Source organism: Pseudophryne corroboree, chromosome 5, assembly GCF_028390025.1.
Source record: "Pseudophryne corroboree isolate aPseCor3 chromosome 5, aPseCor3.hap2, whole genome shotgun sequence".
Lineage (NCBI taxonomy): Eukaryota > Metazoa > Chordata > Amphibia > Anura > Myobatrachidae > Pseudophryne > Pseudophryne corroboree.
Window position 1 is genome coordinate 254,858,617 of NC_086448.1, and position 1,115,000 is coordinate 255,973,616.

General features: G+C 46.8%; 3 protein-coding genes, 1 non-coding gene and 1 pseudogene across 8 annotated transcripts in view; 3 read left to right on the forward strand and 2 right to left on the reverse strand.

Annotated features, from left to right (window-relative positions):
- CMC1 (C-X9-C motif containing 1) overlaps nucleotides 1–51,573 on the forward strand; it is a 128,156-nt gene extending 76,583 nt beyond the window's left edge. Inside the window, exons 3-4 of the mRNA XM_063922272.1 lie at nucleotides 39,992–40,082; nucleotides 51,355–51,573. Coding sequence (XP_063778342.1) covers nucleotides 39,992–40,082; nucleotides 51,355–51,475 — 212 coding nt within the window. The 3' untranslated portion in view covers nucleotides 51,476–51,573. The remainder of the gene's footprint in view (nucleotides 1–39,991; nucleotides 40,083–51,354) is intronic.
- Nucleotides 51,574–84,342: 32,769 nt separating this feature from the next.
- Nucleotides 84,343–281,793, reverse strand: AZI2 (5-azacytidine induced 2). 2 transcript variants are annotated; one of them, XM_063922274.1, is made up of 8 exons: nucleotides 281,284–281,793; nucleotides 233,112–233,341; nucleotides 207,278–207,397; nucleotides 193,764–193,860; nucleotides 143,158–143,300; nucleotides 130,996–131,057; nucleotides 100,645–100,772; nucleotides 84,343–85,427 (listed from the first exon to the last, which is right to left on the reverse strand). In XM_063922274.1, exons 2-8 carry the CDS (start codon nucleotides 233,334–233,336, stop codon nucleotides 85,033–85,035), a joined length of 1,170 nt encoding a protein of 389 aa, XP_063778344.1. In that variant the 5' UTR covers nucleotides 233,337–233,341; nucleotides 281,284–281,793; the 3' UTR covers nucleotides 84,343–85,032. The 2 variants fall into 2 exon arrangements, with proteins under 2 accessions (XP_063778344.1, XP_063778345.1); XM_063922275.1 differs by lacking the exons at nucleotides 207,278–207,397; nucleotides 281,284–281,793.
- On the reverse strand, nucleotides 153,525–153,642 carry LOC134930077 (5S ribosomal RNA; annotated as a pseudogene).
- Nucleotides 281,794–391,790: 109,997 nt separating the features above from the next.
- On the forward strand, nucleotides 391,791–926,451 carry ZCWPW2 (zinc finger CW-type and PWWP domain containing 2). 4 transcript variants are annotated; one of them, XM_063924865.1, is made up of 9 exons: nucleotides 391,791–391,890; nucleotides 516,017–516,118; nucleotides 545,508–545,825; nucleotides 558,562–558,706; nucleotides 695,767–695,892; nucleotides 777,428–777,486; nucleotides 805,683–805,759; nucleotides 872,281–872,378; nucleotides 926,018–926,451. In XM_063924865.1, exons 2-9 carry the CDS (start codon nucleotides 516,087–516,089, stop codon nucleotides 926,174–926,176), a joined length of 1,014 nt encoding a protein of 337 aa, XP_063780935.1. In that variant the 5' UTR covers nucleotides 391,791–391,890; nucleotides 516,017–516,086; the 3' UTR covers nucleotides 926,177–926,451. The 4 variants fall into 4 exon arrangements, with proteins under 4 accessions (XP_063780935.1, XP_063780934.1, XP_063780937.1 ...); XM_063924864.1 differs by lacking the exon at nucleotides 391,791–391,890 and adding an exon at nucleotides 392,177–392,291; XM_063924866.1 differs by lacking the exon at nucleotides 391,791–391,890 and adding an exon at nucleotides 483,453–483,519.
- On the forward strand, nucleotides 703,093–703,209 carry LOC134931314 (U5 spliceosomal RNA). Its single transcript, XR_010179092.1, has one exon. It is a non-coding gene; the product is annotated as a U5 spliceosomal RNA (small nuclear RNA).
- Nucleotides 926,452–1,115,000: the final 188,549 nt, after the last annotated feature.

Here is a 1,115,000-nt window from a genome sequence, read left to right on the forward strand (position 1 = left end):
CAAAAGAGCCATGGCACTTAAATTCTTCAAACAGGGTGTGCTGGCTCCTCCCCTCTATGCCCCTCCCACAGCTCAGTTTAGAGAAATGTGCCCTCAGGGCTGGATGCACGTAGGTGGGGGTGGGGGGGGAGGTTGGCGGGCCCCCGGTTCTTAGTGCGGTCTGGCGCAAGTGTGCATACAGTAACTCTGGGGGGAGATCTGATGCCCCCCGTGCCATGTACACTGGCGGCTGAGGTAAAAACGGGGTTATCCTTCATTTTTACATGGAAAGAGAGTAAGCCAGTATAAAGATTAATGAAGATCTCCGGCACCATTACGGGGGGCAGAGCTTCACAGAGTGCGGGACCAGCGGTGTCTGGCGCCATTTTCTGAGGAGAACGGCACAGCAGGCATACTCAGCTCCTTCTGGGACACCCTTCACACCTAAGTACGGTAGGGGGCTAGAAAAGGGAAGAGTCGCAGCTGGGACCTTGAAAAAGGCTCAGAGCATAAATACATCTGGTAAAAGTTCTATGTACTTATTATAAGCCCAGCATATAGACTATTGCTATTGGGCTGGTGTGCTGGTTCCTCACTCTCTGTGGCCCTTTTTCTCTGCCTCACTGGGTAAAACTTGCTTTCTTATGTTCTGTCATGACTAAGGTTTTGTGAACCCGGTGCTAGCGAAGTCTGCGCGGGCGACTGGAGGACTACACGAATACCACCACTGACCTGGTTTGGAAGTGTTGTGGACTCGGGGTCTCTTCCGGTGACTGGGAAGAGGAACCGCGGCAGAGATGGCCGAATCCAGGTTCTCCTCATGCAGGATGAGGTCGGCGGACAGGAAGCACGTGTGGGCGCTGAAGGTCTCCTGAAAGACAGAACTGGAAAGGCGCTGATGAATTAGTGAAGAATAACAGGTACAATTGTGCTAAAGGGCACGGGGTGCTTGGGGACACTGAGATGCTTGGAGACACTGAGGTGCTTGGAGACACTGAGGTGCTTGGAGACACTGAGGTGCTTGGAGACACTGAGGTACTTGGAGACACTGAGGTGCGTAGAGGCACTGAGGTGCGTAGAGGCACTGAGGTGCGTGGAGGCACTGAGGTGATTGGAGGCACTGAGGTGCGTGGAGGCACTGATGTGATTGGAGGCACTGAGGTGCGTAGAGACACTGGGGTGCGTAGAGACACTGGGGTGCTGAGGCACGGAGGTGCTGGAAGCACGGAGATGCTGAGGCACGGAGGTGCTGGAAGCACGGAGATGCGGAGGCACGGAGGTGCTGGAAGCACGGAGGTACTGAGGCACGGAGGTGCTGAGGCACGGAGGTACAGAGGCACGGAGGTGCTGGAAGCACGGAGGTACTGAGGCACGGAGGTGCTGGAAGCACGGAGGTACTGAGGCACGGAGGTGCTGAAAGCACGGAGGTACTGAGGCACGGAGGTGCTGAAATACGGGAGCTCTGGAGATCACAACCTTAGGGAGCTCAGCTAGAATGCTCACACATAGCTGTGTGTGACACAAGGAACTGGCCCCGTTTCTAACTCAGCCTCCTGATTTATACTTCCTGGTCCTTGGTGATTGGTGAGCAGGATTAGGTGATGCAGAGAGTCTCAGGCTGGCAGAGGATTGAACAACTCTGGGTCAGGTGAACAGTCACTGTCATGTGACTACTCTAGCCAAGGCTGTGATGTAGAATGAGGCCTAGCAGGCCGAGAGAACACTGAAGCCTGGACTTCTGCAAAACACAGGATGCTGGCTTTTAGACCTAAAGTTCAGATTACTGAATTCAGCCTCACACAGGAGATCACCACAGGTGGAGCTAATTAACTATTACCTCTCAGGCAGAGAACTCAGGAAAACTCAGTGCTGACAAGCTGTTTAACTCCGTGAGTGAAAAGACACAGGATCCAGGACAGATGGCAGGGGTAAGTCACCAAATATAAAACCTACAGTCAGGATTGTGACAGTATCCCCCTCTTCAAGGGTGGACTCCGGACACCCATCTTGAATCTTAGAGGAACTTGAGAAATTCATACAGAAGAATTTAGGACCTTCGTTGATGCAGATTCCAAAGGTTTAGGACTAAATTCTTTAACTACAGCGTTACTAAAAGTCTGTAAGTCATGGAACACAGGATCATTACTCTCAAAGAGCATGTTGGCCCACTCCAAAGCTCTTCCTCTGAATGCCAGGAACAGATATCGAGTAATGTTGGAAGGAGTTACTGCACCTGAAGGATCAGACTCCATCCGAGAGAGAAATTGTTCAACCAGAGCGGCATATTGCAATAAATCTCCATCAAAGTAAATAGGTGGAAAACCATCAGACGAAAGCTTAGAGGATGAAACTGAAGAAAGCTTTGGCTGGACGAGTAGGACTGGATTGGATCCGAGGATACTTGAATTGGCTGGAGCCAAAGGAGACTGACCAGGCTGGTCCTGGAGTATTGCTGGACCGGCTGGAACCGGGACGGACTGACCAGGCAGGCCCTGGAGTATTGCTGGACCGGCTGGAACCGGGACGGACTGACCAGGCAGGGCCTGGAATATTGCTGGACCGGCTGGAACCGGGACGGACTGACCAGGCAGGGCCTGGAGTATTGCTGGACCGGCTGGAACCGGGACGGACTGACCAGGCAGGGCCTGGAATATTGCTGGACCGGCTGGAACCGGGACGGACTGACCAGGCAGGGCCTGGAGTATTGCTGGACCGGCTGGAACCGGGACGGACTGACCAGGCTGGGCCTGGAGTATTGCTGGACCGGCTGGAACCGGGACGGACTGACCAGGCTGGGCCTGGAGTATTGCTGGACCGGCTGGAACCGGGACGGACTGACCAGGCTGGGCCTGGAGTATGGCTGGACCGGCTGGAACCGGGATGGACTGAGCCCTTTCTTCACGGGGCTGAACTAAGGCAGGAGCCCCCTCTTCACGGGGCTGGGCTGAGGCAAGAGCCCCCTCTTCACGGGGCTGGGCTGAGGCAAGAGCCCCCACTTCACGGGGCTGGGCTGAGGCAAGAGCCCCCTCTTCACGGGGCTGGGCAGCACTCTGTAGAATCTCTGGCTGGGCAGCACTCTGTAGAATCTCTGGCTGGGCAGCACTCTGTGGAATCTCTGGCTGGGCAGCACCCTGTAGAATCTCTGGCTGGGCAACACTCTGTAGAATCTCTGGCTGGGCAGCACTCTGTAGAATCTCTGGCTGGGCAGCACTCTGTAGACTCTCTGGCTGGGCAGCACTCTGTAGACTCTCTGGCTGGGCAGCACTCTGAAGACTCTCTGGCTGGGCAGCACTCTGAAGACTCTCTGGCTGGGCAGCACTCTGAAGACTCTCTGGCTGGGCAGCACTCTGAACGACTCTCTGGGGCTGGACGCTCTGAACCCCTCACTGGGGCTGGACGCTCTGAAGACGCCCCTCCTGGGGCTGGACGCTCTGAAGACGCCCCTCCTGGGGCTGGACACTCTGAAGACGCCCCTCCTGGGGCTGTGGACACGGACTCCTCTTTGACTGTAAATGGCTTGAACATTCTTCTCTGGACACCCAACTTGGGATAAGGTCTTTTAACCACCGGACCCCAGTCATAAATTTGAGTCTCTCTCAGAAGAGTAGCCTTCTTGATACCCCCGTCAGCAGCAGAAGGATCGGATACTGTGGATGACTTGTAGACCTGAGCACTATGATACTGAGATTTGTCACTATTACCTGGCTTGCGAAGAATGCAGTCTTTAACAAAATGACCAGAATTTCCACAGTAAAGACAGAGATGTAGCTCCTTACGCCGCTGACGTTCAGCTTCAGAGAGCTTGGGCCGTGGATAGCTCTGATGAAAAACTTTCCCTTGCGCAGAGGAAGAGACTCTATTAACTGGATGGGACAAAACAGGATCAACAACGTTGGTAGTATTCCTGAGGAGATCAGGCATCACAGAGAGAATACTAGGCAAAAGTTCTTGTAACTGTAGTAACATCTGGTAGAAAATCTGCAGTTGGTCAGGAGTCTTAGAGCAGAAGGTCAGAGAATCTCTGGAGAAAGAATTCCGCTGCAGACACTGTGCCAATTGATGCTGAGTCGACTCCAGACCTTCCAAGCGTCCTGCAATATTGCTTAGGAGGTCCTGCGTCAGACAAACACTTTCGGCCGGGTCCATGTGGCCAGTTCCTACTGTCATGACTAAGGTTTTGTGAACCCGGTGCTAGCGAAGTCTGCGCGGGCGACTGGAGGACTACACGAATACCACCACTGACCTGGTTTGGAAGTGTTGTGGACTCGGGGTCTCTTCCGGTGACTGGGAAGAGGAACCGCGGCAGAGATGTCCGAATCCAGGTTCTCCTCATGCAGGATGAGGTCGGCGGACAGGAAGCACGTGTGGGCGCTGAAGGTCTCCTGAAAGACAGAACTGGAAAGGCGCTGATGAATCAGTGAAGAATAACAGGTACAATTGTGCTAAAGGGCACGGGGTGCTTGGGGACACTGAGGTGCTTGGAGACACTGAGGTGCTTGGAGACACTGAGGTGCTTGGAGACACTGAGGTGCTTGGAGACACTGAGGTGCTTGGAGACACTGAGGTGCTTGGAGACACTGAGGTGCGTAGAGGCACTGAGGTGATTGGAGGCACTGAGGTGCGTGGAGACACTGAGGTGCGTGGAGACACTGGGGTGCGTGGAGACACTGGGGTGCGTAGAGACACTGGGGTGCTGAGGCACGGAGGTGCTGGAAGCACGGAGATGCTGAGGCACGGAGGTGCTGGAAGCACGGAGATGCTGAGGCACGGAGGTGCTGGAAGCACGGAGGCACGGAGGTGCTGGAAGCACGGAGGTGCTGAGGCACGGAGGTGCAGAGGCACGGAGGTACTGAGGCACGGAGGTACGGAGGTGCTGAAAGCACGGAGGTACTGAGGCACGGAGGTGCTGAAATACGGGAGCTCTGGAGATCACAACCTTAGGGAGCTCAGCTAGAATGCTCACACATAGCTGTGTGTGACACAAGGAACTGGCCCCGTTTCTAACTCAGCCTCCTGATTTATACTTCCTGGTCCTTGGTGATTGGTGAGCAGGATTAGGTGATGCAGAGAGTCTCAGGCTGGCAGAGGATTGAACAACTCTGGGTCAGGTGAACAGTCACTGTCATGTGACTACTCTAGCCAAGGCTGTGATGTAGAATGAGGCCTAGCAGGCCGAGAGAACACTGAAGCCTGGACTTCTGCAAAACACAGGATGCTGGCTTTTAGACCTAAAGTTCAGATTACTGAATTCAGCCTCACACAGGAGATCACCACAGGTGGAGCTAATTAACTATTACCTCTCAGGCAGAGAACTCAGGAAAACTCAGTGCTGACAAGCTGTTTAACTCCGTGAGTGAAAAGACACAGGATCCAGGACAGATGGCAGGGGTAAGTCACCAAATATAAAACCTACAGTCAGGATTGTGACATGTTCTTGTGTGTGGTGTGTGTGTGGACTGTCAGCATGTCTGTGAGGGCTGTGTGCACTACATGTCACACTAAGTTGCCAGCATCCCCTACAGACTCGCTCATCTGTGAGCAATGTAGTCAGCACTCGCAGGATGGTGGGGTAACAGGGAGACATTTACAGGAACGACCTTGGGTGGCGTCCGTTAAGTCCATGATAAGCCTCCATGAAATTGAAGCTGCGAAACAAGAAAGGCAGCTGCTGCAACAGTCTGTCTCTGATTTAGCTAGAGAACATTCAGAGACCAGACTAAACCCTAACCCCACTAGACCGTTGCCACAAAAACGTGGCTTACAGGATTTCTCTTCAAATCTGACAAGGAGATTTTAGAAGAGGGGGAGGACATGGAGACGCAGGAGGTCGAGGAAACTAACTGCAGCGCAGGGGATTGAATACCTTATTCACGCTGTCAGAGAAGTTTTAAATATACCTAACAAAGAGGCAGAGACCCCAAAATATTTTTTCTGTATACAGAAAAAAGTGAATGCAACTTTTCCTGATTCTGAGGAATTAGCCAACCTCTTTAAAGAACCATGGGCTAATCATGAAAAGAAGTTTCAGATGTTGAAAATACTATTGTCTGTTTTCCCCTTCGCACAAGAAGGGAGAAAACTCTGGGAAAACTCGCCTGTGGTTGATGCCTCGGTATCACGTCTGTCAAAAAAGACTGTGTTATCGGTGCCAGGAGCTATGACTCTCAAAGATCTGGCAGACCCACACATTGAAACCACCTTATAGGCTATGTATTTTTGGCCTCAGGGGCTGCTCAGAGATCCATTATAGCCGGCTGTTGGATTACTCAGGCTATTCATACCTGGGCTGATAACATACCAAAAGGCCTTGCAGGAGACGCCACATTACCGGATATGGTTAAGCATGCACAACATATTAAGGAGTCTGCCCTTTTTTTTATGCAAAACTATCAAAGAAATCTGCGTCATAAATGCCAGGACTACTACCATGGCAATTTCTGCTTGAATCTAAAAACGGAGTAGAAGCTCTACCCTTCAAAGGTGATGTATTATGTGGAGATGATTTAGAAAAATGGATTTCACAGGGCACGGCAGGGAAATCTACATTTTTGCCGTCTGTAGCCCCCCAGGCTAGTCGTGCTTATCCAGGCCCATCCCTGCAGTCCTTTCAGCCAACAAGGTTTAGGGGTAGAGCCAGAAGTGCCTCAAATGCCAGAGACAACAGAGGGCAAAAGGGTTTGGTATGCAGACCTTCTTGCCCTAGCAGTAGAAGACCCGTGGCTCCTGGCGCTAAGGGTTCTTCTTCAACTAGGTCCATTCGTTTAGCCAGACTTACAGCGGCTTCGTTCAGTGACTTGGCGGTTGAAAGGGAGATTCTAGCCAAGAAGGGAATTTCTGACAAGGTCATTTCAACAATGATCCAAGCCAGGAAAGGGGTAACGTCTAAACATTATCACCTTATATGGAAAAGGTATGTCTTCTGGTGTGAGGGTTGACAGTATCCTGTTGCTGATTTCAATCTGGGTTGTTTCCTACGATTTCTACAGGCCGGAGTGGATATGGGCCTACGCCTAGGCTACATCAAGGTTCAGATTTCGGCCTTATCTTCCAGAGACAATTGGCTACACTTCCGGAAGTCCAGACGTTCCTGAAAGGTGTCCTACATTTACAGCCTCCTTTTGTGCCTCCTGCGGCTCCTTGGGATCTGACTGTTGTCTTGAATTTTCTACAGTCCTCATGGTTTGAACCCTTGAATCTGTGAAGGTCAAGTACCTAATGTGGATGCTATTAGCCTTAGCATAGGCTCGATGAGTTTCAGGACTACGGGCATTATCATGCAAAAGCCCCTACTTGGTTTTTCACGGTCATCCGAAGTCACTGGATGTTGTGAGAGCTTTATGGATTTATGTCAACAGGATGGCTAGGGTCAGGAAATTGGACTCTTTTTGTGCTATATGACTCTCAAAAGAAAGGTCATCCTGCTTCGAAGCAGTCTATTGCTTGCTGGATTAGGCTTACTATCCAGCAGGCTTATACTTCTGCAGCCCTGCCAGTTCCTCAATCAATCAAGGCCCACTCTACAAGGTTGGTGGGCTCATCCTGGGCGGCTGACCGTGGAGTCTCGGCTTTACAACTATGCCGAGCTACTACATGGTCAGGGACAAACACGTTTGTCAAATTCTATAAGTTTGATACCCTGGCAACAGAGGATATGCAATTTGGAAAGTCAGTCTTGCAGGCGTCTTAGCACACTCCCACCCATTCTGGGAGCTTTGGGACGTCCCCATCGTACTAAGTGACCCCAGTAACCCTTATGGACGTAAGAGAAAATAGGATTTTAATATACCTACCGGTAAATCCTTTTCTCGCAGTCCAGAATGGATACTGGGCGCCCGCCTCTGTGCTTAGCTTTTTCCTGCAAGTTTGGTTGGATCAGCTGTTGCTATCCTTTTTTGTTTAGCCGTTACTAAACTTCTTATGTGTGTGCTGGTTTATTATCTCACCACTTTCTTATCTTGTCATGTCTTCCTCCTCTCAAGTATGTCCGTCTCCTTCGGGCACAGTTTTCCTAGACTGAGCTGTGGGAGGGGCATATAGGGGAGGAGCCAGCACACCCTGTTTGAAGAATTTAAGTGCCATGGCTCCTTTGGACCCCTTCTATACCCCATCGTACTAAGTGACCCCAGTATCCCTTCGGATTTACCGGTAGGCATGTTAAAATCCTATTTTTATTTTCTTTTAGGAGGTCCAGGGCGTGCTGGCACAGTGCTCCTAATGAATACAAGGGTAGATGAATTAACTGGTGTTACAGTGTTTAGTGGTGCACTGATACTGTTTCTCCCTTCATTATCGGTGCTGCTATCTTTAAGATAGTACGACGATGTGCTGACTAATGTATGAATGGTCAGTGACACGGATCATTCTGACAGCTGCAGCTGTCATTGCCCCATTCACAGCCACTGTACTTGGCTCTGGTGGCGGCTGGGCTTCGGGCTGCATGGGAGATCTTGCATTGCTTGCGAGATATAGCGCATGCCCACTGGAGCTGACTGGGCATTGAGACAGCGCATCAGCACTAGGCTGATGTGCTGGGGGCTCTGACAGGGTTTGCCGGAGGGTGAGAGTTTTCACATCTCGTCGGCATTGCTTCCTGCTTCGTCTCGGTTAAAGAGGCTCGATGCGTACCGCTATAGTACATCTACCCAACAGTCCTTTGTACTGATTGGCTACTATGGTGAGGGGACACCATGTTGCGGGTTTCCCATACTGTAGTGCTACCAGCAATTTGGTGGGAGCCTTTGTTTCTGCCTCTCATTCCCATACTCTCCTGACTTTCCAGACTTAGGGGTCTATTCAATTGAAGTCGGAACTGAACGAGACTCTAGAACTAGCCCTTGATGAAGTGGCTCCAGCTACCCATCACACTCCACGTAGGCCTAGATGTCAACCATGGCACTCCAAACTAACAAGACAACTACAAAAACTCACACGAAAACTTGAACGTCAGTGGCGTAAATCTCGTATTTCAAGTGACTTCCTCACATATAAGACTGTCTACCACTCTTATAGAAATGCCCTGGACACTGCCAAACAAACATATTTCCAAACTTATCTCTGCTCAAGCCTCTAACCCCAAAGGACTCTTTAATACATTTAAATCACTTCTGAATCCTCCCTCACCTACCCCACCAGCCACTATCAAGGCACAGGATCTTGCTTCCTACTTCAAGGAGAAGATTAATAAGATCCGAGATGAAATGGTATGTCTTCGGTAGCCAGTGACCTGCTCCGTTCTTTACCTGAACCCTCTGGCACTCTCTCTTCATTTGATCCCACAAATGAAGATGAAGTATCATCACTCTTCTCATCCTGCTTCTATACTACCTCTCCTCGTGATCCTTTACCCTCACAAATAAGTAAAGCTCTGTCTCTGGTGCTCATCCCTACCTTAACTAACATCTGTAAACTCTCTCTCTACTGGTATTTTTCCTTCACTCTTCAAGCATGCAGTGATTACTCCCATTTAAAAAAAACTAAATTCTGACCGTAATGCTCTCTCAAACTACCGCCCTATCTCTCAGCTCCCTTGTCTTGCTAAGCTACTTGAAAGACTAGCCTACACTCGACTCACACACTTTCTTAACTCATACACTTTATTGGACCCACTTCAGTCAGGCTTCCATTCCCAACACTCCGCAGAGACAGCACTGACTAAAGTGGTTAATGATTTGGTCACTACGAAGTCTAAAGGCCATTACTCACTACTTATTCTTCTGGATCTATCTGCTGCATTTGACACTGTAGACCACTCTCTTCTCATACTGACACTACAATCCCTAGGTCTTAAAGAGACAGCCCTTTCTTTGTTCCTATCCTACCTATCTAATCGCTCCTTCAGTGTTCGCTTCTCTGAATCTACCTCCTCTTCGCTACCTCTTTCAGTTGGAGTACCGCAAGGCTCAGTCTTGGGTCCTCTACTTTTCTCTATCTATACCTCATCTCTTGGTAAACTAATCAGCTCTTTTGGATTTCAGTATCATCTGTACGCAGATGATACTCAAATCTACCAATCCTCCCTTGACTTGTCCCTATCTGTACTGGACCGTGTCACTGAATGCCTTTCTTCCATTTCATCCTGGATGACATCTCCCCACCTCAAACTTAATATTTCAAAGACAGAGTTCATTATATTTCCACCGCGGTTGAAAACTACCCTACCGCACAAGCTTGCTGCCTAGGTGTCATCCTTGACTCTGATCCGTCCTTTGTTCCCCACATTCAATCTATCTCAAGATCATGTTACATGCATTTAAAAAACATATCCAAAATAAGACCATACCTTACACAAGACACTGCTAAAACTCTAATCCATGCTCTCATTATCTCCCGCATTGATTATTGCAATAGTCTCCTAACTGGTCTTCCGAAAACGAGACTCTCACCACTACAATCCATTTTGAATGCTGCGGCGAGGCTAATCTTCCTCGCTAGACGTTCATCGTCTGCAGATCCATTATGTCAGTCCCTCCATTGGTTACCTGTATTCTACCGCATTCAATATAAAATACTTTTACTCACACACAAGGCCATTAACCAAACTACACCAACGTACATCACTTCGCTTATTTCAAATATCTCCCAACCCGACCTCTTCGATCTTCACAAGACCTGCGTCTCTCATCCACACTCATTACTCGCTCCCACTCACGATTGCAGGACTTTCATCGGGCTGCACCCACTCTGTGGAATGCCCCACCATGCACAATAAGACTCTCCTCTAGTCTCCAAACCTTCAAGCGTTCCCTGAAAACTCGCATCTTTAGGCAAGCATATCAAATTCCAGAACTGCCCACATAACTTTCATAAACCTTCCTATCAATTTGCATCCACTCTGTACAGTCCACACATATCGTCATATGTGTTCTCATTCTTCACTTTCCCTTCCTCTCGAACCCGGTTCATCATTGCTGTGTGACCGTATCATACAGCCCACCAAGAACCTTTGCAATCTGGCGGACAACTATGCAATAGATAGCACCTTTCCTTGTGTACACATGCCTATTTCCCTATAGATTGTAAGCTTGCGAGCAGGGCCTTCCTACCTCTATGACTGTTTGTTATCACCCAGTTTGTTATATCATTGTTATTTCCAATTGTAAAGTGCACGGAATTTGCTTCGCTATATAAGAAACTGTTAATAAATAAATAACTGTTAAATAAATAAATAAATAAACTGCCATCTAGTTGGAAAGATGGCAGTTTCCGACTTTTTTGGTCGAATCAGGATTCGACCTATTCAATGGTGCTGCCGTTTTTCCGACTTGTCGGAAAACACATGGATCGGCGGATAAGCCATGGATCCACGTGTTTTGTCGAATTAGCAGCCAATTCCGACAGGATTTTGGCCCGTTTTCAACAATGCTGATCCGACTTCAAAATAAGTCGGATCAGCATTGTCTGAAACGGGCAAAACCTGTCGGAATTGCTCGTTATTTGAATACTGCACTGTCAGATGCTCTCCGTCGAAGAGGATCCGACATGCATTGAATACACTCGTAAGATGGCAATGGTAGTGCTGGTTACACTTTTTTTTTTTTTTAAATAACCTCTACAAATATACAGGAAAAGGCAAACAATCGGCTATGGGCCTGTGATAAAGACCAGAAATCCCAAATGTGTGTTTTAAATCCGCTTCTTTGATTTTCAACCTCCGTATCTCTGAATAATACACGTGTTCTTCTGTAAATTCCTTGTTAAATTGCATTTTTGTTTTCAAAGGTACTGCTTTAAAACTATCACTGTTGAGGCCAAGGAAGAATTGGTAAACTTCTTGCACCTATATGTAAATGTATAATTGTGTGTGTGTGTGTGTGTGTGTGTGTGTGTGTGTGTGTGTGTCTTTTAGGAACTTAGCAGCATAAAATGAAAGTGCTTACATAAAAAGTGAATCATGGAGCAGGCAGGTTCTGCCCAACACTTCCACTGTAGCATGTAAAATATTATTTGGGAGTGAACCTTTATTCCATTTTATTTTCAATGTCATCTCAACCCAGCTTATCAGAAGAATTAAGCGAGAGCGCTAACACCACCATTACTACATAGGGTGTTTTTCTATGGGGAAGGAGCAGCTTTTACAAGGACAAAGAGACATGAAATCACTTTCAATGAAAGAAACGGACCTCATTAAAGCCACCAACAGCAGTTATTGACAGCTACACTTCCTATTAACAAGGAGCATTTAACTAAGAGTTTGGCTGTTGGATCTTTGGAGTTGATCTAATTTGCTAGCATTAATTAGTTTCTTTTGAGCATGGACACTTGGTGCTCACAGCTATAGATTCATAGGACTAATTAGGATACAGAATTGAACAGAATGTGGTAAAGCCTTAACCTTCTACCATAACCAGCTGGGGCTATGATAAAGACCAGAGATCCCAAATGTTCCCTTTTCAGGTAAAAGAACCCTAATGAATATCAATTTCAGCAAGCTGACAGGCTTTCTTTCTACCAAACATGCTTATTCCTTCAAAATGACATTACAGAAATAATGCATTTCCATTTTGCACCAATGTAATTAATGTTTTTTCATACAGCATATTCTAATCTGAACGGGCATTGCTTAGATATCAAGTTATTCATCAATTAGGGATATAGTACAGATCGCTATAATAAAAATAGCGCAGTGGTGGAACTGTAGTACATAGACATTAAATATTTCTGATATTCTAAAATGAAAGTCTGACATATGCAGGACATGCCTTTCTAATGTACACAGTATTTTCATGCAATGTTTCAGTCATTTGCTTTTTTGATAAATTCAGATCTTCGATTAAAAAAACTTACTGCTGTATTGGTAATTGTGCCTTTAGAATTCTGTGTCTTAGATTATTTCAGGCAGTAAATCATATTGAAAAATTACCATGTAGACTATCACTTTTATACTCACTCACATAAGTTAATTCACGTTTTTGTTTAAGCAGGGGTCATTCAATAAATCTTCTGGCTAGCAAGGTTTATTTCACATACCATTCATTAGCCGGCTTGGCTGTAACCGCTAGCACACTGCACTGGATAATCCCACATTGCTGATATTCTATGTGCTTTTCTCACTGGCCAAAAACGCAAGGAAACTTGGCATTGAAAGTGCTCATGGTTTAAAGAGAGGAAAAATCTGCAACCTTTGGAGAGATACCACAGACAGATTTCAGCTCATTGTCATATGAACAATAACCTGGAGCAGCACATGTTGATGTAAGAAACTGTTCTTTACCCTGTTCTCATAGCACAAAATGCGTATTTTCCATATCCGCTAAATCCAGAACGACTACAATATATTGTGACTTTCTCTTGCGTCCTAGAGGATACTGGGGTCCATTTAGTACCATGGGTATAGATGGGTCCACTAGGAGCCATGGGCACTTTGAGAATTTGATAGTGGGGGGTAGGTGGGGGAAACGGCCCAAGCTCTTGAAGGGTTAATGGTCCCTTTCCCCGGTGACAGGACACTGAGCTCCTGAGGGAACTATTCACAAGCCCCACCACAGCAAGCGTACATTCCCGCAGCACGCCGCCACCCCTAACAGAGCAAGAAGAATGAAGAGTGGTGAGTACTGAGCCAGCGTGCCAGATAGCGGTGCGCCAGACATTATGGTGGCACGAGGATACGGAGACGCACGGCTTCTAAACGGGGCAGAATGCATCTCCAGACACAGTACACAACTGCGTCTCAGTACACTGTACACAGTACCCAGACTAGCAACACAGCCTTAAAACGGTTTCTCTCCATTTTAAGCACCAGATTGCTCAGCTAGTATAAAAAAAGCGGGAAGACCACGCTCCATTGAAGGGGCGGGGCTTCACTATGAGTGGATCCAGCAGCTCACCAGCGCCATTTTCCCTCTGCAGTGGACACAGACGCTGACAGGACAGGGACACGCAGCTCCTCCGGTGTGACTCCAGATTACCTCAGCAGTACCAGGGAATCATAGAAGGGGGGGAGCGACTATTAGTGTACTAAGTCCCCTATCAGGGTACTTAGTCTGCGACCTGGCTAAATTTGCCATTAGCGATAAGGGCGCGGTGGGGGCTGGCTCCAACCTCTTTGTGGGTTAATTGTGCTTAACCTTTTCCTGTGTGTGTGTGTGCTGTCACATTTACATTATGTCAGGCAAAGAGTGTGTTTCTTGTACAGCGGAGTTCCTCTTCACCAGGGGGCTCACTACTTGGGTACTCAGGGTTCACAAGCTATTGGGGCTGAACCGGAGTGGGTTAATTCTCTCAAAGGAATGATTTCCACTCTTTCTACAAAATTGTCCTGCAATGAGAAAGAGGCTCAATACTTAAAACAAGCTGGATGAGTTTATGAACAGAGACTCCGTCCCCAAAACAGTGTCTCAGTCCCCTCCCATTTGTCCGCAAAAGCGATCTCTGGCCCATATCCTGCAATCTGACGTTGATGGGTCAGACTTGGAGGAAAGTGAGGTAGACTTGGAGGGGGGATGTGGCTCTGACACAGGGAATAGAGGCTCTTATAGAGGCTATCAGAGATGTTCTGCGTATTCCTGATAAGGTGTCGGAGGAGTGTGAGGAATCTTATTTTAATGTAAAGAAGTAGTCCTCAGTTACTTTTCCTGTGTCAAAGGAATTGAATACTCCGTTTGAAGAACCATGGGATAATACTGATAAGAAGTTTCAGATCCCTAAAAGGTTTTCCTTTTCCTCTGGAGGATAGGAAAAAATGGGAAAATCCACAGCTAGCGGACGCATAAGTCTCTAGGCTGTCAAGTAAAATTGTATTGCCTGTTCCCGGTGCAGCCTCTCTAAAAGGAAAATAGGCATCCTTAACGCACGCACCACTGCTATGGCAGTGTCAGCACATAGGGGCTTGTGGCTATGCCAGTGGACTGCTGACGCGGACTCCAGGAAAGGCGTGGAAGGCCTACCATTCACAGGAGAGGCCTTGTTTGGAGATGACAAATGGATCTCCACAGCTACTGCGGGTAGGTCAACGTAGCTTCCTTCTGCAGACGCCCCCCCCGACCAAGAAGACTTATTCAGCTTCTAAGTAACAGTCCTTTCAGACGGCCAAGGTCAGGGGCAAATCCAGAGGTGCTTCTACGTCCTCCAGCGGCGCAAGAGAAAAGCCACGCAAGCCAGCAACTGCAGGTGCTCAGGAACAGAGCTCAGGCTCTGCTTCCTCTCAAAGACTTCAGCATGACGGTGGACTGCAATGCCTGGAAGGCTGTCAGGTGGGAGCCCGACTACAATTCTTCAGTCAGATCTGGTCAAATTAGTGCCAGGATCCCTGGGTCATAGATCTTATTTCCCAGGGCTACAGGCTGGAGTTCCAAGAGCTTCCACCTCACATATTCTTCAAATCAGGCTTGCCAGTTTCACAACAGGCAAGTATAACTTTACAGCTTGCCATCCAAAAACTGGTACAGACTCAGGTCATTATTCCAGTTCCACCTCATCTACTAAACAAGGGGTACTATTCCAACTTGTCAGTAGTACAGAAGCCGGACGGTTCGGTAAGACCGATTCTGAACCTCAAGTCTTTGAACCCGCACTTGTGAGTGTTCAAATTCAAGATGCAGTCTCTGAGAGCGGTGATCTCAGGTCTGGAGGAGGGGGAATTCCTAGTGTCTCTGGATATCAAGGATGCGTACCTTCATATTCCGATCTACGGTTTGCACTGCAGGACTGTCACTACCAGTTCCAGGCCCTGCCATTTGGTCTCTCCACGGCACCGAGGGTGTTCACCTAGGTGATGGCAGGGATGACGTTTCTACTCCGCAAACAGGGAGTGAACATAATTCCGTACCTGGACGATCTCCTGATAAAAGCGCCGTCCAGGGAGAGGTTGCTGGACAGCATTGGTCTCTCAACCAAGCTTCTCCAGGATCACGGGTGGTTTCTGAACCTTCTGAAATCTCACCTAGAGCCAACGCGGAGGCTCCCATTCCTGGGAATGATACTGGACACGGAGTCACAAAAGGTGTCCCTTCCGTTGGAAAAGGCATTGGTAATCAAGTCTATGGTTCGGGATGTCCTGAAGCCAACCCGGGTATCGGTGCATCTGTGCATTCGCCTTCTGGGGAAAGTGGTGGTCTCTTACGAGGCACTTCAATGCGGAAGGTTTCATGCAAGACCCTTCCAGCTCAATTTGTTGGACAAATGGTCCGGATGGCATCTTCACATGCACCAGAGGATCCGTCTGTCGCCAAAGGCCAGGATCTCCCTTCTGTGGTGGCTACAGTCTACTCACCTCGTCGCAGGATGGAGGTACGGAATTCAGAACTGGATTCTGGTAACCACAGATACAAGCCTCAGAGGTTGGGGTGCAGTTTCAGGGAAGATGGTCAAGTCAGTAAGTCAGCCTTCCAATCAACATTCTGGAACTCAGGGCCATATACAACGCCCTTCTGCAGGCCTCACATCATCTTCAAGTTCGGGCAATTCAGGTCCAGTCGGATAGTGTGACAGCAGTAACATACATAAACCGACAGGGCGGAACGAAAAGCAGAGCAGCAATGTCAGAGGTGTCAAGAATTCTCCTCTGGGCAGAAAGAAACGCTGTGGCGTTGTCAGCAGTCTTCATTCCAGGAGTAGACAACTGGGAAGCAGACTTCCTCAGCAGACACGACCTGCACCCAGGGGAGTGTGGCCTGCACCCGAAAGTGTTCACGTGCTTGACAAGTCGATGGGGATATCCACAGATCGACATGATGGCCTCTCATCTCAAGAAGAAGTTCAGGCGGTATTGTTCCAGGTCGAGAGCCCAACAGGCGGTGGCGATAGACGCCCTGACGACTCCGTGGGTCTATCAGATGGTGTACGTGATTCCTCCACTTCCTCTGATCCCAAGAATTCTAAAGGGGGTAATGTCTATGCCATACCATCGTATTTGGAAGAAATACGTCTCTTGGTGTGAGAGCAGAAATTATTCTGCAGTGGAATTTCATCTGGAACGTTTCCTGCTTTTTCTGCAGGCAGGCGTGAATGTGGGCCTGTGTTTGAGCTCCATAAAAGTCTAGATTTCGGCCTTGTCCATTTTCTTTCAGAAACAATTGGCTTCTCTCCCTGAGGTCCAGACGTTCTTGAAAGGTTTTCTGTACATCCAACCTCCCTTTGTGCCTCTCACGGCACCTTGGGATCTCAATGTGGTGCTGCAGTTCCTCCAGTCGGACTGGTTTCAACCGTTACAGGAGGTGGATTTCAAATATCTTACGTGGAAGACCGTCACACTGTTGGCCTTGGCTTCAGCAAGACGTGTGTTGGAGCAAGGGGCTTTGTCTCACAAATGTCCCTATTTTCCATGAGGACAGAGCTGAACTCAGAACTCGTCAGCAATTTCTTCCTAAAGTGGTGTCCGCATTTCACATCAACCAACCTATTGTGGTTCCGGTTGTCACCGACACCTCTGCTACTTCAAAGTCCTTGGATTTTGTGAGGGCTTTGAAGATGTATGTGAAGAGAACAGCTCGTCACAGAAAATCGGACTCGCTGTTTGTTCTTTATGATCCCAGTTAGATTGGGTGTCCTGCTTCAAAGTAGTCTATTGCACGCTGGATCAGGCATACTATCCAGCATGCTTATTCCATGGCAGGTTTGCCATGTCCAAGATCTGTACAGGCCCACTCTACTAGGTCGGTGGGTTCTCCCTGGGCGGCTGCCCAGGGTGTCTCAGCTTTACAGCTCTGCCGAGCAGTTACTTGGTCAGGTTCGAACACGTTTACTAAGTTCTACAAGTTCGATACTTTGACCAAACTGAAGGTCCTCAGAGGCCAATCAGTTCTGCAGGAACCTCAGCACTCTCCCACCCGGTTTGGGAGCTTTGGTACATTCCCATGGTACAAAATGGACCCCAGTATCCTCTAGGACAGTGATGGCTAACCTTGACACTCCAGCTGTTGTTGAACTACACATCCCAGCATGCCCTGCATCAGTTTTGCTATTTGGCACAGTTTCCTAGACTGAGTCTGGTAGGAGGGGCATAAAGGGAGGGCCCACACTATCAGATTCTTAATGTGCCCATGGCTCCTAGTGGACCCGTCTATAGCCCTTGGTACTAAATGGACCCCAGTATCCTCTACGGACTACGAGAAAAGGATTTACCGGTAGGTCATTAAAATTCAATTTTTTTCTACAAAGCCTGAGACATGTCTTACTGTGTTTAAATTTTTGTGAATTAAAGGCCCCTACATTAAACAGTGTTTTTCAATACAAATTGTTTTGTATTGTACAGCACCATATTTAATAAAGTATATATGAAATGGGCACCTCCTACAGTTTAGAGCAGGCATGTCCAAACTGCGGCCCTCCAGCTGTTGTGAAACTACATATCCCTGCACGCCCTGACACAGTTTTGCTGTCAGAGAATGCTAAAGCTGTGTCAGGGCATGCTGGGATGTGTAGTTTATCGACAGCTGGAGGGCCGCAGTTTGAACATGCCTGGTCTAGAGCATAGATCTGAAAACTCTGTCCTCATTACACCACACAGTGCATGTTTTGCAGGTAACCCAGCAGGTGCACAGGTGTATTAATTACTCAGACACATTTTAAAAGGTCCGCAGGTGGAGTTAATTATTTCACTTGTGATTCTGTGAGGAGACCTGCAAAACATGCACTGTGTGGGGTAATGAGGACAGAGTTTACAGACCTATGGTCAGAGCATAGGTTCTCAAACTTGGTCCTCAGGACCCCACACAGTGCATGTTTTGCAGATCACCCAGCAGGTGCAGAGGTGTATTAATTACTCATTGACACATTTTAAAAGGTCTACGGGTGTAGCTAATTATTTCACTTGTGATTCTGTGAGGAGACCTGCAAAACATGCACTGTGTGGGGTCCTGAGGACCGAGTTTGAGAACCTGTGGTCTAGAGCATAGGTTCTCAAACTCGGTCCTCAGGACCCCACACAGTGCATGTTTTGCAGGTAACCCAGCAGGTTCACAGGTGTATTAATTACTCACTGACACATTTTAAAAGGTCTACAGGTGGAGCTTAATTATTTCACCTGCAATTCTGTGAGGAGACCTGTAAAACATGCACTGTGTGGGGTCCTGAGGACCGAGTTTGAAAACCTGTGGTCTAGAGCACAGGTTCTCAAACTCGGTCCTCAGGACCCCACACAGTGCATGTTTTGCAGGAGCACAGGTGTATTAATTACTTATAGACACATTTTAAAAGGTTAACAGGTGGTGCTAATTATTTCACTTGGGATTCTATGAGGAGACCTGCAAAACATGCACTGTGTGGGGTCCTGAGGACCGAGTTTGAGAACCTGTGGTCTAGAGCAGTGTTTCCCAACCTCGGTCCTCAAGGCACACTAACGGTCCCGGTTTTAGTGATATCCAGGCTTGAGCACAGGTGACTTAATTAGTGCTTCAGTTATTTTGATTTAACCATCTGTGCTGAAGCCTGGATATCACTAAAACTTGCACTGTTGGTGTGCCTTGAGGACCGCGGTTGGGAATGCCTGGTCTAGAGTAATGTGTCTCAATTCCAGTCCTTATTGAACTCTAGGGGGCAGATTCAATTAGCCACAGACAGGGTTGGAAAAAAAACAAACAAGTAAACCTTTTTTTTTTTTTTTTTTGCATGAATGTTTTAATGGAAAAAAAAATTAATACTGCTTATTATATTAATACTGTGAAACATTCCTATGTATTAGAAACCTTGATCAACCATGTTTTAATGCTTTCTCACATATAGGGTGTGATGTACTAAAGGGAAAATGCGTCCAAAACCCTGAAAAAAAGAGTTTTTGAACTTTGGCCACATTTCCCATATGTACTAAGCTCCCTATCCCGGGCTTCGATGCTGTAGGTAATGACAGCTTTGTATTCTCCCAGAGACCCAGCACCCCCTGTGGGAGGGACACCCGGGGCATAACCGGAAGTGCAGTGGTCACAAAGGACAGCTCTTATTGGAAGAGTTTTCCTCTGCATTACTTATCTGAGATAGAAGTACATCTGCGATTAGTGTAGATGCGGTAAGTGAAGGCATGTACCTCATCATGGAGGCAGTGCTTAGTACATCCTTCCCTAACAGTCCAAAGTCACTAGGCTTTTATATGATTTATTTTACATCTTTCAATAAAACCATTTTTTATTTTTTTATTTTTTACTGCTCATCATTCCTGTTACATCAGAATATACCCCAACACCTTCTTTCTCTTGGTGTGACTATACATCTGAATATATGTAAATAGATTAAACATATTAAAACATGCAAAGTACACGCGGATATAGACAAAATTAAATATAAAAATAAGAAGTCATGGCGCCCTGCTTGTAATCACAGCATAATAAAAAAAAAAAAAAAAAAAGCAGAGTATTTTTTTTGTTTTCTTTATAAATAACCATTTGGTTTAAACCAGCCAACCCTGTCCACAGGACTTACCATGGGATTTTAACACCAGGGTTAAGTGCCGGTCACTATTTACTTATTTCCCGATGTATACCTGTGCAAGCCATCGCTCCCAGGTTAAGTGCTTGGAGCTATGCAAATACTGCCTGTTATTAGTTCTTTAACACAGATTTCTTCCCAAACCTCAGGAGGGTATGGCCAGAAATCTGCATTAATTAGTCGCTGGCTTCCTGTGTGCATAGTTCCAGGCACTTAACCCGGGAGCTAAAACCCCATGGCAAGTCCTGCGGCTATTTCAGTTCTCCCCTAAGGGTGCGTGGTTTTCATGATCCATGCTGGAGCACAGGTATATCTATTATGAATATTTTAAGATCCATAGGAGGTACCTATCATTCATTTTGTGATTCTGTGAGTAGACCCAGAAAACATGCACTGTTAGGGTTCCCTGAGGACTGGAGTTTGAAACCACTGGAGGTCAGCACTTTCCAGAGCAGTGCTGGGATCAGCAAAAGACAGACTGATTAGGTAAAGGTAATTACAGTTCTACCATTAACTAGCAAAATAATGCCTATTGCCCGAAGTGTGCAGGCAAGTAAGTGCATTGTTTGTCTCCTATGACTACTTGGCTACAGTAACATAGCCGCGCAGTATATTCTGATGGATAACAGTCGAGAGATCCTAATGTTGACATCTCTGGTAGAGCTTTTGTTGAAGGAAAAAAAAAAAAAAGTACTTCCCCTTTGTGTGAATTTAATTACTTTATTTCATCTACCAATATTTAAAATTAATCACATTCTTTTGTATTCTGTTGCTCAAATTACAATAATTATTTTAATCAATTGTGTTGTGCATGTCATAGCGTGGTAGAATTAATATATATATATTTTTTTTAACAAAATCTACTTTCCCCCGTACTGAAGAGGCAGATACTTTATTATTTATAAATGTGATTTAAAAGTAAAATCAGAAATATTGATTTCTACTTGACTGGAGAGTTGATTTAGTTTGAATATCAGTCTGCTTCTAATCAGGTGAGAATTAATTGAGTCTGAGGTTTTAGATATTCATTGATGTTAACTGAACCATGATCAATACAGGCCTGGCTGGTTTGTGCAGCGCACTGAAAATACCAAGTAGCTCATGCACCCAGCATTAAACAATACACGACAGTGTGTAATCCTATTCTCATGCTCATCCTCTCAACTTCCTGGCTCATTACATGCGCCCACTAAAGAGTCTCGGAGCACTTGCACATCATAGGCTGCAATACAACAAACTAATCAACCTTGATCTGGCACAGAATTAAAGGCATGCTAGCTTTGTCATGGAATAGCTTTTTGGAATCCGGGTTTTTCTAGGTTTTTTTTTTTTTTTGCTCAGTGCATGAAAGCTCTGTGTATATGGCAGCTGCACAGGCCCCAGCTCTTAAGTGCTGCTAAGCTTCCTGGAAGTGTATTTTGAGTTTTAGATTTTGATCATGACAGTTTGACACTTAAAAAACGCCACTTTACGCCCGTTTGTAGGTCAAATTCAATTTTGACTGATTTAAAGCCCATTTTGATTTTTCGTCTTGTTGAAATATCCGCCCGGGTGAAAACCATGTGGATCGGCAATTTTGCTGCAGATCCTCGTGTTTTGTCGAATTTGCAGGCGTTTGACAGTTTTTTGGTTCATTTTCACCCATGCCAATTCGACAAAAAGAAGAAAAAAAAACTGTCGAACGACTGTCAGAAGACTCGGCACTAATTGAATATCCCCCAATTGCTGTTACAAAGATTACCCTGCCCTCATAATCCTTGTAGAATGTACAGTACAGTAGGAACAATCGCAGCAACTTTATTTGGCTAGCAGTACTCCTGGCTTTCTAGGATGCTTTAGTTTTTCCAAGAAAGATTCATCTTTTCAACACGCTGTTACCCTGCTAGCAGTTTGCAGTGACAATGCTTCCGTAAGCTTTACAGCAATGTACTTAGCACGGGCCTCCACCTAAGCTGCTCTTTGTTTTAACGCCTGCAAATCATATCACTGCAAGGTGTTGAGCGTACAGAAAATAAATAAATAAAAGTAGCCCTCCCTATTCATGGCAAACACTTTCATTTATTTGAAGAGTGTGATCACAATATCTTAAGTGTTGTGATAATATACATGGTGAGATGACACCTCAGTAGGGCCAGCGACTAAGTAGAAAAATTGTAAAGACTTTCAAGCTGCAGCCGGTGCAACGCAGGCAAAGTTATGCTGGTGTCTGTAGTTATGTTTTTAACAAGTCTGAGCTTTGGTGATATATCTCAGTGTGGTTGCTGAATAACATTGCGTGTTAACACAGAACGTTTCAATTCATGCAATGATAGGGAAGACTGTGACGTGGCTTCCTGATGAGTGTCCTCCTCATGTGATAGAAGTAACTCTTGTGCCCTGGTGTAATAAACAGCGACTGCTAAGGAAACAGTGTGCCAGCTATTATCCAGGATGCTTCTTTTGCTAAGTTTCATGATTGCATACATAAAAATATACCACATACTGTAGGAATTAAAGATGATGTGATCTTTCCTCCATTGTTTTAATTTAAAGGGGTCATTTACAGTTGAAATCAAATTCAGCTAAAGAGTATAAATCTGGTTGTGGACTAAAAAGTCTGCCTATGGCCGTATTAAGATTTTTGCTTATTTTAGAATGAAAAGACTTTTTATGCCTGGAAGGGTGGTATGCCAGAGGGGAAGAATGGGCAAGTGGAGGCCGGGTGCAGTAATGGTGTGTTCATGCAGTTGCATTGCAGTTAGAAGCAGGTACACCTAGCAGACTATGGGGTAAATTTACTAAGATGGGAGTTTTATTTAAGATGGGATGTTGCCCATAGCAACCAATCAGATTCCAGGTATTATCTTCTAGAAGGTGCTAGATAAATGAGAAGAAGAATCTGACCAAATTTACCCCTACATGTCATTTGCAGGTGCTAGTAAGAGTATATGTGATGATGACTAACCACAGTGCTATTTAGCCATTTCTGATTGGTTAGCTGTTCTCTATATGTATGCCGCTATGATTTGTTTAACATTGAAAATGAAAAGAAAAACCTATTATTCTGCAGCGGGGAACACTGGTATTCCACAGGGAATAACATCGGGGTGTAGAGTTGGATCTTGATCCAAGTCACCAACAGGCTAAAGCTTTGACTGTTCCCAGGATGCACTGCACCGTCTCCTCTATAGCCCCGCCTCCAGGCACTGGAGCTCAGTTTGTAAGTTGGTGCCTGTGACATATCATGCTGCGGCTCCATCACCTCCCCAGCAGCGCTGCATACTCCCTCGGCTGGGTTCCCGGGTACTTGCATTGCAGCGGAGGCGCACCGGTCATCAGGCACACCACCGCTGACACTCTCCAGGATCGCGAGGCTGCACGGCAGGGAGGAGGTAAGAGGGTCCCCCAGGTGGGACCCGCCGGTAAATCGCGGGCCTGTTTCGGTCCCAGGAGACAGACCGCGCCGCTGGCATGGACACTGTACTGCACAGGGACCCCACTATATCCACCAGGCAGTGAGCACAGGTCGGATTTACTAAAATCCTTTTTACATAGGCTCCACAGTACCCGGTGGTGAGGACCAGCATAGGGAATAAGGTGCTGACCTGTAGCCCCTCCCCCATCTCCGGGCGCCATCTACTGATGGTGTCCCCGCCCTGGAGCTGCATTTCACTCTCCCTCACTCCCTGACAGATTATGGCGCCATCGTTACACTAGCTAGACTGATCGCCGGGACTGCAGGGCTCTGTCTCCTCTGTAAAGCTGCCTGTCTCATCAGCGCTGTGCATTTACAGACACTTAAGTATTCTACATGTCATTTTAGACAGTGTTAGTTAAGAACAAGTATACTGCTTTCTGAATATTTAGTACAAGTATTCTGTGATATACATCCAGTAGTCACTGTGCATTGTTATACCTATATTTATATATACATATGTGTGTGTGTATGTATATATATATATAAACATGTAGTTTTACTAGTCCAGTGCAGTTTTATTGTTTATCTGTATTAACTTCTGCATTGTACCTGTGACTGAGTGTGCCTGTAGCTGCTGTGTGGATTCCACTCTTATGTGTCACATTACTTGCTGTCACTATATTCTGTACACTGGGGCCTAGGTGCGTCAGGGTCTTTTATATATATATATATATATATATATATATATATATATATATATATATATATATATATCCTATATACATGTGTCTGCTTAAGCTGAGGGCACCGGGTGCATGGTCGTCAGTTGTGTGAGTGCCGGTCCATCACCAGTGCTATATAATGTTTGGTATTTTTTTCTGTGTATTTTAGTCACCTCATACCACTTAAATCCTCTGATTGTGCCCTGTATTTACTGTCACATGACCCGGGGTTATTTTGTAGGTATTGTTTTTGTCTGGCTATGTTGTACTGCTACGCTCTAAGGCTACATTCCCTATAATGTCTGCCACGCAGGGCGGGAAATCCGCGGCTGCTTCTGCATCATGCAGTGCTGGCACCACGGATTTACCTAAGGAGGAAGTTTTAACTGATGGTTCAGGCACTGGATGCCATACACCTCCCAGTCAACCCGCAGCACCTGTGGCCAATCAGGACCCACCTTGGGCAGCGTTCTCAAGTGTGCTGAATACGATTGTGACACATCTTACGCCCCCCTGTGGGACCTCCTGTGCCATTACAGCCACATATTGTCCCTGTAGTTAATCCGCCTTGGGCGGACACTTTGTCTACCCAGTTACAACAACTAAATAATTCTTTGGTTAGACAAAAGTCTACTCCACGCCCCTCTGGGGCCAAGGGGTCATCCTCACAATCCACTAATATTTCAGATGATTCTTCCGATGAGGATGGGGAATATACTGATCCATCAGACACTGATACAGTAGTTGATGAGATTGAGCCCACTACTGCATCTAAGAAACCTGATAAGTTCAAACGTCATAAAGTTACTAAAGTAGTCTTACCACATTCTGACCATTTAATTGACATACGTCAAGAATCCTGGGCGTCTCCAGGAAAGAAATTTTCCCTGTCTAAAAAGATTCTAGCTCGTTTTCCTATCCCTTCGGAGTTGAGTCGCAAGTGGAAAAGCTCCATCGCTGGTGGACTCTCATGTCGCCGGTCTTGTGGTGTCATCTACTCTGCCTGTCACCACGGTCACCTCACTGAAGGAACCGACGGATAAGCGTGTGGAGGGATGCCTGAAGACTATTTACTCCCTTACAGGTGGTGTACATAGACCCTCTATGGCAGCCTCCTGGGCTAGAAAGGAATTGAAGCATGGGTTCAGGCAATTGAGAATAAGCTGCCTCAGGATTTTTCTGACACTAACAGACAATATCTGTCTTATATTACAACAGCCTCCCACTATATTCAGGAGGCGACCTCTGAGGCAGGTGTTATCGCAGCCAAGGCGTCTACTATGTCTATCCTGGCTCGCTGGATTCTGTGGTTAAGGTCCTGGAAGGTGGATCTGGACTCCAAAAAGACCTTGGAGATGCTTCCTTTTAAGGGAGACATCCTTTTGGGGAGGATCTGAACAAGATCGTGACTGACTTGGCGACTGCTAAGACTGTGTTTCTCCCAACTACTAATCCTTCTGCTCCGAAGGCTAAGAGTACCACCTTTCGTTCCTTTTGACCTCCAGGAAAAGCAAAAGGTCAGGGGTACCCGAGACAAGCTTGTGCTTCCAAAACTACTAAGCCCAAATCTAAACAATCCTGGGCTGCCCGCAGCCTGCCTCCAAACAAGACAAGACTGCTGCATGACGGGGCGGTCCTTCCCTGGGGGACCCCAGGGTGGGAGGCCGACTTCTGCAGTTCGCCCAGGCCTGGTTAAAGACCACTTCGGACGCCTGGGTGCGGGAAGTTGTCTCTCACGGGTACACAATCTCTTTCAAGAGACGTCCCCCCTCGCCAGTTCTGCTCAACGGTTATACCTTCGGATCCGTTGAAAGCGCAAGCTCTACACTTGGTTGTGTCATCCCTCCTGGACACAGGAGTGGTAGTGCCGGTACCTCTTGTCCCAGAGCAGCAGGGGATATTATTCAACCATGTTTTTAGTTCCATAACCAAATGGGTCCTTCCGGCCTATACCTCAAATCATTGAACAAATTTGTGAGTTTCCAAATTCCTTATGGAAACTCTGCGCTCTATTGTACTGGCAATGGAACCCGAGGACTATATGGTATCACTGGACATACAGGATGCTTACCTGCATATACCTATTGCCTTAATGCATCAGCAATTTCTGCGGTTTGCTATTGGCAACCTACATTATCAATTTCAGGCTCTGCCATTTGGACAGGCCACGGCCCCTCGGATCTTTACCAAGGTCATGGCTGTGATGACGGCCCTTCTCTGCCGTCAGGGAACCAGGATCCTCCCGTATCTAGACGACTTGCTGATCCTGGTGAACTCCCAAGATGTTCTCCTCAGTCATCTGGAACTGATGGTCCATTTCCTACACACCCACGGGTGGCTCATCAACTGGAAAAAGTCCTCGCTAGTCCCTGCTCGGAGCATGGTGCACCTGGGGGCACTGCTGGACACACAACCTGAGATTGTTTCTGTCTCCAGAGAAAGTCCTGAAACTTCAGGACAGGATCAGATACTTCCTCTCTCGCCCAAGAGTGTTGATACACTCGGCCATGCAAGTATTAGGACTCGTGGTGTCTGCTTTCGACATGGTAGAGTACGCTCAATTTCATTCCCACCCTCTGTCGAGGTTAATCCTTTCCAAGTGGGATGGTCACGCCTCATCGGATCAGGTCTCAAATGATCTCTTTGCCTCCAGAGGTTCGTCTGTCACTGAACTGATGGCTACAGGACCAACAGTTGAGCAAGGGCCATCCCTTCTGGATCTCCAACTGGGTCCTCCTGACAACGGACGCCAGTCTGCGAGGTTGGGGTGCGGTGTTGGAGCAACACACTCTCCAGGGTCGGTAGACCAGGGAGGAATCTCTCCTCCCGATAAACATTCTGGAATTGCGGGCAGTGTTCAATGCATTGACACTGGCCCTGCCTCTGGTACAGAACAGGCCTGTTCAAGTACAATCAGACAACGCAACCATGGTGGCGTAAATAAATCATCAAGGCGGCACTCGAAGCCGCATGGCAATGATGGAAGTGTCAAAAATCCTTTGTTGGGCAGAACGCCATCTGCCAGCAATATCGGCAGTGTTCATTCCGGGAGTCCTCAACTGGGAAGCGGATTTCCTCAGTCGTCAGGACGTGCACGCTGGAAAGTGGAGACTTCATCATGAAGTCTTTCAACTCCTAGTGGACAAGTGGGGTCTAACAGATGTAGACCTGATGACGTCTCGACACAATCACAAAGTTCCGGTCTTCGGATCAAGGACAAGGGATTCTCAAGCAGCGTTTGTGAACGCACTGGCAATTCCATGGAACTTTCGGCTGCCATACGTGCCCTCCAGTGTCATTCTTGCCCAGGGTAATATGGTAGTTCAAGCAAGAAGGAGGAATACTACTTCTAGTCGCTCCAGCGTGGCCCAGATGCCATTGGTTCTCAGACCTGCAGGGTCTATCGAGCGAGCATCCTCATCTACTTCCTCAACACCCAGACCTCCTCGTTCAGGGCAGTTGTGTCTACCCGGACCTGGCCAGACTGGCTTTGACGGCGTGGCTCTTGAGGCTTCACTCCTGAGGGCCAAAGGATTCTCCGAGGCGGTTATTCAAACTATGTTGAAGGCCCGTAAACTGGCCTCTGCACGGATCTATTACAGGGTTTGGAATTCTTACTTCACCTGGTGTGCTGCTAAGAATTATGATGCATACACTTTCAGACTTTTGTCTTTTCTGCCTTGTCGGTGTGGTTTCAGAGAAAAATTGCGTCTATTCCTGACGTTCATACTTTCGCTCAGGGTGTTTTACGGATTCAGCCTCCCTATGTCCCTCCTGTGGCTCCATGAGATCTATCTGTTGTCTTGAATGCCCTGCAAGAGTCTCCATTTGAACCTCTTGAGTCTACGGACCTTAAATGCCTTATGCTTAAGGTCATGTTTCTGCTGGCTATTGCCTCTGCTAGGAGGGTTTCGGACTTAGGCATTTTGTCCTGTCGTCCACCCTTTCTGATCTTTCACCGTGACCGAGCAGTTCTTCGAACTCGCCCCGGTTATCTACCTAAGGTGGTGTCATCTTTCCATCTTAACCAAGAGATTGTGGTTCCGGCCTTTATTTCTTCTGGTTTGTCCTCCCAAACAGCGGTCTTTGGATGTGGTACGGGCTTGTGGTACGGGCTCTCTGTATTTATGTGGAGAGGACTGCCTCTCTCAGGAGGTCTGATACCCTTTTTGTACTTTTTTGGTTTTCACAAACGTGGCTGGCCTGCGAATAAGCAAACTTTGGCCAGATGGATTAGAATGGTGATTGCACAAGCTTATGCGCAGGCTGGGCTTCCAGCTCTATCAAGGCCCATTCTACTCTGTCTGTTGGACCTTCTTGGGCGGCTCGCCGTGGCGCGTCCGCTGAACAATTGTGCAAGGCGGCTACGTGGTCTTCAGTGAACACGTTCTTCAGGTTCTATTCCTTTGATACTTCCGCCTCCGAGGATGCTTCCTTTGGACTCCGGGTTCTTGTACCCGTTACAGTGCGTCACCTCCCATGAGGAACTGCTTTAGGACATCCCCGATGTTATTCCCTGTGGAATACCAGTGTACCCCGCTGCAGAAAAGGAGATTTATGGTAGACTTACCATGGTTAAATCTCTTTTTCTGCAAGGTACACTGGATTCCACAGGGCGCCCACCCTGACGCACTTAGCTTCTTTGGATTTGTATGGCATTAGCCGCTAGTCCCTTCTCCTGTCGTGAGAGTGTGGTTCTGTAGGACTAACATCTACCGTCTCTTTTACCTGCTACTGCATTAGACTGTTTAACAAACCTGAGCTCCAGGGCCTGGAGGCAGGGCTATAGAGGAGGTGGTGCAGTGCATCCTGGGAACAGTCAAACCTTTAGCCTTTTGGTGCCTCGGATCAAGATCCAGCTCTACACCCCAATGTTATTCCCTGTGGAATCCAGTGTACCTCGCAGAAAAAGATTTAACCATAAATCTCCTTTTTCACTCCACATACCTATCTGAAAACAAAAGAATAAAAAATGTGCAGTAGTGTTGTCTATAGACAGAAGTAACACAAACTCTAATATTTCATGTGGGCTTTCTAAGAGCACTATGTGATCACATCACTGCAAGAATGCAGAACTAGAGAGTCATCATTGTCTACCTAATAGCCTGTGCTGGTGTTTCCAAATATCTGGGGTCCCTGGGAACTTTGGGGGTTATTCAGGTTTGTTAGCAAACCAAAAAAGCACTCTAAAGTGCAAAACCATGTTGCACTGCAGATGTGGCAGATGTAACATGCATAGAGATTTAGATCTGGGTGCGTTATATTGTTTCTGTGCATGGTAAATACTGGCTGTTTATTTTTACACTGATATTTAGAACACACCCAACTCTAACTCTCTCTGCCCCAGCTGCAGTGCAACATTATTTTGCCCATTAGTGTGCATTTTTGGTTTGCTAACAAACCTGAAAAGGGGCCAGTATCTGCAGTGGAGCCTTTAAGTAGGTCACGCTTTGTATAAAATCTTATATAATCCTAGTGGCCCTTGTGCCCCTGACATGCTCAGGAAGTGGTGGAACTCTCTGGAACTGACATTACTGACACTGCTGGGAGGGGACAGAGTTCATACCAACGCTCAATAACTGTAATGTAGCTGTTAGTAAAGATGTTTGGTTACTGCTTCAGATTAGCACCATTGTACAGAGACAGTGGTAAGATTGAGAACATCCATTTTTCAGAAATGCTTTGTGAATTTGCATATTAAACACCAAGTGACCCAAAAGTGATCGATCCAAACACCCATTAAACCGCCCATAACGAGTAGTCTGGTTTCCTCCCATCATCCAAAAATATACTAGTAGCTTAATTGGCTCCAAAAAATCCAATTACCCCTGATGTGAATGTTTGCGCGTGTACGTGTGGTAGGGAAAATAGATTGTAAGCTTTACCGAGGAAGGGACTGATGTGAATGGCCAAATATTCTCTGTAAAGCGATGCGGAATATGTGTGCATTATATAAATAACTGGTAATAATAATTATATATGCACGTGGCTGCAGTCAGACACACGGGTCGATTCAATTGTTTTTGGGCAACTATTTTTCCCATTTAAACAGGATTTTTAGATGCCCAAACAGTCGCAATTCAATTGTGTTTAGGAGCCCATGTATATTGCCCACGTCGCACCCAAACAGACAGGGTTCAGCTGCGTAAAATTGCTAAAGCTGTCTAAAGTCCTGTTTTGGGAGTCCAAACTCTCATTTGGACGCCAAAAGTCTCAGGAGGCTGCGAGAAGAAAGTCACTCCCACGGCTAACGGATGTGAAGACGGAGCAACAATTGAATTGCTGTTTTTTCGCCCCCTAGTGGCCACCACGGAGGAAATCAATTGAATCGACCCCATAGACTCTCCACAACAATAGGAGTTCAGGGGTATATGTCCGGAAACTGGTGACATTACTAGTTAAAAAATACCAGATAAAAGTACCAAAACGCTAATGAATGTTATAAAGCAAGACATACAGTGCCTTGGTAAAGTATTCAGGTGTGGATCATTAGATCAACAGTGTCTAGGTCGACAATGTTTAGGTCGACCACTATAGGTCGACAGTCACTAGGTCGACAGGGTTTCTAGGTCGACAGGTCAAAATGCGGATGCAAGCGCAGTAGGGCCCACGGCGCATGCGCCCGCGGCACCCCCGCAATAATTCCGGGCGGATCACGATTTAGCCCCTAAACTAATAACTGCGAGTTGACGTAGATTTTAAATATCGGCAACGGCACCTGAACTCGTACCCCTTTTAGTACCCAACTCAGATTTTTGCTTGCATCCTTCTGGGGCTGCAAACAATCTGCCAATCAACATTACCATATGTGTGACATACAACTGCATTTACTCGCACCTGTGATGTCTTCGCGGGTACTTGGATTGACCCCTAAGGGTGTGTACACACGGTGAGATTTTTTCTTAAGATTTTGACTATATAGTCAAAATCGTAAGAAAAGTTAGTGCAGATCGCAAGGTGAAAGTTACCTTGCGATCCCGATGCGCGGTCCCGCCAGGTCGGCATCGCAAGAAAAGATAGTCTGTGCAGGCAAGTCAATCCTTGCTAGATCGGTGTACTATCTAGTTCTTCTCACATGTCAATGACATCTCACATAAGCCAAAATCTCACATAAGCCAAAATCGTAAGCACACATAGTACAGATCTCAAGAAAAGTTAGTCAAAATCTGTCCTATCTGTCCTCCGGGGAGTTCAAGGGAAATCGCAAGTAAAAATAGGACATAGCAAGGATCTCACCGTGTGTACACACCCTTAGAGAGAGATACTAAAGAAAAAAACTTTTACTAAAATGAAAGCTAGTGTAAAGAAGTGGTTCTCAACCTCGGTCCTCAAGTACCCCCAACAGTTCATGTTTTCCAGGTCACCTAGCAGTTTAATAGGTGTATTTATTACTCACTGACACATTATAAAAGACCCACAGGTGGAGCAAATTATTTCACTTGCAATCCTGTGAGGAGACCTGGAAAACGTGAACTGTTGGGGGTACTTGAGGATCGAGATTGAGAACCACTGGTGTAAAGGACAGAAAAATGCTGAGGAAAATAAATACCCAGGTGAGTTTCCTAACAGTATAACTCTTGGAGTATTGCCACCTTATAAACTTCATTTAAAAGATGTAATAAGTGATGTCAAGGTTGATTGGCTGGGAAGTGCTTACAGTATGTTCTAGCCTAAGAATAGAAGGGTATTTGTCCTAGAAATGTACTGGCACCAAATGACTGACCTACCCTTTACATTTAACCAGATACCCTTTCCCTACAGCAGTGGTTCCCAAATTTGGTCCTCAAAGCACCCTAACAGTCTAGGTTTTAAGGATATGTGAAAGTGGTGTGGTAAGGAAAAACGTGGCACTTCAGTGAATACAAAAAGCTGCCTCTTGACTGACACATATGGCTCTATCCCAAATAAGATCCGCAGTGGTTATGGCAACAAATTGGCTGGTGGTGCAGAAGATGGCGTTAAGGTGTATACCTAAATGGGTCAGTCTGTGATGCTTAAATTATAAAAATGGAGACTTGCAGCTTTCCCCACTGACCAGTAGTGCCGGGGGCGGAAGTCGTCATGCGTCTTGCTGGGGGTTCTGGGAATTGTAGTCTTCAATTGCGGGAAGCCGGAAGTGGTCACTCGGGAGCCTGGCGTGCCGGGAATTGTAGTTTTTCTATCTGGAAAGTCAGATCCTGGAGTTCTTTTAGGAGTATTGACAGCTGCTGTAGTTTTTTCTTTTCGTTATTAAAATGAGGATCATACACGTAGATGGGATAATAGTTATTTATGGAGATGGGGAGGCCTTTCTCAAATTAAGTTAATAAAGATAAGATTTGCACTCAATAATGGCTATGGTGACGGTATCAATTTACCGGAAATGTGTTCTGCGGGGTGCTACGCTAAACACCGCGCCCAGCCCTCCCTACAGCAGTGGTTCCCAAATTCGGTCCTCAAGGCACCCTAACAGTCTAGGTTTTAAGGATATCCTTGCTTGAGTACTGATGGTCTAATTAGATTGACGGAGGTACTAATTAAATTGCATGTACTCAAGCATGGATATACTTAAAACCTGTACTGTTGGGATTCCTTGAGGACGGAGTTTGGAAACCTCTGCCCTACAGACTCTTTTATGTTGACAATAAATATAAGCCACAGTCCAACTTTAGACTGTATTGGCATACAATATATTTACCATCTCGGTATTAGTCATGAAGCACTTTATGTTGCTTTTCCCGAACAAAGTCCTTTCAGCAAGTTACATTTTTACTAACCAATGAACAGGGTACAGTATGCTGAAGCAAGACAACCAGGTATTTACTAAATATGTATACAAGGAAGTCTTTAATTTGTAACTCAATATCTTCCCTGTGGGACAACATACGGAAGGGGGCCTTCCCTTGCGGACACTTTATTAGTCTTCAGCAATAGCTTCTTTAATTATTACTTACTCTAAAATATATTACTCTGTACTGAAAAGAGCTAAATTATTGTTAATTCAACCAGAATTTACCTATTGGATTTACTATCTGTATTCTCATCCAGGCTGTAGCTTCATAGCATAAGGGGTTATTTTGTCACCGTGCAGTTATCTGTCTGTATATTCTAAGCAGAGCTTTTTTATCACCATTCTAAAACATGCTTGCTGCTCTATCCCAGGGTCTCTTCCTGGGATATCACACCTTTTAACCAAACAAGTCTGGTGACTTAACAAGTGAGAGGGACCTCCCGATGGCTTTTGCTAAATAAAAGCAGCCTTCAAAAGCGTCAAAAGAAATTATTCATTTTAGAGAAAGCAACTCAGCAGTCATTTTCAGTGGGGACCTCACATCATACCTACACTAGCCTACAGCTTGAAAGATGTGTGCATTCTATACCTCAGCAATATAGCACTCTCGACTAACTAGAATAGATATTTAATGAATTTCCCTTTTAACTACTTATTTTAAGTTTTAGATTATTTGAAATATTTTTTTTAACCATTTTAAAATCGGTGTTTCCTTCTAGTTCATAGAACAAACCAAATGAGTTAATCAGCGCAGCCTTGCAGTTGATGGTGCTATTGTTGGATTTAAAGACTTGCCATACCTGCTATGCTTGTCACCTTAAAGTGAGCAAGATTGTATCTGCACACACACAATTGATTTAATAACAATGTGGAACTGAAGCTCCAACTCAAAAAGACCCCTATTATATGTTTAATAATTATCATTCAATTTGGGGGTGCTACCAACTACAGCTATGGTAAATGCAATGGAAGAAGAGAAAGAGAGGGCTGTATTGTTGATGCACAAAAGAAGAGGTGACCTATTTGTCACATCCACCCAAAAATTCATAAAATTTAACTTTTATTATTATAAGATTAAAAAGTGTGAAAATGACTAACACACAGACTAGAAGTATAGGCGAAACATAGAGGTTAAAACTTTGACATATACACAACATATAATAAGTGCAATAGGAATAATAAAGGTGATTTAAGATTAAAATATGTGTCAGCGTGTCTTATTCTAAATGCCCAAACACACGTAATATCGTTCTTATTCTCAGCCTGTCTGTTGGTTTGTCTCGTTGAAGGAGATTATTTTTGCATTGAATTCCCTTGCTTTGTACTAGTATTATTATTGCTGCTTGTAATTTAATTTTGTATACATTTTTTGTTTGTTTTGTCTTGCTCATTTTTTATAGAGATCATAATTGTAGCATATGTACTAATAACAATTGCACTGTACTTCTGACCTGTTACCACTTTATCAGCAAGTTTAATGCCTGAACAATACCTACAGTACTGTCATAAGTACCTTATGGTGCATAGGAATGGTGACTGCACACTTTGAGATGACAATAAGGAATGGTTGCTGACTGTAATTTCTTCACCTGCTCAGTAGAATGCTGCACCATCTAAAGCAAGGGTATGTAATATGTCCACATCTTGTTGCCCCACCCCCTCTTCCCCCGGCAATCACAGATTAGCTCCTGCAGGTAAATAGAGGCATAACTAGTTAAAGTAGACAAGCCATTGCTGTAAAAATGAGTATGGCATTTATGGGGTCTGTAGTAGGAGGTTTTGTTGATCCTTGTAGTGAAATATTGGAGTATCTTAGGGTGTCTCCAGATAAGTTGTTTAGAAATACATAAATGTATGACCCAAAGTGGTACTATTATCATGTATTAGGAGCACCAGAGCAGAGACGCCTTGCCATGGATGGTGGCTTACCATATATTTGTCAGTGTATGTAACGGAGACCTCTGCATTTCTATTATGTAGTATGCACATCTCTTGTTGGTCCATTGCAGTGTGCTGGTCTAGATTTACCCCTCCCATGCACTTGTCATAGACCGATCAATTGATTAAGCAACCACCATTCTGTGTATCAGTGGTAAAGAGAAGCCAATTCAGCATGGACAGCAAAGGAAGACCAAAAAGGAGGACTGAGAGAGGCTAGAAAGATAACCGGAAATTTAGGAGAAGAGGACACATTTAGGGCCTAATACTGCTGCAATTTCTAGGCAGTTTCAGAATCCCATACCTTATTACATTTGTCCCTTAGCCTCTGGCACTCTGTTCCTGTCTCCTTGGACACTTTCCTCTGGCACCCTTCACTTTCTCTTGGCACTCACTGAAAGCTATATGCCTGCACACAGTGATAATAGAGAATTACAAAAGACAATTATATTTAAAAACAGAGAACATCAAATTCATTAAACACCTCTTCATGGAATCATATCCAATCCTCCTGAGTACCTTGTTTTCTAGTTCTCCTAATTTAATTGTCAACCCCTCCACATCTGTCACCTACGCCTTATTTTCAGAATCCCCACCCCCTGTCCATAAAACAACACGTTTTACTCATTGCCCTTTAATTCTTCTAGCACATAGACTAGCTGGTTGACCAGCTCATGCTGCATTCTTAAAGTCCATTTTGTCCTAAACAATCAATTGTGCCGTTCATTGCATTGCCAGTATCTTTCTCACTTTCTGTATGTATATCCATCATTGTTGTATAGCACTGCAAAATAGCAAATATGTGCGGTATAGAGATGTGCACTTATACAGTATGTGCTTTTATATTTTACTAAATGCATTGGAAATCCTGTTGTGAAATAAAAAGTGAATGCATTTTGCATATTAACTTACCCCGCCCTTTAAACGTTCTTTCTAATAAAAAAAAAGGGAGTTGCATCAATCAAAACAAATAAAAGCACGGTTTCATTTCATGTGATATGATAGGATATATTCTAATTAAATCCTTGTGCTAAATAAGCGTCAAAGACCTTACAAACAGAGTGTGGCTGCAGGCCAGCCATAGCGAGACTGGAGTATCAGATTTGGTCAGTGAGTGAGAAAATGCTTACAACAAGCATTCATTTGTTGGTCACAAAGCTATAACATTGTATTAGAAGCCCTAGTCATGTGTAAACCAATTTCAGAAAGTATAAATTCAGAATGTGCCATCATGCAGAATGTATTGGTCTTTTCTTAGTAATTACATTTTGTAGTTGTCTGTTACATCCAGTGTATGTTCTGAGGTTAGATGCCTTAAGTGAGCAGAACTGGGTTCATTCAGAAAAAAAACGTAGAACCTCTGACGTTTTTTCATAAAGCTCTAATTTATAATGAGCATTACGTGTCATATTAACTGATCAAAACATATTTAATATAATTACATTGTTTAGCTTTTTTTTTTTTTTTTTTTTTCTGAAAGCACAAAGCTTTCTGTTGCTGGAGAGATTAACCTTATCATGGATATATCACAATAAAGCACCACACCAGCTGTATTGTATGTGCAATACAGCTGCAGCAATAAATAAGACAAAATATTATATATGACCAAGACCATTACTTTTCTAACTAATTATATTTAATTTAACACAACATATTTTGAATCATATTTTTTTTATAAGCCATCCAGCCTTTAAACCAGGGATGGGGAACCTTTGGTCCTCCAGCTGTTGTTGAACTACGCATACCAGCATGCCCTGCTACAGTTTTGCTATTTGGCCATGCTAAAACTGTTGCAGGGCATGCTGGGATGTGTAGTTCAACAACAGCTAGAGGGCCAAAGAGTCCCCACCCCTGCTTTAAACTATTGGCTTTAAAATACTAACATAAAACAGTTATGTTCTTAAGAAGCTTAAATTCGGTATATACCACTAATCATGTCTCTCTCTCTTTTATATATATATGTATATATATATATATATATATATATATATATATATATATGATCTTAAACAATTTTGCCCAGTTTTTATTTTTTTCAATTAAGATTTACACATAATTGCATTTGCAGAACATAAAGACACTTATTGCGGCACAACTTGAGTTTGCCATTATACTGTACAGTGGGCACTTGCACTTAATGAGTGGATCAGGAGCACAGAAAGTTAAGCAAGCCCTTTGAGTTGCATCCAACAGATTTTCCAATAGGTTCATTACAAGATGTAAAATTTGCACTTGCATAAAGTATGTTTCCATGTTTATGATGTTTGTGTCTCATACCTCCCAACTTTACAGTTACCTAAAGAGGGACACACGCAAAGGGACGTGGCCTTTGAAAAGGGGGTGTGACTTCGCGGAGGACCTGCGATCGCGAGCCACGCCCTCATTTTCGTCACTGAGGGGGCATGCCCAGCGCTCTGTGAGCCGCTGGCATGCCCCCTCTCCCTCTGAATCCAGTGAATAGACGTCTATTCACCACTGCCCTGCTAAGCAGGGCAGCGAGACACAGAGACTCCCAACTGCCCCCCCCCCCCAACCACCGCGGGACACTGCGGCCCGCGGGTGGGACAGCGGGACAGTCCCCAAAAAACGGGACTGTCCCGCTAAAATCGGGACAGTTGGGAGGTATGGTGTCTGCATCTCTACGATAGATTTAAGTTTGTATGTATCATCAAATGTATGCAACTGGAAATGCAGAATTGGATATTCAAGTGTTCAAATACATCTTTTCTCATACACCAATGAGTCGTCCTTATGTTCAAATGTAATTCAGGAACAATGTATTTTGCTGTGATCAAACTGTGGTATCAAATGCAGCTGTTCGAGGGATCAGATGAGAATTGGCGTGAACATTTACAGCTGGACTGTATTCAAAAAGTTGGAAATATGCTGTTGTCATCACTCAGATCTCAACAAGCCCTTAATCATCCCTCTACTTTCTTGTATCATACCTAGCCTGGAACACACAGGTTAGGAAGCAGTGCTCTAAATGATCATTACCTTTGTTCTTTACTCCAGCTGAGTATCACAATAAGGATAAAGCTAGTTACATATAGCTGCATGATACAGTACATTCAGGAGCAGATATGTTATACAGCTGATTACTGTGTAGTATATAATGTTTGAATATTGTATATTTAACTATTTTCCTCCAAGCACCTAAGTTAATAAAACAAAATCTTATGATTTTTCTTTATAAATTATAAACCAATGAAAGAAATTGGCAGGTTTCCTAAAGGTGCATACGCACTTGCCGAGAAAGTAAACAACGTCGCTCATTTTCATCCTTCCTCAGCGACGACATTTACTTGCTCGACAAGTGTGTGTGCAACCGCCGCCCCGCGGATCGTTAATGACCCTCGCTGTTGGCTGTGCATACAGCTCAATGTGGACTGTCATCCAAAAGCTGCATGCACAGCCCAACCACAGCGTGACGTCACTGAGCGATGTGGTCGTCATATAGCTCAGGGTGTACGCAATGCCGCAGACGGTGGGGGAAACACTAGGCAACGTTGCTCATACAGCACATCGCCTAGTGTGTACCCACCTTACATCTTTGGATTTCAAATATTTTATTTTATTTTTATAAACCAAGACTATAAATAACCGCTTTGAATAGTCGTGATTATATACATATTCTACACAGTTAGTATATGTAGCTTGTTCCCCAATAAAATAAATAACCGGAATGTTTAGGTTAAACGAACACAAACTAAAATAACTAGCTTTCTATAGAAGGCCGATTAATAACATTTGTATATGTAAATATCCCCACAGGTTGACAGAAGTTGAGATGTTTGATAGTGTATATGTGTTTGCTATGCAGCTGAGCTGGTATCAGCCATTTCTGCACAAGGTGGATACCAGTTGCAATAATAGAAATATATTTGTGAATATATTGTATACCTATTTTGTATAAACTAACTTGTATTTTAGGTTCAGTGGTACTATAAACAAATAGAGTAATTACTACAGTTCTAGTCATTCTACTAATTATCTACCTGCTTTTCTGTGGCTTGTTAGAAACTTATGCTGCTTTCACATTGCAAACCCTGCTTTTAAAACGTTTCTTAAAACGGGTCTGAGCAGTTTAACCCCCTTCACATCGCGTGTTGTAACCAGTATATTACCGTTTTGGTACCTTTCACACTGTACCCGTTTCACCCATAGAAAACAGTGGTTGTCATTGTAAATGGACTTTTCTGGCCCACACATTATTAATAATTATTAATTAATTACTAATAATTTGTCTAGTCGTACGATGGAACCCAGCAGCTTCAAACATCTTTACCATGTTTTTGTAGATTACTGCATCCTTCACTGTCCCAGTGATTTGTCTACATATTTCTTCATCCCCTCTGATCCTAAGCAGCTCCCTAACCTCATCATCACTCCAATTTGCCATTTTAAACTGTATTCTGTATAATAAAACACTCCCTTCACTCTCATGTGTTTCCTCCAGTTTATTTCCTGCTTCTGCCTGGTAACATCATGCATGGAGACAGCCTATCACCTTCTGTGGCTTGGAAATACCGTGTCTGAGCCTTTCACACTGCACAATGAAACGGGTCTGAACCGTGTAGGACCCTGCTTTTTAACCGTTTCAAAATACCGGTATTTTGAAAACGGTAAATTCAAGGTGGCCCTTTCACACCGCAGCTAGAACCGTTTTGGAAGGCTTAAAAATCTGCAATTTACCGGGTTAAAGCTGCGGTGTGAAAGAGGTATTAATGTTACATTTTGTGCACTTCGGTTGGGTATCTCAATTAATTTTGTAAAAAAAAAAAAAAAAAATGCAGATTTTTTTTGAGGTTGTAATACTGTGTTTTATTGCAGCTTTCACGAAATGCTGTCAAGAAAGTGGTTTTCTTATGGTGGTTAAATGCAGGGAGGAGAACGCAGTGTTGAAGGAGTGTCTCACAAAGCAGTAAGTGGTGATTCTCATTCCCTTTCATTTTACTCTACTAACAGTTTGCTGCTTTTTTACCCCACCATTAGGAATTTTATGTGTTTTATGTGGCCTGTTCACATATGTAGTCCTGGCCATGTGAGCTCATTGCAGGCCATATGTAACTTGCTCTTTACAGCATCTGCAGGCTAGAACGTTTACAAATTTAGCAGTATTAAATAAAAAAATGAAGCACTACTGAAATAAGTTAACATTGTATTCTACCATACATTGAAAGTCACCTACCTCTTTTAATTATTTCCTGGATAAATAATATACAGATTTACCCAAATTATATACGAAAAGCATTACACATCCCATTTACAATATATTTAGAGTCTGTCATTCTGCTGTATAGACAGGAGACAATTTTTTTTTCTACAGAAATTGGGATTTCTGCTGCTGGGTACACTGGGCTCCACAAGGATAGACATTGAGGTGTAGAGTAGGATCTTGATCCGAAGCACCAAGAGGCTCAAAAGCTTTGACCTTCTTCCCAAGATGCATAGCGCCGCCTCCTATATCACCCCGCCTCCGTGCACAGGATCTCAGTTTGTAGTTGGTGCTTGCAGTGCAAGCATGTAACAGGAAGAGCTGCTCACAGCAGCTCTAGAAAAAGCTTTTTCTGAGGAAAAAAGAAGACTACAAGGGCTGCAGCAGGGGCACAGATTGTGTTAGATGTCATTAGACATCACCTGCTGCAGCTCCATCTCTCCCCCAGCGGCGCTGTACACTTCCACGCCCTGGTTGCCGGGTACCTACAGCAGGCTCCGATTTTCTTCCAAGTCAGTCACACGCGGCTGGGGCTCTCCAGGATCACGTGGTCGCATTTCGGGAGGAGGTAAGTGGGTCCTGCTCGCGGGACCCGTGCTTTATCGCGATCCGGCACGGCCGGTGGGAGGCGGGCCGCACGCGCTGGCATGGACACTGTGGCAGTACAGTTCTCTTAAAAACCATTTCTTATGCAGCCCACAGTACCAGTGGTGAAGTCCAGCAGGGGGATAAGGCTTAGACCTGTAGCCCCTCTCCCGGCCCCAGGGCGCCATTTACAGTAAATGTTCCCGCCCTGGAGCTGCATATCTCTATCTCTCCCTCACTCCCAGTCAGTGTTTGGGGGCCATTTCCCCATCTACCCTGTTCCTGGGACTGCTTGGGCAAATCCTCCTTTGTAAAGCCGCCTGATAGTCAAGCGCTGTGACTTTACAAGACACTTAAGTATTCTACATGTCATTTAGACAGTGTTAGTTAAGAAAAAGTGCATTTGGTCAGGGTTATTTAGTACAAGTACCCTGTGATATACATCCAGTCTTTACTGTGCAGTGTTATATCTATTGATTATATAGCTATATTATTGAGCTAGTCCAGTGCAGTATTATTGCTTGTCATAACTTCTGCATTGTACAAACTGTGACTATATGTGTGTGCATTGGCTTGCTGTGTTACCTCCATTTCGTGTCTCTCACTCAGCTTGCTATCCCTATATTCTATAACCTGAGGGGGCTAGGTGCGTCAGGTTTGTAATACATGATCTAGGATATTCACAAGATATACTTAAATTGTATTTTTCTCTGTGATTTTAGTCACCATATCTCTCCTGAATCCCTGTTTGTGCTGACTACACCGTGCAGGGGTTTGGGTCGGGTATTGTGCTGCTGACAAATTGTACTGTGTTACCTTATACTGCAAGTTATAACATGTCTGCTGATGAAGGTAACGGTTCTGGGGCTGAACAAACTGGAAGTGGTGCTGAGGCCACAGATACTTTTGAGGAAAATATAGCAGCTGAGGGCTCTGGTTCTGGGGGTTCCTTGCCCCCCAGTGGGACTGTAGCAACGGGGGACCAGAATAACCCGCCGTGGGCTACCGTCTCCATGCTACTGAATACACTAGTTACTAAACTAACGCCCCCTATGGGACCTCCTATGCCGGTCCAACCGTATATGGTCCCCGTGGTTAATCCGCCGTGGGCAGATGCACTTGTCCACTCAGTTACAAAAATTGAACCAGTCCCTGACTACTAATAAGTCTAACCCTCGCCAACCTAAGACCAAGGAGTCTTCTAAGCGGGCCATTACTTCCTCACAATCCACTGCTGTCACAGACACCTCGTCTGATGAGGATGGCGTTTACACTGACCCCACAGATTCTGACACTGATAATACTGATGGGGATAGTGATTCACAAGTGGATGTTCCTGATCTATTGGAGGCTATAAAGTTAATTCTACAGATTATGGATGATCCCGAGCCGTCCGTTCCTCCTAAGAAACTGGATAGGTTCAAGCGTCAAAAGGTGGTTAAACAAGTTTTACCTCATTCTGATCACCTGGTTGATATACGTCAGGAATCCTGGGAAAATCCAGGTAAGAAGTTCATGCCTCACAAGAAGCTGCTTGCTCGCTATCCCCTCGTGCCGGAGCTGTCTAAAAATTGGGAAACACTTCACATGTGGCAAGGATGGTGGTCTTCTCAGCTCTACCTGTCACTACCGTCACGTCTCTGAAAGAGCCTACGGATAAACGCGTGGAGGGTTGTCTGAAAGCGATTTACACCCTCACGGGTGCTGCACACACACCCACTATTGCAGCGACATGGGCTGCAGAAGCTATTGAAGCGTGGGCCCAAGAGTTGGAAGCTGAAATCTCTTCTGACCATGCTAGACAGTGCTTGTCATATATTGTCACAGCTTCTCACTATATTAAAGAGGCGGCTTCTGATGCCGGTGTTCTGGCAGCCAAGGCTTCTACTACGTCAGTCTTGGCTCGCAGGATATGGTGACTGAGATCCTGGTCTGTGGATCTGGATTCTAGAAAAACCCGGAAGGTACTCCCTTTTAAGGGAAATATCCTGTTCGGAGAGGACTTAAATAAGATAGTGGCTGATTTGGGGGCGCATAAGGGGGCGGGCCTCCCCTTGGGGGACCGGCTTCTAGGGTATACCCAGGAATGGTTGAAGACCACTTCAGATGCCTGGGTACGGGAAGTCGTCACTTGAGGTTACGCCATAGCCTTCAAAAACCGTCCCCCTCATCGATTTTGCCTGACAGACGTCCTTTCGGACCAGACAAAGGCAAAGACTTCATTCGGTGGTAAAGACCCTCCTGGACACAGGAGTGGTAGTACAGGTGCCCCTTGCACAGAGGGGCCAGGGGTACTCTTCTCCGCTGTTTCTAGTCCCGAAACCGAATGGGTCCTCCCGGCCCATTCTAAACCTCAAGGCATTGAACAAGTTTGTGAGAATCTCCAAGTTCCGTATGGAAACCCTTCGCTCTATTGTTCTGGCCTTGGAACCTGGGGATGATATGGTTTCCATGGACATACAGGATGCTTACCTGCATATCCCTATAGCAGTGTCACATCAGCAATACCTGAGGTTTGCGGTTGGCAACCTCCATTACCAGTTTCGGGCGTTACCTTTTGGTTTAACCACGGCTCCGCGAGTCTTCACCAAGGTTATGGCGGTAATGACGGCGGTACTCCGCCGTCAAGGGGTCAGGATCTTACCGTATCTGGACGACTTGTTGATCCTGGCAAATTCCCCAGAAATTCTCCTACGTCATCTTGATCTGACTGTCTGGTTTCTGCAAGCCCACGGGTGGCTCATCAACTGGAAGAAATCCTCCCTGGTCCCTGCTCAGAGCATGGTGCACCTGGGAGCACTATTGGACACTCACAACCAATGGTTGTTCTTGTCTCAGGAGAAAGTCCTGAAGCTTCAGGACAGGATTCGTTGCTTCCTCTCTCGTCCGCAAGTGTCAATACATTCGGCGATGCAGGTGCTGGGCCTCATGGTGTCAGCATTCGACATGGTGGAGTATTCTCAATTCCATTCTCGCCCTCTTCAGAGGCTGATTCTGGCCAAGTGGGACGGCCTGCCTCACCGGATCAGGTCTCACATGATCTCATTGACTCCGGAGGTCCGTCTGTTGCTGTGCTGGTGGCTCCAGGACCAACGATTGTGCAAGGGTCATCCCTTCTGGATACTCAACTGGGTCCTGTTAACAACGGATGCCAGTATAAACGGTTGAGGCGCGGTGTTGGAGCAACACTTCCTTCAGGGTCGGTGGACCAAGGATGAGTCTCTTCTCTCGATCAACATTCTGGAATTGCGGGCGGTCTTTAACTCATTGAACCTGGCCCAGCATTTAATACAGAACCGTCCTGTTCAGGTACAGTAGGACAACGCCACCACAGTGGCTTACATAAATCATCAAGGCGGCACTCAAAGCTGCTTGGCAATGAAGGAAGTCTCACGGATTCTTCAATGGGCGGAACGCCATGTACAAGTCATATCGGCAATATTCATTCCGGGAGTCCTGAATTGGGAAGCGGACTTTCTCAGTCGTTAGGAGGTACACGCCGGAGAGTGGGGCCTCCATCCAGAAGTGTTTCAACTCCTAGTGGAAAGGTGGGGCCTTCCAGATGTGGATTTGATGGCGTCTCGACACAATCACAAGGTTCCGGTCTTCAGAGCAAGAACAAGGGATCCTCAAGCAGCATTCGTGGATGCGATGGCGGTGCCATAGAGGTTTCGGCTGCCGTACGTGTTCCCTCCAGTGTCACTCCCGCCTAGGGTAATTCGGAAGTTCAAGCAAGGAGGGAATTCTGCTTCTCATAGCTCTAGCGTGGCCCAGACGGCAATGGCTCTCAGACCTCCCAGGGCCTCTCGTTAGAGCATCCAGTTCTACTTCCACAACGCCCAGACCTCCGCGTTCAAGGCCCCTGTGTCTACCAGGACCTGGCCCGGCGGTCTTCGACGGCGTGGCTCTTGAAGCTTCCGTCTTGAGGGCTAAAGGGTTTTCTGAGGCGGTCATTTAAACTATGTTGCGGGCCCGGAAACCGGCTTCTGCTCGGATTTACCACAGGGTCTGGCATTCTTACTTTGTTTGGTGCGCATCTAACAATTATGACACTTCCAGGTTTAGTACAGCCAAGCTTTTGGCTTTTCTTCAGCAGGGCCTATACTTAGGCCTGCGTCTGGCTTCCCTAAAGGTTCATATTTCTGCCTTGTCGGTGTGGTTTCAGAAAAAAATTGCAACCTTACCTGATGTTCATACCTTTACCCAGGGTGTGTTGCTTATCCAACCTCCCTATGTCCCGCCTGTGGCTCCTTGGGACTTGTCGGTGGTTTTGGAGGCGTTACAAGAGTCTCCATTTGAATCTCTTGGCTCAGCTGACCTTAAGTGGCTTTCCTCTAAGGTGGTGTTTCTGCTGGCTATTGCCTCCGCTAGAAGAGTGTCGGATTTGGGTGCCTTGTCTTGTAGTTCCCCATATCTGATTTTTCACCGTGACTGGGCGGTTCTTCGGACTCGTCCCGGATATTTTACCTCAGGTGGTGTCTTCGTTCAACCTTAATCAGAAGATTGTGTTCCTGGCCCTTGTCTCTCCTGACTTGTCTCCCAAAGAGCGGTCTTTGGATGTGGTACGGGCTCTCCGTATCTATGTGTAGAGAACTGATTCTATTAGGAAGTCTGATTCTCTCTTTGTTCTTTTTGGTTTTCACAAACGTGGCTTGCCTGTTCACAAGCAGACTTTGGCCAGATGGATTAGAATGGTGATTGCACATGCTTATGTGAAGGCTGGTCTGTCAGCTCCTGCTCACATTACTGCCCATTCTACTCGGTCTGTTGGACCTTCTTGGGCGGCCCGCCGTGGTGCGACCCTTGAACAATTGTGCATGGCGTCAACGTGGTCCTCGGAACACGTTTATAAGGTTCTATGCTTTCGTTATTGCCGCTTCCCAGGATGCTTGCTGTGGACGGGGTTCTTGTGCCCGCTACAGTGCGTCCCCTCCCATAAGGAACTGCTTTAGGTTTCCTTGTGGAGCCAAGTGTACCCCGCAGCAGAAAACGACATTTATGGTAAGAACTTACCTTTGTTAAATCTTTCTGCGAGGTACACTGGTGATAAAGCCTATTCTTTACCTTATAACATTCACTATATATTTGTACCAGACTCAGTACGCAATTGGCGTATGAAGTACCGTAATGGTACGCTTATAGCGTAGCAGACGCTGTGCCCACGAGAACACGAGCGGCGCAGACGCTCACAGAATGACACTCTGTAAACCTTGCTAGCAACACACTGAAAGGATATGCTTATACTGTAAAACCTTAGTACTGTAATACTGTAATGATATAATGCTTATAGACCTTGATAATATAAAAGCTGTTTGAGCGATATGAGACGCTCAGAATACCCTTTGCAATAACTAGTAAAACACACACTCCTTGCTAAGGTTCCAACACCTTTACTAGATGATATTAGTAAGTAAAAAGGGAAAAAGTACAGTTAACAGCTTATACACTACAAAACTAACATTAATATCTAAACAGAGTAACTAGACATGAATATACAATAGTGGCACAATCGCAAATAATAACAGAGAGAAAGAGTAAATGGCTAACACAGAAGGAGAACAAGATGGTCACAGAGAAACTTACACACGTGGGAATGACTTCGCCGGCGCAACCTGAATTCAGTCCTCAGCTTATCAAGGAGAAAGCCTTGCAGAGTCTTGTGTGACCAAGCCTATTGCAAGCTATATTTATTCACTAGCTCAAGACATAATACAATAGATACTGTGTGCTCTCTTTCCATTGGTTAGGGGGTGGGACATGTACTGCACCGGGGATCATTGGTTAGTTCAAGAAGTGGGCGATGGCTAGGACTTGTTAGTATTCTAAATTCCTCTTTGTCTGGTTATATTGTGGAAAGCTATTGTTTTGGATCTTCCAAACAAACTCTGTCTCTGGGCTTTGTTCACCCCACTGTCCCCTCCTTCAGTTGAGACAATTGACAACTCAGCCCTTATTCTTCTGGAGAGAAACCTGGTCCTATTCATAAACAAAGGTGTAAGCCCTCTTCATAGAATCTCAAAGCTTAGTGTAAATAAGGCTATTGTATTCAGTTTGTGGGAAAGAAATGACTGAATTCCATTCACCTACCCTGCACTTATGTGTAATTTATTCGGAATACAATTAATCTTATTTTCTACTTCTGCGCATGACTATGCGTAGGAATATGCAAATCTTTCCTAACTATCATAGGCATAATACCCTTTTAATACCCTACAGTTGGATACTAAACACTACCTTCCAACCTTTGTCTGAGCCTTCCTAGCATGTAAAGAGGAATCTCTCAGGTCCAAGAAGTTTAAAACTTACCATACTTGCTGATATTGTTAAGGGGAATTAATATCTACAAAACACATTATATTGGTTAAATATGTAGCGATCGAGTCGCTCGCTAGTCGCACACAAACTCTACCGTAAATGCACATCCCCACGCGCAGGCGACGTCGGAGCGTCCCTTACGCAACCTGAGGGGATGCGTACGCACGGGGGAGTCGGTGCACGAGCAGCGGGCATGTGCATTGGGGTTAGTACATGGCGATGAGAATAACGATATTTTTTCGACTTTGACACTGGGCTCCACAATGCGCCCACCCTGACGCACTTAGCTTCTTTGGGTTGGTGTGGCTATAGCCGCTGACACTTTCTCCTGTCGGGAGAGTGTGGTGTTTGTGGCAACTTGCAGTTGTCGTCTCTTTTCCTTGCTACTGCATTGGGCTTGTTAACAAAACTGAGCTCCTGTGCACGGAGGCGGGGTGATATAGGAGGCGGCGCTATGCATCTTCGGAAGAAGATCAAAGCTTTTGAGCCTGTTGGTGCTTCGGATCAAGATCCTACTCTACACCCCAATGTCTATCCTTGTGGAGCCCAGTGTACCTCGCAGAAAGAGATTTAACAAAGGTAAATTCTTACCATAAATCTCGTTTTCAGTATGTGAAGACAGTACATTTATATTACTTATTGAATTTATTAACCAATACCAGGCTGCCAGAGGTAGATCTTAAATGATAAGCTCTGTTAAGGGGGGGTACACACAGAGAATCCGTGCTTAATTTCTAAGCAATCTGACTAGTATGTATGCCCATAGCGATGCGCGGCTCTATCGACGGTTCTAGATTGTGTTTGCATGCAGGCACAATCTAATCAGGTCGCTCACTTCACCACTGTGTGAAGTGAGCGCCCCGCCTCCCTCCCTCCGCTCAGCACACATCACGCGGGGGGAGAGATATCTGCTGAGCGGTCTGTGATAGATCGCTCAGCACACATCTCTACGTGTGCCCCCCCCCCCCTCCTTTAGCTGACAGATTAGTAGTCTGTTCAGATAATTTGTTAATTTACCCTGAAAGTATTTAAAGGCCTAATAGGAAAATGTTCTTTATGTCTAGACTCCAGGGGGGGAATGCAATGTGTTTTTTGGAGCCCAATGCCTAACTGAGCCAACCAATTCATTGTATACCTTCTCTGGATCCATTTGGAGCCCAGTTCGAGAAAATGATATTTCCAAGAAAATACATCCGTTTCTGCAATTTACAATGCAATTTTGTATTTTCAAAGTTGGGAAAATACTTTGGCTACATGGTTCTGGGGAGAATGTAGATCTTTAAAAAAGATTGAAATATCGAGAGATACTACCACAGATGCGTCCTTAGAAAGGCTTAATTTGGAGAAGAGAACTCAAAACATAAAGCTGCTATAGAATTTAATACAGCATGAATGGTGAGCAAGCCTGAAGGATAAGTGATAGAAATGAAACATTCTTGAGACTTAACACTGGTTGGAGGGTGAGTGATCTCTCCTAAATTGGACTCTGATGCCTGTCATTTGCCAGACGTTTAGGACAGTGATAAGCAAATGATTAGAACCAGTGCAGTACATGCACAACTCCTCCCTGAAACTTCTCTGATGCCTCTCCAGAGTAAGATGAGAGCGACTTAACTGAATATCCCAACCTTTCCACAATCAGTCTACTCCTTTCCCTGAAATATTTCACAAAACTGCAGATCTATCTTATTGAAGGAGACCAGTCAATCAAGTGGCCAACTCATCCTTGACTGTCAAAAGCCATTGGCAGTGTCTTTAACTAGTGTTTCATTATACCACTGCAGTTCAGTAGCTTGTGTCAAACTGGAAACTGCAGTTACCCAATAGGATATGGAGACCCAGGTGGTCTGGAGGTGCTAGTGGCATGATGTTACAATAGTTAAGCCCGGGTCGTGCAGATGAAGTATGAAAGTAGCTTCTCCTTAGTGAGCACAATGATACTGAAGAGTTACAGTAATAGTGGCAGTAGCATAACTGTCTTTAGGTAAACTGGGAAGACACTAAGGGGGGGTATCCAGTTAGCTACAAAGAAACATTTAGAGCGAAAAATTTCTAACTTTCCCAGTCTATGTTTAGTAAAGTCACCCAGAGGAAGAAAAAAATTGTAAAAAAAGCACAATCCACAATGATAACCGTCCCCCAGATGGACTTTGAGGAAGGGGTTCTACGGTAAGTAAAAAATGCAATTTCTTCTATCATCAATCTGGGGAACGCCATTACTCTGGGATCTCCCAAAGCCAGCTAATCAGGGGAGGGAATATCAGAAGAAACTGCTCGCAAAATCTTATGCCCAACACTGGCGTCACTCACTCCAAAAGTATGGAAACAATAACATTTTGTGAAAGTGTGTAAAAATGAACAGGTAGCTGCCCTGCACAACTGTTCCACAGATGCACCATGTCACACAGCCCAAGAAGCCGCAACAGCACGAGTCAAGTGAGCTTGAATGGCGTCAGGTACCATCACATTTGATGACACATAGGCCTGACAAATGGCTGAAGTGACCCATCTAGCAATAGATGCCTTAGAGCAGACATGTCCAAACTGCGGCCCTCCAGCTGTTGTGAAACTACATCTCCCAGCATGCCCTGACACAGTTTTGATGTGTAGTTTCTCAACAGCTGGAGGGCCGCAGTTTGGACATGCCTGCCTTGGAGGCTGGCCATCCACGTTTTGGTGCATCTTCCAGTACCAACAAGGAATCCATACATTAAAGTGACGCCGTATGTTCCAAATACATTAAACACAGACAACCCAGAGTAATGGCGTCCCCTAGATTGACGATAGAGGAAGTCCATTTTAAATCACCAATGAACATCACTGCATGTATTGACCAATCAGGAGGTGAGGAATCACAATACACTTGAGGAGAATCATTATGCATTGAATAAGGAGGCAGACAGCATTAATAATTTTCTTCTGGGGCAATATTATTTAATATATTAGGTTGCAAAAAATTTTTAAGATTTGTAATTTAAGTATAGGGACAATAATAATTACTTGGTTTGAAAAAACCATTTTTTAGATTTTGGTTACAGGAGTTTTATTGTAAATAAAATTAAGACAGCATATACTGTATAGAGATGTGTCTGATTAGCTTGATATCCATCTGGAAATCAATTTCTGATAATGCAAACAAACAATGTAAAATAAGGGGACTTATCCTGCGCTCCACAGATAGTTTCACCAGTTCCGGGAGTGAGTACTCACATGGGTGACATGGAAGAAAAAGATGGTATATATAGTGCAGTACAGTTTTTAATAAACATTAACATACAAATTATTCCGTTTAAAATACAAATGAATGGCAAAATGCAAATCAGCAACATGCACCATAGGAAAACACTGGATCCCGTTGTCTTTATGGGAGGCAGTGTATCATTATATGACAATAGCACAATTTCCGGACTGATGCAAATAACGGAGCAATGGAGAATTACCAGAATGTGAGAACTGTTAAAACAGTTCAAAGCCGGCTTGCGGGTTTTTTTGGTATAGGGAAACCCGGGAATCCCCCACACCACGCTGTACCGGAATGGTCCGTCCTCCGCTGCTCCCTCGTTCTCAGTCCCTGTTGTCCACCAACGCGTTTCTACCTCCTGCCGAGGTCTTTGTCAAGGTGAAGAATGATAGCTATCATAAAGACAACGGGATCCAGTGTTTTCCTATGGTGCATGTTGCTGATTTGCATTTTGCCATTCATTTGTATTTTAAACGGAATAATTTGTATGTTAATGTTTATTAAAAACTGTACTGCACTATATATACCATCTTTTTCTTCCATGTCACCCATGTGAGTACTCACTCCTGGAACTGGTGAAACTATCTGTGGAGCGCAGGATAAGTCCCCTTATTTTACATTGTTTGTTTGCACTTTTTGGTGAAGGGATTGGGAACCTTCTTGGAAAGGGGCGTGTCCAGCTGCTCACCGCATGCGCACTGAGTTTTATTCTTGAAACCCTATTGCAATTTCTGATAATGTCTGTCATTGCCATATTATAGTTGCTGTAACTTGCAAACATTTTATGATTTCTTAAATATATTAAATAGTATATGTAATTGAATATTTCTTCTCCAGCTATAATGACCCGACTTTCTTTGAGGAATGTAAACAAGAATATTTAAAGGAAAGAGAAGAATTTCAAAAAACAGGAATTCCTGCCAAAAAGAGACAACAGAAATTACCTACCAGCATGTAGCAACCAGACCTAAAAGCTTCCTTGATAAATTAACCATTATTACTTATTGATCGCTATGTATTATTTTTACATGTCTTGATTAAAATCTTTATTTTTGATTTCTTTGTGCATAATTTTTTGTTGTTAAAGAAAACAACCAATAAAATGGCATGTGTAGATTTGTGTAGAAACAGCTTTTAAGATGCCCAGATTTATTTACTTGATTCCTACCATGAGAAATGAATACACATTATGACCATGAAATAGATTGTGCATTGTTACCGTGTCATTACACTGCAGCACTGATAGTAATGTTTTATAGTGAATTTCCTCACCACAGTGTTATTCACAGTGATGAACCTTGCACCAAATACCATTATGTGCTGTTAAGCAGTGAAGTAGAGCATGATAGACCAATTTAGTTTAACCTTTATGTTATAAAGCCAAATAGTGGCTTCAGGTGCTGTTTAACCATTGTTTTATACAGTCTTGTTGCTTTCAGTAAGAGCTGACAAGTTTGATGACTCTTTGTACAAATGTGTATTGTGCAGTAAATTTGGTCAGTTGAGTCCAGGTTCTGCTTTGATATGATCTTGTATATTTTCTAAATATTTCCCTAAGTGGCTGGACAAGTAGTCATATTATTTGAAGCAAATATGTTTTACTACTGCAAAATACAGTAAAAATAAATGATTCTACAGACCTAAAAAAATCATTAGACTACAGGGCATAGGTTAGCACCAAATGGTGTAGTGTGTATGCAACTAGAACTCCTGTAGGGATCAGTACTAATTGCCGCCGGTCGGAATCCCGGCGGTCGAAATACCGACGCCGGAATCCCGACCACACAATCCCGACAGGGGTGGTGAGCGGAACGAAGCCCCTTGCGGGCTCGCCACGCTGCGGGCACGGTGCCTCGCTACGCTCGGCACACTATTATATTCTCCCTCTATGGGTGTCGTGGACACCCACGGAGGGAGAATATGTCGGGATTCCGGCGTCGGTATTTCGACCGCCGGGATTCCGTCCGGCGGCATCCTGACCGCATCCCCTCCTGTAACACAGAAAATACATTAGCATCAGGCTCTGTCATGCAGCTGTATGAGGCAATTATTCTTCCATCTTGCCTTTGAGATCAGGTATCATTCTCAGTGTGTAACCTTGGGAGTGTCTTCAGAAATAGTTGGCAGGATCTGCACGATTTCATAGTTAAGCCAACCACTGAAGGGGTCCAGTTAGAGTTCAGTTGGCTTCTATTAATTGTTATTGTTGCATTTGAGGATTTGACCATTTTTATGCCCACATTTGTCTCTTAGTCCAGTGGTTCCCAAACTTTTTGTAATCATGACACCCTAGAGTAGCAGAATTTTATTCACGGCACCCCTGGGCCAAAAATTTCTTAGCAAGAAATTTTAAAATAAATCTGAAATAAAAAATTGTGTTTTATATGTCATCTTTAGGTTCCATTATGTGGTGAGGAACAAGATTTGCTTCTGTTTGTCCACATATTTTATGATTGGCAGCCACCAGCACTGGTTTTGCATATTACATTGACCAAAAATAATTTTGATTGGTCCTGGACCACCAATCCAAGGCACCCTTGCAAGTGTTCTGAGGCACCCAGTTTGGGAACCACTGCCTTAGTCACTTGTCTACCATATCAGTGAAGCAAATATAAACAATCAACCAACCAGACCCAGCCCAATAAAGGGTGGGGGGGGGGGGGGTCATTGTCTGAACTCCTCCCAACTTGGGTCCTTCAAATCTCATTCAGTACATATGACCTGATGTGTATTACATTAAATATGATCTACACACTCAAAATGTTTTCTTGCTTTACCGCTCTGCATATGTTTGATCCACTACCTAGTATAATAAATTAAATGAGAGGGTTAAATGTTATTATTTTTAAATTCCTATTGCACTTCAGGGTGATTTAAAAGATTGGGTATGATGGCTGTTGTACAAGCACTCTTGGCCACCAGGGAATGCTGGACCTTGAGAAACCATAAGGGCCAGTATGCCCTGGCATCCGAGGCACAATGTGACTTGCCCTGCTCCAAGGAAAAAATGACCATAAAGAACACACATGCCAAATAAAATTTTATTGTGAGATAAATTAAACACCCCCCACACTTAAGATGGGTGCAGACTTGATATTGGGATGATTGGTCGCACTGGAACAACAAATAGTCTAGTGTGTATCCTCGATTGTGTGTTGCCGTGGGTTGCAAATGAGGACTTCTGGTTGGCTGTGTTGCATATACTTTTATAGAATCATTATAAATGCAGCACTCTTTAAGCTGGTTTTTTTTTTTCTATCTTAATTATAGGGTGTAGTATGGTATGCTGGCGGCCAGCATACTGGCGCCGTGATCCTGACTGCTGGCATACCGACAGCTGAATGAGTGCAAATGAGCCCCTTGCGGGTTCGCTGTGCTCGCCACGCTGTGGGCACGGTGGCGCGCTACGTGCGCCACACTATTTATTCTCTAGTGAGAATAGTTGTCGGTGTGTCGGGATTCCGGCGCCGGGATCCCAACAGCCGGCATACTGAATACCACCCTAATTATATACCTCTGGATCCCACAGTCCTGCCTTGCATATATGTTGACGCTATGGCATTCCATATAGACTTATAAATGTATTCATAATGGATTTCTAAAAAGAAAATTTCAAATCCTGGAGTGTGGTGCAGGCTACGCCGGGCGGGATGCTGGCTGTCAAGATTACGACAGCGGCATCCCACCCGACAGAATGCCGGCAGCGGGTTCTGCTCTCACTCTATGGGTGTTGTGGACACCCACAAGTGGGAATAGTCCCTGTGCGCCAGGATTCTGGCGTCTGTATCCTGACTGCCACAACCTCGACAGCCGGCAAGTTGATTGCATTCCATAGTAAATAGAGAAATATATATATATATATATATATATATATATATATATATATATATATATATATATATATATATAACGTCCTAGAGAATGCTGGGGACTCCGTAAGGACCATGGGGAGAGACGGGCTTCGCAGGAGACATGGGCACTTTAAGAAATAATTAGGTGCAAAAAAGTATATTAACAGCAGCTACTGGGAAAACATTAAGTTACTGTGTTATTCCTGGGTTATATAGCACTGGGGTGTGTGCTGGCATACTCTCTCTCTCTCTCCAAAGGGCCTCGTGGGGGAACTGTCTTCAGAAAGGACATTCCCTGTGTGTGTGGTGTGTCGGTACGCTTGTGTCGACATGTCTGATGTGGAAGGCTATGTGGGAGAGGAGCAGGAGCAAATGAATGTGGTGTCTCCACCGACACCTGATTGGATGGATATGTGGAAGGTTTTAAATGATAATGTTAATTCTTTGCATAAAAGATTAGGCAAGGCTGATGCATTGGGACAGTTAGGGTCTCAACCCGTGCCTGATCCTCTGTCGCAGGGAGCGTCGGGGTCTCATAAGCGCCCACTATCCCAAATTGTTGACACAGATACCGACATGGATTCTGACTCCAGTGTCGATTACGATGATGCAAAGTTACAGCCAAAGTTGGCTAAATCACTCCGATATATGATTATAGCAATTAAGGAGGTTTTGCACATCACAGAGGAAACCCCTGTCCCTGACACAAGGGTTTATATGTATAAGGGAAAGAAACCTGAGGTAACTTTTCCCCCCTCACACGAACTGAATGAGTTATGTGAAAAAGCTTGGGAATCTCCAGATAAAAAACTGCAGATTTCCAAACAGATTGTTATGGCGTATCCTTTCCCGCCAACGGACAGGTTACGATGGGAATCCTCCCCTAGGGTGGACAAAGCTTTAACTCGCTTATCCAAAAAGGTAGCCCTGCCATCCCAGGATACGGCTACCCTCAAGGATGCTGCTGATCGCAAACAGGAGGGTACCCTGAAGTCCATTTATACACATTCAGGTACCTTGCTTAGACCGGCAATCGCGTCGGCCTGGGTCTGTAGTGCAGTAGCGGCATGGACTGATACCTTATCAGAGGAGTTTGATACCCTAGATAGGGATACTGTTCTATTGACCCTGGGGCATATTAAAGATATGAGAGATACTCAAAGAGACATTAGTCTGCTGGGTTCTAGAATAAACGCTATGTCGATTTCTGCCAGAAGGGTCCTGTGGACTCGGCAATGGACAGGTGATGCCGACTCAAAGCGGCATATGGATGTTTTACCTTAAAGGGGTGAGGAATTGTTCGGTGAAGGTCTATCGGACCTGATCTCCACATCTACGGCTGGAAAGTCAAATTTTTTGCTTTATGTTCCCTCACAGCCTAAGAGAGCACCGCATTATCAAATGCAGTCCTTTCGTTCACAAAGAAACAAGAAAGTCCGAGGTGCGTCCTTTCTTGCCAGAGGGAGGGGCAGAGAAAAGAAGCTGCACAATACAGCTAGTTCCCCGGCCTCTGCAAAATCCACCGCATGACGCTGGGTCTCCACTGGCGGAGTTGGGGCCAGTGGGGGCGCGTCTTCGGAATTTCAGCCACATGTGGGTTCACTCCCAGGTGGATCCCTGGGCAATAGAAATTGTGTCTCAGGGTTACAAGCTGGAATTCGAAGAGGTGCCTCCTCACCGGTTTTTCAAATCGGCCCTACCGTCTTCCCCCCTAGAGAGGGAAATAGTGTTAAATGCAATACAAAGATTGTATCTTCAGCAGGTGGTGGTCGAGGTTCCCCTCCTTCAACAGGGAAGGGGGTATTATTCGACCATGTTTGTGGTTCCGAAACCGGACGGTTCAGTCAGACCCATATTGAATTTAAAATCTCTGAACCTATACTTGAAGAGGTTCAAGTTCAAGATGGAATCGCTAAGAGCGGTCGTCGCCAGCCTGGAAGGGGGGGGATTTTATGGTGTCACTGGACATAAAGGATGCGTACCTTCATGTCCCCATTAATCCACCTCATCAGGCGTACCTAAGATTTGCGGTACAGGACTGTCATTACCAATTTCAGACGTTGCCGTTTGGTCTCTCGACGGCTCTGAGGATTTTCACCAAGGTAATGGCGGAAATGATGGTGCTCCTGCGCAAGCAGGGTGTCACAATTATCCCGTACTTGGACAATCTCCTCATAAAAGCGAGATCAAGAGAGCAGTTGCTGAACAGCGTATCTCTTTCACTGAAATTGTTACAACAACATGGCTGGATTCTCAATATCCCAAAGTCTCAGTTGGTTCCTACGACTCGTCTGCCCTTCTTGGGCATGATTCTGGACACGACCCAGAAAAGGGTTTATCTTCCGCTAAAAAAAAGCCCAGGAACTTATGACTCTGGTCAGGAACCTTTTGAAAACAAAACAGGTGTCCGTGCATCATTGCACTCGAGTCCTGGGAAAGATGGTGGCCTCATACGAGGCCATTCCCTTTGGCAGGTTCCATGCGAGGACTTTCCAATGGGATCTGTTGGACAAGTGGTCCGGATCACATCTACAGATGCATCGGTTGATCACCGTCCCCCAGGGTGTCACTCCTGTGGTGACTGCAGAGTGCTCACCTTCTCGAGGGCCGCAGATTCGGCATTCAGGATTGGATCCTGGTGACCACGGACGCAAGCCTCCGCGGTTGGGGAGCAGTCACACATGGAAGAAATTTCCAGGGTCTTTGGTCAAGTCAAGAGACTTGTCTGCACATCAACATCCTGGAACTAAGGGCCATATACAACGACCTACGTCAAGCGGAGGCCTTACTTCGCGACCAACCAGTTCTGATCCAGTCAGACATCATCACCGCAGTGGCTCATGTAAACCGCCAAGGCGGCACAAAGAGCAGAGCGGCAATGGCGGAAGCCACCAGGATTCTTCGCTGGGCGGAGAATCATGTAAGTGCACTGTCAGCAGTGTTCATTCCGGGAGTGGACAACTGGGAAGCAGACTTCCTCAGCAGACACGACCTACACCCGGGAGAGTGGGGACTTCATCCAGAAGTCTTCGCACAGATTGTGAGTCGGTGGGAACTGCCACAGATAGACATGATGGCGTCCCGCCTCAACAAAAAGCTGCAGAGGTATTGCGCCAGGTCAAGAGACCCTCAGGCAGTAGCGGTAGACGCCCTCGTGACACCGTGGGTGTTCCGGTCCATCTATGTTTTTCCTCCTCTTCCTCTCATACCAAAGGTGTTGAGAATAGTAAGAAGAAAAGGAGTAAGTACAATCCTCGTTGTTCCAGATTGGCCACGACGGACCTGGTATCCAGATCTGCAGGAAATGCTCACGGAAGAACCGTGGCCTCTTCCTCTAAGGCAGGACCTGTTGCAACACGGTCCCTGTCTGTTCCAAGACTTACCGCGGCTGCGTTTGACGGCATGGCGGTTGAACGCCGGATGCTAGCGGAAAAAGGTATTCCGGTGGAGGTTATCCCTAAGCTGATAAAGGCTAGGAAGGAAGTAATAGCAAAACATTATCACCGTATATGGCGAAGATATGTTTCTTGGTGTGAGGCCAGGAATGCTCCTACGGAAGAATTCCATCTGGGCCGTTTCCTTCACTTCCTACAAACTGGAGTGGATTTGGGCCTTAAATTAGGCTCCATTAAGGTCCAGATTTCTGCCCTATCCATTTTCTTTCAAAAAGAATTGGCTTCTCTCCCAGAAGTTCAGACTTTTGTTAAGGGAGTACTGCATATTCAGCCTCCGGTGGCGCCTTGGGACCTTAATGTGGTCTTGGGCTTCCTAAAGTCACACTGGTTTGAACCACTGAAAACGGTGGAGTTGAAATATCTCACTTGGAAGGTGGTCATGTTATTAGCCCTGGCTTCGGCTAGGCGAGTGTCGGAATTAGCTGCTTTATCACATAAAAGCCCCTATCTGGTTTTCCATATGGATAGAGCGGAATTGAGGACACGTCCTCAGTTCCTGCCAAAAGTGGTTTCATCCTTTCATATGAACCAACCTATTGTGGTGCCTGTGGCTACACGGGACTTAGAGGATTCCGAGTCCCTTGATGTGGTCAGGGCTTTGAAAATTTATGTAGCCAGGACGGCTAGAGTCCGAAAAACAGAAGCACTGTTTGTTCTGTATGCAGCCAACAAGCTTGGCGGCCCTGCTTCAAAGCAGACTCTTGCTCGCTGGATCTGTAACACGATTCAGCAGGCGCATTCTACGGCACGATTGCCGTTACCTAAATCGATCAAGGCCCATTCCACTAGGAAAGTGGGCTCTTCTTGGGTGGCTGCCCGAGGGGTCTCGGCCCTACAGCTGTGTCGAGCTGCTACTTGGTCGGGTACAAACACCTCTGCAAAATTCTATAAGTTTGATACCCTGGCTGAGGAGGACCTCATGTTTGCTCAATCGGTGCTGCAGAGTCATCCGCACTCTCCCGCCAGTTTGGGAGCTTTGGTATAATCCCCATGGTCCTTACGGAGTCCCCAGCATCCTCTAGGACGTTAGAGAAAATAAGATTTTACTTACCGGTAAATCTATTTCTCGTAGTCCGTAGAGGATGCTGGGTGCCCGTCCCAAGTGCGGACTTCTTCTGCAATACTTGTATATAGTTATTGCTTCAATAAGGGTTACGTTATTGTTGCATCGGGCGTGAACTGATGCTATATTATTGTCATACTGTTTACTGGATTGTTCTCACAAGTTATACGGTGTGATTGGTGTGGCTGGTATGAATTTTGCCCTTGGATTAACAAAAATCCTTTCCTCGTACTGTCCATCTCCTCTGGGCACAGCTCTCTAACTGAGGTCTGGAGGAGGGGCAGAGAGGGAGGAGCCAGTGCACACCAGGAACTAAATTCTTTCTTAAAGTGCCCATGTCTCCTGCGGAGCCCGTCTCTCCCCATGGTCCTTACGGAGTGCCCAGCATCCTCTATGGACTACGAGAAATAGATTTACTGGTAAGTAAAATCTTATATATATATATATATATATATATATATATATATATATATATTAAAGATAAAAGAGAAACTTCCTTATACACTATTTGTTAAAAACTGGTAAAAACCAACCACAACAATATTATTTCATGTTAAATTAATATTAATAAATATCTTAGGCCAAAAAAGACCCTTGCCAATACGGGCCTACAGGAATGACAATATAAATACTTTTTGAGGCGCGCTCAATTTTAATAGTTATTACTATTGTGGATATGGAATGAGGATGCTAGAAACACCTTCTATACAGTCACACCCAAATAATAAAAATTATTTTCTTTATTTTAAAATACAAGTAAAAGTTCATATTACATAAACATTCTCTAAGACATTAGTCACTGGTTTTCTTTGTATACCCCTTCACTTCTTAATCATACAATATTAATACAACATAAAATACATATCAATAAATGATATATATATGATATATTTTTCACCAACGCGTTTCATCTATGGTGATTTCTTCAGGGGTGTTAGTTGTCAAATGAATGCGCCTTCAAACTATGATGACAGGATTAGTTTCCACCAGATTGCAAAGGTTCTTGGTGGGCTGTATGATATTCACAGAGCAATGTTGGCCAGAGGTCAGGAGGATGGGAAAGTGAAGAAAAAGAAAATATGCTAGGATATTAGTGGACTCTACAGTGGGGATGTAATTGGATAGGAAAGTTTATGAAGGTTATGTGAGCAGTTCCAGAATTTGATTCACTTGCCTGAAGTGGTTAGTATTCAGGGAACACTTGAAGGTTTGGAGACTAGAGGTGAATCTTATTGTGTGTGTCCGAGGGCATTCTTTTACATGTTACAATAGTCGTCTTGTTGCTGTAACTGTTCCCGGTGTGTACTTTTGTTACTTGTTCATTATCACAGGTCTAATTTGATCTCTTAGCACAAACTCTACTGCACCTACTGTCTGGTCTGTTAATTTTCAAGATGTAAAGTTTTTTGTTTTGTTTTTTATATCTTCCATTTTCCTTTCCTTCAAATGAATGAATGCATTATGCTGTAACTTCCAACCTATAGTCGCAATCTTGTCTTCCTAGTCTGGCCTCTCCCGCAGTTTTGTTGGGTCCGACCTCGGGAACCACTGCTACCAAGGTTTAGTTTACCGATTTGTGAATATGCACAGGGACACAACCAGTAATTTTACAACAAAGAAAATTATGCAATGATTAACTGCAGATAGGAGTGTGCGTGGGTTTGGTTCATGGGTATTCCTATTTACTCTCAATCCAAGCTTGCATTCCACTGATTACATTCATCGGTGTCAGGATTTGTCTTTTGTAAGTTAAAGCCTTTATAAAAAGAACTGGAATAATTTTAATACTACTACATTTTGGAAACTGCATAAAATGTAAAGGAAAACAAAACCCACAAAAAAAAAAAAAAAAAACACACTATGGCTTCCAATAATACCGTCGGTACAGACCAGCCCCGCTTACATTCTGCACCACTTTCACCAGAAATTGCTTTTTCATTTACTCATCTGAGAAAACAAAGGTTGTATTTTGTTCTGGAACATATGTGGGGGCTCTTTAAGTACCAAATTGAAATTTGAAATTTATAAACGGTCCAAAACCAGCCAAATTAAAAATTATATCTATTAAATACACACATACTTATCCATAATATCTATAATTCATATAATATATATATCTCTCATAATATATGTACACATACACATTTTTACCACTAATACAGAGGTTCTGAAACAGTCCACAAGACACCCCAACGGTCTAGGTTTTAGGTATTTCTATGGCTCAGCATAGATGGTTAAATCAAATTGAATGAGGTATTAAGTCACCTGTGACCAAGCATGGATATAATTAAAATCTGGACTTTTCGGGTGCCTTAAGGACCGCTTTCGAGAACCTCTTCACTAATAGATGACTGAAAACTGCATCCACATGATCTACTAGTAAGACCATAGGAAAATATGCTAAACCAGCCTTGTTTAGAATTCATATTTTAAAACTCAGGTGAAAGCTGCTGATATCAAATACAGAAAATGTACCCCTATGCATAAGTTCCAAGAGGACATCGCCAGTACCAATTGGCAGCCACGAGTCAAACCAACCTACAGATGTACTACATCGTTGTTGCTGCAGTCACACCTAGTGCTGAGCGAGCACTAACGCGGAACATCTTTTTCCACCAAATGCTTCTTATTCACATTGCTATGTGAATCGGATTCACAAGCAGACTATGGGCCTAATATAGTAAGTAGCGAATTTGCTTATCCTTTGGATCGCATGCTGACCGGAGCCTCCCTCATTGAACAAGCAGAAATTGCGATGTGATCGCAATTTCTGCTTGTTAGCAGAAACTAAGGAAGCATTCTGCCGGCACAGCTTAGCTGCACCCGCAGGAGACGCGCCGGCATCTTTCTGATCGCGGCGGCTGCATGTGATGTCACGCAGCTGCTGTGATCACGCCCTCATTCGACCGCCCCACCGCAACACTCCGTCTCCTCCCCGGAAACGAAGCATTGCTCGCCCAGCGACCGCCTCTGCTGAATGACAAGCAGAGGCGATTGCATTTTCTGCGCCCCCCCCTGCAGAAAATGCAGGTGCATGCGCAGGATGGGTGCTGCGCATGCGCCCGCATATTTTTCTCAGAAATTGCGGTTGGATGGCTTACTGCGATCCAACCTGAATTAGGCCCTATACTGTTTAAAATGATGTGCTTATATTGTGTGTGTGACTGCAGCTGTACACGAAATGCTATGTTAGTGTCAATGGCTGTTTTCTACTGACGCCGTAACATAGCATTTCGTATGCAGCTGCAGTCATACACAGAATATGCATATGCCACATACCATTTTAATCAGGGTAGTCTGCTTGTGCATCTTTTTTAGTATAGCGATGTGATATGAATAAGACATTTTTTTGGAAAAACCGGGAGCTGGTTTGGTGTGGGTTTTCAGAAGTGGAGATGTTACCCATAGCAACCAATCAGATTTTAGCTTTTATCTTCTAGAAGGTGCTAGACAAATTATCTGTAGAATCTGATAGGTTGCTATGGGCAACATCTATACTTCTGAAAACCTGTACTTTAGTAAATATACTCTTACCAATATTCTCCAGTAATCACAAACGTTGCTTTATTTAGCTTCCTGGTGCTTAAAAGGAGATTTATGGTAAGAACTTACCCTTGTTAAATCTCTTTCTGTGAGGTACACTGGGTTCCACAGGGATAACATCGGGGTGTAGAGTTGGATCTTGATCCGTGGCACCAACAGGCTAAAAGCTTTGACTGTTCCCAAGATGCTCAGTGCCGCCTCCTCTATAACCCCGCCTTCATGCACAGGAGCTTAGTTTCGTTAACCAGTCCAATGCAGTAGCAGGCAAAAGAGACGACAGCCGTTAGTAGCCACGTACACCACATTCTCACGACAGGAGAAGGTATCAGCGTCTAATGTCATACCAACCCAAAGAAGCTAAGTGCGTCAGGGTGGGCACCCTGTGGAATCCAGTGTACCTCGCAGAAAGAGATTTAACAAGGGTAAGTTCTTACCAAAAATCTCCTTTTCTGCAGTGGGGTACACTGGTATTCCATAGGGAATAACATCGGGGATGTCCTAAAGCAGTTCCTAATGGGAGGGGATGCACTGTAGCGGGCAGAAGAACCCAGCGTCCAAAGGAGGCATCCTGGGAGGCGGAGGTATCGAAGGCATAGAACCTTATGAACGTGTTCACTGAGGACCACGTAGCTGCCTTGCACAATTGTTCAAAGGTCGCACCACGGCGGGCCTCCCAAGAAGGTCCAACAGACCGAGTGGAATGGGCTTTGATGGTAGCATGAGCTGGAAGGCCAGCCTGTACATAAGCATGTGCAATCACCATTCTAATCCATCTGGCCAAGGTCTGCTTATTAGCGGGCCAGCCACGTTTGTGAAAACCAAAATAGAACAAAGAATCAGATCTTCTAAGAGAAGCTGTTCTCTTCACATACATACGGAGAGCCCATACCACATCCAAAGACCACTCTTTGGAGGACAAACCTGGAGAGGTAAATGCCGGAACCACAATCTCCTGTTTAAGGTGGAAAGACACCACCTTAGGCAAATAACCAGGGCGAGTTCTAAGAACCGCCCGGTCACGGTGAAAAATCAGAATGGGTGACCGACAGGACAAGGCACCCAAGTCTGAAACCCGTCTAGCAGAGGCAATAGCCAGCAAGAACAAGACCTTAAGAGTAAGCCATTTAAGGTCCACAGACTCAAGAGGTACAAACGGAGAATCTTGTAAGGCGTCCAGAACAATCTACAAATCCCAAGGAGCCACAGGCGGGACCATAGGGAGGTTGAATCCGTAAAACACCCTAAGTGAATGTATGTACATCAGGCAGAGTCGCAATTTTTCTCTGAAACCATATCAACAAGGCAGAAATATGAACCTTGAGGGAGGCCAGACTAAGGCCTAAGTCCAGGCCCTGTTGCAGGAAAGCCAAAAGCTTGTACTGAACTTGTATACGTCATAATGGTTAGTCGCACACCAGACGTAGTAAGAATTCCAGACCCTACTGTATGATAAAGCCGAGCAGACGCCGGTTTACGGGCCTTTAACATAGTTTGAATGACCGCCTCAGAAAATCCTTTGGCCTTCAGTACGGAAGCTTCAAGAGCCACGCCGTCAAAGCCAGCTGGGCCAAATCCTGGTAGACACAAGGGCCCTAAACGAGGAGGTCTAGGCGTTTGCGGAAGTAGAAGCGGACGCTCTTTCAAGAGACCCTGCAGGTCTGAGAACCAATGCCATCTGGGCCATGCTGTGTCGAGATGCCATCAGGTCTACATCTGGTAGGCCCCACTTGTCCACTAGGAGTTGAAAGACTTCCGGATGAAGGCTCCACTCTCCAGCATGTACGTCCTGATGACTGAGGAAGTCCGCTTCCCAGTTGAGGACTCCCGGAATGAACACTGCCGATATGGCTGGCAGATGGCATTCTGGCCAACAAAGGATTTTTGATACTTTCATCATTGCCATGCAGCTTCGAGTGCCGCCCTGATTATTTATGTACGCCACCATGGTGGCGTTGTCCGACTGTACTTGAACAGGCCTGTTCTGTACCAGAGGCAGGGCTAGAGTAAACGCATTGAACACTGCCCGCAATTCTAGAATGTTTAGCGGGAGGAGAGATTCCTCTCTGGTCCACCGACCCTGAAGAGAGTGTTGCTCCAACACCGCGCTCCAGCCCTGCAGACTGGCATCCGTCATCAGAAGGACCCAGTTGGAGATCCAGAAGGGACGACCCGTGCTCAATTGCTGGTCCCGTAGCCACCAGCTCAGTGACAGTCGGACCTCCGAAGTCAAGGAGACCATGTGAGTCCTGATCCGGTGAGGCAGGCTGTTCCACTCGGAGAGTATCAACTTCTGCAGAGGGCGGGAATGAAATTGAGCATACTCCACCATGTCGAAAGCAGACACCATGAGGCCTAGTACTTGCATCGCCGAGTATATCGACAGACGTGGGCGAGAGAGGAAGCATCTTGTCTTGTCCTAAAGTTTCAGGACCTTCTACAGAGATAAAAACAACTGTTGGTTGTGTGTGTCCAGTAACGCCCCCAGGTGTACCATGCTCTGAGCAGGAACCAGCAAGGATTTCTTCCAGTTGATGAGCCACCCGTGGGCTTGCAGGAATTGGACCGTCAGCTCCAGATGACGGAGGAGAACCTCTGGGGAGTTTGCCAGGATCAATAAGTCATCCAGATACGACAGGATCCTGATACCCTGATGGCGGAGTAGAGCTGTCATGACCGCCGTGACCTTGGTGAAAATCCTTGGAGCCGTGGTCAGACCAAAAGGTAAGGCCTGGAATTGAAAATGGAGGTTGCCAATAGCAAACTGCAGGTATTGCTGATGCGACACTGCAATAGGTATATGCAGGTAAGCATACTGTATGTCCAGGGACACCATATAGTCCTTGGACTCCAAAGCCAGAACAATCCAGCGAAGAGTTTCCATACGGAACTTGGAAACTTTCACAAACTTGTTCAAAGACTTGAGGTTGAGAATGGTCCGGGAAGAACCATTCGGCTTCGGAACTAGGAACAGCGTTGAATAGTACCAGCCTGCCTCTCTGAGCCAGAGGCACCGGCACTATCACTCCCGTGTCCAGAAGGGATTGCACCACCAGATGGAGAGTTTTTGCTTTCACCGGATCCGTAGAGACGTTTGTCAAGCAAAACTGGCGAGGGACGTTTCTTGAATCTTTTCAGGGCTGCCCAGCGCAGCTCTCCCTGTTAGCTGCCTGCACTGCAGGCACCAACTTACAAACTGAACTCCAGTGCCTGGAGGCGGGGATATAGAGGAGGCGTCGCTAAGCATCCTGGGAACAGTCAAAGCTTTTAGCCTGTTAGTGCCTCGGATCAAGATCCAACTCTACACCCCAATGTTATCCCTGTGGAACCCCAGTGCACCCCGCTGCAGAAATAGGATTTTAATACCTACCGGTAAATCCTTTTCTCTTAGTCTGTAGAGGATGCTGGGGACTCCAAAAGGACCATGGGGGTATAGACGGGATCGGCAGGAGACATGGGCACACTATAAGACTTTGAATGGGTGTGAACTGGCTCCTCCCTCTATGCCCCTCCTCCAGACCTCAGTTAGAAAACTGTGCCCAGGGAAACGGACATTTCGAAGAAAGAATTTATTATTTAAACACAGTGAGTGTCATACCAGCTCACACCTCGAACATGCCGCAGAACGTGGCATTCAATAGAACACCAGCTGACGGCATGGAAAAAACATACAGCAACATGCTGACCAAAAATGTAACACAACCTGTGTGTAAACACGACCAATAATCACAAACTGCATGCCATGGCATGAATAACAGCAGCAACAGACTTGACTGAAAAGAAACACCACTTGAGTGTAACGACAACCAATAGCTGCAGATACGGTATGAATATACAAGGAAAAAATTTTGGCCACGAGTACCACCAGGCGCCTAGACCGAATAATTCTTAAACAAAGTGCTCTCATGCAGAAATAATAAAGTGAAAATCATAAAGCATATACAACCCTGAAGGCTGATGCAAATGTCCAATCCTCAATTCTCACACCTCCTCCTCATAGCATATTCCAAGGGGATATCGATATGTAAAATAGAGGGGAGAGGGAAAACCACGTGTAGTACAGTAATTTAATAACATATACACACATACAAAGGACATGAACAATCACGAATAAAAGATGGTAAATTTCCCATATGTGCCAGCCACAGGGAGACTGCGGAACAATTACCAGAGAGTCTGAGAACCCAAAAAAGTTCTCAAACAAGTTCTTTAAACTCCAGATGCCGCCCGGGCTGGGAGCTGGAAAGTCACTGGCGGGAGAGTGCGGCCGACTCTGCAGCACCAATTGAGCAAACATGAGGTCCTCATCAGCCAGGGTATCAAACTTGTAGAACTTATCAAAAGTGTTTGAACCCGACCAAGCAGCCGCTCGGCAAAGTTGAACTGCCGAGACTCCTCGGGCATCTGCCCCAAGAAGAGCCCACCGACCTGGTAGAATGGGCCTTCACCGACTTCGGTACCAGCAATCCAGCCGTAGAATGAGCATGCCGAATCGTATCACAGATCCAGCGTGTAACAGACTGCTTAGAAGCAGGGGCCCCACTATTGTTGGGAGCATACAGGATAAACAGTGACTGTTTCCTCAATCTGAGCCGTTCTGGCGACATAAATATTCAAAGCTCTGACTACATCGAGAGACTTCGAATCAGCCAAGGCTTAAATAGCCCTAGGCACCACAATAGGCTGGTTCTTGTGAAATGCAGAAACCACTTTTGGCAGAATTGTTGTTGCCGAGTACTCAATTCTGCTCTATCTACATGGAAGATCAAGTAGGGCTCTTGTGAGACAAAGCCGTCAATTCCGACACCCGCCTTGCGGACGCAAAGACCAATAGCATGGCCACTTACCAAGTGAGAAATTTTTACCCAACCTTTCGTAAAGGTTCCAACCAGTGTGACATAAGAAACTGCAACACCATGTTAAGGTCCCCTGGTGCCACTGGGGGCACAAATGGAGGTTGGATGTGCAGCACTCCTTTCACGAAAGTCTGAACTTCTGGAAAGGTGGCTAATTCTTTTTTAAAGAAAATTGATAAGGCCGAAATCTGCACTTTAATGGAGCCTAACTATAGGCCTGCATCCACACCTGCTTGCAAAAAATGGAGAAAACGACCCAGCTGAAATTCTTCCGTAGGAGCCTTCTTGGATTCACACCAAGACACATACTTCCTCCAAATACAGTGGTAAAGCTTCGCCGTTACTTCTTTCCTAGCCTGAAGCAATGTGGGAATGACTTCACCGGGAATTTCCTTTCGGGCTAGGATATGGCGTTCAACCGCCAAGCCGTCAAACGCAGCCCCGGTAAGTCTTGATACACGCCCGGTCCTTGCTGTAACAGGTCCTCTTGTAGAGGAAGAGGCCAGGGATCTTCTATGAATAAGTCGTGAAGATCTGGATACCAAGCCCTCCTTGGTTAGACCGGAACAATGAGTATCGCCTGAACCTTTGTTTTTCTTATGTTTATCACCTTCGGAAAGAGTGAAAGTGGAGGGAACACAAAGACCGACTGAAACACCCAAGGTGTCACGAGAGCGTCCACCGCTATAGCTTGAGTGTCCCTTGACCTGGAACAATATCCCTGAAGTTTCATGTTGAGGCAAGACGCCATCATGTCTAATCGAGGAATTCCCCAAAGACTTGTCACTTCTGTGAAAACTTCTTGATGAAGACCCCACTCTCCTGGATGGAGATCGTGTCTGCTGAGGAAGTCTATTTCTCCGTTGTCTTCACCCGGAACGAAGACCTCTAATAGAGCGTTTACATGCCTTTCCGCTCCTCGGAAACTTTTGCGCTTTGAACCTCGTTCCACCCTAGCGGCTTTCTTACGCCACTGCTGTTTAGTTGTCCGACAGAAATAAGACGGGCAGAACACGAAGAAGATGTTCCGTTGTAAATAGCTTTTAATCCAAGAATGCTTATTGCAGACAAGCGTCCCGGCTTGATCCTTTTCCCCTGGAATCTCTTCCCCTGGAAAGACTGCTCCACAGCCTCGGAGACTTGTACTCATGGACCCCAGGATCCAATCCTGGATCCCGAACCTTCGTCCCTCTAGGAGGTGAGAACTGTGAAGCCACCACAGGAGATATATCCTGGTCCTGGAAAATAGGATTATTTTCCGGTGCATGTGCAGGTAAGACCCGGACCACCTGTCCAACTGGTCCCGCAAAAACAACTCCGGCATTTGACCTGCTCACCGAATTGCCTCGTAGGCCGCAACCATCTTCTGCATCAACTGAACGTATTGACGGGTTTACCCTGTTGCAAATCTGATCCGACTCTGGATCATCAGATCTCTTTCCACAGTAAAAAACAAACTCTTAACAGATCAGTATCTAATCTTATTCCCAACTCCGACCTCTGCGTCGGAGGGATCAACAGCGATTCTTTGTGTTGAAGAACTGTCAGAGAGAAACAACGAATTGTACCACTTGTTTCTTCACCTCGCTGTAGTCAGGAGAGCGTCCCAGTACAGGATAATAATGGTTCTTACTATAGAAGGAAAACCATCATACTGCTATCACTCCGGTGAAATGGCAATGACAATGACAATCCTGAATAGCAAAACTAGGTAAGCTTAATGCGGATGACCCCATTTAAACCCTCTTTCTTCTTTTACAGGTTGGAGATCCCTGCCTTGAGAGATTCCATCTTGTAGTTCATTTTCTTGAGTAGAAATCTTTTATGGGATTGTTCTGACCGAGCTGTCCTGGTTCAGAAGCACGAAAAAGCTTGATTAACAGCTTTTTATTTATTTATTTTTGTATTTGTGACAGGGACAGCAGGACAATGTCCTGATCCTGACCCAACTCTTGTATGGCGTCGCATACTACCTCTTCCGAGGAGAATCGGTAAGATCTATTTGAAAATTCAGTGAGGGGAATCAATTGGACAACTCGAGTATGTCCCCCTCTGGACTCTATTCTTAACTCACTGTGTCAAGTCCCTTCTAGGACTGACTGCAGAGTATTAGACGAGTTCCCACCGGTGTGGACTTCAGCAAGATAGACCCAGCAACCTGCAGTGGATGTGGTAGACAGAGGACGATATCAGGTTCTGTGAAGTTGAAAAGGCTGCTTACCTTTTCACCTCCCTCTACCTACAAAGAAGGGGAATAACAACGGTATCCAACCGGTCAAAATGACTGCATCCCACAACAAATGCGTCACCAACCGTTGTGATGGAACATAGCACAAGAAGGTAGACTTACCAGTGGTATCTGCCGAGAACAACTTAACCAAGCCATCCTCAAACCAGATTATCCCTTCATAGGGAAGATACCCCAGTATTTCTCGGAGTCAGTGCATACCTCTTGTAGTGGCACGGCAGCAAGCTGCAATGTACTAGATAAGACCCAAGGAATATCCCATTTCTCCCCAGGGTAATTATATCGGATAAAAGGGGGGAACCTGGATTGCACATCCTATTACTAAAGATATCAAGAGGTGCTATCATGCTGAGGCTTCTAATACTATGTTGGAGGAAGAGAGATGCAGATGAACACTCTTAGCACTAAGAACACTGATAATAAAAATAACTTAAATAAACCCTCACAATTAACATGGAGTATAATTGAAGTTCTTAGCACACATTTGCGCAAATATGCGGGCCCATGTACCGAGGCCAGGTGACTTCATCACATGGGTCCCTAACATCCCTAATATCACATTCTATGTGCTAAGAACTTCAATTATACTCCATGTTAATTGTGAGGGTTTATTTAAATTATTTTTATTATCAGTGTTCTTAGTGCTAAGTGTGCATCTGCATCTCTCTTCCCCCGGCATAGTATTAGAAGCCTCAGCATGATAGCACCTCTTGATATCTTTAGTAATAGGATGTGCAATCCAGGTTCCCCCCTTTTTCCACTATATTTGTATATATATATTGTACACTGGAAGGCAAGGCACCTTCCTCTGGTATTGGCACTCCTCCCATTCACCCTTAGGTGTTTTAATTAGCTGGGTTTCTGCATTTCAGATCACACATTGATAAGGCCCTATTTAGAGGTAAGTCCTGTATAAATTTATAGAATGTGATAATATTAGGGATGTTAGGGACCCATGTGATTAAGTCACCTGGCCTCGGTACATGGGCCCGCATATTTGCGCAAATGTGTGCTAAGAACTTCAATTATACTCCATGTTAATTGTGAGGGTTTATTTAGATTATTTTTATTATCAGTGTTCGTAGTGCTGAGAGTGGGCATCTGCATCTCTCTTCCTCCAACATAATTATGTCGGATAACAAGGTAACCGACCATTTCTGAATACAAGCACTCCCCCATGCGTATGTAATGCAAATATCACTTAGCTTCCTGTGTACGATCCTTTGCGACAGGGCCCCGTGCAGACCAGGGGTTGACGTTCACTTTATTCTATCCACGGCGGGAGAAGAATAAACACTCAGACTCCTCGTGAGGATTCGAGACCATCTTGTCACGGATGACCTAGAGTTTCATCAACAGAGCGACCAGCACATGAGAAGGAATAACTTTACTTCAGCATTCATAATAAGCTGTAATATAAATGTACACATTTAAATACAAATATATCTAAATATACATTATATATATATATATATATATATATATATATATATATATATATATATATATATATATATATAATATCTGTCCGGAACATCAGGGTCCCTAGTGACATTAATGTGTTCTGAATGTGTATGAACATGTACTGAATGCCAATGTTGCGGATCTAATCAGGAAACATTATGGCCGACATAGAACACAGTATTCGTGTCGACAACAGGGAGTAGTAACAGGGAAACATATACCTAAGTTCATTAGGACGCCCCCACAAATACTATCACGTCTGTACTCGAGCTACAGCTCAATGCAAACATACCATACATATATAAACATACAGGTATAGGTTATTTACATTATTGTACACCCAGTCCTAATAGTTGGTGCTGACAGGGTCACCCACATACGTCTGTTTCTCCCAAACAGTGTGTACTTTAGAAAAGCTTACACTACTGACACTTAATCACATGAATCAAGTACCATCTGAAGTCGGCAATGCCGACATAGGGATTCCCTTATCTGTTTGTGGTAGAGCACTCACACATGTCGACACAAGTGTACTAAACACCCACCAACATTGTTAAAAAGGGCAGATTTCTGACAGGGAAAACACAGAAACTCTAACCAACTCACTTTACACACGCCTATATATAAGTATAAAATATATACACACACACACACACACACACACACACTGCTCAAAAAAATAAAGGGAACACTAAAATAACACATCCTAGTTTTGAATGAATGAAATATTCTTATTAAATACTTTGTTCTTTACATAGTTGAATGTGCTGACAACAAAAATTATCAATGGAAATCAAATTTATTAACCCATGAAGGTCTGGATTTGGAGTCACCCTCAAAATTAAAGTGGAAAAACACACTACAGGCTGATCCAACTTTGATGTAATGTCCTTAAAACAAGTCAAAATGAGGCTCAGTAGTTTGTGTGGCCTCCACGTGCCTGTATGACCTCCCTATAACCCACACAAGTGGCTCAGGTAGTGCAGCTCATCCAGGATGGCACATCAATGTGAGCTGTGGCAAGAAGGTTTGCTGTGTCTGTCAGCGTAGTGTCCAGAGCATGGAGGCGCTACCAGGAGACAGGCCAGTACATCAGGAGACGTGGAGGAGGCCGTAGGAGGGCAACAACCCAGCAGCAGGACCGCTACCTCCGCCTTTGTGCAAGGAGGAACAGGAGGAGCACTGCCAGAGCCCTGCAAAATGACCTCCAGCAAGCCACAAATGTGCATGTGTCTACTCAAACGATCAGAAACAGACTCCATGAGGGTGGTATGAGGGCCTGACACCCACAGGTGGGGGTTGTGCTTACAGCCCAACACCGTGCAGGACGTTTGCATTTGCCAGAGAACACCAAGATTGGCAAATTCGCCACTGGCGCCCTGTGCTCTTCACAGATGAAAGCAGGTTCTCACTGAGCACATGTGACAGACGTGACAGAGTCTGGAGATGCCAAGGAGAACGTTCTGCTGCCTGCAACATCCTCCAACATGACCGGTTTGGCAGTGGGTCAGTAATGGTGTGGGGTGGCATTTCTTTGGGGGGCCGCACAGCCCTCCATGTGCTCGCCAGAGGTAGCCTGACTGCCATTAGGTACCGAGATGAGATCCTCAGACCCCTTGTGAGACCATATGCTGGTGCGGTTAGCCCTGGGTTCCTCCTAATGCAAGACAATGCTAGACCTCATGTGGCTGGAGTGTGTCAGCAGTTCCTGCAAGATGAAGGCATTCATGCTATGAACTGGCCCGCCCGTTCCCCAGACCTGAATCCAATTGAGCACATCTGGGACATCATGTCTCGCTCCATACACCAATGCCACGTTGCACCACAGACTGTCCATGAGTTGGCGGATGCTTTAGTCCAGGTCTGGGAGGAGATCCCTCAGGAGACCTTCCGCCACCTCATCAGGAGCATGCCCAGGCGTTGTAGAGAGGTCATACAGGCACGAGGAGGCCACAGACACTACTGAGCCTCATTTTGACTTGTTTTAAGGACATTACATCAAAATTTGATCAGCCTGTAGTGTGTTTTTCCACTTTAATTTTGAGGGTGACTCCAAATCCAGACCTCCATGGGTTAATAAATTTGATTTCCATTGATAATTTTTGTGTGATTTAGTTGTCAGCACATTCAACTATGTAAAGAACAAAGTATTTAATAAGAATATTTCATTCATTCAGATCTAGGATGTGTTATTTTAGTGTTCCCTTTATTTTTTTGAGCAGTGTATATATGTGCTTCATGCCTATTACTGCACTAAATAATTGTGCCCCCCCTCATTTTACACTGGTAACTGTTTAGCAGTGTTTTGGCGGGCCCAGCATTTCTGTGCGGAGAAAATGGCGTTGTATAGAGTTGTGAGGGCTAAGCCATGCCCCCTTCTCGGCGCGCTTCAGTCACAATATTTTTGTATATTTTTATACTGGCGGGGGTCATTATACAGTGCCTAAGCACTGTATATTACTTTGCAGGTCACAGGCAAGAGGTATATTGCTGTCCAGGGCGCCCCCCCTGCACCCATGTAGTGCTGCCTGTGTGTGTGGGAGTAATGGCGCGCTGCGCGGTACCTCAGAGATCTGATGTCTTCTGCCGTCACTGAAGTCTTCTTGTTCTTCTAATACTCACCCGGCTTCTATCTTCTGGCTTTGTGAGGGGGGTGACGGAGCGGCTCCAGGAACGAGCAGCTAGGCGAACCAAGTGATCAGACCATCTGGAGCTAATGGTGTCCAGTAGCCTAAGAAGCAGAGCCCTTGAACTCAGAAGTAGGTCTGACTTCTCTCCCCTCACTCCCACGAAGCAGGGAGCCTGTAGCCAGCAGGTCTCCCTGAAAATAATAAAGCTAACAAAGTATTTTCAGAGAAACTCAGGAGAGCTCCCCTAGTGTGTGTCCAGTCTCTCTGGGCACAGAGTCTAACTGGAGGAGGGGCATAGATGGAGGAGCCAGTTCACACCCATTCAAAGTCTTATAGTGTGCCCATGTCTCCTGCGGATCCAGTCTATACCATACTTACCTACTCTCCCGGAAGCTGCGGGAGGCTCCCGTTTTTTAAGGTAGCCCCCCGCACCCCCGGAAGAGTGGTCAGGTCTCCCGCATCCTGCTCGCACCCTAGTGATGTGGGCAGGATGGAGAGATTACCTCCTGCATTCGCGGGTCCGTAGGGGGGAGAAGGGCTTAAAATGACGCAAATCACGTTATTTTAGCCCCGCCCCCTTCCCGCGGACCCGCAAATCGCGGCATTTCCCGATGCGGGGGCGGGGCTTACCCCCATGGTTCTTTTGGAGTCCCCAGCATCCTGTAGGACGTATGAGAAAATACATTGAATGCAGCTGGACTTAAATATATCATATTGATCTCTGGCCACAGGAAAATGTTTTTACAGTTTTGACAGATTGTACGAAGCACAATGGAACATGGCATGGAAAAAAGCCACGGCCGCTGCATAGTAGCACTTTGTATACAGATTCAGAGACTCAGTCACACAGATTCACAAATGTCACATATCAAATGAATCAGCAGAGTCTCCTGATGTGTCCTAGCTGCATCTCATTGCTACTAAGATGCATTTTCATTTTCAGCAAAGAGATCCAAAAAAGACCCCATATGCTACCAGACTCACAGGACAGGTGTACAAAGTGGGACTGTTTGGTGTAACTGCAGGAATGATGTATGAGCACACATCTGTACATATATCCTCATATTGGACCGACACATTGGCTAAATCGAAGAATGTATATATTACTTTAAAAGAGCTCACAAACACAAAAATAATAAACACGTAGAACAGTTTTAAGACACTTTACTGTGGTTAAATATTATACATGGAATTTACACACTTCTTTAACAGTACAATTGGAAATTCCTGTACAGACTAATTTGTACTTCTCTAACAATTTTATACAAAACACAGCAAATAAATCTTCTTTGTACATGTGCAGTCATAGAAAACGAAAGAAAGCATTAATCATGCAGGCAATCAAGGTTTTTCTTTTCTCATTACTTTCGAAAATTATGACCAGCTCTCTAATTACATAAAAAAAATAAGCTACATTAGCGATCAGAAGGAGAATATTTGCAGTCACCAGAGAAATAGTTGCTTCTGCTGTGTTATTACACAGGTAGTTAATTCTATCAGCTAAAGCCTAGTGAGTAGGATTTGTTTTATGCATATTGAGTTGTGTTCTATTACTTTGCTGGAGATTGCAATCCCTCGAGTATGCCGTGTTCACTGGTCACAATAAGTTCAGCATCTCTCACCGTTCCCATTATTTACAGACTGTAGATGTGAGCAAGATAATGGAATGCTACATGATACCAAGATAACAATACTATATGGTTTATGAATATTGTTCATTTACACTGAAGAAAACATCAGTATTTGATGTAGCTACAAAATGAAAAGAGCAATTCCTTTAAAGTTTATATACCCTATGTAGGAAACTATATTATGCAATGATTAACTCAGCTAAAGTCAATTGAAATTGTTTTATTCAAATTCTTATTAACTAAAACAGGAGAGGTTCGGGATTTGTTATATGCAATGCTGTGGAAGGTAATATCTACATAGAATTAGAGATGAGCGGGTTCGGTTTCTCTGAATCCGAACCCGCCAGAACTTCATGTTTTTTTTCACGGGTCCGAGCGACTCGGATCTTCCCGCCTTGCTCGGTTAACCCGAGCGCGCCCGAACGTCATCATGACGCTGTCGGATTCTCGCGAGGCTCGGATTCTATCGCGAGACTCGGATTCTATATAAGGAGCCGCGCGTCGCCGCCATTTTCACACGTGCATTGAGATTGATAGGGAGAGGACGTGGCTGGCGTCCTCTCCGTTTAGAATTAGAATAGATTAGAGAGACACTTGATTTACTAATTTTGGGGAGCATTAGGAGTACTCAGTAGTGTACAGTGCAGAGTTTTGCTGATAGTGACCAGTGACCACCACTTTTATATTTATAATCCGTTCTCTGCCTGAAAAAAGCGATACACAGCACACAGTGACTCAGTCACATACCATATTATCTGTGTGCACTGCTCAGGCTCAGGCCAGTGTGCTGCATCATCTATTATCTATATATAATATTATATATATCTGTCTGACTGCTCAGCTCACACAGCTTATAATTGTGGGGGAGACTGGGGAGCACTACTGCAGTGCCAGTTATAGGTTATAGCAGGAGCCAGGAGTACATAATATAATCCGTTCTCTGCCTGAAAAAAGCGATACACAGCACACAGTGACTCAGTCACATACCATATCTGTGTGCACTGCTCAGGCTCAGGCCAGTGTGCTGCATCATCTATTATCTATATATAATATTATATATATCTGTCTGACTGCTCAGCTCACACAGCTTATAATTGTGGGGGAGACTGGGGAGCACTACTGCAGTGCCAGTTATAGGTTATAGCAGGAGCCAGGAGTACATAATATAATCCGTTCTCTGCCTGAAAAAAGCGATACACAGCACACAGTGACTCAGTCACATACCATATCTGTGTGCACTGCTCAGGCTCAGGCCAGTGTGCTGCATCATCTATTATCTATATATAATATTATATATATCTGTCTGACTGCTCAGCTCACACAGCTTATAATTGTGGGGGAGACTGGGGAGCACTACTGCAGTGCCAGTTATAGGTTATAGCAGGAGCCAGGAGTACATAATATATTATATAGTGAGTGACCACCAGACACACAGTGCAGTTTATTTAATATATCCGTTCTCTGCCTGAAAAAAGCGATACACACAGTGACTCAGTCAGTCACATACCATATCTGTGTGCACTGCTCAGGCTCAGGCCAGTGTGCTGCATCATCTATATATATTATATATCTGTCTGACTGCTCAGCTCACACAGCTTATAATTGTGGGGGAGACTGGGGAGCACTACTGCAGTGCCAGTTATAGGTTATAGCAGGAGCCAGGAGTACATAATATTATATTAAAATTAAACAGTGCACACTTTTGCTGCAGGAGTGCCACTGCCAGTGTGACTAGTGACCAGTGACCTGACCACCAGTATATAATATTAGTAGTATACTATCTCTTTATCAACCAGTCTATATTAGCAGCAGACACAGTACAGTGCGGTAGTTCACGGCTGTGGCTACCTCTGTGTCGGCACTCGGCAGCCCGTCCATAATTGTATATACCAGTGACATAACCGTGTTTTTTTTTTCTTTCTTTATACATACATACTAGTTACGAGTATACTATCTCTTTATCAACCAGTCTATATATTAGCAGCAGACACAGTACAGTGCGGTAGTTCACGGCTGTGGCTACCTCTGTGTCGGCACTCGGCAGCCCGTCCATAATTGTATATACCACCTAACCGTGGTTTTTTTTTCTTTCTTTATACATACTAGTTACGAGTATACTATCTCTTTATCAACCAGTCTATATATTAGCAGCAGACACAGTACAGTGCGGTAGTTCACGGCTGTGGCTACCTCTGTGTCGGCACTCGGCAGCCCGTCCATAATTGTATATACCACCTAACCGTGGTTTTTTTTTCTTTCTTTATACATACATACTAGTTACGAGTATACTATCTCTTTATCAACCAGTCTATATATTAGCAGCAGACACAGTACAGTGCGGTAGTTCACGGCTGTGGCTACCTCTGTGTCGGCACTCGGCAGCCCGTCCATAATTGTATATACCACCTAACCGTGGTTTTTTTTTCTTTCTTTATACATACATACTAGTTACGAGTATACTATCTCTTTATCAACCAGTCTATATATTAGCAGCAGACACAGTACAGTGCGGTAGTTCACGGCTGTGGCTACCTCTGTGTCGGCACTCGGCAGCCCGTCCATAATTGTATATACCACCTAACCGTGGTTTTTTTTTCTTTCTTTATACATACATACTAGTTACGAGTATACTATCTCTTTATCAACCAGTCTATATATTAGCAGCAGACACAGTACAGTGCGGTAGTTCACGGCTGTGGCTACCTCTGTGTCGGCACTCGGCAGCCCGTCCATAATTGTATATACCACCTAACCGTGGTTTTTTTTTCTTTCTTTATACATACATACTAGTTACGAGTATACTATCTCTTTATCAACCAGTCTATATATTAGCAGCAGACACAGTACAGTGCGGTAGTTCACGGCTGTGGCTACCTCTGTGTCGGCACTCGGCAGCCCGTCCATAATTGTATATACCACCTAACCGTGGTTTTTTTTTCTTTCTTTATACATACATACTAGTTACGAGTATACTATCTCTTTATCAACCAGTCTATATATTAGCAGCAGACACAGTACAGTGCGGTAGTTCACGGCTGTGGCTACCTCTGTGTCGGCACTCGGCAGCCCGTCCATAATTGTATATACCACCTAACCGTGGTTTTTTTTTTCTTTCTTTATACATACATACTAGTTACGAGTATACTATCTCTAGGGTCGCTAATCTTACTCACACAGTCAGCTACCTCATTGCGCCTCTTTTTTTCTTTGCGTCATGTGCTGTTTGGGGAGGGTTTTTTGGAAGGGACATCCTGCGTGACACTGCAGTGCCACTCCTAGATGGGCCCGGTGTTTGTGTCGGCCACTAGGGTCGCTTATCTTACTCACACAGCGACCTCGGTGCAAATTTTAGGACTAAAAATAATATTGTGAGGTATTCAGAATAGACTGAAAATGAGTGTAAATTATGGTTTTTGAGGTTAATAATACTTTGGGATCAAAATGACCCCCAAATTCTATGATTTAAGCTGTTTTTTAGTGTTTTTGGAAAAAAACACCCGAATCCAAAACACACCCGAATCCGACAAAAAAAATTCGGTGAGGTTTTGCCAAAACGCGTTCGAACCCAAAACACGGCCGCGGAACCGAACCCAAAACCAAAACACAAAACCCGAAAAATTTCAGGCGCTCATCTCTACATAGAATGTGACGACAGATAAGAACCACTTGGCCCATCTACTCTGCCCTAACACACGCACACACATATACAGACGTACAAAGTAGGGTTCATTTTTGTTGGAAGCCTGTTAAGCTACCAGTATTATTTTTGGATTGTGGGAGGAAACCGGAGTAACTGGAGAAAACACACAAGAGCATGGGGAGAAAATATAAACTCCACAAAAAGATAGGGCCGTGGTGAGAATCTAACCCGTGACCTCAGCACTGTAAAGCAGTAATGCTACCATTTCCTCATACGTGTACAGTAGTAAGGCATGAAAATGTCCTGTTAGCCACCATACTGCCCATGTAGCTGTAATCACAAAAGTAGCCCAAAAATACTATTTTAGATTATAAAAAAAATGGTAAAACTAGACAAGAGAGTAGATTTTAATTTATTTATAAATTTGACTAAATATTGACAAACAAAAATCCCATATATTCGGTCTATTCTCCTTGGGATTTTGCAGCCAAGCAAATCATCTTGCACTGCAATGGGTGCAAATTATGGAAACCCACCTAATTTTCTTAATCCCAGTATTGAGGATTCAGCAATCAGAGGGAGCAGCAGAGCAGAGTGCACAGCAGGCAGAGCCAGCCCAGGGCACAGGCACTCACTGGCAGGCAGCAGCACAGGTACCGAGTGACTCACACAGCAGCCAGTCCCAGAATCAGGCCGCAGGCACCGCTCAGACAGTGACAGCGTATCACACACTGCCGCCAGGCAGCCATGGAAGGCCTCCATGCTTAGCAAGCCGGTCACCCACAGCTCACTCCACACACAGAATGTGGGCGAGTGCGGATGTTAAAGGGGCAGGCTGGCGTGGGGCTGCGCAGCATGACCTCTATAATGTAATGCACAGCCATGCAATAGGGGTCCCGGGGCAAGAAGCATCTGAGCTGAGTACTAGTGCTCAGTGCTGCCCAGGCTGGAAACAGAGGTGCGCATGTGAACCTTAATCCCGGGATTGGAGGAGCCAATGCTGGATTCAAATCCTGGCGCTTTATTGCTGAAAATTGGCCTCCCTAGTACAGTTGCAGACTTGGCTTCCTGGCTGGCTCTGCTTTTACACTGCAGTTGAAAGTTAGATGTCGGAGAGGCCGTTTCTCACTGTTCTAAACTAGATTGTTTCTTTTACAGTTTGTTCTCTGCATCAAAAACAGTTTTTCCAGGTGCAAATTGTTAACCCTGCAGCTGGATTTGCTATGACGTATAAATCGTGTCTTAAATGTGCAGAAGACTCAAAGTATTTTTTTGCAATATAATCCCTAATCTATAATGCATTTCTATATATACTTAAAGAAGTGTGTCTACATAGTACCTGTATTGCAGCTTCTGCAGTCTTTGGTTTCCAGCTTTATGGAGCCCACTTTCCTCAGTTGGCCATTACCACTGCATCATCCTGCCAATGGTTTAAATAGACGGGCATGGAAGTATATTTGTACAACCCAATACACAGCTGAAAATTTGGGTTAGTGACCCAGCGGTGTGGTCTGAGAAATACAGACTGCAAATAGCAGAAGCGGCTGTACAGAGGGGTGTGGTATGGAAGGTAGATAGTAACTAGGTCGACCACTATTGTAACTAGGTCGATAGGGTCTAGGTGGACAGGTCAAAAGGTCGACATGAGTTTATGTTTTTTGGGTGTCATTTTCTTCGTAGAGTGACCGGGAACCCCAATTATGGCACAGTGTTCGCTCGCCATGCTTCGGGCAAGGTGCCTCGCTTCCCTCGGCACAGATTACCATTCCAATCATAGTCCACGTGGATCGTTAAGTATAAAAAGGTTCAAAAAAAGAAAAAAATTGTGAAAAACTCATCGACCTTTTGAAATGTCGACCTAGAAACCCTGTCGACCAATAGTGGTCGACCTAGAGACTGGATCCCGTACAGCGTGCTAGATGTAACACTATTACAGATGGTATCTAGCAAATGGTTTTATACTTGCAAACGGACCATTTGCCTTTAATGATAATTTTTTGAGCCAGTTACTAATTTGTGAGGAAAACAAGATCATTATTGAATCCAGATTTTGTCTGCCAAATTAAAGCAAATAGACCTGATTGGAAACATTGAAATATCTTTTAAAAGTCCTTTCTTGAGAGATTCACACCCTTAACCAAACTGAAGATAAAAGAATAAAAGATATTACTACAAAGTCAAATCTTTTTTTGTGTGAATATGGCTATAGATTGATTAGCAGTGCTCCATTTTTTAGCTTAGAGTAAAATGAAAGTTAGGACCTGATTGGTTGGTACTTTATCTCTTTTCACGCTTTGATAAATCTCCCTCTAAATCTGTGGGGAAAGAATGTGAATAGTAGGTGGCTCTATGAACAAAATTATCAGCCCTAAATACTGCAGATAACAGGACATAAAAAGACAGAAGTCTTAGAACTCCTCTGTATAAAAGGAGAAGCAAAATTAGACACTAAATATTTGCTAAGGATAGTTTGTGACTAAAGAGGATGTAAACATGTTATGCTGTATAGTGTACTGGGGTGTGGTATGCAAGGTCGACCACACTTAGGTCGACAGTGTCTAGATCGACCACTATTGGTAACAGTAAGTAGGTCGACATGGTTTCTAGGTCAACAGGGACTCTAGGTCGACATGACAGAAGGTCGACAGAAGTTTTTTTTTACTTTTTTCCTGTCGTTTTCTCTGTACACTGACCGGGAACCCCAATTAGTGTACCGTGTCCCCTAACATGGCTCGCGCTTCAGGCAAGGTGCCTTGCTGCACTCGGCACAGGTTACCATTACCAATTGTAGTCCACGTGGATCGTAAAGTATGAAAAAGTTCAACAAATGAAAAAAAAATATTAAAAACTCATGTTGACCTAGAACATGTCGACCTAGAGTCCCTGTCAATCTAGAAACCATGTCAACCTACTTACTGTCGACCTAGAGACCGGATACCAGTGTACTGTCCAGTCTATTTCCTCCAGAAACATATTTCTGTGATGCCATGTGTAAACAACCAAAAACACATTGGGGGGGGAATTCAAATGTTTGAAAAGTTGGTTGGGTGACAGTTTTTTCCTGTCTATTAGTAAAAAAACAGACTCCCAACTGACTTTTCAAACAATTGAATATCCCCCATTGTATCCTTGTTCATATTTAGTGGAAAAAAGTAGTTCTATTCCAGCAAACTGCAAATAAAAACTCACTCCTATGTCATATGATAGGATGTACTGTATACCTGTAGCAAAGTTATTAAACACTCCTGCACAACCACAACATACTTGTAACCAGATATGAGATGGTTGTTTCTACTGTTGCCATAACCACTAGCATTTTATGTGCTTGGCGGTAGCATTTTGTGCTAGTTATCAAAACGGTGTTTACATATCTATTGAGTGGATCATTTGTAAATGCACGGAAAGGTTATAGTGATTTCTAGTACACTGGGTAAAAGGGTGAAACATTTTGGACAAAGGCCAAGGAAAGAATCATTTCATTGAAGCAGATTCTATTTTATGGGGGGGGGAGAGTACTTTACTTCAATTTGTCTTTATCCTTATTGTTAGTGGTCCTTTAATATTTTACGTGCTAGGCATACTTCCGTCTATCTGCTACTTATTTACCAATACATGCTGACTGAGTGTGCCCTACAGTAACATCAATGGTGGAGGTTTTCCTCGGCTCCTCACAGCATCTTAGATGTAATATTAAGGAACACAAGTGGATCCTTTGTAATGAGTTAGTTGTATGGAAAATAAGCCTTGCTGGGGAACCAGAGGACAGATTTCAAATTCATTGCATTGATACATCACAGAAATAAAAGCTTGTTAGAAAATGAAACAGTATTGTTTCTTATAAATACAGCAGAAAAAATGCACAAAAATACTCGGTTTATCACATTCCACCAAACAGTTGTAATGCAGTATAGATTAAGAGTGCTATTAAGTCTAAATCATTGGAGATAGAACCCGTTCTCCATCTTGAATGGAATAGCTTTGATGGAGTATAAGTTATGTAAGTGAGAGAACGGTTACTCCAGTTACAAACATACAGTTCTGTATTGTGTTAAAAAATAAAATTCATGTCCAACCCATAACCAACATTAGAGCATGCACTAAAACAATACTAGGATGGTGATACTGTTGTAAGGACTGTACGCCTAAATAACAAAATACCTAGCCAAATCAGATTGGTTCAACAGATCAAAATCCCGCTTGATATTCTTGCCAAGAAACTAAGTCAAAAGCAGGAGCACTGCACTGATTTAATTTAGGTGAACATGTCCACAGAAAAATAATTCTATTTTTCCTAGAGAAGACAGATAAGCATGAAAATACAACATCAGGCTGTTTGCATAATCTATATATTATGGTAACATGCATTAGTGTCAGTCTGGGTAATCACCCTTTGGCTCACCTGCTGTAGGCCCAGAAACTGGCAGGGAATGCCAGGACTGACGATTCCACAACGAATGGATAATAGCGAAGTAAAGGCCCCCCATACACTTAAACGAGGTATTGCATGTGCCGGACCCCTTCAACTCCCCACCAGCCACCGACAGCTCCGGGACTCATGATATCGCAAGTCCAGGTCACCTCACTCACGATGTACTAACATTAGATATGTTACAGCACATCATCGCGAGCGACAGGGCGATCTTACCTGCTGCAGGTAAGCTCTGAAAACCCTGCTTACGACTCCCGGAAGCGAGCCTCGGAACGTAATCTTAAATGGACCACACACGATGTGGTCCACTTACTCGTGATACGCCAGCCCGATGCGTCGATATCGTGCCAAAAAGGCACAATATCATCCTAGTGTATTGGCACCTTAAGATTTTCCACCACATAACTCAGGTTATGCTTGCAGAATTTGCCCTCATTTGTTCCCAGGCCTACACTAACCACAGTCAGGAATGAATTGTCTTTTTCTCAGCTCTATTTGTAGACTTGTCTGAAAACACGTGGATTGTCGGAATCCACGTATCTTGTCTGAAGCGTGGCCAAACTCTACAGGTTTTAGCCCCGTTTCCGGCAATGTCAATCCGACTTTTACAAAAAAATCGGGTTGCCATTGTCGGAATGACCAAAACCTGTCGAGTTTGGCCAAGGCATTGAACACTAACCTGTCGGCTCCTTTCCTTCGAAAAGGATCCGACAGGAATTGAATATACCCCTATATATTCTACAAAATGTGAATGTACAAACACAGAGTTGAATGACATTCTACAGAGCATCTAAGCAATGGCAGAACGTGTCCTCTTTCCCTAAATATCAATGTGCTGTATTTCTCTCCTGCCCTGGCATCCTTGTCCAACAATTCTCCTTATCTTTGGTTTGGAGGCAATAAAAGCTACCACAGCTCTCACAAAAGGTAAGTAATCAAATAATTACAGTAGTAAACAAGGTTTGTTTTGTCACATATCTTCTCCTACAATAATAAAATAACGGATCCTTAAAAAAAATTACTTAAGTTGCAAATTTATTGAAAATCAAATTTAATTAAAAATTTCTATGTTGTAAAGTTCATTTCTTTCTCCATACAGAGGACGAGTTTGATTAAAACAAAATAAACACAATCAAAAATTCTTGTCATTTGATATATAATGCCAAAGGCCCATACACACTAGCCGATTTTGAGCTCAAAGCAAGCTCACTTTTGGCGTTGTGAATGGACGGGCAATGAGCACCCCCACATCATCGTTGGCCGCCACCATTCTACACAGTCTTCTACTGTGGAAAGTGCTCCCCCCCCCCCCCCCCCCCGTGGGCACAGGGAAAATCGCCAGTGTGTATGCACTAAGCTATTTTCCTACCAGCGATGTTCACATCATCGCTGTGCATACACACTGGACAAAAACGTCTAGTGTGTAAGCATCTTAACATGCAAAATAAATGCATTGGGATCTTTATATCTGGACTGCAGTTCCGCTATGTGGAGTGCAGTTCCGCTATGTGGAGTGCAGTTCTGCTAGATAGCAGATAACCTTTTAAACAAGCAAAAATACAAAGCTTGTCAAACCAGTGTCAAATTGTTCCTGAGGAATAAAATGAAACTTACACAAATTAACAAGATATATATAAAAAAAACAAAAACAAAAAAAACCACACATCTGAGGACCAGTAAATTCCACAAAAGCCTTCTAAAGCAATGTCTAACTCTTAAAGGTGTAATTGTGAGTGTAATAATTCCCCATATTGTTTGCTGAAGAGTTATTCTTCATTTCCCAAAACAGTGTCTCGCTGGGCTTCGGAGGACTTGGCATCACCCAGGAAGTTTCTTCAGAAGATGATTTCTGGTATGAGTCAGTCTCTTCACAGTCTCCACCTACTGGAATGGGCCTCTCACTTGTCCATTGTGTGCCATCAGTCTGTTCATAAAGTGTATTCATGTCTTCATGTGGCTGAGATGCAGCAGCACCACCACAAAATGGGTGTCCTTTAGGCGAGACAGAGGGCAGCTTTTCATAAGTGACACCAGCAGCGGTTATGCGCAATCTACTGCAGGTCTTTTCTAAGTCATCTTCACACTGTACAGGGCCATGAGAAGCTGCAAGAAGGATGCATCACTAATTATTGTATCTGAAAGCATTATACTCAACAATATTTTGCAAAAAGAGCTTTCTTTTCATGCACATAAGTCACTATTTCATATGAAACGGAAGCAATGGTTTAAGTCATATTTCACAAAAATGTGCTGATTAATAATACAACCATTTCAAGACTGCATTGAACCTACACACATACATATACACGTTCAAGTCACTTTATTATGACCACCAGCTAATCTGCAGAGTAACCGCCTTGTGCAGCACGGAAATCAGCTAGACAGGTCGAATTGTTGTTTTAGGCACACGTCTAGTAGCCCCCAGGTTCATTTTGAAGGTGAGCTGCTCCACTGTAGGGTGTTGTTTGGCCCTCACACACCTTCGCAGCAGACGTTCACCTCTCACATCAATGGCACGTGGTGTTCCACAGTTTCCACTTTTTATTAGCAATGGTGCCATTTGTCCAGTCAGGATACACCTGCACCACAGCAGCACGCGAACAGTCCACACTACAAGCTGCCGACGTCAAATGTAGGAGGTGGTCATAACAATGTGACTTGACTGTGTTGTACTACTGTAGCAGGAGAAAGGAAAATGAGACCAAATACTATAATGAAAGAATTGCATCACAGGAATGTCTGCTCAGAATACAACATGTAAATTCATGCAGGTCACAAAAGTCAGTGGTTCCCAAACAGGGCACTTGAAGGGTTGCCATGGGTTGGAGGTCCAGAACCACTGATATATATTATGCATTTAAGGATACACACAGGATGTGTGTGTGTGTGTGTGTGTGTGTGTGTGTGTGTGTGTGTGTGTGTGTGTGTGTGTGTGTGTGTGTGGTTCCCTATGTGCACACATATATAAAGAATATGCACACTTTCACATACCCTAGGCTGAGAGGAGACTCATTCCCAGACAGTAGATGCCACGTGAGGAGCTGCAACGGATGGGCATGTGCAGCAACTCCCCCTTGGTCATCTGTTTGCAGTGAAGAGAAGCCTGATTCAGAGTTGGACACAAGTTCAATGCTGCATGCAAGCATTGAATTTCCGTCCAAGTTCTAGGAGGGGCATGCCAGATGTCTCAGAAGAGATGCCTCGCGCATGTAGCTGCGATCCCAGCACTGTGACCAACGTCGCAAGCTGGGATCCAACGTTGGTCGCAATGTTTCACACAGATGGCCAGCTGAGTAAAGCCTCAGCTTGCCAACAGAAGCAGGGGCTGTGAGGCCAGGAAGTCTGCATGATGACATGCAGACCCATGGCTCTTCCCTCCCAGAAAACAGTGGCGACAAGTTTCCATTTTCAGGAACACAGCCTTCCTTCTGCCCCCTCCACACCGCTGTTTTTCAATCAGGCAGCAGCAGAGGGGAACTACGGGCGCAGCCGCAAGGCCCGATCTGCACATGCGCTGAACATGCCCAATAATCAGGAATCTGTGTGCAGCCCCTACCCTGAGCAAATCTCTAAATCAGGCCCAAAGAATACTGCCCATCACAGGCTTCTGTCTCAGGTAGCTATGATCACAGCAATGTGAAAAGATTGGAGACAAGTGTCTCCGATAAAAAAATGTGGTCTATCAGGGGGGTTTTGGGCACACCTGATTGCGACAGATATTATATTTATAGCTCTTCCTCATCCTTCTGTGTCACAAGGGAGGTGTCGTGGCTATAGCTTGAGAGCAAGTATATATAAATTGAACATATATCAAATAAATATGATTACATATCACATCTCAAATTTTTCCGCTAGACCTTCCTTTTGATGGGGTAGAGCTATAAAAGATGGAGGTAGCAGACAGTGCAGAGGGAATCTTCTCCAGCTTTAGTAAATTCCCAGACAGATTTCTCTGCACAAAAAACTACTAAAACTTTTCAAAAGTTTTAGGAAACTATGGGCTCAAGAACACTGGAATTTGGAGACATAATAATAATAATAATAATAATAATAATAATAATAATAATCTATATGGAGTGCACATATAACCAATAATGGGAAATGGGAAGCTCACTGTTTTTTCTACACATAGTGGCCCTCATTCCAAGTTGATCACTCGCTGCCGTTTTTCGCAGCGCATCAATCAGGTTACTACTGCGCATGCACAGCAATGCGCACGTGCGTCGTACGGGTACAAACAGCATCGTTGCTGTGCAATGCTTCTAGCGACGAATCCATTCGCACAACCAATCGCAAGGAAATTGACAGGAAGAGGGCGTTTATGGGTGTCAACTGACCGTTTTCTGGGAGTGGTAGGGAAAACGCAGGTGTGTCCAGGCGTTTGCAGGGCAGGTGTCCGACGTCAATTCAGGGACCGGACAGGCTGAAGTGATCGCAAGGGCTGAGTAAGTTCAGACCTACTCTGAAACTGCAAAAAACTTTTCTTACCGCTCGGCTGCATGTGATCGCACACTTGCAAAGCGAAAATACACTCCCTCGAGGGCAGCGACTATGCGTTTGCACAGCAGCAAAAAGTAGCTAGCGAACGATCAACTCGGAATGAGGGCCCATGGGCCTAATTCAGAGTTGATCGCAGCAGGAAATTTGTTAGCAGTTGGGCAAAACCATGTGCACTGCAGGGAGGGGGGGGGGCAGATAATAGGATTTTAATACCTACCGGTAAATCCTTTTCTCTTAGTCCGTAGAGGATGCTGGGGATGCTTCAAGAACCATGGGGTATAGACGGGATCCGCAAGAGACATGGGCACACTATAAGACTTTGAATGGGCGCGAACTGGCTCCTCCCTCTATGCCCCTCCTCCAGACTCCAGTTATAGGAACTGTGCCCAGGGAGACGGACATTGAGTTAAAGGATTTATTTAATTATTTAACTAAGGTGAGTCACATACCAGCTCACACCACTAACTCGCCGTACAACAGGGCATTCAACAACAACGCATGCAACGGCATGACCAACAACAGTCACAGAGTGACGAAACACAGCGCAACACGAGCGTATCTATAAGCAAACTGCAGATACAGCCCACACTGGGACGGGCGCCCAGCATCCTCTACGGACTAAGAGAAAAGGATTTACCGGTAGGTATTAAAATCCTATTTTCTCATACGCCCTAGAGGTTGCTGGGGATGCTTCAAGAACCATGAGGTTTATACCAAAGCTCTAGAACGGGCGGGAGAGTGCGGATGACTCTTCAGCACCGATTGACCAAACAAGAGGTATTCCTCAGCCAGGGTATCAAACTTGTAAAACTTCGCAAAGGTGTTTGAACCCGACAAGTAGCAGCTCGGCAAAGTTGTAACGCCGAGACTCCTCGGGCAGCCGCCCAGGATGAGCCCAACTTTCTGGTAGAATGGGCTTTCACCAATTTCGGTAACGGCAATCCTGCCGTAGAATGAGCCTGCTGAATCGTATTACAAATCCAGCGCGCAATAGTTTGCTTACAAGCAGGAGCCCCAATCTTGTTGGGAGCCGACAGGACAAACAGAGTCTCTGTTTTCCTAATCTGCGCATAGATCTTCAAAGCTCTGACCACATCGAAAGACTTTGACTCCGCCAAGGCGTCAGTAGCCACTGGCACCACAATTGGCTGGTTAACATGAAATGATGAAACCACTGTCGGCAGAAATTGCTGACGAGTTCTCAACTCCGCTCTATCAGCATGGAAAATCAAATAGGGGCTTTTGTGAGACAAAGCCGCCAACTCAGACACTCGCCTTGCAGACGCCAAGGCCAACAACATGACCACTTTCTAAGTAAGGAATTTTAACTCAACCTTGCGCAAAGGTTCAAACCAATGCAATTGCAAGAATTGCAACACCACATTAAGGTCCCATGGTGCCACTGGGGGCCCAAAGGGAGGTTGGATGTGCAGCACGCCTTTTACGAAGGTCTGAACTTCTGGAAGGGAGGCCAATTCTTTTTGAAAAAAGATCGACAAGGCTGAAATCTGTACTTTAATAGAGCCTAACTTTAGGCCCGCATCTACACCTGCTTGTAGGAAATGGAGCAAACGCCCCAGGTGAAATTCTTCCGTAGGAGCCTTCTTGGATTCACACCAAGACACATATTTTCTCCAAATACGGTGGTAATGCTTTGCCGTTACTTCTTTTCTAGCCTGAAGAAGTTTAGGAATGACTTCCCTGGGAATACCCATTCGGGCTAGGATATCGCGTTCAACAGCGACGCCGTCAAACGCAGCAGCGGTAAGTCCTGATACACGCACGGCCCCTGTTGTAACAGGTCCTCCCGAAGAGGCAGAAGCCAGGGATCTTCTATGAGTAACTCCTGAAGATCTAGATACCAGGCCCTTTTTTGGCCAATCCGGAACAATGAGGATCGCCTGAACCCTGTTTTTCTTATAATTTTCTTATAATTTTTATCACCTTCGGAATGAGTGGAAGTGGAGGGAACACATAGACTGACTGAAACACTAGGGCGTCCACCGCTATCGCTTGAGGGTCCCTTGACCTGGAACAATATCTCTGAAGTTTCTTGTTGAGGCGGGACACCATCATGTCCACTTGAGGAACTCCCCAACGACTTGTCACTTCTGCAAAGACCTCTTGATGAAGACCCCACTCTCCTGGATGGAGATCGTGTCTGCTGAGGAAGTCTGCTTCCCAGTTGTCCACTCCTGGAATGAAGACCGCTGCCAGAGCGCTGGCATGTCTTTCCGCCCAGCGAAGAATCTTCGTGGCCTCGGCCATCGCCGCTCTGCTCTTTGTTCCGCCTTGCCGGTTTATGTACGCCACTGCTGTCACGTTGTCTTACTGAATCAAGACCGGTAGACCTCGAAGATGATGTTCTGCTTGCAGTATGCCGTTGCGGATGGCTCTTAATTCCAGAATGTTTATGTGTAGACTTGACCACTTTCCTTGAAAGTCTCTTCCCTGCGTGACTGCTCCCCAGCCTCGGAGGCTTGCATCTGTGGTCACCAGGATCCAATCCTGAATCCCGAACCTGCATCCCTCCAGAAGGTGAGAACTGTGCAGCCACCACAGAAGGGAAATTCATGTCCAGGTGAGACCCGGACCACTGGTCCATTAGGTTTCACTGAAACATCCTGGCATGTAACCTGCCATACGGAATGGCCTCGTAGGCCGCCACCATTTCCCCCAGAAACCGAGTGCAGTGAAGAACTGACACCCTTGCCGGTTTCAGAATCTGTTTTACCATGTTCTGTATTTCCAAAGCTTTTTCCACTGGAAGAAAAACTCTGCAATTTTGTATCCAGAATCATACCCAGGAATGACAGCCATGTCGTTGGATCCAACTGTGATTTTGGCAGATTTAGGAGCCAACCGTGTTGTTGCAGAATAGTCAGTGAAAGAGCAACATTCTTCAACAATTTCTCCTTGGACCTCGCCTTTATGAGGAGATCGTCCAAGTACGGGATAATTGCGTGGACAGACCAAACGGCAACATCTGAAAGTGGTAATGACAATCCTGCACAGCAAATCTCAGGTAAGCCTGATGTGGAGGATATATGGGGACATGTAAGTAGGCATCTTTTATGTCGAACTACACCATAAAATCCCCCTCCTCTAGACTGGAGATCACTGCTCGTAGAGACTCCATCTTGAATTTTTTTAGAAAGAAATTGAGGGATTTTAGGTTTAGAATCGGTCTGACTGAGCCATCCGGCTTCGGGACCACGAACAGGCTCGAATAAAAACCTTCCCCCAGGCTCAAATTAAAACCTTCCCACTTGATTTTGACACAGCAGCGCTTACTATCTCCCTTTCTGGAAAAGAAGCTGGCAAGGCCGATTTGAAAAATCGGTGAGGGGGCATGTCTTGAAACTCTAATTTGTACCATTGGGTTACTATGTCTATTATCCAAGGATCCAGGCCCGAGTGTACCCAGACCTGACTGAAGAGTTTGAGACGTGCCCCCACTGGAGCGGACTCCCGCAGAGGAGCCCCAGCGTCATGCGGTGGATGTGTAAGAAGCCGGAGAGGACTTCTGCTCCTGGGAACTTGCCACAGCCTGTGACCTTTTTCCCCTTCCTCTCCCCCTCGCAGCCAGGAAGGAGGACCCACGTCCTTTTTTGAATTTGTTGGGCCGAAAGGACTGCATCTGATAGTGAGGCGATTTCTTCTGCTGTGCAGGAACATAAGGTAACAAAGATGACTTACCCACGGTAGCCGTAGAGACCAGGTCAGTGAGGCAGTCACCAAACAAGACCTTACCGTTAAACGGTAAAAACTCCATCGTCTTCTTAGAGTCCGCATCAGCATTCCATTGGTGAATCCACAATGCTCTCCTAGCTGAGACTGCCATGGCATTGGCCCTTGATCCCAAAAGGCCAATATCCCTTACCGCTTCTTTTAAATACGCTGCAGCGTACCTGATGTGACCCAAAGTCAAAAGCACACTATCCCTGTCCAAGGTATCTACCTCAGAGGACAAGTTATCCGCCCACTTTTCAATAGCGCTACTCACCCAAGCCGCAGCAACACGGGCCTGAGTAGCGACCCTGTAGTGACATAAATGGATTTCAGGGTATTTTCCTGCTTACGATCAGCAGGATCCTTCAGGGCTGCCGTGTCAGGGGACGGAAGCGCCACCTTTTTGGATAGACGAGCTAAAGCCTCGTCTACCGTGGGGATTGACTCCCAACTGTCCCTGTCCCCAGAGGGGAACAGATATGCCATTGGAATTCTTTTGGGAACATGTATCTTTTTGTCAGGATTTTCCCAAGCTTTTTCAAAAAGAGCGTTCAGTTCATGAGAGGGAGGAAACGTTACCTCAGGTTTCTTTCCTTTAAACATACAGAACCTCGTATCAGGAACAGCAGGGTCCTCAGTGATATGTAAAACGTCTTTTATCGCCACAATCATGTACTGAATACTCTTAGCCAATTTTGGATGTAATCTGGCATCACTATAGTCGACACTGGAATCAGAGTCTGTGTCTGTATCTGTATCTACTATCTGGGCAAATGCACGTTTCTGCGACCCCAAAGGGGTCTGGACCTGTGACAAAGCATCCTCCATGGATTTTCTCCATGTCTGGTTCTTAGACTCAGATTTATCAAACCTCTTAGCGAACTTAGTCACATTTGTATTTAAAACACTCAACATATTGACCCAATCATCCGTCGGCGGTGCCGACACTGTCACTATCACCGAACTGTCTGTCCCCACACCAGCCTCCTCCTGGGAAGAGCATTCAGCCTCAGACATGTCGACACACACACACGTACCGACAGCCACAAACACACTGGGGCTATAGGAGACAGACCCACAGCAGAGCCTGTTAGAAAGACACAGAGAGTTCAGCCAGCTCACACCCAGCGCCTATCCCGGTACTGAAGTCAGTAACAAGACTGCCCAGACCTGCTAGCGCTTCTATTATATAAAATAATTCACCAATCACTAGTGCCCCCTTCCCCCGTTTTGCACCCTGTTACTTGCATAGCAGTGTGGAGGATCAGGGCCAGCGTCTCTGCAACCTTCTGTGAAGAGAAAAATGGCGCTGGTGAGAGCTATGCGGCTAAGCCCCGCCCCCCGACATGGCACGCTTAGGTCCCGCTCAAAATTCTTTATACTGGCGGGGGTCCCTTAACAAGTGCCTGGACACTGTTATACTCTATGCCAGTGCTATTTGAGGCCCCCCATGCTGCCCAGGGTGCCCCCCCCCGCGCCCTGCACCCTGCAGTGCCGTGATCAGTGTGGGAGCATGGCGCGCTGCGCGGTACCTCAAACGAGTCTTCTGCCGTCACTGAAGTCTTCTGATCTTCTCATACTCACCAGGATTCTATCAACTGGCTTTGTGAGGGGGGTGACGGCGCGGCTCCGGGAACAAGCAGCTAGGCGTACCATAGTGATCGAACCCTCTGGAGCTAATGGTGTACAGTAGCCTAAGAAGCAGAGCCCTTGAACTCTAAAGAAGTAGGTCTGCTTCTCTCCCCTCACTCCCACGATGCAGGGAGCCTGTAGCCAGCAGGTCTCCCTGAAAATAATAAACCTAAATAAAGTCTTTTTCTGAGCAACTCAGGAGAGCTCCTCAGTGTGCATCCAGTCTCGCTGGGCACAGAATCTAACTGGAGTCTGAAGGAGGGGCATAGAGGGAGGCGCCAGTTCACACCCATTCAAAGTCTTATAGTGTGCCCATGTCTCCTGCGGATCCCGTCTATACCCCATGTTTCTTGAAGCATCCCCAGCATCCTCTAGGACATATGAGAAATAACATGTGCAGAGAGTGTTAAATTTGGGTGTGGTGTGTTCAAACTGAAATCTAAATTGCAGTGTAAAAATAAAGCAGACAGTATTTACCCTGCACAGAAACAAAATAACCCACCCAAATCTAACTCTCTCTGCACGTTATATCTGCACCCCCTGCAGTGCACATGGTTTTGCCAAATTGCTAACAAATTTGCTGCTGCGATCAACTCTGAATTATCCCCAGTATGCATTATTTATAAGAAAGGAATACAAAAAAAAGATACAGTAATTAGTAGTTACAAGACATTCATTTTTGTTTTAATAACTACTAGTTTGCTATAGAAATGAACTGATATCTTTAAGACGGGCTGTAGTCAGGATCCAGATGGTCAGATCAGAATCCCGACGCTTCGGTTTGTTTTAGTATTAGGCTTGGTGTTAAGAGTTAAAATACTCCTCACAATCCATTGTCATCGGTATTCTCTGTTGGGATCCCGACCACCTGTATTTCGATTTCAGCCCCTTTAAAGACAATATTGTTGTTAAAACACAATATGTCCCCAAGAGTGTTCATACAAGGTCGTGGGCAGAAGGTCCATGGGATCATCTCTGTAACTATTATTTAGGCAGTGCATTTCACCACGGAGCTGCTTCTCTGTAATATGGGTGCCTACTGCTATGTTGTTTCATAGATTCTGGTATGCAGTGTGAAAGCTCTCCCTGCAGCAATATGTAGAAAAATATTTATACATAGTGATGAGCCGAAAAAGGGGTTGGCACCCTCTCCTGAGATTCTTTCCCGTGACACACTGTTCCCGGCCACCCTCCCCTTTACACTGTTTAAAATAAAAACAAATTTCTATGGAAGTTTAATTTTTTTTTGTATATTTATTCTTTGACACTAAGAAAAAGGGTTTTTTTTTTGTATGCAATATCAAAAACACAGCAATAAACATATTCAACAAAAAAGTAACCACTGATAACAGAAACCACACTTATTTACATACTGTACATTAATGATCACATATTGTGTTGCTATATAAATACATCTCTTTTGTGTATCCACCTCTTCAGATTAAAGAACTGCACCCAGGGCTCAATTCAGACCTGATCGCTGCTGCGCGTTTTTGAAGCAGGCTGCGATCAAATAGCCGCCACCAATACAGTGAAAACCTTCCCCATGCAAGTGTGCGAATGCAGGTGTACGCTGTGCAAAAATTCTGCCAGACAGCAGACATCTGCAAAACCGTTCGCAGCTCACTCACCAAATTATTTTTCCATTCTGTGCGTAGCCCAGGACTTACTCCTACAGTGCGATACAAAACAGGCTGATCGGGTCCGGAGCCGACGTCACACACCCTCTCTGAAAACAATGGACATGCCTTGGTTTTTCCCGACACTCACAGAAAACGGCCAGTTGCCACCCACAAACGTCCTGTTCCTGTTAATCGCCTTGCAAGCAAAATTTTCTGAACAATCGTGTCGCTGTTTGGCGACGCGCCTGCGCATTGCGGTGCATACGCTGTTATTCACTAAACGCCCGCTGTGCAATTTTGCACAGCACCGATCAGGTCTGGATCGGGCCCCTAGTCAGAATTATTCCCTTAAACAATGTATTTTTAGTTACAAGACTAGTTGCCAGGGTGTAATTAGTGTCTGAACACAAGGAACACAGTTCCAGCTCTTCCTTTGGCCCAATACTCTTTAATATTTAAATATACATTTTTATGGGAGAATTTAAATTATGTTTGGGAGCATTTACGCAATGGGCGCCCGAGGGGCAATATTCAACTGTTCTGCAGATGGCAGTGAGTGCTGCAGGTTCCCATTACTTATCTTACCCAAATGCACTGGGTTTAGATGCGTAATGTGGATAAACCCGTGCAAAGTATCGGACACACTGCTGTAACGGCACTTTGGGTGCCCAAAAGCCCGATTCTGGACAGAATTAATAATGGGCGCGTGCGATATTCACACCCATTGGCACAAACAACTGAAAAGCTCCTGTCACTTTAGACAGGAGCTGCGAGTGCTCAGAAACAATTGGATTCCCACCTAACGTTTTCCTAGCTCGTCTGATACATTTTTGAATTTAATCTTTTTTTAATTTTTAAAATGGCAATAGTAATTTCTATGTGCAAACTGACAACTGTACTTATAATCGTCATCCTTTATATGAGCCTGCAGCCTTACGTGTATCTGTACATTTAGTATTATATACATTGGTTAAGGATCACACATTAAAATCTGTGCCATTATTGTTATTAATGCCGCGCTATACACAGAATATCATGAGAATTTATTTTCCATGACTAAATGTAAAGTAGAGTTGACCAAACCGCCTCATGTATTTAAATAAAAGGAATAAAATGTGCAATTCTCAGAACCCAGTTCGCTATTTGTAGTCATTCATTGCATTTCCTTCACGTTATATTTAGATGTACAGTGCATCCAGAAATTATTCACAGCGCTTCACTTTTTCCACATTTTGTTATGTCACAGCCTTACTCCAAAATGGAATGAAATCATTTTTCCCCTCAAATTTCTACACACAATATCCCATAATGACAACGTGAAAAAAGTTTTGAGATTTTTGCAAATTTATTAAAAATAAACAACTAAGAAAACACATGTACATAAGTATTCAAATCGGATTCAAGTCTGGGCTCTGGCTGGGCCACTCAAGGACATTCACAGAGTTGTCCTGAAGCCACTCCTTTGGCCGTGTGCTTAGGGTCGTTGTCCTGCATAAAGATAATCTGTAGCCCCAGTCTGTGCTCAAGAGCGCTCTGGAGCAGGTTTTCATCCAGGATGTCTCTGTACATTGCTGCATTCATCTTTCCATCTATCCTGACTAGTCTACCAGTTCCTGTCGCTGAAAAACATCCCCACAGCATGATGGTGCCACCACCATGCTTCACTGTAGGGACTGTATTGGCCTGGTGATGAGCAAGGGTGGTATTCAGTATGCCGGCTGTTGGAATCCCGGCGCCGGAATCCCGACACCCAGCATACAGACAACAATTCTCCCTCTTGGGGGTCCACGGCCCCCCTGGAGGGAGAATAACGTGTGCCACCGTGCCCGCAAGGGGCTCCTTTGCGCTCGCCCAGCCAGCGGTTGGCATTACGGCACCGGTATGCTGGCTGCCGGGATCCCGGCTGCCGGCATACCATACTACACCCGATAAACAGTTCCTGGTTTCCTCCAAACATGATGACTGGCATTCACGTCAAAGAGTTCAATCTTTGTCTCATCAGACAAGAGAATTTTGTTTCTCATGGTCAGAGTCCTTCAGGTGCATTTTGGCAAACTCCATGCGGGCTGCCATGTGCTTTTTACTAAGGAGTGGCTTCCGTCTGGCCACTCTACCATACAGGCCTGATTGGTGGATTGCTGCAGAGATGGTTGTCCTTCTGGAAGTTTCTCCTCTCTCCACAAAGGAATGCTGTAGCTCTAACAGAGTGACTACCGGGTTCTTGGTCACTTTCCTGACTAGGGACCGTCTGCCCTGATCGCTCAGTTTAGACGGCCGGCCAGCTCTAGGAAGAGTCCTGGTGGATCCAAACTTCTTCCATTTACGGATGTTGGAGGTCACTGTGCTTATTGGGACCTTCACAGCAGCAGATATTTTTCTGTAACCTTCCCAGATTTGTGCCTAGAGATAATCCTGTCTAGGAGGTCTACAGACAATTCCTTTGACGTCATGCTTGGTTTGTGCTCAGACATGCACTGTCAAGTGTGGGACCTGTGCCTTTCCAAATTTATTATTTATTAACAGTTTCTTATATAGCGCAGCAAATTCCGTTGCGCTTTACATTTGGAATCATGTCCAATCAACTGAATTTACCACAGGTGGACTCCAATTAAGCTGTAGGAACTTCTCAAGGGTGATAAGTGGAAACAGGATGCACCTGAGTTCAATTTTGAGCTCCATGGCAAAGGCGGTGAATACTTAAGTACTTGTGATCTTAGTTTTTTCATTTTTAATACATTTCCAAAAATCTCAAAAAAACTTTTTTCACATTGTCATTATGGGGTATTGCGTGTAGAATTTTGAGGGAAAAAATAAATTTATTCCAGTTTGGAATAAGGCTGTTACATAACAAAATGTGAAAAAGTGTAGCGCTGTGAATACTTTCCGGATGTACTTTAGAAGCCACCACCACCTCCCCACTTGACCCTATCCCCCTACCACCTGTTATCATCTGCCTTCAGGCACTGTTCCCTCTGCCTTCAAGCATGCATTCCTCTCCCCTATTCTTAAAAAAACTACCCTTGATCCAAACACCCTCTCCAACTACCGACCCATCTCTCTTCTCTCTTTTGCCTCCAAACTTCTTGAGCATATGGTCTACAGCCGCCTTACTTCCTTTCTTTCCTCACACTCACAGCATGACCAAATCCAGTCTGGCTTTTGTCCTCTCCTCTCCACTGAAACTGCCCTCACAAAAGCCGGCAATGACCTCCATGCTGGCAAATCTAAGGGCCACTACTCTCTGCTTATTCTTCTTGACCTCTCTACTGCTTTTGACACTATGGGTCACTCTCTCCTTCTGCAAATCCTTCACTCCATTGGTCTGAGTGATACGGTCCTCTCGGCTCTCATTCTACCTCTCTGACCGTTCTTTCTCTGTTTCCTCTCATGACCCTGTCAACAAGCAATTTTAACCAGAACATTTCTATTACTGACAACTGAGACTAGTCAATATGGCATAAGTCGACATTTTAATTGTCAACATTTTGTAGTTGTCATCAAGACATTCAACATTCTGGTGTAGGCCCTATGACTGTCGATATAGTGAGACACCAGTACCAAGAAAGATTATTTTGGGCCAAAGTGATAGGCAAAACCAGTGCTGGTGGCTGCCAATCATAAAACGTGGACAATAAAATTAACTTAATTTAATATATATATTTTTATTTATCAAATAAACTTTCGGACTAGGGGTGCCTTGAAAAAAATGCTGATGCTCTAGGGCGTCGTGAACCACTTGCTGGACCCCTTCAGTGGCGGCTTTTCAATTTAAAAACACACCCTGGGGGGGAAGGTGCAGGGGGCGCGAGTGATGGGACAGGGCGAGGTAATCGCCTGGCGATCACAGTGAGCCCCAGCCCTCAGCATAAGCTATTTTACAGCTAAGCCCGCCCCCCAGTTAATAGAAGTCCGGGGGCGGGCTAAACTCCATAATGGAGTATGCCGATTCCCGGACGCCGTGCATGCTGCGCGGCTGTCTCCGGAGAATCAGTCAGTAGCATGCTCGATGTTAGTGCTGGCCACTCCGGAAGATTTCCGGGCAAACCACTGAAGGGGTTAAGGCATATCTGGATTTTCTAGCATATCAAAAAGTAATGTTCCGCAAAGGTATCATTTTCACATGGTGACTGTTAGTAGCATTTATTACACAGGAGATGGGAAAAGGACACCATTAGAAAACATATTTCTAATGGAAGAATAAATGCAGCAGTAGATTTGTGAAGAACAATTATAAATGATCGTAGTTAAATTCCTTTATCATTTTTCTTTTCACAGTTACAATATTTGAAGATTTAAATGAACCAATGTGGCAGGTGGGTGGGTCTATTGTTCAAGATCCTCTAATGGGAATCAGCCCTTTGCCTATATATATATATATATATATATATATATATATATATATATATATATATATAAAAGGGTAACTTGATGATAGGTAGACTGTAATAAGGTCAAAAATCAACAGGGCGACCCCATATGGTCAGGTACAAAAGGTTGACATGTAAAAGGTTGACAATGCTTAAGGTCGACAGGTACAAATGGTTGACAAGTTTTTTATCTATTTTTTCAAATTTTCATACTTTACCATCCACGTGGACTACTACTGGGAGATGCTCAAAGCCGCAGTACAATAAATGCAAACACCCCCCATCGAGCATTTCCATGTCAACCTTTTTGTACCTCTTTTTTGTGTCGACCATTTCCATGTCAACCTTTTTGTACTTCTTTTTTGTGTCGACCATTTCCATATCAACCTTTTTGTACCTGTGGACCTTTTCTGATGTCTACCTTGTCAGCCACCAGCACTAGTTTTGCCTATTATATTGACCATAAATAATTTGAATTGGTCCTGGACCACCAATCCAAGGCACCCCTGCAAGTGTCCCAAGTCACCCCAGGGAGCCACGGCACACAGTTTGGGAACCACTGGTCTAGTGTGTACCCAGCTTTACTGCTGCTTCAGTCTTCAGTTACACCAATTAGCTCTTCTTTGTGCGCCAGGTCCTGTGCGACTTTTCTGAGCCAAGTGTACTGTTCGCTCAAAATGTGCCTCTTATTTGCAATATTAAAACACATAGAAGTGACTAAACTGCATTGCTAGCGTACACTTATCAATGGGTGCGAGACATTTGTATGTTGGTGTCAGACCGAGTCTGAATTTGTGTAAAATGACTCCGAAGCAAGAAGCCATGACTTTTTCTAGTGACAGCTTCCGTTGTGTTTCATCTGCAACTCTGTACCTGTGTAAAACAAATTCCTGTAAGGTGACTGTCGCAGCCCAGCATCTCTACTGCACCGTGAGCAGCTTCTCACTGAATCTGCAATGCAAAAATGGTACGCTACGCCAGAGTGTCTCAGTTGTGCGGTCGTCTTGCGCCATATGGCGTATGGATGACCAGTAATTGAGGACATATATGTGCATCTTTTTTTTCTGAACTAAAATGGATCCTAAAGAGGACAACGGAGAAAGCATTTGTAGGAGAAAACCTATGCATTGTTGTTATGTGAGGCAGATATGGTAAAAGGTCATATACAAATAAACTGTTCACACCTCTGCCTGTACACTTAAGCTGGCTGAGAAAAAAAAGCCACAAGGGGGAACAGAATACAGCACAGCAGAAAAACATCAGCAACACCTTTATGTGTGAAGTTGACCAGTATGAGACAGAAGCCAAACCAGAAAACGGGTAGGCTGCAGCTCTAATATACTCAGACGCATCAGCCTCAAACAGAGAGATTCTGATGAGATATGATAGCCAGTTGCTCTGTAAATGGCATTGCAGGGATCTGAGGTTTAGAGGTTTAGTCCTATTACGGCAGGCAATGTGACTTGCCTTTCTTGGTTGCAGCCACTGTTCCCTTCAGCTTTCTTAGCACCTCGGCTTGTACTTCAGTCACTAGATGTAAATTAGACATTTCCTTCTTCAGCTCCCAGTACGCCTGCCGCATGCTGCTCTCACTGCTAAAACAGAAATACAAAGGTTTTATTTGCTGCCCTGCAGAATCCGCTTTCATTTTCTCCTTCACCTCTGTACTGTAACAATAGTTTATGGCACTTCACCTTTCATAGCCCAGTGCAAATCTTAACAATGAGTTTGTTATGTACTAAAATATATATTTAAGCTATACGAAATATGTGGAGAAAATGCTCATTTAAGATTGGAATTAGAAATGTATTTCAATTAACTACTGCTACAAGTGTAGGTCATTTTCACTTATTTCATTTGATTTCAACTGCAGTGTATCACTCTCTGATAGGAATGTAAGCTGCTCAGCTTATTATAATAGGTAGACTAGATGGGCAAGATGGTTCTTAGCGGCTGTCAAATTCTATGTAACATACTATTACTACACAGCAGCATCTATTAAAGTGCAGAATAAACAAGGAATACAAAAATGGTAAACAAAGCATAATGGGAATAAAAATAAGAATTTACTTACCGATAATTCTATTTCTCGGAGTCCGTAGTGGATGCTGGGGTTCCTGAAAGGACCATGGGGAATAGCGGCTCCGCAGGAGACAGGGCACAAAAAGTAAAGCTTTAGGATCAGGTGGTGTGCACTGGCTCCTCCCCCTATGACCCTCCTCCAAGCCAGTTAGGTACTGTGCCCGGACGAGCGTACACAATAAGGGAGGAATTTTGAATCCCGGGTAAGACTCATACCAGCCACACCAATCACACCGTACAACTTGTGATCTAAACCCAGTTAACAGTATGATAACAGCGGAGCCTCTAAAAAGATGGCTCACAACAATAATAACCCGATTTTTGTAACTATGTACAAGTATTGCAGATAATCCGCACTTGGGATGGGCGCCCAGCATCCACTACGGACTCCGAGAAATAGAATTATCGGTAAGTAAATTCTTATTTTCTCTATCGTCCTAGTGGATGCTGGGGTTCCTGAAAGGACCATGGGGATTATACCAAAGCTCCCAAACGGGCGGGAGAGTGCGGATGACTCTGCAGCACCGAATGAGAGAACTCCAGGTCCTCTTTTGCCAGGATATCAAATTTGTAGAATTTTACAAACGTGTTCTCCCCTGACCACGTAGCTGCTCGGCAGAGTTGTAATGCCGAGACCTCTCGGGCAGCCGCCCAAGATGAGCCCACCTTCCTTGTGGAATGGGCCTTAACCGATTTAGACTGTGGCAGGCCTGCCTCAGAATGTGCAAGTTGAATTGTGTTACAAATCCAACGAGCAATCGCCTGCTTAGAAGCAGGCGCACCCAACTTGTCAGGTGCATACAGTATAAACAGCGAGTCAGATTTTCTGACTCCAGCTGTCCTGGAACATATTTTCAGGGCCCTGACAACTCCTAGCAACTTGGAGTCCTCCAAGTCCCTAGTAGGTGCAAGGCACCACAATAAGCTGGTTCAGGTGAAACACTGACACCACCTTAGGGAGAGAACTGGGGACGAGTCCGCAGCTCTGCCCTGTCCGAATGGACAAACAGATATGGGCTTTTTTTGAGAAAAAACCACCAATTTGACACTCGCCTGGTCCAGGCCAGGGCCAAGAGCATGGTCACTTTTTATGTGAGATGCTTCAAATCCACATATTTGACTGGTTTTAAACCAATGTGATTTGAGGAATCCCAGAACTACGTTGAGATCCCACAGTGCCACTGGAGGCACAAAAAAGGGGTTTGTATATGCAATACTCCCTTGACAAACTTCTGGACTTCAAGAACTGAAACCAATTCTTTCTGGAAGAAAATTTACAGGGCCGAATTTGAACCTTAATGGACCCCAATTTGAGGCCCATAGACACTCCTGTTTGCAGGAAATGCAGGAAACGACCGAGTTGAAATTTCTTTGTGGGGCCTTCCTGGCCTCACACCACGCAACATATTTTCGCCACACGTGGTGATAATGTTGTGCGGTCACCTCCTTTCTGGCTTTGACCAGGGTAGGAATGACCTCTTCCGGAACGCCTTTTTTCCCTTAGGATCCGGCTTTCCATCGCCATGCCGACAAACGCAGCTGCGGTAAGTCTTGGAACAGACATGGTACTTGCTGAAGCAAGTCCCTTCTTAGCGGCAGAGGCCATAAGACCTCTGTAAGCATCTCTTGAAGTTCCGGGTACCAAGTCTTTCTTGGCCAATCCGGAGCCATGAGTATAGTTCTTACTCCTCTACGTCTTATAATTCTCAGCACCTTAGGTATGAGAAGCAGAGGAGGGAACACATACACCGACTGGTACACCCACGGTGTTACCAGAACGTCCACATCTATTGCCTGAGGGTCTCTTGACCTGGCGCAATACCTGTCCCGTTTTTTGTTCAGACGGGACGCCATCATGTCCACCTTTGGTATTTCCCAACGGTTTACAATCATGTGGAAAAAACTTCTCAATGAAGTTTCCACTCTCCCGGGTGGAGGTCGTGCTGAGGAAGTCTGCTTCCCAGTTTCCATTCCCGGGATGAAAAACTGCTGACAGTGTTATCACATGATTTTCCGCCCAGCGAAAAGTCCTTGCAGTTTCTGCCATTGCCCTCCTGCTTCTTGTGTCGCCCTGTCTGTTTACGTGGGCGACTGCCGTGATGTTTTTCCCACTGGATCAATACCGGCTGACCTTGAAGCAGAGGTCTTGCTAAGCTTAGAGCATTATAAATTTACCCTTAGCTCCAGTATATTTATGTGGAGAAAAGTCTCCATACTTGATCACACTCCCTGGAAATTTTTTCCTTGTGTGACTGCTCCCCAGCCTCTCAGGCTGGGCTCCGTGGTTACCAGCATCCAATCCTGAATGCCGAATCTGCTGCCCTCTAGAAGATGAGCACTCTATAACCACCACAGGAGAGACACCCTTGTCCTTGGATATTGGGTTATCCGCTGATGCATCTGAAGATGCGATCCGGACCATTTGTCCAGCAGATCCCACTGAAAAGTTCTTACGTGAAATCTGCCGAATGGAATTGCTTCGTAGGAAGCCACCATTTTTACCAGGACCCTTGTGCAATGATGCACTGTTTTTAGGAGGTTCCTGACTTGCTCGGATAACTCCCTGGCTTTCTCTTCCGGGAGAAACACCTTTTTCTGGACTGTGTCCAGAATCATCCCTAGGCACAGCAGACGTGTCGTCGGGATCAGCTGCGATTTTGGAATATTTAGAATCCACCCGTGCTGATTGTAGCAGTATCCGAGATAGTGCTACTCCGACCTCCAACTGTTCCCTGGACTATGCCCCTATCAGGAGATCGTCCAAGTAAGGGATAATTAAGACGCCTTTTCTTCGAAGAAGAATCATCAATTCGGCCATTACCTTGGTAAAGACCCCAGGGTGCCGTGGACAATCCAAACGGCAGCGTCTGAAACTGATAGTGACAGTTCTGCACCACGAACCTGAGGTACCCTTAGTGAGAAGGGCAAATTTGGGACATAGAGGTAAGCATCCCTGATGTCCCGGGACACTATATAGTCCCCTTATTCCTGGTTCGTTATCACTGCTCTGAGTGACTTCATCTTAATTTGAACCTTTGTAAGTGTTCAAAAAAAAATTTTTAGAATAAGTCTCACCTAGCCTTCTGGCTTCAGTACCACAATATAGTGTGGAATAATACCCCTTTTCTGTAGTAGGAGGGGTAATTTAATTATCACCTGCTGGGAATACAGCTTGTGAATTTTTTCCCATACTACCTCCTTGTCGGAGGGAGACTTGGTAAAGCAGACTTCAGGAGCCTGCGAAGGGGAAACGTCTCGACATTCCCATCTGTACCCCCGGGATACTACTTGTAGGATCCAGGGGTCCTGTACGGTCTCAGCGCCATGCTGAGAACTTGTCAGACGCGGTGGAACGCTTCTGTTCCTGGGAATGGGCTGCCTGCTGCAGTCTTCTTCCCTTTCCTCTATCCCTGGGCAGCTATGTTCTTATAGGGACGAGAGGACTGAGGCTGAAAAGACGGTGTCTTTTTCTGCAGAGATGTGACTTAGGGTAAAAAACGGTGGATTTTCCAGCAGTTGCCGTGACCACCAGGTCCGATGGACCGACCCCAAACAAGTCCTCTTCCTGTATACGGCCATACTGTGCCGTTTGGAATCTGCATCACCTGACCACTGTCGTGTCCATAACATCTTCTGGCAGTTATGGACATCGCGTTTATTCATGATGCCAGAGTGCAAATATCCCTCTGTGCATCTCGCATATATAGAAATGCTCTATAGTCAATAAAATACTGTCCCTGTCAAGGGTATCAATATTTTTAGTCAGGGAATCCGACCAAGCCACCCTAGCTCTGCACATCCAGGCTGAGGCGATCGCTGGCCGCAGTATAACACCAGTATGTGTGTATATACTTTTTATTATATTTTCCAGCCTTGTCAGCTGGTCCTTGAGGACGGCCCTATCTATAGACGGTACCGCCACTTGTTTTGATAAGCGTGTGAGCGCCTTATCCACCTTAAAGGGTGTTTCCCAACGCGCCCTAACTTCTGGCGGGAAAGGGTATACCGCCCATAATTTTCTATCGGGGGGAACCCACGCATCATCACACACTTTATTTAATTTATCTGATTCAGGAAAAACTATGGTAGTTTTTTCACATCCCACATAATACCCTCTTTTGTGGTACTTGTAGTATCAGAAATACGTAACACCTCCTTCATTGCCTTTAACGTGTGGCCCTAATAAGGAATACGTTTGTTTATTCACCGTCGACACTGGATTCAGTGTCCCTGTCTGTGTCTGTGTCGACCGACTAAAGTAAACGGGCGTTTTAAAACCCTTGACGGTGTTTTTGAGACGTCTGGACCGTACTAATTGTTTGTCGGCCGTCTCATGTCGTCAACCGACCTTGCAGCGTGTTGACATTATCACGTAATTTCCTAAATAAGCCATCCATTCCGGTGTCGACTCCCTAGAGAGTGACATCACCATTACAGGCAATTGCTCCGCCTCCTCACCAACATCGTCCTCCTACCTGTCGACACACACGTACCGACACACAGCACACACACAGGGAATGCTCTGATAGAGGACAGGACCCACTAGCCCTTTGGAGAGACAGAGGGAGAGTTTGCCAGCACACACCAAAAACGCTATAATTATATAGGGACAACCTTATATAAGTGTTTTCCCTTATAGCATCTTAATATATATATAAGCATATCGCCAAATTAGTGCCCCCCCTCTCTGTTTTAACCCTGTTTCTGTAGTGCAGTGCAGGGGAGAGCCTGGGAGCCTTCCCTCCAGCCTTTCTGTGAGGGAAAATGGCGCTGTGTGCTGAGGAGATAGGCCCCGCCCCTTTTTCGGCGGCCTCGTCTCCCGCTCTTAACGGATTCTGGCAGGGGTTAAATATCTCCATATAGCCTCCGGAGGCTATATGTGAGGTATTTTTAGCCAAAATAGGTATTCATTTGCCTCCCAGGGCGCCCCCCTCCCAGCGCCCTGCACCCTCAGTGACTGCCGTGTGAAGTGTGCTGAGAGGAAAATGGCGCACAGCTGCAGTGCTGTGCGCTACCTTTAGAAGACTGAGGAGTCTTCTGCCGCCGATTCTGGACCTCTTCTTACTTCAGCATCTGCAAGGGGGCCGGCGGCAAGGCTCCGGTGACCATCCAGGCTGTACCTGTGATCGTCCCTCTGGAGCTGATGTCCAGTAGCCAAGAAGCCAATCCATCCTGCACGCAGGTGAGTTCACTTCTTCTCCCCTAAGTCCCTCGTTGCAGTGATCCTGTTGCCAGCAGGACTCACTGTAAAATAAAAAACCTAAGCTAAACTTTCCTAAGCAGCTCTTTAGGAGAGCCACCTAGATTGCACCCTTCTCGGCCGGGCACAAAAATCTAACTGGCTTGGAGGAGGGTCATAGGGGGAGGAGCCAGTGCACACCACCTGATCCTAAAGCTTTACTTTTTGTGCCCTGTCTCCTGCGGAGCCGCTATTCCCCATGGTCCTTTCAGGAACCCCAGCATCCACTAGGACGATAGAGAAAAGGTTATTGTAATTAATATCTATTAGGTCATATACAGATAAACACAAATTTCACGGTATAAATGTAAAACACCACATGCAGTTTGCGAGTAATACAATACATTCAGCTGTGTTAAGGGCGGTGAATCTGCAGCTAATATACCTGTCCCATATGTTCTAGGGGAGCCTGGCAAATGCTTCCGACACTGCACAGGTAGAGATAAACTATTGCTGATAAACATGAAGATAAAGATACTCAGCAGATATAAGCCCAGTATGTTATGTGTGGCATCTGAATGTATAGCTAAATACAGTAGTCTACCCAAATACCGAAGTCAGATTACCATCACAAAATGTACTCCATAAACCAGTCATCAGCAGAAATCATATTCAGCTAGCAAATATAGTTGAAGATAACTACAGTGATACGGAGAATAAATCCTTTTATACACTAGTTTAATTCTGGTAACAGGTGTACAATGAGAACCTATACATGTTACTGGCAAATAGGTTTATGTTTTACTACTATAAAAAGGTCACAGGTTAGAGAATGGAGTTTGCAAAAGTGCATAAAAACAAAGATACATTTAACTCTATTTGCAATAACTTATTTCCAATAAAGCCGGAGTGGAATGAAGTGCCGATGCAGCCATTTTGTGGGCCACGGCAAGATTAATGAAAACGCAGTACAGTATTATTTATTGCCAGCTATTATATAGCGCACACATATTCCACAACGCTTTTACAGAGAATATTTAGCCAATCACTTCAGTCCCTGCCCTAGTGGAGCTTACAATCTAAATTCCTTACCACATGTACACATACATATACACACACACACACACACACACACACACATACGCTAGGGCTAATTTTTGGTGGGAGGCAATTAACCTACCAGTATATTTTTGGATTGTGGGAGGAAATCGGAGTATCCAGAGGAAACACACGCAAGCATGGAGAGAATATACAAACTCCAAAGTGTCAGGGCTATGGTGTGAATTGAACCCATGACCTCGGTGCTGAGGTAGTAATGCTAACCATTACACACAATCCGTGCTGCCCCAGTATATTATTTCATTAGTAACCAGACACCTCAGTAATGCATTGGACTCATTCAGCAAGACAGCATTTTCCACACATATGCAGAGATGTGTCCGCCTTTGCAATCGACACCATATACACCTGGTTTATGATAAGTCATGAGCGTGAGTTTGCAGCTGCTCCTTAACAGGCAGACATGTTGGCAGAATCTAGACATGCCAGAGAAATTTCAATCAGGACAAGCCATCCATATTTGTATATATCCCTCATAGTTCCTAGTGAACAAACCATCTGAATATTGATTTACCCACAAAATGTCTGCCTACACCGAGTGCGTGCGAGGGATACACTTTTAGTATGCTGCAATATACAATTTAACTAGTGAGATCAGTGATTTTTTAATTACTCATTAATTAGGAGTAATTACGTATTTATAGCTATACAAGTCATTAAAGCAGAAAACAAAACCTTTAATGAAGGCTTAAATAATTATTTAGTAGATAGTATAAACACACTTTTCAACTGCTTCTCATACTCTAATACCCCTTTTCCACAGACTTCAAAATCCCAGGTTATGAACACGCAGCAACCCGGGATATTTCACATTGGAAAAGGATCCACCCGAGAATCATTCCCGGAAAGCTGGCAGGGTTTTACATGGGAAGGACCCTGGTGAGCTGCAGTGTACACGGTTAACCTAGGTCGTCCGACCCGGACACAGCATGGGGACAGCCTGATTTCCATACGCTTAATGAGGATATCATCTCCAAGCTTCAGCAGAAGATACACTGCACACGGGTGCTGTGTTAACGGCGCCAACCCAGGAATAACCCAGATCGGGGCTGCAGTGGAAAGTGGTCTATCCCAGGACTGAACACGGTTTGGAACTGTGTTTCAAATCTACTGTATGGTCAGACCTTGGACTTTGGTGGAAAAGGGGTAAGAGGGCTGAAACACACACGCCGGCTTTTGCCAGCACTTTTTCCCGTGCCGGTAGTTTAATTAACAGTGTGAGGGGTAGGGTCCTTTCACACTGCATGGTCCCGGCCCGGCTGCCGGGTTGCAGCCGGAAATATCCACAGGAAGGTCCGGTTGCCGGGCCGGGGCCGTGCCGTCTTTGAAGGCAGAGAACCGTGTGTGTGAAGGGGAGCTTTCACACACACAACAGGTTTTTTTTCAAGCCGTGTCAGTTGCTGCGCATGCACACAGCATCACACACGGCTCAAAGCCGTTGTGTGTGAAAGACTCTGCCGTATGGCAAAAAGCCGGATGGGAGAAACCGTCGCGTGTGTTACAGCCCTAAAGGTAGTAACAGCCAAATTATTTCAGAAATCTTTTTTTTGCTAGGTACCATTATGACATGAAGTTAAACATTTGCCATAATCCGTCCCACAACTTGTATGCGTATGGAAGAGAGGAGCAGTAATATTACAAGATAGCACAAAAAAAAAAAAAATCAAACAGCAAACCGAGGCAAAGATCATCAGTGAAAGGTTATTAGAGATGTGTGAAATTGTTTAAAAGTGGTTTTCAAACAGATTTGCTAAATTGCCTTTAGAGTGAAAGAAAATTTGCGAGAAGTTTTTGTACTTTAGACAGATTAAACGATTTCCCCCAAAGTCCATCAAATATTTTTGATCATGCTCAGACTTAATAGCTACACTATATTACATTTTAAACAATTTAACATTATGAAATAATAAAAAATAATAATAATGCAGTAATGTTCACTGTTCAAATGAGAAATATTAGTAATACTATAAAATGTAGCCATTTAAGCTAAAACAGGCAGTAGGTTGATTTAGTTTTAAGAAATGAGAAACCTTGAACAAATCTATGAATAATAAACCAAGAACCACAAAACCAAGTCAGCTTAAATTCATGATTATACACAAATAAACTACCGAGATGCTTGAACCAGCTGAATCAGGCTCAATGAGTTCTGCATTGCTTCTTTCCTATTTTCACTATACGGAACATGAGTTACACAATAGATCTACCTCTACTAGGGATGACCACTGGAAGGGGTGTGGTATGCAAGGTTGACCACACTTAGGTCGACAGTGTCTAGGTCAACCACTATTGGTTGACATGGTTTCTAGGCCGACAGGGACTCTAGGTTGATATGTACTAGGTCGACATTACAGAGGGTCGACGAGTTTTTGCACTTTTTGGGGTGTCGTTTTCTCCATACAGTGACCGGGATCCCCAATTAGTGCACAGTGTCCTCTCACATGGCGAGCGAAGGTGCCTCGCTCTGTTACTGCTGCGCTCGGCACAGGTTACCATTCCTAATTGTAATCCACGTGGATCGTAAAGCATGAAAAAGTCCAATAAATAAAAATTTTTGTAAAAAAGCGAAAAACTCATGTCGACCTAGATCAGGGTTGGGGAACATTCGGTCCTCCAGCTGTTGTTGAACTACACATCCCAGCATGCCCTGCAACAGTTTTAGCATGGCCAAATAGCATAACTGTAGTAAGGCATGCTGGTATGTGTAGTTCAATAACAGCTGGAGGACCGAAGGTTCCCCATCCCTGACCTAGATAGTGGTCAATCTAAGTGTGGTCAACCTAGAGACTGGATACCCACTGGAAGATGTCCATTGAGTAGTGACAACAATGCTGCCTTCAGAACCTGCCTAGTAATGGCATGTAGCCATTGCAAGGTAACCATTGATGGCTTATCCACTGATGGAAGTTCTGTTTGCATGCTGTGGATACCAGTTCCCGGTGTTTGCAGCAGAATTAAACTAATGCAGACCATCGGTTGGGCATCAGAAGAAGACTTCACAACCATCACAAATGCAGCATTGAATGGAAAAACCATTTCCACTGAGCTTGGTAGATTGTGGCGAACGATCGACTTCTGATGTTTATCCCTACCTCTGCCAACACACAAACCAGTGAATATGTCTGTGTAGCCATGACTGGAAACTATAGCCTCAAAAGTAGACTCAAAAGTGCAACTGCTTAAGCAAAAAGAGAAGAAACTTCACCTTATTCTGTTCCTGTTCCCACTTATGACAGACACATGCATATTGTAGTCAGTCCATATTCATGAGAATGCAGCCTACAAACATCACTGAGGTATGCCAGACAAAGTTTGTAGTTCATGCATTGCCTGATTACTTGACCAACTAACAGAATTGCCATCTCCATTGTGTATCAGTGCATGGAGTGCGAGGCAGCCGGAGATCCGAGGTTGTTTTGCCTTGTAAATGTTTGTTGCTTTAAAAAAAAAAAAATTACGAGTTCGGCCGGAATCTCAGAGCTCCGGCCATCTCGCACTCCATTACATTCAGCCCTAAAGCAGAGACTGGTAATTGAAGCACTCTATTTCCAAGTTAGAACTAACCTGAAATCTTTATTGTCTATTTTGTTTGATATGTGCACCCAAAAAAACTATTGGTACAAATTATGGAAAGTGTGTATTGAAAAGTCATAAAATGCATAAAACACCAGCTCAGGTGACTGCAGTAGTAGCAGAGCATCCGCAACAACAGTAAGAGGAAACAGTATAAAAACATGACAAACTCAAAAGTGCAAATAAAATCACAATTTGACATAAGATATTTCCTGAAAGGCCACGTATTAAACGAGCAGCATAAAATGCCTTAAGTGACTGCAGTGTTTATACTTAACAGGTCCATTATGTTCTCTCTCACTCCGCTGCAGCAATCTGCCATGTTTGGAGTGCAGTATATTTGCTGGCGTAAGCATGCAGTGTCTGCCCTGCATTGTTGCTGTGCGGACATGCACTGTCTGGTTGGGTGGGTGGGAACATAGAGGTATGTTTAGTGAGGTTCTAGTCATTCAGGTTACTGTACTCTCATATTTAGGACTTGTATAGGATCCCATCAGGACCCTGTTCTAAAGACATTAGTCGAGCTTCAGTTCCAGACTGGTAAGGTTTGGGGGAGTTTTTTTGTTTTTTTTAACAGACCTGCAATGCAAAGTCAGTTTATCAGTAAGGATCACAGCTAAATCCAGTTTTATCTGTGGATCGAAAAAAAATTTGTGTGCCTGAAAGAGTGACTACTTTCAAACAGATTTAGGGGTCTTTTCATGAAGTAGTGAAAAGTGTGGAGAAGGGAGTCAGAGGAGAAGTTTCCCATGGCAACCAGTGTTGAGGTAACATTTATAAAGTGCAATCCATAAAATTGAACGTAGCAGCTGATTGGTTGCCATGGGCAACTTCTCCACACTTTCACTGCTTCATGAATAGACCCCTCTGTAATTGGCAAATCATAGAATAAGCTGGATCTCATGCAATGATAACAGCACAATCTTCCAGCATTAACAGGACAGCAGCCTCCTATCAGTACTCAGGTACTGTAGACCCTGCCTTTTCCCACTATATAACTCTCAGTTGGTGCTGTCGTGTTTACTTCCATTATGAGGATTATTGTTGATATGTAAGGAGTCCCAGTGCTGGACAATTCAAACATAAAAACAAACGGTAGGGAGGGCCCTGCTCAGAGAGAGTTGCACCGCTGAAATAATAGGTGAAAGTGTGGCATAGAATTGAGATGGTGACAGCTGTGAAGGTACACTAATGCTGGTAGTGTAGATGGATCTAATAAAGATCCAGGATTCTGTCTCCTCCTATTATGACACTGCCCATATCACAAGCAGCCCTGTCCTCACTAACATAACACACAATAGGACTGGTCACTAGCGATCACTGCGCACATATTGGATACACTAGGAATCTTTTGATGATAAATGGAGTACATATGTGCAAGTGACAGAGGAAAATGAAATCCAATAAGTTAGTTGCAGTATGGGAATACACACATGAACAAGGAAGACCATTCAGTAACTGGCAAACAGATAGCACTCCCGCCTAAATATTGAGTAATGATTTTTTTCCCCCTCCTTAAAACAGTTTTTAGAATGCTTTAAAATTTACTTTGTATTGTACAACATCTCTACTAATGTATAATTCTGTTTTGCCGTTTTTCTTATTGTTTCCCCCCCCCCCCCCCCCCCACTCTAAATTCATCCATATGTTTAAAGAAAATTGCTGCCGTGTTCAGGCCACCAAGTTAGGTTAAGGGATGTATTCAATGCTTGTCGGATGCTTTCCAACGGAAAGGATCAGACAATGCAGTATTCAATTTGCGGGCAAATCCGACTGGTTTTGACCGTTCTTGACGATGTCAATCCGACATTTTTTTTTTTAAAGTCAGATTGACATTGTTGGAAACGGAGCTAAAACCTGTCTGATTTGACCGCGAATCCGACAAAACACGTAGATCTGCGGCTAATCTGCCGATCCACGTGTTTTCTGACAAGTCGGAATTGCTGACCTGTTGGAAAAACGGCAGCTCAACTGAATAGGTCAGAACACTATCCGACCTAAAAAAGTCGGAAACTGCCGTCTTTCCGACAAGATGGCAATTGCGACTTGAATTGAATACCCTCCTATGTAAATAAAGTCCTCTGTTCTTGTGCCGAGATCAAAGAAAAGAAACAAAACAACACCTATTGCATTAGGAGCCGAGCTAGAAGATCAAACGTCACTCTCTGTATATTACCAATTAATTCAGATCAATAATTAGATGCCTCACAGATAAAATTTTGCAATGAGGAATGTCGTGTTTAAAAGTGGGAATTGCCCAACTGAGTTATCGGCAGAGGTAGAATTAGAACTTTATAGTTGCAAATAATATAATATGTAAATTCAGGCATATTTTTACTTGAATATGTAAGGCATGGAAAAAGTACCAGCTTCCTTAGACCTCCAGTTGTTAATTAAGTGGTTTACACCTATGTGCAAAACACTTTGGGGTTTTAGGAGGCAAGCAGATGTTTCTGTAAGGCAAGCAAAACTGCACAATCTGCGGCACAGCACATTTATTCTAATTTATTTTTAGTGCTTTGCATCAATTTATTTGAATTTGAGAAGAGATCATACATTAAGGTGCGGAGTGAAAGTGTGCCAATGCTTAGCACATGTTCTCCCCCTTGTGGATGCATAAAATACAGACTTTCCTTTCATAGACAGACAGAACAAAGTGGAGAGCTGCACAAAATAGCAGTGACAATACCATAGATAGCTGCTCTCTGTACATATTTAAAAAAATGGGTGCGGGCACAAATACAGATCTCCCACATTATCTCACCTCTAAACAAGTATGGAGTGGAGCGGGCAATATGACAATTCCAGTAAGTGTGCGTGACATTATCTACAACTACGAAAAAGATGTTGGAGTAAACAGAGCAAAGAGGACAAAATATCTGTTCTATCTATGCAAGATCATTTATATGGGAAAGAATGTACAGTACGTAGCACCCTACAACACATGATCGAGAGACTAAAAACAGCAGCAAGTGCAGACCTTGGCATACAATAAGAAGAGATGGAGGTTGCACCTACATGGTTTACCATACAGTTGCTGTCTCCTCGACCCACTAGTTTTAATTGGAGGTTTCCGGATAGTTATGCCTCCTCGGAGGAAATCAAACAGTTTTTATCTACTCATTTTCATCACTATAATGGTAGATAACGAAACAAATAGCAATGACATAAATTTGTTATGGACTGCGTCCAAACCTGTTATATGGGGACATATTGCTTACATCACACCCAAAAAGAAACTCTTACAGCAAAGGTCTTTTATCAGCAAGCACTTTAGTCACTGAGACTTATGCTGCTTTAAAATTAAAGACCTCTGATGTTAATGTACAAGCTTACATTGAAGCTAGAGCTTTGTATGACAATTTATGCACGGAAATGGCACAGCTGAGCCTTAATTTCCAACATAACAGATACTTTCGGTGGGGTAACCGACCAGGTTGCCTGATGGTGCATTTACTTAAAATGTCACCAACGCCTAAACATATTTCAGTCATTAATTCCTCATCCTCTAGCTCCCTTACTACACCTCAAGAGATCGAAGACGCCTTCTTAAAAGTACTATGAGACACTGTATATGGCTCCCAAAGATCATCCTACCATAGGGGACAATTTTATAGAGATTGCGGGCCTCCCCACATTGAATAGCTTGGATAGGGAACTTTTGATGGCCCCAGTTATAGAGCAGGAATTAAACAGTCTTATTAGCTCTCTACCTTCCGAGAAGTTTCCTGCCCCAGACGGCTTTACTGCCTCATATTATAAAATATTGAAACCACAAATTGTGCCTCATTTAGCTAAATTATACAATTCCATTACAGCAGGGAAACCAGCTCCTCCTGGATTTAACCGGGCCCATGTAATATTCTTGCCCAAAGCAGATAAGGATCCAACACAGGTATCCTCTTACCGACCCATATCATTATTAAACCAAGACCTGAAAATATTCACAAAAAACTCCTAGAACATTTGCACACACTCTTACCGAAATTATTACACTCAGAGCAGACAGGGTTTGTTCAAAATAAACATTCTACACATAACGTACACATAATTCTAGCAGCAATGATTCACACATATACATTTAAAGAGAGGGGCAACATAGTCATCAGTTGCTACGCAGATAAGGCTTTTCGACAGGGTCTCGTGGGCACACCGGTCGAGGTTATTCCAATACCAACAATTTGGAAAAGATTTTCTTCACGTCTTTAATACACTGTACTCTTTCTTAACCATTAACTGTATGAACACAAAATTTATCTAGGGGCACACAACAAGGATGCCCACTTTCCCCTATATTATTTGATCTAGCCCTAGATCCTTATTGAGAGACAGATAATTCTACAGTATGGAAAGGCATTCAAATTGGAAATACTGCAGTGAAGTCTTCAGCATTTGCACATGACTTGCTGTTGTATATGTCAAATCCCAGGCAGACAGTTCCTGATCTGTTACGTCTGTTGGGTCATTTCGAACTGGTAGCAGGTTTCCAAGTTAATTGTTCAAAGACAGTAGCAATGGCCTTTTATGAAAATACTAGGTTGGACTAGGTCGGTGACATCCCTTTTAGCTGGGCCGACAAGACATTCAAATATTTGGAGTACATGTTACTCCTCACCCCTCCCGAATATTACCCCATTGATAAATAGAAAGAAAATGCCTGATGGCGCAAGTTGATGTGTATAGTAAGTCTTTTACTAAAATACTGTCATCTCATAACCAATTAATTATTAAATGGTTCTATTTCGTCTGACCCCAGAAGCCTATCTGTGGTCGCTTCAAGAAGAAACAGATTGCAATGGGTTTGTACGGGGTCGTGCTACAGAACCAATTGAATAAATTTAACACCGATCTTAATAAAAATATTTATTATTACCCATAAAGCAAAATATACAATGCAAAATTTAGACTAGCGAAAAAGCAGGTGTGATGTGGACACCCTCTGAAATATAACAAGTTATTGTATTAATTGAAACAAAGTTGATACACTGTGTATAAATAAAATGAAACAGTTGATTTCAATACCCTAACTTTACTGCATTCGAATTATAAATATTTTATAAAAAATTGGAACTGTTTTTTAATAAAAAATGTATATTTATAATGCAGTAAAGTTAGGGTATTGAAATCAACTGGTGTATTCAAACTGATATCTAAATTGCAGTGTAATAATAAAGCAGCCAGTATTTACCCTGGACAGAAACAAAATAACCCACCCAAATCTAACTCTCCCTGCAAATGTTATATCTGCCCCTACCTGAAGTGCACATGGTTTTGTCCAACTGCTAACAAATTTGCTGATGCGATCAACTCTGAATTACCCCTACTGTCCTGTTGGGAGGAGGAAATTGGCTCAAATCAAGCGCTGTCCACAGGGTATGGCATGGAGTTGTAAAATGGAGTGATAGTCTTCCTTATTCAAAATACCTTTTACCTTGTACAAACCTCCCACTTTACCAGCACCAGACCATCACAATACCTCCACCATGCTTGACAGATGGCATCAGGCACTCTTCCAGCATCTTTTCACTTGCTCTGCATCTCACAAATGTTCTTCTGTGTGATCCAAACACCTCAAACTTCAATTTGTCTGTCCATAACACTTTTTTCCCCCATCTTCCTCTGTCCAATGTCTGTGTTCTTTTGCCCATATTAATATTTTCCTTTTATTGGCCAGTCTTTGATATGGCTTTTTCTTTGCCACTCTGCCTAGAAGGCCAGCATCCCGGAGTCGCCTCTTTACTGTAGACATTGACACTGGCTTTTTGTGGGTACCATTTAATGAAGCTGCCAGTTGAGGACCTGTGAGCAGTCTATTTCTCAAACTAGAGACTCTAATGTACTTGTCTTCTTGCTCAGTTGTGCACTGGGGCCTCCCACTTCTCTTTCTATGCTGGTTAGAGCCTGTTTGTGCTGTTCTCTGAAGGGAATAGTATACACTGTTGTAGGAAATGTTCAGTTTCTTGGCAGTTTGTTGCATGGAATAGCCTTCATTTCGAAGAACAAGAATGTAGACTGTAGAGTTTCACATGAAAGTTCTCTTTTTCTGGCCATTTTGAGAGTATAATCGAACCCACAAATGTGATGCTCCAGATACTCAACTAGCTCAAAGGAACGCCACTTTTATAGCTTCACTTACGAGTAAACCAGTTTTTCAGCTAACATAATTGCACAAGGGTTTTCTAATCATCCATTAGTCTTCTAACGCAATTAGCAAACACAATGTACCATTAGAACACTGGAGTGATGGTTGCTGGACATGGGCCTCTATACACCTATGTAGATATTCCTTTAAAAACCAGACGTTTGCAGCTAGTATAATCATTTACCACAGTAACAATGTATAGAGTGTATTTCTGATTAATTTAATGTTATCTTCATATAAAAAAAACAGTGCTTTTCTTTCAAAAATAAGGACATTGTCTGGGTGACCCCAAACTTTTGAACGGTAGTGTATATGTTCTACAAATACTACCGCTATTAATCTTAGAGAGGGATCTTAAACTTTTAAACAGAGCGCGACAAAAATTCATATGGGTACGGAAGTGCCCCAGAATTTCTCTCTCTAAGCTATATCAAAGACCGGAACTAGGCAGGGTTAATCTACCGTGTATACATGGTTATATGTTTGCGGAAAATTACAGAATCGCTATTTGACTGGGTGGGTGGTTTGAATGTACTCTAAATCAGGGATTGATCAATAATTTTTAGGGGGGGCAGCAGTTGATGTCCTTTTTACACTCCTCTCTGAGCAATGTAACTCCAGATGTTAAAGATAATCTGTTACTTTATACTACCTGGATAGCGTGGCAGAAGACCCGCAAATTTATGAATACTCCTAATTTGACCTCTTTGTTTTTGCCGGTGTTAGGTAATCCTTCTTTTCCCCCAGGTGGAGCCTCAACGCATTTTCGGGACTGGCACCATAATGGCCCTAAATATATATACCAATTCCTAAATCCTCAAACCCGTTGCCCTCTCATCCACTCAGAAATAAGAGTACTGTTTCCTAGTCTGGATATTCAACTATTCCCTTTCTTACAGGTCATTAGCTATGTTCAACGTGTGCTTCACAATATACCACAGTCAAGTTTCGACTGCATATTAGATGGTTTGGCATGGAAAGGTGCTGTATTCCAGTTCAAAACTTCTTTAATTTACTCATTTACTCGCCCCACACTGAATTTAACTACGACCTCTACGGGTTTAGTAAAATGGCAAAATTACTTCCTTGATATCCCATTGCGGGATATAGAGGCCTCCTGTCAGAAATTAAATAAATCTCTGATATCTATTTCATATGCCAAAATGCATTTCAAAATCTTGCACAGAGCTTACTTTAGGCCTAGATTAAAATTCTTGATTGGAGATGCAGAAAATGCTAACTGTTATAAATGTAATGCTTTGAATACTGATCTAATACATTGTCTCTGGTCGTGTCCAAAAATAGTAATGCTGTGGAATGAAGTACAGGATTATACAGTATTACTACAACCCTCAATATCCCCTTTCAGATATCTAAGAATTGGACCTTTTGGAATACTCTCTCGACACAAGAGAAGACAGACCTGTCTAAAGGCCAGATGCTCTTACTAGCCAAATATGCCGCAGCTACTAAAAAAGCTATACTTTCCCAATGGATAGCTCAGACTCCCCCATCCTTAACGTTAGTACACACCAGAGTACATCACCTCTTTATGATGGACTGGGTGGAAACATCCACTAGTAAAGAGAAGCTGGCCAGTAAGTTATTTGGAGTATGGTTGCCGTATGTTCAGAAATCCTCACCTGTACTAAAAGAGGCATTGCGTAAATGCTTCCAATTTACCTCTTGGTACAACTTAGAGGTTATTGGTAACGGACCTCCTTTTTCAAAATCATATCTGTCTTTCATAGGATAATTGCGGCCACACATACTTTTTCAGATTCTGTGTTATTTAATAGTATTGGAATGGCCTCTCCACGGGCAGATCTGGGGAGGGTTGTGTGCTGAGCGAACCGCTCAGCACACATCTCTCCCCCCGCTCAGCACAGCGCGATGTGTGCTGAGCATCGGGGTGGACAGGGGGGGGGGGGGCGGCGCTCCTCATTTCACCCAGCGGGTGAAATGAGCGACCTGCTATATTGAGCCTGCATGCAGGCCAATCTAGCACCAGCGATAGCGAAGTGCGGGGCCGTGCATCGCTATTGCTGTGGGGGTACACACGGACAGATCATGCTTAAAATCTAAGCAATCTAGTCAGATTGCTTAGATTATCGCTCCGTGAGTACCCCCCTTTAGATTCTTTAAATGGTTAGAGATATTATTCAGACTGGCCTTTTGTAATTATCTGCATCGTACTTTGATTTAAATGGTTTGGGGACTGTTTCTGTGATCTCTGGGGGACTTCTGACTGGAATGTTTTCTGGATCCTGTGTATCTTTTTCATTGTGATGTTCTTGATACCACTTTGTGCATTGTGACTATGGGGTCTATTCACTAAGAAAACGAAAACAGAATTGCTACTTATCACTATACATCGAATCGCTTCGATGCGATGTATAGCTGCAATAAGTAGCAATTCATGTATACTCACCCTTCCGACGATGCGCTGCGGTGTCTGGGGCTCCTGCGGTGAAGTGATCTCCAGCGGTCCCTCCCTGCCATGCGCGGAGTCCAGCAGCGGGTCCCTTTGCGCATGCACAGCTTGTTGACCTCCCGGCAGGCCGCAGTGGTTGCTGGGAGGTCAGGGTGCGGAGCCAGCGCAAGGTGCCGAGCAGAGAGCAGGGAAGCATTGAGCTTCCCTGCCATCTCCTCACCACAGTTCAGGTTACGCCGTCCTGAGATGGCGAATCTGAACTCCATGGATAAGCGGAAAGCAGAGCTTTACGCACCTTCATGAATCGCACTCACCATACAAAGGTATGGTGATGCGATTCAGGCACAGAGCAGGGGTACCGCTGGAGAAAAGTCAGAGACTTCTCCACAGTAACCCGCTCTGTGAATTGCAGTAGCAGGCAGAGAAAAGCCCTGTTTAACGCAAAACAGGGCTTTTCACTGCACAATGAATAGTCCCCCTATGTATTTACTTTCTGATTTAATTTAAAAAATATATTTAAAAAAAAAAAAGAAGAGATGGAGGTGATTAAAGACATATACAGAGAGATGGACACGTAAAAATTTTATGTGCTAGGAGTTGTAATTTCAAGTGTCATCTACATACAGGGAAGGCTCAAAAACAAATTAATGCCCTTATTTATCAATGAGTGCTAAATTTTACTATGAGTGATAAATTGCACCAGCCAGTCAGCTCCTGTCATTTTTCAAACACATGTCCTTATTTATCAACGAGTGATAAATTGCACCAGCCAATCAGCTCCTACCTGCCATGTTACAGACTGTGTTTGAAAAATATACGTTATGGTAAGAACTTACCGTTGATAACGGTATTTCTCCTATGTCCACAGGTTTCCACAAGATAACATTGGGATATGCTTGAGGGTCAGCGGATTGGCACCAAATCGATCACGAGCTTTGTGGCCTCCCAGGATGCACCGGGTCCGTCCATATAATCCCGCCCACCGACTCAGTCAAATCAGTTGTTTCCAAAGCAATTAGGCAGGAGCATTATGTTGAACCCTATTCAGGCGAGAAGAACACACATGCACACCCTTCCACGCAAGAGGGAAGAGGTTAGTGAGTAAGGATTCTCAAATCAGGTGCGTCATGGTGGGATCCCTGTGGACACCTGTGGACATAGAAGAAATACCGTTATCAACGGTAAGTTCTTACCATTACGTTTATTTCTCCGGCTGGGTCCACAGGTTATCCATGGGATAACATTGGGATTTCCCAAAGCAAATTTTTAGTGGTGGGGACGCTCCTGATTGGACAGGAGAACCTTTCGCCCAAATTCAGCGTCATGAGAGGCAAAGGTATCCAAGGCATAATGTCTAATGAATGTGTTAATGGAAGACCATGTGGCTGCCTTACATATCTGTTCTGCTGAAGCACCATGTTGTGCTGCCCATGATGGACCTACCTTACGTGTAGAGTGAGCAGAGACATTAGCCGGAACAGGGAGATCAGCACGAGAGTATGCTTCTGAAATAGTCATTCGAAGCCATCTTGCTAGCTTCTGTTTAGTAGCAGGTCATCCCCTCTTATGAAATCCATAGAGAATGAAGAGAGAATCTGTCTTTCTGACAGCACTGGTACGATCTACGTAGATTCAAATGCACGGACTACGTCCAGCGACGCTTCTCCCGCAGACAGTCCCGCTACCTGAAAAGCCGGGACTACAATTTCTTCATTAAGGTGAAACTTAGAGACCACCTTTGGAAGATAACCAGACTTAGTTCGGAGAACTGCTTTATCTGGATAAAAAAAATCAGAAAAGGAGACTTACACGACAGAGCTCCTAAATCTGATACTCTTCTAGCTGATGCCATAGTCAGAAGAAAGAGTACTTTAGCTGTCAACCACTTAAGATCCACTTTCTTAAGTGGTTCAAACGGAGACCCCTGGAGGGCTTTGAGAACCAGACTTAAATCCCAAGGTACTGCAGGAGGAACAAAAGGTGGTTGAATGCGCAGCATTCCCTGGAAAAAACTATACACATCCTGTAAAGTAGCAATTTTCTTTTGAAACCATACAGTTAATGCTGAAACTTGAACTCTCAAGGAAGCCACCTTCAAACCCTTATCCATTCCTGCCTGAAGTAAATCTAAGATTCTGGATACTCTGAAATATTTTGGATCCATATTTCTTTCACTGCACCAATGAATATAGGCTTGCCATATTCGGTGATAAATGCGAGCAGAGGAAGGTTTCCTTGCTTTAAGCATTGTTTGAATTACCTGTTGTGAAAAACCTCTTGATCTTAGGATAGAGGTTTCAACAGCCATGCCGTCAAAGACAGCCGATCCAGATGCTTGTGACAACAAGGACCCCGCATTAGTAGATCTGGACGTTGAGGGAGCAGAATTGGTGCATCCAACGACTTCCTCTGCAGATCTATGTACCAATGCCTCCTTGGCCAAGCCGGAGCTATTAGAATTACGGCACCCTTTGCTTGCTTTATTTTCCTCAACACCCTGGGTACAGAGAGATTGGAGGAAATAGATATGCCAGATGAAATTCACTGACAGTGCGTCCACCAGGGTCGCTCCGGGGTCTTTTGTTCTTGAACCGTATACCGGAACCTTGTGATTCAGACGGGACGCCATGAGATCTATCTCTGGCAACCCCCACTTGTCTACTAGAGTCTGAAAAACCTCCGGGTGTAGAGCCCATTCGGTTTCCTGAATGGTGTGCCGACTGAGAAAGTCCGCTTCCCAGTTTAGGACTACTGGAACGAACACTGCGGATAATGCTGGAAGATGGAGTTCTGCCCACTTTAGTATGTGACTTACCTCCTCCATTGCTATTTGGCTGGGAGTTCCTCCCTGATGGTTGAGGTACGCTACTGCCGTTGCATTGTCCGAGCGGATCTGGACTGGTTTTCCTTGCAGAATGTCCTTTGCCTGAATCAGTGCCATGTATATTGCTCATAGTTCCAACAAATGTATTGGCAGGCAACTTTCTTTTTTGGTCCATTGTCCCTGGAATCATAATTTTCCAGACACTGCTCCCCAGCCCTGAAGACTGGCATCTGTTGTCAGGATCACCCAATCGGATATCAAAAAGGGTCTCCCCTTGTCTAGATGGGATGTCTGTAGCCACCAGGCTAACTACCTTTTTACCTTTACCGGAAGTACCATAATTTGTTTCTTTATTGTCTGATGTACTCCATTCCATCTGGTTAGGATCAGATGTTGCAAAGGTCTTGAGTGGAATTGTGCATATTCCACCATGTTGAATGTCGACACCATCAACCCCATCACTCACATAGCCGTGTGAACGGATATTGTTTGACTGTGCAACAATTCCTGAGTCATCAACTGCACCTTGGATATTTTTCCCACAGGTAGAATTATCCTCTGCACACCTGAATCCAATACAGCCCCTAAGTGAATCATCCGTTGTGACGGAATTAGAGACGACTTTGCCCAATTTATGAGCCATCCATGTTTTTGCAGACAAGTTATTGTCTGTTGGAGATGGCTCAAGAGCAATTCCTGGTACTGTGCCAGGATTAAAAGATCGTCGAGGTATGGAAAAACTCTTATCCCTTGTTTGCGGAGATAAACTGTCATAACCACCATAATCTTGGTGAATACTCTGGGGGCTGTAGCCAACCCAAAGGGTAAGGCTTGGAACTGAAAATGTTGCTGGAGGATAGCGCACCTGAGAGAACACTGATGGGACAATGCTATCGGCACATGCAGGTAAGCATCTCGTATATCCAGACATACCATGTAATCCCCTGGTTCCATGGCCAAAGTTATGGAACGTAATGTTTCCATACGGAACCTCGGTACCCAAATGTATTTGTTCAACATTTTGAGATTGAGAATGGGTCGAAAACGACCCATTTGATTTCTGGACAGAGAATAGGTTGGAGTAAAACCCCTTTCCCCGTTGTTCCGGAGGTACTGGGACGATTACTCCTGACTAAAGCAATTTGTGAACTGCTTCTTGCAGTGCCATGGCCCTCTATGTGAGATGGGCTGGTACAAAAAAACTTTTGAGGCGGCTGCTTTTTGAATGGGAAAACATAACCCCAAGATACCATTTCTTGCACCCAAGCGTCTGTTGTCGACTGCTGCCATATGTGTGCAAACTGAAGAAGACGGCCCCTTACATTGGAGTCCCCCAAGTGGAGGCCTGCACCCTCAGGCTGATGGTTTCTGTTCTGGTTTGGAAGCTGGCCCTCTAGTGGCCCACTGCTTCCTCGTTTTACCAAACTTATTGTACTGGGTTCATTCTTACCTTTTGTTTTACCATGCCACCGAAATTGCCTAAAACCTGAACCCCTAGGTTTAGGAGTATAACTGGCAGGAAATTTATCCTTCTTGGATTCAGCCTCTGACTCCAGAATCTCTGTCAATTCCTTACCAAAAAGAATGTTCCCAACAAAAGGCAAAGCTTCCAGAACCTTTTTGGATTCTGAATCAGCTTTCCATGTACGTAGCCAAATTGCTCTGCGAGCGGCTGCCGTTAAAGCTGAAGCTTTGGAAGCAATCGTACCCATATCCATTGCTGCTTCTTCTAGAAATAGTGCAGCCTGTTTCATATGGGCTATGAGACTCCTGCTCAATAGTAGGTGCTAAAAGCCCATTCTCTAATTCTTCAGCCCATTCAACTACCGCTTTTGCCATCCAGGCCGAGGCCATAGCCGGCCTTATGACTGCCCCTGACAGGGAAAAAATGTTTTTCAAAAAACCATCCACTCTCCTGTCTGACATCATTTAATGATGTTGAAGGCAAGGGTAAAACGGATTTTCGCACCAGTCGAATGACGTGCTTATCTACTTTAGGAGGCACTTCTCTTTTTAAACAGTCCTCAGTTGGAAAGGGGTAGTACGAATCCCATTTCCTTGGGATTTTATATTTCTTATTGGGCGCAGCCCAAGGTTCCTCCATAATTTCCGTCAGTTCCTCTGACCCTGGAAATTCTACCCTCACTGTTCTGGGACGTTTAAACACAGGTGCTTTTGGTTTTTACTACTGGCTCAACTGAATCTTCAAGAGACAGAATAGCCTTCATTGCTCCAATTAACTCGGCTATATCTTCTGAGCTGAAGCACTCTATTTGTTCTTCAAAAGGTGAAGTAGAGTATATGGAGTCATCATCTGTTGTATCCTCCTGTGTAGCTTGCAAATTGGATATATTTAGCTTCGGTTTATCAGCTTGTTGACTTGTAGAAGCTGTAGGGTCTATACCAGTCATTCCCAACCACGGTCCTCAAGGCACACCAACAGTGCAGGTTTTAGTGATATCAAGGCTGCAGCACAGATGGTTAAATCATAATAACTGAGCTACTAATTCAGTCACCTGTGTTCAAGCCTGGAGATCACTAAAACCAGGACTGTTAGTGTGCCTTGAGGACCGCGGTTGGGAATGCCCGGTCTATACCATAAGATGGGAGCTGCATGTAAGGGTTAATTGTGTAACCTATTCCTGCGATAGGAGCTGCAGGGGCCAACCTGTCAGCTATACTGGATAAAGTCTGTGCAAATATGGCCCAAGGTGGATCTATTTGTTGTTGAACAGGGATCTGCCTAGTAGTCTGCTGAAATGAAAAGCAATTTGCACACAAACCATTATTTCCAAAGGATTGAGTTATTAATCCAACCTTGCAGGATAAACATGTTTTAAGTGCTGGTGTTACTGTAGTGACCTTGTCACCTTTGCCGCTCTTAGACATGATAAATAATCAACTCATCCACAGTACTACACAATCTGTGACTGAACACAATTTATATTGCATAAAAAGTTATATCAATCTGATCCCCAACTCAAGCACCAGCATTGAGGTTCAGAAAAAGAAACACTGACAAACATATATAAAGTCAGCAATCACACTAGCAGTCAGCCACATATTATTAGTCATATGAGCATATTATCAACTACAAACACATTTCAAGTATGTAGGCGTACATTTACTGTTTTCTGTATTATACAGTTATTTGAATGTATTCAGACGTAATTGCGGAGAAAACCACAGCATTGTACAAAAACTCATATGCAATAGGCACTAAACTTAACTATTCATACTAACATAGTTGATAGTGTTGATAGTGCTGTATTACCCTTACTCTGTAGAGTGGGATACAGGGAGACTCACCCCACTTCCAGGATCGAACAATACGTTAGCAAACTGCTGAGTGGATCCAGACACTACTAGTGTACACAGTCGCTCCAGTATTTTTATTGGACACAGATGCTCAGTGAACGTTAGTGCATGCAGACGCTCTGTCTGCGACCCAGTCTCTTAGCGGTCAATCTTTAGTGTATACAGACGCAGTGCCATGCTGCGACCGAGCTCCCTCATGGTAGCGTCTGAGACGGAAGTGAGGCAATCAGTTCATGGTGGGAGACGCTCAGAAAGTGGTCATGAACTGGGGGAAGGGGCGACCAGGAGAGCGTCTGACTCCCCACTGCTGGCATCAGCCCTAGGGATCGCAGCCTCAAACTATTCCTGGCGCCTTCTGACCCCTAAAGCCTAGCGCTAGAGCACCTGTGGTGGTGGCGCGCCAGCTACTGTTTGGTAGTCTCCTCCCAAATCAGTGCGGCTGTGTCCGTATTCCCCCTCTAAGCGGAACCAGTGTCTTACCTTCTCCCCGTGCTCCGGCCACAGCCTGGTAACGTCTGCTGGACCTGCTAGCAACATCCGACACAGACGCCCGTCGAGACAGCACTTGTACCGTGGGTAAGCGGCGGAGAGTTGTTGGAGCGACTCTTTCCAATATGCGTGTAAGACGCTGTTAGGAAAGTTCACTAAAAAAAAAAAAGGTAAGACTATAAAAATAAATCAAAAAAAGCTCTTAGGGTTGCTAAACACAGCAGCGCTGTGACCATGGTCCGACTGCTGCCGGACCGAACAAAAAACTGATTTGACTGAGTCAGTGGGCGGGATTATATGGACGGGCCCGGTGCATCCTGGGAGGCCACAAAGCTCATGATCGATTTGGTGCCAATCCGCTGACGCTCAAGCATATCCCAATGTTATCCTGTGGATAACCTGTGGACCCAGCCAGAGAAATGACAGTTAGGAGCCGACTGGCTGGTGCAATTTATCACTCACAGTGAAATTTATCACTCATTGATAAATAAGGGCATAAGAATGAGAAGGGGTGGGTTTGTGGATTAGTGCAAACAATGGAACAAGCACCAGACGGAATGAACAAGCCAAAGTGTTACATGTCGACTATGGGGTATATTCATTAAGAGTCGGGTCCATTCCAACATGCAGTTGTCGGAATGGACCCGACAACCCCTATTCAATGGATGGCCAAATATGACTGTCGGATTTGGCCATACACAGGTCCTGTGCTGCCGCTGCTGTCAGCGCCTGCTGATGCGCTGACAGCAGCGGTGCAGATGGCGGAGGCGGGACGGCGGCAGGGGGAGCAAGTTGCGGGGGACATGTCTGCGGCAGGGGGAGCAGAGAACGGCGGCAGGAGCTGACTGCGGGGGGACATATCTGCGGCGGCGAGGTGAGGCGCTGCAGGGATAGAGGTGCCTGGCCGGGGGATGGCCAGGTACCTCTCTCCCTGCAGTGCCTCCCCCCGCCGCCGCAGACATGTCCCCCCGCAGCCTGCCGATCTCTGCCTTCCCCGCAGCACCACTAGTCTCCTCATCTCAATCCGACTTTTTTTAAAGTCGGATTGAGATGAGGAGACAGGCTAAAACCTGTCAGGTTTGGCCCCGCTTCCGACAATGCAAGGTGATCGGCGGATCAGCGTGCATTCCGACAAGTCAGGTTTCCCGACTTGTCGGAATAAACGGGGCACTAATGAATAGGTCGGAACCCCTTCCGACCTAAAACTGTCGGAAGCTGCCGTCTTTCTGACAAGACGGCAGCTTCCGACAGTTATTGAATATACCCCTTAGTATAGAACCTTAGGGAGAGGGAGTGACATCAACAGTGTAAAACACAGAAGGATCAAGTAGACTTTACACAAAGAATAAACTTTGAGTAAAGCGACCTAAAAGGTCATGTGCTACTTTGCAGAGGTTGGTCTCTGATGAAAACCATAATGCACAAAATACAAAGCATAAGAATTTAAGCAAGTGGATGCCAGCATTGCCTAAGTCCGCAACAGTGGTGTCAGGTGGTATTTCATGGCCTCCAGTCCCAGGTCACAGCTCAGTCGGATCTCGCAAGTACTCGCACACAGGCCATCTACAATGGGCTCTGAGGCACAGGAGGTAGTTCAGGAGACTGTGCCGGAGAGCCTACAGAACATGCTGTCTACACCATAGCCACAACCCATGTCTTTGTTTGTTAGGTTTTTTTTCTTCATTTTTTTGTATCTCACTATATTTATAAAAAAAAATAAACAGGAATAAATAACACTCATATTCCTAGCAAACCCACATTAGATATAATGGACAAAGATGTCACCGACGCTCCAGCTTAAACAGTTACGTCAGTATTCCATTTTGGAAGCATAAACCTCAGTTTAGACTGTAAAACAAATTTTCTCCTTAAATCTAGGGTAAACTCATACAGACCCACCTTTACTTGTCAATTTCCAGCAATGCTCTGAAGGACACCTCATATGTAAATGACATGCATTGTGAAAGCCAGTGACGGTCTTTGCAAGGAGAAATACAATCAAATAATTCTACATGACAATAGGTTCCCTCATAATACAGAAACCACATGTTAATACTTGAAGCAAGAGATCAGATTACATATATATTTTTTTATTTATTGGGCCGTTTTACTTCTCCATTAAATGTGTAAGGTAAATATTAACTCCATTTTAAATTTAAACAGTAAACAATTATGCAAGAAATTTAATATCTAAATACGGCTGGAGGGCGGGATGCCGTGTTCGGCCACCGGTAAATCATACCAAACCCCTAAATACAGTATAATGTTACACAGATCAGTTCCTCAAGTGACTGGAATACTTCAGAATGTAAATCTTACTGTATTTTTCTGCAATTACTGAATTAGCACATGTTTTGCTGGTATTGGTTTTCATGTGGTTGAGACAAAATTACAGGTGATGAAAACTGTGTTAGCGGTGACACAATTATGCAGTGGTACCTTCCAGTTTAGTCATTTGTAATGTCTCACATCTATTGCCACATTGCTTGGAACTTTGTAAGTATGTTATATAATGTTAGACCTACAATGTAAATGCAACACCACTAAATATACCGTGATGAGCATCAAACAATTATCTTCACTTTGTGGCCACCTACATTATGCGATTCATTTCTGGTTGGTTCTGCTTTGGCATGCTGATGATTATGTTTTGAGAGGATAGGAATTGGGTGCCCTTCCCCAGGGGATAACCTGATCAGTCATGGGAGCAATGATTAAAAGGTCAATAATATTAAATACATAACACGCCTGTTGTGAGGTTTGTATGTAAAATATGATCTAGCCATATTAGTAGAAATATCTGAACAATAATCAGCTCAATAATAATGTGAAGTCTGCTTATGAGCTTCAAACATGTTTTAAACATTCTGTCTATGGGCCGGATTTAATTAGCCATGGAAACCGCCGGTATGGCTTCCTGCGGCTGTGTGTGTTGTCATTCTATTTATATTTTGTTAAAACTTGGTGTGCAAAACATGCTCCCAGTTCTGAGCCCAGTAAGGTTTGTGTCAGGGCCACTGCTATACCCCTGTTATAGAACTGCTGTTATTGTAATAAGATGTGAGGCAGCCTGTTACTTTGTCATCATAGTCTGCAGAGCTGGAAGAAATACTGCAGTATCACAAGTAACACCACAGAGAAAATGGACGGGCTTGATTGCTGGCATATGCAGCACGTATCCTTTTAGAGTCTGCTGCCAAACCACAAAATAGCAAAATCATCACGATTTCATTTTGACTCACATGCAAGCAACAAATATAGTCGTGCAGGTTAGGGACTATAGCAGTAATGTAGGTGTAATGGTATATAGCCTTCCTTATCTTGGCTCCCAAGGCGCAGGCGTGCACTCCCGGCGCGACTAGGCGATCCGTCAGCCAAGTCACGCCGGGAGTGCACGAGCCGCTTCCAACTGTAAGCGTCTCTGTCTGGGCGCGCGCGCCCGGATTGAGACGCTCTCTATTCAAGGATGGAGCCTGAATAACGGAGGCTCCATCTGTATGTAATTTTGAAACATCTTACCTCAGTGTTTATAATATACATGTCACTAGATATGTGAGCGGACTCGCCTGTCTTCCAGTAATACATCTTACTACAATGTCCAAGCATCAGGAGAGGAGATGGATAGCATACTAGAAAATATCTGCTAGCATTATGTAGCTCTTAAACACACTTATCAATGTATAATAGCTGCTTTTAGTGATCTTCAATTTCAGATACAGCACAAAATATTAAAGGACGCTTTACTCCAAATGCAATAGATTACAAAACATTCCTTCATGCAGCCACCATGTGGACAGTATCCCTAACGTACTAATACTAGCACTGTATTATTATCCGTTATTTATATGGCACCATAAAGTGTCCTGTAGCACTGTAGAGGGAAATTACAATAAAGCACAAATATTGCCGTAAATCCAAACAGACAGTACAGGGGGGCTAAAAACGACTTAAACACTGGCACAGGACTCATTAGGACTCTGTGTGTGTGTCTATTTCTAGACCCTCACTAGATAACAGGTTACACAGGACCCAGACACACAGGTGGGGCAGAGGAGAAGCTAGAATCCCTGTGTCACTAAAACCCCTTTCACATCTTCAATGCCGGATCCCAACCAGATACTGTAAACAGGTCCTTCTAGGGTGGGATCCGGCATTGGACCCTAACGGCAGGCTTCCCGACCAGGGAAAATGCCGGGTCGGTTGCCATAGCGGCGGGGGAGGGGGGAGCCTGCAGCGGGGGCGGCGGCGCTGGGAGATGAGCTCATTTCCGCTCCGCCTCTCCCTGTGTAGTGAGCATGTCCCGGGTCACATCGACCCGGGAACCCATTTACACTGCCAATGACCCGGTATTCAACTCGGGAATTACCCTTCTTATACCCCAGGTTGAGATATATCAATATAACCCGGGAATTCCCCATGGCCCCTTTCACATCGCACAGTGACTCGTGTCGACCCCGCAATATGCCAGGTCGATCCCGGGTTATTTTTGGGATGTGAAAGGGGGTTTTATAGCTCTCTTCACCCTCCTCTCTCTCCTCTGGTTGGAAAGCTCTGTTGGTAGCTTATGAAACCTGACACACCTGTGTATCTGCCTGCACTGCAACTAAAACTTAAATAATGTCTTAAACTTTGAGCATTTCCGCGAAATTCATAGTTACCTTTCAGTGCCATGGTCTTCCGAATCCTCTTTACCAGACAGACTTTTGTCTACAGCTGCATCCTATAATACAAAACAGAAATTATACATTAATCTCTCATAAAAGTAGCGTGTAAAAGACACTATGTAGACAAGTGATTTTATTGATGTCAGTACTTTGTAGGTCCACCACCTTCTTGGCAAACTGTCCACAAGTTCCTGGACAACAGCAGGCAGTATGTTTTGCAATTCCGCCCTAAGTACAGTGACCAAACGTGACACTGAAGGTCAAGCTACCAGCGTCGCCCTAGAAACGTGACATTGTTCAGCCTACGATGACAAATCACTTTTGTCTACATAGTGTAGTCTTATAAGATATCCTTTACGTTCGCTGAGTAGTAGTGTCAGTCTTCTAAAATATACATTAAACTGGGAGATGCGCATGATAAACACTCATTGGGAATAATGTGTCATCTCTCTCTCTCATATTAGAGATAGATATATATCTGTGTGTGTGTGTGTGTGTGTGTGTGTGTGTGTGTATATATATATATATATATATATATATACACTGCTCAAAAAAATAAAGGGAACACTAAAATAACACATCCTAGATCTGAATGAATGAAATATTCTTATTAAATACTTTGTTCTTTACATAGTTGAATGTGCTGACAACAAAATCACACAAAAATTATCAATGGAAATCAAATTTATTAACCCATGGAGGTCTGGATTTGGAGTCACACTCAAAATTAAAGTGGAAAAACACACTACGGGCTGATCCAACTTTGATGTAATGTCCTTAAAACAAGTCAAAATGAGGCTTAGTAGTGTGTGTGGCCTCCACGTGCCTGTATGACCTCCCTACAATGCCTGGGCATGCTCCTGATGAGGTGGCGGATGGTCTCCGGAGGGATCTCCTTCCAGACCTGGACTAAAGCATCCGCCAACTTCTGGACAGTTTGTGGTGCAACGTGGCGTTGGTGGATGGAGCGAGACATGATGTGCTCAATTGGATTCAGGTCTGGGGTACGGGCGGGCAAGTCCATAGCATCAATGCCTTCGTCTTGCAGGAACTGCTGACACTCCAGCCACATGAGGTCTAGCATTGTCTTGCATTAGGAGGAACCCAGGGCCAACCACACCAGTATATGGTCTCACAAGGGGTCTGAGGATCTCATCTCGGTACTTAATGGCAGTCAGGCTACCTCTGGCGAGCACATGGAGAGCTGTGCGGCCCCCCAAAGAAATGCCACCCCACACCATTACTGACCCACTGCCAAACCGGTCATGCTGGAGGATGTTGCAGGCAGCAGAACGTTCTCCTTGGCGTCTCCAGACTCTGTCACGTCTGTCACATGTGCTCAGTGAGAACCTGCTTTCATCTGTGAAGAGCACAGGGCGCAAGTGGCGAATTTGCCAATCTTGGTGTTCTGTGGAAAATCGCAAACATCCTGCATGGTGTTGGGCTGTAAGCACAACCCCCAACTGTGGACGTCGGGCCCTCATACCACCCTCATGGAGTCTGTTTCTGATCGTTTGAGTAGACACATGCACATTTGTGGCTTGCTGGAGGTCATTTTGCAGGGCTCTGGCAGTGCTCCTCCTGTTCCTCCTTGCACAAAGGCGGAGGTAACGGTCCTGCTGCTGGGTTGTTGCCCTCCTCCACATCTCCTGATGTACTGGCCTGTCTCCTGGTAGCGCCTCCATGCTCTGGACACTACGCTGACAGACACAGCAAACCTTCTTGCCACAGCTCGCATTGATGTGCCATCCTGGATGAGCTGCACTACCTGAGCCACTTGTGTGGGTTGTAGACTCCGTCTCATGCTACCACTAGAGTGAAAGCACCGCCAGCTTTCAAAAGTGACCAAAACATCAGCCAGAAAGCATAGGAACGGAGAAGTGGTCTGTGGTCACCACCTGCAGAACAACTCCTTTATTGGGGGTGTCTTGCTAATTGCCTATAATTCCCACCTATTTTCCATTCCATTTGCACAACAGCATGTGAAATTGTTTGTCAATCAGTGTTGCTTCCTAAGTGGACAGTTTGATTTCACAGAAGTGTGAGTTACTTGGAGTTACATTGTGTTGTTTAAGTGTTCCCTTTATTTTTTTGAGCAGTGTATATCTCTACGGCAAAAAAAAAAAAGAGACTGACTCAATGATTGACTCATCACAAAATCTCTTAAACTAGAAGGCCTACAATGTTGAAAGTTGGCAGGTAGCTTCTCCTTATGTCCCAGGTGCTTGCTATGAACCGGTTTAACAACTGTCACTGCCCATCCACAGCAATCGGAATGAATGAATGAATGAATGAATGAATGAATGAATGAATGAATGAATGAATGAATGAAACATAACTCCGGAATGCCTGGACCAATTTACAGCAAACTTGCTACACATATGACTTTCAATCTGGGAACAAACACTGCGGGTAAGACACCCCCTAGGGGTGACGCATCAGCACAGAGTATTTCAGCAGACAGCATAACACAGGAATGCCTGGTGCAATTTACACCAAACTTGGTACACATATGACTTACAATCTGAGAACAAACACTGTGGGGGCAACACAGCCCTAGCACCCCTAGGGGTGGGCCAGCAGCACAGAGTATATTAAGAGATGCATGATATGTCAGGCAGGACAGGGCTGCATGTGACAGGGGCAGTTACATGATGTGAGGAGAGGAATGGAGGTAGCAGGAAGCCACATGCTGAGAGTTATATAGTGGGAGGAGCAGGGTTCCCAGCAACACAGAGTATATCAGGAGATGCATAATGTGCTGCGCTACATAAGAAACTGTAAATAAATCGATCATTTCACAGGGGCACTGACATGATTTGAAGAGGGGAATGGAGGCAGCTAGAAGCTACAGACAGAGTTGTATAGTGGGAAGAGCAGGGTCCCTTGGGGGACCAAAAAGGGATCCGGCCACTACACAAAGTGGGTCAGGGAAGCAAGATATGCCTATATACTAGATCTCCAACCAAAATAAATTAACTAACAACTATAATTCTAATTTACCATCCTCATCCCGTAGCGAAGCACGGATATTCAGCTAGTCTCTCATATGTGTGCTCTTTTTATACCTATGCCCTAACTTTTTATCATTGTCTGGTGTGTTGTACAAACTGAACTGCATTGTCAAATTTTTGATTGATGACAATAAATATAAAATGTATTGTATCGCAGATATGTCATTTTGAAACCATACTGTCATAGCACTACAGTCGGTAAATGGGTACAACAATACTCCTATTCAAGCAATACACACATACATTCTCTAATCTTATATCCAAAACAAATAACGCCGTCCGATATTGGCAATAATTAAGTACTGCTACAGTCACCCGAGTGTGTGTATGAATTTTGCAAGCAGCACATTTATATCTAGTCAGTTCACCTTACAGAACCCTTCAGGTTGCATCTATTACAGCATTCACTTTCAATAGAAGTTTAACCAAAAGCGGTACAAAAAAATAAAATAAAATAAAAAAGACATTAATTGAAATTAATCTAAAGGGGGGTACACACGTAGAGATGTGTGCTTAAATTCTAAGCAATCTGACTCTAGATTGGCCTGCATGCAGGCCAAATCTAGTCAGATCACTCACTTCACCGCTGGGTGGTAGATCGCTCAGCACACATCTCTGGGAGAAATCTGTATGTATGTACCCCCCTTAACTGTGAGACAGGACTCACTGCTTACTTGCCTTTAGCACATGAAAGATAAAAATACTAGAAAAAAATAAATTGATTTCCCTTGAACTGCCCGGAAGCTTCCTGGACAGCAGTATCACATACGATGCATCGTATGCAGTCCTTCTGCATACTATGTATCGTATGCAATCCCAGCCAAGGCTGCCAGATCCAATAAATCTACAGTGCAGCCCTTGCGATCTCCGGCTCCGATGCATGGCCCCGGAATATGAGGTAAAACACATGCGATTTGACAACTTTTCATCCGATTTCTTGACCCAATGCGTCGGAATCGGATGAAAAGGGCCCAAATCGCACTAGTGTATGAGCACCTTAAGACTATAGTTTGCAAAACTTTTATAGTACAGAAAAGTAAATGGCCAGCTAGTGGTGCTGTTTGTATTCTGATGTAGTTATAAAATGTAGCAGGCGTCACATTTCAGATAGGAAACCAGGAAAAAAATTTTTTACTTCATCTGGCAAGGAACAGAGCAAAACCAGGCAGCTTTACATGTTCCATGTTCATAGAGATGCCTCAGAATCAGAAGCTATTCCCTCCCTCTGTGACATACCAGAGATAAATGCACACCTTTTACACAAACAACAGGAAACAAACACACTTAAGAAGCTAGGTACACACTGGATATGTATATAATCTGTTCGAACACACGGGCGTTCATACACCAGATATGCCCGTGAACAATGTTGTTCATAAACATATCGCGTCGGCCCTGCAGCACAGCTGATGCCAGATATATCTTCAGATATATTAGCGCATCTGGCTGTAACCGCCCGTACACTGGCTGCAGGGACTGATGTCAGCTGGGTTTGCCCGCCTAAATTGTCTGCTCTGGCGGCACGTCCGCCAAGTTGGCTTGGCGTGTATCTAGCTTTAGAGTTGGTTTTGTTGGATAACCATTTATAGGAACACTTTTTCTACATTTTCTGCCTGACTCTGGATTGACAAAGGACTAAGGGGGACATGTACTAAGCAGTGATAAAAGTGGAGAAGGGAGCCAGTGGAGAAGTTGCCCATGGCAACCAGTCAGCTGCTCTGTATACTATTATAGTATGCAAATTATAATTGTTACGTCAATGCTGATTGGTTTCCATGGGCAACTTCTCCACTGTAATCACTGCTTAGTACATCTCCCCTGAAGTGTTTAGTCTTGGATCCCATTCCGGACATTTTTCGAACACATGACAGTTAGGAGCGGATTGTCTAGAGCACCATTTATCATTCGGTGTCAAATCTGCCACTGTGTGTTTAATAAGGGACTGGCATATTTGAAGGCTATGCATAAAAGGAAAATGTCAAGACCTTTTTTAACACTTGAGCATTTGCAACCCTTACGCTGAAATGGAGTATAGCTGCAGAGGATAAACCGCATACTATTGTGTTATAATTCCAGAGTTTCATTGATTTCTGGCTTCTCGCAGTGGAAACCTAAGGCAATATAATCACCTACTCTCAAGGCAGGTAATACACATAATATATTTTGGTTGCCAAAGATGGTATTTGTTCGGTGTTTACTATAATATTTGTAAAGCACATTCAATTATTTTAAAAGTATAAAGGCCAATTTGGACAACTTGTTACCTAATATTTCCCTTGTAACAATTATGAATTAAGTAGCGTACTTAAAATGAGAAAATATCCTAATCACTATTGTAAACAATAAATCTCTATATTACACCTGCCAAATAATTAGTACATTAATTCTGAATTGCATGGTGAACACTATTATACATGTAGTAATAAAAAATAAAAAAGTTTTGAAATTCTTCAGCATTCAAAATAAAACCAAATCTGGTTACTCCATCTTATATCATTGAATTTGGTGCCACCTAGTGGGCACTGCAGTTTAACACCGTTACTGTATGCACAGTATGTTAAGGACATAACAAATAAAGAAAACTAATTCAGGGTAAATTATAAAGCGAAGCCAACATATAAAAATATATGCTCTTTCCCCATGGACTTCTTACACAGATACTATGGCTTAACTAAATGCTTGTACTGTAATGAAAACATTTAGCTTCTCAGACAATTTCCTGATGATTTACGTTGCACGTAGAAACCCTTACATTATGAGCATAGTATACAAGACACTCTATTGTGTTATATACTCACAAAAAAATGCAACCACTCCTGTTATTCAACAGATGAGGAGTGCTAGCATTTTTGACCTTCTGTGTAACCTCAATGCATTATTTTGTGTCTAATGAAACTTGAAGGTTTGTTTTATTTAAAAACACATCTTCATGGGCCTTGCCCTATGCCATATTATTAAAAACTTATCACAACTAGTCACATCTCATCATAGTGCCTTTTGTTAAACAATACAGAAATGGCAAGCTTGAATAATGTATTGGAAACAAATGGAATACGTTATTGACGTGTCCTCATACACTATTGCTGCAGTTGTGTCAAACATCTCTTCTCGGTGTGACAGGTCACAACGCAATGCAGCGGGTGGGTATGGCTGACCGAACGCCAGGATTCTGGCAGCATACAGACGCCGGGATCCCGGCCCCTTGCAGCCTCGCCACGCTGTTGGCTCGGTGGTGACCTGCAGACGCCACGGGTTCTTTTCCCACTCTATGGGTGTGGTGGACACCCACGAGTGGAAATAGTCTCTGTTGGTCAACATGCCGACCATCGGGATAGTGAGTGGGTGGGATTTTGCGGGAAGTCATATGACCGTCGGTCTGCTGACCGCCGGTCACATGAATACCACCCCAATGCAACAAAACAGCTTTGTGAGACTGTACCGATTCATGTCATGTGTAACGCTTGTGTGCTACAGTCTGAATCTGTATACAGAGTACTACGATGCAGCAGCTGTCGCTTTTTTTCCATGCTAAGTTCCGTTGTGCTTCATATACAGATTCAGACTGGGATATTAATTACTACCAATATATCACGTATACCAATTACTGTAATTAGAACTGATATATTTTCTTTCAAGTAGAACTGCACTAAAACAACTCCATCAGTGCAGTCACATGGATTCTGTGTCCTGTGAAATTGGCACTTAGGGGTCTGTTTATTAAGCCATGGACGGCGATAAAGTGGATGGAGATAAAAGTACCAGCTAATCACCTCCTGCCATTTTTCAAACACAGCCTGTGACATGGCTGTTAGGAGCTGATTGGCTGGGACTTCATCTCCATCGACTTTATCTCCATCCAAGGCTTAGTAAATAGACCCCTTCATTTGGCCAAACAGTCCACATCCATTCACTTTCAGGAGCGAAAAAATTACAGTTGGCACAAATAAATTGTACTTTCCATCTGTTGTGCAAACACGATACCCAAGTTTTTACAAAACGGTAGCTATTACCACCCACAAGAATTATGACTTCTAGTCAGACAACAGAAAAACTACATGGCCATTCCTTGTGACATTATTGGAACTTAACACACAAGAAAATGGATTTTGACGCCTATACAAAGTACTACAACACTAGGTTAGACACTTTAAAGTAAATCTGTTGTCTAAACCAGGATTTCTCAATCACATACACCCTAAGGCAGCAGTGGCCAACATGCAGCTCTTTCTTTATTCAAATGTGGCTCCCGACACTGTGACTCAAGGTCATGTGACTGCAAAAGATCCAGCATGCAGCACCACGGTGACAGAGAGCCGGATACTAGGTGAGACACCCATCGGCAAGCAGAGGATGACTACAGTGACTTGACACAGACCTCTGCAGGTCGGGGTGGGAGCTGCTGGACACGTAGTGGGGGCTGCTGCAATGGCACAGGGGGCTGGAGTGACACATGAGAGGCTGCTGCAATGGCACAGGGGGGCTGAAGTGACAACATGAGGGGCAACTATAGTTGCATGGGGGGGGGACCTGAAGTGCATTATGTGAATCTGGCTTTTTCAATGTATTATATGTTGGATCTGGCTTTTAAATGTATTTTATGTGGCTCTTTCAACGTATTTTATGTTGGGCAGAGCGCTTGTTAAAGTATATCTGTGTAGTATGTGTCTGCAACAATTGTTGCTAAGTTATTGCTAATTGTAACAGTGCAATACCTGTAAAGAAAAATGGGTTAGTTTAATGTAAACAGCCCTTTTGTATATTGACAGTCCTTGGTTTTTAATCAGGGTTCCATTATATGCCGTTTTGGGAGAGATGAGGATGTTTGGCAAGATTTGCTGAAGCCCTAACTATCCCTAATCTACCAACCTTGTCCACGTCCCCCACAACCTTGTCCCCCACACTGGTGTTTCTCCGTCCGGCTAGGTTCCCCACTCCGTGATGCCCCTTCACTCCGGCCGCGTCTTCTGTGCGCCGTGCTGCACTGCAGCTGGGATTTGTGTGTTTAAGCAGCCCTTGGGCTGCTTAAACACACAAATCCCAGCTGCAGTGCAGCAAGGTGCACAGAAGACGCGGCCGGAGTGAAGCGGCATCACAGACGGGGAACCCAGCCGGACGGAGAAACACCAGTGTCCCCCCATCAACGTGGACAAGGTTGGTAGATTAGGGATAGTTAGGGCTTCAGCAAATCTTGCCAAACATCCTTATCTCTCCCAAAACGGCATATAATGGAACCCTGATTAAAAACCAAGGACTGTCAATATACAAAAGGGCTGTTTACATTAAACTAACCCATTTTTCTTTACAGGCATTGCACTGTTATAATTAGCAATAACTTAGCAACAATTGTTGCAGACACATACTACACAGATATACTTTAACAAGCGCTCTGGCCCATATTGTTGTCACTTTCCTATTTTTTCAGGGCTGCTCATACACACAAATCCCAGCTGCAGCGTGGTTTTATTTATTTTATTTTATGTTGGATCTGGCTTTTTCAGTGTATTTTATACCAGGGACGTGGCATAGCGAGCACAGGGCTACATGCCTAATTTTTGCAGCTCTTTCACACACCTAAAAAATATTTTTTGTCTTTGTTATTGACTGGTTGGCCATCCCTGCCCTAATGAATGTCAAATGTTCCACACTAATGTATGCAAACCTTTGCCAAGAACCTCCCTTAGGTGAGTCAATTTACTTCAAAATACGTGTTAATATCCCTTATTTATAAGATGTCAACATATTACGCATGATACAGACAGATTATGGAGAATGTCATAGAACAGAAGGTGTGGGGAACATAGGATATATGTAGAGGATCAGCAAGTATAGCTATTTGAGAGGCACATTTGTGTTTCTACTTATAAGGCAAAAGTATTGCCAGCCACCAATACTAGAATAGCAAATGATACATGGCACATTCGTGCAACTACAGGTGATGTGGAATAGATGGAATGAGGGACAGAGGAAGATGGAACCATATTGGAAGTTGTGGCAGCAGCTAATGTTATGAAGGTGGCCACGGAGACAAAGTAGGAGCTTGGCTACCCATGCAGCATGATGTATTGCGGAATTGGTACAGCTGATTACTCAAACTGGTAGTTAACCCACAATCTGGCTATGATCACCAAATTCCTCTTATGTATTTCATTATTTGTGAACCTCCTAATTTGATTTGTAAATATTGAATCCAATACATTAAGCAGTTACGGAGTATGATGGGCTACAGTACCCCTTTAATCTGCTGTTACCCCACAGGGAGAGACGATGCATTCAATATCCCGGCGTCGGGATCCAGGTGCTCAGCATACCGGTGCCGGGATCCCGACACCTATTCTGCCACTTGGGGTGTCCACGACACCCCTGGAGGGAGAATAAATAGTGTGGCGCACACAGCGTGCCACCTTGTCCACAGCATGGCAAGCTTAGTGAGCCTGCAAGGGGCTCTTTTGCGCTCACCCCACTGCCGGCATTCCGGCGCCCGGCATCCCGCGGCCGGGATTCTGACCGCCGGGATGATAGGTGCCGGTATACTGATAACAACTCCGGGGAGAGTTCACACATACAGTATCACTAGTTTAAAAACCATGCCTAAACACAATGGAAGCAGTCATTCTAATGAACATACTGTGGGTTCAGTTCACAGAAAAGTAGGCTCAAGCCACTGTATGTAGATGACAGAATCATTTTAAAAGAGATGCACAACATGTCAAATTTAAAATGACAGGAGCTGATTGGTTGGTACTTTATCTTTCTTCAAGCATTAATAAATCTCTCCCATGGTATTTAAACCTCACTTCTAGAATATTGCAGTGTGTGTCATATTGGCGTGAGTCTGATTAATCAGTCTTTGTACTTAATGACTGTCTCTCTAAGTCATGTTCACAGCTAACCCATCCTAGATCAGAGCCTCTACCCTTAACCAACTATTCAGTGAAATCTGGACATGTGTGACCTTAGAACATGTATTATTAGCTCAGCTTACTATTAACTACAATTAAGATTTATCAATGTGTTAAGCAGAAGACTCATAGCACAAAGTATATTTAATCACATTACAAATGTAGGTCAGGATATCTGAAATCTCAGACACTGGAAATGCAAATGAAAGCTTTGCCTTCAGGGTATCAGAATAGTTATCACAACCCTTAGGTAAGCTCAGAGATGGAGGTCTGGGCAAACTGTACTAAAAGTATTTGGAGGACTATACAGATGTGTCCTCATACACTACTGCTGCAGTCACACCAAACATACCACAGCACGATGCTGACACCACCAAGCTTCACTGTAGGGATGGTATTGGCCTGGTGATGAGCGGTGCCTGGTTTCCTCCAAACATGACACCTGGCATTCACACCAAAGAGTTCAATCTTTGTCTTATCAGACAAGAGAATTTTGTTTCTCATGAGAGTCCTTCAGGTGCATTTTGGCAAACTCCAGGCGGGCTGCCATGTGCTTTTTACTAAGGAGTGGCTTCCGTCTGGCCACTCTACCATACAGGCCTAATTGGTGGATTGCTGCAGAGATGGTTGTCCTTCTGGAAGGTTCCCCTCTCTTTACAGAGGAATGCTGTAGCTCTGACACAGTGACCATCAGATTCTTTGTCACCTCCCTGACTAGGGCCCTTCTGCCCCGATCGCTCAGTTTAGACGGCCGGCCAGCCAGCTCTAGGAAGAGTCCTGGTGATTCCGAACGTCTTCCATTTACGGATGATGGAGGCCACTGTGCTCATTGGGACCTTGAAAGCAGCAGATACTTTTCTGTACCCTTTCCTAGATTTGTGCCTCGAGGCAATTCTGTCTCGGTGGTCTACAGACAATTCCTTTGACTTGATCCTTGGTCTGCGCTCACACATGCACTGTCAAGTGTGGGACCTTAAATAGACAGGTGTGTGCCTTTCCAAGTCATGTCCAATCAACTGAATTTACAACAGGTGGACTCCAAATAAGCTGTAGGAACATCTCAAGGATGATCAGTGGAAACAGGATGCACCTGAGCTCAATTTTGAGCTTCATGGCAAAGGCTGTGAATACTTTTGTACATGTGACTTCTTAGGTTTTTTATTTTTAATACATTTGCAAAAATCTCAAAAAATCTTTTTTCATGTTGTCATTATGGGGTATTGTGCACAGAATTTTGAGGGAAAAAATGAATGTATTCCATTTTGAAATAAAACTGTACATATCAAAATGTGGAAAAAGTGAAGCACTGTGAATACTTTCCGGATGCACTGTAAGTCATCAGATGTTTTAAGTGTTATTATTAAATCCTTATTTGTGTGCCCTCCATTTTCTTCTTTTTTTATGTACTGTGAATTCTGCCTATGGTGAGGAAGGAGCTGCATGTCTCCTGAGTAGGAGCAGGATGAGACCGGTAGATCCTGCCTAATCACGGAGCACTCCGATAGATCATGACCTTATGCCCTGATAGAGGAGGAAAGAACTACGCAGTGACCAGAGTGAGTGGAGCAGAGCAAAACAGAGCAAGTAACAGTGCACCTGGACAAACCAATAGGTAATTGAAGGTGTGCAAATAAATTTTTTGTCATGCAGGGCAAATACTGGCTGCTTTTGCATGTAGCCCATAAATCCTAAACACTGCAATTTAGACTTGAATTTGGGCACACCCCTCTCAAGCCTAAATCTCTGCACATTTAAGATCTGCTCCACCTGCAGTGTAACACAGTGCTGCCAGGGTGTAAAACTGCTAAGTCAGAATCAGGTGTGTGTGTGTGTGTGTGTGTGTGTGTGTGTGTGTGTGTGTGTGTGTGTGTGTGTGTGTGTGTGTGTGTGTGTGTGTGTGTGTGTGTGTGTGTGTGTGTGTGTGTGTGTGTGTGTGTGTGTGTGTGTGTGTGTGTACATTTAAGAAGTGTACTCCATTCTGGTGTAGAAATGTGAAAGCAGTATGCATAGTTTTCACCACTATTTGGTTTCTAAGCAGTTAACCTACCCGTTCTCAGCCATTAAGCCTTCTAGTCTAATTCATATGTATAACATTACAAGTATGAGATATACGGAGATTAATAGTGAAAGTTGAAATTGATTTCACCTTAAAAATATCTGCCTAGAGCGGAGATCGCTATAAGAAGTAGGTGGCTTTATGCCCACCAAGCTATTACTGCACACTTCTCAACATGGACAATTACCTTTGTCCTTTGAAGTTCCGCTTGGAGACATCCGCATTCTTCCTGAAGCAATTTTACTTCTTGCTCCAGTGACCGGATTTTCAACTCACTGTTGAGCTTTTCAATCTCCCAGTCAGTAGGAGTCTTGCTTAAGCTTTTCATCACTGTAAAAAAGAAAAGGTTAATTCATCCTGAACAGAACTGTTCTACTGAACAGTGAATAAACTTGCATCATGTTTTATTAATAAAATTTAGGTATAAAAATACGTCATACAGAAAGTAATTGGTCTGCTCTTCCCTGCAGTCAAACTTTACCTAGTGTGTCTTTGCCAAACATTAAGATACCTTACTTCAAACACCATGTAATTTGCGGAAACACACACTATTAATTTGTGATTTCAGCTGCTACTGTCTATGGGAAACTGCATATAACTGAGTCATTTCAGGTTACCACCAAAGATTAGGGGCAAGCCGTTCACTGCTGCCTCATTCATTTTATACTGTGATGTGCGACCGCCACATCACAACCAAACAGATTTCATTTCACAGGACTTTAATAGGGGTTCGCTCAAAATGTATATGACTGCATTATGGAACACCCCCTTTTCTTGTTACCAAAAGAAAACTAACTAGATTTTCTTGAGACATTGGACTTAAATCGAATTTACACATTAGATGTGTTTTTTCTGAACTGCAAGATTTATCATTATGGTTTGGTAAGTAAAAACTACAAACTCCTTAACTGTCAAACCACACTGCAAATTTATTTTGTGGCTGTACTATCTGAAATACCTTACAAGGAGTACTGTGCCTGGCATGACAAGCTGTTCAGACGCCAGTCCGACCAGGCTCACTTGGGTTATTCATTTTAAAGTAGTAATAATAAGCATTGCTGCAAAGAATTTTACAAGCTCCAGCATGAAGAATAAACACTCATTCTGCCACAGTAGGTTTCCCTATATTTTTAGCCTAATCTTATGGCCAAGGGTACCAGGAGGGGCTAACTTATAGTCAGCATGGTACAGGTATTCTCCAGGCAAGTGTATTGCGGATATTTATTTTGTCTGTCTGCCCCTAGGAGGACCAACCGTAATCAGTATGCCGAGCTGTTATGGAATGTAATAGTCCAGGCCTGGCCAACCTGTGGCTCTCCAGATGTTGTGAAACGATATAACCCAGCTTGTCCTGCCACAAGTTTTAGTATTCCCTTATAGCAAAACTGTGGCAAGGCATGATGGAACATGTAGTTTTACAACAGCTGGAGAGCCACAGGTTGGCCAGGCCTGTAAGAGACAGTTGATAGTAAAAGGCCTGTACACAGGAGACATATTTGTTCCAGGGTTTCTAACCTATATGATTTAAAATCCCTGGAATATGTCTGTGATTGCAAAACATGCTGAATAGATGTTTTTGGCTTTAGTAAAAGCCGGTTAGGGGTTCCTGGGGTTGTGGATAGAGAGAGAGGGCGGACTCCATCCATTAGACCCATTTCGGGTATTCAGACCTTCAGCCTGAGATAAGGCTAATTAGTACTTGCACCTGTAGAGGCCAATAATGGCGTGTCAAAGCTTTATTCATGGTCTCACATCCTGGGGAAAAGGTTGCAGGCTTGTTCAGACACACAGATGTGCAGTCGGTGAGTACTGTACAAATGTGGTGGGGGCAATATGTCTTACCACTCAGAGATGGAACCATTCTGTTTAGTTAGTGACCAGATGTGCTAGGATTTATTTTATGGTTTGTGTTTCTGTACTGCATAATAAACCTAGCTACGGCTAGATTGCGCAAAAAACCTGGACTAGGCTACTGCTTTCCTAGCTGCTGTGTATTTGGAGGTCCCCATCTACCAGAGTATAGTGACCCACTACCTTGATCTCCTCACAATATATACACATACAAGTTCTCCAACTAAAGTACAATTTGATATGCAGCTTTGACTAAACCATGCAAAAATATAAGTTATGGTAAGAACTTACCGTTGATAACGGTATTTCTCCTAAGTCCACAGGTTCCACAGTATAACAATGGGATATGATGGAGCGACAGTGGATTGGAACCAAATGATCACAAGCTTTCAGGCCTCCTGGGATGCAACGGGCCCGTCCATATATCCCCGCTCACTGGCTCAGGCAAATCAGTTGGATTCCAAAGCATCTAGCCAGGAGCATCATGTAATTCCCTAATCAGGTGATAAGAACACACATGCACACCCTTCCGTACAAGAAGGAAGAGGTTAGTGAATAGCAATATCCTCAAATCAGGTGCGTCAGGGTGGACTTAGGAGAAATACCGTTATCAACGGTAAATTCTTACCATAATGTATATTTTTCCTGCAGGGTCCACAGGTTATCCACAGGATAACAATGGGATTTCCCAAAGCAATTTTAGTGGTGGGGACGCTCCTGACTGGACAGGAGAATCTTTCGCCCGAATTCAGAATCATGAGAGGCAAAAGTATCCAAGCATAATGTCTAATGAATGTGTTAATGAAAGACTATGTGGCTGCCTTACATATCTGTTCTGCTGAAGCACCATGTTGTGCTGCCCATGATGGACCTACCTTACGAGTAGAGTGAACATAGACATTAACCGGAACAGGGAGATCCGCTTGAGAGTATGCTTCCGAAATAGTAATTCGAAGCCCTCTAGCCAGCGTCTATTTAGTAGCAGGCCATCCTCTCTTGTGAATTCAGTAGAAAATGGAGAGAATCTGTCTTTCTGATGGCACTACGATCCACGTAGATCCACGCGACGCATATCCCGCAGAAAATCCCAATACTTGAAAAACTGAGACTACATTTTCTTCATTAAGGTGGAATTTAGACACCACCTTAGGAAGATACCCAGACCTAGTTCTGAGAACTGCTTTATCTGGATAAAAAAAAAACAGAAAAGGAGAACAATATTACAGCGCTCCTAAATCTGATACTCTTCTAGCTGACGCCATAGCCAGTAGAAAGAGAACGTTAGCTGTCAACCATTTAAGATCCACTTTATTAAGTGGTTCAAACAGAGCAACTTGAAGGGCTTTGAGGACTAGACCTAAGTCCCAAGGCACTGTAGGAGGAACAAAATGAGGTTGAATGCACAGCATTCCCTGGAAAAAGTACGCACATTCTGTAAATTGCCAATTTTTCTTTTGGAACCCTACAGTTAATGCTGATACTTGTACTCTCAAGGAAGCCATCTTCAAACCCTTATCCATTCCTGCCTGAAGGAAATCTAAGACCCAGGAAACTTTTTGGGTCCATATTTCTTTCACTGCACCATGAATACAGGCCTAGGCCTGCCATATTCGGTGATAAATGCGAGCTGAGGAGGGTTTCCTTGCTCTGTGCAATGTTTGAATTTACCTGTAGCGAGAATCCTCTTGACTTCAGGATAGAGATTTCAAGAGCAGTCGATCCAGATGTCTGTGATAACAAGGACCCTGCATTAGTAGATCTGGACATTGAGGGAGCAGACGTGGAGCATCCACTGACATTCTCTGTAGATCTGTGTACCACTGCCTTCTGGGCCAAGCCAGAGCTATTAGAATCACGGTACCATTTGCTTCTTTTATCTTCCTCACCACCCTGGTAGCAGGATGATCGGAGGAAATAAATACCCCAGATCAAACTCCCATTTCACTGACAAGGCGTCCACAAAGATAGCTCCGGGATCCTTTGTTCTTGCCCCATAGGCAGGCACTTAGTTGTTCAGATGGGGCGCCATGAGATCTATCTCTGGCAAACCCCACTTGTCTACCAGAGTCTGAAAGACTTCCAGGTGTAGAGCCCATTCACTTGCTTAAATGCGTGTCGACTGAGAAAACCTGCTTCCCAGTTTAGGACTCCCGAAACGAATACTGCGGACAATGCTGGAAGATGGAGTTCTGCCCACTTTAGTATGTGACTTACCTCCTTCATTGCTGATTGGCTTCGAGTTCCTCCCTGATAGTTGAGGTACGCCCCCGCCGTTAAATTGTCCGAGCGGATCTGGACTGGTCTTCCTTGAAGAGTGTCTCTTGCCTGAATCAGTGCCATGTACAGATGGGTCCATGGTTATCTTGACTAGTTTTCGGCGCCTAGGCACAACATGATTTATTAGCATAAACCCATGATCTATTGTTCTCAGCTGCAATACAATACAGAAAACAATAGAGCAGGGGATTAAGTCATTACAGCAGGGGATTAAGTCTGACTGGCCAGTCTCCGTTAATCCTATTAAAGGTCAAGATAAACGTGGACCCATCTGTATATGGCCCGAAGTGCTAACAGATTTATTGGCAGGCAACTTTAGTCTATGGTCCATTGTCTCTGGAACCATAATCTTACGGACACTGCTCCCCAGCCCTGGAAACTGGCATCTGTTGTCAGGATCTCCCATCTGATATCCAAAAGATTCTCCTTTTGTCTAGATAGGATGTCTATAGCCATCAGGCTGATGACTTTCTTACCTAGTGTGAAAGTACCATAGTCTGTTTCTTTACTGTCTGATGTATTCCATTCCATCTGGCTAGAATCGGACGCTGCCGAGGTCTTGAGTGGAACTGTGCATACTCCACCATGTCAAATTTTGACACTATCAAACCCATCAGTCGCATAGCTGCGTGGATTGATATCGTTTGACTGTGTAACAACTACTGAGTACTTGATTGTACCTTGGATATCTTGTTCCGAGGTAATCCATTTTCTGCAGACTGGAATTCAGTACAGCCCTACAGTGAGTCATCCGTTGTGACGGAACCCGAGATGACTTTGCCCAATTCATGAACCACCAGTGCCTCTGCAGACAAGTCATTGTCTGTTGGAGATGGCACAGAAGCCTTTCCTGTGCCAGGATAAAATAAGATTTTAAACCTACCGGTAAATCTTTTTCTCCTAGTCCGTAGAGGATGCTGGGGACTCCGTAAGGACCATGGGGTATAGACGGGCTCCGCAGGAGACATGGGCACCTAAAAGAACTTTCTAGTATGGTGTGCACTGGCTCCTCCCTCTATGCCCCTCCTCCAGACCTCAGTTAGAGAACTGTGCCCAGAGGAGATGGACAATACGAGGAAAGGATTTTGTTAATCTAAGGGCAAGATTCATACCAGCCCACACCAATCACACCATATAACCTGGAATACACCTAACCAGTTAACAGTATGAACAAACAACAGTATCGGTCCAAGACCGATTCTAACTGTAACATAACCCTTATGTAAGCAATAACTATATACAAGTCTTGCAGATTTTCCGCACTGGGACGGGCGCCCAGCATCCTCTACGGACTAAGAGAAAAAGATTTACCAGTAGGTTTAAAATCTTATTTTCTCTTACGTCCTAGAGGATGCTGGGGACTCCGTAAGGACTATGGGGTTTATACCAAAGCTCCCAATCGGGCGGGAGAGTGCGGATGACTCTGCAGCACCGACTGAGCAAATGCTAGGTCCTCATCAGCCAGGGTATCAAACTTGTAGAATTTAGCAAAAGTGTTTGACCCCGACCAAGTTGCTGCTCGGCAAAGCTGTAATGCCGAGACGCCCCGGGCAGCCGCCCAAGAAGAGCCCACCTTCCTAGTGGAATGGGCCTTTACTGAATGCGGTAACGGCAATCCAGCCGTAACATAAGCCTGCTGAATCGTGTTACAGATCCAGCGAGCAATAGTCTGCTTCGAAGCAGGCGCGCCAATCTTGTTGGCTGCATACAGGACAAACAATGCATCTGTTTTCCTAATTCTTGCCGTCCCGGCTACATACATTTTTAAGGCCCTGACTACATCCAGGGACATGGAATCCTCCAAGTCACTCGTAGCCACAGGCACCACTATAGGTTGGTTCATATGAAATGAAGACACCACCTTGGGTAAAAATTGAGGACGAGTCCTCAATTCCGCTCTATCCACATGAAAAATCAAGTAAGGGCTCTTGTGAGACAAGTCCGCCAATTCTGACACACGCCTCGCAGATGCCAAGGCTAACAACATGACCACCTTCCAGGTGAGAAATTTTAACTCCACCGTTTTAAGGGGTTCAAACCAGTATGATTCAAAGAACTGCAACACCACGTTCAGGTCCCATGGTGCCACTGGGGGCACAAAAGGAGGCTGGATGTGCAGTACTCATTTTACAAAAGTCTGGACTTCTGGAAGAAAAGCCAATTCCTTCTGAAAGAATATTGACAAAGCCGAAATCTGTACTTTAACAGAGCCTAACTTTAGGCCCATATCCACTCCTGTCTGTAGGAAGTGGAGAAAACGACCCAGATGGAAATCTTCCGTAGGAGCATTCTTGGTTTCACACCAAGAGACATATTTCCGCCAGATACGGTGATAATGTTTTGCCGTCACCTCCTTCCTAGCCTTTATTAGAGTAGGTATGACCTCCTCCGGAATACCCTTCTCCACTAGGATCCGGCGTTCAACCGCCATGCCGTCAAACGTAACCACGGTAAGTCTTGGAACAGACAGGGCCCCTGCTGTAACAGGTCCTCTCTTAGAGGAAAAGGCCAAGGATCTTCTGTGAGCATCTCCTGAAGATCTGAGTACCAGGCCCTTCGAGGCCAGTCTGGAACAATGAGTATTGTCTGTACTCTTTTTCGTCTTATGATCCTCAACACTTTTGTGATGAGAGGAAGCGGAGGAAACACATAGACCGACTGGAACACCCATGGCGTTACCAGAGCGTCTACTGCTATTGCCTGAGGGTCCCGGGACCTGGCACAATATCTCCAAAGCTTCTTGTTGAGGCGTGACGCCATCATGTCTATTTGAGGAACTCCCCAGAGACCCGTTATCTTTGCAAAGACTTCTTGATGAAGTCCCCACTCTCCTGGATGGAGATCATGTCTGCTGAGGAAGTCTGCTTCCCAGTTGTCCATTCCCGGAATGAAGACAGCTGACAGAGCGCTTACGTGATTTTCCGCCCAGCGAAGAATCCTGGTGGCTTCCGCCATCGCGACTCTGCTTCTTGTCCCGCCTTGGCGGTTCACATGAGCTACTGCTGTGACATTGTCTGATTGAATCAGAACCGGTAGGTTGCGAAGAAGATTCTCCGCTTGTCGAAGGCCATTGTATATGGCCCTTAGCTTCAACACGTTGATGTGTAAACAGGACTCCTGGTCTGACCATAGTCCCTGAAAATTTCTTCCTTGGGTGACTGCTCCCCATCCTCGGAGGCTTGCGTCCGTGGTTACCAGGATCCAGTCCTGAATGCCGAACCTGCGACCCTCTAGAAGGTGAGCACTTTGTAGCCACCATAGAAGAGACACCCTGGCCCTGGGGGACAGTGTTATTTTTTGATGTAATTGCAGATGGGACCCGGACCATTTGTCCAGAAGATCCCATTGAAACGTCCTTGCATGGAACCTACCAAAGGGAATGGCCTCGTAAGTTGCCACCATTTTCCCCAGAACCCGAGTGCATTGATGAGCTGACACTCTTTTCGGCTTTAGTAGTTCTCGGACCATGTTCTGGAGGTCCTGGACTTTTTCCAACGGGAGGAAAACTTTCTTTTGTTCCGTGTCCAGTATCATGCCTAGGAACGGTAGTCGAGTTGTCGGAACCAACTGTGACTTTGGTAGATTGAGAATCCACCCATGTTGTTGAGGCACTCTCTGAGAGAGTGACACGTTCTCCAGTAATTGCTCTCTTGATCTCGCTTTTATCAGGAGATCGTCCAAGTATGGGATAATTGTGACTCCTCGCTTGCGCAGGATCACCATTATTTCCGCCATTATCTTGGTGAAAATCCTCGGGGCCGTGGACAGCCCAAACGGCAACGTCTGAAACTGATAATGACAAACCTGTACCGCGAATCTCAGGTACTCCTGATGAGAGGGATATATGGGGACATGAAGGTAAGCATCCTTTAATGTCCAGTGACACCATAAAATCCCCCCCTTCCAGGCAGGCTATCACCGCTCGGAGCAATTCCATCTTGAATTTGAATCTTTTCAGGTACAGGTTTAGGGATTTTAGGTTTAAAATGGGCCTGACCGAACCATCTGGCTTCGGAACCACAAATAGGGTTGAATAATACCCTTTTCCCTGTTGGCTCAGGGGAACCCTGATAATCACTCGCTGTTGACACAGCATTTGAATTGCAGCTAGCACTACTTCCCGCTCTGGGGTAGAAGCTGGTAAGGCCGACTTGAAAAATCGGCGTGGGGGCACCTCTTCGAATTCCAGCTTGTAGCCCTGGGAGACTATTTCTATCACCCAAGGGTTCACGTCTGACTGAACCCGGACTTGGCTGAATAGTCGAAGGCGTGCCCCCACCTGTGCGGACTCCCGCAGGGGAGCCCCAGCGTCATACGGTAGACTTAGCGGAAGCCGGGGAGGACTTCTGCTCTTGGGAACCAGCCGCAGCAGGTGTCCTCTTGCCTCTACCCTTACCTCTGGCGAGGAAAGAGGAGCCCCGACCTCTTCTGGATCTATGCGACAGAAAGGACTGCATCTGATATTGTGGGGGTTTCTTTTGCTGTTGGGGAACAAAAGGTAAAAAGGTCGACTTACCCGCGGTAGCTATAGAGATCAGGACCGCAAGGCCGTCCCCAAACAATACATCACCTTTGTAAGGTAAAACCTCCATATGCCTTTTTGAGTCTGCATCCCCCGTCCATTGGCGGATCCATAAGGCTCTTCTTGCCGAAATAGCCATAGCATTGGCTCTTGAACCCAGTAAACCAATGTCTCTTTAAGCGTCCCTCATATATAAGACTACGTCCTTAATATGAGCCAATGTTAACAAAATTGTATCCCTATCTAGGGTATCAAGGTCAGCTGACAGTGTATCCGTCCAAGCTGCTACTGCACTACATACCCATGCCGACGCAATTGCCGGTCTAAGCAAAGTACCAGTATGAGTGTAGATAGACTTTAGTGTAGTCTCTTGCCTGCGGTCCGCAGGATCTTTGAGGGCCGCTGTGTCAGGGGACGGTAGCGCCACCTTCTTGGAAAGGCGTGCTAAGGCTTTGTCCACTGTGAGAGAGGATTCCCAACGTACCCTGTCCTGTGTAGGGAATCCTCTGGAGCTAATGGTGTCCAGTAGCCTAAGAAGCAGAGCCCTTAACTCTTAAGAAATGGGTCTGCTTCTCTCCCCTCAGTCCCACGATGCAGGGAGTCTGTTGCCAGCAGAGCTCCCTGAAAATAAAAAACCTAACAAAATTCTTTTTACAGAAAACTCAGGAGAGCTCCCTGTAATGCACCCTATCTCCTCTGGGCACAAGATCTAACTGAGGTCTGGAGGAGGGGCATAGAGGGAGGAGCCAGTGCACACCATACTAGAAAGTTCTTTTAGGTGCCCATGTCTCCTGCAGAGCCCGTCTATACCCCATGGTCCTTACGGAGTCCCCAGCATCCTTTAGGACGTAAGAGAAAAAAAAGGTTGTCGAAGTATGACAATTTCCTTATCCCCTTCCTGCAGAGATAAGCTGCCATAATCATCATAATTTTGGTAAATACTCTGGAGGTTGTGGCTAACCCCAAGGGTAAGGTCTGGAACTGAAAATGTTGCTGGAGGATGGTGAACCTTGAGATAACACTGATGGAACAGTGCTATAGGAACCTGTAGGTAAACATCCTGACTATCCAGGGATACCCTGTAATTCCCTGGCTCCATGCCAAAACTATGGAGCGCAACGTCTCCCTGTGAACCGTGGTACCCAAACTTATTTGTTTAGGATTTTGAGATTGGGGTGAAAGGATCCTTCTGAACCCAAACCCGGTTGGAGTAAAACCCCGTCCCTATTGTGCAGGGGTTACTGGAATGCCTATTCCTGACCAAAGCAATTTCTGAACTGCTTCTTGCAAACCCCTGTCCTTCACCTATACCCGAGACGGACTGGAACAGAATACTTCTAGGAGGATGCTTCTTGAAGAGAAACATAACCTAGAGATACCGCTTCTTGCACCCATGCATCTGTTTGTAAACTGTTACCAGATCTGTGCAAACTGAAGAAGTTGGCCCCCTATCCTGGGGTCCCCCAGAAGGAGGCCCGCACCCTCATTCTGATGGCTTATCCTCTGGTTTGGAAGCTGGCCCTCTGGTTGCCTTTGCTTCTTTGCCTTACTAAACTTATTGTATTGGGACTGTTATGTTCCTTTATGACCGACAAGGCCGAAAACCGGACCCCCTATGTTTGGGGTTATATGTGGAAGGAAACATGACCTTCTTGGTAGTCTGATTTTGACTTCAGAATATCTGTTGTTAACTCCTTACCAAACAGAAACTTCCAGCCAAAGGCAAATTTTCCAGAACCTTCTTTGATTCTGAATCAGCTTTTCATGTATGTAAGCAACACTGCTCTGCGAGCAACTATTGTTAATGCTGATGCCCTAGAACATTAGTTTCCAGATGAGCTATATGGGATTCTTGCACCCTTGCAGGCGCTGAAAAACCTGTCTTCCAGAACCTTAGCCCAGTGTACCTACAGCACCTGGTATTCCAAGGTGGTCTCCCATCCAAGAACTAACCAGGCCCAACACTGCTTAGCTTCCAAAATCTAGTGAGATTGGGCCCATCCAGTGTGGTGTGCTGCAGATTGCAAGGTGAAGTCATGGCTGGCCTTATGACTGACCCAGACAGAGACAATATGGTTTTCAGAAAACCATCCCTCTTTTGACGTTGACGGCAAAGGCAATAATGGGATTTTAATACCTACCGGTAAATACTTTTCTCTTAGTCCATAGAGGATGCTGGGGTCATGGGGTATAGACGGGATCCGCAGGAGACATGGGCACTTTAAGACTTTCAAAAGGGTGTGAACTGGCTCCTCCCTCTATGCCCCTCCTCCAGACTCCAGTTATAGGAACTGTGCGCAGGGAGACGGACAATTCAAGGAAAGGATTTATTGTTAAACTAAGGTGAGATTCATACCAGCTCACACCTCAAGCATGCCGCACAACGTGGCATTCAACAGAACACAAGCCAATGGCATGAACAATTTCAGCAACAGGCTGACTATAAATGTAACACAACATGTGTGTAACCACAACTAATAACTGCAGATACAGTACGCACTGGGACAGGTGCCCAGCATCCTCTACGGACTAAGAGAAAAGGATTTACCGGTAGGTATTAAAATACCATTTTTTCATATGTCCTACAGGATGCTGGGGTCACCATTAGAACCATGGGGTTACACCAAAGCTCTAGAAAGTTGTCCACTCCTGGAATGAAGATTGCTGACAGAGCGCTTGTATGCTTTTCCGTCCAGCGGAGAACCTTTGTGGCTTCTGCCATTGCCGCTTGCAGGTGGGATCCGGACCACTTGTCCAACAGGTCCCACTGAAACACTCTGGCATGGAATCTGCCAAACTGAATGGCCTCGTAGGCCGCAACCATCTTCCCAAGCAACCGAGTGCATTGATAGATTGACACTCTTGCTGGGTTCAGAATTTGTTTGACCAGACTGAAGTTCCAGAGCCTTTTCCAGTGGAAGAAAAACTCTGTAGTTCTGTGTCCAGTATCATTCCCAAAAACGGCAACCGCGTCGTCGGAATCAATTGTGATTTTGGCAAGTTTAGGAGCCAACCATGTTGTTGAAGAACTGTCAGGGATAGTGCAATGTTTTGCACCAACTGGTCCCTGGATCTCGCCTTTATCAGGAGATCGTCCAAGTACGGGATAATCGTGACTCCTTGCTTGCAAAGGAGAACCATCATTTCCGCCATCACTTTGGTGAAAATCCTCGGAGCCGTGGACAGACCAAACAGCAACGTCTGAAATTGGTAATGACAATCCTGAATTGCAAACCTCAGGTAAGCCTGATGCGGAGGATAAATGGAACATGCAAGTAGGCATCCTTTATGTCCACCGACACCATAAAATCCACTTCCTCCAGACTGGAGATCGCTGCTCAGAGAAACTCCATCTTGAATTTGAATATTTTTTTAGGTAGAAATTGAGGGATTTCAGGTTTAGGATCGGTGTGACCGAGCCGTCCGGCTTCGGGACCACGAACAGGCTTGAATAAAAGCCTTCTCCCTGTTGTGACGGGTGAACCATGACAATGACCTGATTTTGACACAACTTTTGTATTGCGTCGCATACTACCTCCCTGTCCGGAAGAGAAGCTGGTAAGGCAGATTTGAAAAATCGGCGAGGGGGAACGTCTTGAAACTCCAGTTTGTACCCTTGGGACATTATCTGTAAAAATAAGATTTTACTTACCGGTAAATCTATTTCTCGTAGTCCGTAGTGGATGCTGGGGACTCCGTAAGGACCATGGGGCATAGACGGGCTCCGCAGGAGACATGGGCACTTTAAGAAAGAATTTAGATTCTGGTGTGCTCTGGCTCCTCCCTCTATGTCCCTCCTCCAGACCTCAGTTAGAGAAACTGTGCCCAAAAGAGCTGACAGTACAAGGAAAGGATTTTGTGAATCCAGGGTAAGACTCATACCAGCCACACCAATCACATTATATAACTTGTGATAACTTTACCCAGTTAACAGTATGAACAATCAAAGAGCATCAGATAAACTCTGATGCAACTATAACATAACCCTTATTTAAGCAATAACTATATACAAGCATTGCAGAAGAAGTCCGCACTTGGGACGGGCGCCCAGCATCCACTACGAACTACGAGAAATAGATTTACCGGTAAGTAAAATCTTATTTTCTCTAACGTCCTAGTGGATGCTGGGGACTCCGTAAGGACCATGGGGATTATACCAAAGCTCCCAAACGGGCGGGAGAGTGCGGATGACTCTGCAGCACCGAATGAGCAAACACAAGGTCCTCCTCAGCCAGAGTATCAAACTTGTAGAACTTTGCAAAGGTGTTTGAACCTGACCAAGTAGCCACTCGGCAAAGCTGTAATGCCGAGATCCCTCGGGCAGCCGCCCAAGAAGAGCCCACCTTCCTTGTGGAATGGGCCTTAACCGATTTAGGCAGCGGCAACCCAGCCGCAGAATGAGCCTGCTGAATCGGGTTACAGATCCAGCGAGCAATAGTTTGCTTTGAAGCAGGCGCCCCAAGCTTGTTGGAAGCATCCAGGATAAACAAAGATTCTGTTTATCCGTTCTGGCTACATAAACCTTCAAAGCCCCGACCACATCCAGTGACTCGGAATCCTCCAAGTCAGTAGTAGCCACAGGCACCACAATAGGTTGGTTTATATGAAAGGATGAAACCACTTTCGGCAGAAATTGTGGGCGGGTCCGCAATTCTGCTCTATCCGCATGGAAAACCAGATAAGGGCTTTTATGTGACAAAGCCGCCAATTCTGACACACGCCTAGACGAAGCCAAGGCCAATAGCATGACCACCTTCTACGTGAGATATTTTACTTCCACCGTTTTGAGTGGTTCAAACCAGTGTGATTTCAGGAAACTCAACACCACGTTAAGATCCCAAGGTGCCACTGGAGGCACAAAAGGGGGCTGAATATGCAGCACTCCCTTTACAAACGTCTGAACGTGAGGCAGAGAAGCCAGTTCTTTTTGAAAGAAAATGGATAGAGCCGAAATCTGGACCTTAATGGAACCCAATTTCAGGCCCAAAGTCACTCCCGACTGTAGGAAGTGAAGGAAACGGCCCAGCTGGAATTCCTCCGTAGGAGCCTTCCTGGCCTCACACCAAGCAACATATTTTCGCCATATACGGTGATAATGTTGAGCCGTCACATCCTTCCTAGCCTCTATCAGCGTAGGAATGACCTCATCCGGAATACCTTTTTCTGCTAGGATCCGGCGTTCAACCGCCATGTCGTCAAACGCAGCCGCGGTAAGTCTTGGAACAGACAGGGCCCCTGTTGCACAAGTCCTGTCTTAGAGGCAGAGGCCACGGGTCCTCTGTGAGCATTTCTTGCAGATCTGGATACCAAGTCCTTCTTGGCCAATCCGGAACAATGAGTATTGTTCTCACTCCTCTTTTTATGATTCTCAGCACCTTGGGTATGAGAGGAAGAGGAGGAAATACATAGACCGACTGGAACACCCACGGTGTCACCAGTGCGTCCACAGCTATCGCCTGAGGGTCTCTTGACCTGGCGCAATATCTCTGTAGCTTTTTGTTGAGGCGGGATGCCATCATGTCCACCTGTGGCAGTTCCCCCCGACTTGCAATCTGCGAGAAGACTTCTTGATGAAGTCCCCACTCTCCCGGGTGGAGGTCGTGCCTGCTGAGGAAGTCTGCTTCCCAGTTGTCCACTCCCGGAATGAACACTGCTGACAGTGCACTTACGTTATTCTCCGCCCAGCGAAGAAGTCTGGTGGCTTCTACCATCGCCACCCTGCTCCTTGTGCCGCCTTGGTGGTTTACATGAGCCACTGCGGTGATGTTGTCTGACTGGATCAGAACCGGTTGGTCGCGAAGCAGGGACTCCGCTTGACGTAGGGCGTTGTATATGGCCCTTAGTTCCAGGATGTTGATGTGAAGGCAAGTCTCCTGACTTGACCACAGACCTTGAAAATTTCTTCCCTGTGTGACTGCCCCCCACCCTCGGAGGCTTGCATCCGTGGTCACCAGGACCCAGTCCTGAATGCCGAATCTGCGACCTTCGAGAAGGTGAGCACTCTGCAGCCACCACAGGAGAGACACCCTGACCCTGGGGGATAGGGTGATTAACCGATGCATCTGAAGATGTGATCCGGACCACTTGTCCAGTAAGTCCCATTGGAAGGTCCTCGCATGGAACCTGCCGAAGGGAATGGCCTCGTATGATGCCACCATCCTTCCCAGGACTCGAGTGCAGTGATGCACTGACACCCGTTTTGGTTTTAATAAATTCCTGACCAGTGTCATGAGCTCCTGAGCTCTCTCTATCGGGAGATAAACCCTTTTCTGGTCTGTGTCTAGGATCATGCCTAGGAGAGGCAGATGAGCTGTAGGAACCAACTGCGACTTTGGAATATACAGAATCCAGCCGTTTTGCCGTTACACTTCCAGAGAAAGTGATACGCTGTTCAGCAACTGCTCTCTTGATCTCGCTTTTATGAGGAGATCGTCCAAGTACGTGACAATAGTGACACCTTGCTTCCGCAGGAGCACCATCATTTCCGCCATTACCTTGGTGAATATTCTCGGGGCCGTGGAGAGACCAAACGGCAACGTCTGATATTGGTAATGACAATCCCGTACCGTAAATCTGAGGTACGCCTGATGAGGTGGATAAATGGGGACATGAAGGTATGCATCCTTTATGTCCAGAGTCACCATGAAATCTCCCCCTTTCAGGCTTGCAATGACCGCTCTGAGCGATTACATCTTGAACTTGAACCTTTTCAGGTATATGTTCAGGGATTTTAAATTCAATATGGGTCTGACCGAACCGTCTGGTTTCGGGACTACAACATGGTCGAATAATAACCCCCTCCTTGTTGAAGGAGGAGAACCTTGACCACTACCTGTTGAAGATACAATTTGTGAATTGCAGTTAACACTGTTTCCCTCTCGTGGGGGGAAGCCGGCAGGGCCGTCGGTGAGGGGGCATCTCCTCAAAGTCCAGCTTGTATCCCTGAGACACAATATCTATTGCCCAGGGATCCAACTGGGAGTGAACCCACTTGTGGCTGAACTTACGAAGTTGTGCCCCCACCGGGCCTAGCTCCGCCTGTGGAGCCCCAGCGACATGCGGTGGATTTTGTAGAGGCCGGGGAGGACTTCTGTTCGTGGGAACTAGCTGTGTTGTGCAGCTTCTTTCCTTTGGCAAGAAAGGACGCACCTCGGACTTTCTTGTTTCTTTGTTCGAAAAGCTGCATTTGATAATGTCGTGCTTTCCTAGGCTGTGCAGGAATATAAGGCAAAATATCAGAATTACCAGCTATAGCTGTGGAGATCAGGTACGAGAACCCTTCTCCACACAATCCTCAGCCTTCCATATGCCTCTTAAGCCGGCATCATTTGTCCATTGCATATTCTACAGGACACGTCAAGCAGAAATCGACATAGCTTTGACTCTAGGACCCAGTAGACTCATGCCTCTTTGGGCATGTTTTATATATATATATATATATATATATATATATATATATATATCTCTTAAGACAGCATCTTTAAATAAGAATTTACTTACCGATAATTCTATTTCTCGTAGTCCGTAGTGGATGCTGGGAACTCCGTAAGGACCATGGGGGATAGCGGCTCCGCAGGAGACTGGGCACAAAAGTAAAGCTTTAGGACTACCTGGTGTGCACTGGCCCCTCCCCCTATGACCCTCCTCCAAGCCTCAGTTAGGATACTGTGCCCGGACGAGCGTACACAATAAGGAAGGATTTATGAATCCCGGGTAAGACTCATACCAGCCACACCAATCACACTGTACAACCTGTGATCTGAACCCAGTTAACAGCATGATAACAGAGGAGCCTCTGGATAGATGGCTCACAGCAACAATAACCCGATTTAGTTAACAATAACTATGTACAAGTATTGCAGACAATCCGCACTTGGGATGGGCGCCCAGCATCCACTACGGACTACGAGAAATAGAATTATCGGTAAGTAAATTCTTATTTTCTCTGACGTCCTAGTGGATGCTGGGAACTCCGTAAGGACCATGGGGATTATACCAAAGCTCCCAAAACGGGCGGGAGAGTGCGGATGACTCTGCAGCACCGAATGAGAGAACTCCAGGTCCTCCTCAGCCAGGGTATCAAATTTGTAGAATTTTTCAAACGTGTTTGCCCCTGACCAAGTAGCTGCTCGGCAAAGATTGTAAAGCCGAGACCCCTCGGGCAGCCGCCCAAGATGAGCCCACCTTCCTTGTGGAATGGGCTTTTACAGATTTTGGCTGTGGCAGGCCTGCCACAGAATGTGCAAGCTGAATTGTATTACAAATCCAACGAGCAATAGTCTGCTTAAAAGCAGGAGCACCAAACTTGTTGGGTGCATACAGGATAAACAGCGAGTCAGATTTTCTGACTCCAGCCGTCCTGGAAACATATATTTTCAGGGCCCTGACTATGTCCAACAACTTGGAGTCCTCCAAGTCACTAGTAGCCGCAGGTACCACAATAGGTTGGTTCAGATGAAACGCTGAAACCACCTTAGGAAGAAAATGAGGACGAGTCCTCAATTCCGCCCTGCCTGAATGGAAGATCAGATAAGGGCTTTTACAGGATAAAGCCGCCAATTCTGACACGCGCCTGGCCGAGGCCAGGGCCAACAGCATGACCACTTTCCATGTGAGATATTTTAACTCCACAGATTCAAGTGGTTCAAACCATTGTGACTTTAGGAACCCCAAAACTACATTAAGATCCCAAGGTGCCACTGGAGGCACAAAAAGGAGGCTGTATATGCAGTACCCCTTTTACAAACGTCTGAACTTCAGGAACTGAAGCTAGTTCTTTCTGGAAGAAAATTGACAGGCCGAAATTTGAACCTTAATGGACCCCAATTTTAGGCCCATAGACACTCCTGTTTGCAGGAAATGCAGGAATCGACCCAGTTGAAATTCCTCCATCGGGGCCTTACTGGCCTCGCACCACGCAACATATTTTCGCTAAATGCGGTGATAATGCTTTGCGGTTACATCCTTCCTGGCTTTGATCAGGGTAGGGATGACTTCATCCGGAATGCCTTTTTCCTTCAGGATCCGGCGTTCAACCGCCCTGCCGTCAAACGCAGCCGCGGTAAGTCTTGGAATAGACAGGGTCCTTGATAGAGCAGGTCCCTTCTTAGAGGTAGAGGCCACGGGTCCTCCGTGAGCATCTCTTGAAGTTCCGGGTACCAAGTCCTTCTTGGCCAATCCGGAGCCACGAGTATAGTTCTTACTCCCCTCCGTCTTATAATTCTCAGTACTTTTGGTAAGAGAGGAAGAGGAGGGAACACATACACTGACTGGTACACCCACGATGTTACCAGAGCTTCCACAGCTATTGCCTGAGGGTCCCTTGACCTGGCGCAATACCTGTCCAATTTTTTGTTTAGGCGGGACGCCATCATGTCCACCTTTGGTTTTTCCCAACGGTTTACAATCACGTGGAAGACTTCTGCTGAGGAAGTCTGTTTCCCAGTTGTCCACTCCCGGAATGAACACTGCTGACAATGCTATCACATGATTTTTCGCCCAGCGAAAAATCCTTGCAGCTTCTGCCATTGCCCTCCTGCTTCTTGTGCCGCCCTGTCTGTCTACGTGGGCGACTGCCGTGATGTTGTCCGACTGGATCAGCACCGGCTGACCTTGAAGCAGAGGTCTTGCTTGGCTTAGGGCATTGTAAATGGCCCTTAGCTCCAAGATATTTATGTGAAGTGATGTCTCCAGGCTTGACCACAAGCCCTGGAAATTTCTTCCCTGTGTGACTGCTCCCCCGCCTCGCAGGCTGGCATCCGTGGTCACCAGGACCCAGTCCTGAATGCCGAATCTGCGCCCTCTAGAAGATGAGCACTCTGCAACCACCACAGGAGAGACACCCTTGTCTTTGGTGACAGGGTTATCCGCTGATGCATCTGAAGATGCGATCCGAACCATTTTTCCAGCAGGTCCCACTGGAAAGTTCTTGCGTGGAATCTGCCGAATGGAATTGCTTCGTAGGAAGCCACCATTTTTCCCAGGACCCTTGTGCACTGATGCACTGACACTTGGCCTGGTTTTAGGAGGTTTCTGACTAGTTCGGATAACTCCCTGGCTTTCTCCTCCTGGAGAAACACCTTTTTCTGGACTGTGTCCAGGATCATCCTTAGGAATAGAAGACGTGTCGTCGGGATCAGCTGCGATTTTGGAATATTAAGAATCCAACCGTGCTGCCGCAACACTACTTGAGATAGTGCTACCCCGAATACCAACTGTTCCCTGGATCTTGCCCTTATCCGGAGATCGTCCAAGTAAGGGATAATTAAAACTCCCTTCCTTCGAAGGAGTATCATCATTTCGGCCATTACTTTGGTAAAGACCCGGGGTGCCGTGGATAAACCAAACGGCAGCGTCTGAAACTGATAGTGACAGTTCTGCACCACAAACCTGAGGTACCCTTGGTGAGAAGGGTAAATTGGGACATGGAGATAAGCATCCTTGATGTCCAGAGACACCATATAATCCCCTTCTTCCAGGTTTGCAATCACCGCTCTGAGTGACTCCATCTTGAATTTGAACCTTTTTATGTAAGTGTTCAAGGATTTCAGATTTAAATTAGGTCTCACCGAGCCGTCTGGCTTCGGTACCACAAACAGCGTGGAATAATACCCCTTTCCCTGTTGTAGGAGGGGTACCTTGATTATCACCTGCTGGGAATACAGCTTGTGAATGGCTTCCCATATCGCCTCCCTGTCGGAGGGAGACGTCGGTAAAGCAGACTTTAGGAAACGGCGAAGGGGAGACGTCTCAAATTCCAATTTGTACCCCTGAGATACCACCTGAAGGATCCAGGGGTCCACCTGTGAGTGAGCCCACTGCACGCTGAAATTTTTGAGACGGGCCCCCACCGTGCCTGAGTCCGCTTGCAAAGCCCCAGCGTCATGCTGAGGACTTTGCAGAAAACGGGAGAGGGCTTCTGTTCCTGGGAACTGGCTGTTTGCTGCAGCCTTTTTCCTCTCCCTCTGCCACGGGGCAGAAATGAGGAGCCTTTTGCCCGCTTGCCCTTATGGGGCCCAAAGGACTTCTTATGTTGAGAGGCTACCTGGGGTAAAAATGTGGATTTCCCAGCCGTTGCCGTGGCCACCAGGTCTGTTAGACCTACCCCAAATAACTCCTCCCTTTTATAAGGCGATACCTCCATATGCCTTTTGGAATCAGCATCACCTGACCACTGTCTTGTCCATAACCCTCTTCTGGCAGAAATGGACAGCGCACTTACTCTTGATGCCAGTCGGCAAATATCCCTCTGTGCATCACGCATATATAGAAATGCATCTTTTAAATGCTCTATAGTCAGTAATATATTGTCCCTATCTAGGGTATCAATATTGTTAGTCAGGGAATCCGACCAAGCCACCCCAGCACTGCACATCCAGGCTGAGGCGATTGCTGGTCGCAGTATCACACCCGTGTGAGTGTATATACATTTTACTGCTTTCTATCAGCAGGTTCCTTAAGGGCAGCCGTATCCGGGGACGGTAGTGCCACCTGTTTAGACAAGCGTGTGAGCGCTTTATTCACCCTAGGGGGTGTTTCCCAACGTGCCCTATCCTCTGGCGGGAAGGGGTATGATGCTAATAACTTTTTAGGAATTAACAGTTTTTATCGGGGGAAACCCACGCATCATCACACACTTCATTTAATTTCTCAGATGCAGGAAAAACTACAGGCAGTTTTTTCTCACCCAACATAATACCTTTTTTAGTGGTACTGGTATTATCAGAAATGTGTAAAAACATTTTCCATAGCCTCAATCATGTAACGTGTGGCCCTACTGGAAGTCACATTCGTCTCTTAATCGTCGACACTGGAGTTAGTATCCGTGTCGGCGTCTGTATCTGCCATCTGCGGTAACGGGCGTTTTAGAGCCCCTGATGGCTTTTGAGACACCTGGACAGGCACAGGCTGAGTCGCCGGCTGTCTCATGTCATCAATCTTTTGTAAAGAGCTGACACTGTCACATATTCCTTCCATAAGCTCATCCACTCAGGTGTCGACTCCCTAGGGGGTGACATCTCTGTTAAAGGCAATTTCTCTGCCTCCACATCATTTTCCTCCTCATACATGTCGACACAACGTACCGACACACAGCACACACACAGGGAATGCTCTGATAGAGGACAGGACCCCACTAGCCCTTTGGGGAGACAGAGGGAGAGTATGACAGCACACACCAGAGCGCTATATATATATATATATATATACAGGGATAACCTTATATAAGTGTTTTTCCCCTTATAGCTGCTGTATTGTTATACTGCGCCTAATTAGTGCCCCCCTCTCTTTTTTAACCCCTTTCTGTAGTGTAGTAACTGCAGGGGAGAGCCAGGGAGCTTCCCTCCAACTGAGCTGTGAGAGAAAATGGCGCCAGTGTGCTGAGGAGATAGGCTCCGCCCCCTTCTCGGCGGCCTTTTCTCCCGTTTTTCTGTGGAATCTGGCAGGGGTTAAAATTCATCCATATAGCCCTGGGGGCTATATGTGATGTATTTTCGCCAGCCAAGGTGTTTTTATTGCTGCTCAGGGCGCCACCCCCTAGCGCCCTGCACCCTCAGTGACCGGAGTGTGAAGTGTGCTGAGGAGCAATGGCGCACAGCTGCAGTGCTGTGCGCTACCTTGGTGAAGACAGGATGTCTTCTGCCGCCGATTTTCCGGACCTCTTCTTGCTTCTGGCTCTGTAAGGGGGCCGGCGGCGCGGCTCTGGGACCGGACTCCGAGGCTGGGCCTGTGTTCGGTCCCTCTGGAGCTAATGGTGTCCAGTAGCCTAAGAAGCCCAATCCACTCTGCACGCAGGCGAGTTCGCTTCTTCTCCCCTTAGTCCCTCGATGCAGTGAGCCTGTTGCCAGCAGGTCTCACTGAAAATAAAAAAACTAAAACTAAACTTTCACTAAGAGCTCAGGAGAGCCCCTAGTGTGCACCCTTCTCGGTCGGGCACAAAAATCTAACTGAGGCTTGGAGGAGGGTCATAGGGGGAGGGGCCAGTGCACACCAGGTAGTCCTAAAGCTTTACTTTTGTGCCCAGTCTCCTGCGGAGCCGCTATCCCCCATGGTCCTTACGGAGTTCCCAGCATCCACTAGGACGTCAGAGAAATATATATATATATATATATATCTCTATATATCTCTATATATACATATATATACACATACTAGGGTCTCAATCTCTGCTGATAAGGTACCTGTCCACGCTGCCACAGCGCTATAAACCCATGCCGACACAATCGCCGGTCTGAGTAGTGTACCAGAATGTGCACACTATCTGCTGGGGACTCCATAAGGACCATGGGGAATAGACGGGCTCCGCAGGAAACATGGGCACCCCAAGAAAGAATTTATATTCTGGTGTGCTCTGGCTCCTCCCTCCATGTCTCCCCTCCAGACCCCAGTTTGAATCTGTGCCCGGACGAGCTGGGTGCTGTTCAGTGAGCTCTCCTGAGCTTGCTGTAAGAAAGTATTTTGTTAGGTTTTTTATTTTCAGGGAGCTCTGCTGGCAACAGACTCCCTGCATCGTGGGACAGAGGGGAGAGAAGCAGCCCTACTCTCTGAAGATAGGTCCTGCTTCTTAGCTACTGGACACCATTAGCTCCAGAGGGATCGTAAACAGGATCTCACCCTCGTCATCCGATCCCAGTGCCGCGCCACCGTCCCACTCGCAGACCCGGAAGACAGAAGCCGGGTGAGCATGAGAAGCAAGAAGACTTCGAAATCGGCGGCAGAAGACTCCAGTCTTCACTGAGGTAGCGCACAGCACTGCAGCTGTGCGCCATTGCTCCCACACACACCTCACATACTCCGGTCACTGTAAGGGTGCAGGGCGCAGGGGAAGGGGAAGGGGGGGGGCGCCCTGGGCAGCAATTGGGACCTCTATGGCAAAAGTTTAGCATATATACAGTTGGGCACTGTATATATGTATGAGCCCCCGCCAAAAATTGTACATTGAAGCGGGACAGAAGCCCGCCGCTGAGGGGGCGGGGCTTCTTCCTCAGCACTCACCAGCGCCATTTTTTCTCCACAGCTCCGCTGAGAGGAAGCTCCCCAGGCTCTCCCCTGCAGATACACGGTAGAAGAGGGTGAAAAGAGAGGGGGGGCACATAATTAGGCGCAAAAATCAATATAAACAGCGGCTACTGGGTTAACATTAAGTTTCTGTGTTATATAGCGCTGGGGTGTGAGCTGGCATACTCTCTCTCTGTCTCTCCAAAGGGCCTTGTGGGGGAACTGTCTTCAAAAAGAGCATTCCCTGTGTGTGTGGTGTGTCGGTACGCTTGTGTCGACATGTTTGACGAGGAAGGCTATGTGGAAACAGAGCGGGAGCAAATGAATGTGGTGTCTCCGCCGACGGCGCCGACACCTGATTGGATGGATATGTGGAAGGTTTTAAATGATAATGTTAATTCCTTGCATAAAAGGTTGGATAAAGCTGAAACCTTAGGACAGTCAGGGTCTCAGCCCGTGCCTGATCCTATGTCGCAGAGGCCGTCAGGGTCTCAGAAGCGCCCACTATCCCAAATTGTTGACACAGATACCGACATGGATTCTGACTCCAGTGTCGATTACAATGATGCAAAGTTACAGCCTAAATTGGCTAAATCCATCCGTTATATGATTATAGCAATTAAGGATGTGTTGCACATCACAGAGGAAACCCCAGTCCCTGACAAGAGGGTTCATATGTATGGGGAAAAAAGGCAGGTGGTGACCTTTCCCCCTTCACACGAGCTAAATGAGTTATGTTAAAAGGCTTGGGAATCTCCAGATAAAAAACTGCAGATTTCCAAACGGATGCTTATGGCGTATCCTTTCCCGCCAACGGACAGGTTACGCTGGGAATCCTCCCCCTAGGGTGGACAAAGCTTTAACACGCTTATCCAAGAGGGTTGCCCTGCCGTCACAGGATACGGCTACCCTAAAAGATGCTGTGGATAGAAAGCAAGAGGGTACCCTGAAGTCCATTTATACACATTCAGGTACCTTACTGAGGCAAGCGATCGCGTCGGCCTGGGTGTGTAGTGCTGTAGCAGCATGTACGGACACCCTGTCTGAGGAACTTGATACCTTAGACAAGGATACTATATTAATGACCCTGGGGCATATAAAAGACGCTGTCCTATATATGAGAGATGCTCAAAGAGACATTAGTCTACTGGGTTCTAGAATAAATGCTTTGTCGATTTCTGCCAGAAGGGTCCTGTGGACTCGGTTTACCTTACAAGGGTGAGGAATTGTTTGGGGAGGGTCTCTCGGACCTGGTCTCCACGGCTACTGCTGGAAAGTCACATTTTTTGCCATATGTTTCCTCACAACCTAAGAAAGCACCGTATTACCAAATGCAGTCCTTTCGATCACAGAAAGGCAAGAAAGTCCTTTCTTGCCAGGGGCAGGGGCAGAGGAAGGAAGCTGCACAACACAGCTAGTTCTCAGGAACAGAAGTACTCCCCGGCATCCACTAAATCCACCGCATGACGCTGGGGCTCCACAGGCGGAGCTAGGCCCGGTGGAAGCGCGTCTCCGAAATTTCAGCCACAAGTGGGTTCACTCCCAGTTGGATCCCTGGGCAATAGATATTGTGTCTCAGGGAAACAAGCTGGAATTCGAAGAGATGCCCCCTCACCGATACCTCAAATCGGCCCTGCCAGCTTCCCCCCACGAGAGGGAAATAGTGTTAACTGCAATTCACAAATTGTATCTTCAACAGGTGGTGGTCAAGGTTCCCCTCCTTCAACAAGGAAGGGGCTATTATTCGACCATGTTTGTAGTACCGAAACCGGACAGTTCGGTCAGACCCATATTGAATTTAAAATCCCTGAACATATACCTGAAACTGTTCAAGTTCAAGATGGAATCGCTCAGAGCGGTCATCGCAAGCCTGGAAGGGGGGGGGATTTTATGGTGTCTCTGGACATAAAGGATGCATACCTTCATGTCCCCATTTATCCACCTCATCAGGCGTACCTCAGATTTGTGGTACAGGATTGTCATTACCAATTTCAGACGTTGCCGTTTGGTCTCTCCACGGCACCGAGAATATTTACCAAGGTAATGGCGGAAATGATGGCTCTCCTGCGGAAGCAAGGGGTCACAATTATCCCATAAAAGCGAGGTCAAGAGAGCAGTTGCTGATCAGCGTAGCACGCTCTCTGGAAGTGTTACGACACCACGGCTGGATTCTAAATATTCCAAAGTCGCAGCTGATTCCTACGACTCGTCTGCCTTTCCTGGGCATGATTCTGGACACAGACCAGAAAAGGGATAATCTCCCGATGGAGAAGGCTCAGGAACTCATGACAATGGTCAGAAACCTATTAAAACCAAAACAAGTGTCGGTGCATCACTGCACTCGAGTCCTGGGAAAGATGGTGGCATCATACGAGGCCATTCCCTTCGGCGAGGACCTTTCAATGGGACTTACTGGACAAATGGTCAGGATCACATCTTCAGATGCATCGGTTAATCACCCTATCCCCCAGGGCCAGGGTGTCTCTCCTGTGGTGGCTGCAGAGTGCTCACCTTCTCGAGGGCCGCAGATTCGGCATTCAGGACTGGGTCCTGGTGACCACGGATGCAAGCCTCCAAGGGTGGGGGACAGTCACACAGGGAAGAAATTTTCAAGGTCTGTGGTCAAGTCAGGAGACTTGCCTTCACATCAACATCCTGGAACTAAGGGCCATATACAACGCCCTACGTCAAGCGGAGACCCTGCTTCGCGACCAACCAGTTCTGATTCAGTCAGACAACATCACCGCTGTGGCTCATGTAAACCGACAAGGCGGCACAAGGAGCAGGGTGGCGATGGTAGAAGCCACCAGAATTCTTTGCTGGGCGGAGAATCACGTGAGCACACTGTCAGCAGTGTTCATTCCGGGAGTGGACAACTGGGAAGCAGACTTCCTCAGCAGGCACGACCTCCACCCGGGAGAGTGGGGACTTCATCAAGACGTCTTCACGCAAATTGCAAGTCGGTGGGAACTGCCACAGGTGGACATGATGGCATCCCACCTCAACAAAAAGCTACAGAGGTATTGCGCCAGGTCAAGAGACCCTCGGGCAATAGCTGTGGACGCACTGGTGACACCGTGGGTGTTCCAGTCGGTCTATGTATTTCCTCCTCTTCCTCTCATACCCAAGGTGCTGAGAATCATAAGAAAAAGAGGAGTGAGAACAATACTCATTGTTCCGGATTGGCCAAGAAGGACTTGGTATCCAGATCTGCAAGAAATGCTCACAGAGGACCCGTGGCCTCTGCCTCTAAGACAGGACTTGTTGCAACAGGGGCCCCGTCTGTTCCAAGACTTACCGCGGCTGCGTTTGACGGCATGGCGGTTGAACGCCGGATCCTAGCAGAAAAAGGTATTCCGGATGAGGTCATTCCTACGCTGATAAAGGCTAGGAAGGACGTGACGGCTCAACATTATCACCGTATATGGCGAAAATATGTTGCTTGGTGTGAGGCCAGGAATGCCCCTACGGAGGAATTCCAGCTGGGCCGTTTCCTTCACTTCCTACAGTCCGGAGTGACTTTGGGCCTAAAATTAGGTTCCATTAAGGTCCAGATTTCGGCCCTATCCATTTTCTTTCAAAAAGAACTGGCTTCTCTACCTGAAGTTCAGACGTTTGTAAAGGGAGTGCTGCATATTCAGCCCCCTTTTGTGCCTCCAGTGGCACCTTGGGATCTTAACGTGGTGTTGAGTTTCCTGAAATCACACTGGTTTGAACCACTCAAAACGGTGGAATTGAAATATCTCACGTGGAAGGTGGTCATGCTACTAGCCTTGGCTTCGGCTAGGCGTGTGTCAGAATTGGCGGCTTTGTCACATAAAAGCCCCTATCTGGTTTTCCATGCGGATAGAGCAGAATTGCGGACCCGCCCACAATTTCTGCCGAAAGTGGTTTCATCCTTTCATATAAACCTATTGTGGTGCCTGTGGCTACTACTGACTTGGAGGATTCAGAGTTACTTGATGTAGTCAGGGCTTTGAAGGTTTATGTAGCCAGAACAGCTAGGGTCAGGAAAACAGAATCTTTGTTTATCCTGTATGCTTCCAACAAGCTTGGGGCGCCTGCTTCAAAGCAGACTATTGCTCGCTGGATCTGTAACACGATTCAGCAGGCTCATTCTGCGGCTGGATTGCCGCTGCCAAAATCAGTTAAGGCCCATTCCACGAGGAAGGTGGGCTCTTCTTGGGCGGCTGCCCGAGTGGTCTCGGCATTACAGCTGTGCCGAGCGGCTACTTGGTCAGGTTCAAATACTTTTGCAAAGCTCTATAGGTTTGATACCCTGGCTGAGGAGGACCTTGTGTTTGCTCAATCGGTGCTGCAGAGTCATCCGCACTCTCCCGCCCGTTTGGGAGCTTTGGTATAATCCCCATGGTCCTTACGGAGTCCCCAGCATCCACTAGGACGTTAGAGAAAATAAGATTTTACTTACCGGTAAATCTATTTCTCGTAGTCCGTAGTGGATGTTGGGCGCCCGTCCCAAGTGCGGACTTCTTCTGCAATGCTTGTATATAGTTATTGCTTAATTAAGGGTTATGTTATAGTTGCATCAGGGTTGCACTGATGCTCGGTTGTTGTTCATACTGTTAACTGGGTAAGGTTATCACAAGTTATATGGTGTGATTGATGTGGCTGGTATGTATCTTGCCCTGGATTATCAAAATCCTTTCCTTGTACTGTCAGCTCTTCCGGGCACAGTTTCTCTGACTGGGGTCTGGAGGGGGGACATGGAGGGAGGAGCCAGAGCACACCAGAATATAAATTCTTTCTTGGGGTGCCCATGTCTCCTGCGGAGCCCGTCTATTCCCCACGGTCCTTACGGAGTCCCCAGCATCCACTACGGACTACGAGAAATAGATTTACCGGTAAGTAAAATCCTATTTTTTCTTGGAGTCAGCATCAGCATTCCATTGGTGAATCCACAATGCTCGCCTAGCTGAGACTGCCATGGCATTGGCTTTTGATCCCAAAAGGCCAATATATCTTGCAGTTTCCTTACGCTGCAGCGTCCTTGATATAACCCAGCGTCAAGAGGACGCTATCCCTATCTAGGGTATCTAAATCAGATGACAAGTTATCTGCCCACTTTTCGATAGAACTACTCACCCACGCAGATGCAATGACAGGTCTGAGTAGCGTACCTGTGGTTGCACAAATGGATTTTAACGTAGTTTCTTGCTTACGATCCGCAGGGTCCTTAAGGACTGCCGTGCCAGGTGACGGGAGAGCCACCTTTTTAGACAAACGTGATAGGGCCTTGTCTACAATGGGGGGGGGGGTGACTCCCTCTTTTCCCTATCCTCAGAGGGAAACTGATAAGCCACCGGAATCCTTTTGTGAATCTGAAACTTTCTGTCAGGGCTTTCCCAGACATTTTCAAATAGAGTGTTCAGTTCATGAGAGGGAGGAAACGTTATGCCAGGATTCTTTTCCTTATACATACAGACCCTTTTATCAGGAACAGCAGGGTCCTCAGTGATATGTAATACATCTTTAACCGCCACAATCATGTACTGAATGCTCTTTGCCAATTTTGGATCTAATCTGGAATCACTATAGTAGACACTGGAATCAGTGTCCGTGTCGGTACCAGTGTCTGCCAACTGGGCAAAAGTACGTTTTTGTGACCCCGAGGGGTCCTGGACTTGTAATAACACATCCTCCACAGATTTCTTCCATGCCTGGGTCTGAGACTCAGACTTATCTAATCTCTTACTAATAAGAGCCACATTAGCATTCAAAACATTTACCCAATCAGGAGTCGGCGGTGCCGACAGGGTCACCCCCACAGTCGTTTGTGTCCCTAATACAGCCTCCTCCTGGGAAGAGCACTCAGCCTGAGACATGTCGACACACGTGTACCAAACACCCACAGACACACTGAGCATATAGGGGACAGACCCACAGTAAAGTCTGTCAGAGAGACACAGAGGGGATTTGCCAGCTCACAACCCAGTGCCAAATTAACGGGTCTGAAAACACAAAAAAATGCCCTAGACCTGTAGCGCTTTAAATATCAAATATATTGCACCAAATTATACTGTGCCCCCCCGTTTTGAAACCCGGATACTTGTCAGCAGTGTGAGGAAGGACCAGCGTCTCTGCAGCCCTGCGGAGAGGAAATGGCGCCGAGCTGACAGTGAGCTGTGAGGAAGAAGCCCCACCCCCTTAATGGCACGCTTCTGTCCCGCTTATTTTAATAAATATTTATACTGGCGGGGGTTACGACAGTGCCTTGGCACTAATGTCCCCTCTTGCCAGTGGAAATTGAGGATTTTTGCTGCCCAGTGCGTGCGTGCGTGCGTCCCCAACCCCCCCCCCCCCCCGCAGTGCTGTGTGTGTGGGAGCATGGCGCGCAGCGTTCCGTTCGCTGCGCGGTACCTCAGAATGCGGTCACTGAAGAAGTCTTCTTTTCTTCTGCTACTCACCTGTCTTCTGACTTCTGGCTCTGTAAGGGGGTGACGGCAGGCTGTGGGAGTGAGCATCTAGGCGTACCCAGCGATCAGTACCCTCAGGAGCGAATGGTGTCTTGTCAGCCAGAAGCAGAGCCATTGAACTCACTAGAAGTTGGTCATACTTCTCTCTCCTAAGTCCCACGAAGCAGGGAGACTGTTGCCAGCAGTCTCCCTGAAAATAAAAAACCTAACATAAGTCTTTTTCAGAGAAACGCAGTAGAGCTCCCCTGTAGTGCGTCCAGTCTCACTGGGCACAATTCTAAAACTGGAATCTGGAAGAGGGGCATAGAGGGAGGAGCCAGTTCACACCCTTTGAAAGTCTTAAAGTGCCCATGTCTCTTGCGGATCCCGTCTATACCCCATGGTTATAATGGTGACCCCAGCATCCTCTAGGACGTATGAGAAATATATTTTTGCACTATTGTATGATATGCGTATTTCTATAGGAGGCATTTCCCATTTTTAAACAGTCCTCAGCTGGAAAAGGATATTTGGAATCCCATTTACTGGGAACCTATATTCTTTATTGGGTATAGCCCAAACCTTTCACCTGATTTTCATCAGCTGCTGGGGTGCCCCATGAGGAGGCTCAATTTTTTTGGGACATTTAAACATAGGTACCTTATTTTTAACACAGGCTCTGCTGAATCCTATAAGGACAGAAAGCCTTTACTGCTCTCATTAACTCAGCTATATTTACCTGTTCTTTGTATGCCGAAGAAGAGGAGTATAGAGAGGTTTCATCGTCTGATGAATCATCCTGTGTAGCCTGTGCAGTTGATGATTTATTTACACTCTGTTTCTCAGCTTGTTTTATTACAGAAGCTGTTGGGGATACCGTAGGTAGAGAGCTGCATGTATGGGTTAATAATGAACCCTATTCTTGGTATCGAAGCTGTAGGAATTAACCTTTCAGCTATACTGGACAAGGTCTGTGCAAACAGCGCCCAAAGGGGATTTATCTATTATGCTGACATGCAAACCATTTTACACATGAACCATCCTGTACCAGATCAGAGAGGATAATCCAGTTATTGCAAGACAACATGATATGAGTGTTGGTGATACTTTAAGTGTACTCTCATCACCTTTCACAGTGTACTACACAATTTGTGACTGTAACCACTTTATTGTTCTAAACTGACACCAATCTGACCCTTACCCATGTACCAGCATTGAGGATCAGAAGACCAACTGACAAACATATATTAAAGTCAGCAATCACACTAGCAGTCAGTCACATTTTATACATTAGTCATATGAGCACATAATAAGCTACAAACACATTTTAAAGTATGTAGGAGTACATATTACGGAATTCTGTTTTATACAGCTCTTAATGTATTCAGACGCATTGCAAAGAAAAGCACAGTAATGTACACAGACTCATATGCAATAGGCACTTAAACTTAACTATTCATACTGACAAAAGTAGATAGAAATTTAGTGCTGTATAACCTGTACTACATAGAGTGGGATACAGGGAGACTCACCTCACTTCCAAGATCGATTAATACGTTAGCGAATGCTGAGTGGATCCAGACGCTACTAGTGTACACCGCCGCTCCGGGAACTTTAAGTGAACACAGACGCACTGTGCATACAGACGCACCGGCCATACAGACGCCTGTATTGCGACCGGGTCTCCTCGCGATAGCGCTTAGTGAACACAGCCGCAGCAGCCTATGCTGTGACCGAGACCCCTCATGGTAGCGTCTGAGACGGAAGTGAGGCAACAGTTCATGGCGGGAGACTCGCAGAAACTGGTCATGAAATGGGGGGAGGGGCAACCAGGAGAGCGTCTAACTCCCCACCGCTGACATCAACCCAAGGGATCACAGCCTAATACTATTCCTGGTGCTTATGATCCCTAAGGCCTAGCACTGGAGCACCCGTGGTGGCGGCGCGTCAGCTACTGTTTGGTAGTCTCCTTCCAATACAGTGCGTCTGTGTCCGTATTCTCCGACTACGGGGAACCGATGCCTTACCTTCTCCCCGTGCTCCAGCCACAGCCTGGTCACGTCTGCTGGACCTGCTAGTATAGCCGACACAGACGCCCGCCGAGACAGCACTGTACACATGGCCAAGCGTTGTTGCGACCCGGCGGAGAGTTGTTGGAGCGACTCTTTCCAATATGCGTATAAGAAGCTGTTAAGAAAGATCGCTCAAAAACATAGTAAGACTAGAAAAAATAGGATTTTAATACCTACAAGTAAATCCTTTTCTCTTAGTCCGTAGAGGATGCTGGGGATGCTTCAAGAACCATGGTGTATAGACGGGATCCGCAGGAGACATGGGCACTTTAAGACTTTAAAAGGGGTGTGAACTGTCTCCTCCCTCTATGCCCCTCCTCCAGACTCCAGTTATAGGAACTGTGCCCAGGGAGACGGACATTTGGAGGAAAAGGATTTATTTAAATTTCATTTTAAAACTAAGGTGAGATACATACCAGCTCACACTTCAAACACGCCGTACAAAATGGCATTCAACAACAACGCATGCAACGGCATGACCAACATCAGCCACAGAGTGACTGTACTTAACTCAACATAAGTGTAACCATAACCAAACTGCAGATAGAGCCCGCACTGGGACGGGCGCCCAGCATCCTCTACGGACTAAGAGAAAAGGATTTGCCAGTAGGTATTAAAATCCTATTTTCTCATACGCCCTAGAGGATGCTGGGGATGCTTCAAGAACCATGGGGTTTATACCAAAGCTCTAGAACGGGCGGGAGAGTGCGGATGACTCTGCAGCACCAATTGACCAAACAAGAGGTCTTTATCAGCCAGGGTATCAAACTTGTAAAACTTCGCAAAGGTGTTTGAACCAGACCAAGTAGCAGCTCGGCACAGCTGTAGTGTCGAGACCCCTCGGGCAGCCGCACAGGAAGAGCTCACCTTTCTGATAGAATGGGCTTTCACCGATTTCGGTAACAGCAATCCTGCCGTAGAATGAGCCTGCTGAATCGTATTACAGATCCAGCGCGCAATAGTCTGCTTGGAAGCAGGAGCCCCAATCTTGTTGGGAGCCCACAGGACAAACAGAGCCTCTGTTTACCTAATATGCGCCGTTCTGGCGACATAGATTTTCAAAGCTCTGACCACATCGAGATACTTCGATTCCGCCAAGGCGTCAGTAGCCACTGGCACCGCAATAGGCTGGTTTACGTGAAATGATGAAACCACTTTTGGCAGAAATTGCTGACGAGTTCTCAACTCCGCTCTATGAGCATGGAAGATTAAATAGGGGATATTGTGAAACAAAGCCGCCAACTCAGATACCCGCCTTGCGGATGCCAAGGCCAACAACATGACTACTTTCCAAGTAAGGAATTTTAATTGAACCTTACGTAAAGGTTCAAACCAATGAGATTGCAGGAACTGCAATACCACATTAAGATCCCACGGTGCCACAGGAGGCACAAATGGAGGTTGAATGTGCAGCACGCCTTTCACGAAGGTCTGAACTTCTGGAAGGGAGGCCAATTCTTTCTGAAAGAAGATTGATAAGGCCGAAATCTGTACTTTAATAGAGCCTAACTTTAGGCCCGCATCCACACCTGCTTGCATAAAATGGAGTAAACGCCCCAGCTGAAATTCTTCCGTAGGAGCCTTCTTGGATTCACACCAAGACACATATTTCCTCCAAATACGGTGGTAATGCTTTGCCGTTACTTCTTTTCTAGCCTGACGAAGTGTGGGAATGACTTCACTGGGAATACCCTTTCGGGCTAGGATTTGGCGTTCAACCGCCATGCCGTCAAACGCAGCTGCGGTAAGTCTTGATACACGCACGGTCCTTGTTGTAACAGGTCCTCCCGTAGAGGAAGAGGCCAGGGATCTTCTATCAGCAACTCCTGAAGATCTGGATACCAGGCCCTCTTTGGCCAGTCTGGAACATAGAGTATTGCCCGAACCCTTGTTCTTCTTATAATCTTTATCACCTTTGGAATGAGTGGAAGTGGAGGGAACACATAGACCGACGGAAACACCCACGGTGTCACTAGGGCATCCACCGCTATTGCTTGAGGGTCCCTCGACCTGGAACAATATCTCTGAAGTTTCTTGTTGAGGCGGGACGCCATCATGTCTATTTGAGGAATTCCAACGACTTGTCACTTCTGCAAAGACCTCTTGATGAAGACCCCACTTTCCTGGATGGAGATCGTGTCTGCTGAGGAAGTCTGCTTCCCAGTTGTCCACTCCTGGAATGAAGACTGCTGACAGAGCGCTTGCATGTCTCGCCGCCAAGCAAAGAACTTTTGTGGCCTCGGCCATCGCCGCTCTGCTCTTTGTTCCACCCTGGCGGTTTATGTACGCCACTGCTGTTATGTTGTCTGACTGAATCAAGACGGGCAGACCGCGAAGAAGATGTTCCGCTTGCAGAATGCCGTTGTAAATGGCCCTTAATTCCAGAATGTTTATGTGCAGACAAGCTTCCTGGCTTGACCATTTTCCCTGAAAGTTTCTCCCCTGTGTGACTGCTCCCCAGCCTCGGAGACTTGCATCTGTGGTCACCAGGATCCAATCCTGAATCCCGAACCTGCGTCCCTCCAGAAGGTGAGAACTGTGCAGCCACCACAGGAGGGAGATCCTGGTCCTGGAAGATAGGATTAATTTCCGGTGCATGTCCAGGTGAGACCCGGACCACTTGTCCAACAGGTCCCACTGAAACACCCTGGCATGGAACCTGCCATACTGAATGGCCTCGTAGGCCGCCACCATCTTCCCCAGCACCCGAGTGCATTGAAGAATCGACACTCTTGCCGGTTTCAGAATCTGTTTTACCATGTTCTGTATTTCCAGAGCCTTTTCCACTGGAAGAAAAACTCTCAGTAATTCAGTATCCAGAATCATACGCAGGAACGACAGCCGTGTCGTCGGAACCAATTGTGATTTCGGCAAGTTTAGGAGCCAACCATGTTGTTGCAGAATCGTCAGAGAGAGCGCAACGTTTTTCAGCAATTGCTCCTTGGATCTCGCCTTTATGAGGAGATCGTCCAAGTACGGGATAATTGTGATTCCCTGCTTGCGCAGGAGATGCATCATCTCTGCCATAGCCTTAGTGAAAATCCTCGGGGCCGTGGACAGAACAAACGGCAACGTCTGAAATTGGTAATGGCAATCCTGAACAGCAAACCTCAGGTATGCCTGATGTGGAGGATTTATGGGAACGTGTAAGTAGGCATCCTTTATGTTGACCGACACCATAAAATCCCCCTCCTCCAGACTGGAGATCACTGGTCGGAGAGATTCCATCGTGAATTTGAACTTTTTTAGAAATAAATTGAGGGATTTTAGGTTCAGAATCGGTCTGACTGAGCCATCCGGCTTCGGGACCACGAACAGACTCGAATAAAAGCCCTCCCCCTGTTGTGACGAGGGTACCGTGACAATGACTTGATTTTGACACAGCTTTAGCATTGCAAGGCGTACTAGCTCCCTTTCTGGAAGAGAAGCTGGCAAGGCCGATCTGAAAAATAGGTGAGGGGGGACGTCTTGAAACTCTAATTTGTACCCTTGGCTTTCTATTTCTAAAATCCAAGGATCCAGGTCCGAGTGAACCCAGACCTGACTGAAGAGTTCGAGACGAGCCCCCCCCGGTGCGGACTCCCGCAGAGGAGCCCCAGCGTCATGCGGTGGATTTGGTAGAAGCCGGAGAGTACTTCTGCTCTTGGGAACTTGCCACAGCCTGTGACCTTATTCCCTTTCCGCTCCCTCTCGCAGCAAGGTAGGAGGACCCCCGTCCTTTTTTGTATTTATTGGGCCGAAAGGACTGCATCTGATAGTGGGGCGTTTTCTTTTGTTGTGCAGGAACATAATGTAAAAATGATGACTTACCCGCGGTAGCCGTAGATACCAGGTCAGTGAGGCTGTCACCAAACAAGACACTACCGTTAAACGGTAGAGACTCCATAGCTTTCTTAGAGTCAGCATCAGCATTCCATTGATGAATCCACAATGCTCTCCTAGCCAAGACTGCCATGGCATTGGCCCTTGATCCCAAAATGCCAATATCCCTTACAGCTTCTTTTAAATATGCTGCAGCGTCCCTGATATGACCCGGAGTCAAAAGCACGCTATACCTGTCCAGGGTATCTATCTCAGATGACAAGTTATCCGCCCACTTTTCAATAGCGCTACTCACCCATGCCGAAGCAACGGCAGGCCTGAGTAGCGAACCTGTAGTGACATATATGGATTTTAGTGTATTTTCCTGCTTACGATCCGCAGGATCTTTTAGGGCTGCCGTGTTAGGAAACGGAAGCGCCACCTTTTTGGACAGACGCGATAGAGCTTTGTCCACCGTGTGGGTTGACTCCCACTTTTCCCTGTCCCCAGAGGGGAACGTATATGCCACTGGAATTCTTTTGGGAACCTGTACCTTCTGGTCAGGATTTTCCCAAGCCTTTTCAAAAAGAGCATTCAGTTCATGAGAGGTAGGAAACGTTACCTCAGGTTTCTTTCCTTTAAACATACAGACCCTTGTATCAGGAACAGCATGGTCCTCCGTGATATGTAATACTTCTTTTATCGCCACAATCATGTACTGAATGCTTTTAGCCAGTTTAGGATTCAATCTGGCATCACTATAGTCGACACTGGAATCCAAATCCGTGTCGGTATCTGTATCTGCTATCTGGGTAAATGCACGTTTCTTGTGAAAATGCATCCTCCATGGATTTCCTCCATGTCTGGTTCTTAAACTTAGATTTATCTAATCTCTTAGTCAACCGAGCCAAATTTGCATTCAAAACGCTCAACATATTCACCCAATCAGCAGTCGGCAGTGCCGACACGGTCACTCCCACAGCCTTTTCTGTCCCCACTCCAGCCTCCTCCTGGGAAGAGCACTCAGCCTCAGACATGTCGACACACGCGTACCGACACCCACAACCACACTGGGGCTATAGGTGACAGACCCACAGCAAATCCTGTTAGAGAAACACAGAGGGAGTTTTGCCAGTTCACAACCCAGCGCCTATCCCGGTTCTGAAGCGAGTAATATACTGCCCAGACCTGTTAGCACCTTTATATTCAATAAAATAGCACCAAATCACCTGTGCCCCCCCCATTTTGCACCCTGTTACATGTACAGTAGTGTGGGAGGTCAGGCTCAGCGTCTCTGCAGCTTCTGTGAATAGAAAAAGGCGCTGGTCAGAGCTGTGATGGCTAAGTCACGCCCCCTTAATGGCGCGCTTCAGTCCCGCTTAATTTTACATATTTATATATGGGTCTGTATGTAGTGCCCAGGCACTGTATACACTTGTGCCAGTCACTATTGAGGATTTATGCTGCCCAGGGCGCCCCCCCTGCGCCCTGCAGTGCCGTTTTGAATGTTGGAGCATGGCGCGCAGCGCGGTACCTCAAAAGCAGTCTTCTGCCGTCACTGAAGTCTTCTGATCTTCTTCTACTCACCCGGCTTCTGATTTCTGGCTCTGCAAGGGGGTTGACGGCGCGGCTCCGGGAACGAGCATCTAGGCATACCTAGCGATCAGACCCTCTGGAGCTAATGGTGTCAAGTAGCCTAAGAAGCAGAGCCCTGAAACTCACAGAAGTAGGACTGCTTCTCTCCCCTCAGTCCCACGATGCAGGGAGCCTGTTGCCAGCAGGTATCCCTGAAAATAATAAATCTAACAAAAGTCTTTTTTCTGAGAAACTCTGGAGAGCTCCTCAGTGTGCATCCAGTCTCACAGGGCACATAATCTAACTGGTGTCTGGAGGAGGGGCATAGAGGGAGGAGTCAGTTCACACCCATTTTAAAGTCTTAAAGTGCCCATGTCTCCTGCGGATCCCGTCTATACCCCATGGTTCTTGAAGCTTCCCCAGCATCCTCTAGGACGTATGAGAAATAAAATAAGAAAGCTTAGCGCTGCCCTAGAACCGCAGCCCTCTGACCATGGTCCGGCTCCTGCCGCACCATACAAAAAACTGATTTTCCTGAGCCAGTGGGCGGGGATATATGGACAGGCCCGTTGCATCCTGGGAGGCCTGAAAGCTTGTGATCGTTTGGTGCCAATCCGCTGTCGCTCCATCATATACCATTGTTATACTGTGGATAACCTGTGGACCCTGCCGGAGAAACCTGCGGTTTGGTGGAATGAATTAAAAAAAAAATTTTTTTTTTTAAACCACAAAGGCAGTAAAAATAAAAATACACAAAATTTTCAAATTACCTCACCAACTGTGATATATTCATTTAGAAAAACAAAATATCTTACATATATTCATTGGATATCCTGATGAAAACATCATCTAGGTCTTGAAACGATGATATAATGGATTAAAGAAACTCCAATTGAACACTTACGAAGAGTGTGGAGTGAGTGACGCCTCATTCCTGCAGTGCAGGGGTAACATTACTGTGTGAAATTCTTAGGAAGGCAACCTGACACCTTAAGGAATTCGACTGAGTGCCCTACAACATGCAAGGATAGATAGATAGATAGATAGATAGATAGATAGATAGATAGATAGATAGATAGATAGATAGACACTGCTCAAAAAATAAAGGGAACACTAAAATAAAACATCCTAGATCTGAATGAATGAAATATTCTTATTAAATACTTTATTCTTTACATAGTTGAATGTGCTGACAACAAAATCACGCAAAAAATTATCAATGGAAATCAAATTTATTAACCCATGGAGGTCTGGATTTGGAGTCACACTCAAAATTAAAGTGGAAAAACACTCTACAGGCTGATCCAACTTTGATGTAATGTCCTTAAAACAAGTCAAAATGAGGCTCAGTAGTGTGTGTGGCCTCCACGTGCCTGTATGACGCCTGGGCATGCTCCTTATGAGTTGGCGGATGGTCTCCTGAGGGATCTCCTCCCAGACCTGGACTAAAGCATCCGCCAACTCCTGGACAGTCTGTGGTGGGTGGATGGAGCGAGACATGATGTCCCAGATGTGCTCAATTGGATTCAGGTCTGGGGAACGGGCGGGCCAGTCCATAGCATCAATACCTTCGTCTTGCAGGAACTGCTGACACACTCCAGCCACATGAGGTCTAGCATTGTCTTGCATTAGGAGGAACCCAGGGCCAACCGCACCAGCATATGGTCTCACAAGGGGTCTGAGGATCTCATCTCGGTACCTAATGGCAGTCAGGCTACCTCTGGCGAGCACATGGAGGGCTGTGCGGCCCCCCAAAGAAATGCCACCCCACACCATTACTGACCCACTGCCAAACCGGTCATGCTGGAGAATGTTGCAGGCAGCAGAACATTCTCCTTGGCGTCTCAAGACTCTGTCAGGTCTGTCACATGTGCTCAGTGAGAACCTGCTTTCATCTGTGAAGAGCACAGGGCGCCAGTGGCGAATTTGCCAATCTTGGTGTTCTCTTCTAAATGCCAAACGTCCTGCACGGTGTTGGGCTGTAAGCACAACCACCACCTGTGGACGTCGGGCCCTCATACCACCCTCATGGAGTCTGTTTCTGATCGTTTGAGTAGACACATGCACATTTGTGGCTTTCTGGAGGTCATTTTGCAGGGCTCTGGCAGTGCTCCTCCTGTACCTCCTTGCACAAAGGCGGAGGTAGCGGTCCTGCTGCTGGGTTGTTGCCCTCCTACGGCCTCCTCCACGTCTCCTGATGTACTGGCCTGTCTCCTGGTAGCGCCTCCATGCTCTGGACACTACGCTGACAGACACAGCAAACCTTCTTGCCACAGCTCGCATTGATGTGCCATCCTGGATGAGCTGCACTACCTGAGCCACTTGTGTGGGTTGTAGGGAGGTCATACAGGCACGTGGAGGCCGCACACACTACTGAGCCTCATTTTGACTTGTTTTAAGGACATTACATCAAAGTTGAATCAGCCTGTTGTGTGTTTTTCCACTTTAATTTTGAGTGTGACTCCAAATCCAGACCTCCATGGGTTAATAAATTTGATTTCCATTGATAATTTTTGTGTGGTTTTGTGGTTTTGTTGTCAGCGCATTCAACTATGTAAAGAACAAAGTATTTAATAAGAATATTTCATTCATTCAGATCTAGGATGTGTTATTTTAGTGTTCCCTTTATTTTTTTGAGCAGTGTATAATAAGAATTTACTTACCGATAATTCTATTTCTCATAGTCCGTAGTGGATGCTGGGGACTCCGTAAGGACCATGGGGAATAGCGGCTCCGCAGGAGACTGGGCACATCTAAAGAAAGCTTTAGGACTATCTGGTGTGCACTGGCTCCTCCCCCTATGACCCTCCTCCAAGCCTCAGTTAGGATACTGTGCCCGGACGAGCGTACACAATAAGGAAGGATTTTGAATCCCGGGTAAGACTCATACCAGCCACACCAATCACACCGTATAACCTGTGATCTGAACCCAGTTAACAGCATGATAACAGAGGAGCCTCTGAAAGATGGCTCACAACAATAATAATAATAAGAATTTACTTACCGATAATTCTATTTCTCGTAGTCCGTAGTGGATGCTGGGGACTCCGTCAGGACCATGGGGAATAGCGGCTCCGCAGGAGACAGGGCACAAAAGTAAAAGCTTTAGGATCAGGTGGTGTGCACTGGCTCCTCCCCCTATGACCCTCCTCCAAGCCTCAGTTAGGATACTGTGCCCGGACGAGCGTACACAATAAGGAAGGATTTTGAATCCCGGGTAAGACTCATACCAGCCACACCAATCACACTGTACAACCTGTGATCTGAACCCAGTTAACAGCATGATAACAGCGGAGCCTCTGAAAAGATGGCTCACAACAATAATAACCCGATTTTTGTAACAATAACTATGTACAAGTATTGCAGACAATCCGCACTTGGGATGGGCGCCCAGCATCCACTACGGACTACGAGAAATAGAATTATCGGTAAGTAAATTCTTATTTTCTCTGACGTCCTAAGTGGATGCTGGGGACTCCGTCAGGACCATGGGGATTATACCAAAGCTCCCAAACGGGCGGGAGAGTGCGGATGACTCTGCAGCACCGAATGAGAGAACTCCAGGTCCTCCTCAGCCAGGGTATCAAATTTGTAGAATTTTTCAAACGTGTTTGTCCCTGACCAAGTAGCAGCTCGGCAAAGTTGTAAAGCCGAGACCCCTCGGGCAGCCGCCCAAGATGAGCCCACCTTCCTTGTGGAATGGGCATTTACATATTTTGGCTGTGGCAGGCCTGCCACAGAATGTGCAAGCTGAATTGTACTACACATCCAACTAGCAATCGTCTGCTTAGAAGCAAGAGCACCCAGTTTGTTGGGTGCATACAGGATAACAGCAAGTCAGTTTTCCTGACTCCAGCCGTCCTGGAAACCTATATTTTCAGGGCCCTGACAACATCTAGCAACTTGGAGTCCTCCAAGTCCCTAGTAGCCGCAGGTACCACAATAAGCTGGTTCAGGTGAAACGCTGACACCACCTTAGGGAGAAACTGGGGACGAGTCCGCAGCTCTGCCCTGTCCTAATGGACAATCAGATATGGGCTTTTGTGAGACAAAGCCGCCAATTCTGACACTCGCCTGGCCGAGGCCAGGGCCAACAGCATGGTCACTTTCCATGTGAGATATTTCAAATCCACAGATTTGAGCGGTTTAAACCAATGTGATTTGAGGAATCCCAGAACTACGTTGAGATCCCACAGTGCCACTGGAGGTTGTATATGCAGTACTCCCTTGACAAACTTCTGGACTTCAGGAACTGAAGCCAATTCTTTCTGGAAGAAAATCGACAGGGCCGAAATTTGAACCTTAATGGACCCCAATTTGAGGCCCATAGACACTCCTGTTTGTAGGAAATGCAGGAATCGACAGAGTTGAAATTCCTCCGTGGGGGCCTTCCTGGCCTCACACCATGCAACATATTTTCGCCAAATGCGGTGATAATGTTGTGCGGTCGCCTCCTTCCTGGCTCTGACCAGGGTAGGGATGACCTCTTCCGGAATGCCTTTTTCCCTTAGGATCCGGCGTTCAACCGCCATGCCGTCAAACGCAGCCGCGGTAAGTCTTGGAACAGACATGATCCTTGCTGAAGCAAGTCCCTTCTTAGTATCTCTTGAAGTTCCGGGTACCAAGTCCTTCTTGGCCAATCCGGAGCCACGAGTATAGTTCTTACTCCTCTCAGTCTTATAATTCTCAGTACCTTGGGTATGAGAGGCAGAGGAGGGAACACATACACCGACTGGTACACCCACGGTGTTACCAGAGCGTCCCAGCTATTGCCTGAGGGTCTCTTGACCTGGCGCAATACCTGTCCAGTTTTTTGTTCAGACGGGACGCCATCATGTCCACCTTTGGTCTTTCCCAACGGTTCACAATCATGTGGAAGACTTCCAGATGAAGTCCCCACTCTCCCGGGTGGAGGTCGTTCCTGCTGAGGAAGTCTGCTTCCCAGTTGTCCACTCCCGGAATGAACACCGCTGACAGTGTTATCACAAGATTTTTCGCCCAGCGAAGAATCCTTGCTGCCATTGCCCTCCTGCTTCTTGTGCCGCCCTGTCTGTTTACGTGGGCGACTGCCGTGATGTTGTCCGACTGGATCAGCACCGGTTGACTTTGAAGCAGAGGTCTTCCTAGGCTCAGAGCATTGTAAATTGCCCTTAGCTCCAGTATATTTATGTGGAGAGAAGTCTCCAGACTTGACCACACTCCTTGGAAATTTCTTCCCTGTGTGACTGCTCCCCAGCCTCTCAGGCTGGCATCCGTGGTCACCAGAACCCAGTCCTGAATGCCGAATGTGCTGCCCTCTAGTAGATGAGCACTCTGCAGCCACCACAGAAGAGACACCCTTGTCCTTGGAGACAGGATTATCAGCTGATGCATCTGAAGATGCGATCCGGACCATTCGTCCAGCAGATCCCACTGAAAAATTCTTGCGTGAAATCTGCCGAATGGAATCGCTTCGTAAGAAGCCACCATTTTTCCCAGGACTCTTGTGCATTGATGCACTGACACTTGGCCTGGTTTTAGGAGGTTTCTGACTAGCTCGGATAACTCCCTGGCTTTCTCCTCCGGGAGAAACACCTTTTTCTGGACTGTGTCCAGAATCATCCCTAGGAACAGCAGACGTGTCGTCGGAAACAGCTGCGATTTTGGAATATTTAGAATCCACCCGTGCTGTCGTAGAACTACTTGAGATAGTGCTACTCCGACCTCCAACTGTTCTCTGGACCTTGCCCTTATCAGGAGATCGTCCAAGTAAGGGATAATTAAGACGCCTTTTCTTTGAAGAAGGATCATCATTTCGGCCATTACCTTGGTAAAGACCCGGGGTGCCGTGGACAATCCAAACGGCAGCGTCTGAAACTGATAGTGACAGTTCTGTACCACGAACCTGAGGTACCCTTGGTGAGAAGGGCAAATTGGGACATGGAGGTAAGCATCCTTGATGTCCAGGGACACCATATAGTCCCCTTCTTCCTGGTTCGCTATCACTGCTCTGAGTGACTCCATCTTGATTTGAACCTTTGTATGTAAGTGTTCAAAGATTTCAGATTTAGAATAGGTCTCACTGAGCCGTCTGGCTTCAGTACCACAATATAGTGTGGAATAATACCCCTTTCCTTGTTGTAGGAGGGGTACTTTGATTATCACCTGCTGGTAATACAGCTTGTGAATTGTTTCCAATACTGCCTCCCTGTCGGAGGGAGACGTTGGTAAAGCAGACTTCAGGAACCTGCGAGGGGGAGACGTCTCGAATTTCCAATCTGTACCCCTGGGATACTACTTGTAGGATCCAGGGGTCCACTTGCGAGTGAGCCCACTGCGCGCTGAAACTCTTGAGACGACCCCCCACAGCACCTGAGTCCGCTTGTACGGCCCCAGCGTCATGCTGAGGACTTGGCAGAAGCGGTGGAGGGCTTCTGTTCCTGGGAAGGGGCTGCCTGCTGCAGTCTTCTTCCCTTTCCTCTATCCCTGGGCAGATAAGACTGGCCTTTTGCCCGCTTGCCCTTATGGGGACGAAAGGACTGAGGCTGAAAAGACGGTGTCTTTTTCTGCTGAGATGTGACTTGGGGTAAAAAAGGTGGATTTTCCAGCTGTTGCCGTGGCCACCAGGTCCGATGGACCGACCCCAAATAACTCCTCCCCTTTATACGGCAATACTTCCATGTGCCGTTTGGAATCTGCATCACCTGACCACTGTCGTGTCCATAAACCTCTTCTGGCAGATATGGACATCGCACTTACTCTTGATGCCAGAGTGCAAATATCCCTCTGTGCATCTCGCATATATAGAAATGCATCCTTTAAATGCTCTATAGTCAATAAAATACTGTCCCTGTCAAGGGTATCAATATTTTCAGTCAGGGAATCCGACCAAGCCACCCCAGCGCTGCACATCCAGGCTGAGGCGATCGCTGGTCGCAGTATAACACCAGTATGTGTGTATATACTTTTTAGGATATTTTCCAGCCTCCTATCAGCTGGCTCCTTGAGGGCGGCCGTATCTGGAGACGGTAACGCCACTTGTTTTGATAAGCGTGTGAGCGCCTTATCCACCCTAAGGGGTGTTTCCCAACGCGCCCTAACTTCTGGCGGGAAAGGGTATAACGCCAATAATTTTCTATCGGGGGAAACCCACGCATCATCACACACTTCATTTCATTTATCTGATTCAGGAAAAACTACAGGTCGTTTTTTCACACCCCACATAATACCCTTTTTTGTGGTACTTGTAGTATCAGAAATATGTAACACCTCCTTCATCGCCCTTAACATGTAACGTGTGGCCCTAATGGAAAATACGTTTGTTTCTTCACCGTCGACACTGGAGTCAGTGTCCGTGTCTGTGTCGACCGACTGAGGTAAATGGGCGTTTTAAAGCCCCTGACGGTGTTTGAGACGCCTGGACAGGTACTAATTGGTTTGCCGGCCGTCTCATGTCGTCAACCGACCTTGCAGCGTGTTGACATTATCACGTAATTCCCTAAATAAGCCATCCATTCCGGTGTCGACTCCCTAGAGAGTGACATCACCATTACAGGCAATTGCTCCGCCTCCTCACCAACATCGTCCTCATACATGTCGACACACACGTACCGACACACAGCACACACACAGGGAATGCTCTGATAGAGGACAGGACCCCACTAGCCCTTTGGGGAGACAGAGGGAGAGTTTGCCAGCACACACCAAAACGCTATAATTATACAGGGACAACCTTATATAAGTGTTTTCCCTTATAGCATCTTAATATATAATAATATCGCCAAATAAGTGCCCCCGCTCTCTGTTTTAACCCTGTTTCTGTAGTGCAGTGCAGGGGAGAGCCTGGGAGCCTTCCTAGCAGCGGAGCTGTGTAGGAAAATGGCGCTGTGTGCTGAGGAGAATAGGCCCCGCCCCCTTTTCGGCGGGCTTCTTCTCCCGTTTTTCTGACAATCTGGCAGGGGTTAAATACATCCATATAGCCCCAGAGGGTATATGTGATGTATTTTTAGCCAGCATAGGTACTTTCATTGCTGCCCAGGGCGCCCCCCCCAGCGCCCTGCACCCTCAGTGACCGTTGGTGTGAAGTGTGCTGAGAGCAATGGCGCACAGCTGCAGTGCTGTGCGCTACCTCATGAAGACTGAGAAGTCTTCAGCCGCCGATTTCTGGACCTCTTCTCTCTTCAGCATCTGCAAGGGGGTCGGCGGCGCGGCTCCGGTGACCCATCCAGGCTGTACCTGTGATCGTCCCTCTGGAGCTAGTGTCCAGTAGCCTAAGAAGCCAATCCATCCTGCACGCAGGTGAGTTCACTTCTTCTCCCCTAAGTCCCTCGTTGCAGTGAGCCTGTTGCCAGCAGGACTCACTGAAAATAAAAAACCTACCAAACTTTTACTCTAAGCAGCTCTTTAGGAGAGCCACCTAGATTGCACCCTTCTCGGCCGGGCACAAAAACCTAACTGAGGCTTGGAGGAGGGTCATAGGGGGGAGGAGCCAGTGCACACCACCTGATCCTAAAGCTTTTACTTTTGTGCCCTGTCTCCTGCGGAGCCGCTATTCCCCATGGTCCTTACGGAGTCCCCAGCATCCACTTAGGACGTCAGAGAAAACCCGATTTTTGTAACAATAACTATGTACAAGTATTGCAGACAATCCGCACTTGGGATGGGCGCCCAGCATCCACTACGGACTATGAGAAATAGAATTATCGGTAAGTAAATTCTTATTTTCTCTAACGTCCTAAGTGGATGCTGGGGACTCCGTAAGGACCATGGGGATTATACCAAAGCTCCCAAACGGGCGGGAGAGTGCGGATGACTCTGCAGCACCAAATGAGAGAACTCCAGGTCCTCCTCAGCCAGGATATCAATTTTGTAAAATTTTACAAACGTATTTGCTCCTGACCAAGTAGCTGCTCGGCAAAGTTGTAAAGCCGAGACTCCTCGGGCAGCCGCCCAAGATGAGCCCACCTTCCTTGTGGAGTGGGCATTTACAGATTTTTGGCTGTGGCAGGCCTACCACAGAATGTGCAAGCTGAATTGTACTACAAATCCAACGAGCAATAGTCTGCTTAGAAGCAGGAGCACCCAGCTTGTTGGGTGCACACAGGATAAACAGCGAGTCAGATTTCCTGACTCCAGCCGTCCTGGAAACATATATTTTCAGGGCACTGACAACGTCTAGCAACTTGGAGGCCTCCAAGTCCCTAGTAGCCGCAGGCACCACCAATAGGTTGGTTCAGGTGAGACGCTGAAACCACCTTGGGGAGAAACTGAGGACGAGTCCTCAATTCCGCCCTGTCCGAATGGAAAATCAGATAAGGGCTTTTTCAGGATAAAGCCGCCAATTCTGACACGCGCCTGGCCCAGGCCAGGGCCAACAGCATGACCACTTTCCATGTGAGATATTTTAACTCCACAGATTTAAGTGGTTCAAACCAATGTGACTTTTGGAACCCAAAACTACATTGAGATCCCAAAGTGCCACTGGAGGCACAAAAGGAGGCTGTATATGCAGTACCCCTTTTACAAACGTCTGAACTTCAGGGACTGAAGCTAGTTCTTTTTGGAAGAAAATTGACAGGGCCGAAATTTGAACCTTAATGGACCCCAATTTCAGGCCCATAGACACTCCTGTTTGCAGGAAATGTAGGAATCGACCGAGTTGAATTTCCTCCGTCGGGCCTTACTGGCCTCGCACCACGCAACATATTTTCGCCAATTGCGGTGATAATGTTTTTGCGGTTACATCCTTCCTGGCTTTGATCAGGATAGGGATGACTTCATCCGGAATGCCTTTTTTCCTTCAGGATCCGGCGTTCAACCGCCATGCCGTCAAACGCAGCCGCAGTTAGTCTTGGAACAGACAGGGTCCTTGCTGGAGCAGGTCCCTTCTTAGAGGTAGAGGCCACGGATCCTCCGTGAGCATCTCTTGAAATTCCGGTTACCAAGTCCTTCTTGGCCAATCCGGAACCACGAATATAGTGCTTACTCCTCTCCATCTTATCAATCTCAGTACCTTGGGTATGAGAGGCAGAGGAGGGAACACATACCCTGACTGGTACACCCACGGTGTTACCAGAGCGTCTACAGCTTATTGCCTGAGGGTCCCTGGACCTGGCGCAATACCTGTCGAGTTTTTAATCATGTGGAAGACTTCTGGGTGAAGTCCCCACTCTCCCGGGTGGAGGTCGTGCTGAGGAAGTCTGCTTCCCAGTTGTCCACTCCCGGAATGAATACTGCTGACAGTGCTATCACATGATTTTCCGCCCAGCGAAGAATCCTTGCAGCTTCTGCCATTGCCCTCCTGCTTCTTGTGCCACCCTGTCTGTTTACGTGGGTGACTGCCGTGATGTTGTCCGACTGGATCAACACCGGCTGACCTTGAAGCAGAGGTCTTGCTAAGCTTAGAGCATTGTAAATGTCCCTTAGCTTCAGGATATTTATGTGAAGTGATGTCTCCAGGCTTGACCATAAGCCCTGGATATTCCTTCCCTGTGTGACTGCTCCCCAGCCTCGCAGGCTGGCATCAGTGGTTACCAGGACCCAGTCCTGAATGCCTAATCTGCGGCCCTCTAGAAGATGAGCACTCTGCAACCACCACAGGAGGGACACCCTTGTCCTTGGTGACAGGGTTATCCGCTGATGCATCTGAAGATGCGATCCGGACCATTTGTCCAGCAGGTCCCACTGGAAAGTTCTTGCGTGGAATCTGCCGAATGGGATTGCTTCGTAGGAAGCCACCATTTTACCCAGAACCCTTGTGCATTGATGCACTGAGACTTGGCTCGGTTTTAGGAGGTTCCTGACTAGCTCGGATAACTCCCTGGCTTTCTCCTCCGGGAGAAACACCTTTTTCTGGACTGTGTCCAGGATCATCCCTAGGAACAGAAGACACGTCGTCGGAACCAGGTGCGATTTTGGAATATTGAGAATCCAATCGTGCTGCCGCAACACTACCTGAGATAGTGCTACACCGACCTCCAACTGTTCCCTGGATCTTACCCTTATCAGGGAATTGTCCAAGGAAGGGATAACTAAAATTCACTTCCTTCGAAGGAATATCATCATTTCGGCCATTACCTTGGTAAAGACCCGGGGTGCCGTGTACCATCCATACGGCAGCGTCTGAACTGATAGTGACAGTTCTGTACCATAAACCTGAGGTACCCTTGGTGAGAAGGGTAAATTTTGACATGAAGGTAAGCATCCTTGATGTCCCGAGACATCATGTAGTCCCCTTCTTCCAGGTTCGCAATCACTGCTCTGAGTGACTCAATCTTGAATTTGAACCTCTGTACGTAAGTGTTCAAAGATTTTAGATTTAGAATCGGTCTCACCGAGCCGTCCGGCTTCGGTACCACAACAGTGTGGAATAATACCCCGTTCCCTGTTGCAGGAGGGGTATCTTGATTATCACCTGCTGGGAATACAGCTTGTGAATGGCTTCCAAAACGGTCTCCCTGTCAGAAGGAGACATCGGTAAAGCCGACTTTAGGAAACGGCGAGGGGGAGACGTCTCGAATTCTAATTTGTACCCCTGAGATATCACCTGAAGGATCCAGGGGTCTACTTGCGAGTGAGCCCACTGCGCGCTGAAATTCATTGAGACGGGCCCCCCACCGTGCCTGATTCTGCTTGTAAAGCCCCAGCGTATACTGAGGGCTTGGCAGAGGCGGGAGAGGGTTTCTGTTCCTGGGAACTGGCTGATTTCTGCAGCCTTTTTCCTCTCCCTCTGTCACGGGGCAGAAATGAGGAACCTTTTGCCCGCTTGTCCACGAAAAGACTGCGCCTGATAATACGGCGTCTTCTCATGTTGAGAGGCGACCTGGGGTACAAACGTGGAATTCCCAGCTGTTGCCGTGGCCACCAGGTCTGAAAGACCGACCCCAAATAACTCCTCCCTTAATAAAGCAATACTTCCAAATGCCGTTTGGAATACGCATCACCTGACCACTGACGTGTCCATAACCCTCTACTGGTAGAAATGGACAACGCGCTTAGACTTGATGCCAGTCGGCAAATATTCCGCTGTGCATCACGCATATATAAAAATGCATCTTTTAAATGCTCTATAGGCAAAAATATACTGTCCCTATCTAGGGTATCAATATTTTCAGTCAGGGAATCCGACCACGCCAACCCAGCACTGCACATCCAGGCTGAGGCGATTGCTGGTCGCAGTATAACACCAGTATGTGTGTAAATACCTTTTAGGATACCCTCCTGCTTTCTATCAGCAGGATCCTTAAGGGCGGCCATCTCAGGCGAAGGTAGAGCCCTTACAAGCGTGTGAGCGCTTTATCCCCCCTAGGGGGTGTTTCCCAACGCACCCTAACCTCTGGCGGGAAAGGATATAATGCCAATAACATTTTAGAAATTATCCGTTGTTATCGGGGGAAACCCACGCATCATCACACACCTCATTTAATTTCTCAGATTCAGGAAAACTACAGGTAGTTTTTCCTCACCGAACATAATACCCCTTTTTTGGTGGTACTCGTATTATCAGAAATGTGTAAAACATTTTTCATTGCCTCAATCATGTAACGTGTGGCCCTACTGGAAGTCACATTCGTCTCTTCACCGTCGACACTGGAGTCAGTATCCGTGTCGGCGTCTATATCTGCCATCTGAGGTAACGGGCGCTTTAGAGCCCCTGACGGCCTATGAGACGTCTGGACAGGCACAAGCCGAGTAGCCGGCTGTCTCATGTCAACCACTGTCTTTTATACAGAGCTGACACTGTCACGTAATTCCTTCCAACAGTTCATCCACTCAGGTGTCGACCCCCTAGGGGGTGACATCACTATTACAGGCAATCTGCTCCGTCTCCACATCATTTTTCTCCTCATACATGTCGACACAAAAGTACCGACATACAGCACACACACAGGGAATGCTCTGATAGAGGACAGGACCCCACTAGCCCTTTGGGGAGACAGAGGGAGAGTTTGCCAGCACACACCAGAGCGCTAGAGGGATAACCTTATATAAGTGTTTTTCCCCTTATAGCTGCTGTATAGTTAATACTGCGCCTAATTAGTGCCCCCCTCTCTTTTTTTAACCCTTTCTGTAGTGTAGTGACTGCAGGGGAGAGACAGGGAGCTTCCCTACAACGGAGCTGTGAGGGAAAATGGCGCCAGTGTGCTGAGGAGATAGGCTCCGCCCCTTTTTCGCGGACTTTTCTCCTGCTTTTTTATGGATTCTGGCAGGGGTTAAATGCATCCATATAGCCCAGGAGCTATATGTGATGCATTTTTTTTGCCATCCAAGGTGTTTTTATTGCGTCTCAGGGCGCCCCCCCCCAGCGCCCTGCACCCTCAGTGACCGAAGTGTGCTGAGAGCAATGGCGCACAGCTGCAGTGCTGTGCGCTACCTTGTTGAAGACAGGACGTCTTCTGCCGCCGATTTTCCGGACCTCTTCTGCCTTCTGGCTCTGTAAGGGGGCCGGCGGCGCGGCTCTGGGACCCATCCAAGCTGGGCCTGTGATCGTCCCTCTGGAGCTAATGTCCAGTAGCCTAAGAAGCCCAATCCACTCTGCACGCAGGTGAGTTCGCTTCTTCTCCCCTTAGTCCCTCGATGCAGTGAGCCTGTTGCCAGCAGGTCTCACTGAAAATAAAAAACCTAATCTAAAACTTTCACTAAGAAGCTCAGGAGAGCCCCTAGTGTGCACCCTTCTCGTTCGGGCACAGAGATCTAACTGAGGCTTGGAGGAGGGTCATAGGGGGAGGAGCCAGTGCACACCAGATAGTCCTAAAGCTTTCTTTAGATGTGCCCAGTCTCCTGCGGAGCCGCTATTCCCCATGGTCCTTACGGAGTCCCCAGCATCCACTTAGGACGTTAGAGAAATATATTTTGAGTTGATTTTTTTTTTTTTTTTTTTAAGCTTGAATCTGAACAACACATACTACAGACTTTAAGACCCACCAATTGGACATGACCAAAGTACCATTATGTTTTGCACTGTGGTCTTGTTCTACCCTACTCGGGGCCTAGATCGTCCCTTGGAGCATTATTGGCGGGTAGTTTTTCTTACAAGGTGTCAGGCTCTTAAACTTTTGCCCATTTGTCAGGCCAGCATAACAAATATACAAGCTATTGCATTAGGTTATGTTGCTTTTTAACCATCTGCACATTTTACCAACTAATTTTTTGGTTCACCTGACTAGATTTCCATCATATAAAACTTTTTGAACTCCTGGTATAGCATGCTGTAGATTTGTCCAAGTTATGGAATATCAATTTATATCACATGCTCCTATCCTTGTAGTGAAGGCACATTGGAGATAATATAGGTACAGTATATACATACCTTGTTGTGTCTCTAGTTCAGATTTCACCTGCAGCAGCTCCACTTCTTTCGACTGCAACTGCTCATTCAAATTTCTTGTACATTCAATTTTTTCCTCCTGTACATAGTAAAAATTAATGAATACTAAAAGTCTCAAGTCTGTAAGAGTTAGTCTAGTTTCCAAAAACAAAAATTAACACAAACACAGTGCAACATATAGGTCTATTGTACATGTGACCACAGGCTTAATGCAGCATGAACAGGTGTTATTTACCCATGTTTAGGACTACAAATAAAATAGGATTTTGGTTGCCTACCGGTAAATCCTTTTCTCATAGACCATAGAGGATGCTGAGGTCCACATTAGTACCATGGGGTATAGACGGGTCCACCAGGAGCCACTGGCACTTTAAGAGTTTGAGAGTGTGGGCTGGCTCCTCCCTCTATGCCCCTCCTAACAGACTCAGTCTAGAAACGGTGCCCAAGGAGACGGACATCTTCGAGAGAAGGATTATACACAGATAGTGGCGAGATTCATACCAGCTCACACATACAAGGCACATCAAGCTAACTAGCTTGAAACTCAGCAACCGCTGAAACATCACTTAACCAAGTAACAATGCAGTACTCAACTAAAACAAAGTTGTACTGAACCAAATAATGAAAAGCAGGAAGAACGAAGCACTGGGCGGGCGCCCCGCATCCTCTACGGACTACGAGAAAAGGATTTACCGGTAGGTAACCAAAATCCTATTTTCTCTTACGTCCTAGAGGATGCTGGGGTCCACATTAGTACCATGGGGATGTACCAAAGCTCCCAGAACGGGAAGGAGAGCACGGAGGCTCCTGCAGAACTGATTGGCCTCTGATGATCTGAAGTTCAGTCAAAGTATCGAACTTGTAGAACTTTGCAACTCAGACCAAGTTGCAGCTCGGCAAAGTTGTAACGCCGAGACACCCCGGGCAGCCGCCCAGGAAGACCCCACCTTACGAGTAGAGTGGGCCTTGACAGACGTAGGACACGGCAAGCCTGCCGTAGAATAAGCATGATGGATAGAAAACCTGATCCAGCGAGAGATCGTCTGCTTAGAAGCAGGACACCCAATTTTCTTGGGATCATACAGGACAAACATAGAGTCCGATTTTCTGTGACAAGCAGTCCTCCTCACATAGATTTTCAGAGCCCTTACAACATCCAAGGACTTTGATGAAATTGAAGAGTCAGTAGCCACTGGCACCACAATAGGTTGGTTGATATAAAATGCCGACACAATCTTCGGAAGAAACTGCGGACGTGTCCGGAGTTCAGCCCTATCTTCATGGAAGATCAGATATGGGCTTTTACAAGACAAAGCCCCAAACTCTGACACACGTCTAGCAGAAGCTAAGGCCAACAAAGTGACAGCCTTCCACGTAAGAAATTTGAGTTCAACCTCCTGTAGAGGCTCGAACCAGTCCGATTGGAGGAACTGCAACACCACGTTAAGGTCCCAAGGCACCGTAGGCAGTACAAAGGGAGGTTGGATGTGGAGAACTCCCTTCAAAAAGATCTGAAAATGGATAGGGCAGAAATCTGGACCTTTACGGTTCCTAATCTCAGGCCCATATCCACACCTGCTTGCAGGAAGAGGAGAAACTGTCCCAGTTGAAAAACTCCACCGCAGGAAATTTCTTGGCCTCACACCAAGATACATATTTTTTCCAAATTCGATGGTAATGTTTAGACGTTTCCTTTCCTAGCCTGTATCAGGGTAGGCATAACCTTGTTCGGAATGCCCTTTCGAGGTGGTATCAGGCGTTCAACCTCCATGCCGTCAAACGTAGCCGCGGTAAGTCTTGATAGGCGAACGGCCCCTGCTGCAACAGGTCCTCCCGAAGAGGAAGAGGCCTCGGCTCTTCTTGCAGTAGATCCAGAAGATCCGCTTACCAAGCCCTTCCTGGCCAGTCAGGAGCAATGAGGATCGCTTGAACCATTGTTCGCCTTACGAGTTTTAGAACTCTTGTGATGAGTGGAAGTGGAGGAAACACGTACACTGACTGGAACACTCACGGAGTCACTAGGGCGTCCACCGCAACTGTTTGCGGGTCCCTCGACCTGGAACAATACCGCGGAAGCTTCTTGTTGAGACGAGAGGCCATCATGTTGATCAGGGGTACGCCCCAAAGTTCTGTTACCTCCTTAAACACCTCTGGGTGGAGACCCAACTCCCCTGGATGGAGATAGTGTCTGCTGAGGAAGTCCGCTTCCCAGTTGTCTACTCCGGGAATGAAGATTGCTGACAGCGCCAACGTGTGCTTTTCTGCCCAGAGGATGATTCTGGTTACCTCTGCCATTGCAGCTCTGCTCTTCATTCCGTCCTGTCGGTTTATGTAAGCCACTGTTGTCACATTGTCCGACTGCACTTGAATGGCCCGATTTCTCAGAAGATGGGCCGCTTTGAGAAGACCGTTGAAGACGGCTCTTCGTTCCAGAATGTTTATCGGCAGGCCGGCTTCCAGTCTTGACCACCTTCCTTGGAAGGTTACCCCTTGAGTGACTGCGCACCAGCCCCGGAGACTTGCATACGTGTTTAGAAGGATCCAGTCCTGAATCCCGAACTTGCGGCCCTCCAGAAGGTGAGGTAATTGTAGCCACCAGAGGAGTGAAATCCTGGCCTTTGGCGACAGACGTATTCTCTGGTGCATGTGTAGATGGGATCTCGACCACTTGTCCAGGAGATCAAGTTGGAAGGACCGAGCGTGAAACCTCCCGTACTGCAGAGCCTTGTAAGAGGCCACCATCTTTCTCAGAAGGCGAATGCACTGATGAACTGACACCTGAGTTGGCTTCAGGACATTCCGGACCATCGTTTGAATCACCAACGCCTTTTCCTCTGGGAGAAACACCCTCTGCACCTCCGTGTCGAGGATCATTCCCAGAAAGGACAACCTCCTGGTTGGTTCCAAATGTGATTTTGGAAGATTCAGGATCCAACCATGTTCCCTGAGAAGCTGGGTCGTGAGTGCTATGGACCGTAACAGCTTCTCCTTGGACAATGCCTTTATCAACAGATCGTCCAGACACGGAATTATGTTCACCCCCCATCTGCGGAGGTGAATCATCATTTCCGCCATCACCTTGGTGAATACCCTCGGTGCTATGGAGAGGCCGAATGGGAGGGCCTGGAACTGAAAGTGACAGTCCAACAGTGCGAATCGAAGATAAGCGTGATGCGGCAGCCAAATCGGAATGTGGAGGTACGCATCCTTGATATTCAGGGATACTAGGAATTCCCCCTCCTCCAGACCTGATATCACTGACCTTAGAGACTTCATTTTGAACTTGAACTCCCCCAGAAAGGGGTTTAGTGATTTTAAGTTCAGAATGGGCCTGACCGAACCATCCGGTTTCGGTACCACGAAAAGGTTCGAATAGTAACCCTTGTATTGCATATGAGGCGGTACTGGCACAATGACCTGTGCCTCCACCAACTTCTGGACGGCTTCTTGCAGGACAGTCCTGTCTGCCAGCAGAGCTGGCAAGCTTGATCTGAAAAATCGGTGAGGAGGGAGATTTTGAAATTCCAGCCTGTACCCCTGGGACACAATATCTTGCACCCAGGGATCCAGGCCAGGGGACACCCAGACATGACTGAAATGTCAGAGTCTCTCTCCCACCGCCCCACCTCCGGGGTGTGTAGTCCACCGTCATGCGGAGGACTTTGGTGTACCTGAAGCAGGTTTCTGTTCCAGGTTTCTTGAACTTGGACCGACCTCCCAGAAAGAAGGTGTTGGGACGGCTTGGCCTTTCTGGGCTTGGTAGACTGAAAGGGCTGTGATGTAACTGAAGAAAAGGGTTTCTACGGAGCAGGTGTTGCTGAGGGAAGAAAGGCTGACTTATCAGCTGTAGCCATAGAGATCCACGCATCAAACACTTCCCCAAAGAGAGCCTGACCTGTGTAGGGTAGAGTTTCCACACTCTACCCTACACAGGCGCAACCACAGTCCTCGACGAGCTGATATTGACATGGAAGAAATTCCCGCAGCCATGGAACCCAGGTCTTTCATGGATTCTACCAGAAATCCTGCCGAATCCTGAATGTTACATAAAAACAATTCAACATCACTTTTTTCCATAGTACACAAGAAAAAATAAAACAAGTGAGCGCTAGTAAAATTGGCTATGAGACAACTATACTTTACATTGACTGCAGCTTCTCAATTTGAGGTGCTGAACCTCAAAAAATCATGGACAATGGTAAAAAACAAAGAAGCGCTGTCATTGAAAGTATTATACAATTTATTAAAAATATATATATATGATAATCACAAAAATAAAACCTGGTATCCTGTAATTTGATAACACAGCATATATAGTATAGCAAGCATCAATACTTATTAGTAGCAGCAAATGATGGACATATTAACAAAATCCCCTAAAACGATATAACCACCTGTGCTTCAGATGGTAATATAGCACTTGTAATTTAAAAAAGGGCTCCTTGCTGGGAGCTCCACATGTGGGTTAATTAGACGTATAGGCTCATAAGATGATTTTATGGATTTAAAAGTCCATCCGTGGTGTAAATATAAACAGTTCACCTTTGTTTTGTCCACTTTATAATATCTGCTCCCAATACTTATTCCGTATTTTAGAAAAGGCTTTTTACGGGTGATTTTAATTAGCACAATTCCGTGCACAGCACAATGACATTTAAGCATGGAACGCTATTTTGACAGTCTCGTATTGTGCTTACCCAAGCCTCTGCTGATTGCAATTATTCGGTATTTCCTTTGAAAATGTTGGGCGCCGGCTGCCCACGCCGCTTGACTGCGGCACCGAAGGGATGAAATAAAGCAGAATGTATTGGTGAACTGAACGCTCGGAACCGCTCACTTGCAGTGATATAGCGGGAGCCGTCAGAGACGTGCCTGTAGCTGGAGCCGTTCGAAGACGTGCTTGTAGTCTCTGGTGGTGGAGAGAAGCAGGATACCAGACAGGATACTGGGAGGAATGCTTGACGCGTTTCTCAGCCTCAATCCTGGGGCTGTTTCATCAGAAGTTCTGATGAAACAGCCCCAGGATTGAGGCTGAGAAACGCGTCAAGCATTCCTCCCAGTATCCTGTCTGGTATCCTGCTTCTCTCCACCACCAGAGACTACAAGCACGTCTTCGAACGGCTCCAGCTACAGGCACGTCTCTGACGGCTCCCGCTATATCACTGCAAGTGAGCGGTTCCGAGCGTTCAGTTCACCAATACATTCTGCTTTATTTCATCCCTTCGGTGCCGCAGTCAAGCGGCGTGGGCAGCCGGCGCCCAACATTTTCAAAGGAAATACCGAATAATTGCAATCAGCAGAGGCTGGGGTAAGCACAATACGAGACTGTCAAAAATAAGATTTTACTTACCGATAAATCTATTTCTCGGAGTCCGTAGTGGATGCTGGGGTTCCTGAAAGGACCATGGGGAATAGCGGCTCCGCAGGAGACAGGGCACAAAAAGTAAAGCTTTTCCGATCAGGTGGTGTGCACTGGCTCCTCCCCCTATGACCCTCCTCCAGACTCCAGTTAGGTACTGTGCCCGGACGAGCGTACACAATAAGGGAGGATTTTGAATCCCGGGTAAGACTCATACCAGCCACACCAATCACACCGTACAACTTGTGATCTAAACCCAGTTAACAGTATGATAACAGCGGAGCCTCTGAAAGATGGCTTCCTTTAACAATAACCCGAATTAGTTAACAATAACTATGTACAACTTATGCAGATAATCCGCACTTGGGATGGGCGCCCAGCATCCACTACGGACTCCGAGAAATAGATTTATCGGTAAGTAAAATCTTATTTTCTCTATCGTCCTAGTGGATGCTGGGGTTCCTGAAAGGACCATGGGGATTATACCAAAGCTCCCAAACGGGCGGGAGAGTGCGGATGACTCTGCAGCACCGAATGAGAGAACTCCAGGTCCTCCTTAGCCAGAGTATCAAATTTGTAAAATTTTACAAACGTGTTCTCCCCTGACCACGTAGCTGCTCGGCAAAGTTGTAATGCCGAGACCCCTCGGGCAGCCGCCCAAGATGAGCCCACCTTCCTTGTGGAGTGGGCCTTTACAGATTTAGGCTGTGGCAAGCCTGCCACAGAATGTGCAAGTTGGATTGTGCTACAGATCCAACGAGCAATCGTCTGCTTAGACGCAGGAGCACCCATCTTGTTGGGTGCATACAATATAAACAACGAGTCAGATTTTCTGACTCCAGCTGTCCTTGCAATATATATTTTTAATGCTCTGACAACGTCCAGTAACTTGGAGTCCTCCAAGTCACTTGTAGCCGCAGGCACTACAATAGGCTGGTTCAGATGAAATGCTGACACCACCTTAGGGAGAAAATGCGGACGAGTTCGCAGTTCTGCCCTGTCCGAATGGAAAATCAGATATGGGCTTTTGTAAGATAAAGCTGCCAATTCTGACACTCTCCTGGCAGAAGCCAGGGCTAGAAGCATGGTCACTTTCCATGTGAGATATTTCAAATCCACCTTTTTTAGTGGTTCAAACCAATGAGATTTTAGGAAGTCCAAAACCACATTTAGATCCCACGGTGCCACTGGAGGCACCACAGGAGGCTGTATATGCAGCACCCCCTTAACAAAGGTCTGGACTTCAGGGACTGAAACCAATTCTTTTTGAAAGAAAATCGACAGGGCCGAAATTTGAACCTTAATAGATCCCAATTTGAGACCCATTGACAATCCTGATTGCAGGAAATGTAGGAATCGACCCAGTTGAAATTCCTCCGTCGGAGCACTCCGATCTTCGCACCACGCAACATATTTTCGCCAAATTCGGTGATAATGTTGCACGGTTACTTCCTTCCTTGCTTTAATCAAAGTAGGAATGACTTCTTCCGGCATGCCTCTTTCCTTTAGGATCCGGCGTTCAACCGCCATGCCGTCAAACGCAGCCGCGGTAAGTCTTGAAACAGACAGGGACCCTGCTGAAGCAAGTCCCTCCTTAGAGGTAGAGGCCACGGATCTTCCGTGATCATCTCTTGAAGTTCCGGGTACCAAGTCCTCCTTGGCCAATCCGGAACCACTAGTATCGTTCTTACGCCTCTTTGCCGTATAATTCTCAATACTTTTGGTATGAGAGGCAGAGGAGGAAACACATACACCGACTGGTACACCCAAGGCGTTACCAGCGCGTCCACAGCTATTGCCTGCGGATCTCTTGACCTGGCGCAATACCTGTCCAGTTTTTTGTTGAGGCGAGACGCCATCATGTCCACCATTGGTCTTTCCCAACGGGTTACCAGCATGTGGAAGACTTCTGGATGAAGTCCCCACTCTCCCGGGTGAAGATCGTGTCTGCTGAGGAAGTCTGCTTCCCAGTTGTCCACTCCCGGGATGAACACTGCTGACAGTGCTATCACATGATTCTCTGCCCAGCGAAGAATCCTTGCAGCTTCTGCCATTGCCCTCCTGCTTCTTGTGCCGCCCTGTCTGTTCACATGGGCGACTGCCGTGATGTTGTCCGACTGGATCAATACCGGTTTTCCCTGAAGCAGAGGTTCTGCCTGGTTTAGAGCATTGTATATTGCTCTTAGTTCCAGAATGTTTATGTGAAGAGACGTTTCCAGGCTCGTCCATACTCCCTGGAAGTTTCTTCCTTGTGTGACTGCTCCCCAGCCTCTCAGGCTGGCGTCCGTGGTCACCAGGATCCAATCCTGTATGCCGAATCTGCGGCCCTCCAATAGATGAGCACTCTGCAACCACCACAGAAGAGACACCCTTGTCCTTGGAGACAGGGTTATCCGTAGGTGCATCTGAAGATGCGACCCTGACCATTTGTCCAACAGATCCCTTTGGAAAATTCTTGCGTGGAATCTGCCGAATGGAATCGCTTCGTAAGAAGCCACCATTTTTCCCAGGACTCTTGTGCATTGATGTACAGACACCTTTCCTGGTTTTAGGAGGTTCCTGACAAGCTCGGATAACTCCTTGGCTTTTTCCTCCGGGAGAAAAACCTTTTTCTGAACCGTGTCCAGAATCATCCCTAGGAACAGCAGACGAGTTGTCGGCATTAACTGGGATTTTGGAATATTCAGAATCCACCCGTGCTGTTTTAGCACTTCTTGAGACAGTGCTAATCCCATCTCTAGCTGTTCTCTGGACCTCGCCCTTATTAGGAGATCGTCCAAGTATGGGATAATTAATACGCCTTTTCTTCGAAGAAGAATCATCATCTCGGCCATTACCTTTGTAAAGATCCGAGGTGCCGTGGACAATCCGAACGGCAGCGTCTGAAACTGATAGTGACAGTTTTGTACAACGAACCTGAGGTACCCCTGGTGTGAGGGGTAAATTGGAACGTGGAGATACGCATCCTTGATGTCCAAGGATACCATAAAGTTCCCCTCTTCCAGGTTCGCTATCACTGCTCTGAGTGACTCCATTTTGAACTTGAACTTCTTTATGTACAGGTTCAAGGACTTCAGATTTAGAATAGGCCTTACCGAGCCATCCGGCTTCGGTACCACAAAAAGAGTGGAATAATACCCCTTCCCTTGTTGCAGAAGAGGTACCTTGACTATCACCTGCTGAGAGTACAGCTTGTGAATGGCTTCCAACACCGTCTCCCTTTCGGAGGGGGACGTTGGTAAAGCAGACCTCAGGAAACGGCGAGGTGGATCTGTCTCTAATTCCAACCTGTATCCCTGAGATATTATCTGCAGGATCCAGGGATCTACTTGCGAGTGAGCCCACTGCGCGCTGTAATTTTTGAGACGACCGCCCACCGTCCCCGAGTCCGCTTGAGAAGCCCCAGCGTCATGCTGAGGCTTTTGTAGAAGCCGGGGAGGGCTTCTGATCCTGGGAAGGAGCTGCGTGTTGCTGTCTCTTCCCTCGACCTTTGCCTCGTGGCAAATATGAATAGCCCTTTGCTCTCTTATTTTTAAAGGAACGAAAGGTCTGCGGTTGAAAAGTCGGTGCCTTTTTCTGTTGGGGAGTGACTTGAGGTAGAAAGGTGGATTTCCCGGCTGTAGCCGTGGCCACCAAATCTGATAGACCGACTCCAAATAACTCCTCCCCCTTATACGGCAAAACTTCCATATGCCGTTTTGAATCCGCATCGCCTGTCCACTGTCGCGTCCATAAAGCTCTTCTGGCCGAAATGGACATAGCACTTACCCGTGATGCCAGTGTGCATATATCCCTCTGTGCATCACGCATATAAAGAAATGCATCCTTTATTTGTTCTAACGACAGTAGAATATTGTCCCTGTCCAGGGTATCAATATTTTCAATCAGGGATTCTGACCAAACTACCCCCGCACTGCCCATCCAGGCAGTTGCTACAGCTGGTCGTAGTATAACACCTGCATGTGTGTATATACTTTTTTGGATATTTTCCATCCTCCTATCTGATGGATCTTTAAGTGCGGCCGTCTCAGGAGAGGGTAACGCCACTTGTTTAGATAAGCGTGTTAGCGCCTTGTCCACCCTAGGAGGTGTTTCCCAGCGCTCCCTAACCTCTGGCGGGAAAGGGTATAATGCCAATAATTTCTTTGAAATTATCAGCTTTTTATCAGGGGCAACCCACGCTTCATTACACACGTCATTTAGTTCTTCTGATTCAGGAAAAACTATAGGTAGTTTTTTCATACCCCACATAATACCCTGTTTAGTGGTACCTGTAGTATCAGCTAAATGTAACGCCTCCTTCATTGCCAAAATCATATAACGTGTGGCCCTACTGGAAAATACGGTTGATTCGTCACCGTCACCACTGGAGTCATCGCCTGTGTCTGGGTCTGTGTCGACCGACTGAGGCAAAGGGCGTTTCACAGCCCCTGACGGTGTTTGAGTCGCCTGGACAGGCACTAATTGATTGTCCGGCCGTCTCATGTCGTCAAACGACTGCTTTAGCGTGTTGACACTATCCCGTAGTTCCATAAATAAAGGCATCCATTCTGGTGTCGACCCCCTAGGAGGTGACATCCCCATATTTGGCAATTGCTCCGCCTCCACACCAATATCGTCCTCATACATGTCGACACACACGTACCGACACACAGCAGACACACAGGGAATGCTCCTAATGAAGACAGGACCCACTAGCCCTTTGGGGAGACAGAGGGAGAGTTTGCCAGCACACACCAAAAGCGCTATATATATATCAGGGATAGCCTTATAATAAGTGCTCCCCTATAGCTGCTTTGTTATATAAAAATATCGCCATAAATTTGCCCCCCCTCTCTGTTTTACCCTGTTTCTGTAGTGCAGTGCAGGGGAGAGACCTGGGAGCCGTCCTGACCAGCGGAGCTGTGAGAGGAAATGGCGCCGTGTGCTGAGGAGATAGGCCCCGCCCCTTTTCCGGCGGGCTCGTCTCCCGCTATTTTGAGAAATCAGGCAGGGGTTAAATATCTCCATATAGCCTCTAGGGCTATATGTGAGGTATTTTTAGCCTTTATAGGTACTCATTTTGCCTCCCAGGGCGCCCCCCTCCCAGCGCCCTGCACCCTCAGTGACTGCCGTGTGAAGTGTGCTGAGAGGAAAATGGCGCACAGCTGCAGTGCTGTGCGCTACCTTTAGAAGACTGCAGGAGTCTTCAGCCGCCGATTCTGGACCTCTTCTGTCTTCAGCATCTGCAAGGGGGCCGGCGGCGCGGCTCCGGTGACCATCCAGGCTGTACCTGTGATCGTCCCTCTGGAGCTTGATGTCCAGTAGCCAAGAAGCCAATCCATCCTGCACGCAGGTGAGTTGACTCCTTCTCCCCTCAGTCCCTCGCTGCAGTGATCCTGTTGCCAGCAGGAATCACTGTAACATAAAAAACCTAGCTAAACTTTCTCTAAGCAGCTCTTTAGGAGAGCCACCTAGATTGCACCCTTCTCGGCCGGGCACAAAAATCTAACTGGAGTCTGGAGGAGGGTCATAGGGGGAGGAGCCAGTGCACACCACCTGATCGGAAAAGCTTTACTTTTTGTGCCCTGTCTCCTGCGGAGCCGCTATTCCCCATGGTCCTTTCAGGAACCCCAGCATCCACTAGGACGATAGAGAAATAGCGTTCCATGCTTAAATGTCATTGTGCTGTGCACGGAATTGTGCTAATTAAAATCACCCGTAAAAAGCCTTTTCTAAAATACGGAATAAGTATTGGGAGCAGATATTATAAAGTGGACAAAACAAAGGTGAACTGTTTATATTTACACCACGGATGGACTTTTAAATCCATAAAATCATCTTATGAGCCTATACGTCTAATTAACCCACATGTGGAGCTCCCAGCAAGGAGCCCTTTTTTAAATTACAAGTGCTATATTACCATCTGAAGCACAGGTGGTTATATCGTTTTAGGGGATTTTGTTAATATGTCCATCATTTGCTGCTACTAATAAGTATTGATGCTTGCTATACTATATATGCTGTGTTATCAAATTACAGGATACCAGGTTTTATTTTTGTGATTATCATATATATATATTTTTAATAAATTGTATAATACTTTCAATGACAGCGCTTCTTTGTTTTTTACCTTTTTCCATAGTATCCAAGTCCTCAAGTAACGTGCCTGACCACTTTACTATAGCGTTGGCAATCCAAGCACTGTCAATAGTGGGACATAGTATTGCCCCAGAAGCCGTGTACATAGATTTGAGCGTACTATAAATTTTACAAATCAGCCGGCTGTTTCACGGCGGTAGATCCTGGAACAGGTAAAACCACCTTTTTTGGAGAGTCTGGATACTGACGCATCAACAATAGGCAGGTTTTCCCATTTTTTCCTATCCTCTACCGTGAAAGGAAACGCTACCAGAACCCTTTTAGGTATCTGGAATTTTTTATCCGGGTTTTCCCAAGCCTTTTCAAAAATAGCATTTAATTCCTTTGACGCAGGAAAGGTAAGCGAGGCTTTATTATTTTCAGTGAAGTAAGCCTCCTCAACCAGCTCGGGTGTTGTATCAGCAATATTCAACACATCCCTAATAGCCTCTATCATCAACTGCACCCCTTTTGCAAGAGATGCTGCCCCCCGCAACACATCCCAGTCACCGTCTGTAGTATCAGAATCGGTATCATCCTGCAGGATCTGTGCAAGAGCACGTTTATGTGAATATACAGCGGGGAGCCCTGATGTACCAGAACTGGGCCAGACTGCCATAGAGTTCTGTAGAGCCTGAGTTGTAGATTCATTTTGTGCAACCCTGTTTGAAATCTGAGAAATCATAGATTTGATAGAGGATAACCACTTAGGCACCCTTGCTGGAATCTGTGCTAAACCAGTGCAATCCTGATTACATGGAATGGGATTATCCTGAGAGGACATATCCTCTGCAGCATATGACACAGAGTAACTGGACATTGCTTAATGGAGACCACAGACACTCCACACACACAGGGGAGGACAGACAGAGTTTCACCCCCAAGAATGGCAAGAGAGACACAGAGATTGGAGCCAACCCACACACAGCGCTTTTAATATAAAGTGAGACCCCCTATCAGCAATGACTGTGCACCTTAATAGGTTACACAGTAATTTTGCAGCCCCCCCCCTTCTACAACCCCCTGGTACCATGGTAGATAGCTGGAGTTGCTGTCGAGGGACTTGCTCTTCCTGGACAGCACTGTGCAGGCAGGAAACTGGCGCTGAATGCTGCTGGGTCCACTCTGAGAAGCTCCGCCCCCAAAATGGTGCTGTCTTCTCGCTCTTCCTAGGATTATACTGGCCTGAGGATTTATGCTGGCTGAGATCCCGGGACCCTGACAGGCTGTGTGACCAGTGTAGGGTGTAGGCGCTGGCTCAGGGCGCCCCTCACACTATGTACCGCTGAGCCTCCGGAGCGCAGTTAATACTGCGCTCCTACACTGTTGCCGCCATCTTCACAGCACCCCCCCGCTTGCTAAGGGGTCGGTTACTCACTCGCCACTGATCTTCAGCTCTGTAAGGGGGTGGCGGCTGGGGTGAGCGATCCCCTGTGGGGGGGGGGGGGGGGACGATCTATCCTCTGAGGCGCTCAGTGTCCTGTCAGCGGAGATAGTGGCTCCAGACCCCGCAGGGCGGACACTACTCCTTTCCCCCCCCTTAGTCCCACGAAGCAGGGAGGCTGCTGCCAGCAGCCTCCCTGTAAAATAATAAACTCTAAAATAAACTTTACTAGAGAAACTCTGGAGAGCTCCCCTAGCTGTGACTGGCTCCTCCGGGCAAATTTTCTAAACAGAGTCTGGTAGGAGGGGCATAGAGGGAGGAGCCAGCCCACACTCTCAAACTCTTAAAGTGCCAATGGCTCCTGGTGGACCAGTCTATACCCCATGGTACTAAATGTGGACCCCAGCATCCTCTAGGATGTAAGAGAAAATCAATCTAACATATACACATACAATCGCACCCCCCCACAAGAAAAAAAAAAAGCCCATAAAGTTTAAAATTAGGAATCTAGTGTTCTAGAGGGTGGCATATGCTTGGTCACATAAAAGCTGAATGACAATCATTTGTATGTTCACACAAGTCTTTCAATTAGAAAGTTTTTGTATTATTTGTAGATTGTTTTGTAATAGTTACCATAGCTATCAGTTTCTTTTTCAGAATGTCTCGCTCAATACAAATCTCACGAAAGGCACCATAAGCTTTGTTCACTTTGTCGCTTTCCCCCATAACTTGCCCTCCACGATTTCCACAAAGCTAAATAAAAAAAAATGTGTGCAATCAAATCACTAATCATACCTTAGCGTGATCAGTAGATGTGGGTACCTTACTATGATCTTTTTTTTCTTTTTATTTAAATAATTTGTTTATTAGGGGGATTAGAACACAATACAATAACAAAGCTGTCAATATCGAGAGACATACAATCGAGAGCATAAAGTCAGAAAGGACAATGTAGACAGTGTAATGAACATGATCCGTTTTAACAGTTTAAGGAGAAAAGGAAAGAGTGAGAAAAAGAAAAAAAAAGAGGAGAGAAAATAAGAGGGTAGAGTAAAAACAAGGTGGCGGTTAAGAGAAACAAAGAAGGTGGCCAGGAAAAGAGGAATAGAGAAGGGAGGAGGAGAAAAGATAGAAATGGTGGATCCTCCGTGAGAAAGTAAAATAATAATTGGTGTGACCTGAAAACAGGACAGCATATCAGAGAGCGAATGGGGAGGCTACTCGCTGGGGGGAAATCAATGGGGACCATACGGAATTACATTTTTTGGAGGAGTTATTAATGATGCTAGTCATATATTCCATGCGGTACACATACCAAATATGAGCTAATATAGAGTGAATGGAGGGAGCATCTGTACGTTTCCAGTCCATTGCAATTTGGCAGGTGGTCGCAGAGACCACATGACGCATCAATTGGTTTTGGTGTCTGGACAAAGTTGGGACACACAATGGCAAAAGAAAAAAAACTTAGGGTCGTACGGAGTGGGTAGTTGTAATAACGAGTTTTATGGTAAGAACTTACCTTTGCTAAAACTCTTTCTGCGAGGTACACTGGCCTCCACAAGGAAAGACATAGGGGTGTAGAGTAGGATCTTGATCCGAGGCACCAACAGGTTCAAAAGCTTTGACTGTTCCCAGAATGCACAGCGCCGCCTCCTCCATAACCCCGCCTCCATGCACAGGAGCTCAGTTTTTAGTTAACCAGCCCAATGCAGTAGCAGGAAAAGAGACAACGGTTAGTAGCCACATACACCACACTCTCACGACAGGAGAAGTGTCAGCGGCTAATGCCATACCAACCCAAAGAAGCTAAGTGCGTCAGGGTGGGCGCCTTGTGGAGCCCAGTGTACCTCGCAGAATGAGTTTTAACAAAGGTAAGTTCTTACCATAAAACTCGTTTTCTGCTGCGGGGTACACTGGGCTCCACAAGGAAAGACATAGGGGATGTCCTAAAGCAGTTCCTTATGGGAGGGGACGCACTGTAGCGGGCACAAGAACCCGGCGTCCAAAGGAAGCATCCTGGGAAGCGGCAGTATCGAAGGCATAGAACCTTATGAACGTGTTCACTGAGGACCACGTAGCCGCCTTCCACAACTGTTCAAGGGTCGCACCACGGCGGGCCGCCCAAGAAGGTACAACAGACCTAGTAGAATGGGCCATAATGTGAGCAGGAGCTGATAGACCAGCCCTCACAAAAGCATGTGCAATCACCATTCTAATCCATCAGGCCAAAGTTTGCTTGTGAGCAGGCCAGCCCCGTTTGTGAAATCCAAACAAAGAGAGAATCAGATATCCTAATAGAAACAGTTCTCTTCACATAGATACGGAAAGCCCGTACCACACCCAAAGGCCGCTCTTTGGGAGACAGATCAGGAGAGACAAGGGCCGGAAGCACAATCTCCTGATTAAGGTGGAACGAAGAAACCACCTTAGGCAAATAACCGGAACGAGTCCTAAGAACCGCCCGGTCATGGTGAAATATCAGATATGGTGAACTACAAGACAAGGCACCCAAATCCGACACTCTTCTAGCTGAAGCAATAGCCAGCAGAAACACCACCTTAAGGGAAAGCCACTTAAGATCAGCTGAACCAAGAGGTTCAAACGGAGACTCTTGTAATGCCTCCAAAACCACCGACAAGTCCCAAGGTTGGATATGCAACACACCCTGAGTGAAGGTATGCACATCAGGTAAGGTCGCAATCTTTCTCTGAAACCACACCGACAAGGCAGATATTAGAACCTTGAGGGAGGTCAGACGGAGGCCTAAGTCCAGGCCCTGCTGAAGAAAGGCCAACAACTTGGCTATACTAAACTTGGAAGCGTCATAATCGTTAGATGCGCACCAATCAAAGAATGTCAGACCCTATAGTAAATCAGAGCAGATGCCGGTTTCCGGGCCCGCAACATAGTTTGAATGACCGCCTCAGAAAACCCTTTAGCCCTCAAGACGGAAGCTTCAAGAGCCACACCGTCAAAGACAGCCGGGCTAGGTCCTGGTAGACACAGGGGCCCTGAACGAGGAGGTCTGGGCATTGTGGAAGTAGAATTGGACGCTCTGTAGATAGGCCCTGCAGGTCTGAGAACCAGTGCCGTTTGGGCCACGCTGGAGCTATGAGAAGCAGAATTCCTCTTTCTTGCTTGAACTTCCGAGCAAGGTTGGACAGAGAAAGATTGTCTCTTTGTTGGCGCACTAAGAAGAAAGAGGATATATGTAATTTATTAAAATATAACTTTTATTATTCAATAAAAAATTGCCCAGCAAATGAGAAACATGTGTGAAAACGTAAATAAATTGTGTAATATGAAGTGAATAAATCGTGTACAGAGTGTTTGTTAAAAACTGATTCACTGTGCTAAACATCTAATTTCACTCATTTTTATTTTAATTTTCCACTAGAATTATGCAAATTGTTATTAACTGCTATGAGCTCCGTGTAGAATAAACAGCAGCAAGTGTAGCACTAATGATAGGGGTGAATAATCGAATATGGCATAAATGTCAGGAGGTGAGCTATGAGCCCTGATATTAATAGGACGTAATTAATCCTTTTGTGTATATCAAATATCATAAATAAAGGTTCACAATTTAAGAAAACTATTCAACAGCTCAATTATGGGGAGAAAACTATCTTCCTATAAGACTAATAAGCAAAAACATCCATATATTGAAGGTTGCTTTAATGGACTTTTGTTGACATAAGACCCTCGTGCATGTGCTGTTAATTATTCTATAGGCAACAAGATCAAAACTATTTTACGGGTCTGGGCAAAGCATGCAGCATGACGCAGTTAGTAGTGACCTCTGAATAATCAATTATTACAGCCTCTATTTATGATTTAGGTCCATTCCTTAATGCTGATTAGTCCTTGCTATCAAGTTCAATAATGGTTGAGACCAGGGGTTAAGGCTAAAGATATCCGCGGCTGCTTGCCGCACTTAAATCCCCTTCAAAACGGTTACCATATTGTTATGCATAATTTATGAATAATAGTTCCTCTAACTTGCTCAAAAACTTATCCATAGTGATTATTATATTGTGAACGTAAAGAGGTATAACGTTTACGCAGAAGACACCCCCTTTCCCCCATTTTCCCTTTCTAAAGACCTTGCTTGAACTTCCGAATTACCCTGGGCAGGAGTGACACCGGAGGGAACACGTACGGCAGCCGAAACCTCCACGGCACCGCCAGCGCATCCACGAATGCTGCTTGAGGATCCCTTGTCCTTGCTCCGAAGACCGGAACCTTGTGATTGTGTCGAGACGCCATCAGATCTAAGTCTGGAAGGCCCCACTTTTCCACTAGGAGTTGAAACACTTCTGGATGGAGGCCCCACTCGCCGGCATGTACGTCCTGACGACTGAGAAAGTCCGCTCCCCAATTCAGGACTCCCGGAATGAATATTGCCGATATGGCCGGTAGATGGCGTTCCGCCCAATGTAGAATCCGTGAGACTTCCTTCATTGCCAAACGGCTTCAAGTGCCGCCTTGATGATTTATGTAAGCCACTGTGGTGGCGTTGTCCGACTTTACTTCAACAGGACGGTCCTGAATTAAATGCTGGGCCAGGTTCAACGCATTGAAGACTACCCGCAATTCCAGAATGTTGATCGAGAGGAGAGATTCCTCCTTGGTCCACCGACCCTAAAGGGAGTGTTGCTCCAGTACCGCTCCCCAACCTCTGAGACTGGCATCTGTCATCAACAGGACCCAGTCGGATATCCAGAAGGGACGGCCCCCTGCACAATCGTTGGTCCTGGAGCCACCAGTGCAGCGACAGACGGACCTCCGGAGTCAATGAGATCATACGAGACCTGATCCGGTGAGGCAGGCCATCCCACTTGGCTAGAATCAGCCTCTGGAGGGTGCGAGAATGAAATTGAGCATACTCCACCATGTCGAATGCTGACACCATGAGGCCTAGCACCTGCATCGCCGAATGTATCGACACTTGCGGACGAGAAAGGAAGCAACGAATCCTGTCCTGAAGCTTCAGGACTTTCTCCTGAGAAAAGAACAACTGCTGGTTGTGAGTGTCCAATAGCGCTCCCAGGTGCACCATGCTCTGGGCAGGGACCAGGGAGGATTTCTTCCAGTTGATGAGCCACCCGTGGGCTTGTAGAAACCAAACAGTCATATCCAGATGACATAGGAGAATTTCTGGGGAATTTGCCAGGATTAACAAAATCGTCCAGATACGGCAGTATCCTGATCCCTTGACGGCGGAGCACCACCGTCATCACCGCCATGACTTTGGTGAAGACACGCGGAACCGTAGTTAAACCAAAGGTAACGCCCAAAACTGGTAATGGAGGTTGCCAATTGCAAACCTCAGGTATTGCTGATGTGACACTGCTATAGGAATATGCAGGTAAGCATCCTGTATGTACAGGGAGACCATGTAGTCCCCAGGTTCCAAGGCCAGAACTATAGAGCAAAAGGTTTCCATACGGAATTTGGAAACTTTCACAAACCTGTTCAATGCCTTGAGGTTGAGAATGGGTCGGGATGACCCATTCGGTTTCGGGACCAGAAACAGCGGAGAATATTACCCCCGGACCCTCTGAGCAAGAGGCACCTGTACTACGACTCCTGTATCCAGTAGTGTCTGTACCACTGAATGTAGAGTGTTTGCCTTTGCCTGGTCCAAACGTCTGTCCGGCAAAATCGATGATGGGGGCGGTTTTTGAAGGCTATGGCGTAACCTCGAGTGACTACTTCCCGTACCCAGGCATCTGAAGTGGTCTTCAACCATGCCTGGGTATACCCTAGAAGCCGGCCCCCCACTCTGGGATCCCCCAGGGGGAGGCCCGCCCCATCATGCGGCAGGCTTATCGGTCTTGGAAGCTGGCTGACGGGCGGCCCAGGCTTTTTTGGGCTTCGAATTACCAGGTTTGGAAGTGCGGGCCTGCTTGTTGTACGCCTGACCTTTTGCTTTACCTGAAGGACGAAAGGAAGTACCTTTAGCCTTCGACACAGAAGGAGCGGTACTTGGCAGACAGGCAGTTTTGGCAGTAGCCAAGTCAGCCACTATCTTATTTAAGTCTTCCCCAAACAGAATATCTCCCTTGAAAGGGAGTACCTCCAGGGTTTTCTAGAGTCCAGATCCACAGACCAGGATCTCAGCAACAATATCCGGCGAGCCAGGACTGACGTAGTAGAGGCCTTGGCTGCTAGAATACCGGCATCAGAAGCCGCCTCTTTAATATAGTGAGAAGCTGTGACAATATATGACAAGCATTGTCTAGCATGGTCAGAAGAGATTTCAGCTTCTAACTCTAGGGCCCATGCTTCAATAGCTTCTGCAGCCCATTTTGCTGCAATAGTGGGCCTTTGTGCAGCACCCGTGAGGGTGTAAATCGCTTTCAGACAACCCTCCACACGTTTATCCGTAGGCTCTTTCAGAGACGTGACGGTAGTGACAGGTAGAGCTGAGGAAACCACCATCCTAGCCACATGCGAGTCCACTGGAGGAGGCGTTTCCCAATTTTTAGACAGCTCTGGCGCGAGGGGATAGCGAGCCAGCATCTTCTTTTGAGGCACAAACTTCTTACCCGGGTTTCCCCAGGGTTCCGGACGTATATCCACTAGGTGGTCAGAGTGAGGTAAAACATGTTTAACCACCTTCTGACGCTTGAACCTATCTAGTTTCTTAGGAGGGATGGATGGCTCAGGGTCATCCGTGATCTGTAGAATCAACTTAATAGCCTCCAAAAGATCAGGAACATCCACAAGTGAACTACCCTCCCCATCAGCAGTATCTGTGTCAGACTCTGTGGGGTCAGTGTAAGTGCCATCTTCATCAGACGAGGTGTCAGTGACAGCAGTGGATTGTGAGGATATAAGAGCTCGCTTAGAGGACCCCTTGGTCTTAGGCGAGCGAGAGTCAGACTTTTTATTAGTCAAGGACTGGTTCAACTTCAATTGAGCAGATAAATTATCCGCCCACGGCGGGTTAGCTGCGGAGACCACATACGGCTGCACCGGCATAGGAGGTCCCATAGGGGGTGTTAGTTTAGTAACTAGCGTATGTAGAAGCGTGGAGAAAGTAGCCCACGGTGGGTCATTGTGTAACCCCATTGGCACAGTCCCACTGGGGGGCAAGGAGCCCCCAGAACCAGAGCCCACAGCTGCTGTAGTCTCCTCATAGTGATCTGTGGCGTCAGCAACACCGGCAGTGTGTTCAGCCCCAGAACCGTTACCTTCAGAAGCAGACATGATATAACTTGCAGTATCAGGTAACACAGTACAATTGGCAGCAGCAGAATACCTCTTACCCAAACCCCTGCGCAGTGTAGTCAGCACAAGCAGAGATACAGGAGAGATATGGTGACTAAAATTACAGAGAAAAATACGTATTAGAGTATATCTTGTGAAAATCCTATGTAATTATAAAACCTGACGCACCAAGCCCCCTCAGGTTATAGAATACAGGGATAGCAAGTTGAGTGAGAGACACGAAATGGAAACCACTCAGCAAGCTAATGCACACACATATAGTCACAGTTAAACAATGCAGAGGTTATTACTAACAATAATACTGCACTGGACCAGCTTATATAGCTATGTAGTCAATAGATATAACACTGCACAGTAAGAACTGGATGTATATCACAGGGTACTTGTACCAGAGAACCCTAACTAAATGCACTTTTCCTTAACCAACACTGTCTAATGGACATGTAGAATACTTAAGTGTCATGTAAATTCACAGCGCTGACAACCAGGCGGCTTTACCCAGGAGGATTTGCCCAAGCAGTCCCAGGAACAGTGTAGCTGAGAGAAATGGTGCCCAAACACTGACAGGGAGTGAGGGAGAGACAGATATGAAGCTCCAGGGCGGGAACATTTGCTGGAAATGGCGCCCTGGGGCTGGGGGAGGGGCTCCAGGTCTAAGCCTTATCCCCCTGCTGGCAGAACCACCGGGTACTGTGGGCTACTAGTAAAACGGTTTTAAGGGAAAATCTGACCTGCACACATGCCCTGGTGATCTAGTGGGATCGCCTGTACTGCCACAGTGTCCACCGCCAGCGTGCGCGGCCCACCTCCCACTGACCGCGCCGGATCGCGATAAAGTACGTGTCCCGCGAGCAGGACCCACTCACCACCTCCCGAAGCGTGGCCACGCGATCCCGGAGAGCCCCCGTCGTGTGTGCCTGACTTTAGAAGAAAACCGGAGCCTCCTGCTGTAGTTACCCGGCAACCAGGGCTCGGGAGTGTACAGCGCCGCTGGGGAGAGATGTAGCTGCAGCAGTAAATGTCACTAGACCGGTACACACTGCTGCAGCCCTTGAAGTCTTCACTTTTCTTCTCAAAAAGCTCTTCTTAGGGCAGCCCAGAGCAGCCCCTCTGTTATGTGCCTGCTATCTGCGGCACCAACTACAAAACTGAGCTCCTGTGCAGGGAGGCGGGGTTATAGAGGAGGCGGCGCTGTGCATTCTGGGAACAGTCAAAGCTTTTGAGCCTGTTGGTGCCTCGGATAAAGATCCTACTCTACACCCCTATGTCTTTCCTTGTGGAGCCCGCAGCAGAAAAAGTCGTTATGTAGGCGATGACATCCTTCCATAGAGTGACTATTTTAGGGCAAGACCACCATATGTGTATGAAAGAACCTTCGGTATCGCAACCCCTCCATCACCTATCGGAAGAGCCAGGATACATTTTACAAAATCTAGAGGGGACGTAATACCATCTGTAAAGCAATTTGTATGTATTCTCTTTAATCTTAACGCATATAGAACTAGAGGCCGCTGGGCCCAGATCTCCGACCACTCGTCTTCAGTTAGGGTAGTGTGAAAGTCTGTTTCCCAAGCTGTCTCGTAGGAGGTAGGATGGGGGGGGGGAATATTTCTTCAGTAAGTAATGTGTATATGAGAGATATCAGGCCTCTAGTGGAAGAACGTCTAAGGCACACTGCCTCGAAAGTGGTCAGGGGCCGTTTGGTAATAATCGGGTGTATAGTAGAGTGAAAATGTCCGATTTGGAGGAACTGAAAAAAAAATGTTTAGTGGGAACAGATATATCCTCTTGAATTTGAGAGAATTGGGGAAAATATGCGTTTGCGGAGATATCATTAAGAAACATTATGCCCCTGTTCCTCCATGGAAGGAACGACGTCTTGTGCATCCCTGGAGGAAAAGGAGGGTTATGTAGAAGAGGCACAATCAGAGATGGAGTGGAGGCTAATCTGTATTTTTTGTGTGCAGAGTCCCAGATAGATAAGGAGCGAGATATGATCGGGTGGGAGGCTACAATTTTGGGTCGGTTGGACCTTGGGATCCACAGAAGGGAGGAGAGAGAGGAAAGCCCCAGTTCAGCTGCCTCAATGTCAATCCAGACCTTCCGTGCCCCAGGGTTACACCATTGTACGCAGTGAGCCAATTGCGATGCGATATAATACTGTAACTTCTAAAGTCGGGAATACCCAGACCTCCACCAAGGCTCGGGCGCTGTAACAGTCGTAGGCAGTTCCGAGGACGCTTGTTAGCCCAAATAAAACAAGATGACTGAAATCTTAAAAATTTAAATACATAGGAGGGGATGAAGATTGGGAGTGTTTGGAAAAGATAAAGGAGCCTAGGGAGCACATTCATCTTCACTGAGTTAATTCGTCAGATCCATGATATAAACAAAGAAGACCACGAGAGCAGGTCTGATTTGACCTGGTCCAGAACTCGGGGGAAGTTAGCCTGAAAGAGTTGGTGATGTCGATGGGTGAGATAGATACCTAGGTATTTAAGTTTACGTTTATGCCAGGCGAACAGGAAGGAAACTTTGAGAGCTAGTTTAGTTGGGCCCGGAACATAGAAATCAAGTACTTCAGTTTTGTCGGGATTGATTTTTATAACCGGAAAATTTGGAATAGAGGTCTATTTCGGTCAAAAGAGGGTGCAGAGACTGGGCCGGTTGTCCCAGGGATATCAGGACATCATCTGCATAGAGCGCAATTTTATGCTCAGTTGGGCCAATTCGTACCCCAGCAATGTCCGCATTGGCACGTATCCTTGCGGCTAGGGGTTCCATAACGAGACCTTACTATGATCTTTTATGTTTGAAGCAGTTACATAATACACTGTACATTGAGTGGATCATAACACAAACGATTTATACAAAATAACCTTAAACAAAAGGCTAAAATTACCCCAATCTAAGAGGTGTGGGGAATACGTGACACATAAGGCAGAAAGTCAACTGTAGTTGCTGGTATGTATTGGCATCTGGCTATGGGTAGTCAGCATCATTATCAGCCTACACTAGTAATACTGGCGTCAGTGTAGATGCCAGCTGTGTTTGGAATGAGGAGAGAGAGCAAAAGACAGAGACAAGAAATATGAACCAGTAACTGTAGCGGTCTTAAAACAGAAATGGTCTTTCAGCCATCATCAGTGCTCATCCTTCATCTGCTGGTTCTGATTTCATACTGTACTCTTGATTATCTCTCCATGTGTAGCCTCGTGTGTATCTTTAGTACCATGCTCATTGCTGCAAATAGTCAAGTTCAGTGGCGGATTATACCTAGGGGCTGCACTCCGTAAAATCTACCACCTGAAGGGGCTAACTAGCAGTGGTAGTGACTTCCCACAGGAAGCGCTCCCTGCTAATCACAGCCAGACAGGCAGACTCAGTGGAAGGCGTTTAAACCCCCTGGGACTGTCAGTCTGGATTGCAATAGCAGAGAGAGCATATCCCATGGGAAGCCACTCCCTTGCTAATACGTCAGCCCTTTCTAGCCTCTACAGGCTGCAGCCAATGCGGTCTGTAGAAGTCAGCAATTCTTAGCGATGCCAGGGTTAAGCCCCATCCGCGCCAGACTTAAGCCCCACCTCCAGATGATGTCAGCCATCAATCAACGAGAGGACAGGGAGCAAGCAGACAGACCCCCGTGCCAGACAGGTAAGCAGCCGCTGCTGGTCAGTTTAGTTATTACCCATGATGCTTAGTGGTAGCTGCTACCAAAAAGAAGACAGCAGAGATCACCAAATTATAACACAGATGACAGCAGCAATGACAGCTAAACTCACTGGGTCCTGCAGCTGAATTGGAAATCTGTAACCCTGTCCCTGGTATGACACACTCCTTAGGATCATCATGTAATTTTCCCCAAACTGTCACAAGTGTTTATGAGGGAGATGTACTTAGCCTTGGAGAAAGATAAAGTACTAGCCAATCAGCTGCTGTCATGTTACAGGCTGTGTTTGAAAAAAGGAAACGTTATGGTAGACGTACCATTGTTAACACTCTTTCTGCGAAGTACATTGGTTCCACAGGAAAACATCGGGGTGTAGTGTGGATCTTGATCCAGAGGCACCAACAGGCTAAAGCTTTAGGCTGTTCCAGGATGTATTGTGGCCTCCTCTATAAACTCCGCTTCCAGCTCAGTTTCGTTAACCAGTCAAATGCAGGAGCAGGCAAGAGAGAAGGCAGATGTTACTCACCTAGAACCACATTCTCACTACACGAGAAGGTACCAGCAGCTAATGCCATACAAACCCATAGAAGCTAGGTGCGTAAGGGTGGGCGTCCTGTGGAACCAATGTACCTTGCAGAAAGAGTTAACAATGGTAAGTCTAACATAACTCTCCTATTCTGCAGCAGGGTACATTTGTTTCCACAGGAAAACATCTGGGATGTCCTAAAGCAGTTCCTTAAGAGAGGGGACGCGCTTTAGCGGGTATGAGAACCTGGCGTCCAAAGGAAGCATCCTGGGAGGCATTAGTATCAAAGGCATAGAACCTAATAAACGCATTCACGGAGGACCACGTAGCCGCTGTGCACAATTGTTCTGCAGACGCGTCACATCGGGCCACCCAAGAAGGTCCAATAGACCGAGTAGAATGGGCTTTAATAGAAGAAAACGCTGGAAATCCAGCCTGCGCGTAAGCTTGTGCAATCATCATTCTAATCCATGTGGCCAAAGTTTGCTTATTCGCAGGCCAGCCACGTTTGTGGAAACCAAATAGTACAAAAAGGGAATCTGACCTCCTGATAGAGGCAGTCCTCTCCACATAAATACGGAGAGCCTTACTACATCCAAAGAACGCTCTTTGGAAGACAAGTCTGAAGAGATAAAAGCCTGAACCACAATCTCTTGGTTAAGGTGAAAAGGAGGACACCACCTTAGGCAAATAACCCGGTCAAGTTAGTAGAACTGCCCGGTCACTGTGAAAAATCAAATAGGGTGGAAGACCGGACAAAGCGCCTAAGTCCAATACCCACTTAGTATCAGCAAAAACAAAACCTTGGCCGTGACCTATTTTAGGTCTGCAAACTCAAGAGGTTCAAATGGAGACTCTTGCAGGGCCTTCAGTACAACCGTTAAATCCCATGGAGCCACAGTAGGGACATAGGGAGACTGACTCCTAAGTACGCCCTGAGTGAACATCAGGTATAGATGCAATTTTCTCTGAAACCATACTAATAAGGCAGATATGTGAACCTTGATGGTGGCCAGACGAAGACCTAGGTCAAGGCCTCGTTGCAGAAATGCCAGGATTCTGGATGTTCTGAATTGATATGCATCCTAATTCTTATCAGCACACCAGGTGAAGTAAGAATTCCAGACTCTGTAATAAATCTGGGCAGATGCCGGTTTGCGGGCTTTCAACAGTCTGAATAACCGCCTCGGAAAATCCTGTGGCCCTCAGGAGTGATGCTTCAAGAGCCACACCGTCAAAGCCAGTCTGGCCGGGTCTGGGTAAAGACAAGGGCCCTGTACGAGAAGGTCCAGGCACTGCAGAAGTATAAGGGGTCGCTCTGTCGATAGACCCTGCAGGTCTGTCAAGGCCTCGTTGCAGAAATGCCAGGATTCTGGATGTTCTGAATTGATATGCATCCTAATTCTTATCAGCACACCAGGTGAAGTAAGAATTCCAGACTCTGTAATAAATCTGGGCAGATGCCGGTTTGCGGGCTTTCAACAGTCTGAATAACCGCCTCGGAAAATCCTGTGGCCCTCAGGAGTGATGCTTCAAGAGCCACACCGTCAAAGCCAGTCTGGCCGGGTCTGGGTAAAGACAAGGGCCCTGTACGAGAAGGTCCAGGCACTGCAGAAGTATAAGGGGTCGCTCTGTCGATAGACCCTGCAGGTCTGAGAACCAATTCCTTCGAGGCCACGCTGGAGCGACTAGAAGCAGTATTCCTCCTTGTTTGAACTTCCGTAGTACCCTGGGCAGGAGTGACACTGGAGGGAATATGTAGGGCAGCCGAAAGTCCCATGGAATCGCCAGTGCATCCACGAACACTGCTTGGGGATCTCTTGTCCTTGATCCAAAGATCGGTACATTGTGATTGTGTCGAGACAACATGAGGTCTACGTCCGGTAGGCCCCATCTGTCCACTAGGAGTTTAAAGACTTCCGGATGAAGATTACACTCTACGGTGTGCACGTCCTGGCGAATGAGGAAGTCCGCTTCCCAGTTTAGGACACATGGAATGACCACTGCCGATATGGCTGGCAGATGGCGTTCCACCCAACAAAGGATTTTTGACAATTCCACCATTGCCATGCGGCTTCGAGTGCTGCCTTGATAATTTATGTATGCCACCACGGTGGCGTTGTCTGACCATACTTGAACAGGTCTGTTCTGTACCAAAGGCAGGGCGAGAGATGGTGCATTGAATACCGCCCTCAACTCCAGAATGCTTATTGGGAGGAGTGATTCCTCCTTGGTCCAGCAAACCTATAATAAGTATTGCTCCAACACCACACCCCATCCCCCGAGACTGGCGTCCGTTGTCAGCAGGACCCAGTCGAGCTTCCAGAAGGGACGGCCCCTGTTTAATAGATGGTCCTGTAGTCACCAGGTCAGCAACAGACAAACCTCCGGAGTTAAAGTGATCATCTGAGATCTGATCCAATGCGGTTGGCCGTCCCATTTGGAAAGGATTAACCTCTGTAATGGGCGGGAAAGAAATTGAGCGTACTCTACCATGTAGAATGCGGACACCATCAGGCCAAGTACTTGCATCGCCGAGTGTATCGACACTCTGGGGCGAGAAAGGAAGCATCTTATCCTGTCCTGAAGCTTCAGCACCTTTTCTGGAGACAGAAACAGCCTTTGACTGTGTGCGCCCAGAAGTGCCCCCCTGGTGCACCATGCTCTGAGCTGGGACCAGCGAGGACTTTTTCCAACTGATAAACAACCCGTGTGCTTGCAGGAAGTTTACTGTCATTTGCAGATGACTGGAGGAGGACATCATGGGAATTTGTCAAAATCAGCAGGTCGTCAAGATACGGCAGGATTCTGACCCCCTGGCGACGGAGATAGACCACCATAACAGCCATTATCTTGTTGAAGATCCGAGGAGCCGTGGCCAATCCAAATGGTAGAGCCTGGAATTGATAATGTAGGTTGCCAATAGCAAACCGCAGAAACTGCTGGTGATACATAACAATAGGTATATGCAGGTATGCATCCTGTATATCCAGGGATACCATATAGTCTCCGGGTTCCATAGCCAGTACAATTGAGCGCAGGGTTTCCATATGAAACATGGGCACACTCACAAACTTGTTCAGGGATTTGAGGTTGAGTATGGGCCTTTGCCTCTGTGGGACAGAAGTACTGGGCACTACCACTCCTGTATTCAGGAGGGAACTTACAACCTTTTGCAGAGCTTGCGACTTTAACGGACCCGAAGGTAGAACCGTAGTGCAAAACTGGAGAGGGGGATGTCTCTTGAAAGAGACTGCGTACCCGTGAGAGACAACTTCCAGCACCCATTCGTCTGAAGTGGTCTTTAATCAGACCTGGGAGAACTGTAGAAGTTGGCCCCCCACCCTGGGGTCCCCCAGGGGGAGGCCCGTCCTGTCATGCAGCAGGCTTGTCTTGTTTGAAAGCAGGCTGACGAGTTGCCCTGGATTGTTTGGCCTTGGGCTTTGTGGTTTTGGGAGCACGAGACTGCCTCGGGTATGCCTCATCTTTCGCTTCCCTTGAGGCCGAAAGGAACAAAAAGTTGTACCTTTTGCCTTCTGTGCAGATGGATTAGTATTTGGGAGAAAAGCAGTCTTAGCAGCTGCTAACTCAAGACACAATTTTATTCAGGTCTTCCCCAAACAAAATGTCCCTAGGGAAGGGAAGTGCCTCCAAGGTCTTTTTGAAACCTAGGTCCACTTTCCATGAGCTCAACCACAGAAAACGGCGAGCCAGGACAGACGTAGTCGATGCCTTGGCTGTCAACATACCCGCCTCAGAGAACGCCTGCAGAATGTAATAGGCGGCGGTGGTAATGTGAGCAAGGTATTGTCTGGCCTTGTCAGAAATATCCTCATGCAGCTCATCTTCTAATGCCTGAACCCACGCTTCAAAACCTTTTGCAGCCCAGGAGACAGCAATAGTGGGCTCAGATCCTGTAAGGGAGTAAATAGACTTCAGGCATCCCTCCACACACTTATCTGTCGTTTCCTGCAGTGAGGTGACAGTGGGGACAGGCAGAGTGGATGACAACACAAGGCGGGTGACGTGAGACTCCACCAGTGGTGGATTTTCCCACTTGTTACATAACTCTGCAGGTAGAGGATAGTGAGAGTCAAGGCCCGCTTAAGCAGAGGGAATTTCTTCCCTGGACTAGACCAGGGTTCCCGTCTGATGTCCACTAAATGGTCAGAATGGGGTAACAGAGTTTTAACCACTTTCTGCCTTTTAAACACATCAGTTTTCTTTGCCATAGTAGTGGAATCCTCATCATCAGAGATTTGTAGGATTTGTTTAATAGCAACCATCAATCTGCAAGGGAGAATCCTCATCAGTAACACCAGATTCAGTGTCTGACAGGACCGTATGCTCCCCCTCCTCTTCAGATGAAACATGAGAGAGGTATGCGGACTGTGCGAAGAAAGTAGCCCGCTTAGCACGGGAGTGACCTGGGGTGGAAATCTGTCTAACCAAGGTCTAATTTAATTGTGGCAGCTGGTTAGATAAATTTTCCGCCCAAGGCGGATTGACCATAGGGACAATATGTGGCTGTAGTGGTACAGGTGGTACCATAGGGGGCGTAAGGCGTTCTACCAGAGTACCCAGTAGATTAGTGAACGCAGCCTAGGGTGGCTCCTGAGTAGACCCAGGAGCTGCGGACTGACTAGGAGGTGTATGACACATAGTACTTAAACCATTGCACAAAACTTCCTCTTCTGGTAAATCCCTGGAGCTTGCTCTGCATGATGCAGGAGCTTACATTGATTTACTGCCCTTTCTGTTAGACATTATATAAATATGCAACAGAGCAATTTAGAACGATAAAGCCAGACAAAGTACAAACACCTGAGAATAAACCTGATATTATGTGACACCGTAGACGGTATTATGAGTACACAGTAGAATATGCGTACTGGATAAATACTGTGACACACTATACTGGCAGACCGAGACGCACCTAGCCTCTTAGGGTACAGAATATAGAGAGAGTTATATCTGGGAAACACTGAACGTGAAACCACACAGCAGATACAGGCACACACAGTAACAGGCAATGCAGAAATTATTAAACAATAAAGCTGCACTTGACTAAAAAAATATATATCACAGTGCGGTCCTAGACCAGAGGTATATATTAGAATACTCATACAAAATATTGTATAACAGGTACACTTTTTCTTAACGAACAATGTCTGTATAAAGACATGTATAATACCGAAGTGTTTGTAAAGTCACACCGCTGTATACAGGCGGCTTTACAAAGGAGACCTTGCCCTGCAGTCCCGGAGACCAGCCGCAGCTATGTTCAGAAGATGGCGTCCAGCGTCTCAGTCAGGGAGTGAGAGAAAGCACCAGGGCGGGAAAAGCTGCTCAGAGATGGCGCCCTGGGCCAGGGGAGGGGCTACAGGTCAAGCGCCACCTCCCCTATACTGGACTTCCACCCTCGGTACCGAGAATATACAAACAAGAAGTGAGACAGCGCTACTGACCCTGGTTTAGAGATTAAAATTATATTTATACGATATACATACACAAAGATGACAAAAAATATTTCTAAATATAAACAAAAAAAGATACCGGCCAGTATCACATTGAATTAATAAAATTTCATCATATATTACAATTCTTAATTGATTGCACATCTATAAATGAATAGTTTTTACGATATACCATTCAATATTTAATATTAATAATAATATACACATAAAATTGCCCTAGCGAATTAATGAGAAATTATATATATATGCTCTGAGCTTTAAATGAATGCTGCATCTGACACTGATGAAGCCGCTGAAAACGGACCCTGAGGCGGAGAAACGCGTTTGAGAGGGAGAAAGACAAGTACTGTGAGTCCAGAGTCTAGAGACAGTCTCTCACCCCCTGCAAAATTGGGTGTGTGGCTCACTACGTTCATTTACCGGCCGGTTAATTGTTATCACTCATACCTTAGTGCACAGGGTTATGAGTGTTGTGAAGCTTTGGTGACCCCAATAACTGCATGCTGCTAGCTTGTGCAGCTGGAAAGGATAACATCTATTTGAGTGCTTTGCTAAAATGTGCTCTAATCCTGAAGTAATGTACAACAGGGGCTAACCTAATCTACTAATTCTGCTTCTAATATTGGCTACTGGCAATTTTTTCTTGCCAATCTCACAGGACTGCTTCTTCTATTGCTGCTTAGTGAACTTTGTGTGGCTACATAAAAATACTAACCTTGCCATATTTTGGATGATTGAAAGGCTGCCTGGATAAAAGAAATATATGCTTGTTCATTGGGACATAATAAGTCATTGTGTTAAATACCGGGACTGCCAATACAGCATTCATTTAAAGCTCAGAGCATATATATATAATTTCTCATTAATTCGCTAGGGCAATTTTATGTGTATATTATTATTAATATTAAATATTGAATGGTATATCGTAAAAACTATTCATTTATAGATGTGCAATCAATTAAGAATTGTAATTTATGATGAAATTTTATTAATTCAATGTGATACTGGCCGGTATCTTTTTTTGTTTATATTTAGAAATATTTTTTGTCATCTTTGTGTATGTATATCGTATAAATATAATTTTAATCTCTAAACCAGGGTCAGTAGCGCTGTCTCACTTCTTGTTTGTATATTCTTTACCAGAGGGTGTTTGGATCATCCCTCAGAGATCAGCTGCTCCTACTCTGGTCGGTGATTAGCGCCAGGTGCATTCCCATTTCCTTGGTACCGAGAGTCTTATTAAATGGGGTGATAGTACACCCGACCTGTACTCAGACACCCCGGTGGTCTAGTGGGATCCCTGCTCAGAGACAGTGTCCACGCCAACCCCGCGACCAGTCTCCCTAGGTCGTGGACGAAACGCGATTTAATGGCGGGTCCCGTCTGGGGAACTCTCTTACCTCCTCCCCGTAGCAGCCACGCTAACCAGGAGAGAGTCTGCGACCGTGTGCCTAAGCTGGATTGTCTCCGCCGTAAGTTCCCGGGAAGGGAGGTGATGGAACTGCAGCGCTGAAGCGTCATCCTGACATACAGCGCTGACAGTCCAGAGAAGAAATCTTCTTGGAAGCTTTTTCAGGGCTGGCCAGTGCAACAGCCCCAACCTGAAACTGAGCTCCAGTGCCTGGAGGCGGGGTTTATAGAGGAGGCCTTAATGCATCCTGGGACAGCCTAAAGCTTTAGCCTGTTAGTGCCTCTCAAGATCCACTCTACACCCCGATGTACCATGTATCCTGCTGCAGAAATGTCAATTAGGAGATGACTGGTTGGTACTCTACCTCTCTCCACTTTAGCTCTCTCTCCAAGACTTTAGTACATCTGCCCCTAACTGTGTTATGCAGGTAGTAGTGTACAGTATGGATCTGGCACAGCCAACTGCACCTTACTTTCTAGAGAATATATATTATATAGATATAACATACATATATATGTGACATTATCTCAGTAGGTTTAGAACATTTTGTCTTTTCTCTTTCAATTAATGCTCTTCCCAGGTACATGCTTTTCCCACTATGGTTTTGTGGTCAAACCTCCAAACATGCAGTTTTGGGGGTCTGGATGCTTAGCGCATATGCCCCAAGCCACTTGGATGCGATGGACAAAACCATCTTTAAATGGCGTTACCCAATAGAAGCCTAGAATTGGATCCCTCCCAGCACCCACTGTAGCACGTGCATCATGCAACGCATGCGCAGATAGGATTCCAGGTCATACACCCAGAAGTCCTATCATCGCAAAGGACAACTCTTACCAGGAGAGCGGTCCTTTGGGATTTTTTTTTTTTTTGTAAAGCACAGTAAGCTTATTTTAACCTAAATGTTACATGAAAATTATGTTGAAATTAACAGTTACATATTTGTGATGCACATAAAAATATAGTTTAACACCCTTATCCTAAAAGAAATACGCCCAAATAACTACCAATTACTAAAAATGTAATTATTATGAGGTTTATAACACCAAATAATGACACTGTCACAGCCATCAACGAATATGGCTGTGTCTCTTCGCCAGTAAGAAGACATAGAAGTCATTAGACAGTGCAACAAATGACTGAGACTCAATCATCTAGTGGAATTCTTCAATTCGCTCCAACTCTGGGGATGTCTCCTCACAAACTGACACAGAAGATTAGATCCAATATGTTGCTGTAGGACCAATATACCCCACAGCTCTGCAACTAGAAGTCAGCCTACGTCAGGCATGAAACCCTACAGCACATAGGCCTCCCTACTAACAAGCTGTGCCAAGCAGAGATTTGTCTTCATACTGTGCATACCACTCTTGTGCAGTGGGGAGCCCATTGAGAACGTGCTGTTTCAGAGCCAGCAACAAGAAAAGCCTCCACCACCCTGGTTCTCTACTGGAAAAATCCCTAAAGTTGTGAACAATGTACTGTAAATCATATGAACAAGTGCATTGTAATCTAGAAACAATTTAATAGGCTTTATTTGGGAAAGACATGCGAAGAACAGGTAATCGCTAGTTAGGAATAAATGTATAATCTATTCTTATCTCCTTCCAAAGGTGACCAATTATCTATAAGAACTTCCTCTCAATACAAGAGTCTGGGGGAATGCCTTAATGGCAGTGGTAGGGTACGGTGGCTGGAAGCAGGATTTGAAATTTTTTAAAGTGTCACCTGGATGGGTTGGGTATGCGTAACCGGCGGTCAGCATACCTCCACCGGTATCCCGACAGAATGCCGGCCGGGGGACAGGGCAAGCGCAACAAACCCCTTACGGGCTCGCTGCGCTCGCCACACTGCGGTCACCACAGATTCTATTCCCACTCTATGGGTGTCGTGGACACCCATGAGTGGGAATAGTCCCTGTTAGTGGGCAATGCTGACAATCAGGATTCTCAGGGGGCAGGCTGTAGGGAGAGGTGTTGTGACCGTCGGCCTCCTGACCGCCGGTCACATAACTACATCCCACAAGGACACAAAGGTTTACAAATATAAGGGCACATAAGATGTGGCAGGCAACTCCTAATGTTTCTTCATAGGAGAAACAAAGCATTCTATAGTATAAGCTTATACTAGCTACAATTAAGCAAAGCTTATTGGTTGATCTGACCAAATTCTAAAGAACACTTATTTTTAACCACTTAAAAAGTGGCAAATTAAAAATAAGATTTTACTTACCGATAAATCTATTTCTCGTAGTCCGTAGTGGATGCTGGGGACTCCCGTCAGGACCATGGGATTAGCGGCTCCGCAGGAGACAGGGCACAAAACTAAAGCTTTAGGATCAGGTGGTGTGTACTGGCTCCTCCCCCTATTACCCTCCTCCAAGCCTCAGTTAGGATACTGTGCCCGGACGAGCGTACACAATAAGGAAGGATATTGAATCCCGGGTAAGACTCATACCAGCCACACCAATCACACCGTATAACTTGTGATCTAAACCCAGTTAACAGTATGACAAACGTAGGAGCCTCTGAACAGACGGCTCACAACAATAACAACCCGATTTTTTTGTAACAATAACTATGTACAAGTATTGCAGACAATCCGCACTTGGGATGGGCGCCCAGCATCCACTACGGACTACGAGAAATAGATTTATCGGTAAGTAAAATCTTATTTTCTCTGACGTCCTAAGTGGATGCTGGGGACTCCGTCAGGACCATGGGGATTATACCAAAGCTCCCAAACGGGCGGGAGAGTGCGGATGACTCTGCAGCACCGAGTGAGAGAACTCCAGGTCCTCCTCAGCCAGGGTGTGCCCCTGACCAAGTAGCAGCTCGGCAAAGTTGTAAAGCCGAGACCCCTCGGGCAGTCGCCCAAGATGAGCCCACCTTCCTTGTGGAATGGGCATTTATATATTTTGGCTGTGGCAGTCCTGCCACAGAATGTGCAAGCTGAATTGTACTACACATTCAACTAGCAATAGTCTGCTTAGAAGCAAGAGCACCCAGTTTTTTGGGTGCATACAGGATAACAGCAAGTCAGTTTTCCTGACTCCAGCCGTCCTGGAAATCTATATTTTCAGGGCCCTGACAACATCTAGCAACTTGGAGTCCTCCAAGTCTCTAGTAGCCGCAGGTACCACAATAAGCTGGTTCAGATGAAACGCTGACACCACCTTAGGGAGAAACTGGGGACGAGTCCGCAGCTCTGCCCTGTCCGAATGGACAATCAGATATGGGCTTTTGTGAGACAAAGCCGCCAATTCTGACACTCGCCTGGCCGAGGCCAGGGCCAACATCATGGTCACTTTCCATGTGAGATATTTCAAATCCACAGATTTGAGCGGTTTAAACCAACGTGATTTGAGGAATCCCAGGACTACGTTGAGATCCCACAGTGCCACTGGAGGCACAAAAGGGGGTTGTATATGCAGTACTCCCTTGTCAAATTTCTGGACTTCAGGAACTGAAGCCAATTCTTTCTGGAAGAAAATCGACAGGGCCGAAATTTGAACCTTAATGGACCCCAATTTGAGGCCCATAGACACTCCTGTTTGCAGGAAATGCAGGAATCGACCGAGTTGAAATTTCTTCGTGGGGCCTTCCTGGCCTCACACCACGCAACATATTTTCGCCACATGTGGTGATAATGTTGTGCGGTCACCTCCTTCCTGGCTTTGACCAGGGTAGGAATGACCTCTTCCGGAATGCCTTTTTTCCCTTAGGATCCGGCGTTCAACCGCCGTGCCGTCAAACGCACCCGCGGTAAGTCTTGGAACAGACATGGTACTTGCTGAAGCAAGTCCCTTCTTATCGGCAGAGGCCCTGAGTCCTCCGTGAGCATCTCATGAAGTTCCGGGTACCAAGTCCTTCTTGGCCCATCCGGAGCCACGAGTATAGTTCTTACTCCTCTACGTCTTATAATTCTCAGTACCTTTGGTATGAGAAGCAGAGGAGGGAACACATACACCGACTGGTACACCCATGGTGTTACCAGAACGTCCACAGCTATTTCCTGAGGGTCTCTTGACCTGGCGCAATACCTGTCCAGTTTTTTGTTCAGGCGGGACGCCATCATGTCCACCTTTGGTCTTTCCCAACGGTGCACAATCATGTGGAAACAACTTCTCGATGAAGTCCCCACTCTCCCGGGTGGAGGTCGTGCTGAGGAAGTCTGCTTCCCAGTTGTCCACTCCCGGAATGAAAACTGCTGACAGTGCTATCACATGATTTTCCGCCCAGCGAAGAATCCTTGCAGTTTCTGCCATTGTCCTCCTGCTTCTTGTGCCGCCCTGTCTGTTTACGTGGGCGACTGCCGTGATGTTGTCCCACTGGATCAATACCGGCTGACCTTGAAGCAGAGGTCTTGCTAAGCTTAGAGCATTGTAAATTGCTCTTAGCTCCAGTATATTTATGCGGAGAGAAGTCCCAAGACTTGATCACACTCCCTGGAAATTTTTTCCCTGTGTGACTGCTCCCCAGCCTTTCAAGCTGGAATCCGTGGTCACCAGGACCCAGTCCTGAATGCATAACTGTGGCACTTTAGTAGATGAGCACTCTGCAGCCACCACAGAAGAGACACCCTTGTCCTTGGAGACAGGGTTATCCGCTGATGCATCTGAAGATGCGATCCGGACCATTTGTCCAGCAGATCCCACTGAAAGGTTCTTGCGTGAAATCTGCCGAATGGAATCGCTTCGTAAGAAGCCACCATTTTTCCCAGGACCCTTGTGCAATGATGCACTGACACTTTTCCTGGTTTTTGGAGGTTCCTGACTAGCTCGGATAACTCCCTGGCTTTCTCCTCCGGGAGAAACACCTTTTTCTGGACTGTGTCCAGAATCATCCCTAGGGACAGCAGACGTGTCGTCGGAGACAGCTGCGATTTTGGAATATTTAGAATCCACCCGTGCTGTCGTAGAACTACTTGAGATAGTGCTACTCAGATCTCCAACTGTTCTCTGGACCTTGCCCTTATCAGGAGATCGACCAAGTAAGGGATAATTAAGACGCCTTTTCTTTGAAGAAGAATCATCATTTCGGCCATTACCTTGGTAAAGACCCGGGGTGCCGTGGACAATCCAAACGGCAGCGTCTGAAACTGATAGTGACAGTTTTGTACCACGAACCTGAGGTACCCTTTGTGAGAAGGGCAAATTTGGACATGGAGGTAAGCATCCTTGATGTCCAGGGACACCATATAGTCCCCTTCTTCCTGGTTCGCTATCACTGCTCTGAGTGACTCCATTTAGAATAGGTCTCACCGAGCCGTCTGGCTTCAGTACCACAATATAGTGTGGAATAATACCCCTTTACTTGTTGTAGGAGGGGTACTTTGATTATCACCTGCTGGGAATACAGCTTGTGAATTGTTTCCAATACTGCCTCCCTGTCGGAGGTAGACGTTGGTAAAGCAAACTTCAGGAACCTGCGAGGGGGAGACGTCTCGAATTTCCAATCTGTACCCCTGGGATGCTACTTGTAGGATCCAGGGGTCCACTTGCGAGTGAGCCCACTGCGTGCTGAAACTCTTGAGACGACCCCCCACCGCACCTGTTTGTACGGCCCCAGCGTCATGCTGAGGACTTGGCAGAAGCGGTGGAAGGCTTCTGTTCCTGGGAATGGGCTGCCTGCTGCAGTCTTCTTCCCTTACCTCTATCCCTGGGCAGATATTATGGGGACGAAAGGACTGAGGCTGAAAAGACTATGTCTTTTTCTGCTGAGATGTGACTTGGGGTAAAAAAGGTGGATTTTCTAGCTGTTGCCGTGGCCACCAGGTCCGATGGACCGACCCCAAATAACTCCTCCCCTTTATACGGCAATACTTCCATGTGCCGTTTGGAATCTGCATCACCTGACCACTGTCGTGTCCATAAACATCGTCTGGCAGATATGGACATCGCACTTACTCTTGATGCCAGAGTTTCGCATATATAGAAATGCATCTTTTAAATGCTCTATAGTCAATAAAATACTGTCCCTGTCAAGGGTATCAATATTTCCAGTCAGGGAATCCGACCAAGCCACCCCAGCGCTGCCCATCCAGGCTGAGGCGATCGCTGGTCGCAGTATAACACAGTATGTGTGTATATACTTTTTAGGATATTTTCCAACCTCCTATCAGTTGGCTCCTTGAGGGCGTCCGTATCTGGAGACGGTAACGCCACTTGTTTTTATAAGCGTGTGAGCGCCTTATCCACCCTAAGGTGTGTTTCCCAACGCGCCATAACTTCTGGCGGGAAAGGGTATACCGCCAATAATTTTCTATCGGGGGAAACCCACGCATCATCACACACTTCATTTAATTTATCTGATTCAGGAAAAACCACATGTAGTTTTTTCACACTCCACATAATACCCTTTTTTGTGGTACTTGTAGTATCAGAAATATGTAACATCTCCTTCATTGCCCTTAACAAGTAACGTGTGGCCCTAAAGGAAAATACGTTTGTTTCTTCACCGTCGACACTGGAGTCAGTGTCCGTGTCTGTGTCTGTGTCGACCGACTGAGGTAAAAGGACGTTTTAACGCCCCTGACGGTGTTTGAGACGCCTGGACAGGTACTAATTGGTTTGCCGGCCGTCTCATGTCGTCAACCGACCTTGCAGCGTGTTGACATTATCACGTAATTCCTTAAATAAGCCATCCATTCCGGTGTCGACTCCCTAGAGAGTGACATCACCATTACAGGCAATTGCTCCGCCTCCTCAGCAACATCGTCCTCATACATGTCGACACACAAGTACCGACACACAGCACACACACAGGGAATGCTCTGATAGAGGACAGGACCCCACTAGCCCTTTGGGGAGACAGAGGGAGAGTTTGCCAGCACACACCAAAAACGCTATATTATACAGGGACAACCTTTATATAAGTGTTTTTCCCTTATAGCATTTTAATATATATATATATATACACATATCGCCAAATAAGTGCCCCCCCTCTCTGTTTTAACCCTGTTTCTGTAGTGCAGTGCAGGGGAGAGCCTGGGAGCCTTCCCACCAGCCTTTCTGTGAGGGAAAATGGCGCTGTGTGCTGAGGAGAATAGGCCCCGCCCCCTTTTCGGCTGGCTTCTTCTCCCGTTTTTCTGAGACCTGGCAGGGGTTAAATACATCCATATAGCCTCCAGGGGCTATATGTGATGTATTTTTAGCCAGAATAAGGTATTATACATTGCTGCCCAGGGCGCCCCCAGCAACGCCCTGCACCCTCCGTGACCGTTGGTGTGAAGTGTGTGACAACAATGGCGCACAGCTGCAGTGCTGTGCGCTACCTTCATGAAGACTGAAAAGCCTTCTGCCGCCGGTTTCTGGACCTTCAATCTTCAGCATCTGCAAGGGGGGTCGGCGGCGCGGCTCCGGGACGAACCCCAGGGTGAGACCTGTGTTCCGACTCCCTCTGGAGCTAATGGTGTCCAGTAGCTTAAGAAGCCAATCCATCCTGCACGCAGGTGAGTTGAACTTCTCTCCCCTAAGTCTTTCGATGCAGTGAGCCTGTTGCCAGCAGGACTCACTGAAAATAAGAAACCTAAAAACTTTTTCTAAGCAGCTCCTTAAGAGAGCCACCTAGATTGCACCCTGCTCGGACGGGCACAAAAACCTAACTGAGGTTTGGAGGAGGGTCATAGGGGGAGGAGCCAGTACACACCACCTGATCCTAAAGCTTTAGTTTTGTGCCCTGTCTCCTGCGGAGCCGCTAATCCCATGGTCCTGACGGAGTCCCCAGCATCCACTTAGGACGTCAGAGAAAAGTATATGAAAAGGTAAAACCATAATAAGGACAGTGCAGTATATCAAGGATAGATACTGGATCCAAGTGGGCTAAAGGACCTCTGACCCGCGACAGCAGGTGGAAGGGCATGGTCAGGTAACACATTGGGCAGTATGTAGCAGCGTCAGAGACCACCAGAGGTGCTGGGTGCCAGCCATTCTCTAAGTTTTTTAAAGGGGTAATCACTTGCAAGGTAAAATCATGCCTTGTAAGTGATTGCCCTTTTATAAAAAACTTCAGAGATCGGCCGCCATCCCGCACCTCTGGCAATATCTGACGCCATTACATCCCGCCAATTTTGTTTAATGGCAGGGTGTCAGAGCACTAGAGAAGCGATAGCAGTCCCAGATTTGACCTATACTAGTGTACCTTTTCTTCCATTTGTCTTAATTTTCTCTTCAGGGAATAATTTTCCCTTTCAGTATCTTTCAAGCGTTTCTTGATGTCTTCATAAGCGGTGACAAGGGCAAAGTGAGAGGCCACTGAAGCCTCTCCAGAGGATGCAGAGACCGGAGTGCCTTGGTCTCTTATCCTCACAGTGTCTTCCTTCTCATGAGTCAGGATACAAATGTCATCATCTATCAAGGAATCCATGCTGCCTAGAAATAGAAAGAGAATTAAAAGTAAGCGTATTGTTGCTGCGGTCAGCATTCGCAATGTAATAAAAACTTTCATGACTAGCATTTTATTACAACATATTGCTAAACATCTCCGTAAAGATATAAAGTATTCAAAGTCAGTGAACTAGATGTACATTTATTCTGAGCATTTTTATGCTCTAGTAAAGCAGCATTCTCAAAGATTTTTTTTCTTTAAATAAAAATGAAGTAACTTTTTTTTGAGTGTATAAAAACAAAAAGGTACAATACAAAGGGCACACATAGCACCTGCATAACAAAAGAATACAAACATTCTTTGGGGTTTATACATAAAATTACTGACGAGTACGGCCGGTGGCTCAAGAATAAAATTAAGCAACTTTTTAAATATGCCTCCAATGGTCATAATTCTATAACCCTGATACAAATGATTATCTATTTTCAAAACCTCTGAAATACAAAACAGTATGACTGCCAGATACAGACATTGGGCTCAGTATGCCATGCAAGTATGTCACAATGGAACAGAGCTCAGATGGGCATTCCAAAGTGCCTCTGATCTCATCTACAGTGTGTCTGTGGTTACTGAGGAAACTCAAAAACAGCAAAAATAAGATTTTACTTACCGATAAATCTATTTCTCGGAGTCCGTAGTGGATGCTGGGGTTCCTGAAAGGACCATGGGGAATAGCGGCTCCGCAGGAGACAGGGCACAAAAAGTAAAGCTTTTTCAGATCAGGTGGTGTGCACTGGCTCCTCCCCCTATGACCCTCCTCCAGACTCCAGTTAGGTACTGTGCCCGGACGAGCGTACACAATAAGGGAGGATTTTGAATCCCGGGTAAGACTCATACCAGCCACACCAATCACACCGTACAACCTGTGATCTAAACCCAGTTAACAGTATGATAACAGCGGAGCCTCTGAAAGATGGCTTCCTTCAACAATAACCCGAATTAGTTAACAATAACTATGTACAATTTATGCAGATAATCCGCACTTGGGATGGGCGCCCAGCATCCACTACGGACTCCGAGAAATAGATTTATCGGTAAGTAAAATCTTATTTTCTCTATCGTCCTAGTGGATGCTGGGGTTCCTGAAAGGACCATGGGGATTATACCAAAGCTCCCAAACGGGCGGGAGAGTGCGGATGACTCTGCAGCACCGAATGAGAGAACTCCAGGTCCTCCTTAGCCAGAGAATCAAATTTGTAAAATTTTACAAACGTGTTCTCCCCTGACCACGTAGCTGCTCGGCAAAGTTGTAATGCCGAGACCCCTCGGGCAGCCGCCCAAGATGAGCCCACCTTCCTTGTGGAGTGGGCCTTTACAGATTTAGGCTGTGGCAGGCCTGCCACAGAATGTGCAAGTTGGATTGTGCTACAGATCCAACGAGCAATCGTCTGCTTAGACGCAGGAGCACCCATCTTGTTGGGTGCATACAATATAAACAACGAGTCAGATTTTCTGACTCCAGCTGTCCTTGCAATATATATTTTTAATGCTCTGACAACGTCCAGTAACTTGGAGTCCTCCAAGTCACTTGTAGCCGCAGGCACTACAATAGGCTGGTTCAGATGAAATGCTGACACCACCTTAGGGAGAAAATGCGGACGAGTCCGCAGTTCTGCCCTGTCCGAATGGAAAATCAGATATGGGCTTTTGTAAGATAAAGCTGCCAATTCTGATACTCTCCTGGCAGAAGCCAGGGCTAGAAGCATGGTCACTTTCCAAGTGAGATATTTCAAATCCACCTTATTTAGTGGTTCAAACCAATGAGATTTTAGAAAGTCCAAAACCACATTGAGATCCCACGGTGCCACTGGAGGCACCACAGGAGGCTGTATATGCAGCACTCCCTTAACAAAGGTCTGGACTTCAGGGACTGAAGCCAATTCTTTTTAAAAGAAAATCGACAGGGCCGAAATTTGAACCTTAATAGATCCCAATTTGAGACCCATAGACAATCCTGATTGCAGGAAATGTAGGAATCGACCCAGTTGAAATTCCTCCGTCGGAGCACTCCGATCTTCGCACCACGCAACATATTTTCGCCAAATTCGGTGATAATGTTGCACGGTTACTTCCTTCCTTGCTTTAATCAAAGTAGGAATGACTTCTTCCGGCATGCCTTTTTCCTTTAGGATCCGGCGTTCAACCGCCATGCCGTCAAACGCAGCCGCGGTAAGTCTTGAAACAGACAGGGACCCTGCTGAAGCAAGTCCCTCCTTAGAGGTAGAGGCCACGGATCTTCCGTGATCATCTCTTGAAGTTCCGGGTACCAAGTCCTTCTTGGCCAATCCGGAACCACTAGTATCGTTCTTACGCCTCTTTGCCGTATAATTCTCAATACTTTTGGTATGAGAGGCAGAGGAGGAAACACATACACCGACTGGTACACCCAAGGCGTTACCAGCGCGTCCACAGCTATTGCCTGCGGATCTCTTGACCTGGCGCAATACCTGTCCAGTTTTTTGTTGAGGCGAGACGCCATCATGTCCACCATTGGTCTTTCCCAACGGGTTACCAGCATGTGGAAGACTTCTGGATGAAGTCCCCACTCTCCCGGGTGAAGATCGTGTCTGCTGAGGAAGTCTGCTTCCCAGTTGTCCACTCCCGGGATGAACACTGCTGACAGTGCTATCACATGATTCTCTGCCCAGCGAAGAATCCTTGCAGCTTCTGCCATTGCACTCCTGCTTCTTGTGCCGCCCTGTCTGTTCACATGGGCGACTGCCGTGATGTTGTCCGACTGGATCAACACCGGTTTTCCCTGAAGCAGAGGTTCTGCCTGGCTTAGAGCATTGTATATTGCTCTTAGTTCCAGAATGTTTATGTGGAGAGACGTTTCCAGGCTCGTCCATACTCCCTGGAAGTTTCTTCCTTGTGTGACTGCTCCCCAGCCTCTCAGGCTGGCGTCCGTGGTCACCAGGATGCAATCCTGTATGCCGAATCTGCGGCCCTCCAATAGATGAGGACTCTGCAACCACCACAGAAGAGACACCCTTGTCCTTGGAGACAGGGTTATCCGTAGGTGCATCTGAAGATGCGACCCTGACCATTTGTCCAACAGATCCCTTTGGAAAATTCTTGCGTGGAATCTGCCGAATGGAATTGCTTCGTAAGAAGCCACCATTTTTCCCAGGACTCTTGTGCATTGATGTACAGACACCTTTCCTGGTTTTAGGAGGTTCCTGACAAGCTCGGATAACTCCTTGGCTTTTTCCTCCGGGAGAAAAACCTTTTTCTGAACCGTGTCCAGAATCATCCCTAGGAACAGCAGACGAGTTGTCGGCATTAACTGGGATTTTGGAATATTCAGAATCCACCCGTGCTGTTTTAGCACTTCTTGAGACAGTGCTAATCCCATCTCTAGCTGTTCTCTGGACCTCGCCCTTATTAGGAGATCGTCCAAGTATGGGATAATTAATATGCCTTTTCTTCGAAGAAGAATCATCATCTCGGCCATTACCTTTGTAAAGATCCGAGGTGCCGTGGACAATCCGAACGGCAGCGTCTGAAACTGATAGTGACAGTTTTGTACAACGAACCTGAGGTACCCCTGGTGTGAGGGGTAAATTGGAACGTGGAGATACGCATCCTTGATGTCCAAGGATACCATAAAGTCCCCCTCTTCCAGGTTCGCTATCACTGCTCTGAGTGACTCCATCTTGAACTTGAACTTCTTTATGTACAGGTTCAAGGACTTCAGATTTAGAATAGGCCTTACCGAGCCATCCGGCTTCGGTACCACAAAAAGAGTGGAATAATACCCCTTCCCTTGTTGTAGAAGAGGTACCTTGACTATCACCTGCTGAGAGTACAGCTTGTGAATGGCTTCCAAAACCGTCTCCCTTTCGGAGGGGGACGTTGGTAAAGCAGACTTCAGGAAACGGCGAGGTGGATCTGTCTCTAATTCCAACCTGTACCCTTGAGATATTATCTGCAGGATCCAGGGATCTACCTGCGAGTGAGCCCACTGCGCGCTGTAATTTTTGAGACGACCGCCCACCGTCCCCGAGTCCGCTTGAGAAGCCCCAGCGTCATGCTGAGGCTTTTGTAGAAGCTGGGGAGGGCTTCTGTTCCTGGGAAGGAGCTGCGTGTTGCTGTCTCTTCCCTCGACCTCTGCCTCGTGGCAGATATGAATAGCCCTTTGCTCTCTTATTTTTAAAGGAACGAAAGGGCTGCGGTTGAAAAGTCGGTGCCTTTTTCTGTTGGGGAGTGACTTGAGGTAGAAAGGTGGATTTCCCGGCTGTAGCCGTGGCCACCAAATCTGATAGACCGACTCCAAATAACTCCTCCCCTTTATACGGCAAAACTTCCATATGCCGTTTTGAATCCGCATCGCCTGTCCACTGTCGCGTCCATAAAGCTCTTCTGGCCGAAATGGACATAGCACTTACCCGTGATGCCAGTGTGCAGATATCCCTCTGTGCATCACGCATATAAAGAAATGCATCCTTTATTTGTTCTAACGACAGTAAAATATTGTCCCTGTCCAGGGTATCAATATTTTCAATCAGGGACTCTGACCAAACTACCCCAGCACTGCCCATCCAGGCAGTCGCTACAGCTGGTCGTAGTATAACACCTGCATGTGTGTATATACTTTTTTGGATATTTTCCATCCTCCTATCTGATGGATCTTTAAGTGCGGCCGTCTCAGGAGAGGGTAACGCCACTTGTTTAGATAAGCGTGTTAGCGCCTTGTCCACCCTAGGAGGTGTTTCCCAGCGCTCCCTAACCTCTGGCGGGAAAGGGTATAATGCCAATAATTTCTTTGAAATTATCAGCTTTTTATCAGGGGCAACCCACGCTTCATTACACACGTCATTTAATTCTTCTGATTCAGGAAAAACTATAGGTAGTTTTTTCATACCCCACATAATACCCTGTTTAGTGGTACCTGTAGTATCAGCTAAATGTAACGCCTCCTTCATTGCCAAAATCATATAACGTGTGGCCCTACTGGAAAATACGGTTGAATCGTCACCGTCACCACTGGAGTCAGTGCCTGCGTCTGGGTCTGTGTCGACCGACTGAGGCAAAGGGCGTTTCACAGCCCCTGACGGTGTTTGAGTCGCCTGGACAGGCACTAATTGATTGTCCGGCCGCCTCATGTCGTCAAACGACTGCTTTAGCGTGTTGACACTATCCCGTAGTTCCATAAATAAAGGCATCCATTCTGGTGTCGACTCCCTAGGGGGTGACATCCTCATATTTGGCAATTGCTCCGCCTCCACACCAATATCGTCCTCATACATGTCGACACACACGTACCGACACACAGCAGACACACAGGGAATGCTCCTAACGAAGACAGGACCCACTAGCCCTTTGGGGAGACAGAGGGAGAGTTTGCCAGCACACACCAAAAGCGCTATATATATATCAGGGATAGCCTTATAATAAGTGCTCCCTTATAGCTGCTTTGTTATATCAAAATATCGCCATAAATTTGCCCCCCCCCTCTCTGTTTTACCCTGTTTCTGTAGTGCAGTGCAGGGGAGAGACTTGGGAGCCGTCCTGACCAGCGGAGCTGTGAGAGGAAATGGCGCCGTGTGCTGAGGAGATAGGCCCCGCCCCTTTTCTGGCGGGCTCGTCTCCCGCTATTTAGAAAAATCAGGCAGGGGTTAAATATCTCCATATAGCCTCTAGGGGCTATATGTGAGGTATTTTTAGCCTTTATAGGTATTCATTTGCCTCCCAGGGCGCCCCCCTCCCAGCGCCCTGCACCCTCAGTGACTGCCGTGTGAAGTGTGCTGAGAGGAAAATGGCGCACAGCTGCAGTGCTGTGCGCTACCTTTAGAAGACTGCAGGAGTCTTCAGCCGCCGATTCTGGACCTCTTCTGACTTCAGCATCTGCAAGGGGGCCGGCGGCGCGGCTCCGGTGACCATCCAGGCTGTACCTGTGATAGTCCCTCTGGAGCTTGATGTCCAGTAGCCAAGAAGCCAATCCATCCTGCACGCAGGTGAGTTGACTCCTTCTCCCCTCAGTCCCTCGCTGCAGTGATCCTGTTGCCAGCAGGAATCACTGTAAAATAAAAAACCTAGCTAAACTTTTTCTAAGCAGCTCTTTAGGAGAGCCACCTAGATTGCACCCTTCTCGGCCGGGCACAAAAATCTAACTGGAGTCTGGAGGAGGGTCATAGGGGGAGGAGCCAGTGCACACCACCTGATCTGAAAAAGCTTTACTTTTTGTGCCCTGTCTCCTGCGGAGCCGCTATTCCCCATGGTCCTTTCAGGAACCCCAGCATCCACTAGGACAATAGAGAAATATACGTCCTGGAAACACAAACCAAGTAAATGGTTAATGTGATTGTTATAGCTGGTCAGTGTCCTATGTTAACATAACACTTTTTTTTTTTCATCAGATTGCTGCTTTAAATGATGACGATTTGCGATTTCACAAAATACATACAGAGAGGTAAGAATGAATAAGTAATAATAAGAATAATCCCATTTAGACTGAACTTGGGCCAGAAATTTAAATGGGGACAGCCACTGCTCTATAAGAAAATAACAGTGTGTGTCTAGGTCACGTCTGACTATTTGTCAATGGTCAACAAACGATTAATAACCAAGTATAGAAATGGTAGGAATGGCTTTCTACCAAAAAGCAAGCGGTACAACACCACTGGCCTGATACAAAGTTGAATGCAAATCGGCAGTAACTGCACTGGCAGAGTGTGCACAGAAACCATGGGGGGTCATTCAGATCCGTTCGCTGCTGTGTGTTTTCGCACAGTGGGCGATCAGGTACTAACTGCGCATGCACGTAGAACAACAACAAAGGGCATAGCTGGTCAGAGACGGGATGATGCGATAAATACGATCACACGGGCGTTCGCATGGTGATTGACAGGAGGAAGCCATTTGTGGGTGGTAACTGACCGTTTACTGGGAGTGTCCAGAAGAACGCAGGCGTGCCCAAGCGTTTCAGGTAGTATGTCTGACGACCGCTCCGTTCCCGATCAGCCTGATGTGATCCCACTGTAGGAGTAAGTCATGGGCTGCGCAGAGACAGCACACAGTGGATTTTAGCAGCTCAGCGTACACATGGGATCGTACACTTGCACGGCAAACATACAGTACACTCCCCCTGGAGGCGGCGTCTATCTGAACACAGGACAGCAAAATTAGCAGCCCAGCGATCAGATCTGAATGACCCCCATATGCAGAGTTGTACACATGCCGGCAGTACAACAGGCCACTATCCGTAAGTATATACTTACCATCAATGCGCACTTGTAACAATCTATGCTTGGTGCAAATGATATGGCTTCAAACAGGTGTATTTACACTTCCATCCAACTCTGAATAGCCGGCAATTCCATCGGCGCACTGTCTCTCAATGGTGACTACGTCACAACACCTTGTTACACCCCTTCAGTAGATAGTGAAGAGCGGTGATTAAAATGTGTATGCTTCACCTATACTTATGAACACTTGGCTCTGGGGTATGTGCAATGCAGTAACACGCGGGATTCACTTCCCAAAAACTGCACTGGCCCCCATCTGCATAACTACTACTTTAAATAAGATGAGAAATACCTTTGTCCAAGTATATTTAATGGGATCCGGTCTCTAGGGCGACAGTAACTAGGAAGACCACTATTGGTCGACAGTAACTAGGTCGACAGGTCAACATTAGTTTTTCAAAATTTTTGAACCTTTTCATACTTAACGATCCATGTGGACTACAAGTGGGAACAGTAATATGTGCCGAGCGCAGCGAGGCACCATGCCGAAGCATGGCGAGCGAAGCGAGCTATGCGAGGGGACACGGTGCACTAATTGGGGTTCCCGGTCACTGTACGAAGAAAACAACGCAAATTTTTTTTAAAAACTCAGGTCAACCTTTTGAACTGTCGACCTAGAGACCCTGTCGACCTAGTTACTGTCGCCCAATAGTGATCTACCTAGACACTGTCTACCTAGTTACTATCTACCTTCCATACCACACCCATATATAATATAATTTCCTACATAAAAGTTCAAAGGAGTTATTTATTTATTTTTTAATGCCCAATATCAGAAAGATGCTAGGCTACTTTTATTTTGTACACGCTTCTAAGTAGATAACTGCTTAGAATGCTGCATGCAATCCTCATAAACTACTCCTGTTCTCACAGTGCCATTTCCATTGGTCTGCACACTACATGTAATGGGTTTAGTATAAAATACCTACAATCAAAATCCCGACAACAATTGACCAATGGTCAAAATACCGACATTTAAAATGTCGACAGGTCAAAAAGTCAATACAAGTTTTTTTTGGTGTGTATATCAACAGGGCACGGTGCCTCGCTGCATCTCGGCACACTATTATATTCCCCCTCAAGGTCCACTGGGATGGTAAAGTATAAACAAGTCGGTTTCAATGAAAAAAAAAATCATGAAAAACTCATTTTGACTTTTTGACCTGTAGACAATTTAAATGTTGTTTTTTTTAGACCTTGTCATTATTTTAAATGTCAGTATTTTGACCGTTGGTCAATGGCTGTCGGGATTTTGATTGTAGGTAAATTGACCGCATCCCCATGTAACGATCAGCATGTTTGTATTCCACATGTATCACTTTTGCCATTAATTAGGATACACTGTCTGGTATGTAATCTTCCTCCATATGCTTCCTAAGTAGATACCAGGCTATGTTCATATTAAAAAAGACTGAAACATATAGTTGAATGTAAGTTAACATAACAAAATCAATGGTGGTTGGGATCCCGAGTGATGGGAGGATAAATAATTATATTATGTGGCCCCATCGGTCTTTGACATAAAAGACACGTGAACCTTCCAACTGCATTATAAATACCATCTTCCAGCCTCCCATGGCGTTTTACTAAAGATGCAATTGGGCCAGATTCAGGTTTGCATGCAAGTCTGTTTTGCTGACCTTTCTTGAGAGTTTTAGCAATGAGCATTCTCCATATCAAAGTATCTACAGTTGATCCGGGTCCAACGCATGCATCTTAGTCGGATCTCCAGCTGCGGCTGAATGAGCAGTCACATGTAGGCTAAATCTAGCGAGTGTGTTGGCTATGCTGAGTAGTGCATACAGATCTCTTGCAACAAAAATAGGGCTGGGACATGTACATGTAGATAGAAATAACGGCTACTTGAGCAAATACATGTTAAGGGGCAGAGCTGGTTCTAGACCAAGTGGAGCCCAGGTTGAAAATTTCTTTTGGCACCCCCGTCAATATAAGACAATAGGATTTTAAATTACCTACCGGTAAATCCTTTTCTCGTAGTCCGTAGAGGATGCTGGGGTCCATTTTAGTACCATGGGGTATAGACGGTTCCGCAGGAGCCTTCGGCACTAAGACTTTTCAACAGTGTGAACTGGCTCCTACCTTTATGCCCCTTCTCCAGACCCCAGTATAGGAACTGTGCCCGAAGAGACGGACAAATTCGAGAGAAGACTTTACATTAAACTAGTGGCGAGATTCACACCAGCTCACACCTTACAAAACATGCCGCCTAACATGGCCTTCAACATAACCCATGCTAACGTGCATGCATAACATAACAGCAACTGCTGTAAAACATCTTGACACATGAGAACCTGTGTAAAAAGACAAAACGTAATTTGCAGGAAAAAATTAGCACTGGGCGGGCGCCCAGCATCCTCTACGGACTACGAGAAAAGGATTTTCCAGTAGGTAATTAAAATCCTATTTTCTCTTACATCCTAGAGGATGCTGGGGTCCATTTTAGTACCATGGGGATGTACCAAAGCTCCCAGTATGGGCGGGAAAGTGCTAATGTTCCTGCAGAAATGACTGACCAAACTGAAGGTCGTCAGCAGCCAAGGTGTCAAACCTGTAAAACTTAGCAAACGTATTTGCCCCTGACCAAGTAGCTGCTCGGCAAATTTGCAATGCCGAGACACCCCGGGCAGCCGCCCAGGAAGAACCCACTTTCTTTGTAGAGTGGGCATTTACTGAACTCGGTAACAGCAATCCTGCCGTGGAATAAGCGTGCTGAATTGTACCTCTGATCCAGCGCGCAATAGTCTGCTTAGAAGCAGGACACCCAATCTTGTTTGGGTCATAGAGGACAAACAAACATTCTGTTTTCCTTATCCGAGCCGTTCTTGCAACATAAGTCCTCAACGCTCTGATGACATCCAAGGACTTTGAAACGGATGAGGTGTCAGAAGCCACTGGCACCACCACAGCTTGGTTGATATGGAAATAAGACACAACCTGTGGAAGAAAATGCTGACGCGTCCGCAGTTCAGCTCTATCATGAAAAATCAAATAAGGACTCTTGTGTGACAGAGCCCCTAATTCAGACACTCGTCTGCCTGAGGCCAAGGCCAACAGCATGACCATTTTCCAAGTGAGAAACTTCAACTCTACCTCTTGTAGAGGCTCAAACCAGTCCGATTTAAGGAACTGCAAAACCACACTAAGATCCCATGGCGCCGCAGGAGGCACAAAGGGAGGTTGGATGCGCAGAACCCCCTTCACGAACGTCTGGACCTCAGGAAGGGAAGCCAACTGTTTCTGAAAGAAAATGGAAAGGCCGAAATTTGGACCTTGATAGACCCTAATCTCAAACCAGCATCCACACCCGCCTGTAGAAATAGGAGAAGACGTCCTAATTTAAACTCCACCGCAGGAGACTTCTTGGATTCACACCAAGATACATATTTTCTCCAAATACGATGGTAATGTTTGGACGTTACCCCTTTCCTGGCCAGAATAATGGTGGGAATGACTTCATTGGGAATACCCTTACGGGCTAGGATCTGGCGCTCAACAGCCATGCCATCAAACGCAGCCGCGGTAAGTCTTGATAAACAAACGGCCCCTGCTGAAGTAGGTCCTCACGAAGAGGAAGAGGCTGAGGATCTTCCAGTAATAACTCCTGAAGATCTGGATACCAAGCCCTCCTTGGCCAGTCTGGAGCAATGAGAATTGCTCGAACCCTTGTTCTTCTGATGATCTTGAGAACTTTTGGTATTAGTGGAAGTGGAGGGAACAGATACACGACTGAAACACTCACTGGGTCACCAGTGCATCCATTGCTATTGCTTGTGGGTCTCTCGACCTGGAACAATATTTCTGAAGCTTCTTGTTGAGACGTGATGCCATCATATCTACATGAGGAACGTCCCAACGATCTGCTACCTCTGCAAAGACTTCTGGGTGGAGGCCCCATTCTCCTGGACGGAGATCGTATCTGCTGAGGAAGTCTGCTTCCCAGTTGTCCATTCCCGGAATGAAAATTGGAGACAGATTTTGCATGTCTTTCTGCCCAGAGGAGTATCTTTGTCACCTCTGCCATTGCCGCTCTGTTTTTTTGTTCCGCCCTGGCGGTTTATGTAAGCTACTGCCGTTACATTGTTTGACTGGATCTGTATGGGACGACCTTGAAGATGGTGTTCCGCTTGATGAAGGCTGTTGTACACAGCTCTCAATTCCAGAATGTTTATGTGAAGGGGTACTTCTTGACTTGACCATCGTCCTTGGAAGCTTTACCCTTGCGTGACTGCTCCCCAACCTCGGAGGCTTGCATCTGTGGTCACCAGGATACAAGTCTGAATCCCGATCCTGCGTCCCTCCAGGAAGTGAGAACTTTGAAGCCACCACAAGAGTGAAATACTGGCTTTTGTTGACAGGATTTTCCTCCGGTGCATGTGTAGGTGCGATCCGGACCACTTGTCCAGTAGGTCCCATTAGAACACCCTCGCGTGGAATCGGCCAAATTGTAGAGCCTCGTAGGCCGCTACCAACTTCCCCAGCAGGCGGATGCACTGATGAATCGATACGCGTGCTGGTTTTAAAACTTGTTTGACCATCCTCTGGATCTCCAGAGCCTTCCACCGGTAGGAATACTTTCTGTGCTTCAGTGTCCAATATCATTCCCAGAAATGATAACCTCATTGTGGGTTCCAATTGTGATTTTGGAAGGTTTATGATCCAACCTTGCTGTTGAAGCACCGTCAGGGAAAGTGCAATGTTCTGCACTAGTTTCTCCTGGATCTCGCTTTTATGAGGAGATCGTCCAACTATGGGATGACTTTGACTCCTTTCTTGGGAAGAAGAACCATCATCTCCGCCATCACCTTGGTGAATATTCTCGGAGCCGTGGAGAGCCCGAAAGGCAATGTTTGGAACTGGTAGTGGCAGTCCTGCGCCGCAAATCTCAGGTATGCCTGATGCGGCGGGTAGATGGGAACATGTAAATAAGCATCTTTGATGTCCATCGATACCAGAAAATTCCTTTTCCTCCAAGCTGGAGATCACCGCTCTCAGGGATTCCATCTTGAATTTGAACCTTTTCAAATAAAGGTTCAGAGTCTTTAGGTTAAAAATCGGTCTGACCGAGCCATCCGGTTTCGGCACTACAAACAGGCTTGAATGAAACCCTTTTTCCTGTTGTGACACAGGAACTAAGGAAATTACATTGTCTTGACATAATTTCTGTATTGCGTTCAGCACTTTTGCTCTCCCTGAACAGAAGCTGGTAAGGCTGATTTGAAAAATCGGCATGGCGGAAGGTTTTGAAATTCCAATTTGTACCCTTGGGATACTATCTGCAATACCAAAAGGATCCAGATCTGAGTGAACCCAGACCTGGCTGAAAGACAGTAGACGTGCCCCCACCCGAGCGTACTCCCGCAGGGGAGCCCCAGCGTCATGCTGAAGTTTTTAGCAGAAGCAGCTGTTGACTTTTGCTCCTGCGAGCCTGATGGTGTTGTAGATTATTTACCTCTTCCTCGCCCTCTTCCTGCGAAGAAGGGGGTACCCTTTGCCTTTTTGGACTTGTTGGGCTGAAAGGATTGCATCGTATGAGAATGAAATCCTTTCCTAGGTGGAGCAGCTGCGGAAGGCAGAAATGCTGACTTGCCTGATGTAGTTGTTGAAATCATGGCATCCAGCTGGTCTCCAAAGAGGGCTTCTCCATTGTAAGGAAGCGCCTCAATATTCTTTTTTTATTCTGCATCAGCATTCCATTGGCAGATCCACAGCGCCCTGCGGGCTGAAATCGCCATAGCGGAGGATCTTGAACTCAGCAACCCAATATCCTTCATAGCTTCAACTAAGTAACCTGCAGCATATTTGATATGGCCGAGAGTTAGGACTATTTCATCACTGTAAACTGTGTCTATGTTAGCAAGCAAGTTGTCAGACCATTTTTTCCATAGTGTTACCTATCCACGCACAAGCAATGGTGGGCCTGAGCACCATTCCGTTAGCCGTATATATGGATGTTAGGGTTGTTTCTAATTTACGGTCGGCTGGATCTTTTAAAGAGGCTGAACCAGGGGCAGGTAAAACTATTTTCTTAGACAGCCGAGAAACTTAGGTGTCTATCATTGGGGGTGTCTCCCATTTGTGCCTGTCTTCCTCAGGGAAAGGGTCCGCTACGCGTATCCTTCTGGGAAGGGTAAATTTCTTCTCAGGGTTAGCCCAGGATTCTTCAAATAACGCATTCAAATCCTTTGAAGGAGGAAAAGTCACAACCTGCTTTTTATTTAATTTAAAATAATCCTTTTCCTTTGGGACCAGTGTTGTTTCAGGAAACGCCAACACTTCCTTTATAGCAACTATCATACATTGTATGCTTTTGGCTAATTTGGGGTCTACCCCTCTCAAATCCCCAGTGTCGATGTCAGAGTCAGAATCTGTGTCTGTGTCCCCTTGCATTATCTGGGCCAGAGACCTTTTCTGGGAACTGGATGGGACCTGAGTGGATGATATGAGGGGTCAGTAAACAGTGCATCCTCCACAGACTGCCTCCAATATTTAGTCTGTTGTTCAGACTCAGAGAATTTCTTTGCAAGCATTGACATATTCTTTTGCAACATTCTCACCCACTCCTGCTCCTTCTGAGAGGGAAGGGCCACCACATTACCCTCTTGTGCATCTAAAATGGATTCTTCCTGGGAAGAACCCTCCCCAATGTCTGACATGTTACACACACACACCCCTCTATAACACAGGGGAGCTATTGGGGACAGACCAACACTAAAGTCTGTCATAGGAACACAGAGGGATTTGCCAGTCCACACACTGCGCCTTATTGTGAATTGTGGAAATATTACCCACTTACAGCGCATATACCAATAATAGGCCCACAGACCTAATTAGAATGAACACTCTCTGCCCCTTCTATAACACCCTGTACTTGTATCAGCGTTGTCATGAGGAGAAACAGCGTTCAGGAGCTTCACACTGGAGTTTCTGCAGGAGAAAATGGCACCCAGTGAGTGTTCTGGCAAGTCTGAGGAGAAGCCCCGCCCTTCAGCCTCAGCAATGTAATAATAAGAATTTACTTACCGATGATTCTATTTCTCGTAGTCCGTAGTGGATGCTGGGGACTCCGTCAGGACCATGGGGAATAGACGCTCCGCAGGAGACAGGGCACAAAATTAAAAGTTTGACCACTAGGTGGTGTGCACTGGCTCCTCCCCCCATGACCCTCCTCCAAGCCTCAGTTAGGATACTGTGCCCGGACGAGCGTACACAATAAGGAAGGATTTTGAATCCCGGGTAAGACTCATACCAGCCACACCAATCACACTGTACAACTTGAGATCTGAACCCAGTTAACAGCATGATAACAGAGGAGCCTCTGAAAAGATGGCTTCCAACAATAATAACCCGATTTTTGTAACAATAACTATGTACAAGTATTGCAGACAATCCGCACTTGGGATGGGCGCCCAGCATCCACTACGGACTACGAGAAATAGAATTATCGGTAAGTAAATTCTTATTTTCTCTGACGTCCTAAGTGGATGCTGGGGACTCCGTCAGGACCATGGGGATTATACCAAAGCTCCCAAACGGGCGGGAGAGTGCGGATGACTCTGCAGCACCGAATGAGAGAACTCCAGGTCCTCCTTAGCCAGGGTATCAAATTTGTAGAATTTTACAAACGTGTTCTCCCCTGACCACGTAACTGCTCGGCAGCGTTGTAATGCCGAGACCCCTCGGGCAGCCGCCCAAGGTGAGCCCACCTTCCTTGTGGAGTGGGCATTTACAGATTTTGGCTGTGGCAGGCCCTGCCACAGAATGCGCAAGTTGAATTGTGCTACAAATCCAACGAGCAATCGTCTGCTTAGACGCAGGAACACCCAGCTTGTTGGGTGCATACAGTATAAACAGCGAGTCAGACTTTCTGACTCCAGCCATCCTTGAAATTTATATATATATATATATATATATATATATATATATATATATATATATATTTTTTTTTTTTTTTTTTTTTTTTTTTTAAGGCTCTGACAACGTCGAACAACTTGGAGTCCTCCAAGTCGCTAGAAGCCGCAGGCACTACAATAGGTTGGTTCAGGTGAAACGCTGATACCACCTTAGGGAGAAACTGAGGACGCGTCCGCAGTTCTGCCCTGTCCCAATGGAAAATCAGATATGGCTTTTGTACGAAAAAGCCGCCAATTCTGACACTCTCCTGGCCGAAGCCAGGGCCAGTAGCATGGTCACTTTCCATGTAAGATATTTCAAATCCACCGATTTGAGTGGCTCAAACCAATGGGATTTGAGGAATCCCAAAACTACATTGAGATCCCACGGTGCCACTGGAGGCACAACCGGGGCTGTATATGTAGTACTCCTTTGACAAAAGCTTGGACTTCAGGAACTGAAGCCAATTCTTTCTGGAAGAAAATCGACAGGGCCGAAATTTGAACCTTAATGGACCCCAATTTGAGGCCCATAGACAATCCTGTTTGCAGGAAATGTAGGAATCGACCCAGTTGAAATTCCTCCGTCGGAGCCCTCTCCTTCAGGATCCGGCGTTCAACCGCCATGCCGTCAAACGCAGCCGCGGTAAGTCTAGAGGTAGAGTGCACGGATCCTCCGTGCGCATCTCTTGAAGTTCCGGGTACCAAGTCTTTCTTGGCAAATCCAGAACCACGAGTATCGTTCTTACTCCCCTTCGCCTTATAATTCTCAGTACCTTGGGTATGAGAGGCAGAGGGGGGAACACATACATTGGCTGGTACACCCATGGTGTTACCCACGCATCCACAGCTATTGCCTGAGGGTCTCTTGACCTGGCGCAATACCTGTCCAGTTTTTTGTTGAGGCGGAACGCCATCATGTCCACCTTTGGTTTTTCCCAACGGTTCACAATCATGTGGAAGACTTCTGGATGAAGTCCCCACTCTCCCGGGTGGTGATCGTGTCTGCTGAGGAAGTCTGCTTCCCAGTTGTCCACTCCCGGAATGAACACTGCTGACAGTGCTATCACATGATTTTCTGCCCAGTGAAAAATCCTTGCAGCTTCTGCCATTGCCCTCCTGCTTCTTGTGTCGCCCTGTCTGTTTACGTGGGCGACTGCCGTGGTGTTGCCCTACTGGTTCAACACCGGCTGACCCTGAAGCAGAGGCCTTGCCAGGCTTAGAGCATTGTAAATTGCCCTTATCTCCAGTATATTTATGTGAAGTGAAGTCTCCAGGCTTGAGCACACTCCCTGGAAATTTCTTCCCTGTGTGACTGCTCCCCAGCCTCTCAGGCTTGCATTCGTGGTCACCAGGACCCAGTCCTGAATGCCGAATCTGCGGCCCTCCAAAAAGGTGAGCACTATGCAACCACCACAGAAGAGACCCCCTTGTCCTTGGAGACGGGGCTATCCGCTGATGCATCTGAAGATGCGATCCGGACCATTCGTCCAGCAGATTCCACTGAAAAGTTCTTGCGTGGAATCTGCCGAATGGAATCGCTTCGTAAGAAGCCATCATTTACCCAGGACTCTTGTGCATTGATGCACTGACACTTTTCCTGGTTTTAGGAGGTTCCTGACTAGCTCGGATAACTCCCTGGCTTTCTCCTCCGGGAGAAAAACCTTTTTCTGAACTGTGTCCAGAATCATCCCTAGGAACAGCAGACGTGTCGTCGGGCTCAGCTGGGATTTTGGAAAATTTAGAATCCACCCGTGCTGTTGCAGCACTACTTGGGTTAGTGCTACACCGGCCTCAAACTGTTCTCTGGATCTTGCCCTTATCAGGAGATCGTCCAAGTAAGGGATAATTAATACGCCTTTTCTTCGAAGAAGAATCATCATTTCGGCCATTACCTTGGTAAAGACCCGGGGTGCCGTGGACAATCCAAACGGCAACGTCTGAAACTGATAGTGACAGTTTTGTACCACGAACCTGAGGTACCCTTGGTTTGAAGGGCAAATTGGGACATGGAGGTAAGCATCCTTGATGTCCAAGGACACCATAAAGTCCCCTTCTTCCAGATTCGCTATCACTGCTCTGAGTGATTTCATCTTGAACTTGAACCTTTGTATGTAAGTGTTCAAAAGATTTCAGACTTAGAATAGGTCTCACCGAGCCGTCCGGCTTCGGTACCACAAACAGCGTGGAATAATACCCCTTTCCTTGTTGTAGTAGGGGTACCTTGACTATTACTTGCTGGGAATACAGCTTGTGAATAGCTTCCAACACCGTCTCCCTGTCGGAGGGAGATGTTGGTAAAGCAGACTTCAGGAATCTGCGAGGAAGAGACGTCTCGAATTCCAATCTGTACCCCTGTGATACTACCTGCAGGATCCAGGGGTCGACTTGCGAGTGAGCCCACTGCGCGCTGAAATTCTTGAGACGACCCCCCCACCGGACCTGAGTCCGCTTGTAAGGCCCCAGCGACATGCTGAGGACTTTTCAGAAGCGGGGGAGTGCTTCTGCTCCTGGGAAGGAGCTGCTTGCTGCAGTCTCTTACCCTTTCCTTTGCCTCGGGCAGATATGAATGGCCTTTTGCCCGCTTGTTCTTATGAGAACGAAAGGACTGAGGCTGAAAAGACGGTGTCTTTTTCTGTTGGGAGGTGACCTGAGGTAAAAAAGGTGGATTTTCCGGCTGTTGCCGTGGCCACCAAGTCCGATAGACCGACCCCAAATAATTCCTCCCCTTTATACGGCAAACTTCCATATGCCGCTTGGAATCTGCATCACCTGACCACTGTCGCGTCCATAAACTTCTTCTGGCAGAAATGGACAGCGCACTTACCCTTGATGCCAGAGTGCAAATATCCCTCTGTGCATCTCGCATATAAAGAAAATGCATCCTTTAAATGCTCTATAGTCAATAAAATATTGTCGCTATTCAGGGTATCAATATTTCCAGTCAGAGATTCCGACCAAACCCCCCCAGCACTGCACATCCATGCTGGGGCGATTGCTGGTCGCAGTATAACATCAGTATGTGTGTATATACTTTTTAGAGTATTTTCCAGCCTCCTATCAGCTGGATTTTGAGGGCGGCCGTATCAGGAGACGGTAACGCCACTTGTTTTGATAAGCGTGTGAGCGCCTTATCTACCCTAGAGGGTGTTTCCCAGCGCGCCCTAACCTCTGGCGGGAAAGGGTATAATGCCAATAACTTCTCTGAAATTAGCAACTTCCTATCGGGGGTAACCCACGCTTCATCACGCACTTCAATCAATTCATCTGATTTCAGGAAAAACTACAGGTAGTTTTTTCACACCCCACATAATACCCATTTTTGTGGTACTTGTAGTATCAGAAATATGTAACGCCTCCTTCATTGCCGTGATTATGTAACGTGTGGCCCTACTGGAAAATACGTTTGTTTCTTCACCGTCGACACTGGAGTCAGTGTCCGTGTCTGTGTCTGTCGACCGACTGAGGTAAAGGGCGTTTTAAAGCCCCTGACGGTGTTTGAGACGCCTGGACAGGTACTAATTGGTTTGCCGGCCGTCTCATATCGTCAACCGACCTTGTAGCGTGTTGACACTATCACGTAATTCCATAAATAAAGCCATCCATTCCGGTGTCGACTCCCTAGGGGGTGACATCCCATTACAGGCAATTGCTCCGCCTCCACACCAACATCGTCCTCATACCTGTCGACACACACGTACCGACACACAGCACACACACAGGGAATGCTCTGATAGAGGACAGGACCCCACTAGCCCTTTGGGGAGACAGAGGGAGAGTTTGCCAGCACACACCAAAGCGCTATAATTATACAGGGACCACCTTATAGTAAGTGTTTTCCCTTATAGCAGCTTAATATATAATAATATCGCCAAAAAAATGCCCCCCCTCTCTGTTTTAACCCTGTTTCTGTAGTGCAGTGCAGGGGAGAGCCTGGGAGCCTTCCCACCAGCGGATCTGTGTGGGAAAAATGGCGCTGTGTGCTGAGGAGATAGGCCCCGCCCCCTTCACGGCGGGCTCTTCTCCCGGTTTTTTCTGTAATCCTGGCAGGGGTTAAATACATCCATATAGCCCAGGGGCTATATGTGATGTATTTTTAGCCAGTAAAGGTAATTACATTGCTGCCCAGGGCGCCCCCCCCCCCAGCGCCCTGCACCCTCAGTGACCGCGGTGTGAAGTGTGCTGAGAGCAATGGCGCACAGCTGCAGTGCTGTGCGCTACCTTAAGAAGACTGGGAAGTCTTCAGCCGCCGATTTCTGGACCTCTTCTCTCTTCAGCATCTGTAAGGGGGCCGGCGGCGCGGCTCCGGTGACCCATCCAGGCTGTACCTGTGATCGTCCCTCTGGAGCTAGTGTCCAGTAGCCTAAGAAGCCAATCCATCCTGCACGCAGGTGAGTTCGCTTCTTCTCCCCTTAGTCCCGCGTTGCAGTGAGCCTGTTGCCAGCAGGACTCACTGAAAATAAAAAACCTAACAAACTTTTATTCTAAGCAGCTCTTTAGGAGAGCCACCTAGATTGCACCCTTCTCGGCCGGGCACAAAAACCTAACTGAGGCTTGGAGGAGGGTCATGGGGGGAGGAGCCAGTGCACACCACCTAGTGGTCAAACTTTTAATTTTGTGCCCTGTCTCCTGCGGAGCCGCTATTCCCCATGGTCCTGACGGAGTCCCCAGCATCCACTTAGGACGTCAGAGAAATTTATACTGGCTGGGGATGGCACATCAGCGGCTGAACATGTATGTACCCTTTTTGCCAGTGAGAGTAAGGTTTTAAAACATGCCCTCACAGCACGCCACCCCCGCGCTCTGCACCCTTGTGCTGAGAGACATGGCGCACGCTGCGCGTGTACCTGTATGCCGCCAACGTTGACTGGAGGATGCCCTCTCTGCAGGACTCCGGTAATATACTCACCAGCCTTCTGACTTCTGGCTCTGTTAGGGGGTGGCGGCAGTGCTGTGGGAGTGAACGCTGGCCAGGCTTGGGCTGTGTTCAGTACCCTTCAGGAGCTAATGGTGTCCTGTCAGCGGAAGCAGAACCATTAACTAATTGAGAAGTTGGTTCCTACTTCCCCCTCTAAGTCCCACGAAGCAGGGAAGCTGTTGCCAGCAGCTTCCCTGTAAAACAAAAAACCCAAGAAAGTCTTTTTCCAGCAAAGCTCTGTAGAGCTCCACTGGTGTGCATCCAGTCTCCTGGGCACATTTTCTAAACTGGGGTCAGGAGGAGGGGCATAGCGGGAGGAGCCAGTTCACACTGTTGAAAAGTTTTAAGTGCCAAAGGCTCCTGAGGAACCGTCTATACCCCATGGTAGTAAAATGGACCCCAGCATCCTCTAGGACGTAAGAGAAATGAACATCTTAATTTAAGCATAACTATACGTGGTTCAAGGCATGTCGCAGGTCAGACATAGCAGATCTTTACCTTATTTTTACCCAGATTGTGTACTTTTTTCTGCATTTTGCATCTTAATTCAAGTGTACTAAGTACTTGGGATTAGTATTTTTACGGACCCCCCTCTATACCCGCCACTGCATCACTGACCCCTCTATACCCGCCGCTACATCACTGACCCATCTATACCTGCCACTACATCACTAAACCCTCTATACCCTATACCAGGCATGTCAAATTCATGGTCATCCAGCTGTTGTGAAACTACAAGTCCCAGCATGCTTTACCAGCTGATCAGTGGAAGGTATGCTGACAAAGCATGCAAGCACTTGTAGTTTCACAACAGCTGGAGGGCCACGAGTTTGATATGACTGCCCTATACCATAGGCTCTCAAACTCTGTCCTCGGGACCCCAAACAGTGCATGTTTTTCATGTCCCCTGACAAGAGTCACAAGTGAAATAATTAGCTCCACCTGTGGTGGTGTAATCTTATAAAACGTGTACACCTCTGCATATGGGTAAATATCCGCATTCAGGGGAATATTTATCAAAGCACGTCGAGAGATAAAAATCTAGCCAATCAGCTTCTACCATTCATTTTATAGGTTGTGTTTGAAAAATGACATTTAGGAACAGATTGGTTAGTACTCTCACAAATTTCTCTCTCTCCAAGCTTTGATAAATACCTTAGTTTTGTGCACCCAATGCAAAAGGTAACATGCATACAATGCTGACTCTGTCTCATTGTGCCTATATCCTATCTCAATCAAGGTGCTATGCTTTTCCTTGCTGGATACTGGTCATCAGGAGATCTATTAGTTGCAATTCCTAAAGCATCTGAACTTTAAATTATAATCATTTTTAACTTTACACAACTGGTGTGAGCCTCAGGCAATATTGAAGGAAACAAAACAAATTCACAAAACAGGTAAAACAACATTACATGCAATTAGCAGAGATATATTTTATGGAGAATGTGTAAATCTGGCCATACATCTTAAGTAAATTAAGTCCAACCAACCAATTAGCTGGTTGAAACGAAAATCTGTTAATGTATGGGAGCAAATAACCATTAACCATTTGCACCCAAAATCCAGAAACTGACAAGACACGGTTGTTCGGATTAATTAGTTAAGTCAAATGTATTTAACCAATTTCTATGAATGACCAATTTTGGCCATTTTGTATCGTTTGGGAGCAAATGTTCCATTGTCATTGCTCCCATACATTACCAGATTTTTGTTTCAACCAGCAAATTGGTTGGAAGGACGGAAAGATCATCTTAAGGTGCATGGTCAAGTTAATAATTTATTTTTTAGTCTACATTTCTTAACAGGGTATAGTCTCTGAGATAACAGAACATGGGACTTAACCCCATGGTTTATTGATGTGGCCAGAATTTCATGCAAGATATAGGGCCTAATTCATGTTTGTACACAAATGTAATTGCAATTTTCTAGGCTACGGAACTGCTAATGTTAGAAAGTGAAGCAGACACCCAGGAACAAAGAAGACACCCACCGAAGCCATTGCAAACTCAATCGCAATTGTGTACACATTTGCGACTTGCATGCAAAAACGCAGAACTAAGGGTTGTTCTATGGCTACGCAAACTGGACACAGCAATAGTGGCACAGGCACCATGTTTTAGCACATAAGAGCTCGAAGCCGACGCCAGATACAGGGCCCCGAAAACAGCCAGAAGAGGGCAGTAACATGCAGAACAAGGAAGTGAAGAATTTGCAGAAGGAAGGTGGTCCACAGTGTCAAAAGCAGCAGAGACGTCACAGAGAATAAGCAGAGTGTAGTGGTCCAACTCTCTCTGCACAGGTTACATTTTCCCCGCCTGCAGTGCACATGGTTTTGCACATTAGAGAAAGATTTTGCTTTTGCGATCCATACTGAATTAGGCCCATAGTACGCAAGCTGGCATACATTTCACTCTGCATCAGAATTAACATTTCATGTCATACCAACACTGACACAATTCAGAATAGAACAAAGACAATAGTTTTCGGTTATGGAAAATGGTGATCATTTATGGGAGGCCTGCAGCACTGTATGTACAAATAAATGTGCACTAATGGCTTGGCTTCCATTTTGCAGACTGGAGAATTGTCTGCCAGGAAGCTATATTGATGCTGAGTCACTGCCAGAGCCGACAAATGTGACATGTCTTTAGATAAAAGATAAAGAAACAAAGTAAACATTTCAGAAAATGCATAAAACAGAGGAGGTGGTAAACGTATATAGCAGGGTTTATCTCTCAGACACATTCTCCTTTGCCTGGAAATGTGTTTATCAGGGAGAATCTATACTCTTGTATTTTTAATACAGGTTGAATATCCCATATCCAAATATTCCGAAATACGGAATATTCCGAAATATGGACTTTTTTGAGTGAGAGTGAGATAGTGAAACCTTTGTTTTTTGATGGCTCAATGTACACAAACTTTGTTTAATACACAAAGTTATTAAAAGTATTGTATTAAATGACCTTCAGGCTGTGTGTATAAGGTGTATGTGAAACATAAATGCATTCTGTGCTTAGATTTAGGTCCCATCACCATGATATCTCATTATAGTATGCAATTATTCCAAAATACGGAAATATCCCATATCCAAAATACTTCTGGTCCCAAGCATTTTGGATAAGGGATACTCAACCTGTATCATAAACATTATCTACATCACTTTACACAGGGAAACAAATACAGTAATAAAACATGACTGGGCATTAACAGACTAGGGTCTTATTTATTAAGCCTTGGAAGAAGATGAAGTGGATGGAGATAAAGTACCAACCAATCACCTCCTGTCATTTTTCAAATACAGCCTGTGACATGGCAGTTAGGAGCTGATTGGCTGGGACTTTATCTCTGTCCACTTTATCTCCATCCCAGGCTTAGTAAATAGACCACCAAAAAAGATAAGATGGATGTGGCCGAAGAGACCCCCCAGCCACATGGTTAATGGTGGCCGCAGCACTGAAGGGGTTAACCCTTAAGTGCCCGGTGTCATTATGCAGACAATGGGCGCTTGACGCCATTTTAAAACAGGCACTGGCGCTAGGTGCCATCTTTAAATGTATTGTGGGTGCTAGGCACCGGGTATTTAAAATATTTTATGTGTCCGCCGAGGTCCAGGAGCTCTGCTCCTGGCAGCCGCGGCAGTAAGGGTGACCCCCGGGCGCATTGGCTTGTGTGCGCGCCGGGGGAGAGGGAAGCCGCTGCAGCTGGGAGATCAGCTCCCGCTGCTGAGGCCGCTGCTGGGGACCGGGCCTCAGCCCTGTGGAGGCGGTCATCGGCGGCAGCCAAGACGAGCGTCCCAGGCTGCTGCGCTGCCGGGGGGAGCGCCGCATACAGGGGACCGGGCTAGCCGACTCCCTGCGCAGCTAGGGGACCACAGTGCGCCGCTCACGGGGGACTGGGCTAGCCGGCTTCCTAGCGGCGAGGGACACATAGGGTGCTGGACACTGAGGTCTGGGAGCTACGCTCCCGGCACCTCAGCACTACGCAGGCACAGAGCCGCGGCGGCTGGGACGAGTGTCCTGAGTGGCCAGGCTTCTGATAAGTGGGGGGCACCACACGCTGAGGTGAGGCCCCTGAGGGAAAGCCGCACTGGGGGGACAGGGAGAGCCAGCTCTCTGGACCCCGATGTGAGGCTGCGGGCACAGGCAGGCTGGAGGATGGGGGAAGCCAGCCCCCCATACCTCCAGCACAGAGAGAGAGCCCTAGCAGCCAGGCTGCAGGGCTATGGGAGCCCAGCGCTCAGCACAGTACAAATAAAACAAAATAATGCATTTAAATGTATATAATATATATTGTATGATGAGGCACTGCAGTGCCTGGGTATGTGGAACCTGTGCAGGGCACAGTCTCAGTATATACACTGCTCAAAAAAATAAAGGGAACACTTAAACAACACAATGTAACTCCAAGTCAATCACACTTCTGTGAAATCAAACTGTCCACTTAGGAAGCAACACTGATTGACAAGCAATTTCACATGCTGTTGTGCAAATGGAATAGACAACAGGTGGAAATTATAGGCAATTAGCAAGAAACCCCCAATAAAGGAGTTGTTCTGCAGGTGGTGACCACAGACCACTTCTCAGCTCATATGCTTTCTGGCTGATGTTTTGGTCACTTTTGAAAGCTGGCGGTGCTTTCACTCTAGTGGTAGCATGAGACGGAGTCTACAACCCACACAAGTGGCTCACGTAGTGTAGCTCATCCAGGATGGCACATCAATGCGAGCTGTGGCAAGAAGGTTTGCTGTGTCTGTCAGCATAGTGTCCAGAGCATGGAGGCTCTACCAGGAGACAGGCCAGTACATCAGGAGATGTGGAGGAGGCCGTAGGAGGGCAACAACCCAGCAGCAGGACCGCTACCTCCGCCTTTGTGCAAGGAACAGGAGGAGCACTGCCAGAGCCCTGCAAAATGACCTCCAGCAAGCCACAAATGTGCATGTGTCTACTCAAACGGTCAGAAACAGACTCCATGAGGGTGGCATGAGGGCCCGATGTCCACAGGTGGGGTTTGTGCTTACAGCCCAACACCATGCAGGACGTTTGGCATTTGCCAGAGAACACCAAGATTGGCAAATTCGCCACTGGCGCCCTGTGCTCTTCAAAGATGAAAGCAGATTCTCACTGAGCACATGTGACAGACGTGACAGAGTCTGGAGACGCCAAGGAGAACGTTCTGCTACCTGCAACATCCTCCAGCATGACCGGTTTGGCAGTGGGTCAGTAATGATGTGGGGTGGCATTTCTTTGGGGGGGCCGCACTGCCCTCCATGTGCTCGCCAGAGGTAGCCTGACTGCCATTAGGTACTGAGATGAGATCCTCAGACTCCTTGTGAGACCATATGCTGGTGCGGTTGGCCCTGGGTTCCTCCTAATGCAAGACAATGCTAGACCTCATGTGGCTGGAGCGTGTCAGCAGTTCCTGCAAGATGAAGGCATTGATGCTATGGACTGGCCCGCCCGTTCCCCAGACCTGAATCCAATTGAGTACATCTGGGACATCATGTCTCGCTCCATCCACCAACACCACGTTGCACCACAGACTGTCCAGGAGTTGGCGGATGCTTTAGTCCAGGTCTGGGAGGAGATCCCTGAGGAGACCATCCGCCACCTCATCAGGAGCATGCCCATGTGTTGTAGGGAGGTCATACAGGCACGTGGAGGCCACACACACTACTTAGCCTCATTTTGACTTGTTTTAAGGACATTACATCAAAGTTGGATAAGCCTGTAGTGTGTTTTTCCACGTTAATTTTGAGTGTGACTCCAAATCCAGACCTCCATGGGTTAATAAGTTTGATTTCCATTGATAATTTTTGTGTGATTTTGTTGTCAGCACATTCAACTATGTAAAGAACAAAGTATTTAATAAGAATATGTCATTAATTCAGATCTAGGTGGTGTTATTTTAGTGTTCCCTTTATTTTTTTGAGCAGTGTATTTAACAGACATGTATGTGAAGTGTATTTAAAAGGTAAAATGCACTTACTTGGTTGTGTCCCAGGAGGGAGAACCCATGGCTGTGCAGGCTGATGGATTCCCTCCGACCTTTTCCCACAAAAAGGAATGCTTTCTCCTCCAGCCTCAAACTTAAAAGTAGCAGTGGAAGAGAGAGGGAAAGCTCAGCTTTAAAACAAGCTGAGTGGTTTTCTGGAGCTTTTGACAAGCAGGAGACCCTGACCGGGGATCTAGGCTGCCCAGCTCTGGAGCCCGAATCCAGGCTGCAGATTGTGGGCTAGGTCCCGGGCAGGTCTCTGGAAGTAAGTTTAGGCGGGAAAACTTCCCCCAACCTAGACTGAACGGCACCAAGGCGTATCCTGATCCTCCGGGATGGGACGGTCAAAGGAGAGTGACCACTCCCCACTGTCCATAGAGGACAGTGTTAGCTGTGCATGTGACCAAGGCATGTGCAGCTCATGGGTAAACATTGATTGGTTGTATACCACAGGGCGGGCTTACCCCTTGTGGTACTGTGTGGAAAAAGGACATAAAAAGGAGGCTTGCAAGCATCCAGAGTGTATTATACCAGTTTCATTCTGCTGTAACATCTGCTGTATTGCAGAGTTCTTTGCAGAACTATTTGTTGCCAAATAAACATCTTCTGCCTCAAGACGACCGCTTCATCTTGTGACCTGCAGGGCTAGGCGAAACCTAGCTCCGTTCTCCGGCTGTCCAGGGTGTAACCAGCATCTCCGGCTGTCCAGGTTGTAACCAGCAAGCTCCGCCTCCAGCCAGCTACCGGTAGAGGCCTAGTCAAGCGACTAGTCGTGATTCGTCAACACCACACGGATGTGGTAAGGCGGCGTGTCGACGCATACAGAGCAGAACCGTGGTTCCAAATGCCACGGCAGGTTAGGAGTTTGGTGGTGGCAGCGTAAACCTGCCCACTGCGCAGTGGGTGTAGTCAGTAACAGGTGGTTACTGCCGGGAAGCGGGAATCCCCTATGTGACCAGGTCCCGGTTGACCTAGACGTCCATTCTGCGTACTGGGACGGGACGCGAAAGCGGTGAGGGCTTTCGTACGGGACCGTCCGGTCACAATGGACATCTATTTATAAGAGGAAAGTAGTCTGATTCAGGAGGTTAACTGCTACAGACTGCATATTGGTCCAGACGGATTCATAATGGTGTTATATAATCCATATGATCCATTCAAAGAGCAAATTTGGTTTAGGGTCAGAAATATAAATGTAAGTTTCGTTTGAACTGTGCAGAGGCAAAATAGATTATATCACTTTTACACCGCCAGCTTCTAACATGGGTTATTGCAGAGGAGCGTGCACAACCAGTGTTTCTGTACGGTGTAAAAGGGCCAAGTTGGAATAAGCCGGGTCGAGTGACCCGGTATTCCAACTCGGGTAGCTTGCAGGGTTGAACACGGGTTCAACCCGGCTTACCGCGCTGTGTAAACCGGAAGCTGGGTAGATGCAATCCGTTTCCCGTTCAGTAGGGTCTCCAGAGAGCGGAGGGCTGCAGCATGTCGCATGTGATGCGACAAAGCCAGGTAACGTACACATGGCTCCGGTCGCATTCGATGTGACCATGACAGTTCAGTCGTTAAGGAGAAAGTGGGTATACAGTATCTGTCACTAAAATCATAGGCCTTGCAACAGACCGATAAACTAGAAGGATTAGACACAAGAGTTCAGGACAGAGGTCCCCAAACACAGTCCTCAATGCACCCTAACAGTGTGGATTTAAAGTGTATCCATGCTTGACTTTATCAGAACCTCAGTCAATTTGATTTAACCATCTATGCTGAGCCATGGATATACTTCACCACTTGCCTGGCATGGTCGCATCAGATGCGACCATGCCTGCAAGTGCTCTATCTGACCTGGTCAAACAGGATGCGACCAGTCAGATAGAGAGTGTTAGCAGCGGCAGCGAAGATAAACTTCCCTCTGCCGCTGCTGTCAGAGGGAACGGAAGGTCCCTCTGCCTCCCTGCACTCTCCCCGTGTCTGCCGTGCTGCCGATCGGTCAGCGCGGCAGGATCCCCCCCCCTCCAACGGCTTCAGACAATGGCAGCCGCTGGGGAGAGTAAATTAACTCTCCCATGCCACCCCCAGACCCCCCTGTATACCTGCAGGCTGTCCCGGCTTTCAAAATGAAAGCCGCGATGTTTTGTTTTATTTTATATATATATATATATATATATATATATATATATATATATATACACATATACATACACATATATATATAATCTTTTTATTTATTTATTAATTTTATTATTTTACTAAAATCATTTGGAATAGGCTTAAAGTCATGTTCTTTACCTAATTCACTCATAAAAAAACCCGACAATTTCAGAGCTGTTTTCGGCAAAATAAATGGTTAAGTGGTTAAAACCTAGACTGTTTAGGACTGGGTTTGAAAAGCTCTGGTATGAGGGGCACAGGGGGGGGGGGGGAGGATGAGGGCGTTCAGGATTGATGCATTTCATTGCTCTTTGGTATGGCCCTAGCGATATTACAGGCATTTTAAAGCAAATGGGATCTGTGCAGACATTGGGTAGTGATCTGTATTCATTTTTAATTACACTAAAATTCTCAAACAAAGACAAAACAAAAACAAAGCAGGAAGTGCTAAAGCAGTCAGATTTCCCTGAAGGATGAATGATGACTCTCTTACTGTGAAGGACTGCAGAAGTTTTATAGAGGTTATGATGCTATTATATTGGTGCTCATAGACTTTGTGGCTTCCAAAAGACACTGTACAACAGGCAATGCACCAGATTGTTTAAACACTGGTCCAAATATGCTTTCACTGTCATCCTTCATTTCCTTAGGGATATGTTTGATCAACAAATCCAAGACAGTATTTCAAACAGAACAGAAACATTTATTGGTAAAGTACAGTGAACTGAACTCTAAGGGAGGTATGGAATAGGGTCCGAGATGAAGAAAGCGGCGAGACCGAGACAGGTTCACCTCTAAATTTAAAGTAGTAATCAGTTAAAAGGTTGGTTTTACTTTATAACTCAGAGCCACTTTCAATTTTGAAGTGCACTTGCTGAAATCACACTGCTTCCTTCATCTCACACCCTATTTACATACAGTAGCTCACTACGTGGGAGATTTATCAAAGCTTGGATAGAGGTAAAGTGGAGAGAGATAAAGTACCAACCAATCAGCTCCTGTAATTTTTCAATCACAGACTGTAACATGACAGTGGACTGGCTAGTACTTTATCTTTCTCCACGCTTTGATAAATCGCCCCCAAAATCTTTTACTAGAAAATTAAAAAGACACTCCAGGAAAACAAGATTTATGGTAAGAACTTACCGTAGTTAAATCTCTTTCTGCGAGGTACACTGGGCACCACAGGGAATCACATTGGGGTGTAGAGTAGGATCTTGATCCGAGGCACCAACAGGCTAAAAGCTTTGACTGTTCCCAGAATGCATAGCGCCGCCTCCTCTATAACCCCGCCTCCGTGCACAGGAGCTCAGTTTTTGTTAACCAGTCCAATGCAGTAGCAGGTAACAGAGACGACAACAGTTAGTAGCCACATACACCACATTCTCACGACAAGAGAAAGTGTCAGTGGCGAATACCATACCAACCCAAAGAAGCCAAGTGCGTCACGGTGGGTGCCCTGTGGAGCCCAGTGTACCCCGCAGAAAGAGATTTAACAATGGTAAGTTCTTACAATAAGTCTCGTTTTCTGCTGCGGGGTACACTGGGCTCCACAGGGAATGACATTCGGGATGTCCTAAAGCAGTTCCTCATGGGAGGGGACGCACTGTAGTGGGCACAAGAACCCGGCGCCCAAAGGAAGCATCCTGGGAGGCGGAAGTATAGAAGGCATAAAACCTTATAACGTGTTCACTGAGGACCATGTAGCCGCCTTGCACAATTCTTGAAGGGTCGCACCACGGCAGGCCGCCCAAGAAGGTCCAACAGACCGAGTAGAATGGGCTTTGATGGTAGCAGGAGCTGGAAGGCCAGCCTGTACATAAGCATGTGCAATCGCCATTCTAATCCATCTGGCCAGGGTCTGTTTGTGAGCAGGCCAGCCACGTTTGTGAAAACCAAACAGGACAAAGAGAGAATCAGACTTCCGAAGGGATGAAGCTCTCTTCACATAGATAGGAGAGCCCGTACCACATCCAAAGACCGCTCTTTGGAGGACAATTCAGGAGAGGCAAAGGCTGGAAACACGATCTCCTGATTAAGGTGGAAAGAAGACACCACCTTAGGTAAGTACCTGGGACGTGTCCTAAAAACCGCTCGGTAATGGTGAAAAATCAAGTTATGGGGACATACAAGACAAGGCACCCAGATCTGACACCCGTCTAGCAGAGGCAATAGCCAGCAGAAACAAAACCTTAAGAAAAAGCCACTTAAGGTCTGCAGATTCAAGAGGCTCAAACGGAGACCCTTGCAACGCCTCCAGAACCACAGACAAGTCCCAAGGAGCCACAGGCGGGACATAAGGAGGTTGAATCCACAACACATCCTGAGTGAACGTATGAACATCAGGTAAAGTCACAATTTTTCTCTGAAACCAAACAGACAACGCAGAAATATGAACCTTGATGGAGGTCAGACGAAGACTGAAGTCCAGGCCTTGTTGTAAAAAGGCCAAAAGTTTGGCCGTAGTAAACTTGTGAGCGTCATGATTATTAGTGGCGCACAAAGCAAAGTAAGAATTACAGAACCTACGATAAATCCGAGCAGAAGCCGGTTTCCGGGCCTTCAACATGGTGTGAATGACCGCCTCAGAAAAACCCTTGGCCCTCAGGACGGAAGCTTCAAGAGGCACGCCATCAAAGCCAACCGGGCTAAATCCTGATTCGCACAGGGGCCCTGAACGAGGAGATCCGGGCGCTGTGGAAGTAGAAGGGGACGCTCTATCGAGAGACCCTGGGCCACGCGGGAGTGATCAGAAGTAGGATTCATCCTTCTTGCTTGAACTTCCTTATTACTCTGGGCAGGAGTGACACTGGAGGGAACACGTATGGCAGCTGAACGTTCCATGGAATTGCCAGTGCGTCCACGAACGCTGCTTGAGGATCCCTTGTCCTTGCTCCGAAGACCGGAACCTTGTGATTGTGTCGAGACGCCATCAGGTCCACATCTGGAAGGCCCTACTTGTCCACGAGTAGTTGAAACACTTCTGGATGGAGGCTCCACTCTCCTGCGTGTACGCCCTGACGACTGAGAAAGTCCGTTTCCCAGCTTAGGACCCCCGGAATGAATACTGCCGATATAGCTGGCAGACGGCGTTCCGCCCACTGAAGAATCCTTGATACTTCCCTCGCCATGTGGCTTCGAGTGCCGCCTCCACGATTAATGTACGCCACCGTGATGGCATTATCCGACTGTACTTGAACAGGTCTGTTCTGTATTAAATGCTGGGCCAAATTCAGTGAGTTGAACACCGCAAATGTTTATTGAGAGAAGAGACTCCTCCCTGGTCCACCGACCCTGAAGGGAGTGTTGCTCCAACACCGCGCCCCAACCTCTCAGACTGGCATCCGTCGTCAGAAGGACCCAGTTAAAGATCCAGAAGGGACGACCCCTGCTCAATCGATGGTCCTGCAGCCACCATCTTAGTGACAGACGGACGTCCGGAGACAAGGAGATCATTTGCGACCTGATCTGGTGAGGCTGGCCGTCCCACCTGGCAAGAATCAGCTCTGCAGAGGGCGGGAATGGAATTGAGCGTACTTCCACCATGTCAAAAGCAGACACCATGAGACCTAGCACTTGCATTGCCGAATGTATCGACACTTGCGGACGAGACAGGAAGCATCAAATCATGTCCTGAAGCTTCAGGACTTTCTCCTGAGATAAGAACAACCGCTGGTTGTGAGTGTCCAACAACACCCCCAGGTGCACCATGCTCTGAGCAGGGACCAGGGAAGATTTCTTCCAGTTGATGAGCCACCCGTGGGCATGCAGAAACCAGATAGTCAGATCCAGATGGCCTAAGATAATTTCTGGGGAATTCGCCAGGATCAACAAGTCATCCAGATACGCCAGGATCCTGACACCTTAACGACGGAGTACAGCCATCATTACCGCCATGACCTTGGTGAAGACTCGCGGAGCCGTGGTCAACCCAAAAGTTAACGCCCAAAATTGGTAATGGAGGTTGACAACAGCAAACCTCAGCTACTGCTGATGCGACATTGCAATGGGAATATGCAGGTAAGCATCCGGTATATCCAGGGAGACCATATAATCCCCAGGTTCCAAGGCCAGAACAATAGAGCTTAGAGTTTCCATACGAAACTTGGAGACCCTCACAAATTTGTTCAAGGACTTGAGGTTGAGAATGGGCCAAGAGGACCCATTCGGTTTCGGGACTAGGAACAGCGGTGAATAGTACCCCTTGCCTCTCTGAGCCAGAGGCACCTGTACTAACACTCCTGTGTCCAGGAGGGACTGTACCACGGAATGAAGAGTGTTTGCCTTCACCTCACCCAAAGGGACGTCTGTCAGGCAAAATCATGAGGGGGACGATTCTTGAAGGATACGGCGTAACCTCGAGTGACGACTTCCCGTACCCAGGCATCTGAAGTGGTCTTCAACCATTCCTGGGTAAACCCTAGATGTCGGGCCCCCACCCTGGGATCCCCCAGAGGGAGGCCCGCCCCGTCATGCAGCAGGCTTGTCAGTTTTGGAAGCAGGCTGACGGGCAGCCCAGGCCCGTTTAGGTTTGGGCTTAGTGGGTTTGGAAGTGCGAGCTTGTTTCGGGTACGCCTGACCCTTTGCTTTCCCTGAAGGACGAAAGGAGCGAAAGGAAGTACTCTTAGCCTTCGGTACCGAAGGAGCAGTACTAGGTAGACAAGCTGTTTTAGCAGAAGCTATGTCAGCCACTATCTTGTTGAGGTCTTCACAAAAACGAATGTCTCCCTTAAAAGGGAGCACCTCCAGGGTTTTCTTAGAGTCCAGATCCACAGACCAGGACCGCAACGAGAGAATCCGGCGAGCCAAAATGGAAGCCTTGGCCGCCAGAATACCGGCATCAGAAGCCGCCTCCTTAATGTAATGAGAAGCTGTGACAATATACGACATTGTCTAGCATGATCAGAAACGTTGGAAGGCAGCTTAGCTTCCAACTCCTGAGCCCACGCTTTAATAGCCTCTGCAGCCCAAGTCGCTGCAACGGTGGGCCGATGCGCAGCACCAGCTAGGGTGTAAATCGCCTTTAAACAACCCTCCACACGCTTATCCGTTGGTTCTTTCAGAGACGTGACAGTCGTTACAGGCAGAGCGGAGGATACCACCAGCCGGGCCACCTGCGAATCCACTGGCGTGGGTGTCTCCCAATTTTTACTTAGCTCCGCCGCGAGTGGATAGCGAGCCAGCATCTTCTTGTGAGACGTGAATTTCTGTCCTGGATTTTCCCCGGATTCCTGACGTATGTCAACTAAGTGGTCAGAGTGAGGTAAAACTTGTTTAACCACTTTCTGACGTTTAAATCTGTCCGGTTTCTTAGGGGCAGTATCAGGCTCTGGGTCATCAGTAATTTGAAGGATTAACCTGATAGCCTCCAACAAGTCAGGAACATCCACCTGTGAAACAGATTCCCCATCAGAAGCATCAGAATCAGTGTCTGTGGGGTCAGCATATACGCCATCCTCATCAGACGAGGTGTCTGGGAGGTTGGTGAATTGTGAGGAAGCGATGGCCCACTTAGAGGACCCCTTGGTCTTAGGCAGACGAGGGTGAGATTTCTGTTTAGTCAGTGATTGGTTCAATTGCTGTAACTGAGTGGACAGTTGATCTGCCCATAGCGGATTAACCGCAGGGACCATAAGCGGTTATACCGGCACAGGAGGTCCCATAGGGGGCGTAAGTCTAGTTACCAGTGAATTCATTAACGTGGAGAAAGTAGCCCATGGTGGATCTTTTTGAACCCCCGTTGCTACGGTCCCACTGCCGCCCCTTGTAGCTGACATATCTGAAAGCTCAATTCAAGGCAACACAGTACAATATCAGCAGCACAACACCTGACAAGAACCCCCCGTGTAGTGTATTAGCACAAACAGAAAGTTCCAGTGGTATTTGGTGACTAAAAATCACAGAGAAAAATACACAATAAGTATATCTTGTGAACACAATAAGTATATCTTGTGAAACACCTATATTAAATATAACACTGACGCACTTAGCCCCCTCAGGTTACAGAATATAGGGATAGCAATCTGAGTGAGATACACAAAATGGAGGTCACACAGCAGCTATATGCACACACACAGTCACATTGTACAATGCAGAAATTATAACATGCTATAAAACTGCACTGGACTAGCAATACAGAGTAATACGAAGTATAGTTATACACTCAATAGATATTTCAATGCATAGTAAAGACTGGATGTATATCACAGGGTACTTGTACTAAATAACCCTGACTAAATGCACCGTTTCTTAACTAACACGGTCAGCAGACATGTAGAATACTTGTCACGATCCGGGTATCTGGACGCCATTTCTTACCCATCAGATGCCTCCTAAGGTTGGCTCAGCGCTCCAGGACCGGATCCCATCTGTTATCCTGATGTTTACATTCCTGTATCCTCTCTTGTCACTCTGAGACGCGGTCACAGTAAAAGCCATATTACACCTGGCATGGCGTCTCCAGCGGCCTCCGCCGCCATCTCTGAGCTTCTGCATGCAGAGTGTCTGAGTGGCGATTACGTCAGCCGCAGCCTCCGCTGTGTCCGCGTGGTTGGATGTGCACCTGTCAGCTTGGCGCCTCCTGTCTCCGGTGGCCGGCGCCGCCATTACTGTTTTCATTACCACATGGATTACAAACCAAACTTCCCTCCAAGTGTCTGCATGGGCGCAGCCATCTTGGATTCTGTCAGCTGATCATTTCCACCAATCTGTTCTCAGTATTGATAATCTGCATAATTGCCTAGCCAATCCCTTCCTTGCTGCAGGTATAAATACACTGTGCCTGAGCAAGGAAGGCGTCAGTGCTTTGGTTGTCAAACCTAGTTCCTGTTTGTCTCTCTCCTGTGATTGTCTTCCAGGTTCCAGCTCCTGTCTCAAGACTTCCACCATAGAGACCCGCACCAGCATTCCACCTGCGGTGTAGCCTGACTCTCCGATCCATTGTGGATTCATCTGTTTCCAGCAACAACATTACCTGCTTCCAGCAGAGTACAGCTTCTCTTAAAGGGCCGGTGTCCTTTCTACAGTTTACCACTCTCCACCGGTATTATTATTTCTCCGCTCTCAAACTCTACATTTCATTTATATTGCATCGCTCTCAAGCTTAATTTATTATCCAACTGGTTCCAGCCAGTATCCACTCCGTGCCAACATCTGTCTGGTTCCAACCAGAACCCACAGCAGCTATTTTTATTTACAGCAGTCCAGCTTTCCCTGGAACACCAGCTGGTACGATCCTGGGCTTTCTTCATTGCTACAGTCAGGCCTGGTAAGGACTTTCCAACTCGCAGATAATAAGAACTGTCTCATACTACCAGAGCTCTGTGGCCCCTGCCACCCTGTAGTACCCAGGAACTGTATTATTTCTCTGCTGATTTTATGTTTCTTTTACTGCTACTGTGATGCATGGAGTTTGTCATAAATAAACATCATTGACTTTTATTCAAGTTGTCGTGGTCACGCCTTCGGGCGGTTCTTCTTCATGTTACTTACATGTCCAGGGGTCTGATACAACCTCCCAGGTTCCGGTACATCTCAGCCCCTACAACTGAGGCTGCCTCCCGTCAGCTCAGGCCCTCAGTTGTGACAGTAAGCACTGACCTAATGAATCCAGCCGGAGACCAGGATCAAGCGGCCAGGCCGATGCAAGAACTGGCAGCCCGACTAGAACATCAGGAGGCTGCACAGGGCCACATCATCCGCTGTCTCCAGGATCTCTCTACTCGGCTGGATGGGATTCAGACAACTCTCCGTGGATCAGGCGCTTCTGGTGCGTCAACCACAGTGACTCCAGCTATAACCCCACCAACCTTACCCATTTCTGCTCCACGTCTTCATCTTCCAACGCCAGCAAAATTTGACGGATCTCCAAGATTCTGCAGGGGATTTCTCAACCAGTGTGAGATTCAGTTTGAGCTACAACCTGGCAATTTTCCCAGTAACCGTACAAAAATTGCCTACATTATTTCTCTTCTCAGTGGCTCAGCCCTTGATTGGGCATCACCGTTATGGGAGAGGTCCGACACCCTGCTATCTTCTTACACTGCATTCGTGTCAACATTCAGGCGCATCTTCGACGAGCCAGGCCGGGTAACCTCAGCTTCATCCGAGATTCTCCGTTTACGCCAGGGGTCACGTACTGTAGGACAATATCTGATACAGTTCCAGATCCTGGCATCCGAACTGGCATGGAACGACGAGGCCCTGTATGCTGCATTCTGGCATGGCTTATCTGAGCGTATTAAAGATGAGTTAGCTACCAGAGACTTACCCTCTAAGTTAGATGAGCTAATCTCACTCTGCACGAAAGTTGATTTACGTTTCAGAGAGAGAGCAACTGAGCGTGGAAGATCATCTGCTCCAAAATCTTCTGCTCCTCCTCCTCGCCAACTGTCACCAACTAAAGATGAGCCCATGCAAATTGGTCGTTCCCGTTTAACTCCTGCTGAGCGCCGAAGACGTCTCTCCGAGTCGCTCTGTCTTTATTGTGCAGCTCCGTCTCACACCATTAATGCCTGTCCCAAACGTCCGGGAAACTCCAAATCCTAGCTCGCCAAGGAGAGGGCCGGCTAGGAGTAATGATCTCCTCTCCATCTCCTCAAGATTGTAATCTCCCAGTCTCGCTTCAAGTTGCTCAACGTTATCGGAACGTCATTGCCCTCCTTGATTCCGGAGCAGCTGGGAACTATATTACCGAAGCCTATGTTAAACGGTGGTCCCTACCCACCGAGAGACTTCCTTCGTCCATTTCTTTAACTGCCGTGGATGGCAGCAAAATTTTTGATGCAGTTATTTCTTTAAGGACTCTACCAGTTCGTCTGAGAGTGGGAGTTCTTCATTCCGAACTTATTTCTTTTTTAGTGATTCCAAGAGCCACACATCCTGTGGTCCTGGGCCTTCCATGGCTCCGTCTTCACAATCCTACAATTGATTGGACGACTACGCAAATCCTGGCATGGGGTTCCTCCTGTGCTGAGACATGTTTGTTTAAAGTATTGCCTGTCTGTTCTTCCTCCCCCAGGTCGTCTGATGTTCCACCTCCTCCATATCAAGATTTCACGGATGTGTTCAGTAAAGCTTCTGCTGATATCCTTCCTCCTCATAGAGAATGGGACTGCCCGATTGATCTCGTTCCAGGGAAGGTTCCACTTCGAGGCCGAACTTATCCGTTGTCTCTGCCTGAGACGCATTCTATGGAGGAATACATTAAAGAGAACCTAGCAAAGGGGTTCATTCGACCTTCTTCTTCTCCAGCCGGCGCAGGCTTCTTTTTTGTAAAGAAGAAAGATGGTGGTCTGCGGCCGTGCATCGACTACAGAGGTTTGAACGACATTACCATCAAGAACCGTTATCCTTTACCCCTGATTACTGAGCTCTTTGACAGAGTTAGCGGAGCTACCATCTTTACAAAGCTGGACTTGAGAGGTGCGTACAATCTCATCCGGATCCGTGAGGGTGACGAGTGGAAGACCGCCTTTAACACCCGTGACGGACATTATGAGTACCTCGTCATGCCCTTCGGATTGAGCAATGCTCCAGCTGTCTTCCAGCATTTTGTCAATGAGATCTTCAGAGACATTCTATACCGTCATGTCGTGGTCTATCTAGACGATATCCTCATTTTTGCCAACGATTTAGAGGAACATCGTTTTTGGGTTAAAGAGGTTCTGTCCCGTCTCCGTGTCAATCATCTCTATTGTAAATTAGAGAAATGCGTCTTTGAAGTCAAGTCCATTCCGTTTCTAGGGTACATTGTGTCCGGTTCCGGACTAGAGATGGATCCTGAGAAACTACAAGCAATTCAAAATTGGCCGGTACCCTTAACCCTCAAAGGGGTCCAGAGGTTCTTGGGGTTCGCCAACTATTACCGAAAGTTTATACGAGACTTTTCCACCATTGTGGCGCCTATTACTGCTTTCACTAAGAAGGGTGCTAACCCGTCCAAGTGGTCTGAAGAAGCCATGCAAGCATTTCATCTTTTAAAACAAAGGTTCATCTCTGCGCCTGTTCTGAAACAGCCTGACATCGACTCTCCTTTCATCTTAGAGGTGGATGCCTCCTCCGTTGGAGTGGTGTTATCTCAGAGGGCGAAAGATGGCCATTTACACCCTTGCAGTTTCTTCTCCCAGAAGTTCTCCCCAGCTGAGCGCAACTATGCCATTGGCGACCAGGAGTTGCTAGCCATCAAGCTCGCTCTAGAAGAGTGGAGGTATCTGTTGGAGGGAGCTTCTCATTCAATCACCATACTTACAGACCACAAGAACCTTTTATATCTGAAAGGCGCACAATGTCTCAACCCTCGTCAGGCCAGATGGGCACTTTTCTTTTCCAGGTTCGACTTTAAACTCCAGTTCTGTCCGGGCTCTCAGAATCGCAAGGCCGATGCCCTTTCCCGCTCATGGGAGCAAGAAAATGAGTCAGAGTCTTCAGACAAGCATCCTATTATAAATCCGTTGGCATTCTCCACGGTAGGGATGGACTCTACGCCCCCATCAGGGAAAAGTTTTGTGAAACCGATGCTAAGGAAGAAGCTCATGCATTGGGCCCATGCTTCCCGTTTTGCCGGACATACAGGTATCCAAAAAACCCTGGAGTTTATCTCTAGGTCCTATTGGTGGCCAACTCTGAAAAAGGACGTCTTGGAGTTTATTGCATCTTGCCCAAAGTGTGCTCAACATAAGGTATCCCGCCAGTCGCCTGCGGGGCAACTGGTTCCACTATCTGTTTCCCGTCGACCTTGGACCCATTTGTCGATAGATTTTATTACAGATTTACCCATGTGCAACAAGTTCAATACCATCTGGGTGGTAGTTGACCGGTTCACCAAGATGGCACACTTCATTCCTCTCACCGGTCTTCCGTCAGCTTCCAAGTTGGCTCAAGTATTCATACAAGAGATCTTCCGACTCCACGGTCTTCCTGAAGAAATTATCTCAGATCGAGGAGTTCAATTCACAGCCAAATTCTGGCGAAGTTTATGTCAAGTCCTCCAAGTCAAGCTAAAGTTTTCCACGGCTTACCATCCTCAGACCAATGGTCAAACCGAGAGGGTGAATCAGGACTTGGAGGCCTTCCTCCGCATCTATGTGTCCTCCTCTCAAGATGACTGGGTTCAATTACTTCCCTGGGCCGAGTTCTGTCATAACAACCAGTATCATTCTTCATCTGCTTCAACACCATTCTTCACTAACTTTGGATTCCACCCTAAAGTCCCCGAGTTCCAACCGCTTCCAGCAACTTCTGTTCCCGCAGTGGATATCACCTTGCATCAGTTTGCCAATATCTGGAAGAGCGTACGATCAGCTCTACTCAAGGCATCGTTCAGGTACTAGAAGTTTGCGGATAAGAAGCGTCGAGCAGTTCCTGCTCTCAAGGTGGGTGATCGGGTATGGTTATCCACGAAGAATTTGAGGTTAAGAGTTCCCAGTATGAAGTTTGCACCTCGCTATATCGGTCCTTTCAAGATTGAACAAATCATCAATCCTGTTGCTTACAGACTCCAGTTGCCTCCCTTCTTAAAAATACCCAGGACATTCCATGTTTCCCTGTTGAAACCGCTGATCTTGAATCGGTTTCATTCCTCACTTCCTCCAACTCCGAAAGTCCAAACTCAACGAGGCGTTGAGTATGAAGTAGCCAAGATCCTGGACTCACGTCACCGTTACGGTCAACTACAATATCTTATTGACTGGAAGGGTTATGGCCCTGAGGAACGTTCATGGACCAATGCTTCTGATGTCCATGCTCCTGCCTTGGTCCGGAGATTCCATTCCAAGTTTCCTCAAAAGCCAAAGAAGTGTCCTGGGGCCACTCCTAAAGGGGGGGGGGTGCTGTCACGATCCGGGTATCTGGACGCCATTTCTTACCCATCAGATGCCTCCTAAGGTTGGCTCAGCGCTCCAGGACCGGATCCCATCTGTTATCCTGATGTTTACATTCCTGTATCCTCTCCTGTCACTCTGAGATGCGGTCACAGTAAACGCCATATTACACCTGGCATGGCGTCTCCCGCGGCCTCCGCCGCCGTCTCTGAGCTTCTGCATGCAGAGTGTCTGAGTGGCGATTACGTCAGCCGCGGCCTCCGCTGTGTCCGCGTGGTTGGATGTGCACCTGTCAGCTTGGCGCCTCCTGTCTCCGGTGGCCGGCGCCGCCATTACTGTTTTCATTACCACATGGATTACAAACCAAACTTCCCTCCAAGTGTCTGCATGGGCGCAGCCATCTTGGATTCTGTCTGCTGATCATTTCCACCAATCTGTTCTCAGTATTGATAATCTGCATAATTGCCTAGCCAATCCCTTCCTTGCTGCAGGTATAAATACACTGTGCCTGAGCAAGGAAGGCGTCAGTGCTTTGGTTGTCAAACCTAGTTCCTGTTTGTCTCTCTCCTGTGATTGTCTTCCAGGTTCCAGCTCCTGTCTCAAGACTTCCACCATAGAGACCCGCACCAGCATTCCACCTGCGGTGTAGCCTGACTCTCCGATCCATTGTGGATTCATCTGTTTCCAGCTACAACATTACCTGCTTCCAGCAGAGTACAGCTTCTCTTAAAGGGCCGGTGTCCTTTCTACAGTTTACCACTCTCCACCGGTATTATTATTTCTCCGCTCTCAAACTCTACATTTCATTTATATTGCATCGCTCTCAAGCTTCATTTATTATCTAACTGGTTCCAGCCAGTATCCACTCCGTGCCAACATCTGTCTGGTTCCAACCAGAACCCACAGCAGCTATTTTTATTTACAGCAGTCCAGCTTTCCCTGGAACACCAGCTGGTACGATCCTGGGCTTTCTTCATTGCTACAGTCAGGCCTGGTAAGGACTTTCCAACTCGCAGATAATAAGAACTGTCTCATACTACCAGAGTTCTGTGGCCCCTGCCACCCTGTAGTACCCAGGAACTGTATTATTTCTCTGCTGATTTTATGTTTCTTTTACTGCTACTGTGATGCATGGAGTTTGTCATAAATAAACATCATTGACTTTTATTCAAGTTGTCGTGGTCACGCCTTCGGGCGGTTCTTCTTCATGTTACTTACATGTCCAGGGGTCTGATACAACCTCCCAGGTTCCGGTACATCTCAGCCCCTACAACTGAGGCTGCCTCCCGTCAGCTCAGGCCCTCAGTTGTGACAATACTTAAGTGTCCTGTAACATGCACAGCGTTGACATGCAGGCGGCTTTACAGAGGAGGATTTGCCCAAACAGTCCCAGGATCATCTCAGCTTGTCCTAATGGAACCCAAACGCTGACAGGGAGTGAGAGATATGCAGCTCCAGGGCGGGAACATTTACTCTAAATGGCGCCCTGAGGCTGGGGGAGGGGCTACAGGTCAAATACTTATCCCCTTGCTGGACTTCACCACCGGGTACTTCGGGCTTTATAGTAAACTGTTTTTAGTAAAACCGACCTGTGCCCTTGTCCTGGTGGTCTAGTTGAGTCCCTGTACTACCATAGTGTCCACGCCAGTGCGCGCGGACCGCCTCCCACCGATTTCCAGCGGGTCCCGCCTGGCCCACTTACCTCCTCCCCGAGTGCGGCCACGCAATCCTGGAGAGCTGCGGTGAGGTGTGTGACTGACAGATGAAAACTGGAGCCTCCGCTGTAAGTACCCGGCAACCAGGGCGCGGGAGTATACAGCGCCGCTGGGAGAGGTGATGGAGATGCAGCAGGAGATGTCTGACTGACATCTAACACTCACAGTGTCTCTGCTGCAGCCCTTGAAGTCTTCATTTTTCACTTAAAAAAGCTCTTCTGAGGGCTGCTGGAGCAGCCCACCTGCTGTATGCCTGCACTGCATGGCACACCAACTACAAAACTGAGCTCCTGTGCACGGAGGCGGGGTTATAGAGGAGGCGGCGCTACGCATACTGGGAACAGTCGAAGCTTTTAGCCTGTTGGTGCCTCGGATCAAGATCCTACTCTACACCCCAATGGCATTGCCTGTGGAGCCCAGTGTACCCCTTAGCAGAAAGCATCTTGCCAATTTCTATGGGAACACATATTACACATTGATAACTCCTTTTTCCTGAGTCTTCACCAAAAAGGGGTTATTACTGCATCTCTAAAACGTATTAAAAAAGCTAACCATGGTGAAATCTTCAACACCTTCGTCTTGTGTAAATAATGTCGCCGTCACACCCAGCGATGGCAGCAAAGTGTTATGGAGTACTTATGAAACAACAAAAAGCTAAGCTTTTTGTTGGCTGCCCCTCAAAAAAAAGAGAGAGTATAGAGCTATGCGTCACTTACTAGTCCCGCCACAGCTTGCAAGCACAGTTGGCCCAGAATGAGATCTCACTTATGTGCAGTGCGTCCACTGGGACCAGTACTGTGACGCATCAGCACTAGGCTGATGCAATGCAGCCAGGACACAAGTTGCATGAGGCATACGTTAACATAACACCTCCCTTTATAGTACATCTCAGCGCTAAGACATCATGCATCACTGCAATGATGTAGGATGTCACTTGCAATCAGAAAAGTGTCAGATTAATACATTGGTCAAATGTCTGCAAGTGGATACGATCAAGAAGTTTAAAATCACTATCCTCGGGACAGGACTTAAGTATTATTTCTAATCTAGATCAAGTTTTAACTCTAGTGTCTAGTCCTCATTGTATAGCTAAATTGGAGTCATTTCTATCAAAAAGCAGAGTGTGTCAGAAACCAAAGCAGTTACCTACTACCAAGTGACTTTGGTTTAGTAAATAAAGTCTGAAAATGATGGATTTTTGCCAAATTCTGTTCTCATACAGCTTATCCTCAATCTCCTGCTCTACTTTCAGGCTGTGAATGTGGAAAAAAAAATGGGCAGACCAACATCTTGAAGATCTCTGCTTTGAAAGATAAATCCATTCAATTCAGTCTTGGGGGGTATTCAATTGTTTGAAAAGTCAGTTGGGTGTCTGTTTGTTTACTAATAGACAGGAAAAACCAGACACCCAAGTGACTTTTCAAACAATTGAATATACCCTTGATGTCCCAGCAGCAGTTGTACTTTGGAAGATAAAACATACAGATGGAACCTTTACTGTTATATAGAATGCAAATAAGAAACCAATGATCCAGTTACGGTTTAAATTCCAGATAATCTGCTCTTAGGGGTTAAGGCCCATATAGACGGGCCGATGCAGGAGAGATGTGTGCTGAGCGAACTGCTCAGCACACATCTCTCCCGCCGCTCAGCACAGAGCGATCTGTGCTGAGCGTGCGGAGGGAGGGGGGGGGGGCTGCTCACTTCACCCAGCAGGTGAAGTGAGCGACCCGCTAGATTGGCCTGCACGGCAGACCAATGTAGCAGCAGCGATAGCGATGCGCGGGGCTGCGCATCGCTATCGCTGTAGGGGGTACACACGGAGCGATAATGCTGAAATTCTAGTCAGATTGCTTAGAATATCGCTCCGTGAGTACCCCCCTTTAGACTGCCATTGTACAGTAGCAGTGTGAAAATGCCTTCAACGGCACTACAACTCGTCACCCTCACGGGACAGTTTCGACCCATGATCCTAGATTTTGGCAGGCATCCCTGGAGCTGCAAACTAAAATCTGTGAGCCCGGAGGTATCGTAAATGGAGCATGGGTTCAGTATGATATCCCGGCTGTCAGTATTCCAACAGTGGCATACCGCCAGCCGCAATACCCGCAGTGAGTGCACTCACCACGCTTCAAGTGAGGTGGTTTGTTCTATTCTCCCTTGGGTGGTGGCATGGACACACCACCCAAGTAGGAATACCGGAGAGTAGTCGCTAGTCCGACCACCATCATTTTACCCACTGTCGTGATTCCGGCGTCAGGATCCTGAACGCCGGGATCCCGACAGCCGGTATATTAACTACATCTAGTTGTAGCAGTAGTTTGCCATTTGTATACCTTGGCTTTCATCTTTTTCAGCTATACAGCTGTAGATTTGTTGGTATGTATAGGACCTTTGCCTTATTTAATGATCGAATTTCAGACAAAATGTAGTTGTCGGACAGATGGCCAAACATTTTGCTCTAGAATGCTCTTGCATCTCTTCCCTGAGATCATTGTATACCATTAACCCAAAACAACTGTTTTTGCAACCCAAGTAAATTTGTTTTACAAGAATTATATTTTGCCTTGAAGTTAATTTGTTGGATTCCAGACAGATAACTAAATCATTATATACGATATCAAAACAGACATTATGAAGTTAATAAACTTAAGTGTCTGTGAAACGACTTGTGCAAAGGTTTCTGTGTACGGTAAAAAGTAAGTCAGCTTTCAATTGCCACAAACACTGAGAAATTATGGACTGTATCTGTTGTGTTATGCGGTAATACTTTACTGTACCTAGCCAGAACAGACCTTTGAATTAACTACAATTAACATGTATAGTTCTCACTGTATATTCATGACAGATTATAAATGTGATCCTTTAATTTGTCAATATTTTATATATGTAATCCAAATATATTGCAAAACTAGCTGTCTCAAATGTTGCAGAGTTATGGAGAACAACAACAACAAAAAATAGTAAAACAAGGAAAATTACAGCAAGGCTGAGTATATGATTTAACGACAGAGCGGCTGATTAGCAAGTGTGAATAGCTTACCTAATCGGATGCACGATATGTCTGGCCATCACAAATGGGTGGACATTTAAAATCTGCCTGCCCACCTTGTGATGTCATTGTCGGCAGTTCCTGTGACCGCCTGTACACACGTGCACCGATATATCTGCATTGGCTGTGCTGCAGGGACGACATGGATAATTGTGTAAACTATGTCGTTCACAGACATACTGGCTGTATGTACTCGCCAATCCGCTAGCGATATATCACTTGTCAATCAAACGAACGATATATCGCAATGTGTGTACCCAGTCTAATGGACCCTACACATTTAACGGCCCGCCGCCGAGCTGCCCGACGGCGGATACGGCCGACCCGGCGGCGGGGGGGCAGTGAAGTTCCTTCACTCCCCCCCCCATCACCCGGCTCCATAGAAGTGCAGACAAATATGGACGAGCGCGGGGCCGTGCATCATTCATCGCTTGTGACTCCATACTGAAAGATATGAACGGTATCTCGTTCATTAATGACTGAGATCGTTCATATCTTTCAGTCAGATCGACCAGTGTGTAGGGCCTACAAGAGTGGCAACTTCAATTTTTGTGCTGTTCCTGCAAACTTCCAAGGCACTAAGGTCTTTTGTCAGATTAAAGTATCACTCCAAATTAGCAACGTGCTCTAATTATTTTCCAGCAGTGATGAATTATGTTTGACACATACAAGAACAGACAAGCCCCTGAATTATTCTAAAAGTACGCATTCAACAAACCTGTAGCAGTGAGCACTATCCATAAGGCAATACTGGAAAGTGACAAATCTAAAATATTCTAGTAACAGGAAACTTTATATTGAAAAAAAAAATTGACACACACACACAAGCACACAGGAGGTACTGGTACAACATAATGCTTCATAAACCAGTACATAATGGACAAGACCTTGGTAGACAATTGTAACAATTTTTTCACAGCCATCAATGTAGATGTGAGGCTACATGACAAACATTTGCAGAACTACAGTGACTCATAACTACTCTGAAAATTATTAAGTTAATCAGCTGGGAAACTTCTGAAATGCTTCAGCTCAGATTATGAAATTGTCATCTAAACTGCTTCCTCCTCATACCACCTACTTAAAGCACGGGCCAAAAATGGCAATATAATAAAGTTGGTTTATAAGGAAAGTAACATATAGTGAAAGTAATACACCGTAAATCACTGTGCACATAACATACCTGGAGCAAATTATTTAAAAAAAAAAAAAAAAGGTGGAGCTGGGAAAGGGAGGTGGTTTAAGTAAATGTGGAGCTGGGAAGGGAGGTGGTGGAAGTAAAGGTGGAGCTGGCAAAGGGGTGGTGGAAGTAAAGGAGGAGCTTGGAAGGGAGGTGGTTTAGGATGGAGTTGGGAAAGTGGTGGTGGAAGTAAGGTGTAGCTGGGAAGGTGGTGCAAGCAATAGCGGATATTGCCACGGGCAAGCAGGACTTTTGCTCGGGGCTCTGCCTTCCGGAGGGCGCCGCACCATGGCAAGATCCGCTACTGCTGTGCCCTCCGCTGCCCTCTGTGTCCCCCTGTGAAGGGAACTAGACGCTACGCGTCTAGTTTCCCTTCGTGGAGAGGACCTATGCTGTGCGGTGCGTGATGACGTTATCGTGCACCGCTCAGCATTTCAGCAGCGCTGCTACTGTACAGGGGGCGTAACTGACCATGCCCCCTGTATGAAGCAACGCCCATGTCCCGCCCGGGGCGCAAAAAGGACTCGAACCGGCCCTGGGTGCAAGTCAGTAGTTTCCAAACGTTTTTGAATCACGGAGCACTAGAGTATCAGGTTGTTTTTTTTTTTTATGGCATCTAAGTTTCTTATTGAAAAAATGTATTAAGAAATATTAAATCTAATAAATTGTGTTTATATGTCAACCTTGGGTTTAATTGTGTGGTGAGGGACAAGATTTGCTTCTGTTTGACCATGTATTTCGATTGGTAGCCACCAGCATTGGTTTTGCCTATTACATTGACCATAAAGAATTTGAATTAGTCCCCCTACAAGTGTCCTGAGGCTCCCCAGGGTACTTAGGCACACAGTTTGAGAACCACTGTAAGTAAAGATGAAGAGTGATGGTGGTGTTGGTATAGGTGGAGGTGGGAAAAGTGGTGGCATAGAGATGAATCAACTACAGTCTATCATTGATCGGGCCCAGTGGCGAGCAAAACTTATTCCCTTTTCGGGGGTGGTGTAGACCACCCCCCTGAGCAGGGCTGCCAAGAGAAAATTAAGGCCCCGGTACAACTTCCTGGGTCCCCCTGCCCCCACTGGAGGGGATGTGACCACAGCATGCTGAGGGCATAGTCACTCCTCTGTGGGGGGGGGGGGGGGGGGGGTATCTAGCACATCAGAAGCACCCACTCACAGGAGCATGTTATGCCTTCGGGTGTAGTACTGGTGACCGGCGGTCTCCTGACCGTCGGTCACCTTACCGACGCCAGGATCCCGGCGGGGAGGAGCGAGTGCAGCAAACCCCTTGCGGGCTCGCTGCGCTCGCCACGCTGCGGGCTCGGTGGCGACCTGCGGTCGCCACGGGTTCTATTCCCACTCTATGGGTGTCATGGACACCCACGAGTGGAAATAGTCCCTGTTGGTCGGCATGCCGACCATCGGGATAGTGAGCCGTCGGGCTCACGGAGGAGGTCATGTGACTGTCGGTCAGCTGACCGGCGGTCACATGAATACCACCCATGCCTTCCAGCCAGGGTAGTAGAGAGCCTGGCTGGGCCCCTCTATCAGACCTGGGCCCAGGTAATTTGTACCCTCTCCCCCCTCTCTCGACACCACTGCCCCCGAGTGGGGATTCCAGGCCGTGGTCAGGATTCTGACAGACAGGTTTCCGGTGTCTGTAATTCTGACCGCTGGGAAACTAACCGATTGAAAATGTGTCCATGGAATGGTTTTGTCCATGGTCAGTAGCAGACCGCATTCACATCCTCACCTAGCTAGATATGTACAGTTATGAGTGTTGCTTTGTGCACTGATCCAGTGAGTTATTAATAAGTGATACAGCCATTAGCGATGATGTATGTGGGGGATGGGATACACTTGGACAGCAGTGTTATTGTTTTTGGTCACTTGACTGCTGTGACCAGCTCTAATCAGCCCGTGTCGCACCCTCAGTGACCGGCTTACCTACAAGGAGTGCGGTTGATGAGCCCGAGGCTCCACAGACAGATATACTGTACACACTGTGCTGCTCTACGCCCGGGGGAAGCAGCAGCAGACGGGTCTCAGAAGCCGCCTGACACAGCCGATGTCCTGTCCTCCTTCTCCGGGACTCATCAGTACAGTACAAAGTTGGTGCCCCCTCGCTACGACAGAGCCAGGAACCGACCCTTCCTTCTACACTTGCGGTGTCTCGGCCTGGCAGAGCCGGTGACCGGGCGGGGCGGGGCTGCTGCTCTTCCGGACACACAGGCTACTTTTGGTTTTGTTTCCAGCGGTTCCAGAGCTGCAGCGTCCTGCTCTCTGACCATAGTCCCGGTGCCTGCTGCTGGGAGGAGGGATGAGCCGAGACGCCCCCTCCGCTCCACATCACAGCAGCTCCCGGGGTGACACTGCCAGGCTAAGCGGGTATATTAGCCGTTGTCCGCCGGTCCGTTCTATATTGTGTATGTGTGTGAGCTAGGAAGAGGAGAGATAAACCTACTCTCTGTGACGTCGCTGAGCGTTCCATGCCTCGCTAGGGATGGCCAATCACAGGCCCGCATCGATGTTCAGCACAGACACGTGATCGACCCGTACGCGAAATCCACACTCCAGGGTAATTGTGGGCTTGATTCTAGCATCTACCGTAATGGTGGGGCTGATAATGTATCAGTATTGTCCCGCACTAAGGGGGTAATTCCAAGTTGATCGCAGCAGGAATTCTGTTAGCAATTGGGCAAAACCATGTGCACTGCAGGGGAGGCAGATATAACCTGTGCAGAGAGAGATAGATTTGGGTGTGGTGTGTTCAATCTGCAATCTAATTTGCAGTGTAAAAATAAAGCAGCCAGTATTTACCCTGCACAGAAATAAAATAACCCACCCAAATATAACTCTCTCTGCACATGTTACATCTGCCCCCCCTGCAGTGCACATAGTTTTGCCCAACTGCTAAAAAATTTCCTGCTGCGATCAACTTGGAATTACCCCCTAACTACATTCTAATCTGCGCATACGCAGCCGCTACTCAGTCAGCAGCGCAGCACAATTCACCTTATTGGGACTGAGTGGTGGGCATCAGGTGTGATCTTGATTGGAACAGTGCTGATAATCTGCTTATCCAAGAGAAAAATGAGAATTAGCCAGTGGTCGAAGTGGAAATTTTGAAGTCGGGGTATGGAAAAGTTAAGGATGCAATTATGCGCTCCAGAAAAGGGGGCGTGGTCACTCAAAAGGGGGGCGTGTCCAGTGTAGTAGAACCCCTTATACTATCTAGTACTGGTGCCCCTTTCACCTTATAGCACACGGTACGAGCCGAAATTCACAATATAGCACACAGTATGAGCCGAAATTCACAATATAGCACACTGAATAAGCCAAAACTCACATTATAGCACACTGAAAGAGTCGAAATTCACATTATAGCACACGGTATGATCCACAATTCACATTATGACACACGGTATGATCCACAATTCACATTATGTCACACGGCATGATCCACACTTCACATTATGACACACGGTATGATCCACAATTCACATTATGACACTCGGTATGATCCATAATTATGGGAGAGTGACAGCAGGGACATAGGCAGGGCCGGTGCAAGGTCTCTTGGCACCCTAGGCAAAACTTCTGCCTACTGCCCCTTCCCCCTACCTGCCCTTCAGGAGAAAGGCATACTGCCGCTCACCCCCACCCCGTCTGTTGTATGGCTGCTCCCTTCTCCCCAGTCTGTGTGGGCTCCTGCTGCCCCCCCCCCCCCACACACACACACACTTTTAAATGTCGTCTGTTCTATCCCCTCCACCATCTGTGTGCATGCCAACTGCTCTTCTCCACCCCCCACCCCCCTTTCCCCTCCCCAGACTGCTGCTCTCCCCCTCTTTTCTTATTAAATGCAGAGAGTGCACTGTGCAGCCACCTTACCTGCAGGCTGCGATGAGGAGTTGGGACTGAGTAGTCTGAGAAAGAGCCTGGAATGAAGAGCAGCACCGCATGTCACCCCCTGCCAGGACTCCAGGAGCTGCCAAAGTTACTGCCTGTGCAAGGTGGAGTTGGATGCTGCAATACAGGAGCTTGGCAGTCGCGGTTACTGTAGAAAATTGTGCCAGGGGGATTGCGGCTGCTATGAGATGTAGGACCTCACTACCTTTTTCATGCAGCTGTAGCAGGCCGCCCCTTCAGGTTCCGGCTCCCCTAGGCAGCTGCCTAAAGCTGCCTAGTGGAAGCTCCGGCCCTGGACATAGGGACAGTAAGAGGGAGAGTGACAGCAGGGACAGTGACAGAGAGAGTGACGGCAGTGACAGGGAGAGTGAGACCCCTACCTATCCCCTATTGATTATAGGCACATTGCTCCAGGAACAGGTTGGAGTGACCTGGGCCTTGTGCCCAGATCACCCTTACTCACCTGAGGGGGGGCACTTATTAACTGGGCCTAGCGCCCCCTAACTGTGCACAGGCCAGAAGCCTGACTTCACCCACAGGCCTAGCACCCGCCTAACATGGGGCCTGTTGGGTGACCTGGGCCTAATGCCCAGGGTCACCTTATTTAAATAAAGGGCCACTCTGAACTAGGGCCTTATGCCCTCTACATGGGGACAGGCCTAACGCCTGAATTGACCCCACGGGCCTAGTGCCCGCATACTGCGCCACAGGCCTGAAGCCTGATTGTGACCACGGGCCTAGTGCCCGAACCCTGATGGTCTAGGGAGGGGGCTGGGGATGACAGGTGCCCTCACCGAGGGCCTACCTGTCCTGGTGGGAGAGGCACCAGGGGGGAGCTTCATTAGCTCTTTTTCTTTCCACCCCTGGTGGCCTCTCCGGTCCTCAGCTTCTGCCGCTGGCCGACTGCGCCGACTGTTCTGTTTTCTGCCGCAGGACATCTTCCTCCTCGAGTGCGTCCTCTGGCCTCTTCTGCGGCCACCGGAGCTTTTTGCCGCTCTTCCGCGCGGCCTCCTCTCCTCATCGTCCCAGCGGCATCTGACGTCAGATGCCGGGGGCGAGGCCTATGACGCTGCGGGTGCTGATTGGCTCGCCGTGGCCGCCGGTGATTGGCCACCGATCCGTGAGCCGCGATTGGCTCACAGATGGCGCCAATCTTTAAATGCCTCCGCCGCTGCAGCCTCATCGGCGCTGGGATCAGACACTTGATCCCAGTGCTGTCCGCCGCCACGTCCTGCCGGTCCACCAGCGCTGGGGACAGACACACTGCCCCAGCGCTGTCTGCTGCAGAGTCCTGTAGGGAACGCAGGTCCCCTGCATGCTGCTGCTATTAAGAAAAAAAACTTCCGGGACGGTGGAGAAGTGGTGGTATGCCATACCACCGCATACTGCCCCACTTCGACCACTGGAATTAGCCCATAGGCTACTATCAGTTAATGCCATCTGGAGATGCCATTATCATATAGGTGCCGATCTACAGAATGCGCAGCAAATTATGGTTGCAATCCCACCATAGTACATTATAGGCTGGGTACACACTTGTCGAGGCACATCAGATGTGACATCTTGCAAGATTTCCCCCTGCAAACGATATCGTTCATACTCACTGAACGATATCGTTTTCTATACTGGATGACGGCACCCGGCCACATCCAGTCTTGTACAATGGGGGTCATTCTAAGTTGATCGCTCGCTAGCTAGTTTTAGCAGCCGTGCAAACGCTATGCCACCGCCCACTGGGGAGTGTATTTTAGCTTAGCAGAAGTGCGACCGCTTGTGCAGCCGAGCTCTGCAAAAAAAGTTTGTGCAGTTTCAGAGTAGCTCTGAACCTACTCAGCGCTTGCGATCACTTCAGCCTATTCGTATCCGGATTTGATGTCATACACCCGCCCAGCGAACGCCCAGCCACACCTGCGTTTTTTCAGACATGCCTGCGTTTTTACAAACACTCCCTGAAAACGGTCAGTTGACACCCAGAAACACCCCCTTCCTGTCAATCTTCTTGCGGCCAGCAGTGCGACTGAAAACTTCGCTACAACCTGTGCACAACCACAACGGGCTTTGTACCCGTATGATGCGCGTGCGCATTGCGGCCCATACGCATACGCAGAAATGCAGATTTTTAGCCTGATTGCTGCGCTGCAAACAACGGCAGCTAGTGTTCAACTCGGAATGACCCCCAATATCTTTAGATTTCAAGGTGAAAACGTAAGATATTGTACATCATTAATGACTCGCGGGAGTGCTCATTGTTAATGATATAGTGAATATACACTGGACGTTGTAGACGATATAATGTCAGATATGCAGGATCGGACGATATATTGGGTGTGCATCGCCAAGCGTGTACCCAGCCTAAGGACACTAAATATTTGTTGTGGGTACCCCCGCAAAAAGTGTCTGTTTTCAGAATTATCACACAACTATTTAATTATAACTTTCTAGTTTCTTCAGGTGGTCTCTTAGGCTCACAGAGAATCTCAAAGCTGCAGGATGGCCCACACAGGGGTGTATCTAGGGGTCTGAGCGCCCCTGGCAATGTAAGGAACTGGCGCCCCCCACCTCCCCCATCCAGGGACACAGAGGGGGGAGTTACAGATATGCTGAGGTCAGGGACACTGAGGGAGAATTACAGGGAGAGTGTGGGTAGGGACAATGAGGTGGAGGGCCAGTGTCTCTGGCTGAGGTCAGGGACACTGAGGGGCAATTACAGGGAGGGTGTGGGCAGGGACAGAGGGGGAATTACAGGAGGGTGCGGGCAGGGACACTGAGGAGGAATTACAGGGAGGGTGCAGGCGGGGACACTGCGGAGGAATTACGAGGAGTGTGCAGGCAGGGACACTGAGATGGAATTACGGGGAAGGTGCAGGCAGGGACACTGAGGAGGAAATACGAGGAGGGTGCGGGCAGGGACACTGAGATGGAATTACAGGGAGGGTGTAGGCAGGGGCACTGAGGAGGAATTAATAGGAGGGTGCGGACAGGGAGACTGAAGGGGAATTACAAGAAGTGTGCAGGCAGGTACACTGAGGGGGAATTATGGTTAGGGTGCGGGTAGGGACACTGAGAGGGAATTACGGGGAGGGTGCGGGCAGGGATACTGAGGGGGAATTATGGGAAGGGTGCGGGCAGGGACACTGAGGAGGAAATACGAGGAGGGTGCGGGCAGGGACACTGAGATGGAATTACAGGGAGGGTGAAGGCAGGGAGACTGAGAAGGAATTACGAGGAGGGTGCGGACTGGGCGACTGAAGGGGAATTACAAGAAGTGTGCAGGCAGGTACACTGAGGGGGAATTATGGTTAGGGTGTGGGTAGGGACACTGAGAGGGAATTACGGGGAAGGTGCGGGCAGGGATGCTGAGGGGGAATTATGGGAAGGGTGCGGGCAGGGACACTGAGAGGGAATTACAGGAGTGTATGAGTAGGATTACTGAGGGGGCATTTACAGGGATGGTGCGGGCAGGGACACTGTGGGGGAATTACAAGGAGGGTGCAGGCAGGGACATCGAGGGGATATATGCACACATACATACAGTTAAAAAACCCTCCCTAGGTGTGATGGCAATACATGTCCCAGCAAATCCAGTTGACAAGGTGTCCTGGGAGTTATAGTCTCAACACAGCTGGACAGGCAGTCACTGGTTTAGATACCTCTCCATACAGAGCTCTTTGTAAGCTGTGATCCAGACTGCCAAGATAGACCATGCAGTGCAGCTACGGTACCACAGAAAATGTACAGGTATGCTCATGCTGCACTGCTGACTGGTGCTGATTGTAGTTGCTGGTGTTTGGTGACAGACCGCGTGGGACCAATGAGATGGGGAGCGGATGAGGAAGAGGAGGTGCTTCGCCCCTCCCCATACCTGGAAGTGCCCCGCTCCCCGGCTATATTCACTGTCATTGTGACTGCAGTCACAGAGAGTGTCAGAGTGCAATACGCTTCTGAGAGTCCGGCAGTGGATGAGCACTGCTAAGGGATGTACTCAGTGAGAACTACTATGTCATTCTACCCCCTGGCGTGGGTGGCACTGCCGGGTGGCGCCCTCCCCCAGCCCCATTGGCCGGCGCCCCTGGAAAGTGCCATCCTGGCCAATAGGAAGATACACCCCTGGGCCCACACCTAGTGTATGGAGCTTATTAATCTTTTTGTCTACTAAAATAATGTAAAAACAAGTATTTTAAAACCTTTTTCACATTATTTTAGTTTCACTGAATTGAATTAAAAGGCTTTTGGAGTTAATTTCACAAAAATCTCCATGACCTAAAACTAAATCTTAATTGAACCCTAATCTAATTTCCCATACTGTACATGTAATGAGAAATGCTGTCAACCAGAATTTACCAAGTTTATGGCCCTCAATCAGCATCAATTGCAGTTTTGCTAAATTAGCAAAACTGTAACTGCTTGAGATCGCATGCTAGGGGGCCGCCCAGCACAGGGCAAGGCCACCCAGCATGCAAATGTCACCAGTGATGCAATCACAATTCAATTGCCATCTTTCCTGTCGCAGCAGCTACGTGTGATGTCACTTGGCCGCCCCATAAGCGGCGCAGACCCGCCCACATTACAGAAGCCATGCTGATGCGTCGCCGCCCCTGACTGCCCCGTGAATGCCTCTGCCTTTCAGTCAGGCAGAGGCGTTCACATCACTGAGATGCGAATACATTTCCCGGGCCATGCACGTAGGGAATGAGTGCTGCACATGTGCGCTGAACCAAATAATCATCACTATGCGAATAGGGCTCCCAGGGCAGTATCCTGTTACTTTATCGCTGCAAATAGGATCGCCGGGAGCTATCCTATTAGCCCCGATGCCAGCTCTGTTATCATGCGATACAGGCAATTATCGGGGATTATACTGAGGCACGCAAAGCATAATCCTTGATTAAGAGCAGCGTAACCAGTGTCGGACTGGGACATAAAGGGCCCACTGGGGGAATGCGGTGATAGGGGCCCATACTTAGGGGTGTAGCCAGCCTACAAGGGGGGTGTGGCCAGTCTCCACAGAGGCTTGAAATACACAGTAGTTTAGTGCAGTGTAATGCAAAATTTCTCTGGCTGGGTCCACAGGTTATCCACAGGATAACATTGGTATATGCCGGAGCGACAGCGGAAATGGCACCAAACGGTCACGAGCTTTCTGGCCTCCCAGGATGCATCGGGGCTTCACAATATAATCCCACCCACTGACTCAGTAAAATCAGTTTTTTGCTTGGTGCGGCAAGGAGCCGGCCATGGTCAATAGGGCTGTTGTTATAGCAGCCTGTAGCTTTTTATTATTTTATTTTTACTATGTTTTTTGAGTGACTTTTCTTAATAGCGTCTTAAACGCATACTAGAAAGAGTCGCTCCAACAATTCCCCACCGTGTCGCAACAATGTTTACCTTCGCGGTACAGTGCTGTCTCGACGGGCGTCTGTGTCGGATGTTCTAGCAGGTCCAGCAGATGTAACCAGGCTGTGACCAGAGCATGGGGAGAAGGTAAGTCTATGGATTTCCTCTTACTAGAGGACACAGCTACATTGCATTTGGTGGAGACTACAAACAGTGTGTTGATGCGCCGAACACTCTCAGGTGCGACAGCGCTATGCTTTAGGTATCATAGGCGCCAGGACTAGGTAGAGGCCGCGATCCTTAGAGTTTAAGTCAACAGGGGGATTTAGACGCTCTCCTGGCCGCCCCTCCCCCAGGTTCATAACCAGTTTCCGCGCGTCTCCCGTGCATGAACTGAATTACCTCACTTCCGTCTCAGACGCTACCACGAGGGTACTCGGTCGCAGCTTAGACGCCGCGGTTGTGTACACTAGAGATTGCCGGACCGAGTCGCAGGCCTTAGCGTCTGCATACACGTGGCATTCACTGAGCGTCCGTGTCCGTTAGTGAGCGTCTGTGTCGCTTATCAGTTATCAGAACGGCAGTGTACACCAGTAGTGTCTGAATCCACTCAGCGTCTTACGAGCGTATTTGATGGATATGGAAGTTTGGTGAGTCTCCCTGTACCCCGCTCTATGGAGGAAGGGCTATACAGTACTAAAAATTCTCTCTACTTGTTAGTATGAATTGTTAATTTTGGTACATATTGCATATGAGACCTGTATATTACTGTTGTTTCTGCATGTTATGTTTGAAAAAAAACAGTTAAAAACAGAAATAAAATTTTCCTACTTGTAAGTTGTTATGGTGGTTGTATTCTCATATGACAATGTTTAATGCTTTAACATGTGACTGACTGCTAGTAAGTGTGCCTACTTTTTTATGTTGTCAGTCCTGTTCTGAACCTCAATTCAGGTGCACGGTTGTGGTCAGATTGATCTCACTTCTATATACAGGTTGAGTATCCCTTATCCAAAATGCTTGGGACCAGAGGAATTTTGGATATCGGATTTTTCCGTATTTTGGAATAATTGCATACCATACTGAGATATCATGGTGATGAGACCTAAATATAAGCACAGAATGCATTTATGTTACAAATATACCTTATACACCCAGCCTGAAGGTAATTTTAAGCCAATATTTTTTATAACTTTGGGCATTAAAGAAAGTGTGTGTACATACACACAATTCATTTGTGTTTCATATACACATTATACACACAGCCTGAAAGTCATTTAATACAATATTTTTTATAACTTTGAGTATTAAACAAAGTTTAGTACATTGAGCTATCAGAAAACAAAGGTTTCACTATCTCACTCTCACTCAAAAAAGTCCGTATTTCGGAATATTCCATATTTCGGAATATTTGGATATGGGATACTCAACCTGTATCTATATATAGGTGATTTTCAGTCACAAATTGTGTAGTCATAAACAGAATATTACCATGTCTGTGAGCGGCAAAAGTGACGAGGAGAATTTATCAGGCACTCCTACATCCCTAACATGTTTATCTTGTAAACAGGGTTAGTTGGTATAGGCCAGTTGGTCACTTATGAGGGGTTATGTGCGAACTGTTTTGCTTTTCAGCAAAGTAAAAAAACAGGAATTGGTTCAACAACCAGCAGATCCACCATGGAGTATGTTCGCACAGACTTTGTCTTCAATAGCGGACAGGTTAACTCCGGCAGCCCCACCCCAGGGGATAGGTTACACTATTAACCCATGCATGCAGCTCCCTTCCTATGGTTTGGTTCCAGTAGCCTCTACAAGTAACCAAGGGACAAGTAAGACTAAGACAGATGCGTCTATGTGGCAGACTACACAATATGATACAACAGATGATGATACAGTATATTCAAATACTCCGTATGATGATCAGTCGCAGAGTTTTAGTTCAGAGGATGTAGCTGAACTTATTGATGCTATGAAGGCTGTTCTCTCGTTGGAGGAATCAGCCAAAACAGTTTCAAAATCTAAAGCACCTGTGTTTAAACGAACAAGGACAGTTAAAACTGAATTCCCAGCGTCAGATGATCTGACAGAAATGATGGAAGAATCTTGGGCGATACCCAGTAAAAAGTATAAGATTCAGAAAAAGTGGGATTCTTATTATCCATTTCCAGCTGCGGATTGTTCGAAAAGAAAAGTTCCTCCGAAAGTAGATGCACATGTACTGCGACTTGTGCATAAATCTGCTTTACCACTGTCATCTACCTCACTAAATGATGTCACAGACAGAAGGGTAGATAGCTTCTTGAAAAATATATTTTCTCTCTCAGGAGCAGTGGTAAGACCTGCTATGGCTTCGGCCTGGAAAGCAAAGGCAATGGGCGAATGGATAGAGGAACTAGAGAATGGCCTCTCTCCTCCTAATAGGGAGCAAGAGTATCATTTGGAAGAAGCAGCAACTGATATGGGTATGATTGTTTCTAAAGCACCAGCCTTGACAGTAGGCGCTCGTAGAGCAGTTTGGCTACTCACTTGGAAAGCAGATGCTGAATCCAAGAAAGAATTGGAAGCATTGCCTTTCATTGGTAATATATTGTTTGGAAAACAATTGTCTGATATTCTAGAATTGGAAGCTGAATCCAAAAAGGTCCGATTTCCGGCTAGTTATAACCCTAAGACTAGGGGTTCAAAGTTTTGGCCATTTTGATGGCAAGGCAAAGCGAAAGCCAAAGAGGAGGCTAAGCAACCCCAGTTCAATAGATCAGCCAGGGGTAAGAAGCAATGGGCTAGTAGAAAGCCAGCTTCCAAGCCTGAACAGAAACCATCAGCCTGAAGAGACGGGTCTCCGCCTGGAGGACTCCATGGTTGGGGGTCGACTCCTTCATTTTGCACACATATGGCAACAGTCGACAACAGATGCTTGGGTGCAGAAGGTAGTATCTCACGGGTATGGGTTCCCATTCAGGAGGCAACCTCCTCAAAGATTTTTTTGCACCAGCCTGTCTCGTATAGAGTTGAAGGCCAATGCCCTGCAAGAAGCAGTCCAAAAGTTACTGCAGTAAGGTGTGATTGTCCCAGTACCTCCATGTCCAAGGGGACATGGGTTTTACTCCAATCTTTTTTTGATTCAGAAGCCAAATGGGTCATTTCGACCAATTCTCAATCTCAAAATGTTAAACAAATACATTTGGATTCCAAGGTTCCACATGGAGACATTACGTTAATGTTGGCTATGGAACCGGGAGATTACATGGTATCTCTGGATATACAGGATGCTTACCTACATGTGCCTATAGCACGGTCGCATCAGTGTTACCTCAGGTTTGCCATCCTCCAGGAACATTTTCAGTTCCAAGCCTTGCCCTTCGGGCTAGCAACAGCACCCAGGGTGTTTACCAAAATTATGTTGGTGATGGCAGCTTATCTCCGCAAACAGGGGATAAGAATATTTCCATACCTCAACGACCTGTTAATCCTAGCACATTCGCAGGAGTTACTTTTGAGCCATCTTCAACAGACAGTAGTTTAAAAAGACACGGGTGGCTCATAACCTGGGAAAAGTCACAGCGGATGGTTCATTTGGGGGCCATATTGGATTCAGGTCTACAGAGAGTTTTCTTACCAGAGAAAAAGATAGTCAAGGTGCAGGTCATGACTCAGGAAGCTTTGCGCACTCAGACAATGTCAGTCCATGCAGCAATGCGACTGTTGGGTCTGTTGGTATCAACCTTCGACATGGTGGAATATGCACAATTCCACTCCAGACCATTACAGCACCTTATTCTGACCAAATGGAACGGAAATCATCAGACACTAAAAAAGCAGATGATAAAGTTTCCAGTAAACATAAAAAGGTCTCTAGCATGGTGGCTACAGACAGACCATTTAAACAAGGGGAGACCCTTTTGGATAAAAGAATGGCAAGTTCTGACAACAGATGCCAGTCTTCAAGGCTGGGGAGCGGTACTCGAAAGCCTTTGGTTCCAGGGAAAATGGTCCATAAGGGAAAGTCGCCTGCCAATAAATCTGTTGGAAATAAGAGCCATTTATATGGCTCTAGTTCAGGCAAAGGACAGTCTCCAAGGAAGACCGGTCCAGATTCGCTCAGACAATGCAACAGCAGTAGCGTACCTCAATCATCAGGGAGGAACTCACAGCAAAAGATTGATGAAGGAAGTAACTCCCATACTAAGATGGGCAGAGCTCCATCTTCTAGCATTGTCAGCAGTGTTTGTTTCAGGTGTACTGAACTGGGAAACGGATTTTCTCAGTCGACACACCATTCAGGAAACCGAATGGGCATTACACCCAGAAGTGTTTCAGACCATAGTGAACAGATGGGGTCTACCGGAGATAGATCTCATGGCGTCTCGTCTAAACAACAAAGTTCCGAGGTACGGATCAAGAACAAAGGATCCAGGAGCGGTCCTTGTAGACGCACTGTCAGTAAAATGGAAATTTCATCTGGCATATCTGTTCCCTCTAATATCTCTGTTACCCAGAGTAGTGAGAAAAATAAAGCAAGCAAAGGGAGCCATAATCCTAATAGCTCCAGCTTGGCCCAGAAGGCATTGGTACACAGATCTACTGAGAATGTCCGTGGAAGCACCGATACTGCTCCCTCAACGTCCAGATCTGCTAATGCAGGGTCCTTGTTGTCACAGCCATCTGGATTGTCTGTCTTTGACGGCGTGGCTGTTGAACCTCTATCTTAGAAGCTAGAGGATTTTCAAAACAAGTAATTCAAACTGTGCTTAGAGCAAGAAAACCTTTTTCAGCTCGTATTTATCATTGTATATGGCAAGCCTATATTCATTGGTGTAGTGAAAAAAGTTTAAATCCAAGATCTTTTAAAGTATCCAGGATTTTGGATTTCCTTCAAGCAGGATTGGATAAGGGTTTGAAAGTAGCTTCTTTGAGAGTTCAAGTATCAGCATTAACTGTATGGTTTCAGCGAAAGATTGCTGATATACAGGATGTGCGTACTTTCTTTCAGGGAGTTGTACACATTCAACCTCCATTTGTTCCTCCTGCAGCTCCCTGGGATTTGAATCTAGTTCTTAATGTCACAACTGAGGGTTTTGACTGACAGGAGAAAGCCTCAGTTGTAGGAGAGGAACTTAAACCGGGGAGGTTTAATCAGACCCCTGGACATGTAAGTGTTAAAAGGAAACCCGAAGGTGTGACCATGACAACCAGGTAAAAGTCAAAATAAAAGTTTATTAACAGACTCCGTGTAAACAAACAGCATTCAAGGTAAATAATGGCAATAATAAATAATAAGATTCCTGGAGCACTCTGACCATGAAATGGTTACACAGGACACTGGTAGGTAAGAACAGCTGTTACAGTCCTTAGATGGAATAACCTTACCAGGCCTGGCTGTAGTAGTGAAGATATCCAAGGAACATGCCAGTAGATGGAACAGATGAAGTTGGTAACTTGAATCAGCTGTTGTAATTGCTGGATGGAACCAGCCAGGTGGTAAGACACAGAGTGGATGCGGAATGGAATCAGCCAGATGATAAAGTCACTGAATGAATGCTGGGTGGAACCAGCCAGATGATGAAACACGGAGTGAATATAGTAAGATGCTAGGGAGCGTGGAAACAGAGGAGTTGAAGGATGATTACCGGTGGTAGTGGATACTGCTGGAAGCAGATGAAATAGCTGGAAGTTGGAAACTGGATCAGCCACGGAGGACTGCAGAGTCAGGCTGCACCGCAGGATGGTAGGCAGGTGCGGGTCTCTTTGGTGGATGCTGGAGACAGGAGCTGGAACCTGGAAACATAACCACAGGAGAGAGACTGGAACAAGGTATGACAAACAAAGCACTGACCATTTCCTGGCCCAGGCACAGGATACTTATACCTGCAGCAATGCAGGTATTGGCTGGGCAATTATGCAGATTTCCAGGCAATGGATTGGAGGAACTGAAGCATGTGATTAGATCCAACATGGCTGCGCCCATGTTAGAACTTGGAGGGAAAACTGGCTTGGGAAACCATGTGGAAACATAACTGTAATGGCGGCGCCGGCCACAGAGGACAGGAGATGCCAGACTGACAAATGTATGCTGAGACTCGTGGATGACAACGGAGGCCGCGGCAGGCATGGAACACCACACTGACAACCTGCACCTATAACACAGGAGCGGCGGCGGAGGCGGCGGAGAACGGGAAACGCCATGCAGGATTCAAACATGGCACCGCTGTGACAGCATCTCAGCGTGACAGGAGGAATGTGCAGTATGTGGACACAGATGAGATCCGGCCTTGGAACGCTGAGCAAGCCTCAGGAGACATCTGAAAGGTAGGTAATGGCGTCCAGATACCCGGATCGTGACAGTACCCCCCCCCTTTAGGAGTGGCCCCAGGACGCTTCTTAGGCTTTAGAGGAAACTTCGAATGGAAATTCCGGACCAAGGCAGGAGCATGGACATCAGACGCATTGGTCCAAGAGCGTTCTTCAGGACCATAGCCCTTCCAGTCAATAAGATACTGCAACTGACCATAACGGAAACGTGAGTCCAGAATCTTGGCCACCTCATACTCTATTCCCCGTTGAGTCTGAACTTTAGGAGTTGGAGGAAGTGCAGAATGAAACCGATTCAGGATCAGCGGTTTCAACAGGGAAACATGGAATGTCCTGGGTATTTTCAAGAAGGGAGGTAACTGGAGTCTGTAAGCAACAGGATTGATGACTTGTTCAATTTTAAAAGGACCGATGTAACGAGGAGCAAATTTCATGCTGGGAACTCTCAACCTCAAATTCTTCGTGGACAACAATACTTGATCACCCACCTTGAGAGCAGGCACCGCTCTACGCTTTCTATCGGCAAACTTCTTGTACCTAAATGAGGCTTTAAGCAGGGCTGCGCGGACATTCTTCCAGTTGTTTGAAAACTGACGCAAGGTGACATCCACTGCTGGAACAGAAGTTGCTGGAAGCAGTTGGAATTCTGGAACCTTAGGGTGAAATCCATAGTTGATGAAGAATGGTGTTGAGGAGGATGAGGAATGGTATTGATTGTTGTGGCTAAACTCGGCCCAAGGAAGGAGTTGAACCCAGTCATCTTGGGAGGAAGACACGTAAATGCGGAGGAAGGCCTCCAAGTCCTGATTCACCCTCTCGGTTTGACCATTGGTCTGAGGATGGTAAGCTGTGGAAAACTTTAACTTGACTTGGAGGGCTTGACACAAACTTCGCCAAAATTTGGCTACAAATTGTACTCCACGATCGGAGATGATTTCTTCAGGGAGACCGTGAAGTCGAAAGATCTCTTGGATAAAGGCTTGAGCCAACTTGGAAGCTGACGGAAGACCGGTAAGGGGTATGAAATGTGCCATCTTGGTGAACCGGTCAACTACCACCCAGATGGTATTAAACTTGTTGCATATAGGCAGATCCGTAACAAAGTCCATCGACAAATGGGTCCATGGTCGACTGGGAACAGATAATGGAACCAGTTGCCCTGCAGGAGACTGGCGAGGAACTTTGTGTTGGGCACACTTTGGGCAAGAGGCAATAAACTCCTTGACGTCCTTCTTCAGAGTTGGCCACCAGTAGGACCTAGAGATAAACTCGAGGGTTTTCTGAATGCCTGTATGTCCGGCAAAACGGGAAGCATGGGCACAATGCATGAGCTTCTTCCTTAACACCGGCTTCACAAAACTTTTCCCTGGTGGGGGCGTAGAGTCCATCCCTACCGTGGAGAATGCCAACGGATTAATAATAGGATGCTTGTCTGAAGACTCTGACTCGTTTTCTTGCTCCCAAGAGCGGGAAAGGGCATCAGCCTTGCGATTCTGCGAGCCCGGACAGAACTGGAGTTTAAAGTCGAACCTGGAAAAGAAAAGTGCCCATCTGGCCTGACGGGGGTTAAGACATTGTGCGCCTTTCAGGTATAAAAGATTCTTGTGGTCGGTAAGTATCGTGATTGAATGAGAAGCTCCCTCCAACAGATATCTCCACTCCTCAAGAGCGAGCTTGATGGCTAGCAACTCCTGGTCGCCAATGGCATAGTTGCGCTCAGCTGGGGAGAACTTCCGGGAGAAGAAACTGCAGGGATGTAGATGGCCATCTTTAGCCCTCTGGGATAATACCGCTCCTACTCCAACGGAGGAGGCATCCACCTCTAAGATGAAAGGAGAGTCGTGTCGGGCTGTTTCAGAACTGGTGCAGAGATGAAACGTTGTTTTAGAAGATGAAAAGCTTGCGTAGCTTCTTCAGACCACTTGGACGGGTTAGCACCCTTCTTGGTTAATGCAGAGATAGGCGCCACAATGGTGGAAAAGTCTCGTATGAACTTTCTGTAATAATTGGCGAACCCTAAGAACCTCTGGACCCCTTTGAGGGTTAAGGGTATCAGCCAATTCTGGATTGCTTGTAGTTTCTCAGGATCCATCTCTAGTCCGGAACCGGACACAATGTAACCTAGGAACGGAATGGATTTAACTTCAAAGACACATTTCTCCAATTTGCAAAAGAGATGATTGACACGGAGACGGAACAGAACCTCCTTTACCCAGAAACGATGTTCCTCCAGATTATTGGCAAAGATGAGGATATCATCTAGATAAACCACGACATGGCGGTATAAGATGTCTCTGAAGATCTCATTCACGAAATGTTGGAAGACAGCTGGAGCGTTGCTCAATCCGAAGGGCATGACGAGGTACTCATAATGTCCATCACGGGTGTTAAAAGCGGTCTTCCACTCGTCGCCCTCACGGATCCGGATGAGATTGTAGGCACCCCTCCAATCCAACTTTGTAAAGATGGTTGCTCCGCTGACTCTATCGAAGAGTTCTGTAATCAAAGGTAAAGGATACCGGTTCTTGACGGTAATGTCGTTCAGACCTCTGTAATCGATGCACGGTCGCAGACCACCGTCCTTCTTCTTAACGAAGAAGAAGCCTGCGCCAGCTGGAGAGGAAGAAGGTCGGATAAAACCTTTCGCCAGGTTCTCTTTGATGTACTCCTCCATGGAGTGCGTCTCAGGCAGAGACAACGGGTAAGTTCGGCCTCGAGGTGGAACCTTCCCTGGAATGAGATCAATTAGGCAGTCCCATTCTCTATGAGGAGGAAGGATATCAGCAGAAGCCTTACTGAACATGTCCGTGTAGTCTTGATATGGAGGAGGTGGAACATCAGACGACCTGGGGAAAGAAGAACAAACAGGAAGCACTTTGGACAAACAAGTCTTAGCACAGGAGGGACCCCATGCTAGTATTTGCGTAGTCGTTCAGTCAATCGACGGATTGTGGAGACGGAGCCATGGAAGGCCCAAAACCACTGGATGTGTGGCTCTTGGAATCACTAGGAAGGAAATAAATTCTGCATGGAGAACTCCCACTCTCAGACGAACTGGTAGAGTCCTTAGAGAAATAACTGCTTCAAAAATCTTGCTGCCATCTACTGCAGTTAAGGAGATGGACGAAAGGAGTCTCTCGGTGGGTAGGGACCACCGTTTAACATAAGCTTCGATTATGAAATTCCCAGCTGCTCCGGAATCAAGGAGGGCAATGACGTTCCTGTAACATTGAGCAATTTGGAGCGAGACTGGGAGATTACAATCATGAGGAGATGGAGAGGAGATCATTACTCCTAGCCGGCCCTCTCCTTGGCGAGCTAGGATTTGGAGTTTCCCGGACGTTTGGGACAGGCATTGATAATGTGAGACGGAGCTGCACAATAAAGACAGAGAGACTCAGAGAGACGTCTTCGGCGCTCAGCGGGAGATAGACGGGAACGGCCAATTTGCATGGGCTCATCCTTGAATGGAGACGGTTGACGAAGAGGAGGAGCAGAAGATTTTGGAGCAGACGATCTTCCTCGCTCGGTTGCTCTCTCTCTGAAACGTAGATCAACCTTCGTGCAAAGAGAAATTAGCTCATCCAACTTAGAGAGCAAGTCTCTGGTACCTAACTCATCCTTGATGCGTTCTGATAAGCCATGCCAGAATGCAGCATACATGGCCTCGTCGTTCCATGCCAGTTCGGATGCCAGGATTTTGAACTGTATGAGATACTGTCCCACAGTACGTGTTCCCTGGCGTAAACGGAGAATCTCAGATGAAGCAGAGGTTACCCGGCCTGGCTCGTCGAAGATGCGCCTGAATGTTGCCACAAAGTCCGTGTAAGAGGACAGCAGGGGATCAGACTTCTCCCATAAATGTGATGCCCAGTCAAGGGCTGAGCCGCTGAGAAGGGAAATAATATAGGCAATTTTAGTACGGTCGCTGGAAAAATTGCCAGGCTGAAGCTCAAAGTGGATTTCGCATTGGTTAAGAAATCCCCTGCAGAACCTTGGAGATCCGTCAAACTTTGCTGGCGTTGGGAGATGAAGACGTGGAATGGAAATGGGTAAGGTGGGTGGAGTTACAGCTGTTGTCACTGTAGTGGACGCACCGGACGCGCCAGGTCCACGGAGGGTCGTTTGAATCCCATCCAGCCGCGTAGAGAGATCCTGGAGACAGCGGATGATGTGGCCTTGTGCAGCCTCCTGATGTTCAAGTCTGGCTGTCAGTTCTTGCATCGGCCTAGCCTCTTGATCCTGGATTCATATGGTCAGTGCTTACTGTCACAACTGAGGGTTTTGACTGACAGGAGAAAGTCTCAGTTGTAGGGGCTGAGAGGAACTTAAACCGGGGAGGTTTAATCAGACCCCTGGACATGTAAGTGTTAAAAGGAAACCCGAAGGTGTGACCATGACAACCAGGTAAAAGTCAAAATAAAAGTTTATTAACAGACTCCGTGTAAACAAACAGCATTCAAGGTAAATAATGGCAATAATAAGTAATAAGATTCCTGGAGCACTCTGACCATGAAATGGTTACACAGGACACTGGTAGGTAAGAACAGCTGTTACAGTCCTTAGATGGAATAACCTTACCAGACCTGGCTGTAGTAGTGAAGATATCCAAGGAACATGCCAGTAGATGGAACAGATGAAGTTGGTAACTTGAATCAGCTGTTGTAATTGCTGGATGGAACCAGCCAGGTGGTAAGACACGGAGTGGATGCGGAATGGAATCAGCCAGATGATAAAGTCACTGAATGAATGCTGGGTGGAACCAGCCAGGTGATGAAACACGGAGTGAATATGGTAAGATGCTAGGGAGCGTGGAAACAGAGGAGTTGAAGGATGATTACCGGTGGTACTGGATACTGCTGGAAGCAGATGAAATAGCTGGAAGTTGGAAACTGGATCAGCCACGGAGGACTGCAGAGTCAGGCTGCACCGCAGGATGGTAGGCAGGTGCGGGTCTCTTTGGTGGATGCTGGAGACAGGAGCTGGAACCTGGAAACATAACCACAGGAGAGAGACTGGAAAAAGGTATGACAAACAAAGTACTGACCATTTCCTGGCCCAGGCACAGGATACTTATACCTGCAGCAATGCAGGTATTGGCTGGGCAATTATGCAGATTTCCAGGCAGTGGATTGGAGGAACTGAAGCATGTGATTAGATCCAACATGGCTGCGCCCATGTTAGAACTTGGAGGGAAAACTGGCTTGGGAAACCATGTGGAAACATAACTGTAATGGCGGCGCCGGCCACAGAGGACAGGAGACGCCAGACTGACAAATGTATGCTGAGACTCGTGGATGACAACGGAGGCCGCGGCAGGCATGGAACACCACACTGACAACCTGCACCTATAACACAGGAGCGGCGTCGGAGGCCGCGGAGAACGGGAGACGCCATGCAGGATTCAAACATGGCGCCGCTGTGACAGCATCTCACCGTGACAGGAGGAATGTGCAGTGTCAAAGTCGGAAAAATATCATGCTACACGTTGCCATATATTCACCCCATGCGCTTGCCCGTTGCACATGCACATTCTCTCCCGTGCGTGCGCATATTCGCAGTTGCGTGACGGCGCCTCCTCGGCCATGCGCTCGAGCGCGTGGTATGTGCATTTACGGTAGAGTTTGTGTGCGTCTAGCGGGCGACTCAATCGTTACATAGTAAATCCAAATAGTATGTTTTATAGGTAATGTTCCCCTTAATAATAACTGTAAGTTTGTTTATTGTAACTGGTCGCTGGACAGAGGAATTCCTCTTTGCATGATGCGAAGGGACAGACAGGGTTTGAGCAGTGGTGTTTGGTACCTAACTAAAGAACATTTTATTAGAAACAATCCGGTGCTGGTTAGGTAAAGATTAATCGCTCCTGCGTATAGTTATGTCTATTAGTAGTATCTGGACATTTACTATATTTGCGGTTCATTATCCATGCGGCGGGAATCCTGAGATTCCCTCCCACCTGAGCAGTTCGATATAGTCACAGCCCACCTGTTCAAACTAACCTATGACCTTTTGTTATAATGCGGGGAGACATTCCTGTGTCCAATGAACAATGGGATTATAGGTCCCTTTGTAGTGTACTGTACGCAGTGTATATAAGAACAGCCAGCCTGGCCAGCTCAGTCTCTCTCCACAACGGTTTTCATCATTGACTAACTAGAGAGCTGGTACCAGGACTGCGCAGCGATCATTCCCAGTGTGTAAGTTCTTCTCTGTGACCAACTTGTTCTCTGTTTGTATTTTGCCACGTTCTCTCTTTTACTCTTTCTCATTGTATGTTATTGTTTGCGATTGTGACGCTATTGTATATTTATGTATAGAAAAAGAACAAACGGCTGCGCTGAATATCAGGAACGAAACATAATGTACAGAGAGCCAACGTAAAAAATAACAATGTATATTAATAAAACATATAAAAAGATTAATTATCAAATAACCGGTGAATAATATATATAAATATATATAAGAACAATCACTAGACGTGAACTAGTGGTATATTGTAATAACTCAGCTTATTGGGGTGAAAAGTTCCGTGATTCACTTGTTAGATAGTTGATAAATACCAGGTGTGTTGGTAGGATCCTAATGAATTAAAAGTCCCTCAGTTGAAATTGATATTCAATACCTTTCCAAAATGGGCTGGTAAGAGCCGAGCGTCCTCGGCTTCAATGTCCTGCAATGCCCATATACGCTGTGCAGCGGAAAGGAATGGACCGTCTCTCTCACAACCCGGTCGTGGCGGCGTGTGCGCTGAAGCCGCTGATGTCGGATGCTGTAGACGGAGGGTGCAGCGGGGACCAAGGAACACCTGGAAGATTTCACCTGAGCTGAGTGTGGATAGGGACGGGTCCTGACGCGTTTCGTCACGTCACGTTCAAGATTCTACCTTCGAGAAAGTCACGTGAACGTGACGAAACACGTCAGGACCCGCCCCTATCCACACTCAGCTCAGGTGAAATCTTCCAGGTGTTCCTTGGTCCCCGCTGCACCCTCCGTCTACAGCATCCGACATCAGCGGCTTCAGTGCACACGCCGCCGCGACCGGGTTGTGAGAGAGACGGTCCATTCCTTTCCGCTGCACAGCGTATATGGGCATTGCAGGACATTGAAGCCGAGGACGCTCGGCTCTTACCAGCCCATTTTGGAAAGGTATTGAATATCAATTTCAACTGAGGGACTTTTAATTCATTAGGATCCTACCAACACACCTGGTATTTATCAACTATCTAACAAGTGAATCACGGAACTTTTCACCCCAATAAGCTGAGTTATTACAATATACCACTAGTTCACGTCTAGTGATTGTTCTTATATATATTTATATATATTATTCACCGGTTATTTGATAATTAATCTTTTTATATGTTTTATTAATACACATTGTTATTTTTTACGTTGGCTCTCTGTACATTATGTTTCGTTCCTGATATTCAGCGCAGCCGTTTGTTCTTTTTCTATGCTATCACCACAATACTACACATAGTATTCCGGCAAGCGCAGACTATCAGGAACATAAAATTGTGATTATTTAATTCTATGAAACACGTATTGGTGTTCACTTTTTATTTTGATGATTAGGCGCTCGTTTGTTGCAGTTTTTTGTTTTTGTATATTTATGTGTAGTTATTCTGCTTAGATATTGATGTTAGTCTGTAGTGTATGAACTGTTAACTGTTTTCCCCTTTTTACATAGCTAAATATTGTTAGTAAAGGTTTTGGAGCCTTAGCAAGGTATTGTGTGTTTATTACATTGCTGAGGGTAATCGGAGCGTCTCAATCGCTCAAGCAGCTTTTGTATTAACAAGGTTAAGCAGCGTTATATCGCTACAGTATTTCAGTAGTAAGGTTTACAGTATAAACTCAATCTTTCAGTGTGTTGCATACAAGGTTTACTGAGTGTCATCCCGTGAGCGTCTGGGCCGCTCGTGGTCACGAGCGTCCGCTACGCTAGTAGCGTAGCATTACGGTAGTCGGCCGCCCATAGCGTGCTCGACACCAAGCGTTAGCTGTGAGCGAGCGTGCCGCATGTGCGTCTCGACCATGGCTAAGCGTCTGCAATGCTAAGTGCGTACCCTTACGGTACCCCATACGCCAATTGCGTACTGAGTCTCTTACCCATATATAGTGTATGTTATAAGATAAATATTAAGCTTTATCAATTGGCGGCTCGTCCGTCCTCCACATATCCGCACTAGCGAACACAGACTTTATCTGTCAGCAAGGGCGGGAAGGCAGTATCCCTTCGTATCCGTATTGGTGGTGAGGGATACAGTAGTGCTGACTAGATAAGCGTCTGCATCGCTACGCTGTAGGAGTGCTGGTGGAATCCGGAACCGGAAGGTAAGAACAAAACACTATTGTCTTTTAAAACTGTTTATCTCTTTTTTGCGTACGCAACACACGCACACACCTGCATTTCTTTTCATTTGTGTAATTTTCACATCTCACCTTCCTGCTTGCCATTTATAATTGATAACGTGCTGAGAAAGATTTGTTGCTATTGGTAGTTAAAAGTAATATTAATACGTTAAGGAGTAAATTGTAAAACACGCACACGGCTTTACCTAAAGATACAAGGAAAGATCTGTGTGGTGCTCGGTAGATGATTACAGTTAAAGATCATCTACATTGATATAAACGTGTTACTTGTATTTCTGTGGATATACCTGGCTTGCGTACACGTGTCTCTAACAAAGGGCGGGACTAGCGTACGCGACGCAAGGGACGACGCACGGAGCATACATTACGCAACGGAGCGTCTGGGTACGCCCACATAATACAAATCACACGATAGTATTGTTTTAGTAGGCGATACGGAGGCAACACGATAATAGCGCAAATCAATCTCAAAGTCCAAAATTTTAAGCTAATAGATCCTTCTCTAGTTGCAACTCCTCTGGATTAGCCTGCGATACTGAATGAAAGGGATTTCTGCGCAGAAACGAAAGTAAAGAGTATATGAGGTGAAAGTGTGTGTATACATATATATAAGTTTCTAATTTTTGGGTGGAACCACAGGAAATCATCGAGTTCTCGTGAGGTACATACGTGTAAGTGACGGCACGGTGGCTTGGGAGGCATCCCTTGTTAAACATATTAAAAGAAGAGCATTAGAGTATAGCAGACCAGGAGGTCTACTGTAGCACAGACCAGGAGGTCCAGGTACAGCAGACTAGGAAGTCCGCTATAGATAAAGAGTAAAGAAGCACAACACCAGGAAGGGTTGGTGCGGTACCCATATAGGCCATTAAGCTCTGGCTGAAGGAATTCGCAGCCACAGTTTTCGATTCCACTGGTCGTTCCGCACATAAGATTAGTTGCTTATGTGCAGAACGATTGTACCGCATGTAATTGTGTGCATTAGTTAGTAACTTGACCCAGTACCATTTGTGTACGCTAGAGGGGTCATAAACGCTATTTGTACATTCTAACGTGATTTGTGTAATTTTTTTTATTTGAAGGGAGGTTCGCTGGTCACTCGGGAATTCTCTAACAACTAATAGTTACTGGGAAGGGTTAAGTGCTCTTCGGATCACACCCACATGTTCCAGTAAATAGAGGTTCAGGTCGCAGGGGCCCTAGGTTGAGTACGCCAGCGCTAAGGCAGTGTGTGGGCGTATTGGTCGACGTGGGCGAGTGAGTGGAGGTACTCGGTAAACTTCCGCCGCCGGCCTACCCCGGACATCTTGGTTTTTGTAAGGGTTCGCTGAAGACCCTGATTTGAAGGTCAGAGGTAGTGAAAGCAACACCTGCAAAGATGGGGGCCAGTTGTTCAGGTAGGGGGCGATCAACCTCGATTCAGGTTGACTTAGTAAACCGACCAATCGGGTCGGCAAGGTATATCATGTGTGAGAAATACGGTTCACACACAGAGGTTTTGTGCGATGAATGGGAAAGAATGACTGTGCATGACGGGGAAAAGTTCCCACGGGTAGGCAGTTTTAGTCCCGAGGTGTTACAAAATCTAAGGAGAAGGATATGTCTCATTAATTCTGCAAAGAGACGGATCAAACATTATGATTATTTACAGTTATGGCAACAGGAAGGTGAAATACAAAGAGGATTGGCTCAAGCGGCTGGATCTAACCCTATCAGGAAACTGATAGCCACCGCGCCACCACCACCATACATAACGGGAGAGAAAGTGGTTACAGAGAATGACACACTGGTGTATGATAAACATGCACTTAGTAACTGTATAAATGTTAAGAATAATGTAACTAAGATTGTTGATGCTAATACTAACCCGTGCAAGCTGTACCCTGTTTTAAACTTTCCCCAGGATTGTGACCAAGAGGATGAGCCCATAACAATATCGGCACTCTCTCTAGCAGCCACCATAGCAGAAACAACAGTGGGCACGGCCCAACCAGTAAGAGCAGTATCAAAGGCCCCTAGTGGAGGGACAGGTGAGGTCGTATCAACTGGTAAGTACGGCACTGTACAATATGCTGAAACCATTACACCACATGTTGTAGAATCTACTCAGAATGATGTTATTGAACTTAATCCCGTTAGGGTAATTGCAGTACCAAATGGGAAAACTGACACTACAGGAGTCACTCCTGTCAGACACATCGCCATGCACTGCCCCTTTTCCCGAACGGAATTAAGATCAATGGTGTCTGAATTCCCTGATCCTAGGAAAGATCTAGTTGCAAGCCAGAAGTACATTAGAGAGCTAGGAAATACTGTGGAGCCCAATAACAAAGACTGGCGGATATTGCTGAGGGCATGTTTACCTTCCAATGACGACTCAGCGAGATTTATAGCTGACTGTAAATTAGACGAAGAGGTACCCCTTACGGATGTGTACAACCAAGATAATGTAAAGAGAATAAATTTACAGTTAGGAGAGTATTTCCCAGCGGTTGCCAAATGGAACAAAATTTTCTCCATCAAACAAAAAGAGGGAGAAACAGCTGCTGATTATTTTCATCGGGCACTGCAGGAAATGGCTAAGTATACAGGGATAGAAGACATTAAAACAAATGTGAATCATAGAGAAGTAGCAGTATCTGTGTTAATGGATGGTTTAAAGGAAGTATTGAGGACGAGGGTACAGACCACCCAACCATGTTGGAGAGGTTTGTCAGTGGCTACTTTGAGAGAGGCCGCTATTGATCATGATCGAAACATCACCAGACACAGGGAGTCGCAGAGTGATAAGTTAATGGCCGTAAGTATACAGGCCCTGACCACAAGGCCACCTCAGTATAAGTCTCCGACCCCTGTGGGTAAGTCAAATGTGGTAACTTGTTATTACTGTCATAAAGAGGGACATTTTGCACGAGACTGTAGATCGAAAAATGCACAAAAATCATATCAACCCCCTAGACAACGACATGACACACGAAATTGGGATCAAGGACCGCAGAGACGGAGTTATGAGCCACACGCAGGGGATACAAAAAGGTATCCCCCAAGAAGAGACTGGCAAGTCTCTGATAGTTCCCATATACCCCCTTCACAGGTAATAGCTGCCAGCGCAATGCAGGGAGGCCACCACATACAATAGGGGTGGGGCCACACCTGTAGTCTGCAGCCAATGAAATTAATTGCGAGCCTTGGAAATGAACCTGAGGTCACAATTGATGTAGCTGGTAAATCTCTAATTTTCCTTGTAGATACGGGGGCGGCCAAGTCAGTGATAAATTCGACCGTGGGCTTGAGAACCACTGGTAAAACAATTCCAGCCATGGGAGTAACAGGAGTAGTACAGCACTACCCTTTAAGCAAACCTGCAGAGATTACGATAGGGCCTTTGCATACCAAGCATTCTTTTCTGCTGGCTGCATCGGCTCCGACTAATCTCCTAGGGAGAGATTTACTGTGCAAAATGGGATGTGTCATATATTGTACTCCTGAAGGTGTGTTCTTGGACATACCCGAAAACCACGCTCAGGAAGTACAGGATATGCTAGACTCCCCAACAAGATTAATGTCCCACACTGTTGTTGTAAATAGGTGTCCGTCCAAGGTAGAGGAAATGATTTCCCAGATACCGGAATCACTTTGGACCAAGGATGGACAAGACACTGGATTAATGGCAAACGTAGCCCCAGTAGTTGTACAAGTAAAAGATGGTAGGATAGCTCCAAAAATCCCACAATACCCTCTGAAGCCAGAGGTGGAGTTAGGAGTTTACCCTGTAATAGAGCGCTTGCTACAACAGGGCATTCTGGTAAGAACGTCCAGCACTGCCAATAGTCCCATCTTCCCTGTTAAAAAGAGTGGGGGGGAGGGGTTACAGATTAGTGCAGGATCTAAGAGGGATCAACAAAATAGTTGAGAGTCAATTCCCCGTAGTGCCAAATCCAGCTGTCATCCTTATGCAAATCCCTCCCACTGCCAAATTTTTCACTGTGATTGACCTCTTCTCCGCCTTCTTCTCAGTACCTCTGCACCCTGACAGTCAATACTTATTCGCATTTACATACAGAGGAGTTCAGTACACCTGGACTCGATTACCACAAGGTTTCATTGACAGTCCAAGTATTTTCTCTCAGGCCTTGCATGATTGTTTACAGTCTTTCCAACCTGAGAGTGGATCAGTATTAATACAGTACGTGGATGATTTACTGCTGTGTTCTGATTCACTAGAATCGTCCCTGAGAGATACGAAACAACTCCTGTTTCATCTTTCAGACACTGGACACAAGGTTTCCAAAGATAAGTTACAATTATGCCAGACCAGGGTGAAGTATTTGGGACACTGCCTAACACAAGGACTGAGACACCTTACCGCTGATAGAATTCAAGCAATTCGTGACATGACCCTGCCGCAAACCCAGCAACAGATTAGAACGTTTTTAGGAATGTGTGGGTATTGCCGTAACTGGATCCCAGGTTTTTCCATACTAGCCTTGCCTTTGCAGGAGATGGTCTCCTCAAACAAACCTGACCGGATTTTGCACACAGATGAGTCTGAGATGGCATTTGAGAGACTTAAACAGTGCCTAACGCAGGCACCAGCATTAGGTATGCCAGATTATGGAAAACCCTTTGAACTGTACGGAACAGAGAGTGCTGGGTGCGCAGCAGGTGTCTTAACCCAGAAGCATGGTGATGCCAGCAGGCCGGTAGCCTACTATAGCGCTCAGCTAGACACGGTAGCGCGATCCCTCCCCACATGCTTGCGAAGTGTTGCAGCAATAGCATTGCTAGTAAGTAAAAGCGAAGATGTAGTGCTAGGACACAACCTCACAATTCATACACCACATGCAGTGTCAGCTTTACTGAATTCTGACCAAACCAGACACGTCTCATCAGCGCGGTTTACAAGATGGGAATTGGCATTGATGGCCCCGGTAAACATTACTATAAAGAGATGCAGTGCACTAAATCCTGCAACATATCTCCCAGGTGTGCCTGGACAGCCACAAAGGGTGGAGGATGAGAGTGATGGTGAAGGAGGATTTAGTAAGGACAGCGACACACATGATTGTATGGAATATTTGACCCAAAATTTCACGGCAAGGCCTGACATCAGTGACAACCCACTGGAAGATGTAGATTTTACTTTCTACACTGACGGTAGTTGTCACAGACAGACGGACTCGGTAGACTTGTGTACTGGATACGCAGTCGTAGATGACCAAGGTACCATAGAAGCGGAACCCCTAGGCCCACCACACTCAGCACAAGTTGCTGAACTGGTTGCCCTAACCAGAGCATGCGAATTGGCTAAGGGCATGTCAGCCAATATCTATACAGATTCTAGGTACGCCTTCGGAGTAGTCCATGATTTCGGGGCCCTATGGCGCCTCAGAAATTTCATGACGGCAGCTGGCACACCAGTAGCGCATGCAGCCCACATCAAAAGACTTCTAACAGCGATACAGGAACCCGACAGAGTGGCTGTTATCAAGTGTAAAGCTCACACGTATAGCCAAGACCCGGTATCACTTGGTAACAGCCGAGCAGAAGAAGCTGCTAAATCAGCAGCCGGTAACCCCATACAAACAGACAGTACACAACTGATGGTATTTGATACTGTAAACACACAGAAATTATATGAAATGCAAAATTTGTGTTCATCACAAGAAAAGGCAGTTTGGAGGTCAAAAGGATATGGCCAGGAGTCCTCAGGACTCTGGACAGATGGACAGGGTAAGCCAGTGGCACCCAGAGCATACCTTCCAAGTCTAGCGGAAGCGGCACATGGGCTGACTCATCTAGGCAAAGAAGGAATGTGTAAGTTGGTAAGAGCTTATTGGTGCGCCCCAGGATTTTCTTCCCATGCGGGTAAAAGAGCGATGACATGTCTCACCTGCTTGAGGAAGAATATCGGAAAGGCAATACCGACAGAGCCATCCCATATCCCTCCGACAGATGGCCCTTTTCAGGTAATACAAATGTATTTCATACAATTGCCACCTTGTAGAAATTTAAAGTATGTATTGGTCTGTATTGATGTGTTCTCAAATTGGGTTGAAGCATTTCCCGCGGCCACAAATACCGCTGTGTTTACTGCAAAGAAAATTGTGCAGGAATTTGTGTGCAGGTATGGTATCCCTAGAATCATTGAGAGTGATAGGGGTACCCATTTTACAGGTGAAGTCTTTCAAACAATGTGTAAGTTGATGGGAATTAATAGTAAGCTGCACACTCCGTACCGCCCCCAGGCGAGTGCGAAGGTGGAAAGAGTAAACAGCACTATTAAAAACAAATTAAGCAAGGTAATGGCTGAAACAGGATTGTTGTGGCCCGAAGCTTTGCCAATCGTATTATACAGCATCAGAACCACTCCCAGGTCCCCTCTTAATCTGTCTCCTTTTAAAATTCTGTTTGGTCGACAACCCCATGTTATGATTAACCCCCAGGATGATTTGAAGTGTAACAATGAAGTAACCGTAAAGTACTTGGTTAAGATGAGTAAGCAATTGAGGAATCAGAATGATAATCTAAAGTTGGTGATTCCTGATTTGCCAGACAATAATTGTCATGACATTGAACCTGGGGATTATGTAATGATACGGAATTTTCTACGCTCAGGTTGCCTTATTGACAGATGGGAAGGACCATATCAAGTCTTATTGACCAGCACAACAGCATTGAAGGTTGCCGAGAGAGAGACTTGGGTCCACTCGTCTCATTGTAAAAAGGTCACTGACCCAGAGAGGTTCCGTGATAAAGAACAGACGGTAGAGGTTGTATCACTAGAGTGTCTGTTCAGGGAAGATTGAGACGACACCTGAGCGCTGAGAATAATAAGATCGGAGGCGTTTGTCGAGCCAGATTTCTTTTCCCCATTTGTTATTTTCTCCAGTTCCCATCTCCCTCCTATTTCCCTTCCCCCTTCTTATTTTTCTCCTTTTACTCCTCTAAGATGGACTTGCCCCAAGATACTGTGATCCGGATTTTCCTGTTGACCATGATGTTGACCAGAGCAGTCTGTTTCGGTGAGAGTACCATGGAGGTCGAGGAAGGTTCGGGAATGGGTTCTGATGACCAGGATGGAGGCGTAGATTTCCAAGAGCAACATAATCTCCGAGTAAAGGCGAGTATCAGAAAACGATCTGGAAGCATTGACAATAGAAGGAATTGTGAAGGATTGTTAGCTGAAGAGAACTGCATCTGTAGGCATTGTGACAATATAGTTGAGGATGGGTGCATCAAGAAATGTCAGTCCAGTTTTAATGTCCACATGGACCGGCATCCATTGAGTGACTATCACTCCTTAGTGGGTAAAGTGTTAAACCAGACAGACTGTTGGGTATGCTCTCAAGTACCTCAAGGTCATAGCAAATCAGGACTAGTACCATTCCCTTTAACTGTAGGAGAGGTACTTGAGTTAAGTGGTGGGAGGCCGGTGGACAAGAGGTTTAATATCTCTAGTCCTCCTAGTTTGAAGCTCCACCAGTATCATGTGGATAGGTCTTTAGTATGCTTTAACATTTCCAATCCCCGAAAGCCGGGAAATTGGGAAGTGTCATGGAGTAATCAAACCATGACATTTTCATATAGAGCCGATAGAATGCCCATAGACACAGAACTTATACGCCAGATAGCCGACCATGGAAGATTTTTCCGGTATAGGTACACTCTAGGAAGTAGGACCATGCGAGTTGGAGAAGTATCACCAGGATACTGTGCACATATCGTACAACCTGATACGTGTACTAGACAGATGGGAGAGTTAGGGTTGGGAGATTTCACATGGAAAATTTGTAACATGGTAATGTCATACTCTGTCCCATATGTTCTCCCCGATGATGCATATTTCATATGCGGGAGAAAGGCGTATAAGTGGCTTGCCCCAAACTCAGAGGGATTGTGTTACATTGGAAAAGTACTGCCTGAAGTAATGACTGTAACCCATAACAAAATGAAAGATATTCACTGCAGTGCCCAAGCTCCTTATACTCACACTCATTACGAGCACATCGTTAAACGGCACCTGATAGAAAGAACAGAGCATCCAGCCTCTGATCTGATCCATGAATCCACCGGGATTCAATTCCTACTCGCGTTAGATATCACTCGTACCGCCAGAGGAGTGATAAATTATAAATATATATCTGCGCTTGCAAATTTGTTAGACAATATCACCGAAATGTATGACGACACGTTCAGGTACACTGGGAAAGAGTTACAAGCCTACAAAACAGAACTGGTTCAGCATAGGATGATTCTCAATTACCTCACAGCTGTGACAGGCGGGTATTGTGTTACCCTAGCAACTCAATATGGAATAAAGTGCTGCACGTACATTACAAACAGCACGGAGGACCCAGCCGAGGTCATAGACCAAAAGATGGATGACATTTTACAATTAAAGTGGGAGTTTCGAAGGAAACACAATCTCACACTCGCTGCTGTGGGTAATGAGCTAACCAGTTGGGTGTCATGGTTGAACCCACGAAATTGGTTCTCTGGTTTAGGAGAATGGACCCAAGGTATTATAATGGATGTAGGAAAATTTCTCTTGTGTATTCTGGGAGTCGTCATATTGGTTGGCCTGATATTTAGATGCGTTCGGACTTTAACGAAGTGTAAAGGTAGTACTAGAGTGATGAGTCTGAGGAGCGAGGACACTGTAATAACAACAACTAATTTGATTTATGACCCAACGATAGAGACAATGTTGTGATGAAAATGTGATTCCACGGTCCGTTTCTTTCACCCGTTTCTCCTTTGTTTTCCTCCAAGGTACAAAGACATCCGCTTGGAAGAAGAATTTGACAACCTCTTTTATACAGACCATTGATGGACTATGCCACAGACCCCCGATATCCCTAGTGACTTTAACTTTTACGATAGCCCAATACTTTAGAGACTGTAACTTTATGGACAATGGAAAAGCTTTTGCTCGCTATTTATAGCAAAAGCACCGAGAGACATCAGACAACATGTACATCAAGACAAGACATCAGACAAGACCTCAATCGGCGACTGTTTATATAAACTCACATAGTTTATGACTGCATTTATAATAATTGCTTCTTATCTTCATCTCTACAACCTCCAGGTAATGACACACATAGTCGACAGGGAATATAGACACAGATATCAGCACTCACATATCCCCCCATTCATGTATCATCAACTAAATGTGCTCCCCCATTTGTTGCAACCAAAAGCCAAAAAGAGCTCGGTAAAGTTTGACAGCCCATCCACAGACCCTTAATACGGGATAAGAAGGATTCAAATGTATACTTCGCAATACCTCGAAGCTTGATTTAAAACACGTACGGCACGATGATACATGACCCCTCAAACATGGATTCATACACACATGCTTCTACTATCTCACTAGGTCATACCTTTTTCCCACCTTCTCCTCTCCTCCCTTTACCCAATCATAAAAAGGTATTTACATGATGACATATATTTTTCTTTTTTTTTTAACTGTTTTAGGAAGTGGCAGTTATTGGTGACTGCCAAAGGGTGGACTGTCAAAGTCGGAAAAATATCATGCTACACGTTGCCATATATTCACCCCATGCGCTTGCCCGTTGCACATGCACATTCTCTCCCGTGCGTGCGCATATTCGCAGTTGCGTGACGGCACCTCCTCGGCCATGCGCTCGAGCGCGTGGTATGTGCATTTACGGTAGAGTTTGTGTGCGTCTAGCGGGCGACTCAATCGTTACATAGTAAATCCAAATAGTATGTTTTATAGGTAATGTTCCCCTTAATAATAACTGTAAGTTTGTTTATTGTAACTGGTCGCTGGACAGAGGAATTCCTCTTTGCATGATGCGAAGGGACAGACAGGGTTTGAGCAGTGGTGTTTGGTACCTAACTAAAGAACGTTTTATTAGAAACAATCCGGTGCTGGTTAGGTAAAGATTAATCGCTCCTGCGTATAGTTATGTCTATTAGTAGTTTCTGGACATTTACTATATTTGCGGTTCATTATCCATGCGGCAGGAATCCTGAGATTCCCTCCCACCTGAGCAGTTCGATATAGTCACAGCCCACCTGTTCAAACTAACCTATGACCTTTTGTTATAGTGCGGGGAGACATTCCTGTGTCCAATGAACAATGAGATTATAGGTCCCTTTGTAGTGTACTGTACGCAGTGTATATAAGAACAGCCAGCCTGGCCAGCTCAGTCTCTCTCCACAACGGTTTTCATCATTGACTAACTAGAGAGCTGGTACCAGGACTGCGCAGCGATCATTCCCAGTGTGTAAGTTCTTCTCTGTGACCAACTTGTTCTCTGTTTGTATTTTGCCACGTTCTCTCTTTTACTCTTTCTCATTGTATGTTATTGTTTGCGATTGTGACGCTATTGTATATTTATGTGTAGTTATTCTGCTTAGATATTGATGTTAGTCTGTAGTGTATGAACTGTTAACTGTTTTCCCCTTTTTACATAGCTAAATATTGTTAGTAAAGGTTTTGGAGCCTTAGCAAGGTATTGTGTGTTTATTACATCGCTGAGGGTAATCGGAGCGTCTCAATCGCTCAAGCAGCTTTTGTATTAACAAGGTTAAGCAGCGTTATATCGCTACAGTATTTCAGTAGTAAGGTTTACAGTATAAACTCAATCTTTCAGTGTGTTGCATACAAGGTTTACTGAGTGTCATCCCGTGAGCGTCTGGGCCGCTCGTGTTCCCCTCGTGGTCACGAGCGTCTGCTACGCTAGTAGCATAGCATTACGGTAGTCGGCCGCCCATTGCGTGCTCGACACCAAGCGTTAGCTGTGAGCGAGCGTGCCGCATGTGCGTCTCGACCACGGCTAAGCGTCTGCAACGCTAAGTGCGTACCCTTACGGTACCCCATACGCCAATTGCGTACTGAGTCTCTTACCCATATATAGTGTATGTTATAAGATAAATATTAAGCTTTATCAGCAGTATGTGGACACAGATGAGATCCGGCCTTGGAACGCTGAGCGAGCCTCAGGAGACATCTGAAAGGCAGGTAATGGTGTCCAGATACCCGGAACGTGACACTTAAATTCCTTCAGGGACCTCCGTTTGAACCACTTAAGAGAGCAGATCTTAAATGGTTAACGGCTAAAGTACTCTTTCTACTGGCAATGGCCTCAGCTAGAAGAGTATCAGATTTAGGAGCGCTGTCGTGTAAGTCTCCTTTACTAAGTTTTTTTCCAGATAAAGCAGTTCTCAGAACTAGATCTGGTTATCTTCCGAAGGTGGTTTCAAAGTTTCACCTTAACAAAGAGATTGTAGTCCCTGCTTTTCAGGTATCGGGACTTTCTGCGGGAGAAGCGTCGCTGGACGTAGTCCGAGCATTAAGAATCTACATATATCGTACTAGTGCCATCAGAAAAACAGACTCTCTCTTCATCCTCTACGGATTTCATAGAAGAGGATGGCCTGCTAGTAAACAGACGCTGGCAAGATAGCTCCGAATGGTAATATCAGAAGCTTATTCTCATGCAAATCTCCCTACTTCGGCTAATGTCTCTGCTCACGCTACACGTAAGGTAGGTCCTTCATGGGCAGCACAACAGGGTGCTTCAGCAGAACAGATTTGTAAGGCAGTCACATGTTCTTCCATAAACACATTCATCAGACATTCTGCCTTGGATACTTTTGCCTCTCATGACGCAGACTTCGGGCGAAAGGTCCTCCTGTATAATCAGTAGCGTCCCCACCACTAAAACTGGCTTTGGGAATCCCAATGTTATCCTGTGGATAACCTGTGGACCCAGCCAGAGAAATAGACGTTATGGTAAGAACTTACCGTTGATGATGTGATTTCTCTTATGTCCACAGGTATCCACAGGGGTCCCACCCTGACGCACCTGATTTGAGGATCTTGACAATCACTAAACCTCTTCCCTCTTGCATGGAAGGGTGTGTATGTGTGTTCTTATCGCATAAATAGGTTTCTACCTGATGCTCCTGCCTAATCGCTGTGGAAAGAACTGATTTGACTGAGTCAGTGGGCGGGATTATATGGTGAAGCCCTGATGCATCCTGGGAGGCCAGAAAGCTCGTGACCGTTTGGTGCCATTTCCGCTGTCGCTCCAGCATATCCCAATGTTATCCTGTGGATACCTGTAGACATAAGAGAAATCACGTTATCAACGGTAAGTTCTTACCATAACGTCTATATCTACCATGTATAATACAAGTGCACAGTCTGGAACCTGATCATTAGAGGAAGGAGTGGGCCCTCAGGCAGTGGGGCCTACCGGTGGTTTCCCTGGTACCCCTGTGGGCCAGTCCGACCCTGAGCGTAACACATGGGATGGAGGACTTATCCCCGATCCCATGTGTTATCGTGCGATCACGGGTCCAATTTCGGACGATAAAAATAGCCTCTGTTTGAATACCGCAATAACCGGACATTTTTACTGGACGAAATTGCATCGGGGCTAATAGGATACCACCCTAAAACTAATCTTTTTTCGGAAAGTGCACTTCTAAACTAATGTCATCTTCAGGTTCTGTCCCGGCTCACAAATATTAATACATTCGTGCGATATTTGAAAATATTGCATTGCGGGAGTTTGCAACATTTTTGGGGCACTACCACATTTTATATGCAGCTTTTTATAAATTGGTCCCTAGGAGAAAAGAAGGAATGTGGAATGTAAAAAGCATCTGTTTTTTTTTTTTTTTTTTTGGAAAAGGATTCTGTGGAATGATCTTCACACCAGAATCAACTAACTGATAATATCATCAATTTCCGACCCTAGTCTCAGTGCGGTCACATATTGCTGTGGCTATAAAACTGGCACAGCCTGAGTACCTGGCAGCAGGCACCTGACTGTCTCCTCACAGTGGAAAAGTCTGCGGGGGATCTTCATATATGATAACTATATATACTGGCTTTCTGGGATAAGCCTACTATGTCATACAGTACATCATGGTATTGGTACTAAGCTACTGACACATACATTATTATTTATGGTATACATTTCCTGACAAATACTTGGTTTTAGGATGTCTACAGACAGTGGTAGGTTATGTACTCATTCATATTGAAGATGCGTTTTTCCCTATGGTGGAATCTGCTAGAACACCTGTTATCATAGAGAGTATGGAATCTGTACAGCGAAACGGCTATATTTACAAAGTGTCAGCTTTCATAAGCCCAGTGTGCATTACATTTAATTATTGACGCTTTACATTTTCAGCTGAAACCCGCTGAGAAGTGGTGGTATGCCAAAAGTCTCTAAACTGCTGGACACATGAAAAAAGCTATATGCTGTACCCTAGGCGCTCTATTCGTTAATATCTGTTATGTCCCCACACAAATAAAAAGTCCATGTCTCGGCAAAATAAAAAATGTTTTAAGTATTTTATCTATTCAGTGGATTTCATCAGCCCCTAATGCTGCCGCCGAGGAACTCAGGCAATATGTGCATATGCAGAGAGGTATGACCTGGAATGGATACTGTGAAGCCACTTTGGCTTTGCAGGTCCTTCATTGAAGGGTACAGTATAACACCATCTCAAGATGTCTTTCAGCCACTTGATAAAGAGAAACCACATTCCCCATAGCCAGATGTGGGGCACTATACACTTTGAATAGATTAGTAAACTCTCCCTATGGGGGCTAGACTTCTGCGTTTCCTGGTGAAACCTTTATGTAGCACTAAAACACAGTGGGCCTGATTCAGAGGTGCACACAAATCCCATCGTGACTGCGATTCCGTACACAGCAGTTCCGTAAAAATATTCTAATGTGTCAGCAGCAGGGATCTGTACAGAGGTGCCCGCTGTCAAATGTTGCAGCCGTGCTCAGTGTGAGACAGTATACCCGGGAGCCCATTACAGATATACATTTGCTAAGCTTACTGCTGGTGCAACTTGTCATGTGGACATCCAGAACATATTACTATGGCTAGAAAATTGAAAAAACAACCATATATTTATTTATGCGCTCACCAATTAGAATTAATAATTGAACTATTCACGGGTATAAAGTCTCTATATAAGATTGTCTCTGTAGATGAGAATCAATGTTTGTCTGTCCCCCTTTTATAGCCGGATATCTCTTGATGTTCCCGATATGTATTCCTCCAACTCGTACTCTCAAGAAAAATGAGAAAAATACACAAAACACAAATACAGTATAGTGTAGTATGTCTTTTCTAACCAAGATGAAATGCACAGGAAGTGATTTCTCTATATAGCTGTCTTCCCTTGTAACATGTATAGGCAGAATGTCGTACCATACTCACACCAAAGTGAAGTGAGAATCATTCATAAAGGTTTCTTTAATGGTTCACCGACACCCGTGGTTGAGCTGTATCCTTCTACACCATCAGTGATGTAAACCCACATGGATAACTGACGTACCAAAACTTACAGTTTGATCTACTTCAACTTGCATATAAAGGTTTATTTTCTCCTTATTCCACTTCCCATCTGTATGCGGATTCTAAGATACTTCCAATACTTAGTTTTGGGAGGTATATGGAGACAGATGAAACCTCAATCAGTTTGTCTCAATAAAAGCAATTTTATTATCTACATCAATAAAACTTATATAAAAGTGATATAAGGATTTTTTCCGGGCATACACAGCTCAAGTTACATCAAGGTGTTTACGCAGTTTAGCTGGAAAAAACTTTAAACACCTGACCTGCGGGGGTAAAAGGTCCGGACTTAACCCCAATGATGATAAATCCAAGGTCATAAATGGATGTAACCATACAGATGTGTAGCCTGCTCTCCACCATTTGTCTTCCTCAGGGTGTGTAGGAGAGCAAGCTAGGCATTGTATTTATACCTACTGAAAGTCCCTCCTCATACGGGGCAGGGGATTGTTTACAGGAAGTGGATATCAATGAAACTTCTAATACATACAATTTAAACACAAATTGAACGTGTAATACATTGACCAAAAATGCCCTGTTGAATATCTTTCTTAAAATACATAAAAAACATATAAATAATAACCAAATCGGTACTATGCGTTCCAATATACATGGAATGCATGCTATTTCCGCCGGAAGTGATGTCCCGTTACATGTTTTCCGTCCGCCGTTTAAACAATAATCCTAGGCGCTGTTTAGGTTATATGTACCCTGTACCTATACTGATGCAGTGGTTACACAAAAAGATAATTTATTCATCAAGCTGACATGGTGCGGTCCACTAACATTGGTACGCGCCGCATGTCCGCCGGAAGTGACATACCGGGAAGCATACTTCCACCAGAAGCTGCGTATCGCCCACTGTCTTTCTATCTCCAGCTGGCAGAGATCAGACAGGAAATGACATTCTAATCTTTATGCGTTACACATCAGTTGGAACGCAAACAGGAAATACCAAGTGGATGATGAATGTTTATATCTGTTTTCTTTCATTAAATAAAACCATAATTTTCCTATTATTACCTACTATATAGAATAGATAAAAGGATGTGTCCTATTAAAATATGTAATACTCATCCTTACAGCATAACCATAAGGAAACTGCTAAAGACCGTTTCTATACCCTCTAACATCTAATTAAATAAATGAATATTTAGATAAGTGTGTCTCTATAGCACAAAATAAAATTATTTCTAGTGACTATTGGGGAAAATAATGATGTAATTTTCCTATCTCACTGATTACACCTTAAAAAATGACCAGATGATATACTAGAGCAGTGGTTTCCAAACTTTTTTCAATCACGGCGCCCTAGAATATCAGATTTTTTTTTTTTTATAAATGTGTTTTTATTGAAGCAATGTATATAACAGCGAACAGAATACAATTATCATTCAGGAAGTTGTCACAATAAACATTGACTATTAACACCATCCAGTTGGCTTTTGTTTGTGGAGTCTGGGATCGAAAACATGCAAATGTACACGCTACAGTTTTTGTACATACTCTCCGTAGCACGGTGGACTAGCAACATAAAAGTAAAGTAAAACAGTTGTTTCTGCCAAGTGGCTGAAAAGCCCAATACTTACAGCAATCCAAAAAAGAGAAAAGAAAAAGTAAAAATTAATAGAATTAGCGTCCGCACCAGTCCCCATACTTCCCAGGACATAAAAAAGGAGGGCACTACAGGCATAGCCAGATTAAGGGGGGGTCACAGGGCATACAGTACCCCGGGCCCCCTTTGTTAGGGGGCCCCCCAGACAGAGCACACTGACATCGCTAGCTTTCCCTCTCACGCAGTAGCAGAACCAGACAGACAGAATGTGAGGAGGGCAGTATGCATTGCAGGCAGAGTATCAGGTTTTATGAGCTACCAATTGAGCTTTCCGACCAGAGGAGAGATAGGAGGGTGGAGAGAGCTTTTCGTCCTCCCTGCCTGGGTGTCTGGGTCCTATGTAACCTGGCATTATTCAACTATTAGTTTAAATCTAATATACCCCATTGGATTAAATGTAATATACACAATCCATACAGCCTAACATGACCCAGTCCTCGAGGGATAACATGCTATATTAAGTTATAATTGCAATCACCTGTGTTGAAACACCTTTCATATCTATGAAATAGTTCAACACAGGTTACACCAATCATATATTAAGAAGGAAGTCCAGGTAAACAGCATTTTATCCCTCCTGGAATGGGTCATGTTGGGGGGTATGCATAATCTAAAATACACTCCCCCACCTTCCACCGGGGGCCCCCTTGACTTAAGTGCCCTGGGCACCCCCTAGGCTTAATCCGGCCCTGACTATAGGGCAATGGGAGGATCTTCCCCTCCCCCATCACCCTGGTCATGTACCACAGATTATTCGTTAAAGATTCATGGAGTTGCGATTTTAGAGGGGCAGACAACGTGGCCACATAACTCTCCCAAACATCAAAAAACTTTTCCGCTTTATTGTCCTTTTCGAACATCATCCCCACCCACTCCATCCTGAACAGATAGAACAACTTTGTTTTGAATAAAGTCAGTGACGGGGGTTCTGGGTGGGTCCAAACCTGCAGAATAGATTTCAGGGCTGCAGCGCTAACGGCTAACAACAACTTTTTGGTGCCTTTGGACAGTCGTTGATTGTTTGGGAAGATACCAAAAAGCGCCCATTCTGGTGTTAGTTGTAAGTAGTTTACTAAGTGTTCCACTACATATCTACGAACTTGCACCCAAAACCCCTTAATCAATGGGCAAAGCCATAAGCAATGGTAAAGATCAGCTTGGGAACCACCACATTTCCAACAATCATGAGAGGGAGAAAGACCTATCAGGAATCGTCTATGGGGGGCAAGGTATGTCCTGTGTAAAACATTAAGAAACATTTCCTTATATCTTGCTGACGGGAGGGTCGTGCATGCCATGATGTGTGCCTTTAGGATCCTATCTAGGGCTATGTGAGGGAAATATGTTTTCCAGGCCGCTAAGCCTTCCGACCACGTTGAAAAATCTACAACTAGTCTGAGGTGTTTGTAGGCGATCGAAATGGCCTTCTTAGTCATAGGAGTTTGTTGGAGTAGGGGATCAACCGGGTTGTGCCAGTCCACTGGGGAGAGATGTCCAACCACATCTCCTACATAGTGTTGAGCTAGTAAGAAAGCTATTGGGTATGGCTCTACCACTGGAAACTTAGCAGCTGCCTCCTGGAATGTCAAGGGCCTCCCTCCTCGGGTGTCAACCAGACTCCCAATATTAAGAATTCCACCCGCAATCCAAATGTTATACGGGAAATATGCGTTTCCACTCTGAAAGTCCAGGTTATCTATAAACGGAAGGAAAAGGGACTTGTGCGCATTCACGTTATGCTGACACCTCAAACCCACCCATAATTTTCTGACATACCACAAAAGCGGGTTCTCCTTGACTTGAGCTGAGACTTCACGGTCACTCGTATGCAAGAAGCTGACCAAGTCTCTGCCCTGCAAGAACTCCCTTTCCAAATCCGTGTTAGCGTAATTATCCTGGTTATGTAACCAATCACCAAGATATCTCATCTGAGCCGCCTGAGAATACCAAACCACATAAGGGAAGTTCAAACCTCCGTTACTAGCCGTCTGTTGTAGTTTAAGTAAACTGATTCATGGCTTTTTCCCCTGCCATATGAATTTTCTAAACAATAAATTTAGATATTGAACATCCTTAGTCTAGATCATACATGGAAGGGTTTGAATAGTATACATAAGGCGAGGGAAGGACACCATTTTGACTAGATTGACTCTACCCAGATATGACAGCTGTAAAGACTTCCAGCCCTCCAGCTCATCAGCAATCTTTCGTATAATAGGGGTGAAGTTCAAACTATATAACAGTCCCGGAAGTCGAGGAATTCTAACGCCCAGATATGATATGGAGTCGGACGTCCATGTTAAAGGTAAATTGCCCATTCCTTCCCTTGCATAGTTCCCAGAACCCAATCTGAGTGCCACCGATTTCGACCAGTTGATACAATAGCCCGAAACGTTTCCGTATGCTTGCAAAAGTTCAAAAATGTGAGGTAATGATTGGGACGGGTTACCTATGTACAACAACATGTCGTCGGCAAATGCATTCAGCTTAATCTCCCTACGCCCTATCTTGATTCCTTTGAACTAGACATCATTTTGCAAGATGCGCAGTAATGGATCTATCGCCAAGTTAAATAAAAGTGGGGACAGCGGGCAGCCTTGACCTTCATAATAATCGGGTGACTACTTGCGCCATTTATCAAGAGGGTTGTGGAGGGGGAAGTATACAGGTATTGTATTGTTTTAATAAAGTCCGGATGGAAATTCCTACGGCGTAACACCGAAAATAGATGGGGCCACAGCACTGTGTCAAAGGCCTTTGTCGTGTTAAGGCTCAGCAAAATATTTTTGGCGATTGCGCAGAGATAACGCTGGCCGCCACTGCTGCTCGCACCCCTTTCACCGGGTGTTTATCTTTAACAAATCCTAGTTGATGAGGGGTCAAGGCGTGAGGCAAAATCGTTTGTAATCTATCTGAAAGTGTTTTGGCAAACAGTTTTATGTCTGTGTTTAGTAAAGTAATAGGCCTATAGGAGTTCACTGATTGGGGATCCTGAGCAGGTTTAGGGATCAGGATAGTGTGAGCAGTGTTAAAATGGTGAAACGATGTGTGGTGTTGCATAATATCGTTAAATAATTTGAGTAATGTGGGGGCAATATGCGGATGAAGAATTTTATAGAACTCATTGGACAGGCCATCCGGCCCCGGAGACTTATGCAGATGAAGATTCGATATTGCCGCATCCACCTCTAAAGTTGTGATAGGCGCAATCAGTGCCTCAGCCTGAATTTGTGACAGCCGAGGTAAATCCGCTCATCTCAGCAACCCGTCATGCGCCTCACTATTGAAAGGAAGACTGAAATACAGGCTAGTAAAATAAGATTCAAAGTGGTCCATCCTTACAAAGAAATAAGGATCAAACAAGGTTAGAGATAACAATAATATAAAAAAAAAAAAGGGGCATACTAGATGGGCCAAGTGGTTCTTATCTGCCGACAAATTCTATGTTTCTATGTCCACAAAAGCCCTAGTGTTAGTGAGCAATTGGCCGGACCGTCCGTCTGTAATAGCCATTATGTAACTATGTAACGGGCAGGGCGCCGTCTTTTGGACATAGTAGCCAGAAGACGTCCCGTCTTGTTTCCCCATTGGTAATACTTGTATCGGGAAAATACTATATCTTTCTTGGCCTGGGACAATAAAAAGTAATTCAATAATTGTTTAGCTTGAGTGTATTTGTGTAGTGAGTCCTCCGTTGACAATGAAAGGTGGTCATGGAGGGCCTCGGACATGGATGTATGTAATGAGCGGTAGGTAGCTGTGGAATTTCTTTTGTGTCTAACTACATACTCAGTTATTTGGCCTCTGAGAACCGCTTTGGCTGCACCCCAAAAAATATGTGGTCTGTCCCAGTAATCTAAGTTGTCGTCCAAATAATTCAACCAATGGCTCGTGAGAAATTTCCGAAAGTCATCCGACTTGTATAAATAACTAGGAAACCGCCAGAATCTAGTGACGTCTGAATGTGCAGTCCTTTCTAAAGTTAGGGTAACGGGAGCATGGCCGGATATTAAGATATTGTGTAAATCAGTATTCTTCACGCACGTCACTAAGGAGTCCGCTATCAACACAACGTCTATTCTAGACCATGAGTGGTGCACGTTACAGTAAAATGTGTACGACTTGTCTGTGGGGTTCAGCAGCCGCCATATATCTGTGAGCTTTCTTGAATTGAATTTAAAATGGTGTAATTCAGGTTTTTGTGAAATAGGATGGCAACCCCCCTCACCTTTCTATGATAATCAGCCGAAATACAGCCATCTATCCATGGAGCTCTAAGAGAGGAATCCACACCGTCCAGCCAATGCGCTTCTTGCAGAAACACAATGTGGGGACGGAATCTCTTCAAGTGTGTTAACTCCCCTGTTAAGCGGAAGTGGGTGGTAAGTCCCCCAACGTTCTAAGAGACTAACTTAAAACCAGAACCAGTGGGAGCCACAGGGTGTGAGTGAGGATCCTGAGTGGAATTAGCCAATACCTATACGAGGGTGCGTGATCAAGTCAGATACCAAAGTGTCAGTTATCCACTCCCTGTCCCAGCAAGCAGGGAGCTGCGAATAGATATTACAAAGCGCGCGTGGGTAACCCACGCCCCGGGGAGGGGAGACCAGGTGTGTTATGATTCCAGCACTCTGGTCTGAGGAGATCTTATTGCAAGGACCGGAGCACTGGAACGTAATGCTGGGAAAGGGGAATGGAAAGGGAATAGCCCCTGGCGCCCTATCTCCGTTGTCTCGCCCGTGCTGTCAGTACACTCTTGCGAGACTATGGTTGCTTGAGCCCATGGCAGCCGCGTTTGAAGGGCGGATTACGTCTGCCCAACTTCGATGCCCCCTCAGGTCTTAATGAGAGACAAAGAGTGTACCGAGACAGGGTGATAACAAGGGGCCCTCTTACTGAAACAACCAAAGCCAGGGGCTACTAACTAGCCTAAAACTAAATGTATGTGCAGCTTGCCGCCAAAGGAAAAGAACAACAAAGGAAATGCTGACCACACGCCCACACAATACTTTTGTGTACCGGCGGTGACAGCATAAGCAGAACCCTCTGCAAAACACCAGTGACAGAAATAATAATGGAATACAGCGGCCTAGGCCGACGGACGCGGCAGAGCCGCTACTCACGGAACCGGTACGAATACTGGTAAACGGACAGGAACTCCCAATGCTGCTGACACAGACTCTTAGAACTGGAGGACAGGCAGAATCCCAAACGAAAGACCGGTGGACACCAAGAAGCCAGAAACTTGACCAGGCACAGGCAAAGGCACTGGACCTCAGGACAGGAACGCCTCACGGCAGGACACGGGATCAGACATAGGAATCGACACAGGGACTGACTCAGGAATCGACACAGGAAGCTCAGGAACTAGCAGGAACCAAGCTCTGAACTCAAGCAGACCGGATACCCAGAAATATCACCAGCATCTGTGAATTGCAGTCAGCCAGCATATAACAGAGAGGCCTAATTAATAATCTCATGCAGCTGCCCTGTTGCATGACTCCAAACTGACAAGATGCAATTAGCAGCCAGGTGAGGCTGAACACATGGGAACAAGCTGCAATTACACAGACTCACCAGCGGCAGCAGACAAGAGTATTCTAAAACAGAGCAACAGGAAATCTTGGCATGCAAGACAACTTTATAAACATAAAATAGGAATGAACCACTACCTGTGGTTCATAACAGTATCCCCTCCTTAAGGGTGAGCTCCGAGCACCCCATGACACCCACGGGGAACATGAACAGAAGTATAACATAAAATACATAACCAAAATGCAAAAATGGAAATGAGCCACAGCCGTGGCTCATAACATTGTGCAGACTGAACAAAAAGCATAACCAAAAATCAACACATTGCTTCAAACATTTTCTAACTATTTTTCCTAACCACACTAACCGAACAAGCGTCCTCAGTATGAGTGACACTTGTGTTGAACCTAAAAACATAAGATAAATGTGAGAACAAATCGACCAAGTAGCTCTAATAAGTATGTATAACCATTTTATACTAAGCGGGGAAATTTGGATAAATTACACATGTGCAAGTTAGGGAGTATCTGGACTTCTGGGATCAAGCATTCTAGTAACGTAAGATGTGGCTTCACTCGGGTCTGAAAAGAAAAATGTGCGCCCATTGTCGTGGATACGCAACTTGGCCGAGTACATCAATGCAAACCGAGTATTATTGTCACAGAGCAACCTGCAGACATTTGAAAACTCCCGTCGTTTCTGCACCACAGAGGCAGAAAAATCCTGAAAAATGAGGACAGTCCTGTCCCTCGCCTTCAGTTGGGAAACACTACGGTAGGAACGGAGAACTTGTTCCTTCATACGAAAATCAATAAATTTAGCGATAACCGGTCTCGGTCTCGAGTCCACATCCAGCCTTGTCGGACCAATTCTGTGGGCTCTCTCTATGTGAGGCAGAAACGACCCTTCAGGAACCCCCAGTGCAGTGAAGACCTCCTGAGACAGGAATTCTGGGAGTTGCGAATCACGGACAGATTCCGGGATACCCACAAATCTCAGATTCGAGCTCCTATCTCTATTTTCTAAGTCGTCTATCTTAGCTTGCATGGCAGCAACAACAGTAGAGTGAGAATCCGAGGTGCGCTGCAGTGTCTGCACCTGGTCCTCAGTATCGCCCACCCTCTGCTCCACTAAAGTGAGTCTGGAAGTATTAGTCTCCAGTTTAGCCAGTGTGGTATCTAGCGCTGTCTGGATCTGTTCAAGTTTTCGATCAATATATTGTATGTTTTCAAGTTTGCTATCTATCTGAGGCATCAAGAATTTGGATAGTTCTTGAGCCATTCTGGAAAGGGATGTCTGGTCTAATGACATATCCATGTCCGTCACCCCATCCGGGAGGTTACCCCCCCGGGAGGGCGAGGGAGGATGTGATTTCCCTTGAGTCTGCTTGTTCTTACTCATTCTAGTGTTTACAGTTGATTGGGACGATCTGCCAGACAAGGTCCTATGGACGTATTTGTCCATAACACACCATCCACCTTACCGCAAAGTTAAGGTGGCGGAGGGGCCACGAGTCCCAACGTAGTAACCAAAGAGAATGCCTGCACAATTATACGTCTATAATACTAGCACAATCTGCAGAGGAGCAACAGAGCCACCTGGTCAAATATACATCGCTACTACATGATATTAATTGTGTTGAGCCGAGAACACTTGCTCAGCAGCATAGCCCTACCACCTGTTAAAATAATAAGTCCTAACAGGCCTATGCTTGAAAACCAAAAAAACAAACAAAAACCAATTGAAACAGTAGGTCTTAGGCAAGTTGCCGTTCAACTGCCAGGTGTAGGCAAAAATTACAGCTGAATAGAATTGAAAAATACTGCTAGAAACACCATAGACTGCGCAGGGCAGAGAACTCTACAATGTAACAGCAGAGAAATAAATCAAATTAAATGTAACTGAACAGTACAACAGCAAATAGCCACTAAATGGCAATATAGCCTGAGAGACTATGGAGCAATGTGACCACAATGATCCCCACTATACCTTGAGCCTGTGCTCTGTGGGGCAGAATCAAACAGTAATAATAATTACAATATCAAAAGTGGGCAAATAAAAATAAAAAAAAGTAAATCAGTCAAGGCATAAATGTACAAACATTAATAAGAGAGTTGAGTAGAGGCAATTGGCCAGCTGGCAATAACTAAATGTAAAGGGATCCACACAAGTTCACCACGGATTAATACAGTCCCAGCAACTGGATTTAGCAGTCAGTGATCAGTCGTAGACCTTTAAACAGTCACCTCAGCTGCAAGTGCAAGGCCAACTGTAACGGAGCACACTCCACTGATGCCCCCCTCCCAAAGCTGCAGTCAATAAAGCAGTGATTTTCAACCTTTTTAAACTCGTGGCACACTAACCAAGATTTTAAAATTGCAGAGGCACACCATCTTTTTTTTCGGGGCTGCAGTAATAAAACACACACACCTGCACCCCCGCATAGTAATACCACACACCTCCCCCCCTATAGTAATACCACATACCTTCCCCACTATAGTAATACCACACACCTCCCCCCCTATAGTAATACCACACACCTCCCCCCCTATAGTAATACCACACACCTCCCCCCCTATAGTAATACCACACACCTCCCCCCCTATAGTAATACCACACACCTCCCCCCCTATAGTAATACCACACACCTTCCCCCCTATAGTAATTCCACACACCTTCCCCACCCTATAGTAATTCCACACACCTTCCCCACCCTATAGTAATTCCACACACCTCCCAACGCCATAGTAATTCCTCACACATTAATGTTATATATATATATATATATATATATATAGCAACCTTAACTCTTGCCCTGTCTGTGGGGAGAAGTGAGGAGCACTGGGACGAGGCTGCATTGAGGAGGAGCAGTAGTGAGTGAGTGTCGAGTGTACTGTGCACTGCAAACGGGGGAACGAGACGTGCGGTGCGTGACCTATGAGTCACCATAGGTCACGAGCCGGCTGTCATTGAAGTTCAGCGCTGCCCGGCAACTAGGCATATCTGGCTGGCTGCTGCGGCAAGTCTGTGTGGCGGGCGGCAGCGGGTCTGTGTGCGGTCGGCGGCAGCGGGTCTGTGTGCGGTCGGCGGCGGCGGGTCTGTGTGCGGTCGGCGGCAGCGGGTTTGTGTGCGGTCGGCGGCAGGTCTGTATGTAGGCTGCAGCGGGTCTGTGTGCAGGCGGCACACCTGGAAACTGCTCGCGGCACACCAGTGTGCCGCGGCACACCTGTTGAAAAAGGCTGCAATAAAGGAAAGGCACTCCAGCGGGTCCCCCAAGGGACCCCAGCGGTCTCTGGCTCACATACAACCCACTCCAACTGTCACCCCCGTTATCCGACCACCCCAGGAGGACAAGTGATTCCAGCCGTCAGAGTGGCTTCCTGGAGATCCCGGTCCTCAGGGCCACAGGGCTTGTGAGTGAGGCTGGCAAACAGAGGGCAGCGCTAGAGCAGTAGCAGCCACCACCCCCGGACTTGAAACACGAGCGACACTCACCCCCTCCCGCTATCAAACGGCGCCCGGCAGACTTCTCTCGGCCCCAGACTTAGCCAGCTCCCACCCCGCTGTCATATGCAGGCGTTGTCCGGCGTCTTCATTCACCCGGCCTCAGTTGCGGGTGCCGCCCGCCGCTCCGCCACGACAGCACCGTCTCCGAGGGCCTCAGCACCGCCAGGGGGAACAAAAGCGGGGCGAGCCGGAGCAGATGCAGAGGTCACTGAGCCGCTAGCTGCCGCCGTCCCGGCGCCACACTGCAGCCAGCCGCGGGATCCTCCACACGCGCCTGGCGGAAGATCAATCAGGTAGTCAGCGGGATTAAGGAATCACAGTCTGCCACCACGGGTCCACGGATCCACATGGCCACGATCCGCAAGGTTCATCACCAAGGAACAGCAGGTAAGGCAATTTAAGCGTGAGCGACTGATGCTAGGACAGCAGAGTCCGGGTCAGCTCCAGTCGTCCACTTTTCGCGCCAGTCCGCTCACCGGCGGTCATGCAGGCTATCTCTTTGAGGGCCAGAATCCGGGGGCACACAGTCCTGTACCTCCTCTTGCAGGGTATCCCCAAGTTCCCCACAGTCCAGGGAACAGCTGGAAGGGTCACACCGGAGGATGTGGGGCAGATTGCAGGAGGATGCTTGAGGATTCTCATCCTGCAAGACGGAGCCCATCTAAAAAGCAGCCATGCTGGATGGCCCGCCCCATCAGATTTTTTTCACGGCATCCCTAGGCCAAGAATTTCTTATTGAGAAATTTAGAAAGAAATATTACATTTAGTAGATCGCGTTTATATGTCATCCTTAGGGACAGTTGTGTGGTGAGGGACAAGATTTGCTTCTGTTTGGCCACATATTTTATGACTGGCAGCCTCCAGCACTGGTTTTGCCTATTATACTGATAATGAATAATTTGAATTGGTCGTGGATCACCAACCCAGGGCACCCCTGCAAGTGTCCAGAGGCACCCCAGGGAGCCACGGCACACAGTTTGGGAAACTCTGTACTAGAGGAACCATTTACTTTCAAAGTCCACAAAGTAAATAGTTCCTCTAGTATATCATCTGGTCACTTTAATTTTATATTGGTGCTATAGAAAATAGCTTTACAGAAAAAAAGGGGGATATTGTAGGTGCACTGTCTCTAGCATTACTGATATCATACAGCTTAGCATATAATAAATAGTGGAGTTTGGTTATGTATTGATCAATGCATGTAGCTGCAGCCCCACGGCAAGGGATCCCACTCTGCTGCAGTACCTAACACTATAGGGGTTCAAACCTAGGGCACGGGACCCCCCCCCAAACCACCACAGCCAAGCGACCCCACGGCATCACAGGGAATAATTATGTGTAGTGAGATGGATTAAGGGATAGGTGAGAAAAAAGGTGTTATGGGGTGAATTAATATAAGTGAAAAAGTGTAACGTATAATAAAAAAACTGTGAAAGTGCCAAATTAAATGTAATGCTGCGATGCCCTGTTGTCACCCAGCCACGGCAGTCCAGGAGGCCCGTACCCCAGGAGCCATCCCATTGCTGACCTATTGTACAGAATCATTGGACTTACCCAGAATTCTGCCATATTCACAAGTGCAGTCATGCTAGGTACCCTAGTTAAAATAAATGAGGGTCAGGTGTGGGCGGGTGCAAGTCTAAGAATGAAGGTGTCTCACTCCTTCAGGTTTGTCTATATAAAACACTTTTGGTTTGCTAGGGAGGGGCCTTCAACTGCACACCTATAGCTGCCAGTAATGTGAGGTGCTACCTACTGAGACTTGGAGTACTACAGAAAAAAAGTCCCTTGCCGTGGGGCTGCAGCTACATGCATTGATCAATACATAACCAAACTCCACTATTTATTATATGCTAAGCTGTATGATATCAGTAATGCTAGAGACAGTGCATCTACAATACCCCCCTTCTTTTCTGTAGTACTACAAGTCTCAGTAGGTAGCACCTCACATTACTGGCAGCTATAGGTGTGCAATCGAAGGCCCCTCCCTAACAATGCCTAGTTTGCTCTCCTACACACCCTGAGGAAGACAAATGTCGAAACACATTGGTGGAGAGCAGGCTACACATCTGCATGGTTACATCCATTTATGACCTTGGATTTATCATCATTGGGGTTAAGTCCGGACCTTTTACCCCCGCAGCTCAGGTGTTTAAAGTTTTTTCTAGCTAAACTGTGTAAACACCTTGATGTAACTTGAGCTGTGTATGCCCGGAAAAAATACTTATATCACTTTTATATAAGTTTTATTGATGTAGATAATAAAATTACTTTTACTGAGACAAACTAATTGAGGTTTCATCTGTCTCCATATACCTCCCAATACTGAGTATTGGAAGTATCTTGGAATCCGCATACAGATGGGAAGTGGAATAAGGAGAAAAGAAACCTTTATATGCAAGTTGAAGCAAAACAAACTGTAAGTTATCCATGTGGGTTTACATCACTGGTGGTGTAGTAGGATACAGCACAACCACGGGTGTCGGTGAACCATTAAAGAAACCTTTATGAATGATTCTCACTTCACTTTGGTGTGAGTACGGTACGACATTCTGCCTATACATTTTACAAGGGAAGACAGCTATATAGAGAAATCACTTCCTGTGCATTTCATCTTGGTTGGAAAAGACATACTACACTATACTGTATTTGTGTTTTGTGTATTTTTCTCATTTTTCTTGAGAGTATGAGTTGGAAGAATCCATATTGGGAATATCAAGAAATATCTGGCTATACAAGAGGGACAGACAAACATTGATTCTCATCTACAGAGACAATCTTATATAGAGACTTTATACCCGTGAATAGTTTGATTATTAATTCTAATTGGTGAGCGCATAAATATATGGTTGTGTTTTTTCAATTTTCTAGTTATCGATATTAGTGTGGTAGGTGTACACACATACAATAATCAATTTTTGCGGCTCCCTGTGTGCGCAGTGGTAAACTTCCCCACACATTGTCAGTGTATTACTATGGCTGTGGATGTACCAAATTCAGTGTCTGCAGGGTTACTAGCAGGTCTATTCAAGAAGAAATGAGCCAGTGGTGAAGTTGCCCATAGCAACCAGTGAGCTGCTATTTCTTCATTTACAGAATGCACTTGATAAATGTTGCTTCAAAGCTGGGCATTTTCTTCACTGGCTCACTCTTTTCACTGCTTCATGAATAGAACCCTAAATTAGACTGGCCATCGCATGCTAGTGACAGCCGTGAGCAACGTGACACTGCGCATTCCAGTTGCCAGTAACTGCTGCACCTCAGCCCTGAGTGCTGACGGTGAAAATACTCACAGGCCATTCTGAATCCACTTATTCAAAAAGAAAATAAGAATTTACTTACCGATAATTCTATTTCTCGTAGTCCGTAGTGGATGCTGGGAACTCCGTAAGGACCATGGGGAATAGCGGCTCCGCAGGAGACTGGGCACAAAAAGAAAAGCTTTAGGACTACCTGGTGTGCACTGGCTCCTCCCCCCATGACCCCCCTCCAAGCCTCAGTTAGGATACTGTGCCCGGACGAGCGTACACAATAAGGAAGGATTTTGAATCCCGGGTAAGACTCATACCAGCCACACCAATCACACCGTACAACTTGTGATATGAATCCAGTTAACAGCATGATAACAGAGGAGCCTCTGGATAGATGGCTCACAACAACAACAATAACCCGATTTGTTAACCATAACTATGTACAAGTATTGCAGATAATCTGCACTTGTGATGGGCGCCCAGCATCCACTACGGACTACGAGAAATAGAATTATCGGTAAGTAAATTCTTATTTTCTCTGACGTCCTAGTGGATGCTGGGAACTCTGTAAGGACCATGGGGATTATACCAAAGCTCCCAAACGGGCGGGAGAGTGCGGATGACTCTGCAGCACCGAGTGAGAAAACTCCAGGTCCTCCTCAGCCAGAGTGTCAAATTTGTAAAATTTCACAAAAGTATTTGACCCTGACCAAGTAGCAGCTCGGCAAAGTTGTAAAGCCGAGACCCCTCGGGCAGCCTCCCAAGATGAGCCCACCTTCCTTGTGGAGTGGGCTTTTACAGATTTTGGCTGTGGCAGGCCTGCCACAGAATGCGCAAGCTGAATTGTACTACAAATCCAGCGAGCAATAGTCTGCTTAGAAGCAGGAGCACCCAGCTTGTTGGGTGCGTACAGGATAAATAGCGAGTCAGATTTTCTGACTCCAGCCGTCCTGGAAACATAAATTTTCAGGGCCCTGACAACGTCCAGCAACTTGGAGTCCTCCAAGTCCTTAGTAGCCGCAGGTACCACAATAGGCTGGTTCAGATGAAACGCTGAAACCACCTTTGGGAGAAATTGAGGACGAGTCCTCAATTCTGCCCTGTCCGTATGAAAAATCAGGTAAGGGCTTTTACAGGATAAAGCCGCCAATTCGGACACACGCCTGGCTGAAGCCAGGGCCACCAGCATGACCACTTTCCATGTGAGATATTTTAAGTCCACAGTGTGGAGTGGTTCAAACCAATGTGATTTTAGGAAACCCAAAACAACATTCAGATCCCAGGGTGCCACTGGAGGCACAAAAGGAGGCTGTATATGTAGCACTCCCTTAACAAACGTCTGGACTTCAGGCACTGAAGCCAGTTCTCTCTGAAAGAAAATCGACAGGGCCGAAATCTGGACCTTAATGGATCCTAATTTTAGGCCCATAGACACTCCTGCTTGCAAGAAATGCAGGAATCTACCCAGTTGAAATTCCTCCGTCGGGGCCTTTTTTGGCCTCGCGCCACGCAACATATTTCTGCCAGATGCGGTGATAATGCTTTGCGGTTACATCCTTTCTGGCTTTTATCAGAGTAGGGATGACTTTGTCTGGAATGCCTTTTTCCTTTAGGATCCGGCGTTCAACCGCCATGCAGTCAAACGCAGCCGCGGTAAGTCTTGGAACAGACATGGTCCCTGCTGGAGCAGGTCCCTTCTCAGAGGTAGAGGCCACGGGTCCTCTGTGAGCATTTCTTGAAGTTCCGGGTACCAAGTCCTTCTTGGCCAATCCGGAGCCACGAGAATAGTTCTTACTCCTCCCCGCCGTATAATTCTCAGCACCTTGGGTATGAGAGGCAGAGGAGGGAACACATACACTGACTGGTACACCCACGGTGTTACCAGAGCGTCCACAGCTATTGCTTGAGGGTCCCTTGACCTGGCGCAATACCTGTCCAGTTTTTTGTTGAGGCGGGACGCCATCATGTCCACCTTTGGTTTTTCCCAACGGTTTACCATCATGTGGAAGACTTCTGGGTGAAGTCCCCACTCTCCCGGGTGGAGGTCGTGCCTGCTGAGGAAGTCTGCTTCCCAGTTGTCCACTCCCGGAATGAACACTGCCGACAGTGCTATCACATGATTTTCCGCCCAGCGAAGAATCCTTGCAGCTTCTGCCATTGCCCTCCTGCTTCTTGTGCCGCCCTGTCTGTTTACGTGGGCGACTGCCGTGATGTTGTCCGACTAGATATTTATGTGAAGTGATGTCTCCAGGCTTGACCACAAGCCCTGGAAGTTTCTTCCCTGTGTGACTGCTCCCCAGCCTCGCAGGCTGGCATCTGTGGTCACCAGGACCCAGTCCTGAATGCCGAATCGGCGGCCCTCTAGAAGATGAGCACTCTGCAACCACCACAGGAGAGACACCCTTGTCCTTGGGGACAGGGATATCCGCTGATGCATCTGAAAATGCGATCCAGACCATTTGTCCAGCAGGTCCCACTGGAATGTTCTTGCGTGGAATCTGCCGAATGGGATTGCTTCGTAGGAAGCTACCATTTTTCCCAGGACCCTTGTGCATTGATGCACTGATACTTGGCCTGGTTTTAGGAGGTTTCTGACTAGCTCGGATAACTCTCTGGCTTTCTCTTCCGGGAGAAACACCTTTTTCTGGACTGTGTCCAGGATCATCCCTAGGAATAAAAGACGTGTCGTCGGGATCAGCTGCGATTTTGGGATATTGAGAATCCAACCGTGCTGCCCCAGCACTACTTGAGATAGTGCTACTCCGACTACCAACTGTTCCTTGGATCTTGCCCTTATCAGGAGATCGTCCAAGTAAGGGATAAATAATACCCCTTTTCCACTAACGAGCACGGGTCGCAGCCGGGAGCCTGACACGGGAGCTGCCCCCTGCTGCGACCCGTGCTCGGTCCCTTTCCCATTAGCAGTCACAACCCGGCAAATGCCGGGTTGGTGACGCTTCTAGTGACACGGCAGGGGCGGCGCAGGGAGATCACATGATCTCCCAGCGCCGCCTTCCCTATGCACTGTGAACGGGAGCCGTGTCACCTCGACACGGCTCCCGTTCACACTAGACAGCTAGCCGGGTTGAACACGTGTTCAACCCGGCTAGCTACCAGGGTAGGATTCCCGGATCACTTGATCCGGGTTTACCCTTTTCCACTTGCAAAAAACACGGGTAAATGCGCGCCCCCGTGCATTTAACCGTGTTTTTTGAGCTAGTGGAAAAGGGGTATAAAACTCCTTTCCTTCGAAGGAGTATCATCATTTCGGCCATTACTTTGGTAAAGACCCGGGGTGCCGTGGACAATCCAAACGGCAGCGTCTGAAACTGATAGTGGCAGTTCTGTACCACAAACCTGAGGTACCCTTGGTGAGAAGGGTAAATTGGGACATGGAGGTAAGCATCCTTGATGTCCAGAGACACCATATAATCCCCTTCTTCCAGGTTCGCGATCACCGCTCTGAGTGACTCCATCTTGAATTTGAACCTCTGTATGTAAGTGTTCAAAGATTTTAGATTTAAAATAGGTCTTACCGAGCCATCCGGCTTCGGTACCACAAACAGCGTGGAATAATACCCCTTTCCCTGTTGCAGTAGGGGTACCTTGATTATCACCTGCTGATAATACAGCTTGTGAATGGCTTCCAATACCGCCTCCCTGTCGGAGGGAGACTTCGGTAAGGCAGACTTTAGGAAACGGCGAGGGGGAGACGTCTCGAATTCCAATTTGTACCCCTGAGATACCACCTGAAGGATCCAGGGGTCCACTTGTGAGTGAGCCCACTGCGCGCTGAAATTCTTGAGACGGGCCCCCACCGTGCCTGAGTCCACTTGTAGAGCCCCAGCGTCATGCTGAGGACTTGGCAGAAGCGGGAGAGGGCTTCTGTTCCTGGGAACTGGCTGTTTGCTGCAGCCTTTTTCCTCTCCCTCTGCCACGGGGCAGGAATGAGGAGCCTTTTGCCCGCTTGCCCTTATGGGGCCGAAAGGACTGCGCCTGATAATACGGCGTCTTTTTATGTTGAGAGGCTACTTGGGGTAAAAATGTGGATTTCCCAGCAGTTTCCGTGGACACCAGGTCCGATAGACCTACCCCAAATAACTCCTCCCCTTTATAAGGCAATACTTCCATATGCCTTTTGGAATCAGCATCACCTGACCACTGCCGCGTCCATAACCCTCTTCTGGCAGATATGGACAGCGCACTTACTCTTGATGCCAGTCGGCAAATATCCCTCTGTGCATCACGCATATATAAAAATGCATCTTTTAAATGCTCTATAGGCAGTAATATACTGTCCCTATCCAGGGTATCAATATTTTCCGTCAGGGAATCCGACCAAGCCACCCCAGCACTGCACATCCAGGCTGAGGCGATTGCTGGTCGCAGTATAACACCCGTGTGAGTGTATATACATTTTAGGATATTCTCCTGCTTTCTGTCAGCAGGTTCCTTAAGGGCGGCCGTATCAGGAGACGGTAGTGCCACCTGTTTTGACAAGCGTGTGAGCGCTTTATCCACCCTAGGGGGTGTTTCCCAACGTGCCCTATCCTCTGGCGGGAAGGGGTATGATGCCAATAACTTTTTAGGAATTATCAGTTTTTTATCGGGAGAAACCCACGCTACATCACACACTTCATTTAATTCCTCAGATGCAGGAAAAACTACAGGTAGTTTTTTCTCACCAAACATAATACCCTTTTTAGTGGTACTTGTACTATCAGAAATGTGTAAAACATTTTTCATTGCCTCAATCATGTAACGTGTGGCCCTACTGGAAGTCACATTCGTCTCTTCATCATCGACACTGGAGTCAGTATCCGTGTCGGCGTCAGTATCTGCCATCTGAGGTAGCGGGCGTTTTAGAGCCCCTGATGGTCTTTGAGACGCCTGAACAGGCACAAGCTGAGTAGCCGGCTGTCTCATGTCATCAACCGTCTTTTGTAAAGAGCTGACACTTTCATGTAATTCCTTCCATAAGCCCATCCACTCAGGTGTCGACTCCCTAGGGGGTGACATCTCCATTACAGGCAATTGCTCCGCCTCCACATCATTTTCCTCCTCATACATGTCGACACAGTCGTACCGACACACAGCACACACACAGGGAATGCTCTGATAGAGGACAGGACCCCACTAGCCCTTTGGGGAGACAGAGGGAGAGTATGCCAGCACACACCAGAGCGCTATATATATGTTGGGATAACACCATACAGAGTGTTTTTCCCTTTATAGCTGCTGTGTATATTATACTGCGCCTAATTAGTGCCCCCCCCCCTCTTGTTTTACCCTTTTATGTAGTGCAGGACTGCAGGGGAGAGTCAGGGAGACGTCCTTCCAGCGGAGCTGTGAGGGAAAATGGCGCCAGTGTGCTGAGGAGATAGGCTCCGCCCCCTTCTCGGCGGACTTTTCTCCCGCTTTTTTCAGGAATCTGGCAGGGGTTAATATACATCCATATAGCCCTGGGGGTTATATGTGATGTATTTTAGCCAGCCAAGGTGTTTATATTGCTGCTCAGGGCGCCCCCCCCCCCAGCGCCCTGCACCCATCAGTGACCGGAGCGTGTGGTGCATGAGGAGCAATGGCGCACAGCTGCAGTGCTGTGCGCTACCTTGGTGAAGACTGATGTCTTCTGCCGCCGATTTTCCGGACTTCTTCTTGCTTCTGGCTCTGTAAGGGGGCCGGCGGCGCGGCTCTGGGACCGGACTCCGAGGCTGGGCCTGTGTTCGGTCCCTCTGGAGCTAATGGTGTCCAGTAGCCTAAGAAGCCCAAGCTGGCTGCAAGCAGGCAGGTTCGCTTCTTCTCCCCTTAGTCCCTCGATGCAGTGAGCCTGTTGCCAGCAGGTCTCACTGAAAATAAAAAACCTAAAACTAACTTTTCCTAAGAAGCTCAGGAGAGCCCCCTAGATTGCACCCAGCTCGGTCGGGCACAAAAATCTAACTGAGGCTTGGAGGGGGGTCATGGGGGGAGGAGCCAGTGCACACCAGGTAGTCCTAAAGCTTTTCTTTTTGTGCCCAGTCTCCTGCGGAGCCGCAATTCCCCATGGTCCTTACGGAGTTCCCAGCATCCACTAGGACGTCAGAGAAAAAGAAAGTAGGCAGCGCTAATAATGAAGTGATTGGAATTGACAATGATGTAGTAATATAACAATTTATTACGTTAAAAACAATAAGACCACTTAAAAATGGTAATGTCTCTCCTCAGAATTAAATAAAAAATACATGCACCTCATTCAGTTCATACATCTGTATATAGTCAGACCAATTAGTGTCTGTTCCTGAATAGATACCCAGGTAAGTACACTAGTCCCACAGAGGATAAGGAATAAATCAGCACAGTTCGGTTGTTGAATATTTACCGGTCACCGAATTAGAGGTGGAAGGGCTCCCATAAGTGAAAATCCATGCTGGAATTTGATGTCCTTATTTATAGCGGTGAGTGCTGTAAATGTCCTCTTATTAATGCACAGCGGGCTGATGGTGAATCCGGGGTTGGTTCAGACACTCAATGATGGTCACAAGGGCTGAAGTGGTGCAGAATAGGGGGTCCTGATGCGTTTTGCTGCTCCCCAAAAGTTTGTAGCTTTATCAAAGGATACCATGCAATGTGTGAATGGGGTTTATATACCCTTGCTAATGAGGAGGATTGATGACCCGGCCACGTGATCGATGCATGTCACGTGACCCGGAAATGAGACCACATGGAACAAACACAAGTTAGCAACTTATGACGTCACTAGTCATGTGACCGCGATTGATTATTTATTGGATTAATGTTCCCTTTCAAAGTATGCATTTCTCTCTTGATATACGAAGATCCTCATCCTCTCCAAACTGTGTGCTCGCTTCCGGGTTGCGGGTCGGCGCCGGAGCATGTGACCCGGCCGCGTGACCGGCGCGTGTCACGTGACCCGGAAGTGAGACCACATTAAACAAGGAGTAAGTCAGAGACATCAAACACTTGCGGTCATGTGACCACGACTGACCAACCAACAGATAAGGCTTCAATTGGCTGCAACTCTATCTATCTATTTCTGTAACCAATAGGGTTGCATGATACACAGTTACCATAGAAATAAATAATAAACAGTATCACCCATTGGTTGAAAAATGCTCCATGTTATATAGAATGAACTTAATTAAAGTTTACATATGCATTGGTTCCTATTAACAGGACCTTAATGGGTTTATGTATTAAATACACATAATAGGTCTGCCTCCTAGATATTATATACATGTTTTAGATATTATTTGAAGTGATTGGACTGACTTCCTGTTACAAGTGTTATTAATCCTCCTCATTAGCAAGGGTATATAAACCCCATTCACACATTGCATAGTATCCTTTGATAAAGCTGCAAACTTTTGGGGAGCAGCAAAACGCGTCAGAACCCCCTATTCTGCCCCACTTCAGCTCTTGTGACCATCATTGAGTGTCTGAACCAACCCCGGATCCACCATCAGCCCGCTGTGCATTAATAAGAGGACATTTACAGCACTCACCGCTACAAATGAGGACATCAAATTCCAACATGGATTTTCACTTATGGAAGCCCTTCCACCTCTAATTCGGTGACCGGTAAATATTCAACAACTGAACTGTGCTGATTTATTCCTTACCCTCTGTGGGACTAGTGGACTTACCTGGGTATTTATTCAGGAACAGACACAAATTGGTCTGACTATATACAGATATATGAACTGAATGAGGTGCATGTATTTTTTATTTAATTCTGAGGAGAGACATTACCATTTTTAAGTGGTCTTATTGTTTTTAACGTAATAAATTGTTATATTACTACATCATTGTCAATTCCAATCACTTCATTATTAGCGCTGCCTACTTTCTTTTTCTTTTCGTGTATCTTCAGGAGTGACTCTCTTGTTTTTTTGGCAGCTGCTTGGTGCAGCAACCTTTTTATTGAGCGCCTGTTCTTCTTGGTAAGGAGTTTTTTTTTTATCTACTTATTGTAGTAGAGGCTGCAGAAGAGCAGGTGCCAGCTAGTAAGCAATTATAACCTGGCATGGATTTTTTTTTAAACTACTCTTGATCCAAACACCCTCTCCAACTACGACCCATTTCTGTCTTCCCTTTTGCCGCAAAACTCCTTGGATTTTTACATTGGAAACAGTGCAGGTGTATAATGTGCTGTGCGTTTATTCCAGCTGCCTAAATATCACACAATACTGTGAGTGCTCTTGTACTTTATTGACATAACTCTTGATGGATTCATATTTGGTACCATCAGTATAATTTACCAGGTGGCATTTGGTATTGCATGTACCATATGTTTGAATCACAATGATAATACTGTATTAATCTGTTTTAAACTGTGCTGCTGGATGATTAGAATACTTACTAGCCTATTAGCAGCACCATTATCTTTCTGCACTCTGAATATTATGTATTTGTTTTATTCTAATCTTGATACAAAATTTGTTTAAGTGTAACTACTATCGATTTGCTTCATATAGTAGGGTTACATTTGCATTTATTGAATGTGTCTAATCCAGAGTTTTAGTAACAGCGGGCCTAATTCAGTAAGGATTGCAAATTCTGCTAATTAGTAGAATTTGCATTCCTTTTGTTAGCATGCTGGAGGCCGCCCATCGCAGGGCAATGACGCCCAGAATGCTGACCGCTGCCTCCCCCATCCCCCTTCAACAAGCAGAAATTGCGATCGCATCACAATTTCTGCTTGTGTCCGATCGCGGTGGCTGCTTGTGACGTCACGCAGCTGCCGCGATCACGCCCACCGTTTCCCCGTCGCTGCCTCTGTTTCTCCGTTGCCACCACCGCAAAGCTCCGTCTCCGCCCTGGAAATGGAGCATTGCCGCCCCTTCCCCCCCCAACCGGCCCGCAACAGCATCTGCCTGATTGACAGGCAGAGGCGATTGCATTTTCTACACCCACCCCCACCCGCGAAAATGTGCCCACATATTTTTCGTATTTTTTGAATGAGGCCCAATGTGTGTATGTTTTAAAGACTGTGTGCTGATAAAAATTAGTAATTTTTAATAAATAATAATTGTTGATATCTACATCTGTCCCTCTGTGGTATTGGCTATGTCTTTCATTTCTCTAACACACAGTGGGCCTGATTTACAGGTGCACACAAATCCTGTTGTGACTGCAGTTACGTATACAACAGTTCTGTGAAAATATGCTAATTTCACAGCCGCAGGGATTTGTACAGAGGCGCCCACTGGTGTCTCTAATCCACTGCTTGCGTACAAAGATGCACAGCGGTTGCATCATCCCTATGATTGCTCAGATGTTCAGAGTGTGTGGTGCAAATCGCGATCCAACCGGAATGTTTGCGATCGCCCCGCGGGTGCATGCACAGGGCCCGTCCTGCGCATGAACCTGCCTTTACTGCAGGTGACCCACAGTAATTACGAATGCCTCTGCATGATTGACAGGCAGAGGCATTCGCAGGGGACGGCAATGCTCCGTTTCCAATGCGGAGCATTGCGGGGGCGACGGCAGGGAAACGGGGGCATAATGGCACCATTATCAGGGCAGCAGCATGACGTCACACACAGCCGCTCCAATCAAAAGATGGCGGCGGGCCTCCTGCCATCGCAGCCAGGCTGCGCCGGCAGGAGGCTTTCATAATATCTGCGATAATTCAATTGTGATCGCGCCACAATTGCGATCATGCCACCCACTGCAACATAATCGCAGTGGGTGGGCAGTGGACAACATGCTGGGGGCGGCTTTGCCCTTCTATGGGCGGCCCCCAGCATGCGAGTCAAAAGATTACAAAGTCTGCTAAAAAGCAGAATTTGCCATTTTTACTGAATAGGGTCCTGTGTACACATATATAGTCGCAGGCTGAGACACACTCCAAAAATGGTCATGGCACACCTGCGTTTGAATCACCACCCGCTGTTGCCTCCCACAAATGCTCACTGACTGTCAATCACTGCAGCCAAATCCTCACTGCGGCCACTGTCTGTAATCAAACTTGGCGTGTTTCTTCCCTTTGTGTACTTGCATGCAGCGGAATGTGCAAGCCCTGACACACACACTGTCAATATCCATGCACAGTGTAAATCTGCCGGTTGTTGTAAATTCTCGAATCCGGCAAAAATAGCGGATGCAACTGTGTCCACCTCTGACTAAGGCCAATGGTCTTGAATTAGGTGCAAAGTTCTAAATGTAACAAACACAGATAAAGTAGATAAAGATGAATTAGTATCTCTGTGCAGTGGCGTAACTATACATTTTGAGGCTATGGCTGCCTAAGTTGTCTAGGAAAAGGTCAACAGTGTCTAGGTCGATTCCAAAAGGTTGACAGGCACAAGGTCAACACCCAAAAAAGGTTGACATGACAAAAAGGTCGACATGAGGTTTTTACATTTCTGTGGTGTTGTTTACTCTGTAAAGTGACCAGGAACCCCAATTAGTACACTGCATCCCCTTGCATGGCTCACGAACTTCTGGCAAGGTGCCTCGTTGTTCCCAGTGTGAACAGTTAAAAAAGACTGTGTGCGTGTTTCAAAAAGGGTGTGTGGCCTCACTGCAAGGGCATGCCCATGCAGGAAAAGACTACATTATACCCTAGTTTTGCAACCTGCAAGCCCAGACATTGGCCATCACAGGAAAAAAAATGTTTGATTCATGCTCCTAACATTATTTTTAATTTTTCCTCATTATAGCAATGCCCATTACACATTATGCCACACACCGTAATGCCCATTACACATTATGCCACACACCGTAATGCCCATTATACAATGACACACACTGGCCCTCATTCCGAGTTGATCGCTCGCTATCTACTTTTAGCAGCTGCGCAAACGCATTGTCGCCGCCCACGAGGGAGTGTATTTTCACTTTGCAAGTGTGTGATCACATGTGCAGCCGAGCGGTACAAAAACATTTTGTGCAAAACAAGAGCAACCCTGTAGTTACTTATCCTGTGCAATGATTCCAGTGACGGAGGTCCCGGAATTGATGTCAGATACCCGTCCTGCAAACGCCTGGTCACGCCTGTGTTTCCCCTACCACTCCCAGGAAATGGTCAGTTGACACCCATAAACGCCCTCTTCCTGTCACTCTCCTTGCGATCAGCTGTGCGAATGGATTTGTCGCTAGAAGCATTGCACAGCAACGATGTTGTTTGTACCCGTATGACGCACGTGCGCATTGCGGTGCATATGCATTCGCAGTTTTGCCGTTTTTTTACCTGATCGCTGTGCTGCGAAAATCGGCAGCGTGCGATCAACTTGGAATGACCCCCCACTGTAATGCCCATTAAACATTATGCTATACACAGTTATGCCCTTGACACCATTTTATTATTATTATCCTTTATTTATATGGCGCCACAAGGCAGCGCCCAATTACAGAGTTCATAAACAAATAATCAAAACAGGAAAACAGTGATTTACAGTTGAAGACAATGTAGGACAAGTACAGGGTAAATAAACATAACTACATCAGCAGATGACAATTAAATAGATATCAGGGTGGCAGAAAACCGTAACATTTGGTGAAGTTGAAGTTGGTAAAGTAAGAAAAGGATAAAGCATATGAGGGAAGAGGGCTCTACTCGTGAGAGCTTACATTCTAAAGGGGAGGCACAGACAGACAGGGTGGCACAGATGTGGTAGACAGAGAGCTTGGTACAGAGGGTTAGGATGAGATTTGGCTGGGTTTGGTGAATAAGTGGTTCTTAAGAGCCCATTTGAAGTTTTGTAGAGAGGTGGAGAGTCTGAGGGGGCGGGGTAGAGAATTCCAGAGAAAGGGAGCAGCAAAAATCTTGGAGGTAGGAGTGGGAGGAAGTAATCAGTAAGCAGGAGAGGCTGTGTGCATTAGCAGATCAAAGAGGATTGATGGAATGTAAATGGAGATAAGGTCAGAGATGTAGATAGATAGGAGAGGAGTGGGTAAGGGCTTTGTGAGTGTGAGAAGTTTGAATTGTATTCTGAAAGGGAAGGGAAGCCAGTAAAGGGCTTATAGGAGATGGGAGGTGGACATAGTGCGTTTGGTGAGGAAGATGAGCCAGGCAGCAGCATTGAGGATAGATTGGAGTGGAGAGAGGCATTTGTCAGGGATGCCAGTCAGGAGGCGTTTACAGTAGTCTAGTCTGAAGATGACCAGTGAGTGGATAACAGTCTTAGTAACATCCTGGGTCAGAAAGGGTCTGATCTTGGAAATATTTTTTAGATGAAAATGGCAGGTTAGTGAGAGGTGCTGAATGTGTGGTTTGAAGGAGACGGAGGAGTCAAGGATTACTCCAAGACAGCATACTTGGGGGCTGGAGGAGACAGTTATGCCATCAATAGATAATGAAATTGTGGGAGGTGAGGTTGTGCAGGAGGGTGGGAAGATGATCAGCTCAGTCTTAGACATGTTAAGTTTAAGAAAGTGCTGGGACATTCAAGAAGAGATAGCAGAGAAACAGTTGGAGATGCGAGTGGGGAGAGGTCCGGGAAGGAAAGGTAATTTGAATATCATTAGCATAGTGATGATATTGGAAGTCAGAAGAACTGAGTTCACCTAAATAGGACGTATAGAGAGAAAAGGAGAGGGACAAGAACAGAAGAAGTATGACTGTTTAGCGAGGGAAAGGGCAGCACTGAAGGTCGAGAGCATAAAATGAAGGAAGAGACCGAAGATGTAAGGTTAAGGAGTTTAGAGGCAGGGGATTTTGTGGGGCTATGATTGGGATGTTGAAATCGCCTAAGATAATGGAGGGAATGGCAGAAGTGGGGAAGCAAAGTTGTCAAGCAATTTAGAGGCAATGCCAGGGGGGGGGGGGGGGGGGCTGTAAATAACAGCTACTCAAAAATGGACAGGTTGGAAGATGCTTATAGCATTGACCCCAAATGTAGGGAATGTAAGGGATGATTCTGAATGTATGAGTTGGTGGGAGTAACTAGAGGGTAAAAGAACCCCCACCATGGCAGCCTCTGGGACGTGGGGGGTGAATGTGAGGCCTCCATCAGAGAGAGCAGCAGGAGAAGTAATGTCAGAGGGAGTAATCCAGATTACAGTAATGGCTAGTAGATGCAGGGAGTTGGAGAGGAAAAGCTCATGAGTGGGGACCAGTTTGTTCCAAACAGATCTGGCATTCAAGAGGGCACAAGATAGGGGGTAGGAATTTATGGGAGAGATGAGAATGAGATTATCAGGGTTGCTGTAGCATTGAGGTCAGTTTAACTTGGAAGGCAGGGATGATGAGAGAGTAGTGATGGTGTGGGTGCCTGAGCTAGGAAGAGAAACTGCAGGAGCTGGGAATAAATAAGAATTTACTCACCGGTAATTCTATTTCTCGTAGTCCGTAGTGGATGCTGGGGACTCCGTAAGGACCATGGGGAATAGACGGCTCCGCAGGAGACTGGGCACATCTAAAGAAAGATTTAGGACTATCTGGTGTGCACTGGCTCCTCCCCCTATGACCCTCCTCCAAGCCTCAGTTAGGACACTGTGCCCGGAAGAGCTGACACAATAAGGAAGGATTTTGAATCCCGGGTAAGACTCATACCAGCCACACCAATCACACCGTATAACTCGTGATAGGAACCCCGGTTAACAGTATGATAACAACGGAGCCTCTGAACAGATGGCTCGCAATAACAACCCGATTTGTGTAACAATAACTATTTACAAGTATTGCAGACAATCCGAACTTGGGATGGGCGCCCAGCATCCACTACGGACTACGAGAAATAGAATTACCGGTGAGTAAATTCTTATTTTCTCTGACGTCCTAGTGGATGCTGGGGACTCCGTAAGGACCATGGGGATTATACCAAAGCTCCCAAACGGGCGGGAGAGTGCGGATGACTCTGCAACACCGAATGAGAGAACTCCAGGTCCTCCTCAGCCAGGGTATCAAATTTGTAGAATTTTGCAAACGTGTTTGCCCCTGACCAAGTAGCAGCTCGGCAAAGTTGTAAAGCCGAGACCCCTCGGGCAGCCGCCCAAGATGAGCCCACCTTCCTTGTGGAATGGGCTTTTACATATTTAGGCTGCGGTAGTCCCACCGCAGAATGCGCCAGCTGAATAGTGCTACAAATCCAGCGCGCGATAGTCTGCTTAGAAGCAGGAGCACCCAGTTTGTTGGGTGCATACAGGATAAACAGCGAGTCAGTTTTCCTGACTCCAGCCGTCCTGGAAACATAAATTTTCAGGGCCCTGACTACGTCCAGTAACTTGGAATCCTCCAAGTTCCTAGTAGCCGCAGGCACCACAATAGGCTGGTTCAAGTGAAACGCTGATACCACCTTCGGGAGAAACTGAGGACGAGTCCTCAACTCTGCCCTATCCATATGGAAAATCAGATAAGGGCTTTTATATGACAAAGCCGCCAATTCTGCAGGAAATGCAGGAATCGACCCAGTTGAAATTCCTCCGTTGGGGCCTTCCTGGCCTCACACCAAGCAACATATTTCCGCCAAATGCGGTGATAATGTTTTGCGGTGACATCCTTCCTGGCTTTGATCAGGGTAGGGATGACTTCCTCCGGAATGCCCTTTTCCTTCAGGATCCGGTGTTCAACCGCCATGCCGTCAAACGTAGCCGCGGTAAGTCTTGGAACAGACAGGGCCCCTGTTGCAGCAGGTCTTGTCTGAGCGGCAGAGGCCAAGGGTCCTCTGAAAGCATCTCTTGAAGTTCCGGGTACCAAGCTCTTCTTGGCCAGTCCGGAACCATGAGTATAGTTTTCACTCCTCGCCTTCGTATTATTCTCAGTACCTTGGGAATGAGAGGCAGAGGAGGAAACACATAAACCGACTGGTACACCCACGGTGTTACTAGAGCGTCCACAGCGATCGCCTGAGGGTCCCTTGACCTGGCGCAATATCTTTTTAGCTTTTTGTTGAGGCAGGACGCCATCATGTCCACCTGTGGTTTTTCCCAACGGTTTACCAGCATTTGGAAGACTTCTGGATGAAGTCCCCATTCTCCCGGGTGGAGGTCGTGCTTGCTGAGGAAGTCTGCTTCCCAGTTGTCCACTCCCGGAATGAACACTGCTGTCAGTGCTAACACATGATTTTCTGCCCATCGGAGAATCCTTGTGGCTTCTGCCATTGCCCTCCTGCTTCTTGTGCCGCCCTGTCTGTTTACATGGGCGACCGCCGTGATGTTGTCTGATTGGATCAGTACCGGTTGGTTCTGAAGCAGGAGCCTTGCTTGGCTTAGGGCATTGTAAATGGCCCTTAGCTCCAGAATATTTATGTGAAGCGAAATCTCCTGATCTGACCACAGTCCTCGGAAATTTCTTCCCTGTGTGACTGCACCCCAGCCCCAAAGGCTGGCATCCGTGGTCACCAGGACCCAGTCCTGTATTCCGAATCTGCGGCCCTCTAGTAGATGAGCCCTCTGCAGCCACCACAGCAGCGACACCCTGGTCCTTGCCGACAGGGTTATCCGCTGTTGCATCTGGAGATGGGACCCGGACCATTTGTCCAACAGGTCCCACTGGAAAGTCCTTGCGTGGAACCTTCCGAATGGAATTGCTTCGTACGAAGCTACCATTTTTCCCAGGACTCGTGTGCATTGATGTACCGACACCTGTCACGGTTTTAGGAGGTCTCTGACTAGAGATGACAACTCCTCGGCTTTTTCCACTGGAAGAAACACTTTTTTCTGGTCTGTGTCCAGAATCATTCCCAGGAACAGAAGACGTGTTGTCGGGACCAGCTGTGACTTTGGAATATTGAGAATCCAGCCGTGCTGTTGTAGCACTTCCCGAGAAAGTGCTACCCCCACTACCAACTGTTCCTTGGACCTCGCCTTTATCAGGAGATCGTCCAAGTACGGGATAATTAAAACTCCCTTCTTGCGAAGGAGTATCATCATTTCGGCCATTACCTTGGTAAAGACCCTCGGTGCCGTGGATAACCCAAACGGCAGCGTCTGGAACTGATAGTGACAGTCCTGTACCACAAATCTGAGGTACTCCTGGTGAGGAGGGTAAATGGGGACATGCAGGTAGGCATCCTTGATGTCCAGAGAGACCATGTAATCCCCCTCGTCCAGGCTCGCAATAACCGCCCTGAGCGATTCCATCTTGAACTTGAACTTTCTGATATACGTGTTCAAGGATTTTAAATTTAAGATGGGTCTCACCGAACCGTCCGGTTTCGGTACCACAAACATTGTGGAATAGTAACCCTTTCCTCGCTGAAGGAGGGGTACCTTGACAATCACTTGCTGTGAATACAGTTTTTGGATAGCCACCAACACTGCCTCCCTGGCAGAGGGAGTTGCTGGTAAGGCAGATTTTAGAAAACGGCGGGGGGGGGGGGGGGGGGGGGACGTCTCGAATTCCAGCCTGTACCCCTGAGATACTACTTGAAGGATCCAGGGATCCATCTGTGAGAGAGCCCACTGTGTGCTGAAATTTCTGAGACGGGCCCCCACCGTACCCGGGTCCGCCTGTGAAGCCCCGGCGTCATGCTGTGGACTTACCGGACGCGGGGGAGGACTTTTGCTCTTGGGAACTGGCTGTATGCTGCAGCTTTTTCCCTCTACCTTTGCCTCTCGGCAGAAAGGATGCGCCTCGAGCCCTCTTGTGTTTATGGGGCCGAAAGGACTGTACTTGATAATACGGTGCTTTCTTTTGCTGTGGGGTAGCCTGTGGCAAAAATGTCGATTTCCCAGCCGTAGCTGTGGAAACGAGATCTAAAAGACCATCCCCAAACAGTTCCACCCCCTTATAAGGCAAAACTTCCATGTGCCTTTTTGAATCGGCATCACCTGACCACTGTCGAGTCCATAACCCCCTTCTGGCGGCAATGGACATTGCGCTTATTTTTGATGCCAGCCGGCAAATATCCCTCTGTGCATCGCGCATGTATAAGACAGCGTCTTTTATATGCCCTACTGTCAGCAAAATATTGTCCCTATCCAGGGTATCAATATTATCCGACAGGGAATCTGACCACGCAGCAGCAGCACTGCACATCCATGCTGATGCAATCGCTGGTCGCAATATAATGCCCGTGTGTGTATATATAGCTTTTAGGGTAGCCTCCTGCTTTCTATCAGCAGGATCCTTTAGGGCGGCCGTATCCTGAGACGGTAGTGCCACCTGTTTTGATAAACGTGTAAGCGCTTTATCTACCCTAGGGGATGTTTCCCAACGTGACCTATCCTCTGGCGGGAAAGGCTACGCTGCCAATAACCGTTTAGAAATTATCAATTTCTTATCGGGGGAAGTCCAGGCTTCCTCACACACCTCATTTAATTCCTCAGATGCAGGAAAAACTACTGGTAGTTTTTTCTCGCCGAACATAATACTTTTTTTTGTGGTACCTGGGGTACTATCAGAAATGTGTAATAAATTTTTCATTGCCTCAATCATGTAACGGGTGGACCTATTGGAGGGTACACTAGTCTCATCGTCGTCGACACTGGAGTCGGTATCCGTGTCGACATCTGTGTCTGTCATCTGAGGTAGCGGGCGTTTTAAAGCCCCTGATGACATTTGAGACGCTGGAACAGTCACAAGCTGAGTAGCCGGCTGTCCTATGTCGTTAAACCTTTTATGTAAGGAGCTGACACTGTCACGTCATTCCTTCCATAAGTCCATCCACACAGGTGTCGACCCCCCAGGGGGTGACAACACATTTACAGGCATTTGCTCTGCCTCCACATCATTTTCCTCATCATACATGTCGACACAGCGGTACCAACACACAGCACACACACAGGGAATGCTCTGACAGAGGACAGGACCCCACAAAGCCCTTTGGGGAGACAGAGGGAGAGTATGCCAGCACACACCAGAGCGCTATATAACAGAGGGATATCACTATACAGAGTGTTTTCCCCTATAGCTGCTTGTATTATATATATATATACTGCGCCTAAATTTAGTGCCCACCCTCTCTTTTTTACCCTTTCTGTAGTGCAGGACTGCAGGGGAGAGCCAGGGAGCGATCCTTCCAGCTGAGCTGTGAGGGAAAATGGCGCCAGTGTGCTGAGGGAGATGGCTCCGCCCCTTTTCAGCGGGCTGTCTCCCGCTTTTTGTGTTATTCTGGCAGGGGTAATTTACACCTATATAGCCTCTGGGGCTATATATGGTGTCAGTTTTGCCAGCCAAGGTGTTAATATTGCTGGTCAGGGCGCCCCCCCCCCAGCGCCCTGCACCCATCAGTGACCGAAGTGTGTGGTGTGCATGAGGAGCAATGGCGCACAGCTGCAGTGCTGTGCGCTACCTTGGAGAAGACAGAAGTCTTCAGCCGCCGATTTTCCGGACCTTCTTGCTTCTGGCTCTGTAAGGGGGACGGCGGCGCGGCTCCGGGAACGGACGACGAGGTCGGGTCCTGTGTGCGATCCCTCTGGAGCTAATGGTGTCCAGTAGCCTAAGAAGCCCAAGCTACCACCACTTAGGTAGGTTCGCTTCTTCTCCCCTTAGTCCCTCGCTGCATTGAGCCTGTTGCCAGCAGGTCTCACTGTAAAATAAAAAACCTAAACTATACTTTCTTTCTAGGAGCTCAGGAGAGCCCCTAGTGTGCATCCAGCTCGGCCGGGCACAGAAATCTAACTGAGGCTTGGAGGAGGGTCATAGGGGGAGGAGCCAGTGCACACCAGATAGTCCTAAATCTTTCTTTAGATGTGCCCAGTCTCCTGCGGAGCCGTCTATTCCCCATGGTCCTTACGGAGTCCCCAGCATCCACTAGGACGTCAGAGAAATAATAATAATAATAATAATTATAATAATAATAATAATTTTATTTATATAGCGCTCTTTCTCCAACAGGACTCAAGGCGCTTTACAGATATCAAAAACAATGCACATGATACAGAGGATTTGAGTAATACAACAATAGACAAGCAACACAGACATAAAAGAAAACCTTAAGCACACAGAAAGCATAATGCAGGATTGGTGTAGGCATTTTGGGTAATAACTTCCAAGGGTTGTGTATTCCACCATCACAAGGTACCAAGTGCGGCAGCCATCTTGGGCACTCAGCGTAGGATTACCCAGGGTGGAATAGTCCACCCCTAGAAGAGATGACACAAAATGGGTGTGATTTCAGAGTCCTATAGTTCAGAGTAGGGTTCCATCAAAACCATCAGGCCTATGTATTTTTCATCCCATCCACAAGTGTACCATATGGGGCAGCCATCTTGGGCGCACTTTGAAGGTTACACTGTGGGAGGTGAGCCATACAAGGGCCAAGTTCATATATGGGAAAACTGACGCTTATGTAGTAGTATGATGTACCCTGCATGTAGGGCACAATGGAAAGGTGTGCAATCAGTGGAGGTAAACATTACAGGAAAAACACATGGTAGGGTGGAAGCAAGGAATAGAAAAAAAACAACAACACAACAGCAGGTAACTAGTGACAGAAGTAGGATTGGGATAATATTATTTTGATCAGATCTTAGTACGGGTGGGTAGGAGAATGTGGGGGGAAGAGAAAGAGTTCAGTGTGATGTGGATGGGGGTGTGGTCAGATGGAGAGGAGTGAGGAGCAGGGCTGAGTGGTGAGGTAGGGCAATGGTGGGGCAGAGGTGAATGAAAGTGGGGTAACAGGAGAGGAGGGGGCAGGAAACAAAGGGATGGAGGGGAGGCAGAGGAGGGGAGAGAGGAGGTGGGAAGGATAAAGGTGGAACTGGTGGCAAGATACATGATTAAATAGACACTGAGTGATGGGGGAAGTAGAAGAAAACCTGGACATAGTGTGGGGTAGGTAAATAGGTGGAGGGAAACTGGAACTAGGAGTGGAGGCTGTAAGGGAACCAGAGCAGAAGATTTGCAGAAATGCAGGTGAGAAAAGCAGTGTACTGTAAGCTCAATGAGTGTAAAATAAGATTTTACTCACCGGTAAATCTATTTCTCGTAGTCCGTAGTGGATGCTGGGACTCCGTAAGGACCATGGGGATTAGCGGCTCCGCAGGAGACTGGGCACAACTAAAGAAAGCTTTAGGACTACCTGGTGTGCACTGGCTCCTCCCACTAAGACCCTCCTCCAGACCTCAGTTAGGATACTGTGCCCGGAAGAGCTGACACAATAAGGAAGGATTTTGAATCCCGGGTAAGACCAGCCACACCAATCACACCGTATAACTCGTGATACTATACCCAGTTAACAGTATGAAATATAACTGAGCCTCTCAACAGATGGCTCAACAATAACCCTTTAGTTAGGCAATAACTATAAACAAGTATTGCAGACAATCCGCACTTGGGATGGGCGCCCAGCATCCACTACGGACTACGAGAAATATTGACCGGTGAGTAAATTCTTATTTTCTCTGACGTCCTAAGTGGATGCTGGGACTCCGTAAGGACCATGGGGATTATACCAAAGCTCCCAAACGGGCGGGAGAGTGCGGATGACTCTGCAGCACTGAATGAGCAAACTCTAGGTCCTCCTCAGCCAGGGTATTAAACTTGTAGACTCTTACAAAAATGTTTTAACCCGACCAAGTAACAGCTCGGCAAAGTTGTAAGCCGAGACCCCTCGGGCAGCCGCCCAAGAAGAGCCCACTTTCCTCGTGGAATGGGCTTTTACAGATTTAGGGTGCGGCAGTCCAGCCGCAGAATGTGCAAGTTGAATCGTGCTACAGATCCAGCGAGCAATCGTCTGCTTAGAAGCAGGAGCACCCAGCTTGTTGGGTGTATACAGGAGAAATAGCGAGTCAGTTTTCCTGACTCCAGCTGTCCTGGAAACATATACTTTTCAGGGCCCTGACTACGTCCAGTAACTTGGAATCCTCCAAGTCCCAAGTAGCCGCAGGCACCACAATAGGTTGGTTCACATGAAAAACTGATACCACCTTAGGAAGGAATTGGGAACGAGTCCTCAATTCCGCCTTATCCATATAAAATACAGATAAGGGCTTTTGTATGACAAAGCCGCCAATTCTGATACACGCCTGGCCGACGCCAAGGCCCACAGAATGACCACTTTCCACGTGAGGTATTATAGCGCCACGGATTTAAGTGGCTCAACCCAATGCGACTTCAGGAAATCCAACACCACGTTGAGATCCCACGGTGCCACTGGAGGCACAAACTGGGGCTGACTATGCAGCACTCCCTTAACAAAAGTCTCAACTTCAGGCAGTGAAACCAGTTCAATTTTGGAAGAAAATCGATAGAGCCGAAATCTGGACCTTAATGGAACCCAATTTTAGGCCCATAGTCACCTCTGACAGTAGGAAGTGCAGGAATCGACCTAGCTGAAATTTCTCCTTTGGGGCCTTCCTGGCCTCACAGCACGCAACATATTTCCGCCATATGCGGTGATATTGGTTTGCGTTCACTTCTTTCCTAGCTTTAAATAGCGTAGGGATAACTTCCTCCGGAATTCCCTTTTCCTTCAGGATCCAGCGTTCAACCGCCATGCCGTCAAACGCAGCCGCGGTACGTCTTGGAACAGACAGGCCCCCTGCTGCAGCAGGTCCTGTCTGAGCGGCAGAGGCCATGGGTCCTCTGAGATCATTTCTTGGAGTTCTGGTTACAAAGCTCTTCTTGGCCAACCCGGAACAATGAGTATAGTTCTTACTCCTCTCCTTATTATTCTCATTACCCTGGTAAGAGAGGCAGAGAAGGGAACACATACACCGACTGGTACACCCACTGTGTTACCAGAGTGTCCACAGCTATCGCCTGAGGGTTGTCAGGTCCGGGTGTTTTTGTGAATCCGTTAACCCGGGACCAACCACAGGTGTAGGTGCTGAGGTATGAAGAAAGCAGGGAGGACGAAGAAAGTTCCGTTTCATATATTTATTAAAAATAACAATTCAGTAAAGAGTTAAATGACAAGTTGTTAATCATCATATTATACTGAAGTATTGCAGGAATGGCAGAAATAATATGCAGAATGAATCTCAAAGACAAATAAAAGAAATGTTCATGGAACTGTATATGTAACAAGCTGATGAATAAATGTTGAATTGTCCAAATATAAACAAGCTTTGATGCTGAACGGCAGAATGTGTTTAACTGGGTAATGCAGACATGAAGAAATAACTGTAAGGATTTGCAATGAAGTTTTGAGAGTTAACTGAGAGGCTGTGAAGAATTATCCTTGTTATGGTAACATAGAAAATAAAAGTACTTAATTGGGTTACTTGCGGGTTCCGGAGATCACTGTGAAAACTGTAGCAGATGACAAGGTGATGAACGGGTTAAATGCAGAGTAGAACAAACGAACAGCTGAGGGTAGTGGAATCCTCCAAACTTTGTATGGTTGAAGACAGGCAGACAAGGTAACCTCATGCAGGACTCTGGGAATCTAACTATTTCCAGTAGGTGTGCAATTAACTGATAGTACAGCGGAGAGCCGGTGGATCTTTAGCAGTGAAGGCTGCAGACGAACCTCTGGGAACGGAGGCGATATCTGGACCACGGGAATCACACAGGAATGCACGGAGAGAGCTCAGAGCTAGAGCACAGCGTTGATACAACAAAGCACTGGCCCAGAGTAACATAATCCCAGCCTACTTAAAGGCAGCACAAGCACGGGATTGGTTTACACCTGCCCACAGGTGTTTTCACAAGTGTTCTGTATTACCTATTTGGTCTCCAACATGGCCATCTCCTATACAGCAGACACACCGCAGTGCCTTAGGCCATTTGGTCCCCACATTCTACGGGTGGTCTCCGAACACCTTTGAACCTTGTCAGGATTTTTGGAGAAGTATTTCTGTATCAGTCTTGGAGCATGAACATCTTCAGAGAAAACCCAGGATCTCTCCTCCGGACCGTAACCCTTCCAGTCGACCAGAAACTGTAAACGTCCATATCGGGAACGTGAGTCCACAATCTCTTTAACTTCAAATTCCTCCTTCTGCAAAGAGTGAACTTTAGGAGATTTGGACTGGGTAGTACGGAACTTATTGAGAATCAAAGGCTTCAATAAAGATGTATGAAAGGCGTTAGGAATTCTCAAAGACGGTGGCAACTTGACTTTGTATGACACAGGGTTGAGTACCTTTACAATGGGAAATGGACCAATAAACTTGGGAGCAAATTTCTTAGAAGGAACTTTGAACCTGAGATTGCGCGTAGAAATCCAAACTTGGTCTCCCACTTTGTAATTCAGGACAGCTTTACGTTTTCTATCTGCAAAAGATTTATAACGAGCGGAAGTTTTGACCAAGGACTTACGTACACAACTCCAGATTCTAGATAGACGTCGAAGCTCTTGATCTGCCGCTGGAACCTCTAGGGCTGGCAATGGATGGAACTCTGGCACACGAGGATGAAAGCCGAAGTTAATATAAAAGGGCGTAGATTTTGAAGATGAATGGAAGAGATTATTATGAGCAAATTCTGCCAATGGAAGGTAGTCAACCCAGTCATCCTGTGAGGACGATATACATAGCCGGAGAAATGTTTCAAGGTCTTGGTTGACTCTCTCAGTTTGTCCATCTGTCTGAGGATGATATGCAGAAGAAAAATTCAACTTGACATTTAAAGATGAACAAAGCGACCTCCAAAACTTGGCCACAAACTGTGTTCCCCGATCAGAGATAATCTCTCGAGGAAGGCCATGCAACTTGAAGATTTCAGAGATGAACAATCTGGCTAGTAAAGGGGCTGATGGTAACCCAGTTAATGGAATGAAATGTGCCATTTTCGAAAATCGATCCACTATCACCCAAATGGTATTTCGCCCTTTTGATGGAGGTAGATCGGTCACGAAATCCATTGAGATATGAGTCCATGGTTGTTTGGGTATGGATAATGGATGTAATAAACCTGGTGGAGAACTTCTTGGACTCTTATGTTGGGCACATTTAGGACATGCTGCTATAAACTCTTGGACATCGGCTTTGAGACGTGGCCACCAATAAGACTGTTGAATAAATTTGAGAGTCTTTAGAACCCCAGGATGACCCATGAAGGAAGAGGAGTGAGCCCAGGTAAGCAGCCGTTTTCGAAGACTTGTGGCGACAAAGGTCTTGCCAGGCGGAGGAACTGGAGAGGTTCGAGTCAGAAGAAGCAAAGGACCGGGAAAGGGCATCTGCCTTTTTGTTCTGAGACCCTGGACGATAGGTGAGCTTGGAAACAAACCGTGTAAAGAAAAGCGCCCATCGAGCTTGTCGTGGATTCAAACACTGAGCTGACTGCAGATACAGAAGATTCTTATGATCAGTATAAACTGTAATGCAATGTTGTGCTCCTTCTAGAAGGTATCTCCACTCCTCAAATGCCAACTTGATGGCAAGTAATTCTTGCTCACCGATTGCATAATTACGTTCTGCCGGGAGGAACTTACGGGAGAAATATCCGCAGGGATGGACCATTTTATCTTCAAAGACTTGTGATAACACAGCTCCTACTGCTTCTGTAGATGCATCCACCTCTAGTAGAAAGGGACGATTCAAATCAGGCTGTTGAAGAATGGGAGCTGACCCAAAGGCTTGCTTTAAATCAGAGAAGGCTTTGATTGCTTCAGAAGACCAGTTCGTAGGATTTGCTCCCTTGCGAGTTAGGGCTGTGATGGGAGCAGCTAACGAAGAATAACTCTTAATGAATCTCCTATAGAAATGAGCAAAGCCAAGAAATCGCTGAATCCCCTTGAGAGTTGTAGGAGTGGACCAATCTCGGCTAGCTTGTACCTTACCGGGATCCATACATAGCTCTGATACAGAAATGCTGTAACCAAGGAACGGTATGGAAGATACTTCAAAAGTGCACTTCTCTAGCTTACAATAAAGTTGATTTTTCCTCAGACGTGTCAGTACCTCTTTAACTTGGTGACGGTGAGCCTTTAGATCCTTAGAGAATATTAGGATATCATCCAAGTACACTACTAGACACTTGTAGAGAAGATCACGAAAAAGTTCATTCACATAGCTTTGAAAAACTGCAGGTGCATTACAAAGACCAAAAGGCATTACAAGGTATTCGTAATGCCCATCCCAGGTATTAAAAGCAGTCTTCCACTCGTCCCCTGCCCGGATGCGGATTAAATTGTAGGCCCCTCGGAGATCCAATTTTGTAAACACAGTAGCTCCCTTTACCCGGTCAAATAATTCTGGAATTAAGGGTAATGGGTACTTGTTTTTCACAGTGATCTCATTGAGTCCACGGTAATCTATGCATGGTCGTAACCCACCGTCTTTCTTCTTAACGAAGAAGAATCCGGCTCCTGCGGGTGAAGAAGATGGTCTGATAAATCCTTTGGTTAGATTTTCCTGTATATAATCAGACATAGCTTGCGTCTCTGGGATGGATAGCGGATAAATTCGTCCCCTAGGAGGTGTTTTACCCGGAACCAGGACGATTGGGCAGTCCCATTCACGATGAGGAGGTAGAGAGTCTGCTGCTTGTTTACTGAAAACATCTGCAAAAGATTGATACACCGGAGGTAGGTCGGGAAGGCTAATTGACCGGAGAGGTACAATTGAGGCTAAACAGTCCTTGGTACAAGATTTACCCCACGAAAGGACTTCCATGGTTTGCCAATTAGGTTGAGGATTATGCTTCTGCAGCCAAGGTAAACCAAGTATCACATCTTGAGAGGCTTTGGGAATCACGTAGAAGGAGACGTATTCGGAATGGAGCACACCAACTTTCATCTTGAGACATACGGTTCGATGAGTAATTATACCATCTGGAATTCGACTTCCATCCACTGCTGTAACAGCAACTGCTGCTTCCAGAGGCATGGTTTGATTTTTAGACCGTAAGACAAAGGCTGAGGAGATGAAGTTCTCGGCTGCCCCGGAATCTAGGAGAGCTGAAACTTTCACTGTAGAACTTGGAACTTCTAATTGAATAGACAAGGTCGGCTCTTTCCCAGAACGTGATTCTAAAGTAACTCCTAGCTTAACCTCTCTTGAATAAGCTAGGAGCGAGAGTTTCCCGGTCGGAGTTTGCAGAATTTAACTAAGTGTTCGGAGGACCCACAGTACATGCAGAGGTTACCCTGTCGACGACGAAGTCGTTCCTCCTCTGTGAGGCGAGAGCGCCCAATCTGCATAGGTTCTTCTGTTGTTACCGGAAACTGTGATGAAGTATCTTGTCGAGGCCTAGGATGATAACGTGGACTGGATCGCTCTGCCCTGGATTTCTCTAAACATCGCTCCCTGTAGCGTAGGTCAAGTTTGTTACAGAGAAAAATCAATTCATCCAGTTTAGTTGGCACATCCCGGATAGTTAAATCATCCTTGATTTTCTCTGAAAGTCCATTCCAAAACGCGGCGATCAGGGCCTCCTCATTCCAATTTAACTCTGAAGACAACGTGCGAAACTGAATAATATATTGACTGACAGGACGTAAACCTTGACGTAGACGGAGAATCTCCAAAGATGCTGAGGTGGTCCTGCCTGGTTCGTCAAAGATTCTCCGGAAGGATGATACGAACTCCTTGTAATTAGAGAGGATAGAATCACCTCTTTCCCATAATGGTGATGCCCACTCCAGAGCCTGACCGGAAAGGAGGGCAATAATATATGCAACCTTAGAACGAGCTGATGGGAAACTGGCGGACAACAGTTCGAACTGGATCTCGCATTCATTCAGGAATCCTCTGCAAAGTTTTGGAGTTCCGTCAAACTTACTCGGAGAAGGTAACTGCAAGCGGGACGTAGGCAGCATCACAGGAGAAGCTGTAGTGGTAACTGGGACAACCGGAGTTGGAATCAGGACTTGAGACGTTTTAATAGCCGTATGAAGAGTCTCTAAACGGTCTGCCATAGTTTGCATAAACTGTACTATTTGTGTCTGTATAGACTCCTGGTTTTCCAGACGGGAAAGGATATCTGACGTAGCACCGCCTCCTGCGAATTGGTCACTTGACGGATCCATGTGGCCAGTGCTTACTGTCAGGTCCGGGTGTTTTTGTGAATCCGTTAACCCGGGACCAACCACAGGTGTAGGTGCTGAGGTATGAAGAAAGCAGGGAGGACGAAGAAAGTTCCGTTTCATATATTTATTAAAAATAACAATTCAGTAAAGAGTTAAATGACAAGTTGTTAATCATCATATTATACTGAAGTATTGCAGGAATGGCAGAAATAATATGCAGAATGAATCTCAAAGACAAATAAAAGAAATGTTCATGGAACTGTATATGAAACAAGCTGATGAATAAATGTTGAATTGTCCAAATATAAACAAGCTTTGATGCTGAACGGCAGAATGTGTTTAACTGGGTAATGCAGACATGAAGAAATAACTGTAAGGATTTGCAATGAAGTTTTGAGAGTTAACTGAGAGGCTGTGAAGAATTATCCTTGCTATGGTAACATAGAAAATAAAAGTACTTAATTGGGTTACTTGCGGGTTCCGGAGATCACTGTGAAAACTGTAGCAGATGACAAGGTGATGAACGGGTTAAATGCAGAGTAGAACAAACGAACAGCTGAGGGTAGTGGAATCCTCCAAACTTTGTATGGTTGAAGACAGGCAGACAAGATAACCTCATGCAGGACTCTGGGAATCCAACTATTTCCAGTAGGTGTGCAATTAACTGATAGTACAGCGGAGAGCCGGTGGATCTTTAGCAGTGAAGGCTGCAGACGAACCTCTGGGAACGGAGGCGATATCTGGACCACGGGAATCACACAGGAATGCACGGAGAGAGCTCAGAGCTAGAGCACAGCGTTGATACAACAAAGCACTGGCCCAGAGTAACATAATCCCAGCCTACTTAAAGGCAGCACAAGCACGGGATTGGTTTACACCTGCCCACAGGTGTTTTCACAAGTGCTCTGTATTACCTATTTGGTCTCCAACATGGCCACCTCCTATACAGCAGACACACCGCAGTGCCTTAGGCCATTTGGTCCCCGCACTCACAGTTCCCAGACTCTGCATTACCTGTGCCACTGATCATGCCGCGTCCCCACACGGGCACACAGCACCGCGAGCAACCGCACTGGCAACAGATGAACCCCAGAACCCGCAAAGGTGAGAGACCGGTTCGTGACAAGGGTCCTTGACCTGGCGCAATATCTTTGTAGCTTTTAGTTGAGGCGGGACGCCATCATGTCCACCTGTGGCCTTTCCCAACGGTGTACAATCATTGGGAAGACTTCTGGATGAAGTCCCCACTCTCCCGGGTGGATGTCGTGTCTTCTGAGAAAGTCTGCTTCTCAGTTGTCCACTCCGGGAATGAACACTGCTGACAGTGCTAACACATGATTTTCCGCCCATCGGAGAATCCTCGTGGCTTCTGCCATCGCCATCCTGCTTCTTGTGCCGCCCTGTCGGTTTACATGAGCGACCGCCGTGATGTTGTCTGACTGGATCAGCACCGGCCGGTGTTGAAGCAGGGTCTAGCCTGACTTAGGGCATTGTAAATGGCCCTTAGTTCCAGAATATTTATGTGTAGGGAAGTCTCCTGACTTTTCCATAGCCTTGGAAGTTTCTTCCCTGTGTGACTGCCCCCCAGCCTCGAAGGTTGGCATCCGTGGTCACCAGGACCCAGTCCTGTATGCCGAATCTGCGGCCCCCTAGAAGATGAGCACTCTGCAGCCACCACCACAGCGACACCCTGGCCCTTGGAGACAGGGTTATCCGCCGATGCATCTGAAGATGCGACCCGGACCACTTTTCCAACAGATCCCACTGGAAAATCCTTGCATGGGACCTGGCGAATGGAATTTCTTCGTAAGAAGCTACCATCTTTCCCAGGGCTCGCGTGCATTGATGCACCGACATCTGTATATGTATTAGGAGGTCTCTGTCTAGAGACGACAACTCCTTGGACTTCTCCTCCGGGAGAAACCCTTTTTATCCTGTTCTGTGTCCAGAACCATACCCAGGAACAGTAGACGCGTCGTAGGAACCAGCTGCGACTTTGGAATATTCAGAATCCAGCCGTGCTGTTGTAGCACTTCCCGAGATAGTGTTACTCCGACGAACAACTGCTCCCTGGACCTCGCCTTTATAAGGAGATCGTCCAAGTACGGGATAATTATTTCGGCCATTACCTTGGTAAATACCTCGGTGCCGGGGACAGACCAACGGCAACGTCTGGAATTGGTAATGACAATCCTGTACCACAATTTTGAGGTACTCCTGGTGAAGAGGGTAAATAGGGACATGCAGGTAAGCATCCTTGATGTCCAGTGATACCATGAAATTCTCCAGGCTTGCAATAATCGCCCTGAGCGATTCCATTTTGAACTTGAACCTTCGTATATAAGTGTTCAAGGCTTTCAATTTTAGAATGGGTCTCACCGAACCGTCTGGTTTCGGTACCACAACATTTTGGAATAGTAACCCCGGCCTTTTGAAGGAGGGGTACCTTGATTTCACCTGCTGGAAGTACAGCTTGTGAATTGCCGCCAGTACTACCTTTCTCCGAGGGCAGCAGGCAAGGCTGATGTGAGGTAACGGCGAGGGGGAGTCGCCTCGAACTCCAGCCTGTATCCCTGTGATACTATTTGCAGAACCTAGGGATCCACCTGTGGGCAAGCCCACTGGTCCCTGAAGTTCCCGAGACGCGCCCCTACCGCACCTGTCTCCACCTGTGGAGCCCCAGCATCATGCGGTGGACTCAGAGGAAGCGGGGGAAGATTTTTTTATCCTGGGAACTGGCTGCTGGTGCAGCTTTTTCCTTCTTCCCTTGTCTCTGTGCAGAAAGGAAGCGCCTTTGACCCGCTTGCTTTTCTGAAGCCGAAAGGACTGTACCTGAAAATACGGTGCTTTCTTAGGCTGTGAGGAAACCTGAGGTAAAAAATTTTCTTACCAGCTGTTGCTGTGGATACGAGGTCCCAGAGACCATTCCCAAACAATTCCTCACCCTTATAAGGCAGAATCTCCATGTGCCTTTTACAGGCAGCATCACCTGTCCACTGCCGGGTTTCTAATACCCTCCTGGCAGAATGGACATTGCATTAATTCTGGATGCCAGCCGGCAAATATCCCTCTGTGCATCCTTCATATATAAGACGACGTCTTTAATATGCTCTATGTTAGCAAAATATTATCCCTGTCTAGGGTATTAATATTATCTGACAGGGTATCAGACCACGCTGCAGCAGCACTATTTATGCTGAGGCAATTGCAGGTCTCAGTATAGAACCTGAGTGTGTATATACAGACTTCAGGATAGCCTCCTGCTTTTTATCAGCAGGCTCCTTCAAGGTGGCCGTATCCTAAGACGGCAGTGCCACCTTTTTTGACAAACGTGTGAGCGCCTTATCCACCCTAGGGGATATCTCCCAACGTGACCTATCCTCTGGCGGGAAAGGGTACGCCATCAGTAACTTTTTAGAAATTACCAGTTTCTTATCGTGGGAACCCACGCTTCTTTACACACTTCATTCACTCATCTGATGGGGGAACAAAACACTGGCTGCTTTTTCTCCCCAAAAATAAAACCCCTTTTATGTGGTACTTGGGTTCATGTCAGAAATGTGTAACACATTTTTCATTGCCGAGATCATGTAACGTATGCTCCTAGTGGATTGTGTATATATCTCAACCTCGTCGACACTGGAGTCAGACTCCGTGTCGACATCTGTGTCTGCCATCTGAGGTAACGGGCGTTTTTTTTGAGCCCCTGATGGCCTTTGAGACGCCCGGGCAGGCGCGGGCTGAGAAGCCGGCTGTCCCACAGCTGTTACATCATTCAGCCTTTTATGTAAGGAGTTGACATTGTCGGTTAATACCTTCCACCTATACATCCACTCTGGTGTCGACCCCACAGGGGGCGACATCCCATTTATCGGCCTCTGCTCCGCCTCCACGTAACCTTCCTCATCCAACATGTCGACACAGCCGTACCGACACACCGCACACACACAGGGAATGCTCTGACTGAGGACAGGACCCCACAAAGTCCTTTGGGGAGACAGAGAGAGAGTATGCCAGCACACACCAGAGCGCTATATAATGCAGGGATTAACACTATAACTGAGTGATTTTTCCCCCAATAGCTGCTTGTATACATATATTGCGCCTAAATTTAGTGCCCCCCCCCCCCTCTTTTTAACCCTTTGAGCCTGAAAACTACAGGGGAGAGCCTGGGGAGCTGTCTTCCAGCTGCACTGTGAAGAAAAAATGGCGCCAGTGTGCTGAGGGAGATAGCCCCGCCCCTTTTTTGGCTGACTTTTCTCCCGCTTTTTTATGGATTCTGGCAGGGGTAATTTATCACATATATAGCCCTGGGACTATATATTGTGTTGATTTGCCAGCCAAGGTGTCTTATATTGCCCTCAGGGCGCCCCCCCCCCCCCAGCGCCCTGCACCCATCAGTGACCGGAGTGTGAGGTGTGCATGAGGAGCAATGGCGCACAGCTGCAGTGCTGTGCGCTACCTTGTTGAAGACAGAAGTCTTCTGCCGCCGATTTTCCGGAACACTTCTTGCTTCTGGCTCTGTAAGGGGGCCGGCGGCGCGGCTCCGGGAACGAACACCAAGGTCGGGTCCTGCGGTCGATCCCTCTGGAGCTAATGGTGTCCAGTAGCCTAAGAAGTCCAAACTACCACCTGTTAGGTAGGTTCGCTTCTTCTCCCCTTAGTCCCTCGCTGCAGTGAGTCTGTTGCCAGCAGATCTCACTGTAAAATAAAAAACCTAAATATACTTTCTTTCTAGGAGCTCAGGAGAGCCCCTAGTGTGCATCCAGCTCAGCCGGGCACAAGAATCTAACTGAGGTCTGGAGGAGGGTCTTAGTGGGAGGAGCCAGTGCACACCAGGTAGTCCTAAAGCTTTCTTTAGTTGTGCCCAGTCTCCTGCGGAGCCGCTAATCCCCATGGTCCTTACGGAGTCCCAGCATCCACTTAGGACGTCAGATAAATTTAATTTTAAGTAGGGTGGCCAATCCCAGGATACATCAAGGGGTGTATATATTGGAGTAGACGTGAGTGGGGACTAGAAGAGGACGGAGCACTGCTGCTGCAGCTGCCGATGCCTGCCTGCAGCAGTCTCAGAACAGCGCCACACTGTCCAGCAGTCCCATGCCCAGTTAGGAAGTGGATGCTGCTCTTTTGGAGAGGAGAGACTTAGAAGACTACTACTGTATTTAGACTAGAAGAGACTCAGGGTGAGTCAGTGAAGTTATTTTATTCCTGGGGGTGGGTGGGTAGGGGTAAAGAGGTGGTAGAGTTGTGTGCAATGGCCATGATTATGATAATTCCTGTCACCCTGTGTTGTGAAGAAGGGGAGAGGGCTGGGGCAGGGCTCGTCTTGGGGCCCTGAAAGATATTATATTCCTGGAGCACGGGCCGTGAAAGATTTTTTTATTTACTGTGGGCTTGTGCTGGGCCATGAATGTTATTTATTTTATACCTGTGGTTTTGTGGCCCTGGATGAGCCCTAACACCTCAGGAATAAAATAACATTCATGGCCCAGCACAGGCTCATAGACAAAAGATAAAGAGTTTTTTGTATTATTTTTCTGTGGCCTGTGCTGTGGGACATAAAGGTTCACTTATACCTGTGGATACTGTTGTTTCAAACCATAATTTGTACTAGTCAGTCATTTTTATTTTAGAAAAAGTACAAAATACAGATTTTTCTCATTGACCAACTCTATCCTGGGAATCCCGGGATCGAGCATTTTTCAATCCCGAATCCCATGAAATAAAAGCACAGATAATATGGGTGCAGAAATGAATTTGGAATGTAAGAAATGAGAGGATGTGAGTGAGGGTAAAAAATCAATGGTAATTCAGACAGGACTTTTAAGTGTTTGAAGGTAAAATTGCATTGGTACGGCTGTGCATTCAATATAAATAAATAATTGTTGGTAAAATGGATGGTTTATTTTAATGTCCAAGTCAGGTAGTTCAGTTCTATTTAATCAGATGAAACAATCAGGATGTGAATGCTATCAAGAGTATGTTAACTCACATTTGTTTTTTAATATTAGTTCCTCTGTTTTTTGTTTTGTTTTTGTGATAGATTGGTCTCCTTCTGTTTCACTTTGGTTGAACACTGGTAGAACGCTGCAGTTATGTGTCAATTTTATCACACTTTGGTAAATATGCACACTTTGTAATATATGCACAGCCTACAGGATGGAACTTAAATAGAGAAATACTGCATATGAGCCCAATACCCACTTAACTGACGATTTTTCCCTTTAAAAACGTTAACTACATTTTTTTTTATTTTTTTTATTTCATTTAATAATTTTTTAAAATATTTAAACATTATATTATGCACATCTGCAGAACGGATCTCCTCATCAAAAACGGGGGGACAGGGTGGGACGGCGCAGTTGCATGAAATCTGACCATGCCAGTTAAGTGGATAATTGTAATCTACAACCACTCCCCTCCTCCTAGAATGCCAAGCAATAAATGACCTTAAACAAGCAAGGCATACCACATAGCTAACAACTTGGTCTATACATTTCAAAACTACAGAAAGTACATCAGAATTAGATACTATGCAGCAATGTTTCAATCTTCATTACCTATCAGTTTCAGGCTGGTCTATAGATGCATAAGGCAGCAGAATATGTTGGGAGCTGTTGTGAAATTACCTATAGATGACAAGAAGAGAAGAGGCGTCAATTCACAATTGATATCAGCTGAAGATAAATGTACACTGGTAGAACGCTGCAGTTATGTGCCAATTTTATCACACTTTGATAAATATGCATACTTCGATAATATATGCACAGTCTGCAGGATGGAACTTAAATAGAGAAATGTCCTACACAATAATGCCCCTTACAAATTTTGCCCCACAGTAAGGCTAATTACTTTTAAAATACCTGCTCGTTGTTAGGGGTCTCATGTTTGTTGTCAGAGGTTTGATGCTCTGGGTCCCATGCTCGTTGCCAGGGGTTTCATGCTCATTGCCAGGGGTTTCACGGCAGATGATGCAGCTTTCAGTATTTTCTGCCGATGGCGCCAGCGCTCACTGCACATCCGGGTAATGTTATGCCGTTGTGTTTCTCTGACAGATGCTAGAGGTCAAGTAAGACCTGTAGCATCTGTCTCCTCCTACGCAGTGGCCATTTTTGGAGGGACATTTTCTGCAGATTCCATCTGCTAAAAATGCATAAGCATTGGCAGGAGCAGCAGCACCAGCGCCCCCAAGCCACTGCCGGGGCTGGTGCTGCACCACTGGCTCTGTGCACTAAATACATAGAGAGCTGCTGTATGACACTCTGGCTGTCAGCGGTATCTCTATATATTAGTGTTCACGCTAGGCTGTTTTAGCAGGGTGCCGCACCCTGCCCGATTTTTTAAGGGCAAAATCCGCCCCGCCCTTTCTGAATCACCCTGCTAGAACAGCCGCCCGCTTCCTGCCCTCCCAGCGTGTAAAGATGCCATGCGCATGCGCACGGCATCCATTCACGCTGTGAGAGAGAGCTTGTGATGCCGCCGGCCGCCCACGCCCCCTGTTTTATCGTCTGTGGGCTGAACCGCCCACTTTTATTACGTAAAATGATCAGGCCCCCTATTTTCCGTGGCCACGCCCCTTTTTCGGCGTTTGCCCCCTACAGTCCGGCACCCTGCCCAAATCCTAGCGTGAACACTATATATTGTATAGTTCCAAAGCATCGTCCCCGCTATGTACCATGTAATAATCACACTACACCAGAGATTCCCAAACGTGGTCCTCAAGGCACCCCAACAGTACAGATTTTAGGTATCCATGGCTCAGCACAGATGGTTAAATCAAATTGACTGAGGTGCTAATTAAGTCACATGTGGCCAAGCATGGATACATTTAAAACGTGGACCGTTGGGGTGCCTTGAGTACCATGTTTGGGAACCTCTGCACTACACACACAGAGCAACAGTAACAGAGGATTTGATGTGCCATTTAAAGGGCATCCAGGAATATCTAAGGACACATGGAGAGGTCCCAAACTTTGCTTAGAACAATGGTTTTATCCCAAGGCTTTTCTACCTCCCAGGCCTGAGATATTAGCGTAAACACCTACAAACCATTTCTACAAGTAATATCTAAAAGGAAGTGAGTAAAATAAATATTCTTGTAGGTAATGCCATTGAGACTGATGTTTGTGCCCTCCCCATCAAACTTTCTATACAAGTTCCCTCATCAGATTTTGTACCATTTTCTTTACCATTTCCTTTGCAACAATTGTTATGCTTAGGGTTACCATACTATCCCTTTAAAATAGGACACTAATGGATTACACAGGTCTGTGGCTGACTCACTTCAAGCCTGCATTTCATCTAGTTTTAATCAGCCACAGAACCTGTGTAATGCATGATCGTTTCGGATTGAAGGGAGGGTATGGTAAGCCTAATTATGATTGACCTCTGTAGTATTGTCAAATAATACCTCCTTGAAAGTGCTCTATAATACCCACACAGACCTAAGGAAAAATGTGGGGATGTGGATTCTCCAAGTCATAACAACCCTTCAGGAGAAACTTAAAAGTGCAGTCTCCTCAAATCCAGGAAAAATGTATATGTCCAGAAAAAAAGGTTAATTGTTGCATCAAAGCATGCCAATTAGATGAATGTATTTAAGAGAAGAGCAGACATCTTAAAAAAGCAGATGTTTTTAGGCTAGAACATCCCCTTCTTGAATTGCAGAAAGATGTACAACCATAAATGAAATGCAGGAAATTGTAAAATACATCATTCATGGCTCTGCACTAAAACATTTAAAATGCTGCTGAAGTGATTACCCTGTTTTCTTCACCAGTGTCAGAATTTTCCACTTCTAAATTATTAATGTGTCTTTTTTATTATATTGTAAATGACAAAATTGTCCTCTGTGCTTCCAAGGTTCTTTATTCAAATACAGCAGTCAGTTTATATTATTTATATTTATAAAATATGTTAGAATTCTTATGGCCACTGGAAATCAGCAGAAGCAATATGGATTGAAGAACCACCAAGTAGGTAAGACGCATGAAAATAGGGTATCCGGACTCCAGGTCGACAACAAAAAGGTCGACACACCTTAGGTTGCCGCCAATTGGTCGACACACCTTAGGTCGACATGGTCAAAAGGTCGACAGGAACAAGGTCGACATGGACAAATGTCGACATGAGTTTTTCACAATTTTTTTCTTTTTTGGAACTTTTTCATACTTAACGATCCACGTGGACTACGATTGAAACGGTAATCTGTGCCGAGCGAAGCGGAGCGGAGGCACCATGCCCGAAGCTCGCGAGCCATGCGAGGGGACGCGGTGCACTAATTGGGGTTCCCGGTCACTCTACGAAGAAAACTACACCAAAAAAACATAAAAAACTCATGTCGACCTTTTTCCATGTAGACATTGTTCCTGTCGACCTTTTGCCCATGTCGACCTAAGGTGTGTTGACCAATTGGCGGCGACCTAAGGTGTGTCGACCTTTTTGTTGTCGACCTGGAGTCCCAGACCCTGAAAATAGTGAAAGATAGTTTGTAGATTAGGCAACTTCATAATACCGTAGTAATGCTTGCAACTCTTAAGGCTGACTGACTGGGGGCCTAATTCAGACCTGATTGCAACAGCAAATCTTTTCTCTAATGGGCAAAAGCATGTGCAGTGAAGGTGGGGCAGATAGAGTTAGATTTGGGTGGGGTGTGTTAAAACTGAAATCTAAATTGCAGTGTCAAAATAAAGCAGCCAGTATTTACCCTGCACAAAACCAGTATAGCCCACCCAAATCTAACTTTCCCTGAACATGTTATATCTGCACCACCTGCAGTGCACATGGTTTTGCCCTTTAGAGAAAAAATTTGCTTTTGCGATCAGGTCTGAAGTAGGCCATCTCTTCAGTGAAACAACAATTTTAATTTCTTTCTATGATAGTGTTTTGTAAGTTCATGTGTGTAGCATATACAAAAAAAAGTGTGTGTGTATATCAGACTTGCCTACTCTCTCGAATTCTGCGGGAGACACCCGGTTTCTCGGGTAGTCCCCCGCAGCCCCGGAAGAGGTGGCAGCCCTCCCACATTCTGCCCACTTCCTAGGAAAGTGGGTAGAATGGGGAGCTAAATAGTGCTGAATCGAGGACCCGGTGGAGGGGCGGGGCTTAATGCCGGGATTATATGCTAATCACGTAATTGAAGCTCCGCCCATATGCAACTACCACCCAATCACGGTGTTTGCTTGTGCCGTGGGTGGGGCCTAATGACGTCATTGGCCTGGTCCCGCCTCCGTCGCCACCCACGTGCTTCTCCTCTCCGAGTATCTCCCGGAGAGGAGAGAAGAAAAGTAGGTAAGTATGGTGTATATCAACACATCCACAGCATGAGGCTTCAGCAGTGGCTATGATGCAGACAAAACCAGCACTCCATTTCAGTCATTTTGATGTCCTCCAAGACGTATGTGCAAAATTTGTGCAAAATCAGCATAATAGGACATAGCACATAGCATTTACAGCATATCAGGTAATCTCACATATCCGGTGTTCATGTACATCTGAGGATATATATCCGACCCAGCGCCAGCTCCCAACGGTCGTTTCGGCTCCCACCGTCGTCAGGGGAGTGTGAATCTAACATTGCCCATAATGCTTGTTAAATACGTTAGCACTCAATTGCAACTGTGCTCACCTGCTGCTTCAAACCCTCTCTCATCCAATCAATGATTCATGGCTGCACGCCATCCGGGCTTCCGGGACGCCATGGCGCTGTGCAATGACGTCATCCGGAAGTGACAAATCGGCATCTCAGACTGCACATCCACACACCCGATTGGGTTGTCAGGGAAATGGGGCTGCCATGTCACGCATTGGTGACGTCCGCGCAGCCGCACCCACAGCCCATAGCAACCTGCGGCGATGTCCGGAGTGCATACTATAGCATAGAACGGCACTCGGAAGTAACACATAGTTACCAGCCAACCTGTTGCCCAGACAATGCCGACTCATAGATCATGATATGGAACACGGAGGCAAGGTATAAATTCAAACAAAATAAAGAGCAATCACACTTAAAACATATATAATACGCGCACAACATTATTGCACCACCGTTACCATTAGTATGAACAACATCTGAATATCTCATTAAATTGATGAACACTTGAGAACATATTGAACTATTAAATACAATATCAAAGCAGCAATGTGCAAATATTTAAAACATGTCTACACAACCAATGTAATCCACAGTAACATACAAAACAATTTTTACAATGGGATAAACCATCAACATATTATTGCAGGACTCTTATTAGCCCCATCCATTGGTTGTGTATAAATTAGAGATGAGCGGATTCGATTTTACTCGGTTTTACTCGGTTCTCAAAACCGAATCTTATTGGCTATCCAAAACACGTGACATCCGTGAGCCAATAAGATGTCGTTTTGAGAACCGAGTAAAACCGAGTAAAACCGAATCCGCTCATCTCTAGTATAAATCATGTTTGTACGCATATACAAAACCATGTGATCCCAATAATATATACATAAACAACCAACAAAACATAAACAAAGTAGCAAAACACAAAAAGAAGTTCAGCAGTGTGGAAAAGGTAACATATGGCCTGTAAATCACATTAATATAATATTCAACATAAGATCAGTAGACATGGTCACAGATCCACCCAAATTATACTACAAAAACGGTGATAGCAATTGGTCTTCATTTAGTCCATCTGGGGCCATAGAGTTCAACTGGTAGATTCAACGACTCTCCTGTTTCAAAAGCAGCTTATTGCGATCACCCCATCTTCTTAGTGGCGGCACATGATCCAGTGGCATGAATTTAAAGTCCCTAATGGTATGTCCACTGTTAACAAAATGTCTCGCGATTGGTGGAGTGCTTGGTTCCAATAATTGTGATGCTTTCTTAATCGAGGAGCGGTGCATAGAAATTCTTTCTTTGACCGTACGTATGGTTTTGCCCACATAAAGTTTTTTTGCATGGGCACAGAATTACATATGTCACATATCCAGTCTCACAAGTCATTCTGTGTCGAAGACAATATGTATCACCCAGAGTAGGATGTATAAAGTTTTTACCAGTGAGCATAAAGGTGCAGTTAGCACAACCGCCACACTTAAATGCACCTGCTTGTTGGCTGAGCCATGCCCATGTTGGACACCAATCCTGCGCTGATGTCAGAATATGAGACCCTTTCTTTTAGATTCCTGCTCCATGTGTAACTGAAGAGCGGAGTGTTTTTACAAAACTGGTGCAACGTCAGGTCCGTCTGTATGATATGCCAGTGCTTTAAAATTGATTTTGTCACCAAACCTGATGTAATTGCATATGTGCTAGAAAAAAAAACAGACAATCTGCACCATCCTTTTTCTCCCGAGGTACACGTAAATCCTCACGTTTCAATTCCATGCACTTAGTCACAGCTTTTTTCACTTCTTGTGGATCATAACCACGGTCAATAAAATTCTGCCCCATTTTTGCTAGAGCCTCCAGTAGTTTTGTATTGCCCGAGGTGATACATGCCACTCTCACTAGCTGAGAGAACGGAAGTCCATTCTTGAGGGGTTGGGGTGAAAGCTAGTAGCCAAAAGAAGAGTATTTTTGTCCGTTGTTTTTTTTTATAGATACTGTTAGTAAAACGTCCATTTTCAATTCCTATACGAACATCCAAATACTTTATGTGCATAGTACTACACTGATGGGTGAATCTGATAGACCCAGGCCTACTATTCAATTTGTTCACAAATACAATGAGTGCCATCTCACCACCAGTCCACAGCATGAAAAGATTATCTATAAATCTAATGTAAAAGATAATAAATTTGGAAAAATCAGGATCATTCATAATATTGCATTGCTCAAAAAGTCATTCTACTTTTGACCCACAGTCCGCCAACTCTTCCATCAAGACGTTCATACGCTTGGTAGATGAAGCAACCAACAAGTACACCAGGGCAAACCAGCAGCACCATCACAATTTGTCCAAGCAGGAATGGGCAGCACTCAGGAACCTGGGATCGTACACCGACATTGTCATTCGCCCCGCAGACAAAGGGGGCGGGGTGGTGATCCTTGACATGTCGTACTATCGTTCAGAAATCCTGACCCAGTTAGCAGACTCTAACACGTACAGCCTATTGGATGGCGATCCCACGGCACAGTACAAACAAGAATTGGATACCATTTTGGCAACAGCCTTTTCACAGAATCTTATTCCGGAAAAGCTACACAAGGCTCTCACACAGAAGTTTCCGGTAGTTCCTGTTTTGTTTACTGTTCCTAAAATCCATAAAAATCTCGAGACTCCCCCTGGTCGTCCGATAATCTCTGCCAGACAATCACTTTATCAGCCAATTTCCCAGTTTCTTGACTGCATATTGCAACCATTGGTCCTCAAGCAGGCAACATATTTGAAAGACACCACATCCTTGCTTCGTCTATTGGACAGCTATGGCACAGTCCCCGAGGGAGCTATTCTCTGCACGGTGGACATCTGCAGTTTGTATACCAGCATCCCGCATGCCGGGGGCCTAGAAGCCATGAGAACTTTCCTGGTGAAGGAGAAGATGGAGGATGTCGACCTGGACCTCTTCATGACACTATTGGAATTAACCCTCACACGAAATTATTTCATCTTTGACGGCCGGTTCTACCAACAGAGAACCGGGTGCGCGATGGGAAGCAACGTGGCACCGTCATACGCTAACGTGTACATGTTTCAGGAAGAGGCCCTCATGTTCTTCCAGGATCAGTCCATCGTCCGACATATAACACTGTTTACCAGGTACATAGACGACCTGTTCATCATTTGGACAGGAGGTGAATCAGCTTTGGAATCACTGTTGGAATCCATCAACGATAGACCTTCGACACTCAAAATCACCTTCCAATGGTCCAAGACATCTATTAATTATCTGGATGTTCAAGTTGCCATCAAGGCGGGGAGTCTACAGACCAACGTATATAATAAACCCACCGATAAAAACACTCTCCTGCGGGCCAACAGTCACCATCCGCAATCATTGAAATTGGGTCTTCCCAGATCCCAAATGATGAGGGTAGCTCGAATCAATAGTCAACCTGACCTCCTGGAGGAGGAATTGGACAAGATGGTGTCAAGTTTCATCGCTAGGGGCTACGAATGCACTACACTGGAGACTATCAAAAGGGAGGTACTACAGTTACCCCGTTCCACTTTATTACAAACCAAGACCAGGTCCACTGACAATAGAATCGCTTGGACCACTACGTTTGACACCTCGCGTGCGGTACTGTACAGATCAAATAGAGCTCTCTGGCCAATTGTATCTTCTGATCCACACTTACCCTTCAAGCACAAGACCCCAATGATGTGTTACAGAAGAGGCCGTTACATCAAGGACTTGGTGGTACATACCGACATTTCTAACATCTCGAGCCCTTCCACCCGATCTCAAAAGGACTCATTCTTGACCAAGAAGCCAGGGTGCTACCGCTGCTTGGGCTGCACAACCTGCAGCCATATGTTGACGGGTTCTACCTTCATCGTACCACGGACAGGTAAGAAGATTGCCATACGTCACGTGGTAACCTGTACCTCCACCTACATCATTTACCTGATTACTTGCCCTTGTGGCTTATGCTACGTGGGCAAGACTATTAGATCCTTACGGGAACGCATGGCTCTACACCGCTCTGCAATCAAGGCGGCCCTCGCCGGGAGTTCCTCGGAACAACCGGTGGCCAGACACTTCTATGAAGCAAGGCACCGTTTATCTGATCTCAAGCATGTCATCGTAGATCACGTTCCAAAATCCCTCCGAGGGGGGGACCGGGATGGTCTACTCCTCCGTAGGGAGACCTCCTGGATTTTCAGACTCAATACCACACAGCCGAATGGGCTCAATGAAAGAATAGTGTGGAGCACATTTGGATGACTTTCCAACAATACAGCCTTCATCATTACAAGAACTGACAGATCATGGTCGACATCCGCCATGATCTTAGCTTTGTGTTAGCTTTGCCTGATTTGTTTGGTAACATAGGGGTTTACCCAATTTACTGCACTCTGTTTTTCCCCCTTCCTTTTATGCATGTATATCTATCACAAGTGTTGTATGGTTCATGGCCCTGCATGCCGCCTGCCCAAGCACTGTCACAGTGTTGCCCTTAACTGGCTCCTATCCCCTCTCTGACAAGATTGGTTGCCATGTATGCTTTATATGTTGTGATTTACATGCTTTTCCGGGAGGCTTGGGGTGGTCACAGTGCACTGATCTTCTATATCGTGTTTAGGTCACGTGCACGCATCCCGTCCTCGGCGTCCCGACTGCTACCTAGCAACGGAACAGCCACGTCATCACGAGCCGCGCATGCACGTCACTACACAGTGCCGCTCTGGCCGCGCACCGGGATCACGGACGGCCACTCACTGGCGGTTTGGCGGGTTTTCCATCCTTTATAGGTAAGTCACTTTAGCACTTCTTTTACTCTCTCACATCTTGACAAAGGGGCTAGACACCCCGAAACGTTGATGGTCTTTGTAATGTATTTTTAATACATCTCTATACTAAAACAAGACCCTGAGTGCCGCAGTCTTTCTTCCTGACTATCCACAATTGTTGCTGGGGGCACCGGGGCGCTATATTCAGAGGAGGAGTGCCGGGCCATACATGATCTACATATCCTCAGGAGCCGCCTTCATTGACGTCCCCTGCCTGGGCCAGGGCACCCCAATTTATCGACATCTTTAATGTATATGTGACAGGAGTTCGCCACACCAGCTCCAGCACTTTACCACATCAAGCACAATTGCACTTTCTTCACGAGCAGCACCCAGCACTTTACAGCTGCAGCAGTCACTTTCAGCACTTTCTGCACTTTGATCAGTGCTGACCCTTCCAGCGCCTGGAAACATGAATCCCTCCACCTCCATGACGCCTACGGAGGAAGTCAGAGGATGCAAGCACCTCAATATTAACAAAGGGGACCTCTATAGCTTCACGGATGCAGATGCGGACAGACTGCGCTTCAAAGAGCAACTTTCTTTCAGTGACCAGCAACTGGGCCCAGAAGATCTGTTCCAGAAGCTTCTTAAGCTGAAACGCAGAGAGAGCGACTTTTTGCTACACGGTATATCCTTGTCTGATTATCATAGGGAAAGCATGATTCCCAGAGGATTCAGGGTTAAGAACTCTCCGACCATAGGAAGGTACAACCCGGACTTTTGCAAAAAGTGGATTGGGATCACCAACAAATGCAGCATGGATCTCATGCTGCTGGTGATTGAGGAAGCCGGGAGGGAACTGAAATTGGCCAAAGAAAAAATCGCATCTTTTGAAGTTGACCACCTACTTGTACTACAAGGGGACACATCACATGATTGGCTATCGAAATTACGTTCCCAATGCGACACCTATCGCAGGGACCTGATCAAGTTTAAGAAGAATAAGCATGATATCGTACAGGACGATTATGACAACAATAGGGTTTACAGGTGGATCATGGGAAGCGGTCCCAACAACTCCCAGACATTTCGACCAAAATCGAGACAAGGCTGGCGTCGGCGCAGAGAGAATACTTCTAGATCAGCTGCTTCGTCCAATAGTGACAGCGAATTTGCTGTCGCTGACTCTGACGGCTCACAAGACTCGCATGCCGTCCCTTTAGACACGGCAACCGCATCACAGTCCAAGGCAAGAGGCCGCCCACCCGTAGGGGCGGCCAGAACACGAGACTTGAAAGATCGGGCTGTAAAAAACAAAACATGATCTACAACCTCTCTCAACGCACCCTCACGCCTACCGAAACGGAAGTCCTCAACAATGGCCTGTCATTTGTCCCCACCAATCAGCACAAGGATCTTGAGTGGAAGATTGACCTCTATCAATTTGCCAGGAAGCTCCGCAGACAGGAATATTTTGCACAACATCCCAAGCAAGAGCCTGTCGAAACAACTATTTTTCAATCTTTTTTGAACAAAAGGAGTCATTCTACTTTTGACCCACAGTCCGCCAACTCTTCCATCAAGACGTTCATACGCTTGGTAGATGAAGCAACCAACAAGTACACCAGGGCAAACCAGCAGCACCATCACAATTTGTCCAAGCAGGAATGGGCAGCACTCAGGAACCTGGGATCGTACACCGACATTGTCATTCGCCCCGCAGACAAAGGGGGCGGGGTGGTGATCCTTGACATGTCGTACTATCGTTCGGAAATCCAGACCCAGTTAGCAGACTCTAACACGTACAGCCTATTGGATGGCGATCCCACGGCACAGTACAAACAAGAATTGGATACCATTTTGGCAACAGCCTTTTCACAGAATCTTATTCCGGAAAAGCTACACAAGGCTCTCACACAGAAGTTTCCGGTAGTTCCTGTTTTGTTTACTGTTCCTAAAATCCATAAAAATCTCGAGACTCCCCCTGGTCGTCCGATAATCTCTGCCAGACAATCACTTTATCAGCCAATTTCCCAGTTTCTTGACTGCATATTGCAACCATTGGTCCTCAAGCAGGCAACATATTTGAAAGACACCACATCCTTGCTTCGTCTATTGGACAGCTATGGCACAGTCCCCGAGGGAGCTATTCTCTGCACGGTGGACATCTGCAGTTTGTATACCAGCATCCCGCATGCCGGGGGCCTAGAAGCCATGAGAACTTTCCTGGTGAAGGAGAAGATGGAGGATGTCGACCTGGACCTCTTCATGACACTATTGGAATTAACCCTCACACGAAATTATTTCATCTTTGACGGCCGGTTCTACCAACAGAGAACCGGGTGCGCGATGGGAAGCAACGTGGCACCGTCATACGCTAACGTGTACATGTTTCAGGAAGAGGCCCTCATGTTCTTCCAGGATCAGTCCATCGTCCGACATATAACACTGTTTACCAGGTACATAGACGACCTGTTCATCATTTGGACAGGAGGTGAATCAGCTTTGGAATCACTGTTGGAATCCATCAATGATAGACCTTCGACACTCAAAATCACCTTCCAATGGTCCAAGACATCTATTAATTATCTGGATGTTCAAGTTGCCATCAAGGCGGGGAGTCTACAGACCAACGTATATAATAAACCCACCGATAAAAACACTCTCCTGCGGGCCAACAGTCACCATCCGCAATCATTGAAATTGGGTCTTCCCAGATCCCAAATGATGAGGGTAGCTCGAATCAATAGTCAACCTGACCTCCTGGAGGAGGAATTGGACAAGATGGTGTCAAGATTCATCGCTAGGGGCTACGAATGCACTACACTGGAGACTATCAAAAGGGAGGTACTACAGTTACCCCGTTCCACTTTATTACAAACCAAGACCAGGTCCACTGACAATAGAATCGCTTGGACCACTACGTTTGACACCTCCAGTGCGGTACTGTACAGAGCAAATAGAGCTCTCTGGCCAATTGTATCTTCTGATCCACACTTACCCTTCAAGCACAAGACCCCAATGATGTGTTACAGAAGAGGCCGTAACATCAAGGACTTGGTGGTACATACCGACATTTCTGTCACAGTGTTGCCCTTAACTGGCTCCTATCCCCTCTCTGACAAGATTGGTTGCCATGTATGCTTTATATGTTGTGATTTACATGCTTTTCCGGGAGGCTTGGGGTGGTCACAGTGCACTGATCTTCTATATCGTGTTTAGGTCACGTGCACGCATCCCGTCCTCGGCGTCCCGACTGCTACCTAGCAACGGAACAGCCACGTCATCACGAGCCGCGCATGCACGTCACTACACAGTGCCGCTCTGGCCGCGCACCGGGATCACGGACGGCCACTCACTGGCGGTTTGGCGGGTTTTCCATCCTTTATAGGTAAGTCACTTTAGCACTTCTTTTACTCTCTCATATCTTGACAAAGGGGCTAGACACCCCGAAACGTTGATGGTCTTTGTAATGTATTTTTAATACATCTCTATACTAAAACAAGACCCTGAGTGCCGCAGTCTTTCTTCCTGACTATCCACAATTGTTGCTGGGGGCACCGGGGCGCTATATTCAGAGGAGGAGTGCCGGGCCATACATGATCTACATTGCTCAAAATCATATATAAATTGGCATACGATGGGGCCATGTTAGACCCCATCACTGTTCCATTTAGCTGTAAATAAAAAGAATTATTAAAAAATATATATTTTTGTGTAAAATAATTTTAATGGGCAATAACAAAAAAATCTACTGGTGGACCCACATACTGTGGACTGGTGGTTATGGCATTCCTGACTGACTCAGTACCTTCAGAGTGTTTGCTACTGGTATATAAGCTGGTGACATCTAGAGTCACCATCATACAACCTTCAGGAGGTGGACCACAACTATCAAGCTTATTAATGAAATCAGACATATCTTTGATGAGGTAAGGGGTGCCCTGCACCACTGGTTGCAGTTCATAATCCACGAACTGTGATAACTATTGTCCTAGTGATACACTAGAAGAGATAATGGGCCTACCCGGAGGATCTACTAAGGGCTTATGTACCTTGAGCAAGATTTATAAGAGTGGGATCCTCGGGTAGTCCTGGGTAAGAAATTTCACAGTCTGTTTATTTATCCAACCATTATTGAAGCCCTGCAAGATAACAGAATCTATCTCTCTTTTGAAATTGTGAGCTGGATCAAACGTTAATTTTTTTATAACATATACCATCGGACAACTGCCCCATGACCTCCATTACATAATCGGATTTATTTAATATAACAATTCCCCCGCCTTTATTGGCGGGGTGAATAACGATATCAGAGTTTTCATGTAAGGATTTAACCGCTGCTGTCTCTTCATGGCTAAGGTTCGAATGTCGAATTGTAGCTTTACGCAAGAGTGGCAAAGTGTCCATCTTGACCGAACGCATGAACGTCCCAATCGATGCATTGGATGAAGGCGGATCAAATGTACTGGGTGCCTTAAATGGAATATTTCTGTGTTCAGTGACTGCCCTCTTGCTGAAAAAAATCTTTGAGACGTGGCTGTCTGTGAAAGTTGTACAATTCTATTTCATAGTCAAAAGGTTTTTGTTTGTGGGTTTGTACAAAAGACAGTCCTTTAGATAATACACTTATCTCAAGATCTGTTCATTTGTAAGTAAACAAGTTAAACAATGCTATCGGCGGACTGTTTTGGCATTGTTTTCTTTTTGAGTTTTGGTGCTTGACACCCCCTATCCTACTATGTTTTCTGGATCCCTGTCTGTTGTTATTCTGCTGCGAGTATGGACCCTCCCTCCTAAAAAATGTTGTTTCTGTCTGCTAGACTGATCTGAGTCACTTTGAGATGTAGTTGATTCAATGTCAGTGAATTGTCTGGGTTGTCGCCTACGGTATGTTTGTCCAGTTTTCCCACTGGCATTTATTGGACTGTGCAATCAGCCATGGGTATACCCAAAGGTCCCTATAGTCCTCATTTACCTTTTTGTATTGAATCTTTTTGAAGGCTAACAATTCACTTTTAAATGAAGCCACACTCTCGTCTAGTTTAGCAAGCGAATCAGTATTAACTTCAGATTTAATAACATCTAATGAATGCTGCTGATTCACAGGCCCAGATGTCCTTTTCCACACTTTTAATGTCGGTGTTGACTTGTTGAATAACTAGTAACATTAAGTCAAAGCTGCACTTTTTCAGGATTAAGCACCACTGTCTGCAGAATTCTTTACAATTACGACCCAAAGTCAGCTGGTTTTAATTCTGAATCCCCTAGGAATGATGTTCTCTTTATGAAATTGCGATATTGTGGGCCCATGTAATGTTAGCTCCACCAGCCTTTGTGTAATCTCAATAGATCTGCATGCACTTCTTGTGGGCTATCCTGATCAAAGGCAAGCTGTTCAATATTAGCAAACAGTATCTTTGATACATCTTTTTCCAAAAATCTCTTAGTGCCAGTGATGTCACCAACACTGAACTCTATTGTCACAAAAAAATATCCACTAACAAAAAATAAATCACATATACAAATACCACAACAACAAATACCACTAAAATATACACAATATTAAAAGTGTGGTGCAGTTTGAATCCAATCCAGAATAATAACGTAGAAAGCATGCACAAACCTCACAACACCAAAAAGTTCCATTCTTAGGTGCCAGGTCAGTAAAGTTAAATGTCAACACATCCACAGCATGAGGCTCCAGCAGGGGCTATGATGCAGACAAAACCAGCACTCCATTTCAGTCATTTTAATGTCCTCCAAGACGTATGTGCAAAATTCGTGCAAATTCAGAGTTGATCGCAGCAGCAACTTTGTTAGCAGTTGAGCAAAACCATGTGCACTGCAGGGGGGGACAGATATAACATTTGCAGAGAGAGTTAGATTTGGGTGGGTTATTTTGTTTCTGTGCAGTGTAAATAATGGCTGCTTTAATTTTAAACTGCACTTTAGATTTCAGTTTGAACACACCACACCCAAATCTAACTCTCTCTGCACGTTATATCTGCCCCCCCTGCAGTGCACATGGTTTTGCCCAACTGCTAACAAATTTGCTGCTGCGATAAACTCTGAATTAGGCCCATAGCATTTACAGCATATCAGGTAATCTCACATATCCGGTGTTCAAGTACCACTGGGGATATATATCCGACCCAGCACCAGCTCCCAACGGCCGTTTCAGCTCCTGCCGTCGTCAGGGGAGTATGAATCTAACATTGCCTATAATGCTTGTTAATTACGTTAGCCCTCAATTGCAACTGTGCTCACCTGTTGCTCCAAACCCTCTCTCATCCAATCAACGATTCATGGCCGCACGCCGTCCAGGCTTCCGGGACGCCAAGGCGCTGTGAAATTACGTCATCCGGAAGGGACGAATAGGGATCTCAGGCCGCACATCCACACACCTGATCGGGTTATCAGGGAAATGAGGGCACAGCGTCACCACGTCACGCATTGGTGACGTCCGCGCAGCCGCGCCCATAGCAACCTGCGGCGATGTCCGGAGTGCATGCCGTAGCATAGAACAGCACCAGTTGCCCTTATTTTGTTTACATTTATACGGGCTAGTAACATATATATATATATATATATATATATATATATATCTACACACACATATACCGTGTATAATATTTATATGTTTATAGTACAGTGCTGAGCAAAAGTTTTAGGGGTCTATTTACTAAGCCTCGAATAGAGATAGAATGGACAGAGATGAAGTCCCAGTCAGTCAGCTGCTAATGCCACACTACAGGCTGTGTTTGAAAAATGACAGTTAGGAGCTGACTGGCTGGTACTTTATCTCCATCCAAGGCTTCGTAAATAGACCCCTTAGGCAGGTGTGGAAAAAATGCTGCAAAGTAAGAATGCTTTCAAAAATAGAAGTGTTAATAGTTTAATACACAGGCAGCATCAACACCCAATCTCTTTCTGATTGGTCGATCTGACCCTCGGCGCTTGATTACTCTGCCTCTAGGAGACCATGCTTGAGGCCCGCTCACCATTCCCACCAGGGACAGACTGGAGACTCCGTCCGACCCTGGCATTCGTGAGCGCGCGCACATGAGAAAGGGGGCACATGCGCCTTGTAAAGGGCGCGTGGACACTGCAAATGGGGGCGTGTCGCGAGTCAACGAGCGTGAACTCGCAGCACGTCCCCATATTGCTTAGCAACGGGGCACGCCTTGCAGAGGCGGCGGCAGTTGGGGGACAAACCAGAGAGCCGGGAGCTGCGCTGAGCGCAGCCTTCCCGGCTCTCTGTGGACCGGATCGGCCAACCAGACCATCGGCCCTTCTGGCATGTGCCAGAAGTGCCAGATGGCCAGTCCGGCCCTGGTTCCCACTGTGCACTGTACTGATTGGCTGAGATGCAGAAGGCTTCTGTTTTAATTGAGAAATCGGAGTGCAGACCGTAATACACTGCCCTTGCTGGTGGTGCGCCACTCTACTGTGGCTGTCACAGTGCCCAGAGCACATGCCCCGCCCTTGTTGCACCAATGATAAACAGTGATGACTTTGTCATGCCTGGCCGGCAACCACTTTGTATGTACCGGCATAAATTTGTCTCTGCAGTGGTCAGAATTTGCAGTACTGTGCATATGCTGCTCATTCTGCCTGTAGTCTGACTTAGCTATCCATACCCTCCAACTGTACCTTTATGGTAGGTACAGTCAGAGCCGCAACTAGGGGGGGGGGGGGCTAAGGGGTCACGTGCCCCGGGTGCGGGAGTCGAGGGGGCGCGGGGAACTCCGCCTGGCTCCCTGACAGCTGCTCCCTCACCCCCCCCCGCGATTGTCACCTGCATGGACCCACCGCGGCTGCGTCTCCAGTCTCCCTCTGCCCGACCACAGAGTGTGCCTCCTGCAAGCCCCCCCCCCGCATCTTTACCGCCTGGCGGCCGTTGTTTCCGGTGGACGGAGACGCGGTTGTGCGCGCACGCTCACCTGCCGCCCCTCTGACCTCCGGCACCTGCTGCAAGCCCCAGACACTGGCCTCACTCACTGCACCGCGGCTAATGGTTGATCTACAGCGGTGAGTGGAGAGAGATTTTATATATATATATATATATATATATATATATATATACTGTAGTGATTTGTTCTTTTTTTTATATATATTTGAATATGTCTATGTGTGTGTGTGTGTATATATATATATATATATATATATATATATATATATATAAAAGAAGAAATATCTCTATGGAGCGCTCTTATTCTATAATCTGATATAATTAGATGACTGTTGGTGGATGTTATATAAAGAGAGGATGACCTTACACATTTATACACCCATATTAGAATCACATATATCTCTTTATTAAAAGATTTTGATTTAAAACTTATCATAAAACTTTTCCTTTTCTTTTACATTGGAGATACAATTGTATATTTCAACATTATTTGTATAAGGAAAAAAACAACAATATAATGAGCTTTCACCAACGCGTTTCGTCTATATCGACTTCTTCAGGGGTGTTTTCTAAATAACAGCTCTCTGTTTATATTGGAATAACTGTAGTATTCAAAAGGTATGAAGTTCTAATTGAACCAAAGTTGTACCAAGTTGAAAAAACTTGAAGAAAATTATTCCCAGAATATGATAGCGTTTATTGGGATTCCTTATTATAGGCCACCTAATGAATTATATTCTTCTCCAGCATGTAGATATATATTTCATTCATTTTTCTTGGCTCATTGGGTTGGCATTTCCTCAGTTTTTCAAAGTATCAGTGAAGTCCAACAGAAGGGATCCACTTGTAAACTTAGGATAAAAATATCCCTTTAATTTTCCAGCAGTTGTCCTATAGGTCTGCCTGCATAGGTATCCAATATTAGATTATAGAATAAGAGCGCTCCATAGAGATATTTCTTCTTTTATCTATTTTTGATCCTTACCGACAAAGGATTCTCTCTGTGTTGAAGCTTGCTTTCCCGTTCGGAAATATAATAGTATTTATGTTAGTAAACTCAGACACTAACTGACATAAAGTAATTAGACATTTCAGTAGTGTATAATAAGAGCGCACTAAGGGAACATACTAATATATATATATATATATATATATATATATATACTGTAGTGATTTATTCTTTTTATATATATATATACACATACTCTCCTGGGATGTGGTACTCCTGGCGATTTCAAATAATCATGCCTGTTTGAAGTTTCTTATTTGAAGCCGCCAGGAGTGCCGCATCCCAGGAGAGTATGTGTTTACGTTTATGGAGGTACCCGGCTGCATTACTGGGAGAGCCGGGCATTTTGGTCGGTTTTATATATATCTCCTCTTAGCAGTTAACCTCTTGAGTGTCAGTGTAGCTGTGAATATACTCCGGAGGTTCTCAATGATAGAAAACATGCACTACACTGCAGATCTGTTTAGAAAGGAATATTTTACTTCATGCTAATTACGATGTTTCTGGGATTGCACAAATGTATGCTTCCTGAAGACTGGGTGTGCAATCCTAAAACGTCGTAATTATCGTGAAGTAAAATATTCATTTCTAAACAACTCTGCAGTGCATGTTTTCTATAATTGAGAACCTCCATATATAATGTGAATGGAGAGCCGGCACTCACTGTTGTTAAACTTGAAGTGTGCCCGGTTGCCATCAAGTATAGTGCATATAGTCTATCATACAAGGTGAGGCACTCACGGGTTCTAATGCAAGCAGAATACAGCAGGTTTTCCTGGCTTGTCAACATTTCATTTACGCACATAAATTTAGTCAGGATACAACGACATTTATATGAATAAATGAAACGTTGACAAGCCAGGAAAACTTGCTGCATTCTACTTAAAACCCGTGAGTGCCGCACCTTGTATGATGGACTAGATAGATAACTAGCAGGGCCGGTTCTAAGACTTGTGGCGCCCCGGGCAAAATATGGGGGCGTGGCTTCAATTGGGGGCGTGGTCACGACGCTGCAAGAAAATAAATAAATAAAAAGTATACTTACCATCCCCGTTCCTGATCCAGACCCCCTCCGCCGGCGGCGCCGCTCTTCTCCTCTCCTCGATCTATGGGAGAGACGTTATTACTAGAGATGAGCGCCTGAAATTTTTCGGGTTTTGTGTTTTGGTTTTGGGTTCGGTTCCGCGGCCGTGTTTTGGGTTCGAACGCGTTTTGGCAAAACCTCACCGAATTTTTTTTGTCGGATTCGGGTGTGTTTTGGATTCGGGTGTTTTTTTCCAAAAACACTAAAAAACAGCTTAAATCATAGAATTTGGGGGTCATTTTGATCCCAAAGTATTATTAACCTCAAAAACCATAATTTACACTCATTTTCAGTCTATTCTGAATACCTCACACCTCACAATATTATTTTTAGTCCTAAAATTTGCACCGAGGTCGCTGTGTGAGTAAGATAAGCGACCCTAGTGGCCGACACAAACACCGGGCCCATCTAGGAGTGGCACTGCAGTGTCACGCAGGATGTCCCTTCCAAAAAACCCTCCCCAAACAGCACATGACGCAAAGAAAAAAAGAGGCGCAATGAGGTAGCTGTGTGAGTAAGATTAGCGACCCTAGTGGCCGACACAAACACCGGGCCCATCTAGGAGTGGCACTGCAGTGTCACGCAGGATGGCCCTTCCAAAAAACCCTCCCCAAACAGCACATGACGCAAAGAAAAAAAGAGGCGCAATGAGGTAGCTGTGTGAGTAAGATTAGCGACCCTAGTGGCCGACACAAACACCGGGCCCATCTAGGAGTGGCACTGCAGTGTCACGCATGATGGCCCTTCCAAAAAACCCTCCCCAAACAGCACATGACGCAAAGAAAAAAAGAGGCGCAATGAGGTAGCTGACTGTGTGAGTAAGATTAGCGACCCTAGTGGCCGACACAAACACCGGGCCCATCTAGGAGTGGCACTGCAGTGTCACGCAGGATGTCCCTTCCAAAAAACCCTCCCCAAACAGCACATGACGCAAAGAAAAAAAGAGGCGCAATGAGGTAGCTGTGTGAGTAAGATTAGCGACCCTAGTGGCCGACACAAACACTGGGCCCATCTAGGAGTGGCACTGCAGTGTCACGCAGGATGGCCCTTCCAAAAAACCCTCCCCAAACAGCACATGACGCAAAGAAAAAAAGAGGCGCAATGAGGTAGCTGACTGTGTGAGTAAGATTAGCGACCCTAGTGGCCGACACAAACACCGGGCCCATCTAGGAGTGGCACTGCAGTGTCACGCAGGATGTCCCTTCCAAAAAACCCTCCCCAAACAGCACATGACGCAAAGAAAAAAAGAGGCGCAATGAGGTAGCTGTGTGAGTAAGATTAGCGACCCTAGTGGCCGACACAAACACCGGGCCCATCTAGGAGTGGCACTGCAGTGTCACGCAGGATGGCCCTTCCAAAAAACCCTCCCCAAACAGCACATGACGCAAAGAAAAAAAGAGGCGCAATGAGGTAGCTGTGTGAGTAAGATTAGCGACCCTAGTGGCCGACACAAACACCGGGCCCATCTAGGAGTGGCACTGCAGTGTCACGCAGGATGTCCCTTCCAAAAAACCCTCCCCAATCAGCACATGATGCAAAGAAAAAGAAAAGAAAAAAGAGGTGCAAGATGGAATTGTCCTTGGGCCCTCCCACCCACCCTTATGTTGTATAAACAAAACAGGACATGCACACTTTAACCAACCCATCATTTCAGTGACAGGGTCTGCCACACGACTGTGACTGATATGACGGGTTGGTTTGGACCCCCCCCAAAAAAGAAGCAATTAATCTCTCCTTGCACAAACTGGCTCTACAGAGGCAAGATGTCCACCTCATCTTCACCCTCCGATATATCACCGTGTACATCCCCCTCCTCACAGATTATCAATTCGTCCCCACTGGAATCCACCATCTCAGCTCCCTGTGTACTTTGTGGAGGCAATTGCTGCTGGTCAATGTCTCCGCGGAGGAATTGATTATAATTCATTTTAATGAACATCATCTTCTCCACATTTTCTGGATGTAACCTCGTACGCCGATTGCTGACAAGGTGAGCGGCGGCACTAAACACTCTTTCGGAGTACACACTTGTGGGAGGGCAACTTAGGTAGAATAAAGCCAGTTTGTGCAAGGGCCTCCAAATTGCCTCTTTTTCCTGCCAGTATAAGTACGGACTGTGTGACGTGCCTACTTGGATGCGGTCACTCATATAATCCTCCACCATTCTATCAATGTTGAGAGAATCATATGCAGTGACAGTAGACGACATGTCCGTAATCGTTGTCAGGTCCTTCAGTCCGGACCAGATGTCAGCATCAGCAGTCGCTCCAGACTGCCCTGCATCACCGCCAGCGGGTGGGCTCGGAATTCTGAGCCTTTTCCTCGCACCCCCAGTTGCGGGAGAATGTGAAGGAGGAGATGTTGACAGGTCGCGTTCCGCTTGACTTGACAATTTTGTCACCAGCAGGTCTTTCAACCCCAGCAGACCTGTGTCTGCCGGAAAGAGAGATCCAAGGTAGGCTTTAAATCTAGGATCGAGCACGGTGGCCAAAATGTAGTGCTCTGATTTCAACAGATTGACCACCCGTGAATCCTTGTTAAGCGAATTAAGGGCTGCATCCACAAGTCCCACATGCCTAGCGGAATCGCTCCGTGTTAGCTCCTCCTTCAATGCCTCCAGCTTCTTCTGCAAAAGCCTGATGAGGGGAATGACCTGACTCAGACTGGCAGTGTCTGAACTGACTTCACGTGTGGCAAGTTCAAAGGGCATCAGAACCTTGCACAACGTTGAAATCATTCTCCACTGCACTTGAGACAGGTGCATTCCACCTACTATATCGTGCTCAATTGTATAGGCTTGAATGGCCTTTTGCTGCTCCTCCAACCTCTGAAGCATATAGAGGGTTGAATTCCACCTCGTTACCACTTCTTGCTTCAGATGATGGCAGGGCAGGTTCAGTAGTTTTTGGTGGTGCTCCAGTTTTCTGTACGTGGTGCCTGTACGCCGAAAGTGTCCCGCAATTCTTCTGGCCACCGACAGCATCTCTTGCACGCCCCTGTCGTTTTTTTAAAAATTCTGCACCACCAAATTCAAGGTATGTGCAAAACATGGGACGTGCTGGAATTGGCCCAGATTTAATGCACACACAATATTGCTGGCGTTGTCCGATGCCACAAATCCACAGGAGAGTCCAATTGGGGTAAGCCATTCCGCGATGATCTTCCTCAGTTGCCGTAAGAGGTTTTCAGCTGTGTGCGTATTCTGGAAAGCGGTGATACAAAGCGTAGCCTGCCTAGGAAAGAGTTGGCGTTTGCGAGATGCTGCTACTGGTGCCGCCGCTGCTGTTCTTGCGGCGGGAGTCCATACATCTACCCAGTGGGCTGTCACAGTCATATAGTCCTGACCCTGCCCTGCTCCACTTGTCCACATGTCCGTGGTTAAGTGGACATTGGGTACAGCTGCATTTTTTAGGACACTGGTGACTCTTTTTCTGAGGTCTGTGTACATTTTCGGTATCGCCTGCCTAGAGAAATGGAACCTAGATGGTATTTGGTACCGGGGACACAGTACCTCCAACAAGTCTCTAGTTGGCTCTGCAGTAATGATGGATACCGGAACCACGTTTCTCACCACCCAGGATGCCAAGGCCTCAGTTATCCGCTTTGCAGTAGGATGACTGCTGTGATATTTCATCTTCCTCGCAAAGGACTGCTGAACAGTCAATTGCTTACTGGAAGTAGTACAAGTGGGCTTACGACTTCCCCTCTGGGATGACCATCGACTCCCAGCGGCAACAACAGCAGCGCCAGCAGCAGTAGGCGTTACACGCAAGGATGCATCGGAGGAATCCCAGGCAGGAGAGGACTCGTCAGAATTGCCAGTGACATGGCCTGCAGGACTATTGGCATTCCTGGGGAAGGAGGAAATTGACACTGAGGGAGTTGGTGGGGTGGTTTGCGTGAGCTTGGTTACAAGAGGAAGGGATTTACTGGTCAGTGGACTGCTTCCGCTGTCACCCAAAGTTTTTGAACTTGTCACTGACTTATTATGAATGCGCTGCAGGTGACGTATAAGGGAGGATGTTCCGAGGTGGTTAACGTCCTTACCCCTACTTATTACAGCTTGACAAAGGGAACACACGGCTTGACACCTGTTGTCCGCATTTCTGGTGAAATACCTCCACACCGAAGAGCTGATTTTTTTGGTATTTTCACCTGGCATGTCAACGGCCATATTCCTCCCACGGACAACAGGTGTCTCCCCGGGTGCCTGACTTAAACAAACCACCTCACCATCAGAATCCTCCTGGTCAATTTCCTCCCCAGCGCCAGCAACACCCATATCCTCCTCATCCTGGTGTACTTCAACACTGACATCTTCAATCTGACTATCAGGAACTGGACTGCGGGTGCTCCTTCCAGCACTTGCAGGGGGCGTGCAAATGGTGGAAGGCGCATGCTCTTCACGTCCAGTGTTGGGAAGGTCAGGCATCGCAACCGACACAATTGGACTCTCCTTGTGGATTTGGGATTTCAAAGAACGCACAGTTCTTTGCGGTGCTTTTGCCAGCTTGAGTCTTTTCAGTTTTCTAGCGAGAGGCTGAGTGCTTCCATCCTCATGTGAAGCTGAACCACTAGCCATGAACATAGGCCAGGGCCTCAGCCGTTCCTTGCCACTCCGTGTGGTAAATGGCATATTGGCAAGTTTACGCTTCTCCTCCGACAATTTTATTTTAGGTTTTGGAGTCCTTTTTTTACTGATATTTGGTGTTTTGGTTTTGACATGCTCTGTACTATGCCATTGGGCATCGGCCTTGGCAGACGACGTTGCTGGCATTTCATCGTCTCGGCCATGACTAGTGGCAGCAGCTTCAGCACGAGGTGGAAGTGGATCTTGATCTTTCCCTAATTTTGGAACCTCAACATTTTTGTTCTCCATATTTTAATAGGCACAACTAAAAGGCACCTCAGGTAAACAATGGAGATGGATGGATTGGATACTAGTATACAATTATGGACGGGCTGCCGAGTGCCGACACAGAGGTAGCCACAGCCGTGAACTACCGCACTGTACTGTGTCTGCTGCTAATATATAGACTGGTTGATAAAGAGATAGTATACTCGTAACTAGTATGTATGTATAAAGAAAGAAAAAAAACCACGGTTAGGTGGTATATACAATTATGGACGGGCTGCCGAGTGCCGACACAGAGGTAGCCACAGCCGTGAACTACCGCACTGTACTGTGTCTGCTGCTAATATATAGACTGGTTGATAAAGAGATAGTATACTCGTAACTAGTATGTATGTATAAAGAAAGAAAAAAAAACCACGGTTAGGTGGTATATACAATTATGGACGGGCTGCCGAGTGCCGACACAGAGGTAGCCACAGCCGTGAACTACCGCACTGTACTGTGTCTGCTGCTAATATATAGACTGGTTGATAAAGAGATAGTATACTCGTAACTAGTATGTATGTATAAAGAAAGAAAAAAAAACCACGGTTAGGTGGTATATACAATTATGGACGGGCTGCCGAGTGCCGACACAGAGGTAGCCACAGCCGTGAACTACCGCACTGTACTGTGTCTGCTGCTAATATATAGACTGGTTGATAAAGAGATAGTATACTCGTAACTAGTATGTATGTATAAAGAAAGAAAAAAAAACCACGGTTAGGTGGTATATACAATTATGGACGGGCTGCCGAGTGCCGACACAGAGGTAGCCACAGCCGTGAACTACCGCACTGTACTGTGTCTGCTGCTAATATATAGACTGGTTGATAAAGAGATAGTATACTCGTAACTAGTATGTATGTATAAAGAAAGAAAAAAAAAACACGGTTAGGTGGTATATACAATTATGGACGGGCTGCCGAGTGCCGACACAGAGGTAGCCACAGCCGTGAACTACCGCACTGTACTGTGTCTGCTGCTAATATATAGACTGGTTGATAAAGAGATAGTATACTCGTAACTAGTATGTATGTATAAAGAAAGAAAAAAAAACCACGGTTAGGTGGTATATACAATTATGGACGGGCTGCCGAGTGCCGACACAGAGGTAGCCACAGCCGTGAACTACCGCACTGTACTGTGTCTGCTGCTAATATATAGACTGGTTGATAAAGAGATAGTATACTCGTAACTAGTATGTATGTATAAAGAAAGAAAAAAAAACCACGGTTAGGTCACTGGTATATACAATTATGGACGGGCTGCCGAGTGCCGACACAGAGGTAGCCACAGCCGTGAACTACCGCACTGTACTGTGTCTGCTGCTAATATAGACTGGTTGATAAAGAGATAGTATACTACTAATATTATATACTGGTGGTCAGGTCACTGGTCACTAGTCACACTGGCAGTGGCACTCCTGCAGCAAAAGTGTGCACTGTTTAATTTTAATATAATATTATGTACTCCTGGCTCCTGCTATAACCTATAACTGGCACTGCAGTAGTGCTCCCCAGTCTCCCCCACAATTATAAGCTGTGTGAGCTGAGCAGTCAGACAGATATATAATATATATAGATGATGCAGCACACTGGCCTGAGCCTGAGCAGTGCACACAGATATGGTATGTGACTGAGTCACTGTGTGCTGTGTATCGCTTTTTTCAGGCAGAGAACGGATTATAAATAAAAGTGGTGGTCACTGGTCACTATCAGCAAAACTCTGCACTGTACACTACTGAGTACTCCTAATGCTCCCCAAAATTAGTAAATCAAGTGTCTCTCTAATCTATTCTAATTCTAAACGGAGAGGACGCCAGCCACGTCCTCTCCCTATCAATCTCAATGCACGTGTGAAAATGGCGGCGACGCGCGGCTCCTTATATAGAATCCGAGTCTCGCGATAGAATCCGAGCCTCGCGAGAATCCGACAGCGTCATGATGACGTTCGGGCGCGCTCGGGTTAACCGAGCAAGGCGGGAAGATCCGAGTCGCTCGGACCCGTGGAAAAAAACATGAAGTTCTGGCGGGTTCGGATTCAGAGAAACCGAACCCGCTCATCTCTAGTTATTACGTCTCTCCCATAGAACAGCATAGACACTAGAGGTCAATTATGACCCCTAGTGTTTGTGCCACTATGCTGTGCAGTGCGCGATGACGTCATCGCGCATCGTACAGCAAAGGTCCTCTACACGAAGGGAAACTAGACCGTAGCGTCTAGTTTCTCTTCATGGAGAGGACCTTTGCTGTGCGGTGCGCGATGACGTCATCGCGCACCGCGCGACTAAGGTCCTCTCAATGAAGGGAAACTAGACACTACGCGTCTGGTTCCCTTCAAAGCGGGGGGGGGGCACAGCAGGGCACTGCGGGGGGCACAGTGGCGGATCTTGCCCTGGTGCGGCGCCCTCCGGATGGCGCCGGCGCCCTCCGGAAGGCGGCGCCCCAGGCAAAAGTACCGCTTGCCCGTGGCAAGAACCGCCACTGATAACTAAGTAGATATGATAATGTGGGATACTATTGTGCAGTGTAAAGTGATTAAGGGTCCACTACCGTTTGGCATAGTCTGTATTTTTAGTTATTTATTTTATTATAATTTTTATAAATTGTATTTATTTTTATCTATCTTTTTTTTTTTTGAGTGGGTGAGGGGGGTGCGCTAAACTACTGCCTTGCCCCGGGTGCTGAAAATCCTAGTTTCGGCCCTGGTACAGTACCTTTTTTTTATGGTCTGTACCGATTTTTGACACTCCTAATTTCCATTGAAAGTATAGGAAAAGGCGTGTGGCAACGGTCCATTTACCTGTGGCCATGCCCCTTTTCCTAATTTGTACCGATTTTATGTGTAAAATGTTAGAGGGTATGGCAGTTACCCCACACTTTTGGAATGACATAATCACAGGGGGATGTGCCTGATACAGGGATCATTTACTTATTTATACAAATCCACATAATATGTATTATGAATATATGGTTACGGCTAAAACCAAGTTGGGGAAAAGACATCTGACGCCACTAGGGGCGGAGCAAGGCCCGAACAGGATGCTCCCCTCGCTACCAAGTTACTAAAGGGACAGTTGGTGGCATGGATAGTGACAGTACTATCCCGCCGGCCTAGCTCCTCCCCCTGACGTCAGAGGTCCTTTAGCCCACTTGGTTTTAGCATCTACCATGAATACATATACTGTATTACTAGTATTTTGGATCCATCATTCAGCGGGTCACTATTTATTGTGGTCGGTTCTGTAGGGGTCATCACTTTTTCTTTAGGGGTGGAGAGAGAAGGGTGTTATGCAGGTAAACCAAATATAATTCTAATACCAATAACTGAAAAAAACCCATTTCATATTAGTTATAAAAACTTTCACGTGCCGAAAAGAAATCACTGTTTGTGTTTTATTGATGTAATAAAACTAGCTGAAATCACCCGGACACCCCCGCTCCCAGCACCCTCAGGCGTTGCAGTTCCCGTATGCAGCTTTTTAACCGAGACCGAGAGTAGCGGAACGTTCAAAAGCACCTGACCATAGAGGAGCTCCATGACTGACAATTCGGGCTTCCAATTAGAGCGGGCTTCTTGGGTAAGGGGCGGGGTCACAGGATTTCTTTGAGCGCAAGAACGTTACGGATCTGTTGGCGGGAAGCTGAAGCAACCGTGAGCGCTTTTATTCTGACGGTTGATAATAAATAAGAATACTGTAAGTGCAATAATGAATATGAATAGGCATATAATGTGGAATGCTGTTATGATGGGGTGACGCTTTTTTATGGGAGCTGTGGTAAACCATGGGTTCTGGATTTGTATGAGAGAATCTATTAAACCTAACCCGTGGTTCTCCACCTGGTGAGGCTGTCAGACTGCTGAGATCTGTAGTTTACATGTTATTTAAAGATTTGTTGTGGCTAGTAATTCACTAGTGATAGTAATACCAGAGTAGTGGTGGGTGCACACTGGGCGATCTGCTCCACGAGCGATATCGCATAGTGTTTCCTATTCTGGGCCGCTGACATAAAGCCTAATTCAGACTGGATCGCTGCAGTGGCAGCAATCGCAGTCTGAAGCCCTTTTTTGAGGAGTGCGCATGTGCACCTCAGGAGGCCCAGTGAGATTGACAGGCAGGTGAGGGAGAGGGCGTGCTACCGGCGGTGGGGTGCAGGCCAGACAACGCAGGCATGTCCGGACCGTTGCGGGGGCGAGCCGTGGCGGCAGCGTGATGTCACGCAGCCGCTGTGACCGGGATGCGGCGGGCAGCAGCCTACCAGCGCAACTAGGCAGCACAGACGGAGATACTAGGCGGGTGCAAAAGCATCGCCGCCATGCGATGCTTTCCCACCCGTGTCGGGGGGTAGGGCCAGACGTGCGGGCGGACTAGCCCTGTGCCGGGCGTCTCCCAGCATGTCTGAGTAACTGATCGTACATGTGCTAATTAGACAAGGCTAATTTAGGACATCTACGATCAGATCTGAATCACCTCCATAGTGCTTACACACTATGCAATATCGCAAGTAATATCGCACAGTGACATCATGTCGCGTCTGGCCAGAACATGCAGCTTCTGAGAATATAGTCAGATTGAGCTGCATGTAGAGCCGACAGGGAGCATGCATCGGACATCACTGGTAGCGTACACACTGGGCGATATTGTTAACAATATTGCTCAGGAGGGTAAAAATGAACGATATTGTTTACAGAATTGTCTAGTGTGTATGCACCATGTTAAGACTGGCTCACTGCTCCACTACCAGTTCATGTACATGCCTGGATAATCCTTATGCTGAGTATACACACTACAATCATCTGGCCGATATTAGCAGATTGGCCAGATGATTGCAGCGTGTATGTGGTAGACTGTTCCGAAGATATCGATTGGTTGCATGCTGGATCGTTTAGCATGTCCCTCCAATGCAATATTTTCTAGTGTCATGTCAGCTGCATCAGGCAGTGTATGCCCTACCGCAGCCAACCGACAGACATTCCCCTGTTCCTTCACATGGGATGGAATGGGGAAATGTATCCTCCCCTGGGTGTGGAGAGCTGATATCAGGTGACATACACTGACAGTGTATGTCCCGGATATCAGCAGGGTCAAATAAATGGCAGTATTCAATTGTTTTGCGCCCTCGATCTCCCGTCTGAAGTGACGGAAGACTACGGGGCGCAATTCAATTGTTTTTTCTCTTACGTCCTAGAGGATGCTGGGGACTCCGTAAGGACCATGGGGATAGACGGGCTCCGCAGGAGACATGGGGACTTTCAGAAATACTTTAGGATTTGGGTGTGCACTGGCTCCTCCCTCTATGCCCCTCCTCCAGACCTCAGTTGATTACTGTGCCCAGAGGAGACTGGGTGCTTTTCAGAGGCTCTCCTGAGTTTCTGACAGAAAGTATTTTGTTAGGTTTGTTATTTTCAGGGAGCCTGCTGGCAACAGACTCCCTGCATCGTGGGACTGAGGGGAGAGAAGCAGACCTACTTCTGTGAGTTGAAAGGCTCTGCTTCTTAGGCTACTCGACACCATTAGCTCCAGAGGGATCGGTACGCAGGTCTCATCCTCGCTGTCCGTCCCGGAGCCGCGCCGCCGTCCTCCTCACAGAGCTGAAGGTAGAAGCCACGTGAGTATGATAAGTTAGAAGACATCAGAGGCGGCAGAAGACCTCAATGTTCTTCACTGAGGTAACGCACAGCACTGCAGCTGTGCGCCATTGCTCCCATTCCCCTCACATACTGTGTCACTGTAAGGGTGCAGGGGGGGGGGGGGGGGGCGCCCTGGGCAGCAAACAAACCTCTCCTGGGGAAAGATGGGTATATACAGCCGGCCACTGTATATACCTACGAGCCCCGCCAAAGTTTTGTATTTTAGAGCGGGACAGAAGCCCGCCGCCGAGGGGGCGGGGCTTCTCCCATAGCACTCACCAGCGCCATTTTTTCTCCACAGCACCACTCAGAGGAAGCTCCCCAGACTCTCCCCTGCTTAGATCACGGTGACAAGAGGGTTTTAAAGTAGAGGGGGGGCACATAATTGGCGAATTGAGTATAAAAGCGCTATCTGGGTAAACATAAATATTGTGTTTTTGTCCTGGGTTATTATAGCGCTGGGTGTGTGCTGGCATACTCTCTCTGTCTCTCCTAAGGGCCTTGTGGGGGAACTGTCCTCAGATAAGAGGGTTCCCTGAGTGTGTGGTGTGTCGGTACGTGTGTCGACATGTCTGAGGTAGAAGGCTTTTCGAGGGAGGAGGAGGAGCAAATGAATGTGGCGTCGGCGGCGCAGACACCTGACTGGATGGATATGTGGAATGTTTTAAGTGGCAATGTAAATTTATTGCACAAAAGATTGGATAATGCTGAAGCTAGGGAACAGTCAGGGAGTCAACCCATGCCTGTCCCTATGTCGCAGGGACCTTCGGGGTCCCAAAAGCGCCCACTATCCCAAATAGTTGACACGGATACCGACACGGATTCTGACCAGTGTCGATTATGATGATGCAAAATTACAGCCAAAGGTGGCTAAATGTATTCGATATATGATTATTGCAATCAAAGATGTTTTACATATCACAGAGGAACCCCCTGTCCCTGACACGCGGGTTCACATGTATAAGGGAAAGAAAACTGAGATAAATTTTCCCCCCTAACATGAGCTGAACGAGATATGTGAAAAAGCTTGGGAATCTCCAGACGAGAAACTGCAGATTCCCAGAAGGATTCTTATGCCGTATCCTTTCCCGCCAACAGACAGGATACGGTGGGAATCGTCCCCTAGGGTGGACAAAGCTTTGACACGCTTATCCAAAAAGGTAGCGCTGCCTTCCCAAGATACGGCTACCCTCAGGGATCCTGCTGATCGCAAGCAGGAGGTTACCCTGAAGTCCATTTATACACATTCAGGTACCTTACTCATACCGGCTATTGCGTCGGCATGGGTGTGTAGTGCTGTAGCAGCATGGACAGATTCCTTATCAGCAGATATTGAGACTTTTGATAAGGATACCATTTTAATGACTCTAGGGCATATAAAAGATGCTGTCTTATATATGAGAGATGCTCAAAGAGACATTTGTTTACTGGGTTCGAGAATCAACGCTATGTCGATCTCGGCTAGAAGAGTCCTTTGGACACGACAAAGGACAGGTGATGCCGACTCAAAAAGGCATATGGAGGTTTTACCTTACAAGGGTGAGGAATTGTTTGGGGAAGGTCTCTCGGACCTGGTCTCCACTGCTACGGCAGGCAAATCTAATTTCTCTAACATCCTAGTGGATGCTGGGGACTCCGTAAGGACCATGGGGAATAGACGGGCTCCGCAGGAGACTGGGCACTCTAAAGAAAGATTTAGTACTATCTGGTGTACACTGGCTCCTCCCTCTATGCCCCTCCTCCAGACCTCAGTTAGAATCTGTGCCCGGACAGAGCTGGGTGCTTTTAGTGAGCTCTCCTAAGCTTGCTAATAAGAAAGTATTTTAGTTAGGTTTTTTATTTTCAGAGAGCTTCTGCTGGCAACAGACTCTCTGCTACGTGGGACTGAGGCTAGAGAAGCAAACCTACTAACTGCGGCTAGGTTGCGCTTCTTAGGCTACTGGACACCATTAGCTCCAGAGGGATCGAACACAGGACCTGACCTTGTTGTCCGTTGCCGGAGCCGCGCCGCCGTCCCCCTCGCAGAGCCAGAAGACAGAAGCCGGCAGAAGCGGAGAAGACATCGAAATCGGCGGCAGAAGACTCCTGTCTTCATATGAGGTAGCGCACAGCACTGCAGCTGTGCGCCATTGTGCCCACACTACCCACACACTCCGGTCACTGTAGGGTGCAGGGGGGGGCGCCCTGGGCAGCAATTATGATACCTCTTGGCAAAAAGGCACATATATACAGCTGGGCACTGTATATATGTACGAGCCCCCGCCATTATTTTTACACAGAAGCGGGACAGAAGCCCGCCGCTGAGGGGGCGGGGCCTTCTTCCTCAGCACTCACCAGCGCCATTTTCTCTCCACAGCTCCGCTGAGAGGAAGCTCCCCAGGCTCTCCCCTGCAGTCTCAAGGTAGAAAAAGGGTAAAAAAGAGAGGGGGGGGGGGGGGGGCACATAAATTTAGGCGCATTTATCATTATACAGCAGCTACTGGGTAAACACTAAGTTACTTTTGTAATCCCTGGGTTATATAGCGCTGGGGTGTGTGTTGGCATACTCTCTCTCTGTCTCCCCAAAAGGCCTTGTGGGGGTCCTGTCCTCATTTAGCGCATCCCCTGTGTGTGTGTGTGCGGTGTGTCGGTACGTTTGTGTCGACATGTTTGACGAGGAAGGGTACGTGGAGGCAGAACAGGTGCAAATGAATGTGGTGTCGCCGCCGACAGTGCCGACACCTGACTGGATGGATATGTGGAAGGTGTTAAATGATAACGTAAACTCCTTGTATAAAAGGTTGGATAAAGCTGAAGTCTTGGGACAGTCAGGGTCTCAACCCATGTCTGATCCTACAGCTCAGAGGCCGTCAGGGTCTCAAAAGCGCCCACTATCCCAGATTGTTGACACAGATATCGACACGGATTCTGACTCCAGTGTCGATGGCGATGATGCAAAGTTGCAGCCTAAAATGACTAAAGCCATCCGCTACATGATTATAGCAATGAAGGATGTATTGCACATATCGGAGGAAAACCCTGTCCCTGACAAGAGGGTTTATATGTTTGGGGAGAAAAAGCAAGAAGTGACTTTTCCCCCTTCACATGAATTAAACGAATTATGTGAAAAAGCGTGGGATTCTCCTGATAGGAAAGTACTGATTTCCAAAAGATTACTTATGGCGTATCCTTTCCCGCCAATGGACAGGTTACGCTGGGAATCCTCCCCTAGGGTAGACAAAGCGTTGACGCGCTTATCTAAGAAGGTGGCCCTGCCATCACAGGATACGGCCGCCCTAAAGGATCCTGCGGATAGAAAGCAGGAAGGTATCCTGAAGTCTGTTTATACACATTCTGGTACTCTACTGAGGCCAGCAATTGCTTCGGCCTGGATGTGTAGTGCTGTAGCAGCATGGACAGATACTCTGTCTGAGGAGATAGATACCCTGGACAGGGAGACTATTTTACTGACCCTAGGACATATCAAAGACGCTGTCCTATATATGAGGGATGCCCAGAGGGACATTTGCCTGCTGGGCTCTAGAATAAACGCAATGTCAATTTCTGCCAGAAGGGTCCTGTGGCCTCGGCAATGGACAGGTGATGCCGACTCTAAAAAACACATGGAGGTGTTACCTTACAAGGGTGAGGAATTGTTTGGGGACGGTCTCTCGGACCTAGTTTCCACAGCTACGGCTGGGAAGTCAAATTTTTTACCATATATTCCCTCACAGCCAAAGAAAGCACCGTATTACCAAATGCAGTCCTTTCGTTCACAAAAAAGCAAGAAAGTCAGAGGTGCATCCTTTCTTGCCAGAGGCAGGGGTAGAGGAAAGAAGCTGCACCATGCAGCTAGTTCCCAGGAACAAAAGTCCTCCCCGGCTTCCACTAAATCCACCGCATGACACTGGGGCTCCACAGGCGGAGCCAGGAGTGGTGGGGGCGCGTCTCCAAAATTTCAGCCATCAGTGGGTTCGCTCACGGGTGGATCCTTGGACTATACAAATTGTGTCTGATAAAGCTAAATATTTATCTTATATAATACCCTTTATGAGGTCTAAGAACACTGTACGCTATTTACGTATGGAGTACCGTAAGGGTACGCATGTTGCGTAACAATCGCTTAGCCGTAGTCGAGACGCTCAAGCGTCACGTTCGCTCACGGCCAAGAGATCACAGGCAGGCACGCTATTGGCTGCCGACTAACGTAATGATTCGCTATAGCGTAGCGGACGCTCGGGACCACGAGGAGATCACCAGCGGCGCTGACGCTCACAATGTTAAACCTTTATATCTAAACCATAAACAGTGTATTATGCAGTAAGACCTTAGTGTAGTGATAGAGTGTAAATGCAGCACAGTATAACCTTATTAACTTAAAAGCTGTTCGAGCGTCACCGACGCTCTGAGAATACTTAACACTGTAAGAAATACACAGATACCGTGCTTAGGGTCCAACGCCTTATATATATATTATGAATGTTATACTTGCAAAAGAATTAATACAATACAAGTCATACACTACAATATAACATAGACTAACTAACCAGATAACTACACGGGAAATACAATACAATACAATTACGTTTTAAGGGAAAATAAGAGAGAAAGAGGAGAAAAGAGAGAGAGAGAGAAATGGCTCACAATAACAGTAAGATCAATATGATTGCGGATAAAACTACACATGTGAGAGACAATCGCTGCGCAGTTAGTCAATGCTGAGAATCTTTGTGGAGAAAATACTTGACCTTACCCATACTGGCTGTCCCTATATACACAACCCTACAATACCGCATGGGACAGAAGCTAGACTCCATTTTGGGAAAAACTCCCATGATTCCAAAGACTGCACCACATGGTTGAAAGGGGGAGGGGAAAATACCCGGCAGCAGCCATTTTAGATTTGCAGGTCCAAACACATGGCACTCTCTGCTACACCACAATCACATAGCAGAAGACACAAGACTCCATTTTATTCCAAAATGTCCAAGCCTCAAAACAATGCATATGTTCTGATTTTACAATTCCAAACCATCTAAATCACCTTTCACAATTACAATCCAACTTCCTAGAACCATCTTATTCAATTTCACATTCCAAACAACTTCAGTATTTCAATAACCAGAGCATATTCATCACAAGACCAGATCACAATGTAACCACACATATCAGCCTGCCATTGCTACCAGCACATATTCCCAGATCTATCACACAAACAAGTTACAATATCCTATTTAAACCAGCACCATTGACCTTAAAGCAATCTGTCTATATTTCCTTATCTAGCCATGTGAATTCAATACTTAGCCTTTAGTTTGGAGGTCAGTCCTGGGGATGTAGCCGCCATGCTGCTGGGTGCCAGGTAGCTGTGTGAGTAGCTACAGTATATCTGTCCTCAGAGGCCCCAAGCAAACTGAAACTGACTTCTTTTCTAGCCATGCCTGTTTTCCTAGTTCCTGGGGGAGGGGTCTCTTTTGCTTTGTATATGCTAATCAGGTTCAGCCCTGAAATCTTAGTAAAGGGTTGGCTTGATCATTCATTGTTCTAACAAAATGATCTTAGCTTTTATACATATAATCATATCTATCCGCTGCAATGTCCCACAACTTCACAACAATCCTCAAACTAAAGGCCCATACACACTTGACGATAAAATGAACGACGTCGTTCATTTCAGCCCTCATCAACGACGTCGCTTATTATATCGTCAAGTGTGTATGCATCCGACGACCACCGATGCGCGGCCCCGCGGGACGTTAACGACCCTCGCTTATCTGTGGAGCATGTATGCTCAATTTCCACTATGGTCGTTACCGACCAGAGACGTCGTTGAATGTGTATGGTGTGAAAGACCAACGACCAACGACCAAGCCACTGTTCATCAGCCCTGTTCCCAGCTCATTATTTTAATAAACTGTTCAGCTTGGATGCTTCAACGATGAATGGTCTATGGTCTTTGGTCTTTCGTCTTTCGTCTTTGGTCGTTGGTAGTGTGTATGCTCATGTCGTTTGCTCAGCTGTTCAAGGGAAGTCGTTAACGACGGTCGTTAACGATGTGTGCATCGTCAAGTGTGTATGGGCCTTTACCCACACATCAATCTGCTTGCTTCAATACCAAACATGACGGGCGCATCTGGTTCTGTTCAAATAATACACATTCATGACATCAATTCATCAGCCAATTCTAAATCTCCATGATGTCTGGTGCCCGACATTATCATAACCATGTACTGTATGAAACAAGCGCCGAATCCATCTCCGTGCCATGCCTGAGCAAATGCGTGTGTTACCATATATTGCTGTGCTCGCTGCGCATATTTGCAAGTATAGCGACTTAAATGTGTGTAGTTTGTATGTTCTCTCTATGTAATATTTTTGACTTTGACAGTCCACCCTTTGGCAGTCACCAATAACTGCCACTTCCTAAAACATTTCAAAAAGAGAAAAATATATGTCATATGTAAATACATTTCTATGATTGGGTAAGGGAGGAGAGAAGAAGGTGGGAAAAAGGTATGACCTAGTGAGATAGCAGAAGCATGTGTGTATGAATCCATGTTTGGGGGGTCATGTATCATCGTGCCGTACGTGTTTTAAATCAAGCTTCGAGGTATTGCGAAGTATACATTTGAATTCCTTCTTATCCCGCTGTACGGGTCTGTGGATGGGCTGTCAAACTTTACCGAGCTCTTTTCGGATTTTGGTTGCAACAAAATGGGGGAGCACATTTTAGTTGATGATACATGAATGGGGGAGGTATGTGATTGCTGATATCTGTGCCTGTATTCCCTATCGACTATGTGTGTCATTACCTGAGGGTCGTAGAAATGAAGATAAAGAACACTTATGGTAAATGCAGTGGTATTCTATGTCTGGTTAATGTACATTTGTCGGTTGAAGTCTTGTTCGGTGTCTGTTGGTTGCAGTCTTCTTTGTGCTTTTGCCCATAAGGTGCGAGCAAAAGCTTTGTCAATGTCCATAGGCTTACAAAAGTGTTGGGCTAGCGTAATTTTAAAATTTCTAGGGAAACTGGGGGTCTATGGCATTGTTCATCAAAAATCTGTGTATAAGGTTGTCAAAACTTCTTCTTTAATCCATCAGTTGTCTGTATACAGGATCATCAAATTCCTCGTCCAAGTGGGTCTTTTTACCTTGGAGAAAACGGAAAAACAGGTGAAAGAAACGGACCGTAGAAATCGCATTTTCATCACATCATTGTTTCTACATTTGGGTCATAAATCAAATCCATTGGAATTACAATTTCCTCACTCCTTAAACTCATCACCCTGGTACTTCGTTTACACTTCGTTAAAGCCTAACCGCATCTAAATATCAAGCCAATCGTTATGATAACACCTAAGATACATAGGAGAAACTTCCCAACATCCATTATGACTCCTTGAGCCCATTCTCCTAAACCAGAGAACCAATTTCGCGGGTTCAACCATGACACCCAACCAGTCAGCTCATTACCTACAGCAGCAAGAGTGAGATTGTGTCTCCTGCGAAATTCCCACTTCAGTTGGAGAATATCGTCCATCTTTTGGTCTATGACCTCGACCGGGTCCTCGGTGCTATTTGTAATATATGTGCAACATTTCACGCCGTACTGTGTTGCCAGTGTGACACAATATCCGCCTGTCACTACTGTGAGGTAATTAAGAACCATTCTATGCTGTACCAGTTCTGTTTTATAAGCTTGAAGTTCTCTTCCAGTATACCTAAACGTGTCATCATACATTTCAGTGATATTATCTAACAAATTTGCAAGCGCAGAGATGTATCTATAGTTCATCACTCCTCGAGCGGTGCGGATGAAATCTAGCGCACGTAGAACCTGAATCCCGGTGGATTCATGGATCAGATCAGAGGCCGGATGCTCTGTCCTTTCTGTCAGTTGCCTTTTAACTACGTGCTCGTAATGGGTGTGAGTATAAGGAGCTTGGGCACCACGGTGTATGTCTTTCATTTTGTCATGTGATACAGTCATTACTTCAGGCAGTACTTTTCCAATATAACACAATCCTTCAGAGTTTGGGGCAAGCCACTTATACGCCTTCCTCCCGCATATGAAATATGCATCATCGGGGAGAACATATGGGACGGAGTAAGACATAACCATATTACACATCCTCCATGGAAATCTCCTACCCCTAATTCTCCCATTTGTTTAGTACACGTATCAGTTTGTACGATATGTGCGCAGTATCCTGGTGATACCTCTCCAACTCTCGTAATCCTACTTCCTAGGGTATACCTATATCGGAAAGATTTTTCTCTACTGGCTATGTGGCGTATAAGTTCTGTATCTGTAGGCATTCTATCTGCTCTATATGAAAAGGTCATGGTTTGGTTGCTCCATGACACTTCCCAACTTCCCGGCTTTCGGGGATTGGTAATGTTAAAACATATTAGGGATCTATCCACATGATATTGGTGGAGCTTCAAACTAGGAGGACTGGAGATATTAAACCTCCTGTCCACCGGTCTCCCACCCTTTAGCTCAAGTACCTCCCCTACCGTTAAAGGAAATGGTACTAGTCCTGATTTGCTATGACCTTGAGGTACTTGAGAGCATACCCAACAATCTGTTTGATTTAACACACACTACCCACTAAGGAGTGATAGTCACTCAATGGATGCCGGTCCATGTGGATATTAAAACTGGATTGGCATTTCTTAATGCACCCATCCTCAACTACGTTGTCACAGAGCCTACAGATACAGTTTTCTTCAGCTAACAATCCAAAAAAAAATGTTTACAAATAACATGGCTGTTAGATTGTTTCCGGTACTCGCCTTTGTTCGGTGCTTGTGTTGCTATTGGAAATTTACACCTCCGTCTCAGTCATCAGAAACCCATTCTGGATCCTTTCTCGACCTCACTGGTACTCTCACCGAAACAGACTGCTCTGGTCAACATCAGGGTCAACATGAAAACACGGATCACAGTCTCTTGAGGCGAGTCCATCTTACAGGAGGAGAAAAGGAGAAATTTGTAATGGGGGTACAGGAAAACCAGTTTGAGGGGGAGAGAAACTTGTTACGATAATTAAGTTCTCTAGTCTTTGTCGTTCTTCCTGTTCTGTCGTCATCTCAAAGGTGCTGTCTCTCAGTCTTCCAACCGAACATTCCGGTGATGCAATATTCCTTCCAAACCAGCGATCTCTCTGTAAGGAGCAAAAATCTTGCATTACCATTTGTCTAACTGATGTGTGACATACCATCTTTAAAACATGAAAACATGAGAAAGAAGAGAGAAAACAAAAAAAAACAAAAGAGAGAGAGAACAATTCATATATGTATATATCACATAAATCAACAGAGAACAACAACAGGGAAAAAAAACATTTTTCAAACATTTTAAAACATTGTCAGATCATCAGGCTGTCATATCTACATGTCCAATGGTTTCCTTGCGCAGTCCCTCCCACCAGCACCTCCATACTCCACCCTCTGTATCTGGCCAGAATACATTGATGCGGATAGGTCATGCTGGGGTTTGGTAGACTTCTGCAAAGACCAAGTAGATATGCAATGTTTGAGTCCTATCAATAATCGTCAGAGATGGGGAGAGAGAGAGAAAAAAAAAACATTTTTCACAAATACATTTACAACGTTTCACCTTGTCATTCCTGTGTCTTCAGTGAATGACCTCCCAATTTATTAACCGTTACCTCAGGCTTACCATCAGTCCTAATGATCACCTTTCCTGACTACATATCATGGGTGTGGCCCAAAATTCTTCCTAAAAGATCCCTGATTATAATTGTGTGTGTTATAATTTTGCTCATTTCTTGGTCTAGGGGGTCTGACTTTATGTGGGTTATTACAGTTGCTGGCATAATGCCCTTCTCTTCTACAATGATAACAAATCCTTGGCTTTCTCCATGTGCTAGGGGCCTGGGGTTCCGGTCGACTTGATGCCTCCTCTAGTGCTTGGATGCTCAGTACCATCAACCGCTCTCCCTGTGCTTCCCTGGTTCTTTGGATATTTTGGTCATGCTCGATAGCGGACTCTCTTAATGCAGCCACCGAGATACCTCTCCAATGAGGTATAGAGGTTTGTACCCTAATTTTTAGTGTGTCTTTTAAGCTGTCCATTAATACAGACACAGCTACCTCTCTGTGGTGTACGTTAGTTTCAATGTCATCTATACCAGTGTACCTAGCCATATCCTGCAGAGCCTGGTGAAAATACTCTGATGCGGATTCACCTTCTTTTTGTTTTATTGTAAAGATTTTATTCCACTTTACTACTGCAGGAAAATATTCTTTCAACTGTAGATTGATTCTTTTTACATTATCTTGGTTATACTTGTCTGTTAGTGGTACTTCCTCATCTAGCTTACAATCAGCAATAAATTTCAATGAATCAACATCGGGGGGTAAACATGCCCTCAAAACTGTCCTCCAATCTTTGTTATTTGGCTCTGCAGTGTTTCCTAGCACTCTAATGTATTTTTGACAAGCAACTAAGTCTTTCCTGGGATCAGGAAATTCAGACAGAATTGTTCTTAATTCTGTTCGGGAAAAGGGGCAGTACATGGCGATGTTCCTGACAGGAGTGACTCCTGAAGAGTCAGTTTTCCCATTTGGTACTGCAATTACCCTGACAGGATTAAGTCCAGTAACGTCATTCTGAATTGATTCCACGATATGAGGTACATTTGTTTGTGCGTGATGTATAATACCATACGTACCTGTGGACACGACCTCACCTGACCCTCCGTTAGGGGGTTTGATTACAGTCTTTACCGATTTGGTCGCGTCCACCTGGATGTCTTGTGTGATGGCTGCTGGAAAAGGCTCCGACATTGTGCTGGGCTCACTTTCTTGTTGGTGTTCCTGAGGAAAGTTTAACAAGGGGTGCGACTTGCATGGGTTAATAGTTGTCCATTTAACACTTTCATTTTTATAAACCTTATTACGTTTGTTACATTCATTCTTAATATAGTTACTAAGTGCACTTTTATCGCACCCCATTGTGCCTTTCTCCGCAACCATAATCCTCTCCATTGCCATGTCTCTCCTCTCAAGATGAAAGTTAGGTATGTAAGTTACATTTCTTTGCATGTCACTTTCCTGTAGCCATATCTGCAAACAATCATCATGTTTAACTCGTTGTTTCCAGGATTTTATGAGACAGATCCTTTGCCTTAAATTATGCAATACCTCTAAGTCAAAACTACCTATCCCGGGAAATGGTGCCTTATCCCCCGCAGTCATTCGTGTCCATTCATCACAAAAGGTCTCAGTGTGGGGACCATACCTCCTCCACATTACTAACCGAGCAGACCCTCGGGGTCTGCAAGCCTCTGCAGTCTGAACCCTGACTGCTGAACGTCCCTGTGTTGTGCACTTGGCTTCCATTGTGGACCTTACACAGAAAAACTTCCTAAAATGCACCAAACACAGTCTACGGTGGGAGTTTTCCAAGCTCTTCCACCAGCTTCTTCTGCTCCGGGTATCTCCGGTCCGCCTTCTAGCAGACACGTGTAACCGTTGCAGGCCCTATCTCTAGAGATTTTCCTGTGACCAGTGAAAATTCCCTTCCTTTTTCTTTACACAAATCACGCTTGCATGTGCTTCCCACAACACGTATGAGGGCAATTTACCTCGTATCACGTTGCGTTATTGGTCACACCTACAACCGTGCGGTCCAATCGTACCACTTATAAACACTTGTTGCCAATAAATGGTAGGATCATTGGAGTCTCCCTACTGTGCTCCAAAACAGCCAGAGCGTAATACAACGAAAACTTTATCACACTCTGTTGCACGTTTTCACTCAGACCGTGCTCATCACGTTCCACCAAAGATCACCCAGATCACTCAGTTCACAAAGCGGGATTCAATACACTCATACCGTTTTCAACCCACTATCATTCTTATAGTTTTCTGATCAGAAAAATAATTTCCCGTAGTCTGATAGCTGTCCCCAGAGGCATTACAGTAAAGTAAGGTATTTAAACTAAGTTTTGGAAAAACTGAAATCAATTTGTGCTATTATCACGTGGCTATGCTATACCGCCCCCACTAAAACAATGCTATTGTGCGATTTGAGTTTCGGTGGGCGTACCCAGACGCTCCGTTGCGTAATATACGCTGCGTGCGTCGGCCTTTGGGTTGTGTTCGCGAGTCTCAGCCTTTTGTTAGAGACACGTGTACGCTGGCCACAAAATACAATTAGCACGTTTATTAATGTAGATGATTCTTTTAACTGTAATCATCTACCAAGCCCCACACAGGTCTTTCTTGTATCTCAGGTAAAGCTGTGTGTGTATTTTACAAATTACCCCTTAGTGTATAACTTTTACACTTTAACTATTTAAATAGCGACAAATCTCTCTTAGCACATTTATCAATTATACAATGGCAAACAGGAGAGTGATATGAATATACACGAAAAAGGAATGCAGATATATGCGTGTGTATACAAAACAGAAATAAACAGTTTTAAAAGACACTAGTGTGTTGTTCTTACCTCCGGTTCCCGGATTCCTTCAGCACCCTTTACTAAGCGAAGCAGACGCTTATCCCGTCAGCACTGCGAAGAATATGATCTCCCGCCCTTTGCTGATGGATAATGTCTGCTGAAATTACCTAGCAGAGATATGTGAAGGACTGGACGAGCAGCCAATTGATAAAGCTAAATATTTATCTTATATAATACCCTTTATGAGGTCTAAGAACACTGTACGCTATTTACGTATGGAGTACCGTAAGGGTACGCATGTTGCGTAACAATCGCTTAGCCGTAGTCGAGACGCTCAAGCGTCACGTTCGCTCACGGCCAAGAGATCACAGGCAGGCACGCTATTGGCTGCCGACTAACGTAATGATTCGCTATAGCGTAGCGGACGCTTGGGACCACGAGGAGATCACCAGCGGCGCTGACGCTCACAATGTTAAACCTTTATATCTAAACCATAAACAGTGTATTATGCAGTAAGACCTTAGTGTAGTGATAGAGTGTAAATGCAGCACAGTATAACCTTATTAACTTAAAAGCTGTTCGAGCGTCACCGACACTCTGAGAATACTTAACACTGTAAGAAATACACAGATACCGTGCTTAGGGTCCAACGCCTTATATATATATTATGAATGTTATACTTGCAAAAGAATTAATACAATACAAGTCATACACTACAATATAACATAGACTAACTAACCAGATAACTACACGGGAAATACAATACAATACAATTACGTTTTAAGGGAAAATAAGAGAGAAAGAGGAGAAAAGAGAGAGAGAGAGAGAAATGGCTCACAATAACAGTAAGATCAATATGATTGCGGATAAAACTACACATGTGAGAGACAATCGCTGCGCAGTTAGTCAATGCTGAGAATCTTTGTGGAGAAAATACTTGACCTTACCCATACTGGCTGTCCCTATATACACAACCCTACAATACCGCATGGGACAGAAGCTAGACTCCATTTTGGGAAAAACTCCCATGATTCCAAAGACTGCACCACATGGTTGAAAGGGGGAGGGGAAAATACCCGGCAGCAGCCATTTTAGATTTGCAGGTCCAAACACATGGCACTCTCTGCTACACCACAATCACATAGCAGAAGACACAAGACTCCATTTTATTCCAAAATGTCCAAGCCTCAAAACAATGCATATGTTCTGATTTTACAATTCCAAACCATCTAAATCACCTTTCACAATTACAATCCAACTTCCTAGAACCATCTTATTCAATTTCACATTCCAAACAACTTCAGTATTTCAATAACCAGAGCATATTCATCACAAGACCAGATCACAATGTAACCACACATATCAGCCTGCCATTGCTACCAGCACATATTCCCAGATCTATCACACAAACAAGTTACAATATCCTATTTAAACCAGCACCATTGACCTTAAAGCAATCTGTTTATATTTCCTTATCTAGCCATGTGAATTCAATACTTAGCCTTTAGTTTGGAGGTCAGTCCTGGGGATGTAGCCGCCATGCTGCTGGGTGCCAGGTAGCTGTGTGAGTAGCTACAGTATATCTGTCCTCAGAGGCCCCAAGCAAACTGAAACTGACTTCTTTTCTAGCCATGCCTGTTTTCCTAGTTCCTGGGGGAGGGGTCTCTTTTGCTTTGTATATGCTAATCAGGTTCAGCCCTGAAATCTTAGTAAAGGGTTGGCTTGATCATTCATTGTTCTAACAAAATGATCTTAGCTTTTATACATATAATCATATCTATCCGCTGCAATGTCCCACAACTTCACAACAATCCTCAAACTAACCCACACATCAATCTGCTTGCTTCAATACCAAACATGACGGGCGCATCTGGTTCTGTTCAAATAATACACATTCATGACATCAATTCATCAGCCAATTCTAAATCTCCATGATGTCTGGTGCCCGACATTATCATAACCATGTACTGTATGAAACAAGCGCCGAATCCATCTCCGTGCCATGTCTGAGCAAATGCGTGTGTTACCATATATTGCTGTGCTCGCTGCGCATATTTGCAAGTATAGCGACTTAAATGTGTGTAGTTTGTATGTTCTCTCTATGTAATATTTTTGACTTTGACATGTCTCAGGGATACAAGCTGGAATTCGAAGTGACGCCACCTCACCGTTACCTAAAATCAGCCCTGCCAGCCTCCCCCATGGAAAGGGAGGTAGTGTTAGCGGCGATTCGCAAGTTATATCTCCAGCAGGTGGCGGTAAAGGTTCCCCTCCTCCAACAGGGAAGGGGTTACTATTCCACTATGTTTGTGGTACCGAAACCGGACGGTTCGGTCAGACCCATTTTGAATTTAAAATCCCTGAACATTTATCTGAAGAAATTCAAGTTCAAAATGGAATCGCTCAGAGCGGTCATTGCAAGCCTGGAAGAGGGGGATTTTATGGTGTCTCTGGACATCAAGGATGCTTACTTGCATGTCCCCATTTATCCACCTCATCAGGAGTACCCCAGGTTTGTGGTACAGGACTGTCATTACCAATTCCAGACGTTGCCGTTTGGCCTGTCCATGGCACCGAGAATATTTACCAAGGTAATGGTGGAGATGATGGTGCTCCTTCGAAAGCAAGGAGTTACAATTATCCCATACTTGGACGATCTCCTCATAAAGGCGAGGTCCAGGGAGCAGTTGCTGATCAGCGTAGCACACTCTCAGGAAGTGTTGCGACAGCACGGCTGGATTCTGAATATTCCAAAGTCGCAGCTGATTCCTACGACGCGTCTGCCCTTCCTGGGCATGATTCTGGACACAGACCAGAAGAAGGTGTTTCTCCCGGAGGAGAAGGCTCAGGAGCTCGTGACTGTGGTCAGAGACCTCCTAAAACTAAAACAGGTGTCGGTGCATCACTGCACGCGAGTCCTGGGAAAGATGGTGGCGTCATACGAAGCCATTCCCTTCGGCAGGTTTCATGCGAGGATCTTTCAGTGGGATCTGTTGGACAAGTGGTCCGGATCGCATCTTCAGATGCATCGGCTGATCACCCTGTCCCCCAGGGCCAGGGTGTCTCTTCTGTGGTGGCTGCAGAGTGTTCACCTTCTCGAGGGCCGCAGGTTCGGCATACAGGACTGGGTCCTGGTGACCACGGATGCAAGCCTCCGAGGATGGGGGGCAGTCACTCAGGGAAGACACTTCCAAGGGCTGTGGTCAAGTCAGGAGACTTGTCTGCACATCAATATTCTGGAACTAAGGGCCATATACAACGCCCTGAGTCAAGCGGAGCCTCTGCTTCGAAACCAACCAGTGCTGATTCAGTCAGACAACATCACTGCAGTGGCCCATGTAAACCGCCAGGGCGGCACAAGAAGCAGGGTGGCAATGGCGGAAGCCACCAGGATTCTTCGGTGGGCGGAGAATCACGTGCAAGCACTATCAGCAGTGTTCATTCCGGGAGTGGACAACTGGGAAGCAGACTTCCTCAGCAGACACGACCTCCACCCGAGAGAGTGGGGACTTCATCAGGAAGTCTTCACGCAGATTGCAAATCGATGGGAACTGCCACAGGTGGACATGATGGCGTCCCACCTCAACAAAAAGCTAAAAAGGTATTGCGCCAGGTCAAGGGACCCTCAGGTGATAGCTGTGGACGCACTAGTAACACTTTGGGTGTTCCAGTCGGTCTATGTGTTTCCTCCTCTTCCTCTCATACCCAAGGTGCTGAGAATCGTAAGAAAAAGAGGAGTGAGAACAATACTCATTGTTCCGGATTGGCCAAGAAGGACTTGGTACCCGGAACTGCAAGAAATGCTCACAGAGGACCCATGGCCTCTGCCTCTCAGACAGGACCTGTTGCAACAAGGGCCCTGTCTGCTCCAAGACTTACCGCGGCTGCGTTTGACGGCATGGCGGTCGAACGCCGGATCCTAGCGGAAAAAGACATTCCGGATGAAGTTATTCCTACGCTGATAAAGGCTAGGAAGGACGTGACAGCAAAGCATTATCACCGTATATGGCGAAAATATGTTGCTTGGTGTGAGGCCAGGAAGGTCCCTACAGAGGAATTCCAGCTGGGCCGATTCCTGCACTTCCTACAGTCAGGAGTGACTATGGGCCTAAAATTAGGGTCCATAAAGGTTCAGATTTCGGCCCTATCCATTTTCTTTAAAAAAGAACTGGCTTCACTTCCTGAGGTTCAGACGTTTGTTAAGGGAGTGCTGCATATTCAGCCCCCTTTTGTGCCACCAGTGGCACCTTGGGATCTTAACGTGGTGTTGGGTTTCCTGAAATCCCACTGGTTTGAGCCACTTAAGACCGTGGAGCTAAAGTATCTCACATGGAAAGTGGTCATGCTGTTGGCCTAAGCTTCGGCTAGGCGTGTGTCAGAATTGGCGGCTTTGTCATGTAAAAGCCCCTATCTGGTTTTCCGTATGGACAGGGCAGAATTGCGGACTCGTCCGCAATTTCTGCCAAAGGTGGTGTCATCTTTTCATTTGAACCAACCTATTGTGGTGCCTGCGGCTACTCGTGACTTGGAGGATTCCAAGTTGCTGGACGTAGTCAGGGATTTGAAGATTTATGTAACCAGAACGGCTGGAGTCAGGAAGACTGACTCGCTGTTTATCCTGTATGCATCCAACAAGCTGGGTGCTCCTGCTTCAAAGCAAACTATTGCTCGCTGGATCTGTAACACGATTCAGCAGGCTCATTCTGCGGCTGGATTGCCGCATCCAAAATCAGTGAAAGCCCATTCCACAAGGAAGGTGGGCTCTTCTTGGGCGGCTGCCCGAGAGGTCTCGGCATTACAGCTTTGCCGAGCTGCTACTTGGTCGGGTTCAAACACATTTGCAAAATTCTACAAGTTTGATACCCTGGCTGAGGAGGACCTTGTGTTTGCCCATTCGGTGCTGCAGAGTCATCCGCACTCTCCCGCCCGTTTGGGTGCTTTGGTATAATCCCCATGGTCCTTACGGAGTCCCCAGCATCCACTAGGACGTTAGAGAAAATAAGATTTTACTCACCGGTAAATCTATTTCTCGTAGTCCGTAGTGGATGCTGGGCGCCCGTCCTAAGTGTGGACTTTCTGCAATACGTGTATATAGTTATTGCTTAATAAAGGGTTATGTTATGTTGGCATCCATTGGTTGATGCTCTGTTGTTTGTTCATACTGTTAACTGGGTAAGTTTATCACAAGTTATACGGTGTGATTGGTGTGGCTGGTATGAGTCTTACCCTGGATTCCAAAATCCTTTCCTTGTAATGTCAGCTCTTCCGGGCACAGTTTCCTTAACTGACGTCTGGAGGAGGGGCATAGAGTGAGGAGCCAGTGCACACCAGTAGTACTAAATCTTTCTTAGAGTGCCCAGTCTCCTGCGGAGCCCGTCTATTCCCCATGGTCCTTACGGAGTCCCCAGCATCCACTACGGACTACGAGAAATAGATTTACCGGTGAGTAAAATCTTATTTCTCTGACGTCTTAAGTGGATGCTGGGGACTCCGTAAGGACCATGGGGAATAGCGGCTCCGCAGGAGACAGGGCACAAAAGTAAAAGCTTTAGGATCAGGTGGTGTGCACTGGCTCCTCCCCCTATGACCCTCCTCCAAGCCTCAGTTAGGTTTTTGTGCCCGGCCGAGAAGGGTGCAATCTAGGTGGCTCTCCTAAAGAGCTGCTTAGAGTAAAAGTTTTGTTAGGTTTTTTATTTTCAGTGAGTCCTGCTGGCAACAGGCTCACTGCAACGAGGGACTTAGGGGAGAAGAAGTGAACTCGCCTGCGTGCAGGATGGATTGGCTTCTTAGGCTACTGGACACTAGCTCCAGAGGGACGATCACAGGTACAGCCTGGATGGGTCACCGGAGCCGCGCCGCCGACCCCCTTGCAGATGCTGAAGAGAGAAGAGGTCCAGAAATCGGCGGCTGAAGACTTCTCAGTCTTCATGAGGTAGCGCACAGCACTGCAGCTGTGCGCCATTGCTCTCAGCACACTTCACACCAACGGTCACTGAGGGTGCAGGGCGCTGGGGGGGGCGCCCTGGGCAGCAATGAAAGTACCTATGCTGGCTAAAAATACATCCCATATAGCCTCTGGGGCTATATGGATGTATTTTATCCCTGCCAGGTTGTCAGAAAAACGGGAGAAGAAGCCAGCCGAAAAGGGGGCGGGGCCTATTCTCCTCAGCACACAGCGCCATTTTCCTACACAGCTCCGCTGCTAGGAAGGCTCCCAGGCTCTCCCCTGCACTGCACTACAGAAACAGGGTTAAAACAGAGAGGGGGGGCACTTATTTGGCGATATTATTATATATTAAGATGCTATAAGGGAAAACACTTATATAAGGTTGTCCCTGTATAATTATAGCGTTTTGGTGTGTGCTGGCAAACTCTCCCTCTGTCTCCCCAAAGGGCTAGTGGGGTCCTGTCCTCTATCAGAGCATTCCCTGTGTGTGTGCTGTGTGTCGGTACGTGTGTGTCGACATGTATGAGGACGATGTTGGTGAGGAGGCGGAGCAATTGCCTGTAATGGTGATGTCACTCTCTAGGGAGTCGACACCGGAATGGATGGCTTATTTAGGGAATTACGTGATAATGTCAACACGCTGCAAGGTCGGTTGACGACATGAGACGGCCGGCAAACCAATTAGTACCTGTCCAGGCGTCTCAAACACCGTCAGGGGCTTTAAAACGCCCATTTACCTCAGTCGGTCGACACAGACACGGACACTGACTCCAGTGTCGACGGTGAAGAAACAAACGTATTTTCCATTAGGGCCACACGTTACATGTTAAGGGCAATGAAGGAGGTGTTACATATTTCTGATACTACAAGTACCACAAAAAAGGGTATTATGTGGGGTGTGAAAAAACTACCTGTAGTTTTTCCTGAATCAGATAAATTAAATAAAGTGTGTGATGATGCGTGGGTTTCCCCCGATAGAAAATTATTGGCGTTATACCCTTTCCCGCCAGAAGTTAGGGCGCGTTGGGAAACACCCCTTAGGGTGGATAAGGCGCTCACACGCTTATCAAAACAAGTGGCGTTACCGTCTCCAGATACGGCCGCCCTCAAGGAGCCAGCTGATAGGAGGCTGGAAAATATCCTAAAAAGTATATACACACATACTGGTGTTATACTGCGACCAGCGATCGCCTCAGCCTGGATGTGCAGCGCTGGGGTGGCTTGGTCGGATTCCCTGACTGAAAATATTGATACCCTTGACAGGGACAGTATTTTATTGACTATAGAGCATTTAAAGGATGCATTTCTATATATGCGAGATGCACAGAGGAATATTTGCACTCTGGCATCAAGAGTAAGTGCGATGTCCATATCTGCCAGAAGATGTTTATGGACACGACAGTTGTCAGGTGATGCAGATTCCAAACGGCACATGGAAGTATTGCCGTATAAAGGGGAGGAGTTATTTGGGGCCGGTCCATCGGACCTGGTGGCCACGGCAACAGCTGGAAAATCCACCCTTTTTACCCCAAGTCACATCTCAGCAGAAAAAGACACCGTCTTTTCAGCCTCAGTCCTTTCGTCCCCATAAGGGCAAGCGGGCAAAAGGCCAGTCATATCTGCCCAGGGGTAGAGGAAAGGGAAGAAGACTGCAGCAGGCAGCCCCTTCCCAGGAACAGAAGCCCTCCACCGCTTCTACCAAGTCCTCAGCATGACGCTGGGGCCGTACAAGCGGACTCAGGTGCGGTGGGGGGTCGTCTCAAGAGTTTCAGCGCGCAGTGGGCTCACTCGCAAGTGGACCCCTGGATCCTACAAGTAGTATCCCAGGGGTACAGATTGGAAATTCGAGACGTCTCCCCCTCGCAGTTTCCTGAAGTCTGCTTTACCAACGTCTCCCTCCGACAGGAAGGCAGTATTGGAAACAATTTCACAAGCTGTATTCCCAGCAGGTGATAATCAAGGTACCCCTCCTACAACAAGGAAAGGGGTATTATTCCACACTATTTGTGGTACTGAAGCCAGACGGCTCGGTGAGACCTATTCTAAATCTGAAATCTTTGAACACTTACATACAAAGGTTCAAATCAAGATGGAGTCACTCAGAGCAGTGATAGCGAACCAGGAAGAAGGGGACTATATGGTGTCCCTGGACATCAAGGATGCTTACCTCCATGTCCAAATTTGCCCTTCTCACCAAGGGTACCTCAGGTTCGTGGTACAGAACTGTCACTATCAGTTTCAGACGCTGCCGTTTGGATTGTCCACGGCACCCCGGGTCTTTACCAAGGTAATGGCCGAAATGATGATTCTTCTTCAAAGAAAAGGAGTCTTAATTATCCCTTACTTGGACGATCTCCTGATAAGGGCAAGGTCCAGAGAACAGTTGGAGGTCGGAGTAGCACTATCTCAAGTAGTTCTACGACAGCACGGGTGGATTCTAAATATTCCAAAATCGCAGCTGATTCCGACGACACGTCTGCTGTTCCTAGGGATGATTCTGGACACAGTCCAGAAAAAGGTGTTTCTCCCGGAGGAGAAAGCCAGGGAGTTATCCGAGCTAGTCAGAAACCTCCTAAAACCAGGCCAAGTGTCAGTGCATCAATGCACAAGAGTCCTGGGAAAAATGGTGGCTTCTTACGAAGCGATTCCATTCGGCAGATTTCACGCAAGAATTTTTCAGTGGGATCTGCTGGACGAATGGTCCGGATCGCATCTTCAGATGCATCAGCGGATAATCCTGTCTCCAAGGACAAGGGTGTCTCTTCTGTGGTGGCTGCAGAGTGCTCATCTACTAGAGGGCAGCACATTCGGCATTCAGGACTGGGTTCTGGTGACCACGGATGCCAGCCTGAGAGGCTGGGGAGCAGTCACACAGGGAAGAAATTTCCAAGGAGTGTGGTCAAATCTGGAGACTTCTCGCCACATAAATATACTGGAGCTAAGGGCAATTTACAATGCTCTGAGCCTAGGAAGACCTCTGCTTCAAAGTCAACAGGTGCTGATCCAGTCGGACAACATCACGGCAGTCGCCCACGTAAACAGACAGGGCGGCACAAGAAGCAGGAGGGCAATGGCAGCAAGGATTCTTCGCTGGGCGAAAAATCATGTGATAACACTGTCAGCGGTGTTCATTCCGGGAGTGGACAACTGGGAAGCAGACTTCCTCAGCAGGAACGACCTCCACCCGGGAGAGTGGGGACTTCATCTGGAAGTCTTCCACATGATTGTGAACCGTTGGGAAAGACCAAAGGTGGACATGATGGCGTCCAGTATGAACAAAAAACTGGACAGGTATTGCGCCAGGTCAAGAGACCCTCAGGCAATAGCTGGGACGCTCTGGTAACACCGTGGGTGTACCAGTCGGTGTATGTGTTCCCTCCTCTGCCTCTCATACCCAAGGTACTGAGAATTATAAGACGGAGAGGAGTAAGAACTATACTCGTGGCTCCGGATTGGCCAAGAAGGACTTGGTACCCGGAACTTCAAGAGATACTAAGAAGGGACTTGCTTCAGCAAGGATCATGTCTGTTCCAAGACTTACCGCGGCTGCGTTTGACGGCATGGCGGTTGAACGCCGGATCCTAAGGGAAAAAGGCATTCCGGAAGAGGTCATCCCTACCCTGGTCAGAGCCAGGAAGGAGGTGACCGCACAACATTATCACCGCATTTGGCGAAAATATGTTGCATGGTGTGAGGCCAGGAAGGCCCCCACGGAGGAATTTCAACTCGGTCGATTCCTGCATTTCCTACAAACAGGAGTGTCTATGGGCCTCAAATTGGGGTCCATTAAGGTTCAAATTTCGGCCCTGTCAATTTTCTTCCAGAAAGAATTGGCTTCAGTTCCTGAAGTCCAGAAGTTTGTCAAGGGAGTACTGCATATACAACCCCCTTTTGTGCCTCCGGTGGCACTGTGGGATCTCAACGTAGTTCTGGGATTCCTCAAATCACATTGGTTTAAACCGCTCAAATCTGTGGATTTGAAATATCTCACATGGAAAGTGACCATGCTGTTGGCTCTGGCCTCGGCCAGGCGAGTGTCAGAATTGGCGGCTTTGTCTCACAAAAGCCCATATCTGATTGTCCATTCGGACAGGGCAGAGCTGCGGACTCGTCCCCAGTTTCTCCCTAAGGTGGTGTCAGCGTTTCACCTGAACCAGCTTATTGTGGTACCTGCGGCTACTAGGGACTTGGAGGACTCCAAGTTGCTAGATGTTGTCAGGGCCCTGAAAATATAGATTTCCAGGACGGCTGGAGTCAGGAAAACTGACTTGCTGTTATCCTGTATGCACCCAACAAACTGGGTGCTCTTGCTTCTAAGCAGACGATTGCTAGTTGGATGTGTAGTACAATTCAGCTTGCACATTCTGTGGCAGGCCTGCCACAGTCAAAATATGTAAATGCCCATTCCACAAGGAAGGTGGGCTCATCTTGGGCGGCTGCCCGAGGGGTCTCGGCTTTACAACTTTGCCGAGCTGCTACTTGGTCAGGGGCAAACACGTTTGAAAAATTCTACAAATTTGATACCCTGGCTGAGGAGGACCTGGAGTTCTCTCATTCGGTGCTGCAGAGTCATCCGCACTCTCCCGCCCGTTTGGGAGCTTTGGTATAATCCCCATGGTCCTTACGGAGTCCCCAGCATCCACTTAGGACGTCAGAGAAAATAAGAATTTACTTACCGATAATTCTATTTCTCGTAGTCCGTAGTGGATGCTGGGCGCCCATCCCAAGTGCGGATTGTCTGCAATACTTGTACATAGTTATTGTTACAAAAATCGGGTTATTATTGTTGTGAGCCATCTTTTCAGAGGCTCCGCTGTTATCATGCTGTTAACTGGGTTCAGATCACAGGTTGTGCAGTGTGATTGGTGTGGCTGGTATGAGTCTTACCCGGGATTCAAAATCCTTCCTTATTGTGTACGCTCGTCCGGGCACAGTATCCTAACTGAGGCTTGGAGGAGGGTCATAGGGGGAGGAGCCAGTGCACACCACCTGATCCTAAAGCTTTTACTTTTGTGCCCTGTCTCCTGCGGAGCCGCTATTCCCCATGGTCCTTACGGAGTCCCCAGCATCCACTACGGACTACGAGAAATGGAATTATCGGTAAGTAAATTCTTATTTTCTCTAACGTCCTAAGTGGATGCTGGGGACTCCGTAAGGACCATGGGGGATAGCGGCTCCGCAGGAGACTGGGCACATCTAAAGAAAGCTTTAGGACTATCTGGTGTGCACTGGCTCCTCCCCTCATGACCCTCCTCCAAGCCTCAGTTAGATCTCTGTGCCCGAACGAGAAGGGTGCACACTAGGGGCTCTCCTGAGCTTCTTAGTGAAAGTTTTAGTTTAGGTTTTTTATTTTCAGTGAGACCTGCTGGCAACAGGCTCACTGCATCGAGGGACTAAGGGGAGAAGAAGCGAACTCACCTGCGTGCAGAGTGGATTGGGCTTCTTAGGCTACTGGACATTAGCTCCAGAGGGACGATCACAGGCCCAGCTTGGATGGGTCCCAGAGCCGCGCCGCCGGCCCCCTTACAGAGCCAGAAGGCAGAAGAGGTCCGGAAAATCGGTGGCAGAAGACGTCCTGTCTTCAACAAGGTAGCGCACAGCACTGCAGCTGTGCGCCATTGCTCTCAGCACACTTCACACTCCGGTCACTGAGGGTGCAGGGCACTGGGGGGGGCGCCCTGAGACGCAATAATAAACACCTTGGATGGCAAAAAATGCATCACATATAGCTCCTGGGCTATATGGATGCATTTAACCCCTGCCAAAATACATAAAAAAACGGGAGATAAGGCCGCCGATAAGGGGGCGGAGCCTATCTCCTCAGCACACTGGCGCCATTTTCCCTCACAGCTCCGTTGGAGGGAAGCTCCCTGGCTCTCCCCTGCAGTCACTACACTACAGAAAGGGTTAAAAAAGAGAGGGGGGCACAAATTCGGCGCAGTATTAACTATACAGCAGCTATAAGGGGAAAAACACTTATATAAGGTTATCCCTGTATATATATAGCGCTCTGGTGTGTGCTGGCAAACTCTCCCTCTGTCTCCCCAAAGGGCTAGTGGGGTCCTGTCCTCTATCAGAGCATTCCCTGTGTGTGTGTGCTGTATGTCGGTACTTTTGTGTCGACATGTATGAGGAGAAAAATGATGTGGAGACGGAGCAGATTGCCTGTAATAGTGATGTCACCCCCTAGGGGGTCGACACCTGAGTGGATGAACTGTTGGAAGAAATTACGTGACAGTGTCAGCTCTGTATAAAAGACAGTGGTTGACATGAGACAGCCGGCTACTCAGCTTGTGCCTGTCCAGACGTCTCATAGGCCGTCAGGGGCTCTAAAGCGCCCGTTACCTCAGATGGCAGATATAGACGCCGACACGGATACTGACTCCAGTGTCGACGGTGAAGAGACAAATGTGACTTCCAGTAGGGCCACACGTTACATGATTGAGGCAATGAAAAATGTTTTACACATTTCTGATAATACGAGTACCACCAAAAAGGGGTATTATGTTCGGTGAGGAAAAACTACCTGTAGTTTTCCTGAATCTGAGAAATTAAATGAGGTGTGTGATGATGCGTGGGTTTCCCCCGATAACAACTGATAATTTCTAAAATGTTATTGGCATTATATCCTTTCCCGCCAGAGGTTAGGGTGCGTTGGGAAACACCCCCTAGGGTGGATAAAGCGCTCACACGCTTGTAAGGGCTCTATCCTCTCCTGAGATGGCCGCCCTTAAGGATCCTGCTGATAGAAAGCAGGAGGGTATCCTAAAATGTATTTACACACATACTGGTGTTATACTGCGACCAGCAATCGCCTCAGCCTGGATGTGCAGTGCTGGGTTGGCGTGGTCGGATTCCCTGACTGAAAATATTGATACCCTAGATAGGGACAGTATATTTTTGCCTATAGAGCATTTGAAAGATGCATTTCTATATATGCGTGATGCACAGCGGAATATTTGCCGACTGGCATCAAGTCTAAGTGCGTTGTCCATTTCTACCAGTAGAGGGTTATGGACACGTCAGTGGTCAGGTGATGCGTATTCCAAACGGCATTTGGAAGTATTGCCTTATTAAGGGGAGGAGTTATTTGGGGTCGGTCTTTCAGACCTGGTGGCCACGGCAACAGCTGGGAAATCCACGTTTGTACCCCAGGTCGCCTCTCAACATGAGAAGACGCTGTATTATCAGGCGCAGTCTTTTCGTGGATAAGCGGGCAAAAGGTTCCTCATTTCTGCCCCGTGACAGAGGGAGAGGAAAAAGGCTGCAGAAATCAGCCAGTTCCCAGGAACAGAAACCCTCTCCCGCCTCTGCCAAGCCCTCAGTATGACGCTGGGGCTTTACAAGCAGAATCAGGCACGGTGGGGGGGCCCGTCTCAATGAATTTCAGCGCGCAGTGGGCTCACTCGCAAGTAGACCCCTGGATCCTTCAGGTGATATCTCAGGGGTACAAATTAGAATTCGAGACGTCTCCCCCTCGCCGTTTCCTAAAGTCGGCTTTACCGATGTCTCCTTCTGACAGGGAGACAGTTTTGGAAGCCATTCACAAGCTGTATTCCCAGCAGGTGATATTCAAGATACCCCTCCTGCAACAGGGAACGGGGTATTATTCCACACTGTTGTGGTACCGAAGCCGGACGGCTCGGTGAGACCGATTCTAAATCTAAAATCTTTGAACACTTACATACAGAGGTTCAAATTCAAGATTGAGTCAACTCAGAGCAGTGATTGCGAACCTGGAAGAAGGGGACTACATGATGTCTCGGGACATCAAGGATGCTTACCTTCATGTCAAAATTTACCCTTCTCACCAAGGGTACCTCAGGTTTATGGTACAGAACTGTCACTATCAGTTCAGACGCTGCCGTATGGATGGTCCACGGCACCCCGGGTCTTTACCAAGGTAATGGCCGAAATGATGATATTCCTTCAAAGGAAGGGAATTTTAGTTATCCCTTACTTGGACAATTCCCTGATAAGGGTAAGATCCAGGGAACAGTTGGAGGTCGGTGTAGCACTATCTCAGGTAGTGTTGCTGCAGCACGGTTGGACTCTCAATATTCCAAAATCGCAGCTGGTTCCGACGACTTGTCTTCTGTTCCTAGGGATGATCCTGGACACAGTCCAGAAAAAGGTGTTTCTCCCGGAGGAGAAAGCCAGGGAGTTATCCGAGCTAGTCAGGAACCTCCTAACACCGAGCCAAGTCTCAGTGCATCAATGCACAAGGGTTCTGGGTAAAAGGGTGGCTTCCTACGAAGCAATCCCATTCGGCAGATTCCACGCAAGAACTTTCCAGTGGGACCTGCTGGACAAATGGTCCGGGTCGCATCTTCAGATGCATCAGCGGATAACCCTGTCACCAAGGACAAGGGTGTCCCTCCTGTGGTGGTTGCAGAGTGCTCATCTTCTAGAGGGCCGCAGATTCGGCATTCAGGACTGGGTCCTGGTAACCACGGATGCCAGCCTGCGAGGCTGGGGAGCAGTCACACAGGGAAGGAATATCCAGAACTTATGGTCAAGCCTGGAGACATCACTTCACATAAATATCCTGAAGCTAAGGGACATTTACAATGCTCTAAGCTTAGCAAGACCTCTGCTTCAAGGTCAGCCGGTGTTGATCCAGTCGGACAACATCACGGCAGTCACCCACGTAAACAGACAGGGTGGCACAAGAAGCAGGACAATGGCAGAAGCTGCAAGGATTCTTCGCTGGGCGGAAAATCATGTGATAGCACTGTCAGCAGTATTCATTCCGGGAGTGGACAACTGGGAAGCAGACTTCCTCAGCACGACCTCCACCCGGGAGAGTGGGGACTTCACCCAGAAGTCTTCCACATGATTATAAACCGTTGGGAAAAACTCGACAGGTATTGCGCCAGGTCCAGGGACCCCCAGGCAATAGCTGTAGACGCTCTGGTAACACCGTGGGTGTACCAGTCAGGGTATGTGTTCCCTCCTCTGCCTCTCATACCCAAGGTACTGAGATTGATAAGATGGAGAGGAGTAAGCACTATATTCGTGGCTCCGGATTGGCCAAGAAGGATTTGGTAACCGGAACTTCAAGAGATGCTCACGGAGGATCCGTGGCCTCTACCTCTAAGAAGGGACCTGCTCCAGCAAGGACCCTGTCTGTCCCAAGACTTACCGCGGCTGCGTTTGACGGCATGGCGGTTGAACGCCGGATCCTGAAGGAAAAAAGGCATTCCGGATGAAGTCATCCCTATCCTGATCAAAGCCAGGAAGGATGTAACCGCAAAAACATTATCACCGCAATTGGCGAAAATATGTTGCGTGGTGCGAGGCCAGTAAGGCCCGTCGGTGGAAATTCAACTGGGTCGATTCCTACATTTCCTGCAAACAGGAGTGTCTATGGGCCTGAAATTGGGGTCCATTAAGGTTCAAATTTCGGCCCTGTCAATTTTCTTCCAAAAAGAACTAGCTTCAGTCCCTGAAGTTCAGACGTTTGTAAAAGGGGTACTGCATATACAGCCTCCTTTTGTGCCTCCAGTGGCACTTTGGGATCTCAATGTAGTTTTGGGTTCCAAAAGTCACATTGGTTTGAACCACTTAAATCTGTGGAGTTAAAATATCTCACATGGAAAGTGGTCATGCTGTTGGCCCTGGCCTGGGCCAGGCGCGTGTCAGAATTGGCGGCTTTATCCTGAAAAAGCCCTTATCTGATGTTCCATTCGGACAGGGCGGAATTGAGGACTCGTCCTCAGTTTCTCCCTAAGGTGTTTTCAGCGTTTCACCTGAACCAACCTATTTGTGGTGCCTGCGGCTACTAGGGACTTGGAGGACTCCAAGTTGCTAGACGTTGTCAGGGCCCTGAAAATATATGTTTCCAGGAGGGCTGGAGTCAGGAAATCTGACTCGCTGTTTATCCTGTATGCACCCAACAAGCTGGGTGCTCCTGCTTCTAAGCAGACTATTGCTCGTTGGATTTGTAGTAAAATTCAGCTTGCACATTCTGTGGCAGGCCTACCACAGCCAAAAATCTGTAATGCCCACTCCACAAGGAAGGTGGGCTCATCTTGGGCGGCTGCCCGAGGGGTCTCGGCTTTACAACTTTGCCGAGCAGCTACTTGGTCAGGAGCAGATACGTTTGTAAAATTCTACAAAATTGATATCCTGGCTGAGGAGGACCTGGAGTTCTCTCATTTGGTACTGCAGAGTCATCCGCACTCTCCCGCCCGTTTGGGAGCTTTGGTATAATCCCCATGGTCCTTACGGAGTCCCCAGCATCCACTTAGGACGTTAGAGAAAATAAGAATTTACTTACCGATAATTCTATTTCTCATAGTCCGTAGTGGATGCTGGGCGCCCATCCCAAGTGCGGATTGTCTGCAATACTTGTACATAGTTATTGTTACAAAAATCGGGTTATTATTGTTGTGAGCCATCTTTCAGAGGCTCCTCTGTTATCATGCTGTTAACTGGGTTCAGATCACAGGTTATACGGTGTGATTGGTGTGGCTGGTATGAGTCTTACCCGGGATTCAAAATCCTTCCTTATTGTGTACGCTCGTCCGGGCACAGTATCCTAACTGAGGCTTGGAGGAGGGTCATGGGGGGAGGAGCCAGTGCACACCAGATAGTCCTAAAGCTTTCTTTAGATGTGCCCAGTCTCCTGCGGAGCCGCTATCCCCCATGGTCCTTACGGAGTCCCCAGCATCCACTACGGACTATGAGAAATAGAATTATCGGTAAGTAAATTCTTATTTTTTTCCTGGGTCATATAGGGCTGGGGTGTGTGCTGGCATACTCTCTCTCTGTCTCTCCAAAGGGCCTGGTGGGGAACCTGTCTTCAGAAAAAGGGCTTCCCTGTGTGTGTGTGTGTGTGCGGTGTGTCGGTACGCGTGTGTCGACATGTCTGAGATTGAAGGCTCATCTAAGGAGGAGGGGGAGTGTATGAATGCTAGGTCTCCGTCAGCAGTGCCGACACCTGACTGGATGGATATGTGGAATGTTTTGAGTGCAAATGTTAATTTACTGCACAAAAGATTAGACAAAGCTGAAGCTGGGTTACAGTCAGGGAGTCAACCCATGCCTGTCCCAATGTCGCCTGGACCTTCGGGGTCTCAGAAGCGCCCACTATCCCAAATAGATGACACAGATACCGACACGGACTCAGACTCCAGTGTCGACTACGAAGATGCAAAATTGCTGCCAAGGGTGGCAAAATGTATTCGATATATGATTATCGCTGTAAAAGATGTTTTGCATAACACTGAGGAACCCCTTGTCTCTGACACGAGGGTGCACATGTTTAAGGGAAAGAAACCAGAGGTCACCTTTCCTTCCTCACATGAGCTGAACGATTTATGCGAAAAAGCGTGGGAAACTCCAGACAAAAAACTGCAGATTCCCAAAAGGATTCTTATAGCGTATCCTTTCCCGTCACAGGACAGAATACGGTGGGAATCCTGGACAAAGCTTTAACACGCTTATCAAAAAAGATAGCGCTTCCATCCCAAGATACAGCTACCCTCAAGGATCCTGCTGACCGCAAGCAGGAGGTTACCTTGAAGTCCATTTACGCACATTCTGGTACGTTACTCAGATCGGCTATTGCGTCGGCCTGTGTTTGTAGTGCTGTAGCAGCATGGACAGATTCCTTATCAGCAGATATTGAGACTCTTGATAAGGATACCATTTTAATGACTCTAGGGCATATAAAAGATGCTGTCTTATATATGAGAGATGCTCAAAGAGACATTTGTTTACTGGGTTCCAGAATGAACGCTATGTCTCTGCTAGGCGTGGCTTATGGACCCGGCAGTGGACAGGTGATGCCGACTACAAGAGGCATATGGAGTTGTTGCCTTACAAGAATGAGGAATTGTTCGGAGAGGGCCTCTCGGATCTCGTCTCCACAGCTACGGCAGGTAAATCAAATTTTTTGCCATATATTCCCTCACAATCTATGAAAGCGCCTCATTATCAAATGCAGTCCTTTCGTTCCAATAAAAGCAAGAGAGCACGTGGATTGTCCTTTCTTGCCAGAGGTAAGGGCAGAGGGACAAAGCTGCACACCACAGCTAGTTCCCAGGAACAGAAGTCCTCCCCGGCCTCTGCTTAATCCACCGCATGACGCTGGGGCTCCCCTGAGGGAGTCAGCTCCTGTGGGGGCACGTCTTCGACTGTTCAGCCACGTCTGGGTTCACTCACAGGTGGATCCATGGGCAATAGAAATAGTTTCCCAGGGTTACAAGTTAGAATTCGAAGAAGTGCCTCCTCGCCGGTTTTTCAAATCGGCCCTACCGAAACAACCTCTGGAAAGGGAGATAGTTTTACAGGCAATTCACAAATTGTGTCTGCAACAAGTGGTGGTAGAGGTTCCCCTGCTTCAAAGAGGGCAGGGGTACTACTCAACTCTGTTTGTGGTTCCGAAACCGGACGGTTCGGTCAGACCCGTTTTGAATTTAAAATCCCTGAACCTATACTTAAAACGGTTCAAGTTCAAGATGGAATCGCTCAGGGCGGTCATCGCCAGCCTGGAAGGGGGAGATTTTTTGGTGTCTCTGGACATAAAGGATGCATACCTGCATGTCCCCATATAACCTCCTCATCAGGCATACCTGAGATTTGCGGTACAGGATTGTCATTACCAATTTCAGACGTTGCCGTTTGGGCTTTCCACGGCCCCGAGAATTTTCACCAAGGTAATGGCGGAAATGATGGTGCTCCTGCGCAAGCAGGGTGTCACAATTATCCCGTACTTGGATGATCTCCTCATAAAAGCGAGATCAAGGGAGAAGTTGCTGAGCAGCGTATCACTTTCACTGAATGTGTTACAGCGACACGGCTGGATTCTCAATATTCCAAAGTCGCAGCTGAATCCTACAACTCGTCTGCCCTTCTTGGGCATGATTCTGGACACAGACCAGAAAAGGGTTTTTCTTCCGACGGAAAAAGCACAGGAACTCATGACTCTAGTCATGAACTTGTTGAAACCAAAACAAGTGTCAGTACATCATTGCACTCAAGTTCTGGGAAAGATGGTGGCAACATACGAAGCCATTCCATACGGCAGATTCCATGCAAGGACCTTCCAATGGGACCTATTGGACAAATGGTCCGGGTCGTATCTGCAGTTGCATCAGAGGATCACCCTGTCCCCCAGGGCCAGAGTATCTCTCCTGTGGTGGCTAAACAGGGCTCACCTTCTAGAGGGCCGCAGGTTCGGCATTCAGGACTGGATCCTGGTGACCACGGAGCCTCCGAGGTTGGGGAGCAGTCACACAGGGAAGAAATTTCAGGGACTTTGGTCAAGTCAAGAGACTTGTCTTCACACCAACATCCTGGAACTAAGGGCCATATACAACGCCCTAAGTCAAGCGGAGATCTTACTTCGCAATCGACCAGTTCTGATCCAGTCAGACAACATCACCGCAGCAGCTCATGTAAACCGCCAAGGCGGCACAAGGAGCAGAGTGGCAATGGCGGAAGCCACCAGGATTCTTCGCTGGGCGGAGAATCATGTAAGCGCTCTGTCAGCAGTGTTCATTCCGGGAGTGGACAACTGGGAAGCAGACTTCCTCAGCAGACACGATCTGCATCCGGGAGAGTGGGGACTTCATCAGGAAGTCTTCGCGCAGATTGCAAGTCGATGGGGACTACCCCAAATAGACATGATGGCGTCCCGTCTCAACAAAAAGCTACAAAGGTATTGCGCCAGGTCAAGAGACCCTCAGGCGGTAGCTGTGGACGCCCTAGTGACACCGTGGGTGTTCCAGTCGGTATACGTGTTTCCTCCTCTTCCTCTCATACTCAAGGTGTTGAGGATAATAAGAAAAAGAGGAGTGAGAACAATTCTCATTGTTCCAGATTGGCCACGAAGGACCTGGTATCCGGATCTGCAAGAAATGCTCACAGAAGATCCGTGGCCTCTTCCTCTAAGGCAGGACCTGTTACTACAAGGTCCCTGTCTGTTCCAAGACTTACCGCGGCTGCGTTTGACGTCATGGCGGTTGAACGCCGGATCCTAGCGGAAAATGGTATTCCGGATGAGGTCATTCCTACGCTAATAAAGGCTAGGAAGGACGTGACATCTAAACATTATCACCGAATATGGAGGAAATATGTTTCTTGGTGTGAGGCCAGGAATGCTCCTACGGAAGAATTCTACCTGGGCCGTTTTCTTCACTTCCTACAAACTGGAGTAAATTTGGGCCTAAAATTAGGCTCCATTAAAGTTCAGATCTCGGCCTTATCCATTTTCTTTCAAAAGGGATTGGCCTCATTACCTGAAGTACAGACTGAAGGGAGTTCTGCATATTCAGCCTCCTTTTGTACCTCCGGTGGCGCCTTGGGACCTTAACGTGGTGTTAAGTTTCCTTAAGTCACATTAGTTTGAACCACTTCAGACAGTGGAGTTGAAATATCTCACCTGGAAGGTGGTCATGTTGTTAGCCTTGGCTTCGGCTTCGGTGTCGGATTTGGCGGCTTTATCACATAAAAGCCCCTATCTGGTTTTCCATATGGATAGAGCGGAATTGCGGACCCGTCCTCAATTCCTGCCTAAAGTGGTCTCATCCTTTCATATAAACCAACCTATTGTCGTGCCTGTGGCTACACGTGACTTGGAGGATTCCGAGTCCCTTGATGTGGTCAGGGCTTTGAAAATTTACGTGGCCAGAACGGCTAGGATCAGAAAAACAGAAGCACTGTTTGTCCTGTATGCAGCCAACAAAGTTGGCGGCCCTGCTTCAAAGCAGACTATTGCTCGCTGGATCTGTAACACGATTCAGCAGGCGCATTCTACGGCAGGATTGCCGTTACCAAAATCGGTTAAAGCCCATTCCACTAGGAAGGTGGGCTCTTCTTGGGCGGCTGCCCGAGGGGTCTCGGCACTACAGCTGTGCCGAGCTGCTACTTGGTCGGGGTCAAACACCTTTGCAAAGTTCTATAAGTTTGATACCCTGGCTGAGGAGGACCTCCTGTTTGCTCAATCGGGGCTGCAGAGTCATCCGCACTCTCCCGCCCGTTTGGGAGCTTTGGTATAATCCCCATGGTCCTTACGGAGTCCCAGCATCCTCTAGGACGTTAGAGAAAATAAGATTTTAAACCTACCGGTAAATCTTTTTCTCGTAGTCCGTAGAGGATGCTGGGCGCCCGTCCCAAGTGCGGACTACTTCTGCAAGACTTGTATATAGTTATTGCTTACATAAGGGTTATGTTATAGTTTCATCGGTCTTGGACTGATGCTATGTTGTTTTTCATACTGTTAACTGGGTAGTATATCACAAGTTATACGTTGTGATTGGTGTGGCTGGTATGAATCTTGCCCTTGGATTACAAAAATCCTTTCCTTGTACTGTCCGTCTCCTCTGGGCACAGTTTCTCTAACTGAGGTCTGGAGGAGGGGCATAGAGGGAGGAGCAAGTGCACACCCAGAGTCAAAGTCTTTCTTAAAGTGCCCAGGTCTCCTGCGGAGCCCGTCTATCCCCATGGTCCTTACGGAGTCCCAGCATCCTCTACGGACTACGAGAAAAAGATTTACCGGTAGGTTTAAAATCTTATTATAAAAGCGCTGCAGGTTTGGGGCATTCTATAGTGTTCAGAACTGTCGATTAAGCGCTGGGTTATGAGCTGGCAAACTCTATCTGTGTCTCTCTGACATGTTTGGTACACGGCTGTGGGAGTGACCCTGTCGGCACTGCCGATTCCTGATGGTACTTGGTACATGTGTGTCAACATGTAGGTGGATGAATGTTTTTCCCAAGAGAAAACTATGTTAGGGACACAGACGTGTGTGGGTGGCCCTGTCGGCACCACCAATATCTGACTGGGTAAAAAATTGCATGTTAATGTGATGCATATCAGAGAGGGGTGTCGTACGGTATGCTGGCGCTCCGGCTCCCGGCGCCCAGCATACCGGCGCCGGGGGGCCCGACCGCCGGCATACCGACTGCGTGGCGAGCGCAAAGGAGCCCCTTGCGGGCTCGCTGCACTCGCCACGCTGCGGGCACAGAAGCCGCCACACTATTTTATTCTCCCTCCACGGGGGTCGTGGACCCCCACGAGGGAGAATAGTTGTCGGTATGCCGACATTCGGCATACAGAAGACCACCCATCAGAGAGGGCTATGTATGTATATATGTGTGTGTGTGTGTGTGTGTGTGTGTGTATATATATATATATATATATATATATATATATATATTTACAAACACACACACACACACACACACACACACACACACACACACACACATTAAGGTTGCATGAATCGGTGTCACAGACGTAGAAATATCTATGGAGGATGTCTAGTTCATAGCTATGTTTCCCTCAGACCCCTCAGGGTCGCAAACAGGTTATTTTGCCCAGTTACTACTCCTGATACCGACACAGATGCTAATTCATATGTCGACCATAATGTTTCCTGATGAGATCCCCCCCCAAAAAAAAGAGCATTTAGTACATGATTAGTGCATAATAAGGACGTATTAACGTCACTGTGGACCCTGCTGTTCCGAACAAAGTGGTCTGTGTGTTTATATATATTATAATAAGGCTGCAGTAACATTCTTCATTCTCATGTGCTGAACGCTCTGTTTGAGAAAGTCTGGGTCAGCCCTGACAAGCTGGTTTCAAATCCTCAAGAGGATTCCGATTGTTTATTCTTTTCCCGCCGGGGAATGGAATAAAGTGGTAGTCACCCCCTGTTCTGCACGGGGCCCTGTCACAAAGCCAGCGGATCATATGTTGGAAGCTACGTTATATTCTAGTTATGTGTCCACGCATACGTCAGTTAGACCTGCCATTACATTCGCATGGGGGAGTAGTAGTATTTAAAAATGGTCGGTTGCCTGGTCATCCGTTATAGATACCCTGGGGAGAGATGGGATACTCCTTACATTGGGTCATATCAAGGACACTGCAGCATGCTTTCGTGTGACTGCAAAGGATAGAGGACTCTTGGGCCGATTCCATGGCGGTCTCGGCTAGGAGGGCGTTGTGGATACACCAATGGAATGCTGAGGTTGACTCCTAGAAGATATGGAGTCTTTTCCCTATGAAGGTGAAGCCTGCTTTGGTGACGGCCTAGTTACTTTGATCTCGGCAGATGCCGCTGGTAAGTCTACCTTCTGGGCCTATGATCCCTGACAACGGATGATGACGCATAATTGTCGGATGCAGTCATGTCGGCCCAATAGATACTGATTCCCCTTTTCTTTGCAGGTAGTGGAAGGAGAAAAGGGAAGAGGTCAGCAGCCTCTTCAGGGTCACAGGAGCAGAAATCATCCTCTGTTTCTGCCAGATCCACCGCATGACGCTGGGACTCTCTGGCGGGAGCCCACACCGGTGGGTCCATGTCTAAAACTTTTCAGTCAGTCCTGGAATGGACTTGGACCCGTGGGTTTTACGAATAGTGTCCCAAGGGTGCATACTGGAGTTTCCAGACGTTTTCCCTCACCAATTCTTCAATATTACCGATTCTCCTCCGGACGGGGAGGTAGTATGCGACGCAGCACAAGAGTTGTGTCAGGATCAGGTCATTGTCCTGGTGTACCCTGTCACAATAGGGAGAAGGCTGTTATTCAAGCCTCTTCGTGCTCCCGAAGCCAGACGTCTCGGTCAGACCAATCCTAAAGCTGACATCCCTCAATTTCTACTTAAAGAAATTCAAATCCAAGATGGAATCTCTCAGGGCGGTGATATCCAATCTGGAAAAAGGATAAAAGAGGTCTATTTACATATTCCTCAGCATTAGAGTTACATGAGGTTTGCTATTCAGGATGGTCATTACCAATTTCACCAGGGTGATGGCGGTAATGATGGTTCTCCTTCTCTAGTACGGAGTCACATTTATCCCGTACTGGGACGGTCTCCTGATAACGGCGAGAACAAGAAACCTGTTGGTTCAAAACGTTGCACTCTCCCTGACAGTTCTTCAACAACAGGGTTGGCTCCTGAATTTTCCAGAATCATTGATGGTCCCATCGACGCAGTTGTCGGTTTTGGGAATAATACTAGATACTACAGAGAATTTTTTTCTTCCAGTGGAAAAGGCAAGAGTGTCAATGAATCAATGCATTCGGTTGCTGGGGAAGATGGTTGCGGCCTACGAGGCCATTCAGTTTGACAGGTTCCATACCAAAAGTGTTGCAGTGGGACCTGTTGGACAAGTGGTCCGGGTCCCACATACACATGCACCGGAGGATAATCCTGTCTTCTAAGACCAGATTCTCACTCATGTGGTGGCTGCACAGTTCGCACCTCCTAGAGGGGCGAAGGTTCGGGATCCAGGACTGGATCCTAGGGACCACGGATGCAACCCTCCGAGGTTGGGGAGTAGTCACACAGGGGGAATACTTCCAAGGAAGAGGGTCAAGTCAGAAAACTTGTCTCCACATAAACGTTCTGGAGTTAAGGGCCATTTACAACGGCTTTCTACAAGCTGAACATCATCTTCGAGGTCTACCCGTACTGATCCAGTCGGACACTGTAACAGCAGTAGCATACATAAACCGTCAGGACAGAACGAAAAGCAGAGCGGCAATGGAAGAAGCCACAAAGATTTTCCGCTGGGCGGAAAAACATACAAGCGCTCTGTCAGCGAGGAGTGGACAGCTGGGAAGCAGACTTTCTCAGCAGACACGATCTCCATCCGGGAGAGTGGGGCCTCCGCCAAGAAGTCTTCACAGAGGTGACAAGTCATTGAGGAGTTCCTCAAGTTGAAATGATGGCATCTCGTCTCAACAAGAAGCTTCAGAGATATTGTTCCAGGTCGAGGGACCCTCAAGCAATAACAGTGGATGCACCGGTGACACCGTGGGTGTTTCAGTCGGTGTATGTATTTCCTCCGCTCGCTTCCTTTCATTCCAAAAGTTCTAAAGATAAGAAGAAGAACAACAAAGGTTCGAGCAATCCTCATTGTCCAGACTGGCCAAGGAGGGCTTGGTATCCGGATCTTCAGGAATTGTTCATAGGAGATCCCTGGCCTCTTCCTTTGTGCGAGGACCTGTTGCGGCAGGGGCCGTGCGTGTATCAAGACTTACCGCGGCTACGTTTAACGGCATGGCGGTTGAACGCCAGAATCCTAGCCGTAAGGGTATTCCCAGTGTAGTCATTCCCACACTTTGTCAGAAAAAAAAGAAGGGGTAACATCTAAACTTTACCACCGTATTTGGAGAAAGTATATTTCTTGGTGTGAATCCAAGTAGGCTCCTACGGAAGAGTTTCTGCTAGGACGTTTTCTCCTTTTTCTACAAGCAGGTGTGGATGCGGGCCTAAAATTGGGCTCAATTAAGGTTCAGATTTCAGTCTTATAGGTTTTATTTCCTCCCTTCCAGGAGTTCAGACTTGTGTGACAGGCACCTTGCACATCCAACCCCTTTGTGCCTCCAGTGGCACCATGGGATGGTGTTGCAGTTCCTTCAATCACTTTGGTTTGAACCTTTACAGAAGGTGGAATTGAAGTTCTTCACTTGGAAAGTGGTCATCCTGTTGGCCTTGGCATCTACAAGGCGGGTGTCTGAGTTGGTGGCCTGGTCTCACAAGAGTCCTTATTTGATCTTTCATGAAGATAGAGCAGAATTGAGGACACATGAACCATTCTATTGTGGTGCCTGTGGCCACTGACGCCTTCGTTGAGTCGAAGTCTCTGGCTGTGGTCAGAACTTTGAAAATTTATGTCGCCAGAACGGCTCAGATTAGTAAAACAGAGGCTCTGTTTGTCCTGTATGCTCCCAACAAGATTGGGTGTCCTGCCTCCATGCAGACCATTGCGCGCTGGTTCTATGGTAACATTCAGCATGCTCATTCCACGGCAGGATTGCCGTTACCGAATTAGGTGAAGGCCCATTCTACTAGAAAGGTGGTCTCGTCCTGGGCGGCTGCCCGGGGAGTCTCTGCATTTCAACTTTGCCGAGCAGCTATTTAGCAAACACTTTTGCTAAAGTTTTGCAAGTTTGATACCTTGACCGATGATGACCTCATGTTGGGTCATTCGGTGCTGCAGAGTCGTTCGCACTCTCCCCCCATTCTAGAGCTTTGGTATAACCCCATGGTTCTTGATGTGACCCCAGCATCTTCTAGGACGTATGAGAAAATAGGATTTTAATACCTACCGGTAAATCCTTTTCTCTTAGTCCGTAGAGGATGCTGGGTGCCCGTCCCAGTGCGTACTGTATCTGCAGTCATTGGTTGTGTTACACACAGGTTGTGTTTCGGTTTTTGTCAGCATAGTGCTGAAATTTCTTCATGAATGCCACGTTATGCGGCATGCTTGAGGTGTGAGCTGGTAAGATGCTCACCGTGGTTTAACAATAAATCCTTTCCTCGAAATGTCCGTCTCCCTGGGCACAGTTTCCTTAAACTGGAGTTTGGAGGAGGGGCATAGAGGGAGGAGCCAGGTCACACCATTTGAAAGTCTTAAAGTGCCCATGTCTTCTGCGGATCCCGTCTATACCCCATGGTTCTTGATGTGACCCCAGCATCCTCTACGGACTAAGAGAAAAGGATTTACCGGTAGGTATTAAAATCCTATTTCTCTAACGTCCTAGTGGATGCTGGGGACTCCGAAAGGACCATGGGGAATAGCGGCTCCGCAGGAGACTGGGCACAAAGTAAAAGCTTTAGGACTAGCTGGTGTGCACTGGCTCCTCCCCCTATGACCCTCCTCCAAGCCTCAGTTAAGATTTTGTGCCCGAACGAGAAGGGTGCAATCTAGGTGGCTCTCCTGAGCTGCTTAGAGTAAAAGTTTAAATAGGTTTTTTATTTTCAGTGAGACCTGCTGGCAACAGGCTCACTGCATCGAGGGACTAAGGGGAGAAGAAGCGAACTCACCTGCGTGCAGAGTGGATTGGGCTTCTTAGGCTACTGGACATTAGCTCCAGAGGGACGATCACAGGCCCAGCTTGGATGGGTCCCAGAGCCGCGCCGCCGGCCCCCTTACAGAGCCAGAAGGCAGAAGAGGTCCGGAAAATCGGTGGCAGAAGACGTCCTGTCTTCAACAAGGTAGCGCACAGCACTGCAGCTGTGCGCCATTGCTCTCAGCACACTTCACACTCCGGTCACTGAGGGTGCAGGGCACTGGGGGGGGCGCCCTGAGACGCAATAATAAACACCTTGGATGGCAAAAAATGCATCACATATAGCTCCTGGGCTATATGGATGCATTTAACCCCTGCCAAAATACATAAAAAAACGGGAGATAAGGCCGCCGATAAGGGGGCGGAGCCTATCTCCTCAGCACACTGGCGCCATTTTCCCTCACAGCTCCGTTGGAGGGAAGCTCCCTGGCTCTCCCCTGCAGTCACTACACTACAGAAAGGGTTAAAAAAGAGAGGGGGGCACAAATTCGGCGCAGTATTAACTATACAGCAGCTATAAGGGGAAAAACACTTATATAAGGTTATCCCTGTATATATATAGCGCTCTGGTGTGTGCTGGCAAACTCTCCCTCTGTCTCCCCAAAGGGCTAGTGGGGTCCTGTCCTCTATCAGAGCATTCCCTGTGTGTGTGTGCTGTATGTCGGTACTTTTGTGTCGACATGTATGAGGAGAAAAATGATGTGGAGACGGAGCAGATTGCCTGTAATAGTGATGTCACCCCCTAGGGGGTCGACACCTGAGTGGATGAACTGTTGGAAGAAATTACGTGACAGTGTCAGCTCTGTATAAAAGACAGTGGTTGACATGAGACAGCCGGCTACTCAGCTTGTGCCTGTCCAGACGTCTCATAGGCCGTCAGGGGCTCTAAAGCGCCCGTTACCTCAGATGGCAGATATAGACGCCGACACGGATACTGACTCCAGTGTCGACGGTGAAGAGACAAATGTGACTTCCAGTAGGGCCACACGTTACATGATTGAGGCAATGAAAAATGTTTTACACATTTCTGATAATACGAGTACCACCAAAAAGGGGTATTATGTTCGGTGAGGAAAAACTACCTGTAGTTTTCCTGAATCTGAGAAATTAAATGAGGTGTGTGATGATGCGTGGGTTTCCCCCGATAACAACTGATAATTTCTAAAATGTTATTGGCATTATATCCTTTCCCGCCAGAGGTTAGGGTGCGTTGGGAAACACCCCCTAGGGTGGATAAAGCGCTCACACGCTTGTAAGGGCTCTATCCTCTCCTGAGATGGCCGCCCTTAAGGATCCTGCTGATAGAAAGCAGGAGGGTATCCTAAAATGTATTTACACACATACTGGTGTTATACTGCGACCAGCAATCGCCTCAGCCTGGATGTGCAGTGCTGGGTTGGCGTGGTCGGATTCCCTGACTGAAAATATTGATACCCTAGATAGGGACAGTATATTTTTGCCTATAGAGCATTTGAAAGATGCATTTCTATATATGCGTGATGCACAGCGGAATATTTGCCGACTGGCATCAAGTCTAAGTGCGTTGTCCATTTCTACCAGTAGAGGGTTATGGACACGTCAGTGGTCAGGTGATGCGTATTCCAAACGGCATTTGGAAGTATTGCCTTATTAAGGGGAGGAGTTATTTGGGGTCGGTCTTTCAGACCTGGTGGCCACGGCAACAGCTGGGAAATCCACGTTTGTACCCCAGGTCGCCTCTCAACATGAGAAGACGCTGTATTATCAGGCGCAGTCTTTTCGTGGATAAGCGGGCAAAAGGTTCCTCATTTCTGCCCCGTGACAGAGGGAGAGGAAAAAGGCTGCAGAAATCAGCCAGTTCCCAGGAACAGAAACCCTCTCCCGCCTCTGCCAAGCCCTCAGTATGACGCTGGGGCTTTACAAGCAGAATCAGGCACGGTGGGGGGGCCCGTCTCAATGAATTTCAGCGCGCAGTGGGCTCACTCGCAAGTAGACCCCTGGATCCTTCAGGTGATATCTCAGGGGTACAAATTAGAATTCGAGACGTCTCCCCCTCGCCGTTTCCTAAAGTCGGCTTTACCGATGTCTCCTTCTGACAGGGAGACAGTTTTGGAAGCCATTCACAAGCTGTATTCCCAGCAGGTGATATTCAAGATACCCCTCCTGCAACAGGGAACGGGGTATTATTCCACACTGTTGTGGTACCGAAGCCGGACGGCTCGGTGAGACCGATTCTAAATCTAAAATCTTTGAACACTTACATACAGAGGTTCAAATTCAAGATTGAGTCAACTCAGAGCAGTGATTGCGAACCTGGAAGAAGGGGACTACATGATGTCTCGGGACATCAAGGATGCTTACCTTCATGTCAAAATTTACCCTTCTCACCAAGGGTACCTCAGGTTTATGGTACAGAACTGTCACTATCAGTTCAGACGCTGCCGTATGGATGGTCCACGGCACCCCGGGTCTTTACCAAGGTAATGGCCGAAATGATGATATTCCTTCAAAGGAAGGGAATTTTAGTTATCCCTTACTTGGACAATTCCCTGATAAGGGTAAGATCCAGGGAACAGTTGGAGGTCGGTGTAGCACTATCTCAGGTAGTGTTGCTGCAGCACGGTTGGACTCTCAATATTCCAAAATCGCAGCTGGTTCCGACGACTTGTCTTCTGTTCCTAGGGATGATCCTGGACACAGTCCAGAAAAAGGTGTTTCTCCCGGAGGAGAAAGCCAGGGAGTTATCCGAGCTAGTCAGGAACCTCCTAACACCGAGCCAAGTCTCAGTGCATCAATGCACAAGGGTTCTGGGTAAAAGGGTGGCTTCCTACGAAGCAATCCCATTCGGCAGATTCCACGCAAGAACTTTCCAGTGGGACCTGCTGGACAAATGGTCCGGGTCGCATCTTCAGATGCATCAGCGGATAACCCTGTCACCAAGGACAAGGGTGTCCCTCCTGTGGTGGTTGCAGAGTGCTCATCTTCTAGAGGGCCGCAGATTCGGCATTCAGGACTGGGTCCTGGTAACCACGGATGCCAGCCTGCGAGGCTGGGGAGCAGTCACACAGGGAAGGAATATCCAGAACTTATGGTCAAGCCTGGAGACATCACTTCACATAAATATCCTGAAGCTAAGGGACATTTACAATGCTCTAAGCTTAGCAAGACCTCTGCTTCAAGGTCAGCCGGTGTTGATCCAGTCGGACAACATCACGGCAGTCACCCACGTAAACAGACAGGGTGGCACAAGAAGCAGGACAATGGCAGAAGCTGCAAGGATTCTTCGCTGGGCGGAAAATCATGTGATAGCACTGTCAGCAGTATTCATTCCGGGAGTGGACAACTGGGAAGCAGACTTCCTCAGCACGACCTCCACCCGGGAGAGTGGGGACTTCACCCAGAAGTCTTCCACATGATTATAAACCGTTGGGAAAAACTCGACAGGTATTGCGCCAGGTCCAGGGACCCCCAGGCAATAGCTGTAGACGCTCTGGTAACACCGTGGGTGTACCAGTCAGGGTATGTGTTCCCTCCTCTGCCTCTCATACCCAAGGTACTGAGATTGATAAGATGGAGAGGAGTAAGCACTATATTCGTGGCTCCGGATTGGCCAAGAAGGATTTGGTAACCGGAACTTCAAGAGATGCTCACGGAGGATCCGTGGCCTCTACCTCTAAGAAGGGACCTGCTCCAGCAAGGACCCTGTCTGTCCCAAGACTTACCGCGGCTGCGTTTGACGGCATGGCGGTTGAACGCCGGATCCTGAAGGAAAAATAAGATTTTACTTACCGATAAATCTATTTCTCGTAGTCCGTAGTGGATGCTGGGGACTCCGTAAGGACCATGGGGATATAGCGGCTCCGCAGGAGACAGGGCACAATAATAAAAGCTTTAGGATCAGGTGGTGTGCACTGGCTCCTCCCCCTATGACCCTCCTCCAAGCCTCAGTTAGGATACTGTGCCCGGACGAGCGTGCATAATAAGGAAGGATATTGAATCCCGGGTAAGACTCATACCAGCCACACCAATTACACCGTACAACCTGTGATCTGAACCCAGTTAACAGTATGATAACAACGAAGGAGCCTCTGACAAGATGGCTCACAACAAGAATAACCCGATTTTTGTAACAATAACTATGTACAAGTATTGCAGACAATCCGCACTTGGGATGGGCGCCCAGCATCCACTACGGACTACGAGAAATAGATTTATCGGTAAGTAAAATCTTATTTTCTCTGACGTCCTAGTGGATGCTGGGGACTCCGTAAGGACCATGGGGATTATACCAAAGCTCCCAAACGGGCGGGAGAGTGCGGATGACCCTGCAGCACTGAATGAGAGACTCCATGTCCTCCTCAGCCAGGGTATCAAATTTGTAGAATTTAGCAAACGTGTTTGCCCCTGACCAAGTAACTGCTCGGCAAAGTTGTAAAGCCGAGACCCCTCGGGCAGTCGCCCAAGATGAGCCCCCTTCCTTTTGGAATGGGCTTTTACAGATTTTGGCTGTGGCAGGCCTGCCACAGAATGTGTAAACTGAATTGTATTACAAATCCAGCGAGCAATCGTCTGCTTAGAAGCAGGAGCACCCATCTTGTTGGGTGCATACAGGCTAAACAGCGAGTCAGATTTTCTGACTCCAGCCGTCCTGGAAACATATTTTTCAGGGCCCTGACAACGTCAAGTAACTTGGAGTCCTCCAAGTCCCTAGTACCCGCAGGTACCACAATAGGTTGGTTCATGTGAAAAACAGAAAACACCTTAAGGAGAAATGGAGGACGAGTACTCAATTCTGCCCTGTCAGAATGAAAAATTAAGTAAGGGCTTTATATATGATAAAGCCGCCAATTCTGACACACGCCTGGCTGAAGCCAGGGCTAATAGCATCGTCACCTTCCATGTGAGATATTTTAAGTCCACAGTGGTGAGTGGTTCAAACCAATGTGACTTTAGGAAACTCAAAACAACATTGAGATCCCAAGGTGCCACTGGGGCACAAAATGAGGCTGTATATGCAGTACCCCTTTTACAAACATCTGAACGTCAGGCACTAAAGCCAGTTCTTTCTGGAAGAAATTCGACAGGGCCGAAATTTGAACCTTAATGGACCCTAATTTTAGGCCCATAGACAGTCCTGTTTTCAGGAAATGTAGGAAACGACCCAGTTGGAATTCCTCTGTAGGGGCCTTCTTGGCCTTACACCACGCAACATATCTTCACCAAATGCGGTGAAAATGTTTTGCGGTTACATCCTTCCTGTCTTCGACCAGGGTAGGGATGACTTCATCTGGAATGCCCTTTCAGGATCCGGCGTTCAACCGCCATGCCGTCAAACGCGGCCGCGGTAAGTCTTGGAACAGACAAGGCCCCTGCTGGAGCAGGTCCTTTCTTAAAGGTAGAGGCCACGGGTCTTCCGTGAACATCTCTTGAAGTTTCGGGTACCAAGTCCTTCTTGGCCAATCCGGAACCACGAGTATCGTTCTTACTCATCTCCCTCTTATGATTCTCAGTACTTTTGGTATGAGAGGCATAGGAGGGAACACATACTCTGACTGGTACACCCACAGTGTTACCAGAGCGTCCACCGCTATTGCCTGAGGGTCCCTTGACCTGGCGCAATATCTGTCTAGTTTTTTGTTCAGCTGGACGCCATCATGTCCACCTTTGGTTTTTCCCAACGGTTTACAATCATGTGGAAGACTTCCCGATGAAGTCCCCACTCTCCCGGGTAGAGGTCATGCCTGCTGAGGAAGTCTGCTTCCCAGTTTTCCACTCCCGGAATGAACACTGCTGAGAGTGTTATCACATGATTTTTCGCCCAGCGAAGAATCCTTGTAGTTTCTGCCATTTCCCTCCTGCTTCTTGTGCCGCCCTGTTTACGTGGGCGACTGCCGTGATGTTGTCCCACTGGATCAATACCGGCTGACCTTGAAGCAGAGGTCTTGCTAAGCTTAGAGCATTGTAAATTGCCCTTAGCTCCAGTATATTTATGTGGAGAGAAGTCTCCAGACTTGATCACACTCTCTGGAAATTTTTTCCTTGTGTGACTGCTCCCCAGCCACTCAGGCTGGCATCCGTGGTCACCAGGACCCAGTCCTGAATGCCGAATCTGCGGCCCTTTCATAGATGAGCACTCTGCAGCCACCGCAGAAGAAACACCCTTGTCCTTGGAAACAGGGTTATCCGCTGATGCATCTGAAGATGCGATCCGGACCATTTTTCCAGCAGATCCCACGGAAAGGTTCTTGCGTGAAATCTACCGAATGGGATCGCTTTGTAAGAAACCACCATTTTTCACAGGATCCTTGTGCAATGATGCACTGATACTTTTCCTGGTTTTAGGAGGTTCCTGACTAGCTCGGATAACTCCCTGGCTTTCTTCTCCGGGAGAAAACATCCTTTTCTGGACTGTGTCCAGAATCATCCCTAGGAACAGTAGACGTGTCGTCGGAAAAAACTGCGATTTTGGAATATTTAGAATCCACTCGTGCTGTCGTAGAACTACTTAAGATAGTGCTACTCCGACTTCCAACTGTTCTCTGGACCTTGCCTTTATCAGGAAAGCGTCCATATTTCTTTTAAGAAGAATCATCATTTCGGCCATTACCTTGGTAAAGACCCGGGGTGCCGTGGACAATCCAAACGGCAGCGTCTGAACTGATAGTGACAGTTCTGTACCACGAACCTGAGGTACCCTTGGTGAGAAGGCAAATTTGGACATGTAGGTAAGCGTCCCTGATATCCAGTGACACCATATCGTCCCCTTCTTCCTGGTTCGCTATCACTACTCTGAGTGACTCCATCTTGATTTGAACGCTTGTATGTAAGTGTTCAAATATTTCAGATCTCACCGAGCCGTCTGGCTTCAGTACCACAATATAGTGTGGAATAATACCCCTTCCCTTGTTGTAGAAGGGGTACTTTGATTATCACCTGCTGGGAATACAGCCTGTGAATTGTTCCCAATACTGCCTCCCTGTCGGAGGGAGACGTTGGTAAAGCAGACTTCAGGAACTTGTGAGGGGGAGACGTCTCGAATTTCCAATGTACACCTGGGATACTACGTGTAGGATCCAGGAGTCCACTTGTGAGTGAGCCCCCTGCGTGCTGAAACTCTTGAGATGACCCCCTACCGCACCTGAGTCCGCTTGTACTGCCCCAGCGTCATGCTGCGGACTTGGCAGAAGCTGTGGAGGGCTTCTGTTCCTGGGAATGGGCTGCCTGCTGCAGTCTTCTTCCCTTTCCTCTACCCCTGGGCAGATATGACTGGCCCTTTTGCCCGCCTGCCCTTATGGGGACGAAAGGACTGAGACTGAAAAGACTGTGTCCTTTTCTGCTGAGATGTGACTTGGGGTAACAAAAGGTGGATTTTTCAGCTGTTGCCATGGCCACCAGGTCCGATGGACCGCCCCTTTATACGGCAATACTTCCATGTGCCGTCTGGAATCTGCATCACCTGACCACTGTCGTGTCTTCGTCTGGCAGATATGGACATCACATTTACTCTTGATGCCAGAATGCAAATATCCCTCTGCGCATCTCGCATATATAGAAATGCATCTATAGTCAATAAAATCTTGTCCCTGTCAAGGGTATCAATATTTTCAGTCAGGAAATCCGACCAAGCCCCCTCAGCGCTGCACATCCAGGCTGAGGCGATTGCTGGTCGTAGTATAACACCAGTATGTGTGTATATACTTTTAGGATATTTTTCAGCTTCCTATCAGCTGGCTTCTTGAGGGCTGCCGTATCTGGAGACGGTAACGCCCCTTGTTTTTATAAGCGTGTGAGCGCCTTATCCACCCTAAGGTGTGTTTCCCAACTCGCCCTAACTTCTGGCGGGAAAGGGTATACCGCCAATAATTTTCTATCGGAGGAAACCCACGTATCATCACACACTTCATTTAATTTATCTGATTCAGGAAAAACTACAAGTAGTTTATTCACACCCTACATAATACCCTTATTTGTGGTACTTGTAGTATCAGAAATATGTAACACCTCCTTCATTGCCCTTAACATGAAACGTGTGGCCCTAAAGGAAAATACGTTTGTTTATTCACCGTCGACACTGGAGTCAGTGTCCGTGTCTGTGTCGACCGACTGAGGTAAATGGGCGTTTTTACAAGCCCCTGACGGTGTCTGAGACGCCTGGACAGGTACTAATTTGTTTGCCGGCCGTCTCATGTCGTCAACCGACCTTGCAGCGTGTTGACATTATCACGTAATTCCTAAATAAGCCATCCATTCCAGTGTCGACTCCCTAGAGAGTGACATCACCAATACAGGCAATTTGCTCCGCCTCCTCACCAACATCGTCCTCCTACGTGTCGACACACACGTACCGACACACAGCACACACACAGGGAATGCTCTGATAGAGGACAGGACCCCACTAGCCCTTTGGGGAGACAGAGGGAGAGTTTGCCAGCACACACCAAAAATGCTATAATTATACAGGGACAACCCCTTATACAAGTGTTTTCCCTTATAGCATTTTTATATATGTAATCATATCGCCAAATAAGTGCCCCCCCTCTCTGTTTTAACCCTGTTTCTGTAGTGCAGTGCAGGGGAGAGCCTGGGAGCCTTCCTCACAGCAGAGCTGAGCAGGAAAATGGCGTCGTGTGCTGAGGAGAATAGGCCCCGCCCCCTTTTCGTCGGGCTCTTCTCCCGGAGTTTGTGAGATCTGGCAGGGGTTAAATACATCCATATAGCCTCAAGGGCTATATGTGATGTATTTTAGCCATAAAAAGGTATTATACATTGCTGCCCAGGGCGCCCCCCCCAGCGCCCTGCACCCTCAGTGACAGTTGGTGACTGTTGGTGAAGTGTGCTGACAACAATGGCGCACAGCTGCAGTGCTGTGCGCTACCTTATGAAGACTGAAAGTCTTCTGCCGCCTGTTTCTGGACCTCTGGACATCTTCAACTTCGGCATCTGCAAGGGGGGTCGGCGGCACGGCTCCGGGACGAACCCCAGGGTGAGACCTGTGTTCCGACTCCCTCTGGAGCTAATGGTGTCCAGTAGCCTAAGAAGCAAATCCATCCTGCACGCAGGTGAGTTTACTTCTCTCCCCTAAGTCCCTCGTAGCAGTGAGCCTGTTGCCAGCAGGTCTCACTGAAAGAAAAAAACCTAACTTAAACTTTTATTCTAAGCAGCTCAGGAGAGCCACCTAGATTGCACCCTTCTCGGCCGGGCACAAAAATCTAACTGAGGCTTGGAGGAGGGTCATAGGGGGAGGAGCCAGTGCACACCACCTGATCCTAAAGCTTTTATTATTGTGCCCTGTCTCCTGCGGAGCCGCTATATCCCCATGGTCCTTACGGAGTCCCCAGCATCCACTAGGACGTCAGAGAAAAGGCATTCCGGATGAAGTCATCCCTACCCTGATCAAAGCCAGGAAGGATGTAACCGTACAACATTATCACCGTATTTGGCGTAAATATGTTGCGTGGTGCGAGGCCAGGAAGGCCCCTACGGAGGAATTTCAACTGGGTCGATTCCTGCATTTCCTGCAAACAGGACTGTCTATGGGCCTCAAATTAGGGTCCATTAAGGTTCAAATTTCGGCCCTGTCGATATTCTTCCAAAAAGAACTAGCTTCTGTTCCTGAAGTTCAGACGTTTGTCAAGGGAGTACTGCATATACAGCCTCCTTTTGTGCCTCCAGTGGCACCTTGGGATCTCAATGTAGTGTTGGGATTCCTAAAATCACATTGGTTTGAACCACTCACCACTGTGGACTTGAAATATCTCACATGGAAAGTGGTAATGCTGTTAGCCCTGGCTTCAGCCAGGCGTGTATCAGAATTGGCGGCTTTATCCTATAAAAGCCCTTACCTAATTTTTCATACGGACAGGGCAGAATTGAGGACTCGTCCTCAATTTCTCCCTAAGGTGGTTTCAGCATTTCACTTAAACCAACCTATTGTGGTGCCTGCGGCTACTAGGGACTTGGAGGATTCCAAGTTGCTGGACGTAGTCAGGGCCCTGAAAATATATGTTTCCAGGACGGCTGGAGTCAGAAAATCTGACTCGCTGTTTATCCTGTATGCACCCAACAAGCTGGGTGCTCCTGCTTCTAAGCAGACGATTGCTCGTTGGATTTGTAGTACAATTCAGCTTGCACATTCTGTGGCATGCCTGCCACAGCCAAAATCTGTAAAAGCCCATTCCACACGGAAAGTGGGCTCATCTTGGGCGGCTGCCCGAGGGGTCTCGGCTTTACAACTTTGCCGAGCAGCTACTTGGTCAGGGGCAAACACGTTTGCTAAATTCTACAAATTTGATACCCTGGCTGAGGAGGACCTGGAGTTCTCTCATTCGGTGCTGCAGAGTCATCCGCACTCTCCCGCCCGTTTGGGAGCTTTGGTATAATCCCCATGGTCCTTTCGGAGTCCCCAGCATCCACTAGGACGTTAGAGAAAATAAGAATTTACTTACCAATAATTCTATTTCTCATAGTCCGTAGTGGATGCTGGGCGCCCATCCCAAGTGCGGATTGTCTGCATTACTTGTACATAGTTATTGTTACAAAAATCGGGTTATTGTTGTTGTGAGCCATCTTTTCAGAGGCTCCTTCTGTTATCATGCTGTTAACTGGGTTCAGATCACAAGTTGTACGGTGTGATTGGTGTGGCTGGTATGAGTCTTACCCGGGATTCAAAATCCTTCCTTATTGTGTACGCTCGTCCGGGCACAGTATCCTAACTGAGGCTTGGAGGAGGGTCATAGGGGGAGGAGCCAGTGCACACCAGCTAGTCCTAAAGCTTTTACTTTGTGCCCAGTCTCCTGCGGAGCCGCTATTCCCCATGGTCCTTTCGGAGTCCCCAGCATCCACTACGGACTATGAGAAATAGAATTATCGGTAAGTAAATTCTTATTTTTTGTTTTGATTGGTTTTCACAAACGTGGCTGGCCTACGAATAAGCATGCCTTGGCCAGATGGATTAGAATGGTGATTGCACAAACATATGCGCGTGCCGGACTCCCAGCTCCTGCTGCTATTAAAGCCCATTCTACTCTGTCTGTTGGACCTTCTTGGGCGGCCCGCCGTGGCGCGTCTGCAGAACAATTGTGCAGGGCGGCTACGTGGTCCTCAGTGAACACGTTCAATAGGTTCTATGCCTTTCATACTTCCGCCTTCCTGGATTCTTCCTTTGGACGTTGCCTCCCAGGATGCTTACTTTGGACGTTACGGTGTGTCCCCTCACTTGATGAACTGCTTTAGGACATCCCTGATGTTTCCCTGTGGAACACAATGTACCCTGCTGTAGAAAAGGAAAGTTATGGTAGACTTGCCATGGTTAACTCTCTTTCTGTGAGGTATATTGGGTTCCACAGGGCCCACCTTGATGTACCTAGCTTTTATGGGTTTGTATGGCATTAACCGCTGCTCCCTTCTCCTGTCGTGAGAATGTAATTCTATGTGACTTACCTTCTCTCTTACCTGTTCCTGCATTTGACTAGTTAACAAAACTGAGCTCCAGTGCCTGGCGGCGGGGTTTATAGAGGATGCCCCAATGCATCCTGGGAGAGCCTAAGGGGTATATGCAATTGCGGTCGAATTCCCGAAATTGTCGAATTTCGGGTCATTTTCGCCCAAAAAAAAAATTCGCCTATGCAATTCAGTGCTTTCCGACCAAAAAACGGACTTTCAAAATTCGACTTTTAGAAATTCGAATTTTTGCAAATTCGACTTTTCTGCAATGAAACAAGTGCTGCAATTCGACAAAAGCATATTCAATTCAAGTTTGGAAATTCGACAGCAGTGCTTTTAGACAGCAAATTCGTCATTTTCAATCCGCCACACTTTGGAGGGTGAAAACAATAAAAAAAATTTTAAACATGTTTTTTTTGGTGTTTTTTTTTTTTAGGAATAGCATATCTATTTATATTAGAAGGGATTAGGTATTTTTTTTTTTTTTTTTTTGGAGGCACAAATATTATTTATATATTTTTTAAAATATTATTATTTTTTTTTTATTGCTGGAACGGAAAAATCCTTAAAAAAAATGGCGTGGGGTCCCCCCTCCAAAGCATAACCAGCCTCGGGCTCTTCGAGCTGGTCCTGGTTCTAAAAATGCGGGGAAAAAATTGACAGGGGATCCCCCGTATTTTTAAAACCAGCACCGGGCTCTGCGCCTGGTGCTGGTGCAAAAAATACGGGGGACAAAACGAGCAGGGGTCCCCCGTATTTCTCTAACGTCCTAGTGGATGCTGGGGACTCCGTCAGGACCATGGGGAATAGCGGCTCCGCAGGAGACAGGGCACAAAAGCAAGCTTTTAGGATCACATGGTGTGTACTGGCTCCTCCCCCCATGACCCTCCTCCAAGCCTCAGTTAGGTTTTTGTGCCCGGCCGAGAAGGGTGCAATCTAGGTGGCTCTCTTAAAGAGTACTTAGAAAAAGTTTTTAGGTTCTTTATTTTCAGTGAGTCCTGCTGGCAACAGGCTCACTGCATCGAGGGACTTAGGGGAGAGATTTTCAACTCACCTGCGTGCAGGATGGATTGGATTCTTAGGCTACTGGACATAGCTCCAGAGGGAGTCGGAACACAGGGCTCGCCCTGGGGTTCGTCCCGGAGCCGCGCCGCCGACCCCCCTTGCAGACGCTGAAGATGAAGAGGTCCGGAACCAGGCGGCAGAAGACTCTCAGTCTTCATCAGGTAGCGCACAGCACTGCAGCTGTGCGCCATTGTTGTCAGCACACTTCACACAGCGGTCACGGAGGGTGCAGGGCGCTGGGGGGGGGGCGCCCTGGGCAGCAATGTATAATACCTGTATGGCGAAAAATACATCACATATAGCCCTTGAGGCTATATGGATGTATTTAACCCCTGCCAGATATCTAAAACTCCGGAGAAGAAGCCCGCCGAAAAGGGGGCGGGGCCTATTCTCCTCAGCACACAGCGCCATTTTCCCTCACAGAAAGGCTGGTGGGAAGGCTCCCATGCTCTCCCCTGCACTGCACTACAGAAACAGGGTTAAAACAGAGAGGGGGGGCACTGATTTGGCGATATGTATATATATTAAAATGCTATAAGGGAGGAACACTTATATAAAGGTTGTCCCTGGATAATTATAGCGTTTTGGTGTGTGCTGGCAAACTCTCCCTCTGTCTCCCCAAAGGGCTAGTGGGTCCTGTCCTCTATCAGAGCATTCCCTATGTGTGTGCTGTATGTCGGTACGTGTGTGTCGACATGTAAGAGGAAAATATTGGTGAGGAGGCGGAGCAAATTGCCTGTAATGGTGATGTCACTCTCTAGGGAGTCGACACCGGAATGGATGGCTTATTTATGGAAATTACGTGACAATGTCAACACGCTGCAAGCCGGTTGACGACATGAGAGGGCCGGCGAACAAATTAGTATCTGTCCAGGCGTCTCAAACACCGTCAGGGGCTGTAAAATGCCCATTTACCTCAGTCGGTCGACACAGACCCAGACACGGACACTGATTTCAGTGTCGACGGTGAAGAAACAAACGTATTTTCTTTTGGGGCCACACGTTAAGGGCAATGAAGGAGGTGTTACATATTTCTGATACTCCAAGTACCACAAAAAAGGGTATTATATGTGAGGTGAAAAAACTACCTGTAGTTTTTCCTGAATCAGATAAATTAAATGAAGTGTGTGATGATGCGTGGGTTTCCCCCGATAGAAAATTATTGGCGGTATACCCTTTCCCGCCAGAAGTTAAGGCGCGGTGGGAAACACCCCTCAGGGTGGATAAGGCGCTCACGCGCTTATCAGAACAAGTGGCGGTACCATCTACGGATAGGGCCGTACTTAAGGAGCCAGCTGATAGGAGGCTGAAAAATATCCTAAAAAGTATACACACACATGCTGGTGTTATACTGCGACCAGCGATCGCCTCAGCCTGGATGTGCAGAGCTGAGGTGGCTTGGTCGGATTCCCTGACTAAAAATATTGATACCTTTGACAGGGACAGTATTTTATTGACTATAGAGCATTTAAAGGATGCATTTCTATATATGCGAGATGCACAGAGGGATATTTGCACTCTGGCATCAAGAGTAAATGCGATGTCCATATCTGCAAGAAGATGTTTATGGACACGACAGTGGTCAGGTGATGCAGATTCCAAACGGCACAAAGATGTATTGCCGTATAAAGGGGAGGAGTTATTTGGGGTCGGTCCATGGGACCTGGTGGCCAGGGCAACTGCTGGAAAATCCACCGTTTTTTACCCTAAGTCACATCTCTGCAGAAAAAGACACCGTCTTTTCAGCCTCAGTCCTTTCGTCCCTATAAGAGTCATATCTGCCCAGGGATAGAGGAAAGGGAAGAAGACTGCAGCAGGCAGCCCATTCCCAGGAACAGAAGCCCTCCACCGCTTCTACCAAGTTCTCAGCATGACGCTGGGACCGTACAGGACCCCTGGATCCTACAAGTAGTATCCAAGGGGTACAGATTGGAATGTCGAGAGGTTTCCCCCCTCGCAGGTTCCTGTAGTCTGCTGTACCAATGTCTCCCTCCGACAGGGAGGCAGTATTGAAAACAATTCACAAGCTGTATTCCCAGCAGGTGATAATAAAATTACCCCTCCGACAACAAGGAAAGGGGTATTACTCCACACTATATGGTGGTACTGAAGGCTAGGTGAGACCTATTCTAAATCTGAAAAATTTGAACACTTACAAGGGTTCAAATCCAGATGGAGTCACTCAGAGCAGTGATAGCAAAGAACAAGGGGACTATATGGTGTCCCGGGACATCAGGGATGCTTACCTCCATGTCCCAAAATTTGCCTTTTCTCACCAAGGGTACCTCAGGTTCGTGGTACAGAACTGTCACTATCAGTTTCAAGACGATGCCGTTGGATTGTCCACGGCACCCCGGGTCCTTACCAAGGTAATGACCGAAAGGAGGATTCGTCTTCAAAGAAAATGGACGACCTCCTGATAAGAACAAGGTCCAGAGAACAGTTGGAGGTCGGAGTAGCACTATCTCAAGTAGTTCTACGACAGCACGGGTGGATTCTAAATATTCCAAAACCGCAGTTGTTCCGACGACACGTCTGCTGGTCCTAGGGATGATTCTGGACACAGTCCAGGAAAAGGTGTTTCTCCCAGAGGAGAAAGCCAGGGAGTTATCCGAGCTAATCGGGATCCTCCTAAAACCAGGAAAAGTGTCAGTGCATCATTGCACAAGAGTCCTGGTAAAAATGGTGGCTTATTACGAAGCGCTTCCATTCGGCAGATTTCACGCAAGAACTCTTCAGTGGGATCTGCTGGACAAATGGTCCGGATCGCATCTTCAGATGCATCAGCGGATAACCCTATATCCAAGGACAAGGGTGTCTCTCCTGTGGTGATTACAGAGTGCTCATCTTCTAGAGGGCCGCAGATTCGGCATTCAGGATTGGATGCTCGTGACCACGGAGGCCAGCCTGAGAGGCTGGGGAGCAGTCACACAAGGAGTGTGATCAAGTCTGGAGAATTCTCTCCACATAAATATACTGGAGCTAAGAGCAAATTTATAATGCTCTAAGCTTAGCAAGACCTCTGCTTCAAGGTCAGCCGGTATTGATCCAGTGGGATAACATCACGGCAGTCGCCCACGTAAACAGAAAGGGCGGCACAAGAAGCAGGAGGGCAGTGGCAAAACTGCAAGGATTTTTCGCTAGGCGGAAAATCATGTGATAGCACTGTCAGCAGTGTTCATTCCGGGAGTGGACGACTGGGAAGCAGACTTCCTCAGCAGGCACGACCTCCACCCGGGAGAGTGGGAACTTCATCGGGAAGTTTTCCGCATGATTGTGAACCGTTGGGAAAGACCAAAGGTGGACATGATGGCGTCCCGCCCGAACAAAAAAATGGGACAGGTATTGCGCCAGGTCACGAGACCTTCAGGCGATAGCTGTGGACGTCCTGGTAACACCGTGGGTGTAACAGTCGGTGTATGTGTTCCCTCCTCTGCTTCTCATAACCAAGGTATTGAGAATTATAAGACATAGAGGAGTAAGAACTATACTCGTGGCTCCGGATTGGCCAAGAGGGACTTGGTAACCGGAACTTCAAGAGATGCTCACAGAGGACTAATGGCCTCGGGAGCTAAGAAGGGATTTGCTTTCAGCAAGTACCATGTCTGTTCCAAGAGGAACCGTGGCATCGGCCTTTAAGAAAGGACCTGCTCCAGCAGGGACCTTGTCTGTTCCAAGACTTACCGCGACTGCGTTTGACGGCATGGCGGTTTGAACGCCGGATCCTAAGGGAAAAGGCATTCCGGAAGAGGTCATACCTACCCTGGTCAAAGCCAGGAAGGAGGTGACCGCACAACGTTATCACCACATGTGGTAAAAATATGTTGCGTGGGTGAGGCCAGGAAGGCCCCACGAAAAAATTTCAACTAGGTCGATTTCTACACTTCCTGCAAACAGGAGTGTCTATGAGCCTCAAATTGGGGTCCATTAAGGTTCAAGTTTCGGCCCTATAGATTTTCTTCCAGAAAGAATTGGCTTCAGTTCCTGAAGTCCAGACGTTTGTCAAGGGAGTATTGCATATACAGCCCTTGTGTGCCTCCAGTGGCACCGTGGGATCTCAACGTAGTGTTGGGATTCCTCAAATCATATTGGTTTGAACCACTCAAATCTGTGGATTTGAAATATCTCACATGGAAAGTGACCATGCTGTTGGCCCTGGCCTCGGCCAGGCGATTGTCAAAATTGGCGGCTTTGTCTTACAAAAGCCCATATTTGATTTTCCATTCGGGACAGGGCAGAACTGCGGACTCGTCCCCAGTTTCTTCCTAAGGTGGTGTCAGCGTTTCACCTGAATCAACCTATTGTGGTGCCTGCGGCTACTAGGGACTTGGAGGACTCCAAGTTGCTAGACGTTGTCAGGGCCCTGAAAATATATATATATATATATATATATATAATTCCAGGACGGCTGGAGTCAGAAAGTCTGACTTGCTGTTTATATTGTAGGCACCCAAAAAGCTGGGTGCTCCTGCTTCTAAGCAGACTATTGCTCGTTGGATTTGTAGTACAATTCAGCTTGCACATTCTGTGGCAGGCCTGCCACAGCCAAAATCTGTAAATGCCCATTCCACAAGGAAGGTGGGCTCATCTGGGGCGGCTGCCCGAGGGGTCTCGGCTTTACAACTTTGCCGAGCAGCTACTTGGTCAGGGGCAAACACGTTTGCTAAATTCTACAAATTTGATACCCTGGCTGAGGAGGACCTGGAGTTCTCTCATTCGGTGCTGCAGAGTCATCCGCACTCTCCCGCCCGTTTGGGAGCTTTGGTATAATCCCCATGGTCCTGACGGAGTCCCCAGCATCCACTAGGACGTTAGAGAAAATAAGATTTTACTTACCGATAAATCTATTTCTCATAGTCCGTAGTGGATGCTGGGCGCCCATCCCAAGTGCGGATTGTCTGCATTACTTGTACATAGTTATTGTTACAAAAAAATCGGGTTATTATTGTTGTGAGCCATCTTTTTTAGAGGCTACTTCATTGTTATCATACTGTTAACTGGGTTCAAATTACAAGTTGTACGGTGTGATTGGTGTGGCTGGTATGAGTCTTACCCGGGATTCAAGATCCTTCCTTATTGTGTACGCTCGTCCGGGCACAGTACCTAACTGAGGCTTGGAGGAGGGTCATGGGGGGAGGAGCCAGTACACACCATGTGATCCTAAAAGCTTGCTTTTGTGCCCTGTCTCCTGCGGAGCCGCTATTCCCCATGGTCCTGACGGAGTCCCCAGCATCCACTACGGACTATGAGAAATAGATTTATCGGTAAGTAAAATCTTATTTTTTCACACCAGCATCGGGCTCCACTAGCTGGACAGATAATGCCACAGCCGGGGGTCACTTTTATGCCGTGCCCTGCGGCCGTGGCATTAAATATCCAACTAGTCACCCCTGGCCGGGGTACCCTGGGGGAGTGGGGACCCCTTCAATCAAGGGGTCCCCCCCCCCAGCCACCCAAGGGCCAGGGGTGAAGCCCGAGGCTGCCCCCCCCCATCCAATGGGCTGCGGATGGGGGGGCTGATAGCCTTTTGTGATAATGAAAAGAATATTGTTTTTTCCAGCAGTACTACAAGTCCCAGCAAGCCTCCCCCGCAAGCTGGTACTTGGAGAACCACAAGTACCAGCATGCGGGAGAAAAACGGGCCCGCTGGTACCTGTAGTACTACTGGAAAAAAAATACCCAAATAAAAACAGGACACACACACCGTGACAGTAAAACTTTATTTCATACGTCGACACACACATACTTACCTAAGTTCACACGCCGACATCGGTCCTCTTCTCCATGTAGAATCCACGGATACCTGAAAATAAAAGATCAATATACTCACCTCAGCCATGGTCCAGAGATACAGCCACGTACTTGGCAAAAAAAGAAAACGAACACACGGGCCACCGGACTGAAAGGGGTCCCATGCTGACACATGAGACCCCTTTCCACGAATGAGACCTGTCAGTGACAGCTGTCACACAAAGGTCTCTAAAGCCAATCAGGAAGCGCAACTTCGTTGCGCTCACCTGATTGGCTGTGCGCTGTCTGAACTCAGACAGTGCATCGCACAGCCCCGTCCATTATATTCAATGGTGGGAATTTAGCGGCTAGCGGTGAGGTCACCCGCCGGTCAGCGGCTGACCACGGGTAACCCCACCGCAGACAGCAAAGTTCCCACCATTGAAACTAATGGAGCGGCTTTGCGATGCGCTGTCACAGCACAGACAGCGCACAGCCAATCAGGTGAGCGCCACGGAAGTAGCGCTTCCTGATTGGCTGAAGGGACTTCAGTGACAGGAGTCACGTGATGTCCCGGCATTCGGGAGAAAGGGGTCTGATGTGAAAGCATGGGACCCCTTTCAGTCCGGTGGCCCGTGTGTTCGTTTTCTTTTTTTGCCAAGTACGTGGATTTATATCTGGACGTGGATGTACCTCTGGACGCTGGAAGGTGAGTATAATTTTTTCACAGGTACCCTCGGATCGTCGGAGACCGTGGCAGTCGGCGTGTCAACATAGGTAAGTATGTGTGTGTCGGTAGTGTGTAATAAAGTTTTACTATCAAGGTGTCTGTGTACTGTTTTTATTTGGGTATTTTTTTTCCAGTAGTACTACAGGTACCAGCGGGCCCGTTTTTCTCCCGCATGCTGGTACTTGTGGTTCTCCAAGTACCAGCTTGCGGGGGAGGCTTGCTGGGACTTGTAGTACTACTGGAAAAAACAATATATTTTTATTATCACAAAAGGCTATCAGCCCCCCCCCATCCGCAGCCCATTGGATGGGGGGGGACAGCCTCGGGCTTCACCCCTGGCCCTTGGGTGGCTGGGGGGGGGACCCCTTGATTGAAGGGGTCCCCACTCCCCCAGGGTACCCCGGCCAGGGGTGACTAGTTGGGTAGTTAATGCCACGGCCGCAGGGCACGGCATAAAAGTGACCCCCGGCTGTGGCATTATCTGTCCAGCTAGTGGAGCCCGATGCTGGTGTTAAAAATACGGGGGACCCCTACTCTTTTTGTCCCCCGTATTTTTGGCACCAGCACCAGGCGCAGAGCCCGGTGCTGGTTTTAAAAATACGGGGGATCCCTGCCCAATTTTTCCCCGCATTTTTAGAACCAGGACCAGCTCGAAGAGCCCGAGGCTGGTTATGCTTTGGAGGGGGGACCCCACGCCATTTTTTTTTCCGTTTTCCCCCCGTTTTTTAAAATCGCGGCAAAATCCGCCAAATCGGCCGATTTTCGCCCGCGGGACTGTCGAATCCGTTTTGCATTGAATATGGTGAATTCCGGCAGCCACCTGCCGGAATTCACCTGTCGAATTGTGTCGAATTTAAAAACGGCGATAATTTGCCGCGATTCGCCGTGAATTGCATACCCCTAAAGCTTTAGCCTGTTGGTGCCTCTGGATCAAGATCCACTCTACAACCCGATGTTTCCCTGTGGAACCCAATGTACCTCGCAGAAAGAGAGTTAACCATGGTAAATCTAACATAACTCTCCTTTTTCATCTCCTCCACTGTCTGGACTTCCTGGATCAGTCCATCATTTCCACAATCTCACTAATTACCACATCTAATCCACATACAGTATGTCACATCATCTCAATATGCAGTTTACTGGGGGTCATTCCGAGTTGATCGCTCGCTACAGACTTTCGCAGCGCAGCGATCAGGTTAAAAAACAGCATTTATGCGTATTTCCACTGAAATGCACACGCGTGACGTATGGGCAATAAGCCCTTTGTGGTTGTTCTCAGGTTCTAGCAATGTTTTTCTTCGCTCTGACAGCCGCAACAAGATTGACAGGAAGGGGGCGTCTCTGGGTGTCAACTGACCATTTTCAGGGAGTGCTTAGAAAAACGCAGGCGTGGCAGAAAAAACGCAGGCGTGGTTGGGCGTTCGCTGGGCGGGTGTATGATGTCATAATCTGGACACGAATAGGCTGAAGTGGTCGCAAGCACTGAATAGGTTCAGAGCTACTCTGAAACTGCACAAACTGTTTTTGCAGAGCTCGGCTGCACAAGCGGTCACACTTCTGCTAAGCTAAAATACACTCCCCAGTAGGCGGCGCCATAGCGTTTGCACGGCTGCTAAAACTAGCTAGCGAGCGATCAACTCGGAATGACCCCCTCTGTAATAGTTCTACTCACTTTCACTCCTCTTCTCTCCATACCTTTTTCTCCAGCATGAAATATATTCTCCATCACCCTTGTGTCCCTCTTGTTGCTTCCCTCCGTGACAGTCTTCACTCATTAACTGTTTTGTTTCCTGTTATCTATTCGCTCACCATCCTAGCACAAACAAGCCTCACACCCACACATCATCTTTTATGCCAGGGATTCCTAACCTCAGTCCTCAAGGCACACTAACAGTCCAAGTTGTAAGTTTAGTCATACTTGAGCATAGGTGAATTATACCCCTTTCACACTGCCAATGCCGGATCCCACCGGGAATTGGAAACGGGTCTTTCCTGGGTGGGATCTGGCATCGGTCGCTGCTGCAGGCTTCCCCGACCCGGCAATATGCCGGGCGGGTTGCCATAGCAGCGGGGGGCGGAGGTGGAGGCGGCGCTGGGAGATAAGATCATCTCCGCGCCGCCTCTCCCTGCTGTAGTAAACTGGTCCGGGGACGCATCGACCTGGGGGCCTGTTTACGCAGCCACTGACCCGGTATTCAACCCGGGTATAACCCTTGCTATGCCCCTTGCACACAGACCCATGTCGAACCGACAATATGCCGGGTCGATACCGGGTTATTTTTGTGGTGTGAAAGGGGTATTAATTAGTACCTCAGTTATTTTGATTTTCTCTAACGTCCTAGTGGATGCTGGGGACTCCGTAAGGACCATGGAGATAGACGGGCTACGCAGGAGACATGGGCACTTTAAGAAAGAATTTAGGTTCTGGTGTGCACTGGCTCCTCCCTCTATGCCCCTCCTCCAGACCTAAGTTTGATACTGTGCCAAGACGAGCTGGGTGCTTTTCAGTGAGCTCTCCTGAGTTTGCTGAGAGAAAGTATTTTGTTAGGTTTTTTATTTTGAGGGAGCGCTGCTGGCAACAGACTCCGTGCATCGTGGGACTGAGGGGGAGAGAAGCAGCCCTACTCTCTGAAGCTAGGTCCTGCTTCTTAGGCTACTGGACACCATTAGCTCCAGAGGGATCGTACGCAGGATCTCACCCTCGCCGTCCGATCCCAGAGCCGCGCCGCTGTCCCCCTCGCAGAGCCGGAAGACAGAAGCCGGGTGAGTATGAGAAGCAAAGAAGACTTCACAAGCGGCAGAAGACTCCGTTCTTCACTGAGGTAACGCACAGCACTGCAGCTGTGCGCCTTTGCTCCCACACACCTCACATACTCTGGTCACTGTAAGGGCGCAGGGGGGGGGGGGGGGGGAGGGGCGGGGGCGCCCTGGGCAGCATTTGGGACCTCTTTTGACAAAAGTTAAACATATATACAGCTGGGCACTGTATATATGTATGAGCCCCTGCCAAAAATTGCATATTTAAGCGGGTCAGAAGCCCGCCGCTGAGGGGGCGGAGCTTCTTTCTCAGCACTCACCAGCGCCATTTTTTCTCCACAGCTCCGCTGAGAGGAAGCTCCCCAGGCTCTCCCCTGCAGATACACGGTAGAAGAGGATAAAAAGGGAGGGGGGGCACATAATTAGGCGCAAAAAACAATATATAAACAGCAGCTACTGGGTTAACATTAAGTTACTGTGTTATTCCTGGGTTTATAGCGCTGGGGTATGTGCTGGCATACTCTCTCTCTGTCTCTCCTTGTGGGGGAACTGTCTTCAAAAAGAGCATTCCCTGTGTGTGTGGTGTGTCGGTACGTCTGATGAGGAAGGCTATGTGGAAGCAGAGCGGGAGCAAATGAATGTGGTGTCGGCGCCGACACCTGATTGGATGGATATGTGAAAGGTTTTAAATGATAATGTTAATTCCTTGCATAAAAGTTTAGAAAAAGCTGAAGCCTCAGGACAGTCAGGGTCCCAACCCGTGCCTGATCCTATGTCGCAGAGGCCGTCAGGGTCTCAGAAGCGCCCACTATCCCAAATTGTTGACACAGATACCGACATGGATTCTGACTCCAGTGTCGATTACGATGATGCAAAGTTACAGCCAAAATTGGCTAAATCCATCCGTTATATGATTATAGCAATTAAGGATGTGTTGCACATCACAGAGGAAATCCCAGTCCCTGACAAGAGGGTTCATATGTATGGGGAAAAGAAGCCGGAGGTAACCTTTCCCCCCTCACACGAGCTAAATGAGTTATGTGAAAAGGCTTGGGAATCTCCAGATAAAAAACTGCAGATTTCCAAAAGGATTCTTATGGCGTATCCTTTCCCGCCAACGGACAGGTTACGCTGGGAATCCTCCCCTAAGGTGGACAAAGCTTTAACACGCTTATCCAAGAAGGTGGCCCTGCCGTCACAGGATACGGCTACCCTCTGCTGCTGATCGCAAACAGGAGGTTACCCTGAAGTCCATTTATACACATTCAGGTACCTTACTGAGGCCGGCGATCGCGTCGGCCTTGGTGTATAGTGCTGTAGCAGCATGGACGGATACCTGTCTGAGGAAATTGATACCTTAGACAAGGATACTATATTGTTGACCTTGGGGCATATTAAAGACGCTGTCTATATGCCCCAATATATGAGAGATGCTCAAAGAGACATTAGTCTTCTGGGTTCTAGAATAAATGCTATGTCAATTTCTGCCAGAAGGGTCCTGTGGACTCGGCAATGGACAGGTGATGCCGACTCAAAAAGGCATATGGAGGTTTTACCTTACAAGGGTGAGGAATTGTTTGGGGAGGGTCTCTTGGACCTGGTCTCCACAGCTACTGCTGGAAAGTCAAATTTTTTGCCATATGTTTCCTCACAGCCTAAGAGAGCACCGTATTATCAAATGCAGTCCTTTCGATCACAGAAAAACAAGAAAGTCCGAGGTGCGTCCTTTCTTGCCAGAGGCAGGGGCAGAGGAAAGAAGCTGCACAACACAGCTAGTTCCCAGAAACAGAAGTCCTCCCGGCCTCTGCAAAATCCACCGCATGACGCTGGGGCTCCACAGGCGGAGCTAGGCCCGGTGGGGGCACGTCTTTGAAATTTCAGCCACAAGTGGGTTCACTCCCAGTTGGATCCCTGGGCAATAGATATTGTGTCTCAGGGATACAAGCTGGAATTCGAGGAGATGCCCCCTCACCGATACCTTAAATCAGCCCTGCCAGCTTCCCCCCACGAGAGGGAAATAGTGTTAACTGCAATTCACAAATTGTATCTTTAACAGGTGGTGGTCAAGGTTCCCCTCCTTCAACAAGGAAGGGGTTATTATTCGACCATGTTTGTAGTCCCGAAACCGGACGGTTCGGTCAGACCCATATTGAATTTAAAATCCCTGAACATATACCTGAAAAGGTTCAAGTTCAAGATGGAATCGCTGAGAGCGGTCATCGCAAGCCTGGAAGGGGGGGATTTTATGGTGTCTCTGGACATAAAGGATGCATACCTTCATGTCCCCATTTATCCACCTCATCAGGCGTACCTCAGATTTGTGGTACAGGATTGTCATTACCAATTTCAGACGTTGCCGTTTGGTCTCTCCACGGCACTGAGAATATTTACCAAGGTAATGGCGGAAATGATGGTTCTCCTGCGGAAGCAAGGAGTCACAATTATCCCATACTTGGACGATCTCCTCATAAAAGCGAGATCAAGAGAGCAGTTGCTGATCAGCGTAGCACTTTCTCTGGAAGTGTTACGGCAACACGGTTGGATTCTAAATATTCCAAAGTCGCAGTTGGTTCCTACGACTCGTCTGCCTTTCCTGGGCATGATTCTAGACACAGACCAGAAAAGGGTGGAGAAAGCTCAGGAACTCATGACACTGGTCAGGAACCTATTAAAACCAAAACAGGTGTCAGTGCATCACTGCACTCGTGTCCTGGGAAAGATGGTGGCATCATACGAGGCCATTCCCTTTGGCAGGTTCCATGCGAGGACTTTTAATGGGACTTACTGGACAAGTGGTCCGGATCACATCCTCAGATGCATCGGTTAATCACCCTATCCCCCAGGGCCAGGGTGTCACTCCTGTGGTGGCTGCAGAGCGCTCACCTTCTCGAGGGCCACAGATTCGGCATTCAGGACTGGGTCCTGGTGTCCACGGACGCAAGCCTCCGAGGTTGGGGTGCAGTCACACAGGGAAGAAATTTCCAAGGTCTGTGGTCAAGTCAAGAGACTTGCCTTCACATCAACATCCTGGAACTAAGGGCCATATACAACGCCCTACGTCAAGCGGAGACCCTGCTTCGCGACCAACCGGTTCTGATTCAGTCAGACAACATCACCGCAGTGGCTCATGTAAACCGCCAAGGCGGCACAAGGAGCAGAGTGGCGATGGCGGAAGCCACCAGAATTCTTTGCTGGGCGGAGAATCACGTAAGCGCACTGTCAGCAGTGTTCATCCCGGGAGTGGACAACTGGGAAGCAGACTTCCTCAGCAGACACGTCCTCCACCCGGGAGAGTGGGGACTTCATCAGGAAGTTTTCGCACAGATTACAAGTCGGTGGGAACTGCCACAGGTGGACATGATGGCATCCCGCCTCAACAAAAAGCTACAGAGGTATTGCGCCAGGTCAAGAGACCCTCAGGCGATAGCTGTAGGCGCCCTGGTGACACAGTGGGTGTTCCAGTCGATCTATGTATTTCCTCCTCTTCCTCTCATACCCAATGTGCTGAAGATAATAAGAAAAAGAGAAGTGAGAACAATACTCATTGTTCCAGATTGGCCACGAAGGACTTGGTATCCAGATCTGCAAGAAATGCTCACAGAGGACCCGTGGCCTCTTCCTCTAAGACAGGACTTGTTGCAACAGGGGCCCTGTCTGTTCCAAGACTTACCGCGGCTGCGTTTGACGGCATGGCGGTTGAACGCCGGATCCTAGCAGAGAAAGGCATTCCGGATAAGGTCATTCCTACGCTGATAAAGGCTAGGAAGGACGTGACCGCTCAACATTATCACCGTATATGGCGAAAATATGTTGCTTGGTGTGAGGCCAGGAAGGCTCCTACGGAGGAATTCTAGCTGGGCCGTTTCCTTCACTTCCTACAGTCCGGAGTGAATTTGGGCCTAAAATTGGGTTCCATTAAGGTCCAGATTTCGGCCCTATCCATTTTCTTTCAAAAGGAGTTGGCTTCTCTACCTGAAGTTCAGACGTTTGTAAAGGGAGTGCTGCATATTCAGCCCCCTTTTGTGCCTCCAGTGGCACCTTGGAATCTTAACGTGGTGTTGAGTTTCCTGAAATCCCACTGGTTTGAACCACTCAAAACGGTGGAGTTGAAATATCTCACGTGGAAGGTGGTCATGCTATTAGCCTTGGCTTCGGCTAGGCGTGTGTCAGAGTTGGCGGCTTTGTCACATAAAAGCCCCTATCTGGTTTTCCATGCGGATAGAGCAGAATTGCGGACCCGTCCACAATTTCTGCCGAAAGTGGTTTCATCCTTTCATATAAACCAACCTATTGTGGTGCCTGTGGCTACTACTGACTTGGAGGATTCCGAGTTACTTGATGTGGTCAAGGCTTTGAAAGTGTATGTAGCCAGAACGGCTAGGGTCAGGAAAACAGAGTCTTTGTTTATCCTGTATGCTTCCAACAAGCTTGGTGCTCCTGCTTCAAAGCAAACTATTGCTCGCTGGATCTGTAACATGATTCAGCAGGCTCATTCTGCGGCTGGATTGCCGCTGCCAAAATCAGTTAAGGCCCATTCCACTATGAAGGTGGGCTCTTCTTGGGCGGCTGCCCGAGGGGTTTCGGCATTACAGCTTTGCCGAGCGGCTACTTGGTCAGGTTCAAACACTTTTGCAAAGTTCTACAAGTTTGATACCCTGGCTGAGGAGGACCTTGTGTTTGCTCAATCGGTGCTGCAGAGTCATCCGCACTCTCCCGCCCGTTTGGGAGCTTTGGTATAATCCCCATGGTCCTTACGGAGTCCCCAGCATCCACTAGGACGTTAGAGAAAATAAGATTTTACTTCCCTTTAAATCTATTTCTCGTAGTCCGTAGTGGATGCTGGGCGCCCGTCCCAAGTGTGGACTTCTTCTGCAATACTTGTATATAGTTATTGCTTCAATAAGGGTTAAGTTATGGTTGCATCAGGGTTTGACCTGATGCTCTGTTATTTGTCATACTGTTAACTGGTTGTTATCACATGTTATACGGTGTGATTGGTGTGGCTGGTATGAATCTTGCCCTGGATTACCAAAATGCTTTCCTTGTACTGTCAGCTCCTCTGGGCACAGTTTCTCTAACTGAGGTCTGGAGGAGGGGCATAGAGGGAGGAGCCAGTGCACACCAGAACCTAAATTCTTTCTTAAAGTGCCCATGTCTCCTGCGGAGCCCGTCTATCCCCATGGTCCTTATGGAGTCCCCAGCATCCACTACGGACTACGAGAAATAGATTTACCGGTAAGTAAAATCTTAATTACGCATCTGTACTCAAGCATGGTTAGCCTTAAAACCTGTACTGTTAGTGTAATAACGGAGAAATCACACAAGAAGAAAGGCAGCTTATTCCGTGTAGCCAGAGGGCTTGTTGTTGGAGTTCTGTCTGTGAGAAATTGCAACAGTGTTACCTTGCATGCAGCTGCAGTAACTGTGGAGACTGCTTAATTTTTCTAATTACTCCCTGGGTAGTTTCAGAGCCCAATGTGTTACTAGCCAGCTGAAGTTTATTACGGTGTATCTAAACAACTGTTCCTTAGCGAAGACTGTCCATAATCTCTGTAACACTGTGATGAACCTAGGTAGGTTAACTGTATCACTTGGTCCAGACTTGGCCCCGGCTCACCTCTCTGCTTTTAAGGGTGAGCTGCTGAATGTGCCTGTATCACTAAGTATCTAAGCCGCTCAATGTGTCTCGGCTACTTTGGCCTGCAGCTACTGGTCCATACCACTGTGCTGGCCGCTAAAATATAGGGGGTCATTCCGAGTTGTTCGCTCGCAAGCGGATTTTAGCAGATTTGCTCATGCTAAGCCGCCGCCTACTGGGAGTGAATCTTAGCATCTTAAAATTGCGAACGATGTATTCGCAATATTGCGATTACACACCTCGTAGCAGTTTCTGAGTAGCTCCAGACTTACTCGGCATCTGCGATCATTTCACTGCTTGTCGTTCCTGGTTTGACGTCACAAACACACCCAGCGTTCGCCCAGACACTCCTCCGTTTCTCCGGCCACTCCCGCGTTTTTTCCCACACGCCCATAAAACGGCCTGTTTCCGCCCAGTAACACCCATTTCCTGTCAATCACATTACGATCGCCAGAACGATGAAAAAGCCGTGAGTAAAAATCCTAACTGCATAGCAGATTTACTTGGCGCAGTCGCATTGCGCATGCGCATTAAGCGGAAAATCGCTGCAATGCGAAGATTTTTACCGAGCGAACAACTCGGAATGAGGGCCATAACTGTTACAGATGAAATGCCTTTCCTTGGACTCTCTAGAAGCGTGGCAGCTGATACTGAGTGTATGATCGTGGCATGCATTAATAAGTATAGGCACGTATGCTGTCCTCTTTTCTCTGACGTCCTAGTGGATGCTGGGAACTCCGTAAGGACCATGGGGAATAGCGGCTCCGCAGGAGACTGGGCACAAAAGAAAAGCTTTAGGACTACCTGGTGTGCACTGGCTCCTCCCCCTATGACCCTCCTCCAAGCCTCAGTTAGATTTTTGTGCCCGACCGAGCTGGGTGCAATCTAGGGGGCTCTCCTGAGCTTCTTAGGAAAAGTTAGTTTTAGGTTTTTTATTTTCAGTGAGACCTGCTGGCAACAGGCTCACTGCATCGAGGGACTAAGGGGAGAAGAAGCGAACCTGCCTGCTTGCAGCCAGCTTGGGCTTCTTAGGCTACTGGACACCATTAGCTCCAGAGGGACCGAACACAGGCCCAGCCTCGGAGTCCGGTCCCAGAGCCGCGCCGCCGGCCCCCTTACAGAGCCAGAAGCAAGAAGAAGTCCGGAAAATCGGCGACAGAAGACACCAGTCTTCACCAAGGTAGCGCACAGCACTGCAGCTGTGCGCCATTGCTCCTCATGCACACCACACGCTCCGGTCACTGATGGGTGCAGGGCGCTGGGGGGGGGGGGACGCCCTGAGCAGCAATATGAACACCTTGGCTGGCTAAAATACATCACATATAACCTCCAGGGCTATATGGATGTATATTAACCCCTGCCAGATTCCTGAAAAAAGCGGGAGAAAAGTCCGCCGAGAAGGGGGCGGAGCCTATCTCCTCAGCACACTGGCGCCATTTTCCCTCACAGCTCCGCTGGAAGGACGTCTCCCTGACTCTCCCCTGCAGTCCTGCACTACAGAAAAGGGTAAAACAAGAGGGGGGGGGCACTAATTAGGCGCAGTATAATATAAACAGCAGCTATAAGGGGGAAAAACACTCTGTATAGTGTTATCCCAACATATATATAGCGCTCTGGTGTGTGCTGGCATACTCTCCCTCTGTCTCCCCAAAGGGCTAGTGGGGTCCTGTCCTCTATCAGAGCATTCCCTGTGTGTGTGCTGTGTGTCGGTACGACTGTGTCGACATGTATGAGGAGGAAAATGATGTGGAGGCGGAACAATTGCCTATAATGGAGATGTCACCCCCTAGGGAGTCGACACCTGAGTGGATGGGCTTATGGAAGGATTTACGTGAAAGTGTCAGCTCTTTACAAAAGACGATAGATGACATGAGACAGCCGGCTACTCAGCTTGTGCCTGTCCAGGCGTCTCAAAGACCATCAGGGGCTCTAAAACGCCCGCTACCTCAGATGGCAGATACAGACGCCGACACGGATACTGACTCCAGTGTTGACGATGAAGAGACGAATGTGACTTCCAGTAGGGCCACACGGTACGCGATTGAGGCAATGAAAAACTGATAATTCCTAAAAGGTTATTGGCATCATACCCCTTCCCGCCAGAGGATAGGGCACGTTGGGAAACACCCCCTAGGGTGGATAAAGCACTCACACGCTTGTCTAAACAGGTGGCACTACCGTCTCCTGATACGGCCGCCCTTAAGGAACCTGCTGACAGAAAGCAGGAGAATATCCTAAAATGTACATACACTGACACGGGTGTTATACTACGACCAGCAATCGCCTCAGCCTGGATGTGCAGTGCTGGGGTGGCTTGGACGGATTCCCTGACTGAAAATATTGATACCCTGGATAGGGACAGTATATTACTGACTATAGAGCATTTAAAAGATGCATTTTTATATATGCGTGATGCACAGAGGGATATTTGCCGACTGGCATCAAGAGTAAGTGCGCTGTCCATATCTGCCAGAAGAGGGTTATGGACGCGGCAGTGTTCAGGTGATGCTGATTCCAAAAGGCATATGGAAGTATTGCCTTATAAAGGGGAGGAGTTATTTGGGGTAGGTCTATCGGACCTGGTGTCCACGGCAACTGCTGGGAAATCCACATTTTTACCCCAGGTAGCCTCTCAACATAAGAAGACGCCGTATTATCAGGCGCAGTCCTTTCGGCCCCATAAGGGCAAGCGGGCAAAAGGCTCCTCATTTCTGCCACGTGGCAGAGGGAGAGGAAAAAGGCTGCAGCAAACAGCCAGTTCCCAGGAACAGAAGCCCTCTCCCGCTTCTGCCAAGTCCTCAGCATGACGCTGGGGCTCTACAAGCGGACTCAGGCACGGTGGGGGCCCGTCTCAAGAATTTCAGCGCGCAGTGGGTTCACTCACAAGTGGACCCCTGGATCCTTCAGGTGGTATCTCAGGGGTACAAATTGGAATTCGAGACGTCTCCCCCCCGCCGTTTCCTAAAGTCTGCCTTACCGACGTCTCCCTCCGACAGGGAGGCGGTATTGGAAGCCATTCACAAGCTGTATTCTCAGCAGGTGATAATCAAGGTACCCCTCCTGCAACAGGGAAAGGGGTATTATTCCACGCTGTTTGTGGTACCGAAGCCGGATGGCTCGGTGAGACCTATTTTAAATCTAAAATCTTTGAACACTTACATACAGAGGTTCAAATTCAAGATGGAGTCACTCAGAGCGGTGATCGCGAACCTGGAAGAAGGGGATTATATGGTGTCTCTGGACATCAAGGATGCTTACCTCCATGTCCCAATTTACCCTTCTCACCAAGGGTACCTCAGGTTTGTGGTACAGGACTGCCACTATCAGTTTCAGACGCTGCCGTTTGGATTGTCCACGGCGCCCCGGGTCTTTACCAAAGTAATGGCCGAAATGATGATACTCCTTCGAAGGAAAGGAGTTTTAATTATCCCTTACTTGGACGATCTCCTGATAAGGGCAAGATCCAAGGAACAGTTGGTAGTCGGAGTAGCACTATCTCAAGTAGTGCTGCGGCAGCACGGTTGGATTCTCAATATCCCAAAATCGCAGCTGATCCCGACGACACGTCTTCTATTCCTAGGGATGATCCTGGACACAGTCCAGAAAAAGGTGTTTCTCCCGGAAGAGAAAGCCAGAGAGTTATCCGAGCTAGTCAGAAACCTCCTAAAACCAGGCCAAGTATCAGTGCATCAATGCACAAGGGTCCTGGGAAAAATGGTGGCTTCCTACGAAGCAATCCCATTCGGCAGATTCCACGCAAGAACATTCCAGTGGGACCTGCTGGACAAATGGTCCGGATCGCATCTTCAGATGCATCGGCGGATAACCCTGTCCCCAAGGACAAGGGTGTCTCTCCTGTGGTGGTTGCAGAGTGCTCATCTTCTAGAGGGCCGCAGATTCGGCATTCAGGACTGGATCCTGGTGACCACAGATGCCAGCCTGCGAGGCTGGGGAGCAGTCACACAGGGAAGAAACTTCCAGGGCTTGTGGTCAAGCCTGGAGACATCACTTCACATAAATATCCTGGAGTTAAGAGCCATTTACAATGCTCTAGGTCAAGCAAGACCTTTGCTTCAAGGTCAGCCGGTGCTGATCCAGTCGGACAACTTCACGGCAGTCGCCCACGTAAACAGACAGGGCGGCACAAGAAGCAGGAGGGCAATGGCAGAAGCTGCAAGGATTCTTCGCTGGGCGGAAAATCATGTGATAGCACTGTCAGCAATGTTCATTCCGGGAGTGGACAACTGGGAAGCAGACTTCCTCAGCAGGCACGACCTCCTCCCGGGAGAGTGGGGACTTCACCCAGAAGTCTTCCACATGATTGTAAACCGTTGGGAAAAACCAAAAGGTGGACATGATGGCGTCCCGCCTCAACAAAAAACTGGACAGGTATTGCGCCAGGTCAAGGGACCCTCAAGCAATAGCTGTGGACGCTCTGGTAACACCGTGGGTGTACCAGTCAGTGTATGTGTTCCCTCCTCTGCCTCTCATACCCAAGGTGCTGAGGATTATACGGCGGGGAGGAGTAAGAACTATTCTCGTGGCTCCGGATTGGCCAAGAAGGACTTGGTACCCGGAACTTCAAGAAATGCTCACTGAGGACCCGTGGCCTCTACCTCTGAGAAGGGACCTGCTCCTGCAGGGACCCTGTCTGTTCCAAGACTTACCGCGGCTGCGTTTGACGGCATGGCGGTTGAACGCCGGATCCTAAAGGAAAAAGGCATTCCAGACGAAGTCATCCCTAATTTGATAAAAGCCAGAAAGGATGTAACCGCAAAGCATTATCACCGCATCTGGCGGAAATATGTTGCGTGGTGCGAGGCCAAAAAGGCCCCGACGGAGGAATTTCAACTGGGTCGATTCCTGCATTTCCTGCAAGCAGGAGTGTCTATGGGCCTAAAATTAGGATCCATTAAGGTCTAGATTTCGGCCCTGTCGATTTTCTTTCAGAGAGAACTGGCTTCAGTGCCTGAAGTCCAGACGTTTGTTAAGGGAGTGCTACATATACAGCCTCCTTTTGTGCCTCCAGTGGCACCCTGGGATCTGAATGTTGTTTTGGGTTTCCTAAAATCACATTGGTTTGAACCACTCAACACTGTGGACTTGAAATATCTCACATGGAAAGTGGTCATGCTGTTGGCCCTGGCTTCAGCCAGGCGTGTGTCAGAATTGGCGGCTTTATCCTGTAAAAGCCCTTACCTGATTTTTCATACGGACAGGGCAGAATTGAGGACTCGTCCTCAATTTCTCCCAAAGGTGGTTTCAGCGTTTCATCTGAACCAGCCTATTGTGGTACCTGCGGCTACTAAAGACTTGGAGGACTCCAAGTTGCTGGACGTTGTCAGGGCCCTGAAAATATATGTTTCCAGGACGGCTGGAGTCAGAAAATCTGACTCGCTATTTATCCTGTACGCACCCAACAAGCTGGGTGCTCCTGCTTCTAAGCAGACTATTGCTCGCTGGATTTGTAGTACAATTCAGCTTGCGCATTCTGTGGCAGGCCTGCAACAGCCAAAATCTGTAAAAGTGTTATGCACACCAGTGCCTGCAGGAATGTACTGGTGTTTGAACTGTTATACACACCAGTGCCTGCAGGAATGTACTGGTGTCTGAACAGAGAGGGATGCAAAACAAATGAACTCACAGACAGACTGGGAAATATGACATAACGTACACAGAAGGTGATAGGGTAACAAAACCAACACAGAGTGAACAGAGAAGCCCAGAGGCTAAGAAACTGGGTGTCTCCCTAGTATTAGAAATGCTCAGATGGAAAAAGCAAGATGTTGTGTTTTAATACGTAGAGAACCCGAAATGCTGTTGCTAAGGGCAACAGCAAAACCCTAAAGGGTTACCAACGGGTGTCGCAGTAAACTCCTTGGTCAGAGATGGAATAATAGACACAAGGAGAGTCTCCACAATCCTAATTCTCACTTGCAGGGCCCAGGTTCAGCTTACTGCCACTAAACTGACACATGGACGCCCTGCACAGTGAGAGAGGATTATGCAGGCAGGTCTGAAAGTACAGCCACAAACCTGCTGGGTTCACAGAATAGCAAAAGAACCTCAGCAGGCTAAACGAGTGACTCCAGTCTTACTGCTAGGTCTGGATTGGCAGAGTGTAGTACCAAATGCCCAGGCCTATTTGCAGTAAGCAACAACAAATACAAAGCTACACAGTACTGGCTAACTTTCAGGAACTGACTAACCAACAAAGATTCAGCAGCATCTGCTTAACCTGAGAAGAGGCCTTATAAAGCAGGTGCTGTCCACGCCCCCCTCAGACCTCACAGACTGTGAGCACAAAAACCAGCACCGGATCCCATGCCTGTAACCACTGCACAGCAAAAGACCCGAACCGGAGTATCAGCTGCGCTCAGGTTACTCCGCTAGCACTTGTCTCCCGGTTGCCATGACGACGTGGCAGCACAGGGCAGGAGACCCTAACAGTACCCCCCCTCTGACGAGGGGTCAAAGAACCCCTACCACCGGGTTTATCGGGGAACTGCGAGAAGAAAGAGCGTATCAGTCTGGGGGCATGAAGATCACAACTGCGCACCCACGACCGCTCCTCCGGGCCATACCCCTTCCAGTGCACCAAAAATGACAGCCGACCCCGAACCATCTTGGAGTCAAGAATCCTTTCAACAACAAACTCCCTCTGGCCACGTATCAGAAGAGGGGAAGGTCTTCCTCTGGAAGAAGGATTACTAATCGCCCGTTTTAAAAAGGGAACAATGAAATGTTTTATTGATACCCAAAGAACGGGGCAGATCTAACTGAAATGCCACCGGATTGATAACCCTGGTGATCTTATAAGGGCCGATGAACCGGGGGCCTAACTTATGAGATGGCCGTTTCAACTTCAAATTCTTGGTAGACAACCAGACGAAGTCTCCTAATTTGAAGCTGCAGGGTCTTTTCCGCTTATCAAAAACCCTTTTGGTCACTAATGACACAGACACAAGGGCTTTCTTCACTTTCCTCCAAATACCTCTAAGGACCGAAACGACAGAGGAACCACCAGGCGTGGAGTCCAGGGGGTCAAAAGAATTGGCCTTAGGATGATGCCCATACACACAAAGGAAGGGAGAGATCCCTGTAGCAGAGTGAGCCGCGTTGTTATAGGCAAACTCCGCCATTGACAGATGAGCAACCCAGTCAGTCTGACACTTGGAGACATAACACCTGAGAAACTGCTCCAAGGTCTGGTTCACCCTTTCAGTCTGCCCATTAGACTGCGGATGGTAGCCTGACGACAAGCTGACAGAAATCTGGAGATCGGAACAAAATGCCCTCCAGAATTTGGCCACAAACTGGGATCCGCGGTCAGAGACCACATCAAGTGGCAACCCGTGGAGGCGCACAACATGCAGCATAAATAATTCAGACAGGCGTCTGGCCGATGGCAGCCCAACCAGTGGAACGAAGTGCGCCATCTTCGAAAACCTGTCAACGACAACCCAGATGGCTGTCATCCCAGAGGATTTGGGCAAGTCCGCAACAAAATCCATTGAAATGTGGGTCCATGGCTTAGATGGAATAGAGAGTGGATGTAATGGGCCAACAGGAACCCCTCTAGGAGTCTTATTTCGGGCACAGATGTCACATGCCCGAACCCACTGATCCACATCCTTAGCCACCGAGGGCCACCACACCGCCCTAGATAGCAACTCCCGAGTTCTGGCAATACCCGGGTGACCTGCCGACTTCTTGGCATGGAATTCCAGGAACACTCGCTGTCTTAACCTAGGAGGCACAAACAAAAGACCTACTGGAAGGTCTGGAGGAGCCTGCTCCTGTGCTCTAAGGACTAATGACAAGAGGTCCTGGGTAATGCCCACTTTAATACATGATGGGGACACAATGGGCAACGGCTCCTCGGTGGTCTCCTGGATTGGAGCAAAACTCCGCGAGAGCGCATCAGCCTTGATGTTTTTTGACCCAGGGCGATATGTTATCAAAAAATTAAAGCGAGCAAAAAACAAAGCCCATCGTGCCTGCCTGGCATTGAGACGCTTCGCTGACTCTAAATATGCCAGATTCTTATGGTCGGTGAGAATTGAGACCACAAACTTAGCCCCCTCAAGCCAGTGTCTCCACTCCTCGAGTGCATCCTTAATAGCCAACAATTCCCGGTTACCCACGTCATAATTCATCTCGGCAGGCGAAAATTTACGGGAAAAGTAAGCACAGGGATGAAGGCGATTATCAGACACTCCCATCTGAGAGAGCACTGCCCCAATACCCATCTCAGAGGCATCCACCTCCACCACAAAAGGACGCTCTGGATCTGGGTGTCGCAGCACCTTGGCCGAGACAAATGCCCTTTTGAGACGGGCAAAAGCCGCTTTGGCCTCACGAGACCAGTGAGCAACATCCGCCCCTTTCTTAGTGAGTGCCACCAAGGGCGCCACTATAGACGAAAATCCAGCGATAAATCGTCTATAAAAATTTGCAAAGCCCAGGAAACGCTGAAGCGCCTTCAAACTAGTGGGCTGCACCCAATCCAGGACTGCCTGTACCTTGGAACCCTCCATTTGGAAACCTTCTGGGGAGATAATATATCCTAGAAATGCGATTTGCTGAACTTCAAATTCGCACTTCTCCAGCTTCGCCCCAAGCCGGTGGTCTCTGAGTTTCTGGAGGACTAAGCGTACATGCTTCTGATGTTCCTCCAGGGAATGGGAGAAGATTAGGATGTCATCTAAGTATACAACTAAGAATCTATCCAAATATTCCCTGAACACATCGTTCATGAAATCCTGGAAGACTGCCGGGGCATTACAGAGCCCAAAAGGCATCACCAAATATTCATAATGCCCTGAGTGGGTATTAAAGGCAGTCTTCCATTCATCCCCCTCTCTTATTCGGATTAGATTGTACGCACCGCGTAGGTCAATCTTAGAAAAAATGGTGGCAGTACGAAGCTGGTCAAACAAGACCGAAATGAGAGGCAGTGGGTATGAGTTTTTAATCGTGATACGGTTCAATTCCCTGAAGTCGATGCAGGGTCGCAATGAACCGTCCTTTTTACCCACGAAGAAGAACCCCGACCCAACTGGAGACTGTGAAGGTCTGATAAATCCTTTAGCCAAGTTCTCCTGAATGTACTCTGCCATAGCCTGAGTCTCAGGACGTGACAGGGAGTACAACCTGCTCTTGGGAAGCTTAGCATTCGGCAACAAATCAATGGCACAGTCATAGGGGCGATGGGGAGGTAGTACCTCTGCAAATTTTTTATGGAGAACACGTCCGCAAAATCTGCATAACACCCTGGCAATCCTGGCAAACTTAGCTGCGAGAGCCTGACTGGAAGGCTCAAGCAACTCCTGAAACAATCAGTACCCCAACTAAGAATCTCCCCAGAGACCCAGTCAAATTGAGGATTGTGGGCCCTTAACCAGGGTAACCCCAACACCAATGGGGCAAAAGTACAGACAGTCACATAAAAGGACAATTTCTCTGACGTCCTAAGTGGATGCTGGGGACTCCGTCAGGACCATGGGGAATAGCGGCTCCGCAGGAGACAGGGCACAAAAGTAAAAGCTTTAGGATCAGGTGGTGTGCACTGGCTCCTCCCCCTATCACCCTCCTCCAAGCCTCAGTTAGGTTTTTGTGCCCGGCCGAGAAGGGTGCAATCTAGGTGGCTCTCCTAAAGAGCTGCTTAGAGTAAAAGTTTTATTAGGTTTTTCATTTTCAGTGAGTCCTGCTGGCAACAGGCTCACTGCAACGAGGGACTTAGGGGAGAAGAAGTGAACTCACCTGCGTGCAGGATGGATTGGCTTCTTAGGCTACTGGACACTAGCTCCAGAGGGACGATCACAGGTACAGCCTGGATGGGTCACCGGAGCCGCGCCGCCGACCCCCTTGCAGATGCTGAAGAGAGAAGAGGTCCAGAAATCGGCGGCTGAAGACTTCTCAGTCTTCATGAGGTAGCGCACAGCACTGCAGCTGTGCGCCATTGCTCTCAGCACACTTCACACCAACGGTCACTGAGGGTGCAGGGCGCTGGGGGGGGCGCCCTGGGCAGCAATGAAAGTACCTATACTGGCTAAAAATACATCACATATAGCCTCTGGGGCTATATGGATGTATTTAACCCCTGCCAGGTTGTCAGAAAATTGGGAGAAGAAGCCCGCCGAAAAGGGGGCGGGGCCTATTCTCCTCAGCACACAGCGCCATTTTCCCTCACAGAACTGCTGGTGGGAAGGCTCCCAGGCTCTCCCCTGCACTGCACTACAGAAACAGGGTTAAAACAGAGAGGGGGGGCACTTATTTGGCGATATGATTATATATATTAAGATGCTATAAGGGAAAACACTTATATAAAGGTTGTCCCTGTATAATTATAGCGTTTTGGTGTGTGCTGGCAAACTCTCCCTCTGTCTCCCCAAAGGGCTAGTGGGGTCCTGTCCTCTATCAGAGCATTCCCTGTGTGTGTGCTGTGTGTCGGTACGTGTGTGTCGACATGTATGAGGACGATGTTGGTGAGGAGGCGGAGCAATTGCCTGTAATGGTGATGTCACTCTCTAGGGAGTCGACACCGGAATGGATGGCTTATTTAGGGAATTACGTGATAATGTCAACACGCTGCAAGGTCGGTTGACGACATGAGAAGGCAGGCAAACAAATTAGTACCTGTCCAGGCGTCTCAAACACCGTCAGGGGCTTTAAAACGCCCATTTACCTCAGTCGGTCGACACAGACACGGACACTGACTCCAGTGTCGACGGTGAAGAAACAAACGTATTTTCCTTTAGGGCCACACGTTACATGTTAAGGGCAATGAAGGAGGTGTTACATATTTCTGATACTACAAGTACCACAAAAAAGGGTATTATGTGGGGTGTGAAAAAACTACCTGTAGTTTTTCCTGAATCAGATAAATTAAATGAAGTGTGTGATGATGCGTGGGTTTCCCCCGATAGAAAATTATTGGCGGTATACCCTTTCCCGCCAGAAGCTAGGGCGCGTTGGGAAACACCCCTTAGGGTGGATAAGGCGCTCACACGCTTATCAAAACAAGTGGCGTTACCGTCTCCAGATACGGCCGCCCTCAAGGAGCCAGCTGATAGGAGGCTGGAAAATATCCTAAAAAGTATATACACACATACTGGTGTTATACTGCGACCAGCGATCGCCTCAGCCTGGATGTGCAGCGCTGGGGTGGCTTGGTCGGATTCCCTGACTGAAAATATTGATACCCTTGACAGGGACAGTATTTTATTGACTATAGAGCATTTAAAGGATGCATTTCTATATATGCGAGATGCACAGAGGGATATTTGCACTCTGGCATCAAGAGTAAGTGCGATGTCCATATCTGCCAGAAGATGTTTATGGACACGACAGTGGTCAGGTGATGCAGATTCCAAACGGCACATGGAAGTATTGCCGTATAAAGGGGAGGAGTTATTTGGGGTCGGTCCATCGGACCTGGTGGCCACGGCAACAGCTGGAAAATCCACCTTTTTTTACCCCAAGTCACATCTCAGCAGAAAAAGACACCGTCTTTTCAGCCTCAGTCCTTTCGTCCCCATAAGGGCAAGCGGGCAAAAGGCCAGTCATATCTGCCCAGGGATAGAGGAAAGGGAAGAAGACTGCAGCAGGCAGCCCATTCCCAGGAACAGAAGCCCTCCACCGCTTCTACCAAGTCCTCAGCATGACGCTGGGGCCGTACAAGCGGACTCAGGTGCGATGGGGGGTCGTCTCGAGTTTCAGCACGCAGTGGGCTCACTCGCAAGTGGACCCCTGGAGCCTACAAGTAGTATCCCAGGGGTACAGATTGGAAATTCGAGACGTCTCCCCCTCGCAGGTTCCTGAAGTCTGCTTTACCAACGTCTCCCTCCGACAGGGAGGCAGTATTGGAAACAATTCACAAGCTGTATTCCCAGCAGGTGATAATCAAAGTACCCCTCCTACAACAAGGAAAGGGGTATTATTCCACACTATATTGTGGTACTGAAGCCAGACGGCTCGGTGAGACCTATTCTAAATCTGAAATATTTGAACACTTACATACAAAGGTTCAAATCAAGATGGAGTCACTCAGAGCAGTGATAGCGAACCAGGAAGAAGGGGACTATATGGTGTCCCTGGACATCAGGGATGCTTACCTCCATGTCCCAATTTGCCCTTCTCACCAAGGGTACCTCAGGTTCGTGGTACAGAACTGTCACTATCAGTTTCAGACGCTGCCGTTTGGATTGTCCACGGCACCCCGGGTCTTTACCAAGGTAATGGCCGAAATGATGATTCTTCTTCAAAGAAAATGGACGATCTCCTGATAAGGGCAAGGTCCAGAGAACAGTTGGAGGTCGGAGTAGCACTATCTCAAGTAGTTCTACGACAGCACGGGTGGATTCTAAATATTCCAAAATCGCAGCTGTTTCCGACGACACGTCTGCTGTTCCTAGGGATGATTCTGGACACAGTCCAGAAAAGGGTGTTTCTCCCGGAGAAGAAAGCCAGGGAGTTATCCGAGCTAGTCAGGAACCTCCTAAAACCAGGAAAAGTGTCAGTGCATCATTGCACAAGGGTCCTGGGAAAAATGGTGGCTTCTTACGAAGCGATTCCATTCGGCAGATTTCACGCAAGAACTTTTCAGTGGGATCTGCTGGAAAAATGGTCCGGATCGCATCTTCAGATGCATCAGCGGATAACCCTGTCTCCAAGGACAAGGGTGTTTCTTCTGCGGTGGCTGCAGAGTGCTCATCTATTAAAGGGCCGCAGATTCGGCATTCAGGACTGGGTCCTGGTGACCACGGTTGCCAGCCTGAGAGGCTGGGTAGCAGTCACACAGGGAAAAAATTTCCAGGGAGTGTGATATAGTCTGGAGACTTCTCTCCACATAAATATACTGGAGCTAAGGGCAATTTACAATGCTCTAAGCTTAGCAAGACCTCTGCTTCAAGGTCAGCCGGTATTGATCCAGTGGGACAACATCACGGCAGTCGCCCACGTAAACAGACAGGGCGGCACAAGAAGCAGGAGGGCAATGGCAGAAAAGTCCCGCCTGAACAAAAAACTGGACAGGTATTGCGCCAGGTCAAGAGACCCTCAGGCAATAGCTGTGGACGTTCTGGTAACACCGTGGGTGTACCAGTCGGTGTATGTGTTCCCTCCTCTGCTTCTCATACCCAAGGTACTGAGAATTATAAGACATAGAGGAGTAAGAACTATACTCGTGGCTCCGGATTGGCCAAGAAGGACTTGGTACCCGGAACTTCAAGAAATGCTCACAGAGGACTCATGGCCTCTGCCGCTAAGAAGGGACTTGCTTCAGCAAGTACCATGTCTGTTCCAAGACTTACCGCGGCTGCGTTTGACGGCATGGCGGTGGAACGCCGGATCCTAAGGGAAAAAGGCATTCCGGAAGAGGTCATTCCTACCCTGGTCAAAGCCAGGAAGGAGGTGACCGCACAACATTATCACCACATGTGGCGAAAATATGTTGCGTGATGTGAGGCCAGGAAGGCCCCACGAAGAAATTTCAACTCGGTCGATTCCTGCATTTCCTGCAAACAGGAGTGTCTATGGGCCTCAAATTGGGGTCCATTAAGGTTCAAATTTCGGCCCTGTCAATTTTCTTCCAGAAAAAATTGGCTTCAGTTCCTGAAGTCCAGAAGTTTGTCAAGGGAGTACTGCATATACAACCCCCTTTCTCTATCGTCCTAGTGGATGCTGGGGTTCCTGAAAGGACCATGGGGAATAGCGGCTCCGCAGGAGACAGGGCACAAAAGTAAAGCTTTCCGATCAGGTGGTGTGCACTGGCTCCTCCCCCTATGACCCTCCTCCAAGCCAGTTAGATTTTTGTGCCCGGCCGAGAAGGGTGCAATCTAGGTGGCTCTCCTAAAGAGCTGCTTAGAAAAGTTTAGCTTAGGTTTTTTATTTTACAGTGAGTCCTGCTGGCAACAGGATCACTGCAACGAGGGACTTAGGGGAGAAGAAGTGAACTCACCTGCGTGCAGGATGGATTGGCTTCTTGGCTACTGGACATCAGCTCCAGAGGGACGATCACAGGTACAGCCTGGATGGTCACCGGAGCCTTGCCGCCGGCCCCCTTGCAGATGCTGAAATAAGAAGAGGTCCAGAATCGGCGGCAGAAGACTCCTCAGTCTTCTAAAGGTAGCGCACAGCACTGCAGCTGTGCGCCATTTTCCTCTCAGCACACTTCACACGGCAGTCACTGAGGGTGCAGGGCGCTGGGAGGGGGGCGCCCTGGGAGGCAAATGAAAACCTATTTTGGCTAAAAATACCTCACATATAGCCTCCGGAGGCTATATGGAGATATTTAACCCCTGCCAGAATCCGTTAAGAGCGGGAGACGAGGCCGCCGAAAAAGGGGCGGGGCCTATCTCCTCAGCACACAGCGCCATTTTCCCTCACAGAAAGGCTGGAGGGAAGGCTCCCAGGCTCTCCCCTGCACTGCACTACAGAAACAGGGTTAAAACAGAGAGGGGGGGCACTAATTTGGCGTTAGAAATATATAAAAAAGATGCTATAAGGGAAAACACTTCTATAAGGTTGTCCCTATATAATTATAGCGTTTTTGGTGTGTGCTGGCAAACTCTCCCTCTGTCTCTCCAAAGGGCTAGTGGGTCCTGTCCTCTATCAGAGCATTCCCTGTGTGTGTGCTGTGTGTCGGTACGTGTGTGTCGACATGTAGGAGGACGATGTTGGTGAGGAGGCGGAGCAATTGCCTGTAATGGTGATGTCACTCTCTAGGGAGTCGACACCGGAATGGATGGCTTATTTAGGGAATTACGTGATAATGTCAACACGCTGCAAGGTCGGTTGACGACATGAGACGGCCGACAAACAATTAGTACCGGTCCAGACGTCTCAAAAACACCGTCAGGGGTTTTAAAACGCCCGTTTACTTTAGTCGGTCGACACAGACACAGACAGGGACACTGAATCCAGTGTCGACGGTGAATAAACAAACGTATTCCTTATTAGGGCCACACGTTAAAGGCAATGAAGGAGGTGTTACATATTTCTGATACTACAAGTACCACAAAAGAGGGTATTATGTGGGATGTGAAAAAACTACCATAGTTTTTCCTGAATCAGATAAATTAAATAAAGTGTGTGATGATGCGTGGGTTCCCCCCGATAGAAAATTATGGGCGGTATACCCTTTCCCACCAGAAGTTAGGGCGCGTTGGGAAACACCCCTTAGGGTGGATAAGGCGCTCACACGCTTATCAAAACAAGTGGCGGTACCGTCTATAGATAGGGCCGTCCGCAAGGACCAGCTGACAGGAGGCTGGAAAATATCATAAAAAGTATATACACACATACTGGTGTTATACTGCGACCAGCGATCGCCTCAGCCTGGATGTGCAGAGCTGGGGTGGCTTGGTCGGATTCCCGGACTAAAAATATTGATACCCTTGACAGGGACAGTATTTTATTGACTATAGAGCATTTAAAGGATGCATTTCTATATATGCGAGATGCACAGAGGGATATTTGCACTCTGGCATCAAGAGTAAATGCGATGTCCATAACTGCCAGAAGATGTTATGGACACGACAGGGGTCAGGTGATGCAGATTCCAAACGGCACAAAGGTGTATTGCCGTATAAAGGAAGAGGAGTTATTTGGGGTCGGTCCATCGGACCTGGTGGCCACGGCAACTGCTGGAAAATCCACCGTTTTTACCCTAAGTCACATCTCTGCAGAAAAAGACACCGTCTTTTCAGCCTCAGTCCTTTCGTCCCTATAAGATCATATCTGCCCAGGGATAGAGGAAAGGGAAGAAGACTGCAGCAGGCAGCCCATTCCCAGGAACAGAAGCGTTCCACCGCTTCTGACAAGTTCTCAGCATGGCGCTGAGACCGTACAGGACCCCTGGATCCTACAAGTAGTATCCCAGGGGTACAGATTGGAATGTCGAGACGTTTCCCCTTCGCAGGCTCCTGAAGTCTGCTTTACCAAGGTCTCCCTCCGACAAGGAGGCAGTATGGGAAAAAATTCACAAGCTGTATTCCCAGCAGGTGATAATTAAATTACCCCTCCTACTACAAGAAAAGGGGTATTATTCCACACTATATTGTGGTACTGAAGCCAGAAGGCTAGGTGAGACTTATTCTAAATCTAAAAATTTTTTGAACACTTACAAAGGTTCAAATCAAGATGGAGTCACTCAGAGCAGTGATAACGAACAGGAAGAAGGGGACTATATAGTGTCCCGGGACATCAGGGATGCTTACCTCTATGTCCCAAATTTGCCCTTCTCACTAAGGGTACCTCAGGTTCGTGGTGCAGAACTGTCACTATCAGTTTCAGACGCTGCCGTTTGGATTGTCCACGGCACCCCGGGTCTTTACTAAGGTAGTGGCCGAAATGATGATTCTTCTTCGAAGAAAAGGCGTCTTAATTATCCCTTACTTGGACGATCTCCTGATAAGGGCATAGTCCAGGGAACAGTTGGAGGTAGGAGTAGCACTATCTCGGATACTGCTACAACAGCACGGGTGGATTCTAAATATTCCAAAATCGCAGCTGATCCCGACGACACGTCTGCTGTGCCTAGGGATGATTCTGGACACAGTCCAGAAAAAGGTGTTTCTCCCGAAAGAGAAAGCCAGGGAGTTATCCGAGCTAGTCAGGAACCTCCTAAAAACAGTGCATCATTGCACAAGGGTCCTGGTAGAAAATGGTGGCTTCCTACGAAGCAATTCCATTCGGCAGATTTCACGCAAGAACTTTTCAGTGGGATCTGCTGGACAAATGGTCCGGATCGCATCTTCAGATGCATCAGCGGATAACCCTATATCCAAGGACAAGGGTGTCTCTCCTGTGGTGGTTATAGAGTGCTCATCTTCTAGAGGGCCGCAGATTCGGCATTCAGGATTGGATGCTGGTGACCACGGAGCCCAGCCCGAGAGGCTGGGGAGCAGTCACACAAGGAAAAAATTTCCAGGGAGTGTGATCAAGTCTGGAGACTTTTCTCCACATAAATATACTGGAGCTAAGGGTAAATTTATAATGCTCTAAGCTTAGCAAGACCTCTGCTTCAAGGTCAGCCGGTATTGATCCAGTGGGAAAAACATCACGGCAGTCGCCCACGTAAACAGACAGGGCGACACAAGAAGCAGGAGGGCAATGGCAAAAACTGCAAGGACTTTTCGCTGGGCGGAAAATCATGTGATAGCACTGTCAGCAGTGTTTCATCCCGGGAATGGAAACTGGGAAGCAGACTTCCTCAGCAGGCACGACCTCCACCCGGGAGAGTGGAAACTTCATCGGGAAGTTTTTTCCACATGATTGTAAACCGTTGGGAAATACCAAAGGTGGACAGGATGGCGTCCCGTCTGAACAAAAAACGGGACAGGTATTGCGCCAGGTCAAGAGACCCTCAGGCAATAGCTGTGGACGTTCTGGTAACACCGTGGGTGTACCAGTCGGTGTATGTGTTCCCTCCTCTGCTTCTCATACCTAAGGTGCTGAGAATTATAAGACTTAGAGGAGTAAGAACTATACTCATGGCTCCGGATTGGCCAAGAAGGACTTGGTACCCGGAACTTCAAGAGATGTTTACAGAGGTCTTATGGCCTCTGCCGCTAAGAAGGGACTTGCTTCAGCAAGTACCATGTCTGTTCCAAGACTTACCGCAGCTGCGTTTGTTGGCATGGCGGTGGAACGCCGGATCCTAAGGGAAAAAGGCATTCCGGAAGAGGTCATTCCTACCCTGGTCAAAGCCAGAAAGGAGGTGACCGCACAACATTATCACCACATGTGGCGAAAATATGTTGCGTGGTGTGAGGCCAGGAAGGCCCCACAAAGAAATTTCAACTCGGTCGATTCCTGCATTTCCTGCAAAGAGGAGTGTCTATGGGCCTCAAATTGGGGTCCATTAAGGTTCAAATTTCGGCCCTGTCAATTTTCTTCCAGAAAGAATTGGCTTCAGTTCCTGAAGTCCAGAACTTTGTCAAGGGAGTATTGCATATACAACCCTCTTTTGTGCCTCCAGTGGCACTGTGGGATCTCAACGTAGTTCTGGGATTCTTCAAATCACATTGGTTTAAAACCAGTCAAATCTGTGGATTTGAAGCATCTCACATGAAAAGTGACCATGTTCTTGGCCCTGGCCTGGACCAGGCGAGTGTCAAATTGGTGGTTTTTTTTCTCAAAAAAGCCCATATTTGTTTGTCCATTCGGACAGGGCAGAGCTGCGGACTCGTCCCCAGTTCTCTCCCTAAGGTGGTGTCAGTGTTTCACCTGAACCAGCTTATTGTGGTGCCTTGCACCTACTAGGGACTTGGAGGACTCCAAGTTGCTAGATGTTGTCAGGGCCCTGAAAATATAGGTTCCAGGACGGCTGGAGTCAGGAAAACTGACTTGCTGTTATCCTGTATGCACCCAACAAACTGGGTGCTCTTGCTTTTAAGCAGACTATTGCTAGTTGGATGTGTAATACAATTCAGCTTGCACATTCTGTGGCAGGCCTGCCACAGCCAAAATATGTAAATGCCCATTCCACAAGGAAGGTGGGCTCATCTTGGGCGGCTGCCCGAGGGGTCTCGGCTTTACAACTTTGCCGAGCTGCTACTTGGTCAGGGGCACACCCTGGCTGAGGAGTACCTGGAGTTCTCTCATTCGGTGCTGCAGAGTCATCCGCACTCTCCCGCCCGTTTGGGAGCTTTGGTATAATCCCCATGGTCCTGACGGAGTCCCCAGCATCCACTTAGGACGTCAGAGAAAATAAGAATTTACTTACCGATAATTCTATTTCTCGTAGTCCGTAGTGGATGCTGGGCACCCATCCCAAGTGCGGATTGTCTGCAATACTTGTACATAGTTATTGTTACAAAAATCGGGTTATTATTGTTGTGAGCCATCTTTTCAGAGGCTCCGCTGTTATCATGCTGTTAACTGGGTTCAGATCACAGGTTGTACAGTGTGATTGGTGTGGCTGGTATGAGTCTTACCCGGGATTCAAAATCCTTCCTTATTGTGTACGCTCGTCCGGGCACAGTATCCTAACTGAGGCTTGGAGGAGGGTCATAGGGGGAGGAGCCAGTGCACACCACCTGATCCTAAAGCTTTTACTTTTGTGCCCTGTCTCCTGCGGAGCCGCTATTCCCCATGGTCCTGACGGAGTCCCCAGCATCCACTACGGACTACGAGAAATAGAATTATCGGTAAGTAAATTCTTATTTTTTCAGAGTGTGTGGCTCCAATAAACAAAGAAATCTGGCTAGTGCAAGAGGTAATTTTACCCTGGGATAATGGTTCCCCGTTTAACCCACAAATCTCAATTTCCGACGCCAAGGGTACTAAGGAAACAGAGTGTTTCAGGGCGAATTGGCGGTCCATAAAAACCCCGTCGGCCCCACTGTCCACAAAGGCCTCAGTCTTGACAGTTTGACCGAGGATCTTCAAGGTCACCGGAATGATAAAAGTCTTCTTGGGAAATTCTGACTTCTGGCCTGACAGGATATTTCCCATCACCCTCAGGCCCTGAAGTTTTCTGGGCATGATACTACCACATGACCCTTATTCCCACAGTACAAACACAACCCCTGCTGTCTCCGCGTCTTCTCACGCGAGGAGAGGCGGGTAGCCCCAATCTGCATAGGCTCCTCGGAAAATTCCTCAGAGTCTGAGGTTCCCTTGGGAAAGAAGGAAACCTCGGTCTCCCTTTCAAGCCTACGCTCTCTCAGCCGTCTATCCACCCGGATGGATAACTGCATGAGCTGATCCAAGCTATCAGGCAAGGGATATTGTACCAGTTGGTCTTTTATCTGGTTAGAAAGACCTCTTCGGTACTGGTGTCTCAGGGCTGGGTCATTCCACTGGGTATCATGGGCCAACCTCCGAAACTCCGTACAGTAAACCTCAACTGGCCTTCGCCCTTGCTTAAGGATCGAAATCTGAGCCTCAGCTGAGGCCGTCTTGTCAGGGTCATCATACAACATGCCCAGTGCCGTAAAAAAAGCATCAACACTTTTAAGCGACGGACAGTCAGGCTGCAACCCATATGCCCAGACCTGTGGGTCTCCTTGTAGCAAGGAAATCACTATGCCCACCCGCTGAATCTCTGACCCAGAAGACTGAGGCCTAAGCTGGAAATATAACTTGCAGCTCTCCTTGAAACAAAAGAACTGCGAGCGATCTCCAGAAAAACGATCCGGAAGATTTACTTTCGGCTCCTTAACCCCTGAAGGGGCTGCTGAATATGTTATGCACACCAGTGCCTGCAGGAATGTACTGGTGTTTGAACTGTTATACACACCAGTGCCTGCAGGAATGTACTGGTGTCTGAACAGAGAGGGATGCAAAACAAATGAACTCGCAGACAGACTGGGAAATATGACATAACGTACACAGAAGGTGATAGGGTAACAAAACCAACACAGAGTGAACAGAGAAGCCCAGAGGCTAAGAAACTGGGTGTCTCCCTAGTATTAGAAATGCTCAGATGGAAAAAGCAAGATGTTGTGTTTTAATACGTAGAGAACCCGAAATGCTGTTGCTAAGGGCAACAGCAAAACCCTAAAGGGTTACCAACGGGTGTCGCAGTAAACTCCTTGGTCAGAGATGGAATAATAGACACAAGGAGAGTCTCCACAATCCTAATTCTCACTTGCAGGGCCCAGGTTCAGCTTACTGCCACTAAACTGACACATGGACGCCTTGCACAGTGAGAGAGGATTATGCAGGCAGGTCTGAAAGTACAGCCACAAACCTGCTGGGTTCACAGAATAGCAAAAGAACCTCAGCAGGCTAAACGACTGACTCCAGTCTTACTGCTAGGTCTGGATTGGCAGAGTGTAGTACCAAATGCCCAGGCCTATTTGCAGTAAGCAACAACAAATACAAAGCTACACAGTACTGGCTAACTTTCAGGAACTGACTAACCAACAAAGATTCAGCAGCATCTGCTTAACCTGAGAAGAGGCCTTATAAAGCAGGTGCTGTCCACGCCCCCCTCAGACCTCACAGACTGTGAGCACAAAAACCAGCACCGGATCCCATGCCTGTAACCACTGCACAGCAAAAGACCCGAACCGGAGTATCAGCTGCGCTCAGGTTACTCCGCTAGCACTTGTCTCCCGGTTGCCATGACGACGTGGCAGCACAGGGCAGGAGACCCTAACAAAAAGCCCACTCCACAAGGAAGGTGGGCTCATCTTGTGCGGCTGCCCGAGGGGTCTCGGCTTTAACTTTGCCGAGCTGCTACTTGGTCAGGGTCAAATACTTTTGTGAAATTTTACAAATTTGACACCCTGGCTGAGGAGGACCTGGAGTTTTCTCACTCGGTGCTGCAGAGTCATCCGCACTCTCCCGCCCGGTTGGGAGCTTTGGTATAATCCCCATGGTCCTTACGGAGTTCCCAGCATCCACTAGGACGTCAGAGAAAATAAGAATTTACTTACCGATCATTCTATTTCTCGTAGTCCGTAGTGGATGCTGGGCGCCCATCCCAAGTGCGGATTATCTGCAATACTTGTACATAGTTATTGTTAACAAATTGGGTTATTGTTGTTGTGAGCCATCTATCCAGAGGCTCCTCTGTTATCATGCTGTTAACTGGGTTCATATCACAAGTTGTACGGTGTGATTGGTGTGGCTGGTATGAGTCTTACCCGGGATTCAAAATCCTTCCTTATTGTGTACGCTCGTCCGGGCACAGTATCCTAACTGAGGCTTGGAGGAGGGTCATAGGGGGAGGAGCCAGTGCACACCAGGTAGTCCTAAAGCTTTTCTTTTGTGCCCAGTCTCCTGCGGAGCCGCTATTCCCCATGGTCCTTACGGAGTTCCCAGCACCCACTACGGACTACGAGAAATAGAATTATCGGTAAGTAAATTCTTATTTTCACAGTCTCTAAACTGTAAGTCTGTAATGCTAAATGATTTAACAACAGCTGCAGCAAGGAGAGGGTAAACTGCTGATAGAATATTCTTAGTAAGGGTTCCTGGATCTGAAAGGTGCAATGTGCTTAGTGTTTGCTCACCAGCTCCTGTTCACTGAAGCACCGTCCCCTTTCTCAGGCTGGGAACTGCCTCCAGTCTGTCCTTATAGGGGATGGGAGCTACATCACCACACTTCCATGTCAGCTGCGATCACTGGAAGCTGTAGATATGCTGGGGGAGGCTGTCACTGCTCTCTGGTTGCCATTTCTCTAACTCCGGTCACCGGAGACAGTGGCTGTTACAGGTAACCTGTGCATCACCTCCTCACACCAGTCCAGCCACCGTCCTCTCCCTAAGATGTCCGCCTAACCTCCACCAACTGTCACACCTGACATTGGTCATGTGACCACCTCCTGGCCTCTTGAGCAGCTGCAGAGATTGTTGGGAATTATCTGCCTGTGAAATGACAGAAATGTGCTGTAGTGCACTGCACAGTGTCAGAAATAAAGTAGTATCTTGCATAGCAGGGTATTACAGAAGTATCCCGTGAGGACAGAATTTGGGAAACACTGAAACACTTCCCTTGGCGGGTTTGGTATGAAATCCTGGGAGTTGGGATCCCAACTGTCAGAATGCATACAGTGCATACTTGCCTACCTGACCCTCTCCATGAGGGAGAAAATGCTCTGTTCCTGGACTTTCCTGTTAATGTATGATTGCCATCACCTGTGGTGAGCTAGGTAATTGATAAGAAAGGTGTTTCACCACAGGTGATGGCAATCATACATTACCAGGAGAGTCCAGGAACAGAGCATTTTCTCCCTCATGGAGAGGGGCAGGTAGGCAAGTATGATACAGTGGCATCCCGACTATCAGAATCCTGACTGATTGCTGTAAGTATTAACCCTACCCTTAATGTTAACCCTATCCCACCCCTCCCGCAGCCTAACACTAACCGCCTCCTCCCACAACCTAACCCTAATCGTCCCCCTCCCGCAAAAAACCCCAGTGATTATGTAAAAGATTACAATTAGTAAAAGTGCATACTGTATATATAAATTACTTGCAAATATTCAGAATGGAAAGTCAATGCACGTATAGATAGATCAATAGATATCCATATGATATTGGAAAATGTAACAATTCACCAGTCCATATCTATTTTTCTCTTACGTCCTAGAGGATGCTGGGGTCCACATTAGTACCATGGGGTATAGACAGGTCCACTAGGAGCCACTGGCACTTTAAGAGTTTAATAGTGTGGGGTAGCTCCTCCCTCTATGCCCCTCCTACCAGACTCAGTTTAGAAAATGTGCCCGGAGGAGCCGGTCACAGGTAGGGGAGCTCCATAGGAGTTTTTCTAGTTTTGTTGTTTTTTATTAGAGTAAGGCACAGGGAGGCTGCTGGCAAAAGCCTCCCTGCTTCGTGGGACTTAGAGGGGGAATAGTATCAAACTCTGAGAGGTTAATGGCTCCTATCTCCGCTGACAGGACACTGAACTCCTGAGGGTGATGATCGTTAGCCGCCCGAGGCGACCGCTCACTCCTGCAGCATACCGCCACCCCCTAACAGAGCCAAAAGATTTCAGTGGCGAGTGAGTCACCGGCCCCCACAGCAAGCGGGGAGCCAGTGTGAAGATGGTGGCAACAGGTTGGGAACGCAGTACTAACTGCGCTCCGGAGGCTCAGCGGTACACAGTGCGGCGCTATGAGTGGCGCCCTGAGCCAGCGCCTATACCCTACACTGGTCACCAAGGCTGTCATTGACCTCGGTAATGCTGCCAGTACATTTCTTCAGGCCAGTATAAAGGAGTGAAGAGCAGTAAGCAGCGCCGTGTTCAGGGGGCGGAGCTTCTCCTCAGAGCGGACCCAGCAGCGGTCAGCGCCATTTTCCTGCCTGCAGATTCAATACAGAGACGCTGACGGGGAGAGCTGTCCCTCCACACAACTCCAGCTATCCTGTGCGGTAGCAGGGGGTTGTAGAAGGGGGAAGAGGCTGCAGAATTACTGTGTAGTCTGTTAAGGTGCACAGTCAGCGCCAGGTAGTTGTATTATATCTACCTTTGGAAGCGCTGCATGTGTGCTGGCTCCAAGCTCTGTGTTTCTCTGTGGCATACTTGGGGGGAACTGTGTCTGACATTTTCCTGTGTGTGTGGGTGTTAGTTTTTCACATAGCCATGTCTAGGGACTCTGTGTCTTAGGCTGCAGAGGACATTTCCTCTCAGGAGGAATCCATTCCATGTACACAGAAATGTAATTTCTCTGACGTCCTAGTGGATGCTGGGAACTCCGTAAGGACCATGGGGAATAGCGGCTCCGCAGGAGTCTGGGCACATCTAAAGAAAGCTTTAGGATCACCTGGTGTGCACTGGCTCCTCCCCCTATGACCCTCCTCCAAGCCCCAGTTAGATTTCTGTGCCCGACGAGAAGGGTGCACACTAGGGGCTCTCCTGAGCTCTTTGTGAAAGTTTTAGTTTAGGTTTATTATTTTCAGCGAGACCTGCTGGCAACAGGCTCACTGCATCGTGGGACTAAGGGGAGAAGAAACGGACTCACCTGCGTGCAGAGTGGATCGGGTTTCTTAGGCTACTGGACATTAGCTCCAGAGGGACGATCACAGGTTCAGCCTGGATGGGTCCCGGAGCCGCGCCGCCGGCCCCCTTACAGAGCCAGAAGAGCGAAGAGGTCCGGTGAAATCGGCGGCAGAAGACGGTCCTGTCTTCAGATAAGGTAGCGCACAGCACCGCAGCTGTGCGCCATTGCTCTCAGCACACTTCACACTCCGGTCACTGAGGGTGCAGGGCGCTGGGGGGGCAGCGCCCTGAGACGCAATAAATCGATAAAAACCTTATATGGCTAAAATAAATGCATCACATATAACTCCTGGGCTATATGGATGCATTTAACCCCTGCCAAAACATACAGAAAAACGGATGATAAGGACGCCGAGAAAGGGGCGGAGCCTATCTCCTCAGCACACTGGCGCCATTTTCCCTCACAGCTCAGTTGGAGGGAAGCTCCCTGGCTCTCCCCTGCAGTCACTACACTACAGAAAGGGGTTAAAAAAGAGAGGAGGGCTCAAATTAGGCGCAGTATAAACAATACAGCAGCTATAAAGGGAAAAACACTTATATAAGGTTATCCCTATATATATATATAGCGCTCTGGTGTGTGCTGGCAAACTCTCCCTCTGTCTCCCCAAAGGGCTAGTGGGTCCTGTCCTCTATCGGAGCATTCCCTGTGTGTGTGCTGTGTGTCGGTACGTTTGTGTCGACATGTATGAGGAGAAAAATGATGTGGAGACGGAGTAGAGTGTCTGTAATAGTGTTGTCACCCCCTAGGGGGTCGACACCTGAGTGGATGTACTGTTGAAATTGCGTGACAGTGTCAGCTTTGTATAAAAGACAGTGGTTGACATGAGAAAGCCGGCTACTCAGCTTGTGCATGTCCAGACGTCTGATACAGGGGCTCTAAAGCGCCCGTTACCTCAGATACAGACGCCGACACGGATACTGACTCCTGTGTCGACGGTGAAGAGACAACCGTGATTTCCAATAGGGCCACTCATTGCATGATTGATGCAATGGAAAATGTTTACACTTTTCTGATAATATGAATACCACCAAAAAAAAGGGGTATTATGTTTGGTGAGGAAAAACTTCCTGTAGTTTTCCTAAATCTGAAAAATAAAATGAGGTGTGTGATGATGCGTGGGTTTCCCCCCGATAACAATTGATAATTCTAAAAAGTTATTGGCAGTATACCTTTTCCCGCCAGAGGTTAGGGTGCGTTGGGAAACACCCCCTACAGGGGATAAGGCGCTCACACGCTTGTAAGAACAAGGGCTCTACCCTCTCTTGAGATGGCCGCCCTTAAGGATCCTGCTGATAAAAAGCAGGAGGGTATCCTAAAATGTATTTACACACATACTAGTGTTATACTACGACCAGCAATCGCCTCAGCCTGGATGTGCAGTGCTGGGTTGGCGTGGTCGGATTCCCTGACTGGAAATATTGATATCCTAGATAAGGACAGTATATTATTGCCTATAGAGCAATTAAAAGATGCATTTCTATATATGCATGATGCACAGCGGAATATTTGCCGACTGGCATCAAGTATAAGTGCGTTGTATTCTACCAGTAAAGTGGTCAGGGATTCCAAACGGCATTTGGAAGTATTGCCTTAGAAAAAGGGGATGTACCCTAGGTCGCCTCTCAAAATAAGACGCCGTATTATCAGGTGCAGTCCTGGTTGGCAAGCGGACAAAAGGGTTCCTCTTTTCTGCTCGTGACAGAGGGAGAGGAAAATGGCCGCAGAGATCAGCCAGTTCCCAGGAACAGAAACCCTTTTCCGCCTCTGCCAAGCCCTCAGTATGACGCTAGGGCTTTACAAGTTCAGGCACGGTGGGGGCCCGTTCTCAGTGAATTTCAGTGCGCAGTGGGCTCACTCGCAAGTAGACCCCGGGATCCTTCAGGTGTTATCTCAGGGGTACAAAATTGGAATTCGAGACGTATTCCCCTCGCCGTTTCCAAAAAGTCTGTTTTACCGACGTCTCCCGCTGACAGGGAGGCAGTTTTGGAAGCCATTCACAAGCTGTATTCCCAGCAGGTGATAATTAAGGTACCCCTCCTGCAACAGGGAACGGGGTATTATTCCACACTATTGTGGTACCGAAGCCAGACGGCTCGGTGAGACCGATTTTAAAATCTAAAATCTTTGAACACTTACATACAGAGGTTCAAATTCAAAATTGAGTCACTCAGAGCAGTGATTGCAAACCTGGAAGAAGGGGACTACATGATGTCTCGGGACATCAAGGATGCTTACCTTCATGTCAAAATTTACCCTTCTCACCAAGGGTATCTCAGGTTATGGTACAGAACTGTCACTATCAGTTCAGACGCTGCCGTAGGGAGGGTCCACGGCACCCCGGGTCTTTACTGAAGTAATGACCGAAATGATGATATTCCTTCAAAGGAAGGGAATTTTTAGTTATCCTTTACTTGGACGATTCCCTGATAAGGGTAAGATCCAGGGAACAGTTGGAGATCGGTGTAGCACTATCTCAGGTAGTGTTGCGGCAGCACGATTGGATTCTCAATTTTCCAGATTCGCAGCTGGTTCCGACGACTTGTCTTCTGTTCCTAGGGATGATCCTGGACACAGTCCAGAAAGAAGGTGTTTCTCCCGGAGGAAAAAGCCAGGGAGTTATCCGAGCTAGTCAGGAACCTCCTAAAACCAAACCAAGTCTCAGTGCATCAATGCACAAGGGTTCTGGGTAAAAATGGTGGCTTCCTACGAAGCAATCCCATTCGGCAGATTCCACGCAAGACTTTCCAGTGGAACCTACTGGACAAATGGTCCGGGTCGCATCTTCAGATGCATCAGCGGATAACCCTGTCACCAGGGACAAGGGTATCCCTCCTGTGGTGGTTGCAGAGTGCTCATCTTCTAGAGGGCCGCAGATTCGGCATTCAGGACTGGATCCTGGTGACCACGGATGCCAGCCTGCGAGGCTGGGGAGCAGTCACACAGGGAAGGAATATCCAGGGCTTATGGTCAAGCCTGGAGACATCACTTCACATAAATATCCTGAAGCTAAGGGCCATTTACAATGCTCTAAGCTTAGCAAGACCTCTGCTTCAAGGTCAGCCGGTGTTGTTCCAGTCGGACAACATTACGGCAGTCACCCACGTAAACAGACAGGGTGCCACAAGAAGCAGGAGGGCAATGGCAGAAGCTGCAAGGATTCTTCGCTGGGCGAAAAACCATGTGATAGCACTGTCAGCAGTTTTCATTCTGGGAGTGGACAACTGGGAAGCAGATTTCCTCAGCACGACCTCCACCCGGGAGAGTAGGGACTTCACCCAGAAGTCTTCCACATGATTATAAACCGTTGGGAAAAACTCGACAGGTATTGCGCCAGGTCAAGGGACCCTCAGGCAATAGCTGTAGATGCTCTGGTAACACCGTGGGTGTACCAATCAGTGTATGGGTTCCCTCCTCTGCCTCTCATACCCAAGGTACTGAGATTGATAAGATGGAGAGGAGTAAGCACTATATTAGTGGCTCCGGATTGGCCAAGAAGGACTTGGTAACCAGAACTTCAAGAGATGCTCACGGAGGATCCGTGGCCTCTACCTCTAAGAAGGGACCTGCTTCAGCGGGGACCTTGTCTGTTCCAAGACTTGCCGCGGCTGCGTTGACGGCATGGCGGTTGAACGCCGGATCCTGAAGAAAAAAGGCATTCCGGATGAAGTCATCCCTATCCTGATCAAGGCCGGGAAGGATGTAACCGAAAAACATTATCACCGCATTTGGCGAAAATATGTTGCGTGGTGCGAGGCCTGTAAGGCTCGACGGAGGAAATTCAACTGGGTCGATTCCTACATTTCCTGTAAACAGGAGTATCTATGGGCCTGAAATTGGGGTCCATTAAGGTTCAAATTTCGGCTCTGTCGATTTTCTTCCAAAAAAGAACTAGCTTCAGTCCCTGAAGTTCAGACGTTTGTTAAAGGGGTACTGCATATACAGACTCCTTTTGTGCCTTCAGTGGCACTTTGGGATCTCAAGGTGGTTTTTGGGTTCCAAAAGTCACATTGGTTTGACCCACTTAAATCTGTGGAGTTAAAATATCTCACAGAAAAAGTGGTCATGCTGTTGGCTATGGCCTGGGCCAGGCGCGTGTCAGAATTGGTGGCTTTATCCTGTAAAAGCCCTTATCTGAGTTTCCATTCGGACAGGGCGGAATTGAGGACTCGTCCTCGGTTTCTCCCTAAGGTGGTTTCAGCGTTCACCTGAACCAAACCTATTGTGGTGCCTGCGGCTACTAGGGACTTGGGGGACTCCAAGTTGCTAGACGTTGTCAGGACCCGGAAAATATATGTTTCCAGGACGGCTGGAGTCAGGAAATCTGACTTGCTGTTTATCCTGTATGCACCCAACTAGCTGGGTGCTCCTGCTTCTAAGCAGACTATTGCTCGTTGGATTTGTAGTACAATTCAGCTTGCACATTCTGTGGCAGGCCTGCCACAGCCAAAAATCTGTAAATGCCCACTCCACAAGGAAGGTGGGCTCATCTTGGGCAGCTGCCAAGGGGTCTCGGCTTTACAACTTTGCCGAGCAGTTACTTGGTCAGGAGCAAATACGTTTGTAAAATTCTACAAATTTGATACCCTGGCTGAGGAGGACCGGGAGTTCTCTCATTGGGTGCTGCAGAGTCATCCGCACTCTCCCGCCCGTTTTGGGAGCTTTGGTATAATCCCCATGGTCCTTACGGAGTTCCCAGCATCCACTAGGACGTCAGAGAAAATAAGAATTTACTTACCGATAATTCTATTTCTCGTAGTCCGTAGTGGATGCTGGGCGCCCATCCCAAGTGCGGATTGTCTGCAATACTGGTACATAATTATTGTTACCAAAAAATTCGGGTTATTGCTGTAGTGAGCCATCTTTTCTAGAGGCTCCTCTATTATCATGCTGTTAACTGGGTTCAGATCACAAGTTGTACAGTGTGATTGGTGTGGCTGGTATGAGTCTTACCCGGGATTCAAAATCCTTCCTTATTGTGTACGCTCGTCCGGGCACAGTGTCCTAACTGAGGCTTGGAGGAGGGTCATAGGGGGAGGAGCCAGTGCACACCAGGTGATCCTAAAGCTTTCTTTAGATGTGCCCAGACTCCTGCGGAGCCGCTATTCCCCATGGTCCTTACGGAGTTCCCAGCATCCACTACGGACTACGAGAAATAGAATTATCGGTAAGTAAATTCTTATTTTTTTGTCTCAGATCCCTATTACTGAGCCTGAGTGATTGACCTCTATTAAGGGAATGATCTCTCAGATCTCTACTAGGGTAGCTCATACTGAGACTGAACCTCAGGTATTAAAGAAGTCTATGGCAGTTTGGTCAGGTTCTGTCCCCATTCCTTCAAAATCCCCTAGCATATACCCACAAAAATGTGTACTTGCCCAGATTATGCAAGATAACACGGATACCAACTCTGACACGGCTGACGGTGGTGGGAATGTGCTGAGGGGGGCGGCGTTCCTGGCTAAGGGGGTGCAGCTCATGATTGAGGCTATTAGAGATGTGTTAAACACCTGAGCAGGTTGAAGAGGCTTACTTTACAGATAATAAGAAAGCCTCGCTAACCTTCCCTGCGTCTAAAGAATTTAAATGCTTTATTTGAAAACTTCTGAGAGAACCCAGAGTAAAAAATTGCAGATCCCCAAAAGGGTTTTGGTTGCCTTTCCTTTTCCTGAGGAGGATAGAAAAAATGGGAAACCCCACCCATAGTTGATGCATCTGTTTCCAGATTGTCAAAGAAGGTGGTTTCACCTGTCCCTGGGTCTACCACGTTAAAAGAACTGGCTGATCGTGAGATTGACACTACGCTCAAATCCATATACACTGCTTCAGGGGTGACTTTGAGGCCTACTATTGCCTGTGCATGGATCTCTAAAGCTAGAATAAAGTGGTCAGGCACATTACTAGAGGACTTATATACAATGGACAGAAGTGACATTGTTTTTAGGTAACATATAGGATTCTGTGGGGTTCACGGTGGAATCAATGAAGGACCTGGGTACGCTGACTGCAAGGCTATCTTACATGTCTGTCTCAGCTCGCAGGGGACTCCGGCTACGCCAATGGTCTGCAGACACGGAACAGGAGAAGTGTGGAGAACCTACCCTAGACAGGTCAGGGTGTATTTGGGAAAGCATTGGATGCGTGGATTTCCACGGCAACCGCGGGTAAGTCACCTTTTCTTCCCTCAGCTACGCTTTCTACAAATAAACAATTGTCTTCCTCTACATCGCAGTCCTTTTGGACCGCTAAGACAAAAAAGTCCAAGCCTCATACCACCTTCTTTAGAGATGGTTGTGCAAAATCCAAAAACCCTGCTCCCGCTGGCTTCCAGGACCAGAAACCTGCTTCTGTTTCCTCAAAATCCTCAGCGTGACGGTGGACCGCGAAGCTTGGAGGGTGGGCTGGTGGGTGCGAGGCTCAGACGTTTCAGTCACATCTGGGTGTCATCCGGCCTGGATCCCTGGGTACAGGATATTGTGTCCCAGGGGTACAGACTAGAGTTTCAAGAACTCCTGCCTCACCGGTTCTTCAAATCAGGCTTGCCGGCTTTGATGACAGACAGGGCTATCCTTCGGGAGGCCATCCAAAAATTGGAAAAGTCAGAGGTCATTGTTCCTGTTCCACCTCATATGCAACACATGGGTTTCTATTCAAACCATCCGGTTTCGGTACCACGAAAAGGTTCGGTCAGACCAATTTTGAACTTAAAATCGCTAAACCCTTATCTGAGGGTGTTCAAATTCAAAATGGAGTCTCTGAGAGCGGTGATCTCAGGTCTGGAGGAGAGGGAATTTCTGGTATCCCTGGATATCAAGGATGCGTACCTCCACATTCCGATTTGGCCGCCGCACTAGGCCTATCTCAGATTTGTACTGTTAGACAGTCACTATCAATTCCAGGCACTGCCATTTGGCCTCTCCACAGCACCGAGGGTGTTCACCAAGGTGATGGCAGAGATGATGGTTCTCCTCTGTAGTCAGGGGGTGAACATAATTCCGTATCTGGATGATCTGCTGATAAAGGCATCGACCAGAGAGAAGTTGTTGCAGTCTATTGCTTTCACGACTCGTCTGCTCAGGGAACATGGTTGGATCCTGAACCTTCCAAAGTCACATTTGGAGCCGACAAGGAGATTGTCTTTCCCAGGGGTGATCCTCAGCACGGAAGTGCAGAAGGTGTTTCTGCTGGAGGAGAAAGTGTTGGTGATTCAAACAATGGTCCAGAATGTCCTGAAGCCAGCCCGGGTATCAGTTCATCAGTGCATTCGCCTTCTGGGGAAGATGGTTGCCTCCTACGAGGCTCTACAGTACGGAAGATTTCATGCTCGATCCTTCCGACTGGATCTCCTGGACAAGTGGTCGGGGTCTCATCTACATTTGCACCTGCGGGTTCGTCTGTCGCCGAAAGCAAGGATTTCACTACTCTGGTGGCTGCAGATGTCTCACCTTCTGGTGGGCCGCATGTTCGGGATTCAGGACTGGATCCTTCTAACCACGGATGCAAGTCTCCGGGGATGATGCGCAGTCACTCAAGGGAAAACCTTCCAAGGAAGGTGGTCAAACCTGGAATCCGGTCTTCCAATAAACATTCTGGAACTAAGAGCCGTATACAACGGTCTTCTTCAAGCGGCAGATCTTCTGCGAGAGCTAGCCATTCAAGTGCAGTCGGACAATATAACGACGGTGGCCTACATAAACCGACAGGGCGGAACGAAGAGCAGAGCTGCAATGTCAGAGGTGACAAAAATCATCCTCTCGGCAGTAAAACACGCGTTGGCGCTGTCAGCAATTTTCATTCCGGGAGTAGACAACTGGGAAGCAGATTTCCTCAGCAGACACGATCTCCATCCAGGAGAGTGGGCCTCCATCCAGAGGTGTTCACGGCGGTGACAAATCTTTGGGGTGTACCTCAAATAAACATGATCGCCTCACGTCTCAACAAGAAGCTTCGGAGGTATTGCTCCAGGTCGAAGGACCCGCAAGCAGTGGCGGTGGACGCTCTGTTGTCTCCGTGAGTGTTCCAGTCGGTGTACGTGTTTCTTCCACTCATCCCAAAGGTTCTGAAGCTCATAAGGAGAACAAGAGTTCATGTAATCCTCATTGCTCCGGACTGGCCAAGAAGGGCTTGGTACGCAGATCTTCTGGATCTACTGTTGGAAGATCCGAGGCCTCTTCCTCTTCGGGAGGACCTGTTACAACAGGTGCCGTTCGCTTATCAAGACTTACCGCGGCTACGTTTGACGGCATGGAGGTTGAACGCCAGATATTAGCTCGGAAGGGCATTCCGAGCAAAAGTCATTCCTACCCTGATACAGGCTAGGAAAGGAGTAACGTCTAAATATTACCATTGCATTTGGAAAAAGTATGTGTCTTGGTGTGAATCCAAGAAGTTTCCTACGGTGAAGTTTCAATTGGGACGATTTCCTCTTTTCTGCAAGCTGGTGTGGATATGGGCCTGAGGTTGGGATCCGTAAAGGTCCAGGTTTCGGCCGTATCCATTTTCTTCCAGAAACAGCTAGCTTCCCTCCCTGAGGTTCTGACTTTTTTGAAAGGGGTTCTGCACATCCAACCTCCCTTTGTGCCGCCTACGGCACCCTGGTATTACAGTTCCTCCAATCGGATTTGTTTGAGCCTCTACAGGAGGTTGAAGTCAAGTTTTTCACATGGAAGTGTGTCACTTTGTTGGCCTTAGCTTCTGCTCGACGTGTGTCGGAATTGGGGGCTTTGTCTTGTAAAAGCCCCTACTTGATCTTCCATGAAGATAGAGCTGAACTCAGGACGCGTCAACAGTTCCTTCCGAAGGTTGTGTCGGCTTTTCATATCAACCAACCTATTGTGGTGCCATTTGCTACTGACTCCTCAATTCCATCAAAGTCCTTGGATGTTGTAATGGCGCTTAAAATCTATGTGAAGAGGACTGCTCGTCACAAAATCGAACTCTCTGTTTTTCCTGTATGATCCCAAGAAGATTGGGTGTCCTGGTTCTAAGCAGACGATCTCTCACTGGATCAGGTTCACTATCCAGAGTGCGTATTCTACGGCAGGATTGCCATGTCCAAAATCTGTTAAGGCTCACTCCCGGGGTGTCTCGGCTTTACAGCTTTGCCGAGCGGCTACTTGGTCTTGGTCGAACACGTTTGCTAAGTTCTACAAGTTCGATACTTTGGCCTCTGAGGACCTTAAGTTTGGTCAATCAGTTCTGCAGTAGCCTCCGCTCTCTCCCTCCCGTTCTGGGAACTTTGGTATATCCCCATGGTACTAATGTGGACCCCAGCATCCTCTAGAACGTAAGAGAAAATAGGAATTTAATTATGTACCGGTAAATCCTTTTTTGCTGCAGGGTACACTGGGCTCCACAAGGATTCACATCGGGGTGTAGAGTAGGATCTTGATCCGAGGCACCAACAGGCTCAAAGATTTTGACTGTTCCCAAGATGCTCAGCGCCGCCTCCTCTATAACCCCGCCTCCATGCAAAGTGAGCTCAGTTTTTAAGTTGGTGCCATGCAGTATGCAGGCACTTTACAGGGGGCTGTCTCAGGCAGCCTATTCAGAGCTTCATTTTGAAAGAAAAAGACAGAAGATTCTTGTCAGAATACTGCAGGGCTGCAGCAAGGATAGTCAGACAGACTTTCCGGCGTGCAGCTCCGTCACCCCCAGCGGCGCTGTATACTCCTGCGCCCTGGTTGCCGGGTCACTACAGCGGAGGCTTCGGTTTTCTTCTCACGGGTCAGTCACACACACGCCGTCCTCCCGGATCGCGGGGCCGCTGACAAGGGGGAGGTACGGGGCTTCTGTGCCCGCACTTTACCGCTATCCAGCGCGGCCGTAGGAGGCGGGCCGCGCGCGCACTGAATACTGGGTAGCCACTCCACTAGCCACCACGGTCGTTCATGGGCACGGGTCAGGGTTTTTTTTCTCTATATTAACCCCGTTTTTATCCCGCTGTACCTGGTGGGGATGCCAGCAGGGGCAGCAGGTATGACCTGAGGCCCCTCCCCCCAGCCCCAGGGCGCCATTTCAGCAATGTTTCCACCCAGGAGCTTCATATCTCTACCTCACTCCTGACCAGCGGCCATCATAGACTGAGCTGTGCTGTTTCTAGGACTGCTGGGGCAAATCCTCCTCTGTAGAACCGCCTGATTGCCAGTCCTGTGCTTCTTACAGGACACTTAAGTATTCTACCTGTCACTGGGACAGTGTTAGTTAAGAAAGAGTGCATACATTCAGGGTTGTGTAATACAAACACCCTGTGATATACATCCAGTGTTTACTGTGCATTGTTATATCTATTGTTATCACATATAGCCTTACTGAGTATTACTTTGTATTGCTAGTCCAGTGCAGTTTTATGGTACATAATTTCTGCATGGTACGTTTGTGACTATGGTGGTCATTCCGAGTTGTTCGCTCGTTGCTGATTTTCGCAACGGAGCGATTAAGGCAAAAATGCGCATGCGCATGGTACGCAGCGCACATGCGCTAAGTATTTTAGCACAAAACTTAGTAGATTTACTCACGTCCGAACAAAGAATTTCCATCGTTGAAGTGATCGGAGTGTGATTGACAGGAAGTGGGTGTTTCTGGGCGTAAACTGACCGTTTTCTGGGAGTGTGCGGAAAAATGCAGGCGTGCCAGGATAAAACGCGGGAGTGTCTGGAGAAACGGGGGAGTGGCTGGCCGAACGCAGGGCGTGTTTGTGACGTCAAACCAGGAACGAAGCGGGCTGAGCTGATCGCAGTGTAGGAGTAAGTCTCGAGCTACTCAGAAACTGCTAAGAATTATTTAATCACAATTCTGCTAATCTTTCTTTCGCAATTCTGCTAAGCTAAGATACACTCCCAGAAGGTGGCGGCCTAGCGTGTGCAATGCTGCTTAAAGCAGCTAGCGAGCGAACAACTCGGAATGACCCCCAATATCTGTGTGTGTGTGCATGTAGCTGCTGTGTGGTTGCCTTATTACAGGGTATTTCACTCAGTGGGCTATTCCTATATTGCTATACCTGAGGGGGCCAAGTGTTTCAGGTTTTTCTTTCTATTTAGTATAGGATTGTATCACAAGATATACTGACGGTGTATTTTTACTTGTGATTTATAGTCACCATATAATCTATATCTCTTGAACTCACGGTCTGTGCTATCATAGGCACACTTTACTGAGAGTTCTTCATAGGTATAGTGCTGCTACACTTTGTACTAGGTTGCCCATTATTGTACACACTGCTATGTCTGCTTCACGTGGCAATGACGCTGGGGCCTCTCTCACACTGTGTGTTATTGAGGCCACGGACGTACTGGAGAATAATATGGCAGCTGAGAGTTCAGGTACAGGGGGTTCCTTACCCCCCAGTGGGTCTGTAGCACCTGGGGCATCACAAGACCCGCCTTGGGCTACGTTTTCCACATTGTTAAACACGCTTGTGACTAAATTAACACCCCTTGTGGGACCACCTGTGCCACTACAACAGTTTATGGTCCCTGCTATGAATCCGCCATGGGTGATCAGCTTTTTCACTCAGTTACAGCATTTGAACCGATCTATGACTAAATCTAAGGGTCACTCTCGCCCACCTAAGACTAAGTCGTCTTATAAACGGGTAATTACCTCCTCCCAATCCACTGCTATTCCAGACACATCCTCTGACGAGGACGGCGCATATACTGATCCCACAGACACTGACTCAGATGTTTCTGATGGAGAAGGAAAGTCATTAGTGGATGTCCCGGATTTGATTGAGCCAATCAGACTCATTCTTCAGGTGGCTGATGATACTGGGCCTGAGTCTGTCTCCAAGAAACCGGATAGGTTTAAACGTAAGAAGGTGGTTATACAAGTTTTACCCCATTCTGATCATCTGGCTGACATACGTCAGGAATCCTGGGAAAATCCGGAGACAAAGTTTACACAGAATAAGAGACTGTTGGCTCGCTATCCTCTCTCTGCGGAGGTATGTAAAAATTGGAAACCCCTCCACCTGTAGATTCTCATGTGGCACGTATTGTTGTTTCCTCTGCCCTGCCAGTAACTACCGTCACCTCTGAAGGAACCGACGGATCAACGTGTGGAGGGCTGTTTAAAATAAGAATTTACTCACCGGTAATTCTATTTCTCGTAGTCCGTAGTGGATGCTGGGAACTCCGTAAGGACCATGGGGAATAGACGGGCTCTCTAAAAGAAAGATTAGGTACTATCTGGTGTGCACTGGCTCCTCCCTCTATGCCCCTCCTCCAGACCTCAGTTAAGGAAACTGTGCCCGGAAGAGCTGACACAACAAGGAAAGGATTTGGAATCCAGGGTAAGACTCATACCAGCCACACCAATCACACCGTACAACTTGTGATAACCATACCCAGTTAACAGTATGAACAACAACTGAGCCTCAGTAACAGATGGCTCATAACAATAACCCTTTAGTTAAGCAATAACAATATACATGTATTGCAGAGAGTCCGCACTTGGGACGGGCGCCCAGCATCCACTACGGACTACGAGAAATATAATTACCGGTGAGTAAATTCTTATTTTCTCTGACGTCCTAGTGGATGCTGGGAACTCCGCAAGGACCATGGGGATTATACCAAAGCTCCAAAACGGGCGGGAGAGTGCGGATGACTCTGCAGCACCGCATAAGCAAACTCAAGGTCCTCCTCAGCCAGGGTATCAAACTTGTAGAACTTAGCAAACTTGTTTGACCCCGACCAAGTAGCAGCTCGGCAAAGCTGTAAAGCCGAGACCCCTCGGGCAGCCGCCCAAGAAGAGCCCACCTTCCTTGTGGAATGGGCTTTCATCATTTTGGATGCGGCAATCCAGCCGCAGAGTGAACCAGCTGAATCGTGCTATAGATCCAGCGAACAATAGTCTGCTTCGAAGCAGGAGCGCCAACCTTGTTGGCTGCATACAGAATAAACAGCGAGTCTGACTTTCTGACTCCCGCCTTTCTGGAAACATACATTTTCAAAGCCCGGACTACGTCCAGCAACTTGGAATCCTCCAAGTCCCTAGTAGCCGCAGGCACCACAATAGGCTGGTTCAAATGAAACGATGATACCACCCTAGGAAGAAATTGGGGACGAGTCCTCAATTTTGCCCTGTCCATATGGAAGATCAGATAAGGGTTTTTACATGACAAAACCGCCAATACTGACACACGCCTAGCCGAAGCTAAGGCCAATAGCATGACCACTTTCCACGTGAGATATTTTAGCTCCATGGTCTTAAGTGGCTCAAACCAGTGGGATTTCAGGAAATCCAACACAACGTTAAGATCCCAAGGTGCCACCGGTGGCACAAAAGGAGGCTGAATATGCAGCACCCCCGGAACAACGTCTGAACTTCAGGCAGTGAAGCCAGTTCATCTTTAGAGAAAATGTATAGGGCCGAAATCTTGACCTTTATGGATCCTAAGTTTAGGCCCATAGTCACTCCTGACTGTAGGAAGTGCAGGAATCGACCCCGCTGGAATTCCTCTGTTGGGGCCTTCCCGGCCTCACACCAAGCAACCTATTTTCGCCATATACAGTGAAAAAGTCTTGCTGTCACGTCTTTCCTAGCCTTTATCAGCGTAGGAATAACTGCATCCGGAATGCCCTTTTCCGCTAGGATCCGGCGTTCAACCGTCATGCCGTCAAATGCAGCCGCGGTAAATTTTGGAACAGACAGGGCCCCTGTTGCAACATGTCCTGTCTGAGAGGCAGAAGCCCTGAGACCTCTGAGAACATTTCCTGCAGCTCCGGGTACCGAGTCCTTCTTGGCCAATTCGGAGCAAAGAATATTGTTTTCACCCCTCCTTTTATTACAATTCTCAGCCCTTGGGTATGAGAGGAAGAGGAGGGAATACAGAGACCGACTGGAACACCCACGGTGTTACTAGTGCGACCACAGCTATCACCTGAGGGTCCCTTGACCTGGCGTAAAACCTTTTTTAGCTTTTTATTGAGGTGGGACGCCATCTAGTCCACCTTAGGCAGTTCCCATCAATTTGCAAACTGCGTGAAGACTTCCTGATGAAGTCCCCACTTTCCCGGGTGGAGGTCGTGCCTGCTGAGGAAGTCTGCTTCCCAGATGTCCACTCCCGGAACGAACACTGCTGACAGTGCGCTTACTTGATTCTCCGCCCAGGGAAGAATTCTGGTGGCTTCTACCCTCGCCACCCTGCTCCTTGTGCCGCCTTGGCGGTTTACATGAACCTCTGCGGTCTGACTGGATCAGAACCGGTTGGTCGCGAAGCAGGATCTCCGCTTGACTTAGGGCGTTGTATATGGCCCTTAGTTCCAGGATATTGATGTGAAGGCAAGTCAGTTGACTTGACCACAGACCTTGGAAATTTCTTCCCTGTGTAACTGCCCCCCACCCTCGGAGGCTTGCATCCGTGGTCACCAGGATCCAGTCCTGAATGCCGAATCTGCGGCCCTCGAGAAGGTGAGCACTCTGCAGCCACCACAGGAGAGGCCCTGGGGGATAGGGTGATTAACCGATGCCTCTGAAGAGGTGATCCGGACCACTTGTCCAGTAAGTCCCATTGGAAGGTCCTCGCATGGAACCTGCCTAAGGGGATGGCCTCGTATGATGCCACCATCCTTCCCAGGACTCGAGTGCAGTGATGCACTGACACCTGTTTTGGTTTTAATAGATTCCTGACCAGTGTCATGAGCTCCTGAGCTCTCTCTATCGGGAGATAAACCCTTTTCTGGTCTGTGTCTAGGATCGTGCCTAGGAGAGGCAGATGAGCTGTAGGAACCAACTGCGACTTTGGAATATATAGAATCCAGCCGTGTTGCCGTTACACTTCCAGAGAAAGTGATACGCTGTTCAGCAACTGCTCTCTTGATCTCGCTTTTATGAGGAGATCGTCCAAGTACATGATAATAGTGACACCTTGCTTCCGCAGGAGCACAATCATATCCGCCATTACCATGGTGAATATTCTCGGGGGCGTGGAGAGACCAAACTGCAACATCTGAAATTGGTAATGACAATCCCGTACCGCAATTCTGAGGTACGCCTAATGAGGTGGATAAATGGGGACCTGAAGGTATGCATCCCTTATGTCCCGATTCACAATAAAGTCTCCCCCTTTTTAGGCTTGCACTGACCGCTCTTAGCGATTCCATCTTGAACTTGAACCTTCTCAGGTATATGTTCAGGGATTTTTAATTCAATATGGGTCTGACCGAACCGTCTGGTTTCGGGATTACAACATGGTCTAATAATAACACCCTCTTGTTGAAGGAGGGGACCCTTGACCACCACCTGTTAAAGATACAATTTGTGAATAGCAGATAACACTGGCTCCCTCTCTTGGGGGGGAAGCCCGCAGGGCCGTCGGTGAGGGGGCATCTTCTCACAGTCCAGCTTGTATCCCTGAGACACAATATCTATTGCCCAGGGATCGAACAGGGAGTGAACCCACTTGTGGCTGAACTTACGAAGGCGTTTCCCCACCGGGCCTAGCTCCGCCTGTGGAGCCCCAGCGACATTGGTGGATTTTTGTATGGGCCGGGGAGGACTTCTGTTCCTGGGAACTAGCTGCCTGGCTCTGACAAGAAAGGACGCCCCGCAGACTTTCTTGTTTCTTTATACGAAAGGCTGCATTTAATAAGGTCGTGCTTTCTTAGGCTGTGCAGGAATATAAGGCAAACTAGCAGAATTACCAGCTATAGCTGTGGAGACCAGGCCCGAGAACCCTTCTCCACACAATCCTCAGCCTTCCATATGCCTCTTAAGTCGGCATCATCTGTCCAATGCATATTCTACAGGACACGTCAAGCAGAGATCGACATAGCTTTGACTCTAGGACCCAGTATACTCATGTCTCTTTGGGCATGCTTTATAACTATATATCTATCACTTAAGACAGCATCTTTAATATATTTATATTGCATACTAGGGTCTCATCTCTGCTGATAAGGTACTTGTCCACGCTGCCACAGCGCTATAAACCCATGCCGACACAATCGCCGGTCTGGGTAGTATACTAGAATGTGCACGCTATCTGCAGGATCCCTGAGAATAGCAAGTGTTACCGTCTGTGCAAACAGGACACCCCAGGGGAAGATTCTCAACATATCCTGGCCCTAGTGGGGAAAGGATACAGCCTGAGAATTCTCTTGTGGGAAGCTGCCGTCTCTTGTCTGGAGATTCCCGCTCTTTTTCCTCATGAGAGGAGGGAAATTTACCTCAGCATTCTTCCCCTTAAACATGTGTACTCTCGTGTCAGGGACAGATGAGTCATCAGTGATATGCAAATCATCTATTATTTCAATAATCATATATTGAATACCTTATAGCCATCTTGGCTGTAACTTTGCATTATCGTAGTCGACAGTGGAGTTAAACTCCATGTCGATACCAGTGTTTGTTATTATGGATAGTGAGCATTGAGAGACTCTGAAGGTCTCTGTGACATAGGGACAGACATGGGTAGATTTCCTGTCTGTTCCCTAACCTTTTGTGCAATAAATTCACCTTAGCACTTACACATATCCAAACAGGTGTCGGCGTTGTCGACGGAGACACCCTCTCACACACATATCCGCTCTATCACCTCCTTAGAGGAGCCTTTTACCTCAGACATGTCGACACGCGTACCGACACACCACACACACAGGGGATGCTCTATTTGAGGACAGTTCCCCCACAAGGCCCTTTGGAGAGACAGAGAGAGAGTATGCCAGCACACACCCCAGCGCTATATAACCCAGGGATTACCCTACAACTCAGTGTTTACCCAGTAGCTGCTGTATATACAAATTTTGCGCCTAAATTTATGTGCCCCCCCCTCTCTTTTCACCCTTTGTGTACCAGGATACTGCCGGGGAGAGCCTGGGGAGCTTCCTTCCAGCGGAGCTGTGAAGAGAAAATGGCGCTGGTGTGCTGAGGAAGAAGGCCCGGCCCCCTCAGCGGCGGGCTTCTGTCCTGTTTCTGACTAAAAATGGCAGGGGTTTTACACATATACAGTCACAGACTGTATTATGTGTATTTATTGCCAAAAGGTATTCTTATTGCTGCCCAGGGCGCCCCCCCCCCCCAGCGCCCTGCACCCTACAGTGACCGGAGTGTGTGGTGTGCAGTGGGAGCAATGGCGCACAGCTGCAGTGCTGTGCGCTACCTTAATGAAGACCGGAGTCTTCTGCCGCCGATTTTATCTCCTTCTTCTGTCTTCTGGCTCTGCAAGGGGGACGGCGGTGCGGCTCTGGGAACGGACGATCGAGGTCAGGCCCTGTGTTCGAACCCTCTGGAGCTAATGGTGTCCAGTAGCCTAAGAAGCACAAGCTAGCTGCACGCAGGTAGGTTTGCTTCTCTCCCCTCAGTCCCACGTAGCAGTGAGTCTGTTGCCAGCAGATCTCACTGAAAATAAAAAACCTAACAAATACTTTCTTTCTAGCAAGCTCATGAGAGCCCACTAGGTGCATCCAGCTCTGGCCGGGCACAGATTCTAACTGAGGTCTGGAGGAGGGGCATAGAGGGAGGAGCCAGTGCACACCAGATAGTACCTAATCTTTCTTTTAGAGTGCCCAGTCTCCTGCGGAGCCCGTCTATTCCCCATGGTCCTTACGGAGTTCCCAGCATCCACTAGGACGTCAGAGAAAAGTGATTTATACCCTAACGGGGGCTGTGCTTAGGCTGATTTGGGCGCTGAAGCTGTTGAGGCGTGGGCTCAGGAACTTGAAGCGGTACTGCCTTCCAATGCATCTGAGCATGCTCGACAATGTCTCTCGTATATTGCTACGGCTTCTCTATACCTTAAGGATGCCGGGGTGCTCGCGGCCAAGGCTGCTACTACATCCGTCTTGGCCAGACGTATCCTTTGGTTGAGATCCTGGTCGGTGGATATGGATTACAATAAAACCCTGGAGGTGCTTCCTTTCAAGGGAGACATTCTCTTTGGAGAAGACCTCAATAAGATTGTGGCTGATCTGGCTTCTGCTAAAACAGCTTGCCTACCTAGTACGGCTCCTTCAACGCAGAAGGCTAAAAGTACTTTCCCCCTGCCCTTTCGTCCTCCAGGAAAAGCAAAAGGTCAGGCATAGCCAAAGCAAGCTCATGCTTCCAGACCTGCTATGCCCAGACCGAAGCGTGCCTGGGCCGCCCATCAGCCAGCTTCCAAAACAGACAAGCTTGACGGGGCGGGCCTCCCTCTGGGGGATCCCAAGGTGGGGGTCCGACTTCTAGGTTTTGACCAGGAATGGTTGAAGACCACTTCAGATACCTGGGCGAGGGAAGTCTTCGTTCGAGGTTACGCCGTACCCTTCAAGAATCGTCCCCCGCAGCGGTTTTGCCTGACAGATGTGCCTCTGGATCTGGCAAAAGCAAACACGTTGCACTCAGTGGTACATTCCCTCCTGACCACAGGAGTGGTAGTACAGGTGCCTCTGGCTCAAAGAGGTAACGTGTACTATTCACCGCTGTTTCTAGTCCCGAAACCGAACGGGTCCTCGCGGCCCATTCTCAATCTGAAGTCCTTGAACAAACGTGCGGGTCCCCAAGTTTCGTATAGAAACTCTGCGCTCTATTGTTCTGGCGTTGGAGCCTGGGGACTATATAGTCTCCCTGGACATGCAGGATGCCTACCTGAATATTCCTATTGTGGTATCTCATCAACAGTACCTGCGGTTTGTGGTGGGCAACCTTCATTACCAATTTCGGGCATTACCCTTTGGTTTGACAACGGCTCCCCGAGTTTTCACCAAAGTTATGACGGTCATGACGGCTACACTCCGCTGTCAAGGGGTCGGGATCCTACCGTACTTGGACGATTTGTTGATCCTGGCAAATTCCCCAGAACTTCTCCTGTGTCATCTCGATCTGACGGTCCAGTGCATGAAAGCCCACGGGTGGCTGATCAACTGGAAGAAATCCTCCCTGGTTCCTGCTCGGCGCATGTTACACCTGGGAGCGTTATTGGACACTCACAACCAACAGTTGTTCCTGACTCAGGAGAAAGTCCTGAAGCTTCAGGACAGGATTCGTTGCTTCCTATCTCGTCCACAAGTGTCGATACATTCGGCAATGCAAGTGCTAGGTCTCATGGTGTCGGCTTTCGACATGGTGGAGTATGCTCAATTCCACTCTCGCCCTCTACAGAAGATGATTCTGTCCAAATGGGACGGCCTGCCTCACCGGATCAGATCTCACATGATCTCATTGTCTCCGGAGGTCCGCTTGTCACTGAGCTGGTGGCTGCAGGACCAACAATTGAGCAGGGGCCGTCCCTTCTGGATAACCGACTGTGTCCTTCTGACGACGTATGCCAGTCTGAGAGATTGGGGCGCAGTGTTGGAACAACACTCTCTTCAAGGTCGGTGGACCAAGGAGGAGTCTCTACTCCCGATAAATATTCTGGAACTGCGGGCAGTGTTCAATGCGTTGACAATGGCCCAGCATGTGATACGGAACAGACCTGTTCAAGTACAGTTGGACAACGCCACCACGCTGGCGTACATCAATCATCAAGGTGGCACTCGAAGCCGCATGGCAGTGGATACTTCAGTGGGCAGAACGCCATCTGCCGGCCATATCCGCAGTGTTCATTCCGGAGGTCCTGAACTGGGAAGCGGACTTTCTCAGTCGTCAGGACGTACACGCAGGAGATTCCAGCCTCCATCCAGAGGTGTTTCAACTTCTCGTGGACACGTGGGGCCTTCCAGATGTGGATCTGATGGCATCTCGACACAATCACAAGGTTCCGGCCTTCGGAGCAAGGACAAGGGATCCTCAAGCTGCGTTCGTGGACGCTCTGGCAATCCCATGGAACTTTCAGCTACCGTACATGCTCCCTCCAGTGTCACTCCTGCCCAGAGTAATACAGAAGTTCAAGCAAGAAGGAGGAAACCTGCTTCTGGTCGCTCCAGCGTGGCCCAGGCGGCACTGGTTCTCCGATCTACTGGGTCTCTCGTGGGATCTTCCCCTTCTACTTCCACAACGACCAGACCTCCTTGTTCAGGGCACTTGTGTTTACCAGGATTTGGCCCGTCTGGTTTTGACGGCATGGCCCTTGAGGCTTCCGTCCTGAGGCCAGTATCGTGTTAATATCCCGCACTGGACATACAGTAATGTTTTATTAAAAAGTTAGCAAATCAAATTTGGAACCAGGTAGTCGCTATACATCTCCACTTAGATTTAAATTCAAAAAGCTGTAGGTGCTCCTGTAATCATAGACCAAAACTTGTAACAAAGTATTTGTTGAAAAGAAACAACAAAAGAAGTAGATTGCTTTTTGGAGCACTCTTTTAAACAAAAAATTAATGTATATGAATATGATATGATTGTGATAATTTAAAACGTAACCTTTAATATTCTTCCGTAAAATAAGTGGGGTAATTTAAGTGGCAGGACCTATATGTATATGCTACTCAATAGGTGCATTCACTCTATTGCATCCCCTAAAGCCAAGGATTTATACATATGTATATACATATTTAACAATTTGTAATGGTTTGGGCGTCCGGTAAAGTCAGACCTCCTAATCAAGTGATTGCAGGTGATTTCCCCTGCACTGATAAAACGAGGCTTGAATGAGATTGGTCAGTTGAACGTTAAATAAGTTGACTGTTTGTACCACGTCAGGCCGACTGGTGATCAAGCCGACATGGTGAAACGTACGTCCAGTCTGAGAATCATAGCCAATGACTTACGGCACCTCACTGCAGGAGGAAGCATACGACACATGGAATGAACTGTTATTGACAGCCTTGCGATCTGTGCTCCCAACACACGTAGTGAATGTCTACGGTCTGGTAACGTGCTGCACCTTATATACTTGTCTGGGACATCTAGCTGCATTTAATATGCAATGAATGAAGCATTACTATCCGTGGCTACAGGACATTTGTTTCTGATATGAGCAGCCCCAATCTGGGTCTATTACATACGCTTTCCTTATTCATTATGCTGCACTATATATATATATCTGGCAGGTCCAATTTAGGTTTCATTATGTACGCTGCTTTATTTGTCGTGCTGCACTACTTACATCTGTTATAAGCAGCTCCAATTGGGGTCTTATTTCACACGTTACTTCATTGACTCTTTCCTAGCGTTCACCTGTCTCCTGCTGGCGCATTTGGATCCTGCAATGCCGTTGGTAACAGGATCCATCTAACACCAGATACAGGCTGACAAAGTGACGCTGAATCTACTTTTCCATCAGCCCGGCAATCGCCCTCACTCTCACCCATCATCCGCTCATCGAAGATGATGGGCAGCAGATGAGGGGATTTGCATTACGGACTGTACTATTCTTTACGGACACGTTGGTGCGACACAGACTCATGAGGTTATTATATATGCACCCTGCACATGGTCTAGACTGCACAAACTAATAAATCATCTAGTGAAATGGCAGCTTACTACACAGTGACATAATCTATTCGGCTCACTGTGAGCCATCTGCTATTACACTAATTATACCCCTTTCATACATATGACAAGGGAATTACCCTGCTCAAGTCCCGGTATTTTCTCTCCAGCAAAAACCCGGGTTTTTCTTCAGACCCCCTTTCATACTACACCACAGACCCGGGAAATTCCCGGGTTGGCCCCTTTCAGACATAAGCTGGATTTTTCAGTTTTTTAAGGCAGTGTCATTTTAAGGGGACGGTTTGCAGGCACATAATAATGAGGTCATGCAAAGGGGAGGGCAGGCCTTTAAATTCCATGTTAGGAATATAGTAATTTCATATTTATATACCAATAAATAGAACACCAGTTTTTCTTTTCCAAAAATATTTATGTTAGACAGAATAAAAGTTTTTTTTCAACTTGTAAAACGTGTGTGCGCATCTTTTGCATCTTTAATGAGATCCTCCCAATTATGAGGACATATATGGTATAGTACAAAAACTTTTTAGGAATGACAGGCGCATTACACCCACTTTAGCCATAACATAAAAGTGCTGCTGTATTGCAGTGCAAAAAAGTAGTTTTGCCGAAGGGCATAGTGTATCACAAGGGTCTTAAACCTTTGCCCTGCAGCTGTTATGGAACTTCAGTTCCCAGCATGCCCATCCACATTTTAGATTTTAGCCCATGCTAAACGGTGGCAGAAAATGCTGGGAAGTGTAGTTCCATAACTTCAGGGCAATGGTTGAAGACCCCTGTTCTACATAAAAAAAAAGTGCTGCGGTATTGCAGTGAAAAATACAAACGAGATAATCATAAGACCAAGGTGTATGATGTACTCATAATTATTAGTGTATGCGCAATACCTCAATTTTTTAAGACAAACGTACGCATTTTAAACATACGTATTTCACAAACAAAACATTAAACAAAAATAAAGTTATGGGCTTAATACCCAACCAATAAACATAGAACAAACATTTACTGTATGTGCACAGTATACATTATAGAATTTGGTACTGTGGTTTATTGCTGGGAGTAGATTCCTCTGGAGTTGTACTAGATAATGAATCTCCAAATTCTGGACCTCTCGGTCTATTCTTCAATGTATTCGAGGTCGAATTAAAGGATGTTGGAGACTGGGCTTGCTGCGCAAACTGGTGAGTATCCCCAAAAGTGGTGGGAGACTGGGCTTGCTGCGCAAACTGGTGAGTATCCCCAAAAGTGGTGGGAGACTGGGCTTGCTGCGCAAACTGGTGAGTATCCCCAAAAGTGGTGGGAGATTGGGCTTGCTGCGCAAACTGGTGAGTATCCCCAAAAGAGGTGGGAGACTGGGCTTGCTGCATATACTGGGATCTAGGCCCAAAATATGGTGGAGACTGGGCTTGTTGCATATACTGGAATATAGGCCCAAAAGATGGGGGAGACTGGCCTTGCTTGGCATACCGTGTTTTTGAACCAAATGTGTGAGAATGCGATTGTAGTCAGAATGAGTGTTTGCAAATTGTGGTGTAGAGGTCATTTTGGAAAAAAGCTAACCTAGGAATTCACGGTTCTCGCTGCTGATGTTATCCTGCATAGCTACCATTTGCGTTAGCAAATTCCTCTGCAGTTCACGTTCATTGTCCATAAATTTTTGCAATCTTGCATCCTCTTGACTCTGCCAATCTGAATCCATCTCGCATAGTTGGTCGCACAGGATATTTGTCATGGCTTTTGTAGCTACCTCTATTTTGGTCTTCTTTTTCCTACGAGGCGGGACTGTGTAAACTAAAAAACAAAACAGAATTTTTTTTTACCATCTCAAAGGTAACAATGGGATATGGCACAGAAGTGTAAGTTGGACAAATAGATTTATAAAATATATGAATACATCTGTGCTTGCGGTTACCATACGCTAGCACGATTTGAACGCAGCAACAGGTACAGTTTAATAATAACACCCTATTACGTCACAATATCATAGTCATTACTGTTAGTATACTACATAAAAATATTGTCATATACTATATGTTAAATATGTCTCTGACAATGATAATGCCGGAAACTTACTGTTTGAGCGTAGGGTAGGCTTGTCTCCCTGGGTCTGTGGTAGGGAATCGTCTCCCGTCCTCTGCGACGATTCTGTCACATCTGTGGCCTTGTTTGGATCGATGATGATGGTGACATCCGAATCAACATCTGGATCATCATCAAATAGGATCTGCGATGATGCCGGGCTCTGCTGGCTGCACTCTGGAGATGATGTAGCCGCAGCTGATGGTATAGCAGACAGCGTGCCAGCATCACTAGATGAGGATAGGGTAACGGGATTGCTAAGTGCTGTATGGCCAAACACGTTGCTGCACAGTTCATATAAGTGCCACTCCATCCTTCCCATACCACTGCGATTTCGATTGTGGTCATGGACCTTGGTATATTGTTTCTTAAGGGACTTTAGTTTGTTAAGAACTTGCGTCTTCACAATAACTTGTGTCTTCACAATACCTCTGCTGGACAGGATCTTTGCAATGTTTCCATAGATCATGGCATTCTTAACAGTCCCTGTTATTTGTGATTTAATTTCCTCCTCACCCCTCACATGTAGTAGCTCCTGGACCTCCTCCTCCTTCCAGTGAGCTATTATGAACAAAATGGCAGTCTCTTCACTGGCACCCTCTGGCACACTTTTCTGCACACTTCTGCAGACTTCTCTGCACAGCTCTGTGTTACTCTGGTACTCTCTGGTACTGGCACACATACATGCACAGCTCTGTGTACCTTCTGCACTCTGGCACTGCCACACTTCACAGCAAAGCTCTCTGCTTCCTCCCATGCTGCTGTGGCGTCTGTTCCCCTCCGTCTGCCGCTGATGAGGTCATCAGCAGGCATCAGGCGGCCCTTTCTGACCAATGAAAACCTTTTTCATGCAGCCAGAGAGCAAATTCCCGGGTCGCGCCTTTCAGACTTAACCCGGGAAGCCAACCCGGGAAGAAAAACCCGGGAAAAACCCAGGTCAGTTGCAGGGTTGGCGACCCGGATCACATTCCCGGGCCGGTGCCTTTCAGACATACCAAATTCCCGGGTTGATGCGCGTTCATGTGTAAAAACCCGGGAATTTAGAGCATGTCTGAAAGGAGTATAAGAGGGGTGCCCCGTAATTAAGAAGCAGTGTTGGCTTATATGTTTATAAAAAAAAGTGTCTTGGGCTATTGCTCGTTTTTCATTATGCTAATTTGTGATTGAATTGCTGCTGTGCATAATTAAAGGTGCCTATATGTATATGGCAGGAGGCCTGTTGCCAGGGTAATATAGTTAACCTTATTCAAAACGTGTAATTAACTATGGATTTCATAATCATGTTTATACCCATTATCCGTGAATAACAAGATATGGTATCTTACTTATGGGTTTGGATGCGTTATATTGCTGTATTTCCTATACCATGTCTTATGGACACACTATTGAATAAGAGAAACGACAAATATCAGCTAACATAAGAGTTCACGAGAAAACACCTATCAGTGTTAACAAACTTCAGACAGAGTTACATGTTTTTGCCAAAATTAGCAAGGATGGTATAATTATAAATATTGGCTCACTGGAGTAAGTGTATCTTCATGAGAATTGTTACATGTGGACACAAGGCAGTAAAATGAAACAAACTTGATACATGTGTTTAGAGCCTGCTGAGAAATAACACAAGATAACTTTTCATATGGATACTAGTCAAGGATGTGACACATTTTAAGATGCAGGCCTTATGTTATAAGTGTATTCAGTAAAAAGCTCAGCTTCAGTTAGATTATGATGGCTATAGGCATATGCTGAAGCGCTGATATTTAAGACGCTTCATCATTAACTATATCAATTATCTATCATTGGCTATGATTCATTAATATTAAAATTTATGAATATTTTGTTATCACTTTAATTAAGTTTACCAATATATTCACCACATATAATCTATTGTTCTAATTAAAGACACTGATATCTATAGTTCATAGGGGGTGCAATAGAGTGAATGCACCTATTGAGTGGCATATATATATATAGGTCCTGCCACTTAAATTACACCACTTATTTTACGGAAGAATATTAAAGGTTACGTTTTAAATTACAGGTTGAGTGTCCCTTATCCAAAATGCTTGGGACCAGAGGTATTTTGGATATCGGATTTTTCCGTATTTCGGAATAATTGCATACCATAATGAGATATCATGGTGATGGGACCTAAATCTAAGCACAGAATGCATTTATGTTACATATACACCTTATACACACAGCCTGAAGGTAATTTTAGCCAATATTTTTTATAACTTTGTGCATTAAACAAAGTGTGTCTACATTCACACAATTCATTTATGTTTCATATACACCTTATACACACAGCCTGAAGGTCATTTAATACAATATTTTTAATAACTTTGTGTATTAAACAAAGTTTGTGTACATTGAGCCATCAATAAACAAAGGTTTCACTATCTCACTCTCACTCAAAAAAGTCCGTATTTCGGAATATTCCGTATTTCGGAATATTTGGATATGGGATACTCAACCTGTATCACAATCATGTCATATTCATATACATTAATTTCTCTAACGTCCTAAGTGGATGCTGGGACTCAGTAAGGACCATGGGGAATAGCGGCTCCGCAGGAGACTGGGCACAACTATAAAGAAAGCTTTAGGTCTAACTGGTGTGCACTGGCTCCTCCCACTATGACCCTCCTCCAGACTTCAGTTAGAATCTTGTGCCCGGCTGAGCTGGATGCACACTAGGGGCTCTCCTGAGCTCCTAGAAAGAAAGTGCTACAACAGCACGGCTGGATTCTAAATATTCCAAAGTCACAGCTGGTCCCTTCGACACGTCTACTGTTCCTGGGGATGGTTCTGGACACAGAACAGAGAAAAGTTTTTCTCCCGGAGGAGAAGGCCAAGGAGCTGTCATCTCTAGTCAGAGGCCTCCTAAAACCAAAACAGGTGTCAGTGCATCACTGCACGCGGATCCTGGGAAAAATGGTAGCTTCCTACGAAGCGATTCCATTCGGCAGGTTTCATGCAAGAACCTTTCAGTGGGACCTGTTGGACAAGTGGTCCGGATCGCATCTTCAGATGCATCGTCTGATAACCCTGTCTCCAAGGACAAGGGTGTCTCTGCTGTGGTGGCTGCAGAGTGCTCATCTTCAAGAGGGCCGCAGATTCGGCATACAGGACTGGGTCCTGGTGACCACGGATGCCAGCCTTCGAGGCTGGGGAGCAGTCACACAGGGAAGAAACTTCCAAGGACTATGGTCAAGTCAGGAGACTTCCCTGCACATAAATATTCTGGAACTAAGGGCCATTTACAATGCCCTAAGTCAGGCAAAACCCCTGCTTCAAAACCAGCCGGTACTGATCCAGTCAGACAACATCAAGGCGGTCGCCCATGTAAACCGACAGGGCGGCACGAGAAGCAGGACGGCGATGGCAGAAGCCACAAGGATTCTCCGATGGGCGGAAATCACGTATTAGCACTGTCAGCAGTGTTCATTCCGGGAGTGGACAACTGGGAAGCAGACTTCCTCAGCAGGCACGACCTCCACCCGGGAGGGTGGGGACTTCATCCAGAAGTCTTCCAACTGATTGTAAACCGTTGGGAAAGGCCACAGGTGGACATGATGGCGTCCCGCCTAAACAAAAAGCTAGAAAAGTATTGCGCCAGGTCAAGAGACCCGCAGGCGATAGCTGTGGACGCTCTAGTGACACCGTGGGTGTACCGGTCGGTTTATGTGTTCCCTCCTCTTCCTCTCATACCAAAGGTACTGAGGATAATAAGGAGAAGAGGAGTAAGAACTATACTCATTGTTCCGGATTGGCCAAGAAGAGCTTGGTATCCGGAACTTCAAGAAATGATCTCAGAGGACCCATGGCCTCTACCGCTCAGACAAGACCTGCTGCAGCAGGGGCCCTGTCTGTTCCAAGACTTACCGCGGCTGCATTTGAAGGCATGGCGGTTGAACACCGGATCGTGAAGGAAAAGGGCATTCCGGAGGAAGTCATTCCTACGCTGATTAAAGCTAGGAAAGAAGTAACCGCAAACCATTATCACCGCATATGGCGAAAATATGTTGCGTGGTGTGAGGCCAGGAAGGCCCCAACGGAAGAATTTCAGCTGGGCCGTTTCCTGCACTTTCTACAGTCAGGGGTGACTATGGGCCTAAAATTGGGTTCCATTAAGGTCCAGATTTCGGCTCTATCGATTTTCTTCCAGAAAGAACTGGCTTTACTACCTGAAGTTCAAACTTTTGTTAAGGGAGTGCTGCATATTCAGCCCCCTTTTGTGCCTCCAGTGGCACCTTGGGATCTCAATGTGGTGTTGGATTTCCTAAAGTCACATTGGTTTGAGCCACTTAAAACCGTGCATTTGAAATATCTCACGTGGAAAGTGGTCATGTTGTTGGCCTTGGCTTCGGCCAGGCGTGTATCAGAATTGGCGGCTTTGTCATGTAAAAGCCCTTATCTGATTTTCCATATGGATAGGGCAGAATTGAGGACTCGTCCCCAGTTTCTCCCTAAAGTGGTATCAGCGTTTCATCTGAACCAACCTATCGTGGTGCCTGCGGCTACTAAAGACTTGGAGGCTTCGAAGTTGTTGGACGTAGTCAGGGCCCTGAAAATATAGGTTTCCAGGACAGCTGGAGTCAGAAAGACTGACTCGCTATTTATCCTGTATGCGCCCAACAAGTTGGGTGCACCTGCTTCAAAGCAGACTATTGCTCGCTGGATCTGTAGTACGATTCAGCTTGCACATTCTGCGGCTGGACTGCCGCATCCTAAATCAGTGAAAGCCCATTCCACGAGGAAGGTGGGCTCTTCTTGGGCGGCTGCCCGAGTGGTCTCGGCTCTTCAACTTTGCCGAGCAGCTACTTGGTCGGGGTCAAACACGTTTGCTAAATTCTACAAGTTTGACACCCTGGCTGATGAGGACCTAGAGTTTGCCCATTCGGTGCTGCAGAGTCACCCGCACTCTCCCGCCCGTTTGGGAGCTTTGGTATAATCCCCATGGTCCTTACGGAGTCCCAGCATCCACTTAGGACGTTAGAGAAAATAAGATTTTACTCACCGGTAATTCTATTTCTCGTAGTCCGTAGTGGATGCTGGGCGCCCATCCCAAGTGCGGATTGTCTGCAATACTTGTATATAGTTATTGCTTAACTAAAGGGTTATTGTTGAGCCATCTGTTGAGAGGCTCAGTTGTTATCATATTGTTAACTGGGTATTGTATCACGAGTTATACGGTGTGATTGGTGTGGCTGGTATGAGTCTTACCCGGGATTCAAAATCCTTCCTTCTTGTGTCAGCTCTTCCGGGCACAGTATCCTAACTGAAGTCTGGAGGAGGGTCATAGTGGGAGGAGCCAGTGCACACCAGTTAGACCTAAAGCTTTCTTTATAGTTGTGCCCAGTCTCCTGCGGAGCCGCTATTCCCCATGGTCCTTACGGAGTCCCAGCATCCACTACGGACTACGAGAAATAGAATTACCGGTGAGTAAATTCTTATTTTTTTGTTTAAAAGAGTGCTCCAAAAAGCAAGCTACTTCTTTTGTTGTTTCTTTTCAACAAATACTTTGTTACAAGTTCCGTCCTGAGGGCCAAGGGTTTTTCTAAGACGGTCGTTCAAATTATGTTGAAGGCCCGTAAGCCGGATTCTGCTCGGATCTACCATAGGATCTGGAATGCTTACTTTACTTGGTGTGCATCTCATAAGTATGACGTTTTCAGGTTAAGTACTGACAAACTATTGGCTTTTCTACAACAGGGCCTAGACTTGCGTCTTGCCTCCCTCAAGGTTCACATTTCTGCCTTGTCGGTTTGGTTTCAGAGAAAGATTGCCACCCTACCTGATGTCCATATGTTCACTCGGGGTGTGTTGCGGATACAGCCTCCTTATGAGCTGCCTGTGGCCCCTTGGAGCTTGTCGGTGGTTTTGGAGGCCTTGCAAGTGTCTCCGTTTGAGCCTCTTGCCTCTGCTGACCTTAAGTGGCTTTCCCTTAAGGTCCTATTCTTGCTAGCTATTGCTTCGGCTAGAAGGGTCTCGGACTTGGGTGCCTTATCTTGTAAGTCTCCCTATTTGATTTTTCACCGTGACCGGGCGATTCTTAGAACACGGCCAGGTTATTTTCCCAAGGTGGTGTCTTCTTTCCACCTTAACTAGGAGGTTGTGGTTCCGACCTTTAATTCTCCTGAGTTGTCTCCCAAAGAACGATCTTTGGATGTGGTACGGGCTCTCCGTATCTATGTGAAGAGAACTTCCTCCGTTAGAAATCTGATTCTCTGTATTGTTTGGTTTTCACAAACGCAGCTGGCCTTTTTCCAAGCAGACTCTGGCCAGATGGATTAGAATAGTGATTGCATATGCTTATGTACAGGCTGGTCGTCTAGCTCCTGCTACCATTAAGGCCCATCCTACTCTGTCGGTTGGACCTTCTTGGGCGGCCCACCGTGGTGCAACCCTTGAACAGTTGTGCAAGGCGGCTACGTGGTCCTCTGGGAACACGTTTATAAGGTTCTATGCCTTCGATACCGCCTCTTCCCAGGATGCTTCCTTTGGACGCCGGGTTCTTGTGCCCGCTACAGTGCATCCCCTCCCATAAGGAACTGCTTTAGAACATCCCCGATGTGAATCCTTGTGGAACTCAGTGTACCCCGCAGCAGAAAACAAGATTTATGGTAAGAACTTACCGTTGTTAAATCTCTTTCTGCAAGGTACACTGGGCTCCACAAGGCGCCCACCCTGACGCACTTAGCTTCTTTGGGTTGGTATTGGCATAGCCACTGGCACCCTCTCCTGTGGTGAGTGTGTGGTGTACTTGGCTACGAGCAGTTGTTGTCTCCGGTACCTGCTACTGCATTGGGCTGGTTAAATAAACTGAGCTCACTGGCATAGAGGCGGAGTTATAGAGGAGGCGGCGCTGTGCATCTTGGGAACAGTCAAAAGCTTTGAGCCTGTTGGTGCCTCGGATCAAGATCCTACTCTACACCCCAATGTGAATCCTTGTGGAGCCCAGTGTACCTCGCAGAAAGAGATTTAACAACGGTAAGTTCTTACCATAAATCTTGTTTTTTCAAACATGGCAGTTATGAGCTGACTGGCTGATACTTTTTCTCTCTCCATGTTATCACTCTCCAAGTGATGACGCATCTAGCCCATAGACTCAGTGGCACACAAATATACAAGTGTCATATATCTCCTTGTGCATCATAGTCGCATTGTGGTGCATCTAAGTCTTATTTGCGGTAAAAAAAGACGCCCAATGTTGAAGTTTCTCTCACAGTCCAGGGGTGCCAAGGTGGGCTGTTTGGCATGACAGTAGGAAACATGTATGAGGACATATCTGTATATCTTGGTCAACCCATGTGATCTGCAAAAGGTGTTGAACTTGCTGTTGACATCATTTTGACTGTTTGCTAATGATTTTTTTTTTCTCCATGAAATGTTTAAGTGTAATGTTCCTGGAAGGTTTGCAAAATCTTCACTGAAGCAAGGTTCCGATTTCCGAAACAACGTTTGTAATGGAGGACAAGTTTGTTTCAAATATTGAGAGGTAAGTACTTCCCTTCCTCCTGAGGATATCCCCCTTTTATTAATTCCACCCTAAAGAATGATATACCGTACATGGGGGGGTGATTCAGAAATGATCGCACGCAGGCGTTTTTTTACAGTGCTGCGATCAGGTAGTTGCCGCCTACAGGGGGAGGATGTAATCACTGTGCTGGGTTGCGAATGCATGTGCAGAGAGCTGCACAAACAAAAGTTTGTGCAGTCTCTGCACAGCTCAGGACTTACTCAGCTGCTGCGACGATCCGGCCTGGAGCTGACGTCAGGAACCCTCCCTTAAAACGTCTGGACACGCCTGCGTTCTCCCGGACAATCCTTAAAAACGGTCAGTTGACACCCACAATCGGCCTCTTCCTGTCAATCTTCTTGCGATCGCTTTCTTCATTAAATCCGTCGCTGTCCTGCGATCCTCGGCCGCTGACGTTGCGCCTGTGCATTGCGGAGCATATGCATGTGCAATTCAGACCCTATCTTACCGCTGAAAAAAAGCTAGCGTGCGATTGGTTCTGAATGACCCCCATAGGCTTTTTGGGTCCCTCACTATTTCCCAAATGGACCCATAACTAGAGAATTCAAAGATATAATCTACACCAAGATACAGTAACAGTGATATTACCATTTTATGGAGGTTACAGGCAGTTGGAATGCATCTGCATTCTCTAGGTAGTGGTGCTTTGAGAATAAAAAAAATAAAGGTTCTAAAAATTTTGTAAATGGTTTTGAGTTGCAGCATTATAACCATTAACAAATTAAAAGGAACATATTTTCTTTAGTATGGTTTCTGACATCAATAGTTTACTTACTAACATATCATTACTTGCAAATTTACTGTGTATACAAACTACTTATTTATGTGAAATGTGTATCCTAAGCAAATATCTCCCTGAATACCTATGGAGAAGGCAGAATAAAATTACTGCAGATAAAAAAATATACTGTGTACCTGTATAGATTGTGTACATTCTTTGATTTATACACTGGCGGGTGTAAGGATGTCACAGTTGCTCGGATTACTACAGTATCAGCTTTTTCACCTTTCGTCAGATCCAATTAGAATGGTGTTCTAAGGATGTGGGAGAAGTTTAAGCTGTTTGTAATAGTGTGGTCAAGATATTCTCTACTTTCTCTTACGTCGTAGAGAATGCTGGGGTCCACATTAGTACCATGGGTATAGACGGGTCCACTAGGAGCCATTGGCACTTTAAGAGTTTGAGAGTGTGGGCTAGCTCCTCCCTCTATGCCCCTCCTACCAGACTCAGTTTAGAAAATATGCCCGGAGGAGCCGGTCACAGCTAGGGGAGCTCCTAGAGTTTCTTTAGTTTTATTATTTCTCTAACGTCCTAGTGGATGCTGGGAACTCCGTAAGGACCATGGGGAATAGCGGGCTCCGAAGGAGGCTGGGCACTCTAGAAAGATTTAGGACTACCTGGTGTGCACTGGCTCCTCCCACTATGACCCTCCTCCAAGCCTCAGTTAGATTTCGTGCCCGGCCGAGGTTGGATGCACACTAGGGGCTCTCCTGAGCCCTTAGAAAGAAAGTATAGTTTTAGGTTTTTTATTTTCAGTGAGACCTGCTGGCAACAGGCTCACTGCAGCGAGGGACTAAGGGGAGAAGAAGCGAACTCGCCTGCTTGCAGCCGGATTGGGCTTCTTAGGCTACTGGACACCATTAGCTCCAGAGGGATCGACCGCAGGCCCAGTCCTTGGTGTTCGTTCCCGGAGCCGCGCCGCCGTCCCCCTTACAGAGCCAGAAGCAAGAAGAGGTCCGGAAAAACGGCGGCAGAAGACATCAGTCTTCACCAAGGTAGCGCACAGCACTGCAGCTGTGCGCCATTGCTCCTCATGCACACTTCACACTCCGGTCACTGAGGGTGCAGGGCGCTTGGGGGGCGGGGCGCCCTGAGCAGCAATAAAAACACCTTGGCTGGCAAAAATACCACAATATATAGCCCTAGAGGCTATATATGTGGTAAATTCCCCTGCCAGAATCCAGAAAAAAGCGGGAGAATAGGCCGCGGAAAAGGGGCGGAGCTATCTCCCTCAGACACACTGGCGCCATTTCTCCTTCACAGATCCGCTGGAAGGAAGCTCCCTGGCTCTCCCCTGCAGTCTACACTTCAGAACAGGGTAAAAACAGAGAGGGGGGGGCACTAAATTTGGGCGCAGTACATATATAATATAAAAAGCAGCTATAGGGGACATAACTCAGTTAGTCCCTGCATTATATAGCGCTCTGGTGTGTGCTGACATACTCTCACTCTGTCCCCCCAAAGGGCTTTTGTGGGTCCTGTCCTCATTCGGAGCATTCCTTGTGTGTGTGCTGTGTGTCGGTACGGCTGTGTCGACATGTTTGATGAGGATAATGATGTGGAGGCGGAGCAGATGCCTTTAGAAGGGATGTCACCCCCTGCGGGGCAGACACCTGAGTGGATGGGCTTATGGAAAGTAATGAGTGCACGTATAGACTCCTTATATAAGAAAATCGACGACATGCCAAATGTGGGACAGCCGACTTCTCAGCTCGTGCCTGCCCAGGCGTCGCATGGGTCGTCAGGGGCTCTAAAACGCCCGCTACCTCAAGCAGACCCAGATGTCGACACTGATACTGACACCAGTGTCGACGACGATGAGTCAAACCTGTTGCCCACTAAGGCCATTCACTGTATGATTGAGGCAATGAAAGAGGTGTTAAACATTTCTGATATAACTACTGGTACCACTAAAAAGGGTATTATGTTTGGAGAGAAAAAACTACCCGTAGTTTTTCCCCCATCAGATGAATTAAATGAAGTGTGTGAAGAAGCGTGGGTTTTCCCTGATAAAAAATTGGTAATTCCTAAGAAGGTACTAATGGCGTTCCCTTTCCCGCCAGAGGATAGGTCACGTTGGGAAACACCCCCTAGAGTGGATAAAGCGCTCACACGTTTGTCTAAAAAGGTGGCACTACCGTCTCCGGATACGGCCGCCCTCAAGGAACCTGCTGATAGAAAGCAGGAGGCGATCCTGAAGTCTGTATATACACACACAGGCATTATACTTAGGCCAGCTATTGCGTCAGCTTGGATGTGCAGTGCTGCCGCTGCTTGGTCAGATAAACTGTCAGAAAATATTGACACATTAGACAGAGACACGATCCTGTTAACCATAGACCATATAAAAGACTCAGTCTTATATATGAGAGATGCACAGAGGGAAATCTGCCGACTGGCATCTAAAGTAAGCGCATTGTCCATTTCTGCTAGGAGAGGCTTATGGACTCGCCAGTGGACAGGAGATGCAGATTCTAAAATATAAGGGTGAGGAATTATTTGGGGATGGTCTCTCGGACCTAGTTTCCACAGCAACGTCTGGGAAGTCAGCATTTTTACCCCATGTCCCCTCACAGCCTAAGAAGGCGCCGTTTTATCAGGTTCAGTCCTTTCGGAACCAGAAAAACAGGCGTGGAAAAGGCGGGTCTTTTCTGTCCAGAGGCAGAGGTAGGGGAAAAAGGCTGCAACAAACAGCAGGTTCCCAGGAGCAAAAGTCCTCCCCCGCTTCTTCTTCCAAGTCCACCGCATGACGGTGGGGCTCCACAGGCGGAGCCAGGTACGGTGGGGGGTCGCCTCAAAAATTTTAGCGATCAGTGGGTTCGCTCACAGGTGAATCCCTGGATCCTGCAAATAGTATCTCAGGGGTACAAGCTGGAATTCGAGGCGTCCCCACCCCACCGGTTCCTAAAATCTGCCTTGCCAATTGCTCCCTCAGACAGGGAGGCGGTGCTAACGGCAATTCACAAGCTGTATTCTCAGCAGGTGATAATCAAGGTACCCCTACTTCAACAAGGCCGGGGTTATTATTCCACACTATTTGTGGTACCGAAACCGGACGGTTCGGTGAGACCCATTCTAAATTTGAAATCCTTGAACACATACATAAAGAAATTCAAGTTCAAGATGGAATCGCTCAGGGTGGTTATTGCAAGCCTGGATGAGGGGGATTACATGGTATCCCTGGACATCAAGGATGCTTACTTGCATGTACCCATTTACCATCCTCACCAGGAGTACCTCAGATTTGTGGTACAGGATTGCCATTACCAATTCCAGACGCTGCCGTTTGGACTGTCCACGGCACCGAGGGTATTTACCAAGGTTATGGCGGAAATGATGATACTCCTTCGAAGAAAGGGAGTTTTAATTATCCCGTACTTGGACGATCTCCTAATAAAAGCGAGGTCCAAGGAACAGTTGTTGGTGGGAGTAGCACTATCCCAGGAAGTGCTGCACCAGCACGGCTGGATTCTGAATATCCCAAAGTCACAGCTGGTTCCGACAACTCGGCTACTGTTCCTGGGTATGATTCTGGATACAGTCCAGAAAAAAGTGTTTCTCCCGGAGGAGAAAGTCAGGGAGTTGTCATCTCTAGTCAGAGACCTCCTGAAACCAAAACAGGTATCAGTGCATCGCTGCACGCGGGTCCTGAGAAAGATGGTGGCTTCTTACGAAGCAATTCCCTTCGGCAGGTTCCATGCCAGAATCTTTCAGTGGGACCTGTTGGACCAGTGGTCCGGATCGCATCTTCAGATGCATCGCTTGATAACCCTGTCTCCAAGAACCAGGGTGTCGCTACTGTGGTGGCTGCAGAGTGCCCATCTTCTAGAGGGCCACAGGTTCGGCATACAGGACTGGGTCCTGGTGACCACGGATGCCAGCCTTCGAGGCTGGGGGGCAGTCACATAGGGAAGAAACTTCCAAGGACTATGGTCGAGTCAGGAGGCTTCCCTTCACATAAATATTCTGGAACTAAGGGCCATCTACAATGCCCTAAGTCAAGCAAAATCCCTGCTCCTACACCAGCCGGTGCTGATCCAGTCAGACAACATCACGGCAGTCGCCCATGTAAATCGACAGGGCGGCACAAGAAGCAGGATGGCGATGGCGGAAGCCACAAGAATTCTCCGATGGGCGGAGAATCATGTACTAGCACTGTCAGCAGTGTTCATTCCGGGAGTGGACAACTGGGAAGCAGACTTCCTCAGCAGACACGACCTCCACCCGGGAGAGTGGGGACTTCATCCAGAAGTCTTCCAGATGCTGGTAAACCGTTGGGAAAAACCACAGGTGGACATGATGGCGTCCCGCCTCAACAAAAAGTTAAAAAGATATTGCGCCAGGTCAAGGGACCCTCAGGCAATAGCTGTGGACGCCCTAGTGACACCGTGGGTGTACCAGTCGGTTTATGTGTTCCCTCCTCTGCCTCTCATACCAAAGGTATTGAGAATAATAAGAAAGCGAGGAGTAAACACCATTCTCGTGGTTCCGGATTGGCCAAGACGAGCGTGGTACCTGGAACTTCAAGAGATGCTCTCAGAGGACCCGTGGCCTCTACCGCTCAGACAGGACCTGCTACAACAGGGGCCCTGTCTGTTCCAAGACTTACCGCGGCTGCGTTTGACGGCATGGCGGTCGAACACCGGATCCTAAAAGAAAAGGGTATTCCGGAAGAAGTCATTCCTACGCTTATTAAGGCCAGGAAAGATGTTACGGCAAAGCATTATCACCGCATATGGCGGAAATATGTTGCATGGTGCGAGGCCAAAAAGGCCCCAACAGAGGAATTTCAACTAGGTCGATTTCTGCATTTCCTGCAAGCAGGAGTGAATATGGGCCTAAAACTAGGCTCCATTAAAGTACAGATCTCGGCTCTGTTGATTTTCTTTCAAAAAGACTAGCTTCAGTACCTGAAGTTCAGACATTTGTGAAAGGAGTGCTGCATATTCAGCCCCCATTTGTGCCTCCTGTGGCACCTTGGGATCTCAACGTGATGTTGAGTTTCTTAAAATCACATTGGTTTGAGCCACTAAAAACCGTCGATCTGAAATATCTCACGTGGAAAGTGGTCATGTTATTGGCCCTGGCTTCAGCCAGGCGAGTGTCAGAATTGGCGGCTTCATCATGTAAAAGCCCTTATCTGATTTTCCATATGGATAGGGCAGAATTGAGGACTCGTCCCCAGTTTCTCCCTAAGGTGGTGTCAGCGTTTCACCTGAACCAGCCTATTGTGGTGCCTGCGGCTACTAAGGATTTGGAGGACTCCAAGTTGCTAGACGTTGTCAGGGCCCTGAAAATATATGTTTCCAGGACGGCTGGAGTCAGAAAATCTGACTCGCTGTTTATCCTGTATGCACCCAACAAGCTGGGTGCTCCTGCTTCTAAGCAGTCTATTGCTCGCTGGATTTGTAGTACAATTCAGCTTGCACATTCTGTGGCAGGCATGCCACAGCCAAAATCTGTAAATGCCCATTCCACAAGGAAGGTGGGCTCATCTTGGGCGGCTGCACGAGGGGTCTCGGCTTTACAACTTTGCCGAGCAGCTACTTGGTCAGGGGCAAACACATTTGCAAAATTCTACAAATTTGATACCCTGGCTGAGGAGGACCTGGAGTTCTCTCATTCGGTGCTACAGAGTCATCCGCACTCTCCCGCCCGTTTGGGAGCTTTGGTATAATCCCCATGGTCCTTACGGAGTTCCCAGCATCCACTAGGACGTTAGAGAAAATAAGAATTTACTCACCGGTAATTCTATTTCTCGTAGTCCGTAGTGGATGCTGGGCGCCCATCCCAAGTGCGGATTGTCTGCAATACTTGTAAATAGTTATTGTTAACTAAAGGGTTATTGTTGAGCCATCTGTTGAGAGGCTCAGTTGTTTTCATACTGTCAAACTGGATATAGTATCACGAGTTGTACGGTGTGATTGGTGTGGCTGGTAAGAGTCTTACCCGGGATTCTAAATCCTTCCTTATTATGTCTGCTCGTCCGGGCACGGTGTCCTAACTGAGGCCTCGAGGAGGGTCATAGTGGGAGGAGCCAGTGCACACCAGGGAGTCCTAAATCTTTCTAGAGTGCCCAGCCTCCTTCGGAGCCCGCTATCCCCCATGGTCCTTACGGAGTTCCCAGCATCCACTACGGACTACGAGAAATAGAATTACCGGTGAGTAAATTCTTATTTTTTCTAAGTGTTAGCTAGGCACAGGGAGGCTGCTGGAAACAGCCTCCCTGCTTCGTGGGACTAACGGGGGGAGTAATGTCCGCCCTGCGGGGTTCGAGCCACTGTCTCCGCTGACAGGACACTGAGCTCCTGAGGGTGATAATCATTGGCTGCCCCAGGCAACCCCTCACACCCGCAACATGCCGCCACCCCCTTACAGAGCCAGAAGATTCTGGTGGCGAGTGAGTCACCGGCCCCCCATAGCAAGCGGGGAGCCGGTGTAAAGATGGCGGCAACAGGGTGGGAGCGCAGTATTAACTGTGTTCCGGAGGCTCAGCGGTACGCTGAGGGGCGCTCTGTGAGGGGCGCCCTGAGCCAGCGCCTATACCCTACACTGGTCACTAAGGCTGTCAGGGACCTCGGTAACGCTGCAAGCACAATCCCTCATGCCAGTATAAAGAAATGAAGAGCGGGAAGCAGCGTCATGTTCAGGGGGCGGAGCTTCTCCTCAGAGCGGACCCAGCATCGTTCAGCACCATTTCCCTGCCTGCAGTTCCTGTACAGAGATACTGACAGGGAGAGCTGTCCCTCCAAGCAACTCCAGCTATCCTGTGCGGTACCAGGAAGTTGTAGAAGGGGAGGGGGGGGGGGGCTGTGTAAATACTGTGTAGTCTGTTAAGGTACACAGTAAGCGCCAGGTAGTTGTATTATGGAGGTCATTCCGAGTTGTTCGCTCGGTAAAAATCTTCGCATCGCAGCGATTTTCCGCTTAATGCGCATGCGCAATGTCCGCACTGCGATTGCGCCAAGTAAATTTGCTATGCAGTTAGGAATTTTACTCACAGCTTTTTCATCGTTCTGGCGATCGTAATGTGATTGACAGGAAATGGGTTTTACTGGGCGGAAACAGGCCGTTTTATGGGCGTGTGGGAAAAAACGCTACCGTTTCCGGAAAAAACGCAGGAGTGGCCGGAGAAACGGAGGAGTGTCTGGGCGAACGCTGGGTGTGTTTGTGACGTCAAACCAGGAACGACAAGCACTGAAATGATCGCAGATGCCGAGTAAGGTTGAAGTTACTCAGAAACTGCTACGAGGTGTGTAATCGCAATTTTGCGATTACTTCGTTCGCAATTTTAAGATACTAAGATTCACTCCCAGTAGGCGGCGGCTTAGCATGAGGAAATCTGCTAAAATCCGCTTGCGAGCGAACAACTCGGAATGACCTCCTATATCTACCTAGGAAGCGCTGTATGTGGGTTGGCTCCAATCTCTGTGTTTCTCTGTGGCATACTTGGGGGGAAACTGTGTCTGCCATTTCCCTGTGTGTATGTGGGTGTTTGTTCACATAGCCATGTCTAGGGACTCTGTATCTTAGGCTGCAGAGGACATTTCCTCTCAGGAGGAATCCATTCCATGTACACAGGAATGTAATGTTTTGTCTCAGATCCCTATTAATGAGCCTGAGTGGTTAACCTCTATTAAGGGTATGATCTCTCAGATTTCTACTAGGGTAGCTCATACTGAGACTGAAACTCAGATTTTAAAGAAGTCTATGGTCAGGTTCTGTTCCTATTCCTTCAAAATCCCCTCGCATACACCCACAGAAACGTGCACTTGCCCAGATTATGCAAGATGACACGGATACCGACTCTGACACGGCAGACGGTGATGGGGAGGTGCTGAGGGGGGTGGCATTCCTTGCAAAAGGGTTGCAACTAAGATTGAGGCCATTAGAGATATGTTAAATATTACTGACACAACACCTGAGCAGGTTGAGGAGGCTTACTTGACAGACAATAAGAAAGCCTAGCTAACCTTCCCTGCGTCTAAAGAATTTAAACGCTTTATTTGAAAAATCCTAAGAAAACACGGGGAAAAAAAAATCCAGATTAACAAAAGGATTCTGGTTGCTTTTCCCTTCCCTGAGGAAGATAGAAAAAATGGGAAAACCCACCCATAGTTGATGCATCTGTTTCCAGACTGTCAAAAAAAGGTGGTTTTACCTGTCCCTGGATCTACCGTGTTAAAAGAACCGGCTGATCATAAGATTGACACTACGCTCAAATCCATATACACTGCTTCAGGGGTGGCGCTGAGGCCTACTATTGCCTGGGGTGTAGTAGGGTATGCCGGCTGCTGGGTTCCCAGCGACCAGCATACCGGCGCCGGAATCCCGACCGTTGGCATACTGGCAGTGTGGCGAACGCAAATGAGCCCCTTGCGGGCTCGCTGCGCTCGCCACGTTGCGGCGTTATCTATTCTCCCTCCAGGGGGGTCGTGGACCCCCAAGAGGGAGAAAAAGTGTCGGTATGCCAGCTGTCGGGATTCCAGCGCCGATATACAGTGCGCTGGGATCCCGGCAGCCGTCAAACTGAAGACCACCCATTACCTGCGCATGGATCTCTAAAGCTATAGTAAGGTGGTCAGGCACGTTACTAGAGGATTTGGATTCGATGGATAGAAGTGACATTGAATTATTTTTACGTAACATACAGGATTCTGCGGGGTTCATGGTGGAAACCATAAAGGACCCGGATACGCTGACTGCAAGAATATCTTTCATGTCTGTCTCAGCTCGCAGGGGACTCTGGCTGCGCCAATGGTCTGCAGACGCGGAATCCAGGAGAAGTGTGGAGAACCTACCCTACACAGGTCAGGCTCTATTTGGGGAAGCATTGGGTGCGTGGATTTCCATGGCAACAGCGGGTAAGACACCTTTTTTTCCCTCAGCTACGCCTCCTACGAAGAAACCCTTTTCTTTGTCTGCATCGCAGTCTTTTCGGACCGCTAAGACAAAAAGTTCAATCCTACTACCACCTTCTTCAGAGGTGGGAGGCCAAAATACAGAAAGCCTGCACCAGTAGCCTGCTTCTGGTACCTCAAAAGCATGACGGTGCACCGCACATCCTGGAGGACGGGCTGGTGGGGGTGAGACTCAGACCTTTCAGCTACGTCTGGCTGTTGTCCGGCCTGGACCCTTGGGTTCAGGATATTGTGTCCCAGGGGTACAAACTGGAGTTTCAAGAAACTCCACCTCACAGATTCTTCAAATCAGGCTTGCCAGCTTTACTGACAGACAGAAATGTCCTACTGGAAGCTATCCAAAAATTGGAAAAGTCAGAGGTCATTGTTCCAGCTCCACCTCATTTGCACAACGTGGGTTACTATTCAAACCTTTTCGTGGTACCAAAACCGGATGGTTCGGTCAGACCAATTTTGAACTTGAAATCGCTAAAACCTTATCTAAGGGAATTCAAAATGGAGTCTCTGAGAGCGGTGATCTCAGGTCTGGAGGAGGGGTAGTTTCTGGTATCCCTAGATATCAAGGATGCTTATCTCCACATTCCGATTTGGCCTCCGCACCAGGCTTATCTCAGATTTGCACTGTTAGACAGTCACCATCAGTTTCAGGCACTGCCATTCGGTCTCTCCACGGCACCAAGGGTGTTCACCAAGGTGATGGCAGAGATGATGGTTCTCCTCCGCAGACAGGGAATGAACATAATTCCATACCTGGACGATCTCCTGATAAAGGCGTCGTCCAGGGAGAAGCTGTTGCAGTCCATTGCTCTCACGACTCATCTGCTCAGGGCCAATGGTTGGATCCAAGGTCACATTTGGTGCCGACAAGGAGATTGTCTTTTCTGGGGATGATTCTCGACACGGAAGTGCAGAGGGTGTTTCTACCGGAGGTGAAAGCGTTGGTGATACAAACAATGGTTCGGGATGTCCTGAAGCGAGCCCGGGTTTCGATTCATCAGTGCACTCACCTTCTGTGGAAAATGGTTGCCTCCTACGAGGCTCTGCAATACGGAAAATTTCATGCTCGATCCTTCCAGTTGGATCTCCTAGACAAGTGGTCGGGTTCTCATCTACATATGCACCTGAGGGATACCTCTGTCGCCGAAAGCAAGGATTTCACTCCTCTGGTGGCTACAAATGCATCACCTTCTGGAGGGCCGCAGGTTCGGGATTCAGTCTGGAATCCAGTCTTCCAATAAACATTCTGTAACTAAGAGCCGTATACAACGGGCTTGTCCAAGCGACACACCTTCTGCGAGATCGACCCATTCAAGTGCAGTAGGACAATGTAACGACAGTGCCCAACATAAACCGTCAAGGCGGAACAGCCAGAGGTGACAAGAATCATCTTCTGGGCGGAAAAGCACGTGTTAGCACTGTAAGCAATTTTCATTCCGGGAGTGGACAACTGGGAAGCGGACTTCCTCAGCAGACACGATCTCCATCCATGAGAGTGGGGCCTCCATCCAGAGGTGTTTACGGAGGTGACAAATCTTTGGGGGGTTCCTCAAATAGACATGATGGCCTCCTGCCTCAACAAAAAACTTCGGAGGTATTGCTCAAGGTCAAGAGACCCACAAGCAGTGGCAGTGGACGCCCTGGTAACTCCGTGGGTGTTCCAGTCGGTGTACGTGTTTCCTCCAATTCCACTAATTCCAAGGATTCTAAAGCTCATAGGGAGAACAAGAGTTCAGGCAATCCTAATTGCTCTGAACTGGCCAAAAAGGGCTTGGTACGCGGATCTTCTGGATCTACTGCTGGAAGAGCTGAGACCTCTTCCTCTTCGGGAGGACATGCTGCAGCAGGGCCCGTTCGTTTATCAAGACTTACCGTGGCTGCGTTTGACGGCATGGAGGTTGAACGCCAGATACTAGCTTGGAAGTGCATTCCGAACAAGGTTATTCCTACCCTGCTACAGGCTAGGAAAGGAGTAACGTCTAAACATTACCATCGCATTTGGAAAAAGTATGTATCTTGGTGTGAGTCCAAGAAGTTTCCTACAGTGGAGTTCCAACTGGGACGTTTTCTCCTCTTTCTGCAAGCAGGTGTGGATATGGGCCTGCGGTTGGGGTCCGTAAAGGTCCAGATTTCGGCCCTATCCATTTTCTTCCAGAAACAATTGTCTTCCCTCCCGGAAGTTCAGACTTTTTTGAAAGGGGTTCTGCACATCCAGCCTTCCTTTGTGCCGCCTACGGCGCCCTGGGATCTTAACGTGGTGTTGCAGTTCCTCCAATCGGATTGGTTCGAACCTCTACCGGAAGTTGAGGTCAAGTTTCTCACGTGGAAGGATGTCACTTTGTTGGCCTTAGCTTCTGCTAGACTTGTGTCGGAGTTGGGGGCTGTCAAAGTCGAAAAATATAGCGACCTATGATGCCTTGTACTAACCCCAGGTGCTTGCCCGCTGCGCGCACATTCTCTCCCGTGCGTGTGCATATTTGCAGTTACGTGACACGCCTCCACGGGCGTGCGCTCAGGCGCACGGTATGTGCATTTACGGTAGAGTTTGTGTGCGTCTGGCGGGCGACTCGATCGCTACATATTTAATCAAAATAATGTATTTCATAAGTTAATATTCCCCTAAATAATGTCAGCAAAGTGTGGTAAGTTTAAAATGGCTCTTTGACCTGAGAGATTCCCCTTTGCATGCTGGGAGGGCTCCGACAAAGGATTCAGGGTAGTGTTTGGTGTCCAGCTGTGGGGTATTGTAAAGGTGTTGTGCTTATGATAGTTGGGAGGGCTTCACATGTTCTTATGCATAGTTAAGCACAGAAATAGTAAATAAGATTAATTGTATTCCGAATAAATTACACATAAGTCCAGAGTCAGTTTCTTTCCCGCAGACGGAATACAATAGCCTTTAATTACACTAAGCTTTGAGATTCTATGAAGAGGGCTGACACCTTTGTTTATGAATAGGTCTAGGTTTCTCTCCAAAAGAATGATTGCTGAGATGTCATTGTCTCAACTGAAAGTGGACAGTGGGATAAACAAAACCCAGAGACAGGGTTTGTTTGGAATTCCCCAAACAATAGCTTCCCACAAGACAGGAATTTGAAATAATAACAAGTCTTAGTCATCACCCAACTTCTTGAACTAACCAATGGAAAAGAGGACACATAGTATCTATTGAAGTATGTCTTGAGCTAGTACATAAATATAGTTTGAAATAGACTTGGGGACACAAGAGTCTTCTCCCCACAACAGTTTTCATGATTGAATAACCAGGAGCTGGTAACCAGATTTGCGCCTGCGATTCATTCCCTGTGTGTAAGTACACTCTCTGTGACCATTCTTAATCTCTGAATGTAATTGTGCCACGATCTCTCTCTCTCTCTCTCTCTCTCTCTCTCTCTCTCTCTGTTATTGTATAAGATTGTGATGCTATTGTGTATTTATGTGTAGGTATTTTGTTAGATATTGATGTTAGCTTGTAGAGTATGAATTGTCAACTGTATTTCCCCTTTTAATATAACTTAATCCTGTTAGTAAAGGTGTTGGAACCTTAGTAAGGTATCGTGTGTTTATTACATTGCAGAGGGTATTCAGAGCGCTTAAATCGCTCTAACAGCATTTACATTAACAAGGTTAAGCAGCGTTATATCGCTGCAATATTTCAGTACAAGGTTTACAGCATAAGAGTATCCTTTCTGTGTGTTACATTCGAGGTTTACTGATTGTCATCCTGTGAGCGTCTGCGTCGCTCGTGATCTCCTCGTGGTCTCGAGCGTCCGCTACGCTGGTAGCGTAGCATTACGGTAGTCGACCGCCTATAGCGTGCTCGACACCACGCATTAAGCTGTGAGCGAGCGTGTCGCATGTGCGTCTCGATCACGGCCGAGCGTATGCTACGCTAAGTGTGTACCCTTACGGTACCCCATACGCCAATTGCGTACTGAGTCTCTTACCCATATATAGTGAAGGTTATAAGGTAATCAAATCAGCATTATCAGGGCTTTGTCTTGTAAGAGCCCCTACTTGATCTTCCATGGAGATAGAGCTGAGCTCCGGACACGTCCGCAGTTCCTTCCGAAGGTTGTGTCGTCATTTCATATCAACCAACCTATTGTGATGCCAGTTGCTACTGACTCCTCAATTTCATCAAAGTCCTTGGATGTTGTAAGGGCTCTGAAAATCTATGTGAAGAGGACTGCTCATCACAGAAAATCGGACTCTTTGTCCTGAATGATCCCAAGAAACTTGGATGTCCTGCTTCTAAACAGAGTATCTCTCGGTGGATCAGGTTCACTACCCAGCATGCGTGATCTAGGGCAGGATGTTAAGGCCCACTCTACTCGTAAGGTGGGTTCTTCCTGGGCAGTTGCCCGGGGTGTCTCGGCTTTACAGCTTTGCCGAGCGGCTACTTGGTCTGGGTCGAACACGTTTGCAAAGTTTTACAAGTTCGATACTTTGGCCTCTGATGACCTGAAGATTGGTCAGTTGGTTCTGCAGGAGCCTCTGCGCTCTCCCTCCCGTTCTGGGAGCTTTGGTACATCCCCATGGTACTAATGTGGACCCCCGCATCCTCTAGGACGCAAGAGAAAATATGATTTCTCTTACGTCCTAGAGGATTCTGGGGACTCCAAAAGGACCATGGGGTATAGACGGGATCCGCAGGAGACCTGGGCACACTATAAGACTTTGAATGGGTGTGAACTGGCTCCTCCCTCTATTCCCCTCCTCCAGACCTCAGTTAGATTCTGTGCCCAGAGAGACTGGACACACACTAGGGGAGCTCTCCTGAGTTTCTCTGAAAAGACTTTGTTAGGTTTTTTATTTTCAGGGAGACCTGCTGGCTACAGGCTCCCTGCTTAGTGGGAGTGAGGGGAGAGAAGCAGACCTACTTCTTCTGAGTTCAAAGGCTCTGCTTCTTAGGCTACTGGACACCATTAGCTCCAGAGGGTTCGATCACTTGGTGCGCCTAGCTGCTTGTTCCCGGAGCCGCGCCGTCAACCCCCTTACAGAGCCAGAAGAAAGAAGCCGGGTGAGTATAAAGAAGATCAGAAGACTTCAGTGACGGCAGAAGACTTCAGTAATGAGGTACCGCGCAGCGGTCGTGCTGCGCGCCATGCTCCCACACACACTCCGGGCGGCACTTGCAGGGCGCAGGGGGGCGCCCTGGACAGCATGATTACTGAAGCTCAACATTGGCCAGAACATATATATTAGAAGTGCCTAGGCACTAAATATAGCGCCCGTCTGTCTAAAGATTTAAATTTGAGCGGGACTACACTCTCCTGCACAAGTAATAGGGAGCAAAACGGGGGGGGGGGAGGGGGGGGGAACAGTATTTTGGTGCGATTAACCCATTAATTACGGCGCAAATAGGTCTGAGGCACTGTGTTTTTGCTTTCAGTACCGGGGTGTAGGCGCTGGTCTGGGAGCTGGTAAACTCCCTCTGTGTTTCTCTAACAGGCTTTCCTGTAGGTCTGTCCCCTATAACCAGTGTGTTTGTGCGTGTCGGTACGTCTGTGTCGACATGTCTGAGGCTGAGTGCTCGTCCCCGGAGGAAGTTGCAGTGGGGGCAGATAAGGCGCTGGGAGTGACTGTCGGCAGCGCCGACTGCTGATTAAGTGGATATGTTGAGTACATTGAATGCAAATGTGGCTTTATTGTCTAAAAGGCTGGATAAATCTGATTCTCAGACACAAACGTGAAGAAAATCCATGGAGGGCGCCTTGTCTCAGGTACAGACCCCCTCAAGTTCACAAAAGCGTTCATTTTCCCAGATGGCGGATACGGATACCGACACGGACTCTGATTCCAGTGTCGACAATAGTGAGACCAGTTTAAATCCAAAACTGGTTAAGAGTACTCAGTACATGATTGCGGCAATTAAAGTCGTTTTACATATTTCAGAAGTACCTACTGTTCCTGATACAAGGGTTTGTTTGTATAAGGGAAAAAAGCCTGAGGTGACGTTTCCCCCCTCTCATGAGCTGAACACTCTTTGTGAAAAGGCTTGGGAATCCCCTGATAAAAGGTGGCAGATTCTCAAGAGAATTCTAATGGCATATCCTTTCCCCTTTGATGACAGGGAAAAGTGGGAGTCATCGCCCAATGTGGACAAGGCTCTATCACGACTGTCCAAGAAGGTGGCGCTTCCGTCTCCTGACACTGCTGCCCTAAAGGACCCTGCGGAGCATAAGCAGGAAACGACTTTAAAATCTATTTATGTCACTATGGGTGCGCTGCTCAGACCGGCCGTGGCGTCAGCATGGGTGAGTAGTGCTATTGGCAAGTGGGCAGATAATTTGGCATCTGACATGGATACCATGGATAGGGATAGCATTCTTTTGACTCTCGGTTATATCAGGGACGCTGCAGCTTACCTAAAGGATGCAGCACGGGATATTGGTCTCTTGGGATCAAGGGCCAATGCCATGGCAGTCTCGGCCAGGAGATCGCTGTGGATTCATCAATGGAATGCTGATGCCGACTCTAAGAAAGCTATGGAAGCTCTCCCTTATAAAGGTAGGGTATTGTTTGGTGACGGCCTCGCTGACCTGGTGTCTACAGCTACAGCGGGTAAGTCATCCTTTCTTCCTTATGTTCCTGCACAACAGAAAAAGACGCCGCATTATCAGATGCAGTCCTTTCGGCCTAATAAATACAAAAAAGGATGAGGGTCGTCCTTCCTTGCCTCTAAAGGTAGAGGGCGGGGAAAAAGGTCTCCTGTGGTGCCAAGCTCCCTGGAGCAGAAGTCCTCCCCGGCTTCTGCCAAGTCCACCGCATGACGCTGGCGCTCCTCTCCTGGAGTCCGAACCGGTGGGGGCGCATCTCCGTCTCTTCAGTCAGGTCTGGTTTCACTCGGGCCTGGATCCTTGGGTGTTAGACATAGTGTCCCAAGGGTACAAGCTGGAGTTTCAGGAGGTGCCCCCCCCACGGATTTTTCAAATCAGCCATGCCAGTTTCTATCCCTGAAAGGGAAGTAGTGCGTGCTGCGATACAAAAGCTGTGTCAACAGCGTGTCATTGTCACGGTACCCCCGTCTCAACGGGGAGAAGGGTTTTATTCAAGCCTGTTCGTCGTACCAAAGCCGGATGGCTCGGTCAGGCCGATCCTGAACCTAAAATCCCTCAGTCTGTTTTTGAAAACTTTCAAGTTCAAGACGGAATCTCTTCGGGCAGTGATCTCCAGTCTGGAAGGGGGGAATTTTATGGTGTCAGTCGACATAAAGGATGCCTACTTACATGTCCCAATATATCCTCCACATCAAGCTTTTCTGAGGTTTGCGGTTCAGGGTTGTCATTACCAATTTCAGACGTTGCTGTTTGGTCTTTCCACGGCCCGGAGGATCTTCACCAAAGTAATGGCAGAAATGATGGTGCTCCTACGCAAGCAGGGTGTCACAATTATCCCGTACTTGGACGATCTCCTGATAAAGGTGAGATCAAAGGAGCAGTTGCTAAGAAGCGTGGCACTCTCCCTGACAGTGCTGCAACAACACGGTTGGATTCTAAATTTGCCAAAGTCACAGTTGATTCCGACAAATCGGCTGTCTTTCTTGGGCATGATCCTGGACACGGAACTGCAGAGACTGTTTTTCCCTGCGGAAAAAGCTCTGGAAATCCGGAACATGGTCAAGGAGATTCTGAAACAGATAAGAGCGTCGATCCATCAATGCACTCAGTTGCTGGGGAAGATGGTTGCAGCTTACGAAGCCATTCCGTTTGGCAGGTTTCATGCCCGGGTGTTTCAGTGGGATCTGTTGGACAAGTGGTCCGGGTCTCACCTGCACTTGCACCGGAAAATAAGTCTATCTTCCAGGACCAGAATATCTCTCCTGTGGTGGCTTCAAAGTTCTCACCTCCTAGAGGGACGCAGGTTCGGGATCCAGGATTGGGTCTTGGTGACCACGGATGCAAGTCTCCGAGGCTGGGGAGCAGTCACACAGGGACAAAATTTCCAGCAAAAATGGTCAAGCCAGGAAGCTTGTCTACACATAAACGTTCTGGAATTAAGAGCCATCTACAATGGCCTTCGGCAAGCGGAACACTTTCTCCGAGGTCTACCTGTCCTGATTCAGTCGGACAACGTAACAGCGGTGGCGTACATAAACCGCCAGGGCGGAACAAGGAGCAGAGCGGCAATGGCGGAGGCCACAAAAGTTCTCCGCTGGGCGGAAACACATGTAAGCGCTTTGTCAGCGGTCTTCTTTCCGGGCGTGGACAACTGGGAAGCAGATTTCCTCAGCAGACACGATCTCCATCCAGGAGAGTGGGGTCTTCATCAAGAGGTTTTTGCAGAAGTGACAAGTCATTGGGGAATTCCTCAAATAGACATGATGGCGTCTCACCTCAACAAGAAGCTTCAAAGATATTGTTCCAGGTCAAGGGACCCTCAAGCCAGTGCAGTGGACGCCCTGGTAACTCCGTGGGTGTTTCAGTCGGTGTATGTGTTCCCTCCACTTCCACTCATTCCAAAAGTGATAAGGATCATAAAAAGAACAAGGGTTCAGGCGGTACTCATTGTTCCATATTGGCCACGGAGGGCCTGGTATCCAGATCTTCAGGAATTACTCATAGAAGATCCCTGGCCTCTTCCTCTCAGAGAGGATCTGTTACTGCAGGGGCCGTGCTTCTTCCAGGACTTACCGCGGTTGCGTTTGACGGCGTGGAAGTTGAACGCCAAATCCTATCTCGAAAGGGTATTCCCGGGGAAGTCATCCCCACTCTCCTTAAGGCTAGAAAGGAGGTCACGGCGAAGCATTATCACCGTATTTGGAGAAAGTATGTGTCTTGGTGTGAAGCCAAGTAGGCTCCCACGGAGGAGTTTCAGCTGAGTCATTTCCTCCATTTTTTGCAGGTAGGTGTGAATGCGGGCCTGAAATTAGGTTCCATTAAAGTGCAGATTTCGGCTTTATCTATTTTCTTTCGGAAAGAATTGGCCACCCTTCCTGAAGTTCAGACTTTTGTGAAGGGAGTGTTGCACATCCATCCTCCGTTTGTGCCACCCGTGGCACCATGGGATCTTGACGTGGTGTTGCAATTTCTTATGTCTCACTGGTTTGAACCTTTACGAAAGGTTGAGTTGAAATTTCTCACTTGGAAGGTGGTCATGCTTTTGGCCTTGGCGTCCGCAAGACGGGTGTCGGAATTGGCGGCTTTCTCTCACAAGAGCCCCTATTTGATTTTCCATGAGGATAGAGCGGAATTGAGAACGCGTCAAACAATTTCTGCCGAAGGTGGTTTCTTCGTTTCACATAAACCAACCTATTGTGGTGCTTGTGGCTACGGATGCCTTGGCTGTTTCAAAATCTTTTGATGTAGTCAGAGCTTTGAAAATTTATGTCGCCAGAACGCCTCAAATTAGGAAATCAGAGGCTCTTTTTGTCCTATATGCTCCCAACAAAATTGGGGCTCCTGCTTCCAAGCAGACTATTGCCCGCTGGATCTGTAATACGATTCGGCATGCTCATTCTACGGCTGGTTTGCCGTTGCCGAAGTCAGTGAAAGCCCATTCTACCAGGAAGGTCGGCTCATCTTGGGCGGCTGCCCGAGGAGTCTCGGCGCTTCAACTTTGCCGAGCAGCTACGTGGTCGGGTTTAAACACTTTTGCTAAATTCTACAAGTTTGATACCCTGGCTGATGAGGACCTCATGTTTGCTCAATCGGTGCTGCAGAGTCGTCCGCACCCTCCCGCCCGGTCTGGAGCTTTGGTATAGACCCCATGGTCCTTTTGGAGTCCCCAGCATCCTCCAGGACGTAAGAGAAAATAGGATTTTCTCTGACGTCCTAGTGGATGCTGGGGACTCCGTAAGGACCATGGGGAATAGACGGGCTTCCCCATGGTCCTTACGGAGTCCCCAGCATCCACTACGGACTACGAGAAATAGATTTACCGGTGAGTAAAATCTTATTTTCTCTGACGTCCTAGTGGATGCTGGGGACTCCGTAAGGACCATGGGGAAGCCTGTCTATTCCCCATGGTCCTTACGGAGTCCCCAGCATCCACTACGGACTACGAGAAATAGATTTACCGGTGAGTAAAATCTTATTTTAATACCTACCGGTAAATCCTTTTCTCCTAGTCCGTAGAGGATGCTGGGCGCCCATCCCTGTGCGGACTGTTTTGCAGCAGTATTGATAGTCATTGCTTCTGTTACACAGAGGTTGTGTATCGGTTATGTTCAGCTTGTTGCTGTTTTTTGGTTCATACTGTTAACTGGTATTGCTTAAAATCCATGTTGTACGGTGTGTTGTGGTGTGAGCTGGTGTGTATCTCACCCTTGGTTAACAAAAATCCTTTTCCTCGAAATGTCCGTCTCCCTGGGCACAGTTACTATGACTGAGGTCTGGAGGAGGGGCATAGAGGGAGGAGCCAGTTCACATCCATTCAAAGTCTTATAGTGTGCCCATGTCTCCTGCGGATCAGGTACGTTTCACACGGACATATCTCCATCACAGCGGAGAGCATTACGGAAGCCGGCACAGCCCAATCAGATGCCGCTACGGCGGCCAGGAAGGCTCAGGAAACCTTTGCTTCGCCTCAGGCTCCTCCTCTGTCGTCTCCTGTGGGCGGTGAAAACAAACTTGGCATGAGAGCTCTGCAAACAAGTTCGGAGATACAGCGACCCGTCCAGTCAGTGCCACCGCCCGCAGCAGCAGCAGCCGGGGACGGCAGGGAGGGCGAACCGGTAGCGGAGCCAGATGGGTCAGATCTCTGCATTTAAGGTCATCCAACTACGAGGATAAGAACTTTCCACCTCGGAGAAGGTAAAGAAGAACCAAGCGACTTAAGACACCTCTACATGCGGGACATACCACGACTCCTTGTGAGTACGGTATGCATTGAGTCTCCCTACATCCAGCACTTCCGCTTTGTATAAGAACTAAAAGAGACTATAATTTAGTCATAGACTTATCCATTGGGAACCTATCATTTATTGCATTACTGTTTATTGTTGTTGGATGAGCGCAGAAGGGATCCCTTATTTTCTTGTGCATTGTGTTCCAGGGTGATTGAGTGATCATCTGTTGGTATCCCTACTGCAGCTCTCTGAGGCGCAGCAGTCCTCTACCTCCCCTTTTTTAGATTACTCCTGCGGATCCCGTCTATACCCCATGAACCTTTTGGAGTCCCCAGCATCCTCTATGGACTTGGAGAAAAGGATTTACCGGTAGGTATTAAAATCCTATTTTTATTTACCTACCGGTAAATCCTTTTCTCGTAGTCCGTAGAGGATTCTGGACGCCCGCCCAGCGCTTCGTGATCCTGCAGTGGTTACTTAGTTCAGTACTGCTTAGTTTTTAGTTAAGTAATCTTGTTCAGCCGTTGCTGAGTTTTCAAGCTCGTTAGCTTGGTTTGCCTTGCATGTGTGAGCTGGTGTGAATCTCGCCACTATCTGTATAAAATCCTCTCGAAGTTGTCTGTCTCCTCGAGCATAGTTTCTAGAGTCTGGTAGGAGGTGCATAGAGGGATGAGCCAGCCCACACTCTCAAACGCTTAAATCGCCAATGGCTCCTAGTGGACCTGTCTATGCCCCATGGTACTAATGTGGACCCCAGCATCCTCTATGGACTACGAGAAAAGGATTTACCGGTAGGTAATTAAAAGCCTATTTTCTGCATTGGGGTAGACTGGTATTCCACAGGGAATAACATCGGGGTGTAAAGTTGGATCTTGATCTGAGGCACCAACAGGCTAAAGCTTTGACTGTTCCCAGGATGCACTGCACTGCCTCCTCTATAGCCCCGCCTCCAGGCACTGGAGCTCAGTTTGTAAGTTGGTGCCTGCAGTGCATGTCACTAACAGATGCGGCTGTGCTATGCAGCCCTGAAAAGAGCTTTTTTTAAGAAGACTTCAAGGGCCGCAGCACTGTCTCTATGTCTTTATGACATGCTGTGCTGCGGCTCCATCACCTCCCTCAGCGGCGCTGCATATTCCCGCTGCCTGGTTCCTGGGTACTTGCAGCGGAGACGCACCGGTTTTCTTCAGGCGCACCACCGCTGTTATTCTCCAGGATCGCGTTGCTGCACTTGAATGGGGGAGGTAAGGTAAATTGCGATCCGGTCGCGGTCCCAGGAGACGGACCGCGCCGCTGTCGTGGGTACTGTGTTGCACAGAGACCCCACTATATCCACCAGGGAGAGGAGTACAGGTCGGATTTATTGAAATCCATTTGCAATAGGCTCAGCAGTACCTGGTGGTGAAGTCCATCAGAGGGGATAAGGCGCTGACCTGTAGCCCTTCCTCCAGCTCCGGGCGCCATCTACTGCTGATGTTCCCACCCTGGAGCTGCATCTCTTTTTTTCTCTTTCTCACTCCCTGAAGAGATTTTGGCGCCATTACATAGCTGGGCTGATTTCCGGGACTACTTGGCACTGTCTCCTCTGTAAAGCCGCCTACATCATCAGTGCTGTGCATTTACAGACACTTAAGTATTCTACATGTCATTTTAGACAGTGTTTGTTAAGAACAAGTGTACTGCTATCTAAATATTTAGTACAAGTATTCTGTGATATACATCCAGTGCATTGTTATATCTGTATACATACATATCTATATGTAGATTTACTAGTCCAGTGCAGTTTTATTGTTATATGTGATAACTCCTGCATTGTACCTGTGACTGAGTGTGCCTATAGCTGCTGTGTGGATTCCACTCTTGTGTATCACACATTTGCTTTAACTATGGGGGTAATTCCAAGTTGATCGCAGCAGCAATTTTGTTAGCAGTTGGGCAAAACCATGTGCACTGCAGGGGAGGCAGATTTAACATGTGCAGAGAGAGTTAGATTTGGGTGTGGTGTGTTCAATCTGCAATCTAATTTGCAGTGTAAAAATAAAGCAGCCAGTATTTACCCTGCACAGAAATAAAATAACCCACCCAAATCTAACTCTTTCTGCACATGTTATATCTGCCTCCCCTGCAGTGCACATGGTTTTGACCAACTGCTAACAAAATTCCTGCTGCGATCAACTTGGAATTACTCCCTATATTCTGTACCCTGGGGAACTAGGTGCGTCAGGGTCTCATATAATATAGTGCTACACAGGGTATACTGTTTGTATTTCTCACTGTGTTTTTCAGCCACCCCTCACCGCTTATATCCTCTGTTTGTGCTCTGTATTTACTGTCACAAAACACAGGGGATTATGTGCTGGTTTCTTTGTGTTTGTCTGGCTATATTGTACTATTACATCCTGAAGCTACATCCCACGTGATGTCTGCTACACAGGGCGGAACATCCGCAGACACTCCTGCAGCATGCAGTGCTGTTGTCACGGATTCACCAGTGGGGGAATTTTTAGCTGCTGGTTGAGGCGCAGAGGGTCATACATCTCCCAGTCCGTCTGTGGCACCTGTAGTCATTCAAGACCCACCTTGGGCAGCTTTTTCAAATATGCTGACTACGCTTGTACTGCGTCTCAGGCACCCTGTGGGGCCTCCTTTGCCATTGCAGCCTCATATTGTCCCAGTAGTTAATCCGCCATGGGCGGATACTTTGTCTACCCAGTTACAGCAATTAAATCAGACTTTGGTTAGAGAAAAGTCCACCTCACGTGCCTCTGGGTCCAAGGGGTCATCTAAGCCATTTCTTCCTCACAATCCACTAATATTTTGGATAATCCGATGAAGATGGGGAATATACTGATACGTCAGACACTGATACAGTTGCTTCAGATGAGAAATATGCAACCCAGGTTGATGTTCCTGAACTTGTGGAGGCTAACAAGCTGATTCTCCAAATTGATGTTGATATTGAGCCTCCTGTTACATCTAAGAAACCTGACAAGTTTAAATGTCAGAAGGTTGCTAAAGTAGTTTTACGACATTCTGACTTCTTAAATGACATACGTCAGGAATCCTGGTCGTCGCTAGGAAAGAAATTTCCCCTGTCTAAAAAGATGCTAGCTTGTTATCCTACCCCTGCGGAGTTGAGCAACAAGTGGGAAACTCCACCGCCGGTGGACTCTCATGTCGCCCTTCTTGTGGTGTCCTCTACTCTGCCTGTCACCGCTGTCACCTCACTGAAGGAACTGACTGATAAGTGTGTGGAGGGATACCTGAAGTCTATTTATACTCTTACCAGTGCTGTACATAGACCCACTATGGTTGCCTCTTGGCCGGCAAAAGGAATTGAAGCATGGGTTCAGGCAATTGAGGAGGAGCTACCTCAGGATTTTTCTAACACTGCCAGACAATATCTGTCGTATATTACCACAGCCTCTCACTATATTCAGGAGGCAGCCTCTCATGCAGTGGTCATGTCGGCCAAGGCTTCTTCTTCGTCTATCCTGGCTCGCCGGATTCTGTGGTTGAGGTCCTGGAAAGTGGACCTGGACTCTAAAAAAAAAAAAAAATTGGAGGTACTCCCTTTCTAGGGAGACATCCTGTTTGGGGAAGATCTGAATAAGATTGTGACTGACTTGGCGACGGCCAAGACTGCTTTTCTCCCAAGTACTAATCCTTCTGCACAGAAGGCAAAGAGTACCACTTTTCGTTCCTTTCGACCTCCAAGTAAAGCAAAAGGTCAGGCGTACCCGAGACAGGCTCGTACTTCCAAAACCACTAAGCCCAAATCTAAACAATCCTGGGCTGCCCGTCAGCCTGCTTCCAAACAAGACAAACCTGCTGCATGTTGGGGTGGGCCTCCCCCTGGGGGACCCCAGGGTGGGAGGCCGACTTCTGCCGTTCGGCCAGGCCTGGTTACAGACCACTTCAGACGCCTGGGTACGGGAAGTTGTCTCCCAGGGGTACGCAATCTCTTTCAAGAGACGTCCCCATCGCGAGTTCTGTTCAACGGTTATCCCCTTGGATCCGTTGAAAGCGCAAGCTCTACACCTGTTTGTACAATCCCTCCTGGAAACAGGAGTGGTAGTGCCAGTACCTCTGTCCCAGAGAGTCAGGATTCTATTCATTCCTGTTTCTAGTTCCGAAACTGAATGGGTCTTTCCGGCCTATCCTCAACCTCAAATCTTTGAACAAGTTTGTAAGAGTGTCCAAATTCCGTATGGAAACTCTGCGCTCTATTGTGCTGGCCATGGAACCCGAGGACTATATGGTATCCCTGGACATACAGGATGCTTACCTGCACATGCCTATTGCCGTTTCGCATCAGCAATATCTGCGGTTTGCTATTGGCAACCTTCATTTTCAATTCCGGACTTTGCCATTTGGAGTGGCCCTGGCACCTCAGATTTTCGCCAAGGTCATGGCCATGATGACTGCTTTTCTCCGTCGTCAGGAAATCAGAATTCTGCCATATCTGGACTACTTGCTGATTCTGACGAACTCCCAAGATGTCCTCCTCAGTCAACTGGAGATGTCGGTCAAATTCCTTCAAGCCCATGGGTAGCTCATCAATTGGAAGAAGTCCTCGCTGGTCCCTGCTCGGAGCATGGTGCACCTGGGGGCGCTACTGGACATACACATCTAAAGACTGTTTCTGTCTCCGGAGAAGGTCCTTAAACTTCAGGACAAGTTCAGATGATTCCTCACTCGCCAGAGAATGTCGATACACTCGGCGATGCAAGTACTAGGCCTCATGATGTCGGCTTTCGACATGGTAGAGTACGCTCAATTTCATTCCTGCCCTCTGCAGAGGTTAATCCTTTCCAAATGGGACGGCCTGCCTCATCGGATCAGGTCTCAAATGATCTCTTTGACTCCGGAAGTTTGTCTGTCACTGAGCTGGTGGCTACAGGACCAACAGTTGAGCAGGGGCCGTCCCTTCTGGAACTCCTACTGGGTCCTCCTGACAACGGATGCCAGTCTGCAAGGTTGGGGCGCGATGTTGGAGCAACACTCTCTCCAAGGTCGGTGGACCAGGGAGGAATCTCTCATCCCGATAAACATTCTGGCGTTGTGGGCAGTGTTCAATGTGCTGACACTGGCCCTACCTCTGGTACAGAACAGGCCTGTTCAAGTGCAATCAGACAACACCACCACGGTGGGGTACATAAATCATCAAGGCGGCACTCGAAGCCACATGGCAATGATGGAAGTGTCAAAAATTCTCCAATGGGCGGAACACCATCTGCCAGCCATATCGGCAGTGTTCATTCTGGGAGTCCTAAACTGGGAAGTGGACTTCCTCAGTCGTCAGGACGTGCACGCCGGAGAGTGGAGTCTTCATCCCGAAGTCTTTCAACTCCTAGTGGACAAGTGGGGCCTACCAGATGTAGACCTGATGGCATCTTGACACAATCACAAGGTTCCGGTCTTCGGAGCACGGACAAGGGATCGTCAAGAAGCGTTTGTGGACGCACTGGCAGTTCCATGGAACTTTCGGCTGCCATACGTGTTTCCTCCAGTGTCACTCCTGCCCAGGGTAACACGGAAGTTCAAGCAAGAAGGAGGAATACTACTTCTAGTCACTCGAGCGTGACCCAGACGGCATTGGTTCTCAGACCTGCTGGGTCTATCAATCGAGCGTTCTCTTCTACTTCCTCAACGCCCAGACCTCCTCGTTCAGGGCCCTTGTGTCTACCAGGACCTGGCCAGACTGGCTTTGACGGCGTGGCTCTTGAAGCATCACTCCTGAGATGTATGGCATTAGCCGCTAGTCCCTTCTCCTGTCGTGAGATTGTGGTTCTATGTGACTAACATCTACGTCTCTCTTACCTGCTGCTGCATTGGACTGGTTAACAAAACTGAGCTCCAGTGCCTGGAGGCAAGGCTATAGAGGAGGCGGTGCAGTGCATCCTGGGAACAGTCAAAGCTTTAGCCTGTTGGTGGCTCGTATCAAGATCCAACTCTACACCCTGATGTTATTCCCTGTGGAATCCAGTGTACCTCGCAGAAAGAGATTTAACAATGGTAAGTCTACCATTAATCTCCTTTTTTAATAGATTTGTAGAGAAAAGGCCACATAAATGGACAATGCATTTCACTTCATGATTTACATCCGAACAATTGGATTTTGTGGTTTGGTTGACACATTATTGCTTTAATTTTCCGCAGTGCCTTCCTTGGTCATAAAATTGCTATTTGTCATAAGCTCCCTCCACCATACATTACTGTTGTGAACAATGGGCCCAATTCAGGTTCAGTCGTAGAATTGCGGAATTCGCTGTTTGGCGATTTCCGCACTTCTGTGCATGCGCGCATGCATAAAGACTTAAATTGTGATCACAGTTTAAGAGCCGGCGGTGGGTAGTGACGCAGTGTTGGGGTGTGTGTGGTGCGGTCAACAGAGACATGTCCAGACTGAATGTGGGGCAGGTGGCTGCGTGACATCACACGTAGCCGCTGCAACCCAAAACATGGTGGCTGGGCGACTGCCTTTGCAGCTAGGCTGTGATGAAAGGGGCTACCCTAAAGATGCGAGCACTTTGCTGTTTTTCGAAGCACTTGCATTTTAGCTGTGTGTGTGTGTGGGGGGGGGGGGGGGGTGGACCCGACATGCGAGACGGCCCTGCCCTGTGCTGGGCGGCTCTCCGCATACTAGAGAAAGGAGTTGTATTTTTGCGATTTTTCGCAAAACTACAACTCATGCCGAATTAGACCCTATACCCACAAATCATGCAAATGTCAGCAGCATCAGCTATTTTTAGTTACTCTCCCATGATGACAACAGCACTTTTTGGTCCTAGCACACATAAAAAGTGAGTACCCCAGCAAGATACAGCAGCTGTACTCAGTGATGCTGAGTTTGTACGGGATCAGTATGAAATACCTACAATCAAAATCCCGATGGTCAATATCCTGACAACAATTGATTGACGGTCAAAATCCCGACAAGATCAACATACTGACAAGGCCAAAACACCAACATTTAAAATGTCGACAGATCAAAAAGTCAACACAAGTTTTTCATTGTTTTTTGGTGTGTATGTCGACATAGGTTGACATGGACACCGAATAAGTGTAGAGCGTCCCCTCTTCGGGCACGGTGCCTCGCTGCTCTGAGCACACTATTATATTCCCCCTCCAGGTCAGCTGGGATGGTAATGTATGAACAAGTCGGTTTCAATAAAAAAATCATGAAAAACCCATGTCGACTTTTTGACCTGTCGACATTTTAAATATCAATAGATTGACCTTGTTGGTATTTTAAATGTTGGTATTTTGACCATGTCGTGATTCTGACCTTATCGTGATTTTTACCATCGGTCAATGGTTATCGGGATTTTGATTGTGGGTAATTTGACCGTATCCCGTTTGTACATAGCTTGTGAAAAGAAAAGTTCTATTCTACCCCACCAACACGGTATCACTGACCGGGAAGAGGAACCGCTACTGGGTCGCAGAAGAGAAGGCCGGATGTAGGTCTTCCGCATGCAGGATTCGGACGGTAGGCAGAAGGTACGGGTGGGCGCTTGAAGGTCTCCTGAAAGACAAGACTTGTAAAGGTGCTGATGAATTGGTGGAGAGTACCAAAAGCTCGCTGTGAGCGGTGTTGTGGTGCCAGAGGCACTGAGGTGCTAGAGGCACTGAAATGCAAGAGGTACTGAGGTGTTTGAAGGCGCTGAGGCGCTTAGAGACGCTGAGGTGCTCGGAGGCACAGTGGTTCTGAGGCCCGGAAGTGCTGAGGCACGGAGGTGCTGAGGCATGGAGGTGCTGGAGGCACGGTGATACTGAGGCACGGAGGTGCTGAGGCACGGAGATGCTGAAGCACGGAGGTGCTGAGGCACGAAGGTGCTGAGGCACGGGGGTGCTGGAGGCATGGAGATGCTGAGGCATGGAGATGCTGAGGCACGGAGATGCTGACGCACGGAGGTGCTGGAGGCACGGAGGGGCTGAGGCACGGTGATACTGAGGCACGGAGGTGCTGGAGGCACGGAGATGATGAGGCACGGAGATGATGAGGCACAGAGATGCTGGGGCACGGAGTTGCTGGGGCACGGAGATGCTGGAGTCACGGAGGTCTGGAGATCACAGGTACAGCAGTAGTAGCGATGATACTCAGGTGCCGGAGCTCTGCCCGGCGTCTGAATTTGTACTTCCCGCCAGCACCCGATTGGAGATGCGCGGATGACGTCACCCGTCCCCAGTGAGCGTCGGGCGCACCCGCGACGTCCTCACTATGGGCGCCGGACTGAGCGCCGGAAGGCAGAGGCCGCCAGCGGGGACGGCCGCCCGGGCAGCCAGCAGCCTCGGAGGGACAAGCCCGGTGGCCGCGGCAGTGATATGACACACGGACTCTGGGGTATATTCAGTTAGTGTTGAAATTTCCGACAGGGCGGAAAGACAGCACTTTCTGCCGATAATCTGCACTTTTCGACACTTCAATATTCAATTGAAGTGCCGTTTTTCTGCCCTGTGGAAATTCCTGACAAGTCGAAAAACACATGGATAAGCGGAATCTCTGGTCATCCATGTGTTTTCGACCCCGCGGTTGAAAACGGGTCCGTTTTCGACCATTCGTTTTTGCCCATGAAAGGTCGGAAATGAATGGTCCGAATCAAAGGGGGAAACGGGCGGAACGTCCCGGATTGAATACTGAAGTGTCGGATCCTCACTGTCGAATAGGATCCGACACTAATTGAATATTGCCCTATTAGTAATGATGAGAGACATCATTTTCACTTCCGCACTTTACAAAACTGTTGGTTTTCTGCAGTTTAATATGGTGGCTGCCTAATATAATAATTGATTTAAGTTATTTTATAGATCTATTTTAGTATTATTTATACTTTTGATTATTTTATTTTACAGACCATTGTTCACAGAAGTAGAAAATGGTTCTAAAAAGCATTCATTTAATACCAACTTTTACCTAAACAAAGTTTGGCTACAATGTGAAAATGAAAGCTGCCTCAAATGGAGGCTTCTAACAAAGAGGGATGCCAGACAGTTTGATCTCAGCAAACCATGGTATTGCCATCTAAGTACTGATCCTTGGTTTAATGATTGCTCAGTTCCAGAAGAACATTTCCCAGAAGAAGCTCAGTTTTATGAAAATGGATTAAAGTTTGTTTATACTCAATTTCCAGTTGGAAGTTTAGTAATGGTGAAGCTGAACCGGTGGCCAAGGTGAGTTTAAAAGGAGATTAAAGAAGTGAATTATATTCCACAATTGTGACATGGGCCCTCATTCCGAGTTGTTCGCTCGCTAGCCGCTTTTCGCAGCAGTACACACGCTAAGCCGCCGCCGTCTGGGAGTGTATCTTAGCTTAGCAGAATTGCGAACGAAGTATTCGCAATCTTGCGAAAAGATTTTTCTGTGCAGTTTCTGAGTAGCTCGAGACTTACTCTTCCAGTGCGATCAGTTCAGTGCTTGTCGTTCCTGGTTTGACGTCACAAACACACCCAGCGTTCGCCCAGACACTCCCCCGTTTCTTCAGCCACTCCCGCGTTTTTCCCAGAAACGGCAGCGTTTTTTCACACACTCCCATAAAACGGCCAGTTTCCGCCCAGAAACACCCACTTCCTGTCAATCACACTACGATCACCAGAACGAAGAAAAAACCTCGTAATGTCGTGAGTAAAATACCAAACTTCTTAGCAAATTTACTTGGCGCAGTCGCAGTGCGAACATTGCGCATGCGCAATTAGCGGAAAATCGCTGCGATGCGAAGAAAATTACCAAGCGAACAACTTGGAATGAGGGCCATGGTACACTGAATTCATTTGAAATATAATCAAAATGTGATATTGATGGTAAAAAATAATCAGTTTTACACAATTTGTCGAAATGTTGCAAACTATTTAATGACTAGCTGCACCATGATGAATTAATCTGCATGTGGGTTGTACTATAAATTCCACAAAAATGCTTTTAGTAATGATTCTCTCGTATTTTCATGTGATATCTAAACTGATTCAGAAGGTAAAACGCGCCACAGTAGCATAGAACACCGTTAACGGCTGATATTAAAGTAAAGGAGAAATTAATACAGTTTAGCTTGAGGTACAGCAGTTCAAATATTTTCTCTTACGTCCTAGAGCAGGGGTGGGGAACCTCCGGCCCGCGGGCCGTATAAGGCCCGCAAAACCGTTTGGTCCGGCCCACCAGCTTGTGTCAGTGAGACACGCTGCCGCTCAGTGCAGCGGCAGCGTGTCTCAGCTGTCAGAACAGGGAGGAGAGCGCGGCTGTCGGGTGGGAGCGGCGGCGTGTAGGACTTGAAACCAGCCGCCGGTTCGTGAGCCAATCAGAGCTCGCGGACCGGCAGCCAATCGGGAGCCGCGGCTGCTGGTCCGCGAACTCTAATTGGCTCTCGAACCGGTGGCTGGTTTCAAGTCCTACACGCTGCCGCCGCCCTACATAGCCGCGCTCTCCTCCGTGTCCCGCCGAAAGCAGCACGGTAAGCAGCACGGAGGGGAGGGGGGGGGGGGGCAGGGCAGGGCATCTGTATACCTGGCACTGTGGGGGGGCATCTGTATACCTGGCACTGTGGGGACATCTGTTTACCTGGCACTGTGAGGGGCATTTGTATACCTGGCACTGTGAGGGGCATTTGTATACCTGGCATTGTGAGGGGCATTTGTATACCTGGCACTGTGGGGGCATCTGTATACCTGGCACTGTGGGGGCAATTGTGGATCTGGCACCGCACTATTGGGGGCATATGTGTATCACGTCCCATTTTAACTGGCCACACCCATTTTTTTGGCGCGCGCGCGCCTACGACGCGCACACACAGTACCTCTCGGGCAGACCTACTAGGCGGCAGGGTCATTTTTTAAGTTGAGAATTTTTGTATGGCCCCCGAAGAATTTTATAAATATCCAAATGGCCCTCGGTAGAAAAAAGGTTCCCCACCCCTGTCCTAGAGGATGCTGGGGACTCCGTAAGGACCATGGGGTATAGACGGGCTCCGCAGGAGACATGGGCACTATAAAGAACTTTTAGTATGAGTGTGCACTGGCTACTCCCTTTATGCCCCTCCTCCAGACCTCAGTTAGATTCTGTGCCGAGAGGAGAATGGGTGCACTACAGGGGAGCACTGCTGGCAACAGGCTCCCTGCATCGTGGGACTGAGGAGAGAGAAGCAGAACTACTTAAGTGATAGGCTCTGCTTCTTAGGCTACTGGACACCATTAGCTCAGAGGGATTGGAACGCAGGTCTCCCCCCGCCGTTCGTCCCAGAGCCGCGCCACCGTCCTCCTCGCAGTGCCGGAAGATTGAAGCCGGGTGAGTATAAGAAGAAAGAAGACTTCAAAGGCTGTAGAAGACTTCAGATCTTCCCTGAGGTAAGCGCGCAGCGGTAACGCTGCGCGCCATTGCTCCCACACATTACACACACTGCCAGGCACTGATGGGTGCAGGGCGCAGGGGGGGCGCCCTGGGCAGCAATATAAACCTTTGGACTGGCATTTTTAATATATGGGCTGCGGAGGCAGTAGATATATACATTCCCCGCCATTATTTGTACATTTTGAGCGGGACCGAAGCCCGCCGCTGAGGGGGCGGAGCTTGGTCTCACCGCACTAACCAGCGCCATTTTCTCCACAGTGATCTGCAGAGAAGCTGGCTCCACAGACTCTCCCCTGCTGAACGGTGATACAGGGCTGAAAAAAAGGGAGAGGGGGGGGGGGGGGGCACATGTAGGCGCAGTGAGTGTATATCACAGTTAATATATATAAAAGTGCTTTATCTGGGAATTGGTTCCAGTGTCAGTTGGCGCTGGGTGTGTGCTGGCATACTCTCTCTCTGTCTCTCCAAAGGGCCTTGTTGGGGAACTGTCCCCTTATAGATATATACCTGTGTGTGTGTGATGCTGTCGGTACACGTGTGTCGGCATGTCTGAAGCGGAAGGCTCATCCAAGGAGGAGGTGGAGCAGATGATTGTGGTGTCTCCGTCGGCAACGCCGACTCATGATTGGTATGATATGTGGAATATTTTAAATGCAAATGTGACCTTATTACATAAGAGAATGGACAAAGCTGAGTCCAGGGAAACAGCAGGGATTCAATCCACGGATTTGACTGGGTCACAGGGCCCATCAGGGTCTCAAAAACGTCCCCTATCCCAAATAGCAGACACTGATACCGACACGGATTCTGACTCCAGTGTCGACTATGATGAGGCAAGGTTACACCCAAAGGTGGCCAAAAGTATTCATTATATGATTATGGCAATAAAAGATGTTTTGCATATCACAGATGAACCCTCTGTCCCTGACACGAGGGTGCGCATGTATAAGGTAAAGAAACCGGAGGTAACTTTTCCTCCATCTCATGAACTGAACAAATTATTTGAAAAAGCTTGGGAAACACCAGACAAGAAACTGCACATTCCCAAGTGGATCCTTATGGCCTCAAAAGCTGTGTCAACAGCAAGTGATTGTCAAGGTTTCCCTGGTCCAACAGGGAAAAGGGTACTATTCAACCCTGTTCGTGGTCCCGAAGCCGAATGGTTCGGTCAGACCCATTTTAAATCTAAAATCCCTAAACCTGTACTTGAAAAAGTTCAAATTCAAGATGGAATCACTCCGGGCTGTGATATCCAGTCTGGATGGAGGGGATTTTATGGTGTCGCTGGACGTGAAGGATGCCTACATTCATGTCCCCATATTTCCTCCTCATCAGGAGTACCTGAGGTTCGCGGTACAGGACTGTCATTACCAGTTTCAGACGTTGCCGTTTGGGCTTTCCACGGCCCCGAGGATTTTCACCAAAGTGATGGCGGAAATGATGGTACTCCTGCGCAGGCAGGGAGTCACAATTATCCCGTACTTGGACAATCTCCTGATAAAGGCGGAATCGAGAGATCAATTGCTGAAAAGCGTGTCGCTCTCCCTGAGAGTGTTACAACAACACGGTTGGATTCTCAATCTGCCAAAGTCACACGCCTATCATTCCTAGGCATGATTCTGGACACGGAACAGAAGAGGGTTTTTCTACCAATGGAAAAAGCCCACAATCTCCAGAACATGGTCAGGGACCTGCTAAAACCAAAAAGAGTGTCTGTTCATCAATTCACTCGAGTTTTGGGAAAAATGGTGGCAGCCAACGAGGCCATCCCCTTCAGCAGGTTCCATGCGAGGACGTTTCAGTGGGACCTTCTAGACAAGTGGTCAGGGTCCCATCTGTAACTACATCAAAAGATAAGCCTGTCCCCCAGGGCCAGGGGGTCTCTCCTGTGGTGGCTGCAGAGTGCTCACCTTCTAGAGGGTCGCAGGTTCGGCATTCAAGACTGGGTTCTGGTGACCACGGACGCGAGCCTCCGAGGATGGGGAGCAGTCACACAAGGAAGAAACTTTCAGGGTCTATGGTCAATCCAGGAGGCTTGTCTACACATCAACGTTCTGGAATTGAGGGCCATATACAACGGCCTACGACAAGCGGAGAATCTTCTTCTCGACCTACCAGTTCTGATTCAATCAGACAACATCACAGCCGTGGCTCATGTAAACCACCAAGGCGGGACAAGGAGCAGAGTGGCAATGGCGGAAGCCACCAGAATTCTGTGCTGGGCGGAAAATCACGTAAGCATTCTGTCAGCAGTCTTCATACCGGGAGTGGACAACTGGGAAGCAGACTTCCTCAGCAGACACGATCTCCATCCAGGAGAGTGGGGACTTCATCAAGAGGTCTTTGCAGAGATAACAAGTCTTTGGGGACTTCCTCAAATAGACATGATGGCGTCACGCCTCAACAAAAAGCAGTAGCGGTAGACGCCCTAGTGACACCATGGGTGTTTCAGTCGGTCTATGTGTTCCCTCCTCTGCCGCTCATCTCAAAAGTGCTGAGAATCATAAGACGAAAAAGAGTACAGACAATACTCATTGTTCCAGATTGGCCTCGAAGGGCCTGGTATTCGGATCTTCAGGAGATGCTCACAGAAGATCCGTGGCTTCTTCCTCTCAGGGAAGACCTCTTGCAGCAGGGGCTTTGCATGTTCCAAGACTTACCGCGGTTGCGTTTGAACACCGAATCCTAGCTGAGAAAGGTATTCCTGAGGAAGTTATCTCTACTCTGATAAAGGCTAGGAAGGAGGTAACGGCGAAGCATTCTCACCGTATCTGGAGGAAGTATGTATCTTGGTGTGAAACCAAGAATGCTCCTACGGAAGATTTCCATCTGGCCCGTTTTCTCCACTTCCTACAGACAGGAGTGGATATGGGCCTAAAGTTAGGCTCCATTAAGGTACAGATTTTGGCCCTATCTATATTCTTTCAGAAGGAATTGGCTTCTCTCACAGAAGTCCAGACTTTTGTAAAGGGAGTGCTGCACATCCAGCCTCCTTTTGTGGCACCATGGGACCTTAACGTGGTGTTACAGTTCCTTGACTCACACTGGTTTGAACCCCTTCAAATATTTGAATAAAAATTTCTCACCTGGAAGATGGTCATGTTATTAGCCTTGGCATCTGCAAGGCGGCCTTGTCTCACAAGAGCCCTTACTTGATTTTTCATGTGGATAGAGCGGAATTGAGGACTCGTCCTCAATTTTTGCCTAAGGTGGTTTCTTCATTTCATATGAACCAACCTATTGTGGTACCTGTGGCTACGAGTGACTTGGAGGACTCCAAGTCACTGGATGTAGTCAGGGCCTTAAAAATCTATGTAGGCAGGACAGCTAGGGTTAGGAAGACAGAGGCTCTTTTTGTCCTGTATGCAGCCAACAAGGTTGGCGCGCCTGCTTCTAAGCAGCTAATTGCTCGCTGGATCTATCACACGATTCAGCAGGCTCATTCTACAGCTGGATTGCCGTTACCAAATTCGGTAAAGGCCCATTCCACTAGGAAGGTGCGCTCTTCTTGGGCGGCTGCCCGAGGCATCTCGGCATTACAGTTGTGCCGAGCAGCTACTTGGTCGGGTTCAAACACTTTTGCAAAATTCTACAAGTTTAATACTCTGGCTGATGAGGACCTCACGTTTGCTCAATCGGTGCTGCAGAGTCATCCGCACTCTCCCGCCCGGTTTGGAGCTTTGGTATAAACCCCATGGTCCTTACGGAGTCCCCAGCATCCTCTAGGACGTAAGAGAAAATAAGATTTTAAACCTACCGGTAAATCTTTTTCTCCTAGTCCGTAGAGGATGCTGGGCGCCCGTCCCAGTGCGGACTAAATCTGCAAGACTTGTATATAGTTGCTGCTTACATAAGGGTTATGTTACAGTTGAGATCGGTCATTGACTGATGCTGTTTTTGTTCATACTGTTAACTGGTTGCGTATATTCCAGGTTATTCGGTGTGGTTTGGTGTGGGCTGGTATGAATCTTGCCCTTGGACAATATGAGGAAAGGACTTTGTAATCTATCTCCTCTGGGCACAGTTTCTCTAACTGTGGTCTGGAGGAGGGGCATAGAGGGAGGAGCCAGTGCACACCCATACTAAAAGTTCTTTATAGTGTCCATGTCTCCTGCGGAGCCCGTCTATACCCCATGGTCCTTACGGAGTCCCCGGCATCCTCTACGGACTAGGAGAAAAAGATTTACCGGTAGGTTTAAAATATTTTTTTTTTTATGTTTGGTGAAGGAATCCATCTGTGTTCAGTAGTTTGAATTTCTATTATTTTGTAAGTAAGTTGTAATGTCAAAATTTACATGAAAAAATTAAAATGGATATGGAATTACTGTTCAAATATCTATTTTGTAATTTAAAGCTTAGTGTTAATTTCTCTGACGTCCTAGTGGATGCTGGGAACTCCGTAAGGACCATGGGGAATAGACGGTTCCGCAGGAGACTGGGCACATCTAAAGAAAGATTTAGGACTATCTGGTGTGCACTGGCTCCTCCCCCTATGACCCTCCTCTAAGCCTCAGTTAGATTTCTGTGCCCGGCCGAGCTGGATGCACACTAGGGGCTCTCCTGAGCTCCTAGAAAGAAAGTATAGTTTAGGTTTTTTATTTTACAGTGAGACCTGCTGGCAACAGGCTCACTGCACCGAGGGACTAAGGGGAGAAGAAGCGAACCTACCTAAGTGGTGGTAGCTTGGGCTTCTTAGGCTACTGGACACCATTAGCTCCAGAGGGATCGCACACAGGACCCGACCTCGTCGTCCGTTCCCGGAGCCGCGCCGCCGTCCCCCTTACAGAGCCAGAAGCAAGAAGGTCCGGAAAATCGGCGGCTGAAGACTTCTGTCTTCTCCAAGGTAGCGCACAGCACTGCAGCTGTGCGCCATTGCTCCTCATGCACACCACACACTGCGGTCACTGATGGGTGCAGGGTGCTGGGGGGGAGGCGCCCTGAGCAGCACTACATAGCACCTTGGCTGGCAAACTGACACCATATATAGCCCCAGGGGCTATATAGGTGTATATTAACCCCTGCCAGAATTATTAAAATAGCGGGAGAAAGCCAGCCGAAAAAGGGGCGGAGCCATCTCCCTCAGCACACTGGCGCCATTTTCCCTCACAGCTCCGCTGGAAGGATCGTTCCCTGGCTCTCCCCTGCAGTCCTGCACTACAGAAAGGGTAAAAAAGAGAGGGGGGGCACAAATTTAGGCGCAGTATAATATATATATGCAGCTATAAGGGAAAACACTCTTTATATGTGATATCCCTGTGGTATATAGCGCTCTGGTGTGTGCTGGCATACTCTCCCTCTGTCTCCCCAAAGGGCTTTGTGGGATCCTGTCCTCTATCAAAGCATTCCCTGTGTGTGTGCTGTGTGTCGGTACTGCTGTGTCGACATGTATGATGAGGAAAATGATGTGGAGGCGGAGCAAATGCCTGTGAATGTGATGTCACCCCCTGCGGGGTCGACACCTGTGTGTATGGACTTATGGAAGGAATTACGTGACAGTGTCGACTCCTTACACAAAAGGTTTGACGACATAGGACAGCCGGCTACTCAGCTTGTGCCTGTTCCAGCGTCTCAAATGTCATCAGGGGCTTTAAAACGCCCGCTACCTCAGGTGACAGACACAGATGTCGACACGGATACCGACTCCAGTGTCGACGACGATGAGACTAGTGTACCCTCCAATAGGTCCACCCGTTACATGATTGAGGCAATGAAAAATGTATTACACATTTCTGATAATACCCCAGGTACCACAAAAAAGGGTATTATGGCCCTCATTCCGAGTTGATCGTTCGCAAGGCGATTTTAGCAGAGTTGCTCACGCTAAGCCGCCGCCTACTGGGAGTGTATCTTAGCATCTTAAAATTGCGAACGATGTATTCGCAATATTGCGATTACAAACTACTTAGCAGTTTCAGAGTAGCTCCACACTTACTCGGCATCTGCGATCAGTTCAGTGCTTGTCGTTCCTGGTTTGACGTCACAAACACACCCAGCGTTCGCCCAGACACTCCTCCGTTTCCCCGGCCACTCCTGCGTTTTTTCCGGAAAAGGTAGCGTTTTTTCCCGCACGCCCATAAAACGGCCTGTTTCCGCCCAGTAACACCCATTTCCTGTCAATCACACTACGATCGCCGGAGCGATGAAAAAGCAGTGAGTAAAAATACTATCTCCATTGTAAAATTACTTGGCGCAGTCGCAGTGCGAATATTGCGCATGCGTACTAAGCGGAATTTCACTGCGATGCGATGAAAAATACCGAGCGAACGACTCGGAATGAGGGCCTATGTTTGGTGAGAAAAAACTACCTGTAGTTTTTCCTGCATCTGAGGAATTAAATGAGGTGTGTGAGGAAGCGTGGACTTCCCCCGATAAGAAATTGATAATTTCTAAACGGTTATTGGCAGCGTACCCTTTCCCGCCAGAGGATAGGTCACGTTGGGAAACACCCCCTAGGGTAGATAAGGCGCTGACACGCTTATCAAAAAAGGTGGCACTACCGTATCCGGATACGGCCGCCCTAAAGGAACCTGCTGATAGAAAGCAGGAAACTACCCTTAAAGCTATATACACACACACGGGCATTATATTGAGACCAGCTATTGCATCAGCATGGATGTGCAGTGCTGCAGCTGCGTGGTCAGATTCCCTGTCGGATAATATTGATACTATGGATAGGGACAATATTTTGCTGACGATAGAGCATATAAAAGACGCCGTCTTATACATGCGTGATGCACAGAGGGATATTTGCCGGCTGGCATCAAAAATAAGCGCTATGTCCATTGCCGCCAGAAGGGGGTTATGGACTCGGCAATGGTCAGGCGATGCCGACTCAAAACGGCACATGGAAGTTTTGCCCTATAAGGGGGTGGAACTGTTTGGGGAGGGTCTTTCGGACCTCGTTTCCACAGCTACTGCTGGGAAATCGACCTTTTTGCCACAGGCTACTCCACAGCAAAAGAAAGCACCGTATTATCAGGTACAGTCCTTTCGGCCCCAGAAAAGCAAGAGGGCTAGAGGCTCATCCTTTATGCCGAGAGGCAAAGGTAGAGGGAAAAAGCTGCAGTACACAGCTAGTTCCCAAGAGCAGAAGTCCTCCCCTGCGTCCGGTAAGTCCACAGCATGACGCTGGGGCTGCTCAGGCGGACCCGGGTACGGTGGGGGCCCGTCTCAGAAATTTCAGCGCACAGTGGGCTCTCTCACAGGTGGATCCCTGGGTCCTTCAAGTAGTATCTCAGGGGTACAGGCTGGAATTCGAGACGTCTCCCCCCCGCCGTTTCCTAAAATCTGCCTTACCGGCAACTCCCTATGCCAGGGAGGCAGTGTTGGTGGCTATTCAAAAACTGTATTCACTGCAAGTGATTGTCAAGGTACCCCTCCTTCAGCAAGGAAAGGGTTACTATTCCACAATGTTTGTGGTACCGAAACCGGACGGTTCGTTGAGACCCATCTTAAATTTAAAATCCTTGAACACTTATATAAAAAGGTTCAAGTTCAAGATGGAATCGCTCAGGGCGGTTATTGCGAGCCTGGACGAGGGGGATTACATGGTCTCCCTGGACATCAAGGATGCGTACCTGCATGTCCCCATTTACCCTCCTCACCAGGAGTACCTCAGATTTGTGGTACAGGACTGTCACTATCAGTTCCAGACGCTGCCGTTTGGGTTATCCACGGCACCGAGGGTCTTTACCAAGGTAATGGCCGAAATGATGATACTCCTTCGCAAGAAGGGAGTTTTAATTATCCCGTACTTGGACGATCTCCTGATAAAGGCGAGGTCCAAGGAACAGTTGGTAGTGGGGGTAGCACTTTCTCGGGAAGTGCAACAACAGCACGGCTGGATTCTCAATATTCCAAAGTCACAGCTGGTCCCGACGACACGTCTTCTGTTCCTGGGAATGGTTCTGGACACAGACCAGAAAAAAGTGTTTCTTCTAGTGGAAAAAGCCGAGGAGTTGTCATCTCTAGTCAGAGACCTCCTAAAACCGGGACAGGTGTCGGTACATCAATGCACACGAGTCCTGGGAAAAATGGTAGCTTCGTACGAAGCAATTCCATTCGGAAGGTTCCACGCAAGGACTTTCCAGTGGGACCTGTTGGACAAATGGTCCGGGTCCCATCTCCAGATGCAACAACGGATAACCCTGTCGGCAAGGACCAGGGTGTCGCTGCTGTGGTGGCTGCAGAGGGCTCATCTACTAGAGGGCCGCAGATTCGGAATACAGGACTGGGTCCTGGTGACCACGGATGCCAGCCTTCGGGGCTGGGGTGCAGTCACACAGGGAAGAAATTTCCAAGGACTGTGGTCAAATCAGGAGATTTCGCTTCACATAAATATTCTGGAGCTAAGGGCCATTTACAATGCCCTAAGACAAGCAAGGCCCCTGCTTCAGAACCAGCCGGTACTGATCCAATCAGACAACATCACGGCGGTCGCCCATGTAAACAGACAGGGCGGCACAAGAAGCAGGAGGGCAATGGCAGAAGCCACAAGGATTCTCCGATGGGCGGAAAATCATGTGTTAGCACTGACAGCAGTGTTCATTCCGGGAGTGGACAACTGGGAAACAGACTTCCTCAGCAGGCACGACCTCCACCCGGGAGAATGGGGACTTCATCCAGAAGTCTTCCAAATGCTGGTAAACCGTTGGGAAAGACCACAGGTGGACATGATGGCGTCCCGCCTCAACAAAAAGCTAAAAAGATATTGCGCCAGGTCAAGGGACCCTCAGGCGATCGCTGTGGACGCTCTAGTAACACCGTGGGTGTACCAGTCGGTTTATGTGTTTCCTCCTCTGCCTCTCATTCCCAAGGTGCTGAGAATAATACGAAGGCGAGGAGTGAAAACTATACTCGTGGTTCCGGATTGGCCAAGAAGAGCTTGGTACCCGGAACTTCAAGAGATGCTTTCAGAGGACCCTTGGCCTCTGCCGCTCAGACAAGACCTGCTGCAGCAGGGGCCCTGTCTGTTCCAAGACTTACCGCGGCTACGTTTGACGGCATGGCGGTTGAACACCGGATCCTGAAGGAAAAGGGCATTCCGGAGGAAGTCATCCCTACCCTGATCAAAGCCAGGAAGGATATCACCGCAAAACATTATCACCGCATTTGGCGGAAATATGTTGCTTGGTGTGAGGCCAGGAAGGCCCCAACGGAGGAATTTCAACTGGGTCGATTCCTGCATTTCCTGCAAGCAGGGGTGACGTTGGGCCTCAAATTGGGGTCCATTAAGGTCCAGATTTCGGCCCTGTCGATTTTCTTCCAGAAAAAACTGGCTTCACTGCCTGAAGTTCAGACTTTTGTCAAAGGAGTTCTGCATATTCAGCCTCCTTTTGTGCCCCCAGTGGCACCTTGGGATCTCAATGTGGTTTTGGAGTTCCTGAAATCACATTGGTTTGAACCACTTAAGACTGTGGATTGGAAGTATCTCACGTGGAAAGTGGTCATGCTGTTGGCCCTGGCTTCGGCCAGGCGTGTGTCAGAATTGGCGGCTTTGTCCTGTAAAAGCCCTTATCTGATTTTCCATATGGATAGGGCAGAGTTGAGGACTCGTCCTCAGTTTCTCCCGAAGGTGGTATCAGCGTTTCACTTGAACCAGCCTGTTGTGGTGCCTGCGGCTACTAGGGTCTTGGAGGATTCCAAGTTACTGGACGTAGTCAGGGCCCTGAAAATTTATGTTTCCAGGACGGCTGGAGTCAGGAAAACTGACTCGCTGTTTATCCTGTATGCACCCAACAAACTGGGTGCTCCTGCTTCTAAGCAGACTATCGCGCGCTGGATTTGTAGCACTATTCAGCTGGCGCATTCTGCGGTGGGACTACCGCAGCCTAAATCTGTAAAAGCCCATTCCACAAGGAAGGTGGGCTCATCTTGGGCGGCTGCCCGAGGGGTCTCGGCTTTACAACTTTGCCGAGCTGCTACTTGGTCAGGGGCAAACACGTTTGCAAAATTCTATAAATTTGATACCCTGGCTGAGGAGGACCTGGAGTTCTGTCATTCGGTGCTGCAGAGTCATCCGCACTCTCCCGCCCGTTTGGGAGCTTTGGTATAATCCCCATGGTCCTTACGGAGTTCCCAGCATCCACTAGGACGTCAGAGAAAATAAGAATTTACTCACCGGTAATTCTATTTCTCGTAGTCCGTAGTGGATGCTGGGCGCCCATCCCAAGTGCGGATTGTCTGCAATACTTGTAAATAGTTATTGTTACACAAATCGGGTTATTGCGAGCCATCTGTTCAGAGGCTCCTTTTGTTATCATACTGTTAACCGGGGTTCCTATCACGAGTTATACGGTGTGATTGGTGTGGCTGGTATGAGTCTTACCCGGGATTCAAAATCCTTCCTTATTGTGTCAGCTCTACCGGGCACAGTGTCCTAACTGAGGCTTGGAGGAGGGTCATAGGGGGAGGAGCCAGTGCACACCAGATAGTCCTAAATCTATCTTTAGATGTGCCCAGTCTCCTGCGGAGCCGTCTATTCCCCATGGTCCTTACGGAGTTCCCAGCATCCACTACGGACTACGAGAAATAGAATTACCGGTGAGTAAATTCTTATTTTTGATTTTAAAGCTGGCCTGCAATTATCACTGTTGATCCTGTCAATGGACAAGAAGTGACCTATTTTAAGTATTACTATGTTGAGTTTCTTGGTAAACCACATACTTCTGGTTTAGTATCATTGGAAAGCATAAGTCCTTATTCTACTCCAGTTATGGTAAGTGTTTTTACATGTTTTTCTTATATTTTTCAATGTAATGTTAAGTAAACTATCCCCTTATTTGTCCGTGTCTAAACCATTGCTGACATGTTTTTAGTCTCAATTTCTGCTGCGGGGTACACTTGGCTCCACAAGGAATTAACATCAGGGTGTAGAGTAGGATCTTGATCCGAGGCACCAACAGGCTCAAAGCTTTTGACTGTTCCCAAGAAGGCTCAGTGCCGCCTCCATGCTCAGTTTTGTAAGTTGGTGCCATGCGGTATGCAGGCACTTTACAGGGGGCTGCCTCAGGCAGCCTATTCAGAGCTTCATTTAAGAAGAAAAGAACAGAAGATTCTTGTTAGAATACTACAAGGCTGCAGCAGGAAAAGTCTCAACAGACTTTTCTGCGTGCAGCTCTGTCACCCCCAGTGGTGCTGTATACTCCCGCGCCCCGGTTGCCGGGTCACTGCAGCGGAGGCTCCGGTTTCTTCTAACAGGTCAGTCACACACACGCCGTCCTCCCGGATCGCAGGGCCGCTGACAAGGGGGAGGTAAGGGGCTTCTGTGCCCACACTTTACTGCTGTTCAGCGCGGCCATAGGAGGCGGACCGCGCGCTGGCGTTGACACTGATTACCGGGCAGCCACTCCACTAGCCACCAGGGACGTTCATGGGCACAGGTCAGGGTTTTTGTTCTTTATATTAACCCCGTTTTCACCCCGCAGTACCCGGTGGGAATGCCACCAGGGGGAGCAGGCCGGACCTGAGGCCCCAGCCCCAGGGCGCCATTTCAGCAATGTTCCCGCCATGGAGCTGCATATCTCTCCCTCACTCCTGACCAGCGGCCATCATAGACTGAGCTGTGCTGTTTCTAGGACTGCTGGGGCAAATCCTCCTCTGTAGAACCGCCTGATTGCCAGTGCTGTGCTTCTTACAGGACACTTAAGTATTCTTCCTGTCACTGGGACAGTGTTAGTTAAGAAAGAGTGCATACATTCAGGGTTGTGTGGTACAAACACCCTGTGATATACATCCAGTGTTTACTGTGCATTGTTATATCTATTGTTATCACATATAGCCTTACTGAGTATTACTTTGTATTGCTAGTCCAGTGCAGTTTTATGGTACATAATTTCTGCATGGTAAGCCTGTGACTATATATGTGTGTGCATGTAGCTGCTGCGTGGTTGCCTTCTTAAAGGGTATTTCACTCAGTGGGCTATTCTTATATTGATATATATATTGGAGCAATTGAAGAAACTGAAGAACTTGGACTTTGAAGAAATGAGGACTGTGGTTTGTGATTGAAAGACGAGGCTGAAGAACTTGGACTTTGAAGAAATGAGGACTGTGGTTTGTGATTGAAAGACGAGGCTGAAGAACTTGGACTTTGAAGAAATGAGGACTGTGGTTTGTGATTGGAAGATGAGGCTGAAGAACTTGAACTTTGAAGAAATGAAGACATCTGCGGGAACCGCCGTTAGCACCTGGAGCTCATCTACGACCTGGGACCCCGTGAGCGCTTTCACGAGTGGCAACGGACTTAGCAAGACTACAGCAGCGTTTAGGTAACCGATGGATGAGATCAACCAGGACCAGGGAACCAGAAGTAACCTGGGAGCACAGAGCTGGAGAACCTTTCACAAGGAGGTAACATGAAGCACTGGCACTCTCCCTCTGAGCCAGACCCCTTTTGTAAGGGGCGAACACGCAGGATTGGCTGGACACAGATTGGGAACTTCATTGGTAATACTCTGGTCTCCAACATGGCTGCCCCCAGCACAGGAGACATACTTAGCTGTTATCACACAGCTTTAGCCAGCTTCTGTCTCTGACACACTATACTGTGTCACCACTAGAGGACCTTACTGCAGCGATCCCCGCCGCAGTGCCCGGCTCTCCAGACCCTCGGCCCCCGGCCCTTGGCAGCCGCACATCCGTCCAGAAGGACCCGCCGCCAGCAGCTCCCTGCCGCCACAGCCGCGCCAACCAGCGGGGATGGTAACCCGCGGGAGCACCCACTGGAGGTAAGGCTCCGGAGCCTGACATGCTGAAGCTATTGAGGCGTGGTCTCAGGAACTTGAGGCGGAACTGCCTTCCAATGCTTCTGAGCATGCTCGACAATGCTGCTACTACGTCCGTCTTGGCCAGACGTATCCTTTGGTTGAGATCCTGGCCGGTGAATATGGATTCCAAGAAAACCCTGGAGGTGCTTCCTTTCAAGGGAAACATTCTCTTTGGAGAAGACCTCAATAAGATTGTGGCTGATCTGGCTACTGCTAAAACAGCTTGCCTACCTAGTACGGCTCCTTCAACACAGAAGGCTAAAAGTACTTTCCCTCAGCCCTTTCATCCTCCAGGAAAAGCAAAAGGTCAGGCGTACCCAAAGCAAGCTCGTGCTTCCAGACCTGCCAAGCCCAGTCCGAAGCGTGCCGCATGACGGGGCGGGCCTCCCTCTGGGGGATCCCAAGGTGGGGGGCCGACTTCTAGGTTTTACCCAGGAATGGTTAGAGACCACTTCAGATGCCTGGGCGAGGGAAGTCGTCGCTCGAGGTTACGCCATACCCTTCAAGAATCGTCCACCGCAGCGGTTTTGCCTGACAGATGTGCCTCTGGATCCGGCAATAGCAAACGCGTTGCACTCGGTACATTCCCTCCTGACCACAGGAGTGGTGGTACAGGTGCCTCTGGCTCAGAGAGGCAAGGGGTACTATTTACCGCTGTTTGTAGTCCCGAAATCGAACGGGTCCTCGCGGCCCATTCTCAATCTGAAGTCCTTGAACAAGCATGTGCGGGTCTCCAAGTTTCGTATGGAAACTGCGCTCTATTGTTCTGGCCATGGAGCCTGGAAACTATGGGGGTCATTCCGAATTGTTTACTCGCTAGCAGTTTTTAACAGCCGTGCAAACGCTATGCCGCCTCCCACTGGGAGTGTATTTTAGCTTAGCAGAAGTGCGAACGAAAGGATCGCACAGCGGCTACAAAATAATTTTGTGCAGTTTTAGAGTAGCTACAGACCTACTCGGCGCTTGCGATCACTTCAGACCATTCAGTTCCTGTTTTGACGTCACGAACACGCCCTGCGTTCGCCCAGCCACGCCTGCGTTTTTCCTGGCACGCCAGCGTTTTTCCGAACACTCCCTGAAAATGGTCAGTTGACACCCAGAAACGCCTACTTCCTGTCAATCACTCTGCGGCCAGCAGTGCGACTGAAATGCTTCGCTAGACCTTGTGCGAAACGACATCATTCGTTGTAATAGTACGATGCGCATTGCGCCTCATGCGCAGAAGTGCCGATTTTTTTTTACCTGATCGCTGCGCAGCGACCGAAAGCAGCTAGCGATCAAATCGGAATAAACCCCTATATGGTCTCCCTGGACATACAGAATGCCTACCTGCATATTCCTATTGTGGTATCTCATCAACAGTACCTGCGGTTTGCGGTGGGCAACCTTCATTACCAATTTCGGGCGTCATCCTTTGGTTTGACAACGGCTCCCCGAGTTTTCACCAAAGTAATGGCGGTCATGACGGCTACACTCCGCCGTCAAGGGGTCAGGATCCTACCTTACTTGGACAATTTGTTGATCCTGGCAGATTCCCCAGAACTTCTCCTGTATCATCTCGATCTGACGGTCCAGTGCATGACAGCCCACGGGTGGCTGATCAACTGGAAATAAATTCTCCCTGGTTCCTGCTCGGCGCATGTTACACCTGGGAGCGTTATTGGACACTCACAACCAACGGTTGTTCCTGTCTCAGGAGAAAGTCCTGAAGCTTCAGGACAGGATTCGATGCTTCCTGTCTCGTCCGCAAGTGTCGATAGATTCGGCATGCAAGTGCTAGGTCTCATGGTGTCGGCTTTCGACATGGTGGAGTATGCTCAATTCCACTCTCGCCCTCTGCAGAAGATAATTCTGACCCAGTGGGACGGCCTGCCTCACCGGATCAGATCTCACATGATCTCCTTGTCTCCGGAGGTCCGCCTGTCACTGAGCTGGTGGCTTCAGGACCAACGATTAAGCAGGGGCCGTCCCTTCTGGATATCCGACTGGGTCCTTCTGACGACGGATGCCAGTCTGAGAAGTTGGGGCGCGGTGTTGGAACAACACTCTCTCCAGGGTCGGTGGACCTAGGAAGAGTCTCTACTCCCGATCAATATTCTGGAACTGCGGGCAGTGTTCAATGCGTTGACAATGGCCCAGCATCTAATACAGAACAGACCTGTTCAAGTACAGTCGGACAACGCCACCACGGTGGCGTACATAAATCATAAAGGCGGCACTCGAAGCCGCATGGCAATGAGGGAAGTATCACGGATTCTTCAGTAGGCGGAGCGTCATCTGCTGGCCATATCCGCAGTGTTCATTCCGGGCGTCCTGAACTGGAAAGCGGACGATCTCAATCGTCAGGACGTACACGCCAGAGAGTGGAGCCTCCATCCGGAGGTGTTTCAACTTCTCGTGGACACGTGGGGTCTTCCAGATGTGGATCTGATGGCGTCTCGACACAATCACAAGGTTCCGGTCTTCGGAGCAAGGACAAGGGATCCTCAAGCTGCATTCGTGGACGCTTTGGCGATTCCATGGAACTTTCAGCTACCGTATGTGTTCCCTGCGGTGTCACTCCTGCCCCGAGTATTACGGAAGTTCAAGCAAGAAGGAGGAAACCTGCTTCTGGTCGCTCCAGTGTGGCCCAGACGGCATTGGTTCTCCGTGCTACTGGGTCTCTCGTGGAATCTTCCCCTTCTACTTCCACAACGACCAGACCTCCTCGTTCAGGGCCCTTGTGTTTACCAGGATTTTGCCCGTTTGGCTTTGACGGCATGGCTTTTGAAGCTTCCGTCCTGAGGGCCAAGGATTTTTCTGAGGCGGTCGTTCAAACTATGTTGAAGACCCGTAAGCCGGCTTCTGCTCGGATCTACATAGGGTCCATGCTTACTTTACTTGGTGTGCGTCTCACAATCATGTGTAACACTGTAGGGGTGCAAGGTGCCTTTTCCTGGGGAATATGGCCGCACGCAGCAGCTGAGGAACAACACAAGTCCAGTTTCTGGTACAACTGACCCCGGCCTGTTTTATTGAAACAGAAAATAAAACAAACCCCAAAATAAAAATACCTTGCCTGTCCGGCACTAACTAAACATAAGATATTCCTAACTGTCACTAAACAAAACACAGAGTTCTTCAGTACATACTGTATAGCTCACTTGCATCAGAAAGCGTGTCTCTCACACACAGATCCTGCAGCCTTCCCAGGCAGTCTGCCCATGCTAATCAGGTTAGAAGCACTATATCACTCTTACACAGCTGAAACCCTGATTAGCCCTCTGTGAGGCCAAAGACCCGAACTGGGCCCAACGTCTAGAACTCGCCTTATCTCTCTCTCAGAGCCTTTACCCAGCTTTTACAGCAAACTGAAAAGGTTCAGACAAAACAAAAAGCATTTTTCCTAGAAGTTAACATTTTCTAAAACATGTAAGACAAGAACCTGGGACAAATATACCTGCCCTCAAACACTATCCCAGTGTTCTTGTCACATATCCCCCTCCCCTGTTTCGACCTAGGGGCCGGAACACTTGTAGCCCCCAAACAGAAGATGCGAGACAATGCATCTGCGTTGGCCAATTGTGTTCCCGGTCTATGTTCGACAGTAAACTTAAAGTCCTGCAACGCTAGAAACCATCTAGTTACACGAGCATTCTTGCCTCTATTTACATACATCCATTTTAAAGGGGCATGGTCTGTCACTAGTCTGAATTGTCTACCCAAGAGGTAATATCTCAAGGTATCTAGTGCCCACTTAATGGCCAAAGCCTCCTTTTCCACAATGGCATACCTTTTTTCATGCTCATTGAGTTTCCTACTCAAATAAATGATAGGGTGTTCGTCCCCATCTCTGGTTTGGGACAGCACAGCACCTATCCCTACCTCTGAGGCATCTGTCTGTACCACAAATTCTTTTGAAAAATCTGGTGTTATCAACACCGGTTGTGAACACAAAGCCACTTTTAACGCTTGGAACGCCTTTTCTGCATCAGGGTTCCATTTCACCACATTTGACTGCTTCCCTTTGGTAAGGTCTGACAACGGCACCGCTGTGGTCGCAAAATTAGGAATAAACCGTCTATAGTACCCAGTAATTCCCAAAAAAGCCCTTACCTGTTTTTTATTCACTGGACGAGGCCAGTTTTGAATAGCATCAACTTTATTCAATTGGGGCCTAATCAGACCTCTGCCTATGGTGAAGCCCAAGTATTTGACCTCCTCCATTGCGAGGCAGCACTTCTTTGGGTTAGCAGTTAACCCTGCCTCTCTGATTGAGTCCAGTACTGCTTGTACTTTAACCAAATGGGACCCCCAGTCTGTACTGTGAATTACCACATCATCCAAATAGGCAGCTGCATATTTTCTATGGGGCCTCAAAATTTTATCCATCGCCCGTTGAAAGGTTGCTGGAGCCCCATGCAACCCAAAGGGTAACATCTTATACTGGTACAGCCCCTCCGGAACCGAAAAGGCTGTTTTTTCTTTGGCGCTATCAGATAAAGGTATTTGCCAGTAACCTTTGGTCAGGTCCAATGTGGTGAGAAACCTGGCTGTTCCCAGCCTTTCTACAAGCTCATCCACACGGGGCATGGGGTATGCGTCAAACTTGGACACCTCATTTAACTTACGAAAGTCATTACAGAAGCGTATTGTTATGCACACCAGTGCCTGCAGGAAAGCACTGGTGTCATAACTGTCATGCACTCCAGTGTCTGCAGGAATGTACCGGTGTCTGAACTGTTATGCAAAACAAATGGACTCACAGACAAACTGGGGAACATGACATAACGTACACAGAAGGTAATAGGGTAACAAAATACACACAAAGTGAACAGAGAAGCCCAGAGGCTAAGGAACTGGGTATCTCCTTTGTATTAGAACTGCACAGATGGAAAAAGCAAGATGTTGTGTTTTAATACATAGAGAACCCGAAATGCTGTTGCTAAGGGCAACAGCAAAACCCTAAAGGGTTACCAACGGGTGTGGCAGTAAACTCCTTGGTCAGAGATGGAATGATAGACACAAGGAGAGTCTCCACAATCCTATTTCTCACTTGCAGTGCACAGGTTTTAGCTTACTGCCACTAAACTGACCCCTGACACCTAGCACAGTGAGACAGGATTAGACAGGCAAGTCTTAGAATACAGCCGCAAACTTGCTAATTTCACAGAGTGGTAACAGAACCCCAGCAAGCTAAACGACTGACTCCAGTCTTACTGCTAGGTCTGGATTGGCAGAGTGTAATACCAAATCCCCAGGCCTATTTGCAGTAAGCAACAAACAAATACAAAGCTACACAGTACTGGCTAACTTTCATGAACTGACTAACCAACAGAGATTCAGCAGCATCTGCTTACCCTGAAAAGAGGCCTTATAAAGCAGGTGCTGTCCACGCCCCACTCAGACCTCACAGACTGTGAGCACAAAAACCAGCACCGGATCCCCTGCCGTGCACAGAGCCTATAACCACTGCACAGCAAAAGACCCGAACCGGAGTATCAGCTGCGCTCAGGTTACTCCACTAGCACTTGTCTCCCGGTTGCCATGACGACGTGGCAGCACAGGGCAGGAGACCCTAACAGTACCCCCCCTCTGACGAGGGGTCAAAGAACCCCTACCACCGGGTTTATCGGGGAACTGCGAGAAGAAAGAGCGTATCAGTCTGGGGGCATGAAGATCACAACTGCGCACCCACGACCGCTCCTCCGGGCCATACCCCTTCCAGTGCACCAAAAATGACAGCCGACCCCGAACCACCTTGGAGTCAAGAATCCTTTCAACAACAAACTCCCTCTGGCCACGTATCAGAAGAGGGGAAGGTCTTCCACTGGAAGAAGGATTACTAATCGCCCGTTTTAAAAGGGAACAATGAAATGTTTTATTGATACCCAAAGAACGGGGCAGATCTAACTGAAATGCCACCGGATTGATAACCCTGGTGATCTTATAAGGGCCGATGAACCGGGGCCCTAACTTATGAGATGGCTGTCTCAACTTCAAATTCTTGGTAGACAACCAGACGAAGTCTCCTAATTTGAAGCTGCAGGGTCTTTTCCGCTTATCAAAAACCCTTTTGGTCACTAATGACACAGACACAAGGGCTTTCTTCACTTTCCGCCAAATACCTCTAAGGACCGAAACCACAGAGGAACCACCAGGCGTGGAGTCCAGGGGGTCAAAAGAATTGGCCTTAGGATGATGCCCATACACACAAAGGAAGGGAGAGATCCCTGTAGCAGAGTGAGCCGCGTTGTTATAGGCAAACTCCGCCATGGACAGATGAGCAACCCAGTCAGTCTGACACTTAGAGACATAACACCTGAGGAACTGCTCCAAGGACTGGTTCACCCTTTCAGTCTGCCCATTAGACTGCGGATGGTAGCCTGACGACAAGCTGACAGAAATCTGGAGATCGGAACAAAATGCCCTCCAGAATTTGGCCACAAACTGGGATCCGCGGTCAGAGACCACATCAAGTGGCAACCCGTGGAGACGCACAACATGCAGCATAAATAATTCAGACAGGCGTCTGGCTGATGGCAGCCCAACCAGTGGAACGAAGTGCGCCATCTTCGAAAACCTGTCAGCGACAACCCAGATGGCTGTCATCCCCGAGGATTTGGGCAAGTCCACCACAAAATCCATTGAAATGTGGGTCCATGGCTTAGATGGGATAGAGAGTGGATGTAATGGGCCAACAGGAACCCCTCTAGGAGTCTTATTTCGGGCACAGATGTCACATGCCCGAACCCACTGATCCACATCCTTAGCCACCGAGGGCCACCACACCGCCCTAGATAGCAACTCCCGAGTTCTGGCAATACCCGGGTGACCTGCCGACTTCTTGGCATGGAATTCCAGGAACACTCGCTGTCTTAACCTAGGAGGCACAAACAAAAGACCTACCGGAAGGTCTGGAGGAGCCTGCTCCTGTGCTCTAAGGACTAATGATAAGAGGTCCTGGGTAATGCCCACTTTAATACATGATGGGGAAACAATGGGCAACGGCTCCTCGGTGGTCTCCTGGATTGGAGCAAAACTCTGCGAGAGCGCATTAGCCTTGATGTTTTTTGACCCAGGGCGATATGTTATCAAAAAATTAAAGCGAGCAAAAAACAAAGCCCATCGTGCCTGCCTGGCATTGAGACGCTTCGCTGACTCTAAATATGCCAGATTCTTATGGTCAGTGAGAATTGAGACCACAAACTTAGCCCCCTCAAGCCAGTGTCTCCACTCCTCGAGTGCATCCTTAATAGCCAACAATTCCCGGTTACCCACGTCATAATTCATCTCGGCAGGCGAAAATTTACGGGAAAAGTAAGCACAGGGATGAAGGCGATTATCAGACACTCCCATCTGAGAAAGCACTGCCCCAATACCCATCTCAGAGGCATCCACCTCCACCACAAAAGGACGCTCTGGATCTGGGTGTCGCAGCACCTTGGCCGAAACAAATGCCCTTTTGAGACGGGCAAAAGCCGCTTTAGCCTCACAAGACCAGTGAGCAACATCCGCCCCTTTCTTAGTGAGTGCCACCAAGGGCGCCACTATAGACGAAAATCCAGCGATAAATCGTCTATAAAAATTCGCAAAGCCCAGGAAACGCTGAAGCGCCTTCAAACTAGTGGGCTGCACCTAATCCAGGACTGCCTGTACCTTGGAACCCTCCATTTGGAAACCTTCTGGGGAGATAATATATCCTAGAAATGCGATTTGCTGAACTTCAAATTCGCACTTCTCCAGCTTCGCCCCAAGCCGGTGGTCTCTGAGTTTCTGGAGGACTAAGCGTACATGCTTCCGATGTTCCTCCAGGGAATGGGAGAAGATTAGGATGTCATCTAAGTATACAACTAAGAATCTATCCAAATATTCCCTGAGCACATCATTCATGAAATCCTGGAAGACTGCCGGGGCATTACAGAGCCCAAAAGGCATCACCAAATATTCATAATGCCCTGAGTGGGTATTAAAGGCAGTCTTCCATTCATCCCCCTCTCTTATTCGGATTAGATTGTACGCACCGCGTAGGTCAATCTTAGAAAAAATGGTGGCAGTACGAAGCTGGTCAAACAAGACCGAAATGAGAGGCAGTGGGTATGAGTTTTTAATCGTGATACGGTTCAATTCCCTGAAGTCGATGCAGGGTCGCAACGAACCGTCCTTTTTACCCACGAAGAAGAACCCTGACCCAACTGGAGACTGTGAAGGTCTGATAAATCCCTTAGCCAAGTTCTCCTGAATGTACTCTGCCATAGCCTGAGTCTCAGGACGTGACAGGGAGTACAACCTGCTCTTGGGAAGCTTAGCATTTGGCAACAAATCAATGGCACAGTCATAGGGGCGATGGGGAGGTAGTACCTCTGCAACTTTTTTGGAGAAAACGTCCGCAAAATCTGCATAACACCCTGGCAATCCTGGCAAACTTAGCTGCGAGAGCCTGACTGGAAGGCTCAAGCAACTCCTGAAACAATCAGTACCCCAACTAAGAATCTCCCTAGAGACCCAGTCAAATTGAGGATTGTGGGCCCTTAACCAGGGTAACCCCAACACCAATGGGGCAAAAGTACAGACAGTCACATAAAAGGACAATTTTTCAGAGTGTGTGGCTCCAATAAACAAAGAAATCTGGCTAGTGCAAGAGGTAATTTTACCTTGGGATAATGGTTCCCCGTTTAACCCACAAATCTCAATTTCCGATGCCAAGGGTACTAAGGGAACAGAGTGTTTCAGGGCGAATTGGCGGTCCATAAAAACCCCGTCGGCCCCACTGTCCACAAAGGCCTCAGTCTTGACAGTTTGACCGAGGATCTTCAAGGTCACCGGAATGATAAAAGTCTTCTTGGGAAATTCTGACTTCTGGCCTGACAGGATATTTCCCATCACCCTCAGGCCCTGAAGTTTTCCGGCTTTTCTGGGCATGATACTACCACATGACCTTTATTCCCACAGTACAAACACAACCCCTGCTGTCTCCTCCGCGTCTTCTCACGCGAGGAGAGGCGGGTAGCCCCAATCTGCATAGGCTCCTCAGAAAATTCCTCAGAGTCTGAGGTTCCCTTGGGAAGGAAGGAAATCTCAGTCTCCCTTTCAAGCCTACGCTCTCTCAGCCGTCTATCCACCCGGATGGATAACTGCATGAGCTGATCCAAGCTATCAGGCAAGGGATATTGTACCAGTTGGTCCTTTATCTGGTTAGAAAGACCTCTTCGGTACTGGTGTCTCAGGGCTGGGTCATTCCACTGGGTATCATGGGCCAACCTCCGAAACTCCGTACAGTAAACCTCAACTGGCCTTCGCCCTTGCTTAAGGATCGAAATCTGAGCCTCGGCTGAGGCCGTCTTATCAGGGTCATCATACAACATGCCCAGTGCCGTAAAAAAAGCATCAACACTTTTAAGCGACGGACAGTCAGGCTGCAACCCATATGCCCAGACCTGTGGGTCTCCTTGTAGCAAGGAAATCACTATGCCCACCCGCTGAATCTCCGACCCAGAAGACTGAGGCCTAAGCCGGAAGTATAGCTTGCAGCTCTCCTTGAAACAAAAGAACTGAGAGCGATCTCCAGAAAAACGATCCGGGAGATTTACTTTCGGCTCCTTAACCCCTGCAGGTGCTGCTGCTGCGGGAGCTCCACCAGCAGCCTGGGAGGTGTGCATTTTAATGGACAAATCATTAAATTGTCGAGTCAGGACCTGCACCTGATCGACCACCTGTTGCAACGTATTTTGAGGGGTATGCTCCATATTCCCACAAAATTTCAACAGGAGTATTAGGCTGCTGAATATGTTATGCACACCAGTGCCTGCAGGAAAGCACTGGTGTCATAACTGTCATGCACTCCAGTGTCTGCAGGAATGTACCGGTGTCTGAACTGTTATGCAAAACAAATGGACTCACAGACAAACTGGGGAACATGACATAACGTACACAGAAGGTAATAGGGTAACAAAATACACACAAAGTGAACAGAGAAGCCCAGAGGCTAAGGAACTGGGTATCTCCTTTGTATTAGAACTGCACAGATGGAAAAAGCAAGATGTTGTGTTTTAATACATAGAGAACCCGAAATGCTGTTGCTAAGGGCAACAGCAAAACCCTAAAGGGTTACCAACGGGTGTGGCAGTAAACTCCTTGGTCAGAGATGGAATGATAGACACAAGGAGAGTCTCCACAATCCTATTTCTCACTTGCAGTGCACAGGTTTTAGCTTACTGCCACTAAACTGACCCCTGACACCTAGCACAGTGAGACAGGATTAGACAGGCAAGTCTTAGAATACAGCCGCAAACTTGCTAATTTCACAGAGTGGTAACAGAACCCCAGCAAGCTAAACGACTGACTCCAGTCTTACTGCTAGGTCTGGATTGGCAGAGTGTAATACCAAATCCCCAGGCCTATTTGCAGTAAGCAACAAACAAATACAAAGCTACACAGTACTGGCTAACTTTCATGAACTGACTAACCAACAAAGATTCAGCAGCATCTGCTTACCCTGAAAAGAGGCCTTATAAAGCAGGTGCTGTCCACGCCCCACTCAGACCTCACAGACTGTGAGCACAAAAACCAGCACCGGATCCCCTGCCGTGCACAGAGCCTATAACCACTGCACAGCAAAAGACCCGAACCGGAGTATCAGCTGCGCTCAGGTTACTCCACTAGCACTTGTCTCCCGGTTGCCATGACGACGTGGCAGCACAGGGCAGGAGACCCTAACACGTATGCTACCGTCGGGCTTCGGGATGAGCACTATGGGACTGGACCACTCACTGTTAGACTCCTCTATGACTCCAAGTTCTAACATGGTTTTAACTTCCTTAGAAATAGCTTCTCGCTGAGCTTCAGGAATCCTATATGGCTTTAAATGAACCCTGACCCCTGGTTCTGTGACAATGTCATGTTTTATTATGGTCGTTCGGCCAGGCAGCTCTGAAAATACCTCCCTATTTTGGATGAGAAATTCTTTAACCTGATTGTTCTGATCAGCTGATAATGTCTCTGACACCTTCACTGCGGGAAGCAACCGGGGTGAAGACACCGAAGGGCAAGGCTCCGCTGACAGAGACAACCTATCTTTCCAGGGTTTGATTAAGTTAACATGGTAGATCTGTTCGGGTTTTCTCTTTCCCGGCTGGTATACTTTGTAATTAACCTCATTCACTTTTTCCCTAATATCAAATGGACCCTGCCATTTAGCTAGGAATTTGCTTTCCACAGTGGGTACCAAAACAAGAACTCTATCTCCAGGAGCAAATTCCCGTATCTTGGCACTCCGGTTATAGACCCTCTGTTGAGCACTTTGGGCCTGTTCCATGTGCTCTCTGACAACAGGTACCACGGCTGCAATCCTATCCTGCATTTGTGTTACATGCTCAATAACGCTTCTATAAGGAGTGGGCTGTCCTTCCCACGTCTCTTTGGCAATATCCAACAGCCCTCTGGGGTGTCTACCATACAACAAATCAAATGGAGAAAACCCCGTAGAGGACTGAGGAACTTCTCTGATGGCCATTAACAAGTAGGGCAACAAACAATCCCAGTTTTTCCCATCTCTCTCAACAACCTTTTTTAACATACTTTTTAATGTTTTATTAAACCTTTCCACCAACCCGTCAGTTTGGGGATGGTAGATGGACGTCCTGAGGTGAGTGACCTTAAATAACTTGCACAATTCTTTCATGATCCTTGACATAAATGGAGTACCTTGGTCAGTCAAAATTTCTTTTGGTATTCCCACTCTACTAAATACCTGCACCAGCTCCCTAGCTATCGCCTTGGTTGTGATAGTGCGTAAAGGGACAGCCTCAGGATATCGAGTGGCATAGTCCATAATTACCAGGATATACTGATGGCCCCGAGCAGACTTTAACAAGGGCCCCACGAGATCCATGGCTATTCTGTCAAACGGGACCTCTATAATAGGCATGGGAACTAGTGGGCTCCTGAAATGGGGTCTAGGGGCATGATACTGGCATTCAGGACAGGAAGAACAATATTCAGACACTTCTTTATAAACCCCTGGCCAAAAGAACCTTTGTAAAACTCTTTCAGTGGTTTTTTCTGCCCCTAAATGTCCTGCGGTAACGTGACTATGAGCTAAATCTAGTACCGTTCTCCGATAAGGCTGGGGAACTACCAGCTGTTCCACCACATCCTCACCCCTTTTGACAATGTGGTACAAGAGCTCATTACAGATGGCCATGTGGGGATACGTAACCCTGTCACCTGGTACCACAGGTTCCCCATTAACAATCTTAACATTCTCTCTAGCCTTTATTAAGGTAGGATCCTTTAACTGTTCAGACGCAAACAGATCCTTCTTTACCTCCAGGTCAGGCACGCTTTCAGTTCTAACTACTATGTCTCTGTTCCCGGCAAGAGGGTCCTCACTGGAGTCCCCATCTGTCACTTCCCCAGCCAAACTAGCAAAAGGCAAAGGGCCAGAAAGTTCCGAAGACCCACGTACATCCATAAAATCACCGGTATTATCAACTGGCTTTTTACTTCTCACATCTGTTGATAACCGTGATTCCCACAGTTTCCAAAAATGAGGAAAATCCCTCCCTATTATGGCCTCATGCACCAAGGTAGGGACCAGTCCCACTTTAACCATTGCTGACCCACAACAAGTTTCTATATTCACCTCAGCAGTGGCATAATGTTGGGTATCCCCATGTATGCAAGTTACCCCAATAGGTATTTGCTGGACCTTTAAGGGGTTCACTAACCCAGCTTTCACGAGGGTAACTAAACTTCCTGAATCTAGCAAGGCCTCTACCCGGTTACCTTCTAAGAACACATCACACATTTGTTTTTCCAGCTCAGGTGAAGGTACCACAGTACAGGCTAACCTAGCAAAGAAAGACATTCTGCGACATTCAAAGGCAGCATCACATTGCATGGGTTCTTGCGTGACTGGGCAATTGGCAATAACATGACCTGGCATACCACACCTAAAACATTTAACCACACGATTATCAACCCATTTGGGCAGCATAGACCGTTCTAGCCCCATTGGCCTGTTTCCAGGGCCAGTGTTTACAGTCTCTCCAGCCTTGCGTTCTCTTAACCGCCCAGCAACGTTTTCCCACGGAACAGTCTTACCAGTCTTTACTGAAGGGCGCTGTCGAGGATCTACGGGTTGCTGGGTGGTCATCAGTAGTTCCTCTGCTGCCAAATACCTCTCTACCATGTCCACTAATTGGTCAGCAGTACCCGGGTTTCCATGGCTCACCCACTTGCGCAGGACCATGGGCAAAGATCTCAAGTAGCGGTCCATGACGACTCTTTCCACCATCTGGGGACCAGTTAATGTCTCTGGCTGTAGCCATTTTTTTGTTAGCTGAATAAGGTCGTGCATCTGGGAGCGCGGAGGCTTCTCCATGGCGTACAGCCAACGGTGCACCCGTTGTGGTCGTACTGACAGCGTGACTCCCAGGCGGGTCAGGATCTCAGTCTTTAGTTTATCATAGTCCCGAGCCTCAGCAGGGCTTAAATCAAAGTAAGCTTTTTGGGGCTCACCTGACAGGAAAGGTGCCAGCAGACTGGCCCACTGTGCTTTCGGCCAGTTCTCACGCTCGGCAGTCCTTTCAAACGTGGTCAGATAGGCCTCCACATCATCAGCCTCTGTCATTTTCTGCAGGAAGTGACTGGCCCGTATAGAACTAGAGCTGGTTGGAGCACTGACGGCCACATCTCCAACCCGAGCTGCAAGTCTCTGCACCACTTCTGCTAAGGCCTCTCTATCCTGACGCTGTTGCCTGTAAAGTTCATCAACAACTGCCTGCTGTTGTCTCTTATTTTCCTCCATTGCCACCTGCTGCTGTCTTATATTTTCCTCCATTGCCACCTGCTGCTGTCTGTTGGCCTCCTGCTGTAGTCTCCAATTTTCCTCCATTGCCACCTGCTGCTGTCTCCTATTTTCCTCCATAGCCACCTGCTGCTGTCGGTTGGCCTCCTGCTGAGCCGCTGTAGCTTGCAGCAAGGCTTTAAGCAGATCCTCCATGTCAACAGATTTTTCAGGCGGCTTTGTAGCTGCTTTCACCCAGGACATATATCAAACCCTCAGGGGTGAGTCTCAGTAACTTCACACTGGGCTGTATCTGCATAAACCACCGTTTTCTGCAGGCCTCACAAAGCTGCTGCTTTCACTTATGCGCAGAACGGCCTGCTCGCATTCTCCACCAAGTTGTAACACTGTAGGGGTGCAAGGTGCCTTTTCCTGGGGAATATGGCCGCACGCAGCAGCTGAGGAACAACACAAGTCCAGTTTCTGGTACAACTGACCCCGGCCAGTTTTATTGAAACAGAAAATAAAACAAACCCCAAAATAAAAATACCTTGCCTGTCCGGCACTAACTAAACATAAGATATTCCTAACTGTCACTAAACAAAACACAGAGTTCTTCAGTACATACTGTATAGCTCACTTGCATCAGAAAGCGTGTCTCTCACACACAGATCCTGCAGCCTTCCCAGGCAGTCTGCCCATGCTAATCAGGTTAGAAGCACTATATCACTCTTACACAGCTGAAACCCTGATTAGCCCTCTGTGAGGCCAAAGACCCGAACTGGGCCCAACGTCTAGAACTCGCCTTATCTCTCTCTCAGAGCCTTTACCCAGCTTTTACAGCAAACTGAAAAGGTTCAGACAAAACAAAAAGCATTTTTCCTAGAAGTTAACATTTTCTAAAACATGTAAGACAAGAACCTGGGACACATATACCTGCCCTCAAACACTATCCCAGTGTTCTTGTCACACATGACGTTTTCAAGTTTAGTACTGCCAAACTTTCTACAACGGGGCCTGGACTTAGGTCTACGTCTGGCCTTACTCAAGGTTCACATCTCTGCCTTGTCGGTTTGGTTTCAGAGAAAAATTGCTATCCTACCTGCTGTGCATACATTCACTCAGGGTGTGTTGCGGATTTAGCCTCCTTATGTGCCACCTGTGGCCCCTTGGGACTTGTATGTGGTTTTGGAGGCCTTGCAAGAGTCTCCGTTTGACCTCTAGCATCTGCTGACCTTAAGTGGCTTTCCCTTAAGGTCCTACTCTTGCTGGCGATTGCTTCAGCTAGAAGGGTCTCGGACTTGGGTGCCTTATCCTGTAAGTCTCCCTATTTGATTTTTCACAGCCCTCCATGTGCTCGCCAGAGGTAGCCTGACTTCCATTAGGTACCGAGATGAGATCCTCAGACCCCTTGTGAGACCATATGCTGGTGCGGTTGGCCCTGGGTTCCTCCTAATGCAAGACAATGATAGACCTCATGTGGCTGGAGTGTGTCAGCAGTTCCTGCAAGACGAAGGCATTCATGCTATGGACTGGTCCGCCCGTTCCCCAGACCTGAATCCAATTGAGCACATCTGGGACATCATGTCTCGCTCCACCCACCAACGCCACGTTGCACCACAGACTGTCCAGGAGTTAGCGGATGCTTTAGTCCAGGTCTGGGAGGAGATCCCTCAGGAGACCATCCACTACCTCATCAGGAGCATGCCCAGGCGTTGTAGGGAGGTCATACAGGCACGTGGAGGCCACACACACTACTGAGCCTCATTTTGACTTGTTTTAAGGACATTACATCAAAGTTGGATCAGCCTGTAGTGTGTTTTTCCACTTTCATTTTGAGTGTCACTCCAAATCCAGACCTCCATGGGTTAACAAATTTGATTTCCATTGATAATTTTTGTGTGATTTTGTTGTCGGCACATTCAACTATGTAAAGAACAAAGTATTTAATAAGAATATTTCATTCATTCAGATCTAGAATGTGTTATTTTAGTGTTCCCTTTATTTTTTTGAGCAGTGTATATATATATATGTTTTTTTTCTGCAGTGGGGTACATTGGTTTCCACAGTGAAACATCGGGGTGTAGAGATGGATCTTGATCCAGGCACCAACAGGCTAAAGCTTTAGACTGTCCCAGGATGCATTGGGGCCTCCTCTATAACACCGCCTCCAGGCACTGTGAGCTCAGTTTTGAGTTAGGTCACTTAACAGGGGGCTGCACTGGGCAGCCCTGAAAAACCTTTTACTTGAAACCTTCAAGGGCCGCAGCATTTACATGTCAGGGTGACATTCTGTGCTGCGTCTTTATCACCTCCCCAGCAGCGTCGCATACTCCCGCAGGCTCAGTTCCCGGGTACTTGTGGCGTGGACGCTTCGGCATTGGGCACACGGTCGCATCGCTCTCCTGGTTCGTGTGGCTGCTTCTAAGGAAGGAGGTAAGAGGGTCCCACAGATGATACCCGCCATTAAATCGCGTTCCGATCGCAATCTAGGGAGACGGACTTTGACACTGGCGTGGACACTGTCACCGAGCAGGGACCCCACTATATCCACCAGGGCATAGGAGTACAGGTTGGATGTACTAATGCCCACTTTAATAAGACTCCATAGTACCAGGTGGTGAGGACCAGCATAGGGGAAGCGGTGCTTGACCTGTAGCCCCTCCCCCGGGCTCAGGGCGCCATCTACTGCTGGTGTTCCCGCCGTGGAGCTGCCTTACACTCTCCCTAACTGAGACGCTGGGCGCCATCTTCTAAGCATAGCTGCGACTGGTCTCCGGGACTGCAGGTCAAGGTGTCCCGTGTAATTACGCCTGTAAATCAGCGCTGTTATTTTACAGACACTTAAGTAGTCAACATGACAATATAAAGACAGCGTTAGTTAAGAACAAGTGTACCTGTGGCAGAATATATTGTACGAATATTCTGATATATGCATCCGGTCTGAGACCGCGCTTTGTTTAATTTATATTTCTCTAACGTCCTAGTGGATGCTGGGGACTCCGTAAGGACCATGGGGAATAGACTGGCTCCGCAGGAGACTGGGCACTCTAAAGAAAGATTCAGTACTATCTGGTGTGCACTGGCTCCTCCCTCTATGCCCCTCCTCCAGACCTCAGTAAGAATCTGTGCCCGGCCAGAGCTGGGTGCTCCTAGTGGGCTCTCCTGAGCTTGCTAGAAAAGAAAGTATTTTGTCAGGTTTTTTATTTTCAGAGAGTTTCTGCTGGCAACAGACTCTCTGCTACGAGGGACTGAGGGGAGAGAAGCAAACCTACTCACGGCAGCTAGGTAGCGCTTCTTAGGCTACTGGACACCATTAGCTCCAGAGGGATCGAACACAGGTACCTAACCTTGATCGTCCGTTCCCGAAGCCGCGCCGCCGTCCCCCTCGCAGAGCCAGAAGTACAGAAGCGGCAGAAGCATGAAGACATCGAAATCGGCGGCTGAAGACTCCTGTCTTCACTTAAGGTAGCGCACAGCACTTCAGCTGTGCGCCATTGCTCCCACAGCACACCGCACACTCCGGTCACTGTAGGGTGCAGGGCACGGGGGGGGGGGGGGGGCGTCCTGGGCAGCAATTAATTACCTTTTTGGCAAAAATAGACATATATACAGTTTGGGACTGTATATATGCCCGAGCCCCCGCCATTTTTTACACATTAAAGCGGGACAGAAGCCCGCCGCTGAGGGGGCGGGGCCTTCTTCCTCAGCACACCAGCGCCATTTTCTCTTCACAGCTCCGCTGGAAGGACGCTCCCCAGGCTCTCCCCTGCAGTATACAGGTGCAATAAAGGGTAAAAAAGAGAGGGGGGGCACATAAATTTAGGCGCAGAGATATATTTAACAGCAGCTACGGGGTAAACACTAAGGTACAATGTAATCCCTGGGTTATATAGCGCTGGGGTGTGTGCTGGCATACTCTCTCTCTGTCTCCCCAAAAGCCTTTGTGGGGTCCTGTCCTCAGTCAGAGCATTCCCTGTGTGTGTGCTGTGTGTCGGTACGCCTGTGTCGACATGTTTGATGAAGGATATGTGGAGGCAGAACAAGTGCAGCTGAGTGTGGTGTCGCCGCCGACGATGCCGACACCTGATTGGATGGATATGTGGAAGGTGTTAAATGATAATGTAAACTCCTTGCATAACAGATTGGATAAAACTGTAACCTTGGGACAGTCAGGGTCTCAACCCATGCCTGATCCTACAGCGCAGAGGCCGTCAGGGTCTCAAAAGCGCACACTATCCCAGATAGTTGACACAGATGTCGACACGGAATCTGACTCCAGTGTCGATGACGATGAGGCAAAGTTGCAGCCTAAAATGACTAAAGCCATCCGCTACATGATTGTAGCAATGAAGGATGTATTACACATTTCTGAGGAAAATCCTGTCCCTGACAAGAGGATTTATATGCATGGGGAGAAAAAGCATGAAGTGACTTTTCCCCCTTCACATGAATTAAATGAATTATGTGAAAAAGCGTGGGATTCGCCTGACAGGAAGGTGATAATTTCCAAGAGATTACTTATGGCGTATCCTTTCCCGCCAACGGACAGGTTACGCTGGGAATCCTCCCCTAGGGTAGACAAGGCATTGACACGCTTGTCTAAGAAGGTGGCCCTGCCGTCTCAGGATACGGCCGCCCTAAAGGATCCTGCGGATAGAAAGCAGGAAGCTATCCTGAAGTCTGTTTATACACATTCTGGCACACTGCTGAGACCAGCAATTGCTTCGGCCTGGATGTGTAGTGCGGTAGCTGCATGGACGGATACTCTGTCTGAGGACATAGATACCCTGGACAGGGACACTGTTCTACTGACCCTGGCACATATCAAGGACACGGTCCTATATATGCGGGATGCCCAGAGGGACATTTGCCTGCTGGGCTCTAGAGTAAACGCAATGTCCATTTCTGCCAGAAGGGTCTTATGGACTCGGCAATGGACAGGGGATACCGACTCTAAAAAACACATGGAGGTTTTACCTTATAAGGGTGAGGAATTGTTTGGGGACGGTCTCTCGGACCTAGTTTCCACAGCTACGGATGGGAAGTCAAATTTCTTGCCAAATGCAGTCCTTTCGTTCTCAGAAGAGCAAGAAGGTCAGAGGTGCGTCCTTTCTTGCCAGAGGCAGGGGTAGAGGAAAAAGCTGCACCATGCAGCTAGTTCCCAGGAACAAAAGTCTTCCCCGGCTTCCACTAAATCCACTGCATGACGCTGGGGCTCCACAGGCGGAGCCAGGAGCCGTGGGGGCGCGTCTCCGACATTTCAGCCACCAGTGGGTTCGCTCACAGGTGGATCCTTGGGCTATACAAATTGTGTCTCAGGGATACAAGCTGGAATTCGAGGTGACGCCCCCTCACCGTTACCTAAAATCGGCCTTACCAACTTCCCCCATGGAAAGGGAGATAGTGTTGGCGGCAATTCACAAACGTTTTCTCCAGCAGGTGGTGGTAGAGGTTCCCCCCCTTCAACGGGGAAGGGGCTACTATTCCACTATGTTTGTGGTACCGAAACCGGACGGTTCGGTCAGACGCATTTTAAATTTAAAATCCCTGAACATTTATCTGAAGAAATTCTAGTTCAAAATGGAATCGCTCAGAGCGGTCATTGCAAGCCTGGAAGAGGGGGATTTTATGGTGTCTCTGGACATCAAGGATGCTTGCCTTGCATGTCCCCATTTATCCGCCTCATCAGGAGTACCTCAGGTTTGTGGTACGGGACTGTCATTACTAATTCCAGACGTTGCCGTTTGGCCTGTCCACGGCACCGAGAGTTTTTACCAAGGTGATGGCGGAAATGATGGTGCTCCTTCGGAAGCAAGGGGTTACAATTATCCCATACTTGGACGATCTCCTCATAAAGGCGAGGTCCAGGGAGCAGTTGCTGATCAGCGTAGCACACTCTCAGGAAGTGTTGCGTCAGCACGGCTGGATTCTGAACATTCCAAAGTCGCAGCTGATTCCTGCGACGCGTCTGCCCTTCCTGGGCATGATTCTGGACACAGACCAGAAGAAGGTGTTTCTCCCGGAGGAGAAGGCTCAGGAGCTCGTGACTCTGGTCAGAGACTTACTAAAGCCAAAACAGGTGTCGGTGCATCACTGCACACGAGTCCTGGGAAAGATGGGGGCGTCATACGAAGCCATTCCCTTCGGCAGGTTCCATGCGAGGATCTTTCAGTGGGATCTGCTGGACAAGTGGTCCGGATCGCATCTTCAGATGCATCGGATGAACACCCTGTCCCCCAGGGCCTGGGTGTCTCTTCTGTGGTGGCTACAAGGTGCTCACCTCCTCGAGGGCCGCAGATTCGGCATACAGGACTGGGTCCTGGTGACCACGGATGCAAGCCTCCGAGGGTGGGGGGCAGTCACTCAAGGAAGAAACTTCCAAGGGCTGTGGTCAAGTCAGGAGACTTGTCTGCACATAAATATCCTGGAGCTACGGGCCATATACAACGCCCTGAGTCAAGCGGAGCCTCTGCTTCGAGACCAACCAGTGCTGATTCAGTCAGACAACATCACGGCAGTCGCTCATGTAAACCGCCAGGGCGGCACAAGAAGCAGGGTGGCAATGGCGGAAGCCACCAGGATTCTTCGTTAGGCGGAGAATCACGTGCAAGCACTGTCAGCAGTGTTCATTCCGGGAGTGGACAACTGGGAAACAGACTTCCTCAGCAGACACGACCTCCACCCGGGAGAGTAGGGACTTCATCAAGAAGTCTTCACGCAGATTGTAAATCGATGGGAACTGCCACAGGTGGACATGATGGCGTCCCGCCTCAACAAAAAATTAAAGAGGTATTGCGCCAGGTCAAGAGACCCTCAGGCGATAGCTGTGGACGCACTGGTGACACCGTGGGTATTCCAGTCGGTCTATGTGTTTCCTCCTCTTCCTCTCATACCCAGGGTACTGAGAATCGTAAGAAAAAGAGGAGTGAGAACAATACTCATTGTTCCGGATTGGCCAAGAAGGACTTGGTACCCGGAACTGCAAGAAATGCTCACAGAGGACCCATGGCCTCTGCCTCTCAGACAGGACCTGTTGCAACAGGGGCCCTGTCTGTTCCAAGACTTACCGCGGCTGCGTTTGACGGCATGGCGGTTGAACGCCAGATCCTAGCAGAAAAGGGCATTCCGGATGCAGTTATTCCTACGCTGATAAAGGCTAGGAAGGACGTGACAGCAAAACATTATCACCGTATATGGCAAAAATATGTTGCTTGGTGTGAGGCCAGGAAGGCCCCTACAGAGGAATTCCAGCTGGGTCGATTCCTGCACTTCCTACAGTCAGGTGTGACTATGGGCCTAAAATTAGGGTCCATAAAGGTCCAGATTTCGGCCCTATCCATTTTCTTTCAAAAAGAACTGGCTTCACTGCCTGAGGTTCAGACATTTGTTAAGGGAGTGCTGCATATTCAGCCTCCTTTTGTGCCACCAGTGGCACCTTGGGATCTTAACGTGGTCTTGGGTTTCCTGAAATCCCACTGGTTTGAGCCACTTAAGACAGTGGAGCTAAAGTATCTCACATGGAACGTGGTCATGCTGTTGGCCTTGGCTTCAGCTAGGCGTGTGTCTGAATTGGCGGCTTTGTCATGTAAAAGCCCCTATCTGGTTTTCCATATGCATAGGGCAGAATTGCGGACTCGTCCGCAGTTTCTGCCAAAGGTGGTGTCATCTTTTCATTTGAACCAACCCATTGTGGTGCCTGCGGCTACTCGTGACTTGGAGGATTCCAAGTTGCTTGATGTAGTCAGGGCTTTGAAGATCTATGTTGCCAGGACGGCTAGAGTCAGGAAAACTGACTCGCTGTTTATCCTGTATGCATCCAACAAGCTGGGTGCTCCTGCTTCAAAGCAAACCATTGCTCGCTGGATCTGTAACACGATTCAGCAGGCTCATTCTGCGGCTGGATTGCCGCATCCAAAATCAGTGAAAGCCCATTCCACAAGGAAGGTGGGCTCTTCTTGGGCGGCTGCACGAGGGGTCTCGGCATTACAGCTTTGCCGAGCTGCTACTTGGTCGGGTTCAAACACATTTGCAAAATTCTACAAGTTTGATACCCTGGCTGAGGAGGACCTGGTGTTTGCCCATTCGGTGCTGCAGAGTCATCCGCACTCTCCCGTCCGTTTGGGAGCTTTGGTATAATCCCCATGGTCCTTACGGAGTCCCCAGGATCCACTAGGACGTTAGAGAAAATAAGAATTTACTCACCGGTAATTCTATTTCTCGTAGTCCGTAGTGGATGCTGGGCGCCCGTCCCAAGTGCGGACTTTCTGCAATACGTGTATATAGTTATTGCTTAACAAAGGGTTATGGTTATGTAGCATCGGTTGAGTGATGCTCAGTTGTTGTTTATACTGTTAACTGGGTAAGTTTATCACAAGTTGTACAGTGTGATTGGTGTGGCTGGTATGAGTCTTACCCTGGATTCCAAAATCCTTTCCTTGTAATGTCAGCTCTTCCGGGCACAGTTTCCTTAACCGAGGTCTGGAGGAGGGGCATAGAGGGAGGAGCCAGTGCACACCAGATAGTACTGAATCTTTCTTTAGAGTGCCCAGTCTCCTGCGGAGCCCGTCTATTCCCCATGGTCCTTACGGAGTCCCCAGCATCCACTACGGACTACGAGAAATAGAATTACCGGTGAGTAAATTCTTTTTTTATATATATATGTATATATATATATTAGAAATAGTTAACTGCATTGTCGCTGTGACTATGTGGGCCTGTATCTGCGGTGTGGATTTGACTTTCAGTTTATCCCAGCTTTGTCTATCATTGTATTTTGTACCCTAAAGGACTAGGTACGTCAGGGTCTCGTATATAGTGTCTCAGAGTATTTACCGATTAAGGTATTCTGTTGTGTACTCAGTCACATAATACCGCTTTAATTTAATCGCTGGTGTGGTGTACTGGGGACTCAGTCGCATAATACTGGACTTATTCGCTGGTGTTGTGTATTGTGTCTGCGGTCACATACTAGGGAATTTATTTGCAAGGTATTGTACTCTTTCTGGCTGTATCGTACTAATATGCTCTGTTGTTGCATAACTAAAAATCTCTAACACAAAGGACAGCAAATCCGAGGACGCTCCTGCATCATGCGCCAAGGCTCTGTCTGAGGGGAAAGTTTTGTATGATGGTTTGTGTACTATGTGCCATACATCTCCCAGTCAGTTCGCAGCTCCTGTAACCAATCAGGAGCCACCTTGGGCGGTATTCTCAACTATGTTAAATACGCTTGTGACATGCCTTACACCCCCTATGGGACCTCCTGTAACATTACCGTCACATATTGTCCCTATGGTAAATCCACCTTTGGTGGATAATTTGTCTACAAAGCAATTGAATCAATCTTTGGTTAGACATAAGACTTCCCCAAGCCACTCTCGTGTCACGGGATCTTCTAAGCGGATCACTTCCTCCTCACAATCCCCTAATCTCCGGACGGGGAGCTCACTGTCCCGTCAGACACTTGACACAGCTGCTTCTGACGAGGAATCTACAACTCAGGTTGGTGTCCCTGACATAGTTATTGCTATTAAGCAGATCCTACAAATATCACATGATGAGGATACCACTACAGTGTCTAAGAAAACCTGATAAGTTTAAACGTCAGAAGGTAACTAATACATTATTGCCGCATTCTGACCATTTAGTGGACATATGACAAGATCCCTAGATTACTTCAAGAAAGAAATTCTCCCTGTCTAAACGCATGGTAGCTCACTATCCTCTCCCTACAGATTTATGTAACAAGTGGGAAAACTCACCGCCAATGGATTCCCATGTCACCCCTCTGGGGGTGTCATCTGCTCTGCCCGTTACCACTGTCACCTCACTGAAGGAACCAACAGATAAGCATGTGTAAGGATGTCTGAAGTCTATTTACTCCGCTACAGGTGCTGTGCATAGACCCACTATAGCAGCCTCCTGGGCTTGAAAAGGAATTGAAGCATGGGTTCAGGCATTAGAAGATGAGTTGCCCCAGGATATATCTGACAATGCCAGACAATACCTGTCTCATATTACCACCGCTGCCTATTACATTCAGGAGGCGTCCTCTGAGGCAGGTGTGCTGGCAGCCAAGGCGTCGACTACGTCCATCCTGGCTAACCATATTCTGTGGCTGAGGTCATGGAAGGTGGACCTGGACCCCAAAAAGAGCTTGGAGGTTCTCCCTCTTAAGGGAGGCATCTTATTTGGGGAAGACCTCTTTAAAACTGTGGTTGAATTGGCGGCTGCTAAGACAGCTTTTCTCCCTAATACTACTACTCCTGCACGGAAGGCAAAAGGTACCACTTTTCGCTCCTTTCTCAAGGGAAAGCAAAAGGCCAGACATACCCGAGATAATCTCATGCTTCCAAAACCACAAAGCCTAAGGCAAAACAATCCTGGGCAGCACGTCAGCTTGCTTTTAAACACGACATGTCTGCTGCATGACGGGGAAGGCCCTCCCCCTGGAGGGACCCCAGGGTGGAAGGCCGACTTCTGCGATTCCCCCAGGTCTGGTTAAAGATCACTTCAGGCTCGTAAAAGTGGTCTGGTTAAAGACCACTTCAGGCGCTTCAGTTTTGCACCACGGTTATCCCTTCGGATCCGTTAAAAGCGCAAGCTCTTCAATTGGTTGTGCGTTCCCTCCTGGATACAGGAGTGGTGGTGCCGGTCCCAGAGATGCAGAGGACACTACTCGACCCTGTTTCTAGTACCGAAACCCAATGGGTCTTTCCGGCCCATACTCATCCTCAAATCTCTGAACAAGTTTGTGAGAGTGTCCAAGTTCCGTATGGTAACACTGCGCTTAATTGTACTGGCCATGCTTACCTGCATATACCTATTGCTATATCGCATCAACATATCTGCGGCTTGCTATTGGCAACCTACACTATCAGTTCCAGGCTCTGCCATTTGGACTGGCCACGGCTTCTCGGATCTTCACCAAGATTATGGCCGTGATGACGGCCCATGTCCGTCGCCAGGGAGTCAGGATCCTGCCGTATCTGGACGACTTGCTGATTCTGGCAAACTCCCACACTGTCCTCCTCAGTCATCTACAACTGACTGTAAACTTGCTCCAACCCCACGGATGGTTCATCAACTGGAAGAAGTCCTCACTGGAAGCATGGTGCACCTGGGGGCACTTCTGGGGACACACAGCCAACTGCTGTTTCTGTCTCCAGAGAAGGTCTTGAAACTTCAGGACATGATCAGATACTTCCTTTCTCGCCCAAGAGTGTCAATACACTCTGCGATTCAAGTACTAGGCCTGATGGTGTCTGCGTTCGACATCACGCTCAATTTCTGCTGCAGGGTACACTGGGCTCCACAAGGATAGACATTGGGGTGTAGAGTAGGATCTTGATCCGAGGCACCAACAGGCTCAAAAGTTTTGACTGTTCCCAAGATGCCTCCTCTATAACCCCGCCTCCCTGCACAGGAGCTCAGTTTTTTAGTTGGTGCTGCAGATAGCAGGCACGTAACAGAGGGGCTGCTCCTGGCAGCTCTAAGAAGAGCTTTTCTCTAACGTCCTAGAGGATGCTGGGGACTCCGTAAGGACCATGGGGAGAGACGGGCTCCGCAAGGAGACATGGGCACTTTAAGAAAGAATTTAGCTCCTGGTGTGCACTGGCTCCTCCCTATCTGCCCCTCCTCCAGACCTCAGTTTGATTCTGTGCCCAGAGGAGCTGGGTGCTTTTCAGTGAGCTCTCCTGAGTTTGCTGATAGAAAGTTTTTTTGTTAGGTTTTTTATTTTCAGGGAGCTCTGCTGGCAACAGACTCCCTGCATCGTGGGACTGAGGGGAGAGAAGCAGCCCTACTCTCTGAAGCTAGGTCCTGCTTCTTAGGCTACTGGACACCATTAGCTCCAGAGGGATCGGTACGCAGGATCTCACCCTCGCCGTCCGTCCCAGAGCCGCGCCGCCGTCCCCCTCGCAGAGCCGGAAGACTGAAGCCGGGTGAGTATGAGAAGCAAGAAGACTTCACAGGCGGCAGAAGACTTTGTGATCTTCACTGAAGGTAATGCACAGCACTGCAGCTGTGCGCCATTGCTCCACACACCTACACATACTCCAGTCACTGTTAGGGTGCAGGGCGCAGGGGGGGAGGGCGCCCTGGGCAGCATTTGGGACCTAATTCTGGCAAATGAACACATATAGGAAGTCAAAAAAAGAAAAAAAGAAAGAATTCCCTATATTGGGCACACTCGGACTGTGTTATTTTCATAAAGTCAAATATCTATCATGATAGATGACCACTAATCTAAAATATAGCTTTTATTGAAATCTTTAAAACATAGGCGAAATATGGTGCACGTGAATAAATTGTGAAAACATAATAAAGTGAATTTAAAAAGCTTGGCCACTGTAATTGTTGTGTTTCTTTACTGTCTCCAGTGTCTGAACAATGTTGCAATATCTGTAGCAATGCTAGTTGCCTTATGTCTGATATTGATACCTTTGTATCTAGGAGTGAAATGCTCCTATTACAGTTTCAATATGCCACCACTATTATGATTTTTTTGATTTTTGCAGTGTGCGCATCACTGACTAGTTATACTTAGGTGGTGGATCATACTTTAAGTGCCTCCTGTTGTTAGGAATTCGCTGCTCCTAGGAGGATTCCCTGTGCTGCTGCTTCCTATATATGAAGCCTGAATTTATGATTTATTCAGGATGTCATTAATCTTATTAATGATTTGTGTATCACCACCAAATATACATACGCGTGACGTATGGGGAAATTTTATATATCACATCCCACATACAGTTTTTCATGTACTGCTGACCTTAGAGCATTTGTTTTATATAATATAATTTTTTTTGTTTTGTTAGAGTTTACAACGCTCTTTTTTTGTGTGGTTATAATCCAAACTTATTGATTTATCTGTCAGCACCTATTGCACACACGTGTGTAATATGTATTAAAGGTTCTATGACACTTTCATATATATATTTTCCATAGAGTTTTCATTTACTGCACATAGTGGGAGATTAATTCAGAAACACTATATGCACACAATGGGAGATTAGTTCAGAAACACTACCTGTATTGCCCTTCCTCTTACATATAGTGTAACATCCCCTTGTGATATATCCCCTCAATAGCGCACTGATCACAATTCCCACACTGGGATATATATATAGGTATATGCCCAATTATCGGGGCCCCACATTTAGTAACTGCAAAATGCAGCTCTGTTGTCCCGCAGCGTTCTATTTAGTAACGCCGTGCGTGTCAGCTGGAAGCCGCTAGCCGCGGCTCTCCTGTGTGGAAGCGCCCGACTGACTCAGTGCGGTGGGAGGGCTGTTTGCGGTGCAGTATGCACCCGGTTATGTCCTACACTAGGAGCAGCACCTAATCCATTACACGGGCACAATTTTCTAACAGACTGGTAACATTAATTGTATATATACAGTGGCTAGGCTAAATGATGGAAAGGACACATGATGGTTGTGTCCGATCCCCTAACGATCGTTTCGCATCATAGGTTTTCCTATGATGAAGCAGATGCGAAACGATCGTTACCAGTCTGTTAGAAAATTGTGCCCGTGTAATGGATTAGGTGCTGCTCCTAGTGTAGGACATAACCGGGTGCATACTGCACCGCAAACAGCCCTCCCACCGCACTGAGTCAGTCGGGCGCTTCCACACAGGAGAGCCGCGGCAAGCGGCTTCCAGCTGACACGCGCGGCGTTACTAAATAGAACGCTGCGGGACAACAGAGCTGCATTTTGCAGTTACTAAATGTGGGGCCCCGATAATTGGGCATATACCTATATATATATCCCAGTGTGGGAATTGTGATCAGTGCGCTATTGAGGGGATATATTACAAGGGGATGTTACACTATATGTAATAGAGATGAGCGCCTGAAATTTTTCGGGTTTTGTGTTTTGGTTTTGGGTTCGGTTCCGCGGCCGTGTTTTGGGTTCGACCGCGTTTTGGCAAAACCTCACCGAATTTTTTTTGTCGGATTCGGGTGTGTTTTGGATTCGGGTGTTTTTTTCAAAAAACCCTAAAAAACAGCTTAAATCATAGAATTTGGGGGTAATTTTGATCCCAAAGTATTATTAACCTCAAAAAACATAATTTACACTCATTTTCAGCCTATTCTGAACACATCACACCTCACAATATTATTTTTAGTCCTAAAATTTGCACCGAGGTCGCTGTGTGAGTAAGATAAGCGACCCTAGTGGCCGACACAAACACCGGGCCCATCTAGGAGTGGCACTGCAGTGTCACGCAGGATGTCCCTTCCAAAAAACCCTCCCCAAACAGCACATGACGCAAAGAAAAAAAGAGGCGCAATGAGGTAGCTGACTGTGTGAGAAAGATAAGCGACCCTAGTGGCCGACACAAACACCGGGCCCATCTAGGAGTGGCACTGCAGTGTCACGCAGGATGTCCCTTCCAAAAAACCCTCCCCAATCAGCACATGATGCAAAGAAAAAGAAAAGAAAAAAGAGGTGCAAGATGGAATTATCCTTGGGCCCTCCCACCCACCCTTATGTTGTATAAACAAAACAGGACATGCACACTTTAACCAACCCATCATTTCAGTGACAGGGTCTGCCACACGACTGTGACTGATATGACGGGTTGGTTTGGACCCCCCCCAAAAAAGAAGCAATTAATCTCTCCTTGCACAAACTGGCTCTACAGAGGCAAGATGTCCACCTCATCTTCACCCTCCGATATATCACCGTGTACATCCCCCTCCTCACAGATTATCAATTCGTCCCCACTGGAATCCACCATCTCAGCTCCCTGTGTACTTTGTGGAGGCAATTGCTGCTGGTCAATGTCTCCGCGGAGGAATTGATTATAATTCATTTTAATGAACATCATCTTCTCCACATTTTCTGGATGTAACCTCGTACGCCGATTGCTGACAAGGTGAGCGGCGGCACTAAACACTCTTTCGGAGTACACACTTGTGGGAGGGCAACTTAGGTAGAATAAAGCCAGTTTGTGCAAGGGCCTCCAAATTGCCTCTTTTTCCTGCCAGTATAAGTACGGACTGTGTGACGTGCCTACTTGGATGCGGTCACTCATATAATCCTCCACCATTCTATCAATGTTGAGAGAATCATATGCAGTGACAGTAGACGACATGTCCGTAATCGTTGTCAGGTCCTTCAGTCCGGACCAGATGTCAGCATCAGCAGTCGCTCCAGACTGCCCTGCATCACCGCCAGCGGGTGGGCTCGGAATTCTGAGCCTTTTCCTCGCACCCCCAGTTGCGGGAGAATGTGAAGGAGGAGATGTTGACAGGTCGCGTTCCGCTTGACTTGACAATTTTGTCACCAGCAGGTCTTTCAACCCCAGCAGACCTGTGTCTGCCGGAAAGAGAGATCCAAGGTAGGCTTTAAATCTAGGATCGAGCACGGTGGCCAAAATGTAGTGCTCTGATTTCAACAGATTGACCACCCGTGAATCCTTGTTAAGCGAATTAAGGGCTGCATCCACAAGTCCCACATGCCTAGCGGAATCGCTCCGTGTTAGCTCCTTCTTCAATGCCTCCAGCTTCTTCTGCAAAAGCCTGATGAGGGGAATGACCTGACTCAGGCTGGCAGTGTCTGAACTGACTTCACGTGTGGCAAGTTCAAAGGGCATCAGAACCTTGCACAACGTTGAAATCATTCTCCACTGCACTTGAGACAGGTGCATTCCATCTCCTATATCGTGCTCAATTGTATAGGCTTGAATGGCCTTTTGCTGCTCCTCCAACCTCTGAAGCATATAGAGGGTTGAATTCCACCTCGTTACCACTTCTTGCTTCAGATGATGGCAGGGCAGGTTCAGTAGTTTTTGGTGGTGCTCCAGTCTTCTGTACGTGGTGCCTGTACGCCGAAAGTGTCCCGCAATTTTTCTGGCCACCGACAGCATCTCTTGCACGCCCCTGTCGTTTTTTAAAAAATTCTGCACCACCAAATTCAAGGTATGTGCAAAACATGGGACGTGCTGGAATTTGCCCATATTTAATGCACACACAATATTGCTGGCGTTGTCCGATGCCACAAATCCACAGGAGAGTCCAATTGGGGTAAGCCATTCCGCGATGATCTTCCTCAGTTGCCGTAAGAGGTTTTCAGCTGTGTGCGTATTCTGGAAAGCGGTGATACAAAGCGTAGCCTGCCTAGGAAAGAGTTGGCGTTTGCGAGATGCTGCTACTGGTGCCGCCGCTGCTGTTCTTGCGGCGGGAGTCCATACATCTACCCAGTGGGCTGTCACAGTCATATAGTCCTGACCCTGCCCTGCTCCACTTGTCCACATGTCCGTGGTTAAGTGGACATTGGGTACAACTGCATTTTTTAGGAGACTGGTGAGTCTTTTTCTGACGTCCGTGTACATTCTCGGTATCGCCTGCCTAGAGAAGTGGAACCTAGATGGTATTTGGTAACGGGGGCACACTGCCTCAATAAATTGTCTAGTTCCCTGTGAACTAACGGCGGATACCGGACGCACGTCTAACACCAACATAGTTGTCAAGGACTCAGTTATCCGCTTTGCAGTAGGATGACTGCTGTGATATTTCATCTTCCTCGCAAAGGACTGTTGAACAGTCAATTGCTTACTGGAAGTAGTACAAGTGGGCTTACGACTTCCCCTCTGGGATGACCATCGACTCCCAGCGGCAACAACAGCAGCGCCAGCAGCAGTAGGCGTTACACGCAAGGATGCATCGGAGGAATCACAGGCAGGAGAGGACTCGTCAGACTTGCCAGTGACATGGCCTGCAGGACTATTGGCATTCCTGGGGAAGGAGGAAATTGACACTGAGGGAGTTGGTGGGGTGGTTTGCGTGAGCTTGGTTACAAGAGGAAGGGATTTACTGGTCAGTGGACTGCTTCCGCTGTCACCCAAAGTTTTTGAACTTGTCACTGACTTATTATGAATGCGCTGCAGGTGACGTATAAGGGAGGATGTTCCGAGGTGGTTAACGTCCTTACCCCTACTTATTACAGCTTGACAAAGGGAACACACGGCTTGACACCTGTTGTCCGCATTTCTGGTGAAATACCTCCACACCGAAGAGCTGATTTTTTTGGTATTTTCACCTGGCATGTCAACGGCCATATTCCTCCCACGGACAACAGGTGTCTCCCCGGGTGCCTGACTTAAACAAACCACCTCACCATCAGAATCCTCCTGGTCAATTTCCTCCCCAGCGCCAGCAACACCCATATCCTCCTCATCCTGGTGTACTTCAACACTGACATCTTCAATCTGACTATCAGGAACTGGACTGCGGGTGCTCCTTCCAGCACTTGCAGGGGGCATGCAAATAGTGGAAGGCGCATGCTCTTCACGTCCAGTGTTGGGAAGGTCAGGCATCGCAAACGACACAATTGGACTCTCCTTGTGGATTTGGGATTTCAAAGAACGCACAGTTCTTTGCGGTGCTTCTGCCAGCTTGAGTCTTTTCAGTTTTCTAGCGAGAGGCTGAGTGCTTCCATCCTCATGTGAAGCTGAACCACTAGCCATGAACATAGGCCAGGGCCTCAGCCGTTCCTTGCCACTCCGTGTGGTAAATGGCATATTGGCAAGTTTACGCTTCTCCTCCGACAATTTTATTTTAGGTTTTGGAGTCCTTTTTTTTCTGATATTTGGTGTTTTGGATTTGACATGCTCTGTACTATGACATTGGGCATCGGCCTTGGCAGACGACGTTGCTGGCATTTCATCGTCTCGGCCATGACTAGTGGCAGCAGCTTCAGCACGAGGTGGAAGTGGATCTTGATCTTTCCCTAATTTTGGAACCTCAACTTTTTTGTTCTCCATATTTTATAGGCAGAACTAAAAGGCACCTCAGGTAAACAATGGAGATGGATGGATTGGATACTAGTATACAATTATGGACGGACTGCCACGGTTAGGTGGTATAAAAAAACCACGGTTAGGTGGTATATATTATAATAATAATACAATTATGGATGGACGGACTGCCTGCCGACTGCCGACACAGAGGTAGCCACAGCCGTGAACTACCGCACTGTACACTGGTTGATAAAGAGATAGTAGTATACTCGTAACAACTAGTATGACACTAGGACGACGGTATAAAGAAAGAAAAAAAAATACCACAGTTAGGTGGTATATATTATAATAATAATACAATTATGGATGGACGGACTGCCTGCCGACTGCCGACACAGAGGTAGCCACAGCCGTGAACTACCGCACTGTACACTGGTTGATAAAGAGATAGTAGTATACTCGTAACAACTAGTATGACACTATGACGACGGTATAAAGAATGAAAAAAAAACCACGGTTAGGTGGTATATATTATAATAATAATACAATTATGGATGGACGGACTGCCTGCCGAGTGCCGACACAGAGGTAGCCACAGCCGTGAACTACCGCACTGTACACTGGTTGATAAAGAGATAGTAGTATACTCGTAACAACTAGTATGACACTATGACGACGGTATAAAGAAAGAAAAAAAAATACCACAGTTAGGTGGTATATATTATAATAATAATACAATTATGGATGGACGGACTGCCTGCCGAGTGCCGACACAGAGGTAGCCACAGCCGTGAACTACCGCACTGTACACTGGTTGATAAAGAGATAGTAGTATACTCGTAACAACTAGTATGACACTATGACGACGGTATAAAGAATGAAAAAAAAAACCACGGTTAGGTGGTATATATTATAATAATAATACAATTATGGATGGACGGACTGCCTGCCGACTGCCGACACAGAGGTAGCCACAGCCGTGAACTACCGCACTGTACACTGGTTGATAAAGAGATAGTAGTATACTCGTAACAACTAGTATGACACTATGACGACGGTATAAAGAATGAAAAAAAAACCACGGTTAGGTGGTATATATTATAATAATAATACAATTATGGATGGACGGACTGCCTGCCGACTGCCGACACAGAGGTAGCCACAGCCGTGAACTACCGCACTGTACACTGGTTGATAAAGAGATAGTAGTATACTCGTAACAACTAGTATGACACTATGACGACGGTATAAAGAATGAAAAAAAAACCACGGTTAGGTGGTATATATTATAATAATAATACAATTATGGATGGACGGACTGCCTGCCGACTGCCGACACAGAGGTAGCCACAGCCGTGAACTACCGCACTGTACACTGGTTGATAAAGAGATAGTAGTATACTCGTAACAACTAGTATGACACTATGACGGTATAAAGAATGAAAAAAAAACCACGGTTAGGTGGTATATATTATAATAATAATACAATTATGGATGGACGGACTGCCTGCCGACTGCCGACACAGAGGTAGCCACAGCCGTGAACTACCGCACTGTACACTGGTTGATAAAGAGATAGTAGTATACTCGTAACAACTAGTATGACACTATGACGACGGTATAAAGAAAGAAAAAAAAATACCACGGTTAGGTGGTATATATTGTAATACAATTATGGATGGACGGACTGCCTGCCGAGTTCCGACTGCCGACACAGAGGTAGCCACAGCCGTGAACTACCGCACTGTACTGTGTCTGCTGCTAATATAGACTGGTTGATAAAGAGATAGTATACAATACATACAACAATATACTACTATACTGGTGGTCAGGCACTGGTCACCACTAGTCACACTGGCAGTGGCACTCCTGCAGCAAAAGTGTGCACTGTTTAATTTTAAATTAATATAATATTATGTACTCCTGGGGGCTCCTGCTATAACAACCTGCAGTGCTCCCCAGTCTCCCCCACAATTATTATAAGCTTTGCCTTTTATACATTGATGTGCAGCACACTGGGCTGAGCTGAGTGCACACAGACTGAGTCACACTGTGTGACTGGCTGCTGCTGTGTATCGTTTTTTTTCAGGCAGAGAACGGATATAGCAGAGAACGGATATATTATATTAAAATAAATAAAAGTTAACTAACAACAACTGCACTGGTCACTGTGGTAAACTCTGTCTGACTCTGCACAATCTCTCTCTCTCTTCTAATCTAATTTCTAATGGAGAGGACGCCAGCCACGTCCTCTCGCTATCAATCTCAATGCACGTGTGAAAATGGCGGCGACGCGCGGCTCCTTATATAGAATCCGAGTCTCGTGAGAATCCGACAGCGTCATGATGACGTTCGGGCGCGCTCGGGTTAACCGAGCAAGGCGGGAGGATCCGAGTCTGCTCGGACCCGTAAAAAAAACATGAAGTTCGTGCGGGTTCGGTTTCAGAGAAACCGAACCCGCTCATCTCTAATATGTAAGAGGAAGGGCAATACAGGTAGTGTTTCTGAACTAATCTCCCATTGTGTGCATATAGTGTTTCTGAATTAATCTCCCACTATGTGCAGTAAATGAAAACTCTATGGAAAATATATATATGAAAGTGTCATAGAACCTTTAATACATATTACACACGTGTGTGCAATAGGTGCTGACAGATAAATCAATAAGTGTGGATTATAACCACACAAAAAAAGAGCGTTGTAAACTCTAACAAAAAAAAATAAATTATATTATATAAAACAAATGCTCTAAGGTCAGCAGTACATGAAAAACTGTATGTGGGATGTGATATATAAAATTTCCCCATACGTCACGCGTATGTATATTTGGTGGTGATACACAAATCATTAATAAGATTAATGACATCCTGAATAAATCATAAATTCAGGCTTCATATATAGGAAGCAGCAGCACAGGGAATCCTCCTAGGAGCAGCGAATTCCTAACAACAGGAGGCACTTAAAGTATGATCCACCACCTAAGTATAACTAGTCAGTGATGCGCACACTGCAAAAATAAAAAAAATCATAATAGTGGTGGCATATTGAAACTGTAATAGGAGCATTTCACTCCTAGATACAAAGGTATCAATATCAGACATAAGGCAACTAGCATTGCTACAGATATTGCAACATTGTTCAGACACTGGAGACAGTAAAGAAACACAACAATTACAGTGGCCAAGCGTTTTAAATTCACTTTATTATGTTTTCACAATTTATTCACGTGCACCATATTTCGCCTATGTTTTAAAGATTTCAATAAAAGCTATATTTTAGATTAGTGGTCATCTATCATGATAGATATTTGACTTTATGAAAATAACACAGTCCGAGTGTGCCCAATATAGGGAATTCTTTCTTTTTTTCTTTTTTTGACTTCCTACAGTTATGATATCCCTGGAGCACCTCCCAATAAAAGGCATACATATGCATTATTGAATAAAGGGAAAGGACGTAAAATAATACACGAACATAATCTATTAAAATTAATGTCTGTGCGACCCCTCTCTCTTCCTTGAAATGAACACATATATACAGCTGGGCACTGTATATATGTAGGAGCCCCCGCCAAAGAAATAAAATGTAAGCGGGACAGAAGCCCGCTGCCGAGGGTGCGGGGCTTCTCCCTCAGCACTCACCAGCGCCATTTTTTCTCCACAGCACGCTGAGAGGAAGCTCCCCAGGCTCTCCCCTGCTGATACACGGTAGAAGAGGGTTGAAAAGAGAGGGGGGGCACATAATTAGGCGCAATAAAGTATATAAACAGCAGCTACTGGGTTAACATTAGGTTACTGTGTTATTCCTGGGTTATATAGCGCTGGGGTGTGTGCTGGCATACTCTCTGTCTGCCTCTCCAAAGGGCCTCGTGGGGGAACTGTCCTCAGAAAGGACATTCCCTGTGCGTGTGGTGTGTCGGTACGCTTGTGTCGACATGTCTGATGTGGAAGGCTGTGGGAGAGGAGCGTGAGCAAATTAATGTGGTGTCTCCTCTGACGGCGCCGACACCTGATTGGATGGATATGTGGAAGGTTTTAAATGATAATGTAAATTCCTTGCATAAAAGATTAGACAAGGCTGATGCATTGGGACAGGCAGGGTCTCAACCCTTGCCTGATCCTATGTCGCAGGGACCGTCGGGGTCTCATAAGCGCCCACTATCCCAAATTGTTGACACAGATACCCACATGGATTCTGACTCCAGTGTCGATTACGATGATGCAAAGTTACAGCCAAAGTTGACTAAATCACTCCGATATATGATTATAGCAATTAAGGAAGTTTTGCACATCACAGTGGAAACCCCTGTCCCTGACACAAGGGTTTATATGTATAAGGGAAAGAAACCTGAGGTAACTTTTCCCCCTCACACGAACTGAATGAGTTATGTGAAAAAGCTTGGGAATCTCCAGATAAAAAACTGCAGATTTCTAAACAGATTCTTATGGCGTATCCTTTTCCGCCAACGGACAGGTTACGATGGGAATCCTCCCCTAGGGTGGACAAAGCTTTAACACGCTTATCCAAAAAGGTAGCCCCGCCGTCCCAGGATACGGCTACCCTCAAGGATGCTGCTGATCGCAAACAGGAGGGTACCCTGAAGTCCATTTATACACATTCAGGTACCTTGCTCAGACCGGCAATCGCGTCGGCCTGGGTGTGTAGTGCAGTAGCGGCATGGACTGATACCTTATCAGAGGAGTTTGATACCCTAGATAGGGATACTGTTTTATTGACCCTGGGGCATATTAAAGACGCTGTCCTTTATATGAGAGTTGCTCAAAGAGACATTAGTCTGCTGGGTTCTAGAATAAACGCTATGTCGATTTCTGCCAGAAGGGTCCTGTGGACTCGGCAATGGACAGGTGATGCCGACTCTAAACGACATATGGAGGTCTTACCTTACAGGGGTGAGGAATTGTTCGGTGAAGGTCTCTCGGACCTGGTCTCCACAGCTACGGCTGGAAAGTCAAATTTTTTGCCTTATGTTCCCTCACAGCCTAAGAGAGCACCGCATTAACAAATGCCGTCCTTTCGTTCACAAAGAAACAAGAAAGTCCGAGGTGCGTCCTTTCTTGCCAGAGGGAGGGGCAGAGGAAAGAAGCTGCACAATACAGCTAGTTCTCAGGAACAGAAGTCCTCCCCGGCCTCTGCAAAATCCACCGCATGACGCTGGGGCTCCACTGGCGGAGTCGGGGCCAGTGGGGGCGCGTCTTCGGAATTTCAGCCACATATGGGTTCACTCCCAGGTGGATCCCTGGGCAATAGAAATTGTGTCTCAGGGTTACAAGCTGGAATTCGAAGAGGTGCCTCCTCGCCGGTTTTTCAAATCGGCCCTACCGTCTTCCCCCCTAGAGAGGGAGATAGTGTTAAATGCAATACAAAAATTGTATCTTCAGCAGGTGGTGGTCGAGGTTCCCCTCCTTCAACAGGGAAGGGGTTATTATTTGACCATGTTTGTGGTTCCGAAACCGGACGGTTCGGTCAGACCCATATTGAATTTAAACTCTCTGAACCGATACTTGAAGAGGTTCAAGTTCAAGATGGATTCGCTAAGAGCGGTCATCGCCAGCCCTCAAGGGGGGGATTTTATGGTGTCACTGAACATAAAGGATGCGTACCTTCATGTCCCCATTTATCCACCTCATCAGGCGTACCTAAGATTTGCGGTACAGGACTGTCATTACCAATTTCAGACGTTGCCGTTTGGTCTCTCAACGGCTCCGAGGATTTTCACCAAGGTAATGGCGGAAATGATGGTGCTCCTGCGCAAGCAGGGTGTCACAATTATCCCGTACTTGGACGATCTCCTCATAAAAGTGAGATCAAGAGAGCAGTTGCTGAACAGCGTATCTATTTCACTGAAAGTGTTACAACAACACGGCTGGATTCTCAATATCCCAAAGTCGCAGTTGGTTCCTACGACTCGTCTGCCTTTCTTGGGCATGATTCTGGACACAACCCAGAAAAGGGTTTATCTTCCGATAGAAAAAGCCCAGGAACTTATGACTCTGGTCAGGAACCTTTTGAAATCAAGACAGGTGTCCGTGTATCATTGCACTCGAGTCCTGGGAAAGATGGTGGCCTCATACGAGGCCATTCCCTTTGGCAGGTTCCATGCGAGGACTTTCCAATGGGATCTGTTGGACAAGTGGTCCGGATTACATCTACAGATGCATCGGTTGATCACCCTGTCCCCCAGGGCCAGGGTGTCGCTCCTGTGGCGGCTGCAGAGTGCTCACCTTCTCGAGGGCCGCAGATTCGGCATTCAGGATTGGATACTGGTGACCACGGATGCAAGCCTCCGAGGTTGGGGATCAGTCACACAGGGAAGAAATTTCCAGGGTCTTTGGTCAAGTCAAGAGACTTGTCTGCACATCAATATCCTGGAACTAAGGGCCATATACAACGCCCTACGTCAAGCGGAGGCCTTACTTCGCGACCAACCAGTTCTGATCCAGTCAGACAACATCACCGCAGTGGCTCATGTAAACCGCCTAGGCGGCACAAGGAGCAGAACGGCAATGGCGGAAGCTACCAGGATTCTTCGCTGGGCGGAGATTCATGTAAGCGCACTATCAGCAGTGTTCATTCCGGGAGTGGACAACTGGGAAGCAGACTTCCTCAGCAGACACGACCTACACCCGGAAGAGTGGGGACTTCATCCAGAAGTCTTCGCACAGATTGTGAGTCGGTGGGAACTGCCACAGATAGACATGATGGCGTCCCACCTCAACAAAAAGCTACAGAGGTATTGCGCCAGGTCCAGAGACCCTCAGGCAGTAGCGGTAGACGCCCTCGTGACACCGTGGGTGTTCCGGTCCGTCTATGTATTTCCTCCTCTTCCTCTCATACCCAAGGTGTTGAGAATAGTAAGAAGAAAAGGAGTGAGAACAATCCTCGTTGTTTCAGATTGGCCACGACGGACCTGGTATCCAAATCTGCAGGAAATGCTCACGGAAGATCCGTGGCCTCTTCCTCTAAGGCAGGACCTGTTGCAACAGGGACCCGGTCTGTTCCAAGACTTACCGCGGCTGCGTTTGACGGCATGGAGGTTGAACGCCGGATCCTAGCGGAAAAAGGTGTTCCGGTTGAGGTTATCCCTACGCTGATAAAGGCTAGGAAGGAAGTAACAGCAAAACATTATCACCGTATATGGCGAAGATATGTTTCTTGGTGTGAGGCCAGGGATGCTCCTACGGAAGAATTCCATCTGGGCCGTTTCCTTCACTTCCTACAAACTGGAGTGGATTTGGGCCTTAAATTAGGCTCCATTAAGGTCCAGATTTCGGCCCTATCCATTTTCTTTCAAAAAGAATTGGCTTCTCTCCCAGAAGTTCAGACTTTTGTTAAGGGAGTACTGCATATTCATCCTCCGTTTGTGCCTCCGGTGGCGCCTTGGGACCTTAATGTGCTCTTGGACTTCCTAAAGTCACACTGGTTTGAACCACTGAAAACGGTGGAGTTGAGATATCTCACTTGGAAGGTGGTCATGTTATTAGCCCTAGCTTCGGCTAGGCAAGTGTCGGAATTAGCGGCTTTATCACATAAAAGCCCCTATCTGGTTTTCCATATGGATAGAGCGGAATTGCGGACATGTCCTCAGTTCCTGCCAAAAGTGGTTTCATCCTTTCATATGAACCAACCTATTGTGGTGCCTGTGGCTACACGGGACTTAGAGGATTCCGAGTCCCTTGATGTGGTCAGGGCTTTGAAGATTTATGTAGCCAGGACGGCTAGAGTCCGAAAAACAGAAGCACTGTGTGTTCTGTATGCAGCCAACAAGCTTGGCGGCCCTGCTTCAAAGCAGACTCTGGCTCGCTGGATCTGTAACACGATTCAGCAAGTGCATTCTACGGCTGGTTTGCAGTTACCAAAATCGGTCAAGGCCCATTCCACTAGGAAAGTGGGCTCTTCTTGGGCGGCTGCCCGAGGGGTCTCGGCACTACTGGTGTGTTGAGCTGCTACTTAGTCGGGTACAAACACCTTTGCAAAATTCTATAAGTTTGATACCCTGGCTGAGGAGGACCTCATGTTTGCTCAATCGGTGCTGCAGAGTCATCCGCACTCTCCCGCCCGTTTGGGAGCTTTGGTATAATCCCCATGGTCCTTACGGAGTCCCCAGCATCCTCTAGGACGTTAGAGAAAATAAGATTTTACTTACTGGTAAATCTATTTCTCGTAGTCCGTAGAGGATGCTGGGCGCCCGTCCCAAGTGCGGTCTTCTTCTGCAATACTTGTATATAGGCCCTCATTCCGAGTTGTTCGCTCGCAAGGCGATTTTAGCAGAGTTGCTCACGCTAAGCCGCCGCCTACTGGGAGTGAATCTTAGCATCTTAAAATTGCGAATGATGTATTCGCAATATTGCGATTACACACCTCGTAGCAGTTTCAGAGTAGCTTCAGACTTACTCGGCATCTGCGATCAGTTCAGTGTTTGTCGTTCCTGGTTTGACGTCACAAACACACCCAGCGTTCGCCCAGACACTCCCCCGTTTCTCCAGCCACTCCTGCGTTTTTTCCGGAAACGGTAGCGTTTTTTCCCACACGCCCATAAAACGGCCTGTTTCCGCCCAGAAACACCCATTTCCTGTCAATCACACTACGATCGCCTGAGCGAAGAAAAAGCCGTGAGTAAAAATCCTAACTTCATAGCAAATTTACTTGGCGCAGTCGCAGTGCGGACATTGCGCATGCGCACTAAGCGTAAAATCGCTGCGATGCGATGAAATTTACCGAGCGAACAACTCGGAATGAGGGCCATAGTTATTGCTTCAATAAGGGTTACGTTATTGTTGCATCGGGCGTGAACTGATGCTATGTTATTGTCATACTGTTTACTGGATTGTTATCACAAGTTATACGGTGTGATTGGTGTGGCTGGTATGAATCTTGCCCTTGGATTAACAAACACCCTTTCCTCGTACTGTCCATCTCCTCTGGGCACAGTTCTCTAACTGAGGTCTGGAGGAGGGGCAGAGAGGGAGGAGCCAGTGCACACCAGGAACTAAATTCTTTCTTAAAGTGCCCATGTCTCCTGTGGAGCCCGTCTCTCCCCATGGTCCTTACAGAGTCCCCAGCATCCTCTACGGACTACGAGAAATAGATTTACCGGTACGTAAAATCTTATTTTTTGTGAAGAAAAGTGAAGACTACAAGGGCTGCAGCAGAGTTTAGATGTCAGGAGACATTCCCTGCTGCAGCTCCATCACTCCCCAGCGGCGCTGTACACTCCCGTGTCCTGGTTGCCGGGTACCTACAGCAGGAGGCTCCGGTTTTCTTCACGTTAGACACACACGGCTGGGGCTCTCCAGGATCGCGTGGCCGCGCTTCGGGAGGTGGTAAGAGGGCCGGTGGGAGGCGGGTCGCGCGCTGGTATGGACACTGTGGCAGTACAGGCGACCCCACTAGGCCACCAGGGCACGGGCACAGGTCGGTTTCTCTCATAAACCGTTTTATATTAAGCCCATAGCACCGGTGGTTATGTCCAGCAGGGGGATAGGGCTTAGACCTGTAGCCCCTCCCCCAGCCCCAGGGCGCCATTTACAGTAAATGTTCCCGCCCTGGAGCTGCATATCTCTCTCTCCCTCACTCCCAGTCAGTGTTTGGGCGCCATTTCACTCAGCTACACTGTTCCTGGGACTGCTTGGGCAAATCCTTCTTTGTAAAGCCGCCTGACAGTCAGCGCTGTGCCTTTTCAAGACACTTAAGTATTCTACATGTCGTTTAGACAGTGATAGTTAATAAAAAGTGCATTTGGTCAGGGTTATTTGGTACAAGTACCCTGTGATATACATCCAGTGTTTACTGTGCAGTGTGATATCTATTGATTACATAGCTATATATGAGCTAGTGCAGTGCAGTATTATTGCTTGTCATAACGTCTGCATTGTACAAACTGTGACTATATGTTGGTGCATTGGCCTGCTGGGTGACTTCCATTTCGTGTCTCTCTCTCAGCTTGCTATCCCTATATTCTATAACCTGTGGGGGCTAGGTGCGTCAGGTTTATTATAATATAATATAGGATATTCACAAGATATACTTTCATTGTATTTTTCTTTGTGATTTTAGTCACCATATCTCTCCCGAATCCCTGTTTGTGCTGACTTCACTGCACAGGGGTTTGGGTCAGGTATTGTGCTGCTGACAAATTGTACTGTGTTACCTTATACTGCAAGTTATAACTTGTCTGCTTATGAGGGTAACGGTTCTGGGGCTGAACACACTGGGAGTGGCGCTGAAGCCGCAGGTACTTTTGAGGAAAATATAGCAGCTGAGGGCTCTGGTTCTGGGGGTTCCTTGCCCCCCAGTGGGACTGTAGCAACGGGGGCCCAGAATGACCCGCCGTGGGCTACCTTCTCTACATTACTGAATACGCTAGTTACTAAACTAACGCCCCCTATGGAACCTCCTATGCAGGTCTAACAGTATATGGTCCCCGCGGTTAATCCACCGTGGGCAGATAACTTGTCCGCTCAGTTAAAGAAATTGAACCGGTCACTGACTACTAAAAAGTCTAACCATTGCTCTCCTAATACCAAGGGGTCCCAAAGCGGGCCATTACTTCCTCACAATCCACTGCTGTCACTGACACCTCGTCTGATGAGGATGGCGTTTACACTGACCCCACAGATTCTGACACTGATAATACTGATGGGGATAGCAGTTCGCAAGTGGATGTTCCTGATTTATTGGAGGCTATAAAGTTGATGCTACAGATTACGAATGATCCAGAGCCATCCGTTCCTCCTAAGAAACCAGATAGGTTCAAGCGTCAGAAGGTGGTTAAACCAGTTTTACCTCATTCTGATCACCTGGTTGATATACATCAGGAATCCTGGGAAAATCCAGGTAAGAAGTTCGTGCCTCACAAGAAGCTGCTTGCTCGCTACCCCCCCGCGCTAGAGCTGTCTTAAAATTGGGAGACACCTCCTCCAGTGGACTCGCATGGGGCAAGGATGGTGGTTTCCTCAGCTCTACCTGTCACTACCGTCACGTCTCTGAAAGAGACTACGGATAAACGTGTAGAGGGTTGTCTGAAAGCGATTTACACCCTCACGGGTGATTCGCAAAGGCCCACTATTGCAGCGACATGTGCTGCAGAAGCTATTGAAGCATGGGCCCAAGAGTTGGAAGCTGAAATCTCTTCTGACCATGCTAGACAATGCTTGTCATATATTGTCATGGCTTCTCACTATATTAAAGAGGCGTCTTCTGATGCCGGTGTTCTGGCAGCCAAGGCTTCTACTACGTCAGTCCTGGCTCGCCGGATATTGTGGCTGAGATCCTGGTCTGTGGATCTAGATTCTAGGAAAACCCTGGAGGTACTCCCTTTTTAAGGGAAATATCCTGTTCGGAGAGGACTTAAATAAGATAGTGGCTGATTTGGCTACTGCCAAAACAGCCTGTCTGCCAAGTACTGCCTTCTGTGCCGAAGGCTAAAAGTACTTCCTTTCGTCCCTTTCGTCCTTCAGGTAAAGCAAAAGGTCAGGTGTACCACAAACAGGCCCGCACTTCCAAACCTGGTAAGCCAAAGCCCAAAAGAGCCTGGGCTGCCCGTCAGCCAGCTTCCAAGACCTATAAGCCTGCCGCATGACGGGGCGGGCCTCCCCCTGGGGGACCCCAGGGTGGGGGGCCGTCTTCTGGGGTATACCCAGGAATGGTTGAAGACCACTTCAGATGCCTGGGTACGGGAAGTCGTCACTCGAGGTTACGCCATAGCCTTCAAAAGCCGTCCCCCTCATCGATTTTGCCTGACAGACGTCCCTTCGGACCAGACAAAGGCAAAGACTCTTCATTCGGTGGTACAGACCCTCCTGGACACAGGAGTGGTAGTACCGGTGCCTCTTGCTCAGAGGGGCCAGGGGTACTATTCTCCGCTGTTTCTAGTCCCGAAACCGAATGGGTCCTCCCGGCCCATTCTCAGCCTCAAGGCATTGAACAAGTTTGTGAGAATCTCTCAAGTTTCGTATGGAAACCCTTCGCTCTATTGTTCTTGCCTTGGAACCTGGGGATTATATGGTCTCCCTGGATATACAGGATGTTACCTGCATATTCCTATAGCAGTGTCGCATCAGCAATGCCTGAGGTTTGCGGTTGGCAACCTCCATTACCAGGTTCGAGCGTTACCATTTTGTTTAACCACAGCTCCGCGAGTCTTCACCAAAGTTATGGCGGTGATGACGACGGTACTCCACCGTCAAGAGGTCAGGATCCTACCGTATCTGGACGACTTGTTCATCCTGGCAAATTCCCCAGAAATTCTCCTACGTCACCTAGATCTGACTGTCCGGTTTCTGCAAGCCCACGGGTGGCTCATCAACTGGAAGAAATCCTCCCTGGTCCCTGCTCAGAGCATAGTGCACCTGGGAGCGCTATTGGACACTCACAACCAGCGGTTGTTCTTGTCTCAGGAGAAGGTCCTGAAGCTTCAGGACAGGATTCTTTGCTTCCTCTCTCGTCCGAAAGTGTCGCTACATTCGGCGATGCAGGTGCTGGGCCTCATGGTGTCAGCATTCGACATGGTGGAGTATGCTTAATTTCATTCTCGCCCTCTCCAGAGGCTGATTCTGGCCAAGTGGGACGGCCTGCCTCACCGGTTCAGGTCTCACATGATCTCATTGACTCCGGAGGTCCACCTGTCATTGTACTGGTGGCTCCAGGACCAACGATTGTGCAGGGGTCGTCCCTTCTGGATATCCGACTGGGTCCTGTTGATGACGGATGCCAGCCTAAGGGGTTTGGGCGCGATGTTGGAGCAACACTCCCTTCAGGGTCGGTGGACCAAGGAGGAGTCTCCTTCCGATCAACATTCTGGAATTGCGGGCGTGCTTCAACTCATTGAACCTGGTCCAACATTTAATACAGAACCGTCCTGTTCAAGTACAGTCGTACAACGCCACCACAGTGACTTACATAAATCATCAAGGCGGCACTCGAAGCCGCTTGGCAATGAATGAAGTCTCACGGATTCTTCAATGGGCGGAACGCCATCTACTGGCCATATCGGCAATATTAATTCCGGGAGTCCTGAATTGGGAAGCGGACTTTCTCAGTCGTCAGGACGTACACGCTGGAGAGTGGGGCCTCCATCCAGAAGTGCTTCAACTCCTAGTGGAAAGGTGGGGCCTTCCAGACGTGGTTCTGATGGAGTCTTGACACAATCACGAGGTTCCGCTCTTCGGAGCAAGGACAAGGGATCCTCAAGCAGCATTCGTGGATGCGCTGGTGGTGCCATGGAAGTTTCGGCTGCCGTACGTGTTCCCTCCGGTGTCACTCCTGCCCAGGGTAATTCGGAAGTTCAAGCAGGAAGGAGGAATCCTGCTTCTCATAACTCCAGCGTGGCCCAGACGGCACTGGTTCTCAGACCTTCAGGGCCTCTCTTCAGAGCGTCCAATTCTGCTTCCACATTGCCCAGACCTCCTCGTTCAGGGCCCCTGTGTCTACCAGGATCTGGCCCGGCTGTCTTTGACGGCGTGGCTCTTGAAGCTTCCGTCTTGAGGGCTAAAGGGTTTTCTGAAACCGGCTTCTGCTCGGATTTACCATATGGTCTGGCATTCTTACTTTGTTTGGTGCGCATCTAACAATTATGACGCTTACAAGTTTAGTACAGCCAAGCTTTTGCCTTTTCTTCAGCAGGGCCTAGACTTAGGCCTGCGTCTGGCCTCCCTCGAGGTTCATATTTCTGCCGTGGTGTGGTTTCAGAAAAAAATTGCGACCTTACCTGATGTTCATACCTTTACTCAGGGTGTGTTGCGTATCCAACCTCCCTATGTCCCACCTGTGGCTCCTTGGGACTTATCGGTGGTTTTGGAAGCGTTACAAGAGTCTCCGTTTGAACCTCTTGGTTCAGCTGATCTTAAGTGGCTTTCCCTTAAGGTGGTGTTTCTGCTGGCTATTGCCTCTGCTAGAAGAGTGTCGGATTTGGGTGCCTTGTCTTGTAGTTCCCCATATCTGATTTCTCTTACGTCCTAGAGGATGCTGGGGACTCAGTAAGGACCATGGGGTATAGACGGGCTCTGCAGGAGATATGGACACTATATAGAACTTTAGAATGGGTGTGCACTGGCTCTTCCCTCTATGCCCCTCCTCCAGACCTCAGTTAGATCCTGTGCCCAGAGGAGATTGGGTGCATTACAGGGGAGCTCTCCTGAGTTTCTCTGATAAAGAATTTTGTTAGGTTTTTTATTTTCAGGGAGCACTGCTGGCACCATCGTGGGACAGAGGAGAGAGAAGCAGACCTACTTAAGTGATAGGCTCTGCTCCTTAGGCTACTGGACACCATTAGCTCCAGAGGGAGTCGGAACGCAGGTCTCCCCTCGCTGTTCGTCCCAGAGCCGCGCCACCGTCCTCCCCGCAGAGCCGGAAGATAGAATCCGGGTGAATATAAGAAGAAAAGAAGACTAAAATGCGGCAGAAGACTACAGATCTTCACTGACGCTGCGCGCCATTGCTCCCACACACTACACACACTAGCGGGCACTGACGGGTGCAGGGCGCAGGGGGGGCACCCTGGGCAGCAATAAAAATATCTAATTCTGGCATTATAAGGTTAGACACTGCGGAGGCAGTAATTCTATAAATCCCCCGCCAGTTTTGTGATATTTTGAGCGGGACTGAAGCCCGCCGCTGGAGGGGGCGGAGCTTGGTCCCTCAGCACTAACCAGCGCCATTTTCTCCACAGAGATCTGCAGAGAAGCTGGCTCCCCGGTCTCTCCCCTGCTGAACACGGTGACACAGGGCTGAAAAGAGGAGGGGGGGGGGGCACTTGTAAGGCGCAGTGAGTGTATTAACACAGTGATTAAGATAAAAGCGCTATTATGTGGGAGATTATTTTTCAGTGTCAGTTGGCGCTGGGTGTGTGCTGGCATACTCTCTCTCTGTCTCTCCAAAGGCCCTTATTGGGGAACTGTCTCCTTATATCTATATCCCTGTGTGTGTGGGGGGGTGTCGGTACGTGTGTGTCGGCATGTCTGATGCGGAAGGCTCAGCTAAGGAGGTGGTGGAGCAGATGATTGTGGTGTCTCCGTCGGCAATGCCGACTCATGATTGGATGGACATGTGGAATGTTTTAAATGCAAATGTGACCTTATTACATAAGAGATTGGAGAAAGCAGAGTCCAGAGAAAAAGCTGGGAGTCAATCCACCGCTTCGACTATGTCACCGGGCCCTTCTGGGTCTCAAAAACGTCCCCTATCCCAAATAGCAGACACTGATACCGACACGGATTCTGACTCCAGTGTCGACTACGATGATGCAAGGTTACACCCAAGGGTGGCCAAAAGTATTCATTATATGATTATTGCAATAAAAGATGTTTTGAATATCACAGATGACCCCTCGGTCCCTAACACGAGGGTGCGCACGTATAAGGAAAAGAAACCTGAGGTAACCTTTCTCCCATCCCATGAGCTTAACGAGTTATTTGAAAAAGCTTGGGAAACTCCTGATAAAAAACTGCAGATTCCCAAAAGGATTCTTATGGCGTATCCTTTCCCTGCACAGGACAGGGTACGTTGGGAATCCTCAGCCAGGGTGGACAAGGCTTTAACGCGCCTGTCCAAGAAGGTGGCGCTACCGTTTCCGGACACGGCAGCCCTCAAGGATCCTGCTGATCGCAGACAGGAAACTACTTTAAAGTCTATTTATGCGCATACAGGTGCTTTGCTCAGACCGGCAATAGCATCGGCATGGATGTGTAGTGCAGTTGCAGCTTGGACAGATACCTTGTCAGCTGACCTTGATACCCTAGACAGGGATACCATTTTATTGACCTTAGGCCACATTAAAGACGCAGTCTTATATATGAGGGACACTCAAAGAGACGTTGGGCTGCTGGGTTCGAGAGCCAACGCCATGGCGATTTCTGCTAGGCGAGCCCTGTGGACCCGCCAATGGACGGGTGATGCCGATTCAAAGAAACATTTTGCCATACAAAGGTGAAATTTTATTTGGGGAAGGTCTCACGGACCTGGTTGCCACAGCTACGCGGGTAAATCTACCTTTTTGCCTTTTGTTCCCCCACAGCAAAAAAAAACTCCACAATATCAGATTCAGTCCTTTCGGTCGCATAAGTCCAGAAGAGGTCGGGGCTCATCTTTCCTCGCCAGAGGTAAGGGTAGAGGAAAGAGATCACCTGCTCCAGCTAGTTCCCAGGAGCAGAAGTCCTCCCCGGCTTCTACTAAATCCACCGCATGACGCTGGGGCTCCACTGAGGGAGTCCGCACTGGTGGGGGCACGTCTTCGACTCTTCAGCCAGGTCTGGGTTCTGTCAGACGTGGATCCTTGGGCGATGGATTTTGTATCCCAAGGCTACAAACTGGAATTCGAAGAGGTGCCCCCTCGACGATTTTTCAAGTCGGCCTTGCCAGCTTCTTCCCCAGAGAGAGAAGTAGTGTTAGCTGCAATTCAAAAGCTGTGTCATCAGCAAGTGATTGTCAAGGTTCCCCTAGTCCAACAGGGGAAAGTGTACTATTCGACCCTGTTCGTGGTCCCGAAGCCGGATGGTTCGGTCAGACCCATTTTAAATCTAAAATCCCTAAACCCGTACATGAAAAAGTTCAAATTCGGGGAGTGGCTTGGCTGGAGAAGAGAGCAGACGTGTCTCTGCTGCTCTCATCTCTCCAGTGCTATTAACTTCAATAATTCAGGGCACTCACCCCCTGGATTTTCTTTCTGGGGGCTCCCTGTCCGTCCCTGTGTGTCCCCTGTGCCCTGTGGTGTGTGCTGCGGAGCCGGGGAGCGGTTTTCACCGCTCTTGCAGGTTGCGGCCTCCACACAGGCCGAAGCCGGGGTCTCGCGTACTCCCGGCGCCCGTGTCTTGAGCTCCACGGCGGGAGCGCGGCGCCGGGGAGCGGCGCGGACCCCGCAAATAAACTCCGGACCACCCGGGAGGCCCCCCCCGGGCCTCCGGAGCGGACACCCCCCTGTGGTGGAAGATCGGAGGGACGCAGTACAGCGGAAGACGGAGGTGGCCAGTGAGACTCGGCGGCCATCTTTAACTCCTCTGGTGTGCTGGCACTGAGGTAGCAGGGTGCATTTGCGGCTGTGGGGGTCTCTGGGTTGGGGATTATTCAAGCCTGGTGGCCCTCTTGCATTGTCCCCTCCCTGCTCCTGCCCTGGGTCCCCTGCAGTGGGATTGGTGCATTTTTGTGTGGGGTGAAACAGCCTTTTACTTGGCACTATTATTTTCTATTGCAACTGCCCCATCTAGTGGCCTCTGGATGTAATAACATACATTTCTCACATAGTGTGCTGGAAATACAATACATATTGCTCTGCAGAATTCGTAGGACCGCAGATATCCCGGCACCTGCCGAGACAATCGGCCGCGATGTCCTCATGGTTGAATAACCAAGATATTATGAAGTGATCGTTCTGAGATAATTCTGCCTACACCTGAATGCTCCTATGACATGATATGACAACTTGACTTTTGCGTGGATCCCTCCTCGATTGATATCTCAGAAGCCTTGTGCCTCCCGTTCCTCTACCTTTGTCATTCAGCGCTGCCATGCCTCCCAAGAAATATAAGGCCGCTAAAACGGTCTCCCAGGTGGCGTTCTTCAAACCTTCTCCTCAGGCCGCTAAGCAAAAGATGCACGGGGTGGTGCCTCTAAACCTGCTGTCCCGGTGCCCTCGCCATCTAGAGTCATGTCGGCCCCTGCCACTGCACACCCCAGCTCCATCGATGACGGTGACTCGCTTACGGTGGGTGCTATGAAATATCTCTTAACATAATTTAAGGATGAAGTCGCGGCAGAATTTAGAGCGACTATGAAGGAATGTCAGAGATCTATTGACGAGATAGGTGGCCGCACCGATCACCTAGAAACGAAAATGGGTGAAGTGGTGTCGTCGCACAACGACCTGATCTCTTCTCATGATCTGCTCCAAAATGAGGTCACGGCGCTCAGGGACAAACTCTCGGATATTGAGGACAGATCGAGACGTAACAATATAAAGCTACGTGGTGTCCCGGAAGCTGTCGCTAATGGCGCTTTAAAAGATTTTGCAGTTGACCTCTTCAGCAAACTCCTTCCTTCGTTCCGCTCAGTGGACTTTCTACTTGACCGTTTCCATAGGCTCCCTAAAGCCAGGAACGCTCCTGATGGTGTCCCCCGGGATGTCCTGATGAGGTTACACCATTTCCACGTGAAGGAGGCGATCTTGAGAGCTGCTAGACCCTCGGATACTGCATCGGAGGCTTTGGGCTCAGATCTTCGGAGACCTGTCCCCTGCTACTTTAGCGAAACGGCGCTCTCTTTACCCCATCACATCAGTGCTACGTAAAGAGAACATTCTATACAGATGGGGATATCCTACTAAGTTGCTTATTTCTCGAGAGGGTTCTACTGTTGTCATAACGAATGTTGAGGAGGGTAAAAAGATCCTAGCATCATGGAACTCTGCAAGCTCTTCTACACACACCTCTCCCGAGCGGGGCCTTCAGCGGGACTGGGCCTCTTCGGCTGCAGAACTTTGAGTGTTGTTTGATTTACTACACTTGCATTGATTTCATGTCTTCTGATCGGTTTGTAGTGTCGTACTTCTTACGTTGCACCAGTTCCTTGGCAACTGTTTGATGAGGGTGTCTATGTGATATCTGAGTGTTATTAGAATGTTTTTCAGTGATGCCTTCTCTCTGCCGATTTACTGTTTGCTGCCTGTCTCTGCTGCCCCGACTGCCGCCCACATTTCTTTGTCGGCTGGGAACTCTACCCGAGTTTCCTTTAATCCCGGTGGCTGTCGGGGGACCAGAGATGGAGGGCTAAGGCACTACATTTTGTTTAATTTTGGTTCGGGTGCGGGCAGATTGACCACTACCCCCCACAGTTTAACTCTGAGTAGCCATGATTAGGCGTCCAAATGTGCCCCCGCGAGGGGTTATTATTCTGTTTCTTCTTTCTGTTATCCTTCATCTTTTTTGTCCTTTCTTTCCCTTTTCCTCTCTTTTTGTCTGGAAATGTTACACACACTTTCTACTTGCCAGTTGGTTATCGATAGTTATGCAATCCCCCGACAGTTTTACAATATGGTTAACATTGTTTCTATAAATGAAAAGGGTCTTAATTCCCCACACAAGAGGAGATTAGAACTTAATTATTTCCATAAACTTAAAGCTCAAATCATAGCCGTCCAAGAGACTCACTCTATTAAATCAGCCCCTCCAAGGTTTACTAATGGGAGATTCCCCCACTGCTATCTGGCCAACGGGCCAGCAAAGAAGGCGGGAGTGACAATCTTGATATCTCAACACTGCGAGTTTTCCCTCACTTCGCAATACTGCGACCCTGAGGGGAGAATTCTAATTCTGGTTGGTACTCTTGAAAATAAAGAGGTGACATTAGTTTCTTGCTACGCTCCTAACACCAAGCAACTAGCATTTGGCAGGAAACTTTGCGCTAAGGTGCAACAATTGGCTAAGGGCGCTTTACTCCTAATGGGGGACTTTAACTTGACCCTGGACCCTTTAGTTGATAACTCTAGCAAGCGGCGCTCGTTCTCCAGTCATCTCCATAGGAATGCAAAGGGCTTTAGCCAGCTACTAGCGGAATATGATCTTTTAGACCTCTGGCGCATTAAATATCCAATGGACAGAGATTACACGTTTTTCTCCCCGGTGCATGAATCCTATTCTAGAATAGATCTAGCATTAGCAGACAAGTTGACTCTACAGTCCATCCGTAAAATCTCCATTCTCCCCATGTCCTGGTCGGATCACTCCCCACTATACATCGAATGGGACATTAGTAGAAAGGTTACCCCGGCCCCCTGGCGCTTAGGTAAACTCAGTCTTCTTCAGCCAGAGACCACGCAGGCGATCCAAACCACCTTGGATTATTATCTTTCTGAGAACTCTCCCCAGGAGACATCTATCTTCACATTCTGGTGCGCCCTCAAAGCAGTAACACGAGGGACGGCGTTTTAAACTGCGGCTAAGCTTAAAAGGGCATATCGTAAGAAATTTGAACAAGCTGAGCTCACAGTCGCTACCCTGGAGAGTACTCACAAGGCACATCCACACGATAAAGCCCTCCTTAAGTAATTGAAAGAAGCAAGGGAGGCGGTAAATGTTTTCTATCTAGCGGAGGTCCAACGCAACCTACATAGACTGAACCAAAAATTTTATGTTTATGGCAACAGGGCTGGTAGACTACTGGCGAGGAAGCTGAGGGGTAAGAAGGCGAAAGAAAAAATCCATATTGTCCACTCAGATAGGGATAAGAGAGTCTACGATCCTGACGAAATTGCAAATGTCTTTGCATCCTATTACTCTAAATTATACAACTTGAAGGGGGATTCTTCTACTTTTCAACCTACAGGCACAGATGTTCAGAATTTTCTGAGTAACTTTCCTCTCCCCTCGCTGTCGTCGGAGTCTTGTAGCTCACTCAGTGCGCCTTGGACTTTAGCCGAAGTCGAAAAGGCTATTGACTCCCTTCCAGCAGATAGGGCCCCGGGACCCGATGGTTACCCTTCTGGTCTCTATAAATCCTTTAAGGAGAACTTGGCCCCGGTGCTCTTGTCAGTGTTTAATGAAGCCTCAGAAGCTGGCCACTTCCCCAAAGAGATGCTGGAAGCTCAAGTCATCACCATTCCCAAACCGGGAAAAAGCCCTACCTCCCTAGACCAATTGCTTTATTAAATACGGATCTAAAAATGTATGCCAAATTAATTGCTAACCGTATCAGTCTCCTTCTCCCTTCCCTTATCAACCCTGATCAAGTGGGCTTCATCTTAAACCGACAGGCCCCGGATAATACGCGTAGGGTGATTAATGTTATTGAACACTCTGCCTGTAGAAGAGAACCCCTCCTAGTGTTGTCTCTGGATGCCGAAAAGGCGTTCGATAGATTGAACTGGGAATTTATGAGATTACCTCTGGACAAATTTGGCTTCTCTGGAAGGATCTTAGACTCTATCCTGGCTCTATATTCCACACCCAGTGCGCGGGTCTTTGTTAACGGATGCCTTTCTTCACCCTTCAATATTTCTAATGGCACGCGACAGGGCTGTCCGCTATCTCCTCTTATTTTTGCATTTTCGATAGAACCCTTGGCTGCTTGCATTAGATCCCGGGACTCGATTAGAGGCCCGGTTATAGGGGGCATTTCCCACAAAATTAGCTTGTTTGCGGACGATATTCTGCTATGTCTTTCTGACCCTGAGGCTTCCTTGCCAGTTCTTCATGACGTCCTTCAAAGTTATTCGGATGTTTCCTTTTATAAATTAAATACAAATAAAACTGAAGCCCTCCCGCTCAATATATCTCCGACTGTGGTCTCTGGATTGAAGGATTCGTACAAATATGCCTGGAAGTCCTACTCTTTGAGATATCTAGGGATTAATTTAACCAGAGAAGATAATTTGATTGAGTGTAATTATGCCCTGTTATTAAAAGCATTTACGGAGCTGACTGGGGAGTGGATGCTACAGGAAGTGTCTTGGTTGGGTAGGATTGCTGCTGCCAAGATGGTCCTGTTGCCGAAATTAATGTACCTGTTTCGCGCCATACCAAGGCCCCTTACCAAACTCTTCTATAATAAATTTAATCAGGTCCTGATCAGATATGTGTGGGGAGGCTCTAGACCGAAAATTGCAAAAAAACCTCTTATTCTGCCCAAACTGTCTGGTGGGGTAGCTTTCCCAGATATAGAAAAATACCATGCTGCATGTCTGATGAGTCAGTCTAGAGACTGGTTCGACACCTGGAGTCTGAAACCTTGGGTTATCCTGGAAGCTTCATGCTTAGACGCTGTTTCTCTCCCTGACTTGTTTTGGTTACCACTGTCTGCTGCTCGGAGTAGGGCCGGATCCTGCAAGTCTATTAAAACGACCCTAGATTCATGGCATAAACTAGTGCTCTCTACGGAAGAGATTAATTTACCTGCCCCCTGCCTGTCGTTATCTGCTCTTATGTCATCGATTCCTAATGTCTCCCTTGAGGAGTGGATTCGGAAGGGGCTTTCCACTGTGGGTGATTTATTTGTAGGAGACTAGTGAGGTTTATGACCAGCTGAAATGCGCTAGAATGACAATATATAAGCAGATAATACTTCCCTCACAGGTGTTCTTTCATGAATCTTCATGTATATTTCATGAACCCAAAGTCCATATACAAAAAAAACAGAAATAATTCCAAAAATAGTGTAATATGTTTCGTAAACGAAATGGAATACAATAAGCCAATACAGATAATAAGTGAAAAACACTTAAAGGTGTGGATGGGGGTTTACCAGATAGGTAGAGTTAAAAAGCCTTGTATTGAAAATGTGAATATCTTCACACACCATGTGATAATCAATCAATATGGAGGTTTACCAGATTCCAATGAAGTATGGACCTAAAGATTTATTTCCCTCATAGGTTTTCTGTCGTAGGGCTTTGTACGTACAACATACGTTCGGAATCCATATAAAGGGAAAGAATAATCCACAAATAGTATAGTACGTTCAAAACAGAAAAATGTATTATAGTAAAAACCATAAAATGAGGCTTATATACGTAAATGGTATAGATGGAGGTTTACCAGATAGAAGTAGTATATACGCCTTGTACGATGCTAAATTAAATAAGATCACATCACAAAGTAAAAGATCAAGGTGGGGGTTTACCAGACTTCCATGAGGTATGGACTTTCAGATGTATCAAATGAGAAGGAGAAACCGGCTCCGGAACCTGTCTCCTAAGTCCAGAAGAACTCTGTCCGTATGGTAAAAATTCCCAACAAAGATGGAGCTCCTGTCATACAATGCCGACGCGTTTCGGGACCTCTCCCTTCCTCAAGGCAGTATCTATAAATTTTTCTGTTTTGAACGTACTATACTATTTGTGGATTATTCTTTCCCTTTATATGGATTCCGAACGTATGTTGTACGTACAAAGCCCTACGACAGAAAACCTATGAGGGAAATAAATCTTAAGGTCCATACTTCATTGGAATCTGGTAAACCTCCATATTGATTGATTATCACATGGTGTGTGAAGATATTCACATTTTCAATACAAGGCTTTTTAACTCTACCTATCTGGTAAACCCCCATCCACACCTTTAAGTGTTTTTCACTTATTATCTGTATTGGCTTATTGTATTCCATTTCGTTTACGAAACATATTACACTATTTTTGGAATTATTTCTGTTTTTTTTGTATATGGACTTCGGGTTCATGAAATATACATGAAGATTCATGAAAGAACACCTGTGAGGGAAGTATTATCTGCTTATATATTGTCATTCTAGCGCATTTCAGCTGGTCATAAACCTCACTATTCACGCTATTTATCTTTTGGTATTCGGGGATACCTTTTGACCAGTTGGTCTGCTGCTTTATTCTTTCTTTGGCGCCCGGATATTTTTCTGTTATCTTTCTAGTATTTGTAGGAGACGTCTTGATGTCCTTTTCTCAATTGCAAGAGAGATTTGGGATTCGGACTCAAGATTTTTTCAAATACCTGCAGGTGAGAAGTTGGTTACACTCATTTACTCCCTCACATCTCCACAAACCTTCTCTTCCGGCTTATATTATAAGCCGATTGGAGTCGTCCTCTCATAAATATGGGATTACATGGTGGTACCAATTTCAATTGACTAACGGCCCCCAGACAAAATTAAAAGCTCAGACTTTATGGGAAAGAGATTTGAATAGGTCCTTTGTTGATGCAGATTGGGACAGTATATTTAGATCTTGTTTTAAAGTCTCGAAATGTGTAAACCACTCTGAAATGTTCTACAAGCTTATACAGAGGGCCTACTTCACCCCTGAAAGACAACACAGGGTCTGGCCTTCACAACATTAATCATGTTGGAGGAAATGCGGCTCTACAGGGGATATCTTTCATATCTTCTGGGCATGCCCTCATATACAACCACTTTGGAGAGAAGTTTTAAATATGGCTAGCATAGTGTTAGGGCTCAACATCCCTCTGGACCCAGCTCTAGCGCTATTCCATTTATACATTGATCGCCTCTCCGCAGGTGATTGCTACGTCTTGGGACATATCTTGATAGCCACTAAAGCTGCTATAGCACAATTGTGGAAGTCTGAGAATATTCCTACCTTAGCGTCTATTCAAAATAAGATCCACAAACATTTCATTTTCGAAACAGCGGAGGCTAAATACTCTTCCTCGGCTAACTCTATCCACCTGAAATGGTTAGGATGGTCCGACTATAGGAGTAGAGAAGGTAGGCTAACCGTTTATAGCTCTGCAATTGATGTGTCTGTGCTTTACCCCACCTAGATTGACCTTTTCAAGAATGTTGTGCTATCAGGTATTCTCTAAGTTTATTGTATTTTAGTCCTTATTGTTTTTTCTTCTTCCATGTCTTTTCTTAGTGCTTTCTCCTTCTCTTGTATCTGAACGCCTAATGTAGCCAATTGTATATTCATCCGACTGTGCGCTGTTTGTATTTTGCATATGGTAACCATTCTGGACTTCCCCTGTGTTTCCCTTACCTCTTTTTTCTGTTCCCCATTTCTGTGTGTAAACTCTTCAATAAAAATGTAATGTTAAAAAAAAAAAAAAAAAAAAGTTCAAATTCAAGATGGAATCGCTCCGGCCTGTGATCTCCAGTCTGGAAGGGGGGGATTTTATGGTGTCACTCAACATAAAGGATGCATACCTTCATGTCCCCATATATCCTCATCAGGCGTACCTGAGATTCGCTGTACGGGACTGTCATTACCAGTTTCAGACGTTGCCGTTTGGGCTTTCCACGGCCCCAAGGATTTTCACCAAGGTGATGGCGGAGATGATGGTGCTCCTGCGCAGGCAGGGAGTCACAATTATCCCATACTTGGACGATCTGATAAAATCAAGATTGAGAGATCAATTGCAGAAGAGCGTGTCGCTCTCCCTGAGTGCTACAACAACACGGTTGGAATCTCAATCTGCCAAAGTCACAATTGATTCCAACGACTCGACTATCATTCCTAGGCATGATTCTGGACACGGAACAGAAGAGGGTTTTTCTCCCGATGGACCTCCAGAACATAGTCAGAGACTTGCTAAAACCAAAAAGAGTGTCTGTTCATCAATGCACTCGAGTTCTGGGGAAAATGGTGGCAGCCTACGAGGCCATCACCTTCAGCAGGTTTCATGCAAGGACGTTTCAGTGGGACCTCCTGGACAAGTGGTCAGGGTCCCATCTACTAATACATCAGAAGATAAGCCTGTCCCCCAGGGCCAGGGTGTCTCTCCTATGGTGGCTGCAGAGTGCTCACCTTCTAGTAGGACGCAGGTTCGGCATTCAAGACTGGGTTCTGGTGACCACGGACGCGAGTCTCCGAGGATGGGGAGCAGCCACACAAGGAAGAAATTTTCAGGGGCTATGGTCAAGTCAGGAGGCTTGTCTACACATCAACGTACTGGAATTGAGGGCCATATACAACGGCCTATGACAAGCGGAGAATCTTCTTTGCGACCTACCGGTTCTGATTCAATCAGACAACGTCACAGCCGTGGCTCATGTATACCGCCAAGGTGGGACAAGGAGCAGAGTGGCAATGGCGGAAGTCACCAGGATTCTTCGCTGGGCGGAAAATCACGTAAGCGCACTGTCAGCGGTCTTCATTCCGGGAGTGGACAACTGGGAAGCAGACTTCCTCAGCAGACACGACCTACACCCGGAAGAGTGGGGACTTCATCCAGAAGTCTTCGCACAGATTGTGAGTCGGTGGGAACTGCCACAGATAGACATGATGGCGTCCCACCTCAACAAAAAGCTACAGAGGTATTGCGCCAGGTCCAGAGACCCTCAGTCAGTAGCGGTAGACGCTCTCATGACACCGTGGGTGTTCCGGTCCGTCTATGTATTTCCTCCTCTTCCTCTCATACCCAAGGTGTTGAGAATAGTAAGAAGAAAAGGAGTGAGAACAATCTTCGTTGTTTCAGATTGGCCACGACGGACCTGGTATCCAAATCTGCAGGAAATGCTCACGGAAGATCCGTGGCCTCTTCCTCTAAGGCAGGACCTGTTGCAACAGGGACCCTGTCTGTTCCAAGACTTACCGCGGCTGCGTTTGACGGCATGGAGGTTGAACGCCGGATCCTAGCGGAAAAAGGTATTCCGGTTGAGGTTATCCCTACGCTGATAAAGGCTAGGAAGGAAGTAACAGCAAAACATTATCACAGTATATGGCGAAGATATGTTTCTTGGTGTGAGGCCAGGGATGCTCCTACGGAAGAATTCCATCTGGGCCGTTTCCTTCACTTCCTACAAACTGGAGTGGATTTGGGCCTTAAATTAGGCTCCATTAAGGTCCAGATTTCGGCCCTATCCATTTTCTTTCAAAAAGAATTGGCTTCTCTCCAAGAAGTTCAGACTTTTGTTAAGGGAGTACTGCATATTCATCCTCCGTTTGTGCCTCCGGTGGCGCCTTGGGACCTTAATGTGGTCTTGGACTTCCTAAAGTCACACTGGTTTGAACCACTGAAAACGGTGGAGTTGAAATATCTCACTTGGAAGGTGGTCATGTTATTAGCCCTAGCTTCGGCTAGGCGAGTGTCGGAATTAGCGGCTTTATCACATAAAAGCCCCTATCTGGTTTTCCATATGGATAGAGCGGAATTGCGGACACGTCCTCAGTTCCTGCCAAAAGTGGTTTCATCCTTTCATATGAACCAACCTATTGTGGTGCCTGTGGCTACACGGGACTTAGAGGATTCCGAGTCCCTTGATGTGGTCAGGGCTTTGAAGATTTATGTAGCCAGGACGGTTAGAGTCCGAAAAACAGAAGCACTGTTTGTTCTGTATGCAGCCAACAAGCTTGGCAGCCCTGCTTCAAAGCAGACTCTGGATCGCTGGATCTGTAACACGATTCAGCAGGCGCATTCTACGGCTGGTTTGCAGTTACCAAAATCGGTCAAGGCCCATTTCACTAGGAAAGTGGGCTCTTCTTGGGCGGCTGCCCGAGGGGTCTCGGCACTACAGCTGTGTCGAGCTGCTACTTGGTCGGGTACAAACACCTTTGCAAAATTCTATAAGTTTGATACCCTGGCTGAGGAGGACCTCATGTTTGCTCAATCGGTGCTGCAGAGTCATCCGCACTCTCCCGCCCGTTTGGGAGCTTTGGTATAATCCCCATGGTCCTTACGGAGTCCCCAGCATCCTCTAGGACGTTAGAGAAAATAAGATTTTACTTACCGGTAAATCTATTTCTCGTAGTCCGTAGAGGATGCTGGGTGCCCGTCCGAAGTGCGGACTTCTTCTGCAATACTTGTATATAGTTATTGCTTCAATAAGGGTTACGTTATTGTTGCATCGGGCGTGAACTGATGCTATGTTATTGTCATACTGTTTACTAGTGACACCATGGGTGTGTCAGTTGGTCTATGTGTTCCCCCCTCTTCCTCTCATCTCAAAAATATTGAGAATCATAAGACAAAAATGAGTGAAAACAATCCTCATTGTTCCAGATTGGCCTCAAAGGGCCTGGTATTCAGATCTTCAGGCGATGCTCACAGAAGATCCATGGGCTCTTCCTCTCAGGGAGGACCTGTTACAACAGGGGCCCTGCGTGTTCCAAGACTTACCGCGGTTACGTTTGACGGCATGGTGGTTGAACACCGAATCCTAGCTGGGAAAGGTATTCCGGAGGAAGTCATCCCTACTCTGATAAAGGCTAGGAAGGAGGTGACGGCAAAACATTATCACCGTATCTGGAGGAAGTTTGTTTCTTGGTGTGAAGCCAAGAATGCTCCTACGGAAGATTTTCATCTGGGCTGTTTTCTCCACTTTCTACAGACAGGAGTGGATATGGGCCTAAAATTAGGCTCCATTAAGGTACAGATTTCGGCCCTGTCTATTTTCTTTCAGAAGGAATTGGCTTCTCTCCCAGAAGTCCAGACTTTTGTAAAGGGAGTGCTGCACATCCAGCCTCCTTTTGTGCCCCCAGTGGCACCTTGGGACCTTAACGTGGTGTTGCGGTTCCTGAAGTCTCACTGGTTTGAACCTCTTCAAACAGTTGAATTGAAATTTCTCAAATTGGCGGCCTTGTCTCACAAGAGCCCCTATTTGACCTTCAATGTGGATAGAGCAGAGTTGAGGACTCGTCCTCAATTTTTGCCTAAGGTGTTTTCTTCATTTCATATGAACCAACCTATTGTGGTGCCTTTGGCTACGGGTGACTTGGAGGATTCCATGTCCCTGGATGTAGTCAGGGCCTTAAAAATCTATGTAGCCAGGACGGCTCGGGTTAGTAAAACAGAAGCACTGTTTGTCCTGTATGCAGCCAACAAAGTTGGCGCTCCTGCTTCGAAGCAGACTATTGCTTGCTGAATCTGTAACACGATTCAGCAGGCTCATTCTACGGCTGGATTGCCGTTAACAAATTCAGTAAAGGCCCATTCCACTAGGAAGCTGGCCTCTTCTTGGGCGGCTGCCCGAGGCGTCTCGGCTTTACAGCTTTGCCGGGCAGCTACCTGGTTAGGTTCAAACACTTTTGCAAAGTTCTATAAGTTTGATACCCTGGCTGATGAGGACCTTGCGTTTGCTCAGTCGGTGCTGCAGAGTCGTCCGCACTCTCCCGCCCGGTCTGGAGCTTTGGCATAAACCCCATGGTCCTTACGGAGTCCCCAGCATCCTCTAGGACGTAAGAGAAAATAAGATTTTAAACCTACTGGTAAATCTTTTCCTCCTAGTCCGTAGAGGATGCTGGGCGCCCGTCCCAGTGCGGACGAAATCTGCAAGGCTTGTATATAGTTGTTGCTTCCATAAGGGTTATGTTACAGTTGAGATCAGTTTTTAGCTGATACTGTTTTTTGTTCATACTGTTAACTGGTTGCATGTATTCCAGGTTATACGGTGTGGATGGTGTGGGCTGGTATGAATCTTGCCCTTAGATTAACAAAATCCTTTCCTCTTATTGTCCATCTCCTCTGGGCAGTTTCTCTAACTGAGGTCTGGAGGAGGGGCATAGAGGGAGGAGCCAGTGCACACCTATTCTAAAGTTCTTTATAGTGCCCATATCTCCTGCGGAGCCCATCTATACCCCATGGTCCTTACGGAGTCCCCAGCATCCTCTACGGAGTAGGAGAAAAAGATTTACCGGTAGGTTTAAAATCTTATTATTTCACCGTGACCGGGCGGTTCTTAGGACCCGTCCCGGTTATTTACCTAAGGTGGTTTCTTCGTTCCACCTTAATCAGGAGATAGTGGTCCGGCCCTTGTCTCTCCTGAATTGTCTCCCAAATAGCGTTCTTTGGATTTGGTACGGGTTCTCCGTATCTATGTGAAGAGAACTGCTTCTATTAGGAAATCTGATTCTCTCTTTGTTCTGTTTGGTTTTCACAAACGTGGCTGGCCTGCTCACAAGCAGACTTTGGCCAGATGGATTAGAATGGTGATTGCACATGCTTATGTGAAGGCTGGTCTGTCCGCTCCTGCTCACATTACGGCCCATTCTACTTGGTCTGTTTAACCTTCTTGGGCGGCCCGCCGTGGTGCGACCTTTGAACAATTGCGCAAGGCGGCTACTTGGTCCTCAGTGAACACGTTCATAAGGTTCTATGCCTTCGATACTGCCGCTTCCCAGGATGCTTCCTTTGGACGCCGGGTTCTTGTGCCCGCTACAGTGCGTCCCCTCCCATAAGGATCTGCTTTAGGACATCCCCAATGTCTATCCTTGTGGAGCCCAGTGTACCCTGCAGCAGAAAACGAGATATATTGTAAGAACTTACCTTTGTTAAATCTCTTTCTGCGAGGTACACTGGGCTCCACAATGCGCCCACCCTGACGCACTTAGCTTCTTTGGGTTGGTATGGCATTAGCAGCTGACACTTCTCCTGTCGTGAGAGTGTGGTGTATGTGTCTACTAACTGTTGTCGTCTCTTTTCCTGCTACTGCATTGGGCTGGTTAACTAAAAACTGAGCTCCTGTGCAGGGAGGCGGTGTGATATAGGAGGCGGCGCTATGCATCTTGGGAACAGTCAAAGCTTTTGAGCCTGTTGGTGCCTCGGATCAAGATCCTACTCTACACCCCAATGTCTATCCTTGTGGAGCCCAGTGTAGCTCGCAGAAAGAGATTTAACAAAGGTAAGTTCTTACCATAAATCTCGTTTTTATTCCCACCCTCTGCAGAGGTTAATCCTTTCCAAGTGGGACGGCCTGCCTCATCGGATCAGGTCTCACATGATCTCCTTGGTACGTCTGTCGCTGACCTGGTGGCTACAGGACCAGCAGTTGAGCAGGGTCGTACCTTCTGGATCCCCAACTTGGTCCTACTGACTACGGACGCCAGTCTGAAAGGTAGGGGCGCGGTGTTGGTGCAACACGCTTTCCAGGGTCGTTGGACCATGGAGGAATCACTCCTCCATTTAAACATTCTGGAATTGCGGGCAGTGTTCAATGCTTTGTCTCTCGCCTTGCCTATGATACAGAGCAGGCCTGTTCAAGTACCGTCAGACAATGTTGGGCCCTCTTGGGCGTCCACTGAACAATTGTGCAAGACGGCTACGTGGTAATCAGTGAACATGTTCATTAGGTTCTATGTCTTTGATGCTTCCGCCTCCCAGGATGCTTCCTTTGGACGCCGGGTTCTTATACCTGCTAAGGCGCGTCCCCTCCCATGAGGAACTGCTTTAGGACATCCCCGATGTTCTCCTGTGGAAACCAATGTACCCCACAGCAAAAAAGGAGATTTATGGTAGACTTACCATGGTTAAATCTCTTTCTGCGAGGTACATTGGGTTCCACAGTGCGCCCGCCCTGACGCACCTAGCTTCTATGGGTTTGTATGGCATTAGCCGCTTGTCCCTTCTCCTGTCATGGGAACGTGGTTCTATATGACTAACATCTACCTTCACTTTCACCTGCTCCTGCATTGGACTGGTTAACGAAAATGAGCTCACAGTACCTGGAGGCGGGGTTATAGAGGAGGCCCCAGTACATCCTGGGACAGTCTAAAGCTTTAGCCTGTTGGTGCCTGGATCAAGACCCATCTCTACACTCCAATATTTCTCTGTGGAACCAATGTACTTTGCAGACAGAGATTTAACCATGGTAAGTCTACCATAAATCTCCTTTTTTAAATTTTGAGATTGTGGGTTTGAATGTGGACTATGGCCCTCATTCCGAGTTGTTCGCTCGGTATTTTTCATCGCATCGCAGTGAAAATCCGCCTAGTACGCATGCGCAATGTTCGCACTGCGACTGCGCCAAGTAACTTTACTATGAAGAAAGTATTTTTACTCACGGCTTTTTCTTCGCTCCGGCGATCGTAATGTGATTGACAGGAAATGGGTGTTACTGGGCGGAAACACGGCGTTTCAGGGGCGTGTGGCTGAAAACGCTACCGTTTCCGGAAAAAACGCAGGAGTGGCCGGAGAAACGGTGGGAGTGCCTGGGCGAACGCTGGGTGTGTTTGTGACGTCAACCAGGAACGACAAGCACTGAAATGATCGCACAGGCAGAGTAAGTCTGGAGCTACTCTGAAACTGCTAACTCGTTTGTAATCGCAATATTGCGCGTACGTCGGTCGCAATTTTAAGAAGCTAAGATTCACTCCCAGTAGGCGGCGGCTTAGCGTGTGTAACTCTGCTACATTCGCCTTGCGAGCGAACAACTCGGAATGAGGGCCTATATTCCTGAACACTGTGTTGCTTCTCACTCTGTATAGCTGTTTTAGATCTCGACTTATTTTTCCCCCCCTATATTTGTATCCTGCTTCCCTGTCTCCCTTGTTAATATACACTGATAAGACAACAGTTTTCGTTCAATCAATCAATCAATCAATCAATCGCCAAAAGAGCCACATGTTAACTTCTTTAATAAAATAGAATGCTGCATGTGGTCTGTTTCACACTTATGGACCTATTTATCAATGAATATTTGTAAGATATCCCTGAAAATAGGTGTTTTCTCTTACGTCCTAGATGATGCTGGGGTCCACATTAGTACAATGGGGTATAAACGGGTACACTAGGAGCCCCTGGCACTTTAAGAGTTTAATAGTGTGGGCTGGCTCATCCCTCTATGCCCCTCCTACCAGACTCAGTTTAGAAAATATGCCTGAAGGAGCCGGTCACAGCTAGGGGAGCTCCATAGGAGTTTTTCTAGTTTTATTATTTTTCTTAGAGTTAGGCACAGGGAGGCTGCTGGCAACAGCCTCTCTTCTTCGTGGGACTTAGGGGGGGGGAGTAGTGTCCAACCCTGAGAGGTCAATGGCCACTATCTCCGCTGACAGGTCACTGAGCTCCTGAGGGTGATGATTGTTGGCTGCCCGAGGCAACCCCTCACTCCCAAAGCATGCCGCCACCCCCTAACAGAGCCAGAAGATTCCGGTGGCGAGTGAGTCACCGGCGACCCAACAAGCGGGGAGCCGGTGTGAATGGTGGCAATAGGGTAGGAGCGCTGTACTAACTTGTCTTTAGAGAGCTCAGCGGTACACAATGTGGCGCTATGAGGGGCGCGCTGAGCCAGCGCAGACACCCTGCACTGGTCACTCACAACTGTCAGGGACCCCAGTAATGCTGCCAGCCATACCTCAGGCCAGTGTAAAGAATTGAAAGTGCGGGAAGACGCGCCATGTTCAAGGGGCGGAGCTTCTCCTCAGAGCGGACCCGGCGGCTTCCAGCGCCATTTTCTCCCTGCAGATACAGCTACAGAGATGCTGACTGGGAGTGCTGTCCCTCCACACGACTCCAACTATCCTGTGCGGTACCAGGGGGTTGTAGAAGGTGGGGTGGGCTGTGTAGTCTATTAAGGGTACACAGTCAGCGCCAGGTATTTTGTTTACAACCGCCTAATTTAGCGCTGCGTGTGTGCTGGCTCCAAGCTCTGTGTTTCTCTGAAGGTACTTGGGGGAAAAAACTGTATCTGACTTTCCCTGTATGTGTTTGGGTGTATGTTCTCTCACATAGCCAAGTCCAGGGACTCTGTATCTTATGCCGCAGAGGAAGTTTCTTCTCCAGAGGAATCCATTCCTTGTACCCAGGAATGTAATGTCTTGTCTCAGGTTTCTAGATCTGAGCCAGAATGGCTGACTTCAATTAAGGGAATGAGCTCTCAGATTGCTACTAGGGTGGCTCATACTGAGTCTGAAACTCAGGTTTTAAAGAATCATATGGCAGTTTTGTCAGGTTCTGTTCCTATTCCTTCTAAAGCCCCTAGCATATACCCAAAGAAACATGCGATTGCCCAGATTATGCAAGCCGACACAGATACCGACTCTGATACAGTAGATGGGGATATGCTGAGGGGGGCGGCATCCCTTGCAAAGGGGGTGCAGCTCATGATTGAGGCCATTAGAGATGCCATCAGACATTACTGACACACCAAAGCAAGTTTTTGAACCGTTCACCTGTGTGGCGCAATGCTGCCCGTCCACTATAAACACCAAAGTAAAAATCACCAATTTTTACGATGGAGTTCCGCCGGAAGTCGCGGTTCGCAGCTTGCAAAATCTGAGATGCATTGCATCTTTACATATGGCACCTTGAGCCCTCAAGGGTTAAATTGTGATTTTGAATTGAAATGGTTTCTTTAAATATGTGTTCGTTTTTGCATTGTATTTGTGTAATATGGAAAGTTTATTAATAATGAATGGTAACATTTCTTTATTTACTTTATTATTGTAATAGTTCAGCATCTGTGAATGGAGATAAAGGTGTTTTCATCTATGAAAAACTAACACAAGTCCGTGTAGCGGTGCCTGTGGACTACATATCCCATAATCCTCCTGGAATAGAAAGGAACATGCCGCGTGTCACTTCCGGCTACTTCCCTGCATGCGGAACCCAGCAGATGGGTCAAACGGAGGACTCTAAACAAGGCTGTCGCTCGCGACTTCCGGCGGAACTCCATATATGGCCGCTGTAGTCCCGCAAATGGACTACATCTCCCATAAATCATAGCGGTCTGTCTCGATCGCGGGCGAGACCGGGATTTTCTATAAAAAAATTTTGTTTGAGATCTCATCCCTGCGACTTAATAATGTAAAGGCCCACTGGGTGACACCTGCTTACGATTCAGTTAGGTATTTACGGAATTTGTTGGTTTTGGTGACTTCCGGCGGAACTCCTTTTATGGTCACTGGAGTTCAGCCCTTTCAACTACATCTCCCAGAATCCTTAGTAGCTTTTTCTAATCGTTGGTTAAACTAAGAATTTGAGCCTTTTAACTCATTTGGGATCTTCTTATTGGGATTTAACAGTATGCTGGAGTTTTATTGTTTAATATATCTCTATAATTTGACCATGTTTTAAAGAAAGTAGATATGTTTTCAATTAACGATGTAATTTCCTGCTACTCATTGATTGGGTGTTTGTATCATAAATATGGAGACTCCTCACAGTGCAGGTAGTTCTTGATAAAGGTCCTGCTAAAGACCGAAACGCGTTGAACAAACAGTACTGTGAGTAGCCTTGGACGATCAAAGTTGGATCCATTTTTATTGGAATTCTGTATTTTTTATTTTTTGTTCATTTTACATTTTGTAAAGCACTTTTGATGCACTTTGGAATTTTTGGAAATAAATTCCCCTTTTTTAATCATATAAAGAGGAACTTCTATTATTTGTCCCGTGTATCCTGTATGGAATAATTTCCTGCTAGACTTTGTGATCCCGGACAAAAGATACCTTGATAGGAGTCGACCATCCATATATCCAGTGAGTTGTGGTACGCATATCATTGATTTGAGAAAATAAAAGATACCTTTATGTGTTCGTCTCAACTACAAATTGTGTAAGTTAGGGTACGCATCGGAAAGATTTTAAAGATACCTTTATGTGATTTACCATCGTACCTCCAGTGTGAGTTCTGGGTACGCCCCTGTGATTTGCATTTTAACATCATAAGGATGTTCATTTATTAAAGATACCTTTATGGGATTCCATTCACTTATCTCTGTGTGAGTGGGGTACGCCCTTCTGTTTTCCTAGTTGTGAAAATATCCAGAGTGGTGTGAAATTGTTCTACACATTTGTTCCTTTCCTTTTTGTCTTTTATGAACATTGGGACCATTGTATGATACTTCGAGAGGAAAGATTACATATCAGAGAAGATCTCAAGCCTCTATACGAAGGATAATTGTATTCCTCATCAAAAAGGGATGTATTTTATGTAATAAGTGTTATATGCGCCCTGTACACAGCTAGGCACCACTCCATATTTTCCATTGTACATTACTGACACACCACCTGAGCAGGCTGAGGAGGTTTACTTCACAGGCAATAAGAAAGCCTCGCTAACCTTCCCTGCTTCTTAAGAATGAAACGCTTTATTTGAAAAATCCTGGGAAACCCTGGAGAAAAAAATTCCAGATTCCCAAGAGGGTCCTGGTTGCTTTTCCCTTCCCTGAGGAGGATAGAAAAATATGGGAAAACTCACCCATAGTTGACGCATCTGTCTCCAGACTGTCAAAAAAGGTTGTTTTACCTGTCCCTGGATCTACCACGTTAAAAGAACCGGCTGATCATAAAATTGACACTACGCTCAAATCCATATACACTGCTTCAGGGGTGGCATTAAGGCCTACTATTGCCTGTGCATGGATTTCTAAAGCTATAGTAAAGTGGTCAGGCACGTCACTAGAAGACTTAGATACAATGGATAGAAGTGACATTGAACTGTTTTTACGTAACATACAGGATTCTGCGGATTTCATGGTGGAGTCCATGAAGGACCTGGGTACGCTGAATGCAAGGATATCTACCAAGTCGTTCTCAGCTTGTAGGGGACTCTGGCTACGCCAATGGTTTGCAGACACGGGATCCAGGAGAATTGTGGAGAACCCACCCTTCACAGGTCAGGCTCTATTTGGGGAAGCGTTGGATGCTTGGATTTCCACGGCTACCGTGGGTAAGTCACCTCTTCTTCCCTCAGCTGCTCCTTCTACGAAGAAACCCTTTTCTTCCTCGACATCGCAGTCCTTTCGGACCGCTAAGACGAAAAAGTCCAAGCCTCCTACCAATTTCTTTAGAGGTGGTCGGGTAAAATCCAAGAAGCCTGCTCCTGCAGGCTCCCAGGACCAGAAGCCTGCTTCTGGTTCCTCAAAATCCTCAGCATGACGGTGGACCGCACAGCCTGTAGAACCGGTTGGTGGGTACGAGGCTCAGACGTTTCAGCCACGTCTGGGTGTCGTCCGGCCTGTATCCCAGGGGTACAGACTGGAGTTTCAAGAACTCCCGCCTCATCGATTCTTCAAATCAGGCTTGCCAGCTTTACTGAAAGACAGGGCTATCCTACAGGAAGCCATCCAAAAATTGGAAAAGTCAGAGATCATTGTTCCAGTTCCACCTCATATGCTACACATGGGTTCAAAACTTTTTGTGGTACCGAAACCGGATGGTTCGGTCAGACCAATTTTGAACTTGAAATCGTTAAACCCTTATTTGGGGGAGTTCAAATTCAAAATGGAGTCTCTGAGAGCGGTGATCTCAGGTCTGGAGGAGGGAGAGTTTCTGGTATCCCTGGATATCAAGGATGCCTACCTCCACATTCCGATTTGGCCGCTGTATCAGGCTTATCTCAGATTTGCACTGTTAGACAGTCACTATCAGTTTCAGGCACTGCCATTCGGGCTCTCCACAGCACCGAGGATGTTCACCAAGGTGATGGCAGAGATGATGGCTCTCCTCCGCAGACAGGGAGTGAACATAATTCCATATCTGGACTATCTGCTGATAAATGCATCGTCCAGGGAGAGGTTGTTGCAGTCCATTGCTCTCACGACTCGTCTGCTAAGGGAACATGGGGGGTCATTCTGACCCAATCGCTCGCTGCAGTTTATCGCAGCGCAGCGATCGTGTCGGAACTGCGCATGGGCCGGCGCCGCAGTGCGTCGGCGCATGCCAGTCGTCGTTGCCTAGCGATCGCCTCTGAAGCAGAGGCAGTCGCTGGACGGTGGCGTAAAGTCACATTTGGAACCAACGAGGAGATTGTCTTTCCTGGGGATGATCCTCGACATGGAAGTGCAGAGAGCGTTTCTACTGGAGGAGAAAGCGTTGGTGATACAATCGATGGTACGGGATCTCTTAAAGCCTGCCCAGGTATCGGTTCATTAGTTCATTCGCCTTCTGGGTAAGATAGTTGCCTCCTACGAGGCTCTACAGTACAGCAGATTTCATGCTCGATCCTTCCAACTGGACCTCCTAGACAAGTGGTCGGGTTCTCATCTACATATGCACCAGAGGATTCGTCTGTCGCAGAAAGCAAGGATTTCACTCCTGGTGGCTGCAATTGCCTCACCTTCTGGAGGGCTGCAGGTTCGGGATTCATCACTGGATCCTTCTAACCATGGATGCAAGTCTCGGGATGGGGCACAGTCACTCAAGGGGAAACATTCCAAGGAAGGTGGTCAAGTATAGAATCCAGTCTTCCAATAAACATTCTGGAGTTAAGAGCCGTGTGTAACGGCCTTCTCCAAGTGACACATCTTCTGCGAGATCGGGCCATTCAAGTGCACTCGGACAATGTAACGACGGTGTCCTACATAAACCGTCAGGGCGGAATGAAGAATAGAGCTGCAATGTCGGAGGTAACAAGAATCATCCTCTGGGCAGAAAAGCACGCATTGGCGCTATCAGCAATTTTCATTCCGGGAGTGGATAACTGGGAAGCAGACTTCCTCAGCAGACACGATCTCCATCCAGGAGAGTGAGGCCTCCACCCGGAGGTGTTTACGGAGGTGACAAATCTTTGGGGTGTACCTCAAATAGACATGATGGCCTCCCGTCTCAACAAGAAGCTTCGGAGGTATTGTTCCAGGTCAAGAGTGGCTGTGGACGCCCTGGTGACTTCGTGGGTGTTCCAGTCGGTGTACGTGTTCCCTCCACTTAGACTCATTCCAAGGATACTAAAGCTTATAAGGAGAACAAGAGTTCAGGCAATCCTCATCGCTCCGGATTGGCCAAGAAGGGCTTGGTACGCGGACCTTCTGGGTCTATGCTAGAAGACCCGAGGCCTCTCCCTCTTTGGGAAGACCTGCTGCAACAGGGGCTGTTCGCCTATCAAGACTTACCACTGCTACGTTTGACGGCATGGAGGTTGAACGCCAGATACTAGCTCGGAAGGGTATTCTGAACAAGGTTATTCCTACCCTGATACAGGCTAGGAAAGGAGTAACGTCTAAACATTACCATCACATTTGGAAAAAGTTTGTATCTCGTGTGAATCCAAGAAGTTTCCTATGATGGAGTTTTAACTGGGATGATTTCTCCTCTTCCTACAAGCAGGTGTGGATATGGGCCTGAGGTCGGGATACGTAAAGGTCCAGATTTTGGCCTTATCCATTTTCTTCCAGAAACAGCTGGCTTCCCTCCCTGAGGTTCAGACTTTCTTGAAATGGGTTCTGCACATCCAGCCTCCCTTTGTGCCTCCTACGGCGCCCTGGGATCTTAACGTGGTGTTGCAGTTCCCCCAATCGGATTGGTTTGAGCCTCTACAGGAGGTTGAGTACAAGTTTCTCACGTGGAAGTGTGTCACTTTGTTGGCCTTAGCTTCTGCTAGACGTGTGTCGGAGTTGGGGGCTTTGTCTTGTAAAAGTCCCTATTTGATCTTCCATGAAGATAGAGCTGAGCGCCGGATACGTCAGCAGTTCCTTCCGAAGGTTGTGTCGGCTTTTCATATCACTCAACCTATTGTGGTACCAGTTGCTACCGACTCCTCAATTCCATCAAAGTCCTTGGATGTTGTAAGGGCTCCGAAAAGTTGTGTGAAGAGAACTGCTCGTCACAGAAAATCGGACTCTGTTTGTCCTGTATGATCCCAAGGAAATTGGGTGTCCTGCTTCAAAGCAAACGATTTCTCGCTGGATCAAGTTCACTATCCAGCATGCGTGTTCTACGGCCGTGTCCTACATCTGTTAAGGCCTGCTCTACTCGTAAGGTGGGTTCTTCCCGGGCGGCTGCCTGGGGTGTCTCGGCTTTACAGCTTTGCCGAGCGGCTATTTGGTCTGGGTCGAACACATTTGCTAAGTTATACAAGTTCGATACTTTGGCCTCTGAGGACCTAAAGTTTGGTCAGTCTGTTCTGCAGGAACCTCCGCGCTCTCCCTCCCGATCTGGGAGCTTTGGTACATCCCCATGGTACTAATATGGACCCCAGCATCCTCTAGGACGTAAAAGAAAATAGGATTTTAATTACCTACCGGTAAATCCTTTTCTCGTAGTCAGTAAAGAATGCTGGGCGCATGTCCAGCGCTTCGTTATCCTTCAGTGGTTACTTGGTTCAGTACTGCGTTGTCCTTTGTTAAGTTCTGCGTTATTACTTGGTTCGGTAATGTTATTCAGCTGTTGCTGAGTTTCATGCTAGTTAGCTTGGTTTGCCTTGTTTGTGTGAGCTGGTGTGAATCTCGGCACTATCTTTGTAAAATCCTTCTCTCGAAGTTGTCCGTCTCCTCGGGCACAGTTTCTAGACTGAGTCTGGTAGGAGGGACATAGAGGGAGGAGCCAGCCCACACTATTAAAATCTTAAAATGCCAGTGGCTCCTAGTGGACCCGTCTATACCCCATGATACTAATAAGGACCCCAGAATCCTCTACGGACTATGAGAAAAAGATTTACCTGTAGGTAATTAAAATCCTATTTTCGGAGGTACCCACAAATACTGCAGAAATATTTCCCAAGGTTGGATTTCGGAGCTAGGCCCCGATTCTAAGTCGTATGCATCTTCATGCTAATGCTGCGGCCGATGATCTTCATACTGAGACACTCACTTGTAGTGCTGCATATTTAAATGCACCATTAGTCACACCAGCCGTATGGCAGGCACCGTTTATCCTTCTGAACATGGGGCTGAATGTATTATACCCGCACGTATCGCGTGGATATAACACTCCCTACTTTGCCTCTTTACTGAGATGTGGTAACGAAGTGGGGAAATGAAAAGTCCCACCTCCGGCCGAATCCAGTGTGCATGTGCGCGAGCTCGCTACTCTTACGAAATCTTACATGCAGCCCGGAGCCAAGAGCCAACACACCCAGGGACAGCAATTTTCCTGGCTGTGGTGTATGTGCCCTTTTCACTGAGCACACACCACCACAGTCATACATGGGGGGATGCGGTATCCGCGCACATAACGTTCACTGATACCACTTTGCCTCTATATTGGAGGATATTACATCTACCCTATGGTGTCCTGTGTAAGCATCTGGCTAAGTACCCCTTGTTACCTCCCAGTAATGTCCACTGAAAAACTCTCCCCATGCATTAAAATTAATTTTGCTGCTCTGACCGCTAACAGTTGGGATGCATACTCAGTGCGATTTGGAAGCATGTACAAAAATAAAATATTGGCCGCTTGCATGCGATATCGTTACTGCAACCACCTCTAACTCAAGCCCATAATCTGTTAAAATTGTCTTTTAAAGACTGGGGGCTATCTATGAAGCCTTGCTGCATATGGGCCAGGTTTATTGACTACCTTTTTATGGGACAACAAATAGGCACTAAATAGAAATTGGAAAGAAAGCATTACAGATACATATAAACACTTGCTGGTGGGCAATATCTGAAAGATTATTGTATCTGGGTTTGGTAAAACAGGAAAAAGGGGCTGGACAACTTAACTCTCCCCTCAAATCATTAATGAAACACTTGCCATATCCACTGAATTTCTTAATCTTTAATACAGGCATATTAATGGCGCTTCTGGCTCTAGCAACCACACTCCGTGCCAATTAACTTTTGAAACTCTGGGAAACTTTTTGCATTGACTTCATTTTTAAAAAGATACTATGGAAATTTTTCTGTCAGCCTCTAGGGACACTGGCACAACTTCATGGAAATGTAAGCCGTTCTGAGGTTTTAGAATAATGTATATAGGGGAAATACCATATGTAGCCAGACCCATAGGGGATATGATTTGTTAACTGTAAGGGATAGTGAGGGTGATGTACCAAGTCTTGGAAAGTGATAAAGTGGAGGGAGATAAATTACCAGCTAATCAGCTTCTAACTCTCATGTTATATGTTTAAAAAATGGCAGCAGCTGATTGGCTTGTATTTTATCTCTCTCCACTTGATTAGTTTTTAAGACTTCGGGCAAGTCCCCCTGTATGTAAGCATTTCTTGAACTTCAGAATCAACAGTCTTAAAGTTCTTGGACTTTCTGCACTCGCTGTTCTGTAAACTGCAGGAATAAACTACCTGGAGTGTAAAAACAAAACAGTACCAACTCCTGTCTTAGCAAGTTCACTGGGGCCCTAGCAAGTACTGGGAAAGAATGGGGGTCATTCTGACCCATTTGCACGCAGCGGTTGTTCGCTGCGGTCCGAACAGGTCAGAACTGCGCATGCACGCGAGCCGTTGTCCGGCGACAGACGTCGCCAGGCAACGGAGCGCCTAGCGTGAAGAAAAGATGCAGCGCTTGACGGAAAGAAGATTTACAGCGGAGAGGCGGTCCGGGACGGATACTCACCGTTGGAGGCTGTTTTCGTGGAGTGGTAAGAAGAACGCAGGCGTGTCCAGGCGAACGGAGGGCGGATGTCTGACGTCAGGACCGGGACCTTCATCGCTGGATCCGTCGCACTGGGTAAGTAGCTGCAGGGTTGGTCTTGTTTTGCAGGAAAAAATTTAAGCATAGCAGGGCTGCACAAGTGATCGCAGCCCTGCTATGCTAAAATACACTCCCCCATAGGCGGGGATTAGTTGATCGCAGCAGCAGCAGCAAAAAGTTGCTGGCTGCGATCAACTCGGAATGACCCCCAATGTTCTGTGGTCAAAGAACCGAATGCAACTTGTGTTTGTGTTAGTTTCTTGCAAAGTGACACATTGCATAGACACACCAACAGCTTGTATTAAATTTCCAGTAAGGAGAGGGGAGGGCTTTAAAAACAAATCTAGTTGCAGGTGCTAAATTGTAGTTCTTCATATACAGATTCAGAGACTCCGTAACACACATATATACAGAAGTGTCACATATCAAATTAATCAGCATTTTTTTTCAAAAAAGGCGCTAGCAGAGTCTCGCAGGACCTTGGGGGTTATTCAGGTCGTATCGCTAATCAATGTTACCACAATAACCCCTGTGGTTTTCCCATCCTGCGCGTGCAGTTAATGTAATTGGGTTGCATTAACTGTGAATGCCTCTGCCTAATTGACAGGCAGAGGCGTTCTCGGGGCGGGCGGGGTAGTTCGTGGACCATTGCGGGGGTGGCACATTGAAAATGAGGTCGTGTCAGCGGTGCTTTCGGGGCGGCTGTGTGTCATCACGCGCAACCACTCAGAAAAAATGGCGATGGCAGGTGGCTTCCATAGTTTCTGCGATCACGCTCTAATTGCAGCGTGATCACGATTAGAGTGTGATCGCAGTTAGTGAGCAGTGGGTAGCATTCTGGGCGGCCTTGCCCTGCAATGGGCCGCAGCAGCGTTCCACTCTGAATTACGCCCAGAAAGTAAAAGGCTACAACCTTTATCCCCTATGTGACCTGAGGTTTTCTAAACCTCTGCAACTAGGATGTGTTTCACAACTTTAGCTAGAGTAAGAACTATTATTTTTTATTGTCTTATGCAGCCTAGTAATGGTTAGTTTTTTATTTTTACAATAAAGTTTTGGTATTATAGTAAAATAAATAATTACTTTTAAGCGCATCGTTCAGAGAGCAATATCCCAAACTAGCAAAATAAAACCTTTTACATTTTATTATGATGCGTTTCCGGTCCTAAGATGCCCTAGATTTCACTGCATGCTGACTCTAGTAGTTCTACTAGCTAGCATGTGAAATACTACAAGTGCCAGCATACCCTAGAAGCTTTGAGTGTGCTGGCACTTGTAGTATTACACATGCTAGTAATCCTAAATGCTAGGAGCAAATCAATTTACACAGTGCCACAAAAGTGGATTTTACACTGTATCTCCTCTGCTTGTTGTAAATTATGCCTTATGTGATGTAAGTGGTTGCTTTGTTATTTTGTGAAATTACCCCCAAACCCTTGATATCTCAGGCAATACAGATTTGGAATTACTAAATTTGTATTACTGATTTTGTGTGTGTGTGTTGGTGTTTTTTGTAATCAGAGAAGACATTCAGCACAGTTAAATGAGATGTTAGGCAAGATGTAATGCAGTGCGATTTTTTTGTGCGCGAAAACGTGCACTTTCTCGCACTTTAGAAGGTGCGAGTTTGTTGCTAAACTTGCCTAATCTAATAGCCTTCAAGTTTTTAAGTTTGAGGCTGTTAACATTGTGCTAGTGTGTACGAGTTTTCTTGAATGAAAACTCGCACATTGGGGCTGATTCAGACCTGATCAGTGCTGTGCGTTTTCGCTGGGCGGCAGGGGGCGTGCTGGCAGCATTTAGCCGCCATTTAAGGGGCGCGGTCCGAGCAACACAGGCGTGCTCGTACCGTTATGGGGGCGGGCCGCGGCGGCTGCGTGATGTCACACGAAGCCGCTGCGACCCGGGCAGCGATGAGTAGCTCCTTGCCAGCTCGCAGGAGCTGCGCTGGCTGGGAGCTACTCCTGAAGTACAAAAGCACAAATGCATTGCCGCTGTGCGATGCTTTTGTACTTGTGCGACGGGGCAGGGACTGACATGCGGGGCGGGCTAGCCCTGTGCTGGGCGTCCCCCTGCATGTCAGTGTAACTGATCGTACATGTGCTAAATTTAGCACATCTACGATCAGGTCTGAATTAGCCCCATTATAATGTGAGTTTTATTACATTGTGCAAGTATGAGAGACGCATGCACAGATCAGTGAGATCTGTGCATGCTTCTGTCAGGAAAAGTGTTTAAATAGTTAAAAACAAAACTAAAACAAAAAAAGTCGTCCCCCCCCCAAAAAAAAAAAAAATCATGACCAGCCCCGGGCTCTTTGAGACAGTCCTGGGGGTATATTTACTAAGCTCCCGTTTTTGACCATTTTTGACCGATTTGGTGTTTTTTCTTCAAAGTGTCATCTCGGGAATTTACTAAACTCAAATCTCGGCAGTGATGAGGGCATTCGTATTTTTTTAGAAGTTAAAGTCAAAAAATACGAATTAATACACCATCGGTCAAACGCGGCTGTTTAGTTATAGAACTCGGTAATTTACTATGTATTCGTATTTGAAATCTCTACCGTGAAAGTGCATTTTCGGCCGTAAAAAAATGAATCGTAAAAAAAGGCTGGAGAAAAAAATAGACCTGGGGCTATATTTGCTAAAATTCGTATTGATGTCGATTTGGTGGGAGATGAATCACGTTTGGCATCGAATGTGTGAATTTGCAACTTTTTGATTTTTTTACGCCTCATTTACTAAGCTGTCGTATTTTGATTATTTTCATTTTTCGATGTCGATGTCTTTCGTGTTTTTCAAAGGTGGAATGCGGACGATTTTGTGTTTTTGCGGCCGTGTTGTGGGGTGTTTTTTTTAACGAATTCGTCATTTGAATGTTACGGCAGTGTTTCTCCGTTCCCGGCCGCGACTTATTTCTAACTTTCGTTTTTGTCACTCGTCCGTGATTGGTTTGTTTCCTGATGGAGGAGTGTCTGTGCTCATTACTATAAAACCGCCTCAAACCGACCGAACCTCGTGGGTTTAGCTAGTGGAGAGGTGAGAGGAAGTGGTGTTTGGTGTTGGTGAGTAGTTTGGAGTATTTGGTGGATTGGAGGTGGTTTTTTTCGATTGCTGAGTGCTGTACTGAGTGTGTAAGTAGTCTTGTCATACTTGTTGTGTAGTTATTTAAATGTCTGTTTACTTTTTTTGTCTTTGTTAAAAAAAAAATTCAGTCCATTGTCATTGTTTGTGAGTGTGTGTGTGTGTGTGTGTGTGTGTGTGTTTGGTGTGTGGTGTGTAGTGGTAGTGGAGGAGTGTGTTTTGTGGGTTTTTTTTTATCAGTGTTTTTTGTTGTTTGTCCAGAATATGTCTCAGTCAGAGGTGAGTGAGGTGGCGGAGGTGAGTGAGGTGGAGGAGGTGAGTGAGGTGGAGGAGGTTAGTGATATGGAGGAGGAGGGGGAGGTTGGTGCCGCAGACTCGAGTGAGAGTGACAGTGATGGTGCTGTGGCTCCGCAGCCACGCACCACTACAAAGACGAGCCGCAATGTGAAATTCAGCTATGCAGAGAATGTTGCATTGGTGCGTGAGCTGATGAGGCATCATCGTCAGCTGTTTGGGCCTGATGCTGCCAAGGTTCCTTCACGCAGGAAGAGTGTTCTGTGGGGGAAGGTAATAGCGGCAGTTAATAGTGAGGGTGTGATGAGGAGGACCGAGGACACGTGTCGTAAGCGTTTCTACGACATCAAGCGCCGTGTCAAGGCTAAGATGGCGAAGGAGGCTAAGTCAGCCAGACAAACAGGGGGTGGCCATCCCTTCAGAGCGTCATATCGGGATTGGGAGGAGCCTGTGCGGTCCCTTATTCCGCCAGAAGTGGTTGGTGCGACTTATGTCCGGGATTCGGATCGTCCAAGGCAGGATGGTGAGTTTGTGGTACAATATTTATATTATTTTAACATATGTGCTTTGTCCTTAGTTGTCTGAAATGTATTGCAGCTAATTGTGTTTGTAAGTTGGTTACTTTTTCAAATGTGTTGGTGATGTAGTTTTGTGCATAAATAGTTATGTTATTTCCCTTTGTATTGTGTAGTTAGCAGTTGTCCTGTCCCTTTTGCTGCATCTAATTTTCTCTGACGTCCTAGTGGATGCTGGGTACTCCGTAAGGACCATGGGGAATAGACGGGCTCCGCAGGAGACTGGGCACTCTTTAAAGAAAGATTAGGTACTACATCTGGTGTGCACTGGCTCCTCCCTCTATGCCCCTCCTCCAGACCTCAGTTAGAATCTGTGCCCGGCCTGAGCTGGATGCACTTAGTGGGCTCTCCTGAGTTCACTATAAAGAAAGTATTTGTTAGGTTTTTTATTTTCAGTGAGATCTGCTGGCAACAGACTCACTGCTACGTGGGACTTAGGGGAGAGAAGCAAACCTACCTGCTTGCAGCTAGCTTGTGCTTCTAAGGCTACTGGACACCATTAGCTCCAGAGGGATCGAACACAGGGCCCGACCTCGATCGTCCGTTCCCGGAGCAGCGCCGCCGTCCCCCTTTGCAGAGCCAGAAGACGGAAGGAACCGGAGAAAATCGGCGGCTGAAGACTCCGGTCTTCAATAAGGTAGCGCACAGCACTGCAGCTGTGCGCCATTGCTCCCACAGCACACCACACACTCCGGTCACTGGTGGGTGCAGGGCGCTGGGGGGGGGGCGCCCTGGGCTGCAATTAGTATACCTTAATGGCAAACTGCACATAATACAGTTCTAAACTGTATATGTGCCTAATCCCCCGCCATAATTTTCATTAAAAAAGCGGGAGAAGCCCGCCGCTGAAGGGGCAGGGCTATCTTCCTCAGCACAGCCAGCGCCATTTTTTCTTCACAGCTCCGCTGGAAGGACGCTCCCCAGGCTCTCCCCTGCAGTATACACTACAGAAAGGGTAAAAAAGAGAGGGGGGGCACATAAATTTTGGCGCAAATTGTGATATAAGCAGCTATAGGGGGAAAATTCACTTTGTGTATAGTGTATATCCCTCTGTTATATAGCGCTCTGGTGTGTGCTGGCATACTCTCTCTCTGTCTCCCCAAAGGACTTTGTGGGGTCCTGTCCTCAGTCAGAGCATTCCCTGTGTGTGTGTGCGGTGTGTCGGTACGGCTGTGTCGACATGTTTGATGAGGACGCTTACGTGGAGGCGGAGCAGGTGCCGATAAGTGTGATGTCGCCCCCTGCGCGGCCGACACCTGAGTGGATGGATATGTGGAAGGTATTAACCGACAGTGTCAACTCCTTGCATAAAAGTTTCGATGACGCAGCTTTGGGACAGCCGGCATCTCAGCCCGCGCCTGCCCAGGCATCTCAGAGGCCATCAGGGGCTCAAAAACGCCCGCTACCTCAGATGGCAGACACAGATGTCGACACGGAGTCTGACTCCAGTGTCGACGAGGATGAGACAAATGTACAATCCACTAGGGCCATCCGTTGCATGATTACGGCAATGAAAAATGTGTTGCACATTTCTGACATTAACCCGGTTACCACAAAAAAGGGTATTATGTTTGGGGAGAAAAAGCAGCCAGTGACTTTTCCCCCATCTGATGAGTTAAATGAATTGTGTGAAGAAGCGTGGGGTTCGCCAGATAAGAAACTAGTAATTTCTAAGCGGTTACTAATGGCGTACCCTTTCCCGCCAACAGATAGGTTACGCTGGGAGACATCCCCTAGGGTGGACAAGGCGCTCACACGCTTATCAAAAAAGGTGGCACTGCCTTCTCAGGATACGGTCGCCTTAAAGAAGCCTGCAGATAGAAAGCAGGAGGCTATCCTGAAGTCTGTGTATACACACTCAGGTACTATAATGAGACCTGCTATTGCTTCAGCATGGATGTGTAGTGCTGCAGCAGCGTGGTCCGATTCCCTGTCTGATAACATTGATTCCCTTGACAGGGACACTATATTGCTAACCATAGAGCATATTAAAGACGTAGTCTTATATATGAGAGATGCACAGAGGGACATTTGCCGGCTGGCATCTAGAATTAATGCAATGTCCATTTCTGCCAGGAGAGTATTATGGACTCGGCAGTGGACAGGTGATGCTGATTCTAAAAGGCACATGGAAATTTTGCCTTATAAGGGTGAGGAATTGTTTAGGGACGGTCTCTCGGACCTCGTATCCACAGCAACAGCTGGGAAGTCGACTTTTTTACCTCAGGTTCCCTCACAGCCTAAGAAAGCACCTTATTATCAAGTACAGTCCTTTCGGCCTCAGAAAGGCAAGCGGGTTAGAGGCGTGTACTTTCTGCCCAAAGGCAGGGGTAGAGGGAAAAAGCTGCACCATACAGCCAGTTCCCAGGAACAAAAATCCTCCCCTGCTTCCACTAAGTCCACCGCATGACGCTGGGGCTCCACATGTGGAGCCAGGTGCGGTGGGGGCCCGTCTCCGGAACTTCAGCGACCGGTGGGTTCGCTGACAGGTGGATCTCTGGGTTCTACAAGTGGTATCTCAGGGATACAAGCTGGAGTTTGAGACGTCTCCCCCTCACCATTACCTCAAATCAGCCTTGCCAGCTACTCCCCAGGACAGGGAGGTAGTACTGGCGGCAATTCACAAGCTGTACCTCCAGCAGGTGATAATCAAAGTTCCCCTCCTGCAACAGGGACGGGGTTACTATTCCACAATGTTTGTGGTACCGAAACCAGACGGTTCGGTGAGACCCATTCTAAATTTGAAATCCTTGAACACTTATATAAGTAAGTTCAAGTTCAAAATGGAATCGCTCAGGGCGGTTATTGCAAGCCTGGAAGAGGGGGATTATATGGTATCACTGGACATCAGGGATGCTTACCTACATGTCCCCATTTACCCACCTCACCAGGCGTACCTCCGTTTTGTGGTACAGGACTGCCATTACCAATTCCAGACGTTGCCGTTTGGTCTGTCCACGGCACCAAGGGTATTTACCAAAGTAATGGCCGAAATGATGATACTTCTTCGAAAGAAGGGAGTTATAATTATCCCGTACTTGGACGATCTCCTTATAAAGGCGAGGTCCAGGGAGCAGTTGTTGGTCGGAGTAGCACTATCTCAGGAAGTGCTACAACAGCACAGCTGGATTCTGAATATCCCAAAGTCGCAGCTGGTTCCTGCGACGCGTCTACTGTTCCTGGGTATGATTCTGGACACAGAACAGAAGAAGGTGTTTCTCCCGGAGGAGAAGGCCAAGGAGTTGTCATCTCTAGTCAGAGACCTCCTGAAACCAAAACAGGTGTCGGTGCATCACTGCACGCGAGTCCTGGGAAAGATGGTAGCTTCTTACGAAGCGATTCCCTTCGGCAGGTTCCATGCAAGGATCTTTCAGTGGGATCTGTTAGACAAGTGGTCCGGATCGCATCTTCAGATGCATCGGCTGATCACCCTGTCCCCGAGGGCCAGGGTGTCTCTGCTGTGGTGGCTGCAGAGTGCTCATCTTCTCGAGGGCCGCAGATTCGGCATACAGGACTGGGTCCTGGTGACCACGGATGCAAGCCTCCGAGGTTGGGGGGCAGTCACTCAGGGAAGAAACTTCCAAGGACAATGGTCGAGTCAGGAGGCTTCCCTACACATAAATATTCTGGAACTAAGGGCCATTTACAATGCCCTAAGTCAAGCAAAACCCCTGCTTCAAAACCAGCCGGTGCTGATTCAGTCAGACAACATCACGGCGGTCGCCCATGTAAACCGACAGGGCGGCACAAGAAGCAGGATGGCGATGGCAGAAGCCACAAGGATTCTCCGATGGGCGGAAAATCACGTGATAGCACTGTCAGCAGTGTTCATTCCGGGAGTGGACAACTGGGAAGCAGACTTCCTCAGCAGGCACGACCTCCACCCGGGAGAGTGGGGACTTCATCCAGAAGTCTTCCAGCTGATTGTAAATCGTTGGGAAAGGCCACAGGTGGACATGATGGCGTCCCGCCTCAACAAAAAGCTAAAAAGATATTGCGCCAGGTCAAGGGACCCTCAGGCGATAGCTGTGGACGCTCTAGTGACACCGTGGGCGTACCAGTCGGTTTATGTGTTCCCTCCTCTTCCTCTCATACCAAAGGTACTGAGGATAATAAGAAAGAGAGGAGTAAGAACTATACTCATCGTTCCGGATTGGCCAAGCAGAACTTGGTACCCGGAACTACAAGAAATGATCTCAGAGGACCCTTGGCCTCTGCCGCTCCGACAGGACCTGCTACAGCAGGGGCCCTGTCTGTTCCAAGACTTACCGCGGCTGCGTTTGGCGGCATGGCGATTGAACGCCGGATCCTGATGGAAAAGGGCATTCCGGTTGAAGTCATTCCTACGCTGATAAAAGCTAGGAAGGATGTGACAGCAAAACATTATCACCGCATATGGCGAAAATATGTTGCTTGGTGTGAGGCTATGAAGGCCCCAACAGAAGAATTTCAGCTGGGTCGATTTCTGCACTTCCTACAGTCAGGAGTGACTATGGGCCTAAAATTGGGATCCATTAAAGTCCAGATTTCGGCCCTGTCTATTTTCTTTCAAAAAGAACTGGCTTCACTGCCTGAAGTTCAGACGTTTGTTAAGGGAGTGCTGCATATTCAGCCCCCTTTTGTGCCTCCAGTGGCACCTTGGGATCTCAACGTTGTGTTGGATTTCCTAAAATCACATTGGTTTGAACCACTTCAGACCGTGGAGTTGAAATATCTCACGCGGAAAGTGGTCATGCTTTTGGCCTTGGCTTCGGCTAGGCGTGTGTCAGAATTGGCGGCTTTGTCATGTAAAAGCCCCTTTCTGATCTTCCATATGGACAGGGCAGAATTGAGGACTCGTCCCCAATTTCTCCCTAAGGTGGTATCAGCGTTTCATTTGAACCAACATATTGTGGTGCCTGCGGCTACTCGGGACTTGGAGGCTTTCAAGTTGCTGGATGTAGTCCGGGCCCTGAAAATCTATGTTTCCAGGACGGCTAGAGTTAGAAAAACTGACTCGCTGTTTATCCTGCATGCACCCAACAAGCTGGGTGCTCCTGCTTCTAAGCAGACTATTGCTCGCTGGATCTGTAGCACGATTCAACTTGCACATTCTGCGGCTGGACTGCAGCATCCTAAATCAGTCAAAGCCCATTCCACGAGGAAGGTGGGCTCTTCTTGGGCGGCTGCCCGAGGGGTCTCGGCTTTACAACTTTGCCGAGCTGCTACCTGGTCGGGTTCAAACACGTTTGCAAAATTCTACAAGTTTGATACCCTGGCTGAGGAGGACCTTGAGTTTGCTCATTCGGTGCTGCAGAGTCATCCGCACTCTCCCGCCCGTTTGGGAGCTTTGGTATAATCCCCATGGTCCTTACGTAGTTCCCAGCATCCACTAGGACGTCAGAGAAAATAAGATTTTACTCACCGGTAAATCTATTTCTCGTAGTCCGTAGTGGATGCTGGGAGCCCGTCCCAAGTGCGGACCTCTGCAATACTTGTATATAGTTATTGCTTAACTATAAAGGTTTTCTCTATCGTCCTAGTGGATGCTGGGGTTCCTGAAAGGACCATGGGGAATAGCGGCTCCGCAGGAGACAGGGCACAAAAGTAAAGCTTTCCGATCAGGTGGTGTGCACTGGCTCCTCCCCCTATGACCCTCCTCCAAGCCAGTTAGATTTTTGTGCCCGGCCGAGAAGGGTGCAATCTAGGTGGCTCTCCTAAAGAGCTGCTTAGAAAAGTTTAGCTTAGGTTTTTTATTTTACAGTGAGTCCTGCTGGCAACAGGATCACTGCAACGAGTGACTTAGGGGAGAAGAAGTGAACTCACCTGCGTGCAGGATGGATTGGCTTCTTGGCTACTGGACATCAGCTCCAGAGGGACGATCACAGGTACAGCCTGGATGGTCACCGGAGCCTTGCCGCCGGCCCCCTTGCAGATGCTGAAATAAGAAGAGGTCCAGAATCGGCGGCAGAAGACTCCTCAGTCTTCTAAAGGTAGCGCACAGCACTGCAGCTGTGCGCCATTTTCCTCTCAGCACACTTCACACGGCAGTCACTGAGGGTTCAGGGCGCTGGGAGGGGGGCGCCCTGGGAGGCAAATGAAAACCTATTTTGGCTAAAAATACCTCACATATAGCCTCCGGAGGCTATATGGAGATATTTAACCCCTGCCAGAATCCGTTAAGAGCGGGAGACGAGGCCGCCGAAAAAGGGGCGGGGCCTATCTCCTCAGCACACAGCGCCATTTTCCCTCACAGAAAGGCTGGAGGGAAGGCTCCCAGGCTCTCCCCTGCACTGCACTACAGAAACAGGGTTAAAACAGAGAGGGGGGGCACTAATTTGGCGTTAGAAATATATAAAAAAAGATGCTATAAGGGAAAACACTTATATAAGGTTGTCCCTATATAATTATAGCGTTTTTGGTGTGTGCTGGCAAACTCTCCCTCTGTCTCTCCAAAGGGCTAGTGGGTCCTGTCCTCTATCAGAGCATTCCCTGTGTGTGTGCTGTGTGTCGGTACGTGTGTGTCGACATGTAGGAGGACGATGTTGGTGAGGAGGCGGAGCAATTGCCTGTAATGGTGATGTCACTCTCTAGGGAGTCGACACCGGAATGGATGGCTTATTTAGGGAATTACGTGATAATGTCAACACGCTGCAAGGTCGGTTGACGACATGAGACGGCCGACAAACAATTAGTACCGGTCCAGACGTCTCAAAAACACCGTCAGGGGTTTTAAAACGCCCGTTTACTTTAGTCGGTCGACACAGACACAGACAGGGACACTGAATCCAGTGTCGACGGTGAATAAACAAACGTATTCCTTATTAGGGCCACACGTTAAAGGCAATGAAGGAGGTGTTACATATTTCTGATACTACAAGTACCACAAAAGAGGGTATTATGTGGGATGTGAAAAAACTACCATAGTTTTTCCTGAATCAGATAAATTAAATAAAGTGTGTGATGATGCGTGGGTTCCCCCCGATAGAAAATTATGGGCGGTATACCCTTTCCCGCCAGAAGTTAGGGCGCGTTGGGAAACACCCCTTAGGGTGGATAAGGCGCTCACACGCTTATCAAAACAAGTGGCGGTACCGTCTATAGATAGGGCCGTCCTCAAGGACCAGCTGACAGGAGGCTGGAAAATATCATAAAAAGTATATACACACATACTGGTGTTATACTGCGACCAGCGATCGCCTCAGCCTGGATGTGCAGAGCTGGGGTGGCTTGGTCGGATTCCCTGACTAAAAATATTGATACCCTTGACAGGGACAGTATTTTATTGACTATAGAGCATTTAAAGGATGCATTTCTATATATGCGAGATGCACAGAGGGATATTTGCACTCTGGCATCAAGAGTAAATGCGATGTCCATAACTGCCAGAAGATGTTATGGACACGACAGGGGTCAGGTGATGCAGATTCCAAACGGCACAAAGGTGTATTGCCGTATAAAGGAAGAGGAGTTATTTGGGGTCGGTCCATCGGACCTGGTGGCCACGACAACTGCTGGAAAATCCACCGTTTTTACCCTAAGTCACATCTCTGCAGAAAAAGACACCGTCTTTTCAGCCTCAGTCCTTTCGTCCCTATAAGATCATATCTGCCCAGGGATAGAGGAAAGGGAAGAAGACTGCAGCAGGCAGCCCATTCCCAGGAACAGAAGCGTTCCACCGCTTCTGACAAGTTCTCAGCATGGCGCTGAGACCGTACAGGACCCCTGGATCCTACAAGTAGTATCCCAGGGGTACAGATTGGAATGTCGAGACGTTTCCCCTTCGCAGGCTCCTGAAGTCTGCTTTACCAAGGTCTCCCTCCGACAAGGAGGCAGTATGGGAAAAAATTCACAAGCTGTATTCCCAGCAGGTGATAATTAAATTACCCCTCCTACTACAAGAAAAGGGGTATTATTCCACACTATATTGTGGTACTGAAGCCAGAAGGCTAGGTGAGACTTATTCTAAATCTAAAAAATTTTTGAACACTTACAAAGGTTCAAATCAAGATGGAGTCACTCAGAGCAGTGATAACGAACAGGAAGAAGGGGACTATATAGTGTCCCGGGACATCAGGGATGCTTACCTCTATGTCCCAAATTTGCCCTTCTCACTAAGGGTACCTCAGGTTCGTGGTGCAGAACTGTCACTATCAGTTTCAGACGCTGCCGTTTGGATTGTCCACGGCACCCCGGGTCTTTACTAAGGTAATGGCCGAAATGATGATTCTTCTTCGAAGAAAAGGCGTCTTAATTATCCCTTACTTGGACGATCTCCTGATAAGGGCATAGTCCAGGGAACAGTTGGAGGTAGGAGTAGCACTATCTCGGATACTGCTACAACAGCACGGGTGGATTCTAAATATTCCAAAATCGCAGCTGATCCCGACGACACGTCTGCTGTGCCTAGGGATGATTCTGGACACAGTCCAGAAAAAGGTGTTTCTCCCGAAAGAGAAAGCCAGGGAGTTATCCGAGCTAGTCAGGAACCTCCTAAAAACAGTACATCATTGCACAAGGGTCCTGGTAGAAAATGGTGGCTTCCTACGAAGCAATTCCATTCGGCAGATTTCACGCAAGAACTTTTCAGTGGGATCTGCTGGACAAATGGTCCGGATCGCATCTTCAGATGCATCAGCGGATAACCCTATATCCAAGGACAAGGGTGTCTCTCCTGTGGTGGTTATAGAGTGCTCATCTTTTAGAGGGCCGCAGATTCGGCATTCAGGATTGGATGCTGGTGACCACGGAGCCCAGCCCGAGAGGCTGGGGAGCAGTCACACAAGGAAAAAATTTCCAGGGAGTGTGATCAAGTCTGGAGACTTTTCTCCACATAAATATACTGGAGCTAAGGGTAAATTTATAATGCTCTAAGCTTAGCAAGACCTCTGCTTCAAGGTCAGCCGGTATTGATCCAGTGGGAAAAACATCACGGCAGTCGCCCACGTAAACAGACAGGGCGACACAAGAAGCAGGAGGGCAATGGCAAAAACTGCAAGGACTTTTCGCTGGGCGGAAAATCATGTGATAGCACTGTCAGCAGTGTTTCATCCCGGGAATGGAAACTGGGAAGCAGACTTCCTCAGCAGGCACGACCTCCACCCGGGAGAGTGGAAACTTCATCGGGAAGTTTTTTCCACATGATTGTAAACCGTTGGGAAATACCAAAGGTGGACATGATGCTGTCCCGTCTGAACAAAAAACGGGACAGGTATTGCGCCAGGTCAAGAGACCCTCAGGCAATAGCTGTGGACGTTCTGGTAACACCGTGGGTGTACCAGTCGGTGTATGTGTTCCCTCCTCTGCTTCTCATACCTAAGGTGCTGAGAATTATAAGACGTAGAGGAGTAAGAACTATACTCATGGCTCCGGATTGGCCAAGAAGGACTTGGTACCCGGAACTTCAAGAGATGTTTACAGAGGTCTTATGGCCTCTGCCGCTAAGAAGGGACTTGCTTCAGCAAGTACCATGTCTGTTCCAAGACTTACCGCAGCTGCGTTTGTTGGCATGGCGGTGGAACGCCGGATCCTAAGGGAAAAAGGCATTCCGGAAGAGGTCATTCCTACCCTGGTCAAAGCCAGAAAGGAGGTGACCGCACAACATTATCACCACATGTGGCGAAAATATGTTGCGTGGTGTGAGGCCAGGAAGGCCCCACAAAGAAATTTCAACTCGGTCGATTCCTGCATTTCCTGCAAACAGGAGTGTCTATGGGCCTCAAATTGGGGTCCATTAAGGTTCAAATTTCGGCCCTGTCAATTTTCTTCCAGAAAGAATTGGCTTCAGTTCCTGAAGTCCAGAACTTTGTCAAGGGAGTATTGCATATACAACCCTCTTTTGTGCCTCCAGTGGCACTGTGGGATCTCAACGTAGTTCTGGGATTCTTCAAATCACATTGGTTTAAAACCAGTCAAATCTGTGGATTTGAAGCATCTCACATGAAAAGTGACCATGTTCTTGGCCCTGGCCTGGACCAGGCGAGTGTCAAATTGGTGGTTTTTTTCTCAAAAAAGCCCATATTTGTTTGTCCATTCGGACAGGGCAGAGCTGCGGACTCGTCCCCAGTTCTCTCCCTAAGGTGGTGTCAGTGTTTCACCTGAACCAGCTTATTGTGGTGCCTTGCACCTACTAGGGACTTGGAGGACTCCAAGTTGCTAGATGTTGTCAGGGCCCTGAAAATATAGGTTCCAGGACGGCTGGAGTCAGGAAAACTGACTTGCTGTTATCCTGTATGCACCCAACAAACTGGGTGCTCTTGCTTTTAAGCAGACTATTGCTAGTTGGATGTGTAATACAATTCAGCTTGCACATTCTGTGGCAGGCCTGCCACAGCCAAAATATGTAAATGCCCATTCCACAAGGAAGGTGGGCTCATCTTGGGCGGCTGCCCGAGGGGTCTCGGCTTTACAACTTTGCCGAGCGGTTATTTAGTCAGGGGCAAACACGTTTGTAAAATCCTACAAATTTGATACCCTGGCTAAGGAGGACCTGGAGTTCTCTCATTCGGTGCTGCAGAGTCATCCGCACTCTCCCGCCCGTTTGGGAGCTTTGGTATAATCCCCATGGTCCTTTCAGGAACCCCAGCATCCACTAGGACGATAGAGAAAATAAGAATTTACTTACCGATAATTCTATTTCTCGGAGTCCGTAGTGGATGCTGGGCGCCCATCCCAAGTGCGGATTATCTGCAATACTTGTACTTAGTTACAAAAATCGGGTTATTATTGTTGTGAGCCATCTTTTCAGAGGCTCCGCTGTTATCATACTGTTAACTGGGTTTAGATCACAAGTTGTACGGTGTGATTGGTGTGGCTGGTATGAGTCTTACCCGGGATTCAAAATTCCTCCCTTATTGTGTACGCTCGTCCGGGCACAGTACCTAACTGGCTTGGAGGAGGGTCATAGGGGGAGGAGCCAGTGCACACCACCTGATCGGAAAGCTTTACTTTTGTGCCCTGTCTCCTGCGGAGCCGCTATTCCCCATGGTCCTTTCAGGAACCCCAGCATCCACTACGGACTCCGAGAAATAGAATTATCGGTAAGTAAATTCTTATTTTTTGTTCTGAGCCATCTGTTTAATGAGGCTCAGTTGTTGTTCATACTTTTAACTGGGTATAGATATCACGAGTTGTACGGTGTGATTGGTGTGGCTGGTATGAGTCTTACCCTGGATTCCAAATCCTTTCCTAGTAATGTCAGCTCTTCCGGGCACAGTTTCCCTAACTGAGGTCTGGAGGAGGGGCATAGAGGGAGGAGCCAGTGCACACTAGATGTAGTACCTAATCTTTCTTAAAGTGCCCTATCTCCTGCGGAGCCCGTCTATTCCCCATGGTCCTTACGGAGTACCCAGCATCCACTACGGACTACGAGAAATAGATTTACCGGTGAGTAAAATCTTATTTTTTTTTGTTTATTTTTTATTTCTCTAACGTCCTTGAGGATGCTGGGACTCGGTAAGGACCATGGGGAATAGACGGGCTCCACAGGAGATAGGGCACTTTAAGAAAGCTTTGGACTCTGGGTGTGCACTGGCTCCTCCCTCTATGCCCCTCCTCCAGACCTCAGTTTTACACTGTGCCCAGAGCAAGATAGGTGCACTGCAGAGAGCTCTCCAGAGTCCTCTGCCTAGAAGCATTTTTGTTTGGATTTTTTCTTCTTCTACCTTTTACTACTTTTTCACAGGGAGCACTGCTGGCAACAGGCTCCCTGCATCGAGGGACTGAGGAGAGAGGAGCAGACCTTCTTGTCAAAGATAGGCTCTGCTTCCTCGGCTACTGGACTCCATTAGCTCCAGAGGGGGTGAACGCAGGTTCTTACTGGGCGTCCACCCCCGGAGCCGCGCCGCCGTTCTCCTCATAGAGCTAGAAGTACAGAAGACAGAAGTCGTCAGGCGGCAGAAGCCTTCAGCTTCACTGAGGTAACGCACAGCACTGCAGCTGTGCGTCATTGCTCCCATACACCTCACATACTCCGGTCACTGTAAGGGTGCAGGGCGCAGGGGGGGTGCCCTGGGCAGCAATATAAACCTCTGCATGGCAAAAAGACTATATACATGTACAGGTGGGCTCTGTACATGTATATAAAAGAGCCCCCGCCATATTTTACTAAGTTTGAGCGGGACAGAAGCCCGCCGCCGATGGGGCGGGGCTTCTCCCTCAGCACTCACCAGCGCCATTTTCTCTCCACAGCACTGCCGAGAGGAAGTTCCCCGGACTCTCCCCTGCTTACACACGGTGAAAGGTTGCTTAAAAGAGAGGGGGGGGGCACATAATTGGCGGTTTACATATTATACAGCGCTGCTGGGGAAAAACATTTTGTGTTGGTCTCCAGGGTTATTGCGCTGGGGTGTGTGCTGGCATACTCTCTCTCTGTCTCTCCATAGGGCCTTGACAGGGATACTGTCTTCAGGAAAGGGGTTCCCTGTGTGTGTGTGTGAAGTGTGTCGGTACGCGTGTGTCGACATGTTTGACGAGGAAGGCTCGCTTAATGTGGAGGGGGAGTGCTTGAATGTCAGGTCGCCGTCGGCAACGCCGACACCGGAATGTGTGGATATGCTGAATGTCTCGAATGCAAATGTCAATCTATTGCATAAAAGATTAGACAAGGCAGAAGCTAGGGATCAGTCAGGTAGCCAGTCCATGCCTGTCCCTGGGGCGCCAGGTCCTTCGGGGTCTCAGAAGCGCACCATATCCCAGATCGATGACACAGATACCGACACAGATACTGACTCTAGTGTCGACTATGAAGATGCAAAATTACAGCCGAATGTGGCTAAGGATATACGGTACATGATTATTGCCATTAAAGAGGTTTTGCATATTACTGAGGAACCCCCTGTGTGGGTACACATGTATAAAGGGAAAAAGCCTGATGTCACTTTTCCATCCTCATTTGAATTAAGTGACTTGTGCGAAAAGGCTTGGGAATCTCCGGATAGAAGACCACAAGTTCCCAAAAGGATTCTCATGGCGTATCCTTTTCCACAAACTGATAGGATACGCTGGGAATCTTCGCCAAAAGTTAACAAGGCGCTGACACGTTTGTCCAAAAAGGTGGCACTGCCTTCTCAGGATACGGCTTCCCTCAAGGAACCTGCTGATCGTAGGCAGGAAATTACCTTAAAGCACATTTACAATCATTCCGGTACTATTGCTCGACCGGCTATGGCGTCGGCCTGGGTTTGTAGTGCGGTTGTGGCATGGGCAGATTCCTTATCTACGGAAATTGACACCTTAGATAGGGACGCCATTCAAATGACCATAGAGCATATCAGAGATGCTGCCTTGTATATGAGGGATGCTCAGAGAGACATTTGTTTATTAAGCTCCAGAATAAATGCTATGTCTATTTCTGCTAGGCGGCTCTTGTGGACCCGACAGTGGACGGGAGATGCCGATTCAAAGCGGCATATGGAGTCCTTGCCTTACAAAGGGGTGGAGTTGTTTGGAGACGGCCTCTCGGATCTTGTCTCTACGGCTACGGCTGGTAAGTCAAATTTCTTACCTTATGTCCCCCCGCAGCATCCAAAAAAAAGGCACCTCATTATCAAATGCAGTCCTTTCGTTCCAATAAAACAAGAAGGTACGTGGATCATCCTTTGTTGCCAGAGGGAAAGGCAGGGGAAAAAAGCTGCACACAGCTAGTTCCCAAGAGCAGAAGTCCTCCCCTGCGTCTGCAAAGTCCACCGCATGACCCTGGGGCTTTCCGAGGGGAGGCAGGACTGGTGGGGGCTCCTCTTCGGTTTTTCAGCCACGTCTGGGTTCACTCGCAGGTGGATCCCTGGGCATTAGAGATTGTTTCTCAGGGATACAGGCTGGAATTCGAAGACTTGCCTCCTCGCCGATTTTTCAAATCGGCTCTGCCGGCTTCCCCGTCAGAGAGGGAGCTAATGTTGGCAGCAATCCAAAAATTGTATATTCAACAGGTGATTGTCACAGTTCCTCATCTCCAGCAAGGAGAGGGATATTACTCAACCCTGTTTGTGGTCCCGAAACCGGACGGTTCGGTCAGTCCCAGTTTAAACCTGAAATCTCTGAACCTGTACTTGAAGAGGTTCAAGTTCAAAATGGAATCACTCAGGGCGGTCATCGCCAGCCTGGAGGGGGGGGGGGATTGGATGGTGTCCCTGGACATAAAGGATGCTTACCTTCATGTTCCGATATTCCCCCCGCATCAGGCGTTCCTGAGGTTTGCAGTGCAGGACTGTCACTACCAATTTCAGACGTTGCCGTTTGGGCTTTCCACGGCCCCGAGAATTTTCACCAAGGTAATTGCGGAAATGATGGTGCTCCTGCGCAGGCAGGGGGTCACAATTATCCCATACTTGGACGATCTCCTCATAAAGGCGAGATCTCGGGAGAGGTTGCTGGACAGCGTGTCTCTGTCCATGAAGACGTTGCAGATACACGGCGGAATTCTCAAATACCGAAGTCCCATCTAGTCCCTACAACGCGTCTGACCTTTTTGGGGCTGATTCTAGACACAGACCAGAAAAAGGTTTTTCTTCCGATCGAAAAGGTTCAGGAACTCATAGCCATGGTCAGGAACCTATTAAAACCAAAAAAGGTTTCAGTGCATCATTGCACGCGGGTCCTGGGGAACATGGTGGCTTCCTACGAGGCCATCCCTTTCGGCAGGTTCCATGCAAGGACTTTTCAATGGGACCTCTTGGACAAGTGGTCCGGGTCCCATTTACAAATGAAACAAGGATAATGCTGCGCTTGTTGTAATACGATATTAGGAAGAAAAAAAAGAAAGAGCGCTAAAATATGTAAAGCAGGGTGAATAAATGTTAAAACTTGTGGCACCTGTAAAAAAGAATTTGGTTAATATCAAGGTTTACACTCTTTTGAGTGATTATTTGGGTAGCAGGTGTTTCACGGTTCTTTTTAACGTGGTATGATGTCTCTTACCCTTATCTTTCCCTAATCCGGAGTGCTGACTGAGCGGTTACTAGGTAGCAGCCGCTCCCGTTGTTAAGGCCGATGGCAAGGCTCCGGCGTGCTAGCTCCGCTGCGTCCAGCGGGCTGTGAGACGCACGCTGACAGTCTCTTTCTCCGGATGTGGGTGATGACGTGTCCGTGATGCGGCCAAGCTCGGCCGTGTTTGATGCTATCCCAGATAGATGTGAAATGTTCTCCAGAAGGCTCCAACGCGTTTCATGAGTATGATTAAAAAGCTTTATTTTTATTTCGATTTTTATTACTAAAAATACCGGAAATTCCGCCCGGAAGTGGTCATGCTAATTAGCGGGAACCACGTGTTTCTAAAAGATTCTTTAAAAATGTATAAAAAATTACTAATAAATATTTTTGGGTGCCACAAGTATTACTAATTCTAATGGTTCAACATTTTATGATGTCCCAAAGGGGGAAATATTGTATTAAATTTTATTTTATGCTGTGGTAAAAGGAAAGGGTTTTATTCAATATAATATTTATTTTTATTTTATACTACGATACAAGAAAAGGATTTAATTCAATATCTACATTCAACCCTCTTGGTGTTAAGGTTTTTAGCTGAAAAATCCATTTTGTCTCCACTTTTTTCAATTCTTCTGATATACTGTATCTCCTCCCCTCCAGTTTTTTTCTACTTTTTTGATAACTAGGAATTTCATTCCAACTGGATTTCTATTATGTACCTCAGAGAAGTGTTTTGACACATTATGAGTTGCTAATACTCTTTTTATGTTGTTGATGTGTTCTGCAAATCTGACTTTGGCTGTTCTTTTTGTTTGTCCGATGTATTGTAGTTTGCAAGGACACTCTAAAAGGTAGATGACTCCTTCCGTTCCACAACTAAGGGATTGGTTTATGAAATAGGTTTTTCCTGTAACTGTGGATTTGAAGCATGTTTGCTTTTTTGTTGTTTTTTCACTAATAGTACATGATTTACAATTTAAACACTGGTGGAAGCCTTTTATAGTCGGGTTGGTCCCATTCTTTCTTGTTTGGTTAAGATGGCTTTTCACAACCGTTTGTTTCAATGATTGCGCCCGTCGGTATATAATTTTAGGTTTTTCTGGTAGGATCTTCTACAGGGTTTCATCTAATTGCAAGATGTGCCAGTGCTTTCTGATCATATTTTCTATTGGTGCTGTATTGCTGGTAAATTGAGTAATGAAAGGTAGTTCATTCTTAGTTTCGTGTTTTTCTTTGTATGTGATGAGTTCTTTTCTATCCGTTTCTATTAATTTTGAAATATGCTTTTGAATTGCGAATTCTGAATATCCTTTTTCTATGAAATAATTTTTAAGTATTGCACTTTGTGATTTGAAGGTGTCGTCATCTGTACAATTTCTGCGAATTCTTTGCAATTGCCCTCCCGGTATGTTTCTGATCCAATTTCTATGATGATTGCTGCTCGTTGGGAGTGTATTGTTTCCATTTACTTCCTTGAAATGGGTTCGAGTTTTGATGAGTTGGTTTTCTATATAAATTTCTAAATCTAGAAATATCACCTGTTGTTTGCTGGTTGTGGTTGTAAATTCGAGATTTAATTGATTATCGTTAATATAGCTGATGAATCTGTGTAGATCTTCTTCTGGTCCATCCCAGACAAAAATTACATCGTCTATGTACCAACATACTAGACCATGGGTCTTCATCCTGTGGCCCTCCAGCTGCTGTGAAACTACTCATCCCAGCATGCCCTGCCACAGTTTTGCTATTAAGGTATGCTAAAACTGAGTCAGGGCATGCTGGGATGTGTAGTTCCACAGCAGCTGGAGGGTCGCAGGTTGAAGACCCATGTACTAGACCTTCTGTGAATGAATTTTTTGTCCAAATTTTGTCGTCTTCCCATTTCGAGACAAACAAGTTGGCATAACTAGGGGCCAGTGGTGTGCCCATGGCGGTCCCGCATTTTTTGAGATAGAATTTTTCATTATACCAAAAATAATTGTGGGTTAGCATGTAGTCTATATTTGCCATGATGTCGGGTAGGTATTTCAGTTTGAGTAGAAAGATAGTGTCTGGTGTGTTCACATCCCATTTCATGCGAGATGCACGTGTATAGGGACTTTACATCTGCTGTGCCCAATGTGTATGTTGGTTTCCATTTCAATTTTTCTATGATTTGTAATATATGGATTGTGTCCTTTAAATAACTCTTTTGATGTTTAACCAAGTTTTGAAGAAAGAAATCTGTGTGTTTTGATAGATTTGAAGTGATAGAATTTATTCCAGAAATAATTGGTCGTCCTGGTGGTTGTGTTAAATGTTTGTGGATTTTGGGCAAGAAGTAGAAAGTAGGAATCTTTGGGTTCTGTTGTTTCAGGAATTCAAGTTCTTTTTTGTTGATAATTCCCAATTGAAATCCTTCCTCTAGGTGATCATGCAATTCTTTGACAAACCTCTGAGTTGGGTCTTGGTCTAGAACAATCGTTCTGCTTCTTCGTATTGTTCTTTTTGCATGATCACGATTCCTCCGCCTTTGTCGGCGGGCTTGATGACTATTGTTTCATCTTTTTTCAGTTCTTTCATCGCTGAGCATTCTTCTTTTGTTAAATTGTGTTTTATTTTTTGTTTTTGTGGGATTTTATCAATTTCTTCTTCCATCAACTTCTGAGAGGTGTTATTAAATGGGCCTTTGCAATGTACCAGATTGAAGACAGATGTTGGTTTATACTGTGTGTGTTGGTACTGTTCAATGGGATGTTCTATTGTCGTTTCTGTTTTCTGAAAAAAACTTTTTTATGCTTAATTTCCTTATGAATTTTTGAAGGTCTATGTATAGTTTGAAGTTGTCTATTTTTGAATGTGGAGCAAATTTGAGTCCTTTTTTTAACAGTTGTATTTGAGGCAGTTGTATTTGACTTTTGTTGTATAGTCCCTCAAAGGTGACTAGGATTGTGTTCTGCTGCTGTTTTCTTCATAACATGTGTTTGTGTCAACATCTGCCACATGTTGAGGAGGAGGAGGATGATGTTGGTGATGTAGTAAACAGTCAGCGAGTAGAGGAGATAGAAACATCTTGCGACAGTGTGAGTACAGATGTAGGGAGGCAGGTAAGCCAATAACTGATTATGCGTCATTTCTCTGACGTCCTAAGTGGATGCTGGGGACTCCGTCAGGACCATGGGGATTAGCGGCTCCGCAGGAGACAGGGCACAAAAGTAAAAGCTTTAGGATCAGGTGGTGTGCACTGGCTCCTCCCCCTATGACCCTCCTCCAAGCCTCAGTTAGATTTTTGTGCCCGGCCGAGAAGGGTGCAATCTAGGTGGCTCTCCTAAAGAGCTGCTTAGAGTAAAAGTTTGTTAGGTTTTTTATTTTCAGTGAGTCCTGCTGGCAACAGGCTCACTGCTACGAGGGACTTAGGGGAGAGAAGTGAACTCACCTGCGTGCAGGATGGATTGGCTTCTTAGGCTACTGGACACCATTAGCTCCAGAGGGAGTCGGAACACAGGTCTCACCCTGGGGTTCGTCCCGGAGCCGCGCCGCCGACCCCCCTTGCAGATGCCGAAAAGTGAAGGTCCAGAAACGGCGGCAGAAGACTCTTCAGTCTTCATAAGGTAGCGCACAGCACTGCAGCTGTGCGCCATTGTTGTCAGCACACTTCATAGCAGCGGTCACTGAGGGTGCAGGGCGCTGGGGGGGGGCGCCCTGGGCAGCAATGATAGTACCTTATTCTGGCTAAAAATACATCACATATAGCCCCTGGGGGCTATATGGATGTATTTAACCCCTGCCAGGTCTCAGAAAAACGGGAGAAGAAGCCCGCCGAAAAGGGGCGGGGCCTATTCTCCTCAGCACACAGCGCCATTTTCCCTCACAGAAATGCTGGTGGGAAGGCTCCCAGGCTCTCCCCTGCACTGCACTACAGAAACAGGGTTAAAACAGAGAGGGGGGGCACTTATTTGGCGATATGTATATATATATTAAAATGCTATAAGGGAAAAACACTTATATAAAGGTTGTCCCTGTATAATTATAGCGTTTTTGGTGTGTGCTGGCAAACTCTCCCTCTGTCTCCCCAAAGGGCTAGTGGGGTCCTGTCCTCTATCAGAGCATTCCCTGTGTGTGTGCTGTGTGTCGGTACGTGTGTGTCGACATGTATGAGGACGATGTTGGTGAGGAGGCGGAGCAATTGCCTGAAATGGTGATGTCACTCTCTAGGGAGTCGACACCGGAATGGATGGCTTATTTAAGGAATTACGTGATAATGTCAACACGCTGCAAGGTCGGTTGACGACATGAGACGGCCGGCAAACAAATTAGTACCTGTCCAGGCGTCTCAAACACCGTCAGGGGTTGTAAAACGCTCATTTACCTCAGTCGGTCGACACAGACACGGACACTGACTCCAGTGTCGACGGTGAAGAAACAAACGTATTTTCCTTTAGGGCCACACGTTACATGTTAAGGGCAATGAAGGAGGTGTTACATATTTCTGATACTACAAGTACCACAAGAAGGGTATTATGTGGGGTGTGAAAAAACTACCTGTAGTTTTTCCTGAATCAGATAAATTAAATGAAGTGTGTGATGATGCGTGGGTTTCCCCCGATAGAAAATTATTGGCGGTATACCCTTTCCCGCCAGAAGTTAGGGCGCGTTGGAAAACACCCTTTAGGGTGGATAAGGCGCTCACACGCTTATCAAAACAAGTGGCGGTACCGTCTCCAGATAGGGCCGCCCTCAAGGAGCCAGCTGAGAGGCTGGAAAATATCCTAAAAAGGTATATACACACATACTGGTGTTATACTGCGACCAGCGATCGCCACAGCCTGGATGTGCAGCGCAGGGGTGGCTTGGTCGGATTCCCTGACTGAAAATATTGATACCCTTGACAGGGACAGTATTTTATTGACAATAGAGCATTTAAAGGATGCATTTCTATATATGCGAGATGCACAGAGGGATATTTGCACTCTGGCATCAAGAGTAAGTGCGATGTCCATATCTGCCAGAAGATGTTTATGGACACGACAGTGGTCAGGTGATGCAGATTCCAAACGGCACATGGAAGTATTGCCGTATAAAGGGGAGGAGTTATTTGGGGTCGGTCCATCGGACCTGGTGGCCTCGGCAACAGCTGGAAAATCCACCTTTTTTACCCCAAATCACATCTCAGCAGAAAAAGACACCGTCTTTTCAGCCTCAGTCCTTTCGTCCCCATAAGGGCAAGCGGGCAAAAGGCCAGTCATATCTGCCCAGGGATAGAGGAAAGGGAAGAAGACTGCAGCAGGCAGCCCATTCCCAGGAACAGAAGCCCTCCACAGCTTCTGCCAAGTCCTCAGCATGACGCTGGGGCCGTACAAGCGGACTCAAGTGCGGTGGGGGGTCGTCTCAAGAGTTTCAGCGCGTAGTGGGCTCACTCGCAAGTGGACCCCTGGATCCTACAAGTAGTATCCCAGGGGTACAGACTGGAAATTCGAGACGTCTCCCCCTCGCAGGCTCCTGATGTCTGCTTTACCAACGTCTTCCTCCGACAGGGAGGCAGTATTGGAAACAGTTCACAAGCTGTATTCCCAGCAGGTGATAATCAAAGTACCCCTCCTACAACAAGGAAAGGGGTATTATTCCACACTATATTGTGGTACTGAAGCCAGACGGCTCGGTGAGACCTATTCTAAATGGGAAATCTTTGAACACTTACATACAAAGGTTCAAATCAAGATGGGGTCACTCAGAGCAGTGATAGCGAACCAGGAAGAAGGGGACTATATGGTGTCCCTGGACATCAAGGATGCTTACCTCCATGTCCCAAATTGCCCTTCTCACCAAGGGTACCTCAGGTTTGTGGTACGGAACTGTCACTATCAGTTTCAGACGCTGCCGTTTGGATTGTCCACGGCACCTCGGGTCTTTACCAAAGTAATGGCCGAAATGATGATTCTTCTTCAAAGAAAAGGCGTCTTAATTATCCCTTACTTGGACGATCTCCTGATAAGGGCAAGGTCCAGAGAACAGTTGGAAGTCGGAGTAGCACTATCTCAAGTAGTTCTACGACAGCACGGGTGGATTCTAAATATCCAAAATCGCAGCCGTTTCCGACGACACGTCTGCTGTTCCTAGGGATGGTTCTGGACACAGTCCAGAAAAAGGTGTTTCTCCCGGAGGAGAAAGCCAGGGAGTTATCCGAGCTAGTCAGGAACCTCCTAAAACCAGGAAAAGTGTCAGTGCATCATTGCACAAGAGTCCTGGGAAAAATGGTGGCTTATTACGAAGCGATTCCATTCGGCAGATTCCACGCAAGAACTTTTCAGTGGGATCTGCTGGACAAATGGTCCGGATCGCATTTTCAGATGCATCAGCGGATAACCCTATCTCCAAGGACAAGGGTGTCTCTCCTGTGGTGGTTACAGAGTGCTCATCTTCTAGAGGGCCGCAGATTCGGCATTCAGGATTGGATGCTGGTGACCACGGAGGCCAGCCTGAGAGGCTGGGGAGCAGTCACACAGGGAAAAAATTTCCAGGGAGTGTGATCAAGTCTGGAGATTTTTCTCCACATAAATATTCTGGAGCTAAGGGCAATTTACAATGCTCTAAGCTTAGCAAGACCTCTGCTTCAAGGTCAGCCGGTATTGATCCAGTGGGACAACATCACGGCAGTCGCCCACGTAAACAGACAGGGCGGCACAAGAAGCAGGAGGGCAATGGCAGAAACTGCAAGGATTTTTCGCTGGGCGGAAAATCATGTGATAGCACTGTCAGCAGTGTTCATTCCGGGAGTGGACAACTGGGAAGCAGACTTCCTCAGCAGGCACAACCTCCACCCGGGAGAGTGGGGACTTCATCGGGAAGTCTTCCACATGATTGTGAACCGTTGGAAAAGACCAAAGGTGGACATGATGGCGTCCCGCCTGAACAAAAAACTGGACAAGTATTGCGCCAGGTCAAAAGACCCTCAGGCAATAGCTGTGGACGTTCTGGTAACACCGTGGGTGTACCAGTCGGTGTATGTCTTCCCTCCTCTGCTTCTCATACCCAAGGTATTGAGAATTATAAGACGTAGAGGAGTAAGAACTATACTCGTGGCTCCGGATTGGCCAAGAAGGACTTGGTACCCGGAACTTCAAGAGATGCTCACAGAGGACTCATGGCCTCTGCCGCTAAGAAGGGACTTGCTTCAGCAAGTACCATGTCTGTTCCAAGACTTACCGCGGCTGCGTTTGACGGCATGGCGGTTGAACGCCGGATCCTAAGGGAAAAAAGGCATTCCGGAAGAGGTCATTCCTACCCTGGTCAAAGCCAGGAAGGAGGTGACCGCACAACATTATCACCACATGTGGCGAAAATATGTTGCGTGGTGTGAGGCCAGGAAGGCCCCATGAAGAAATTTCAACTCGGTCGTTTCCTGCATTTCCTGCAAACAGGAGTGTCTATGGGCCTCAAATTGGGGTCCATTAAGGTTCAAATTTCGGCCCTGTCGATTTTCTTCCAGAAAGAATTGGCTTCAGTTCCTGAAGTCCAGATGTTTGTCAAGGGAGTACTGCATATACAACCCCCTTTTGTGCCTCCAGTGGCGCTGTGGGATCTCAACGTAGTTCTGGGATTCCTAAAATCACATTGGTTTAAACCGCTCAAATCTGTGGATTTGAAATATCTCACAGGGAAAGTGACCATGCTGTTGGCCCTGGCCTCGGCCAGGCGAGTGTCAGAATTGGCGGCGTTTGTCTCAAAAAGCCCATATCTGATTGTCCATTCGGACAGGGCAGAGCTGCGGACTCATCCCCAGTTTCTCCCTAAGGTGGTGTCAGTGTTTCACCCGAACCAGCTTATTGTGGTACCTGCGGCTACTAGGGACTTGGAGGACTCCAAGTTGCTAGATGTTGTCAGGGCCCTGAAAATATAGTTTCCAGGACGGCTGGAGTCAGGAAGACTGACTTGCTGTTATCCTGTATGCACCCAAAAAACTGGGTGCTCTTGCTTCTAAGCAGTCGATTGCTAGTTGGATGTGTAGTACAATTCAGCTTGCACATTCTGTGGCAGGCCTGCCACAGCCAAAATATGTAAATGCCCATTCCACAAGGAAGGTGGGCTCATCTTGGGCGGCTGCCCGAGGGGTCTCGGCTTTACAACTTTGCCGAGCTGATACTTGGTCAGGGGCACACCCTGACTGAGGAGGACCTGGAGTTCTCTCATTCGGTGCTGCAGAGTCATCCGCACTCTCCCGCCCGTTTGGGAGCTTTGGTATAATCCCCATGGTCCTGACGGAGTCCCCAGCATCCACTTAGGACGTCAGAGAAAATAAGAATTTACTTACCGATAATTCTATTTCTCGTAGTCCGTAGTGGATGCTGGGCGCCCATCCCAAGTGCGGATTGTCTGCAATACTTGTACATAGTTATTGTTACAAAAATCGGGTTGTTATTGTTGTGAGCCATCTTGTCAGAGGCTCCGCTGTTATCATGCTGTTAACTGGGTTCAGATCACAGGTTGTACAGTGTGATTGGTGTGGCTGGTATGAGTCTTACCCGGGATTCAAAATCCTTCCTTATTGTGTACGCTCGTCCGGGCACAGTATCCTAACTGAGGCTTGGAGGAGGGTCATAGGGGGAGGAGCCAGTGCACACCACCTGATCCTAAAGCTTTTACTTTTGTGCCCTGTCTCCTGCGGAGCCGCTAATCCCCATGGTCCTGACGGAGTCCCCAGCATCCACTACGGACTACGAGAAATAGAATTATCGGTAAGTAAATTCTTATTTTTACCGGTAAGTCTTAATTTATCTAACTCAACATTGGCTAACCCCAAACCTAAAATATATGGAGTTATGAATTATGTTTGTGATGCGTTTTTGTTTGATATTAGGCATGTTGTTTACAATTAGTCATTAACATTTTCATATTACACTGTCAGTCAATACACAATTAAACATTACACATATAGCATTTGAGTAATTTATTATCTTAAACACTAGAATTTTGTTGGCCACAATTCTATAAACGTTATTTATATTTGACAATACTTTGTTTTTTTGCTGGCTTGCTCATTTCCTTGTTGTTTTTTTGCTGGCTGCAGAGGATTCTGTTGGCACATTGGGCCGTGTTCTGCTTGATCGTCTAACTGGGGAGGTAACTGGGGTCTGGCTAGGTGTGGTTGTCCCTGAGCTTGAGCCTTGTTGCTGGGTTGCCAACAAATTTATGTTTTGGCTCAGGTTGTTGAGGCTTGCTGTCAGTTGTGGTGTTGCAGCTGTGTTGTTGGCGATTATTCTGGACAGGCTTTCTGTGATTAGCTGATTGTTCTGAATTATTTGAATGAGGGCTTGTTGGTGGCGGTTTTGTTCGTCCATGATGCGTTGAAAGCTTCCTATCAGTTGGCTGTTGTCTGCTCTCATTTGCTCCATGGTATTGGCCACTCTGCCAAGTTGTACAATCAGTCTGCCTGAGTTTCTACTCAGTCTAGGTAGATGATGTGGCAGACTGGCAAGATATTGGCTGCGTTTTTGCAGACAGGCATAGTGTTGGGCCTGTTGTGTGGCCCAACTGGACCAAAAGTCTTGTCCCATTTCTGGCTGGGGTGGTGTTGGGCTCAATTGTTGGGTGGGGGTTGTTTGGGGTGGTGGAGTAATGTCAGCCGGCGTGGTTGGCTGGTTCGGATCAACTGCTTGCAGGTGTAGTGTGAAAGTTTGCTGTAAGTCAGTTTCCTGCTGGGTATCCTGCGGCATGATGTCTGGATCTGTATGGGGTTGAAGACAGCCACAATTTAGTTACTGTTGGGCTTCTGGTTTGATTGTGTATTACTTCTTAATATGCATGTAGAAAATTATAAATAGAGTGTGCCCTAAACTTATAATTATATTGGACATTATAGTAAAAACATGTGGCTTCTTTGGTTCCCTACTCATTACAACAATCTTTAGGGTAAATGTTGGACTATGAGCTTTACTTAATGGCCAAACACGTAGAACTGTAAAAATGCAACATTCCACCCTTGACATATTATGTTTAAAGCTTCCTTTTGCCAAACAAACAGAATACATTAATTGTGTACAACATTACACTCATACATTGTTAAAGGCTGTCAGTCTTTCCCAGTAAACATTTTCAATTATAGTGAAAAAACATATGCTTAAAAATATGGTTGGCAGAAGTGGGCACACCTATTTTGCGCATATTGTTAATTTGAGATGTGTACCACGAAATAATGCTTACCATGGGGTCAAATTACTAAAATTGAATTTGGATTTAAGATGGGATGTTGTCCATAGCAACCAATAACATTGCAGGGATTATATTCGAGAAGGTGCTGTATTAATGTTACGGAGAATAAGATTGGTTGCTGTGGCCAACATCACATCTTAAATAGAAGTCCCATCTTAGTAACGTTACCCACATGTGTTTGCTGGTGTGGATTAGTACAAGGATGAGTGTGTGCTTTTGGGCTTTTTTTGTGTGCAAAAACACTGTGTAAAATGCATTTTTTTTTAAAAAATTAAGATTTACTCACCAGACAGCTGAAAGGATTGTGGTTCATCGCTTTGTGGACTGGCCAAAATGGCTTGTGGTGGCTGAGCCAACACAGTGGAGATGCACCGTTGTGGTGGTGAGGATGCGGGTGTAGTTAACGCCTCAAGACGGCGTCTCTTACTACCCAACTTCTGTAGACTGGCAGACCCCTGCGAATGTCGTCTTAGTGGAGTGCGGTGCGATGATAAAGTTCTTATGGGATAATATAAACATTATAATTCTGTCTTTCTATGTGTTTTCAGAATATGTGTACCCACAAAAATATTACCTGCATCGCCAGCATCCACATCTCTTGCCAGTGTGGTTTGTGTCCTGGCTGTGCTGGCTCTCTATCGTACTGTTGAAATATGAATTTAGACCTTATGATCATTATATTGTGAATACATATTTACTCAAAAACCTTATTGTGATGTGGACATATGAAGAACATTATGAAAATTAAACTAAACTTTGCTTATGCTTTTCTGGCTGACTTCATTGGGTGTGTATACTTTAATCATGAACCAATTACAACAACCAATCCATACCCTAACAATATTATACAACTACAAAACCAACCGTGGATGTTTAACACAACAAGAATATTAGTCTGTTAGAAAAAAAAATATTTGTGACAAAAATAACTCACAACAACCAAATTTCTATTTCGTCCTAGAGGATGTTCGGCACTCTCAAAAGACCATGGGGTATAGAGGGGATCCGCAGGAGACATGGGCACTTTAAGACTTTCAAAGGGGCGTGACCTGGCTCCTCCCTCTATATCCCTCCCCAGACTCAGTTTTATAAATGTGCCCGGACGAGACACAAGGCACTCGGGGAGCTCTTAGAGTTTCTCTGAAAAGACATAATGTTAGTTTTTTTATTTTGGGGAGATCTGCTGGCTACAGACTCCCTGCTTCGTGGGAAAGAGGGGAGCGCAGTCTAGACCCACTTCTAATGAGTTTCAGGGCTCTGCTGCTGCTGACAGGATGCCTTCAGCTCCTGTGGGGAGATGAACGCCGGGCTCGCCTGGATGCTCCCTCCCACAGCTTGCCGTCCCCCCTCTTCAGCCAGAAGTCAGAAGACAGGTGAGTATTGAGGAAAAGACATCTTCTTCAAAAAGACGGCATATAAGAGGTACCGCACAGCGGCTTGCTCAGTGCGTGCCAGGCTCCCGTTCAGGTCACACCGCTGGGTGCTAGGGGGCGCACTGGGGAGCTTGTTACCTCTATAAACTGGCTGGCAATGATGTTCAGTGCTCAGGCACTGTCCGCAATACCCCCGCCAGGATAAATATATAAAATTAAGCGGGACGAAGCGCGCCATGTTGGGGGCGGGGCTTCTTGCTCACTGGCGCCATTTTCCTCCTCAGTGAAGTCGCTGGTCCTTCCTCACCTGCAGCAAGTACCAGGGGGCTCAAAACAGAATGGGGGGGGGGCATATTTATTTATTATAAGTAAAGCACAGCAGCTCTGGGACATTTATTAGTGTGGTCAGACCTGCTTATTTGGCGCTGGGGTGTGAGCTGGCTATTTCCCTTTGTGTTCCCTCACAGGCTTGGTGTGTGTGCTGTTTTTGGGTAGTCGACATGTCGGAGTCAGATTATTCCTCTTCGGGGGATAATTTATCAGGGACACCGAATGTTTTGGGGGTGGCCATGTCGGCACCGACGACTGCAGATTGGTTAACTACATTGAATGCCTTGCATGCTAGTGTCACGTCATTAAATCAAAAATTTGATCAGTCTGAATCTCAATCCCAGGTGTGGAAAAGATCAGTGGAGGACGCTTTATTACAAATGCAAGACCCTGCGGGGTCGCACAAGCATAGTTTTGACCAGTTAGTTGACACGGGTACCGACACGGACTCAGAGGCCGATGTCGATTATGCTGATTCTAGGTTGGACCCTAAATTGGCTAAGAGTATTCAGTATATGATTGTTGCTGTCAAAGATATCTTGAATATTAATGAGGACCCTATTACACCTGAAACCAGGGTCCTTATTTACAAGGAAAAGAAGCGCTCGGTTACCTTTCCTCCTTGTTTCGAACTGAACGCTCTCTTTGATAGCATTAGGAACAGCCCTGATAAAAAAATTCTGATTCCTAAAAGGATCAGGGTGGCATACCCCTTTCCCGAGTCTGATAGGGATATGTGGGAAAATCCCCCCACAGTAGACAAAGCCCTGGCGCGTTTGTCAAAACAGGTAGCCCTCCCTGCAGCCCAATCGACGGCCCTTAAGGAGCCAGCTGACCGTAAGCAGGAGGCTACCCTAAAGGCTATTTTCACTACTACTGGGACGCTGCTCAGGCCTCTTATTGCGTCTGCGTGGGTCAGTAGTGCTATTGAAAAGTGGGCAGACACTTTGTCTTCTGATTGGGATACTCTGGATAGAGAACATCCAGGTAACGCTTGGTTATATCAGAGATGCAGCTGCATACTTGAAAGAGGCTGCAAGGGATGCTGGCCTGCTAGGTGCTAAGGCGAATGCTATATCCGTTGCGGCTAGGCGAGCGCTCTGGACTCACCAGTGGAATGCTGATGCTGATTCCAAGAGAAATATGGAGCCTCTTCCTTTTAAGGGAGGTGAACTTTTCGGTGACGGTCTTACTGATTTAGTATCAGCAGCTACCGCGGGTAAATCTACCTTTTTACCTTCTGTTCCTATGCAACAGAAGAAACCGCCACATTATCAAATGCAGTCCTTTCGGCCCAACAAGTATAGAAGAGGCCGAGGAAACTTCTTCCTGGCTACCAGAGGTAGAGGAAGAGGCAAGAGGGTACCCGCATCCTCGGGTTCCCAGGAGCAGAAGTCCTCCGCATGACGCCAGGTCTCCCTTACAGGGGCCCGCACCGGTGGGGGCACGCCTAAAGCTTTTCAGTCAGGTCTGGGTTCGCTCGAGTCTAGACCCTTGTGTATTGAGTATTGTGTATTGTGTCCCAAGGGTACAAACTGGAGTTTCAAGACGTTTCCGCTCACCGTTTTTTCAGATCAGCCTTACCAGCTTCGCTACCGGACAGGGCTCTGGTCTGCGGGGCAGTACAAAACTTGTGTCAAAATCAGGTTGTGGTCCCTGTACCCCTGGCACAGCAGGGGCAGGGGTTTTATTCAAGCCTGTTTGTGGTGCCGAAGCTGGATGGCTCGGTAAGACCAATCCTCAACCTGAAATCTTAATTTCTTCCTGGTGAAATTCAAATTCAAGATGGAGTCTCTCAGAGCGGTGATCTCCAGTCTGGAGGAGGGGGAATTCATGGTCTCATTGGACATCAAGGACGCCTACCTTCATATCCCCATTTATCCTCCTCATAAAAGTTTCCTGAGGTTTGCTATCCAGGATACGCACTACCAGTTTCAGACGTTGCCATTTGGTCTATCCACGACTCCGAGGATTTTCACCAAAGTAATGGTAGAAGTGATGGTTCTCCTGCGCAATCAAGGGGTTATAATTATCCCGTACTTGGACGATCTCCTGATAAAGGCGAGGTCCAAGGACAAATTGTTGCAGGACATTGCACTATCCCTGTCAATTCTACAACAGCACGGCTGGCTCCTGAACTTGCCGAAATCACAGTTAATCCCGACAACCCGGTTGGCGTTTTTGGGCATGATACTGGACACGGTCCAACAGAGAGTGTTCCTCCCCATGGAGAAAGCTTCAGAAATTCAGAGTCTGGTAAAACTCTTGCTAAACTGAAAACGGTCTCTATTCATCAATGCATTCAATTGCTGGGAAAAATGGTGGCGGCATACGAAGCCCTCCAGTTTTGGAGGTTCCATGCCAGAGTGTTCCAGTGGGACCTGTTGGACAAATGGTCCGGATCCCACCTTCATATGCACCGGGGATAATTCTGTCTCCCAACACCAGAGTCTCACTTCTGTGGTGGCTCCACAGCTCTCACCTCCTTGCGGGACGCCGGTTCGGGATCCAGGACTGGATCCTGGTAACCATGGATGCAAGTCTCCGAGGTTGGTGGGCACTCACTCTGGGGGTGAGCTTCCAAGGAAGATGGTCAAGTCCGGAAACGCATCTTCACATAAACGTTCTGGAACTGAGAGCCATTTACAACGTCCTCCTACAAGCGGAACAACTTCTTCGGAACCTGCCGGTTCTGATCCAATCGGACAATGTCACGGCAGTGGCTTACATCAACCGCCAAGGCGGCACGGGAAGCAGAGCAGCAATGGCAGAAGCCACGAAAATTCTTTGTTGGGCCGAAAAACATACAAGCGCTCTGTAGGCAATATTCATTCCGGGAGTGGATAACTGGGAAGCAGACTTCCTCAGCAGACACGACCTTCATCCAGGAGAGTGGAGCCTCCATCAGGAGGTCTTCGCACTGATAACAGTTCGATGGGGGGTTCCACATATAGACATGATGTCTTCTCGCCTCAACAGAAAACTTCTGAGGTATTGTTCCAGGTCCAGGGACCCTCAGGCGGAGGCAGTGGATGCGCTGACAACACCCTGGGTGTTTCCGTCGGTGTACATTTTCCCTCCGCTTCCTCTCATCCCAAAGGTGTTGAGACTTCTAAAAAGAACAAACATTCCAGCGCTCCTTGTAGCCCCAGATTGGCCAAGGAGAACGTGGTACCTGGATCTTCAGACGTTACTAGTCGACGATCCCTGGCCTCTTCCTCTTCGTGAGGACCTGCTGCGGCAGGGGCCGTTCGTCCACCAAGACTTACAGCGGCTACGTTTGACGGCATGGTGGTTGAACGCCAGATTTTAGCCCTGAAGGGTATTCCCAGTGAAGTCATACCTACTCTTATTCTTGCCAGGAAGGCTGTGACGTCAAAGCACTATCACCGTAATTGGAGGAAATATATTTCCTGGTGCGAGTCCAAGAGAGCTCCAGTGGAGAAATTTGACCTTGGACGTTTTCTCCATTTTCTACAGAATGGAGTGGATGCGGGCCTTAAATTAGGCTCCATTAAAGTGCAGATTTCTGCCTTGTCCATTTTCTTTCAGAAACAATTGGCCTCACTTCCTGAAGTGCAGACCTTTGTGAAAGGGGTGTTGCACATCCAACCTCCTTTTGTGCCCCCTGTGGCACCTTGGGACCTTAACGTCGTATTATCGTTCCTTCAGTCACATTGGTTTGAACCTTTGCGTAAAGTGGAGTTAAAATTCCTCACTTGGAAAGTTGTCATTTTGTTGGCGTTGGCATCCGCAAGGCGGGTGTCGGAGTTGGCGGCCTTGTCTCACATGAGCCCTTATTTAATTTTCCATGAAGATAGAGCAGAGTTGTGAACTCGGCAACAATTTCTGCCAAAGGTGTTTTCCTCTTTTCATATCAACCAACCTATTGTGGTGCCAGTGGCTACTGGCGCTTTGGTTGAGAATAAGTCTCTGGATGTGGTCAGAGCTTTAAAGATTTATGTAGCCAGGACGGCTCCATTGAGGAAAACAGAGTCTCTGTTTATCTTGTATGCTTCCAATAAGATTGGGGTTCCTGCTTCCAAGCAGACCATTGCCCACTGGATATGTCAGACGATTCAGCAGGCTCATTCAACGGCAGGCTTGCTGTTGCCGAAATCAGTGAAGGCCCATTCCACTAGGAAGGTGGGTTCGTCCTGGGCGGCTGCCCGGTTTGTCTCGGCATTGCAACTTTGCCGAGCTGCTACTTGGTCGGGGTCGAACAAGTTTGCTAAATTCTACAAGTTTGATACCTTGGCCGATGAAGACCTTAAATTTGGTCAATCGGTGCTGCAGAGTCATCCGCACTCTCCCGCCCGCTATTGAGCTTTGGTATAAACCCCATGGTCTTTTGAGAGTGCCCAACATCCTCTAGGACGAAATAGAAAATAGGATTTTAAATACCTACCGGTAAATCCTTTTCTATGAGTCCGTAGTGGATGTTGGGCGCCCGTCCCAGTGCGCACTGTATCTGCAGTTTAGTTCTGGTTACACACAGGTTGTGTTTTTGTTTTTTTCTTCAGCTTGTTGCTGAGGTTTTGTCCATGTCCGTTGACATGTGTTCAGTTATCTGCCATGTTATATGGCATGCTTATGGCGTGAGCTGGTGTTGGCTCACCTTGTTTGTTAAGTCCTTTCCTCATAATGTCCGTCTCGCCGGGCACAGTTCCAAACTGAGTCTGGGGAGGGATATAGAGGGAGGAGCCAGGTCACGCCCCTTTGAAAGTCTTAAAGTGCCCATGTCTCCTGCGGATCCCGTCTACACCCCATGGTCTTTTGAGAGTGCCCAACATCCTCTACGGCGTCATAGGAAAGGATTTGCCGGTAGGTATTTAAAATCCTATTTTATTATTTAAAAAAAAAAAAAATCTGCGGCAATAATCACATCTTGCACACAAAGGCCTATCCACAACAACATACATTAACCATAAATACATAAAAAAAAAAAGGATTAAACATTCATGAAAACACATGAGACACACTTCATTTAAAGGCAAACCCCCCCCCCCCAAAAAAATACAAATTTTTTTTTTTTAGATGCAGCAAAAGGGACAGGACAACTGCTGACTTCACAATACAAAGGGAAATAACATAACTATTTATGCACAAAACTACATCACCAACACATTTGAAAAAGTAACCAACTTACAAACACAATTAGCTACAATACATTTCAGACAACTAAGGACAAAGCACATATGTTAAAATAATATAAATATTGTACCACAAACTCACCATCCTGCCTTGGACGATCCGAATCCCGGACATAAGTCGCACCAACCACTTCTGGCGGAATAAGGGACCGCACAGGCTCCTCCCAATCCCGATATGACGCTCTGAAGGGATGGCCACCCCCTGTTTGTCTGGCTGACTTAGCCTCCTTCGCCATCTTAGCCTTGACACGGCGCTTGATGTCGTAGAAACGCTTATGACACGTGTCCTCGGTCCTCCTCACCACACCCTCACTATTAACTGCCGCTACTACCTTCCCCCACAGAACACTCTTACTGCGTGAAGGAACCTTGGCAGCATCAGGCCCAAACAGCTGACGATGATGCCTCAGCTCACGCACCAATGCAACATTCTCTGCATAGCTGAATTTCACATTGCGGCCCGTCTTTGTAGTGGTGCGTGGCTGCGGAGCCACAGCACCATCACTGTCACTCTCACTTGAGTCTGCGGAACCAACCTCCCCCTCCTCCTCCACCTCACTAACCTCCTCCCTCTCACTCACCTCCTCCCTCTCACTCACCTCCTCCACCTCACTCACCTCCGCCACCTCACTCACCTCTGACTGGGACATATTCAGGACAAACAACAAAAAACACTGATAAAAAACCCCCCACAAAACACACTCCTCCACTACCACTACACACCACACACCAAACACACACACACACACACACACACACACACACACACACACACACACACACACACACACTAGACTGAATTTTTTTTTAACAAAGACAAAAAAGTAAACAGACTTTTAAATAACTACACAACAAGTATGACAAGACTACTTACACACACAGTACAGCACTCAGCAATCGAAATAAACCACTTCCAATCCACCAAATACTCCAAACTACTCACCAACACCAAACACCACTTCCTTTCACCTCTCCACTAGCTAAACCCACGAGGTTCGGTCGGTTTGAGGCAATTTTATAGTAATGAGCACAGACACTCCTCCATCAGGAAACAAACCAATCACGGACGAGTGACAAAAACGAAAGTTAGAAAAAAATCGCGGCCGGGAACGGAGAAACACTGCCGTAACATTCAAATGACGAATTTGTAAAAAAAAAACACAACACGGCCGCAAAAACACAAAATCGTCCGCATTCTACCTTTGAAAAACACGAATGACATCGACATCGAAAAATGAAAATAATCAAAATACAACAGCTTAGTAAATGAGGCGTAAAAAAATCAAAAAGTTGCAAATTCACACATTCGATGCCAATCGTGATTGATCTCCCACCAAGTCGACATAAATACGAATTTTAGTAAATATACCCCCTGGTTGCTAATATTCATGGAAAAATTTAGTAGGGGTCTCCCTGTATTTTAACAACCAACACCGGGCTTTTGGACCAGTCCTAGTTCCAAAAATATGGTAGAAAAAAGACAGGGCTCCCCCTTATTTCTCCTACATCCTAGAGGATGCTGGGGTTCCAAAAGGACCATGGTGTATAGACGGGATCCTCAGGAGACATGGGCACACTATAATACTTTGTATGGGTGTGAACTGGCTCCTTCCTCTATGCCCCTCCTCCAGACCCCAGTTAGACTCTGTGCCCAGAGAAGACTGGACACACACTAGGGAAGCTCTCCTGAGTTTCTCTGAAAATACTTTATGTTAGGTTTCTTATTTTCAGGGAGACCTGCTGGCTACAGGCTCCCTGCATCGTGGGACTGAGGGGAGAGAAGCAGACCTACTTCTTCTGAGTTCAAGGGCTCAGCTTCTTAGGCTACTGGACACCATTAGCTCCAGAGGGTCTGATCACTTGGTTCGCCTAGCTGCTCGTTCCCGGAGCCGCGCCGTCACCCCCTCACAAAGCCAGAAGAAAGAAGCCGGGTGAGTATTAGAAGAACAGAAGACTTCAGTGACGGCAGAAGACTTCAGAGTCTCGGAGGTAACGCGCAGCGGTCGCGCTGCACGCCATTGCTCCCACATACAAGCGCCACTACAAGGGTGCAGGGTGGGCGCCCTGGGCAACAATATACCTCGCAATATAACCCTGGCAAAGATGTATACAGTGCATAGGCACTGTATACGGAACCCCGCCAGTATAAAACTGTAAAAAAATAGGGGGGCTGAAGCGCGCAGAGAAGGGGGCGTGGCTTAGCCCTCACAACTCTATACAGTCCATTTTCTCCTCACAGAGATGCTGGGCCCGCCAAAACACTTTTAAACACCTAGCAGTGTAAAATGAGGGGGGGGGGGGGGCACAGTTATTTAGTGCAATATAGGTTCAACCATGTGGCACTATAGATATATGTATATAGTGTGCGTGTGTACACGGAGTTGGTTTGAGTTTTCTGTGGTTTCCCTGTCAGAAATCTGCCCATGTTAGCAATGCTGGTGGGTGTTTAGTACACGTGTGTCGACATGTGTGAGTGATCTACCGCAAACAGATATGGGTATCCCTCTGTCGGCAGTGCCGACTCCAGATGGTACTTGATTCATGAGATTAAGTGTCAGCATGTCAGTAGTGGTGAGCTTTGCCAAAGTAAGCACTGTGTGGGGAACACAGAAGTATGTGGGTCACCCTGTCGGCACCAATTATTATGACTGGGTGTAAAATAATATAAACAACCTATACCTGTAGGTGTATATATGTATGTTACGTTGTAGTGAGCTGTAGCTCAAGAACAGACGTGATAGTATTTGTGGGGGCGTCCTAGTGAAATTAGGTATATGTTTCCCTCAGATCCCTCGGGGTCACAAATATGTTACTTTGCCCAGTCACTACTCCCTGTTGTCGACACGAATACTATGTTCTATGTCGGCCATAGTATTTCCTGATTAGATCCACAACATTGGCATTCACTACATGTCCATACACATTCAGAACATATAATTGTCACTAGGGACCCTGATGTTCCTGACAGATTTTAAATATATATATATATATATATATATATATATATATGAGATGTATATATAGATATATGTGTATATATGTGTATTTAAATGTGTACATTTATATTATAATTTATTATGAATGCTGAAGTAAAGTTATTCCTTCTCATGTGCTGGTCGCTCTGTTGATGAAGCTCTAGGTCAGCCATGACAAGATGGTCTCGAATCCTCACGAGGAGTCCGAGTGTTTATTCTTCTCCCGCCGTGGATAGAATAAAGTGAATGTCTACCCCTGGTCGGCACGGGGCCCTGTCACCAAGGATCGTATACAGGAAGCTAAGTTATAATTTTAATTATATGCTCTGATGATATTTGCATTACATACGCATGGGGGTGTGCTTGTATTCAAAGATGGTCGGTTACCTTGTTATCTGATATAATTACCCTGGGGAGAAATGGGATATTCCTTGGGTCTTATCTAGAACATTGCAGCATGCTGCCGTGCGACTACAAGAGGTATGCACTGACTCTGAGAAATACTGGAGTATCTTCCCGATGAAGGGATAATCTGGTTTGGGGATGGCTTGGTTAAGTTGATCTCGGCAGATACCACTGGTAAGTCTACTGTCCTGAGCTATGTTCCCTCACAACGGTTGGTGACGCATTTTTTGTGGGATGCAGTCATTTTGACCGGTTGGATACCGTTTTGTTTTCTCTGACGTCCTAGTGGATGCTGGGAACTCCGTAAGGACCATGGGGAATAGACGGGCTCCGCAGGAGACTGGGCACTCTTAAAAGAAAGATTAAGTACTATATCTGGTGTGCACTGGCTCCTCCCTCTATGCCCCTCCTCCAGACCTCAGTTAGAATCTGTGCCCGGCCAGAGCTGGATGCACCTAGTGCTCCTGAGCTCACTAGAAAAGAAAGTTTTTGTTAGGTTTTTTATTTTCAGTGAGATCTGCTGGCAACAGACTCACTGCTACGATGGACTGAGGGGAGAGAAGCAAACCTACCTGCTTGCAGCTAGCTTGTGCTTCTAAGGCTACTGGACACCATTAGCTCCAGAGGGATCGAACACAGGGCCCGACCTCGATCGTCCGTTCCCGGAGCCGCGCCGCCGTCCCCCTTGCAGAGCCAGAAGACGGAAGATAAAGATGAAAAACGGCGGCTGAAGACTCCTGTCTTCATTAAGGTAGCGCACAGCACTGCAGCTGTGCGCCATTGCTCCCATAGCACACCACACCACACACTCCGGTCACTGTTGGGTGCAGGCCGCTGGGGGGGGGGGCGCCCTGGGCAGCAATTAGTTTACCTTTTTGGCACAAATAGCACATAATACAGTGTATAACACTGTATATGTGCAAAAACCCCCGCCATTAACATTATAAAAAGCGAGAGAAGCCCGCCGCTGAGGGGGCGGGGCTATCTTCCTCAGCACAGCCAGCGCCATTTTCTCTTCACAGCTCCGCTGAAAAGACGCTCCCCAGGCTCTCCCCTGCAGTATCCAGTACAACAAGGGTAAAAAAGAGAGGGGGGGGCACATAAATTTAGGCGCAATTTGTGTTAATAAGCAGCTATTGGGAAAAATCACTCAGTATAGTGAAAATCCCTGTGTTATATAGCGCTGTGGTGTGTGCTGGCATACTCTCTCTCTGTCTCCCCAAAGGACTTCGTGGGGTCCTGTCCTCAGTCAGAGCATTCCCTGTGTGTGTGCGGTGTGTCGGTACGGCTGTGTCGACATGTTTGATGAGGAGGGCTACGTGGAGGCGGAGCAGGAGCCGATATGTGTGATGTCGCCCCCTACGGGGCCGACAACGGAGTGGATGGATATGTGGAAGGTATTAACCGACTGTGTCAACTCTTTACATAAAAGGTTCGATGACGTAACAGCCTTGGGACAGCCGGCATCTCAGCCCGCGCCTGCCCAGGCGTCTCAGAGGCCATCAGGGGCTCAAAAACGCCCGCTAGCTCAGATGGCAGACACAGATGTCGACACGGAGTCTGACTCCAGTGTAGACGAGGATGAGACAAATGTACAGTCCACAAGGGCCATCCGATGCATGATTACGGCAATGAAAAATGTGTTGCACATTTCTGACATTAACCCGGTTACCACTAAAAAGGGTATTATGTTTGGGGAGAAAAAGCAGCCAGTGACTTTTCCCCCATCTGATGAATTCAATGAATTGTGTAAAGAAGCGTGGTGTTCCCCTGATAAGAAACTAGTGATTTCTAAGAGGTTACTGATGGCGTACCCTTTCCAGCCAACTGATAGGTTACGCTGGGAGACATCCCCTAGGGTGGACAAGGCGCTCACACGATTATCTAAAAGGGTGGCACTGCCGTCTCAGGATACGGCCGCCTTAAAGGAGCCTGCAGATAGAAAGCAGGAGGCTATCCTGAAGTCTGTATATACACACTCAGGTACTATACTGAGACCTGCTATTGCTTCAGCATGGATGTGTAGTGCTGCAATACCCTGTCAGACAACATTGATACCCTCGACAGGGATGCTATTTTGCTAACCATAGAGCATATAAAGGACGTCGTCTTGTATATGAGGGATGCACAGAGGGACATTTGCCGGCTGGCATCTACAATTAATGCAATGTCCATTTCTGCCAGGAGAGTATTATGGACTCGGCAGTGGACAGGTGATGCTGATTCTAAAAGGCACATGGAGGTTTTGCCTTATAAGGGTGAGGAATTGTTTGGGGACGGTCTCTCGGACCTTGTATCCACAGCAACAGCTGGGAAGTCGACTTTTTTACCTCAGGTTCCCTCACAGCCTAAGAAAGCACCGTATTATCAAGTACAGTCCTTTCGGCCTCAGAAAGGCAAGCGGGTCATGGTATCTCAGGGATACATGCTGGAGTTCGAGGCGACTCCCCCTCGCCGTTAACTCAAATCAGCCTTGCCAGCGGCTCCCAGGGAAAGGGAGGTAGTGCTGGCGGCTATTCACAAGCTGTACCTTCAGCAGGTGATAATCAAGGTTCCCCTCCTTCAACAGGGACGGGGTTACTATTCCACAATGTTTGTGGTACCGAAACCAGACGGTTCGGTGAGACCCATTCTAAATTTAAAATCCTTGAACACTTATGTAAGGAAGTTCAAGTTCAAAATGGAATCGCTCAGGTCTGTTATTGCAAGCCTGGAAGAGGGGGATTTTATGGTGTCGCTGGACATCAAGGACGCTTATCTGCATGTCCCCATTTACCCACCTCACCAGGAGTACCTCAGGTTTGTGGTACAGGACTGTCATTACCAATTCCAGACGTTGCCGTTTGGTCTGTCCACGGCACCGAGGGTATTGACCAAGGTAATGGCCGAAATGATGATACTCCTTCGGAAGAAGGGAGTTATAATTATCCCGTACTTAGACGATCTCCTTATAAAGGCGAGGTCCAAGGAGCAGTCAACGTAGCACTATCTCGGGAAGTGCTGCAACAGCACGGCTGGATTCTGAATATCCCAAAGTTGCAGCTGATTCCTGCGACGCGTCTGCTGTTCTTGGGCATGATTCTGGACACAGAACAGAAGAAGGTGTTTCTCCCGGTGGAGAAGGCCCAGGAATTGTCATCTCTGGTCAGGGACCTCCTGAAACCAAAACAGGTGTCGGTGCATCACTGCACGCGAGTCCTGGGAAAGATGGTAGCTTCTTACGAAGCAATTCCGTTCGGCAGGTTCCATTGAAGGATCTTTCAGTGGGATCTGTTAGACAAGTGGTCCGGATCGCATCTTCAGATGCATCGGCTGATCACCCTGTCCCCGAGGGCCAGGGTGTGTCTGCTGTGGTGGCTGCAGAGTGCTCATCTTCTCGAGGGCCGCAGATTCGGCATACAGGACTGGGTCCTGGTGACCACGGATGCAAGCCTCCGAGGTTGGGGGGCAGTCACTCAGGGAAGGAACTTCCAAGGACAGTGGTCAAGTCAGGATACTTCCCTTCACATAAATATTCTGGAACTAAGGGCCATTTACAATGCCCTGAGTCAAGTCAGAACCCCTGCTTCAAAACCAACCGGTGCTGATTCAGTCAGACAACATCACGGCGGTCGCCCATGTAAACCGACAGGGCGGCACAAGAAGCAGGATGGCGATGGCAGAAGCCACAAGGATTCTCCGATGGGCGGAAAATCACGTGATAGCACTGTCAGCAGTGTTCATTCCGGGAGTGGACAACTGGGAAGCAGACTTCCTCAGCAGGCACGACCTCCACCCGGGAGAGTGGGGACTTCATCCAGAAGTCTTCCAGCTGATTGTAAATCGTTGGGAACGGCCACAGGTGGACATGATGGCATCCCGCCTACACAAAAAGCTAAAAAGATATTGCGCCAGGTCAAGGGACCCTCAGGCGATAGCTGTGGACGCTCTAGTGACACCGTGGGTGTACCAGTCGGTTTATGTGTTCCCTCCTCTTCCTCTCATACCAAAGGTACTGAGGATAATAAGAAAGAGAGGAGTAAGAACTATACTCATCGTTCCGGATTGGCCAAGAAGGACTTGGTACCCGGAACTACAAGAAATGATCTCAGAGGACCCTTGGCCTCTGCCGCTCCGACAGGACCTGCTACAGCAGGGGCCCTGTCTGTTCCAAGACTTACCGCGGCTGCGTTTGACGGCATGGCGGTTGAACGCCGGATCCTGATGGAAAAGGGCATTCCGGTTGAAGTCATCCCTACGCTGATAAAAGCTAGGAAGGATGTGACAGCAAAACATTATCACAGCATATGGCGAAAATATGTTGCTTGGTGTGAGGCTATGAAGGCCCCAACAGAGGAGTTTCAGCTGGGTCGATTTCTGCACTTCCTACAGTCAGGAGTGACTATGGGCCTAAAATTGGGATCCATTAAAGTCCAGATTTCGGCCCTGTCTATTTTCTTTCAAAAAGAACTGGCTTCACTGCCTGAAGTTCAGACGTTTGTTAAGGGAGTGCTGCATTTTCAGCCCCCTTTTGTGCCTCCAGTGGCACCTTGGGATCTCAACGTTGTGTTGGATTTCCTAAAATCACATTGGTTTGAGCCACTTCCGACCGTGGAGTTGAAATATCTCACGTGGAAAGTGGTCATGCTTTTAGCCTTGGCTTCGGCTAGGCGTGTGTCAGATTTGGCGGCTTTGTCATGTAAAAGCCCCTATCTGATCTTCCATATGGATAGGGCAGAATTGAGGACTCGTCCCCAATTTCTCCCTAAGTTGGTATCAGCGTTTCATTTGAACCAACCTATTGTGGTGCCTGCGGCTACTCGGGACTTGGAGGCTTCCAAGTTGCTGGATGTAGTCCGGGCCCTGAAAATCTATGTTTCCAGGACGGCTAGAGTCAGAAAAACTGACTCGGTGTTTATCCTGCATGCACCCAACAAGCTGGGTGCTCCTGCTTCTAAGCAGAATATTGCTTGCTGGATCTGTAGCACGATTCAACTTGCACATTCTGCGGCTGGACTGCCGCATCCTAAATCAGTCAAAGCCCATTCCACGAGGAAGGTGGGCTCTTCTTGGGCGGCTGACCGAGGGGTCTCGGCTTTACAACTTTGCCGAGCTGCTACCTGGTCGGGATCAAACACGTTTGCAAAATTCTACAAGTTTGATACCCTAGCTGAGGAGGACCTTGAGTTTGCTCATTCGGTGCTGCAGAGTCATCCGCACTCTCCCGCCCGTTTGGGAGCTTTGGTATAATCCCCATGGTCCTTACGGAGTACCCAGCATCCACTAGGACGTCAGAGAAAATAAGAATTTACTCACCGGTAATTCTATTTCTCGTAGTCCGTAGTGGATGCTGGGAGCCCGTCCCAAGTGCGGACTTCTGCAATACTTGTATATAGTTATTGCTTAACTATAGGGTTTTTTGTTCTGAGCCATCTGTTAATGAGGCTCAGCTGTTGTTCATACTGTTAACTGGGTATAGTTATCACGAGTTGTACGGTGTGATTGGTGTGGCTAGTTAGAGACTTACCCTGGATTCCAAATCCTTTCCTAGTAATGTCAGCTCTGCCGGGCACAGTTTCCCTAACTGCGGTCTGGAGGAGGGGCATAGAGGGAGGAGCCAGTGCACACCAGATGTAGTACCTAATCTTTCTTTAAAGAGTGCCCAGTCTCCTGCGGAGCCCGTCTATTCCCCATGGTCCTTACGGAGTACCCAGCATCCACTACGGACTACGAGAAATAGAATTACCGGTGAGTAAATTCTTATTTTCTCGTAGTCCGTAGTGGATGCTGGGCGCCCGTCCCAAGTGCGGACTCTCTGCAATACATGTATATAGTTATTGCTTAACTAAAGGGTTATTGTTATGAGCCATCTGTTACTGAGGCTCAGTTGTTGTTCATACTGTTAACTGGGTATGGTTATCACGAGTTGTACAGTGTGATTGGTGTGGCTGGTATGAGTCTTACCCTGGATTCCAAATCCTTTCCTAGTAATGTCAGCTCTTCCGGGCACAGTTTCCCTAACTGAGGTCTGGAGGAGGGGCATAGAGGGAGGAGCCAGTGCACACCAGATATAGTACCTTATCTTTATTTTAAGAGTGCCCAGTCTCCTGCGGATCCCGTCTATTCCCCATGGTCCTTACGGAGTTCCCAGCATCCACTACGGACTACGAGAAATAGAATTACCGGTGAGTAAATTCTTATTTTCCCCTTCTTTGCAGGTAGAGGAAGGTGAAAAGGTAAGAAGTCTGCGACCTTTTCAAGTTCGCAGAAGCAGATATCGTCCTCTGTTTCTACCACGTCCACCGCAGATCGCTGGGTCTATCTTGCTGGAACCCACACCGGTGGGAACTCGTCTCATACTCCTCAGTCAGTCCTGGAATGGACTTGACACAGTGGGGTAAATTTACTAAGATCCCGATTTGGACCGAGATGCCGTTTTTTCTTCAAAGTGTCATCTCGGTAATTTACTAAGCAAAAATCACGGCAGTGATGAGGGCATTCGTAATATTTTGGAAGTCCTAGGAAAAAATCACGAATCAATACACCATCGGTCAAATACGCCTGCAATTTGGTAGAAATCGGTAATTTACTAAAAAGTGCAAAACACAAACACTGCCGACAATAGCCAAACACTGCCGTGCTAAAATACAAATCGTGAAAAAGTGCTAAAAAAAAACAGACCTGCTTTTTTATCCCGTGTTTGTATAGGCATGCACGGATCCATGAGATCCGTGCATGTTTTTCAGTGGGAAGGGGGGTGAAATGTTCTAAATTTTCAGAAAAAAAATTGCGTGGGGTCCCCCCTCCTAAGGCAAACCAGCCTCGGGCTCTTTTAGCCGATCCTGGTTGCAGAAATATGGGGAAAAAATGGACAGGGGTTCCCCCATATTTAAGCAACCAGCTTCGGGCTCTGCGCCTGGTCCTGGTTCCAAAAATACGGGGGACAAAAAGAGTAGGGTTCCCCCGTATTTTTGAAACCAGCACCGGGCTCCACTAGCTGGACAGATAATGCCACAGCCGGGGGTCACTTTTATACAGTGCCTTGCGGCCGTGGCATCAAATATCCAACTAGTCACCCCTGGCAGGGGTACCCTGGGGGAGTGGGGACCCCTTCAATCAAGGGGTCCCCCCCCAGCCACCCAAGGGCCAGGGGTGAAGCCCGAGGCTGTCCCCCCCATCCAATGGGCTGCGGATGGGGGGCTGATAGCCTTTGTGATAAGTGTTTGATATTGTTTTTAGTAGCAGTACTACAAGGCCCAGCAAGCCTCCCCCGCAAGCTGGTACTTGGAGAACCACAAGTACCAGCATGCGGCGGAAAAATGGGCCCGCTGGTACCTGTAGTACTACTACTAAAAAAATACCACAAAAAAGACATTACACACACACCTTGAAAGTATAACTTTAATACATCCAACCACACCTCGATATACACATACTTACATTATGTTCCCACGCAGGTCGGTCCTCTTCTCCAGTAGAATCCAAGGTGTACCTGTAGAAAAAATTATACTCACATAATCCAGTGTTTTCGGCTCCTCGGTAAATCCTTTTGTAATCCACGTACTTGAAAAAATAAAAAAACGGATACCCGACCACGAACTGAAAGGGGACCCATGTTTTCACATGGGCCCCCTTTCCCCGAATGCCAGAAACCCACTCTGACTGATGTCTAAGTGGGTTTCTTCAGCCAATCAGGGAGCGCCACGTTGTAGCACCCTCCTGATCGGCTGTGTGCTCCTGTACTGTATGACAGGCGGCACACGGCAGTGTTACAATGTAGCGCCTATGCGCTCCGTTGTAACCAATGGTGGGAACTTTGTGGTCAGCGGTGAGGTCACTTTCGGTCAACCGCTGACCTGAAAGTTCCCACCATTGGTTACAATGGAGCGCATAGGCGCTACATTGTAACACTGCCGTGTGCCGCCTGTCAGACAGTACAGGAGCACACAGCCGATCAGGAGGGTGCTACAACGTGGCGCTCCCTGATTGGCTGAAGAAACCCACTTAGACATCAGTCAGAGTGGGTTTCTGGCATTCGGGGAAAGGGGGCCCATGTGAAAACATGGGTCCCCTTTCAGTTCGTGGTCGGGTGTCCGTTTTTTTATTTTTTCAAGTACGTGGATTACAAAAGGATTACAAGCAGAGGAGCCTTCAACCATGGATTATGTGAGTATAATTTTTTTTACAGGTACACCATGGATTCTACTGGAGAAGAGGACCGACCTGCGTGGGAACATAAGGTAAGTATGTGTATATGGAGGTGTGGATGGATGTATTAAAGTTATACTTTCAAGGTGTGTGTGTAATGTCTTTATTGGGGTATTTTTTTAGTAGTAGTACTACAGGTACCAGCGGGCCCATTTTTCTGCCGCATGCTGGTACTTGTGGTTCTCCAAGTAACAGCTTGCGGGGGAGGCTTGCTGGGCCTTGTAGTACTGCTACTAGAAACAATATCATTCACTTTGAACAAAGGCTATCAGCCCCCCATCCGCAGCCCATTGGATGGGGGGGACAGCCTCGGGCTTCACCCCTGGCCCTTGGGTGGCTGGGGGGGGACCCCTTGATTGAAGGGGTCCCCACTCCCCCAGGGTACCCCGGCCAGGGGTGACTAGTTGGATATTTGATGCCACGGCCGCAAGGCACTGTATAAAAGTGACCCCCGGCTGTGGCATTATCTGTCCAGCTAGTGGAGCCCGGTGCTGGTTTCAAAAATATGGGGGACCCCTATGCTTTTTGTCCCCCGTATTTTTGGAACCAGGACCAGGCGCAGAGCCCGGTGCTGGTTGCTTAAATATGGGGGAACCCCTGTCAATTTTTTCCCCATATTTTTGCAACCAGGGCTGGCTCAAAGAGCCCGAGGCTGGTTTGGTTTAGGAGGGGGGATCCCACGCATTTTTTTTTTTTAATTTTAGAACATTTCCCCCCCTTCCCACTGAAAAACATGCACGGATCTCATGGATCCGTGCATGCCTATACAAACACGGGATAAAAAAGCAGGTCTGTTTTTTTTTAGCACTTTTTCACGATTTGTATTTTAGCACGGCAGTGTTTGGCTATTGTCGGCAGTGTTTGTGTTTTGCACTTTTTAGTAAATTCCCGATTTCTACCAAATTGCAGGCGTATTTGACCGATGGTGTATTGATTCGTGATTTTTTCCTAGGACTTCCAAAATATTACGAATGCCCTCATCACTGCCGTGATTTTTGCTTAGTAAATTACCGAGATGACACTTTGAAGAAAAAACGGCATCTCGGTCAAAATCGGGACCTTAGTAAATATACCCCGATGTCCTCACGTCTCAACAAGAAGTTTCGGAGGTACTGTTTAAGGTCGAGAGACCCTCAAGCAGTGGCGGTGGATGCCCTGGTAACTCCGTGGGTGTTTTAAGTCAGTGTACTTGTTCCCTCCACTTCCACTCATTCCAGGAATTCTAAAGCTCATAAAGAGAACAAGGGTTCAGGCAATTCTCATTGCTCCGGACTGGCCAAGGCGAGCTTGGTACGCAGATATTCTGGACCTACTGCTAGAAGAACCGTGGCCTCTTCCTCTTCGGGAGGACCTTCTGCAACAGAGGCCGTTCGCTTATCAGGACTTACCGCGGCTACGTTTGACGGCATGGCGGTTGAACGCCAGATCTTAGCCTGAAAGGGTATTCCAAGCAAGGTTATTCCTACCCTGATACAGGCTAGGAAAGGGGTAACGTCTAAACATTAGCATTGCATTTGGAAAATATATGTGTCTTGGTGTGAATCCAAGAAATTTCCTACGGTGGAGTTTCAATTTGGACGTTTTCTACTCTTCCTGCAAGCAGGTGTTGAAATGGGTCTGCGTTTGGGATCCATAAAGGTCCAGATTTCGGCCTTATCAATTTTTTTCCAGAAACAATTGGCTGCCTTCTCTGAGGTTCAGACCTTTTTGAAAGGGGTTCTGGACATCCAGCCTCCCTTAGTGGCGCCAACGGCACCCTGGGATCTTAATGTGGTGTTGCAGTTCCTGCAATCGGATTGGTTTGAGCCTTTACAGGAGGCTTAGGTTAAGTTTCTCACGTGGAAGGCTGTCACTTTGTGGCCTTAGCTTCTGCTCGACGTGTGTCGGAATTGGGTGCTTTGTCCTGTAAAAGCCCCTACTTAATTTTCCATGAGGATAGAGCTGAGTTCAGGACTTGGTTAAGTATTGTTTCAGCTGTTGCTGAGTTTCAAGCTAGTTAGCTTGGTTTGCATTATATGTGTGAGCTGGTATGAATCTCGCCACTATCTGTGTATAATCCTTCTCTCGAAGATGTCCGCGTCCTCGTGCACAGTTTCTAGACTGAGTCTGTTAGGAGGGGCATAGAGGGAGGAGCCAACCCACACTGTTAAACTCTTAACGTTCCAATGGCTCCTGGTGGACCCGTCTATACCCCATGGCACTAATGTGGACCCCAGCATCCTCTATGGACTACCACAAAAGGATTTACCGGTAGGTAATTAAAATCCTAATTTTTTCCCCTCTTACGTCCTAGAGGATGCTGGGGACTCCAAAAGGACCATGGGGTATAGACAGGATCCGCAGGAGCTTGGGCATACAAAAGACTTTGACTGGGTGTGAACTGGCTCCTCCCTCTATGCCCCTCCTCCAGACCTCAGTTAGACTTTGTGCCCAGGAGTGACTGGACACACACTAGGGGAGCTCTACTGAGTTTCTCTGGAAAAAGTCTTTTGTTAAGTTTTTTCTTTTCAGGGAGACCTGCTGGCTACAGGCTCCCTGCATCGAGGGACTGAGGGGAGAGAAGTCAGACCTACTTCTGCTTAGTTAAGGGCTCTGCTTCTTAGGCTACTGGACACCATTAGCTCCAGAGGGTTCGGTCACTTGGTTAGCCTAGCTGCATGTTCCCGGAGCCACGCCATCACCCCCCTCACAGAAGACAGAAGCCGGGTGAGTATGAGAAGAACCGAAGACTTCAGACGGCAGAAGACTTCAGTAACGGAGGCACAGCGCAGCGCTCCATGCTCCCACACATACCACTAACGGCACTCACAGGGTGGTGCAGGGCGCTGGGGGTGCCCCGGGCAGCAGTTACTGAAATATTGGAGACTGTTAAAAGTGATATTCGGTGCCCGGCACCGTATAGCAGACCCCCGCCAGTATAAAAAATTCTAATTCAGGCGGGACTGAAGCGCGCCGGGAAGGGGCGGGGCTTAGCCGCACAGCTCACCAGCGCCATTTTCTTCTCTTCGCAGCCACTGCAGAGAACGCTGGCCCGGACCTCCAGGCTCCTCACACGTAAAAGGGAGCAAAACACAAATTTTTTAGTGCTTTTCTTATTATTGGTACAGCGCTGCTGACATATATTAGTGTGGTGTAATATATGGGCGCTGGGGTGTGAGCTGGCACACTTCCTCTGTGTTTCTCTCTCTGGGCTTCCCTGTAGGCTATCCCCATTATTGGCCAGTGTGGGTGTCGGTACTTCGTGTCGGCATGTCTGAGGCTGAGTGTTCCTCCCCGGAGGAAGTTACTGGAGGCGCAGAAAAGGAGCTGGAAATATCTGTGTCGACACAGTCGACTACTGATTGGGTTGCTATGTTGAGTACACTTAATGCTAATGTTGCTTTGTTGTCTAAGAGGTTGGATAAATCTGATTCTCACACACAGACATGGAGAAAATCCATGGAAGATGTTTTGGCTCAGGTGCAGACCCCCTCAGGGTCACAAAAACGTTCATTTACCCAGATGGTAGATACAGATGCCGACACGGACTCAGATTCCGATGTCGATTTTAATTAGGCTACTTTGCACCCAAGGGTAGTTAAGAGTATTCAGTACATGATTGTGGCTATTAAAGATGTTTTACATATGTCTGATGAACCTGCGGTTCAGGAAACAAGGATTTGCCTATTTAAAGGGAAAAAACCTGAGGTGAAGTTTCCCCCTTCTCATGAAATGAATGCTTTTTGTGAAAAACTTGGGAGTCGCCGGACAAGAGGTGGCAGATTCCCAAGAGAATTTTTATGGCGTATCCTTTCCCCTCTGATGACAGGGTAAAATGGGAGTCGTCTCCGAATGTCGACAAGGCACTATCCCATTTGTCCAAGAAGTTGGCGCTTCCGTCCCCTGACACGGCTGCTCTCAAGGATCCGGTGGATCGCAAGCTGGAAACGTCTTTGAAGGCCATTTTCGTTAATACGGGTGCATTGCTCAGACCTGCTGTGGCGTCGGTATGGGTGAGTAGTGCTGTTGCTAAATGGGCTGATAATTTAGCTTCTGATATGGATACCCTTGATAAAGATAATATTCTTTTGACTCTTGGTTATATCAAGGACGCTGCAGATTACCTAAAGGATGCGGCGAGGGATGTTGGCCTCTTGGGATCAAGAGCCAATGCCATGGCGGACTCGGCCAGGAGGGCGCTGTGGATCCATCAATGGAATGCTGATGCCGACTCCAAGAAAAATATGGGAGCTCTCCCCTTCAAAGGTAGTGTCTTGTTTGGTGACGGCCTGGCTGACCTGGTGTCTACCGCGACTGCGGGTAAGTCATCTTTTCTTCTTTATGTTCCCACACAACAGAAAAAGGCACCCCATCAGCAGATGCAGTCCTTTCGACCTAATAAATACAAACGAGGAAAAGGCTCGTCCTTCCTCGCTTCAAAGGGTAGAGGAAGGGGAAAGATGTCGCCTGCAGGATCAGGCACCCAGGACCAAAAGTCCTCCACCGCCTCTACCAAGTCCACCGCATGACGCTGGGGCTCCCCTGCGGGAGTCCGGGCCGGTGGGGGGCCGTCTCCGGATCTTCAGTCAGGTCTGGGTTCAATTAGCCCTGGATCCTTGGGTCTTAGACATAGTGTCTCAGGGGTACAAGCTGGAGTTTCAGGAGATGCCCCCTCACCGCTTTTTCATTTCGGCCTTGCCAGTGTTTCTTCCTGAAAGAGATGTGGTAAATGCTGCGATACAAAAGTTGTGTCAACAGAGGGTCATTGTTCCCGTTCCCCCGTCCCAACGGGGGGAGGGGTTCTATTCGAGCCTCTTTGTCGTACCGAAGCCGGACGGTTCGGTCAGACCGATTCTGAACCTAAAATCCCTCAATCCATACTTGAAAACTTTCAAGTTCAAGATGGAATCTCTTCGAGCTGTGATCTCCAGCCTAGAAGGGGAGGATTTTATGGCGTCAGTCGACATAAAGGATGCCTACTTACACGTCGCGATATATCCTCCGCATCAGGCCTTCCTGAGATTTGCGGTGCAGGATTGTCATTACCAATTTCAGACGTTGCCGTTTGGGCTTTCCGCGGCCCCGAGGGTTTTCACCAAGGTCATGGCAGAAATGATGGTTCTACTTCGCAAGCAAGGGGTTACAATTATCCCGTACTTGGACGATCTCCTGATAAAGGCGAGGTCCAAGGAACAGTTGTTAAGAAATGTGGATCTTTCTCTGTTGGTTCTGCGACAACACGGTTGGGTTATAAATTTGCCGACGTTTCAGTTGATCCCGGCCACTCGGCTGCCCTTTCTGGGCATGATTCTAGACACGGAGTTACAGAGAGTGTTTCTTTCGGAAGACAAAGCTCTGGAAATACAGACAATGGTCAGGGAGCTTCTGAGGCCGACAAGTGTGTTGATTCATCAATGCACTCGGGTTCTAGGGAAGATGGTTGCGGCTTACGAAGCCATTCCGTTTGGCAGGTTTCATGTCCGGGTGTTTCAGTGGGATCTGCTGAACAAATGGTCCGGGTCTCACCTGCACATGCACAGGAAAATAAGTCTATCTTCCAGGGCCAGGATTTCTCTCCTGTGGTGGCTCCAAAGCTCTCACCTTCTAGAGGGACGCCGATTCGGAATCCAGGACTGGGTCCTGCTGACAACAGATGCAAGTCTCCGAGGCTGGGGCGCAGTCACGCAAGGAAGAAATTTCCAGGGAAAATGGTCAAACCAGGAATCTTGTCTCCACATAAATGTTCTCGAGTTAAGAGCCATTTACAACGGCCTGCTGCAAGCGAAGAGCCTTCTTCAGGGTCGTCCTGTCCTGATCCAGTCGGACAACATACAGCGGTGGCGTACGTAAACCGCCAAGGCGGAACAAGGAGCAGGGCGGCTATGGCGGAGGCCACAAGAATCCTTCGCTGGGCGGAACAGCACGTGAGCACTCTGTCAGCAATCTTCCTCCCGGGCGTGGACAACTGGGAAGCAGACTTCCTCAGCAGACACGATCTCCATCCGGGAGAGTGGGCTCTTCATCAAGAGGTATTTGCAGAAGTGACAAGGCGTTGGGGAATTCCTCTGATAGACATGATGGTGTCTCGCCTCAACAAGAAGCTTCCGAGGTATTGTTCCAGGTCACGGGACCCCCAAGCCAGTGCAGTGGACGCCCTGGTGACTCCGTGGGTGTTTCAGTCGGTGTATGTGTTCTCTCCGCTTCCTCTCATTCCAAAGGTGCTGGGGATCATACGACGAACAAGGGTTCAGGCGATTCTCGTTATTCCAGATTTTCCACGCAGGGCCTGGTATCCGGATCTTCGGGAATTGCTTGTGGTAGATCCTTGGCCGCTTCCTCTAAGAGAGGACCCGTTACTGCATGGGCCCTCTGTGTTTTTCCGGACTTACCGCGGCTGCGTTTGACGGCGTGGAAGTTGAGCGCCAAATCTTAGCTCGAAAAGGTATTCCCGGGGAGGTCATCCCCACTCTCCTTAAGGCTAGGAAGGAGGTTACGGCGAAACATTATCACCGTATTTGGAGAAAGTATGTTTCGTGGTGTGAAACCAAAGCAGCTCCTGTGGAGGAGTTTCACTTGTGTCGGTTTCTCCATTTTTTGCAGGCAGGCGTCGATGCAGGCCTGAAAATGGGTTCCATCAAAGTGCAGATTTTGGCTTTATCTATTTTCTTTCAAAAAGAATTGTCCGTCCTTCCAGAGGTTCAGACTTTCGTGAAGGGAGTGCTGCATATCCATCCTCCATTTGTGCCGCCTGTGGCGCCGTGGGATCTTGAAGTGGTGTTGCAGTTTCTTATGTCTCACTGGTTTGAACCTTTGCGTAAGCTTGAGTTAAAGTTTCTCACTTGGAAAGTGGTCATGCTTTTGGCTCTGGCGTCTGCCAGGCGAGTGTCAGAGTTGGCGGCCTTGTCTCACAAGAGTCCATATTTGATCTTCCATTTGGATAGAGCGGAATTGAGGACTCGTCAACAATTTCTGCCGAAGGTGGTTTCTTCGTTTCACATTAACCAACCTATTGTGGTGCCTGTGGCTACAGATGCTGTGGCGGTTCCAAAGTCTCTTGATGTTGTAAGAGCTTTGAAAATTTACATCGCCAGAACGGCTCTTACCAGGAAAACAGAGGCTCTGTTTGTCCTGTATGCTTCTAACAAGATTGGAAATCTTGCTTCTAAGCAAACTATTGCACGCTGGATTTGTAATACGATTCAGCAAGCTCATTCTTCGGCTGGGCTACCGTTGCCGAAGTCAGTATAGGCCCATTCTGCCAGGAAAGTGGGCTCATCTTGGGCGTCTGCCAGAGGGGTATCGGCACTTCAGCTTTGCCGAGCAGCTACGTGGTCGGGTTCAAACACCTTTGCTAAGTTTTACAAGTTTGATACCCTGGCTGATGAGGACCTCATGTTTGCTCAATCGGTGCTGCAGAGTCGTCCGCACTCTCCCGCCCGTTCTGGAGCTTTGGTATAGACCCCATGGTCCTTTTGGAGTCCCCAGCATCCTCTAGGACGTAAGAGATAATAGGATTTTAATACCTACCGGTAAATCCTTTTCTCCTAGTCCGTAGAGGATGCTGGGCGCCCATCCCAGTGCGGACTATTCCTTGCAGTTAGGTTGATACTGGTTATTTTCGGTTACACGAGGTTGTGTATCAGTTATGTTCAGCTTGTTGCTGTTGTTAGTTCATACTGTTATCTGGTTTCATGCTACTCAAGTTGTACGGTATGTTTGTGGTGTGGGCTGGTATGTTTCTCGACCTTAGTTTAACAAAAATCCTATCCTCGAAATGTCCGTCTCTCCTGGGCACAGTTCCTATAACTGAGGTCTGGAGGAGGGGCATAGAGGGAGGAGCCAGTTTACACCCAGTCAAAGTCTTTTTAGTGTGCCCAAGCTCCTGCGATCCCGTCTATACCCCATGGTCCTTTTGGAGTCCCCAGCATCCTCTACGGACTAGGGGAAAAGGATTTACCGGTAGGTATTAAAATCCTATTTTTACAGTTACCCCAAGGATTACTACTAGACAAGGGGACAGAAGGGCTGCGTGGGACAGTAGGTAAGTATATGTAAGTGGGTGCTTTGGACTGCACATCCTTTAAACACTTTTACAGACAGAAGTATGCAGGGATCTCATTGATCTGTGCATGCTTCTGTCAAACTCACCAACAAGAAGCTGGTCTTTTTTTTTTTTTTATAGATTTTTTTTTTTTTTAGATTTTGGTAATGTTTTAGGTCACACCCTATTACGTTGCCCGACTTGTATGTCTGTAATGGCAAAACATCTGGATGCAAGTTTTGGGATTGCAGGAAACGTGAGTTTGCATGTTCCCGCACCATATTACATTGGTCGAGTTTGCAAAATATGCGCTTAACTTGCATATTTGTACATACTCGCACCCCATTACATCCTGCAAGTCATTTCATAAAACATACTAATATATTGTGATGATATGTACATCTAAGATATATTACATTGAGAGGATACAGGTTCTCATTCAGGTTGTATCGCAGTTTGTTAAAAGTGATTTTCGGTAATCTGTGCATGCGCGGCGTACCTACACAGTGCAATTGCATCACTAAAGGATGCGACCGCGCTGTGATTGACAGCGGCGGACGTCGGGGGGCATCAATGCAGCGTTTTCTGGGAGTGGTCCGGACGACGGAGGCGTGTCTGGACCATTTTCGGGCCAGCTGCTCCGAAGAAAAAGGTGGCGGCAGTGCTCCTGCAGGGGGTCATCCCTAAGTTCTTGTTATGCGATGTGAATGCAGTTGCATTGCATTTGCATGCTGGTCGGCCTTGCCCTGTGCTGGGCGGCCCCCAGCATGCAATCATACTCAGGAGCAGATTCTGCTTTTTAGCAGAATCTGCAACTGAACCTGAATAGAGACCACAGTACCTTTAATATATAATGTACTTTCTCTGACGTCCTAGTGGATGCTGGGAACTCCGAAAGGACCATGGGGAATAGCGGCTCCGCAGGAAACTGGGCACAACTAAAGAAAGCTTTTAGGTCACCTGGTGTGCACTGGCTCCTCCCACTATGACCCTCCTCCAAGCCTCAGTTAGATTTTGTGCCCGGCCGAGGTTGGATGCACACTAGGGGCTCTCCTGAGCTTCTAAAAAGAAAGTATATAATTAGGTTTTTTATTTTACAGTGAGACCTGCTGGCAACAGACTCACTGTAGCGAGGGACTAAGGGGAGAAGAAGCGAACCTACCTGCTTGCAGCTAGCTTGGGCTTCTTAGGCTACTGGACACCATTAGCTCCAGAGGGATCGACCGCATGGAACTGGCCTTGGTGTTCGGTCCCGGAGCCGCGCCGCCGTCCCCCTTACAGAGCCAGAAGCAAGAAGAGGTCCGGAAAATCGGCGGCAGAAGACATCAGTCTTCACCAAGGTAGCGCACAGCACTGCAGCTGTGCGCCATTGCTCCTCATACACACTTCACACTCCGGTCACTGAGGGTGCAGGGCGCTAGGGGGGGGGGCGCCCTGAGCAGCAATAAAAACACCTTGGCTGGCAAAAATACCACAATATATAGCCCCAGAGGCTATATATGTGATAATTACCCCTGCCAGAATCCATAAAAAAGCGGGAGAAAAGTCCTCGAAAAAGGGGCGGAGCTATCTTTTTCAGCACACTGGCGCCATTTCTCCCTCACAGCTCCGCTGGAAGGAAGCTCCCTGGCTCTCCCCTGCAGTCTACACTACAGAAAAGGGTAAAAAAGAGAGGGGGGGCACTAAATTTAGGCGCAGTATATATAACAGCAGCTATAGGGGACATAATTCAGTTAGTCCCTGCATTATATAGCGCTCTGGTGTGTGCTGGCATACTCTCACTCTGTCTCCCCAAAGGGCTTTTGTGGGTCCTGTCCTCTGTTAGAGCATTCCCTGTGTGTGTGTGTGTGTGTGTGCGGTGTGTCGGTACGGCTGTGTCGACATGTTTGATGAGGATAATGATGTGGAGGCGGAGCAGATGCCTATAGAAGGGATGTTACCCCCTGCGGGGCAGACACCTGAGTGGATGGACTTATGCAAGGAATTGCATGCACGTGTCGACTCCTTACACAAAAAATTTGACGACATGCCAAATGCGGGACAGCCGGCTTCTCAGCTCGTGCCTGTCCAGGCGTCTCAAAGGCCATCGGGGGCTCTAAAACGCCCGCTACCTCAGATGGCAGACGCGGATGTCGACACGGATACTGACACCAGTGTCGACGACGATGAGTCTAGTCTAATGTCCACTAAGGCCATTCGTTGCATGATTGAAGCAATGAAAGAGGTGTTACAAATTTCTGATATAAACCCAGGTACCACTAAAAAGGGTATTATGTTTGGGGAGAAAAAACTACCCGTAGTTTTTCCCCCATCAGAAGAATTAAATGAAGTGTGTGAAGAAGCGTGGGCTTTCCCTGATAAAAGATTGGTAATCTCTAAGAAGTTACTAATGGCGTTCCCTTTCCCGCCAGAGGATAGGTCACGTTGGGAGACACCTCCTAGGGTGGATAAAGCGCTCACACGTTTGTCTAAAAAGGTGGCACTACCGTCTCCGGTTACGGCCGCCCTCAAGGAACCTGCTGATAGAAAGCAGGAGGCGATCCTGAAGTCTGTATATACACACTCAGGCATTATACTTAGACCAGCTATTGCGTCAGCATGGATGTGCAGTGCTGCCGCTGCGTGGTCAGATTCCCTGTCAGAAAATATTGACACCCTAGACAGGGACACTATTCTGCTAACCATAGAGCATATAAAAGACTCAGTCTTATACATGAGAGATGCACAGAGGGAGATCTGCCGGCTGGCATCTAAAATAAGTGCATTGTCCATTTCTGCTAGGAGAGGCTTATGGACTCGCCAGTGGACAGGGGATGCAGATTCAAAAAGGCACATGGAAGTTTTGCCTTATAAGGGTGAGGAGTTATTTGGGGATGGTCTCTCGGACCTAGTTTCCACAGCAACTGCTGGGAAGTCAGCATTTTTACCCCATGTTCCCTCACAGCCTAAAAAGGCGCCGTTTTATCAGGTACAGTCCTTTCGGACTCAGAAAAACAGGCGTGGAAAAGGCGGGTCCTTTCTGTCCAGAGGCAGAGGTAGGGGAAAAAGGCTGCAACAAACAGAAACAGCAGGTTCCCAGGAGCAAAAGTCCTCCCCCGCTTCTTCCAAGTCCGCCGCATGACGGTGGGGCTCCACAGGCGGAGCCAGGTACGGTGGGGGCCGCCTCAAAAATGTCAGCGATCAGTGGGCTCGCTCACAGGTGGATCCCTGGATCCTGCAAATAGTATCTCAAGGGTACAAACTGGAATTCGAGGCGTCTCCACCCCACCGGTTCCTAAAATCTGCCTTGCCGATTACTCCTTCAGACAGGAAGGCTGTGCTAGCGGCAATTCACAAGCTGTATTCCCAGCAGGTGATAATCAAGGTGCCCCTACTTCAACAAGGACGGGGTTACTATTCCACACTGTTTGTGGTACCGAATCCGGACGGTTCGGTAAGACCCATTTTAAATTTGAAATCCTTGAACACATACATAAAAAAATTCAAGTTCAAGATGGAATCGCTCAGGGCGGTTATTGCAAGCCTGGACGAGGGGGATTACATGGTATCCCTGGACATCAAGGATGCTTACCTGCATGTCCCCATTTACTATCCTCACCAGGAGTACCTCAGATTTGTGGTACAGGATTGCCATTACCAATTCCAGACGCTGCCGTTTGGACTCTCCACGGCACCGAGGGTGTTTACCAAGGTAATGGCGGAAATGATGATACTCCTTCGAAGAAAGGGAGTTTTAATTATCCCGTACTTGGACGATCTCCTAATAAAGGCGAGGTCCAAGGAGCAGTTGTTGGTGGGAGTAGCACTATCTCAGGAGGTGCTACACCAGCACGGTTGGATTCTGAATATTCCAAAATCACAGCTGGTTCCGACGACACGTCTACTGTTCCTGGGTATGATTCTGGATACAGTCCAGAAAAAAGTGTTTCTCCCGGAGGAGAAAGCCAAGGAGCTGTCATCTCTAGTCAGAGACCTCCTGAAACCAAAACAGGTATCGGTGCATCACTGCACGCCGGTCCTGGGAAAGATGGTGGCTTCTTACGAAGCAATTCCTTTCGGCAGGTTCCATGCCAGAATCTTTCAGTGGGACCTGTTGGACCAATGGTCCGGATCGCATCTTCAGATGCATCGCCTAATAACCCTGTCTCCAAGAACCAGGGTGTCTCTGCTGTGGTGGCTGCAGAGTGCTCATCTTCTAGAGGGCCGCAGATTCGGCATACAGGACTGGGTCCTGGTGACCACGGATGCCAGCCTTCGAGGCTGGGGGGCAGTCACACAGGGAAGAAACTTCCAAGGACTATGGTCGAGTCAGGAGACTTCCCTACACATAAATATTCTGGAACTAAGGGCCATTTACAATGCCCTAAATCAGGCAAAATCCCTGCTTCTACACCAGCCGGTACTGATCCAGTCAGACAACATCACGGCAGTCGCCCATGTAAATCGACAGGGCGGCACAAGAAGCAGGATGGCAATGGCAGAAGCCACAAGGATTCTCCGATGGGCGGAAAATCACGTACTAGCACTGTCAGCAGTGTTCATTCCGGGAGTGGACAACTGGGAAGCAGACTTTCTCAGCAGGCACGACCTCCACCCGGGAGAGTGGGGACTTCATCCAGAAGTCTTCACGCTGATTGTAAATCGATGGGAACGGCCACAGGTGGACATGATGGCGTCCCACCTTAACAAAAAACTAGAGAGATATTGCGCCAGGTCAAGGGACCCTCAGGCGATAGCTGTGGACGCTCTAGTGACACCGTGGGTGTACCAGTCAGTTTATGTGTTCCCTCCTCTGCCTCTCATACCAAGGGTACTGAGAATAATAAGAAAACGAGGAGTAAGAACAATACTCGTGGTTCCGGATTGGCCAAGACGAGCGTGGTACCCGGAACTTCAAGAGATGATCTCAGAGGACCCATGGCCTCTGCCGCTCAGACAGGACCTGCTGCAGCAGGGGCCCTGTCTGTTCCAAGACTTACCACGGCTGCGTTTGACGGCATGGCGGTTGAACGCCGGATCCTGAAGGAAAAGGGCATTCCGGAGGAAGTTATTCCTACGCTGATTAAAGCCAGGAAAGATGTAACTGCAAAGCATTATCACCGCATATGGCGGAAATATGTTGCTTGGTGTGAGGCCAAAAAGGCCCCAACAGAGGAATTTCAACTAGGTCGATTTCTGCATTTCCTACAAGCAGGAGTGACTATGGGCCTGAAATTAGGCTCCATTAAGGTACAGATCTCGGCTCTGTCGATTTTCTTCCAGAAAGAACTAGCTTCACTACCTGAAGTTCAGACGTTTGTGAAAGGAGTGCTGCATATTCAGCCCCCGTTTGTGCCTCCTGTAGCACCTTGGGATCTCAACGTGGTGTTGAGTTTCTTAAAATCACATTGGTTTGAGCCACTTAAAACCGTGGATCTAAAATATCTCATGTTATTGGCCTTGGCTTCAGCCAGGCGTGTGTCAGAATTGGCAGCTTTGTCATGTAAAAGCCCTTATCTGATTTTCCATATGGATAGGGCGGAATTGAGGACTCGTCCCCAGTTTCTCCCTAAGGTGGTATCAGCTTTTCACTTGAACCAACCTATTGTGGTGCCTGCGGCTACTAAGGACTTGGAGGATTCCAAGTTACTGGACGTAGTCAGGGCCTTGAAAATTTATGTTTCCAGGACGGCTAGAGTCAGGAAAACTGACTCGCTATTTATCCTGTATGCACCCAACAAACTGGGTGCTCCTGCTTCTAAGCAGACTATTGCTCGCTGGATTTGTAGCACAATTCAGCTGGCGCATTCTGCTGCTGGACTGCCGCATCCTAAATCAGTAAAAGCCCATTCCACAAGGAAGGTGGGCTCATCTTGGGCGGCTGCCCGAGGGGTCTCGGCTTTACAACTTTGCCGAGCTGCTACTTGGTCAGGGGCAAACACGTTTGCAAAATTCTACAATTTTGATACCCTGGCTGAGGAGGACCTTGAGTTCTCTCATTCGGTGCTGCAGAGTCATCCGCACTCTCCCGCCCGTTTGGGAGCTTTGGTATAATCCCCATGGTCCTTTCGGAGTTCCCAGCATCCACTAGGACGTCAGAGAAAATAAGATTTTACTCACCGGTAAATCTATTTCTCGTAGTCCGTAGTGGATGCTGGGCGCCCATCCCAAGTGCGGATTGTCTGCAATACTTGTACATAGTTATTGTTAACTAAAGGGTTATTGTTGAGCCATCTGTTGAGAGGCTCAGTTATATTTCATACTGTTAAACTGGGTATAGTATCACGAGTTATACGGTGTGATTGGTGTGGCTGGTAGGAGTCTTACCCGGGATTCAAAATCCTTCCTTATTATGTCAGCTCGTCCGGGCACAGTGTCCTAACTGAGGCTTGGAGGAGGGTCATAGTGGGAGGAGCCAGTGCACACCAGGTGACCTAAAAGCTTTCTTTAGTTGTGCCCAGTCTCCTGCGGAGCCGCTATTCCCCATGGTCCTTTCGGAGTTCCCAGCATCCACTACGGACTACGAGAAATAGATTTACCAGTGAGTAAAATCTTATTATTTGCGTTTCATTTATACCAGGCAAAAAAAGTGAAGAAAGCAGGGAGATGGTATAAAAGTGCATTAGAAGAAGCAGACAAACTGTATTCTCTGACATGCGAACAAAGAACTCAGATGTGTCATGTAACACAGGAACACATAAAAAAGGTAATTAAATAGATTTGTTCAGTTAATGCAGTGGTTCCCAAACTGGGTGCTGGGACACCCTGGGCTGCTGTTGTGCACTTACACGGCCGCCACTGGTTTGGTGGTACAGGACTGTCAGTCGTATAATGTGTGGACAGACCTAACCACCAGATAACTAAATCAAATGACTTGTAAGCACAATTTTTTTAATTTAAGCATTTTCTCTGAATTTCTTAATGAGAAACTTTTGTCCATGGGGTGCCATAAAACAAAATGCTGATACTCTAAGGCGACATAATTCAGGGAAGTTTGGGAACCACTGAATTAATGTTAACAGTTGCTACAGTTATTTTACATTTTCTTTTTTTAAATCCACATTTATTCAACATTCAAAAAAAGATCCGGTGTGTATCTCCAAGTAGATATACCAGGATTTTTTTTTAATTTTATATATATATATATATATATATATATATATATATATATATATATATATATATAGGAATTGATTCTATTTTGGAGAGAATTAGTGAGAATGCTAGAGTCCCTTTACTTATCAATCGCAGTATTAAATGTGATCATTATACAGTGGTCTTGCAATAACATGCTTTAGAGTTGTATACAAACAGGCAGCTAGGCCTGTACAACAGGCATATGTTTTAAAAATGTTAATAGCCTGTGAGATTAGACTTAAAGGACAAAGGAAGCCAAAATGGCAGCTGTGGCCGATAAGAGGGAGGGGCGTGAGGTGGCCCACTTGGTCAGCGTCAGGAATATGACAGCGCATCGCATTGCTCCGTCCATTAGTTTCAATGGTTGGAACTTTGCCGTCAGCGGTGGGGTTACCCGCGGTCAGCCGCTGACCGGCGGGTGACCTCACCGCTAGCCGCAAAGTACCCACCATTGAATATAATGGACGGAGCTGTGCGATGCGCTGTCACAGCACAGACAGCGCACAGCCAATCAGGTGAGCGCCACGGAAGTAGCGCTTCCTGATTGGCTGAAGGGACTTCAGTGACAGGAGTCACGTGGTGTCCCGGCATTCGGGGTAAGGGGTCTCATGTGTCAGCATGGGACCCCTTTCAGTCCGTGTGTCCGTTTTCTTTTTTTGCCAAGTACGTGGATTTATCTCTGGACCCTGGCTGAGGTGAGTATATTGATCTTTTCTTTTCAGGTATCCGTGGATTCTACATGGAGAAGAGGACCGATGTCGGCGTGTGAACATAGGTAAGTATGTGTGTGTCGGCAGTGTGTAATAAAGTTTTACTGTCACGGTGTCTGTGTCCTGTTTTTATTTGGGTATTTTTTTTCCAGTAGAACTACAGGTACCAGCGGGCCCGTTTTTCTCCCGCATGCTGGTACTTGTGGTTCTCCAAGTACCAGCTTGTGGGGGAGGCTTGCTGGGACTTGTAGTTCTTCTGGAAAAAAACAATATTCTTGTAATTTTACTCTAGGCTATCAGCCTCCCATCCGCAGCCATTGGATGGGGGGGGGGCAGCCTCGGGCTTCACCCCTGGCCCTTGGGTGGCTGGGGGGGGGGACCCCTTGATTGAAGGGGTCCCCACTCCCCCAGGGTACCCCGGCCAGGGGTGACTAGTTGGATATTTAATGCCACGGCCGCAGGGCACTGCATAAAAGTGACCCCCGGCTGTGGCATTATCTGTCCAGCTAGTGGAGCCCGATGCTGGTGTAAAAAATACGGGGGACCCCTACTCTTTTTGTCCCCCGTATTTTTTGCACCAGCACCAGGCGCAGAGCCCGGTGCTGGTTTTAAAAATACGGGGGATCCCTGCCCAATTTTTCCCCCGCATTTTTGGAACCAGGACCAGCTCGAAGAGCCCGAGGCTGGTTATGCTTTGGAGGGGGGACCCCACGCCATTTTTTTTCCGTGTTTTTTCCCGTTTTTTTAAATCGCGGCAAAATCCGGCAAATCGGCCGTTTTTCGCCCGCGGGACTGTCGAATCCGTTTTTCATTGAATATGGTGAATTCCGGCAGCCACCTGCCGGAATTCACCTGTCGAATTGTGTCGAATTTAAAAACGGCGATAATTTGCCGCGATTCGCCGTGAATTGCATATACCCCATAGTCTCACAGAATGGGCATGGCCTTGTGTCTTGGGAGGCAGACGTTGTCAGTGTCTCCAGCCATCAAATGTCTCCCACTTGTGTCTCCAGTCATAAAATCTGCTCCCCTCTGTTTGTCTCCAGCAATCTAATCCCCAACCTTAATCTCGTTAACAAATTCTCATAATTTGCTAACCTTTTTTGTCTTCCCTCTGCTTCTTTCCTCCACAGTGCACTCTCTCCTGTGAATGATAATGACGTGAGCTTAGCTCATGCCAGCATCACACTGATGGAAGCTGCAGGAACTTTATGATTGGCGCTTGGCTGTACATATTATATGACAGGCACCGGCGCAGCAGTTCCAAAATGCATGTCATTCCATCTGACGACAGCCATTGTCAGTTAGGACTTTGATATCTGGAGCCGGTGCAGTGGATGCCCTTTGAATCTTCCAGATTACCAGCGGACGGGATGACGGCTGTCAATATCTCGACAGCTGCGCTCACCATGCTGTGGACATGCTGCGTGTCGTGGACACACACGAGTGGGAATAGCCCTGGTGCGCTGGGATTCCGGCTGCCGGTATTGACGGTTGTTGGGATTTCGGCGTCGGTATCTTGAACGCCGGGATCCCTTCAGCTGCCATTTTAACTGCAACCCTTCCAGATATCCCTTTAATGCTCTTAATGATTGCCACCCACCCAACCCATGTGCTAGCCAAATGCGAGTTAAGTATTTGAGTAAGCTGTATTAGGAGTAAGTAGGATGTTTCTTGTCTTTTTTCTTTTTTTTAATTGCTTAAAGAAATAATTAAAACAAGGGTGAAATGGTGAATAATGTCACAGTCAGCAGGGGAAAGCAAGTCAGGATATGGAATGGTATGTAGGGGATGTCAGAGGACCAAGAATACTTTCCAGGAAATAGACCACATGCCTGCATCCATCCAGTAGTGTTCACTCCAGGTCTGGAGTGGACTAAGGAACCTGGCTATCAATGGGGCACTATTGCGCGTGCCTCAGAAAAGGGGGCATGGGCTCTTAAAATTAAGGACATACCCTTTTTTTATCACTGTAGGGGGTGTGCCCAGCACTTATGGTAATTCTGGGCAACCCCAAGCTCTCCCTGCAGCTTGAACAGATGCTGTGTGTATGAACACGGCATCTATTCACCCAACGGTGATCATTTCACCACAACTTTTTTCCCCACGAGACACTGGCCTGCAAATGGGGACGGCCTTCAGCAGGCTGTTTCAGAAGGGCCCATAAGGGCAGAGTGCATTTTAGCATTCTTTAGCGTTATTTAGATAATCACGTGTCCACAGGAACTTGCCTACGTTGATCTTACCACATGCAATTTCAGGGAACGTATGGCAAATTACAGAAGCTGTAATAGGTTGGAAATTGACATGAGGGGCTCCGATAAGACTGTGGCAAAACATTGGCTACGATAAGGACATCAGATATCGTGGGTAATTCAGACCTGATCGCTGGGCTGCTAATTTTGCTGCCCTGCGATCAGATAGTCGCTGCCTCCAGGGGGAGTGTAAATTCGCTGTGCAAGTGTGCGATCGCATGTGTACGACGAGCTGCGAAAATCCACTATGCAGTCTCTGTGCACCCCATGACTTACTCCTCCAGTGCTATGAGAACAGGCTGATTGGGGCCGGAGCTGACGTCAGACACCCTCTCTGAAAATGCTTGGGCACGCCTATGTTTTTCCGGACACACCCTGTAAACGCTCAGTTGCCACCTTCAAATGGCCTCTTTCTGTCAATCACCTTGCGAACGCCTGTGTGATCGGATTTCTGCAGTGGGGTACACTGGTATTCCACAGGGAATAACTTTGGGGTGTAGAGTTGGATCTTGATCCAACAGGCTAAAGCAGGCATTCCCAACCACGGTCCTCAAGGCACACTAAGTGCTGAAACACACTATCCGGCTTCTGCCGGCCGGGAAAAAGCCGGACGGCTTTTTCCCGTGCCGGCATTGTAGTTAACAGTGTGAGGGCTAGGGTCCCTTCACACTGCCCGGCCCGGCTGCCGGGTTGCAGCCGGGTCTCACCACTGGAAGGTCCGGCGGCCGGGCGGCCGCCGGGCCATCTTTGGATCCAGTAAACCGTGTGTGTGAAGGGGAGCTTTCACACACAACGTTTTTTTCTGAAGCCGTGTCTGATGTTGCGCATGCGCACAGCATCACACACGGCTCAAAGCCGTCTTGTGTGACAGACTCTGCCGGTTTCTCCCGGATGGCAAACAGCCGGACAAAGTTTGTCCGGCTTTTTGCCATCCGGGAAAAACCGGCCAGTGTGTTACAGCCCTAATAGTGCAGGTTTTTAGTGATATCCAGGCTGCAGCACAGATGGTTAAATCAAAATAACTGAAAATAACTGAGCTACTAATTAAGTCACCTGTGCTGAAGCCTGGATATCATAAAAACCTGCACTGTTAGTGTGCCTTGAGGACCGTGGTTGGGAATGCCTGGGCTAAAGCTCCTCTATATCCCTGCCTCCAGGCACTGGAGCTCAGTTTGTAAGTTGGTGCCTGCAGTGCAGGCAGCTAACAGGGAGGGCTGCGCTAGGCAGCCCTGAAAAGAGCTTTTCTGACTAGAAAGAAGACTTCAAGGGCTGCAGCCCTCACCTCCCCCAGCGGCGCTGTATACTCCCGCGCCCTGGTTGCCGGGTACTTGCAGTGGAGGCGCTCCGGTCTCGTCAGGCACACATACTGCCGCTGCTCTCCTGGATTGCGTGGCCGCACAATAGGGAGGAGGTAAGAGGGTTCCCCAGACGGGACCCGCCGAAATCGCGATCCGGTCGTGGTCTCTGGAGACGGCCCGCGCCGCTGGCGTGGACACTGTGGCCGTGCAGGGTCCCCACTATTTCTTTTTCATCCACTAGGGGTCACTGGAGTACTCTTGGGGATATGGATGAGGTGTTAGCAGGGATAGGCACATTTAAATATTTAAATTAGCAACTCTCCACCCCCTCCATACTCCCAAAGGTACCTCAGTGTTTTTTGTGCCTTCACCATGGAAGGTCGCATCCTGGAGTCATTCCAGGGTTTACTTTTTATTTTTCTAAAGATTTTTTTCTTTGTTTCATCACACTCCCTTCCAAGCTTGTTAAGAAGCGTTGGTCCGGGAGTGTGTGCTGCTGACAGAGAAGCCCCGCCATAGACCTTCATCAGCAATAGCTGACTCAACCGTGGCTGTAGGAGTTGGATGGAGCTTAGAGATAAGCCGCGTCGGAGCCTCCACACTACACAAAGGTAATGAGCGGGCGGTCAGCTCACGTTGCCACTGCTCCGTTGGGCCTGGTTGTTGCTGTGATAGTTGGGTGGTGAGCTACTGCTGCCGCTCCTCCATGTGTGGGGAAACAATTATCTTTACAGGTGTGTTTGTATCTGCACCCCGCTCCCAGCCGCGGTCAGATCACTGCCGCCGCTGGGTCCCGTCACGCTGCACTGCTCCCCCGATTCCTCTTCCAGCAGCGATCAGACCCGGCTCCCAGTAGTGCGACTCCCAGGTCATTCTGCCGCCGCCATCACCTGCACATATCTTCCGCTTCCTGGAATCCAATCGTGGCGCTCAGCAGCGGTCAGACACCGGTAGCGCGGCTACCTGCGGCGGTCAGATCACACTGTCGCCGCTGGACACCATCACGCTCCATGCTACAGGACTGCCTCACCCGCTCCCTGGCTCCCTTCTACGGTCAGATCACTGCCGCCGCTGGGCACCATCACGCTGCACAGCTCTCCCGCTCAGCGGCTTCCGGCAGCGGTAAGAGCAAGAACCTACCGCCGCTGGACACTCCAGACACAATCGTACAGAGTAGACACAACCGTACAGAGTAGACATGGTAGAGAACGTGGTTTTCAACTACCCACTAACCGTTGTCATAAAACAAAGTCAGCTGACAAATGACAGGCTGCAAGCCCATCTAGGATCTTACGTTGTGGGAACACGCCTTCAATCTTGTCACTTGCCGTGGACATCCACAGATGGGTGGATCCGCATTTTAGTGTTCAAAGGTTACAAAATAGAGTTCGGTGTCTACCACTAATGCGGGTTTTCAAGACTGGTCTGCCTGTGTCAGCAGACAAGAAGCAGCTCTGCAGACCTCTATTCAGTCTCTAGTAGATTCAGCAGCTACCATTACACCAAGATTCGTGATGGAATCCCTTTGGTCAGTGATTGCACGTCTAGAACCGCAGGAATTCATCATTTCTCTGGATCTCAGAGATGCGTACTTAAAATTATCAGTTTCAGACACTACCGTTTGGCCTCGCATTAGCGCCTCGGGTATTCACAAAGGTGATGATTGCTCAGATCAGGTGTCTGGCAGTGGTAAAGTTTGGTATTTAGATGGCCTTCTCTTCAAGGCTTCATCTCAACAAATACTCCTTCAAAATGCCTTACTACGTACAGGGTGCTAGTTCAGCATTGTTGGATTGTTGACTTCAGTAAATCAAGCCTGGTTCCGTCTCAACAGATTTAATTTCTAGAAATGCTTCTGCATACGCTAGATTAGTGAATTTACGTGCCAGAGGAGAAAGCACTAAGTATTCGTCATCTGGTACAGTAAGTGCTCAGGCCAAGTACAGTCTCGGTGCACTTGTGCATTCGACTGTTAGGAAGAATGTGGACGTCTTTCCAAACACTCCAGTTAAGAATATTTCACTCACGTCCTTTTCAGCTAGATCTTTTTCTTGCACAGTGGTCAAGCTCTCATCAGATGGTGTGGTGGTATCCAACGGCCAGAGTATCGCTACTCGGGTGGCTCCACATACAAATTCTCACCAAGTAAAAAAAATTTGGATTCTGTAATTGGATTATTCTAACATCGAATGCAAGTCTCAAATGTTAAAGAACGGTAGTCCTACATTGTCAGATTCAGGGTCTGTGGTCAGAAAGATTACTGTCAATAAATGTCCTCGAGCTCAGGGCAGTTTACAACGCGTTGCGACAGGCAGTTCAAATACTCCAGTTTTAGACTGTCCAGGTTCAGTCACACAACACGACGACAGTTGCATACATCAACAACCAAGGAGGGACTCGTAGTTGCATTGCCATGCGAGAAGTTGCTCGAATCCTGAATTGGTCCGGGTATCACCAAGTGATATTGTCGGCATTGTTCATTCCAGGAGTGGACAACTGGGAAGCAATGCTCTGGTTTCTCTTCAGAACGAACAAATCTATCGCCTTTTACTAAAGGTTTCCATGAAGAGGAGAAAAACTAAGTTTTGGCTCAAATATGCTTAATGGGGTTACATAATCTCAGTCAGGATTTTCATCCAGGAGAATGGGCTTTACATCCACAAGTTTTCCAGATTTAGTCCAGCGGTGGGGTTGCCCACAGGTGGATCTAATGGCATCTCGCCAAAATCATCAGACACCCAAGTATGTGTCCAGAACAAGAGATCCAAAGGCTGTGGCAGTGAATGCTCTCACAATAGCGTGGCCGTACAGCCTCGTGTATCTGTTTCCACCATTTCCGCTGCTTCCTCGGTTGTTAAAGCAGATCAAGAGAGTCCACGACCGTCATACTAATGGCGCCTCATTGGCCTCAGGGAGCGTGATTCTCAGATCTCCACGATTTACTCGCAAACGATCCGTGGCCGCTTCCAGACCTACTACAACAGGGTCCGTTCCTTTACCCCGATTTAGCGCGGCTGCGTTTGACGGGTTGCTGTGGAAACCGCCCTCTTAAGACGAAAGGGCATTCCAGAGTCGGTTATACCAACTATGTTACGTGCTACGAAGCCAGTTACAGCAGCTCATTATCACAGGATTTGGCAAGCTTATATAGGGTGGTGTGAAGCTCGGAATTTTCCAACCTCATCTTTCAAGTTATCCCGTCTTTTGCTATTTTTACAGACGGGGTTAGATGGAGGACTACGTTTATCTACACTAAGGGTGCAGGTGTCTGCCTTGTCAATTTACTTTCAAAGGCGTTTGGCCCTTTTACCAACAGTTCACACTTTCCTGCAAGGTTTCCTCAGAGTACAACCTCCATTTATACCACCTACACTGCCATGAATTTGGTTTTAGATTTTTTACAGTCTTCAATTTTTTAACCCTTACAACAAGTAGATGTTAAGTTTCTAACTTAGAAAAGAGTTTTTCTTCTAGCCTTAGCTTCAGCAAGGCAGTTTCAGAATTGGGTGCCTCGTCATGCAAGCCACCGTATTTTGTGTTTCATGATGATAGAGCGGAACTTCGGACGAATCCCGCTTTCAACCAATCGTAATTCCGGTATTATTAGAAGGTGCAGGAACTCCAGCTACTTCGGATGTGGTACGCGCACTCCGCTTTTATGTAGCCCGAACATCAACAGTACGTAAAATGGATACATTGTTTGTTCTCTATGATGCAGTCAAGATGGATTAGCCAGCTTCCAAGCAGACCTTATCCAGATGGATTAGGGCTGACCATTCGTCAGGCTTACCTTCATGCTAGGCTACAACCGCCTACATCAGTTTCAGCTCATTCCACACGTTCTGTGGGAACTTCATGGGCAGCCGGTCGTGGAGCTTTTACGATGCAACATTGCCGTGCGGCTACATGGTCATCAGTGCACACGTTTGTGTGCTTTTACAAGTTTGATACGTTTGCGGCATCAGCATCTAGATTTGGGCGTCTAGTGTTACAGGTGCCAAACAGCTCTCCTGCCCAAGGGGGAAACTTTGGTACGTCCCAAGAGTACTCCAGTGACCCCTAGTGGATGAAAAAGAAAATAGGATTTTGGTACTTACCATATAAATCCTTTTCTTTGAATCCACAGGGGGCACTGGACGCCCGCCCAAAGCAGTTTTCACCTGTCTTGTGGTAAGTTCAGTGGATCTTATGGTAACACATTCTCACCGACTTTTTAAAATGTTAAGGTGATTATTCTATATTGTTGTGTCAACTGTTTAGTTGTCCGTTACGTTATGTGTCAACTTTATTGTTGTCTGTTGTTATAATGTTATATGTAATTCTCTATTGTTCATCCTCTCTATTGCTCCTGTTCGCCCAGTAAAAAACACTGAGGTACCTTTGGGAGTATGGAGGGGGTGGAGAGTTACTAATTTAAATATTTAAATGTACCTATCCCTGCTAACGCCCCGTCCATGGCCCTCATTCTGGATTGATCGCTCGCTAGCTACTTTTCTCTGGCAGGGTCCACAGGTTATCCACAGGATAACAATGGGATATGATGGAGCGACAGCGGATTGGCACCAAACGATCACAAGCTTTCAGTCCTCCCAGGATGCAACGGGCCCGTCCATATATCCCCGCCCACTGGATCAGGAAAATCAGTTTTTTTTTTTTGTGCGGCAGGAGCCGGACCATGGTCACAGGGCTGCTGTTCTTGGCAGCCCTAAGCTTTCTTATTTTTATAGTCTTACTATGTTTTGAGTGACTTTTCTTAACAGCGTCTTATACGCATATTGGAAAGAATCGCTCCAACAACTCTCCGCCGGGTCGCAACAACGCTTACCCATGTGTACAGTGCTGTCTCGATGGGCGTCTGTGTCGGATATACTAGCAGGTCCAGCAGACGTTACCAGGCTGTGGCCGGAGCATGGGGAGAATGTAAGGCATCTGTTCCACGTAGTCGGGGAATACGGACACATTTAAGTGCCTATTGCATATGAGTCTGTTTACATTACTGTGGTTTTCTTCGCAGTGTGTCTGAATACTTTAAGATCTGTATAAAACAGAATTCAGTAATATGTACTCCTACATACTTTCAAAAATGTATTTGTAGTTGATTATATGCTTATAGGACTAATATAACATGTGACTGACTCCTAGTGTGATTGCTGACTTTAATATATGTTTGTCAGTTGTTTCTTCTGGTCCTCAATGCTGGTGCATGGGTAGGGACAGATTGATATCACTTTAGAAGGTTAAAGTGATTACAGTCACAAATTGTGTAGTACATTGTGAAAGTGCTGATTATTTATCATGTCTAAGAGCGGCAAAGGTGACGAGGGTACACTCACAGCAACACCAACACTCATATCATGTTTGTCTTGCAAAACTGTATTATCTTCTCAGGATCTGGTACAGGATGGTTTATGTGCAAATTGTTTTGCGTTTCAGCAGATTACAAGGCAGATCCCTGTTCAACGTCAGGTACAGATAGATCCACCTTGGGCGATGTTTGCAAAGACCTTGTCCAGTATAGCTGAACGGGTAATTCCTACAGCTTCAATACCAGGAATGGGGTACACTAGTAACCCATACATGCAGTTCCCTACGTACGGTATATCTTTTCCCTTGCCAGCTTCTCCAAAGAGACAAGCTGATAAACATAGTGTAAGTAAACCGTCAACTTCACAGGCTACACAGGATGATACATCAGACGAAGAAAGCTCTATATACTCTACTTCGGCATACGAGGAACAAGTAGAAGGTCTCAGCTCAATGGATATAGCTAAACTAATTAGAGCAGTAAAGGCCATTCTATCCTTAGAGGATTCAGCAGAGCCTGTGTTAAAAACCAAGGCACCTGTATTTAAATGGCCTAAAGCAGGTAAGACTGAGTTTCCAGGGTCAGACCAGTTTACAGAAATTATGGAAGAGGCTTGGGCTACACCCAGTAAAAAATATAGAATTCCCAAAAAATGGGATTCCAGTTATCCTTTTCAAGCTGGGGACAGTTTAAAATGGGAAATGGCTCCCAAAGTAGATACGCATGTCATTCGATTAGTGCGAAAATCTATATTGCCTTTGCCATCAACATCATTGGATGATGTCACGGATAGGAGAGTGTATGGTATTCTGAAAACCGTATTTTCTCTGTCAGGGGCAGTCATAAGGCCAGCCATGGCTTCAGCTTGGATGGCAAAAGCAGTTGCTGCCTGGGTAGATGAGCTGGAAAACAGTCTTCCAGCACCTTGAAGGGAGCAAGAATCCTATATAGCTCACATAGTACATGCTGCAATATTCTTGGAAGAAGAAGCATTAGATATGGGTACTATCGCATCCAGGGCATCAGCTTCAACAATAGCTGCTCGCAGAGCACTTTGGTTACGTACATGGAAAGCTGATTCAGAATCTAAGAAGGTTCTGGAATCTTTGCCTTTTACTGGAAGCATTCTGTTCGGTAAAGAGTTAACAGATATTCTGGAGTCAGAAGCAGACTCAAAAAAGGTAAAATTTCCTTCCACATATAACCCCAAACGTAGGGGTCCCGCTTTTCGGCCCTTTGGGTCACAAGGAAAAGCAAAAGGAAAAAGTGATTGTAAGCAGCCCCAATATAATAAATTTGGTAAGGCAAAAAAGTAATGGGCTACCAGAACACCAGCTTCAAACCAGAGAATAAACCATCAGTTTGATGGTGCGGGCCTCCTCCTGGGGGACCCCATGGTTTGGGGCCGACTTCTTCAGTTTGCACAGATATGGCAGCAGTCTACAACAGATGCCTGGGTGCAAGAAGTGGTATCTCTGGGTTATGTTTTTCCCTTCAAGAAGCATCCTCCTCGAAGGTTCTTCTGCACCATCCCATCGCGGGTAGAAACAAAGGCCAGGGCTTTGCAAGAAGCAGTTCAGAAATTGCTTCAGTCAGGAGTAATCATTCCAGTACCCCCTGCACAAAGGGGACAGGGGTTTTACTCCAACCTGTTTTTGGTTCAGAAGCCAAATGGGTCATTCCGGCCAATTCTCAATCTCAAATGCTGCACAAATATATTTGGGTACCTCGGTTTCACATGGAGACGTTACGCTCCATAGTTTTGGCCATGGAACCAGGGGATTATATGGTATCCCTTGATATCCAGGATGCTTACCTACATGTTCCTATAGCACTGTCCCATAAGTGCTATCTCAGGTTCACTATCCTCCAGCAGCATTTTCAGTTCCAGGCATTACCTTTTGTGTTAGCCACGGCACCCAGAGTGTTTACCAAGATCATGGTGGTTATGGCAGCTTATCTTTGCAAGCAGGGGATAAGAATTTCTCTAACGTTCTAGAGGATGCTGGGGACTCCGTAAGGACCATGGGGAATAGACGGGCTCCGCAGGAGATAGGGCACTTTAAAAAAGCTTTGGACTCTGGGTGTGCACTGGCTCCTCCCTCTATGCCCCTCCTCCAGACCTCAGTTTTACACTGTGCCCAGAGCAAGATGGGTGCACTGCAGAGAGCTCTCCAGAGTTCTCTGCCTAGAAGCATTTTTGTTTGGATTTTTTCTTTCTACATTTTACTTTTTCACAGAGAGCACTGCTGGCAACAGGCTCCCTGCATCGTGGGACTGAGGAGAGAGGAGCAGACCTTCTTGTCAAAGATAGGCTCTGCTTCCTCGGCTACTGGACACCATTAGCTCCAGAGGGGGTGAACGCAGGTTCTTACTGGGCGTCCACCCCCGGAGCCGCGCCGCTGTTCTCCTCACAGAGCTAGAAGTACAGAAGACAGAAGTCGTCAGGTGGCAGAAGCCTTCAGCTTCACTGAGGTAACGCACAGCACTGCAGCTGTGCGTCATTGCTCCCATACACCTCACATACTCCGGTCACTGTAAGGGCGCAGGGGGGGGGGGGGCGGCGCCCTGGGCGGCAATATAAACCTCTGCATGGCATAAAGAATATATACATGTACAGGTGGGCTCTGTACATGTATATGAAAGAGCCCCCGCCATATTTCACTAAGTTTGAGCGGGACAGAAGCCCGCCGCCGAGGGGGCGGGGCTTCTCCCTCAGCACTCACCAGCGCCATCTTCTCTCCACAGCACTGCTGAGAGGAAGCTCCCCGGACTCTCCCCTGCTTACACACGGTGAAAGGGTGCTTAAAAGAGAGGGGGGGGGGGGGGGGCACATAATTGGCGGTTTACATATTATACAGCGCTGCTGGGGAAAAACAATTTGTGTTGGTCTCCAGGGTTATTGCGCTGGGGTGTGTGCTGGCTTACTCTCTCTCTGTGTCTCCAAAGGGCCTTGACAGGGATACTGTCTTCAGGAAAGGGGTTCCCTGTGTGTGTGTGAAGTGTGTCGGTACGCGTGTGTCGTCATGTTTGACGAGGAAGGCTCGCTTAATGTGGAGGGAGAGTGCTTGAATGTCAGGTCGCCGTCGGCAACGCCGACACCGGAATGGGTGAATATGCTGAATGTCTTGAATGCAAATGTCAATCTATTGTATAAAAGATTAGACAAGGCAGAAGCTAGGGATCAGTCAGGTAGCCAGTCCATGCCTGTCCCTGGGGCGCCAGGTCCTTCGGGGTCTCAGAAGCGCACCATATCCCAGATCGATGACACAGATACCGACACAGATACTGACTCTAGTGTCGACTATGAAGATGCAAAATTACAGCCGAAGGTGGCTAAGGGTATACGGTACATGATTATGGCCATTAAAGAGGTTTTGCATATTACTGAGGAACCCCTTGTCCCTGACACGAGGGTACACATGTATAAAGGGAAAAAGCCTGAAGTCACTTTCCCATCCTCATTTGAATTAAGTGACTTGTGCGAAAAGGCTTGGGAATCTCCGGATAGGAGACCACAAGTTCCCAAAAGGATTCTCATGGCGTATCCTTTTCCACAAACTGATAGGATACGCTGGGAATCTTCGCCAAAAGTTGACAAGGCGCTGACACGTTTGTCCAAAAATGTGGCACTGCCTTCTCAGGATACGGCTTCCCTCAAGGAACCTGCTGATTGCAGGCAGGAAATTACCTTAAAGCACATTTACAATCATTCCGGTACTATTGCTCGACCGGCTATGGCGTCGGCCTGGGTTTGTAGTGCGGTTGTAGCATGGGCAGATTCCTTATCTACGGAAATTGACACCTTAGATAGGGACGCCATTCAAATGACCATAGAGCATATCAGAGATGCTGCCTTGTATATGAGGGATGCTCAGAGAGACATTTGTTTCTTAAGCTCCAGAATAAATGCTATGTCTATTTCTGCTAGGCGGCTCTTGTGGACCCGACAGTGGACGGGAGATGCCGATTCAAAGCGGCATATGGAGTCCTTGCCTTACAAAGGGGTGGAGTTGTTTGGAGACGGCCTCTCGGATCTTGTCTCTACGGCTACGGCTGGTAAGTCAAATTTCTTACCTTATGTCCCCCCGCAGCATCCAAAAAAAAGGCACCTCATTATCAAATGCAGTCCTTTCGTTCCAATAAAAACAAGAAGGTACGTGGATCATCCTTTGTTGCCAGAGGGAAAGGCAGGGGGAAAAAGCTGCACACAGCTAGTTCCCAAGAGCAGAAGTCCTCCCCCGCGTCTGCAAAGTCCACCGCATGACACTGGGGCTTTCCGGGGGGAGGCAGATCTGGTGGGGGCTCGTCTTCGATTTTTCAGCCACGTCTGGGTTCACTCGCAGGTGGATCCCTGGGCATTAGAGATTGTTTCCCAGGGATACTGGCTGGAATTCGAAGGCTTGCCTCCTCGCCGATTTTTCAAATCGGCTCTGCCGGCTTCCCCGTCAGAGAGGGAGCTAGTGTTGACAGCAATCCAAAAATTGTATATTCAACAGGTGATTGTCACAGTTCCTCATCTCCAGCAAGGAGAGGGATATTACTCAACCCTGTTTGTGGTCCCGAAACCGGACGGTTCGGCCAGACCCAGTTTAAACCTGAAATCTCTGAACCTGTACTTGAAGAGGTTCAAGTTCAAAATGGAATCACTCAGGGCGGTCATCGCCAGCCTGGAGGGGGGGGGGTTGGATGGTGTCCCTGGACATAAAGGATGCTTACCTTCATGTTCCGATATTCCCCCCGCATCAGGCGTTCCTGAGATTTGCAGTACAGGACTGTCACTACCAATTTCAGACGTTGCCGTTTGGGCTTTCCACGGCCCCGAGAATTTTCACCAAGGTAATTGCAGAAATGATGGTGCTCCTGCGCAGGCAGGGGGTCACAATTATCCCATACTTGGACGATTTCCTCATAAAGGCGAGATCTCGGGAGAGGTTACTGGACAGCGTGTCTCTGTCCATGAAGACGTTGCAGTTACACGGCTGGATTCTCAATATACCGAAGTCCCAGCTAGTCCCTACAACGCGTCTGACCTTTTTGGGGCTGATTCTAGACACAGACCAGAAAAAGGTTTTTCTTCCGATCGAAAAGGTTCAGGAACTCATAGTCATGGTCAGGAACCTATTAAAACCAAAAAAGGTTTCAGTGCATCATTGCACGCGGGTCCTGGGGAAGATGGTGGCTTCCTACGAGGCCATCCCTTTCGGCAGGTTCCATGCGAGGACCTTTCAATGGGACCTTTTGGACAAGTGGTCCGGGTCCCATCTACAAATGGATCAAAAGATCACACTGTCTCCCAGGACCAGGGTATCTCTCCTGTGGTGGCTGAACAGTGCTCACCTACTAGAAGGTCGCAGGTTCGGCATTCTGGACTGGGTCCTGGTGACCACGGACGCAAGCCTCCGAGGCTGGGGAGCAGTGACACTGGGAAGAAATTTCCAAGGTCTCTGGTCAAGCCTAGAGTCTTGTATCCACATCAACGTCCTAGAGTTGAGGGCCATATACAACGCCCTGCGTCAAGCGGAGGAATTGCTTCGGAGAAAACCGGTTTTGATTCAGTCAGACAATGTCACGGCAGTGGCTCATATAAACCGCCAAGGCGGAACAAGGAGCAGAATGGCCATGGCAGAAGCAGAAGGCCATGTAAGCGCGCTGTCAGCGGTGTTCATCCCGGGGGTGGACAACTGGGAGGCGGACTTCCTCTGCAGGCACTGCATCCGGGAGAGTGGGGACTTCATCAAGAAGTCTTCGCACAGATCACGGATCGTTGGGGACTGCCTCAAATCGACATGATGGCATCCCGTCTCAACAAAAAGCTAAAGCGGTATTGCGCCAGGTCAAGGGACCCTCAGGCGGTAGCGGTAGACGCTTTGGTGACACCTTGAATGTTCAGATCAGTCTATGTGTTTCCTCCTCTTCCTCTCATACCCAGGTGTTGAGAATAATACGAAGAAGCAGGGTGAGAACATTACTCATTGTTCCAGATTGGCCACGGAGGACTCGGTATCCGGAGCTGCAAGAGTTGCTCGCAGGGGATCCGTGGCCTCTTCCTCTAAGGCAGGACCTGCTGCGGCAGGGGCCCTGTCTGTTCCAAGACTTACCGCGTCTGCGTTTGACGGCATGGCGGTTGAACGCCGGATCCTAGCGGAAAAAGGGATTCCGGAGGAGGTCATTCCTACCCTGATCAAGGCTAGAAAAGACGTGACGTTAAAACATTATCACCGTATATGGCGGAAATATGTTTCTTGGTGTGAGGCCAGAGCCGCTCCTACGGAGGAGTTCCATTTGGGCCGTCTACTCCACTTCCTTCAAACAAGAGTGACTTTGGGCCTAAAATTAGGGTCCATAAAGGTCCAGATTTCGGCCTTATCCATTTTCTTTCAAAGAGAATTGGCCTCTATTCCTGAAGTACAGACGTTTGTGAAGGGAGTGCTGCATATTCAGCCTCCTTTTGTGCCTCCGGTGGCGCCTTGGGATCTTAACGTGGTGTTACGGTTCCTCAAGTCACCTTGGTTTGAACCACTCAAAACTGTGGAGTTGAAATACCTCACGTGGAAAGTGGTCATGTTGTTGGCGTTAGCTTCGGCAAGACGTGTTTCCGAATTGGCGGCTTTATCACATAAAAGCCTATACTTGGTATTTCACGTGGATAGGGTAGAGTTGAGGACTCGCCCTCACTTTCTGCCAAAAGTGGTCTCCTCTTTTCATGTGAATCAACCTATTGTCGTGCCTGTGGCTACACGGGACTTGGAGGATTCCGAGTCCCTGGATGTAGTCAGGGCTTTGAAGATTTATGTGACCAGAACGGCTAGAATCAGGAAGACTGAAGCTTTGTTCGTTCTGTATGCGCCCAACAAGGTTGGCGCTCCTGCTCCAAAGCAGACTATTGCTCGCTGGATCTGTAACACGATTCAGCAGGCGCATTCTACGGCAGGATTGGCGTTACCGAAATCGGTTAAGGCCCACTCCACTAGGAAAGTGGGCTCTTCTTGGGCGGCTGCCCGAGGAGTCTCGGCATTACAGTTGTGCCGAGCAGCTACCTGGTCGGGGACAAACACCTTTGCAAAGTTCTATAAGTTTGATACCCTGGCTGAGGAGGACCTCCTATTTGCTCAATCGATGCTGCAGAGTCATCCGCACTCTCCCGCCCGTTTGGGAGCTTTGGTATAATCCCCATGGTCCTTACGGAGTCCCCAGCATCCTCTAGGACGTTAGAGAAAATAAGATTTTACTTACCGGTAAATCTATTTCTCGTAGTCCGTAGAGGATGCTGGGCGCCCGTCCCAAGTGCAGACTTCTTCTGCAAGACTTGAATATAGTTGTTGCTTACATAAGGGTTATGTTATACTTTTCGGTGGTACTGTGGCTATGTTGTTGTTCATACTGTTAACTGGGTAAGTTTATCACAAGTTATACGGTGTGATTGGTGTGGCTGGTATGAATCTCGCCCTTAGATTTACAAAAATACTTCCTCGTACTTTCCATCTCCTCTGGGCACAGTTTCCCTTACTGAGGTCTGGAGGAGGGGCATAGAGGGAGGAGCCAGTGCACACCCAGAGTCCAAAGCTTTCTTAAAGTGCCCTATCTTCTGCGGAGCCCGTCTATTCCCCATGGTCCTTACGGAGTCCCCAGCATCCTCTACGGACTACGAGAAATAGATTTACCGGTAAGTAAAATCTTATTTTCTCTGACGTCCTAGTGGATGCTGGGAACTCCGAAAGGACCATGTGGAATAGCGGCTCCGCAGGAGACTGGGCACAACTAAAGAAAGCTTTTAGGTCACCTGGTGTGCACTGGCTCCTCCCACTATGTCCCTCCTCCAAGCCTCAGTTAGATTTTGTGCCCGGCCGAGGTTGGATGCACACTAGGGGCTCTCCTGAGCTTCTAAAAAGAAAGTATATAATTAGGTTTTTTATTTTACAGTGAGACCTGCTGGCAACAAGCTCACTGCAGCGAGGGACTAAGGGGAGAAGAAGCGAACCTACCTGCTTGCAGCTAGCTTGGGCTTCTTAGGCTACTGGACACCATTAGCTCCAGAGGGATCGACCGCATGGAACTGGCCTTGGTGTTCGGTCCCGGAGCCGCGCCGCCGTCCCCCTTACAGAGCCAGAAGCAAGAAGAGGTCCGGAAAATCGGCGGCAGAAGACATCAGTCTTCACCAAGGTAGCGCACAGCACTGCAGCTGTGCGCCATTGCTCCTCATACACACTTCACACTCCGGTCACTGAGGGTGCAGGGCGCTAGGGGGGGGCGCCCTGAGCAGCAATAAAAACACCTTGGCTGGCAAAAATACCACAATATATAGCCCCAGAGGCTATATATGTGATAATTACCCCTGCCAGAATCCATAAAAAAGCGGGAGAATAGTCCGCGAAAAAGGGGCGGAGCTATCTCCTTCAGCACACTGGCGCCATTTCTCCCTCACAGCTCCGCTGGAAGGAAGCTCCCTGGCTCTCCCCTGTAGTCTACACTACAGAAAAGGGTAAAAAAGAGAGGGGGGGCACTAAATTTAGGCGCAGTATATATAACAGCAGCTATAGGGGACATAATTCAGTTAGTCCCTGCATTATATAGCGCTCTGGTGTGTGCTGGCATACTCTCACTCTGTCTCCCCAAAGGGCTTTTGTGGGTCCTGTCCTCTGTTAGAGCATTCCCTGTGTGTGTGCGGTGTGTCGGTACGGCTGTGTCAACATGTTTGATGAGGATAATGATGTGGAGGCGGAGCAGATGCCTATAGAAGGGATGTCACCCCCTGCGGGGCAGACACCTGAGTGGATGGACTTATGGAAGGAATTGCGTGCACGTGTCGACTCCTTACACAAAAAATTTGACGACATGCCAAATGCGGGACAGCCGGCTTCTCAGCTCGTGCCTGTCCAGGCGTCTCAAAGGCCATCGGGGGCTCTAAAACGCCCGCTACCTCAGATGGCAGACACGGATGTCGACACGGATACTGACACCAGTGTCGACGACGATGAGTCTAGTCTAATGTCCACTAAGGCCATTCGTTGCATGATTGAAGCAATGAAAGAGGTGTTACAAATTTCTGATATAAAGTACCACTAAAAAGGGTATTATGTTTGGGGAGATAAACTACCCGTAGTTTTTCCCCCATCAGAAGAATTAAATGAAGTGTGTGAAGAAGCGTGGGCTTTCCCTGATAAAAGATTGGTAATCTCTAAGAAGTTACTAATGGCGTTCCCTTTCCCGCCAGAGGATAGGTCACGTTGGGAGACACCCCCTAGGGTGGATAAAGCGCTCACACGTTTGTCTAAAAAGGTGGCACTACCGTCTCTGGATACGGCCGCCCTCAAGGAACCTGCTGATAGAAAGCAGGAGGCGATCCTGAAGTCTGTATATACACACTCAGGCATTATACTTAGACCAGCTATTGCGTCAGCATGGATGTGCAGTGCTGCCGCTGCGTGGTCAGATTCCCTGTCAGAAAATATTGACACCCTAGACAGGGACACTATTCTCCTAACCATAGAGCATATAAAAGACTCAGTCTTATACATGAGAGATGCACAGAGGGAGATCTGCCGGCTGGCATCTAAAATAAGTGCATTGTCCATTTCTGCTAGGAGAGGCTTATGGACTCGCCAGTGGACAGGGGATGCAGATTCAAAAAGGCACATGGAAGTTTTGCCTTATAACGGTGAGGAGTTATTTGGGGATGGTCTCTCGGACCTAGTTTCCACAGCAACTGCTGGGAAGTCAGCATTTTTACCCCATGTTCCCTCACAGCCTAAAAAGGCGCCGTTTTATCAGGTACAGTCCTTTCGGACTCAGAAAAACAGGCGTGGAAAAGGCGGGTCCTTTCTGTCCAGAGGCAGAAGTAGGGGAAAAAGGCTGCAACAAACAGCAGGTTCCCAGGAGCAAAAGTCCTCCCCCGCTTCTTCCAAGTCCGCCGCATGACGGTGGGGCTCCACAGGCGGAGCCAGGTACGGTGGGGGGCCGCCTCAAAAATTTCAGCGATCAGTGGGCTCGCTCACAGGTGGATCCCTGGATCCTGCAAATAGTATCTCAAGGGTACAAACTGGAATTCGAGGCGTCTCCACCCCACCGGTTCCTAAAATCTGCCTTGCCGATTACTCCTTCAGACAGGAAGGCTGTGCTAGCGGCAATTCACAAGCTGTATTCCCAGCAGGTGATAATCAAGGTGCCCCTACTTCAACAAGGACAGGGTTACTATTCCACACTGTTTGTGGTACCGAAACCGGACGGTTCGGTGAGACCCATTTTAAATTTGAAATCCTTGAACACATACATAAAAAAATTCAAGTTCAAGATGGAATCGCTCAGGGCGGTTATTGCAAGCCTGGACGATGGGGATTACATGGTATCCCTGGACATCAAGGATGCTTACCTGCATGTCCCCATTTACTATCCTCACCAGGAGTACCTCAGATTTGTGGTACAGGATTGCCATTACCAATTCCAGACGCTGCCGTTTGGACTCTCCACGGCACCGAGGGTGTTTACCAAGGTAATGGCGGAAATGATGATACTCCTTCGAAGAAAGGGAGTTTTAATTATCCCGTACTTGGACGATCTCCTAATAAAGGCGAGGTCCAAGGAGCAGTTATTGGTGGGAGTAGCACTATCTCAGGAGGTGCTACACCAGCACGGTTGGATTCTGAATATTCCAAAATCACAGCTGGTTCCGACGACACGTCTACTGTTCCTGGGTATGATTCTGGATACAGTCCAGAAAAAAAGTGTTTCTCCCGGAGGAGAAAGCCAAGGAGCTGTCATCTCTAGTCAGAGACCTCCTGAAACCAAAACAGGTATCGGTGCATCACTGCACGCGGGTCCTGGGAAAGATGGTGGCTTCTTACGAAGCAATTCCTTTCGGCAGGTTCCATGCCAGAATCGTTCAGTGGGACCTGTTGGACCAATGGTCCGGATCGCATCTTCGGATGCATCGCCTAATAACCCTGTCTCCAAGAACCAGGGTGTCTCTGCTGTGGTGGCTGCAGAGTGCTCATCTTCTAGAGGGCCGCAGATTCGGCATACAGGACTAGGTCCTGGTGACCACGGATGCCAGCCTTCGAGGCTGGGGGGCAGTCACACAGGGAAGAAACTTCCAAGGACTATGGTCGAGTCAGGAGACTTCCCTACACATAAATATTCTGGAACTAAGGGCCATTTACAATGCCCTAAGTCAGGCAAAATCCCTGCTTCTACACCAGCCGGTACTGATCCAGTCAGACAACATCACGGCAGTCGCCCATGTAAATCGACAGGGCGGCACAAGAAGCAGGATGGCAATGGCAGAAGCCACAAGGATTCTTCGATGGGCGGAAAATCACGTACTAGCACTGTCAGCAGTGTTCATTCCGGGAGTGGACAACTGGGAAGCAGACTTTCTCAGCAGGCACGACCTCCACCCGGGAGAGTGGGGACTTCATCCAGAAGTCTTCACGCTGATTGTAAATCGATGGGAACGACCACAGGTGGACATGATGGCGTCCCGCCTAAACAAAAAACTAGAGAGATATTGCGCCAGGTCAAGGGACCCTCAGGCGATAGCTGTGGACGCTCTAGTGACACCGTGGGTGTACCAGTCAGTTTATGTGTTCCCTCCTCTGCCTCTCATACCAAGGGTACTGAGAATAATAAGAAAACGAGGAGTAAGAGCAATACTCGTGGTTCCGGATTGGCCAAGACGAGCATGGTACCCGGAACTTCATGAAATGATCTCAGAGGACCCATGGCCTCTGCCGCTCAGACAGGACCTGCTGCAGCAGGGGCCCTGTCTGTTCCAAGACTTGCTGCGTTTGACGGCATGGCGGTTGAACGCCGGATCCTGAAGGAAAAGGGCATTCCGGAGGAAGTCATTCCTACGCTGATTAAAGCCAGGAAAGATGTAACTGCAAAGCATTATCACCGCATATGGCGGAAATATGTTGCTTGGTGTGAGGCCAAAAAGGCCCCAACAGAGGAATTTCAACTAGGTCGATCTCTGCATTTCCTACAAGCAGGAGTGACTATGGGCCTGAAATTAGGCTCCATTAAGGTACAGATCTCGGCTCTGTCGATTTTCTTCCAGAAAGAACTAGCTTCACTACCTGAAGTTCAGACGTTTGTGAAATGAGTGCTGCATATTCAGCCCCCGTTTGTGCCTCCAGTGGCACCTTGGGATCTCAACGTGGTGTTGAGTTTCTTAAAATCACATTGGTTTGAGCCACTTAAAACCGTGGATCTAAAATATTTCACGTGGAAAGTGGTCATGTTATTGGCCTTGGCTTCAGCCAGGCGTGTGTCAGAATTGGCAGCTTTGTCATGTAAAAGCCCTTATCTGATTTTCCATATGGATAGGGCGAAATTGAGCACTCGTCCTCAGTTTCTCCCTAAGGTGGTATCAGCTTTTCACTTGAACCAACCTATTGTGGTGCCTGCGGCAACTAGGGACTTGGAGGATTCCAAGTTACTGGACGTAGTCAGGGCCTTGAAAATTTATGTTTCCAGGACGGCTAGAGTCAGGAAAACTGACTCGCTATTTATCCTGTATGCACCCAACAAACTGGGTGCTCCTGCTTCTAAGCAGACTATTGCTCACTGGATTTGTAGCACAATTCAGCTGGCGCATTCTGCGGCTGGACTGCCGCATCCTAAATCAGTAAAAGCCCATTCCACAAGGAAGGTGGGCTCATCTTGGGCGGCTGCCCGAGGGGTCTCGGCTTTACAACTTTGCCGAGCTGCTACTTGGTCAGGGGCAAACACGTTTGCAAAATTCTACAAATTTGATACCCTGGCTGAGGAGGACCTTGAGTTCTCTCATTCGGTGCTGCAGAGTCATCCGCACTCTCCCACCCGTTTGGGAGCTTTGGTATAATCCCCATGGTCCTTACGGAGTTCCCAGCATCCACTAGGACGTCAGAGAAAATAAGATTTTACTCACCGGTAAATCTATTTCTCGTAGTCCGTAGTGGATGCTGGGCGCCCATCCCAAGTGCGGATTGTCTGCAATACTTGTACATAGTTATTGTTAACTAAAGGGTTATTGTTGAGCCATCTGTTGAGAGGCTCAGTTGTTTTCATACTGTTAAACTGGGTATAGTATCACGAGTTATACGGTGTGATTGGTGTGGCTGGTAGGAGTCTTACCCGGGATTCAAAATCCTTCCTTATTATGTCAGCTCGTCCGGGCACAGTGTCCTAACTGAGGCTTGGAGGAGGGTCATAGTGGGAGGAGCCAGTGCACACCAGGTGACCTAAAAGCTTTCTTTAGTTGTGCCCAGTCTCCTGCGGAGCCGCTATTCCCCATGGTCCTCTCGGAGTTCCCAGCATCCACTACGGACTACGAGAAATAGATTTACCGGTGAGTAAAATCTTATTTTTTCCATACATCGACTACCTGTTAATTCTAGCACAATCACAGGAAATGCTCCTGGACCATCTCCATCAGACAATAACATGTCTGCAGAGGTACGGATGACTCATAAATTGGGCAAATTCGTCTCTAATTCCGTCACAACGGATGACTCACTTGGGGGCTGTACTGGATTTAAGTCTGCAGAAAATATTCTTACCTCAGGACAAGATAGCCAAGGTACAGTCAAGGACTCAGGAGTTGTTACACAGTCAAACAATATCAATCCACGCAGCGATGCGACTGATGGGTTTGATGGTGTCAACATTCGACATGGTGGTATATGCACAATTCCACTCAAGACTTCTGCAGCGTCTGATTCTGGCCAGATGTAATGGAATACATCAGACAATAAAGAAACAGACTATGGTACTTTCACACAAGGTAAGAAAGTCATTAGCCTGGTGGCTACAAATATCCCATCTAAACAAAGTGAGACCCTTTTGGATATCAGATTGGGAGATCCTGACAACAGATGCCAGTCTTCAGGCTGGGGAGCAGTGTCCGGAAGATTATGGTTCCAGGGACAATGGACCACAGAAGAAGGTTGCCTGCCAATAAACCTGTTAGAACTTCGGGCCATATACATGGCACTGATTCAGGCAAAGGACAATCTTCAAGGAAGACCAGTCCAGATCCGCTCGGACAATGTAACGGCGGTAGCGTACCTCAACCATCAGGGAGGAACGCGCAGTCAAACAGCAATGAAGGAGGTAAGTCACATACTAAAATGGGCAGAACTCCATCTTCCAGCATTGTCCGCAGTATTCATTCTGGGAGTCCTAAACTGGGAAGCAGACTTTCTAAGTCGACACGTAGTAGACAAATGGGGGTTGCCAGAGATAGATCTCACGGCGTCCCGTCTGAACAACAAAGTACCCGTGTACGGGTCAAGAACAAAGGATCTCGGAGCGATCTTTGTGGACGCCCTGTCAGTGAAATGGGATTTTCATCTGGCATATCTGTTTTCTCCGATCATCCTGCTACCCAGGGTGGAGAGGAAGATAAAAGAAGCAAAGGTTGCCGTGATCCTAATAGCTCCGGCTTGGCCCAGAAGGCATTGGTACACAGATCTGCAGAGAATGTCGATGGATGCTCCACTTCTACTCCCTCAAAGTCCAGATCTACTAATGCAGGGTCCTTGTTACCACAGGCATCTGGATTGACTATCGTTGACGGCGTGGCTCTTGAAACCTCTATCCTGAAGTCAAGAGGATTCTCACAACAGGTAGCTCAAACAATGCTTAGAGCAAGGAAACCATCCTCAGCTCGCATTTATCACCGAATATGGCAGGCCTATATTCAGTGTTGCAGTGAAAGAAATATGGACCTGAAATCTTTCCAAATTTTTAGGGTCTTAGATTTCCTTCAGGCGGGAATGGACAAAGGTCTGAAGGTGGCTTCTTTGAGAGTACAAGTAGCATTGACTGTAAGGTTCCAAAAGAAAGTTGCCAATTTACAGGATGTGCATACTTTCTTCCAGGGAATGCTGCGCATTCAACCTCCCTTTGTTCCTCCTACAGTGCCTTGGGACTTAAATTTAGTCCTGAAAGCCCTTCAAGTTGCTCCATTTGAACCACTTAATAAAGTGGATCTTAAATGGTTGACAGCTAAAGTTCTTTTTCTATTGACTATGGCATCAGCTAGAAGAGTATCATATTTAGGAGAGCTGTCTTGTCGTTCTCGTCCCTGTGGGACCTCCTGTGCCTGTACAATCACATATTGTCCCTTTTGTAAATCCACCATGGGTGGATTCTCTGTCGACTCAGTTACAGCAGTTAAATCAGTCCTTGGTTAAACAAAAGCCTGACTCTAGCTCCCCTAGGATCAAAGGGTCATCTAAGCTGGCCATTTCTTCCTCACAGTCCACTCATGTTTCGGATACTGTACTTCATCCGAGGAAGATGGCGTATATACTGACCCATCAGACACTGATGCAGATGCTTCTGATGGGGAGTCTACAACACAGGTGGATGTTCCTGACCTCTTGGAAGCTATCAAACTGATTCTTCAGATCAATGATGAAATTGAACCTCCAGATACGTCTAAGAAACGTCAGAAGGTTACTAAATTAGTTTTGCCACATTCTGACCATTTATTTGACATACGTCAGGAATACTGGGAGTCTCCAGGAAAGAAATTCTCCCTGTCTAAAAAGATGCCAGCTCGTTATCCCCTCGCTGCAGAGTTAAATAAAAATTGGGAAACACCGCTGCCGGTGGACTCATATGTTGCACGTCTGGTGTTGTCTTCTACTCTGCCTGTCACTACCGTCACCTCTCTGAACGAACCGACGGATAAGCGTGTGGAGGGTTGCTTGAAGTCTATTTACACTCTTGCGGCTGCTGTGCATAGACCTACTATAGCAGCTTCTTGGGCTGCAAAAAAGCTATTGAAGCCTGGGTTCATAAAGTTGAAGCGGAGCTACCTCCTAATTTTTCTGATAATGCCAGACAGTGTCTTTCATATATTACCACAGCCTCTCATTACATTCAGGAGGCGGCCTCTGATGCCGGTGTGCTGGCAGCTAAAGTGTCTACTACGGCCGTTCTGGCTCGTCTGATGTTGTGGTTGCGGTACTGGTCTGTGGATCTGGACTCGAAAATGACATTGGAGGTGATCCCTGTTAAGGGAAACATCCTTTTTGGGGAACATCTGAACATGATTGTTGCTGACTTAGCGTCTGCTAAAACGGCATGTCTGACGAATACTAATCCTTTGGCTCCGAAGGCTAAAAGTACCTCTTTTCGTTCCTTTCGACCTCCAAGTAAAGCAAAGGGTCAGGCGTACCCAAAACAGGCTTGCACTTCCATAACCTCTAAGCCCAAACCTAAACGTTCCTGGGTTGCCCATCAGCCTACTTCCAAACCAGACAAGCCTGCTGCATGACGGGGCGGACCTCCCCCTGTTGGACCCCAGGGTGGGAGGCCGACTTCTGCGGTTCGCCCAGGTATGGTTACAGACCACTTCAGTCGCCTGGGTGAGGGAAGTCACTCACGGGTACGCCATCTCTTTCATGAAACGTCTACACTGCGCGTGCACACTCCACTGCAGCAATGCAGTCTGAATTACCCCCAATGTGTTTAGTAAACTAGACTTAGTAGGCTGAGTTACCATAGTGCTCCCGTATATCATTATTAATCTGGGCTCAGTAGGATGAATGTGTTACATGCTGAGCCTGACTTACCATAGTGCTCCCATATATCATATATCTTAAGCTTGTTAGAACAAACAAGTGCAAAACACAATCCTATTTCCTTATTTATTTTCTGCAAATATCTACAACATATAATTTTAATGAAAAACTCTACTTCCAGTGGCCTTTGACAAGGATTTTAAATTTAGTTTTAGTCTTAAACACTTTTTTTTTGCTTTGTTCTAGTTAAGTTTAAGTCAGTGGATATCAGTTTTCATTTTAGTCTAATTTAGTGTAACCTTAGTCATGAAATAAACTGTAGTCAGCGAATACATTTAGTCAAAATTTTTGTTGACAAAATTAAATCTGCCCCATTTAATGGGTTCCACCATTTGTGAGGGGTGGTAATCATGGACGTTTCCTGCAGATATTGGAAGCACAGTGGATTTACAAACTTGAAATGATCTTCCCTATGGGATTAAATGCACAAAGTGCTCTACGGGTCTTTTTGACGTAGTTAACTATTTTTGGTATATACTGTAAAAGGCTCCTCATATTTTTGTCCTATTTTTCTTTTTTGATCAGTTGACAACTGAAATATATGAACCTCTTAAAGTAGATGTTTAGTTGAGAGTACTCCACCGCAAAGAGGAATTTTTTTTCTCCTCTGTAGGGATTTTAATATAAATAGATACATTGAAAAAATATGTAAAATACTGGGAAATATAATTTTGAAAATATTTTTTGGGGTAATAATAAGATGTTTTATGTATTATATATGTAGGGCCCCATTTATCAATGATACATAACCCCCTTAGCACTTGCTAAGGAGTTATGTCCTACTTTCAGCATTCAGCAAACATCGGTCGAAATACGACGCTGGAATCCCCGACACTGCTTGGAATGTCGGCACCAGGATTTAGGCTAGATTTAGGTTTAGGCTGCTGGAACGGCGGGCTAGGGGGCATTGGGGGAAGGTAAGTATACTTACATTGTCTCTGTCGGGATTCTCACCTTTGGGATGCTGCTGTCGGTATTCTGACACCGGCATCTCAACCACAGGCATTTCGACCCCAACCCATAAATATATATATTCACATAAATGTCCAGCGCAAGGGTGGTCATTCCGAGTTGATCGCACGTAGCAACTTTTTGCTGCTCGTGCGATCAACTTGACGCATCCTATGGGGCAGTGTATTTTAGCATAGCAGGGCTGCGATCACTTGCGCCCTCCAAACGCCTGGACACGACTGCGTTTGAATCTCCACGGCCGGAAAACGCTGAGTAGATGCCCCGAACGCCTCACCGCTGCCAATCTTCTTGCGATCGCGCTAACGATCACTTTCTTCTTTGTTGTAGCCGCTGAGCAATGACGCCATTGCAATGACGACATGCGCAGTTCCGACCCGTTCGCACCGCAGCGAAAAACCGCTGCGTGCGAACAGGTCGGGATGACCCCCAATATACGTAGTCGCTAAATCGTTCCTTGCTGCAGTAATAATCTGACATAAGTAGTGCAGCTCTTTAAACAGGTTCGCCTGATTAGCATCTGTAAAATTGTACAAAAAAGGGACATACAATGGTAAAAGTACCTCTTCAACAAGTTTAGTAATTGACACAAAAAGTAGATTAAACAGTGTATATCTTTAAAAAGTGATCAGTGCACGTTTATTGTGGCTTACTCCCCACATCGAAGATATGGCCGATACTGCTCATGTGCCATTCCTTAAACATGCCCAAAGCATTTAGTCACAGCGGGACTTGGTTGGGGTGGAGCTACAGTACATGCATAAGTAATATAAACCATCTAACACATTTTGATTGGTTAATTAATCTGCCATATTTTATCATACAAAAACCATATCAATAAATTCTTTAAGCCAGTGGTAACCAAATATTAAATAATCAATCATATTAATACATATAAAAACACATTGTAATCATAAAATTCCTAGAAGATGGCCAACATCTTAAGCATAACGGCGCCATTTCCTTGTAGCACTATGGATGCCGCCTTTTTGTGAATGATCATATTAGGTTCTACTATTGTATTACAGGTTGAGTATCCCTTATCCAAAATGCTTGGGACCAGATGTATTTTGGATATCGGATTTTTCCGTATTTTGGAATAATTGCATACCATAATGCACTGAATGTATTTATGTTACATATACACCTTATACACACAACCTGAAGGCAATTTTAGCCAATATTTTTTTATAACTTTGTGCATTAAACAAAGTGTGTGTACATTCACACAATTCTTTTATGTTTCATATACACCTTATACACACAGCCTGAAGGTCATTTAATACAATATTTTTAATAACTTTGTGTATTAAACAAAGTTTGCGTACATCGAGCCATCACAAAACAAATGTTTCACTATCTCACTCTCACTCAAAAAAGTCCGTATTTAGGAATATTCCGTATTTCGGGATATTTGGATATGGGATACTCAACCTGTATTACTTTAAATAAAGGAGGAGATGACCTGGTGTCACAGGCATCCGCTGCAAGTCAGAAGATAGTGCCGTACCGCCTGCCAGTGTAGCCAGAGGTCATACTCTAATCGATATGTTCGCAATTAAATTGCAAATGCATCGCGGGGCGGCTTAACACACATGCTGGACTGCCCTGTGCTGGGCGGCCCCCAACATGTGAGTAGATGGACGCAGATCTTGGTTGGAAGCAAGATCTGCATCCATCTCTGAATAGCCCTTTTGGCTATTCAGAGATGTGCATATAAATGTATCCTAGGTTAGAGAGGTGTGGCAGGGGCGGCATCCCGTACCCTTACCAGTGCCTTGATGTTATTGAGGACTAGGGTAGCCTAGAGACAGGTGTGGGATTACAGGAAGTAGTCTTGCAAGTCACTGCCACGATTGACCAGTTGTGGTACTCACGTGGGGTGTCGATCCCATCCTCCCTCGCTATTCTCCCTTTCAAACCTGTTCTGGCTCCAGTTTTGATGATGTTGCTGCCAGGTCTAGGGTCTGTAGCCGGCTGCAGGGTCCTGTTGTTGGCTGTATGCCCGGTGTCTAGTGTGCACACCCTCTTCCAGGTATCGGCTGTCACGTGGTGTGTCGGGGCCAGTGATATGGCAGCATGGCTGGTGGTGCAGCTTCCTGCTGTTCTTGCAGTATTGTGCTGTGTTTTGGGCAAAATGTCAGTTCAGGTGATAAGTTTCTCAACGCGTTTCAACCATTTTTGGATGTAGTTGTGTAAGCAACTTAGTGGGTGGGGGGTGGGTGGGGGGAGAGTGGGTTAGTCTTATTGTGAGTGGTCGTATGGTTCTACCTACATGTTGTTTGGGTCAGGGACATTCCAGGAGGTACAGGATGCCCTTTGTATGGCTTTTGTTTTTGCACTAAACCCACTCAAAATAATTACTAGGTAGAACCATATGGCCACTCAAAATAACACTAGAAGAAGACATACCCAACTTCAAGATGGGGTCAAAGGATCACTGCAACATTTTAAAAAACACCACTCAAATTTATGTGTATCAGAAATGAAACAATTTTGGCGAGGTGGTGACTACATCAAACACATCAACAAAGAAAAGCTCAGATGTATGTACAAGCTAGACACCCTCATCCCCAGGGCTCTTAACATTGATAATGAGATCAGATCCATCATCTGTAAATTAATAAACCAAACCACCCCATTTCTCTATCGTCCTAGTGGATGCTGGGGTTCCTGAAAGGACCATGGGGAATAGCGGCTCCGCAGGAGACAGGGCACAAAAAGTAAAGCTTTTCCAGATCAGGTGGTGTGCACTGGCTCCTCCCCCTATGACCCTCCTCCAGACTCCAGTTAGATTTTTGTGCCCGGCCGAGAAGGGTGCAATCTAGGTGGCTCTCCTAAAGAGCTGCTTAGAAAAAGTTTAGCTTAGGTTTTTTATTTTACAGTGAGTCCTGCTGGCAACAGGATCACTGCAACGAGGGACTGAGGGGAGAAGAAGTGAACTCACCTGCGTGCAGGATGGATTGGCTTCTTGGCTACTGGACATCAGCTCCAGAGGGACGATCACAGGTACAGCCTGGATGGTCACCGGAGCCGCGCCGCCGGCCCCCTTGCAGATGCTGAAGTCAGAAGAGGTCCAGAATCGGCGGCTGAAGACTCCTGCAGTCTTCTAAAGGTAGCGCACAGCACTGCAGCTGTGCGCCATTTTCCTCTCAGCACACTTCACACGCAGTCACTGAGGGTGCAGGGCGCTGGGGGGGGGCGCCCTGGGAGGCAAATGTAACCTATATAAAGGCTAAAAATACCTCACATATAGCCCCCAGAGGCTATATGGAGATATTTAACCCCTGCCTGGATTCACTAAATAGCGGGAGACGAGCCCGCCGGAAAAGGGGCGGGGCCTATCTCCTCAGCACACGGCGCCATTTCCTCTCACAGCTCCGCTGGTCAGGACGGCTCCCAGGTCTCTCCCCTGCACTGCACTACAGAAACAGGGTAAAACAGAGAGGGGGGGCAAATTTATGGCGATATTTTGATATATATAAAGCAGCTATAAGGGAGCACTTATTATAAGGCTATCCCTGTTATATATAGCGCTTTTGGTGTGTGCTGGCAAACTCTCCCTCTGTCTCCCCAAAGGGCTAGTGGGTCCTGTCTTCGTTAGGAGCATTCCCTGTGTGTCTGCTGTGTGTCGGTACGTGTGTGTCGACATGTATGAGGACGATATTGGTGTGGAGGCGGAGCAATTGCCAAATATGAGGATGTCACCCCCTAGGGAGTCGACACCAGAATGGATGCCTTTATTTATGGAACTACGGGATAGTGTCAACACGCTAAAGCAGTCGTTTGACGACATGAGACGGCCGGACAATCAATTAGTGCCTGTCCAGGCGACTCAAACACCGTCAGGGGCTGTGAAACGCCCTTTGCCTCAGTCGGTCGACACAGACCCAGACACAGGCACTGACTCCAGTGGTGACGGTGACGAATCAACCGTATTTTCCAGTAGGGCCACACGTTATATGATTTTGGCAATGAAGGAGGCGTTACATTTAGCTGATACTACAGGTACCACTAAACAGGGTATTATGTGGGGTGTGAAAAAACTACCTATAGTTTTTCCTGAATCAGAAGAATTAAATGACGTGTGTAATGAAGCGTGGGTTGCCCCTGATAAAAAGCTGATAATTTCAAAGAAATTATTGGCATTATACCCTTTCCCGCCAGAGGTTAGGGAGCGCTGGGAAACACCTCCTAGGGTGGACAAGGCGCTAACACGCTTATCTAAACAAGTGGCGTTACCCTCTCCTGAGACGGCCGCACTTAAAGATCCATCAGATAGGAGGATGGAAAATATCCAAAAAAGTATATACACACATGCAGGTGTTATACTACGACCAGCTATAGCGACTGCCTGGATGTGCAGTGCTGGGGTAGTTTGGTCAGAGTCCCTGATTGAAAATATTGATACCCTGGACAGGGACAATATTTTACTGTCGTTAGAACAAATAAAGGATGCATTTCTTTATATGCGTGATGCACAGAGGGATATCTGCACACTGGCATCACGGGTAAGTGCTATGTCCATTTCGGCCAGAAGAGCTTTATGGACGCGACAGTGGACAGGCGATGCGGATTCAAAACGACATATGTAAGTTTTGCCGTATAAAGGGGAGGAGTTATTTGGAGTCGGTCTATCAGATTTGGTGGCCACGGCTACAGCCGGGAAATCCACCTTTCTACCTCAAGTCACTCCCCAACAGAAAAAGGCACCGACTTTTCAACCGCAGCCCTTTCGTTCCTTTAAAAATAAGAGAGCAAAGGGCTATTCATATCTGCCACGAGGCAGAGGTCGAGGGAAGAGACAGCAACAGGCAGCTCCTTCCCAGGAACAGAAGCCTTCCCCGGCTTCTACAAAAGCCTCAGCATGACGCTGGGGCTTCTCAAGCGGACTCGGGGACGGTGGGTGGTTGTCTCAAAAATTACAGCGCGCAGTGGGCTCACTCGCAGGTAGATCCCTGGATCCTGCAGATAATATCTCAGGGGTACAGGTTGGAATTAGAGACAGATCCACCTCGCCGTTTCCTGAAGTCTGCTTTACCAACGTCCCCCTCCGAAAGGGAGACGGTTTTGGAAGCCATTCACAAGCTGTACTCTCAGCAGGTGATAGTCAAGGTACCTCTTCTACAACAAGGGAAGGGGTATTATTCCACTCTTTTTGTGGTACCGAAGCCGGATGGCTCGGTAAGGCCTATTCTAAATCTGAAGTCCTTGAACCTGTACATAAAGAAGTTCAAGTTCAAGATGGAGTCACTCAGAGCAGTGATAGCGAACCTGGAAGAGGGGGACTTTATGGTATCCTTGGACATCAAGGATGCGTATCTCCACGTTCCAATTTACCCCTCACACCAGGGGTACCTCAGGTTCGTTGTACAAAACTGTCACTATCAGTTTCAGACGCTGCCGTTCGGATTGTCCACGGCACCTCGGGTCTTTACAAAGGTAATGGCCGAGATGATGATTCTTCTTCGAAGAAAAGGCATATTAATTATCCCATACTTGGACGATCTCCTAATAAGGGCAAGGTCCAGAGAACAGCTAGAGATGGGATTAGCACTGTCGCAAGAAGTGCTAAAACAGCACGGGTGGATTCTGAATATTCCAAAATCCCAGTTAATGCCGACAACTCGTCTGCTGTTCCTAGGGATGATTCTGGACACGGTTCAGAAAAAGGTTTTTCTCCCGGAGGAAAAAGCCAAGGAGTTATCCGAGCTTGTCAGGAACCTCCTAAAACCAGGAAAGGTGTCTGTACATCAATGCACAAGAGTCCTGGGAAAAATGGTGGCTTCTTACGAAGCAATTCCATTCGGCAGATTCCACGCAAGAATTTTCCAAAGGGATCTGTTGGACAAATGGTCAGGGTCGCATCTTCAGATGCACCTGCGGATAACCCTGTCTCCAAGGACAAGGGTGTCTCTTCTGTGGTGGTTGCAGAGTGCTCATCTATTGGAGGGCCGCAGATTCGGCATACAGGATTGGATCCTGGTGACCACGGACGCCAGCCTGAGAGGCTGGGGAGCAGTCACACAAGGAAGAAACTTCCAGGGAGTATGGACGAGCCTGGAAACGTCTCTTCACATAAACATTCTGGAACTAAGAGCAATATACAATGCTCTAAGCCAGGCAGAACCTCTGCTTCAGGGAAAACCGGTGTTGATCCAGTCGGACAACATCACGGCAGTCGCCCATGTGAACAGACAGGGCGGCACAAGAAGCAGGAGTGCAATGGCAGAAGCTGCAAGGATTCTTCGCTGGGCAGAGAATCATGTGATAGCACTGTCAGCAGTGTTCATCCCGGGAGTGGACAACTGGGAAGCAGACTTCCTCAGCAGACACGATCTTCACCCGGGAGAGTGGGGACTTCATCCAGAAGTCTTCCACTTGCTGGTAACCCGTTGGGAAAGACCAATGGTGGACATGATGGCGTCTCGCCTCAACAAAAAACTGGACAGGTATTGCGCCAGGTCAAGAGATCCGCAGGCAATAGCTGTGGACGCGCTGGTAACGCCTTGGGTGTACCAGTCGGTGTATGTGTTTCCTCCTCTGCCTCTCATACCAAAAGTATTGAGAATTATACGGCAAAGAGGCGTAAGGACGATACTAGTGGTTCCGGATTGGCCAAGAAGGACTTGGTACCCGGAACTTCAAGAGATGATCACGGAAGATCCGTGGCCTCTACCTCTAAGGAGGGACTTGCTTCAGCAGGGTCCCTGTCTGTTTCAAGACTTACCGCGGCTGCGTTTGACGGCATGGCGGTTGAACGCCGGATCCTAAAGGAAAAAGGCATGCCGGAAGAAGTCATTCCTACTTTGATTAAAGCAAGGAAGGAAGTAACCGTGCAACATTATCACCGAATTTGGCGAAAATATGTTGCGTGGTGCGAAGATCGGAGTGCTCCGACGGAGGAATTTCAACTGGGTCGATTCCTACATTTCCTGCAATCAGGATTGTCTATGGGTCTCAAATTGGGATCTATTAAGGTTCAAATTTCGGCCCTGTCGATTTTCTTTCAAAAAGAATTGGCTTCAGTCCCTGAAGTCCAGACCTTTGTTAAGGGAGTGCTACATATACAGCCTCCTGTGGTGCCTCCAGTGGCACCGTGGGATCTCAATGTGGTTTTGGACTTTCTAAAATCTCATTGGTTTGAACCACTAAAGAAGGTGGATTTGAAATATCTCACATGGAAAGTGACCATGCTTCTAGCCCTGGCTTCGGCCAGGAGAGTGTCAGAACTGGCAGCTTTATCTTACAAAAGCCCATATCTGATTTTCCATTCGGACAGGGCAGAACTGCGGACTCGTCCGCATTTTCTCCCTAAGGTGGTGTCAGCATTTCATCTGAACCAGCCTATTGTAGTGCCTGCGGCTACAAGTGACTTGGAGGACTCCAAGTTACTGGACGTTGTCAGAGCATTAAAAATATATATTGCAAGGACAGCTGGAGTCAGAAAATCTGACTCGTTGTTTATATTGTATGCACCCAACAAGATGGGTGCTCCTGCGTCTAAGCAGACGATTGCTCGTTGGATCTGTAGCACAATCCAACTTGCACATTCTGTGGCAGGCCTGCCACAGCCTAAATCTGTAAAGGCCCACTCCACAAGGAAGGTGGGCTCATCTTGGGCGGCTGCCCGAGGGGTCTCGGCATTACAACTTTGCCGAGCAGCTACGTGGTCAGGGGAGAACACGTTTGTAAAATTTTACAAATTTGATACTCTGGCTAAGGAGGACCTGGAGTTCTCTCATTCGGTGCTGCAGAGTCATCCGCACTCTCCCGCCCGTTTGGGAGCTTTGGTATAATCCCCATGGTCCTTTCAGGAACCCCAGCATCCACTAGGACGATAGAGAAAATAAGATTTTACTTACCGATAAATCTATTTCTCGGAGTCCGTAGTGGATGCTGGGCGCCCATCCCAAGTGCGGATTATCTGCAATAATTGTACATAGTTATTGTTAACTAATTCGGGTTATTGTTGAAGGAAGCCATCTTTCAGAGGCTCCGCTGTTATCATACTGTTAACTGGGTTTAGATCACAAGTTGTACGGTGTGATTGGTGTGGCTGGTATGAGTCTTACCCGGGATTCAAAATCCTCCCTTATTGTGTACGCTCGTCCGGGCACAGTACCTAACTGGAGTCTGGAGGAGGGTCATAGGGGGAGGAGCCAGTGCACACCACCTGATCTGGAAAAGCTTTACTTTTTGTGCCCTGTCTCCTGCGGAGCCGCTATTCCCCATGGTCCTTTCAGGAACCCCAGCATCCACTACGGACTCCGAGAAATAGATTTATCGGTAAGTAAAATCTTATTTTCTATCCCCCATAAGGCTCAATCCCTACATGCATTAAGCACCCACAGTCCCAACATCATAATGAACACCCCCATATGCTGGATCGCATTTACGACATACACACACATCTGACAATGCTTCACAAAAAGCACATTAGGACAGTAATCGACAATAAATTAAAAATGTGTCTTAAATCATTCTTGATCAAACAGTATCTACAATCCAGGTAAATATTGCCCATAGTAACAGTACAATTTATTGTCAGGCACACTATCAACACTAAGCCAAGACACCAAATGAACCAGCCCAACAACATATGTCAGTAATATCCAATCTATTTTCTACTATCCATCTTTCCCTTTGCTATATTATTATTATTAGATATTTTTTTTGCCCTTGGCAACAACATACTCATGAAGTCCAGAACTGTCACAGAACACAGGAATACCATTGCAGCCTACAGAGGCACCCACCCACTATACAGACAGTCTCGTCGAGCAATCCCATCCATTATTCCGTTCACCAATGAAATTCCAGCCTTGGTCCAGGAATAAAATGTAACTCATTCCCACCAAGTGGCTTATACAACTACAGATGTGTCCTTTTACATCTTTGCTCCGTGCACTATAAGTCGCATTACACATAACGCGTTAAGTGCCATGTGACTCCTTAGCGCCGAGGGTCTCCTTTTGCTTTTTTTCCTCACAAACATAGTTGCAATGTAATGAAATAGGATGCACAAGCAGCTTCTACTGATTAAATTGGTATGCAGCATGCCTATTTTCTGTTTTTACTGCAACTGTTTTTGCATACAAAATCCCATACTAGAGTGTATTCCTGGAAAACACTAACGTGACATTTCGAAGTATAGATACAGCCGCAGTTACACACAGAAAATAGCCATTCTGCATATCATTTTATTCAACAGGATCTGCTTTTGCATCCTATTGCATTTTGACAAAATATGTCAGAATGATATTAAGAGGAAGGACAACCTTAGTGAAGCAGAGAGAGGCAATTAAACAACTTGAAACCAATCGTAATATCATTATAAAAAATGCTGACAAGGGGAAGGGATCATAGTGTTAGATAAGGATAAATATTTAATAGAAACATACCGTATTTTGTCTGATGTGTTAAAAGGTTTATGAACAGGTGCCGTTGACAAAAATTAATATGAATATTTGATGAGAACTACACCAAGAATGGCTATATTCCATCTACCCAAACTACATAAAATCCATATTGATCCCCCAAGCCGGCCCATAATTTCAGGGATTGGGTCGGCCAGTTCAAAGATCTGAACATTTTTATAAAAAAAAAATAAAATGTATTTAGTTTAAAATCATATATTAAATATTCCACTGATATTTTAAAGATGATAAGTGAATTTCAATGGCAAGAAGGATATTGTTGGGGTACTATTGGTGCAAAGTCACTTTATACCTGTATCCCCCATGAATAAGGGGGGTGTGGTTCATCAAATCGACAGTGTCTAGGTCGACCACTATAGGTCGACAGTCACTAGGTCAACATGGATGGAAGGTCGACAGGGTTTCTAGGTCGACAGGTCTAAAGGTCGACATGAGGATATTTTTTTTGTGTGTCGTTTTCTTCGTAGAGTGACCGGGATCCCAAATTAGTGCACCGCGTCCCCTCGCATGGCTCGCTTCGCTCGCCATGCTTCGGGCATGGTGCCTTCGCTTCGCTCGGCACACTTTACCGTTCCAATCGTAGTCCACGTGGATCGTTAAGTATGAAAAAATTCAAAAAAAGAAAAAAAATGTGAAAAACTCATGTCGACCTTTAGACCTGTCGACCTAGCACATGTCGACCTAGAAACCCTGTCGACCTTCCATCCATGTCGACCTAGTGACTGTCGACCTATAGTGGTCGACCTAAACATTGTCGACCTAGACACTGTCGATCTTCAGACCGGATCCCGAATAAGGGATCCTTGCGGTAGGAACATTTTTGGAGGAGGACCTGAGTTTTAATAGTGCTCAAATAGAATTTCTTTTGGAATGTATGTGTTTTATATTAAAAAAATAATAATTTAGAATTTCAATGAACATATTGGAATCAAAGGTGCCGGACTGCTATGGGGACCCCCTCTGTGCTAAGTTTGGCAAATTTGTACATTGGGAATTTGGAAAATAAGTACAGTTTCAATGAACATCCATATAGTGAAAATATAAATCTTTATAAAAGATTTATTGACAATGTTCTAGTTATATAGAATGGAAGTACAGGTTGAGTGTCCCATATCCAAAATGCTTGGAACCAGAAGTATTTTGGATATCGGATTTTTCCGTATTTTGGAGTAATTGCATACCATAATGAAATGTCCTAAGATGGGACCTAAGTCTAAGCACAGAATGCATTTATGATTCATATACACCTTATACACACACAGCCTGAAGGTAATTCTAGCCAATAGTTTTAATAACTTTGTGCATTAAACAAAGTTTGTGTACTGTATATACACACAATTTATTTATGTTTCATATACACCTTATACACACAACCTGAAGGTCATTTAATACAATATTTTTAATATTTTTTTTATTAAACAAAGTTTGTGTACACTGAGCCATCAGAAAACAAAGGTTTCACTATCTCAGTCTCACTCAAAAAATTCCGTATATCGGAATATTCCATATTTCGGAATATTTGGATATGGGATACTCAACCTGTAATTAAATTTTTCTGGAGTTCATACAATATTTGAATCAGAATAAAAACAATTTGCAATTTACTAACAATTTTCAAAAAGATAAGATAGAATTTCTAGATTTAGTATTAGATACAGCAAACTATACTCCACAAAATAAAAAATACTGAAATATAAACTCATATAAAATACATAGACAAATTGTCCCTGGCGCCAATTAAAAATAATAATAATTGTTATTTGCCTGCTGCTTTCTATTATGAAGGGAATACTCAACCCTTTTACAAGAAAACACGGGGGGGGGGGGGGGGGGGAGGAAGCGCTTGCAAATATTGATTAAAAAGGAACTCTTTTTTTTTATTCCCTATTATTTGTTTATATTCCATAAAAAAATAATAATAAAAGAATAGGATATTTTCTCAATTTCTCTAGCATCCATAAGGGATATTGGGGACAGAATTAGTACGATGGGGTATAGATGGGTCCAAAGGAGCCAGTGCACTTTAAATTTCTTCAACTGGGTGTGCTGGTTCCTCCCCTCTATGCCTCCTCCTACAGGTCAGTTTAGAAAAAAGTGCCCTCAGGAGAGGATGCACACTCTGCAAGCTCCAGAGTTTTTCTTCAATTTCATTTAAACTTTTATTTCTTTCGGTATGCAGTTTGGGCAACAGCATACCTGCACCGTGGGAGTTAGGGGGGGACGGTCCCCGGCCTCTTGAGGTGCAGAGCCTCTTCCCCGTTACAGGACCACCGTTCTGAAGGGCTGTTTATTCAACTGGGCATGGCGCCTTGGCTGTCGCAGCGGCAGCAGGCCGCACACCCCTAATGCTGCCTGAAGGTGTTCACTGTGCGGCAAAAGCACAGGTGAGGCGTACGGTCCCTCCTGGGGGGACCCGCTTTGACCCCTGCGTGAGACTTGCTTTTTACATGGTACCAAGCATTTATTTGAGGTTACTAACATTTAGGAGACCTGGCCAGTATAAAAACTACACAGTAGCTCTGGCGCCATAGCGGGGGGGCGGAGTTACATCAGAGCAGGCTCAGCAGCATTTTGGCGCCTTCCTCTGCATAAGCAGTAGCGGCCTCACACAGCTCCTCCATAACGTTCACACGCTGGATCACTGGTACAGGGTGTAGAGGGGGAGAGCCGCTACTTGGTACACAAATATCATCCCTCTGAGATATTTTTCATTAGTCAGACTCACTGTTTATATGTTTGTATAAAACGCTGACAGCGTCACTGGGTGCGCTGGTGTCCTCCTGTGTCTCTCACATGCAATAGTGCAGGCTTGTATTGTGTTTCAGGCTTTGTTGTATGTATATTGTACCTGTTTTTCTTTTCACAATGGTAAAACAGATGTTATGCAGTGTGTGTAATGCTAGATTTTCCTCTAGCTCATCTGGCTCAATATCATGTGAGCAATGTAGTCAGTCATCACAAAATGCTGATAACAATGGCCCTCATTCCGAGTTGATCGCTAGCTGCCGTTGTTCGCAGCGCAGCGTTCAGGCAAAAAAATCGGCACTTCTGCGCATGCGAATGTTGCGCAGTGCGCACGCACGACGTAATGTCACAAAAGCCGATGCAGTTTCACACAAGGTTTAGCGACACTTTTCAATCGCACTGCTGATCGTTGAGTGATTGACAGGAAGTGGATGTTTCTGGGTGGTAACTGGCCGTTTTCGGGGAGTGTGTTAAAAAACGCAGGCGTGGCTGGCCGAACGCAGGGCGTGTTTGGGACGTCAAAACAGGAACTAAATAGTCTGAAGTCATCGCATGGTAGGAGTAGATCTGCAGCTACTCTGAAACTGCACAATTTTTTTTAGTAGCAGCGCAACGATCCTTTCGTTCGCACTTCTGCTAAGCTAAGGTACACTCCCAGAGGGTGGCGGCTTAGCGTTTGCACGGCTGCTAAAAACCGCTAGCGAGCGAACAACTTGGAATGAGGGCCAATGTGTGGGAGAGTCCAGAGCCCTCCTGGCTTGGGACTATCAAAACTATTATGTCTGATTTGTCATCTCATCTCACTGCTACTGCCAATTAAACTCAGGAAATGCAACCAGCAGTGGCAAATCTAGCTGCTAAACATCCCCTCCTGTCCACTACAGGTGCACAAAAATGTGCTTTATCTGCACTTCTATCAGATACGGATGATATACAGGATGATGGGGATGATGTGGACCCCATAAGCGGGGTCTCCACCCCTACACAGGGTATTGAACCCCTTATATTGGCTATATGGGATGTGTTAAAGCTCCCCCTGGAGGATGCTACTAATCAGCAGTCGTTTTTCCTCCCACAAGACAAACTGTCACCTTCCCTGATTCTAAAGAATTGGATGAATTATTTAAATTAGTATGGAAAAATCCAGATAAAAAATATCAGGTGTCCAAAAGGTTTTTAAATACCTTCCCATTTGCCCCTGAAGGCAGGAAATCCTGAGAAGAATCTCCAGCAGTAGACGTCTCAGTCTCTCGCCTTTCTAAAACGGTGGTGCTCCCTGCTCCGGGCTCTTTTACGGTAAAGGACCCGGGGGATAGAAAAATAGAGACTACTCTAAAATCAATCTACACTGCTGCAGGTGTAGTTCAAAGGTCAGTCATTGCTGGCTGGATGACGGATGCCATTCATACATGGGCTACTCAGATTCAGGAGGGCCTTTCAGGGGATATGACCTTGGTTACTACTGTAACTTTCCTAAAACTCATTCAGGACACGGCAAGAGTCCTCTGTGACTCCCTTAAAGAGATTGGCAATATTAGTGCTAGGACCACTGCCATGGCTGTGTCTACACACAGCCATATGGTTGCGTCAATCAATTGCAGACGCTGACTCCAAATTTAATGTGTAATCTCTTCCCTTCACAGGTGAATGGCTCTTTGGAGGTGAACTGGACGTATGGATCTCCAAAGCTACTGCTGGGAAATTCATGTTTCTCCCTTCAGGGGCTCCGCCTGCTAGATGTACCTACCCGGGACCGTCTACTCAGTCCTTTCAATCCTACAGATTTCCATCTAGGGCCCGGGGTCTCCAATGCAGCTAGAGGCTCCAGAGGTACTGTAAGCCTAAGAAACCAGCCATTGCCGGCTCTCAGGACCAGTGCACCAGTTCAGCTTCCGCTAAGACTTCAGCATGACAGTGCCCACCCACCCCGAGGGAATCTCGCGGTGGGAGCTCGATTATCTCACTACAGCCACATCTGGGATGGTTACTGCCAAGATGCCTGGGTAAGGGACCTTATCTCTCAGGGTTACAAACTGGAGTTCGACGGTGCTCCTCCGCAATGATTTTTCAAATCAGGCTTGCCGGGCTTTGGAAAATATGCGTGTTGCGCTACTACTGGCCATCGACAAGTTGGTCCAGTCCCAGGTCATTGTTCCAGTACCCCTGCTACAACAAGGACAAGGTTACTACTCCAGTCTGTTTGTAGTGCCAAAACCAGACGGGGCTGTGAGACCCATTTTGAATCTGAAGTCCTTGAATTCTTACCTGAAGGTTTTCAAATTCAAGATGGAATCTTTGAGCGCGGTGATCACGGGCCTGGAACAACAGGAATTCCTTGTGTCCCTTGATATCAAGGACGCCTACCTGCATATCCCGATTTAGCCTCCTCATCAGTCCTATCTACGATTTGCCCTACTGAACGATCACTACCTGTTTCAGGCGTTGCTCTTCGGTCTGTCTACAGCTCCGAGGGTGTTCATGAAGGTGATGGCGAAAATTATGTTACAGCTCAGAGTCCAGGGGGTCAACATCGTCCGTTATCTGGATCTCCTCATAAAAGCAAGTTCCGGGGAGCGTCTATTGCTTCATATAGATCGCACTATCCAACTTCTGTCTCACCACGGGTGGATCCTCAATCTACAGAAGTCTCAACTGGAACCATCTCAACGGCTCATGTTTGTGGGTATGATACTGATAATACTGTAGCTCAAAGAGTGTTTCTCCCAGAAGACAAGGTGAAAACTCTTTTAGAGATGGTTCGCATGGTTCTCCATCTTGCTCGAGTTTCCATTCATCTTTGCATAAAGTTGTTGTGAAAAATGGTGGCCTCGTACAAGGCGATACAGTTCGGCGGGTTCCATGCCAGACCTTTCCAATTGGACATCCTGAACAAGTGGTCTGGTTCACATCTCCAGATGCACTGAATGATTCAGCTGTCACCCCAGGCCAGGATTTCGCTCCTGTGGTGGTTGCAGTCTTCCAACCTGCTGGAAGGTCGACGTTTCGGGATTCAGGATTAGACCCTCCTCACAAAGGATTCCAGTCTACAAGGATGGGGAGCTGTCACTCAGGGGGCCCAGTTCCAGGGCAGGTGGTCTGCCCAAGAGGACCTACTCCTGATCAACATTCTGGAACTGTGGGCGATATACAATGCTCTACTTCAGGCCTCCTCTCTGCTCAGGGATAGGGCGATCCAGGTTCAGTCGGACAACGCCACTGCAGTGGCATACATCAATCGACACGGAGGGACAAAAAGCAAGGCCTGCATGCGAGAAGTGTCAAAAATACTTCTCTGGGCATAAAGAAATCCAAGAGCACTGTCTGCAATTTTCATTCCAGGAGTGGACAACTGGGAAGCGGACTTCCTGAATCCCCACTCCACCCGGGGGAGTGGGGATTACATCCTCAGATGTTTCAACAGACTGTCGACAGATGGAGATACCCGCAGATCGACATAATGGCGTCTTGCCTCAACAAGAAGCTTAGTTGCTACTGCTCGCGAATCAGGGACCCTCAGGCGAGTGCAGTGGATGCACTGAGGTCACCTTGGCCTTACCGGCTGGTCTACCTATTCCCTCCGATCCCGTTGATCCCAAGGGTGCTCCAACGGATTAGACATCACAGAATCCAAGCAATCTTGATTGCACCGGATTGTTCCCGATGGGCGTGGTACGCAACTCTTCTGGACATGTCCATTGAAGACCCTTGGCCTCTGCCGCTAAGAAAGGATCTTCTTCAGCAAGGACCGTTCGTCTACCCGGACTTACGGCGGCTTCGTTTGACGGCATGGAAGTTGAGCGGAATATCCTAGCTCTCAAAGGGTTTTCCAAAAAGGTCATTACCACAATGGTGCTAGCCAGAAAACCTGTTGCATCATCATATCTGAAGGAGATATGTCGCTAGCTATGAGGAACGCATGTATCAGCCTGCAGAGTTTCACTTGGGACGTTTCTTACGTTTGCTGCAGGCTGGTATGGATAAAGGCTTACGTCTGGGTTCCATTAAGGTCCAGATTTCAGCTCTTTCAATTTTATTTCAGAAGAAATTGGCTGTGTTGCCGGAAGTTCAGCCCTTCTTACAAGGGGTGCTCCACATACAACCTCCCTTTGTGCCCCTACGGCACCCTGGGCTTTGGATGTAGTTTTGCATTTTCTACAGTCCTCCTGTTTCGAGCTTTTGATGACAGTAGAAGACAAGTACCTCACGTGGATGACAGTGATGTTGTTGGCCCTGGCTTCTGCTAGATGCGTTTCCGAATTGGGGGTCTTATCATGTAAAAGTCCCTACTTGGTCTTTTACGAGGACAGAGCGGAGCTCCGGACTAGACAGCAGTTTCTGCCAAAGGTTGTTTCCGAATTCCATCTGAATCAACCTATTGTGGTTCCGTCTTGTTCTGACGCTTCAGCTCTTCCAGAGTCTTTAGATGTGGTGCGCGCTTTGAAGATCTTTGTCAAACACACAGCTCGGGTTAGTAAGATGGATTCCTTGTTCGTGCTCTGTGATGCGCAGAAAAAGGGTTGTCCTGCTTCAAAGCAGTCCATTAATCGTTGGATTAGTCTTACTATCCAACAGTCCTATGTGTCGACAGCCTTACCTGTTCCTAAGTCTCTGAAGTCCCACTCTACAAGATCGGAAGGCTCTTCCTGGGCGGCTGCCCGAGGAGTCTCGGCCTTACAACTATGCCGAGCGGCTACCTGGTCTGGGAAGAACACTTTTGTTAAATTCTACAAATTTGATACCCTGTCCAAAGAGGGTACCCAGTTTGGACAGGCTGTGCTGCAGCAGGCTCCGCACGTTCCCAACCCGTTCTGGAAGCTTTGGGACATCCCCATCATACTAATTATGTCCCCAATATCGCTTATGGATGCTAGAGAAAATAGGATTTTAAATACCTACCGGTAAATCCTTTTCTCGTAGTCCATAAGGCATATTGCGCGCCCGCCTCAGTGCGGTTACTTTCTGCAGGTTCTCTGTTCTGTGTTACCTTTTCAGCTGTTGCTGTTACTGTTGCCAGATGTTGCTGGCCTGGTTATGTTTTGGTGTGTTGGTGTATAATTCTCACCATCTTTATTGTTGTTATGTTCCTTCTCTCAAGTATGTAATTCTCTTTCGGGCACTGTTTTACCTATAACTGACCTGTAGGAGGAGGCACAGAGGATAGGAGCCAGCACACCTAGTTGAAGAAATTTAAAGTGCACTGGCTCCTTTGGACCCCGTCTATACTCCATCGTACTAATTCTGTCCCCAATATCCCTTATGGACTACGAGAAAAGGATTTACCGGTAGGTATTTAAAATCCTATAATTTTCCAGTTGGTCAGAGTTACTGGTAGCTTTTAAGTTAATCATTATATGCCATCCCACGCTTCTCTTGTATTTGCTGAGTATTTTTAACATCTAGTTATGCATAATCTAATGATTTGTACATACAATACTTTACTTGTTCCAAAAAGAACAACCTTAATATACAGGTCAAAATCCCTTTATATATAATGCTTAAGCATATAGATTACGCCTTCTTCTATAGAGAGCTCTCTTAAGCTTAGTATTTTGTATTCAGTTGTTACTTTTCAATTCTATTAAAGGCAACCAAGAAACTTTCATGCAAATGCACAGTTACTTTGTATCCAAATCTTGAAACAGATGTTAATTTACAGTTCCATTCGAGAAATACTAGTAAATGGTCTCATGCAAAGGCACATAGAGTTAGTTACTTTGTATCCAATTCTTGAAACAGGTGTTAATTTATAGTTAATTTACTGTTCAGTTTAGTTTGGGTTGGTATTCTCTTTGACCGATCTGTTTTGGTTTCTGATTTATCAACGGACGTCTTCACCTCCTTTGTATTTCTGAAAAGGTTTGTGGATGGAATTTTTTCTTTGGGATTTTGTATCTGTACGAGTGTTCTCTTTTGTTCATATTTCTGTGTTGGTCTGGTTGTTTGTGTATTCCTTTTTTCATTTTGAGACTTCCGATATGCATTTAATTCATCCATGTGTCTCTTGAACTGTTTTTGTTTTCTCTTACGTCCTAGAGGATGCTAGGGTCCTTGTACCATGGGGTATAGACGGGTCCCTTGGGAGCCATGGGCACTTTAAGAGTTTAATAGTGTGGGCTGGCTGCTCCCTCTATGCCTCTCCTACCAGACCCAGTTTAGAAAATGTGCCTGGTGGAGCCGGTCACAGCTAGGGGAGCTCCTAGGAGTTTTTCTAGCTTTATTGTTTTTTTTAAAGAGTTAGGTACAGGGAGGCTGCTGGCAACAGCCTCCCTGCTTCGTGGGACTTGGGGGGAGTAGGATCCAACCCTAAAGGTTAATGGCTCCTATCTCCGACACTGAGCTCCTGAGGGTGAAGATCGCAAGCCCACGCGGCGACTGCTCACTCCTGCAGCATGGCCACCACCGCCTACCAGAGCCAGAAGATGGAGTAGTGAGTATGAGGCCAGCGCCCCGGTAAGCAGGTCGCCGGCGAGAATGGCTGCATAAGGGTTGGAGCGCAGCCCTGCAAAGCTGCGCTCCAGAGGTCTCAGCGATACAATGTGTGTTGCTGTGAGGGGCGTCCTGAGCCACCACACAGACCCTACACTGGTATACAGGGGCTAACGGGCTAATCCCGCTGTTAGCAACCGCATTTACCTCAGGCCAGTATAATCAGCGGAAAGACGCGCCATTACAGGGGGCGGGGCTTCTTCCTCAGAGCGGATACAGCACTCACCAGCACCATTAACTCCCTGCAGATCACACTACAGAGACGCTGACAGGGAGCGCTACCCTCTTCACTCCAGCTATACCAGGGTGTATTAGACAAGGGGGGGGGGGGAGTATTATATTTCACTGTGTAATCTATTTAGGTTATTCAGTCAGCTCCAGGCATTTATCATAATAACTGCCTACTGGGGCGCTGTGTGGCTGGCTCCTTATACTCTGTGTCTCTGAAGGTACTCTGTGAGGAAACTACATTTTCCTGTGTGTGTGTGTTGATCTATCTCGCATTACTACGTCCAAGGACTCTGTCTTGTGCTGCAGAGTGTGTATCTTCTCCTAAAGAGTCTATTCCATGTACTCAGGAATGTAATATACTGTCCCAGGCTTCTGAATCCGAGCCCCCATGGGTGGCTTCTATCTGGGGAATGATATCCCTGATTTAATCTAGGATGGCTCATAATGAGACTGAAACACAGGTTTTAAGACAATCTGTAGAGGTTAAGTCGTATTCAGCCCCCATTGCCTCCTCAAAAGCCCCTGGTATATACCCTAAAAAGCGTGCTCTTGCCCAGATAATGCAAGCTGACACCGACTCTGATTCAGGGGACGGTGATGGTGATATACTGGGGGGGAGGCATCCCTTGTTAAGGGGGTGCATCTCATGATTGAGGCTATTAGGGACATTTTACACATTACTGATAAGGTACCTGAGCAGGTAGAGGAGGCTTATTTTACAGACAATAAGAAAACCTCCCTTACATTCCCTGCGTCTAAGGAATTAAACGCACTGTTTGAAAAATCCTGGGAAGACCCGGAGAAAAAGTTCCAGATACCAAAAAGGGTTCTCATTGCCTTTCCTTTCTCTGAGGAGGACAGGAAAAAGTGGACCCCCCCCCTCCCCCATAGTAGACGCTTCTGTATCTAGGTTGTCTAAGAAGGTGGTTTTACCTGTCCCTGGGTCCAGCGCTTTAAAATAGCTGGCTGACCGCAAGATTGAGACTACACTCAAATCCTTATACACAGCTAATGGTGTAGCTTTACGATCCACTATTGCTTGTGCATGGATTTATAAGGCCATAGTAAAGTGGTCAGGCACTTTACTTGAGGAATTAAATTCTATAGATAGAAGTGACATTGAATTGTTTTTACGTCACATATAGGATGCTGCAGGTTTCATGTTGGAAGCCATGAAGGACCTTGGACATCTTAATGCGAGAGCTTCTTCCATGGCTGTCTCGGCACGCAGGGGACTATAGCTGCGTCAATGGTCTGCAGATGCTGAATATAAGAAGAGTGTGGAGAACCTACCCTTCACAGGTCAGGCTCTGGGATCTCCATGGCAACTGCGGAAAGTTAACTTTTCTTCCCTCTATAACTACCGACTAGGAAATCTTATCCTACGTCTACAATGCAGTCCTTTCGGACCACGAAAGTTAAAAAGTCCAAACGCCCTTCCACTTTCTTTAGAGGAGGTCGGGGGAAATCCAAAAAACCTGCACCAACAGGTTCCCAGGAACAGAAACCTGTTGCTGCTTCCTCAAATCCTCGGCATGACGTTGGACCTCCCAGCCTGGAGATCAGGCAGGTGGGAGCAAGACTAAGATACTTCAGTCATGTCTGGGCGTCCTCATGCCTGGATCCCTGGGTACAGGATATTGTTACCCAGGGGTACATACTGGAGTTTCAAGAGCTCCCACCTCACAGATTCTTCAAATCAGGCTTAGCAGCTTCGCTGACAGAAAGTGCTATCCTACAGGAAGCCATTCAAAAATTGCTAAAGTCAAATGTCATTGTTCCAGTTCCACCTCACCTAGCAAACAAGGGTTATTACTCAAACCTGTTTGTGGTACCGAAACCGGATGGTTCGGTCAGGCCTATATTGAATTAAAGTCATTGAACCCTTATTTGAAGGACTTCAAATTCAAGATGGAGTCTCTGAGAGCGGTGATCTCAGGTCTGGAGGAGGGGGAATTTCTGGTAGCCCTAGATATCAAGGATGCGTACCTTCACATTCCGATCGGGCCGCCTCACCAGGCTTATCTAAGATTTGCGCTACTGGACTGTCACTATCAGTTCCAGGCACTGCCGTTTTGGCCTCTCCACGACATCAAGGATGTTCACCAAGGTCATGGTGGAAATGATGCTACTCCACCGCAAGCAGGGTGTGAACATAATTCCTTTTCTGGACGATCTGCTAATAAAGGCGTCTTCCTGGGAGAAGTTGTTACAGAGCAATGCTATCTCAACTCAACTACTCTAGGATCATGGATGGATCCTGAATCTTCCAAAGTCACATTTGGAGCCAACAAGGAGGCTGTCCATCCTAGGGATGATCCTCGACACAGAAGTACAGAGGGTGTTTCTGCCGGCGGAGAAAGCGTTAGTGATACAAACAATGGTCCGGAATGTCCTCATGCCAGCCCGGGTTTCAGTTCATCAGTGCATTCGCCTTTTGGGAAAGATGGTTGCCTCCTATGAGGCTCTATAGTACGTAGGATTTCATGCACGGTCCTTTCAGCTAGATCTCCTGGACAAATGGTCGGGATCTCATCTTCACATGCACCAGAGGATACGTCTGTCGCCAAAAGCTAGAATCTCGCTCCTCTGGTAGCTGCAAACTTCTCACCTACTAGAGGGCCGCAGGTTCGGGATTCAGAATTGGATCCTTCTAACCACAGTTGCAAGTCTCACAGGTTGGGATGCAGTCGCCTAAGGGGAAAACTTCCAAAGAAGGTGGTCAAGCCTGGAATCCATCCTCCCGATAAACATTCTGGAACTAAGGGCCGTGTACAACGGTCTACTCCAGGCAGCACATCTAAAAGATAAGGCCATTCAAGTTCAGTCGGACAGTGGCCTACATAAACCGACAGGGCGAACGAAGAGCAGGGCTGCAATGTCTGAGGTGACAAGAATCATCCTCTGTGCAGAAAAACACGTGGCGCTGTCAGCAATTTACATTCCGAGAGTGGACAACTGGGAAGTGGACTTCCGCAGCAGACATGATCTCCATCCTGGAGAATGGGGCCTCCACCCGGATGTGTTTGCGGAAGTGACAGGTCTTTGGGGTGTACCTCAAATAGACATGATGGCCTCCCGCCTCAACAAGAAGCTTTGGAGGTGCTGTTCCAGGTCGAGAGACCCACAGCCAGTGGCGGTGGACGCCCTTGTGATTCCGTGGGTGTTCAAGTCAGTGTATGTGTTCCCTCCACTTACACTCATCCCAAGGATTCTAAGACTAATAAAAACAAGAGTTCAAGCGATCCTCGTTGCTTTGGACTGGCCAAGAAGGGCATGGTACGCGGATCTTCTGGAGTTACTGCTGGAAGATCCGAGGCCTCTTCCTCTTCGTGAGGACCTTCTGCAAAAGGGGCCTTCGCTTATCAAGACTTACCACGGTTACGTTTGAAGGCATGGAGGTTAAACTCCAGATCTTTGCTTGGAAGGGCATTCCGAACAAGGTTATTTCTACCCTGATACAGGCTAGGAAAGGAGTAACATCTAAATATTACCATCGACTTTAGAAAAAGTACTTGTCTTAGTGTGAATCCAAGAAGTTTCAACTAGGTCGGTTTCTCCTTTTTCTGCAAGCAGGTGTGTATGTGGGCCTACGCTTGGGCTCCATAAAAGTACAGATTTTGGCCTTGTCCATTTTCTTCCAGAAACAATTGGCTGTCCTCCCTGAGGTTCAGACATTTTTGAAAGGGATTCTGCACATCTAGCCTCCCTTTTTGCCTCCTATGGCACCTTGGGATCTTCATGTGGTGCTGCAGTTCCTGCAGTCGGATTGGTTTGAGCCTTTACAGGAGGTTGATGTCAAGTTTCTTACCTGGAAGGTGGTCACTTTGTTGGCATTAGCATGTGCTAGATGTGTGTCAGAATCTGGGGCATTGTACTGCAAGAGCCCCTACTTGAATTTCCATGAAGATAGAGCTGAGCTCAGGACGCGTCAGCAATTTCTCCCGAAGGTTGTGTCGGCTTTTCATATCAACCAACCTATTGTGGTGCCAGTGGCTACTGACTCCTCAATTACCTCAAAGTCCTTGGATGTTGTGAGGGCTTTGATGATTTATGTGAAGAGAACTTCTCGTCACAGAAAATCGGACGCTGTTTGTCCTTTATGATCCCTATTAGGTGGGGTATCCTGCTTCTAAGCAGATGATTTCTTGCTGGGTCAGGATTACTATCCAGCATGCTTATTCTACGGCAGGATTGTCATGTCCAAAGTCTGTTAAGGCCCAATCTACTCGTAAAGTGGGTTATTACTGGGCGGCTGCCCTGGGTGTCTTGGCTTTACAACTTTGCAGAGCAGCTGCTTGGTCAGGGTCGAACACGTTTGCTAAGTTCTACAAGTTCTATACTTTGGCCTCTGAGGACCTTAAGTTTGGTCAATCGGTTCTGCAGGAGCCTCCGCGCTTTACCTCCTGTACTGGTAGCTTTGGTATATCCACATGGTACTAATGTGGACCCCAGCATCCTCTAGGACGTAATAGAAAATAGGATTTTAATTACCTACCAGTAAATCCTTTTCTCGTAGTCCGTAGAGGATACTGGGCGCCTGCCCAGTGCTTCGTTTTCCTGCATTTGTTACTTGGTTAAGTACTGCATTGTTACTTGGTAAAGTACTGTGGTTCAGCCGTTGATGAATTGTTTCTGGCTGGTTAGCTTGGTTTTCTGTTATGTGTGAGCTGGTGTGAATCTCACCACTATCTGTGTATTTCCTTCTCTCGAAGTATGTCCGTCTCCTCGGGCACAGTTTCTAGACTGGGTCTGGTAGGAAGGGCATAGAGGGAGGATCCAGCCCACACTATTAAACTCTTAAAGTGCCCGTGGCTCCCAAGGGACCCGTCTATACCCCATGGTACTAATGTGGACCCCAGCATCCTCTACGGACAACGAGAAAAGGATTTACCGGTAGGTAATTAAAATCCTATTTTTAATTGATAATATCAACCTCCAGTTTGCTTATTTTATCATTTGTCATTTTCATTAGGTTTTTTAAATCTTCCATCTTGGATAAGGGTTCAAATCTATTTTCATATAATTGAATACCCTCATTGATTTTAAGTAATGAGAGTTCTCGATCTTTTGTTATTAGGTTTATTAAGTCTTTGGGATATTTATTCAAAATGTGATTCCACTGTTCATAGAAAGCTGATTGGGTGGGTATAAATGTTGCATTTTTCTGAATTCTCAGATCCCGTGGAATTTCATTTTCTAAATATTTTTTCAAGGTAGTAACTTCCCACCATTGTTTTGTGTCTTGGGTGTATAATTTCTCTAACTTTAGAAATTTACTACAAAACCTCTCCTCTATTGGAGGTTCAATTGGTGTATTGGTGTTAGAAAAAAATGACCTCTAAATTATTTCTGAAATTAGTATGCGTTAAGTGAATTGATTTATATTGCGTCATGTTAGTATCAGCAGCAGTGAATAATAATAATAAAAATAATAATAATAATAATAATAATAATAATAATAATAAATGAGGGTATTCAATTATATGAAAATAGGTTTGAACCCTTATCTAGGATGGAATATTTCCAAAACCTAATGAAAATGACAAATGATAAAATTAACTATCTGGAGGTTGATATTATAAATCAAAAACAAAGAAAATTCAAGAGACATGGATGAATTACATATATATTGGAAATCTCAAAATGAAAAAAGGACTACACAAACAACCAGACAAACACCGAAATATGAACAACAGAGAACATTCGTACACAGATACAAAACCCCAAAGAAAACATTCCATCCACATACCTTTTCAGAAATGGAAAGGAGGTCAAGAAAGACGTCCGTTGATAAATCAGAAACCAATACAGATCTGTCAAAGAGAATACCAAACCTACAATCCAAAAAAATTTCATATAAAAATAAACTCATCAAGGATTCCTATAGCGAGAAGAGAAGATGAAGAACAATTCACGTCGCTACTTCAAACAATTCAAAAGAAGAACCAGGAAAAAGATGACGAGCAAGGAACATCACACACAAGCTGGCCTAGAAAGCAATCTACAAAGAGGAATCATTGTGAGGAAACCAATGAATATTGACAGATGAAGAATTAAGTGTTTTTTTTAGAGACCAACCATGCCATGAGAAAACCTCCAGATTACACACCACACAACAAAAAACAGAAAAAGCAAAGAATAAGACAAAGAGGAACAAGGGGAGGAATTAGGAGCAAGAAAAAAAGAAAGATACAAAAATACAACCAAAGACAACAATATTTAATTTGAGTAAAAAAAAACTGACCACGATGCAAAAATCTTCCAAGAAAAGATTTAAATTTCGCTCCCCATTCAAGAATAGATTAATTTAATCTATATATTGATGTCCAAAAATTTGTGAGAAAATTGTGTATAAAGAATTTTTTTCCTAACAATCAAACAAAAACCATAGAAGACACTACGGATCAATACCAGCACACACAATACAAACCGAAAATCTGTGTTCAATCCAGGATACTGTTAAATGCAATTTAACGAAAGAAGAAAGTTTGGCACTCAAGTAATTAAAACAAGACAACACATTGGTATTAAAACCTGCTGACAAAGGCGGAGGAATTGTAATCATGCAATGAGAGCAATATGAAGAGGAGGCTGACCGGTTATTAGGAGACTCAGATACCTACCAAATGCTTAATCAAGATCCCACACAAATGTTTGCAAGAGAGTTGAATAGCCATCTTGAAAAATTACTAGAACTGGGAATATCAGCAAAAAATAATTTGAATTTCTTAAACAATTAAATCCAAAAATGTTAACTATTTTTTGCTCAAAATTCATAAACACCCCACTAAACCACCTCGTCAACCAATAATTTATGGACTCAATTCCATCACCTCAAACTTATCAAAATACACAGATTTCTCTTACGTCCTAGAGGATGCTGGGGTCCACTTTAGAACCATGGGGTATAGACGGTTCCGTAGGAGCCCTGGACACTTTAAGACTTTTTTAGCTGTGTGATCTGGCTCCTCCCTCTATGCCCCTCCCCCAGACCTCAGTTTAGAAAATGTGCCCGGGAGACTGGATGCACACTAGTGGAGCTCTACTGAGTTCTGCTAGAAAATAGACTGTTAGGTTTTTTATTTTACAGGAAAGCTGCTGGCAACTTAGGGTGGAAGTAGAACCAACTTCTCAGTTAGTTCAATGGTTCTGCTTCCGCTGCCAGGACACCATTAGCTCCTGAAGTGTACTGAACACGGCTCCAGCCTAGCCAGCGTTCGCTCCCACAGCACTGCCACCACCCCCTAACAGAGCCAGAAGACGTGGGAAAATACCGGAGTCCTGCAGAGAGGGGTCCTCCGGTCATCGTGGCGGCATACAGGTACAGCCCATGTTCTTAGCACAGGGTGCAGAGCGCGCGCGGGGGGGGGGGGGGGGGGGTGCTCTCAGGACATATATTAATCCTTACTCTCACTGGAAAAAAGACATCTCCCTGAATGCTGAGATGCCAGCCCCAGCCAGTATAAAAATGTTTAGTGCTGAAGGGGAAGCGCGCCATTGATAAAGGCGGGACTTCACCTCAGAGCGGACAGTACACTCACTAGGCACCATTTTCTCTCCACAAAAGCGCTGGTGAGCTGCTCCTCAACGCTGTCTCCTCAGAACCGCTGTCACAAGTACCAGGGTGTTATAGAGGGGACGGGCGGGGGACATTTTTATTATTAATTAGCGCTGCTACTGTAATTTTTTGTTATATAATTATATAAATTATGTACAGGGCACTTTGTGTGGACTGGCAATTCCCTTTGTGTTTTTCTCTTACAGACATTAGGTAGGTCTGTCCCCAATAGGCCCCCGTGTGGGTGTGTGTGTGTGAGTGTAACATGTCAGAACACAAGGAGGATTCTTCACCGGAGGAAACCATATTTGAAGCACAAGAGGGTAATATGGTGGCCCTTCCCTCTCAGAAGGAGCCGTTGTGGGTGAGACAATTGCAAACTAATATGTCACAACTTGCTAAAAAAAATTCAGAGTCTGAACAACAGACAAAGTATTGGAGACAGTCTGTGGAAGATGCATTATTAGCGATTCCCTCACTTTCCTCCACTCACAACCCTTCCAGTTCACATAAAAGGTCTCTTTTCCAAATTATGCAGGGGGACACAGACACAGATTCCAACACGGATCTAGACACTGTTGTTGAGGGGTTGATCCCAAATTGGCGAAAAGCATTCAATGTATGATAGTCGCTATAAAAGAGGTGTTGGAATTTCCTGATGCAACACCACTACCTGAGGAAATAATTATTTTTAATTAAATAAAAAACGGGTGACTTTCCCTCCTAAGGATTTGAATGCATTTTTTGAAGAAGCTTGGTCTAATCCTGAAAAGAAATTTTCTATTCCCAGGAGGATACGTGTTACATACCCGTTCCCTGAGGACGACAGACGTAAATGGGAATGTCCCCTGATGGTGGACACCTCAGTTTCCAGACTGTCTAAGAAAATAATTTTGCCGGCACCAGGGTCAGCTTCCTTAAAAGATCCTTCTGACCGCAAACTGGAATCTACGTCAAAATCCATATATATAGCTAATGGAACGGCACTCAGACCCACCATTGCGTGTGCGTGGGTGGGTAATGCTGTGGAAAAATGGTCAGACAACTTACTACTTAATATAGACACAGTTGATAAAGATGATCTGATCCTAACTGTCATATCAAGGATGCTGCAGGTTATTTAGTAGAAGCTATGAAGGATGTTGGTTTATTAAATTCAAGATCCCCCGCTATGGCGATTTCAGCTCGCAGGGCTCCATGGATTCGCCAATGGAACGCTGATGCAGAATCAAAGCAAAATATTGAGGCACTCCCTTACACTGGTGAGGCACTATTTGGTGACAAACTGGATGCCATGATTTCAACGACAACATCATGCAAGTCCGCTTTTCTGCCTTCTGATTTTCATACTCATACGATGCAGTCCTTTTGGCCCAACCAATATAAAAAGGTACCCCCTTCTTCGCTGGTCGAGGGCGGGGTAAAGGTCAAAAACCTGCCACACAGGCATGTTCCCAAGGGCAGAAGCCAACCGCTGCTTCTGCTACAACCACTACATGACGCTGGGACTCCCATTTAGGAGTCCGGTCGATTGGGGGCCCGTCTACTATTCTTCAGTCAGGTCTGGGTTTACTCAGGTCTAGATCCTTGGGTACTACAGATAGTATCTCAAGGGTACAAACTGGAATTTCAAGATGTTCCCCCGTGCCGATTTTTCGAATCAGCCTTACCAGTTTCTGTTCAGGACAGCACAAAAGTGTTGGACGCAATACAGAAATTATGTCAAAACAATGTAATTTCCTTGGTTCCTGTAATGCAAAGAAAAACAGGGTTTTATTCAAGTCTGTTTGTGGTACCGAAGCCGGATGGTTCGGTCAGACCGAATTTAAACTTAAAATCCTTGAATCTTCATCTCAAATGGTGTAAATTCAAAATGGAGTCACTGAGGGCAGTAATTTCCAATCTGGAATAGGGGGAATTTATGGTGTCAGTGGACATCAAAGATGCTTATTTGCATGTTCCCATATAACCTCCACATCAAGCATACCTGAGGTTTGCCATTCAAGACTGTCACTATCAGTTTCGGATGTTGCCTTTCGGCCTTTCCACGGCTCCGAGAATATTCACCAAAGTGATGGCGGAGATGATGGTTCTCCTTCGCCAGAAAGGAGTCAACATAATTCCTTACCTGGACAATCTCCTCATAAAAGCGAGATCCAAGGAAACGCTAGTGCAGAACATCGCACTGTCCATGACGGTGCTTCAACAGCACGGTTGGATTATCAACCTTCCAAATCTCAGTTGGAACCAACAATGAGATTATTATTCCTGGGAATGATATTGGACACCGAGGTACAAAAGATATTCTTACCTCTGGAAAAGGCTCTGGAAATTCAGAGGCTGGTCAAACTACTTTTGAAACCAACACCCGTGTCGATCCATCAGTGCATCCGCCTGGCAAGATGGTAGCAGCTTACGAGGCACTACAGTATGGCCACGGTTTTCCAGTGGGACCTGCTGGACAAGTGGTCAAGATCGCATCTTCACATGCATCGAACAATAATCCTGTCGGAAAAGAAAAGAGTTTCACTCCTGTGGTGGCTACAAACTTCTCACCTACTGCAGGGACGCAGGTTCGGGATTCATGCCTGGTTCCTGGTAACCACGGATGCAAGTCTCCGAGGTTGGGGAGCAGTCACGCAAGGGGAAAACTTCCAAGGAAGATGGTCATGCCAAGAGACGCTTCACATAAACATTCTGGAGTTGAAGGCAGTCTACTACTGCCTTCAACAAGCGTTTCATATTCTTCAAGATCATCCCATCCAGATCCAATCTCACAATGTAACAGCAGTGGCTTACATAAACCGTCAAGAAGGAACGAAAAGCAGAGCAGCCATGGCAGAGGTGACCAAAATACTCCTCTGGGCAGAAAAACATGCTACAGCTCTGTCAGCGGTCTTCATTCTGGGAGTGGACAACTGGAAAGCAGACTTCCTCAGCAGACACGATCTCCATCCCGGGAAGTGGGGCCTCCACCCCGAATTATTTGCGGAAATAACAAGTTATTGGGGCGTTCCTCAAGTAGACATGATGGCGTCTCGTCTCAACAAGAAACTTCAGAAGTATTGTTCCAGGTTGAGAGACCCACAAGCAATAGCAGTGGATGCACTGGTGACCCAGTGGGTGTTCCAGCCAGTGTACGTCTTCCCTCCACTTCCACTAATACCCAAAACTCTCAAAATTATAAGAAGAACAAGGGTGCGGGCGATACTCATCGCCCCAGATTGGCCAAGAAGGGCTTGGTATCCAGATCTTCAGGAGTTACGGATAGAAGATCCTCGGTTTCTTCCTCTTCGAGAGGACCTCATTCAGTACGGGCCGCTGGTTTATCCAGACTTACCGCGGCTGAGTTTGACGACATGGCTGTTGAAGTCCAGATCCTAGCTCGTAAGGGTATTCCAAATGAAGTCATTCCCACACTTATTCAGGCCAGGAAAGGGGTAACGTCCAAGCATTACCATCATATTTGAAGAAAAATAAGAATTTACTCACCGGTAATTCTATTTCTCGTAGTCCGTAGTGGATGCTGGGAACTCCGTAAGGACCACGGGGAATAGACGGGCTCCGCAGGAGACTGGGCACTCTAAAAGAAAGATTAGATACTATCTGGTGTGCACTGGCTCCTCCCTCTATGCCCCTCCTCCAGACCTCAGTTAGGGAAACTGTGCCCGGAAGAGCTGACACAACAAGGAAAGGATTTGGAATCCAGGGTAAGACTCATACCAGCCACACCAATCACACTGTACAACTTGTGATAACCATACCCAGTTAACAGTATGAACAACAACTGAGCCTCATTTAACGGATGGCTCATAACAATAACCCTTTAGTTAAGCAATAACCATATACATGTATTGCAGAGAGTCCGCGCTTGGGACGGGCGCCCAGCATCCACTACGGACTACGAGAAATAGAATTACCGGTGAGTAAATTCTTATTTTCTCTGACGTCCTAGTGGATGCTGGGAACTCCGTAAGGACCATGGGGATTATACCAAAGCTCCCAAACGGGTGGGAGAGTGCGGATGACTCTGCAGCACCGCATGAGCAAACTCAAGGTCCTCCTCAGCCAGGGTATCAAACTTGTAGAACTTAGCAAACGTCTTTGACCCCGACCAAGTAGCAGCTCGGCAAAGCTGTAAAGCCGAGACCCCTCGGGCAGCCGCCCAAGAAGTGCCCACCTTCTTTGTTGAATGGGCTTTTACTGATTTTGGATGCGGCAATCCAGCCGCAGAGTGAACCAGCTGAATCGTGCTATAGATCCAGCGAGCAATAGTCTGCTTCGAAGCAGGAGCGCCAACCTTGTTGGCTGCATACAGAATAAACAGCGAGTCAGACTTTCTGACTCCCGCCGTTCTGGAAACATAAATTTTCAAAGCCCGGACTACGTCCAGCAACTTGGAATCCTCCAAGTCCCTAGTAGCCGCAGGCACCACAATAGGCTGGTTCAAATGAAACGATGATACCACCCTAGGGAGAAATTGGGAACGGGTCCTCAATTCTGCCCTGTCCATATGGAAGATCAGATAAGGGCTTTTACATGACAAAACCGCCAATTCTGACACACGCCTAGCCGAAGCTAATGCCAATAGCATGACCACTTTCCACGTGAGATATTTTAGCTCCACGGTCTTAAGTGGCTCAAACCAGTGGGATTTCAGGAAATCCAACACAACGTTAAGATCCCAAGGTGCCACCGGTGGCACAAAAGGAGGCTGAATATGCAGCACCCCCGGAACAACGTCTGAACTTCAGGCAGTGAAGCCAGTTCTTTTTGAGAGAAAATGGATAGGGCCGAAATCTTGACCTTTATGAATCCTAATTTTAGGCCCATAGTCACTCCTGACTGTAGGAAGTGCAGGAATCGACCCCGCTGGAATTCCTCTGTTGGGGCCTTCCCGGCCTCACACCAAGCAACCTATTTTCGCTATATACAGTGAAAAAGTCTTGCTGTCACGTCTTTCCTAGCCTTTATCAGCGTAGGAATAACTGCTTCCGGAATGCCCTTTTCCGCTAGGATCCGGCGTTCAACCGCTATGCCGTCAAATGCAGCCGCGTAAGTCTTGGAACAGACAGGGCCCCTGTTGCAACATGTCCTGTCTGAGAGGCAGAAGCCCTGAGTCCTCTGAGAGCATTTCTTGCAGCTCCGGGTACCGATTCCTTCTTGGCCAATTCGGAGCAAAGAATATTGTTCTCACTCCTTTTATTACACTTCTCAGCCCTTGGGTATGAGAGGAAGAGGAGGGAATACATAGACCGACTGGAACACCCACGGTGTTACTAGTGCGACCACAGCTATCACCTGAGGGTCCCTTGACCCGGCTTAAAACCTTTTTATTGAGGTGGGACGCCATCTTGTCCACCTGAGGCAGTTCCCATCAATTTGCAAACTGCGTGAAGACTTCCTGATGAAGTCCCCACTTTCCCGGGTGGAGGTCGTGTCTGCTGAGGAAGTCTGCTTCTCAGTTGTCCACTCCCGGAATGAACACTGCTGACAGCTTACTTGATTCTCCGCCCAGCGAAGAATTCTGGTGGCTTCTACCCTCGCCACCCTGCTCCTTGTGCCGCCTTGGCGGTTTACATGAACCCCTGCGGTCTGACTGGATCAGAACCGGTTGGTCGCGAAGCAGGATCTCCGCTTGACTTAGGGCGTTGTATATGGCCCTTAGTTCCAGGATATTGATGTGAAGGCAAGTCTGTTGACTTGACCACAGACCTTGGAAATTTCTTCCCTGTGTAACTGCCCCCCACCCTCGGAGGCTTGCATCCGTGGTCACCAGGATCCAGTCCTGAATGCCGAATCTGCGGCCCTCGAGAAGGTGAGCACTCTGCAGCCACCACAGGAGAGACGCCCTGGGGGATAGGGGGATTAATCGATGCATCTGAAGAGGTGATCCGGACCACTTGTCCAGTAAGTCCCATTGGAAGGTCCTCGCATGGAACCTGCCTAAGGGGATGGCCTCGTATGATGCCACCATCCTTCCCAGGACTCGAGTGCAGTGATGCACTGACACCTGGTTTTAATAGATTCCTGACCAGTGTCATGAGCTCCTGAGCTCTCTCTGTCGGGAGATAAACCCTTTTCTGGTCTGTGTCTAGGATCGTGCCTAGGAGAGGCTGACAATTCTAAATTCCTTTGTCGTATAAACAACCCTTATGAAGCTAAGAACACTGTACGCTGTTTACTTAAGAAATACCGTAATGATACGCTATTTGCGTAACGATCGCTCAGCCGTAGGCGAGACGCTCAAGCGTCACGTTCGCTCACGGCCCAGTGATCACAGGACACGTTATTGGTTATGTCTAGGGGAAAGATTCGCTGTAACGTAGCATACGCTAGAGACCACGAGGAGGTCACCAGCGGTGCAGACGCTCACAACACTATACCTTGATATTAAACCTTATACCGATGAAACACACAGAATACCTTAATGTGAGTACAGGGTGTAAATGCAACCTTGTGTAACCTGACTACCTACAAAGCTGTTTGAGCGTCACCGACGCTCAAGTGAACACTTAACACTATAGTAAATACACTGATACTGGTTTTAGGTTTCCAAAGCCTATTAACTGTATTATGTCTAATATACTTGTAAAAGGGGATAACAGTACATATGATACACTACAATATAACAGAGACTTCCTAACCACAGAACTAAACAATAAATACAAAAAGACAATACTACACTGACCTAAATGCAATACAATACAATACTACTATGAAGTATTTAAGAGAAAAAGAGGAGAGAGAGAGATAGAGAGAGAGAGAGAGAAATTGGCTCGCAGAAAGACAATGATAACGGAGAGAAAACTTACGCACAAAGGGTATGATCGCCTGCGCCTCGATATCCAGCTCCCGGTTATCAGCAGATAACCGTTGATGAGAGAGTGAGAGCTGGATGTGGTCGGCCTGCCTATTTATGCCCCACACACAATGCAATCTCCTGGTCCTACAATCCCATTGTCCATTGGCCGAAGGAATTCGGCCCTGTATCATAACAAAAGGTCATAGGGTGATTCATACAGGTGGGCTGTGACGATTTCCAACAGCTCAGGTGGGTGGGAAACTGGGTTTCCCGCCGCATACCTGAGTATGTGTAAATAATAGAAATGGACATAAACTTCTTATGTCCATAACTATTCGCACGAGCGATTAATACGCTCCAAACCAACACCGGAATATTGCTAATTAAATACTCTTCCGATGGGTACCAAACACTGCTGTATAATTCCTGTTAGACCCTTCGTACGATATAAGGAGGGATTCCTCAGCTCTGGGACATTGTACTTTAACCAAACTTACAGAATCTATCAAAGGGACCATGATCTATAAACTACATTAATTGTGAACATCTGTAACGAATGAGTCGCACGCTACGATCACATAAACTCTACCGTAAATGCGCATACTGCGCGTGCGAGTGCACGCTATTGCGAGTATGCGCTTCCACGGGAGAGCGTACGCACGCGCAGCACGGACCAGTGTGCGGTGCAAATATGGCAGTGTGCATTAAGACATTTTTCTGACTTTGACAGTCCACCCTTTGGCAGTCAATAATAACTGCCACAAAATATTTAAGGAAAAAAATGTAAGTCAGGGGTTAATTGATTTCCATGGTGGGGAAAGGAAGAAGAATGGAGTAGGTGTGAAGAGGGTATGACCTAGTGAGAAAGTAGAAGCATGTGTGTATGAGTCCATGTTTGGAGGGTCATGTATCATCGTGCCGTACGTGTGGTAAATCAAGCTTCGAGGTATTGCGAAGTATACATTTGAATTCCTTCTTATCCTGTGGTACAGGTCTGTGGATGGGCTGTCAAACTCTACCGAGCTCATTTCGGCTGTGGTTGTAACACAATGGGGATGCACATTTTAGTTGATGATACATGAATTGGGGGGGTATGTGGTTGCTGCTATCTGTGCCTGTATTCCCTATCGACTATGTGTGTTATTACCTGAGGGTTGCAGAGATGAAGATAAAGAACACTTATGGAAAATGCAATGATGTTCTATGTCAGGTTAATGTACGTTCGTCGATTGAGGTCTTGATTGGTGTCGGTTGATCGGAGTCTTCTTCTTTGTGCTTTTGCTCATAAATCGTGAGTAAAGCAAACAACGTCCATGGATTTACAAAAAATGTTGGGCTTGCGTGATTTTAAAGTTCCTAGGGAAACTGGGGTACCCATGGCATTGTCCATCAAAATCTTGTATATCAGGTCGTCTGCTCTTCTTCTTTCCATCTTTCCGTTGTCGGCCCCTTGGCTCATCAAATCCTTCGTCTACGTGGGTCTTTGTACCTCGGAGGAAAACATAGAAATGGGTGAAAGACGGACCGTATACTCATTACATCATTACGTCGTGGTTTCTAGCATTGGGTCATAAATCAAATCCAGGTTAATTACAGTTTCCTCACTCCTTAAGCTCATCACTTTCGTACTTTGCTTGCACCTCATCAAAGCCTGCCCGCATCTAAATATCAATCCAATAGATATAACGACACCCAAAATACATAGGAGAAACTTTCCAACATCCATTATGACTCCTTGAGCCCAGTCTCCTAAACCGGAGAACCAATTTCGCGGGTTCAACCATGACACCCAACCAGTCAGCTCATTACCTACAGCAGCAAGGGTGAGATTGTGTTTTCGACGAAATTCCCACTTTAGTTGGAGAATATCGTCCATCTTTTGGTCTATGACCTCTACCGGATCCTCGGTGCTATTTGTGATATACGTGCAACACTTTATGCCGTACTGTGTTGCCAATGTAACACAATATCCGCCTGTTACTGCTGTAAGATAATTAAGAACCATCCTATGCTGAACTAGTTCTGTTTTGTAAGCTTGAAGTTCTCTTCCAGTGTATCTAAACGTGTCATCATACATTTCAGTGATATTATCTAATAAATTGGCGAGTGCGGAAATGTATCTATAATTCATCACACCTCGAGCGGTGCGAGTGAAATCTAACGCTACCAGAACCTGAATCCCGGTGGATTCATGGATAAGATCAGAGGCCGGATGCTCTAACCTTTCTGACAGTTGTCTTTTAACAAGGTGCTCGTAGTGAGTGTGAGTATAAGGAGCTTGGGCACCACGGTGTATGTCCTTCATTTTGTCATGTGTAACAGTCATCACTTCAGGCAATACTTTTCCAATATAACACAATCCTTCAGAGTTTGGGGCAAGCCACTTGTACGCCTTTCTCCCGCATATGAAATATGCATCATCGGGGAGAACATAAGGGACGGAGAAGGACATGACCATGTTACAAACCTTCCAGGTGAAATCTCCTGACCCTAATTCTTCCATCTGTCTAATGCACGTATCAGTTTGTACGATATGTGCACAGTATCCTGGTGATACCTCTCCAACTCTAGTAATCCTATTTCCTAAGGTATATCGATACCGGAAAGATTTTCCTCTACTGGCTATGTGGCGTACGAGCTCTGTATCTGTAGGCATTCTATCTGCTCTGTGTGAAAAGGTCATGGTAAGGTTGCTCCATGACACTTCCCAATTTCCCGGTTTTCTGGGATTGGAGATGTTAAAACATATGAGGGACCTATCCACATGGTATTGGTGGAGCTTCAAACTAGGAGGGCTGGAGATGTTAAACCTCCGGTCCACCGGTCTCCCACCACTTAGCTCAAGTACCTCCCCTAACGTTAAAGGAAATGGTACTAGCCCTGATTTGCTGTGACCCTGAGGTACTTGAGAGCATACCCAACAATCTGTTTGGTTCAACACGTTACCCACTAGAGAGTGATAGTCACTCAATGGATGCCGGTCCATATGGATATTAAAACTAGATTGGCATTTCTTTATGCATCCATCTTCAACCAGATTATCACAGAGCCTACAGATACAATTTTCCTCAGCTAACAATCCATCACAATTTCTTCTATCGGATCGTTTTCTGATACTCGCCTTTGCTTGTTGGCTTGGTTGATCTTGGAAAACTACGCCTCCATCATCATAATCGGAACCCATTCCAGAACCTCTCTCGACCTCTATGGTACTCTCGCCGGAACAGACTGCTCTGGTCAACATCATGGTTAACATCAAAATCCGGATTACAGTCTCTTGGGGCAAGTCCATCTTTGAGGAGGAAATAGAGAAGAATGAGAAGGGGGAAAAAGAAATTTTAAGGGAGAGGGGATGGGAAGTGGAGAAAACAATAAAAGGGAGAGGGGAGTCGACAGCTGCTTTCGGTCTTCAAGGCTCAGGTGCCGCCTCAGTCCTCCTGGAACAGACACTCTAGTGATACAACCTCTACCGTCTGTTCCTTATCACGGGACTTCTCTGGATCAGCAACCTTCTTGCAGTGGGATGAATGGACCCAAGTCTCTCTCTCAGCAACCTTCAATGCTGTGGTGCTAGTCAATAAGACCTGGTATGGTCCTTCCCATCTATCAATAAGACAACCTGAGCGTAGAAAATTTCGTATCATTACATAATCCCCAGGTTCAATGTCATGACAATTACTATCTGGTAAATCAGGAATCACCAACTTCAGATTATCATTTTGATTCTTCAACTGCTTACTCATATTAATTAAGTACTTTACAGTTACTTCATTGTTACATTTCAAATCATCCTGAGGGTTAATCATGACATGCGGTTGTCGACCAAACAGAATTTCAAAAGGAGACAGATTAAGAGGGGACCTGGGAGTGGTTCTGATACTATACAAAACAATGGGTAAAGCTTCTGGCCACGTCAATCCTGTCTCTGCCATTACTTTACTCAATTTATTTTTTAATAGTGCTGTTCACTCTTTCGACCTTCGCGCTCGCCTGTGGACGGTACGGAGTGTGCAGCTTACTATCAATTCCCATCAACTTACACATTCCTTGAAAGACATCACCTGTAAAATGGGTACCCCTATCACTTTCAATGATTCTAGGGATACCATATCTACATACAAATTCCTGCACAATTTTCTTAGCTGTAAACATAGCGGTATTTGTAGCTGCTGGAAAAGCCTCGACCCAATTCGAGAAAACATCTATACAAACAAGTACATATTTCAAATTTCTACATGGGGGTAGTTGAATGAAGTCAATTTGTATTACTTGGAAAGGGCCGCCGGCAGGTGGGATATGGGATGGTTCTGTTGGTATTGCTTTTCCAATATTCTTTCTCAGACAGGTAAGGCATGACATTGCTCTTTTACTAGCATGAGAGGAGAATCCTGGGGCGCACCAGTATGCTCTTACCAATTTGCACATCCCCTCCTTGCCTAGATGAGTCAGCCCGTGAGCTGCTTCAGCCAGACACGGAAGGTATGCCCTGGGGGCCACTGGTTTACCATGTCCATCCGTCCAGAGCCCTGAGGACTCCTGGCCATATCCCTTTGCCTTCCAGACTGCTCTCTCCTGAGTGGAACACAAATTCTGCATTTCACACAACTTTTGTGTGTTGATGGTATTAAATACCATCAGTTGTGTGGTGTCTGTCCGTATGGGGGTAGCAGCTGCAAGCTTTGCAGCTTCGTCTGCTCGGCTGTTACCAAGGGATACTGGGTCTTGACTATATGTATGTGCTTTACATTTGATAACAGCCACTCTGTCGGGTTCCTGTATCGCTGTTAGAAGCCTTTTTATGTGAGCTGCATGCGCTATCGGTGTACCAGCTGCCGTCATGAAATTTCTGAGACGCCATAGCGCTCCGAAATCATGGACTACCCCGAACGCGTATCTAGAATCGGTGTAGATATTGGCAGACTTACCCTTAGCCAATTCACATGCTCTGGTTAGGGCGACCAGTTCAGCAACCTGGGCTGAGTGAGGTGGGCCTAGCGGTTCCGCTTCTATGGTGTCTTGGTCATCTACGACTGCGTATCCAGTACACAAGTCTCCCGAGTCTGACTGTCTGTGACAACTACCGTCCGTGTAGAACGTGAGTTCTGCATCTTCTAGTGGATTGTCACTGATGTCAGGCCTTGCGGTAAAATTTTGGGTCAAATATTCCATACAATCATGTGTATCTTCCTTTGCATTAAATCCTCCTTCCCCATCACTCTCACCTCCCACCCTTTGTGCCTGTCCAGGCACACCTGGGAGAAATGTTGCAGGGTTTAATGCGCTGCATCTCCTTATGGTGATGTTTACTGGGGCCATTAATGCCAATTCCCATCTCGTAAACCTTGCTGATGAGACATGTCTGGTTTGGGCAGAATTCAATAAGGCCGATACCGCATGTGGTGTATGGATTGTGAGGTTGTGGCCTAGCACGACATCTTCGCTTTTCGTCACTAGCAATGCTATCGCCGCAACGCTACGCAAGCATGTGGGGAGGGATCGCGCTACCGTGTCTAGCTGAGCGCTGTAGTATGCAATTGGCCTGCTGGCATCACCGTGTTTTTGTGTTAGTACACCTGCTGCGCACCCAGCACTTTCTGTTCCGTATAGTTCAAAGGGTTTCCCATAGTCTGGCATACCTAGTGCTGGTGCCTGCGTTAGGCACTGTTTGAGTCTCTCAAATGCTGTTTCAGATTCGTCTGTATGCGAAATCCGATCAGGTTTGTTTGAAGAGACCATTTCCTGCAAAGGTAGCGCCAATATGGAAAACCCTGGGATCCAATTACGGCAATACCCACACATTCCTAAAAACGTCCTGATCTGTTGCTGGGTTTGTGGCAGTGTCATGTCTCTAATGGCTTGGATTCTATCAGCGGTCAGGTGTCTCAGTCCTTGTGTTAGACAGTGTCCCAAGTATTTTACCTTAGCTTGGCATAATTGCAACTTGTCTTTGGAGACCTTGTGACCTGTGTCTGAAAGATGAAACAGGAGCTGTTTCGTATCCTTCAGGGATGCCTCCAATGAATCAGAACACAGTAGTAGATCATCCACGTACTGTATCAACACTGATCCACTTTCCGGTTGGAAAGACTGTAAACAATCATGCAAAGCCTGAGAAAATATACTTGGACTATCTATGAAACCTTGGGGTAACCGAGTCCACGTGTATTGGACTCCTCTGTATGTGAATGCAAACAAATATTGGCTGTCAGGGTGCAGAGGTACCGAAAAGAAAGCGGAGCAGAGGTCAATAACAGTGAAAAATTTGGCAGTGGGAGGAATTTGCATTAGGATGACAGCTGGATTAGGCACTACGGGGAACTGACTCTCGACTATTTTGTTAATCCCCCTTAGATCCTGCACTAGCCTGTAACCCCTCCCCCCACTCTTTTTAACAGGGAAGATGGGACTATTTGCTGTGCTGGACGTTCTTACTAGAATGCCCTGTTGTAGCAAGCGCTCTATTACCGGGAAAACTCCTAACTCCACCTCTGGCTTCAGAGGATACTGTGGGATTTTTGGAGCTATCCTACCATCTTTTACTTGTACTACTACTGGAGCTACATTTGCCATTAATCCAGTGTCCTGTCCATCTTTTGTCCAAAGCGACTCTGGTATCTGAGATGTCATCTCTTCTATTTGGGATGGATTCCTATTTGTCATAATGGAATGTGACATTAATTTTGATGGGGAGTCTAACATGTCTCGTACTTCCTGAGCGTGATTCTCAGGGATGTCCAAGAATACACCTTCAGGAGTACAATAAATGACGCAACCCATTTTACATAGTAAGTCTCTACCCAGGAGATTAGTTGGTGCAGATGCAGCCAGCAAAAAGGAATGCTTGGTATGCAAAGGCCCTATTGTAATCTCGGCTGGTTTGCTAACAGGGTAGTGCTGGACTACTCCTGTTACTCCTATGGCTGGAACTGTCCTACCAGTGGTTCTCATGCCCACTGTCGAATTGATCACTGACTTGGCCGCCCCTGTGTCTACAAGAAAGTTTAAAGTTTTACCGGCTACATTGATTGCAATCTCTGGTTCGCTTCCAAGACTGGCAATCAATTTAACTGGTTGCAGATTACAGGTATGGCCACACCCCTATTGGGTATGCTGACCTCCCTGAATCCCGCTGGCAGCAACTACTTGTGAGGGAGTTAGCTGGGAACTACCAGAGGCATGCCAATCTCTGTTTGGGGGATATCTTTTTGTTTCCCCTGTATGTGGCTCAAAACTCCGCCTCTGTGGACCCTGCTCCCAATGTCGTGTGTTGTGTTGTTGTCTAGGGGGTTGAAAAGATCTTTGTACATTTCTTACTCTACAGTCTCGTGCAAAGTGTCCTGGTTTGTTACAAGAAAAACATGTTATTACACTTGCCTTACCCACAGGATTCGGTGGTACATACGCAGGCTGCCTTGTGGTCAGCGCCTGTATACTTACGGACATCAACTTATCACTTTGCGACTCCCTGTGCCTAGTGATATTTCTGTCGTGATCAATAGCAGCCTCTCTCAAGGTGGACACTGACAGACCTCGCCAACATGGCTGCGTGGTCTGTACCCTAGCTTTTAATGTTTCTTTCAAACCATCCATCAGTACAGATACTGCTACTTCTCGATGGTTTGGGTTGGTCTTAATGTCCTCTATACCAGTGTACTTTGCCATTTCTAATAGTGCCCGGTGAAAATATTCTGTTGCCGTTTCGGACTCCTTTTGCTTAATGGAAAATATTTTATTCCATTTAACAACGGCTGGGAAATACTCTTTTAGCTGTAAATTTATCCTTTTTACATTATCCTTGTTGTACACGTCTGTAAGCGGTACATCTTTATCCAATGCACAATCAGCTAAAAACTGAGTTGCATCAACATTGGAAGGTAAACAAGCTCTTAGCAGTATCTGCCAATCCTTGTTGTTGGGTTCTACCGTGTTACCTAAATCCCTGATGTATTTTTGGCTAGCAACTAAATCCTTCCTGGGGTCAGGAAATTCGGACACTATTGTTCTTAATTCCATTCTGGAAAATGGAGTGTACATGGCAATGTTCCTTATGGGAGTGGCTCCAGACACATCTGTTTTTCCATTGGGAACTGCTATTACCCTTACAGGAGCAATTCTAACAGCCTCTTCCTGTGTAGATTCTACAGCTTGTTGTGGTACAATTGTTTCAGTGTAGTGCATGGTGCCGTACTTACCCGTTGACACGACCTCACCTATCCCTCCGCTAGGGGCTTTCACTAATCTCGTGGGTGTCGCTGTGCCTACTGTGGTCTCTGCTATGGTGGCTGCAAGAGAGAGAGCTGAAATTGTTGCTGAATCGTCTTCTTGATCACACTCCTGAGGAAGGTTCAAAACAGGGTACATCTTGCACGGGTTAATACTTGCATGAGTTATTTGGTTAACATCATTAACATTTACAGTGTTACTAAGAGTTTGTGTTTTACAACCCAGTGCGTTTCTCTCCGCAATCAACTTCTCTCCTGCAATGTATGGTGGAGGAGGAGCTGTGGCAATCAACTTCCTGACTGCCCCAGATCCCGCCGCCAGAGCCAAACCTCTCTGTATCTCACCTTCCTGGTGCCATAACTGTAAATAATCATGATGCTGAATTCGTCTCTTTGCTGATTTTACGAGACATATCCTCCTCCTTAAATTTTGTAACACCTCTGGACTGAAGCTACCTATTCTTGGGAACTTGTCCCTGTCTTGTACAGTCATTCTCTCCCATTCATCACATAAAGATTCGGTGTGAATTCCATATTTTTCACACATTACATATCGTGCCGACCCAACTGGTCGGTTCACAGAATCAACCTGAACCAGGGTTGATCGCCCCCTACCTGAGCAACTGGCCCCCATAGTCTGTAGGTGTTGCTTAGTCCTCCTTGGATTTTCTGTATCAAGGTTTTCAGCAAGCCTTTTCAGACAACCAAATTACTCCACAGTAGGCCGGCGGTGGCGGTTTACCGAGTACCCCACTCACTCGCCCACCTCGACCAATACGACCTGATCACACCGACGTGGTGCTGGCGTACTCGATACAGGGCCCCTATGGAACCTTCAGTTTACTGGAACATATGAGGGTTACCCGCAGGACACTTACTCTTTCCAGTAAAGGTGGGGTTGTTAGATAGTTCCTGAGTGACCAGCGAACTTCCCTTCCAAAAATAAAAAATTACACAAATCACGTCAGAATGTACAAATAGCGTTTGTGACCACTTTACTCTAATGGTATTAGGTCAGATTACTAACTACTGCACACAATTACGTGCGGTCCAATCGTTCAGTACACGAGCACTACTTGTCATGTACTGAAAGACCAATGGAATCGATGTTTCCGGCCGCGATTCCTTCAGCAAGAGCTTATGGCCTATATGGGTTCTGCACCAACACCCCAGGCGTTGTGCCACTGGACTTTTATAGCGGACCTTTTACCTTACGACCTCCTGGTCTTGTTCCTTATGACCTCCTGGTCTTGTTCCTTATGGTCCGCTATACTCTAATGCTCAAATATTATTTAACCAGGGATGCCTCCCTGGCCACCGTATATGTCACTTACACGTATGTCCCTTGACGAGTACCCGGCTTTCCTTTTGGTTCCACCTTAAAGTTATATAAACTTTTGTATACAAAACACACTCACTCAACACAAGTACACTTTTGTTTCTATATCTATTTCTGCGCAGAAATTGTCTTCAGGCCAAGAGTGTTACCAATTAGGAGCAGGATCTGTTAAACTAAATTTCAGATTTTTCCAAAAATAGATTTGCGTTATTTACCGCTTCGCGTTACTTATCGCTTTTGCGCTAATTATCGCTTTGCGCTAATTCAACTTTTCGTGACTTGGGCTACGTGGGCGTAACCAGACGCTACGTTGCGTAATGTACGCTGCGTGCGTCCTGCCTTTCGGATTGCGTACGCTAGTCTTTGTTAGTTACACGTGTACGCAATGCAAAGGATCCACCGTAACACAATATATATTTTATCAATGTAGATGATCCCTGATCATCTACCGCAATCCACACTGCACACTGGCTGCCTCGTCTCTCGGACAAGCCGTGTGTTTGTTCTATACTTTAACTATTACCTCTACTTATTAAATAACAGCAAATCTCTTTTTAGCACTTTCTATCAACTATAAAAATTGGCAAACAGGAATAGTGATATACGAAATTTGAAAAAGAAATGCAGATAAATGTATGCGTACGCAAGACAAAAGAAAAATAAACAGTTTTAAAAGACACAAGCGTTTTGTTCTTACTTCCGGTTACCGGGTTCCTTCAGCACTCTTTGTCTAAGCGAAGCAGACGCTTATCCCGTCAGCAACTGCGAGACAACCTCCCACCCTTTGCTGGAGGGATAATGTCTGCTGATCTACCTAGTGCAGATGTGAAAAGGACCGGACGAGCCCGCAATTGACAATTCTAAATTCCTTTGTCGTATAAACAACCCTTATGAAGCTAAGAACACTGTACGCTGTTTACTTAAGAAATACCGTAATGATACGCTATTTGCGTAACGATCGCTCAGCCGTAGGCGAGACGCTCAAGCGTCACGTTCGCTCACGGCCCAGTGATCACAGGACACGTTATTGGTTATGTCTAGGGGAAAGATTCGCTGTAACGTAGCATACGCTAGAGACCACGAGGAGGTCACCAGCGGTGCAGACGCTCACAACACTATACCTTGATATTAAACCTTATACCGATGAAACACACAGAATACCTTAATGTGAGTACAGGGTGTAAATGCAACCTTGTGTAACCTGACTACCTACAAAGCTGTTTGAGCGTCACCGACGCTCAAGTGAACACTTAACACTATAGTAAATACACTGATACTGGTTTTAGGTTTCCAAAGCCTATTAACTGTATTATGTCTAATATACTTGTAAAAGGGGATAACAGTACATATGATACACTACAATATAACAGAGACTTCCTAACCACAGAACTAAACAATAAATACAAAAAGACAATACTACACTGACCTAAATGCAATACAATACAATACTACTATGAAGTATTTAAGAGAAAAAGAGGAGAGAGAGAGATAGAGAGAGAGAGAGAGAAATTGGCTCGCAGAAAGACAATGATAACGGAGAGAAAACTTACGCACAAAGGGTATGATCGCCTGCGCCTCGATATCCAGCTCCCGGTTATCAGCAGATAACCGTTGATGAGAGAGTGAGAGCTGGATGTGGTCGGCCTGCCTATTTATGCCCCACACACAATGCAATCTCCTGGTCCTACAATCCCATTGTCCATTGGCCGAAGGAATTCGGCCCTGTATCATAACAAAAGGTCATAGGGTGATTCATACAGGTGGGCTGTGACGATTTCCAACAGCTCAGGTGGGTGGGAAACTGGGTTTCCCGCCGCATACCTGAGTATGTGTAAATAATAGAAATGGACATAAACTTCTTATGTCCATAACTATTCGCACGAGCGATTAATACGCTCCAAACCAACACCGGAATATTGCTAATTAAATACTCTTCCGATGGGTACCAAACACTGCTGTATAATTCCTGTTAGACCCTTCGTACGATATAAGGAGGGATTCCTCAGCTCTGGGACATTGTACTTTAACCAAACTTACAGAATCTATCAAAGGGACCATGATCTATAAACTACATTAATTGTGAACATCTGTAACGAATGAGTCGCACGCTACGATCACATAAACTCTACCGTAAATGCGCATACTGCGCGTGCGAGTGCACGCTATTGCGAGTATGCGCTTCCACGGGAGAGCGTACGCACGCGCAGCACGGACCAGTGTGCGGTGCAAATATGGCAGTGTGCATTAAGACATTTTTCTGACTTTGACAAGGCAGATGAGCTGTAGGAACCAACTGCGACTTTGGAATATATAGAATCCAGCCGTGTTGCCGTTACACTTCCAGAGAAAGTGATACGCTGTTCAGCAACTGCTCTCTTGATCTCGCTTTTATGAGGAGATCGTCCAAGTACGTGATAATAGTGACACCTTGCTTCCGCAGGAGCACAATCCTATCCGCCATTACCTTGGTTATGACAATCCCGTACCGCAATTCTGAGGTACGCCTAATGAGGTGGATAAATGGGGACATGAAGGTATGCATCCCTTATGTCCCGATTCACGATAAAGTCTCCCCCTTTTTAGGCTTGCCCTGACCGCTCTTAGCGATTCCATCTTGAACTTGAACCTTCTCAGGTATATGTTCAGGAATTTTTAATTCAATATGGGTCTGACCGAACCGTCTGGTTTCGGGATTACAACATGGTCGAATAATAACACCCTCTTGAAGGAGGGGACCCTTGACCACCACCTGTTAAAGATACAATTTGTGAATTGCAGTTAACACTGGCTCCCTCTCTTGGGTGGAAGCCCGCAGGGCCGTCGGTGAGGGGCATCTTCTCACAGTCCAGCTTGTATCCCTGAGACACAATATCTATTGCCCAGGGACCTAACAGGGAGTGAACCCACTTGTGGCTGAACTTACGAAGGCGTGTCCCCACCGGGCCTAGCTCCGCCTGTGGAGCCCCAGCGGCATAGGTGGATTTTTGTAGGGGCCGGGGAGGACTTCTGTTCCTGGGAACTAGCTGTGTTGATCCCGGCTCTGACAAGAAAGGACGCACCTCAGACTTTCTTGTTTTTTATTCGAAAGGCTGCATTTAATAATGTCGTGCTTTCTTAGGCTGTGCAGGAATATAAGGCAAATTAGCAGAATTACCAGCTATAGCTGTGGAGACCAGGCCCAAGAACCCTTCTCCACACAATCCTCAGCCTTCCATATGCCTCTTAAGTCGGCATCATCTGTCCAATGCATATTCTACAGGACACGTCAAGCAGAGATCGACATAGCTTTGACTCTGGGACCCAGTATACTCATGTCTCTTTGGGCATGCTTTATAACTATATATCTATCACTTAAGACAGCATCTTTAATATATTTACTAGGGTCTCAATCTCTGCTGATAAGGTACCTGTAGCCACAGCGCTATAAACCCATGCCGACACAATCGCCGATTTGGGTAGTATACTAGAATGTGCACGCTATCTGCAGGATCCCTGAGAATAACAAGTGCTACCGTCTGTGCAAACAGGACACCCTAGGGGAAGATTCTCAACACATCCTGGCCCTAGTGGGGAAAGGATACAGCCTGAGAATTCTCTTGTGGGAAGCTGCCGTCTTTTGTCTGGAGATTCCCGCTCTTTTTCCTCATGAGAGGAGGGAAATTTACCTCAGCATTCTTCCCCTTAAACATGTGTACTCTCGTGTCAGGAACAGATGAGTCATCAGTGATATGCAAATCATCTTTTATTTCAATAATCATATATTGAATACCTTCTAGCCATCTTGGCTGTAACTTTGCATTATCGTAGTCGACAGTGGAGTTAAACTCTGTGTCGATACCAGTGTTTGTTATTTTGGATAGTGAGCATTGTGAGACTCTGAAGGTCTCTGTGACATAGGGACAGACATGGGTAGATTTCCTGTCTGTTCCCTAACCATTTGTGCAATAAATTCACCTTAGCACTTACACATATCCAAACAGGTGTCGGCGTTGTCGACGGAGACACCCTCTCACACACATATCCGCTCTATCACCTCCTTAGAGGAGCCTTTTACCTCAGACATGTCGAACCACGCGTACCGACACACCACACACACAGGGGATGCTCTATTTGAGGACAGTTCCCCCACAAGGCCCTTTGGAGAGACAGAGAGAGAGAGTATGCCAGCACACACCCCAGCGCTATATAACCCAGGGATTACACTACAACTCAGTGTTTACCCAGTAGCTGCTGTATATACAATTTTTGCGCCTAAATTTATGTGCCCCCCCTCTCTTTTCACCCTTTGTGTACCAGGATACTGCAGGGGAGAGCCTGGGGAGCTTCCTTCCAGCGGAGCTGTGAAGAGAAAATGGCGCTGGTGTGCTGAGGAAGAAGGCCCCGCCCCCTCAGCGGCGGGCTTCTGTCCTGTTTCTGACTAAAAATGGCGGTGGGTTTTACACATATACAGTCACAGACTGTATTATGTGTATTTTTATGCCAAACGTTTTTTTATTGCTGCCCAGGGCGACCCCCCCAGCGCCCTGCACCCTACAGTGACCGGAGTGTGTGGTGTGCTGTCGGAGCAATGGCGTTCAGCTGCGGTGCTGTGCGCTACCTTAATGAAGACAGGAGTCTTCTGCCGCTGATTTCATCGCTTCTCTTCTGGCTCTGCAAGGGGGACGGCGGCGCGGCTTCGGGAACGGCGATCGAGGTCAGGCCCTGTGTTCGAACACTCTGGAGCTAATGGTGTCCAGTAGCCTAAGAAGCACAAGCTAGCTGAAAGCAGGTAGGTTTGCTTCTCTCCCCTCAGTCCCACGTAGCAGTGAGTCTGTTGCCAGCAGATCTCACTGAAAATAAAAAACCTAACAAATACTTTCTAGCAAGCTCAGGAGAGCCCACTAGGAGCACCCAGCTCTGGCCGGGCACAGATTCTAACTGAGGTCTGGAGGAGGGGCATAGAGGGAGGAGCCAGTGCACACCAGATAGTACCTAATCTTTCTTTTAGAGTGCCCAGTCTCCTGCGGAGCCCGTCTATTCCCCATGGTCCTTTCGGAGTTCCCAGCATCCACTAGGACGTCAGAGAAATATGTTTCTTGGTGTGAATCCAAAAAGTCTCCGGTGGAGTTTCAATTAGGACGTCTTCTCCTATTTACTACAAGCTGGTGTGGATGCGGGCTTAAGATTAGGATCTATCAAGGTCCAAATTTCGGCTTTGTCCATTTTCTTTCAGAAACAGTTAGCTTCCCTTTCTGAGGTTCATAATTTGGTGTTGCAGTTCCTTAAGTCGGACCGGTTTGAACCTCTGCAGCTACTTGGTCGGGTGCAAACACGTTTGCTAAGTTTTACAGGTTTGACACCTTTGCTGCTGACGACCTACTCTTTGGTCAGTCAGTGCTGCAGGAACATTAGCACTTTCCCGCCCGTACTGGGAGCTTTGGTATATCCCCATGGTACTAATGTGGACCCCAGCATCCTCTAGGACGTAAGAGAAAATAGGATTTTAATATACCTACGGGTAAATCCTTTTCTCATAGTCCGGAGAGGATGCTGGGCGCCTGCCGTGTTGTGAGACATGTTAGAGCGGTGTGAGCTGGTATGAATCTCACCAATAGTTTAATGTTAAATCTTCTCTCGAAGTTGTCCGTCTCCTCGGGCACAGTTCCTATACTGAGGGCTGGAGGAGGGGCATAGAGGGAAGAGCCAGTTCACATAGCTGAAAAAAAGTCTTAAAGTGCCCAGGGCTCTTGCGGAACATCTATACCCCGTGGTACTAAAGTGGACCCCAGCATCCTCTACGGACTACGAGAAAAGGATTTACCGGTAGGTATATTAAAATCCTATTTTTTACCTTCGAGATTTGGTAACAACAGAAAAGTTATCTCAAAGATACAATAAGCATTTTACAGATTTTGGACAGTTTAGAGTGGAATTCATCATATACATTGGCAACAGCAGATGTAAAATCATTGTACACCTGCATCTCACACGAAACAGGTTGTGCACACACTAGACATTATCTTTCATCACAAACAGAATTACCTAATCGTCAAATAAATTTCATCATGGCAAACATCAAATTCATATTAAATCACAATTATTTCTGGTATAATGGAAAATTCTACCTTCAGAAGTGTGGCACAGCAATGGACACTCCTCTGGCACCAAGCTATGCCAACTTATTTGTCTCAAAGTGGAAGGAGGACATCATTTGGACAAATAACTTGTATACAGAAGACTTAATTTGCTGGTATCGTTACATGTACAATGTGATATTTATGTGGGATGGGCCGGAAGATGGCTTACAAAAATTTACAACGTACCTCAGTAATAACCAGATCAATCTTGAATTTACAACAACAACAAGTAAAGAACAAGTCATATTTTTTGATTTGGAAATATACATCGAGAATAAAGATATAAAAAGGACACATTTCAAAGAAGTAAATGGCAACAATTCACTCCCAAAATGTAGCAATCACCACAGAAATTGGATTAGAAATATACCAGAGGGACAAATTCAAAGACTACGAAGAAATTGCACAGATGACGAGATGTTCGAGACACAGATAGAAGTAATGAAAAAGAATTTTGTGGAAAAGGGTTACTCAGCATCAGAAATTCAAAAATAAATCACCAAATTGGCAATGACAGACAGAAAGGAAATAATCAATTACAAAACGAAAAAACAAGATAAATTTGAACTGCCATTCATCACACAATACAATAGTAATACAGCACCAATAGAAAATATGGTGCGAAAACATTGGCACATTTTAAAACTGGATGACATATTAAAGGACATAATTACAGATCAACCTAAAATCATATATCGACGAGCACAATCCATTAAATAAAACATAGGGGTATATTTACTATGGTCCCGATTTTGACCGAGATGCCGTTTTTTCTTCAAAGTGTCATCTCGGTAATTTACTAAACTCAAATCACGGCAGTGATGAGGGCATTCGTATTTTTTGGGTAGTCCATGAAAATAATTACGAATGAATACACCATCGGTCAAAACGCGGCTGTTTAAGTATGAATCTCGGTCATTTACTAAGAAGTGCAAAGCAAAAAAAAATAAAACACTGCCGTGAAAAATTACAACTCGTAAAAAAGTGCTAAAAAAAAACAGACCTGCTTTTTTAATCCGTGATTGTATAGGCATGCAGGGATCCATGAGATCCGTGCATGTATATCAGTGGGAAAGTGGTTATTTTCTTTAAAAAAATTGCGTGGGGTCCCCCCTCCTAAGCATAACCAGCCTCGGGCTCTTTGAGCCGATCCTGGTTGCAGAAATATGGGGAAAAAATTGACAGGGGTTCCCCCATATTTAAGCAACCAGCATCGGGCTCTGCGCCTGGTCCTGGTTCCAAAAATACGGGGGACAAAAAGAGTAGGGGTCCCCCGTATTTTTAAAACCAGCACCGGGCTCCACTAGCTGGACAGATAATGCCACAGCCGGGGGTCACTTTTATATAGTGCCCTGCGGCCGTGGCATCAAATATCCAACTAGTCACCCCTGGCCGGGGTACCCTGGGGGAGTGGGGACCCCTTCAATCAAGGGGTCCCCCCCCCAGCCACCCAAGGGCCAGGGGTGAAGCCCGAGGCTGTCCCCCCCCCATCCAATTGGCTGCGGATGGGGGGCTGATAGCCTTTTGTGAAAATGAAAAGATATTGTTTTTAGTAGCAGTACTACAAGGCCCAGCAAGCCTCCCCCGCATGCTGGTACTTGGAGAACCACAAGTACCAGCATGCGGCGGAAAAACGGGCCCGCTGGTACCTGTAGTACTACTACTAAAAAAATACCCAAAAAAAGACAAGACACACACACCTTGAAAGTAAAGATTTATTACATACATCCACACAAACATACATACATACTTACCTTATGTTCACACGCAGGTCGGTCCTCTTCTCCAGTAGAATCCAAGGGGTACCTGTTGAATAAATTATACTCACCAGCTCCAGGGTCCCAGGCTCCTCGTAGCATCCATTTGTAATCCACGTACTTGAATAAAATAAAAAAACTGACACCCGAGCCACGCACTGAAAGGGGACCCATGTTTTCACATGGGCCCCCTTTCCACGAATGCCAGAAACCCACTCTGACTTCTGTCTAAGTGGGTTTCTTCAGCCAATCAGGGAGCGCCACGTTGTAGCACCCTCCTGATCGGCTGTGTGCTCCTGTACTGACTGACAGGCGGCACACGGCAGTGTTACAATGTAGCGCCTATGCGCTCCATTGTAACCAATGGTGGGAACTTTCTGCCCTGCGGTTGACCGAAAGTGACCTCACCGCTGAGCAGAAAGTTCCCACCATTGGTTACAATGGAGCGCATAGGCGCTACATTGTAACACTGCCGTGTGCCGCCTGTCAGACAGTACAGGAGCACACAGCCGATCAGGAGGGTGCTACAACGTGGCGCTCCCTGATTGGCTGAAGAAACCCACTTAGACAGAAGTCAGAGTGGGTTTTTGGCATTCGTGGAAAGGGGGCCCATGTGCAAACATGGGTCCCCTTTCAGTGCGTGGCTCGGGTGTCCGTTTTTTTATTTTATTCAAGTACGTGGATTACAAATGGATACTACGAGGAGCCTGGGACCCTGGAGCTGGTGAGTATAATTTATTCAACAGGTACCCCTTGGATTCTACTGGAGAAGAGGACCGACCTGCGTGTGAACATAAGGTAAGTATGTATGTATGTTTGTGTGGATGTATGTAATAAATCTTTACTTTCAAGGTGTGTGTGTCTTGTCTTTTTTGGGGTATTTTTTTAGTAGTAGTACTACAGGTACCAGCGGGCCCGTTTTTCCGCCGCATGCTGGTACTTGTGGTTCTCCAAGTACCAGCATGCGGGGGAGGCTTGCTGGGCCTTGTAGTACTGCTACTAAAAACAATATCTTTTCATTTTCACAAAAGGCTATCAGCCCCCCATCCGCAGCCAATTGGATGGGGGGGACAGCCTCGGGCTTCACCCCTGGCCCTTGGGTGGCTGGGGGGGGGGGACCCCTTGATTGAAGGGGTCCCCACTCCCCCAGGGTACCCCGGCCAGGGGTGACTAGTTGGATTTTTGATGCCACGGCCGCAGGGCACTATATAAAAGTGACCCCCGGCTGTGGCATTATCTGTCCAGCTAGTGGAGGCCGGTGCTGGTTTTAAAAATACGGGGGACCCCTACGCTTTTTGTCCCCCGTATTTTTGGAACCAGGACCAGGCGCAGAGCCCGATGCTGGTTGCTTAAATATGGGGGAACTCATGTCATTTTTTTCCCATATTTCTGCAACCAGGATCGGCTCAAAGAGCCCGAGGCTGGTTATGCTTAGGAGGGGGGACCCCACGCAATTTTTTTTTAAGTTTTACAGTGTTTATTTAAAAAAAAAAAAATGAACCCCAGCACGGATCACACAGATCCGGCCGAGATTCATTTTGAAAAAGTCGGCAGTGTTTTGCAAATCACTGCCGTAAAAAAACAGAAAAAAAAGACGAATGACATCAACATCGGAAAACCCGAAAAGGCAAAATACGGCAGCTTAGTAAATTAGTCGTAATCAATTCAAAAAGTTGCAATTTTACACTGTCGATGTCATTCGTGATTGAACTTTGACCTTTTTCCGAAAATTACGAATGTTAGTAAATATACCCCATAGTGAGAAGCTTATTAGCTCAAAAAAGCACAAACGAACAAAACATTTCAATGAAAGGTTATTAATTTCTAAATTGTAGCGCTTGTGGTACTAGTAACCAAACAACCAAAAACATCAATATTTTTACTTCAACATCTACAGGAATATTATACCATATTAACCAATTTCTAAATTGTGATACAGAAGTGGTGATATACCTTTTAGAAGGTCCATGCAAATTACAATATGTCGGCCAGACAAAAAGAAAAGTCAAAGTAAGATGTGCAGAACATAAATTATAAAAGGATTAACAACATATACTGTATCAAACCACTTTGCTGAAATGCACAATTAAAACCCGCAAGGATTAAAATTCATGGTTATTCGAAAAGTAAAACAAAATTGGAGAGGAGACATCTCAGAAGAACTAACGAAAATTGAAACAAAATGGATCTTTGAATTGAAAACTCTAAAACCAAGAGGGTTAAACATAGACATCGAATTGAACCCATTTTTATAAATATGAAATAATAACACAACATTCCATAGAAACATTCATATAAATATTAAGTGGCACCTCAAAATAAATGTATTTTTAAATATTTTTAACTATTTTTATCTACAATAACTTTTTAAGAGAGTTTGCATAGAACATGTGATTCCCACAAATTCACTCCACTTGCGGTCGGAAGTTCCGGGATTTTAACATTAAAGTTTTGTATAAATAATCACTTTTATTCAAAAGACTATATCCTTGAAAAAGTGCGCCCTGGACGCATCAAATGCTCTGGACCCACAGAAAATTAGGTGATAGAACTCCCTGCATGGCCTCAGCATCGGCCGCATCACGAGCCGCTCCCGGCACCCGTCCAGTGACGTCACCCCGCTCACATCTCTGCTGGACGCAGCGGCACCTGAAACCTCCAGCTGCGGTCAGCCTCCATCGGCTGTAATCTCCGCTGGAAGCAGGGACAGGTAGGCAGGGTGGGATCAAAAAAAGGCTGTTCAACATCATAGCAATGTGGACTGCAGGTCACCTACCCACTCACAGAAGGAGTTGTATACATTACAACTAACCAATTTTTTCTTCACGGGTGCCACTTCTATATTTAATTTCTGGTTCTTGCTAACAAGGAACCATTTAAGAAGTTCTGCTCCTTTGATATTGGCGCTAGATAAAGGCATCTCTCTGGTTTATATATATATATATATACATACACACATTTTTCTTGTTTACTGAAATTATAAGAATCAATGATAGACTACTGTTGCCTGTCGAGCCCTGCCTCATATGTATGTCAGCTTCTCTCTAATAGAACTATTACTTTAAGAGGAAGATGCAGAAAATGCATTTATGTAATTCAGACATTTTAGTCGGCAGTTCCTCAGGTTAAATGAAACATTTATTTTTCCTACAGCATTTCAGTATTTACAGTTATGTTCTACGTTGCATAATCTCGTGTAGTGGAATGCTCATTATTAACATTACTTACAGTAACTTCACAGTGCCAGCCTTCCTAATATACTGTGTTGATATATTAGTTATTTAATTTCAGCTAACAAAGCCTAAAAGAAAATATGTCCGGAAAAATGCAGCGATTGAAAGCAATGCAAAGTAAGTTAAAATAAATTTATGCCTGATAGAATCCATGGAAAGTTGTGTACATTCTGTAACAATTGTAGAAGTTTAATAAAACTGGAAGAAACATCTGTAAACCTAATTGCTGTAATGAAGACTTTAGTTACCTAACACTTTATCATTTCCCTCTCTACACTCTCGGTAGGCACACCTACAGTTATTGTTATATTTTCCAGTTTAGTCCTTACTTGTGGCATGACCAGCTGACCGTTTCTTGATAATCCACAATAGCCCTGCTCATTGTCGAACATCTTCAGATTTAGAAAAGAAAGAGGCACACTATAGTAGAGTTCAGCAGAGGGGGATTTTAATACTTGTTAAGGGACTGTTTTTTACCTAATGCTTGAGACAAATACAGTACCATTACTTTAGAAATATTGTTATTTAAAACAAATCTTAATAGTTGACATTCTCTAAAATGAGTTTATATGATTTACTGCAAAATCCACATTCTTTAAGAACTGTTACTCCATAATATATGATGTTGCAAACTTTTGAAAAGCACAAAATGCATTAACAGATGATTTTGCATTTCTAGGGGGAAAAAACCCATTGGTAAATTGGCTTTACAACCCAAAACATAAATTCATTGAAGTTTTTGGAAAGTGGTGCAATAATGGATATTAACAGATTTTACTGTACTTATTTACTAGAAAAGGTGAAACAATATAGGGATTCTATAGTGGACCTTTAGCTACAGTTGTACAAGAAAACGCCAATCAAACTGGTCACAGATAACATTGATGTGTATGTAGCAAAGAGACCAGGAAATGCTGTATTGTGTGTTTATGGCAGTGTGGCCTTTAGTGATGAAGCACGCATATAGCTAGCTGCTATCTGTTTCATCTGGCAGTTAAGACATGTTTACTGAAGTGGTTATGGGGCAAAAGACCCTGATTCATGGCCAGCAAACTCAGATTCAGTTGCTGCTGGAAAAATGTGTGGAGATAAGAAAAGGTGGACAGGTGCGAGAAGTGTTGTATAACCTGATGCCATCAAATAATATAGAAGCGTTTTTGTATACCTTTGAACGCACTTCTGTCAGTCTACAGAGGAGCAGTGGGTGGCACAGTTGGCTCCCCGTCTTACAGGGGAGGCTCAAAGAGTGTGTGTGGATTTGCCTGTGGCTGATGAGGTTCTCTCCTAAGAGGCTTTCTTCGCCAGGGTTGGTGTGACGGGCCCCAGCAAGCCCAGAAAGTCTATGATTGGCGACTAAACCCTTCTGAGGCTGAGCGGTTACAGCTGATGGAACTGACCAGTCTAGGTAGATCCTGGCTACAGCCATTTAAGAACACTCCTCAGAGCATAATGGAGGTTGTTGCTCTAAGGGTGTTAGATTGTGGTGTACAACAGTAAGCCTTTCGGGCTGACCCTCAAACATTTGAGGAGCTTCGGTGGTCTCCATTATTTCAGCTAAGCTGGTGTCTAACAGAGTTGACCAACTCTTACCCTCTGTAAAGGTTTTGTGCATCCATGAAGATGTGGAAGAAAACCCTTGAGTACAATTACATTGTATTAAATTGTATTAAAAAGATGGCCATTTAAAATAGTGGTGCTATGGCCCCTAAGTCACCTTATCCTTGATCTTGTGCTGCGATTTTCCTCTGTTAAAGGAGGTGGTTACCTGGCGTGACAGAAAGAAGCCAACAGCTGATGTTCTCAAAGAAACAAGAACTGTGAGATGTCCGAGTCCTGAGGTTATAAAACCTTCCAACAAGTGAACAACAAGAAGGGAGTGGTGTAGAGGAGAATTGGTTACCCATTGATAAAAATCTCAACTTACAGGACTGTTCTCAAGATCAGCAGAATGATGGGAATCTCGTAAATGCTTTTGAAAATTATGTGATGGTAAATGCTAAAAAATAACTGCCTTACCAGCTGAAGGCACACCATATTTTGTGTTAAAGAATGATTTCTTGTGCGGGGTAATTTATGTGCAGGGTTAAAAGAAAGACGAGTTGCTGGTCCCAAGAAAATATGAGCAGTTGGTACTGAGGGCGGCAAGTGTGCATTTGTGGGGTGATCATTTAAGAGATGAGAAAACTCTCCAACGAATTTAGTTAAGTTTATTTTGGCCAGGCATCCATGCTGCTGTGAAAAAGTATTGCCAGGAATGCCTAGTGTGCCAAAAGATAGCACCCCAGCCAGAGTACCCTTGGTTCCCTTACCTAACATTTCTGTGATTTACGAACAAATTGGTATGGACCTGGTACGTCCTGTATATGAGAGACTGGGACCTGCTCTTGCCCTATTTAATGTTTGCATTTCGGGAGGTACCCCAATCATCTACTGGGTTTAGCCCCTTTAAACTATTTTATGGTAGACAACCTAGAAGAATCTTAGATCTCTAAAAGCAAGGGTGGTAACAACAACAGTCCCAAGTCCTAAAATTTAGCAATTTGTATTTCAACTTTATGGTCCCTTAAGTTAAATTCAGCCACTTGTAAAAGAGCATGTGAACTTAGCTCAGCAACGCCAAAAGCATAGTTACAATGTTACGGCAATAAACCACTTCTTTAAGCTGAGGGACAAGGTATTGGTTTTGGGTCCCACCCCTGAAAGTAAATTGTATGTCCATTCACAGGGTCCTTAAGAGATCATAGAGGCAGTAGGGCCTGTTAATTACAAAGTATGCCAAGAGGGTAAAAGGAAAAGAGGTACAGATCCATAATATTAGTTTGTTAAAGCCCTGGAAAGGAAGTACTAATCATCCCTCTTTGTTGTCCACGAAAACTCCAGATTGTCAGGTGCCCATTGAAGTCTCATTGAATTTCAGTCAAAGCAAGAGGTTATAGACCTGTTAGTACGAAACCAGGTTGTTTTTTCTGCCATCCCTTTGAAAACCCAGATAATACAGCATGACATTATTATGCAATCTGGGATAGGGAAGGCCTTATTGCATTCCTGAGGCCAAATGAGCTGCGGTTAAACAAGAGGTATAGGAGATGCTGCACCTAAGGGTTATAGTCGAGTCAAACAGTGAGTCGAATAATCCGATTGTGCTGGTACCCAAGCCTTTGGGGGCTATACATTTTGCAATAACTTTAGGAAACTGAATAAGTTGTCATAGTTTGATGCCTTCCCTATGCCCCGGGTTTATGAGATGGTAGAGAATCTAGCTAAAATCCAATATTTAATCTTGACTTGACAAAGGGGTACTGGCAGATACCCTTCACTGATGCTACCTAAGCAAAAAAAAAAAGCTTTCTCTACCCCCAGAGGAAGCGTTACCCTTTGGTTTACGTGGAGCCCATGCAATCTTCCAGTGGGCCATGAACAAATTGCTTTGGCCTCATCGGGAGTATGCAGTTGCTTACCTCACTGACATAATTATCTTCAACTCAGTTCAGAAAAGTGTGTCAAAGGAATAGTAGAGGCAAATTACTTGGAGTATGTTGTAGGAAAGGGACAGATTAAACCCCAGCCAAATAAAGTAGACTAAGTTGCAACCTGGCCTAAACCAGAACAAAAGTCTCAGCTCAGAACGTTTCTCGGTCTGTGGTGTGAATTTGCAACTATGGGAGCCCTGACCGCCGGTCACATAACTACATCCCATTTACAGACTGTTACTTGATATCGTTGTTTCAAGTGGGACTTAAGATCCCATTACTCTGCCCTTACACTGGATTACTCCATCAGGGGCAGTCTCTGGGCTCTCTCAAGAGTAGACTTCACGTCTGTTCTCTCTTTCTTCAAGTTCAGGATGAGACATTCAGTATGCTCTCATTTCTGAGATTCACTGCGATTTCCGCGCACACAGTAGTGGAACTTTATTCCTAACAAACCTGTTACTTTTATCCCCTTCTCTCCTCACAAATTAGTATAAGCAATTACTGTATGACCAATTTTCTGATAATTACCAAATGAGATTTGGAAGCAAAACACATTTTCTCTGACGTCCTAGTGGATGCTGGGAACTCCGTAAGGACCATGGGGAATAGACGGGCTCCGCAGGAGACTGGGCACTCTAAAAGAAAGATTAGGTACTATCTGGTGTGCACTGGCTCCTCCCTCTATGCCCCTCCTCTAGACCTCAGTTAGATTTCTGTGCCCGGCCGAGCTGGATGCACACTAGGGGCTCTCCTGAGCTCCTAGAAAGAAAGTTTATTTTAGGTTTTTCTCTGACGTCCTAGTGGATGCTGGGAACTCCGTAAGGACCATGGGGAATAGCGGCTCCGCAGGAGACTGGGCACAAAAGTAAAGCTTTAGGACTACCTGGTGTGCACTGGCTCCTCCCCCTATGACCCTCCTCCAAGCCTCAGTTAGATTTTTGTGCCCGGCCGAGAAGGGTGCACACTAGGGGCTCTCCTGAGCTTCTTAGTGAAAGTTTAGTTTTAGGTTTTTTATTTTCAGTGAGACCTGCTGGCAACAGGCTCACTGCATCGAGGGACTAAGGGGAGAAGAAGCGAACCTGCCTGCTTGCAGCCAGCTTGGGCTTCTTAGGCTACTGGACACCATTAGCTCCAGAGGGACCGAACACAGGCCCAGCCTCGGAGTCCGGTCCCAGAGCCGCGCCGCCGGCCCCCTTACAGAGCCAGAAGCAAGAAGAGGTCCGGAAAATCGGCGGCAGAAGACATCAGTCTTCACCAAGGTAGCGCACAGCACTGCAGCTGTGCGCCATTGCTCCTCATACACACCTCACACTGCAGTCACTGAGGGTGCAGGGCGCTGGAGGGGGGGCCCCCAGAGCAGCAATAAAAACACCTTGGCTGGCAAACATACATCACATATAACCCCCAGGGCTATATGGATGTATTTTAACCCCTGCCAGAATCCATAAAAATGCGGGAGAAAAGTCAGCGAAAAAGGGGCGGAGCCTATCTCCTCAGCACACTGGCGCCATTTTCTCTCACAGCTCCGTTGGAGGGAAGCTCCCTGGCTCTCCCCTGCAGTTACTACAGAAAGGGGTTAAAAAAGAGAGGGGGGCACTAATTAGGCGCAGTATCAATAAAACAGCAGCTATAAGGGGAAAAACACTTCTATAAGGTTATCCCTGTATATATATAGCGCTCTGGTGTGTGCTGGCATACTCTCCCTCTGTCTCCCCAAAGGGCTAGTGGGGTCCTGTCCTCTATCAGAGCATTCCCTGTGTGTGTGCTGTGTGTCGGTACGATTGTGTCGACATGTATGAGGAGGAAAATGGTGTGGAGGCGGAGAAATTGCCTGTAATGGAGATGTCACCCCCTAGGGAGTCGACACCTGAGTGGCTGAGCTTATGGAAGGAATTACGTGACAGTGTCAGCTCTTTACAAAAGATTGATGACATGAGACAGCCGGCTACTCAGCCTGTGCCTGTCCAGGTGTCTCAAAAGCCATCAGGGGCTCTAAAACGCCCGTTACCTCAGATGGCAGATACAGACGCCGACACGGATACTGACTCCAGTGTCGACGATTAATAGACGAATGTGACTTCCAGTAGGGCCACACGTTACATGATTGAGGCTATGGAAAATGTTTTACATATTTCTGATAATACCAGTACCACTAAAAAGGGTATTATGTTGGGTGAGAAAAAACTGCCTGTAGTTTTTCCTGCATCTGAGGAATTAAATGAAGTGTGTGATGATGCGTGGGTTTCCCCCGATGAAAACTGTTAATTCCTAAAAAGTTATTAGCATCATACCCCTTCCCGCCAGAGGATAGGGCACGTTGGGAAACACCCCCTAGGGTGGATAAAGCGCTCACACGCTTGTCTAAACAGGTGGCATTACCGTCCCCGGATACGGCCGCCCTTAAGGAACCTGCTGACAGAAAGCAGGAAAATATCCTAAAAATGTATATACACTCACACAGGTGTGATACTGCGACCAGCAATCGCCTCAGCCTGGATGTGCAGTGCTGGGGTGGCTTGGTCGGATTCCCTGACTGACAATATTGATACCCTAGATAGGGACAGTATATTACTGACTATAGAGCATTTAAAATATGCATTTCTATATATGCGTGATGCACAGAGGGATATTTGCCGACTGGCATCAAGAGTAAGTGCGCTGTCCATTTCTGCCAGAAGAGGGTTATGGACAAGACAGTGGTCAGGTGATGCTGATTCCAAAAGGCATATGGAAGTATCGCCTTATAAAAGGGAGGAGTTATTTGGGGTAGGTCTAACAGACCTGGTGGCTACGGCAACGGCTGGGAAATCCACATTTTTACCCCAGGTAGCCTCTCAACATAAGAAGACGCCGTATTATCAGGCGCAGTCCTTTAGGCCCCATAAGGGCAAGCGGGCAAAAGACTCCTCATTTCTGCCCCGTGGCAGAGGGAGAGGAAAAAGGCTGCAGCAGAAGCCATTCACAAGCTGTATTCCCAGCAGGTGATAATCAAGGTACCCCTCCTACAACAGGGAAAGGGGTATTATTCCACGCTGTTTGTGGTACCGAAGCCGGACGGCTCGGTGAGACTTATTTTAAATCTGAAATCCTTGAACACTTACATACAAAGGTTCAAATTCAAGATGGAGTCACTCAGAGCGGTGATTGCGAACCTGGAAGAAGGGGATTATATGGTGTCTCTGGACATCAAGGATGCTTATCTCCATGTCCCAATTTACCCTTCTCACCAAGGGTACCTCAGGTTTGTGGTACAGAACTGTCACTATTAGTTTCAGACGCTGCCGTTTGGTTTGTCCACGGCACCCCGGGTCTTTACCAAAGTAATGGCCGAAATGATGATACTCCTTCGAAGGAAGGGAGTTTTAGTTATCCCTTACTTGGACGATCTCCTGATAAGGGCAAGATCCAGGGAACAGTTGGTAGTCGGGGTAGCACTATCTCAAGTAGTGTTGCGGCAGCACGGTTGGATTCTCAATATTCCAAAATCGCAGCTGATCCCGACGACACGTCTTCTATTCCTAGGGATGATCCTGGACACAGTCCAGAAAAAGGTGTTTCTCCCGGAGGAGAAAGCCAGGGAGTTATCCGAACTAGTCAGAAACCTCCTAAAACCAGGCCAAGTGTCAGTGCACAAGGGTCCTGGGAAAAATGGTGGCTTCCTACGAAGAAATTCCATTCGGCAGATTCCACGCAAGAACTTTCCAGTGGGACCTGCTGGACAAATGGTCCGGATCGCATCTTCAGATGCATCAGCGGATAACCCTGTCACCAAAGACAAGGGTGTCTCTCCTGTGGTGGTTGCAGAGTGCTCATCTTCTAGAGGGCCGCAGATTCGGCATTCAGGACTGGGTCCTGGTGACCACGGATGCCAGCCTGCGAGGCTGGGGAGCAGTCACACAGGGAAGAAATTTCCAGGGCTTGTGGTCAAGCCTGGAGACATCACTTCACATAAATATTTTGGAGCTAAGGGCCATTTACAATGCCCTAAGCCAAGCATGACCTCTGCTTCAAGGTCAGCCGGTGCTGATCCAGTCGGACAACATCACGGCAGTCGCCCACGTAACAGACAGGGCGGCACAAGAAGCAGGAGGGCAATGGCAGAAGCTGCAAGGATTATTCGCTGGGCGGAAAATCACGTGATAGCATTGTCAGCAGTGTTCATTCCGGGGGTGGACAACTGGGAAGCAGACTTCCTCAGCAGGCACGACCTCCACCCGGGAGAGTGGGGACTTCACCCAGAAGTCTTCCACATGATTGTAAACCGTTGGGAAAAACCAAAGGTGGACATGATGGCGTCCCGCCTAAACAAAAAATTGGACAGGTATTGCGCCAGGTCAAGGGACCCTCAGGCAATAGCTGTGGACGCTCTGGTAACACCGTGGGTGTACCAGTCAGTGTATGTGTTCCCTCCTCTTCCTCTCATACCAAAAGTACTGAGAATTATAAGACGGAGGGGAGTAAGAACTATACTCGTGGCTCCGGATTGGCCAAGAAGGACTTGGTACCCGGAACTTCAAGAGATGCTCACGGAGGACCCGTGGCATCTACCTCTAAGAAGGGACCTGCTCCAGCAAGGACCCTGTCTATTCCAAGACTTACCGCGGCTGCGTTTGACGGCAGGGCGGTTGAACGCCGGATCCTGAAGGAAAAAGGCATTCCGGATGAAGTCATCCCTACCCTGATCAAGCCAGGAAGGATGTAACCGCAAAGCATTATCACCGCATTTGGCGAAAATATGTTGCGTGGTGCGAGGCCAGTAAGGCCCCGATGGAGGAATTTCAACTAGGTCGATTCCTGCATTTCCTGTAAACAGGAGTGTCTATGGGCCTAAAATTGGGGTCCATTAAGGTTCAAATTTCGGCCCTGTCAATTTTCTTCCAGAAAGAACTAGCTTCAGTTCCTGAAGTTCAGACGTTTGTAAAAGGGGTACTGCATATACAGCCTCCTTTTGTGCCTCCAGTGGCACCTTGGGATCTCAATGTAGTTTTGGGGTTCCTAAAGTCACATTGGTTTGAACCACTTGAATCTGTGGAGTTAAAATATCTCACATGGAAAGTGGTCATGTTGTTGGCCCTGGCCTCGGCCAGGCGCGTGTCAGAATTGGCGGGCTTTATCCTGTAAATGCCCTTATCTGATCTTCCATTCAGACAGGGCGGAATTGAGGACTCGTCCTCATTTTCTCCCTAAGGTGGTTTCAGTGTTTCATCTGAACCAACCTATTGTGGTACCTGCGGCTACTAGTGACTTGGAGGACTCCAAGTTGTTGGACGTAGTCAGGGCCTTGAAAATATATGTTTCCAGGACGGCTGGAGTCAGAAAATCTGACTCGCTGTTTATCCTGTATGCACCCAACAAGCTGGGTGCTCCTGCTTCTAAGCAGACTATTGCTCGTTGGATTTGTAATACAATTCAGCTTGCACATTCTGTGGCAGGCCTGCCACAGCCAAAATCTGTAAAAGCCCATTCCACAAGGAAGGTGGGCTCATCTTGGGCGGCTGCCCGAGGGGTCTCGGCTTTACAACTTTGCCGAGCAGCTACTTGGTCAGGGAAAACACGTTTGCTAAATTCTACAAATTTGATACCCTGGCTGAGGAGGACCTGGAGTTCTCTCATTCGGTGCTGCAGAGTCATCCGCACTCTCCCGCCCGTTTGGGAGCTTTGGTATAATCCCCATGGAGTTCCCAGCATCCACTAGGACGTCAGAGAAAATAAGAATTTTCTTACCGATAATTCTATTTCTCGTAGTCCGTAGTGGATGCTGGGCGCCCATCCCAAGTGCGGATTGTCTGCAATACTTGTACATAGTTATTGTTAACTATATCGGGTTATTGTTGTGAGCCATCTATCCAGAGGCTCCTCTGTTATCATGCTGTTAACTGGGTTCAGATCACAAGTTGTACGGTGTGATTGGTGTGGCTGGTATGAGTCTTACCCGGGATTCATAAATCCTTCCTTATTGTGTACGCTCGTCCGGGCACAGTATCCTAACTGAGGCTTGGAGGAGGGTCATAGGGGTGGAGCCAGTGCACACCAGGTAGTCCTAAAGCTTTACTTTTGTGCCCAGTCTCCTGCGGAGCCGCTATTCCCCATGGTCCTTACGGAGGTCCCAGCATCCACTACGGACTACGAGAAATAGAATTATCGGTAAGTAAATTCTTATTTTTAGTTTACAGTGAGACCTGCTGGCAACAGGCTCACTGCAACGAGGGACTAAGGGGAGAAGAAGCGAACCTACCTGCTTGCAGCTAGTTTGGGCTTCTTAGGCTACTGGACACCATTAGCTCCAGAGGGATCGACCGCAGGACCCGTCCTTGGTGTTCGTTCCCAGAGCCGCGCCGCCGCCCCCCTTACAGAGCCAGAAGCATGAAGATGGTCCGGAAAATCGGCGGCAGAAGACTTCAGTCTTCACCAAGGTAGCGCACAGCACTGCAGCTGTGCGCCATTGCTCCTCATACACACTTCACACTCCGGTCACTGAGGGTGCAGGGCGCTGGGGGGGCGCCCTGAGCAGCAATAAAAACACCTTGGCTGGCAAAATAATCACAATATATAGCCCCAGAGGCTATATATGTGATAATTACCCCTGCCAGAATCCATAAAAAAGCGGGAGAAAAGTCAGCCGAAAAAGGGGCGGAGCTATCTCCCTCAGCACACTGGCGCCATTTCTCCCTCACAGTTCCGCTGGAAGGAAGCTCCCTGGCTCTCCCCTGCAGTCTGCACTACAGAAAGGGTAAAAAAGAGAGGGGGGGGGGCACTAAATTTAGGCGCAGTATAACTTATAGCAGCTATAAGGGGACATAATTCAGTTAGTCCCTGCATTATATAGCGCTCTGGTGTGTGCTGGCATACTCTCTCTCTGTCTCCCCAAAGGGCTTTTGTGGGGTCCTGTCTCCTGTTAAGGGCATTCCCTGTGTGTGTGCGGTGTGTCGGTACAACTGTGTCGACATGTTTGATGAGGAGGCTTATGTGGAGGCAGAGCAGATGCCTATAAATGTGATGTCACCCCCTGCGGGGCAGACACCTGAGTGGATGGACTTATGGAAGGAATTACGTGCAAGTGTCGACTCCTTACATAAAAAATTTGACGACATGCCAAATGCGGGACAGCCGGCTTCTCAGCTCGTGCCTGCCCAGACGACTCAAAGGCCATCAGGGGCTCTAAAGCGCCAACTACCTCAGATGGCAGACACAGATGTCGACACGGATACTGATACCAGTGTCGACGACGAAGAGTCAAATTTAATGTCCACTAGGGCCATTTGTTGCATGATTGAGGCAATGAAAGAGGTATTACACATTTCTGATATAAACCCAGGTACCTCAAAAAAGGGTATTATGTTTGGGGAGAAAAAACTACCAATAGTTTTTCCCCCATCTGAAGAATTAAATGAAGTGTGTGAAGAAGCGTGGGCTTTCCCCGATAAAAAATTGGTAATTTCTAAAAAGTTACTAATGGCGTTCCCTTTCTCGCCAGAGGATAGGTCACGTTGGGAAACTCTCCATAGGGTGGATAAAGCGCTCACACGTTTGTCAAAAAAGGTGGCACTACCGTCTCCGGATACGGCCGCCCTAAAGGAACCTGCTGATAGAAAGCAGGAGGCTATCCTGAAGTCTATATATACACACACAGGTGTTATACTGAGACCAGCTATTGCTTCAGCATGGATGTGCAGTGCTGCTGCTGCATGGTCAGATTCCCTGTCGGAAAATATTGACACCCTAGACAGGGACACTATATTGCTAACCGTAGAGCATATAAAAGACTCAGTCTTATACATGAGAGATGCACAGAGGGAGATCTGCCGGCTGGCATCTAGAATAAGTGCATTGTCCATTTTTGCTAGGAGAGGCTGATGGACTCGGCAGTGGACAGGGGATGCAGATTCAAAAAGGCACATGGAAGTTTTGCCTTATAAGGGTGAGGAGTTATTCGGGGATGGTCTCTCAGACCTAGTTTCCACAGCAACAGCTGGGAAGTCAGCATTTTTGCCCCATGTCCCCTCACAGCCTAAGAAAGCGCCGTATTATCAGGTACAGTCCTTTCGAACCCAGAAAAACAGGCGGGGAAAAGGCGGGTCCTTTCTGTCTAGAGGCAGAGGTAGAGGGAAAAAGCTGCAACAAACAGCAGGTTCCCAGGAACAAAAGTCCTCCCCCGCCTCTTCCAAGTCCGCCGCATGACGGTGGGGCTCCACAGGCGGAGACAGGTACAGTGGGGGGGCCGCCTCAAAAATTTCAGCGATCAGTGGGTTCGCTCACAGGTGGATCCCTGGATCCTTCAAGTAGTATCTCAGGGGTACAAGCTGGAATTCGAGGCGTCTCCCCCCCGCCGTTTCCTCAAATCTGCCTTGCCGACAACTCCCTCGGGCAGGCAGGCTGTGCTAGAGGCAATTCACAAGCTGTATTCCCAGCAGGTGATAGTCAAGGTGCCCCTACTTCAACAAGGACGGGGTTACTATTCCACACTGTTTGTGGTACCGAAACCGGACGGTTCGGTGAGACCCATTTTAAATTTGAAATCCTTGAACACATACATAAAAAGATTCAAGTTCAAGATGGAATCGCTCAGGGCGGTTATTGCAAGCCTGGACGAGGGGGATTACATGGTATCCCTGGACATCAAGGATGCTTACCTGCATGTCCCCATTTACCTTCCTCACCAGGAGTACCTCAGATTTGTGGTACAGGATTGCCATTACCAATTCCAGACACTGCCGTTTGGACTGTCCACGGCACCGAGGGTGTTTACCAAGGTAATGGCGGAAATGATGATACTCCTTCGAAAAAAGGGAGTTTTAATTATCCCGTACTTGGACGATCTCCTTATAAAGGCGAGGTCCAAGGAGCAGTTGTTGGTCGGAGTAGCACTATATCGGGAAGTGCTACAACAGCACGGCTGGATTCTAAACATTCCAAAGTCACAGCTGGTTCCTTCCACACGCCTACTGTTCCTGGGGATGGTTCTGGACACAGAACAGAAAAAAGTGTTTCTCCCGCAAGAGAAAGCCAGGGAGCTGTCATCTCTAGTCAGAGACCTCCTGAAACCGAAACAGGTATCGGTGCATCACTGCACACGAGTCCTGGGAAAAATGGTGGCTTCATACGAAGCAATTCCATTCGGCAGGTTCCATGCAAGGACCTTCCAGTGGGACCTCTTGGACAAGTGGTCGGGATCGCATCTTGTCCAAGACCCTGTCTCCAAGGACCAGGGTGTCTCTGCTGTGGTGGCTGCAGAGTGCTCATCTTATAGAGGGCCGCAGATTCGGCATACAGGACTGGGTCCTGGTGACCACGGATGCCAGCCTTCGAGGCTGGGGGCAGTCACACAGGGAAGAAATTTCCAAGGACTTTGGTCAAGTCAGGAGTCGTCCCTACACATAAATATTCTGGAACTGAGGGCCATTTACAATGCCTTAAGTCAGGCAAGGCCCCTGCTTCAAAACCAGCCGGTACTGATCCAATCAGACATCACGGCAGTCGCCCATGTAAACCGACAAGGCGGCACAAGAAGCAGGATGGCGATGGCAGAAGCCACAAGGATTCTCCGATGGGCTGAAAATCACGTCATAGCACTGTCAGCAGTGTTCATTCCGGGAGTGGACAACTGGGAAGCAGACTTCCTCAGCAGACACGACCTACACCCGGGAGAATGGGGACTTCATCCAGAAGTCTTCAAACTGTTGGTACACCGTTGGGAAAGGCCACAGGTGGACATGATGGCGTCCCGCCTCAACAAAAAACTAAAGAGATATTGCGCCAGGTCAAGGGACCCTCAGGCGATAGCTGTGGACGCTCTGGTGACACCGTGGGTGTACCAGTCGGTTTATGTGTTCCCTCCTCTGCCTCTCATACCAAAGGTACTGAGAATAATAAGAAGACGAGGAGTAAGAACGATACTCGTGGTTCCGGATTGGCCAAGAAGAGCTTGGTACCCAGAACTTCAAGAAATGATATCAGAGGACCCATGGCCTCTACCGCTCAGACAGGATCTGCTACAGCAGGGGCCCTGTATGTTCCAAGACTTACCGCGGCTGCGTTTGACGGCATGGCGGTTGAATTCCGGATCCTAAAGGAAAAGGGCATTCCGGAGGAAGTCATTCCTACGCTGATAAAAGCCAGGAAAGAAGTAACCGCAAACCATTATCACCGTATTTGGCGAAAATATGTTGCGTGGTGTGAGGCCAGGAAGGCCCCTACAGAGGAATTTCAGCTGGGTCGTTTTCTGCACTTCCTACAGTCGGGAGTGACTATGGGCCTAAAATTGGGTTCCATTAAGGTCCAGATTTCGGCTCTGTCGATTTTCTTCCAGAAAGAACTGGCTTCAATGCCTGAAGTTCAGACATTTGTAAAGGGAGTGCTACATATTCAGCCCCCTTTTGTGCCTCCTGTGGCACCTTGGGATCTCAACGTGGTGTTGAGTTTCCTGAAGTCAAATTGGTTTGAGCCACTTAAAACTGTGGATCTGAAATATCTCACGTGGAAAGTGGTCATGTTATTGGCCTTGGCTTCGGCCAGGCGTGTGTCAGAATTGGCGGCTTTGTCATGTAAAAGCCCTTATCTGATTTTCCATATGGATAGGGCAGAATTGAGGACTCGTCCCCAGTTTCTCCCTAAGGTGGTATCAGCTTTTCACTTGAACCAACCTATTGTAGTGCCTGCGGCTACTAGGGACTTGGAAGATTCCAAGTTACTGGACGTAGTCAGGCCCTCGAAAATGTATGTTTCCAGGACGGCTGGAGTCAGGAAAACTGACTCGCTTTTTATCCTGTATGCACCCAACAAAATAGGTGCTCCTGCTTCTAAGCAGACTATTGCTCGCTGGATTTGTAGCACAATTCAGCTGGCGCATTCTGCGGATGGATTGCCGCATCCTAAATCAGTAAAAGCCCATTCCACGAGGAAAGTGGGCTCTTCTTGGGCGGCTGCCCGAGGGGTCTCGGCTTTACAACTTTGCCGAGCTGCAACTTGGTCAGGGGCAAACACGTTTGCAAAATTCTACAAATTTGATACCCTGGCTGAGGAGGACCTTGAGTTCTCTCATTCGGTGCTGCAGAGTCATTCGCACTCTCCCGCCCGTTTGGGAGCTTTGGTATAATCCCCATGGTCCTTACGGAGTTCCCAGCATCCACTAGGACGTCAGAGAAAATAAGATTTTACTCACCGGTAAATCTATTTCTCGTAGTCCGTAGTGGATGCTGGGCGCCCATCCCAAGTGCGGATTGTCTGCAATATTTGTATATAGTTATTGCCTAACTAAAGGGTTATTGTTGAGCCATCTGTTGAGAGGCTCTGTTATATTTCATACTGTTAACTGGGTATAGTATCACGAGTTATACGGTGTGATTGGTGTGGCTGGTATGAGTCTTACCCGGGATTCAAAATCCTTCCTTATTGTGTCAGCTCTTCCGGGCACAGTATCCTAACTGAGGTCTGGAGGAGGGTCATAGAGGGAGGAGCCAGTGCACACCAGATAGTACCTAATCTTTCTTTTAGAGTGCCCAGTCTCCTGCGGAGCCCGTCTATTCCCCATGGTCCTTACGGAGTTCCCAGCATCCACTACGGACTACGAGAAATAGATTTACCGGTGAGTAAAATCTTATTTTTATCAATGTGTCATACCCAGGCATATCTTTACTATTCTCTGCCTCAAATTAACCAGTACTGTTTTGGGTGTTTTTTGCACGATCACCCATACTATTACCAGTTTTTTCCCTTGAGTGGTGTGGGCGCTCTTTGTGACTGTAATGCCTGTAAACTGCTAGCATTTTCATACTTACAGCTGTACCACACAGGACACGCCCATTCTCGTCTTATCTTGGAAGCTAAGCAGTGTTGGGCCCAGTTAGTACTTGGATGGGAGAACCCCAGGGAATACCAGGTGTTGTAGACTTTTGATAAAGCAGGGTGCAGCCACTCCAGGCACTTATCACTTACACAAATAGTGCTCCATATGGGCATTACCACTTCCTTTTAGCTATACTTACCAATCAGCTGTGATCATACCCAGTGCCGTTTCTAGCGGCGGGCGAGCCGTGCAACCGCACGGGGCGCCCGCCGCGGCACTTTGTTACTCCTTCTCGCCTCTCCCGAGCGCTCCTGCTCGGGGGGCGGAGTTTCGCGGAATGACGCGTTGCGTCGTGACGTCACGAGGCAAACGCGTCATTCCGCGAAGCCCCGCCCCCCGAGCAGGAGCGCTCGGGAGAGGCGAGAAGGAGATAAGCATGAAGGAGGAGGCGGCCGGCGCGAGGGACTTGAGGCGGCGGGACCGAAGAGCGGGAAGACGTAAGTATTCTCTCTCTCTCTCTCCCCCCCTCTCCCCCTTCCTTCCCCTCAACTTGAAACCTGCCTGCCGCACTGTGTAAAATGGGGACACCTGCCTATGGGGATACCTGCCTGCCGCACTGTGTAAAATGGGGGCACCTGCCTGCGTACTGTGTATTATGGGGGCACCTGCCTGCGTACTGTGTAATATGGGGGCACCTGCCTGCGTACTGTGTAATATGGGGGCATCTGCCTGCGTACTGTGTAATATGGGGGCATCTGCCTGCGTATATGGGGGCATCTGCCTGCGTACTGTGTAATATGGGGGCATCTGCCTGCGTACTGTGTAATATGGCCACACACCCTTGTCGGGAGCGCGCGCGCCTAAGGCGCGCGCATGCTTTTTCTTTTTATGGCTATATGGGGGGGGGGCACACATTTTTTTTTTTTTAGAGCAATAGGGGGGGGGGGGGGCGCATTTTGAAATCTCGCACTGGGAGCCAAATTGTCTAGAAACGGCCCTGATCATACCTGTACGTTAATTTTCTCTTGGTGAGATACTACTATGGGGCAATTGGCAGCATTAAAGGATTATACTAAATAGATTTAATATGAATAAGATTTAAACTGTAATAGGACTACATAAAAAATTGTATTTCAAACACATCTTGCTAAGGAGTATTCAGGAAATAGTTTTATTTCAGATGAAGTATACTACATATTTTGTACTATATTTTTATTGGTGAGTCTTTACCTTTATATGTCTGTAATTTGTTAAAGACATAGATCATATTGTAACTATTAATAGGTAAATATATATAAATTAGTTTTTATTCAGCAGTTTGGACTCTTGTGGACTTTCCTTGATCTAGAATAAAGTTATATTTTAAAAAATAACTAAGAGTTCTCCAACAAAAAGTTTCTCTTTTCACTCGTTAGTTTCTAGTATTTCTATATTGACTATGGGTGCACCACAACCATATATGAGTGTCATCCCTTAATTGGGTGGCCTTTACTAACATATTGTTGGTACTTGCATACAGCTAAATTGTACTTTATACAAATTATATCCAGTGCAGCTCAAACAACCCTTTTCTTTCTTGAATCGGACCATGGTCTGCAGTAACCAACTAAACTTTTTAATCTCTGTATTTGTAGATAGTTACTGTAAAAAATAAAAAAAAGATAGTATACATTTTTCTATCAATATTATTAATATTGAGATGTCTATTATATTTGCTTTGCTCTCCACAGTGCACTGTAATGTTTGTTCTTACCTGCTTTTCTGTTGGCCTAATGCTGTCAGAGGTACTCACTGTCACTAGTAAGATTACAGATTAACTGTAGAAATATTACTCCTTGCTGGAGCTTTCTGTAACTATGAGAACTAGTGAAAGCAAATGGATATTTTAAAAACATTGTATACATGACATGTTTAACTTTAAGCCTAGCATGCTATTTAAACCTTGTATAGAGTTAAGATTAAATTTACCTAGAAGGTGTACCTTACTCTACATGGAGGCAAATTTGGGAATGTACCACAGCATACAGTAGCTCTACTCAAATGCAAATTGCTAATTTAAAGGTGTGCAGTATTTTTGTTCTTCATTTAAATACAGGCAGTATTTTCCATACATATAAAACAGTAGACAAAAAGTAAATTTTTACACCTTGCTTCACGTCTGTCCAGGGGCATGTTTGCGCCCTTTAGCTAGATTTTCTCCCACCTCTTAATGAGGCAATGTCTGCCAACCTTAGATAATGTTAATGTATTAGTTGAAATAAATAAGTTAGTAATTGTCACAAATTGGTTATATTCACCTAGCAGTAATTTAACAGAGCATCATAGAATACGAGTACCTTAGTAGTAAGTAGCCAGTTTACTAGATTTGAGCAGTTTTCAGTTTGAGTCCGATCATGGTGAGGCTTCAGTTAACTTTTGCATTGGTTTGCAGTTCCACTTGAAAAAAAAAAAAAAAAAACAATTAAAAAGTTTTAAAGTAAATAAAAAAAATTATCTTTTTCCACCTTTATAAATGTGTTATTTCAATACATAAATTAATAAAGCTTTCTTGTTGTCAATACAGTATTTCCTGTTATCTCTGCGGATTGTGATCGTTATTAAATCTCTTTACTCTCCTTTGATAGATACACAATTTTCCCCCGTAAAAATATTTTCCCCAACCTTAATAAATAGCACTAGGTTTAAGAAAACCTTTTCACAAGCAAAAATGGGTGTGAAACACAATATACATTTCTAATTTACAACATTATTTGAAAATAGTTTAGCTATTAACTAAAATATTTGCATTTAGTTTTAAACAAATGTGGTTTTCTCTTACGTCCTAGAGGATGCTGGGGTCCACATTAGTACCATGGGGTATAGACGGGTACACTAGGAGTCATTGGCACGTTAAGAGTTTAATAGTGTGGGCTGGCTTCTCCCTCTATGCCCCTCCTACCAGACTTAGTTTAGAAAATGTGCCCGGAGGAGCCGGTCACAGCTAGGGGAGCTTTATAGGAGTTTTTCTAGTTTTATTATTTTTCTTAAAGTTAGGAACAGGGAGGCTGCTGGCAACAGCCTCCCTGCTTCGTGGGACTTGGGGGTGTAGTGTCCAACCCTGAGAGGTTAATGGCCATTATCTCCGCTGACAGGACACTGAGCTCCTGAGGGTGATGATCGTTAGTCGCCCGAGGTGACCGCTCACTCCCGCAGCATGCCGCCACCCACTAACAGAGCCAGAAGATTCCGGTGGCGAGCGTGTCACCAGCGATCTGACAAGCGGGGAGCCGGTGTGAATGGCGGCAACAGGGTGGGAGCGCAGTACTAACTGCGCTCCAGAGAGCTAATCGGTACACAGTGCGGCGCTATGAGGGGCTCCCTGAGCCAGCGCGAATACCCTACACTGGTCACTCAAGGCTGTCCGGGACCTCGGTAACACTGCTAGCCCATACCTCGGGCCAGTATAAAGATTTGAAAGCGGGAAAAAGGTGCCATGTTCAAGGGGCGGAGCTTCTCAGCGGCTTCTCCTTGTAGATACACCTACAGCGACGCTGACGGAGTGCTGTCCCTCCGCACGACTCCAGCTATCCTGTGCAGTACCAGGAGGTTGTAGAAGGGGAGGGAGGCTGTAAATTACTGTGCAGTCTTTTAAGGGTACACAGTCAGCGCCAGGTATTTGGTTTATATCTACCTATTGAAGCTTTGTGTGTGTGCTGACTCCAAGCTCTGTGTTTCTCTGAAGAAACTTGGGGAGAAAACTGTGTCTGACATTTTCGTGTGTGTGTGTGTGTGGAGGGGGGGGGGGGTGTATGTTCTCTCACATAGCCATGTTCATGGACTCTGTCTTATGCTGCAGTGGAGGTTTCATCTCTAGAGGAAACCATTCCATGTACCCAGGAATGTAATGTCTTGTCTCAGGCTTCTATATCTAAGCCAGAATGTCTGACTTCAATTAAGGGAATGATCTCTCAGATTTCTACTAGGGTGGCTCATACTGAGACTGAAACTCAGGTTTTAAAGAATTCTATGGCAGTTGGGTCAGGTTCTGTTCCTATTCCTTCTAAATCCCCTAGCATATACCCAAGGAAACGTGCACTTGCACAGATTATGCAAGCCGACACGGATACCGACTCTGACACGGCAGACGGTGATGGGGATGTGCTGAGGGGAGCGGCATCCCTTGCAAAGGGGGTGCAGCTCATGATTGAGGCCATTAGGGATGTGTTAAACATTACTGACATGCCACCTGAGCAGGTTGAGGAGGCTTACTTCACAGACAGTAATAAAGTCCCGCTAACCTTCCCTGCATCTAAAGAATTAAACGCTTTATTTGAAAAATCCTGGGAATACCCGGAGAAAAAATTCCAGATCCCTAAAAGGATTCTGGTTGCTTTTCCCTTCCCTGAGGAGAAAATGGAAAAACCCACCCATAGTTGACGCATCTGTCTCCAGACTGTCAAAAAGGTGGTTTTACCTGTCCTTGGATCTACCGCGTTACAAGAACCGGCTGATCGTAAAATTGACACTACGCTCAAATCCATATACACTGCTTCAGGAGTAGCGTTAAGGCCCACTATTGCCTGTTTATGGATTTCTAAAGCTATAGTAAAGTGGTGAGGCACGTTACTAGAAGACTTAGATACAATGGATAGAAGTGACATTGAACTGTTTTTACGTAACATACAGGATTCTGCGGGTTTCATGGTGGAGTCCATGAAGGACCTGGGTACGCTGAATTCAAGGATATCTTCCATGTCTGTCTCAGCTCGCAGGGGACTCTGGCTTCGCCAATGGTATGCAGACGCGGAATCCAGAAGTGTGGAGAACCTACTCTTCACAGGTTAGGCTCTATTTGGGGAAGCGTTGGATGCTTGGATTTCCACGGCAACCGCGGGTAAGTCGACCTTTCTTCCCTCAGCTGCTCCTTCTACAAAGAAACCCTTCTCTTCATCACCATCGCAGTCCTTTCGGACCGCAAAGACAAAAAAGTCCAAGCCCCCTACTACTTTCTTTAGAGGTGGTCGGGAAAAATCCAAAAAGCCTGCACCTACAGGTTCCCAGGACCAGAAGCCTGCTTCTGGTTCCTCAAAATCCTCAACATGACTGTGGACTTAAAAATCTGGAGGACGGGCTGGTGGGTGCGAGACTCAGACGTTTCAGCCACGTCTGGGTGTCTTCCGGCCTGGATCCCTGGATACAGCATATTGTGTCCCAGGGGTACAGCCTGGAGTTTCAAGAACTCCCGCCTCCCCGATTCTTTAAATCAGGCTTGCCAGCTTTACTGACGGAAACGGCTATCCTACAGGAAGCCATTCAAAAATTGGAAAGGTCGGAGGTCATTGTTCAAGTTCGGCCTCATCTGCAACACATGGGTTACTAGTCATACCTTTTCGTGGTACCGAAACCGGATGGTTCGGTCAGACCGTTTTTGAACTTGAAATCGTTAAACCCTTATCTGAGGGAGTTCAAATTCAAAATGGAATCTCTGAGAGCGGTGGTCTCAGGTCTGGAGGAGGGAGAGTTTCTGGTATCCCTGGATATCAAGGATGCGTACCTCCATATTCCGATTTGGCCGCCTCTCCAGGCTTATCTCAGGTTTGCACTGTTTGACAGTCACTATCAGTTCCAGGCACTGCCATTCGGTCTCCACGTCACCAAGGGTGTTCACCATGGTGATGGCAGAGATGATGGTTCTCCGCAGACAAGGAGTGAACATAATTCCATATCTGGACGATCTGATAAAAGCATCATCCAGGGAGAAGTTGTTGCAGTCCATTGCTCTCACGACTCATCTGTTCAGGAAACATGGTTGGATCCTGATCCTTCTAAAGTCACATTTGGAGCCGACAAAGAGATTGTCTTTCCTGGGGATGATTCTCAACATAGACGTGCAGAAGGTGTTTCTGCCGGTGGAGAATGCGTTGGTGATACAATCGATGGTCCGGGATGTCTTGAAGCCTGCCCGGCTAACGGTTCATCAGTGTATTCGCCTTCTGGGGAAGATGGTTGCCTTCTACGAGGCTCTACAGTACGAAAGATTTCATGCTCGGTCATTCCAACTGGATCTCCTAGACAAGTGGTCGTGATCTCACCTGCACATGCACCAGAGGATACGTCTGTCGCCGAAAACAAGGATTTCACTCCTCTGGTGACTGCAAATGCCTCACCTTCTGGAGGGCCGCAGGGTCGGGGTTCAGAACTGGATCCTGCTAACCACGGATGCAAGTCTCCGAGGTTGGGGCGCTGTCACCCAAGAGTAAACTTTCCAAGGAAGGTGGTCAAGTCAGGAATCCCTTTCTTTAAACACCCTGGAACTAAGAGCCATGTACAACAGTCTTCTACAAGCAGCACAACTTCTGCAAGATTAGGCCATTCAAGTGCAGTTGGACAATGTCACGACGGTGGCCTACATAAACCGACAGGGCGGAACGAAGAGCAGAGCTGCGATGTCAAAGGTGACAAGAATCCTCACTGGGCAGAAAGGCACGCGGTGGCGCTGTCAGCAATCTTCATTCCGGGGGTGGACAACTGGGATGCGGACTTCCTCATCAGACATGATCTCCATCCAGGAGAGTGGGGCCTTCATCTTGAGGTGTTCGCAGAGGTGACAAGTCTTTGGGGTGTACCTCAAATAGACATGATGGCCTCCCGTCTTAACAAGAAGCTTCGGTGGTACTGTTCCAGGTCGAGAGACGCACAAGCAGTGGCAGTGGACGCCCTGGTAACTCCGTGGGTGTTCAAGTGTGTGTACGCGTTCCCTCCACTGCCACTCATCCCAAGGATTCTCAAACTAATAAAAAAGAACAAGAGTTCAGGCGATTCTCATTGCTTCGGACTGGCCCAAGGAGGGCTTGATACGCAGATCTTCTGGAATTATTGCTGAAAGATCCGAGGTCTCTTCCTCTTCGAGAGGACCTTCTGCAACAGGGGCCGTTCGCTTATCAAGACTTACCGTGGCTACGTTTGACGGCACGGAGGTTGAACGCCAGATCTTAGCTAGGAAGGGTACTCCGAGCAAGGTTTTTCCTACCCTGATACAGGCTAGGAAGGGAGTGTCACGAACCGATCACTCACCTCTGTGAGTTCTGGGGTCCGTCCATTGCCAGCGCCGTTGCTCGCAGTGCTGTGCGGCCGTTTGGGGATGCGGCGTGGTCAGCGGCAGAGGTGATGCAGGTTCGGGAGCAAGGAGTGCGGGGACCAAATGGCCAAAGGCACCGCTGTGTGTCTGCAGTATAGGAGGCGGCCATGTTGGAGACCAAATGAGCACATGAGAGCACCTGTGGGTAAGTGTTAGCCAATCCCGTGCTTGTGCTGCCTTTAAGTAGGCTGGAATTTTGTTACTCTGAGCCAGTGCTTTGTTGCAGTTACTCTACCCTAGCTCTGTGCTGTCTCCACCACTTTCTGTGTGATTCCGGTGGTCCAGATATCGCCCCCGCTCCCAGAGGTCTGCCTGCAGCCTTTACTGCAAAAGACCCACCAGCTCCTTGCTGTGCTGTCAGTCAATCGCTCTCCCAGTAGCATCAAGTGGATTTCCAGAGTCTTGTGAGAGGTTACCCTTTCTGCCTGCTTCAATCACACAGCCTTTGGAAGATTCTACTAAACTCAGGTGCTCATTTAATCGGCTTTCAGTTTAACTCATTCTTCACCATTGTCGTCTGCTGCAGTTTCACAGTGCTTCAAGTGTTATCTTCACAATTTGCAAGTATTCTATTCAGAATTGTATCTTCATTGTTGCTACAATCAAGGACAATTCTTCACAGCCTTCAAGTTTAACCTTTAAGCTTCAGTACAAGTCTCTACAGTTATTAATTTATGTCTACAATATCCAGTTAACACTCCTTACAGTTTGGCACCAGTCATTGCTTCATTTGGACAATTCTTCACAAGCCTGTTTAAACTCAGTTGTATGAACATTTCTTCAATGCATCTTTAAGACTGTTCCTGATTATCATTATACCATTCATTGCAATACGTCAGTATATATATGGTGACTATTAATTGTCATTTAACTGGAATTGTTGCCTTTAATAAATATATGAAACAGAACTTTCTTCGTCCTCCCTGCTTTCATCATACACCAGCACCTACACCTTTGATTGGTCCAGGGTTAACGGATACACAAAAACACTCGGCCCTGACAGGGATTAACGTCTAAACATTATCATCGCATTTGGAAAAATATGTCTCTTGTTGTGAATCCAAGAATTTTCCTGCGGTGGAGTTTCAATGTGGACGGTTTCTCCTTTTCCTGCAAGCAGGTGTGGATATGGGCCTGCGTTTGGGATCCATAAAGGTCCAGATTTTGGCTTTATCCATTTTCTTTCAGAAACAGTTGGATGCCCTCCATGAGGTTCAGACTTTTTTGAAAGGGGTGCTGTACATCCAGCCTCCCTTTGTGGCGCCGACGGCACCCTGGGATCTTAACGTGGTGTTGCATTTCCTACAATCGGATTGGTTTGAGACTTTACAGGAGGCTGAGGTCAAGTTTCTCACGTGGAAGGCTGTCACGTTGTTGGCCTTATCTTCTGCTCGACGTGCGTCGGAATTGGGGGCTTTGTCCTGTAAAAGCCCCTACTTATTCTTTCATGAAGATAGAGCTGAGGACACTTCCTTCCAAAGGTTGTGTCGGCTTTTCATATCAGCCAACCTATCGTGGTGACAGTGGCTAATGACTCCTCAAATACCTCAAAGTCCTTGGATGTTGTGAGGACTTTGAGGATTTATGTGAAGAAGACTTCACCTTACAGAAAGTCGGACTCTCTGTTTGTCCTTTATGATCCCAACAAGATTGGGTGTCCTGCTTCTAAGCCAATGATTTCTCACTGGATCAGATTCACTATCCAGCATGCTTATTCTACGACAGGCTTGCCGTGTCCAAAATCTGTTAAGGCCCACTCTACTCGTAAAGTGGGTTCTTCCTGGGCGGCTGCCCGGAGTGTTTTGGCTTTACAGCTTTGCCAGCGGCTACTTGGATGGGGTCGAACACGTTCGCTAAGTTCTACAAGTTCAATACGTTTTTGCCTCTGAGGACCTAAAGTTTGGTCAGTCAGTTCTGCAGGAGCTTACGCGCTCTTCCTCCCGTTCTGGCAGCTTTGGTACATCTCCCATGGTACTAACATGGACCCCAGCATCCTCTAGGACATAAGAGGAAATAGGATTTTAATTACCTACCTGTAAATCCTTTTCTCGTAGTCCGTAGAGGATGCTGGGTGCCCGCCCAGCGCTTCGTTTTCCTGTAGTAGTTACTTTGTGCAGTACTGCTTTGTTCTTAAGGCCCATATACTGGGCGATTTTGAGCTGAAAGCATCTCACTTTTGGTGTTTTGAGCTGCTTTCAGCTCAAAGCCGCCCAGTGTGTATGAGCAAGCGGTGAGCACTGATGCGCGCTCCCACTTCATCGCTGGCAGCCGCCGTTCATCTACTGGTATTACCAGTAGATGAACGGCGGGGTGAGCGGCTTTCCATAGCGTTCTGCTATGGAAACCCGCTCACCCCCGCTGACATCGCTGGGCAGCGGGGAAAAGTGCTCAGTGTGTATGCACTGAGCGCTTTTCAGCCCAGCGATGTCAGCGATCATTGCTGTTCATACATGCTGGGCAAAAACACCCAGTGTGTATGGACCTTTAGTTAAGTACTGCGTTATTACTTTGTTCAGTAATGTTTTCAGCTATTGCTGAGATTTCTGGCTAGTTAGCTTGGTTTGCCTTGTTTGTGTGAGCTGGTGTGAATCTTGCCACTATCTGTGTAATATCCTTCTCTCGAAGTTGTCCATCTCCTCGGGCACAGTTTCTAGACTGAGTCTGGTAGGAGGGGCATCGAGGGAGGAGCCAGCCCACACTATTAAACTCTTAAAGTGCCAATGGCTCCTAGTGAACCCGTCTATGGGGTTAATTCCAAGTTGATCGTAGCAGGAACTTTGTTAGCAGTTGGGCAAAACCATGTGCACTGCAGGGGAGGCAGATATAACATGTGCAGAGAGAGATAGATTTGGGTGTGGTGAGTTCAATCTGCTGTCTAAACTGCAGTGTAAAAATAAGGCAGCCAGTATTTACCCTGCACAGAAACAAAATAACCAACCCAAATCTAAAGGTGCATACACACGGAGAGATTTTGACTATGAGAGATTTTGACTAACTTTTCCCTTGAACTGGCAGTAGGAGATTTTGACTAACTTTACCAGAGATTGTGTCTAACTATGCAAGAGATTTTGGCTATGGGAGATTTTGACTATCTCATTTAAATAAGGGGATGAGTGTCATATATAGGACGATTTTACAGGGTGGCTGGTATTTAAATAGCTAAAAGTTAAAAAAAAAATTTGCGTGGGGTCCCCCCTCCTATGTAAAACCAGCCTCGGGCTCTTTGAGCCAGTCCTGGTTGTTAAAATACAGAGGAAAAAATGAGTAGGGTTCCCCCATATTTAGACAACCAGCACCGGGCTCTGCGTCCGGTCCTGGTTTAAAAAATACGGGGGACAAAAGACATAGGGGTCCCCCGTATTTTTAAAACCAGCACCGGGCTCCACTAGCCAGGGAGATAATGCCACAGCCGGGGGACACTTTTATATTGGTCCCTGCGGCCGTGCCATTACCCCCCCAACTAGTCACCCCTGGCCGGGGTACACTGGAGGAGTGAGGACCCCTTAAATCAAGGGGTCCCCCCCTCCAGCCACCCAAGGGCCATGGGTGAAGCCCGAGGCTGTCCCCCCCCATCCGTGGGCGGTGGATGGGAGGCTGATAGCCTTTCAATAGTAATATTGTTCTTTACAGGTGGCCTACAGGTCCCAGCAAGCCTGCCCCAGCATGCTGGCACTTGGAGAACCACAAGTTCCAGCATGCCCGGACATAAAGGGCCCACTGGCACCTGTAGTCCACCTGTAAAGAAAATATTGAAAAAAAAACCACGACACGTTCTTTAAAAAATCCTTTATTAAACTGGGTCTTCACCTTGGGGCGGCGGCCCTTAAGCTCTTTTGCATGGCCGCCGCCTTCCCAGGGCTTCCGGCGTCTTCACCTGGGGGGGCGCCACCTCCCCAGGGCTTCTGGGGTCTTGCTCCGGCGTCCTCACCTGGTGGGCGGCGGCTGCTAAGCTCTTTTGCATAGCCGCCGCCCATCCAGGACTTCCACGGCGTCTTCAGTCTTCAGGAGCTCTTCTCCGCTCCTCCTCCGCCGTCGGACTGAAAGCCGCTGCCTCGCGCTGACTTATATAAGTCAGCGGGAGGGGGCGGGGCGATGACGCGGCGAGCCGTGATTGGCTCGCGGCGGCCATCTTGAATTTCAAAAATTACGCTGAGGCGCCATTTTTGAAACTGGTACCGCTCCGCTGCAAGATAAAGGTAAATTTCCGCCGCCCGCACCGCTGCCGCAACCCGCCGCCGCCCACACCGCAACCCGCCACCGCCCGCACCGCCACCGCAACCCACCGCCAACCGCACCGCCGCCACAACCCGCCGCCGCCCACACCGCCACCGCAACCCGCCGCCGCCCGCACCACCACCGCCGCCGGCAACATCGCTATCGCTGGGAAAAATCGCTGGCCTCTTAGCGATTTTAACTAACTTTACCAGCGACATAGCCAAAATTGACTTGCCGGCACTGACTATTTTTCCCAGCGATAGCGACCTAGCGGGGACGCGCATCGCTATCGCTGCCTGTATACACACGGAGCGATCTGCACTAACTTTCTGAGCGATTTTGACTATATAGTCAAAATCGCTCAGTTATATCGCTCCGTGTGTATGCACCTTAACTCTCTCTGCAAATGTTATATCTGCCCCCCCTGCAGTGCACATGGTTTTGCCCAACTGCTAAAAAATTTCCTGCTGCGATCAACTTGGAATTACCCCCTATACCCCATGGTACTAATGTGGACCCCAGCATCCTCTGCGGAGTACGAGAAATGGATTTATCGGTAGGTAATTAAAATCCTATTATTCCCCAAGTAGTGCATTGCAAAATTGTTACCCTTTATTCATATTTGTCAATATTTCCTGTTGTAGCTATCAATCATGATCCTGGTTGAATTTCTTCATTACTGTGTGTATTACATGTCGTATTGTAATACACACAGTAATAATTATTTCAGTACACTAGTTGTATTGATAGAATTGTTAATATAGGGGGTAATTCCAAGTTGATCGCAGCAGGAAATTTTTTAGCAGTTGGGCAAAACCATGGCCCTCATTCCGAGTTGATCGGTCGCAAGGCGAATTTAGCAGAGTTACACACGCTAAGCCGCCGCCTACTGGGAGTGAATCTTAGCTTCTTAAAATTGCGACCGATGTATTCGCAATATTGCGATTACTAACTACTTAGCAGTTTCAGAGTAGCTTCAGACTTACTCTGCCTGTGCGATCAGTTCAGTGCTTGTCGTTCCTGTTTGACGTCACAAACACACCCAGCGTTCGCCCAGGCACTCCCACCGTTTCTCCGGCCACTCCTGCGTTTTTTCCGGAAACGGTAGCGTTTTCAGCCACACGCCCCTGAAACGCCGTGTTTCCGCCCAGTAACACCCATTTCCTGTCAATCACATTACGATCGCCGGAGCGATGAAAAAGCCGTGAGTAAAATTACTTTCTACATAGCAAAGTTACTTGGCGCAGTCGCAGTGCGAACATTGCGCATGCGTACTAAGCGGATTTTCATTGCGATGCGATGAAAAATACCGAGCGAACAACTCGGAATGAGGGCCCATGTGCACTGCAGGGGAGGCAGATATAACATGTGCAGAGAGAGATAGATTTGGGTGTGGTGAGTTCAATCTGCAATCTAAATTGCAGTGTAAAAATAAAGCAGCCAGTATTTACCCTGCACAGAAACAAAATAACCCACCCAAATCTAACTCTCTCTGCAAATGTTATATCTGCCCCCCCTGCAATGCACATGGTTTTGCCCAACTGCCAAAAAATATCCTGCTGCGATCAACTTGGAATTACCCCCATAGTGTGTGTGTGTGTGTGTGTGTGTGTGTGTGTGTGTGTGTGTGTGTGTGTGTGTGTGTGTGTGTGTGTGTGTATACATATGTATGTGTATGTATGTATGTATATCTATATATAATTCTTGTGTTTGTTTGAAATTGAAGGAAGAGGCGTTTGAAAGAAAATACTTTTCAACCAGATGAACCAAATGAAGATGATTGCCTTTCACAAGAGGACAGTGGTATGTCTTAGCAAAATTAGTTAACAAATTTTCTCTAACATCCATGAGGGATATTGGGGAGACTTAGTACGATGGGGTATAGACGGGGTCCAAAGCAGCCGGTGCACTTTAAATTTCTTCACTGGGTGTGCTGGCTCCTCCCCTCTATGCCCGTCCTGAGAGCTTGTTTGTTCAGCGGGGCACTGCACCTTGGCTGTCGCAATCACAGCACGCCGTGCACCCCTAACACTAGCCTGAAGGTGACGTCTGTGGTGAGTACAAGCCGGGGGCCCCGCTGGGGGGGGGGGGTTTTCCCTGGTTCAAAGTACGGCAGAACGCGGAAGCGGCATGGGAGACCCTCCTGTGGGCTTCCTGCTAGAGCCCCCATGTAAACTGACTCAGGATGGCTTAAACTAGCACTGGTGCAATGTTTTTAAGCATGATTGGAGACATTGCCAGTATAAAAAGACGCTGTAGCTCCGGCGCCATTGGGGGAGGTGGAGCTACCTCAGAGTGGGACCAGAGGCATTTTGTCACCTTCCTCTGTTTATTGCTGCAGCATTCAGCAAACACAGCTCTTCCTGACTCCCAAAGATACGCTGGAAAACTGGTACAGGGTGTAGCAAAGGGGGAGAGCCGCTATTGTACACAATGTGGGTCCTCTACAGGACAGAATTTACTAGTGTCTCACTGTAATATAATTAGCTGACAGCCTAACTGGGGCTGTGCAGCTAGGGGTGTGCTGTTGTCTTTCTCTGTGTCTCCTCTCAGATACAGTAAGGGCAGGCTTGATCAGTATTACTGTCTGTGTGTATGTCATTGTGATTACTGTAAATATGGGTAAACACAAACTCTGTAGTGTATGCCACACTAGATTCTCTCCTTTATCTACTGATTCTGTTTCATGTGAACAATGCAGCCAATCTTCACAACTCAGTGAAGGGGCTGGGGGAGAGGGTCCAGAGCCCTCCTGGTTAGGGGCTCTTAAAACTATGATGTCTGATACTGTGTGTCATCACAACTGTCTGCTAATGTTCAGAAAACTCAGCTATTACAACAAGCTGTTGCAGACTTAGGCCCTCATTCCGAGTTGTTCGCTTGGTAATTTTCTTTGCATCACAGCGATTTTCCGCTAATTGCGCATGCGCAATGTTCGCACTCAGAGGAGGATATAGAGGAGGATGGGGAGGACTTAGATCCCATTAGTCGGGATCCTGATTCTACTCAGGGTATTGGACGCTGTGTCTTAGCAGTCATTTTTTTTACACAAAACAAGCCTAATGTCACTTTCCCTGATTCTGCAGAGTTAGATGACCTATTTAAGTTGGCCTGGAAAAATCAAGACAAAAAATTCCAAGTGTCCAAAAAGTTTTTGCGCACTTTCCCATTTGCTCCTGATGGTAGGAAATTCTGGGAGGAATCCCCGGGGGTTGACATATCAGTCTTTCGACTGTCCAGAAAGGCAGTGCTGCCTGCCCCGGGCTCCTTTACCATGAAGGATCCTGGGGACAGAAAGATAGAGACTACACTCAAATCTAATTACATGGCAGCAGGTTTATCGCAGAGGCCGGTCATAGCAGGTTGCTGGATGACCCATGCCATTCATACGTGGGCTACTCAGATTCAGGAGGACCTCTCCGGGGCTATGCCTCTGGTCACTATGGTGACTCTCCTCAAGCACATTCAGGACACTACACACGTCCTGTGTGACTCGCTCAAGGAGATGGGAAATATTAATGCTAGGACTTCTGCCATGTCTGTGTCAGCACGCAGAGCTTTGTGGTTGCGTCAGTGGGTAGCGGATGCAGAATCAAAGCACAGTGTGGAACCCTCCCCTTTTCGGGGGAATGGCTCTTTGGGGTTGAGTTGGATACGTGGTTTTCCTAAGTCACTGCTGGGAAATCCACGTTTCTTCCCTCTGGGTCCCCGCCGGCTTGGCGTTCCTACTCGGGTCCATCTGTTCAGTCCTTTCGGTCTAAGATTTCGTTCTAGGGCCAGAGGTGCTTCCAATGCAAATAGAGGCACCAGAGGTAAGTCAAAAAGACCTGCAACCACTGGTTCTCAGAAACAGAGCACCAGTTCTGCTTCCACTAAGTCCTCAGCATGACGGTGCCCACCCACCCCGAGGAGATCTCGAGGTGGGTGTCACAACTCGGTCCAGTTTGTCCTGCCGATGGGTCACTTACCCCTCCTGCTGCATGCAGATTCGCTCCATCACAAAGTACCCATGTCCGCTGTCACTTACAAGACATACAGGCTTCAGTATTTCCCGGCCTGGTAGGCCACAAGCTACATCAAAGCCTGACCTAGAGTACTGCTGTGCCAAGTCCCAATCACCTGACCGTGGTTCAGCCAATCATTAGCCAGTATGATCTCTCTGCACCATCTGATTCGGCTCAGCCTATCCCAACTAACCAAGGGGTATATGTTCTGGTTACTGGCTCTCAGTCTTCTCTAGTTCATTGTCTAGCTCAGCTCTAGCTGAGTGAAGTTACCTGTGCTTCCTTGCATTCCGTTTCCCTGCAGGTGCAGTTTCTTTCCTAAGTGCTGCACAGTATCGTTATCCAGCTCTTCACCTGTGCAGGCCTTTCCTTTGGCTGCACAGATAATCTCATCAAGCTCCTGACTGCTGGTGCCAGCCAGCACCTGAGATTCCAGCCTGTTCCAGTTCCCTGAATCCACTCCTGTTATTCACAAACTACCATCCTGTACAGTGTTCAGTTTGCATCCAGTCCAAGTCATCTCAAGAGTACTTCCTGATTCAGTTCTACAGTGACCATCCAGTCTGAAAGCTGGTTACTACACTGCTAAGGTCAGCCACTCCACCATACTGGACTGCAGCTACAAGTAAGGAGAGTGTTGTACATCATTACTGTATCATCCCAGTGTTAGCCTGGTTACTACTATCACACTCTTCACATCATCCATTTACCAACCCCAAAACCCTTGGTGGTCTAGTGGTCACGATCCGGCATTTTCTAGCCGAGACCCGGGTTTGATTCGCGGCCAGGGGATGGTATTTTCCAGCTTACTTATACACCTCCAAGTACCTGCACAGACATTTGCTGACTTCAGATTCACAAACAAATACCAGTCTGACAGTATGAACTAGCCTCATGTATCCGGCTGAAGGATTTTGTCTATCACCAGACCTCCTGAATAATATTGCAGGTCGTCTGGAGGATCTGGAGGTAACAAATCACCAGCTGGCACGATGCATACAAGAAATCTCTACCCACCAAGATCAGTTTCTGACTACTGCTACAGGACCAGGAGTTCTTACCCATCCTGTACCATATGCTGCTTCTGTGCCCAGACTTCACCTTCCCACACCTGATAAGTTTGATGGAAACCCCAAGCTGTGCCGGGGTTTTTTGAACCAATGTGACGTATGTCACTGACCTGGGTTCAGAGTGTTGAGAACTCGGGGGTTCTTCCGATGATCGGAAGGAGGAACCACAGCTGGGCCGGAGCAGGGATGGCCGGATGTAGGTTTTCCTCATGCAGAACTAGCCGTAGTAACTGGCGTATAATGCTGAAGAATTAAATGATGATTTGAGAACGATGGTGAAGCACACAGAAGAATGAAGAACTTGTGAGCGATGCTGAAGAAATGAATGAGGATTTGAGAACGATGGTGAAGCACACAGAAGAATGAAGAACTTGTGAGCGTTGCTGAAGAAATGAATGAGGATTTGAGAACGATGGTGAAGCACACAGAAGAATGAAGAACTTGTGAGCGTTGCTGAAAAAATGAATGAGGATTTGAGAACGATGGTGAAGCACACTGAAGAATGAAGAATTTGTGAGCGATGTTTGAAGAATGAGAAGCTTGTGAGCGATGTTGAAGAAATGAATGAGGATTTAAGATTCAGTGTAACTCTGGAAGTATGGAAGGCGTTCCACTTGGAGATATCATGTTATACAGGAAACATAGGAGGTGTCCCCCTAAGAGAAACACTGTAACTCATAGAATGTCCCACTGAGTGATACACTGTAATGCTGGTAGCACAGTGAATGTTCCACGGAGTGATACACTGTAACGCTGGTAGCACAGTGAATGTTCCACTGAGTGATACACTGTAACGCAGGTAGCACAGTGATTGTTCCACTGAGTGATACACTGTAACGCTGGTAGCACAGTGAATGTTCCACTAGGTGATACACTGTAACGCAGGTAGCACAGTGATTGTTCCACTGAGTGATACACTGTAACGCTGGTAGCACAGTGAATGTTCCACTAGGTGATACACTGTAACGCTGGTAGCACAGTGATTGTTCCACTGAGTGATACTCTGCAAACGCTGGAAGCACAAGGAATGTTCCACTGAGAGATACTCTGCAAACGCTGGAAGCACAAGGAATGTTCCACTGAAAGATACTCTGCAAACGCTGGTAAACAGGAGACGTTCAGTTTAGAGAACTCACTGAACGCTGCTAGCACTGGTGATCATAGAAGAGACGATAGTCAGGCGCTGGAGCTCTGCACGGCGTCTTCCTTTGAACTTCCCGCTCTCTCCCAATTGGCGGAAGGGGCCAATGACGTCACTCGCCCACCACGCTCCCGTGAACGCCAGGCGCAATGGCGGCACCCACACCCCGGGAACCCGCCGGAGGCAGCGACAGCAAGACGCAACAACCCGGTGCCCACCGGGGGCGGCGACCGCCGAGAGACCAAGCGCACCCGGAGCGGTAAGCGTGGCAGCCGCAGCGCCGCGAGTGTGACAACGTACTCTTCACTCTACAACCTGCCAACTTTTCTTCGGATAAAATCAAAGTTGCATATATTGTCTCCCTGCTAACCGGTCAAGCCCTGGAGTAGGTATCACCTTTGTGGGAGAGATCTGACCCATTGCTGTTTGCCCATACTGACTTTATTGTCACTTTTCGTAAGATATTTGACGAGCCCGGAAGATCTACGTCAGCATCTAAGGACATCTTACGTCTGCGCCAGGGCACTAAAACCATGGGTCAGTATGTGGTACAGTTCCAGACGATAGCATCGGAATTACAGTGGAACGAAGAAGCCCTCATAGCTACATTCTGGCATGGGCTATCAGAATAAATCAAAGATGTCTTGGCAACTCGTGACCATCCTTCCAAGTTGGCAGATCTCATTTCCCTGTGCACCAAAGTGGACTTACGACTCCGAGAACGTTCCTGTGAGAAAAGTACACTAAAGGTTCCGTCAGTATCTTCTGAGAATTCACTGCTGTTGAGGAATCCATGCAAGTTGACAGATCCCGCCTTCCTCCAGAGGCGCGTCAGAGGTGATGTCAAACAAATCTGTGTTTGTATTGTGGTGAAGCTGGACATTTGATCTCCTCTTGTACCAAACGACTGGGAAAACGGTCGCTCCAGATTCCTCAGGAAGGAAAGAGATTAGGAGTATTACATCCCTCTCCCAAACAGTCAGACTCCGTGATTCCAGTGACTCTTGTTGCTAACAAACGTAACTTTCTATCTGTTCTCCTGGACTCTGGTGCTGTTGGAAATTTCATAACGCAAAGTTTTGTTGCCAAGCATCACATACCCACTGCGACACTGGCTCATCCAGTGTCACGGTCAGCTGTGGATGGCAGTTTGATCCCACATGGATCCATCACCCAGTGTACTTCAGCAGTTAAACTCCAGGTGGGGGCATTACGTTCTGAAGAAATATCTTTTCTGGTCATCCCTAAAGCCACTCATTCCATTGTACTCGGTTTTCCCTGGCTTCAGAAACATAGTCCCCTAATTGAGTGGTCTACCATGCACATTTTCTCTTGGCGTAAGAACTGTTCCAGTGTCTGTTTGAAACAAGTGGTACCTGTTCGGTCATCTGATACTACCATTGCCGAGAAATTACCAACTCAGTACCACTCATATATTGACGTTTTCAGCAAACAAGGGGCTGATACAGGTTGAGTATCCCATATCCAAATATCCGAAATATGGAATATTCCGAAATACGGACTTTTTGGAGTGAGAGTGAGATAGTGAAACTTTTGTTTTTTGATGGCTCAATGTACACAAGCCTTGTTTAATACACAAAGTTATTAAAAATATTGTATTAAATGACCTTCAGGCTGTGTGTATAAGGTGTATAAGAAACTTAAATTAATTGTGTGAATGTACACACACTTTGTTTAATGCACAAAGTTATTAAAAATATTGGCTAAAATGAAATTCAGGCTGTGTGTATATGGTATATATGAAACATAAATGCATTCTGTGCTTAGATTTAGGTCCCATCACCATGATATCTCATTATGGTATGCAATTATTCCAAAATACGGAAAAATCCCATATCCAAAATACCTCTGGTCCCAAGCATTTTGGATAAGGGATACTCAACCTGTACTTTGCCTCCTCATAGAGAATGGGATTGCCCCATAGACCTGGTCCCTGGAAAATCACGTCCCAGGGGTCGTACATATCCATTATCTGTACCAGAGATGAAGTCTATGACCGAGTACATCCAAGAGGACATGAAGAAAGGGTTCATCCGTCCTTCATCATCTCCAGCTGGTGCAGGGTTTTTCTTTGTAAAAAAAAAAGATGGCGGACTCCGACCCTGTATTGACTACAGAGGGCTCAATGAGATCACTGTCAAAAACCGTTATCCTCTGCCTTTAATCACGGAGCTCTTTGACAGAGTGAAGGGGTCTACTATCTTCACAAAACTTGACTTGAGGGGTGCCTACAATCTGATTCGCATTCGCCAGGATGATGAATGGAAAACAGCATTTAACACGAGAGATGGGCACTATGAATATCTGGTCATGCCCTTTGGTCTGAGTAATGCCCCGGCAGTGTTTCAACATTTTGTGAATGAGATATTTCGTGACTTTCTGTACCACTCTGTTGTTGTCTACTTAGATGACATTCTCATATTCTCCAGTGACCTTGTTTCACATTGTGACCAAGTAAAAGAGGTTCTCAGAAGACTTCGTGTAAATCACTTGTACTGTAAACTTGAAAAATGTATTTTTGAGGTGCCAGATATTCCTTTTCTTGGATACATCATTTTAGGTGCCGGCCTGAAGATGGATCCTGAAAAAGTTCAAGCGGTACTCTCCTGGTCTGAGCCTAATTCCCTGAAAGCCATTCAGAGATTCCTGGGCTTTGCCAATTATTATCGAAAATTTATCAAGGGGTTCTCTACATTAGTAGCTCCTATCTCTGCTTTGACCCGAAAGGGAGCCAATCCAACACAGTGGTCTCCGGAAGCAAAAACAGCATTTCAGTTACTGAAACAGTCCGTTATCTCAGCTCCGGTACTCAGCCAGCCGCATGTTACTCAGCCCTTCATCCTTGAGGTGGACGCATCCTCAGAGGGACAGTTCTTTCACAGAGACTCGAGGACAAACTGCATCCCTGTGGATTCTTTTCAAAGAAATTTCTGCCTGCCGAGAGGAACTACCCCATTGGCGAGAAAGAACTTTTAGCCATTAAATTAGCCTTTGAGCAATGGCGTTATCTGCTGGAGGGAGCTCGCTTTCCAATTTCGGTATTCAAAGACCACAAGAATCTTCTTTTTCTCAGAACTGCCCAGTATCTCACACCCAGGCAAGCCCGGTGGGCACTGTTTTTCTCTCAGTTAAATTTTATACCATCCAGGATCCCGTAACTGTAAGGCTGATGCTTTATCCCGCTCTATGGTTCCAGAAGGCGAATCAGATGGAGATGAACAGTATCCGCTGCTAAATACTACTATATTTACTTCTACTGATGTGGTCACACCTCCTCCTGGTAAAACATATGTCACTCCTGACCTTCGCAGGCGACTATTACTATGGGCCCATGCCTCCAAGTTCTCCGGCCATGCGGGAGTTAGGAAGACTTTGGAATTTGTTAAAGGATCCTATTGGTGGCCTTCCTTACGTTCTGATGTCCAGGAATTCGTGTCATCTTGTCCTCAGTGCGCTCAGCATAAGGTCTCTCGTCAGTCTGCAGTTGGTCCCTTGCAACCATTATCCATACCACTACAACCTTGGACCCATATTTCAATGGATTTCATTACTGATCCCCCATACTCCAAGGGATTTACCACTATCTGGGTTGTAGTTGACCGTTTTTCAGAAATGGCACACTTTGTACCTCTGAATGGACTGCCATCAGCTCCACGCCTCTCTCAGCTTTTCAGCTCTGAAATATTTCGCCTTCACGGATTGCCCACAGAAATTGTGTCTGACAGAGGATCCCAATTTGTCGCCCGCTTCTGGCGAGCTCTCTGCTCATCTTTACAGATTAAGTTCAAGTTCTCCACGACATATCACCCGCAATCTAATGGGCAGACCGAGAGGGTCAATCAGGATTTAGAGACTTTCCTCCGTATGTATATATCATCCTCGCAGGATGACTGGACAGATTTCCTGCCATGGGCTGAATTCGCTCATAACAACTCCTGTCATACTTCCTCTGAGACCACTCCTTTCTACACTGTATGGGCGGCATCCTCGTGTTCCTGAGTTCCAGTCTCTCCCAGTATTTGATGTACCGGCTGCCAAAGCAACTCTCCAATATTTTGCAAACATCTGGAAGCAGGTTCATGCCACACTTAAAAAATCTTCGGTATGTTACAAGATTTTTGCCGATAGAAGGAGGAGGGCTATTCCTCACCTCTAGGTGGGTGATCAAGTTTGGTTATCCACACGCAATATCAGGCTCCGGGTACCATCAATGAAATTTGCACCTCGCTTTATCGGTCCTTTTCCTATCATCAAGGTCATCAATCCAGTGGCTTACCGTTTACAACTTCCACAATCACTTCGAATTCCCAACTCTTTTCATGTGTCGCTTCTCAAACCCCTTATACTCAACAGGTTTCAGTCTTCTCTTCCCAAGGCTCCTCTTGTTAAAACTCAGCGAGGGGGGGGGGGGGTGCTGTGAGTGGAATTGTCTCAGCAGAGCTGCAGGATTTCTGACACTTCTCTCCCTCCCTGCACATCCATCTCTGCTACTTTCAGCCTGGTGCCCTCTCCCCCACTCCTGCGCTGGCTGGTTGGTGAGGTCCGCGGAATCGGGGAGCACTCCTGGAGTCTCCTGCAGATTGCGGCCTACCTTCTGCCCAGAAGCCGGGGACTAAATTTTCAAGCCTACCCGGGCCGGACTTCCGGGACCCGGGAAAACGAGACGTGGCTCAGCCGGACGGCTCCTACCTCTCCCTGCAGGCTCCTGGGGGGTCTCTGGGGGCTCCCAGAGGCCGAGGACCCGTAGGCCCTTGTGCTTTTACTCCTGTGTGCCTGGGATCTACCTCTGTCTCCAGCTGGGAAGGAGACATTCACAGCCAGCGCCCATTTTGGATTCTTCAGTCTGTGCATCTCTGCAGCTCTGTCTCCTTCTGAGGCTGAAACTGAACTCTGAGCTAAACCAGGACCAGTGATATCTGCCTGGGGCTCTCCTCCAGCTTTTTCTACTACATCTCCCTTGAGGTGTATATTCCATTATGTGGTAGTGCTGCCGATTCCTGCTGGAATCCCCTGTACTGGATCTGTGAGTACCCCCTTGCTGGGATTTGTTGTGCCTCTCTCATATTTGTCGCTTCTCCCCGACCCTGCAAAGATCTCTCTGCATGTAATAATGTTTGAATAGGGATGTGATGTGCTCTGTCCTCTCTACGCCTCCACCCGGGGTCCTCATGCATACATAGAACCTTCTGTTTGGAACCAGCAGACTACTCTGCCTCCAGGGCCTGTGACGCATTGGCCTTCCAGTTTCACTCGTCTACTCCTTCTACTGCAGCCCTCTAACGATGCCCCCTAAAAAAATAAAGGACGCACTCCCGCCCCCGGTGGCTTTCTCTAATCAAAAAGGGTCTCATATCTCCTCGTCTCCTGCCGGGAGCTCCATCCCATCGAGCCAACCTGACCGTCCTAAGGAGAGTTCTGGCCATTCCTTATCGGTCCCTGTGGTGGACTCTAATTCTACAGATCCTCTCACTGTCAAGACTCTGGGGTATATTTACTAAAATTCTTATTTTCCCGTTTGAGGTCAAAGTTCAATCACGAATGACATCGAAAGTGTAAAGTTGCAAGTTTTTGAATTCAGTACGACTAATTTACTAAGCTGTCGTATTCTGCATTTTCGGATTTACCGATGTCGATGTCATTCGTTTTTTTTGGCAGTGTTTTACGTGAGTGACTTGTAAAACACTGCCGACTTTAATACAATGAATCTCGGCCGGATCTGAGAGATCCGTGCTGGGCTTCATTGTGCACCTTTTAAAAAAATGTAATCAGTGTTAAAATAAAAATAAAAATTGCGTGGGGTCCCCCCTCCTAAGCCAAACCAGCCTCGGGCTCTTTGAGCCGGTCCTGGTTGAAAAAATATGGGGGAAAAAATGTCAGGGGTTCCCCCATATTTAAGCAACCAGCACCGGGCTCTGCGCCTGGTCCTGGTTCCAAAAATACGGGGGACAAAAAGCGTAGGGGTCCCCCGTATTTCTGAAACCAGCACCCGGCTCCACTAGCCAGATACATAATGCCACAGCCGGGGGACACTTTTATCTAGGTCCCTGCGGCCCTGGCATTACATAACCAACTAGTCACCCCTGGCCGGGGTACCCTGGAGGAGTGGGGACCCCTTCAATCAAGGGGTCCCCCCCCACCAGCCACCCAAGGGCCAGGGGTGAAGCCCGAGGCTGTCCCCCCCATCCAAGGGCTGCGGATGGGAGGCTGATAGCCTTTTTGACAAAAAATTAATATTGTTTTTAGTAGCAGTACTACAAGTCCCAGCAAGCCTCCCCCGCAAGCTGGTACTTGGAGAACCGCAAGTACCAGCATGCGGTGGAAAACCGGGCCCGCTGGTACCTGTAGTACTACTACTAAAAAAATACCCCAATAAAAACATAAGACACACACCTTGAAAGTAAACCTTTAATGCATACATCCACACCTCCATATACACATACTTACCTATGTTCACACGAGGGTCGGTCCTCTTCTCCATGTAGAATCCATGGTGTACCTGTTGAAAAAATTATACTCACAAAATCCAGTGTTGCTGGCTCCTCTTGTAATCCATTTGTAATCCAGGTACTTTGCAAAAAAAACAAAACGGACACCCGACCTCGCACTGAAAGGGGCCCCATGTTTTCACATGGGACCCCTTTCCCCGAATGCCAGAAACCCCCTCTGACTTATGTCTAAGAGGGTTCCATCAGCCAATCAGGGAGCGCCACATTGTGGCACCCTCCTGATTGGCTGTGTGCTCCTGTACTGTATGACAGGCAGCACACGGCAGTGTTACAATGTAGCGCCTATGCGCTCCATTGTAACCAATGGTGGGAACTTTGTAGTCAGCGGTTAACCGAAAGTAACCTCACCGCTGACCGCAAAGTTTCCACCATTGGTTATAATGGAGCGCATAGGCGCTACATTGTAACACTGCCGTGTGCTGCCTGTCATACAGTACAGGAGCACACAGCCAATCAGGAGGGTGCCGCAATGTGGCGCTCCCTGATTGGCTGATGGAACCCTCTTAGACATAAGTCAGAGGGGGTTTCTGGCATTCGGGGAAAGGGGTCCCATGTGAAAACATGGGGCCCCTTTCAGTGCGAGGTCGGGTGTCCGTTTTGTTTTTTTGCAAAGTACCTGGATTACAAATGGATTACAAGAGGAGCCAGCAACACTGGATTTCTCTGACGTCCTAAGTGGATGCTGGGACTCCGTAAGGACCATGGGGAATAGCGGCTCCGCAGGAGACTGGGCACAACTAAAGAAAGCTTTAGGACTACCTGGGGTGCACTGGATCCTCCCACTATGACCCTCCTCCAGACCTCAGTTAGAATCTTGTGCCCGGCTGAGCTGGATGCACACTAGGGGCTCTTCTGAGCTCCTAGAAAGAAAGTATATTTAGGTTTTTTATTTTACAGTGAGATCTGCTGGCAACAGACTCACTGCAGCGAGGGACTAAGGGGAGAAGAAGCGAACCTACCTAACAGGTGGTAGTTTGGGCTTCTTAGGCTACTGGACACCATTAGCTCCAGAGGGATCCACCGTAGGACCCGACCTTGGTGTTAGTTCCCGAAGCCGCGCCGCCGTCCCCCTTACAGAGCCAGAAGCATGAAGAGTCTGGAAAATCGGCGGCAGAAGACTTCGGTCTTCACCAAGGTAGCGCACAGCACTGCAGCTGTGCGCCATTGCTCCTCATGTACACCTCACACTCCGGTCACTGATGGGTGCAGGGCGCTGGGGGGGGGGGGGGCGCCCTGAGGGCAATATAAGACACCTTGGCTGGCAAATCATCACAATATATAGTCCCAGGGCTATATATGTGATAAATTACCCCTGCCAGAATCCATAAAAAAGCGGGAGAAAAGTCAGCAGAAAAAGGGGCGGGGCTATCTCCCTCAGCACACTGGCGCCATTTTCTCTTCACAGTGCAGCTGGAAGACAGCTCCCCAGGCTCTCCCCTGTAGTTTTCAGGCTCAAAGGGTTAAAAAGAGAGGGGGGGCACTAAATTTAGGCGCAATATATGTATACAAGCAGCTATTGGGGAAAAATCACTCAGTTATAGTGTTAATCCCTGCATTATATAGCGCTCTGGTGTGTGCTGGCATACTCTCTCTCTGTCCCCCGAAAGGACTTTGTGGGGTCCTGTCCTCAGTCAGAGCATTCCCTGTGTGTGTGCGGTGTGTCGGTACGGCTGTGTCGACATGTTGGATGAGGAAGGTTACGTGGAGGCGGAGCAGAGGCCGATAAATGGGATGTCGCCCCCTGTGGGGCCGACACCAGAGTGGATGGATAGGTGGAAGGTATTAACCGACAATGTCAACTCCTTACATAAAAGGCTGGATGACGTAACAGCTGTGGGACAGCCGGCTTCTCAGCCCGCGCCTGCCCAGGCGTCTCAAAGGCCATCAGGGGCTCAAAAAACGCCCGTTACCTCAGATGGCAGACACAGATGTCGACACGGAGTCTGACTCCAGTGTTGACGAGGTTGAGATATATACACAATCCACTAGGAACATCCATTACATGATCTCGGCAATGAAAAATGTGTTACACATTTCTGATATGAACCCAAGTACCACATAAAAGGGGTTTTATTTTTGGGGAGAGAAAGCAGCCAGTGTTTTGTTCCCCCATCAGATGAGTGAATGAAGTGTGTAAAGAAGCGTGGGTTCCCCCAATAAGAAACTGGTAATTTCTAAAAAGTTACTGATGGCGTACCCTTTTCCGCCAGAGGATAGGTCACGTTGGGAGATATCCCCTAGGGTGGATAAGGCACTCACACGTTTGTAAAAAAAGGTGGTACTGCCGTCTTAGGATACGGCCACCTTGAAGGAGCCTGCTGATATAAAGCAGGAGGCTATCCTGAAGTCTGTATATACACACTCAGGTTCTATACTGAGACCTGCAATTGCCTCAGCATAAATAGTGCTGCTGCAGCATGGTCTGATACCCTAGACAGGGATACTATTTTGCTAACATAGAGCATATTAAAGACGTCGTCTTATATATGAAGGATGCACAGAGGGATATTTGCCGGCTGGCATCCAGAATTAATGCAATGTCCATTCTGCCAGGAGGGTATTAGAAACCCGGCAGTGGACAGGTGATGCTGCCTTTAAAAGGCACATGGAGATTCTGCCTTATAAGGGTGAGGAATTGTTTGGGGATGGTCTCTGGGACCTCGTATCCACAGCAACAGCTGGGAAGAAATTTTTTTACCTCAGGTTTCCTCACAGCCTAAGAAAGCACCGTATTTTCAGGTACAGTCCTTTCGGCTTCAGAAAAGCAAGCGGGTCAAAGGCGCTTCCTTTCTGCGCAGAGGCAAGGGAAGAAGGAAAAAGCTGCACCAGGCAGCCAGTTCCCAGGATCAAAATCTTCCCCCGCTTCCTCTGAGTCCACCGCATGATGTTGGGGCTCCACAGGTGGAGACAGGTGCGGTGGGGGCGCGTCTCGGGAACTTCAGGGACCAGTGGGCTTGCCCACAGGTGGATCCCTAGGTTCTGCAAGTAGTATCACAGGGATACAAGCTGGAGTTCGAGGCGACTCCCCCTCGCCGTTACCTCACATCAGCCTTGCCTGCTGCCCTCGGAGAAAGGGAGGTAGTACTGGCGGCAATTCACAAGCTGTACTTCCAGCAGGTGAAATCAAGGTACCCCTCCTTCAACAAGGCCGGGGTTACTATTCCAAATTGTTTGTGGTACCGAAACCAGACGGTTCGGTGAGACCCATTCTAAAATTGAAATCCTTGAACACTTATATACGAAGGTTCAAGTTCAAAATGGAATCGCTCAGGGCGATTATTGCAAGCCTGGAGAATTTCATGGTATCACTGGACATCAAGGATGCTTACCTGCATGTCCCTATTTACCCTCCTCACCAGGAGTACCTCAAAATTGTGGTACAGGTTTGTCATTACCAATTCCAGACGTTGGTCTGTCCCCGGCACCGAGGGTATTTACCAAGGTAATGGCCGAAATAATTATCCCGTACTTGGACGATCTCCTTATAAAGGCGAGGTCCAGGGAGCAATTGTTCGTCGGAGTAGCACTATCTCGGGAAGTGCTACAACAGCACGGCTGGATTCTGAATATTCCAAAGTCGCTGCTGGTTCATACGACGCGTCTACTGTTCCTGGGTATGGTTCTGGACACAGAACAAGAAAAAAGGGTTTCTCCCGGAGGAGAAGTCCAAGGAGTTGTCGTCTCTAGACAGAGACCTCCTAATACAAATACAGGTGTCGGTGCATCAATGCACGCAAGCCATGGGAAAGATGGTAGCTTCTTACGAAGAAATTCCATTCGCCAGGTCCCATGCAAGGATCTTCCAGTGGGATCTGTTGGACAAGTGGTCCGGGTCGCATCTTCAGATGCATCGGCGGATAACCCTGTCTCCAAGGGCCAGGGTGTCGCTGTTGTGGTGGCTGCAGAGTGCTCATCTTCTAGAGGGCCGCAGATTCGGCATACAGGACTGGGTCCTGGTGACCACGGATGCCAGCCTTCAAGGCTGGGGGGCAGTCACACAGGGAAGAAACTTCCAAGGACTTCCCTACACAAAAATATTCTGGAACTAAGGGCCATTTACAATGCCCTAAGTCAGGCTAGACCCCTGCTTCAACACCGGCCGGTGCTGATCCAGTCAGACAACATCACGGCGGTCGCTCATGTAAACCGACAGGGCGGCACAAGAAGCAGGATGGCGATGGCAGAAGCCACAAGGATTCTCCGATGGGCGGAAAATCATGTGTTAGCACTGTCAGCAGTGTTCATTCCCGGAGTGGATAACTGGGAAGCAGACTTTCTCAGCAGACACGACCTCCACCCGGGAGAGTGGGGACTTCATCCAGAAGTCTTCCAAATGATTGTACACCGTTGGGAAAGGCCACAGGTGGACATGATGGCGTCCCGCCTCAACAAAAAGGCTAAAAAGATATTGCGCCAGGTCAAGGGACCCTCAGGCGATAGCTGTGGACGCTCTGGTAACACCGTGGGTGTACCAGGCGGTGTATGTGTTCCCTTCTCTGCCTCTCATACCCAGGGTAATGAGAATAATAAGAAGGAGAGGAGTAAGAACTATACTCATTGTTCCGGATTGGCCAAGAAGAGCTTGGTACCCAGAACTCCAAGAAATGATCTCAGAGGACCCATGGCCTCTGCCGCTCAGACAGGACCTGCCGCAGCAGTGGGCCTGTCTGTTCCAAGACGTACCGCGGCTGCGTTTGTCGGCATGGCGGTTGAACGCCGGATCCTGAAGGAAAAGGGCATTCCGGAGGAAGTTATTCCTACGCTAATTAAAGCTAGGAAAGAAGTGAACGCAAACCATTATCACCGCATATGGCGGAAATATGTTGCGTGCTGTGAGGCCAGGAAGGCCCCAACGGAGGAATTTCAGCTAGGTCGATTTCTGCACTTCCTACAGTCAGGGGTGACTATGGGCCTAAAATTGGGTTCCATTAAGGTCCAGATTTCGGCTCTATCGATTTTCTTCCAAAATAGAACTGACTTCACTGCCTGAAGTTCAGACTTTTGTTAAGGGAGTGCTGCATAGTCAGCCCCCGTTTGTGCCTCCAGTGGCACCGTGGGATCTCAACGTGGTGTTGGATTTCCTGAAGTCGCATTGGGTTGAGCCACTTAAATCCGTGGAGCTAAAATACCTCACGTGGAAAGTGGTCATGCTCTTGGCCTTGGCGTCGGCCAGGCGCGTATCACAATTAGGGGCTTTATTTGAAAGCCCTTATCTAATTTTTTTATATGGATAGGGCGGAATTGAGGACTCGTTCCCAATTCCTTTCCTAAGGTGGTATCAGTTTTTTATGTGAACCAACCTATTGTGGTGCCTGCGGCTACTTGGGACTTGGAGGATTCCAAGTTACTGGACGTAGTCAGGGCCCTGAAAAATATGTTCCAGGACGGCTGGAGTCAGGAAAACTGACTCGCTATTTATCCTGTATGCACCCAACAAGCTGGGTGCTCCTGCTTCTAAGCAGACTATTGCTCGCTGGATCTGTAGCATGATTCAACTTGCACATTCTGCGGCTGGACTGCCGCACCCTAAATCTGTAAAAGCCCATTCCACGAGGAAAGTGGGCTCTTCTTGGGCGGCTGCCCGAGGGGTCTCGGCTTTACAAATTTGCTGAGCTGTTACTTGGTCGGGTTCAAACACTTTTGCAAGAATCTACAAGTATGATACCCTGGCTGAGGAGGACCTAGAGTTTGCTCATTCGGTGCTGCAGAGTCATCCGCACTCTCCCGCCCGTTTGGGAGCTTTGGTATAATCCCCATGGTCCTTATGGAGTCCCAGCATCCACTTAGGACGTCAGAGAAAATAAGAATTTACTCACCGGTAAATCTATTTCTCGTAGTCCGTAGTGGATGCTGGGCGCCCATCCCAAGTGCGGATTGTCTGCAATACTTGTATATAGTTATTGCCTAACTAAAGGGTTATTGTTGAGCCATCTGTTGAGAGGCTCAGTTATATTTCATACTGTTAACTGGGTATAGTATCACGAGTTATACGGTGTGATTGGTGTGGCTGGTATGAGTCTTACCCGGGATTCAAAATCCTTCCTTATTGTGTCAGCTCTTCCGGGCACAGTATCCAAACTGAGGTCTGGAGGAGGGTCATAGTGGGAGGAGCCAGTGCACACCAGGTAGTCCTAAAGCTTTCTTTAGTTGTGCCCAGTCTCCTGCGGAGCCGCTATTCCCCATGGTCCTTACGGAGTCCCAGCATCCACTACGAGAAATAGATTTACCGGTGAGTAAAATCTTATTTTTGTGAGTATAATTTTTTCAACAGGTACACCATGGATTCTACATGGAGAAGAGGACTGACCCTCGTGTGAACATAGGTAAGTATGTGTATATGGAGGTGTGGATGTATGCATTAAAGTTTTACTTTCAAGGTGTGTGTCTTATGATTTTATTGGGGTATTTTTTTAGTAGTAGTACTACAGGTACCAGCGGGCCCGGTTTTCCACCGCATGCTGGTACTTGTGGTTCTCCAAGTACCAGCTTGCGGGGGAGGCTTGCTGGGACTTGTAGTACTGCTACTAAAAACAATATTAATTTTTTGACAAAAAGGCTATCAGCCTCCCATCCGCAGCCCTTGGATGGGGGGGACAGCCTCGGGCTTCACCCCTGGCCCTTGGGTGGCTGGTGGGGGGGGGGCCCTTGATTGAAGGGGTCCCCACTCCTCCAGGGTACCCCGGCCAGGGGTGACTAGTTGGTTATGTAATGCCAGGGCCGCAGGGACCTAGATAAAAGTGTCCCCCGGCTGTGGCATTATGTATCTGGCTAGTGGAGCCCGGTGCTGGTTTCAGAAATACGGGGGACCCCTACGCTTTTTGTCCCCCGTATTTTTGGAACCAGGACCAGGCGCAGAGCCCGGTGCTAATTGTTTAAATATTGGGGAACCCCTATCATTTTTTCCCCCATATTTTTTCAACCAGGGCCGGCTCAAAGAGCCCGAGGCTGGTTTTGCTTAGGAGGGGGGACCCCACGCATTTTTTTTTAAAAAAAATAACACTTTCCCATCCCCTTCCCACTGATAAACATGCACGGATCTCATGGATCCGTGCATGCCTATCCAAACACGGGGAAAAAAAGCAGGTCTGGTTTTTTTTAGCACTTTTTCTCGAATTGTATTTCAGCACGGCAGTGTTTGGCTATTGTCGGCAGTGTTTGTGATTTGCACTTTTTAGTAAATTACCGATTTCTACCAAATTGCAGGCGTATTTGACCGATGGTGTATTGATTCGTGATTTTTTCCTAGGACTTCCAAAATATTACGAATGCCCTAATCACTGCCGAGATTTTTGCTTAGTAAATTCCCGAGATGACACTTTGAAGAAAAAACGTCATCTCGGTCAAAATCGGGACCTTAGTAAATATACCCCTCTGTGTCAAGTCCTTGCGGCTTTTAAATCTGAGCTCACTCAAGACCTCTCTCTGGCTATCCGTGAAGTTAAAGTGGAGCTAACTGTTTTAGGTGATCGCACAGACCACCTTGAACGTAAAATGGAGGAACTGGTGTCCTCTCATAATGACCTTATTTCGGCCCATGACCGACAACAAGCTGAGATGTAGACGTATAAAGACAAACTGGCGGATATAGAGGACAGGTCGCGGAGAAATAATATTAAAATCCGAGGTATCCCAGACTCTGTGGCCAATTCGGAACTTCTGGACTATGCTATGTCCCTTTTCCGCAAACTGCTACCTGGGGCGGACGACAGAGACCTTCTCATCGATCGCATTCACCGGCTTCCGAAACCACGGTCGGTTTCTGCCTCCTACACTCGGGATACCCTCCTCCGTGTTCACTTCTTCACGACCAAGGAACGGATAATGCAAGCTGCCAGATCTGCGTCTGATTTCGGATACGCTTGGAGGCATACAAATATTTCCTGACTTCTCGGCACTGACCATCTCTAAACGTAGAGCTCTGGCTCCTATCACGGAGGCACTACGTTCTCATGACATTAGATACAGATGGGGCTTCCCAGTGAAATTGGTGATTTCCCATGAGAATTCCTCCTACGTAGTTGCCACTCTGGACGCTGGGGTTAAGCTGCTTAATGACTGGGATGTTTTGGTCAAAGTGCCCTCTACATTGAAACCTCGCCTGCCACTTACCCATGAATGGTCTGCGACCTGACTGAGTATTCAATGTTCCAATTAATGTAGTTCCTGGTTGATCTTAATGTTTGGTTGGGGACACCGTCCCCCTTATAATGCATACCGGATACGTGAGTTTATATGTTATATATGTGTATGCTTTTGGTTCCTTCATTTGCTGTTGATTCTATCTCTTTTATCTTTCTTTTTCTTCTTACTGTACACATGAGGGTATCTCACTAGTCACTTACATTATTTGTTGATGTGCTTGTTGGTACCCTTATTGGTACTTGTAGTTTGGCTATAGGTTATTGCTCCAGGTATACATGTGCCTTTTGTACCCCGGGTGGTGATACTACCGCCACCTCCCCATGCTTTTTCTACTGCATACCTTTCCCCTGCAGTAGCATTGCGGTCCCGATATAATGGGCCCTTTTGGTTTTTCCTGCCTGTCCTTTCCTCTTTTTTCCCTAGTTTGTCCCCCCCCCCCCAATTTGGGATGTCAACTGTTTTTGCTTTTTCTATATTTTAAATGGTACGAATATATTCATTGAATGTTAAAGGGTTGAACTCCCCCAATAAACGCAGGCTAGCCTTGACCACTTTTCATAAACACAGAGCTGACATAGTTGCCTTGCATGAAACGCATTTTTCGTCAGCAGGTCCCCCGGCTCTGAGAGACCGGAGATACCCAGTTGGCTTTTTTGCAAATGGCCCCTTCAAGCGCAATGGAGTGGCTGTTCTTTTTCGGAGCTCTGTTTCATTTGAACTGCTGTCCCAGATAGCTGACAAGAATGGACGTTTCCTCATTCTAGTTGGAAAATTGGAGGATAAGATGGTTACGATTGTATCTCTCTACGCTCCCAATTCTAACCAAGTCCCCTTCCTTAGAAAAGTTTGCTCGACTATTGCGAGGGTTCGTCAGGGTGCCCTGCTTATGTTGGGCGACTATAATTTAGTGCTTGATCCTAAATTAGATAGATCTCCTTGGTCTTCTTCCCAGATGTCTGTGGCTCCGGCTGGCCCGTCACTAGCCTACCGTAATTTGCTGGCAGAATATGACCTGTATGACTTGTGGAGAGTTCAGAACCCAACTTCGAGAGATTATACGTATTTCTCTAACGTCCTAAGTGGATGCTGGGGACTCCGTAAGGACCATGGGGATTAGTGGCTCCGCAGGAGACTGGGCACATCTAAAGAAAGCTTTAGGACTATCTGGTGTGCACTGGCTCCTCCCCCTATGTCCCTCCTCCAAGCCTCAGTTAGATCTTTGTGCCCGAACGAGAAGGGTGCACACTAGGGGCTCTCCTGAGCTTCTTAGTGAAAGTTTTAGTTTAGGTTTTTTATTTTCAGTGAGACCTGCTGGCAACAGGCTCACTGCATCGAGGGACTAAGGGGAGAAGAAGCGAACTCACCTGCGTGCAGAGTGGATTGGGCTTCTTAGGCTACTGGACATTAGCTCCAGAGGGACGATCACAGGTCCAGCCTGGATGGGTCCCAGAGCCGCGCCGCCGGCCCCCTTACAGAGCCAGAAGGCAGAAGAGGTCCGGAAAATCGGCGGCAGAAGACGTCCTGTCTTCAACAAGGTAGCGCACAGCACTGCAGCTGTGCGCCATTGCTCTCAGCACACTTCACACTCCGGTCACTGAGGGTGCAGGGCGCTGGGGGGGGCGCCCTGAGACGCAATAATAAACACCTTGGATGGCAAAAAAATGCATCACATATAGCTCCTGGGCTATATGGATGCATTTAACCCCTGCCAAAATACATAAAAAAACGGGAGATAAGGCCGCCGATAAGGGGGCGGAGCCTATCTCCTCAGCACACTGGCGCCATTTTCCCTCACAACTCCGTTGGAGGGAAGCTCCCTGTCTCTCCCCTGCAGTCACTACACTACAGAAAGGGTTAAAAAAGAGAGGGGGGGCACTAATTACGCGCAGTATTAAAGATACAGCAGCTATAAGGGGAAAAACACTTTTATAAGGTTATCCCTGTATATATATATAGCGCTCTGGTGTGTGCTGGCAAACTCTCCCTCTGTCTCCCCAAAGGGCTAGTGGGGTCCTGTCCTCTATCAGAGCATTCCCTGTGTGTGTGCTGTATGTCGGCACATTTGTGTCGACATGTATGAGGAGAAAAATGATGTGGAGACGGAGCAGATTGCCTGTAATAGTGATGTCACCCCCTAGGGGGTCGACACCTGAGTGGATGAACTGTTGGAAGGAATTACGTAACAGTGTCAGCTCTGTATAAAAGACAGTGGTTGACATGAGACAGCCGGCTACTCAGCTTGTGCCTGTCCAGACGTCTCATAGGCCGTCAGGGGCTCTAAAGCGCCCGTTACCTCAGATGGCAGATATAGACGCCGACACGGATACTGACTCCAGTGTCGACGGTGAAGAGACAAATGTGACTTCCAGTAGGGCCACACGTTACATGATTGAGGCAATGAAAAATGTTTTTACACATTTCTGATAATACGAGTACCACCAAAAAGGGGTATTATGTTCGGTGAGGAAAAACTACCTGTAGTTTTCCTGAATCTGAGAAATTAAATGAGGTGTGTGATGATGCGTGGTTTTCCCCCGATAACAACTGATAATTTCTAAAATGTTATTGGCATTATATCCTTTCCCGCCAGAGGTTAGGGTGCGTTGGGAAACACCCCCTAGGGTGGATAAAGCGCTCACACGCTTGTAAGGGCTCTACCCTCTCCTGAGATGGCCGCCCTTAAGGATCCTGCTGATAGAAAGCAGGAGGGTATCCTAAAATGTATTTACACACATACTGGTGTTATACTGCGACCAGCAATCGCCTCAGCCTGGATGTGCAGTGCTGGGTTGGCGTGGTCAGATTCCCTGACTGAAAATATTGATACCCTAGATAGGGACAGTATATTATTGCCTATAGAGCATTTAAAAGATGCATTTCTATATATGCGTGATGCACAGCGGAATATTTGCCGACTGGCATCAAGTCAAAGTGCGTTGTCCATTTCTACCAGTAGAGGGTTATGGACACGTCAGTGGTCAGGTGATGCGTATTCCAAACGGCATTTGGAAGTATTGCCTTATTAAAGGGAGGAGTTATTTGGGGTCGGTCTTTCAGACCTGGTGGCCACGGCAACAGCTGGGAAATCCACGTTTGTACCCCAGGTCGCCTCTCAACATGAGAAGACGCCGTATTATCAGGCGCAGTCTTTTCGTGGACAAGCGGGCAAAAGATTCCTCATTTCTGCCCCGTGACAGAGGGAGAGGAAAAAGGCTGCAGAAATCAGCCAGTTCCCAGGAACAGAAACCCTCTCCCGCCTCTGCCAAGCCCTCAGTATGACGCTGGGGCTTTACAAGCAGAATCAGGCACGGTGGGGGGCCCGTCTCAATGAATTTCAGCGCGCAGTGGGCTCACTCGCAAGTAGACCCCTGGATCCTTCAGGTGATATCTCAGGGGTACAAATTAGAATTCGAGACGTCTCCCCCTCGCCGTTTCCTAAAGTCGGCTTTACCGATGTCTCCTTCTGACAGGGAGACTGTTTTGGAAGCCATTCACAAGCTGTATTCCCAGCAGGTGATAACAAGGTACCCCTCCTGCAACAGGGAACGGGGTATTATTCCACACTGTTGTGGTACCGAAGCCGGACGGCTCGGTGAGACCGATTCTAAATCTAAAATCTTTGAACACTTACATACAGAGGTTCAAATTCAAGATTGAGTCACTCAGAGCAGTGATTGCGAACCTGGAAGAAGGGGACTACATGATGTCTCGGGACATCAAGGATACTTACCTTCATGTCAAAATTTACCCTTCTCATCAAGGGTACCTCAGGTTTATGGTACAGAACTGTCACTATCAGTTCAGACGCTGCCGTATGGATGGTCCACGGCACCCCGGGTCTTTACCAAGGTAATGGCCGAAATGATGATATTCCTTCGAAGGAAGGGAATTTTAGTTATCCTTTACTTGGACGATTCCCTGATAAGGGTAAGATCCAGGGAACAGTTGGAGGTCGGTGTAGCACTATTTCAGGTAGTGTTGCGGCAGCACGATTGGATTCTCAATATTCCAAAATCGCAGCTGGTTCCGACGACTTGTCTTCTGTTCCTAGGGATGATCCTGGACACAGTCCAGAAAAAGGCTTTTCTCCCGGAGGAAAAAGCCAGGGAGTTATCCGAGCTAGTCAGGAACCTCCTAAAACCGAGCCAAGTCTCAGTGCATCAATGCACAAGGGTTCTGGGTAAAATGGTGGCTTCCTAAGAAGCAATCCCATTCGGCAGATTCCACGCAAGAATTTTCCAGTGGGACCTGCTGGACAAATGGTCCGGGTCGCATCTTCAGATGCATCAGCGGATAACCCTGTCACCAAGGACAAGGGTGTCCCTCCTGTGGTGGTTGCAGAGTGCTCATCTTCTAGAGGGCCGCAGATTCTGCATTCAGGACTGGGTCCTGGTGACCACGGATGCCAGCCTGCGAGGCTGGGGAGCAGTCACACAGGGAAGGAATATCCAGAGCTTATGGTCAAGTCTGGAGACATCACTTCACATAAATATCCTGAAGCTAAGGGCCATTTACAATGCTCTAAGCTTAGCAAGTCCTCTGCTTCAAGGTCAGCCGGTGTTGATCCAGTCGGACAACATCACGGCAGTCACCCACGTAAACAGACAGGGTGGCACAAGAAGCAGGAGGGCAATGGCAGAAGCTGCAAGGATTCTTCGCTGGGCGGAAAATCATGTGATAGCACTGTCAGCAGTATTCATTCCGGGAGTGGACAACTGGGAAGCAGACTTCCTCAGCACGACCTCCACCCGGGAGAGTGGGGACTTCACCCAGAAGTCTTCCACATGATTATAAACCGTTGGGAAAAACTCGACAAGTATTGCGCCAGGTCAAGGGACCCTCAGGCAATAACTGTAGACGTTCTGGTAACACCGTGGGTGTACCAGTCAGTGTATGTGTTCCCTCCTCTGCCTCTCATACCCAAGGTACTGAGATTGATAAGATGGAGAGGAGTAAGCACTATATTCGTGGCTCCGGATTGGCCAAGAAGGACTTGGTAACCGGAACTTCAAGAGATGCTCACGGAGGATCCGTGGCCTCTACCTCTAAGAAGGGACCTGCTCCAGCAAGGACCCTGTCTGTTCCAAGACTTACCACGGCTGCTTTTGACGGCATGGCGGTTGAACGCCGGATCCTGAAAAGGCATTCCGGATGAAGTCATCCCTATCCTGATCAAAGCCAGGAAGGATGTAACCGCAAAACATTATCACCGCATTTGGCGAAAATATGTTGCGTGGTGCGAGGCCAGTAAGGCCCGACGGAGGAAATTCAACTGGGTCGTTTCCTACATTTCCTGCAAACAGGAGTGTCTATGGGCCTGAAATTGGGGTCCATTAAGGTTAAAATTTCGGCCCTGTCAATTTTCTTCCAAAAAGAACTAGCTTCAGTCCCTGAAGTTCAGACGTTTGTAAAAGGGGTACTGCATATACAGCCTCCTTTTGTGCCTTCAGTGGCACTTTGGGATCTCAATGTAGTTTTTGGGTTCCAAAAGTCACATTGGTTTGAACCACTTAAATCTGTGGAGTTAAAATATCTCACATGGAAAAGTGGTCATGCTGTTGGCCCTGGCCTGGGCCAGGCGCGTGTCAGAATTGGCGGCTTTATCCTGTAAAAGCCCTTATCTAATTTTCCATTCGGACAGGGCGGAATTGAGGACTCGTCCTCAGTTTCTCCCTAAGGTGGTTTCAGCGTTTCACCTGAACCAACCTATTGTGGTGCCTGCGGCTACTAGGGACTTGGAGGACTCCAAGTTGCTAGACGTTGTCAGGGCCCTGAAAATATATGTTTCCAGGACGGCTGGAGTCAGGAAAACTGACTCGCTGTTTCAACAAGCTGGGTGCTCCTGCTTCTAAGCAGACTATTGCTCGTTGGATTTGTAGTACAATTCAGCTTGCACATTCGGTGGCAGGCCTGCCACAGCCAAAAATCTGTAAATGCCCACTCCACAAGGAAGGTGGGCTCATCTTGGGCGGCTGCCCGAGGGGTCTCGGCTTTACAACTTTGCCGAGCAGCTACTTGGTCAGGAGCAAATACGTTTGTAAAATTCTACAAAATTGATACCCTGGCTGAGGAGGACCTGGAGTTCTCTCATTTGGTGCTGCAGAGTCATCCGCACTCTCCCGCCCGTTTGGGAGCTTTGGTATAATCCCCATGGTCCTTACGGAGTCCCCAGCATCCACTTAGGACGTTAGAGAAAATAAGAATTTACTTACCGATAATTCTATTTCTCGTAGTCCGTAGTGGATGCTGGGCGCCCATCCCAAGTGCGTATTGTCTGCAATACTGGTACATAGTTATTGTTACCAAAAAAAAAATCGGGTTATTGCTGTAGTGAGCCATCTTTTCTAGAGGCTCCTCTGTTATCATGCTGTTAACTGGGTTCAGATCACAAGTTGTACGGTGTGATTGGTGTGGCTGGTATGAGTCTTACCCGGGATTCAAGATCCTTCCTTATTGTGTACGCTCGTCCGGGCACAGTATCCTAACTGAGGCTTGGAGGAGGGTCATAGGGGGAGGAGCCAGTGCACACCAGATAGTCCTAAAGCTTTCTTTAGATGTGCCCAGTCTCCTGCGAAGCCGCTAATCCCCATGGTCCTTACGGAGTCCCCAGCATCCACTACGGACTACGAGAAATAGAATTATCGGTAAGTAAATTCTTATTTTCTCTCCAGTGCACAATTCCTACTCTCGCATAGATCTTATTCTTTGCGATAAGTGGACTTTAAAGCACTCAGCACAGGTGGATGTTCTGCATATTTCCTGGTCCGATCATGCTCCTCTCCTATGGTCTTGGAATATTTGCCACCAATTTACCCCTCCTCGGCCGTGGCGCCTATCTGCCCACCTGCTGTCGGACCCTATATCTAAAAAAGCGATTGATGATTGCATCTCCCTCTATATGGAAACTATTTCCCCCTCAGATACTTCTGTCACGACTTTCTGGTGTGCCCTTAAGGCAGTTGTGCGAGGCACTGCGATCCAAGCCGGTGCTAGACTCAAACGACAAGCTATCCAACAACAACAAGACTTGGAATCTAAACTTAAGGAGGTTGAAGATAGGAATAAGCTCCACCCCTCTAGGGCCCTACGTAGGGAATTAAAAGATATCCGAGGCCAACTTCAGAAACTCCTTATGAGACGGACCCAGTTTGCTTTAAATAGGTTGAGACAGAAATTTTACCTGACTGGTAATAGACCGGGGAAAATGCTGGCTCGCAAGCTCCGTGCTCTCCAGGCTCGTAATAGGATTAGACTTCTGATTTCTCCTCAGGGTGGTAAAGTGTCCAATCCATATGACATAGCGAATCAATTCGCTAGATATTATACCAAGCTGTACAACCTTTCTTCTGATCCCCTTACTTTTCAACCCACTCCTGATTCTATACAATCCTTCCTAGCCGACGTCAAACTCCCCTCCCTTTCTGCGGAACAGCTCGAGACACTAAATGCCCCGTGGACCCCCTCCGAGGTAATTCAAGTAATGAAATCACTCCCGCATAATAAAGCCCCCGGTCCAGATGGCTTCATAAATGAATTTTATGTCTCTCTCTGTGATCAACTATCGCCCACCCTGACCTCCTTGTATAATATAATCTCCTCTCTTGGTGCTTTCCCTACAGAAATGCTGGAGGCTCAGATTATCACTATACCCAAGCCAGGTAAAAGCCCAGCGCATTGTCAAAATTATAGGCCCATTGCACTATTGAACGGCGATATTAAAAATTTTGCCAAACTTGTCGCTTTCCGTTTGAATGTCTTTCTGACATCTCTCAATGCCTATGACCAAGTTGGGTTTGTGCCTGGTAGACAGGCATCTGACAATACCCGTAGGGTTTTTGACTTGATTGATATCGTTCCCTCTAACACTGGCCTTCTCCTGCTCTCTTTAGATGCAGAGAAGGCATTTGATAGACTGAACTGGCAATATATGTCCTCGGTTCTAGACAAGTTTGGTTTTAGTGGCCATATTCTTTCTTCGGTTTTATCTCTATATAGCTCCCCCTCTGCACGGGTATTTAGTAACGGTTTCCTCTCCGATACATTTCCTATTACGAATGGAACCCGATAGGGTTGCCCTCTATCACCCTTAATATTTACGTTGGGCATAGAACCCCTTGCTGAGAAGATTAGGATGTCTGGGGGCTTCCCGGGGGTGACTATTGGCACTACTAATCACAAGTTGTGCCTCTTTGCGGACGACGTCTTTCTGTTTGTCACGGACCCGCTAACCTCCCTTCCTTGTTTGCCTGATATCTTGGGACAGTATAGTGAAGCTTCCTTTTATAAAATTAATACAACAAAGACAGATGCTCTCCCCATTAATATCCCAGCTTCCATAGTGCCCACCCTTCAATCACAATATCCATATAACTGGCGTTCGGCTTCAATCCAGTATTTGGGGATCCAAATTCCACCTTCTACGGCCTCTGTTTTTGATGTTAACTTACCTCCACTCATTAATAGTTTGTTAGACCTGACTAAGTCCTGGCTATCTTATGATATTTCGTGGATTGGCCGCCTAGCAGCCTTCAAATTGACTCTCTTACCTAAACTCATGTACTTATACAGAACCATACCTTTTCTTTTCCCTAAAACGTACCTTGATAGATGTTGTGCTATAATGCTACGCTATGTCTGGAAGGCACGGCCACCCCGATTGGCTTGTTCCAAAATGATTCTCCCTCGTAGAAAGGGAGGGCTAGATATGCCCGACCTGGTCCTTTACCAGGAGGCATGTGTGCTGGCCCAGTTTAAATACTGGTTGAGTGGGGCGCCTGTAGTGGGATTGGTATCTCTTGAACGTACTGGGAGTTTGGGCCTTCCCTTAGAAGACCTTTTTAAGATACACCCAAACTCTAGACCCCGCTTATTGTCCCTCCTCCCCGCCACTAGAACATCTTTACAAATCTGGGATAAATTGGTGACTCGCCTGCCTGGACATCAATTTCCATATTCTACTATCTCACTACGAGCCATAGCTAAATTAATCCCTAATTTAAATCTCTCTACCTGGTTTGTTTGTGGTTTGACTGTCTTGGGGGACCTTATGGATGGTAATGTTATGCTATCGTTTTCTCAACTCCAGTCTCGATATAATCTGCCCAGTGGAGAATTATTGCATTATTTCCAAATTCACCACTGGTACAAAGGTTTGCCTAGACAGGTGGCTCCCCCGAACCCGTTATCCCAGGTTGTCTTAACACGTGTATCTCTGTGTGACTCTAGAGGGGACATCTCGTTTTGGTACAGGACGCTTATCAGCTTGCTTACTACTACTAAGTCTAATGCGCAGCTGAAATGGGAACAAGACTTGGATCTTCCCCTATCTGAAGCCCAATGGGAACACATTTTTATTTCTTCTTACCGAATGTCCAAGTGCTCGAATCACACGGAGATGCATATCAAACTCCTTAATAGACTATATTTAACACCGGATAGGCTACACTCATTCTGGCAGTCTTGCTCCAAATATTGCTGGCGTAACTGTGGGGAAATAGGCCATATTTTCCATATTTTCTGGTCCTGTCCTTCCCTTCGACATTTCTGGAGCGAGATATTTGCTTTGATTAATTCGGTCTTACACCTGTCCCTCTCCGGCCATGGCCCTGCTCCACATTTTTCCTGCTGAGATACCACCTCATCAGAGATGTCTGGTGGGGCATATTTGTATAGCTGCCAGGGCTGCATTGGCCCAAAGTTGGAAACAAGCTTCTCCCCCTCCTCTATCACTAGTCACCAACAAAATTCAATTCCATTTTACTATGGAAACTGAGTTCATGCCTTTCTCTTCTGCGGCCTCCTCCCCAATGGTGAAATGGAGAGCATGGCATGACTACGTCACTGCTGGAGGGGGTGTTTCGCCCTCCCCCTAACTGACTCGGCTTATACTTCCGCTCTGTGCACCAGCTGTGCCTTACTAGCCCTGTGTCTATTATTGATTATCTGTTTATTGATATGTTTTCATGTTTGACCCGTGTTTATCTTTATCTGTATCTTTTTCCAAGATGACTTTGTATTTTTCCTATTGTATCTATATTGGATTGCTATATTTAACTTCCGACAATTTTGATATTTGCATGTTTACATCCCGTTCCCTTGGTTCTTTATACCCCCCCCCCTTCCTTCTTTCTTTCTGTACCCCTTCCCCTTGCAAAAAGAAAACTTGTTTTCAATAAAAACTATTGATGAAAAAAAAAAACTCAGCGAGGGGTAGAATTTGAAGTCGAAAACATCATTGACTCTCGTTGTCGTTATGGGAAACTCCAATATCTGATCCATTGGAAGGGATATGGTCCTGAGGAGAGGACCTGGGTATATTATGAAGATGTTAATGCTCCTCGTCTCATCTCCAGCTTTCATACAAAGTACCCACGAAAACCAAGGAGATGTCCTGAGGCCACTCCTCAAGGGGGGGTACTGTCACAACCAGGTCCAGTTTGCCCTGCCAATGGGTCACTTACCCCTCCTGCTGCATGCAGATTCGCTCCATCACAAAGTACCCGTGTCCGCTGTCACTTACAAGACATACAGGCTTCATTATTTCCCGGCCTGGTAGGCCACAAGCTACATCAAAGCCTGACCTAGAGTACTGCTGTGCCAAGTCCCAATCACCTGACTGTGGTTCAGCCAATCATTAGCCAGTATGATCTCTCTACACCATCTGATTCGGCTCAGCCTATCCCAACTAACCAAAGGGTATATGTTCTGGTTACTGGCTCTCAGTCTTCGCTAGTTCATTGTCTAGCTCAGCTCTAGCTGAGTGAAGTTAACTGTGCTTCCTTGCATTCCGTTTCCCTGCAGGTGCAGTTTCTTTCCTAAGTGCTGCACAGTATCGTTATCCAGCTCTACACCTGTGCAGGCCTTTCCTTTGGCTGCACAGGTAATCTCGTCAAGCTCCTGACTGCTGGTGCCAGCCAGCACCTGAGATTCCAGCCTGTTCCAGTTCCCTGGATCCACTCCGGTTATTCACAAACTACCATCCTGTTCAGTGTTCAGTTTGCATCCAGTCCAAGTCATCTCAAGAGTGCTTCCTGATCCAGTTCTACGGTGACCATCCAGTCTGAAAGCTGGTTACCACACTGCTAAGGTCAGCCACTCCACCATACTGGACTGCAGCTACAAGTAAGGAGAGTGTTGTACATCATTACTGTATCATCCCAGTGTTAGCCAGGTTACTACTATCACACTCTTCACATCATCCATTCACCAACCCCAAAACCCTTGGTTGTCTAGTGGTCACGATCCGGCATTTTCTTGCCGAGACCCGGGTTCGATTCCCGGTCAGGGGATGGTATTTACCAGCTTACTTATACACCTCCAAGTACTTGCACAGACATTTGCTGACTCCAGATTCACAAACAAATTCCAGTCTGACAGTGGGAGCCGACTGCGTCACTTCAACTGCATCTGGGAAAGCTTCTGCCAGGATATATGGGTAAGGGACCTAATTTCTCAGGGCTACAAGCTGGAGTTCGACGGTGCTCCTCTCCAACGATTTTTCAAATCAAGCTTACCAGCTTTGGAGGATACACAGGTTACGTTGCAACAGGCCATCCGAAAGTTGGTCGAGTCCCACGTCATTGTTCCAGTACCGATTCCACAACGAGGCAAGGGTTATTACTCCAAACTGTTTGTGGTACCAAAGGCGGACGGCTGGGTACGGCCCATTTTGAATCTAAAGTCCTTGAATCCTTACCTAAAGGTTTTCAAGTTCAACATGGAATCCCGGAGGGCAGTGATTGTAGGTCTGGAAGAACAGGAATTCCTGGTTTCCCTGGATATCAAGGATGCCTACCTTCATATTCCAATTTGGCCACCTCATCAGGCTTATCTGAGGTTTGCCTTACTGGACGATCACTACCAGTTTTAGGCACTACCCTTTGGCCTGTGCACAGCTCCGAGGGTATTCACGAAGGTGATGGCAGAGATGATGTTCCAACTATGGGTCCAGGGGGTCAATGTTGTCCCTTACCTGGTCGATCTTCTGATAAAAGCAAGATCCAGGGAGCTTTAATTGCTCCATTTCGATCAACTTCTGTCATGCCAGCGGCTCCTGTTCTTGGGGATGTTAATGGATACGGTGGCTCAGAAGGTGTTTTCCTGGAGAACAAGATGAGAACACTTCAGTAGATGGTCCGCATGGTGCTCCGACCTGCTCGTGTATCCATCCATCCATCTTTGCATCAGATTGTTGGGGAAGATGGTTGCCTCCTACAAGGCGATCCAATATGGGAGGTTCCATGCCAGAAAATTTCAATTGGATCTCCTGAGCAAGTGGTCCAGATCACATCTACAGATGCACCGGGTGATTCGGCTGTCACCTCAGGCCAGGATTTCCCTCCTGTGGTGGCTGCAGTCCTCCAATCTCCTGGAAGGCCGGAGTTTCGGGATTCAGAATTGGACCGTCCTCACGAGGGATTCGATTCTGCGATGATGGGGTGCTGTCACCCAAGGGGCCCAGTTTCAGTGCAGGTGGTCAGCCCACAAAGCCCTCCTTCCGATCAACATTCTGGAACTTCGGGCGATCTACAATGCTCTGCTTCAGGCCTCTCCTCTACTCACGAATCATGCAGCCCAGGTTCAGTCGGACAACGCCACTGCAGTGGCGTACATCAATCGTCAAGGAGGGACAAAAAGCAGAGCCTGCATGCGAGAAATGTCAAAGATACTCCTCTGGTCGGAAAGAAATGCAAGAGCAATGTCGGCAATCTTCATTCCGGGTGTAGACAACTGGGAAGTGGACTTCCTCAGTCGTCACGACCTCCAACCGGGAGAATGGGGACTCCACCATCATGTGTTCCAGCAGATCATCCATTGGTGGGGCTGCACGCAGATAGACATGATGGCTTCTCGTCTCAACGAGAAGCTTCACTGGTATTGCTCTCAAACCAGGGACCCTCAGGCGAGGGCAGTGGACGCAGTGACGTCGCCTTGGTCTTACCGGCTGGTCTACCTGTTTCCTCCGATTCCGTTGCTCCAAAGGGAGTCCAGGCAGTTCTGATTGCCCCGGATTGGCCTCGCAGGGCGTGGTACGCGGATCTTCTGGACATGTCCGTCGAAGACCTTTGGCCTCTACCACTAACAAGGGATCTTCTTCAACAAGGACCGTTCGTCTACCCGGACTTACGTCAACTTTGTTTGACGGCCTGGAGGTTGAGCAGAACATCCTAGCTCACAAGGGCCTTTCCAAAAAGGTTATTGCTACAATAGTTCAGGTCAGAAAACTTGTGAAGTCAAAACACTGTCATCATATCTGGAGAAGATATGTCTCTTGGTGCGAGGAACGCACATATCCACCTGCATAGTTCCACTTGGGACATTTCTTACGTTTCCTGCAGGCTGGTGTGGATATGGGCTTGCGTCTGGGTTCCATTAAGGTCCAGATTTCTCCGCACATTACCGCCCATTCTGGAAGCTTTGGGACGTCCCCATCGTTCTAAGTCTCCCCAGTATCCCTTATGGACGCCAGAGAAAATAGGATTTTAATTACCTACCGGTAAATCCTTTTCTCGTAGTCCATAAGGGATATTGGGTGCCCGCCTCAGTGCGTTGACTTTTCTGCAGGTTCTCTGTTATGTGGTTACCTGTTCAGCTGTTGCTGATATTGTTACCAGCCGTTGCTGGTTGTTATATGTTCGTGGTGTGCTGTATTAAATCTCACCACTCTTTGTTATCATGTTCCTTCTCTCATATATGTCATTTCTCCTTCGGGCACTGTTTTACCTATAACTGCCTGTGGGAGGGGTCATAGAGGGGAGGAGCCAGCACACCCAGTGAAGAAATTTAAAGTGCATGGCTCCATTGGACTCGTCTATACCCCATCGTACGAAGTCCCCCCCCCCCCAATATCCCTTATGGACTACGAGAAAAGGATTACTTGTAGGTAATTAAAATCCTATTTCTCTTACGGGCTAGAGGATGCTGGGGTCCACATTAGTACCATGGGGTATAGACAGGTCCACTAGGAGCCACTGGCACTTTAAGAGTTTGAGAGTGTGGGCTGGCTTCTCCCTCTATGCCCCTCCTACCAGACTCAGTTTAGAAAATGTGCCCGGGGGAGCCGGTCACAGCTAGGGGAGATCTCCAGAGTTTCTCTAGTAAAAGTTTTTTTTAGAGTTTATTTTTTTACAGGGAGGCTGCTGGCAGGACACTGAGCTCCTGAGGGTGCTGATCGTTAGCCGCTCCAGTTGATTGCTCACTCCCGCAGCATGCCGACACCCCCTTACAGAGCTAGAAGAATTCGGTGGCGAGTGAATCACCGGCTTCCCTATCAAGCGGTGAGCTGGTGTGAAGATGGCGGCAACAGGGTAGGGAGCGCAGTACTAACTGCGCTCCGGGGCTCAGCGGTACATAGTGCGGCACTGTGAGGGGCGCCCTGAGCCAGCGCCTATACCCTACAACTGGTCAGCATGCCTGTCAGGGTCCCAGGATCGCTGCCAGCAGAAATCCTCAGGCCAGTATAATACAATGAAGAGCGGAAAGCAGCGCCTTGTTCAGGGGGCGGAGCTTCTCCTCAGAGCGGACCCAGCAGCGTTCAGCGCCATTTTCCTGCCTGCAGTTCCTGTACAACAAACACTGACAGGGAGAGCTGTCCCTCCAAGCAACTCCAGCTATCCTGTGTGGTAACGGGGTTGTAGAAGGGGGTGGAGGCTGTGTAAAGTCTGTGTAGTCTAATAAGGTACACAGTGCTGGTAGTTTCATTAGTTCTACCTCAAAAAGCACTGTGTGTGGTTGGCTCCAATCTCTGTGTCTCTCTGTGGCATACTTGGGGGGAAACTGTGTCTAACATTTCCCTTTTGTGTGTGTGTGGTGTTTAATATCTCACATAGCCATGTCTAGGGACTCTGTGTCATATGCTGCAGAAGATGTTTCCTCTCAGGAGGGATCCATTCCATGTACACAGGATTGTAATGCTTTGTCTCAGATCCCTATTGTTGAACCTGAGTGGTTAACTTCTATCAAAGGAATGAGCTCTCAGATCTCTACTAGGGTAGCTAATACTGAGACTGAAACTCAGGTGTTGAAAAAGTCTGTGGCAGTTTGGTCAGGCACTGTCCCTATTCCTGCTAAATCCCCCAGCATGTTCCCACAGAAACGTGCACTTGCCCAAATTATGCATGATGACACGGATACCGATTCTGATACTGCAGACGTGATGGGGATGTGCTGAGGGGGGGCGTCATCCCTTGCTAAGGGGGTGCAGCTCATGATTGAGGCCATTAGAGATGTGTTAAACATTAATGACACCACACCTGAGCAGGTTGAGGAGGCTTACTTCACAGACAATAAGAAAGCCTCGCTAACCTTCCCTGCATCTAAAGAATTAAACGCTCTATTTGAAAAATCCTGGGAGAACCCGGAGAAAAAATTCCAGATCCCAAAAAGGGTTCTGGTTGCTTTTCCCTTCCCTGAGGAAGATAGGAAAAAATGGGAAAACCCACCCATTATTGATGCATCTGTCTCCAGACTGTCAAAAAAGGTGGTTTTACCTGTCCCTGGATCTACCGCGTAAAATTGACACTACGCTCAAATCCATTTACACTGCTTCAGGAGTGGCGTTAAGGCCCACTATTGCCTGTGCATGGATTTCTAGAGCCACAGTAAAGTGCTCAGGCACATTACTAGAGGATTTGGATACAATGGATAGATGTGACATTGAATTGTATTTACGTAACATACAAGATTCTGCGGGGTTCATTGTGGAATCCATGAAGGACCTGGGTATGCTGACTGCACCGATATCTTCCATGGCGGTCTCAGCCCGCAGGGGACTCTGGCTACGCCAATGGTCTGCAGATGCGGAATCCAAGAGAAGTGTGGAGAACCTACACTACACAGGTCAAGCTCTATTTGGGGAAGCGTTGGATGCGTGGATTTCCACGGCAACCGCGGGTAAGTCACCTTTCCTTCCCTCTGCTACACCTTCTATGAATAAACCATTTTCTTTAGCTGTGTCACAGTCCTTTCGGACCGCTAAGGCAAAAAAGTCCAAGCCTCCTACCACTTTCTTTAGAGGTGGTAGGGTAAAATCCAAAAAGCCTGCCGCCCGCAGGCTCCCAGGACCAGAGACCTGCTTCTGTTTCCTCAAAATCCTCAGAATGACGGTGGACCTCAAAGCCTGGAGGACGGGCTGGTGGGTGCGAGACTCAAACGTTTCAGACACATCTGGGTGTCGTCCGGCCTGGATCCCTGGGTACAGGATGTTGTGTCCCAGGGGTAAAGACTGGAGTTTCAAGAACTTCCGCCTCACCGATTCTTCAAATTAGGCTTGCCAGTTTTGCTGACAGACAGGACTATCCTACAGGAAGCCATCCTGAAATTGGAAAAGTTACAGGTCATTGTACCAGTTCCACCTCATATGCAAAACAAGTGTTATTATTCAAACCATTTTTGTGGTCCTGAAACCAGATGTTCGACCAGGGTGTTCAAATTCAAAATGGAGTCTCTCAGAGCAGTGATTTCAGGTCTGGAGGAGGGAGAGTTTCTGGTATCCCTGGATATCAAGGATGCGTACCTCCACATTCCGATTTGGCCTCCTCACCAGGCTTATCTCAGATTTGCACTGTCAGTCACTATCAATTCCAGGCACTGCAACTCGGTCTCTCCACAGCACCGAGGGTGTTCACCAAGGTGATGGCAGAGATTATAGTTCTCCTCTGCAGACAGAGGGTGAACATAATCCCATATCTTGATGATCTGCTGATAAAGGCATCGTCCAGGGAGAAGTTGTTGCTGTCCATTGTTCTCACGACTCATCTGCTCAGGGAACACGGGTGGATCCTGAATCTTCCAAAATCACATTTGGAGCCGACCAGAAGATTATCTTTTCTGTGAATGATCCTCAACACCGAAGTGCAGAGGGTGTTTCTTCCGGAGGAGAAAGCGTTGGTGATACAAACAATGGTCCGGGAAGTCCTGAAGCTAGCCCGGGTGTCGGTTCATCAGTGCATTCACCTTCTGGGGAAGATGGTGGCCTCTTACGAGGCTCTACAGTACGGAAGGTTTCATGCTCGGCCCTTCCAACTGGATCTCCTGGACAAGTGGTCGGGATCTCATCGACACATGCATCTGTCGCCCAAAGCCAGGATTTTACTCCTCTGGTGGCTACAACTACTTCACCTTCTGGAGGGCCGCAGGTTCGGGATTCAGGACTGGATCCTTCTAACCACAGATGCAAGTCTCCAGGGCTTCGGCGCAGTCACTCAGGGGGAAACCTTCCAAGAAAGGTGGTCAAGCCTGGAATCCGGCTTTCCAGTAAACATTTTGGAACTAAGAGCCGTCTACAACGGTCTTCTCCAAGTGGTCCATCTTCTGCGAGATTGAGCCATTCAAGTGCAGTCGGACAATGTAACGACAATGGCTTACATAAACCGACAGGGCGGAACGAAGAGCAGAGCTGCAATGTCAGAGATAACAAGAATCATCCTCTGAGCAGAAAAACACGCTTTGGCGCTGTCAGCAATCTTCATTCCGGGAGTAGACAACTGGGAAGCGGACTTCCTCAGCAGACACAATCTCCATCCAGGAGAGTGGGGACTCCATCCGGAGGTGTTCATGGAGGTAACAGATCTTTGGGGTGTACCTCAAATAGACATGATGGCCTCTTGTCTCAACAAGAAGCTTCAGCAGTATTGTTCCAGGTCGAGGGACCCGCAAGCCGTGGCAGTGGACGCCCTAGTGACTCCGTGGGTGTTCCAGTCGGTGTACGTGTTTCCCCCACTTCCACTTATTCCAAACGTTCTAAAACTCATAAGGAGAACAAGAGTTCAGGCGATCCTCATTGCTCCGGACTGGCCAAGACGGGCTTGGTACGCGGATCTTCTGGATCTACTGCTAGAAGAGCCGGGGCCTCTTCCTCGTCGGGAAGACCTGCTGCAGCAGGAGCCGTCCGCTTATCAAGACTTACCGCGCTACGTTTGACGGCATGGAGGTTGAACGCCAGATATTAGTTCGGAAGGGCATTCCGAACAAGGTTATTCCTACCCTGATACAGGCTAGGAAAGGAGTAACGTCTAAACATTACCATCGTATTTGGAAAAAGTATGTATCTTGGTGTGAGTCCAAGAAGTTTCCTACGGTGGAGTTTCAGCTGAGACGATTTCTCCTCTTCCTGCAAGCAGGTGTGGATATTGGCCTAAGGTTGGGATTAGTAAAGGTCCAGATTTCGTCCCTATTCATTTTCTTTCAGAAACAGTTGGCTTCCCTCCCTGAGGTTCAGACCTTTTTGAAAGGGGTTCTGCACATCCAGCCTCCCTTTGTGCAGCCTACGGCACCATGGGATCTTAACGTGGTGCTGCAGTTTCTCCAATCGAATTGGTTCGAGCCTCTACAGGAGGTTGAGGTCACGTTTCTCAAATGGAAGGCTGTCACTTTGTTGGCCTTGGCTTCTGCTAGACGTGTGTCGGAGCTGGGGGCTTTGTCTTGTAGGAGCCCCTACTTGCTCTTTCATGAAGATAGAGCTGAGCTCCGGACACGTCAGCAGTTCCCTACGAAGGTTGTGTCGGCATTTCATATCAACCAACCTATTGTGGTGCCAGTTGCTACTGACTCCTCAATTTCTTCAAAGTCCTTGGATGTTGTAAGGGCTCTGTGTGAAGAGTACTACTCGTCATAGAAAATCGGACTTTCTGTTTGTCCTGAATGATCCCAAGAAACTTGGGTGTCCTGCTTCTAAGCAGACGATCTCTCGCTGGATCAGGTTTACTATCTACGGCAGGATTGCCGTGTCCTACGTCTGTTAAGGTCCACTCTACTCGTAAGATGGGTTCTTCCTGTACGGCTGCCCAGGGTGTCTCGGCTTTACAGCTTTGCCGAACGGCTACTTGGTCAGGGTCGAACACGTTTGCTAAGTTCTACAAGTTCGATACTTTGACCAAACTTCAGGTGCTCAGCGGCCAATCAGTTCTGCAGGAGCCTCCGCGCTCTCCCTCCCATTCTGGGAGCTCTGGTACATCCCAATGGTACTAATGTGGACCCCAGCATCCTCTAGGACGTAAGAGAAAATAGGATTTTAATTACCTACTGGTAAATCCTTTTCCCGTAGTCCGTAGAGGATGCTGGGCGCCCGCCCAGCGCTTCGTGATCCTGCAGTGGTTACTTGGTTCAGTACTGATTAGTTCTTGGTTAAGTACTGTTTTGTTACTTGGTTAAGTAATCTTGTTCAGCCGTTGCTGATTTTTCAAGCTAGTTAGCTTGGTTTTCCTTGCATGTGTGAGCTTGGTGTGAATCACGCCACTATCTGTGTAAAATCCTTCTCGGCGAAGTTGTCTGTCTCCTCTGGCACAGTTTCTAGACTGAGTCTGGTAGGAGGGGCATAAAGGGAGGAGCCAGCCCACACTCTCAAACTCTTAAAGTGCCAGTGGCTCCTAGTGGACCCGTTTATACCCCATGGTACTAATGTGGACCTCAGCATCCTCTACGGACTACGAGAAAGGATTTACTGGTAGGTAATTAAAATCATATTTACTGGCATGTCAAGTTGAAGTAATCTTGATATTTTTAAGTTGTAAAATACTTTAATGTTATGTGTTCTCAAAGGAAGATAAATTAAGTCAATCCTATATCAAGAGGTTTTGGAATCATAAATATATGCATTATGACAGTTTGCATATACAGTACATTACAGGAGTTTATATGTACACGTGGTGGGTTTGGGATGGTCAGTACTCATTTTCTATCTATGCTCTGTCACTGCAAAGCAAAACTAATAAGTATTTGAAATTATAACACTGCATTAAAAAACACCAAAAAAAGCTTTGGTCTGCTTCCTCCTGCAATTTACTTATTTCCAAAGTTTTTAATTTATTGATGGTGTTGTCAAATAAGACACACTCTAGCGTGACACTTCTTAAGGTGTGTACACATGGGGAGTATTCCGAGTTTATCGCTCGCTAGCTAATCTTAGCAGCCGTGCAAACGCATAGTCGCCGCCTACGGTGGAGTGTATTTTCGCTGTGCAAGTGTGCGAACGCCTTTGCAGCCGAGCGCAGCAAAAACATTTTGTGCCGTTTCAGAGTAGCTCTGGACTTACTCAGCCCTTGCGATCACTTCAGTCTTTTTGGTACCGGAATAGACGTCAGACACCCGCTCTGCAAACGCCTGGCCACGCCTGCGTTTTACCAAACACTCCCAGAAAATGGTCATTTGACACCCATAAACGCCCTCTTTCTGTCAATCACCTTGCGTTCGGCAGTGCGAATGGAATCTTTGCTAAATCCATCGCCCAGCACCAATCCTTTTTGTACCCATACGACGCGCCTGCGAATTGCGGTGCATTTACAGTTTTGCTGTTTTTTTTACCTGATCGCTGCACTGCAAAAATCGGCAACGAGCGACCAACTCGGAATGACTCCCATGGTGCGATATTACCTTGCGATTTTTACTGTATTCAAAATCGCAAGGAAAGTTCGTGCATATCACAAGGTGTTAACCAGCTTGCGATACCGATTCAATCCCGATGCGCACTCCCACGGGGTCGGTATCGCAAGGTTAGATAGACTGCAGGCAAGTCAGTTTTGACTATGTAGTAGAAAGTATAGTCAAAATCGTCCATAGCCATAATCGCAAGCAAACTGCCTATTCAAAATCGCCTATTCAAAATCACACATAAGTCAATATCTCACCTTAAGATATGACTTTGCTCAATTGCATTGGAGATGCACACATTCAACACGCAGAGCATCATCGAATAACATATCAAGCAGACAGCTCCTAATATATATTTATGTACATTGTAAAACATTTGAAATCACTTGCTTAAATAAAATACAATTTCTCTGATGTCCTTGGGGATACTGGAAATCTATTTAGTACGATGGAGTATAGACGGGTCCACTAGGAGCCTTGGGCACTTTAAGAATTTGATAGTGTTCGCTGGCTCCTCCCTCTATGCCCCTCCTACCAGACTTCATTTAGAAAATGTGTCTGGAGGAGCCGGTCACACTTTGGAGAGCTCCTGAAGAGTTCTCTACTTTTATTTTTATTGTTTTTTATTTCCAGTCAGGGCTGTTTAGGCAACAGCCTTACTGCTTCGTGGGACTTAGGGGTGAGAACGGCCCAACTTCATATAGCGTTAAATATCCCGTTTCTCTGCTGGCAAGACACTGAGCTCCTGGGGGAGCTATTCACAAGACACACCATGGTGCAGCGTACCCTCCCGCAGCAATCCGCCACCCCTTAACAGAGCCTGAAGAGTGGTGAGTACAACGCCGGCGCCCCCGGTAAGCGGGTCGCCGGCGGCACTAGGGTAGGAGCGCAGCTCTACTTACAGGCTGCGCTCCAGGGAGGCTCAGACGGACACACGCTGAGGTGGGTCCCGCCGTGAGGGGCGCGCTGGTCCACCCATCTTACCCACACTGGCCACACAGCTAACAGGGGTTTTTACAGCTAGTTAGTAAAACCTTACAAATGCTCAGGGCCAGTATAAAGAATAAAGTGCGGGAAGCTGCGTGCCATTTTAAGGGGCGGAGCTTCCCACTGAGCGGATCCAGCAGCTCTCTGACGCCATTTCCCTCTGCAGCTCTGACAATGCAGCAATACAAGGGACGTGCAGCTCCTCTGACAGGACCCCAAATCTCCAATGTGGTACCAGGGGGTCTTAGTGAGCGAGGGGTGGGGGGGTAAGAGCAGTGTAACTGTTATAAACACTATACTGGTGCTTGTTTAGTGTGACCCAGCTTAGTTTTACTTCTGCTGATAGGGGCGCTGTGTGGCTGGCTCTGAACTCTGTGTCTCTCTGAGACTCTGTCTACATATACTGTGTTTTCACCATTGTGTGTCTGTAGAGGTGTCCCATTACAATGTCCAGAGACTGTGTTTCTTGTACAGCTGAATGTCTCTCATCCACTGGGGAATCACTACCCTGTACTCAGGATAGTGTTCACTCCCAGTCCAGTGGGTTTGCTTCCATTAAAGGGATGATTTCAAATATTTCAACTAAACTATCTAATAATGAAAATGAAACACAATAAAATGTACACTGGCCCAAATCATGCAGGCTTACACGGATCCTGATACATCAGACCAGGAAGAGGGGAAAGTAGATGCGAGTGGGGGGAATACTATCCTGTCACAATTAATTCAGGCCCTCATTGAAGCTGTCAGAACTGTCCTAGATATCCCTGACAAGTCAGAGGAGGCTGAGGAGGAATCTTATTTTAATACAAAAAAGAAATCCTCTCTTAGTTTCCCAGCTTCAAAAGAATTAAATGCCCTCTTTGAAGAGCGTGGGTTAAAGCTGATAAAGTTTCAGATCCCTAAGAGATTGATTTCTTCCTTTCCCTTTCCTGCAGAGGATAGGAAGACATTGGAAATCCCGCCGATTGTGGATGCATCGATATCCAGGTTATCACGTAAGCTAGTCTTACCGGTCCCTGGGGCAGCCTCCTTAAAGGACGCTGCTGACCGCAAGATTGAGACCACCGTCAAGTCTTTATACACGACGGCTGGGGTGGCCCAGAGACCCACTATTGCTTGTGCATGGATCATTGGGGCCATTGCTAAATGGTCAGTTATTTTAATAGATGATTGAGATTCCTTACCAAGGGATGATGTTGTTTTACTCCTGCAGCATATCCAGGATTCTGCTAACTTTATGGTTGAAGCCATCAAAGAAATTGGTCTACTCAACGCACGCACCACTGCCATGGCAGTGTCAGCACGCCAGTGGACTGCGAACACGGATTCCAGAAAAGGCGTGGAAAGTCTTCCTTTCACGGGTGAGGCTCTGTTTGGAGAAGAACTGGTTAAGTGGATATCCAAGGCTATGGCGGGTAAGCCTACATACCTTCCCTCTGCAGCGGCACCTGCTAGGAAAACCTATTCTGGTCCAACCCCACAGTCCTTTCGGACAGTGAAATTTAAAGGCAAATCCAAGGATTCTTCTGTAGCCTTCAAAGGGAATAGAGGTAAACCCAGAAAACCTGCTGCTGCAGGTTCCCAGGATCAGGCCTCCGGGCCTGCTTCCTCAAAGCCCTCAGCATGACGGTGGCGCACACTGCCTGGAAGACAGGCAGGTGGGAGCCCGATTACGTTATTTCAGTCACATTTGGGCAACATCTTACTAGGATCCCTAAGTAAAAGATCTTATCACACAGGGATACAGACTGGAGTTTTGAGAACTCCCACCTCCCAGATTCTTCAAATCAGGCTTGCCAGCTTCTTCAGAAGCAGGTTTGAACTTACAGGCAGCAATTCAAAAACTGATACAGACTCAGGTCATTGTTCCAGTTCCGATTCACCTACACAACGAAGGTTATTATTCCAACCTGTTTGTAGTGCCGAAGCCGGACGGTTCGGTAAGGCCCATTTTAAACCTCAAGTCGCTGAACCCGTATTTACGGGTGTTCAAGTTCAAGATGGAGCCTCTGAGAGCTGTGATCTCAGGTGTGGAGGATGGGGAATTCCTGTTGTCTTAGGACATCAAGGATGCGTACCTACATGTTCCGATCTGGCCGCCTCATCAGGCTTATCTAAGGTTTGCATTACAAGACTGTCACTACCAGTTCCAGGCCCGGCGATTTGGCCTCTCCACAGCACCAAGGGTGTTCACCAAGGTAATGGCAGAGATGATGTTTCTTCTCCGCATGCAGGGAGTGAACATAATACCGTACCTGGACGACCTGCTAATGAAGGCGCCGTGCAGAGACAAACTGTTGCACAACATCGCTCTATCAACTCGATTGCTCCAGGATCACAGTTGAATTCTGAACTTACCAAAATCTCACCTGGAACCATCATGGAGGCTTCCGTTTTTTCAGTGCATCTTTGCATTCGCCTCCTAGGAAAGATGGTAGCCTCTTACGAGGCTCTACAGTACGGAAGGTTTCATGCAAGACCCTTCCAGCTGGATCTGTTGGACAACAAGTGGTCCGGATCGCATCTTTACATGTACCAGAGGATACGTCTGTCACCAATGGTCAGGATCTCCCTTTTGTGGTGGCTTCAGATGTCTCATCTGACCGAAGGCCGAAGGTTTTGGATCCTCAGAGGTTGGGGAGCAGTCACCCAAGGGGAGCAGTTCCAAGGAAAGTGGTCATGTCAGGAAGCCGTCCTTCCGATCAACATTCTGGAACTAAGGGCAATATACAACGCTCTTCTCCTAGCGTCCCATCTTCTTAGAGATCGAGCCGTTCAAGTCCAGTCGGACAACGTGACGGCGGTGTCTTACATAAACCGACAGGGCGGAACGAGGAGCTGAGCAGCCATGTCAGAGGTAACAAGAATCCTCCTCTGGGTGTAAAGGCATGCGGTGGCGTTGTCGGCGATATTCATTCCGGGAGTGGACAACTGGGAAGCAGACTTCCTCAGCAGACAACCTCCATCCAGGAGAGTGGGGACTTCACCTGCAGGTGTTCGAGTCCTTGACACATCGATGGGGGATTCCTAAAATCAACATGATGGCCTCTCGTCTCAACAAGAAGCTCAAGCGGTATTGTTCCACATCGAGAGACCCGCAAGCAGTGGCGGTGGACACTCTGGTGACTCCATGGGTCTATCAGATGGTGTACGTGATTCCGCCTCTTCCATTGATCCCATGGGTTCTCAAAAGAATATAAAGGGAAAAGGTTCAAGCAATTCTCATTGCTCCAGACTGGCCAAGAAGGGCCTGGTACGTGGATCTACTGGAGTTGCTCCTGGAGGACCCGTGGCCTCTTCATCTTTGCGGGGATCTTCTACAGCAAGGGCCGTTCGTCTATCAAGACTTACCGCGGCTACATTTGATGGCATGGAGGTTGAGCGTCAGATTCTAGCCCGTAAAGGGATTCCGGATAGGGTGATTCCTACTTTGATCCAAGCCAGAAAGGGGGTAATGTCTAAGCATTACCACATTATTTGGAAGAAGTACGTCTATTGATATGAGACCAGGAAAATCATGCGGCAGACTTTAAGCTGGGGCGTTTTCTTCTTTTTCTGCAGGTTGGAAGTGGATGTGGGCCTACATTTGGTTCTCCTTAAAAGTCCAGATTTCGGCCTTGTGCATTTTCTTCCAGAAACAATTGGCGTCTCTTCTGGAGGTTCAGACCTTTTTGAAAGGTGTTCTACACATTCAACCGCCCTTTGTGCCTCCTACGGCACCTTGGGATCTCAATGTTGTGTTGCAGTTCCTCCAGTCGGATTGGTTTGAGCCCTTACAGGCAGTAGACGTTAAGTTTCTTACGTGGAAGACAGTTACACTGTTGGCCCTGGCTTCGGCCAGGCAAGTGTTGGAACTGGGGCCATTGTCTAACAAGAGCCCCTACTTGATTTTTCATGAGAATCGTGCTGAACTCAGAACTCGTCAGCAGTTTCTTCCGAAGGTGGTGTCTGCTTTTCATATCAACCAACCTATTGTGGTTCCGTTGCTTACTGACACCTCTGCTTCTTCAAAGTCTTTGGAGGTTGTGAGGGCTTTGAAAATTTATGTACAACGGATGGCTTGTCACAGAAATTCTGACTCGCTGTTTGTGCTCTATGATCCTAATAAGATTGGGTGTCCTGCTTCAAAGCAGTCTATTTCTCGCTGGATCAGGCTTACTATCCAGCATGCCTATTCTACGGCAGGTTTACCGGTTCCAAATTCGGTACAGGCCCACTCTAATAGGTCGGTGGGTTCTTCCTGGGCGGCTGCCCAGGGTGTCTCGGCTTTACAGCTCTGCCGAGCAGCTACTTGGTCTGGTTCGAACATGTTTGCTAAGTTCTACAAGTTCGATACTTTGGCCGCTGAGGACCTTCAGTTTGGAAAATCTGTTCTGCAGGTACCTCAGCACTCTTCCACCCAGTTTGGGAGCTTTGGTACATCCCCATGGTACTAATGTGGACCTTAGTATCCTCTAGGATGTAAGAGAAAATAGGATTTTAATTACCTACCGGTAAATCCTTTTTTCGTAGTTCCTAGAGGATACTGGGCTTCCGCCCAGGGCTTTGTTTTTCTGCACTGTTATTTGGTTAAGTATTGTTGTTGGTTCAGCCGTTGCTGTTGCGATTCAAGTTGGGTTAGCATGGCTTTCTTCTTGATTATGTGTGTGCTGGTTCTAATCTCACCACTATTCAGTTAAATCCTTCTCTCGAAGTATGTCCGTCTCCTCGGGCTCAGTTTCTAGACTGAGTCTGGTAGGAGGGGCATAGAGGGAGGAGCCAGCCTACACTATTAATTTCTTAAAGTGCCAATGGCTCCTAGTGGACCCGTTTATACCCCATGGTACTAATGTGGAACCGAGTATCCTCCACGGACTATGAAAAAAGGATTTACCAGTAGGTAATTAAAATCCTATTTTCAGGCAGGACTGGATGGCACCAGTGGGACTTAGGGGGGGGGGGCCAAACTTTTGAAGGGTTAATGGTCCCGTTCCCCGCTGACAGGACACTAATTCCTGAGGAAACTATTTGCAAGCCCCACCACAGCCAGCGTACATTCCCGCAGCATGCTACCACCCCTAACAGAGCCAGAAGATAAAAGAGTGGTGAGTACTAAGCCGGCGTCCCGGTTAGCGGATCGCCGGCCATTATGGCGGCATGAGGGTATGGAGACGCACGGCTTCTACATGGGGCGGCTTGGTCTCCAGACTCAGTACACAGTTCAGACACACCGCTTCTGAGGGAGCGAACTGAGTCTAAGTACACTACATGGGTACACAGTACCCAGACTGGCATTACAGACATAAAAGGGGGCTGACTCCATATTAGGCACTAAAATTTCCTCAGCCAGTATAAAAATGTGCGGGAAGTCTGCGCACGATTGAAGGGGTGGGGCTTCACTATGAGCGGATCCATCAGCTCACCAGCACCATTTTACCTCTGCAGTGGACACAGACGCTGACAGAAAGGGACGCGCAGCTTCTCTGGAGAGACTCCAGATTACCTCAGTGGTAGCAGGGGTTCATAGCAGGGGGGGAGAGCGCTTACTAGTGTACTAAGTCCCCAATCTGGGTACTTATCTGTGACCCAGCTAAGCTCGGCATTAGTGTGCTGACTCCATACTATCTCTGTGTCTCCCTGGAAGGGCTCTTTGTAGGTTAATTGTGCATTTAACCTTTTCCTGTGTGTGTATGTGTGTGTGCGTGCGTGCTGTCACAGTATGTCAAAGAGTTTGTTTCATGTAAGGCACAGTGTTCCTCTTCTCCAGGGGGTTCACTGCAGTGTACCCTCCCAGGCTAGCAGGGCATATCCAGCTTGACTGGATTCCATTAGGGGAATGATTTCCAATATTTTTACTAAATTGTCCCGCAATGAGAAAGAGACGCAATACTAGAGACAATCGATGACTGAGTTTATGAACGGAGACTGAGTACCAAAACCAGCGTCTCAGTCCCCTACCATTTGTCCGCAAAAACTTCCTTTGGCCCAAATCCTGCAGTCTGACTCTGATGATGAGGGGTCAGACATGGAGGAGGTGGAGGTGGACTCAGAGGTGGGGGAGGCTACTCTGTCACAGGGAATAGAGGCTCTCATAGTAGCTAGTGATGAGCGGGTTCGGTTCCTCTGAATCCGAACCCGCCCGAACTTCAGTTTTTTCTTCACGGGTCCGAGCGACTCGGATCTTCCCGCCTTGCTCGGTTAACCCGAGCGCGCCCGAACGTCATCATCCCGCTGTCGGATTCTCGCGAGACTCAAATTCTATATAAGGAGCCGCGCGTCGCCGCCATTTTCACACGTGCATTGAGAGTCATAGGGAGAGGACGTGGCTGGCGTCCTCTCCGTTTAGAGAAGAGAGAGACACAGTAGAGACGAGAGAGACACAGTATTTTGGGGAGCATTATTACTATTAGGAGGAGTACTACTATACTACTTGCTGAAGTGATATAGATTAGATAGTGTGACTGTATTGTATTAATTATCTGACTTGTGGGGGAGACACTGACAGTGGGGAGCAGTTAGAGTCTGAGAGCAGGACTCAGGAGTACATATAACGTACAGTGCACACTTTTGCTGCCAGAGTCAGTGCCACACTGCCATTGTTGTGACCACACTGACCACCAGTATAATAATATATTTTGTGATTGTCTGCTTAGGACTCGGAGTACTAGTTGCAAGTTGCAACGTGACCTGACCACCAGTTTAATAATCAATCACCACCAGTTTAATATATATATATATATATATATATATATATAATTGTATATAATATATATATATATATATATATATATATATATAATATTGTATACCACCTACCCGTGGTTTTTTTTTTTTTCATTCTTCTTTATACATACTACTATAGTAGCTTACTGTAGCAGTCTGCGGTGCTGCTGACCTGACAGTGTCCAGCAGGTCCGTCATCAGTCATTACATAATAAATATATATAGTACCTGTCCGGCTGCAGTACTAGTGATATTATATTGATTTCATCTCATTATCAATAATTTATCATCCAGTCTAGACTCTATATTAGCAGCAGACACAGTACGTTAGTCCACGGCTGTAGCTACCTCTGTGTCGGCACTCGGCAGTCCATCCATAATTGTATACCACCTACCCGTGGTTTTTTTTTTTTTCTTTCTTCTTTGTACATACTACTATAGTATAGTAGCTTACTGTAGCAGTCTGCGGTGCTGCTGAGCTGACAGTGTCCAGCAGGTCCGTCATCAGTCATCATTACCTAATAAATATATTATCTACCTGTCCGGCTGCAGTACTAGTGATATTATATATACATACATATATATATTGATTTCATCTCATTATCAATCATCCAGTCTATATTAGCAGCAGACACAGTACGTTAGTCCACGGCTGTAGCTACCTCTGTGTCGGCACTCGGCAGTCCATCCATAATTGTATACCACCTACCCGTGGTTTTTTTTTTCTTTCTTCTTTGTACATACTACTATAGTATAGTAGCTTACTGTAGCAGTCTGCGGTGCTGCTGAGCTGACAGTGTCCAGCAGGTCCGTCATCAGTCATCATTACCTAATAAATATATTATCTACCTGTCCGGCTGCAGTACTAGTGATATTATATATACATACATATATATATTGATTTCATCTCATTATCAATCATCCAGTCTATATTAGCAGCAGACACAGTACGTTAGTCCACGGCTGTAGCTACCTCTGTGTCGGCACTCGGCAGTCCTTCCATAATTGTATACCACCTACCCGTGGTTTTTCTTTCTTTCTTCTTTGTACATACTACTATAGTATAGTAGCTTACTGTAGCAGTCTGCGGTGCTGCTGAGCTGACAGTGTCCAGCAGGTCCGTCATCAGTCATCATTACCTAATAAATATATTATCTACCTGTCCGGCTGCAGTCCTAGTGATATTATATATACATACATATATATATTGATTTCATCTCATTATCATCCAGTCTATATTAGCAGCAGACACAGTACGGTAGTCCACGGCTGTAGCTACCTCTGTGTCGGCACTCGGCAGTCCATCCATAATTGTATACCACCTACCCGTGGTTTTTTTTTTTCCTTTCTTTGTACATACTACTATAGTATAGTAGCTTACTGTAGCAGTCTGCGGTGCTGCTGAGCTGACAGTGTCCAGCAGGTCCGTCATCAGTCATCATTACCTAATAAATATATTATCTACCTGTCCGGCTGCAGTACTAGTGATATTATATATACATACATATATATATTGATTTCATCTCATTATCATCCAGTCTATATTAGCAGCAGACACAGTACGGTAGTCCACGGCTGTAGCTACCTCTGTGTCGGCACTCGGCAGTCCATCCATAATTGTATACCACCTACCCGTGGTTTTTTTTTTTCTTTCTTCTTTGTACATACTACTATAGTATAGTAGCTTACTGTAGCAGTCTGCGGTGCTGCTGAGCTGACAGTGTCCAGCAGGTCCGTCATCAGTCATCATTACCTAATAAATATATTATCTACCTGTCCGGCTGCAGTACTAGTGATATTATATATACATACATATATATATTGATTTCATCTCATTATCAATCATCCAGTCTATATTAGCAGCAGACACAGTACGTTAGTCCACGGCTGTAGCTACCTCTGTGTCGGCACTCGGCAGTCCATCCATAATTGTATACCACCTACCCGTGGTTTTTTTTTTTTCTTTCTTCTTTGTACATACTACTATAGTATAGTAGCTTACTGTAGCAGTCTGCGGTGCTGCTGAGCTGACAGTGTCCAGCAGGTCCGTCATCAGTCATCATTACCTAATAAATATATTATCTACCTGTCCGGCTGCAGTACTAGTGATATTATATATACATACATATATATATTGATTTCATCTCATTATCATCCAGTCTATATTAGCAGCAGACACAGTACGTTAGTCCACGGCTGTAGCTACCTCTGTGTCGGCACTCGGCAGTCCATCCATAATTGTATACCACCTACCCGTGGTTTTTTTTTTTCTTTCTTTGTACATACTACTATAGTATAGTAGCTTACTGTAGCAGTCTGCGGTGCTGCTGAGCTGACAGTGTCCAGCAGGTCCGTCATCAGTCATCATTACCTAATAAATATATTATCTACCTGTCCGGCTGCAGTACTAGTGATATTATATATACATACATATATATATATTGATTTCATCTCATTATCATCCAGTCTATATTAGCAGCAGACACAGTACGGTAGTCCACGGCTGTAGCTACCTCTGTGTCGGCACTCGGCAGTCCATCCATAATTGTATACCACCTACCCGTGGTTTTTTTTTTCTTTCTTCTTTGTACATACTACTATAGTATAGTAGCTTACTGTAGCAGTCTGCGGTGCTGCTGAGCTGACAGTGTCCAGCAGGTCCGTCATCAGTCATCATTACCTAATAAATATATTATCTACCTGTCCGGCTGCAGTACTAGTGATATTATATATACATACATATATATATTGATTTCATCTCATTATCATCCAGTCTATATTAGCAGCAGACACAGTACGGTAGTCCACGGCTGTAGCTACCTCTGTGTCGGCACTCGGCAGTCCATCCATAAGTATACTAGTATCCATCCATCTCCATTGTTTACCTGAGGTGCCTTTTAGTTGTGCCTATTAAAATATGGAGAACAAAAATGTTGAGGTTCCAAAATTAGGGAAAGATCAAGATCCACTTCCACCTCGTGCTGAAGCTGCTGCCACTAGTCATGGCCGAGATGATGAAATGCCAGCAACGTCGTCTGCCAAGGCCGATGCCCAATGTCATAGTACAGAGCATGTCAAATCCAAAACACCAAATATCAGTAAAAAAAGGACTCCAAAACCTAAAATAAAATTGTCGGAGGAGAAGCGTAAACTTGCCAATATGCCATTTACCACACGGAGTGGCAAGGAACGGCTGAGGCCCTGGCCTATGTTCATGGCTAGTGGTTCAGCTTCACATGAGGATGGAAGCACTCAGCCTCTCGCTAGAAAACTGAAAAGACTCAAGCTGGCAAAAGCACCGCAAAGAACTGTGCGTTCTTCGAAATCCCAAATCCACAAGGAGAGTCCAATTGTGTCGGTTGCGATGCCTGACCTTCCCAACACTGGACGTGAAAGAGCATGCGCCTTCCACCATTTGCACGCCCCCTGCAAGTGCTGGAAGGAGCACCCGCAGTCCAGTTCCTGATAGTCAGATTGAAGATGTCAGTGTTGAAGTACACCAGGATGAGGAGGATATGGGTGTTGCTGGCGCTGGGGAGGAAATTGACCAGGAGGATTCTGATGGTGAGGTGGTTTGTTTAAGTCAGGCACCCGGGGAGACACCTGTTGTCCGTGGGAGGAATATGGCCGTTGACATGCCTGGTGAAAATACCAAAAAAATCAGCTCTTCAGTGTGGAGGTATTTCAACAGAAATGCGGACAACAGGTGTCAAGCCGTGTGTTGCCTTTGTCAAGCTGTAATAAGTAGGGGTAAGGACGTTAACCACCTCGGAACATCCTCCCTTATACGTCACCTGCAGCGCATTCATAATAAGTCAGTGACAAGTTCAAAAACTTTGGGTGACAGCGGAAGCAGTCCACTGACCAGTAAATCCCTTCCTCTTGTAACCAAGCTCACGCAAACCACCCCACCAACTCCCTCAGTGTCAATTTCCTCCTTCCCCAGGAATGCCAATAGTCCTGCAGGCCATGTCACTGGCAATTCTGACGAGTCCTCTCCTGCCTGGGATTCCTCCGATGCATCCTTGCGTGTAACGCCTACTGCTGCTGGCGCTGCTGTTGTTGCTGCTGGGAGTCGATGGTCATCCCAGAGGGGAAGTCGGAAGACCACTTGTACTACTTCCAGTAAGCAATTGACTGTCCAACAGTCCTTTGCGAGGAAGATGAAATATCACAGCAGTCATCCTGCTGCAAAGCGGATAACTGAGGCCTTGACAACTATGTTGGTGTTAGACGTGCGTCCGGTATCCGCCGTTAGTTCACAGGGAACTAGACAATTTCTTGAGGTAGTGTGCCCCCGTTACCAAATACCATCTAGGTTTCACTTCTCTAGGCAGGCGATACCGAAAATGTACACAGACCTCAGAAAAAGACTCACCAGTGTCCTAAAAAATGCAGCTGTACCCAATGTCCACTTAACCACGGACATGTGGACAAGTGGAGCAGGGCAGGGTCAGGACTATATGACTGTGACAGCCCACTGGGTAGATGTATGGACTCCCGCCGCAAGAACAGCAGCGGCGGCACCAGTAGCAGCATCTCGCAAACGCCAACTCTTTCCTAGGCAGGCTACGCTTTGTATCACCGCTTTCCAGAATACGCACACAGCTGAAAACCTCTTACGGCAACTGAGGAAGATCATCGCGGAATGGCTTACCCCAATTGGACTCTCCTGTGGATTTGTGGCATCGGACAACGCCAGCAATATTGTGTGTGCATTAAATATGGGCAAATTCCAGCACGTCCCATGTTTTGCACATACCTTGAATTTGGTGGTGCAGAATTTTTTAAAAAACGACAGGGGCGTGCAAGAGATGCTATCGGTGGCCAGAAGAATTGCGGGACACTTTCGGCGTACAGGCACCACGTACAGAAGACTGGAGCACCACCAAAAACTACTGAACCTGCCCTGCCATCATCTGAAGCAAGAAGTGGTAACGAGGTGGAATTCAACCCTCTATATGCTTCAGAGGTTGGAGGAGCAGCAAAAGGCCATTCAAGCCTATACAATTGAGCACGATATAGGAGGTGGAATGCACCTGTCTCAAGTGCAGTGGAGAATGATTTCAACGTTGTGCAAGGTTCTGATGCCCTTTGAACTTGCCACACGTGAAGTCAGTTCAGACACTGCCAGCCTGAGTCAGGTCATTCCCCTCATCAGGCTTTTGCAGAAGAAGCTGGAGACATTGAAGGAGGAGCTAACACGGAGCGATTCCGCTAGGCATGTGGGACTTGTGGATGGAGCCCTTAATTCGCTTAACAAGGATTCACGGGTGGTCAATCTGTTGAAATCAGAGCACTACATTTTGGCCACCGTGCTCGATCCTAGATTTAAAGCCTACCTTGGATCTCTCTTTCCGGCAGACACAAGTCTGCTGGGGTTGAAAGACCTGCTGGTGAGAAAATTGTCAAGTCAAGCGGAACGCGACCTGTCAACATCTCCTCCTTCACATTCTCCCGCAACTGGGGGTGCGAGGAAAAGGCTCAGAATTCCGAGCCCACCCGCTGGCGGTGATGCAGGGCAGTCTGGAGCGACTGCTGATGCTGACATCTGGTCCGGACTGAAGGACCTGACAACGATTACGGACATGTCGTCTACTGTCACTGCATATGATTCTCTCACCATTGAAAGAATGGTGGAGGATTATATGAGTGACCGCATCCAAGTAGGCACGTCACACAGTCCGTACTTATACTGGCAGGAAAAAGAGGCAATTTGGAGGCCCTTGCACAAACTGGCTTTATTCTACCTAAGTTGCCCTCCCACAAGTGTGTACTCCGAAAGAGTGTTTAGTGCCGCCGCTCACCTTGTCAGCAATCGGCGTACGAGGTTACATCCAGAAAATGTGGAGAAGATGATGTTCATTAAAATGAATTATAATCAATTCCTCCGTGGAGACATTGACCAGCAGCAATTGCCTCCACAAAGTACACAGGGAGCTGAGATGGTGGATTCCAGTGGGGACGAATTGATAATCTGTGAGGAGGGGGATGTACACGGTGATATATCGGAGGATGATGATGAGGTGGACATCTTGCCTCTGTAGAGCCAGTTTGTGCAAGGAGAGATTAATTGCTTCTTTTTTGGTGGGGGTCCAAACCAACCCGTCATTTCAGTCACAGTCGTGTGGCAGACCCTGTCACTGAAATGATGGGTTGGTTAAAGTGTGCATGTCCTGTTTATACAACATAAGGGTGGGTGGGAGGGCCCAAGGACAATTCCATCTTGCACCTCTTTTTTCTTTAATTTTTCTTTGCGTCATGTGCTGTTTGTGGAATGTTTTTTGGAAGGGCCATCCTGCGTGACACTGCAGTGCCACTCCTAGATGGGCCCGGTGTTTGTGTCGGCCACTAGGGTCGCTTATCTTACTCACACAGCTACCTCATTGCGCCTCTTTTTTTCTTTGCGTCATGTGCTGTTTGGGGAGGGTTTTTTGGAAGGGCCATCCTGCGTGACACTGCAGTGCCACTCCTAGATGGGCCCGGTGTTTGTGTCGGCCACTAGGGTCGCTTATCTTACTCACACAGCTACCTCATTGCGCCTCTTTTTTTCTTTGCGTCATGTGCTGTTTGGGGAGGGTTTTTTGGAAGGGACATCCTGCGTGACACTGCAGTGCCACTCCTAGATGGGCCCGGTGTTTGTGTCGGCCACTAGGGTCGCTTATCTTACTCACACAGCTACCTCATTGCGCCTCTTTTTTTCTTTGCGTCATGTGCTGTTTGGGGAGGGTTTTTTGGAAGGGACATCCTGCGTGACACTGCAGTGCCACTCCTAGATGGGCCCGGTGTTTGTGTCCTGTACGCCGAAAGTGTCCCGCAATTCTTCTGGCCACCGACAGCATCTCTTGCACGCCCCTGTCGTTTTTTTAAAAATGCTGCACCACCAAATTCAAGGTATGTGCAAAACATGGGACGTGCTGGAATTTGCCCATATTTAATGCACACACAATATTGCTGGCGTTGTCCGATGCCACAAATCTACAGGAGAGTCCAATTGGGGTAAGCCATTCCGCGATGATCTTCCTCAGTTGCCGTAAGAGGTTTTCAGCTGTGTGCGTATTCTGGAAAGCGGTGATACAAAGCGTAGCCTGCCTAGGAAAGAGTTGGCGTTTGCGAGATGCTGCTACTGGTGCCGCCGCTGCTGTTCTTGCGGCGGGAGTCCATACATCTACCCAGTGGGCTGTCACAGTCATATAGTCCTGACCCTGCCCTGCTCCACTTGTCCACATGTCCGTGGTTAAGTGGACATTGGGTACAACTGCATTTTTTAGGACACTGGTGAGTCTTTTTCTGACGTCCGTGTACATTCTCGGTATCGCCTGCCTAGAGAAGTGGAACCTAGATGGTATTTGGTAACGGGGGCACACTGCCTCAATAAATTGTCTAGTTCCCTGTGAACTAACGGCGGATACCGGACGCACGTCTAACACCAACATAGTTGTCAAGGACTCAGTTATCCGCTTTGCAGTAGGATGACTGCTGTGATATTTCATCTTCCTCGCAAAGGACTGTTGAACAGTCAATTGCTTACTGGAAGTAGTACAAGTGGGCTTACGACTTCCCCTCTGGGATGACCATCGACTCCCAGCGGCAACAACAGCAGCGCCAGCAGCAGTAGGCGTTACACGCAAGGATGCATCGGAGGAATCCCAGGCAGGAGAGGACTCGTCAGAATTGCCAGTGACATGGCCTGCAGGACTATTGGCATTCCTGGGGAAGGAGGAAATTGACACTGAGGGAGTTGGTGGGGTGGTTTGCGTGAGCTTGGTTACAAGAGGAAGGGATTTACTGGTCAGTGGACTGCTTCCGCTGTCACCCAAAGTTTTTGAACTTGTCACTGACTTATTATGAATGCGCTGCAGGTGACGTATAAGGGAGGATGTTCCGAGGTGGTTAACGTCCTTACCCCTACTTATTACAGCTTGACAAAGGGAACACACGGCTTGACACCTGTTGTCCGCATTTCTGGTGAAATACCTCCACACCGAAGAGCTGATTTTTTTGGTATTTTCACCTGGCATGTCAACGGCCATATTCCTCCCACGGACAACAGGTGTCTCCCCAGGTGCCTGACTTAAACAAACCACCTCACCATCAGAATCCTCCTGGTCAATTTCCTCCCCAGCGCCAGCAACACCCATATCCTCCTCATCCTGGTGTACTTCAACACTGACATCTTCAATCTGACTATCAGGAACTGGACTGCGGGTGCTCCTTCCAGCACTTGCAGGGGGCGTGCAAATGGTGGAAGGCGCATGCTCTTCACGTCCAGTGTTGGGAAGGTCAGGCATCGCAACCGACACAATTGGACTCTCCTTGTGGATTTGGGATTTCGAAGAATGCACAGTTCTTTGCTGTGCTGCTTTTGCCAGCTTGAGTCTTTTCATTTTTCTAGCGAGAGGCTGAGTGCTTCCATCCTCATGTGAAGCTGAACCACTAGCCATGAACATAGGCCAGGGCCTCAGCCGTTCCTTGCCACTCCGTGTGGTAAATGGCATATTGGCAAGTTTACGCTTCTCCTCCGACAATTTTATTTTAGGTTTTGGAGTCCTTTTTTTACTGATATTTGGTGTTTTGGATTTGACATGCTCTGTACTATGACATTGGGCATCGGCCTTGGCAGACGACGTTGCTGGCATTTCATCGTCTCGGCCATGACTAGTGGCAGCAGCTTCAGCACGAGGTGGAAGTGGATCTTGATCTTTCCCTAATTTTGGAACCTCAACATTTTTGTTCTCCATATTTTAATAGGCACAACTAAAAGGCACCTCAGGTAAACAATGGAGATGGATGGATTGGATACTAGTATACAATTATGGACGGGCTGCCGAGTGCCGACACAGAGGTAGCCACAGCCGTGAACTACCGCACTGTACTGTGTCTGCTGCTAATATATAGACTGGTTGATAAAGAGATAGTATACTCGTAACTAGTATGTATGTATAAAGAAAGAAAAAAAAACCACGGTTAGGTGGTATATACAATTATGGACGGGCTGCCGAGTGCCGACACAGAGGTAGCCACAGCCGTGAACTACCGCACTGTACTGTGTCTGCTGCTAATATATAGACTGGTTGATAAAGAGATAGTATACTCGTAACTAGTATGTATGTATAAAGAAAGAAAAAAAAAACACGGTTAGGTGGTATATACAATTATGGACGGGCTGCCGAGTGCCGACACAGAGGTAGCCACAGCCGTGAACTACCACACTGTACTGTGTCTGCTGCTAATATAGACTGGTTGATAAAGAGATAGTATACTCGTAACTAGTATGTATGTATAAAGAAAGAAAAAAAAACCACGGTTAGGTGGTATATACAATTATGGACGGGCTGCCGAGTGCCGACACAGAGGTAGCCACAGCCGTGAACTACCGCACTGTACTGTGTCTGCTGCTAATATAGACTGGTTGATAAAGAGATAGTATACTCGTAACTAGTATGTATGTATAAAGAAAGAAAAAAAAACACGGTTAGGTGGTATATACAATTATGGACGGGCTGCCGAGTGCCGACACAGAGGTAGCCACAGCCGTGAACTACCGCACTGTACTGTGTCTGCTGCTAATATAGACTGGTTGATAAAGAGATAGTATACTCGTAACTAGTATGTATGTATAAAGAAAGAAAAAAAAACCACGGTTAGGTGGTATATACAATTATGGACGGGCTGCCGAGTGCCGACACAGAGGTAGCCACAGCCGTGAACTACCGCACTGTACTGTGTCTGCTGCTAATATAGACTGGTTGATAAAGAGATAGTATACTCGTAACTAGTATGTATGTATACAGAAATAAAAAAAAACCACGGTTAGGTGGTATATACAATTATGGACGGGCTGCCGAGTGCCGACACAGAGGTAGCCACAGCCGTGAACTACCGCACTGTACTGTGTCTGCTGCTAATATAGACTGGTTGATAAAGAGATAGTATACTCGTAACTAGTATGTATGTATAAAGAAAAAAAAAAAAAACACGGTTAGGTGGTATATACAATTATGGACGGGCTGCCGAGTGCCGACACAGAGGTAGCCACAGCCGTGAACTACCGCACTGTACTGTGTCTGCTGCTAATATATAGACTGGTTGATAAAGAGATAGTATACTCGTAACTAGTATGTATGTATAAAGAAAGAAAAAAAAAACACGGTTAGGTGGTATATACAATTATGGACGGGCTGCCGAGTGCCGACACAGAGGTAGCCACAGCCGTGAACTACCGCACTGTACTGTGTCTGCTGCTAATATAGACTGGTTGATAAAGAGATAGTATACTCGTAACTAGTATGTATGTATAAAGAAAGAAAAAAAAACCACGGTTAGGTGGTATATACAATTATGGACGGGCTGCCGAGTGCCGACACAGAGGTAGCCACAGCCGTGAACTACCGCACTGTACTGTGTCTGCTGCTAATATAGACTGGTTGATAAAGAGATAGTATACTCGTAACTAGTATGTATGTATAAAGAAAGAAAAAAAAACCACGGTTAGGTGGTATATACAATTATGGACGGGCTGCCGAGTGCCGACACAGAGGTAGCCACAGCCGTGAACTACCGCACTGTACTGTGTCTGCTGCTAATATATAGACTGGTTGATAAAGAGATAGTATACTCGTAACTAGTATGTATGTATAAAGAAAGAAAAAAAAACCACGGTTAGGTGGTATATACAATTATGGACGGGCTGCCGAGTGCCGACACAGAGGTAGCCACAGCCGTGAACTACCGCACTGTACTGTGTCTGCTGCTAATATAGACTGGTTGATAAAGAGATAGTATACTCGTAACTAGTATGTATGTATAAAGAAAGAAAAAAAAACCACGGTTAGGTGGTATATACAATTATGGACGGGCTGCCGAGTGCCGACACAGAGGTAGCCACAGCCGTGAACTACCGCACTGTACTGTGTCTGCTGCTAATATATAGACTGGTTGATAAAGAGATAGTATACTCGTAACTAGTATGTATGTATAAAGAAAGAAAAAAAAACCACGGTTAGGTGGTATATACAATTATGGACGGGCTGCCGAGTGCCGACACAGAGGTAGCCACAGCCGTGAACTACCGCACTGTACTGTGTCTGCTGCTAATATAGACTGGTTGATAAAGAGATAGTATACTCGTAACTAGTATGTATGTATAAAGAAAGAAAAAAAAACCACGGTTAGGTGGTATATACAATTATGGACGGGCTGCCGAGTGCCGACACAGAGGTAGCCACAGCCGTGAACTACCGCACTGTACTGTGTCTGCTGCTAATATATAGACTGGTTGATAAAGAGATAGTATACTACTAATATTATATATACTGGTGGTCAGGTCACTGGTCACTAGTCACACTGGCAGTGGCACTCCTGCAGCAAAAGTGTGCACTGTTTAATTTTAATATAATATTATGTACTCCTGGCTCCTGCTATAACCTATAACTGGCACTGCAGTAGTGCTCCCCAGTCTCCCCCACAATTATAAGCTGTGTGAGCTGAGCAGTCAGACAGATATATAATATATATAGATGATGCAGCACACTGGCCTGAGCCTGAGCAGTGCACACAGATATGGTATGTGACTGACTGAGTCACTGTGTGTATCGCTTTTTTCAGGCAGAGAACGGATATATTAAATAAACTGCACTGTGTGTCTGGTGGTCACTCACTATATAATATATTATGTACTCCTGGCTCCTGCTATAACCTATAACTGGCACTGCAGTAGTGCTCCCCAGTCTCCCCCACAATTATAAGCTGTGTGAGCTGAGCAGTCAGACAGATATATATAATATTATATATAGATAATAGATGATGCAGCACACTGGCCTGAGCCTGAGCAGTGCACACAGATATGGTATGTGACTGAGTCACTGTGTGCTGTGTATCGCTTTTTTCAGGCAGAGAATGGATTATAAATAAACTGGTGGTCACTGGTCACTATCAGCAAAACTCTGCACTGTACTGAGTACTCCTAATGCTCCCCAAAATTAGTAAATCAAGTGTCTCTCTAATCTATTCTAAACGGAGAGGACGCCAGCCACGTCCTCTCCCTATCAATCTCAATGCACGTGTGAAAATGGCGGCGACGCGCGGCTCCTTATATAGAATCCGAGTCTCGCGATAGAATCCGAGCCTCGCGAGAATCCGACAGCGTCATGATGACGTTCGGGCGCGCTCGGGTTAACCGAGCAAGGCGGGAAGATCCGAGTCGCTCGGACCCGTGAAAAAAAACATGAAGTTCTGGCGGGTTCGGATTCAGAGAAACCGAACCCGCTCATCTCTAATCAAAATGACCCCCAAATTCTATGATTTAAGCTGTTTTTTAGGGTTTTTTGAAAAAAACACCCGAATCCAAAACACACCCGAATCCGACAAAAAAAATTCGGTGAGGTTTTGCCAAAACGCGGTCGAACCCAAAACACGGCCGCGGAACCGAACCCAAAACCAAAACACAAAACCCGAAAAATTTCCGGTGCACATCACTAAATTAGTAGCTATCAGAGAAGTTCTGCATATCCCTGATAAGGTAACAGGAGACTGAGGAATCTTATTTTAATATAAAAAAATAAATCCTCAGCCACTCTTCCTGTGTCAAAGGAACTAAATACCCTGTTTGAAGAACCGTGGGTTAATCCTGATAGGAAATTTAAAATCCCTAAAAGGTTGATATCATCTTTTCCTTTTCCTCCTGAGGATAGGAAAAAAATGGGAAAATCCACCGATAGTGGATGCATCAGTATCCATGCTGTCACAAAAAATTGTATTGCCTGTCTCGGGTGCAGCTTCCCTAAAAGACCTGGCTGATCGTAGAATTGAGAATACACTCAAATCTTTGTTTACAGCTGCTGGGGTGGCCCAGAGACCCACTATAGCATGTGGCTGGATTACTAAAGCCATCGCCAAATGGTCGGGTAACCTACTTGAGGGGTTAGGTACCTTGCCTCATGGGGAGATTATTTTACTCCTGCAACATATACAGGACTCTGCACATTTTATGGTGGAAGCCATAAAAGAAATTGGCTTGCTAATGCATGCAGCACTGCTATGGCAGTATCAGCACGCAGAAGCTTATAGCTACACCAGTGGACTGCTGACGCGTACTTCCTTCACTGGAGAGACCTTATTTGGAGATGAATTAGACAAATGGTAAGTCCACGTATCTTCTTTTTGTAGCTCCCCCAGCCAGGAAGTCCTACTCAGGACCTAATCTACAATCCTTTCGGACTGCCAAGTTTAAGGGCAAAACCAGCGGCTCTTCTACAGCCACCAGAGGCACTAGAGGTAAACCACACAAGCCAGCAACTGCCGGTTTACAGAAACAGAGCTCAAGCTCTGCTTCCTCAAAGCCTTCAGAATGACGGACCGCAATGCCGGGTTGACTGGCAGGTGGGAGCCTGACTAAAATTTTTCAGTCACATTTGGACAGGTTCGTGCTAGGATCCCTGGGTCATAGATACTATTTTCCAGGGCTACAGACTGGAGTTTCAGGAGCTCCCACCTCACCGATTCTTCAAATCAGGCTTAGCAGTTTCACAAGAAACAAGTATAACCTTGCACGATGCCATTCAAACACTGTACCAACTCAGGTCATTGTTCCAGTTCCACGTCATCTGAACAACAAGGGATATTATCCCAACTTGTATCGAAACCGGATGGTTCATTAAGGACGATTTTGAACCTCAAGTCGTTCAACCCGTACTTACGGGTGTTCAAATTCCAGATGGAGTCTCTGAGAGCGGTGATCTCAGGTCTGGAGGAGAGGGAATTCCTAGTATCTTTGGATATCAAGGATGCGTACCTTCACATTCCGATCTGGCCGCCTCATCAGGCTTATCTACGGTTTGCACTGCAGGACTGCCACTACCAGTTCTAGGCCCTGCCATTCAGTCTCTCCACGGCACCGAGAGTGTTCACCAAGGTGATGGCAGAGATGATGTTTCTACAAGGAGTGAACATAATTCAGTACCTATACGATCTTCTGATAAAGGTGCCGTCCAGGGAGCGGTTGTTGGAAAGCATTGGCCTCTCAATTAGACTACTCCTGGATCACGGGTGGATTCTGAACTTACCAAAATCTCACCTGGAACCGATGCAGAGGCTTCCTTTCCTGGGAATGATACTGGACACAGAGTCTCAGAGAGTGTTCCTTCCCTTGGAGAAGGTTATGGTAATCCAGTTGATGGTTCGGGCTGTCCTGAAGCCAACCCGGATCTCGGTGCATCTGTTCATTCACCTTCAGGGGGAAATGGTGGCCTCTTACGAGGCGCTTCAGTACGGAAGGTTTCATGCGAGGCCCTTCCAGCTGGATCTGTTGGATAAATGGTTCGGATCACATCTTTACGTACACCAGAGTATCTTTCTGTCGCCAAGAGCCAGAATCTCCCTTCTGTGGTGGCTACAGACTTCTCACCTAGTCGAGGGTCGGAGGTTCGTGATTCAGAATTGGATTCTGCTAGCCACAGACGCAAGCCCAGAGGTTGTGGAGCAGTCACCCAGGGGGTGCAGTTTCAAGGAAGATGGTCAAGTCGGGAAGTCGTCCTCCCTATAAACATCTTGGAACTCAGGGCAATCTACAATGCCCTTCTGCAGGCCTCATCTCTGCTTCGGAATCAGGCCATTCAAGTCCATCCGGACAATGTAACGGCGGTAACGTACATAAGCCGACAGGGCGGAACGATAAGCAGAGCAGCAATGTCAGAGGTGTCAAGAATTCTCCTCTGGGCGGAAAAACACGCCGTGGCGTTGTCGGCGTTAGTCTACTCCCGGAATGAAAACTGGGACGCAGACTTCCTCAGCAGACACAACCTGCACCTGGAGTAGTGGGGCCTCCACCCGGAGGTGTTCCGCTGGTTGACACGTCAGTGGGTATATCCACAGATCGACATGATGGCCTCTTGACTCAACAAGAAGCTCAAGCTGTATTGTTCCAGGTCGAGAGTCCCACAAGCAGTGGCGGTAGACAACTCCCTGGGTCTACCAACTGGTGTACGTGTTTCCTCCACTTCCCAAGAATTCTAAAGAGAATAAAAAGGGAAAAGGTTCAAGCAATCCTCATTGCTCCGGACTGGCCTCGAAGGGCCTGGTACACGGATCTGATTGAAGATCCGTGGCCTCTACCTCTTCGCGAGGTTCTTCTGCAACAGGGCACGTTCGTCTATCAAGACTTACCACGGCTACGTTTAACGGCATGGAAGTTGAACAACTGATTCTAGCCAGGAAGGGGGTAACGTCTAAGCATTACCACCGTATATGGAAGAAGTATGTCTCTTGGTGTGAGAGCAGACAATATTCTGTGGTGTAATTTCATCTGGGTCGTCTCCTGCTCTTTCTGCAGTCGGGAGTGGATGTGGGCCTACGCCTAGGCTCAATTAAAGTCCAGATTTCGGCCTTGTCTATTTACTTTCAGAAACAATTGGCTTCTCTCCCTGAGGTCCAGACGTTCTTGAAAGGTGTTCTACACATCCAGCCTCCCTTTGTGCCTCCCACGGCACCTTGGGACCTCAATTTGGTGCTGCAGTTCCTCCAATTGGACTTGTTTGAACCGTTACAGGAGGTTGACGTAAAGTACCTTACATGGAAGAAAGTCACACGGTTGGCCTTGGCTTCAGCAAGACGTGTGTCGGAGCTAGGGGCGTTGTCTCACAAGAGCCCCTACTTAATTTTCCATGAGGACAGAGCTGAACTCAGAACTCTTCAGCAATTTCTTCCTAAAGTGGTGTCCGCGTTTCACATCAACCAACCTATTGTGGTTTCCGGCTGTTACGGACATCTCTACTACTTCAAAGTCTTTGGATGTTGTGAGGGCTTTGAAGGTGTATGTAAAGGAGAGCTCGTCACAGGAAATCCGACTCACTGTTCATTCTCTATGATCCTAATAAAATTGGGTGTCCTGCTTCAAAGCAGTCTATTGCACGCTGGATCAGGTTCACTATCCAGCATGCTTATTCCACGGCAGGATTGCCGGTTCCAAAATCTGTACAGGCCCACTCTACTAGGTCGTGGGTTCTTCTTGGGCGGCTGCCCGGGGTGTCTGCCGAGCAGCTACTTGGTCAGGTTCGAACACGTTTGCAAAGTTTTACAAGTTCGATACTTTGCCCTCTGAGGACCTTCAATTTGGTCAATCAGTTCTGCAGGAACCTCAGCACTCTCCCCGGTTTGGGAGCTTTGGTACTTCCCCATGGTACTAAATGGATTCCCAGTATCCCTAAGGGCGTAAGAGAAAATAGGATTTTAATTATTTACTGGTAAATCCTTTTCTCATAGTCCGTATGGGATACTGGGTGCCCGCCCGGAGCTTCCTTCTTCCTGCACTGTTAAGTATTCTGGTTTGTTCAGCTGTCGCTGTTCATGTTTCAAGTTTGGTTAGCATGGCTTTCTTATAGTTCTGTGTGTGCTGGTTCGTAATCTCACCACTTTCTTTATCTATCCTTCTCTCAAAGTATGTCCGTCTCCTCGGGCACAGTTTCCTAGACTGAGTCTGGTAGGAGGGGCATAGAGCGAGGAGCCAGTGCACACTATCAAATTCTTTAAGTGCCCATGGCTTCTAGTGGACCCATCTATATCCCATGGTACTAAATGGATTCCCAGTATCCCCTACGGACTACAAGAAAAGGATTTACTGGTAGGTAATTAAAATCCAATTTTTTGCTGTGCACTGTGTTGGGTTACTGGCTTGCCTTGTATCCCAGTAGAAGACACAGATGATTGATAAAGTATAACTACTGCTGTCAAGGGAAGTAGTCTGCAGCAGTGATTCTCACATGAAAAACTTGATCTTTTAAAATGTGTCAGTCCATGTAGAAGGTAGTCCCTAATGCCCATGTTTGAAAAACATTGCCGAACGAATCTTCTTTCTTCGAAAAGGGAGTTGTGGTTTTTTTTGTGTGTACCTATGGTATGTGTTAGTCCCCTAATCATGGTTCTGTGTTGTAAGTTCAAACTACGTTTACTGTAACCCACTGTTTCCCAACTCTGGTTCTCAAGCTACCCTGATACTACAGGTTTCATGGCTATCTGTCTTGTACATGTGATTACTTTTTGCCTTGGTAATTTTGAATTGCCCACCATGCTAATCCACTGATTGCACAAGATTTCCAGTTCAACAAACATTGCACATGAGTTATGTTTTTGTAAGTAAAGCAAAAAAGCTAACAACTGAGCAAAACTATGTTGCACTGCAGGTGGGGGAGATGTAACGTGCAGAGAGATTTAGATTTGGGTGCGGTGTAAAAATAAAGATGTCTAACATTTGTGGGCTACATGGAAAAGCAGCTACTATGTACCCTGCACAGAAAAAATATAAATGTATTTGCTCCCCTTGCATGGCAACATGAAGCGGGCCCATAGCCAATAATAACACAATAGTTTCTGTAATCCTTTATTGTATGATCTATGGGGTTTGTACTCTGGAAATATTGAGCTGAGACATAGCAAAAATTACCGTATATACTCGAGTATAAGTCGACCCGAATATAAGCCGAGGCACCTAATTTTACCACAAAAAAATGGGAAAAATGATTGACTCGAGTATAAGCCTAGGGTGGGAAATGCACGGTGCCAGGGGTTTTCATGCTCAGGGTGTCATGCTCATTGCCAGGGTTTTCATGCGGTAGGTGTTATGCTTGTTGCCAGGGGGTAATGCTTGTTGCTAGGGCTGTGCCCCCAGTGCCACATATACCCCCAGAGTGCCAGATAAAAACATGCCCCCATAGTGCCAGAAACACATATGCCCCCAGTGTCATTTAATCAAGATAAAGGCCACATAGATATTAAAAAACATGAACAGTACATTTAATTCTACTGCATTAGGGGCTGTGACTGACAGTCTCACATGATGTAACACGGTGCTGCAGTGCACACACAAACAGTATGGAGCTCCTGCTCCGCGCGGACGGCGACTGCATATTACACACAGACTGACTAAGAGTGAGAGTCAGTCTGTGTTTAGCAGCCAGTGCCCCCCCTGACAGACTCTGCACCATCTCTAACACACCGACTGCGGGCAGCGACGGGCCCGGGACCGGCGGTAATGTATTCCCGGGCCGGGCGGCGGGAGTTGCGGACAGCTCCACCACAGCTCAGCTCACCCTGCCCTGACAGCCTGCTTGGTGAGTGAAAGACCAAGAGCAGCAGGCGGCAGCGGAGGCGATGTCTTCCCAGGCGGCGGGACCCGCGGGACGGGCTGCGGCCCGCGACACGCGTTTCAGCTCACCCTGCACTGACTGACAGCTTGCGGAGCAGCTCACACTTACCAAGACAGCGGCATTGGGCATAGCGGCAATGTCTTCCTTCCTGATGGAGGGAGTTGCAGGAGGACGCTGTCCAGGGGCGTACCCACCCTCCCTCAGTCACACACATATACATAAAGCCGCTCGCCACTCACCAGAGGCTCCACCCTCACCTCCGTAAGATTGGCTGGCAAATCTATCTGTCATCCAGGCTGCCAGGCCAAACTTGTCACTCAAACTCCCTCACTCGAGTATAAGCCGAGGGGGTCTTTTTCAGCATAGAAAAATGTGCTGAAAAAGTCGGCTTATACTCGAGTATATACGGTATATTAAAGCCTAATATCCCCTAAAATAATTTTACACCTTCCACTCAAATGTATATTTTAAGCCATTGATGGAGTCAAACTTTTCAGGAGTAAAGTATATAAAACAAATGTAATAAAAAAGGTAGTTCTTAAGTGGCAGGAGGTCGAATTTTTGTTGTGCCATTTTCAGGGAGTACTTGTGTAATTTTTACAATTGTTTTTGAGTCCTCATTCAGCATGGGTTGCTAAATCGCAAATAGGGCAATTATTGGAAGACTGCGCATGTGCTGCAAATGTATTGCGCATCCGCATAGATCAAATTGCAATTGCAGATTCAGTGAAATGCGATTGCAATTTGATTAACAGAAAGTATATTTTTGTGGTTGTTAACATTATGTTTGTGGGGAGTGGTTGGAAAAACGCAGGCGGGTCATGGCTGTTTTGTGGGCATATGTCTGACGTAAGTTGCAATCGCTTGAGGTTTTAAACATGGAGCTGGTACGATTGCATTCTCATTCTGCGTAGCCTTGGGTCAACCGCAATTGTTGAAGGTACTCTGTTTCTGCGATTGGATCAAAATTCTGCAGATGCATTGGTAGATTTGTGAACGCATTGGTGGGCGTCTTTTAGCATTCAAGGTGGCTCTTCACATGCGAGTTTCAGCAGTAGCCATTTTGAGACAATTGCAATTTCAGTCTCAATAGCGAGCCAACCTGAATAAGGCTCTTAGAAATATATTTAGACCTATGCTATATATGATATAAATTTTTAATATTTCCAGATTTGTGTGTGATTGAAGTATTGATTGAAATTTAAAAATTAGTAAGATGTAATAAAGCAACTTTTAATCGTTTGCAGAGATGTATGAAGCTGAAGACATTCTACCAGACTTTGGATGGGTTCTGCAGGGAGTAGCCAATCCTCTTTGTGCAGCTAAAAAGTTACATGCAGAAAAGGTTCGTATGGTGATCAGTTAAATTCTTTACATGCTATTGAATATGATGCTAGTGCTCACTTTTTCGATTACAAATTTTAAGTGTATGCTTACAGATATCTGCTTATTTAAAGTATAGCATTTTATAGGGTTCCATTACTTACTCTTACTGTATAGCAGTTACACTAACGAATTAAGCACAATCAGCCAGTTGCTACTGATAGTCATCATCACCATTGCGTATATGTGTACCGTCCCTCTAGCACCCGCAAGAGATATACCTTTTGACAGATGTATCTGCTTTTGCGTTCACATCTACTTGCATTTACCTGAGCAAGGCGGTACTGTATTACGTCTATTCTGGCTTACCCTCACCAGGTGTAAAGAGACGCAAGTGAATGAGACACACAAACTATATAAGGATGTATGCATATGCCTTTTTGCTTTTAGTATGAAAATGTGTACCTCATGCAAAAAGAAACCAAAATACATTTATCTCTCAGAGACCCCTAAATTGGCAAAAAAATGACCAAAGAATCTATTTTACAATTATACTCATCCATGCTTGCTGGGGTTAAAGATTTGATAAGTACAATAGTTAACCTTATCTCATTTTATATAACTACATTAACCTTACTGCATTTCTACCGATCAAATCCATATGACTGTCAATCTTCGAAATTGCAGATAGCAATTCTCAGAGCTTTAGCATGTGTTTCTGTAACAATCTCATAAGTGGTTTATATGAGTTGATGACATACAGTATAGTACACACAAAAAAATACACAATAGTGTAGTGGTTCTCAAACTGTGTACCGTGGCTCTTTCAGGGATGCCCTGGGTTGGTGGTCCAGGACCGATTCAAATTATTTGTGGTCAATGTAATAGGCAAAATCAGTGATGGTGGCTGTCAATTATAAACTATATGGACAAACAGAAGCAAATCCTGTCCCTCACCACATAGCTTAACCTAAGAATGAGAAATAAACACAATTTACTTAATTATTTTTTTTTCTTATGTCCAAGAGGATGCTGGTGTCCACATTAGTACCATGGGGTATAGATGGGTCCCTTGGGAGCCATGGGCACTTTAAGAGTTTATTAGTGTGGGCTGGCACCTCTCTCTATGCCCCTCCTACCATACTCAGTTTAGAAAATGTGCCCGGTGGACCCAATCACAGCTAGGGGAGCTCCTAGGAGTTTATCTAGTTTTATTGTTTTTTTAAAAAGAGTTAGGTACAGGGAGGCTGCTGGCAACAGCCTCCCTGCTTCGTGGTACTTAGGAGGGGAGTGGGATCCAACCCTAGAGGTTAATGGCTCCTATCTCCGCTGACAGGACACTGAGCTCCTGAGGGTGATGATCGCAAGCCCACAAGGCGACCGCTCACTCCCGCAGCACGGCCGCCACCCCCTAACAGAGCCAGAAGATGGAGTGGTGAGTATGACGCCGGCGCCCCGGTAAGCGGGTCACCGGCGGGAAATGGCGGCATAAGGTTTGGAGCGCAGCCCTGTAAAGCTGCGCTCCAGAGGGCTCAGTGGTACGAGGTGCGGCGCTGTGAGGGGCGCCCTGAGCCAGCGCACAGACCCTGCACTGGTGTACTGAGGCTAACAGGGGCTAATCCCACTGTTAGCAACCACATTTACCTCAGGCCAATATAATCTCCTCAGCGGGAAGACGCTCCATTACAGGGTACGGGGCTTCTTCCTCAGAGCGGATCCAGCACTCACCAGCGCCATTTTCTCCCTGCAGATCGCACTATAGAGACGCTGACAGGGAGCGCTTCCCTCCTCTTCACTCCAGATATCTCTGCGGTAAAAGGGTGTATTAGACAAGGGGAGGGGAGAGTGTTATTTTTCACTGTTTGATCTATTAGGGTTATTCAGTCAGCACCAGGCAATTATAGTAACTGCCTACTGGGGCGCTGTGTGTGCTGGCTCCTTATACTCTGTGTCTCTCTGGAAACTGTGTCTGCATTTTCCTGTGTGTGTGTTGATATATCTCACATTACCATGTCCAGAGACTCTGTGTCTTGTGCTGCAGAGTGTGTATCTTCTCCTGAAGAGTCTATTCCGTGTACTCAGGAATGTAATATTCTGTCCCAGATTTCTGAATCCGAATCCCCATGGGTGGCTTCTATCCGGGGAATGATATCCCAGATTTCATCTAGGATAGCACATAATGAGACTGAAACACAGGTTTTAAGACAATCTGTAGAGGTTTTGTCGTATTCAGCTCCCACTACCTCATCAAAAGCTTCTGGTATGTACCCTAAAAAGCGTGCTCTTGCCCAGATAATGCAAATTGACACGGATACCGACTCTGATTCAGGGGACGGTGATGGTGATATACTGGGGGGGGGGAGGCATCCCTTGCTAAAGGGTGCAACTTATGATTGAGGCTATTAGGGATGTTTTACACCTTACTGATAAGGTTCCTGAGCAGGTAGAGGAGGCTTATTTTACTGACAATAAGAGCCTGCCTTCCCTTCCCTGCGTCTAAGGAATTAAACGCATTATTTGAGAAATCCTGGGAAAACCCAGAGAAAAAAATCCAGATTCCACAGAGGGTTCTCATTGCTTTTCCTTTCCCTGAGGAGGACAGGAAAAAGTGGGAAACCCCGCCTGTAGTAGACGCTTCTGTATCTAGATTGTTTAAAAAGGTGGTTTTACCTGTCCCTGGTTCAACCGAGCTAAAAGAGCCGTCTGACCGCAAGATTGAGAATACACTCAAATCTTTATACACAGCTAATGGCGTGGCTTTAAGACCCACTATTGCTTGTGCATGGATTTCTAAGGCCATAGTAAAGTGGTCAGGCACCTTACTAGAGGAATTAGATTCTATGGATAGAAGTGACATTGAATTATTTTTACGTCACATACAGGATTCTGCAGGTTTCATGGTGGAGGCCATGAAGGACCTAGGACATCTGAGTGCGAGGGCTTCTTCCATGGCTGTCTCGGCACGCAGGGGGCTCTGGTTGCGCCAGTGGTCTGCGGATGCTGAAGCCAAGAAAAGTGTGGAAAATCTACCCTTCAGGCTCTGTTTGGGGAAGCGTTAGATGCGTGGATCTCCTCGGCAACTGCGGGTAAGTCCACTTTTCTTCCCTCTACACCACCTACGACTAGGAAATCCTATTCTACGTTTACAATGCAGTCCTTTCGGACCGCAAAAGTTGAAAAATCCAAAGCCCCTTCCACTTTCTTTAGAGGAGGTCGGGGAAAATCCAAAAAAACCTGCACCAACAGGTTCCCAGGAACAGAAAGCTGTTTCTGCTTCCTCAAAATCCTCGGCATGACGGTGGACCTCCCAGCCTGGAGATCGGGCAGGTGGGAGCAAGACTAAGATACTTCAGTCATGTCTGGGCGTCCTCATGCCTGGATCCCTGGGTACAGGATATTGTCACCCAGGGGTACAGACTGGAGTTTCAAGAACTCCCACCTCACAGATTCTTCTAATCCAGCTTGCCAGTTTCGCTGACAGATAGTACTATCCTACAGGAAGCCGTTCAAAAATTGCTAAGGTCAAATGTCATTGTTCCAGTTCAACCTCGCTTAACAAACAAGGGTTATTACTCAAACCTGTTTGTGGTACCGAAGCCGGATGGTTCGGTCAGGCCAATATTGAACCTAAAGTCATGGAACCCTTATTTGAGGGAATTCAAATTCAAGATGGAGTCTCTGAGAGCGGTGATCTCAAGTCTGGAGGAGGGGGAATTTCTGGTAGCCCTAGATATCAAGGATGCGTACCTTCACATTTCGATCTGGCCGCCTCATCAGGCTTAGCTAAGATTTGCGCTGCTGGACTATCACTATCAGTTCCAGGCGCTGCCGTTTGGCCTCTCCACGGCACTGAGGGTGTTCACCAAGGTCATGGCGGAAATTATACTACTCCGCAAGCAGGGTGTGAACATAATTTCTTATCTGGACGATCTGCTGATAAAAGCGTCTTCCAGGGAAAAGTTGTTACAGAGCATTGCTCTCTCAACTCAACTACTACAGGATCATGAATGAATCCTGAATCTTCCAAAGTCGCATTTGGAGCCGACAAGGAGACTGTCCTTCCTGGGGATGATCCTCGACATGGAAGTACAGAGGGTGTTTCTACCGGAAGAGAAAGCGTTGGTCCGGGATGTCCTGAAGCCAGCCCGGGTGTCGGTTCATCAGTGCATTCGCCTCCTGGGGTAGATGGTGGCCTCTTATGAGGCTCTACAGTACGGAAGATTTCATGCATGACCCTTCCAACTGGATCTCCTGCACAAGTGGTCGGGACCTCATCTTCACATGCACCAGAGGATACGTCTGTCGTCGAAAGCCAGAATCTCGCTCCTTTGGTGGCTGCAAACTTCTCACCTGCTGGAGGGCCACAGGTTTGGGATTCAGAATTGGATTCTTTTAACCACGGATGCGAGTCTCCAAGGTTGGGGAGCAGTCACCCAAGGGGAAAACTTCCAAGGAAGGTTTTCAAGTCTGGAATCCATCCTTCCGATAAACATTCTGGAACTAAGGGCTATGTACAACGGTCTTCTACAAGCGGCACATCTTCTAAAAGATCTGGCCATTTAGGTTCAGTCTGACAATGTAACGACGGTGGCTTACATAAGCCAACAAGGCGGAACGAAGAGCAGAGCGGCAGTGTCAGAGGTAGCAAGGATCGTCCCCTGGGCAGAAAAGCAAGCGGTGGTACTGTCAGCAATCTTCATTCCGGCAGTGGACAACTGGGAAGCGGACTTCCTCAGCAGACATGATCTCCATCCAGGGGAGTGGGGCCTACACCCAGAGGTGTTCGCGGAGGTGACAGGTCTTTGCGGCATACCTCAAATAGACATGATGGCCTCGCGCCTCAACAAGAAGCTTCGGAGGTACTGTTCCAGGTCGAGAGATCAACAGGCAGTGGTGGTGGACGCCCTGGTAACTTTGTGGGTGTTCAAATAAGTGTATGTGTTCCCTCCACTTCCACTCATCCCAAGAATTCTCAAAATAATAAAGAGAACAAGAGTTCAGGCGATCCTCATTGCTCCAGACTGGCCAAGAAGGGCTTGGTACGCGGATCTTTTGGAGTTACTGCTGGAAGATCCGAGGTCTCTTCCTCTTCGCGAGGACCTTCTGCAACAGAGGCCGTTCGCTTATCAAGACTTACCATGTCTACGTTTGACGGCATGGAGGTTGAACGCCAGATCTTAGCTCGGAAGGGCATTCCGAACAAGGTTATTCCTACCCTGATACAGGCTAGGAAGGGAGTAACGTCTAAACATTACCATCGCATTTGGAAAAAGTATGTGTCTTGGTGTGAATCCAAGAAGTTTCCTACGGTGGAGTTTCAACTAGGACAGTTTCTCCTCTTTCTGCAAGCAGGTGTGGATGTGGGCCTGTGTTTGGGCTCCATAAAAGTCCAGATTTCGGCCTTGTCCATTTTCTTCCAGAAACAATTGGCTGCCTTCCCTGAGGTTCAGACTTTCTTGAAAGGGGTTCTGCACATCCAACCTCCCTTCGTGCCTCCTAGGGCACCTTGGGATCTTAATGTGGTGCTGCATTTCCTGCAGTCGGATTGGTTTGAGCCTCTACAGGAGGTTGATGTCAAGTTTCTTACTTGGAAGGCGGTCACACTGTTGTCATTAGCATGTGCTAGACGTGTGTCAGAATTGGGGGCTTTGTCCTGCAAGAGCCCCTACTTGAATTTCCATGAAGATAGAGCTGAGCTCAGGACACGTCAGCAATTTCTTCTGAAGGTTGTGTTGGCTTTTCATATCAACCAACCTATTGTGGTGCCAGTGGCTACTGACTCCTCAATTGCTTCAAAGTCCTTGGATGTTGCGAGGGCTTTGAAGATTTATGTGAAGAGAACTTCTCGTCACAGAAAGTGAAAGTCTGTTTGTCCTTTATGATCCAGACAAGGTTGGTTGTCCTGCTTCTAAGCAGACGATTTCTCGCTGGATCAGGTTTACTCTCCAGCATGCTTATTCTACGGCAGGATTGCCGTGTGCAAAATCTGTTAAGGCCCACTCTACTCCTAAAGTGGGTTCTTCCTGGGCGGCTGCCTGGGGTTTCTCGGCTTTACAACTTTGCCGAGCGGCTACTTGGTCAGGGTCGAACACGTTTGCTAAGTTCTACAAGTTCGATACTTTGGCCTCTGAGGACCTTAAGTTTGGTAAGTCGGTGCTGCAGGATCCCCAGCGCTCTCCCTCCCGTACTGGGAGCTTTGGTACATCCCCATGCTACTAATGTGGACCCCAGCATCCTCTAGGACGTAAGAGAAAATAGGATTTTAATTACCTACCAGTAAATCCTTTTCTCGTAGTCCGCAGAGGATGCTGGGCGCCCACCCAGCGCTTCGTTTTCCTGCAGTGGTTACATGGTTCAGTACTGCCTTGCTACTTGGTTAAGTACTGCATTGTTACTTGGTTAAGTACTGTTGTTCAGCCGTTGCTGACTTGTTTCAAGCTGGTTAGCTTGGTTTTCTGTTGTTATGTGTGAGCTGGTGTGAATCTCTCCACTATCTGTGTATTTCTTTCTCTCGAAGTATGTCCGTCTCCTCGGGCACAGTTTCTAGACTGAGTCTGGTAGGAGGGGCATAGAGGGAGGAGCCAGTCCACACTATTGAACTCTTAAAGTGCCCATTGCTCCCAAGGGACCCGTCTATACCCCATGGTACTAATATGGATCCCAGCATCCTCCACGGACTACGAGAATAGGATTTACCGGTAGGTAATTAAAATCCTATTTTTATAAATTTCTCCATAAAAAACTTTTGGTCTAGGAGTGTCGTGAACAAAACTCTGATACTCTAGGGCGCCGTGATTTAAAAATCAATAGTGTAATACATTTTTAATATTTAAATAATCAGTCCCTCAGTTTAGTGATTCCAGTTGAAAGATGAAAGGAAGAAGTTAAATTTTCTTTCTCCAAGAAAAAGAGGAAGATTCACAGCCACCAAAATGATTGCCTCCTATTATTTTACTTGATAAAAGTTAGATTGCTTTAAAAGCATTTTTTTAGTCCCTTTACTCCTCCAAACAGCCCAAAAATAAGATTATAACATGCAAAAAAACATAACCCAATCTTGTGAAATAACGCTAATGCTCAATAAAACAAGACAGATCAGAGTTTTTATAGAAAAGTCACATATTTAACAAGGAGTTTGAAGTGTCACCGATTAAGTTTCATTTAGCTACATTATATTTCAACAGATGTGTTCTCATACACTATTGCTGCTGTCGCGCCAAACATCCCTTTTCAGAGCGCCAGGTCCTGTACTACTTGGCTTGCAGCAGGTGTCTTGGTTGCTTGAATATGTCTTTTAGTCGCAATGCAACACAGCTGCTTCACAATATTGCACTGATTAATTTGATACATGACACTTGCATATCTGTGCAACTTACAATGTCTATCATAGACTATCCTTCAATCATACGCATACTCCAAACATACTCTAAAGAAATAACTGACACCAACAACTGAAATAATTTTGCCAAATGAAATTGTCAGCTTTATTAATCAGAAAAATGGTATTTGTGGCAAGGAGGGACGGCCTATTTATTCTAACCTTTACACCTTTTATTGTGGCTGACCAAAACAACTTCTAAATTTCAATCCACAAGAAAAAGTAAGGGCCCAACTACAGCCCTGCCTCCATCGCATCACAAGGGGCAATATAGGACCATTTGCCACCCCTTGTGTTGATTATTCTTTACCGGGAATACAGTGGCCAACTCTCCACTCAAGCTATTCCCCTACTCAAAATCAAAAGGTGCTCAGGTGTCTACCCACTCCACCGGAGACCGAAGCCCATCTGGTCCGATGATACTCCACCACCTCATCTCCTGAGCACCTATAAACCCTTTTTCTCTAACGTCCTAAGTGGATGCTGGGGACTCCGTCAGGACCATGGGGAATAGCGTCTCCGCAGGAGACAGGGCACAAAAAGTAAGCTTTTAGGATCACATGGTGTGTACTGGCTCCTCCCCCTATGACCCTCCTCCAAGCCTCAGTTAGGTTTTTGTGCCCGTCCGAGCAGGGTGCAATCTAGGTGGCTCTCTTAAAGAGCTGCTTAGAAAAAGTTTTTTAGGTTTTTTATTTTCAGTGAGTCCTGCTGGCAACAGGCTCACTGCATCGAGGGACTTAGGGGAGAGAATTTCAACTCACCTGCGTGCAGGATGGATTGGATTCTTAGGCTACTGGACACCATTAGCTCCAGAGGGAGTCGGAACACAGGTCTCACCCTGGGGTTCGTCCCGGAGCCGCGCCGCCGACCCCCCTTACAGATGCTGAAGATTGAAGGTCCGGAAACAGGCGGCAGAAGGCTCTTCAGTCTTCATGAAGGTAGCGCACAGCACTGCAGCTGTGCGCCATTGTTGTCACACACTTCACACCAGACGGTCACGGAGGGTGCAGGGCGCTGCTGGGGGCGCCCTGGGCAGCAATATATAATACCTTTTATGGCAAAAGAATACATCACATATAGCCATTAAGGCTATATGTATGTATTTAACCCATGCCAAATGTCTAAAACTCCGGGAGAAAAGCCCGCCGGAATAGGGGGCGGGGCTTATTCTCCTCAGCACACAGCGCCATTTTCCTGCTCAGCTCCGCTGTGAGGAAGGCTCCCAGGACTCTCCCCTGCACTGCACTACAGAAACAGGGTAAAACAGAGAGGGGGGGCATATTTTGGCGATATTTTTATATATTTAAGCGGCTATAAGGAACAACACTTATATAGGGTTGTTCCCATATATATTATAGCGCTTGGGTGTGTGCTGGCAAACTCTCCCTCTGTCTCCCCAAAGGGCTAGTGGGGTCCTGTCTTCGATAAGAGCATTCCCTGTGTGTCTGCTGTGTGTCGGTACGTGTGTGTCGACATGTATGAGGACGATGTTGGCGTGGAGGCAGAGCAATTGCCGATAATGGTGATGTCACCCCCCAGGGAGTCGACACCGGAATGGATGGCTTTGTTTATGGAATTACGTGATAATGTCAGCACATTACAAAAATCAGTTGACGACATGAGACGGCCGGCAAACCAATTAGTACCTGCCCAGGCGTCTCAGACACCGTCAGGGGCTGTAAAGCGCCCTTTACCTCAGTCGGTCGACACAGACCCAGACACAGACACTGAATCTAGTGTCGACGGTGATGAAACAAACGTATTTTCAAGTAGGGCCACACGTTATATGATCACGGCAATGAAGGAGGCTTTGCATATCTCTGATACTACAAGTACCACAAAAAGGGGTATTATGTGGGGGGTGAACAAACTACCTGTAGTTTTTCCTGAATCAGAGGAATTAAATGATGTATGTGATGAAGCGTGGGTTAACCCAGATAGAAAAATGCTAATTTCAAAAAAGTTATTAGCATTATACCCTTTCCCGCCAGAGGTTAGGGCGCGCTGGGAAACACCCCCTAGGGTGGATAAGGCGCTCACACGCTTATCGAAACAAGTGGCGTTACCGTCCCCTGATACGGCCGCCCTCAAGGATCCAGCTGATAGGAGGCTGGAAACTACCCTGAAAAGTATATACACTCATACTGGTGTTATACTGCGACCAGCCATCGCCTCAGCCTGGATGTGCAGTGCTGGGGTCGTCTGGTTGGATTCCCTGACTGAAAATATTGATACCCTGGATAGGGACAGTATTTTATTGACTATAGAGCAATTAAAGGATGCTTTCCTTTATATGCGAGATGGGCAGAGAGATATTTGCACTCTGGCATCGAGAGTAAATGCGATGTCCATATCTGCCAGAAGGAGTTTATGGACGCGACAGTGGTCAGGTGATGCGGATTCCAAACGACATATGGAAGTATTGCCGTATAAAGGGGAGGAATTATTTGGCGTCGGTCTATCGGATCTGGTGGCTACGGCAACTGCCGGAAAATCCACTTTTTTACCTCAGACCCCCTCCCAACAGAAAAAGACACCGTCTTTTCAGCCGCAGTCCTTTCGTTCCTATAAGAACAAGCGGACAAAAGGACAGTCATATCTGCCTCGGGGCAGAGGAAGGGGTAAGAGAGGGCAGCAAGCAGCCCCTGCCCAGGAACAGAAGCCCTCCCAGGGTTCTGCAAAGCCCTCAGCATGACGCTGGGGCCTTACAAGCGGACTCAGGAACGGTGGGGGGTCGACTCAAGAATTTCAGCGCACAGTGGGCTTGCTCACAGGTGGACCCCTGGATTCTACAGGTAGTATCTCAGGGTTACAGGTTGGAATTCGAGAAGTCTCCCCCTCGCCGGTTCCTAAAGTCTGCTTTGCCAACGTCTCCCTCGGACAGGGCGACGGTATTGGAAGCCATTCACAAGCTGTTTGCTCAGCAGGTGATAGTCAAGGTACCCCTCCTACAACAGGGAAAGGGGTATTACTCCACGCTATTTGTGGTACCGAAGCCGGACGGCTCGGTAAGACCTATTCTAAATCTCAAATCTTTGAACCTGTACATACAAAAATTCAAGTTCAAGATGGAGTCACTCAGAGCAGTGATAGCGAATCTGGAAGAAGGGGACTTTATGGTGTCCCTGGACATAAAGGACGCTTACCTGCATGTCCCAATTTGCCCTTCACATCAAGGGTACCTCAGGTTCGTGGTGCAAAGCTGTCATTATCAGTTTCAGACGCTGCCGTTTGGATTGTCCACGGCACCTCGGGTCTTTACCAAGGTAATGGCCGAAATGATGATCCTTCTACGAAGAAGAGGCGTATTAATTATCCCTTACTTGGACGATCTCCTGATAAGGGCAAGATCCAGAGAACAGCTGGAAGACGGAGTAGCACTAACCCAACTAGTGCTGCAACAACACGGGTGGATTCTGAATTTTCCAAAATCTCAGTTGACCCCGACGACACGTCTGCTGTTCCTAGGAATGATTCTGGACACGGTTCAGAAAAAGGTGTTTCTTCCGGAGGAGAAAGCCAGGGAGTTATCCGAACTTGTCAGGAACCTCCTAAAACCAGGGACAGTGTCTGTGCATCAATGCACAAGAGTCCTGGGAAAGATGGTGGCTTCTTACGAAGCGATTCCATTCGGCAGATTCCACGCACGAACTTTTCAGTGGGATCTGCTGGACAAATGGTCCGGATCGCATCTGCAGATGCATCAGCGGATAACCTTATCGCCACGGACAAGGGTGTCTCTTCTGTGGTGGTTGCAGAGTGCTCATCTGTTAGAGGGCCGCAGATTCGGCATACAGGACTGGGTCCTGGTGACCACGGATGCCAGTCTGAGAGGCTGGGGAGCGGTCACACAAGGAAGAAACTTCCAGGGAGTATGGTCAAGCCTGGAGATGTCTCTTCACATAAATATACTGGAGCTAAGAGCGATTTACAATGCTCTAAGTCTGGCAAAACCCCTGCTTCAGGGTCAGCCGGTGTTGATCCAGTCGGACAACATCACGGCAGTCGCCCACGTAAACAGACAGGGCGGCACAAGAAGCAGGACAGCAATGGCAGAAGCTGCAAGGATTCTTCGCTGGGCGGAAGATCATGTGATAGCACTGTCAGCAGTATTCATTCCGAGAGTGGACAACTGGGAAGCAGACTTCCTCAGCAGACACGATCTACACCCGGGAGAGTGGGGACTTCATCCAGAAGTCTTCCACATGATTGTGAACCGTTGGGAAAAACCAATGGTGGATATGATGGCGTCCCGCCTCAACAAAAAACTGGACAGGTATTGCGCCAGGTCAAGAGATCCTCAGGCAATAGCTGTGGACGCTCTGGTAACACCGTGGGTGTTCCAGTCAGTGTATGTGTTCCCTCCTCTGCCTCTCATACCAAAAGTACTGAGAATTATACGGCAAAAGGGAGTAAGAACGATACTAGTGGCTCCGGATTGGCCAAGAAGAACTTGGTACCCGGAACTTCAAGAGATGCTCACGGAGGATCCGTGGCCTCTACCTCTAAGACGGGACCTGCTTCAGCAGGGACCGTGTCTATTCCAAGACTTACCGCGGCTGCGTTTGACGGCATGGCGGTTGAACGCCGAATTCTAAAGGAAAAAGGCATTACGGAAGAGGTCATTCCTACACTGGTAAAGGCCAGGAAGGAGGTGACTGCACAACATTATCACCGCATTTGGAGGAAATATGTTGCGTGGTGTGAGGCCAGGAAGGCCCCCACGGAGGAATTTCAACTGGGTCGATTCCTACATTTCCTGCAAACAGGATTGTCTATGGGCCTCAAATTGGGGTCCATTAAGGTTCAAATTTCGGCCCTGTCGATTTTCTTCCAGAAAGAATTGGCTTCAGTTCCTGAAGTCCAGACTTTTGTAAAAGGAGTACTACATATACAGCCCCCGGTTGTGCCCCCAGTGGCACCGTGGGATCTTAATGTAGTCTTGGATTTTCTAAAATCCCATTGGTTTGAGCCGCTCAAATCGGTGGAGATGAAGTATCTTACATGGAAAGTAACCATGCTACTGGCCCTGGCTTCAGCCAGGAGAGTATCAGAATTGACGGCTTTATCATATAAGAGCCCATATCTGATTTTCCATACGGACAGGGCAGAACTGCGGACGCGTCCTCATTTACTGCCTAAGGTGGTGTCAGCGTTTCACCTGAACCAACCTATTGTGGTGCCTGCGGCTACTAACGAGTTGGAGGATTCCAAGTTGTTGGACGTGGTCCGGGCATTGAAAATATATATTTCAAGAACGGCTGGAGTCAGAAAGTCTGACTCACTGCTTATATTGTATGCACCCAACAAGATGGGTGCTCCTGCTTCTAAGCAGACGATTGCTCGTTGGATTTGTAGCACAATTCAACTTGCACATTCTGTGGCAGGCTTGCCACAACCTAAATCTGTCAAGGCCCATTCCACAAGGAAAGTGGGCTCATCCTGGGCGGCTGCCCGGGGGGTCTCGGCATTACAACTCTGCCGAGCTGCTACTTGGTCAGGGGCAAACACATTTGCAAAATTCTACAAATTTGATACCCTGGCTGAGGAGGACCTTGAGTTCTCTCATTCGGTGCTGCAGAGTCATCCGCACTCTCCCGCCCGTTTGGGAGCTTTGGTATAATCCCCATGGTCCTGACGGAGTCCCCAGCATCCACTTAGGACGTTAGAGAAAATAAGAATTTACTTACCGATAATTCTATTTCTCGTAGTCCGTAGTGGATGCTGGGCGCCCATCCCAAGTGCGGATTGTCTGCAATACTTGTACATAGTTATTGTTACAAAAAAATCGGGTTGTTATTTGTTGTAAGCCGTCTGTTCAGAGGCTCCTACGTTTGTCATACTGTTAACTGGGTTCAGATCACAAGTTATACGGTGTGATTGGTGTGGCTGGTATGAGTCTTACCCGGGGTTCAATATCCTTCCTTATTGTGTACGCTCGTCCGGGCACAGTACCTAACTGAGGCTTGGAGGAGGGTCATAGGGGGAGGAGCCAGTACACACCATGTGATCCTAAAAGCTTACTTTTTGTGCCCTGTCTCCTGCGGAGCCGCTATTCCCCATGGTCCTGACGGAGTCCCCAGCATCCACTACGGACTACGAGAAATAGAATTATCGGTAAGTAAATTCTTATTTTAACTACAGCCACAATTTCAGGCCGTCCCAACCCGCCACAGTTTCAACAAAACCATGCCACCATACATCTAACCTTAACAACTCAACTTACTCATTCTCTCAAACTCATCCTACCTAACTGCTAAATTCCCAACTATAGACGGAGGACAACAAGTCCCGTAGAAAAATTTCCATACCCCTGAAATTTAAATGAACACCATCGGCCATTTAGACTTGAGGGATAGAAACCGAAATGGAGGGTTGCGGGACCACAAACCCCCAGTTCTCACACACAGCCCGTCCCACCACAGAATTGATCCAGCACTGGACCAACTCTATGGCGGCCGGCCTCTCTGCACCTCTCCACACTAAACGTGGATCGATGTCTGACCATCCTACGCTTAGGAAGGGTAACCTGTTCTGTAGGCTAACTAGGTCCCTAACCATGGTTTCTCTTACGTCCTAGAGGATGCTGGGGACTTCGTAAGGGCCATGGGGTATAGACGGGCTCCGCAGGAGACATGGGCACTATAAAGAACTTTAGATGGGTGTGCACTGGCTCCTCCCTCTATGCCCCTCCTCCAGACCTCAGTTAGATCCTGTGCCCAGAGGAGACTGGGTGCACTACAGGGGAGCTCTCCTGAGTTTCTCTGAAAAAGACTTTTGTTAGGTTTTTTATTTTCAGGGAGCACTGCTGGCAACAGGCTCCCTGCATCGTGGGACTGAGGGGAGAGAAGCAGACCTACTTAAATGATAGGCTCAGCTTCTTAGGCTACTAGACACCATTAGCTCCAGAGGGTCGGAACGCAGGTCTCACCCTCGCCGTTCGTCCCGGAGCCGCGCCGCCGTCCTCCTCACAGATCCGGAAGATAGATGCCGGGTGAGTATAAGAAGAAAGAAGACTTCAAAGGCGGCAGAAGACTTCAGATCTTCTCTGAGGTAATGCGCAGCGGTAACGCTGCGTGCCATTGCTCCCACACACAACACACACAGCGGGCACTGAAGGGTGCAGGGCGCAGGGGGGGCGCCCTGGGCAGCAATAATAAACCTCTTGGGACTGGCTGACATATATATATATACTGCGGAGGCAGTATATTAAATAAACCCCCGCCAGTATTGAAAATTTGAGCGGGACCGAAGCCCGCCGCTGAGGGGGCGGAGTTTGATCCTCCAGCACTAACCAGCGCCATTTTCTCCACAGCACGCTGCAGAGAAGCTGGCTCCCCGGACTCTCCCCTGCTGAACACGGTGACAGGGGGCAAAAAAGAGGGGGGGGGGGCACATTTAATTGGCGCAGTGAGTGTATATATATATATTTATATAAAAGCGCTGTTGTTACTGGGAATTTTGTTTCCAGTGTCAGGTGGCGCTGGGTGTGTGCTGGCATACTCTCTCTCTGTCTCTCCAAAGGGCCTTATTGGGGAACTGTCTCCATATAGATATATCCCTGAGTGTGTGGGGGTGTCGGTACGTGTGTGTCGGCATGTCTGAAGCGGAAGGCTCATCTAAGGACGAGGTGGAGCAGATGATTGTGGTGTCTCCGTCGGCAACGCCGACACCTGATTGGTTGGACATGTTGAATGTTTTAAATGCAAATGTGTCTTTATTACATCAGAGATTGGACAAAGCAGAGTCCAGGGATAGAACAGGGAGTCAATTCATGGCTTTGACTGTGTCACAGGGCCCTTCAGGGTCTCAGAAACGTCCCCTGTCCCAAGTAGCAGTCACTGATACCGACAGTCCAGGGATAGAACAGGGAGTCAATTCATGGCTTTGACTGTGTCACAGGGCCCTTCGGGGTCTCAGAAACGTCCCCTGTTCCAAGTAGCAGTCACTGATACCGACACGGATTCTGACTCCACTGACTTCGACTACGATGATGCGAGGTTACACCCAAGGGTGGCCAAAAGTATTCACTATATGATTATTGCAATAAAGGATGTTTTACATATATCACAGATGACCCCTCTGTCCCTGACAAGAGGGTACACATGTTTAAGGAAAAGAAACCTGAGGTAACCTTTCCCCCATCTCATGAGCTGAACGCGTTATTTGAAAAGGCTTGGGAAACTCCAGACAAGAAACTGCAGATTCCCTAGAGGATTCTAATGGCGTATCCTTTCCCTGCACAGGACAGGGTACGGTGGGAATCCTCGCCAAGGGTGGACAAGGCTTTAACGTGCTTGTCCAAAAAGGTGGTGCTGCCGTCTCCAGACACGGCAGCCCTCAAGGATCCTGCTGATGGAAGACAGGAAACTACCTTAAAATCAATTTATGCACATACGGGTGCCTTGCTCAGACAGACAATAGCGTCGGCTTGGGTTTGTAGCGCTGTAGCAGCTTGGACGGATACTTTGTCAGCTGACATTGATACCCTGGATAGGGATACCATTTTATTGACCTTAGGTCACATTAAAGACGCAGTCTTGTATATGAGAGACGCTCAGAGAGACGTTGGTCTGCTAGGTTCGAGAGCCAACGCCATGGCGATTTCTGCTAGGCGAGCCCTGTGGATGCGCCAATGGACGGGTGATGCCGACTCAAAGAGGCATATGGAAGTTTTGCCTTACAAAGGTGAGGATTTATTTGGGGAAGGTCTCGCGGACCTGGTTTCCACAGCTACTGCGGGAAAATCTACTTTTTTGCCTTTATGTTTCCCCACAGCAAAAGAAAATGCCGCAATATCAGATGCAGTCCTTTCGGTCGCATAAGTCCAGAAGAGGTCGGGGCTCTTCCTTCCTCGCCAGAGGTAAGGGTAGAGGGAAAAGAATGCATGCTACGGCTAGTTCCCAGGAGCAGAAGTCCTCCCCGGCTTCTACTAAATCCACCGCATGACGCTGGGGCTCCACTGAGGGAGTCCGCGCCGGTGGGGGCACGTCTTCGACTTTTCGGCCACGTCTGGGTTCAGTCAGATGTGGATCCTTGGGCGATGGAAATTGTATCCCGAGGATACAAGCTGGAATTCGAAGACGTGCCTCCTCGCCGGTTTTTCAAATCGGCTTTACCAGCTTCTTCCCCAGAAAAGGGGATAGTTTTAGCTGCAATTCAAAAACTGTGTCAACAACATGTGGTTGTCGAGGTTCCCCTAGTTCAACAAGGGAAGGGGTACTATTCAACCCTATTTGTGGTCCGGAAACCAGATGGCTCGGTCAGACCCATTCTAAATTTAAAATCCCTAAACCTGTACTTGAAAAAGTTCAAATTCAAGATGGAATCACTCCGGGCAGTTATCTCCAGCCTGGAAGGGGGTATTTTATGGTGTCACTAGACATAAAGGATGCTTACCTTCATGTCCCCATTTATCCTCCTCATCAGGCGTTCCTGAGATTCGCTGTACAGGACTGTCATTACCAGTTTCCGACGTTGCCGTTTGGGCTGTCCACGGCCCGAGGATTTTCACCAAGGTAATGGCGGAAATGATGGTGCTCCTGCGCCGGCAGGGAGTCACAATTATCCCGTACTTGGACGATCTCCTGATAAAAGCGAGATCGAGAGATCAGTTGCTGAAAAGCATGGCGCTCTCCCTGAGAGTGCTGCAGCAACATGGCTGGATTCTAAATTTACCAAAGTCACAGTTGGTTCCAACGACTCGGCTATCTTTCTTAGGCATGATTCTGGACACGGTACAAAAGAGGGTTTTTCTCCCAATGGAAAAAGTCCAGGAACTCCAGAACATGGTAAGAGACCTGTTAAAACCGAAAAGAGTGTCAGTCCATCAATGCACTCGAGTACTGGGGAAAATGGTGGCGACCTACGAGGCCATCCCCTTCGGCAGGTTTCATGCAAGGACGTTTCAGTGGGACCTTCTGGACAAGTGGTCCGGGTCCCATCTTCAAATTCATCAGAAAATAAGCCTGTCCCCCAGGGCCAGGGTGTCTCTCCTGTGGTGGCTGCAGAGTGCTCACCTTCTAGAGGGTCGCAGGTTCGGCATTCAAGACTGGGTTCTGGTGACCATGGACGCGAGCCTCCGAGGATGGGGAGCAGTCACACAAGGAAGAAACTTTCAGGGGATATGGTCAAGCCAGGAGGCGTGTCTACACATCAACGTACTGGAATTAAGGGCCATATACAACGGCCTACGTCAAGCGGAGAATCTTCTTCGCGACCGACCGGTTCTGATTCAATCATACAACGTCACAGCCGTGGCTCATGTAAACCGCCAAGGCGGGACAAGGAGCAGAGTGGCAATGGCGGAAGCCACCAGGATTCTGCGCTGGGCGGAAACTCACATAAGCTCTTTGGCAGCAGTCTTCATTCCGGGAGTGGACAACTGGAAAGCAGACTTCCTCAGCAGACACGATCTCCATCCAGGAGAGTGGGGACTTCATCAAGAAGTTTTTGCAGAGATAACAAGTCATTGGGGACTTCCTCAAATAGACATGATGGCGTCACGCCTCAACAAGAAGCTTCGGAGGTATTGTGCCAGGTCAAGGGACCCTCAGGCAGTAGCAGTGCACGCCCTGGTGACACCGTGGGTGTTTCAGTCGGTCTATGTGTTCCCTCCTCTTCCACTCATCTCAAAGATATTGAGAATCATAAGACGAAAAAGAGTGCAGACAACACTCATTGTTCCAGATTGGCCTCGAAGGGCCTGGTATTCAGATCTTCAGGAAATGCTCACAGAAGATCCGTGGCCTCTTCCTCTCAGAGAGGACCTGTTGCAACAGGGGCCCTGCGTGTTCCAAGACTTACCGCGGTTACGTTTGACGGCATGGCGGTTGAACACCGAATCCTAGCTGGGAAAGGCATTCCGGAAGAAGTCATCCCTACTCTGATCAGGGCTAGGAAGGAGGTGATGGCGAAACATTATCACCGTATCTGGAGAAAGTATGTATCTTGGTGTGAATCCAAGAATGCTCCTACAGAAGATTTCCATCTGGGCCGTTTTCTCCACTTTCTACAGACAGGAGTGGATATGGGCCTAAAATTAGGCTCCATTAAGGTACAGATTTCGGCCCTATCAATTTTCTTTCAGAAGAAATTGGCTTCTCTCCCAGAAGTCCAGACTTTTGTAAAGGGAGTGCTGCACATACAGCCTCCTTTTGTGCCTCCAGTGGCACCATGGGACCTTAACGTGGTGTTACAGTTCCTAAAATCTCACTGGTTTGAACCTTTTCAAACGGTTGAGTTAAAATTTCTCAGTTGGAAGGTGGTCATGTTGTTGGCCTTGGCATCTGCAAGGCGGGTGTCCGAATTGGCGGCTTTGTCTCCCAAAAGCCCCTATCTGATTTTCCATATGGATAGAGCAGAATTAAGGACTCGTCCTCAATTTCTGCCTAAGGTGGTTTCATCATTTCATATGAACCCACCTATTGTGGTACCTGTGGCTACGAATGACTTGGAGGATTCCAAGTCCCTGGATGTAGTCAGGGCCTTAAAAATTTATGTAGCCAGGACGGCTCGGTTTAGGAAAACAGAGGCACTGTTTGTCCTGTATGCAGCCAACAAGGTTGGCGGTCCTGCTTCTAAGCTGACTGTTGCTCGCTGGATCTGTAACACGATTCAGCAGGCTCATTCTACGGCTGGATTGCCGTTACCAAATTCGGTAAAGGCCCAGTCCACTAGGAAGGTGGGCTCTTCTTGGGCGGTTCCCCGAGGCGTCTCGGCATTACAGCTTTGCCGAGCGGCAACTTGGTCGGGTTCAAACACTTTTGCAAAATTCTACAAGTTTGATACCCTGGCTGATGAGGACCTCATGTTTGGTCAATCGGTGCTGCAGAGTCATCCGCACTCTCCCGCCCGGTCTGGAGCTTTGGTATAATCCCCATGGTCCTTACGGAGTCCCCAGCATCCTCTAGGACGTAAGAGAAAATAAGATTTTAAACCTACCGGTAAATCTTTTTCTCCTAGTCCGTAGAGGATGCTGGGCACCCGTCCCAGTGCGGACATATTTCTGCAAGGCTTGTATATAGTTATTGCTTACATAAGGGTTATGTTACAGTTGAGATCAGTCTTTGGCTGATGCTGTTTTGTTCATACTGTTAACTGGTTGCGTATATTCCATGTTATACGGTGTGGATGGTGTGGGCTTATATGAATCTTGACCTTAGATTAACAAAAATCCTTTCCTCGTACTGTCTGTCTCCTCTGGGCACAGTTCTCTAACTGAGGTCTGGAGGAGGGGCATAGAGGGAGGAGCCAGTGCACACCCATCTAAAGTTCTTTATAGTGCCCATGTCTCCTGCGGAGCCCGTCTTACGGAGTCCCAAGCATCCTCTACGGACTAGGAGAAAAAGATTTACCGGTAAGTTTAAAATCTTTTTTTACCGGAGGTCCAGACCCTACCTTCTGATCAAGTCATTTCCACCGGCATGGAACACCACTCTCACCTGGCATCCCGACCGCTGAAGTTGTTGCCAGAATAGGGGCATGACTTGCTCTGAACGTAGGCCCCTCACACCGATCCACCTGATCAGCTCCACTTCAGGGAACTGTAGGCACTCCAACCCTGATCTTTCGCTGTGAAAAATATACGAGTGCCACTCCATATTGGACACTCATCCAAACGCCAATCTGAAAAATATAAAATCAATATTCACACAACATTCACCACACCAAAACTGAAATAAATAACCTAAAAAACAACCTCACTGCAAAGAAAAAACCCTACTTATACCCATTATAACCTTTCTAATATGGTGATTTTAATAATTAAACTATTTTTAATTTGGACTCTAAGATGACATATTTGAAAAGGAAAGTGTGTGTGTGTGGGGGGGGGGGGATTTGAAGAATCAGAAGAGATGTGAAAAACACCTGTCAAGCGGGTGTAGGCTTAAGGCACTTGACAGGATAAAAAATTCCCCAAATATGGCGAGTGGCTGAAACCTCAAGTCTGATTTAGTTGCCAATGCTCAAAACCTGATATATTTCTGAAATACAGTACATCAGGCTTCTACCTACCTCGCTCGAACGGCCCTCTGCAGCCGCTGATGTCGCCGCACCTATCCGAAAAGAATGGGTACCGTATTTCGATACTGGCAAACCCATCGTGCAAATACAACATTCCATAATCCATCGAAATTGGAATTGAGTAACCGGCATACCATCCCCATGCTGCAATCATGGACCTGGCACATCAGTTCTCGCTCTCAAATATTCCTTTGCCAGCTATACTGGGCAAATCTGAATAGCCTCAAAATACCTCAAAGCCACCCAACACCCTTTACCTAATTGATCGGTTTTGGAACGTTGCATTCTGCACCATAATAATCCATCTTCCAGTGACACATGCTCGAGAAGCATGGGTGACATTGCTCTTTATGATGCTGCCACCAATTCACTGACTCTAAAAGCCCCAAAGAAGGCCATAACGAAACACAATCTAAATAAAAGTGCCTCGTAATCTGACACACAGACCTCTTGCAGTACGACCGCCATGCGCCGCAACATGGGAATGGTTATCGGTCTGCGTGAATCCTGTACGGGGGGCATCACTTGTTCCCACCCTTTCAATACTCTAGCTAAAAAGAAAGATTTAGTGAAAACATGCCGGCCTTCAAGCCTCAAAAAATAAGACAGAGCAGACAGTAAGCGTGCTACACACCCTCTTGACTTGCTTTCGCTAAAACATTCCCAACATAATTCAACAACATGGCATAAACGCTCTTACCTTGGTCTCGATGCAAGCAGACGTATCTCTCCCACTCCTTCATTGCTGCTCTATACCCCCGAAGAGTGGAAGGCGCCAAAGACCTTAGCGCTAGACCCTCCAATCCGGATGTATCACCTGCCAGGCATAAGACGGGCAAGGGTCACCTGATACATTCGCATCTGGCGCTACACCCTGAACCTGTGCCACTCAAAATGTGATAGAGGATCTGCCACGCCATTTTGAATGCCTGGAACATGCCTGGCGCAAAAATTAATTTCTGCTAAGGGGTACACTGGGCTCCACAAGGATAGACATTGGGGTGTAGAGTAGGATCTTGATCCGAGGCACCAACAGGCTCAAAGCTTTGACTGTTCCCAGAATGCACAGCGCCGCCTCCTCTATAACCCCGCCTCCCTGCACAGGAGCTCAGTTTTGTAGTTGGTGCTGCAGTAAGCAGGCACATAACAGATGGGCTGCTCCAGGCAGCCCTAAGAAGAGCTTTTTTAGAAGAAAAAAGTGAAGACTACAAGGGCAGCAGCGGTGGAAAATGTCAGAAGACATTCACTGCTGCAGCTCCAGCTCTCCCCAGCGGCGCTGTACACTCCCGAGCCCTAGTTGCCGGGTAACTACAGCAGGAGGCTCCGGTTTTCTTAACAGTCAGGCACACACAACGGGGGCTCTCCGGGATCACGTGGCCGTGCTTCGGGAGGTGGTAAATGGGTACCGCTTGCGGGACCCGGTCTTTATCGCGATCCGACGCAGTCAGTGGGAGGCGGGCCACGCGCGCTGGCGGTGGACACTGTGGCAGTACAGGCGATCCCACTAGATCACCAGGGCATGGGTGCAGGTCTGGTTTTCTCTAAACCATTTTCAGTAGCCCACAGTACCCTGTGGTTTTGCTAGCAGGGGGATAAGGCTTAGACCTGAAGCCCCTCCCCCAGCCCCAGGGCGCCATTTCCCGCAAATGTTTCCGCCCTGGAGCTGCATATCTGTCTCTCCCTCACTCCCTGTCAGTGTCTGGGCGCCATTATCTCTCAGCTTCACTGTTCCTGGGACTGCTTGGGCAAATCCTCCTGTGTAAAGCCGCCTGGTTGTCAGTGCTGTGATTTTACATGACACTTAAGTATTCTGCCTGCCTTTTTAGACAGTGCTAGTTAAGAAAGAGTGCATTTAGTCAAGCTTTTCTAGTACAATTACCCTGTGATATATATCCAGTTCTTACTGTGCTGTGTTATATCTATTGACTTCATAGCTATATATATAAGCTAGTCCAGTGCAGTATTATTATTAGTAATAACCTCTGCATTGTACAAACTGTGACTATCTGTGTGTGCATTAGCTTGCTGAGTGGTGTCCATTTCGTGTCTTTCACTCAACTTGCTATCCCTATATTCTATAACCTGAGGGGGCTTGGTGCGTCAGGTTTTATATTGATATAGGATTTTCACAAAGATATACTTTAATACGTATTTTTCTCTGTGATTTAGTCACCATATCTCTCCTTTATCTCTGCTAGTGCTGACTACACTGCGCAGAGGTTTGGGTAAGAGGTATTGTGCTGCTGATAATTGTACTGTGTTACCTGATACTGCAAATTATATCATGTCTGCTTCGGAGGGTAACGGTTCTGGGGCTGAACACACTACAGGTGTTGCTGAAGTCACAGACCCCTATGAGGAAAATATAGCAGCTGGGGGCTCTGGTTTTGGGGGCTCCTTGCCCCCCAGTGGGACTGTGGCAATGGGGGTACATAATGACCCACCATGGGCCGCTTTTTCCACGCATCTACATACGCTAGTTAATAAACTAACACCCCCTATGGGACCCCCTATGCCGGTACAGCCGTATGTGGTCCCTGCAGCTAACCCGCCGTGGGCGGACGATTTATCTGCTCAATTGAGGAAGTTGAACCAGTCCCTGACTACTAAAAAGTCTGACCATCGCTCGCCTAAGCCCAAGGGGTCCTCTAAGCGAGCTCTTGTCTCCTCACAATCCACTGCTGTCACTGACACCTCGTCTGATGAAGACGGCACTTACACTGACCCCACAGGTTCTGACTCAGATACGGCTGATGGGGAAGGTAGTTCACATGTGGATGTTCCTGATCTTTTGGAGGCTATTAAGTTGATTCTGCAGATTACGGATGATCCCAAGCCATCCGTCCCTCCTAAGAAACCAGATAGGTTCAAGTGTCAGAAGGTGGTTAAACAAGTTTTACCTCACTCTGACCACCTAGTGGATATACGTCAGGAACCCTGGGAAAACCCGGGTACGAAGTTTGTGCCTCAAAAGAAGATGCTGGCTCGCTATCCCCTTGCACCAGAGCTGTCTAAAAATTGGGAAACGCCTCCTCCAGTAGACTCACATGTGGCTAGGATGGTGGTTTCCTCAGCTCTACCTGTCACTACCGTCACGTCTCTAAAAGAGCCTATGGATAAACGTGTGGAGGGTTGTCTGAAAGCGATTTACACCCTCACGGGTGCTGCACAAAGGCCTACTATTGCAGCAACATGGGCTGCAGAGGCTATTGAAGCATGGGCCTTGGAGTTAGAAGCTGAAATCTCTTCTGACCATGCTAGACAATGCTTGTCATATATTGTCACAGCTTCTCACTATATTAAAGAGGCAGCTTCTGATGCCGGTATCCTAGCAGCCAAGGCCTCTACTACGTCAGTCCTGGCTCGCCGGATATTGTGGCTGAGATCCTGGTCTGTGGATCTGGACTCTAGAAAAACCCTGGAGGTACTCCCTTTCAAGGGAGATATTCTGTTTGGGGAGGACTTAAATAAGATTGTGGCTGACTTGGCTACTGCCAAAACTGCCTGTCTGCCAAGTACCGCTCCGTCTGTGTCGAAGGCTAAAGGTACTTGCTTTCGCCCCTTTCATCCTTCAGGTAAAGCAAAAGGTCAGGCGTACAACAAGCAGGCCTGCACTTCCAAACCTGGTAAGCCAATGCCCAAAATAGCATGGGCGGCCCGTCAGTCAGCTTCCAAGACCGATAAGCCTGCCGTATGATGGGGCGGGCCAACCCCTGGGGGATCCCAGGGTGGGGGGCCGGCTTCTAGAGTATACCCAGGAATGGTTGAAGACCACTTCAGATGCCTGGGTACAGGAAGTCGTCACTCGAGGTTACGCCATAGCCTTCAAAAATCTACCCCCTCATCGATTTTGCCGAACAGACGTCCCGTTTGACCAGACAAAGGCAAGCACTCTACATTCGGTGGTACAGACCCTCCTGGATACAGGAGTCGTAGTACAGGTTCCTCTTGCTCAGAAGGGCCGGGGGTACTATTCTCCGCTGTTTCTAGTCCCGAAACCGAATGGGTCCTCCCGGCCCAATCTCAACCTCAAGGCATTGAACAGGTTTGTGAAGATTTCCAAGTTCCGTATGGAAACCCTTCGCTCTATAGTTCTGGCCTTAGAACCTGGGGACTACATGGTCTCCCTGGACAAACAGGATGCTTACCTGCATATTCCTATAGCAGAGTCGCATCAGCAATACCTCAGGTTTGCGATTGGCAACCTCCATTACCAGTTTCGGGCGTTACCGTTTGGTTTAACTACGGCTCCACGAGTCTTCACCAAAGTCATGGCGGTGATGACGGTGGTGCTCCGCCGTCAAGGGGTCAGGATACTGCCGTATCTAGACGACTTGTTAATCCTGGCAAATTCCCCAGAAATTCTCCTGCGTCATCTGGATATGACTGTCCAGTTTCTACAAGCCCACGGGTGGCTCATCAACTGGAAGAAATCCTCCCTGGTCCCTACTCAGAGCATGGTGCACCTGGGAGCGCTATTGGACACTCACAACCAGCGGTTGTTCTTGTCTCAGGAGAAAGTCCTGAAGCTTCAGGACAGGATTCGTTGCTTCCTTTTTCGTCCGCAAGTGTCGATAAATTCGGCGATGCAGGTGCTGGGCCTCATGGTATCAGCATTCGACATTGTGGAGTATGCTTAATTCCATTCTCGCCCCCTCCAGAGGCTGATTTTAGCCAAGTGGGACGGCCTGCCTCACCGGAACAGGTCTCGCATGATCTCATTGACTCCAGAGGTCCGTCTGTCACTGCTCTGGTGGCTCCAGGACCGACAATTGTGCAGGGGCCGTCCATTCTGGATATCCAACTGGGTCCTGTTGACGACAGATGCCAGTCTAAGAGGTTGGGGCGCGGTGCTGGAGCAACACTCCCTTCAGGGTCGGTGGACCAAGGAGGAATCCCTCCTCTCGATCAACATTCTGGAATTCTGGAATTGCGGGCGGTCTTCAATGCATTGAACCTGGCCCAGCATTTAATTCAGAACCGTCCTGTTCAAGTACAGTCGGACAACGCCACCACAGTGGCTTACATAAATCATCAAGACGGCACGCGAAGCCGTTTGGCAATGAAGGAAGTCTCACGGATTCTACATTGGGCGGAACGCCATCTACCGGCCATATTAGCAATATTCATTCCGGGAGTCCTGAATTGGGAAGCGGAAACTTTCTCAGTCGTCAGGACATACATGCCGGCGAGTGGGGCCTCCATCCAGAAGTGTTTCAACTCCTAGTGGAAAAGTGGGGCCTTCCAGACGTAGATCTGATGGCGTCTCGACACAATCACAAGGTTCCGGTCTTCGGAGCAAGGACATGGGATCCTCAAGCAGCATTCATGGATGCGCTGGCGGTGCCATGGAGGTTTCGGCTGCCGTACGTGTTCCCTCCGGTGTCACTCCTGCCCAGGGTAATTCGGAAGTTCAAGCAAGGAAAAGGAAATCTGCTTCTCATAGCTCCAGCGTGGCCTAGACGGCACTGGTTCTCAGACCTGCAAGGCCTATCGTCAGATCGTTTAATTCTACTTCCACAACGCCCAGACCTTCTCGTTCAGGGCCCCTGTGTCTACCAGGACCTAGCCCGGCTGTCTTTGACGGCGTGGCTCTTGAAGCTTCCGTCTTAAGGGCTAAAAGGTTTTCTGAGGCGGTCATTCAAACTATGTTGCGGGCCGGGAAACCGGCTTCGGCTCGGATTCTTACTTTGTTTGGTGCGCATCTAACAATTATGACGCTTCCAAGTTTAGTATAGCCAAGTTGTTGGCTTTTCTTCATCAGGGCCTGGACTTAGGCCTGCGCCTGGCCTTCCTCAAGGTTCAAATATCTGCTTTGTCGGTGTGGTTTCAGAGAAAAATTGCGACCTTACCTGATGTGCATACCTTTACTCAGGGTGTGTTGCGTGTCCAACCTCCATATGTCCCGCCTGTGGCTCCTTGGGACTTGTCGTGGGTTTGGAGGCGTTACAAGAGTCTCAGTTTGAACCTCTTGGATCAGCTGATCTTAAGTGGCTTTCCCTTAAGGTGGTGTTTCTGCTGGCTACTGCCTCAGCTAGAAGACTGTCGGATTTGGGTGCCTTGTCTTGTAGTTCCCCATATCTGATATTTCACCGTGACCGGGCGGTTCTTAGGACTCGTCCCGGATACTTACCTAAGGTGGTTTCTTCGTTCCACCTTAACCAGGAGATTGTGGTTCCGGCACTTGTTTCTCCTGATCTGTCTTCCAAAGAGAGGTCTTTGGATGTGGTACGGGCTCTCCGTATCTATGTGAAGAGAACTGCTTCTGTTAGGAATTCTGATTCTCTCTTTGTGCTGTTTGGATTTCACAAATGGGGCTGGCCTGCTCACAAGCAAACTTTGGCCAGATGGATTAGAATGGTGATTGCACATGCTTATGTGAGGGCTGGCCTCTCGGGTCCTGCTCACATTACGGCCCATTCTACTCGGTCGGTGGGACCTTCTTGGGCGGCCCGCCGTGGTGCGACCCTTGAACAATTGTGCAAGGCGGCTACGTGGTCATCTGTGAACACATTCATAAGGTTCTATGCCTTTGATACTGCCGCTTCCCAGGATGCTTCCTTTGGACGCAGGGTTCTTGTGCCCGCTACAGTGCGTCCCCTCCCATAAGGAACTGCTTTACGACATCCCCAATGTCTATCCTTGTGGAGCCCAGTGTACCCCGCAGCAGAAAACGAGATTTATGGTAAGAACTTACCTTTGTTAAATCTCTTTCTGCGAGGTACACTGGGCTCCACAAGGCGCCCACCCTGACGCACTTAGCTTCTTTGGGTTGGTATGGCATTAGCCGCTGACACTTCTCTTGTCGTGAGAGTGTGGTGTATGTGGCTACTAACCGTTGTCATCTCTTTTCCTGCTACTGCATTGGGCTGGTTAACTAAAAACTGAGCTCCTGTGCATGGAGGCGGGGTTATAGAGGAGGCGGCGCTGTGCAGTCAAAGTTTTGAGCCTATTGGTGCATCGGATCAAGATCCTACTCTACTCCCCAATGTCTATCCTTGTGGAGCCCAGTGTACCTCGCAGAAAGAGATTTAACAAAGGTAAGTTCTTACCATAAATCTTGTTATTCCACTGTAAACAACGCAGTACAATCTGACCCAACAAATGCAAAACAGTTAGACCAGCTGCTTTCTGTCTGTTAATCACCTCAACCACCACCAAATTATCACACCAAAAGTCTACTGAAACATTGGCCAACACCTTGTTCACAACTCCAACACAACCATGATTGGGAATAACTCAAACAACAACAGATTCCCTGTTAGGTCTTCATCAAACTATGCTTTGGGCCAGGGAGACGCACACCACCTGCCCTCCAGTTAAGCCCCGAAACCCAAAGAACCAGACGCATCAGGGAATAACTGCAACTCAGCATTGGATCTGGGTTCAGTATGCCAAATGCGAACACCATTGAAATCCGCCCAAAACATTTCCCAAATGTGCAAATCCCTACGAATTTCTTTAGATAAACGAATAAAATGAACGGGTCTCAACACCAGCTGTTGCTCTTTCTAACTTCCTGCTAAAAACCTTACCCATTGGGATAACCCTGCAAGCAAAATAAAGCGACGCCAATAATGATTGGGCCTGCTTCAATTTCACCTTGCCATTAGCCAATGCCACCATAATGTCATCTCTCAAGCGCCCTACTTTTTCCATGGGCTAACGACAGCAACCATTAATTGTATCAATTTCAATACTTATGAAGGTCAAAACCGATATACTGTAGGGCCGACCGTCTTTTCGTCAGCTACTGGAACCCCCAACTCAGAAAACAATGACAAAGCATTCGCTAAAATACTAACACAAATCAAATTCATCTAATGAACAATTCCAGACTCGCCTGAATATTCTGAAATACACCAATGTAAGAAACTAATGCAAGAGAGGATAATAAGTAATACCCAAGGGTATTCGGGCGCTATGAGGCGAGTTGCTCAGCTAAGCAGCAGCCAATGTTTAGAGGTAAGTCACTCCCAATATATTGCACTGAAAAAAGAGAGAGGAAGGCTGCGCTCCAAGAGGAAAGAACAATGGGGGTAATTCCAAGTTGATCGCAGCAGGAAATTTTTTAGCAGTTGGGCAAAACCATGTGCACTGCAGGGGAGGCAGATATAACATGTGCAGAGAGAGTTAGATTTGGGTTTGGTGTGTTCAATCTGCAATCTAAATTGCAGTGTAAAAATAAAGCAGCCAGTATTTACCCTGCACAGAAACAAAATAACCCACCCAAATCTAACTCTCTCTGCACATGTTATATCTGCCTCCCCTGCAGTGCATATGGTTTTGCCCAACTGCTAAAAAATTTCCTGCTGCGATCAACTTGGAATTACCCCCAATGTCATTCACTAAATGTGTAAAATTTTAAGACAATTTATTAAAAAACAATAACTCTTTAAAAAACAACAATATTCTGTGCAGTAATGTTATGCCATGTGCATACATGAAAGGATAGAGTTTACCCAGAGTGTTGGTTCAGGACATATATTATATGCATTCTGTAGGATCCGTTCCAGGTATTGCCCTTAAGTGATGTAAATGTCCAGTTGTAATCCACTATGGAGAGTCCCTTTTAGATGGTATTTAGAGAGTCCAATAATAATTATATATGCCGCTAGAGGATTAAATAGAGTGTCCCATAAATGATGAGTACCTCATGCAGTGCGGTGATTGGATGGTGCCTCTCTAGGACTCCTCTGGATAGCTGGAAGATGATGAGGGCTGGTTCGGATCCAATTAAAGATTGTCCTGTTCCAAGGGGTGAATGGCTGACGCGTTTCGCTGCATAAACCTTGCAGCTTTTTCAAAGGTGTACTGTGATGTCTGGGTTTGGGCTTTATATACCCTAGACAAAATGGTGGCTTAATTGGCACCTGGATGCACATTTCCGGTTTATCACACACATATCTCTTTCTAGTAATTAAAACTACTACAATATATATAGGAGACAGACCTACTTATATATGGAAACCATTGGTAATATCAAACTTTTGTTTCAAATCCTAGTAGGTACTTTTTATTTATTAATTTCTTAATATGGAATGTATTGGTCCAATCAGGGGATTTGTTTACTACAATGTAGTCACGGAGACCATTCCCAAAGTTAGGTTATGATCAGTTAGGACAGCATTTATTATGCTTCCCCCCCATGATTATAATACTACAGGGGCCTGGCGTTCACTCCCGGACCGTTGTAATAGCAACGTGAACCGGAAGTGACGTATATTGCCCTGAGTGACCAATAATCATTCTCGAGCCGTCGCCATAGTGACGCGGCTCGGGATGGACGTGCTCCCCTGTGACTCGCCGCCCCAGCATGTCGGACGGAAGGAGCACACCTACCTCCGTCTGTCGCCATGACAACGCGGCCCAGAGCAGCCACGTCCTCCCCGGCTGGGCAGCGTGATTGCGTATGCGGAAGTTTACGCGTCACTCCCGGCCGGTAACCATGGCAACCCTGTAAAGCCATGTACTTTGCATTACACACTGAAAAGTTTATATACAGCACGATGGCACCATTTCTGAGAGCCTGATCACATTATATTTAGCTATTAAAACACATATAAAGAAAACAGATCTTTATCATATATCGCCTATAGATGTGCTTAGTTATTCTTGGTGAAAATACCTTATTATAAAGAACTGAATCAACCTGGCAGTACCAATAATTCTTTCTATTACTGACAAACTTAGAAGCAAAAAAGAAAGGACTGAGGAGAACTTCAAAGGTGAATAGAAGAAGCAGCAAAACAAATTGAGTGAGGATATTAAAAACTTGATACCTAGTGATTGGAGATTACTAGAGACAGAGAGGGAGTTTGTATATGTCTATAATGGATTATTGTTAAAGAGATGCTGGATCCAAAATGATGTCAATTATTATATTAGATAATCATATTCAATTCCACTGCCTCATTGAGGCCATCTGGATGACAACGGTCCGGGAGTGAACGCCAGGCCCCTGTACTATTATAATCATGGGGGGGGGGGCAGGAAAGGAGGAAGATGCAGCAAGCTATTAGCAGCTGCTACCCCCAAACCCAGATTAAAGCATCTGGTATAATTACACAGTTTGGAAGCATAATAAATGCTGTCCTAACTGATCATGTGATATCAATCACATGACAAACATCGATCACATGACCTTCAATCTAACCTATGAAATAACTTTGGGAATGGTCTCCGTGACTACATTGTAGTAAACAAATCCCCTGAGTGGACCAATACATTCCATATTAAGAAATGAATAAATAAAAAGTACCTACTAGGATTTGAAACAAAAGTTTGATATTACCAATGGTTTCCATATATAAGTAGGTCTGTCTCCTATATATATTGTAGTAGTTTTAATCACTAGAAAGAGATATGTGTGTGATAAACCGGAAATGTGCATCCAGGTGCCAATTAAGCCACCATTTTGTCTAGGGTATATAAAGCCCAAACCCAGACATCACAGTACACCTTTGAAAAAGCTGCAAGGTTTATGCAGCGAAACGCGTCAGCCATTCACCCCTTGGAGCAGGACAATCTTTAATTGGATCCGAACCAGCCCTCATCATCTTCCAGCTCTCCAGAGGAGTCCTAGAGAGGCACCATCCAATCACCGCACTGCATGAGGTACTCATCATTTATGGGACACTCTATTTAATCCTCTAGCGGTATATGGAATTTTTATTGGACTCTCTAAATACCATCTAAAAGGGACTCTCCATAGTGGATTACAACTGGACATTTACATCACTTAAGGGCAATGCCTGGAACGGATCCTACAGAAAGCATATAATATATGTCCTGAACCAACACTCTGGGTAAACTCTATCCTTTCATGTATGCACATGGCATAACATTACTGCACAGAATATTGTTGTTTTTTAATGAGTTATTGTTTTTTAATAAATTGTCTTAAAATTTTACACATTTAGTGACTTACATTGTTCTTTGCTCTTGGAGCGCAGCCTTCCTCTCTCTTTTTTCAAAGTAAGAAACTACTAAACTTTTCAAAATAAGAACAAGATATGGAACAACCCATGGGAAGACATTTATCCACATAGAAACCATCCGCCAGGCGAAAACCCAAATAGCGAAAAAATTCTGGATCAATGGGCAACAGACGAAAAACTGACTATGTCGATTTTACTAATCAAAGCTCCTCTACCAAATGATCTAACCTTCGCCAACGCATCTTCGAAAGATTGATAAACTACCATGGTCAAGGCCTCCGGAATGGCATAATTAACTGAAGACCCCCTTGGATACGACAAATGCTGAATTAGTCTAAACTTTTCCGGAGTCTTCTTAGGAACAACACCCATCGGGGACAAAATCAAGTCCGACACTGGAGGCGAACTAAAAGGCCCTACAGTTCTTCCCAAAGAAACCTCTTTATCCACTTTTTGTTTCAAAATTTCTGGAAACTGCTCATCCGAGCGCAAATTTCGAACCACACCTGAAAAAACTTGACCCTCAATAGGCAGAGGGAAGCCCCTGGATAAACCCAACCTTAACAACTCAGCGCCTTCACTGTTTGGGTAATAGTCTAACCAATAGGACAATTTATCAAATCTCACTGGAGTAGGAGCCCTACTTAGTACCGGCAACCGCGGAGGTGCAGTTCTGATGTTTGTTGAAATACCCTCTACCACCTGAGGAACGCGTGCAGTCTCTAATGGGATGTGACCCCCCCCACACACAGCGGATACAAACATGCTGAAAACAACACCTCGACCCTAGGGTACATTGGGCATTATTAAACGCATAGCAACTACCTTGACTATTTCTCCCTGACGTCTAACTACTACTGGTACAACCATGTTTTTCACTAGCCGCTTCAGAACCTCCCATCTGTGGTTGTGTCACGTCTACAAAAATCTCAACATCTTTTTTACCAAAATCCATAACCGTTCTACCATGCTGTTTCCTACAAAACTCCTCATCATAAATCCTCCAAGCTAGCCCATGCCCTGATCTCGCTAATTCATGTAACAAATACATATTTCTCTATCGTCCTAAGTGGATGCTGGGGTTCCTGAAAGGACCATGGGGAATAGCGGCTCCGCAGGAGACAGGGCACAAAAGTAAAGCTTTTACAGGTCAGGTGGTGTGTACTGGCTCCTCCCCCCATGACCCTCCTCCAGACTCCAGTTAGATTTTTGTGCCCGGCCGAGAAGGGTGCAATTCTAGGTGGCTCTCATAAAGAGCTGCTTAGAGAGTTTAGCTTAGGTTTTTTATTTTACAGTGATTCCTGCTGGCAACAGGATCACTGCAACGAGGGACAGAGGGGAGAAGAAGTGAACTCACCTGCGTGCAGGATGGATTGGCTTCTTGGCTACTGGACATGAAGCTCCAGAGGGACGATCACAGGTACAGCCTGGATGGTCACCGGAGCCACGCCGCCGGCCCCCTCACAGATGCTGAAGCAAGAAGAGGTCCAGAATCGGCGGCTGAAGACTCCTGCAGTCTTCTTAAGGTAGCGCACAGCACTGCAGCTGTGCGCCATTTTCCTCTCAGCACACTTCACACGGCAGTCACTGAGGGTGCAGGGCGCTGGGGGGGGGGCGCCCTGGGAGGCAAATGAAAACCTTTAAAAAGGCTAAAAATACCTCACATATAGCCCCAGAGGCTATATGGAGATATTTACCCCTGCCTAAATGTACTAAATAGCGGGAGACGAGCCCGCCGAAAAAGGGGCGGGGCCTATCTCCTCAGCACACGGCGCCATTTTCTGTCACAGCTCCGCTGGTCAGGAAGGCTCCCAGGTCTCTCCCCTGCACTGCACTACAGAAACAGGGTATAACAGAGAGGGGGGGCAAAATAAATGGCAATATATTAATATAAAAGCAGCTATAAGGGAGCACTTAATCATAAGGCTATCCCTGTCATATATAGCGCTTTTTGGTGTGTGCTGGCAGACTCTCCCTCTGTCTCCCCAAAGGGCTAGTGGGTCCTGTCTTCGTATAGAGCATTCCCTGTGTGTCTGCTGTGTGTCGGTACGTGTGTGTCGACATGTATGAGGACGTTATTGGTGTGGAGGCGGAGCAATTGCCAAATATGAGGATGTCACCTCCTAGGGGGTCGACACCAGAATGGATGCCTTTATTTGTGGAATTACGGGATAGCGTCAACTCGCTTAAGCAGTCGTTTGCCGACATGAGGCGGCCGGACACTCAATTAGTGCCTGTCCAGGCGCCTCAAACACCGTCAGGGGCTGTAAAACGCCCCTTGCCTCAGTCGGTCGACACAGACCCAGACACAGGCACTGATTCCGGTGGTGAAGGTGACGAATCAACCGTATTTTCCAGTAGGGCCACACGTTATATGATTTTGGCAAAAAAGGAGATGTTACATTTAGCTGATACTACAGGTACCACTAAACAGGGTATTATGTGGGGTGTGAAAAAACTACCAGTAGTTTTTACCGAATCAGAAGAATTAAATGACGTGTGTGATGAAGCGTGGGGTGCCCCGATAAAAAACTGCTAATTTCAAAGAAGTTATTGGCTTTATACCCTTTCCCGCCAGAGGTTAGGGAGCGCTGGGAAACACCTCCTAGGGTGGACAAAGCGCTAACACGCTTATCAAAACAAGTGGCGTTACCCTCTCCTGAGACGGCCGCACTTAAAGATCCATCAGATAGGAGGATGGAAAATATCCAAAAAGGTATATACACACATGCAGGTGTTATACTACGACCAGCTATTGCGACTGCCTGGATGTGCAGTGCTGGGGTAGTTTGGTCAGAGTCCCTGATCGAAAATATTGATACCCTGGACAGGGACAATATTTTACTGTCGTTAGAACAAATAAAGGATGCATTTCTTTATATGCGTGATGCACAGAGAGATATCTGCACACTGGCATCACGGGTAAGTGCTATGTCCATTTCGGCCAGAAGAGCTTTATGGACACGACAGTGGACAGGCGATGCGTAGAGGAGTTATTTGGGGTCGGTCTATCGGATTTGGTGGCCACGGCTACGGCCGGGAAATCCACCTTTCTACCTCAAGTCACTCCCCAACAGAAAAAGGCACCGACCTTTCAACCGCAGCCCTTTCGTTCCTTTAAAAATAAGAGAGCAAAGGGCTATTCATATCTGCCACGAGGCAGAGGACGAGGGAAGAGACAGCAACAGGCAGCTCCTTCCCAGGAACCGAAGCCCTCCCCGGCTTCTACAAAAGCCTCAGCATGACGCTGGGGCTTCGCAAGCGGACTCGGGGGCGGTAGGCGGTCGTCTCAAGAATTACAGCGCGCAGTGGGCTCACTCGCAGGTAAATCCCTGGATCCTGCAGATAATATCTCAGGGGTACAGGTTGAAATTAGAGACAGAGCCACCTCGCCGTTTCCTGAAGTCTGCTTTACCAACGTCCCCCTCAGAAAGGGAGACGGTTTTGGAAGCCATTCACAAGCTGTATTCTCAGCAGGTGATAGTCAAGGTACCTCTTCTACAACAAGGGAAGGGGTATTATTCCACTCTTTTTGTGGTACCGAAGCCGGATGGCTCGGTAAGGCCTATTCTAAATCTGAAGTCCTTGAACCTGTACATAAAGAAGTTCAAGTTCAAGATGGAGTCACTCAGAGCAGTGATAGCGAACCTGGAAGAAGGGGACTTTATGGTATCCTTGGACATCAAGGATGCGTATCTCCACGTTCCAATTACCCCTCACACCAGGGGTGCCTCAGGTTCGTTGTACAAAACTGTCACTATCAGTTTCAGACGCTGCCGTTTGGTTTGTCCACGGCACCTCGGGTCTTTACAAAGGTAATGGCCGAGATAATATTTCTTCTTCGAAGAAAAGGCGTATTAATTATCCCATACTTGGACGATCTCCTAATAAGGGCAAGGTCCAGAGAACAGCTAGAGATGGGTTTAGCACTATCTCAAGAGGTGCTAAAGCAGCACGGATGGATTCTGAATATTCCAAAATCCCAATTAATGCCGACAACTCGTCTGCTGTTCCTGGGGATGATTCTGGACACAGTTCAGAAAAAGGTTTTTCTTCCCGAAGAAAAAGCCAAGGAGTTATCTGACCTGGTCAGGAACCTCCTAAAACCAGGAAAGGTGTCTGTACATCAATGCACAAGAGTCCTGGGAAAAAATGGTAGCTTCTTACGAAGCAATCCCTTTCGGCAGATTCCATGCAAAGGGATCTGTTGGACAAATGGTCAGGGTCGCATCTTCAGATGCACCTGCGGATAACCCTGTCGCCGAGGACAAGGGTATCCCTTCTGTGGTGGTTGCAGGAGGCTCATCTATTGGAGGGCCGCAGATTCGGCATGCAGGATTGGATCCTGGTGACCACGGATGCCAGCCTGAGAGGCTGGGGAGCAGTCACACAGGGAAGAAATTTCCAGGGAGTGTGGTCGAGCCTGAAAAAGTCTCTTCACATAAGCATTCTGGAACTAAGAGCAATCTACAATGCTCTAAGCCAGGCGGAACCTCTGCTTCAAGGAAGACCGGTGTTGATCCAGTCGGACAACATCACGGCAGTCGCCCATGTAAACAGACAGGGCGGCACAAGAAGCAGGAGGGCAATGGCAGAAGCTGCCAGGATCCTTCGCTGGGCGGAGAATCACGTGATAGCACTGTCAGCAGTATTCATCCCGGGCGTGGACAACTGGGAAGCAGACTTCCTCAGCAGACACGACCTTCACCCGGGAGAGTGGGGACTTCATCCAGAAGTTTTCCACATGCTATTAAACCGTTGGGTAAAACCAATGGTGGACATGATGGCGTCTCGCCTCAACAAAACACTGGACAGGTATTGCGCCAGGTCAAGAGATCCGCAGGCAATAGCTGTGGACGCGCTGGTAACACCTTGGGTGTACCAGTCGGTATATGTGTTTCCTCCTCTGCCTCTCATACCAAAGGTATTGAGGATTATACGGCAAAGAGGAGTAAGACTAGTGGCTCCGGATTGGCCAAGAAGGACTTGGTACCCGGAACTTCAAGAGATGGTCACGGACGATCCGTGGCCTCTACTTCTGAGAAGGGACCTGCTTCAGCAGGGTCCTTGTCTTTTTCAAGACTTACCGCGGCTGCGTTTGACGGCATGGCGTTTGAATGCCAGATCCTAAAAGGAAAAGGCATTCCAGAAGAAGTCATTCCTACCTTGATAAAGGCAAGAAAGGAAGTCACCGCGAAGCATTATCGCCGTATTTGGCGAAAATATGTTGCGTGGTGCGAGCAGCGGAGTGCTCCGATGGAGGAATTTCAACTGGGTCGTTTTCCTACATTTCCTGCAATCAGGATTGTCTATGGGTCTCAAATTGGGATCTATTAAGGTTCAAATTTCGGCCCTATCAATATTCTTCCAAAAAGAATTGGCCTCAGTCCCTGAGGTCCAGATTTTTATCAAAGGAGTACTGCATATACAGCCTCCTGTGGTGCCTAAGGTGGCACCGTGGGATCTAAATGTAGTTTTAGATTTCCTCAAATCCAATTGGTTTGAACACTAAAGAATGTGGATTTGAAATATCTCACATGGAAAGTGACTATGTTACTGGCCCTGGCTTCGGCCGGGAGAGTATCTGAACTGGCGGCTTTGTTTTATAAAAGCCCTTATTTAATTTTCCATTCGACATAGGGCAGAGCTGCGGACGCGTCCGCATTTTCTCCCTAAGGTGGTATCAGCGTTTCACCTGAACCAGCCTATTGTAGTGCCTGCGGCTACAGACGACTTGAAGGACTCCAAGTTGTTGGACGTTGTCAGAGCCTTAAAAAATATACATTTAAAGGACGGCTGGAGTCAGAAAATCTGACTCGCTGTTTATACTGTATGCACCCAACAAGTTGGGTGCACCTGCTTCTAAGCAGTCGATTGCTCGTTGGATTTGTAACAAAATTCAACTTGTACATTCTGTGGCAGGCCTGCCACAGCCTAAATCTGTTAAGGCCCATTCCGCAAGGAAGGTGGGCTCATCTTGGGCGGCTGCCCGAGGGGTCTCGGCATTACAACTCTGCCGAGCAGCTACGTGGTCAGGGGAGAACACGTTTGTAAATTTTTACAAATTTGATACCCTGGCAAAGGAGGACCTGGAGTTCTCTCATTCGGTGCTGCAGAGTCATCCGCACTCTCCCGCCCGTTTGGGAGCCTTGGTATAATCCCCATGGTCCTTTCAGGAACCCCAGCATCCACTTAGGACGATAGAGAAAATAAGAATTTACTTACCGATAATTCTATTTCTCGGAGTCCGTAGTGGATGCTGGGCGCCCATCCCAAGTGCGGATTATCTGCAATACTTGTACATAGTTATTGTTAACTAATTCGGGTTATTGTTTAGGAAGCCATCTTTCAGAGGCTCCTCTGTTATCATACTGTTAACTGGGTTTAGATCACAAGTTGTACGGTGTGATTGGTGTGGCTGGTATGAGTCTTACCCGGGATTCAAAATCCTCCCTTATTGTGTACGCTCGTCCGGGCACAGTACCTAACTGGAGTCTGGAGGAGGGTCATGGGGGGAGGAGCCAGTACACACCACCTGACCTGTAAAAGCTTTACTTTTGTGCCCTGTCTCCTGCGGAGCCGCTATTCCCCATGGTCCTTTCAGGAACCCCAGCATCCACTACGGACTCCGAGAAATAGAATTATCGGTAAGTAAATTCTTATTATTTGATTACGTTCAAAAGCTCCTGTGGTCTAGTCTCTAAATAAGCTGCAAAGACCAACAACTTTTTTCCAATTTAAATATAATTTATATGCCTCCTCACCTATACCCGATTTCTTTTTGGCTGCAGCAAACACCTTCTTAGCTTTGCTCGTTAACGAAAACATGTTAACATACCTGCCCTCGTGTATGTGATCCTTAATTCTGGTCCGGACCCTCCTCCGAGGACATGCTAGAACTGTTGTGTTTGTGCTTACTTTTATGTTTTCTCTTATGCTGGGTACACACTGGCAGATATATTGGCCAATCAGTTGGTTGTCCAATATATCTTTTGCTGATCTGCAGGTGTGTACAAGCAATATGTCTGTGAAAGATGTCTTTCACAGATATATTGCATCTGCTGTGCGACACAGCAGATGACCAATATATCTGCAGATATATTAGTGCATCTTTCAGTGTGTATGAACAATCTCCATCTGCATATTGTCAAAGTCAGAAAAATATCTCTATGCACACTACCATATTTGCACCTCACACAGGTCCGTGCTGCGCATGCGTACGCTCTCCCGTACGTGCGCATACTCACAGTCGCGGGCACCCGCAGGCACATGGTATGCGTATTTACGGTAGAGTTTATGCGATCGTAGCGTGCGACTCAATCATTACATATTTTCACTAATAATGTATTTTGTAGATCATGGTCCCTTTGATAGATTCTGAAAGTTTGGTTAATATAGAATGTTCATGAACAGAGAAATCCCTCTTTGTTTGATACGAAGGGTCAGACAGGAGTAATACAGTGGTGTTTAGTATCCATCGGAAGAATATTTAATTAGAAATATTCCGGTGTTGGTTAGAAGCAGATCAATCGCTCGTGCGAATAGTTATGGACATAAGAAGTTTATGAACATTTACTTTATTTGCACTTTATTACCCATGCGGCGGGAAACCCAGTTTCCCTCCCACCTGAGCAGTTGGAAATAGTCACAGCCCACCTGTATGAATCAACCTATGACCTTTTGTTATAATGCGAAGCCGAATTCCTATGTCCAATGAACAATGAGATTGTAGGGACCATTGAATTGTATTGTGTGTGGGGCATAAATAGGCAGGCCGACCGTATCCAGGTCACTCTCTTCAACGGTTCTCATTGCTGATAATCGGGAGCTGGATATCGAGGCGCATGCGATCGTTTCCCCTTGTGCGTAAGTTTTCTCCGTAATCATATTGTCTTACTGTGAGCCATCTCTCTCTCTCTCTACTCTTTCTCTCGTATTTTCCCTTTGTTGTATTGTATTGTATTTCCTGTGTAGTTATCTGGTTAGTTGGTTTATGTTATATTGTAGTGTATCATTTGTACTGTGATTCCTTTTGCAAGTATAATAGTTATAATACATATAATAGGTTTTGGACCCTAAGCCCAGGTATCTGTGTATTCTTTATAGGGTTAAGTATTCTCTGAGCGTCGATGACGCTCAAGCAGCTTTGTAGTTAATCAGGTTACACCAGGTTGCACTTACACTCTGTCTCTACACTAAGGTATACTGTGTATCTCATTGTTAAAGGTATAGATATAAATGTTTTAACGTTGTAAGCGTCTGCACCGCTGGTGATCTCCTCGTGGTCCCGAGCGTACGCTACGCTATAGCGAATCATCACGTTAGTCGGCAGCCAATAGCGTGCCTGCCTGTGATCACTGGGCCGTAAGCGAACGTGACGCTTGAGCGTCTCGACTACGGTTGAGCGATCGCTACACAACTTGCGTACCCTTACGGTACTTCTTACGTAGATAGCGTACAGTGTTCTTAGACCTCTTAAAGTGTTTTATATACGATAAATATTTAGCTTTATCAATTGGCGGCTCGCCCGTCCTTCACATATCTGCACTAGGTAGATCAGCAGACATTATCCCTCAGCAAAGGGCGGGAGGTTGTATCCCTCGTAGTGCTGACAGGATAAGCGTCTGCTTCGCTTAGGTAAAGAGTGCTGAAGGAATCCGGGAACCGGAGGTAAGAACAAAACGCTAGTGCCTTTTAAAACTGTTTATTTTTCTGTTTTGCGTACACACGCACGCACACATATATATTTCTGCATTTCTTTTTTCTTTTTCATTTTCGTATATCACTCTCCTGTCTGCCAGTTTTATAGTCGATAGAAGTGCTAAAAGAGATTTGCCGTTATTTCATAGTTTAAGAGTAAAGGTAATATAGTTAAAAGATAGACAAAACACACAGTTTTGCCTGGGAGATAAGGCGAAGTCAGTGTGTTGTGTGGTAGATGATCAAGGATCATCTACATTGATAAAAGTATAAATTGTGTTACGGTGGATCTTTGCTTTGCGTATACGTGTCTCTAACAAAGACTTGCGTACGCAATCCAAAGGCCGACGCACGCAGCGTACGTTACGCAACGGAGCGTCCGGTTACGCCCACGTAGCTCAAGTCACGATAAGTTGATTTTTAACGCAAAGCGATAACGCAAAGCGATAAATAACGCGAGGCGAGAAATAACGCAAGTCTATTTTTGGGTGTCCGAAATTTAATTAACAGATCCTGCTCCTAATTGGTAACACACCTGATCTAAAGAAAAATTTCTGCGCAGAAATAGAAATAGAAACAAAAGTGTACATGTGATGAGTGAGTGTTTTTACAATTTTTAAAGGTTGAACCACAAGAAAAGTCGAGTACTCGTGAGGTACATGCGTGTAAGTGACGTGCACGGTGGCTAGGAGGCATCTCTGGTTAAATATACAATTTTGAGCATTAGAGTATAGCAGACCAGGAGGTCATAACAGACCAGGAGGTCCAGGTACAGCCGACAAGGAAGTCCGCTATACAGTTCACAGGCACAACACCGAAAAGGGTTGGTGCAACACCCATATAGGCCATATAAGCTCTGGCTGAAGGAATTCGCAGTCGTAAGTTTCGATTCCATTGGTCTTTCCGTACATAAGCTTAGTTGTTTGTGTACTGAACGACTGGACCGCACGTAATTGTGTACATTAGTTAGTAATCTGACCTAATACCATTAGAGTAAAGGGGTCACAAACGCTATTTGTACACTCTAACGTGATTTGTGTAATTTTTTTATTTTAAGGGAAGTTTGCTGCTCACTCAGGAACTATCCAGCAACCAATAGTTACTGGAAAGAGTAAGTGTTCTTCGGATAACCCTCGCAGGTTCCAGTAAATAGAGGTTCAGGTCGCAGGGGCCCTAGGTCGAGTACGCCAGCACCATATCGGTGTGATCAGGTCGTATTGGTCGGCGTGGGCGAGTGAGTGGGGTACTCGGTAAACCGCCACCGTCAGCCTATTGTAAACATTTGGTTTTGCGTAAGGGTTGGCTAAATAAAGCAACACTTTCGAACTATGGGGGCCACTTGTTCAGGTAGGGGGCGATCAACCTCGGTTCGGGTTGATTCAGTGGTCCGACCAATTGGGTCGGCCAGGTATATAATGTGTGAGAAATATGGAAGTCACACAGAAACTTTATGTGATGAATGGGAGAGAATGACTGTACATGACGGGGAGAAATTCCCAAGAGTAGGGAGCTTCAGCTCAGAAGTGTTACAAAATTTAAGGAGGAGGATATGTCTCATAAAATCAACAAAGAGACGAATCCAGCATTATGATTATTTACAGTTGTGGCAACAGGAAGGTGAGATACAGAGAGGTTTGGCTCAGGCGGCGGGATCTGGCTCTTACAGAAAACTGATTGCCACGGCCCCACCGCCACCATACATATCAGGAGAGAAGTTGATTGCGGAGAAAGACGCACTAAGGTGTAACACAAAATCACTTAGTAACTGTGTAAATGTTAATGATAATGTTAACCCATTAACCCATGCAAGTATTAACCCGTGCAAGTTGTACCCTGTTTTGAACTTTCCTCAGGAGTGTGATCAAGAGGACGAATCGGCAACGATTTCAGCGCTCTCTCTAGCAGCCACCATAGCAGAGACCACAGTAGGCACAGCTCCACCCACGAGATTAGTAAAGGCCCCTAGCGGAGGGATAGGTGAGGTCGTATCAACTGGTAAGTACGGCACCATGCATTATGCTGAGACTATTTCACCACAGCCTGTAGAATCTACACAGAATGAGGTTGTTAGAATTACACCTGTTAGAGTAATAGCAGTGCCAAATGGGAAAACAGACACATCAGGAGCCACTCCCATTAGGAACATTGCCATGTACACCCCATTTTCCCGAATGGAATTAAGGACCATAGTGTCTGAATTTCCTGACCCTAGAAAAGACTTAGTTGCCAGTCAAAAATACATCAGAGACTTAGGTAACACTGCAGAGCCCAACAATAAAGACTGGCAGATATTGCTGAGAGCATGTTTACCCTCAAATGTCGACGCAACTCAATTTTTAGCTGATTGCGGACTAGATCATGATGTACCTCTTACAGATGTGTACAACCAAGATAATGTGAAAAGAATAAACTTGCAGCTAAAAGAGTATTTCCCAGCAGTAGCTAAATGGAATAAGATATTCTCCATTAAACAGAAGGAGTCAGAGACAGCTGCAGAGTATTTTCACAGAGCATTATTAGAAATGGCAAAATACACAGGCATAGAGGACATTAAAACAGACACAAACCATCGGGAAGTAGCAGTATCGGTACTGATGGATGGTTTAAAAGAGTCATTGAAGACTAGGGTACAGACCACACAACCATGTTGGCGAGGTCTGTCTGTGGCTACTTTGAGAGAGGCTGCTATTGATCACGATAGAAACATCACCAGACACAGGGAACAACAAGGTGATAAATTAATGTCAGTAAGTATACAGGCTCTGACCACAAGGCAGCCTTTGTTTGTATCACCAAATCCTGTGGGTAAGTCAAGTATGGTTACTTGTTATTCTTGTCACAAACAGGGACACATGGCACGAGATTGTAGAGTAAAGAATCCACGAAACTCATACCAACCCCCTAGACAACGACACGACACACGACATTGGGATCGGGGTCCACAGAAACGGAGTTATGAGCCACATACAGGGGAAACAAAAAGATATCCCCCGAACAGAGACTGGCATGCCTCTGGTAGTTCCCAGCTAACTCCCTCACAAGTAGTTGCTGCCAGCGGGATTCAGGAAGGTCACCATACCCAATAGGGGTGTGGCCATACCTGTAATCTGCAGCCAGTAAAATTAATTGCCAACCTTGGAAGTGAACCCGAGATCGCAATTAATGTAGCTGGTAAAACTTTAAACTTTCTTGTAGACACAGGGGCGGCCAAGTCAGTGATAAATTCGACAGTGGGCATGAGAACCACTGGTAGGACAATTCCAGCCATGGGAGTAACAGGAGTAGTCCAGCACTACCCTGTTAGCAAACCAGCCGAGATTACAATAGGGCCTTTGCATACCAAGCATTCCTTTTTGCTGGCTGCATCGGCACCAACTAATCTCCTGGGAAGAGACTTACTGTGTAAAATGGGGTGCGTCATTTATTGTACTCCTGAAGGTGTATTCTTGGACATACCTGAGAAACACGCTCAGGAAGTGCGAGACATGTTAGACTCCCCATCAAAATTAATGTCACATACCATTATGACAAATAGGAATCCATCCCAAATAGAAGAGATGACATCTCAGATACCAGAGTCACTTTGGACTAAAGACGGACAAGACACTGGATTAATGGCAAACGTAGCTCCAGTAGTTGTACAAGTAAAAGATGGTAGGATAGCTCCAAAAATCCCACAGTACCCTCTGAAGCCAGAGGTGGAGTTAGGAGTTTACCCAGTAATAGAGCGCTTGCTACAACAGGGCATTCTGGTAAGAACGTCCAGCACTGCCAATAGTCCCATCTTCCCTGTTAAAAAGAGTGGGGGGAGGGGTTACAGACTAGTGCAGGATCTAAGGGGGATTAACAAAATAGTTGAGAGTCAGTTCCCCGTAGTGCCAAATCCAGCTGTCATCCTAATGCAAATCCCTCCCACTGCCAAATTTTTCACTGTTATTGACCTCTGCTCCGCTTTCTTTTCGGTACCTCTGCACCCTGACAGCCAATATTTGTTTGCATTTACATACAGAGGAGTCCAATACACGTGGACTCGATTACCCCAAGGTTTCATAGACAGTCCAAGTATATTTTCTCAGGCTTTGCATGATTGTTTACAGTCTTTCCAACCAGACAGTGGATCAGTATTGATACAGTATGTGGACGATTTACTACTGTGTTCAGATTCACTGGAAGCATCTCTGAAGGATACGAAACAGCTCCTGTTTCATCTTTCAGACACAGGACACAAGGTGTCCAAAGACAAGTTACAATTATGCCAAACTAAGGTAAAATATTTGGGACACTGTCTAACACAAGGACTGAGACACCTGACCGCTGATAGAATCCAAGCAATTAGAGACATGACTCTGCCACAAACCCAGCAACAGATCAGAACGTTTTTAGGAATGTGTGGGTATTGCCGTAATTGGATCCCAGGGTTTTCCATTTTGGCGTTACCTTTGCAGGAAATGGTCTCCTCAAACAAACCTGATAGGATTTCGCATACAGACGAGTCCGAAACAGCATTTGAGAGACTCAAACAGTGCCTAACGCAGGCACCAGCACTAGGTATGCCAGACTATGGGAAACCCTTTGAACTATACGGAACAGAAAGTGCTGGTTGCGCGGCAGGTGTACTAACCCAAAAACACGGTGATGCCAGCAGGCCAGTTGCATACTACAGCGCTCAGCTAGACACGGTAGCGCGATCCCTCCCCACATGCTTGCGAAGCGTTGCTGCGATAGCATTGCTAGTGACAAAAAGCGAAGACGTCGTGCTAGGCCACAACCTCACAATCCATACGCCACATGCAGTATCAGCCTTATTGAATTCTGCCCAAACCAGACACGTCTCATCAGCGAGGTTTACAAGATGGGAATTGGCACTAATGGCCCCCGTAAACATCACCATAAGGAGATGCAGTGCATTAAATCCTGCAACGTATCTCCCAGGTGTGCCTGGTCAGGCACAAAGGGTGGAAGGTGAGAGTGATGGGGAAGGAGGATTTAATACAAAGGAAGATACACATGATTGTATGGAATATTTGACCCAAAATTTTACCGCAAGGCCTGACATCAGTGACAACCCACTGGAAGATGCAGAACTCACGTTCTACACGGACGGTAGTTGTCATAGACAGTCAGACTCGGGAGACTTGTGTACTGGATACGCAGTCGTAGATGACCAAGGCACCATAGAAGCGGAACCGCTAGGCCCACCTCACTCAGCCCAGGTTGCTGAACTGGTCGCCCTAACCAGAGCATGTGAATTGGCTAAGGGCAAATCAGCCAATATCTACACCGATTCTAGATACGCATTCGGGGTAGTCCATGATTTCGGAGCCCTATGGCGTCTCAGAAATTTCATGACGGCCGCTGGTACACCGGTAGCGCATGCAGCTCACATAAAAAGGCTTCTAACAGCGATACAGGAACCCGACAGAGTGGCTGTTATCAAATGTAAAGCACACACATATAGCCAAGACCCGGTATCACTTGGTAACAGCCGAGCAGACGAAGCTGCTAAGTTAGCAGCTGCTACCCCCATACAGACAGACACCACACAATTGATGGTATTTAATACCATTAACACACAGAAGTTGTGTGAAATGCAAAATTTGTGTTCCACACAGGAAAAGGCAGTCTGGAAGGCAAAGGGATGTGGCCAGGAGTCCTCAGGACTCTGGACGGATGGACATGGTAAACCAGTGGCCCCCAGAGCTTATCTTCCATGTCTGGCTGAAGCAGCTCACGGGCTGACTCATCTAGGCAAGGAAGGGATGTGCAAATTGGTGAGAGCATATTGGTGCGCCCCAGGATTCTCCTCATGCGAGTAAAAGAGCAATGTCATGCCTTACCTGTTTGAGAAAGAATATTGGAAAGGCAATACCTACAGAACCATCCCATATCCCACCTGCCGGCGGCCCTTTCCAGGTAATACAAATTGACTTTATACAATTACCCCCTTGTCGGAATTTGAAATATGTACTTGTTTGTATAGATGTTTTCTCAAATTGGGTCGAAGCATTTCCTGCGGCTACAAATACCGCTATGTTTACTGCTAAGAAAATTGTGCAGGAATTTGTATGTAGATATGGTATCCCTAGAATAATCGAAAGTGATAGGGGTACCCATTTTACAGGTGATGTCTTTCAAGGAATGTGTAAGTTGATGGGAATTGATAGCAAGCTGCATACTCCGTACCGTCCACAGGCGAGTGCGAAGGTCGAAAGAGTGAACAGCACTATTAAAAATAAATTGAGTAAAGTGATGGCAGAGACAGGATTGACATGGCCAGAAGCTTTACCCATTGTACTGTACAGCATCAGAACCACTCCCAGGTCCCCTCTTAATCTGTCCCCTTTTGAAATCTTGTTTGGTCGACAACCGCATGTCATGATTAACCCTCAGGATGATTTGAAATGTAACAATGAAGTGACTGTAAAGTACTTGATTAACATGAGTAAACAGTTAAGGAATCAAAATGATAATCTGAAGTTGGTGATTCCTTATCTACCTGATAGTAATTGTCATGACATTGAACCTGGGGATTATGTAATGATACGGAATTTTCTACGCTCAGGTTGCCTTATTGACAGATGGGAAGGACCATACCAGGTCTTATTGACTAGCACTACAGCATTGAAGGTTGCTGAGAGAGAGACTTGGGTCCATTCATCCCACTGCAAGAAGGTTGCTGATCCAGAGAAGTCCCGTGATAAGGAACAGACGGTAGAGGTTGTATCACTGGAGTGTCTGTTCCAGGAGGACTGAGGCGGCACCTGAGCCTTGAAGACCGAGAGCTGTTGTCGACTCCCCACTCCCTTTTATTGTTTTCCTCCACTTCCCATCCCCTCTCCCTCAAATTTCTTTTTCCTCCTTCTCATTCTTCTCCGTTTCCTCCTATAAGATGGACTTGCCCCAAGAGACTGTGATCCGGATTTTCCTGTTGACCATGATGTTGACCAGAGCAGTCTGTTCCGGCGAGAGTACCATGGAGGTCGATAGAGGTTCTGGAATGGGTTCTGATGATAAAGATGGAGGCGTAGTTTTCCAAGATCAACCTAACCAACAAGCAAAGGCGAGTATCAGAAAACGATCCGATAGCATTGACCATAGAAGGAATTGTGACGGATTGTTAGCTGAGGAAAACTGTATCTGTAGGCTCTGTAACAATGTCATTGAAGATGGGTGCATTAAGAAATGCCAATCCAGTTTTAATATCCATATGGACCGGCATCCATTGAGTGACTATCACTCCTTAGTGGGTAATGTGTTAAACAAAACAGATTGTTGGGTATGCTCTCAAGTACCTCAAGGTCATAGCAAATCAGGGCTAGTACCATTTCCTTTAACGATAGGGGAGGTACTTGAGTTAAATGGTGGGAGACCGGTGGACAGGAGGTTTAATATCTCCAGCCCTCCTAGTTTGAAGCTCCACCAATACCATGTGGATAGGTCCCTATTATGTTTCAACATCTCCAATCCCAGAAAGCCGGGAAATTGGGAAGTGTCATGGAGTAACCACACCATGACCTTTTCGCATAGAGCAGATAGAATGCCCACAGATACAGAGCTTGTACGCCACATAGCCAGTAGAGGAAAATCTTTCCGGTATAGGTACACCTTAGGAAATAGGATTACGAGAGTTGGAGAAGTATCACCAGGATACTGTGCACATATCGTACAACCTGATACGTGTATTAAGCAGATGGAAGAATTAGGGTTAGGAGATTTCACCTGGAAGGTGTGTAATATGGTTATGTCCTTCTCCGTCCCATATGTTCTCCCCGATGATGCATATTTCATATGCGGGAGAAAGGCGTACAAGTGGCTTGCCCCAAACTCTGAAGGATTGTGTTATATTGGAAAAGTATTGCCTGAAGTGATGACTGTAACACATGACAAAATGAAGGACATACATCGTGGTGCCCAAGCTCCTTATACTCACACCCACTACGAGCACGTTGTTAAAAGACACCTGATAGAGAAGACAGAGCATCCGGCCTCTGATCTGATAAGTGAATCCACCGGGATTCAATTCTTAATCGCGTTAGATTTCACCCGCACCGCTAGAGGAGTGCTAAATTATAAATACATATCGGCGCTCGCAAATTTGTTAGATAATATCACTGAAATGTATGATGACACGTTTAGATATACTGGAAGGGAACTTCAAGCTTATAAAACAGAACTGGTGCAGCATAGAAAGGTTCTTAATTACCTCACAGCAGTGACAGGCGGATATTGTGTTACATTGGCAACACAGTACGGCGTGAAATGTTGCACGTATATCACGAATAGCACCGAGAATCCGGTCGAGGTCATAGACCAAAAGATGGACGATATTCTTCAATTGAAGTGGGAATTTCGCCGAAAACACAATCTCACTCTTGCTGCTGTAGGTAATGAGCTGACTGGTTGGGTGTCATGGTTGAACCCGCGAAATTGGTTCTCCGGTTTGGGAGACTGGGCTCAAGGAGTCATAATGGATGTTGGAAAGTTTCTCCTATGTATCTTAGGTGTTGTCATATCAATTGGCTTGATATTTAGATGCGGTCAGGCTTTAATGAAGTGCAAACATCGTACCAGGGTAATGAGTTTGAGGAGTGAAGAAACTGTAATTAACCTGGATTTGATTTATGACCCAATGATAGAAATAATGATGTAATGAAAATGCGATTATACGGTCCGTTTCTTTCACCTGTTTTTCTGCTTTTCTCCAAGATAAAAAGACCCCCTTGGACGAGGAAGTTGACGAGACGCTATACAGACAACGGATAGACCAAAGAAGAAGTTTTGACCACTTGAGATATGGACATTTGATGAACTTTGCCATGGATCCCCAGTTTCCCTAGAATTCTTAAACTTACGCTAGCCCAACATTTTTTGTAAATCTAATGGCATTGACAAAGCTTTTTGCTCACACCTAATGGGCAACACAGCGCAAAGAAGACGACTTTCAACTGATACCGAACAAAACTTCAACCGACAGATGTACATTAACCTGACATAGAATACCACCGCATTTACCGTAATTATGTCTTTTCTTCATTTCTACAACCCTCAGGTAATGACACACATAGTATAGGGAATACAGGCACAGATATCAGCAATCACATATTCCCCCATTCATGTATCATCAACTAAAATGTGCTCCCCATTTTGTTCAAATCCGAAAAGAGCTCGGTAAAGTTTGACAGCCCATCCACAGACCCGTACCACGGGATAAGAAGGAATTCAAATGTATACTTCGCAATACCTCGAAGCTTGATTTACAACACGTACGGCACGATGATACATGACCCCCCAAACACGGATTCATACACACATGCTTCTGCTATCTCACTAGGTCATACCCTCTTCACACCTACTCCTCTCTCCTCCCTTACCCAACCATGGAAATGAATTAACCCCTAACATATATTTTTCTCCTTTTGAAATGTTTTCAGGAAGTGGCAGTTATTATTGACTGCCAAAGGGTGGACTGTCAAAGTCAGAAAAATATCTCTATGCACACTACCATATTTGCACCTCACACAGGTCCGTGCTGCGCATGCGTACGCTCTCCCGTACGTGCGCATACTCACAGTCGCGGGCACATGGTATGCGTATTTACGGTAGAGTTTATGCGATCGTAGCGTGCGACTCAATCATTACATATTTTCACTAATAATGTATTTTGTAGATCATGGTCCCTTTGATAGATTCTGAAAGTTTGGTTAATATAGAATGTTCATGAACAGAGAAATCCCTCTTTGTTTGATACGAAGGGTCAGACAGGAGTAATACAGTGGTGTTTAGTATCCATCGGAAGAATATTTAATTAGAAATATTCCGGTGTTGGTTTGAAGCAGATCAATCGCTCGTGCGAATAGTTATGGACATAAGAAGTTTATGAACATTTACTTTATTTGCACTTTATTACCCATGCGGCGGGAAACCCAGTTTCCCTCCCACCTGAGCAGTTGGAAATAGTCACAGCCCACCTGTATGAATCAACCTATGACCTTTTGTTATAATGCGAAGCCGAATTCCTATGTCCAATGAACAATGAGATTGTAGGGACCATTGAATTGTATTGTGTGTGGGGCATAAATAGGCAGGCCGACCGTATCCAGGTCACTCTCTTCAACGGTTCTCATTGCTGATAATCGGGAGCTGGATATCGAGGCGCATGCGATCGTTTCCCCTTGTGCGTAAGTTTTCTCCGTAATCATATTGTCTTACTGTGAGCCATCTCTCTCTCTCTCTACTCTTTCTCTCGTATTTTCCCTTTGTTGTATTGTATTGTATTTCCTGTGTAGTTATCTGGTTAGTTGGTTTATGTTATATTGTAGTGTATCATTTGTACTGTGATTCCTTTTGCAAGTATAATAGTTATAATACATATAATAGGTTTTGGACCCTAAGCCCAGGTATCTGTGTATTCTTTATAGGGTTAAGTATTCTCTGAGCGTCGATGACGCTCAAGCAGCTTTGTAGTTAATCAGGTTACACCAGGTTGCACTTACACTCTGTCTCTACACTAAGGTATACTGTGTATCTCATTGTTAAAGGTATAGATATAAAGGTTTTAACGTTGTAAGCGTCTGCACCGCTGGTGATCTCCTCGTGGTCCCGAGCGTACGCTACGCTATAGCGAATCATCACGTTAGTCGGCAGCCAATAGCGTGCCTGCCTGTGATCACTGGGCCGTAAGCGAACGTGACGCTTGAGCGTCTCGACTACGGTTGAGCGATCGCTACACAACTTGCGTACCCTTACGGTACTTCTTACGTAGATAGCGTACAGTGTTCTTAGACCTCTTAAAGTGTTTTATATACGATAAATATTTAGCTTTATCAATATATAGCTGCAGATCGATTGAACAGCAGATATATCTTTAAGATATATTGGTGCATCTTTCTGTGTGTATGAACAACCACCATCTGCAGATATATCTGCAGATCGATTGAACAGCAGATATATCTGCCAGTGTGTACCCAGCTTTACAACCACTGCAGTCACTATCTCCCGAATCTGAGGACCCCGAGGAAGATCTGGATGAACCACTCTCCTTCCTGCGCCTACGCTTACGCGTCTCTGCAGCTTTCTGGTTGCATGCTTTCTCTGTAACCATTGACTTTTTAACAGAGCTAGCTTTAGCACCCTCTTGACGTGCTTCAGTGTCAAATAGACTCACCATCACTCCTTCCGCCATCATCCTGAGTGGACTCGACCACAGCTGCCGACTCTCCTGAGTCCTCCTGTAGCTCGGGAACAATCAAAGACTCTGCAGGAGAAATGCAAGGTGACACATCCACTAGACACTCATCAAGTATCTTCTGACCATCCCTTTCCCCGCGTGCTGCCCCGCGTGAACCAGCAGCTGCTGCTTCCCTTAAACCTGGAGGACCTCTGCCCCCTAGAAACTCACCTCTGCATGACCGGCTGCAAGAACGGGGACAAGTGCTGATGTCATTGAGGTGCATATGGACGCCACCTCAGACGAATTCCAGCCAGCACCTTTGCGCCCCCCAGCCTGCCAACCGCACCCTGAACACGCCGCATCTGCTTATGACCGCCCAGGGACTGTGAGCCTCACACTCAGGTTCAGAGGCTCAACTCTCCACTGTGTGCCAGCATTAGCACGGCCTCATGTAACCACGTGCTGACCAACTCCTTTTGCACCTCCATTGCAACCCCACAGACTGGCCCCTTACCTACTACCAACTCCATTGGATGCTCCCAATCCTTGCACCGTTAAATCTTTACGTGTTCCCCGAGCTTCCCCTCCAGACTGCTCACCTCTAGAAAGTATGGGCCTGCCACCTGCAAGTGCGACCGCGACAAACCTCCGGGACATGTAATCCTGAGGTAACACCTCTTGATGCTAACGCACCACGCATCACCCCACTCCGTGACTCAGCCAAAGCGCCAATACTACGAGACATTGCACTGTCCGGTAGTGCCTCCACAGCAGTGCCACCAACTCCGCTATGTCTGCCACCAGAGCGTGTCACAGACGTGCTGGTCACCCAACCTCTGCATGACGCAGCTCTACCTGCCACCAAAGCTCTCTCCGGAGGTCGAGCCCGACCCCTGGCGGTATTCCTACCACCCACATTAGATGCACCCCGCTATTTTCCCTGCACTGTACTACCTTGCGGTGCAGGCACCCATTCCGCCTCTTTCCATAAATCGGAGAGGGGGACCCACAGCACGGCTGGGCCTCGGCATTTTAAGGTAAAGAATAGGTTAGATAAAAGAAAGATTAGAGAAAAAAGGAGGGAAGAAATTAGAGAATAGTAAAGTATGAAAGGAAATTGAAAAGAAAATACAATAAATTCACAATTATAAGCAGTTCAGTATAACATAAACATAAAGTACTTCACTGTTCAATTTTTCCTGAGGAAAAGAGGGAGAACTTAATCCTCGCCTCATAAATGCTAAGCCCCTCCCATCGCCTGATTCATCAGCCAGTCCATAGGTCAAGCTGTTACCATAGTAGCCCTATACCAGTCCCTGCTGCTTCATGAATTTTATGTCACTATGGACATATGAAATGTCCTACGTTCTCTTGAGTCTGAATCTGTATACAAAGTGCTATGATGCAGCGGCAAAAATTTTCTCCACTCCAAGTTCTGTTGTGCTTCATGTACTGAGTCAGACTCAGTCGCACACAGATATATGTGTAACATATAAAATTAGTGCAGTCTCATGAAGGGGTTTTGTTGCATCTGTGTCAGACGCACCTTTGAATGAAAGACCTGGCTTACTCACGTGAGGCGTCTTGGGCTGCATAGCGTATTGAGTATAGATATATGAGGACACATCTGTATGTGTATTTTTTGTTTTAATTTCACATGTAAACTGTCACTCTTATTGCTTGCCCAGACATAACCACTCTCTGAATATGGTAACCTTATACAAAACAGTGAGAGGAAACGTGGTGAACATATTTAGCTAAGCATAAATGCTTTATCTAATTGAGGTATTTTTTCAGCTGAATAATAGCATGCATTGCATACATTTAAACTGAGTAAACTTTAACACAGTTTCATATACTTCGGCCCTCATTCCGAGTTGTTCGCTCGTTATTTTCCTTCGCATCGGTGCGATTTTCTGCTAACTGCGCATGCGCAATGTTCGCACTGCGGCTGCGTCAAGTAAATTTGCTAAGAAGTTTGGTATTTTACTCACGGCATTACAAGGTTTTTTCATCGTTCTGGTGATCGGAGTGTGATTGACAGGAAGTGGGTGTTTCTGGGCGGAAACTGGCCGTTTTATTGGGTGTGTGTGAAAAAATGCTGCCGTTTCTGGGAAAAACGCGGGAGTGGCTGGAGAAACGGGGGAGTGTCTGGGCAAACGCTGGGTGTGTTTGTGACGTCAAACCAGGAACGACAAGCACTGAACTGATCGCACTGGAAGAGTAAGCCTCGAGCTACTCAGAAACTGCACAGAAAAATCTTTTCGCAATATTGTGAATACTTCGTTCGCAATTCTGCTAAGCTAAGATATACTCCCAGAGGGCGGCGGCTTAGCGTGTGCAATGCTGCGAAAAGCGGCTAGCGAGCGAACAACTCGGAATGAGGGCCTTGATTTCTAGATATGATAACATATGCCCAGATTAACAATTTTGGATTGTCTCTTTAGGACACGATACGAAACAACGATGGCTTAGAAGATCACACCAGTGATGATGACTGTATTATTGATGGTGTGCAATTTAAGAGTGAAGAATCCATTGAAGCAATAACACAGAATTTAAAGCAAATAGATTGTATAATGTCTAAATTTACTAGTCAATTTTAATTAGAAGTATTGGGCTGTTAAGGAGTAACACAAAGCAAACATGCTTGAAATTTTTGTTTTGTTTTGATTGCTCTATATTAATTTAACAGATTAGGTTAAAAGGTTGGTTAACTTGTAAATTTTGGAATAATTAGTGATTAGTGGCAGTGTTTATTTAATTAGTGATTAGTGGCAGTGTTTATTTTTTCTTGTTTAATTAGGCTATTGTGCATATGTTTATACAATTGAGCTTTTTGCATTTATTAAAGATTATAATAAACACTGTTTAAATTTAATATGTGGGTGTATTTGTTATTTAAGCATCATACTACTCTTTCTCTGACGTCCTAAGTGGATGCTGGGACTCCGTAAGGACCATGGGGAATAGCGGCGACGAAGCGCTTTGCGAAACGTACGTAGGACGGCACCGGCTGGGCGTCCTACATGTCTATCTTAAATGTCTAACTAAAAATTGATTCTAAAATCTGTGCTCATCGGTGCATATCAGTAAATTACATACGGGATGGCACACGCGCTTTAATCATTAGCGCTCTGTGCAGTATAACATAGTGTGTATGTGTGACCCCGGCGGCACCCTTACATTAGATACTTTGAAAAGCCAATATTAAAATCTATGCCTTTATGTGCACGCCAGCAAATCACATATGGGATGGTACACACGCTGTAATCATCAGCGCTCTGTACCGTACTACACAGCGTGGGGCTGTGACTACTAACTCAATCACGGCATACAGAATATATCTATTCCTATACATAAGAGTGTCAATTAATGGTGTATTCCCTCACTAAATTCGGCAGCACTCTTATATTAGATACTAAAGGTATCCATAGATATAAATAAATGATAAATTGATTATGATCATGGAGACTTTTTGATAACTATATATGCATACAATTTCTTTATGCAAATATATGATAAAATCTGATGTGTATATATGTGCCAGCCAGCCACCAGTATCAGTTAATGTGCAAATGAACATTCTTTGGTGATTATAGCACACATACATTTGAGAGTGATTTGCAGTATTTCATCAATTAAGCAGGCCTGCAGCATTTAATAAATATATAATTTCTACCACCGTTTATCTATGCTGACATAGGCCAAGCCTTCATATATACGGATTTAAAGGCTACCTAGAAATCTATATACTATAATATCATTGGCAATATAGGAACATATTGTATGATTTAACAATATTTCCCTGCAACTTGCTGGAGGTAAACCAGCAGTCATCTGCAAACACTCATTATAATAATCTGGGCAGTGTGCCAGAATCCTCTAGATCAGGCATGTCCAAACTGCGGCCCTCCAGCTGTTGTGAAACTACACATCCCAGCATGCCCTGACACAGCTTTAGCATTCTCTGACAGCAAAACTGTGTCAGGGCATGCTGGGATATGTAGTTTCACAACAGCTGGAGGGCCGCAGTTTGGACATGCATGCTCTAGATGAACCAGTACAACAACATTGTTACATTTATTAGTCTGGGACTATCAAAGAGTAACATTTGTGTAATATTTCAGAGAAACCCAGAAGCAAATATCTGTTCCTTTATTACTGTAGCACTATTGTATTAGAAAACACTGTTAATAGCCAGATAAGACAATATACATCAGCTAGTAGACATAAAAGACGCCCAGCTGGGAGTTTTTAACCAACTTATTTCTGTTTTTCTTTATTACACACAGTCTTGTCTATTTTCGTATCACCTTATATTTTGTTTTGTTTTAATATTTCGCATTTAGTGCATCCAGGTAATTCTGGATGCAATAGTAGATTCAATTCAATTATTTTAAGGAAATAATAAAAGTTAATTTTTATAAAAAACTTATGTGCACCGGAGACAGATCTCTCTCTCTCTCTCTTCTCTCTTTTGTCTACAATAATGTTAAGATCTGTGGTAGCACCCCCTACTTATATACTCTTATAATAGAAAAATTAATAACAGGGGTTTTTCAAGTATATATTCTGTAACTCATAATAAATAAAATTAAGTTCATCTGAGTCTCCTGTGCAACAAATTTCCCTCTTCCCTTTTCCCTTTAATGTGATGGAATAGCGGCTCAGCAGGAGACTGGGCACAACTAAAAGAAAGCTTTAGACTACTGGTGTGCACTGGCTCCTCCCACTATGACCCTCCTCCAGACTTCAGTTAGAATCTTGTGCCCGGCTGAGCTGGATGCACACTAGGGGCTCTCCTGAGCTCCTAGAAAGAAAGTATATTTAGGTTTTTTATTTCTCTGATGTCCTAGTGGATGCTGGGAACTCCGTAAGGACCATGGGGAATAGCGGCTCCGCAGGAGACTGGGCACAAAAGTAACGCTTTAGGACTACCTGGTGTGCACTGGCTCCTCCCCCTATGACCCTCCTCCAAGCCTCAGTTAGATTTTTGTGCCCGGCCAAGAAGGGTGCACACTAGGGGCTCTCCTGAGCTTCTTAGTGAAAAGTTTAGTTTTAGGTTTTTTATTTTCAGTGAGACCTGCTGGCAACAGGCTCACTGCATCGAGGGACTAAGGGGAGAAGAAGCGAACTCACCTGCGTGCAGAGTGGATTGGGCTTCTTAGGCTACTGGACACCATTAGCTCCAGAGGGACCGAACACAGGCCCAGCCTCGGAGCTCGGTCCCGGAGCCGCGCCGCCGGCCCCCTTACAGAGCCAGAAGCAAGAAAAGGTCCGGAAAAATCGGCGGCAGAAGACATCAGTCTTCAACAAGGTAGCGCACAGCACTGCAGCTGTGCGCCATTGTTACTCAGGCACACTTCACACTCCGGTCACTGAGGGTGCAGGGCTCTAGGGGGGGGCGCCCTGAGCAGCAATGTAAAACACCTTGGCTGGCATAAATACACCACATATAACCCCCAGGGCTATATGGGTGTATTTTAACCCCTGCCAGAACTCACCTAAAAAGCGGGAGAAAAGGCCGCCGAGAAGGGGGCGGAGCCTATCTCCTCAGCACACAGGCGCCATTTTCTCTCACAGCTCCGTTGGAGGGAAGCTCCCTGGCTCTCCCCTGCAGTTACTACACTACAGAAAGGGGTTAAAAAAGAGAGGGGGGCACTAATTAGGCGCAGTATAACAATACAGCAGCTATAAGGGGAAAAACACTTATATAAGGTTATCCCTGTATATATATATATAGCGCTCTGGTGTGTGCTGGCATACTCTCCCTCTGTCTCCCCAAAGGGCTAGTGGGGTCCTGTCCTCTATCAGAGCATTCCCTGTGTGTGTGCTGTGTGTCGGTACGTTGTGTCGACATGTATGAGGAAAATTAGGTGGAGGCGGAGCAATTGCCTGTAACAGAGATGTCACCCCCTAGGGAGTCGACACCTGAGTGGATGAGCTTATGGAAGGAATTATGTGACAGTGTCAGCTCTTTACAAAAGATTGATGACATGAGACAGCCGGCGACTCAGTCTGTGCCTGTCCAGGTGTCTCAAAAGCCATCTGGGGCTCTAAAACGCCCGTTACCGCAGATGGCAGATACAGACGCCGACACGGATACTGACTCCAGTGTCGACGATTTAGAGACGAATGTGACTTCCAGTAGGGCCACACGTTACATGATTGAGGCTATGGAAAATGTTTTTACACATTTCTGATAATACCAGTACCACTAAAAAGGGTATTATGTTGGGTGAGAAAAAACTGCCTGTAGTTTTTCCTGCATCTGAGGAATTAAATGAAGTGTGTGATGATGCGTGGGTTTCCCCCGATAAAAAACTGATAATTCCTAAAAAGTTATTGGCATCATACCCCTTCCCGCCAGAGGATAGGGCACGTTGGGAAACACCCCTTAGGGTGAATAAAGCGCTGACACGCTTGTCTAAACAGGTGGCACTACCGTCCCCGGATACGGCCGCCCTTAAGGAACCTACTGACAGAAAGCAGTAAAATATCCTAAAATGTATATACACTCACACGGGTGTGATACTGCGACCAGCAATCGCCTCAGCCTGGATGTGCAGTGCTGGGGTGGCTTGGTCGGATTCCCTGACTGACAATATTGATACCCTAGATAGGGACAGTATATTACTAACTATAGAGCATTTAAAAGATGCATTTCTATATATGCGTGATGCACAGAGGGATATTTGCCGACTGGCATCAAGAGTAAGTGCGCTGTCCATTTCTGCCAGAAGAAGGTTATGAACAAGACAGTGGTCAGGTGATGCTGATTCCAAAAGGCATATGGAAGTATCGCCTTATAAAAGGGAGGAGTTATTTGGGGTAGGTCTAACAGACCTGGTGGTCACGGCAACGGCTGGAAAATCCACATTTTTACCCCAGGTAGCTTCTCAACCTAAGAAGACGCCGTATTATCAGGCGCAGTCCTTTCGGCCCCATAAAGCGGGCAAAAGGCGCCTCATTTCTGCCCCGTGGCAGAGGGAGAGGAAAAAGGCTGCAGCAAACAGCCAATTCCCAAAAAAGCCCTCTCCCGCCTCTGCAAAGTCCTCAGCATGACGCTGGGGCTTTACAAGCGGTCTCAGGCACGGTGGGGGCCCGTCTCAAGAAATTCGAGACGTCTTCCCCTCGCCGTTTCATAAAGTCTGCTTTACCGACGTCTCCCTCAGACAGGGAGACAGTATTGCAAGCCATTCACAGGCTGTATTCCCAGCAGGTGATAATCAAGGTACCCCTCCTGCAACAGGGAAAGGGGTACTATTCCACACTATTTGTGGTACCGAAGCCGGACGGCTCGGTGAGACCAATTTTAAATCTAAAATCCTTGAACACTTACATACAAAGGTTCAAATTCAAGATGGAGTCACTCAGAGCAGTGATTGCAAACCTGGAAGAAGGGGACTATATGGTCTCTCTGGACATCAAAGATGCTTACCTACATGTCCCAATTTACCCTTCTCCAAGAGTACCTCAGGTTTGTGGTACAGAACTGTCACTATCAGTTTCAAACGCGGCCGTTTGGATTGTCCACGGCACCACGGGTCTTTACCAAGGTAATGGCCGAAATGATGATACTCCTTCGAAAGAAGGGAGTTTTTAGTTATCCCTTACTTGGACGATCTCCTGATAAGGGCAAGATCCAGGGAACAGTTGGAAGTCGGGGTAGCACTATCTCAGATAGTGCTGCGGTAGCACGGTTGGATTCTCAATATTCCAAAATCGCAGCTGATCCTGACGACACGCCTTCTATTCCTAGGGATGATCCTGGACACAGTCCAGAAAAAGGTGTTTTCTCCCGGAGGAGAAAGCCAGGGAGTTATCCGAACTAGTCAGAAACCTCCTAAAACCAGGCCAAGTGTCAGTGCATCAGTGCACAAGGGTCCTGGGAAAAATGGTGGCTTCCTACGAAGCAATTCCATTCGGCAGATTCCACGCAAGAACTTTCCAGTGGGACCTGCTGGACAAATGGTCCGGATCGCATCTTCAGATGCATCAGCGGATAACCCTGTCACCAAAGACAAGGGTGTCTCTCCTGTGGTGGTTGCAGAGTGCTCATCTTCTAGAGGGCCGCAGATTCGGCATTCAGGACTGGGTCCTGGTGACCACGGATGCCAGCCTGCGAGGCTGGAGAGCAGTCACACAGGGAAGAAATTTCCAGGGCTTGTGGTCAAGCCTGGAGACATCACTTCACATAAATATTCTGGAGCTAAGGGCCATTTACAATGCCCTAAGCCAAGCAAGACCTCTGCTTCAAGGTCAGCCGGTGCTGATCCAGTCGGACAACATCACGGCAGTCGCCCACGTAAACAGACAGGGCGGCACAAGAAGCAGGAGGGCAATGGCAGAAGCTGCAAGGATTTTTCGCTGGGCGGAAAATCATGTGATAGCACTGTCAGCAGTGTTCATTCCGGGAGTGGACAACTGGGAAGCAGACTTCCTCAGCAGGCACGACCTCCACCCAGGAGAGTGGGGACTTCACCCAGAAGTCTTCCACATGATTGTAAACCATTGGCAAAAACCAAAGGTGGACATGATGGCGTCCCGCCTAAACAAAAAATTGGACAGGTATTGCGCCAGGTCAAGGGACCCTCAGGCAATAGCTGTGGACGCTCTGGTAACATCGTGGGTGTACCAGTCAGTGTATGTGTTCCCTCCTCTTCCTCTCATACCAAAAGTACTGAGAATTATAAGACGGAGGGGAGTAAGAACTATACTCGTGGCTCCGGATTGGCCAAGAAGGACTTGGTACCCGGAACTTCAAGAGATACTCACGGAGGACCCGTGGCCTCTACCTCTGAGAGGGGACCTGCTCCAGCAGGGATCCTGTCTATTCCAAGACTTACCGCGGCTGCGTTTGACGGCAGGGCGGTTGAACGCCGGATCCTGAAGGAAAAAGGCATTCCGGATGAAGTCATCCCTACCCTGATCAAGCCAGGAAGGATGTAACCGCAAAGCATTATCACCGCATTTGGCGAAAATATGTTGCGGGGTGCGAGGCCAGTAAGGCTCCGATGGAGGAATTTTCAACTAGGTCAATTCCTGCATTTCCTGTAAACAGGAGTGTCTATGGGCCTAAAATTGGGGTCCATTAAGGTTCAAATTTCGGCCCTGTCAATTTTCTTCCAGAAAGAACTAGCTTCAGTTCCTGAAGTTCAGACGTTTGTAAAAGGGGTACTGCATATACAGCCTCCTTTTGTGCCTCCAGTGGCACCTTGGGATCTCAATGTAGTTTTGGGGTCCCTAAAGTCACATTGGTTGAACCACTTGAATCTGTGGAGTTAAAATATCTCACATGGAAAGTGGTCATGTTGTTGGCCCTGGCCTCGGCCAGGCGCGTGTCAGAATTGGCGGGCTTTATCCTGTAAAAGCCCTTATCTGATCTTCCATTCAGACAGGGCGGAATTGAGGACTCGTCCTCATTTTCTCCCTAAGGTGGTTTCAGTGTTTCATCTGAACCAGCCTATTGTGGTACCTGCGGCTACTAGTGACTTGGAGGACTCCAAGTTGTTGGACGTAGTCAGGGCCTTGAAAATATATGTTTCCAGGACGGCTGGAGTCAGAAAATCTGACTCGCTGTTTATCCTGTATGCACCCAACAAGCTGGGTGCTCCTGCTTCTAAGCAGACTGTTGCTCGTTGGATTTGTAGTACAATTCAGCTTGCACATTCTGTGGCAGGCCTGCCACAGCCAAAATCTGTAAAAGCCCATTCCACAAGGAAGGTGGGCTCATCTTGGGCGGCTGCCCGAGGGGTCTCGGCGTTACAACTTTGCCGAGCAGCTACTTGGTCAGGGGCAAACACGTTTGCTAAATTCTACAAATTTGATACCCTGGCTGAGGAGGACCTGGAGTTCTCTCATTCGGTGCTGCAGAGTCATCCGCACTCTCCCGCCCGTTTGGGAGCTTTGGTATAATCCCCATGGTCCTTACGGAGTTCCCAGCATCCACTAGGACGTCAGAGAAAATAAGAATTTACTTACCGATAATTCTATTTCTCGTAGTCCGTAGTGGATGCTGGGCGCCCATCCCAAGTGCGGATTGTCTGCAATACTTGTACATAGTTATTGTTACAAAAATCGGGTTATTATTGTTGTGAGCCATCTTTTCAGAGGCTCCTCTGTTATCATGCTGTTAACTGGGTTCAGATCACAGGTTGTACGGTGTGATTGGTGTGGCTGGTATGAGTCTTACCCGGGATTCAAAATCCTTCCTTATTGTGTACGCTCGTCCGGGCACAGTATCCTAACTGAGGCTTGGAGGAGGGTGATAGGGGGAGGAGCCAGTGCACACCAGGTAGTCCTAAAGCTTTACTTTTGTGCCCAGTCTCCTGCGGAGCCGCTATTCCCCATGTTCCTTACGGAGTTCCCAGCATCCACTACGGACTACGAGAAATAGAATTATCGGTAAGTAAATTCTTATTTTTACAGTGAGATCTGCTGGCAACAGACTCAATGCAGCAAGGGACTAAGGGGAGAAGAAGCGAACCTACCTGACTGGAGGTAGCTTGGGCTTCTTAGGCTACTGGACACCATAAGCTCCAGAGGGATCGAACACAGGACCCGACCTCGATCGTTCGGTCCCGGAGCCGCGCCGCCGGCCCCCTTACAGAGCCAGAAGCAAGAAGTGTTCCGGAAAATCGGCGGCAGAAGACTTCTGTCTTCAACAAGGTAGCGCACAGCACTGCAGCTGTGCACCATTGCTCCTCATGCACACCTCACACTCCGGTCACTGATGGGTGCAGGGCGCTGGGGGGGGGGTGCTCTGAGGGCAATATAATACACCTTGGCTGGCAAATCTACACCATATATAGTCAGGAAGGCTATATAGGTGTAAAAATACCCCTTCCAGAATTCCAGAAAAAGCGGGAGCAGTCCGCCGGAAAAGGGGCGGGGCTATCTCCCTCAGCACACTGGCGCCATTTTTCCCTCACAGCTCCGCTGGAAGGACGCTCCCTGGCTCTCCCCTGCAGTGTCAAGCTACATAAGGGTAAAAAAGAGAGGTGGGGCACTAAATTTAGGCGCAGTATATATAATATAAGCAGCTATAAGGGAAAAAACACTCATTTATAGTGGGATCCCTGTGTTATATAGCGCTCTGGTGTGTGCTGGCATACTCTCTCTCTCTCTCTCTGTCTCCCCAAAGGGCTTTGTGGGGTCCTGTCCTCTGTCAGAGCATTCCCTGTGTGTATGCGGTGTGTCGGTACGGCTGTGTCGACATGTTTGATGAGGAGGCTTATGTGGAGGCGGAGCAGATGCCTATAAATGTGATGTCACCCCCTGCGGGGCCGACACCTGAGTGGATGGTTATGTGGAAGGAACTACGTGACAGTGTCTACTCCTTACATAAAAGGTTTGACGACATACCAAATATGGGACAGCCGGCTTCTCAGCCTGTGCCTGCCCAGGCGTCTCAAAAGCCATCAGGGGCTCTAAAACGCCCGCTACCTCAGATGGCAGACACAGATGTCGACACGGATACTGATTCCAGTGTCGACGACGATGAGACTAATGTAACTTCCAATAGGGCCACACGTTACATGATTGAGGCAATGAAAAATGTGTTGCACATTTCTGATGTTACCCCCGGTACCACAAAAAAAGGGTATTATGTTTGGAGAGAAAAAACTACCAGTAGTTTTTCCTCCATCTGAGGAATTAAATGAAGTGTGTGAAGAAGCGTGGGCTTCCCCCGATAAGAAACTGGTAATTTCTAAAAGGTTTCTAATGACGTACCCTTTCCCGCCAGAGGATAGGTCACGTTGGGAAACATCCCCTAGGGTGGATAAAGCGCTCACACGCTTGTCAAAGAAGGTGGCACTACCGTCTCCGGATACGGCCGCCCTAAAGGAACCTGCTGATAGAAAGCAGGAGGCTATCCTGAAGTCTGTATATACACACACAATGACGCTGGGGCTCCACAGGCAGAGCCAGGTACGGTGGGGGCCCGTCTCAAAAATTTCAGCGATCAGTGGGCTCGCTCACGGGTGGATCCCTGGATCTTTCAAGTAGTATCTCAGGGGTACAAGCTGGAATTCGAGACGTCTCCCCCCCGCCGTTTCCTCAAATCTGCCTTGCCAACAACTCCCTCAGGCAGGGAGGCAGTGATAGAGGCAATTCACAAGCTGTATTCCCAGCAGGTGATAGTAAAGGTGCCCCTACTTCAACAAGGTCGGGGTTACTATTCCACAATGTTTGTGGTACCGAAACCGGACGGTTCGGTGAGACCCATTTTAAATTTGAAATCCTTGAACACATATATAAAAAAAAAATTCAAGTTCAAGATGGAATCGCTCAGGGCGGTTATTGCAAGCCTGGACGAGGGGGATTACATGGTATCACTGGACATCAAGGATGCTTACCTGCATGTCCCCATTTACCATCCTCACCAGGAGTACCTCAGATTTGTTGTACAGGATTGTCATTACCAATTCCAGACGTTGCCGTTCGGTCTATCCACGGCTCCGAGGGTCTTTACCAAGGTAATGGCCAAAATGATGATACTCCTTCGGAAGAAGGGAGTTTTAATTATCCCGTACTTGGACGATCTCCTGATAAAGGCGAGGTCCAGGGAGCAGTTGTTGGTCGGGGTAGCACTATCTCGGGAGGTGCTACAACAGCACGGCTGGATTCTAAATATTCCAAAGTCACAGCTGGTCCCTACGACACGTCTACTGTTCCTGGGGATGGTTCTGGACACAGAACAGAAAAAAGTGTTTCTCCCGGAGGAGAAGGCCAAGGAGCTGTCATCTCTAGTCAGAGGCCTCCTAAAACCAAAACAGGTGTCGGTGCATCACTGCACGCGGATCCTGGGAAAGATGGTAGCTTCCTACGAAGAACCTTTCAGTGGGACCTGTTGGACAAGTGGTCCGGATCGCATCTTCAGATGCATCGGCGGATAACCCTGTCTCCAAGGACCAGGGTGTCTCTGCTGTGGTGGCTGCAGAGTGCTCATCTTCAAGAGGGCCGCAGGTTCGGCATACAGGACTGGGTCCTGGTGACCACGGATGCCAGCCTTCGAGGCTGGGGGGCAGTCACACAGGGAAGAAACTTCCAAGGACTATGGTCAAGTCAGGAGACTTCCCTACACATAAATATTCTGGAACTGAGGGCCATTTACAATGCCCTAAGTCAGGCAAAACCCCTGCTTCAAAACCAGCCGGTACTGATCCAGTCAGACAACATCACGGCGGTCGCCCATGTAAACCGACAGGGCGGCACGAGAAGCAGGACGGCGATGGCAGAAGCCACAAGGATTCTCCGATGGGCGGAAAATCACGTGTTAGCACTGTCAGCAGTGTTCATTCCGGGAGTGGACAACTGGGAAGCAGACTTCCTCAGCAGGCACGGCCTCCACCCGGGAGAGTGGGGACTTCATCCAGAAGTCTTCCAACTGATTGTAAACCGTTGGGAAAGGCCACAGGTGGACATGATGGCGTCCCGCCTAAACAAAAAGCTAGAAAGATATTGCGCCAGGTCAAGGGACCCGCAGGCGATAGCTGTGGACGCTCTAGTGACACCGTGCGTGTACCGGTCGGTTTATGTGTTCCCTCCTCTTCCTCTCATACCAAAGGTACTGAGGATAATAAGGAGAAGAGGAGTAAGAACTATACTCATTGTTCCGGATTGGCCAAGAAGAGCTTGGTACCCGGAACTTCAAGAAATGATCTCAGAGGACCCATGGCCTCTGCCGCTCAGACAGGACCTGCTGCAGCAGGGGCCCTGTCTGTTCCAAGACTTACCGCGGCTGCGTTTGACGGCATGGCGGTTGAACACCGGATCCTGAAGGAAAAGGGCATTCCGGAGTAAGTCATTCCTACGCTGATTAAAGCTAGGAAAGAAGTAACCGCAAACCATTATCACCGCATATGGCGAAAATATGTTGCGTGGTGTGAGGCCAGGAAGGCCCCAACGGAGGAATTTCAGCTGTGCCGTTTCCTGCACTTCCTACAGTCAGGGGTGACTATGGGCCTAAAATTGGGTTCCATTAAGGTCCAGATGTCGGCTCTATCGATTTTCTTCCAGAGAGAACTGGCTTCACTACCTGAAGTTCAAACTTTTGTTAAGGGAGTGCTGCGTATTCAGCCCCCTTTTGTGCCTCCAGTGGCACCGTGGGATCTCAACGTGGTGTTGGATTTCCTAAAGTCACATTGGTTTGAGCCACTTAAAACCGTGGAATTGAAGTATCTCACGTGGAAAGTGGTCATGTTGTTGGCCTTGGCTTCGGCCAGGCGTGTATCAGAATTGGCGGCTTTGTCATGTAAAAGCCCTTATCTGATTTTCCATATGGATAGGGCAGAATTGAGGACTCGTCCCCAATTTCTCCCTAAGGTGGTATCAGCCTTTCATCTGAACCAACCTATCGTGGTGCCTGCGGCTACTAAAGACTTGGAGGCTTCCAAGTTGTTGGACGTAGTCAGGGCCCTGAAAATTTATGTTTCCAGGACAGCTGGAGTCAGAAAGACTGACTCGCTATTTATCCTGTATGCGCCCAACAAGTTGGGTGCACCTGCTTCAAAGCAGACTATTGCTCGCTGGATCTGTAGTAGGATTCAGCTTGCACATTCTGCGGCTGGAATGCCGCATCCTACATCAGTGAAAGCCCATTCCACGAGGAAGGTGGGCTCTTCTTGGGCGGCTGCCCGAGGGGTCTCGGCTCTACAACTTTGCCGAGCAGCTACTTGGTCGGGGTCAAACACATTTGCTAAATTCTACAAGTTTGACACCCTGGCTGAGGAGGACCTAGTGTTTGCCCATTCGGTGCTGCAGAGTCATCCGCACTCCCGCCCGTTTGGGAGCTTTGGTATAATCCCCATGGTCCTTACGGAGTCCCAGCATCCACTTAGGACGTCAGAGAAAATAAGAATTTACTCACCGGTAATTCTATTTCTCGTAGTCCTTAGTGGATGCTGGGCGCCCATCCCAAGTGCGGATTGTCTCCAATACTTGTATATAGTTATTGTTTAACTAAAGGGTTATTGTTGAGCCATCTGTTGAGAGGCTCAGTTGTTATCATACTGTTAACTGGGTATTGTATCACGAGTTATACGGTGTGATTGGTGTGGCTGGTATGAGTCTTACCCGGGATTCAAAATCCTTCCTTATTGTGTCAGCTCTTCCGGGCACAGTATCCTAACTGAAGTCTCGAGGAGGGTCATAGTGGGAGGAGCCAGTGCACACCAGTAGTCTAAAGCTTTCTTTTAGTTGTGCCCAGTCTCCTGCGGAGCCGCTATTCCCCATGGTCCTTACGGAGTCCCAGCATCCACTACGGACTATGAGAAATAGAATTACCGGTGAGTAAATTCTTATTTTTACTTGGTACAGTATCACATATTTACTTTAAAGGGACAGAACTATAGGCATTACAGGTGATGCAGCAGTAACAGTTTATTTTAGAATGATTAACACCCCTTTAGATATTGGACAAAAACATTAATAAAAAATGCATACAATGATTAAAATTTTCTTCAGAAATGTTCTGAGAAACTTTTGCCATTTATATACCAAACTTCATTACTAAAAGAGCGTTTTATTTTGAGAATAGTGTGTCGCTTGAAAAACATACTGTACATTGGGAGTCATTCCGAGTTGTTCGCTCGTTGGCGATTTTCGCAATGGAGCGATTAAGGCAAAAATGCGCATGCGCATGGTACGCAGTGCGCATGCGCTAAGTATTTTAGCACAAAACTTAGTAGGTTTACTCACGTCCGAACGAAGAATTTTCATCGTTGAAGTGATCGGAGTGTGATTGACAGGAAGTGGGTGTTTCTGGACGGAAACTGACCGCTTTCTGGGAGTGTGCGGAAAAAACGCAGGTGTGCCAGGATAAAACGCAGGAGTGTCTGGAGAAACGGGGGAGTGGCTGGCCGAACGCAGGGCGTGTTTGTGACGTCAAACCAGGAACGAAACGGGCTGAGCTGATCGCAGTGTAGGAGTAAGTCTCGAGCTACTCAGAAACTGCTAAGAATTATTTATTCGCAATTCTGCTAATCTTTCGTTCGCAATTCTGCTATGCTAAGATACACTCCCAGAGGGCGGCGGCCTAGCGTGTGCAATGCTGCTAAAAGCAGCTAGCGAGCGAACAACTTGGAATGAGGGCCATTATGTGGCAAAATTATTGACACCACTAAAGAATATTTTAAATGAAACCAAAGTATTTACTTTGTCATTTATCAACATTGCTAAAACCAAAGAGCTGGACACTGAAATGAGAGTTTTTGAAGTGCACGGGTTATTAAATTGTATAAAAATATTATAAACAAAACTGAGTTCAAATTACCATAAAGAACAATCAGGGTGGTTATAAAAATGCAAGATAAGCATGTAACAGTTTAACATTTGCCAGGAAAATGATGCATGAGCATACAGTGCGGTGGTTGGTAAGTGAGGCAAAGACGAATCCAAAGATCACAGATTCACTGTAAAGTTTAATTGAATTTCTCTAGCATCTATAAGGGATATTGGGGGAAACGAGTACGATGGGTATAGATGAGATCCAAAGGAGCCATGCACTTTAAATTTCTTCAACTGGGTGTGCTGGCTCCTCCCCTCTATGCCCCCTCCCACAGGCAGTGTAGAAAAAAGTGCCCTCAGGAGAGGATGCACATCTCTGCAGCTCCAGAGAATTTTCTTCAATTTCTTTTATTATTTTCGGTATGCCGTCTAGCATACCTACACCGTGGTAGTTATGGAGGGGGGGGGTCACCGGCCATATGAGGTGCAGAGCCGCTTCCCCACTGCAGGACCACTGTCCTGAGGGGTTGTTGTTCAGCGGGGCACTGTGCCTTGGCTGCCACAGCATGCTGCACACCCCTAACGCTGCCTGAAGGTGACATTGGTGGTGAGTACAAACCGGTTGCCCCGCTAGGGGGGTCCCCCAGTTCAAAGTGCGGCTGACCACAGGTGCGACGTACGGGACCCTCCCGCGGGGGGGGGGGGGGTCCCGCGAAGATCCCCCATGTAGAACTGCCATAAAAGGGCTTGACTAGCACTTATGTGATGTTTCTCTTACGTCCTAGAGGATGCTGGGGTCCACATTAGTACCATGGGTATAGACGGGTTTACCAGGAGCCATTGGCACTTTAAGAGTTTGAGAGTGTGGGCTGGCTCCTACCTCTATGCCCCTCCTACCAGACTCAGTTTAGAAAATGTTCCCGGAGGAGCCGGTCACAGCTAGGGGAGTTTATATTTTTTACAGGAGGCTGTTGGCAACAGCCTGCCTGCAGCAAGGGACTAAGGGGGAAAGCAGTGTCCGCCCTGCGGGGTCTGAGCCACTGACTCCGCTGACTGGACACTGAGCTCCAGAGGGGTCTGATCGGTCTCCGCCACAGGAGAACTGCTCGCCCCAGCAGCATGCCGCCGACCCCTTACAGAGCTGAAGTGAGTGGTGAGTTAGTCACCGACCCCCTTAGCAAGCGGGGGGCCGGTGTGAAGATGGCGGCAATGGGGATGGAGCGCGGTATTAACTGCGCTCCTGGATGGTACCAGAGGCAAATGGTGCGGCGCTGTGAGGGGCACCCTGGGCCAGCGCTTACCCCCCACACTGGTCAGCAAGCCTGTCGGGGTCCAGGGATCTCAGCCAGCAAAACTCCTCAGGCCAGTTTAAACTTCTGAAGAGCGGGAAGACAGCGCCATTAAGGGGACGGAGCTTCTCAGAGCGGACCCTGCAGCGTTCCAGCGCCATTTTCCTGCATGCAAAGCTGCAAGGAAGATACTGGTCCTTCCACAGCAACTCCAGCTTACTGTATACGGTACCAAGGGGTTGTAGAAGGGAGGGGAGGCTGTTATTTGACTGTGTGTCCTATTAAGGAGCACAAGTCAACACGGATAAGGGGTTTCTCATTACTAAAAAGCGCTGGTGTGGGTTGGCTCCAATCTCTGTCTTTCTCTTGCCATTCTTGGGGGGGAAACTCTGTCTACCCCACCTGTGTGTGTGGAGTGTTTGGTGGTCACCTGTAGCAATGTCCAGGGACACAGTGTCATGCTGCAGAGGATTTATCCTCCCAGGATGATCCCATTCCATGTAATCAGGTATTCACTGGTTTAGCACAGATTCCAGCAAGGGAACCAGACTTGATTTCCTCTACCAAGACTTGGATTTCTCAGATTTCTGACAGCCAATAATGAATCTGCAACCTCTATGGCTGTATGGCTCTTGTCTGGTACCTCGGGACACCCCGCTATATACCCCCACAAACGTGCGCTTGTGCAGGTAACACAAGACGACACAGATACCGATTCTGACACTACAGATGGTGATGAGGATGTGTTGCGGGGGTCCGCGTCTCTTGCAAGGGGGTGCAATTGTTGATAGAGGCTATCAGGGATGTGTTAAATCTTAATGATACCACACCTGAGCAGGGTTGAGGAGGCTTTTTTCACTGAAAATAAGAAAGCCTCGCTAACCTTCCCTGTGTCAAAAGAGCTGAATGCTATATTTGAAAAAGCATGGGTAAACCATGAAAAGAAGTTTCAGATCCCTAAGGGGATTCTGGTGGCTTTTCCTTTCCCTGAGGAGGATAGGAAAAAATGGCAAAACCCACCGATTGTTGACGCATCTGTGTCCAGACTCTCAAGGTGGATCTACCCTCTTAAAGGAGCCGGCAGATAAGAAAATTGATAATACACTTAAATCAATGTACATTGCTTCGGGGGCCATATTTCGTCCCACTATTGCTAGTGCATGGATAGCAAAGGCAATAGTGAAGTGGTCAGCTGCCTTAATTGAGGATTTGGATACGATGAATAGGGATGACGTTGCATTGTATTTACGCAACATTCATGATTCTGCTGGTTTTATGGTAGAATCCATGAAGGACCTGGGTTCCATGGCTGCGGGAATTTCTTCCATGTCTGTTTCAGCTCGTCGGGGACTGTGGCTCCGCCAGTGGTCGGCCGACGCGGAATCCAGGAAAAGTGTGGAGTCGCTACCCTATACAGGTCAGGCTCTCTTTGGGGAAGCTCTAGACGCGTGGATATCCACCGCTACAGCAGGTAAGTCTCCGTTTCTTCCCTCAGCAGCACCTGCTCCGAAGAAATCCTCCTCGGCTGCGCAGCAGTCCTTTCGGCCCAACAAGCCTAGAAAGACCAGATCATCCAATACCTTCTTTAGGGGACGTAAGGTTAAGTCCAAGAAACGTGCCGCTGCAGGTTCCCAGTAACAAAAGCCTGCTTCAGGTACCCAAAAGTCCTCCGGATGACGGACGGGACGGCCCGAAGGTGGGGCCTGTGGGAGAGAGACTCAGACAGTTCTGTCATGTCTGGGTATTGTCCGGCCTGGATCCCTGGGTAGTAGATATCGTGTCTCAGGGATACAGGCTAAAATTTCAAAGTCTCCCTCCTCATCGTTTTTTCAAGTCGGGCTTGCCAACTTTGTTGGACAGCACAGTGCTTCAAGACGCTGTCCAAAAGCTGGTGGAGGCATAGGTCATTGTGCCGGTACCACCTCACATGCTGACAAAGGGTTACTATTCGAACCTTTTCGTAGTACCGAAACCGGATGGTTCGATCAGGCACATTCTGAACCTAAACTCGTTGAACTCCTTACTAAAGGAGTTCAAGTTCAAGATGGAGTCTCTCAGGGCGGTGATATCAGGTCTGAAAGAGGTGGAATTCCTGGTATCACTGGATATCAAGGATGCGTACCTTCACATTCCGATCTGGCTGCCGCATCAGGCTTATCTATGCTTCGCATTGCTGGACTGTCATCTTCAGTTCCAGGCCCTGCCATTCGGCCTCTCCACAGCACTGAGGGTGTTTACCAAGGTGATGGCGGAAATGATGATGCTACTCCATACGCAGGGTGTGAACATCATTCCTTATCTGGGCGATCTCCTGATAAAGGCATCGTCCAAGGAGAAGCTGCTGCAGTCCATTGTTCTCACAACGCGACTGCTCCAGAGTCACGGGTGGATTCTGAATTTTCCAAAGTCACATTTGGAACCAACCCAGAGATTGTCATTTCTGGGAATGATCCTGGATACGGAAGTGCAGCGGGTGTTTCTTCCACGGGACAAGGCGTTGGTGATCCAATCCATGGTCCGGGATGTCTTGAAGCCACCCCGGGTGTCGTTTCATCAATGCATTCGCCTATTGGGAAAGATGGTGGCCTCCTACGAGGCTCTCTAGTATGGGAGGTTCCATGCTCTGCCCTTCCAACTGGATCTCCTGGACAAGTGGTCGGGATCTCACCTCCACATGCATCAGAGAATTTGTCTGTTGCCAAGGGCAAGGATTTCTCTCCTCTGGTGGCTCCAATTGCCTCACCTCTTAGAAGGCCGCAGGTTCAGGATTCAGGACTGGGTCCTGCTAACAACGGATGCGAGCCTCCGGGGCTGGGGAGCAGTCACTCAAGGAGTAACCTTCCAAGGACAGTGGTCAAGCCTGGAAGCCGGCCTGCCCATAAACATCCTGGAACTAAGAGCCGTCTACAACGGTCTTCTTCAGGCGGCCCCTCTTCTGAGAAATAGGGCCATCCAAGTGCAGTCAGACAACGTAACAACAGTGGCTTACATAAACCGAAACGGCGGAACGAAGAGTAGAGTGGCAATGTCAGAGGTGACAAGAATACTCCTCTGGATGGAAAAACACGCGTTGGCGCTGTCAGCCATCTTCATTCCGGGAGTAGACAACTGGGAAGCAGACTTCCTCAGCAGACACGATCTCCATCCAGGAGAGTGGGGACTCCATCCGGAGGTTTTCAAGGAAATAACATCTTTGGAGATTGCCCCAAATAGACATGATGGCCTCTCGTCTCAACAAGAAGCTTCGGCGTTATTGTTCCAGGTCGAGGGACCCAGAGGCAGTGGACGCCCTGGTGTTTCCGTGGGTGTTCCAGTCAGTGTACGTGTTTCCTCCACTCCCACTCATCCCAAGAATCCTAAAGCTCATAAGGAGAACAAGGTTTCAAGCGATCCTTATTGCCCCAGATTGGCCAAGAAGGGCTTGGTACGCGGACCTTCTGAATCTACTGCAAGAAGAGCCGAGGCCTCTTCCTCTTTGGGAGGACCTGCTGCAGCAGGGGCCGTTCGCCTATCAAGACTTACCACGGTTACGTTTGACGGCATGGAAGTTGAGTGCCTTATTCTTGCTTGGAAAGTTATTCCTACCATTATACAGGCTTGGAAAGGGGTAACGTCAAAACATTACCATCGTATTTGGAAGAAATATGTTTCTTGTTGTGAGTCCAAGAAGTTTCCTGCGGTGAAATTTCAACTGGGACGTTTCCTCCTTCCTGCAAGCAGGAGTGGATATGGGTCTGAGGTTGGGATCTGTGAAGGTCCAGATTTCAGCCCTATCCATTTTCTTTCAGAAGCAATTGGCTGCCCTCCATGAGGTTCAGACCTTTTTGAAGGGAGTTCTGCATATCCAACCTCCCTTTGTACCGCCTACGGTGCCATGGGACCTTAACGTGGTGTTGGAGTTCCTCCAGTTGGATTGGTTTGAGCCTCTACAGGAGGTTGAGCTCAAATTTCTTACATGGAAGGCGGTCACTTTGTTGGCCTTAGCTTCTGCTAGACGTGTCTCCGAGCTGGGGGCTTTATCCTGTAAAAGCCCTTACTTGATCTTCCACGAAGATAGAGCTGAGCTCCTTACTCGTCAGCAGTTTCTTCCAAAGGTTGTGTCGGCATTTCATATCAACCAACCTATTGTGGTGCCAGTGGCTACTGACGCCTCAATTACTTCAAAGTCCTTGGATGTCGTGAGGGCTCTGAAGATATATGTGAAGAGAACTTCTCGTCACAGAAAGTCGGACTCTCTGTTTGTCCTATATGAACCCAAGAAAATTGGGTGTCCTCCTGCTATGCAGACTATTTCTCGCTGGATTAGGTTCACTATCCAGCATGCTTATTCTACGGCAGGACTGCCGTGTCCAAAATCTGTTAAGGCCCACTCTACTCGTAAGGTGGGGTCTTCCTGGGCGGCTGCCCGGGGTGTCTCGGCAGTGCAACTGTGCCGAGCTGCAACTTGGTCTGGGTCGAACACGTTTGCAAAGTTTTACAAGTTCGATACTTTGGCCTCTGATGATCTGAAGTTCAGTCAATCAGTTCTGCAGGAGCCTTCGCTCTCTCCCTCCCGTTCTGGGAGCTTTGGTAGGAGGGGCATAGAGGGAGGAGCCAGCCCACACTCTCAAACTCTTAAAGTGCCAATGGCTCCTGGTGGACCCGTCTATACCCATGGTATTAATGTGGACCCCAGCATCCTCTACGGACTACGAGAAAAGGATTTACCGGTACAGATGGGTCCACGGTTATCTTGACTAGTTTTCTGCGCCTAGGCACAAAATGACTTATTAGCATAAACCCTTCATCTATTCTCAGCTGCAATACAATACAGAGAACAATACAGCAGGGGATTAAGTCATTACAGCAGGGTATTAAGTCCGATTGGCCAGTCTCAGTTAATCCTATTAAAGGTCAAGATAAACGTGTACCCATCTGTAGGTACCAAAATACTATTTTTAAGCTCAAAAGCAGACTTTTACCAATATAATAAATGTATGTAACTCCAACGCCATAGGAGGGGGCGGAGCTACCTCAGAGCGGGACCTGAGGCGTTTTGGCGCCTTCCTCTGCTTCCTGATCCTCAGACACGCTGGATATCTGGTACAGGGTGTAGCAAAGGAGGAGAGCCGCTTGTGTACACTATCCTTATCTTATGTAGGACAATAATTGTCCTCTGTGATCCGCACAAGGAGATGGGGAATTAATAATTAATGCTCGGACTTCTGCCATGGCAGTGTCGGCGCGCAGGGCCTTGTGGTTGCGTCAGTGGATTGCGGACGCAGAATCCAAACATGTGGAATCCCTCCCCTTTTTCTGGGGAATGGCTCTTTGGGGTCGAATTGGATACCTGGATTTCCAACGTTACGGCTGGGAAATCCACGTTTCGCCCCTCTGGGGCCCCGCCAACGAGAAGCTCCTATCCGGGGCCGTCTGTCCAGTCCTTTCGGTCTCACAGATTTCGATCTAAGACCAGAAGTGCCTCCGATGCGGCTAGAGGCACCAGAGATAAGTCCAGAAAACCTGCAAGCACCAGTTCTCAGAACAGTCCAACGGTTCTGCTTCCACTAAGGCCTCAGCATGACTGTGCCCACCCACCCCGAGGGGATCTCGAGGTTGGAACTCGACTGCTTCACTTCAGCCGCATCTGGGATACTACCTGCGTTGATGCCTGGGTCAAAGATCTCGTTCCTCAGGTACAGTCCCACGTCATTGTTCCAGTTCCACTACCGCAACACGGCATGGGGTTTTACTCAACCCTGTTTGTGGTGCCGAAACCGGACGGTTCGGTCAGACCCATTTTGAATCTCAAATCCTTGAATCCTTAAATGGAATCCCTGCAAGCAGTGATTACGGGCCTGGAAGAACGGGAATTTATGGTCTCCTTGGATATCAAGGACGCCTATCTCCATATTCCGATATGGCCGCCTCATCAGGTGTACATACGGTTTGCCCTACTGGACAATTACTTCCATTTCCAGGCGCTACCTTTCGGACTGTCCACAGCCCCGAGGGTATTCACAAAGGTGATGGCGGAGATGATGTTCCAACTCCGGGTCCAGGGGATCAATGTGGTCCCTCATCTGGACGATCTTCTAATAAAAGCACGGTCCAGGGAGCTTTTGTTGCTCCATATCGACCGCACGATCCATCTTCTATCGGACCATGGGTGGATCCTCAACTTGCAGAAGTCCCAACTCAGAGGCTCCTGTTCCTGGGGATGTTGCTGGATACTGTGACCCAGAAAGTGTTTCTACCAGAGGACAAGGGCCCTCATTCCGAGTTGTTTACTTGCTAGCCGCTTTTCGCAGCAGTACACACTCTAAGCCGCCGCCCTCTGGGAGTGTATCTTAGCTTAGCAGAATTGCGAACGAAGTATTCGCAATATTGCGAAAAGATTTTTCTGTGCAGTTTCTGAGTAGCTCGAGACTTACTCTTCCAGTGCGATCAGTTCAGTGCTTGTCGTTTCCTGGTTTGATGTCACAAACACACCCAGCGTTCGCCCAGACACTCCCCCGTTTCTTCAGCCACTCCCGCGTTTTTCCCAGAAACGGCAGCGTTTTTTCACACACTCCCATAAAACGGACAGTTTCCGCCCAGAAACACCCACTTCCTGTCAATCACACTACGATCACCAGAACGAAGAAAAAACCTTGTAATGCCATGAGTAAAATACCAAACTTCTTAGCAAATTTACTTGGCGCAGTCGCAGTGCGAACATTGCGCATGCGCAATTAGCAGAAAATCGCTGCGATGCGAAGAAAATTAGCGAGCGAACAACTCGGAATGAGGGCCATGGTGAGAACACTTCAGGAGTATGTCCGCATGGTGCTCCGGCCTACTCGAGTGTCCATCCATCTCTACATACTGCTAGGAAAAATGGTTGCCTCATACGAGGCGATCCAGTATGGGAGGTTCCATGCGAGAACATTTCATTTGGATCTCCTGAGCAAGTGGTCCGGTTCGCATCTCCAGATGTGCCGGATGAGTCGGCTGCCACCTCAGTCCATGATTTCCCTCCTGTGGTGGCTACAGTCCTCCAGTCTCCTAGAAGGCCGGAGTTTCGTGATTCAGGATTGGACCCTCCTCACGACGGATGTAAGTCTATGGGGATGCGGAGCTGTCACCCAAGGGGCGCAGTTCCAGGGCAGGTGATCAGCCCACCAGGCCCTCCTTCCGATAAACATCCTGGAAATTCGGGCGATCTACAATGCTCTGCTTCAGGCCTCTCCTCTGCTCAAGGATCATGTGATCCAGGTACAGACGGGCAACGCCACGGCTGTGTCGTATATCAATCGTCAAGGAGGGACAAAAAGCAGAGCCTGCATGCGAGAGGTGTCAATGATACTCCTCTGGGTGGAACTAAATGCAAGAGCAATGTCAGCAATCTTCATTCCGGGTGTGGACAACTGGGAGGCAGACTTCCTGAATCGTCACGATCTCCACCCAGGGGAGTGTGGGCTCCACCATCTGGTGTTCCAACAGATCATCGACCGGTGGGGTTGCCCACAAATAGACATGATGGCTGCTCGTCTCAACAAGAAACTTCCCTGGTATTGCTCAGGGAACCTCAGGCGAGGGCAGTGGATGCACTGGCGTCGACTTGGCTGTACCGGCTGGTCTACCTGTTTCCTCCGATTCCATTGCTACCAAGGGTGCTAAAGCGAATAAGAAATCAAGGTGTCCAGGCAATCCTGATTGGCCTCGGAGGGCGTGGTACGCGGATCTTTTAGACATGTCCGTCGAAAACCCTTGGTCTCTACCACTAAGAAGGGATCTTCTTCAACAAGGACCGTTCGTCTACCCGGACTTACGGCGACTTTGTTTGACGGCATGCAGGTTGAGCGGAACATCCTAGCTCACAAGGGCCTTTCCAAAAAGATTATTGCTACCATGGTTCAGGCCAGGAAACCTGTGACATCAAAACACTATCATATCTTGAGAAGATATGTCTCTTGGTGTGAGGAAAGCACGTATCCGCCTGCAGTATTTCACTTGGGACGTTTCCTGCAGGCTGGGGTGGATAAGGGCTTACGTCTGGGATCCATTAAAGTCCAGATTTCAGCCCTCTCCATTTTCTTCCAGAAGAAATTGGCAGTGTTGCCTGAAATTCAGACCTTCTTGCAAGGAGTGCTCCACATACAACCTCCTTTTGTGTCGCCTACGGCACCCTGGGATTTGAATGTAGTGTTGGCATTGCTACAGTCCTCCTGGTTTGACCCTCTGATGACGGTAGGAAACAAGTACTTCACGTGGATGACGGTGATGTTACTGGCCCTGGCTTCTACTCGACGTGTTTCAGAATTGGGGGCCTTATCGTGTAAAAGTCTGTACTTGGTGTTTTACGAGGACAGAGCAGAGCTCCGGACTAGACAGCAGTTCCTGCCGAAGGTTGTCTCTGCGTTTCATCTGAATCAGCCTATTGTGGTTCCGTACAGTTCTGACACTTCTGCTCCTCCGGAGGCATTAGATGCTGTGCATGCCTTGAAGATCTATGTCAAGCACACAGTTCGGGTCAGAAAAACGGATTCTTTGTTCGTGCTCTATGATGCGCAGAAGAAGGGTTGCCTTGCTTCAAAGCAGTCCATTGCTCATTGGATTAGGCTTACTATCCAGCATGCCTATGTGTCGGCAGCCTTACCTGTTCCTAAGTCTCTAAAGGCACACTCTACAGTTTGGTGGGCTCTTCCTGGGCGGCTGCCTGTGGAGTCTCGGCCTTGCAGCTATGCCGAGCTGCTACCTGGTCGGGGAAGAACACGTTTGTGAAATTCTACAAATTTGATACCCTGGCCAAACAGGATACCCAATTTGGGCAGGTGGTGCTGCAGCAGTCTCCACCCCTTCCCGCCCTTTCTGGAAGCTTTGGGATGTCCCCATCGTACTAGTTTCTCCCAATATCCCTTATGGATGCTAGAGAAAATAGGATTTTAATACCTACCGGTAAATCCTTTTCTTGTAGTCCATAAGGGATATTGGGCGCCCGCCTCAGTGCGTTGACTTTTCTGCAGGTTCTTGTTCTATAGTTACCTGTTCAGCTGTTGCTGTTGTTGTTACTAGTCTTTGCTGGTTGTTATATGTTCGTGGTGTGCTGATGCGTAAATCTCACCACCTTTTCTGTTATCATGTTCCTTCTCTCATATATGTCCTTTCTCCTTCGGGCACCTTTTTACCTATAACTGCCTGTGGGAGGGGGCATAGAGGGTAGGAGTCAGCACACCCAGTTAAAGAAATTTAAAGTGCACTGGCTCCTTTGGACCCCGTTTATACCCATCATACTAGTTTCCCCCAATATCCCATATGGAATACGAGAAAAGGATTTACCGGTAGGTATTAAAATCCTATTTTCTGCTGCGGGGTACACTGGGCTCCACAAGGATAGACATTGGGGTGTAGAGTAGGATCTTGATCCGAAGCACCAACAGGCTCAAAAGCTTTGACCTTCTTCCCAAGATGCATAGCACCGCCTCCTAAATCACCCCGCCTCCGTGCACAGGAGCTCAGTTTGTAGTTGGTGCTTGCAGTGCAAGCATGTAACAGGAAGAGCTGCTCACAGCAGCTCTAGAAAAAGCTTTTTCTGAGGAAAAAAGAAGACTACAAGGGCTGCAGCAGAGGCACAGATTGTGTTAGATGTCAGTAGACATTGCCTGCTGCAGCTCCATCTCTCCACCAGCGGCGCTGTACACTCCCGCGCCCTGGTTGCTGGGTACCTACAGCAGGAGGCTCCGGTTTTCTTCCAAGTTAGTCACACACGGCTGGGGCTCTCCGGGATCGCGTGGCCGCACTTGGGGAGGAGGTAAGTGGGTCCCACTCGTGGGACCCGCACTTTATCGCGATCCGGCGCGGCCGGTGGGAGGCGGGCCGCGCGCGCTGGCGGTGGACACTGTGGCAGTACAGGCGATCCCACTAGATCACCAGGGCATGGGTGCAGGTCAGGTTTTCTCTAAACCTTTTTACAAGTAGCCCGCAGTACCCGGTGGTTTTGCCAGCAGAGGGGATAAGGCTTAGACCTGGAGCCCCTCCCCCAGCCCCAGGGTGCCATTTCCAGCAAATGTTCCCACCCTGGAGCTGCATATGTATCTCTCCCTCACTCCCTGTCAGTGTTTGGGCGCCATTTCTCTCAACTACACTGTTCCTGGGACTGCTTGGGCAAATCCTCCTTTGTAAAGCCGCCTGGTTGTCAGCGCTGTGACTTTACATGACACTTTAGTATTCTACATGTCAATTAGACAGTGTTAGTTAATAAAGAGTGCATTTAGTCAGGGTTCTCTGGTACAAGTACCCTGTGATATACATCCAGTTCTTACTGTGCAGTGTTATATCTATTGACTTCATAGCTGTATATATAAGCTGGTCCAGTACAGTATTATTGTTAGTAATAACCTCTGCATTGTATAACTGTGACTATATGTGTGTGCATTAGCTCGCTGAGTAGTTTCCATTTCGTGTCTCTCACTCAACTTGCTATACCTATATTCTATAACCTGAGGGGGCTTGGTGCGTCAGGTTTTATAATTATATAGGATTTTCACAAGATATACTAATACGTATTTTAGTCACCATATCTCTCCTGTATCTCTGCTTGTGCTGACTACACTGCGCAGGGGTTTGGGCAAGAGGTATTGTGCTGCTGACAATTGTACTGTGTTACCTGATACTGCAAGTTATATCATATCTGCTTCTGAAGGTAACGGTTCTGGGGCTGAACACACTACAGGTGTTGCTGAAGCCACAGATCCCTATGAGGAGACTATAGCAGCTGTGGGCTCTGGTTCTGGGGGCTCCTTGCCCCCCAGTGAGACTGTAACAACGGGGGTACATAATGACCCACCGTGGGCTACTTTCTCCACACTTCTACATACGCTAGTTACTAAACTAATACCCCCTATGGGACCTCCTATGCCGGTGCAACCGTATGTGGTCCCCGCAGCTAACCCGCCGCGGGCGGATAATTTGTCTGCTCAATTGAAGGAGTGGAACCAGTTCTTGACTACTAAAAAGTCTGACCCTCGCTCGCCTAAGACCAAGGGGTCCTCTAAGCGAGCTCTTATCTCCTCACAATCCACTGCTGTCACTGACACCTCGTCTGATGAAGATGGCGCTTACACTGACCCCACAGATTCTGACACAGATACTGCTGATGGGGAGGGTAGTTCACATGTGGATGTTCCTGATCTTTTGGAGGCTATTAAGTTTATTTTACAGATTACGGATGATCCCGAGCCATCCGTCCCTCCTAAGAAACCAGATAGGTTCAAGTGTCAGAAGGTGGTTAAACAAGTTTTACCTCACTCTGACCACCTAGTGGATATACGTCAGGAACCCTGGGGAAACCCGGGAAAGAAGTTTGTGCGTCAAAAGAAGATGCTGGCTCGCTATCCCCTCGCGCCAGAGCTGTCTAAAAATTGGGAAACGCCTCCTCCAATAGACTCACATGTGGCTAGGATGGTGGTTTCCTCAGCTCTACCGTCACGTCTCTAAAAGAGCCTACGGATAAACGTGTGGAGGGTTGTCTGAAAGCGATTTATACCCTCACGGGTGCTGCACAAAGGCCCACTATTGCAGCAACATGGGCTGCAGGTGCTATTGAAGCATGGGCCCTAGAGTTGGAAGCTGAAATCTCTTCTGACCATGCTTGCAATGCTTGTCATATATTGTCACAGCTTCTCACTATATTAAAGAGGCGGCTTCTGATGCCGGTATTCTAGCAGCCAAGGCCTCTACTACATCAGTCCTGGCTCGCCGGATACTGTGGCTAAGATCCTGGTCTGTGGATCTGGACTCTAGAAAAACCCTGGAGGTACTCCCTTTCAAGGGAGATATTCTGTTTGGGGAAGACTTAAATAAGATAGTGGCTGACTTGGCTACTTCCAAAACTGCCTGTGCCAAGTACCGCTCCTTCTGTGTCGAAGGCTAAAGGTACTTCCTTTCGTCCTTCAGGTAAAGCAAAAGGTCAGGCGTACAACAAGCAGGCCCGCACTTCCAAACCTGGTAATCCGAAGCCCAAAAGAGCCTGGGCCGCCCGTCAGCCAGCTTCCAAGACCGATAAGCCTGCAGCATGATGGGGCGGGCCTCCCCCTGGGGGATCCCAGAGTGGGGGGCCGGCTTCTAGGGTATACCCAGGCATGGTTGAAGACCACTTCAGATGCCTGGGTACGTGAAGTCATCACTCGAAGTTACGCCATAGCCTTCAAAAACCGTCCCCCTCATCAATTTTGCCTGACAGACATCCCGTTGGACCAGACAGGCAAACACTCTACATTCGGTGGTACAGACCCTCCTGGATACAGGAGTCGTAGTACAGGTGCCTCTTGCTCAGAAGGGCCGGGGGTACTATTGTCCGCTGTTTCTAGTCCCGAAACCGAACGGGTCCTCTCGGCCCATTCTCAATCTCAAGACATTGAACAGGTTTGTGAAAGTTTCCAAGTTCCGTATGGAAACCCTTCGCTCTATAGTTCTGGCCTTGGAACCTGGGGATTACATGGTCTCCCTGTACATACAGGATGCCTACCTGCATATTCCTATAGCAGTGTCACATCAGCAATACCTGAGGTTTGCGATTGGCAACCTCCATTACCAGTTTCTGGCGTTACCTTTTGGTTTAACTACGGCTCCGCGAGTCTTCACCAAAGTTATGGCGGTGATGACGCCGTCAAGGGTTCAGGATCCTGCCGTATCTGGACGACTTGTTAATCCTGGCAAATTCCCCAGAACTTCTACGTCATCTGGATATGACTGTCCGGTTTCTACAAGCCCACGGGTGGCTCATCAACTGAAAGGAATCCTCCCTGGTCCCTGCTCAGAGCATGGTGCACCTGGGAGCGCTATTGGACACTCACAACCAGCGGTTGTTCTTGTCTCAGGAGAAAGTCCTGAAGCTTCAGGACAGGATTCGTTGCTTCCTTCCTCGTCCGCAAGTGTCAATACATTCGGCAATGCAGGTGCTGGGCCTCATGGTCTCAGCGTTCGACATGGTGGAGTATGCTCAATTCCATTCTCGCCCCCTCCAGAGGCTGATTCTAGCCAAGTGGGACGGCCTGCCTCACCGGATCAGGTCTCACATGATCTCATTGACTCCGGAGGTCCGTCTGTCGCTGCACTGGTGGCTCCGGGACCAACGATTGTGCAGGAGCCGTCCCTTCTGGATATCCGACTAGGTCCTGTTGACGACAGATGCCAGTCTAAGAGGTTGGGGAGCGGTGCTGGAGCAACACTCCCTTCAGGGTCGGTGGACCAAGGAGAAATCTCTCCTCTCGATCAACATTCTGGAATTGCGGGCGGTCTTCAATGCGTTGAACCTGGCCCAGCATTTAATTCAGGACCATCCTGTTCAAGTACAGTCGGACAACGCCACCACAGTGGCTTACATAAATCATCAAGGCGGCACTCGAAGCCGTTTGGCAATAAAGGAAGTCTCACGGATTCTACATTGGGCGGAGCGCCATCTACCGGCATATCGGCAATATTCATTCCGGGAGTCCTGAATTGGGAAGCGGACTTTCTCAGTCGTCAGGACGTACACGCCAGAGAGTGGGGCCTCCATCCAGAAGTGTATCAACTCCTAGTGGAAAAGTGGGGCCTTCCAGACGTAGATCTGATGGCGTCTCGACACAATCACAGGGTTCCGGTCTTCCGAGCAAGGACGAGGGATCCTCAAGCAGCATTCGTGGATGCGCTGGCTGTGCCGTGGAGGTTTCGACTGCCGTACGTGTTCCCTCTGGTGTCACTCCTGCCCAGGGTAATTCGGAAGTTCAAGCAAGAAAGAGGAATTCTGCTTCTCATAGCTCCAGCGTGGCCCAGATGGCACTGGTTCTCAGACCTGTTGGGCCTATCGTCAGAGCGTCCAATTCTACTTCCACAATGCCCAGACCTCCTCGTTCAGGGCCCCTGTGTCTACCAGGACCTGGCCCAGCTGTCTGTGACGGCGTGGCTCTTGAAGCTTCCGTCTTGAGGGCTAAAGGGTTTTCTGAGGCGGTCATTCAAACTATGTTGCGGGCCCGGAAACCGGCTTCTGCTCGGATTTGCCATAGGGTCTGGCATTCTTACTTTGTTTGGTGCACATCTAACAATTATGACGCTTCCAAGTTTAGTACAGCCAAGTTGCTGGCCTTTCTTCATCAGGGCCTGGACTTAGGTCTGGTTCAAATATCTGCCTTGTCGGTGTGATTTCAGAGAAAGATTGCGACCTTACCTGATGTGCATACCTTCACTCAGGGTGTGTTGCGTATCCAACCTCCCTCTGTCCCGCCTGTGGCTCCTTGGGACTTGGTGGTTTTGGAGGCGTTACAAGAGTCTCCGTTTGAACCTCTTGGTTCAGCCAATCTTAAGTGGCTTTCCCTTAAGGTGGTATTTCTGCTGGCTATTGCTTCAGCTAGAAGAGTGTTGGATTTAGGTGCCTTGTCTTGTAGTTCCCCATATCTGATATTTCACCGTGACCGGGCGGTTCTTAGGACTCGTCCCGGTTATTTGCCTAAGGTGGTTTCTTCGTTCCACCTTAATCAGGAGATTGTGGTACCGGCCTTTGTCTCTCCTGACCTGTCTTTCAAAGAGCGGTCTTTGGATGTGGTACGGGCTCTCCGTATCTATGTGAAGAGAACGGCTTCTGTTAGGAAATCTGATTCTCTCTTTATTCTGTTTGGGTTTCACAAACGGGGCTGGCCTGCTCAAGCAGACTTTGGCCAGATGGATTAGAATGGTGATTGCACATGCTTGTGTGAGGGCTGGTCTGTCGGCTCCTGCTCACATTACGGCCCATTCTACTCGGTCCGTGGAACCTTCTTGGGCGGCCCGCCGTGGTGCGGCCTTTGAACAATTGTGCAAGGCGGCTACGTGGTCCTCAGTGAACACGTTCATAAGGTTCTATGCCTTTGATAATGCTGCTTCCCAGGATGCTTCCTTTGGACGCCGGGTTCTTGTGCCCGCTACAGTGCGTCCCCTCCCATAAGGAACTGCTTTAGAACATCCCAAATGTCTATCCATGTGGAGCCCAGTGTACCCCGCAGCAGAAAACGAGTTTTATGGTAAGAACTTACCTTTATTAAATCTCTTTCTGCGAGGTACACTGGGCTCCACAAGGCGCCCACCCTGACGCACTTAGCTTCTTTGGGTTGGTATGGCATTAGCCGCTGACACTTCTCCTGTCGGGAGAGTGTGGTGTTTGTGGCAACTTGCAGTTGTCGTCTCTTTTACTTGCTACAGCATTGGGCTGGTTAACAAAACTGAGCTCCTGTGCATGGAGGCGGGGTGATATAGGAGGCGGCGCTGTGCATCTTGGGAAGAAGGTCAAAGCTTTTGAGCCTGTTGGTGCCTCGGATCAAGATCCTACTCTACACCCCAATGTCTATCCTTGTGGAGCCCAGTGTACCTCGCAGAAAGAGTTTTAACAAAGGTAAGTTCTTACCATAAAACTCGTTTTTTGGGATTTCCAAATGTCAAACTCCACTGTCAGTTACCACCTTCATTACCAGAAACTTTTTAAAGTAGTTCCACAAAAGTAGCTTTTCCTAACAGTAAGATGCAAATTTCAATGTTTGAATTGCAAAATGCAATTGGAACTTCAAATGCAATCGTGATGTTGACAAATGAGAAAAAAAATTTACTTTTCGGTCATGCATAACATCATTTTGAGAAAAATAAGGACTACATACCAAAAGAATTTTGTCTTGCTGCTAGTGGTTCAGGGGATCTTGCGAAAATCAGTGGCACAGTGAATTCCACTCTACTCCAAGAGATTTTAGGCCAAAATCTATCTGCGCACACAATCAGGCACACTGTTCGCTGCAAACCAGTCATGTTTGCCACAAATAGACTTTATGATGCTCAGGGATACATCTGTACCTTGTTTTCGTATATATTTTTGGGATCAAGATGTGTTGCCCAGCAACATCTAATAAATATTACAATCGGTAAAAAAATTGAAAAAAATTATTTGGGGTGGGCACCACCAGGCAGCAGAGTCATAGAGGCACCGAAAATATAACCAGCTTTAATAACCGTGTATAAGTAATAATCGATTGTCATATTCTAGAAGAGGGGTCAAACCATGCCTGGAAGTGCTCTAAGAGAACACCAAGGGGCCAGTACATCATGGAATTTTGAAATGTACACATGCAGTAGCTGTCATCAATCCCACGAACAGTTCGCACATGCGGCCGCATTGCAATTGCATATGTACCCATGCAATCCTATGAATCAGTGGTGCACACACATACCCATGTGTATGCTAGTCATGGCGAACAACTCGCGTTTGCTGCGTCTAACAGCAAAGATGAGGAAGTACACATCTGTAGTCATGGAGGAAAGCAGTAATATATTCCATGGAAGTGGTGTACCAAATTCTATTGATTAGCCCAGGAGCAGTAGGTTGCTTCCAATTAGTGGCAATCAAGAAGTTAGCAGCATTAAAAACATGACCACATCATTTGTTATATGGTTTAGAAGTATCGGGAAATAGTTTACATACAGTAACAAGATATGTTCTGGATCTTTATTAAGAACAGAGCTAAAGATTCTGCCTATCAATGAAAATCTTTATTCCAATATGTAGAAATCAGTAGGCATTTCCAACATTATGAAAGTGGAAGGCCTTTAGTCCACACTGACACCAGGAAAGGTCCGATTTTGGTGGGCAGACAGTGGAGTTTGTCAGGGACCATATACCATCTGTTATAAAGTTTGAAAGAGTTTTTTGTAATGGATGTCTTATGGCCCATACACACGGTGAGATTCGGGCTATGCTCGATTCTCACTATGCGACAGGGGCTGGGTCGGCACATAGTCAGTATCGCAAGCACACTCAGTACGTATGTGCTTGTGATACTGACTATGGGGGTCATTCCGAGTTGTTCGCTCGCTAGCAGATTTTAGCACCATTGAACACGCTAGGCCGCCGCCTTCTGGGAGTGTATCTTAGCAGAATAGCAAACAAAATATTAGCAGAATTGCGAATAGAAATTTCTTAGCAGTTTCTGAGTAGCTCCAGACCTACTCACAGATTGCGATCAGCTCAGGCCGTTTCGTTCCTGGTTTGACGTCACAAACACGCCCAGCGTTCAGCCAGACACTCCCGCGTTTTTCCCTGACACGCCTGCGTTTTTCTGCACACTCCCAGAAAATGGCCAGTTTCCGCCCAGAAACACCCACTTCCTGTCAATCACATTCCGATCACTTCAACGATGAAAATTCTTCGTTCGGACGTGAGTAAATTTACTAAGTTTTGTGCTAAAATACTAACCGCATGCGCACTGCGTACCATGCGCATGCGCATTTTTGCCTTAATCGCTCCGTTGCGAAAATCGGCAACGAGCGAACAACTCGGAATGACCCCCTATGTGCGATTTTGGCTAAGTGTCAATTTTGACTATCTCTTCTACAGAGATAGTCAAAATTGATTTGCCTGCATAGTCTATCTATTCTTGCGATGCCGACCACGCGGGGCCGAGCATCGAATCGGGATCGCAAGGTGACTTTCACCTTGCGATCTGCACTAACTTTTCTCACGATTTTGACTATATAGTCAAAATCGTAAGAAAATATCTCACCGTGTGTACACTCCATTAGAAACCAGCTGTCGAATATCTGACCACTCTTCATCTTCCAGATTACTCGCCAGGTCAGTCTCCCATGCTAGATTGAATGGCTCCTTGAACTCCGAGGGGGACCCTGCCAATATGGAGTACAGTATTGGATAGCACTTTTACGACCAGGGACGTAAGTGCAAAGACGCTTAAAAGGGCAAAGTTCCCTGAAGTTACGTGACTGACTGTGGGATTTAATAAAACTAGTGACCTGTAAATAAGCAAAATGGTGTCTAGTTTGTAGTCCATATTTCTCTTATGTCCTAGTGGATACTGGGGTCTTGTACTTGAGTGCCATGGGGTATAGATCAGGTCCACTGGAGCCTGGCACTTTAAAACCTTTAGTGTGTGTATGTGTGTGCTGGCTCCTCCCCTCTATGCCCCTCCTACCAGACTCAGTTAGAAAAACGTGCCCAAGGAGCCGGGTGCAGTTCTCTGGAGCTCCAGAGATTTTTTCTTTCCATTTAATTTAGTTTATTATTTTCAGGTAGCTCTGCTTGGCAAACAGACTACCTGCTTCGTGGGACTTAGAGTGGGGACTGAACCAACCTCCTGAGGGTTAATGGTTCATAATCCCAGCTGACAGGACACTGAGCTCCTGAGGTACTGATCACACATCATTAGTATGTGTGCCCAAGCCAGCAGCTAGTCGCCACCCTCTAACAGATGCTGAAGACCCAGGTGCAGTGAGCGGTACACCGGGGTTCCAGTTAGCGGGTCCCAGGTGCAGTTTGGCGGCAGGTGACCACCACGGATGAACTGTCTCTGTGCTATTGCCCCACAGTGCTCACTGGCCCTCATTCCGAGTTGATCGCACGTAGCAATTTTTTGCTGCTCGTGTGTTCAACTAGACGCCGCCTATGGAGGAGTGTATTTTAGCATAGCAAGGCTGCGATCATTTGTGCAGCCCTGCTATGCTAAAAAAGTTTTGTGTAAAACAAGACTAGCCCTGCAGTTACTTACCCTTTGCGATGGATCCAGCGATGAAGGTCCTGGAATTGACGTAAGACATCCGCCCTCCAAACGCCTGGACACACCTGTTTGGATCTCCACGCCCGGAAGCACCTTCCTCCTGTCCATCTTCTTGCGATTGCCGCTGCAACCGATTTCTTCGTACGTGGCATTGCTGCCCGGCGACGGCCATGGCTGGGCAATGACACGCCTGCGCAATGCGTCCGCCGCACATGCGCAGTTACGACCCATTCGCACAGCTGCGATGAACCGCAGCGTGCGAACAGTTCAGGAATGACCCCCACTGTCTCAAGGCTTTGTGTGTACTGTTAAAAAGGCATTTACTTGTGTTTCTTGTAAAACGTGGCCAGTATAAACCGTTGGGACCACGTGGCATTACAAGGGGCGGGGCTTCCCCGAGCGGGATCAGCGACGGGAAGGCACCATTTCCTGCTGCTGCGATCTGACAGGCTGCATGCACACTGCTCCAGTACCCACGCAGTCACAGGCTGTACAACTGGTACTAGGGGGTCATACGGAGGGGGGAGCATGCCAGCGGTAGCGCAGCTACACTGTTATCAGGTCATACACATACTTTAATACGTTGTGGTGCTGTGTTCTGTGTGCTGGTGTCCGCCCCTCAGTGACACTCCTGGGGCTCTCTAGGGTCTGTGTGGAGGTGTTGGGTCAGTGGGCTGCGCTTTATTACCATTGTGAAGGATGTCTGTGGACATGGTTATATGTGCTGCTTGTAATTCTACCCCGTCTTCTGCGGGATCTCTTATGTGTGAGCAATGTTCCTTATCTCCACAGGGACAGAGTTCACAAGCACCTCACTGGTTGGATAGCTTTAAAAGCATGATTCTGAATGTAAATTTAGAATTAGCTGCAGCTAAAAGAGAGAGACAGGTATTAAAACACTCCATTGATTGTGTGGCTTAAGCAGCAGATGCCAAGAAGGCTTCTCAGCCCCCTCTAGTGACTTCACATAAACGCTCACTGCCACAGGGTCTCCAGTCTAATTCTGATCAGCCAGATGTGGATGTTGATGATTTGGACGAGGACAGCTCTCTCTCCCCTGGGGTGGAGGCTCTCATTTCTGCTGTAAGAGAGGTCCTCCACATACCGGATCAGGAGGTGGAACCGGATGAGGAGATATACTTTAATGTTAGACCCAAGAGTTCGGCTACCTTTCCGGTGTCTAAAGAGTTAAACTCCCTGGCCGGGGAGGCTTGGTTAAACCCTGATAAAAAAATTCCTCAGAGGTTTTTATCTACCTTTCCCCTTCCAGCTGAGGACAGGAAGGTCTGGGGAAAACCCCCCCAGATACATCTATCCAGATTGTCTAAGAAATTGGTACTGCCTGTTCCTGGGGCTATATCCCTGAAGGAGCCAGCTCACCATAAAAGTGAGACCACGCTTAAGGCAATTTATACGGCAGCATGCGCAGCACAATGCCCCACAATAGTTTGCGGGTGGATCTCCAGGGCGGTTGTCAAGTGGTCTGATAATGTTATTGATGGTTTAGACTCTTCCCCGGGATGAGGTCATTACTCTTCTGCAACATATACAGGATGCTGCAAATTTTATAAGTGAGGCTATTAAAGAGTTGTGTAAGATAAATGGTCGCACTACTGCTATGGCTGTTTAGGCGCGCAGAGCTCTGTGGTTACGTCAGTGGTCGTCTGACGCTGATTCCAAAAAGGGTGTGGAAAATCTTCCCTTTACAGGTGATGCCTTGTTTGCAGACAAATTAAATAAATGGATCTCCCAAGCAACGGCAGGTAAGTCTACCTATCTGCGGACGGGTGTACCACCTTCTAGACGTTCTTACACCGGACCCTTCTTGCAGTCCTTTCGTGTGGCACAGTTCAGAGGCGGAGGGGTCTCCACCACTTCCAGAGGTTCTCGTGGTAAGTCCCGTAAACCTGCACCTGCTGTCTCCCTGGACCAGACCACAGGATCCCCTGCTGCTAAGCCTTCCGCGTGACGGTTGGCCCCAATAGCAAGGCGACTTTCAGGTAGGTGCTCCCCTTCAACACTTCGCCAACATGTGGGTGGAGTCCTGCCGGGATCCTTGGGTGAGGGACCTCATTTCCCAAGGATAGCAGCTGGAATTTCAAGCACTACCTCCTCACAGGTTTTTCAAGTCAGGTTTACCAGCTTTACCCACAGCAAAAGTTACTTTGCAAGAGGCTATTCAAAAACTTTTGCAGACAGGGGTGATAGTTCCTGTACCTCCTGAGTTACGCAGCAGGGGTTTTTACTCCAGTCTCTTTGTCGTTCCCAAACCAAATGTTTCTGTGCGCCCCATCTTGAAGTCTCTAACCCGTTTCTGCGTGTGTTCAAATTCAATATGGAATCCTTGCGGCCGGTGGTGTGCGCTCTGGAGGAGGGAGAGTTCCTGGTGTCTCTGGATGTCAAGGATGCTTACCTACACATTCCCATGTGGCCCCCTCATCAGGCTTACCTCAGGTTCGCCATATTGGATGACCATTTCCAGTTTCAGGCCCTGCCCTTTAGATTATCCACAGCTCCGAGGGTCTTCACCAAGGTCATGGCGGAGATGATGCAGCAACTGCGCATGATGGGAGTGAACATAGTCCCCTATTTTGATGATCTCCTAATAAAGGCTGTGTCCAGGGACCGTCTACCGCACAGCATCGATCTGACAACTCGCCTAATTACGGATCATGGGTGAATCCTACATTTTCAGAAATCTCACCTGAAACCGACCCAACGTCTTCAGTTCCTGGGAATGATTCTGGATAGGTATCTTAAAAGGTGTTTCTCCTGATGTACAAGGCCTTGACTATCCAGGCTATGGTCTGCTCGGTACTCAGTCCTCGCAGGGTGTCCATACATCTTTGCATCCGATTACTGAGCAAGATGGTGGCTGCGTATGAGGCAATCCAATATGGCAGGTTTCAAGCCCGACCATTTCAACTGGATCTGCTAGACAAATGATCGGGTTCTCACCTTCATATGCATCAGGAAGTGTTCCTATCTCCGAAAGCCTGGATTTCTCTACTGTGGTGGGTTCAAATTCCTCACCTGGTGGAGGGCAGAAGTTTCAGTAACCACTTGTGGGTTCTACTGACGATGGATGCCAGCCTCCAGGGTTGGGGAGAGGTGACCCAAGGGGCCCAGTTCCAGGGGTTATGGTCTGTTCAGGAATCAGCTTTGCCGATAAACAGCCTGGAACTCAGGGCAATTTACAATGCTCTTCTACAAGCCTCCCATCTCCTGAAGAATAAGGCGATCCAGGTTCAATCGGACAACGCCACGATGGTGGCATACATAAACCGACAAGGGGGAACAAGAAGATGAGCGGTGATGCGAGATGTGTCAAAAATCCTCCTCTGGGTGGAGGCCAACGCAAGGGCCATCTTCATTCCAGGAGTAGACAACTGGGAAGCGGACTTTCTCAGCAGGCACGACCTCCATCCGGGGGAATGGGGCATACATCCCCAGGTGTTTCAACAGTTGATTCACCGGTGGGGCTGTCCGCAGATAGATCTGATGGCTTCTTATTTCAACAAGAAGCTATGCTGTTACTGTTCCAGTATGAGGGATCCGCAGGCTGTAGCAGTGGACACGCTGACGACACCGTGGACGTACCAGTTTGTGTACCTGGTCCCTCCTCTACTGCTGATCCCAAGGGTACTAAAAAGACTAAGAAGGGAAAGCGTTCGGGCAATTCTAATTGTCCCAGATTGGCCTCGTGAGGCGTGGTACTCGGACCTCCTAGCCATGACTCTGGAGGATCCCTGGCCTCTACCGCTCCGAGACGATCTTCAGCAAGGTCCGTTCGTCTATCCAGACTTACGGCGGCTATGTTTGATGGCTTGGTAGTTGAGACGGAGATTCTAGCAAGAAAGGGTCTTCCCTCCCGAGTTATTTCCACCATGATCCAGGCCAGGAAGATGGTTACGTCAAAACATTATCATCGTATCTGGAAAAAGTATATTTCCTGGTGTGAAAGTAGAAAGGTTTCTACCGTGGAATTTAGAATTGGTCGTTTTCTACTTTTCCTGCAAGCGGAAGTGGATATGGGCCTACGTTTAGGCACCATCAATGTCCAGATTTCGGTGCTCTCTATTTTCTTCCAGAAACAACTTGCCATGTTGCCGGAAGTACAAACTTTCCTAAAAGGAGTTCTTCATATGCATCCGCCCTTCGTACCTCCCATGGCTCCGTGGGACCTCAATGTGGTTCTGTCCTTTCTCCAATCGGATTGGTTTGACCTTTACAGAGGGTGGAGTTGAAATTTCTCACCTGGAAGACGGTGATGTTATTGGCATTGGCGTCTGCCAGGCGTGTCTCTGAATTAGAGGCCTTATCCTTTAAGAGCCCTTATTTGTTTTTTCATGATGACAGGGCGGAACGTAGGACCCGCCGCCAGTTTTTGCCTAAAGTGGTGTCAGCCTTTCATGTGAATCAGCCTATTGTGGTTCCGGTGTTGTCTGATGCTTCCGTTGGTCCTGAGTCCTTGGATGCAGTCAGGGCTCTGAAGATTTATATAAAACGGACGGCCCGTCATCGGAAATCTGACTCGCTGTTTGTCCTTTATGATGCCTCCAAGATTGGTCGGCCAGCTTCCAAGCAATCTATTGCTCGTTGGCTCAGGTTGACCATTCAACAGGCATATACTTCGGCGGCTCTGCCCTATCCGAAGTCTGTTCAGGCCCACTCAATGAGGTCGGTGGGGTCTTCCTGGGCGGCTGCCCGGGGTCTATCGGCCCTAGAGTTGTGTCAAGCTGCAACTTGGTCTGGTTCGAACATGTTTGTTAAATTCTATAGGTTCAATACCTTGGCCAAGGATGACCTTATGTTAGGTTCCTGGTGCTCAGAACAAGGGAGATGTTATGAAGTGAGTCCAGAGCACCAGGACGTAATACTGGATTTGGAGAAATGGAACGGAAATAGCCCCTGGCACCCTACCTCCGTTGTTTTACCCGTGTTGTCAATTCACGCTTGAAGGACTATGGTTTCTTGGGCCCATGGCAGCCGCGTTTGAAGGGCGGATTAGGTCTGCCCAACTCCGATGCCCCCTCAGGTCTTAAAGAGAGACAAAGCGTGAACTGAGACAGGGTAATAACAAGGGGCCTTCTAACTGAAACAACCAAAGCCAGGGGCTACTAACTAGCCTAAAACTAAATGTATGTGCGGCTTGCCGCCAAAGGAAAAGAACAACAAAGGAAATGCTGACCACACGCTGACACAATACTTTTGTGTACCGGCGGTGACAGCATAAGCAGAACCCTCTGCAAAACACTAGTGACAGATACAACCAAGGAATGCAGCGGCCTAGGCCGACGGACGCGGCAAAGCCGCTACTCACGGAACCGGTACAAATACTGCCAAACGGACAGGAACCCCCAATGCTGCCGACACAGACTCTCAGAACTGGAGGACAGGCAGAATCCCAAACGACAGACCGGTGGACACCAAGAAGCCAGAAACTCGACCAGGCATAGGCAAAGCCACAGGACTTCTGGACAGGAACGCTTCACGGCAGGACACGGGATCAGACACAGGAATCGACACAGGGACTGACACAGGAATCGACACAGGAAGCAGCTAGACAGACACTGCTAGACAGGAGCTCAGGAACTGGCAGGAACAAGCTCAGAACTCAAGCACTCTGAAAGACTGGAAACCTAGAAATATCACCAGCATCTGTGAATTGCACTCAGCCAGCATATAACAGAGAGGCCTAATTAATTATGTCATGCAGCTGCCCTGTTGCATGACTCCAAACTGACAAGATGCAATTAGCAGCTAGGTGAGGCTGAACACATGGGAACAAGCTGCAATTACACAGACTCACCACCGGCAGCAAACAAGAGTATTCTTAAACAGAGCAACGGGAAATCCTGGCCTGCAAGACAACTTATAAACATAAAATAGGAATGAACCACTACCTGTGGTTCATAACAGTATCCTCTCCTTAAGGGTGAGATCCGAGCACCCCATGACAACCACGGGGAACATAAACAGAAGTATAACATAAAATACATAACCAAAATGCAAAAATGGAAATGAGCCACAGCCGTGGCTCATAACACCTTAGTTTGGTCAGGCAGTTTTACAGGGGTCTCAGCACTCTCCCACCCATTTGGGAGCTTTGGGACTTCACCATGTTACTAAAGTACAAGACCCCAGTATCCACTAGGACATAAGAGAAAATAGGAATTTGATACCTACCGGTAATTCCTTTTCTCCTAGTCCGTAGTGGATACTGGGTGCACGCCTCAGTGCTTCGCTCCAGCTTACCTTTGTAAGTATTTGGTTGGACAGGTGTTGTGGTACCATTATGTTGTTGGGATAGCTGTGATATCCTGGTTAGGTTGGTGTTGCTATCCTATGTTCTGGTTAGCGCCCTCCTTTCTTTCGTGGTTGTGTGTTGGCTTGTTGCCTCACCGCTGTTGTATTGTTCTTCTCTCATATTATGTCCGTCTCCTCGGGCACAGTTTTCCTAGACTGAGTCTGGTAGGAGGGGCATAGAGGGGAGGAGCCAGCACACACATACACACACTAAAAGTTTTAAAGTGCGTGGACCCGATCTATACCCCATGGTACTAAAGTACAAGACCCCAGTATCCACTACGGACTAGGAGAAAAGGAATTACCGGTGGGTATTAAATTCCTATTTTTTCACATTATTCCTCAAAATTCCAAGGGGCAAAGTCCCCACCAACACATAGGACTCTAATAATACCTACAGCAAGCCAGGGGCGCATGTAGGGGCAGATACAACCTAAAGAGAACTGAGGGTGTCAGTGGGGACAGGTATGGAGCTAAATCTAACCATTAATTTATTCAGTACCAAATGCAAAAAGTGGACTTAATACAAGGAACCAAGGGGGTAATTCTGAGTTGATCGCAGCAGGATTTTTGTTAGCAGTTGGGCAAAACCATGTGCACTGCAGGGGAAGCAGATATAACATGTGCAGAGAGAGTTAGATTTAAGTGGGTTATTTTGTTTCTGTGCAGGGTAAATACTGGCTGCTTTATTTTTACACTGCAATTTAGATTGCAGATTGAACACACCACACCCAAATCTAACTCTCTCTGCACATGTTATATCTGCCTCCCCTGCAGTGCACATGGTTTTGCCCAACTGCTAACAAAAATCCTGCTGCGATGAACTCAGAATTACCCCCCAAATGCACTAAGGTTGGTCTCATATATGAAGGAAGCCATTTGAGAAAACCCATCCACTGGACCCCTATCAAGTCACTTTCAGTACCCACCAACTGGACCCCAATCAAGTCGCTTTCAGTGTCCACACTTTTTTTTTTCAGGATCTGGCTAAAAACCCAGGAGTTTCTTAAGGCAAAGAAGTGGGAAATTCTACAATGGCTGAGCCAATTACTTGCTAAAGAGAAAACTAAAGGCAGAACAAACAACTAAAGACAGCTGTAGTAAAGGCCTGGCAAAGCATTACAAAGGAGGAAGCCAAGCATTTGGTGATGTCCATGTCCTCTCCAAGCTTTTCATCTCCACTCCTACACACCAACAAGAAATATACAAGAGAATCCATTATGCTCTCACAGCCACCCTGGAGTTCATAATACACTAGTCTAGTCATAGTCTCAATATATCTGGTGGCCTAAATTGTAAAAAAAAAAAAAAAAGTAAACCTACACTCAGTTTTGTTCCACCTGTTTCCTTCAGCATATCTAAAAATTACATGGCTGTCCAAATCCTAAAAACTCAGAGGACCACATTTCTGCAAGTTGCGGATGTTGTAATGTATGGGTTGAATGTAATAGGGTGTGAGAATCAGAAAGTGAAAGTACTCTTAATGACGAAGAGTGTGGACAGATTTTAAGTTCCATTAAGAACATCACGTTAAATAGCAGCAGGTTCACTATTATGTGTTACAGAGTATATTGGACTCCTCTTTCTTTGTTGTGAATATGAGTTTGCACTCACTTCTCCAAATGTGAGTCTTCTGTGTCTTTTGGCAACATTGGGGGGGGAATATCCTTCTGTCTATGATTTTTGGAGTCTGGTCTGGGCACATTTTAGGTTGACTCCTATACTGCTTCCATTGGTGCCCAAAACTTGCTCGGTTGGCCTCAATCTGGAGGAGCAATGTAGCAAAGTTATTTAGAAATATGTTCTGTGTGTTTCCACTCTTGCAAAAGTTATTGGCCCTCATTCCGAGTTGTTCGCTAGCCGCTTTTCGCAGCAGTGCACACGCTAAGCCGCCGCCCTCTGGGAGTGTATCTTAGCTTAGCAGAATTGCGAACAAAGTATTCGCAATATTGCGAAAAGATTTTTCTTTGCAGTTTCTGAGTAGCTCGAGACTTACTCTTCCAGTGCGATCAGTTCAGTGTTTGTCGTTCCTGGTTTGACGTCACAAACACACCCAGCGTTCGCCCAGACACTCCCCCGTTTCTCCAGCCACTCCCGCGTTTTTCCCAGAAACGGCAGCGTTTTTTCACACACTCCCATAAAACGGCAAGTTTCCGCCCAGAAACACCCACTTCCTGTCAATCACACTACGATCAGCAGAACAAAGAAAAAACCTCGTAATGCCGTGAGTAAAAAACCTAACTTTTGAGTAAAATAACTAAGCGCATGCGCTCTGCGAACATTGCGCATGCGCAGTAAGTGACTAATCGCAATATAGAGAAAATCGGCAACGAGCGAACAACTCGGAATGACCACCATTATTGCTAGAGCTCACTATGCTCCATATTGTTCCAATATTTTTAAATGGAGTGGTCTTGTCCTTAAACGTTATATCTATATAAATACTGTTCAGAAATACTAGAAGCTTTGGGACAGGTGATGTTATTTACAGTTTGGTTTACATAGATACACCCATACCAACTGCTAGATATGCCCTGTACTAGTCTGTGTCATGCCTTGCACGCTACACAACTTCTACATTTATTATTTATACATTTATTTGCTGTTGCTTTTAGGCCTTTTATGTTTTTGCGGGCACTCTTTGTTTGAGGTCTTTATTGCATTTATTCTTATTTAAGACATGAATAGTTCATTGTTGGTGTTCTTTGTAGTGACACATTTTTCTTTGCTTATTACACTACCCTCTACACTCTGTTTGTATGTTTCTTTTTCAGTTTGTGCAATCCTCTGCATCTTTGTTTTACATACAATATTTGTAATAACTTTGCAAATTTGTCACGTAGCAGCTGATGAGTTTTGAAAATGGGCATCTGATTTGTTTAGATGTTCTACAAATAAGACATAAAAGATAAAATATATATATAATTAACTGTAACATATATTAAAAAGAAATATAAGTACCTGGTGGGACAGGACATCTCCCTGCCAGCACTAGACACTCCCGTGGGTTGAGCCGGACACACCCCATGGACAAAGTAGGACATACCTGTACTTCTTCTTGGCACACAAATTTGCCTGAGGCAATTTTAAAAATGAGTTATATGCATCAACAGAATAGTTGTTATCCAGGTGAAGTATCCTATGTATTATTGGTAGACAACAGTGTAGTGTGGGAGTTGATGCGAAGGTGATTAAAATAAAATGGGTTAGAAATTTCCATCCATATTCTAGGCTAAAAATGTGTTCTGGTTATCAATGGTGACACACACATTTGGTTTACGCTAGTAAACATCACAGACACATCCTACTTGTTGTAAACCACTTTTCTCATACGTCCTAGAGGATGCTGGGGACGCTTCAAGAACCATGGGGTATAGACGGGATCCGCAGGAGACATGGGCACTTTAAGTCTTTAAATGGGTGTGAACTGGCTCCTCCCTCTATGCCCCTCCTCCAGACCTCAGATTCTGTGCCCAGAGAGACTGGACACACACAGGGGAGCTCTCCTGAGTTTCTCTGTAAAAAGACTTATGTTAGGTTTTTTATGTTCAGGGAGCACTGCTGGCAACAGGCTCCCTGCATCGTGGGACTGAGGGGAGAGAAGCAGCCCTACTTCTGTGAGTACAAAGGCTCTGCTTCTTAGGCTACTGGACACCACTTGCTCCAGAGGGTCCGATCACTTGGTGCGCCTAGCTGCTCGTTCCCGGAGCCGCGCCGTCACCCCCCTCGCAGAGCCAGAAGAAAGAAGCCGGGTGAGTACTACGAAGAAAAGAACACTTCAGTGACGGCAGAAGACTTCAGTATTGAGGTACCGCACAGCGGTCGCGCTGTGCGCCATGCTCCCACACACACATACGGCGGCACTAGCAGGGCGCAGGGGGGGCGCCCTGGGCAGCATGAATACTGAAGTTAAACACTGGCTAAAATATATATTAGAAGTGCCTAGGCACTAAATATAGCCCCCGCCAGTATAAAAATTTTGAATCTGAGCTGGGCTGAAGCGCCCCGGTGAGGGGGCGTGGCTTAGCCCTCACAGCTCTAACCAGCGCCATTTTCTCTTCACAGGAGCTGCAGAGATGCTGGCCCTGACCTCCACACTTCTGTACAAGTAACAGGGTGCAAAACGGGGGGGGGGGGGTGTCAGTAATTTGGTGCTATTATCATTTGATATAAAGTGCTAACAGGTCTGAGGCAGTGTGTAGGAAGTCTCAGTACCGGGATAGGCGCTGGGTTGTGAGCTGGTAAACTCCCTCTGTGTTTCTCTAACAGGCTTTCCTGTGAGTCTGTCCCCTATAGCCCAGTGTGATTGTGCGTGTCGATACGTGCGTGTCGACATGTCTCAGGCTGAGTGCTCCTCCCGGAGGAAGTTGGAGTGGGGGCAGATAAGGCGCTGGGAGTGACCCTGTTGGCACCGCCGACAGCTGATTGGGTAGATATGTTGAGTATGTTGAATGCAAATGTGGCGTTATTGACTAAAAGGCTGGATAAATCTGATTCTCAGACCCAAACATGGAGAAAATCCATGGAGGACGCCTTGTCTCAGGTCCAGACCCCCTCGGGGTCAGAAAAGCGTTCAATTACCCAGATAACAGATACAGATACCGTCATGGACGACTATAGTGATGCCAGATTGAATCCTAAACTGGCTAAGAGTATTCAGAAGTCCCTACTATTCCTGATACAAGGGTCTGTTTGTATAAGGGGAAAAAACCTGAGGTAACGTTTCCCCCCTCTCATGAGATGAACACTCTTTTTGAAAAAGCTTGGGAAACTCCTGACAAAAAGTTACAGATTCCCAAAAGAATTCTGATAACATATCCATTCCCCTCTGAGGACAGGGAAAAGTGGGAGTCAACCCCCAATGTGGATAAAGCTCTGTCACGTCTGTCCAAAAAGGTGGCGCTTCCGTCTCCTGACATGGCTGCCCTAAAGGACCCTGCGGATCGTAAGCAGGAAACTACCTTAAAATCCATTTATGTCACTACGGGTACGCTGCTCAGACCTGGGTGGCATGTGTGAGTAGCGCTATTGGAAAGTGGGCAGATAACTTGACATCTGACATAGATACCTTGGATAGGGATAGCAATCTTTTGACTCTCGGTTATATCAGGGACGCTGCAGCCTACCTAAAGGATGCTGCAAGGGATATTGGCCTGTTGGGATCAAGGGCCAATGCCATGGCAGTCTCGGCCAGGAGAGCACTGTGGATTCATCAATGGAATGCTGATGCCGACACTAAGAAAGCTATTGAGGCTCTCCTGTATAAAGGTGGTGTCTTATTTGGTGACGGCCTCGCTGACCTGGTATCTACGGCTACCGCGGGTAAGTCATCATTTCTACCTTATGTCCCTGCACAACAGAAAAAGATGCTTCACTATCAGATGCAGTCCTTTCGGCCCAATAAATACAAAAAAGGAAGAGGGTCATCCTTCCTTGCCTCTAAAGGTAGAGAAAGGGAAAAAGGCCACCTGCTGTGGTAGGTTCCCAGGAGCAGAAGTCCTCCCCGGCTTCTGCCAAGTCCACTGCATGACGCTGGGGCTCCTCTACAGGAGTCCGCACCGGTGGGGGCACGTCTCCAACTCTTCAGTCAGGTCTGGTTTCACTCGGGCCTGGATCCTTGGGTGTTAGAAATATTGTCCCAAGTGTACAAACTGGAGTTTCAAGACGTGCCCCCCCACGATTTTTCAAATCAGCCTTGCCAGTTTCTCTTCCGGAAAGGGAAGTAGTGTGCGCTGCGATACAAAAGCTGTGTCAACAGCAAGTCATTGTCACGGTACCCCCGTCACAACAGAGTGAAGGGTTTTATTCAAGCCTGTTCGTCGTCCCAAAGCCGGATGGCTCAGTCAGACCAATTCTGAACCTAAAATCCCTCAATTTCTACCTGAGAAGATTCAAATTCAAGATGGAATCTCTCCGAGCAGGGATTTCCAGTCTGGAGGGGGGGGGGGGGATTTTTTTGGTGTCAGTCGACATAAAAGATGCCTACTTACATGTCCCCATATATCCTCCGCATCAGGCTTACCTGAGGTTTGCTGTTCAGGATTGTCATTACCAATTTCAGACGTTGCCGTTTGGTCTCTCCACGACTCCGAGAATTTTCACCAAAGTAATGGCGGAAATGATGGTTCTCCTGCACAAGCAGGGAGTTACAATTATCCCGTACTTGGACGATCTCCTGATAAAGGCGAGATCCAAGGAGCATTGCTAAAAAAGTCACGCTCTCCCTGACAATTCTGCAACAACATGGTTGGCTCCTAAATTTGCCAAAGTCACAGTTGGTTCCGACAAGACGACTGTCATTCCTGGGCATGATACTGGACTTACAGAGAGTTTTTCTTCCAGTGGAAAAAGCGCTGGAAATCCAGAACATGGTCAAAGGGATTCTAAAACCAGCGAGGGTATCGATTCATCAATGCACCCGGTTGCTGGGGAAGATGGTGGCGGCCTACGAGGCCATTCCATTTGGCAGATTCCATGCCAGGGTGTTTCAGTGGGACCTGTTGGACCAGTGGTCCGGGTCTCACCTGCACATGCACCGGAAAATAATCCTATCTCCCAGGACCAGAGTATCTCTCCTGTGGTGGCTGCACAGTTCTCACCTCCTAGAGGGACGCAGGTTTGGGGTCCAGGATTGGATCCTAGTGACCACGGATGCAAGTCTCCGAGGCTGGGGAACAGTCACACAGGGTGAAAATTTCCAGGGAAAATGGTCAAGCCAGGAAGCTTGTCTGCACATAAACATACTGGAATTAAGGGCCATTTACAACGCCCTTCTGCAAGCAGAACTTCTTCTTTGCGGTCTGCCCGTCCTGATTCAGTCGGACAACATAACAGCAGTGGCGTACATAAACCGCCAGGGCGGAACAAAGAGCAGAGCGGCAATGGCGGAGGCCACGAAAGTTCTCCGTTGGGCGGAAAAACATGCAAGCGCTCTGTCAGCGGTCTCCATTCCAGGCATGGACAACTGGGAAGCAGACTTCCTCAGCAGACACAATCTCCATCCGGGAGAGTGGGATCTTCATCAAGAAGTTTTTGCAGAAGTGACAGGTCATTGGGGAATTCCTCAAGTAGACATGATGGCGTCGCGCATCAACAAGAAACTTCAGAAATATTGTTCCAGGTCGAGGGACCCTCAAGCAATAGCGGTGGACGCCCTAGTGACTCTGTGGGTGTTTCAGACGGTCTGTGTGTTCCCTCCACTTCCACTCATTCCAAAGGTGATAAAGATCATAAGAAGAACAAAGGTTCAGGCGATCCTCATTGTTCCAGATTGGCCAAGAAGGTCCTCGTACCAGGAATTACTCATAGGAGATCCCTGGCCTCTACCTCTAGGAGAGGATCTGTTACAGCAGGGGCCGTGTGTGTCCCAAGACTTACCGCAGCTGCATTGGACAGCATGGCGGTTGAACACCAAATCCTAGCCCGAAAGGGTATTCCGGGTGAAGTCATTCCCACACTGCTTAAGGCTAGAAAGGAAGTAACGGCGAAGCATTACCACCGTATTTGGAGAAAATATGTGTCTTGGTGTGAATCCAAGAAGGCTCCTACGGAAGAGTTTCAGCTGGGGCGTTTTCTCCATTTTTTGCAAGCAGGTGTGGATGCGGGTCTAAAATTGGGCTCAATAAAAGTACAAATTTCAGCTTTATCAATTTTCTTTCAAAAAGAATTGGCTTCCCTTCCAGAAGTTCAGACTTTTGTGAAGGGAGTGCTGCACATCCAACATCCATTTGTGCCCCCAGTGGCACCATGGGATCTTAATGTGGTGTTGCAATTCCTTCAGTCACATTGGTTTGAACCTTTACAGAAGGTTGAGTTGAAATTTGTCACTTGGAAGGTGGTCATGCTGTTGGCCTTGGCGTCCGCAAGGTGGGTGTCTGAATTAGCGGCCTTGTCTCACAAGAGCCCCTATTTGGTCTTTCACATGGATAGAGCGGAGTTGAGAACTCGTCAGCAATTTCTACCAAAGGTGGTTTCATCGTTTCACATAAACCAGCCTATTGTGGTACCTGTGGCTACGGAAGCCTTGACTGACTCAAAGTCTCTCGTTGTGGTCAGGGCTTTGAGAATTTATGTCGCCAGAACGGCTCAGATTAGGAAAACGAAGGCTCTGTTTGTCCTATATGCTCACAACAAGATTGGGGCTCCTGCTTCCAAGCAGACTATTGCACGCTGGATCTGTAATATGAGTCAGCATGCTCATTCTACTGCTGGACTGCCATTACCGAAGTCAGTGAAGGCCCATTCTACCAGGAAGGTGGGCTCATCTTGGCCGGCTGCCCGAGGGGTCTCGGCATTACAGCTTTGCCGAGCAGCTACTTGGTCGGGTTCAAACACTTTTGCAAAATTCTACAAGGTTGATACCCTGGCTGATGAGGACCTCATGTTTGGTCAATCGGTGCTGCAGAGGCATCCGCACTCTCCCGCCCGTTTTGGAGCTTTGGTATAAACCCCATGGTTCTTGAAGCGTCCCCAGCATCCTCTAGGACGTATGAGAAAATAGGATTTTAATACCTACCGGTGAATCCTTTTCTCTTAGTCCGTAGCGGATGCTGGGCGCCCGTCCCAGTGCGGACTCTATCTGCAGTGCTTGTTAGTATTATTGCTTGTGTTACACAAAGGTTGTGTTTCGGTTATGGTCAGCCTGTTGCTGATTTTTTTGTACATGCCGTTAACTGGAGTTTCGTTGAATGCCATGTTGTACGGTGTGTTGTGGTGTGAGCTGGTATGTATCTCACCCTTAGTTTAACAATAAATCTTTTTACTCTAAATGTCCGTCTTCCTGGGCACAGTTCCTATAACTGAGGTCTGGAGGAGGGGCATAGAGGGAGGAGCCAGTTCACACCCATTTAAAGTCTTAAAGTGCACATGTCTCCTGCGGATCCCGTCTATACCCCATGGTTCTTGAAGCGTCCCCAGCATCCTCTACGGACTAAGAGAAAAGGATTTACCGGTAGGTATTAAAATTCTATTATTTTATGTGCAAAAAAACACATTCACTATTAGTGATATAACAAAAACATCTCTAATACTGCAAAACCCACCCCATCTCACATATGCAAAAACATTCCTTAAACACACTAATGAAAGTATAATCTATGCCCAAAAAAAGCACCAATCATTGTCAGCAGAGCATTCATCAACAGCCAAACACAACCACCTGCCAATGGCCACCTACAAATAATACAACTTTCTGAGACATATATGCATATTGTTCCTGGACTGCAAGTGTCCACAATTCCACAAACATGCCCCACTGTACTTGGCCAGTGTGGTACTGTAGACAGCTCTGCGGCACCAGGTTAGATTTGGGGGGATGGCCTAATTGGGGGAGACGTGGCCACACCCCTTCTCAAAATATGACATCTGTAGCGGCACGGCATAATGAGCAGGGTGATACCTTGAGCCCCTCAGCCAGGAGCAAATCCATAGGGGGTTGCACTCTATGTGATTCCCTCCACTCGCACAGGCAAAGACATGCTGCTAGTCAGTGGCAGCAGGATCTCTGACCTCACTGCAGCCTAATACACAGCAGCTGGGCTGGTGAAATATGCTGCTGCTGTCAGGTAAGAGGGGGTCCGGTGGCGGGACCCTGCCGGATCCCCTCAACAAGCCGAACCCAGATAATTAGTTCCCCCACCCCTCTCTGCAGCCCTGGGCCTGTGTTGGATCATCCCTGTTCTGCGCATGTGCATTACAGATCCTGTGTGGTCACACGCAGTGCCCCCTGTGCCGCAGCCTGATTGACATACTGTGGGCGTTTGGGTGTGAGGAGTGGGCAGAGCTTGGTAGCATGACGCTCCAGGATCTGTGTCTTCGGAGGCAGATTTCCTGGCCTCAACTACATGAACAGCCCATCCATCCTGCATAACCTGAGATGTTCACGCAAGTGATTTGATGCTGCATCTTCTGACATAGCAGTGGATCACACAGGCATGTAGGAAGCATCTTTTTACTCAAGACACGTCCTGTAGTATTAGCATATTTTCGTACAGCAGCTGTGTCCAATATAATCATCACGAGAGTGAGGAAACACTGTGACTATCTTTATTACAAGTCACTTTTGTATATTTGAACATTCATTATTTATTGCCAAAATATATTTTGCTTACAGTATATATCAGTATCATTGATTTGTTCTTATCTATTTCTTTTTAAATAAATTAATTAATTTTTATGTTTTTTTTTTTTACTTTTATTTTGAAGACACTACGTGACAGCAGAGAGATCAGCAAGTCACAAAATGTAAGGGACAAAGAATTATAAAAAATAACAGCCAAGAGGTCCAATCAATCCCCCATTAAAACATAGCAGCATAGTAGCCTACCCTCCCTCATTTTGCAGGAGACTCCCTGAAATAGCAGCAATCTCCCTCACTCCCTGAAAAGTCCAGCAATCTCCCTGATTGCACCTTACCCCCATTATGCAGCTATTACATTCTTGGGGGGGAAATAAATCAGAGATACATACATTCAAATAGGATCATTACTGCCATTTCCCTGCATTGGTTATAAGGCACAATGACCCCTATGGCCACTTACAGTATATACCTCTTGTAAAACACAATACACAAACAAATCAGCAAAATATCAGTGACTTTTCTTCAACAAATAGATCTTACTGACTTTGGGGCTCATTTACATTTGGATGTAAGTCATTTTCATGGCACGCATCTCTCATGTAGCAGTACACGCCTGTGTTGATAGGTGTTACTTTCACATCTCCCTGAAATGCTTTTTCAAAAGTAGGCAAGTATGCATAGCAGGAACTTGTGACACCCACCAAGGTAAGTATCATGGAAGTCTGACAGGAATTTATTTATCAATGTCAGTTCACAACACAATGCAATTCAAGGTAGATTACTCACAGACATTAACTTTACAATTTAGTTGTAGGAATTTATCTGGATCGCGTCGATAAAGCTCTCTCTGTACTGTGAACTCAAGAAAAAGTTTCACATTTGATAATAACTATGAACAGAGCATGCACATCTACAAAGCAGAAAAAGTCAATTTCAACTTATCACACTCAGGGGTCTATTTACTAAGACTTGGACGGAGATAAAGTACCAGCCAATCGGCTCCTAATTGTCATTTTCAAACCCAGCCTGTGACATGGCAGTAAGGAGCTGATTGGCTTGTACTTTATTTCCATCCACTTTATCTCCATCCTAGGCTTAGTAAATAGACCCCTAAACTTCAAAAAAGAAGCAATTACATTACAGCAATTCAACAGTTGGGGCCCCCCGTATTACCACTGTCAGTTATACATTGCTATATATAAAGTTTTGTGTGCACTTAAAAGGTCTATTTCCTGAAGACGGGGTGAGTTGTGAAGTAAATGTTCTGTATTTTCCCTTTCTGTGGATAGTTTACAATTTAACAATCCTCCTTGACTTGAGCACAGCCTGTGACATGGCAGTTAGGAGCTGGCTGGTACTTTATCCATACTTGCCTACTCTCCCGGAATGGGCGGGAGGCTCCCGAAAATCGGGTGACCCTCCCGCCCCCCCGGAAGAGCAGGCAAGTCTCCTGATTTTTTAGGGGCCCCCCTTCCCGGCCGGCCACTTAGTGAGTAAAGTGGGCGGTTCGGGCAGTCGATGACGTGATTCTTGCTGAATCGCGTCATCATAGCAACGCCCCCTGCTGTATAATGCCGGTAATCGCGGCATTACATAGCAGGGGGCGTGGCTTAAATGAAGTGCCGCGATAACCCCTCCCCTGTTCCGCCTCCACCGCCCCTGTTTTGCCTCCGCCCCGCCCCTATCCGTGTCATAAACCCGCCCCCCTGCTGAGCCGACCTGGCTGCTCTCTCCCAGAGAGAGGAGCCAGGATGTCGGCATGTATGACTTTATCTCCATCTACTTTATCTCTATCTAGACCCCTTAGTGATTGTATTGTCTTTCTGACTAATTCCTGCAGTGCCCTAACTTTATATATCTAATGGCAATAGCCCATTGAAAGGGAAACTGATTGCTTTACAACTCTATTCCCTTACAGGAAGCTGTCACTGACATAGGCAGTAGCCTTTGGTAATTGGGTCGCTAGATCCTTTAATTACTAGTCTATGGATGCAGCTATCAGTTACTGGTAATGAGCTGCACTTCACTGAGTGGATTGTTCGTTTCAATTAGCCGACTGCTAATTCAAGCTGTAATTATGTATACAGGTTGAGTATCCCTTATCCAAAATGCTTGGGACCAGAGGTATTTTGGATATGGGATTTTTCCGTATTTTGGAATAATTGCATACCATAATTAGATATCATGGTGATGGGACCTAAATCTAAGCACAGAATGCATTTATGTTTCATATACACCTTATACACACAGCCTGAAGGTCATTTTAGCCAATATTTTTTATAACTTTGTGCATTAAACAAAGTGTGTCTACTTTCACACAAATCATTTATGTTTCATATACACCTTATACACACAGCCTGAAGGTCATTTAATACAATATTTTTAATACCTTTGTGTATTAAACAAAGTTTGTGTACATTGAGCCATCAAAAAACAAAGGTTTCACTATCTCACTCTCACTCAAAAAAGTCCGTATTTCGGAATATTCCGTATTTTGGAATATTTGGATATGGGATACTCAACCTGTATTACTTAAGAAGCTGACATGGTCTAAGTTGCTCGTGTTTGCAGCATCCAGTCACTTACAGGTGGAGCCACGCCAGTCATGACCCCATCTGTACAAAGAAGGAATTTTTTGCACCCCCTTTAGGGCGCTGGATCCTTAACACCCTGTTGCTAGGTGTCTAATAAGTAGGTGTGATAATGTAGAATATAAAATGACTTTTAATTCATATAAAACACGATAAACATAATAAAATAATTCACATACCAGTTTAGGGTAATGAAATAAATATATATTCAGTATATTCAGGGAGTTCACTAGGGGAACTCCAGCACCTTCCCTGGGCTTGCTTAAGATTCTATACAGTGCATACATCTACCCCCACTCCCCACCTTTTCACTTGTGGCTCCATTTGTGCCTAGGTGCGCCTAACGCCGAGAGCGTCTCCGTCCGGGCACGCGCACCTGTGACGGAGACGCGCCCCATTCACTAGAATGGGAGAGCGTCTCTGTGCACTCCCGGTGGGGCTAGGCGGACGGATCTCCTAGTCACGCCGGGAGTGCGCGCCTGCGATGGAGCCGCACTATATGAGTGCGGCTCCATCTCTATGTAATGCAGATGTTTCTGTATTAACTATATTTCTTGCTATAGTATGGGAGCAAAGGATTAATTAATGCTGCAGCTGTGACAGGTACTGTAATGTTGGCTTATGCAGTGTCACTTACTGCACTCTTATAACCCTTTTCCACCTACGTACCGTGTCCGATCCGGGATGTTTAACACGGCTACAACCCGTGTCGGCTCCCCCGTTTCCACTACACTTCGACACGGGTTATTCCCGTGTCTGATCTGTTTCCACCTAACCCGGGTAAGCTCTGTAAATGCCTATTGCTGTCATTACAAATGGACTTTTTACTGTCTCATCAAGATGATGTCATCAAAAGGACCAAAACAGAGGGGTGGGGCCTGCTCACAGCATTGCAGCAATGGACGCCGGTGCAGTAGCTGTGTCTAGCATGGAGTCGCAGACTGTTTGCAGTTTACTGCTGCTTTCTGCTACAGACAGCTTGATGCAGCTTTTCACCTTGTGCTACCTACTGCAGAGCTGGAGAAGGAGAGCTCAATTCTTTGCAGAGAGGGCTACCTATCGACGCAAATATTTGAAAAGGAGGAGAGCGCGTATATCATCCACTGTTGTTATTTCTCTCATAACAATGAACTCTACACCAAGCCGAAGAATGTGGATGAGAGATCGCAGACATGGGGAAGCATTCATGCAGACTATTCTAGCATATCAGGAGGAGCAGTGGATGGCAAACTTCAGGATGTCTCGCGCTACATTCGAGTATGTTTTGGAACTACTGTCCCCCGCAATAACCATGCAGACCACCAGGTTCCGTAAGCCCATTGAGCCAGCCAGGAGATTAGCGATTGCTCTCTGGTGGTATGCTACCCCTGGAGAGTATCGCACAGTTTCCAGTTTATTTGGAGTAGGGATTGGCACGGTCTGCAAGATTGTCTACCAGGTCACGCGGGCATTGCTGGATACCATGTACCATCGCTTTATTTCCTTGCCACAAGGACAGCGGCTAGATGAGACTATAAAAGGGTTTAAGAAGCGTGGCTACCCACAGTGTGCTGGTGCCATAGATGGGACCCACATCCCCATCATCGCCCCCCGTGACAACCCAGCAGACTATTATAATCGTAAGGGTTGGCATTCCATTGTTCTGCAAGCGGTAGTGGACCACAAATACTGGTAAGCACTGTTTCACTAATGTGTTTGAAATAGGCTTGGCCTGTTTTATGATAATGCATAAACCTTTATTTTTAGTTTCACAGATGTCTTCATAGGGTGGCCCGGACGGTCACATGATGCAAGGGTTCTCGCAAACTCCGATCTTTACAGTATTGCTGAGGACAAGCTTGGTGGATGGCTTTTCCCTCGAGAGGTAAGATTATTTACTACTTAAACTGAAATGTTTGCCCATAAACCAATAGTCAAGTTTTACCCCTGTAATAATATTAATGTTTTATTAACAGAAATCGGTGATCGTACATGGTGTGGACATCCCGGTCCATCTCATTGGTGATGCAGCATACCCATTACAGCGCTGGCTAATGAAGGGCTACACCCAGCATGTTCACTTATCCCCCGAACAGACATCATATACCCATGCCCTAAGTTCGGCCCGTATGGCAGTGGAGAATGCGTTTGGGCGTTTAAAAGGACGCTGGCGCTGCCTCATGAAGAGGAATGATGTGGACTTGAAAATAATGCCAGATATAGTAGCGGCCTGCTGCATTCTCCATAACATATGTGAGATTCAAAAGGAAAACTTTCTCCCCGAGTGGAATATACATGATCATGGGGCGGGGGTCGCTGTACATGATGCACCAGGCTTGGTGGGGGGGCATGACGCTGCCAGCGAGTGCATAAGGGCCACCATTGCAGCTAATCTTCAAACAATGTTGCAGTAGAGAAGACAGACAAGTTTTTGTGTGCAAACAATTTTTGTTTATTTCGATTTTCAGTTATAAAAATTTGGTTCAAAAGTTGTTATTATATTTTTTCTTTTAAACAGTTGGCACACATTTTCTGAGGTAACAATATAAAATATTTAAGTGCAAACATGTCACTGTAAAATTCCACATAACGCAAGGGGTCTTCAACATGTGTCCCTCCAGCTGTTGTGGAACAACATGTACCAGCATGTGTTGCTATGTGTTTCCACAACAGCTAGAGGGCCACATGGTGAAGACACCTGCCCTGAGGTAAAAGAGTAAAGTGCAAACAGGGCACTCTGTAAAAAAAAACCCCTAATGTTTGGTTTGGCAGGTATCGGGTTACCCCCAATATTTGGATCACACTGCCGCACATTTCCTGAGGTAACAATATAAAAGTTTAAAGTGCTAACAGGGCACTCTGTAAAATCAAAATAATGTTTGCATTTGTATGTATCAGGGTTGAGGATACAGTGCAAACAGAACCTTAAAACACAAACATTGTTTTATAACCCGCTGCTCTAAGGCAGTTGTCTATATACCCGAAATTCTGAGGATTGCGGGATTTGTGTTGGGGGATTTGAGGGAGGTTCATAGTTGTATGGACCATATGGGTGCTGTGGGTAGGCTGTGTCTTGCTGTTGTGTTTGTGTGGTATTCCCTATGGTACGTGCAAACGTGCGTTCAAAAAATGTCATCTGCCTATCATGCATGGTCATTAACTGACTCATAAAAGTTTGATGCATTTCTTTTTCTGACGCAAGAAATCTCTCAAGCCGTGCATCTTCCTGGGCATTGAGCTCACTATCTGCCTCACGCAGGTGATCCACGATAATGGACTTCATTGCTTTGACCGTTTGTTCTGTTTTGTTCAGTTTCTTTTTCCGCTGTGGAACGTTGTAGACTGTGAAGGAGATGAAACAGAATGTAAGCAACAATATAAAAATAGCAGTGGTAGCATATACGTGTTTGTGGCCTTCTCCCACCTGCACACTAGCTATACTCTGCAACATTACCATGATTCTATAAAAAAATAGCAGTGGTAGCATATATGTGTTTGTGGCCTTCTCCCACCTGCACACTAGCTATACTCTGCAACATTACCATGCCTTTACATATAGGGACTGCTGCAACTGTATTTGTAATGGTAATACTTACTATTTGAGCGCAAAGTCGTGGTCTTGGGGGGTTGCGACGTCTCCGCCTGAGACTGTGGTACGTCCTCAATAGTGGCACTGATGGAATCATCATTGACGGTCGAGTCTTCGAAACTGCTGTCCGATATAAGCAGCAGGGATGATGGGCTGCATTGTGAGCTGGGAAGGCTGTGCTGTGTTTCGTCACAGTCCTCGTCGACTGACATCTGGCGACTGGCAGAGCTGGATGACGATAGTGCTATGGGATTTGTTATCGCAGTTTTGCCGAAGACACTATAGCATAGGTCATAATATGGCCATTCCATACGCCCAGCACCACTTTTCTTGCGGTTATGGTCGTGTACTTTGGTGAATTGTCTGCGTAGTGCCTTCAATTTGTTAACGACTTGTTGCTGGGTTTTTTGGATGCCCCTTTCTGCCAGCATAAGGGATATGTTCTTGTAGACGATAGCATCCTTAACTGTTCCAGTCACCTGCCTTCTTATTTCTTCCTCTCCCCGAATATTAAGCAGCTCTTTGATCTCTGTGTCTGACCAGGTATGACTAGCCATGTTGCTGTGCTGGAGCTTCTGCTGCTGTATATTGTCTGTTTGTTTGGAAGCTGCTGCAATAAAAATATCTGTATGTACCCAGCGCGACTTCAGAGTGTTTTGTTTGCTACCTCAATGCCTGCATGTGCCCAGCGTAGTGTTGTTTGCTGCTGCGGTGCCTGCATGTGCCCAGCGTGTCTCCCAGGGATGACATCATCTTCCAGTGCCCCAGAAGCAGCCAATCAGCGTCTCAGAGCGTTACTCGGGTCTGAAAACACGTGTAATGACCGTTTCCACTGCACCGCTATCCGTGTCATTACCGTGTTCTACCCAGGTAAATAGCCGGGTTGGATTCCCGGGTCACTCAACCCGTGTTGACCCGTTTCCACCTACTAAAAATCTGTGTCGATGCGCGCCCCCGTGCAAAAACACGGGTAAAAACAGCTAGTGGAAAAGGGGTATTAGTGATCTGTCAAGCTGCACTGCAAAGGGCTCTCTGTCTCCGCTCCACTCCTGTTTAGCACCGCCTCCTTCACACAGCCACTGAAAGCTGGGGAGACGCACAAGATGCGGGCGTGATGCCCTCACTGCTGATTTACCAGAACAGGATGCTGGGACACGGAAAGCACCCGGTGAGCTGCAAGACACCTCTCTCTGTTCCCTAGTTAGCTCCTCACTGTTCATCGCCAGGAGGAGCTGCATCACCACCACTCCCCTCTCTGTCATCTCAACAAAGATGGATGCTCCAACTGTCACACTAGCCAGCACAAGTCATATTAGATCCAAGATGGCATATTATTGTAGCAAGGGGGTCCATGTGGGAATAATGGCAGAAAACAACAAAAATACATATAAGAAACAGTAGCCAAATGGAAATGTAAAAAAGAAAAAAATTAGTGAAGACATGAATTGACTCTAGGAACCAATAAAGAAATAGGAAAAAGTAGGAGGAGCGAGAAATGACGGATAAAACAGCGCTAAGACACAACAAAAGTATTACAGATTTTTTTCATTTTTTTTTTTACAAAGTCCAAAAGAGTCTTATTTTCTCTAGACAAGAATTATAAACTGCAAACATTTCTCAGGTAGCACATCTGACACTTGCTGATTCTATGCTTATATTTTTGTAAGAGCATGTCCATCTTTGGCGTGTATTTATGGAAGTGCTTCTGGGTTAGCATGAGACGCAGCCTTCTAAAGGGCTGACTTTTTGCACATCCACTTAAGTGGGGTGTTTAGATGTTGGTCTGTACTCCCTGTATGATGGACTTTTGCAAACTCTCCACTGCCATTTAGAACTGATTAGCAGGTTCTATATTACAGAAGTAAAGGACAAATTAGAAACCGCTATTACTGGGGGTAGTACAACTTTAATACAGAAAAGAACATTTTTATGAGTACAAATTACAATATAAGAAAAACAGAAATTCCGGGTAAATGTAATTCCCAATGCCCTTACTATTAGTTATGACATAGGTGAAGCTTTAAGGAGCAGATTTTTTAAAACAAAACAAAAAAACTATAAAAATTAAAATTAATGAAAGGGGATTATGTCAACTGCTAGTAAGTAATACTATAATACACGGCATTACATTTCTTACCATGCACATTTCTGTATGAGCCAGCAATATGGTAGGCAGTTGTACAAAACATTTGTGCTGGTCAATGTGTAGTGTGTGTGGTGGTGTGGGGGGGAGGATTGAATGACTGTAGGTGAGTTGTTACTGAGGAAGATACATGTATCCTCGTAATAATGACAAATTCACAGATATACCTTCCAATGTAGTTTCTTGCACTCGACTAATATTGGAAATGTAACTCCCACACTTTATTATTAGGGATAGATGATATCATGTAAGCAATGCCCCGGATCTGGGTTCATGAGAAGGACACTTAAATAGTATGTACAAAATCTCTAAGGTTGAAATTTATTAATAAATGAAGTCTTGCATGTACCACCGGACATACAGTACACAGTATATACACCTATTAAGACACCGGACAGCAACTTGCTCTAATTTAAGTACAGTCAGAGGACAATGAATGTGAGGATCTGTACAAAACAGAAATAGGATATCAGCATCAGTTCCAACACATTCCATATTACTGTAATTTCAACACAATACCTTTGAGGTGGTTTTAAGCTCTCTTAAGCTGTGCACATTTTTAGACTCCCTATACAACAAGCACTGTAACAACTAATCACTCTTACGAGCTATTATTACAAAGCTCTGTATGCGGCAATAAGAGCTTAATAAGAAAAGATCCATAAATATGACAAACTGCTAAAGAGCTGTAGACACAAATTCCACACCCCAGAACAAGGATATTCCCTATATGGGTCAACAATACAATTTTCTATCTTGGCACATAGAATATTTTTCCTCACCCACCAACCTAAGGTGAGCATCCTTACATGATAAGCATATCACTCTCCCACTGGAATCATCATGTTTTTTTACACCACTGAACACCACCCACATCTTGAAAGCCAGGACTGGAATTCCTGAACCCTCCATCTGGGCATTTTGAAAGACTAATATATTAAAAGTTATGTTTTATTTCCTTATATTTATTTATTTGTTCTCCTCCCCCTCTTTTTGTAAAATAAAAATGCTTGTTTGTTTTTTCTTGCAAGTTATTCAATAAAAATGTTATTGATGTAAACAAAAAGTAAAGTTTTATGCTGACTTTCAGGTGTAACCCCGCCAAAGAGAAGAGTACTTCCTTTCCTTTTCCCTATACCTAGGCAGCAGCAATCACTTATACTACATTACAAAGTCTGTTAATTTTGACCACACGTCACCAGCACTGCTTTTAGTCAAGGTACTGTTTAAGTTTAATCAATACTTGGAAACAGGGTTTGCCACTTTTTTTCCCATTACTATTGCATCAGTTGACATACAATAAGCTTAGATATCAGTTGACTAAACAGTTTTCGGTGTTTTTAATTTATTAAAATCTTATTTCACTGTGCATAAATGTGAACTCGAACATTTTTCTTGTTTGCAAGATTTAACATAGCCATCCAGTAGAGGGAGCCCTGCTATCAAAAATAACATTCCTCATCTTGTACAATGCATTACACTGCAGTGTGTTCTAGTTAATTTATTGAATGTTGCCACATTTTTGAATTCTATTGTATCTTTGTCTATTATACTGTAGGTCTTATAATCAGAAACTAGATTACCAAAAATCCTTTGAATTAAAATTTTTCTTGATATCATATGTTGTGATTTGGCAATCACTTTATTTGTGAAATAAAACATTTCACTTAGTATTCATCAGTAAACACAGTAATACTTTTAATGTCCACATAACACAAGGTTAAACCTAACAAACTTGGGCTTGAGTAATATTGTGATTTTGAAAATCCAGTCCATATTTTAAATGAGCATCACTTTTTCATCTAGATCCCCCTAGTTTTAATTCAGAACATATTAATTAGATTGAAACTCGGAAATATGCACTATTTCTGCTTTTTGCATATGGTACATTTCCAAAAGATAATGATATTGTTAAATGTCTCTTCCATGTTTATTCTATAGTTTGACATATTTGTAGAGCTTGCACCATTTTAGTTTCTCACCATTAGTATTCTTTAAAGTATAAATCACCATACATACACAGGAAAATGTATGCAATATATGTTAACATACAATAAATTGATTTGATTTTGCCCCATGTAAATATACAGTATATGTGTATACATACAGTAGTTGGAATTAGAGACAAACAGAATTGTTGCAAAGTTTTAATGATTTCATTTTCAATTTTCCCACTTTTAAATTCCCCTTATGCTCCTTCCATACTGTTATTTTCACTTTCCATGGAATATATAAACAATAAGGTGAGACAACAGTGTCAGTGTTTAGCTCTGTGGAATGGTTGGGAATAGACAGAATTCTCGAGTTACTGGAGTAATAAAAATGATAGTTAAAAAAACTAAGATGTGAGAGCAAGACTTGCTGGGAAAGATAATGGTGAGTGTTTACTGTGTAGAAGTATGGCAATCATTTGCAATGGATGAAACAATGGTCATCAATCAATGGACCATAATAATGAGCCCACTATGCACTTATCCCATACTGCCCAAAGACTGAAGAAGGCATGTACTCTGAATGTGCTACAAGAACAAGCAGAAACACTTGTACTCATAAAGATGGATTGCTAGCTAAGATCTTTGCAGTTAATGACCCTCACTGCGCACAGAGCTTTAATTCACAAAACATTTTTTTTATTGTTTACAAATTAAAATTCACTGCTAACTTTTCTGTAATGTTTTCTTTTACTTTTAATGAACCAGTACAATACAATATTAAAGTTTTTTTAATAACCAGTTGTACAGATTTGTGCAGGATTGATCTTCATTATATTGACTTGTACTTTGCTATGAATTTAACACAATTTAATGAAATCTCATGTTGGAATACAGTGGAACACTAGCTTTATGCAATATTAAACAATTTAGAATTCCTGTGAACTAAGTGTCCCAAATTACAGATTTTTTTTATTTATTGTTTATTACCAGTTTCTTATATAGCACAGCAAATTCCGTTCTGCTTTACAACTGGACACAATGATAAGACAGAATGACACAATGATAAGACAACGATAAAACTGGGTAATAACAGTCAGAGGTAGGAAGGCCCTGCTTGCGAGCTTACAATCTATGGGATGAGAATTTATTATGATTATTTGCCTTTTGGGATAGAATTCTAGTCTATTGAGATTTATTTATATTTATTTAATTTATATTTAGCTTTCTTTTTCTATCACTGAATTGATAACCTAGTCAAAATGACATCCATTGAACGTAACAGTTTGTGGCCTAAGTGGATCACCAAGAGTCTGAACATTGTTAGCACCTCCCTTGTTCCCATAAAACTACATTGCATTATACCTTGATCACCTGACCAGAGCATGTACAGCATTTACAGTATATGTATCCTCATGGTGTTAAAACCAAAGTGACTACATGTAACAACAATTTATGGAGCAGAGGTACAGTATAACCGGTTTCTGAGCTCAGGCTCTCTCATCAGGCATGCTTACTGTCCAAATAGTAACCACTGTAGTTAGCAAATCAGTATATTAAAATTCAAGTTAAAATGATTATAAAACAAAACATATAGTAAATATTCAAAGAGGACAAAATGGAACAAAACGTTAAATAGACAATCTAATTTATGAAGTATTAGAAACTAGATATATATAATGCATGTTTATATAATAAATAAGATGTACAATATCACATCATGTATATTTAACAAAATGTTAAATAGACAATCTAATTTATGAAGTATTAGAAACTATATATATATATATATATATATATATATATATATAATTCATGTTTATATGATAAATAAGATGCACAATATCACATCATTTATATTTAAAAAAAAGTATGATTCTTTAATAATAGAGTTAGAACATATTTTATAGTGCTTTAGAAAAAAATGTTTTGTCTTTCTCAGTACAACTTCTGTACGATAGAAAAACAAGCAAACTCTAGTTAAGCCACCAATATGACTTTGAAAATAGTAGGAAACCAACACAAAGACAAACTCCACACAGAAAGTGTCATGTTTCTCTCTCTCTCAAGATTCATTTTTATTAGTTTTTCAAATAAAATTAGGGGGTAAGGGGGGAATTACAGAAATAAAAAAGGAGGGATGGGGAAAGGGCAGACAGAAAGTGTCATGTTTGTTATACAATCCATGCTAGCAGTGTTTCTAACAATGTCACTGTATACACAACTTATAGACACACATTTTATAAAAATTAAAAAATTTACTTCACTCAATGCTGTACTTCTGCTCTTTAGGACTGATTTGGAGATAGATGAAGTTAGTACAGTTGCTGCATCTTTGTAAGCAGTGGCTGCTAAACTATGCATAAGCCGCAGGAGGCGTCTTGAGTAAAAAGATACCCACTGCCTTCTGCCTTCTGTGATCCTCTGCTCCTGTCAGACTTTTGTCTGTCGACCTTTTGACTGTTGGACTTTTGAATGTCGACCATATGGTGTCAACTTAATGACTGTCTATCTTTTAACTGTCTACCTATCTACCGCCTCCCGAACAGGCTATAGCAGTGGTTCCTAAACTTTCTCAGTTCAAATCTTCCTTAGATACTGTGCAATTTTTTCATGACAAATCTGTGCCAATGGAGAACTTCAGTTAGTGGTGGGGTTCCATTTGAGCCTCAATTATGTAACAAGATGAAGATAGTGAAACATAATTATATGGGGTAGATGCTGTGCGCATGGCTGCTCCCCTCTCTGATCCATGGCTACTCAGAGAAGCCTTTACAGAGGGATATCCAGGTGACTGTCTCCCAATCCTGTTTCCTCTTATTATACTCTAATCAGGATTACTTATGGTGTGATCAACTCCTGTCCTCACAGGGCTAGCGTATATTAACCACAGCTGACAGCAGAGGCAAACTTTTCTTTCTTTTCCAGCTTGATACAGATACAGGTTGAGTATCCCATATCCAAATATTCCGAAATACGGAATATTCCGAAATACGGACTTTTTTGCGTGAGAGTGAGATAGTGAAACCTTTGTTTTTTGATGGCTCAATGTACACAAACTTTGTTTAATACACACAGTTATTAAAAATATTGTATTAAATGACCTTCAGGCTGTGTGTATAAGGTGTATATGAAACATAAATGAATTGTGTGAATGTAGATACACTTTGTTCAATACACAAAGTTACAAAAAATATTGGCTAAAATTACCTTCCGGCTGTGTGTATAAGGTGTATATGTAACATAAATGCATTCTGTGCTTATATTTAGGTCCCATCGCCATGATATCTCATTATGGTATGCAATTATTTCAAAATACGGAAAAATCCGATATCCAAAATACCTCTGGTTCCAAGCATTTTGGATAAGGGATACTCAACCTGTACAATGTAAACCTCTCTCATACACTGTTTACTCTCCCTGCTACATACAGTTCCACATACAGTATACCGTAGATAGTCTACAGAGACATACCAGAGTTAGGTAAACACCTATAACATAGGGTCTTAAATGTTCCCTATAAGTTCACCTGACATCAGAAGGTTCCACATATAGCTAGCCTCCAGAGACATACCAGGTTAGTGAGCACTGTGACTGAGTCATTTTAACAGTACAATAAATAGATTTCTTAAATATACATTTGGTCCAGTGCATTTATCCACACACCCACATCTGCACACATCTAGTGCATAGACCAACCCCTCCCCTCCCCCCTACTTTGTACTCCCCGAGTTGCGCTATACCTTTCCAATACATTATATTACAGGTCTAGTTGCTTATGCTTGTCATATTGTATTTGAAACTTTTACATAGCTCATTACATATTTTAAAGCCACATTTCCAAATAGAAAAATATTATCCTAGCACACCCTTCCCAAATGGCATAAATATACTGGGTACAAGGGGTGCCATTCAGTGGCGTATCTCAAATGGTTTTGGTACCAATTACACACATCCTGCACCCATTTCTTGAATGTTTACCTTCCGGTGGCCCATGTTGGTATCAGCAGCACAGAACAAGTCATCTGGAAAATCATGCAGCAGCCATTTTCCTGTTTTTTTGCGCATGCACAGTAGGATAATCACTGGGAAAATGACTGCTGCACCATTTTCCTGGAGTCCTAAGCATGCGCACTAGATTTTGGCACACCACTAGGATCAATTAGTCACAGTAGTGCTCAGAAACTACTGCACTGCTGGCTAGAGCGGAGGGAGTCCAGATGGAGACTGCACATGGGAACCCACCACTCTTAATATGCCGCTGGTGCCATTGCTACTGTATGGTCCCCTTGACTTAGGGGGCCATATTCCCTACACCATGCTCCTCTCTGCCTACCTTTCTTCTTGTAATGGGTAGAAATGTGTAGTCTGTACATAACCTTCTATACAGTGGTGTATCTATAATAGGTGCAGTGTGTGCGGTGCACATGGGCCACTGGGTCCAGAGGGACCCACACTGCACACACTGCACCCATTTCTTCTATACTTACCTTTCCGGCATCCATCGGTGACCATGTGTGAGCACTCTCCTCTCCCATAGCTGGCAGAGCCGCTGCTAGCGCACTGATCACTAGAGACTCTGGCACAATGCCAGAGTCTACAGCGCATGTGCAGGACTCAGAAAAAATGGCGCGTGGCCATTTTTTCAGAGTCCTGCACATGCGCTGTAGACTCTGGCACTGTGCCAGAGTCTCATTGCTCAGAGCGCTAATAGCGGTGCTGTCGGCTACGGGAGAAGAGGGGGCTCACACACGGAGACTGCACATGGATCCCTCCTCTCTAGATACTGTATGCCTCTGCTTCTATAAAAATCACTGGAATCAGTATCACATACTGTTGTAAATTTGTGTGCAGTAATACGCAAAACAAAGCAAAATAAGGGGATCTAATTACACAGACTATTGCTTCAAGGATTCACCTGGCAATGGGGGTAATTCTGAGTTGATCGCAGCAGGAACTTTGTTAGCAGTTGGGCATAACCATGTGCACTGCAGGTGTGGCAGATATAACATGTGCAGAGAGAGTTAGATATGGGTGGGTTATATTGTTTCTGTGCAGGGTAAATACTGGCTGCTTTATTTTTACACTGCAATTTAGATTGCAGATTGAACACACCACACCCAAATCTAACTCTCTCTGCACATGTTATATCTGCCTCACCTGCAGTGCACATGGTTTTGCCCAACTGCTAACAAAAATCCTGCTGCGATCAACTCGGAATTACCCGCAATATCAATGTGTGTGAGCCAAAAATGCATTAAATCTGCATGACAGCCCTAGTATTCAGCGGTTCTGAATAATATTAGGTTTTTGACTCTAATAATAATTATAATAATAATAATAATAATAATAATATTAAAATAATAATAATAATAATAATAATAATAACAACAATATTAATAAACACTTTTGAAATCCAGAGTCCCTCATTGGTTTTCATCTGCCTTCTTGCTTAGTGCAGGATATCTTTAGAAGTTTGCAACAAGGTTGAAAGTCTAAGCACAGCAATTAATCTTCTACATGTCAGGTGCAGCTGTACACTGTAGGCCACTGTGTCAGATGCGTTTTTAAGCCTTTCACTGCCAGGTCTACAAGCTGCTTCCATTGACCTACATGCAGAATTTCACTAATGTGGTATTCAGAAGCCAGAGACCACACAAGATATCAGGAGGTGCAGAGGTGGTAACTAACTAAAATTATTTATTATTATTTTTCCCAGTAGATAGTGGCACCATTAAAACTTCAATAAGGGTTCCTTAGCGCATCTCATTGAAGGGCAGATGTATCAGACCATCATAGATTTTCCCAGGAAAATATTGGGAAGACAGTAATACCCCTTTTCCACTAGAAGTCTCGGGTCTGACTCGAGATTTGGAATACGGTTCCAAGCCAGTTCAGACCCGAGACGGACCCCTTTTCCACAACAGCACCAACCCGGGAATATCCGAGGTCAGCGCTGTTTACACTACACCTGGGTGCAGTGTCTTCTGCTCAGCACTTGGAGATGACAGCATCATCTCCAAGTGCCGGGAAAAACGGCAGATCGGGACACTCGGGGCATGGCCTCGGTCCCGTTAGGCCATGCCCCGAATGCGATGCTGCCCACCGTCACGCTGGGGGCCAGACCAGCACTCTGGAAGCTGCTGGGCTGCCCCCAGCCTCTGGCACACACTGTCCCAGCCAGTGCTGCTGTCTGCATAGTAGGACAGACAGCAGCACTGTCCCACTCCAACCACCCGACCGCATGCAGGATACTGTGGTCAGGATGGTATGGGCTCTTAACATGCTGTAAACGGGTCCTGGTGCAAATACCCGGGTTTTTTGAGCTAGTGGAAAAGGAGTAATAGTCAAACATTTAAGTGAAGTTCACTTAATCATATGCAGAGAAAGGTCTGTTAACATGTAGCAATGATGATGCTACTGATTAGGGCCTATAAAAGGTCTGATTTTTTTTATGCAGCTCAAAATGGGAGGGGGGCACTATGTGACTATATGTAACTAAGGCACGTTAGTGTGTGATAATGTGATATGGAGGAACTACAATGTGGCATGATATAAACTGGGGGAACTATGGGGAGACTACAATGTGAGAAGGGGGCACTATGACATAATATAACCTGGCGGCACTGTGTGACATATTTGTAACTAAGACATAAAATTAGCTATAGTGCATAATATTAACTAGAGCACTACCATGGGACATAATATGAAATAAGGCACTAGTCTGGGGCATACAGTTAACTAAGACACTACTAGTTTACCATTACTAGAACATAGCTAGGCCATAAAATGAACTACTGTAGGGTACTACTATGAGGCATAGAGTGAACAACGGCTGTAGAGAGAAGGAGAGCATTGGGTCAAGGGGGCCTTTAACATATTGTTATAGAGCCCACAAAGATCTAGTTAAAAATTCCAACATTAGAACATGCGCTCCATATAGTATAGAGCCCATAAAGATCTAGTTAAAAATTCCAACATTAGAACATGCGCTCCATATAGGGTAAAGAGTTTGAAAAACAAAATAGGTAAGGGGTGAACCACCTTAGCAATCTGAAAATTTCAATATCAAATAAGTCTCACATTTATGATCCTTATATATTGTAGACACTTCCCACAGATTTCTGTTACTGCAGTCATCCACATATGTTATATCCAAAGAAATAAATCACACAAATGGTATTATTTTGGTCTTTTCTGTCTCCAAATGAGTAGGTTCACAGACTCACTCAATATATATGAGAAGAAAATTCCTTATGATTTTTATAAGAAATATCATTTATGTTGGCAGAGTGTTGCGGTGTCGGATAGGGATGTTAGTCCACACAGCGGCACTTAACTAGGATGATTGTTTTATTCATATAACTGAGATAACAGCTTATAGTATATAGAAGATGTTCTGCAGCTGCAGGAACTCACAGTATATATTTGAAGCAGTACAGTGGTAACACAGCGTCTTAGTACTCACAGGATGCAGCTGTATACATACAGGGTGTGGCTGCGGGGTGGACAAGGTCACACACTGAGGAGAGCAGAAGCTGCACATCAGTGCAGTTGTCTCTCACAGGAAGAACTCTCTCAGACTGTGCACTAAGCACATCCTCCTGCACTGAGCTGACACTAGGAGGGAAAACACTAGAGCATGGAAGCTGCCTCTAGTGCTAGGAATGTAGACAGACCACACAGTGATGCACTGTCTAAACCCCCCCCCCCTTCCCCCTCGCTCAAGGCTGTCTCCGGTTACATACATTTGCATAACACTTTATCAAAAGTTTCCTGTAACCAAAAAACACATTAATAAAGCATGGTAAGCAAACAGTAAAACAAATCAACATTTCTCAAAAGTATTCCAGTCCACATTTTGTTATGAACATATTCAGCAAGTGCGATGACAGTCCCTTTGTCAACATATCAGCAGCATTGCTCTTGCTTGCTATATAATCCGCATTAACAGACTTGTTTTCCACTAACTCACAGATAAAGTGATGTCTAATGGCAATGTGTTTGGAACATCCATAATGCTTGGTGCTGGAAAACAAATCAATTGCTCCCTTGTTATAATACGCAATGTTGATAGTCTCACTGTGGTAAAGAAGACTAATCTCACATAAAGTCTCCTTCATCCTTAAAGCTTCTTTTGCAGTTTCTGTAAGTGCCATGTACTCCATCTCAGTGGTGGATAGGGCAACAATGGGTTACTTTCTGCTCGCCCAGCTGTCGGTTGTGCCTGTGTAGGAACGATGGTTATCCTAATCTGATCTCCAATCGGCATCACAGAAAACTTCCAAAGTCGTACCTTTTGACTTTGTAAACACCAACTTTAATGAACTGGTACCTTTTAAGTACCTTAAGATTCTTTTAACTGCAATCCAGTGTTGCCTCCCAGGGTTAATTGCAAACTGGCTTGCCCTGCTAGCAATAGATCATCCACATACACAACTATGATGAACCGCTTTTCTTCTATAGTTTTGTCATATAAGCAGTGATCAGCCTCTGACCTAACAAAGTTCATCTCTAGCAGCACAGCATCCAGCTTTACATACCAACAACAACCACTTTGCTTTAGGCCGTACAAAGATTTCTTTAAGAGGCAAACTTTTCCCTCTTGGAACATATTCTCGTCATAAAGTTCAGATGATTCCATATAAATCTCCTCAATTAACTCTCCATTTAGGAATGCAGAATCAAAGTCTAACTGGTATAACAATAAATCATGAAGTGTAGCAATGGCAATGACTAACCTCAAGGTGCTGTACCTTGCGACAGGTGAAAAGATCTGTCCGTAGTCGATTCTGGATTTTTGTGTGTATCCTTTAGCAGCAAGATGGGCTTTATAATGAGCAATAGTCCTGTCTGCATTCTGCTTTCTGCAAAAGACCCACTTGTTCTTGATCGTCTTACGGTTATTCGGCCTATTAACTACAGTCCATGTACTGTTATCATCCAGAGCTGACAGCTCTGTATCTATTGCTGACTTCCATTCTTTCCAGTTGCTACTTGATTTTGCTTCCTGTATATTTTGGGGTTCATAGTAAGCTATATTTGCATATTCCTCACTGTATCTTTTGGATGGAACACCTTTATTGACCCTCATGGAACTTCTGTTTCCTGATTGGGTATCTTCATTAACTCTTTCATGTTAAGACACGCTTTCTGCTGCCTGTATATCCAGCGATACATATTGTTAATGTGATTCTTGTTCCACTGTTCCAGTGATTGGTGCTGCCTCATGGAACACTACATTTCTAGACTTTAGAAGATGTTTGTTTGTAATGTCCCAAAGCTTGTATCCTTTGCTTTCTTCACAGTACCCTAGCATAATACATTCCACTGACTTTGGATATAATTTCCGTCTTTTCTCCTTAGGTATATGTGCATAAGCTTTACAGCCGAAGACACAGAGATGATTGACAGCTGTCTTTTTCTTGGACCACGCCTCCAGTGGTGTTTTACCTTTTATGGCTACTGTGGGCACATGGTTTTAAGATATACTGCAGACACTGCTTCTGCCCAAAAGCTTTTCTCCAAGCCTGCATCACTCAACATAGTACGTTCTTGGAACTGCAGTAGCTTGGCTCTTACAATTTCTGTTGTCAGCTTGGTATTGTTAGACTACAAAGCTACTACCAGGAAATCGAATTCTGGTGTCAGATTTTGTAACATCGCCACCGCCACTTCCTCGTCTTCCACCTATGCTCCAACAGATGCCAACTGCTGAGCTATTGACAGTATTTTGTCAATATAATTGTTCATGTCTTTACAGGCATTTAACTTTGTCCCATACAGCATATGCCTCAAGTTTATTCTTCTCATCAGACCTTTTTCCTCATATGCCATTGGCAGAGTTGCCTACATGTCTTTGGCTGACACTTTCCCGCTGATAATGGAGTAGATGTGTTGTTCCATGGCCAAGCCTATCATTCCGATTTCTCCATCCACCTCAACTGGGTTTGGGTCTGCTCTTGGCTCAATTTTGACTTTCCACAACTTTTCCTGCTTAAGCTGCATCTCCATGGCAGAACTCTCTCAGACTGTGCACTAAGCACCTCCTTCTGCGGTGAGCTGACACTAGGAGGGAAAACACTAGAGCAGGGAAGCTGCATCTAGTGCTGGGAATGGAGACAGACCACAGAGTGATCCACTGTCTAACAATTTATTCAGTCTTCTTATTGGCATAAAAAGGAGAACACTTTATAAGTCAATGTAAAAATATATATTCACCATCAGTGAGATATAGAAGCATACCAGATAGCTGGAGAACACACAACACATAAAGTTGGTATGATAAAACAGCTGGATCCCCCCTAGGAATATAGAATTCTGCAGAGTACTGTAAACGGTAGCCTTCCAAGTTGGTGAATCAAGGTTTGCTGTTAGTCTCTCATAGTCCACCAACACTCTCCTGGAATGTTGGGGAGGCTCCATAAATTTTGTGTTGCTCTCCTTAGCCCCATTAGGGTAGAGTAGACAAGCCTCCCAAATCACACTCACCTCCCAAGTGAAGTGGCTATGGTGGAACCATGATAACGCAGTTCACTCTGAATCTCCTATTCATGACTATGGTAAGGTACTGTAATTCCATAAAGTCTACATTATGTCACAGGGGCAAAGCTGAAATGGGGTGAATCATGGTGCTTCCCACCTGGACCTTCCCAGATTTCCCAGAAGTCATCTTAAAAAAGTTGGCAAATATGCTTTAAACTTGTATATACACACATATACTGAAATATTAGGTGCTAACATAATGCTGTGACTAACTACAGGCTATTCTAACCATATCCAATTCATCTGTTGCTCATTAATATGTCTCGTTATGAAGAATAAATGCAATAGGGGCTCTGACAACAGCCAAGAGCGTCTAAAATTCGAGAGCAGAAAGATTTCCAAAGGGTCATCTTAGCTTGCTGCTCCGACTGCTCAATAATGTTTATATTTAAACAGTTTTCTTGTGCAAGATTATAAATTCTGAATTCTATTTCATCTATTATTATGATAACATTTTGAACAAGTACTCCTCTTTAGAAATGTATCTGAATATAAGACTAGCTATAACAAATATTAAAAGTTCATAACACCCGTATTTTGCCTTTGATTGTGCTACCACTTTCTAAATTCTAATTAACATTTTATTGCCTGACCTGCCACTCAACTGCATTATTCAGGACTGACCTAGCAATGCCTTTCCATAAAGGAAAATTTAATAAAATGTGCATTTAATTAAGAAGTTAATGGATCACTTGGACTTGATGTATCTGCAGAATAATCATTTTTCATTACTATTCTTAAATGCTGTTTTAGAACAGAAATATAGAAAGCAACAAGTAAGGAATAAAACAAACCTTGAAATAATGTTATTTTTTTTATAAAACAAACATACTACAGGTTGAGTATCCCTTATCCAAAATGCTTGGGACCAGAGGTATTTTGGATATGGGATTTTTCCGTATTTTGGAATAATTGCATGCCATAATGAGATATCATGGTGATAGGACCCAAGTCTAAGCACAGAATGCATTTATGTTTCATATACACCTAATACACACAGCCTGAAGGTAATTTTAGCCAATATTTTCAATAACTTTGTGCATTAAACAAAGTTTGTGTACATACACACAATTAATTTATGTTTCATATACACCTTATACACACAGCCTGAAGGTCATTTAATACAATATTTTCAATAACTTTGTGTATTAAACAAAGTTTGTGTACATTGAGCCATCAAAAAACAAAGGTTTCACTATCTCAGTCTTACTCAAAAAAGTCTGTATTTCGGAATATTCCGTATTTCGGAATATTTGGATATGGGATACTCAACCTGTATAATACACAGAAGGAATAGACATCTCGTAGTTATTTAAGATCAGTTTTTAAAAATGTTGTAAATGGTGCGCCTACAGTAGCCTTTAAATAACCTGATTATTTAAATGAGTGTGTATTACTAATACCACCTTCACATTAGTAACATGGAATATTGCCGGGTTATTGCCGGATCGACCCAGGTCGAGGTGCAGTGTGAAAGCACCAAAGTGAATATCCAAGGTCAAGCAACCCGGCATTTCAACCCAGGTTACAAGAAGGGTTACAACACATGTTGTGCAGTGTGAAAGCCTCTAACCCGGAATATTCAACCCGGGTCTCAGAAAAAGGTGCTGATTGGCTGTTTATGTGTCTGCTCAGAGCAGTCCCCAGCCCCACCTTTTATTTCCTTTGAAATCTCATCAATGTGAGCCAGAAAAGTCCATTTTAAATCACATCACAGTGTTGAACATAGATGGGTTCAGTGTGAAAGGCACCAACCCGGGAATAACCCGAGTCGAAACTGCAATGTGAAAGGGTCTGAGCCTGCCCGGACCCGGGTCGGACCCTGGTTCAAAAGCCGGGTCTGACCTTGCTTTGCGATCTGAATGTGGTATTTAAGTAATGTGCTTCAAATAACAGGAGTGTTTATTACTAAGGAGTGTAAATAAAGCCACTGTAACCTTCTACACCACTGAGCAGGTTGCCATGTTACTGTACAAAGATGTTGCTTAATAAGCAGGCCCAATGGCACCTTTGTGGATTTGCGATTACAGAAAGTAGGAATATTGGTCCCAAAAATATATGCAGATCGCGCAACCAATTTTGAATTGCAGTTAATATGCACGCTCTAGATATCCGTGGTATTCACTTAAAAAGATTGGTCATGAAAATTTTTACACTCATTGGGCACTGATCGATCTGTTCCACTTGCTCCTCTTTCTGCTGTGTCCAGCTGCCGCACACTCCACACTCCTGATAGTGGCAGGGGGAGGAGGAACACATCTGACAGGTCTAACACACACTTAACCGACACTGACTGACAGGGTCTCACACACAATGTGGGTCTCACACATTGACAGGGTTTACACACTGATGAGGAGGATGACTTCACCATGTCCGAGAAGCAGAGAAGGACAGCGCTGTCTGAACATAAGTTATTATGCCTAATTAAGCTAATTGGAAAGATCAATAAATTAGTCATTAGGGGCATTGTCCAATGGGTTCTGAACCAAGTCCTGACAATTTTTCCTTAAAATAATGATTTCATGAAACATTGGACTTGCACAGGGTCTGTGAGAAAAAAACGGTGGTAATTTCTATACAAATTATCACGCCTAATTTTCTTTTCTTCAACTGAATAGGAAAAACCTTTTCGCTCTGGGGAAAACTCTGCACTGCAGGGCTCTTCTAAAATTTTCCCCCTATTGAATATGCTCCATAATGTTGGAGTTATACATTGGCAATGCCAGTGATTTCACTTTAACTCCCATGGGGTAAATTTACTAAGATGGGCGTTCTATTTAAGATGTGATGTTGCCCATAGCAATAAATTGGCATGGTTAAAAGGTCGACATGGTTAAAAGGTCGACTGTGTCTAAGGTCGATGGGTACAAAAGGTCGACATGACAATGGTCGACACACGTTTTTTAGATTCTATTAATTTTTTAAATTTTTCCTTCATTTACCATCCACGTGGATTATGATTGGAAATAGTAACCTGTGGTGAGTGCAGCAGTAGCGGTGTGAGCCATGTTCTCCAAAACGTGGTGAATGAAGTGCCTTGTGAGAGTATTATTTATAATTATATAACAGTTTCTTATATAGCGCAGCATATTCCATTGCGCATTACAATTAGAATAACAGTAATAGAACAAAACTGGGTAAAAGCAGACAGACATAAAGATAGGAAGGCCCTGCTCACAAGCTTACAATCTATAGGGAAATAGGCATTGATACACAAGGATAGAAGCTATCTATTGCATAAAGGTCCACCAAATTGCTAGGTTCTTAATGGGTTGTATGTTATCATCACCCAGCAATGTTGGCCAAAGGTCAGGAAGGTGTGAGAGTAAAGAAAGGCAAGATATGTGATGTTATGTGTACTGTACAAAGAGGATGTAATTAGGTAGGGAAGCACTGAAGTTTATGTGGGTGGGTCTTAAATCTGACAGGCTTGTCTGAAGAGGTGAGTTTTCAGGGAACGTTTAAAGGTTTGGAGACTAGAGGTGAGTCTTATTGTGCATGGGAGGGCATTCCACAGAGTGGGTGAAACCCGGATAAAGTCCTGTAATTTTGAGTGTGAACAAGTAATGCGTGTGGATGAGAGACGCAGATCTTGTGCAGAGCGGAAAAGTCGGGTAAGGAGATATTTTGAGATGAGTGGAGAGATGTATGTTGGTGCAGTTTGGTTAATTGCCTTGTATGTAAGTAAGAGTATTTCATATTTAATACGGTAGAATGCCGGTAACCAGTAGAGGGACTCACAGAGCAGATCTGCAGACCTTGAACGTCTAGTGAGGAGGATTAGCCTCGCAACTGCATTCAAAGTGGATTGTAGTGGTTAGAGCCTATGTTTGGGAAGACCAGTCAAGAGACCATTACAATAATCAATGCGGGAGATAATGAGAGCATGGATTAGAGTTTTTGCTGTGTCTTGTGTAAGATACAGTCGTATTTTGGATCTGTTTCTTAGATGTATGTAACATGATCTTGAGACAGATTGAATGTGGGGTACAAAGGACAGTTCAGAATCAACAATGACACCTAGACAGCAAGCTTGATTGCTGAGTTATGAACAGTGATAGAGATATCAGGTTGGTAAATACTCTTGGCCGGTGGAAATATAAATAATTCTGTTTTGTAAATATTAAGTTTGAGGTGTTGAGATGTCATCCAAGATAAAATGGCAGAAAAGCATTCAGTGACACGGCCCAATACAGATGGTGACAAATCTGGGGAGGATAGATAGATTTGAGTATCATCAGCTTACAGATGGTACTGAAATCCGAAAGAGTTGATTAGTTTGCCAAGAGATGTGGTATAGATAGAAAAAAGCAGAAGACCTAAGACTGAGCCTTGCGGTACTCCAACTGAGAGAGGTAGCGAAGAGGAGGTGGAAGCAGAGAAATGAACACTGAAGGAGCGATAAGATAAGTAGGAGGAGAACCAAGAAAGGGCTGTGCCCTGAAGACTTAGGGATTGTAGTGTTTGTATGAGAAGAGTGGTCAACAGTGTCAAAAGCAGAAGAGAGATCAAGGAGAATAAGTAGTGAGCAATGGCCTTTACACTAATTGTGGGCACATATTATGAAACATACAAAATGGCACCCCAAAACTTTAAAAACTTGTGTCGACCTTTTCTGTGTTGACCATATGTATGTTAACCTTTTGATCCTATAGACCTTTTGTAATAGTCAACCTTAGACACTGTTGACCTTTTGACCCTGTCAACCCTTTGTCCTTGTCAACATTTTGCATGTTGACCACATAGGGTCGACCTATTGACTGTTTATATGTTAACTGTAGATCTGTTGGTACACACCCATTATAATGCATAAGAGTAGCCGCAGTAGGACTCTATAATGATATACTGTAAAACAAACTAAGACACTACTAAGGGGCATATTATAGATTGTTTCTACTCCAGTGTGCCTATTAAGACTTGGAGGCTCTACTGTGGGGCTTATATTGGTTGACCTGGCAGCACTATTGTGTGATATATTATGACATCAGGGCATGTCTGTGTAGCATATTTACATATTTACATCATAATTCTACATATTTAACATATTGCCGTTTTTCAGCCTTCATGTTGTTGGAGGTCGTGATTCCTCATTTTTTGCAACAAGAGTGCATGACATAGCCAGCCCAAGAGAGGACAAAAGATAGCTGCTTGGTCTTTATACAGTACTACTGAAAGTCGTTGTTAGATATTATAATCTTGTGTAATGACTGTGAGGAAAGATGATGTTTATATGAGGGGATATGAAGTAGAGATAAGCGGTTCGGTTTTGTTAAAAAACGAACACAGCCGAACTTTGGGGTTTTGAGTCGAACCTTGTCCTGGCTCGGGTCACTTTGGGGTTGGATCTTGGATCTAAAATCCAAATCTTGTATGTTTTTGATATCTTATAAGTTTCTCACTGGTGATTTAAGGGGCCATTGCACACTGGAAATTAATGTTATTGCTGTTAATAATTCTGTAGCAACAGTTAAGGATGGTTTTGCCAAAACCGAACCAAAACCAAAATACATGGGATCTGTGCACATCTTTAATATGAAGGTGATGATGGAAATTTGGTATGATAAAGCATTGAAATGATACAGTATCTGTAGTATTCACAGCCTGAGCAACATTAGCAATGCACACTGGAGGTAAGTGATGCAGAGGTCTCTCTGATGTAAATAACAAATAGAGGTGCTGGTCAAGCTGGCATTGACAGAGAATATTACTTAAATTAATTGTGCTGCAGCTTCCAATTAGAGGTAATTGTGTACTGTCAAATTAACTAAACCTGTAAGAAATAACCCAACAAGAAATAAGGAAGAGCTTACTGAAGTAATATTTTTTTATATATTTAAAAACCATCTAAAATATCACATAACCAAATGTCATATAAAAAGTATTAAAATAATTTTTCATTTTTTTGTCTCTCTGATGTCATTGGGAGCCCCTTCAAAATGTTGCTATTTGGCCCATAAAGTTCTAGTTATGTCCCTACTAAAGGTAATCTGTTTTATCCAGTGATAAAGGAGATGAAGACTCTAGAATACGAGGAAAGGCTTGCTAAGCTAGGCATGTTTACATTGGGAGAAAAGGAGATTAAGAGGGGACATGATTAACATTTACAAATATATAAGGGGTCAATACACAGAGCTAGCCGGGATTTGTTTTTGGTAAGATCATCAAAAAGGACACGTGGACACCTGCTTAGGTTGGAGGAGAGGAGATTTTGCACAAAGGGACGGAAAGATTTCTATATAGTAAGGACAATACGTATATGGAATTCCCTGCCTGAGAGAGTAGTGATGGTGGACTCAATCACTACTTTTAGAAATGGGCTTGATAAATTCCTAATGGATCAGGATATACAGGGTTATGGTGGTTAAATCATGTACTATAGTAATAAAAAAAATGGAGTATTTTAGTTTACTGCTAAACACTCGCCACAGTTAAAATAAGTCTTAGTAATAGTTCAGTGTAGGAGACCACTAACAGGTTCAACCTCAGAAACTATGTTACTCTGTTACTATGTAACATTCTATCATATTGATATCTATATATAGAAATGTGAAAGCCCTCACTGACTGACTGACTTATCACTAATTCTCTTACTTCCCAATATGTTAGGAAGATGAAATTTAACATAGATATTCTGCAGGTGAGAATTAGGAAAACAATGTAATTAGAATTTGAATAAACAACCCTTTTGGGAATGAAAAGGGGGTTGAAATAATGACATCATTACTGATGCGTGGCTTGCGCTGCATGAACGATAACGTCACTTTTTACCGTATCTGCTGTGGGTGCCATGGATTAATATTTACTTACATAAATGCTTAAATGTGTTTAAAATTTATTCAATAACAATAATATATTAGGACACATAAATAACACATCAGTATAAAAACATAAATACTAGTACATATCAAACAAAATCTCTTTATAACACAATAAATATTGAGATCCGGTTCTCAGCAGCCATATACAGTATATGTTTAGTCCCAAATCATTGGCATATTGGAGTGTGCAAACAGTTGTAGTGTGATATTGACACACAGTTCATTTGTTTCACCCTGCACTATGCTACAACCTGCCGCTCACCGCACATTTGATCTCACCAGTTTAAATAACAGCCATCCTGAATGCACAGTCTGCTTACTCTGTATAGCTGGTTGGCAGAGATGCAAGCCCTTATAACAGGAGGCAGGAGGGAGAACGTGTCTGGCACATTGCTTTCAGTCTCTGTACTGTGTGTTGGCAATTGTACAGGAGAACCCAACGGGTGTTTGATATGGCTGTAATATAGGTCCTTAACGTGTTTCTCCGCCGTTGCACTCTGGCGGTTTCTTCCTTACGGCACTACTAAATGTGGAGTTTCTCTTGTCTAAATAATGATATATTTTGCACACGAATATACAGCATATAATATTTATCTACATTAAGATGTCTCAAATTTACATCTCTATAGATTTACCAATTTTTTTTACACTAATTTATATTTACAGCTACGAAAATCAGAAACTCTAGTGTGAAGAACGGGTAGAACAGCTGAAGATCTCACTCACTCACTCACTCACTCACTCACTCACTCACTCACTCACTCATCACTAATTCTATTACTTCCCGATAAGTTAGGAGGATGAAAATTAACATAGGTATTCTTCAGGTGGAAAAGAGGAAAACTACATAATTAGAATTTTAATTAACCTCCCCTAAGGGGGTTAAAAATAAGATTTTACTCACCGGTAAATCTATTTCTCGTAGTCCGTAGTGGATGCTGGGAACTCCGTAAGGACCATGGGGAATAGCGGCTCCGCAGGAGACTGGGCTCAACTAAAGAAAGCTTTAGGTCACCTGGTGTGCACTGGCTCCTCCCACTATGACCCTCCTCCAAGCCTCAGTTAGGACACTGTGCCCGGACGAGCTGACATAATAAGGAAGGATTTTGAATCCCGGGTAAGACTCATACCAGCCACACCAATCACACCGTATAACTCGTGATACTATACCCAGTTAACAGTATGAATATAACTGAGCCTCTCAACAGATGGCTCAACAATAACCCTTTAGTTAGGCAATAACTATATACAAGTATTGCAGACAATCCGCACTTGGGATGGGCGCCCAGCATCCACTACGGACTACGAGAAATAGATTTACCGGTGAGTAAAATCTTATTTTCTCTGACGTCCTAGTGGATGCTGGGAACTCCGTAAGGACCATGGGGATTATACCAAAGCTCCCAAATGGGCGGGAGAGTGCGGATGACTCTGCAGCACCGAATGAGAGAACTCCAGGTCCTCCTCAGCCAGGGTATCAATTTTGTAGAATTTAGCAAACGTGTTTGCCCCTGACCAAGTTGCAGCTCGGCAAAGTTGGAAAGCCAAGACCCCTCGGGCAGCTGCCCAAGATGAGCCCACCTTCCTTGTGGAATGGGCTTTTACAGATTTTGGCTGCGGTAGTCCAGCCGCAGAATGCGCCAGCTGAATTGTGCTACAAATCCAGCAAGCAATAGTCTGCTTAGAAGCAGGAGCACCCAATTTGTTGGGTGCATACAGGATAAACAGCGAGTCAGTTCTCCTGACTCTAGCCGTCCTGGAAACATAATTTTTCAAGGCCCTGACTACGTCCAGTAACTTGGAATCCTCCAAGTCCCTAGTAGCCGCAGGCACTACAATAGGTTGGTTCAAGTGAAAAGCTGATACCACCTTAGGGAGAAACTGGGGACGAGTCCTCAATTCTGCCCTATCCATATGGAAAATCAGATAAGGACTTTTATATGACAAAGCCGCCAATTCTGATACACGCCTGGCCGAAGCCAAGGCCAATAACATGACCACTTTCCGCGTGAGATATTTTAGATCCACGGTTTTTAGTGGCTCACACCAATGTGATTTTAAGAAACTCAACACCACGTTGAGAACCCAAGGTGCCACTGGAGGCACAACCGGGGGCTGAATATGCAGCACTCCTTTCACAATGTCTGAACTTCAGGTACTGAAGCTAGTTCTTTCTGGAAGAAAATCGACAGAGCCGAGATCTGTATCTTAATGGAGCCTAATTTTAGGCCCATAGACACTCCTGCTTGTAGGAAATGCAGAAATCGACCTAGTTGAAATTCCTCTGTTGGGGCCTTTTTTGGCCTCACACCAAGCAACATATTTCCGCCATATGCGGTGATAATGTTTTGCAGTTACATCTTTCCTGGCTTGAATCAGCGTAGGAATGACTTCCTCCAGAATGCCCTTTTCCTTTAGGATCCGGCGTTCAACCGCCATGCCGTCAAAACGTAGCCGCGGTAAGTCTTGGAACAGACAGGGCCCCTGCTGTCGCAGGTCCTGTCTGAGCGGCAGAGGCCATGGGTCCTCTGATATAATTTCTTGAAGTTCTGGGTACCAAGCTCTTCTTGGCCAATCCGGAACCACGAGTATCGTTCTTACTCCTCGCCTTCCTATTATTCTCAGTACCTTTTGTATGAGAGGCAGAGGGGGGAACACATAAACCGACTGGTACACCCACGGTGTTACCAGAGCGTACACAGCTATCGCCTGAGGGTCCCTTGACCTGGCGCAATATCTTTTATAGCTTTTTGTTGAGGCGGGACGCCATCATGTCCACCTGTGGCCTTTCCCAATGGTGTACAATCCTTTGGAAGACTTCTGGATGAAATCCCCACTCTCCCGGGTGGAGGTCGTGTCTGCTGAGAAGATCTGCTTCCCAGTCGTCCACTCCGGGAATGAACACTGCTGACAGTGCTAACACATGATTTTCCGCCCATCGGAGAATCCCTGTGGCTTCTGCCATCGCCATCCTGCTTCTTGTGCTGCCCCGTTGGTTTACATGGGCGACTGCCGTGATGTTGTCTGATTGGATCAGTACCGGCTGGTTTTGAAGCAGAGGCCTTGCCTGACTCAGGGCATTGTAAATGGCCCTCAGTTCCAGAATATTTATGTGTAGGGAAGTCACCTGACTTGACCAAAGTCCCTGGAAGTTTCTTCCCTGTGTGACTGCCCCCCAGCCTCAAAGGCTGGCATCCATGGTCACTAGGACCTAGTCCTGTATGCCGAACCTGCGGCCCTCTTGAAGATGGGCACTCTGCAGCCACCACAGTAGAGATACCCTGGTCCTTGAAGACAGGGTTATCAGCCGATGCATCTGAAGATGTGATCCGGACCACTTGTCCAACAGGTCCCACTGAAAAGTTCTTGCATGGAACCTGCCGAATGGGATTGCTTCGTAGGAAGCTACCATTTTTCCCAGGACTCGCGTGCAATGATGCACCGATACCTGTTTTGGCTTCAGGAGGTCTCGGACTAGAGATGACAGCTCCTTGGCTTTCTCCTCCGGGAGAAACACTTATTTCTGTTCTGTGTCCAGAACCATCCCCAGGAACAGTAGACGTGTCGTAGGAACCAGCTGTGACTTTGGACTGTTTAGAATCCAACCGTGCTGTTGTAGCACTTTCCAAAATAGTGCTACCCCGACTAGCAACTGCTCCTTGGACCTTGCCCTTATAAGGAGATTGTCCAAGTACGGGATAATTAAAACTCCCTTTTTTCGAAGGAGTATCATCATTTCTGCCATTACCTTGGTAAACACCCTCGGTGCCATGTACAGTCCAAACGGCAGTGTCTGGACTTGGTAATGGTAATCCTGTACCACAAATCTGAGGTACTCCTGGCGAGGATGGTAAATGGGGACATGCAGGTAAGCATCCTTGATGTCCCGGGATCCCATGTAATCCCCCTCGTCCAGGCTTGCAATAACCGCCCTGAGCGATTCCATCTTGAACTTGAATTTTTTTATGTATGTGTTCAAGGATTTAAATATAAAATGGGTCACACCGAACCATGCGGTTTCGGTACCCAAACTCGTGTGGAATAGTAACCCCGTCCTTGTTGAAGTAGGGGCACCTTGAGTATTACCTGCTGGGAATACAGCTTATTAATTGCCTCTAGCGCAGCCTCCCTGCCTGAGGGAGTTGTCGGCAAGGCATATTTGAGGAAACGGCGGGGGGGAGACATCTCGAATTCCAGCTTGTACCCCTGAAATACTACTTGAATGAAACAGGGATCCACCTGTGAGCGAGCCCACTGATCGCTGAAATTTTTGAGACGGCCCCCCACCGTACCTGGCTACCCCTGTGGAGCCCCCGCGTCATGCTGTGGACTCAGAGGAAGCGAGAGAAGAATTTTGATTCTGGGAACAGGCTGACTGGTGCAGCTTTTTCCCTCTTCCCATGTCTCTGTACAGAAAGGAAGCGCCTTTGACCCGCTTGCTTTTCTGAAGCCGAAAGGACTGTACCTGATAATACAGTGCTTTCTTAGTCTGTGAGGAAACCTGAGGTAAAAATATTTCTTCCCAGCTGTTGCTGTGGATACGAGGTCCCAGAGACCATCCCCAAATAATTCCTCACCCTTATAAGGCAGAATCTCTATGCGCCTTTTAAAGTCAGCATCACCTGTCCAGTGACAGGTCTCTAATACCCTCCTGACAGAATGGACATTACATTCATTTTGGATGCCAGCCGGCAAAATATCCCTCTGTGCATCCCTCATATATAAGACGACGTCTTTAATATGTTCTCATGTTTGACAGGGTCACCGACCACGCTGCAGCAGCACGATCTGCAGGTCTCAGTCTAGTACCTGAGTGTGTAAATACAGACTTCAGGATAGCCTCCTGCTTTTTATCAACAGGTACCTTCAAAGTGGCCGTTCCTAAAACGGCAGTGCCACCTTTTTTGACAACCGTGTGAGCGCCTTATCCACCCTAGGGGATATCTCCCAGCGTAACTTATCCTCTGGCGGGAAAGGGTACGCCATCAGTAACTTTTTAGAAATTACCAGTTTCTTATCGGGGGGAACCCACGCTTTTCACACACTTCATTCATTCATCTGATGGGGGAACAAAACACTGCCTGCTTTTTCTCCCCAAACATAAAAACCCATTTTTAGAGGGTTAATGTCAGAAATGTGTAACACATTTTTTTATTGCCGGGATCAAGTCACGGATGTTCCTAGTGGATTGTGTATATGTCTCAACCTTGTCGACACTGGAGTCAGACTCCGTGTCGACATCTGTGTCTGCCATCTGAGTGAGCGGGCGTTTTTGAGCCCCTGATGGCCTTTGAGACGCCTGGGCAGGCGCGGACTGAGAAGCCGGCTGTCCCACAGCTGTTACGTCATCCACCCTTTTATGTAAGGAGTTGACACTGTCGGTTAATACCTTTCACCTAACCATCCACTCTGGTGTCGGCCCCACAGGGGGCGACATCACATTTATCGGCATCTGCTCCATCACCCTATAAGCCTCCTCATTAAACATGTCGACACAACCGTACCGACACACCGCACACACACAGGGAATGCTCTGACTGAGGACAGGACCCCACAAAGCCCTTTGGGGAGACAGAGAGAGAGTATGCCAGCACACACCAGAGCGCTATATAATGTGGGGATTAACACTATAACTGAGTGAAATTTCCCCAATAGCTGCTTGTATATATAATATTGCGCCTAAATTTAGTACCCCCCCTCTCTTTTTAACCCTTTGAGCCTGAAAACTACAGGGGAGAGCCTGGGGAGCTTTCTTCCAGCTGCACTGTGAAGAGAAAATGGCGCCAGTGTGTCTGAGGGAGATAGCTCCGCCCCTTTTTTGCTGACTTTTCTCCCGCTTTTTTCTGGATTCTGGCAGGGGTATTTACCACATATATAGCCTCTGGGGCTATATATTGTGGTATTTTTGCCAGCCAAGGTGTTTTTATTGCTGCTCAGGGCGCCCCCCCCAAGCGCCCTGCACCCTCAGTGACCGGAGTGTGAAGTGTGTATGAGGAGCAATGGCGCACAGCTGCAGTGCTGTGCGCTACCTTGGTGAAGACTGATGTCTTCTGCCGCCGATTTTCCGGACCTCTTCTTGCTTCTGGTTCTGTAAGGGGGACGGCGGCGCGGCTCCGGGACCGAACACCAAGGCTGTGCCTGCGGTCGATCCCTCTGGAGCTAATGGTGTCCAGTAGCCTAAGAAGCCCAAACTGGCTACAAGCAGGCAGGTTCGCTTCTTCTCCCCTTAGTCCCTCGCTGCAGTGAGCCTGTTGCCAGCAGGTCTCACTGAAAATAAAAAACCTAATTCTATACTTTCTTTCTAGAAGCTCAGGAGAGCCCCTAGTGTGCATCCAACCTCGGCCGGGCACAAAATCTAACTGAGGCTTGGAGGAGGGTCATAGTGGGAGGAGCCAGTGCACACCAGGTGACCTAAAGCTTTCTTTAGTTGTGCCCAGTCTCCTGCGGAGCCGCTATTCCCCATGGTCCTTACGGAGTTCCCAGCATCCACTAGGACGTCAGAGAAATAATGATGTCATTACCGATGCATGGCTTGCGCTGCATGAACGATAATGCTCAAATGGACAATCGAATCAAAATTTGTATTGCACCTCCAGCTTGTAGAATTTAATAAACTACAAGAAGCTCCTTTCACTTTTTACCGTATCTGTTATGGGCGCTCCTTGTGTAATGCCAACAACCATGGATTAATACAGGTATTTACTTACATTAAGATGTCTCAAATTTACATCTCTATAGATTTACTAAATTTTTTACACTAATTTATATGTACAATCGTGAAAATCAGAAACTCCCGTGCGAAGAACGGTTAAAACAGCTAGTATATATATATATATATATATATATATATATACATACAAACAAATATAAAACCACAGCACTTGCCACCCCAGAAACAGGGTGCAATGTCTGCACTCCCCACTTATAGGGTGGGGTGTATGTAGCCCATGGCCACCTACTTAAATATATACAAACAGAAAATTCAGCACTCACCATAGCAAGCTCACTTATCCTCACAACATCAATAAATAAATGATGGGGGTTTAGTTAGTGAATTGGCCAATGCACGGAAGCCTGCAAACCGATCACTAAGGTACCCCACCTTCCTGCAGGTCCTACACTATCACAGAGTCTTAAAAATTATAGGTACCTTTAAAAGCCATAAGGTATGTGGCAGGTGCACATTAAACCTATTGGGCATATTTGCAGTTATATTATGTGTGATACAGTTGCCAGGTTTTAATTTTTAAGACTCTGTGATAGTGTAGGACCTGCAGGAAGGTGGGGTACCTTGGCGATCGGTTTGCAGGCTTCTGTGCATTGGTGTTGTGAGGATAAGTGAGCTTGCTATGGTGAGTGCTGAATTTTCTGTTTGTATATATATATATATATATAGTGTTCACTCTAGGCTGTTTTAGCAGGGCGCTGTGCCCTACCCGTTTTTTAGCAGGCAAAACCCGCCCTGCCCCTTTTGCGGCACCCTGCTAGAACAGCCGCCCGCTTCCTGCCCTCCCGGCGTGTATAGATGCCGTGCGCATGCGCGCGGCATCCATTCACGCATTGGGAGAGAGCTGGGGGAAGTCCAGCACCGACGGAGGTGCTGGGCACGCCCCCAACAGTGACGTCGCCGGCCACAGACGCTCTCTATAGTAGCGTCTGTGGGCCGCACCGCCCCCTAAAATGACGTAGGCGTGGCCACGCCCCCTAATTTGCGTGGCCGCGCTGTTTCGGGCGCGCGCACGGCTTCGCCGAGCGCGCGCACATGTGCCCCCGGAGTCCGGCGCCCTGCCCCTTTTCACTCCTAGAGTGAACACTATATATATATATTTTTTTTTTCTAGATGCACTTTTAGTGCAAAGAAAGAGTTTTATATAGATAGGCTTCTGATCATACATCCCTTCAAACTAGGACAGTCTTGGATTACACAGGTTCTGTGGCTGATTAAAACCAGATGAAATGCAGGCTTGAAGTCAGCCAGCCACAGAACCTGTGTAATTCATTAGTGTCCCGGTGTAAAGGTAGTATGGTAGGACTATATATACCTGTAGCCCCTATAAATATCTACAGGTTAGGTTATGGAGAGAACCAATAACCCACCAGTTTGGACTAGGTTATAAGCTCCACGGGTGCAGGGACTGATGTGTATGATTACAAATTTAAACATATATGTCTTTATTTATGGTCCTCAAAAGTAACATTTTATCTATTCACAGTTCCCATTATTTCTTTCTGTTCTTGGCTACAGTACATACAGTATTTAACATATCTAGACTGCCAGTTCCAATTAGCAGCATAAATGTCTCCACAGTCACTAATAGAGTTAACAATCACAGTTCAGATTCTCAATTCTGGACAATGTATACAACGCTGCACTTGATTATAAGTTTTATTTTCTAGTTTTGTCTCTTAAAGTTACAACCACCATGGTCTGCAAAAGCCTTAGACATTCATCACATTTAAACAAATGAATAAACCTTGTCATAAAGCAGATAATGAAAACTAATTTGCCAGGAAAAATGTTCCTACACATGTGTTTCTATGGGGGTATCTAATTAGCCCTGAAGCAGATTCGCCCATTAAAAAGGCCGGACATCACGATTAATGACCGATGATCATTATCGCGGTATACAAATAGAGGGCGTTTTTAATAACCAAAATTGAACCCACTTGCTATCACATGAGCAGTCAGTCATCTGATTGTGATATTATCCACTTCTTATCCACTTAGCTGGCTAATTTTGGGATTTTAATTCTATTTAATTAAGTCAAGAGTTTATTTTAAAAAATAGATTTAAATATTTTATTGAAAAAAAATATGCCTAGTGGGTCTTTCATACCCTCATGGGTCCCCATTGTAACAGTACCTCCCATCCATGAAAGGCAATTGATTCCTGAGTGTCATAGCCCCCTACCAGTGTCCACAGGTCCCAATGCTAGTACACTCACAAGGGTCAATAAGTGTTATGCACTCCCCCCCCCCCCCCCCCTTCCCTGAGTACGAAAAGATCACATCACTCCTGGAATTATGAACTCCCCCTTCACCTTTGGCACTTACTTCTCCCCTATTAAGCAGAGTGTGGGTAATAGGGGAGTGATCATCAGTTTCCTCTACTGCAGCTAAGCCCTGCTCTTACAGAGATCCGCCAAAAAGTGGCTGGGGAGTGGGGATCTTAAATTGCTCCAGTAACATGGTATCCAACACTGCAACTCTCAGTGAGTCAGATACCAAAGTAATAGGACACTTTAGGGCAGGGGTGGGGAACCTTTTTTCTACCAAGGGCCATTTGCATATTTATAAAATCCTTCGGGGGCCATACAAAAATTATCAACTTAAAAATTAGCCTGCCCCCAGTCAGTAGTTATGCCCCTAGTCACTATTTATGCCCCCAGTCAGTTGTTATGCCCCATTAGATATGCCCACTGTCAGTTGTTTTGGCCCATTAGATATGCCCCGTCAGTTGTTATGCCCCATTAAATATGCCCCCTGTAGTTATGGACCATTAGATATGCTCCATTAAATATGCCCCCTAGTAGTGCCGCTTACACACACATTAAAAGAAAGAAAAAAAACCACAATGATCACCAGTCCTGCTCCTGCTTCCGGACCGCTGCCCTCCCTCTCCTCGAAACTATGGGAGATGTCATGACGTCTCTCCCATAGCGCCGCACAGCCACATATGTACACTGCCTGAGCCAGAAGCTGGAGCTCAGGAGCAAGCTCCTGCCTCCGGCTGCTGCTGAGGAGCCCGCTGGTGGTAAAATCTCAGTGGGCGCTCGGCATCTCCGCTCATTTAGGTGAGCCTGGCCGGTCCGGATCAAGTGGCTTTGAGAGCCTTATACGGCCCTCGGGCCTGAGGTTCCCCACCCCTGCTTTAGGGGCATATTGATGAATATGTCCCACCACTTAACTGGCATGGTCAGATTTCATGCAACTGCGCCGTCCCACCCTGTCCCCCCGTTTTTGATGAGGAGATCCGTTCTGCAGATGTGCATAATATAATGTTTAAATATTTAAAAAAATACTTTTTCAACTTTATTAAATAAAATACATTTTAAAAAACAATGTTGTTAACGCTTTTGAAGGGAAAATCGTCAGTTAAGTGGTTTTAATGCCTAGTTTAGTATGGTTTAGATAGCAAGCAACATGTTTTTAAATTGCTATGAATTACTATTTTGTAAAATATTTTCCTTAGATTCCTTGTGTTTGTCAAAGTACTCAAGTGATTATCACAGTTTATAAACAAAAATACATTAGGGCACTTTAAAAATAAATAGTAATGTTGCATTTCTCTGCGGTGACTTAAAATATTCATGTTTTAGTAGTCTGTTATGTTTTTACCTACTTTTTTTAACATGGTTCCTTTTGTGTCTTTCTTGTGTTTATATATCAAAACATTCAATATCATTGTCACATAAGCAATTAATTACTTATCCTTACAATACCTTTTGTTCATTACTGTAATATTTGTGCAGCCCTCAGCAAATGTTTTTATCTGTTACAGAGATATAATTACAGACTAAAGGCAGCGGATTGGCTCCCTGTTCTCTCACTTTAATCATTGCTCTTCATAAATCTTCAGCAGATTTTAGCTGTTCAATATCCACAGGGTAGTAACTTACAGTGTAAAAATAAACCTTCAGGTTCTGAAATAGGGCTAAGATTTTCACAGACTTTGTTTGAAGATAAATAATGACTTATGAATGATATTCAAGTGAAAATCCTCCTGTCAGTTAGTGCAAGCAAAATACCTGATCTACACTTCCTTCATATTTTTCTGACAATATATTCTAATTAAATTGAAATGAAGACTTCACACCCTAGCATATTTTCTGAGATCACAGAGTCCCTCACTACAAAGCAATTTATATTATTAAATAAAAAATGGTGCAGATTAGCCCTTCCGTAAATTCATGAGGATTGCAAGTGCTATTTTAAGAATATAAAAATATCTTCTTATATCACAGCAGATCTATTCTATGGAAATGCTCTAATTCAGTAAATCTTAATATATAATAAAATTCAGAATAATAACGCACCATTGAGAATGTACAGGAAAATACACTATGGAATTGTGTAGTTGGACAATATTACTAATGAAACTAACATTAAAGTGCTCCAAAACTGTCTTTAGAAATTAGGGATCATAGGTACTGTAACTATGAAATCAAAACATGGTGTTTGTGGTCTTTGACAATATACAGATACAACTGTAGTAATCAGGGGTACCACAATGTTATATGGTTGGGGGGGGGGGGGGGGGGGGGCGTGAAAAAAAAATTGGTGCTCCCCCAACGATTACCCCACTCCCCACAAGCAGGGAGCGCTTACCACCGGATCACCACGGAAAATCTGCCGCCGCTGCATGCTGCCCATGTCCTGTGTCCTGGCCAGCTCTTCACACAGATGTATTACTGGGAGGAGGCGGGGATGTCCCAGCAGGCTCAGCATGGGCACGCCTCCACCCAGTAATGCATCTGTGTGAAGAGGCATCCTGGACATGGGCAGCACGCAGCGGTGACAGACTTTCTCGTGGTGATCTGGCGGTAAGCACTCCGCAGCACCTGCGCCTCTGTTATGTTTGAGGGGGGCATGTTGCCCCCTTGCCCCCCCCACCATTCCAACGCCCCTGGTAGTAATACAAATATCTATCCAGAATAAAATGGCTAGTTTATTATACTAAACGTGAATTAAGTCAGACGTTTAGGATCATTGCTGTGAGTCATATTATTGTAGTTTATTGTCTAAAGTTATTATTTATTATTACATTTTATTTAAAAGGCTCCACAAGTGGTCCACAGTGCCACACATTTACGACAACAGTAGGACAGTACAGGGTATACAGAACATTGCATAACATTACAGTAACCAAGAAATAAACAGAGCACAGGTAACAAATAGTACCACAACGCTCAGTACACAATACAGCTGGGAAGCAAGGTGAGTGAGGGAGAAATCAGTGCTGGGTAGAACCTCTCTTCAATAGTGGTGGCACAAATAGCAGGAGTAGAGCCACTGGAAGATGAACGGATGTGTTTGAGAGGATTTTCAGGTCAAATTGTCACTAAGCAGGTGAAGGCATTGAAGTGCTAAAGAAGGGGGTTGTGAGAACAGAAGGGAGGAGAACCCTGTTCCTAGGAGCTTACAATCGAGAGGAGAGGGGATACTGACAGATGATATGAGGGATAGCATGTGGATGGGGATATGAGGGAAGGCAGTATGCAAGGTAAAGATGACAGAGGTAGGAGGGTGGGGTGAGTGACTTGGCGACAAGGTTAAGTGATGGAAGGGTACGCTTTGATGAGCAGGTGAGTTTTCAGTGCGAATTTGAAGGAGAACCTGATGTAGCAAGGGAGATTGTTCCAGTGAATAGGGCAGCAAGCAGAAAATCTTGGATTCCAGCGTGAGATGCTGATCGGAGAGAGTGGGAAGGAGTATATAAGGAGATGAAGCTGGTGATGTAGGGAGCAGTGGCATTAGAGAGGGCCTTGTATGTGAGGGTGAGTAGTTTGAAGAGAATTCTGTAGGGGAATGGGAGCCATTGCAGGTTTCGGCAGAGGGGAGTGGTGGATGTGGAGTGACAGGAGAAGAAGAAGAGTCTAGCTGCAGCACTGAGCACAGATCGGAGGGGAGTGAGATGGGAATGTGTGAGCCCAGTGTGAGAAGGTTGCAGTAGTCAAGCCGATAGTGAGTGATAATCAGTTTGGTAGCATTCTGAGATAGGAACGGCCTGATGTGAGTGATGCCGTGTAGCTGGAACCAGTAGATAAGTTCAGTTTTGTCCATGTTGAGCTTCAGAGAGCACTCAGATATGAGATGGTGTAGAGGCAGCTGAATACATAAGAGAGGATGGAAGGGGAGAAGTCAGGAGGAGGTAAAAAGATGATATTGGAGGTTGAACGATCTGATGAATTTGCCCAGGGTAGAGGTGTACAGGGAGAAGATGAGGGGACCAAGAACGGAACTCTATGAGATGCCAATGGGAAGGGTGGAAGGGGGTGAGGTGGAACTGGAGGCTGACACAGATAAGAGCAGTTGGTGAGGTATGAAGTGAACCAAGCATGGACAGTGCTAGAGAGGCCAATGGTCTGGTGAGTTCTGAGTAGGAGAGGATGATCCATGTTGTCAAAGGCTGCAGAGAGATCCAGGAGGATGAACAGAGAGAAGTTGCCCCTAGATTTGGCTAAAAGCAGGCCATTGGTGACTTTGACCAGGGCAGATTCAGTGGAGTGAAGTAGGTGAAATCCAGATTACAGAGGATCAAAGATGACGTTCTCAGAGAGGCAGCTGATGAGACTGTTGTAGACAAGCCGCTCATGCAGTTTAGAGGCAAAAGGAAGAAGATGAATGTGGCGGTAGCTAGTACAGTAGGTGAGGACGGGTTGAGGTTGGGTTTTTAGAGATTAGGTGAAACAAGGCAAGTTTAAATGGCGAAGGAAAGATGCTGGTGGAGAGAGATAAATTGAAGACGTGAGTAAGGAGAAAGCAGACAGTAGCTGAGAGGGAGCCATGAATGGAGGGGCAGGGAAGACTGGAGGGGAAGTTGCTTATTGTTTAAACATAATTTCAGAATTTGAAACTTTTTACAGTATGTTAAGTTTAAGACATATAACTATATTTTACTTTTAAAACTATGCAACATAATTTTTCACTCCATATTCTAGGACGTTTTAAAAAGCAAAATGATGAGTAAAACATGATTTTGAATCACTATTTCATGTATCACAGATTATTTGGATTACAGTCACAGTACACTACTGCCTCTTAGATAAGGTATTTAAAACTAAATATTCACAGATTTCAAACAGCCTTAGATTAATAACAGTGCTGGAACAAACAGCCATATGAAAAATATAGTACATTAATAATTGCTTCTACATATTACAACACAATTAATTATTTACAGTTATTTATATACAAATGAGCAAATAGGCGGCACTCCCGGACTTCTCAAAAATAACACTCGAGATCACTCAAGGTCAGTTGCTTTACGTTTCGGTTTATTAAACCGTCATCAGAAGATACAAATACAACACAACATTATCTTACCTTTATACATGCTACAACACACCGCCAGTGTCACGTCCTCGGCGTGCACGCCGGGACCAACTTCCGGTTGCGTCACCCTTCCGGTTGCGTCATCATTCTGGGACACTGTTGCCCCGACGACGGCGCAATGCCGGCTAACGTGCTCTACCCGTCACCATGACAATCTTAAAAATCTTAAAAACAAAACAGAGCAGGAGGAGCTGCATTACCGATGCAAAACATACCACTACATGACAAATGCAGACTTATATATCAGTATAGTTATAAACACAATAACGCGTACAATCAGAACTTATCATGATTACTTGCAATGATGAATTATTCTAAAAAATATATAATGATGATTATACATGCTATAGAAAACATGTCAAAGATAAAGTCTCATTCAGGCCGTATGGAGACACCGTATTCAATAGGTGAATCCAGCGGGCCTCTTTCTGTAATAATGTCCTATGTCGGTCACCACCACGTTTGGACAATGGAACTTGCTCCAGCATCTTATACCTGAGGGTGGACAGGCCATGCTGATGCAATTTAAAATGTTTAGCCACTGGCTGATCTATAGTTTTCCCCTCAAGAATTTGCTTTATAGCACTTCTGTGCTGTGACATCCGTTCCTTAAATTGACAGCTAGTTTTGCCTATATAGAATAGGCCGCATGGACACCTGATACAATATACGACAAATTTACTGGTGCATGTCAAAATTTGTTTGATTTTAATCTTTTGACCTGTATGAGGATGTGTCACATAATCACCAGTCTCAAGGTACAAGCAGGTAGTGCACCCTGTGCATTTATAATTTCCTGGTTTTCTAGATAGAAAAGTGCCAGTATTGGCTATTGCCAAAGGGGAAATATCATTATGAACTACCATATCCCTGATGTTAGTACCTCGCCTGTAACAGGGCATGTATCTACTAGATTTTAAGCTCGTCAGGTCAGGATCTGCCTGAATGACCGGCCAAATTCTCTTGGCTGTTCTGGTCAAATTGTGGCTGACAGTGGTAAAATTGGTCACACAGGTAACCACATTAGTGGAGGTGTTATTGGAACTATTCTTAGATACAGGGACTTTGGGCTGTAACATGGCCTTTGCCCTGGCTGTCTGGAGCAATTTATTTTTATAACCTCTCTCCAAAAATCGCTTGGTCATGAGGTCCATTTGGATCTTTTCATCTTCCAAGTCACTGCAAATGCGGTGAACCCGCAAAAACTGGGAATAGGGTAAACCATTCCTCAATGCCTTAGGGTGATGACTCGAGGACAAGAGGAGACTATTGGCATCAGTCGGTTTACTATAAACCGAGGTCTTGAATCTACCCTCGGCCAAAGTAATCCTGACGTCTAAAAAATTGATACTGACAGGCTGTATGTCAAAAGTAAACTTAATAGATGCATCACTCTGGTTAATCTCTTGCATCATCTTTATGAAGTTCTCTCGTGTATCGGTCCATAGAATGAACACATCATCTATGTACCGTGTAAACATGGCTATATGCGACTTAAAATGTTCTCTGGAAAAGAATAGGTTCTGCTCTACACCGAACATAAACGAATTAGCGTACGCCGGTGCTGCGCAAGAACCCATAGCGCAGCCCTGCACTTGCCTGAAAAACTCATTGTTGAACAAAAAATAATTCCTTTGAAGTGTTAAATCCAATAATGACAGAAAAAAGGTGATGTCTGGACCTGCATAATGCGGGCTGGATTCTATTAATGATTTGACAGCTGCCAAACCACGTTCATGGGGAATGCTGGTGTATAAACTGATGACATCAGCTGTACACAACCAGCATTCACCGGCGGGCACATCTATATTTCTCAATTTCTGTAAAAAAGTAGCAGTGTCTTTTAAATATGTGTCCTGTTGCTGAATAACCGGTTGCAAAAAATAATCAATATACTGTGCAATCTTTGAATATAACGAATCCCTAGCCGCAATAATAGGGCGTCCCGGTGGCTGTACGGGGTTTTTGTGGAGCTTAGGGATCGTATAGAAGACTGGCACATGTGGTGTACTAACAACTAAAGCCTTTCTGGTGGTGACAGAAATAATACCATTATCCTCAGCCTGTTGTAGTAAAAAATTAAGTTCACCGGTATATTCAGGAGTAAGATCCACAGACAACCTGCAATAGACTGACTGATCACCAAGCTGACGATAGGCCTCTAACTTATAGTCAATCAAATCCTGAACCACGATGCCACCCCCCTTATCGGCCGGGCGCACCGTGATATCAGGATATGACGACAAGTCCCGTAAAGCCTGAAATTCAGAATTGGTTAAATTTTTAACAATTGGATCACAATTTTTACCACATTCATCTATGCATTGGGATACAGTCCTGGTGAATACTTTGATAGCCGAATTAGTGGAGTACGGATCAAAAGACGACCTGGCTCTAATTGGGCAATCAACTGTATTCTGTGTAGTATCAGCTTTGGTATTAAAGAACTCTTTCAGACGTAACTGTCTATTGAATCGACATAAATCTATTCTACTGTCCAAATCGTTATGTCCCCTAGTAGGCACAAAGTTAAGACCTTTAGACAGTACGCTGATCTCATCCTGAGTGAGTGTCCTAGAAGATAGATTATAAATCACTTCTTCGTTTTTGTGCCTTTTGCGCCCTTCCCTTTCGCACTGCCCGCCACGTCGGGTTCTGGCTCTGCTGGAGTGTCTCGCTGGGCTCTGGTTTGAACCCCCAAAGGGGCTGAGGGTGCGGTAGGGCGCCGTCTAGAAGTCGCACGATCCATCTCACTATTAGAAGTGCCGCTAGAAGAATCAGTCTCCAATTGGAAGCGGCGTGGTCCTTTATTGGTCCTCTGCCGATATGTTCTGGGTTTAGAGGTAGTGTTATTAACCCAAAAATACACTTTGTTTTCTGCATAGTCTTTTTTAACTGTGGCAAATTTTTTGGATTTAAATTTCACCAAATCTGATTTATACTTCTCAATTTGTGATGTAAGCTTGACAGACCAATCACAGCTAGTGTCCGCACTCAAGATGGGTAATGTGGTAAGCTCCAGATCACGTATTTTTGACCGTATAACTTCTAGCTCCCTTGTTGCTTCCTCCACCACCAGAAGGATGAGATCGAAGGAAGCTTTATTGAGCACAGCGGCCCATTTACGGCAAAAATCGGGGTTATATCGGCCTATGGTAGGGGTATTCCTGATGCGAAATCCCCGTGGTAGCATCCGTTCCCGATAATAGTCCGACAGACAGACCCCATGTAGATAGAAATCCGTTTCCTTATTTTTCATTTTGAGTAAGTGCAGATAAAGCTGCTCTGGCGAATCCGCAGCCATGGTTGAAGAGAGTTTATCTTTAACGAGAATCCTCTCAGCATCAACGTCAGAGAGAGACAGCAGATCACCTTGGGGTATGCTTGCATATCGGAATCCAGAAACATCCTCCTGCAATGTCTCCATTCCGACACTCCATCTCCGCGGACTTGGGGTGCAATGATCAACCTTTAACGATATGGCAGTGTCAAAACACTATTGATGGGTGCCTTAATAATCAGGTAAACGCCGTGGCAGACGTACCAGATAATATAGAGAAAAGGATATTCGGCACTCCACTACGATGAAGATCAACAGCCTGCCGGGTGCCCTCCAGACATGGAATCATATACAAATGAGCAAATAGGCGGCACTCCCGGACTTCTCAAAAATAACACTCGAGATCACTCAAGGTCAGTTGCTTTACGTTTCGGTTTATTAAACCGTCATCAGAAGATACAAATACAACACAACATTATCTTACCTTTATACATGCTACAACACACCGCCAGTGTCACGTCCTCGGCCGTTATTTATATATATATATATATATATATATAACGAAAAACATCCGGCACTCAGAAAACAATGGATAAATCAATGCCAGGGTGCCCTCCTAATGATAATGCAGTGGAGGTATCCTTCCCCACCTGTGGCTCAGGTGTTAGCAGTGAAGGAAATGAGGCGGCACTCCATGGACTTATGCAAAAAAAGATATTTGTATTCAAAGCATAGTGACATCAAATTACATTGTGTCAAACAAAACAAAAGGCAGGTATCTTACGACGTTTCAAGGCATGGCAGCCTTTTCATCAGGTAAGTAGACCCTGGTGCTGTGAAAAAACAAAGAACCAGGGTCTACTTACCTGATGAAAAGGCTGCCATGCCTTGAAACGTCGTAAGATACCTGCCTTTTGTTTTGTTTGACACGATGTAATTTGATGTCACTATGCTTTGAATACAAATATCTTTTTTTGCATAAGTCCATGGAGTGCCGCCTCATTTCCTTCGCTGCTAACACCTGAGCCACAGGTGGGGAAGGATACCTCCTCTATACATATATATATATATATATATATATATATATATATATATATAAAACAGATACTCTCCCTTTTGCGCTATTAAACAGAAAGTGAGAAAGGATTGGGTTAAGGCTGCCAAATTCCACTAAGTCCCTTGTTAGGAGGGACTAAAAAGATACAAATATGTGCCAATAGAGGAATGGGCGCACTTGGGTTGTTTTTCCACCCAATATTCAACGGGGAAAAACAGCAGTCTCCCTAAGATATTTACTCCTAATTTGTGAGCATAAAACCACATTTAACATGTTCCATGTAAAATTTATTACAACATAAAAGCAATGATACAAAACGGTATAGTATCTCTTCTTGCAGATAACACCATATAGTACAGAGGACCAGTTGAAATAACTTTGATAGATTCCTCCTTCTCCTTTGACAATTCGGAGATTTGATGTTTATGAACAAATAACCCGACGCGTTTCGTCTTACTCTAAGACTTCATCAGGGGTATGTCTCTAGTGCTTGATAAATACTGTTAGTGCATCAATAAAATGGCAATTACGTATTCTGGATACTTGAAAAAACCACACACCGGTGGGGTACACAGGTGAAAGTTAGATTAAGCCTTATGGTTAAGTGCTTGAATAACAAGTTCAAACGCATAGGCCTGAACGTAAGTTCAAATAGGTATGTGACCTTATGATTCAGGGATTTGGATAACAAGTTCAAATACACAGGTCTACCACAATTTCATATGCGTGTGTAACCTTGCCAGCAGCTACAATAGCTTCAAGTCACAACCAGTATATATACATACAGTACTTTACAGAGATTATATCAATTATTCCCATTAGACATTGCCACAGTGGAGTTTACAATCCATATTCCCTACTACACTGACATACACTAGGGTTCAGCTTGTCAGACGTCAAGTAACCTATCAATAGTATGTTTGTGTACTATGGCAGCAAAGCTGGGCAATTGGAGTGAACCGATGCAAAACGGAGAATACACAAATTCCAAATAGGGCCTGGGGGTAAAATGAACCAGTGCTGTGACAATGCTGACCACTGAAGCATTGTGCTGCCCATATTTACTTAAATGTTAGCTTGCCCAAGAGGCATATTTATCATAGGACAAAAAACTTTATGGCTGTCAAAAACAGGAGTCTTTGCCAGTAATATACCTTTGTCCTATACATCAAGGGTTCAGTGACAATAATGGGTATCATTGGAAATTAGATTCACCATGCAAAGTAAAACCAGTTTAAAAAGTATCTTGTTTTCTTATGTATCTCCATGTCAGAATGTCATGAGCTCAGGGTTCTGCCAAAAGCATTTTTTTCAGTAGTTTTATTTATTCAACAAAAAAGGAAAGCCAGAAAGAAGAAGCCATATGTGAAAAACAATGAATTACATCCTCAATCCAATTAGCCACAATTTATGGTATGGCTATGTAGAAAACCCTGGGACAAGGTAGGGTCATGATGGGGGCCAGTTCCTATGCTGTTGCCAGCATTTACACACTGTTACAATGGCAACTTGCTAGCCTTACATGCAGGGACGACTTAATTGGATTGAACCCTATATGTTTGCATTTAAATAAACAAGCTAGGTTGAGTAAAGTGCTGCTAACCAAGGGAGTCATTCCGAGTTGATCGTAGCTGTGCTAAATTTAGCACAGCTATGATTAGGCACTCAGACAGGGCTACTCCGCCGCGCATGTCAGTGCCGGCCTCCCCCGCAGAAGTGCAAAAGCATCGCACAGCAGCGATGCTTTTGCATTTCAGGTGTAGCTCCCGGCCAGCGCAGCTTCTGCGGCTGGCCGGGAGAACCTCTTCGTTGCCCGGGTCACAGCGGCTGTGTGTGACGTCACAGCCGCCGCGGCCCACCCCCGCAACAATCCGGCCATGCCTGCATTGGCCGGTCCACGCCCCTAAATGCCATCTGGCATGCGCAGTACTGACAATAAACTGCAGCATGCAATCTGGTCAGAATGACCCCCCCAAGTGCACTTCATTGTTCAGTCATCAGGAATTATTACTACCTCTATGTTAAAGCAAATTATTTACCAGCTCAGTCTGGAGCATTCAGGTTTGTTTTAACACTATGCCAAGAAGAAAATACATTTTGCACTAATCTCAGAGAAGAAATTGTTGCTGCTCATCAGTCTGCAAAGGTTTATAAGGACATGATCTGAATCCTTCATTCTACACTAGGAATATTATTAACAAATATTGGGGAACACAGAATATTCACCAAAGATCAGGCAATATTATACTCCAAGAACTTGCAAAGAATCCAAAAATTACATCCAGGAACCTACAGACCTCACCAGAAAGGTAAAATGTAATGTTCAGGACTGAACCATCAGAAAACGACTGAAGTTTTATAACTTTCATAAAAGTGTGGCCAGAAAAATAAAATCTCTTTCCCTCTAAACATAAATCACTGAAAGGTTACTAAAGTTGTATCTGAATTAAACTGAAGACTTCTGTCCTCAAATAACACCAAATTTGAGTTACAGTATATAGTCTTTTTTTTTTTTATATATATATTTATTGAGTTTTCATAATCAAGCAAAGAAAGATACATACATTAGTGCAGTCTCGGAAATGGGACAAAGAAGACATCCAGGCATGGCAAAAGATAATACAGGCATAACATGATGTCTCTAACGAAGAAAAGTACAATACAATGGTCAAAGGGATTTAGTAGTAGGGAAGGCTGAGTTTAAAAAGGCTAAAAAACAGAGCCGAGGAATCAACCTTCAATCAAGTAAGAAAATGTACTTGCACAAATAGCATGTAGAAGGAAATCAGTAAAATAGAGAAAATAAACAAAGAAGGAACAAGAAGGATGGACTGGAAATGGAGGGATGGGAGGGACATAGGGTGTAGAGTCTGTATCGGTAGAGAACACAAAAAAGCTTTTCTGTGACAGGCATATAACATGAGGAGAACAAAAATATAGTGATGAGCAGGTTCAGTTCCTCGGGATCCGAACCCCCCCAAACTTCACCCATTTTACATGGTTCCGAGGCAGCCTCGGATCTTCCCGCCTTGCTCGGTTAACCCGAGCGCGCCTGAACGTCATCATCCCGCTGTCGGATTCTCGCGAGATTTGTATTCTATATAAGGAGCCGCGCGTCGCCGCCATTTTCACTCGTGCTTTGGAGATGATAGCGAGAGGACGTGGCTGCGTTCTCTCAGTTTCTGTGTTCAGTGTGCTGCAAATATCTGCTCAGTGTGCTGCAAATATCTGTGCTCAGTGTGCTGAAAATATCTACGTTCTCTGCCTGAAAAACGCTCCATATCTGTGCTGCATTGTAGTATATAGTAGAAGGACAGTGCAGAATTTTGCTGTGACCACCAGTATATATATATAGCAGTACGGTACAGTAGTCCACTGCTCTACCTCTGTGTCGTCAAGTATACTATGCATCCATACCTGTGCTGCATTTTAGTTGTGCGCAGTATATAGTAGGAGGGGACAGTGCAGAATGTTGCTGTGACCATCAGTATATATATATAGCAGTACGGTACAGTAGTCCACTGCTCTACCTCTGTGTCGTCAAGTATACTACAAAAGTTCAGTAAAATGACCCAAAAATCAAAATTAAAAGCGTCTGATGAGAAGCGTAAACTTGCCAATATGCCATTTACGACACGGAGTGGCAAGGAACGGCTGAGGCCCTGGCCTATGTTCATGGCTAGTGGTTCAGATTCACATGAGGATGGAAACACTCATCCTCTCGCTAGAAAACTGCAGTGCCACTCCTAGATGGGCCAGGTGTTTGTGTCGGACACTTGGGTCGCTTAGCTTAGTCACACAGCTACCTCATTGCACCTCTTTTTTTCTTTGCATCATGTGCTGTTTAGGGACTATATTTTAAATCTGCCATCCTGTCTGACACTGCAGTGCCACTCCTAGATGGGCCAGGTGTTTGTGTCGGCCACTTGGGTCGCTTATCTTAGTCACACAGCTACCTCATTGCACCTCTTTTTTTCTTTGCATCATGTGCTGTTTGGGGACTATTTTTTAAATCTGCCATCCTGTCTGACACTGCAGTGTCACTCCTAGATGGGCCAGGTGTTTGTGTCGGCCACTTGGGTCGCTTATCGTAGTCACACAGCTACCTCATTGCACCTCTTTTTTTCTTTGCATCATGTGCTGTTTGGGGACTATTTTTTAAATCTGCCATCCTGTCTGACACTGCAGTGCCACTCCTAGATGGGCCAGGTGTTTGTGTCGGCCACTTGGGTCACTTAGCTTAGTCACACAGCTACCTCATTGCATCTCTTTTTTTCTTTGCATCATGTGCTGTTTGGGGTCTATTTTTTAAATCTGTCATCCTGTCTGACACTGCAGTGCCACTCCTAGATGGGCTAGGTGTTTGTGTTGGCCACTTGGGTCACTTAGCTTGGTCACACAGCTACCTCATTGCACCTTTTTTTTTCTTTGCATCATGTGCTGTTTAGGGACTATTTTTTAAATCTGCCATCCTGTCTGACACTGCAGTGCCACCCCTAGATGGGCCAGGTGTTTGTGTCGGCCACTTGGGTCACTTAGCTTAGTCACACAGCTACATCATTGCACCTCTTTTTTCTTTGCATCATGTGCTGTTTAGGGACTATTTTTTAAATCTGCCATCCTGTCTGACATTGCAGTGCCACTCCTAGATGGGCCAGGTGTTTGTGTCGGCCACTTGGGTCGCTTAGCTTAGTCACACAGCTACCTCATTGCACCTCTTTTTTTCTTTGCATCATGTGCTGTTTGGGGACTATTTTTTAAATCTGCAATTCTGTCTGACACTGCAGTGCCACTCCTAGATGGGCCAGGTGTTTGTGTCGGCCACTTGGGTCGCTTAACTTAGTCACACAGCTATCTCATTGCACCTCTTTTTTTCTTTGCATCATGTGCTGTTTGGGGACTATTTTTTAAATCTGCCATCCTGCCTGACACTGCAGTGCCACTTCTAGATGGGCCAGGTGTTTGTGTCGGCCACTTGGGTTGCTTAGCTTAGTCACACAGCTACATCATTGCACCTCTTTTTTTCTTTGCATCATGTGCTGTTTGGGGACTATTTTTTAAATCTGCCATCCTGTCTGACACTGCAGTGTCACTCCTAGATGGGCCAGGTGTTTGTGTCGGCCACTTGGGTCGCTTAGCTTAGTCACACAGCTACCTCATTGCACCTCTTTTTTTCTTTGCATCATGTGCTGTTTGGGGACTATTTTTTAAATCTGCCATTCTGTCTGACACTGCAGTGCCACTCCTAGATGGGCCAGGTGTTTGTGTCGGCCACTTGGGTCGCTTATCGTAGTCACACAGCTACCTCATTGCACCTCTTTTTTTCTTTGCATCATGTGCTGTTTGGGGACTATTTTTTAAATCTGCCATCCTGTCTGACACTGCAGTGCCACTCCTAGATGGGCCAGGTGTTTGTGTCGGCCACTTGGGTTGCTTAGCTTAGTCACACAGCTACCTCATTGCACCTCTTTTTTTCTTTGCATCATGTGCTGTTTGGGGACTATTTTTTAAATCTGCCATCCTGTCTGACACTGCAGTGCCACTCCTAGATGGGCCAGGTGTTTGTGTCGGCCACTTGGGTCGCTTAGCTTAGTCACACAGCTACCTCATTGCACCTCTTTTTTTCTTTGCATCATGTGCTGTTTGGGGACTATTTTTTAAATCTGCCATCCTGTCTGACACTGCAGTGCCACTCCTAGATGGGCCAGGTGTTTGTGTCGGCCACTTGGGTTGCTTAGCTTAGTCACACAGCTACCTCATTGCACCTCTTTTTTTCTTTGCATCATGTGCTGTTTGGGGACTATTTTTTAAATCTGCCATCCTGTCTGACACTGCAGTGCCACTCCTAGATGGGCCTGGTGTTTGTGTCGGCCACTTGGGTCGCTTAGCTTAGTCACACAGCTACCTCATTGCACCTCTTTTTTTCTTTGCATCATGTGCTGTTTGGGGACTATTTTTTAAATCTGCCATCCTGTCTGACACTGCAGTGCCACTCCTAGGTGGGCCAGGCGTTTGTGTCGGCCACTTGGGTCGCTTAGCTTAGTCATCCAGCGACCTCGGTGCAAATTTTAGGACTAAAAATAATATTGTGAGGTGTGAGGTGTTCAGAATAGACTGTAAATGAGTGGAAATTATGGTTATTGAGGTTAATAATACTATGGGATCAAAATGACCCCCAAATTCTATGATTTAAGCTGTTTTTGAGGGTTTTTTGTAAAAAAACACCCGAATCCAAAACACACCTGAATCCGACAAAAAATTTTCAGGGAGGTTTTGGCAAAATGCGTCCGAATCCAAAACACGGCCGTGGAACCGAATCCAAAACCAAAACACAAAACCCGAAAAATTTCCGATGCACATCACTAAAAAAATATAAGTGAGTTTGTGAAACAGACTTGGAGACAAACAGTAATAGAGTAAACAAACAGTTTTAAGGGTCAATGGCAATGCGACGCAGTAAGAACCATTTTGTCTAATCAAATAAAGATAGCACATGTTGTTGCTGAGAAGAATCCAAAGACTCTATAAATGAGCGTATAACATTACATTCAACATTGGGCAAAGTGGACTGGCGGTCTAAGTATAAGGTACGAATAAGGAGTGAACGTAAAGTATCAAGCCTAGGAGGAGATTTTACAATCCAATTAGTAAGAATCAACTTTTTCTCCAAAGTTAGAATAACATATAGTAACGGGATAAGGTGTTTGATTTGTGGTGGGATGCCTCATTCCATAAAGATCAGGCCAAGCATTGCTTTGCAGTTCAACTTTAGTTTGAGATGGAATGTGGAGTTGATAAACCATAATACTTTGTACCAGAATTTCTTTATTTTAGGGCAGTTCCAAAAACAATGTAGAAATAAAGCATTGGGAGATCCGCATTTCAAACAGTTCCCAGACTCATAAGAGACCATATGTTTCCATTGGCCAGGTGTGATATAGGCTCTCTGCATGAATTTGACATGTGTCTCTTGAAGTTGTGATGAATGGAGCGCTTTGAGAATACTAGCAAAATTATCTGTCAATTCTTTGTGAGTTATGGGGGAAAGGTAATCCGCCTCCCAACTCCTAACAATTGAAGCCCATAACTTTGTCTCAAACCCAGATATTATGTCCCAATAAGAAGTTTTATAAGTTGAGAGCGAAACTAAGGCAACAATATGTGTGAGAGGGTCAATGTTGAGGGGGGTAAGGAAAGAACATAGTGTCTCAATTACAGGTACATAAAAAAGTCTGTACGTGGGACTTGGTATTTGCTAATTAAATCGGAAAAGGACATTAATACACCTCCAGGATCAAATATATCTTTAATTAATGTAATACCCTTATGTTGCCAGTGGAGAAACTTTGCATTATCTAGCGCCGCTGGAAAACATGGGTTACCAGGAAAGGATATAAGTTTAGAGTGAGCCGAGTTTCTCTTAAGTGATTTATTTACAGACCACTATGCCAAATAAGCATCCCAAAAGAGAGGGTTAGTACGGGCAGACATAGGGAGAGTAGCCTTAGGGGTGTGCAATAAAGCACGAAGATCATATGGAGCGCATAGTGGGGGTAATTCTTTGGCAGAAGTCGGATAATAGCGTCTGTAAAGTACTTGGTCATAGCCCCTCTGCAAGGAGCAGGGCATTAAAAACCGAGACCAATGGGTCTATAAGGTTAGGTAGGAGAATTTTATAATACTCTCCCGAGAACCCATCCGGACCAGGGGACTTCACAGGCTTAAGCTGTTTTATGGTGGTTTCTATTTCCTGGGGAGTGAATGGTGTGCGTAAAGCAGCTTGGGAGTCAGTCGGAATAGAAGGGGTATCAATAGACTCCCAAAAAGAAGACTCAACAGAAATATCTCTGGGGGGTTGGGTATAGATATCTGTGTAAAAATCGTGACATAAAGAAGCAATATCTTTACCTGCAGAGGCGTAAGTGCCATCAGGGCGTTGTATAGAGTGTATGAGAGATGAGGGATTCGAGGATTTTACTAAGTTAGAGAGCAAGCGACCAATTTTGTTACCAAACCTGTAAAACCTATTGTCCCTATAGAAGGAATGTTTATCACCCATAGAGGCGAGGAGGCCATCAAATTTGGGCTTGGCTATAACAAAACTAGATTTAGTACTAGGAGTCGGGGTAGTCTTATAAATTTGGTAAGCTGTAGTTAACTGAGAATGTAGCAGTTTATATGAGGAAGCATGTTCCTTAGTCTGGGAGACATATTGAATTATGCGACCCCTAATCACAGCCTTAGATGTATGCCAGAAGTGGACAGGGTTTGATTCCAATACGGAAAGGTTATCAAGTCTGAACTCCCCCCAAAATAAATCAAGCTTATTATGGAAACCCAAGGAGGAAGCGGAAGATGGAAAGCGCCAGAGTTTATATCAGCCTACATCTAAAGAGGGAGAAAAAGATACCCAGACAAGAGAATGATCAGAAAGAAACATCGGCTCAATGTGTGCATCAATTATATTAGAAAATAGAGGATCGGACACAAGACTATAATCAATTCGTGAGAGCGACCCATGAGCGGCGGACAGACATCTAAAGTCCCTATCAATAAGGTGTAGTGCTCTCCAAGCATCGGTTAGCATTAACTGTTGCGAAATAAAAGGGATACCGACCTTAGGGGGCGGCCTTCTGCGAGCAGAAGAATTAGAGTCCATAAATGGGGAGGAAACCAGATTAAAGTCACCCCCTAAAAGTAAACAATTAGACATAAAGGGGGTCAGTTTGCGTAGTATCATACAAAAAATGGAGCAGAATGGGGATTAGGGGCATAAATATTACAAAATGTATACCGAGAATTAAAGAGGGAGAGATTAACCAGTACATATCTACCGTCAGGGTCGATATCAGTGTGGAGCGTTTCTATAGGGAGTCTCTTTTTAGCCAAAAGAGCAACTTCCCAAGCTTTGGAAAAATAAGGGGCAGCTGCAAGAACTGTCCATCCTAGGGTGGACAACTTCAATGTTTCTGGGAGGGATAAACGTGTCTCCTGCAGTAATACCAAATCTAAATGTAATTTATTTAAATATAGGAGTAATTTCTTACGCTTAATTGGGTAGTGGACTCCTCCCACATTCCGAGAGCCCACCTTAATCGATGCCATATATCACAAAGTACATGCAATAAACAAGTAACACAGGCTCCACAAAAAACAACATAGAAAAACACAGGGGGGGACACAGAGAAAGACAAAGAAGAAGGAGTACAAGTAGTACTCCAATAACAATTGAAAGAGAAATAACTTCACAATTCACACATGTAAAACAAAACAGGATGTAAGTTTGTCTGGAAGGCGGAGCTCTCAGCCGAAACCGCCTTGTTCAAAAGATGAGTAAGGGAGGAATAGTCCCTTCTAAAATCAAACCAGTGAATAACATATAGGTAGCAAATAAAGGCTTTTTTGCCACAACAACACCTGAAAGGGAACAAGAAACATGGCAGAGCAATGTTATAATGATAAGAGGAGAGGAAAACATGTCATGTAGTACTATTATCAGCATAGTAAATAGCAGTAGGGAACACAACAAAAACAAATAAGAAAATAAATGGTAAAAACAAATACGTAGTCGATACATCACCACAACAGAGAATGTCTCAATTTTGCATCAGCAACACAGCATTAAAGAAGCAGGAAGCAAGCAAAGCTGTGTGAATCTTCTCCGGAGGAAAAGTATGGAAGCAGTAGAGAATTCCTGAGAACATGGCATAAACAGTGAGGACTGTCAAATAAGATAGAACAATAGGAAATGGTAGTCTCCTCAGGTGTCGTCCTCTGCCAGCGGGCCTGATAGTTCTCGTAAATGCGCCACTGCATCGTCGGCTGAAGTAAAATCTTTGAAGGCCGATCCATTGAAGATTCTCAGACGAACCGGATAAAGGAGGACGAATTTCTTCCTTCCTTGTACCAATTGTGAACATACCGGAGTAAAGGCTTTACGAAGCAGTGTCAGTTCAGGGGAGTAGTCCTGAAAAATAAGAATTTTCATGCCATTCCACGTGCGATCTCTTTTCTGTCTAGAGGCGGACCAGATGGTTTCCTTGTGTATATAGTTCAGGCATTTGAACAAAATGACTCGGGGCCTAGCGAAGGAGGAGTTACGCAGTTGGCCCGTCCAGTGGGCTCTTTCAATCACCAGATCCGAACAAACATCTTGGATATCAAGCAATTCAGGTAGGGTCTGCTTCAAGAAGTGGTATAAAGCAGGTCCTTTAACCACTTGCCTGGCATGATCGCATCAGATGCGACCATGCCTGCAAGTGCTCCATCTGACCTAGTCGCACAGGATGCGACCAGTCAGATAGAGAGTGTTAGCAGCGGCAGGGAAGATAAACTTCCCTCTGCTGCTGCTGTCAGAGGGACCGGAAGGTCCCTCTGCCTCCCTGCACTCTCCCCCTGTGTCTGCCGTGCTGCTGATCACTGCTGATCGGTCAGCACGGCAGTATCTCCCCCCTCCAGCGGCTGCAGACAATGTCAGCCGCTGGGAAGAGTAAATGAACCCTCTCAAGCCACCCCCAGACCCCCCTGCATACCTGCAGGCTGTCCCAGCTTTCAAAATGAAAGCCGCAATAGTCGCGATGTTCCCGATGTTCCGATGGTCGCGATGTTTCCGATCGATGTTCCGATGTTTGGAAAAAATATATTTAAAAAAAAATATATATTTTTTTTTTTTCCTTTTTTTAAACTAAAATCATTTGGGATAGGGTTAAAGTCATGTTCTTCACTTAATTCACTCATAAGAAAAACAACAATTTCGGAGCAGTTTTTCGGCAAAATAAATCGTCAGTTAAGTGGTTAAGGGATTCTGGCAGCCCCGCCATCCGTTGATTGTTTCTGCGTGACCTATTTTCCAAGTCGTCTAACTTGGCCCACACCTGCATGTCAGATTGTTTTAACTGCGTAGTTAGGTCTTGTAGAGAGGAAATGGCTTTAAAGTTTTCCCCGGCAGTGTGCTCCATAGCTCTTAATGTCGGTAACTGCTTGTTGGAGGGCAGCTGCATTAGCTGCAGCTTGTTCCTTTAGCATAGGCTGCACTGTCTCCCTCACAGCTTGCACCACATCAGCATTGTCACGATCCGGGTATCTGGACGCTATTTCTTACCCATCAGATGCCTCCTAAGGCTGGCTCAGCGCTCCAGGACCGGATCCCATCTGTTATCCTGATGTGTACATTCCTGTATCCTCTCCTGTCACTCTGGGACGCTGTCACAGTAAACGCCATATTACACCTGGCATGGCGTCTCCCGTGGCCTCCGCCGCCATCCCTGAACTTCTGCATGCAGAGTGTCTGAGTGGCGATTACGTCAGTCGCGGCCTCCGCTGTGTCCGCGTGGTTGGATGTGCATCTGTCAGCCTGGCGCCTCCTGTCTCCAGTGGCCGGCGCCGCCATTACTGTTTTCATTACCACATGGATTACAAACCAAACTTCCCTCCAAGTGTCTGCATGGGCGCAGCCATCTTGGATTTTGTCAGCTGATCATTTCCACCAATCTGTTCTCAGTATTGATAATCTGCATAATTGCCTAGCCAATCCCTTCCTTGCTGCAGGTATAAATACACTGTGCCTGAGCAAGGAAGGCGTCAGTGCTTTGGTTGTCAAACCTAGTTCCTGTTTGTCTCTCTCCTGTGATTGTCTTCCAGGTTCCAGCTCCTGTCTCAAGACTTCCACCATAGAGACCCGCACCAGCATTCCACCTGCGGTGTAGCCTGACTCTCCAAACCATTGTGGATTCATCTGTTTCCAGCTACAACATTACCTGCTTCCAGCTCAGCTTCCAGCAGAGTACAGCTTCCCTTAAAGGGCCGGTGTCCTTTCTACACTTTACCACTCTCCACCGGTATTATTATTTCTCCGCTCTCAAGTTCTACATTTCAGTTCATATTTCATCGCTCCCAAGTTCATTTATTATTTAACTGGTTCCAGCCAGTATTCACTCCGTGCTAAAAACAGTCTGGTTCCAGCCAGTATCCACAGCAGCCGTTTTATCTTCAGCAACCCAGCTTTTCCTGGAACACCAGCTGGCACAATCCTGGGTTATCTCCATTGCTACAGTCGGGCCTGGTAAGGACTTTCCATCTAGAAGATTATAAGAACTATCTCACACTACCAGTGCCCTGTGGCTCCTGCCATCCTGTAGTACCCAGGAACTGTATTTATTCTTTGCTGACTTTTACGTTTTCTTTTACTGCTGCTGTGTTGCGGAGTTGTCATAATAAACATCATTGACTTTTATCCAAGTTGTCGTGGTCACGCCTTCGGGCAGTTATTATTCATGTTACTTACATGTCCAGGGGTCTGATACAACCTCCCAGGTTCCGGTACATCTCAGCCCCTACAACTGAGGCTGCCTCCCGTCAGCTCAGGCCCTCAGTTGTGACAGTAAGCACTGACCTAATGAATCCAGCCGGTGACCAGGATCAAGCGGCCAGGCCGATGCAAGAACTGGCAGCCCGACTAGAACATCAGGAGGCTGCACAGGGCCACATCATCCGCTGTCTCCAGGATCTCTCTACTCGGCTGGATGGGATTCAGACAACTCTCCGTGGATCAGGCGCGTCTGGTGCGTCAACCACAGTGACTCCAGCTATAACCCCACCCACCTTACCCATTTCTGCTCCACGTCTTCATCTTCCAACGCCAGCAAAATTTGACGGATCTCCAAGATTCTGCAGGGGATTTCTCAACCAGTGTGAGATTCAGTTTGAGCTACAACCTGGCAATTTTCCCAGTGACCGTACAAAAATTGCCTACATTATTTCTCTTCTCAGTGGCTCAGCCCTTGATTGGGCATCACCGTTATGGGAGAGGTCCGACACCCTGCTATCTTCCTACACTGCCTTCGTGTCAACATTCAGGCGCATCTTCGACGAGCCAGGCCGGGTAACCTCAGCTTCATCCGAGATTCTCCGTTTACGCCAGGGGTCACGTACTGTAGGACAATATCTGATACAGTTCCAGATCCTGGCATCCGAACTGGCATGGAACGACGAGGCCCTGTATGCTGCATTCTGGCATGGCTTATCTGAGCGTATTAAAGATGAGTTAGCTACCAGAGACTTACCTTCTAAGTTAGATGAGCTAATCTCACTCTGCACGAAAGTTGATTTACGTTTCAGAGAGAGAGCAACTGAGCGTGGAAGATCATCTGCTCCAAAATCTTCTGCTCCTCCTCCTCGTCAACTGTCACCATCTAAAGATGAGCCCATGCAACTTGGCCGTTCCCGTTTAACTCCTGCTGAGCGCCGAAGACGTCTCTCCGAGTCTCTCTGTCTCTATTGTGCAGCTCCGTCTCACACCATTAATGCCTGTCCCAAACGTCCGGGAAACTCCAAATCCTAGCTCGCCAAGGAGAGGGCCGGCTAGGAGTAATGATCTCCTCTCCATCTCCTCAAGATTGTAATCTCCCAGTCTCGCTTAGAGTTGCTCAACGTTATCGGAACGTCATTGCCCTCCTTGATTCCGGAGCAGCTGGGAACTTTATTACCGAAGCCTATGTTAAACGGTGGTCCCTACCCACCGAGAGACTTCCTTCATCCATTTCTTTAACTGCCGTGGATGGCAGCAAAATTTTTGATGCAGTTATTTCTTTAAGGACTCTACCAGTTCGTCTGAGAGTGGGAGTTCTTCATTCCGAACTTATTTCTTTTTTAGTGATTCCAAGAGCCACACATCCTGTGGTCCTGGGCCTTCCATGGCTCCGTCTTCACAATCCTACAATTGATTGGACGACTACGCAAATCCTGGCATGGGGTTCCTCCTGTGCTGAGACATGTTTGTTTAAAGTATTGCCTGTCTGTTCTTCCTCCCCCAGGTCGTCTGATGTTCCACCTCCTCCATATCAAGATTTCACGGATGTGTTCAGTAAAGCTTCTGCTGATATCCTTCCTCCTCATAGAGAATGGGACTGCCCGATTGATCTCGTTCCAGGGAAGGTTCCACCTCGAGGCCGAACTTATCCGTTGTCTCTGCCTGAGACGCATTCTATGGAGGAATATATTAAAGAGAACCTAGCAAAGGGGTTCATTCGACCTTCTTCTTCTCCAGCCGGCGCAGGCTTCTTTTTTGTAAAAAAGAAAGATGGTGGTCTGCGGCCGTGCATCGACTACAGAGGTTTGAACGACATTACCATCAAGAACCGTTATCCTTTACCCCTGATTACTGAGCTCTTTGACAGAGTTAGCGGAGCTACCATCTTTACAAAGCTGGACTTGAGAGGTGCATACAATCTCATCCGGATCCGTGAGGGTGACGAGTGGAAGACCGCCTTTAACACCCGTGACGGACATTATGAGTACCTCGTCATGCCCTTCGGATTGAGCAATGCTCCAGCTGTCTTCCAGCATTTTGTCAATGAGATCTTCAGAGACATTCTATACCGTCATGTCGTGGTCTATCTAGACGATATCCTCATTTTTGCCAACGATTTAGAGGAACATCGTTTTTGGGTTAAAGAGGTTCTGTCCCGTCTCCGTGTCAATCATCTCTATTGCAAATTAGAAAAATGCGTCTTTGAAGTCAAGTCCATTCCGTTTCTAGGGTACATTGTGTCCGGTTCCGGACTAGAGATGGATCCTGAGAAACTACAAGCAATCCAAAATTGGCCGGTACCCTTAACCCTCAAAGGGGTCCAGAGGTTCTTAGGGTTCGCCAACTATTACCGAAAGTTTATACGAGACTTTTCCACCATTGTGGCGCCTATTACTGCTTTCACTAAGAAGGGTGCTAACCCGTCCAAGTGGTCTGAAGAAGCCATGCAAGCATTTAATCTTTTAAAACAAAGGTTCATCTCTGCGCCTGTTCTGAAACAGCCTGACATCGACTCTCCTTTCATCTTAGAGGTGGATGCCTCCTCCGTTGGAGTAGGAGCGGTGTTATCTCAGAGGGCTAAAGATGGCCATTTACACCCTTGCAGTTTCTTCTCCCGGAAGTTCTCCCCAGCTGAGCGCAACTATGCCATTGGCGACCAGGAGTTGCTAGCCATCAAGCTCGCTCCACAAGAGTGGAGGTATCTGTTGGAGGGAGCTTCTCATTCAATCACCATACTTGCAGACCACAAGAACCTTTTATATCTGAAAGGCGCACAATGTCTCAACCCTCGTCAGGCCAGATGGGCACTTTTCTTTTCCAGGTTCGACTTTAAACTCCAGTTCTGTCCGGGCTCTCAGAATCGCAAGGCCGATGCCCTTTCCCGCTCATGGGAGCAAGAAAATGAGTCAGAGTCTTCAGACAAGCATCCTATTATAAATCCGTTGGCATTCTCCACGGTAGGGATGGACTCTACGCCCCCATCAGGGAAAAGTTTTGTGAAACCAATGCTAAGGAAGAAGCTCATGCATTGGGCCCATGCTTCCCGTTTTGCCGGACATACAGGTATCCAAAAAACCCTGGAGTTTATCTCTAGGTCCTATTGGTGGCCAACTCTGAAAAAGGACGTCTTGGAGTTTATTGCATCTTGCCCAAAGTGTGCTCAGCATAAGGTATCCCGCCAGTCGCCTGCGGGGCAACTGGTTCCACTATCTGTTCCCCGTCGACCTTGGACCCATTTGTCGATGGATTTTATTACAGATTTACCCATGTGCAACAAGTTCAATACCATCTGGGTGGTAGTTGACCGGTTCACCAAGATGGCACACTTCATTCCGCTCACCGGTCTTCCGTCAGCTTCCAAGTTGGCTCAAGTATTCATACAAGAGATCTTCCGACTCCACGGTCTTCCTGAAGAAATGATCTCAGATCGAGGAGTTCAATTCACAGCCAAATTCTGGCGAAGTTTATGTCAAGTCCTCCAAGTCAAGCTAAAGTTTTCCACGGCTTACCATCCTCAGACCAATGGTCAAACCGAGAGGGTGAATCAGGACTTGGAGGCCTTCCTCCGCATCTATGTGTCCTCCTCTCAAGATGACTGGGTTCAATTACTTCCCTGGGCCGAGTTCTGTCATAACAACCAGTATCATTCTTCATCTGCTTCAACACCATTCTTCACTAACTTTGGATTCCACCCAAAAGTCCCTGAGTTCCAACCGCTTCCAGCAACTTCTGTTCCCGCAGTGGATATCACCTTGCATCAGTTTGCCAATATCTGGAAGAGCGTACGATCAGCTCTGCTCAAGGCATCGTTCAGGTACAAGAAGTTTGCGGATAAGAAGCGTCGAGCAGTTCCTGCTCTCAAGGTGGGTGATCGGGTATGGTTATCCACGAAGAATTTGAGGTTAAGAGTTCCCAGTATGAAGTTTGCACCTCGCTATATCGGTCCTTTCAAGATTGAACAAGTCATCAATCCTGTTGCTTACAGACTCCAGTTGCCTCCCTTCTTAAAAATACCCAGGACATTCCATGTTTCCCTGTTGAAACCGCTGATCTTGAATCGGTTTCATTCCTCACTTCCTCCAACTCCGAAAGTCCAAACTCAACGAGGCGTTGAGTATGAAGTGGCCAAGATCCTGGACTCACGTCACCGTTACGGTCAACTACAATATCTTATTGACTGGAAGGGTTATGGTCCTGAGGAACGTTCATGGACCAATGCTTCTGATGTCCATGCTCCTGCCTTGGTCCGGAGATTCCATTCCAAGTTTCCTCAAAAGCCAAAGAAGTGTCCTGGGGCCACTCCTAAAGGGGGGGGTGCTGTCACGATCCGGGTATCTGGACGCTATTTCTTACCCATCAGATGCCTCCTAAGGCTGGCTCAGCGCTCCAGGACCGGATCCCATCTGTTATCCTGATGTGTACATTCCTGTATCCTCTCCTGTCACTCTGGGACGCTGTCACAGTAAACGCCATATTACACCTGGCATGGCGTCTCCCGCGGCCTCCGCCGCCGTCCCTGAACTTCTGCATGCAGAGTGTCTGAGTGGCGATTACGTCAGCCGCGGCCTCCGCTGTGTCCGCGTGGTTGGATGTGCATCTGTCAGCCTGGCGCCTCCTGTCTCCGGTGGCCGGCGCCGCCATTACTGTTTTCATTACCACATGGATTACAAACCAAACTTCCCTCCAAGTGTCTGCATGGGCGCAGCCATCTTGGATTTTGTCAGCTGATCATTTCCACCAATCTGTTCTCAGTATTGATAATCTGCATAATTGCCTAGCCAATCCCTTCCTTGCTGCAGGTATAAATACACTGTGCCTGAGCAAGGAAGGCGTCAGTGCTTTGGTTGTCAAACCTAGTTCCTGTTTGTCTCTCTCCTGTGATTGTCTTCCAGGTTCCAGCTCCTGTCTCAAGACTTCCACCATAGAGACCCGCACCAGCATTCCACCTGCGGTGTAGCCTGACTCTCCAAACCATTGTGGATTCATCTGTTTCCAGCTACAACATTACCTGCTTCCAGCTCAGCTTCCAGCAGAGTACAGCTTCCCTTAAAGGGCCGGTGTCCTTTCTACACTTTACCACTCTCCACCGGTATTATTATTTCTCCGCTCTCAAGTTCTACATTTCAGTTCATATTTCATCGCTCCCAAGTTCATTTATTATTTAACTGGTTCCAGCCAGTATTCACTCCGTGCTAAAAACAGTCTGGTTCCAGCCAGTATCCACAGCAGCCGTTTTATCTTCAGCAACCCAGCTTTTCCTGGAACACCAGCTGGCACAATCCTGGGTTATCTCCATTGCTACAGTCGGGCCTGGTAAGGACTTTCCATCTAGAAGATTATAAGAACTATCTCACACTACCAGTGCCCTGTGGCTCCTGCCATCCTGTAGTACCCAGGAACTGTATTTATTCTTTGCTGACTTTTACGTTTTCTTTTACTGCTGCTGTGTTGCGGAGTTGTCATAATAAACATCATTGACTTTTATCCAAGTTGTCGTGGTCACGCCTTCGGGCAGTTATTATTCATGTTACTTACATGTCCAGGGGTCTGATACAACCTCCCAGGTTCCGGTACATCTCAGCCCCTACAACTGAGGCTGCCTCCCGTCAGCTCAGGCCCTCAGTTGTGACAAGCATAAGAGGAGAGGGGGGGAGCATCTGAAGGGTGAAGTGTTTTTGCAGTAGCTACAAGAGATTGTTGGTTCTTAGATGGAGCAGCAGTAGGCAGTGATACCTGGGGGAGGCTAATGGTGGAGGTGTCCATGTCAGCAGCCATCCCAGTGGCCAATTTGTGGGACACTGTGCGATCCGGGTGTGGATTTTTGCCAGGCATTTGGCCAGACAAGTATCTGTCCATAGAGTAATGTAGTGTAAGGCAGGAAGGCGCCAAGCCTTACAGAGTATGGAAATTCCTGTCTTAATAATGCAGCAGTCAATAGCCACAAGTGTGTGGTCGGCCGGGGCTGTCCATTCTGCTGTGTGGCGCTGATGAGGGGGTAAAAGGAGCAGTAGATCCCGCTGCAGACAGCGGATCGGTGAATAGCGAGGTGGCAATGAGGTCACTCGAAGAGATTGCTCCGGGTACGTTTAGTGGGAGATCCCACCCGTGGTAATCTGCTCCTCTGCGGGAGGCCAATGAGGGGGAGAGAGAGAGAGAGGCACTATAGATCCCGCTATAGCCAGCGGGTCAGTGTGTAGCAGGGCGGCAGCATGAGAGCTGTAGATCATGCTCCGGGTGCAGCCTGCGGGAGAGCTCTCAGCACGTCTCACAGCGGTGTCATGTCGGAGCACTGGAGCGCCAAGAGGAGAGCTCAGGAGGGTGCACAGGTGTAGCTGTGGCACTGTGGGGGAATCACTGTAGTGATCTGTTGAAGTCAAAAATATTACATAAAAAAGAACATACAGACTCCACACATATAAGTGCTATACTTGCAAATACGCGCAGCGAGCACAGCAATATATGGTAACACACGCATTTACACGGACATGCCACAAAGATGGATTCGACACTTATTTCATACAGAACATAATTATAATAATATTATGCTCCAGACATCATAATGATTTAAAATTATATAACGGAGTAATGTCATGTATGTGTATTATTGGAATGAAGCAAGATACACCTGTCATATTTGGTATTAAAGCAAGCAGATTAATGTGTAGATTCATTTGATACTTGTTATTAAGTTGTAGGACATTGCAACAAATAGTTATGATTAAATGTATGAAAGCTAAAGTCATTTTTATTAGCACAATAGACATTTACAGAAACAGGTGGTGGACAGGAAGCTCAGGCCAGCCCCTTTTGATGTCTTCAAGGCTGAACCTGTTTAGCATACGAACAGACTAGTGACTCATCATGAATGAGAAAGTTCCCTCCCCCAAACTAGACAACACATTACAGAGACACACAGTTGCCAGTTGCTGTTTTTGTCCCAGACGATGATGGAGGTGCTTCTAGACCAGTTCCTGCATGATTTTACAGAGAGAGAGAGAGAGAGAGTGATATGGAGGGACGAATTTATATGAGAAAGATATGGTAATTGTATCGCTGGCCTGTAACTGTAACTGTATGTATTAACTGCTTACTGTATAAATTGTAATCATGTAACTATATGTATACTGTACATTGTGATATATTGAATACATATTCTTTTAATAACAAATATATGCATCAATGAGCTTTGGAACTCAGATAATGTGTGGGTGTATTGTTTTCTCTTATGGGATACAGTGTTTTGCGATGTATAGCGCACATTCATGGCAAATGGTAATAAGATGTGCAGGCGTCTACAATATATATTAGAGCGGGCATTTTAAATATTTGTAAGGAAACAATTTGGTATTTACAGATGGGTGCTCGTCCGGGATATCATGGTCTTAATGGTGCACTGTACATTACAAACGTGGCTGTGATCGACCGGCTCCGATGGACGCATCGTGACGCTGATGAATAACATCGACGTGTATTGTTGTGTTATCAGTAAGCCAATGATATGAAAAATTCAAGGGACAATGTATTTCTCATAATATTTAAGATGCTAAAGCGTATTTTTATTGTTGCAAAACAAAGTTCAAATAAGTCATACTGAGTTTGATTCAGATTGGATTGTTTATCTGTTAAGTAGATTTAAAAGTACATTTAAAAGTTGCTGCAACTGATATAGTTTTTTTTTTAACTCAGGCCTAAAATAACTTCTGGTGCTTGTATAATTTGAGATTTCTTTGTGACAAAGGAAGCCGCATGGTCTGTCCTCCATTTTGGACTAACCACATGGCCTGTCCACCATCTTGTGTAAACCTCATGGATGTGGAAGGGGGAGGAGCAGTGGCCATTTTAGGAAGGTCACTTTCTCAATAGCTGATTTTCAGTCTGCTCAGGACAATCAGTTTCCTTTGTCACATCAAGCACCATTTATGAGTTACCAATGCATTTATTTAACCCATGCCATAGTCAATTACAAATAGTTTAATGTAAATGCTAAAATGCTAAAGTAAATGCTCACATTTATAGAGTTGTGTGATTTGTTTTATTACGTACGCATATTGGTACACGTGGTACGGAACGTGAGGACAGCGTACAAAAAAAACATGCACGTGGTGCAAGGCCGCACACGTGGCATAGAGGTACGCATGGTTGCGTAATTACGCAAGCTTGCGTAGGGTTGTGTGCGCATAATAAAACCACACGATATTTGTTCAATTAAGGTGGGATAGTAGACATTTAATACAATAGCACATAACTTTCCAATTTCAAAAGCAGGTTACTCTAAATATAGTTTAAAAACTGTATTGCCTCTGGGGGTAAAGCTGCCAATCAGAACGAGTGAAAATTTTCTGTACAGAAAAACAAAGTATATCTGAGTGAGCGAAAGCGGAGTGAGTGGATTTGAACCCCGGAAATCGGGTCCCGTGGTACACCAAGTACGTGGAGGCTTGGTGGCGTGAGGCAGCTGACTCACGTTAATATAGGTTGAAATACGCAAATCGTGAGGAGATTTGCAGAGGAGCGTAATAGGGAATTGTGCATTGTGTAGTATTGAAGTAAAAAGTTTTTTTTTGTTACGCTCCGGTTGAGGGCCGCAGTTTGTACATCGACCCGTGGTCGTACGGCAGAAAGGTAACAAGTACCTATACGCTGTGCGATTGAACCGCGCATTTGTGGGTGCGATATATAGCGCAACTTGATACCCCTTTATGAGCTTTTGAGTAAAATCATGGTATCATTAGCGCTGTGTACAGCATACGCAATCATGATTTGTGTATAAAAAGTGAATAGGGAGTTTTTGCTGGTCTTTCTCAGGAAAATCTCCAGCGGTGGATATTTGCTGGAAAAGGTAAGTCACTCCTAACACTTCCAGTAAATAGAAATCAATAGGGCCTCACTGGGTACGCGGTGTTCACTATTGTAGTGAGTCGTGGTACTCAGAGGAGAAGGAGCGAGTGAAAGCGCTAGGTGTCTTTCACCGTCTATTTGCGGTGTGCATTGGGGATTGCATTTATTGGCAAAAAGTCCGCGATGGGATCCAATTGCACAAGCAGTGGGCGTTTGGTAGCTAGGGTTCAGGCTGAAGAAGTGGGACCGAGAAGGTCAGAATTTCGGCTGAGAGGGTTAGCAAGGTTTATTATGTGTGAAAAATATGGTTCACACATGGAGGCTTTTTGCAATGAATGGTTATTTATGACTGACAATGATAGGGTATCATTCCCTAGGGTGGGTAGCTTTGAACCAGAGGTACTGCAGAATGTAGGTATTAAAATATGTCTGATAAAATCCAGAAAACAAAGGGTCAGACATACAAATTGTTTAAACCTGTGGCAGCAAGAGGGGTTGGTGAGTTTGATCCTAAGATATTGCAGGTGGTAGGTCTAACAAAAGTCATATAAGACAAGAATGGAAATATAAGAACTGTTTGAACTTGTAGCAACAATAAACAAGTAAGAAAAAAAAGAGAATGCAAGTACACCGCCATATGTAGATGTGGAAGTAGTTACGGCCAGCATACAAACTATAAAAAATAATAAAAATATGAAAAATATGACTGTAACCTATATATGTACTAATGAATGTTGAAGTTTATTTAGGAGGAGAAGGTGACCTGATTGTTTTCAGCCATTTCTCATGCACTCAAAGGAGTATCCAACCGGTAAAAGAAGAGCAGTAGCCTGCGGGGGAAGTGGCTGAGACCAGTGGAACTGGTAAGTATGGTATCATTCGTGTACATATATAGTAAAACCCAAAAATAAAACAAATAAATCAAGAAAGTAACGTCAGAAATGGAGAAAAAAAAACCTGTCCGCACATTAGTATTTGCCAGTAGGAAAGCGGACAGAGACAGGGTAACCCCCGGGTAAGTTACCATATAAGAAGTATTCATTCCTAGTAATGCCCCTAGTCAAGATGAGCTCGGAAATGTTTGTTGGACTATGTACAGACCCTTAATACGGGATGAGAAAGATTGAATGAATACTTTACATGACCTAGAAGCTTGTTAAACTTTTTTTTTGTCTTTTGCAGTAATAGAAAACTCTCCACCTGGATAAGATCACTGGTAAACACTAATTCGGCAAATGGGAGGTGGCTGTCTCTGTGCTAATGGATGGGCTCAATAAGGCATTGAGTGTCAGGGTGCAGACTTTTTTGCAAAATTGGAAAGGGGTCACAGTAGCTAATCTTAAAGAGTGTGCTATCGAACATCACAAGAATAGTGCTAGGCGTAGAGAACAACAGGTGGAGAGGTTGAGGACGGTAAGTATACAGGCACATACAGGAAAGACCCATCAGTCCAAACCCCAGATCCCTAATGGTCAATAATATGTTACATTTGTAGAAATAAAGGGCATTTTGCCAGAGACTGTAGGAGTAGTAGAACACATAGTCAATATAGACCCCTAGACAAGAAAACAAGCTACATTATTAAACACATAGACGGATCAAGGGACCTATAGTTAGCAATCATGAGCCATAGAGAAAACAGATTCGGGCAATGGGAGTAACAGGAATGGTGCAACAATACCCTTTGAGTAGACCTGCAGAGATTACGATAGGGCCCTTGCAAACCAAACATTCTTTTCCGCTGGCTGCATCGGCTCCGACTAATCTACTCGGCAGAGACTTATTGTGTAAAATGCGGTGTGTCATATATTGTTCTCCTGTGGGGTGTCTTCTTGGATATACCTGAGAACCATGCTCAAGAAGTACAAGATATACTAGACACCCCTCAAAGGCTAATGTCGCATTCTACTGTTCTAGATGCATGTCCATCACAGGTAGAGGAAATTATCTCACAGATACCGGGTTCCCTATGAACTTAGGATGGACAGGACACTGGATTTATGGCTGGGATAGTCCCAATAGCGATATGATAAACACAGAATTTTTTTAAGGGGAGTAGACCAAGTAGAGAATCACTTCCCCGTAGTGCCCAATCCAGTTGTCAAATTTTTATAAAATCTTCTCCACCTCTACAAACTCATCTGTCACCAACCTCTTTTCTGTTTCTCTACAGTTTCCTCTTCATCTTTTGCGTTCACACAGGGTGGTACAATACATGGACCCAAGTACAGTTCAAACTCCACATGCCTAGGTCCTTCAGAGTTCTGCCCAAACCCAGTATATCTCAACAGCACGATAACACCAGTATTACTGCAGTGTGCCTTGTCATGCGCAAAGGGTGGAGGAAGGATGAGAATACTGGAGAAGGGAAATTTTGTATAGACACTGATATGCCTGTTGGTGAATGGCAAACCTGACATTTTCTTTTTCATTTTCTTCTTCTTTCTCTCCTCTAGAGATGTTTTTTTTAGTTATGCTCATGATACTCTACATTGCAAACACACAACAGTTAACTTAAGATAAAAATTTGTGTTCCCTACAGGAAAAGGAGGTCTGGAAGTCGAAGGGGTATGGTTAGGAGTCCCCAGGACTCTAGAGAGGTGGACACGGTAAGCCAGTGGCCCCCAGAGCATATCTCCCAAGCCTAGCTGAGGCGGCATATGGTCTGACTCACCTAGGGTAGGGAAGGTATCTGCAAGCTGGTAAGAGCCTACTGGAGTGCACCAGGGTTTTCTTCTCATGCAGGTGAGAAAGCAATGACTTGCCTTACTTGCTTGAGGAAGAATATTGGTAAGGCAATACCAACAGAGCCATCCCATATCCCTCCTGCAGACGGATCTTTTCAGGAAATACAAATCGACTTTGTACAGTTAACACCCTTTAGGAATTATTGTTATGTATTGGTGTGCACTGATGTTTTTTCAAACTGGGTAGAGGCATTTCCTGCCGCCACGGATGCTGCTGTGTTTACAGCAAAGGAAAAAATTGCGCAGAAATTTGTGTGTAGTTAATGGTACCCCTAGAAGTAGGAGCAAAGCTTGAAATTATACCATTGTGATCATAGATACTGCCACTAGTATTATGTAGCATCGGAACCATTCCCAGATCTTCACTTAACGAATCACCCTCTTCGAAATTTGTTTTTGTTTTGGTATTTGTGTCTTTTTTGTTGTTTTTGGAAGACAACCTCATGTCATGATTGATCCACACAATGATCAGAAATACACCAATGAGGTGACAGTACAATACTTTATAGAGATGAGCCAGCATTTGAGAACTTGACAAAAGAACTCGAAACTGTTGATTGCTGGTATGCCAAATACTAACTGTCTTGATTGTGAACCAAGAGACTGTGATTGTTCTTACGCTCAGGTTGCCTAATAGGTGGGAAGGACCATACCAAGTTTTGTTGACGGCACTATCCCAGTGAAAGTAGCCAAGAGAGAGACTTGGGTCTACGATTCCCATTGCAGGAAAGTCGGTAGTCTTGAAGGAACTCGTAAATGGAGTGAGATCGCAAAAGTATCACCAGAGACTCTGTTCCGTGAAGACTGAGAGGCGGCACTGTTGAACACTACCTGAGCGTACTAAAGGATTGCAGAAAGACCAGTCATTGTAATTGATTTGTTATGAACAAGAGTTGTTTTGTTCTAGTTCTCTTTTCTCTCTTTCCCGCTGACAAACATTTTTTTTTTCAGGACATTCTATTTTTGCGAGGTTTTTTTTATGAGGCGTCGAGTGTGGGACTGGAACTGGTTCTGGAGGAAGGAGTGATTTCCTTATAGGATCCCAGGATTAGCCAATCAGTTTATTAAAGTCAGAGAAAAATCAAAGGTCAAGTAGTTATGGAGTTCGGAGGTAACCAGGAACAATCAGACAATGGCTATTCACACATTGCAGATAAAGAGCTCATTAATATATGTGGAAGAAAGGTTTATGAGTGTCTCTCCCCAAACTCCAAAGGTTTATGTTATTTAGGAAGGACACTACTTATAACCCTTGTTCAATTATTAAACAGACCTAGCATACGTTCCAGAAATGGAAACAATGTTCAGAAAATGATAGGAATATGTAAATCATGAAAATTTTATATGTCACTTTCACGATTTGTTTGTGTCTTCTTCATCTACCCAGCAGAACCTCAATCGAATCCAAACATCAGTGTACATAGACGTAGGTACATGTATGTGTGAAATGTTAGTCGCAAATCAGACATTATACGCCAAAGCACTGTCCCAGCATACTCTATAGGTTGAATGTTGTCCCACACCCAACCAGTGGTCCCGTGACCGCTGAGTGCATATAGAGGATGCCTCGTCCTCCTCCCTGTCTTCCCCAAATATAGTCAAGTGTCTGATTTGCGAAATAAATACATACTTGTGTCTAGGTCACTGATTATTGTCTGAAATATTTTTTTTTCTTATGTTAATAATTGATGGCAGTTATTGTTTACTGCCAAAGGGTGGACTGTCGAAGTCAAAAACAAAGAAAGAACATACAGACTCCACACATATAAGTCGCTATACTTGCAAATACTCGCAGCGAGCACAGCAATATATGGTAACACACGCATTTACACGGACATGCCACAAAGATGGATTCAACACTTATTTCATACAGAACATAATTATAATAAAATTATGCTCCAGACATCATAATGATTTAAAATGATATAACGGAGTAATGTCATGTATGTGTATTATTGGAATGAAGCAAGATACACCAGTCATATTTGGTATTAAAGCAAGCAGATTAATGTGTAGATTCATTTGATACTTGTTATTAAGTTGTAGGACATTGCAACAAATAGTTATGATTAAATGTATGAAAGCTAAAGTAATTTTTATTAGCACAATAGACATTTACAGAAACAGGTGGTGGACAGGAAGCTCAGGCCAGCCCCTTTTGATGTCTTCAAGGCTGAACCTGTTTAGCATACGAACAGACTAGTGACTCATCATGAATGAGAAAGTTCCCTCCCCCAAACAAGACAACACATTACAGAGACACACAGTTGCCAGTTGCGGTTTTTGTCCCAGACGATGATGGAGGTGCTTCTAGACCAGTTCCTGCATGATTTTACAGAGAGAGAGAGAGTGATATGGAGGGACGAATTTATATGAGAAAGATATGGTAATTGTATCGCTGGCCTGTAACTGTAACTGTATGTATTAACTGCTTACTGTATAAATTGTAATCATGTAACTATATGTATACTGTACATTGTGATATATTGAATACATATCCTTTTAATAACAAATATATACATCAATGAGCTTTAGAACTCAGATAATGTGTGGGTGTATTGTTTTCCTGCATGATTTTTTTTTAATTCAATAATTTTTATCGAGATTTTAAAGTTTGTAAAAACACAAATACAAAACACACTGAAAATGCTGTAGCAAGTGTAGGTATACGTTGCAGAATATAGAATATACAACAAAAATTGCAAATCAAGAGGACACAACATACGATTCAGTATAAATAGTTTGTTTCTCCATACCAAAGTACGCAGAGGCCCACAGGCGCCATGTGAGCCCATACATTCTATCCACAGAATAAAATGGGGAGTACCTAGTCCCAAACACGTCACCATAAAGACACATCATTGTTAAGTATAATCCAATAGGATATAAAATGTCTGCCAAATAACCACAAAAAATAAAATAAAACCCACAAAAACAAACCACCCCTGTAACCCCCCACCCTGTATAGCCATCCCCCAACTCAGGTATACTTGGATCCCTAAACCCCCATCCCCCTCTCTAAGTACACTAACTAACAACCCCCCCCCCTTATTCCGAAAGGATAATAGGATTCAAATCTAATGACCTTTAGCTAGGCTAAGTCCGGCTCTCCCACAGAAGGATACAGTGTTCCTCCCATATAGCATACTAAGCAGTATATAAATGTATTGCATAGATAGGAGAAGATTCAACCATATTAAAATTAAAAAAAACACAGGTAATAAAGATATACAAATAATAAAACAAAAATACTGGTAACAAAGATGAGAATCAATCCGGCCAGGCCTCTATCGCGTGCAATATCACAGTATCAGTCTCGTCTCTGGTTATCCAAAGATAGACACATCGGGGCACAAAGTACTTAAAGGATAAGTCCAGAAACCTCCCGCCAGCGCGGGGATGTCCCGAAAGGTATTTGAGGCATGGGAGTATCGGATCTGGAAATATCACCACCGGCAGCGAAGGTGTAGAACGGATCTTCAAAAAGCCCATAGTGGAGTCTTGACACCCACGGACTAAGGCAATATCCATAACAGTTGGAATCACATCCCTCAGGAAGGAGAAATCCAGAAGCTGCGATGGGACGCCATGAGCGCGGACCGCAGTGACAGAATGCAGAGGTACAGCTACCACATCTCCGAGCTTTGTAAGGAGCCTCTGCGTAGAGGCAAGGATTGCTTGAAGGATTTGCTGCACAGAATTAGCCATCGATAAGTTGTGAATTCAAGCCAAACAGGAGGCCCGTGGCAAGATGGCGGCGACTAGCACACCACCAGAGCCTACCAATAGACCTAGAGCGGGAGCCACCAGCCAGAAGACCACAGCAGCAGGGAATAACAAGGAGACACAGCCGCAGCAGTAATATTGTCATGCTGGAAAGACCACATCCATCACCCAAAAGGCGTTGAAGCAGACAGGGGATCCGTGCTGCAGCCGAGGAGGACAGCAACAAGATGGTGGCAGCCCGCGCCCAGCACGCCCCAAACAAAGCAGCAGACAGGCGTATGTCGAGGAGAAGCCACTTTCAGGGGTTACACATGATCCTGGAGAACACAGCCGGGAGACAACCAAGAGGCAGCAAGGAAACAATTTGGTATTTACAGATCGGGTGGGCTTACAAAGCCCTAGCAGGGTAAGAATGGGCGACCGGCACCGGAGCTGGACAGAGAGCCGCCTCACATAAGCAGCGCCGGAAGTTATATAGTCTTAATGCATAACTTCATGTTTGTCGAACAACAAACACACAGCATATACCATATAGTGTCAGCATAAGAACCTCATACCAACCACCAAGCATGGTCGTGAAAGGTTGTGTCTACTCGGAATCTTGGAGGAGCTTTATTCAGTTCTGGAAGATGCTCTGCAGTTTCATGTGAAGTTGAATGCAACTATCTCCATATGGTCAGGAACATCAGATAAGCTTATCATAAAATTGCAAATTGTGAGCAATTTTAGATTGAGTTTTAAGTAACAATAAAGTTGCAAACTTTCTACGCTATATTAGCCTATACTGGGCGGTTATTTATATATTGTTGGCTCAGAACATAAAAGGAAGATTAATTCTTAATGACCATAGATTTATTGAAAGGTTGAAAATTTTAATTTTCAACTGGTTTTGCATAAATTAAGTGATGACCCCTTCAGTGTTGTTGTGGGAATTGAACTCAAGAACTCAGTGCTGGGAGGCAGTAATGCTTATCTTTATACCAACTGTGCTGCCCAAAAGCAGCAAACATACAGTTTGAGTAAACTACATTGTTATGAAGTTTCATTATTCTGTTATTTGATTCTGACAAATAATGCACAATATACAGTACTTATATGCTCATAAGGCTGTTAGCATTCCTATTAATTAAAAAAAAGAAATCATGTTTAAATGTGGCTCTGCATTATTTATCCTTATAAAGTAGTGTTACTTAATGAGACATTATAGTGTGTGGGTTTTTTTTATTATTATTTTGGCTGAAAAACAGAATGTATTTCTAAAACCTGAGATTTTTGCTTGTGGTTATTAAATGTGAATTATTTTGAAAATGAATAATGGCCTGCATTAGGTGTTTTCTATTTTTGTTCTACATGGAGGTACAGGTTGTGAACCTGCTCAGCCTCTTTGCTAATTAGCACACAACACTATTTATCTTTATGTGAAAGCGCTTTATTGTTTCATTCTGTTACTGAACATTGAGTGTGCAGTACTTTCCATTAATAATGCATAGAGTGGACACCTGCACACATGTACTGTTTATTGCCTGAGAACCAAATATTTAGATAAGGAAAGAATCAGGAGCAACCACACTAAAGGGGGAAATAACTAAGAATCAGGTTTGAAATCCCTGTGATTTTGCAGTGGCATACATGTAGGATAGCATACCCCCACCGCAAACCATAACAAAAAACATACATTACAATAGGGGTGTAGTACTGGTGACCGGCGGTCTCCTGACCGCCGGTCACCTTACCAACGTCGGGATCCCGGCAGCATACCGACGCCGGGATCCCGGCGGGGAGGGGCGAGTGCAGCAAGCCCCTTGCGGGCTCGCTGCGCTCGCCATGCTGCGGGCTCGGTGGCGACCTGCGGTCGCCACGGGTTCTATTCCCACTCTATGGGTGTCGTGGACACCCACGAGTGGAAATAGTCCCTGTTGGTCGGCATGCCGACCATCGGTATAGTGAGCCGTCGGGCTCATGGAGGAGGTCATGTGACTGTCGGTCAGCTGACCGGCGGTCACATGAATACCACCCTTACAATAGAACGATCATCAATTTTTTTTTCATTAGAAGAATAGAAACCACATATTTACTATGGCAGGTTTAGAACTCTTTACAAATCCTGGGCCGGATTACCCACTAGGTGACCCATCGGGAACTGTGTGGCCTGTCCACTTCCTTCAGCAGTCAGCATCAAGGGACTAAGGGGCTAATTCAGCCAGTCCTGAAGAAGTGTGGAAATTGCTATTTACCGTTTTCCGCACTTCTGCGCATGAGTGCACGGTAGTGGGTGTCGATGCACCGTTTGGGAGGTGCGGTCCGGACAACATGATGTCACGCAGCTACCATGACCCAAAAGGTAGATGCCCCCTGACTGCCTTATTATCACTGTATAGTGGGGGCAGGACCTAGCATGTGGGGCGGATTTGCCCTGTGCTGGGTGTCCCCACACATGTTAGAGAAAAGGGTTGTAGTTATGCAATTTGTTGCACAACTACAACCCATGCTGAATCGTGCCCTTAATTAAAACAGCTAAACATTCAAGTGCATTTAGGGCAGCCAACTTACAGCAGCAGCTATAGAGGAATTGTAACACCCCAGGGTTGGCAAGTATGTGTAAGTGGTTGAGAGAGGTATCACAAATGTTGGATGGATTTGTGACAGACTTTTCCCCATGAAATGTTCTTCCCTGTATCTTGTCTGTAATGCCTTGCTCAGAGAGGTAGGATAGATTGATATGAAACAGGAGTGAGCCAGCAATAACAACAGGAAGTCTTTTTATTGAGCCGCATGGAACTTTGGATTGAGGATGATGATTAGTTAATTGGCAAAAATATTAGGTAATCACAAGAAGAACAGGGCATAATAAGAAGACAAAGTTATGACAATTGACTATAGTTCTCTTCACATTGGCTCATCAAAAATGCAAGACAATCAAATCATAGATATTTGCGTATTACAATAACAAACTATAATGTGGTGATGAGAAGAGTAATGAAAAAAATAAAAATTTCACACTAAGTTGCTAAATTCCTAGCTTTCCTTAACCAAATTATTATAATCTTCACAGGCAAATAACGTTGGAGCTTTCTTTAAATCATGTGGTGCCACAGTTTTGCAATGGAGGAATGGCACATATGAACACAAGTTATCCTGGGTTATGAAGGATGTCACTATATCTCAGTCTTATTCAAGAAGGATTGTAGCAAGCGAAAGTGTTGTGGTGTCTCTTCACAATTACAGCCTACTTAGTAGTAAGGGTTCCTTGGGCAAATAAAGATAAAGTAGCTCACTTTCACTTGCATAAATTACTCAGTTCTCATCCACAAGCATTAATATATCTTCCAGCAGTATTTAAGCATGGAGTGGACAAGATGGCCACGGCATCTGTGCCTTTCAATAGGCTTGGCGTTGTCCGATCTCCGGCTGTGACGTTTCACACTTGTTCACCCAGCTCTTTGCCTCCCTGTACCACTCCACTGCTCCTGATCTGCAGAGCTGCTCTCACCACCCAGCGTGACCATGCAGTTTGCATCAGTTACTCAGCTCCCGCTCTGCTCGTCCCTCAGCATATCCAGCACCTCCAACCATTTCCCATCGACGTCTCCTTCCCACAAGGCTCCTCTGCTCCCAGACTGCCTTGTCCAATTCACAATCAGAATCCGGACCATGTGATTGGACTAGGTCCATTGCTAACCCCTGCTGTACCAACGTTTCACAGTCACTTACACATATACTGTAAGCAAACTTTTAAAGGAGCACACACTACTTTTTGGGGTGCCACATTATAGTACTGTACAGTGCACATTTCACTGTGTAGCAAGGAAACTTCTACTTCCTTGTTCCAGCCTTACCCACATGCATAAACACTCTAGTGTTATGTGTTAGGTATTATTTTGGACAACTAGACATGTAAATAACTACATGCAAATACATCAAATCTATCAAGGGAATAAACTATGGGAGGTGCCTCTAAATTTCAAACAGGGGGTGTGAAATGATTTAGAAACTTATAAACCCTTGCTGGACAATTAATATTTTTATCCACTTTAATACTGCATAAAGTGAGCACATTAAATTGCAGGGGAGTTACCAATGTTCAGTCTTGTTGTTTTAGTTAACTGATAGTGACAGCTTTATGATAGTGACAGCTTTATGCAAAGCTGTGTAAACATTCAGACTGTATATATAGTTGGACAGCACTCTCCAGACCCTTGGGAAAGGAAACCTGGCTCCCTCTTCATTGACTGCTGCCATCTTTCAGTAGCCTGCTATGGGGGGTAGCCATCTGCTGTTAGTCTCTGCTGCTCAGCTAGCTCTATCCTGGCTGGCAGAGCGGCTGGGGAGCAGGTGGCTCTGGATCATTAAAATTTTACTGTCCCTCCAGACCAGCCAGACTATGGATTTTGCCTTTCTTATGATTCCCTCAATAAAAATACAGATTGTCCTCTAACATCTATCATCAAAGAGCCATGTGGTATGAGACGCAAGTGAGGTGCCAGATTCCATGCAACTCTGTTAGCACTGGCAGCATTCATGATTTTTTTCACCTGGAAATGCATCTTAGTCGCAAGGTCATGCAACTAGGATGCACCAGGAGACTTTGCTGATTCATTTGATATGTGACGCTTGTATAACTGTGTGTGACTGAGTCTGTATATTAAGCCCAAATGGCAAAAAAACAACAACAACAACAACAACAACAGCGATCTCAAAGTCTATCACATTATGCCTCCATATTTCCCAACTTGGAGGTCTCCAAAATGGGCCAAGAGTGTGGCAGCAAAAAAATAAAAATTTTGCAACATCAGTAGCCTACTCCAAAATTGTGAGTGTCCTGAAAAAAGGCCACTTTTTTAATTTTATTACTGCTAAGCCATATTTTAGAAATTTCCAGGATGCAGAAATATTTATGAGTAATATAAAAGTAAATATGAACCAATGTAAGATTTGCATTTTGTAGAGTAATAGGTGTAACAGAGACTAAGGGCCAAACAGGGATGTTTTAAGAGAGAAGAGGGCCCGTGTGCGGGTTCTGAGCAGGCCCCTCCTCTCTGGCAGCACTGTAGAATTTGGCTTTGTGCATGCGCAGGTCTCTGGGAATATGGCTCCTCCATCTTGTTCCCAGGGACAGCTCGGTTGCACATGCGCAAATGTGCTTGAAAAATGGCTGTCCGGTAATTTCTATCTGCAGTGCTGGCCGCAAATCAGTGGCTATTACATTTGGCCTGGAGTGACTCTAAAAATGGGGACTATCTAACTGATTGACCCCATAAGTAAAACAAAATAATTCCAAATTGTGGAGGTCTACCGTTCCTTCTATAGGACATAGCAATGGCATGCAGATAAAGACATTGTAAGAGAAAGGTTTGTGTCACATCCCATTTTTTTCTCAGTGTCTGGAAATTGAGCTATTTGGAAAAATTGCTGGAGTATAAAAATGAGAGCGATTGTCTCACCCTGAGCTTCATAGTGGCAGAATGATAAAATCAGTAATCTGAGCAGTGTAATCACCAGGTGTGACATACTCACAGTTATTTCCATTGTTTTATATTGATTTTAACTGTGCAGCATTAGATATAAACAATAAAAATTTCTTCCTGTGGTTTTCTCAGTCTGTAAAATGCTTCTATGGCAGCCTGAAATACCAGAATAGTAAGTTGGATAGTATTTACCTTATATACTCGAGTATAAGTCGACCCGAATATAAGCCGAGGCACCTAATTTTACCACAAAAACCTGGGAAAACTCATTGACTCGAGTATAAGCCTAGGGTGGGAAATGCAGCTCTAGCCGTACACAGCCCTCAGTGCCAGATATGCCCTCATACTGCCAGATATGCCCCACAGTTCCAGATATGCCCTCATGCTGCCAGATATGCCCCACAGTGCCAGATATGCCCTCATGCTGCCAGATATGCCCCACAGTGCCAGATATGCCCTCATGCTGCCAGATATGCCCCACAGTGCCAGATATGCCCTCATGCTGCCAGATATGCCCCACAGTGCCAGATGTGCCAGATATGCCCTCATGCTGCCAGATATGCCAGATGTGCCCTCATGCTGCCAGATATGCCCCACAGTGCCATATATGCCCTCATGCTGCCAGATATGCCCCACAGTGCCAGATATGCCCTCATACTGCCAGATATGCCCCACAGTTCCAGATATGCCCTCATGCTGCCAGATATGCCCCACAGTGCCAGATATGCCCTCATGCTGCCAGATATGCCCCATAGTGCCAGATATGCCCTCATGCTGCCAGATATGCCCCACAGTGCCAGATATGCCCTCATGCTGCCAGATATGCCCCACAGTGCCAGATGTGCCAGATATGCCCTCATGCTGCCAGATATGCCAGATATGCCCTCATGCTGCCAGATATGCCCCACAGTGCCATATATGCCCTCATGCTGCCAGATATGCCCCAGTACCAGATGTGCCCTCATGCTGCCAGATATGCCAGATATGCCCCACTGTGCCAGATGTGCCCTCATGCTGCCAGATATGCCCCACAGTGACAGGAAGGGTACTTACCCTCCATCGCTCCCGCGTTGTCTTCTGAAGGAGGGACACGGAGGGCACAGCGCGTGGCTCTCCTGTGTCCCTCCTGCGTCTCCGTCTCCGGCGGCGTGTGTTTATTAAATGAAGTGCCGGTTCGTGAGCCAATCAGAGCTCACGAACGGGCAGTTCATTTAACACACACACACACGCCGCCGGAGACGGAGACGCAGGAGGGACACAGGAGAGCCGCGCGCTGTGCCCTCCGTGTCCCTCCTTCCACTGACTCGGGTATAAGCCGAGGGGGCTTTTTCAGCACAAAAAAACGTGCTGAAAAAGTCGGCTTATACTCGAGTATATACGGTAGTTTTAAAACCATTGTTATTAAAATGCTAAGACAGCGGTGGCCAACCTGTGGCTCTTGAGCCACATGTGGCTCTTTCTTTATTCAAATGTGGCTCCCAACACTCTAAATCATGTGACCACAACAGATACAGAAACCGCTGCACTCCAGCCAGACACGCAGCAGCACTACAAGGACTGAAAACTGGAGGCGCCAGATACTAGAGGTGAGACACCCACAAGCAAACAGAGGACACATTAGGGACTGCTGCAATGGCATGAGATGATGGGGGTGCTGTAGCGATACATGATGGTGGGCTAGAGTGACACATGGGAGAGCTGGCTGGAGTGACATAGGAGGGTGGTAGCAGGAGTGACACATGGGGGAGCTGGCTGGAGTGACATAGGAGGGTGGTAGCATTAGTGACACATGGGGGAGCTGGCTGGAGTGACATAGGAGGGTGGTAGCAGGAGTGACACATGGGAGAGCTGGCTGGAGTGACATAGGAGAGTGGCAGCAGGAGTGACACATGGGGGAGCTGGCTGGAGTGACAGAAGGGTGTTGGCTGAAGTGACACATGGTGGAGCTGGCTGGAGTTACACAGCAGGGTCTTGGCAGTAGTGACACATGGGAGACCTGACTGGAGTTACACAGCAGGGTCTTGGCAGTAGTGACACATGGCTGGAGTGACACATGGGGAGCTGAAGTTTATTATGTGAATCTGCCTTTTTCAATTATTTTTTGTGGAAGTGGCTTTTTCAATGGATCTGGCTTTAAAAAATGTATTTTATGTCGTTCTGGCTTTTTCAATGTATTTTATACCAGGGGTGTGGTCTTGCAGGCACAAGGCCACATTCCATTATTGCATGCGCGCCATCGGCTCGATGTCGGCTCTTTGACGTATCTAACAAGGTTTTTTGGCTCTTTGTCACTGACTGGTTGGCCACCCCTGTGCTAAGACAAAATTTGTAGAGTGACATAGGGCTTAATTAATGTTTGTATGTATTGCCGATGTTCATACAACTGAGTAAGTATCGCCAGACTGCACATGCGCCAAGAACGCAGGTACGTTTGCGCTCGCGGTGAGATTTTTTATACAGAGTGATTGACAGCAATTGACCATTTGGGGGAGGTAACAGGGAGAGGCCATTTTTGGTGCATGTGTCTGACTTCAGCTTGGATCATGTACGTAGAGAGACATGGCACCAGCATTGCTACTGTTGCGGCCAGTCGGACACTTGAGGAGTGAATGTTCCTTTTTATTGCGTTGGTGCTGTGTATGTGTATGCAGTTGCTGAATACTTTTTGATGGCTCCGGTGGGCGTCCATCTTATTTTCTGGGCTGCAGCTTCACTTGCAATATTTAGGAATTCTGAAGCCTTACGTAGGCATGTGCGTACAAACATGAATGAGGCCCATAGTCGTGAGGATGGGAGAAAGAGGCTAAACATGAGAGACAAGAACAGAGACAGAACAGCTAAGAATAGAGGTACATAAAGAAATACATATAGAGAAGTTAGTGTGAGCAATAGCAAACCAAGGGGGTCATTCAGACCTGAACGCAGCTATGCATCTGTACGTAGTGGCTGCATTCGTGTGGTCAGCACACATGCACTGGCTGCAGTGCATGTGCGTGACCTTACACACTTACCGCTGTGATCGACAGCGGTGGGCATTCGTGGGCATTGGGGAGAGAGAATGGTGGCGTTCCGGGATCATTTTCAGGACGACTGCGTGACGTCACATGCTGCCTCTCCGATTATAAAAATGGTGGCAGACCATTTGACAGCGCAGGCCAGTGGTCAACCTTAGTTTGATGCATCCACAATTTAATTGTGGACGCTTTGTCTGGCGGCGTTACACATGTTGGGCGGCCTTGCCCTGTGCTGGCCGGCACCAAGCATGTGAGAAGATGAACAGTGCTCTCACCCTCACAACTTAGCAGATGGTAGGTAGGGTAGTCATTCTTTTCAGAGCTGTAAGTGTGGCAATTAACTGTGACATAATAGCCAGGCTCTACAGCTCCAGAATACCACTGCATGGAGGAGCAAATGTCAAAGCCTGGTTACACTGTGTAGGGCAATGTGGGGCATAAAACAAAACACTGGATAAGTGATATGTCAGTCCAGTCATTCAATGTTTTAGCCACACCCTAAATAGTCTCCCTATATAGCCGCTTAGGTTCACTTAATGGAAGTTCCAGCCCTGTGTAAATATTTTCATGTAAATAGTTTTCTATTTAAGATATTTAATACAATCTCTTTACCCTAATATGGAGTTTCTACAAATAACTTATATTCAAGTTCATACAACAGCATGGCGGCATGGTGGTTTATTAACTACTATGGCAGGGTCAATATAGGGGCTTCACCACACACTGGCTGATTCTAGAATACACTAAAATATTTCAAACAAAGGGCTCCATTAATCAACTAGTGGTAAAACTCATCGTGAATGATAAAACTCATTGCATATGATAACTGGTGCTCCAGCCAATCAGCTCCCAACTGTCATTTTTCAAACACATGAGCTGAACACAAAACAGCTAGGAGCTAATCACATGACAGATGTGAGTTGATTGGCTAGAGCACCATTTATTATACGCAACAAGTTTTACCATCTATGAGTTTTAGCACTCGTTGATAAATGAGCCCCAAAATGTTCTTCCCTATTACCATTTCTCTTATCACAGCTGTGATAATACGTCACTATTGGATTCCTCAATATGGGGAGCTTATTTAAATCTTGGAAAGAGATAAAGTAGAGAAGTTGCTCATGGCAACCAGTCAGCTTCTGTTATTTTTCTAGCACAGCTTGAAATGAGAATAAGGAGCTGATCTCTCTATACTTTATCTCTATCCAAGATTTGATAAATCTGTCCCCATTAAATAACTAGAAATTTAAGTGATCATACATAAAAAAAATTATGGTCACTCTGGGTAGATAAAAGCAACAAGCAAAGTTATTCCCTAATTAATATCACTTTGTTAAAACTCTGCTCTTAAGAAGTAAACATTTGAAGGTTTTCAGCTTTATTTGGAGTGGTGACATTTTAGTAATAGGGAAGTATTGCCACAGCACCTTAGGTTTACTCATGTTGAACAAAGTGGGAGTAAAGTAGGTATGTACAGTTTGGTTCTGCAGCAATTTTAATCCACCTAGATTTTGTGAATCCCAACCAAACCAAAACCAGGTCTGGATCACCCGTGGAGATCCGATCTGAACGGAGTCATGGTTTGAATCTTCCAAATTCAGATTTTAAATCTGAACTTTGGCCTTTGGATTGCAAAATACACGATTTTAGCCATTTTTATCAATTTTTATCGATTTGTATCAGCCAGACACAGCATCCATGTGTCCACATTTGGACATTATACCAGGAACTGGGTAAGTGCACTCACTCTAGTGGTACATAGGCTCCGGGGTTGGGAGCCTATGGTTAAAAGGGTTCCTAAAAACACTCCTCATTCCCACCCAAGTGGGCAACTCCTTAGAGTGACACTGTCAAGATTTAACATTCAGTGTTCCTACCTGCCAGCTGGGTTTAGTGATCCATCATCATGTCTCCAAGCCTCTGTCCCTGCAGCTGTCCAGGATTGTTACTCAGCCTTCACTTCAGCATCTCTGCAAGTCACCTGCCCTGGCGTCTCAATGTGAGACCTTCCCACGACTCTGTCTGTTGACTGTGGATAAACCAACCAGGCACTGGTTCCAGACCGTCTGACCATGTCCACCAATGAGTGGCACCTTCTGACATACAAAAGATGCCAGAGCAACATTTGTCTTTAGGCATCATGTGGCTCCGGTTACCAAGTCTCTTTGAATATCTGTTTACCACTCAGTGTACTAAACCATTCCGATTCCAGCTCGCATTCCTGTGCAAAGCTTTTCCGGATCTAGCCCAGATCCTTGCATCAAGCCATTTCGGTTCCAGCCCAGATCCCTGTATTATTAAGTCATACCAGTTCCAGCCGGGATCCCTGTGCTAAGCTATTCCAGCCCAGATTCCTGTAGTAAGCCAATTACTAGGCCATTACGAGTCAAGCCTGGATCCTTACATCAAGCCATTCCAGTTCCAGCCAGGATTTCTGTATTAAGCCATTTCCAGTTGTAGTTCTGAGTCCAATATTTAAGTTTCTTTGATTTTAGCCAGCTCCAGTGCTCAAGCCATTCTGGTCCTAGTGCAGATCCAGTTCTCAAGTCTTCCAGCTCAGGACTCTGTTCATTAAAGCTGTTTCAAGAATCCTTTACTACTCATCTAGTACATCAGAAGATCTAATAAGACTCCAGCCATGTGCCAGTACCTAGTCTGTATCTTAGTCTTCTGAAGTAAATATCCCTCCAAGTCAAGTCCAAGTGTCTCTTAGCCATCATCTTCTGGTTCAGTCATTTGATGATGAGGAATTACCTATGCCCACCTAGTTTCCTGCATATTTGGCAGACATCCAAGTCCAACGCAAGATCTCTCCAAACCAGACAATTTCCTGAAAACCTGACAGTTTGATCTGAACAGATGGCACAGGAGAAGATCAGAGCATGGCTGTCAGGGCTATGTAAGGTCTCATGGCTATACTAGAAAGTCAGGAAACTGTGCAAAGGCAGGTCATGCAATTCCTTAAAGAATTATCTACCCATCTAGATGGCATACAGTCTTCTTTGACCAATGTAGCTCCCACTCCTGTGGCTACTCCATTAGCTCCAGCTCTTGCTCCAGTATCTCAGCTACAGCTGCCAACTTACAAGTTTGATGGCAAAACCCAAAAAATTAATTTCTTCTTAAATCAGTGTGAGACACACTGGTGTTATACGACTCTCGAATTCCCAATATACAGTGGCATGCATTTTTTCTCTTCTCAAAGTTTCAGCCCTTGAGTGAGTTTCACCATTATGGAATGAGACGATCATCTTCTGTCCAGCTATCCTGATTTCCTCTCCTTGTTTTGCAAAATCTTCAATGAACCTGGAAGACCAGCTTCAGCATCTGCAGATATCCTTCATGTATGTCAAGGTCCTTGTACAATGGGACAATACGTGGACCAATTTCAAACCTTGGCTTCAGGGCTTCAGTGGAATAATGAGGCCTTGATTTTCCTGTCTGGGGTATCTGAGAGGATTAAAGATGAACTGGCTTTTAGGGACCTACCGGATGGTCTTGAAGATTTGATCTCCTTGTGTACCTAGACTGATCTTCACCTTCGCATGTGAGCTACTGAGAGACTCAGAGGTGATCAAATTAAATCTTATTCAGTTCTTTGGCCATGTCCTCAATCACCCTCAGGAGAGAAACCTATGCAAATTAATCATTCAAAACTAATTTAAGATTAATGCCAACATCACCAGTGGGAGAAACTATGTTTCTAATGTGCAGCTTCAAATCATGTTCTACAGTTAATTCTTGTCACATTCGACTGGGAAATGCCAGGACCTAATCTGTTCTGGAGGAGTCGGATTAGGAATTCTTGCTTAAGTGCCTCTAAAGTCAGACTTTACTGTGACTATGATTCTAGAGTGCTCCCAGAAATCTCAAGTTTTATCTGCTTTAATTAATTACAGAGCAGCAGACAATTTTCTCAGGGCCTCTGTTGTTCAAGCTTTGATTGTACCTTTGAAGACCATAGCAAGATCCACAACGCTAACTGTGGTTGATGGGAACCATGTTTCTGAGGGTCTAATCTTGCATTCCACTGAAACTGTTTCTCTAAGAGTTGGAGCCCTACACCAGGAGAAAATTCAGTTCTTAGTTATTCCAAATTCTTCTCATGATATGGTATTAGTCCATCCTTGGGGTTGGGTATGCATGACCGGCAGTTAGGAGATCACCGGTCAGCATACCTCTGCCGGTGTTCCATCAGCGGAAAGATGGTGGGGGCAAGCGCAACAAGCCTCGCCACACTGCAGGCTTAGTAGCGACCTGCGGTTGCCAAAAGGACTATTCCCACCCCACATGAGTGGGAATAGTCCCTGGTAGTCGGCATGGATTCTCAGGGGGTGGGATGTAGGGGGACGTGTTGTGACCAGCGTTCTCCTGCTGCCGGTCACATAACTACATCCCCTTCCTTGGCTACAATATACATAATCCTCATATAGACTGGTCAGCTGAAGCCTGGAGCCCATCTTGTTTCAAGTCATCCCATGAACTTCAAGAAGTTTATTCATTGATATATTCAGCGAACAAGCGACTAATGAATTGCCTCTTCATCGCGAGTGGGATTGTCCCATTGATCTCATTCTAGGTAAAATGCCACATAAAGGTCGCACCTGCCCGTGCAAATGAAAGTTTCGCACCAGCCTGTCGCTAACCAGTGATGCCTGTTGTTGTTGGCTGACGTGCATGTGCATTGCGGTGCATACGCATGCACAGTCTATTGCTGATAGCCCGCTGTGTGAAAAGGCACAGCAGTGATCAGGTATGAATCACCCCCTTTGTTTTGTATCAGTTACTAGTATGTTTTCTATATTATTTATTGAGCATTACAATGCTCCCTGTAAATTGGACACCAGAAGTCTCTTTTGTGTTGTGTAAACAGTGTTAAAATTCTCTCATCCGATGGAAGTGTTTTGTGTCTGACATTACTTTTTTCTATATATTTTATTGGATGTGTAAAGTTACACCAATGTTAGACGAGATAGGGCCCACTGGGAGTTGCACGTTTTCCTGTTAGAAGAGCCTGGGACACTTTTTTTGTGTTTGACCCCAGGCCAACATATGCCAGTCCTGCACTTATGGCAATCATTTTTAACTAATTACCTTTGTGTATGTTGGTGGGATGCTGACGATAAATTCCTTGCTAATATGGATTTATTTTATATTGGCTCATCCCCAAAATGGAATGCCCACACAAAGTGGCAGGAGGCATAATGCCATCCAAACAGATGGTTCAGCATGTTATCAGCCAGCGCAAATTGAAGCAATACTATTTTGAGCAATTTGAGCTGGGAATTCTCTGACAGATGTGTGCCCTGTTATCTTCCCCTCTTGTTTGAGGAGTATACAACTTCTAATCCCTTGCAGGAGCATTAGACAAATGATTACAAAAATATTAAAAAGTGTATCTGGCACTTTAGATTTTTTTATGTTTACTGGGCATATGGCCATTCTTTCAAAGTGATTGTAACTATTTTATCGCAAGAATAAAATAAAGTTTCTTCATTGAAATACCAGTCACAGTTATAATATGCACTTACAGTTGGACACATTTAAAGTAGACAAAAGGCACAATTCAGCACCTGTGGCCTGGGTCACAGATCACCCCATTTACATCAACAGTATTATTCTACTCATGGGCAACAAATGACCTTGGGAAGTAACCTTGGTATGTCCACATAGCATATATGTAAGGTTATGAATCATGACAGCTGACTAAAATTTCAAAAATATTGAGAAATAAATTAATTGGGTACGGGAAATTTTAAATCAAAAACAATTACCATTTACAAGTAAGACATACCATATTCGTGATTGTATAATGTGGAACTGTTTTTGACATTTCAGTAAAAATATTAAATATCTAAGGGCCTTATTCAGGTTTGTTAGCAAACCAATAAAGCAAGCAACTGGGCAAAACCATGTTACACTGCAAATGGGGCAGCTGTAACAAGTGCAGAGAGATTTAGATTTGGGTGGGGTGTGTTCAAACTGAATCTAATTTGCAGTGTAAAAATCAAGCAGCCAGTATTTACAATGCACGGAAACAATATAATTCACCCAAAATCTAAATCTCCCTGCACATGTTATATCTGCCCCATGCAATGCACATGGTTTTGCCCAGTTGCTTGCTTTTTTGGTTTGCTACTATAACAAGCTTGAATAGCCCTCTAAATACTGTCATATTTACACAACTATATTCACAAAATAATATACAGTACATGGACATAATTTAGTGTTTGTATTAAATCCAGTTAAAGAGTGCAACTTTGCACCTTGTCATATATTGGCCAGGATGTAATGAAGTCCAAGTTTGGTGGCCGTGCGGGATGTCAGCCGAATTCAGACATTTTTTAAAGGGGCAGTCATTTACAAGGCTAAAACATGCCATGTAAATGATTGGCTCTTTAAAAAAAACGTCTGAGCTCAGCCAGCATCCCGAACGGCCACCAAACTTGGACTTCATTACATCCTGGCTATTATGTTTTTAGCATGAAGGGAGTATACTGTCTAATACAGTAATTTAAAATGTGGCCCAGTATGTTCATTGTATACACAGATGGGTCCTTGTTTATCTTGACCTTTAATAGGATTAATTGAGACCGGCCAGTCGGACTTAATCCCCTGCTGTAATGACTTAATCCCCTGCTGTATTGTTCTCTCTGTATTGTATTGCAGCTGAGAACAATAGATGAAGGGTTTATGCTAATAAATCATGTTGTGCCTAGGTGCTGAAAACTAGTCAAGATAACCGTGGACCCATCTGTACACCATTAAAAAATAGGAGCAAAAAGTTATTTGCCCAATGTTTAATTATGAAGCCTGATGCCAAAGTTGAGATAAGGGCCCATACATGAACAATGTATTTGCAGAATCCTGCGTATTGCTGATGATTATGCCAAAAACTGGTAAAATCCAACATGTTGGAATCCTCAATTTGCCAGTTCTGACCCATAATGATTGGATCAGTGAGCCAGGGATATCTAACATTGTGGAATTTGCCAATCTGCAGAGAAACTGAGATTGGGAATCAGCAGATTCTGAGAAATTGCCCAGCTGTTATTTAGGCCCTTTTAGTTCTTTATGATCTAAAAAATTTTTAGGACATAGGTGGTCATTCCGAGTTGTTCGCTCAGTAATTTTTTTTGCATCGCAGCGATTTTCCGCTTATTGCGCATGCGCAATGTCCGCACTGCGACTGCGCCAAGTAAATTTGCTAAGAAGTTTGGTATTTTACTCACGGCATTACGAGGTTTTCTCTTCGTTCTGGTGATCGTAATGTGATTGACAGGAAGTGGGTGTTTCTGGGCGGAAACTGGCCGTTTTATGGGAGTGTGTGAAAAAACGCTACCGTTTCTGGGAAAAACGCGGGAGTGGCTGGAGAAACGGAGGAGTGTCTGGGCGAACACTGGGTGTGTTTGTGACGTCAAACCAGGAACGACAAGCACTGAACTGATCGCACTGGAGGAGTAAGTCTCGAGCTACTCAGAAACTGCACAGAGAAGTCTTTTCGCAATATTGCGAATCTTTCGTTCGCAATTTTGATAAGCTAAGATTCACTCCAAGTAGGCAGCGGCTTAGCGTGTGCAATGCTGCTAAAAGCAGCTTGCGAGCGAACAACTCGGAATCACCCCCATAGTTAATAAGGTATAAAATCACAATCCCGCTTAACTGGTATCTGGTAATAATTACACAGAAAAGACTAATATTTCACTTACCAAAACAAAGAAAAATAAGTGTATAGCATATTTACAGGGCTCCTGAATGATGCTATTTTCCAAGGATAGTCCCAGATTGTATGTGCTTTAAATGTATAACTCTGAACTCTGATTTAGATGGATGTAATAATGATGGGTTTGGATTAGCATTATAGGTGTGAATAGACTGATGACTGCACTGCTGTGTTTGGCTCTGTGCTGGATGATCCCAAACACAAAGTGTCGCCAGCAATTTGCTCTGACTAATCTGGGACACATATACTAATGAGAAGAACCCTGGTTTTCAGCACTGACCAAGGGTATATAAGGCACTTTGCCACTGAAAACCAACAGGTCACGATTCTCAAGCTTGTCTCTCTAGGCAGCAGCTGACATTAGTATGGGTAGGACAATGTCAGCACAAGCTGTTAGAGTAGGCAGCATTGGTTCACAATCAGTACAGGCTGTAGTCAGGATTGCAAAAAAATTATTTGGAATTCATGTTAGCACAGAATTTTATGCAACATGATATTTGCAGGATTTGCACTGTTGGACCATAGGTTTCTGCAATAAGACTTTGTGCAATGAGTCACAAGCTCAGCTTACAACCCTGCTGCAGTCAATCTAGTTAAATCTACATCAGGGAAGGACTTAATGATCTGCTGCTGCTAATGAATTACCAATGCCTGAGATTTGTTATCACAGGCCTATATAAACTGCTTCCAGAGGCGAGTAGACTGGCAGTTTATTAAATCAGTTCTTTCGACATGAGCTCCAGCAATCTTCTTTATGGATTATGTTCTCTGTGTATAACCTTGACTTTTGTAAGAAACCTTCTGTCCCTTAACCCTTTGGCACAAGACTACAACTCCTCTTCTTCTTCCCCGTACCCATGGTGATCCTACAGATGGCTTACCCAGCTCATAACACTTGCGAACATAAAAATCCCAAAGGTTTAAAGACTTTTGAAACTCCTATTAATTTAAGTTGTACTTTATTTGCTAAAGAATATTAGTAATTGAGTTTTTTACTAATCAACAAAATGTTTTTACACCTGCTATTGGCATTCCAAAATCATTCCAGGGACCTTAGAATTGGTACAAAAAAGTGGTCAACCTCCGATACATGTCTGACAGAGCTACTTTCATATCCCGAACCTCAAACTTTAAGTGATGACTTATTAAACCTTATTGTGCTAGAACAGTACTGCAGCTTTCCATACAGAGGAAGCATTCAGCTCCAGGAGGAAAGTCAAAAAGGGTTATCATGCTGAAATGGTAGCTAAAAGCTTTTTTAAGTAAGAGAAAGGCTCCTTGAGGCCATTTATCGAAAGTAGCACCTTTCTCCGTAAGAGCTGTTATGAGAGTATTCACAAAGTAATTGTTTTAATAACGTAACATTAACAATTGGCACAGCCAAGCAAATTTTGGCTAGCCTTTAGAACTCCTTGCTGGGGACAATTCTACATGGAGGAAATGTTTTTTCTGGATCCATCTGAAGTTCAGCAGCAAAGATGACAATTCCTAATAACAAATCCTATGGTTGTTCAAAAATGCATTTTTGAAACTAAGCAAACAGACTGTTTTCTGAAAAGCAGTGCAGAATAGTTTTGGCACATTGCTGATGCAGTCTGGTAATGATATTAAAATGTCATCCAAATAAACAATAACATATTGGTATAGAAGCTTGGGAAAAGATCTAATTAATAATAGTGTTTTAGCTGTTGAAGGGCTAAGGGTATCGCTAAATACTTGAAATACTAACTCCAAGTATTACAGTGGTGCTTGGAAGTTTGTGAACACCTCAGAATTTTCTGTATTTCTGCTGAAATTTGGCCTAAAACTACCTCAGCTTTTCACACATTTCTTAAAAGTAGATAAAGAGAATGAAGTTAAACATGAGACAAAAAAAATTAGATGTGCTCATTTTTTTAATCATTTTTTTATTGAGGAAAATGATCCATTATCACATATCTGTGAGTGACAGAAGTATGTGAACTTTTGCTTTCAGTATCTGCTATGACCCCTTGTGCAGCAATAACTGCATGTAAATTGTTGATTAATTCTGAACATTGGCTTGGAGGAATTGTCCTCTGTACAAAACAGCTTATGTTGGTGGGTTTCCTCCAATAAACTGCTCCCTTCAGGTCCTTCCTCAACATTTAAATTGGATTAAGGTCAGGACTTTGTCTTGGCTATTCCAAAACTTTACATTTATTCTTCTTTAACCATTCTTTGGTTGAATTACTTGTGTGCTTTGTGTCGTTGCCTGGCTGCATGACACACGTTCTCTTAAGATGCAGTTCATGGACAGATGTCCTGACATATTCCTTTCAAATATTCTGATATAATTCAGAATTCATTGTCCCATCATTGATGTCAAGCACCACTGTAGCTTTCTTAATAAATTGTAACTTTTCAGAGCTCTCATTAGCTTTCATTCATTGGGATTGATTCAATTAGATGCAAATTTCTTATTAGATGCAACTCTTTCAGCCAAATTGTGCTGAAAATTTTGTGTGCCTTCACACAACACTGCCCATTATAGGATACTGCCAGGTATACTTCAATCTTTGGTGGAATTTAAAGCATTTCCCCAGAAATTAGGAAAATAATTAACAGTATTCATCTTCAAGCTAATTTTCAAAGCAAGCAAACCCCACTGGTGAAATTGTGTTTCTAGAATAGGAGTAAGCATTTAAAGCAAAGGACAATTCCATCTTGAGTGAAACATTTTTATCTGTACTAATTTGCAACACATTTTTAACCAGAAATTATATGGTGCCTCACACATTTTCATTTTAATCTACCTATCATTCTTTTACCTGCCTTCCGCTATACACTCCACCTCCATTTCCCTGTACTTCCCTCGGGTCTCTAAGCTAGATCTTGGTTAATGAGAACATTCTTGGTTACTTTCTATGGAAATAGTATACAGAGAGAAAGAAGACTCTGGGCGCACTCTTAACAATTGGTAAATACCGTGTGGTATATGTAAAATATAAAATGTAACATTTAAAAAAATGCTGTTCAAAATTGTTAAATAACTCACAGAGATCAGCTAGAAATGTTATCAAAGGTATAGAAATATACAGGGTGATTAAATAAACAAACAAAAATACAAATTCACACCATGGATTCTCAATTATGGGAATTCACATGCCGGTATCAATTTTTTTTTGTCATACTTAAAAATTGTGTGTATGTTTTGGTCACTCTCCATGTAATATGGGTTGGGGGTATGTAGCCATGTATTTGGGCTGCATCCTTCCTCCCTGACCAGTACAGATAAACTGTATTAGTAGAGCCACAATGAGCCAAGCATTACTGGGAGCCCACCTGGGTTTAAGTGGTACCATATATCTTAACAGGACTATTATAAAAAGATTCCAAATAAATAATAAAATTATTATGTGCTTAGAAGGAAGATAGAGGTGCTTCTGCTGTTGGTGTTAGATGATTATCGCGTCCTAGTGGTTCTATGGACCCCTACAACACTGCCAACTGCCAGAGGTGCAGTTGTTAAAAATTAAAAGCACACTGCTCCTGCATGCTGTTAAATATTGGGGTGCTTCTGGCCCTGTATGTTGTAAAAATTAAGGGGTGCAGTTAAAAATTAAAAGCACACTGCTGTATGCTGTAAAATATAGGGGTGTTGCTGTTCAAATCACATTACACTGGCCTTATATGCTATAAAAATTCAGGGGTGCAGTTTCTAAAAATTAAAAGCACACTGGTCCTGTATGCTTTAAATTATAGGGGTGCTACTGACCCTGTATGTTGTAAAAAATCAGAGGTGCAGTTAAAAATTAAAAGCACACTGCTCCTATATGCTCTAAAATATTGGGGTGCTGCTGGCTATGTAAGTTGTAAAAATTCAGAGGTGCAGTTGTTAAAAATAAAAAGCACACTGCTGTATGCTGTAAAATATAGGGGTGTTGCTGTTCAAATAACATTACACTGGCCCTTTATGTAAAAATTCAGGGGTGCAGTTGTTAAAAATGAAAAGCACACTGCTGTATGCTGTAAAATATAGGGGTGTTGCTGTTCAAATAACATTACACTGGTCCTGTATGTTGTAAAAATTGAGGGGTGCAGTGAAAATCAATGTACACTGGCTTTGTCTTGTATGCTGTAATTATTCTAGGGTGCAGTGAAAATCAATGTACACTGGCCCTGTCTTGTATGCTGTAATTATTCTAGGGTGCAGTGAAAATCAATGTACACTGGCCCTGTAAAATTACAGGGGTGTTGTGAAAATACAGGGGTGTTGGCACTATCTGCGGTTGCGATATCTAGGCCTGACCTTCACAACACTGTATGGAAAGTGGAGGCTCCTACCACCATTTGCATGCCCCCTGCAAGTGCTGGTAGGAGCACTGACAGTCCAGTTGCTGATATTGAGATTGAGGATGTAACTGTAGAAGTACACCAGGATGAGGAGGATATGTGTGTAGCTGGCGCTGCAGAGGAAGTTGACGATGAGGATTCTTCTGGTCATGTGGTTTGTTTGAATAAGGCACCAGTGGAGACAGTTGTTGGCCATGGGATGAAAAAGCCCATTGTCATGCCTGGGCAAAATACCAAACAAGACACCTCTTCAGTGTGGAATTATTACTCCACAAATTCGGACAACAGTTGTCAAGCCATCTGTTGCCTTTGTCAATCCATAATAAGTAGGGGTAAGGACGTTAACCACCTAGGAACATCCTCCGTTATATGTCACCTGCAGCACATTCTCCATAAGTCATTGTCAAGTTCAGAAACTTTGGGTAATAGCATAAGCAGTCCACTGACACCTAAATGATGTGGTTTTGTTTGCATATTATTTCTCTGTGAGGTTGAGGATGTAAACACTGAAGGGGGGGGGGGGGGGGAGGTATCTGAGGATGAGGATGACATCTTGCCACTGTAGAGCCAGATTGTGCAAGAAGAGATTAATTGCTTCTTTTTTGGTGGGGGCCCAAACAAAGCAATAATTTCAGCCACATGTCGCTGAAATGATTGGTTTGTTAAAGTGTTCATGTCCTGTTTATACAACATAATGGTGGATGGGAGGGCCCATGGACAATTCCATCTTGCACCTCTTTTTTTTCTTTGCAGTATGTGCTCTTTGGAGCTTAGTTTTTAAAACTGCCATCCTGTCTGACACTGCAGTGCCCCTCTTAGATAGACCAGGTGTTTGTGCCTCCACTTGTGTCGCTTAGCTTAGTCATCCAGCTACCTCGTTGCACCTAGTTTGAACAACATATAAGGTTAACATCTTGGCTCATCCAGCATATTTAGGATTGTACAGTTCTTCAGTATTTGCAGTCTGGTATTTTAGCACTATATCCTGTTTAGTTCATCAAAGGAACTATCTTAAAATTACAGGCTACTACTAACACCTTAAAAATTCTTTATCCATTTTCTTTTCACTAATATCTTAATATATATTCTCTTTTTACTTCTGTATTATTTTATTGTAAGGAATCCTATTCTCATCTCTAATCATCTAGTGTGTCTCATGTATCCATTCCAGATAGGACGTTATGTGGTTAAAAGCGTCCTTGATTCTTGGATAAGATCTATTCTGTAGATCTATAAACATATAATTAAAAACACAGGTGCCAGCTACAACCAAAGTTAGTATCATTACTATTAAAAGACAAAAATAAAATCAGTGCATTCCTGAGGTGTTACATCCGATGCACTTCTAGTGTCCGTTTTCATCATAATGGCTAAAAATGGCATTAGCTGATAGGTAAAGTTAGCACAATACTGTAGTAAAGTGGTATATTTCACTCTATATTTCTTTCATATACTTCATCATTAGGGTCAACTTGCTTCTGGTGAAAATTAAAAAATAAATAAAAGAAAAAATTAAAATTACAATCTGTGCTGGGTGTTGAACCCTGGTCAGTTTTACTGGTGACGTGGGGCATTAAACCGCTGAGATATATGCTCTCACCTCTAGTATTCAGGCTTGATTTGTATCTTAAACCTTGTTACCTATTCAGCTAAATTATTCACCTATGTCTGTCCTTTCTTGCAGCTGATTATAGCTAATTTTATATAAATGATTTATAAACTCTAATAACTCTTTGTTATTATTATTTTGCTTTGCTACTTAATATCTTTTTCAGTGAAAGATTATTGTTGTCATTTGATTTTTGTCTCTATGTATACTTATAATTATGTTGTGCAGTGTATGAGAGATCTTTATCCACCTGCACACAATTAGTTTGAATCTACCTTGTTGTGCCTTCCATACATGGACCTGTGAATCATTAAGAACTGCTACTTACCAATTGATCACTTGTATTTTAAATATGGATGACCGAACACACTGGACCACCTTCTGAGGAAACTGTGCATACTGTGATAACGGAGAAACACGTAAAGGGACATATTCACCGCTTGCTCACTATCTAGACTACACACAGGCTGGAGGTTCCCTTCTTATATCTGCACCAGCTTCCTACTTGGAGTGGCGCCCTCCCTCCCCGTGAACATTGCAGTGACCGCCGCTCCCACCCTGAGTCATCGGATCAGAATACAGAACGCCGGCCGCGCTGAGACCAGTAAGATACATTGGTGAGCTAAGTACTGGCGGTGGGGAGGTGGAAGCAAAGCACTTGCTCTGCGGTTCTGCCGAGCTCTCAGAAAGTTGGTCATTGCACCTTCAGTATATTTTGCAGCATCATTGGCTTACCTCAAAGACCAGCAGTCCACCTTCGGAGTTACAAATTAATAGCACTTGAACTGTGCTTAAGTATCCTATATTGGAGCTCCACTTCATTTGCACTAGTCACTTGAGTACGTTATAAACTTATTTTGTGGTGCTAAAGATGGACATACTGTAGCGGTAGATATCAGTGTGTTTTACTGTTCTTATACATTGTACTGTATATATTTAGTCTATCATATGCTTATTTTAAAATGTATATAATAAATTGCCTTTGACAAATGAATTTTTATTGAAGCGCTCCCTTGTGATATTGTGCATTATATCTTTTTTAATTGTGTTTATTAGTGAGTACTGCAGAGTACTCAAATGGGAGCTGCTTGAATCTAAATTGAAAATATTAAGTGACCAATCGATTATTAATTTATCAGTGTGCTTGATTTTATAATCATTATATTAGCCTAGTTTATAAAACTATATATATTGGTAGATGCTCAATTAGCTTAGTGATATCATTCAGGTGCTCGAAAGGGAGGGAGGGGTATTTCTAAGCAAGAAAAAAAGGCATTTGTTTCCCCCAGCACCCTGAATGATAACCGTAACCAGATATAAATTCCACATAATAATAGAATTCAGAGATCTTCGTTACACATATTTGCGCAAGTGTATTAACACTATAGTTTTTTCACTGGTATGCTACGCTGGGCTTTCTGGCTTATGCTGGTGTTTTGGGGTGCCACACCCTGCACCTAGATATAGCGCTAGGGACCCCAAATATACAGAGACGCCTTGATGCGGCTTTGAGGCTTATTCACACATTTGCGCAAATATGTGTAACGAAGATCTCTGAATTCTATTATTATGTGGAATTTATATCTGGTTACGGTTATCATTCAGGGTGCTGGGGGAAACAAATGCCTTTTTTTCTAGTTTATAAAACTGCCATCCTGTCTGACACTGCAGTGCCACTCCTAGATGGGCTAGGTGTTTGTGCTGCCCACTTGTCTCGCTTAGCTTAGCCATCCAGCTACCTTGTTGCACCTCTTTTTTTTTCTTTGCATTATGTGCTCTTTGGGTCCTAGTTTTTAAAACTGCCATCCTGTCTGCCACTGCAGTGCCACTCCTAGATGGGCCAGGTGTTTGTGCCGCCCACTTGTGTCACTGAGCTTAGTCATCCAGTGACCTCTGTGCCACCTTTTGGCCTAAAAACAATATTGTGAGGTGTTCAGTGTTCAGAATAGACTGGAAATGAGTGGAAATGAATGCTATTGAGGTTAATAATACCGTAGGATCAAAATTACCCCAAAATTCTGTGATTTTAGCTGTTTTTATGTTTTTTAAAAAAATCATCCAGATCCAAAACCCAAAAGGGTGGTTTTGGCAAAACCAATCCACATCCAAAACATGAGCGAGGATCCAGATCCAAAAGCAAAACACAAAACCCGAAAAGTGCCTGCCGCACATCTCTACTTAACAGACAGAAAAACATAGCACATAGGGCCTAACTCAAGGTTAATTGCAAAAGCAAAATCTTCCTCTAATGGGCAAACCATGTGCACTTCAGGGGGTGGCAGACATAACATGTGCAGAGAGTTAGATTTGGGTGGGTTATATTGTTTCTGTGCAGGGTAAATACTGGCTGCTTTATATTGACACTGCAATTTAGATTTGTTTGAACACACACCACCCAAATCTAACTCTCTGTGTATGTTATATCTGCCCCACCTAAAGTGTACATGGTTTTGCCCATTAGATGAAGATTTTGCTTTTGCGATCAACCTTGAATTAGGCCCATAGCATACTTCCCAACATGATCCTCTCCAGGAGGGACAGAATACTCTGCTCCTGGACTTCCCTCTTAATGTATGATTTCCATCACCTGTGCTGAAACACCTTTCTTATCCATTAACCTGGTCAAAACAGGTGACAGCAATCATAAATTAAGAAAAAAGTCCAGAAGCAGATCATTTTGTCCCTCCTGGAGAGGGTCATGTTGGGAGTTATGACATAGTACACAGGATTTAGCGTTACAGCAAGTAGAAAACCCACAGAGAGAACAAATATACAGGTTGAGTACCTCATTTCCAAAATGCTTGGGACCAGAAGTATTATGAATATCGTATTTTTCCGTATTTTGGAATAATTGCATACCATAATGAGATATCATGGCGATGGAACCCAAGTCTAAGTACAGAATGCATTTATGTGTCATATACGCCTTATACACACAGCCTGAAAGTAATTTTAGCCAATATTTATAATATCTTTGTGCATTAAACAAAGTTTGTGTACATACATACAATTCATTTATGTTTCATACACACCTTATACCCACAGCCTGAAGGTCATTTAATACAATATTTTAATAACTTTGTGTATTAAACAACGTTTGTCTACAATGGGCCATCAGAAAACAAAGGTTTCACTAAATCAGTCTAACTAAAAAAAATCCGTATTTTGGAATATTCTGTATTTTGGAATATTTGGATATAGGATACTCAACCTGTATTATATATTCCATCCATGAATACCAGTACCAGACAAGGCAGCCAACTTGGGCGCCCTAAGTAGGATTACCCTTGGTGGAATAGATCACACCTAGCAGAGATGACACAAAATGGGTGGTTGCAGCGTCCTAACGCTAGGAGTGACGTCCTAACATAACCATCAGTGCCATGTATTTTTTTTTATCCTATTGATGAGTGTACCAGGTGAGGCAGCCATGTTAGGTGCACTACAAAGGTTACACTGTGGGAGATAAGCCATACAAGGACTCAAGGCATACAGATGGGTCCATGTTTATCTTGACCTTTAATAGGATTAACTGAGACTGGGCAGTCTGGCTTAATCCCCTGCTGTAATGACTTAATCCCCTGCTGTATTCTCTGTATTGTATTGCAGCTGAGAACAATAGATGAAGGGTTTATGTTAATAAACCATGTTGTGCCTAGGCGCAGAAAACTAGCCAAGATAACCATGGACCCATCTGTATATAGGAAAACAGACACATGTGTAATATGATATACCCTGTATGAAAAGATGAACATGTAGTACATTCTGCCCAGGAGAAACCACCTGAGGCAGCCGTTGGGTTACAATGCATAGGTTGCTGCTGGCAGGATGTGCAGAAAGTTGAGATATAGCATATGGAGGGGGTATTAGGAAGAAAATATGAAAGAACAAAACACAGTGGCATTAAGGCAGCATTAAAATTAGTGGTAAGGTCAAAATCAAAGTAATGTTATGAGATTTCACAAGTTCAGGGAGCAGAGGATGATATTTTCAGCAGCAAGTGAGCAAGGTGGTCCAGTCATGTAGGTTTGAGATACTGTCATGACAGGAGTGGTGGTCCTGAAGTAGCTTGTCTTTACAGGACCAAAAGCTAGCATTATTCTCAAAAAATGCTTTTATTATTATTGTTAACTTAATTCATGGGTTGTCACAAGCTGTCTGCAGCATCATGCAGTGATAACACAATTACATAAAATGATATACAGTAAATATTGCAAAAAAGGTTGGATAACCATTAAAAGGATAATTTTGCAATGGTGCACATGTTCCAGCAGACCTAGGCTGTCTGCAAGTGGATGGGCATGCTGTGCATGTAGTAACTCAATCTTCAGCATACTCACTTCAGGAATAAAAGTTCCAACATGTCTTGGCATCCAGGGCCTACTCCGACCTGTACTGTGCCATGGAGAAATTAATAAAAACAACAACAACAACAACAACAACAAACACACTGGACCTTATTCAGCATCAGTTGCAGTTGGAGATCCTGGCATCCTCCCTCCCCCGCAAACAGCAGCGTCATACCTCCGTTTTGAGAAACTGAGTCCGTTGCTGCACCCCCAATGCCCCCAGATGGCAATAGCCTGTCAATCACTGACAGTCTGATGCCATAGTGCGACCAATGTCGCAGACCCATACTACACATGCACAGTATGGGTCCGATGCATGCACAAAGTAGCGAACATCGATACGCTGCATGCACCGATACTACAACCGGACCTGAACGAGACCCATAGCTTATATTAGTCTGATATTTTACTCTATATTTGTGACAATCACTCCACAAGTATATTTTCTTCTATTATCACTTATGTTATTAAAACATTGTGATTTTACCTTTAAATCCAGAGATAGTTTTTATTGTGCTTGGTTAGCAGCCCTGACTCACAGTCAGTAGATTGGCCAAGGGAGCTTTCCTGATGCTGATTCATAGGTTACGGGTGCAATTAGAGAACTGGTCTTAGCTCACAAAGATTGCATTCATAAAAAGAAAAAAAATAAGCTGATTTTAAGCATCTGTTGAGGATTGTCAATGCAACTGCTGTAAAAAATGCATAAACCAGAACACATACATGGTAACAAACTCCTTATTGTTGTTTTTAATGCATTTTTCGTTACTTTAGCTATTTCCATAATAAGTGAAAATGTCCTTCAGCTTAGTACTTGAAGATATAAACCTTACATACACAGTACTTCAATTCAAAAGAATAAATTTCATTTTTACTTATAGTAGGTAAACACACATGGGATTCAAAGTGTAACTTGCCTCTAACAATAATTATGTGGAGTATAGTATACGATATTACAAATATATCAGTACAAATTGAAATTCCAAATTGGTGTAATTTTAAACAATGTGACTAATGGGCTATTTACGAGAACAGAAACTCACAAATTTAGACATAAGTGCAATTTACTGCACATTTAACTTGAAGGCATTTTATTTGGATTAGAATCTCACTGTTTGCTACTAGACATGCAGCCAGAATGTTATGGAGACATTTTATCTCTTAAAATGGCATAAAGCATCACTGATCAAATCTAAAATGTGTAAAAGAAGTCTCAAAGGATGCAGCTGCCAGATAAAATTGTACACAACATAATCAAAATATCATCTAAAGAGACTTTCACTATGGAAAAATAATAAAACACTGCGGATACCTACATTTCTATACAATATAAAACTCAGAAAAATGATATGTTTACTGTTCAGTATTTAGGATGGGAACATTTCAATAACTTTTATCTTTCTAGTGTATTCACTTTTTACCTAATGTATAGTAGCGGTTATGTGGATTAGGAGGAACAGTTACTTGTTCCAGAGGTTCAGAGAAGGGCAACTAATTACAGTACAACTTTGTTTAATGTCAGCCAGCATGGAGCCCAGAGACAACGGAAAGTGCACAATCGTACCTTGTGGTAATTAGTAGCACACACACCTGCATGGCCAAGGGCACAGTCACCTGCAAATTTCTACATCATTATTTTGAGTTTGCTTACACTACTTGTTTAATGGATAATATCAGAAATAGAGTCACTTAATGCAAGTTGTTTTTGGAGCATATACTATTACATTTAATAACTACATACAGTGCTTTTATATTAAGGTATTACTCAAATGCAAGTGCATATGAGCATATAATGTATTTGAATAACTTGTTCCAAATTTTAGGCCGTTGTTTGAGCTAAATGTATCTGAATATTATATTAATGCGTCATTGAAGCGGTCCACCAGCTGAACAAAGATTAGCGTGCCCAAACAAGTAAACTGATAAAGTAACACTACTCTGTGACCACGAAATTATGTATGTTATATGATATGCTGTATGATGATATGCTGTATCCCCCCCCCCCCTCTCATGTTGTTACTCAGCTGCTGCAATGTAAACCGGAAGCAAATTCCTAGTATACGCAAGTATACCTGGCCAATAAAGCTGATTCTGATTCAAAATACCACACAAATCTACGATTTATCAGAAAGTAATGAAAAAAAGAAACTGGTTTGCAATATTTTGGCAAATGAACATGTTTTGTACTCAAACACATTAAAACTCAATTTAGTTGTTAACAATTTCCTTAAATGTTTCACTCAAAGTATCCATCCTCAGCTGTGATCACAGCAGTGCAAATACGGGGCATACTGTTTGTCAACTTGTCTAGAGTTTCAGCTTCAATTGCAGCCCGCTTGTCTTGTAGCAGCTCCCAAAGGTGATTTTGGCTCATTACTTGCACATCTCAAACACACCTGTTCATATGATACCAAAACAGTTCAATTGGATTGCAATCAGGACTCTGGGATGGCCAAACCATGTTCTTCTGCACCTGTTGTCAACTGAATATACTTTTGCAAAAACTGGAAGTATGTTTTGGGCTGATGTCTTGCTGTAGTGTGAAAGCACGACCAACAAGGTGGGTGCTGGAAGGGATGTCATGGTGCACAAGGATGTTGTGGTAGCGACTGGAGTCCATGATTCCTTAAATGTTTACGAAATCACCAACAACAACACCTCTAAAACATTGTTTTTTGTTGAGTTATCAACAGTGGTAGAGATATCAGTTTGGTAACTACCATTGGTCAGTGGAAATATAAGTAACTCTGTTTTGGAAATATTAAGTTTGAAGTGGCAAGATGACATCCAGGATAAAATAGCAGAATGGCATTCAGCGACATGGACTAATACAGATGGTGACAAAAATAGGGAGGATAGGTAGATTTGAGTATCATCCACATACAGATGATACTGAAATCCAAAAGAGCTCATTAGTTTGCCAAGAGATGTGGTATAGATTGAGAAAAGCAGAGGACCTAAGACTGAGCCTTGTGGTACGCCAACTAATAGAGGTAGCGAAGAGGAGCAGACACTGAAGGAGAGATTAATTAGGTAGGATGAGAATCAAGAAAGGGCTGAGTCCTGGATACCCAGGGATTGCAGTGTTTGCATGAAAAGAGAGCCGTCAACAGTGTCAAAAGCAGCAGAGAGATCAAGGAGAATAAAAAGTAAGTAATGGCCTCTTAAACATTATTCGGCTGTTAGCATACCTCCCACCTTCTGTACCTCAGGAAAAGGGACCTTTGCACACTCACAGGGAATGCCACACCTACAAGTCACAGTAGGTGGCCTCATTTCTGTGCAGAACACACATATCAAGTTCATCCTTTACAGGGAAATAGTACAGTATATTGGGGGGTATTCAGGAGCAGTCTTTACTGAGATGTGATAGACACTGCAGTTTAATTTCCCCAACAGTCTCACACAATAAATGTATGATACGAAATAAAATATATTACTGTGCTACATTCTTTAACCACACTACGTGTATGAGTATGAAAAAAAATATATATTACTGTGGTACCACCTTCACCCACAGTGTCGCTTAATACGTGTATGAGTATGAAAATATATTACTGTGGTGGGATGCAGTCAATTTACCTCCAATCAAAATCCCAACAGCAATTGACCAATGGTCAAAATCCCGACATGGACAAAATACCGACATTTAAAATACCGACAAGGTCAAAATACTGACATGTAAAATGCTGACAGGTCAAAATACCGACATGAGTTTTTCATGATTTTTTTCATTGAAACCGACTTGTTCATACTTTACCATCTTGTTCATACTTTACCATCCCAGTGGACCTGGAGGGGGAATATAATATTCAGGAGCAGTCTTTACTGAGATGCGATAGACACTGCAGTTTAATTTCCCCAACAGTCTCGCACAATAAATGTATGATACGAAATAAAATATATTACTGTGCTACATTCTTTAACCACACTACGTGTATGAGTATGAAAAAAAAAATATATTACTGTGGTACCACCTTCACCCACAGTGTCGCTTAATACGTGTATGAGTATGAACATATATTACTGTGGTGGGATGCAGTCAATTTACCTCCAATCAAAATCCCGACAGCAATTGACCGATGGTCAAAATCCCGACATGGACAAAATACCGACATTTAAAATACCGACAAGGTCAAAATACTGACATGTAAAATGCTGACAGGTCAAAATACCGACATGAGTTTTTCATGATTTTTTTCATTGAAACCGACTTGTTCATGCTTTACTATCCCAGTGGACCTGGAGGGGGAATATAATAGCCTTCCCCCCATAGACATTAAAAGTACGCCTCCCGTAGACATAAAAAAACCTGACTTATTTTGGGCGGGGTGTTGAAAAAATTAGCGGAGTCTCACTAAAATGGGCGTGGCCTCGCATAAAAAGACTACACTGTACCCCAGTTTTTGAACCTGCAACAACACACCTCGGTCACCACAGAAAAATAAATAAATTCCATCACACAGCAATGCCCCTATGTACCATATTATGTCACACACAGCAATGCCCTATGAACCATATTATGTCACAAACAGCAATGCCCCTTGTACCATATTATGCCACACACTGCAATGCCCGTGATACATTATGCCATACAGTAAAGCTTCTCATTACTTTTAAGTTACCTGCTTGTTACCAAGGGTTTCATGCGCTGGGTGTCATGCTTGTTGCCAGGGGTTTCATGCTCTGAGATGCATGCTTGTTGCCAACGGTAATTCTCATTGCTAGGGATTTCATGCTCTGGGATCCATGCTTTCTGCCAAGGTTAATTCCTGTTCAATTAGTGTATACTTGCACCTGCCAGCACTACTATGCTGCTGATGCTTCTGGTCCCCCTCCTCCTAGCAGTGTGTAAATTCTAATCTGTATATTTGCTGGTGGGCGCAGCACTACTATGCTGCTGATGCTTCTGGTCCCCCTCCCCCTCCTCCCTAGCAGTGTGTAACATTTAAACTATGCTACTGCTGGTGGACCCCTCCTCTGTCCTCCGTAGCTATGTGTAAAGTATAAACTGCACACTTGCTGGCGGGCGCAAGCCCGCCAGCATTACTATGCTGCTGGTTCTGATCCCCCTCCTCCCTAGCAGTGTGTAAAGTATAAACTGTATACCTGCTGGAAGGTGCAAGCCCGCCAGCACTAATATGCTGCTGCTGGTTCTGGTCCCCGTCCTTCCCAAGTGCGGAGTTCTGTAGAATTATTATTATTATATTTTATGTATAGGGCGCCACAAGTGTTACGCAGCGCCGTACAAAAGGGGTAATTCCAAGTTGATCGCAGCAGGAAATTTTTTAGCAGTTGGGCAAAACCATGTGCACTGCGGGGGGGGGCAGATATAACATTTGCAGAAAGAGTTAGATTTGGGTGGGTTATTTTGTTTCTGTGCAGGGTAAATACTGGCTGCTTTATTTTTATACTGCAATTTAGACTGCAGATTGAACTCACCACACCCAAATCTATCTCTCTCTGCACATGTTATATCTGCCTCCCCTGCAGTGCACATGGTTTTGCCCAACTGCTAAAAAATTTCCTGCTGCGATCAACTTGGAATTACCCCCAAAGAACAGTACAGGGAGACAAAACTTAGCATAACCATAATTAAATAACAAAAATGGAGTGCAGGTAACAAAGAGCACCACAATTCTCAAAACATAATACAGCTTAGATGTAAGTAGCAAGGGAGTAATCATAGTACTACTTGGGGCTGGCGGCCATAGATAGAGAGGAGCCTTTACTAGTAGGAGAAAAAGCAGGTAAAGATGGTTGCTGAGTGAAATGTGTCGAGAAGAGGGCTTAGACAACAATAGGAAAGAGGGCCCTGCTCTGAAAAGCTAACAATCTAGTGGGGAGGGGTGACAGATGACATGAGGTGCAAGCAAGCAGGAGGAAGCCTGATGGCAGTATGCAAGCAAAGCAGAGATGTTCAAGGCAGGGGGATGGAGGAGCATCCTAAGGACTAGGTTATGCATTGGAGGGGCACGCTTTGATAAATAGGTGGATTTTCAGTGCCTGTTTGAAGCTTTGCAAGGTTGGGGAGAGTCTAATGGAGCAGGGGAGCGCGTTCCACTGAAGGGGGGCAGCACGGGCAAAATCCTGAACTCGTGCATGGGAAGCAGTGACCAAGGCAGAGGAAAGGCGATGGTCATCAGCCGACCATAGTGGGTGGGAGGGAGTATAAAGGGAGAGGAGGTTGGAGATGTAGGGAGCAGTAGAATTAGAGATGGCCTTGTATGTAAGGGTGAGGAGTTTGAAGAGGATTCTGTAGGGGAATGGGAGCCAGTGTAGATTTTGTCGAAGGGGAGTGGCAGAAGTGGAGTGACGGGAGAGGAAGATGAGTCTAGCTGCGGAGTTGAGGACAGATTGGAGGGGTGTGGGGTGGGAGCAAGTGAGGCCAGTGAGGAGAACATTGCAGTAGTCGAGTCGTGAGATGACCAGTGAGTGGATGATAAGTTTAGTTGCACTCTGGGAAAGAAATGGCCTGATGCGAGCAATGTTGTGTAGCTGGAACCGACAAGATTGCGCCAGAGCTTGGATGTAGGGTGCAAAGGAGAGGGAGGAGTCAAGAGTGACGCCCAGGCAGCAGAGTTGGGGAACAGGGGAGATGATAGTGCTGTCAACAGTGATAGAGATATTTGTAGGGGATGTTGCTCTGGCTGTGGGAAAGATAATGAGTTCAGTTTTGTCCATTTTGAGCTTCAGAGAGCGCTCAGACTTCCAGGAGGAGATGGCAGAGAGGCAGCTAGAGACCTGAGAGAGGACAGAGGGGGATAGATCAGGAGAGGAGAGGTAGAGTTGTGTGTCATCAGCATAGAGGTGGTATTGAAGGCCAAAAGAGTTAATGAGCGCACCCAGGGAAGAGGTGTACATGGAGAACAGAAGGGGGCCTAGGACAGAACCCTGAGGGACACCAACAGGAAGGGTGGAAGGGTGTGAGGTGGTTCCGGAGGCAGACACAGAGAAGGAACGGTTAGTGAGGTATGAGGTAAACCAGTCAAGGACGGTGCTAGAGAGGCCAACATTTTGGAGTATGCAGAGGATGAGAGGGTGATCCATGGTGTCAAAGGCAGCAGAGAGGTCCAGAAGGATGAGCAAAGAGAAGTGGCCCTTGGATTTGGCCGAAAGCAGGTCATTGATGACTTTCACCAGGGCAGTCTCGGTGGAGTGGAGTGGGCGAAAGCCAGATTGTAGTGGGTCAAGGATGGAGTGGTCAGAGAGGTAGCTTGTGAGGCATCTGTAGACCAGTCGTTTGGAGGCGAAGGGGAGAAGAGAGATGGGGCAGTAGCTAGTGAGTGATGAAGGGTCAAGGTTGGTTTTTTTTAGAATAGGGGACACCAGAGCATGTTTGAATGGTGAGGGAAAGATGCCAGTAGAGAGATAGTTTAAAGAGGTGAGCAAGGTGGGAGCAGGCAGTGGGGGGAAGGGAGCAGAGAAGACGGGAGGGGATCCAAGGGGCAGGTTGAGGGGGGGGGATAGGATGAGGGAGTGGACTTCCTTGTCTGAGGTGGGACGGAAGCAGGACAGGGTGGGATGGATGGAGGGGAGGGATAGTGGGGGCAGGGGGGCAGCAGAGGGGTGATGGGAGGAGATGTAATTTTGAATATCTTCAATTTTGGAGATGAAGAAGGAGGCAAAGTCAGTGGCAGTGAGGGAGGAGGGGTGGGAAGGAGGAGGGGGCGAAAGAGAGTGTTGAAAGTTTCAAAGAGTCGGCGTGGACTGGAGGATTGAGAAGAGATGATTGCTTGGAAAAAGGATTGCTTGGCGAGGGAAAGAGCAGAGCTATAGGAGGAGAGGATAAACTTGAAATGGAGGAAGTCTGCTAGAGAGTGGGATCTCCTCCAGGAGATTTCTGCGGAGCGTGAACATTTTTGTAGGAATCGTGTAAGTTTGGTGTGCCAGGGTTGGGGTTTAGAGCGGCGGAGGGGGACAGAGGAGAGGGGGGCCACAGAGTCGAGAGCAGCAGTAAGGGAAGAGTTATAGAAGGTGGCTGCCTGGTTGGGACAAGTCATAGTGGAAAGAGGAGAGAAGAAGGTCTCGAGGAAGGACAGGATAGCGGGGTTGAGAGACGCAAGATTGCGTCTGGTGATGGTGGGTCTGGGCGTGGAGTGGAGAGGGGAAGATGAGAGGGTGAAAGAAAGCAAATGGTGGTCAGAGAGAGGGAAGGAAGAGTTAGAGACATCAGAGAGATCACATCGGTGGGTGAAGACAAGGTCGAGGGAGTGGCCGAGATTGTGAGTAGGGGCGGAGGACCATTGAGAAAGTCCAAAGGAGGTGGAAAGGGCAAGAAGATTAGAGGAAGCTGCATTAGTGATGTCGATAGGGATGTTAAAGTCACCGAGGATTATAGAGGGGTGGTCGGAGGAGAGAAAGTGGGGAAGCCAGGCAGCAAAGTTGTCAAGGAAAGGTGAACAGTGGCCAGGGGGGCAGTAGATCACTGCCACATGGAGGTGAATGGGGTAGAAGAGGCGGATAGTGTGGACCTCAAAGGTGGAGAAGGTGAGGGAGGGCTCAGGTGGGATGACACGAAAGGTGCAGTTTGGGGAGAGAAGGATGCCCACGCCTCCACCCTGGCGACCATCAGGTCTGACTGTGTGGGTGAAGGAGAGGCCTCCGTAGGAGAGGGCAGCAGGGGAGGTGGTGTCAGAGGAGGAGAGCCAGGTTTCAGTGACTTCGAGAAGGTTAAAAGAATGGGAGATGAAGAGGTCGTGGATAGCTGGCAACTTGTTGCAGATTGATCTAGCATTCCAGAGTGCACAGGAGAAAGGAAGGGAGGGGACAGGCAAGATGGGGATCAGGTTTGCTGGGTTCTGAATGCGTGTGGGTAGTCTGGAAATTTGGGTGGGGGGTGAACTAGCAGTGAGGATTGGTATGGGACAGGATCGAGGAGCCATAGTTCCAGTACAGTAGTGTTGTTCAGAGGAATAATATAGAATGGGGTGGGTGTAATATAGAACGAACAATGACAATGGGGATGCAGTAAAAGCGGAGGCAGTGAAAACCATTTTTTGGCAAATAATGGAAGGAACGGAAAGGCTGAGAATGTTACACAGTGGTTGTAGAGAGTATAAATGAGGTGCAGAACGCAATATGTGAGAGCAGTATGGCTGTTACTTAATCAGACAGGGAGGTCAGTGTCCAGGCTGTGCGGACTGCAGGTGTTGGTGGTATTCGATTAGGCTACTCTCTGTAGGCTGTAGTTTGCAGGTGGGGAAAATAGCTGTCCTTCTGTTCCTCTCCAGTGCATCTCCGATTATCTCCAAGGCCATAACGTCATACTTAACACTAACATACTTCCCAGCTCAGACTCTATGCAGCCAGAGGCTATGCAGCCAAACATGTACTGATTAAATATAAATGAACACATTGATACAGCTCTGCTTACTAACAGAACCCACCCTCTGAGACCCCACCCACAACAAAAGGTAAGCTATAGGTGTGATTAACAACACACCAGTACATCCCCCACTAGTACACAGTGATTTCCTACTATAGTAGTGGCTAGGAATAACTAACTATAAACAAAGAAATAGGTTACCTATCACAATTCAAATAAAGCATGAAATCTGCAGGAGTGGGACTCATGTAGGAGTGAGATAAATTAGGTTACCTGAGGAAGACAAAAAGAAGATAGGGGGTCACGTCAGCTGAGGCATCTCCGATTATCTCCAAGGCCATAACGTCATACTTAACACTAACATACTTTACAGCTCAGATACTATGCAGCCAGAGGCTATGCAGCCAAACATGTACACAATTGCGTCGCGATGTAACAGTGCAATTGCGTAATTCCACAAAACTTCCCCCGCCCCCCGAGCAGAGTACTTGGGAAGAGGGAGGAGGGGAAGCAGGGAGCCACAGAAGTGCTGTGGCGGGCACCCAGTGCGATCGCATGCCACCCCTAGATGTACACAGAATATACTGGGTTTTAATTAACACTGGGGCATTGCCGCTGGATGGATGGACAGATCACCCCTAGGTGGACAGAGCACCCCTTGTCAGATACACCAGACGACAGACAGAGCACCCCTGGACTAATACACCAGCCCTGCAGCAGCTACCAGTTCCACGCCTATGCCCCACACAAATCATTGCACTCTCCACAGTTGGAGTGAAATGGCGCCAATCACCAGGACCTTTATAGAATCCAAAACCCTGTGAGAATCTGACAGTGGCATAATAACGTTTTGCCTTGTTTTCGGATCCGAGACTAGCAGGAAACCCAAGCCGGACTTGGATCCAGACTCGGATGGGGAAGTTGAGGTGGGTCCAGTTCTCGGAGAACCGGACCCACTCATCTCTAGTTTAAAGTAACCTACACTTTCCTTTTAATTGGCAGACTAAATAAATAAAAATATGTACATGTCCTATACTTGTATTCCCTGGGGTATATTTACTAAGGTCCCGATTTTGACCGATTTGGTGTTTTTTCTTCAAAGTGTCATCTCGGGAATTGACTAAACCAAAATCTCGGCAGTGATGAGGGCATTCGTATTTTATTGGAAGTCAAAGAAAAAAAATACGAATGAATACACCATCGGTCAAATGCGCCTGTTATTTTATACAACTCGGTAATTTACTAAAAATTGTAATTCAGAAACACTGCCGGCAATAGCCAAACACTGCCGTGAAAAAATACAAATCGTAAAAAAAAGCAGTTTTAAAATAGACCAGCTTTTTTTTTACCGTGTTCTGATAGGCATGCACGGATCCATGAGATCCGTGCATGTTTATCAGTGGGAAGGGGTGTGAAAGGGTTAAAAATCAGAAAAAAAAATTGTGTGGGGTCCCCCCTCCTAAGCATAACCAGCCTCGGGCTCTTTGAGCCGGTCCTGGTTGTAAAAATATGGGAAAAAAATTGACAGGGGTTCCCCCATATTTGAACAACCAGCACCGGGCTCTGCGCCTGGTCCTGGTGCCAAAAATATAGGGACAAAAAGCGTAGGGGTCCCCCGTATTTTTAACACCAGCATTGGGCTCCACTAGTCAGAGAGATAATGCCACAGCCGGGGGACACTTTTATATAGGTCCCTGCGGCCCTGGCATTAAATCACTAACTAGTCACCCTTGGACAGGGTACCCTGGAGGGTAACTAGTCACCCAAGGGCCAGGGGTGAAGCCCAAGGCTGTCCCCCCCATCCAAGGGCGGCAGATGGGGGGCTGATAGCCATGTGTAAAAATAAAAATATTGTTTTTTGTAGCAGTACTACAAGTCCCAGCAAGCCTCCCCCACAAGCTGGTACTTGGAGAACCACAAGAACCAGCATGCGGTGGAAAAACAAGCCCGCTGGTACCTGTAGTACTACTACAAAAAAATACCCCAAAAAAACAGAACACACACACCGTGACAGTAAAACTTTATTACATACATGCACACCTACGTACACACATACTTACCTATGTTCACATGAGGCTCGGTCCACTTCTCCACGTAGAATCAACAGGGTACCTGTGAATAAAATTATACTCACACAATCCAGTGTAGCTTCTGTCCTCTTTGTAATCCACGTACTTGGCAAAAAAACAAACCGGAAAACCCGAACCACACACTGAAAGGGGTCCCATGTTTACACACGGGACCCCTTTCCCCGACTGGTGTGACCCCCCCGTGACTCCTTTCAAGGAGGGTCCCTTCAGCCAATCAGGGAGCGCCACGTTGACCGCGAGTAACCTCAACCGCTGACCGCAAAGTTCCCACCATTGGATACACTGGAGCGCCTATGCGCTACATTGTATCTTCAGTGCGCAGCCTGACTGACAGCTCAGGAGCGCACAGCCAATCAGGAGAGTGCCACGATGTGGTGCTCCCTGATTGACTGAAGGGACCCTCTTTGACAGGAGTCACGGGGGGTCCCGCCAGTCGGGGAAAGGGGTCCCATGTGTAAACATGGACCCCTTTCAGTGCGTGGTTTGGGTTTTCCGGTTTGTTTTTTTGCCAAGTACGTGGATTACAAAGAGGACAGAAGCTACACTGGATTGTGTGAGTATAATTTTATTCACGGATACCCCGTGGATTCTACATGGAGAAGTGGACCGAGCCTCGTGTGAACATGGGCCCTCATTCCGAGTTGTTCGCTCGGTAAAAATCTTCGCATCGCATCGATTTTCCGCTTAATGCGCATGCGCAATGTCCGCACTGCGACTGCGCCAAGTAAATTTGCTATGTAGTTAGGAATTTTACTCACGGCTTTTTCATCGTTCTGGCGATCGTAATGTGATTGACAGGAAATGGGTGTTACTGGGCGGAAACAGGCCGTTTTATGGGCGTGTGGGAAAAAACGCTACCGTTTCCGGAAAAAACGCAGGAGTGGCCGGAGAAACGGAGGAGTGTCTGGGCGAACGCTGGGTGTGTTTGTGACGTCAAACCAGGAACGACAAGCGCTGAACTGATCGCATATGCCGAGTAAGTCTGGAGCTACTCAGAAACTGCTACGAGGTATGTAATCGCAATATTGCGAATACATCGTTCGCAATTTTAAGATGCTAAGATTCACTCCCAGTAGGCGGCGGCTTAGCATGAGCAAATCTGCTAAAATCCGCTTGCGAGCGAACAACTCGGAATGAGGGCCATAGGTAAGTATGTGTGTACGTAGGTGTGCATGTATGTAATAAAGTTTTACTGTCACGGTGTGTGCGTTCTGTGTTTTGTTGTGTATTTTTTTTTTAGTAGTACTACAGGTACCAGCGGGCCCATTTTTCCACCGCATGCTGGTACTTGTGGTTCTCCAAGTACCAGCTTGCGGGGAAGGCTTGCTGGGACTTGTAGTACTGCTACGAAAAAACAATATTCTTATTTTTACACATGGCTATCAGCCCCCCATCCGCCGCCCTTGGATGGGGGGGACAGCCTCGGGCTTCAACCCTGGCCCTTGGGTGGCTGGAGGGGAGGGGACCCCTTGATTTAAGGGGCCCCCACTCCTCCAGGGTACCCCGGCCAGGGGTGACTAGTTAGTGATTTAATACCAGGGCCGCAGGGACCTATATAAAAGTGTCCCCCTGCTGTGGCATTATCTCTCTGACTAGTGGAGCTCGGTGCTGGTTCAAAAAATACGGGGGACCCCTACGCTTTTTGTCCCCCGTATTTTTTGCACCAGGACCAGGCGCAGAGCCCAGTGCTGGTTGTTTAAATATGGGGGAACCCCTGTCAATTTTTTCCCCATATTTTTTCAACCAGGACCGGCTCAAAGAGCCTGATGCTGGTTTTGCTTAGGAGGGGGGACCCCACGCAATTTTTTCTTGATTTTTAACACTTTTTTTTATTTTTTTAAAGGTGCACAATGAAGCCCTGCACGGATCTCACAGATCCGACCGAGATTCATTGTGTTAATGTCGGCAGTGTTTTACTATTCACTCCCGTAAAACACTGGCCGAAAATACGAATGACATCGACATAGGAAAACTCGAAAATGCAGAATACGACAGCTTAGTAAATAAGGCGTAAAAAATTCAAAAAGTTTGAATTTCACACATTCAATGTCATTCGTGTTTGAACTTTAACCTCATTCAGAAAAATACGATTTTTAGTAAATATACCCCTCTGTGTGTCTGCGGCTGCAACTACATATGAAATGGTATGTTACAGTGTTTTCTAGGAAAACACTGTAATGTAGCATTTTGTACGCAGCTTTTGAACACTCATATCCAAGGTGACCTAATTTTCTCTGCCAGAGTTTCAATGACTGACTCACTTGCCATCATTGCATAGCATTGCTGTGTATCAAGGACATACAATGGCTGGTGTCTTATACCTGCAATCAGGGCCGGTGCTAGGGTGTTCGGCACCCCCCTGCAAACTATAAATTTGCGCCCTCCCAAACTTTATAAAGAGACAGTGCGCACTGAAGGTGTGTGGTGCAAAAAGGGATGCAGTCTCTCAAGGAATGGGTGTGGACACAATATTCAAATTACACCACAGAGTAGCACAATTATATTCAGTTTACATTGTATGTAGTGCCTGATTCATATTACAAAACATAGTAGTGTCCCTAATTCACGTTCCGCCACACAATAGTTCCCCTTATACACGTTAAGCCACACACGCCAGATCTAGACCAGCCATAGTTTATTACATATTATTAATTCCAAGTTACACATTGTATGATGGGTCTCAATATACCCAATTTATTTGACCTGACTTACACATTTACTAGAAATATGGAGCATTTATGTAGTTTAAAAGGGATGCGGTTACGTGGCCAGCGCATGGGATCCCGGCGGTTAGCATACCGACGCCAAGATCCCGAAGAATCACAATGCCGCCAGACAGAATACTGGCTAAAAGGGGTTATTCCCACTCGTGGGTGTCCACCACACCCATGGAGTGGGAATAGAACCTGTGGCGAGTGCAGCGAGCCACCGAGCCTGCAAGGGGCTTCGTTGAGCTCACCCCCCTGCCGGCATTATAGCGGCCAGGATCCCGGCATTGGTATGCTGACCACCGGGATCCTGTGCGGCAGCCACGTAACCCCAACCCGTTTAAAAGTATTACTACTCAGGAAAAGAGAGTGTACCCCTATTCTTATGGCGTCTTCTGCCCACTGTCTTTAAATAAAATGTGAGATTACATGTATAGTATGTAGTACCTGGAATCATTTGCCATGGATTAGCATTCTTACACATCTCTTTGATAGCATACGTTTTGATAGCTTGGGCTGTAAATCACTGAAAGCTAAACATTCCCGGCAGGTCTGAGGAGGAATCCTTCTCCTTCACCAGAAGGGAAGGTGGAGGCTAGGTACGGGAGACAGACCTAGCAGACAGCGTGTAACAGGCTGCACACCAACAGTGACAGGGGTTATAACCCCATCCAAACAGCGTCTGTAGAGAGACATGGACACACTGCACAGTGCTCTGATCCATGAAGGAGAAACAGAAAGGGTCGTTCAGGGGGCGTGCATGTGCCTCCAGGATCAATGTAAAGTTGGACTGCGTGGAATTGCATGGGTGCAGTCCCGCTGTCTGATGAGTCTGCACACACAACAGTGAAGAGGAGCGGAGATAGCATGGACAGAAGGGGGAGGCGCCACACGGAGCTGGTGAGCAGGAGTTTGATAACAGCACAGCGGGGGTGAGAATGTCTGAAGAGTCGCGCTTCCACTGCCGGCGCCGCTGCCTGTCATGCAGTGTGACAGGTGCAGCGGCAGCCGGCAGCAGCAGACAGGGAACAGTTGGGATGCAATGCAGGTAGAGCGCCTCTACACCCTGGCGCCTACCTGCTTTGCATCCCTTTGCTGAGTGGTTTACGCCGGCTCTGCCTGCAATGATGATTGTCCCACTTCTATTTCTCACAATACACTTTCCTCTTGCAAAATGAACTCTGCGGCCTCTTTGTCTATAACACAAATTTTTAGGGTGACTGCGTCATGTCACATGCAGCCGCTCCAATCAAAGCAATGGCTGCAGACCCCCTGCATCCGTGGTATAGCTTTGGCTGCAGGGGGTCCTCCACAGTTGCAGCGACCACAATTAATTTGTGGTTGCAGCCACTGGGCAGGCCATTTAGCATGCCTGGCAGCCTTGCCCTGAGATGGGTTCCCCTCTGCATGCGAAAAAAAAAGATTGCTACAACCAAGAAGTCAATGTCTGGTGTCAAATTCTGAAGCATGGCAGTTGTAATTTCCTCATCTTCTATTTTTACACCAACAGATTCAAAATGCTGAGCTATAGACATCATCCTGTCTTTATAATCATTTATGCTTCTTACTTTGTGTTATACAATATATGCCAAAGTTTATTTTCTTCATGAGACACCCATCCCGATATGCCTCTTGTAATGCAGTCCACACATAGGTGTTTCTATAATGGGTGCAGTGTGTGCGGTGCACGTGGGCCCCTGGAACCAGGGGGGCCCCCACCGCACACACTGCGCCCATAGAATATACTTACCCTTCCGGAGTCCCGCAACGGAGGCCACCGCGGACATTTCCGAGTGATTTGTGCATGCGCACTGGAGGTGTCCCCGGGAACAAGGCGCGGGCGCCATGTTCCCGGAGACCTGTGCATGCGCAATAGACTCTGGCATTATGCCAGAGTCTACTACTGCTGGAGTGGAGGGGGCCGCGGGTCCCCTCCTTTCTTAAAACTCCTCTGAGTCCACATGTCTCTAGCTGACACTTTCCCATGTACAGTGCTATGGAGTATACTGTATATTCTGCTCCACACTGTTATTTTCTCCTGTCTCTCCACTTAAGTTGCATTTCTATATCAAATTTCCATGTTGAGTACCTTTAAATTTAATGAACCAAATTATAATTGCAGTATGTGTGCTCCTTACAGACAATGGCCCTCATCCCGAGATGATCGTAGCTGTGCTAAATTTAGCACAGCTACGATCATACACACTGACATGCGGGGGGACGCCCAGCACAGGGCTAGTCCGCCCCGCATGTCAGCCGAGCTGTGCAAAAAACAGTTTGTGCAGTTTCTGAGTAGCTCTGAACCTACTCAGTGTTTGCGATCACTTCAGCCCATAGGTGTGCGCAGGGGGGGTGCCTGGTGCGCACAGGCACCCCCTAATGTCTGGCACCCCGATCTCACATGCCTGATGCAGCGATCGCCGAGCAGGCTGATTACTGTCCCCTCTGCACTGCACCATGTCAGGACTGCATTACTGACCGGACGCCTGGGTAAATCAAGGGTGCCACTTCCACTGGCTTTCAAACTCCCGGCTCCACCTCCATGTACAAAAACAGTATGATGTGATGTGATTACGTCATGCTGCTCGCATGCCCACCTCTCTCCTTCTATGCTATGCCAGCGCCAGCCACTGATGAGGAGCAGCATGCAGCCAGCATTCCTCTTAGGAAGACAAATTCAATACTGGCAGGCAGTCGGCAGCAGCATTGACACGTCACTCGTTTTTCCAGCAGCAGCAGTACTAACCTGCGACTGTCAGTGTCAGTGAGTGACTGACTTGTAAGTAAGCTGCTGCAGCTTGCAGGGTAAAGAGAGGGGAAGCCAGACCAGGCTGAGGAGGAGCAATGTAATTGCAGTGCGTGCCATCAGGGGTGTTTGTTTGGTGCACTCCACAACATCTGACAATGTATCTGCTTTATTAGGATTGGTACAAGGGTGCATATTTTATATTGCATTGACAGTCAATAGATGGAGCTAGACACGCCCAAAAGGCGGTGCTATACACACCCCTCCGGCGGTGCACCCCCTAATAAAATGTGCTGCGCACGCCGGTGCTTCAGCCTATCTGTGTCCGGATTTGACGTCATACACCCGCCCAGCGAATGCCCAGCCACACCTGCGTTTTTGCAGACACTCCCTGAAAACGGTCAGTTGACACCCAGAAATTAGTGATGAGCGGATTCGGTTTTACTCGGTTCTCAAAACCGAATCTTATTGGCTATCCAAAACACGTGACATCAGTGAGCCAATAAGATTCGGTTTTGAGAACCGAGTAAAACCGAGTAAAACCGAATCCGCTCATCACTACCAGAAATGCCCCCTTCCTGTCAATCTTCTTGCGGCCATCAGTGCGACTGAAAACTTCGCTACAACCTGTGCACAACCACGAAGGGCTTTGCACCCGTACGTTGCGCGTGCGCATTGCGGAGCATACACATGCGCAGAAATGCCTATTTTTAGTCTGATCGCTATACTGCGAACAACGGCAGCTAGCGATCAACTCGGAATGACCTCCATAGTTATGTGCTTAGAGCTTTCATGCAATTTCTGGGACTTGTAGTAACTTTGTGCAGCTGTTTCTGGGCCGATAACTTGTTGGGAATGTACATGCAGTCTTTTGATGAGCAGAGTACTGAGAACAGAGTACACCATGGTTAATTGTGTAGGCAATGACCAGTCAAGATAGCTTAACCAGGCTTTGAGGTTTATTTGTGGAAGTGAATGTGCAGTCAAACTCACTGTTGCATTGCTTTGTTCAGTGATGGAGCAGAGCCTGTAGAGGAGCAGGGATGCAGACAGCTCACCAGTTGGTGACTATCTTCTCTCTTCGGGTAGTGGTGCAGGGCTCTGGAACAGCCGTTATTGCAGGGTGAAGTCGCGGGTCTCAGGAGCTAAGCAGATGATGTCCATCCTCTGCCATATTGCTCATATACTTTAATAAAATGCATAGGCAAACGCAGGTTTTTTTCCCCCCAGTTGCCTGGAAAACTCCCCCTTCTCTTGGCAAGTGGCTCAAATTAGCAATGGTATATAACAGGATTTTAATACCTACCGGTAAATCCTTTTCTCCTAGTCCGTAGAGGATGCTGGGGTCCACTTTAGTACCATGGGGCTTAGACGGCTCCGCAGGAGCCATGGGCACTCCAAGACTTTTCAAGGGTGTGAACTGGCTCCTCCCTCTATGCCCCTCCTCCAGACCCCAGCTATAGGAACTGTGCCCAGGGAGACGGACATTTCGAGGAAAGGATTTACTTATAATTTAATGGTGAGATTCATACCAGCTCACACCTCAACCATGCCGCACAACATGGCATTCAACATAACACATGCCAACAGCATGAACAATTGCAGCAACATGCTGAAAATAACCGTAACACAACATCTGTGTAACTACAAAACGTAACAACTTCAGGTAAAGTACGCACTGGGTCGGACGCCCAGCATCCTCTACTGACTAGGAGAAAAGGATTTACCAGTAGGTATTAAAATCATGTTTTCTCATACGTCCTAGAGGATGCTGGGGTCCACTTTAGTACCATGGGGTTATAACAAAGCTCCAGTACGGGCGGGAGAGTGCGGATGACCCTACAGCACCGATTGACCAAACTTGAGGTCCTCATCGGCCAAGGTGTCAAACTTGTAAAACTTTGCAAACGTGTTTGCCCCTGACCAAGTAGCTGCTTGGCAAAGCTGTAATGCCGAGACCCCCCGGGCAGCCGCCCAGGATACGCCCACCTTTCTAGTAGAATGGGCTTTTACCAACTTTGGTATCGGCAATCCTGCCGTGGAATGAGCGTGCTGAATCGTCCCTCTGATCCAGCGCGCACTGGTCTGCTTAGAAGCAGGACACCCAATCTTGTTGGGAGCATACAGGACAAACAAAGCCTCTGTTTTCCGTACCCGAGCCGTTCTTGCGACATAAATTTTCAAAGCTCTAACTACATCAAGAGACTTTGACGCAGCGAAGGTGTCAGTGGCCACTGGCACCACAATAGGTTGGTTCATATGGAAAGACAAAACCACCTTTGGAAGAGATTGCTGGCGAGTTCTCAACTCTGCTCTATCTTCATGGAAGATCAGGTAAGGGCTCTTGTGGGACAAGGCCCCCAACTCAGACACCCGCCTTGTGGAAGCCAAGGCCAATAACATGACCACTTTCCAAGTGAGAAACTTCAATTCTATCTCCTTCAGAGGCTCAAACCAATCTGATCGCAGGAACTGCAACACTACATTAAGGTCCCATGGTGCCACCGGAGGCACAAATGGAGGTTGAATGTGCAGTACTCCTTTCATGAACGTCTGAACTTCTGGAAGGGAGACCAATTGTTTTTGAAAGAAAATTGACAAGGCCGAAATCTGGACCTTGATTGAACCCAATCGTAGGCCCGCATCCACACCTGCCTGTAGAAAATGGAGAAAACTTCCTAACTGAATATCTTCCATTGGAGCCTTCTTGGATGCACACCAAGACACATATTTTCTCCAAATACGGTGTTAATGCTTAGACGTTACTCCTTTCCTGGCCTGAATAAGTGTGGGAATGACTTCTTTTGGAATACCCTTTTGGGCTAGGATCCGGCGCTCAACAGCCATGCCGTCAAACGTAGCCGTGGTAAGACTTGATATACGCACGGCCCCTGCTGCAGCAGGTCCTCGCAAGGAGGAAGAGGCCGAGGATCTTCTAGGAGTAACTCCTGAAGATCTGGATACCAAGCCCTCCTTGGCCAGTCTGGGGCAATGATCGTCCAGATAAGGAATTATATTGACTCTTTGCAGTCGAAGGAGGACCATTGTCTCCGCCATTACTTTGGTGAATACCCTCGGTGCCGTGGAGAGTCCGAACGGCAACGTCTGAAACTGGTAATGACAATCCTGTACTGCGAATCTCAGATAAGCTTGATGCGGAGGATAAATGGGAACATGTAAGTAGGCATCTTTTATGTCCACTGACACCATGAATTCCCCTCCTCCAGACTGGAAATCACTGCTCTCAGAGATTCCATCTTAAACTTGAACCTTTGCAGGTAGAGATTCAGATTTTTCAGGTTTAGAAATGGTCTGACCGAGCCCCCCGGCTTCGGAACTACAAAGAGGCTTGAATAAAAACCTTTCTCCTTGTTGAGACAAGGGAACCAGGACAATTACTTGATCCTGACACAATCACTGCATTGCTGCTGCTACCACTTCCCTATCCGGGACAGAAGCTGGTAAGGTCGATTCGAAAATACGGCCTGGGGAAATGTCATGAAACTCTAGTATATACCCGTGGGACTCTATTTGTATGGCCCACATGTCTAGGCCAGATTGAACCCAGAACTGACTGAAGTGTTTCAGACGTGCCCCCACCTGACCGGACTCCCGCAAGGGAGCCCCAGCATCATGCTGAAGATTTGGCATAAGCAGAGGTTGATATTTGCTCCTGTGAGACACTGTGGACTTTATTTCCTTTTCCCCTACCTTTACCCACAAAAAAAGGGGGGCCTTTACCCTTTTTTTAATTATTGGGTCGAAAAGACTGCATCTGAGAGTGATGTGTCTTTTACGCCGGCGCAGGAGCATTAGGCAAGAATGTCGACTTTACCTGCTTTAGCCGCAGAACTAAAGCATCCAGCCCATATCCAAATAAGGCCTCACCTTTATACGGGACAGCCTCCATATTCCTTTTGGAGTCTGCGTCAGCATTCCATTGGCTAATCCACAATGCCCTCCATGCTGAGATTACCATGGTAGCATTTCTTGATCCCAAGAGACCAATATCTTTCATGGATTCTAGCACGTACGCAGCAGCGTCTATGATATGACCTAACGTTAGGAGTATCTCGTCTCCATCTATTGTGTCAATGTTTAATGACAAGTTTTCTGACCACTTTTCAATAGCACTACTCACCCACGCACAGACAATGGTAGGGCTGAGTAGTGTCCCATTGGCCACATCAATAGATCACCTCACAAACTTGCGGTCTGCCGGCTCTCCAGGTGCAGGGAGAAACACCTTTTTCCTTTTATGACAGGGCCCTGTCTAAAATGTGGGGTGACTCCCACCTTTTGGAAAAAGGTAAGCTGCCTGAATTCCTTTCGGGAATCTGAAATTTCTTTTGAGGTTAAATCAGACTCCCTCCAAGACCGTTCAACTCATGAAGTGGAGGGAAAATTACATTACTTCTTTACTAAAGTAAACCCTCTCCTGTGGTAAAAGAGGGGGCTTTGTAACTTCTAACACCTCCTTTATAGCTAAAACATGTTTTGAATGCTTTTTGCTAACTTAGAACCTATTGCCCTGGAATCACTAGTGTCGACACAGGAATCAGAGTCCGTGTCAGTATCAGTTTGTACTACTTGTGCAAATTTGTATGTGACCCAGAGGGGTCCCTGTGGATGAAAGGCAGAACTATTAAAAATCACATCTACAGATTATTTTCCGTTTTTTGCATGCGATTCAGTCCAACCTCTTACTGATATGATTCACACTATCACGTAACCTTTCACCCAGTCAGGCTCTTGGTGTCATATTACAACTCTGTGTCCCTAACATGGCTCCCACACAGGAAGAGCTCCCTGCCTCAGACATGCCACACACGTGCACAATCATACCACAGACATTCCGGGCTTATAGGGGACAGACCCACAGTAAAATCTGTCAGAGGGACACAGAAATGAATTGCCAGTCCACAACTCAGCGCTTAAATAAAAAATCCCTGTGTCATGTACTTTGTACACAGAGACTTTCCGAGAGAGAGAGAGAGAGAGAGAGAGAGAGAGAGAGAGACATATATATTGCCATAATATCACAATATACACTTCCCCCCCCTTTGTACTCTGATACTAAACAGAAACTGAGAGGAGGATCAGCGTTTCTTCCCCTGCTTTTTGCTGGAAGAAAATGGCACTGAGCAGTGTGCTGGCTGCCTGAGGAGAAAGCCCCCCCTTCCCTGTAATGGCGCATTTCTCCTCAGCATTTATGAGGTACTTTTTTTATACTGGCGGGGGTAGGACTGTGCCTCAGCAACTTATGCCCCTCATTATGCCAGTTTTATAAGGTTTCATGCTGCCCAGGGCGCCCCCCCCCCCCCCGCGCCCTACACCCTGCAGTGCCTGTGTTGTGTGGGCAGTATGGCGCGCTGCGCTCACATCAGCCGCGCGGTACCTTTAGCCGTCACCTTGATTGAAGATCTCTCTTCTAACACTCAACTGTCTTCTGACTTCTGGCTCTGCAAGGGGGGTGACGGCGTGCTGTGGGAGTGAGCATCTAGGCACAGCTAGCATTCAGTACCCTTCAGGAGCTAATGGTGTCCTGTCAGCCAGAAGCAGAGCCATGAAACTATTCGGGAAGTTGGTTCCTACTTCTGCCTCCTCAGTCCCACGAAGCAGGGAGACTGTTGCCAGCAGTCCTCCCTGAAAATAAAAAACCTAACATAAGTCTTTTCAGAGAAACTCAGTAGAGCTCCCCTGGAGTGCATCCAGTCTGCCTAGGCACATTTCTAAAACTGGGGTCTGGAGGATGGGCATAGAGGGAGGAGCCAGTTCACATCCTTGAAAAGTCTTGGAGTGCCCATGGCTCCTGCGGAGCCGTCTATGCCCCATGGTACTAAAGTGGACCCCAGCATCCTCTAGGACGTATGAGAAAATATGATTACTGTCACCACAACATGCAGTTTAAGAGACAGAGCAGAGATACTGCTCATGTCCAGTGGTAGCAGCTTCTTCTACCAAGTTTGCTGTGTGTGTGGATCTGGGTCCTCAATCAATGTACTGGACCAGAGAGTAGCTACCAGGAAGTAGAGACAGGAGCTGTACCATGAGGTGGGAGAATGCATGCTTAGAAAGTGCAGTACTGTAGTTTTGTGTTTTTATTTATTATTTAAATATGTTTGATAAAGCTTATATTATAGAACATTTATATTGTGTTAAATATTAATACTGTTTCTGCAGCGGGTACACTGGGATTCCACAGGGAATACATCAGGGTGTAGAGTTGGATCTTGATCCGAGGCACCAACAGGCTAAACCTTTGACTGTTCCCAGGATGCATTGCACCGCCTCCTCTATAACCCCGCCTCCAGGCACTGTAGCTCAGTTTGTAAGTTGGTGCCTGAAGTGCAGGTCACTAACAGGTGGGGCTACGCTAGGCAGCCTTGAAAAGAGCTTTTTAAGAAGACTTCAAGGGCTGCGGCACTATTTATGTCAGTCTGACATTCTGTGCTGCGGCTCCATCACCATCCCAGCAGCGCTGCATACTCCCGCGGCTGGGTTCCCGGGTACTTGCAGTGGAGGCGTACCAGTCATCAGGCACACCACCACTGATGCTCTCAAGGATCGCGTGGCTGCACATCAGGGAGGAGGTAAGAGCGTCCCCCAGGTGGGACCTGCTGGTTAATCGCGGTCCGGTCTCGGTCCCAGGAGACAGACCGCACCGCTGGCGTGGACACTGTACTGCATACAGGGACCCCACTATATCCTCCAGGGCAAGGGAGCACAGGTCACATTTACTAAAATCCGTTTGATATAGGCTCCACAGTACCCAGTGGTGAGGCCCAGCATAGTTGGGCTTATCTCCGGAACTGCAGGGCTCTGTCTCCTCTGTAAAGCCGCCTGTCTCATCAGCGCTGTGCATTTACAGACACTTAAATATTCTACATGTCATTTTAGACAGTGTTAGTTAAGAACAAGGTGTACTGCTATCTGAATATTTAGTACAAGTATTCTGTGATATACATCCAGTATCTACTGTGCATATCTATACTCATACATATTTATATGTAAATTACTAGTCCAGTGCAGTTTTATTGTTTATATGTAATAACTTCTGCATTGTACATGTGACTGAGTGTGCCTGTAGCTGTTGTGTGGGATTCCATTCTTCTGTATCACATATTGCTATCACTATATTCTGTATGGAAGAAGAGAACTAAGCGCTTAGGTGAGAAGCACTGCACTTTGATTGTCAGCAGCCTCCTGATAAAGGGAATTGCCAATCCCTTGCAACAAACACTAACCAACAAATAACAAGTGGCGCTTGACAATCAGATGAAATAAAAAAAAACATTTATTTATATACAATGTGTAAAGGTTACAACACACTCCCGGGAGAATAAAATAATGTGACAGATTTCACAGTAATAAAAATGTGCACTATATTAGAGCTGCTAAATCAATTCCTCAGAGAATCATTTATAGTAAGTGAACTTATATGCACATATTTAATAAGTAACTGTGCCTGGAGGATTTTTAACTATATTAGATACACTTTGGTACACATAAAATTTAAAAAAAAATTGTATGTTACTAATAAGTGTGATATCTTAACATGGGTCACTCACGCCTTAGTGTACCAAAAGGTACTGTGTACGTCACAAATCCATTGCAGTGGATTGCTGGTTTTAAAGGTGCGTTGGTGAATTACCTCCGCTGGGCAGGAGCCTGTTCTGTCCTTGCTCCCTGGTGTCGTCTCGCTGATCTGTCAGAGACACACACCAGAGCCTCAGCGGGTATGATTGATGCTGCGCCGTGCAGGGAGCCTCAACGAGCCGTTCAGATGGTTCGCGCTACCTCCGGTACCTCCGCACTTGCAGACAGGAGGCTGTTTTGCTGGTGTTCCGGAGTTTACCGGTCTGCGCCGGGCTGCGAGGGAACAGCACCCGTTGTTAATCACTTCCCCACTATATTCTGTACCCTGATGGGCTAGGTGCATCAGAGTCCCATATGTATATATAGTGTTACACAGTACAGTACAGTTTGGTATTTTTTACTGTGTGTTTCAGTCACCTCATACTGTATAAATCCTCTGTTTTGTGTCCTGGTTTATGGTCACATAACATAGGCTTTTTTTTGCAGGTATTGTGTTTGTCTTGCTATATTGTACTGTTACGCCCTAAGGCTACATTCCTTATAATGTCTGCCACACAGAGCGGGAAATCCACAGATGCTTCTGCATCTTGTAGTACTGGCACCACAGAGTTACCTGAGGGGGAAGTTTTAGCTGCTAGTTCAGGCGCTGAGTGCCACACACCCAGTCAACCTGCAGCACCTGTGGCCAATCAGGACCCACCTTGGGCAGCTTTCTCAAGTATGCTGAGAACACTTTTGACACGTTTTACGCCCCCTGTGGGACCTCCAGTGCCATTGCAGCCACATATTGTCCCTGTAGTTAATCCGCCCTGGGTGGATACTCAGTCTACCCAATTGCAACAATTAAATCAATCCTTGGTTAAAAAAAAAAATCTACCCCACGCCCCTCTGGGGCCAAGGGGTCATCTAAACGGGCCATTTCTTCCTCACAATCCACTAATATTTCGGATAATTCTTCTGATGAGGATGGGGAATATACTGATCCGTCAGACACGGATACAGTTGCTTCTGATGAGGAATCTACAACCCAGGTTGATGTTCCTGACCTAGTGGAGGCTGTTAAGCTAATTCTTCAAATAGATGAAGACATTGAGCCTACTGCTGCGTCTAAGAAACCTGATAAGTTCAAACATCAGAAGGTTGCTAAGGTAGTCTTACCACATTCTGCCAACTTAATTGACATACGTCAGGAATCCTGGTCGTCGCCAGGAAAGAAATCTTCCCTGTCTAAAAAGATGCTAGTTCGTTATCCTATCCCTGCGGAGTTGAATAACAAGTGGGAAACTCCACCGCCGGTGGACACTCATGTCGCCCATCTTGTGGTGTCATCTACTCTGCCTGTCACCACTGTCACCTCACTGAAGGAACCGTTGGATAAGCGTGTGGAGGGATGCCTGAAGTCTATTTACTCTCCAACTGGTGCGGTACATAGACCCACTATGGCATCCTCCTGGGCTGCAAAAGGAATTGAAGCATGGGTTCAGGATGAGCTGCATCAGGATTTTTCTGACACTGCCAGACAGTATCTGTCTTATATTACCACCGCCTCCCACTATATTCAGGAGGCGGCCTCTGATGCAGGTGTAATGGCGGCCAAGGCATCTACTACGTCTATCCTGGCTTGCCGAATTATGTGGTTGAGGTCCTAGAAGGTGGACCTGGACTCCAAAAAGACCTTGGAGGCAGGGGCAAACGCAGGATTTAGTCAGGGGGGTTTCCGTAGGGGTGTGTGTGGGTATGTATATATATTATATACATATATATATATATATATATATATATATATACACACACACACACACACACACACACACACACACACACACACACGTATATAGTGAAAAAAGAAAACAGCTGCACACACATAATGTCCTCTCCAGAGAGTGCTCAACACATAATGTCAATTTTTATAGGTAAAAGAATACGCACATCCAATTTTTATGCAAAAAAACCCCCATAAAGTGCAGTTTCAGCCAAAAGAGATCGCAGCTGTGGGCATATTCATCTAATCAAGCAAGTACTTCGTCATAATATACTCCTTAAATGCAGCCTCATGATCCACTGTACATCAGCCTCCATAAACATATATATAAACATAAACATATGTATATACATGTATAGCACTCACATTCGTATATTCATAAACACACATGCATACATACACAAGCACACACACACATACTAACATACATACATACATACATAACTACAAATACATACATATACAAAAACCTCATATACAGTATACATACTGTATATTTTATGCGTACCACAAGCCTTGGGACTGGGAGGCGGGAGCAGCCTGTCATGATTGTGAGGACGGAGGGAGCTGCTGTGGCTGAGCATGCGCAGCCAGCAGCTCCCTCCGGACATTTTTTATGCAGAAAGCTACACATAGATAGATGTCTGCTGCCTGCTCTAGCAGCTCCGCGGTCGCGATCGCGGCTTTTAGAGACGGAGACACTGCTGTCTCCGTCTCAACAATAAAACAATTTGGCTCATTAAGGGGGATTTCCAGGTACTCGGAAACCCCCCCTGCGTGCGCCACTGCTTGGAGGTGCTCCCTTTTAAGGGAGACATCCTATTTTTGGAGGATCTGAACAAGATTGTAACTGGAATAAAAAAAAAAAAACAACAACCCACAAATGGGCGCTGGTGTACTGGCTGTGAGACTTGTTATACAATGGAAACTTAACAATGACTGCAGCTTCACATTTTGAGGAGCTGAACCTCAAACAATGATATACAAAAGAAAAGCAAAGAAAGGAAGCACTGTCAATGGAAGTATCCAAAATTTACCAATTACTGACAAATTATCATAATAAAACAAACACAATAACAATATAAAAATCTCTTTAGAGAGTTAGTAAAATCTGCAGAACCAGCACTAGGGATGCACTCAATGGGGGAGATTCAAATGTTTGAAAAGTTGGTTGGGTGTCTGTTTTTTCCTGTCTATTAGATAGGAAAAAACAGGCTCCCACCTGACTTTTCAAACATTTGAATCTCCCCCAATGTATCCTTTATTTGAAGAAGAGGCAAATTGTATCCATATTTTAGAAACTCTCCTTGTTAATATGTAGCAATATTATGTGAGAAGTTTTATATCCTCAATTGCTCTGTTCTCACAGATAACTGAGGTGCATAATCACCACACACAGATGAAATGAATGCAAGGTTTTCCAAATTTCTTGTCAATTGATAAGTTCCCCATTAGGTACATAAAGTGTTATGTCCATTGTAGAACATAATGCTCCTTTGTTAAACACCAAAGTGAAGCAGACCAATGTTAAGAGGCTTATCTGGGGCTATTTAATGCAAACCACAATTTTAGTACGATGCTGAAGTTAGCTTCTTATTCGGCTAGCTTCTTATTCACTTCTTATTCACTTCTTATTCGAGCTCCAGCTTCTTATTCAAAAAATTTAGTTTTAAAAGGGTTAACTAGTCTTGGGCCATAAATTTGACACCTGAAATCAACAGAGGGTGGTCACTCATATCACCCACTGGTATTTTGTTTTGCCCAATGCTGTTTTGGGCATGAAATACACTGACAAAGTGGGCACACACACCATATTTTACCATTTTGAATAAGTAGCTGTAGTTTTGCAAGGGTTAACTAGTCTTGGGCCACAAATTTGACCCCTGAAATCAACAGAGAGTGGTCACATGCATGTGACCCACTTGTATTTTGCCTGGCCCAACGCTGTTTTGGGCATGAAATACACTGGCAAAGTGGGCACACACATCTTATTTTACCATTTTGAATAAGTAGCTGTAGTTTTGCAAGGGTTAACTAGTCTTGGGCCACAAATTTGACACCGGAAATCAACAGAGGGTGGTCACTTACATATCACCCACTTGTATTTTGCTTGGCCCAACGCTGTTTTGGGCATGAAATACACTGACAAAGTGGGCACACACACCATATTTTACCATTTTGAATAAGTAGCTGTAGTTTTGCAAGGGTTAACTAGTCTTGGGCCTCAAATTTGACACCTGAAATCAACAGAGGGTGGTCACTTACATATCACCCACTTGTATTTTGTTTGGCCCAACGCTGTTTTGGGCATGAAATACACTTGCAAAGTGGGCACACACACCATATTTTACCATTTTGAATAAGTAGCTGTAGTTTTGCAAGGGTTAACTAGTCTTGGGCCACAAATTTGACACCAGAAATCAACAGACAGTGGTCACATGCATGTGACCCATTTGTATTTTGCCTGGCCCAACGTTGTTTTGGGCATGAAATACACTGGCAAAGTGGGCACACACACCATATTTTACCATTTTGAATAAGTAGCTGTAGTTTTGCAAGGGTTAACTAGTCTTGGGCCACAAATTTGACACCTGAAATCAACAGAGGGTGGTCACTTACATATCACCCACTTGTATTATGCCTGGCTCAACATGTTTTGGGCATGAAATACACTGGCAAAGTGGGCACATACACCATATTTTACCATTTTGAATAAGTAGCTGTAGTTTTGCAAGGGTTAACTAGTCTTGGGCCACAAATTTGACACCTGAAATCAACAGAGGGTGGTCACTTACATATCACCCACTTGTATTTTGTTTGGCCCAACGCTGCTTTGGGCATGAAATACACTGGCAAAGTCGGCACACACACCATATTTTACCATTTTGAATAAGTAGCTGTAGTTTTGCAAGGGTTAACTAGTCTTGGGCCACAAATTTGACACCTGAAATCAACAGAGGGTGGTCATTTACATATCACCCACTTGTATTTTGTTTGGCCCAACGCTGTTTTGGGCATGAAATACACTGGCAAGTGGGCACAAACACCATATTTTACCATTTTGAATAAGTAGCTGTAGTTTTGCAAGGGTTAACTAGTCTTGGGCCTCAAATTTGACACCTGAAATCAACAGAGGGTGGTCACTTACATATCACCCACTTGTATTTTGTTTGGCCCAACACTGTTTTGGGCATGAAATACACTGGCAAAGTGGGCACACACCATATTTTGCCATTTTGAATAAGTAGCTGTAGTTTTGCAAGGGTTAACTAGTCTTGGGCCACAAATTTGACTCCTGAAATCAACAGAGAGTGGTCACATGCATGTGACCCACTTGTATTTTGCCTGGCCCAACGCTGTTATGGGCATGAAATACACTGGCAAAGTGGGCACAAACACCATATTTTGACATTTTGAATAAGTAGCTGTAGTTTTGCAAGGGTTAACTAGTCTTGGGCCACAAATTTGACCCCTGATATCAACAGAGAGTGGTCACATGCATGTGACTCACTTGTATTTTGCCTGGCCCAACGCTGTTTTGGGCATGAAATACACTGTCAAAGTGGGCACAAACACCATATTTTGACATTTTGAATAAGTAGCTGTAGTTTTGCAAGGGTTAACTAGTCTTGGGCCACAAATTTGACCCCTGAAATCAACAGAGAGTGGTCACATGCATGTGACCCACTTGTATTTTGCCTGGCCCAACGCTCTTTTGGGCATGAAATACACTGGCAAAGTGGGCACAAACACCATATTTTGACATTTTGAATAAGTAGCTGTAGTTTTGCAAGGGTTAACTAGTCTTGGGCCACAAATTTGACCCCTGAAATCAACAGAGAGTGGTCACATGCATGTGACCCACTTGTATTTTGCCTGGCTCAACGCTGTTTTGGGCATGAAATACACTGGCAAAGTGGGCCCAAACACCATATTTTACCATTTTGAATAAATAGCTGTAGTTTTGCAAGGGTTAAGTAGTCTTGGGCCACAAATTTGACCCCTGAAATCAACAGAGGGTGGTCACTTACATATCACCCACTTGTATTATGCCTGGCTCAACATGTTTTGGGCATGAAATACACTGGCAAAGTGGGCACATACACCATATTTTACCATTTTGAATAAGTAGCTGTAGTTTTGCAAGGGTTAACTAGTCTTGGGCCACAAATTTGACACCTGAAATCAACAGAGGGTGGTCACTTACATATCACCCACTTGTATTTTGTTTGGCCCAACGCTGCTTTGGGCATGAAATACACTGGCAAAGTCGGCACACACACCATATTTTACCATTTTGAATAAGTAGCTGTAGTTTTGCAAGGGTTAACTAGTCTTGGGCCACAAATTTGACACCTGAAATCAACAGAGGGTGGTCATTTACATATCACCCACTTGTATTTTGTTTGGCCCAACGCTGTTTTGGGCATGAAATACACTGGCAAGTGGGCACAAACACCATATTTTACCATTTTGATTAAGTAGCTGTAGTTTTGCAAGGGTTAACTAGTCTTGGGCCTCAAATTTGACACCTGAAATCAACAGAGGGTGGTCACTTACATATCACCCACTTGTATTTTGTTTGGCCCAACACTGTTTTGGGCATGAAATACACTGGCAAAGTGGGCACACACCATATTTTGCCATTTTGAATAAGTAGCTGTAGTTTTGCAAGGGTTAGCTAGTCTTGGGCCACAAATTTGACTCCTGAAATCAACAGAGAGTGGTCACATGCATGTGACCCACTTGTATTTTGCCTGGCCCAACGCTGTTATGGGCATGAAATACACTGTCAAAGTGGGCACAAACACCATATTTTGACATTTTGAATAAGTAGCTGTAGTTTTGCAAGGGTTAACTAGTCTTGGGCCACAAATTTGACCCCTGATATCAACAGAGAGTGGTCACATGCATGTGACCCACTTGTATTTTGCCTGGCCCAACGCATAAAGCTTTTTTTTAAATTCTGCAAAGTAGTCACTGCAGCCTAGGGGGTAATTCAGACTGCATCACTGCAGCGGCAGCGATCGCAGTCTGAATTACTTTGTGGAGTGCGCCCTGCGCGTGTGCAGTCCGGGAGCCCAGTGAGATTCTATCAGCATTTCAGGGCTTCGATCGCCTCTGCCTGATTGACAGGCAGAGGTGGTCATGTGGTGGGAAGGGGCATGCCACCGGCTTTAGAACCACGGTCCGGACAACGGTGGCCTGTCTGGACCGTTGGGGGGCGGCCCAATGCAGCTGCGTGGTGTTACACACAGACTCTGCGACCCGGGATGTGGCGAGTAGCGGACTGCCAGCGTGCAGGAGATTCGTTTGCAGTGAGCTACTCATCAGGTACAAAATCAATGCCACCGTGCAATGGTTTTGTACCTGTGCGAGGGGGGGGGGGGGTCAGTCATGAGGGGCGGACTAGCCCTGTGCTGGGCATCCACCCGCATGTCAGAGTAAATGATCGTAGATGTGCTACATTTACCACATATGCGATTAGATCTTGTCTGGGGACTGTTTCCTCAGAGATTCAGTGAATGATGCTGCCCTGTGGCAAATTCGCGCATGAACCTACGCAGTGGCGGAACAACACCATGGTGGGCCCAGGTGCAACAAAATGCGTTGCCCCAGCCCCCCCAAGATCCAAAACATGTGTGTCAAAAAATAGGGCATGGTCTCATTGAAAAGGGGTGTGGGCACACAATAGTACCACCATTTCAAATTATGCCACACAGTAGTGCAACCTTATTACATTACACCGATTTACATTACATTACACTGAACAGTAGTACTCCTTATATATGTTACGCTACACAGTAGTGCTCCTGAAACACGTTATGCCACACAGTACTGCTTCTTATACACATTACAACACACAGTAGTGCCTCTTATACATGTTACGCCACACAGTAGAGCTCCTTTTACACATAACGCCAATATAGTAGGCACTACGGTAAAGTTTTAGGGTTAGGCTGCTGGGGGGGGGGGGGGGGTGAGGCACTGGGGTGGTGGCTAGGGTTAGGCTGTGGGGAGGGGAAAAGGTTAAGGTTAGCTACTAGGGAAAGGTTTAGGGATTAGGGATAATGGGGAAAATACTCACCAGAACACTGCTGAGACATCGCCAATGCAATGTGATCCAGAAAAAGGCACTGCTGTCACCGGTATAAAGTACGAAACTGCTATATCACAAGGGACTGTTTGTTGACAGTTCTTCATGTCGACATAATGAATATCAATATGATAACTGTCGGCCAATTGTATCCAACTCCCACAAAAACTCAGGAGACTTCTCACTGTATAAAGATGGGACACTTCCTTTGTACAAGGATACACAAGGCCCATGGAGACAGATGCCCACACTATGCATCATGAAGCCAGCAGCAGCACATGCACCCTGGGTGACAATACATGACTTTGTGCCTGGCTGCCTTAGTGGGGTCACTCTATGCTGTGCTGTATGTTATATGTCAATGCACAGTCACCATTACTATTTGCAGAGAGACCAGCTTACTGTAACAACCCCGCCCACCACCTCCCAATCTCCGCCCCCTCAATGTAGGCTCCGCCTCTTCGAGGTCCGCGATTCTGAGTTTGCAGGATGAAATGTACAATTAGAAAAATGTATAATAAAATAAAAATAAATAAACACACAGCTGCCTGACCGCCTTACAAGGAATGCTGCTGCACTACCTCAGATACTCTACAGTTTAGCCGCATGGTCACGTGATGCTCCGGCTCCGGTAGCAAAAAGAAACAGCTGGGCTGCCCGTGAATGAGAGGGGACGATGGCCCCTTCTCCAGACTCCTCCACTGCATCCACCTCCCCCTCTGCCCAGACTGCAGCTCTGCACACCAGCTGAGCCTCATTCTGTTAAGGGGAACCGGCGGCTTGCAGCGCGCCGGCAGGTGGCATGTAATGAGTCAGTCTGACTCATTGTAGTGCCTCCGGCTGTGGGCCCCTTCATCGTGGAGGGGCCCTGGTGCATTGCACCGGTCGCACCGCTGCAAGTTCCACCCCTGAACCTACGATAATAGCCCACCAGACCAAAGAATATCCTGAGTTGCGACATACATTTTAGCTTAGGCCATGTGAGGACTGCTTCCACCTTGCTGGGTTGAGGTTTAACTTACCCTTGGCATACAATAAACCCCAGATACTTTGCCTCCACAGTTATGATGGCACACTTCTCCAGGTTAGCTGTGAACCCTTGTGCCTGTAGAGACTGTAACACTGCATCCACCTTTGGAAGGTGCGACTTTATACTGGAACAAACCCACTGTGGTAGAGAAGGCTGTTGTTGCTTTGGCAGCTTCCATCAGAGGAATTTGCCAGTACCCCTTCAGTAAATCTAGCGTAGTTAGATACTGGCTTATTGCTAAGTTTTGTACTAGTTCATCAACCCGGGGCATAGGATAGGAATCAAACCGAGGAACTTTATTTAACTTTCTGAAGTCATTACAGAATCTCAAAGCTCCAAAAGGCTTGGGCTCTAAAAAAAAATAAGAATTTACTTACCGATAATTCTATTTCTCGTAGTCCGTAGTGGATGCTGGGAACTCCGTAAGGACCATGGGGAATAGCGGCTCCGCAGGAGACTGGGCACAAAAGTAAAGCTTTAGGACTACCTGGTGTGCACTGGCTCCTCCCCCTATGACCCTCCTCCAAGCCTCAGTTAGGATACTGTGCCCGGACGAGCGTACACAATAAGGAAGGATTTTGAATCCCGGGTAAAACTCATACCAGCCACACCAATCACACCGTACAACCTGTGATCTGAACCCAGTTAACAGCATGATAACAGAAGAGCCTCTGAAAAGATGGCTCACAACAATAATAACCCGATTTTTGTAACAATAACTATGTACAAGTATTGCAGACAATCCGCACTTGGGATGGGCGCCCAGCATCCACTACGGACTACGAGAAATAGAATTATCGGTAAGTAAATTCTTATTTTCTCTGACGTCCTAGTGGATGCTGGGAACTCCGTAAGGACCATGGGGATTATACCAAAGCTCCCAAACGGGCGGGAGAGTGCGGATGACTCTGCAGCACCGAATGAGAGAACTCCAGGTCCTCCTCAGCCAGGGTATCAAATTTGTAGAATTTAGCAAACGTGTTTGCCCCTGACCAAGTAGCTGCTCGGCAAAGTTGTAAAGCCGAGACCCCTCGGGCAGCCGCCCAAGATGAGCCCACCTTCCTTGTGGAATGGGCTTTTACAGATTTTGGCTGTGGCAGGCCTGCCACAGAATGTGCAAGCTGAATTGTACTACAAATCCAACGAGCAATAGTCTGCTTAGAAGCAGGAGCACCCAGCTTGTTGGGTGCATACAGGATAAACAGCGAGTCAGATTTTCTGACTCCAGCCGTCCTGGAAACATATATTTTCAGGGCCCTGACTACGTCCAGCAACTTGGAGTCCTCCAAGTCCCTAGTAGCCGCAGGTACCACAATAGGCTGGTTCAAGTGAAACGCTGAAACCACCTTAGGGAGAAATTGAGGACGAGTCCTCAATTCTGCCCTGTCCGTATGAAAAATTAGGTAAGGGCTTTTATAGGATAAAGCCGCCAATTCTGAGACACGCCTGGCTGAAGCCAGGGCCAACAGCATTACCACTTTCCATGTGAGATATTTTAAGTGCACAGTGGTGAGTGGTTCAAACCAATGTGATTTTAGGAACCCCAAAACTACATTGAGATCCCAAGGTGCCACTGGAGGCACAAAAGGAGGCTGTATATGCAGTACCCCCTTGACAAACGTCTGAACTTCAGGAACTGAAGCCAGTTCTTTCTGGAAGAAAATCGACAGGGCCGAAATTTGAACCTTAATGGACCCTAATTTTAGGCCCATAGACAGTCCTGTTTGCAGGAAATGCAGGAAACGACCGAGTTGAAATTCCTCTGTAGGGGCCTTCCTGGCCTCGCACCACGCAACATATTTACGCCAAATACGGTGATAATGCTGTACGGTTACATCCTTCCTGGCTTTGATCAGGGTAGGGATGACTTCATCCGGAATGCCTTTTTCCTTCAGGATCCGGCGTTCAACCGCCATGCCGTCAAACGCAGCCGCGGTAAGTCTTGGAACAGACAGGGTCCCTGCTGGAGCAGGTCCTTTCTTAGAGGTAGAGGCCACGGGTCCTCTGTGAGCATCTCTTGAAGTTCCGGGTACCAAGTCCTTCTTGGCCAATCCGGAGCCACGAGTATAGTCCTTACTCCTCTCCTTCTTATGATTCTCAGTACCTTGGGAATGAGAGGCAGAGGAGGAAACACATACACTGACTGGTACACCCACGGTGTTACCAGAGCGTCCACAGCTATTGCCTGAGGGTCCCTTGACCTGGCGCAATACCTGTCTAGTTTTTTGTTGAGGCGGGACGCCATCATGTCCACCTTTGGTTTTTCCCAACGTTTCACAATCATGTGGAAGACTTCAGGGTGAAGTCCCCACTCTCCCGGGTGGAGGTCGTGTCTGCTGAGGAAGTCTGCTTCCCAGTTGTCCACTCCCGGAATGAACACTGCTGACAGTGCTATCACATGATTTTCCGCCCAGCGAAGAATCCTTGCAACTTCTGCCATTGCCCTCCTGCTTCTTGTGCCGCCCTGTCTGTTTACGTGGGCGACTGCCGTGATGTTGTCTGACTGGATCAGCACCGGCTGACCTTGAAGCAGAGGTCTTGCTAGGCTTAGAGCATTGTAGATGGCCCTTAGCTCCAGGATATTTATGTGAAGTGATGTCTCCAGGCTTGACCACAAGCCCTGGAAATTTCTTCCCTGTGTGACTGCTCCCCAGCCTCTCAGGCTGGCATCCGTGGTCACCAGGACCCAGTCCTGAATGCCGAATCTGCGGCCCTCTAGAAGATGAGCACTCTGCAACCACCACAGGAGAGACACCCTTGTCCTTGGTGACAAGATTATCCGCTGATGCATCTGAAGATGCGACCCGGACCATTTGTCTAGCAGATCCCACTGGAAGGTTCTTGCGTGGAATCTGCCGAATGGGATTGCTTCGTAAGAAGCCACCATCTTTCCCAGGACCCTTGTGCATTGATGCACTGAGACTTGGCCTGGTTTTAGGAGATTTCTGACTAGTTCGGATAACTCCCTGGCTTTCTCCTCCAGGAGAACACCTTTTTCTGGACTGTGTCCAGGATCATCCCTAGGAATAGAAGTCGTGTCGTCGGGATCAGCTGCAATTTTGGAATATTGAGAATCCAACCGTGCTGGCGCAGCACTATCTGAGATAGTGCTACTCCGACTTCCAACTGTTCCCTGGATCTTGCCCTTATCAGGAGATCGTCCAAGTAAGGGATAACTAAAACTCCCTTCCTTCGAAGGAGTATCATCATTTCGGCCATTACCTTGGTAAAGACCCGGGGTGCCGTGGACAATCCAAACGGCAGCGTCTGAAACTGATAGTGACAGTTCTGTACCACAAACCTGAGGTACCCTTGGTGAGAAGGGTAAATTGGGACATGTAGGTAAGCATCTTTGATGTCCAGAGACACCATATAGTCCCCTTCTTCCAGGTTTGCAATCACTGCCCTGAGTGACTCCATCTTGAATTTGAACCTTTGTATGTAAGTGTTCAAGGATTTTAGGTTTAAAATTGGTCTCACCGAGCCGTCCGGCTTCGGTACCACAAATAGTGTGGAATAGTACCCCTTTCCCTGTTGTAGGAGGGGTACCTTGATTATAACCTGCTGGGAATATAGCTTGTGAATGGCTTCCAATACTGCCTCCCTGTCTGAGGGAGACGTCGGTAAAGCAGACTTTAGAAAACGGCGAGGGGGAGACGTCTCGAATTCCAATTTGTACCCCTGAGATACCACCTGAAGGATCCAGGGGTCCACTTGCGAGTGGGCCCACTGCGCACTGAACTTATTGAGACGGGCCCCCACCGTGCCTGAGTCCGCTTGTAAAGCCCCAGCGTCATGCTGAGGACTTTGCGGAGGCGGGAGAGGGCTTTTATTCCTGGGAACTGGCTGTTTGTTGCAGCCTTTTTCCTCTCCCTCTGCCACGGGGCAGAAATGAGGCGCCTTTTGCCCGCTTGCCCTTATGGGGCCGAAAGGACTGCGCCTGATAATACGGCGTCTTCTTAGGTTGAGAAGCTACCTGGGGTAAAAATGTGGATTTTGCACATCCAGGCTGAGGCGATTGCTGGTCGCAGTATAACACCCGTGTGAGTGTATATACATTTTAGGATATTCTCCAGCTTTCTATCGACAGGTTCCTTTAGGGCGGCCGTATCAGGAGAGGGTAGTGCTACCTGTTTAGACAAGCGTGTGAGCGCTTTATCCACCCTAGGTGGTGTTTCCCAACATGCCATATCCTCTGGCGGGAAAGGGTACGATGCCAATAACCTTTTAGGAATTATCAGTTTTTTATCGGGGGAAACCCACGCCTCATCACACACTTCATTTAATTCCTCGGATACAGGAAAAACTACAGGCAGTTTTTTCTCACCAAACATAATACCCTTTTTAGTGGTACTTGTATTATCAGAGATATGCAATACATTTTTCATTGCTTCAATCATGTAACGTGTGGCCCTAGTGGAAGTCACGTTTGTCTCCTCATCATCGACACTGGAGTCAGTATCCGTGTCTGTGTCTGCCATTTGAGGTAACGGGCGTTTTAAAGCCCCTGATGGCGTTTGAGACCCCTGGACAGGCACAAGCTGAGTAGCCGGCTGTCTCATGTCGTCAACTGTCTGCCGTAAAGAGCTGACACTGTCACGCAATTCCTTCCATAAGCTCATCCACTCAGGTGTCGACTCCCTAGGGGGTGACAACTCTATAATAGGCAATTGCTCCGCCTCCATCTCATTTTCCTCCTCAAACATGTCGACACAATCGTACCGACACACCGCACACACACAGGGAATGCTCTGATAGAGGACAGGACCCCACTAGCCCTTTGGGGAGACAGAGGGAGAGTATGCCAGCACACACCAGAGCGCTATATATAGACAGGAATACCACTATAAAATGTGCTTTTCCCTTTATAGCTGCTGTTAGTATTAAAACTGCGCCAAATTAGTGCCCCCCTCTCTTTTTTACCCTTTTCTGTAGTGCAGGACTGCAGGGGAGAGTCAGGGAGACGTCCTTCCAGCGGAGCTGTGATGGAAAATGGCGCCCGTGTGCTGAGGAGATAGGCTCCGCCCCCTTCTCGGCGGCCTTTTCTCCCGCTTTTTGGTGAGTTCTGGCAGGGGTTAAAATACATCCATATAGCCCTGGGGGTTATATGTGGTGTATTTATGCCAGCCAAGGTGTTTACATTGCTGCTCAGGGCGCCCCCCCTTAGCGCCCTGCACCCTCAGTGACCGAAGTGTGAAGTGTGCCTGAGTAACAATGGCGCACAGCTGCAGTGCTGTGCGCTACCTTGTTGAAGACTGATGTCTTCTGCCGCCGATTTTTCCGGACCTCTTCTTGCTTCTGGCTCTGTAAGGGGGCCGGCGGCGCGGCTCTGGGACCGAGCTCCGAGGCTGGGCCTGTGTTCGGTCCCTCTGGAGCTAATGGTGTCCAGTAGCCTAAGAAGCCCAAGCTGGCTGCAAGCAGGCAGGTTCGCTTCTTCTCCCCTTAGTCCCTCGATGCAGTGAGCCTGTTGCCAGCAGGTCTCACTGAAAATAAAAAACCTGAAACTAAACTTTCACTAAGAAGCTCAGGAGAGCCCCTAGTGTGCACCCTTCT

Excerpts from the sequence above, each read along its gene's own strand:
- AZI2 (XM_063922274.1), bottom strand. The coding sequence starts at position 233,336 with ATGGATTCCTTGATAGATGATGACATTTGTATCCTGACTCATGAGAAG. Across the intron at positions 131,058-143,157 it reads CGGAACTTCAAAGGACAAAG|GATGCAGCTGTAGACAAAAG; the intron begins GTAATTGTCCAT and ends TTTGTATTATAG. Across the intron at positions 85,428-100,644 it reads AGTGGCTGCAACCAAGAAAG|CTTCTCATGGCCCTGTACAG; the intron begins GCAAGTCACATT and ends TCCTTCTTGCAG.
- ZCWPW2 (XM_063924865.1), top strand. The coding sequence starts at position 516,087 with ATGGAGGACAAGTTTGTTTCAAATATTGAGAG. Across the intron at positions 777,487-805,682 it reads GCGATTGAAAGCAATGCAAA|GAAGAGGCGTTTGAAAGAAA; the intron begins GTAAGTTAAAAT and ends TTGAAATTGAAG. Across the intron at positions 805,760-872,280 it reads CCTTTCACAAGAGGACAGTG|AGATGTATGAAGCTGAAGAC; the intron begins GTATGTCTTAGC and ends AATCGTTTGCAG.